Source organism: Rhinolophus sinicus, linkage group LG12 (genome assembly GCF_036562045.2).
Source record: "Rhinolophus sinicus isolate RSC01 linkage group LG12, ASM3656204v1, whole genome shotgun sequence".
In the NCBI taxonomy this organism is placed as follows: domain Eukaryota; kingdom Metazoa; phylum Chordata; class Mammalia; order Chiroptera; family Rhinolophidae; genus Rhinolophus; species Rhinolophus sinicus.
This window is the reverse complement of record NC_133761.1, coordinates 27,112,531-28,225,960: the sequence shown is the minus strand read 5'-3', so window position 1 is coordinate 28,225,960 and position 1,113,430 is coordinate 27,112,531. Positions and strand designations below refer to the sequence as shown.

Here is a 1,113,430-nt window from a genome sequence, read left to right as displayed (position 1 = left end):
CAGGACAGGTTTCTGTCTTAAACTCCAGACTTGGGTCTTCTCTTAATCATGGTTTGAGACTTCACCATACGCAGAACTACAGTGTTTCCAAACCTCTATTATTTTGTGATTCTTTGAGAAAGGGTTTCTCAGGAACTTCATGTTTTGAAATTAAATAAATAAAGTAAAATAAAAGCAAAACCGGTGACCCCTATGTCCCCACTTGCATTACCCAGCGGGAGCCCCCATCAGCCAAAGTGGGTGTTGCTCCTGCAAGTTCAAGGGCTTACTCTTCTAGGGCACATGCATTGCGTTTTTGTGTAGGGTGTTCTTTCACCAGTCACTGCTGTCAGCCACGGACTAAGCCTAGTTTCTCTTTACAACCTTGTTTTTCATCACTTGACTGCTGCATGTTGTTTGAAATGTATCAACTTGAGAGGATGTCTCTGTTTTACATAGAAACAGTTTCTCACTTCTAGGGGTGGAAGGAAATAAAGGGCATAAGTGATCTCTCCCTCTCCAGAACAATCTGGATTTTACCAAGACAGTGATCAGAAGTTAAATGATGCTACTGGAAATTCAACTGGCAATTTTTTCATGTGTATATGATATAGGAATTGATTCTTACTATCCTCTTAGCATAATGCTTTCTATTGCAAAGTTTGTGTCAATAAAGTCATCCATTTCAAACATGTGGACAGTTACAGAGAATCTTTACTGGAACCTTAACTTTGTGTATAGAACTGCTTCAATTTTTTTTTTTCTTTTAAACAAAAAGGCCTTTCACATAAGTGATTCCTGTAAGTCTTCCAAAAAGCCTTGCGAAGTAGGTTAAGAAAAACACTATTAGCCCCAATTTACATTTATAGAAGTATTTATGGTCCATTCAACCAGTAAGTGATAGAGCAAGGATTCAATTGAGGAAAGTTGGTCTGCAAACCCGGTGCTTTTTCCACCATATAACATGATACCTTTCCTGGCAAGAAAGTCTAGCATGGCTGGGACACTCAGCCACTTGAAGGGGAGTTGTCACTGAGCCTGAGACTAGGCTGAGCTCAAGTCTCAGAGGGTCGTGGCAGTTACTAGAGAGGGCTGGTGAGTTCTTGGGGAATTTGTGTCTGGTTCAGGCTCCCTTATCCCTCCAGAGAGGGTGACACTGACCTAGTGTGACAGGACACCTTTGGCAAAGGTCAGAAAGAAGAAAGACTTCACGTTCCAGAGGAAATTGAACTTGCACCCCTCAGAATTGCTGCCAAGACCTAAAGGTGAGGGAAGCCATGGCAACCAGGGACCTCCCTACTCTGCCAGCACCCCAGGCACTCCTTGGATGTACGGGCGAAGGACTGTCCCTCCTCACCCTTTCCCTGCTGCCCACCCCCACAGCGCTCCCAACCCCACCTCCCAGGCTACCAGAACACACTCCTGTTTGCCTTTCCCATCTAAGCCCTGCTAACCTCCACCTTCTTGTGACCCTCCTAGCCCCACTCACTGACTGCCCATATGCCACAGAAATGAATTCCATCCATATTTGCTCCCGTAAGCAGGGTTCATAAAACTCAACTGATAAACCAGCTGGCAGACAAGCTATGTTTGGCTGTCATTGTGTTAAAACTTGAGAATTTTATAGAATAAGCCAGCTCTGGCAGAGACTCCTAGTTTAGAACTCCAATATCCATTCTCCCCTTCTTCCTTAGCTAGATGCATGCCCGCTAAGTAAAGATTCCACTTCTCAGCTTCCTTTGCAGCTAGGAGTAGCTACATGATTAAGTTCTAGCCAATGAAATGAGTGAGGCATAAAAGCTTCCAGGAAGTTTCTTTATAAAAGAATGATCAGCCTCTTTCTTTCCCCTTTTTCCTTCCTGCTTCCTGGAATGAGGAAGTAATACCTGGAGCCACAGAAGTCCACTGGGTCATGAGGAGGCCTTGCAAATGGAAAACATCGCATGCTGAGCAACAAGTTAGAAGAAACCTGAGTCTCTGATTCCACTGAGCCTCCATGAGCCCAGGACTGCATACACCAGACCTCTTCTTGTGAAAGAGAAATAGATTTTTACCTCATTTAAGCTGCCTCATTATTCACAGCCAAATCTAATTCTACTTGATATACAAACTTTGTATCTTCTTTTGAGAACATGGAAGATCTTTCACCCCTCAGCCCTTGTTGCCACTCAGATATAGTCAGCTGGAACTGATAAAGCTGTGCTGGCTGAAGCTGGGGGTCTCCAGATTGTGAGGGCCCCCACTACTCATTGTGGCATACACATGGCAGCCTCCTCATTCATGTTACCTGCTTGATCCCTGAGACATTTGTGTTTGCAAGCCCTGCTCCAGACTGTGTTCCCAATATATTATTTTCATGTTCTTTTTAGGAAAAGTCATCAAAATATGAAAAGTCCTTTCACCCTGTCCCACCCGTCTAGGAAGTCAATCTCAGGAGAACTTTCTGAGTAGGCAAATTACAGATATAACTTGGTATTTAAAATTATGAATTCACTCCTTCTTTCATTTACTCCATATGTATTTCTTTTTTTTATTTTATTAAAGTTTATTAGGATGACAATTATCAGTAAAGTTACATAGGTTTCAGGTATAAAATTCTGTAAGACATCATCTATATATATCACATTGTGACTCTATGTCAGTTCTCTTTCCATCACCATATATTGGATCCCCTTTACCCTCATCTACCACTCCCCTCCCCCCTTACTCTCTGGTAACCACTAAACCATTGTCTGTGAGTTTTTGTTTCTTTCTTTGTTTGCCTTGTTCCTTTGTTGTTTTCAGTTTTTACCACATATCAATGAAATCATATGGTTTTCGACTTTTTCTGTCTGACTTATTTTGCTTAGCATGATAAGCTCAAGATCCATCCATGTTGTCTCAAATGGCACTATTTCATCTTTTCTTACAGTAGAATAGTACTCCATTGTGTATATATACCACATCTTCATCTTCATTATCCAATTATATATCGAAGGACACTTTGGTTGTTTCCATGTCTTGGCCACCATAAATAAAACTGCAATGAACATTGGGGCACATAAATCTTTATGCGTAAATGTTTTCAGAGTTTTTGAGTAGATACCCAGGAGAGGGATTGCTGGGTCATATAATAATTCTATTCTTAATGTTTTGAAGAACCTCCACACTGCCTTCCATAGTGGCTGCACCAGTCTGCATTCCCACCAACAGTGTATGAGGGTTCCTTTTTCTCCACAGCCTCTCCAACACTTGTTACTATTTGTCTTGTTGATAATAGCCATTCTAACTGGGGTGAGGTGATACCTCATTGTGGTTTTTATTTGCATTTCTCTGATGATTAGTGATGTTGAGCATTTTTTTCATAAGTCTATTGGCCATTTGTATGTCCTCTTTGGAGAAATGTCTATTCAGGTCCTCTGCCCATTTTCTTTCTTTGTGGGGTCAGGGGAATACTAGAGAACAGTGTGTTTTTCCAGGACCCATCAGTTCCATGTCATGTCGTTGTTTTCAATGTAGTTGTGGAGGGTGCAGCTCAGCTCCAAGTCAGGTTGTTGTTTTCAATCTATTTGTGGAGGGTGCAGCCCATGTGGGATTTGAACAGGTGACCTTGGTGTTGTGAGCACCGTGCTCCAATGACTGAGCCAAGCGGCCCCCCTACCCCCAGCCGCGTGGCTCAGCTCCAAGCTCAAGTGGTTATTTTCAATCTAGTTGTAGGGGGTGCAGTTCACTGGCCCATGTGGTAATCGAACCGGCAACCTTGTTGTTAAGAGCTCACACTCTAACCAAATGAGCGATCCAGCCGCCCCTCTCTGCCCTTTTTTTAATTGGATTGTTTGTTTTTTTGTTGTTCAGATTTACTCCATATGTATTTCTCAAGAAGCTTCAGTGTGTCAGATGTTGGGGTATGGTGAGGAATAAAACAGACTTGGCCCTTGCCCTCTTCGAGCTGGCATCCTAGTAGAAGAAACAGACACAACATAAATAAATTATCACAGTAATGTAAGATAATGATGAATGCTAAAAAGAATGTTAACAGGAGACTGGACTGGAGGGAGGCAGGAAGGGAAGCAGGAGACAATTTAGGAAGCTGCTGCTATAGCTCTGGGGAGAGACCTTAGTGACAAGGAACAGGGAAATGATTCTAAAGATGGATAGACGTGGGTGGGTGCTGAGTACATTTTGGAAAAGGAAACATTAAGATTTGCTGATGGATTGGGCGTAGAAAGGGAAGGGAAGGGAAAGGAGAAAGTGTGATTCCTAAATTTTTGGTTAATCAAGTGGGTTCTTGGTAACATAGGGTAAGATGGAGCGAGAGAAGGTGTGTTTTGTGTGTTTGTGTGGGAGTTCACCCAGCTGGGCCATATTTCTCAGTCTGCCTTGCAGTGAGCTCCTAAACTGTTTTGTCAATATTTAATTTTCCTTAATTCCTTCATATTGTATCCGGAAACCGTCCCCCATGGATGAGCCTAAAACCGGAATCAGAAGGAATGTATATTTAATTTTTGTGTGAATATGGAACTATTAGAAGATTCTGACATGATCAGACAGTAGATCGCCCCGATTTTTTAACCCAGCAAAGAGCTAAGTCTGGGCTCTTATCGCCAGAGTGAGTTTGCAGTTTTAGTTCCTTGGCTAGGCCTTCTCCAGGTAGAACTCCACTTTAAAAGGAAAGGGGTAAATAATTGCACTTTCTGATCCAAATAGCCTTTTTTATAACATTGCCATGTGCCAGGGAGGTAGCCAACATTTTTTGCTTGCCTTTTCAATTGTATTTCATTATCCAGAGAATATCTCCTTCTGTTCTAATAGATAAATCAGCTGTGGAATGGCCTACGATACGAGAGGTGGCAGCCAGACAGCCAGGAAAAACCAAGAACACAGGCTTCCGAGGCAGGAGGGAAATCCTAACCTGGCATCTATCAGCTATGTGCCCTGGAGCAAACAGAGGAGCCTCACAGAGGTTCACTTGCTGTTAGTGGTAATAACTGCATCTTTTTGAGGGTGTGTTGTGAGGATTAAGTGAGATAACAAATGTAGATAACATGGTGACTGCCACCTAATAATAATTATGGCCCTGGGCCAGGTACAGCACTAGGTGCTTCACACCCACTATTTGTAATCAATAAAATGTCCCACCAGCTAAGTCTTGTCAGGCCCACTTTACAGATGGAAACGGAAACTTAAAGGCTCAAAACTATGCAGCTACTAAATGGCAGAGCTGGGATTTGAACCCATGTCTGCTTGTTTATAAACACCCACGCTCTCTGTCCATTGCACCATGAATAAGTGCTCCATAAATGTTATTTTCCTTCCTGTCACAATGTATGGTAAGTGATTTCACAGCCCTTTTTATAGCCCCAGTGTCTCAGCACTTCCAAGTCGTCTAACGTCAGGATCAATGACATCGCCCTAGATACAAATCTAAGAAATTTCACCTTTGCTTCTTTTAACTTTTTTTTCTTAACAGCAACAAAAGCAGTAGCTGTCTTTTGTGTTGTGCCACAATATTAAAATTATCTTGAAGGGAACACTAATCAATTTTTGAGTCTTTTTAAAAGGTATTGCAAACCGAATTACCTATGTTAGTAATTATATGTAAGTGATTAAATACTGATTCCCATAGTAATCACTCCTTCCCCTTTGTTCCAGAATGAGACAACGAAGTTCTAGGCTAGATGGGTCCCCGAAGAGAAAGGATATGCCAGGGCAGAGGGCAGCACTGTGCCTTGTACACAGCCCCTCAACCACTGCTTATAGAAAGGAACAAAATGGAATAGAATTGTTTTCTAGTTTAAAAACAACAATAGCTGGTGGAAAGAATTATCACTGCTAAACACAATGGTTTGCAATGCGGCTGCACATTGGAACCACCTGGGGAGCTTTAAAAGCTATTCATGCCCGCGTCCCAGCCCCAGAGGTTCTGGTTTCATTGGTCTAGGGTGAAACCTGGACATCAAGATGTTTCAAAACTCCCCAGAGGATTCTAATGTGCAGCCAGGGTTGAGAACCACTGCCTTAGGAGATCACAGACAGAATCAGTGTCTCCAAAACTCTACGAGGGGCTCTTAAATCAGACTCCCTGGGTTGAATCCCAGATTCACCACTTACTAGCTTTGTGACCTTGGGGTAGGTCATTTAACCTCTTCATGCTCCTGTTTGCTCACTTATAAAATGAGGTATCTCATGGTAGCGGGAGGATTCAGTAAAGATATATATGTAAAGCACTTAGCACAGTGCCAAACATATGAAGATAAACACAAGGTTGTTTATTATTGTTGAACTATTTCTAGCCCTGAAATTTTCAGGATACAGGCAAGTCCTGTCATATAAAATTCAGTTCTTAAAGGTAAATGTACCAGAGAGCTGGCACCTTAGTTAAGTACATTGTTTCTTTTCACACATCACAGTGTACGTTTTTTCAAGGTAAGCATGTCTTATCCAACACAAAATGTACCTTGGGCACCCTGGAGTGTGGGGAGCAACCGTCTTCAAGAATCTTCCTATTAGTTTGTGTTTGGCTCTGGGCAGAAGCATTAACTCAGGATAATGCAGTGGAAGAAAACTTGCTTTGTTGGTTTGGGGCTCTAAAGACTTGATGTTGTCCCTTTAAATTTGTCTGAGTTTTCATTTGCAAGCTCTCTGGAGGGTGGTTTTCCCCATGCTGGTAACTCAACAAGCAAATGAGCCACAATTTGAGCGGTAAAGGAGTCCCATGTGAGGAGTTGCACGGCAATGGATTTGGGGTTTCCAGATTTTTCTTTTGCACCGATAAATTGTCCAGAAACTCTATGTAATATACAACGCTGTTCTCTAGGAAGGGAGAACGTTCAGTCCCAGCACGTTTGACAAAACTGGCAACACCCCCTGCAAAGCCAGTGCAGACCTGTCTGTGGGTTTTCCAGTCTGTTGAAGCCATTTCAGTGTTCTGTCTGGCTGTCACAACCAGGAAAGACCCACGCAAATATGTACGTTCAAATACATCACTCAAGTGGGCATGGAAAATTAAATTCTTTTACAGAGGAACGCCCTCTAAAATAGTTTTATTTGGGATCCTTGAAAGAGGACTAATAGGGACAGCCCATCTACTAATTTCTGAGCAAAGTCAAGGCTAATCTTTGAGACTCAGAAAAGCCTCTGGACAAAATAAACAGAGTGGATGAAACTCTGGTAACCCTACACTTAACTATGGAAACCTTGGTCACAGTTTACGGCCTCGGGGGAAAGGCCTGGGATGCCGACAGAGCCGGGCTCAGCTGCAAGCTGGGCTACTGGTCAGTTTAAGCAACACGGTGGTAGCAGGACTCATGGGACATGATCTCAATGTGGCTTTATTTTTGTCTCTAACTGTCCCTTTAAAATGTACCCTAAAGGGGAAGGTTTTGTCCTGCCATCTCCAGCATTCCTAAGACTTTCCTGGGCATTCTTATATCACAGGAAGCCCTACAGTCAGTTGCAGGCATCTCAATGATTAGAAATGATAAAAATTGGAATGGCAAGGCTTAGGACTTTTATCAAGACTTCCTTCTTTATCCACATTTCCCCCGTCCCTTGCCCCTCATTAGAGCCTTTGTCAAAGGATGAGAAGAAAGGGAATCAAGTTTTTCCTTGACAGTTAGTAGCTTGTTTCCAGTGCTCAGGGTCTTCTGAAACCTAAAGTTCTGACTTATTTGTTTCTTTGTTGTTGTTGTTGCCTGGGCACTTTTCCGTGTGCTCATAAACTCCCTCGCTGGGCTTTGCCAAATGCCACTTCTATCCTGGGGACCACGTGGCTGCTGTTCTCCCTTCTGCCCCTGGTTCCAGAGGCCCACCCCTTACAGACTCCTCTATGGAAACTCATCACCCTCTCACGCTGTCCTCCTGGGCAGAGTCCCAAAGCTTCAGCTCAGCGGCATCTGTCCTGGCACAAGGCAGGTGGGCAGAGCGGGCCTCTCTGCAGAAGAGACTTGTGCCACCAGAAAAAGCCAGCTGCACAAACATTTGTACAAATGAAGGACAAGTGAAAAGGCTGGGAGTGTGGCTAAGGATCGGGAAACTGGAGCAGAGGGAGAGAGGAATGAAGTGTGGGAGGTGAGAACAAGCTAGAGGCCAGATCGGGAGGGTTTCATGTGCTTTGGTGGCCAGGACTAAGGGTGTTTATTTTTAAAAGGTCTCTCTGGCTACTGTTTGGAAAAGTAGATGGATTTGGATACATTTTAGAGGTTGAGCCGACAGAGCCTTCTTCTTTTTTTTTTTTTTGGCAAGGGTGGGGGTTGAACAAATGAGGATATCCAAAATGATTCCTAGAGTTTTCCTTGGAGCAATTGGTTGGTTGATGTTGTCATTTACTGAGAAAGAGAAGCTAGGAAGACCAGGTTTAGGACAGAAATCAAGAGTTTTGTTTGGGCCTTGAAGTGTCGGATGCTTATTAGACCTCAAGAGGAGGAATAAGCAGTTGGAAATTCAAGTCTGTAGTTTGTGGAGTAGGAGAGGATGGTTGTGCCTGGAAATACAAATTTTGAAGTCGTTGGCTCCAAAATGTGGGGTTTTGTTTTCACACCACCAAGCAATTCTTCGACACCAATTGGGTGTCCTACAATTCAACTCAATTCTGACGTGATCTGCGTCGTGATAAGATCAGAGGTTCCCAACACCTCCTCTGTGGGTTCCATTAGTTTGCTAGAGCTGCTCACAGAACTCAGAGAAACATTTTACTTACTAGGTTACTAGTTAATTATAAAAAGATATAGCTCGGAACAGCCAGGTAGAAGATATACATAAGGCATGTGGGAAAGGGCGTAGAGCTTCCATGCCCTCTCCAGGGACACCACTGTCCCCACATCTCCACATATTCACCAACCCGGAAGCTCTCTGAACTCTGTCCTTTTGGGTTTTCATAGAGGCTTCATTACACAGATATGATGGATCAAATTATTGGCCATTGGTGATTGAACTCAATCTCCAACCCCTCTCCCCTCCCAGAAGGTGAGTAGATTGAACATAAAATCCTAACCCTCTATTCACAGGGTCAGTTTCCCTGGCAACCAGCCCCCAACTTTAGGTTATCTAGGGGCTTTCTAAAAGTCACCTCCATAGCATAATAAAAAACACCTTTCATCTCTGCTCTCATCTCTTAGGAAATTTCAAGGGTTTTAGGAGCTCTGTGCCAAGAAACTTATGAAGATCAAAATATATCTTATTATAATTCACAATATCACAACATTGTCAATACATGATACTTGAATTCATAGAGCTGCATGAGCTCATGTCAGAAGAGACTCTTCAAAGAGTTCTTGCTCTCATTTTATGGATGAAAAAAACTATGCTCAGAGAAATTGTGTCCCAAATTTTCACAGCCAATCAGCAATAAAATCAGGATTAGAATCCAAGTCTAATTCCTGGATAGGGTGGCCACTGAAGGATTGTGAGATGTGGGACTTTCAGTGCTAAAACCATGAAAGTCCCAGGCAACCAGGACAAGGTGATCAACTTTTTCTTAGACAAATGATCTTATAGCCATTTTCTCCTTTGGTGATGGCAGCTGAGACAGAAGTGATTACACTCAGGGACTTTGTTTATTCTTGTCTTCAGAGGAAGACTATTTTCATTCTGTTCATTTTTTTTCTGTCAATGAAATATTACATTGGTTTTGAAGGAGATTTAGCTTTTGCTGAGAGGAAATTAAGGATCAGTAATTACAATGTTTTCCTCTTCCTCCTGGAATAATCAGAGCAGAAAAGAGAATCATTCTGATGGTACCACATGATTAACCCTCAGGAAAATGTTGAAATCTAAGCTGGTAGTAGAGGGGCAGGAGAGAGTAAAGTTCCACAAACAGAGCTCAGCCTCTCCCCACCTCAGTTACTCTTCCCAACCAGCTAATCCTCCTGACTAGCTATTCCTCTTGACTCTTCTGCTTATATTGCTACTGTATCACATCCTTTCTCGCCCACCCTTTGCCTTTATCTCTCCCTTCCTAACACCACTTCCTAGCTCTATAAATTTGTCCTCATCAATGTGCCTTGCATCTCATAGTCAATGGCCTATTCTCCACCAGACTGCTCAAAACAGAAACTCTGGCATTACATTTGAGTATTCCCTTTCCCTCTGTTATCAAATCCTGTCTCATATACTTTCCAACTGTCTGTCACATCAGTCTTTTCTGCTCATGTCTCACAACTACCACCTTCGGCCAGATACCTCCTGGATTTCTGCAGAAGTCTCATTACCTCCCTGCTTCCTGATTTGCTGCTAATCCAGACTCCACACTGCTGACAAAATTGCCTTTCTAAAAGGTAAATCTGATCATAGCACTTGCTGTCTCAAAATGTAGGCTCCAACAAGACTGGCTTACTAAATGGCTGCTTCAAAATCTGGCTCCTTTAGTCAGTTTCTATATTCAGATCAGAAAATCTTTTTGTGTCTTCTCACTGGGAAAATGGGAGGTCACCTTATGTTTGAGATTGCTTTATTTGTGGCAGTGATTCACTGGATGAATTTAAGGAGACATCCCTCATCTTCTCTCCGCTGGTGTCCCCAGCTTCAGCCTGTCTCCCTCCAATGCAGCTGCACAGCTAACCTTCTAAAAGAGAGGCTGCTGCATGATGGGAGTATCAGAGACCTCAGTAGAATTCCATCTGCTGCCTTCAATCCAGGCAATTCATTTCATCTGTTTGAGCCTCATTTGCATAATCTGTAAAATGAGGGCACTCCATAAACATTAATTAAATCTGAACCTTCCCTGTTCTAAATTTTCAGTAGCTCTCATTGCCTGACTTAGAATCCATTTCTGGGTGGAAAAGGGGAAAGGGATAAAGACGTACAAACTTCCAGTTATAAAATAAATCACAGGGGTGTAATGTACAGCATAGGGAACAGAGTCAATAACATCATAATAACTATGTACAGTGATAGATGGTTACTAGACTTATTGTGGTGATCATTTTGTAAGGTATGTAAATTTTGAATCACTAGGTTGTACACCTGAAACTAATATAATATTGTATGTCAATTATAATTTAAAATAAATTTTTAAAAAAGGATAAAGAAAGAATCAATGTCTCAGTCTGGCGGGTTCTCAAAGCCCTGTCTGTCTTTGCAGCTCTAAACAACTTGCACATATTTTGTGCTTCAAACCAGACTAATTACAGCCCTCGGAATGCCCATCACACTTTCTACCTTTGGCACAAATCTCCACTGGAAAGCATCCCCTCTCCACCGCTGTTGGAATCTTATTCTTATTCTGATGGTCAGTTCCAGGGCTACCTCAGTCTTCAATGAAAATTTCTTAATCCCCTTAACCAAAGGCAATCTCTCCCTCCCAAGCATGCCTCAGCTCTCTCTGTCTTGCTAGTTGCTGGCAACAGTCTATCCAGTTATAGTTATATCCATGTTATAGATGTTCTCGCGCTTGTCTATAAAGTGATTAGGATACTTCATTTTATTGCAAGATTCTTGGCTTTATGGAACCGCCAATGTTGAGCATTCTATATGCTCAGCAAATGTTTCTTAGATTGAAAGCACTCATGGGCCACAAGGCATTAACAAAGTCCATGACTTAAATGTTTAATTGGGAATCCATTAATTTATTTGTTCATTTATCAAGCATATATTGAGTGCTTTTTAAGTCTAGGGGATATAGAGAGAATTTTAGACAGAGTTCCAACTCTGAATGATTTCATAGAATAATGAGACAGCTAAAATATAATATGATAAACACATAATAGGAAATCAACAGATAGATTAACATGAGTATAAATACTGACTGTAATAAAATGCCTTAAAAGAATCTATTTTAGTCTTTGTAAAATCCCAACGTTTGGATACATAAACCCAGCCATATTAGCTTAGAAAAAGGAATGAGGAATTATTAGTTGTTGAATGCCTACTAAGTTCCAGACATTGTATATACATTATCTCATTGTCAGAGACATCATGGGGAACTATTATTATCCCCATTTTATAGATGAGGAAATTTACATTAAGAGTTGTTGCATACAGCAGTTCATATAATTAGAAGTTCTTAGCCAATTTTTAAACCTAGGATTCTGATATCAACTGGCCTGTGATCTCAATTTTCCGGGCGACAGACAGCTACCTGAGGGCCTGTGGATAGCCTGTACTTTGCACAGGTGTCTATCTGTTCTAGGAACTTAAACTATTGATACAGAGCTGTGGGAATTTGCCTCATGGCCAGAAGACCTAGACATCAAAGGAATCGGGGATATTTGGCCTGGGGATGATAAGACCTAGAGGAATCGTTCAACCAGGACAGTAAAATATTCCCCGTGACCACTCGGGAAAGAATGGCCATTTTGAAGCCTGACCACAAAGTGCCCTCCCTGAAGTCCTACCTTGAAAACTCCACCTCTTTTGAAGCTCCCCACCCCCACTCCCCTGCCCCACTCTTCTCAGCCTATCAAAAAGGAGCGGAGGCTCATTCCTGGTTCTTTGTCTTTATCCACTAACCTCTGCCTCCACCCAATTGTTAAAACAAGGCAATGTAGGAAGTCTGTCAGCCTGAGATGATGCATTTTGGGTTCCAGTAAGAGGAACACCATGCTGTGATTTTAAAGAATTTAGAAGGAGGAAAAGAAGCAAAACATTCTCAAGCTTTGTGGAAAGATTGTAGATGGCTTTATGGAAATAAAATGTAAAAATTCCTAAAACAGATGTTTTTACCATAAAATTGACAGAAACAAATTTTTTGGGGAGCGGGGGACAGGACTTTATTGGGGAACAGTGTGTACTTCCAGGACTTTTTCCAAGTCAAGTTGTTGTCCTTTCCATCTTAGGTGTGGAGGGCGCAGCTCAGCTCCAGATCCAGTTGCGGTTGTTAGTTGCAGGGGGCACAGCCCACCATCCTTTGCGGGAGTCAAGGAGTAGAACCGACAACCTTGTGGTTGAGAACCCCCGCTCCCACCAACTGAGCCATGTGGCACTGGCCCATGTGGGAATCGAACTGGCAGCCTTCAGCATTGGGAACACGGAGCTCCAATCACCTGAGCCACCGGGACGGCCCGACAGAAACAAATTTCATGATGTGAAATTGTTTTCACATTTATGTACAAAGAAGTGAGGAGGTAAAGAGCAGACTTTGTATCTTTCTGTCCTTATCCAAAGATCTCTCAATTCCACTAAAGGTAAGCTTTTCATGGGAGGGAGGGGCAGACAGTGGCTGGACAGGCTCATTCTGAGTTCCCCTGGAAAAGGTGAGGACTGTGCCTGTTCCTGCAGCTGGTACCAACATCAGTCTGCAAACTTAGGCATTCAAGAAATGGAACAATTTCTTTTTTTCGAGTTCTGCTTTCTACTACAGTTTAGTCTTCATGCATGCGGGTGAAAGAAGTGTAATCTCAGTCTATTCAGGGTTCTCACCTTTCCTAGGAGTTGTAGCTGCATACCAGGAATGCCAAAACGCTGATGTGGGGGTGTAAGTGAAAAAGCGTGTTGACTTTGGGCTGCACAATTCCTCATTGCAGTCTGCAAGGTTCCTTCCTACTCACTGGCTCTCATACACTCTGTTGGGTGCACAGGAAACATTTTGTGACCTCTAAGCCACACTGGGCGCAGGAAAGCACCTCTGCTGCTAAGACCTATGTGTTCCTGTGCAGCTCGGGGGCCTGTGGGGTGATTCCATTGCTCTGTGCTCTGCTGGGCTGGTAGCCTGGATGGGCTATTCCCGTCCTCCTGCCCGGACAGACCATGCTGCCCTTCTCCGCCACTGTCTTCCCTCCCTCCCGGGGCTCACTGAGGAAGAGCCTCTCTAGTTCCCTCATGGTCTCACTCCAATCCTACAAATCTGTCTTAGGGTTCTCTTGACTCCCCCCTCAGGACCACACCTTTAAAACTCCAAAGCCAGGAAGATGCTGTGTGACTGAAGGTGTGGGGGAGGTCATAGGGTATCGGAAAATACTAAGGGAAAAGATTAGATAAATTCGACTCCAAAATGGTCTCATAGTTTTCTGTTTTATTGTTGAGTCTAAATGAGTCCCCTTCTAAAAACAAAGAAACAAAAAACTGGTTTTTTATTACAGAAATATATTTTAAATGTTTATAGCCCAATTTATTTAACTTTTATGATCTATCATATTTCTGACAGCTACAAGTGATTTCTCTCTGGGAAATCAAGACAGTTTGAGTTGTTGGAATGTTTTATGTTGAGATATTGGGAGGGGGACCACTTATCACGTGGGAACACAAATTAAAGGAACGTACATTTTCCTTGCATGCTAAGACAAGGCGAATGGCTACAACATGGGTTGCACACCTGGATGTCAGTCCTTTCTTGCCCCGGGCTCTGGCATGATGCCTCTTGAGAGAAGGGAAGACAGCAGCCACCCACCCTCCCACCCCCACCCCTGTGACCTTAATCTGATAATACACCTGGCTTTGCAAGGAAGCAAAGCAGGTGCTCCCACTTAGATGATGTGAGGGCAGCTAGGAGACCCTCCCTGCTCCAGACATCTTCCTCACCAGTCTACGGCTGTCTGGCTCTCCTCTTCCTCTGGGGAAACTTTGTTTCCTCAGACTTACTTCTTTGATTTAGAAGACATGAGTTGGAGAACCTTGCCTTTACTCCACCTGGAGAGAAAGCTCTTCCAAATGCTTTTTGTCTCTTCTTGGCACCTGCAGACTGAAGGGAAAGCAAAGGAATTGGGATGCTGGCAGAGTGTTCTCTGGTCTTTCACGAAGAGTCTACTTGCCTCTCTTCTCTTTCCCCATAATAATTCCTCTTCTAACCATCGTTGCCCAATGCCTCTGTGCTGCAGAGCTGTCCTACCACAAGGCTCTTTGACTTCTATATTCTGATACCTTTGGAAGGTCCTGAGAAAGAAAGATGACATTTGAGGAACTTCAATGCCTGCCTGCCCCTAACGATTCATGCACAGTGTGATTTTTTTTTTATTGTTGTTGTTGGTGGTGGTTTTTTGCAACTACTCTTCAACTCTATGCATCCAAAGTTGGTAGAACTAGTTAACTCTGCCTTATTTCTTGGTAAATTTTTGTTATAAGCTGCAGCATAATTTCCTTAGCTTTATTAAGTCTTTCAGAAACATGGGTGTTGAAACAAATGGCTGGAGATATTTTCTACATTTCACTGGGAAGCTATTTCTGACTTGCCCCAGTTTGAACATGCATTTGCCCCTGGTGCTTCGGAACCAAGCTGCAGGGCTACACTGCAAAAGGGTCAATAGAAGCAGTGGGGCTCCTGGCGTTACACAAAAGGCTGAAAATTCTCTTATTCTCCTGCCAAGTTCTCCATTTAATACAGAGGCAAGCTGGAGAAAATAGTTTGAGTCTTTGTGCTGAGTTTCCTACTCTGGATTCAAGTTGGAGAAAACAATGCTGATTGCATGTCTGGCAGCAGCAAATGAAACTGGAAGTAAAGCTCTTTTTGGTATAAGTGTCAAAATCGTTTTTTATCATAATTCGTGGGTTGTCACACATTAGTCATACATACTTTTGGCTTTGTAATAGTTTGTTCATTCTCCAACCTTGACATTTAACATTAAGTTTAGTACAAAGCTGAGGTTTTCAAACTTCGCTACACAATAGAATAATCTGGGGATCTTTAAAAAATTCTTAAACCAGGCCCAATCTCAGAGATTCTGATGTAGTTGGATTAGAGTGGGGCCAAAGGGTCAGTATTTTCTAAAAGCTCTCCAGGTGACAGTGGTCTGAAGCTGGGACTGAGAACCACTGATGGAGAAGGAAGAACATAGGCTTTGGTTCAAATCCTGGCTCTACTACTTACTAGTTGACTTGGGGTGAATTACTTAAAGATTTTAGGCCTAAACTTCCTCTTCTGTCAAAAGGAAGATGAGGTAGACTTTAATGGGCTTATATTAAAGATTAAGTGAGGTAACTAACATATGTCAAATGTGAAATTGCCTGACACAGAATAATTGTATTATAAATATTTGTGCTCTCTTTCACCCTTTTATATTTGATCATTTTTTAAGTTCCAGTGCTTTAGAGAAAGGGGCAAGCCCTGTAGACCTCTGTTGAGACCGGAAGTGAAGGCAGATTTGGAAGGATTAGGGTAGGCAGGAAGGGAGGAGGACCTCAAATCTCAGTTTGCTCTGTGATGGATAATCAAGTAAGGGTTGAAAATCACAGCTCCATAATCATAGCTCTCAGAACATTCTGGGCTTTTCTTTTTTCAATTTTGTAACCCCATACCATAGAATCTATATTTTAAATTAAACATCTAACAAACTTCTTCTGAGGTGTTTTTAGATATCATAAATTATTTGGATTTTACTCTCCATGTACTTTTTATTTGCTTGTTCTCCAATGGTGGCTATCAGTAGTGTCGGGGAGGGGGAGAACGTTCCACACCCTCCCCCCCACCCCGCCCGCTTTAGTTCTTACAGCTGGACTAATAATAAAATAATAAAATTGACAGAAGACTAGATTAATAGGAGAGAAAACCAATTTAATATATGAGCATGGGAGAATTACAACATGATACCCATATCATAAAATGAGGCTCAAACAAATGATCAAACTAGGCAACATTTTATATTTTTCAGACAAAGAAACAATGCATTTTTGAGAAATTGAGGGGACAAAAAACGTTAGTGCTCATTAGAAAGGCATGTAAACAAGGTTCAGCTTTAGGTAGTAAATTAGTAAAGGTGCTACAAGGTTTGTTTATGACACGGGCTTTTTTGACTCTGGATTTTATAACTCTTGTGATGAGAGTTGACTCTCAATCCTTCAAAAGTGAGGAGGGCACCTAGCATGGAGATTTATTTCCTGCTTTAGGGAGACAGTGGGGAGTCAGAGAGCTCATCTCCTTTCTGCTTCTTCTCAGGTGACTTTTTTTTTTTTTAAGTTTCAGGTGTACAAAACAACATAACGATTAGACATTTACACACCTCACAAAGTGATAACCCCAACAAGTCTACTGCCCTTCTGACATTGTACACAGCTATTACAATACTATTAACTATATTCCCTATGCTGTACTTTACATCCCATGAATATATATATATATATATTCTAAATTATAGTTGACATTCAATATTATTTTATATTAGTTTCAAGTGTATAGCGCAGTGGTTAGGCATTTACAGAATTTACGAATTGATCCCCCCTATAGTACCCATCTGACACCATACATAGTCTTTACAACATTATTGGCTATATTCCCCATACCATATTTCACATCCCTGTGACTATTTTGTGGCTTCCAATTTGTACTTTCTAATTCCTTCACCTTCTCAGGTGATTTTTAGTCTGAAATAATCCATATGCATTGTGGGCTATGTTGGGGCAGGCTGCCCTGGACCCCCTACAGTAGGAAGTGTTTAACTTTACAGAACAAAACAATATTTGGAAATACCAAGTAGAACAAGATAACTTTCATTCTTTTATTTTGGCAAAAGGTAATTTACCCAAGATACTCCGCGTATTCCTCTAAACTCCTGTTTTGTCCTCTTAAGTGGAAATAGCTCTGAGATTGCTCTCTAAATATCTTGAAATGAAAGCTGCGAAGGGAGATGAAGCCACCCTGGTCATCATTAAACGACAGGAGCCCTGCAAGCAAGAACATGACTCACGCTCTGGGTTATGTCTTTGAGGGCTCAGTGTGACCTTCTCTGTCAATGAACTCAAGATGCCAAAAAAACCTTGGACAGCCTGAGGGAGGTAGGAACAAAGAATTCAAAGGGCAAAGGAGTGAGTAAGAGCAGGTTTGGGGAGAGAAGTGGAAAGAAACGGAATGATCCGATGCATGAGATAAATCAGGTAATATGGAACATGGCCCAGCCGATTGTTTTGTTGGAAATCAATTGAGCAGAGAGTCAAACAGTTTGATGATTCTGGGTCAGATGTTTTCCTTCTTAGCATCAAAGGATGAAGAGCTCACCTGGCACAGGGAATGACGCATTGTTGCCTTGCTTTCCCTCCCCCTTGTTAAAAGGTATAGATATTAGGCAATAGAGTGAAAGTAAAAACCTTGTAGCTAGAAGACAACCTTCTGAGAAAGGTTGAGCTATCCCACTGAGAAAAGGGATATTTACTGGATATTTACAGGATATGTAGTCCAGACTTTGTCTCTCAGCAGAGTAATGCTCAGCTCATAAGAAATAAATCCCCAATTCATTTTTTTTTTTTAAAGAAAAGAGGTTAAAATTTTCTTACAAAAGCTACTTCATACAAGTACATATGTTAGATCATCAAAGTATGCTCTAAGGGCTTGGGCTTGGGGAGGATGGATGTCTATCCAAATCCCAGCTCTTCAGTTGTTATCTACCATGGTTTCCCCAAAATAAGACCTAACCGGAAAACTAGCCCTAACATGATTTTTCAGGATGACATCCCATGTACAAGAGCCCTAATGCGTCTTTTGGAGCGAAAATTAATATAAGACCTGGTCTTATTTTCAGGAAAACACAGTATGTAGCTATCACACTAAGCTTTGGTTTCCTCATCTATGGAATGAAAACAATAACAGTGCAAATCGACATCATAGATTTGATGTGAGGGCAGAGTGCTGGTACTGGACACGAAGAGTCACTCCAAGTGAGCTATTGACGTTTAAAATGTGGGGAAAATTACCTATTTAGAGTTGATAACATACGGTTCTGCAAAGCACCTAGAACAGTGTACGGCACACAGTAGGTGCAGATTAAGCCTCAGCCATTATCATGAATGCCATTGCCCTCCTCTTTATCATCAACATAGTAGCCTGGATTTCGTTACTTGTGATGATGTTTAGTCCCATTTTATTTTTGTGATGCTTTTTTTCTTTTCCCTCCAATTGCTAGTGAATTGTTCCTAATATATGTGATATTTATTCCAATATTTCCCAAAATGACTCAAAAAAGTATTCATCAACTCTACACAACCATGAGACAATACTGGATTCATGGTAAAAATTCAGTATATATGGTTGTTATTTAATATTTCAACATGTTACCTCAATATATAGTTACTCATTATATTCATGGTCTGACAATGGGACAGAACATTTAGAATTCAGACTTTCCAAAGTCCTCTTGTCTACATTCTGTAGCAATTTATTGGAATTTACCAAGCTTTGCCATCAAAATTGCTTCTTAAATAAATTCTGGCCTAGGAACACCATAACATGACTCCATTTGGAGATGAATTGGGTCTTTCTTTAAGGACAGTCCTGCTAGATTCCTCACTGGTGCAATAGGGTGCCAGTTTTCCTCCTGTGTATCTGCTTTCCAGAGCATCTGCTGTCAGTATTCCAGAGCCTTATAAGAGCGGTGATCTTTTGCTTCTATTAAGCCCCACTGAGAAAAGGGATATTTACTGGTCATTGGCTGAAGACTACATTCTTCACTCTTCTAAGTACTGTAAATGTTCGAGTTGTATCTCACTGAATCCCAGACTACCTATGAATATTATAACTGATGTTTATTGAGCAATAACTAGTACCAGGCACTATGTAAATACTCTCTTAGCTCACTTAATTATTAAATAATTATTTGAAGGAGAGTCTCTTATTATCCCCCTATGGCTGACGCTGTCAATTGGCTACTCAAAAGTAATTTACATTCCTTTCCTCCTTCTTCATGACTGAAATGCTTATGTGAGGATGAGGGTACAGCAGTCATTTTGCAACCATAAGGCAACAAGCATGAAGACAGAGGTCTCTGTGCTAAGAATGTCAAAGTAGAAAGACTGAGAGCCCGGACCCAGACAACATTCACAAACAACCACATTGGTCTTGCATGGCCGAACCCTGGACTTGTTATTATATCAGAAAAATAAGTCTCTCGGTAACTGACAGAGATTTTTGTTCCTTGAGCCAAAGACATTTCTAATTAATGCACCTCATTTTATGAATGAGGAAACTAAAGCTCAATGAGTTTATGTAATTTTTTTCCAAGTCATGCAACTGGTAAGTGTCAGAGACAGGATTTGTGCCCAAATCTGCTCAACACCAATGCACATGCTCTTAACTGCAAAAGCAGCTGCACTGCCCCTCGTCACTGTATGTCCATCAGTTTATCACAGCTCATCTTTTCCAGACTATGTGTCAGAGAATGCAGAGATTATGCATAGGTGAACCTCAGAAGAAAAACCTTCCCCCCACAATTTACATAACACTATATCAGAATTTCTAAGAAATCCTGCAACAAAAAAACCCTGCTTGACTTTGATTAACTCAGTGATTCTCAAACTTATTTAAATATGGAATACATTTTTTTTAAAAGTGACACTCCTAGTAATTTCCTTCAAAACATTGTTCCCTAGAATTTGGGAGGTCATTCACTGAATTTTGATCAAGAATTATTTCCTCAGGTTTGGTTTAAAGTAAAAGAAAGTGAGTCACAAACAATTTGCTGCTTTGTGAATATAGTTGAGGATTTTTTTCTACCGTGCAACTCAGGGCCCCCTATAAGTCCCAGCTGATAAATTTCTTTGGGAATTTGGTACCAGGACAAAATATGTACCTCCTAAGGAAGTTGTCTGCTTCCTTTTTTCTAATAATGAGAATTATGTGACTTACTGTGCTTTATCTTTTGCTTTGGCTTTCTGGAAGCTCAGAGACAAATGGGAAACAACAATTGCTGGCTCATGTTCCTGGGTTTTATGTATTTATATTTTCTTTTATCTGATCTTGGTTTTCCTCTATATTTTTCCTGGTCCTGATATTGTATTTTAATTTTATTGGTATTATTGTGTATGTTCTTGTGAGTGATTATATTCTTTGTGGAATGGGTGGAGTATAAACATACTAATTCAGCAAAAACCAACACTATCCTGAAAAAATAGAAGCCACATGGCCTCCTTATCAACATGGTTATGCCTGTGGTATCTGATCAAAGAATCAAGTTAATTTATTTAAATTGATACTGTAAAACTTGAAATTATGTCTTATGAATGTTTAATAAAAGGAGGGAAGTAAATCTTCAAAGGGGGGATATATTCTTGGAGGTGAACCATAAATACCTTTATCTTTACTTGAATATATTTTAATATAAATTGAACTTTTATTGGAATTAATAGTAGCTCTAGATTACTGAGCTAAATCAGTCCGTATCACCAAATCAGGTAACCAAATTAATCACAACCTTGCAGGAAAAATAAAATTAAGACAGACATACCCTGTGATACAAACCTATTTCAGAAACTTAATTTACTTAACTGGGATTGAATAACCATTCAATCCTTAAGAAGGAAGAATTTGCTATAATTGTCAACACAGAGAAGCAGTAAGTTATTCATGAAGTTGATGACTTGTGCCATTCACTAAAGGGGCAACTTGACAATCCCCAGATCAATAAGCAAATGTTAACTAAGGGCATACTGTGAAATTCAGTAGGAGATACAAAGAAATATGATACAGATGTTGACTCCCCAGCAGTTAAGTGGGGGATGCTCAAGGGTTGAGTAGCAGCTGGGAGAGGCAGTTCAGAGTATGTTATTTGCAGCCACTGTATCAGACAAACTCCTGCAGAGCTGCTTTCAGATATCATCAAATTTATCAGTAACTATTCATGTCTCTGTATGGCTTCTCTTAGATCTTTAAAGCTCTAAATTCTAGGCTTTAATCCAAGACATAGAGACTGCTTGGATAAATTTCATGTGTGAAAGTAACATTTTGAAATATTAACATTTGCTTCTTTCTCTCAACTCTTTCAGGCAGCAAGATGTCCTCCTTGGGGCTCTTAGAAAAGGTCTGATACAATATAAATGCAAAGAAACAAAAGGAGTCAGATTTTTTAGCTTTTGAGTTTCGATGTATGTTGTGACCTGCACAACACAAGCAGTGGGGAAAGCGAGGGAGGCGGCAAGGGCTAAATTCTATTATAGAAATAAAGAGACCAGAGACACTGAATGCAGAGAAACCACAGAGGACCATGGGACTCACAGTCTCAAGAGACTGGAACCCCGAATCGGGTCGTTGTGGGTATTTATTGCTTTTTTACAATAGGCATCACATGATTCTGGGCAGGGTCTGTAAAACTCTTACACCACTAATACAATTAGCATATTTCCAATACCCAATCATATTGTCCCAAAGCAACCTGTGCATGCTGTCCCCATGTGACCAAGGTGCGGTGTGTACAACCCCTGGGGGAGCAGGTCTCTCAAGGCAATTATCCCATGAGCTAAGCGGGGAGCGAGATGGTTTCGCTCAATTAACGTTCCTTAGCACAATAGGATGCCGGACACTTGAAGCATGCGTCAGCAGCTTCCAGAAAACATTGGAGGAGGGGCATCCCTCCTAGTTTCACAGGCTAACTCATGGGGGTCCCTGGGGTCCCGTCTGGCTTAAGTCGTCCCTCCCTTGAGGAAACTTACTCGTCTTTGACTGCAGACCCAGCATACTGGGACCAAGAGAGGAAACCTATAAAACTCAACCCCTAAGAGGGACAACTCCGCAACCCTCTTTCCCTAAGGAAAAGGATGGTAGGGACAAACAGTTAGGATGCTGTGTGACAACAGATGTAGACCTTTGAAATGCATGGCAGAGAAAATAGCTTGAGAGAAAATGGTTTTCAAAATCATCCTTGTCAAGTGGCTGGATGGCTCAGTTGGTTAGAGTGTGAGCTCTTAACAATAAGGTTGCGGGTTCAATTCCCACATGGGATGGTGGGCTGCACCCCCTGCAACTAAGACTGTAAACAGCGACTGGACTTGGAGCTGGGCTGCAGCCTCCATGGCTGGATTGAAGGACAATGACTTGGAGACTTGAAGCTGATGGGCCCTGGAAAGACACACTGTTCCTCAGTGTTCCCCAATAAAAAATTTAAAAAAAGATAACAACCCATTCTTGTCATACTTGTTAGTTAGGCTGCATAAAACAGAAAATGAAATCGGCTTACATATAGAAATTTATTTCTCCTTTGTGTAAATGAAGTCTGGTAGTGTAGAGCTGGTATTATTATCAGGTAGGCAGACTCCATCTGCATACCAGCTCCCTCCTAGTACTGGCTTGCAGCCGCAAGAGTACCTCCTGGTAGAAATGGCTGTTAGAGCTCCGACCATTGTATCCACATCTGAGGCAATAGGAACTGAGAAAGGGCAAAAAGTATCCTTTCTGCTGTGTCAGATCACTTATGTAGCCATCACAGAAGTCCCACACAACAATTATGTTTATATTTCATTTGCCAGAATTTAGTCACATGGCTATGCTGCAAGGGAGCCCAGAAAATATAACCTTTGTAGGGCACACAACTAACCTAAATAAAAGCAGCACTTGGTTACTAAAATAGAAAGGGAGAATGGATACTGGGTGCCAAATAGCAGTCACTGCCACATCCCTGACGAATTCAAGGTGTAATGTTGATACCATAAATATAAATTGAGAATAGTCCTTGATTATGTAAGAGCAAGTTTTCTCACCCCAGATGAGATAAACATCTTTTCAACTGAGTTATGAGAGGAACAAATGGATATTGTGGGTCCTTGAGCAAGTTTCTGTGCCCTAAGATTCACCATCGGATCTTCCAGAGAAAACTCAGATAGACTGGAGGAATCCAAAAATCAGAGGTCTGTGCCTTGCTCCTTGGTGAAGACCTGGGAGGTGACAAGCCTCATGGAATTGCCCCAGACCTGTGTGGTGATGTATCTGTAATAGAAGTGGCAGCCTGACATGTCCAGGCTGGCAGAGGCTTAGACAACTGTATGAGATGAACATCCAAAAATGGATGTCCCCAAACCCTTCCCACTCCATTTTGAGGGGCTCAAAAGTAGCTGAGAGAGGTCAGCAGGCCTGAAGATGCTTTGAGATTGAGATGGGAGGGATGTAGAGTGACCTTCCCAGATCAACTACCAGAGACCATATGGAAAACCCAGATGTCTTAGAAATTTCCTGTGGGGATGACGTACATCTCCACAAACCTCCCCCTCCTCCAACACTGCAGCTTTGTGACAATTCCCTGGAATTTAGACATAATCCAGGGAATGGTGGTGGTGGTGGTGGTGGTGGTGTGTGTGAAAAAGCTGAATTGACTGAAAAAATAATCCTGACTTGAATGAGAAAACTCTGATTTGACTGAGTTTTTTCTAAAATGTCTAGGATTACATTATGCTACCAGGCAGAATGGGGGCTTGAAATTAAAGTTGAGTTCAGTTATACCAAAGAAAAATTATTTTTTGGTATAAATGATTGCATGACTTGTGAAAATTTATCTGCAGCACATGCTTTCTCAGTCTCACTCTCGAAAGTCATTCAGCTCAGAATTTTGGCACCTCCTTTCATTAATGGTGTATAAAAAGTAGTGACAAATGAGCATTTTGCTGTTTCCACTAAAGTTATTTTGAGAGAGCAGAATTCACTGTCACATTGCTTCAATAACACTGTACCTTGTATCTGTGACGCACAAACACCCTCCCCGCCATCAAGCGCCTACACAGGTGGCCTAAGATGATTTCCCGAACTTGAGCTGCATCTAAGGTGAACAATTTGTCCTGTCATGCCCAGGGCTTTTCAAGTTTTAGCACCAGAAGTTCTGTATCCCAGAAATCCTTTCAACAGTCCCGGGCAAACCAGGATGGTTGGTCACGTTGCTGCATGAGAATCACCTGGAGAACTTCTTAAGCACAGATCCCTGGGTCCCACCCCAGAGCTTCTAATTCAATAGGGGAGGTTCAAAATTGTGCATTTGTAACAAGCTTCCAGAGAATCTAATGCTGCTGGTCTGTAACCATGCTGTACTGGCCTAATGTCACAGGCTTTCCCCCAACAGTAACATAGTAAAGCAATTACGTTGATCCATATATTTAATCAATGACAAATTCATGGCAAAAACTTTGACCAAGATCTTGTCTTTCTCCTTTTTATTATTATTTTTTAAAAATAGCAATTCCCTGGTCTGGCCAGCTCTGTGACATTAGCCTAGAACCTGTCTGTGGCGACAGAGTCTCAGTGAGCAGTTTCTAGGCTCTTAGCCTCACATAGATAGGTGCTGGCTCAGTTATTAGATGGCCATCAACTGTAATCAGATGGTCATCCACTGTGGCTGGGTGGTCATCAGCTGTTACTGGTTAGCCATTAGCCACTAATATAACTGCTGTGGCTACACTAGGGGGTTGATTGGTTGGTGGGCAGAGAAGCAGATGGCGGATTGCGCATTGTGTGGAGCCTGCTTCCTGTGTCTCCAACCCAGCTGCTAGCGAGAATATAGTGGTATGACTCCCCTATTTATGGGTCTGTTGTTCCTTTTTGGCCTCACCATATCCTGCATTCTTGTGCAGGGAGCGGGAGCTGAGACCCTGCATGACACTGTCCCTCCAGCCCTTCTATAAGTTTTACAACCACTTAATGTTTTATGTTAAATCCATTTCTGCTAAAACCAGTGAAAGATTGTTCTGTTATCTGTAACTGAATCCTGACTGATAAAGCATGGGACAATTGAATACAGAGTTTGAGAAAGAATAAAGAAAAGGGAAAAGGACCAGGGCAGAAGGAAAAGCAGAGATTTCCTGAGTGCAAACGCCTGTCTAGACAAAGATGCCCCTGAACACCTCAGCCATTTATGAACAAAACACTTATAAACCTATTCTAGAAAACCATATCAATACATTCCTGAACAATTACCGCAGTCAGCAGAGAAATGACATCATGCCTCCTCTCAATCAGAACAATAAACCGGCTCTAACTCTGTTTACAACAAAAGTAAAATCTGTTTCTCTTACAGACAGAAATGAACAGGTTTGAGCTCATCGTGACCTTTCTGTTGTTTAACTAGCCTCCCCCAGGACAAAATCTTACCCTAGAAGATTACAAATCTGAACACTAAACACAGTCAACTCACCTGAGTCCTGTGAAGACTGCTAGAACCAGGGACCCAGGTCCACCATACTAAGAGGTTTAAACACGAATAGAAGAGTCCTCCAAATTCGCACACATCTCCAAAGAAATCAACTGCAAAGCCATACCTTCTGAATGTTTACTTAATCCTTAAAACAGTAATTCATCAGGTAAGGTACAAAGGAAAGAGAGATGGCAGACATACTCTCAACTATTAAGGCTGCTAATTTGCTAAATCAAGCATGGAGGAGGAAAAAATAAGGCATGAAATCTCAATGTACACAGTCCTTGACATTAACCCAAACATGCCAATTAAATTCTTGAAATTGGATTATGCATATGTAAGGACCTAGTGTTAGATATTAAAGTTAATATTTGTCCAGATGAAGCAGCACTTCCGCTAGGACTTGGCAAATAGGTCAGTAGTGGCATTGACACATTCAGGGAAGTACTGCACTTTTTTTTTTAATTAGGGAATATTAGGGAACAGTATGTTTTTCCAGGATGTCAAGTTGTTTTTCAATCTAATTGTGGAGGGTGCAGCTCACTGGCCCATGTGGGACTCAAACCGGTGACCTTGGTGTTATGAGCACCGCGCTCCAACCACAGAGCCCACCCACCCGAGGGGCTCAGCTACAAGCTCAAGCCATTGTCTTCAATCTAGTTGTGAAGGGCACAGTTCACTGGCCCATGTGGGAATCAAACCAGCAACCTTGTTTTTAAGAGCTCGCGCTCCAGCCAACTGAGCCATCCGGCTGCCCCTGTACTGCACGTTTTGATTTAATTTAATTTTACTTTATTCATTTTGTTTATTTTAATATTCCAGCTTTATTGATATGTAATTAACATATAACATTGTGTAAGTTTAAGGTGGACAATGTGATGATTTGATACATGTATATATTGTGAAATGATTACCACAAAAGGTTAGTTAACATCACCACATGACGTAATTACCCTTTGTTGTATGTGTGCTGAGAACACTTAAGATCTACTCTTTTAGCAACTTTCAAGTGTATGACACAGTATTGTTAACTATAGTCACCACACTGTATATTCGATCTCAGAAGTACTGCGCATTGCATGAGCATGATTCTCTTACGTCATTGTAGGCATTACACCACCATATTTGACTCACTTAAAAAATCCTTTTCTGACTTACAAAATAATTGCAATTGGCCCTCTTTATTGATTGCTGTTCTGTACGATCTCATTCTTATAAGATCATGGAGTCAATATAATCCTTTTGTCCCCCTCTCAAAACTTCTTATCCCAATAGAAACTTTTCACCCATACACAAGGTATAAAATCATCATATATTGCAGTTTTTACTTTTTTCCTTCTGCTTTTCTCTCCCGCTGCACTTGCAATGAACTTAATGTAATAATTTCATCCAGTTATTGGAAGGCATTTTATCTACAACAATTCTTCAAGTTATGGGGTAAGAGCAAAAGGGGGGTTGAGAATGTAATAACTTCTTTCTACTCTTGCCCATCTCTGATCTTCACACAGCAGCAGGGCATTTGCAAATTTTAAATCCAATCATGTTTCTCCCTGATTAAAATCCCTCAATAATTTCCCATTATACTCAAAATAAAAACAAACTCCTTTCCATGGTCTACAATAACAGGCCTCAGGTCTAGAGTTTTATATAGATTAATAAATATAAAACTTTTAGAACTGTGCTGGCACATAGCAAGTGCTTAGTAAAACTTAGCTATTCTTTCCCTTCCCTCTTCACACTTTTCCGCCTTCTCACTATTATATGACAAAGTTCTCCTGATCTGTCCCATGCCTCACTCTTTGCTTTCAGCTACCTTATCCCTCCTTTTAGCATGCTGCATCCACATTGGTCCTCTTTCAGATATTTGAGCACATCAAACTTTTTTCAGTTTCAAAACCTTCCCTCAGACTGTTCCCTCCCTTTTTTCTAGGTGGCTCCTTCTCAACTTTTAAGCCTTAATGGCTCTTCCTCATAAAACTTCTTTCCTGCTTGATTTACATTGTACCCCACTCCCCATTATTCTCCCACAGCACCAGGTGCTTTTCTTCAAAGGACCTAATTACAATTTGTAATTGATACTTATTTGTTTTACATCTTTAGTGTCTCTCTTTCCCATTAGACTTTGAACATTATTAGGGAAGGAGACAAATGTTTTGTTCACTATTTATACTTATAGCATGTAACACAGCGTTTGGTACATAGAGGAAACTCAATTAATATTGAAGGAGAAAAGAAAAAATAATTAAAAAAACAGCTTCAAATATTTATTAAGCATTTGCTGTGTGTCTAGGCATTCTGCTAAATACTTGGCATGCATTAGCTCATCTAACTTTTCAAATATCTGTGAGCTAGATAATTACCTCCATTTCTCATTTGCAAAAAATGGGTTTCAAAGAGTTTATATAAGCCACACAGGGAATGAGTATCAGAGGTTGAATTTGCACTGTAGTCTGTCTGGCTCCAAATCATTTGCTTTTCCTCCCACACAAAGTTGCTTCTAGTAACGTGAGAACAAGTGAAATTACGGCACACGATAAACTGGTTCTGCCTCATTTATAGCAATATAAAGGCTTCCTGAGTGAATGGTTCATTATCCTCCTGGAATTTGAAACATCAAAGAGATAATTTTGCTAACATGTGATGAGCTTTTCCTTGAGCATGTGCTATGTCTTTTGTCAATAAATACTCAGCAATAATCTAAGGCTTGGGTAAGCACTATGTATTAATTTTGTGACTTCAAAATACTGAAAAGACAGTGCCCACCCACCAATGGTTGTGTTTTCTGGCAGGTACATTTTTGGCCCTGGACTTGCCATTAGTGTGAATGAAAATATGGTCCTTTTCCAAAACAACCAGAGGAACCTTCTGCAGAGCAAGCTCACTGGCAGCAAACTAATCAAGTATGAAGGGACCAGGGGAAATAATAGGGGGAAATCTGTTGACTCTATATCAACTGCTCTTATTCTTAAAACCAATAGCATCTCTTTACGGACCAAGTGTTTCTATCTCCCTCAAATCCATATGTTTTAGCCCTAGACTTCAATGTGATGATATTTGGAGATGGGGCTTTTGGGAGACAAATAAACTTAGATGAGGCCATGACAGTGGGGCCGTCATGATGGAATTAGTGCCCTCATAAGAGGACACATGAGACAGTTCCCTCTATCTCACTCTCCATGTGAATACACTGAGAAAAAAACCCATGTGAGCACACAGCAAGAATGTGACTGTCTGTAAGCCAGGAAGAGCACTCTCAACAGAAACTGAATAAGCCAGCACCTTGATCTTGGACTTCCCAAACTCTAGAACTATGAGAAATAAATTTGTGTTGCTTAGGCCACCTAGTCTATGGTATTTAGTTATGGCAACCTGAGCTGACTAATATACATCTCAAGTTATAACAGTGATTACCCACAGAGTAAAGGCTCTTTGGCTCCTATTTTATTTCTCAAGTAGGACAGCATTGAATAAAATTGAAATTAAAATCCAAGGGAACAAAAGACAAATTATAATATTTAACATTTATTGAATCTTGCTAAGTGCTTTACATGAGTTAACTTAGTTTATCCTCACACAACCCTTGAGGTAGGCATTATTACTATTCCTAATAAACTGAATAAACTGAGACACAGAAAAGTTAAGTAATTTGCAGTATGGTCTTGCTAAAAATTGTGTTGGAGTTGACATCAGTGGGAATGGTGGAATGAGAACAACTGAAACCCCCCCTTCTATAAAAGCAAGAAAAACACTGGGAAAATTATCAATATCAACTTTTTCAGAACCCTAGAAATTAACCAAAGGCTTGCTGTAATCCAGGGAATTTATTTATTCAAGAAAAATGGCTGAATCTCAGTAAGAACAATAAGAACTTTGTGGCATTTAACTTGTTTATTCCCAACCCTCTCTCCCATCTCTGTGGTAGCTTTGAAAGCCATTGTTCTCACAATCCTGGTTAAAACCAGCAACCACTGGAGGGAGCAGAACAACTTCAAAGTCCCATTCTCAGAGAGTTGTCATTATTTAGCCTGTCTGTCAGTTCCCTGGAAAACTCCCTTTGAGGATTTGTCTTTATCTGACCTACTAAGACCTCACCTAGTTAGAACAAACTTTACCCCAGGAATGTTTATTGAAAACAATCAACAGCGGTTACTTAACATCACAGATGCCTGGGGTAGCAACAACAGACGGGGTAAGCAAAAAGAACTATCTGGGAATGACATGTCCCTAGGGGGCTTTGAAAAGTTTCAATACATATTCTTGGGAATCTAGAAGGCCATGCATGTACATAAAGCTGTGCACCTGCCCAGGGAAGCTCTGAGAAGGCCCTAAGTTCTCACCTCTAGTTCATCTTGAGGTTCTAAACAAGCATGAAGTGGAGGCTGAGTCAGAGTTGTAAACTGTATGCCTGAGCATTTTGTGTGCCCCAATATGCATACAAAACCTCTTGACAAAGCACCCCAAACCTCATGGCACAGTCTGGGAGACTTATTCATTTCAGGCATTAAAGGAAATCTATGCCCAATTATTAGCTGACATCTAGGTTGACCAAGCACAGATTGTAGTGGCTACATATGACAGTGAACACAGATTTTTACATAACTATTTTGGAGAAGTCATTAAACAAACAAACAATAATAGCAATGACAACAAATCCCGGAGAAGAGAGACACTCAAATTGCCAGAGTTGCCACATTATATTACTTAAAATGTTCAATTTTCAACAACAACAACAAAAATGAGACATGTAAAGAAACAAGAAAGTATGACTCATACATGGGGGAGGAAGGGCATGGGGGAGGAAGGGCAAGGTAGGAAGAAGCCCAGATGTTGGACTTACTAGACAAAGACTTTAAAACTATTATAAATATTTCCAAAGAACTAAAAGACTATATCTAAAGAACTGAAGTCAAACATGAGGACAATTTCTCATCAGACAGGGAATATCAATAAAGAGATAGATCATCAAAAAGAATAAATATAAATTCTTGAGTTGAAAAGTAAATTAACAATAGAAAAAAAAATTCACTAGAGGGATACTTTTTGAGCTAGCAGAAGAAATAATCAGTGAACTTGAAGATAGGCCACCTGACACTATTCAGTCTGAAGAATAGAGAGAAAAAAATGAAGAAAAATGAACAGAACCTCAGAGACCTGTGGACACTATCAAGCATGCCAACATACTCAAAATGGAAATCCCAGAAGGAAAAGAGAGAGACGGGGCAGAAAGAGTATTTACAGAAATAATGGCTGAAAACTCCCCAAATTTGATGAAAAACATTGATCCAAGAAGCTTAATAAATTCCAAGTGAGATAAACACAAGAGATCCACACTTAGTCATATTATAATCAAAATGTCGAAAGACAAACATAGAGTTTGAAAGCAACAAGAGAGAAGTGATTCATTACATACAATGAATTTTCAGTACAATTAAAAGCTAATTTGTCGGAGTGCAGATATATGATGTATTTAAAGTGCTGGAAAAAAACAATGGTCAACTAAAAATTATATATCCAGCAAAAACTATACTTCAAAAACAAAGAAAAATTAAGACATGTCCAGGTAAACAAAAACTGAAAGAATTTGTTGCTAACAGACCTGCCCTACAAGAAATAATAAAGGGAATCTTTCAGGCTGAAATAGTACAGAAACTAGACAGTAAATTGAATACAAATACACGTGAAGAAATAAAGAAAACTGGTAAAGGTAACTACAAAGTTAATATAAAAAACAGGAAATTATATTGTTTTGTAACTTCCCCCCCTTATTTGATTTAAAATACAACTACGTAAAGCAATAATTATAAATCTATATTGACAGTCATATGATGTATAGATAGGCAATTGTATGACAAAGTAACACAAAAGAGCAGGAAAGGAGCAGAGCTATACAGGAACAAACTTTTGTATAGTATTGAAATTAAGTTGGCACTAATTCTAACTAGATTTTTCTAAATTAAGATGTGAAGTGTAATGAGGACAACCACTATAAAAGTAATTTAAAAATATGTATAGTAAAAGAAAGAACAAGGGAATTTAAATGGTATGCTAGAAAATAACTATTTAACACAATAGAAGGCATTAAGGCAGTAATGGATCAATAAAGGAACAAAATAATACAAAGGTATATAGAAAACAAATAGCAAAATGTCAAGTGTAAAGCTTACTTATAAATAATTACATTAAATTTAAATTAATTAAGTATTTCAATCAAAAGGCAGGACTTGGTAGAATGGATTTTTTAAAATGGCCTAACTTTATGCTATCTATAATTGATTCACTTTAGATTCAAACACACAAATCGGTTAAAAGTAAAAAAATTGAAAAATATGTACAGACAGTCCATGACAATGATATTTTGAAATTACGATGATGTGAAAGTGATACACATTCAGTAGAAACCATACTTTGAATTTTGAATTTTGATCTTTTCCAGGGCTAGCAATATGCAGTACAATACCCTCTTGTGATGCTGGGCAATGGCAGTGAGCCCCAGCTCCCAGTCAGCCATATGAATCATGAGGGTAAATAACAGATACTCTACAGTGTACTATGTTGTTGTTGTTGTTGTTTTAATATGTGTTTTGTGTTTTTGCACTTCATCATGTCACACCCGTCTGTGTCTCCTGCTTCTGATGAGAAAAAGAGGAAGGCAATCACTCTTGAGAGAAATAATTGTCTAACTGTAGGCTAATGTAAGTGTTCTGAGGACATTTAAGGTAGGCTAGACTAAGCTATGATGTTCGGTAGGTTAAGCGTATTACATGAATTTTCAACTTAGGGTGTTTTTAACTTACAATGGGTTTATAGGAATGTAAGCCCATCATAGGTCGAGGAGCATCTGTACCATCAAATAGTAACAAAAAGAGAGCTGAAGTGGCTATGCTGATATCAGACAAAATAGACTTTAAGGGGAAAAAAATGTTACTAGAGACAAATAATATTATATAATGATAAAAGTGAATCCAGCAATGTATATAATAATAATAAATATATATGCACCTAACAATAGAGCCCAAACATAGAAACAAAACCTGACAGAATTGGAAGGCAAAGAAGACAATTTGACAATAATAGTTGGAGACTTCAGTAACTCCAATTTCAATAATAAAACAACTAGGCAGAAAATCAGTAAGGAAACAGAAGAGTTGAACACTATAAACCAACCAGACTTAACACACATGGATAGATTGTGAAAATACTATGCTAAAGAATATTAGAAACAAAGGGACATATATTGTATGACTCCATTTATAGAAATTATTCAGAATAGGCAAATCCATAGAGACAGAAAGTATATTAGTGGTTTCTAGGTGCTGTGTAGAGGGAGAAATTGGCAATGGCTGCAAATGGGTACAGGGTTTCTTTTTAGAGTTCTGGAATTAGGTAGTGGTAGCACAATTACAAATTTATTTCTTCATATTAAATATTGCCATGTCCCTGTTTCCTTTTAAAATATATATTGATTGCTTCAAGGGTAATTGCCATATGAAGTCTCTAACTCCTTCATGTGAGTGAGTTTTCAGACCCCAGAGAATGAGCAAAGAATGAGACACCACCTTTTCCTGGCTCATGATGCTGTTTAGCTGGAGGAGGGGGAAGATGAAAGGGAGACATTCCTCTCTGAGATCCTATTATCATGTATAACTCTGTGCCCTTAGAAACAAGTTTTAACTTTTCTAACTATTTCCTTGTGATTTTCTAGATTAATTACCATTTATACATCACTAGAATTTTGTTAAGATTTATGACATATTAAACCTGAGCAAATCTAGCCACAAGGGCAGCAATGGGGCCCAGAGAAGTGACAAGGAGTAGGAAAGAAGTAGAAGAGAACTGTTGTCTCTTCATCCACAAAATATTTGTTTGGCCCACATCATAGAGCTGTTGCAAAGATCAAAGGATGATATGTATATGCAAGTGATTTGTATCCACAGCACAAATCCATATAAATGAAAGAAATCATTACAGTTTATTGAGCCAGAGAAATAGTTCACGAAATTATTAGTGGTCTGAGTTAGTGTTCAGTTCTCATGTATAGGGTCATGTTCAAATATTCCATAAAGAATTTTGGTCTTTGAAAGATTGTGTGTTATAAACTAATAACACTGTTATTAACTGGCAGAAATTATCCTGCTACCATGACTAAATGACATGTCAACAAAAATCTAAAGCACATAATAAAATTTTCTCAATACATTGACAAGAGTTTGAGATAGAATTGAGAATTGAGGCAAAGATATAAAAGTACTTTGTTAACTGCAAAATGTTAAATAAATGCCAGTTATTATCATCAATTGGACTAAAAAGATTTTATTCACTTTAGTTTTTTTAAAAATTTCATGTTGAAAAATATCAAGCAATTCCCAATTCAGTCCCATGACAGTATTTATTGGTGCCATCTGCTGGAAGTTCCTGAAAAATTGATGAGGTTAAAATGAACAAAATGATAAGCAGCACACCACACTGTGTTTTAAGTACATGTGTTTTTTACATATTAAAATTAATGTAGGTAAAGTTTTAGACAAATATTTCTTATGTTAAAATTAGTTATGTAAAATATTTTGATGCTGAAAAAATGAATGTGTTTCATGAATTGTAACATTCATTCATTCCTTCATTCATTCAACCAATATGTTTTGAGCTCTTGCTGTCTGCCAGGCCTTGTGATAAGAACTAGGGATGGAAAGAGGTGTAAGTAACTGTTCCTGTCACAAAGGGTCAGAGTCCTCCATTTAGTGGGGTACTCCATGGAGGAAACGGAGAAAGGGACCTCCTCAATCCAGAAAGTGGTGGTCTTTTCCACAAAATATTGAAATATACCACCTTTACAGGGGTGGAGGAGAGAAGGAAGAATTACAGAAGAAAAATCAAATGAGTTAGGAATGAAAAAAAAAAAAAATGCTTCCTCCAATCTTGTAAAACATCGCAGGTATCAAGTGGTCTCTAAGAGCATTGAGTCAGAGCTAAATTAATCTAGCCTTTCATTTAGAAAATGCACCATGGATTTCGATATAGAGTGTATATACTCTGAAGACCAATATATTTATCATAAAATATCAGCATAATTTGTCCTACAGTGAATTCAGACATAGGATAATTGTGATGAGATTTCATCTTCTTAGGCAGGCTCCCTGCAATCAGTTCATTAATCCCACAATTATGCAATCCTGCATTTGACATAACTGACATTTTTGGACCCCACTTATGGAATGTTAGGTACATTTATAGATGTGGGTAATGAAAGCTGTTTTTAGATCAGTGGTTCTCAAACTTTAGTATGCATCAAAATCACCTGGAGGGCTTCATAAAACACAGATTTGCTGGACCCCATGCCCAGAGTTTCTCATTCAGGAGGTCTTGGGTGGGGTTTGATGATTTGCATCTCTAACAAGTTTCCCAGGTGATGCTGATGCTGCTGGTCCAGGGACTGCTCTTTGAAAACCACCGCTTTATACTATGATAACATAGACTTAAAAGTAATAAAAGCAAAGCATTCATCGGTTTTTATAAAAAATAACATAATGATTTGTTGTAATTTAAGAAGCAGTGCAGGGCACATTGGAAAGAACTGAAAAATAGAGGTAATTATAAAGAAGAAAATATACATCACTTAAAATTTCAAACCCAGAAATAAGCACTACAAACATTTAGTAGCTTTCCTTCCATATTTCTTTTGATATGCACATGTAGGTGCACACATGTGCATATAATTAAAATCATTCTGTGTATACAATATTTTTGTTTTGGGAAGTCCTGCCTCACTCCTCTTTATTTTTTTCTTCCCTGATCAACAGTTGGTGGGAGGAGCATGAGTAAGTAGGCAGAAGGTGATTAAAAGTCTTTCCATTTTGGAAAGGTTCTCTTGAGCCAATAGAAGAGTTCACATTCTAGGATCTTCCCATCCTCTGTATCCCCAGCCTATTTAATCACCAGAGAGAGACTAGTACTAACTTTGAATATGCTTAGTATAGTAGGTTTAAGGTGTCATTGTTGTAGGGGATCAAATCAACTAAATAATCATGGAGTTAGCCTAATTAATTGTTTTAGTATTCCCTAGAAATCCGGTTTCAGATTGGTAAATAAAAATTTAGGGTGAGAGTAAAGATTAAAGTCAGATCTGTAACTTCAGAAAAATTTTAAATGTTTTTTAAATTATGTAAGAAATAATGCATATCATAGAAAAAAGAGCTATATCTTTTGTTTCCAAGCAAGTTATGAGGTGTGATTGAAAAATATGGTAAATGTTTAAATAAAATAATTTATTATAGTAAAAGACACATTGCCATTAATCTCCCTCAAAATACACCCTCTCGCTTCGAACACATTTATCCCATCATTCTTGCCACTTTCTAAAGCAGTTCTGGAAGTTGTCTTTCGTGAGTGTCTTTACTTCATCCTCCATCATGACAACACTCCATGTCACACATTGCTTCTGGTATGGCAATTTCTGTCAAATAAAAACATTACGGTGTGTCCTCATCCACCTTATTCACCAGATCTGGCACCGTGTGACTTCTGGCTCTTCCCCCAAATCAAAATGACCATGAAAGGAAAATGTTTTGAATTGATTCAAAACATTGAGGCAGCCACAACAGAGCAACGAAAGATACTCATGAAAGAGGACTTCCAGAACTACTTCAGAAAGTGGCAAGAACGATGGGATAAGTGTGTTTGAAGCAAGAGGGAGTATTTTGAGGGGGATCAATGGCAATGTGTCTTTACCTGTAATATATTTTTAAAATTTAAACATTCACCATAACTTCTGCTCACACCTCATATTTTGATTGTTTAGGCACTCCTCTAGTTAATAATCACTCTAGTTTTGGTCTAGATAGTAATCACTCTGCTTTTTTTTTCTTCTGCTTTTTGTCTAGATAATAATCACTCTACTTTTGGGTAAATTCTAACTCCTTTCATTTTTTTTCTGACTAGTTAAGAACTTAAACTCAGAGCCGGAGTCCAGTCAGAAACATTGTAGGTATTTCAAACAGGGGATTCAATAGAGGGGATAGTTAAATATGTGTTGGAAGACTGAAGGAGCAAAAGGGCAACAGTGAGATAACTGAGCGATTACTAACTGCAGGATATTACTATTACTCCAAGGATAGAGAAAAAACGGAGAAAAAGAAAAGAAGAAAGTGATGTCACCAGGCCCATCAGGCATTCATCACTGTCAATACTGAGGGTGACTATTTTTTCCAGAACCACTGACACACCCCTACGGTCCCCTGCTTCCACAGCTGCCAGCCACTGTCTAGCAGCAGCCGTGGCCCACTGCCACATAATGTTTGTTGAATCTAAGTTTTCTTGCCATTTACTGTTTTGTTCCCAGGGGTGATTTTTCTAACACCACTGTGACATTCTATAAGGCTTCAACCACAACACATTACACTGTATGTTAAGGTCTGACTTTTCCTTATCATATTCTTAAAGATAAGAAAGACTTATAAATGTTTATAAATGTTTTACAATAGTTCTCATGCATTGCAAGGCTTAATTTATTCTGAAATATATTATTTTGTGTGCAAACTAGTTTTCTCTCCCACTATCTCTTCTGCTCTTTGGGTGGTTTAGGACGTCAGACTAGCATCTGGATTCTAGTTCTTTACATAAATAACAGTGATATGGCCTTCCTATTGTGAGCTGCTTAGAGAAGAATATTCCAATTGAGAATTACAAGAATTGTACAAGACATTAACTATCCTTGCAACAGCACTGAAGGAGCATCTTATCTTGGTTCACATCAGAAACAGTGCTAATGAGACACACCTGGGCATGAAATGATTCTATCATGAGAGTTAAAAAAAATTTTTTTGCATTGTCCAACTACATTGTCAAACATGGTACATTTCTTAGATAACTTACAAGAGAGCCTTTTGAGGAAAGGAATGTTGAGTTCTTAATGGAACCTAACCCAACAATAACAAGATTAGCCTGCATGCAGCTACAGTGGGCTGCTGTTAGTATTATGGGATGACATGTCCACAGGCACAGCAGGCCTTTCACCTAAGCCAGGCAAAGTCATGTATTGCTATGAATTTTTCCTATGGACATGCTATTAACACGAGTGGGAACTTGTTACATTAAGTAAAACAAAAACAGAAAGATCACAAGGCCCACAGTTCTGCCGTCCACTCCCTCTCATACTGCTCCTCATGTCTGGGAGGGTTATCTTGAAGGAGATCCTTTGCCAAGACTAAGATTAATTTTTTAATGCATCTAAGGCACTAGAGCATAGAAGTAAATAATTTGGTACAATCTTCCTTTCTACCTCTGAACAATATTTAAGCCAGTGACAGGAAATTAGCCCCTGGTCATTAGTTAGTGCTGTCTTTCAACTTTAAGTTATTTTTACACTCGTTATACGTGTGAGGCTAACTTGAAGAAAATCACAAGAAAGGACATAACAAGTTGCAAATGAAGAGGTAGTCAAACTGTTTTCCTATGCTTTAGGGGACAGAGAAAGGGAAATGTGAGCTTGTTAAGCATTTACCTGTAACATTTGACAGTTCTATTACTGCTTTCCAAAATAGACTCTACGTAGCTGACTACCGCCTTAGTTACGGCTGCTGTGACCCCGCCTCCACTGTATTCTTTTTAGCACTATATGAAATTCCTGATATGATGCCAGGACAAAAGAAGGCAATTTCTCTTTAACTTTGGCTTTCCAGACCATCATCCTTCATTATCAAGGAGAGGGTGGCCTGGCACATTCTTGGGGAGCCGAGACTCTCACAATATGGGATCATTTAATCTTGGAAGGGCTTTGAATTTCATTTTTCTTGCACTCTTTACGGTCACACCAACACTCCTCTATAGTTTTATTTCTGGTGAAAGGAGTAAGAGAACAACCTGGAAGAAGCACATCACAGGCTATTAGAGATGTAAGCTATCCTGGGGATCAGGGAATCCATCCTTACACACTGAGATGCAGAATGAAAGGGCTGGAGTGACTTTGACCCAAGTTTTCTCCTGATTCTTTCCTTGACACACTGCTATACATCACGAAATGCATTAAATAAAATTCACAGTTTCCATTTGGTAGAGAATGGACAGTGGAGGGACTTACTAAGCATTAGGACCCACATTAGGGGTTTTATGTACATTCTCTCATATAATCCTATATCAAAGCTATGAATTATTATTCTTCTCATTTTGCAGATTTATAAACTGAGGCTTTGAGAGTTTAAGTCACAGAGTTAGTAAACTCCCGAACCAGGATTCAAACCCAGCTGTGTCAGACTGCAAAGCCCATTTATTCAAACTACTACACTACGTTATATTGTCTATGTAGAATATATCTCATGCTAAAGAAAAAAGCATTGCTAAACATGAAGAGTAATTCAGGGGGAAAAAAAAGAGTAATTCGAGACCCCAGGAGACCATGAGATCCCAAGAAACATATCGAGGGCAGGAATCACCTTTTAATAATATTAATAATAGTAGTGATAGCTACCATAACTGAGTACCATCTAAAGGCCAGGCACTTTATGTTTGTTATTTCATTTAATGATCACAACCACCTGTGAGGTAGGGATAATGATAATTACATATCCATTTTAAAGATGAAGATGCTGAGACGTAGGGAAATTATTTAACTTTCCCAAGTCACACAGTTGGTAAGTGGAAAAATGAGACTTAGAGTTAAATCTAAGTAACTTGAAACACCGTGTTCTTACTAATCTTAGATGAGTGCTTGGCCCATGGAATCTGCTTAATAGATACAGAATGCATGAATAAATGAATGGGAAAAAATGAATAAGTGGAGACTGGAATGGAGTATGTACCTATTACGTAATGCCCAAATAGGCCTTGTTTAGAAGCTCTTAAAAACATAATGTTATGTTTTGCCCTAAAAGGCAGAACTGGGACAAATCAGTAGAAAATTGCAGATTTCTTGTGGCTTCCTATACAGGAATCTGGCTTCTAGAAGTTCATTGCCTGGATGGCCTTCAATTCTATGATTCAAAGATTCTGTGAGGGTCAGTGTCATTTAGAGGCATAATAATGAAGAACATTCCCATGATGAGAGCTGTCTCATAAAACAGTGACCTGCCCATCTTTGAAGGTGCTCCAGTTACATGACCATTAGCTGGAAATACTGTAGAAGAAATCATTAAATTGGGTAGTATAGAAGATTGTTAGCAAAAATGGCTGCAGTTATTCCCTTCCCTTCATCTATTGCCCTTTGCAAGATTATACTGAAGTTCCTCCCATTGAAAGATGGCATTTTCCCACCCCTTGAATCTGGGTTGGCCGTGTGACTCACTGTACCCAGAATAATGCAATAGAAACAATATGCTGGTTCTGAGTTTAGGTCCCAGAAGGCCTTGCATAGTTTCACTCTTCTAGAAACCCTGAGACCCTTGTGGAAAAACAAAACAAAAACTCGCTAGACTAGCCTGCTCAAGAATGCCAGACTATATGGAGAAGTGCCAGCCAGCCTCTGGAAGCTCAGCCAACTAGCCGATCTATAGCTGACCACAGATGCAGGAGAGAGCTTAGCAGAGACAAGAAAAACCACCCAGTTAACCTGTAAATTCATGGGTGATAGTAAATGGTTTCAAGAATACCTGCTGAGGTAAAGGGAAGACTTGGAGAATGCCTGATGTTCGGTCAGAATAGATCATACCACCATCAACTACCTGTATTCCAGAAGGCTTCCAGGGACTTTCTCAAAGGACCTAGTAGCCAACATGAATTCAGCATCTTACTACTTGCCAGACAATAGTTTTAATGCTTTATGTAAATTAGTTCTTAAGTCTCACAACAACCACTGGGAAATGTATTATTATTATTGAACTGATATGACAGATATAGAAACCATGGCAGAGAACTGAAGGAACTTACCTACAGTACAGAGTTAGTAAACATCCAGCCCATGTTTCCAACCCAGGAAGTCTGAAGCTACAGCCCTTGCTGTTAGCCACACTACACTGCCTCTTGCTGTCCAACTAAAGGGGAAGATTATCTGTAAGGACTACACTTATCTTCACAAAACCTGGTAGCTGTAAGTGTTCCCCCCGTGCTTTTCACCAGGTTCTCTTTACAAAGCCTGGGATGTCACCAAATACCTCATTCATTTTCCAGGCTTTTCCCATCTCAAAGTTGTTTTTCCTACATCTTGTTTCTAAGGAATCTCACTGTTATACTTGAAGCTTAGAACCACGATCAAGAAAAATGTTTTAAAATAATCATTCCCAAAAGCATGGAATGCATTAAAAAGAAAACTTCTTTTCCAAAATAGAATCAATTTTCCAGTATGAGAGTTTCCATCCTACACAGAAAAGGAAATGTGCATAAATTCAGTTTAGAAAAATACATGAGATGGCCTTACGCAAAAGGCTTAAGCAGGGAATCAACTGCTAAATAAAACGATAAAAGCAGAACTAATAATCATGCCTAATGTTCAAGATGTGTTGAGTTTTTTCCTGCCTGATATAGTTACCCTGCAGTTCATAATAGTTACAAAATGTCTAAAATCACTGTTTTTCTTATTGAATACAATGGTCTGCCAACATTTCAACCATAGTTAAACCAGTCCCGTGGGACAAAAGTCAAGGAATGTATTAATTCCAACATTTTCTGCAGTCTGGTAGTGTGTAGCTCTCTGCCAAAAGATCTCTTAAATGGGAACTCCAGTTGCCAAACTGGATGAAACATGACCAAGACGTATGCATTTTTCTAGAAATTTTCCCTGCCTTCCATTAGAGCAGGCAGTATCACTCATTTTCCTACCATTGTGGGTGGGGTTTTTTCTGAAACCTCTCAGGAGCCCTGGTGCAGCACTCCCCACCTTCTTCCCCGATCCCCCCAACAGAGTCAGAATTAGTTGGAATCCCCTATTACCCCCACCCCTATCCCATTGCTCAGGATTTGACTACTGCCTCTTGGCAGAGCAGTGTAAATACCTGTGAATCTGCTTACAGACCTTCCTTTCATTTCACTTATTGGTCAAATTATTTTACAGCGTTCCTATAATCTCAACTCCTTTTTGCCTATAGCTTTTCAAGGTCTTGATAAGGACCTCTAACTTCTCCCACCTTTCTAAATTAACCGTCAGGCTCTCAAAAGCAGAATGTCAGTCTTGTTCTGGGAAGTTTTCATAGAACCCTTTCTTTTTCTTTTTTTAATGGCCTTTATATTTCAGAGCACTTTTAGGTTCACAGACAAGTTAAGTGGTAAGAACAGCGAGTTCCCATATACCGCCCTTCACAGACACTCAGCCTCCCACACTATTAGCATTCCACACCAGAGTGGTGTATTTGTTACAACTGAAGAACCTAGACTGGCGTCATTAATCACCCGGAGTCCACACTTTACATTAGGGTTCACTCTTGGGGTAGTACATTCTATGGGTTTTGACAGATGTGCAATGACATGTATATACCATTACAGTATTATGCAGAATAGTTTCACTGCCCTAAAAATCCTCTGTGCTCCACCTATTCATCCCTCTCTCCCCCCAAACCCACTGATCTTTTTCACTGTCTCCATCGTATTGCTTTTCCCCAATTGTCAAAATCATATCTTTTCAAATGTAGTATTTCTTTCAGTTAGTAGTATGTATTGAGGTTTCCTCCATGTTTTTTCATGGCTTGATAGCTCCTCTCTTTTTGGTACTGAGTAATATTCCTTTGTTTGGATGTACCATAATTTATTTATCAATTTACCTACTGTCTCAGTCATCTGGGGCTGCTATAACAAAATCCCATAGGTTGGGTGGCTTAAACAACAGACATTGATTTCTCACAGTTCCGGGGGCTGAGAAGTCTAAAATCAAGATGCTGTTGGATTTGGTTCTTGGTGAGGACCCTCCTCCTGGCTGCAGACGGCTGTCCTCTGGCTGTATCCTCACATGGTGGAAAAAGAAAACTCTGGTATCTCCTCTTCTTATAATCTCATCTAATCCCATCAAAGGGACCCCATTCTTATGACATCACCTAAACCTAATTACCTCCCCAAAACCCCACTTTCTAATACCATCATGTTACTGATTAGGTATTCAACATATTGATTTGGAATGGGGACACAACATTCAGTCCATAACACCTACAGAAGGACATCTTAGTTGCTTCCAAGTTTTGGCAATTATGAATAACATTGCTATAAACATTAGAGTGCAGATTTTAGCATAGACATAGGTTTTCAACCTATTTGAATAAATATCTAAGAGTGTGATTGTTGGATTGTATGGTAGAGTATGTTTGGTTTTGTAAGAAACTGCCAGACTCTCTTCTAAAGTGGCTGTACCATTTTACATTCCCACCAGCAATGAATGAGAATTTCGGTTGCTCCACGTCCTCACCAGCATTCGGTGTTGTCCATGTTCTGGATTTTGACCTTTCTAATAGGTTTATGATAGTATCACATTGTTGTTTTTAACATTGTGTTTTTATTTCATTTATGTCCTTTGCTGTTATACATACACTACATTGTAAGATTTTCCTATTTTCTTTCAAAATGTTTTAGTAATAGTAATATGTGCTCAAAATAAGAGTCTGCTTTGCACATAGGCCTCTGCCTTAGACTCTACTTATGCCAACCAGCCACGAGGAACCTAATGTTACAGTTTCTTATATCTCCTTGTAAATGTATCTTTTTATCTCTCCTTTCCATCTCTGTCCCTCCTAACATATCCTGGTCTCACACAGCTCAAGCTTAGATTTGCCAATTGTGTTTTTGTTTTTAACCAATTAAAATTTTTGAGGAAAATATTCTATGACTCTCACATTTGTCTTATTACTCTAGCAAGCCCAGAGAATTGCTTTTATAATCTCAGCTGTCTCTAGTTCAACTGCCCATATAATTCTTATTGTCATTTTTGCTATAATGAATTTGTTTATCAAATTAAAATACAATATTTTGTCCAGTTTTTACTAACATGGAAATATTTGATTCATACAATCCCTGTTTAAATCATCTCTTTTTTTAAATAAAATACTCAAGATTATAATCTACTAAATTTGAACAAAAGTATAGTCATTTAAATAAAAGACATAAAGTTAAAATTTAAAGTGATCATTCAAAATTTTGTTAGAAAAGAGACCATAATTACCCAAGTTTGTATTGTGGTTTTAGTTGTTCAGATTTAGTTGTTTAGTTGTTTAGATTTATTTGGAGGCTGAATCCATCTTGAGGGTGAATTCTATTTTCATATAGGGCAGTGTGTGTGTGTAGAAATCCAGGCTAGGACAGAGGATAACGAAGAAAACTCTCTAAAAGAAAAAAATTCTTCATTATTAATAGAGGAAGTGAAGGGCCAGGACAAGAAATGTGGGAGACTATCTTCTTCCAATGAACTCTCCCTTTGCCAGTAAAGGTCTCTAGATTAGAGGGGCAAAGACTGGCAGGGCTTACCCTGGTTTGCAGATCTCTGCAATAAAGAGCTTGCATGTACATGTACAACTCAGTGCTCCATTTCTCCTTAAATAAATAAATAGATGTTTAAAGTTTCGTCAAAGTTATATGAGCAAAAGTTAACCAGTTCTACAAGGTTTATTATTAATAAGAACATAGGTTGACAGCCTTCCCTTCCACCATTCCCCTTTTCTAAGAGGTAACCAATTCAACTTTTTAAATTGTTTTTAACTCCCTCAAATTCCACCTGAGTTACTCCATTTCTCTGGTCTTTATTATACTATTTTCCTCCTTTCAAGAGTAGTGAATTCTGATCGTGAAGTTCTCAAAGCTTCTGCAATTTAAGGGACTCTTTTTAAGAAAAAGAATGTAAGATTTCAAAAATAAAATTAGATAGAGCTTTGGAAAGGTCCCTGAAGCTTAAGCTTCATTAGCTATAAATCTGCCTCTGCCTTCAAGTGAAAACACACAAGGTCTATTGTACTAAATTATCCTGTTGCCACCACTAAACTGTCTTCTAATCCACATACCATGTCTGAAACACCAAATCTCTCAATAATTTTACATTCATGTTGCTCCCAAAAGCCCACCTCCTCTAAAAACTCTTTTCTATTGAACTGCAAAAATAGCATATTTCTTTAATTCCACTTTCTCTAAAATTTAATTCCATATTTTCCTTCACTTATGAACCTATAACACATATTTACCCCATTTGTTTTTAAGGCAATTTTTAAAAATCACATACAGTCATTAGCAGCCCCTGAGGCACAATTTAGGTGTAAGGTTAGTTTTGCATATCAGAGGAAATTAATTTAGTTATTATCTAAACCACTAAATTTGAGGCAGAAGCCTTTTTCTGGTTGCTACTAGCTTTAGAGAAAATACCATTTCTAATATTTGACTTAATATGGCTGCTTTGCTAGAAGAAAGAGTAAGATATTAAATATTAAAGATGACCAGATGGCAGATATTGAAGCCACTAAAAACAAAACCAAGCAGGGTGAACTCACAGGCACAAAATGTAACTCAAAAACATTAGTGGAGCTGAAGCTGTTTTTCTTTAGCATTATGAATCTCTTTATTTGTAAATGACAATTCCAGAGCTCGAAAGAGGCAATCTTATACATCAAACTGTCATTAAAATATGTGGCACTTTCATGCAGTGTCATGTTACTACTGAAGTTTTTTTTCCCAGTAATACTGGAGGTAGTAATTAAAAGATGTATTATTTCTGGCCAACCATAATGGATACAACCACAGCAAAAGTTTAATTGCTATGCTACAGATACTGCAGCAATTAGCTTTTAGAGCAGGGAGCGACAGGTACTGTTCTTCAAGTGAAAGTTTTTAAATAAAGGCTCTCCTCAATGTGTGTTCATAGGCTCCCCTAAATTAAGTCAATAAGTCATCAAATTCACACATGTCACTTGGAGGGACTAGAGCTTTCAAGGGCTAGGCAAAGAAGATTTTGGGAGAAAATTTTGGGAGGGAGGGAGCCCATGCAGCCCAACTTCCTCTCTTTCCCTGTTCTCTTCTGCTCAGCCCAGCCTCCTCCAGCTGTAGTTCCCCTACTGCTGTTTGCTCTCCAATCCATCCCTTAATGCCTGGCCATCAGGTCGCAAGCTGGTCTACCCACATATGTCTCCAGGCCTCAGGCAAGAGTACAAAAGAGGACACCGTACTATATGTCAACATAGTTAAAAGTCATAAATCAAGCTAACAAACTGTGAAATAAAATATGTTCTGTCTTCCTACCTTTATCTTAAGGTAAAATTTTTAATGTATAAAGTTATATTTTAGTGAGTATAGGCAAACTATCAAAGATGAATAAATTTAATATATAATAATAATTATGTGGTTGTATAGCCTGGTGATGAGTTGAAAATGTTTGGATAAGTAATAAAATAAAATAAAAACTTACACAATTTACAAATTATATATTTACTCCATAAATTAATTTTCTTCCCTTCCTTTCAGCAAAATTACTTAATTATGTTGTTATAATGAAGATTTTCATATAATCAGTGTTCTATTAATAATAATGCCAGATTTTATAGCTTTCCTGAGTTATTGTAGCTCTTGAATTTTTAAACTTAATTTTAAATTGGAGAAACTTTGTTCTGCTAAGGCAATAGCAACTGGAATTATCAATCAAATTCTTAAAGCAATACTTACTTTAGAAAATGAAGAATTAGGGTTTCTGATCTGGCATGTAAAGAGCTTAGAAGCCTTCTTTCTATCCTAACAAGTAAAAAGCTGAAGAAACTGAAAAGCAACAATTCTTCTTAAATCTGTCAGAGATTTGAGGCCACAAAGCAAATTGCTGCTCCCAAAATTGGAGAGACAGACAGATACAGAGAATCACAACTTGCTGGAGTAGAAACCCACGAGCAGAAATCTCCACAGGAACCAATTGGGGGTATGGAAACCTGAACTGTAATTGATGAACTGCTGAGGCTGTGTAGACAAGTCTGAGAAGACACGGGAAACCCAGTCTTCAGGGGAACCCCCACACTTTGGGGAGCTTACCTTCCTGAAAGACTGGGAAAAATATCCCTTCTCGCCATTCCTTTTCAACATCATACTGGAAGTCCTAGCTAATGCAATAAGAAAAGGAAATAAAAGGTATTATAGATTGAGGAGGAAATAATAAAATTGTTTTTGTTTGCAGATGACATGATTGTGTAGAAAAATCTGAAAGAATCAACTAAGAAAACTGCTGGAACTAGTAAGTGATTATAGCAAGGTTGCAGAATACAAGGTTAACATGAAAGTCAATCACTTTCCTATATACCAGTAATGAACAAGTAAAATTTGAAATTAAAAACACAATACCAATTGGGAAAAAACAAAAAACCAAAAACACTCCCACAGTATCATTTACATTAGCATCCCTCCAAATGAAATATTTAGGTATAAATCTAACTATATATATGTGTGTGTGTGTGTGTGTGTGAGTGTGTGTGTGTATACATATATACACACACACACATATATACATATACATACATATATATATATATATATATATATATATATATATATATATATAAATATGGGGAAAACCACAAAACTCTGTTGAAAGAAATCACAGAGGAACTAAATACATGGAGAGATATTCGATGTTCGTGGATAGGAAGACTCAATATTGTTAATGTCAGTGCTTCCCAATTTGATGTAGATTCAATGCAATCCCAATCAAAATCCCAGCAAGTTCTTTTATGGATATCAACAAAGTGATTCTAAAGTTTATATAGAGAAGAAAAAGACCCAGAATAGCCAATACTATATTGAAGAAGAACAAAGTTAGAGACTGACACTACATGATTTCAGTTCTCACTATATAGCTACAGTAATCAAGACAGTGTGTTATTGGCAAAAGAATAGACAAATAAATGGAACAAAAGAGAGCCTAGAAATGGACTCATATAAATAAAGTCAACTCATCTTTGACAAAGGAGCAAAGGCAATAATATAATGGAGCAAAGATTATCTTTTCAACAAACAATGCTGGAACAACTGGGCATCTACATGCAAATGGTTACAAATCATACACCCTTCATAAAAATTAACTCAAAATGGATCATAGACCTGAATGTAAAACACAAAATTATAAAACTCCTGGAAGGTAAAATAGGAGAAAATCTAGAAGTCCTTGGGTTTGGTGATCACTTTTTAGATACAATACCTAAGGCACAATCCATGAAAGAAATAATTGATAAACTGAACTTCATTAAAATTTAAACTTCTGCTCTGCAAAAGATAATGTCAAGAAAATTCGAAGATAAGCTGCAGACTGAGAGAAAAATATTTGCAAAAGATATATCTGATAAAAGATTGTTATCCAAAATATACAAATGAATCTTAGAATGCTACCATAACAAACAACCCAATGAAAAAATAGGCCAAAGACCTTAACAGACACCTCATCAAAGAAGATATACAGATGGTAAATAAGCACATGAAAAGGTGCTCACCTCATATGTCATCAGGGAAATGCAAATGGAAACAATGAGCTATCACTACACACTTATTAGAATAGCCAAAATCCAAAACACTGACAGCATCAAATGTTGGCAAGGATGTGGAGCCATGGGAACTCTCATTTATTGCTGATGGGAATGCAAAATAGTATAGTCACTTTGGGGAAAGTTTGGCAGTTTCTTACAAAACTAAACATGCTCTTACTATATGATCCAATAATTGTGCTCCTTAGTATTTACCCAAAAATTGAAAACTTATGATTCCAGGAAATCTGCACACAAGTGTTTATAGCAGTTTTATTCATAATTGCCTAAACTTGGAATCAACCAAGATATCCTTCAGTAGGTGAAGAGGTAAATAAACTGTGATGCAGCCAGTCAATGAGGTAATTTTCAGACTAAAAAGAAATTAGCTATGGAGCCTTGAGAAGCCTTCAGAAGGAGGAATATTACTAAGTGAAAGAGGCCAATTTGAAAAGGCTTCATGCTGTATGAGTCCAACTATATGACATTCTGGAAAAAGGTCAAACAATGGAGACAATAGAAAGATCTGTGGTTGTCAGGCATTAGGAGGGAAGGAAGGATGACTAGGTGGAACACGTGTGATGATGTGTGTCAGTTGGTACTAAAGACTAGGTTGATGTCTAAAATCCAACTTTCTATTACGATTTTGAATCAATAAAACTGTAAGGCCTGCCAGGGCTGGAATTCCATTGCCACCTGTGTCTCAAGTTGCTGACCAGACTCCGAGAATTGACAAAAGCATTTTTGTTTTTAGCACAGTTACCCAGGAAGTGACTCCGTTTCCAACTAAAGTCACTTAGGCAATTTACTTTAAAGGGCAAATTCGCCTCGTTTAAAATTCTTGGCTCCTGAAATCCAAAATGAAGTGGGTTCTTTTCAAGGAAACTTTATCGGGGTGATCACCAAGAGCTTCCAAAGAATCCTAGGCTGAACCCCTCTCGATGGGACAGCGAAATAGGGCACGGTCCTGCGCTTCGGGCACTATGACAGACGGCAAGGCGCAGGGGACTCCCCGGCCCCTCAGCCGTACCCCCGGCAGCCGACACCGTTGCCCCCCGCCCCGCCGGGACTCTCCCCGAGCCAGACCCAGCCGGCGCAGCGCGGGCGGAGCTCGGGCGGAGGGCCAGGCCCGGCGCCGCCGCCGCCACGCGCCCGGACCTGCCCGCGGGAACTGGAGGCGCATTCTCGCGGGATCGCTCAGCTCTCGCTCTCCGTGCGGCTACCCAGGCAGCGGGAGTCCCCGACACCCCGGAGCGGTCTCAGGTCGCGGGGGTATGGTGGGCTGGAAGGGAACGGGGAGGGAGGGAGAGCTGCCTTCGACCGCCGCCCGAGGTGAGGCTCTTCAGGCCCCGACTGGGCGGGCGGCCGCGCCTGCCTGCGGCCGGGCGGGTCCCGGGGCGATCCGGGCGGGCCTCGAGGGGTGCGGGGCGGGCTGGGAGCTCGCGCTTGGAGCCGCAGGTGCTGAGAAAGCAGCGGCGGGACCGCCCGCTTCCGCCGAAGTTTCAGCCAAAGTTGGGGCTAGTTTCTGAAAGGCGATGCCAGGTCCCCTCGGGGTAAGGGAAGCTGCTGCTTGGTTCTAGAGCGGGACAAGTGCCCGGTGTGGGACGAGTCACCGCGCCCGGCGCTGGAAGCCTGGGCGCGGGTCTGTGTTTGGGGGGTGAGGGGTGCGGTCATTCGCGACTCTGATCCCACAGCCGCCCTCCCGCAGAGACTCGGTCGCCCTCCCGGGACAGACCTGCTTATTTTCCTTTTGGTGGAATCACTAATCCCCCAAGTCCCTGTGAAAACTAGTTTCGGTCCTCCTGCGAGTCCCCCTTAAGAAAAACAAAAGTAGTGGAGATCCCTAGAAGACTGCCACAAAACCTGGCTCTGCAGTGCCTTGAAAGTGTTTAAGAATACATTAGGTCTTAAAGAATTTCCCTGGGATCCAACAGGGGCACTTAGATTTTATGGTTCTATTAATCCTTTTACACTTATTCTGCATTACTTTTTCTCCATCTCGCTCGTTCAATGCCTTTTTAACTTATTCAGTCCTTTAACTTATTAAATCCTTTTTAACTTATCTGCATTACTTTTTTCTCCATCCACTCGTTCAATTACCCCCCTACGCCCTTTTTACTCTGTGTTCAGTACACAGCACAAACCTTCTATCATCGGTCCCCTACCGATGAGACTTTCTGCACAAATGAAAATCATACAGTCTGGGCCAAGGCAGGTGGAAGAGTATCCCCCAAGGATGGAATTTTCCATCGTTTTGCCAATGTTAGTTACCTACAGTGAAAATCTTAACTCTGCACTTGGATGTCCACCTTTGAGTTTATAACAAATATTGCTCATACACCCTCTTGATTGTTTTTACAGTAATTGATGTGGAACTCATTTTTAGGAAAAGAACTTCTTTCAAAATGGTAAAATAATGAAATGAGGAATTTGAACATTTTATCTTTGGATGGAAATCTGAGAATGAAAAGAGCGATTAATCCAAGCCATGTGGTAAAAGCAGGAATTTGAAGAAAATGGAAATGTTTCCATTTTTGTGGACATGTGTTTTTCTCCCCCTCATAAGAGGGCACAGTCTTTTCACGTGTGAACCAATTATTGTTCCCAGATGTATGAAAATGGCCTACAACATGACATTTTTCCCTAATCTGATGGGTCATTATGACCAGAGTACGGCTGCTGTAGAAATGGAGGTGAGTAGTTCTTTATACCATTATAGCAAAATAGTTTATGCTCTGTTCTGGAATAAACTATAAGTGTGACCTTTTTTTAAGACAGTAAAGGATTCTTTCAGTTGTGTACAAGTCATATTTGGAATAAATCCTTTTGAAAATTAGTATATGTTCTGCCGAAGCGAGCACAATCCTTTTGAAAATTAAATCTCTCTTTTAACTTGTGTTTGTATACATTTGTAGTCCTGTTTAGTGTATTTACTTAAGATAGGGTCCATTTTATATGAAATGTAATAAATTATTTAGAAATACCTTGTACCTGGCAAATATTTTGCTTTCCTGAATCAATTACAGTAGTTCCTCTAATAATGTGAATTCTGGATTTTTCTTAATTCACTAAATATGCAATCTGTATTGCCTGGACTACATATATTTTCGTAAGTAGTTGTAATGATCGCTTGGCAGTTTTCTGAAGCACATTAATTATTGAAAGATTTGGGGGCTGTAGATGGTGTTTTGCTAAAAAGTGACTTTTTAAAGCACTTAAATATTCTTTGTAAGATATTTGTTAAAAGAAACCACGTGTTGGGGTAGGAGCAGAGTGACACTAAAGATTGCCTTAGGTGCCTCAGTTACCTGCCTCTGCTTTAGAGATATGCAGATTTCTAGGGAGATGTGGGAAGAAAGAATTACCGATAGAGGTAGGAACCTGCCCTTTCGTATATATCTATTAGGTTGATAAGTATCTTAAAGGAAAGAAGACAAATGTTCTTGTCGTTTTTCTCCAGAAAAACTGTCCAGCGATGGTAAAGGCTTCTTTTTCCCTCAGATTGTTGCTAAGAGATGAAACCCCTATAATTTTAATACAGTCACTACTTTAAAAACTGACTGGACTTGATTTTGCAGCTTCAAAAGTCTTCCATTGTTTTGTTGGATAGTTGTTGGACTACCTTATTGTACTATACTCATGTCTAAAATAGAAGGGCTCTTCTTTTTTTTTTTCTTTTTTTTTCTTTTTTTAATTAAAGTTTATTGGGGTGACAATGGTTAGTAAACTTAAGTAGGTTTCAACTGTACAATTCCATAATATATCATCTATATTATCACATTGTGTGTTTACCACCCAGAGTCAGTTTTCCTTCCATCACCATATATTTGACCCACTTTACCCTCTTCTACCACCCCTCCCCCATTCCTTATCCTCTGGTAACCACTGAACTGTTGTCTGTGTCTGTGATTTTTTGTTTGTTTGTTTATCTTGTTCATTTGTTTGTTTCAGTTTTATACCCCACATGAGTGAAGTCATACGGTTCTTGACTTTTTCTGTCTGACTTATTTCGCCTAGCATTATAATCTCAGGATCTACCCAAGTAGTCTCAAATGGCACTATTTCATCTTTTCTTATGGCAAAATCGTATTCCATTGTGTGTATGTACCACATCTTCTTTATGTAATCATCTGTCTAGGGACACTTTGGTTGTTTCCATGTCTTGGCCACCGTAAATAAAGCTGCAATGAACACTGGAGCACATACATCTTTACGGATAAATGTTTTCAGATTTTTTTGGTAGATACCAAGGAGAGGGATTGCTGGGTCATATGGTAATTCTGTTCTTTATTTTTTGAGGAACCTTCACACTGCCTTCCATAGCGTCTGCACCAATCTGCATTCCCACCAACAGTGTATGAGGGTTCCTTTTTCTCCACAGCCTCTCCAACACTTGTTACTATTTGTCTTGTTGATGATCGCCATTCTAACTGGGGTGAGGTAATATCTCATTGTGGTTTTTAGGCATTTCTCTGATGATTAGTGATGTTGAGCAAGTAGGAGGGTTTTTAAATACTAAGTTGATGTACTTTAAAAGGGTATTACAAATTATATTATTGTAATCTTTCAGTGGATTTTCAAACCGGTGCAAGACGTAATTTCGAACACTGAACAAGTGATCCAGTGAGACTTTTCTTTGATTAATCAGAACCATCTTGATAGTTTACTCTGATTAAAATAAAGTATGTAGTGGGGATACCTTCAAGGAATAATTATATCATTTATTCACATTTTCTCTGATGCTAGTGCATGTTTAATAATTCGTAGAGTTCTTAAAATTGTTTTTCTTTTTTTTTTTTTTTAAATCTGGTTCCCTTTCTGTGTGGTGGCTACATACATTTTAAGTTTGAATGCTAACATCAACCTTATACATATAGATCATTTAGAGCTCCTAGGGGAGAGATGCCTCCTGCTATTAAATGCATATAATTGTAGGACGATAGAACTAATATTTGTTCTATACTTGTTTTTCTTTTTTTTAAACCAATTGTTTCTGGCTGAACAAAAAAGTTTTTTATTTACCTTGCTCTTTCCCAGGTTAATTTTGTGTCTGGACATTATCAAAAAGACATTTTTGTTCTTATTTATTTGAAGGTACATCTTTGTTATATAACCTTCTTGTACACTAAACTTTCTCATAGCCTTTACTATTAAGATTTATTCTAGAAATCATACTTCAGTAGGTTTAAGGGTATAGAAGAAGAAAGCCATGAAGCAGTCATTTAATAGCAGCATTAACTGAAGTCTACAAGAAGAAAGGGAAATGGAAAGGCAAAATATCAACCTGAGTCAGACTTTAAATCCCAATATATGATTTTTTTTGTCCATGGTATTGTGCTTTTCCTCTTGCCCCATCTTTATTTGTCATTAGCCGGTGGTATTCTCTTTTAGTTCCTGTACTGAATGTCCAAAATCCTATTATTTTAGAGTTATAAGTGACCCTAAATATCATGCAGAACTTCTTCACCTCTTTTGTGCCATTGACCCCTTCTCAGAATAAGAGAATGTTTTAAAATTTTAATAAAGTGAGTAGGATTACAAAGGAAACCAATTATATTGAAATATACTTGTATTTGTAGTCCAGGTTAAGAATGCCTGAATCCTTCATTATATAGGTGAAGAAATTGAAGCCCAAAGAAGTTATGATTTGTTCAGGGTCTGACAGTCTTTTCTGCCAACATGGACCATAATGTCATCTTTAACTTTTATTTTTACCCTTAACCTTATGGGATTAAAAAATTATTTCTTAAGATTCAGAATGTGATGTGTTAATTTAGTCTTGGCTACTTTATTGCAAACTTCATTTAAATAAAAATTAAACTGGGAGATTGTTTCTTTTAACCTTTATTCATCTCTACCTCTTTTCCCCTCTCATCTGTACCTTGAATACAAAGTCTCACCAGAATTTTTAGATGAAAAATGAAATCTTTAGCCTTCAGTTGCTCCTCTCTGTGGTACCAAATGATTTTGTTAAAATGCAAATCCACGCAGTCCACTTTGCAGTTAAATTCTTCACTGTTTCCCTAAAGCTGGAAAAATAAAGACCTAACTCTAGTGTGGCACCCAAGGCTCTTCTTGTGGGACCCTGCCTTCCTGTCCAGCGTCCCATCTTGTCCCTTCCAGATACCGCTTCACCCAAACCAACCTATTTATAGAACTCAATCCATGTTACTCGCTCACTGCTGTACCTTTGCACATAGTATTGTATCCACTGCCTCCTGGGCTCTTTACCCATCCTTCTTCACCTGCTCAGTTTCTTCATGTCTCAATTAAAGTAATAATTCTTTGCTTAGAGAAGCTTGTTTTTACTTTGTCCCAAGCTTATTTAATCAGCTCAATCTTTACAATGTGATAGTACTTACTATATATGACTGTTCTTACACTTATTTTACTGTATTGCAATTATTTACCTGTCTCTGACACTGGATTGCAAGTTTGTTGAGAGTAGGGGTCATGTTTATTTCCATCCCCAGGGCTCATTACAGTGCCTCTGAGCATGGCAGGTGCTCAGTAAAGGCTGAATAAAGAAAAAGGTGGTGTTTCTGGTCCTAATAAATCAGCAAAGAGAATTTCTCCCCGAAATCTTTACCTTCTATTTCTATGTTCTGCAGTGTCCAAGTAAAAGACGTTCTAGTATTTTTAGGTGGTTTACATCTACTTTCTTTCTGCCTGAACTTAGTTCTAATAAAATTTGTCAGTGGACATCCTCTATGTTCTTTCTCATATTAGCTTGATAACGTTTGTGTTAGAATTTATTTAAAGAATTTGAATTTTAACCATTTGTATTTATTTATATGGAGTGAAGGAATCATCCTTAGATTGGACCATTGTAATATAAACTGTGTCAGATTTTTTTTCAAACGTAGTACTTTAGTACGTAAGTTTATAGTCCAGCAAGTACTCAGTTATTAACTGCATGTACCTTGGCTTTTACTTTTTAAAAACAAGTGTTTTATAGTTTCCCTAAAGAACAGATTGGACTTTATATCTCCAACCCAAGTGCCTTTGGTTCCTGCTGGATTTTCAGTGTTCACTATGAATTAATGTTAGGATGAGGGGCTCAGGAATGATCTGATGATTATGGCAACCAGTTGTGCTTTCTTAGCCGCTGAAACTTCCATGTCAGTCAGGAGATCTATCTCAGTCCTCTTTTATGCCTTACTTTTCATTTTGTGTGATGTCTATCCTGTTTTATAGAATTTATAACATTTGTGGTCATTGCTGATCTGTGATTATATGAGAAGGTTTAGAGCAGTGATCTTCAAAGTTTAGTTCATATACCAGCGGCTTGTGAGCTTGTTAGAAATGTAAGTTCATGGACTCCATCCATCCCAACCTACTATATCATGACCTGTGAAGACAGAGCCCAAGACACTGTATTTTAACAAGCTGTGCAGCTGTTTCTTATGATGTTAACATCTGAGACCCACTGGTTTAGAGCAAAGAATTCAAACTTTCTGTAAAGGGCCAAATGTTAATAATAAATATTTTGGCTTTGCAAGCCATGCAGTCTCTGTCACAGCTACTCACCTCTGCAGTTGCAGCAAAATCAGCTAGACAATATGTAAAGAAATGAGTGTAGATGTGTTTCAATAAAACTTTATTTACAAAAACAGGCAGTGGGCTGTTTTTTGGCCCACAGGCTATAGTTTGCTGAACCCTGGTTTAAAGTACTTAGAAGTGTCATTAAGGATTATACATGTATAACACATAAAAATAAACATTCTTATTAATATGTTAACTGAGTTATGTGTTATTTACTTTACACATAAGTATTTTTAAGTCAAATTTATCACAAACCAAAAGGATCTGATTGGGATATCCTAGTTCTTTAGTTTTGTTTCAGATTGCTTGAAATCAAGGACTTCAGTTTTTTCCTTATTTTATTATCTGAAGCTGAAGTCATTTGTATTACAAAGAGTTAATTTACAGTTCTGAATAGTAACTTGGCTTCATAATGAAAGGATGTTGTACAGTCTAATTCTCCCAAGTGGAAAAACAAATGGCTGCTGGTTTTCCATTGTGTCCCTTTTTGTTTCATATCTAGAGCATTGTTTCTCAAATTGTTAGGTTGATGTCCCTTGAGAGACTGATTTCATCCAAAAAAGAGCTGAGACTGATCTAGGGAAAATGGAAACAGGAATATTTATTTTTCTTTTTGAATTGCCTTCATTGAGGCCTAGGCAAAAGCAAAGCCATGTATTGTGTTTGGAACAGCATGTGGTCGTTCCACTTTTGAACAGTCTAAAGGGAAGTAAGCCAAAACAACACAAAAACCCTTTCCTTTCCACCTGTTAATAGGCACTACTAAAAGTCTCTATTCAATTGAAAATAAAGAGATTGAGAAAAACTCTATAAACAAACTTCTAAGAAAAACTCCATTTGTCATGGGCAGTGGTTTTTAAACATTTTCATTTTCCTACTTTTAGAAGAGTCTGGTGGACCCCTTTATTTCCTCCTTAATTCTCTACTCTTATACGCCCCATATACCAGCAAGAAAATGTTTAGTGTGACTAACCTCTTTATTTTTCAGGGAAGGCTTTCTGAAAATAGCTGTAACCATTCTGAAAGTAAGCTAGTGAGTCTTTTAAAATGAAGTAGACATTGAAAAGTGTTCCGACTCTGTTGTGTGTAGTGGCTACTATTGTGTTTAAAATGCAGAAACCACAAGTTTACTTTGCTTTGTGATGTTGTATTGCATTGCGGCAGTAGGGAAAATAACTAGACTGTTTCAAAGTCTGCAGAAGCAGGGTTAGACCTGTGCGTGAACAGAGGACAGTATTTCTTCTGGGAAGCTCTGCTGATAGCACAGGTTCCCACAGAGCCATTCCCTCTATCCCGCAGTCTAGGATATTATTAGTTGTGCCCTCAGGAGAGCCTGTCCACCAAAGGACGTGGTTCTTTCAGACCATGGGAAGACTGTTGTGTTGTGATTATTTCCTTTCCTTGAGAATGTGGCATGTAGATAATGAAACCTTATTACTCTGGTGTGGATATTTGTCATGTATTCATTCATTATGTCATTGAATGTGGGCCTGAATGTGCAGCTTCCCCACAATTGCAGTTTTTCAAGTTACAAGTTCTAAATTAAAAAATTAATTGACACATCACCGGAGAGATTTTTTTTTTTTTGTAGTGTCAACCAATTACTGTGTGTATTTGTCTAATTTCCAAAGGAAAGCTGTTTTGAAGAAATAATTAAAAATTTGTAATGCTAAGAAATATTTCAGAAATAGCAAGTTTTCCATTATGGAAATAATGCAAATTTTTGTTTTTTGTTCTTCTCTTGTATTCCAGGCTCTGCTTTGAATTTTTTAAAGACACTGACTTGCCTAAGATTAGACACATTCATGAAAATAAGTGGCAGAGTTTTTACCACTTTATTATATACAGTAGTCCATTAATATTTTCAAAGAATTTACTCCAGACCCTTGTAACCAGTTGACAGTATTTGTTTTGTGAATTGTAAACTTTAAGGACCCCTTTAGGTCTTTAATGAGTCTGTGGTCTGGCTGAGGCCCATTACTTTTTTCTTTACTTTCTCTCTCTTTTCTTTACCATTACTAGAAGTTGGCATTCTTTTTGATGCCATTATAAAGTAAGAAATAAAGCTTTTATTACTTCTTGAGTGTTACTGAGTATGGCACCATGAGTAGAAAACACAAATCTTGAGGTGAAAATCGGATGCTTTGCAGTCACTTGGCCTTGTTCACTGGTGACAGTGGCTTGCTTCCATGTACCAGTGGGATTCTGATTCATGCTGCAGAAAAGTTACAAATGTTTATATATCTTGTGCCTTTATACTAAAGGGGCAAAGCACAGCCAAGATACGGATGCAGGACCACGCTGCTTAGGCTTCGCTTTATGTATTTTTTAAAACATCAAAATATCTTTCTTCTTTTGATCACTTTCTGTTAGAATTCTAACCCAGACTTTCTCTTCAGGATCTTACAGTGTCACCAACCCCGGGTCCACATTATGGTTCCTTTCATTATCACGTCATTATAGCATCGGGGAGCTAGCTGGTGTGTTTTAAGGAAAAGGTGGTAGGTAGTATGGCAGAAATAGGCATCATGAGAGTGTAAGTAATGTGCTCACACTACTTTCCCATGTCTTTAATTCTGCTCAGGCCACTTGAAGATGGAATGCTATTTGAGTACACTTGATGTCAGGAGTATGTGAATTAGGTAACACCCCGTTCATGAGAGGTAGCTTGTGTTGATTACTCTAGATGTCCTGTTGTTGTGTCCAGTCTGTACCAGGAAGTATTAGCAAAACCAAGGTCCCTTTTATTTATGTAGGGTTAATCTCCTGAGTGTCACATGTCTATGGTCTCATCAGCTTTTTGTCCTAAGTATGATGGGCTAGTATGATGTCCTGTCCAACCGTGATATGGTTAGTCTGACAATGAAATTCAGGCACAGAGATGAAGAGCTGATGTTTGTCTGAGGCAGTGCTTCTCAGCCTTTGGTGTGCATCAGGGTCGTCTGAAGAGCTCGTTAAAACACAGACTGATAATGGGATTTTTTTCTAGCTTTTTTGTGTGCAATAAAATTCAAACGATGTTACAAAAAAAGTAAACAGCAGCTATTTTAAAATGTATGTGTTCATAAAGAGTATTCACAAGCAAATACATAAACTATATACATTAAAACCTCAGTGGTGAATTTACTTTTTATTTATTTTGACTTTTCAACCTCTGCATTTACTGCCATAATTCCTACTGTCATTATTTTGGACAATTTTAATTTAATTAGTTGTGTAAAGTAAATTTTGGGCTGTGAAAACATACAATCTAGTATAACTATCGCTTCCCCTAACATTGAAAAAATAAAGTGACATTGCCCAAAACAAACAAATCACTAACCCCAGCCTAGAATTCCTCAATCTGGGGTGGGGTGGAGAGTTTGCATTTCTAACAAGTTCCCAGGGAATGCTGATGCTGCTGATTCACTGTGATGGCCACTGCTCTAAGGCAAGTAAGTACGATGTGCTGCTGTCCCTGCTAGGTGAAAGTAAATTGCTTTTGGCGAAAAAAGCGTTCTGATTAGAGCTGTGTTTGAGGTGCTAGGGCTGTACTGATTTGCTACAGTAAAGAGGCCACATCTGGAAAAGCGCCTTAGCCATTTGATTAAGGTTGCATAAGACAATCTGTTAATAACCTATCCAGTTGTACTGGAGAATGAAAATGGGCAGCTGCTAAGAATTACTACCCCTGAATATGTTTTTGATGGTGTCACTAGTCTCTGAAAGCCCCCTGGTCAGAAGTATTACTCTCAATTTTCTGTCATGATAAAGAAAGACCACTAATGGCTTTGCTTGGACTCTTCTACGTTTATAATGTTTATGTAGGATGTCAATGTAGTGATTGTGCTATTGCTAAACTGACTATTTAAAATATACACTCATGGACTTGGGAAATTATAGTGGGTTGATTTTGGAGTTCCACCAAGCCGTTGTCAAAAGTCCGTTTATCATCTGACCACCAAAAGCCCAGTTTCTGAAGCTAGCACATTGGATCCAGAATTAATATACCCATATCAGTGTAACTTAGCCCCATCTAAAATTGTGTTCTTTTTCTCCTTAATCAAGCACCCTCAGAAACAGCATAAATGGACAGTATCTTAATGTCTAATCTTTTTTTCAATTTTGACTTGACCCAGGGCATGCTGAGGTAGAACTGTACTTGTAAGTTGGGACATTAAAGAGTGGTGGGGATGGGGTATGAAGCTATTTGTTTTCTCCTTACAAAGTAAATCTCTCAGGAGTGTCTGCCTCCGCAGACAAAGGGAAAGGGTCTGCTTCGAGGGCTTTGAGTTCAGAGGACTGAGTGAGAACTCTGAACCTTGTCATGTGTACCCACTGCAGAGCTCAGCGTCCCGCTGCTCACTTAATCACAGTAGCACTAGATCCTTATGTGACAGGGAAACAAATTTAAGTGATATAGTTTGGCAACCTGCAGGATCAAACTGCATTTGGTTTTCAATTTCTTAAAGCATTAAGTCCTTTTAATCCTGTGTTTCACTCCACACCTCAAGCCAAGATTTGTTGCAGTCTCCCTGAGCCAACAGTGTCCCTGGAAGCACTCACCTCAGCCCGTAGTCCTTGAATTCTTCATGCTCTTCTTACTGTTTTCAGCTTCTCTGGCAGCAGCCACTCCGCCTTGCCTTCACTGGGCACATCATTCTAAGACACTCTGGGAATCTAAATGATTGCTAGGATAATGCAGCTCGCCATTTTTCTGCTGTGTGCCATGGGCTGCCAGATTTCCGCCTCTAAATACTGACAGAGTAGTCACGGCATCAGCCCCAGTTAGACCAGAAAACCATTTCTAGAAGTCCTCTTATTTTACAGAGATCACTTACAACCGAGTCTTTCTATAATTGGAACCAGTCAGTCCTGGTTGCCAACAATAGAAACCAACTTTGACTAAGCAGCAAATGGATGGATTTTGGATAGCTTGTCACATCAGTGGGGGGAGGCTGAAGACCCCGGTCCAGAACAAGAACACAGCTAAGATCACGTCAGAGGATCAGTCTATGCCCAGTGCCAGTGCCAATGTCCCTGGAGTGTTAGTTTCACACTGTGGCCATTATTAACCCCACGGCAGTTGCCTCACATAATCTATTTGTTGTTCTTTTGTGCAACTGTTTCCCCAAGAATCACAATACCTGGAGCATCCAAATGGCTGAAGTAGGTTATGTGCCCGGTTTGTTGTCAGACTGTATCCCTGCATCCCTCCCACTTTGTGGCATCCCATGGGATGCTACATGGGTTGCTTCTGTAGCATCCCACCTGCTTTGAAATAGGACTGCCAGACAGACAGAAGTGATCACTGTTCCCTCCAGAGCTCAGTACAAGACAGAGTTACCTACGAAGGAGAAAATTTCATCGTAGCACTTACAGTTATTTCAAAATTTGTGTCCAATTTTGCTACTCAAGTCTTGGTTATCTTCTTCATAAATTTTTTGATCCGTAAAGTGTCCTTAGAGATCATTTAATAGTTCATTGCTCTCATTTTCCTAATGGATGCTCTGAGACACAAAGACAGGAAATTATCTGCCAAAGGTGACACCAGTAATTAATGGCAGAGCTAGAACCACAACTACAATGCTGGCATTATTTCCAGTAAAGGGTTATATAAAATACTCCATGTATTTTGGTTCTCATTGTCTATCATAGTTTGGCTCTGGCTATTTTTCAGAATGGAGATATAAGGTGCCTTCTTAATTGTCCTCCTCTTCCTTATCCCTGCTAAAAGAGCCCACCTTTTATTTCTCAGAGCATTAAAACTATAATCAACAAGACTTTTAGTTATTATTGAATGGTAGAATCTCAAAAGCATTATTTTTGTGGTGTTCTTAGTTATTGGGTGAGTTTCTGAGCCTTCTTTGAGAGTGAAATCTGAAAAGGAGAAATTCATGAGTGAGACCATGAAGGCACTGGGTTATTGAGAGAGTTGAAGAAGGTGTCACTAAGGGAGAGAAAGGGAACACACTGAAGAGGCTAGGAAGTTTGACTCTTTGTTCAATTCACGGGTTTACGTAGCACTTACCATGCTAAATACTAGTTTAACAATATGTAGAATTCTGAGTATAAGATTAAGGACATAAGAAATACCACAACGAGCCAAACTAGTGTTCTTTTCATCTCAAAGTTTGATTTCGGAGAATGATAGGACATTTTGTGGGAGACCATAAAGGATTCTTACTAAGATTTTCTTACTTCGAATGATTAGGGAAATACGCTCATTCGATTTATGTTTTTAACTGATTGGGATCAATTCAGTAATAGGCTGGTTACCCATTATTTAAAGTGCTATTTATGCCAAAATTATTTGTTCCCAAATTACCTCTCCAGGAGTACATATATCATCTGGAATATGATACACATAGCTGAGGTTTTATAGTCTTTGATTATATGTCGTTTTGTGAATATTTACTTTTTCAGAACTCTTAAAAACTTTCATACTTTTCCCCACTATGGAAAAGAGTATGGAGGCTCCTCAAAAAGTTAAAAATAGAACTATCTTATGACCCAGCAATTCCACTCCTGGGTATTTAACCAAAGAAATCCAAAACACTAATTTGAAAAAACATACACACCCCTATGTTTACTGCAGCACTATTCACAAGAGACAAGATACGGAAACAACCAAAATACCCATCGATAGACAATTGGATAAAGAAAACTGTGATACCTTTATACAATGGAGTATTACTCGGCCATAAAAAAGAATGAAATCTTGCCATTTGCAACAACATGGATGGACCTAGAGGATATTATGCTGAATGAAACAAGTCAGACTGAGAAAGACAGATACTGTATGATCTCACTTATACATAGAATCTAAAGAACAGAATAAATGAACAAACAAAACAGAAATAGACTCAGATACAGAGAACAAACTGAGGTTGCTAGATGAGAGAGAGGTTGGGAGGATGAGTGAGAAAGGTGAAGGGATTAAGAAGTACAAATTGGTAGTCACAAAATAGTCACGGGGATGTGAAATACAGTATGAGGAATATAGTCAATAATGTTGTAAAAACTATGTATGGTGTCAGATGGGTACTAGACTTATTGGGGGGATCACTTCATAAATTCTGTAAATGCCTAACCACTGTGCTGTACACCTGAAAGAAATATAAAATATATTGAATGTCAACTATAATTTAAAAAATATATAGTCACAGGATGTAAAGTACAGCATAGGGAATATGGTCAATGATATTGTAATTGCTATGTACGGTGTCAGATGGATAGTAGACTTGGTGGGGTTATCACTTTGCAGGTGTGTAAATATCTATTATGGTTTTTTTGTGCACCTGAAACTAATAATAATAAAAAAGTTTCATTTTCTCCACATCCTTGCCAACACTTGTTATTTGTTGGTTTATTGATGATGGCCATTCTGACAGGTGTGATGTGCTATCTCTGATGGTTAGTGACATTGAGCATCTTTTCATGTCTATTGGCCATCTGTATGTCCTCTTTGGAGAAATGTTTATTCAGGTCCTCTTCTCATTTTTAATTTAGATTGTTTGTCATTTTTGGTGTTAAGTTGTATGAGTTCTTCATAAATTTTGGATATTAACTCCTTATCAGATATATTATCGGTGAATATCTTCTCCCATTTAATAGATTGACTTTTCATTTTGTTGATGGTTTCCTTTGCTGTGCAAAAACTTTAGTTTGATGTAGTCCTATTGGTTTGTTTGTTTGTTTGTTTCCCTTGCTCAAGGAGATATATAAGAAAAAATATTACTAAAAGCAGTGTCAGAGAGTTTACTGCTAAGAGTTTTCTTCTTCCTGTTTTCTTCTACAAGTTTTATAGTTTCAGGTCTTACATTTAAGTCTAATCCATTTTGAGTTTATTCTTATGTAAGAAGGTGGTCCGATTTCATTTTTTTGCATGTATTTGTCCAGTTTTATTTAATAGACTGTCTTTACCCCGTTGTATATTCTTGCCTCCTTTATCATAGTTTATTTGACCATACAGGCATAGGTTTATTTCTGTATTCTCTATTCTGTTCCATTGATCTGTGTATCCGTTTTTATACCAGTACCATACTGTTTTAATTGCTATAGCCTTGTAGTATAGTTTGATATTAGGTAGCATGATACCTCCAGTTTTGTTCTTCTTTCTCAACATTGCTTTGGCTATTTGGGGTCTTTTGTGGTTCCATACAAATTTAAGAACAAATCTAAATTACTTGTTCTAATTCTGTGAAAAAATGCCATTGATGTTTTGATTGCATTGAATCTATAGATTGCTTTGGGTAGTATAGACATTTCAATGATGTTAATTCTTCCTATCCACGAGCATGGTATATGCTTTCATTTATTTGTATCTTCTTCAATTTCTTTCTTCAACGTCTTACAATTTTCCGAGTACACTTTTTTTCACCTCCTTCATCCTTATTGACCTTTGTGCCTGTCTTGTGCTTTGGGGAAGGGTAATTTTCAGGGAGAACTGGGTGGCAGCATAGTGTCAGGGCTAAAGAGGATATAGTCTGAATTCATACGGACCCCAGTTCATATCCTGATTACCACTTACTACACATGTGACTCTTTAAAAGTTATTTTACCTCTTAGAGCCTTAGATTCTTCATTTGTAAGGTGGGCCTAAGAATACCTATCTCGCAGGATTGTTGTAAAAAGAATTGGTATACGGAAAAGCACAGTGCCCTGCTAATGGTTAAGTGCTGAATAAATCAAAGTTCTGATTTAATATCAGTAGCTATATAGTATTGGTAAAATTAGCATTAGATGAGGAATAAGAGTACTTAAATTTAAATTCAGACAGATTTTGGGATTTCAACAACAATTTCAATAAGAAATTGGATGGCCTTTTCTCACTTGTAATTTGAGGCTTTGGATTAGATCAATGGTTTCAAACTGTGATCTTTGGAGGTACTTTGAGGTCACTGGTGGGAAAGGGGAGCAGTGAGAGGTATCTCAGAGGGAGGGCTTCCTCTTTAGGCCAGAGCAGCAGTGCTTTTATTTATCTAGTATATCAGGCTTCTTTGTAACCTCTTATTTAAAGAAAGCATTCCTTGGCAAAACACACACACACACACACACACACACACACACACACGCACACACACACTTTGAAAATAATACACTTAAAAGTCATCTCAGGTCCGTTCCAAGTCTGAAATTCTTTATGTCTATTAGTTCGCAACAGAATTTGAAAGTTCGTGGCCCACACTGGATCAGACCTAAAGACATGTTTTGTTTGTCCTGCATAGTATTTAAATGTTTATTATTAAAGTGACAAAATTTCTGTTTGACAACATATCTTGTGAGCTTCCTGTATCACTTTTAAAAATCCCAGCTGCTTATGATGAAGACTGACTAAAATAAGTCTCATTACCCGTGGATTTTTCCCTGGCAGAAGCTTGTTTTGGGATTTCAGGGGATGGTGAAATAAAATACAGATGTTGTGATTTGGAAAAAATTAAAAATAAAGGTGACAATTTAAAACTTTGGTGATTTCACATAAAAATTCAGATTCTGTTTTCTTATGAAAATTGATATATCTGACGGTTCTGGGCCACATTCCCAAATAACATCTGATGGAGTTGGGTAGCAGCCTAACTATTCCCTAGTATTTTATACCCCCTCAAATTTACCTGCCTAGTCTCTGAAGGTATTTGAGTTTTCAACATCTGATTTATCTTCTGCAGATTGTATGAATATCAACATTTTTAACTTAACCAGTGTTGGCACTCTGGAAGAAAATTATTTTAATATAGCAAAACTACACGTGTCACTTTTATTTTCCCTGCCCTCACACTGGACAATAATAGTTCTTAAGTGCTCACCATCAGTTTATCATAGCTGCTGCAATCTGGCTTCTGAGTTAGAAGGATATTAAACACAGTATATTTTAATTCTTTCTGCCATGGGATCTAATTACCAGACACTCAAAAATTTTAGGAACTAGATTTATTTGGGACAGTAAACAAAGACGTAAATACTACCCCGTTGCCCATGCCTCTCCTTGTTTCATCTCAGTTCCAGAGGAGGATACTCACACAGCCTGGGCATTCTCCCCCTCAGGAGAGAGAAAATTGAGACAGTTCTCTGCTGTTTGCTTTCCAACAAGCTCCTGTTAAGTGGCAAGGGTCAGGTCTCAGCATCATTCAAATAAGGGAGACATAATGCCAACTGTGACAGCCTGTCTTTGCTCAGTCACTTTGCCCCTTCAGGACAGGGTGAACTCTCCACTGCTCCAATGTCCTCTAAAGCTGTTGGCTCTAATTGTTGGGTGTGGGTTCTGTATGTGCCCTTTAAATCAGACTTGTTAATTTTTGTGTAATCGTATGTCATATTATTTTTTTGTCTGCGTAACCTTACATTTTTTAAGAAATATGAATTGAAATTTCTTTCTCTTTACTATCATAGAATTGTCCAGTTCTCCTTGTAGTTTTGCTGCTTTTTAATTTACATATTTTATACTACTTTATTAGGTGTATACAGTGCTCAGCAATCCATTTTAAAGTGTATTTGTTGCAGTTTATCTAGAATCTAAACGTTTTATGGCAGGAGATACTTAGTTGGTCATACCACTAGAAGCAAAAATCCTCATTCCTTCTTTTTGTCTTCCAGAAATTCCTCGAAGTTTATGTAGTTCACTGATGAGACCGTTCCCTGTTTTTTTTTTTTTGGTGTAGCTATAGGTTTTATTTTATTTTTTATCTTTAAACCTTCTCTCTCATTTCAATGGCATTTGGAGAGGAAGGAGATGTTAATATGTAAGCTCAGTGCAGTTCCCCTTGAATCAGAATTTTCATCTTCTCTTATTCTACATGTCCTCTTTAGGTAATGTAATTCATCATTTGTATAATGATGACTTCCAAATATATATCCTTAACTTAAAGTCTTTCACCTACATAGCTCTCCTGCACTACCTGCTATGTAGTAGATGGAAACCCACACGCTAATGTCCCACGGACACTTCAAATTGTCCATCAGTAGGTGAATAGATAAATTATGGTATAACCGTACAATGGAATACAACTCAGCAACTGAAACGAATGAACTATTGATACACGGAACAACATGGATGAATCTCAAAATAATGATGCTGAATGAAGGAAGCCAGACAAAAAAAGGACATACTCCATGATTTTATGTATGTAAAATTCCAGAAAATACCACTGTATAGTGACAGAAAAGTGAGTGGTTGCCGGGGTGGGGGGTTACTGGGGGTGAGGTGTGAGAGGAAAGAGAGAAGGGAGGGATTATTAAGGGGCAAGAAGAAACTTGGTGATGATGGATGTATTTGTTACCTTGGTTGTGATAATGCTTTCAAAACCCATCAAATTGTACACTTTATACATGTTCAGTTTATCGTATGTCATTTATACCTGAATAAAGCTGAAAAACCCTCTATATTAAAAGCTTTTAAGAGAAAAATAGCAGCCTACCCTTCTCCACTCCCATTCCCCAAAGAAAGCCACTTTGAACTCTTTTACGTGTTCTTCTGATATGTAGGCTATACAGTAAGAAATATCAATTCCTTGAATAACGTAGTTTTGTTCAACATTGTTTCGTTATGTTGATGAGATGCCATAGGAACCTGTCTTGTTTATGTCAATTAGCCAGTGATAAAAATTGGTTTTACGTTGTTTCACTTAAAGTCACAAAACCTATCGACGACGTTAAGTGAGGACTTACTGTACTCTAACTAGTATGTTTAGTCTGTTAATTTATTGATTCATCAGTTCAGGACTTCAGATAGTATCTGTTTATTTTCTATTATGGTAGTTGATAATTTATTTCTCTTACTTCACCACTTTTATTTCTCCTCCCAACCTAATACAATTTTTGGTTAAATCAATAGTCAGTGCTAACATTACTAGGAGTATTAAATATCGTACACTATAAAGTCAAGAAGTATACTTTGATTACATTAATTTCTTTAACGCATTACCCACTCCCATAGTTAATGGAGTCGTTGCATTTTTCCCCATTTGCTTTGTTTTCTATGTACCTGTTGGTAACTTTTTTCAGATATCCTAACAGACTTGTCAGACACCTAGCAGCAATTTTCCGAGATGCTCAAAATATCACATAATCTGGCATTCCAATTCCCGACTTCCAAAGTCTAGGGTTTACAGGAGATATGGGGACCAGAAATAAATTTGGGAATTCATGTATGGTTGGTATTTAATACCATGGTTCTGGATGAGTTTCTCCTGAGGAGTGAGCATAGATTGGGAAGAGGTCTGATGATTGCATTCTGGGGCAATTCAATATTTAGAATTGGGAAACGGAAGCAGATCAGAAAATGAACAGCCAGTGAGATAGATAGAAATCCAGGGCAATAGATATCCTAGAAGCCAAGTAAAAAATATATATACATATATCTTGGGAGGAGGGCAGGATCCACTATGTCAAATGTCATTAAAATTTGAGTAGGATGAGGGACTCAGAATTTACCATTAAATTTGACAAGGTGGAGTTTATGGTGACTTTGACAAGCAGTTTTCATTGGAGTGTGGGGACAAACAAAACCTGATTGGAGAGTGTGTTCAAGAGGGAATGGGAAGAATGGAATTGGAGAAAGTGAGTATAGACAACTATTTTGAGGATTTTTCCATAAAGGAATAGGAAAATAGAACAATGGTTGGATGGGGATTGTGATATGGAGTCAAGGAAAGATACTATTTGGGGTGTGAGTGTGTGTGTGTGTGTGTGTGTGTGAGAGAGAGAGAGGGAGAGAGAGAGAGAGAAATAATAGAGCAAGTTTATCTGATGGAGGAATCACTGTAGATAGAGTGGGGAAATTATTGCAAGAAAAGTAGACAATTGCAGAAGCAAAGTCCTTGGCTCGTCAAGTGGGGAGGTTGCAGTGTACAAATGGAGGACTTGGTTGATTAGTTCGAATTGTTCATCCATTGAAATAGAGAAGGCAGAGAATGTAGACAAGTTGTAGGTATGTTGGTATATTTAGTTAGAAGATAGGGAAATTATCTGATTGTTTTGTTTTCTCAGTGAACTAGGAACAAAATCATCAACTGAGAGGATAGGGTGTGGAATTGGAGGTTTGAAAAGACAGGAGAATGTGAGAGATCCCTGTAAAAGAGCAATTGACTGGAGTTTTAGCCCAAAAATATTTTAGTAGTAGGATTGCAAAGTGTGATGACAGCCTTTTCATTTTGAAGACTAGTATCCTTCTGTTTTGAGAAATGTTCTTATGTTCTTTATTTGATTATCACCCCATCTGTATTTTCCCTGTTGTTTCTTTCTGAAACCCACTTAGTCAGGTGTTGTACACTTAGACTGATCTTCTGATTGGGAGGATTTTCTCTCTGATTGTCCATTTCTTCCCTCAGCTTTATCTTCTAATCCTTCTATAGAGTTTTGTATTTCAGCTGTCTTACTATTTTAATTTTCCACAGCATCCTATTCTTTTTTAATGGGTGCAATAGCTTCTCATTAAAGATATTAATGTTTTTGTTTGTTTTGTGATTTATTTTGTTTTGTTTTCTTCTGTTTGCTGCATAATCTCTGTTTTCTCTGCTTGCTTGTTTTTGTCTCTGTCTTGCATAAGACTTCCTTCAAATGCCTGATGCTCCTTGGCCGCCTATTTGTATTTGTGTGGAGCATTGAAAAGCTTCGTGTGCATAAGTGGGGCTTGTTACTGGTGGGCTTCATAGTAATGTAAACTCAAGCTTTTTCATTGTCAAATATGTAGAGGTCTTTCCCCCCAAGACTTGAGTTTTTTCAAAGATTGGGGATGGTGGTATATGCCTGTCTTCCAACCTTTTAGGAACAGAGCAGGCAAAGGAAAGTGAGAGCGTCACTTTTCCTAGATAGACTGTTACCCAGCTCAACCTCTTCTCACTGCACTGTATCTCTGCCCGCCTCTGTGCCTGATATCCCAAGCTTCATTTCTGCTGGAAACAACTCTGGTAGGATTTGGTGGTCATCTGGCTGCCTAGGGTGCCGGTGCAGTGATAATATAGAGAGAAATTGATCTGTAAACATCCCCCAGTTTTAGCCTTTTATGCTGCTTGGTGCCTAAAAGAACTGAGACTTTCAGATTCTTTAGGGCAAATGAGCTCATTCTCCCTCCACTCCTCCTTTGTAATCCACCTCCACGTCCAATTAAGTCACCTCTCACTCCCCAATAGCTTTCTGTCACTCAAAAGTTTTGGGACTTTCTTTTTGGATGTTTCGTTTTTGTTCTTTGGAAAACTCAAATACACTAATGTAATCTATCCTGTTCATTTACTAATGGAGTAATACCTTTTTTTCCTTCATTGTCATTTTAGTGAGGAAATAAGGGAATGAAAAACATATGTGGTCAATACCGTGTTTCCTTGAAAATAAGACCTAGCCGGACCATCAGCTCTAATGCATCTTTTAGAGCAAAAATCAATATAAGACCCGGTATTATATTGTATTATATTATATCAGATCCGGTATTATATTATATTGTATTGTATTGTATTAATTATATTATATTATATTACCCAGTCTTATATTATATTAAAATAGGACCGGGTCTTATATTAATTTTTGCTCCAAAAGACGCATTAGAGCTGATGGTCCGGCCAGGTCTTATTTTCTGGGAAACATGGTATACCATGTTTATCCAGAACCCATCCCTGTACTCTAAAGTATAATCATCACAATAACTAACATTTATTGAGTACTGACATTTATTAACTTAGTATTCATAGTAATCTTACGAGATAGATACGTACGATTATTATTGCCGTTTTACAGATGTAGAAACTTAAGACAGAGAAGTTAAATAGCTTGCCAAAGTTACATAGCCAGTAAGTGTGGACCTAGGATTCACACTCAGCTGTCAGACTCTAGCCTCACTTCCTGCTTAAAACTCTCCAATAGTATCCCATTTCTTTATTTTAAAATCCAAGCAACTTAGCGTGCCGTTTGTGCTCCCCACGATCAGGTCCGGCGTACCTCTCCAGTCTCCTCTCTCTCTAGTCTGTCCCTGACTCCACCTCTTTGACCTATATTCTAGTCACACTGGACGTTTTGCCCTGAATGCACCATGGTCTCGTGATCTTCGCACCTTTGTCTGTTCCCTCTGCCCCAAACATTGCCTTCTTCTCCAGAATGCCCAGAATAGTGTTAAGGTATTTCAACATTACTTATAAATTGAGCATTTATATAACTTATTTTACCTAGCAATTAACTCATGCTTTTGATTTGCTGATTTAGCCTGTCTTCTTGAAAAATGTATAATTGAATAAAATAATAATACTGCATTGTGTGTGAAAGTACCTAAGTCTAACAGATTTTAACAAAATGATCTCTAGCGGACTAAACAAAATTTGATTGTATGGAGAGTGATACTTAAAGATTCTTTTGGAGTATAAGTTAAAATGTATATACACTTTAGACAGCAAATAAGTAAATTTCTCTCATTTGTTATTAAAATGTTTTCTAACCTTATCTTGTATTTCTTAATAGCTTTTTCTTCCTCTTGCAAATCTGGAATGTTCACCAAATGTTGAAACTTTCCTTTGCAAAGCTTTTGTACCAACCTGCACAGAGCAAATCCATGTAGTTCCACCTTGTCGTAAATTTTGTGAAAAAGTATATTCTGACTGCAAAAAATTAATTGACACTTTTGGGATCCAATGGCCCGAGGAACTAAAATGTGACAGGTAAATGACATTTCCGACTAAAAGCTACTAATGATATTTTATATTGGTGTTAGCTTTCCAGAATGTTAGTGACAGGCTTTCATTATTTAATTCAATAAATGTTTATTGCACACTTAATATACGCCAGGCACTGTGGTGATACGTGTTGTGGATAGAGTGGTGAGCAAAAACAGACTTGGTTCCCAGGGAACTTACAATGGGGTGGAAGGAATGAAAAATATTCAAATAATTATACAAGTAAATGCAAATATACAACTATGCGAGCTCTAACAAAGGAGAGGTGTGTCGTCAATGAGAACATGTAATGGTGCCTTTGACCATAACTGGGACAGGAACCTTATTATCAATTCACTGACCCTATTGCACAGTACTCTTGATCAATTACTTTGTCTCCTATTCTCTAGACATTGGGAGCTTGTAATTTGAAATATTCTACTGACATAATGAGACCTCACATAATAAATCTGGGAAGGAAGCTGGCTACCTTTATGTTTATTTATCTGTAAACTGAAGAAACTAGAACCTTTTTGGAACTCATACACTTCTGGTAGATGCATAGTCATTTTCAAGAACAATTGAGTAATACAGTTGACCTTTGAACAATGCATCAGGTTAGGGTCACTGACCCCCCCCCCCATGTCTCCGAAAATCTGCATATAACTTTTGACTCCCCAAAAACGTAATACTAATATGGCCTACTGTTGACCAGAAGCCTTACCAATGAGATAAACAGTCAGTTAATACATATTTTGTAATATGTATTACATACTATATTCTGACAATAAAATAAGCTACAGAAAAGAAAATGTTATTAAGAAAATACATGTACAGTATTTGTTGAAAAAAATCCATGTGTAAGTAGACCCATGTGGTTCAAACCCAGGTTGTTTAAGGGTCAACTGTATGTAGTAAAGATGAAGATGCTCATACCCTATATCCTAGGAAATCCCCTTGCATAGAAACTTCTACACAAATAAGAAATCACAAATAAAAAAAAATAGCATTCCTGATATTTTTAATGGGAAAAAGATTAAAAGTCTATTGTAAAAATGATTACTTACATTGTGATGGACTTACACTCAAGAATACTACCATACAATTGATAAAATGAATGCAGTTGACCCACATCTGTCAATATGGATAAATCTAAAAATTATAGTGTTAAGTAAAAAAAGGAAGTTATAGTGTGATATATACAGCATGATGTCATTTACATAAAGTTCAAAACCAGAGAAACAACTATTTACCATTATAGTTAGAAAATAACATAATGAGAATACTAAAAATACATGAAGAGAATAAGAACTGACCTTGTAATAATGAATATTTCTGGGGAGAGGAAAGAGAATAGAACCAGAAAGGGGTCCCAGCAATATCTATAATGTTACATTGCTTTATTTTAAAAGATATAAAGCAAAACTGACATAATATTAAATTTGGAAAAGCTGGTAGATACATGAGTGTTTTTTATGGGCGTATGTTTTATTATTTTCTATTCTTATCTAAAGTATATTTAAAATGCTTTCTCATTAAAACCCACACTAATTTTTAAACCATGTGGATTCTCCAGAATAATACTGGTATGTAGACACTCAACTCAGTGATAAAGCTCTGCACTGAACAAATTCTCCTGTGTACCACTCAGGTGATGCATAAACAAGGGAGGCTAATAGCCAAACCAAAACAAAACGGTGATGTGAGTTAAGCTGGTCCTCAGCCTGCCTCTTGAGGATCTTCTTGCCCTTCTTTAAGAACTTAAATATCTCTTGAACTTTACCCTATAATCCAGGAAAGGATGTTATTTTGGTCATCACTTTACCATGTGGTTTATCTACTTTGCTCATGGGCATTAGATAATAAAAATTAATTTCCCCAAGACTTACATTTCTTATGTTTATAAACAGACAAGCTAACACCTTTTTTGTCTGGAGAGTACCAGTCAAGATAATTTTTTTCCTTTATAGTCTTGAGAGAAGAAATTATTTTAAAATTATTCATTGTTTTCTAAGTAAGAGAATTTTTATGTTCACTTGCCTTGTATTAAATACATATTTTAGTGTTTTGGAGCCTTATAAGCAACCATAAGTTTTTAGTCAACTTCAAAACTTTCTACCCAACTCTAACCTGTAATCCATTTAGGTTTGTATGTCTCCCTATTAGTTATGAATACATGAGGAAATATTTTATAGTTGGAAAGCATAGCATTAAAATAATGACTCAGTAAAAATGTCGACCTTATATATTTCATTTTTATAATCTTTACAGATTACAATACTGTGATGAGACTGTTCCTGTAACTTTTGATCCACACACACAATTTCTTGGTCCTCAGAAGAAAACAGAACAAATCCAAAGAGACATTGGAATTTGGTGTCCAAGGCATCTTAAGACTTCAGGGGGACAAGGCTATAAGTTTCTGGGAATTGACCAATGTGCGCCTCCATGCCCCAACATGTATTTTAAAAGTGATGAGCTAGAGTTTGCAAAAAGTTTTATTGGAATAGTTTCAATATTTTGTCTTTGTGCAACTCTGTTCACATTCCTTACTTTTTTAATTGATGTTAAAAGATTCAGATACCCAGAGAGACCAATTATATATTACTCTGTCTGTTACAGCATCGTATCTCTCATGTACTTTATTGGATTCTTGCTAGGTAATAGCACAGCCTGCAATAAGGCAGATGAGAAGCTAGAAGTTGGTGATACAGTTGTTCTAGGCTCTCAAAATAAGGCTTGTACCGTTTTGTTTATGTTTTTGTATTTTTTCACAATGGCTGGCACTGTGTGGTGGGTGATTCTTACCATTACTTGGTTCTTAGCTGCAGGAAGAAAGTGGAGTTGTGAAGCCATTGAACAAAAAGCAGTGTGGTTTCATGCTGTTGCATGGGGAATACCAGGTTTTCTGACTGTTATGCTTCTTGCTATGAACAAAGTGGAGGGAGACAACATTAGTGGAGTTTGCTTTGTCGGCCTTTATGACTTGGATGCTTCTCGTTACTTTGTACTCTTGCCATTGTGCTTTTGTGTGTTTGTCGGGCTGTCTCTTCTTTTAGCTGGCATTATTTCCTTAAATCACGTTCGACAAGTTATACAACATGATGGCCGGAACCAAGAGAAACTAAAGAAATTTATGATTCGAATTGGAGTCTTCAGTGGCCTGTATCTCGTGCCATTAGTGACACTTCTTGGGTGTTACGTCTATGAGCAAGTAAATAGGATTACCTGGGAGATAACTTGGGTCTCTGACCATTGTCGTCAGTACCACATCCCATGTCCTTATCAGGTAAAAGCTATCATTTGTATTGTTTCATGATTTAATATTAACTTAGAAAATATTCCCTGAAAGTAACTTGAATTAGTCATGAACATAAAATTAGATTTCAGGTGAGAAATCCAATGGACATAGGAATGATTCCCAATGTATCAGGTGAAACTGGGATAATTGTCAAAGTTTTTTAGTTTCAGTTACAATAGTAAAGTGGCTCCGTTAGCTATTCTTTTAAAAATTACATTGGGTTGCAAAGGCAGATTAATAGTAATGAAGAAAAGAGTCACAAGAGTAGGTCCTGTAGTAGGCAGAAAAAGAGAAGTAACTTCTGCTGAATTGGGAGTTGTTTTAAATTCTTTAGTTAGTAGAGGAAAACCTTATTTGGGTATATTTAATTTGATCGTGTTATCTTATAATTTTTTGCAGAGTATTTGCTTATAAAAACAGAACTTGATTTTTACCTAAACCATCCTGTCATTTCTTAACTGAAAAGCACAATTGAAACAAAATGTGTTTCATATGTCTTTGACATTTATTAATACGATTAGTATAAAGGTGCTGTTTTTAAGATTAAAAAAGTAAATCCCTAAAAATAGAACATTTTTTTAAAATAGAACATTTTAAAAGCATTTTAGTTGAGGTTTTTTTTTAATAGAATTTTTTGTTGTTTTTAATAGATCTTATACATTTTTCTTGAATATATGTATATATTAACTAATTATATTGATGTGAGTGCTATCATCAGAGTGCATCAAATCAAGCAATGTGTGGGCTGAAGTATTTTACATAATAATTTATATTCTAGAAAGTGACTACATTTTAACATAGTGGAACCTAGTTTATATACTGATGTGTGTGGATAATAGTTTTACTTACCTTACATACTGTAATAATAGTTTTACTTACCTTACATACTGTCCGTAGTCAGTTATCTGTTTTTACAAATAGGCTGTTTTTACTATATATTTAATAACGGAGCTGTGTCTTAAAGTGATCCTGATATGTTGAATGTCTCCTATATTCTTCAGTATTTTGGGAAAACTGGGAGAAAAAAACAACTATTATTGCCCACAAAGTTAAAGGTCTATGATTTTTAAAAATTATGTTTCATGTAAAGAAAGAAACTATAAAGTATTAGAAGATAAAATGAGAAAATTCTAAACTTAAAGTGGAGGCAGACTTTATGAGAATGATATAAAATTCAGGAACTATAAAAGAAAAGATTACTAAATTTGACTAAGTAAAATAATTTTTTTGTTTGTTTGTTTTAAGATTCTGCATGGCAAAAACAAAAACACACACAAAAAACCCCCATCATAATCAAAGTCAGAAAACCAACTGGGAAAATTTATTCACACATCATATCCTAGTTGAATGGCTAATTTCCTTAACTTATAAAGAGTTTCTATAGATCAGTAAGAAAAAAAACCAACAATCAGATATAAAAATGAAAAAAGATTGTGAAGAGCATTTACAGAAAATGAAAATCAAAAAGCTTAATGTAAAAAATGTTGTAAGAGATGCAAATTAAAATTATAACAAAATTATATTCTACTTATGACATGGCAAACATCTAAAGGTTTTATAGCCACTATGTTGGTAGAACTGGCAAAATATGCATTCTCAGACTTCAGACTTTGCTATTCAATTAGTTCAAACTTCTGTGGAAAGCAATTTGACAGCATTATTTAAAATGCACATACTCGGGGGCAGCCCGTTAGCTCAGTTGGTTAGAGCAAGGTGCTCTTAACAACAAAGTTGCCAGTTCGATCCCCACATGGGCCGGTGGGCTGTGCCCTCCACAACTAGATTGAAACAACTCCTTGAGTTGGAGCACACTTAACAAATAAATTTAAAATCTTAAAAATAATAATAATAATTCTAAAATGCACATACTCTTTGATCCTGCCCTTACGGGAATTTATTGATGGATATGCTCACAAATGTGAGTGATTACATACATACAAAGATACTCATTGCAACATTGTTTGCAATGGCAGTAAGTTGAAGACAACCTAAATATCCATTAATAGGGGTAGTTGAATAAATCATGGTTCATCTACACAGTGGAATAGCCTTTAAAAATAAATGATGACCCCTGTTTTTATTGATATAGAATGGTCTCCAAGTAATATTAGTAAGTGAAAAAAGCAAGAAATAATACAGAATGTATAGTATTTTGACATTTGGGTAACATTTAAAAAATAATACTTGAAAGTTTATGCTTGAAAGAAAAGTATGAATAAATTTTATGAAATTTTCACATTATTCTGATACTTATTTTGCTCTAACGAACCAAGTTTTTATAACATAAACGTAAACAATGTGTGAAGACTCTAAAATAGTATGTTGTAATAATGAGTCTAAATGTGTTTTTTTGTGGTAGATTAAAGTGAAATAAAATAGATAAATATTTAGAGGCAAATATTTGGCAATTATGAGAGGCTTCTGTATTTCTAGGGGAACAAGGTCAGGAAATCAAGCCAAGATTAGGAAGGACATGCTTCCTAAATATATTTACGTGTTTTTCCTTTTCTAGCTATATATCTTGACACACATATAAAGGTTCTTTGTTCGGAACTTAGGTAAGGAATGTATTAAACTTAAAGCACTATTCATTATATTATGTTATACCAAACATTTTATAATAAAACAGACTGAAAATTTATATTTTTGTTCAAGTTTTACATTGACTGTGTAGACTTCTCTCCACTTTGAATGTATCACTGAAATTTTATTACTGTTTTTTATAGGCAAAAACAGAAAGTCGACCAGAATTGGCTTTATTTATGATAAAATATCTGATGACATTAATTGTTGGCATCTCTGCCGTCTTCTGGGTTGGAAGCAAAAAGACATGCACAGAATGGGCTGGGTTTTTTAAACGAAATCGCAAGAGAGAGTAAGAACCTATTGAATTATCTGACATTGTTTTAAAATAAATAGATCAAACATAAAGAAACTATTCAAATCATACCGTTTATTATATTGACTGTTTTTTCAAGTTTGGAAATCTTTTTCATGGAGAGAGATGCTTTATTTTGGCATGCATTTAATAGCCTTTGACATACACTATTCTGTGGAATGGAAGATTTGTAAAATGTACATATTCTTTCCATGGCTTATAATATATCCATTATTGTTATTGTTTTCATTCGATTCATTATTTTGGGTGTAGTGCTTTTAATCATTTTATTCTGTCTTAGCAATGATAAAAAATTAAATGGGATCAAATATATGTAAGGAAATGTATAAAGTATGATTCAGATGTGATGTGTTATCATTAGTTACTACTTTTAAACTTTATTACACACAAGTGTTGACTCAAAATTTCATTTATTTGCCTTGCCTAAGATGGTAAAAATTCAAACTTATGGAGTATTTTATGACAATATAGTAGATTTACATTTATAAGTAAATAGTTCATGTTAGTTATTTACATACACTGTATGCCATGTACTATCAACAGTATAAAATGGAGTTTTTTAAACTGTTTCCCACTGGTTTGATTAATGAACTTTTTTGTGATAAAAATTTCAGAACTGTAGACCTTTTCAGAAATAAGTTTTTGAAGTCTGAAGAATTGCATTTAACTGGACTTTACATTTTTTACACTATTATTATATGTCTATCCCATATTTACATACCCACACCAACTTCAGTATAACTGGCTAACTTTAATGTTGGAAAGAAAACAATTGAATTTAAGCAGACCACTAATTATATTTTGTGTCCTCTCTCTTCTGGTTTACTTTTATATACTTATATATGATACACATACGGGTAATCCCCTACTTTATGTTGGTTTCGTTTCCTTGCCCTCATCCTTTGATTTTGCCTATTTAATTCTTTACCATTCTAATTGTGCTGACAAAAGCAACTAACAGTGTATGCACAAAAGATTTCACTTTATGGCAATCTACTTATATCTCAAAGTAGTTATAATCCCAGACTTTATAAAAAACATAACTCTTAAAGAATTTCTAACTTTATTGAATAAGGATTTTTAGCACAAGATAGGTGATATGCTTTATGGCTTCTACTATAATACTTAATATTTACCAAGTAAGTCCTTTCCTTTGATTTTCTTACAGTCCAATCAGTGAAAGTCGAAGAGTACTACAGGAGTCGTGTGAGTTTTTCTTAAAGCACAATTCTAAAGTTAAACACAAAAAGAAGCACTATAAACCAAGTTCACATAAGCTGAAGGTCATTTCCAAATCCATGGGAACCAGCACGGGAGCTTCGGCAAATCATGGCACATCTGCTGTAGCAATCACTAACCACGATTACTTAGGACAAGACACTTTGCCAGAAATCCAAACCTCTCCAGAAACGTCAGTGAGGGAAGTGAGAGAAGACGGAATGAGCACCCCCAAGTCAAGAGAACAGGTCTGTGGGGAACCTGCCTCACCAGCAGTATCCAGCTCCAAACTCTGTGGGGAACAGGCGGACCGGAAGGGCCGGGCAGGCGATGTGAAGGACAAGAGCAGTGTATCTGAAAGTGGGCGGAGTGAAGGAAGGTAAGCTTTGATTTTATCTTCAATCCAGACTGTCCTGAATACTGCATTGTACATTTTTTACTAAAGCATAACACGTTGGAAATAAGGCATTCTATGAGATGACAGGTTTATACACTTAATCCAAAGGAGTTTGGATTTAAGGAGTTTAAGTTCAACCTATAAATATGCTGTTTCGTAGTTTAATTCTTAGCTTTGAGAAGAGCCTTCATGTATGCTGTTCAAGTACCGTAGAACACTAGTGTTTATTTCTATGGTTGCACGTATATTTAGGTAAATGTTTAAGATTCATCTGAAATATAGGCTAAGTTCTCATTAGTACTGCATTACAGTAGCATCTAAAAGGTATTTGTCCATTTTCACAAAGATGATTATGTTTTTACTTTCTGAACATGAAAGGATGTTGACATTGTCTTTAATGAGTATTTCCAAATAGTCATAGGTGATCCAAACACAAGTAAACATCAAGTTAACCAGAATGCTGACAACTAACTACTTTCAGTTACCATGGTTTGTCTTACCTCACCCTCCCAAACTAGGCTAAGTGCACCTTCTCTGTGTTTCTCTCGCAGCTTTTGCATACCTGGATTGTAATTAGATACATGCTTTTGAAAGGAGATTTATAAACTCCTGAAAGGGAGAGTTGAGGTGTTATTTATCTTTGTGTTCCCAATAGCTTACACGGTGTCTGATCCATGGTGAGAAATCAATAAAAAGTTTGCCAAGCCGAGGGCAGGAATCCTGGCTCATTAATTGTATTCCCCATGAGACACCATGCTCAGCCTATGCATGGGTGGTGCTTGACAAACGTTATCAAAAAATGTATTTGAAAATCAATTATTTGTGTTTCGAGGTATTCGTGTATACATAAAGAGTTTTAGTGAATTATCCTTTGATAAAAGTGGACACTGGTTGGGAGTAAAACTCATGAAAAGTGGATAGCAATTATCAGGACATCTGGCGTCACATTCGTGCTTTGGTATGTATGTGTGTCAACTTTCCTTCTTCCACTTAGGGTAACTCCAAAAAGTGATGTTACTGCAGCTGGCCTGGTCCAGAGCAACAGCTTGCAGGTCCCCAGTTCTTCAGAGCCAAGCAGCCTGAAGGGCTCCACCTCACTGCTCGTTCACTCGGCTTCAGGAGCTAGAAAAGAGCAGGGCACTGGCAGTCACTCAGATACTTGAAAACCAGGTTATCCCGTTACTTGGAAGTGGATCTGTGTTACACTGGAGGTGACCAATACATGGTCTTATAAGAATCACTATTGCATTCTTCTTTTGCACTTAGAGCTACATTGCCTGCAGTTACACTGGAAACAATAGATTCCGAGAAGAATATGATTCATTCACATAGAGGTCAATAACAATATACCTGAAAAACAGAAATGTGCGGGTTAATAGTATTTTTTAAATTGTGTGGGAGGAGGAAATTAGAGGAATCTCCTTCTCTATTTATGAAGATCCTACTCTTGTTAAAAGTATTTTAAGGTGTACAATGCTATTTCACTTTTATGATATAATATTAAGATTTTTCTTTGCTGAAATATTTAAAACTTATCCTTGTATCTCTTTTATATATTTGAAAATAAGTTTATATGTATTTGAACTTTTTTTAGAGATCCTGGAAAATCTATTGAAATATTTTTATTATGTTATTCTAATATCTTGGCACTACTTTGGTAGCTTTTACACTGAATTTCTAAGAAAACTGAAAAATAGTATTCTTTTGTAGTTTAAAAAAATAGTTGATACACCAAAAGATATTATAATGGCTATTCCACTACAAAAACCCACTTACTCTACCTTATCATCCTCAGTGTGTAAATTTTATAAAGTCTCATTATTTTAGGAATTTCACAGCCTCCTTATGCAACTGAAATACGGTGCTTATTGAAAGAGTGTCCAATGTTGATTGTATGATGCTGCTTTCTGATCCTTCTGTAATTTTAAAATAAAATGTCCTGAAGGATTAGTAGATGAAACGTTACTCTTTTATAAATTAAGCCAAGTGCAATTGATTTTCTGTGTTTAATGTTTCATGACCACCCAAGATTGTATTATTATGACCATTTACATTTGCTTATACTTTTGTTTTAACTTTTGTTTTTTAACATTTAAATACTGTAGATGCTTTGTGTTTGTGCAGTAGCTTTCTCAGATATTATGTAGAATTAATTTCTGCTCTTAAATAGGATTTTGCTGAATATTAAAAAGTATATTAGCAATGTTAGTGCCAATCAAGTGGAAAAAATGTAGTCCTGATAAAATGTGTTTTACATGACATATTTTAAAATATTAAAATTTTGTTTCCAATTAAGTATTATTCCTTGAACAGGTTTTCTGATGCTTTTGTTTTTTTCTTTACTTAGCATTCTGTTAAAGCATAAAAAGAAAATTATCATGTACTGTATGGAAAATGTTGTAAATATTAACTCTCCCACATTTGTTAACTTTGTATACAAAAACTTTGTTTTGTGTGATCTTTTCAGTAATAAAATTTTCTTATATAAAAGATGGTGGTGTATTCTTTGTTATGTATAGTGGTTATGGCCCAGGAAGTAGTATACGTTTTCAGATTAGTGGCTCAATGATTAATAAGCCAGAAGTTTCATTTTAACTTGAGAAGGAGAATAAAGTCAGATTCTTTATTTTTTTTTATTTGTGACAATTTCTTCCCAAAGTATAAATTTACAGCCATATTTACCTATTTTTAAAGCCAGTGGGAAATCTGGGGCATTGGGTGAAGCAAAGGGAACCGAGGACTCTGCTATCACTCTCGACTGTGGGAAATAAAATAATATCATCCTTAAAATAGTAAAATAAAAATCTAATGAGATAATGAGAAATAGCCAGGCTAAGATTTAGGAGAAGAGAAACTCACACTGCAAGGCCAAGATTTGGAGCTCTTTTTGCCCAGGGAGCATTTGATGATTTGGAAAAGGTGGCCGAGAGGTGGCACAGTGCTATTAACTGCCTCACAGTCTGGAGGACAGGGGGAAGGGAGTCTGGCACACCACTCTACACTTAGAGTTGTGACCTCAAAGGGATGTATTCTAGGAGTGAGACGAATTGTAAGGAGAGCAACCCTGCTTCAAGTTATCTGGGTGGACTAGAAAACTCTCTAACCCTGGAACTAGAATAAGGTAGTTCTGTATTAGTAGTACCCTCAGGCACCAGGCAGAAGCAAGTGAAAATCTTCCCTGCAGGACAAAATGTCATCCTACATATTCTTCAAATACTTTTCAAATACAATGTCCATCACATAAGGAAACATAATCAGGCATGCAAAAACCCAATACAGGAACGAGAATTGCCACAAATATCAGACAAGAGAAAAAGATCCAGAGCTACTCCTGAATTACCAGGCATAGATTTGTTATATTCATGTAACTTAAAAAGATCACCAAAGATTTTATATACCTGAAACTAATTTAAAAAAAAAAATCAAGGAAAACGAGATACCTCTATACACCTATTACAATGGTTAAATTTTAAAAACTGACTATACCAATTTTCTGGTGCAGTACAGAGCAACAGGAACGCTCATTCATTGCTAATGGGAATGTAAAATGCTACAGCTGAGAAGTTTTCCTACACAACTAAACATGGCCTTACCATTTGACCCAGCAATCACACTCCTATGTTTTTAACTGATTTATGTAAATTCTCTGCCCTTGAGGTGCAGTATAACTCTCCACTCCTTAAGTTTGGGCAGCACATAGTGACTTCCTTCCAAAGATACAGCAGGGAAAGAGGGTAGAGGAGAATAATTTCACAATGGAGAAAAACTACTTTAGCCGGGTAAGGGAGGTCAGCATCAACAGTGGTAAGTCATATCCTTCATACGATGTGATGAAAATGGCATTTGACCTGTTTGATCTTCCTCCCTCAAATCCATAGCCTCATCTAGTCAAGAGAAACGTCAGATAAAGCCCAAGAGATGGACATTTTACAAAATACCTGATCAATATTCCTCAAAACTATCAAGATCGTCAAAAATGAAGGCTGAGAAACTGTCACAGCCAAGAGGAGTCTAAGAAGACATGATGACTAAATGCAATGTGGTAGTCTAGGAAATAAAAAGTAGTATTAGATAAAAATGAAGGAAATCTGAATGAAGTGTGGGCTTTAGTTTAGCCACTCATTTCAGTCAGATGTTCTTTCATTAAGTGTGTGATAATTCCCTCCCTCTGCTTACTCTTTTTCACTGGAATTCCTTATAATCAGATATATTAGATCCTCTAATTTTCTCATCTTCCTTTTTGTCCATATCTGAATTTTTATCTTTCTAAGAAAAGTTCTCAAACATAAATTTCTATTGAAGTTTTATTTTGGCTATTATATTTTTTAATTTCACAGAACATTTTTTTATTTCCATACTTTTTATAAGTATCTTCCTTTTTATGATTCTTGTATATATATTTGAAGATACATAATTTACTTTTCAAAGGTCATATATAGAACATTAATTTTTAATATTTGTTTTTGAACAGATGACTTATTCAATTCCCTTAGTTGCTCTAATTTTGTAGTTGATTTTTCCTGGATTTTCCATGTGGATGATCTTTTCATCTCAAATAATGAAACTTTAGATAGAACCTGGAGCCAGCCAGTGGTAGCAGCAGACATTCTTGTCTTTTTCTTTATTTAAATGAAAATGCTTATAGTACGTTATCATTAAGAACAATGTTGACATTTGATATAAGATAGATATTTTTAACAAATTAATAAAGAATCCTAATTTCAATTAACAATTTTAAAAAAATTAGCAGTAGGCACTGAATTTTATCAAATGTCTCTTGTTATCAGTATTAGTCAAGGTAGGCAGGCTAACTGCTGTAACAAACAATCCTCAAAATCCTTAGTAGCTTAAAAAAGAGTGACAGTGAGTCGCAAGTATTCTTGAGGTAGCCTTCCCACTGTTTATTTCAAGGACCCACCATTTTCATCTTGTGACTGCCCCATGTTAAGGATTCAGATTCTTCAGCAGGATTCTCTGTACCCAGCCAGCAGACAGGAGAAGAGAAAGCAAACAATTGCACAAGAAAAGTTTTATGGGTCAGAGCGGAAAGTGGCACACATCATTTCCAGGTAACTTCCATTTGCCCAAACTCAGGCACAGATCCATACCTAACTGCAAGGTAGGCTGAGAAATGTAGTCTAGATGTGTGCCTGGGAGGGAAAAGAAAACAGGCTTAGTAAGCAAGACCAGCAATGTTGCAATCTACAAATGCGATGTCGTAAATAAATCTCCTAATCTAACGCCATTCTTTAATTCTTTGAATAACCCAAACTGACCCTGGTAGATCATTTAATATACTGCTTGACTTGATTTGCTGGTGATATATTTAGGACAAAACTTTGCACCTATAGCCACTTATATTCTAAATGATTTCTCAACCCTGGGCATAATATTTGTAATCAGTAAGCTTGAATTTTAAAAGTATTCATTTTTAATAGCAAACTTCGAAATTATCATCTAATTCAAAAGAAAGTAGCAGGTTTTATTTTTCATGGGACGAGAGCTTTTGCTGTAAAAAGAGTCTGTTATTTCAGACGTGGTAACATTAATTTCTATGAGAATTTCATAACATTTTTTAACCAAGAAAGTTGACCTAAATTACATAATATATTTACATTTACAATAACAAGGTTGGCAGGAGCCCTGTGCAGCTAAACTCAATAGCAATAATGGTGTGATAGAGCAGCATTTCACTTTGGAAGCCAGCCACAAACCCTCAATAAAATTTTATGGAATGCCATCTTTCGAAAAGACTCAGTCCACCCACTGGGATCCATTACTGCTGTTATTCATGCTACTGAAGGAATCTTCCCTAGACTTTCCTCGAAAAACTAGACCAAAAACACCTTGTAATTGCCACCCATCATCAAAATCACAGTTTTAATGCTTCCTCACTCTCATCTGCTCAGTAATGTACCACTGGTGAGTGTTTCCAGTTACCACTGCTGGAAACTTTGAACATTGCCAAGGCAGCCACTGGTACTCTCAGGAAATGAAAGATATAATTTTTAATAACCACAAGAAGCCCTGCTGTTCCTTTTCTGCTTGGAAAGCATAATCTTGATGCCTCACTGCCCATGGCACAAATCAAAGACTTAAAATTACAGATGCTGAAGCTTTTAACAGAAGCTACTGTAATCTGTCGTGCAGGAGAATCAAATTTCATTAACTCACCATGGCAACAAAGAGAAAAGAGAAGATTAAAAGGCTAATCCAAAATTATCCAAAGACATTGAGACCCAGAGCTAAACAGTTGTGCAAAGTGACATAACAATGTGTGTTATGGCCATTACTGGAGGAGCAGAAACAAAAGAGAGTGATAAGAAGTATGATGAAAAGAAGGAAGGCCTGGAAGTGATAAGTACTAACTAGAAATAAAAATAAATGAAAAAATGATTGGTAAGATGAACAAATTTTAGCAGCCAAATCTGAGGTTTTTTATTTTCCATCTTTAGATGGGAACATCAGGAAAAACTTCTAAGAATAAGTTTTTCTTATTTTTCCATCACAAAGGGAGGGGATGAAAGAGGGCAAACCTACTTAAGTTATTTATTATAGAAACATTTTAGAGAAAGTTTTTCAAGTAAATCATTTCCCAAACGCATGCCATTGTTCATCTTCATTTGCACTGAACACACTTTTAAGTATTTCCTACTTCTTTGGTTTCTGGGTTCCTACTGGGTTTTAACATACCTAAGTAGAAAAACTCTACTAAACCCTATGTTTACTACCTAGGTTCATAAATATACGATTACATTTAGAATCTGTTGAGAAGAGAGGCACAAAATCAATAGAGATTAAGAAAAACGTTTTCCTAAACTCAAAAGAAAAGAATGTATCTTAATATAGTCTCCTTATTTTCCAGTGTGCTAACTAAAGTAAGACTGTCTAGTTTGTGGGTTTATTTCCTTCGGGGCTTATCCTGGCATCTAACTAGTTTCACTGTCAGGAAAGATATAAGTCTGAATATGTAGTCTCTAGACTTTATCTGGAAAAACTCACCAGAGAAGTACGAGCTCCCCTAGTGGTGTTAGTACTTCTGAATGACCAGTTCAATGGCCTCCTGAAAACTTTCATTAAAAATAAATAAATAAGTAACCCTCCAGAGCCTATAAACAAAGCTGACCACTGGCAAAACCCTTGCTGGCACTTTCAGCCTTTTAAATGCCACCTCTATTAGTGCAGACTCCAAGTAAAGAAGAATGGCACACTGTTCCCAGAGCTGACCTTGTTGGCAGGCTGTGGGCAAATAAAAAGTACAGTAAAACAAAACAGGAGTGCTGTGTTTCCTCGACACACAGGCATCACTGCCTCTTTGTCGCTGGTCCTCAGACTACAGGCAGGGCTTTCCAGGCCTGCCCCACAGACACTGGGAAGTCCAGACATTTTCTTTATGAAGCAAAGGCCAGGAAAGGGGCATACGCGTACAACACACTGGAAAACAGATGGAAGGGTGCTCGGAGGCTTCAGAGGCAGGGCAGGCAGAGTCTGGCTACCTGGGACACCCTGAAAAACCAAGAACAATATAAAAACCTGTCCTCTCCACTCTACTGTTGGGCAGAGTGATGGAGGGGACTGAACCCATATGTGCATGAGGCAAGAACATGTAAAGAATTAGCAGTTAAAAGGAATGAAATTTAAATGCCCTGACATGGAAGCCTTACAAGGCATTGAGAAGCACAAGAAAGCAGCTTGTAAAACTATACTTACAGAAGAATGCCATGTATGGAAACAATCCCCCACTCCACGGAATCATGCTGTGTATTTTCTATAGTTACATGTATATGCATATAAATGCACAGGAAAAGGCTCTGGAAAATGTGGTAACATGGGTTATCTCTGTGGTGGGGATCAGCCTTGTAGGTGATGATCAAAGCAGACTTTCGTCTGACCTGTAATGCTTAAGTTTTTATAAGGAGGATCTATTAATATATCACATGGCATAATTAAGAATTCATTTTTTAAAAAAGGAAATCTGCTAAGCACATATCCAGCTAATGGTGACAGAGTGGGTCCAACCACATCTGCCTGAGAAGGTCTGGGCCTCAATGTATTTGCTGCTTCAGCGACGTGAGCCTCACACCTGCAGGCCAGGTCGGGGCAGCCCACACCGCTGAGATCCTGAAAGGCTGCCAGTTCATCCAGTTCAAACTCCCTTTGGTTCCTCCGTGCTGTGCTTCTCTCTGCCCCCAAGCCACTTTCGCTGGCAATCACCACATGTGTTTTGAGAACATCTGTGCCTACTTCTTTCTCTTCAGTCCCTTCCCCAGACTGTACTCCCATCCCCACAAATAAAACCTCCACCTGCTGAGTAGATCCCAGCCTTGAGAGATGGGGGGGGGAGCCAGAGGACCAGCACCCCAGGGTAAGATACAGGGAAGGGAGACTTTTTAGACACCACACCACAGGTACAATCCATGAAGGAAATAATGTATAAGCTAGACTTCATTAAAATTAAAAACTTTGGGTAGGCCAAAGGCAGCAAAACTCCCATGATGGCCAATTCTTTCTAATCACCATCCCCACCACCTCCCCCTATACACACACAGACCACCAACACCTTAAGTGCCACCAACAGTGGGTAATTCATCACTATAATCTGCTTCCATATTTATCAATTTCAGGTTGAGAAACTGGTCAAAAATGAACTCAATTATCTGAGGGCTGAAGGTCAGAGAGACTCTAAGATGTAATGCAGGGACTCAGCTCCCGCTCCCTGCACAAGAACGCAGCATATGGTGAGGCCAGAAAGGAACAACAATGGAACCATAGATAGGGGAGTCATACCACTATATTCTCGATGGATGGCGGCTGGTCAAGACACAAAAGCAAACATTCTCCAGTACCCCAGCGAGGGGTCTTCTGGCACCCCAGTCTCACTGGCAGCCGGTGAGACATAGGAAGTAGGAGCAACACGATCCTCAATGTAATCCACTTGCTAACTGCACTTGCTGCCGCAATCTGCTGTCTGCTTCTCTGCCTGCCAGCCAGTCAGCCTGCCAGCCAGCCAATCAACCAACCAACCCCACTATCGTAGCCACAGCAGTTATATTAATGGGTAATGGCTAATTGGTGACAGCTGATGGCCACCCAGCCACAGCAGATGGCCATCTGATTACAGCTGATGGCTATCTAATACGGAGCCAGCACCTTTCCACACGAGGCCGAGAGCCTGGAAACTGCTCTCTGGGACTCTGTCCCCACAAAGGCATTCGTGGTTTTAGGCAGAAGGCAGACCCCTGTTCTTCTCTGGAGACCCCCAGTGTATTCACCCACACCCCTTAGAGTGGGGCAGTTGGCCCAGGCTCCTGAGTTCTAGACCGAGGGACAGGGGCCCATGGATCTGAGGCAGAAGTTGAGTATTTATATTGGCTCTGTCTTAGTATCCACGGCTAGGCGTTCTCAGGGACCACCTAGTTTTAACCAACAGCTCCCAACTGGCTACGTAGTTTCAAATTTAGCCTGAACTCTGAAGGGAATGTCTGTACCTACCTGCTGCTTAAACTACTAAGAGATTAGGTCTTGATTTTAGAAATTAACCTAGTCCGTTCCCTCCAGACCAGGTGAGTCAACTTTTCCTCCTAATATGTTTGCTGAGAGCAAAAATAGCATTCTTAACCATGTGACATTTAAACCAAAGTTTCATTATTTTTAACCAAGAGGACAAAATGTTCCAATAAGAATACTATATACATCAGCCAAAGATAAGACCCTGCTGTGGCCTGGGAGACTACCAGAACGTCCTAGAGCAATTCTTTTATTACTGCCAGATCTGCCATTCACCTCCAGAAGGCAGCCAAGAAGAAAATCTAACATTTTAGCAAGATAACGTATACACTATAGATACTGAACTCAGTGACTCTCAATAGGTATTTGTTTGTATTTTGGATCAATTTTATGGTTTCTGCAGAACTAGAGGCTGGTGTCCGGATTGGATTATGTTGCTGCTATGAGCTGAGTCATGTGCTACAGTTCCTCCTAGTCATTTTCCAGGGACTTGGGGGTTAGGTGTTTAAGTTAGCTACTGTCTGTACTTCAGGCTGCAGGCAAAGTTCTCATGGGATGGAACTTGAGATATACCAAGGAGTTAAAATGATGTGTCTCATACAAAGAACAAGGGCCCCTGACACCAATATGACCTTGATTTTTTAAAATGTTTTACTTAGATACCGCTTTCATATTGCTTTGGATTTGGAAATACGGCCATTTCCTAGTTATAAAGGCCTATTTACTAAGGCTAACTGAAGGGTGTACTTGGAATTCTAGGTTTTAAAATTAATAAATATGAAATGTGTGTTAGGGAGGGTAATGGGTGTAAGCTTTTGGAACATCACTTATAACTTCTAAGAAAACCCCACATCAAGGCTCTATCACGCACACTCAGGTAATTGTCTCTGTTCAGCAAAATCAAGTCTGCCATTGGGTTGTGACCTGTTCTAAGGTCTAAATTTGGGAGGATTCAGAGGAAAGGAGCGTGAGCAAGCCCATTTGGCTCTCACCAGAAGCCACACTCTCCAGTAGCAGGTTTAACATTGGCAAAGTAGGAGTTTTATCTTCATCTGTCTGACTCTTGTGTCAACCTCTCAATTGCTTTCAGGCTTATGTATTATATATTAGAGACCCTCAAACACAAAAAAAAATTAGAATACAATCTCAAAACTTAGGGGAGGTGTGGGGACAGAGCCCCAGAGAGCAGTTTCCAGGCTCTTGGCCTCACATAGAAAGGTGCTGGCTCAGGTAGTAAATGGCCATCAACTGTGATTGCATGGCCATCAGCTGTGGCTAGTTGGCCGTCAGCTGTAACTAGTGAGACATTGGCCACTAATATAACTGCCGTGGCTACGCTAGCAGTAAATGGGGGCTAGCAAGAAGATGGTGGCTGGCAAGCGCGTAGTGTGGTGGAGTGTGGATTGCAGATTGTGTGGCTCCTGCTTCCTGTGTCTCCAACTCAGCCGCCAACGAGACTGTGATGAGATGACTCCCCTACTTATGGCTCCGTAGGTGTTCCTTTTTGGCCTCACCATATCCTGCGTTCTTATGTGGGGAGCAGGAGCAGAGACCCCTCCTGCTGCCCCACACGACAAATGGCACAGCGAGCAGGGTGCCCCGCGTGACACATGGCACAGCGAGCAGGGTCTCCCACATGACAGGAGGTAAAATGAAATGAGGAATTACTCAAACATGCTGTAGAGATTTTTGGTAAATGTATTGATAAATCAAATGGTAAAAGACAGATGGTGCTTTCTTCTCAGCCATGTGTTACTAATCACAGTTGATTGGGTCAAAGTAAACATTGAAAATACTCACATACTTCAACAAATAGTGCTGGAACAACTGGACATTCACATGAAAAAAAAAAATCTAGACACAGACATTATACCCTCCACAAAAATTAACTCAAAATGGATCATAGACCTGAATGTAAAATACAAAACTATACAATTCCTAGAAAAAAATCTACATGACTTTGGGTTTGATGATGACTTTTTAGATATAACACCAAAGGCATGATCCATGAAGGAAAGAATTTATAAGCTGGACCTCATTAAAATTAAAAAGTTCTGCTCTGTGAAAGACAATGTCAAGAGAATGAGAAGACAGGTCACAGGCTGGGAGAAAATAATGGCAAAAGATACATCTGATAAAGAATTGTTATCCAAAATATATAAATAATTCTTAAAACTCAACATTAAGAAAATCACCAGCCAACCTGATTAAAAAATGGACCAAAGACCATAACAGACACCTCACCAAAGAAGACACACAGATGGCAAATTAGCCATCAGATTCTACCAAGAGCAAAGGGGTCAAGGGATATGATGACCGAACATGTCCTGGTTCCCCACCCACCCCATACAGCCAGATAAGTTGCAAAGAGGAAAGGAGCTGAAGTGGGGGTGGAATTCCTGAGACCCAAAATGGTTCCTAATTTTCAAACTTTGAAGATTTCAAGGTTTTAGAGAAGCAGACTCTCCAAAAGGGCTCATCTTAGGCAGGAGGAAGTTCTAAATAGCTAAGTGGGGGAACTCGGCAGAAGGAGGGCCAGAAGTAGCCACCTCACCCTAAGTTGCCCTTGGATCATGGAAAGGATTTAGAACTATCCAAGTACTCCCAGTCATAGCAACCAATGATACTATCTGTAAGGTACCATCCCAGGTGCTAAGGATATAATGGGAAACAAGGGACGAGGCCCCCTGCTTTCACAGAGGTTATATTCCGGTGGGTGGGGGGACATGGTCAGACAATAAGCAAGTAACTATATATAAAAACAAGATAATTTCAGATAGGGATTAACATTATACTAGAATTTTACTCAATTATATTAATTGAAGCACCATTTAACAGAAACTTAAGTATCTACAAGTACAGTTGACCCTTGAATAACGTGAGTTTGAACTGCACAGGTCCACTTATTTGTGGATTTTTTAAAAATAAATATGTACAGCACTATAAATGTATTTTCACGTCCTTGTTTTCTTAATAACATTTTCTTTTCTCTAGCTTACTTTATTATAAGAATACAGTATCTAATCTATATAACATACGAATATGTGTTAATTACCCGTTTATGTTATCGGTAAGGCTTCCAGTCAACAGTTGGCGATTAGCAGTTAACTTTTTGGGAAGTCAAAAGTTATACAGGGATTTTTGACTGCACAGGTGGTGAGGACGTCTAAGATGTACCGTTAGTGAAAAAGCAGGTGATAGCATAATATGTTCCAATGCGGTTTTTTTCAACACCACCAAGTAAACTCAATTCTGACACTACCTGGAGATCCCACAGGTTAAGGGTTCAGTCCCAGACGACTGCCCCCACCTTTAGATGCCAATTGCTAGTCCAGGTTGTCACCAGTGCTTCTGACCCACTGCTATAGATCGAAGGTCCCACAACTACCTCCTCAGGTTCCGTTAATTTGTTAGAGCAGCTCACAGAACAGTAAGAGAAACATTTACTTACATTTACCAATTTGTTATAAAGGATGGTATAAAGGATACAGATGAACGGCCAGATGAAGAAGCACACAGGATAAGATATGGGAAAGGGCGAAAAGCTTCTATGCTCCCTGAGCAGTCACTTTTCAGCATCTCCACGTGTTCACCAACTTGCAAACTCTCCAAACCCTGTTTTGTGGGGGTTTTATGGAGGCTTTATGATGTAGTCATTGGCCGTTGGCAACTGATTCAACCTCGAGGCTCTCTCCCCTCCTCAGAGGCCAGAGGGGTGGGACTAAAAGTTCCAACCCTTTTTATCATGTGTTCAGTTCCCCTGACCACTGGTCTTCATCCTTAGGTGCTTTCCAAAATTCACCTTATTAACATAAACTCAGGTGTGGTTGAAAGGTGTTTGTTATGAATATCAAGATTCAGAAATTCCAAGGGTTTTAGGAGCTCTGTGCCAGAAATGGGGATAAAGACTATATAATATATTTCTTATTATATCACAATATCACGTATATCACAATATCATGTATGTATACAATAATTCCATTTAATTTATATTCAAATTCTATTGTGTGTGAATATTCAATGACCAGTAATGTATGTATCAAATTATGGACAATAGTTCTTTTAAAGGAGTGAGATTATGGTGAGGGTTAATAGTAGGGAAACCTTTCACTTTCTGATTTATACTTCCGTACTGTTTGATTTCAAAATGAACATATGCTATTCCCCATCCACCTCCAAAACTGTGGGTGGGGGTCATTGCTCAAAGCGGTAAGAAAGAACAGCCTGTTTTGCAAACTTCTATTACTTACTTAATTTGACATTTCAGGTAAATGTCAAATTTACATATTACATATTACAGTTTAAGATATACATCATATTGAAGATAGGCAGCTTTATGAATCTCATTATCTTCAATGTTATTCTAGACTTTTCAAAATTATTGCTTACCAGATAAATAGCTCCTTTTTTCCAATTTTGTAAGACACAATATGCTTGCTCCTACATGCACAAAAATATCCTACATGACATGTAAAATTTCATTCATTCCATATATGATATTAAAGTAGAAAATACATAGTTGACTTTACCTCCTACTGTAACTTGGTTTGGAACTTAACTTTGATGAGTGATCTGTGTCTTTGGATAGAGATCTTAGAAATATTTGACATATTTTAGTCCTATACTGAATTCTAAGTTAAATATTTCAAGATGGCTTTGGTCAGCCAAGCCTGACTGCTGGTATGCAGACATGAGTAAATCACTAAGAAAAACAATTAAAACCCTGACTTTGGATATGCAGCTTGGAAACCAGAATATCTGTTGAACGTATTAACAATGATTCATAACCACATGAGTTAAATATACTGAGGAATTAAATGTTTAGCTCATAGTTCTGGATGTGCTGAGGTCTAGGATTTCTACAATGCCAACAGAAAATTGGAATTGAATTAGATATACTGGACTTGACTCCTAACTTCAAGGCCAAGAGTTTGCTAATAATGCACCCTGTGGGGCTCAGACAGGAGGGGAACCTCCCTGTCTCCCTCTGCCTTCTGTTTTCCAGGACTCTGTCTGGTAGGAGGGAAAAAATATCTTTGCAGCAGCCCATGGTGTAACTTGGATTCTTGCTTCTGATGCAAAGTCCAAGAATTGAAGACTAAAAGGAATCTAGTGATAAATTATAAAGGGAGGGAAATCTGCACTTCCTTAGCTTCTTAGGGAATCCCCAGGAGCCCCCAGGACAATCCTAGTTGAATCTGGGCCCCCTCCACCAGTGGAAGCAGCGGGAAGGTGCTCACTGGCATACTGTCATCTTCTTTCAGGGCATTTCTGGCCTTATGGAGTCATCCCTCAACAGTGGAAGCATTCCAGAGCTTCAGCACCCTGGGGCCAAACCCTGCACTCTAGAAGGGAGCTGATACATTCACCCTGAACTGTAAATGCTGATGGGGTGTAATCTTCTCAGATAAATGGATAAACAAACTATGGAATTTTGTTCAGTGATAAAAAGAAACAAACTATTGATGCTTGCAATACTAGATGCATCTCAAAAACTTTATGCTCAGCACAGGAAACCAGACACAAAACAGTACATAGTCTAGAAGTGGATAAATGATGAGGCTAGACCTGCGAAAAGGTCAAAAGTTTGTACCAGCACATCTAGCATCTCTTTGTAGAATGAGTGGGTAGGCTCATATGTCATCTATTCAGGTTCATCCATAGTTCTGAAGAGAAACAGCCAACTTTAAAATCCTGTCGTGTCTCTATGTGTTTTTAACTAGAAACGGTTTGGTTACCAACTCAGCATCCATTTCCCCATCGTTTTTCATTCCAGAACCCCAATTTACTCAAGTAGCAATTCTATTACATTCCACATGGAGTTTCTTCTTTACTTGCTTAAGTCCATGTGGTCAATTTCTTCCCCTGGTTAAGAATTATTTTAGGCTCAGGTATGTGACCTGCTTCTGGGCAATGAGATGTGAAAGGTCAGGGGACAACTGGGAAAGATTATTTTTCTCTCAGCAAAGAGACACCATAAGAGATGGTCCTCTTCTTTTCTAGACATTATTGCATCCAGCAGAGACACCTGGCCCGGGGATGATGCTATGGGGACAAAGCCAAAACCCTAAGAGTAGCAAAACATAAAGATAGAAAAACTCTGAATCCTTGATCACGTGTTTGAATCACTGAATTAACCCACTCTGGAGCAGCCTCCCTCTGAACTTCATGTTGAGAGAGAAAATAAATTTCTTTATTGCTCAAGTCACATTGAGTTGACTTTTCTGTTCCTTGCTGCCGAAAGCATCTTAACTGATACAACAATTAACGCCTTGGGGGTGATACATAAAAGACACTCAATTATTGTTTGTTGAAATATTTTAAGAAGGTATATCTCAGACTCTCTGATGACCTCAAAGTTGCATCTTTCCATCCAAGTAAGGGTGAATTTGGGCAAGTTTATATGCAAAATGAGTAGCACAATAAGAGGACACGGTAAGGTTTATGGGGAGTGAGTACATCTGAGAATCACTGATGGTCGAGAGTCAGCAGGGAACACAACAGTAAACCATCTGGCTGAAGAAAGGAGGTTTATGCCTGTAGGGACTTCAACCTTCAGTACGAAATCCTTGAAAATTCTGCTATAAAATGGGAAATGATGGTACAGCAGGATAATAGGTGATAATCTGAAAGTTTTTCCCAATCTGAAGTCTGGTGAAGACATATGAAACAGATTCTGAGCCTCTAGAAAAATAGGTTTACACCTTTGGGTTATGACATGAGTTTCTGTGTTCTCATATACTTAGAAAAATGCCACGCCATACAGGTTTTGATTGTTTATTTATTTATTTTTATTTATTTTATTTTTGCATATTGCCACAGCCAAAGTGAGTTTTTGCAATGAGGGAAACGGCAATTCCCATAGGAAGGTCCCATAGGAAACCTTTGTTCAAACAATAACCCAAAGCCATGACTTCATGGGGACCTTAGTCAACACTATACTATTCCACCCAATTATACCCTGCTTTTTAAAAAACAGACTTTATTTTTTAGAGAAGTTTTAAGTTCACAGCAGAAATGATTGGAAGATACAGAGATTTTCCATATGCCTCCTGCCCCACACATGCGTAGCTTTCCCCATCATCACCATCACTCACCAGAGGGGTACATTTGTTTCAATTGATGAACCTACACTGGCATGTCATTATCACACAAGTCTATACTTTACATTAGGGTTCACTCTTGGTGTTGTATGCTCTGTGGGTTGACAGATGTATAACGACATGTATGTACCATTTTAGTATCATACAGGATAATTTCGCCACCCTGAAAATTCTCTGTTCTCTGCGTGTTCAGCCCTCCCTCACGACCCTGGCAACCACTGATCTTTTTACTGTCTCCATAGTTCTGCTTTTTCCAGAATGTCATATAGTTGGAATTATACTATAGTGTGTACTCTTTTCAGATTGACCTCTTTCAGTTAATAATATGTATTTCATTTTCCTCCATGTCTTTTCATGTCTTGATAGTTCATATCTTTTGAGCACTGAATAATATTCCATTGTCTGGATGAACTACAGTTTATCCACTCACCTACTGAAGGATATCTTGGTTGCTTCCAGGTTTTGGTAATTACGAATAAAGCTACTATAAACATCCATGTGCAGGTTTTTGTGTGGGCATAAGTTTTCAACTGAGTTGAGCTCATGTAAATACCAAGGAGTGTAATTGCTGGGTCATATGGTAAGAGTATGTTTAGTTTTATAAGAAACCATCAAACCACATTCCAAAGTGGCTGCACCATTTGCATTCCCACCAGCAATGAATGAGAGTTCCTGCTATTCCATATCCTCACCAGCATTTGGTGTTGTCAGTGTTCTGGATTTTGGCCATTTTAATAGCCAGGCCACGGTATCTCATTGTTGTTTTAATTTGCAATTCCCTAATTACATAAGATGTGGAGTATCTTTTCATACGTATATATTTTTTTAGATTTTTGGTTCTCTTTTTTGAATCTTTGTTACCATATATTTATTTATTTTAAATTAAGGTATAGTTGACATACAATATTATATTTGTTTCAGGTGTACGACATAATGATTAGATATTTGTACATATTGCAAAATAATCCCCATCAGTCTAGTTAACATCCATTACCATACATAGTTACAGAATTCTTTTTTCTTGTGATGTGTGAAATGAACCTACATTTAAGGTTCATTTCTTAGCCACTTTAAAACATGAAGTACATTTTTTATATGCTTATTTGCCATCTGAGTATCTTCTTTGTTAGGTATTTGTTCAGGTCTTTGGCCTATTTTTAAATTGGGTTGTGGTTTTTTTATGGTTGAGCCAAATTTTTAACTTCATTTTGGTGACATATTTCAAAAGAGATTGATCCTCTTCCCAACCTGATTCTATCCATATGTTCTAGATGTGCTGAAACTCACACGAAGGCAAGGCTAGAATTCAGTTCAGTGCAATACACATTATTTAACATCTAATATATGCCCAACACATTGTATTAAGTATTGTGGAAGATACAAAGAAGTATCAAATATGAGTGAGCACTGTCATCTTGGCAATCTTTGAGGTAACCAAAAATATGGCAATTAAAAAAAAATTGACAACATTAAGAACACAAAAGGTTAATTGCCAAATGTGTGGTAACCCCTCTAAGCACTTCTCATGAAACTCTTTTCAATCTACTTAAAACTCAAATCTTCTATATACATATATTTAAAAGTTATTTTATAGAAGGTGACGATCAATTAGGCAAGTACAAGTATTTTACTGAGAACTATTAATCTATAAATTTATAGAGTACATACACATTTCACTTTTACTGGTGCACTGAATTACATTAGGCAGAGTAAAAGAAGGAATGGAACAATCATTTTATAACCTTTTAAATAGGTAAGTTGATGGAACTCTGTAAGGGGAGAAAATTTATCACAAGGACCCATATTTTATTCTTGGACGTGGAGATAAAGATCACATCAGGGGAAATAAAGACCAGTGTGGGAACAACCAACCAGTGAGCTAATGTGTGCTAATGATCATTCAATAGAGGTATGGCAGCAATCATTAACAGCAATTTGGAAACAAATGCTTAATAACTGAATTCCTGTCTACGGACCAATCAATCCTTCAGGAACCTAAAGACTAATGAGTCTGTGAAAGAATATAAGCATTATGAGAGGACCTAAATTTCGTCTGAGGCATTATCAAGAGATGAAATGCCTGTGGAAAAATGACTAACTAGAAAATCCAGCTTGTCAGTGACATTTCCCAGACTTATACAAGTTTTCTCAATTAGTAGGGCCCCACAAATTATCACCCAGGAGGGGGAAAAAAGCACATTCCATTGACATTAGAATCCCTGGGGATGCAGAAAACAAACATAATCAAAGAGACTGATTAAGCAGAGGAATTTGTGTAAGCTTTTTGGAGTTTGCATAAAACACTCATGAAAATAGATCTTCTCAGGAACACTCCATTGCAACCACACTGAGACAGCCCTAATACTCTAAAAATAGAACTGGTTTCTCTAATTAGTCTGTGTATACTAGAAAACCTACTAGTACAAGAGGAAAGTAGGTATCATGGGATACTATCTATAAATGGAACTTTGTGATACATCCTTTGAATTTAGGGTTTACTTCCCCTGAGGCTTTATCCTAAGCTTATCTACTGAAGGTCTCCATTTTCCAAAAGACACCCAGAACTGACACGATCGATGGTAGGTTGGATAAACAAACCAAGGACTTTCCAAGAATGGGGAAATGGTAACATTATCACTATGAATATTTATTTTATTATTTTATTTTATTTTATATTTTATGGCAGGCATTCTTAGTTGTCTACCCAATAATCAACCAACTATGTCTGCCACTTGTCCTTCTTCTTTGCTTATAGAACCCAAATGTTGTTCACTGTTGTTAAAATAGAAACGTCCTTCAGAGGAAGTAACAGTTTCTTCTAGTCCCATGGGGCTAATGTCTCTTGCCAAGTGATTTGTTTTAGGCCAACAGGCATGTGGGAAGATCCTAGCCAATGAAACAGGAGGGATGTGTGCAGGGAAGACTCTGGAAAGAATTTTCAATCTTGAAAGGGGGAACATGTTTCTGCCTCTGAAAGAATGCTCATCTATATTTTATTTATTCACTTAATAAATATTTGTTACTCAGCATGTGTCCTGAAATCCAGTCTACCTGTTCTTGAACTGGAAAGGAATGGCTTTAAAATACAGGTGAGTTTCAAAGGTACATTCTAATAAAGACTTGTACTTTAAAAATAGAATGGAAATGGAAGGGAAATAAATAGCAGACAAGAAGGAGGAAGTACTGGGTCTCCAGCAGAATGGTTCTAAAGGCCTAGTTTGTTTTCGAGGTCTGGAGAAGGAAATGCATGTTGTAGACAAAGACTACTGTCTTTCCCCAAAAATAAGACCTGGCCAGACAATCAGCTGTAATGCGTCTTTTGGAGCAAAAATTAATATAAGACTCGGTCTTATTTTCCTATAATATAAGACTGGGTCATATAATATGATATGATATGATATGATATGATATGATATGATATGATATGATATGATATAATACCTGGTATAATATAAGACTGGGTATAATATAATGTAATATAATATAATGTAATGTAATATAATATAATATAATATAATATAATATAATATAATATAATATAATACCGGGTCTTATGTTAATTTTTGCTTCAAAAGACGCATTAGAGCTCATTGTCCGGCTAGGTCTTATTTTCGGGGAAACATGGTAGAGGCAAAGAGACAAGAAGAAGAACAGCACCAGGGTTCCAAAAAAATCAACCAACTCCAAAGCCCAAAGATTCATAGGAGGACGTAGTGTCAAAGTGCTGGGCTGAGGAGCAGAACTAACAGTCCACAAATCTGAAAGACCAGCTTGAATGGAGTGGGACTTCTAATCTCGTACTAGGGATATTTGCTTTCTGCCGTGATTTTAGCTTCCCCACTACGCAAGTGTGTGTATGCTCATCTGTGAGCGTGTAGTAAGAGAGAAACTAAGTCCAACACAGCTGGGAGGATGCTGATTCCAGCACAGACCAAGGTTCTGCTCCTGTCCCAGGGCCCTTTACTAGATAGTTCTCCTACTTCTGTGGCCTCTTCTTTGGGACTCTTCTTCTGCCCGTCCTATAAATTATCTGTTCTCCAAGTGTGGTCCAGGGATTCTTGGGGGTGCCTGAGATACTTTCAGGGAAAATGTGACATTAAACCTATTTCCGTAGTAATAATAAGACGTTATTTGCCTTTTCACTCTCACTTTCTGATATACATGCACAGTGGAGTTTTCCAGAGGCTACATGATGTGTGATACAGCAACAGACTGAATATAAAAGCAAATACGAGAATCTATGTAGCTGCAAAAAGATTTGCAAAAATGCAAAATAATGCCACTCTCTATGTCAATTTTTTTCTTTTAGAAAATATAGCTGTTTTCCATTAAAATGTGTAATTTACTCTAACACATAATGGAGCTACTTATTGTTATTTTAAAGTGAATTAACAAAAAATATTTTCAAAATTTTTGTTTCAATTTCTATCCTGTTTCCCCAAAAATAAGACCTAGCTGTACAGTCAGCTCTAATGCGTCTTTTGGAGCAAAAATTAATATAAGACCCGATATATTATGTTATGTCATGTCATGTCATGTCATGTCATGTCATGTCATGTCATATCATATCATATCATATCATATTATATTATATTATATTATATTGACCCGGTCTTATATTATAGTAATATATTAATTTTTGCTCCAAAAGATGCATTAGAGCTGATTGTCCGGCTAGGTCATATTTTTGGAGAAACACTGTAATGTGTGGTATCTGGACCAGCAGCCTCAGAGCTTGTGAGAAATGCAGACCTATGTATCAGAAGCTCTGCAGGTAGGGCCTAGCAATCAGGTTTGACAGCCCTCTAGGTAATTCTCACGGAAGCTTGAGAGTCTTGGCTCTAATACATTTATCTGCCATCACTTCTCCAAGGTGAGCATCCCAAGTCCTCTTACTGCTAGGCTCCAGAGGTCGTGGCTCCAGTACCAGGTTATGGCCCTGTCTCAGTCTGCTTGGGCTGCCATAACAAAATACCACGGGCTGGATGGCTTAAACAACAGAAATTTATTTTCTCACAGTCCTGAAGGATGGAAGTCTAAGATCAAGATGTCAGCAGGTTTGATTTCTCCTAAGGCCTCTCTCCTTGGCTTGCAGATGGCCTCCTTCTCACTGTGTCCTCACATGGTCGTTCCTCTGTGTGCCCTGAAAACTGTTCTTCCTGCTGTACTTAGATCCCTGTTGGTGGCAACCCAATCCAAGAATTGTCACTTAAATCAGAAATCCTGGTGGGGAGGGGGAATCACTGTAGTCTTCTCACTCTCTCCCACTGGAAAAATCAACCACTAATCCTCTGATTGCTTCTAGATTTTTCTCATCATCATCCTCTACTCACCAACCTGCTATTGATGTGCAAGTGATATACTTGTCATTTCTCACCTATACCAGTAGGCACCATCTTTTTTCTTCTGAGGAAAGTGTGCTCATGCATAATCATAGCAGGTATATGACACTCTTATAGCTATGGGCATGCAGCACAGATAAAATAGGCTTCAAATCCTGGGCAGTTTCTCGGCCCCTTGCAGGAGCTAGGGACAGTTCTCGGACTGATCAGGACACAGCACTGTCACTGAGAACCAGTGGCCTGCATGACAGCAACAGTTTTCTGAATGATCTTCCAGATACAACCTGGCTCCTTCAACTCCCGCCTCTACATGTGGCCAGAAGGCGCTCCCCAAACAACCCGACCAGGCCAGTCCTGGTTACAAACCATCTGAAGTTTCTCACTAACTACAGAACAAAACGCAATCACCTTCACAAGGAACACAAAGCTCACCATGCTCTACCCCCTGCCAGCCTCTCAAGCCTCATTGCTGGATTCACCCTCCCTGGCAAGATAAGCTCTGGCAACCCCAATGCTGCAGTTCCCTGAATCCAGGGCTATCTATTCCTTACCTCTGTGCCAGTCCGCATGCTGCCATCCTGAACAAATGCCCTTCCTTTCATTATTCACCATGCTATACTCTTTAAAACAGCCAGATTTCACCTCCTCCAGAAAGTCTTCCATGGCAGTGCCTCATCCACTTCCCTCTCCCCGTCTCAGGCATCCTGTAGTCACCCTACCATGGCCCTCACCACCCTGTCCCATACTCATGTCTTTAGAAATCTGTCTTTCTCACTAGACTCAGATTTCCTTGAGGACAGAGACCGCGCCTTTTTCTTATTTTTATTCCCAGCATCTAGCACAAGATCCTCATTTATAGCTGGTGCCCCGTAAGTGTTAGATGAGTGAATGAATGACTTCCAGGAATAATGGAGCTAACTCAAGTGGCAGAATCAACAAGAGCACCACATACATGGCAGAGAGAATCCAAAGTGCATGGGGGGGCGGGGAGGTTGGCACAATTGCTGGGCAGGGCAGGGCTGGGTGGGATAGCTTCAAAATGAAAAGTCCTGAGATGAAGTTGAGAGGAAAATGGTGCGTCTGAGCCCTATTTTTCAAAGCCTGGGGTCTGCTCCGAAAGCTTTGCCACTCTTAGACTGGCTATGCTTCAAGACTGTGTTGAGAGTAAGCATCCAATTTCAGTCCCCAAGACATGCACTAACCATTACGCTCAGTTTCAGGGATTTAGACATTGCCAATTCATATCCCATTTCTGGAATGTAATCTTTGTCTATTAGAATCAACTGCAATTGCCCTACGCAAACTGCCCCCAAAAGGAGGACTCAGGGAGGGACCACTGCACATTCTGACGGTACCTCTGTTCCCGCCTACCCTCGCCAGGGCAACAGGACTATTATTACCATGCAAACATCATCTTCGGTGGTCGCTTCCACTCTTAGCACTTCCTGGAATGCAGCAGATAATCTCAGAGTTTATATCATCCTCCTGAGTGCAACAGACCAAGGCGCCTTGCTCCTTTTTGTGACATCTTGCCTCCTCTTAGCCACCCTGCTCCAATTTTTCAACTGTTCCTTCTTTGAGATGATTTCTAACCCCTCACAATTACGCACACTCTACTTCGAAACATTTCTGTGCTTTATTCGCTCATATTCCTCTTAAAACACGTTGCCTGGGATTCAAAGCAGTACTCCAGCAGTGTTCTTAACCATGCAGGACAGTTTATGTCAGTCAATGCATTTATTTCTTATAGTGGTTATAAGGCCACTAAGATGACCTCGGTTTTTAGTAGCTGTATCATTATACAGTCTTGATAACTGTGCAATGGGGAGGAATATAATTATAATCAGAGCATAGATGCAGGACTTTGCCTTTGTCTCTGCATGAAAATGGCCTGGGAAGGTGAGATGACTGAAAGGTAGCTCCAGAATGCAATATTCCAGCCATAACCTTGACACGGCATCAGACACTTACTAAAGGGTTACAAAGAAGCAGAAGTTTCTGGAGACATATTAAGCAGATGCTGAGGGTGTGACCTGGCTCTTAGAAGAATTTAACATAAACGAAAGGAGTAGAAAGGATTAAGACACAGGTGCAAATTTCCTGTCATGCCCAAGTGAGCAATCACCTTAAAAACTGGGTAAAGGTGGTCTAAAGGTACAAACTTCCAGTTATAAATTAAATAAATCATGGGGCTGTCTGTACAGCATGGTGATTATAGTTAATAGCACTGCATTATATATTTGAAAATTGCTAAGAGAGTAGTTCTTAAAAGTTCTCATTATAAGAAAACATTTTATAATTTTATACTTGAAACCCATATAATTTTGTTAACCAATGTTACCCAATACATTTAATTTAAAAAAAAAAAGAAAAAATTTTAACTATGTATGGTGATGGATGGTAACTAGACTTTTTGTGATCATTTCACAATATATACAAATGTCGAATCATTATATCACACACATGAAACCAATATATTGTTATACGGCAATTATATCTCAGTAAAAAAAAATTAAGGTCCATTTCAAGGACTCCAGTTACCCAATGAAGAGATTTCACAATGAAACCATGATGAGGTCAAGCTCCAGGGCATCTCTGATCACCCCTGGTATGGGAGTCACATAGAACGAGTGGCAGCATCTAACCAGCAAATTTAAGATACAAAAGAAACTTTGTATACAGTTGGGGTCAGTGGATGTTGATATCTGTTTAATGGACAAGTAAGAATTTTTATTATCTCTCTTTATTCAGTCTCAGGTGACTTTCTTTTGTAAAACAAAAAAATTCTTTTGTTTTCATTTAGCAAGTGACTAACTCATTGTTCACCCTGCTCCCCCTACTCCCCATACCTATCTACCCAGATCTTTTTTTCAGAAACTGCTGCCGGGCAGATCTTTCCCGTCAGGCTTTGGTGCAGGCAGCTTGAACTATCACTTCTAGCTTTGGGTCATCTATAAATCGCAAAGCACACTTTCTATAGAATCCATAAATAAATTAGGGGGTCAACAGTGTCCCCAAGAATAGGAATCATTAATCTAGCCAAGAGTTGGAAGGAAAAAATGGTAAGAGGATGGTTCTAGTAATACTGATAATTTGGTTTTATTGATAATTCTGATAATATTGCCAAAGGGTTATTTTCAAATCACGGTAAGGAACATGGGAAGGGAATTTGCCTAGACTTGATTTTAATTTTCTGCAACTAAAGACTTGGTTAGCAAGTCTTACAACTGGTAACTTCTATGCCATAATTATAATGAATCGTTCCATTAATTTGTTTTTTCTTTGGACTGTTACCTATTTCTTGTTTTGTATCCAAACCTCTTGATGTCTTTCTCTTTCCTGTCACCAGTCAACTCCCACTTTGTCACTGTTTAGCATTCTTTGTTCGTCAGTTTTGGAAGAGGTAAAACTGCATTCAGCTTGCTTTGTCATTTAATAAAAACTCTGATAGGTGCAGAAGGACATTGGTACTATTCGTTTGTTTCAATTTCCTTTCCAATGACCTGACTTTATATTAACAAAGCAATCACATCTATAACTGTCAGGAGGAACTGGGGGCAACATCACTAGAAACCATTTTTAAGAGATGGGGTTGGAGATCTGAGGAAGAAGACAGGAGACCTAGATGTATTTTGTAAACCTAAATATTTTAAGATATAATTTCATTAAAAAAGATGTAATTCCAAATATCCTGCTTACTTTGGCTTTCTTTTATTATAGAACAGGCAGTTCTTTGTGCCTTGAAAGAGACACGCAGGCTGCAAAGAGCCATCTGAACTGCCCAGAAATGTCTTTAATCTTGACCATTTTCAAACACAGATCTCCATGGTGAACAATTTTCTGAGGGCTTCTTACAATGCAGAGTCTGTTCAGAGGATACTGATTTCAAAACCTCTGTACACAGGGCATAATGAAGAGGGGAAGAAAGTGCACAGCTTCGGGTAACTTAAGAAAAAGAAAGAAAATTCTACGGGAAATGAAAGACTACCCAAGTAGAAAGCATGTAGCATGCTATGATTCAGAATAAATGAGATGTAACTCTTCCAGGTCTAACAAAGACCAGTGCTTGCCCTCAAGCACTGCAAAGGATTATACGGTTTCTAGTTGTGTGAATAAGCACAAATAAAAAAGGATGCATGTAAAAGGTACTTAACATGATCACTGGCAAGAGATTTTCATTCATCTTTCATCAGTGATTTAGGTTCTATAATTTTCCATCGACTTTTATTCTCTTAGAACTGTAAAAATTCCACTCACTCATGAGCTGGTAAGAGTGCTTTATACTTGCTATTTATCCGTTCAGTATGTGGATAGGTTAACCATTTCTGAACAGTGTGGTCTGAATAAGTGTGGTAATCTAGATATTTAGGAATGCAGATGAAGCCACTACACTGTTGGATTTTAGGGCTGACTGTGTGCACATGTGAACATGAGCCAGTGGAGGGAGGAATTCAGTGCTCCCCCTTTCAGAACTGATCAATACTGTTTGTCCTCAGATCCATTCTTTTTTTTTTTTTTATTAGTTTCAGGTGTACAAAACAATGTAATAGTTAGACATTTATACCCCTCACATAGTGATAACTACCCCCAATCTACTACCCTCTGACATTGTATATAGTGGTTACAATTCCATTGACTCTGTTCCCTATGTTGTACTTTACATCCTGTGAGATATAAAATTGTAGTTGACATTCATTATTGTTCAGCTTCAGCTTCAGGTGTACAGTGCAGTGGACAGGCATCTACACCATCCATAATGTTGTCTCCCTAATAAGACAAGTGTCCATTCTTTGTGCTTGTCCTGCTTTGCTCTGTATCACATTAGGCTGACCTCTGCAGGCTGTTTCCCAGGCTCCTGTTTCATGGGCCTCTAGCTGGGTTTGGTCAGAGATTGGACGGTAGGAAGAGGTGAGAAGCTGGGCTATTGCTCATTTTCCATCTCTGGCAGTGTTTTCATCTCTTTCTTGGTTCCAGCTTCCAAAGGACAAGCCCAACGTGATTCCTGCTTTGACTGGTCATATTATGTTTCTCCAACTTAAGGTTGGCAGCAGTTTATAGCTATGGCCAATTTGGGGTTGCTTCACTGTCCCCTATTGAGCTTCTAGCCTTTGTAGTCAATTTCTTACATTAAATTCCTTCTGTTTTAAATACTGAAAGTGGTTTCTGTGTCCGAATCGGATCTTGAATGACACAACTGATGTATAGGTTAATTGTCATCTATTGAATCATGGTTTCTTTTAATTTTATACAGAATCCCTTACTTTTATAATAAAAATAACAATAGTTAATATGTATAGAGAGAGTACTTCAAGTACCAGGTAAACGTACTAGTAAGTCACTAAACAGAGGACAGCTACAGCTTTAGCCTCCAGCTTCCCTTTGCAGTAGCTGTACTACACCCCCTCAGAGTTACCAGCTGCCTGGACCCCTTGGTAGTCCAAATACTTGGTACGCCAATCAAAAGTCAGAACCACTTGTGCATTCCTGAGATGGGGATGAGACTTCCTCCAAGTTCCAGCTTTTAGGACCTCCCCCAGAGACACCTCTTCTCTTTTGGGTTCCAGCCCTAGGGGTGGTAGCCGCTTCTTTCAGTAATTATCTGATTTACCTCAGGATCCTGGCTTCCAACATCTGTGTAATAAATCTCCTATATTCAATCTCCTTTGATTGAAATATCTAGCATGGTTTATGTTACTATGATTAGACCTTGACTGATACATAGGTTCTTCTACCTTAATTCCCGTAAGTGTCCCATTGATTCTAAAAAATTGGCACTTACAGTCCATATTATTTCTATATTTATTTCAACTATACTAAGTTTAGGAGTTCTTATTTATATAACTACTTTTCATTCCCCTCCTTTTTTTGCTCTTTTTAATAAAATAATAAGAACAAAAGCAAACACTGTCAAATAATTGCATAAATCCTGTTCACAAGCATAGCAATATCGCTGAAACAGAATATTTGCCTGGCAGGCAGTGACTATGTGATACTTTATATGTTCATCAGCAACTGATGCATGCAAGATATACTTGGCATGCAAAGGGTGACCGAGAGATATATGAATGCTTAACAATTTAAAAATTGAGAACCTTAAGCATTTGCTTTCCTGCAAAGGAAATATAGAACTCTATTGGCAGACTCCTACTGCTTGTGTGATTAGAATGTTTTTATTGGCCATCATGATCTTACAACCATGTGCTAGATTACTTTTCATTATAAGCAGGCAGTGATGAAAATCAAAACTTCCATCCATAAACCACTAGTATATGTGGGAGACAGAATTCTAAGATGGCCCCCTATGATTTCTGCACTGTGGTGCACAATCCCTTGTCCTTGGGTGTCAGCGAACTTGTGACTATAATGGATGTCACTCACATGATTATGTTACATTATATAACAGAAGGGATTTTGTAGGTGTGGTTTTATTCCCTAATCAGTTGACTTTGACTTAAAAAGGAGATTATCCTGGTGGGTCTGACTTAATTGGGTGAGCCCTTAAAAGGACTCATGAAGCCAGAGATTCAAAGTGTAACAGAGAGGACCTTTGCAAGGGGACTACATGGCATGGACCTGAGAGTGGTCTCCAGCAGCTGAGAATGTTCCGCAGAAAATAGACAGCAAAAAAGCAGGGATCTCAGTTCTACAACCACAAGGAAATGAATTCTGTCAACAACCTAAAAAAAGCTTGGAAATGTATCTTTCCCTAGTCAAGCTTCCACATAAGGACTCACCTGGCTGACATCTTGACTTCAGCTTTGTATGGCATTAACCTGTGCTGGACTCCTGACCCCCCAAAACTGGGAGGTAATAAATTTGTGTTAAGTCACTAAGATTGTGTAATTTGTTACACGGTAATAGAAAAATGATACAATCAATGAAGGAATCAATATAGATAGATTCCATTTGCAACAGCAGCAAAATCCATAATAACCCAATAAGAAATATATAAGACCTATATAAAGAAAATTATACAATTTTATTGATGCATAAAAGAGCATGTGAAAAATGGAAAAATATACTATGTCCCTAAATAGAAAGATTAAATGTTTTAAAGATATCAATCTTAAAGGAATTTTATGACAGATAAGAAATGCATTAATAGTTCAATAGGAAAAAAGTAAAATATTTGAACAGAAACTATGCAGACCATTTGGAAATCTTTGGGAAAGACCACCCTGGAAATAGCATCCAGGACCCTAAACTAAACCATAATCTCTACCTGGAACTTAAGTCTATAATGGTAGAATAAGTCTGACTTTTAGGCCAAGCAAACTCAACTGGACTGAGACAGTAAATTCCAGAGTTGGCAGGATAAATGACTTTGCAAACCCACAGAGGTAGAGAAATAAGCACAAACCCACAGTGGGAGTACTTTTATGATAATTTTAGGACCTGGGAGACAAGGTATGTGAAAACTCTCTGTATGCTGTAAATATATACATATATATACATTATTATGTATTATCTTTGAAATATAGATAATGATATCTGTTTTACTTATCTTGTGGTGTAATTTAATTAAGTGAATGTGTAGTTTAAAAATGCATGGATGTTAATGCAGGATTAGCTTTTGCTGAAACCCCAATCTGGACCCCAAATTTACACAGAGAGGGCCTATCTGAAGTCACTGAGCCATAGGGGCAGCAGCAGCAACAGCAGGAATTGGCACATGGCTGGAAGACAGGCTGCCTGGTAGAGCCTCCTCCACTCTCCAGACTGTAGAATGCTGCCACCACAGTGGTTTGGCTACAAAAGGGCATCAGCTGGGAACTTCAGCTTCACATTGGACCAGTTTCATGTGTGAGCGACTTGGGCCAGTTTCATGCCTGCAGCTGCAGTTAGAAGGGTCCCATGGTTCGTGTATTTCTCTGTTGACACTGTCTTGAAATTCTTAGTAATTTCTTAACAAAGGACTCTGCATTTCCACTTTGCACTGAGCCGGGCAAATTATGTAGCCAGTCCTGGCCTTAGAATCCATTTGGATTTTTGCTTCTTCTGAAAAACAGGAATGAAATTTACCTGTGGTCAGGCACTGGCCAGGAGTGAACATTTCTAGAACTGTCTTGACCTGCTCCCCTGCCAAGCAGTGCCTTCTGTTTTAATGTCCATCTGTTGGGCCCACTATAACTTCCAGAAACCTGGATAAGTCTCCAAAAAGAACTCTGCTGAGTTGCATTTGACCTCAGCAGCACCACCATTCTGTCAGCAACCTTCATGTTGTTACAGGTGTGGGAGACTTCCCTCCTGTCTGATTCCAACCAGCGGTGTATACCGGAGCTCCTGACGCTACCTGGTGGGTAGCCTGGGTTCCTGAGGATGCTTTCTTCCAGGGTGGACAAAGGAGAACAGATAAAAGAAGGACAGAGATTAGAAAAAAGATAATATCAGAGATCAAGAATGATTACTCAAAAGTGAACTACCACTGAATGTTGCGTAACCTCCCTGAGCCTGTTTCCTCAGCTGTGAATGGGGCAAGCAGAGAGGTACCCCCCCCCTCGCACCCCTCACTACCACCCCCACCCCACCCCCACTGCCAGGGATGACAGAGTATGCGTAAAAGGCTTTGTTTAGTTCCTGGAGCTTAGTGTTATCACTTATTACACAGCGGTTCCTAATCATTTGGGTCATGGGCCCTGGGAGAACCTAATGGTACCTTGGGTTCTTTCTCCAAAAATATCTCTTCTAAAAAGAGCTTGCAGAAGATGCCAGCGTTAGACAACCGTTGAAGGTGGTCCCTGGGCCCAGGTGAAGACCCTGCCTCTACACTGTTACTTAGGCGGTGCAATTTCCACTACCGTCTTCGAAGTCTCCACCCGTGGGTCCCTGAGAACCGCCACTCCGCTTGGACTCTACAGGAGGCTTCTCCATGCGGTCTGTACAGCCCCGCGAGGGTCCGGGAGGAATTAGCAGCTGCCGCAGCAGGAGGCGGGCCCGGCTCTCGGCCCGCCCCACGTCGGGGTCGGGGTGGGGGCTCCGGCCTGTTACCGGATGGAAACTCCGGGTGTCCAGGGGGGCGGGAGGGAAAGGGGGAGGGAGGGTGGTGCGCGGGTGAAAGGCGCATTGATGCAGCCTGCGCCGGCCTCGAAGAGTGGTGGGGCCAGACTCTGATCACGTCCGGGCTCCGGGTCTACTGGTCCTGCTCCTGCTCCGCGCGTCTCGGGGCCGCCGCGCGCCATGCGCCTTCACAGCCCCGCCGCAGCCTCGGCTCAGCGGCTCCTCGGCCTCCTGCTGCTCCTGCTGCTGCAGCTGCGGGCGCCGTCGAGCGCCTCCGAGATCCCCAAGGCGAAGCAAAAGGCGCTGCTCCGGCAGAGGGAGGTGGTGGACCTGGTGAGTGCGGGGAGCCGGGCGGGACAGAGCCGCCGGCAGCGCGGGCAGGGCGTCAGTCCAGCCGTTGTGTGTGTGTGGTGGGGGGGTGGGGGCAGTCATGGGGGGGGCGGATGTGTGGGTGGGTGGGGGGTGGAGGGCGGTCTGCACAGCTGAGTGATGTGTCTTACTTGGGTGCGCCTAGGTGTCCCGCTTTGTCCCAGTCTACGTGTAAAGAAGGGCCTGAGCTGTAGGTGTAGTGGAGTTCTGGGACTCCAAGGGAAGGCCAAAATGAGAGGGCCATCGCGCGGCGGAGATGACACCTGGGTTAGGTAGGATACCCCTAAGAACAGGGAGTCGCCCAATTATTATTTTTCTGGCCTCTGAGGCCCACCCTGGGATGATGAGGAGGGTTAGAGCGGCAATGAGAGTGCAGTGAAGAGCTTGGGTAGGTTAAAGCGTTGACCTGAGATTTGCCTGGGAGACACTGGACTGGATAATCACCTGGGTGGGCTGGGCCAGGGATATGCAACGTGTCCTTTGTTGGGGCCGGTGGCCACGTCTGCTTGCAAGAGAGAATAACAACCCTCACAAAGCCTCTGTCCAACTCTTTGTAACTTGAAGACTATGAGTCATGTTGGGTCATCTTCCTAGGGAGTATGGGCTGCAATTTACTTTGTTGGACGACCACAGCTGGGGCCAGGAATGGTTCAGAAGGTTTAAGGTCAGAAGGGGAAACGAAGGGGCCCAGCATTGAGCCTTCAAGGGCTCATTTCATTGCTCACGTTAGATTAAAAAGACAGTCAGTCCTTCAAGACACCGTGGGTCTTCAGCCTGTGACGACCAGGTAGGAGGCATTACAATTGAGCTGAGGGAGAACACAGTTTCCAGAAGAGCAAATAAATAGCCCAAGTGCTTTCTGAGGGGCTAATCTATGGGAAGGTCTGTTGACTTAAAACTCTTTCCCTCTAAAAGTCAACAAACCCAATGGAGGGCAAGAGTGATCCTTTCACAACTATCATATTCCTTGACACATATCTTCATTCATAAGCCAACTGCAGACAAATATGGCGTACAGGCATTGCAGGACATAGAGAGGAGGCATTTTTTGTTTAAAAAACAAACAAACCAAAGAACCCAACTGTTTCGAATTTGTTAAGCTGACATTGTAAACTGAGCTAATAAGCCAAGCTCCCTGGCGGCTAGTTGTAAGGCAGATTCAAAAGCTCTGGAAAAAATTCCTGCCATTTGACAGAGCACTTTTTGGTACTGCGCTATGTAATTTTGCTCCACAAAGCAGACTATGTGTTCAGGGCTACAGTTCTATTTTAAGTGTCTAAATTGTTAAAAAAATAAAATAAAATAAAAAAATAAAAAAAACTGTACCAAATGAATGTGGTTTATGTGCAGTTTGCATTTGTAAAATTGTAGCTATGATACACAAAATACCCCTTTCCCATAAAGAAAGCTAGCAATTTTTTTCTTTCCCTCCAAGAATTTACAGTACCTGTGGTTTCCCACAACTCTAGCCCAGCTTGGAAAAGCTTACTATGCAGCCAGGCTCAGGTGCATCCTGTAGTTCGGACTTTGGTTTTGCTAGGGGGAAAAAAACCCCACATAGTCGTTAAGAAGGCTTCAACAGATTCTGTAAAGCAACTTCTTTGTACAGGATCTTTCAAAGCATTTCTTTCAAGCTTCCAGCAAGCTCTGCCCCCTAGTGGCCAGTGAAAAAAACAGGGGTTCCTTCTACAGACAGTTATCCAGCCTCTTACCTGGCAAGTACTAAGCATGTGCTGTTAGCATTTTTAAGTGAAAGAAGAACACAGATGTAATACCTGTGGAACCAAATTCCATAAAATTATGTGGTCTCTGAAATGCAGTTTTTAGATGAAAAAACTGAATAAAAGTTCTAACTACGACACTATTGACATTTTGGGCCTAATAATTCTTTGCTGTGGGGACTGTACTGTGTATTGTAGCATATTTAGCAGCAACCCTGGCCTCCACTCACTAGATGCCAGTAGCAGTCTCCTTCTCCCAAGGTGTGACAACCGAAAATGTCTGCAGACATTTTCAGTGTCCCCTGTGGGACAAAATTGTCCCCAGTCGAGAACTACTGTTATATAGGAAAATGAAACTTTGTGTAGCATCTTGTCCTGAGGGGAATGATAGTGAAGAAATCAAAGAATACCAGAAGTCTTATTGTTTCTCCCTTTCCACCTGAAATCTATGTCCAAACATTGCATGTATCAGCTAGTGTAAGTGAATGAAATTACTAAAATGAAAATTAAGTCTAAAACTAGACTATCTTAGAATATTTTATACTTTAGCATATCTTCTAATACTTTTGCAATTTTGTTATTTTTCTTACTGTTTCTCTGTCAGTAAATAAATAACTGTGTCTTTTTCCCTCCATTACAATCAGGAAAGTAGCAGTGGTCAAAGTCACAAAAATCATTTATTAAAACAAAGATCAAATTGGTAATGTGAGAAGCAAATCAATTGGCCAACATTAGAGACATAAGGATCCTGCTGAGGCAGTGTCATTATTGGATTTTATAATATGAGCATGTCTAATCCCAGATGGTGAAATTAAAAGATAAGCTTCGAAGTTATTTTAATATGAAAGGGAACTTGTCTTTTTGTTCTCATTGGACAGTATATTTATATAGAATGATAGTATTGGACAATCTACACAAATGGGGGAATGTTAAAATAAAAATTTAAGTTAGGTTTGGAATTTGGAGGGTCTAATAAGTGGACCAATTTAGGAATTTGATAGATGGAGATCAAAATACCACCTTTACCACCAATCCAACTACACTGGTGTGTGTGGCTTATGTGTGTTAACTGGCATGTTTAATGATGCTCTCTTCTCCAGATCTAGGCCCTGGTAATGTCCACCCAGGGGAGTGGACACACTTGCCCAGGGTCGCTGACAAACAGAATAATCATGTTTGGCATATGCAGTGTTTACTGTGTGCCAGGCACTGTTCTAAGCACATTTTATATATTATCTCACATCTCATACAAACCCTGGAAGGTAAGAATCCTTATTACTTTCCCCATTTTACAGGTAGGGAAACAGATACTGCCATGTTTACCAGCTTACTCTATCTCACATTGCTAATAGGGAGAATCTGGCTCTAGAATCAATGCTGTTTAAGTTTAATATGATACTGCCACTGCCACCCCCCACCCCAAACAAAAACAGAGAAAATCCTAGCACTTAAGACATGTGATAGATTACCGCTACCCTGTTGAAAGCTAACGGTCACCTGCAAAGAGGTCATTTAATCCCTGTCAGGGAGGAGGAGTGGGGTTGGAGATCAGAAGTGTTAACGTTCTCCACATAAAATTAGGCAGGAGAAGCAGGGGATATGTATATCCAACTTAGAAATATTGCCAGTGTAAGATGATGATTGACTGTTAAGATTTTATTTTGTAATTATATCTCTCGGAATTTATTTTAGAGAAATAATTCAAAAGGAAAAAAGCTATATGGATAAAGATTTTCGTTACAATAATATTGATAGAAAAAAATAGAAATAACCTAAATATCCCAAAATAGTGCACTGTTTGCATAAAATTGTAAAAGTAGAATTCCAAGTCCCTTTGCGACATATAGAGTTAGAAGGAAAAAGCAGTATATCAAATAATGTCCACCTTGGAATACAGCCATTTAAAAATGATGTATGCTTTTAATAGCAGTAGAAAAAAGCAGGTAAATGAAAACATTTTGTCTTTGATTTGTGTGTGAATGTGTATAAAGTCTGTGAAATAAAAAGAACAGGAAAAAGGCCGCAATATTTTAGAAATAACTTTAAAAGCATTGCTCTGTAATAACTCATCGAGAACATGAACAAGTGGTATGAAAGGATTCTTGATTCCAAGGGCTCAAAATAAATGGAAATCTAATCAGAGTGAGTCTTTGAATTTTAAGTGGTACAAGATTTTCTCCCTTTCCTTTTTCCACTAGTATAATGGAATGTGCTTACAAGGGCCTGCAGGAGTACCTGGTCGAGATGGGAGCCCTGGGGCCAATGGTATTCCTGGTACTCCTGGGATCCCAGGTCGGGATGGATTCAAAGGAGAAAAGGGGGAATGCCTGAGGGAAACCTTTGAGGAGTCTTGGACACCTAACTACAAGCAGTGCTCATGGAGTTCACTGAATTATGGCATAGATCTTGGAAAAATTGCAGTAAGTAAAACCTGAATTGTTTTAAAGTTGAAGCAAAACTTAAGGGTTTTCATAGTTGAGTGTTAATTAAGGTGAGATTTTATTTTGTTTATTTTTACCAAAGACTTTAAAAAATTAAGGAGTAGGTACCATGTGACAGTAACTTAAAATTAATGAGAAAAAATTGATGACATGAATTTTATAAAGGTATTTCTAATTTCTAAGACAAAAAAATCACCATATTATTTTAACCCTAATACCTCAAATAACTTACTTTTTTTTTTGTAATCCAAACAAAAAAGGTGAGCGTACGTGTCAGTGTCCACAAGATTGGACAGTAAGCAACTTTCCCATCTTATCCTAATGTAAATTTAAAATAGTCTAAGAAATTCTGCTGTGGCTTCAGACATAAGGGTGGGAAGAACCTTCTAAGAAATTACTACATGGAATTACTATCTGGAAGTGAGAAATCCATTAGTATTTGTCTTTATTCTGGGGTAGCTGGCCCAACTTAAAATTGCTCAGCCTAAGAGAAGTGGAATGGACAAGAGTGACAATTTGGACTACAGTGACCATTTTAAATTGTTCTGCAACATTTAGGGGGAAATTTACTCAAAATAGCCTGTCTGGCAATGCATTTTGATTAATGACTCAGTCACTTTGATCAGTGTTTGCTTTAAAAGTACGTGGCAAACCCGCTGGATGGCATAGAGTTGAAGAAGTTCCTACTATTCCTAAGCCTTTCATTTGTTGATCAACTCTGTACATGATTCCATACCCACAATATATTTTTGGAATGAAAAAAAGTAAATATGTAGATTGGTTTGGTCTACATACTGAAAGCTAGCTGTTTTGGGTAAAAATGAAAGACAACTTCAATGGTGTGAATAATTCCAAGAATGCCATAATTTGATTTTTTTTTAGAGTTCCTAACATCACAGTCTCATCTATCTTGGAGAACATCTTTCTCTATATATAAAAGTTAAATGTGGTTTTGGGAAAAGGATAGTTAAATAAAATTCACAATACAGTTTGAAGGCATCTTTTTAATTAAAGTTGAAAATGCACATTAAACCCTATTTCTATTTTTGTGACAGGAGTGTACATTTACTAAGATGCGTTCGAACAGTGCTCTAAGAGTTCTGTTCAGTGGCTCACTTCGGTTGAAGTGCAGAAGCGCCTGCTGTCAACGTTGGTATTTCACATTCAATGGAGCTGAATGTTCAGGACCTCTTCCCATTGAAGCCATAATTTATTTGGACCAAGGAAGTCCTGAACTGAATTCAACAATTAATATTCATCGCACTTCTTCTGGTACGTAGAATAGTGGCATTGCAGGATGGGTCTCAGATTTTTAGAGACGAAAGATTTGTTTTGAGTCCACTATTATGTCAGGTCATGAGGCTGTTAGTAAGAGACCTACAGCAAGTTTTCAGCTCATAATGCTCCACCCTGGTTGCATTTCAGAATATCCTGAAATGGATCTTTAAAAAATATGTGGACACCTGGGTCCCATTTCTGACCAACTAAATCAGAATCTTTAGGGGTAAGACCATATCTTTTTTAAAAATCCCCAAGGTTGAAAATCACTAAGTTAGATGAAATGGAAAAACAGCCATAGAGCAGTGGTTTTCAGCACTGGCTACACATTGGACTAAACTGGGGAACTTAGAAAAATCCCCATGCATGCTTGAGTACCACCCCTCCAGGGAGAGTAACTTAATGGGTCTGGTACTCCCTAGGCAATGGGACTTCCAGACTCCCTCCTGGTTGTTCTAATGTTCAGCGAAGGTTGACAACCTCTAGCTTAAATTGATAAGGAGACCAATTTCTCTGCCTTATCCTTTAAAAGAATAGATGAAGTCTGCTGAATTTGTAAAAGAGAACATTTCTACATTATTCCTGCTTTCTTTGTTTGTCTCTACCTAGTATGAGAGAAAAGACATTCAATTAGACCAGTGGTCAGTTAAGCTATAAGAAAAAAACATATTGTTTTGTTTTAAGGTTCATTAAAGAAAGCTCAGAAGATATCAGAAAGTAGAAGGGGGAAAGTTACCTATTAATGTCATCATCCAGACACACCACTATCGATATTTGGCGGCCCGCCATTTTGGTTTCTTGAGTAGCTATGAGGTGGCACACCATGACAGCACAGGCTGGGCGAATGACAAGATGTATATATTGCTGGTTTCATTTCCCTGATTGCTTGAAGGGATTTCTCACTAATTTTGTACTTAAAAATGGCCAAAGGAAGAGGAGAGATCCCTCCACTATTAACCAGAGGAAATTATATTATAGCACTCTTTGGGAATCCAAGTCAGATACTTAACTCAAAAACTAATATAGCACATTTATCCTTAAGAAATCAAGAGCATCCCTTCCACATGCTTCCTCAAATCTCCACAATGTTCTCAAGATGTAAAAAAGATATTTTAAGCCCCTCTCTTTGCACATAGAGAAAGCGTAAGGAATTAAAGTGTCTTACCGAGGACAGCAGAATCAGTGTTCAGGAGAGCAGAAACCAGATCCCTGCCCTCTTGTCTCCCTAGCCCTCTCTTTCTTTGATCAGATTAAAGGGCCTCATCACAAAGTCCTTAGCTATATGTGCTGGAAAGGAAGATGTACTTTCCCTCTGAGAAGCAGTCTCTAAAATAAGAAAAATACAGATATAAAATTAAAATTTGATTAGGAAGTGATACATGTTTAGATAGTAGTAGATATAATCAACTTACTCTATTATCTGTAAGCTGTATGTGTTAATATCTTGCTATAGTGTAAGCCCTCAGCCCAGAAACTGTAACCTATACATGTATATACTTTCTAAATTATTTAACGTGGCATTTCCCAACCATGGTGTGAAATCTCATTTGGTGTGGTCAGGTGGGTGGAATGTCAGAAGCAATTTGTTATTCATAACAACTTTTGTGTTAAGATGAATTGAAGGTTACCTCCACAATAAAATCACTTTCCCTTGCACACCGATACTCTTTCTTGAGGGAAAGGAAAGGAGATGCACTTATGTTAGCAAATCAGAGGATGACTTAAAGCTTTGGATATGCCCGTGGGAGTTTGAAAAACATTTGAATGCCATTTTATTGCCTGGGTCCAGGAAGAAAATAGGTTGAGAACCCCTAATCCAACATATTTCAGGTGCTTCGTAAGCCGCAATACTGTACGCTATTACAGCAAAAATGTTCATTCATTCAAAAAACATTTTTTTCATTTGTTAAAGACTATATGCCATGACCATTTGACTCTTCCTGTGGGAGGCTGATGCTAGAACAGTTTGTTTGACATCCTATAGGGTGAAGTGAACAAGTTTCTAGGCCATGGATGTCAAGACCTTGGGAAAACAGGAGGGTTTCTGGGCATTCTCACCTGGCGTGGTGCTGAGGATACTAGATTAAATGGGACTGGGCACACTGGTTAGTTCTCCTAGCTTTGAAAGGGGCCTGCATTAGAGCCAGGTCCCTGGATTCTGAGGGACTTGCCTCAGGATTGCTACAGGCCTACATCCCTGAGGCTTAGCTGGAATGCACTGACTTTCCAAATAGGAAAGCTGGCCTGTCACATGATGTCATCCTAAACTACTTATATGTCAGGACTCATTTTCTTGAAGACTCTGTAACTTCTGGTTCCTTTTCCACCTTACACAGACATCAAAGGGGCTATATCTTTTTGCCTATTAAAATGAGCACTGGGGGAAGATTTTTTTTTTAATGTAAGAGAAGAACCTTGGTAAGATGAAATGCAAGCTGTGTATTAGTATGTGAAAGTCCAGAGATTCTGAGCAAAAATATATATTTATATAGCGTAAGAGGAAAGGCAGAGTTGTTTGTTTATTTGTTTTTTCACTGAGGAAATTCTGTGTAAGATGAGATTCACAGGTTGAAGGACTGCTATAATGATTATGCTCGAATTAATGTTATAAAAGTTCTTTCTTCTACTTGAATATCATCAAGTGTGCAGGTAAGTGTTGGGAAGGGCTTTTTTAAAAAAAAGACTTGCATATCAAATAAAGTCTTGGCTTTTAATAGTGTTGGCTTCATTTAGTCAAATAAATTGCTTTTTTGTTTTAGGTCATCTCTGTAACTAAACAAATTCTGGTATTATGTTAAAAACCCGTAAGAAACTGCCTGTTAAGCTTATGTTATAGAATGGATATGTGTTTGTCTTTTAAAATATGTATATGCTAATAAAAAGAGAATTTATCTCTATGAAACCCTCATCAACTATTAGAATTTTTAATTCACTTTACATTAAATAGATTTATTATCTAGCTTGCTAGAGTAATACAATTTAGCTAAAGGTTTTTGCTTTCTAAAGAAAGATGTACCTTTCATCTTTGTTTTGCAGTGGAAGGACTTTGTGAAGGAATTGGTGCCGGATTGGTGGATGTTGCTATCTGGGTTGGCACTTGTTCCGATTACCCCAAAGGAGATGCCTCTACTGGATGGAACTCAGTGTCTCGCATCATTATTGAAGAACTACCAAAATAAATTCTTTAATTTTCATTCCCTACCTCTTTTTTATTATACCTTTGAATGGTTCGTTTTAGTGACATATAATTTTTAGGTATACATCTGAATGAAAAACGAAGCTAAACATGTTTACAGACCAAAGTGTGATTTCACACTGTTTTTCAGTCCAGTATTATTCATTTTTTCCTTCAATCAAAGATGTGAGCAGGATTTTGTAGTTGAATAGAATACTGTCTTCGTATTCCCATTCCCTGAAACTATAATTTAGAATATCACTGTGGCCTTTAATTTTTTCTATTCTCTTAGAATAGCACTTTTTAAAATACAAAAGCTACCAGTCTTTGTACAAGTTGTAAATGTTCAAAATTGTTTTATATCTGTGAAATAAAACTTATTTCAAACAACTTTGATATCTTTAACCTAATTGCCACTAAAATTAGTTTCTGGTACTTTATATCTGAAAAGTTGAGTTAAATCTATATTTGTATTTCATTTAACAATGCTATATTGACTTTTAGTATATGTATAATTCCATATTTTGAGGAATACAAAGAGAAAGGAAATTTATGTGTCAGGAAATACACTAGCACTCTAGGAATTTTATCTTTATAATTTTTATCTTTTTACTCTTAAAAAAAGAGTAAAAAGATGTGAATTCTGGCCTCAAATTGCTTACCACTTGGTAGGGAGGATAAGATATATACAAAAATATCAATAAATCAAAGATTATATGTTGATTGCCATAAAAGTTGTTGAAGAGACTGGTATAATTCAAAGGAAGATCTGTCACTTCTGGTTGACGTGATTAGAAAGAATACAGGTGTAAGACTGATAAAGTTAAGTAAACCCTGGGCTTGAATTGGAAGTGTCAGTAAGAGTTCATAAAGTACTTTATCTTAAATAAAGCTCTGTCGTGTCCAGTGCAACACGGGCAGTGAGGGTGCGAGAAGGGGCGGTTTGGGTTAAGTTTTTAAGAAAGAAACAAACAGAGACTTAATGCAGTTAAATCTCTCCGAAGGCCAGGGGTCTCTCAGTCTCAGAGGACTGGAGCCCAGAATATGGCCGACTGGGGGTTTTTATTGATAGGTATACAAGGGAGTAGCAGTGTTTTTGGCACGGTCTGTGAGACTCATCACGTTATAGAAACAACCCAAACCAATTATGCTGATCTTCAAACAGCCGGAGCAGAAAGTCCTTGAGGTGAGGTATGCAATTCTTTTAAGGGACATATGTCACATGTTGAAATTGTTTCACAGAGCTGAGCAGAGAGAGTCCAATCTTATTACTCAAGACTTTTCTCCCAATTAGGTGAGAGGGAAAAGTCAGAGCCAGCAGCCGCTTTTCCCAGGCAGGGGCAAGGAGAGGCAAGGCTCCTTCCCATATTCTTCTAAGGCAGCTCTTTGGGGGTCCCCACTCGGTTCCGCCTGGCTTAGGTTGTATCTCCCGTGAGATATCTTACCTGTCTTTGGCTGCAAATCATCTTTTGGGGACCAGACAGAGAGACATAAGGTGTAAACACAAGGATGGAACAGAGTCCCAGAAAGGCACAGTCTCACAGACTCTTTTTTCCTTAAGGAAAGACACGGGGGGCGGGTGGGGGGACAGTTGGCTAGGCTGTTGTGTGACTACAAAGCTCTAAAACAATAACCACAAAATCTCCTAGTTTTGTTTACTGAAAAGGCTTAGAAACAATGACTAACCTAGTAATGCCCAGATTGTATCTCTACATACAATTTCCTACTCAAAGGAATTAAGGCTCCTTGAATAAATGGGTGATTTCATCTCTGGGGCAGGAAATGTACAATACAAGCCTAGAACACTTTGTCATACTGGAAAACAAGGCAACTATGAAAGACAAGAAGATCCAAGAGCCAACATGAATTGTTCCCCAATAGCAAAGATGATAGCGATTTAAGCGTCAATAAAGATAATAACTGCAATGATTTGAGCCGCATCAAATATGTTTAAATGCATGAGTTCATAATGATATTAACATAACATTCATTGGTCAACTTAGAGGACACCAGCAAACCAACTTATTACTTTGAAAACTGGTACGTAGTAAAAACCAAGCATTTATTCTGCTTTCTCAATATGAACTGTATTTTTGGGTAACAAATTGTTGATGAAAGGAAATTTCACCTTAATAGAAGTGTGTGTATGTACAAACTCATGAATTAAGGGATCTAGCAATGGTCATCAGTGACTGATAACATCTCAAAGAGAAAGACAAACCAGACTATGTGCCTCCTAATGAAATGACATAATACCACCCAAGAAATAATTTTGCCAAAGAACAATCAAACCTGGGTCTGATTTAGCCTCCAGATATAACCATTAAATTGTAGGAAATACAGGGGGATAGAAGAACATGTTAATTGACACGACAGGGTTATAATCAGCAAATCTGGACTGTAGGAAACTCAAAAGACAACTTGGTTTCTTCAACAAATTGCAAGAAAAGAGAAAGAGAAAAAAAAACATGAAAGTAAAAGAGAGTTAATATATCAACCCATTTCAATGTAAGGACTTCATGTGAATGCTTGAGGTAGTTGATAACATTTGAACATTGGATATTTGATATTAAATAATTATATATTTTTAGGTGTGATACTGGTATCGTGGTTGTTTTTGAATGGTGCTTATTTTTTTAGAGATATTGAAGTATTTAAGATAAAATGATATGGTGTCTGGCATTTGCTTCAAAATAATCTAGAAAGGAAAAGTGGATGAGAGGGGATCTAGATGAAAAAATACTGAACATAGGTAGAAGTTAACCAAGATGAGTAAAAATTTGACAGATGAGGTCTGGGATTAATGACATTTTGGGTGGGTGAGGACAGGAACATTAGTTAAAACCTCTTTGAATTGGCAGACTGTGAAGATATTTGTGTTCCACATGAATGCCTACCAAATGTTATCCACTGCAGAGGAGGCTCTTAATAAAAAGGTGGACAAAATAACACTGGATGTCAGTCAACTTCTTTCCCAATGCACTGTAGTGCTAGTTCAGTGGACCCATGAACAAAGAGGCCATGGTGGCAAGAATGGAGGCCATGTATGGAGTCAACAACATGGAATTTCCATTGCTAAGGCTGGCCTGCCTACTGCTACTGCTAAATGAAGACCAACACTGAGTCTCCAATATGGCACCATAATATGGCACCTGGGCGTCAAGCTAGCCACCTACTGGCAGGCTGATGAGATTGAACTTCTATCATAGAGGTGCAGAAATTCATTCTCACAGAAATAGACATATATTCTAGGTACAGATTTGCCTTTTCTGACCGTAATGCATCGGCCAGCACTACCATTGATGGACTCATAAAATGCCTTATCCACGGTCATGGCATTCTACACAGCATTGCTTCTGATCAAGAAATTTCATTTTGTAGCAAAGAAGTGCAGCATTGGGACTCACCCCATGGAATTAAGTGGTCTTACCACATACCCCATTACATGAAGGTGGCTGGCCTAAATGAAAGGTGAAATGGCTTATTGAGGACTCTATGGTACCAGTTGATAGACAACACCATAAAAGAATAGGGTTCTGTGGGTGGATGGGTGGCTCGTTGGTTAGAGCCCGAGCTCTGGGCAACGGGGCTGCTGGTTCAATTCCGACATGGGCCAGTGAGCTGCGCCCTCTGCAAGTAGAATGAAGTCAATGAGCTGCCGCTCAGCTCCCAGGTGGCCAGATGGCTCAGTTGGTTGGAGCGCGGGCTCTCAACAACAAGGTTGCCAGTTGGACTCCCGCAAGGGACGGTGGGCTGTGCCTCCTGCAACTAGCAATGGCAACTGGACCTGGAGCTGAGCTGCGCTCTCCACAACTAAGATTGAAAGGACAACAACTTGACTTGAAAAAGTCCCGGAAGTACACACTGTTCCCCAATAAAGTCCTGCTCCCTTTCCCCAATAAAATCTTTTTAAAAAAAGAATGGGGTTCTGTCTTATTAGGGTGCAGTATATGCTTCAGATCAGAAAGCATTATATGGTGTTCTCTCTCCGATAGCTAAAATACAAGCAGCATAAGTGGGAGTGGCTTCGCTCACTATTACACCTAATAACCCATTTGCAGACTTTTTGCTTCCTGTCCTGGCAATTTTGAGCTCTGCTGATTTGGCGATTTTAGTATCCAAAAGGAGAATGCTTCCACCAGGGGACCAACAATAGTTCCACCGAATTGGAATACAAGATTGTGTATTAGTTTTCTATTGGCTGCATAACAAATGACCACAAATTTAGTGGCTTAAAACAACACAATTGTATTTATCTCATAGTTTCTGTGGGGCAAGGGTCTACATACAGGTTAGCTGAGCCCTCTGCTCAGGGTGTTACCAGGCTGAAATCAAAGTGTTGCCTGGGGCGGTGATCTCATCCAAGGCTCTGTATCCTCTTCTCAGCTCATGTGGTTGTTAGGAGAATACAATTCCTGTTTTCTTGCTGTCAGCTGAGGACGGCTCTCAACTCGTCAAGGTCACTCTCAGGTCCTTGCCACTCCTCTCAAAACATGGCTGTTTTTCTTCCAGACTGGCAACAGTACTGTGGGGACAGAGCCCCAGAGAGCAGTTTCCAGGCTCTTGGCCTCATATGGAGGGGTGCTGGCTCGGGTGGTAGATGGCCGTCAGCTGTGGCTAGTTGGCCATCAGCTGTAACCATTGAGCCATTGGCTCAATAATATAACTGCTGCGGCTACAGAGGGAAGAAGAGCAGAGTAGAGCAGAGTTGAGGAGAGTGGAGGAGAGTTGTCGGTCGGTTGGCAGAAAAGCGGACAGCAGGTCGCATGTCGTGTGAACCCAGCCTCCAATGAAACCACAGTGGTATGACTTCCCTACCTATGGCTCCGTGGGTGTTCCTTTTGGACCTAGCCACATCCTGCATTCTTATCATTCTTATGTGGGGAGCGGGAGTAGAGACCCCGCAGGCCGCCCCACACGACACCTGTGTTCTTGTGCAGGGAGTGGGAGCAGAGACCCCGCATGACACCCTGCACGACAAGTACTCTTCTGCTTTTAAAAGACTTGCTTGATTAGGTAGGTCAGATCCACCCAGGATAGTCTCCCTTTGGATTATAGTTAGGGACCTTACTTACACCTGCAAAATCCCTTTTGCCATATAGCATAATCATGGAGGTGATACTTAATTATATTTACAGGTCCCAACAATGTGCAAGGGGAAATTATACAGGGTGTGTACACCAGGGGGCAGGAATCCTGGGGTCAATCTTAGAATTCTGCCTACCACAGACTACCTACCACCTGGCCATTTTCCACTCCTTTTACCACTGAACCAACAGGTGAAAAACAGGAGGTTACTCTGTTGGCTGTAGTGATTGATGTCAATTATCAAGGGGATTGTTGCTGCTACAACAGAAGCAAGGAGACTATGTTAGAGAAAGTGCAGTTGCAGACCACTGGGTGGTGAGAAAGTTTGCTGGTTTGCCTGGGCCAGCAAATGATTCTAAAGTCTGGAGATCATCTAAAGTTTCTTTTCAAACTTCCAGGCCAACAGTAAAGGTAAATGGAAAACTACAGGAACCAGAAAAAGGCAGGATGATTGAGGATTCAGATCTCTTGGGAAGGAAGGTTTGGATCACTCCACCAGGTAAAGAACCCAGAGCTGTGGGTAAGGAAAATAAAGAACGGGTAGCTGAAGGTGAAATATAGCTATCAACTATAATCATGACCAATTACAGAAACCAGGACTGTGGTAGATTTGCATTATTTCTCTTTGTTATATGCATGTGTGTCACGCGGGGTGTCACACGGGGTCTCTAGTCCTACTCCCCACATAAGAACACAGGATATGGTGAGGTCAGAAAGGAACACCCATGGAGCCATAGATAGGGGAGTCATACCTCTATAGTCTCACTGGCGGCTGGGTTGGAGACTGTGGGGATACAGCCCCAGAGAACAGTTTCCAGGCTCTTGGCCTCACATAGAAAAGTGCTGGCTCAGGTAGTAAATGGCCATCAACTGTGATTAGATGGCCATCAGCTGTGGCTAGTTGGCTGTCAGCTCTAACCAGTGAGCCATTGGTCACTAATATAACTGCTGTGGCTACGCTAACAGAAAATTGGGGCTAGCAAGAAGATGGTGGCTGAGCTAGCAAGAGCATTTTGTAGTGAGCACGGCGGATTGCAGCTAGCGAGGGGAGTCGGTCAGTTGGCAGAAAAGCGGACAGCAGGTCGCACGTCGTGTGAATCCAGCCTCCAGTGAGACCATAGTGGTATGACTCCCCTACCTATGGCTCCGTGGGTGTTCCTTTTTGGCCTCACCATATCCTGCGTTCTTATTTGGGGAGCAGGAGCAGAGACCCCACAGGCCACCCCGCACAACAGAGACACAGGAGGCAGAAGCCACATGATTCTCAACCTGCCGTCCGCTTCTCTGCCAACCAACCTCACTTGCTAGCTGAAATCCACCTCTCTGCAATCTGTAATCCACACTCCACCACGCCACAACTACACCACCACGCCACTACACTACATCACCCTTTGCTAGCTTAGCCACAGCAGTTATATCAGTGGCTAATGGCTAACCAGTAACAGCCAACGACCCACTAGTCACAGCTGATTGACCATCTACTACCTGAGCCAGCACCTTTCCATGTGAGGCCAAGAGCCTGGAAAGTGCACTCCTGGCTCTGTCCCCACAATGTGTTTATTTATATATGCTAACCCTTTTCTTCTTTCCTCTCCTTACCATTTTTATTTTATATAAAAGTTGGTGGAGGTCACTTTTACAAAGTAGTCTTTTTTTTTTGGGAGGGGGACTTTTTATTTGAAATACATTAAATATGTAGAAAAGTAAAGAACATAATAAAACCAGCACCCATTAGCCTCCACCCAGCTTTAACAAAGCTTAATCTTTGGTCAGATTCAATAGAGTTTTTTTTTTTTTTAAAATACATTTATCATAATATGCATATCATTTGGCAATTTGTGTTTCTCAACTACGATGATTTGGGGGATGTACTCATGTTGATACCTATAACTCCCGTTATTTGTCACTATAACCCAATTAACCTATGCATTGTCTTATTGATGAACATTCAGGCTGTTCATCAGCCTAATTTTTTTCATTATTGCAAACAATCTTTTTTTGTCCCTATCTTTTTGTGCTTATGTGTAAAAGTTTCTCTACAAATAAAACTAATTTAGTGGCTATATTTACCCCTTCATTAGCAGTATAGGGGAGGTTGTGTTTTTTTTGTTTCTTTTTTAAATAATTTTTTAATATTTCAACTACAGTCAGCATACAACAATATACTAACTTCAGGTGTACAACACAATGACCAGACATGCACACAACTCACGAAGTGATCACCCTGGCAAATCCAGTACCCATCTTACACCATACATAGTTTTTACAATATTATTGACTATATTCCTTATGCTATACTTTACACCCCCATGACTATTTTGTAACTACCTATTTGTACTTCTTAATCCCTTCCGCTTTTTCACCCACCCCCCAAACCTCCTCCTATCTGGCAACCATCAAAATGTTCTCTGTATCTATGAGTTGTTTGTTTAGTTTGTGCTTTAGATTCCACATATAAGTAAAATCATATGGCATTTGTCTTTCTCTGCCTGACTTACTCCACTCAGCACAGTACCCTCTAGGTCCATCCATGTTGTTACAGATGGCAACATTTTATTATTTTTTATGGCTTAGTAATAGTCCATTGTTTATATGTACCACCTCTTCTTTATCCATTCCTCCACTGATGGACACCCAGGTTGTCTCCATATTTTGGATATTGCAAATAATGCTGAAAGGAAATATGGATGCACACGTCCCTTTGAAGTTTTGGGTTTCTTCAAATAGATACCAAGAAGTGGGATTACTGGGTCTTTCTTTGTCTCTTGTTATAGCCTTTGTTTTAGAGTCTATTTTGTCTGGTATAAGTATTGCTACCTCAGGTTTTTTGTTTGTTTGTTTTTCATTTCTATTTGCTTTCTATCTCTGTACTTTCAGTGTGTGTGTCTTTCAATTTGAAGTGAGTCTCTTGTAGGCAACATATGTAAGGGTCTTATTTTCATATCCATTCAGCACCCTATCTTTTGGTTGAAGCAGTTAATCCATTTACATTTAAAGTAATTGTTGATAGATATGTAGTTGCCATTTTATTATTCATATTTTTTCTTTTTTTCCTTCTTCTTAAGAAAGTCCTTTTAACATTTTTTGTAATACTGATTTGGTGGTGATGAATTCCTTTAGTTTTTTCTTGACTGGGAAGCTCTTTATCTGTCTGATTCTAAATGTTTGCTTGGTAATCTTGGTTATAGGTCCTTATTTTTTATCACTTTGAATATTTCATGCCAATCCCTTCTAGCCTGCAAAGTTTCTGTTGAGAAGTCAGCTGACAGTCTTATGGGAGCTCCCTTGTAAGTAACTAACTGCTTTTCTCTTGCTACTTTTAAGATCATCTCTTTGTCTTTAATCTTTGACATTTTAATTATGGTGTGTCTTGGTGTGGGCTTCTTTGGGTTCATCTTATTTGGGACTTTCTGCACTTCCTGGGCTTTTATGTCTATTTCCTTCACCAGATTAGGCAAATTTTTCCTCATTATTTCTTCAAATACTTGCTTTTCCCCCACCCAATTACTTGCTTTTTCTCTTCTCCTTCTGATACCCCTATAATGTGAATGTTGGTATGCTTGACATTTTTCCAGGGGCCTCTTAAACTATCTTTTTTTTAATTCTTTATTCTTTTTGCTGTTCTGATTGGTGGTTTTCTGCTACCTTGTCTTCCAAATCTTCAAAATCACTGATTAATCTAATCTACTTCATCTGCTTCATCTAATCTACGGTTGATTCCCTCTAATGTATTGTTCATTTCAGTTATTGTATTCTTCATTTCTGATTTTTTAAAATGTGTTTTCTATCTCTATTTTTATGTTTCCTATCTCTTTGTTGAAGTTCTCCCTGAGGTTACTGAGCATCCCTATAACCAGTGTTTTGAACTCTGCATCTGGTTTGCTTATCTGTATTTTGTTTAGTCCTTTTTTCTGGAGCTTTGTTCTGTTCTTTCATTTGGGACATGTTTCTTTGTCTCTTTCCATTTTGGCTGTCTCCTTGTGTTTGTTTCTATGTACCAGGTAGGGCTGCTATATCTCCTGATCTTAGTAGAGTGACCTTATGTAGTAGGTGTGCTGTGGTACCCAGTGGCTCAGTCTCCCTGGTCACCTGAGCTAGGTGCTGCAGGTGTGTCCCTTGTGTGGGTTGTCTGTGCCCTCCTGTTGTAGTTGAGCCTTGGTTGCTCTTTGCATGTCACTGGCAGGTGTTGATCCTCAGGCTGACTGGTTGTGAGAACTGGCCATAACTACAGTGGAGGAGCTGTTGTGCAGGGGCTCACCCGATGGAGTAGGATTTGCTTGAATACAGCTCTGGTGCCTGCTCAATCTGCCCTTTTGGGTGTGTCATCTTCCAAGGTGGCCAAGTGCTTCTCCAGTGTGGTCTGAATCCAGACACTGCTGGATTCCAGTGTGCTGGCCCCAGGGCCTCTTGGGGACAGGCTTTGCCACAGGCCAAGTTCAGCTGTAGACTATGCCCTGCCCGGGGCCACCTGGCATGCGCCACAAAGCAATCCACAGATGGCTGCCATCTACAGTGGGCTTGGAGGTGCCTCAAGAGGCCAAGCTGGGAACCATGGCTGGTTGCCACTAGTGCTGGGCTTGGGAAAGCTCAGCAAGAGGTATGGGCACACCAAGGCCAGATGCTGCTTGTTTGGGTTTTGTGAACCTTTCAGAGATTTTAGGAAAGTTCGCAGCATGAGCCAAGACAGGCTGTTTGTATGGAAAAACCAGTAGAAGCAGCTTGAGTGGCCCCGCAAGTTGGGTGGGGCAGGGTCTCAGAGAATCACGAGGGTGGGTGATTTGTGTTAGCCGGGTTGATGGGAGACTCAGATATTGAGGCTGACTGTGTCTGCACACTAGGAGGGGAGGGCTCAACAAAGAAACAATGGATTCTCCTAGCACTTCTGTCTGGGAGAAAACTGCCCCTCCAGCCCTCGCCCTGAAGTCAAATAACTCAGTTCCTCCTCATATTTCCCTGGCACCCCCTGAAACTGCTACACCAATACTGGAGCTCAGAGCAAGTGAGTCTGTCAGTGAATAAGTCTGTGTGCAGTCCCTTTAAGAGGAATGTCAGGGACTCCAGCTTCCCTCCATCTTACTCAGCCACAATCTCTGCTGATTTTCAGAGGTTGTGGGGACTTCTTCCCAGCACTGGAGCCTTTGGCTGGGGACCTGGTGTGGGGCTGGGACGCCTTGCTCCTCCAGGTCAACCTCTGTAGCTGAGATATCCCTCCCAATTTTTAACTGCCACACAGGCGTGTGATCAGTGCATTCCGCATTTCTTCCCCTCCTACCAGTCTTGAGGTGGGTTCTTCTGTATGCCCTTAGTTGTAGGACTTCAGGTGATTCTCAATGATGGTTGTTCTGTAGTGTAGTTATAATTTTATGTGATTGTGAGAGGATGCAAACACAGTGTTTACCTACTCTGCCATCTTGACCAGAAATCCCAAAGCAGTCTTTAGTTAACAGAATAGTGGGACCATGACATAAATTTGGGGAGTAATTAATATAGCCAGCAATGGATTTAATAACTGTTGGGGTCTTGTGTCTTCTTGTTTGGGATAAAAACAAGAACTTCACTTAACAGAATAGTTGCATCTTACTAGGCTAAAATACAGTTAATTGCTTTATTGTGCAGGAATTCAAATGTAGAAGGGTGCATATGGAATGAGTAGTCATAGGGTTTGACTGAGCCACTTATCAATCTATTGCTTCTCAGTTCCAAATTTATCCTACAGTACTTGCTCTGCAATAAGGAACTGGACTCTAAGCATTTCTCCTTTAGAATGAGCATATTCAGTAAAGGATACTGGAAGGACATTGTAGGAGTATGGAAGTTTCTCTTCCTGGTTTCAGTGTACTAAAATTTGCTTCTTCTTGCTCCTGCTGCATGATCTGTAAGTGGTGTGTGTGTGTGTACAACTGATGTTTTGTTCCAGTTGCACACCCAGAATGCAGAGTCCCTCAACTATGTCACATCCCCAGCCCAGGAGGCCTGGTAATCACCTTCTTGTGGTCTTGAGAACATGCTCCTGGCCTTTCTAGCAGTGCCAACTCCCCAGCTGCCCACTCACCCATCTCAGCTAGCCTGTCCCCTACAGGGTTGTTCCTGAGGCCTTTCCAATGTGGACAATGTCTGCTCCTAGCTTTGCACCTACAGAAATGACTTAACTCCCTCCACAACCTGCTCACCAGCCTGTGTCTCAGAGGGTCATTTTCTGTTTATCAGTCTGAATGCCAGAGGGAGACCCTCTTCCAAGCTTCTCCTTCCTGGGGGACTCTTCCTTCGTCCTAGGATAACATTTACAGTCCTCTTACATATTTATATTATTCTGTCCTAGCTTAAATTTTGTTTCAGGTGTACAAAACAAAGTAACAAGACATTTACACCCCTCACAAAGTCATAACCCCCAGCCAATCTACTAACCCTCTGACATTGAATGTAGATGTTACAACTCAATTGACTATATTCCCTGTTGTAATCCACCTCCCGTAACTACATACATACATACATATATATGTACATACAGTTATAGTTGACATTCAGTATTATTCAGCTTCAGGTGTACAGCACAGTGGTCAGGCATCTACACATTCTATGAAGTGTTCTGCCTAGTAAGTCCAGTGCCCATCTGAAGCTTACCAATTCTTTAAGCTTCTCCTGGTTAAATTTACTGTGTGTTCTGTCTCCTAGTTGGACCTAGATTGCTAGAGGTGTGATTACTTGATTGCTGAGTTTGGGACAAAGAAGTGAGCATAACACTTTATCTCCTCTCTCTTTGGGGATAAACTGCTCACAGAATGCATGCATTCTGCCCCTTTCCTCCTTGCTATAAATTTTACAAGGGCAGGCTGTAAAACAGTTTTGGTCCAGTGTTGTCTGTGGCTGGATGGGTATATCTGCATGTTTCTGGGGTTTGGGAAAAGGAAGCCCATTTCTGCAGATATAAGCCTCATTCTCTACTTTCAGCCTTATCACTAATAAAGATCATATTTCATGTTCCACTTACCTCTTGTTTATTTCTAAATTAGTTTAGAACCTGGGTGGGAAAGAGTTCAATTTGGATCACTTAACAAAAGCTACTTGTTCCTTTTTCTTTTGACATGTTTGCGTGTGAACTTGTTTTACCACTCCAGCCTTGAGTAGAACAAGCCTAATATCATAGTTAACATATATTGAAATTTACTATAAACACAATCCTGTCATATTTGATCTCAGAAAATATACTAGGAGAACTTCCAAATCATCCAAGTTTTGTACAGTTGGGCCTTCTACCATGAACAGATTTTAGTTATTTTTGTAAGTCTACTGGTCAAATTTCTTTTATGCTTTTCATGGTGAGTTGAATAATCTTTAATTTTTATAAAAATTAAATAACAAGGTTTTTCTATTAAACAACAAAAAACATTTTAAAGAACCTACACAACATATATAAGGATCCCAAAGTGCTCACTTTTCATAAAGATGATATCAATTTCCATAAACACAAAAGTTCACTGGCATCATGACAGTTGATGGGAAAGTGACAGACTTTAGGATCTGTATCGTATCGCCGATTCTGTGCCTAGGAAGCCTTCAGTTGTTACAAGTAATAGAAAAACCCAACTGAGACTGGCTTACAAAGTAAATTTATTGGTTCACCAAATTGCAAACTATAGAGGTACATGTTGCTAGGGATGAGAATTGATCCAGAATCTCATGTAACTGACTTAGGACCTAGTTTCTTTTCTTTTTTTCCCCCAGATCTATTTCTAGATAGTCAAATCTTAAGTTTACCTGAAACAAAAGGTTTCTCGTTTTTTGTTTTCTTTTTTTAAGTTCAAGATAGGACCTAATTTCTTTAAATTTTTTATTGTCCCTTCCTTAATATTGACTCCATTTGGACAAACTCATTCCCCCAACTCATGATCCTAAATTGGCTTTAAGGAGCCCTGAATTACATGCATCTTCATTCATAAAACAGCAAGGAGAGATTCTACATCAATATCCTCAGAACATAATGTCTTGAAGAGTCACTCTGATTGGACCAGCTTAGGTAACTGTGACAATTGCAAACCACTCATGAAGAGATGGCAGTCACATTAGTTGTGCTAATCAGGGCCATCCTCTGGGGCAGGTGAGGCCCATTCCATCTAAATCACAAAGGTGAGAATGAAGGGAGGGAATATGTTCCAAAAGGAAATTCAGGCTACTACTCCACGAAGGAAGAGAAATAGATGCTGGGCAGCCAATTACAGGTATTCACTACAAGTACTTCAGCGTCTATTTCATATTTACTCATTTAGAAAGAAATCTAAGACTTTAAGTAACCCCAAACTTCACATACTTTCTGCATGTAACCTAACACATTTTTAGACAATGGGTTAAATAAAGGTTAAATAAATCATTTCACAGTATTTTATTTCTATAAGTAATTTTATTATCAGTAAAAAAGATCTTGATATGAAAGTAGTAATACATACTTTATATAAACAGGAGAACTTTATATTCAGTAAAGTGCCAACAGTCAAAAGAAAAATCCTCTCTGATGCCTCATGAACGCAAACATACTTTTTAGTTGATATCCCTTGTTTAAAAAAAACAGCATGCCTTTCTTAAATTGCCAGACCACAAACGCACATATTGAAACATAATGGCCTTGTTTTCACAAGGCATGGCCCCCATCACTGTCTTGGATCACATTCTACCATGCTTGTTCTCTGGTGCCCAGCTCCAGCAACCTTTTTTTTGCCTGTATCTCCGTCTTCACGCATTCTCCTACAACCATGTTCTGGTTCTCCCTTTGCCAACCTCCCCACTTCCACTCCTTCCCAGACTCCCAGCACTTTTTCAAGCTAAAGTCCTTTACCTTTCCTTTATCTGCTGAGATCCAAGAAAGAAGAGTCTGTAGTGAAATGAATACTTGGAGTTTGCACCACCTGCTTAGCTGCTTGCAATCTGTCTTCAGCCTCTATAATTTGAATCTACTTGAAGTTATCAGTGGCATTAATCTTCATCGTACTGAAATATTTATATGGTTGATAACCCCTTCTGAGCTTGCTCCTATCTAATTGATCTTCCTCTGCTGCCCCTAAGATGTAGCCATGTCTCTCTGTTCCATTAATTATTCTTTATTTCTCTTACCCATCAAACAGGTTTAGTAAGGCTCTGAGAGTTATGTGCTGGTCCCAATCTTTCAACTTTGTCTCCCATTTCTTCATTTCCTCATTGTCAACGCACTGCTCAAGACACCTGTGCTTTTTTCCATGGTTCCAAAGTTCCCTTTGAAATATCTTCCTTCAAGGCCCAGCTTAAAAGCTTTCCCCTCCACGAATCCTGCTGTAGTTTCCCTCAAGCTATAAACTACCTCCCACTACATCAACCACGTCCATGCTACCACCAGCTATTGACTTGGTATCTATGAAAGCTTCCTAACTACGGGTTGTATCCCTGCTTCTTGCCTGTCTCCTAATTGTTTCCTCATACAACCACCAGAAGGATCCCTCACGCAATCTAAACCCCCAACCATGGCCTGCAAGATCTGGCCCTTGCTAATGCTTACTGGCCCAGGAACTGTGCTAAGCACTTTACTTGAATTAATCCATTTAATCCTGTCAGTAACCCTACACCTATGTATTTTTAATATCCTCATTTGTAGTAGATGCTGTTGATGACCCACCCAGATCCCTTTTACAGGGCTGGTGCACCCATAGCCCAGCTGCTGTAGGTGTTGGCTGCTAACAACTAACACCTCCACCTTATTTGGAGGAGTGCCCAAGGCTGAGAGGCACCTAGTCACCCCTACAGCCCCTACTGCAGGTAGTAATGACTGCCTGAAATGGGAACATTAATAGCCCAGTTCTTCACTTCTGGGCAAGACAACCTCTGTGGTCCAATCCATACTGCAGTGTCCCATAGGGTCAGGCTGAGGCTCAACTTCTGAAACCTCTTCTCCTGCTGGATTCTGGGTTTTTTTGGTTTTTGTTTTTTAACTTCATTACAGATTTCTCCTAAAAGAACGCCCTCATTTGCCCAAGAATCCCTGTCTCAGCTGTCACTATGAAGGAATGGATCTAAGACACCATTTTACAGATGAGAAAACTTGAGACAAAGAGGGATGAAGTGATTTGCCTAAGGTCAAACAGAAAATGGGAAAGCTGAAATTTGAACCCAGATAGTCTGGCTCCCCCACCTGTACCTTTTCCCACTACACAGTAATGGCTACTTCGCCAACCTCTCCCTGGCCACTCATCCCTTCCAGTTAAGTGACTTCCTGCCTCAGGGCCTTTGTGTTTCCCATTTTCTCTACTTACAATGTGTTTTCGCTATCTCATTGTGCTTACTTCCTCACTTATGTCAAAATATTTCAAATATTACCTCCTCAAAGAGAAATTTCTTGACCCCAACCTAACAGAGCAACACTATTCCCAACTCTGCTTTCGTTTTATTTATAGCATTTAATACCTGAAATGATGTTATACACGTATTTGTATGTTTGCTGTCACTCACACTAAAGTGAAAATTCTCCAAGGGCAGGAATGTTGTCTGGCTTATTTACTGTTATATCTTCAATGCTTGGTGACATAACTGGCACAGCAGGAGCTCAGTAACTATTTGTTGTGAAGGAGTGGAGGACTGAGTTCTCTTTTCTCAGAACTCTTACAGCGCTTTGTAGAAAATTTGCATGTTCTTAACCTAGAATTGTAGTTTTTTTAATGCTTATTTCTTCTGCAAGCTTGTACTCTCTTAAAGGACAGAAATCGCATTTTATTAATTTGAGGGTACATAGGAGGCATTCAAATAATGGCACTACTTCTAAAACTCCAAATATCAACTGCAGCTGTCTTTCCACATAGGGATTGGACTAATATCAGGATTTCATATGAATTACGGTATGATCCAGAGTATGAAAATAATATATCACATTTAATTTATAAAGCATTCCTGTGCATGTTCTAAGAAATTACAGTAAATATAATTAGGTACTTATCATTTCACCTTTATTTTTAAAACAGTGCCATTTTCAAAATATAAAAAATAGACCTAATTTTCAAAGAACCATTTAAATATGGCTTTGAAAACCACAATGTTTTATTTACAACAGATAGATGGTAGTGCAATAGTATTTATAAATGTTTATGATAAATAAAAATATTGGTATTATTCTGGCATCCCTTTAAGGCAGGCTTTTGCATTTATAGATATTTACAATGACTCATAAAACTGATAACAGCCATTAATGTAATTTGTATTTAAACCTGAATTTGAATAACGAAAGTAGATTAGTCATTTATTTGGGATCTGGTTTCATATCTGAAAACTGAAGTAGGAAGTTAAAGTATGTCATTTCCATACAGTTTGTCAACAAACACATCCCAGCCATTCCAGTATCTGCATAAAGTGATCTACTATTTGCAACTCCAGTAAGTGACTTATTGTCAAGCATGCTAAATAAGGGCTGACACAGCTAAACCCTAATTCAGATTTTATAAATTTAAAAGACACTAGGTAACCATGCCAAATAATAATAATAATAATAATAATAATAATAATAATAACAACAACAATAAGATCCAGGACTACATTTTAAATTATGGAAGAGCCTCTGGAAATAAAATTAGTGATGGAATGATAACAGATGTCAGATACTTCTCAAATTAAAAGAAGTACATAATTTCTCAAATTTCTCTAGTTAGTGCATTCCAATTGAATTAAAATCAAAGCACACTTACAGTGGATTTTTTTCTCACCCAAATTTCTCAATTCTAAAATGGTCTGGATTTGGGCAACATCTTTTCCAGCAAATCCTTAAAGTTTGACTTACCCTTGAAACAGTGATGATATTCTTTAAAGAAACCATTTTCTTGCTATTGCACAGAGGTCAATTTTAAAAACAATCCAGGTAAATGAATTCAGAAAAAGAAGTACATTTATCTAATTCAATTAGCAAATACTGCAAATCAGCTTCTACTTGAACAATGGAGGAATCTGTGAAACTCTCCAGGTGATGCCAGTTTTACTGTTGTGTTCAGGCAGAGGTAGCCAAGTCCCGTATGTATGGGGAAGGCAAAAAGCAGAAAAACATTAAGACTTAGCAGTTCTCTGACTTTTAATGATTACAGATCGCTGTTGATTATGAGCCAAGTTGCTGTGTAGTATTCTTCTGAGCTTTACATTTCAAACGCAAAGCATGTTGCTGCCTTGGGCAGATATATTGGAATTATCTTCTTTTAGCTTACTTTTTCTTTTCTCTAAGGTCAAGTAAAAAATGTGAGACATTTTCATATACCACAAAGGTAATACAGCAGGCTGGAGTCACTCTAATCAAATTGGGGGCAATTCCTTTGTAAAATCCACCGATGCCTTCTTTCCTTTAGAGGGAAAAATAGATAGGTGCTTAATTTCCTCACAGCTATCCTGAAGATACACACATTTAACTGGCATAGGGCGTGGAGCCAGCAGTCAAAGCTCACTGTGATTTAAGTCCATGGTTTCAATGTCCTTGAGGAATGTAGTTTTTGAGCCACTTTGTAGGGGTTTCTATTCCTTTTGTGGGCTGACTGAGGAAGAGAGGGCAGGGACACCTCAAAACTGAACTGAAAAGGGCTTCAATGGTAACCATCTCTCAAATGCCCTGTGTGAACATACAGGTTCTAATCTAACGATCAGTCAGTACTGATGTAAGCATTAAAGTGATGATAATGATGTAAGCATTAAAAATTTCATATAAATGTTAGAAAACACTAAAAATTGCATACAGTAAAATAAACTTGTATTTTCTTAATGCCTAGAATAGGAATATAGCCTTGGAACTTGTCGCTTAGGTTCTTGATATTTACTAAATTGAACTAAATTTAACATTCTAAATATTCTGCTCTGACCTTTTAGAATTAAAGATAATTCTAAAGATGGGGGTGTCTACCTATAAAAGTTTAACTATTCCCATGCTGAAGAACAAGCATTTCTTCCATACATGGAGACTAGTGCAGTAAGTCCTCATTTTGTATTATCAGTAGGTTCTGTGACTTTAAGTGAAACAACATAAAAGAAACCAATTTTTTACCATAGGCTAATTGATATAAATAAGAGTTGAGTTCCTACAGCATCTAATCAACTTTAAAAGGATATGATGTTATGCGAGGACCTGCTGTATTTGCAAAAGTTATGGTGCCAGTGGCAGGTGTGGGGCCTTCTTAATTGTATTAAACGAGGTTCTTTCTGACTTTCAAGGCAAAATATTTTATAACACCTAAATTTTGTTTCATTAATTCGTCAAAACACTTTCAGATCTCATTTGATTTTTATAACCATGTTAACTAATTTTACAAATGTAGAAACCAAGCCTTAGAGAGATTAAGTCCACGCAGTAAATGGGAAATGGGAAAGCAGGGGCCACCAGCCATGTTTTCAGCACAGCACACTGGTCTTTGCTATAAAACTAACGTCAACCGGATAGTTTAAGGTTTGCAAGGTATGTCCTAAGAACCATTTTGATGTACCACATGCTCTCACCTCCATGTCTTTGTGATTACATCCACCACACCCTCGTAAGACATGTGTTGATCCTGCAGACGAGCTCTCACAACTTGATATGGATACGTTGCTGCTACAGCAAATATTTTGGACAGTGCTGCAACAGATATATATTCTACAGTGCTCTGAAATGACCACATAAAACATGTTTTTCTTCAGACATGATTTCTTTAAAAATATGGATGTATAAATTATATAGGAAAGCAAACATTAAAATGGATCTGTAAGTGAAAAAGACTATTTCCCCTCTTAACACAAGCTCTGAGCAATTAAGGGGTTCTATTTTTAACATATGTATATTATTAACCTATAAAATATTTAGCTATAAACTAAATTAGTGGCAGAGTGGGTACTCATCATCATACTACTACTACTAAAGTAAACATGACAAAATTTCCATCTATTATATGCCCATAAAAGTAAATGATACATTTTTTTCAAGAATCATCTTACCAATTGGGCTTCAGGTAATCTATCGATATGCTGGTTGTATTTCAACTTCAATAATTCATATGCCATAAACTGAAGGGCACCATGTGATGTTCCAAACAGCCCAGGAACAAATCCCTAAAAAGGAACAGTTAAAAGAAAAAGCTAAACTAAGCAAATTCCCAAGGGACCACAGCTTCCAGGGAGGGGAGTAAGGAATGGGTGAGCCCAATGTGTGAGTTAGTGAAATGGTCACTCAACAAAGTTTTAGACAGTCCTTCTCACACCCACCACCACTGTCACGATGATCCATTTTATGGTAATGGGGACAAACAGCTTAAAGTACAATTCTGATACTGTAAACTAGATGTCAAGTTTTCATTAAATTGTTTTTTGCCTAAGTTTGGCTTCTTTTTAGGACTGACTACAGGTCATTCAGAACAATAAAGCCAAGGGAATTATAATTCAGTTATTAAAAATGTATTGATAATAGTTCATTACCTTATATAATCCACGCACACCTTCGTACTTATATATTTTCACAAGTGTATCAAACATTCCTTTATATTGCCGCTGTGGTGAGTTAACAACACCATTGTACTGTAACATAAGGCGAGTTTTTGCTACCCATAATGGGTTTGTGATGCAGAGTGTCATGGCTCCTAAAAACAGATTTAAATAAGATTACTCAGCATATAGGTACTTTCTCAATTATGACAATCCAAATTAAGAACAGTCCCTTTATATAAAGAATGGGGTTGCTCAGGGGTGTACCTCAGTGAGATGTGGTTTCTGAGGCACAGTCTTAGGGCTAAAAGGTAGACATAGTTTTTGTGATCACAAAAAGTTCCTCAGGTGGTTAGTGAGAGGTAAATGAAAAGGGACATGAAAATGTGAACCACTTTCCCTCTGAGGTGTGAGGGCAGCAAAGATGTCCTGGCTCCTAAACAATGTGACCTGGTGTAGAGGACAGATGGCAGTCCTGGGACGCAGACTCTGACACGAGATACACACACTTAGGAGTAGGACACGGTAGTACCCAGAGGGCTTGAAGATTAGGTGAAAAGGACCAGGAACCCAGCACCTCAATAATCTGTGTATATGTACACATATATCCACCCCAACTTTACCACGATCTTGCCCAAATCCATTCACAGTAGCTACAACACCTCAAAAATTAAAGAACTACGCAATGTAATAATGTAATAATTCATGTTCTACATTCTTTACAGAAAGTAACAATTTTGTAAAAAAATCATCTGGTTAAGATTCTCATTTGCTGAGTTTTCTAGTCCTTTATTCAACAAATATTTATTGAGTCCTGTGTGATTCTGGTCTCTGTTAGCAGCTAGGTATTCAAAAATGAATACCCTGCCTTAAAAGACAATCAATAAACATCAAGAAACTAAAGTATGCAAAGTATCAAAGTAGGAGTTTTAAAGACTTTGGGGGTCTTACTTTGTTTTCTCCTTCTGAATATTATATACACATGAAGCAATTAAACAAGGCCACTAAATTGTATAATTTGAAAATGGAAATTATATTTTCATTGAAGAAACACTATACTGAATCATCTTAAACTATTAGAGATTTACAACTTTTCTAATTTTACTACCCTGTGATAAGTAAAGTTCTTGTAATCTATCTGGAGTAATCAATAAGAATACTTGCTTTCTAAGAAATTTCATGTGACCACTGATTAGTATAGATAGATAAACTCTGGTATTCAAAGGAAAAAAAGCAAATGAAACAAAAAACAAAAGTGAAAATCAATTTGGAAACTGATGTTTTATATTTCACACAGTGTCTTACCAGCTTCAGCAGCTGAGACAAGGTATTCTGTTGCCTCTAACCGTTGAGCTCTTCCTTCTGTCTTATATGATTTGATAGCATTGTAACTAAAAAAAAAAAAATATGAGCAGTTTAATAAATATTTGAATAGGTGTCATAAAGCAGTAAGTCTGTTTTAAAGTGTTTATTTTGCAATAGTGGCCCAAAAGTAGAAGTCAAGGCATATGCAGCATAAAATGAGACTTTTTTCAAGAATGGATTTGCTGGAATGGTTTACTGTAAGACTATACCCCCCCCCACCCCAAATATATAGGGCTAGCAATACATATGTAAAATATTTTAATGACACACTCATTAATCTACAAAAACAACAGCCAGGGAAAACTGGGAGGTGGGAGGGTATAGTGGTGGTGCAGGGACCGGGCAGACAAGGAAAGAATCCCCAAAAGACACCTGACAAACATGTACTGAACACCTATATTCAGGTCCTATGGTTGGCGAGACTGATAGAAAGATAAACACTCAATGGATCCTTCCTAACAGAGGACTACAGGCAGCACACAAATAATAATAAAAGACAACACAAACAGTATAAGAGATTCAGAAACTATGACTGAGATCACAGAAGGCTCTGTAATAGGAAGTGGCATTGGCTGGGTATGGAGAGACAAGTAGTTTTGACAGGGAAACACATGAGCATGAGCAAAATTTATAATAAGGGTGGATGGGAAGACAGGGAACACTGAGCGACCCTTGAGTGGCAGACTGCCATTTGGGGTTTATTTGGCAGAAAGTAGAGAGCCACTAAAATGTTCCTGAGCAGGGGAGTCAAATCAGCCTAACTCCAATTTCCACTTTTCTCTTGAAAAAAGACTTCAGCTAAATAAATCTTTGCAGGTTCTACCAATACCATTCTAACATGAAACAAGTATACTGTTTTATTACAAAAATTTTCAACACATAAACATTCTATGGCTGATCCTTAGAAACTCTCTTTGGAGAACCTACGCAAGTCCAAAATTCATAATAGCACAAGTTAAATACATATAGTTTCACCCTTCTAAGTATGTCATAGAACCAAAAATGAGAAAAATATTTAAACAATAATACTAAGGCTGAATTTTATTTTGCTTTCACTTAAAAGATATTTTAAGATTCATTCGGATACTGCTATAAAATTATGAGATAAAGTAAAATATATGACACAAAAGAAAAAAAAGGCAAATACACAAGGTATTGATGTTTTCCTAAAAATGCCTTCTTTAAAACAAAGAAAAGCTACCCTCCAACCTCAACTCATGGATTCAGTTTCAAATATCAGAGTCATGCTCAAGGCAGCCCAGGCTCCTCTACTGGGGTGCCCCACAGTCTTGTACACTCAACAAGTTGAACTGCCTGCCACAGGCGCTTTCTGTGGCTTCTTCAGTAAGCATGCAATTGGTGAGCATGCAGTTGTTTCAAATGGCGATGATATCTGACAGGTCAAGGATAAAGGAAAAGAACTAGCTAGGGAGATGATGAAACAGGTCAAATAAGAGATAATGAGGAACATGCCTCAAACTCTTTCAGCCATGCACTGGCTTTTGCTTTCTGTTCCAGTAGGAATTTTCCTGTTGTACATGTTCTTATAAGGACCCCAAGATCTGTCCTCTTCTGCTTGTCCAACTTCATTATGAATCAAACATATTTTGGTAAGCCATTTCCCTGAATTCATCTCACAAAAATGGTTTCTCAGGAGTGTTTCTCCATTTCACCTCTTTGCCTTTTTCCTACTAAAACCTTTCTTTCAGACCAAATGCCTCTGATAATAGCTAACAGAAAATGAAAATGATAAGCTATTTTGCTTTTTCTAATCTTTCCAACTCAGAGAAACTACTTAAATGACACATCTTGCGTCATTAACTGATATGTAAAAAATTACTAAAATAATAATTCCTTTTATTTAATTCTGTAAAATCTCCCAGATCTACTCACAAGAAAAAGTAGAGTCCCCAGGATAATCCTGCACCCCACACATTTGGGGTTACTCCTTGGTAAAGTCCCCGTAGTCCATCAAGTTTCCAAATGGTAGTCAAGCAATGCAAGATTCCTTTATATTTTGGTCTGAATTCCATTCCATCACTCACTGTAGTAAAGGACACACAAAGTGAGATGAGAGCAAAGTTTTAGTTCTGAATCACAAATATGACACAATCAATCATGTAAAGGAAATAAGTTCAGAAGAAAAACCTTTTTAGGTGGAAAAAATTATTTTCCAGAATGATTTAATATTTCAAAAATAAATACATTCATTAATTTATTCAAGTTTTTATTGAGGACATACTAAGCATTCAAATAATATTGTGAAGTGTTAGATTAGCTCTTAAAATAATCCAAAAGCCTCTTAATAAGTTTCAACACAAGTTTGTTTTTGTTATAGAGATCTAAGATTAAGGATTCAAAGATTAAAATATTACTCAAAAAATAAACTAGCCAGGAGCCTTAATTCTATCAAGAGTACTGTCAAGACCTGAGTATTGGCAGGAAAGAAAACAGGTAGGAAAGGGATAAATTTTTTCTGTAAATTCTTTTTCTACCCTCCCCACCAACACACAAAAACATACACCAAAATTAAAATAGAAAGTAGAAAAAATATCCTTCCCATTCATTGTTTTCTCACGCTCAAAAGTTCTAAATTAATAAAATACAGGATAAAGGAAACACTAAGTTATATTATATACATATACAGTTTATGTTTCTTAAATAAGGGGAATTCAAATCTGTTTTGGAAGCTTAAGAGAAAATACTTGATTACATAACTTTAAGCTTCTATTTCGTGAAAGATTCCATAAATAAGAGATTAAGAAAAAATATTTGTAGTACAGAGTTAATATATATAATACACAAGAAATATCTGCAAATCAATTAGAAAATGCACAAACAGCTCCTAAGAAAAATGGTCAAATTATATGAACTATCAATTTACAGAAAAATACAAATAGCCAAGATGCATTGAAAAGATATTCAACCTCACTGATAAAATCTTATTTTTTGGAAGTGTATTTAATAACAAAAGAGGAATGTTCAGAATATACTCTTGAGTGTGAGGAAAAAGCGTACAAAACTATATATAATTTAATTCTGTTGCTATTTGAAAAAATGATAGTGTCCTGAAGTAGGGTGATGGCAGTGTGAAGTGAGAGATGTGGACAGGTCCAGGAAAGATTTATGACAGAATCAAAAGGACTCTTTAATTGATAGGTAAGAGAGTGTGAAGGGAGGAGGGTTCCCCTAGTTGATAGGTGAATTGTTTTTCTTTCTTTTTTTTTTTTGCTATTAAAAGGTCTCTAGAGAATATTCTGTACAACAATTTGCACAAATTTTATATCCTTAGAATTAAGCATTAGAAGGGGAATTAACATGGGTTGAAGGGTAAAAATTTAAGGTTACAAATACATACTAAAATAGCCCCCCAGAAAGTTTATACAAATTATATAGTCCACTAGCCATATACAGTATGGCCAGCCAGTTCACTGTTCTATTGCCACTATTTTACTGTGTTTAATGGGGCCTGGCAAAGAAGAATCACTATTTATCATTTCCGGTAAAGGGAGGTAAGTCAATTTCTTTCAATTATTCACCTGCCAACCTGACATCATGAAATGAGATTAAAGAACATGGGGTTTTGTCAGAAAACCTGGATTTGGTATCTAATTTCCCTAATTGGCTACTTAATATTTCTGACCTTCAAAATCCTAATTCATAAATGGGGATAAATATCACCTACCTTACACATGGTTGTCAGGTTTATATAATACAAGTTTAAAAGCAACTAGCAGAGTAACTGGCTCTCAAGAAATGTTTTGCTGTGTACTTCACAATCTTTCTGATGCTTCCCTTGGATTTGATGTCTCTTATTCTCCTGTATAAATTTCTAAGTACCTTTTCATCTTCCTTTCAATAATAAGCTCACAACACAATTTCTCTCTTGAGGTAAAAAAAGAAACAAACCTCAAAAAAACCATCATTGCTTGTCATAGATATGAAGCAATGATTTCTTTGTTTTGAGAAGTTACTTAATCCTAGGAGTAGAGTATTAAGTATTTCAGTAACAGCCAACAATATTCTATAGCCTACACTTCCTAATACTACATAACCTTATCATATAGTTAGGATGAAATCTTTAATTTGGAAAAATATTCTTTTGTACACAGGTAACTGTTTTATTAAAAAATAAATAAATAAATAAAAATAAGAGTGCCAGCCCTGTGGCTCAGGTGGTTGGAGCGCCGTGTTCCTAATGCCTAGGTCGCCGGTTCGATTCCCACATGGGCCAGTGAGCTGCACCCTCTGCAGTTAAGATTGTGAACAATGGCTCTGCCTGGAGCTGGGCTGCCAGTGAGCAGCAGGGGCTCAGTGTGCTGACAGGAGCAGCTGGCAGCCAGCGAGAGCTGCTGTGAGCGGCTAACCGGCGACCAACTGCCTCAGCCAGGGGAGCCAAGGCTCATAGTACCAGCGTGGGCCAGGGAGCTGTGTCCTACACAACTAGACTGAGAAACAACGGCTTCAACAGGAGTAGGGAGACAGGCGGAAGAAGGGGGGAAAAACTATTTATTGACTCATTATTGCTAGACAAAAGGGAAATATGAACGTAAGTAGGGCACAAACCCTTACCCTGAGGAAGATTGAATTTTCAAGGCAAAACAGACAAGCAATCACATTACGAAGTTATGAGCACTGTGGTAAATGTATGAAGTGCTATAGGAAAACATGAAAAATGCCGTGTACAGAAGGAACGGGGGAGGTTCAGAGGGTGACAGGGCAAGTGAGAGAGAAGATGCTAGGGCGGAGCCTTGAAGAATGATTAGAAACTAGTGTTCAGGGGAAAGGAAGGATTCTCTCTGCACAAGTAAACAGCTGGTACAAATGCATGGACACATCACAGCACCTGGCACCGTTTGGGGGAACACTGGGGATCTGGTGTAGCTGAAGTGTACAGCTGGTGGAGGGAAGTGATGGGAGCAAGTTAGGCTAGAAAGAAGGGCAAGGGCCTGTTATGGACTGAATTGTGTCCAACTCTCTCTGCCCCCCAATTCATATGTTGAAGCCCTAGCCATCGATGTGACTATTTAGAAATAGGACCTTTAAGAAGGTACTTGGGATTAAATGAGGTCATAGGATGGGGCCCTAATTCAAAAGGACTGGTGTCCTTATGAAGAGGGAGAAACACCACACCACAAGTAAGTATGTGCGCGCGCACACACACACATACACACACCCCCCAAAAAGGTCATGGGAGGACACAGTGAGAAAGCAGTAGCTGTAAATCAAGGAGAGAGGAATCACCAGAAACTAAGTCCTAGCTTCTTAATCTTGGACTTCCAGCCCCCCAAACTGTGAGAAAATAAATTTCTGTTGTTTAAGCCACCCTGTCTGTGGTATTTTTAGCCCTAATGGACTAATACAGGCCTAATTGCAAAGATTCTTGAAAATCACACAAGCAGGTCTGGCTATGATCTCAAAGTCCAGTTTCTCAAATTTCGGTCCAAGTGTGCCTAAGATAGTCAAACACGTATGTGTTTTAGAAAGGAAACCCTGAAGCCCCGGGAGAATTAATTTGAAGGTAAACAATCAGGAAGCAAGAAAATAAGTTAATAAATCATTGCAAAGTTATTTAGATAAAGAGAATCTGAACTAGGGCCTCCTTGAACTTGAATTAAAATTGCTATATAAATAAAATGCAGTGAATATTTTTAGCCTAAATGGCCCCATAATTTTCTTAAGAACATTTGACACTAAAGAATTAGCATGTGCATCTAACTACTTGCTACATAACTGTTACAATGAAGAGTACTAAAAGATGCCAATAGACATAAGTAAAGATAGAAGTTTTGTGTGCAGGAGGGAGCGAAGACAGGGGACACTAATTTTAAATTCACTTTTGAGAAAAGACAAAATAGAGACTTAAAAAATTACCACCTAACACCAATCACCACCCTAACACAACTTTTTTCATTTGTTTGATATTAGTTTTACCTCTCCTATCCTGTCCTGAAGAGTTGTCTTGCTTAATAAAACCAATCCTCTCTACCTATAAATACTCTATGTCAGTGTTTTTAAACCTGCAGATGGGTCAAGAAATTGAGCATATCGCTAGTATCCTTAAAAAATCAAAACAGGCTGGAATAGAAAACAATGTGACATCACAAGTAGAAGGATAAGTATTGTTACATGAAACTTATTTCAGTAAGGTATGTGTGTGCACACATACTGGATAGCAAAGGTAAAATCTATTTCCTACTGAGGAAACAAATGCACTGGCTAGTCTCAGTCACCAAGGAGCTTCCATGGCTGTCCCTGGGCTACAGTTTCTACATCTCTAGTCCTGCTCTCATTCCCAACATCCACAACTGGCTTCCATTTTTACATGGCATAAAAGATACATCAATTTAGCAGCTTCTTAAACTTTCTGGAATCATTTTTTTCCCCCACCATTAGCATTTTACCCTTTAGCTATACCAAACTACCCACTTAAGTTTTAAACTAACAGCATATGCTATGGAATCAGACTTAATAGGTTTGAATCCTAATTCCAACACTTACCTGTGACCCTGAGAAAGTTACTTGATTACTCTGTACCAGTTTTCTCATCCATAAAATGAGAAAAATAACAGAACCTAACTCTAAAAATTACAAAGGGTTACATATAAATCCCTTAAAATCATGCCTGGCACATAGCAATTATTCAGTAAGTATTAGTTTATTTATGCTTCTGGCTCTTGCAATACTATACCACAACTCAACTGTATGCTATTCTTGTTACTGGACTCTGCATTTTGGTTCCTTAATTTATGGATTATTAGACTTATAGGTTATTTTATAAAATTACTATTTTTATACCTCATTTACATTCTTGTTCATTGGGGGCTCTCTCATCATTTTTGATGTATCTAAAATTACAGTCCACCCTCCGCATCTGCAGATTCAACCAACCACGATAAAAAATATCAAAAATATTCGAGAAAAAAGTTACACAGTTGCTGATATGTACTACGTAATTAGGCCTGGATGGTTGCATCTGTACTGAACATATACAGACTTTTTTCCTTGTCATTCTTCCCTAAACAATAGAGTACAACTATTTACATAGCATTTACATAGTATTAGGTATTATACGTAATTTAGAGATGATTTAAAGTATACAGGAGGATGTGCATAGGTTATATGCAAATACTACGCCATTTATTCTAAAGGATTTGAACACCTGAGGATTTTGGTATCCACAGGGGAGATCCTGGAACCAATTCCCCATGGATACCAAGAGATGACTATATATCTTAAAGTTAGAAGAGCCCTCAACAATCACCTCATCCAACCTTTCCACTCACTATAAGAACATCTTCTAAGCCCTGTCATGCAGCTTTAGAACCATTTCCAGTTATCACCAGTTTCATTTCTGAGCACCACTTTGCCAAGCCAAAATCTGCTTCCCTGTAATTTCCACCCAACTTCTTCTGCCCTTTAGATCAACTCACAATAAGGTAACTCCCTTTCCCACACGACAATTCTCTAAATACGTTAGGTTCCACCACCCCCTCCCCAAGCTAACTCGTTCTGCCAGTCATTTCTCACATGAAATGATTTCTAATTTTTCTACCACTCTGGATACCTTTGAGTTAAAATTTGCACCTGATTCACTAAAATAGTCCAGGTTTGCTTTAGCGGTACATTCAAAACTAACACCCCAACACTATTATAATTTCATTATTAGAGCTTAATTTTACTAAAGCATAAAAACTACAGCATTAATGCTGACGGCCAATCAACTATTCTGATTTTTCTACCTATGCTTCCCATCCCTCAGTCTTGGGGAACCGGGACGATAGCGACCAGACCCTCCCTTTCTCAAATCTAGTTGCAAGTGAGCCCGGACAGAGCATCTTCAACGCTCGCCTCTTAGCAAGGAAGGAGGAAACCAAGGTCTCCTTTGCGTCCTTTGCACCCAATTCCGGGTGACAGAGAGTAGAAGGAGCCCAGGGTCTGAGCGGGCACTTACCAGCAAAGCGGATCTTCACGAGGTCCAGCGGGTGCAGCGCGAGGTTGGACAGGACCCCGCCGCTCACACCCGCCACCAGGTTCTCGTACCGTACGTGGCGAAATACCGTGCTCCACGCCGAAGACGCGGGCGCCGACTGGCCCGGGCTCGTCATTGGTTCGGGGCCCGCTGACACCACCGCGCCTGGGGCCGCCGAGGTGGAACGAGATGCAGGGGTCGCCACCGGTGTGACAGACGCTGCCTTGAAGCAGGAACCCTTGGGCTCTAGCCCACTTCCGGGACCGGTGCGTGGTCTCGGACACAAGAAGCCAGGAGACCCGGGCGCGGAGGGGGCATGTCAGGAGGGCAGCCGCACGTCACGCCGGCGGAGCCCCAAGGGGGTGGTGCGACCGCCCCCGCCGAGTCCCCGCCCAGCCTCGCCCACAGCTGCTGCGGGCTGGGGCTGAAGGACGTAGACTGGAGCGCAGAACCGCCCCCGGCCAACCTTTGTCAGCAAAACTACGGAGCGCCGCGGAGCCCAGCTGAGGCAGCGATTTTCCACTCCGTGAAAGTCACATGACAGGAAGTAGTCTAGAAGAAGCGGAAGTAGAATTAGCCGGAGGAGGCGGCGGTAACCGCACCTGGGGGGAAAGGCTCGTGGAGTCCGGGAGAACTGACCGCCAAGATGAAGGTGAAGATGCTGAGCCGGAACCCGGACAGCTATGTCCGCGAAACCAAGTTGGACTTACAGAGAGGTGAGACACGGTGGTAGGGAGCGCGCCCGCCTTGGGTCTGCGGTCGGCTTTTGCCTCGTAAAGGTGGCGGCGAGATGCGCTGTAGTCGCGTTCTTTCCCTGTTCTCTTTCTCTAAGGCAAACTTTGTACAGATCAGGCCGTTACGAGACTGAGTAGGAGACAACTTCTGTTCAAGTCCTTTTTCTAAGAACTTTCTCTAGCGGTAAGTGGGAAATTTAGCTAAGTGGAGAATGCTTGCGCCCCCACTACCCCCCCCCCCCCCCGCCAGCTGCTGCTCTCAGGTTTTTCTCAGGTTACTGTTGTAAAGTGGAACTTGAATGAACCAAACTCGTAAGTTGAAGCATTTAACTGTTAAAACAGGCTTCTTTAAATCTCCCTGTTGCTCTAACTTCTGGTCGCTTTCCTACTGAAAGTTATATACTGCTGGTAATGGGAAGAGACAAAGGTGAAACTTAAATCCATCAGTTTTCTCTTAACTCTTGGAATTGGGAATGGTTAAAATGAAATGAATGAATTTTGTTTATCCGTACTGGTCTATTCCCCCATTAACGTGCTGACTGCTTATGAATTATAGCTCATGATACCTAAATCATAAGTGACCAAACATATGAGAACAGACTATTCTAATGAAGAAAATAAGAAGTTCAAGCGCCTTAAAGCAGGAATGAACTAAAGGCAGAAAAAAAAGGGCCGTGTAATCAGTGTTTGAGTAAGGGGTAAATGATAGAAAATGAGGCTAGAACAATGTTTCACTATTTTGACTGAGTCGTAGAAGTTATCTGTCTATACATATGAGCTTTGCTAAGAAGTAAGTACGGACTCAACTCAGAAAATGTTTACGGGTTAAGTAACAAGACAGTTATATTTCTAAAATGCAAATTAGGTTCTGCATTTTAGACTTGGACTTGACAGCAACTTTTTTCCTTGAACCTGGTCCCATCTTCCTCTCTAGTTTCACCAGTCACTACTTTTCCCGCAAGTAGCTTATATTCACCCTTGCCAGTCTGAGTGCATTTCAGGCGTTCTCTTTTCAGGCATCCTGTGGCACACACCAATTTCTCTCTTTCACCTGGGAAGCTTTCTCTGAACAGCAATCCTTCCATACTTACGTCTGTGGATCCTTCATCTACCCCCCATTTAAGTGCCCTTTTAAAATAATATCAGAGTGTTTATCACTTTGGCTTTTGATTATTTTGATTTTCAGTCCTTCTCGTCAGACTGAACTTGGAGAGAGGGGAAGAATTGTACCTGTTTCTATATCCACTGTGTTTAGACACCTGGCCCGTAGTAGTTGCTTTATAAATGTCTTAATGTGGGCATGAGTGAATGACTGGCTGGTCATAGACTCTCAATGTTAGGAGGTTATTAGTCATCTGATCTTGTTAAAGGTCTTATCTTTGCTAACATCTTCCTGTTTCTTTATACTTTCTGATGAAAGTGTTAATAACAAAATGGAAAAAGAGTATAAGTATTGGAGTTCTGTAAAACATACAGTAAGGAAAACATTTATTAACTTCTACAGTACTCTGTTAATTTCAACATACTTAACTCAAGGCACTTAATAAACCTAAATAAAAAAAAATAAAAAAAGAAATACTATTTGAATTCTAACTATGATTCCTTCGCAGAGAGAATTCTATCCCAAACCTGCTGGGGATTATGTCTTACCCCCAAGCACTTGCACTGTCCTCTCAGCCAAGCTGCCAAACACGTGGCTACGCTCAAAGTACCTTAAACAGTGAATGTCCTGCACGTGTTGAGGGCTAAGCCAAGTCAGGCCTTAAGCCCCACATTCTATACCAGTGAGAATTTTTCTACCTATGCTTCCCATCCCTCAGTCTTGGGGAACCGGGACGATAGCGACCAGACCCCTCCCCTTTCTCAAATCTAGTTGCAAGTGAGCCCGGACAGAGCATCTTCAACGCTCGCCTCTTAGCAAGGAAGGAGGGGGAAACCAAGGTCTCCTTTTGCGTCCTTTGCACCCAATTCCGGGTGACAGAGAGTAGAAGGAGCCCAGGGTCTGAGCGGGCACTTACCAGCAAAGCGGATCTTCACGAGGTCCAGCGGGTGCAGCGCGAGGTTGGACAGGACCCCGCCGCTCACACCCGCCACCAGGTTCTCGTACCGTACGTGGCGAAATACCGTGCTCCACGCCGAAGACGCGGGCGCCGACTGGCCCGGGCTCGTCATTGGTTCGGGGCCCGCTGACACCACCGCGCCTGGGGCCGCCGAGGTGGAACGAGATGCAGGGGTCGCCACCGGTGTGACAGACGCTGCCTTGAAGCAGGAACCCTGGGCTCTAGCCCACTTCCGGGACCGGTGCGTGGTCTCGGACACAAGAAGCCAGGAGACCCGGGCGCGGAGGGGCATGTCAGGAGGGCAGCCGCACGTCACGCCGGCGGAGCCCCAAGGGGTGGTGCGACCGCCCCCGCCGAGTCCCCGCCCAGCCTCGCCCACAGCTGCTGCGGGCTGGGGCTGAAGGACGTAGACTGGAGCGCAGAACCGCCCCCGGCCAACCTTTGTCAGCAAAACTACGGAGCGCCGCGGAGCCCAGCTGAGGCAGCGATTTTCCACTCCGTGAAAGTCACATGACAGGAAGTAGTCTAGAAGAAGCGGAAGTAGAATTAGCCGGAGGCGGCGGCGGTAACCGCACCTGGGGGGAAAGGCTCGTGGAGTCCGGGAGAACTGACCGCCAAGATGAAGGTGAAGATGCTGAGCCGGAACCCGGACAGCTATGTCCGCGAAACCAAGTTGGACTTACAGAGAGGTGAGACACGGTGGTAGGGAGCGCGCCCGCCTTGGGTCTGCGGTCGGCTTTTGCCTCGTAAAGGTGGCGGCGAGATGCGCTGTAGTCGCGTTCTTTCCCTGTTCTCTTTCTCTAAGGCAAACTTTGTACAGATCAGGCCGTTACGAGACTGAGTAGGAGACAACTTCTCTTCAAGTCCTTTTTCTAAGAACTTTCTCTAGCGGTAAGTGGGAAACTTAGCCATGTGGAGAATGCTTGCGCCCCCACTACCACCACCCCCCCGCCAGCTGCTGCTCTCAGGTTTTTCTCAGGTTACTGTTGTAAAGTGGAACTTGAATGAACCAAACTCGTAAATTGAAGCATTTAACTGTTAAAACAGTCTTCTTTAAATCTCCCTGTTGCTCTAACTTCTGGTCACTTTCCTACTGAAAGTTATATACTGCTGGTAATGGGAAGAGACAAAGGTGAAACTTAAACCCATCAGTTTTCTCTTAACAACTCTTGGAATTGGGAATGGTTAAAATGAAATGAATGAATTTTGTTTATCCGTACTGGTCTATTCCCCCATTAACGTGCTGACTGCTTATGAATTATAGCTCATGATACCTAAATCATAAGTGACCAAACATATGAGAACAGACTATTCTAATGAAGAGAATAAGAAGTTCAAGCGCCTTAAAGCAGGAATGAACTAAAGGCAGAAAAAAAAAGGGCCGTGTAATCAGTGTTTGAGTAAGGGGTAAATGATAGAAAATGAGGCTAGAACAATGTTTCACTATTTTGACTGAGTCGTAGAAGTTATCTGTCTATACATATGAGCTTTGCTAAGAAGTAAGTACGGACTCAACTCAGAAAATGTTTACGGGTTAAGTAACAAGACAGTTATATTTCTAAAATGCAAATTAGGTTCTGCATTTTAGACTTGGACTTGACAGCAACTTTCTTCCTTGAACCTGGTCCCATCTTCCTCTCTAGTTTCACCAGTCACTACTTTTCCCGCAAGTAGCTTATATTCACCCTTGCCAGTCTGAGTGCATTTCAGGCGTTCTCTTTTCAGGCATCCTGTGGCACACACCAATTTCTCTCCTTCACCTGGGAAGCTTTCTCTGAACAGCAATCCTTCCATACTTACGTCTGTGGATCCTTCATCTACCCCCCATTTAAGTGCCCTTTTAAAATAATATCAGAGTGTTTATCACTTTGGCTTTTGATTATTTTGATTGTCAGTCCTTCTCGTCAGACTGAACTTGGAGAGAGGGGAAGAATTGTACCTGTTTCTATATCCACTGTGTTTAGACACCTGGCCCGTAGTAGTTGCTTTATAAATGTCTTAATGTGGGCATGAGTGAATGACTGGCTGGTCATAGACTCTCAATGTTAGGAGGTTATTAGTCATCTGATCTTGTTAAAGGTCTTATCTTTGCTAACATCTTCCTGTTTCTTTATACTTTCTGATGAAAGTGTTAATAACAAAATGGAAAAAGAGTATAAGTATTGGAGTTCTGTAAAACATACAGTAAGGAAAACATTTATTATCTTCCTTTATTTCATTCTTTTTTTAAACTTTTTTTTTATTAGTTTCAGGTGCACAAAACAATGTAATAGTTAGACATTTATCATTTATATCCCTCACACTGTGTGAACCCCCCTTCCCCCATCCACTACCCCTCTGACATTGCACAGAGTCATTAGATTTCCACTGTCTCTATTCCTAATGCTGTGCTCCGCTTCTTGTAACTATATATATACGATGGATGTCTTTTCTTTGGATCTGCTTGTCTTTGTGAAGTGAAGGCAGTCCTCCCTTTGCACAGTACCAGCCCCGTATTGACTGAACCAGCCCCACTCTGACATGTTCATAGTGACTGAAGACACATCTGTTAGCACAAAACTGCAAAAGGAGGAATTGGTTCTGGTATGTCTGTGTTCCCAGTAACACAGTACCAGGCAATAGCTAGTTCTGCCTGTATCTTTTTCAACTATGGTAGCAGTTAAAACCAAACATTGAAATACATTAAGTTAAAACCTTTGAATCACTCTATCATAGTGTTAAATTGAAATTTGTTTTTAAAACAAGCCTCTTTAATTACATGCTCTCAATAAATATGGTTTATATATGTGGAGGGGGGAACTTTGCTCAAAAACTGTTGCTAATGGGGCACCTCAAGAGTTTGAAGACTGCCACTGCAGGGGAGCCTTGGCGAGTGCCTGAGCGCAGGAGTAACATGTAAAAAGCTGGGTTTTAGGATGATGGTGTAAAGTGCCACCAAATCGGGTGGGGATGATACGTATTACAGTAGTCCAAGTATAAAGTAATAAGGGCCAAAACTAAGTTACTAGAGGTGGGGAAAGAAAGGGAAGAAGGAATAAGTATTCCAAAGAGAGAATATAAGTAGGACTTTAGCTTTTGGCAGTTGGTAATGTGGAAGATGTAATACATAAGAATGAGCTTGATTAAATGTTATGTATAGTGCCATTAATAGTCAGAAAGAAGAGACTGCAGGGTGAAGTTATGAGAAGATGCATTTACTTTTATAGACACTGAGGGGTTTTTAGACATGTAGACTTAGAATTATTTCCTAAGCATGATTATTAACTGAGACAACAAGTTTGGCAGCATAGCATAATAGTTAAGAGCATGGATTCTGAAGGCAGACAGCCTTGGTTTGAATCCTGGCTCCATCACTTCATAGGCAAGTTACTGTTCTGTGCCTCAGTTTCCCCATCTATAAAGTGGGACTAGTAATAGAACCTAACCCATAGGGTGCTGTGGAGGTTAAATGAGTTAATATATGACAGCGTAACTAAAGACACTCAGGGAAGAAGACTTCCAGGACTGCTTCAGAAAGTGGCAAGAATGATGGGACAAGTGTGTTCGAAGTGACGGGAAGTATTTTGAGGGGGGTTAATGGCAATGTGTCTTTTACTGTAATAATTTTTTTAAATTTAAACATTCACCATATTTTTTTACCACACCCCATAAGGTATTTGGAACAGTGTCTGGTAATGGTAAACTATGTGGTTTTTTTTTTTTAAGTAAGTAAACAAATGTGGGAAATGCTCAATAAATAGTAGCTCTAATCATAATCACAACAGTGTATGCCTGTTACTACAGTGATTAGCACTAGGGATTAGTAATATTCCCTGCCCCACGAGGAGCTTAGAGTTCAGTCAGGCAAACATTTATCATGCACTTGTTTTGTACCAGGCACTGGGTAGGCTTAAGGAGTACAAGTGAAGAGTATAGTTGGGGCGGGGGGGCGAATATATATATTTCACAGGCAGCGTTTCCAATATATATATATATATTGGAAACGCTGCCTGTGAAAGCTTAGCACCCAGTTGAAGAGTGTAGTAGGACATATAAAATGAAAAGCTATGTGCGTATGTGTATATATATATATATATATATATATATATATATATATATATGTATATGTAGGGTCTAATTATTTTGCAAAATATATGCTTTCTATGGTTTTATGGTAATTTTGGACGTTTCTGGACAAAAGGTCTCCTACTTTTGTATTCTTCACAGTACTAGGCATAGGTGTCCCTAGCAGTGGCTTATTGAATAACAAATGGAATGATTAGGTGAGGAAGACCACAGGAAATATTAAAAGTGAATTATTTTATTAAGAAGAGTCATTCTTATTTCAGTTCCAAGAAACTATGATCCTACCTTACATCCTTTTGAGGTCCCACGAGAATACGTAAGAGCTTTAAATGCTACCAAACTGGAACGGGTATTTGCAAAACCATTCCTTGCTTCCCTGGATGGTCACCGAGATGGAGTCAATTGCTTGGCAAAGCATCCAAAGAGCCTGGCTACTGTCCTTTCTGGGGCATGTGATGGAGAGGTAAGTGTCATCTCTAAATGTTGATATTTTAAACTGAAAATAGTAATATTACAAATGTGTTTTAGTTTTGAGTTTCTATGGGTTTTAATTGGTTTGATTTCATGTTTCTATGTCTTGTTTAATTCTCAAGTCTAAATTTTGTTTGAATTAGTAATTTCAGTAGTTTCTTACCTAAACCTAAGAAATTAAAAATGTAGTAGCTTAAGACTTAATTTGACAGTAAATAATAAAGCATGTTTGCAGTAAAGATATTTCAGTGTGAGTTTTATTAATAACAGGATGCTATTAATAATTCAACACTTAATTATTTCCCACTCTGGCAAAGAAGGAAAGCTTTGAAACACTTTAAACTACAATGGACGGAGTATTTAACAGATTGAATATTCTGCTTGTTGGTATATTTATCCATATGCATTGCATTATTTTAATCCAGATGATTTTGTTTTTAGCTGTCTGGTAGAGTGATTCATACATAGCCTTTTCAGTGTTGAATTTATTTTTCTTGGAATGCAGTACGCCTGTGCCTGAACGTTTTATATTTACAATTCACTGGCATTTCCTGGTATGCTTTATCATAGGTTAGAATTTGGAACTTGACTAAACGAAACTGTATCCGTACAATACAAGCACATGAAGGTTTTGTACGTGGAATATGTGCTCGCTTTTGTGGGTCTTCTTTTTTTACTGTAAGTATCATGCAATTAAGTTACTAACTCTTTTCAACATGTATAAGATTAATCTAATTGACTATTTCCCGGGTTCATTTATTTGTTCCAAGGCCCTTTTGGAATTTCACAGTGCAAAATATCTTCCTAAAACCTTAAAAAGTCCTAGTTGTCTTTATGTAATCCATCCTTCCCCTTACTTTTTGATTTTTTAATAAATAATTACTTAACATAATTTTGAATTAGTATCCTATAGAAACTGAAAAAAGGGTTAAGCATTGTAAGACTAGAAAGGTAGTTTAGTTTATTCTGGAGGCTTTTCAGTGCTAGGGATGAGTAAGTTGTACTGTGTAGTACGTCACAGAAAAATGTGTGTATGGGCAGGGGGTAAGATATATAACATAAAATTTACCATTCTGACCATTTTTAAGTGTACATTTCAGTGGTAATGAGTACATTCATATCATTGTGTAACTATCACCACTATCCATTTCCAGAAAATTTTCATTTTCCCACATTGAAACTCTGTGCCCCAATGAACAATAATTCCCATCTGCCTTGCTCCCAGCTCTTGGAAACCACTGTCCTACTTTCTATATATTTGACTCTTCTAGGTATCTCTTATTAGCAGAATCATATAATATTTGCCCTTTGGTGTCTGACCTATTTCACTTAGCATGGCCTTAAGTTTCATCCATGTTGTAGCATGTGTCAGAATTTCTTTCCTTTTTAAGGCTGAATAATCCATTTTATGTATATTCCACATTTTGTTTATCCATTGACCCATCAATGTACATTTGGGTTGTTTCACCTTTTGGCTTTTATGAATAATGCTGCCAAGAACATTCGTGTGCAAATGTCTGTTCGAGTTCATTGAAAATTCTTTTAATGGGAATGACAGAACCTAAGCTGTGCTTTGAGATGATTAATTTGACAGCAGTAAGCAATAATAAGAGTGAATGCTGGGGAGTGAAAACAGTGGAAAGTAGTTGTTAGGTTTGGAAACACTTTGGAGGTTTGACAGGCTTGGCAACTGAGGGATGCCTCGGAAGCTGGTGGTTATTGTTACTGAAATGGGGAAACCAAGGGTGTGAAAAACTTTATAGGGCAGTGCGAATGCGAAGGCTATGGTGTGATGAGCAAGACTGTCAATGGGCTATGTTAAGTGAAGATGTCTGCCAGACTTACAGATGCAGGACTAGAGCCCAAGAGGGAAGTCAGAGCTAAACTTAGCAGCATCACTACAGAAATACTGATTGAAGCCATGGTGTGGCATCATTGGGGGGAAATGAGATGGAAAATGTAGAAATCGGAGATGTTAAGGAAATAGCCTTGGGGAATGCCTACCTCTACAAATGGGAAAACTTGGGGAGTAGCTGGAGAACTAGAAGAGCCTGTGAATGAGCTTGATGTCTCAGCAGGAAGGGGTAGTTGGTTTGTGTGGACTACTGCAAGGTCTGATAAGGACGAAGACTGAGAATAATATGTTAGGAATGTAGACCTGCAAAAAATAGAAAGTTAAAGGTCCTGCAGTTCTATAATTTTAGTTCTAACACTGATAGCCATTTCATGTATATCTTTTCAAATGTTTTACCCTATATACACAACAGTTTGTGTATACATACACACCAACTATGTAAATCTTCCTTATTCAGTGGTGATTTTTTAAAGAACACGTTGAGTAGTGTGCTAGGTGCAAAACCCAGATTGCAAGGAAATAATGAAAAGAAGAGATGACTTCTGGGAAACCTGAGAGCTACCTTTAAATATTTGAAAGATTGTCATGTGAAAGAGGAAATGGACTTATTTGTTGTTCCATATAGGAGCATTGGGAATAGGTGTTAATGTTAAAAGATTTGGTTTTGGTGTGAGGAAAAACTTACTTGCTGTCAAAAACAAAAATAGGCTATATTGCAAAAGCATTTAGTAGCTTTTCACTATAGAGGGGTGCAGACAAGTTTCATGATTCTGGATATGTATGTTGTAGAAGGAATCAGGTGGGAAGTTAGAGCGGACTGCAACTAATCTTCCAGTTAGCTATTTTTGATATATTGATTAGTTTAATTTCCCAGCCAGGGGATTTATTGTATACATATATTTTTAATACTTAAAATGAGTAAAGGCTGGAAATGTTTCATATTCATTATTCTTTTCTCCCTTCAAATATTTTTAAGTAATGTTTGCTTGGCTAGAGATGAGACACATGTGAAAACTTCCTGGCATAATTTCAGCACTTAATGTTTCAAAAAATGTTTAATACACAGAGTTGGAGAACCTTTATTACCTAAATTTCATAGTATCTACAGTGTCCCAGTTTGTGGTACCAACTTATTCAGCTTACTCAGCCTAGAGAGATGAGATATTCTAGCCCGCCACATATTCTCGTTTGGCTCCTCATTTCTTCAAGATGTTGCTGAACTGTCTGGATTGATGGTCTGCTACTGACCTGTACTCAATAGACTTGTACAGAGCAGTTTAGACATTTACGAGGAAGTTTGGTCTTGAGCTTGCAGACACCATTTATCAAAAGCTTGAAGAAACAGTTTTCAGGGAGAGTGTTCTCAATGACAGTTTTCCTGGCTTCCATAAATACTAAAATATTTCATTGGGCCAAGCCAGATGAGCCAGCATCTCGGTACCTAGATAACATTTTACTGCCTGCCAATAGAATTGGGTTTGCAGAATTGAGTTTTGGTATGATGCCAGTATCTTAGATTCAGAGTTGTTAATAAAAGACAACCCTATTAAATACTTTTTGTCTATTATAAGGATGGTAAGGATTCTGTTTATCCGTGTCCTCAACAAAAGAAATTTCTGTCAGACCTTTGTACCAAAACCTCTCTCCTACTGTGTTTCCCCGAAAATAAGACCTAGCCGGACCATCAGCTCTAATGCGTCTTTTGAAGCAAAAATTAATATAAGACCTGGTATTATATTGTACTGTATTATAGTGTATTTTGTATTATATTATATTTTGTATTGTATTGTATTGTGTTATATTAAATTATAGTAAAATAAGACTGGATCTTATATTAATTTTTGCTCCAAAAGATGCATTAAAGCTGATTGTCTGGCTAGGTCTTATTTTCAGGGAAACACGGTAACCACTTATCTATTCTAATGTCATGAGTACTGTGAATTGTTTTTTGGGAAGGGCTTCCTTTTTTGAATTTGTTGCAAGAAAAGAGCTAAATTCATATTTTTCCAGTAGACATACATATATTTGTTAATATTTTTATTTGAAAAGTAGATATAGATTGTGTATGATGTGGAAATGTAAAAAAAAAAACCAGAAAGTTAATGTACCCTATGCTAATTTTAGTTAAAACTAGCAGTTTGGTATATATACGATTTTTGTTCATCACCACATATATTATTTTGTGTTTCTAACCCAGACCAGGTTATATTATGCACTGTTTTGCAGCTTATTTCACCTAATATCTTGAACATACCTGCCAAATACCCAAGTCTAAATTACCATGGTTTGTTGCCTTGCCTTGATTGGAGCTGAGGTGCCAACACTTCTACCTACCATTGCCTCTTCACCAACTGTATAACTGTTATCACAGTGAAAAGGCAAATGATGTCTTTACTAACATTTTGAAAATAGTTTTGACCTCATGGAGTTCTGAAAAAATTCTCATGGTCCTTCAGAGGTCTATAGTTCACAGTTTGAAAACCACCAACTTAATAGTTTCTAGAATTTTGTATCAGGTAAAGAACGACTTTATTCATGTCAAGTTCATAAAAATGTCTTCTCTCTAGTATTTTTATGTTTTTTATTTCATTTTCCACATTTAAAGTTAGCTGAAATTTTATGTTTATGTCAGGCATCAGATTGGATCAAGTTTTTAAATGATAACCTGATTACAATATCGTTTTGTTGCAATCCATTTTTCTCCCTAATTTGAAATGCTATCCTTATTGCTATATGCATTTTTTGCCGTTACTTATGACTTCACTGTTTTCCACTCTTATTCTTTTTTTGCTCTACTCATACTATTTTATTTTTAATTTTCTGTACTATATATATTTGTCACAAATCTATAACAAGGTGAGATATAAATGCATCAATAATTAAGATACTGGAAGGATGTGGTATGTGTTATTAAAAGTGGGGATATTTACAATTTGATGTATATGTTGGCACGTTTATAGTTTATAAATGTTCATTATCATCATCATCATAAATATTTCTAGGTTGGTGATGACAAAACTGTGAAGCAATGGAAAATGGATGGACCAGGTTTTGGAGAAGAGGAAGAACCATTGCATACAATATTAGGAAAGGTACAAAAAGAAATCAACTCATGCTTTGTCTATTAAAATTTTTCTCTGTTACTTAAAATTATTTCATAATTTTAATTTCCAAAAGATGTAAATAAGAAAGCAAAGACTTTAGGCCATAGTAATTGACCTATTTTAATTTTAAGCACTATTTGATGCAATTAAGGTCCTCTGCAGTTAAAGAATTTGATTTCTGTTTTTAGCTAGAGAATGTAATGAAACATTTCCCTGGAGGGAAATCTATAAGGTAAAAGGTCAGAAAAAATAATGCTTTAGTTTCTGTCTGATTTATATCATCATATATCTTATACAAAGTTCAGAATTTCTTACTTAAAAGAATCCTTTAGGAAATGAAGAAATATAATATGTGATGACTTTTTGTATAAATCTTATGTACATTTTTTATAACATTCTGCAAATCAGGTGATATGGTTTAGTTATAGCTTAAGTATAATTCAGAATATTTGACCTACCCATGTTTTATAATGCTTACATTTTCATATTAAGCAAAATTCTAAAATTAGATTTAATCTTTAAATATATGCAGTTTTAAAATCACTTTGTCATTTCACTATTATAGTTTGTATATAAGTCTGCTTTTCAGGTTTCAAGAGGTTCGAAATGTTCTTAAAGGGACATGGAGGTGGGGTATGAGTATAAGATGGAAGTAATTTGCAAGTGGTTAAAAAAAATTAGTAATTCCTAAAACAAAATTAATTTCATACTTGTAAAATGCCTTTTCTCTAAAAGTTGCAAATGAATTTTAAAAATTCTTAGTCATATCTCTATCTGTGGCATTGGCAAGTAATTCTCACTGTGGACAAGTTTGTAGGAACTATATTCATGAATAAAAAGTGATTAGAAACCTGTAAATGCTGTTAAGAGTTCTTAAAGTATTGGCTAAATATTTCCCTATAATTTGCTTTGTAATGTTTTTTATCATATAGTACAAAGGCAGACTTTAATCTTGACCTGAATAGATTAATCACATAATTGAAGTGAATAATAGCAAATTTATGAGATTTTGTTGCTTTTAACAATATTTGCATCCACCCTCACCAATTTTATTTCTCCCTCTAAATTTTAATCCAGTGGTTGGTATCTGTGTTTCTGTCCTGGGAGTCAGTACTTCACATGTTCAATGTGGAATGAAGTTTGTGTTTCACTAGTTGGTTTCAAGAACCTCCATTACCCAATGATGATTTAAAAATACTTCAGTGATATATATTCAAACATAATTAAATTCATCCCATGTTAATATTTTTCTTTATTCCCAAATGTGTGATAAGAAACATTACTCCTTATGGTACTGTTTTCTCCTTTAAGTGAGGGCTTCAAAGAAGTTTCTCTGTGAACGGCGATCTTTCTCAAAAAAAAATGAGTGTAGATAAATATATTTAAAATACTATTCTGTAGATTAGGAGTAGTAATGAAAAGACTCATCTATAACAACCTCTTTGCTTTTAAAGACAGTGTATACGGGAATTGATCATCACTGGAAAGAAGGCATTTTTGCTACATGTGGACAGCAAGTAGATATTTGGGATGAACAAAGAACCAGTCCTATATGTTCAATGACCTGGGGATTCGACAGTATAAGTAGTGTTAAGTTTAATCCGATTGAGGTAATGTTTCTTTTTTGAAATATTTTCTGTTTCCTTATTATTTATAATTTCAGCTCTGTTTAGAAAACTTTTAAATGTATGATATAAGATTTTTCTGAGTTTTAATGGTATTCTGGCATTTGGTCAATTTTCCAAATTATATCTGAGTTCTGATATTTTTGGTGAGATCTTGACATGTTTGCCTGCTGTCTGGTCCCAGCTACCAGTGGTCCCAGCACTCTTAAAGGAGGGTGTGTGCATGTGCTCATGGGGATAGAATTCAAGTAAATACTGTACTGTGAAACTTCGGTCTTAACTTATGCCTTCAACACTCACGTGTCACAGATTATTACATCATTCTCTAGGAAAATGTTATTTTCCTTAACTCGCTCAGAGGTCAGAAAAAAGAGCGTTGAGAGAAGTCTGAAATGTCATTCCTAATTCCTTCCCAGTCTCAGGGAAGAATTGGAGATTGGCTACTACTTATTGTTAATTCAGATCTGACTTTAGGAAAGGAGGCTGCCCTGAAAGCCAAGTTAGCTCTTGGACTCCAGGTCTTACCCAAGCCTTTTGTGAATATATAGAAATAGGTGAACTCATTGTCCAGAAGGCTCAGTAGAGATGCCTTTTCCTGTAGAAAGAAAAGGAAATTGCTGCATATGTAAGCTGATTTTAGAAGTTATCAGATTATCATGTTAGACAGTATAAGAGAAAATCCTGACACACAAGTTTTATACTCTGGGAGACCCAAGCTGACAAAAGGAGGGTAGAAAGGCCAAGTCAGGGTAGCAGGGTATAAAAATTGTTTGTGTGATGTATTGGAACATGAGGTGCTTCAGCATGATGTGAGCTTGGCCTTGTGCTACTGAGAAGTCAATCAGAGGACAGGCTTCCTGTCCCCAGCACATATCTGCATACATACTTCTGGGTGGGGTTATCAGTCTAGAGCAGAGATTGGCAAACCATAGTCTGTGAACCCAGTGCCTGTTTTTGTAAATAAAGTTTTATTAGAACACAACTATGCCCTTTAGCTTACATATTGTTTGTAGCTACCTTTGCACTGCGGTGCCAGAATTGTGCAAACGCTACAGAGATCACATGGCTCACAAAGTCTAAAATACTTATTCTCCGGCCCTTTACAGAAAAATTTTGCTGATACCTGGTCTAGAGTATCTATCTGTACTATATTTTCCTTATTCCATCCTCTACCTCTCTTCTTTTGTTCGCTGTGGTTATAGGAGTGAGATACAGCATGAAGGGGCAGCCAACTCTGCAGAATTAGGCCATGGTGACACTAGACAGAAGCGGGCTACAAATACAAGTGATTTGTGGGAACATTTCATGTCCTGCTAGATGTGGAACTAACAGCTTGAACTGTTATTACCAGCCAGTGTGCCCTTGTTGTGCCTTTGACCTTCTATAGTCCAGACTTTTCTGTATATTTGTTTCTTTATTTTTAAAATGAGGTTAATTATACCTTTCAGTGCACTTCATAGGTTTGTTGTGAGTATAAAATGTGATAATACCGGGGGTGTCAAAAAAATGTATACACATGATTTGTATTCATCTTTTGTTATCAATATAGGGTATACAATTTTATATTGAGTATTACAATTTTAATAGTTTTTTTCCTTTCTTAAAATATGTATACATTTTTTTTTGGCAACCTCTGTCTATGTGAATATTTTTAAAAGGCGCTGTCCAAATTTCAGATGGTGATGTTATTACTATTTAAAAAAAAAAAAGAAGGAACAAACATGTTGATTCCTACTTCTCTGAGGGAAGATCTTTCACTTCTCTATTTTGATGAATACCTGTGTCAGAAGAACTGATGGGTAATTCTAAAACCATAATTATTAGTGATGACCCAGTGACCATGTTTTTCAAATTTGCTTGTATTAACAACTATTTGTTCAGCTGTGTTCGTGGTCTTTTTGTTTTTTTAACTTATGAGTTGAGTTGGTAACAGCAAATGGTGTTCGTGTCTCTTGTATGAAATTTAATGGAAAAGGCATGTTGTAACGAACAAATGGAGTATATTTGTCTCCTCTAATCATTAATAACAAAATTTTCTGTTAAAATACTGAAACCTAGAATTCTAATGAAGCCAAAAGTTTATGCTAAGCATTGTTACATTTTTACAGGGTGCAAGTCAGCTTTCAGTCTGGGTAGAATTTTTGCTTCGCTCAGATCAAAATCTTTATTTTTAGAAATGGAACCTGGTCAGACCTTGAGGTAACATAATGAGATACTAAGAAATGTTGAGAGGAGTCACTAGGGTTAGGTCTCAAACAGGAAGTGATTTAAAAGTGTTTTGGAACCATAATGATGTTTTATTTGAACTTTGTTCACACATGTGGTAGGGGTTAGCTGGCCACACAGTTGTTTAGTAAATAACTCTTGTTGTTCCTCTTATATTTGCAATAGGAAGTAATTAGTAGGGGAAGAAGCCAAGAGTTGTTAGTGTCAGGAACCATGAGTGAGCAGGAATGGTGCTACAGCGCGTGGGATTCAGGGCTCCACTGGTAGCTAAAGGGCTTATTTTCACTTAATGCCAAGGATTACATAAGTACCTTGCATGTTTATAACTGACTTACAAATAAATATTTGAAACAGTTAAAGAACAGGCCTGATTTAAACAGAGGCTTAATATACCTGATGAAATGTTTGCTAATAAAGTAATAATTTATGTAACTAAGAAATATTGCCATACAGATACTAACTTTTAAATTATATTACCTAATGCTGCCCGGTTGCAGTAAAGTTGACATATTCCCACATTGCAGTGTATATTGGTACAACTCTCTGGGAAACGATTAGCCCTAAATATCAAAAGCCATAAATTTTTTAACGCTTTTTGATTCAGTAATGCCAATATTGAAATTTTATCCTTAGGAAAAAAAAGCTAAATGTATGAAAATGCTCATTAAAGTGTTATAATACTGAAGAAGAGAAAGCAGGTCTCAGTTGAGAATGGATAAGTAAAATATGTTGTTACAAAATAGAACACAGAATTATGCATGTGGATTTAACAGTGAAAATACTTGATTTAGGTTGCTGAGATTATGGGTATGAGTGATTCATTGTACCCTCTTAAAATGGACTTTTAATGTTGTAACTTTGTATCCTAAACATAAACATTAAGGGTGATTAAATCATTTGTTCACTGAATGGACATGGTTTGCTGCCAAGCCTGACTTTTAACTCATGATTGTTACTTATTTTTAGACATTTCTCTTGGGAAGTTGTGCTTCTGACAGGAATATAGTACTATATGATATGAGGCAAGCTACTCCTCTGAAAAAGGTGAGTTTCAATTTGTCTTCTGCTTTATACAATTGTTAATGCATTCCTCTGTAAATTGAGTGACTGAAAATATGGAGCAAATGTTTCTTCAAAATTCAAAAAAAAATTTTTTTTCTTAGAGATGTTCTCAGAACCCACAGTGATTGTAGTCGCATTCGCTCAGCACCCTGTTACTTTTTATACACCATTAAATTTCCACTAGGTACTGGATCCTGATCTTCTTTGTCCTCCATAATGCCAGTAAATTTTAGCCATCCAGTTAGCGTTTATTAAATTAAAAGTTCTTAAAAGTATTACATCCCATTACTTCAGGCCCCAAGATTATCATATGACACGTACAGTATTTTATTCCAGAAAGTTTTATAACTATGTAACCAAGTTTATTTGTTTAGTTACATGCTGATGGGTACTAGTTTGGTGTTTTGTTTAGATAAACACTATCCTGTTCAAGGTGACAGATTTCCCAACAGTGCTAAGTGGTCTTTCCAGGACTTAGATATGAAAGCTAATACAACCTTAGGCTGACTCTAAAGAGGGAGAAAAATATTGTCGGTAAAGAGAGGAGTGCCATTATAAGAAAAAGGGTATAAAGTTGGTTTCAAGTATGTACTAGAATTGTAAGTACAGAAGAAGGGTTAGACATCATTGATGTACCATGAGTTCATTGTCATAGTCTACATGTAAAAGATGTGCTTCTAATATTTTTGTTGTTCTTCAATCACTTTTATAATATGTAATAAATTTAAGAATATTAGAAATAGAGTATATTCATTGAAGTTTGAACTTGACAAATATGATAACCTTCCAAAGTACCGCTTGAATCATTTCACTCACTCATGGGATATAGTGGGAAGATCCTACATGAAGTTTGGTTTTAGACTTGAAGCAGGTCATTTAATCTGTGTTTCTCCTGTAAAACGGTGATATTAATGACTATCTTGTAGCACATTGGTGAGAATACATGATACTTTAAGCATTTATCAGAAAGCTAACATGAAGTTCTTGCTTAATAAGTAGTAGTTTCTGCCCCCTCCACCCTTCAAGTTTTTAATTGGTGTTCCATTGTTTTTCGTTTGAAGAAGAGAAATGTAGCCTGGCTTTCAAGGCCCTCCAAAATCTGGTCCCATTTTGTATTCCATTCATTTATTTGTTTCAGTCAGTAAAGCAACATATAAATAGGGTTTGTCACATTGCAGGTCACCTGGATGGATGCAGAGATGCTCTTTTCTCTTATTTCTTCATTCTATTTGCTAGACTATTGATGTCTCTTCTATTCTCTCCTAAATGTAGTAGTTCTCAATCAGGGGTTGTACTCTCCCCACCAGGTGTATTTTTGGAAATGTGAGATGGGAATTTTAGAGACTGGTACTGGCGTTTAGGGGGCAGGTGCCTGGGAAGCTAAACATCCTACAATGGACAGTCACACAGTGTAAGATTATGCTACCCAAAATGTTCCTATTGAGAAGCTCTGTAATAAACTGGTCTTTCACAGGGCAGCGCAAATCTTGCTTGTCTTTTGAAACCTTTCTTCTTCATTTTAACTCTAAGCTCACGATTAATTTTACCTCTAATTTGATGCTTAATCACTTACTGCTTCATTGTTTATATTTTAATTTTTCTTATGTATGTCTCATTTTCCTGATTAAACTATGTTATTTGAGATCGAGGGACCATATATTAAGTATTTTTATATTTTTCAATATTCACCATTGCCTGTGTATTCAGGAAGCAATTATTGGTTGGTGTCTTTTCCTATTGCACCGAGTCAAGTATTGAGCACATAATAGGTATTCTCTAAATATTTGCTTAAATCGAAGGGGAAAAGAAAGGAAAGGAAGTGAAGTGAGAAATTATTCATTTTAGAGGGAATTAATTTCATAGTAATAGGCTAGTATGTTTCCTTTCTCAGGTCATCTTAGACATGAGAACAAATACAATTTGTTGGAACCCTATGGAAGCTTTCATTTTTACTGCAGCAAACGAAGATTACAAGTAAGTTTCCGTCTTTTTAAAACTTATTTCTGTCAGAAATGGCTCAATTATATAAGTCTTACTAATTAAATAATGTTTCCTACGTAGTATTCCTTCCTATATGTTAGAACACTATCATTTGTTTTGCTAAAAAAAAATTTTTTCCCCCGAAATTGGAGAACAGCTACTAGCTTCTTAGAAAAGTATTCTCAGTTTTCAAAATGATACTGACAAGAGACAATAAACTATGACCTGTGGACCAAATCCCGTCTGCTGCCTATTTTTGTAAAGTTTTGTTGGAATATAGCCACACTGGTGTACTGAATATGGCTACTTTGTGCTATAGTGCCTGAGCTGAGTAGCTGCAATAGAGACCATATGGCCCAGAAAACCAAAAGTGTTTATCGGCCCCTTTACAGAAGAAGTTGGCTGATCTCTGATGCAAACTATGTAAATAATGACTAAACCATAGGTGTCTTAGTAGAAACTAAAAATATCTACTTACAAAATTTGTAGCTCTTCAGGTAGATGACAACTCATGTAGGCATGTTATCAGCCATCACTGTTACTTCAGTAAGACAAAAGGAGAAACATAGTTTCAATCTTTACCTTAGTATTTGTAGATATATTATTCTGTGACTATGTAAAAGTGACTTAGTGGCCTCATGTTCTTTGCCTAGATGCAATTTTATGATTCCTTGTATATTGCTTTAAAACTTGTTGAAGCATTTCACATTGACTGTCTTATTTATCTTTGCAGTATCCCTGTAAGGTGGATAGACATGTGTTAGCCCCTTCTTAAAGATGAGGCTATTGAAGCAGGGAGTTTAATCTCGTAGTGAGAAAGGAGTGTCTTAATCAATTTTTTTATCCAAAACATTTATTGTAAGTGCTATGCATATGGTAGGTTCATAATACAGGGTTTTTGGGTGTTTTTTTGTTTTGTTTTGTTTTTTTGAGAACGTGGAAGTTCATCGTTGGGTTGAACTTTAGAGCTTCTGCGTTTAAGTTCTGCGTTCTTTCTGCTACTATTTATGAAAGCATAAATTAGCTCGGAAATAGGATTTATTATATGATGCTATAGTGGTACCCACTAAAAACATTTATTACGACTTTCTGTACTAAAAAGTTCAGTTGGATGCTCATTAATTAGCAATACCAAACCAAATTAATTGAAGCCCTTTTAGCCTTTATTGACATTTTGAAATCAAATGGCCTTGTTCCGGTTAAAGGGGTTAAAGGCAAGAAAAGAATGTCCCGTAGACCAACCTTATTAAGGTTTCTAAAGCTCATTCTAATTGGCTATTTTGGCAAGATAATCTTTTTTTCAGGGTATCCCTGGAATTTCTTATTTCTTGCCTTGGGAAGAATCACATATGGCACCTGAAACAAAGAATACATTCCTTGTAAGAAGTGACTGTTAGAGTACCATAATTGCTCTTACTTGAAAGTGATCTTGCTATGGTATCCTTTTTCTATGTTTTTAATATTTTCTTTTATTGCCCTTTAAGTAGTCTAATGATTCTGAATTAGAAACTGAAGTTCAAGCCTGGACCCAGCCAGTAACTACTGGAAGAAATATGGACAAGTTGTGTAAACTAGCTCTGTGCCATGGTTTCATCCTCTGTAAGATAAGAGTTGGAACAGATGATTCCTGAAGAATTTTATAACTCAAGACATTGTTTATATAAATAAATGTCCATTCAAACGGGTCGATTTGCTTGTAATTTGACTAAATTTTTAACCTTTTTCTAAGGTAGAAATTAAAACAGAATTTACTGAAAAACAAAACAAAATAAAAACAGAATTTACCAAAACAAAGCGAACCTGATTGAAAACCACAGCTCTAGACAGGTAATGTAAAGCAGTTTGTCAACTCAGAAATTTAACCTCACAGATCAGTAGGACCTTGGATGACTATCCTGTGGTAGTTATGTTGGGAGATTTTTAAGAGGAACACTAACTTGTCTCTTGATGAGAATTTCATGGTATTTGGAGTATTTTATCATTAATGTCAGTGACTTTTTGTAGTAAAGATATTGAAAAACATTCTTTTCGATGTGTTAGGGTTTTTTTAAAACATTTTCTTTTTGAACTAAAATTTGTAAAAAGTTGCCCAAAAAAAGGTCTTAAAAATAGCGCCTGTCAGCCAACTTCCCCTAATGTTAATGTCTTCCATAACCATAGTTCAGTTAGCAAAACCAAGAAATTAACATTGGTACCATACTATTAACTAAACTGCAGACTTTGTTCCATCACCAGTTTAATGTTCTTTTTCTATCTGAGGATCTAACGTAGGATGTTGAATTTGATTGTCCTGCCTCCTTTGTCTGCTCAGTCTCTGTTCCTCGGTCTACCCTTGTCTTTCATGACCTTAGTACTTTTGAAACGGACTCACTTGTTTGTTATTTTGTAGACTGCCTTTAATTTGGGCTTGACTGATGTTTCTCATTATATTGCATTTTTTGGCAAGAATATCACAAAACTGATATGCCTCTGGTGCATCAAATCAGGGTTACATGATGTCAGTGTGTCTTATAACTGGTGATGTTAACCTTGATCACTCAGTTAAGGTGGCATCTGCCAAGTTTCTCCACCATAAAGTTACTGTTTTTTCCTCTTATAATTAACACATACCTTGGGGGAGATACTTTCAAATTTTATAGCTGTCCTGTTCCTTCTCAAACTTGCGCTCACTAACCTTAGCATCTTAAAGTGTTTTGATATTAGGAAGTTGGTCACAGTAATGCTGTTTTACTGTTGTCCATTGTCTATGTTGGCTCAATTTGAAGTGCTGTTCTTTTAGCTGTTGATTAAGAAGAATGTTTTAAACCTTTACAGTCATGAAGTTACTGTTTTTACCAATTGTGTACGTGTAGTTTTCTAACTTTACTACAGCCTTTGAAAAGCTGTGCTCACCCTTATGTGTATCATTGCTAGTATAAGTTAGTGCAATTTTGTTGGAAATGATTTGTCAACTCAAGCCTTAAAATGCTCATGACTTTGGACTTAATAATCCTACTTGTAGGAATCTGTCCAAATTTATTTGAAACCACCTCATTCAATTAAAGATTTAATGTCAAAAATTGAAATATTGGAATTTTATTTAAGAATTTATGAATAAATTATTAATGAATTTAAATTATAAATTATTTTAACTCATGTTTAAATATACAACCATTAAAATATTTTCAAAGAAAGATTATTCAGTGAATAAATGCTCATAATGTATGCTACATGAAATATCTGAATACAGAGCTTTATTACACAGTATTATTGAGAGTATCAGATACTCTCAATTTTATTAAGAGTATATATATTTAAATTTCATGGTGAAAAGATTACAAATTACTCTGTGGTGACTTTCTCTGGGTGGTGGAATTAAAGGTAAGTTTGGTACTCTTTGTACTTTGAAATTTCCACATTTTCGACAATGAGATTTATGTTTATAAGGATGAAAGTGTGTATGTATAATCTTAAGAGATAATAAAAACTATTGGTATTTTCCCTTTCCCTTTTCTGCTGTCTAAGGAATTAAGCTGTTGATTTAGATGTGCATTATTTAGCAAATGGTCTTTCAGTAGTATCTCTTACAATTGCATATGCTTCTTTATAGAAATTTGTATCGAGTAATTAAAAATCCTTTTGCAGCTTATATACGTTTGACATGCGTGCACTGGACACTCCCGTAATGGTCCACATGGATCATGTTTCCGCAGTGCTTGACGTGGATTACTCCCCCACTGGGAAGGAATTTGTGTCCGCCAGTTTTGATAAATCTATTCGAATCTTTCCTGTGGATAAAAGTAGAAGCAGGTATGTTACTCCCAATAAACCACTTGTTTTTGTTGGATTTTTCCTTGTTTTAAGCATCTTTTTTTTTTTTTTTAAGTGTGTTTGTTTGTGTGTATGCGATGGCGCCCACACCCCGGTATTGTAATGTGGGGTACCAGCTTCCACTGTGTCATCTATGGGCAAAACCTCAGCCTTTTGGGCAGTTTCTTTCATTGAATAGGATGTTGTCTTTATATAATTTGTTGATAAGAAATTTTAGTGTTTGCCTTAGGAGAAAGCCTTTTATTTTAGAATCATTTGTAAATGTTTTATAGTGAACTTTGTTTTATAAATACTTTGTTTTTTTAGAGTGATTTTAGGTTTACAACAAAATTGAGAGGAAGAAACAGAGATTTCCCATATGTCCCTGATTCCACACATACACAGCCTCTCCCTCACTACCAACATCGCCACCCGAGTTGTCCGCTTGTTACCAAGGGTGAACTTACATTGACACATCATAGTCATCCAAAGTCTGTAGTTTACCTTAGGTCTCATGCTTGGTTCTGTGGGTTTGAACAAATGTATAACAGAGATCTATCAATGCATTATCATACAGAGTATTTTCGTCGCCCTAGAATATAGTAAATTTAAACATTTTTTAAAATTGATAATGAAGAACTTAGATAAGTTTTTCCCTAATACAGTTGAAGAGCAATTAATAATACCATATATTTGTTATTTCTTATTCAAATTCAGTTCTTACACACTAAGGCAAAAAAGAAAAAGAAAGAGAGAGAGAGATAACAGTTTAAGTAGTCAGGATCATTCTCCCTCCATTCCGCTTAGTAGGTATATGTCCTGGAATGATCAAGAGGTGGGAGACAGAATTACTCAGCTGTCCTGTACTCTGTGTGTGTCTCATTCTATAAGCGCATTGAGTGTCTTCAGGTGTCTAAGATGTGTGTTGTTTTGTACACCTTGGCCCTCTACTACATATTATACATTATTGAATGTAGTACGTATTTCTATTATCTATATTGTATTATTATATTGAGGTAGTTTACAGAAAACTATAAGGTTTGGCACTTTAAGGTTTTTAAGGGTAATTTTGACTACGCTTGATTTTTTGCTTTATAGCCTGACTTTAAAACCTAACTCCTATGTAAGAGACAGACTTGTACAGTGTACAGAGCACTTTTATACACATTCTTCTTGTTCCATAGTAAGGCCTTACATATGTTCCTGGAAGCATATTCAAAGCAAATCCAAGTAAACTGGAGGAAATTTATCTGTAAAAAATAATGATTGTTAAAGAATTATGGTGTCACTCACACTTGAAGATATGACCACCTCCATTTTAATACAATAATATTAATAACATTAAAATTTAAAAAGAAAATCTAAATATCTCTAAAGTACAATAAAAATACATACAAGGGGTGCCAAAAAAATGTATACAAGTGGACACTTTGGTCAACGTTGCTCAAGCAGTAGTTCGCCATAATCAGAAGTGTCTGGACGCTGATGGTAACCACTTTCAGTACCACTTGTAATTGCAGAAGTCAAACGTGACTCGTATTCATCTTCTGTTATCAGTATATATTGAGTATTACAATTTTAATGGTTTTCCTTAAAATGTGTATAAATTTTTTGGCACCCTTTGTGTACACACACACACACACACACACACACACACTACACGCATGCGTATGCCTATATACATATACTTTATTGAATGGCCTGGTCTTGCTTGATGAAATTATAGTTCAGTGGGGAGAAGATGGGCTTGGTGAACGATAACGAGGAAGAAAAGGAAAGGAGAAAAATGAGGGAAAGGAAAGAACAGAACCTGCATATGAGGGTGAGAGGTAATGCCCTGGGCTGGAGGACAACATTAAGGAGCTGGTAAAGCAGTTTACCCGACTTTGTAAAGATTGATGGTAGCAGAGAATTTTTCTGGGACTCTTTTTTTCACTTAAAAAAAAAATCTAGAGAGCCTTCAATTTGATATTGTTTCTACAAACAGGGTGGGAAAATCTCACTATTTTAGTGCAGTGATGAGAATTTTAATCATTACTCTTAATGGTAACTAGCCTAACTTCTACTGTGTTGAAGGTTTCTGAACCATCTGCTGAAAGAATGCTGTTTGTTTTCAAAGGCATATTGTGTCCTCCTGACTCCCCGTCTTTCTGTTCCAATAGGGCCAGGACTAGGGTGCAGAATTAAAGGAGTTACTCATTTTCAGGGTTGTGCAAGTGCCATCCCTACGTCTACACAACCCCGAAAGTGAGTGCCTCCTTCAGCGTTTACACTGTTGCTACCTCATTGGCCTTACTCTAATCCCAGCCCTGTGTTCACAACCGAAAGCACTTTCAGACCAAGCTTCCTCCTGAGAGTCAAGCAACACACCCATACCTTTTTTGTCATAGCCAGTCTGCTTATCTCTTTGGTGTTTTTATTTATGATAGTTGTATCTTGCTTTCCTCCAATTTAAGGAAGCCATATTGATTCCTATCCCACCTTGTATCGTCATTGATTGCCAGCGAATTATTGTCATCATCACTGTGTATCTGATTAAAAAGGTCTTTGAGTCAAATGCATATTGACGGGAGCATGCTGACAACTTTGATAGTCATTCCATCCCCAGAGTTTCATTCCATCATCTCCGCTGTAGAACTCCTGGTGTTGATTTCTGTATGGCTACTAACTTGATATTACCCAAACTGTCATAAACGGTTTGTTGGGATTTTTCAGTCAGGCCCAAGGCAAGGCTGATAGTTTCCACTTTTCTCACCTTCTGGAAAATATTAAGCATCAAGAGAATGTGACCCTTCATCATTTCTTGGCACCAGAACCTCCAAAGTAGTAGGGCACTATTTTTCCAATAGGTGGGAAAAGAACAAAGAAAGAGTAAGAGAAATGGGAGTGTTTAGATACCTATGATTTCAAGGGTCCAACCAGTTGAGTTTAAGCTGAACTATTTCAAAATCAGTATGGACAACTAAATACAAGTCTAGCTAAAAAGGTGAAATTAAAATTGTATGAAGTGAGGAGTTCTTACACCCCATTTCTGGGTAATTGTCTGCTGATGTCATTTGAAGGTTTTATAATCATAGTCTTAGTATGTGTTACTTCCTGTTCTGTTTACATATAAATGATATTCCCTCTGACCTTTGCCTTCATCTGCTTGAAAGCTAGTTCTGTTTGTTTCCATGTGGCCTGCTCTAGTTTCCTATCATTACAAACATCCAATAACACAGGCAGTGCTTTGAATGACCTGTATTTTAAAAATATTTTCCTTTGAAAGACCTTAAAATGATTAGTTATTTTTAAAGTAAATTCTGTGTAGATTTTTTATAACTACAGTTAAATCGATATTTGAACATAGGCTTCTATTGGGATTTCATGAAATATTTACTAAGCAAACAAGTAAATCAATTACATTTACATAGAGCAGTTAGTTTATTTTGACTTTGTATGTAAAGAATTTAAGTTTTTAAAATATTTATCTCTGAATAGTATAACTTGTAATGAGCTTTATATATCTATCATATGTACAAGCATAAATGTATCTGGAAGTTAACTCTGCATAGTTTACCAGTAAGGAGGGTTCTAAGTTGGTTAAGTGACTAACCATTAGATTTGACTGGTCTAATACATGAACAGGTTATTTTTAATGGTTACCAAAGCCTGATTGAATTTCCTAATATTTGTATTTATTACATGGCTATAGGTGGAAAAGGGCCTCTTAAATAACGGAGATTATAAGAATTTAGTCTTGTAAAGCAGTGCATTGAGAGGCTAAGAAAAAGCAGTTTCATCTACTTTTCATTTTAATAGGATGTTCTTTCTAACCATTTTCCTACTTTTAGAAGTAAATTTAATATGATTTATGTGCATGTTCACTTAGGACCTGAAAACATATCTTTCAGAAACAGTGTAAAAGACTAACTTTGTGACTGTATTTCAGAGATGTTTTGATAGATACGAATTGTGTTAGATTTTGACATCATGTATGGGTTTTCTTTTACTATTCGTTTGCTGTGCTTCTTTCCTTTCTCTAAGTAGTCTGCATTTTGAGTCTTTTTTTTTTTTTAATCCATATGTGGAAAATTTATTTCTTGAGAAGTCTCATCTTTTTAATTTTCTGTGACCTTTTACTTTCTTTTTAATGCTGTTCTTCACACTTCCCAATATAGCATCTTCTGTGAATTCACTTAGCATGTTTCACAGTCTTTCCAAATAGGTATGATATTTGACATCTCCATTTATTAAATGATTCTTAACTCATCAGACACTTCTGTAGCCCTCCCTTTCTTTTCACGCATGTAAATCAGCTCTCACTTCAATTAAGTAAGCTTTCTAAACAATTTTACCAAAGCACAAATCAGATATCATGATCAACATGCCATGATGTGCTCCTTGAATGCCATTGCATTTATTTTGTTTTCCTGTAAAATGAAAAAAGAATAGTATGGTGGTTGACCAGAATTGCTTTGAGGGTACAAGGGGGAAGCTTACAAAAACACTCCATTTCTTATTTTTATAAAATTATTCCGGGTTCAACATATTTTGTGTTATATGCCTTCAGTTATTTTGTGAACTTTTCTAGGCATCTAGTTTTGCTTAGTTTGTTTATATTTATTTTTCTTATTGGATTCTAACTTCTCTGAGGAGATTTATTTTTAATTCCCCAATACTTGGCATAGAAGATTGTTAGTTTGGTTCAATAAAAATACATTAAAATGAATTTGAATTTCTCTTTTATACTCTCTTAGAACTCAAAAATTGTGTCCTGATACTTGATAGGCAGTGGTTAAAGAAAATCTGTACCAAAATACTAACAGTTTTAACTTAATTCCTCTTCTGTAGGGAAGTCTATCACACAAAAAGAATGCAACACGTTATCTGTGTAAAATGGACTTCTGACAGCAAATACATTATGTGTGGATCTGATGAAATGAATATTCGTCTGTGGAAAGCTAACGCTTCTGAAAAATTGGGTGTGGTAAGAGACCCCATTTTCTTTCATTGTCATAAAGCTAGTTTCTAATTTTATTGGATGTCATTATATTGTAAAGAGAATTTACTTGAAGTGCTTTAGGTATTTTGGTCAAATTGGCATAATTGTGATAAAAAGAAATAACTTAGCACCAAAACAGACAAGGCTGTATTAAGATTTTTTTTTTTTTAGGTCAAAGGCACCTTCAGAGGTCTTTGTTAGTTCAGGTGTTTGATAATATTTGAGCCTTCTTGGTTCTTTGTGTTTTCCTTGAGGTAGGGAGAGAAGATGTAGGGACTAGAAGCTTAGAACTTAGAACACCTATTTCTTTTGTTAAAGAAATAGTAATCTGGCAGATCAAAGGCTGCAAGTCCCTGTGAGTTCTTTTAATATCAAAGGCACAGTGAAACACTTAAAACAAAAAAAACAAAAGGCTTCAGACTTTAAAAAAACATTCAATGAAAATATAACAAATATCATTTTATCATTGGCTAGCTACCTCTGGGTTCTGGGGTTATGGCTGATTTTTTGTTCTTGATATTTTTCTAAATGTCTCACGTTTTCTCTAAGAAACATAACAATGTTTATATCGGAAATAAATTTAAGTTTAAGAAGAAGAGGTTAAGGGTTATTTTCTGCTTAGCCTCAGTAGGAAGATCAAGATATGATAAGCAGTAATTAAAGACAATTATGTTTTACATTTAATGATTGGTAAGTATTACACTATGCCTAATTTTCAATTCATTAAATGTTCCTCTAAGTTGTATCATCCTTAACATTTGCTAAACAAAGGCAGTTAATATGGAATCGAATACTTTCTTTTTCCTTTTAATAGTTATTTCTGTAGAAAAAAGGTTGAGTGGTTAATTTAGCTGGTTTTCTCTGGTATTGATGCCTAGGGCAGGTCCAACTCAGTGGTCCACATAGTGCTGCTCCCTCGCAGTGCTGTTTTTCACTTGCTGGCATTTATCACATTGTAGACATACATACTGCCTAAAAGGAAAGTCAGTGCTCGCAGAGCTGGTATTACTAATAATCTTGTAAAGGGCACAATTACATTGGCAATTTTGATTGCATGTCATAAAAGTTTAGTTTGGGGGAAAGTTTTGGGTGCGTCCTAGGTTTGTTACACTGAAGTAGTACAACACACCAGTCATTCATTAAAATTCAAAATGCAATATTTCAGCTTACATCACGAGAAAAAGCAGCCAAAGATTATAACCAGAAGTTGAAGGAGAAATTCCAATATCATCCTCATATAAGACGAATTGCTCGTCACCGCCATCTACCAAAATCTATCTACAGCCAGATTCAAGAACAGCGCATCATGAAAGAAGCTCGTCGACGAAAGTATGTTTTGGGGCATTTGACTCTATCTCAGTACCCTTTTTTGACTTCCCCTCTCATCTCACCAAAAACAAACAAAAAACCTTCCTTTCAAGGGAATAGTTTATGTGCTGTTACATATTAGAGATGTTTTTGAAGACTTCTGAGTTTTTCTTTTCTAATAAAAGGGGAAGCAACAAACAACATTGTGAGAGTTTCTAATACCTGTTTTTGAGAATATGTTTAAAGGACAGATAATGAAAATAACATCAAAATTTAAAAAATGCTTCAGCTCATGCTAAAAGCTATTGTAAATAGATAATGTTTTAAAAAATGATTTCTACTATAGGTAGAATTAAGAGGTATTATGTATTTTCCAAGTTAAAGAATGCAGAGAACTCATCATGCACATTTTTTAAATAAAAATTTTCTAATATGCTTTATCATAACATTTGGAGTCAGTTATTTTGGCTCTAAAGCAGAAATCCTCCCCACCATCACCATTTCCATATGGAATATTCTCTTTGCAGTTCTTGAATTCATGCAAAGTATTACAGAAATTCTAAGATGGAGCTCTTTTTTTTAGAGTATACAAATGATTATTATTTTTCTGTCTTTGGATAGATGCTAGGGTTGAGTCCCTTTTAAATATTTTAATAACTGGGGCAGGTTTTTAAACTTAATAAAAGGCACTGACATGTAATAAGAAAATAAGCAATTAAATAAGTTAACAAAAGTTGATTTCTAGCTACTTTTTACCTAATTTCATTGTGAAAACTTTTTTTTTCAGTAGAGAGTTTTCCAGTGAAAGAAAATGCTTTGTGATTTTTCTGTGAAAGTTTTCTTTGGTTAAGATGATTTTTCATAAACTTGCTTATGTTTTGTGTATTTTGTTTTATTTCTAGGGAAGTGAATCGTCTCAAACATAGCAAGCCTGGATCTGTGCCGATTGTGTCAGAGAAGAAGAAACACATAGTGGCAGTTGTGAAATAATATTTGGTATTCCCACCAATACTGATGTATAATTATTTGTTATGTTTTGATTTGCAAACTACAAATAAAAATACAGTTGACCCTTGAACAACACAGGTTTGAACTGACTGGGTCCACTTATATGCGGATTTGTTTCAATAAATACACAGTTGGCCCTTTGTATTCCCAGGTTTTGCATCCAGGGATTCAACCAACCATGGATCAAACACAGTATTTTCTTTCCGAGGTTGGGAATCTGCAAATGTAGAGGGTCGACTGAAGTTATATGTGGATTTTCGATTGCCCAGTGGGTCGGCGCCCCTAACCTCCACATCGTTCAGGGATCAACTGTACTGGTTCCCAGTATAACAAACAGTTTAGTTATCTGTATAGAACTTTATTGTTACTCATTTTAACTACCCGGAAATATTATCTTTAAAAGGTGGCCTGGTTCATAAGACTATCCCAACATTTTATCCTTAATCTTCTTTCTTACTAAAAAATACAGTATTTGCAAACTAATTTATTTTTTCTGTTAGAAATTGCAGATATACTTTTGCCCTCATCTATTATTATAGATACTATAAATTTACATTTAAGACCAAACATCTCTTGTGTTACCTTTAATATTACTTTGAATAATTACTGCAATGATTCTTCTTAAGATTTCATAGAACATGTAAAAGAATAATGTCAGAACTTTTTTCAGTTGAATTTACTGTCTGTGCTTTGTTCATATTTGGCTTTTTGAGACTTTAAAGATGATCAGCCTGCATTTATGTAACTTTTATAATTGATCATTTCAATTTATAGTCAAGTCACAATAATAAACATCCTTTTTCTCAGCATTGCAACTGAACCATTTCTGCTAAATAATTTCTCTTCTATCGCACTAAATCGTAAATAGTTCTGTGTGACATCAGTTAGTAAACTATTACAAATATTTATAAACCTAAATTCTAGGAAATTTAAAGTAAAGAAGAGGTTTTAAAAATCCAAAGAAAAAATACGTTGTTTAAAAATACATACATTTGTAGTAAAAATAAGACACACACAGAGACGATAAAGATCAAAATCTGGAGAGGGGTGAGGACATGGAGTGAGATACGCAGGAGACTTCAGCTCTTTTGGTAAGGTTTATTTCTTGAGCTCTTTGTTCATTCTATTATTTTTTATGCTTTCTTGGGTAGCTTAAATATTTCATCATCTCTTTCATAAGGCTGAAAAGAGATGAACTGTTTGTCTTTTAATCCTTACAGTCTATTGTAGGCCTCAAATTACTTGATTTTTAAGGTGAAAGGTGAAAGTGAATCTATACTGCTATTTGTTTGGATGTGATTTCAAAGAAAATACACAAATAACATCCATAAACATGAGCTTTTGTGTCAGTTTGAGTTTTTAAGAAGCAGCTACCTAAATGGTATAGGATGTACAAGAGATTTATTAAAGGGAACTATCTTAAGGATGAACCTCTTAAGGAGGGAGCAGGAGTAGGCAGGGAGAGCCTTTCGTCTCTACTATCGGCTTGACTTCTGTGAGGAGTCAGGAAGGAAGGGGACTGGGTAGGAAGAGCCTCAGGCAGCAGTGCAGTTCTAAACAAGGTTGGGCCAGGCTGACGTGATGTCCGTGAGCCAAAGTCGCTTGTCAAAGGATTCCCACGTGGTGCAAGAATGGGCCAGCACTAGACCCTCACTGCTCAGTCAGGGACAGGGAGCAGCCCTGGGGCAGCATGACCTTGCAGTGAATACAGTGGTGGACCCAAGAGGTGGCAGCTGGGACTTGGTCACCTGTGTTTCCTGCAGCCAGTTCTCTTGAGGGGATTCTGAGCAGAGCACTTCTAGGGCTTTACCTCTTGCTCCACACACAGATCCGCTTCTTGCAGGTTTGAGGAGCTGCTCTTCCATGACTCCCAGGTGCCTATCTTAGGAGAGGGAGTTTGGTCGGGTGACTGATATTCCCTGTAAATGACAGGCCGAAACTCACCCCTTCTGTCTTCCATCGTCTTGTCACCTTAGCAGGTCTTGGTGACTGACTTAGTGGTGTGACTTAAACCTTCATTCCTGACATATCTGAGCCCTGGGTAATCCCATCTCAGGGTGGGTTGCGACACACATTCACAGTTGCAGTGGAGAAGGGCATACCAGTAGGCACCAAATGGATCGCCTGTGTTCTGCATGGATTTCTCCCATCCCACCCACTCCTGCTGATCAGAGTCAGTTACCCCTGCCAACGAGGGTGACAGCTCTTAGAGCCTACTGATCTCTGGACATAAGTCCAAAGTACTTTGGTGACAGTCACCCCATGTAGTTCAGTAGAACTTTCGCTGTGTTTCCTGGCAAGAGTGTGCCCCCTTTGAACCCTGTAGAGCCCAGAGTTTTAGGAATGGGAAGCAGAGTCCTCCAGTGGGCACTAGAAATGATGGTAGTAGGGGCCACTCCTCTCTCTGGGTTCTTGGACTGATACAAAGGTTTGTGATTCTATGTATATACTGCATCCCGTAGGATGGCATCTGAGCTTGTGCTTACATCTTGACTTTAGTAGGCCATTTAGTGATCTATGGGACTGCATGTTTCTGGATTGCATGTATGCGATAAGACAGTAGGTTGGGCCACTCTCTCATACTCTTTGCTATGAAGTAGGTCCCCTGGATGAACACTATTGAGTGGTATTTATGCTTATGATTAGGCATTCCTTTGACACCCAAATAGTGGTGCTGACTGAGGCTTTGTTGCTCTGGTAGCTGGGGATACCAGAAAAGGTATTCCTATGAAAGTGAATTGCTTGGCCCTTCTAGGATCAAAAGAATCCAGTGAAGTCAAGTTGACACCAGTTGGCCTGTTCTAAAGGAATAGTGCCATATTGGGGGCATAGGTTGGACAGTCAGACACATGGCTAGATCAGTTTTGGCAAGTGAGGCTCATCTGTAGGGCTCATGCGTAGCCTCTCTCTGCCATAAGCCATTCCATCCTTGTGCCTATTGTGCCTCTTTCAGGCTAGCTAATGTCAACTGATGAAATCATTTGTCTACTAGGTTATTCAGTGCCTCTTCTATGGTGGATGCTTTCTGGTGGACATTAACATGTTATACAAAAACACTTACTCTTTATTCATACTCCCTCACGTCCATTCACTTCCTTTATCCCAGACTGTCTCTGATCTAGCCCTTTTCCTTCCATACCCTGACCAGAGGGCCACCTACTGCCCCGGAATCTCACCTAAGGCCACTTCTACATAAAATGGTGACCATGTACATTGATCACAGATTTGCCCATTGGGAAAATTTTCCTTTACCACTGTCTTTCAAGACCACCCCTTTAAATGCCTGTAATGCCATGGTTATTTGTATCTTACACCCACAATTTGAGCCAGGCCAACCCACTGGTAAAGTAATCTTGGGCATGTTGTTCTCTGTCAGCTAGTTGTACCTCCCCTCCCCATATGGCTGTAGGTGTAAGTGGGAGGAATGGCAGTGATACAACTCTGGTGGGTGACATGGAGGTCTGTACTGCTTGCTCGTACAGCTTACCTGTGCCTCCTGGTCCTGCCGGGCCCAGTCTCAGGTACCAGTTTTGTCTTCTGATGGACTTCTGCTGAGTTCATACAACTTTGTGTCTTGGTAGGTCTGACTACACTTAGCTCATAATGGGCCGTTCTGGACACATGATTACCTGGTGCTCCTGGTCAAGCATCCTGTGTCTACCAAAGCTCAGTAACACACTAGGAGCTATTTCTCAAAAGGTATAATTCTCCAGTGCAGATGGCATGGCCTTGCTCTGGAATCCTAAATTTTTGTGTTGTGATTCTCCCACTGGGGCTTGCCATAAACTCCAAACTGCGTCTTTCTCCCACCCCTGATGCTTCCTACACCAGCAGGTCTGTTGATCTTATGGCCCAAGCTTCAGGGCTGCTTGCACCACAGCCTGGACCTGCCTCAGAGCTATTTCCTGCTCTGGGCCCCATGCAAAGCTGTTAGCCTTCCATAGTACCCAATATGCGAGCCAGAGCAGTAAGTATTCCTAGGTGTGGAATGTGCTGCCTACAGAACTCAAAGGGGCCTACCAGGCACAGTGTTCCTTCCAATGCAGCAGTTATACTTCAGAAAACATATCATAGCCTGCCACTGATTGCTGGACCTCTAAAGTCAGTAGATTTCTGAACCTTCATAGGATTAATTTCTCGCCCTCTTGACCTCGTGTCTTACCAAGGCTTCCAGTGCACTAGCCATTTTTTGTTTGACCTGTCCAATCAACAGTAGGTCGTCAATGTAATGGACAAATGTCATGTTCTGTGGGATGTCCAGTCAGTCCAGATCTCTTTGGACTATGAGAAAGTGTAGGAGAGTTAACAGCCCTAGGGCAAAATGAAATGAATATTGTTCATTCCATGTAATGTGAACTGTTTCGGATACTCCTTCCTAAGCAGAATAGAAAATATATTTGCCAGATCGATAGCTGTATACCATGTACACAAGGCCTGGTACAGTACAGCAACTGATCAGGGCCACTACTTTCAGCCATTTGCAGTGGCCTACATCACTGCAAATGAGCCAATTTTCCTATGTGGACCACTGACTGAAGAAGAGGTGGCTCGGTCCCTGGGAGAACGGACTTCATAAACCCATAGCAAGTATGTGCTATAATGGTTCCTCGAAGGCCCTATTCTAGAGTCATTCTCCAGAATCCATCTGGTTTGTGCAGAGGTCTGACTGACAAATTAAATGGAGGTATACAAAAAGACCACCCCCACCTTTTAGGCCTTTAATGGTAGCACTAATCTCCCTATCCTATCCACCCCCAATGCAGTATTGGTTTTGATTTAATATATTGGTTGGGGGGATGAGGTGGGACTTAAAATGTTTTTACTTTTTTTTGTCATTATCACAGCTCTTAACCCTAGAGGTCAAGAACCTAATATGGTGGTTATTCCAACTATATCATTCCCAGTTACACACCAGGAAACTGAGAAATATCAACTGAGTACATCCATGGCCATAGTGGACCTACTATAACTTAGACTTTAGATAGATCTCCATTTATTAAGTGACTGTGGGGACAGAGCCCCAGAGAGTAGTTTACAGGCTCTCGGCCTCACGTGGAAGGGTGCTGGCTCCGGTAGTAGATGGCCGTCAGCTGAGGCTGGTTGGCCGTCGGCTGTGGCCAGTTGGCCAATTGGCCACTAGTATAACTGCTGTGCTACCGAGGAGAGCCGAGGATTGCCGAGGAGAGTGGAGGAGAGTCGTCGGTCGGTTGGTAGAAAAACGGACAGCAGGTCGCACGTCCAGTGAACCCAGCTTCCAGTGAGAACATAGTGGTATGACTCCCCTACCTATGGCTCCGTAGGTGTTCCTTTTTGGCCTCATCATATCCTGCGTTCTTGTGTGGGGAGTGGGAGCAGAGACCCCGCAGGCCTCCCTGCATGACAAATGGCGCAGCGAGCAGGGTCCCCTGCACGACAAATGGCGCAGCGAGCAGGGTCCCCCGCATGACAGTGACCCCCATAAGCTGCCATTTTAATAGGGTCATGATGACTCTTCAGGTCTTCAGGAATCAAATGTCAACTCAGACCGTGGGTTGAATAATCTTTGAAATATCTGGGTTAGGGTTTCTGGGCCGGAATTCCTGCCCATTGTCAGGAATTTTTTTCACTTTCCCGTTCCTGAATCCCGAGATATAAACTGTTCCTGTTCTCCACGATGAATTGTTTCCAGAAAGTGACGGCCGATACTACCAACCACCGGGATTCAAGGAGCCGATTTTCCCGATTTCCTGACCAACTTTTCTTGGGATTCGGGAACGGGAAAGCAAAAAAAAAAAAATTCCTGAGAACGGGTGGGAATTCCCACCTGGAAACCCTAACCTGGGTATTCCCCTTTCTGTAGTGCAGTTACCTAAGTAAATGGCCATAGGTCCTTTTTAGGAACCATTATAGCATATACTAGCTGAGGATTTGCAAAGCCCTTCCTCCTTGGGACTGAAGCACCTCTTTATTTATTTTTATCTTTTAAACTTTTATTTACTTTAAGTGTGTTTTTCCAGGACCCATCAGCTCCAAGTCAAGTCATTGTTTCAATCTAGTTCTGGAGAGCACAGCTCATAGTGGCCCATGTGGGGAATTGAACCCCAAACCTTGTTAAGAGCACGGTGCTCTAACCAACTGAGCTAAACGGTCACCCCCGAACCACCTTTTTAGTAAGCGGTTCCACATATGAAAATTAGCCCAGGTCTTGTAAATAAGCAAGAGATTGTGCCTTTTTTATTGTGACTACACTCAGTCCTCTACACCTCCATTCTTGCTTTTTTTCTGCTTATAGATGTCAAGAGGTATCCTCATTGGGTGTCCATCTGTTTTGCCTCAAGGACTCCATGCTTTTAACTGTTTCCATAACTCCCTGCAGACTGAGGCTATTTGGCTGCTTCTCCAACCTTGTTGCTCATTATGGCCTCCTGGCTTGTAATGATTAAGCACGACCACCTGGCCTCTATTACTGGCATGTATTTGGGGGCAAGGGCATGTTACCATGGAATTTAAAGAGCCCAGCTCTTTGACTGCCTCTCACCATTAGCTCTGTCCTCCAGAGAACCAGTACTGATTTTTGGGTGATGTTAATGCTCCAATGTTAGCGCTTCTCTCACTAGCACGTTCACCCTGATGAATGATGTGTCTTCCCTTGGAATATAATCTGATAGTCTTGTGGCCTATATTTCCATCCAGCATGACATCTTCCTTCAGCTCTTTATTTCTTCTTTTACAGGCTGCGAGGGCAACACAGGTGTGTTCCACTCTGCTCAACATTGACCAGCACTTTCTCCAAGCTACTAAGAGCCATCCTAGCAGTGAGTTTGCCCTGGGGTCGTTGCCAGGGTGCTAAATCCCATGACATGAGAAAATGCCCTCAATGTGATGCCTTCTTCCTTTTTCAGTGTTACATTCCTGTCCCCTTGATCAAGCACCCTCAAAATCCAATCCCATCAGTACTTGCCTGCTCCTGCCAGTATACACTAGCTAATTCTCACAGCTCCTTTGGTGTGTAATGTTTTTCCACTCTTGTCTGGCGCAACATATCCACAGCCAAGATGTGCTGGAAATTAACTCCAGTTATTGGCTCAGCAGCCCGGAGTGTGGGTGGGGGAGCTCCACCCCGGTTGCTTGCAGGAGTGAAGCCTCTGTAATCTTACCAAGTGCGAGAAGTGCTTGCTCTTAACTTTACTAGAAAGGGGCAGACCACCTCTCCAAGTTCTAGGGGTTCAGGGAGGTTTACAGTTCCCAAATCCTTGGAACATGCTTGGAAATCTCCTATGTCATATTTCAAAACCCTTTGTTTTCCCTACCAGAACCCTGTCCTTAGCAAAACAGACCTACACTGGCTGGGCATTTAAATGTCTCAGGAGCTCTGTAACTCTCATTATGAAATCCTGTCTGATCCTCAGCTTTGTCTGCACTTTCACTGCACGACATAAGTGCTTCTTTGTAAGCCAGCAAAGACACCCATCTCTGGCTTTCATACGGAGCATCTAATGGCCCTCAGTTTCTCATTCCTCTGCAGGGCCCCAGCACAACTTAACCAGCAACTCTTCTGTCCTTACAGACATTGTGTCCCTCCTATCTTTCAAATGCTTGAATCATCACACCTGTAAGGATAGTTTCCGCCACCAGGACATTTTTCTAGATCATCATCCTGAAATCAGCAACCTGGCCATTCAGATGGGGCCATTTTTTATCAGCCAGGCAGTGAGTGAGCTTGTCTCCAAACTCCAACTCGACTGCCTACGGTTTTTTCTTAAACCACTCCTAGTACCACCTGTGTCTGTTCAGGTTCTGAGAAAACAGTCACCCACACAGGGTTAGACAAGCAAGAGATTTATTGGAGGGAACTGTCTGTGAAGGATAACGGGGGGTGAGCAGGAGTAGGCAGGGAGAGCCTTCCAACTGTACTGTAGGCTTGACACCTGTGACAGGAGAAAGGGAAAGAAGGAGGACTGGGTAGGGAGAGCCTGAGACTACAGTGCAGTTATCTTGAAGGAGATCTGAGTGGCACATTTCTGTGGCTGCCACTTTCATACCCATTGTCATTATGAGTTAGTATCTATTTGTATTTCTGTATAGGAAATCTCGGATCGTTTAATAAGTGCACAGTAAATTTTTACTTATCCTGAAATTAATGTAAGTGAAAGTGCATTTTATTGGCAAAGTACTATTTAAAATATTGGTCTTAAGTGATAGTCACCTAACTGATATTAACTTAATACTGGTCTTAAGTGATATTAACTGTCATGGAATTGGAAGTGACCATGGGCGAAAAAGGAGCCAAGCTCAACATTTAGCACTTGGCACATAGTGGGGGCTCAGTAAATGTTTGTTGACATAAAACAAACAGAAAAACCCAGACTTGTGCTCCTGGTAGAATATTTACTATGTATTTTCATAACTCTTTTTTTCCTAATTCCTTTGTCCTCCATAAGCCTGAGAGTGCAGAATATCCGTATTTAAGGAGAGGCCTTCTTAAAATATATTTTGTCCTGAAATACTAAAAAAAGGGTAGTATAGAGAGCAATGAAGTAAGGTGAATGGTCACCAAACTGACTATCATGTCTGATGACTGAGTTCTCCACTTGAAATCAAAGGAAGATGTTGATAAAATGAATGTACAGAATAAGTATTTTTTGAGATACAATTGTATTGTTTTGACATATAATTGTTTCAGGTGTACAACATGAGGATTCAATATTTGTATATATTGCAAAATGATCACCACAGTTAGTCTAGTTAGCATCCATCACCACACATAATGAAATTGTTTTTGTACTGAGAAGTTTTGAGATCTCTCAGCAACTTTCAAGTACATGATACAGTATTATTAACTACAGTCACCATGCTGTACATTACATCCTCATGATGTAGTTTATGTAGTTTGTATGTTTTTACCACCCTCATCCATTTCGCTGTCTTCTACCCACACCCCCTTATCCCCCAACTCCTGGCAACCATCAATCTCTTCTCTGTATCTATGAGTTCAGCTTTTTTTGTTTTGTTGTATTTGGGGGATTTTTAGATTCCACATATAAGGGAGATCATAAGGTATTTGTCTTTCTCTGTCTGACTTACTTCACTTAGCATAATGCCCTGTAGTGTAAGCCCTGACAGTTGGCTTTTCTTTTTGTGATACAAGTGTCTAACTTAAGCTTTGATTGACAAGGCACCCACTTCAAAGATGGCTATCTCCAGTATACACATTTCCAGACACAACTAGATAAAAAGTCAGGCCAGGCAAGTCAGGTCAGAGACCCTTCAAGGTCTGCCACCCCCTCAGGCTACTTTGTTTCAGAGAGCTTGGTTTTTTTCAGTAACTGACCATTTGGGCCACTTGTTTTTTTTCTTCCCATGTATTAAATTCCTTCTCTTATGTTTTAAATTTACCTATAAAAAGTGAGCCCTCGAAATCCTAGTCCCCCCACCCTCAACCTCCATAAAAGCAGAATCCCAAAATGTGTGGCCCCAGGTGTGCCATGTAATTTCCAGGTCCTATAAGTAATAAACCTTGTCTCTTTCAAAGTTCCCTGATGGTTATTGCTGGGGGCATCTTGCAATCATAAGAACCACAAGAGTTGGTCCTGCTGCAACATTGGTTATGGATGGGCACACATAGTCCTCCAGGTTCATTCATGTTGTTGCAAATGGTAAGGTTTCCTTCTTTTTTATGGCTGAAAAATATTCCTTTTCTCCACATCATCACTTGTTATTTCTTGATTTGTTTTTGTTTGCTTTTTTTTCTTTCTTTATAATAGCCATCCTAAAAAGTGTGAAGTGATGTCTCATTGAGGCTTGTTTGGTATTTTAAAACTTACTAGTCTACCTGACAACTGTAGTTAGTCTTTTAATATCAACTGAAGCGTGCATTTAATTTGTAAAGATAAGAATGTCTTAACATTTAGGAAGTATATTATAAATAACCAGTTGGCTATTGATGTTTTTTAATGATTTTGGCTATTTTTTCAATGTTACTATTAGGATATTGTATATATGTCTTTTTGTGCTTGTCTAAACATTTCCTTGAGATAAAAATTCTAAAAGATTGCTGAGCAAAGAGTTAAAGAAACATTTAAAGTTCTCAGTACACATTGCCCAATTGCCATCCAGAAAATTAGTCTGAATTTACAGCCCTGACCCGAAATGACAGTGCAATTTTTCCCTATGTTCTTGCCAAAATTGGTTTTATCATTTTTTAAAAGTTTATTTTTAATTATAGTTGACATACAATATTATACTAGTTTCAGGTGTACAACATAGTAATTCAATATTTATATACATTAAAAGTGATCACAATAAATCTCGTAACCATCTGTCACTGTACATAGTTATTATGATGTTATTGACTCTTCCTTATGCTGTACACTACATCCCTGTGACTTATTTTATAGCTGGAAGTTTGTACTTCTTAATCCCCTTCCCCTTTTCTGCTCAACGACCAACTACCACCCTTTGGTAACCATCAGTCTATTCTCTGTATCTGAATTTGTTTCTGTTTCATTTTGTTTGTTCATTTCTTTTGTTTTTTAGATTCTGCATATAAGTGAAATAATATAGTATTTGTCTTTTTGTGACTTATTTCACTTAGTATAATCATGTTATTGCAAATAGCAAAATTTTGGGTTTTTTTTATGGCTGAGTAATATTCTGTTGTAAATATACCACTTCTTTATCCATTCTTCTATCAATGGACACCTAGGTTGTTTCCGTATCTTGGCTATTGTGAACTATGCTGCAGTGAACATAAGGGTGCATATATCTTTTCAAATTAATGTTTTCATTTTCTTCGGGTAAATGTCCAGAAATGGAATTGCTGGGTCATCCAGTAGTAGTTCTGTTTTTAATTTTTTGAGGTATCGGTCCAATTTTGCAATTCCACCAACAGTGCATGAAGGTTCCCTTTTCTCCACATTCTTGCGATAGTAGCCATTCTGACAGGTGTGAGGTGATACCTCATTGTGGTTTTTTTTCTTTTTTAAATTATTTTTCAACTACGGTTCTGTAAGGAATAGAATATATGAAGGTCTGCCTGGGAACATTTGGGGATGTAAACTCTCACAGTGGCTGGGGTACGTGCTTGGCCTTGGAAGGATTGGCTACCCTCCCAAGGACCAAGAAAATATTTACAGGATGTGGAGCCTGGCCTTCGCCTTGGCGCGGGTGGGCCGAGCTCCGAGACGTCTAATCTAGTACCAAGGACTGGCCCTGGCTCCTAGCCAGATCCGAGACCAGTTCCTTGTGTTGCTAACACGTATGCTTATTGGCTCCTTGCCGCTGTTGTTAGTGAAGTCCTCAAAAAAAACCCAGAAAGCTGAGGCAGGCGCAGTTGTGTTCCCCGGGCCGCCTCGGCTGCTGCAAGATATTCTGCCTGTGCTGATGACTCTACTTGATTGGGATTTTGCCCACGCTGATGAAGGGCCGGTGCTGTTTCTACGACTCTAATTGACTGGGCCCTGGTGGTATGATGAATTGCCTCCTTACTTGTTAGTGGTATGATGATATATTCCCCTAATCTCTGTCTTGTCTTACTTACTTTCACTTTGTAATAAAACTCTTTAACCCCTTCATCCCGGCTTGTGGTGGTGTGTCTTTCGTATCGGGCCTTGAAATTAAGTCTGTGCACAGCAATCGATAATACTTATCGATACAAGTTCACATACAATATTATATTAATTTCAGGTATACACGGTCTGACAATTAAGTTTGTGAACTTGTTGCAACGATGTTGCTAAACTTTTTGATATCAGAGGGATTATTCATTATGAATTTGTACCAACTGGATAGTTAACCAAGCTTACTATTTGGAAATGCTGAAAAGGCTGTGTGAAAAAGTTAGACAACCTGAACTTTTCACCAACAATTCATGGCTCTTGCATCACAACAATGCACCAGCTCACACAGCACTGTCTGTGAGGGAGTTTTTAGCCAGTAAACAAATAACTGTATTGGAAAACCCTACCTACTCACTTGATCTGGCCCCCAGTGACTTCTTTCTTTACCAGAAGGTAATGGAAATATTGAAAGGAAGACATTTTGATGACATTCAGGACATCAAGGGTAATATGCCAACAGCTCTGATGGTCATTCTAGAAAAAGAGTTCCAAAATTGCTTTGAAGGGTGGACTAGGCACTGGCGTCGGTGCATATCTTCCCAAGGGCACTACTTCGAAGGTGACGTAGTGATACTGAGCAGTGAGGTATGTAGCACATTTTCTAGGATGAGTTCGTGAACTTAATTGTCTGACCTCATACACCACAGTGATGAGATATTTATATTTCTGACATAGTGATAAGTCTAGTACCCATCTGACACCATACATAGTTCTCACAGTATTATTGACTATATTCTCTGTGCTGTACTTTACATACTCATGACTGTTTTTATAACTGGCAATTTGTACGATTTTGATTTGCATCTCCCTGAGGTTAGTGATGTTGAGCATCCTTTCATGTGTCTGTCAGCCATCTGTATGTCTTCTTTGGAGATATGTCTGTTCAGGTCCTCTGCCCATTTTTAAATTGGATTATTTAGTTTTTTGATGTTAAGACATATGAATTCCTTATATATTTTGGATATTAACCCTTATCAGGTGTATCTTTTGCAAATATCTCCTTTCATTCAGTAGGTTGCCTTTTTGTCTTGTTGATGGTTTGTTTCCTTTGCTGTGCAAAAGCTTCTCAGTTTGATGTAATTTCATTTGTTTACTTTTGCTCTTGTTGCCTTTGCCTGAGGAGACATATCCAGTAAAATACTGCTAAGACCAATGCCAAAGAGCTTACGGCCTATGTTTTCTTCTAGGAGACTTATGGTTTCAGCTGTAAGTCTTTTCTTAGAAAAATTCAAATCTTTATTCTATTTTGAGTTAATTTTGTGTGTGGTGTAAGATAGTGGTCTAGTTTCATTCTTTTGCGTGTGATTGTACATTTTTCCCAACACCATTTATCAAAGAGACTGTCCTTATTGTATATTTTCACCTCCTTTGTTGTAGATTAATTACCTATATATGCATGGGTTTATTTCTGGGCTCTCTATTCTGTTCCATTGATCTATGTGTCTGTTTTTATGTCAATAACATAGTACTGATTACTATAGCTTAGTAATATAGTTTGAAATCAGGGAGTGTAATACCTCCAGCTTTGCTCTTTGTCAAGATTGCTTTGGTTTTTCAGGGTCTTTTGTAGTTCCCTACAAATTTTAAGATTGCTTATTGGAGTTCTGTGAAAAAATGTCATTGGAATATTGTTAGGGATTGCATTGAGTCTGAAGATTGCTTTGGGTGGTATGGACATTTTGACAGCGTTAATTCTTCTAATCCATGAATACTAACTACTTTGCATTTATTTTTGTCTTCTTCAGTTTCTTTCATGAACATCGTATAGTTTTCAGAGTACAGGTCTTTTATCTTCTTGGTTAAATTTATTCCTAAATATTTTATTCTTTTTGATGCAATTGTAAGTGGGACTGTTTTCTTAATTTCTTTTTCTGATATTTTGTTATTAGTGTGTAGGAACACAAGTGATTTTTATAGATTGATTTTCTATCCTCTTTTACTGAATTAATTTATTGGCAGTAATAGTTTTTTGGTGGCGTCTTTAGGGTTTTCTATATATAATACCATGTCATCTAGCATTTTTAAAAAAGTAGAAAATGTTAAAAAAAGAAAAATACTTGGCACACATATTGCAAATAAAGGAAGGGGGAATCACTTCTAAAATGAGTCTTATACCCCTGGCATTGAAGTTTAAGATTTCAATAAAAAATAAAACTTACTTTTTTTCTTAAAAATGTTTAAGAATAATCTGGATTCAAGCTCTCAGTTATCTGGGAGGAGGGCCTTTTATCTTTAGTCCCATAGCCAGTTTTGTCTCCCTGGACATTTGACAAATATCTGGAGACATTTTTTATTGTTATGACCAGGTGGGGGTGGAGGCTTGTTACTGTTACCTAGTGGTTAGAAGCCAGGGAGGGATGCTGTTAAATATATTACAATGTATAGGACTTCACCCCCACAACAAAGAATTTTCCAAAATATCAATAGTGACGTTGTTGAGAAACCCTGCTTGCTTGTTGAGAAACCCTGCTTGCTTTCATCAAATTTAGCCAAGCCATTATAGAAATAACAAGGATCCTTCTTTTTCAAAATCAAAATTCAAAACTGAAAATTTTAAGCAGTTTATCAAATTCATTAAGAAAAAAAATTCAAGGTGGGAAACTGTTTCATTATCTAGCAATGTCTTACCCTTCCAGGCAATAAGAATGAGACTATCAGTAAAGAACTTCCTTCCCGTACAGCCTCCCCATGAGTAATCAATTCCAGTCACTGAGGCCAACTTTCAAGTGATTTACAAAGTTGAGTAGAATGAAAATTTATTTAACTTTGTTTTTCTTTCTCTTTCACCTCTGAACTCTGAGCTTTCTCTTTTGCTGTTTTTCCTGCTTAGGTTTTGGCTGTTCTAAAATTCGGTTGTACCTTTGCCCGGTGAATGTCAATGTATATACCATAAAAATAGGAAACAACCATAGTATGGTGTTTGCCTGGCATCTTGTCAGGGCACTGGGTACTGCTGACTTTAAGGGAAATACCACCTGCTGAGTCTCTGGTGCTGCCTCCTGCTACAAACTTGTGGTTTCCATAGTGATGTCTCAGTGAGCTGCACTCAACAGAACCTGACTGTTTAAAGACAAGAGCAATTTCCTATGATTTGAACTTTTTACTAATCTAGAGATGGGAACATGATTTTGACCATTTTAAGTCTTTTGGAATAAAACAGATATGTTTTGTGTATTTTTATTTTTTATTTTTTTATTGGGTAACAGTGTGTTTTTTCCAGGGCCCATCAGCTCCAAGTCAAGTCATTGTCCTTCAGTCTAGTTGTGGAGAGCGCAGCTCAGCTCCAAGTCCAGTTGCCGGTTTTCAATCTAGTTGCCAGGGGTGCAGCCCACCATCCCATGCGGCTATTGAACTGGCAACCTGTTGTTGAGAGCTCGTGCTCTAACCAACTGAGCCATCCGGCCGCCCCTAAAAGAGATATGTTTTAAGAAGTAAAGTTGTTAGGGCAGAATCCTGAGGCAGGAAACAAGGATGGTGGTGATATGAAAGGGTTGCTTAAGGAGATAGAAAAACATTAGTAAATATAAGGGATTTATATAGTAGCCTCTCCGGAAAGAAAAGTTGCGTCAAATGCCTCATTTAGTCTTGTCATTTGGTCACTGCAACAACACTTTTGGTAGAACCTATTTTTTTATATCCCCACTCATAATCTTATTTTCAGAGAAAAGGAAGGGAAAAGAGCAATCTATTTGCGCCTACTTGTTACCCATTTAGTGATGTGGGCATAGAACAGCCTTGTTTTTTTCTTCCTTTCTTCCTTCTTTCCTTCCTTCCTCCTTCCCGCCCTCCCCTTCTTCCTACTTCTCTTCTTCCTTCTTGCTCTTCTACACTTTTATAGTTACAGAACAGGTTAGGGAGATTTTTCAAAATTGGAGTGACATCTATGTACTAGCGAGTCTTAAGGCATCAAAAGTCCTTACAGAACGAACATTTGTGGTCAGCTTGGATGTTTGAGAAATGAATCCAGAATTGGTTGCAAATCATTGAACATCAGTGATTTATACAAGGCCTTAAAGCCTCATATTAGAAGATACTAAATAAGTGTTTGATTTTTGGTAAAAGGGATTTAAAAACATAACAAATTAGTGTTTTCCAGTTTTTTTGGTATTGTGACACTTGTATTAGGTTGGTGCAAAATTAATTGTGGTTTAAAAGGTTAAAAATAATTGCAGAAACCGCAATTACTTTTGCACCAACCTAATAGTGCTAATGGTGCATACATTTCATTAATTGTTTTATTAATTTCAGGTGCACAAAACAACATAGTGATTAGATATAACAATACCATTACAATAGCTATTACAATGCCATTGACTATATTCCCTATTCTATACTTTTCACTCCATGACCATATATATATTTTAAATTATAGTTTACATTCAATATTATTTTTTATTAGTCTCAGGTGTACAACATAGTGGTTATACATTTATATAATTTATGCAGTGATCCCCCTGATAAGTCTAGTACCCATCTGATATCATACATAGTTTTTACAATATTATTGACTATATTCCCTACTGTATTTCACATCCCTGTGACTATTTTGTAACTACCAAATTGTAGTTCATAATCCCGTCACCCTTTTCACTCAGCACCCCAACCTCCCTCCTATCTGGAAACTATCAAAATGTTCTCTGTACCTATGAGTTTGTTTCTGTTTTGTTTGTTTATTCTGTTCTTTAGATCCCACATGTAAGTGAGACCATATGGTATTTGTCTTTCTCACTCTTACTTCACTTAGCATAATACCCGCTAGGTCCATCCATGTTGTTGCAAATGGTAAGATTTCATTATTTTTTATGGCAGAGTAATACTCCATTGTATATGTGTACCATATCTTCTTTTTCTATTTATCTGTTGATGGGCATTTCAGTTGTTTCCTTATCTTGATTATTGTGAATAGCATTGTAGTAAACATAGGGGAGCATATTATCTTTTCGAATTAGTGTTTTGGATTTCTTTAGATACATACCCAGGATTGGAATTGCTGGGTCATAAGGTAGTTCAAGTTTTAATTTTTTGAGGCACCTCCATACTGTTTTCCATAGTGGCTGCAGTTATGTACATTTTAAAATAAACATTAAGTTTACTTTGACCCTTTCCCTTAAAGTTATTAAATAGCTAGAGTTAAATCAAGGCCAAGAACTCTTTCACTGAATGAATGAATGAATGAATGAATGAGCATTCTTTCATTTAGTCAACATTTATTGAGCCCCAGCTATGGGGATGTGTGTGTTTAAGTTAGCTTCATGCCTGGGTCCCTTCACAAGCACCAAAGCTAATGTCCAAAAATGAACTATTTCCTCCAACTCCCAAATTTTATTTCCTGCATTTCCTATTTCTGAATGGTACATCACCCACAAATATACCCAGACAGAAACCTGGGTGTAAGGAAGCAAATTACTACTTCTAATAGTAATAGTAAAAATAGCTGCCAGTGTGTATTGAACAATCACAACACTGTAAATGCTTTGCATGCACTTAATTTAATTTACTTTTAGTTCTCATAATAACCCCCAAAAGAAGGCCCTATTATAATCCGTATTTAGTCTCTGTACTTTGCACTAAATCTATAAAAGATTCTAAAAGGAGCTCAGTCTCAAAGGAGATAGGCGTGAAAACAAGGAAATGAGACCTTACCAGGGTACTATAGCAGCACCCAGGAGGGAAAGACTCACTTCCTGCTGGGGAAGGAAGAAGCCCTCCAGAAGTGAATGATGTTTATCAAATGCCAGCTGGTTCTGGCATATTTCAAGGGTGAGTAGAAATACTGCTGGGCTGTTTTCAAAACAAATCTGTGATCCCTCACTCAGATACGTGACGATTAATGAAAGAAACTTGCAGCAATGCTATATTATCAGAAATGTATTACCCTAGGTCAAATAACATAAGGTTTGGGCTAATATTCTCTAGAGACATAAGAGAGCTTGGGGATAGAAATTTCATTAGATACTAAAGATGAATGGATCCAAAAGAACAGAAAATATGTCTAAGGAGTCTTAGGGCACAGGGCAGAAAGGGCAAGTGTTAGATAAAGATAAAGGCAGGTGTGAGAAGTGGAGGCACTGAGCCAGAGCAGGGTGTGCACATCCTGGTGGGCAGGCCCGTGACAAGATCAGCCCCCAGTGACAAAATAGGCTGCCACCAGGTGCGCCCTCATGCCCACGCACACATGGAAGAGCAGCGAGAAGGCTGGCAGCAGCTGACAGGGAAGACATCTCTTCTGATATTTACACACATAATTCACCCAATCAAAGGAGGGGATCAAATTACTTTTAGGGCCAGCTTTAAAAATAAGCTCGAATGATTTTGTGATTCCCCATCTCCTGCCCCCACTAAATTAAACATCTCTTTACTGCAACTAAACACAAAGATGAATAAATGAATTGACACATTGACTTGAACACACCACAGTTTTGTTGTAGATTGAGGATCATTTTGTTGCAAGGAACAATATTTTCCTCAAGGCAGTTCAAGAAATTTGTGATGAGTTGTCGCACAGAAATCCAAGGAGAGGAAGCCAGTATAACTGAGCTAGACATCTAGGGCTTTGGAGCTGGCACTGGAAAGCTGCAAGGAAACGAGACTCCTGCGTCTGCTCTTTTAATTCTCTACCAACCGGATCCTTCTTCTTCCTTGTAATTTCTACTGTTCCGTAACTTCTCTTCGTGTCCCCAAATGGCAGCCCCAGACTGACTCGACATGACTGTTCAATTCCAATGCCCCATCAATTTGCTACTTACGTCTACATCTTTCAGTTTCAGTTCCCCAGAGAGGAAAAGGCCTTAGCTGCGATCACATAATTGGGGGGCAGAGTCCTTTGTGGCAGTCACTCAGAGGCCCTGGTTAGCAGGTCTGCCCTTGGCCACTAGGTGGGACGTCTTCAGAATGAACTCTGGGTAGACAAGCCCCCAAAATGCTTATTACATTTCACTTAATTATCAACATAAATAGCAATATCATATTAGTATTTTGATATGGGCAAGGACGTGAAACAAACAGGAAGGACTTGGGAGTTCAAAGTAGGAGAGAGGTCACTCCTGAGTTGAAATAAAAAGGCACAGAAAGAGGAAGCTGGTGTCAACCTAATTCATTTTTACTGCCTCTGTTTTCCTAGCTCCTCAACCCCAAATACCTCCCCGCTCGGTCTTGCCTCCATTGCTCCTAACTGAGATAGGAAGTATAAGGGAAGCTTGGAATTCACTTAGATTCCCTAGACCCTCAGAGTCTCCCTGGGTCTGGGAGACCCCAACCATCCTTTCTCCATGTGGCTCCACGTTGAGCCCCTCTGGTGAGTAGTGCCACAGAACTCTAACTAGTTCCTACCAAATTGGCTTCCTACTGGAATGGCTGGATCCTGCGAACCTATGCTTGGCTTACTGGCATAATGGCCACTTGGGTAATTCTCTTGTCTGGCTCCTAAACTGAACCACCACTCAGAAACTCTCTCTCTGTGCTCTGACCAACCACTGACGAGCCCCAGAATCCTGCCTCAGCTTGCTAAACCACAGCACTGCTGAGAGCACTGCAGCTGTTACCAGTAAATGCCACCCCCATTTTGCCAAGCCAGAGCTTCTCTTAGGCTGCCAGAGTCCCAGCATGCTTTGTACCTGAGAAGAACACAAACTTTGCAGACTTCATAACTACTTCAAAGGGAATTTTATCTTCACCTTAGCGGGGATAAAATAGAAGCTCTGTACAGAGGTGGTGTCCTGCCAACACATTCAGGAAGCCTTGCTTTGTTGGCTTTATCACCTTGAACTTCCTCATGAAGAAACTTATTCCCCCAAGGATTCCTTAATGAAAACATCACAAAATTAGATTTGTAAAAAAGTTCCTTAAACAATTAGAATTCATAGGGAATATAAGCCCAAATAATGAGTTTGTTATGAGGGTAATACACATTCCTCAATATTTGTATTAATTTAAAAATTTGTTTGGATATATGTCTATTTGTTATCACAGTACATAGAATCCCAAATATAAAAGTTTCAAGCTCGAATATAACAACTGAGTAACTAGAACAAATATATTTGAGTCTAGTTTCAATTCTATAAGGAAATAGGTCAGGAAACTAATTTATAAAAAGCAATCTTGTTAATTAGATTCAATATGAATATTTGGATAGCATTATCCATTCTGATTTATAATTAATGAACTCAGTTTCTATTGTAACAAAGAAATTTCCAATTTATCCATCAGAGACATTCAAATTTCCATCATTCATTTTATGAGGAAAGAAGGTGAAATACTTTCTAGAGGAAATGTATTTTAAAATAATTTTACTAATCATGTTTTGCTTAAATTGGAATAAAGTAGAAGAAATTACTCCAAATCTGTTCATCCTCAAAATTACCCATGATGCCTATAGTATGTAAGATTCTCACTGAGACTCTATGTAAAGTGGGTATATTAAGGTGTGTATACCTTCACAGAACTGTGAGTTTCTAATGAGACAATGCCACATTCCAGGCAAACAACAATTTTGACAAAGATACTTGATTCAACATTTAAGAATCAAAGTTAAGGGTAGACCTGGGTGGTGTTTGTTATTTAGGTTGGCCAGTGGAGGTAACTCTTGGGCAGAATTTCTCTGTTGGCCTTACAAACATTTCTGAAATCCTTAGCTGAAATTCTACACCGTTATTAATATAACAACACTTTAGTAAATTACCATAAGCATTGTACATTGAGCATTTGTCCTTTTTGTGGCTGCCCAGTGTCTACTTTAATGGAATCTACACTGTGTGATTCTTGGAACTGATGGAGCCAGGCATTCCCTCTCCCCACTCCCTTAGGGGCAAAGCCAATTGGATGCCCGTGCCCAGTGCTTTGAATCTGGGGTTAGTGAAGCCATTATGCAGGGACAATTTTGAATTGACACATAGAGGTGCATCCAGCAGTGGCCAAGGGCAGCTTTGGCAGTCATATCCATTGAGACATCTCAAACAGACCTTTCCTGCAATGGAACTTTGGCCTGGTTCCTGCTCCCTAACCTTGCCTGGCTCCTATTAGATTTCCAGCCTTGGAGTCTAGTCTTCCTAGCCCGTACCTTTTCAACAAATTCCTTTTCTGCTGAAGTTAGCAATAGTCAGTCTCTGTTTTCAAGAACAAGCATATAGCTCTTAGCCAATTACAATAATTCATTAGGAAATTGCCATTTGGAAGTTACATAAGAAAGAATTTTAATTTATTGGATTTTCTTAAGTAAATTTTGCCTTTCTGAGAATTGTTTTTCTTTACAAAAAAACAACTGAGTGGGAACCCTACAAATAATGGTAAACCCTGTATGTACATTCTATTGATCTGGGTATCTTACACCTGAACTGCCTCCTCTTCTGGTTCAGATGGGGACTATTTTTGTCCTATTGGGGCTGTTCATTTCCCTCTCTTTTCTTTTGTAACCCTGAATTGGTCTCCTCAAAACCATGTTTTTCTCATCTCTTGATCCCTACCCCACCAACATTTTGGCCACTGATCCAGTGGTTAGCCCTGGTTGGTCAAGGAAAGGGGAATTGCATGGAGAAGGAGCACAAAGGAAGGGGCACCTGCAGTCCGTGTCTGGGAAGGGGAGAAGGGACAGGAAGGAAAGCTTATCACATTTCTATTTTTAGTAAACTTCACTCTTCTACATTCTCTGCGCAGTTACTGTTTTCTACGCTTGGGGCAGAGAAATGCAAGGGGGAAAGGTGGAAGAAAGAACTTTCTTGTCACAACTTTCTATCCTCAGCCCCTTGTTTCCAACTAGACTGCAAGGGACTTTGTGTTTATTGTGGATTTCTCAGCACATAAACTATTGTATCATCGATGCTCAACTGAGTTTGTTGAATCAATGTGGTGGATCTCTTTCACATGATTTATATAGATTTTTATTGTAGCTCTATTAAGGCTTAAAATAAATTCTTCTGGGCTGGTTTGGGAACTTATCCACAATTTCTAACGTGTTCTATTAGAAATTACATTCCAAGAATCAAACAGTCTTACAAATAAACTATTGTAAGGCAATTTTAAATAGGTTTGGGACTGCCCCTCCAGGGGAAGAGTGCTAATGTTGGCAGTGATGACAATAAGTAAAGGAGAATTCAGCTCAAAGTTGATCTGTGTTGATAATGAAAATATTAACATGATCTTAATATATAAATTGACTAATAGCTGTCCTCCCTTTAAAAATGTTTGCTCAAATTATTTTCTCAGCAGTAAATCTACACCAGATAGCTAAAGCGAATTTTAGTAAACATATTTAAAAAGTGTTTTGGAAAGTGCCAAAAGAAGCTTCAGGAGCCTCCCCAGCTTGCAGACCATCCACCAATACTCCTGCTCCTCTTGTTATCCTAGTCGTCAATGCCTGCCTTCTCCAGCTGCCATACCATCATCTTACATCCTACCCCTCTGCTTCTACTTGCCCTGAAACATGCTAGCGTCTCTCCACTATTTCGTCTGATAATTACCCAGACAGTAGATTTCTACTTTTTTTTTTCCCTTTAATAGATTTCTACTTTTGGATGCCCTTGGCTGCTCTCTGTCCTTCCATCAGTCATCAAGTCCTAAATATCTCCCAATTATCTTTGAATCTTCCTTCTTCTCTTTATTCCCCACTGTCAACACCCCAATCTAGCCTATGATCAAACTTCAGTCAGACAGCAATGGCCTCCTAATGGGTCTTTTTACATAAATTTCTCCCCCTTTTAATTTGTCCTCTACACTTTAACCAGAATAATCTTTTTTAAAAGTTAATTTCATCATGTTTCTCCTGTGCTTAAAAACCTTCTACCAGCTTACTGTTGCCATTAGAATAAAACCCAAAGCTCTTAACAAGGTCTATAAGGCTCTACGTGGTCTGCTCTCTGAATCAGCATCACATCTCCATCTCATGTTGCATTTCTCCATCTCTATGCTCAGCCAACTGGACTTCTCTCAGGTCTTTGATCACAGTGTGTTTTTCCTGCCTCAATAATTCCACAAATTGTTCCCTCTGCCCTCAGGGCTTGTCCCAAATTCTTCAGGTCTTCTCAAACATTTCCTCAAAGAAAACTTCCCTGATCCCACAGGGCAGGTAGGTCCCTTGTTACATAGTCCCTGAGCGCTTCTGTGCTACTGAGGCCTCTAAGAGGACATAGACCTTGTCTGTTTTATCCTCAGTTATAGTCTCAGCTCCCTGACTGCTCTGCTTTGTCATATCCCACAAAATTCCCTTTCCCTATTTCTTGAGGAGTACATGTTGTTTCTTTCATTCTTTTCTCATTTCAAACTCTCTCTGAGAGAAATATATCCAACAGTTAATATCCTACAGCCCTAGGAGTCAGTGAGCTAGGTCTCTAATTAACCTATTTCAATAAGTAAATTTAGAGAGATAGAACAGTACAGTAGACAAGATTGTAGTCACTCAACGTAGACTGCTTGGATTCAAATCCTGACTTTGCAAATCACAAGGAATGTAACCTTGGGTAAATCACTCAACCTCTAGCCTTGACGGAGTTTTCTCATCTATAAAGTAGCAGGGTTGTTGGGAGAGTTAAATCAATATAAATCAAACACTTAGAACAGCATCTGATATATAATACATGCTATGCAAATATTTGATTCTTAAACATGGACTCTGTGTCACATTAAATTAGCAAAGCTAACCTTGCGAGGGTAGGGCTTATGACAGTCTTGTTTATCTTGATTTGCCCAATGGCTAGCACTAAATAGTTGCACATTAAATATTTGTAACATGAAATCAAGGATGATTGAATGAATGGTCATCATTCATTAGACATCATCATCATAGTGTAGAGTAGCAAAGAAAGGACCTAACTTTTATTGAGCAATTTTCATAACCCTCCTGTCCTTACCTGAAAATGGCAGTAATAGAATCTTCTTCACAGGACTGTTGTGAGATTTCAGTGACAACAAAGTATGAAAAATACTCATCCCAGTGCCCAGTCCAGTAACCTCACCAATTATGGGCTATTATTATTCTCTAAGCTTGGAAGCTAGTAGGTCTAACTCCTTATTTCTCTGGGTTCCAATATTAGGTTCTTAGTTCTGCCTCTTTGGCTGTCCTCTTTTATTATGGCATTTGTGACAAGATGATCTGTCTTCTCAACCTCTGATCATTGTCATAAAATCTCTGTGAAAGGCCAGCAGACTCCTCTGCCTTCAATATTAGCTAACACTTTCCCTATCCAGAGCTTACTCCCTCCTTACGGATATTGAGAAGATAAACGGAAATGATTAGAATGTACTTTCCAAATATAAAACATTGTACTCTAAGAGTTTGCCAAAGGGGATTAATATAGCCAGATATCTGCAGAACTTTATGAAGACCCTGTGTATCTCTCAACAATAATGTCTAAGATTGTAGATATGATAGAAATCTGTAAATAGAATGTAAAAGCCAATTTATTAAAGTCTAGGAAAACTGCGTTACCCAGTTGTATACAGCATGTTCTTTCTTCAGATGCTGTGATAAATGAAAAAAATGGTTGCCATAGAGATAGGTAAACTATGCCCTTTGGCTAGTAGATTAGAAGTCCACTTCAATCTAGGAGAAGAGAATGTATTTTGTCTTTAAGTGGTATTCACAGATTATTTCTATCACAGATGCAACACAGTTTATTAAAGTTCAAATATTAAACCTATAAACATTGAAATTTATGAAGACTTTTGTTTTTTTTGGTAAAACTTATTTTAACATATATGTTCAAACCTTAAAAGCTACTATTTTTTTTGCGTTGGCAAATGTAATTTAAAGTTCTTACCCGAGTTATAAAAATCTTCCTTGAAATCTATTCTACCACATGGTTGGCTTCATTTTCTTTAAAGCTCATATTTTATTTTTGAATCACTTGTCAGAAGCAATGCGTAGTATCGCAAAGGATGCACCAGCACAGGAAATGCTTATGAAACATGGAAAACCCATTTAATAATAACTCATTGTAATCAGTTAGCAGGAAGATTTGTGGATGGTAATATTCAGATCCTTATGTAGTCATTTAATCTAATCTGTGCTTCAAAATTAAGAAAGTCATTACAAATCCACAGCCAGGAAAATCTGCCAATTGATGCAAGCATTTGCTGCAGGGAGAAAATTTGTCAAGGTTAAGCTGATTTTGCCTGGTTGGGTAAGATAGGTTCTGTGGAGAACAAAGAGGAAGCTGGATATTTTTTGTAAATGGAATGAATTTTATGTCATTGTACATCTGACCACTGTTCCCTGAAATATTGCTGCATAAATCTATTTTTCAGGTGTGATAACTTAAAAGAGATTTGTATTCCCTGGGGAAATAATAATTTCCCTCTTTTCTCAGTCACAACCTTCCTTTGCCCAGGCCAAGGTTTAGATAATTGCTTCCTTCCCCTATGCTGGTGGTGACTATTTATATCGTTGTGTGTGTGTGTGTGTGTGTGTGTGTGTGTGTGTGTGTGTGTGTATGTGCTTAACTGGGCATTGAAAGGGAGGAAGAATATTAGAGAAAAAGTACCTTGCTAAATATCGTGAACTCCAAACCAGGATGCCTTAAAGTTCTAAATTTGGGTGGATAAAGGACCAGATAGCTCATTTCCCATCTTCCCCCTCATCTCCAACCTCCATTGTCTTTCTCTTCAATGTAGTAAAACCAAATGAGTCAATATGCGTGAAGATCTTTTAGGACTAAAAAAGGAAGGTCACAAATCATTTAAGGTAGAATGTCAGTTTTCTTTTTCCTGAGATGAAGTGAAGACTTCAGCAACGTCATTATTCCTAGGTTAAGAGAGTTGAAATAGGAGTCACACATTGTCCATGTTCTTATTTATTATGCATAAAATCAGTTATTTTATTCATCTAAGAATCTCTTTAATGTTTTACCAAGAAAAGCGTGGCAAACAGTGAAATATAACTCGCTTAAAACCCATTCTCCATCCTCTACTCTGTTCCCAACCCTCCACTTAGGAGGCTAGAAATATTTTCTTTCTACCTCCCTTACAGTTAGGGGTGGCCCTGTGAGCCTGTTCTGGCCAATGCGGCATAAGCCGAAGTCTCCTGTGAGGTATCTGGGAAAGCTTTTCCTTCCTCATAAGGGGGCAGATGTGGTTGGTGCCATCTTCTTTCTCCCCACACATGCCCCTCATCTCTTTTCTTCATGCCTTAAATGTGAACATGATAATACCGTGTTTCCCCAAACATAAGACCGGGTCTTATATTAATTTTTGCTCCAAAAGATGCATTAGGGCTTATGTACAGGGGATGTCATCCTGAAAAATCATGCTAGGGCTTATTTTCCGGTTAGGTCTTATTTTCAGGGAAACACGGTATGAGGTCTGGTACTGTGGTGGCCATGTTGTGACCATGAGTTCAAAGTGTGAGGCTAAGGACGGTGGAATGGAAAGATAGAAAAGGCCAGCATCTTTGATGGCATCATTCATCAGGAGATACTACCTTCTTTCTCCTGTTTTCTAATTATGAGACAAATAAATCCCTATTAGTTTAAGCCATTATTAGTTTGAGTTTCTGAATATTTATAGCCAAGAAAACATTCTGATACAAGACTTGGTTTGAGTTTCATTCTGAGAACCACTCCCCACCCCAAAGCATCATTTAACATTTTCCATTTTGTTGTCTATTTCAGGTGAGATTGTTCCATCTGTAGTAATCATTATAAGTTTGTTTGTTTTTTTTCAATTCAGTAAGTAAACTGGACCTTTCCAAAGGGTGGAAGAGAGGTGATAAGTTTGTTGTTACGCAAACATTAGCATGTTATCAAGATGTGCATGTAACATAGTTCAAGAATCATCCCCAGGGTGATAATAACTTTTTACCAGTTTGGGAAATGAGGCCAATTGCACACCAGGAAAGAGGATTTCAAGTTAATCCCTTCCAATCAGGCATTCAGGTAGCTTATACCAGGCATTTTCTGCGGACGTGAATGAAACTGACTTCTGTAAAGTAAAAAGTACATCTTCCCTGTAAAAAATCTTAATTTTTCTACCCAAATTCTGTATCTTTGGGAATAGAACATGCTTTCTTGGCAGACTTGTCTGCTCTTAGTAGAATGATATACAACTCTTCTACAGCACTTCTCTTGTTAAGCACCCTTCTCCCTCCCCCCACTTCCAGGTCCTAATTAGTATGCCACAGAATGGCAGATGTACTTCTATAGTTTCTGAGCTGTCAGCTGCAATGCTGTGTATCTAGCAGCTTCATCACCTGACACTATCAAGTTCCTCATTATCTCCCATCACTTCAGATAGACAGTCGTGTTCAAATTAATGTCACTTGTTCTGCACCAATTCTCCATCAGTTATGGAGAAGCTAAAGAATTTATACTGCTGTCTAACAGATTATCAGGTAAACTTTGAGCATACACACTTACAAAAAAGGATTTCCCTGAGAAGATAACCTTATATGATCCTTTGGAAAATTGTTTCAACTCAATAGACTATATACATCATCAAAAGTCATGGACGTAATGTTGCATTCTGTTGATTCTGGCCTCACCTTTGCATGTCAGATCATTCGGTAACAATCATCAACTGCTTTTTGTTTCAGATTGAGGTTAAATTCATGTAACATAAAATTAACCAGTTTAAAGTATACAGTTCAATGGCATTTGGTATATTCGCAATGTTGTATAACCACCCCTTCTGTCGAGTTCCAAAACATTTTCATCACCTCAAAGAAAATCCCATACCCATTATGCAGTCACTCACTATTCTCTCCCTGAGACAACCACCAGTCTGCTTTTTGTCTTTATAGATTTACCTATTCTGGTTATTTCATATAAATCAAATCATACAATATGTGGTGTTTGGTGTCTGGCTACTTTCATTTAGCATAATGTTTTCAAGGTTCCTCCACATCATGGCATGTATCAGTATTTCACTTCTTTCTTTCTTTGAATAATATTCCGTTGTATTCATATACCACATTTTGCTTATCCATTAATCCATTGATGGACATTTGGGTTGTTTCCACCTTCAGGTTATTGTGAATAATGCTGTTAGTATTCCAATACTTGCTTTAAATTATTTGAGCTATGTACCTTGGAGTGGAGTTGCTGGGTCATATGGAAATTTTATGTTTAGCTTTTTGAGGAACCACCATACTGTTTTCCACAGCAGCTGCACTATTTTAGATACTCACCAGTAAAGTACAAGAGTTCCAATTTGTTCACATCCTTACCACTTATTATTTTCCTTTTTTAAAATTATAGCCATCCTACTGGGTGTAAATTGGCATCTCATTGTGGTTTTGACTTTCATTTCCCTAATGATTAATGATGTTGAGAATGTTTTCATGTGCTTGTTGGTCATTTGCATGTCTTTTTTGTTTTTTGTTTTTGTTTTTGAAGAAATATCTACAAGTTTTTGCCCATTTAATTGGGTTGTTTGTCTTTCTGTTGTTGAGTTGTAAGAGTTCTTTATATATTCTAGGTACAAGTCCTCTTTTGGATATGTGGCTTGCAAATATTCTCTCCAGTTATATGGGTTCTCTTTTCAGTTTTTTGGTAATGTCCTTTGATACATGAAAGTTCTCAATTTCGATGAAGTCCAATTTATCTGTTTTTTCTTTTGTTGCTCGTGCTTTTGGTGCCATATCTAAGAATTCATTGCTTAATCCAAGGTCATGAAGATTTACCACTGTGTTTTCTTGTAAGAGTTTTATAGCATCAAATGCTTTTATGAAGTTAGCACAGCATGACTGCTGAAAAGTAAAAAGAAATAAAGTTTGTGGACTAACCTGCTCAAGAGAGAGCTTATCTAATGCTAAATATTTTATGTTTTCAGTACTGTATAATTAGAAGTTGGTCCTGGTCTGTTACCTAGGTGTCCCATTGTCCTTTTAGCATCTAGTTAACAGAGATTGTTAACTGATGAATCAAATAAGAAAAAGACAAGGAGAAGGTCAGCATAGTCCTTGGAAGACAGGCAGATGGTTTGGTGACAAGATGCCAAGCTTCTTACCAAAAGAAGGCTTACAGCACAAAGCAATCTTTGCTATGGTTCAAAATACTTTACCTACCACATAAATTCATTTCATTTCTTAAAAAGCTCCATTAGTAAATATCTTTTATTGTATATCAGGGCACAGCCTCCACCAGTAAGATGTTAGACATAGCTTTGAAATGAGTAATAGGAGGCCCCATAATGCGATCCAACAAGCAGGGCCAGTGTTTGGAAAACTGGACTAGAGACTAAGTTTATCTTTAGTACCTATCGTACTTTCTAAGGTTTCAAAGAAAGACAGAACAGTCTCTGACCAACCTGGGCCCCAAATATGAATGATTTTCTTGGTAGAGTCTCCATAGAGTTTTAGCTTTGCAGGTTGGAAAGCTTATTTTTTTTTATTTCTTACAAAATTGTTCAAGTTTAGGGAGAACTCATTCATTCTAACCTAATTCACAAGATCACAAGAGGCTGCTTTATAAAAGGATGCCAGTTTCAGAATTTATATCAGCCCAGATGCCACCATTGGCTATTTGCTTCAACTTCTCTCTCTCAGCAGTAAATCTAAATTGTCGGTGCTACATTTTGGTAGAAATACAGTACAAGTGTGTGTTGTGGGTACAGGGAGTATGGATTTTTACCTGATCCTCTCCACTCATAATATGAGGGAACTTACATATAAATATTCATTGATTTCCCCCAAGGAGGTTCTGTCTTTCAACAGGTACACTGTTCATTCCCATAAACACCTGTTCTCTTTGGTGAGTTGTAATCTGGATAAAAGCATATGCAGAGTATCTAGGAACATTGCTCTATTCACAGTTCTGTACCAACAGTTCCTTCCATACTAGGGGAGAACGTGCTTTTCTATTAATCTAAAAAACCGTCATCCCAAATGGCTTACACTTTGAGCAATCCAGTAGTTTCAGTAACTTAAAAGCCTCTGAGCCAACCAAATAGGAGGAAGATAATGGTGCTTTATTTTCTCCTGCTTTTTTCTCTCAAAAAGTAAGGGGCCTAAACAAAAAAATAAAGTGAGTGCATTTAGTACCTCCCTTCTTAGACACCAAACCACAGCATTACTGGGGATGAACGATATATATCTTAGTGTTTCTCAGAATGGGATCTGCATGTCACCAGTACCACACAGGTTGATTTCAGCTGTCACACAGATGGAGAGCTTTTACTTTTAAGGTTATACATTTATGTTAATGTATGGTAGAAAAAGCTCTTAACTAGCTTATCAAAGTCATCGTGTCATAGATACTATTGCTTAGAATGAAGCTAAAGTGTGAAAAAAATAATTGTTTTAAAAATGATATTGCGTTACATTAAAATAAGAATTAAGTTACATTAAGAAAGGATTACATTAAGAGTATAGGTGATGTGAGGATATGTCAGAGATGATAAAGGTAGGGCCCTAAGAATAAACTTTGGGGCACACATATGATAATTTATTTCTCATATTATATTAAGTAACAAAGAGTTAGCAGCATTTATGCAATATGTCTTGATGGCTGATTTAATAACATTCAGCTTAATCACATTCTATTCCCATCTTCTACTTGGACTGGTGATAAATGCTTATCCCTCAATTGCTTAACATTACAAAGTATCAGCTTCATTTGGGGGAAAAAAATGCTTACTATGGCAAGTTGTACATGGAACATCTCCCAATTTTCCTTTTCATTCAAGCATTCAGATTCAGCATTTATCTATAAATGCATTCCCTTGTGATTATGCCTCATCCTAACTTTCTCTTATCAGTAGGTCAGCCTTGCCGTCCTAGTCTTTCTTTCTGTTCACCCACTCCGGAGCTGCATCACCCTTGAAACTTCCATTTAGCAATTTATTTTCCTATCTGGCACTAAATGTACATTATTTTCCTCATCCATGACATTCCTATCCACTCTGCTTCCTAGTTCTTTCTGCCTACTGCAACACTCGGTAAAAATAATGACAACAAAAGGAGTTAGATGTAATTACTGGCTATTTTTATAAAATTAAGGGTAGCTTGCCCCTGCTCTATTCTATGTATATTCTAACTAAATAATTGCCATTGGCCCTCTGAAGTCAAAGTGTCCCTCCCTCTGGGGAGGCTGGATAAAACTAAGGTCAGCTTGCTCTCTTGCCTGCCTTTTCTTAGGTCTGAGGCGGAATTCCAAAACTCCTGTTATGACAGCACAAGAGTCTGAGGCATTATCACTGAGTAGGCTATAGTTCTTAGAGAAACCCAGGGACTTTCTTAATTGGACTAAAAGACAATACCTACATTTGGGACACGTTTATAACCCACTTAAAGTGAGCCTTTTCTGCAGATGTAGTCTTATCCAAGTTTTGTTAGTTTTAATATCAGAAGCTAACCTTTTCTTGACCTTATCCTCAAATTTTGTGCACGATCCTATTTGGAGCCTTAATGAATTACTGCACTCTTCTGCACGATTCCTCAGCATCTCTACATCCAGGGCCTCCCTGTCTTAACCATGTGCCCAAATGTAAAGTGATCTTTGCCAACAAGGATTTTGTTGATTAAAAATAGTGACTACAAAAAGATAATCCTTCCCCAATGAATGTGTGGATTTAAGGGTATAATATTCCTGTCCATATAGAGGTAAGAATAATTGAAATGTAAATAGGCTTTATGTTGTATCAAGAAGAATAGGATGAAGGTTCTGGAAGTATAACTGTGAGAGAAAAAGATGGACAAAATGAAATGTAGAAGTTTTTAAAGAAACACTTGAAGAAAGTTCTAGAAGCATGGAAAATTAGAGCAGGGATAGCAGGTTGTAAGGATGCTAGATGAGTCCAATGGGAGAAGTACATTAGCTTTATATAGGTAAGTTATCTAGAAAAGACTTGGAAAGAGGAAGCAGCAGCTTAAATCACTTCATCTGGAAAGACCAAAGAGATCTTTGGATGAGAAATTTGATAAAGATATTTAGGATGAAATCCAAATAGAACTGCTCAAGCAATATCTGGAGGTTGCAGAAAGAAAGCTGTCTTCAGTTGGGACCAAGGACAGTACATGGTGGCTAGAACTGAGCTGAGCTGAATGACCAGCTGACCTGGCAGGGAAGTTTGGGGAAAAAAATCTGTTAAAATTGGGTTTTAATGAATTAAGAATCATTAAGCTGGTTTAAGAAGCCAGACTGTATTCCAGTAACGCTGGAAATTTGTATTCTGAAATTTCCTCACTGCAGAACAAAGCCATGTTGAAACCTAAGTGACTGATTGATGAGGCAGACATAACAAGGCCCAGAAAGGAGGGGAAACTAGTGATAAAAAAATAATAACAATAACAACAACAATAATAATAATAAAGTAAAAATAAAAGGAAAAAGCCACAGTCCATATGGGAAAGTGGTAATTCCATTACCAGTCATGGAATTCTAGGAAGATATCTCTAGGAGTAAGCACTCTGATATATTTTTGTCCCAAAGTACAAAAAATATTATTTGGAGGTATGAGATCTTTGTAGTACCCTTCCGATCCTGCCATGTCTAGTCCTGAGAATAAGCTGAGGTGGGTCAAAATGCACTTAAAAAATACACACTGAAATCCAATGTATAACGGAAGCTTAAGTAAGCTTAAGTGAAGCATAAGTACATTTTCCTTCAAATAAGATTTCCCCTATGTCAGAAGTTAAACCACAGAAACACATGACCAAATACTTTATACTCTATCTTTCTACCACAATTGTTCCATTCTTCCTTACAGGTAAAGGTTCATATTATTATATCCTTTAAGTTTGGCGAGCAATTATGTTTTTGGTTGCTTATGATTCAGGTTACTTTTAAACTACTTTGTTTGGGATGTGATGAAACTCCAAACACATTATTCTTAGAGCTCTGCCCCCTACAAAGACCAATTTTATTTTTAAATAGTTTTTTGTTGTTGTTAGCTTCTCTTTAAAACAAAGCTGCTAATTGAATCAATCCAGTGGTTATCATAGGCAGCACAAAATTTTGATTTGGGAATGTGGAAAAGATTTGGAAATTTATTAAAATGAAGTGACGTAGTGGTAGAATTAGACCGCTAAGTGAAAAAAGGAAAACCGGGGGCCGGCCCGGTGGCTCAGGCAGTTGGAGCTCCATACTCCTGACTTGGAGGGCTGCTGGTTCGATTCCCGCATGGGCCAGTGGGCTCTCAACCACAAGGCTGCTGGTTCAACTCCTCCAGTCCCACAAGGGATGGTGGGCTCCATCCCCTGCAACTAAGATTGAACACGGCACCTTGAGCTGAGCTGCCACTGAGCTCCCGGATGGCTCAGTTGGTTGGAGCACAGGCTCTCAACCACAGGGTTGTCGGTTCGACTCCCACAAGGGATGGTGGGCTGTGCCCCCTGCAACTAGCAACAGCAACTGGACCTGGAGCTGAGCTGACCCCTCCACAACTAAGACTGAAAGGACAACAACTTGAAGCTGAGTGGCACCCTCCACGGCTAGCATTGAAAGGACAACAACCTGACTTGGAAAAAAGTCCTGGAAGTGCACACTCTTCCCCAATAAAGTCCTATTCCTCTTCCCTAATAAAATCTTAAAAAAGAAAGAAAGGAAAACCGTATGTGGCACTGTGGTATCTCAGAAATGAGAGACCGGTGTCAAGTTTCAGTAATAGATGGCTCCTGGCTCAAGGACAGCTATCAACCAGATAAGATAAACCCGGGGCTACTATCCTGGGCTCTTAATTTAGTACCCTAGTCCCATGCCCTGCGGTGGGATAAAAATTCAGGGGACATTTGGAAAAGGGAGAAGAGGATGATTCATATTGCAGGTAATGAGAATTTCCTAAACACACACTGGGCACCAAAGTGTGGGTAGAATCCGACATTTGCACATACAAGCCTGAGGGAGCAGGTAGGGTGGGGAGGGGTAGTGGATAAGGCTGTTTTGGAGAAGCAAGCAACCACATGAAAAAGCAGCCACACTTTGTCTTCCTTCTTTACTGTTTCTGTCTTGATTTCACACTTGTTGTGCGGAAGACCCTGGTCACTGCGCCATTTGTCGTGCAGGGTGTCACGTGGGGTCTCTGCTCCCGCTCCCCACATAAGAACGCAAGACATGGTGAGGCCAAAAAGGAACACCCATGGAGCCATAGATAGGGGAGTCATACCACTATACTCTCACTGGCGGTTGTGTTGGAGACACAGGAAGCAGGAGCCACACTGTTCACAACCCTCACTGCGCCGCTTGCAGGCTCAGCCACCAGCTTCTTGCTAGCCCCCATTTTCTGCTGGCGTAGCCACAGCAGTTATATTAGTGGCCAGTGGCTCATGGTTACAGCTGACGGCCAACTAGCCACAACTGATGGCCATCCAATCACAGTTGATGGCCAGTTACTACCTGAGCCAGCACCTTTCCATGTGAGGCCGAGAGCCTGGAAACTGCACTCCTGGCTCTGTCCCCACAGTAGTCCTCTGGGACGTTTTTCCCCACCAAGGTGTCCCTGATGTTCATTTGTAACCATGTCTTATCCCTATAGAATAGCCCTGTTCAGACACCACGTACGTTTAACACACTACACATGTACCGAGCACCTAGTAAACACTCAGTGGATATTCATGAAGAAGAGCCTGCAAGTGGGTGTGAGCTCTGCTGTTTCTGTAGCTTCCAGAGATTCTAAACTCTCTCACCAGCCCACGCTCAGACTTTAGCAATTCATTAAAAAAAATTAGTTGTATTCTTCTTCCCTGGAGTTTCTTCCTCCTGTGCTCTGCCACAAATGAGCCAGTATTCTTAGCCTATCTCCATGGAAGTTCCTGTCTTTCCTTGGATTTCAGTGTTTGTTGCCCTGCGATATCAGCTTTTTGATGGGTGTAAGGAAAGGTTTGATTATGTTGATCATTCTACCTTTTGTTTTTATTAGGGTGGAAACAATGCTCTTTCCAGCTCTCTACATCCTAGATGGAAGTGGAATTACATTTACTTTGAAATATATTTGGTTGGGCTGAAGGCAGGATGAGCATGCAGATATTTCTAAGATGTACTTACATTTAAAGACCCAAGACATGAAAATTCAGATGTCATCTGTAGATGTGATCACTAAAGTTGATAAAATAGATGCTACTTTAGGGGAAGAATAAACTGGAAAAAAGAGCTGATGGTTGGAGACGCAGAATGAAATCATTGAACTTACTGTAAAAAGGATAATATTTGTGTATATATGGGAAGTGGATGGTTGCACAAAATAACAATTATACTTTCTTTGTAATCTGTTATCATTGCAGTTTTATATCTGATTTCCTGCTGTCTGTGCCTTTTAGTTAAGCAGAACTGTTCCTAGAGAATCATCTAAAGGTTTTCTTCTTTCTCGGCTAGTTAATATTGATATATTCTGGCTTTATTGGCAAAGAAAGAAACCACTATTTCTTTTATTTTTTATTTCAAATTCCTTTAATTATTTAAAGTGGTGCTGCTCCAAATAGCTAAAGACTAATTAAAAAAACCAACTGGTGATTCATTCATTTCCTCCACCAGAGCCACATCTCAGCCCAAGGGCTCAGGATGGCAGCAGCGTGAGGTTAATTCTGGAATCACAGACTGCTTGCTTGAGAACTGTTAATTTCACTGCTTATCTCTTCTGAGCGGGGAGCTCCCACTGATTGCATATACAGAATGACAGATGAGAATTTGGCTTTCTAATTGGGAATTAGGTATTTTGAGCAAAATTAAGGATGGTGTCGGTAGGGTGGATTAGGCTGAAATGAACCCCACTTTGATAAAGCTTTTTACATATACACACACACATAGCCACTAGATAACAAAGCCAGTGTTCACCCTCAGAATGAGGTAAATCACCAAACATCTGCAGTGTCCTACTAGTTTTCCAGCAATAGCAGCATAGGGTGATGATTAAGGTTATGGATTCTGAGATGAAATCCTGGCTGCATCACCCACTAGCTGTGTAACCTTGAAAAATTATTTGATCTCCCCAAGTTTCAGTTTCCTCTAATGTTATCTAGGGGTTAATAATCATAGCTAACATTTGTCAAGTGTATGCTATGCACAGAGCATTTACTCATTTATTTATAATTTTTTTTGAGGGTGTATAAAATCCTTTGTTTCAAACAATGAAGTATATGTATATATTTTGTTTACTTTTTTAGTTTTGTTTTGTTTTTAAGATTTTATTGGGGAAGGGGAACAGGGCTTTATTGGGGAACAGTGTGTACTTCCAGGACATTTTTCCAAGTCAAGTTGTTGTCCTTTCAATCTTAGTTGTGGAGGGCACAGCTCAGCTCCAGGTCCAGTTGCCATTGCTAGTTGCAGGGGGCACAGCCCACCATCCCTTGCAGGAATCGAACCGGCAACCTTGTGGTTGAGAGGACGTGCTCCAACCAACTGAGCTGAGCCGTCTGGGAGCTCAGCGGCAACTCAGCTCAAGGTGCCATGTTCAATCTTTAGTTGCAGGGGGTGCTGCCCACCATCCCTTGTGGGACTCGAGGAATCAAACTGGCAACGTTGTGGTTGAGAGCCCACTGGCTCATGTGGGAATCAAACCGGCAGCCTTCAGAGTTAGGAGCACGGAGCTCCAACCACCTGAGCCACCGGGCCGGCCCCTATTTTGTTTATTTTTGATTTAATAAATTGGAAGAAGGGATCTTCAGACTTAAGCACACCAAGGAATGGAAAACAGAAAAGACAGTACAAGATAAATGAGACACAGTGAGCGGGTGCGACATGCATAGCTGGAGTTCTAGGAGAAGACAGTGAAGGAGGAGAAGTTTGCTATTTGCCAGGCACTGCTGAAGCACTTCTCAGATATAACTCATTTAATCCTCATTAAAGCTCTGTGACGTAGGTGCTATTCTTGCCTCACCCATTCAACAGATGAGGAAACCAAGTACTGGTAAATCAGGTAACTTGCCCAGGGCCACATAGCTCATAAGTGGGGGAGCTGGGCTATAAATCCAAGCAATCTGGCTTCACAATCCACATTCTAAACCAGTCCTATTTGGAAGACTTTACCTATATGAACTCATTTAATGCTCACCAAAAAACCCTTTGAGGTAAGTACCATCATTATCCTCATTCCATAGGTTGGAAAATTTGCCCAAGATTTGCACAGCTAGCTATAGCTAATGGTAGAGCCAGGATGCACACCCAGGCAAGTCTAGCTCCCAAGTCCACTGTCATAATCATTATGCTATATCCCCTTAGTAACAGTACCCACACCATGGAGTTCTTGTGAGAATTAAATGGGATGCAGTATACAAAAGGCTTAGCCCAATGCCAGGCACACAGTCAGTATTAATATTAATACTACTACTATTATTGTTATTAATATTCCATCCGTATTATTATATAGGATCAAATTATATAGGAATTATGTTATATAGGTCCATCCATATTATTGCAAATGGTAAGATTTCATTCTTCTTTATGGCTGCATAATACTCCTTTGTATACATGTACCACAGTTTCTTAATCCAGTCATCTACTGATGGGCATTTCGGTTGCTTCCATGTCTTGGCTGTTGTGTATAGTGCTGCAATAAACATTGGGGTCTCTTAAATTAGCCCTTATCTTCCTACTTCACCCCAAGCCTGGGAACTCAAGTCCAGAGCCTCTTTGCTTCAGAGACACATCTACCCATAGCATCTTGATGAAAGTCTTTGGGTATATGGTTGGGGTGGAGGACGGGTGCTGGAGAAAGTACGTAGTCACAAACTGCATGCAGTTGGGAAGGAACCTAGGGAGTCTAATCATTTTCTGTCTAGATTTTTCAACCAGTCCTTCAGTTTAAGCCCCAGCCCTCCAGTTTAAGCCCTAGCCCTCACTGCCATTTGCTGTATCTTGGGCTTTCAAGTTGAAACCTTTCCATGGTTCTGTGGTTAAAACTGCTTCATTTTCTTTAATATCTTCCCTTCCTGCCTCCCCCAGCTCTGGCCCCAGCAAGCACTTGGTTTTCACCCCAATCTGCTCTGCTAAGCCTGTTGCCACTTCTCCACCCTTCCCCACGGTTAGGTAGATGTTCAAATTATATTAAAAGATACAAGAAAGGTTGAGTTTTGTGTGTACTTATGAGAATCACATGAGATACTGTATCTGAAAGCACTAGGCATATAAACTGTCATATGGCAAGAAATGGAAAGGTATTACTTAAATCTGAATTTCCTGGGGAAAGTGTCTTTTGCAGAGCAAATTGTCATGCCCTAATTTATCTTTTATATAAATCTAGATGTTTATGTGATGAATTTGCATAAAGCAGGCTAATACTGAAAAATCCTCCTCTTTCATTTATAAATATTTGCTTACAACAAAAGATAAGTTTTGGGGTGCCTGGTTAGATCACTTGGTTAGAGCGTGGCGCTAATAACACCAAGGTTGCCAGTTTGATCCCTGTATGGGCCACTGTGAGCTGTGCTCTCCTTAAAAAAATAAATAAATGAATAAACGAATGAATAAATAAATAAGTAAATAAAAAAGATAAGTTTTAATATGGTTTAAAAGCCTTCATTTTTAATTGAGCCAAATAAATTCCCCCCCCTTTCTTCCACCTCCCCCCCCCCTCCAGTCCGGTTCAAGCTGTTGTTTCTCAGTCTAGTTGTGTAGGACACAGCTCCCTGGCCCACGCTGGTACTATGAGCCTTGTGCTTCCCCCGCTGAGGAAGTCCGTCACCAGTCGTTGGTCTGCTGGCTGCTCATAGTAGCTCTCACCAGCTGCCAGCTGGCTGCGGGCCACTCATGGTGGCTGCTGGCCTCTATGCTGGCCTCTATGCTGGCCACTGGCCACTCCTCGCAGCACATGGTAGCCCGCGGTAGCCCGCGGCAGCACATGGCAGCACATGGCAACCTCCGGGTGCAGCTCACAGCAGCCCAGCTCCAGGGACAGCTGTTGTTCACAATCTTAGCTGTAGAGGGCGCAGCTCACTGGCCCTTGTAGGAATCGAACTGGCATCCTCAGCCTTAGGAGCACGGCTCTCCAACCACCTGAGTCACCGGGCCGGCCCAAGCCAAATAAATTTTATATATTAATTTGTTTTAAAAAGAAATGCTTGTTTTCAATGTGACCTTTGATAAATACAATGATTTGGAAAAATATATTGCCTTCAAATTTTCATATGTAAATATAGTATTAAAAAGTTGTTCAGTGTATTTAAGATTCTTAAGGAATCAGCAAATTTATATTTCCAGTGAATATGATTATATAAAATATACTAATATTTTGAAGGCAATAACATTTTAATTGAAATTTTTTATTTTAAAATGCATTAAAATCTGAGAAGATATTGTTTAAGAAAGAAATATACTGATAACAATTAGTGTAGTCATTTGCAATTTTTTATCAAATTCTCAACTTTATTCATGATTATGCATTGGTATGTTGTTAATGAAAAATTGGTTCATATAAATACAAGTAAATTTGGTCTTTAATTAGGAAAATATTGGTTATTTGGATTCTTCTTTTGTTCATTAGGATTTAACATTTCTATGCACAATCTTTAAAGAAAAGTCTTATAAGAAATATTTGACTTTTGGAGTATAATTCATTTCACTCCCATTCCCTCTACTTAGGCCAGATAATACCCTTATTCGGTCATATGATATAAATCTCTCTGAAACAAATTTGAATTGAGTATTATGAATTCATTAATCATATATATTGGGGCTTCAGGATTCATATGACCACAGCAAAAATGAACAAACAGTTGTAGGGCAACAGCTCCATGCTGGCGCTTGACAACCTTGCATGTATCCACACATAAACCATGTAAGCAAGATTGAACCGCAGCTGACATGGCAGAATACTTGTGACTTTCCCAGAACATGTGGAGGTTTATGAGTTGTTGCTACATGGCCATTTCCCGCTCACCCCTCTGTGTACCAGGGAGGGTGTCATGAAGCAGTTTCTCATCACCTCCTGGGTTCTGATGAGTATGTGGAGGCTTTATGCCTTGCCCTCACCCTACTTAGGGCACAGCTGCAGCCTATAAAACTGCTTAGCAGCAGTGTGGCATTGGCTTCTCAGCAACAGGCTGTCCCATCATTTGTGTGGCAGTCAGCAGGCCTCTTATGTTTTGGTGTTGCCATGCCCAAGGGCCACAGGGAGCTGGCACCTTTGCATACTATTCCTTTTGCTGTCTGTATAAGTAATAAACTGTCTGAATCTTAAAGAGGGCTTGTTTCTTTTCTGGGCAAATCTGTTAGTCAGACTTTGCCTTGTGCTTGACAATAATAAAATAGCTAATAACAAAGTTCGTGTATATATACATTTTATATACATATACATCTTAAATACATCAGAAGAAGATGTATTTAAGGAGAAGAATTATTCAATAAATCATTTTGAGACAACTGGCTATTTAGGGAAAAAATCTCTATCTCTAAACATCTGTATCTCTACTTCATTTCTTACAATGTCCCCCTCCCTAACTCAGATAGATAAAATATTTAGTCAAAAAAAGGAAATGAAACCACAAAAATGCCCATGGGAAAATAGATACAGTTTTGAAAATATTTTTGGAGATGAGGCCTTTAGTATGGTACAAAATGCAGATTTTACAGAGCAAAAGAATGATAATAAACTTGACAACACAAAAAATTGAAATATTTATGTGAGAAAAATATACCATAAAAATATTCAAAAGAAAAAAGGCAAACTGGAAAAAGTGTATTTACAATACATGTGACAGACAAAAGACCAATTTCCATCATATTCAAATAATTTTTAGAAATCAGTAAGAGAAAGACAAAAAAGGAGAGGAACAGACATTTTGCAGTAACTCCTCACACATGGCCAATAAACATTTGTCATTCATAAATGAAAAAATAAACATTAAAATAGCAAGAAGATATTCTTTTTCATCTATTAGATTGGCAAAGACTAAAAATCATTGTAATATCTAGAGCTGGTGAGAGTGTAGGGAAACAGTTGCACAGTAGCTGGGAGCATAAGTTTGTGTGGCTTTTGTTAGAGAACATTTGACAATCATTAAAGAATGTAACGTGCATCTAATATTTGACTTAGAAAGTTTTCTTCTAGGATATACTTGCATGAATACACAAAATGTGTAAAAAATATGTTCATCATAACCCTGTAATAGCAAGACAACTGGAAATAACTTTAATGCCTATTAATAAGGGATTGGTTAAATAAACTATGGTGCTCTGCTATAAATGGAAAACTATATAAAACATTAAGAACAATGTAACTCTAATGTACTAATATGGAAAGGGCTCCAAGATATATATTAAAATAAAAATGCAAATTGGCAGTATGTGCATTATGATCTTATTTGCCTTAATTATATATTGTATATGCACAGCAAATTTATGAATGATTTTGAACAAAACTGTTACTAATGAATACCTCTGTAGAGTGGAACTGGGGGTAGGATGGCTGGGGATAAAGAGGAAAACTTGAGGTTTTTTTGCTATGAACATAGTTTATTTTTTAAAATCTGTTTAATATAAATTATAAAAATTAACACCACATAAATATTGTATAAATCTCTAAATTTGTACACATTCCTGACGATTTTTCCTAAGTCATAATTTTCAATTTTCAATTTAAGTTTTTCTGTTAGTCAAAGCATTAAGAATAAACAAAGTCCTGGCTCATTTTATACACTATTGGAGAAAAAAGGAAGTAAAAACATGGCCCAGTCCTAAGTGACTTACAATCTTCCTAGTAAAGCATTAAAAAACAAAACAGTTCTTATGTGCACTAACTCTAAGAATGGAATGATTTCAGAAGTACAAGGCATCGGTGTTGTAAAAGCTAGAGTAACTGGAAAAGGCCTCATTCTGGCAGTGGGATTTGAACTGAACTCTGAATGAGACAATTGAAAGGGAACCAAGGTCACCAAGGTCATTTTAGCAATATACAGGCACTTGCACAGGCATTAAAGCAAATATGCTTGGTATAGTGGGGAAAGATAAATGCCCCTGTCTAGAATGAGTATATGTTTTAGGCAGTACTGAGAAATAAAATGTATGTAAGTGGAATGGAGTTGGATTGTGGAGGGCTCTCATTTCTCAGAAAGAGAAACTTGGTCTTGATATTCTAGGCAATGCAGATTCTTGAGAGGATGAGTAGTGACATGATAATAATTATGAGAAATATTTATCTGATAGCCATATACAAGATAGACTGAAGGAGGGTGAAATTGTACTGGAGTAATAGTAGTGGAGAAGGAAAGAAAAAAAAATGAAAATAGAGAAAATGATTAAAATATGGATTTAGTGATAGTATAGATACAGTATAGGGGACACAGTGGAGAAAATAATCAAAGGCAGTTCTCATTTTTTCTAGCCTATAAGCCTAGAAGAATGGATAAAAATGTTCTGGGTGACACTGTTAATTGGTTGATTGAAGCTAATGAGAACCATATTACTCCACCCTTTATGTACTTCCTGTGTATAATCTTCTATTCCCTTCCAAAATAGGAACATTTTATATACATTATAATTTCTTCCTCAGTCATTTAAAAAAGATTTTTTATTAAAATATGGCTAATGTACAATATTATATCAGTTTCTAGTATACACCACAGTTATTCAACATTTCTATACCTAAAGATGTGACCACCATGATAAGTCCAGCAACCATCTGACACTGTACCACGTTATCACAATATTATTGACTATATTCCCTATGCTGTATATTACATCCCCATATCTTCTGTGTTTTATATCTGGAAATTTGAAACTCTTATTCCTCTATACCTTGCTCCCCTTTTTAAATCTTTTAATTACAGTTGACATTCAATATTATTTTATATTAATTTCAGGTGTACAGTATAGTGGTTAGACATTTATATAATTCAAGAAGTGAGCCCCTGACTAGTCTAGTACCCGCCCGGCACTATATATAGTTATTACCATATTATTGACTATATTCCCTATACTTTACAACCCCATGACTATTTTGTAGCTACCAATTTGTATTTATTAATCTATTCATGTTTTTCATCCTGTCCCCCAACTCCTCTACCGTCTATCACCCGATAAATCTAGTACGCATCAGACACCATACATAGCTATTACAAAATTATTGATTATATTCCTTATGCTATACCCTACATCCCCATGACTACTTCTTAATCCCTTCCCCTTTTTCACTCACCCCCAAAACCCCCTTCCACCTGGCAACCATCAAAATGTTTTCTGTATCTATGGTTTCTTTCTGTTTTGTTTGTTTATTTTATTCTTTAGATTCCACTTATAAGTGAAATCATATGCATATGACATTTGTCTTTCTCTATCTGACTTACTACATTCAGCACAATACCTTCTAGTTCCATCCATAGTGTTGCAGATGGCAAGATTTCATTCTTTTGTATGGCTGAGTAACATTCCATTGTACATATATGTACCACCTCCTCTTTATTCATTTATTCAGGGACACCAAAATTGGCTATTGTAAATAATGCTTCAGTTCACATATAGAAGCACATGTCACTTCAAAGTAGCGTTTTGGGTTTCTTCAGATAAATACTGAGAAGTGGGATTACTGGATCCTTCTTTGTCTCTTGTTATAGCCTTTGTTTTAAAGTCTATTTTGTCTGGTATAAGTATTGTTACCCCAGTCCTGTTTTTGTGTGTGTGTGGTTTTTTTTTTAATTTTCATTTTCATGAAATATATTTTTCCATCCTTTTACTTTCAGTTTGTGTGTATCTTTTGATCTGAAGTGAGTCTCTAGTAAGCAGCATATGGAAGGGTCTTGTTTTCTTATGCATTCAACCATCCCATGTCTTTTGATTGGAGCATTTAATACAGTTACATTTAAAGTAATTGTTGTAGATATGTTGTTATAGCCATTTTATTATATATATATTTGTCTTAAAGAAGTCCCTTTAACATTCCTTGTAATACTGGTTTGGTGGTAATGAAGTCCTTTAGCTTTTTTTCATCTGGGCAGCTTTTTATGTGTTCTTCGATTCTAAAGGATAGCTTTGCTGGGTAGAATAATCTTGATTACAGGTTCTCACTTTTCATCACTTTGAATATTTCCTGTCAATCCCTTCTGGCCTGCAAAGTTTCTGTTGAGAAATCACCTGACAGTCTTATGGTAGTGCTCTTGTAGGTAACTAACTGCTTTTCTCTTGCTGCTTTTAAGATTCTTTCTTTGTCCTTAACTTTTGGCATTTTAATTATGATGTGTCTCATTGTGAGCCTCTTTGGGTTCATCTTGTTTTGGACTCTGTGCTTTCTAGGCTTTAATGTCCCTTTCCTTCACCAGGTTAGGGATATTTTTCATCATTATTTCTTCAAATAGGTCTTCAATTTCTTGTTCTCTCTGTTCTCCTTCTGGTACCCCTATGATGGGGATGTTGATATACTTGATGTTGTCCCAGAGGCCCCTTAAACTGTCCTCATTTTTTGGATTCTTTTTTCTTTTTGCTGTTCTATTTGGGTGTTTTCTGCTACCTTATCTTCTAAATAGCTGATTTGATTCAAGGTTTCATGTAATCTACTATTGATTCCCTTTAATGTAGTCTTCGTGTCAGTTACTGTATTCTTTATTTCTGACTGGTTCTTTTTTATGTTTTTTATCTCTTTGTTGAAGTTTTCACTGAGATAATTCAACATCCTGGTAACCATTGTTTTAAACTCTATATCTGGTAGATTGCGTGTCTCCATTTTGTTTGTTCTTTTTCTGGAGCTTTGCTCTGTTCTTTCATTTGAGATACGTTTCTTTGTCTTCCCATTTTGGCTGCCTCTCTGTTTTGTTTTTTTTCCCCCTATGTATTAGGTAGGGCTGCTATGTCTCCCAGTCTTAGTAAAGTGGCCTTATGTAGTAGGTGTCCTGTGGGGCCCACTCACAGAGTTCCCCTGGTTACCAGAAGCCAGGTACTCCAGGTGTGTACTTTGTGGGGTTGTGTGTGCCCTCCTGTTGTAGTTGAGCCTTGGTTTCTGTTTGCATGTCAATGGGAGGGATTGACCCTCAGGCTCATTTGTTTTGAGGACTGGTTGTGACTACAGTGAAGGGGTTGTGCTGCAGGGGCTGACCCTATGTAGCAGGATTCACTTTAGCAGGGTTCTGGTGCCTGCTCAGTCTGCCCTTTGGGTGTGTCATCCTTGGAGGAAGCCAAGTGATGCTCTGGCTGGGTCTGAAGCTGGCCACTGAGCATGACAGCACCAGGGCCTCTTTGGAGGGGACCCATTGCAGGCCAATTTAAGCCACAGCCTGTGCCCTGATAGGGCTACCTGACATGAGCCACAAAGCAATCCACAGATGGCCGCTGGGCTTGGAGGTTCCTTAAGAGGGCAAGCCACGATCCAAGGCTGGCTGTCACTAATGCCAGGCTAGGGCTGCTCAGCCAGAGGTATGGGGCATGCCAAAGCCAGATGCTGCTTGTTTGGATTTTGAGATCCCTTGAGAGATTTTAGGAAAGTCTGTAGCATGAGCCACGGTAGGCCATTTGTATGGAAAAGTCACTGGAAGCAGTTTGGGTGTGCCAGAAAGTTGGGTGGCACCAGTACTCAGAATCATGACAGTGGAGGTAAAGAATGGTATTAACCAGCTTGATGGAGACTCAGATATGGTGGCCGCTTGCATCTGCACATTGGGAATGGGGAGGGCTCACCAAAGAAACAATGGCTTCTGCCAGCTCTTTTGTCTACGAGAAGACCTGCTCCTCCAGCCCTCACCCTGTAGCCAGAAACTTTAGTTCTTTCCCATATGTCCCTGGCACCTTTCAAGCTGCTGCCTCAGCACTGGAGCTAGAGCCAGTGAGTCTGTCAGCAAGTAAGTCTGTGCATGGGCCCTTTAAGAGGAGTTCCTGGGAATGCAGCCACCCTTGTATCACTCAGCCATAATCTCCAGTGGTTTTCATAGCCAGAAGTTGTGGGAACTTCTCTCCCTGGCACTGGAACACTGGGCTGGGGAGCCTGGTGTGGGGCTGGGACCCCTCGCTTCTCCAGGGTGATTCTCAATAATGGTTTTTCTGTACCTTAGTTGTAATTTTGGTATGGTGAAAGGAGATAAGCACAGCATTTGCCTACTCTGCCTTCTTGACTGGAAATCACCAGTCATTTCTTCTGTTATATTTTTTTCTCCGTTATATTGGTAAAGATCCAATGCACAATTCCCCCCGATCTCAATGGTATTTCTCTTTTATTTTTAATTCCTCTAAGCTTCCCTCTAATTGAATTTTTGTATCTTCTTTTTCTCTCCCTCAATATGATTTCACCTCTGTTACATCTCATACTCTTAATTACTACTGAATACTTCAAGCCATTAGGAAGTTATCTTTGTACCAACCCAGCACAGCATCATGTGGAGTAGAAGGTAATCATCAGGCACCATGGGGACCTATAATTAAATTGATGGTGATGGCAATAGTCAAAGACGTCCCATGTCTTTAGTCTTGTTATGCTGAGATCTGCCTCCCTATTTTGCTGTCTCTTTCACTTAGGGAAATCACATGAGTTGACATACTTAAGAGTGATCCCACACATTTTGTAAAAGTATTATTTGCTGTGTTACAATGCCATACCCTTTTCTTATAGAAGCTGAAACACGAATTCTTTTGAAGTTCATTCAGTGAAAATACTGGAAGGAAAATCTCTAGGAGGAAAAGGAAGAAAAAAACCCTAATTCTTTGATCTCCATTTTCATCTTCCTTTGGGATGATCTGTGCTGTACCACTTTGAATTATGCTGGGTACCAAACCGTGGTCCAAATGTAAACAATATATACTTCCTTGATTTTCCTTAGGACAAAGATGTAGGTGTTCATTTTGAAAACTTTACTAAATATTAAGATAGAACAGAAAACTAAAGAAAATAGCCAAAAAAAAAAAAATTAAAAAGAAAAGAAAAAAAAGAAACAAGCAAAAAAGATATGTTTTTGATATTGAGATCATTATAATCACACAGCAATTGTTAAAAGATTAGTTCAATTTTGCAAGAATGGTTTCTTTCCCTTTCCTCTTCCTGCCTCAATAAGATGGGACATCTCATTTACCATCACAAAAGAGCTGTTGTTATGTCATTTTTTTTTCCAAAGATTTTATTGGGGAAGAAGGGTAACAGGACTTTATTGGGGAACAGTGTGTACTTCCAGGACTTTTTTTTTTCCAAGTCAAGTTGTTGTCTTTTCAATCTTAGTTGTGGAGGGTGCCATTCAGCTTCAAGTTGTTGTCCTTTCAGTCTTTGTTGTGGAGGGCACAGCTCAGCTTCAGGTCCAGTTGCTGTTGCTAGTTGCAGGGGGTGCAGCCCACCATCCCTTGCGGGAGTCGAGGAATTGAACTGGCAACCTTGTGGTTGAGAGCCTGTGCTCCAACCAACTGAGCCATCCGGGAGGTAGCTCAGCTCAAGGTGCCGTGTTCAACCTTAGTTGCAGGGGCAGAGCCCACCATCCCTTGTGGGACTCGAGGAGTTGAACCGGTAACCTTGTGGTTGAGAGCCCACTGGCCCATGTGGGAATTGAACCGGCAGCCTTTGGAGTTAGGTGCATGGAGCTCTAACCGCCTGAGCTACCGGGCCGGCCCCTGTTATGTCATTCTTGGGCCAGGGTTTAGGATCCTGATTTAAATATCTCAGACTAACTAGAGTATTCTCACACAGTTCAGGTTTCTAGCCTGCGATATATACCTACCTTATCCATAGTAAATTATTGGAATTATTACACTTCATACAATGAGTTCCCCAAAACTTTCTGGCTGAGGTTAACAGATCTGCCAACTTCTTGAGCATTCTGTGAGAAAGTCCTCTAAAGGATTGTCATCATCATTACAAAATGATTTTAATCATATCACCATAATACGTACACAGTAACAACAGAATAGTCCTCGCATAGAAACACATAGGGAATTAAGCAGGAAAAAAATATCAGCAATCCTGGAGCAGAAAATTATAAGCTTCTATATGTGAGCTGGAAAATAGTTTAATCACTTTTCATTTTCTTCTATAAAAAATAAAATTAAATTAAAAAATAAATTAAAATGAAGGTGAGCTAGAATTTGGAAAAGTAATGTTTCATCAATTCACCTAACCAGATATATTTAATGTTTTTCAATACTTATGTTAACAATAAAGCTAAAAGCAAAAGTACAAAAAGATATTCCTACACATTTTAAATGAAATTCCTAAACATTTTAAATGAAGAAAATCACATTCCTATGTGTAGATGTTTTTCTTTCAAGTGTCAGGATTTTAGCGTCAAAACATTGCCTATCAATTGTTGGCTTTTTAGCAAGGCTTATTGATTTGAAACTGAATACAATAAATATTCAGTGGAGTAGAAAGCACTATGCTAGAGGATAGGTGAATAATAATAATAATGATGATGATGATGATGATGATGATGATGATGCATTTCACATACCTTTAATTACTTCATAATCTAGTGGGGGGGGGAGACAGAACAGTTATCAGAACTATTACAAGGAATGCATTTTTAAAGGTTTGAGAAAGAGAAACCGCAGTAGTTATTTGCATACTTATTGTTTATTGAATCTGTTTCTAGAAATGAGTTTTTCCTTAACATGTTAATAATTCTTGCTTCTATACTTTGCTATGTTGTCCTGGTGAATTTAACTTTATGAAGCACCTTCACTTCATTTAACATTATTAGGAGTACATTTAATAGAAAGAAAAAGGCATTAGGTGAGTGCTAATGATTTCCATTTATAAATAAAAGATTGCATCATAATTAGACAGCTGGATTTGCTTTCTTCTTTTGAAGTGCAATAATTCAAGGAGAACTTTTCAGATCAGTCATATTTGAATTAAAAAATGTGAGTTAAAAATGAAAATGCCAGCCAGCTGCATATCTACAAGCAACAGTTGTACTGTGAAGCCTTTATTATTAGAGACATATTAGACACCCAAATTTCAAGTCATAACATTTCAGTAAAATACATAATGTGTGGTTTTCATTAATAAAATATTTTGTATAGAAATAGCAAAATATTTTTATCAAAGTAGTTAGTCTGTCATCACTTCCACTTGCAAAGGATGAATAATAAGTCCTATTTTTTAGAGCGTTTTGTGTTCTAACAGTTAAAGAAGCAATAAAGAGGTCAAGGGAGCAGTTAGGAAATAAATGAAAAGAATACGTTTTCCCAGATACCACTTTAGGGAAAACACTTTGGAAGATTCAAAGAAAATAAGACAGTTAAATTAAGATTGTCAAGGCTAAGAAAGCCACTTGTGAAGTCATCAATATAGTTATTGAACACAGCTATTAGAAAATCATACTGGCCTCAAACTCATTCTGAAAGCAGAAATGGGATTCTGTGGGTTCCTGTTTTTGGGAGAGAAACTGCCTGAGTTATTTTACCGAGGGATCCATTGCTTAACTTGTTACTGTCTTCCTAGGGCAGTTCTAAGACCCGGGTTACTCTTTTTCACTCATCCCACTTCTTTCACTCTCCTAGGTCCACTTTCCAAATATACAGCGCTGAATCCACCACAGAACTGTTTTACCCTTCATTGAGTATTCTCTGCATGCAGCTAGAAGCTGAACGGAATATAATATCCCTGACTTCAAGGAACTTATAATAAACTTAGGGAGGCAAGGCACGTATACATAAAAGATACAGTATAAAGCAAGTCAAGGAAGTATTTATAGAAATTGACATTATCAAAGAGATGGTCTTTATTTGGGCATTAGGGATGGTGGAATGGACATTGTTCGCTCCATAACCAACATTCACTACCAGCTTTCCCATTATTAATAGCACCCAGACTTTAACTTGGATAGTATCCTTTACCATAAGCTCAAGTACTTTAGGGAAAGGTGATCCCATCTCAAACTTCAGGAGGAACTGTGGTTGGTTTAATGCAATCATTGGCACATTCCATTTCCCCTGGTTACCTTGTTGTTTGGGGTTGGGAGGTGGGAAATGGGAGGATACAACCCAATTAAGGTGAATTTCAGGCTCTTGTTTGGAATGCTGGTATTTTTCCAGACGTAAGTCAGCCTGAGGGCCACGGAAATATACCGAGAAGGGCACTGCCAAGAGAACAACAATGAAGAGGTAGGACACTTGGATCAAGCCAATCTGAAACCAGTCTTATCACTAGGCCAATATATTTTCTTATTGTTTAGCATAGTGTGTGTTGCCTTTTTGTTTTATGTAGCAGAAAGCCTTCTGATTTAATATGGGTACACTTCAAACAAGTAAAGAGGCTCGGGTGTTCTAGGCATAAGTGATAGTGAAGAGATGCAAATAAGTCAGGAACCCCTTGAAGATAAAGAGTAGACCAGTATGTTTGGGGTGGAGGATTTGTAGAATACAATAGTAAGAGCAAGTGTAAAAAAAGTGGTTTAGAGGCAGATGTAGAAAAACGTAACTCAGGCTATGAGTTTTGGACTTGCTTTGTAGGCAGGGTTAATTAATGGGTTTTGATTGGGAAATGTAAGAATAACAAACATTTATTGAGCACTTAGAATGTACCAAGCATTATACATGTATTATATAATTATTGAAATTCCCTGTTTGACAGATAAAGAACACACTTAATAACATGGTTGGTAATTGGCAAAACTGAGATTAGAATCTTTGCATTCTGACCTTAGAGCTGGCACTCTTAGCTATTGCTTTTCTCTACCTTCTAAGTGTCATAACCAAAGTGATGTTTTTAAAATGGCTAATCTGGCAGCAGTGTACAGAATGATTTGGGGCGGGGTGGGGGAGAGTAGAAGAGACTGAAGCAAAGGGAAACAGTTCTGGCACAATATTTTAGAACTGAAAAGAACATAGTGATAATCTTGTCCAGTTCTATTCATTTTATAGTGGAATTTGGGGCTCAAAGATTGTGATACCTAAAATGATGTAACTAATTAGTGGTATACTAACTCAAAGTCCAGTGATTTTTCTCCTACATTATATGTTTAGGACATAGCAATTATTTGAGTGGGACGTGAGCATAACTTAAGGGCTATCTCTGAGATATTATAAGAAATAATTGCTATTATGTAGGGGTTGATAAAATGTAAGAAAAACATGAGGAATAATGACAGATGTTTTTGATATTCCTACCCCAGAAAATTTGTGGGGAAATTATGACTTCAATGACAGAAAAATGGAAGTCGGAAAAGGCACTGGCCTTTTGTTGTTGGGGAAGGGGATAGTGGATAAATTCTGTTTTAGGCATGTGAAGTTTGAAGTGGTAGTGGAACGCTCAAGTATAAATGCTATATAGATAGACAGTTGAGAATGTAGGACTGAAACTGGAGATTCAGTTTTAGATGTTACTTTCATTAAGGTAGTAGTTGAAGCTATAAATTTATCGTTAAACATAAAGTGAGAGTAAAACAAAGCAAGGATATTATTATTAATTTTTTTTTAACCTGGGATCAGTTACTTGAAAAAACTTTAGGAAAATAAACTTTTAGTTGTTTTGAAAAATCTTTTGCAATGCTTCTTCTCCTGGATTTGGATAAAAATACTCCGATCAACGGTAGAGAAAAGATAAGCAATAACATGTTTAAGGTTGTACCTTATCATGGGTAATCAATTCAATACATATTTGTATATTAGAAACTCTATTTATAAGGTAATTAATTCATATGTGTATGTATTTTAACAGTGGGGTGGCCAAAATCCTTTTATTTCACTTTTGGTACTGCTCCCATTTTATCAAAGATTCTCATCTGGAGTTTTGGGGTAAAAATCTAGATATATTCCAACCATTCTTATAATATCAATTTTGTTTTGAGTTGATTTCCCCCACTTTTTGTGGCTGGATGAAAAAAGTAAAATCACCTTCATGCTACCATTTTCTTCCTTATGCTCTAATGTGATTTTCACCTGTGAATCTGAAACAATATCATTTGCTCATTTTCACATTTCACAGTGTATTTTCTTATCGTGAAACTATCACTTGAAATGTAAAGATTTTAAAAATAAGTTGATATAAGTGGAAACTGAAAAGCAGTCAACATTCTTTTACTGCTGACATGGTAAATATCATGGCTATTTCTCCAACATCTATTCACTCTTCCCCATTGTGGCAACTACGTGGTTTGGGTGGGCTTATCCTGCCAGGTAATCCCGTTCTCTTGATATGAGATGGTTTCAGGTCAGTCAGACCTAAGTCACCAGGGCATAGCCTACCCTGCCCACTGCGATGAATGAGAAGTACTCCAATCAGTGCACAGTTTAGAACTTCAGTTGGCTAGATATAGGAGCAGATTCACTCAGATAAGGAAAGGTCCTGGTTGTTTCTGTCAGTCATATTATGTCAATGAAAGTAACTGTTGTTAAAGTTAACACCATGGACAGAAGTACAGATCCAGAATGAAACCAAGTCCCTGAAAGAACATTGCTAGATTGTTGGATCAATGAATTCTGATACCTTATCTATTTCTGGATTTTCTAGTTAAATGAACCAATAAATTTCCTTCTTGTCAGTTTGTGTTGAATTTTCCTTTTGTAGATCACTGAAAGCATCCCAAGAGGTATAGATAGCACCCTTTCTCTATTGGTAAACTAACTGTTGTTACGGGGGAAAGTCTTGGAATACTCTTCCTTTAAACCTTTGTACTCAGTTTTGCTTTCTTGACTAAAGTACGCATGGCAATTGCACAAGGCGTTACAATTGAGCCTTATTTATCCATTGCTTACACATGGGGAATGTGTCTGTTACCATTCTCACAGACCTACTTACAAATGAGCTCATTTTCTCAAGGGTGTTATGATCTTGAGATGTCTTCTGGGATTTCCAAACCTTGGTGCTATTTCCCAAAGGAAAATGATGTTGTTGATCTGCCAACATCTGCCAAGATCTCCTCACCTTCAATATGGTTTTCAAAAGTTCCCATTCCTTAATTCATTGACTGTTGCATTTTTAAAAATGTTAAAATATCTTCCAAGAAGAAAAGGATACATTTTAAAATAAATAAAGACAACAAATGTTTTTCATAATGTTGACTCCTTGCAATATAGATGCCTAAATGATCCTCTATCAGTGCTGTCCAATAGAAATTTCTTCTAAGATGAAAATGTTCTATATTGGTGCTATGCAAACCTGTAGCCTCTAGCCACATGTAGCTGTTGAAAACTTGAAGTGTGACTAGTGTAACTGAAGAACAAAAATTTTAATGTTATTTAATTAATATAATAATAAATTAATATAAATTTAAATAGCCACATGTGGCTAGTGTGGCTATGGCTAGTGGCTACATTGGACAACACAACTGTAGATCCACCTTAGACTATTACAGGGTCAAAGAGAATAATGGCAAAAGATTGCTGTATCCAAACAAATGTATATCCTGTTTGTACTCCTCCAGAATTTTATAGATACCTCTTTATAGTATGTACCACAATGGATCATAAGTATTTGTGTGTCTCTCATACTAGACTGAACTTTTTAGACGTTATTTCTTATACACTTATGTTATTCTCAGTAGTTGCCATTTGAATGATATATTTCAGAAACGAGTATTATAATAGATAATGTAGTATTTCATAGAATCATTACATTTGAAAGGTAGAATCTTACTGATCATTGGGTAGAGGATTTTTTTTTTTACAAAAGGGAAACTGAAGTCTCCAAAGTTGAATGACTTTTCCAAAATGACTGGCATGATGACATTTTCTCTGTATATACGAGACACCCCACAAAATACCCAGCCAATAAATATAAACTTATTTTTCTCTCTCTGATATTTGGATGAACTAAATTTCATTCAACTAGGTAATAAACTTGGATTATTCTTGATCTCTTTTGCTAATCTTTTCTTCACCTTTCCCTTGTGGGAAATGACAGGACTCTTTTTCTATCTCCCTTTCAGTTTGTCTTATATGACGCTAATCAGAAAGATAGTGAAGTAATTAGGGATGCAGTACCATTACTACACAGCTGATAGTAAGCTTTGCATCTCCTTTCATCAGATCTAGGATGTGGTTTCTTGAATTTCACTGTGTCTGGCAGGATAAACATGGACGAAAGCAATTGGATCAGGCATCATCTAGATAAGACTAAAATGATCCTCCTAGGCAGAGGGACACAGTTGAAGTATACAGCATCTAGCTCACATTGTGGAAGTTAACCTGTCTCTGAAAGCCACAGTTTTGTGGGAAATCTTAAATGATTAGATTTTGGCTGAGACTTCTATGATCACTTCCTACATGCTTTCAAATAACATCTATTATCTTTTATTCCAGTTGGGAAGCTTGCCATGAATTTATATTCTTGCACTGTATTTTAGCCTATGTAAATGACTTCCATATCAATTTTTATGCTTGTCTTACAAATCCTAGGCAGTTTGATCCATTTCTGCCATGAATCTTCATTAGAAGATGGGCTTGATGTTCCTGGTATTCTTATTAGTTATTTCTGGATTCCAGCTGGATCAAAATCTTGTCCTAGGGAGGAATATATTCTTTTCTAATGGCAATGAGTAATTTATTCTTTTCTAATGGAAATTGATTAACTCTGTTTAAACCAAATTTATTAAATATCTAGCATGTATTATAGTAATTACAAGATGGTTATAACATGGACCTTCACTCTAGGAACATACTGTTTAAATTTTATAGATTTTCTATACCCATTACACATTGTGCATCTGAGTCTAATTTGTATTACACTAAGTATAGCATGACCATACAATTTGAGGTGCTAACTGGGATACTTTTGAGAGTGAAAGGAATTGCAATTAGTAATTATACCTGATCAACAGATTAAATGACTGTCCTGGGCAAACTGGGATAGTGTCAGGCAAACTGGAACATAATCAAATATTAGTATCTGCTATAAGTAGTTTTTTTCACATGTTAAGTATGATAGTTATTAGGGATCAAGTTGGGTTAAATATAACTATTTTATGATGACTATTCTATGCCAAATACTATAGTAAAAGGGTACTCAGATTTAGTCAGGGAAACAGAATATATACGAATAACCATTTTAAATAATTGTACATAGTTGCATGAATACTGGACAGGGAGCCAGGAGACCTAGATCTGAAATTTGAAATTCAATCCCTTCCTTTGGTCAAAATACTTCTCAGGCTGTTTTCTTACCTGTAAAATGAAATACTACTAATTCTTCATACTATGGTGTGAGGTGGTAAAAAATGTGAAAGCAGCTAACATTTATCTATCAAATAATGAATGTTTAATAAAGGGTTCTGTGTTTGTTGATTTCTGAGTTTAGCAAAAGGCAGCCAGAGTGGAAGTTAGAGAATCTTATTCTCTTTGAAAAACTTTTATTATGAAGAAATTTTTTACTACCTTCCATGGCCAATTTTGCCCTATTCATACCCCCATCAATATTGTTTTGAAGCAAATCTCAGACATCTCATAATTTCATCCATAGTCTTTCTGTATGTATTACTAAGGATTCTTCATGTTTTAACATCACCACAATGTCAACCTAAGAAAACAATAGTTTCCTATTATCAAGTACCTACTGTCCAAATTTCCAATTCTCTTATATACATTTTTTTACAGTCTTTTTCCTTTAAAAGCAAGGTCCAAATGAGATCCACGAATGCTTGTACTTGATTGATGTCTTAAAAGTTTCATTTAAACTAGGTTCCCTCTTCCATCTTTTTTTCCTTGTAATTTATGGTTGAAAAAACTGGGATTTATCCCATAGAATGTTCTGTAGTGTCCCATAGATTGCATTCCAATGGTGCAGTTTAATATGTCCCTCTGTCCTCAGTGTTTGCTGTTCATTGGTAGGTGGACTTAGAAGATGTTCAAATACATTTATATTTATTTATTTTTTTGGCAAGACAGTTTCAAAGTTTGTGTCGTTTTCTTCCATTAGGAAACACATAATGCCTCATTGATTATCTTTTATGATATTAGCAGCTGTTGCTATTTAATTGATATTTAAGGCCTAGATCCATTTGTTCATTAGGGGTATTTAATTTATTTCTGATCTCATAAAATTCACTTGATTTATTTTTGTAACTTCTGTAGTGGTCAGAGTTATAATTAAGATGAAGATATAATTAAGAAAATAGTAACATCAGCTATGCCTATATGTCTCAACCGCTAATATTGTCCTATTTCACTTTAAAGATGTGCTCATTGATTGCTAGGAACAAAAATAGAAATAACTTTATAATGCTATAATGAAAGATGATTAGAATATGATTTTCCCAGATCCTTTTAATATAAATGGCTCTATGGGTTTTATGATACAATCACTAAGACATAACGTGCTGTATTGCTAAATACACAAAAAGTAATAAAGCTTATCTACACTAACATCCACTAAATTTTTCATTACTTCTTGGCTTCAAATCCCAATAATTAAACCATACTAATCTCTAGCTTCTCTTCTAGGAACAAACAATGTATTCTTACTCTAATGCTGTCTGTGTTCTTTTGTTGTTACTAATTGAATACTGTTTATTTTAATTTAAAATGACAGTATTGTCCTATAACCATAGCTAATCACTTTGAGTTACTTTTCCAATAATGCTGATAAACTTTTGATGAATCAGCCATATTCTTCCACCCAGTTCCTGGTCAAGAAATAACATGTTGTCATCTGACAACTGGCAAAGATTAAGTCAGCTGTGGCCATTGCACTGGCTGACTCACCCGGGGATTTAAACCATGACCTTGGCCTCATTATCATGCTGTCATAATCTACTGAGCCAAAAAGCCAGAAAAATAAATTCTGAAGATAGTAAGTGAAAAAAAATTCTGCTATTTGTGTCTCCAAGTCTACACCACGCACATCTGTGTCCTTTCAGTAATTCTATTAGCAGGTGTTTTGGCTACGGATGAGGAACTGAAGGAAGAATATTCTCCTGAAAATCAAAGCTGGTCAGGCCAGTTCTCTGGCTAAAAAAAACCTCCACTGCTTGTCTAGTGACTATAGGACAAATGCAAATTCTTTAGCATAGCTTAGAAGGTTGTAGCATAATCTTGCTACAACCTATTTCTCCAGCTTTATCTCTTGCTACAACTCCCGGCCTCCCTCTCTTCACACTCCAATAACAGTGACTTTTCTCATTATTTTGTGACTGCTCATGTAATTGTGCAGCATATATTTATTGAGTCCCTATAATATATAAGATAGGCTCCGGGAAAATTTGAGTAAAAACATATTCCTTGCCCTTTAAGAATTCGTGATCTAGTTGAGGAGACAGGCAAGGAAATAAATGGCTACAACACGGTATGACAAGTCTATATGGGAGCAAGGCCTATACAGCGCTGAGAGCCTGGAGCAAACATGTGGAAGGAGGAGAAATGGAAGGATGAACATATGGTGGAGAAGACAAAGAAGTTAACTGACTGAGAGGAAGGTTATGGGAGAGCAAGTAGAAAAGGTGATCCAAGCTGAGGGAATAAAAACCCGGAGATGAGAAACTACACATTCAACTAAGTGCAAGTAGGTTATCACGGCTGAAGAAGATATGTAGGAGGCTGGGTTGGAGATAAGGCATGAGCTGAATTCTAAATGAACTTATATACCTTGACGAACAGTTTAGATCTTCTCTGTACCTGTTTCCCTCTTTCAAGAATGCTTTTTCCCTTTCTCTCACCAAGTGAAACCAATAATAGAGACAAATTTCCTCTCCCCAGAAATTCATTCAACAAGTATTTGTTGGAACACCTATTATGTGTCATGTACTGTTTTAGATGCTTGGGATACATTAGTAAAAATCCTGCTCTGTCCATCTGCTTATATTTTAGTAGGAGGAAGTTGATGATTAATGATAAACATAATAAGTGGCAAGTGCTACGGAAAAAAGGAAAGGTCAGGTAAGGTAAAAGACTGGAGGGACCAGGGAGTGGGTCAGGCAGCCTGGAGTATTAAGCAGTATGGATAACTGAGCGAAAATTGGGAGAAGAGGTAGTGCGCCAAGTGAATATCTTAGTGGAGTATTGTAGGCAGAGGGAACAGCTAGAGGAAAGCCTAAAAGACAGTAGTAGATGAAGTCAGAGAGCTCATGTGGGACTCGCAGGCCATTTAGGGAGCGTAGCTCTGAGAAAATGGAGAGCTACCAGGCTTGTGACCACTGAGTGGTACGAGCTGAATAATGGGAGCCTTGCTCTTTATGCTGTGTGGAGAAAAGACTGCAGAGCCACAAGGAAAGAAGGTGAGCTCTGTTAGGAGAAGCTTCAGAAATGCCAACCATCTATGTACATTTGTGTGCAGAAGAGCTGTAATGATTCCAAGCATTGTGAGGCCTCCAGATAGCTTAGTAGAGTACTGAGTCCACAGTAAATTGTAGTGATGTGACTATTTCAGTTTATGATTTTAGTTTAGATGTACCTCTGTGGGGACAGAGTTCCAGAGAGCAGTTTCCAGGCTCTCAGCCTCACATGGAAAGGTGCTGGCTCGAGTAGTAGATGGCCATCAGCTGTAACTAGTTGGCCATCAGCTATAACCAGTTAGCTATTGGCCACTAATACAACTGCTGTGCTGAGCTCGCAAAGGCTGATTGTAGTTAGCATGGTGGATTGCAGTTAGCAAGTGAGGTTGGTTGGCAGAGAAGTGGAGGGCAGGTTGGCAGGTTGCAGATTGTGTGGCCTCTGCTTCCTGTGTCTCCAACCCAGCCGCCAGCGAGACTACAGTGATATGACTCCCCCATCTATGGCTCCATGCGTATTCCTTTTTGGCCTCACCATGTCCTGTGTTCTTATGCGGGACGGGGGACCAGAGACCCCGCATGACACCCCCACTCCGCCCCCGCATGACAGCCTCCTATAACATATTCAGTAGATTACAAGTAAGTAGCCCTTACTTACATGTGAAAAATGAAAGTCCACAGACTCACAGGCTTTACAAGCTTGTGTTCCTATAGGAACTGAAGGACTTGCATTTTTAAATTAGTCTGGGCCTGTCAAAAAGACCTTGAGAATTCAGTGATGAAGAAGGCCAGTTACTTATAAAGTTAAATAAGAATAAGGCAGTTTTAACTCTAAATGTGTTCATATGTTTGAGGGGCATGCCCAAGTGAAACATGCCATACAATGAGATGTGATAAACATTTTAGGTAAAATAGTAAACCAGAACAAACAAAATACCTCTAAGATCCATACTGTAGTAAGAGCAAAAGATCGATATTTTGAAGGTATTTCACATTCTTTAGTTCTAAGCATAGCAACCTTATTCTAAATTGGGCCCCCTACTTTGAAAAGTAGCCTATTTAAAATTCTGTTATATATGTTTCTATCTATACGATGTGTAAACTTTTATTTTGAAAAGGTGTATGAATCAGAGTGGAAGATGATTTTACAATATTTTCACTCCTAAGGATTCCCTTTAATAGGAAAAACACACGTAATTGTAGTAAAGAAATGTAAAAAGGACACACAGTAATAGTAAGCTCACTCACTTCTGCTTCAATCCTAGTAGAAGTCAGGTGTCCCAGTGATACTGGCACACACACTGTATTTCATTTCATATGTTGGCACTGATTCCAGGCAGGTGAAAGCCAGTGGGGGTGCAGGGAGACACAGGAACAGGCACCCAGCATGCTATGTGACTAGTGGAAAACAGTGCAGCAGCCAGGATGTGACTGTCTACTGCAAAGGAAGCGAAAATTGTTCAATTTGCACGATTTTTTAAATTCATATTTTATGTACTCAAAATAACTACACTATTTTAATCTCAGAGTTTCAACCTCAGAATAGTGTGTGTATTCTGGCTTCTGTTTCTGCTTGGATTGATAGTTGGCTGGATGGTGGAAGTGGTGTTACTTCTTTAAATCTGGCCCAGAAATAGTTGAATAGGTAGAATGTTCCACCCATCCTTTTGGATTATTTTTAGTTCTGCTCTCCTTCTTTTTAAAGGAGCTTAGTTTATTTTAGTGGCACTTAGGGGTTCCTAAAGTCATAGGTACATGTACTTATTGGTACTTTTTGCGTATGAGTGGAAAGTGTGAATATTAGAAAACCCAACATTTCAATTTTAGGTAAAAAAAAAAATCAGTCTCTCTAGAAGTATTCTTTTTGCCTGTTTTCCACTTTCCAGTTTCTTCTCCCTTGTCTATTTTGAAACGCACATAAGTGTAGTTCTCAACCTTCAGTATACATTAGTCACTTGAAAATTTAAAAAATATACCCATAACCACAGAGATCTGATCTAGGGTTGGACCCAGGTAGTTTTAAAAAAAAGTGACCCAGGTAATTTTAATGTGCAGCTAGGGTTAAAGACCAGCATGGCTTCAAACTGGAGTAAAAATACCTAGGTTCTAGTTGCAGTGCTGTCATTCACTAGCTGGCCAATCTTAGGCCTCAGTTTTCCCATAGGATGATGAGGTTGGATTAGAGATTTGTAAAAATTCTCTAACTCTAAAACAAAATTAAATAAATTGGGCTTTGTATCATCTCATCTACTTTGCTCAGCTCCAAAGAGATGAAAACGGAATTATCTGGAGTATGAGAGTTTGGTTTGAAGCAGGTGAGTAACAATAAAACAAAATAAGACTTTAAACTTTTCCCTCTTCCCTCTTCCCAGTTACAAGGCATGGGAGAAAAGAAACAGAAATTTAAATTTAGAAATCCCAAGAGACTTCTAGGGTTGCTTTGTCTGTCCCCAGCTAGTCAACTGGGGAACAGAGTGAGGAGGGAGAGAGCTTACTACACACTAAGAAGGTAAATATAATACAAACCCCAAAGGCCTTACACTGCTCATCAGACCATAATCCGGCCTGGTATTAAACAGGCACTTGTGGAAGGCGGGGTAGGGGTGTGTACATATACATGTGTACACACACACACACACACACACACCCGTCATCCACTGCGCTTGCCGAGAGCACTCAGAAGAGGGGGTGATTCCTGGCTACCTGACCCCTGCCAGATCCACCTGAGACTCACCTCTACCCCTCCCAGCTCGCTCCCTGCCCCGCCCTCCTCCGGAGGGTTGTCGGAGGGGGATGGGGGCGTTCAGCCCCACCAAGGAAAAAGAGGGCGGTGGCAGCCACTGCCATTCTCCAGGAGCTGGTTTTCCGCTACCCTCGACTTCTTTCACCGAACCCGTTGTGCTTCGAAAACCAGACTTCAACTCTAACCCGATCCCCTAGCTTCTTTGCCTCTTCTTTCTTCTTTCTTTAGCCAAAAAGGCTAAATAGACCGAAGTTCTTGGCCCAAGCGCCTGCTGAGCCTCACTCTCCGGATGCTCCTCAGTCCTTGCACCCTCACAGCCTCCCTTGTCCTCCCCATCCTCACACCTCTCCCGCACAAACCCTAACCCCCAGTCTCACCACCCCCACGGCCCCACGCTCTCCTACGTCCTCCCCTCAGTACCTCTCTTAGCATGTTTTGCCCCCCTCCCGGTTTTCCAGAACTTCCTCATCACTCCCCTGCACCCCCGGGCCGTGCCGGACCCCCGGTCCCTGACAGCACCTGAGCTTTCCACTCGCTCATACCTCCCTCTTCCTCCCCTCAAGTAACCCCATGCGCGCCCCAACCCTGACATCCCAGGGGACACCCCCACACCTACGTTCTCCCTCCTTCCAGGACCCCGCACACGACACCTCGGGAGCCCCTCTACGCACTCACTTACCTCCCGGCGGACACCCGGGCACGCCCCTCCCCCACGCTTCCCTCCTTTCCAAAACTATGGGTGCCTTCACTCTCTGGTCACACCCCATCATCTCCGGACCTGACGTTCCTCCTCCGCGCCCCCACCCCCCTCACCGGGCCCCACTCCTTCATCTCCAGACCTGACCCATTGGGCGCCCGCATCCACCCGGCTCAGACTCTCCCTGCCACTCCCGACTCCTGCGGTGCCCTCTCCCACGTTCACATTCTCCACACCCCCGCCCTTCGCCCACCCCACCGCTCACACTCTTCCTCCCATTCTCTCCCTGCCGGCCCCAGCCCACAGATCGCCCTTGGGAGGGGTGGCCGCCGCCCGCCGGGAGCCCGCTGTGCCTGGGCCTGGGCAGCCAGGAGGTGACGCGGGCCCCGCGGGAGGAGCCCAGGAGGCGGAGGGGCGGAGGAGGCGCGGGCGGCGGCACCGAGCGGCGGCGGCAGCGGCGGCGTAGGGAGCGAGCGGGCCCTCCGCGCCTACTCCACGGACCTAAGGGGCGGCGGCGGCTGAGGGACCCCGGGCGGGCGCGTGATGAGGGAGCATCTGCGCCCGACCCTGCGATGCGTCGGAGCTCGCTGGGATCCGGGCGTTGGCAGCCGAGGGGCCCTAGCCCCAGGACTCTCCCCCGCTAGCCCTAGTCATCCCTTCGCTTTCGCTTCTCCGCTCTAGCCCGGAGGGGTCTCCGGCGGCCGTACCCGGCCCCCCTCTCGTCGTTTCTGGAGGGGTCCTCCCTACGCGGCACCTGGGAGCCCTGTGACGCGTCAGCCGGCGGGACGGCTGAGCTGCTTCTCTGGGAAATTAGCTCCTGCTGCTTTACTACCCTCTCCGCGCCCGCCTCGGCGCCCCTCCAGCTCGCGGGACGCTGCCTCCCGACGTTCGGAGCGAGTTCCCGGGACTCCCTTGGGTTGCTGGTTCGCAGCTACCCCTTTCCCCTCAGGGGCGCGCGCGCCCCCCGCCCCCGCCGGACACACTCGAGCCCCGGCCCGCGCGCCGCCCTCGCGCCCGCTCCCTCCAGTCACCCCACCCTTAGCTGTCCCCGCCACCTTACTCCACCACCCTCCACCGCCGCTCCGCGCACACCGCGTCCCGGATCGGCCTCCCGCTCTTCTCTCACTCAAACCGCTCACTTGCCAGCCCTTCGCCCCCGGAGGCTGAAGACACATTTCCCGGATCGCACTCCTCAGACCTCCCTCCCCACCGCGCTCGCCCTCCCCTCCCCCCGCTCTTTCTTTCTTGGGGGAGGGGGGCTGTCGCCTCGGATTGAAGGCCATTGATTTGTATGTATTTGTCCCAGCGCCGGAGGCTGCCCCAGCCGCCCGCGCGGGTGCTGCCGCCGCCGCCGCCAGTGGAGTTGCCTCCCTGCTTCCCTAGGGTGGTTAGGCTCCATCAAACATGTCGGCTCCTGTCGGGCCAAGGGGCCGCCCGGCTCCCACCCCCGCGGCCTCTCAGCCGCCTCTGCAGCCGGAGATGCCCGACCTCAGCCACCTCACGGAGGAGGAGAGGAAAATCATCCTGGCCGTCATGGATCGGCAGAAGAAAGAAGAGGAGAAGGAGCAGTCGGTGCTCAAGTAAGGACCCAGCTCCATCTTCCCGCCTCCTTCCCTGCCCTCCGCCCCCTCGGCGGCTGCCCTGCGGCCGCCTGCGCGCCCCGGATCGCCGCCCTCCCTCCCGCCCGCGGCGCCTGGGCCACGAGGGCTGCGGCCGGCGCCGGTTGCCGGGGCTGCTTTCTGGGTGTCAGAGCGCGGGGGTGTGTGTCGGGGAGGGAGGGCGCCGAGGCCGGCGGAGGTGAGGGTGGCGAGCCTTTGGGCGTTGTAATTTTTCCGGGCGTCCTTCCGGATTTCCCCGTGGGCAAGTTCGGCTCCCGCGCCCCGACGGGGCTGGGGCTGAACCCCGGTTCCGCGCGTGCCTTCTGCTTTGCGGCCGTCCCCGCGCGGAGGCAGTGACTGGGGCAATGAATCCAATATGGCCGTGCACAGGTGCTCCCTGGCTGGGACCCGAGCGAAGGCGCGCTGGCCGGGGATGCGGGTGCCGCCGTGGGCCCCTTGTCCCGCGTCTCCGCAGGGCGGCTCTGCCTCCAACGCTGAGAAGAGCAGAGCTGCCCACGGTTGCCACGGGCAGGAGGGCGGCGGTGGGGCGAGGGGCCTAAGATCTGTAGCGTCTCGGGTGGGTGTGCGGCCGCCGCCATCTTCCAGCCCCTCCCCCTCGGAGGGTTCTAACACCCTGCACTCTGCTGCTCTTCCTGTTTGCAACTAGTAAATCTGTTTAATCCTAAAGAGACTCTGAAGAGTCTCCAGTTCCTACCATTACTGCAGTTTGGAATGCTTCCTACCTTGTGAAGTTCTATTCGAGCTCATAGTTTTAGGCAGCTAGGATTTGGCGGAGGCTGGGAGAGTGAAAGCAGCTCCCAGCCATAGGTTTAGCGGCGGTGTAACTTCAGCACTAGGGAACTGTCCAGGCTGTAGCTTTGAGACTCCTTTTCTTGTCAGTCTAGCAAAGTGATTTGTTTCTTCAGGTTTGCTTTTAAATGTTTTATGGTGATTTGATTTCTCAGTTACTACGTGAAAGAAATTGTACAGAAGATGTGTAATCTATTTATGTTTTTCTATCTCAACTTTTTTCTTTTTTACTTGAATTATTCAGTAAGCGATTAACTTGTACAGTTTATATGCCAAAGTGGGACGGTTCTTTTGCGGGTTATCAAATATACTTTTACCATATTCTCCACAGAATCACACAATTGAAAGTGTAGAGTTCCTCTGTGAAGAAACTAACACACTGACCTCTAATCATGTAAATGTAAAAAACAGATTGTTGAATTCATTATTCTTTAGTTCACTTATGAAGAATTCTGTCTATGCATATATAGTTCCATAATTTAATGAAAATTACTATAAATTATCATAACAAACCTATCAAATATTTGTACATGTTTGAGAAAAATACTATTTATCAACAAATATTGAAGGGCTAAGCAAATGTATTCCTGACATATTAACTGAAATAAAGAATTGCTTCTTCAAAGATATTTCTGGGTTAGAATACTTGTTTGGGAATGTGATTGATTAATAGGCTTAGAAAATGAAAAAAGATTAAGATAATTAGCTTATTTTAACAAATGGAAGAATAAAGCATTATTTTTAAAAGCCTTTTGAACATACTCCTAACTTTGGTTGACTTTACTGTATGTACTAATAATGCCAAGCTTTTGATGAGTTAAAGTTTGATATTTAGATATGTTAATCTATATTTTTTACTGTAATTGCTATTGAATTAGTGTTGCCAAAATGATGCTCAAATAACAGTTTTGTTTCTTTGACCCACATATTTAAATATGCAATGTGTTTTTTATTTCTTTATAGTATGCTAAATCACAGTATTTATTGGCAAGTTCGCTATAGTTCCAACTCTATTTATTGTTCTAATATTAAATGAGCTTTTGGGTACTGAATTTAGAATCACTCGAAAAGAACAATATATTAGGAAAATGTGAAAAGTTTATTTAGATAGTTACATGTGAATATATAACACTTCTATGTAAACCTACATACTATGCAAATACATATAGCGTTTGTGCATTTATATTCGCACAGTTTATATAGAAACATTCTCTAAACATATAGTCATAGAGTCGATGAAGTTACATTGATGAAAAAAACCTATTCATATTTTAAGTGTCTATCTGCATTTCTATCTAACTTAGTCTTGGAAGGGTTCTTATCTCCAAGTGGCTTACATGGTTTCAGAATTAATTTTGTATTCATTTTAACAAGAAGTTATTTGGAGGTTAAAGCATAATATATTTGAAAATTCTATTTTAAACATTTTTCAAAAATACTTTCGGTTTTTGTAATAAAATAAGAGTAGGCAAATAAAATGAGGAAAAGAATAGCCTTTATAATAGAATTATAATGAGAGAAATCATCTTCAAGAATTTGACAACTTAAGTAATATATTATCAATATTGGATATTAAGTTTCAAATGATACACACATATGAAAAAATAATACTAATATTTTTCAATGATTACTATTTCCCATTCACTTTTAAGGGACAATTACCTGGTTTTGACTTATATCTTTTGTTTCTCTTTAATAATATCCATTTAATTGCATTGCTAACATCTATTCTGACAGAAGGTCATGGACAGAGAGAAGTACACTGAAATTCAAATTCACATGTCTTTTAACAACTGTGTTAAAAAAATTTGATGAGTGAAAAGTTGGAACTATTAGATGAAAAGATTTTTGCATGAACAGTGAGTTTAAATATTCATGTTAAGTATTTATACAAAGTGGGCTGTGCATACATACCTAAGAGCATCACAGCATGATATATTGGAGTCCAGGAAGAAAATATGAAAATTTGTATTTACACTTATATTTTTAATTGAAAAAGCAATTTTTACTGACAGTATATAGATTGACAATATTAAGATGCATGTAATTTATAAATATGCATATATTAATAGGGTCATGCCTGAGAGATTTTTTAAATGAGAGAGGTGAGCGATAAAACAGATTGAGACTATTACAGTAACCTCTTTCCTCAGGAGCCGGAATAATTAATAACTATTTATATTTAGTTGTTAGCAATTTTTTCAAAGCCTCGCTGAACATCCACATACTCAGGAAGTCTTCTGTCACCATCAAATAATACAATTTTACATGTGAATGAGATAGAATTTTGGAAGCATTTTTATATTTCAGTAGACCTCTTAATAGGTCAATATTTACTTTTTAAAAATTTTACATGAATTCCTTTAACCTTTTTAGTTTGGATGACTCAATCGATCAGTAAATTCTACAATGTCCTTTTACTGATTAATGTTTTTAAGCCTTGCCTTTCAAGACTATAAACTTCTTGAGGGTAAGAATAAAATGTACTCTTCTTTGGAGTTTGTGTTTTGCAGCATCCTTAATACCTGCACATAGTAGGTACCTAATAAGTAATCTTGATTTGCCTTGTGGTAATGTTAATGAGGTAGCTAACCAATTTTGTTGGGAAACGAAGAATGATTTTTCTTTTAAAGAAAAGCATAATTTAAAAGTTTCTATTTTCCAGTAAAGTGTTTTTTGTTTGTTTTTTGGTGTGGTGCTATGACAAAATATGAGTAAAACAAACCCACTGAACTCAATAGAAAAGTATTCACTTAGTAAATATTTATTGAATTTCTACTGTGTGCATATCATAGTCTTTCAGATGAGGTGTTTTTGTAACAAATTAGAAATTACATATTTCTTGATGAGTAAATTGTCTTTTCAATCTCAGTTTAGATTTTCTGTTAATGTCAAAGGGATAATTTGCTCTCCAAATAAAGGAAGGTAAAAGTAAAAATTTCCCTGATAGATCAAGGTAATACTTTAGCTTATATTTAAAACATCGTGAACAGTTCTAATATTTTTTTAATAATTCAATTTTTAAAGTGCTTTCCAAAGTCAGTTTGTAAATTTCTTTTCTTAATAGGTAATATATACATACATACGGTACAAAATTTCTTAGCTAACTATTTCCCCTATCCAGACTACAACAGTGTATTGTATAGTGTTCCAGAAATATTCCAGGCATAAGAGTAGATATATGTGTATATCAAATATTTTGTGTGTATACATATATATGTATGTGAGTGCACATACATGTATGGATGCATGTGTGTAAACAAAAAAACACAAATGTGTCCTGAAGTTTACTTTTTAGGAGATAGTTTCCACACCCTTTACTATATAGCTGCCTAATTTATTTTAATGTCTGCATAATATCTCATTTTATGGATGTTCTGTAATTTCATTAACTAGTACCATATTTTTAGATAAGCTGACTCTAATTATTTTGCCATTAGGAAAAACACTATGTTAAAAAGCTTTGTACATATATTATTTCCCACATGTGTGAATATATCTATGGGATAAATTTTTAGAAATGGAATTATTTGGTCAAAAGGTCAGCATGTTTAACAATTATTTTCCTCTTTCTTCTGCCTCCCCCGCCACTCCTGTTCAAGCCGTTGTTTCTCAGTCTAGTTGTGCAGGACACAGCTCCCTGACCCAAGTTGGTATTATGAGCCTTGGCTCCCTGTTTAAAGGGATCTCAGAATCTTACCCAACCCCCCATCCTCCCCCCACCCCCCACCCTACTCTCCTCCCCACCCCCCACCCTCCCCCACCCCCTGCTGAGGCAGTCCGATGTCAGCTGCTCACAGCGGCTCATGGCAGCTCTCATGGCAGCTCTCACTGGCTGCTGGCCGGCCAGTCACGATGGCCACCGGCTGCTCCTGGCAGCACACGGTAGCCTGTGGCAGTACTCAGCAGCCTGTGGCAGCTCATGGCAGACCACAGCAGCTCAAGGTAGCTTATGCCAACCTCCAGCTGCTCATGGCAGCCCAGCTCCAGGGAGAGCTATTGTTCACAATCTTAGCTGTAGAGGGCGCAACTCACTGGCCCCTGTGGGAATTGAACCGGTGACCTGGGCGTTAGGAGCATGGCGCTCCAACCACCTGAGCCACTGGGCCGGCCCTATGTTTTAAATTTTAATAAATATTGCGAAATTTACTTTCATAGAGGAAGTAGGCATGAGTGACATATGTTAGGGAGACTTTCCCACATCCTTGCCAACTCAGTGTGTGATAATCTTTGCCAATATTTTGGTGAAAAATACGCCATTGTAGATTTAATTGTAGGTTTTTTTTAAATTATTAGTGAGGTTCAGAGCCTTATACATTTGTCTAGAGCCTTTTCTATTTTTTTTGTTCGTCATTTTTAGTGATTTGTAGAAGCTCTTTATATGTCTTTTGTTTTAAAATCTTATTTGTGCCATTTTTTAATGGCCAGGATTTTTAAAAAACTTATTTGAATTTATTAATTTTTATTTTACGGCTTGGGGTTTGTGATATACTTAGAATGACCTTCATCATTCTAATAATAATAATAATAAAAAAAACCTACCATATTTTCTTATAGCCAAATAAAAATTTAAGGACATGGCATGTCAGATAAATGATGCAATTTTATCATAAGACTTTTCAATAAAAATTACGATTGTATATGTAAATAACCATTGCCATTGCCAAAAATTGAAAACCTATAACTTTTCAGGATTCAAAATGCATTCTAAAATTTTGATTGGCATTTTATGAGAAAGTACCTAGTAAATTCTTTATATGTATTCTATGTTTTAAAGTAGCTAGGACAATTAATACCGTCTTGTTGACAATACGTTTTGAAGAACTGTTTTTACGGTGTGAGGAAGAGGGAAGTAGTGGAGGCAAGTGTGGTGGACCAAATGGAATTGGACCTGAAACCTTACTTAACTAATTAATAACTGTAAGGTCCGACTTATGTTATTAAACGCTCTGAGCCCATATTTTCTCATCTTTGTTATCTGAGTGATAACACCTACCTTGAAGGATTATTGTGATCAATATAGACAAAGTGTCCTGGTGCAAATAGGCGTGCAGTAAGTAGTTGTTAATAACTAATTATAGATAGCAGTCTCTAAACCTTAATATTGTTGTAGCATTCCTGGGTGAAATCTTCCTTTTTTTTTTCAATTGAGAGAGTCTTTTCCTTGCCGAGTAGGAAAAAATAGGCCAGGGATGAGGAGAGGGAAAGTGATGAATTGGAAAAAGTTTCCTCAGCAAAAACCATTCTTAGGGAGTCTGATAACAAAGGTGTAGCCATGAAAATAATACTGACACCAAATTATTGATTATTGGCAAGATATTGATTGTTGTAGGTGAATGTGAGGAAACTAATTTGTTCCTCTGTGATTATCCTTAGATTTGTGTGGGATGAAATTTTTGCTCTATTAATAAATCAAAATATGTATTTACTTATTTGTCTTACTCATATTATATTTGAGAACTCCAAATCTTACTAGGTTAATCTAATTCTGAAGCACGACTGTTAGAGCTTAGAATGCTCATCCACTTTCCATTGTCCCTGAAATACACACCATCTTTGTGTGACTGCTTCTTTTTCATTCTTCTGGCCTTAGCTTCAAATTTGCCTCCTTAGAGAGCTCCTTCCTGACAACGCTTTCCTAAGTAGGTTCTCCTTTATTCTTTATCACAACACTTAAAGTATTTCCCAAATATGCTTATCAAAATTTACAGTGATTTCTTTATTAGTTTATGGTCTGTGTACCCTGCTTGATTATAAACGCTCAGCAGACACCATGTCTTGTTCACTATTTCAGTCTCAGCTTGTAATCTAACCCAATGCCTTACACATAGTAGTACTCAGACTATTAGGTGGGTGAATGAATGAAACATTGGGAATGAAATATTATGTTCATTTAGGTAGTACTTGCTTTCAAGGTGAAATTCAGTAATCTGAAAGGAAAAGGTTTGCTTAGGTAGTAGTGCTCTTATTTTTGAAGTCAAATGTAATTTTTTTTTTTTAAAGATTTTATTGGAGAAGGGGAACAGGACTTTATTGGGGAACAGTGTGTACTTCCAGGACTTTCTTCCTAGTCAAGTTGTTGTCCTTTCAATCTTAGTTGTGGAGAGTTCTGTTCAGCTTCAAGTTGTTGTCGTTTCAGTCTTAGTTGTGGAGGGCGCAGTTCAGCTCCAGGTCCAGTTGCCGTTTTCTAGTTGCAGGGGGCACAGCCCACCATTCCTTGCAGGAGTCGAACCAGCAACCTTGTGGTTGAGAGGACACGCTCCAGCCAACTGAGCCATCCGGGAGCTCAGCGGCAGCTCAGCTCAAGGTGCCGTGTTCAATTTTAGTTGCAGGGGGCGCTGCCCACCATCCCTTGCGGGACTCGAGGAATTGAACTGGCAACCTTGTCGTTGAGAGCCCACTGGCCCATGTGGGAATCGAACCGGCAGCGTTCGGAGTTAGGAGCATGGAGCTCTAACTGCCTGAGCCACCGGGCCGGCCCAAAGTCAAATGTAATTTTTAAACATATGTCCAATTTTGCTTATTTTTCCTGAAGTAAACAGAGTATTTGTGTAGGATTGAAACTTTTTTTTTTTTTTTTGACTAAGAACATATCCGTTTTGACTAAAAACTTGAAGAATATTGTGATATATCGTTTTTTAATTTAAGGAACATTACAAATTAAGAAATGTTTTGGCTTCAAAAATTATTACTTTGAAATCATTCACAAATTTACAGTGTGTTTCAGAGAGTTGAATGGCAGGCAGGCAATGTACAGAATGTTTTGGATAGAAATAATACTTTTCCTCTAGGGGCAGATAGTGTAAGGCCAACCATAATTATGAACACATGAAAATGTAGTGTCATGAAAAAACACTGTACAGTCGTACCTCGGTTTTGAACATCTCTGTTGACGAACATTTTGGTTTACGATGCCGTAAACCTGGAAATAAATGCTTCGGTTTTCGAACATGCCTAGGAAGTCGAACATGTCATGTGGCTTCCGCTGAGTGCAAGATCCTGAGGCCTAGCTGTTGGCTGTTTTTGAACGTTTCAGAACTCGAATGGTCTTCTGGAACAGATTACGTTAGAAAACCAAGGTGCCACTTGTAAAGGTGCTTTTAGTACATTATAACCATAGTAAAAAATATGTCCAGTTTATCTAGTGAGTAGTTTGTCGTCTCTTTGGTATTGTTTGAGGGTGTCAGTTTATCCTTTTAATATTTAGAAATTTCACTCCTAGATAATAAAGATCCTAGAGACTAGATACTTTCGTATACTCTAGTCACCCAGAGAATTGCAGATCTCTCTGGGTGTTAAAACACTTTTAACCCTTTTCAGCTAACCCTTAAGGATCTCAGTAGAAGAAACATCATAGACCACAAGTAATATATTGCATGGCAAGTGCTAGGAGACCAGTGTGCGTAGTGTATCATGGATATATTTATACAAGAGGAGCACCAGATCCAGTCTTGGGGATATGACATCAAGGCCATTTCAGATGATGAATAGCTAACAGAGCAGAGGATGACATTCTAAGCAAAAATACTACAACTCCTAAGTCTCTCTCCCCGCAAACTTTATCTTTCATTTGTAAAAGAGAGTAAGTGCATGGTCAAGAAATTCACTTGAAGTGGTTCAGAAGGCCTGGAGCATAGGGTTTGAATAGAGGTGGGTCAGTAGAGGAGACTGGACAGATGACAAGGGTCAGAGCTTAAAAGACCTTATATGCTATTCTTTTGATTTGGATTTAATCCTTGAAGGCAGTAGGGATTCATGGAGGGATTTTTAAGCAGTGGTGCAATATCATCAGACTTTTGTTAATAAAAGAAAAACAACCCACTCTTACAACATAATGGATTGATGATGATATACAGTGCCAGAGACAAGGGCGGTAGTTAGGAGACTCGTATAGTAATCCAGGTGATAAATGATGATGTGAAAGAAGGCAGTCATGGTGGAGGTGGAGAGGCAGGACAGATTTTGAAAAATTTAGGAGCCAAATTGCCAGGATTTCACAACTGTGTGTAAAGGGAGAAGTAAGCTTTTAAGATGCCTGACTTGCTCAACTGATTGCTTATCTCACTGATGGTCATCTCTCTGACCTCTAGTCTCAGGACCAGTGTTCTCTTGAGAGAGCAGTTGGGAAGTGGCTTCTTTTATTGTTTTAGTTATTCTAAAGAATTTATAATATGACTAAGAGTACTAGAAGTGACTATAGCTTGGGGTATAGTGGGGTAGGGTGGGAAATAATAGAACAGTAGTAGAAAGGGTAAATTATTGGGAGAAAGAAGAGAAGGCAGAGAAAAAGGGGTGAATGACATATATAATGGAATACTACTCAGCCATAAAAAGATGAAATATTGCCATTTGTGACACCGTTGTTGGATCTTGAGAGTATCATGCTAAGTGAAATAGGTGAGATGGAAAATGACTAAAACCATATTTCACTCATGTGGAAAAAGCAACAAACGAGTATGTTAGAAAGGCTTACAGAAATCGGAGGTGAATTTTTTAAGACCAGAGGGAGGTATAGTTGAACGCTGAACTTTATCACCGCATGTTACATATTTTTCCATTCACCCCTTTAAATCTACTCCACACTTTTTTTCCACTTTGCAGTGTACCATGCAAGGCTGACCTCAATGGATTGCACCAGTGGGCTCCACTGTTGTGTGACTTCCAGCTGGGTTCTGTTGATGTAAGACACTGGCAGATTGGAGGGAAGGAAGAGAATGAGGTTAGATTATTTCTTCCCAGGCTTCCTCCACACTAGCTAGGCCTTTGCAGTTGGCTCTCTACTGAAAACAACAGTTCCATCTGGTGACCCTCTTAGTATAGCTGTTCTCTTCTGGTTATGAAAATGGCTTTCTACTCTTGCTAGCTCTGGGTACTGCACCTTCCTTTGTTGGTTTCCTTAAAGTCTGCCCACACCTTTGTAACATAGTCTCTTTATTAAACTCGCCTTTGTTACTGAGTTTGAATATGCCATCTGTTTCCTGCCAGGACCCAGACTGACGTTGTTCAGTAAAAATTTATTGGATTATGAATGTGCGTGAACCATGACTTTAGGTATTCACAACCCATTTCCTTCGAAATAATGATAGTAATCTTTTAATGAATCTCTCTGTATGTCACGTCCTTTAACTCTCTGATTATGCACATGCCCTCACCCTTTATCTGATGAGCTGTTTTGTGCCCAGATCCATTGCTGTGAAGAGATACGTCTCTTTGATACATTCCTATTAGTCAGGTGTCTCCTCTCAATTTCCATAGCATTTTGTATATAATTATTTTATAAGGTTTCTGATATTCAATTGTAGTTGCTAATCACTATGTTCTTCTTACTATAATTGGTTTCTTTTAAGTCATGGACCAAGTTTTAATCATCTTTTTATATCCAGGTGGTACCAGGCACATATTTGTCAGACAGTAAACATTTGTTAATAAAACCTGGTGGTGGTGAGAATCATTCTAATTTCTTTTCTCTCCCTCAGCCCTCAAATATAATCAGTTACCAAATCCTGTCATTATCTCCCCAATATCTTAGAAATCTGACTCCTTCTCTCTATCTTCATTGTCACTGCATTGTTTTATGCCTTTATTACATTTTCCTTAATTATTCATTTCTAAACAGTATCTCCACTTTCTGGTTCACCTCCTCTAATCCAACCTTCATAATAGTACAATGCTCTTAACACACAGATCTATTTTGAAATCTGTAATATTCTTCCGTGCCTCCCCATTGCATTGCATTTACTATACACTCCAACCTTCTGGTTTGTCATAGAAGTCCCTTTATGATGTTTTATCAATGTTTGTGTCCTGGTAGTCCTTCATAGGCATTGCCTGTTTTGGTTATATCAAACTATTTGAAGTTAGTTTTATGTTTTTTCAATCTTCCATCTGTAGTTTACCATATACTGTTCTCTTTGCTTAGAAACCTCTACCCACTTTTCTCTGGCTAAGTCCTATTAGTTCTTAACTGAGAGTCATCTCAGGTTTCCAAACTATTGAAAACTGGGTTAGGTGACTATCCTTTGTGCTCTCATAACTCTTATTGCATACTTCTATTGTAACCCTAACTACATTAATAACAGCCAACATTTATTGAAAGCTTATTGTGGTATTAGTATGCTACATTATATATGCATTGTCTGATTCAGGCCCTGCAACAACCTTATGAGGTAGTAATTATTTTTCCAAGTATTACAGATGAAAAAAATGAAGCCTCAAGTTATATGCTCAGTTTTCAGTAGGCTGCAAGGATTTAAACTCAAGCTGTAATTTTCTAGAATTTGCACTCTTAATAACTACACTTTATTATATTACAGTTGTTGACTTTTTTTTTCTCTTTTCTAATAAATGGTAGAGAAAGGACTGTGTACCCAGTGGGTGGTTCATTGTAAGTGGATAGAAATGCTTTTTGAATGAATGATTAAGTCTGGCATTGCCTAACAGAGTGGATATCTGCTAATACCTCAAGAAATGATTATCTTTGCGATTTAGTGGTCACATTTGCAAGAAGCTTTATGCTTTATTGTTAATTTTCTTGGACATGAGAGCTAATGATTATGTGTATGGTATTAATAAAGCTAACAATCAAGCAGTGAGCAACAAATGAAATCAGTGAGAACAAAATGTATTTAATAAATACTATTTTTTCCATTTAAAAACTTTCATTTAATAAACATTTGTTCAGGGATGTAAGAGATTAAGCCACCTTTTCCTGGTGGTAGACACTGTTTGTTTGTTTTTTCTTTCTTGCTATTGTGTAGAATATTTTTCTGTTTGAAATAGTAGTTGTTAACATTTTAGAAACCACCACCAACAAAAAAATTCCTTGGGCAATAATGATGGTGGTATTGCAGGGATAGGAAACTAAGTGGCTGTTCAGAGAGAATGTGTGCAAATGGATCATCTTGTAGGCATGCTAAAAAAAAACTCACAGAATTTTAAAATAAAGGGAACTTGACCACAGGCATTTAAATGGGCAACTAGTGCAGAGGGTATGTCCCTCTGAGGACAAAGCATCTTTGTTAAGACCAGGGTCAGTGTCTAGAATATGAGATGATGAAGTTGATGTCTACATGATAAAGAAAATAAAGAATATTAGCATAAAGAATATTCACATTGACAATGATCACTCTTTAAGTATGTTAACAAGAACAAGGTAACGTAACAAAGTCGAGCCAAAGAAATGAACCAGAAGGTGTGTATAATAAACTGTTTCATCCGCAGTAATCTATGCCTAAGATTACCTTAAATCAAAGAGTCTTTGCTGTAACTATATCTCATGTTTAATTTCTTTAAAATGTACTGTCTACCAATGTTCTTAGAGTAAATGCCAGTCTCTTCGTTGCTCCAATAATGAGAGCTTACAGTACCCCTACAGACAGTCTTGTGGTGTACCATAAGTTGTCTGAGTTGAGATCTGAGAAAAGGAATATGTGGAACTGGGAGAAAGAAATGGAAATTCAGGCTTATGAGACTAGTATTCAGTTTTTATCTTAAGTGTATTCCACATAGGATTTTTTTTGCATTTGAATATTTTAATATTTCTAGATTTGTAGCAGGAATTGAAGGAAGGCACTAACATTTGTTCAGTGTCCACTATGTGCTGAGATCCAAGTCACAAAGCTTATAAGTCCCAGAACACAGATCTGTAACTAGGTCTTTCTAACTCTGAAACCAATTTTCTTTCCAGTGTATTGCCATTTAGTCTTATGGAAAACAGTTAAGAGCCTAGTGCTTGTGCTTGGACTCTGGAGTCAGACAAGCTTGGGTTTGAATCCTAGCTCTGTTACTGTGTAGCTATGTTCCTCAGCGTGTTTATCTGTAAAACAGGGATAATAGCATCCACTGCAAAAGCTGTTATGAGGATTGCGTTTACATTTGCAAAGCCCTTAGAAGAATTCCTAACACATAATAAACACCATATAAATGTTTGTTAAATAAATTAGCTAGAAGAGGAAAGCATTGGTCACTGTAGAGAATATTAGTACAGTTTATTATCAATAAATAATTTAATGAACCCCTAATTTTTAAATATCTGTTGAAAGGACATTGCTACTTTCTTTAATAAAGACCTAGATCTTCCAAGGTTACAAATAGTATTTCTTGTATTAGTTTTCTACTACTAACAAACTTAATGGCTTAAAACAACACAAATTTATTAACTTAGTTCTGTAGGTCAGAATTCTGACAGGGGTCTCACTGGACTAAAATAAAAGGAATTGGCTGTTTCTTTCTGGAAGCTAGAGGGGAGGATGTCTCCTTGATCATTTGGTTTCTTGAAAGAATTCAGTTCCTTAAGGTTTTAGGACTGAGCTCCCCATTTCCTGTTGGCTATCAACTGAATGCTGTTCTAACCTCCTAGCGGCCTCTCTCTGGTGCTTGTCTGTAGCCTTCTACGTTGTAGAACCAACAATGGGGTGTTGGATCCTCATGATACCATCGCTTTGACCCTACTTCTGTCATTGCATCTCTCTCTGTCCATAGGTGGGAAAGATTTTTCTCTTTTAAAAACTCATGTGATTAGATTGGGCCCACCCAGATATTGTAGAATAATTTTCCCATCTTTATCACATCTGTAACGTCCTGTTTGCCAAGTGAGGATACATATTTACACATTCCTGGAATTAGAATGCAAATATCTTAGGGGGGCCCGTTATTCTTCTTACATTTCTCGAGTGAGTGCTGCTAAATATAAGTTTGATATGTTTTTTATAAAGTAGACATTGTGCTACTCTTATTTTTTAAAATGTATTTTTGTATTCAGAGACATAAATTACAAAATGATATCTCTGAAATAATATTCTACAATGCACTTTTCCATGGGTTTGTAATAACTTATTGCCCTCAAATTATTGCCAATCTACTTTTCACTTTTTATTTATTTAATAGTTTACTCCTGAATTAAAATGTTGTTTTAACTGAGGGTAGGATTGGGGGCCTGGGGACCCGCAGTGTGAATTGTTTTGGGCTCTGTACATGAAAAGCACATAAGTTCTCTTCCTAACTAGTCATTTTAGTTAACAATTGTATTTATTTTTATAGAGGGAGGAGTAAATAATTTTGCCATATGACAAACATAATGAGGAGTTATTGAAATCTTTTCCAAATGCAGTATTTTCATTATCTAATGGTCATTTAAAAAGACTTAGCATAAACTTTATATTGCAATATGAGTAAATAAAGATTTGGATTTAATCTTTTGACAAGAATATGGTTTCTCTTGGCATGTTTGGTTGAAAAGCCATTTCCTACCCTATAATAAGTGTGCTTTCATGTACTATTTTTCTTTCTTATGCTTATTAGTCAAGAAGTCTGACTTAATGAAAAGATATAGAATGTATTATGACTTAAACTTTATGTCATTGTTTAACTTAGGTATATAAAACATTAAAAGTAACTGTGAAATAAAGAAGAAAAAATAGTCTAAGGTTGTTTTTCAAAACTAATATAAATTCATGTTGCAGTATACAGTTTTATGTGTTAGGATAGATTAGATATCAGAGACCAATCAGGAGATAGAAACTACAATAGTAATTTAAACAGGGAAATTTTAATACAAAGGATTATTAACCTATAGCAGGAAGGAGCTACCTCTTTTAGAGCTGAGGCCAAGAAACCAAGCAAGGAGCAAACTTGAAAGAGGCCCCTTCCCTCGTGGCTAAGGCCGAGAGTCAGCCCTTGTTGCAGGGTGTGCCTATGGCTCTTTCAGCTGCCACAGGCTGGGGCAAGCACGCAAGAGTTCATCTGTGGGGGTGTTAGAGGGGCTTGCTTAGAAGCTGGCTGGAGTGCTCAGGAAACACTGGCAAGCCACCTAATTGGGTGTCAGAGAGACTTGTCGGAATACTGCCTGGTGGGGCGCTGCTGAAACTGCTGGAAAAATGCCCGCTGGGGTGCTGGTGAAACGTGCAAAGAGGTTGAGTGCCACAGGGTTTCCTGGAAGCTCCTGGCCCCTAAGCATCTCAGGAAAACCAAGCACCCAGAACCGGAGAGTAGCCCCTTCCGTTAATGTTGCTCCGGCTCCCTCTACTGACAAAGCTTAACATTGTACCAATGTACAATGTTACAGAGTCCAGATCCAGTATCACAAGGCAGGACAAAGAAGGGTGGATTTGGAGCTGAGAGACAATACATTTATAAGTTTACAGTAGGCTATACTATCCCCAAATATCAGTAGCATAAAACTACATAGGTTTATCTCTTTTTCATGCTATATGTTTTCTCTGGGTCACTTGGGATCTCTATTCCATATCATCCTGATTCTGGAATACAAGCTGATGGAGAAGCTGTCTGGATCATTAAGAGCAGATGAAAAATCTGATCATGTAACTCTTTTGCTTAAAAAATCAATGTCTCCCCATTGCTAGCTGCATGCAACTTCAACTGGAGTTCCTCCTCTGATCCATGCAATACACAAAATTATGAGTAATTCTTTTCTCCCTTCTCCCAGGAATGGGTACATAACTAGTACCATTGTAGATGCATAAGTGATAAATTAATTTATTACATACAATGGATACTTTAGGACTTTAGAGCTTAATTGTCTTCCAGATTTCTGTTTGACAAAAGCTGAAAAAATGTACAATTATTAACATGGCAAACAAGGCCTGTCATAATTTGTCCTATATTTATTTACTATTTGCAGTCTTATTTTGTCCCCCTCCATTATGTATTTTAGCTAAAGAGATACTCCTTTACTTAGTGCTTTCTAACCTTTTTGATGTCGTGCCACACACAGAATGGTAATAGATGTGTATGTCTTGTTGGAAAAGATTTGGGGATCTATATGGGACTTTGTGAAAAAATAAATCACATTTTCTATTTTATAATTATAAGCAAAACAAGTGCCTGCTATTATGGAAGGCAGTAAATGTTGAAATGTAAAAACTTTTAGGCAATATCTTTCCAACATCTAAAATGAAAAACTTAGCTGGCTTCTGTAAGCATAACTTTTTATTCATGTTTATTTACTTATTTTTGAAAGAGATATACTTGATTCCTGATCAAGACGGTTTAATGGTAATCTATTTAAATTCTTTTCAGTTACCATTGATAAGAAACTCCATGCAAGCAGTTGGTAGTATTGAAGGAAAGAACCTATTTCTTTTTAAAAAGAAAAGTTGATGGAAATTCCTTTTATGCTATTAGACAGAATTTTGAAATTCATTCTCTTTAAATTTTACTTTAATGGTGGTAACATTCTTTAACTGCTTTTCCTTTTCTTTCATTGACAAATGTAATGTTGAAATTTCTTTTGAAAATGTGAATGGATTTCAAATGCAGTTGTACTTTTAAAAAATATCAATTATTTAAAAATAATGTTGATATTCTTTTTAAAGCATATATAATACTCTACTAGCCATAATTAGCACTCAAATTATAACATTGACTGTCCCTGGTGAATCATTTGAACCCCATTTTTATGAAGTTGAGCATTGCTTTGATTCTGTAAACTTGGTCATACTTATTAATATACTTTCATGTGGTTTGTGGACATTTTTGATTAAGTTTGTTCAGGTGTTTGAAACTCAGAAAATAAGCCATTTTTTGAAGCCATTTACCAACCTTCAACAAATGTGTAAAGCAAGAATCACTCACAATGTCAGTGCTTATTTTTAACCCATAAACTTTAAACACTTTTCTTTTGAGTAGACAACACCGGGCTGGGGAGCCTGGTGTGGGGCTGGGACCCCTCGCTGCTTTGGGGGGAGGGGGAACCTCTGCAGCTGAGATATACTTCCCAATTTTTAATGGTCACATGTGGGTATGGGAACAGCCGTTCTGTGTCTCTGCCCCTCCTACCAGTCTCAGGTGACTTCTTCTATATTAGTTGTAGGGCTTAGTTGTAGGGATTCTGTTCAACTAGACTTGAGGCGATTCTCAGTGATGGTTGTAGTGTAATTGTAATTTTGATATGGTTGTGAGAGGAAGTAAGCACAGCACTTACCTACACCACCATCTTGACTGGGTCCCCTTAGTTTTTATTTTTAATAGTAAAATAATTCATTGTGACATTCTGTCATAAATAAGTCTTTTTCTAATTGTTATCACCAAAAACCAAGAAGAAAGAAAAAAAAATGAAAGAAAAGAAGGGAAGAACGACAAACAATAAAAAAATCGATAAAATAATTTATGTTCTAAGAGGGATTTCTAATATGACATAATGATGCTGATAAGTATAGTGGTAGTAATCATATATAGTTTTTTGCTAGAAAAATGTGAAAATAAGGGAAAATTAAATTAAAAATAAATATTTAACATGTATATAAAACAAAGAACTTCACTAATGATAAGCCCATTGCAGCAAATGTAATAATTAGACTACCTGAGATGATTGAGTGGGAAGGCCAGGGAGAGTTGCTACATGGTGCTGCTTTTAGAAAGCCATGTGTATACTCTGTACTCTCTAAAATAACATAGAAAAAATAGGTATCCTCTAGTACATGTTTAAGTTTGCATGTGAAAATTTCTAATATAGCATACAGTGTAGAAAATCGAAGATGATTATTTTTGGTTTACATACTTCTTTTAAATAACTGTGTTTTGAGTGTCTGCTATATACTAGCCACTGCACTCATTTAGGAAATAGAGAGGAAGAGGGCATAATCTCTACCCTTAAGGTACTCACAGTCTAGTGGACAAGGATCATGTAAATAAGTAATTAAATACATGATAAATGCTTTATGATAGTTGCATACCAATTGTTTAGATGAAAAAGCATAAGGGGCATGTATATGAACATGGAGGATTTAGGGGGAAGGCTTTATAACCAAAGATAACATTAAAACTGGATTTTACAGGAAAATTATAATTCAGTAGGTGGAGGAGAATGGCATTCTGGGGGAATGGCTAATATTCCTATATTGCTAGAAGCATGGAAGATAGGAAGAAGGGATGGAGTGGTGGCAGCTAATTGGTAGGGATCAGTTGTAAAGGGCTTTGTATGCAGGACTGGCATTTAACTGACATACACCAGTACAGAGATACTACTTATTAAAATATTAAATCACAATCATGCAAATTGGTAAATTACATTGAGAGAATATGAGGTGTGCCAATTAACTTCACGAACTTGCCACCGTGCACGTACATTGGCAATACTACATATAGCTCGGTAAGTTTTCATAACCATGGTATATCAGTGTCTCATAGCTGTGTTCCTATCAACGTGTGGCAGTGTCATCCTAAGTGACGTACATTATTGTTGTTGCATGTTTTTGTGTGCCGTCGCGAGAATGTCTGAGCTTGAATTAGAGCAATGAACAAACATTTAAATTTCTTGTTAAAGTTGGCAAGAATGGAAGTGAAGTCAGGGACGTGTTAGTCCAAGTTTATTGGGATAATGCCATGAAGAAAACAGCAGTGTACAAATAGATTAAACGTTTTTCTGAGGGGAGAGAAGGCATCACTGATGAAGAGAGGTCAGGGTGGCCAGTAACGAGGCTGATGAAAACATTGCAATAATACGTGGAATTGTGTGTCAAAATCGTCAGCTGACTGTGAGAAGAGTAGCAGACCAAGTAAACACTGATAGAGAAACAGTTAGGAAAATCTTAACTGAAAATCTTTGCATGAGAAAGGTGTGTGTAAAAATGGTCCTGAAGGAGCTCACCGATGAACAAAAGCAAAGGAGAGTCAAAGTTTGCCAAGACCCTTTGGAGAAGCAAGACAATGTTTTGGGCCATGTTGTCACTGGTGATGAAACATGAGTGTACCGATAGGACCTTGAAACAACGCGTCAAAGTGCACAATGGAAGTCAGCCAATTCTCCATGACTAAAAAAGTTCTGTCAGTCCAAATCAAGAGTCAAAACGATGTTGCTAACCTTTTTTGATATCAGAAAGATTATTCATTCTGAATTTGTACCAACTGGACAAACAGTTAACCAAGTTTACTACTTAGAAGTGCTGAAAAGGCTGTGTGAAAAAGTTAGATGAAAATGACCTGAACTTTTTGCCAACAATTTGTGGCTCTTGCATCATGACAATGCACCGGCTCACACAGCACGGTCTGTGAGGGAGTTTTTAGCCAGTAAACAAATAACTGTATTGGAACACCCTCCTTACTCACCTGATCTGCCCCCAGTGACTTCTTTGTTTACAGGAAGACAAAGGAAATATTGAAAGGAAGGTATTTTGATGACATTTAGGACATCAAGGGTAATACAACAACAACTCTGATGGACATTCCAGAAAGAGTTCCAAAATTGCTTTGAAGGGTTTACTAGGCGCTGGCATCAGTGCATAGCTTCCCAAGGGGAATACTTGAAAGGTGACCGTAGTGCTATTCAGCAATGAGGTGTGTAGCACTTTTTCTAGGATGAGTTCTCAAATGTAATTGTCGGACCTTGTAGGTTGTCCAGTTTAATCCCTAGATGTGGCTTTGGGTCCTAGTAACTAACTAGCTGGTGTGGATTAGTATGGTCCTTGGGAGGCATGTAGTGGCTGGAGTGTCAGTGCTTGCTTGATACTCCAGAGTATCCTGTTGTTGGAGGCCATGGAGCAGGCTGCAGTGCAGGTAATGTTTGTGGCACCGTGTTTTTTTTGGAGGTGTCCTGAGGCACAGGGATTTCATGCCCTGTTGGAAACACTGGCATCCATATACATGCTTATGTGACAGTGTCCTACAGGCAGCTTGTCCAGCTGCCACAAAGTACAGCTGCCTTACAGTTGTAACAAAGTGCTGCTGGGTAGCAGGGACTAATGATTGTCATTTTAATGAGGAGGATGTTGGGAAAAGGTTGGTAAAGTTCTGAATACTAAATCTGGCCCCATTGAAGAGATTAAATCAACACTTTCTAAAACTCAACAAATAATTTAGAAATTATTAAAATGACTACATGAGTAATTTATTCTACAACTCTTATTGCACAATAAGCAGATATACATATATATCTATATGTATAGTTTATTTGGAAAATAAATTTATATTTAATGTTAATTTATGTATTGATTTGCATATTAATTTTGTATGATTATATCAGTTGTTAAATATTTAGAATCACCTATGCTTTATGCCATATTAAAAATTCTCAATTTATCAAAAAAATTTGAATTTATCTCATTGGCATGCTTGATTATAGTGAAAGGTTTTGAAATAAGAGTGGGACAGGGCCTGTTACGTGAATAGAGTCTATTGATCTAGTGTCAGAGAGTCTAACTAGTGTGAGAATTGTCACCAGTGTATTTCCACCGGTACAGCCACTGTCTTGTATTCTGAGGTCTTGTGTCTCTCTACTGTGTTTGTCCTTTGTATTGCTGTAGAGTACCTTCCTAAAAATCAAATTTAAATCATTCATTCCCTAGTTTAAAAACCTCTTAGGCTTCCTGTTGCTTTGGATAAAATTCAAAGTACTTTTCCTTACAAGGTCTTTCATAGTCTCTCTCGAACCTATCTTTCCAGCTTCATCTTCTACCTGTTCCTTTTACACATTTTTTCTTTTAGTGATAAGATTTTTCCTGTTTCTGGAGCATTGAAGTAGGGAAGGGGATCCTCTCATAAGGGGTATATGTATGGAATAAATAATTCAGTGAATTAATAACATATATATCCTAAATATTTGCGATTGAGACCACATCAACGGTGCTTTCATTTAAAATCTTATACTAAAATCAACTTTTGAAGAGATCAGATACCATTAAGGACATAAAACTTTCATTACTCATTTTCTTCAACTTTAATAGGAAATATTATGGGATTATTTTGGAACACATGCTTCCAATCTGCCACCAGATTTTGCAGCAGGAATTTATATAACCATGCCATAGCTCAGACTGTCTCACAATTTACCATATGTTTCAATATTTCCAGTGTTTTCAAACACTCTCCTCTTTCCTACCCTTTCCAGTTCACATTTCTCAGCTTTATCCTGGCTTTTACCCCACAATTCTCATTTCTGTGATTCATGAATAATCTCTGTTAGAGCATTACAGTTTAGAGTCAGTTCTATTCTGAGTCTCTATCCCGGGCCCTTTTCTAGACTGTTACAAGCAATGCTTAATTTTCAGTTTAGAACTCTTGATTCCTGGCCTAAAGCTCAGCACTCTAATCTCAGTACTTGTTTTTATGGCTTTGCTACTTGTCTTTTACCTCTGTTTAAAGTTACTAGAGTCAGAAAGATTATGATGAGTCGGGTTGGCTTCTGTAACAATATAAGTTAGTAGTTCTAGTTAAAATTTCCCTCTTATGAGTTCTGTTTTCATCTGGTTAGAATTTAGGGGAATTTCTATAGACTAAATCTAAGCAGTTAAGATAGTTTTATAAATATGTAGCTGGACCTTTATGACAGCAAATACTACTTTTTCTGCTTATTTTCCTCCCAATCCTGTGTGTCCGTAACTGGCTTCAAGGAGTCAAGGCAGTGCAGTGTGGTAAGCAGTATAAAGGCAAGGCTTTGGCATTAGTCAGCTTCGGGTCATACTACCATAGTTTGCCAGTTACTGGTTGTGTGACCTCCAGCAAGTCACTTAATCTTTTGGACTCTGTTGCTTTATCTATAAATTGAGGACAATAATGCCTGTTTTACAGGGTTGTGGTAAGATGCAAATGTAATGTATCTGGCACACTGAAGATAGGTAATAAACATTAGTAGGAAAGAATAGACACTATGCATTTTAGGTTACTTTTTCTGCTACCAGTCGCATGTTTGCCATCCCTATCCAAAGTTAGATTCATTTGTTTATATGAAGGTCAGTCTTGAGGTTAGATGATGAGACTATGGTGAGAGGAAGTGAGAAGAACACAGGTGAAATTCATCTTGGTATTTGTCCCTGAACATTTTCTTCACTAAAGGAGTTTTGAGATTGTTGATAATAGCAAATTGCCTTCTTGAGGTCGGAAGGTGGGTTTTTTTGTTTTTGTTTTTTAAAACAACGGGCTGAAAATAGTTAACTAGAATCTCAGCTTTGTTCTACTGGTATTCATTCTTGCCATTAGTAACTTGACAATTGTGCATTTTTTAAAATTAAAGTTTAATTGGGGTGGCAATTGTTAGTAAAGTTACATAGATTTCAGGTGTACAATTCTGTATTACATCATCTATACATCGATGACATTGTGTGTTCACCACCCAGAGTCAGTTCTGTTTCCATCATCATATATTGGATCCCCTTTACCCTCATTTACCAACCCCCAACCCCCATACCCTCTGGAACAATTGTATTTTTATAGTCTTTTCATAACTAAAACGTAGTAGTATTTAAAAAAATTGTTTTGTTTTTGAAATTCTGCAAAGTGCTTTTCCAAATCTAAACCCTGCTATAGACTTCTGTAGTTTGACAAGTGTGTATTTCAAGGCTGTTCATAACTTCAAATTGATCCAAATAGTATATTAATTCTAAATTTATATTAATTCTCCTCTTACCATATTCTGATACTGAAATCACCAATTTTCCAGATAGTTTTACCGTAGCACTAATTCCATTATATAGAAATAGAAAATCAAAGACTATTAATTTATCTCAATTTTTATTATAAAACTTAATAACAATAGTACACATTTTTTAAAAAGACAAAATTTTGTAAACTGTCACCACCCTACATAACTGTTTGTTTTTACATATTCCCTCGTAGTTTTTATCTCTATGCATCATATATTTTGCATATATGCAATGATATATGTACAATTTTATATTCTGCTTAGTACTTTATACAAATGTTTTTTACTTAAAACAATATCATAAATGTCTTTTCCATGAATTTATTTCTCAGTCATCTACCTCACTACCTAATCACGTGTCATACATATTCAATTAAATGGGTTTTCCTCTATTCTGGTTTTTAATACTTGCAGAACATTTCATTGCAATTACAACAAAATTTGTAAACATTCCACTATTCATTTTTGTTGTATGTTTTACCTTTATCTCTACCCTGGTGTCAAGCTAAATGTGGTGCACAGCCCTATTTTCCGGATTCTAAAATTTTACTCGTATTAGGCAGCAGTGTTCATAGCATTTCTTAAGAGATTTAGGGATAATGATAATGAGGTTTCCACACAGTGGATAATTCAAAATTGAATTAGACTTTTCCATTCTTAAAAAGTCTCTGAGAATATCTGCCCACCAGGGTTCCAACTTATGAGCATATTGTTAGCCCCACCTTCGTTTTTGATCTCCCTTTCTTTTCTCCTCCATTTCTTCTCCTCGCTCCAATTTCTATTAATTTTTATACATACCAGGTTAGCAATGTTTCTGTTTTTTTCTTTAAATCTATTCCCTTGGAGTTCCCCTTCTATTCTGAAATAGCTTATCAAGGTTTTTCCCTAAATGCAGTTTTTTCCTAATGAAAAATACCTCTAGTATTATTGAGTAAAATATTTTTTCTCAATTCTGTTGCATAGGTTTTTCCATGTGTAGTGGTTTAGTTGCTTTTGGTTTGTCTTTAGGGGATTCCTTACGACTTACGTTCACTTGGACCTGAATAGTATCAAAATGTGGGTAAGAGTTTTACTCTACTTACTTCAGAGAAAGGTTAAGGAACACTAGGTTAATATTATAATTAGATTTCACCAGTATTTTCCTTGGGTTTATATGGAATAGAATAATGACCTTGATTAACAGACCCTCTTAGGACATAGCTCCTTTATAATAGCCTCAGTAGAATAGAAAAAAAAGTCATTAGTCTTTTGAAACATTTTTGTTGTGAGTCTTATGGCTAAAAGACAATGTTCCTAATGACAATGCAGTTTTTATTTATCTACCCAAATTTGATGATAAAGAAGGCAAGGACACAGTAAATTAGTACGCTTGGTGGAAACTACCTTGTGTTCTCCCTAGGTTACCTACCCATTTGATGTATTTTCTCCATCTTCTACTCTCTACTCTTTAATCGTCTCTCCTCAATCTCTAGCATATTAGAAAAGAGTAATTAGTCATTTATATTTTCCCAAATGGCAAATAATAATCAAATAACCTTAGATTTTTCAAATGGCTAGTAATAAAGTTGTAACCTTAAGCATATATTTATTTACAAGTTGAACCAGTTATTAGTTAGCTATGCTTATGTAGAGACTGAGGGCAAGATTTGTGTGTGATGATGTATCGCTCGATTCCTTTTTGAGGTTAGTACGGTGCTGGACACATAGTAGGTGCTCAGTAATGAATTAATGGAGGAATTAAAGACACCTTGTTTAAAGAGTTTCAGGTACTGATGGGAGATATGAAGGGGTACAATGTCAGGAAATTTTAGGATAGTATTAGAAATACTTTAAGCTGACCCTGAAGGTAAAGCTGAATTCATCATTTTGGTGTAGCCAGAAATGAAGATGTCGGGTGTGTGTGTGTGTGTGTGTGTGAGAGAGAGAGAGAGAGAGAGAGAGAGAGAGAGAGAGAGAGAGATATGGGGGAAGCACATGAGAGATGGTTTACTCTTCAACATAGAGGAGAAAATGGATGTCTTGAATCTTCAATATCAATTCTGTTAATGTATTCCCTGCCAAATTGTGCAGGTTCCACCTTCAATTTTGGATTGGGCATTAACTCACTTGCTACCTATTATTTGCTTAGGAAAGATGTGATTGACTTTGATTCCAGCTACTTACTTCTCTGAAAGAAGAGGGAAGACAGGAGACAAGAAAGTATGTGGGGAGTTTGCATAGGAGGGTCTTGGCCAAGGACTAAAAGGGACTTTATGCATATAGTGTCTGATGAGTTAAGATTGAGTCATTCTATGACCATTGGTTATTTTCCTTATCTCTGTTGAATAAGGAAAATAGATAAATTGAGGATAGACCAGTAGGCAGGGGCCAGATTAGGCAAGGACTTACATGACATGGCAAAGAGTTTGTTTTTAGTCTAAATATACTGGCAATTTAAGGGTGCAGGATTGAGTGGTATAATATGGGGGGTGAAGTGGTGGTGGAGAGTGTTTTAGAGCAGGTCACGAGAGGTAGCAGGTTTCTGGTTCAAATAGGAGTTCAGTTTTGAACAAATACAAAGTTTGGTTTGATCCCAAGTTGTGTCTGGAAGATGCAACTTGTATATGTATTTTTTAAAAACTTTTTAGATGAGTTAAAATATCGTGACATTATCTTATTGTTATCTTCTAAAGCATGTACGAGACTTTTCTTGTTTATTATGGGATAATGATGATACTTTTGAAATAATACATGAAATATAACCTAAGGCTTTGAATTATAATTTACATTTTAATTAAAATTGTTACTGGCCTTGAGTCTTTTGGGCTAAGATGATGTTGTCATTGAAGTAGTGAATTGTGGTAGTGTTTACAAAAAATTATTTTCTAGATATTGACAATTATAATTATAATAAAAATTTGATTTTAAAAAATGGTTATAGTTTCTGAGGAAATCATAGTTTTTGTACTTTTACTGATTAATTAAATTAAAAATGTTCCAATCTCTGTTGCCCTGCGAATCATTATAATAAAAAAATGACATAGATACTATTGGTACACTTATGAACTAGGTCAAGAAGAAAGAAAAAAAGAAATGAAGAGAGAGGATAGAGAATGGAGTGGATGATTGAGAACGAGGAAGAGTGGACAAAAGAAACACAAAAATGGAGAAAGAGAAAAAGAAGTCCGTGTTAATGAAAGTTGTGTAATTAGGAAAACAAAGAGCCACGCTAAGTATTTCAAACAGAGAGAATTTAATATAGGGAATTAATTACCAAAAGTATTGGCGGGCTGGAGAAGCAAAAAGTGGACGATGAATTTATCAAATGGCCAACAACTGCAGGAAACCCTTACCACTCCTAGGACTAGGAGAAAAAAAATGAAAATGGTATTAAACAGAGCCCATAAGTACTATGATGCCAAGATTGTTGGAGTATCACTGCTATTCTTGGAGCTGCTACTGTTTTGCAGAAATCCCAAAAGCCTGCATATCTAGTGGTGTGGAAAGCCTGTGTAGTCTTGTTGATGATGCTGGACTCACCTTGAGGATGCTGGAGCCTGCAGTCACCCACTGCTGGCAGAACTTAATTGGAAACCAGCTATCAAGGAGTGTGGAAGTGTAGTCTGCAGGCTTCTAGCCCCCTGATGTGAAAGGAGAGCATGGAAGGGCAGGAATGGAGCTGAGAACCAACAATGAACCAGCACATAGAGAAGTTATAAAATACTAATTTTTTAATCCTAGTAGAAGAAGCATCTTTGCAACTTTCTGAGTAATGTCAAGACCCTTTTTTTCATTTTTTCCCCTAGTTAACAGAAAGAATAAGTCATAGGGACCAATAGGAAACCTTTGAAAGTGAGATCTCTGTTGGGAGTATCAGTTAATCTCGGTTGGGGGTTTCAATCTGTTGGGGGTGTCAATCAGTTTCAAACACAGAAAATGGACCCAGGTTAACTTAAGAAGAAAATAAATTTGTTATAAGGGTATTGGATAGCTCTCAGAAAAGTATAATAACTAGTCCTTGGAAAAGACAGAAATTGAGATAGCTTTGGATAGCCAGTTTGCCAAAACTAATGTATGGCCTGTTCATGGTACTACTTGCTGTTTGTACTATGGATCAGCTTCACCATTTTCTTTTTAAGGTTTATGTTACCAACAGAGAGGCAGATCTGACCTACTTTTGATTAGTTACCCACCCTTTGTCAGAGGAGGACATGGTACCATGATCGACAGCTACGTCAAGATTATTCTATAGTTTAAGACTAGTTTGTCAAAGGAATTTTGAGGAGTTAGAGGAAAATAGATACTAGGCAGGCAAAACCCACAAGATCTCTATTAACAGTGTTGTTTTGGATTAGCCATAGGTAGCTCAAAATCACAGCCAAAAGTTCTTGACCATTTTATATATAATAGGCACTCTGATCTCTTTTAATGACATATTTGAGGAAGTTGTCATTATTATCCTCATTTTACAGATGAGAGGAATTGAGAGGTGCACTTCTGGTGATGGTGGATTAGGCAATTTGGACTAACTCTCCCACTGAGAACAACTAGAAAAGCTGGATCATATATAAAAATCATCTGTTTGAAGGTATCAGAGAGCTAACACATCAGTGAAGACTATGGGCCAAGATCCTGGAGAAGAAGGATACCCAAAGAGGTGAGCTGGGTGTGTGAGGTGTTTGTTCCTTAGGAGAAACTTCTGGTTTTCATTTGAGGTGACTGAGAGGCTGAGAAGCTGAGAAGAGCTTTTGACACACTCATGAGGTAGGGCTAAGGGAGCAATAGTTTGAATTCGTGCTTCCCTAAGAAGAGAGATTGCCTGCTAAATCTCCTAGGAGCTGGGTTGCGATTCTGAAGGGCTATAGGAGTAAGGATGAGTTAAAAATAGAATGGTCTACTTATAAAATAAAAAACAGTCAAGAATCATCCTTGAGTTGATTAAGGATATCCAGGATTGTTAATGACTAGCCACCTGGAAGAAGATAATATCATCCTAGGCCTCAAGTAATTTTTATAGTTTTTACATAAAATGTCTTACATGCACACAAAAATAACCAGGTATTACATGCACACAAAAACAACCAGGTATTACATGCACACAAAAACAACCAGGTATACATATGACTGAAACTAAGAGAAACAAACACCATAGCAACAGACTCACAACGGATTCATATAATGGAATTCTCAGATGCTCAATAGAGCAAGCAGACAAAACAATTCATAATATATTGGATAGGTGAACAAATAATACATTATACCTTATGATATATATAGAGCTCTGCACCCAACAAATGCAAAATATCTGTTGTTTTCAAGTGCACATGGAAACTGATATTGACCATGTCCTGGATCATAAAGCAATTCTCAACAAAAATCAGACAGTAGAAATATACAGAGTATGTTCTCTGAACACAGTGCTGGAAATCAGTAACAAAAATATAATTAGAAAATTCCCATATATTTAGCAATAAAAAAATCCACTTCTTAAATAACCCAAGAATTAAAGAAGAAATTGGAAAATTTAAAAATATTTTTACCTGAATAGTAATTAAAATACAACTTATCAAAATTTGTATGATACAGCTAATGTCCTTTGAAGGTAATTGATAGCTTTCAGGATATACATTATAAAAGAATAATGGGTGAAAATGAATGATTTAAGCATTTATCTCAAGAAAGTAAAAATAAAACACCAGCAAATTAAGGCCAAAGAAAGCAGAAGGAAGTAAATAATAAAGATAAAAGAGAAATCAATGACAAGAACACAAACATAAGAGATCAACAAAGAAAAGATTAATAAAAAGTGGTAAATACCTGTTATTTCTGATGAAAAAAAAAGAGAGAAGGCACAACTAACCAATATCAGGAGTGAAAAAGAGGACATCACTATATAACCTGTAGACATTAAGAAGTAATTAAACGATATTATGATGAATTTCATGACAATACAGTTAAAAATTAATTGATATGGACAAATGCCCAGAAAAATACAACTTACAAAATTGCTATAAGAAGTAGAAAACTTGAACTATCCTCTAACTTTTAATGAAATTGAATCTGTAATTTAAAAACTTTTTCACAAAGCTTTAAGACCAAATAATTTACTGGACACGTAAAAAGGAAATAACACTATCTTAAACTGAGAGAATAGAAAAAAACGAGAAAATTTCTAAATTCATTTTATGAGGTCAGTGAAACTTTGATTCTCAAACCTGACATTATATAAAGGAAAATTGCAGGTTAAATTTTACTCAGAAATGTGCATGTCTAAACTGTAAAAAAAAAAAAAAAAATTAGCAGAAATCTACCAAGAAATAAAAAAGATAATAGAACATGATTACATTGTGTATATTCCAAGATTATAAAGTTGGTTTAGCATTTGAAAATCAATCAGTATAATTCACAACATTAAGAGAATAAAGGAGAGAAAAACTGTGATAATGTCATTAGATGTAGAAAATATATTTGATAAAATCTATTATCCATTTTTGATAAAAAATCTTACTAGCAAATTAGGAATTCAAGGAACATCATTAATTTGATAAAAATATTACAAAGACTCTAAACAGGTATCATACTTATGACAGACAAAAGGGTACCCCCTTTACCACTTCTATTGAGTACTAGCCAGTACAATAGAGTAAGAAAAAGAAATACATTGTGTAGGGATTGGGAAAGAAAATATTAAACCATCATTATTTGTAGAAGTTGGTATGGAGAGAGTTAAAAAAACTATACATAGCACTTTTAGAATTAATAAGGATTTTAGCAAGGTTTCTGGATACAAAGTTAATATAAAGGAATCAAGTATATTTCTGTATAAATACAACACCAGAAAATAAATCTAAAATATGATGATTTACATCAAATAACTAGAAATAAGTTTAAGGAAAGATATGGAAGGCCTTCACATCGAAAACTTCTGAAACATTATTTAGACAAATTAAGAATTCAATAATGTTGATAGGTTGAAAGCCTCAATGTTGTTAAAATGTAATTATCCCCAAGTTGATCTATAGATTCAATGCAATCCCAATGAAAATTCCAGCAATTTATTTTAATTTTTAAGTGAACTGATAGGCTAGTTCTAAAATTTATATGGAAATGCAAAGGACCTCGAATAGTCATAATCCCTCTTTAGAAGAACAAAGAGAGAAACTGCTTTAGTGGATGTTAAGAATTATTATAATTCTTTCATAATTAAGACTTTGAGTTAATGGTACAAAGGTAGGCAAGTAGATCAGTAACAAAATAGAGAACCCAGAAAGAAAACCATAAATGCTTAGATTTATGATAGAAGAGCATAGCAGAGAAGTAGGGAGAAATTGTCTTTTCAATATATGGTGCAGGGTCAATTGCAATATTATGGTGGAAAAAAGTTTATTTTTTTCTCCTACCATATGCTATATACCCACATACTCGTATCAATCCCAGATCTAAATGTGGAAGCAAAATAATAAAATTTCAAAAAGGTAATTCAGTAAAATATCTTCATGACTTTGGAATGGGGAAAGAATTCTTAAACAGGAGAAAAAAAGCAATAATCATATAGCAAATGTTTGGTAAATTGTATTTATATTACATTGAAAAGAACCTCTGTTTGTTAAAAAATACCACTTAGAGAGTACAAAGCAAATCAGAGAGTTGAAGGTATTTGAAGATTTAGGTAAAAATTATATTAATAACATGACTAGAAAGATAGTCACAGTATCCTTTAAATGTAGATATAGTATTCAGATACTTTCTCTACTGAGCTATTTCTTATGTTTTTTTGTACAATTGTTCAAGTGGGATTTTATGAAGTTCGTTTTTGCTAGTAATGATCTAATTTATTTAAGTATTATATTAAATAACTTAATATATTTAGTCCAAAGGGAGTGTGCATTTTCCTATAGTCTACTCATGACACTGTAATAAAATGATCTAGAATAAAATGTAATAAAAGTGTCCATGTATTCACTAGACTCTGAGCTATATTCGCTTGCTCTGTAATTTTATATATGACATAGTTTGAATTCATTATTGTTTGATGGATAAATGAATAGTACTGATTTAGGTTGGCAATGATACCACTGGTGGCAAGCTATCAACGTGATTATTATGTTGTTATACAAAAGAGGAATTTAGGGCCATTTCTGGTTAGTGACCTCAATTTACTCACATACTGGAAAGTCAGTTTTTATACTTTAATATGGAAACTAGTGAAGAGTTTACACAGTCTCCCCTGAGAACTATATGATGGTAAATGAAGAATAGAAGTGAGCATCATGCGAGGAGTCAGATCATCTGGGCTCTTTTACAAGAATAAAGTGAAAACAAGGTAGAAACTGTCCTACCTCTTCCATCAGTTAGTTCCATGGCCTTTAAGTTTCATACCTTCATTTGAAAATTAAGAGGCTGGACTGGATTATCTCTATGGCTTTTCCCACTTTTAATGTCTGTAATTATTAGAAGAACATTTACTATTTACCCACTTGCATTATGAAGCAAATGAATTTTACTTTAGAATTTTCATGATTATGAAAATATAAAACTTTTAAGAGTTTGAATAGTACATGTTCAGTTTCTGCTAATTATTGTAACATTTTCTGTTCTATGATTATAACTTTAAAACTGTATCTGCTACAAAGATATATTTAAGTCCAATACTTAATATTATTTTAAATTATTTAAAAGCTCTAAGGAAAACATTGATTGCACTTTGAACAGCAGAATAGTTACCCTAATGTTGATTGGCTTTATTGGAAACAGTTTAGGTTTTGGAAGCAGACAAAGCTGGCTTGCAATATTTCTTCTTCCATCTGTTATTAATAGTTTGTCCTTTAATAAGTTATTTACACTGAGTGACTGTAATTAAGGTAATTTATCTTGTAGGGTGTTGAGAACTGAGTAAGCAAACATGAAGTGCCTAATACGGTATATAACCATTGTATTTTTAGTTAATATTTATTTTCTCTTCTACTCTCATTAACAATACCCTACAGGGCTCTCTACTTAAGGCTACATAAAGACAAGAGAAATAGAAATGACACAGTATGCAATATTCAATAATTAGCTAAGGTAAATTCAGGCATAAATATATACAGTAAATCACATTAATATGCAGCTATAACTATTATGTGCATCTAATGTTAATTTCTAATTATTCCTCATTAAGTTATGGTGAAATGCTCAGCCAAGTTTGGCTGAAGAAAATAGCTTTATTATGGTCCCAGTCAGATCATCTTTCATTTTTTTGGCTCTTCGTTATCTACAAATATGATCTTCTGTTGCCTTGAAATCTACTTCGGTCTCATTATATCACAGAGTTATGATTCACTAGGTCTGAAATGTCCTAGGAGTGAAGGAAAAAGTTTTCTAGGATGTTCTGATTTTTGTATCCTCACTCCATTGATGGGTTTTGGCTAAGGGTTAGCAAATTACTATGAGACAAATGCTGTGAAATGAGTAGTTTCTTTTTCTTTTTTTTTTTTTTAAACATTTTTAAGTAGTTAAAAAAAATCAAAAAGAGAACATTATATGACTCATGAGAATTATATGGAATTCCAATTCCCCTGTTTATAAAATTCCATTGGAACACAGTCATGCTCTTTTGTCTTGTCTATGGCTGTTTTGGGGCTGTAGTGGCAGAGTTGAGGAGTTGGGTCAGACCTGTGAGTGGGACTCTCTTACTTTTTGCACTGCTCCTTGATCCATTACAAATTACGTGATGCGGTTAAAACTCAACAGCATTTTGAGTGCCCTGTGTCGCGCTGTACTGTGACAGTTAGTTCTACCAGTGCATACTTATCATGTCAAAACAAGTAGAGAAGAGAAAAGTAGACTTCAAATGTGTGCTTTTACGACATAATGGAGTGTGGATTATTCTGTTATCAAATTAGATAAGAAAAACGTTGTGTTTATTATGTATTGATGCTACAGTTGTGCTAAAATAATACAATATATGTTGACATTACCATACTAAGCACCCATCATAATATTCCCATGTAGGGAAAATTAGAAGACTTTAAATGGAATATTTATTACAGCAGAATTTCTTTACAAAAGTGAAAAATGAAAATGAGGCTTCAAAGAAAGTTTCCAAATGGCTCATTTGTTAGCCAGTCCATTTATCATGGTGATTTAATCACTTTCATTTGCAGAAGCTGAAAAAAATGTTTCTAGACAAAAGAAATTTGTTTAAGACTATTAAGACTTTTGATGAGAATGGTTTCTCAAAGAGTTGAGGACATTAGGAGCAACAATTTAGTCAATTAAAAAACAAGGCAAATAATTTTGAGTGATTTTCTTTGTCTCTCGCTGAGTTGACAGATGTTATTGATACTGTTGTTGTTTACTTAGGAATCAGTACTGAGTTTGAAGTGACTGAAGAATAAGCTCTATGAAAAGACATTTTAAAAGAATTTGTGAAAACACTAGTTCAGTACAACCTGAAGTGGAATCTTCTAAGATGTGTTAAAACTGATGAGGATAAAAATATGTATGGGAGTAGACGAAGGCTAAGTTGGATAAATTTACAAAGCATTTGGAAATATAAGATGTTTAAAGCCCGTGTTTATTCACTGTGTTATTTATGAGTAGGTACTTTGCAGAATAATTTTGAATTATGGTGGATTATTGAATCAGTAGTGTCAACAGTAAACTTAATTCTCTCTTGAGGACCTAACCATCAATTCTGTGCATTTTTGTCAGAAACAGAAATTGCATATCATGACTTGCTCTATCTTAGAAATTTGATGGCTTAGAAGTGGTAAAATTCATGTTTTGAGCTCAGGGTCTCTGCAGGAGAAAAATACCCTTACTCACTGTTACTGAACACTGTATAGCTTTGGAAATTTGTTTTTGCTGCAGAATTGGTAAGATTTCTGAGTTCATCCTATAATTAGAAGGTAAAATTGTGCTTATTTGTGGAACTTATTACTCTGTGATAAAGTCAGTTCAATGACAATATTTATCACAGATAATTTCAGCTGCTTTATATGCTTCCCATGCTGTCAAAAGTTAAAACAAATAGTAGCAAGTTCTCCATTCCCATGCAAAATTTTAGTAGATGTGTTTTCCCAACTTCAACTATAGTTCCAACAGCATTTTTCAGACTTTGATGCAGGTGCAAAAATTTTACATATTTAAAGATTCATTTAACTGTGCTATTGAAGAGCTACCATTCAACCTCAATTTGCAATGTAATGACATGCTAAAAGGCAAATCTAATTCAATTCTGTGTGTCCTTTAAGTGATGAATATGGTCAATATCAGTACTTGACATTTCTTATCTGTGTGAAAAGACATTTCTAAAGTCATATTACAGATCAGCATTAACAGAAGAACATTTGCAATTGATTTGGATGATTTGGAGTACTAACGTTGAATTCCAACTAAATAAAATGTATTCTCCCCCAAAAGAATTCTATTATATGCTCATTAACAAACCTATATTATTGCACTCAATTATTTGAATTTTGTCAATAAAAATTTTGTAGAAATGTGTTTCCTCTTTTGTTATGTTAGTAGTACATATTATCCTTTTGCCCCACAAAGCCTAAAATATTTATCATCTAGCCCTTTGCTTTAGACCTTTGATTTAGGCCAATAAATACTTGTAGTTACTAATCTGAAATATGTACATTGTATTGGTTTTCTTTTTTGAGTAATCAAAAGGAAATTGTTTATCTGTAGTTTGTAATATCCAGTCTTCTCTGGCTAAAAGAATGTTGTTTTGAGGGACCTGTGAATATAGATTATTTACAACTTCAGAATGTAATTATATATGGCTAGTCTCAGCAGTATCACATCTTTTTTCTTTTCTTTTTTTTTTTTTCATCGTTTGCAAAGTACGGACCAGCTAGAAATAACACTAAATGTGGACTGAGGTAGAACAACTATATTCATTGGCAGCTCTGAATGTCAGAGCTTTCTCCCAATGAAATTTTATCCTAGCATTGTGAGTTACCTTTAGTGGAGATTAGGCTAGTAAGAATAAGAGTAGGTGTGTAGGAATAGTATAAATGCTTCCTCCTTTCTGGCTGTGCAACTTATCAGTTCACCCTAATTATTTTAAATAGTTTAGCACTACTAGAAAAGCCTTGTCTATACCCATATTTTAAACTTTTGACTCTGATATTAGAAACTACCAAGAGCATTACTTATGAGTGTGATTATTCATTCCATAAGTGGCACATCTGACTCAAATATATGTCCAGGATTTTAATATTACAATGTTTAACCCCACCATTGAGGTGATCACAGGTAAAAGAACTGCCTTGAATATCTGCTGAGCTTTGCCAGAATTCATCATTAGCTTTTGACTAGGCTCCAGGAGCCAGTTGTGAATGTTGGCCATCTGGTCAGCTTCCGCATTTTCAGTTCTGGCCAAACAGAGAGGCAACTATTTGGTGCATTTTGATTAATGATAGGCTTAGCAAGGGGTGATGAGTTAGGCTTTCAGGTTGCTAAATGTGACAAGATGAGTAGGGATTTAACAATCTTCTGAATTTTATAAGCGTAGAGTGAAGGAGAAAATAGAATGAAAAGGCATGTATCATTCTATTACAGCAAAAAATCTGGCAGTGAGGTACTACCACGCTTATTTTACAGATGAAACTCAGAGATCAAATAATTCAAAGTAGTAAGTAGTAGATTAAAAGCCCAGTTCATCCGTCTTCAGTACTTGACTCTTACGATACAATTGACAGAGTAGATACTATAGCAAAAGGAGAAAAGGCCAATAATAAAACAGCTGTTTGGGACACCTCTGACTTCAGTTGATCATATTTGGGAAGCCCAGTTGTGTTTGATCCAAACCTCTTTTCTGGGACTGGAACTGCAGAGAATATCCTGATCTCTACTTTGGTTGTTAAGCTCTAAGAAGAAGCTTCCTTGACTTTGCTGCCGTAGAAACACACAGGAGCACTTCTGTGGATATGGGATTGAAAGAGATGTCTACATAAGAAAAAATTTAAAGTTTAGTTACATATACTTTTGTAGATGTGCTTTATAATAGAGGAGGCTTAAAAGAGTCTGCATGGTCCTAAGAAAAAGCAATAAGAAAGAAGAAAGTTTTAATACAGTGAAGAAATTATGAAATAATCTCAAGATATATAGTAGCCAGTCTTTGAATAATGTCTATTTTTGAATCGTAAAGTTTAAAAAAAATATGATATTCTACCAAAGGAAAGCCTCAAATATTGTCAGGAGGCTGTAAGACAAAAAACTAACAATTGATTAAATAATTTATTGATCTGTACATCAAACTTTTATCTCCATTATGTGACAGCATCTTTGCTAGGCACTGGGGAATACAAAATGAACAAGACATGGTCTTTGTCTTAATCTCTCTAAGTCACAGTTTTCTCATCCATAAAATTATTTTATAATACTTAACCTTAAAAGATTTTTGTGTGTGTGAATTTTAAATAAGAGAATATATTTAAACTCTTATAAAGCACTTGGCCACATAATAAGGACTCAATTAATACCATAGTCTAGTAAAGGAGATTGAGAGGTGAACAGTGATAGTAATTGAGGTAATGTGTAGATATTAATGGCTATAACTCCTCAGAGCAGATGGCTTTGAATCCTGAAGAAGGCTGAACAGAACTGAGAAACTGATTTTTGGAAGTGAAAACTTAGAACAGTTCAACAGGTGTCTCACTAAAGTCCTACTTTATTTAGGGATATATTTGAGGATGTGACAGTTTTGCTAAGTTCTACTATTTCTACCAAAGAATAGTTCTCCAAGTTCTCTGCTCTACTGGTGCAGTGATTTAGGATCTTGGGATTTAGATTCTAGGCCTGGTTTTTAAGCATCTGACCTTGATTAAATTACTTAATTTCTTTTGCCTCAGCCTTGTCATGTAAAATGGGAATAACAGTACTTACTTCATAAGGTAGTACATAGCATGGTTGAAATGATAAGCAGTTAGTAGAGGGAAATTATAATTGTTCTTTTTAATAATGTAGTATTTAGTACTTGCAGAGTAATTCCTTATCGCTGCTTGATTATAGTCTTTGCGATGGTCTGTTTCTTTAACCTTTCAACTAGTGAGGAGATGCAAGGATTAGCCTTCTCTGGCTTTTTCTTCTTCTATTAAATGGTGGGGATGGGAGATGTTTAGCAATACAGAAGTAAGCCTGTGACTCCCTGGTTGGCTGTGTGATATATTTTGGTTACTTGCCAAAAAAGTAACTTTATAGAAGTTTATGGCCAATGTGGTCAATTTCTGTATTATAGAGAATACATGGAATTAGGTTTATTATAGTTTCTTAGAGCAGGGAAAATAATTTTGTTCTTGTTTTACAGATGAGGAAACAGATCTAAGTAAGTTAGAACGTGACGTCCAAAGTTATACTGGGAGAGCCAGGACTTGATCTAGGTTTTTTGAGTTTTTGTTTGCTTCTTCTTCATAGGAAATTTTATTTATTAGCTCAGCCAACATATGTTATGTCCAGATAAAGTTAACACAAAACTCAGAGTATATTCTCCAAGTTACCATATTTCCTTTATGTTATTGACAAGCCACTACCAGGCAGTTGTACACGTTCTCAGTGTTCTTTGTTTCCTTCATTCACCAGATACATATTTCTACAGGAAAAAAAAATGTTATTGATAAAGGTTAGGTTCCTAGGATGGACGACAACAACAGCAACAACAACAACAAAACTAACCTAACAAATAATGTGATGTTTTTTAACAGGGTTTCCTACTTTCTCATTTGTTACAATATTATAGTATTTCAGCTATAGTTTAGGTTTTGTGGGTCAGCCTGGGGACCTAAAGATGATTCTATAGGAAATGCATTCTAGGTTACAAACAACCAAGTTAAGAAAGGTAATTTTGGAATGCAATCCATTTGGAAGTTGGAGACAGTCTGCACAGAGTCACAGTTTGGATTAGTGGTACAGGAAAAACAAATCAAGATAGAAATGTTACCTTACCTTAAGGGGTTGGTGAGGATTAAATGAAATAATATATGTAAAGTACCTAACACAGTTCTTACCTCAGTAATTGCTAGTAAATTCTCCAAAACAAAACAAAACAAAAAAAACGATAACTCCTTTTTCTCTCCCCTTAACCCATATTACTGATCCTTACTGATGACAAACAGTACTTACTGTAATCTCCGTTCTGTCTCCTGACTAGGACAGAACAGCTTTAAACTAAACTGCGAGCCAGTGTGTTGTCAAAAGCTTCTCAAGGCTCTTCTTAACTGCCAGCATCAAACAGTGCATTCTCTGTGGGTGGACTATGAACTCGGAGAGTTTAATACTCTTGTCTTTCTCAGTCAGGAAAAATGTCCATGTGCGTTCCTTCTGATTTGTTTATTCTTTCCCACCTTTAGGCAAAACAAAAAGAATAAACATTGATGTTTATTCGTGTTAGACTTTATGGTATTTCAAAACATCATGGTTTATAGATCATATAACAAATATTTATTTTGTTGCCCACTGTGTCCCAGGCACTGTTCTAGAAATATGGGACACAGCAGTGAATGAAACCATCCAATAAAACACATTGATAATTTCTTCCCCTGGGGGAGTTCACATTCTACATCAATTGTTATTTCCCTGTATAATGACTGTAACAATCTTCTGGCTCCATACATTTTTGCTTTTTTCAATACTCTTTCAGTTATAATTCAGGTCAAACATGCCACAATTTTAAAAGTACACGTAAATCAATTTATGTATTGTGTTTAGATATTGTAGAGGAGTACTGAAAGTGGGTAATCTGTGCTCTAGTTCTAACTCTACCCTATGTAATGTACAGTGTTGGGCAGGTTACATAAACTCTTCCAATAATGTGTAAAATTAAAATGTAAGATTAGATTGTCTCTAAGGTTCCTGCAGCTCTAAACAATTTCTATGATTCTAACGTTTTAAAAAGGATATAAAAAAGTAGCTTCTCTACAGAATGTGATGTTGTCTTAACAATATTGTCAACTCATTGAGGATCCAGCTTTCAAGCCTTATTCTTTATAAGTTAAAACTATATCACCTGTATCACCTACATCAATTATACTGATTCAGAAGCAAGGAGGCTAGGTAAGAAAGCTACTGATAAACCAAAATCTTTACATCTTTGCAGGTTCAATACCTCAGCATTTCCACTTAAGAATTTCCCATCCTGGCTGTAGGTAACGATTTACCCCAAAATATGATCATGCAGCATTCTCTTTTATGATACATACTCAACAACCTCAATGTAGGTTAAATAGATATAGTAAAAGTATATAGAACAAAAGATAATTTTTTGGTAGAGAATCAAAATTTAGAATGATGATACCTTCTTTAGCTCGTAGGTTTAAAGAAATCTCTCTGTTGCTAGTCACTGTTGTATGTTTTCAAGAGTGGCGAGGACTGGGGTGAGGTGGTATCTCATTGTGGTTTTTATTTGCGTTTTATTTCTGATGGTTAGTGAGGTTGAGCATTTCTTCATATGTCTGTTTCCCATCTGTATGTCCTCTGGAAAAATGTCTCTTCATGTCCTCTGCCCATTTTTTAATTGGGTTGTTTGTTTTTTTTGGAGTTGAATGAGTTTTTTTTTAAAAATAAATTTTGGATATTAACCCGTGATCAGATAGATGTATCATTGACAAATACTTTCTCCCATTCAGTAGGATCCCTTTTTGTTCTATTTATGGTTTCCTTTGCTGTGAAAAAAACTTTTTAGTTTGACGTAATCCCATATGTTTATTTTTTCTCTTCTCTCACCTGAGAGAATATATCAGTAAAAATATTAGTCTGGGTAATGTCTGTAGACTGTCTTCCTATATTTGCTTCTAGGAGTTCTATGGTTTCAGAGCTTACATTTAAGTCTTTAATCCAGTTTGAATTTATTCTTGTATATGGTGTAAGGAGGTGCTATCATCAATAAATCAACAAACAACAAGTGCTGGTGAGGATGTGGAGAAAAGGGATCCCTTGTGCACTGTTGGTGGGATTGCAGATTGGTGCAGCCACTATGGAAATCAGTATGGAGGTATCTCAAAAAACTGGAAATGGAACCACCTTGTGATCCAGCAATTCCACTCCTAGGTATCTATCCAGAGAAATCCGAAACACTAATTTGAAAAACTTTACGCACCCCTATGTTTATTGCAGCACTATACACAATAGCTAAGACATGGAAACAACTGAAATGCCCATCGGTAGATGACTGGATTAAGAAACTGTGGTACATTTATACATGGAGTATTACTCAGCCATAAAGAAGAAAGAAATCTTACCATCTGCAATGTTATGGATGGACCTAGAGAACATTTTGCTAAATGAAATAAGTTAGACAGAGAAAGACGAATACCATATGATCTCACTTATATGTGGAATCTAAAGAAAAGAATAAATGAACGCTCAGAAACAGTCTCAAAGATATAGAGAAAAAACTGAGAGTTGCTAGATGGGAGGGGAAGTGGGGATGAGGGGGAAAGTGGGGATTAGAAAGCACAGTCAGTAAGCACAAGATTGTCACAGGGATACGAAAGTTTGGGGAATATAATTAATAATGTAAAGGTTTTGTAGGGTATCCATTGGACACTTATCTTACTAGGGAGACCACCTCAGGGATGGTGTAGATGCCTGATCACTGCACTGTACACCTGAAACTGAAGCTGAACAATAATAAATGACAACTATAATTTAATATATATGTGATATATATATATATATATAACATATATATACATAGTCACAAGAAATGGAGTACAGCATTAGGAATAGAGACAGTAGAAATGTAACGGCTGTATGCGATGTCAGAGGGGGAGGGATTGGGGGAGGGAGGTTATCACTTTGTGAGGGTATAAATGATAAATGTCTAACTATTACATTGTTTTGTACACCTGAAACTAACAAATAAATAAGTAAATAAATAAATACAAAAAAAGTGGTGAGGAGTGTGAATAGAAATTAAAAACAAAAAGAGACAAGCTATCACCTAGCATACTGTTAAGCTCATAGAAGATATTCAGCAAGTACTTATTAAATTACATTGATTCATTAGATTGTCAAGAACTGTGAAGGGTCTGAGATTTTACTCTGCTTGCAAGTTAACTTGCCACTGTTTCATGGATGCTTGTGGAGTATGAGACTCTGGGTCAGAGATGAAGTACTGAAGGGCAGTTGATTACTTCCAGCAATAGCAGTAGCCAGAGTATCATCATTTATGCCAATTCTCTGAACTCCTGTGCCCATAGGGTGACATGAAGAGGGCCAGATTATACCTGCACATGCAGTGGGTTGTTACAGGAGGGGAACTCTGAACCGGGGGAATCCAACTCTTTTGTAATGTGCAGTAAGCATGCCTGCCCTTTGCTTTGGAAGGAGACATTATTATTGTTGTTTTTATTAGTTTCAGGTGAACAAAACAACAGAGTAATTAGACATTTATATACCTCACAAAATGATAAGCCCAATAAATCTATTACCCATCTGACACTGTTACAATATTATTGACTGTATTTCCTATGCTGTACTTTATATCCCCATGACTATTTTTCAAATTATAGTCGACATTCAATGTTTTATATTAGTTTCAGGTGTACAGTGTAGAGGTTAGACACTTATTTATATAATTTATGCAGTGATCCCTCTGATAAGTCTACATTGCCTACATTACCATACTATACTTTGCATCCCTGTGACTCTTTTGTACCTACCAATTTGTACTTCTTAATCTCTTCACCTTTCTCTCCCAGCTCCCCAACTCCCATCCCATTCAGTAACATCAGTTCTCTTTATCTATGAGCCTGTGTCTGTTTTGTTGTTCGTTAGATTCCCCATGTAAGTGAGATCATATGGTATTTGCCTTTCTCAGTCTGACTTATTTCACTTAGCATAATACCTTCTAGGTCCATCCACGTTGTTGCAAATGGTAAGATTTCATTCTTTTTATGGCAGAGTAATGTTCCATTGTATAGATGTACCGCCTCTTTATCCAATCGTCGATCAATGGGCATTTTGGTTGTTTCCGTATCTTGACTGTTGTAAATAGTGCTGCAGTGAACATAGGGGTGCATATATCTTTTCGAATTAGTGTTTTGGATATCTTTGGATAAATATCTAGGAGTGGAATTGCTGGGTCATAAGGTAATTTTATGTTTAATTTTTTAAGGAACTTCTGTACTGTGTTTCATAGTAGCTGCAACAATTTGCATTCCCACTGCACAACAGTTGCCTTTTCTCCACATCCTCACCAGCACTTGTTTGTTGATTAATTGATGATGACCATTCTGACAGGTATGAGGTGATACCTCATTGTGGTTTTAATTTGCGTTTCTCTGATAGTGATGTTGAGCATATTTTCATGTCTATTGGCCATCTATTTGTCCTCTTTGGAGAAATGTCTATTTAGATCCTCTGCCCATTTCTTAATTGGATTGTATTTTTGCTGTTGAGTTGTATGAGATTTTCCTAAATTTTGGATATTAACCCCTTATCAGATGTATCACTGGCAAATATCTTTTCCCATTCAGTAGGAAGTATTTTTGTTTTGTTGATGGTTTCCTTTGCTGTGCAAAAAGTGTTTAGTTTGGTGTAGTCCCTGTAGCAGCAAGGGGCTACGTTTTAAATGGCCACAGAATTTGGGTGTTGAATACGCATTCACCATGCACACTGAGACAGAGTTGAGGCAGCAAAACATTTATTAAGTGAGGCAATAAGTAAGACAGAGAGAATTAAGCAAAGTAAGACAAAGCAATGGTGAGTTCTCACCACCCGAAGAGTGTTTCCAAGGCGCTGGGGAACCGAGACAGCGTCTTGGCTTCAGGTGTGTCCGGCCAGCGTCCAGTCCGAGAGTTCTGACTAGGGCTCCCCCAGGACACTAATTATATAGGTTTATCCCCAATAGATTATCAGTAGGGAAAGAATGCTAGGTCATCACGGTTACAATCAGCAAGCATGGGAACAATGAACCACAAGTTTCAGGGTAATTATCTAGGGTAGAAGGGAGGGGACCTGATTCGGGCAGTGTCACAATGTAAATGAGGTACTATGGTCACAGGGCAACCTACATGATCCTATTCAGGCGTTCCACCTGCGGGTCAGCTATTGTTCAACTAAGGGGGCTGGTGAGGCCTTCCCGAGTTTACTCCTGCTGACGGGGGAGTCAATGTCCGGGTGCCACCTGGACAGAGCATTCCCCTGACACAACACGTGGAAGGCACAAAGGCGCACCTAAGTCATATTATATTTACTTTACAGTCCCATTTGCTTATTTTTTCTTTTGTTTCCCTTGCCCGGGGAGATATATCATTAAAAATATTACTAAGGGCAATGTCTGAGAGTTTACTGCCTATGTTTTCTTATAGGAGAACTATGGTTTTGGGTCTTACATTTAAGTCTTTAATCCATTTTTAGTTTATTCTTCTATATTTAGTATGAAGCTGTTCCAGTTTCATAGTTTTTTTTTAAATTAAAGTTTATTGGGGTGACAATTGTTAGTAAAGTTACGTAGTTTCAGGTGTACAATCCTGTAATACATCATCTGTAAATCCCACTGTGTGTTCACCACCCAGAGTCAGTTCTCCTTCCATCACCATATATTTGATCCCCCTTACCCTCATCTCCCACCCCCCACCCCCCTTACCCTCTGGTAACCACTAAACTATTGTCTGTGTCTATGAGTTTTTGTTTCTCATTTGTTTGTCTTATTATTTTGTTGTTTTTGGTTTATATACCACATATCAGTGAAATCATATGGTTCTCTGCTTTTTCTGTCTGATTTATTTTGCTTAGGATTACAATCTCAAGATCCATGCATGATGTCACAAATGGTCCTGTATCATCTTTTCTTACCGCTGAATATTATTCCATTGGGTATATATACCACAACTTCTTTATCCCTTCAACTATTGAAGGACATTTTGGTTGTGTCCATGTCTTGGCCACCGTAAATAAAGCTGCAGTGAACATTGGAGCACACTTGTTTTTATATACAAATGTTTCAGATGTTTTTGGTAGATACCTTGGAGAGGGATTGCGGGGTCCTATGGGTTCTTAAATTTTTGAGGAACCTCCACACTGCCTTCCATAGTTCCATAGCGGCTGCGCCAATTTGCATTCCCACCAACAGTGTATGAGTGTTCCTTTTTCTCCACAGCCTCTCCAACATTTGTTACTATTTGTCTTGTTGATGATCGCCATTCTAACTGGGGTGAGGTGATATCTCATTGTGGTTTTTATTTGCATTTCTCTGATGATTAGTGATGTTGAGCATTTTTTCATATGTCTATTTGCCATTTGTATGTCCTCTTTGGAGAAATGTCTCTTCAGGTCCTCTGCCCATTTTTCAATTAGGTTGTTTGTTTTTTTCCTATTGAGTTGTATGAGTTCCTTGTATATTTTGGATATTAGCCCCTTATCGGAGGCACTGTTTGCAAAAATCTTCTCCCATTCAGTTGGTGGCCTCTCTATTTTGCTGATGGTTTCTTTTGCTGTGCAGAAGCTTTTTAGTTTGATACAGTTCCATTCATTTATTTTAGCCTTTGGAGTCAAATTCATAAAATGCTCTTTGTACCCAAGGTCCATAAGTTTAGTACCTATGTTTTCTTCTATGCAGTTTATTGTTTCAGGTCTTATGCTTAAGTCTTTGATCCCTTTTGAATTAATTTTGGACATGGTGACAGATAGCAGTCCAGTTTCATTCTTTTCCATGTGTCTTTCCAATTCTGCCAGCACCATTTATTGAAGAGGCTGTCTTTTCTCCATTGTATGTTTTTTGCTTCTTTGTCAAAAATTATCTGTCCATATTATGTGGTTTTATTTCGGAGTTCTCAATTCTATTCCATTGGTCTATGTGTCTGTTTTTCTGTCAATACCATGCTGTTTTGATTATTGTTGCCTTGTAGTACAAGTTAAAGTCAGGAAGTGTGATACCTCCATTATTGTTCTTTTTTCTTAAGATTGCTTTGGCTATTTGGGGTCTTTTGTGGTTCCAAACAAATCTGATGATTTTTTGTTCTATTTCTTTAAAAAATGCCATTGGATTTTGATGGGGATTACATTAAGTCTCTTTATTGCTTTGGGTAATATGACCATTTTAACTATGTTGATTCTTCCAATCCATGAGCACGGAATGTCTTTCCATTTCTTTGTGTCTTCTTCAATTTCTTTTAAAAATGTCTTATAGTTTTCAGCATATAGGTCTTTCACATCCTTGGTTAAGTTTATTCCTAGGTATTTTATTCTTTTTGCTGCAATTGCAAAAGGAATTGTTTTCTTAATTTCTTTTTCTGAGATTTCATTGTTGGTATACAGGAATGCAGTGGACTTTTGTACATTGATTTTGTATCCGTCAACTTTACTCTATTCGTTGATTGTTTGTAGTAGCTTTTTGGTGGAGTCTTCAGGGTTTTCTATGTATAGCATCATGTCATCTGCAAAGAGTGACAATTTAACTTGTTCATTCCCCATTTGGATGCCTTTTTATTTCTTTCTCTTGCTTGATTGCTCTGGCAAGGACTTCCAACACTATGTTGAAAAGCAGAGGTGATAGGGGACAGCCCTATCATGTTCCTGAATGTAGAGCAGAGGGCTTTAGTTTTTCACCGTGAATTGTAAGAGTAGCTGAGGGCTTGTTATATATGGCCTTTATTATGTTATGGTATTTTTCTTCTATACCCATTTTATTAAGTGTTTTAATCATAAATGGATGTTGTATCTTGTCAAATGCTTTTTCTGCATCAATTGATATAATCATATGATTTTTGTCCTTTATTTTGTTTATGTGATGTATCACATTTATGGATTTGCGGATGTTGAACCATCCTTGTGCCCCAGGGATGAACCCGTTTGGTCGTGATGAGTAATCTTTTTAATGCATTGTTGTATTCGATTTGCTAGACTTTTATTTAGGATTTTTGCATCTGTATTCATCAGAGATATTGGTCTGTAGTTTTCTTTTTTTGTGTTGTCCTTACCACGTTTTGTTATCAGGGTAATGTTCGCCTCATAGAATGAGTTAGGGAGTACTGTCTTTTCTACAATTTTTTGGAAGAGTTTGAGGAGGATAGGTATTAGATCCCCATTTGAAGGTTTGGTAGAATTCACTAGTGAAGCCATCTGGTCCCGGACTTTTGCTTTTGGGAAGGTTTTGGATGACTGATTCAATTTCGTTACTGGTGATCGGTCTGTTTAGATTTTCCATTTCTTCATGGTTCAGACTTGGAAGGCTATATGTTTCTAAGAACTTGTCCATTTCTTCTAGGTTATTGAATGTGGTGGCATATAGTCCTTCATAGTATTCTTGGATGATCCTTTGTATTTCTGTGGCATCCGTGATAACTTCCCCTTCTTCATTTCTGATTTTGTTTATTAGTGTCTTCTCTCTTTTTATCTTAGTGAGTATAGCCAAGAGTTTGTCAATTTTATTACTCTTTTCAAAGAACCAGCTCTTTGTCACATTAATTTTTTCTATTGTCTTTTTATTCTCTATTTCATTTAGTTCTGCTTTGATTTTTATTATTTCCTTTCTTCTGCTGACCTTGGGTTTCATTTGTTTTTCTTTTTCTAGTTCTTTAAGATGTAACATGAGGTTATTTATTTGGGATTTTTCTTGTTTCTTGAGATAGGCCTGTAATGATATAAATTTCCTTCTTAAAACTGCTTTTGCTGCATCCCAAAAATTTTGGTAGGATGTATTTTCATTGTCATTTGTTTCTATGTATCTTTTGATCTCTCCTCTAATTTCTTCTTTGACCCGGTCATTCTTTAAAATTATGTTGTTTTATGTCCATGTATTTGTGATTTTTCCTGCTTTCTTTTAGCAGTTGATATCCAATTTCAAAGCCTTGTGATCAGAGAATATGCTTGGTATGATTTCAATCTTCTTAAATTTGCTGAGGCTGCTTTTATGTCCCAGTATACAGTCTGTCCTTGAGAATGTTCCATGTACACTAGAAAAGAATGTATAGTCTGATATTTTAGGATGAAGTGCTCTATAAATGTCAATTATGTCCATTTCATCTAATGTGTCATTTAGGGCTGCTATTTCGTTATTTATTTTCTGTTTGGATGATCCATCCATAGCTGTCAATGATGTATTTAAGTCCCCTAGTATAATTGTGTTTTGGTCAATTTCTCCCTTTAGTTCTGTTAGTAGTTGCTTGGTATATTTGGTGCTCCCTGATTGGGGGCATAAATATTGATGACTGTTATGTCTTCTTGTTGTATAGTCCCCTTTATCATTCTGAAATGTCCATCTTTGTATCTTGTTACCTTTTTTACCCCAAAGTCTGTTTCATCTGATATCAGTATGGCTACACCTGATTTTCTCTGGATACCATTTGCTTGGAGTGTCAATTTCCACCCTTTCCCTTTGAGTGTATGCTCGTTCTTGTAGCTGAGATGCATCTCTTGGAGACAGCATATGGTTGGGTTTAGGTTTTTGATCCAATCTGCTACTCTGTGCCTTTTTATTGGTGAGTTCAGTCCATTTATATTTAGGGTGACTATTGATATGAGGATTTCCTATCATTCTATCTTTAGTTTTCTGGTAAGACTATGTCTCCATTGTTTCTTTGCCTTTTTGTTGTTTTCTATTATTTCTGTGTGGTGGTATTCTGTGATTTTCTTCCCTCTGTTTCTTCTTTTATTACAGTATATATTTCAGTTCTGGATTTTTTTTTGAGTGGTTACCATTAACTAATGTAAAAGAAAGTTTGATATTTAGAGTATTCCATTTTCTTCAGCATGCTTACTTTCTCCATTCCCATATTCCGGTTCAGGCCTTTACTCTCCCCCTTTTTATGTTTTGTTTGCCACAAATTGTCCCTGTTGATGGTAGTCAAATAGCCTCCTTTAGTTTTTTTTGTAGTGCAGGTTGTGCATTGGAAAATTCCCTCAGCTTCTGTATGTCTGGAAAGGTCTTCATTCCTCCTTCATATCTAAAGGATATCTTTGCTGGGTATATTATTCTTGGCTCATAATTTCTTTCTTTCAATAGTTTGAATATTTCGTTCCACTCTGTCCTGGCTTGTACTTTCTGCTGAAAAATCTGATGATAATCTAATGGGCTTTGCTTTGTAGGTTACCGTCTTCTTTTTCTGGCTGCCTTGAAGATTCTTTGTTTGTCATTGACTTTTGACAGCTTCAATACAATGTACCTTGGAGAAGGCCTGTTGGGAGTGAGGTAATTAGTTGTTCTATTTGCTTCTTGGATTCGAGGATCCAGTTCTTTCCACAAGTTTGGGAAGTTCTCATTGACTATTTGTTTGAATGTACTCTCTGTTCCCTTCTCTCTTTCTTCTCCTTCTGGTATGCCCATTATTCTTATATTGCTCTTTCTGATGGAGTCAGAAAGTTCTTGTAGAGTTCTTTCATTTCTTTTAAGTCTCAAGTCTCTTTCTTCTTCCATCCATGTCATTTCCAGGTTTCTATCTTCGATGTCACTGATTCTTTCCTCCATCTGGTCAACTCTACTACCTAAGCTGGCTATTTCATTCTTAATTTCTTCTATTGAGTTCTTAATCTCCAGAAATTCTATTTGGTTCTTTTTTAAAATTTCAATCTCTTTGGTAAAATGTTCATGTTGTTCTTTGATTGTGTTTCTGAGTTCATTAAACTGCCTTTCTGTGTTTTCTTGCATCTCGTTGAGTTTTTTCAGAACTGCAATCTTGAATTCTCTGTCATTTAAGTCACATATTTCCATATCTTTAAGATCATTTTCTGGATACTTTTCACTTTATTTCTGAGCTGTCTTGTTTCCTTGGTTATTCATGGCAATTAATGATTTATTATTTCTCTTCCTAGACATCTATAGGAGTGGGTTCTGCAAGAGGTTGATAGGAAGAGTTCTTTCTTTTGTTTTCCAGTACGTGTTTGTAGTTCTCTCTGACTGCAGCCTTTTTTTCCTCTCTCACACTGTAGTGTTATGTTTTCTCTGCGCCATTCTAGCTTCTCACACAATGGGGGAATTTCCTGGAAGGCAGGCTTCTCCTCTGTTAATAGTTCGCCTGTGTCTTAGGGCACTGCATCCCCACCACCGCATCCCTGTGGGGATGCGGAGATGCAGAGACCTTTTTAAGTTCCAAAGCTCTTCCTGCACCAGATTCAGAGCCCATGTGTTTCAGCAGTTCTGTTTACTCCTGCAGGGATCCACCCATATAGATGGGGACAGGGGCGGTGTGAGTTCTGAGAATTGGCCCAGAGCAATGGCAGCGATCACCACCACAGCCGGTCCTGCTTCCACAGCTCCCTCCCCTTTCCTGGAACTAGTTGGACCACAGTTTTCTGTGTCTGCGGACCACAATTTTCAGAACTGCAAATATTCTGTTCTTTTGATCTGACACTGCTACTATTCCGCTTCTAGTACTGGGCAGGTGGGGCAGGGTGAGCCCTGGGAGGGTAGGGAGGGGGCGGCTAGTCTCAGTGCCTAAGGCTTCCATTCTCTGTGGCAGTGAGGGCTTACACCTCCGTTTTCAGCCTTCTTCCCTCAGTCTTTGCTCCGAGGTCTCTTTTGTGAGCATTGGGTTCAGCCGTGTTATATGCTGCCCCCTCAGCCCTGTGGGCCATAAGCGGAGCCCTAGCAGTCCGAGTTCTTCCCTCTCCTGCAGCTGCGGTAGTTCCAGGATGCAGTGAGCTCAGAGCACTGAGCTAGGTCTGCGTCCTGTGCCCACACGGCTCCATCTCCTCATTTCTCCCTTCCCTCCTTCCCTGCTCATGCAATTTGCCCACCTTTAGGTGAATTCAGTAGTGAGCCTCTTCGTCTTGCCTGTCTGCTGTGCAGGGAGTCCTTTGTGGAGTTATAGTTGTTCGATTTGTTGTAAATTCCAGGGGAGATTTCCAGAGGCTCACCTCATGCTGCCATTTTGATGACGTCCTCCAGTTTCATGTTTTATGCATTTATCTGTACAGTTTTCCCAGCACCATTTATCGAATAGATTGTCTTTATCCCAGTGTATATTTTTGCTTCCTTTGTCATAGATTGAATGACCATATAGGCATGGATTTATTTTGGGCTCTGTATTGTGTTCTGTAAATTTGTGTGTCTTTTTTTCTCTTTATTTTCATTTTTTAAATTAAATTTATTGAGGTGATAATAGTAAAATTAATTAGATTTCAAACGTGCATTTCTATGATACATCATCTATATATCACATTGTGTGCTCACCACCCAGAGTCAGTTCTCCTTTTCTCACCCTATATTTGACCCCCTTTACCCTCTATCATCCACCCTTATATGTCTGATTTTATGCCAGTACCATGCTGTTTTTATTACTGTGACCTTGAGTATAGTTTGATATAGTTTGATATCAGGTAGCGAGATATCTCCAGCTTTGTTCTTTGTTAGAACAAAGTGGCTGGGTGGCCACTTTGGTTAGAGCACGAGCTCTAAACAACAGGGTTCCCGGTTTGATTCCCACATGGGCCAGTGAGCTGTCCCCTCCACAACTAGATTGAAGACAATGAGCTGCGGCTGAGCTGCCGGTGCTGCTGTGCCCCCTGCAACTAAAGATTGACAATGGCAACTGGACTTGGAGCTGAGCTGCGGTCTCCACAACTAGATTGAAGGACAACAACTTGGAGCTGCTGGCCCCTGGAGAAACACACTGTTCCCCAATATGCCCCAATAAAAAATAAAAAATAAAAAAAGATTGCTGTGGCTATTTGGGGTCTGTTATGGTTCCATATAAATTTTAGGATTATTTATTCTAGTCCCGTGAAAAATGCCAGTGATATTTTGATAGGGATTGCATTGAATCTATAGATTGCTTTGCATAGTATGGACATTTTAAGTACATTAATTTTTCCTATCCTTGAGCATAGTACATGCTTCCATTTATTTGTATCTTCTTTAATTCTTCTCTTCAATGTCTTATAATTTTCTGAGTACAGGTCTTTTACTTCTGTGGTTAAATTTATTCCTAAGTAATTTTTTTTTGATGCAATTGTAAATGGAATTGTTTTCTTAATTTCTCTTTCTGGCAGTTTGTTATTGGTATATAAAATGCATCCAATTTCTGAAAATTATTTTTGTATCCTGCTGTTTTACTAAATTCATTAATCAGTTATTATAGTTTTTTATTAGGATCTTTGGGGTTCTCTTTATGTAATATAATGTTATCTGCAAATAATGACAGTTTCACTCCTTTCTTTCCAATTTGGATGCCTTTTCTTTTTTTTTATCTGATAGTTGTGGCTAGGACTTCCAGTGCTATGTGGAAAGAAAGTGGTAAAAGTGGACATCTTTGTCTTGTTCCTTAAGAGAAATGCTTTTAGCTTTTCCTCAGTGAGTACGATGTTAGTTATGGGTTTGTCATATATGACTTTTATTATGTTGAGATTTTTTCCCTGTATTCCCATTTTGTGGAGAGTTTTTTTTATCATAAATCGATGCTGGATTTTGTCAGATGCTTTTTCTGCATCAATTGATATGATTGTATGATTTTTTTCATTTTGTTTATGTGGTGTATCACGCTAATTGATTTTCGGATATTGAACCAAGCTTGCACACCAGGACCAAATCCCATTTGATTGTGGTAGTGTATGATTTTTGTAATGTAGTACTGAATTTTGTTTGCTAATATTTTGTTGAGGATTTTTGCATCTACGTTCAGGAGGGATATTGACCTATAGTTTTTATTTTTTGTAATGTCTTTTTCTAGTTTTGATATCAGGGTATTGGTGGCCTTATAGAATGAGTTTGGTAGCCTCCCCTCCTCTTGAATTTTTTGGGATAGTTTGAGAAGGATAGGTGTTAATTCTTCTTTGAATGTTGGTAAAATTCATCTGTGCAGCCATTTGGTACAGGATTTCTGTTTGTTGGGAGCTTGTTGATTACTGATTCAATTTCATTGGTAGGAATCAGTTGGTTCAGATTTTCTGTTTCTTCTTGATTTGGCCTTCGAAGATTATATGCTTCTAGGAATTTGTCCATTTCTTCCAGATTGTACAATTTGTTGGCGTATAATTGCTCATAGTATTTTCTTAAAATTTTTTGTATTTCTGTGGTGTCAGTTATCAGTTCTCCTCTTTCATTTCTGATTTCATCTATTTGGTTCCTCACTCTTTTTTTCTTGATGAGTCTGGTTAAAGTTTATCAATTTTATCTTTTCAAAGAACCAACTCTTGGTTTTATTAATCTTTTGTATTTTCATTAGACTCTATTTTTTTTTTTTTAATTGGAGAAGGGGAAGAGGACTTTATTGGGGAACAATGTGTACTTCCAGGATTTTTTTTCAAGTCAAGTTGTTGTCCTTTCAATCTTAGTTGTGGAGGGCGCAGCTCAGTTCCAGGTCCTGTTGGTGTTGTTAGTTTCAGGGGTGCAGCCCACCATCCCTTGTGGTTGAGAGGATGTGCTCCAACCAACTGAGCCATCTGGGAGCTCAGCGGCAGCTCAGCTCAAGGTGCCATGTTCAATCTTAGTTGCAGGGAGCACTGCCCACCATCCTTTGTGGGAGTTGAGGAATCGAACTGGCAACCTCCTGGTTGAAAGCCCACTAGCCCATGTGGGAATTGAACTGGCAGCCTTCGGCATTAGGAACACAGAGCTCCAACCACCTGAGCCACCGGGCCAGCCCCATTAGACTCTATTTTGCTTATTTCTGTTCTGATTTTTATTATTTCCTTTCTTCTACTCACTTTGGGCTTTGCTGTCCTTTTTCTAGTTCCTTTAAGTGTAAAGTTATATTGTTTATTTGAGATTTTTCTTGTTTTTTTTGAGGGTGGCCTGTATTTCTGTGAAACTGCTTTCACTGTGTCCCATAGATTTTGGGTTGTTGTGTTTTCATTTTTGTTCGTCTCAAGGTATCTTTTGATTTCTTCCTTGATCTCATTGTTAAGCCATTCATTGTTTAGTAGCATGTTATTTAACCTTCATGTGTTTGTGTGTTTTTCAGTTTTTTTGGGTTTTTTTGTAATTGATTTTTAGTTTCATACTGTTGTGGTCAGAGAAGATGCTTGATATGATTTCAATCTTAAGTTTATTGAGACATATTTTGTGGATTAATATGTGCTCTGTCTTGGAAAATGTTCCATGTGCACATGCAAAAAATGTATAGTCTGCTGCTCTGGGGTGAAATGCTCTAAAAATAGCAATTAAGCCCATCTTGTCTAGTGTGTCACTTAAAGTTGCTGTTTCCTTGTTGATGATCTGTCTGGAAGATATGTCCATTGGTGTCAATGGAATATCCCCTACTATGATTGTGTCACTGTTGATCTGCCTTTATGTCAATATTTGTTTTATATATTTAGGTACTCTTATGTTGGATGCATAGATGTTTACTAGGGTTATGTCCTCTTGTTGGTTTGATCCCTTTATCATTATGTAATGTCCTTCTTTGTGTCTCTTAAAGTGTATTTTGTCTTTTTGTCTGATAAGTATAGCTACTTCAGCTTTTTCTTTTTCATTTCCATTTGTGTGAAATATCTCTTTGCATCCCTTTACTTTTCTAGAGTATGTGTGTCTTTTGATCTGAGGTGGGTCTCCAATAGCATACGTAAGGGTTTTGTTTTCTTATCCATTCAGCTACCCTGTGTCTTTTGATTGGAATATTTAATCTTTTAACATTGAGAGCGATTATTAATAGGTACATAGTTATTACCATTTTATTATTCTCCTCCCTCTCCTCCTCCTCCTCCTCCTCTTCCTCCTCCTCCTCCTCTTCCTCCTCCTATTCCTCCTCCTCCTCCTTCTTCTTCCAGAAGTTCCTTTAACATTTCCTAAAATACTGACTTGGGGGTAATGAATTCCTTCAGCTTTTTCTTGTCTGGGAAGCTCTTTATCTCTCCTTCAATTTTAAATCATAGTATTGCTGGATAGAGTAGTCTTGGTTGTAGGCCCTTGCTTTTCATCACTTTTAATATTTCCTGCCTGTCCCTTATGGCCTGCAAAGTTTCTGTTGAGAAATCAGCTGATAGTCTTATGGGATCTCCCATAAATAACTCGCTGTCTTTCTCTTTCTGCTTTTAATATTCTCTCTTGTCTTTAACCTTTGCCATCTTAATATAATGTGTCTTGGTGTGGGCCTGTTTGGGTTCGTCTTGTCTGGGACTCTCTGTACTTCCTGGGCTTGCATTTCTATTTTCTTTGCCAGGTTAGGGAAGTTTTCCATGATTATTTCTTCAAGTAGGATCTCAGTCCCTCGCTCCCTCTTTTCTATTTCTGGTACTCCTATGATGTGAATGATTTTACACTTTATGTTGTCCCAGATGTCCCTTAAACTGTCTTCATTAAATTTTTTTTTTTTCTTTTTGTTGTTCTGATTGGGTGGTTCTGCTACAGTGTCTTCTAAATTGCTGAATTGATCCTCTGCTTCTTCTAACCTGCTGTTGATTCCTTCTAGTGTATTCTTCATTGCAGTTATTGTATTGCATTTTATTCTTTTATTTGTCACTGGTTCTTATTTATAGTTTTTAGGTCCTCCTCTATGCTTACTATCTCTTTGTTGAAGTTCTCACTAAGTTCCTTCAGCATTCTTATGACCAGTGTTTTAAACTCTCTCTATGGTAGTTTGGTTGTCTCCATTTTATTTAGTTCTTTTTCTGGAGATTTCTCCTGTTCTTTTATTTGGGACATGATTCTTTGTTTTCTCATTTTGGCTGCCTGTCTGTTTGCTTTTATGTATTAGGTAGATCTCCTGCGTCCCTCAGTGTTTTCTAGGTGGCCTTAGTAGTAGGTATCCTGTGTGGTCCATTGGTGCAGCCTCCCTGATCACCTATGCGTGTGTTCTAGGAGTGTGTCTTGTGTATGTTGTGTGTATTCACCTGTTGTAGTTGAGCCTTGATTGCTTCTGTCATGTTCAGTGGGTGAGATTGACTCTCAGGCTGACTAGCTGTGAATATTGGCTACGCCTACAGTATATATGAGGTGCTGTGTGGGGGCTGATCCCTTAGAGTGGGATTTGGCCCAGCGGGCTCTTGTGCTTGTTGAGATCACTCTTTGGTTGTGCTGCTTGTGGGGTAGAGCTCTGGTAAGTTCTGAGGCCAGCCCCTGGGTGTGTTGTTACTGGTGTCTCTTGGGAGGGGCTCCCATGCAGGCCAATTTCAGCCTTGCTAAGGCTAGCTTGTGGGAGCTACAAAGCTATATGCAGTTGGTTACTGCCTGTGTTGGACCTGGAGGCCTGTGGGGGTGGCCTCCCTGTGAACTGAGACCAACTGCCACTAGTATTGGGCTTGGGGGAAGCTTAGCAAAAGGTATAAGTACCCCCTAGGCCTGCTGCCACCTGTGGGTTGCCCACAAGGCTCAGCTGCTGACAGTGGCTCTGTAGGTGCGCTGGCTGGGCTGGTTGACCTGGTGTTGACAATGCCCTGGCGGTGTTGCCCGAGTTGGGCACAGTGGGGGCCCAGGGAGTCATGGGTTGTGGCTGGTGGTTTCCATGAACTTAATGTACCTTCAGTTCTTGCACCAATGATAAGGCTGTGGCTACTCTGCAAAATGCCCAGAGAACACTGCAGTCATCCACTACTCGCCTTGGGCCCGCAGATCCCCGAGAGCCATTCAGGAATGGCTGCAGCGGAAATTGGGGCTGACCCCTGACACTGAAAGATTCCCTGGTTGCCTCAGGGCACCTGCTGCTGTAGAAGCCTCCTTCAGCTTGTGGAGTGGGGCTGGCCATCCAAGAGCTGAGAGTGCCCCTGGGCAATGCTGCACTAGCTAGGTGGGGTGGGGTCCCAGGTGATGTGCATGCAGATTTTACCAGACCAGTGTGGTTTCAGATTTGGCCCTGTGGGGGTGGGTTCAACACAAGAAAGTTGGTGACTTCCTGTAGTCTACACATGAGGCAGACTTTCACAGGGATAATGGTGGCTGTCCCTCTAGCCCTTGCCTTGAAGCCACACAATTCAGTCTTTCTCTGTGTGTCTCTAGTTCCTCTTCAGTTGCTGGCCCTCCTCTGGAGTGCATGGTGAGTGCTTGCAAATGAGTGAGTCTTTGCATGGATCCTTTAAGAGGACTTCTGGGTTCCCGCCACCTTCTATCTCAATGGGACAGATAGACTGAATCCTTGCTGATTTTCACTGCCAGATGTGTGGACTCCTCTTCCTGGCATAGGACCTCTGGGCTGGGGAGCACTGTGTGGGGCTGTGACCTCTAACTCTTCACAGGGGACCTCCACTGCTGAGGTGTCCCTCCTGGTGCTCACCCACTGCCTGTGGATTTGGGGTCAGCCTGCTTCACGTCGTTGCCCCTCCTACCAGTCTAGATGTGGCCTCTTCTTTATACCTTTAGTTATAGGCATTCTGTTCATCTAGTCTTCAGATAGCTCTTGAGGTTGACTGTTCTATAATTTAGTTGAAATTTTAATATGATCATGTGAGCCAGTAAACATAGCATTGACCTCTTCTGCCATCTTAGAAGGGGACATTATCTTTATGTTCCAAAGCTGTAAGCAAATATGCTGTTGGCTTTGGAAGCAAATCTTCTCTTCTAAGTCTGTTTTCTGTACAACCATCCTTCAGAAGATAGTACAGAACAATGAGAAGTCAGTACTTCTGCTCACAGGATATGCTGAATTTAGAGACAATGCCATGAAATTTGTCTCCCCACATAGATTCTTTATTAGAATTATTGTTATATTAAAGAACAAAAAAACAAATTTAGATTTCATCTTATCTGTATTTACTAAAATACTAGAAATGGATAAACATGGGACCTTCAAATAAAAATCTTCAAAAAAGAGTATACTCTGAAAGCAATATTTAAGTCAGTTCTTGAGTGTTAGTGAACATACAGTTCAAACATTCAACTATGTTTAGTCTTTGAATCAAAGGAGTTGGAAAAGTAGCTTATATAATAATTCAAGTGTTTTACATATAAAGTAAGGCTGTATGTCACTGTCTGAGGATTTGGAGAGTATTTAAAAACACAAGGTAAATATATAGTTACATGAAATTTAAGATGTTTTAAATTTTACAAATAAGTTTACTTCAAGACTGTTACTTTATCAAATCCCTTAAAGAAAAATGAAACCCCAGATACCATATTTTTGTTCTTTTGAGGTTCTGTTAATAAATATTGATATACTCTTTATGTTAAGTAGGAATTGATTAGCACTTGTTTTGTATTGCTGGCAAAGAAATAAACAACAAAAAATTACAAAGCAAAGCCCAATGAAAACAAACCAACAACCAAAATTACTACCGGTATCTTTAAAATTTTAAATGTACTTTAGAATTTGTTTGACAAGGTTAGGTTGGTTTTAAAACTTAGCAAAGTGACTCAGTTGCAGCTGTTCCAAATAATTGGTCATGAGCTTTTTATACTATTTGGCTGAAATTAACAGAGGACAGCTTCCTGCTGTTTTTTTATGTGCTCAAGAATCTGAAGTATATACATATTAAGGGATTATCTCAGTTGTTCATATTTAAGAATAACAATCTAGTTATTAGTCTTTATGAAGAGTATTTTTCATATATTTTTTATTTTAGATACTTTCATCTGGATAGATAAAAATAAAAAGAATTCCAAATAATTATGTATTTTTAAAATAAACCCATGTTCATTGTATCAACTTAGAAAATTCAGGCATATAAAAGAAATACTCCTTTTACTTAGAGTTAGCTACTTGAACATTTGGTATATGGCCCAATCACTCCTATGTCTTGATATCTGATTTATTGCTTTTGTAATGATTAAAATTATTTATCTATTATGACTATGGTGGAAGTCAAGAAATACATAAACTAATTACCAGTCCTGATCCACTGAGAACCACTTTCCCTTTAAAAAAGCAAAATAACACACTTTCTTATTCTTATTAGCAACAACAACAAAACTAAAAGGTATGCTCCTAAAATATCTTGATTTAATAAATATTAGCTACTTGATAACCATGGAAATGAGTTAGTGCCTACCTGATTGGGTTACTCAAGATCTTTATATAGTAAATGCTTTTCCCTGGCCTGTTTTTATGGCCTCAAATCACAGTCTATACTGTTTCACTACAATGTCTAAGTTTTTTTGCATATTCTTGGTCCTATTTTTCCTATATAGAGGAGGAATGCAAGTTTTGTAATACATGCACTAAAGTTAATCTCTCCTTTCAATTCTCATCTCATATGTATTTATTTGAAATATGAGTATAGAGAAAAATGAACTGATTTTTAATAAATACATCTGATCCTATACTTTTGAACAAATATTTTCTCCTTTACATTAGTCACTTTGGGAGACTATGGGTTTATTCCAAGTATCCTATCATTGCTGTTCAGATTTCTAGGGATTAGCCATAGCTATCTTTTTGTAAGAATGAGAGCAAGAGAGAGGGTGAGAGTGTGAGTGAGAGGGAGGGAGGACAGTGGAAACTAGGGAGGGAAGGAGGGAGGCAGGGCGGGAGGGAGGGAGGGAGGGAGAGAGAGAGAGAGAGAGAGAGAGAGATTGTTATGTGATATACAGGTCCATCCTCAGATTTTTAGCCACACCTTTAGAGAAGCCTCATACTGGGACTCTGGTTGGATTCAATTTAGCAGGCTGGGTCCTATTTGGGTAGACATATGGGCTAAAAACATGTATGTGTATAGAAATATATTGTCTCTTGTTGTGGTTTTGATTTGCGTTTCCCTAATGACTAATAACGTTGAGCATCTTATCATGTGCTCATTAGCCATTTTAAATCTTCCTTGAAGTGTCTATTCAAACCCTTTGCCTAGTTTTAATTTGAGTTGTCTTTTTATTATGGAGTTTTAAGAGTTGTGTATTTTGCATACAAGTCCCTTATTGGATATGTGATTTGCAAATATTTTCTCCTATTTTGTGGATTGTTTTTTCACTTTCTTGGTGTTGTCCATTTATGTACAATAGTTTTTAATTTTGATGTAGTCCAATTTATCTTTTTTTCTTTTTGTTGCTTGTTCTTTATTGTCCTGTGTATGAAATGTTGCCAAACCCATAAAGATTTACTTCTGTTTTTTTCTAAGAGTTGTATTGTTTTAGCTCTGACATTTAGGTCTTTGATTTATTTTGAGTTAATTTTATATTAACTAACTTCATTCTCTTGCATGTGGATATACAATTTTCCAGCTTGACACCCTTCTTGAAAATCAATTCATCATCAATATCAGTGTTTATTTCTGGAATTTCAATTCTATTTTATTGATCTGTATGTCTCTCCTTATGCTGGTACCACTGTCTTTTGATTATTGTAGCTTTGTAGTAACTTAGAAATTGGAAAGTGAACAAACTTGTTTGTCTTTTTTAACATTTTGGCTACTCAGGTCCTTTGAATTTCCATTTGATTTTTAGGTCAGCTTGTCAATATCTCCAAAAAAGCCAACTTGGATTTTGATAATGATTTCATTCAACTGGTAGATCAATTGCCATCTTAACAATATTAAGTCTGCTGATCATGGACATGGGATGCCTTTCCATTTATTTGGGTTTCTAATTCCTTTTAATAATGATCTGCAGTTTTCAGTGTATAAGTCTTACATTTCTTTTGTGAAATATACACCTAAATATTTTATTATTTTTTGCAGCTATTTTTTAAAATCTTTATTGGGGAATATTGGGGAACAGTATGTTTTTCCAGGACCCATCAGCTCCAAGTCAAGTCATTGTTTTCAATCTAGTTGTGGAGGGTACAGCTCAGCTCCAAGTCAAGTCGTTTCAATCTTGTTCCGTAGGGCGCAGCTCACTGGCCCATGTTGGTGTTATGAGCACTGCACTCTAACCACTGAGCCAACTGGCTGCCCTTTTTTGCTGCTATTTTAAAGTGCGGATGTTTTCTTAATTTCATTTTTGGAAAGTTCATTGACAGTGTATACAAATAAATTGATTTTTGTATTTTGGTCTTGTATCTTGCAGTTAGTTCTAATCTATTCATTTAAGACTTTCTTAAATATTATCTTGTCTGAGAAGTTTTCACTGACACTTCTGGACTGAATGAGGTAACCCTTTTTTATGTTGCTATAAATTCCTACCCCTCATTATATATATACACACATCTGTATATGTGTGTGTGTGTGTGTGTGTACATACATATATCTCCACACACACACACATATGTATATATATACATATATGTATGTATATATGTATAAAATGCCCTTCTATGCTATTTTGTTATTGTAGGTTTATTTCTAGACCTCTTATCTAAACTATGAGATTGGCTTTCAATCCTGATATGGTAACTTACTTGTGTGCCAAGTTTACTGACAAGGTTTGTCCCAAATATTTCTTGAAGTGCCGAAGTTTGTGAGTGATTTGCTTGCTACTTAATAATAGCTAACATTAAAACTCTGTAAATCTAACTCTAACAAAAAAATAAGTTTTATTTTTCTATCTTTCAATGATACTCATTCCTTTATCTTATTTATAATACCTATAGAGTTGGAAAAAAATGCTAATTTTGAAAAAATGGAGTTCAGGATTTAAAAAATTATGAATCTTAGTTCTGATTCTTTATTACTTATTTATCTTCGATAAAATGACATTTTTTTTTACTTCCTTAAATGAGGTCACTAAACTCACATGCATATCAAAAATTTTTTGAATAACTCTCCTACTTCGTTAATTCTCTGATAGTTCACTTCTTCGAACATTTTTTTCAGGAAAAAATTTTGGCAGGAGATGCAAATGTGTTTAGAGATGGAAACGGTTAAGAATACTCCAGAAGTCAAATATATGGCGATAGAAGGAGAATCAACTTTGGGTGGTGAACACACTATGCAATATATAGATGATGTATTATAGAATTGTACACTTGAAACCTATATAATTTTATTAACCAATGTCACCCCAATAAATTTAATGATAATTAAATAAAAGAGAATACTCCAGCAGACTATGAGTTCCGTAAGGGCAAGGAATTTATTGTAAGCACAGTACCTGACACATAATAGTTATCAGCAAATTCATTATTGGATGAATGTTTCTACTTATAAAGCTTGAAGATACTTTGTTCAAAAATAACACATTCATTGAGCACCTACTAAAGGCCAGACACTATTCTAGACCCTGCGTTTTAATAGTGATTAGAACTTTCATGGAGTTTACCTTCTAGTGGGAAAAACTTAAACTTTCAAATCAAGCTCATAATATTTTTTTATATAAGCTGTTGATTTTCTAATATTAATTATTCAAAATAGATATATTTGAGTCATTTTTGACTGCTTTCATTCTGACCTAGTGACTAATTGGTCTGTTGTTAGTTTTTCCTTTTTCTGATCTATTCCGTATCTATTCTCATCCATTTTCGTATCCATTCTTATCTGTTGTCAGTGTCATCTTTAAAGAACACAGACCTAATCACTATATTGTAAATCCCACTAAAGCAGCTCTCATATGTATGTATACTCTAACATAGTGCCTGGCACATAGTAGGTATTCAGTAAACAATACTGAATGAATAAATGACTAACACGTATCTTCTTAAAAATATCATGAATTCCTATATTTAATAGAGTAAATTTTAAATTTCTTAATATGATATACGAAGTCTGTGATAATCTGATCAATTTACTTTCCAACCTCATGTGCATTATTCTCCTTTTCCCACCTTACCCACACCAGTCTGCTTGAGGTTTCCTGAAAATGCTGGAACAGGACATTAATGGAAACAGGATATTAATTTGAAGATTTGGCCAAGATTCTAAGGCAGCAGATATTACCACCCAATAGAGTTATATTTAGCTCTTTATCATCTGGGTATATAGAATAAAACTGTTTTCATGGGTATCTGTGTGTGTGTGTGTGTGTGTGTGTGTGTGTACTGCAGCAACAGATAACGAAAATCCATCTGTTGGACATGTATGTATATATTTTCATTTATTTTGTGATTTATAGACATAAGATTTTATATTAGTTAGTACTTTTTTCTCTGAGTTAAAAAACCCAGCTTAAATTAGCTTAAGGAAAAAAAATTATTGGCTCATGTAACTGGGAAGTTCAGCAGGGGATTGGAACCAGGGGCTCAAAAAGTGTCTTTAGGACTCTTCTCCTCTGTCCTCTTAATTCTGCTTCCTTTTATTTGTTGGCTTCAAGATTTATTTCTCTTTGCTCTGAAACTGACAAAGACAGGCTACTTGCATATTTAAGCTACATTGTCTAAATTTATCAATCTTATCATGTATTTATAATACCAATAACAGAAGTAGTAGTAATGGGATTAATAGATAATATTAAAACTATTTAATGCCTTTTATATGTCAGTTACTACGCTAAGTTCTTTATGTTTTACTGTATTTAATCTTTATAATACCTCTGTGAGGAAGATGTTATTAGTAGGTATATTTTAAAGATGAGGAAATTAAGAGACAGACCAAGTAAGCAACTTACTTGATCATTAGTGATACAGCCAAGAGTTAAAATCCAGGCAGACACTGTGTGTTTATCCCTACGTTATACTGTACACCCAATATCAATGTAGGGAAACACTTACTGTCTTCGCTTCAGTCACATTCCCATTCTCAGACTAATTACTGTGTAAAAATTAATGGTACTATGTTTACTCAGAGCTGAGTTGTCTACCTGGCCCCACTGGCAGCCTCACAGAGCATGGGGGAGGGTGATTCCCTAAAGAAAGTGATCTTGGACATATAAAAAAACCACATATGTCCACTAAATAAAGATTATGTTGACCATGTTGCTTAGCAACAGAGTTCCATATTAAACATTGAAAAGCTTCGCTGCAGCTGTCAGAAGCCAATAGTGTTGTTAGTTTTGATTATAGACTACTTAAATGTGTTGCTTTTGTAGGAGAGACCATTTGCTGTACATTGTTTGAGTGGTTATTTATGTAAGTCTTAGAAAAATAAACTTTTTGAAACAAATCATTTTGGACAGTTTCAAAATGCTTTAAAGCTATCTATATTTTAAAAGAAATTTGATTTAAAATAATCTTAAGAGTCTTAGATTGAAAAAAGGAAAATGAAACAATAAGTAATGACAAATGACACTTTTCAAAATATTTTTTACTTTAAAAAAATATTTAGATTTCATCTAGGTAAGACCAAGCTTATTAAAGCAAATGACTAGAATAACCTCAGTGATTAAGGCAGAATTTATGTTTTCCCTTTAAACAGACCGGCTATTAGATATTTGTATTATTTTCATTGCTATATCAATACTGTGTTTGTTTCAGGTTTCTGCATGTTTTGCATAATTTCCCTCAATTGGCCATTGACCTTAGTAAGCTGTTTGTTTTTCTACCCTACCCAGAAGTCTTTCATCTGCCTACTGTATGTAGGCTTCATTCTTTTGTGAGGTGAATGACTTAACTGTATGGAACTATCTAAGAGACAACACTTATTGGATGTTATTGAAGGAAAAATTGGATATCATATTTGCCTAAGCTTCCCCAATATATTAAATAAAAAGATATCTGGACAAAAGGTATTCCTAAACACCATAATGATTCTGGTGTGGAGTGGTCTTGTTATTCTTACAGCAGTGAATCTTAAGGCAATACGTCCATATACCAGTCTTCTTCCCTTGTGTACTTTCCGCTAAGACTTTGTCACATAAAAGAGGTATCTTTCAGCCTAATAGTGTTCATAGTTTTATCCTGAGCTCCTTGACCTAGTTTATTATGGATGACTTGTTGCTATTTCTGGAGATTCGTTTTCCTTTTTATTTCTTTACTTTATTCCTCTGATATGTAACTACTCTGATGCTGTCATTCTCTGTCTACAATGTTTGCATTCACTGCAATTTCATTCTTTCTGTCTTTGATTATCCTGTGAAAATATGCTTCTAAGTCCACGTGGTTCCTTTGACTCCGTGGTACTTGGCTGGTATACAGTTGCTTGAGCTTCAGTAATTGTGACTGGCTGGTTACCAGGAAGTCCTTACTTTGGAAGATGAATGAATTCTGTTTACCTAGGGGACTCTTTCATTTAAATGTACGGGATACATTGTGTACACTAAAGTTATACTTAGTATTTAGTATCTGCAGGAGATATAAAGGAGATAGGAGATATTTTTAGCCCCTGCTCTGAAATCCCTTTTAATTTAGACTTTCAGCCATATTGGGTTGCATGCTTCTGATAAATCACAATGTCAGTATTGTAGCTATCAAACATCCCCAGGGGAGCCACCAGAATGCTTCCTTTCTAACTCTTAAAAGGTCCTAATTTATGTGACAAGGGACTCATCCAGAATATATAAACAACTCACACAAATCAATAAAATAACAGAACACCCAATTAAAAAATAGTAAGACACTTGTGAAAGTACTAGATAAAAAAGGTTATAAAAATGGCCAATAAACATGTGAAAAGTGCTCAACATCATTAGTCACAATGGCAATAGAGTATAACCACAACAAAACTGTACTGTGTACCCAGCAGAGTGGCTAAAATAGTAATTAAAAAAATAACAATGCCAAGTGTTGCAAGGATATGGAATAACTTCAATTTAGATACACTGTTTTTGGGAGTTTAAATTAATTCAACCACTTTGAAAAACTGGCAATACTACTGAAACTGAACCTATGATATCCGTGATCCAGCATTTCATTCCTAGGAATATATCCAATGGAAATGAGCATACGAGTATGTACAAACCAAAAGAAAAGTCCAGAATGCTCATAGCTGCATTGTTTGTAATGTTCCTGTATTAGTTTGCCGTTACTGCTGTAACAAATGGCCGCAAACTTGATGGCTTAAAGCAACACAACTTTACTCTCTTACAGTTCTTGAGGTCAGAAGTCTAAAATGGGTCTCCCTGAGCTAAAGTCAAGTTGTTGTTAGGCTGCTACCTTTTGGAAGCTCAAGTGAAGAATCCCTTTCCATGACCTTTCTGGCTTCTACACTGTGTCCAGTTACTTGGTTTGTAGCCCTGCATTGCATTGCCTTTTCTCCTTTTGCATCTGTTGTCACATGGCCTTTTTCCCCCTGATTTTCTTGCATTCCTCTTATGAAAACCCTCGTTATTACATTTGGCCCACGTGCATAGTCCAGGGTTATGTTCTCACCTCAAGATCTTTAACTGAATCACATTAGTAAATTTTTTGTTTTTTGCTACATAAGATAGTATAGTCACAGGTTCTGAGGATTAGTATGTGGATATCTTTGAAGGGTCATTATTTGGCCTACCACAATTCCCAATCTGGAAATAACCCAAGTGTTCATTGAGAATAGGATGGATACATGTGCAGTGGTGTGTATTTATAAATTGAATACTAAACAGTAATATAAATGAAAAAACGAATACTAAACCCAGAAACATGGATAAATCTTTCATGAACATAATGTTCACAAAAGAAGCTAGGTACTATGTGTGTGTGTGTGTGTGTGTGTGTGTATATGTGTATATATATATATATATATATATATATATATATATATATACACATATATATGATTACATTTATATAAAGTTCAAAAACAGGCAAAATTAACCTGCAGTTATTGAAATCAGTAGTTAACTTTGGGAAGTCTTAATGACTGAGAGCCCAAAGAGGGTTTTTGGAATGCTGGTAATAATCTTTTTCGTGATTTTGGTGCTGATTACACAGGTGTACTCACTTTGTAAAACTTAATTGAGCTGTACGACATATAATTTGTGCAATTTTCTGTAAGTATATTATACTTCAGTAAAGAAACCCGAGTAACTATGACTTCTAATGATCAATGTTTGATTTAGAGGAATTACCATCTGTTTTCCAGTCAACTGTATGGAGTTAAATGTTACTGATGAGGAGTGAGTTACATAGAATAATGAAACAAAATTCTTTGAAAGTGATATTGATGAAGAGAGCATAGATATGATTCAAGTAGAAAAGTCAATTTTGACAGCACAGTGGCAGAATAACTAAAATAGCAGTGAGAATATCTTAGTTTGGTTCCCCCGTTTAGGTTCCCCAAGAAATAGATTCTGAAATGAAGACTTGTCTGCAGAAAGTTTATTGGAGAGTACTCTTGGTAATACTGAGGAGGGGGTGAAGGAAGCAGAACTAGAGAGAGAGAGAAGTTAACTGTGATACATCTGAGACAATGGCCTTAACTGATCCCGAGGAGAGTTCTGGAAGTGGGATGTCCCCTCTGGGTTGCCCTGATTTGAGGGTATGGAGCTGGACTTTTATATGTCCTTATCCCTGGGTCATTGGATGTGGACGCCCCTTGGAGAGGCTCATAAATTTGGATGAGGCAGCTCTCTTCAGCTGAGAGAAGTTTCTGGGGAGGCATTCCATTGTAAGCTGTCGTCATCAGACAATAGTCCTTACAGCCCTGGAGGACTGTATTCGTTCGTCCTGAAAGGCGACCTGTGCAGTGCACCTCGGCATCCACCACAGAGAGGTACAGAGTCTGTCTGGTTAACAGGCATTTTTAACAGTTCTGGTGAAATCAAAACATTTCTTAAAAAATCAGGATTACAATAAGAGGGAATAGATTAGGGAAATTATGTAATGGAAATACCAGATTTGGAATTGACTAAATCTCAGAAGGCAGGTATAGTGAGTAAATTGGCTATATGTTGATAATCTCTATTGTGGTTTGGGAAATAAAGGAAAAAAATAGAAGTTGTAAAAGAAGCACCTAAATATATGAAGCAGATATTAACATTTTAAGACCTAACAGATGTTAATAGAACATTCTATCCAATAGCAGCAGAATGCACATTCTTCTCAAGTGGACATGGACTGTTCTCCAGGATAGATCGTATGTTAAGCCACAAAACAAATCTTAACAAATTTAAGAAGATTGGAATCATATCAAGCATATTTTTTGACCATAATGGTATGAAACTAGATATTAGTTACAAGAAGAAAACTGGAAAATAATTAAAAAAAAAGTGAAAGGTAAACAACATGTGAAAAATCAATAGGTGAAAGAAGAAATCAAAAGGAAAATAAAAAAATATCTTGAGACAAATGAAAATGGAAATACAATATACAAAACTTATGAGATGCAGCAAAAGCAGTCCTAAGACAGAAGTTCATAGTGAAAATGGTTACATTAAGTAAAAAGAAATCCCTCAAATAAACAACCTAACTTTACACATTAAGGAACTAGAAAAAGAAGAACAAATTAAGCCCAAAGTTAGTAGAAGGAAGAAAATAACCAAGATTAAAGCAGGAATAAATGAAAATAGGGACTAAAAAGAATAGAAAAGATCAATGAAACTAAGCGCAGTTTTTTTTAAAGATTAAAAATATAGACAAACCTTTAGCTAGACTCACCAAGAAGAAAAGAGAAAAGACTCAAATAAATACAATTATAAATAAAAGAGAAGCTGTTACAATAGATATCACAAATACAAAGGATCATAAAAGACTACTATCAAGAATTATATACCAACAAATTGGACAACCTGGAAGAGATAGATAAATTCCCAGAAACATACATACTACCAAGACTGAGTCATGAAGGAATACAAAATCTGAACAGAAAAATTACTAGTGAGGAGATTGAATCAGTAATCAAAAACTAACAAACAACAGTCCAGGACCAGATAACTTTACTGGTGAATTCTACCAAAAATTTATAGAAGAATTAATACCAATCCTTCTCAAATTCTTCCAAAAATCGAAGAGGAGTGAATACTTCCAAAACCATTTTACAAGGAAGCATTATCCTGATATCAAAACCAGTAATGGTAGATGCAAAAATAGATGTAAAAACCCTCAACAAAATATTAGCATGCTGAATTCAACAGTACGGTTATGAGCCACTTAGCGACAGGAATATATGCTGAGAAATCTGTTATTAGGGGATTTTGTCATTGTGTGAACATCAAGTGCACGTCCACAAACCTAGGTGGTGTAGCCTACTGTTTGCCTAGGCTACATGTTATAGCCTATTGCTCCTAGGCTACAAACCTGTACAGCATGTAACGCTACTGAATACTGTAGGGAATTGTAACACAATGGTAAATATTTGTGTATCTAAACCTAGAAAAGGTATGGTAAAAATATATAAAGGTAAAAAAACGGCACATCTATATAGGGCACTTAACCATGAAGGGAGCTTGCTGGACTGGAAGTTGCTCTGGGTTGGTCAGTGAATATGAAGGCCTAGGACATCGCTGTACACTGCGGTAGACTTTATAAACACTATACATTTTGGCTACACTAAATTTATAAAACAACATGAGATTAAATCATGCACAAGAGAAAACGATGCAATTGAGACATGGTAAAGATGTGTGATTACATGTATGCAGCGGCATGCTGTTTACAGCAAACTTCTAAAAGTGTATAAATAGAAAGTACAGTATAAAATAACAATAAAAAGTATAGTGTAGTAAATTCATCAAGTAGTAACATATTGTCTATTATCATTATCAAGTATTATGTACTGTACATAATTGTATGTGTTACGCTTTTAAACAAATGGCAGTGCGGTAGGTTTGTTTAAACACAAAGACATGAGCAATGAGTTGTGGTATGACGTTGCAATGTCTATGGTGATAGGAATTTTCAGCTCTGTTATTATCTTATTGGACCACTGTCATATATTTGGTTTGTTGTTGACTGAAATGTTGTTATGCAGTACATGGCTGTACATTAAAGGGATCATACTCCTTGACAAAGTGGGATTTATTCAAGGGATGCAGGGACAGTTCAACATCTGCAAATCCATAAATGTGATACACCATATTAACAAAATGAAGGGTAAAAAATCATATCATCTCAATAGATGCAGAAAATAATTTGAAGAAATCCAGTATCCATTCATGATGAAATAACGAACTGAGGATAGAGGAAACATACCTCAACATAATAAATGTCACATGTGACAAGCCCACAGCTAACAGCTTTTCCTTAAGATCAGGAACCAGACACGAATGACAACTCTCACACTTCTCTTAACATAGGACTGGAAGTAGTAGCCAGAGCAGGTGGGTAAGAACAATAAATAAAATGCATCCACATAAGAAAGGAAGAAGTAAAACAGTTTCTAACTGAATGACATGATATTATATATAGAAAACCCTGAAGATCTACCAAAAAAACTTTTGGAATAAATGAATTCAGTAAAGTTACAGGATACAAAATCAATATACATCTATCTATCTATCTATCTATCTATCTATCTATCTATCTATCTATCTATCTATCTATCTATCTGATTGTAGTTGACATTCATTATTGTTCAGCTTCAGCTTCAGGTGTACAGTGCAGTGGTCAGGCATCTACATCATCCCTGAGGTGGTCTCCCTAATGACACAAGTGTCCATCGGATACCCTACAAAATCGTAACAACATTATTGATTACATTGCCCAAATTAACTTTCATATCCCCGTGGCAATCTTGTGGTTACCGATTGTGTTTTCTAATCCCCTCACCTTCCCCCTTAACCCCACCCCCTGTCCCATCTAGCAACCCTCAGTTTTTACTCTATGTCTCTGAGACTGTTTCTGATTAGTTCATTCATTTATTCTTTTCTTTAGATTCCACAGGTAATTCTATTCTTAATTTTTTGAGGAACCTCCACACTACCTTCCATAGCAGCTGCACCAGTCTGCATTCCCACCAGTCTGCATTCCCACCAACAGTGTATGAGGGTTCCTTTTTCTCCACAGCCTCTCCAACACTTGTTACTATTTGTCTTGTTGATGATAGCCATTCTGACTGGGGTGAGGTGATATCTCACTGTGTTTTTTATTTGCATTTCTCTGGTGATTAGTGATGTTGAGCATTTCTTCATATGTTTATTGGTCATTTGTATGTCCTCTTTGGAGAAATGTCTCTTCAGGTCCTCTGCCCATTTTTCAATTGGGTTGGTTTTTTTTTGTTATTGAGCTGTATGAGTTCCTTGTGTATTTTGGATATTAGCCCTTTATTGGAGGCGCTGTTTGCAAAAATCTCCCATTCAGTTGGTTGCCTCTTTATTTTGTCGATCATTTCTTTTGCTGTGCAGAAGCTTTTAAGTTTGATATAGTCCCATTCATTTATTTTAGCATTTACTTCCCTTGCTTTTGGAGTCAAATTCATAAAACGCTCTTTGACCCTAAAGGTCCATAAGTTTAGTACCTATGTTTTCTTCTATGCAGTTTATTGTTTCAGGTCTTATGCTTAGGTCTTTGATCCATTTTGAATTAATTTTGGTACATGGTGACAAATAGCAGTCCAGTTTCATTTTTTTGCATGTGGCTTTCCACTTCTCCCAGCATCATTTATTGAAGAGGCTGTCTTTTTTCCATTGTATGTTTTTGCTTCCATATCTGTCCATATTTATGTAGGTTTATTTCTGGGTTCTTAGTTCTATTCCATTGGTCTGTGTGTCTGGTTTTTTTTTTTTTTTTTTCTTCCCAATACCATGCTGTTTTGATTATTGTTGCCCTGTAGTACAAGCTAAAGTCAGGGAGTGTGATATATCCAGCATTGTTCTTTTTTCTTAGGATTGCTTTGGCTATTCAGGGGTCTTTTGTGGTTCCGTACAAATCTGATGATTTTTTTGTTCTATTTCTTTAAAAAATGCCATTGGGATTTTGATGGGGATTACATTAAATCTGTATATTGCTTTGGGTAATACGACCATTTTAACTATGTTGATTCTTCCAATCCATGAGCCTGGAATGTCTTTCCATTTCTTTGTGTCTTCTTCAATTTCTTTTAAAAATGTCTTACAGTTTTCAGCGTATAGGTCTTTCACATCCTTGGTTAAGTTTATTCCTAGGTATTTTATTCTTTTTGTTGCAATTGCAAAAGGAATTTGTTTTTGAATTTCTTTTTCTGAGATATCATTGTTAGTATATAGGAATGCAGTGGACTTTTGTATGTTGATTTTGTATCCAGGAACTTTACTGTGTTCATTTATTGTTTCTAATAGCTTTTTGGTGGAATCTTTAGGGTTTTCTATATATAGCATCATGTCATCTGCAAAGAGTGACAGTTTAACTTGTTCCTTCCCAATTTGGATGCCTTTTATTTCTTTCTCTTGTCTGATTGTTCTGGTGAGGACTTCCAACACTATGTTGAAAAGCAGAGGTGATAGGGGACAGCCTGTCGTGTTCCTGAATGTAGATCAAAGAGCTTCAGTTTTTCAAGTTTAATTATGATATTAGCTGAGGGTTTGTCATACATGGTCTTTATTATGTTAAGGTATTTTCCTTCTGTACCTATTTTTTAATTGCAGTGAGTTTTAGTTGCATGTAAAGTTCTAGTTCTCCGACAGCCTGAGAGGACACACATAATAGCACAGGTCCTCACCTTTCTGCTCTCATGCATGAGGCAGCCAAATGCCATCAGCCTTTTTTCCTTTCTGGCATAGTGCATTATTTTCTCTTGGCCTTGTTTCCTCTTGTGTGCCTGTGTCTGCTTCCCTTTCTGGCGCTGGTTCCATTTAGCCTCCTGCTTCAGGTTCTCCTTGTTTTTCTGGCTCTGGATGTGTTTATCTTTTATTCTCTGCTTCCTTTGTCAGCTCAGTAGGCCCCACACCTCCTACGTCTCTGCCTACTTAATGTTCATTTCCTTTTTCCTGCTCAATACTTATGCTTACCTTCTGGCCCTAATAAACCTCCCTCTTCTGATTTATTCTCCTTTGCAGTCCTTTACACATAGATTTACAATGATTTAAACCTATAGGCTGACCCAACAACCTATCCCATCTGCATATATAAAAGGTGATTGTAAAGGCACTTCATGTTATTTGGCTATTTTTAAGTCTTAGACTGTTCTCCTAAACCTAAGCTTGAGGAATATTCTGTAACGCATAAGGAACTCAGAAGATTGGATTTTGCCTGAGATTATAGGTATAAGCTATCTGTATTTACTGTGGAGGAGTGTTTTTCAGACTGTGGGCGATGAAATCAAATTAGTGAGAGTACCTCTAGCAGTTAAGAACAATGATGTAAATTGAAAAGAATAGATAATATTGTATATTGCACTTAGCAAGTATTATTTCATGGACTTTTATTATTTTCATGTATATAAATATACATACTATGTGTAAAATGTGGGTCAAGTTGAAAAATGACTGTCATTGCTTTAAAAATTTACTGTGAGTCTTGACTGCGTTCAGGTGATATTTATTCAAAGAGACCACTCCAGATGGTTGTGACCAGCATCCTCCTCCTCTTCCCTCCCCCGCCCCTCACCTGGCTTTAGCTACAGGTAGTTATGATCTGCTTCTGTGCAGAAGTGGGATGTCTAAAATAGGATCTTTATTTTTTACAAAGATTACTATCTTTACCATCTAGGTGTCTAGTAGCTAAAACATGTTCATCTTTCAATTACCACAGAAAACCTACTCTTAGCCAACTTAGACTTGATTATGTTGTTGTTCCAATTTTTGCCAATAGCGAGGGAGAAACAACTGATAGGCAAAAGTTGTCTCAAAGGCATATTACAACTCTTTCTCCTCCTCCTCTTCTTTATTTTCTTAAAAAAAACAACAACAGCAGCAAGTACTACTGCTACTAATTGTTGAGCACTTAATATGTGAATCAAGACTTTTCTATCTGTATTGTTTGTATTTTATTCAATTGTCAACTTTATGAAGTAAATATTGCTTTTTAAAATTAAGTGTATTGGGGTAACATTGATTAATAACATTATATAAGTTTCAGGTATACAACTTTATAGTATAACATTTGTATACCCCATTGTATGCTCACAACCTGAAGTCTGGTTTCCTTCCTTCACCATGTATTTGACCCCCTTCACCTTCTTCATCCTTGCCCCACCCCCCTTATCCTCTGGTAACAACCATATTGAGTCTGTGTCTATGAGTTTGTTTGTTTGTTTGTTTTGTTTGTTTCTTTTTGTTTTATATCCCACATATGAGTGAAATCATATGGCTCTTGCCCTTTTCCACGAGACTTATTTCAGTTAGCATGATACTCTCAAGATCCATCCATGTTGTCTCACATGACAATATTTCATCTTTGTTTTATGGCTGAGTAGTACTCCGTTGCATTTATGTACCACATCTTCTTTATCCAGTCATCAGTTGAAGGACACTTTTGTTTTTTACATGTCTAGGCTATTGTGAGTATGCTGCAATGAACACAGGGATACATAATATCTTTACGCATAAGTGTTTTCAAATCCTAAACAAAATATTAGGAAATCGACTACAGCAATACATTAAAAAAATAAGACATCACTATCAAGTGTGGTTCATTCCAGGGACACAAGGGTTATTCAACGTATGCAAATCAATCAATGTGATATACCATTTTAACAAAATAAAAGAAAGAATCGTATGATCATTTCAGTAGATGCAGAAAAAGCATTTGACAAGGTACAGATTCCAGTTAGGATGAAAACATGAAAAAAATTGGGTATAGAAGGAAAGTAACTCAGCTTAATAAAGGTCTTATATGACAAACGCTCGACTAGTATATTCGATGGTGAAAAACTGAAAGCTTTTGCTGTAAGGTCAGGAACAAGACAAGGATGCCCACTCTTGCCAATGTTATTCAACATAGTCTGGAAGTCCTAGCCAGAGAAGTTAGGCAAGAGAGAGAAATAAAAGGCATTCAAATTGAGAATTAAGAAGTGAAACTGTCACTATTTGCAAATGGTGTGATTCCATATATAAAAAACCCTAAAGATACCTCCAGCATTATTCTTTTTTTAGGATTGCTTTCGCTATTTGGGGTCTTTTGTGCTTGCATACAAATCTAATCCTTTTTTGTTCTATTTCTTTAAAAAATGCCATTGGGATTTTGATGGGGATTGCATTACATCTGTATATTGCTTTGGGTTATATGGCCATTTTTAACTCTGTTGATTCTTCCAATCCATGAACCTGGAACAACAGTAATCAAAACAGTATGGTATTTGCAGAAAAACAGACACACAGACCAATGGAATAGAATTGAAAACCAAGAAATAAACCCACATAAATATGGACAGATAATTTTCAACAAACGAGCCAAAACATACAATGGAGAAAAGACAACCTTTTTAATAAATGGTGCTGGGAGAATTGGAAAGCCACATGGGAGAATTGGAAAGTCTAGAATGAAACTACACTGCTATCTGTCACCGTGTACCAAAATTAACTCAGAATGGATCAAAGACCTAAACATAATACCTGAAACAATAAGCTTCATAGAAGAAAACATAGGTACTAAACTTATGGACCTTGGGTTTAAAGAGGACTTTATGAATTTGACCTCAAAAGCAAGGGAAGTAAAAACTAAAATAAATGAATGAGACTGTATCAAACTAAAAAGCTTCTTCTGCACAGCAAAATAAACCATCAACAATATAAAGAGACAACCAACCGAACAGGAAAAGATATTTGCAAACAATGCCTTCAATAAGGGGCTAATATCCAAAATATATAAGGAACTCATACAACTGAACAACAACAAAAAATCCAGTTAAAAAAATGGGCAGAGGACCTGAAGAGACATTTCTCCAAAGAGAACATACAAATGGCCAACAGACATATGAAAAGATCCTCAACATCACTAATCATCAGAGCAATGCAAATAAAAACCACAATGAGATCACCTTGCACCATTTAGAATAGCTATCATCAACAAGACAAATAATAACAAGTGTTGGAGTGGGTGTGGAGAAAAAGGAACTCTTATACATTGTTGGTGGGAATGCAGATTGGTGCATCCATTATGGAAGGCAGTGTGGAGGGTCCTTAAAAAATTAAGAATATAATTACCATATGACCCAGCAGTCCCTCTCCTGGGTATCTACCCAAAATACTGAACACATTTATCCATGAAGACATGTGTGGTCCAGTGTTCTGATTGCAGCTTTATTTATGGTGGCCAAGGCATGGAAACAAGCAAAATGTCCTTCGATAAATGATTGGATAAAGAAGATGTGGTATATATACACAATGGAATACTATTCTGCCGTAAGAAAAGATGAAATAGTGCCATTTGCGACAACATGGAGGATCTTGAGATTATTATGCTAAACAAAATAAGTCAGATAAAAAAGTTGAGAACCATATGATTTCACTGATATGTGGGATATAAAACTGAAAGCAGCAAAGGAACAAGACAAACAAATAAAGAAACAAAAACTCATAGACAATAGTTCAGTGGTTATCAGTGGTTACCAGAGAGTTACCAGAGTGCATGGTAGATGAGGGTAAATGGGATCAAATATATGTGATGGAAGAACTAACTCTGGGTAGTGAACACACAATGTGATATATAGATGATGTATTACAGGATTGTAACTTGAAACCTATATAACTTTACTAACTATTGTCACATTATTGTAAACTTTAATTAAAAAAAAGAAAACCCTAGACTCCAGTAATAAGACTATTTGGAACAATAAACAAATACAATAAAGTTGCAGGATACAAACACTATACAAAATTCCATTGTGTTCTTATATACTGACAATTAATTATCAGAAAAAGAAATGAAGAAAACAATTCCATTTACAATTGCAACAAATAGGATAAAATATCTAGGAATAAACTTAACAAAGGAAGTTAAGTATCTGTTACTGAAGACTGTAAGACATTGTTGAAAGAAATTGAAGAGAACACAAAGAAATGGAAAGATATTCCCTGTTCATCATGGATTGGAAGAATTAACATTGTTAAAATAGTAGGTACTATTAAAAATCTTTTCATCCCCAGTTTTACAAACGAAGAAACTCAGCCTCAGAGAGAGAGAAGGGAATTGTCTAAGGTATCACAGGTAGTGGTTATATCAGGATATAAACCTAGTGTGTCTGGCTCCAATGCGTGTATTCTTTAGTTATGGTGATTATGGCAATTCCCTTTTCTTCTCAAGTTCCCAAAATTGATCACTATAATAAGACATCACCATAAAACTGTATATCTAAATGTATTTCTCTACTTTCTATAAAATGGATTCAGTATCATGTTCTTGACAATTGTCAGAGTCCCATTAACAACTATGTCATTTCTATATGTTTTGGGATAATGTTTTTGAGGATATTGTTTAATATTTGGTTCACTGCTCTTTATATGAAGACCCATGTGACAGATTCTTAACAGAAATTGGAAACTTTTGACTTTACTGAAGAACTGTCATTTTTTTTTAAAGATTTTATTGGGGAAGGGGAACAGGACTTTATTGGGGAACAGTGTGTTCTTTCAGGACTTTTTTCCAAGTCAAGTTGTTGTCCTTTTAGTCTCAGTTGGGGAGGGCGCAGCTCAGCTCCAGGTCCAGTTGCTGTTGCTAGTTGCAGGGGGCACAGCCCACCATCCCTTGTGGGAGTCGAAACCGGCAACCTTGTGGTTGAGAGGATGCGCTCCAAGCAACTGAGCCATCCGGAAGCTCAGAGGCAGCTCAGCTCAAGATGCCGTGTTCAATTTTAGTTGCAGGGGGCGCTGCCCACCATCCCTTGCAGGAGTCGAGGAATTGAACTGGCAACCTTGTGGTTGAGAGCCCACTGGCCCATGTGGGAATAGAACCTGCAGCCTTCGGAGTTAGGAGCATGGAGCTCTAACCGCCTGAGCCACTGGGCCGGCCCCATGAACTGTCATTTTTTGAGAACTATGCATCTTATTACATTTCTCTCTTTCATATTCAATTACTAATTAGCTCCTGTCTTTTATTTATGTTTATATATTTTGCTATTCCTGGATAATAGCTACCATAATAAAACTTGCGATTATTATATCCTAGGCACTGTGCTAAGCATTTTTCATGCATTATTTCACTTAATTTTCACAACAATTTCAGATATTGTCTCTCTTTTTAAGACGGTGAAATTCCTGAGTCACACATACCTTAAGTAACTTGCCTTAGTGACCCTGAAATGGCAGAGACTAGATTAGAATTTAGGTCTTTTGACTCCTAATCCTATGTTTTTGACAACACTAGACTACTTACCATGTATTACTTTTATTCCTTGCAGTCACCTCACAAGGACAATATTACCAGCATTTCAAAGATTGGAACTAAATTAAAAAATTTTAACACAGCTAGAGAGTGTTGGTAGTACGCTTCTTTCTTAGAACAAAGTGACTCCAAAGCTTACATGCTTTCCATTAAATTTTATCAGAAACCACTGCAATGTACTTTTATTTTAAACAAATTCAACACTTTTTGAAACAGGTGGAAGTATAAATAAGTGAATACATATAAAACAGACAAGGTAATATGTAAGGAAGCATTTTCATGTGTTCTTAAAGAATATTTTTAATTGCAAAAGGTAATATTGTTGAGAATTTTTTGTGTGTCTGTATATTATTGTGGCCCTTTGATGGTCTTCATACAGCTCTTATCATAAACCCAGGATTATATCAGTACATCTTACTTTAAATTTAGTTTACAATGGATTTAGAGGTCTAGGGAGCTCAAACCAAATTTTGCACTATTATCAAGACGACTATGAATCACAGCTCACAGGTGAAGTAAGCATCAGTCAGGGAGATCACTTACTGTTTAGCTGTGTTTATTAGACTTAGTCATGTGGTGCCAAGAGTCTTGCTGCTTTTTAACTGTTAGAAGAACAGAATTACAGAAAATGAGTGGCTACTAGACACATTTGCTCGTGTGTTATAGTTTCTTCCAATTTATATCAAGCAGAGTGGGAAATACTCATTTGTGTGTGTGCTTCTTAATTGGTCAATATTTAAGATGTGCTGACCACTAAGCTAACCAAGTGTCTACTTTAGTGATTACACATGACAAAGAACACAAACTTTACCGAATTAGTTTAGAAAAGTTCTTAAACAAACAACAACAAATAGCAAAAACAAACCCTGGGGATGGGGGAGAATCTGATTTCCAAAACTGCCACACTATATTATTTAAAATGTCCAGTATTCATCAAGAAATTATGAGACATGAAAAGAAACAAGGAATTGTGGCCACACAATGGAGAAAAATCAATAGAAATTGTCCCTAAGGAAATACAAACTCCAGAAAGATCACTCAACTGGAATACCAGATAGATTAATTATTATATATATTATATATGTTACTGGAGAGATTAATTTAAATCTTTCCACATCTAAGGCTTCTATCATTCAGATAAATTTCTATTATAACCAGAATTGGCACCAGAAGACAGGATATCAGCAATGCATTTGAAACTAACAAAAGGAATTATAGTATCCTTTTTTTCCCCCTTACTTAAACCAACATTTTACATTCTTTCAGTCATTCTATCTCAAGAAAGGTATTATATGTAGCTATAAAGGATCCAGGCAAGATCAACTGCTATCTGTGAAGGAATGGGCCTAAAATTGGTAGTCAGATTTTAAAAATTCATTTTGAAAATATGAGGCTGAAAGGAGATAGAACTAGAGTGTCAATAACCAGTAAAAGAATGAACATAGTAAATAGAGGATATGGGAATTCTATTGAAGTTTAAGGGGACAAATTGAGAATAAGCATATAAAGAAGTATTACCTTATATCACAAGTTTTAAAAGTAACAAATAATAGGCACTGACTGCCCTGTCACAGCCATATTGCGATACATGATCACTTTTAATCACTTTTAGCAGGATCCTCTCTATTTAATCATACTGCTAGATCTTGGGGAAAAGTGAGAAGAATGTTTCTCATCACAAAACACAGGTACTCCTCCCTTGAAATATGATTTAAAACATATAAATAATGATTTTAGGTTACTAATGCCTTGTAAGAAATATTAGTGATTTTGGGGTGGGGAGGGTACATCCCTTACATTATGAGACGGGCATTATTACTGAACTCAAGGGGTTTGCCACTTGGGGTATTCTATTCAAGAATGAGACATGGTTGTTGTTAGGTTTTATTTACTTGCAGCAAGTAAAGGAGACAGGACTCACACTCAAAGCTCTCTGGCCGGAAGGGAGGCTTAACCATTGTTTAAATACACTTTTGGTTAATTACACATTATTACTTTGCAGTTGCCTGCACTTACCCCTTGGGTTCCTGTCAAGCTCATCCTGTTTACAGCTGCGTCTGGAAAATACTGTGCTACATTTTGACATTTAATAAGAACTGCCCAGATCTTGAGACCCTGGTGCTATCTGACAGTGTAATGAAGGATAACTCTGAGCTCCAATGAATCATTCAAGAATATTGTTAAAGACACTATTTTAGGCTCAGTGGAGATGGGATTGACCCAACATGGCAAATCATCTGTTTTACTTAAACATTGACCTCCATTATGCTGCCTTCCTTCTCTGAATGTAGGTGTCATTAGATTTATTACTATGTCCTGATTGGACAGAGATTTTCTTAAATGCCTAGAACTAATAAATTTCCTAGTGTTTGCCAAGGGGCTCTGTGTGGGTGTTGGTGCATACCTTTAACACTCAACCAAGCAGATTGACAACTCTGCCTTCAGAGTTAGAAGAACAGAATTGCAGAATGAATGGATACTAGACACACTTGCTCATGTGTTACAGTTTCCTGATTGCACGGGAGCCCCAACGGTCAGCTTAGCTCTGTCCTGAGCATGGGCACAGTCCGATGCAGGTGTGTGGCCTTCTAGAGTCTAAGGAACAACTAAAGAGCTTTTCAAAGCCTTTGTGAACATGCCATTCCTTTTACATTTTTTGGTTAGTCTCTTTGCTCCAGGTGTTGTCCACAGCCTCTGTTTCTGACAAAATCCTAAAGGGAAAAGGCTTTTTTTTTTTTTTTTTTTTTTTGCACTGGGCAAGTTCTAAGTCAAGTAAAATAAAGATAGCCTTGTAAGTGGGGTCTTCCATGATATCACCAGACAGGTCAGATAAGGACACATCTTTGGGAATGAGGCTTTGAAGGACCTCCAACCCTATTCTGCCCCTTTTGGGGCTGTCAGGCTGCTGTTTTTACTGTGGTTGTGGGTTGTTGATTTTCAAGGCTACTGTGGAAATTGAGAGGGGGATGCGAATACCGCAAATCAAAATGCTACATATAAAGCTAGCTCTTCTTACTGAGATTTACCCATTTTTCTAGAAAGAACGTCGCAGGTTTCTGCAAGCTTTTGGTTAATTTCCTGACTTCTGAAAAAGTTGATTCTGACAATTTTTTTTGCCAATTTTTCTATTGCTTTTATGAAGGAGATAATTTTTGCAGGTTCTTACTCTGTGATTATTGTTGAAGTCACCCTCCCCCATGATCATATCAAGTATATTAGCAAAGCAAGGAAATTGATATCGATGCAATACTATTATCTAAATTACAGACTTTATTCATATTTCACATGCATTTTTTTTTGATGTATAGTTTTATGGAATTTTAAAATTCATTTATATTCGGTAACCTCCACTTCAATCAGGATGCAGAACTGTCCTATCACTACAAAGACACTCCTTTGTGCTATGCATTTACAGTCACACACTTGCCGTATCCTAACCTTTGACAACTTCCCTGTTCTCCATCACTATAATTTTGCCATTTTGAGAATGTTATATAAATGGAATCATACATGTAAACTTTTAATATTGGCTTTTTTCCCTCAGGATAATGCCCTTGAGGTCCATTCAGGACCAATTCCTTGTATCAACAGTTTATTTCTTTTATTGCTGAGTAGTATAATATATATTGCTGAGTAGTACATAATATGTATAAACTACAGTTTATTTTTCTATTCACCTGTAAAAAGATGTTTTTGTTATTTTCACCTTTAAGCTATTACAAATACAGCTAGCTACAATGAACAATCATGTACAGTTTTTTTGTGTGTGTACCTAAGTTTTTATTTCTCTAGGAAAAAGACTCAGGAGTGTGATTGATGGGTCAAATGGTAAATGTATATTTAACTTTAAAAGAAATTGTCCAAATGTTTTCCAAAATGTCTGTACCATTTTATATTCCCACGAAAGATGTAGTTACCTTGCATCTATTGCAACACTTGGTATTGTCAGTATGTTGTTTTAGCCATTTTGTCAGGTGTATAGTGATATCATGGCTTTAATTTGTTTTTTCCTAATAGATAATGATGTAGAACATCTTATATGATTATTTACCATCCATATGTCCTCTGTGGAAAAATATTTGTTTCCATCTTTTACCCAATTTCTAATTAGATTGTTTTTCTTACTGTTGATTTTAGAGATTTTTTTATATCTTCTTGATACAAGTCCTAATTGCATTTGTGATTTGCAAATATTTTATGCCAGTTTATGACCTATTTTTTAAAGTTGTCAACAGGGTTTTCCACAGAGCAAAAGTTTTTAATTTTGTTAAAGTCCAATTTATTGATTTTTCTTTCCTGGATCATGCTTTTGATGTTACATGTTAGAGATCTTTGCTTAACCTCACTTGATGAAAATTTTCACCTGTTTTCTTCTATAAGTTTTATAGTTTTACATCTTATATTTAGATTTATTTGGTATTTTCTGTTAGAGTTTGTTTAAGGTATGAAGTTTAAGTCAAGGTTTATTTTACCCATGTTCCATATGTTATTTTTGTTTTTCTTTTCTTGGTTTCTCCTTTCCTGCTCTGTGAGTTACTTGACCATATTTTAGTATTTCATATTTTTCTCTAGTTTTTTTAGTGTGTATTTCTTTTATAGGTTTTTTGTTTGTTTGTTTTTTAGTGGTCTCTCTATAGATATGTATGTAACTTATCAATCAACATTTTACCACTTTAAGTGAATATTTTAATATTCATTTTATTTTATCTATATATTTTTTGTGCATATCTCTTTATATATTTTTACGTGGTCTCTCTAGGAATATAAATAGGTATATGGATATATATAATCTCAATCAACATTTGATCACTTTAAGTAGAATATAAAAAAGTTACAATCTTTCAGGTCTCTTTACCATTCCTCTTTATGATATAGTTGTCTTAAATATTTTTTTACATACATTGAGAAACACATCAGTGTTACAATTTTTTCTTTCGGTCATCAAACATGATTTAAAGAACTCAAGAGAAGAACGTTTACCTGTATACTTATTTTTTCTATTGCGTTCTTCATTCCTGATACTCTGAGTTTCTTTCTGTTATTTCTTTTCTGTCTCTAGAACTTTCTGTAGCCATTTTTTTTAGAGTAAGTCTATTGGTGACACATTGTTTTAGGTTTCCTTCATATATGAATGTCTTTATTTCACCTTTATTACTGAAGGAAATTTTTACTAGATATGGAGTTCTTGGTTGAGAGTTCTTTCCTTTCGTCATTTCAAAAATGTTATATTTACTTTAGGACTCCATGGCTTTTGATGAGAATCTGCCGTTATTCAAAATATTGTTCCATTGTTCAAAGCATTATTACTCCTGTGTAATGCATCATTTCCCTCTGGATGCTTTCAAGGTTTTTTTTCTTTGTGTTCAGTTTTCAGAAAATTAATTATGATGTATCTTAATCTGGATTTCTTTTGGTTTATCCTGTTAGTGGTTCACTTAGTTTCTTGAATCTGTATGTTTATGGCTTTCTCCCAATTTGGAAAGTTTTTGGTTCTATTTCTTTAAACATTTTTTTTTTTTTTTCAATATTGTACTCTTTTTCCTCTTTTTCTGGGACTCTGGTGAATGAACGTTGGATTTTACACTCCCCACTGCCCCCCAGGTCTCTAAGATTCTGTTCATTTTATTAGTCTATTTTTTCTTTTGAGATTTTAAAATTTGTATTTATATATTTTCAAGTTTACTGCTTTTCCCTCTATCATCTCTATTCTGCTATTGAGCTCATCCAATGAGTTTTTAAATTTTGGTTGTTGTATTTTTCAGTTCTAAATTTTCCATTTTTTTTTTTTTTTTATATCTTTTATTTCTTTGCTGAGACTTACTGTGGTTTCATTTGTTTGAAGAGCATAATGCTTGTTGCAGCCTTTTTATGATAGCTGCTTTAAAATACTTACGTAGAATTTGTTAACATCTGTGTCATTGCAACGTTGGCATCTGCTGATTGTGTTTTTTCATTTGAATTGAGATTTTCATAATTCTGAATATGCCGAGTAGTTTTTTATTGTGTCCTGGACCTTTTATATATTATAAGACTCTTCTTCCTGTTTTTTTCAATTATTATTATTTTAGCATTTATTCAACCCGTTTAGGATCAATATGCATATCCTGTCCCACTTTTTATGGTTGTGGTTAAAATATCAAAGTAGTTTTCAAAGCCTTTCCAGCATTATTCTGGTTTGTCTTACTGATGTGTTAGCATGAGGCCAACCTGAAACTCGGATTGTAGTCCATCATAGTTCTCAAAACTTTTGCTGTGTTGACTCTGGTCCACTTTATACACTGACTGCTCATAGATCTGTTCAGGACTTAATATGCAGATTTAGAAAATCCCTCCCTCTAGCTCGCTCCTCTCAATATTCCTCCTTCCACCCTCCACTTGGGAAGGCTTGGTGTTCTGCCTCATGATTGCATTGTGGAGATGGGGACAGGGTCTGTCCACAGTTTGTGACAGCAGCACTCACTAGGGGGAGGGAGGGTTACCATCTTGTTATTGCAGGGTCTGTAGCCGGGGAGAGAAGCTGTTTCGTTATTACCCGGCCAGGATAGAAGACCGGGCTCTCTCCACAGTTCCCACAGCTGGGGAGTGGGTACTGCCTTGTTATTCAGGGTGGGGATGCTGGGCAGGGCTCTGCTTATAATCTCAGCAGCTGTCCTACTTGTTGGAGAAGAGAAGGAGTCTACTTTTTTTCATTCTGTTTGCCTGGAGTCGGGAAGTACGGTCAAAATGTTTGTTCTGTTGTACTGCCCTTTTCCTGGTCCTTTGGCTAGAGATAGCAGGCTTTTCTTGGAACACTTTTATTTTTGTTTCGCTGTGACTGTTAGTGTTTCTGGCTTGTGGGTCTCTTACTGCTTATGTTAGGATATATAGGAGGCAAATAAACAAACAAAAAAACTGACCAGACAATAAACAGAAGGCCTCAGGGATCTCACGCCCAGAGGGTTTTCCTTGAGGATCAAGTTCTCTGTCTGGTCCATTTTCTTTGTCTTTTAATGTCTTCTGGTAGTTGCTTTTTGAATTTTATTGAGAGTTTCAAAATAGTACTTAGTAGGTGTAATAGGGTGGAGTGTATTTACTCCATCTTATCTGGAATTATATATAGTTTCTTTTTGTTCTCTTAATCTTTTGTTTTCTCACTATGTTTATTTTCCCCAATACATTTCCATTTGGTATAAGTACAAATACACATAAGTATGTAATTTGGCAAGAACATTAGATTAATTACAAAGAATTCATAGGTAACACAAGATTGTGAAATTTTTAGATGGGTCTAGTTAGTATGTACCCAGTTTCTCTGTAACTTTGGAGAGCTGGTGCCCATGAAGAGATTTATAAATTAGGTTTCCAGTTATATAAAGGAGAAAATTCATTTAGGTTTCACAAGGCACTAGATTAACATAAATTTGCAACTAAGTATGCTTTATCTAAATTTAAAGCATGAAAAAGTATGACTGATTACTTTTCTTTACTGAATAAAATGATCTTAACTGATTCCTATTTCTTGCTTTGAGTTGACTATCTTATAGTAAGTGAAGTCAGTAGTTCTCTCCATTGTAAAAATTGAGAACTTTTAATTTTTTTGATGAACTGCTAAAGGATATCAATATTTTTAATTATTATATTGGTATGTACTTTATTTAAAATAATTCAACTCTCTCATTCTTATTTGAAACTGTTTTTTGGAATGATTTTAAACTTGTTTGTAGTTTTGTATATTGTGTGCTGTACTACATAATTGTAAGAATTCTTAGCTGATGTCCACATTTTTGCAATTGCAAGTTCTTTATTTGCCTGGACTAGTTTGTTGTTGTTGTTTTCTTTCTCGGCTTCTGCTAAGTTATTGCTTATTCAATGACTTCCCTATTAATTTTCCACTTAGATCAAAGAAAAACTGGCATGAGTAAATTATTGTAATTAGTTGGTAACAGAAAAGTGTGACAGCTTTACAATCATGTTTTATTATGAGTTGATTTTCTTCACTCTATGAATCAAAATTCAGCTGTTAAACATTCAGCAATTCTCTTAATAGAAATATCTGAAAGAAACATCCTAAGAGTTAACACATACATTTAAAATTGAATCTACCCCCCTATGTTTCTGATAATGTGCCATCTAAAGTATTAAAATGTAAGTAAATTCATAATTCACTTATTCTTTTTGCATTTATTCAGTACTTATTATATGACGGACAATGAGTATGACACGATCCCTGTTCTTAAGGAGTTCATACCCTCGCGAGGAAGATACCTACATGAACAATCAAATCTAATAGTATACGAGGTGTATATGTATATATTTATAAGGTAATATAAATAAATAAATAGTATAAAATATGATAAATATGTAATATATACACATAAAATATACACATATATATTATTTAAGTATATATTTATATATCATAGAATAGAAGAATGTTGCAAAGCCAGCAGATGCCAAGATATAGTTATAGCTATTAATATTAGACCTGGGTATACTCAGTAAGTATTTGTTAAATGTTAATTTCATTAACAGATAATTTTCACTAATTTTGCTTTTTTCACCATTCTACCATCATTAGAACTGTGATTTGGAAGATGTCATTAGTTTTCAATATGTGTAATTGGGTTTTTTTAGAAATAATTCTACCTTTGTATGTTTTTGTGAGTATTAAATGAATTAATGTATAAGAGAGCATGTTATAAACTTTGAGGTACTATGTTAGTTACTATAAATAATCCTATCTACTTTTGTGCTATTATATGACTATAATGGCAAACGAAAGCAAAGTGTTCAATTTTAAATCCATTTTCTTATTTCTGCCTTAGCAGTGCTCTGGTCTAGAATGTAGCTCTTGATCTAGAACATGAGCTGTTTAAGGGCAGGATATTATGTCTTTATCTGTCTTGTTTACTACTATAACATTAGTGCCCAGAACTGTTCCTGATATAGGAAGTGCTTAAAAACTTACTTGTTGATGGGCAGCTCTGCTTTGTAGTTAGAAGGTTTCATTATGCTCTATTGAAACAAATAAACAAAACCCCTTGGCCCTTAAATAACTATCCCCTCTCCCCAAAAAACATTGTATGTGTTAATAGCTGGCTGAGCACCAAAGATGGTCAATGGAAACAGGAAACACATTAATTATTTAAGAATCTGACGAAACATAAACTCACGTTTTGTTGAAATAAATAAGAATATTGCCTTTAGGTATTCTTTGAGTCCTTTGCTTTCCATATTCTTACCCCTAAAAAGGGCACAGTGTTTTTCTGTATATCATTTATTTTTGTGTGTATATGTATGTATAAAAGTGAATTGCTTAAAAATTAGAAAATAAAGATAAATATAAAAATGAAAACCATTTATATCTTAAAAATGAGGATAATAATAATACCTACCTTAGAGACTTGAGAAGATTAAATGAGTTAATTTTGTAAATTACTTAGAACAGTGCCTAAGTGAATCACTATGTAGTACATGTTTGTGTACTAAAATAGAATAAAGTCTCACAACTTAATGACGTTCACTATTCATATTACACACATACACGTATACACTAGAGGTTAGATTATTTCTTCAAGAATTTTCACAGTGACAGTAAGGAAAAGAAATTCAGATAATGAACCTTGTTAAACAATGAAGCAGAAACATAATCTTCCCAATGCTATTTAGAGAGTAAATGGCATTAATCAGTATTCAAATATTATTGGATTTCCTTTCTTTTTCCTGTTGATTTGTAGGGATTCTTTGAATAGTCTAGACCTTAATGCCTTCTTTTCCTTTTTAAAATTAAATTTATTAGACTGACAATGATACAGGTTTCAAGTGTACATTTCTATTATACATCATCTATATATTGCATCGGGTATTCACCACCCAGATTCAGTTCTCCTTCCATCATCTTTTTAATTTACAGTTTTCTTCTGCCACTGTGTTACCTACCTTTAAGATAGGTGTCCTATGTTGTCTTTCATTAGACATCTTTAATTTTAATGTAGTCAAATACACAATTTTTTACTTCATTGTGATTTTAAGAAATCTTTATTCACTCCAAGATGTCAATGAGATGTTTTTCTTTATTTTATGTTTTGTAGTTTTATCTTTCACACTTAGCACTTTAATCCAATTTGCTTTTTTTATTGTTAGTTGCAGGTGTACAAAACAACATTTTTTTTTATTGAATTTTTTTAAAAAATGATGTGAAGTAGGGTTTGTCAAATTACAAACCCACAGTCCAAATTGGTAAAATCTGGCTGTGAGCTAAGAATAACTTGATATTCTTAAATGGTTAAGAAAAATCAAAGAATAATAATACTTTGTGATATTTGAAAATTATATGAAAATTAGTTTTTGGTGTTCATAAATAAAGCTTTATTGGAACTCAGCCATGTTCATTCATTTATGTATTATCTATGGCGTTTTTGTGCTAAAATGGCAGAGTGGAGTAATTGAAACAGAGACTATATAGCCTAACGCCAAAGCATATAAAATATTTATTAGCTGACCCTTTACAGAAAAATTTGCCGACCCCTGATATAAAGTAAGGATATAATTTTACTTTTTCCCTTACAGTGAGTTATTTTCTATATCATCAACCAAAACATCTATTTTTTTTTCTTCTACTGATTTGTGATACAACTTACGGGTTTTATTTGTTTGTTTGAATCACTATGTCTTTGTAAGTTTTAGCCATTTAAGCTACAGGCATCCTTAGAAGAGGGGTCCTTTTTGCAATCAGCATTAACTAGTCTGAATTTAATTGATTATTTTTTTCCTATTTATGATCTGTTTAGGCTTTGAGAAAACTCTGTCTTACACCTTTGTGCTGAAAAATCATCACCTGATGTTTATTTAATGTGATAAGTCTGCCTAGAGTTAGAGGTCTGAATTCGATGACCTCCTCTAGTCCCTTTCTTTTTTTTAAGCTACAAAGAACTCTAGTTTAATTTTCATGACTGTAACAAGGAAGTGAATCAACATTTATTGAGAGCCCATATGTGCCACTTTTTGCACTATTTGTTTTTATAATATTCCAAAAGTTTAGACAGTAATAAAACATATGCCATGTATTTTCATCCGTTACTTATTTAATCCTAACTACTGCTCTATGAGATAGCTATTTTAGTCTCCATTTCTACAAATGGATTATAAAATGGGTAAGTAACTTGCCAAGCAGTGAGCATTGGAGCCAGTATTTAAACCCCAGTCAGCTTGACTCCAAAACCCATACTCTTCCCTATAAAAACTGACAAAATTAAATTGGGAGATCATGTTGTTTCCTTATTAATCTCCAGTATGTCAGATCAAATCCCTCATCATCCTCATTTTCTTTGAGAATGTCTTGTAGATAGAATACAGGCACTTAGTGTCTTTATTCCTTTTAAGTTTTTTCTGAAAACCTCATTATTTTGAGTTCTCTCATATGTTGTGACAGCAGGTCCCTTTTTCAACCATCCTGTTCAGAGTAAATAGCCTGTTCTATGCCAGCATGATTTATTGTTGCTACTTCCTTTCTTTATGTTTTGAGTAATTTCATCATAAAAGGATATAAAGTGTTTTAGACACGTGCAGATGCCTGGCTGACGAGAGCAGTTCACCTGGCTGCTTGGCCAACTGCCTGTGGACGGTGATCGCAGAGAAGATAGGAGAACAAATGAGGTTTTTCAAACAAGATGGGTTTACTGAATTTCATTACCATTTCTCCTAATGACCTCCACAGAGAACTGCCAAAAGATATCAAATGATCAGAGAATGTGTGTGTGTGTGTGTGTGTGTGTGTGTGTGTGTGTGTGTGTGTAAGATTTATTTCTGTTCTTTGAGCTCTAAGTTATTGTGATGTGGGCAGAAAGAAAAAAGGGGCACTAATTGTAAATCCCTTTTTTGGGGACTTTGAAAATGGATTTTACATTTATATGTGTAAGATCGTTTAATTTTTAAATTGCCTATAAGCATAGGTACATTGGGTGGTTTCTTTTTAAATCAGATAGTATTTTGAAACTATTATATATATTATGAGAAAATATAATTACATTGAAGAAAATTTTGAAAATAGAGGAAGGAAGAATAAAATCACCTACAATCTTGCCACTCTAATAGAAATACTAATATTTTGATGTATTTTATGCTTGTCTTTTTAAAATCTTACGCATTATAAAAAAACAATTTAGAGCTAATCTTCCAGATACTACCTTAATATCTCGTCTGGACCCAAGGCTATATGATTTATAGTGATGATGCTAAGGAATTTCAAAATGTGTATGTTTGTGTCATTGCATGTATTCATTTAATCAGATAGAGATACCTTTCTAACATGGACTGATTTGTTGCCTTGTTCACCTGAACTATCTTGTAATCTACTATGGAAAGATAGTTTTTCAGTCTTCATGATGTATTTGGTTTTCTCAGTTGTAAAACGTAATGACCCGATTCTTTGTGAGCAATTTTTAGATTTTTGGGAAATATAGTTTTCTCTATAAATATCTAGAAATTAATGATAGTTTTAAAAAATATTTGATGTTATAGCAATCCACCATGTTTATATACAGACATTATATTTATCATTTGGGGATCAATTATTGTTGGTTACCTTAATAGCACAGTTAGTTAAGTTGTTGTATGATTATGTAAGTTAGGTAGCTAGAAACTGTAGAGAGCCATTTTCAGTCTTGTTTTTGCTTCCATATAAATATAACCAAAATGTATATAGTGGTCTTAGCCATGCATTCATTCCTCCTGATGTTTTTGAATGTTTTATGTGCCTAACATTGTTAAACATTCTTGGGTTCCAGAGATCAGTAAAAATAATTCCATAAGCCCCCTGCTCACTTACATAAAATTATTAAGACTTTATGTGCTACATTTATTTGATTAATATCTTTTGGATATATTGTTTTACTATTTTTATTTAAATTTTATTCATTTATTTTGAAATATATAATTTGAAAGTTACCAAAATATATACAGTGAAAAGTTTCTTTTCCAAACCTTTCTGCCATCCACTTGTCCTCTCTCTAGGAGAATATATTCACAGAAATGGAATGTAAATGTTTTAAAGGCAGGGATAATTAAATTTTTAAAATTTAATTTTGAAAAGGAAATTCAGTTTTGAAAAGGGTACTTCCATTTATTGAGTAACTACTATGTGCCAGGCACTTTTCAAATATCTTATTTAATCTTCTTAATATTCTTCATCTAGTATTATCACAATTTTATTAATTACAAACAGAGACTCAATGAAATAAAAGTTGTTCACGATCGTATAATTACCAAATTGCATAGCTAAGAAATAGGAACTAAATTCTTCTGAGCCCATTCTTTTTTCATCGGTTATCTTATACAAAATTAATGCTTTAGAATTCCAAATGAGTTTACATTAAAAGGTTATTATTGTTTTTCTCTCAGAAGATGGCTGGGAAATAGATTTTTACCCCAAGCTGATAATGATAAACTTGAGTAACTAGTGAAAGAAATTTGGGAAAAGACATGAAGAAAACATTGTAATTTTTAAACGATACACTCAATATTTAATTGCTCATATTAATATAAATGAAGAATTGAAAATAATTTTGTCTTGAATTTACATTCAATTATGTACTTGTTATCATATATATGTTTAACTTAGGAAAAAATTTAAGCTTGCATTCCCTAAGCAAATACCATCTGGCAGTGAAGGTACGTCTTTGGTATCAGGGGGAAAACAATTTGTCATTGAAAAATTGCCACACACTGTATAATCCAGATTGATTATGTAACATTTGTAGACTAACTCTACTATGGAAAGGACTTCATCATTCATTGACAGCCACTTTATTGACTAACAGTTTGACGAATGTTCTCTTCCATTATTCATAAGTATAGTGGCTCATTCTCATAGGCAAAAGTTGTGACAGCTAGAGTTTAGGAGATACAGTTTCTAAAACACTCATCTGTTTGCTGTGAGTAAAATGCAAAAAATCAGTCCATTTATAGATGTACACAAATGTTAAAATATTTGGCATTATATGGGGAATTATATCGTTGTTATTGAAATGTTTATATGTCTAGATATTTGCATAAATCTCATGGCAGAAAGATGCATGGCCCTTTTTAGGAAACGAAAGAAAGCCCGAGTGACTGAAGTACAGATTAAAGGGGCATTCTGAATAGATGTGGGCAGGTGGTAGAAGTAGCCTCAAGTACTGATGGTAGAGGCCACAAGAAGGTGTTTGGTCTCTGTTCTGTCTTATTATTTCATTTATGTTTATATTTATAATAGAGAGTAGAAGTTTTTCACCAAGTGATTTTTTTTTCTTTTTGCTCCTCTCTTTTTTGTAGTTCTGATATTACAAATGTTAGTTTTATTTTAATATCCTTTCATAATATCCTTAGCTTCCTCTTTCTTTAGACATTGATTCCCTACTAAGAACAATAACATAGTGTGTGATATACGTAGCTGGGCTACTTCGTTGGAGACTAAGTTAGCACAGTTCTCTCCTCTTGAGCTAGTTAGATTTCTCAGAGCAGAATCCTCCATACTTCATGTTAGAGGGCATATGCCTGGCCTATGCCTGGCTGATAGTGCTTTGAGGGCCATGTTGGGAGGAAAAGCTAGAGTCTTAACATTTATTTTATAAGAGTTCACTTAATTTCTTTGTGTCCAGTATATTACCTCACCCTCCTTTCTGCCTGGTATCCTAGTTTATTCACTGTTTTATCCTCTTCAGAGAAGATGCTATCCAAGCTTTTGCTGAGGTTGCGGAGAGGCATGAGAATCTGGGTCTGATCCAGTTCTTAGAGAGACTTTCAACTTGTTCTTAGTCCCACTTTTACTCTACTTCTAGAGATACCTGGTACTGTCAATTCTTGAGCCTTCTGGAGTTTCACGTTGTTAATTTGCTTCTTTGCTTTCTTTCCTGCTGGTTTAGGATTCAACTTTATCAGGACTGCTTAAGTCAGTTACCACTTGTCTGACTGCTTTGTAAGTCACTAAAATTTGCTACCATTGGATTCTAACCCATTCTACTGATAAACAAACAAATAAAACTCTATCATTGTGTCTTTGGGGGAGTTTTTGGGAGAGAATTAAACTAAATGCTTGTATTCATATCTCCACTTTTGGTTAATCTAATAGTTTGAGCGTAATAGCTGTGGTTTTTCAATTATATCGGTTTTATGTATGTATGTATGTATGTATGTATGTATGTATGTATGTATGCATTTATCACCTTAGTACCTCCGTCCCTTTTTTCTCTCCCTGTATCATCTATTTATTTTTGTCTGTTTAAGCAGTTTCTGAGGTGGCTGTGTTTGTATTTTCAGTTATAATTGCTGATTTTTCTTGTTTATTCCTGTTTGTTCGATATACCTGGCTACATATATAGGTATAATGGATATATCTTTTATTTCTTTTACATACACAGATAAATAATGATAGAGTTTTAGACGTCAGGGGTAACTGACTTAAGCAGTCCTGATAAATAATTCTTTGTCCCTCTAACTTTGTTTGGTCAGCTTGTATCAGTCAGGGTCCAGTCAGGAGAGACAAAAATTTCAGCAGAGAAGTTTTCATATAAAGAATGAACTATTTACAGGCAATTAAGTGTTTGATAGGAATAAAAGAGAATACCCTAGGGCGGGAGGAATACTCAAAGGAGGGATACATTTGGAAACCATGGATGACCCTTCTTCACGGCTGGGATTCAGAACTTTTTGGAGGGGGTATAGTTACAGCCCATTGGATAGTGGAGAGAAGTTTGCTGGGTTGCCCTGGGCCAGAGCTCATCCCCTGTCCATAGGGAGAGGATTGTGGGAAGGAAACTACAGTCTGAGGCTGGCAAACTGAAAGCTTTCCATTGGGTTGCTGGCAGGATGAAGTGGTGGGCAGGTTACCAAGGGCTAGCAACTTTGTAGGAAGGACCCCTTCACTGGAGGCTATTGGGTGGGAAACTGCCTGCTGGGGTGTTGATGAAATTCACCCAAAATCTGCTTGTGGGGAGTACTGTTGAACTTTCTGGGAAGTATACTGGGGTACTAGCTGACTTGCTGGAAAGCTGCTAGAAAGTCATCTCTGTGGGACACTGGATGGTCACCCTCAGTAGTCACTGGAAATCCACCCAGGGGGTTGCTGCTGAACTCACCACTGAGAAGGCAGTTGGGGTTCCTGTGGACCTTATTGAGAAACTGCCCATTGGAGTGCTGCTGAACTCTCCTGTGCGGCTAGCTGGGGTGCCTGCAGAACTGGCTGCAAAGCTACCTGTGGGGGTGCTGCTGGAATGAATTCTCTGGGGTGAGCTACAGTAGTACCCTGAATACCAGGTAAGCTCCACAGGAACTAGGAGGAAGGAAAATATGCTAAAAAGAAGCCCCTTTCTTTTCCAGTGTCTCCCTGTCCCGGGAGGCACACAGGGGTGTCCAGGAGAGGACTCAACCTGGAGCAGCGGTGACTGGGTTCTTGTCTCTGCGCAAGAAACATTTCAAGAGTGAGACAGATGCAGGAAAGGGAAAGTGGTTTATTGAAAATGAAAGTACACACTTGAGAGGAAAGTGTGGGGTAATTCAGAGAAGGGTTGCCCTGAGGAAGCCATGATCAGGGGTATTTATCCCTCCCCAAATGGGAATTGGTGACGTCCCCTTGATGTGGTTGTTCATTCATCTCTTCCTCTATAGGCAGGACTCTCCATTTCCCAGAGTTTTCTCCCTTATTTGGTTCCTCCGAAACTGTCATGGCATCAGATGCATGATGGGAGTTGCAGTAACTGAATGCAAACGAGATTATAATGACATTATAGTTAGCTAGAGGTCAGATGGGGTCATAGAGATCAGCCTAGCTGGTAGAAACTGGCTCTTGTTTTTCTCCAGTAGCAGGTACTGGATACATTCACCTTGTTACATATATAACCAGAGAGGCACCTCAGCCTTACACCCTGGAGGAGGTTGTCAGTGACTCCATGTCCTGCCTCATCTCCAATGCCCTGTCCTGGCAAAGCCAAGAAAGGCAGAAATGTTTCAGTTTTATAAGCAGAGAAGACAAAGGTGGATTTGGAGATGAGAAATAATAAATTGATAAATGGCATAGTTGGTTATTAAGATTATCTTCCAGTTTGTTCCATCTATTTCTTTACAAATTTTCTATGTCCTCGGTGTGCTTTATGTTGGAAGTGCCTGTCATTTAATTGTGAATTCAATGAATTTACATTTATTGTAATTACTGTTAAAAGGGACATTTTAAAAAAAGTTTATTGGGGTGACAATTGTTAGTAAAATTAAATAGATTTCAGGTGTACAATTCTGTATTACATCATCTATAAATCCCATTGTGTGTTCACCACCCAGAGTCAGTTCTCCTTCCATCACCTTATATTTGATCCCCCTTACCCTTGTCTCCACCTTCCTCTCCCCCCTTACCCTCTGGTAACCACTAAACTATGGTCTGTGTCTATGAGTTTTTGTTTCTCATTTGTTTGCTTTGTTCTTTTGTTGTTTTGGGTTTATATACCACATATCAGTGAAATCATATGGTTCTCTGCGTTTTCTGTCTGACTTATTTCGCTTAGCATTATACTCTCAAGATCCATCCACGTTGTCACAAATGGTCCTATTTCATCTTTTCTTACCGCCGAATAGTATTCCATTGGGTATATATACCACAACTTTATCCATTCATCTATCGAAGGACATTTTGGTTGTTTTCATGTCTTGGCCACCGTAAATAAAGCTGCAATGAACATTGGAACACACGTGTCTTTATGGATAAACGTTTTTAGATTTTTTGGGTAGATACCCAGGAGAGGGATTGCTGGGTCATATGGTTATTCTATTCGTAGTTTTTTGAGGAACCTCCACACTGCCTTCCATAGCGGCTGCACCAGTCTGCATTCCCACCAACAGTGTATGAGGGTTCCTTTTTCTCCACAGCCTCTCCAACACTTGTTACTATTTATCTTGTTGATGATAGCCATTCTGACTGGGGTGAGGTGATATCTCATTGTGGTTTTTATTTGCATTTCTCTGATGATTAGTGATGTTGAGCATTTTTTTCATATGTCTATTTGCCATTTGTATGTCCTCTTTGGAGAAATGTCTCTTCAGGTCCTCTGCCCATTTTTCAATTGGGTTGTTTGTTTTTTCGTTGTTGAGTTGCATGAGTTCCTTGTATATTTTGGATATTAGCCCCTTATTGGAAGCACTGTTTGCAAAAATCTTCTCCCATTCAGTTGGTTGCCTCTTTATTTTGTCGATGGTTTCTTTTGCTGTGCAGAAGCTTTAAAGTTTGATATAGTCCCATTCATTTCTTTTAGCTTTTACTTCCCTTGCTAAAAGGACAATTTTTAAATCTATTATTTTTAATTTACTGCTCTTGTTTTTCTCCCCATTGTTTACCTAGGTTGCTTTCATATCTTGGCTACTGTAAGTGATGCTACAGTGGACATAGGGGTGCACATAGCTTTTCAAATTAGTGCTTTTGTTTTCTCCAGATAAATACACATAAATGAAATTGTTGGATCGTACGGTAGTTGTATTTTTGTTTTTTTGAGGCACCTCCATACTATTTTCCATAGTGGCTGCATCAATTTACAATCCCACCAGCAGTGCATGAGGGTTCCCTTTTCTCCACATCCTCACCAACACTCATTATGCTGCATACCTGAAGCTAATACAATATTGTGTGTCAACTATACTTCAATAAAAAAGGTATATTCTAGTTTTGTTCTTAGAGTGTCCTTATCCTGAGATCATAGTTATGGTTATTTACATCTCTTGACTTTCTAATATATCCATATCTACATAATTTCTCTGATAAGACGAGTACATACTCTGGTGTTCCTTTGGTGTAGAATCCATTCTTCTCTACCCACAATGTTGATTTTGTCTAGAATTTTAGTTCAGTTATTTTAAAATATACTTTAGTTTTTAAACAATTTTAACAAAATGGGCAACAATAGATTTTAGTAAGATATTTGATCACCCTTACTCCATATGTATATATCTTGCCATATCTCCTGGTTTTGATTCTCTTGTTATTTGAGAGCTTTTTCCCAAGTACTCACTGTTTTCAATAGAGGTTTTTGTGTAGCAAGTCTTTTGTGATCTTGTATAACTGAAACTATGTATTTTAATTATACCCTCCCATTTGAATGACAGCTTGGATATATAAACATTCTGAGTTCAAAATTTCCTTCAATATTTAAAATGCTGTTTTGACTTCTTGTTTTCAAGAAGCCTGATATCAGTCAGTCTGATAGTTTTTTTTTTTGAAAGATGATCTGTTGTTTCTTGTTATAATTATTCAGATTTTTTTCCCTGACTTTTGTATCCTTCACAATTAGAATTTGTCCTGGTGTGGGCTCTTTATCTCATCTGTTTGGAGATCTATAGATCCTTTTAATCTGAGGTATTTCATTGTTAGTGCTGGTAAATTTATCTTCATTATTTCTTCAAATGTATTTGCCGCTCATTTAAAAAATTTTCCTTCTCTGTTACTCCTGTTTGTTAAGTGTTTTCACCTTTACTTTTAACCTCCAGAGTCTTGATTTTTCTGTTATATTTTATTTCTCTTTACCTTATAACTTCTGAGAGACTTCTTTAATCTAGCTTTAAATTAACTGATTTGATTAACTCATTTGTTCTTTAGCTGTTATGTTTTCCTTGTCTTATGTTTCCATGTGATCTTTTTCTTTTTTGGTTAGCATTTCTAGTATCTTTCTTTTCTTAAGTTGTTTATCTGATTACTTTAAGAATGTAATCATTGTATCAGTAAGGGCCAGTCAGGCAACAGAAACCATACCAGTAATTTCAACATAGAAAAAGTAATTAAATAATTAACTAGGGTTGCATGAAATTGAAAAGGAAAAAAAAATATCACAGAAATGGCAGGTGCTGCAAGTTGCTTCCACCTCTACGACTGGGGAAAAAAAACTGAAGCTAGAATTCTTAAAGCTTAGAAGCTTGGAAAATGGGTCCCATGGTGCTGGGATCTCTGAAAATGGACACTAACTAGCTATAGTGCTGGTGCCTCAGCAAATGTTGGAAAAACTACAAAGGCAATTGAGGTACTGATTTGGAGAGAACCTACTACCAGTGAAGAGATGTCACTAGTATGTTGCTCACAAGAACATGAAACAGGAGGAAAACAATCAGAAAGCACACAGGAAAAAACAGGAAGGAACAAAAAGCCTTACCGTCTCCTACTAGCAGCTCTTGTTGGCAGAGCCTAACATGGAGCCAGCTGGCAAAGCAGAAATGTGGTGGGTAATGCCCGAGCACAAGTCAGAGAATCAAGTGAAGAAGGGTAGGTTTAGAGCTGAGAAATAATGTTCAGTAACGGCACATCTTCCCTGTGTCAAAACTCTGATAGATGGTTCATGCTTTCCAGTTTGCTCTCTCGTTCAGGTTGTAGGCCATTGTAAATTCAACATACGGTCATAATGTGTTATCCTTTTGTCGTGTGGGGCGGCCTGCAGGGTCTCAGCTCTGGCTCCCCACATAAAAATGCAGGATGTGGCTAGGCCAAAAAGGAACACCCACGGAGCCATAGGTAGGGGAGTCACACCACTATAGTCTCACTGGATGCTGGGCAAGACACACGCAGTAGTAGCCACACGATCCACAGTCTGCCATTCACTTCCCTGCCTGCCAACTAACCAACCAATCAACGCAGCGCCGCAGTTACATCAGTAGCCAATTGGCTTACCGGTTACAACTGATGGCCAACCAATCACAGTCGATGGTCATTCACTACCCGAGCCAGCACCTCCCTACGTGAGGCCAAGAGCCTGGAAACTGCTCTCTGGGACGCTGTCCCCACACCTTTTTATATGTTGCTGGTTCAATTTGCCATTGGATTAAGGATTTTTGCATCTATATTCGTGGGGGATATTAATCGTTTTCTTGAATTAAGTTTCTGTATTTTTGATATACAGTAATAATACTTGCTTCACAAAATGAGATGGAAAGCATTCTTTCCCCTTCTATTTTTTGAAAGATAAATGTAACTTTGTGAAAGACAAGTATTATTTATTCCTTAAAATTTTGATAGAATTCACCATTGAAACCATGTGGGCCTGGAGTTTTCTTTGTAGGAAGGTTTCTATTTTTCAAATTTTCATTTAGAAGTAATTTTTGATTTACAGAAATGTTGCAAAGATAATACAGAAAGTTGCTGTATCCCATTCATCTAGCTAACTACATTATTAATAACTTATATAACTGTGGTGTATTTATCAAAGCAAAGAAAATAGTACTGGTACAACACTGGTAAAAACTGTAGGCTTTACTAGAATTTTACTATTTTGCCTCACTAATGTCCTTTTTCTGTCCCAGGATCCAATCTAGGATATCAGGTTGCATTTAGTTGCATTGTCTCTTTAGTCTCTTCCAGTTTGTGACAGTTTCTCAATCATTCCTTGTTTTTATGACTTTCACATTTTGAAAAGTACTATGCAGGTATTTTGTAGAATCTCCCTCATTTTGGCTTTGTTTTCTCATGACTAGACTGAGGTTATGAATTCCTTATGTGGGACTACTGAAGAATTCCACAGTAGTCCCACATCAAATCGGGGGTTACCTTTGCTCACATGGTTAAGACCAGGTCTGTCAGGTTTTTCCAACTTTACAAGTTACTGTTTTTTCTCTTTCCATCCTCTGTTGGTTAGAAGTGAGTTACTAATTCCAGTCCCCATTTAACCGGAGAGGAATCACGCTCCACCACCTTCATAGAGGAATATCAAAGAATTTGTGGACATATATTAAAACCATAGTGATTAATAAATATTTTGGGCAAGATACTTTGAAGCTATGCAAATATCCTCTTTCTTTAAGTTTTGACCATGGTATTATCTGCAGCAGTTATTACTGTGATGTTCTAATGGTGATTTTCTATTTCCCTCATACCTTTCACATTTGTTGTTTGTAATTTTTCTGTAAGGAAGATATGCCCTTTCATCTGCACATTTATGTTTGTTAATATGGATTCATGGATATTTATGTTTTGGGGGAAGGTTTATAATCAATACTATTAATTATTTTGTCCTCAAATTGTTCCAGCTTTGGCCATTTGGAGTTCTTTCAGGTTGGTTTCTGTCTTTTTGATATGTTCCATCCTTTTTTTCTCTTTCATTTTTGAGTAATTCCTTGCTTTCTGACATTTTCTTGCCAAAAACCAGCCATTTCTGCCAGTAGCCTTGATTACTTTGATTGGAAAGTGGTATTTAGAAGCCAAGATCTGGTGCTAGGTGTGCTCATTGTACTGAGGTGTCACTTTTTAGGCCCTTTTAGTGGACAAAATGAGGAAATATGTATATTATCCTGTGTAGATAACACTTCTCTCTCTCTCTCTCTTTCTCTCTCTCATCATCTATTTATCATCTATTTATTGATCTATCAATCGATGTATCTATCATCTATAATATGTAAATATGCATAGCTTCACACTATTTTATAGTCTCCAACAGTTCTGTTAGTGATTTCTGGTTCAATTTCATTGGAACACAGCATACTCTGTATGATTTGTATTCTTTTAAATTTGTTAAAGAGTGTGTTACGGCCCAGGATGTGGTCTATATTGGTGAACATTCCATATCAGCTGGAGAATAATGTGTATTCTGTATTATTAGATTAAATATTATAGAATGTCAATTAGATCCATTTTATTGATGATGCTATTTAGTTCAACTATATCCTTACTGATTTTCTGCCTGCTGGATCTGTCAATTACTGATTGAAGTGTGAAATCTTATTCTGTAACAGTAGATTTGTCTATTTTTTGTGGCCAGTCTATCAATTTTTGCCTCTTGGATTTTGACACTCTGCTGTTAGATGCATACACAGTAAGCATTATTATGTGTTCTTAGAGAAGTCTCTCCTTTATCATTATGGAATGCCCATCTTTATCAATGATAATTTTCCTTGCTCTGAAGTTAACTTTTTCTGAAATTAATGTAGATACTCCAGCTTTCTTTTTATAATATTAGTGTTAATATATCTTCTCCATCCCTTTACATTCTTTCTTTTTTAAAAATATTTTTCACTTATAGTTGGCACACAATATTATATTAGTTTCAGGTGTTAAAAACAGTGATTAGACATTAAACACAATGATTACAAAGTTATCACACCAATAAATCCAGCACCCATCTGACATCATACTCAGTTATTACAATATTAGTATATTCCTCATGCTATACTCTATATCCCCATGATTATTTTGTAACTACAAATTTGTACCTCTTGATTCCCTTCCCCCTTCACCCATCTTCCCAAGCCCCACCCCCCAATCCGGCAAACATTAAAATGTTCTCTGTATCTATAAACTTGTTTCTGTTTTGATTTTTCATGTATCCTGTTCTCTAGATTCCACATATAAGTGAAATCATATGACATTTGTCTTTTTGAGTCTGACTTACTCCACTCTAGGTCCATCCATGTTATTACAGATGGCAAAATTTCATTCTTTTTTATGGCTGAGTAATATTTCATTGTGTATGTGTACCACCTCTTCTGTATCCGTTCCTCCATTGATGGACACCCAGGTTGCCTCCATATCTTTGCTATGTAAATAATGCTGCAGTGAACATATGAATGCACATGTCCCTTTGAAGTAGTGTTTTGGGTTTCTTCGGATAAATACCAAGAAGTGGGATTACTGTATCCTTCTATGTCTCTTGTTATAACCTTTGTTTTAAAGAGTATTTTGTTTGATACAAATATTATACCCCAGGGTTTTTTTTGTTTGTTTGTTTCCATTTACTTTCCATCCCTTTACTTCCAGTCTATGTGTCTTTCGATCTGAAGTGAGTCTCTTGTAAGGGTTTTGTTTTCTTATGCATTGAGCCACCCTATTTCTTTTGATTGGAGGATTTAACCATTTCTGTTTAAAGTAATTGTTAATAGATATGTAGTTATTGCCATTTTATTTTTAATATTTTGGATCTTTTTATTCTTCTTAAAGGAGTTCCTTTAACGTTTCTTGTAATACTTGTTTGGTGGTGATAAACTCCTTTAGTTTTTTCTTGTCTGGGAAGTTTTTTATATGTCCTTCGATTTTAAATGATAGTTTTGCTGGGTAGAGTAATCTTGGTTGTAGGTCCTTACTCTTTTCATCACTGAATATTTCTTGCCAATTCTTTCAGGCCTTCAAAGATTCTGTTGAGAAATTAACTGACAGTCTTATGGGAGCTCTCTTGTAGGTAACTAACTGCTTTTTTTCTTACTGCATTTAAGATTCTCTTTGTTTTTGCTCTTTGGCATTTTTAATTATGTGTCTTGGTGTAGGCCTCTTTGGGTTCATCTTATTTGGGACTCTGTGCTTTCTGGGGTTCTACGTCTATTTCCTTTGTCTGGTTAGGAAAATTTTCCATCATTATTTCTTCAAATAGATTTTCAATTCCTTGCTCTCTCTCTCTCTTCTCTTTCTGTTATCCCTATGTTGTGAATGCTGTTACGCTTGATGTTGTCCCAGAGGCCCCTTAAACTATTCTAATTTTTTTGTTTTTTGGATTCTTTTTTCTTTTTGCTATTCTGTTTGAGTGTTTTCTTCTACCTTATTTTCCAAATCGCTGATTTGATCCTCTACTTCATCTAGTCTTTTGGCGATTTTTTCAAGTGTATTCTTTATTTCAATTATTGTATTTCTTTACTTCTGATTGGTTGTTTTTTAAATGGCTCTATGCCCTTTTGCTTTCTTTCTGTTTGTTGAAGTTTTCACTAAGTTCTTTGAGCATTCTTATAACCATTATGTTGAACTCTCTATGTTGTAGGGTGCTTTTTTCTATTTTGTTTAGTTCTTTTTCTGGAGTTTTCTCCTGTTCTTTCATTTTGGACATATTTCTTTGTTTCCTCATTTTGGCTGCCTCTCTGTTTCTATGTATTAGGTAGATCTGCTACATTTACCAGTCTTGGTCAGTGGCCCTATGTAGTAGGTGCCCTGTGGGGCACAGTGGCACAGTCTCCCTGGTCACTTGTGCTGAGTGCCCCAGGAGTGTCTCTTGTGTGGGTTGTATGTATCTTCTTTTTATAGTTGAACCTTGATTGCTATTGGCAAGTCAGTCAGTGGGATTGATTCTCAGGCTGACTGGCTTGTGAGTTTGGCCATGTCCACTGCTTACAGACTTCTGCGTAGAGAGCTTACCCCACAGAGTAGGATTAGCCCCCAGTGGGCTCTGGTGCCTGTTGAGACCGCCCTTTGGGTTTGCCTCTTGTGGGGCTAATTGGGTGGTGCTCTGCTGTGGTCTGAAGCTGACCTACAGGTATATTGATTCTGGGGCCTCTTGGGAGGGGCTCCGGTGCAGGCCCATGTCTCTCACTGTCTGTGACCATCCAGGGACTACCTGATAGGAACTAGACAGCAATCCATGGTTGATCACTTCCTGTACTGGACCTGGAGTTGCATATGAGAGGCCATGCTGTGAACCAAGGATGGCTGCCACATCCTTGTCTGGGGTAGCTCCTGTTGCCATCTGCCAGCTCCCAGGGAAGGCTCAGCCACTGATTGAGCCTCCTGCAGTACACGAGTTGGGTGAGACAGGATGTCAGGGAGTCACCAGGGTGAGATGAGTGGTGTTCACCAGGTTAATGGATGTTTTGGTTTGGTGTCAGTGCTGAACCTGGAGCTACTCAGCAAAAGTCACAAAGCACACTAAGGGCAGTCATCACCGACCTGGGGCCCATGGATCCCTGAGAGTTGTCCAAGAAATAGTGCAATGTTGGCAGTGCTCAATGCTAACTGAGAAAGTGCCTCCTGCATTGTGTGAGTTGGGTGGGGCAGTGTCCCAGGGAGTCACCAATGTGGAGCTAGCGGAGTTCACCAGGCCAATACAGTTTCAGATTTGGCTGTGTTGGAGGCGTGGCTGAACACAGGAATGATGCACCCGCCTACTGGCTGCAAGGGAGAAGGATTCTACACAGGGAAAATGGTGACTGTTCCTGCAGTTCTTGTCCTGAAGCCACACAACTCAGTCTCTCTGTGTCTGTCTCTGACTCCTCCCTCATCATTGTCCCTCCAGTGGAGTCCAGGATGAGTGCGTGCGAGCCAGTGAGTCTGTGTCTGGATTTAAGAAGATGTCTGGATTTCCCACAGCCTTCCATCCTACCTGGACAGTCAGAATCACCACTGTTTTTCACAGCCAGATGTAGGAACTCCTCTTCTGGTACCCGTACTCTGGGCTGGAGAACTGCGAGTGGGGCTGGGTTCCCCTATTGCTCTGTGGGGGATCTCCACAGCTGAGATCCCTCCCAATTCACAACCAGCACATGCAGGTGTGGGGCCAGCCCTTTTTGCATCTCTGTCCTCCTACCAGTCTCTGTGTGGCTTCTTTATATCTTTAGTTATAAAACTTCTATTTAGCTAGACTTCAGATGGTTCTCCAGGTTGATTGTTCTATAATTTAGTTGTCATTTCAATGTGGTCATGGGAGGAGGCAAGCACAGTGTTTATCTACTCTGCCATCTTGGATCTCCAATCCCAGCCATTATTTTTTCCTCTTTCCCTGTCTCTTTTTCTGGAATTTCCCTTTGCCTCCTCTTTTCCTGTCTCTTTTTCTGGAATTTCCACATCAACCCTATATTGGTCTACTTAATGGTGTCCCACAGGTCCCTTCAGCTCTGTTCACTTTTCTTCAATCTTTTTTTATCGCGTTCCTCTGATTCAGTAATTTACATTGTTTCATCTTCAAGATTTCTTCTCCCTCCTAAAATCTAACTCTGTATCTCTCTAGTGAATTTTTTTTATGTCAGTTACTATACTTTCACCTTCAGCATTCCTTTTTGGGTTATTTTTAGGGTTTCTGTCTCTTTATTGACATTTCCATTTTGTTCATACATTTTTTTTTTTTTTTAATTTTCTCCACATGTTATTTTACTTCTTTGAACATGTTTAAAATGGTTGATTTAGTCTTTGTCTAGTAGATCTGCCATCAGGATTTTTTAGGGATAGTTTTTGTTGATCATTTTTTCCTTTGAATTGACCTTACTTTCCTATTTTTCTGTATGCGTTGTAATTTTTCTTTTCATTGAAAACTGGACATTTGAATCTAATCATGTGGTAACTTGGGAAATCATATGCTTTCCCTTCATTTGGTTTTGTTGTTTTCTGTTGGAGGACAGGGTCCTTTTTACCTACCCTGGAACCTGCACGTGTGCAGGTTGCTCCAGGAACAGTTGTACAACTACCCACCATGGGTCTGGAAGATGAGGGAATAGGTAGCTGTCAGCATGCTAAAAGCTCAAATTGACCGAAATTAACAACAATGTACAATGCAAGCCTTCTGAAGTTGAAAACTTTCAATAGACTGCAGAGTGCCAAAATAGTTATATCAGACAGATTTAGCCATTGTTGTCTAAGTGGGGAGATTGATTTCTGTTGCTTTCTACTCAGTCAACTTTTCAGAATATTCTCTTCTATTGTTTTTATTTTTGCCTTCTTTCTGTTTTGTGTTTCCCTAGAGACTCCTTACTAAATAGTGTCTAAATCTTGCAGTTGTTTTAGTTGTAATCCTGTTACTATTCAGGAATACTAACGATTTGTTTGTAAGGTGTTGATATAGGAGAAGCATTGGACAGTCCTATAATTAGGTCTCAGTTTTTTAGTGAGCCTGAGTTGGGTACATTCCTTCTGCCCATGAAGAAGGTTAGAGGGAGCTGTAGTTTGATATTTTCCTTCTCCCACAGCAAAGGCTAGAGGGGACTATAATTTGGTATTTACCTTCCTCAAGGTTGTTTGGTTTTTGTAAAACTCCAGTTGGTTAGGTTCTGTTAAAATATTTTCCCTTGATGCTGGGATTGTTCAGAGTATAGAGTTCTGGGAGTGTTTAAAAAGGGTTACTTTCCTTTCCTTCTGCTGGATGCAGGAGATTTTTGTCTGATCTTTTCAGTGAGCAACTGGTAGGGCTCCTGGAGGTAAAATTTATGGAAATGCCTAAGACTAGGACCTCTTGGAATTTTAAACTCTCAATCTACTTTACACTGGAGGTACAGCAATTGGTAAATTATAGTACAGAGTGTTCCTACAGACATTGGCTCCAAGTATGGACTTCTGTTGCTGGGTGTATACTCTTGTTAAAATGTGATATGTGATACTCTGTATCCGCTTGTCTTTTTCTCTAGTTTTCAGGGCAGCAGTTTGCTTGGTGACCTAAATTCTTTATGGCTTTAAAAAGAGTTGTTGATTTTCAGTTTGTTCAGCTTTTTTTCTTGTAAGGACTGAAGTAATAATTTCCAATCTCTTTGTGTATCAGACTGAAGCTGGGCATTCCCTCATACACTTTTTGGAATACAGGAATATAGGAGTTTATTGTCAGTAATGTCAAAGAAGTATATTATGTAATTAGTTTTTCATATTACCAGTTCTTAAATTATTATCTAAACATGAATTTTAATTATGGTCAGATACTTTGAGGTTTGATTTTTATTTAAAATATTGAAAAAAATAATAATTTTATACTCATGATTGTATTAAAGACAGGATAAATATTTATATTACCATATTATGATACATACAGAGGGTGCCAAAAAATGTATATACATTTTAAGAAAGGAAAACTGTATTAAAATTGTAATACTCGATATATATCAATAACAAAAGATGAATACAAGTCACATTGGACTTCTGCAATTACAAGAGGTGCTCAAAGTGGTTACCATCAGCATCTGAGACACCTCTGATTTCTCAGACACTTCTGATTACGGAGAACTACTGCTTGAGCAACATTGACTAAAGTGTCCACTTGTATTCTATTTTTTGGCAACCGGTATTTTAACTGGGAAGCTGATACAAATGTTTGTATATTTCATATATAAATATTTTACAAAGCCCAGAAATAGTTCCTGAATTGGTAATTAGAATTTTATGTCTATTAATTTTTTCAAGTAAAGATTTGAAATTGGAAACTGATTTGTAGATTAATATCAATTTATTTACTGTAAAAGTGTTTGTCACCAATTAAGAATAACATGATTCCTTTCAGCATATCGCTCAGGATTTCAATATCTCCTCTTTTACATATTTATTTCAATATTTGTTGTTTTTAACACATTATTTGGTGAAGGGTAATCTTGAATTGTTCTCCATTTTGATGAGCTGGTGTAGTAATCTTTCTTTGTCATTATCTATGTTCGACTTCTTTTGTTCTAAAATATTAAGAGAGTTTTGTCTTATTAAAGAAATACAGTGGTAAGTGTTTTAGATAGAATCCAATGTCACTATAGTTTGCTTGTGTTTGTTTGTTAATATATTTGGTGTTAAATAAAATCTTTTATAACTAATCCATTATATTACTATTTATATACTAAATGATGTGGCTTTAGCTCCAGGCCAAAACTGTTATACTTTTTGAAGTTTATGCAGAAAACACATAATTTTTTTTTCGGTTATTATGTATATAATTACCAGTTATATTTATTTATTGGGATAATGGTATATCTTTTAAATTATTGCTTAAATCATTATAAATAAGAATATACTGGAAACGAAAATCAATTTGATTTAAAGAGAATTTAATTTACTGCGTTAATAAAATTTCCTAATGAAAGTCCTAGATTTTGGTGACTGGTTTTTATTACCAATTCTTAGTCTTATTTTGGGAAACTAAAAGCTAATCAAGTCATTACTGAGTCATAGGTTTGTTTACCGCTCAGGAGCAGTCCTAGGCAAAGTGTAGGAAGCCAAATTTCAGAGTCATTGCTACCTTGTGTATGATCTTTCTGTACTTTTTAAATATCCAGTGTTATTTCAGTGAAGTACTGTGTTGATTATAGTTTAAATACATATTTAGACTGTTATATGAATAATTTACTTTAGCTTATGAATATTTTAAATTTAATATACATAGTTATTTCAGTAGATATTTTTAGGTAGATTGGATACATAACCCCCTTTTTCCAATTCCTTTATCTGCTTTTTAAGCAGTAAATACCATCAGATACATTTTTAAAAACTTATATTTTATTTAAATTCTATGCTTTTACTTCAATTTATTTTAATGAATAAATTTAAAACATAAAGAGGAAATCTATTAATCTTCAGTAAATCAAATTAGATATGGTATTTAATATGGTACCTTACAATAATTATTTTAAAAGTGTCAATATCAGTATCAACAAAAATATGCAGAAAACTTGAAGACTAAATCATGAAATCGTTAGAACAGTGGTAGAGTTTTAATATCAGTCCTCCATTAAGTACAAATGATTCAAATTCTCTTTTGTGTGTCAAATTAATTAAAATGTATAATTACAATATATATCAAAGCACTAAGCTTTTTTATGTAACAAACCTCATTTGTCCTTTTTATATGACCACAAATCTGTAGATAGAAATTTTTTCATAGTACAGTGCACTCAGTTGTGCAAACTTATCTTTTTAGGGTCAAAGAAGAACACAAACCACAGCCGACACAGTAAGTAAATGTATTAAGAGTGCAGTAGGCTTGACTTCTGTACCTTCGCCATATTCTGCTTTCTGCACCTTGGATGGTATTAGCTTCCACTAATACTGGATAGGCTGCAGCTAGTGTGTCTTCTGCTTTCTGACTTTCTGGCTTATTAGAGAGGTGCCTGCAGTTTCTTACGTCATCCACATACTGACTGGATGTAGTTTTTTGCTGCCTGCTTGTGGACTGGTTAAGTGTTCAAACTTAATTTCCCTACCTTCTGACTGCCTGGATGGTTAATTGGAGCTCACATTTCCATTGGCTGTAGCTTTTGTGCCTGTGTATTTTTATTATGAATAAGAAAACATTTGACCTACGTTGTTATTCATTTGGTTATTCAGTCACATTATTTGCTTATTTAAACAGGTGGTTTCCCTTTAGTGGGATCACTGAACTGGTAAATAACGTTCTTCAGCCCCAGCAAAAACAACAAAATGAAAAGGAGCCCCAGACGTAAGTAAGCTGATCTGTATAGACTAAATATTATCTCTGATAGTATAACATACTGAAGAGTATGTATTAAAATACTGCCCTTGGAATATTATTCCTCAGAAATGAATATTGTTAGGTTATGAGCTTTATACTTATACCTTTAATTAGCCCATGGAAATCGAAAAAGCAAAGGATAATTTATAGGGTAGTAACAACAAAGAGGTAATTCCCCACACCCCCCCAGTTTACTATAAATAACGTGAACTGTATTAATCCAGTAAAATATCTTTCTCCAATAATATAATATATTCCAAAGAGTTTTTTTTTTCTCAAAAATAATTCCAGAAGACATCACAAGGTTTTAATTCCCAAATTCAATCTTTGGTCGAATAGTTTCAGAAAAGTTGTTTTAAGAAAGATTAAGCAGGTTTTTTTTATTGTAATGCTTCTGACTGCCTAAATGTGCTACAAAATGTTAGAACATGCCATGTTTGCTAAACTTATTTGACTACTGAATCTTGTTTTCACTGAACATTTCATTAGATTATGAACCATAATTTGGGAAATGAAGAATTTATTTTCACATTGACCTGAAACATTAAAAAAAAGTCCATTCTATCTATTTTAGTTGTTAGTAGATTAAAAATCATTCGTTAAAAAGTTTTTCACACTTGTATCTTTTTAACTTCATGGAAGCAATATTATTTAGGTTGTTAAGTGGAAGTAACTCTGAAAATGTGAGAAAGACTGCATATGTGAGTATTTAAATTCTAGTCTCCCCATGATAACTTCCATTTTACACAACCTCTGTGCTTTTGTAAAGAAGGAGTTTATGTCAGTGGAGAAGATGGTTTGGTTGTAGGAATGGACAGACTGAGAAATGACATGACCTCTAGGAGAGAATGAGAATGGCTACTTAGAAGCCCTAAGATGAAATATATAAAAAACATTCACTTTTGCCTTTAAATGCAAACTAGAAGATAAATGTCTTCTTGTGTTGTTATAGGTGAGGATAATCTCCTCAACCGTTTTATTGTTACTTTGCATGCATTTTATTTTCAATTTTGTCAGTGTTTCAGTTTCAACGGAAGTAAAATACGTTGTGATATACCACTCCTAATAGTTGATATGTGGTTCTAGAATTGGAACTGTTGCTGTCTTTGATCTTTGGCATCTAGCAGAGTGGCTCATCTATAATCGGAATGCAATAAATATTTCTTTATAATTTATTTTACACGTTTTATCATTTTATGATATAATAATACTGTGTCACAATGAATAGGAATAAATTTAATACTCTTTCTAATTAGCAAAAATTGTATTAAATGGCACACAATGTCATTGTTTTCCTCATTTTTCTCTAAGGCACTGAAACATAATAAAATAGTAAAATCAATAACAAAATATAATTAGGTGCAACTTTGCCTCAATTTTAAGTGACTTCAGTTATGTATCTTGTTTGTGACTTTTAGAGAATAATCAAGATTAAGTCTTATTATATAGTAGATTAAGATAGGCATTAAATAAAATAGATATTTTATTAGTAACTTTAAAAAGTGATATCTATTCAAACAAAGTAACAGCTGATTGGCATAAACAAAGATCAAGGCAAATTTGAAAAGAAATAGCTTTCCTTCAATATAAATATAATTCAAATTGCTTTGATTTTTGGATAAGAAGATGATAGGAGAAAAGACTAGTACTTTCAGATGTTTTAAAAATTAATTCTTGGTTAGTAGGTATTATTTCCATTAAAGTTTCTTGGACAACTCATTTATTCTTGTGGTTCTGTGATTTGTGCAGATTTAAAAATTCAGAATTAATAGGTTCTCTCAATAGTTGCCTTCTTCATCTTCATTCTTACGCGGAAGATTTCTGGTATATAATTTTCTAGGAGATTTCCTTTATCTTTCTGATCCACAGACTAGGATTACTTCTGAATCTTCTCTTTCAATTTTTGTTCTCTTTGATCAGAGTCTACGACTTCTTTCTGCGTCATCTCCTTTGTTTCTCTCTTTGATTACCATTTGAGTGGAATAGCTTCTTATCTGCTTACTTTATATTTATTCATCCATAAAATTATTTCTGAGAGCAAAATTTCATGTATTTATTTTAGTTTATTAAATGTTAAAAGGTAGGACTTAATTTTTTTGTATTCTGTATAAACATTTTCATAGTAGAATAACTAAGTAAATGTTCTATCAGTATTAAAAATCTAATATTTCCTGAACAGTAATTTCATTTTAATGAAATTTGGGAAATTCACATGAAATTGTAGGTATAAGTAGAACAGTGTATCCAACTTTGATTTTCTTTAAACTTTGAGGCATAGAAAATTGAGCTTTTTGTTTCAGTTGGCAGTTCATTCAACCCTTGCAAAAATTGCTTAATATACAAATTAAATAATTTTATCATCTTTACTTCACTATTTCTTTGCATCAGCATCAAAATGAGGGAAAATTGTCCATAAAGGCAATATAAATTATATGTAAATTTTCAAACATGTTCCTGGATAATTAAGTATGGGCATACTAGGAAAAGAATGATAAATGCTTTGTGATGCAACTGTTATTTTAATGTTGTAGCCCCAACATCTAGCATAATATCAAAGGTAAGTAAGAGTTTTAGATACAAATTAAACTACTCAATTGGATTAGTTTGTTTGAATTTTCATATAAGTTTTACTCGTGTTGTGATATGATAATATACTTTTAAATACTTGAAAAATCTAAAATTTGAATCACTGCAATTAGATGACCATTTAATATAGTAATCTTCTTTGATTATGAGGTGTTTTAATAGGAAAATATGCTAAGAGGAAGAGTGTTTTTTTAAGCATAGGGAATATATATGAAAGTTTTTAGGTAGTTAAGGATTTGAGAGATACAAAGAAGCCCAGTGTGCTGTAAATTAATATAGTGGTCTCAAGAGGGAATGTGTCAGGAAATGAGGCTCCAGAGGTAGGATTAGGGCTGAGTATCAATATAAAGGGAAGATATTGAAAAGTTTTAAACGTGGGAGTGATATGATTTAATTTATGTACAAAGATCAATCTGGCTGCTCTATGAGTGAGTGAGAATAGAAGTGGAGAGAGCAATGAGGCGGCTTTTGTGAAGGACTCTGCTTGAAATCATGATGACATGGACCAGGTTAATGACAGTGAAGATGGGGAGAAGTAGATTGGGATTATATTAGGAGGTTGAAATGACATAATTTGTTAGTGGAGTAGATTTGGAGGGAGTTAGTAAGGAAGAGAAAAGAACCAAAGATGGCTGCAAAATTTCTGATTGGAAGAACTAATTGGGTGGTGATGGCATTAACTATGATCAAGAAGGGGAAAGGATGAACAGGTTAAGAGTAGAAACTAAAACTTAAGTTTTAAACTTTTTTAAAAAATAAATTTTATTGGGGAATGTTGGGAGACAGTGTGTTTCTCCAGGGCCCATCAGCTCCAAGTCGTTGTCCTTCCTTCTAGTTGTGGAGGGTGCAGCTCAGCTCCAAGTCCAGTTGCTTTTTTTAATCTTTAGTTGCAGGGAGCACAGCCCACCATCCCATGTGGGAATTGAACTGGCAACCTTATTGTTGAGAGCTCACGCTCTAACCAACTGAACCGCCCAGCCACCCCTCCGGAAGCTCAGCAGCAGCTCATTGTCTTCATCTAGTTGTGGAGGGCACAGCTCACTGGTCCATGTGGGAATTGAACTGGCAACCCTGTTGTTCAGAGATCGCGCTCTAACCAACTGAGCCATCCGGCCGCCCCAAGTTTTAAATTTTTTGAGTTTAAGATGCCTATAAATTAGTCAGCTTTAAAAGAGAGAGATGGATTGGCTGGACATATAATTTTGGAATTGTCTAGAAGAATAGATAAGATAAACTAGAGAGAGAGAGAGTGTGTGTGATGAACAGCAGATAAGAAGGTCCGTGATTGAGCCCCGAAGAATTCTGTTACTGTGCAGGGTACTAAGAATCCAGAGATAAAAGGACTGTGGTTCCTGCTGTCAAATATTTCACAGTCAAGTGGGGAAAATACATGTTAGCAATTAGCAATATTGTGGAGACTTAACGTTTTGTCTTTGACATGTAGAGTTTGGAAGTTGTCATTCCCATTCTCACAAGAAGAAAAAACCTGAACAAACTAATTACCAACAACTTTTCTTCTTTAATTTTCTTAGACATATCAGAAAATTGAGGTCACAGGGCTTATCAATGCCCGACAACTGGAGATAGAGGTGAATAAAGAGTATTATAGCTTGCTGGGAGCAGAAACCACTGGGACTAGGTTCTGGTAGGAAAACTTAAACTATACTTGACAAACAACTGAAGGCTGAGTGTGGACTAACTTAAAAGTTAATTCCTGGGGGCCCAGACTTAGGGGACCTCCCCAGTTTTGTGAGTTTACCTTCAGGAACCCCACCAGGTTCTCAAGGTGAAGATCAGGAGAAAATTCTCTCATACTTCCAGCAGAGACAAGGGAAAAGTAACCATTTTGAAATACTCCCAGAGCTTTTCGTACTCAAGGAAAACTAATTCAGTAGAGCCTAACCAACACGAGAGAAGGGAAATACCCAACTGCAGTCCCCTCTAACCTTCCTGTCTCACCAAAAGGGAGAAAAGCAGAGAAGTATTTGTGAAGGTCAAGGCCCAGGGGCACAGGTCCACTAAAAAACTGAGACTTATTTACAGGATATAGACTGCTTTTCTTTAAAGTGGTAACTCAGGAACCAGGCTGCTTCCATCTTGTTGGTAAGTCTGCTGGAACACATAGCTACCAGGGTCGCTGCATCAGAGGAAGAGAGAGAATGGACAACTCATCCTTATTCTTAACCATGGAAAACAGGAAGTGACATGGACCACTTTTGCTCACAGCTCATTGCCCAAAACTTGTTACAGGCTCTTAACTGACTTCAAGGACATCTAGAAAGTTTCTCCATGTGCTCATGAAGAGAGAGCAACGTAATATCTATTATAGTTATTTTACATTTAATTCTCATTTATTGCAATGAGATGGAAATTTCAGAATGCTGAAAGATAAAGATTTGCCAAAAGAATGCTACTATAGCAAAGCTAACTCTCAATATCAGTCCCTACTCTTGGTGCTATTGTTTCTACTGAACTGCAGTAATGACTAATTTTTATAAGACTGAAGATTAGAATTAATAATATGAAGAAAATCCAAATATAGAAATGTGGTCTGGAAGGAAGGAAATTTATAGGTAGTGTTTCAGGGAACACCTATTAAATTTTTTCAGAGGGATTACAAGGAGACTTTTGCATTGTCTTAGGTGAAAGTGAAAGACTATAGTACATTAAAGATACAATAACTGAAAATATATGGAAGCATACTGAGGAACCTTTAGGTGACCTTCAGAGATGCTAACGTACAATAAAAAATAAGATGGATAGTAAACAAAATAATTTAAAAAAGGAACAGAGATAGCAGAAATCTTCTGTTCTTGTGTGGAAGCTGTCTACTTTGGTCATCTTCATGATCTAAGAGTCATTGGTTAGCTGTTTCTCTCCAAAGATAATTTGCTTTGGAGGATTCTTAAGACTCTCTGTGGGGACAGAGCCAGGAGTGCAGTTTCCAGGCTCTTGGTCTCACGTGGAAAGGTGCTGGCTCAGGTAGTAAATGGCCATCAACTGTGATTGGATGGCCATCAGCTGTGGCTACGTGGCCGCCAGCTGTAAGCAGTGAGCCATTGGCCAATAATATAACTGCGGTGGCTACGCTAGCAGAAAATGGGGGCTAGCGAGAAGATGGTGGCTGAGCTGGCAAGAGCGGATTGCAGTTAGCATGGCGGATTGCAGCTAGCAAGTGAGGTTGGTTGGCAGAGAAAGTGGACAGCAGGTAGCGGATAGTGTGGCTCCTGCTTCCTGTGTCTCCAACCCAGCCACCAGCGAGATTATAGTGGTATGACTCCTCTATCTATGGCTCCGTGGGTGTTCCTGTTTGGCCTCACCATGTCCTGCGTTCTTATGTGGGGAGTGGGAGCTGAGACCCCACATGCCACCCTGCATGACACTCTCCTATTTAGTTTCCTGATGTAGTTTTCCAACAGTCCAGGCAAAATTGTGTCTTTTTTAGTTGCAAAATAATGAATTTAGGGATCAACATTTTGAGGCTTTCACTGAATTGTTAATTGTTAACATGACTCATTACAATCTTTTCTATTAAGACTCTGAGGCAATTTTTCTTTCCTAGCTCTTCCAGAAGACTAAATCTCTAGGTTTCTGGTTATGGAGAGTTTTGGAAAGACTGCTTATACCTATTGATGATTAAGACTAAGTGTATCACATGATTCCTTTGCTGTACTTAATTATGTTAACTTGAAATAGAAATAAGTCTAGGATTAGAGGTGAAATTTCTAAACGCATGGGCAGCCTATTAGTAACTCATAAGGGAGAGCTGATGGATCCCCAAAAGGGTTGCTTTTTATTGTTTGGAAGTCTAATTAATTACAGTGGAAATTGAAGGGTCCTTGAGAATATATTAATTTAATTTTACTTTAAAAATTCCACTTGTTCTTTCTTTTTCTGAAGATTGAGGATGATAAGGACAAAGTTTTTATGTGAGCCACGTGCTTCTTATTGGTGCTTGACTCGTCAAAATGGTTGATACGGAGTTTTGAAATGGAGAAGGAAGTTACTGCACATAGGTGTGTTTCCAAGTCCAGAACAGATATTCTTCAATTTGAATAATCTAAAATTGACTGCATCTGTCATGTACTTTAAAACCACCTTAAATTCCTTTTGGCTCAAGAAAGGGATAAATAAGGAAAAATTGTGAATGACAGACTGCTAATACAGAAAAATGAATTTAGAAAAAAATGGTAAAAGTAGCAAATTACTTATTGCAAAGGAAAGATTTTATTAAAACATAATGTGTAGTGAAAAGTGCACAAATTGAAAATATATAGCTCATTGAAGTGCCAGATGGTGAACTTAATCTGGAAACCATTACCAAGAGCAAGAAGCAGAACATTACCAGCCTTCTAGGATCTCTTCCTCATGCTTACTTCCAGGGAGGACTACCTTCTACCCCAAAGGGTAACTTTTATTCTGACTTCTATCTAGCATCAAAGATTATTTTTGCCTATTTACACTTAGGCTTTATACAAATGGTATCACATAGTATGTATTTTACTGGGTCTGTATTATTTTGTTCAACATAATGTTTGGGAGATTTCATCCATATAATTGCATCTAGTTGTATTTCATTCATTCTCATGGCTTTATGGTACTCTAGTATCCAAATATACTGCGTTATTTATCTCTTTTACTATTGTTATATATTGAGGTTGTTTTCAATATTTGACTATTATGAATAGTGCTACTATATACATTCGGATGCCATTCTTTTTTTCCTATTACTTTGGAGGAGAATTTTATAATTTATGTGAAAGTGAAGTCGTTTAGCTATTTTAAAATATTTTCAAATCTTGAAGCTACTTACTAAGTCAGGGTCGCTATGTGTCCAGTTCCCTGTTTATTTATATGGTAATGCTATAGGTACTGTTTGTTGAGCATTTTCTACTGCTTAATATTTTGATGCCTCTGCATCTGTCCAAGAAAAGGAGAAAAGGCATTTCAGGCAGAGGAATAACACATAGGATGATATGATCTGATTTGTATTTTAGAACAAACGTTGGAGTTATAATAGGCATTTAGGGAGCTATTTAGAAGTTCATCTGGGATGGCCATCTATGACATATGTTTATTCTTTTATCCTAAAAGGACATTAGTCTTTTCTCTCAGCTGATTAGTAAAGCAGCAGCTTTCACATTAAAATTTTTTTTTCTTTCATCCGTAAAAAGAAATATATTTTGCACTATAATCCTATATACACAAACCTACATACAATATGTATGTGGTGTGTATGTGTGTGTGTTTGTATGTATGTATGAAGTAGAAACAAGATTTGCATGAAATGCTTACTTGCACACTTTCCAATGCTCTGTTCTATCCTGTTTCATTAAAAAATTGTGAGTCTTGGGCAGCTAAATTGATTGCATGTCCTAGTATTGGGGTGCACTTTGCAGTTTGAAAAGCACGCTAAAAAACTGTGTGACTACATTTAATGGTAACATTCCATAACTGTGTGCCATGAACTTGTAGAAAGCATTACTTCAAATTCATTCTGTGATGAAAATCAGTGTCAAAATGATATTTTTTGAATGCTTCAGTTTTATTAATAATCAAGTCACTTCTTAAGGTTAAAGAGTTTCACAGATTTGGACTTTTAAAGAAAAAACTTTATAATATCTGATCAACTTAAATCTTGGAAGAATAATCATAGTTAAAAAGTGTGAGAATATAGAAATACAGTTTTCCATTTGATTAATCAGACACAATTTTACTTCTTTAAATGATAAAGAGAATAAATACTCAGATACTAAAACCTTGAATTGTATTGTAGGTAGTAATGCAAGCCCAAGTCCAAGTCCAAGCCCAAGTAGCCCAGACATACAGAAAATGTAAATGAGAAGACAGAAACAGAAACATTGAGTGAGGTTGCCTTCCTATGTTATCTCAATTGTCATAGTAACTCAATGGAGTCTATATTAAAATCGCCACTTTACAGATGCAGACACTGGTACTCAGAGTAAGTAACTTACTAGCTGTGTCAAACAGCTAATAGGTAATGAAACCAGGACTTGGACCATGTTTAAACATAAGTATTTATTCCTCATCTTAGAAATACTGAATTTTTCTTGCTTATTTAAAATACCTCAAATTAATTTTAAAGCACATGTTAATTACCTAGTATGTATAAGATACTGTGCTAGGCAAAAAATGAATGGCCCTAGACAGAAAACACACATGAGAATAATTACAGTATAATACAGTGTTCAGAGGAACAACACAAGCGTAAATGTTTGGCTTTGCTTGGTGGGGATCAGGAGGGTTGCTGAAGTCTGAGCTAGGTCTTGAATGTTGAGAAAGTGTACTAAGGAGAAAAAAAGTAAATGATTTTGTAGTTGATTGAATAGCATATGCAAATGTGTTGAAGAGCATAATATGGTTGGAGAACTCTATTGTTCTAGTGTAAATGTTAGAAGAGGGGCAGCTATAGATTAAGCTGTAGAGCAACGAAGGGTTGAAATCATGAATGATGTGTATGCTAGTAATTCTGAGAACAATCTGCGAGCTTCTTAAAAATTCAGATTCTTGGGTTCCTACTCCAGAAATTTAAATTCATTAGGTTTGGTGTAGATTCAGGGAATCTGCAGTTTTGTTTTTTACACCCAACTCTTTAAAGTACCTTCTCATATATTTACTTTCATTAGTTATTATTTTGATATCTTAGTTGCCAGCAATATGAATAGCAGCTGTGCTGCTACATCATGCAGTAGTTCAAGGTTTACAGTTATCTACACCAAGCTCAGATTAAGTTCAATTAAGTTCACACAAATTATAAAAAAAAATTTATATAATGAGGTCAGAGTTTTCTTTTAAAAATTTTTTTAGATGGTGAGCACATGGTGTTTTACCCAAGCAGCAGTACATAAAAAAATGTCTTACTCTCCAATGTCAGCAACCCTGTCTGATCCCCACCAAGCAGAGCCAAACATTTACTCTTTTGGTGTTCTTCCGAACAATATATTATATTGTAATTTTTCTTATGTGTATTGTCTGTCTAGGACTGTTCATTTTTCGCCCAGCACAGTACCTTACACATACTAGGTAGTTAATATGTGCTTTATTTAACATTTATTTGAGGTATTTTAAATAAGTAAGAAAAATGTAGTATTTCTGTGGTGGGAAACAAGTTTCATAAAAGCATGAAACACCTTTCATCTCGGCACCAGAGAGGGTTATCTACATATTGAGGATAATTATTTCCTAGTGTCAATAATAAACTTTGAGTGTACTTTTACTTATTTAAAATCTCAGTTTCTAACATCAAGATTATGTCACCTTGTGAATGGAATGATGATTTCACTTCCAAATTCTATATGAAGTCTGATAATTAAGTTCGCAAACCTGTTGCAATGATGTTGCTAACCTTTTTTGATATCAGGGGGATTATTCATTGTGAATTTGTACCAACTGGATAAACAGTTAACCAAATTTACTATTTAGAAGTGCTGAAAAGGCAGCGTGAAAAAGCTAGACTACCTGAATTTTTTTCGCCAACAATTCATGGCTCTTTCATCACGACAATGCACCAGCTCACACAGCACTGTCTGTGAGGGAGCTTTTGGCCAGCAAAAACCTGTATTGGAGCACCCTCCCTACTTACCTGATCTGGCCCCCAATGACTTCTTTCTTTACCGGAAGATAAAGGAAATATTGAAAGGAAGACATTTTGATGACATTTAGGACATCACGGGTAATGCTACGACAACTCTGATGGCCATTCCACAAAAAGTTATTTTCAAAATTGCTTTGAAGGGTGGACTAGGCACTGGCGTCAGTGCATAGCTTCCAAAGGGGAGTACTTCGAAGGTGACCGTAGTGATATTCAGCAGAGAGGTATGTGGCACTTTTTCTAGGATGAGTTCATGAACTTAATTGTCCAACCTCATATCTAGTGATTATATTAAAACTTTTTTTTTTTAATGGACCTTCTGAATTTCATTGCCCTTTGGATACTGGTTATGATGGCATCAAGAAGCTTAGAAGCAGAGTCATTTGTAATATATATATGCATATATATATATATACATATATAAAATATAAAAGATTAATATTATGTAAATAATTTTATGTGAATTTTGATATAAAGAATATTTTAATGTGTTTTTTTTGGGGGGTGCAATAGTTACATATTATTTTGGATAAATACTATTAGCCTAAAAAGAGTGAATCAAATATTTATTTGAGATAGTTTCATAATATTTCTCATCTTTATCTTACTGAGTTTTATAAATGTGATGTCACAAACTCAGTTGGATATCAGATAATATGGGAAATGAACCTTAGCATGGAATTTAAGATATTTCCCTTCAAGTTGCCTTTCCAGCTTCTAATACTGTATTTCTTTTCTCCCTTAACTTATGCAAACTTTATGCCAAATGAAAATACTTTCAACTTTCTGAATTCTCCATCTACTTTCATGTTTTGTATATAAAATACTTCAAGTTGAATCGTTCTTCATTTTCTATCACAATTTCGCATATCTTTCAAGCCCAGGATCTTTAAAAACTAAAAATATACCTCTCTTCTATGAAGTCATGCCAACACCATTTATAATTAATGTCTCTCTTTTTTTTTTTTTTTGGTGCTCTGGAACCATTTTTCTTATATATTTATTTAGTATATATTTCATTTTGTCGTGTATTATAATTTATTTACATTTATTTCATGTCTATACTTGTCCATATATGTCTATCCTATCTTATTGATGACAAGATTTGGTCATATTTAACTTTATATGTTGGTTTCATCACTTATTAAATAGTACACACACAATAAACATTTGTTTATTCATCATTAATTCAAGGATTTGGTAAGTATTTGTTGAGACGTTGGCTATGGGCCGTGCATTATGCCAGTCAGTGGAATAAAATGGAGAGCAGTAACAGATAGAACAATCCTCATGGATTATATTTTCTAATTAGGGAGCTAGGCATTAATCAGATAATCATATATGTGAATAAAAAGGTACAACTGTGGAAATGCAATATAGTATATAGTTCTTTGAAAATATTTGTGGAGGAATTTGACATGTGAGGGATGTTAAGGAATACCTTTCCAAGGTATTCCTTTCCAAGGAAGTGATAATTGAAATGCAGTGAGAATAATGAGGAATTATGAAAGTGGAGAGCAGAAAGTATCAGGGTTATATTGGCTTCATGAAATTTTTGGGGAACTTGCTTTTACTTTTATTCTGAAACAACATGTAGAACATAAGAATATCTTATAGAGGTTCTTAATCTGTTTTTTGACAAGTTGATGAATCCTATAGACTCCGTCTCAAAATAATGTTTTGTGCAATTAAGACAAACACAAAATATAATACAAGCAATTACACACACACACACACACACACACACACACACACAATTACAAAGGGAGCCAATTAAATTGAAATACAGGTTTGTCCATGGACCCCTTAGGGGTGGATCACAAGTTAAGGTGGAACATTTTGAGTTAAAAAGTCTCCAGTAAAACCATATAGACAATTACTGTCTTTTGAGGATTGGCAATAAATGGACTCACCATGTTTGTAGGAGAGAAGACCCAACATTGTAAAGATGTCATTCTTCTAAAACTAATGTATAAATGTGATGTAATCATAATAAAAAACATCCACCAGGATTTTCAAGAGAACTGGATAAAAGGATTAAAATATTTATTTGGAAGAAAAATGTTTTACAAATAGTAAAACAATTTTCAAAAAGAACAAAGAGGAGAATCCATTTTGCCAGATAGCAAAACAATTTACAAAGCCAAAGTATTAACACTATATAGTCTGGATATATGGATTTCTTTATTTTTCTGAAATCACACCTCTAATAAAAGGGAGTTGCTCTGAGTTCTTGTAAAATCTATCTTATTATGAGAAGCCCTCAATTTCTTTGAACTACAAAGTACTGCTTGGAGAAGGCGTATTGTGTTGAAGGACCTCAAACAAACTTACCTATACCTATGGATATTTCAGTTGCCCCCCTTATCCATGATTTCACTTTCTGCTGTTTCCGTTACCATCAGCCGTGGTCTGAAAATATCAAATGGAAAATTCTAGAAATAAACAATTTATACATTTTAAATTGCACACCATTCTGAGTAGTGTCATGAAATCTCCCGCTGTCCCACTCTGGCCTGCCCAGGACACGAATCATCCCTTAGTCCAGCATCTCCACACTGTCTATGTTACCCACGCATTAGTCACTTGGTTATCAGATGGGGTGTTGTGGTATCACAGTGTAACTTTATTTTCTTAGTGGCCTCAAAGTATAAGTGTAGTGATGCTGGCAATTTGGATATGCCAAAGAGAAGCCATAAAGTGCTTTCTTTAAGTGTAAAGGTGAAAGTTCTAGACTTAATAAGGAAAGAAAAAAAATGATATGCTGAGATTGCTAAAATCTATAGTAAGAAGGAATCTTTTGTTAAATTGTGAGGAAGGAAAAAGAAATTTGTGCTACTTTTGTGCCACACTTCAAACTGCAAAAGTTACAGCAACAATGTGTGATAAGTACTTATTAGTTACGATGGAAAATGCATCAAATTTGTGGGTGGAAGACATGAACAGAAAACATATTCCCATTGACGACAACATGTTGTGCCAGAAAGCATTGAGCCTATACGAAAACTTCAGCAAGTGGTCCGCTGAAATGAGTGACACTGAGCCATTTTATTGCAAGTAAGGGATGGTTACACAGATTCAGGAGTAGGTTTATATAAAAATTACTGGAGAAGAGAGAGACCACATTCATGTAACTTTTATTACACTGTATTTTATTATTAAAATTGTTCTATTTTATGATTAGTTATTGTTGTTAATCGCTCACTGTGCTTGGCTTATAAATTAAACTTTGTCATATATATATGTATATATATATATATATATGTATATATTTATATATTTTCCTATATATAAATTAAACTTTGTCATATATATGTAATATATAAATATATAAATAGGAAAAATATACATAATACATAAATATATAAATAGGAAAAATATACATAATATATATAAATATGTATATAATAAAAAATAATATATATAATAAAAATAATAAAATATATATATTATATATATATATAAATATATATATAGGAAAAAACGTAGTATATATATAAATAGGGTTTGGTACTATTCTCCACGGTTTCAGGCATCCACTGGGGTTCTTGGACTGTATCCCCTGTGGATATGGGGATACACTGTACCTGATGGAATTTGTGAAAGGGGAGATAAATAAATTTAGCAACAATCTAGAAATTTCCAGAGGTATGACCTCACAATGGCTAATGTTGGAAGTTGTAGTAAACAAACCTTTTAAAGATTACTTTAAAAAAGTAATAAAAATGGTTAGTTTATGGAGATCATGAAAGCCTACCTATCAGATGAACGGAAAAACAACAACAACAAAAATCTATGTGGCTGGGTATAAAACTACCAGGAACAGCAGGATTACCATGAACAGGTTGTAAAGTTTTGTTTTCTCAAAGACTCAGAAGTGAATAAAATCTATTTTGGAAAACAGTGAGGTCCTTTAGTGGTGATGGAAACATTTATGTAGAAAATACACATTAAAAATTTGGATTATAAAATAGCTTTATGAAATAAAGTGGAAAAAACAATAGTTTTGAATATATTATTGTATATGTCTTTTAAATATCCACTTGTAGTAAAAATTTTAAATTAAATATGAGTATATCTTTGACTCTTTTATCTATATCAGGGATCAGCAAAATATGGCCTGTGGTTCAAATCCTGTATCCTGCCCGTTTCTGTAAATAAAGTTGTATTGGAACACAGTCAAGCTCATTTGTTTGCGCATATATATATATATATATATATATATATATATATATATATATATTTATGGCTGCTCTTGCATCCTAATGCCAGATTTGAGTAGTTGTGACAGACCCTATGCCCACAAGGCCTAAAATATCTGCTGTTGGGACTTTTACAGCAAAAGTTAGCTGACCTCTGATTTACATCACTGGGAAGTTATATATTCAAGTTTATTATATATTTGAGATCTTTTAGACCTTTCATTCTATTTGGAGTTTGTTTCTGACAGTGTTGTTCTGGAGTAGGAACAAACACAAAAACCAATGAAATAGAATACAACATCCATAAATAGACTTTTGCACATGTGGAAACTTAGTATATGATAGATTGCTGTCATAAATCAGTGGAAGAACAGACAGGCTATTTAATGGGGCTGGGAAAATGGAATCTCTATATGGAGAAGATTGAAATTAAATTCTTGCATTATATCACATATAAAAATAAACTTCAGATCGATTAAAAGCCTAAATGTGAGAGGCAAAATTATAAAGCTATTAGAAGAAACTGTAGAATTTTTTGTGACTGACTTAGGGGTAAGTAAGGAATTTTTATAGCCAGCCACCAAAACCACAAAACACGACGGGAGGAATTGATATATTTAACTACATCAAAATTAAAGATTTCTGTTTAACAAAGGGACACCATGTACAAAGTTAACAATTAGTTGTAAGATTAGGATACTTGCAATACTTAATGTATAAAGGATGAACATGTAGGCTGTACAGGGTACTCCTGAAAATCAGCAAGAAAAATACAGGAAATCCAATAGAGTATCGGTAAAGGATGGAGTGAATAGGCAGCTCATAGGAAGGTCTGTCCAACTGGCTGAACTTCATCAGCAGTCAGAAAAACATGAACTTAGATAATCTATCAAAGCTCCAAAAATTTTAAAAGTTGAATGATATTACACATGGACAAGGACAATAGGAAACTAGAATCTTCATACTCTGCTTACAGGTGTGCTAACTGGATTAAGCTATATGGCAGCGCAGTTTAGACATAGTGAACTTGAGTATGTGTATTACATTGCTGCGTATATACTGCAGAGAAAACTATTTATAAATATATCATTACAGAAATATTATATAGTAATGAATTATAGGGCCAACTTAAAAAATACACAGATGAATAAAATATGGTTTAGATAAACAGAACATTACAAAGCCATTAAAATGCATGAATGAGATGCATAACCTATAATGCTTAAGAGCATGGAGCAACACAGAATTTGGGTCTTTAACCACTTACCATATATGTAAGCATGAGCAAAATAACTTCTCTGCAGAATAGGAATAATGATAGCAATAATATCTATGAGGTCTGACAATTAAGTTTGCGAACTCATCCTAGAAAAAGTGGTACGTACCTCATTGCTAAATATCACTACAGTCACCTTCGAAGCACTCCCCTTGGGAAGCTATGCACCGATGCCAGCACTTAGTCCACCCTTCAAAGCAATCCTGGAGCTCTTTCTCTGGAATGGCCATCAGAGCTGTCATCGTATGACCCTTGATGTCCTGAATGTCATCAAAATGTCTTCCTTTCAATATTTCCTTTATCTTCCGGTAAAGAAAGAAATCATTGGGGGCCAGATCAGGTGAGTAGGGAGGGTTTTCCAATACAGTTATTTGTTTACTGGCTAAAAACTCCCTCACAGACAGTGCCCTGTGAGCTCGTGTGTTGTCGTGATGTAAGAACTCCTTTGGGACCAATTTTGCATACACCTTCTCATGCCAAGATTTTCATTTCAGATTGTCCTAACTGTTTCTCTATCGATGTTTACTTGGTCTGCTACGCTTCTCACAGTCACATTTTCATGCATAATTGGATGAATTTTTGCAATATTTTCATCAGTTCTGCTCATTATTGGCTGCCCTGACCTCTCTTCCTCAGTGACGTGTTCTCTCCCCTCAGAAAAATGTTTAATCCATTTGTATGCTACTGTTTTCTTCATGGCATTATCCCCATAAACTTAGACTAACATGCCCCTGATTTCACTTCCACTCTTACCAAGTGTAACAAGAGATTTAATGTTTGTTCGTTGCTCTAATTCAAGCTCAGACATTCTAGTGACGGCACACAAAAACATGCAGCAACAATAATGAACATCACTCAGCAAGGCACCGCCACATGTCGACATGAACACAGCTGTGAGACACTGATATACCAAGGTTATGAAGCTTATTGAGCTGTTTGTACAGTGCTGCCAATGTAAGTGCATGGTGGCAAGTTCACGAACTTAATTGTCAGACCTCATATTTACCTGATACATAGTAAGCATCCTATGCATTAGCTATAGTTTATATATAAAAATGTAAAGCTGAGTAAGAAATATAGGAAGCAAAAATAAGTAAATGACACAATGTCATTTGTGTAACTGTACAAGACTAGTTACCTGAGGGAAGGGAAATCACATTGGGGAAGGGAAAATAATTAAAATAGGAGTCAAGCATGGATCAGTGAATGCTACCAACCTTATGATCAATGCTATTCTGGATACCTAAGAAAATGAAAAACAAAAAAGGTGTACATTGCAATCTAGGTGGAGGCAAGAACATGTATAAAATACAAAGACCTTGTAATGAGCTGCACCATGGTGAGTCTAAAGGATGAAAGAAAGCCAGAATGGCCTCAGCAGAAGGACGGGAAAGAAACAGTGTTAACAATGAGATTGAAGAGGTGAATGCGTGCTAGAACATTCAAAGTTTTGTAGGTCTTCATAAGAAGTTTTCTCTTAAGAGCAATCAGAAGTCATTAGAGTATTTTAAACAGATATGATAATAATTTGTTTCACGAAAGATAATTTTTCCTGTAGTGTACAGAATAGATTGAAAGGAGAAGCGGTGTGGGTAGCTAGGGGAGTAGGTGGGCATTGATGGGAACAAGGCCAATGGTATTGACAGTGGATATGGAGACAGTGGAAGAATTCAAGACACGTAGGAAGTAAAATTAAAAGGACTTAGTGATAACCTAATGTGTTTCAGGGAGAGAGATATTTCCAGAATAATTCTAGATTTCAGGCCTATATAATTGATTGGTGGCACTATTTACTGAAGTAGGGACACTGGACGAGAATGTGATTTATATAGGACAATTATGAGTTCAATTTTGCACATACTGAATTTCAGGTGGTATTGAAATTTCCAATTAGTGATGTCAAATTAGGCAATTGAATATTGAAGCTCTGAGCTGGGGATTTACATGTTTAAGTGATTTAGATATACGTAGAAATTGAAACCTTAGGTATGGGTAAGCCTGCCTAAGAAGACACTATAGAGTGAAAGAGAGGAGGGCCTGAGTCTTGACCTTCAAAGGAGAAAGAAAATGAAAGGCCACAGATACAGGAAGAAAACCGAGAGTGTTATGAAAGCCAAGGGGACAGTGAACATAAAATTTCAAATACTGTTGAGAATGCAGTAAGATGAAGACTAAAGAATTTGTCCATTAATTTTAAGTATAGGGCGACCATTAATAAACTTTGTGAGAATTGGGAAGTTGACTAGAGACTAGTTTAGCTTGGTTAAAGAGTGACTGGGGTGGGGAAGCAGAGATAGAATTTTCTTATTTATAAATGGGAAGGCCAGATATGCTCTTGGCAAGGAATGCAATTTAGCTCCTGAATCCACATGTACACTACCACTTCTACATATACTAGTTTCTCATTTTAAAGGACTGGAAGGACGAATACACAAAATCTCTCTAAAAGTCTTTTCTTATTACCTCAAACTATTGCAGGCAGGTCCTGTCTGGAGTGCAGCTTCTGTATCTCTTCCCACAACTGGGACCATTTCATCCCATCCTGCAACCTTGATAATGCTGCGGCCTCTGGAATTATTACAGTTCTTATGTAATGTAAGAGGGTTTTAAATAGTTCTAATCTAGCACTTTGGGAAACATAATTACCAACTTTGCTGTTAATATGACTGGCCTTCTCCCCATGTGTGAAACGGGACTTCTACTTTCCTTGAGGCACGATATGTATATTACAGCACAAGTCACTTAACTAGACTTCTGCCTTTTTTTCCAGTGTGCTTTGGTAACTTGCCTAGTATAGTACGCCAGTCTCTCGAAATGAAACAAAGCAATGCTCTTTCTAATTTTCCCCTTCCTGCCTTCTTTCTCTTTCTCCCAGTGAGGTTCAGCCATGCACTCAGAGGTATGCCAGAGATCGTAAGTGTGTCAACAGGTATATAGAAATGTACAATATATCTCACACATACAAAGATAATTCTCCTACAAGGTGGGAGAAGCTCTGATGCAGAGCTCAATCAGTAGCCCACATAAAAACATGTCTGTTCGGGTACATTTTATCGGCTTGGACATGTGTAGTTGTGCTTGTTTTGTGTTAGTGAAGATTCACTTAAACCTGGTGAAAGATCATCAGGGAGAAACAGAGCATTATCTGAAGTTACAAAAAAAGTTCATTAAACTGGCGTAGCTATTTGAATTTATTATTGGTATTAGGTGTGAAAAGAAAGTATGCTTTAGTGATTAAGTAGATATAAGAACACACTCATAGAGCTCTACTTTTAATTTACCTACTGACTTAAGGTTAGCACTGTGAAACTAACTTTTTAAAGTCAGGTTTTTTGAGGTATAATTTATTTACAGTAGAATTCACTCCTTTGAGATACACACTTCAGTGAATTTTGAACATGTACAGTTGTATATCTACCATTATAATGAAAACATAGAATATTTTCTTCACCCCAAAAAGTTCCTTTTTCCCGTTTGTAGTTTTATGCCCCTTGCCTTATTCCAGCCCCTGACAACCATTGATGTCATTTCTGTACTTATAATTTTTCCTTTTCCAGAATGTCATATAAATGAAATCATATTGTATAGAAATGAGTGAACTATGGCCCAGAGGCCAAATCTGGCCCACTGCCTGTTTTTTGTATAACTGGCAAGTTTAGAATTGTTTTTACGTTTTAAAATGGTTGCAAAAATTTTTTTTATGATAACATTCTGTGACTATAAAGTGACACGAAATTCAAATTTGTGTTCATGATATTTTATTGGAACACAGCCATGCTTATTCATTTATATATTGCCATTGCTGCCTTCTGGTTCATATTTTTTATATCCCATTGAAGAAATATTTACCTAACCTCTTTTAAGAAATCTTTGTTTCACTCAAGAGCACAATTTTCTTCAATGTCGTTTTCTAGGAGTTTTGTATTTTAGTCATTATATTTATTTCTGTAGTCCATTGATTATTGTTCTGTAATATATTGAATAATTTTTATATAAGGTGTGAAGTATCAGTTGAGGCTCATTTTTTTTACACATGCATTTCCAATTACTTTTTTTTAACTCATGAATTTCCCATTGCTTAAAAGACTGTTCTTTCTCCGTTGAATTACCTTGGAACCTTTAACAAAATTAATGACCATTTAAGTATTAGACTATTTCTAGACTTTATTCTGTTCATTGGTATCGTATGTGTTTCTCCTTTGCCAATATCATATTGACCTGATTACTTCTGCAGCTTTTAAAATAAGTCTGAAGTCAGGTATTGTGAGTCCTTCAATGTTCTTCTTTTTCAAAATCTTTTGTCTATTTTAGGAATTTTGCTTTTCCATGTAAATTTTAGTGTTAGCTTGTCAATTTCTTCCAAAAATTGTGCTGATATTTTGATTGAGATGACATTGAATCAATAGATCAATTTGGACAGAACTGATATTTTAACAATATCGAGTATTTTCATTGATGAATACAGCATATTTGACCTATTTTTAGATCTCCTTTGATTCTTTTTATCAGTGTTTTATAGTTTGCACAAAGCAAGCTTGTACATATTTTGTTAGATTTATTCCTGTCTTTTCTTTCTTTTCTTTGTTGCAGACTACTTTTAAAAATTTTTTGAATTTTTCAATTAGTTCACATTCAACATTATATTACTTTCAGGTGTACATGTTAGTGGTTAGATGTTTATATAACTTACAAAGTGATCTCCTCGATGAGTCTAGTACCCACCTGACACCATACATAGTTATTACAATATTATTGACTGTATACTCTATACTGTAGTTTACATCCCTGTGACTGTTTTATAACTGTCAATTTGTACTTTTTAATCCCTTTACCTATTTCACCCTGCCACAGAACTCCCCCTCCCATCTGGCAACCATCAATTTGTTCTCTGTTTTGTTTGTTCACTTATTTTAGTTTTTAGATTCCACATATAAGTGAAATCATATGGTATGTGTCTTTCTCTGTCTGACTTATTTTACTTAGCATAGCAAATGATAAGATTTCATTCTTTCGTATGGCTGAGTAATATTCCATTGTATATATGTACCACATCTTCTGTACCCAGTTGTTTATCTATGGATGCTTAGGTTGCTTCTATATCTTGGCTATTGTAAATAAGGAGAGACTACTTTAAAATTTTTTGATTTCCAGTTGTCTGTTGCTAGTATACAATAATACAATTGTTTTTTGTGTATTCAGCTTATATCTTGTGACCTTGCTAAGATCAGTTATTTATTACAGGAGATATTTTGTAGTTTCTTTGGAATTTTATACAAAAACAATTATGCCATCTGCACATAGGTTTTAAGTTTTCTTTTGCAATCCCTATGCTTTTAATTTTTCTTACTTTTTCTTGCTTTAATGCACTGGCTAAGATTTCTAGTCCAATATCAATTAGGAGTAGTGAGAGAGGACCAGAGGACACCTTAATTTGTTCCTGATTTCAGGGAGAAAGCATTCAATTTTTCACAATACTGAAAGTTTTTAGTATAGAATTTTTTGTAGATATCCTTATTGCATTAAGGAAGTTTCTGTCTGTTTCTAGTTTGCTGAGTCAAGTGCTTTCTCGGCGTAATTTGACATAATCATATATTTGTTTCACCTTAGTCTGTCAATATTGTGAATTACATTGCTTGAATGTAGAATATGGAACCAACCTGCATTCCCAGGATAACCATCACCTGTTGTTATGTATTATTCTTTAACATATTTCTAGATTTGACTTGTTTATGTTGTGTTGAGGATTTTTGCATTTTCTCATGAGGAATATTGGTTTATAACTTTCTTGTTATATTTTGTATGGTTTTGGTGTCTGAGTAATGCTGGCATTAGGGAATTAATTAGAAAGTATTCCTTTTTCTGGAAAAGATTATTAGAATTGGTATTATTTGTTCCTTAAATGTGTGGTGGAATTCACCATTGAAGCCATCGTGAACAGGGGTTTTGTTTTGAAAGGTTTTTTAAACTATGAATTAATCTTCTTTAATTGATATAAGCCTTGTCAGGCTATCTATTTCTTTGTGAGTGAGATGTGCTAATTTCTTTCTTTCAAGGAAATGGTCTATTTCTCATGCAAGTTGTAGAATTTATGGGCATAGGTTTTTTTCTTTTTTTTTTTTTAACAGTATTCTCTTATTTAAATTTAAATTTTGTTTAACTGTGGAGCCTGTAGTGATGTTTCCTCTGTTATTTTTGCTATAGATAATTCTTGTTCTTCATTCTTTTTATTCTTTCTTGATCATTCTGGCTAGAGGTTTATAAATTATATTGATTTTTCCAAAAGAATAAGCATTTGGTTTCATTGATTCACCCCCCCCCCCCAATCTTTATTTCCTTCTCTCTACTTTCTTTGTGTTTAACTTTCTCTTCTTTTCCGTTTTTAGGAACTGGTTTGAGACTTTTTCCCTCCCCCTTTTTAACATAAATATTTATTTCTCTGTCTAGGTCCAGGTTCCTATTTGATACGTCCAAGTAGTGTCATAGTTGTTCTGCCTGAGGAACTTACTTTAAATTCTTTGTAGTTAAGGTCTACTGACAATGAATTCTTTCAACATTTCTTTGCTTGAAAAGTTTTTATTTTGCCTTCATTTTTTGAAGCATAATTTCACTGCATACAGGATCTTGGGCTGAAAGGTTTTTTTTGTCAGAACTTTATATGGATGTCACTCCAAAGTCTTTTAGTTTGCGTGGTTTCTGAAAAATAATCTTCTACACTTCTTATCATTGGTCTCTGTATATAATGTGTCATTTCTTCTGGCTGCTCTTGTAGTTTTCTCTTTCTCTTTGTTTTTTAACAGTCTAACTATGATGTGTCTAGGTGTGTGTGTGTGTGTGTGTGTGTGTGTGTGTGTGTGTGTGTGTGTTTCTGTGTATGTATTTGGTGTTCTACAATGGATTCTCTGAGGTTCATTGTCTGTGATTTGGTGACTTTCATTGATTTTGGAAAATTCATGGCTATTATCTCTATAAGTATGTCCTTTGTTCTGTTTTCTCTTTCTTCTTCTGGAGCTCCAAAGTCCCATATGTTTTTCCTTTTTTTCTTTTTTCTTCTACTCTTTTTTCCATTTTAATTTAGATAATTTTTATTGACTTATTTTCAAATTTACTGATCTTTCCCTCAGATCTTTCAAAAGCTGCTCATGAGCCTATCAAAGGAATCCTTCATCTTTGATGGCATGTTTATGTTTTCAGCATTTCCATTTTTACTCTTACAGTTTCCATCTTTCTGCTCCAGTACTCCCATCTGTTCATGTGTATTGTTCACCTTTTTCTATATATCCTTTACCTTAATAATTTTAATTATTTTAAAATCTGTGCCTGCTAATCCCATCATCCTTGTCATCTGACTCTATTGATTATTTTATCTCTAGACAATGGATTGTTTAATTCTTATTATTTCCCCCTGCGTCTCATGGTTTTGAATTGTATTTATGCTTTAAAGTGGGCATGCCTTTTCTGTCAGACTGTTAGTATTTGGGATTAAATCACCAATCAAGTCAGGAGTTCATATCGATGTGGATGTTGTTGTTGTCATTGTTATCCACCAGTCTTCAAATTCTTCTAAGAGTGGACTACTGTTCCCTGGTGCTTAGGATGGTGCAGCAGCACCCGAAGCATTTTTTCCCATTGTTTTGCTACTCCCTCAGCATTGCCGTCCAATCTCTCCTCAAGCTCTTGCCCCTTCTTCAGCAGTAAACTAGTGATGCTTATTTCTTGATGTGAGACTTTTGGTAGGGGAATGGGTATTCTGTTATGTTTTTCCATCCCCCTTCTTTGACAAGCCCTGTGCATCTGTGCCTCAGGCTTGCTCAGAGTTGTTTAGTTCCCCTTCCCATGGAAGCAAATCTGCCTTGTGTCTCTGATTGGTTTGGGATACGATTTTCCATTCCTCCCTAGTGATAAAAAGACTGATTCGTAGGTAGGATCTTGGCTGGGGATGGTTTCCTGTCCCTCTTTCATGGGTAGAGAGCTTTTTTTCTTCAACCTTTTCCTTAGCTGCAATGGATCTTTGCTTTAGCCCTGGGGATGATGGAGTTTATTTCCTTTCCTGTGGATTTTAGATTTGTTTTTGTTTTTGTTTCCTTGTGTGTTTTTTTCCCCAGGAGAGATAGTCTGGGGAATTGTGCTGTGCCCCAGAAGCCACTAGTCATTTCTTTAACACGCACATGTGAACAGCCACCGCCCAAAGGATTCTGTTATTTAAAAAAATTTTGTTGGGGAATATTGGGGAACAGTGTGTTTCTCCAGGGCTCCAAGTCATTGTCCTTCAATCTAGTTGTGGGGGGCACAGCTCAGCTCCCAAGTCCAGTTGCCATTTTCAGTCTTTAGTTGCAGGGAGAGCAGCCCACCAGCCTATGTGGAAAGTGAACCAGCAACCTTGTTGTTAAGAGCTCACGCTCTAAACAACTGAGCCATCCGACTGCCCTGGATTCTCTGTTTTTATGCTTTGCTCTCAATCTTACCCATGAGTAACCACTGGAGAGGAGTAACCTGTGGAAAAGTGCTTGTGAGTGAGTGTGAAATTCCCTTGAGTCTGGGCCCCTAGCTATTCCAAACTGTCATGTTAGCCCACACCTGGCCTTTTACAATTTGTTGAAGTTTTAACTGATTTCCTCTCGCCTGCCTGGACTGTGGCTACTTCTTTCTCCTGTGCCCTGCCAAGGGCGAAACAGTGTGTCCTTGTTACTCTTTGGAGGGGCTTGCCACTCTTTGGAGTTCAGATTATATGTTTGCTTTATATCCTCAACTCTCTGATGGGCTTAAGAAAAGTTATGATTTTGTAGAATAGTTAGCCTTTGGTCATTTTTAGGATGGGAATGGCATTACTTACAGCTTTGTAAATCCTAAGAAGAACTAATTGTAGTTTTAAACATTTTCAATTTTTCCAATAAAAACAATGAAAGTGAAAGTTTTATCATTATTTCTTTTTAACTAGAGTAAATAATACCCGGTTCTAGGTATCTTTATTCTTATCGTTTCGTTTTTAAAGTAAAACTTGGCCTTACTTGCATTTGCACAGCCTTATTTAGTAGGATCCTAATATTTCAGTGTTTTACTAGCCAACTAATGTCCAGACTGTTGAACAGATTTAAACAATTAGTGAGAGCACTCATCCAACATATTCCCCTCTGTCTGGATTCTTAAGATTACTCCAATTGAGATTCTGTCTCAACAATTTGAATTTCATAGGTTTTGACTTCACTGTGTAAGTGAAATTAGCTCCCTCTGTTTTGAAGCTAAATTGTTGAAAAATAATATTGTAAATATTTTATAGTCTATGATTGGAAATACATTGTAAATAATAGGTAGAAATTTTACAATTATATTAAAAAAAATGTCTCCATAAACATATGTCATATTAACTGGTTCTTAAATTAATTGCAACAGTTTGATGATATGATGTGCCGTACAGGATGTTATTCCACTGTCAGAAAATTAAATTTTTATTCTTTTATTCTCACCCTATGGATTTTTTTATGTAAAATTGTGTCTACAAATTGTAGTTACTTTTTTGAGACCATCAGAAAATCAATTTTTTCTCATCTGTTCTCTTTGCAGAAAACTTCATCAGCAGTTTGAAATGTATAAGGAGCAGGTAAAGAAGATGGGAGAAGAATCACAGCAGCAGCAAGAACAGAAGGGTGATGCCCCAACCTGTGGTATCTGCCACAAAACAAAGTTTGCTGATGGATGTGGCCATAACTGTTCATATTGCCAAACAAAATTCTGTGCTCGTTGTGGAGGTCGAGTGTCATTACGCTCAAACAAGGTACAGAAATGAAAATTACACGTATAAGTAATAATTCTCTCATAGTTAAGCTTATTGTGAGTAAAATGTAAAAGGCAACTGAAGTTAATATTCAGATTAACCAATGAACAAACACCTTCTCTAGTGTATTCCTTTTAGATAAAAGAAATTTTTAATTTTTTCTGTGAGTTAAAAGATATCTGTCTCATTATTTATGTCCTTAAGCTAACTATTTTATTTAGAATCATGGAACCTAAGACTCTGAAAGATGATGAAGATAATTTAGAGATCAATTGGTCTAATTCCTTTATTTTACAGGTGCAGAAAACTCAGATCTAGAGATACTAAAGTTCATTCTTAAAGTCACACAACTGATTAATATTAGAGTTGTGGCACAGCTTTTTCCATTTCTACACATAATTTTATAAACTTCATAGATATGGTCTTTCTTTGGCTGCTGTTTCTTTTCTTTTTGAAAGAGGCTCTTTCCAGCTTTGAGATTCTGTGTTTCATAATTTTATAGCCTTTAAAGATATATTACCTTTTATTTTTGTCTTAACATTAATGAAATAAATGTTAGACTATGAAATTTAAAGAAGAAATGTTTAAGGAGGTGTTTCACACTTGTACTAGAATTTTATAGTGTATCTATCCCCTTTAGAAAAATGTTAATGCTACCCAAAGAATGCTTTGTTGAAATTAGCAAAAGCAATTTAAAAAATGTTTGTCTCAATAAGTTCTTTGGAATTTGCATTTACCACCTCACTAGTGTCTTATCTATCATTTCTTTACTTAAGTGGCTTTTAAATAGGAAGCTGATATCTTTGCATACATTATTTAGACAAAATAGTGAGAATTTGTTCCTCTGTGATTTCACTCCTCCATTTTCTCATTGCTCCCCTTTTCTCATTGTTTTGTTGATTTCTGTTAATCATTCCCCGTTTACCTGATTATTTTAAACCATTCCCCATTTACCTGATTATTTCTTTCTCTTGACTAGTTGCATTGTCTAGAAACCAGTACAGTTCTGAATGGAAGTGGTGAGAGCAGACATCCTTGTCTAGTTCTTGATCTAAGGGAGAAAGCATTTTGTCTTTAAGTATCAAAAATTATGTTAGCTATCAGGTTTTCATAGATGCTGTCTTCCTAATTTTGAGAGGTTTATTTTTAACATAAGGAGGAGATGTTGGATTTTGTCAAGGGCTTTTTCTCCATTTGTTGAGATGAGGCATGTGTTTTTTCTTTCTTGTTTTTTAAAAAAGTTTTATTAAAATATGGCTTATATATAATATATTAGTTTCAGGTGTACACAATAGTTATTCATGATTTATGTACCTAAAGAAGTAATCACCATAAGTCCAGGAACCACCTGTTACTGTACCATTCTATCATAATATTATTGACTATATTCCCCATGCTGTACATTACATCCCTATGACTTACTTGTTTTATACCTGGAAATTTGAACCTCTTATTCCCCTTTACTTACCCCTCCCCTTTAAAAAATTTTTAATTACAGTTGACAGTCAGTATTATTTTATATTAACTTTAGGTGTACAGCATAGTGGTTAGACATTTATATAATTTAAGAAGTGATACCCCTGATTAGTCTAGTATCCACCTGGCACTATACATAGTTATTACCATATTATTGACTACCATGTTTCCCCCAAAATAAGACCTAGCCGGACAATCAGCTCTAATGCATGTTTTGGAGCAAAAATTAATATAAGACCTGGTCTTATACTGTAATATATATCTATATATATCTATATATATCATATCATCATATCATATCATATCATATCACATCATATCATTATATCATATCGTACTATATAAGATCCAGTCTTATTTTACTATATTTTACTTATATACTATATAATACTGGATCTTATATTAATTTTTGCTGCAAAAGACACATTAGAGCTGGTGGTCCAGCTAGGTCTTATTTTTGGGGAAACACGGTCTATTCCCTGTGCTTTACTTTACAGCCCCATGACTATTTTGTAACTACCAATTGTACTTTTTAATCCCTTCATTTTTTTCACCCTGTCCCCCAACCTTTCTCCCATCTATTACTCTAATAAATCAAGTACCCATATGACACTGTACATAATTATTACAGTATTATTGACTATATTCCTTGTGCTATACTCTACATCCCCATGACTCCTTTGACCAATTTGTACTTCTTAATCCCTTTCCTTTTTTCACCCATTCCCAACTCCCCTCCCATCTGACAACCATCAAAATGTTCCTGTATCTATGAATTTGTTTTTGTTTTGTTAGTTTTTTGTTTGTTTGTTTTGTTCTTTAGGTTCCATATACCGGTATAAGTGAAATCACATTGCATCTGTCTTTCACTATCTGACATACTTCACTCAGCACAATACCCTCCAGGTCCATTCATGCTGCTGCAGATGGCAAGAACCCATTCTCCTTCATGGCCAAACAATATTTCTTTGTGTATATATACTACCTACACTTTATCCATTCATCCATCGACGGACAACCCAGGTTGACTACACATCTTAGCCATTGTAAACAATGCTGTAATGGACATATGGATGCATATATCCCCTCAAAGTAGTGTTTTAGGTTTCTTTGGATAATTACCCCAAAGTGGGATCACTGGGTCCTTCTTTGTCTCTTGTTATAGCCTTTGTTTTAAAGTCTATTTTGTCAGGTATAAGTATTGCTACTCCAGCTTTTTTTTTTTTTTTTTTTCCTTTGGATTCCATTTTCATGAAATAACTTTTTCCATCTCTTTACTTTCAGTCTCTGTGTGTCTTTCATTCTGAAGTGGGTCTCTTTTAGGCAGCATATGTAAGGGCTTTGTTTTTTTCTTACCCATTCAGCCATCCTATATTTTTGATTGGAACATTCAATCCACTTACATTGAAAGCAATTGTTGATAGACATGTATTATTGTATTTTATTATTCATATTTTTTGTCTTAAAGAAGTCCCTCTAAAATTCCTTGTAATACTGGTTTCATGGTGATGAACCCTTTAGCTTTTTTTTTGCCTGGGTAGCTCTTTATCTGTCCTTCAATTCTAAATGATAGCTTTGCTGGGTAGAGTAGTCTTGGTTGTAGGTTCTTGGTTTTCATCACTTCGAAAATTTTGTGCCAATTCCTTCTGGTCTGCAAAGTTTCTTTTGATAAATAAGCTGACAGTTTTATGGGAGCTCCCTTGTACGTAACTAACTGCTTTTTCCTGATGCTTTTAAGATTCTTTGTCTTTAACATTTGGCATTTTAATTATGATGTGTCTTGGTGTGGGCCTATGTGGGCTTAATTTGTTTGGGACTCTCTGCACTTCCTGGGCTTGTAGGTCGATGTCCTTCACCAGGTTAGGGAAGTTTTCAGTCATTATTTCTTCAAATACGTTTTCAGTTTTTTGTTGTCTCTGTTCTCCTTCTGATATCCCTATCGGATGTTGGTGTGCTTGATGTTGTCCCAGAGGCCCCTTAAACTTTCCTCATTTTTTTGGATTTTTTTTTTCTTTTTGCTGTTCTGATTAGGTGTTTTCTGCTACCTTATCTTCTAAATTGCTGATTTGATCCTCTGCTTCATCTGATCTACTGTTGATTCTCTGTAAGGTATTGTTCATTCCATTATTGTATTCTTTATTTCTGACTTGTTCTCATTTATGCTTTCCATCATCATTTTTATGTTTCCTATGTCTTTGTTGAAGTTTTCCCTGAGATTAATGAGCATCCTCATAACCAGTGTTTGGAATTCTGTGTCTGGTAGATGGCTTATCTCCATTTTGTTTAATTCTTTTTGCAGAGCTTTGTTCTGTTTTTTTTTTTTTTTTGGAAATGTGTCTTTGTCTCCCCATTTTGGCTGCCTCCCTGTGTTTCTTTCTATGTAGTCTTCCTTTGCCACCTGATCTTAGTAGAATGGCCTTATGTAGTACATTTCCTGTGGGACATAGTAGTACAGTCTCTCTGGTCACCAGAGCCAAGTGCTCCAGGTTTGTCTCTTTTGTGGGTTGTGTATGTCCTCCTGTTGTAGTTGAGCCTTGGTTGCTGTTTGCACGTCAGTGGGAGAGATTTACCCTCAGGCTGATTGGTTGTGAGGACTGGGTGTGATCACAGTGGAGGAGCTGTGGTGCAAAGGCTGACCCTATAGAGCAGGGTTTGCTTTATTAGGCCTCTGGTACCTGCCCAGTCTACCCTTTGAGTGTGTCATTTTTGGAGGTGGCCAGTGGCATGCGAGCCTTGGGTCATCCTGGGAGGGGACTCGCTGCAGGCCAAGTTCAGCTTCAGTCTGTGCTCTACCTGGGGCCATAAAGCAATCCAGTGATGGCTTCTTCCCATGCTGTGTTTGGAGGTGTCTTGAGAGGTCAAGCTGCAAACCAAGGATGGCTATTGCTAGTATCGGGCTTAGGGCTGCTCAGCCAGATTTATTGGACATGCTGAAGCCAAATGCTGTTTGTTTGGGTTTTGTGAACCTTTGAGAGATTTTAGCAAAGTTTGCAGCTTGATTCAAGGCAGGTAGTTTATACAGAAAAACCACTGGAAGTGGCTTGGGTGTACCTGAAAGTTGGGTAGGGTGGGGTCTGAAGGAATCAATAGGGCAGGACAGACAAATGGTGGTACCAGTTAGATGGAGACTCAGATATCCTGTCTCCCTGTGTCTGCACGCAAGGGTGAGAAGGGCTCAACAAAGAAACAATGGCCTCCGTCAGCTCTTCCATCTGGGAGAAAGCTTCCCTTTAACCCTTACCCTGAAGCTAGAAAATTCAGTTCCTCCCTCTATGTCCATGGCACCTTTCAAGCTGCTGCCCCTGCACTGGAGCTCAGAGCAAGTGAGTTGGTCAGCAAGTAAGTTCATGTGCAGTCCTTTTAAAGGAGCTCCTGGGAGTGCATCGCCCCTTGGGTTGGGCTCACTCAGCCACAATCTCCACTGATTTTCACAACCAGAAGTTATGGGAATTTCTCTCCCCATCACTGGAACCCTGGGTTGGGGAGAAGCTGGGACCCCTCGCTTCACATTCAAGAGGAAATGAGCACAGCCTTTATTGACTCTGCCATCTGACCGGAAATCTCTTTCTTTCTTTGTTAATATGGTGAACTACATTGATTGATTTTGAAATGTTAAACCAACTCTGAATTTTTTGGGATAAATCCCATTTGGTTGTGAGGGATTATCCCTTTTATACGAGGTCTGACAATTAAGTTCAAGAACTTGCCACCATGCATTTACATTGACAGCACTGTACAAACAGCTCGGTAAGGTTTCATAACCTTGATATATCAGTGTTCCATTGCTGTGTTCATGTCGACGTGTGGTGGTATCTTGCTGAGTGGCATTCATTATTGTTGTTGCATGTTTTTTGTGCTTTCACGAGAATGCCTGAGCTTGAATTAGAGCAATGAACAAACCTTAAATTTCATCTTAAACTTGACAAGAGTGGAAGTGAAATCAGGGCATGTTAGTCCAAGTTTATGGGGATAATGCCATGTAGAAATTGGCAGTGGATTAAACATTTTTCTAAGGGGAGAGAACGTATCACTGAGGAAGAGCGGTCAGGGCAGCCAAAAACGAGCAGAACCGATGAAAACATTGCAAGAATTCATCGGATTGTGTGTCAAAATCATCAGCTGACTGTGAGAAGGGTAACAGACCAAATAAACATTGATAGAGAAACAGGAAAATCTTAACTGAAAATCTTGGCATGAGAAAGGTGTGTGCAAAAATGGTTCTGAAGGAGCTCACCAATGAACAAAAGCAAAGGAGAGTCGAAGTTTGCTAAGACCTTTTGGAGAGGCAAGACGATATTTTGGGCCATGTTGTCACTGGGTGATGAAACATGGGTGTATCAATACAACCTTAAAACAAAGCATCAAAGTGCACAATGGAAGTCAGCCAATTCTCCATGATTGAAAAAATTCCATCAGTCCAAATCAAGAGTCAAAACGATGTTGCCTACCTATTTTGATATCAGAGGGATTATTCATTATGAATTTGTACCAACTGGGCAAACAGTTAACCAAGTTTACTATTTGGAAGTGCTGAAAAGGCTGTGTGAAAAAGTTAGATGAAAACAACCTGAAGTTTTCACCAACAATTCATGGCTCTTACATCATGACAATGCACCAGCTCATACGGCATAGTCTGTGTGGGAGTTTTTAGCCAGTCAACAAATAATTGTGTTGGAACACCCTCCCTACTCACCTGATCTGGCACCTAATGACTTCTTTCTTTACTGGAAGATAAAAGAAATATTGAAAGGAAGACATTTTGATGACACTCAGTTCATCAAGGGTAATACGACTACAGCTCTGTTGGCCATTCTAGAAAGAGTTCCAAAATTGCTTTGAAGGGTGGACTAGGCACTGGAATTGGTCCATAGCTTACCAACGGGAGTACTTCGAAGGTGAATGTAGTGATATTCAGCAGTGAGGTATGTAGCACCTTTTCTGGATGAGTTCACGAATGTAATTTCCGACCTCGTGTATTAATGGGTTTGGTTTGATAATTTTTTTTTTCTTTACAATTTCTGCTATGTGTATGAGGGTAGTTTTCTTGTAATGTCTTTTATTTTGCTTTTTTTTTTTTTAAATCAGTGTAATGCTGGCCTGATAGAATGAGTTGGCTAATATTTCCTCTGCTTAAATGTTTAAAAGAGTTTGTGTAGAATTAGTATTATTAATCCTTTAATGTTTGGTAGATATTATTTATCCTTTAATGTTTGGTAGATTTTACCAGTGTAGCCATCTAGGCATGCAGTTTCACTTGTTGGGAAGGTTTTAAAGAACAGTTTCAATTTCTTTAATAGATATTTGATTATTCATGTTATTTACTCTTTTCTTGAATGAACTTTGGTAGTTTCTTTTAAGGAGTTTGTCCAGTTTCTCATAAGTTTTCAAATTTATTGGCATAAACTTGTTCACAGTATTCCATTTGTATTCTTTTAACATCTGTGGAATCTGTAATGATGACATCTCTTTCATTCCTGATGTTTGTAATTCATGGTTACTTTTCCAGTCTTATTAGATATTCATCACTTTTATTTATCAAATAACCAGCTTTTGGTTTTGTTGATTTTCTCTGTTGTTGATTTTGTGGTTTGACCTTTATTGCCTTACTTCCCTGAAAATAACACCGGGTCTTATATTAATTTTTGCTCCAAAAGGTGCATTAGGGCTTATTTTCAGGGGTGTCTTATTTTTTCATGTACAACAATGTACATTTATTCGCTTATTCATGTACAAAAACCTACACTTACTCAAATACAGTCATATCATCTTCTTCTGTAACATCATCATAACTCTCCAAACCCCGAATTCCGGCTTGAATTTCTTGCGACTCCATTTCCTGTAGAACCATTGGCCCCAATCTCTCATGTCCAGCAGTAGAGCTACTTAAATGAGCACTTCTTGTCCATGTAACCTGCTTGTAGTGCATTGGCAACACAGCTGTCAGCAATTTTATCCCATGAGTTCTTCACCCAAGTCATGACCTGTTGCAGGCTGGTGTTCACAAAGTTTCCACGCTAATTTCTCTCCATTCTACTCTCAATGTAGTAATTGATTTCCATGCACAAATGGTCCTTGAATGGATTGTTTATTGCAATATCAAGAGTCTGGAGATAGTCAGTCATTCCTGTGGGAATCATTATTTGATCTATTATTCTCTCTGCAAGGAAGTTTTTCATGTCTTTAGTGCAGTGAGTGCTGGCTGAATCCGACTAGCAGATCTCTTTGGCCACCTCGCAAAACAAGTGGCAGCATTAAATCGACCCACTTCCTTATAACTGCTTGTGTGCACTAGGCTTTTTCGGTTCAAGAACATAAACACCTGAAACACGTTCAACCTTATCTTTCTTGCCCTTAGTGATGATTAGAGGTGGGGCTTTCTTTCCATCCAGACGAATTACCAAAATACAGGTAACACATGCACTTTCGTAACCAGTGGAGGGAATATAGATCGATGAGGCACCCCTCTGGTCAATTGTTATTTGAACTCCTTGGCGCATAAACACTGCAGTTTCATCCATAGCAATCATGTTGGAGAGTTGGTATTTAGAAAAGTTGATGCCATCAACAAAGGATTTGAATGCATTGCACGTTTAATAACTTCAGTATCTTTCAGCTTGAACAGTATTGTCAATCTTAGAGACAGTTCATATCACTGAAGGAAGCCATCCAGCCAGTGTTGTGATGCTTTGAATTCTTCTGGGGATATTTCTAACTGTGGTGCCATTGCAAGGGCAAATGCTTGAATATGAGCCCTGCACACAACCAAAGCCTTTGCTCTCCTGTCAGCAGTCCATTTGCTGATGATGTCTTCCAGTTCAGGAAAGGTTGCCAACCTGATCCACACTTGCGCTTCTTAGCATTTCCCTCATCTACCTGTTAACTGAGATTATTGTACTCTGCTCGCCATTTTTGGCCCAAACAGACATCCAACTTTTTCTCTTTGCAGAAAGCCGTAAGATGCCTGCCCTGGTAGTCCTCCACGATTCCTTTCTTGTACTCAACAGAATAGCTTTCTCTTTTTGTACTCAGCTTGTCTGGGAGTCAAATATTATTCTCTTTAAATCTACCATTAAATCAAGTGTTAATTGAAGACTTATGAGACAGGAGTGGCAACAAAAATAATGACAGTTAAGAATGACGGTCCACACAAAAGCAACAAAAAATTGCAGGCACCAAAATTTAGAAAACGTTTATTTCACATGAGTGCATTAAGTGCGTCCATTACAACACACGACATATTGGATTATGAAGATTCATATTAGACACAACCACGTCCGTTCATTATCAAGTGTGTATGTTATTTGTGTATTGTGTCTGCACTCTGATTGATCATTCGGCAATAAGTCTCGAGTTCATGTGTTTAAATAGGCGTTTACCTCTCGTCCAAAGGCGCCTGCTTGGGTATTTACAAATACTTAAATATAATTTATATCATGATTTATTTTAAGTATTAATGTCAGTAATGTTATTTATTTATATTTATATATATTAATATTATTATTTTATAATTCAATACGTCTGTCATGTGTTGCAAGGGATGTACAAAATGCGTCTGTCTGGCTGACAGTCTTAACTGGGCTTAATTTTGGGGTAGGACTTATATTAGGAGCATCCTGAAAAATCATACTAGGACTTATTTTCCAGTTAGGTCTTATTTTCGGGGAAATACGGTATTTCCTTTCTTCTGCTTACTTTGGGTTTAATTTTCTCTTTTACTGGTTTCTTAAGGTGGATATTGAAATCATTGCTTTGAGACTTCTTTTCTAATGTGGCACCCTGTGCTGTCAATTCCCCCTAGATACTTGCTTCAATGGCATCCCCCAAAATCTGCTATGTTGTCTTCTCATTTTTATTCAGTTAAAAATGTTTTCTAATTTTCCATTTTTTCTTTGACCCATGGATAATTTACAAGTATGTTGTTTATTTTCCAAATATTGGGGGGTTTCCAAAGATCTTTCTATTAATGATTTTTAATTTAATTCTGTTGTAGTCCCAGAATATACTTTGTATGCTTTGAATCCTATGAAATGTGTTGATACTTACTGTGTGGCCCAGATGTGATTTATCTTGGTAAGTGTTCTGTATGCACTTAAAAGGAATGTAAGTTCTGCTATTTTTGGACAGAGTGTTTTTAAATGTTCATTAGTTCAAGTTAGTTAATAGAGTTGTTCAAATCTACTGTATCTTTGTTGATTTTCTTTTTATTTATCTTCTTAATTATTAAGATAGTTGTATTGAAATATGCAACTATACTTGGATTTGTCTGTTTCTTCTTGAAGTTCTATCAGTTTTTATTTCATATAGATTTAAGCTCTCTTTTTAGGTGCATAAATGTTTAGAAATACTATGTTTTTTTAGTTAATTGACCTTTTTATCATTAAGTGACTTTCTTTACTCCTGGTAATATTCTTTGCTCTGAGATTATTTTTTCTAATATAATTATATCCATTCCAACTTTCTATTGGGTAGTATTAACTTGGTTTATGTTTTTCTATTCTTTTATGTTAAGCTCATTTGTATCTTTATAATGAAAGTACTTTTCTTATAATCAGCATGTAATTAGATCTTACTTTGTTACCTAGTTTTATAATCTGTGTGTTTTAATTGAGTGTTTCGGGAATTTACATTTAATGTGATTACTGACATGATTTTTATTGTAATATTTTGCTTTTTTTTCTACTTGTATCCTCTGATCTTTATTTACATCTTTTCAGTCTTCTTTTGGATTAACAAAGTATATTTTATGACTCTATTTTATCTCCTTTGTTGGATCATTAGCTATAACTTTTGTGTTGTTATTTTATTAACAGCTTTAAGATTTATAGTATACATCTTTAAATTATCATAGTCAACCATAACTCATATTATACCATTTCACATATAGTGTTCGAAAATTACAATAGTGTAATTTCATTTCTTCCATTTGGATTTTATTGGTTTCATACTCGTATATTTTACTTTTACCTATTTTATAAACCTCACAGTGCATTGTTATTCCTTTTGTTTAAACTTTTTACCTTTTAAAGAGTTTCAAATAATGAGAGAAATAATGGATATTTGTTTTTGTCATTACCATTTCTAATACTAGTCATTTCTTTTTGTGGATCTGTATTTGTATCTGGAATCATATTTCACCTGCCTGAAGGTGTTCTTTCAATATTTTTTGTAGTGGAAGTCTGTTAGTAATGAATGCCTTCAACTTTTTATGCTGAAAATTCTGCCTTTTTTTAAAAGATATTTTTGCTGGGTGTAGAATTGTAGATTGACAATTATTTTCTTTCAGTATTTTAAAGATGTTGCTTCATGCCTTCTCCCTTTCACTGTTTCCAATGAGAAGTATGATATCATCTCACCTTTGTTTCCCTTTATATAATGTGTCTTTTTTCTCTAGCTGCTTTTAAGATTTTCTTTTTATCACTAGTTACGTGCAATTTAATTATGACATTTCTTGTTATATTTTTCTTTGTTTCTTGTGTTTGGAGTTTTTTGAGCGTTTTGGATCTGAGTTTATAGTTTTGGAAAATTTTGGCCATTATTTCTTCGAGTATTTTTGCTGGCTCCTCCTTTCCTCTCTTTTAGGGACTTCCATTACCCACATGTTCGGCTGCTTGAAATTGTCCTACTCACCTCTGTTCTTTTCATTAAACCAAATTTTTTGTGTGTGCTTTTTTTTTTTTATTTTTTTATTTTCTATTGTATGTCTTAAAGTTTACTAATCTTTTCTTCTGCAATATCATATCTGTTAATATCATTTGATGTCGTCTTTCATTTTAGACATTGTAGTTTTCAATTATAGACCTTCAGTTTTGGACATTTTTATATCTTTCCAAATCTACTTAACTTTTTAAACATATAGAATACACACTCCATGATAACTTTTAATGGCATCCTCTGCTAATGCTAACATCTCTGTTAGTTTTGGATTGATTGATTATTCTCTCTTTTTTTTTTTACTTTTTGCATGCTTGATATCTTATGTTGGGTGCCAGGCATTATAAATGTTACTTTGTTGGGTGCTGGATATTTTTGTGTTCCTGTACCTCTTCTTTAGCTTTGTTTTAGGATGCAGTTATGTGGTAACAATTTGACACTTCTCCGTCTTGCTTTTAGGATTTGTTAGATGAATATGGAGCAGTGCTCATTTTAGCACTACTTATTCTCTTCTACTAAGGCAAGGCTTTCCTGCATACTTTAACCAATGCCCGACCAATTATGTGTTTTTCTAGTCTTGCAGGTGGGAACATCCACTGTTCTCTCTAATCCTTTTAGATGACTTTTTTTCTACTGTTGGTTATTTTCTCACATGCATGTTCACTGATCCTTACTCAGCTGAATGCATGAAAGTACCCTCTGCAGATCTCTGGGATTCTCTCTCAGTCCATCTTTCTCTTCTCTCTGGTAACTTGTCCTGTGAAATCTAGCTGTGTTGTTCTCCTGAGACTCTGTTTTAATCCCTGCTACTCTGGATGTCTGCCAAGCTGAACTTCAGCTCCTCCATACTGCTCTGCTTCCTGAAGTCTTTCAAAGCACTAAGCTGGGGGCAATTGTAGAGCTTCTCTTATTTGTTTCTATCTTTTAGCTACCACTATCTTTTGTGGCTTAATATCCAGTGTTTTGGAAACCATTCTTTCATGTATTTTATCTGTTTCTTTTCAGGCAGGTGGAGAAATCTAGTCCTTGCTACCCTATTTAGGCCATACTCAGAAGTCTCTAATAACATCTGATTATAGTTTGCTTGAAAATATATTTCTGGATTTCTAACATGGGGTCTCTATATGCTGAGCAAAGTTTTAGTCAATAAATTAACTACAGTGAAAAATTGGAATATCCCTTGAAAATCTGTTGCATTGCGATCTACTATAAAACTCTGTATGTATGTTGTGTATTAACCTGCTATGTTGTGGATTAACCTGACAGACATAGTTTATGGAAGAAGAAGTACTCCCCAGCTTTCTCATAATTTTTTTTAGAGGAATGTGTCAGGGGAATAAAATGTAAAAAATAATTTAGAGTTTAGCTCAAGAAAGATATCTCTGGATTTCTTTTATTAGTTTTTGTACATTTTCATTCAGATGAGAAACCTCTCATAAGAGCATCATAGTTCATTTCTTTTGAATGTTTTATATTCAAAAGAAAGTGTTCCTTTGAATGATATATACTTTACATATAAAAATTGTTTATATTCTAAATGAAAAGTATATTCAGTTCAATTTCTTTTTCAAATTTGATCATGATACATATGCCCAGCTGCCTTATGTAATAGAAAAAGAAGGGTTTTGCTTTTAATAGACGCTGAATACATTTCTTTGATTTATCATAACCCCAAAGGATTAAGCTCAGTGAAATTTGGCCAGACTAGTCTTAGGAAGAAAAATAATGACAATACTAACATTTTATAGCTTAAAATTTAATTAAAAGCTGATTAATATATTAATTTAGTTATTTTTTAAGAATCAAGATTAAATAAACTTTTGTTGTAATTTTGAGGCTTTTTCATATAAAGCCATCCCTAACAATTAATTAACTCTTTGAATACATGTAGGATACAGAGAAAAATAAATGAAGTGCAGGACATATGGAAATTTCAATACAATAAGATTTTATGAAATATTGCTTCCATTTATTTCCTTTTAGGTTGATACCTCTTTAATAAGTAAAAGCTATATATTTAGTCAAGTTTAAAAATAATGACTATGGGGAGAAATTATTTTGTAATCCTAGGATGGTGACTCTAGTTAGGAAAGACATTAAAGAAAATTTACAGCTAGGATTATTTTAAGCTTCAAAATGCAGCAACATTAATTTTTTTGTTTCTTTTTGGTGCAAAAAATAGATTTCCATCCCCTTAACAGTAAATCTAATATTGAAAAAAGTAAATGTTTCAGAATTGAATTGTTTAATTTATAAATGTAAATATATAATGTTTTTCTGTCAAAGTATCAGATTTGAAGCAGAATGAATTATAACTTTATGATTATAAAAGAAAGAGGTCCTTAAGAAAGTCCTTTAAATATATTGGTATATATGTGTTCAAGTGGTAAGAATGGAATGATAATATTGACATGCTCTAGTGTAAATGAGTCATTAAGTATCATTTATATGAATGGTTTTAATAACCAGTATTTAAATTGTACACTCAGAGATAAAGTAATGATTAGAGTATTATTACAGTCCTCTAGCCAGTTCTTTCTTTAATTTCAAGTCACTGTGATTACGTGGAAGTCTGTAGCTAGTATGCTAGTGCAGTATGCACTTATTCCCCATACACCCAAGATATGAATTTTCTTTTAGACTTCATAGAATTACTACATACCAGTATATTGGGAAAATTTTGACATTCTCCAGAAAGAGCGAGGCATACGCTGAGAAAATTAGGAGAACCAGGTTTTGTTCCTGCTCTGCTGTTACGTGACTTTTGTTTGACGTGTCATTTCATGTCTTAGCATTTCTGTGTTAAAACGTGTAAAATGAAAGCATCAATCTAACTGATTTGTAAGATTTATCCTGGATTTAACATTTTATAATTTTAAATTAATGCTAGATTATTCATGCACTTCTTGAAGTGTTTGAAAAGTGTGTTCATGTAGCCAAATATTCTGCTTAAATAATTTTTAAAAGGTAATTGGGAAGCTTCATTAATTCTCTTATGTTACTATGTCTAATATGTTGTGTGATAAGCTTTGGTTTTTATTCCTTCTCACATTTATATAACATGGGAAAGTTGAGGGCACCACTGTATATAGGAATTTGAGAAATAAGTAAAGCAGGGAAACTTATCAGAATTATATAATTTACAGGGCCATCATTAAGTAAGTGGCTTTATCAGGTGGATCTTCAATTTCAAGCTGTTAAACTGAATAATCTAGAAAGTGTGAGAATATTATTAGAGAACAGTTGTAGGATTTAAAAGGAAGAGAGATAATTGTTTCCCCTCACTGACGTCAACCTCCCTAATTCTGCAGGATAATGCAGTGACTACGAGAAACAGCCTAACTTGCAGAATTGTAGGAGATGTTATACCTCCTAATGAATATTAACGTTGTGGGAGGAGGTAAAATAATGTTTCAAACTGAGCATAAAGTAATACAATTTCACCACTTAAATTTGTGCTGAAGACACATCAGCACAAGTTCTGAAGTGAGACTAAGTTTGAATCCCATCTTCATCACTTACTAGCTATGTGACTTGTACAAGATGCTTAATCTCTCTGCCTCAGTTTCTTTATCTGTAAATAGAAATATTAGTACCTATCTCACAAGGCTATTGGTGAAGGTAAAATGAATTAATATTTGTGAAGCACTTAGACATGTACTTGGCGCACAGTGAGTGCTATAGAAGTGTTTTGCAATAATTTTTATGCTTTTAGTTTTTTATGTACTATATATGTGAGGTGTTATGTGAGCTGCTTTCACATTTGTTTCCTTGTTCATTTAGATAATCATATTTGTATATTGGGTTAATATTGTCAACCAAACAATAACATTGACTAGTTAGTCTGTTACCAAAACGATTTATTCGAGAAAAGGAAAGAGTACTGCAGCAGCATGAGAACAGGCAGACCCAATGAGCCAGGTGTACGTTCTGCCCTATGCCAAGATGGTGGAGATATATATATATGGCAGGAAGACAGGAAGTTAGAATCATAGAGGTTTATGAAAAGAAATTAGGACCGTAGAGTTCAAGGAGCCCAGCTGTGCCCACAGATCTCCCAGACTGATTAGTTTCCTTGAAGTCCCAGTTCATCTTTATCAGTGTACAGGTAACCCCCGTATAACATGGTTGTTAGGTTCCTAAAATGCCGTGTTATACAAAACAAGACACGTGTGCTCCAATGTTCATTGCAGCTTTGTTTACGGTGGCCAAGACATGGAAACAACCAAAATGTCCTTCGATAGATGAATGGATAAAGAAGTTGTGGTATATATACACAATGGAATACTATTCGGCGGTAAGAAAAGATGATATAGGAACATTTGTGACAACATGGATGGATCTTGAGAGAGTAATGCTGAGCGAAACAAGTCAGACAGAAAAAGCAGAGAACCGTGTGATTTCACTGATATGTGGTATATAAACCAAAGGCAGCAAGGGAACAGGACAAACAAATGGGAAAGAGAAACTCGTGGACACGGACAATAGTTTGGTGGTTGCCAGAGGGTAACGGGGGTGGGGGGTGGGGGGTGGGATATGAGGATGGGGGGGATCGAATATATGGTGATGGAAGGAGAACTGAATCTGGGTGAAGAACACACAATGGGATTTATAGATGATGTGATGCAGAATTGTACACCTGAAATCTATGTAATTTTACTGACAATTGTCACCGCAATAAATTTAATTTAAAAAAAAAAAAAAAAGAACTAGTACAAAAAAGGGGGTTAGTTTCCAAAAATTAAAAAAAATACTACTATACTTTTATAATTAAGAGAAATATCTTTATTAAAACAATTTTCACCAAAATTATAGCATTAATATGTAATAAATAATGTTTTCTTCATCATCATTATTAAGCTCCATTAACCAAGTGCGTTTTCTTTTTGACAAGATATCTTCATCCCTCTGAACTTAATACTCCATGAACAAAATGCATTTAAAATTCTAATAAATTTTAAAATTCTGCAGTCAAATCTGATACAGCATTCACGCCCAAATGAAAATTTTCAAATGAGATATCTTTTGCTCTTGAAAGCTCTTATTACGTTTTGTGTTGTTCGGGGATTTCCCTTATTTTGAATGAGATATTTTTTGCTCTTAAAAGCTCTTACTACTCTCCATGTTGTTCGGTGATTTCTGTAATTCTCAAACTGTGTTAGAGTGAAACCGTGCTCTAGAATGCCGTGTTGTGCGAGGGTTTCCGCCAATTCTCAAACTGTGTTAGAGCGAAACTGTGTTATAGAAAGTGCCATGTTATACGGGGGTTACCTGTATGTATGTATGTAGGTATGTATGTATGTATTTATTTTTCTCTTTCTTTTTTTAAATTAAAGTTTATTGGGGGGACAGTGGATACATAGGTTGGTTATGGAGGGAGAACTGACTGGGTGGTGAACACACAATGTGACATATAGATGATGTATTACAGAATTGTATCAGTGTATTTCTTATTGCATGCATAGACTGAGTCTGCCATAATGAATATGTATGTAAAATAATCAAAGCAATTGTAATCTTTAATCTTTGAATTGAACCATTTAGTCTTTGTGGTTTTTTTTTACACAGACTAAATGTAAAGCTGAGGGAAATATCCATGATTTAGATTGAAATTCACTTTTAAAGAAAGTGAATTTAAAATCCAAATTGTCCATCTGTTTAAAATAAAAATACAGCGGGTTATTATGTATATTTACATGTGGTTTTAATCAGTCATTGTCTTAAAGTCCTTGTTAATATTTTATATTTATACATTATCTTTGATTTTCAAGGAACACAATTCCAATTTGATTATTAATGAGATTAATATCATTTGTGCAAATACAATGAAACTTCTGACTTAATCGTATTACTAAAATCTGATTAGATTTTGTTTTGTTTTGAATTTCTTTTCTTTTAAAGGCTTGCCAGTTCAAAGAGAAGCACCATCTTGATTAGAGTCATCATCCTTATTCTTCCTTTTTCTTCTAACAATTTTCTCGGGAGATTTTATTCACCCTAATGTACTACATACGTGCATATGCTGATGGTTTACAGACACGGTTTCACTAGCCGGATTATTTTTGAGCTCCAGATCCAGCTATATAGCTGCCTACCGAAAATCTCTGCTTGGATGCATTAATAGGCACCTGAAATTCCCTTATATCTACCTGAATTCATTATTTCCCCTAAATCTGCTCCTCTTGATTTTTTGCCCCCCAAGGAGTTCTCCTCTTATCCTCCCAGTTGCCCAAGTTATAAGAGATTCTGGAAGTACTTCTCTCCTTCCTCTTCCTCAGTCAGGCTGTAAGGGGCCTTACTTCTCAGTATCTCCTAAATCAGTCTACTTCTTTCCATTCCTCTTGCTACTACGATACGAGTTCATACTACTCTCACATTTGTTTCTTACCCAAAATATTGCAGCAGTTCCTAGTTGTTCTACATGCTCCAGATTTGTCTCCTTCCAATCAGTGTGCACATTGAAGCATAGTGAACACTTAATAAATAGTAACTGATAATATTATGCCTTATTTATAAACCATATGGTAGGTCTTATGTTTATTTTTTCTTCCTATTGAAAGATAATAAAGATATGATGGCAGTAATATTTCATGTATATATTATAGCTAAATTTTCTATGTATATGTTATAGCTAAAATTGAACTTGTTTTATTTGTTAAGAAGGATTAACTATTAGTAAATTTATTAGTTATGACTTCAATTTTTTGTTAATTTAAAAAGTTCTGTAATGTGAGTTATCTTGTGAAAATGTTATGCTTCTGAGATTTTGCCAGATATTAATGCATCATGTTTCACCGAAAATAATACCTAGCCAGACAATCTAATGCATCTTTTGGAGAAAAAATTAATATAAGACGTGGTATTACATTACATTACATTACATATTATGTCACATTGCATTGCATCGCATCACATCACAGACCAGGTCTTATATTATAGTAAAATAATTTTTGCTCCAAAAGATGCATTAGAACTGATTGTCCGGCTGGGTCTTATTTTGGGGGAAACAGGGTAGTTAACCATGAAGAGTTTAGTTCAAACATATCATTTATATAATCTAGTTATTATAAACTGTTTGTATTCCCAATATGCCAGTCTTATTTATGCTTTTGTTTCTTTTAAAAATGCCATATTCTTTGCATAAAATGTTCTCTTTTACTGGTCTTACTGACATTCTCTTCGTATTCTTTAAAGCACTGCTTACATCTCAGAAACCTTCTCTTAATTCTAAGTCCTGTTATTTCCTCTTTTATTTGTGTTTCCATAGTGCTTTGCTTTTCCCTTGCATTCAGAACATCTCTGTTCCACAATGATTTATTTTTCTCTCATTATATTTAGTTCCTTGAGGGCAGACACTAACTTCTAATTTTTTACATATGAGACGTCTAGTATAGTGCCTGTAAATAAGTGCTCTGTAAATGATTTTTATTGGACTAAATGATTGGCAATAGATGTCACTGACTATGTACAATAGCTTTTATATGATCATTAGCTTTAACATTTGTAACAAAACAATTAAGAACACAGTAATGTAAAGTATACAATCCTATCTCTTCAATGCAATATCCTATGTTTTAATAGGCTAGAGTATCAGATGTAGAACTATATTCCATGACACTGTGTTGAGAGCTTTTCATACTATTTTAATTCTCAAAAAAAACAACCTATAACATTAATTCTCTGTTTTGCATATAAGGAAGTAAAGGCTAGAGAGCTTAAAGGAATTGTATAAGACACACAACTAGTGTTGTTTTAAAAGGTGGGATTTTAAGATAAGCCTTTCTGATTACAAAATTTTTTTCTCTTAGTCGTATTATTCTACCACCCATATTTCAGAAAAAGTGCTACCTCAAAACACATGATTTTAATTTTTAATTTATATAAGTTTTTGTAATATATCAGGCCATTATTACATTATCACTGTTACTGAAGTATTATTTTATATTTAACTGTAGAAAAATGCAACAATTGAGTTTAATTTTATTACATCTAAATATGTTTTCTTGAACAAATCATATATCTTATCCCTTTATTTTCCACATTTATAATATTGGGAAACTATGACCCAAAATTACCACTTGTAATCAGTAATATTTTATCTTTAGTGACTTTTTTTAATTAAATATTTTCTTTTTAGTTATAAAGTTCAGAAGACTTCTAAATTAATGGAACAGAGATGACTTTCAGAAGTAATATGCATAGCATATAAAATTAATTTTTGTCTACGTTTGATAGTTTATGATGAAATTAAAGATAAACAGTTATGCTGTGTTTTACTATCTTTGTACATAAAACCTTTTTTCTTAACATTTCTCAGTTTCTCTCTTTGAGTTAATTATTTAATTGGGATTTTATTTGTGGAAAGAGCATTCTTTTTTGATGTTTGGGTAGTTAATTAATTTTATAGAAACTATTCCGATTTACATATCTTAAGATATTCTAGCATGCTCTAGCTTGAAATGTATGGAATAAAATTTTCTTTTAAAATGTTTACATTTCAATCAAAATATAATTATACTTTTTCAGAATTTTTATTTCACTAACAAACTTTTAAAAACTCTTATTTGTCTTAAGAATGGAATTAATTATTTCTTTTTTGTTTTGTCTTTTCTGTCCTTTCTAACTTGCTTTCGTGGATATTCACACCAGGAGGACAAAGTGGTTAGAGTCTTTTTTCTGTCTAAAATTATTTTTTTTCTTGTTATTGCTACTTTTAATTTTGTAGCTGTATTTAATTTATATACTTATAAATGTTTTGTTACAGTTGTAATGCATGATAATTGCTATACATTAAGATATATCTTAAGCATGCTATCTGATTTTACTGAAAAATACTTTATTAGATTATAGATGAAACACTGATTATTGTGTTCTTAAAGAGTTTTGCCTCTTTAGAACTTAGTATTTTTTTAAGGAGATCTTATAACATTCCCCATTATGATAAGAATTTCTTTAATCTTATGTTTTCCTTAACTCATCAATATACCATCAGAGTTTTTAAAAGAAGCTTCTGAGTTAGTATAAAGATTCAATCTTTGTAACAGTAAGTCACAATAACACTGAAATGAACTTTCTGAAGTACAGTATATTTGCAGTTGATTATAAGTATTCAATATATTTTTATTTTTCTTAACAATATGTTTTAGAAATTGGTAAATGTCTCTTATATCTTTATATAAATATTAGATATAATTGTAATTTAAAAATACTTATATATAAAGGATTCGACTATAGCCTTGGTTTTAATATTCTGTTAATGTCTGCCCTCAGAGGTTTGATTTGAATTTGGTTCTGCTCTGGAGACTGATGACTTCCTGCAAATATAGATAAAATCTATTCTGATTCTTTTTGATGAGTCAAACTAAAGCTTGAGGTCTTTTCAAATTTCCTAAATTCAAATTTGTATAAAACCCCAAGAAAACATCATTTAGCTGAGGTCTTCTAAACAGTGCTTTCTTTTTTTTTGGTCAATGGGAGCCTTTTTATTCTCTTCAGTCTTTAGTTACTATGTTGGGATAATGTAGGTGGTGGCAAATATTGATAAGGATTTAGAATGAACTCTGAGTGAAAGAAAAGATACTGCAACTACCTCCAGGTTTGGTGGTTTTATTTTTGTTTAGTTATTTTTAGCCTATAGGAGTTATACCAAACTTTCAAGGGCATTTTGAAGATACAGAGGTCAATTACTGTAGACGTGTCCCAGACTGTGCATCATCCTCAAAACAGGGCAGATTCTCTAGAGAACCTACCAGCCTTTTACGAGCCAACCTTATTAGCTGACTCCCAAGTAGTGCGCTTCAGGCAATTCAAAGCCTTTAGAAGCTCTAGAGCTACTTTTGTGTCCAGCGTTAACACAGTATATACATAAAGGTTTGATTACTATCTATAATTTTTATCATGAATTCTGACACCTATCCCAGATGTTAGACACTTAGTGATAATTCAGCTATGATTTTCATTTACCAACAAGATTTCATAATATAAGTCTATATTTTAAACAAAGGATTGATTAACAGATAAAAGTATACTAATTTTATGTGGATTTGGAACATTGCAAATAAAATTCAATAGGTCTTTTTATGACACTCTTTATGTAGTATTGTTCAATACAATGTTCCACAATGATGAAAGTGTTTTGTATCTTCACTATCCAACACAGTAGGTTCAAGTCACATGAGCCTTGAAGTGACATTGAACACTTGAAATGTGGCTTGTGTGATTGAGGAATTGAATTTTTAATTTAAGTTAAATTTAATTTAAATGGATATATGTGGCTAGTGGCTAATGAAACCCCAATCCTAGACAGCAAACATTCTATCTATGACTATTCAACCCCTAAGGCAGTAAATACCCTGCACTCATACTAGCAGTATGTATACTAGCCGCGGAGATGAAAGCTCTACAGAATGCAAGAAGGATACACTTGCCAATGTCAGTCTCATATGTGGCTAACGAGGATAATGGACAAGGACATCCCCCTAAGGGGCAGAATCAGGGAATATGAATGACAACAGTCAGATCCTAAACAGCTGGATCTGAGGCTGTCAGAAAGGATAACCAAAGAAATTAACCATTGTCCATGTAGGGATCACTGTGTGCGATGGGTGGTGGACTTCTGTATATTTCTAATTCTTCCTATTTCTGAATGAGAGTTTTTGTTGTCATTACCCTCTTCTTTCTCCATCATTGTGTATTGGGTATGTTGGGAGCAGATGATTTGTCTTGAAGTGTATAGGTTCACAACGGTTCACACTCATCCATGGTGGAAAGATTTTCTCTACCTCAGAGATTCTGGATTCAGAGCTAGATTTTATAACTAGATGAGACTTTGGGATTATCTCCCTTTGGGAGGGGGTGAATGTGTTACATACAAAATATATGTATGGAGTGTTGAGTCATTGAAAGGGCAGACTGTTGTAGACCCTGTTCAATGGCTATTCTAACAGACATTTTTCAACTTTTCTCTTGCAATCTCCAGTAGAGGGACTTGAAAAATATAAAGTGTTCTAGCTTTCTTTGAGTTTGGGAATGGCTTTGTGACACAGGTCTAGCAAGTGAGGTGTAAGAAAATGTATGAGGGCTTTTAGGAAGTCATGATAAAAAAGATGTAGCTGAAACTACCTTTCAATGTAAAAGCGATGTCTTGAACTTGACAGGCCATCTTTGAAGATGAGGGAAAAGCCAAGAGTATTATAATTGAGTTATTAGTCATGACATTGTTGAGCCACTGATCCAACACCGTTGGACACCTTTCCACAATGTAAGAAGAATATGCACCCCAAGTTCTTTCTGCCACCAGTAGTCAGATTTTCTTTTACGTATAGCCAAAAGCATTCTTAATGGAAACGTTAGTGGAGATGCAATGTGCACCAGAAAAACCAAACAAACATCTGGAATTGTTCTTCAGAAATACAGAAGTAGAATAACGAAGTGCATATTGATCATTGCCTAGATACTCATCTATTTGCTTTGCCTTTATAAATGTTTGAAGAATGAGGATCACTTAACACATCTGCTCATATATTACATATAAATTACCCTAGGTTGTAGACAGTAAATTAATGTGAATGTGTTGGACTTTTTGGGATGTGTGAAACAAATAAGTAAACTAAACTTCAATGGTAAATTATTTGCCATAGGTTAGAACACATTATCTAATTGTTCATCTTTTAATAAATATGGACCTACTCATGTCTAGTGAGAGCATAGTGAAATTATAGTTTTGGCAACAAAATGTTGCTCATTTCACTGTCTAGAAACAATATTATCTGTTTATACAAAGACCACTTTATTGAGGATCTTAAAATTATTCCTCTTTTTCTTTTTACAACAGTTATTAGTTCTCTTATCAGTTATCTCTTGAATCAATAATAAATAAAAATTTCACTCATTGACAGGTTATTAATCTTTATTGTAAAAAAGAAAAATAATGTTACTAATGGAGATGTTATTGAAATGAAGGGTGTGGAAGGATGATAAGTGTCCGGTAGTATTTCTCACATATCGGAAACATAAAAGTTATCTGTTGGGTTGCAGCTGCAGCTATGATATTCAGAGCAAGGTGTTCTTTGTTTTCACTGCAATCTGATGCTTTTTCTAATTTAAACACATTATTCGGGCTTCTATACCATATGTGTTTATTTGCCCGCCCATTGTTATTCTCTTATGGAGTTGTACTTTAGCATATACTTAAATAGTGGCAATAGTGTGGAGCTGCATTCCTGTAAATACTGTCTTTACAGCAGTAGATTAATTTATTTGCTTTTGTATTTTTATTAAATCATACAATAACATGTACTTAATCTAAATAAAATTGTTCTAGAAACCAAATATAACAGTGCTGTCTGGGCCAACTCTTACAATAAAGTCACCAGTTTCGACACTGCTACTACCATTCTGCCTCTTTTGTTGTAAGCCTGACCAACACCAGAATTCTTACATTGTTTGGTAGGAAAACTACACAAGCATCCAGAGTTTTTCATTAGCAATATAGAAGTATTTTGGACTATATTATTTAAACAGCATGCCATTCAATAAGAATATAGGAAAAAAATACATCTAGAAGGCCGAAAGAATTTTGAGTAAATCATAAGACAGAGAGGAGTTGCTGAATATTTGTTTGGATATATTAATATATTACACATTTGAAATTTAGTGAACAATTTATGTTAAAAACCACTTACCTGATTATTTGCATATTTTGAGTAAATGTGCAAGGATGTATTATTCTTTTGCTGGTTCTGCTTGGTCTCCCACAGGACTTGTCCTGACCAGGACATCCAGGGGGGACCTCGTTATGGGCCAGTTCTTTTTGTATGGAGCTGCATTTGAGTCCTAATTCCTGGCAGAATAAACTCATCTCTTGTTTTCATACTTCTTTCCATTTGCTTCTTCCTTTATAGCAGTCTCTGTTCTCAGAGCCCCTCCACCCAAAGGCACTGGCAGTTCCCTTAACTCCTTCGTTGGGTATCATCCTATCTTCCAATTCCTATGTCTCTTTAGCACACAGTTCATCACTCCCGTTTTACAGTGTATGTGAAATATTCATGCTTGTTTTAAAGATTATTATGCATTTGCATAAGTAATATAGGAGCATGATATAAAATTCAAAAGATACATAAGTATATATGCTGAAAACTAAGTTTCTTTCCTATGCTTGGCCCTTAGTCTCCCAGTCCTTCAGTTCTTTTCTCCATAGGAAACCAGTTTTTATACAAATGTTCTGCACCTTAAATTTATATCTTACTTGTATAGCTTGGAAACTTTTCTGTTGATGCATATGGAATTATCACACTTATCTTAATGAATTCATTATTAATATGTGCCATAATTTATTTAACCAGATTATATTTAATCTTTTACTATTATAAACATATTTTTGTACATACATCACATTGCATATGTGATAGTACTTGTCTGATAAATTCCTTGAAGAGGAATTCAGAACATTTCAAGTTTCAACCAATATGCCAAATTGCCCTTTCTAAAGGTTATATTAATTTGTATTTTCACTAACAACATGTGAGAATGATAGTTCTCAACATGCTTGACAACACAATGTATCCAACTTTTTAATCTTTACCAATTTCATTGTAATTTTAATTTGCGTTTATCTATTATGAGTGATGTTGAGCATCTTTTTATATGTTTAGAAGCCATTTGTGTTTCCTTTTCTTTGTGCTGTCTGTTCATGCTTTCAAAGAAGAGCAAAGCTCTGCATTGTGTTTTAAGTTCTGAAATCGTCAAAAGTACTTTTAGTAATATATACTCATATTGAAGCAAGATGCTTGATCAAACACTAGAAGTTTCACTATGTTTTTAAATATAGTGTTGGAGATCATAGGAGCTAGATTAAGGCAGAAAAGGAAAAAAAAATCTGTAGTTCCACCCCCTTTTCAAAAAGTTTATGATAGTTTTGCACACTTCTCCACATGACCATTTAGAAATAGTTTGTTTAGCAAGTTCACAGAAAGTAATTTATGCCTTAAGTGATAAACAAGTACAGTTTATGAACTATCACTGTTAGCGATACTAACTATAATACTAACTCTATGTTTTATGACTTCATGCATTCATTTTCAAATGTATATACAAATGTAGAGATGGAATTTCTATTTTAAAAGATAAAAGCAGGTTCTACAGTAGATCTGAAAGCTGTTTTCTTCTTTGACACTGTCAGAAACAGGGAGAATGAAACCCGTGATGGAAATAGGATATAGTAAATCCTATTTGGATTGAACCATTTGATTTTAGTCTAATGATTTCAAATAATGGATCTTTGTAACTAGTGAGGTGTTTGCTAAGGTCCAAGTGACTGCTTCATAAATTCCCTTTAATCAAAATTCTATTCCTTTAGTAAAGGGAGACTTTAGTTCCGATTTCATAGTTTTCCTAATCATGTCGGAGCTTGCATTTTTCGTGTTCTTTACTACTCTTTGCTCATTTGTCTTATTTTTTTTTTAATGTGTATCCTTTATATGTTAAATGATGTACTTTTTTATGACACATACTGCAAATAACCCAGGTGTTCATTTTTCTTTTATTTGTTTATTGATATGTAGGAATGTTTAATTTCTTTGTAGTCAAATTTATTACTCTTTATAGCACCTGGATTTTATATCACACATAATAAAACTTTCTTTACTCCAAGAATCCAAAAACAAAATCCCCCATATTCTATCATGGCTTTTTTGGGGGTAGGGGGTAAGGTGGAGGAGGTATTCAATTTTTTAAATATTTAGGATTTTGACTTATTCAGAGTTTATTTTGGTGTGGGTTATATGGTATGGATCCAACTTTATTTCATATTGTTAGGCATTTGTCATAATGTTTTTTATTGAGTAATCAATTTTTTATCCATTAATGTGCACAACCACTCTTCACATATGGAATTCCTATAAGCATTATGGTCCATTCCTGGTCTCTTCAGACTTCTTCAATCTGCATGTTGATTTTTCTGTTCTTGAGCCAACACCAAGTACTACATAGTTTAATTACTATACCTTTTTATTATGTGTTACTAGCCCTGGTCAGTGGCATGTTAGGTAGTGGTGGTGCGAGTGGGCTACCCTGGCTACAGGGATTATGGTGGGGGCTGGTTGTCTGTAGAGAATATTAAAAAAACTAACTGAAAGTTGGCTCGCTTATTATTACCTCCACATGCAGGCAATTCTGAACCATTTGGTGATAAAGTACTCTTCCCCACTGGGGCAGGTTACGTAATCCCTACCCCCACCTCCAGTGTTACACCACTGGATCTAGTGTCCTCAAACATTGCTCTTCTTTTCTGTTCAGATATTTCCTGGCTGTTCTCTTTCATTGCCTTTTTTCAAAAATTGAAGTGTAACTTCCAATAAAATACACAGGATTAAGTATAGTTTGATGAGGTTTGAAAAAAAAAATATATTCCCATGTAATCATCACCCTTATCAAGTTATGTATCATTATTCCCATCATCCTAGGAAGTTCACTCATTCCCTTTTCCTGTCGATTAATTTATATCCTCCCTGCTTCATAAATTCCCGTTAATCTATTTATATGATTCATATAAATAGAATCACACAGTATGTATCATATATATCATCTTTTCTCCCAATTCAAAGTCTATGAAATTAATCCATGTTCTTGCTTGTATCAGTAGTTTGTACCTTTTTAATCCTAACTATTACTATATCGTGTGACTATACCACAATTTGCTTAGCCACTTTCCTGTTGTAGGACATGTGGTTTGTTCCTTTTTTTTTTTTTTTTCTACAATAAATAAAATTGCTATAAACATTTGGGTTATAGGTCTTTTTGTGGGCATATATTTTTATTTCTCTTAGATAAATACCTAGGAGTAGAACTGCTAGACAAGAACTTAGGTATATGTTTAATTTTTTATTAGAAACAATTTTCTAAAGTTCATGTACAATTTTCATATTTCCATCAGAAATATATGAAAGTTCTGGTTGCTCCACAACTTTACCAGCATTTGGTGTTGTCATTCTTTTTCATTTAAGTTATTCTAGTGAGTGTGGTTTGTTTTTTTCCATTTCCTTAATGACTAAGGATATTGAGCATCATTAGTGTCTATTGCCCATTCATATTATGTCTCTTGTGAAATGTCTGCTTAAATGTTTGCTGATTTTAAAATTTAATTTTTGCCTTTTTATTATTGATTTGCAATTTTCCCTGCATATATTCTGAATGCAAGTGTCAGATATATGCATTAAGAATATTTTCTCCCAGTCTATGACTTGCGTTTTTATTTCTTAATGGTGTATTTTGGAGAACAGAGAATTTTAATTTTGATGAAGTCCAGTTTATTAACTTTTTCTTTTATAGTTAATGCTTTCTGTAGCCTGAGGTATCTTTGTCTATCCCAAAGTTGCAAAAATATTCTCTTTGCTACACTTGCTCATTTTTCCTTCTATATGTTGGAATCAATTTGTTTATTCCTAAATAAATCAAATAGGCATTTTTTACTAGGATCACTTTAATTATGGATTTAGGAAGAATTGTTATTTTTATATTATGTCTTCATATTCAAAATTAGAATATTATTCTTGATTTATTCATCTTCCTTTATATCCCCATAGCATTATTTATATTAATTTTGCCTATTTCTCAATAGTTTATTTTAAAATTATAAGTGAAATATTGTATTACTTTTATATAAGAACATATTAATTTTTGTATATTAATGTACACACCTATCTTTCTAAATTATATTCTTTATCAGTTTTTCAGTTGTCTTTTGAGTTTTGACAGTTGAAACCATATGACTTGAACATAATATACTTCCTCTTTTCTCATTGATTTTTTTGTGTTGAGTTGCATTAGCCGCAACCTTCAGAACAATCTGAAATAAAAATATATTCACTTAAATAATTAAAATAATCTGTTAACTTGTCATTTTGTTTTATTTTAAAATACTTTACAGTTGTATAATTACTTTTACTGTTTTCCCACCTTTCCTATGCAAACATCTTTTCCCTATCTGTTGCAGATTAATCCCAATTTTGTTTAGAGGTTTTTTGTTTTTGTTTCAATTTTTTATTGGGGAATGTTGGAGAACAGTGTGTTTTACCAGGGCCCAACATCTCCACGTTAAGTCATTGTCCTTCAGTCTTGTTGTGGAGGGTGAAGCTCAGCTTCATGTCCAGTCAATCTTTAGTTGCATGGGGCGTAGCCCACCATCCCATGTGGGAATTGAACTGGCAACCTTGTTAAGAGTTCTGCTCTAACCAACTTAGCAGCCTGGCCTCCCCTCCGGAAGCTTAGTGGCAGCTCGTTGTCTTCAGTCTAGGTGTGGAGGGCACAGCTCATGGTGCATGTGGGAATTGAACCCGCAACCCTGTTGTTCAGAGCTTGCACTCTAACCAACTGAGCTATCTGGCAGCCTTAGAGGTTTCTTGATATACTAATTTTCTACTTCATGATCTTTAAGAGTTATAAATCATTCAATTCTCTTTCTCATCCTTTGCTACCTTTTGGTCAGCTCCAATTCTAAGGACAGTCACTGAGACATGTTAGTTATAGGAATTTGGCTGCTTAATGGGGGAAGTGATTAAGATAGAATTGGAGTATGGGGATAAAAAAAGCAGATTTTTTTTTAAAACCTGATATGAAATTCGTATAGAGACCAAGGAAGACAATGAAAAGAAATCACAAAATATTTTTCTTATTAATTTTGTCTTTATTTAGTTTTTCCCCTTCATCCATTGATATATTACATGATACTTCTCTCTCTCTCTCTATTATATATACATATATATGTGTGTATATATATGTGTATATATATATATATATATATATATATATATATATATATATGTAAATCTGAATTTGATTTGCTACTATTCTGTTAAGGATTTCTCCATCTATGTTCCTGAAGGATATTGGTCTGTAATTTCAATTCTTTTCTGGTTTTGGTTTTAAGATTATGCTGAGTTCTTAAAATGAATGGTTTTATTTCTTCTCTGTATTTCTGAAAGAGTTTGTACTATTTTCCCTTAAGCATGATAGAATTCAGCAGTGAAGCCAGCTAAATCCAGAGTTCTTTGTGGGAAGTTCTAAAATTATGTATTCAAATTTTTAAAGCTATATAGAACCATTGAGATTATTTCTTGTGTATTTTTGTTAAGTTTTGTTTTGAGGGAATTTGTCCATTTTGTCTAAGTTGTTGAATTTACTGCCCTTAGGATGTTTATCATACCCATCAATGTTGAAATAATATGTAGAGGTGTCATCTCTTTCATGCTTGATAATGATAATATGTGTTATGTCTGTCTCTCTGTTTCTGTCTCCACAATCAGATCTGATAGGGGTGAATCAATTCTTTGTATCGGTTTACTTTTAATTCAGTTGTTTTCTATTTTTATCTTTATTATTTTCTGCCTTCTACTTACTTTGGGTTTATTTTGTTTCCTTTTCTGGCATCTTAAAGTGGAAGCATAACTTGTTAATTTTATACTGTTGTTTTCGAACACAGGCCTTTGAAACTATGAATTTCCCACTAAAAACTGCTTTCGCTCATAAATTTTGGTTTGTGTGCTTACATTTTGTCATCAGGTTAAACTATTTTTAAAATTTCCCTTGTTGATTTTTTAATTTGACCTATATGTTATTTTAAAATGTGTTGCTTTATTTTTAGAAATTTGGGCATTTTTAAGATATCGTCTCAATGTGTAATTTAATGCCATTGCTGTCAGAGGACACACTGTATGAGACTTTGATCCTTTGAAATTTATGGAGACAACAAGTGGTATTTCTTGGTGAATATTCCATGTGATTTCTGATGTCGAGGGTATTGTTTCATACATATCAAGTAGATCAAGTTGGTTAATGGCATGGTTCAAGACGTCTAAATCTTTAGTTATTTTTTTTGCTTACTTGTTTTATAAGTTACTGAGAGAGATGTTGAAATCTCCTTACTCGGTGGATTTATTTACTTTTCAATAATTTCAGTTTTACTTCAGCTGTTAGAGCTTTATTATTAATTAGATCACTCACATTCGAGATTGTTATGTTTTGTTTATGATTTGACCTTTTTATTATTATGAAGTGCTTCTCTTTATGTATGGTAACACTTAATTTTGATGTCTGCTTTTTCTGATATTAATATGACATCAACACTTTTCTATGTTTAGTGTTTTCGTGATAAATCTTTTGCTATCTTTTTACCTTCAATCTGTATTTGTCTTTATGGAAAGTTTTAAGGATAAAATTGGACAAATCTACAATCAGAATTAGGTGACTTTAATACCCCTCCCTCAGTAATTGATAAAACAAGTGAATAGGTACCCCACAAATCATATGTTTATAATGAATTTTTAAAGAATAACTTCTAGTTGGGTCTTGCTTTTAATATCCTGTCTGGCAATCTCTGCTTTTAATGAGTGTGTTAACTTTTAATGTTATTATTGACATATTTAAATATACTACCGTCTTTGATATTTATTTCTATTTGTCCTCCCTGTTGTGTGTTCCTGTTTTTCCTTTATTGTCTTTTTTTGGGGGGGAGAATCAAGTTTTTTTTAAAACATTTTCATCTCCTCTATTGACATTCTAGTTATATGTCTCTGTTATTTCTATTTGGGATTATCAAGAGATTACAGTATATATCTTTAATTTATCACAGACTACTTTCAAAATATTCTTTTATTTCATGAATAATGTAGGGATCTTAACATCAAGATACTTCCAACGACCACCCTCCTGCTTTTTGTGCTCCATATAGTTTTACCTACAGATGCTATAAATACCACATTACATTGTTATTAAAAACAACTGTAAGCAGTCAACCATTTTTAAAAACAGATTTGTATGGTTTGTGTATATTTACATAAATAAGTATAAACAACAGTCCTTTACTAATATATTTATTCTTTCTGACATTCTTTATTCCTTTTTGTAGAACCAGATATCATTTTCTGTGTGCCAAAACTTTGAATACTTCTTATAGTGCATGTCTGATGGAGATGAAATATTTCAGTTTTTGTGAGTCTGAAAATGTCCTTATTTCATCCAAATTTTTGAAGGATATATTTGCTGGATTAAGAATTTGAGTTAAATGGTTTTTCCTTTTAGCACTTTAAATATTTAAAATTTTTAGTCTTCTAGATTCCGTCTACTGAAACAGTAAACAGATACTGCTTGTTACTCATTATAAAGCCTGGATTACTGCAAATTTTCTTTCAATTTTCTTGTCCTGCCCTTGACCTGAACAGGCGCTATATGCTTGCTCCTTAGAGAGGGGTCTTTGTCCACTTTCCTGCCTTTCCCCCAGCTGTAGATAGTCAGAACCTCACCCTAAGTGCAAGTCCTGGCATATCTGCAGGGTTCCTCAGATCTCTTTCTTCATCCTCAGTCTGTGATCGCCCTCATGAGCTTGTTCCTTGTTGGGCAGGGGTCTCGCTCAGGTCCTGTGCTCATTCCTTGGTAATAACGCTCAGTGTCTGCCATTCAGCATAAGGCTGAATCCTGTGGGGTTCTTCTCTCATTCCCTAACCCCACTGCTGTGTCACAGACGGGCTGTCACTCAGTTTCCCTATCCTGCCACCAATCTTTCTTGGAAGCAACTGGTAAAGGACCATGGAAAAGAGTTTCTAGTTGGATTCTAACTCCTGCTGTGTCTGGGGATTGCAGGGATACTAACACTGCCACACTAACTCACATTCAGCCTTTAAAATTCTGTTAAAGGTTCAGCTCACCTACACCCGGGGTGGTTTCGTCCTCTTCCCTCTACTTTGCCTCTTGTTCCTCTTCTCAGCTGCCTTGCTTTCTCTTCAGAGGAGCTGGTTCATTTTTGGTGTTTAGTTTAATAGGTTTCTTTTTGACCTCAGTTCTTTGAAGGGTTTAAAGAAACTAGGATTTTGTAGTTTATCTGGATCATTCTCATTGTTAAGCGGGAATAATGTTATCTTGTAATGTTCTACATCGTAAGCAGAAGCAATGTCTCTTAATGACCATATTTTTAATTTCTAGAAATTCGATTTTATTTCATATAGTTAATCCTTTTAGTGTTTTTATTCATTTTTTATGTCTTTAATAATTTTAAATATATGTATAATCTTTAGAAAAATTTTCTTGTATTTGAAGTTCTTTGGGTTTTCCAATTCTATGTTTGTTAGTGTGGATCATTTGTGGTGGATTGTTTTCCTCATGTGGTTTGTAATTTTGTGAACTTATATTTAGAGTTCCTCAATCCATGGAAATCCTTTGCAGTCATTGTTTTGGTGTGTCGCTAAAGCAGTTTAAAATTTTTCTTCTTCCAAGTGTTTTTGTAAAATTTCTAGCCTGGCATCAATTTTCTTGATAATTTCTGGGCTAGTGGATTCCTGGACCATGCTGCAAAATATAAACCTGTGTGACGTGCAGGACAGTGTTTTGAATTCTCAGGTGAGACATTTTTGTTAGTCCAGAGTGTAAGCAGAGACACACTTCCTTGTGTTTTAATGTGCCATCATACTGGTTTTAATGAGTTTTGACTTGAGTTCCTTGAGATAACTTGTGGTGACTAGAGTTCCTTCAGTATTTTAATAATTATTATATTATGGTCAAGATAGAATTCCACAAAACAACGGATAATATAGGTTTTTTGACATCAAAATTTTGTTGTTCATAAAGCCACATTTTAAAGAAGACAGTCCTACAGCTTGTTCCATTTTGTCACTGCTAGTGAACCAACCTGACCAGTTTACTAGCTTTGACATTATGCTTGTTGTGAGTCAGTCATTTATGAGAAATGACTCATCCAAGTTCTTTACTAATGTGAAGAAATACAAACCTATATTCTGGCATTGAAGAATAAATGGCTTGATTTCTTTTAGCCCTTACCTTGGACTAATTTTGACCTATCATGAGCAATTATGAATTGGCTGGAATGAATCTATGAAACCTACTTGTCTTTAGAGTTACTCAAGGTTTAGCTCAATTTTAGTTCTTGACTGCTTTTAATTGGCGAATTGGTTTTTACATAGAAACTTTTTGGTATGTGTTTCAGAGGGCTTAGGGGATTCTTGAAGCATAATATAATGTCCTCAAATTAAGTTTGTCACTAAAAATGACTCCTCTTCTGTGAAGGTTGTTTTTTTTCTTTCTTTCTTCTTCTTTTTATTTAAATTAGGGACAATATCTAGCTCGGATAGAATCTTATAGGCCTTTGTGAGCAGAAGTGTATTATGAATTATTGGGCTTGTTTTTCTTAGATTGTCCCTCTCTTTCACCTATAAGATCAACTGACTGTAAACTAGATTCTAAGGGTAAGAGTGGGATATGGCACACTCCAATGGTTTTAAATATCTATATACTAACGTCTTTGTCTGGGATGCTTTAAAAAAATATAGACTAGTTGGCTTATAAACAACCTCACAGTTCTAGAGTCTGGGAAGTTTAAGAACAACACACTGGCAAATTCTGTGTCTGGTGAGGCACACTCTCTGGTTCTTTTTATTGTGTCTTCACATGGTGGAAGGATGAAGGATCTCTCTGAGGTTTCTTTGATAAGGGCACTAATCCCATTCACAAGGGCTCTGCCCTCATGCCTTCATCACCTCCTAAAAGTCCCACTTCCTAAAACCATCACCCTGAGGGGGTTAGGATTTCAACATACAAATTTTGGGGAAATATCGATATTCAGTCCACAGCAATAAATGTTTTCTAGTCCTGACCTGAACTTTAGAGTCGTATATCCAACTCTCTACTTGCCATCTATTCTTGGATATGCAACCCCCAAAACAGCATCATTGGATCCCCTGTTCTTTGAACTTTAAAAGCTTAGGGATAATCTTTTATTCTTTTTCCTTACTCAACACTTTGAATTTATCAACAAGTTGTGTTAGTTTGTCCCTCTAAAACACATCTTTCCGTTTCTATTGCTGTCATTTTCCTATAAGCCACTATTATCTCTCATTTGGGCTCCTGCAATAATTAGTCTTCCTGCTTCCTTTCTCCAACCCAGTCTCCATACATCTGCTAGGGTGATCTTTCAAAATGCAGTCAGATTATGTTATCCTTCTGCTTAAACACCTTAGCTGCTTTCTCACACAATTTCTTACTAGAGCATATCAGTTCACCTGCCATCACCACGGAGAGGCTTTCTCTGACTACCCTCCGTAGGGTGTTATTCCCATGCAGCACCACTTACTCTCTAGCTTACCACTTTATTAATTTTCTCCAAAGCACACAATATCTTGTTTATATACATTTTACTTGTTTATTCTCTGTCTCCCCCACTAGACTGTAAGGCCCATGAGAAAAGAACTTGTCTGTCTTCTTTGTCACTGTGTCTCTCATATGTAGCTAAGGGCTTTTGGCACGTATTCGTAGGTGTTCAATAACTATTTGTGAATATATGAATAATTGAGCTATTGAATGAAATAGATATTTTCTGATATTACTCAATTTTCCCTACCGTCAACCCAAAATGAGCTGAAGAAATAAATAATAAAAAAGACATAAAATGAGATAATTATTTCATTAGTTTTAAGAAAGAACAGCATCATTCAACCAAAATTGAAGTGGAAATATATTAAATTTCAGTCACTTTGATTTAAACTTCAATATTATTTAAAATTGTTAAAATTGTGTCTTGCATGTCAAATGAGTAAGTAAAACTGGCTGCATCAGGCCAGGTGATTCTTTCTCTGTTAACATCAGTTTTCCAATTTTTGGTGCAATATTTTGGTATTATGAGAAATTAAAAGTGAACAGTTTAGTTAGATATTGTGACATACATCTTTATTATGTATTCCCTACTCCTCAGTGTGCATTCCAAGGGATTTCTTTACCTGTGTCTCAGGGACTGGTTGTCTCCAGGAACAAAAATATAGTATTTTTCTTAAGTCTAACAGAATGATTACTGGCTCAGAATCTATATCTTTATATCACAGACTAGGACTTTAAGTGCCACAATCATATATCATAAGGTCTGTTCCACTGTTGAGGGATGTTCTTACTATATTGGATGGTGGAACTAGGTGAAAATGGGCATAGCTGAGGAAGGTATGCTCCTGGCTGGAGCCCTTCAGTGCTTCATTGCAACAGACTGTGGATCCAGACTATCTGAGGACCCACCAGCGTGTAATCAACCTGGTAGCTCACCAAATTGGATGTCCAAGAATAGCTATGCGTTAGCTCTAGCAACGACAGAGTAACTGACCTGGGCTTTCAGTGAATAGGTAGTGATTTCTCAGGGACTCGTGTCTGCTTGGCAGGACATGCATTGATAGCTGGCTTAACTTTTTGTTTGGAATTTATTTTTAGGTATTTATCATAAAAGAATTTGCTGAGTTGTTTGTGTGCCTTTTAAAACTGTCAGCATATTGTGCTTTTGGGATTGAGAGTATGCTTATTTAGTTGAGGATGGAACCACGTGAGGCTAGTTTTAACCTAATAGCATAGTATTAGAATTTATTGTTGAAAAAGCAGGAAAATGGCCTATTAAAAGTTAGATAGTGTTCACTAGAAACGCACTGAAAGTAGCCCATATAATATCCAGATGGAGTCCATGAAACTTGAAGAACCACTGACATGATTACAGATACTTGGTTTGTGGAGTGGACATGGTAAAGAGAAAGCTAATAATTGCTATTGGGATTTACTTACCATAGCATGTAAGACCATTTATCATTGGGATTCTTTTTGTTCTGTCTCTCTTTAAATTCTTTTTATTATTATTATTATTTTAGTGGGGAATATTGGGGAACAGTGTGTTTTTCCAGGACCCATCAGTCAAGTTATTTTATTATTTTATTTTTTTCAATCTAGTTGTGGATGGTGCAGCTCACCGGCCCATGTGGGAATCGAACCCGTAACGTTGGTGTTATGAGCACTGCACTCTAACCAACTGAGCCAACCAGCCGCCCTAAAATTTTTTTTATTGTGGTAAAATACACAAACAAAATTTACCATCTTAACCATTTTTAAATGTACAATTCAATGGTATTAAATACATTAACAATGTTGTGCAACCATCACCATCATCTATCTCCACAACTCTTTTTACCTTGTAAAACTGAAACTCTATGCCCATTAAACAGTAAGTCCCTATTTCTCTCTCCCCTAGCTCCCGGCAACCACATTCTACTTTCTGTCTCTATGCTTTTAACTATTTTAAGGACCTCATATAAGTGGAATCATACAGTATTTGTCTTTTTTGACTGGCTTTTTTCACTTAGCATATATCCTCGAGGTTTATCCATGTGGTAGCATATGTCAGCATTTTCATCCTTTTTAAGGCTGCATAATATTCCCTGTATGTATGCACCACATTTTGCTTATTAATTCATCCATGGATAGACCCTTGGGATGTGTCCATGTTGAAGCTATTGAGAATAACACTGCTATGAACATGGGTGTACAAATATTTCCTCAAGGCCCTGCTTTCAATTCCTTTGGCTATATGCCTAGAAGTGGAATTGCTGGCTCATATGGTAATTTTTAATTTTTTGAGGAACCACCATACTGTTATCCACAACAACTGTACATTTCCACCAACAATGGGTTCCAGTTTCTCCACATCCTCAATCAGCGCTTGTTGTTTTCTGTTTGTTTGTTTGTTTGTTTGTTTATTTTTTTGATCGTACCATCCTAGTTACTGGGTGTGAGGTGGTTGTGATTTGCATTTCCCTAATGATTAGTGAGATCAAGCATCTTTTCATGTGTTTCTTGACCACTTGTGTATCTTCTTTGGAGAAATATTTGTTCAAGTCCTTTGTCCATTTTTTAATTGGGTTGTTTGTTTTTCTTGTTGAGTTTTAGGATACACACACGTGCGTACACACACACTCTGGATATTAATCATTTATCTGATATATGATTAGTCAACATTTTCCCCCATTGTGTGGTTGCTTCTTCACTTTCTTTGATAGTATCTTTTGATGCACAGAATTTTTAATTTTTATGAATTCCAATTTGTATATTTTTTTCCTGTGCTTTTGATGTTATATCCAAGAAATCATTGCCAAATCCAGTGTTGTGCAGCTTTTGTCCTATGTTATCTTTTAAGAATTTGATAGTTTCAGGTTTTACATTTAGGTCTTGATTCGTTTAGAATTAATTTTTGTATGTGGTGTTAGGTAAGGGTCGAACTTTGTTCTTTTGCATGTGGATATCCAGTTTTCCCAGCACCATTTATTTTTGGTGGGTAATATGGTTGTTGGGTAATACCCAGAAGTGGAATTGCCGGATGATATAGTAGTTCTATTTTTAATGTTTTAGGAGACTCCATACTGTTTTCCATAATGGTTGCACCAATTTACATTCCCACCAACAGTGTACAAGGATTCCCTTTTCTCTACATCCTTGTCAACACTTGTTATTTCTTGTCTTTTTGATAATAGCCATTCTAGCAGCCGTGAGGTGATACCTGACTGTAGTTTTGATTTGCGTATCCCTGATGATTAGTGTTTTTCTGGACCGGTTGGCCATCTGTGTGTTTTCTTTGGAAGAATGTGTATGTAAGTCTTCTGCCCATTTTTCAATCAGATTGTTTGTTTTTTTGCTGAGTTGTATAAATTCTTTATATATTTTGGGTATTTACCCATTATCAGATATATGATTTGTAAATTGTTTTTTTACTTCAGTATGTTACCTTTTCATTTTGCTGATGTTTTCTGTTGGCTGTGCAGAAGTTTTTTCATTTGATGTAATCCCATTTGTTTATTTTTGCTTTTGTTGGTTTTGCTTTTGGTGTCAAATCCAAAAAATTATTGCCAAGTCCAATGTCAAGGACATTACTGGCTATGTTTTCTTCTAGAATTTTAATGGTTTCAGGTCTTATATTCAATTCTTTAATCCATTTTGAATTCATTTTTGTGTGTGATGGAAGGTAGTGGTCAACCTTTATTCTTTTGCATGTTGCTGTCCAGTTTTCCCAACATCATTTATTGAAGAGACTGTCCTTTCCCTATTGTATATTCTTGATCTTTTGTCATAAATTAATTGACCACATATGTGTGAGTTTATTTATGGACTCTTTATTCTGTCCCATTTATTAATGAGTCTATTTTTATGCCAGTACCATACTGTTTTGATTGCTATAGCTTTGTAATGTAGTTTAAAATCATGAAGCATGATGCCTCCAAGTTTGTTTTTCTTTTTCAAGATTGCTTTGGTTATTTGGGGTCTTCAGTGGTTCCATGCAAATTTTAGGATTGTTTGTTCTATTTCTGTGAAAAATGTCATTGGAATTTTGGTAGGGATTGCATTGAATCTGTAGACTGCTTGGGTTACAGTATGGACTCGTAACAGTATTAATTCTTCCAATCCATGAACATGCACTATCTTTCTATTTATTTGAACAACAGTTGTTTAGAAGCTGCTAAGTATCAGGACTGTGCCCAGGGATTGCACAACTGGATAAGATATAGTCTCTCCTCCTCAAGAGTTCAATTATCTGCATTTTTAATATAGAAAACAGAGTCAAACTATATTTATTTGCCCCAAGTCTCCAACCCATAAACATCAGATCTGGGTTGATTTATCTGAGGAGTTCTCTAATGCTTGTCTATTGATTGGTTTTATCAGAATTATTTAGGGAGCTTTTAAAAAAATTACGCATTTCCATGCACACTAGATTGACTGAATCAGAATATCTGAGGGCGATGCCCAGGAATGTTTATTTTTGTATAGTTACTCAGATGACTCCAATGCATAGTCAGGGTTAGATACCACTAATTTCTCTGACTCTGAAGAACATTCCTTTTTAAACTTGAAGCACTACCTTTCTCTCACTGTTAACATCCTCAGAAATCTGTATGTCATGAGTTCTAGATTTCCAAAGATAGAATATATATGAAAAATAGAATATGTGTGAAGAATAAAATTATGTATAGGTGCCCTTTGCCTTAAACTTTTAAACATGAAATGATTCACAAATATGAACTTTGTTTCTGGTCCAGAGAGCTTATCTGCCCTTTGTACCTTAATTCAGAATGGATGGGAGACGATTGAGTTAGATAGACATTGTTTTATATGAACATAGTAAGTTAATATTTTGTTAGTGTTCAGAGACATGTAGGTTTTTGTCTCTTGTCGTAATAGTCACTACCACTAAGATTAGGTGACAGTGAAGGCAAAGGATGGAAAAAAGAATATTTATTCTTTACATGCCAAATTGGCACACAAAATATATATTCTTACAAAAAAAGTTTTATAAGTGGCGATTAAATGAAATATTAGTGGGTATTACTGCATAAGCCTGCTGGCTTCCTGACAGTCAGCTGGTAGAAAGGGAAGAAATTCTTCAGTAGGCAAGACCTGGTTTACAGGGTTTATTGTAGTGGATGATCCATCTATAGGCTACATGATTCTGCTCAGAAAATATTGTGCAGTTTAGCTCAATGTAAGATGGCTATGGATTCGGGAACTTGTTTAGTCTAGGGGTTAGGAGTGAAGAAGGCTGAATGTTATAAGCAGTAGCAGAGATGGCAGTTTCAGACATTGATCTTGAAATGTGTTTATTTCAAATCGCTAACTTTCAAAACTTTTACCTCATCACATATTTTTAAGATGACATCTAACATTTTCATCATAAATTTAAATGGTTGCAAATGGTATAATGTCTAGCATGTTATTAATACTGACATTTTACAGTAAAGCTGTTATACCTCCTTCAAAAATTTATACAGTGGAATCTAAATAGCATATCAGTTTGATAACTTTCATTATTCTTAAAAATCAAACAAACAATGAACTCATTTGTAGCAGCTGGAATTTTTCCTTTCTTGTTTTTCCTTGAAAATGTACTTATATTCTACTTTCTCCAAGGTATTTTATTCTCATGATATATTTTTCACTAGAAATCCTCCAAAAAAAAATCATCTTATTATACTGTTTCAATGAAGTATGTATATTAAATTAAATATTTATAAATTTTCAATGACCATAAGACTTAAAGTTTTGAAAATTTCTAATGGATTGAGTTTAATATGATAAATATTATATAATAGTAAATTATTCTCCAAAATTATTTAAAATTATATATCAGCTGACTACTCATTTAGGTCATTATTAATTTACAATTGGCTAAAATAACATAAATATAAATTTTAATTAAAATTATTAAATATAAGAAATAAAATTTCACTAGAAATTTATTTCTTCGTGAGATGGATGGGACTGGTTTTCTTTTAAACTTTGTTCATAAATCCATGTATATAGACCGAGACACAATTCAGCATCAAGTCTGTTTCTATTTTCTTTGTCTTCTATAAAGACATCTTTATAGATGCAAGTACTGAGGAAATTTGTTCACATTAATGACTAGATGTGAATAGGGATTTAGTTATAACAATCACTCAATTTTTTAAATTCTGTCTGTCATGTGACAATGCATATAGTTAATTGACATAAAAAATTATTTTAAGTTATATATTAGCTGACTTTTCATTTAGGTTTTCCTTAAATTTTTTCAGAACAAAGAACTGAAAACACTTTGCTTACAAAATAAATAATTTGTTACCCACTTAGTGATTCAGTCTGTCAGTTTCCAGGAGTTACCTCGAAAAAGTTTACCAAAACTCATCAAATGACTATTCTTATTAATTTTTTTACTTAGTCATCTTGTTTAAACCAATATACTAAAACGGATTTTGAAAATGTTAATTGGAGTACCCCTGCTAATTATAATTTATACTGATAAAATTATTTTTCCTTTTCATATTTTAAATTATTTTTCTAAATATCTTAAATCTTATATTTGCTCTTTCAGTTTGTAGAAAATATGGAACATATGAGCTAATAGGCAAAGATAGTCCTTGTCATCAAACCAATTAGATAATGAAACACTCTGAAAAAGTCTCACTTTACTTTTCAGTTTAAATAAACATGTTAATACACATTTGTTGGTAATCTAAATGTAATTTCTTAATATGACAAAAGCTACATATGAGTGGACCACATTTATTCATGTATCACTTGAAAAAATTTAATATTATATATTAATACCATTGTAATAATATTTCCCATTTTAATGATAGCATCTGATTCTCAAATAAGGACTCAACTTTTTGGTAACAGTTTCTTAATACGGCTGGTCTCAGTGTGGGGTTTAAAATACAGGTATTATTCATAAGGCTATTTTTTTTGTAATTATTCACTGAATCAACTCCATTCATTAAGATCCTTATATACATTGCCAACTAAGCCCAAAACATCCTGAATATGGACGTTCACAGGTTTGAAATCTCTTCACTGGTTAATTCTTGGGCAAATCTCTGTGTGCCATAATTTAATCAGTTATGCTGTTTTCATATCACTGAGAATGATTGGAGACATCTATAGATTACTCAGTCTTTTAAGTAATATCTTCTGTCTACCAAAATTGTCACCGCAATCTATTGAACAATGCCTCCTGTGATTTTATGAACTCTAGAAAGTATAGTGGTATCAACAAGGATTTAATAAAATTGCACTGATGGACTTAGGAACTAACATCTTTTTAGCTATTCTCTTATCGTACAGAATAATAACCTTTTTTGTCATGTAAGATTTTCTCGTTAGCAGTGAGCAATATTAATTTGTAAAAGTTCTCCAAAGCCAGTCTTGATTACTGCTTGTAAGTTGCTAACAGCCTCAGTTTTCTTTTTATAACACTAATAGCTTTCTTTAGGATTTGAATGTTTTGCAAATAAATGATGCTGTGAGAGAAATGGTTTACAGTTGTTTGGCAGTAATGTCCCAAGAGCAGAGTCTCTGAGGGTTTCTCTGAAACAATGCATTCTTTCACAGTTTGGAGTCACTTTCCCAGAAGGGATATATATATTTTATATGTATATATAAAATCTCCAAGGGCATTTTCTTGTATATTCTCATACCTCCCTTCTTAAACTGCATGGATTTATTAAATAGCATTAATTTATTATTGGATATCATATCATGAACAGGATTTATAAGGTATGAGCAACTTTATTAGCAATTATGTTATTTTTACAAAGAGAAATGTCAGTTAAAAATGGTAATCTCAGCTGCTTCTTACTGTCAAACTATAATTTTCAGTATCATGGCAATGAGAATTAGATTCTTGATATGCCTGTTTTTTCAAAGTTTGTTTAGACAGTACTTTGTTTAGTCATGGGTATATGACTGTAGCTTCCTTAATATTCCCAGAACACAGAAGAAAATTCTACACATTAAATAAGTAAATATTGAAGTTACTTGTTGACACAACTCCACTGAATATCTAATGAACAAGTATATGGCATATTTCATGTAGATATAGCAGGAAGTAGTCACATTTTTCTGTTTCCTCAAGCTATTTACCAGTTATCTATAATAAATACTTTACAGATGTATTCAGAAACTAAAAATCATGATTACCTGCAGAATAAGATTGACAGGTGAATTTGTTCACCTTCAGTTTCTATTCTGTTGAGGTGATGCTTGTGTCTGATTTGAAAATATTCTCTAAAACTTGTCAACTCCAGATTATTGACATGAAAAAAACTCACAAATAGTTTATTTACAACTTATCCAGCTGTCAAAATCATTAACAACATAACAACTGAAGTCTCATTTGCATTATTTCCTATAAAAAATCAGCATCTATATTTCTGGATTGTTTGTCTTACGGTTTTGTTGATATCTCAGATCCTTCCGTTTATTTTTCTTTTGCAAAAATAGTAGTACATGCTTTAAGGAAGTATTTGAGAAAGCACAGTTTTAATTGGTCAGGTGAATCCAAAGCTTCTGCACTAAATATAACCTTTGCTGAGGGTTTTTTACATATAATCTTTACCAACCTAAGGAAATGCCCTCTTATTCCTTCTATTACCAACATCAGGAGATACACTTGTATTCCTTGTTGTCTAAGAATTACTTTGAACCATAAAATGATACTGAATTTTATTGATTGCTTTTTTTCATTGATTAAGATAATCATACGATTTTTCTTCTTTAGTCTCTTACGTTGAATTACACAGCTATATCTTCTGATGTTGCGCCGTCCTTACATGCCTGGGGTTATGTGCTGATTGATTATAATATGACATGGTTTTTAGTTGTCTTGGATTTTGTTATTTAAGTTTTAGCCCTACATCCTTGTGACTAGAATTGGCCTATGCTTTTCTTTTGTCAAAATTACATTTGCCTCATATAATGAGCTGTACGGCTCTTATTCTTTTTAAGAGTTATATAGGATATGAATTAGTGGTCTCTTAAAAGTTAGGTAGAATTCTCTGGTAAAATTATAGCAGTTGCTGTATGTACTCTAGATGACACACGCAAATGGTTCCTGAACATAGCAAATATCAATGGCTTCCTGCATCTCTGTGTGTAATGGCATCTTATAGCCAAGGGAATAGGCTTAACCTGAAGCAGAGAGGCAGAAGTGCCAATGAGCTAATAGTTAAATACCCTACCTCCTTGTCCCCTAGTGGGATGACCCTGAGAGGGTTCCATAAGACCAAGCTCCATTTGTCCCCAGAAACAAACTACTCTTTAGATGACTGTTTATTGGCTTTTTCCCCTCCCACGTTTCACTTCCTCACTATTTCACTTAACTTTCTAGGTTCATCTATCAAATAAACTACTTTGTATCCAAATCTTTGGCTTAGGATCTGATTGTAGAAAAAAATCAGAATAAGATAAAAACCATTTAGGTCTGAGATTTCTGTAGAAGAGATATTTAAATTTTTTTAAGTTGATACATAATTCACATAACATTAAATTCACCATTTTAAAGTATAGAGGCAGTGTTTTTTTAGTGTATTCACAATGTTGTGCAAATATTACCATTATCGAATTCCAGAATATTTCCATCACCCTGAAAAGAAACCCTGCATCCATTAGCATTCGCTTCCATCCCCCACACCCAGACAACAACTAATCTATTTTCTTTCTCTATGGATTTACATATTCTGGACATTTCATATAAATGTATTTATTCCATATATGGCATTTTGTGTCTGGCTTCTTTCACTTAGCATAATGCTTTAAAGGTTCTTCTATATTTTGCAAGAATTAGTACTTCATTCTTTTTATGGCTGAATAATATTCCACTGTATGGCTGTGCTCCATGTTATGCTCTCCAGTTGAAGGGCATTAGATTGTTTATGCTTTTTTGGCTAATATGAATAATGCTGCTAGGAACATACATTTATCAGTTGTTCTGTGAATATATGTTTTAAATTATCTTGGGTATTACCTAGTAATGGAATTGCTGGGTCACCCAGTAACTCTATGTTTAAGTTTTTGAAGAACTACCAAACTGTTTTCCACAATGATTGCACCATTTTATATTCCTATCATCAATGTACAAGCCTTACAATCTCCCACATCCTTGCTAACACTTGTTAGTTTTCATTTAAAAAATTATATCCATCCCAGTGGGTGTGAAGTTCTCTTGGGTTCAGTTGCTGCCATCACTGTTCACTGTAGCTATGGCTGAAATCAGGTTTGAGCCAAGGAGATTTGACACCGCGTACTAAAATCATCTGCTTCTTGAGACTTAATATGGACTTCACGTGGAAAATTTTATGTCCCTTGGTCCTGAAAGACTGGGGTTTGAATTTTGGCTGCGTTACTTCTCAGCTGAAGACCTTGTCTATGTGACTTAACGTTTCTATTAGCAGTTTCTTCCTTTATAAACTGAGAGAAATTAGTGTGGATTAAATGAGATTTAATAAATACACAAGAATTAGAAGACTGCCTGTAACATAGGGAGAACTAAAAAACACACACACAAAACTATTTATTGTTGCTGCTGCTGCTGCTGCTGCTGCTGCTGCTGCTGCTGCTGCTGCTGCTGCTGCTGCTGCTGCTGTTGTTATAACAGCAGCAGCAGCAATGGTGGTAATAGTGGTTGTGGTGGTGGTGTTATTAGTAGACCCCGGGTTTGGGCTGGAGCTCAGAATCTCACTTACATTCCAGTCTACTCTAGAGCCTTGCTATGCAAAGTGTGGTTTGCAGACCAACAGAAGCATCATATCATCTGAGTGGTTGATAAAAATTCAGAATCTCCGCCTCTCTTCCCGCTGACCTAGGAATCGGAATCTGCGTTTTCATAAGATGCCCTGGTAATTCGAATGCACATTACAATTTGAGAAGTACTGGTGTACTACATCGTTTTACTTCTCTCAATTTATCCAGCTCATCATAGTAGGCAGTTTCCACAATTTTGTTTTTAAGTTTTTAAAACAGCTTTATTGGGGGATAAGTGTTATACAAAAAGTGTACTCTTAATGTATACAATTTGATGGATTTGAACACATGCATACACCATGAAAACAATCAAGGTGATAAACACATTTATCACTTCCAAAACAGACAAACAAACAAAGAAATAAATGTGGTATCCCCATAAAAGACCTAGTGAAAATCTAAAATCAATTGAGATACATCAAAAGTAGGACCTTTACTGGATAAGTTTGGAAACCTTTGAGATAAGCCACGCATATTTTACTTTCAATTCAATATTTAAGCAATTTTAGTGCACATAAAAATAATCTTAAAATACTTTATTTCTGCTTTTTGAATATTATTAAATATTTTTATCAGAAAATGTATTTTATAATAATACTTGAATTTGGAAAGTTCTTAAAAATTATTTTTTCTTAAAGACAATTTCATAACAGTCTGTGGTATTTGGATTGTAGAAATTTGCTAAGCAAACAGATTTACATAATAGTTATACATTATAATATATTGTTGATTGTTAATACATTAATTCACTCATTCTTTGGACACACCTTGGTGTTTTTTAGGCACTTGGAATATCAGTGAACTAAAATAGACGAACATCGCTTACCTTCCAGGAGAACATACTCTAATTAGGACATGCACACAACAAATGAGATAAATATTAGAAGGTATAAGTGTCCTGGAGAGAATTAAAATCAAGATACTTAATTTTGGGTGGTGTTGTTATTTTACTTTCTATGGCTTTGAAAAGTGACAGTTGAACAACGACCTGACAGAGATGAGGGAGTTAGCATTGCAGATATTGAGGGTAAAAGCAGTCTAGATTGAGGTAGTAGTGAATATGCAGGTCCTGTGTTAGGAGCATGCTGGACATGTTGGATGAAGAGCAAGCAAGTCAGTGTGACTGGAGAAGAGCAAGTGGGTGAGAATAGTGAGATGAAGGTTAGAGTGAGATTGAAGTACATTTTGGACACTATAAGGACTTTGGCATTTATTCTGCGCAAAATGAGGAGTATTAAAAGGTTCTGACCAAAACAGTTACATGATGTGACTTATATTTTAAGACACTTTAATACATTTGTTTTGATTGTTTTGTTGCGATAGGTTAATGAGGAGAATGAGAAAAGAATGGAAGCTGGGGGATCAGTTATGAGGTTATTACAATAATTTCGGCAAGCTATGGTGAATTAGACTAGAGTGGTTGTGGTGGAGATGGTGAGATGTCATCTCTGTAGATATATTTTGAAAGTAGAACTAAAAGTTCTGGTGGAATGTATGTGGGGTATGGCAGAAAAAGATTATCCCTTTTTTTTTGGGCCCAAGGCAAACGGGGAAGATGGAGAGTTGCCATTAACTGCTGTTGTCATTAACTGCTGTGAGTAAGACTGTGTGTGGATGGAGCAGTTTTGGGGTGAAGGTCTTGAATTCAGTTTTGGTTATGTTAAGTTTGAGATGAATGAAAATACAAATTCACTGAAGCTTAGATATCAGGTTGTGCTTTTAATTTTGTACTGTGATAGTGTTGTGATCTTTATTGATTTTTTTTTTTTTTTTTTTTTTTTTTTAGAATAGTAAATCTCCCTTGGGTGGGCCAAGTTGGACTTGCTTTACATTGCATCTACTTTAAAGTAGGTCAGACTACTACAGTATGTGGTTAGTGATGTTATTGTCTTTTAGCAGTTACAGGAACAACAGATACAGTTTGCAAAAGGAATTCCATAGAGTAGTCCATGGCTTCTGGAAATTGACTTGCAAGAAACCATGGAGGATCCCAAATAGTTTTGTCCATTAAGCTTAAAGGTTTAAAGAATTACTTGTGAGAATCTGAGAAACAGGTAAATGAAGCTTTATACTTTGAACTTTTTTTTCTCTGAATTAATAATAACCTTTCCTTAAAAATTTCTCCTCAAGAATTCTAGTAATTTCCATATAACCATATTTTGTTAGTATTTCCTTCGTATTGCCTCTAGTTTTACACTTTCAGTTCTCTTCAATTTGTATAAAGCATCGTCTTCTTTAATTATTTTCTGGCCCCATTCTTTTTATAAGAAGTCCTCTTTAGAAATAGTCATGTTGTCTTCTCTATTTTAAATGAAACCTTCCAGGTGAATAGGCTTTCTATTTTATGAAAGATAAATCTTGCTTTCCTGTCATTTTTGTACCATACTTTTACTTTGTTTATTGAAATGATTTTTGTAGTTTCTATAATTTAATATATCATAACCTTTAAGGTTTTCTAAATGATGAAAAAAAAGTCAATTGGTAGTACATTTGTATTTATTAAATCTTTAGTCAGTGAATACGCAATGGAGAATAATTGTTCGAAATAATATAACATTTTGTAATGTGTAATAATGCTACTCTTTCAACTCACTTTATTTTAATAAAGTTACTATATTTTTAACTGAAATTTAATTTATTTTAAGGGAAAAAATAAGTTAACGTAGTACTAAATGCAAAGAAGGCATTAGGTCCAGATTGAACAAAGTGCTATAGCACCGACTAGTGGAAAAATGTATAAACTTCAGAAATGTTCACTTTCCTTAATCTTGCTGGATAAATCTTGCTTGTCTTTTCTTTAAAAATTACTTAGAGAAATTTAAGCTCAAAGTGAAATTCTGAATTAAAATTAGATTTAAAAGTCAAATATTTATTGTAAAGGCGACAATGACCTATTCTGATAATAATATAAAATTAAATTCTTCTCAATGACTAATTTACTTTGGTAGCCACAAAATTTAATTTAGAACTTAAAGTTTATAAAATATCACATGCTTTGATGAAAAGGAAAATAAAAGCAACACTACAAAATGTGTTAATTGTTACCTTTGATATAATTGTCTAACTCCTTTACACAGACCCCTCCATAAAAAAACCCTGAAAGTAAGCTATATCATATTTTAAAAATTGTATTTGTATGAAAATTCAGTTCTCAGTATACTAATATATTTATGTTAAATACACATTTATTTTCAGTGTAATTATGAGTATCAGTAAATAGTTTCACTAGTCCAATTAACTTTAATTGGTGACTAGTCTGACGTTCTTATACATTCTTATCTCCTCCCACTTTTTTCTTTTCCTTCTTTTTTATAATATTTTGAGATATTTCCACCATGTTGAGATATTTAGAGAATAATACCAATAAGTTATACAAATCTTAAAATTTTGCCATATTTCATTTTTAGGGATACAGTAATTTTTAAATACTTATCATTCCACACGTTTTTATTTGTATAGTTCAACATATCGTGTTTCTCTGAAAATAAGATCTAACTGGAAAATAAGCCCTAGCATGATTTTTCAGGATGACATCCCCTGAGCATAAGCCCTAATGCGTCTTTTGGAGCAAAAATTAACATAAGACCCGGTCTTATTTTAATATAAGACCGAGTCTTACATAATATTATAATATAATGTAATGTAATGTAATGTAATATAATAATACCAGGTCTTATATTAATTTTTACTCCAAAAGACGCATTAGAGCTGATGGCGTGGTCCGACTAGGTCGTATTATCAGGGAAACACCATTTATGTGTGTGTGTGTGTGTGTGTGTGTGTGTGTGTGTAGTGCTAAACCATATATAGTATTATTTTGCAAGGTTTTTAACTTTATATTATGGGTCATACTGTACATATTTTTCTGAAACTTGTTTCTTTGTTTAACTCTATATTTTGAGAGTTATTTCAAAATTTAGATTCATCTAAATCTAATTCATTCGACTGCTGAATATAATTCTGCATGAATATGCTATAGTTTATCCATTTTCTTGTCGATTTAGGTTATCTATTTTTTTTTTTCTAAGAGAAATAGTGCTCCTGTTCATGTCTTCTTGTGCCTGCTTGAGAATTTCTATAGGGTCGAAGTAAGGTTTCTGGGTAATAGAGTATAGGTAGCCATTTCCAGTTTCACTAGCTATTGGTTCTCCAAACTGGTTGAAAATAATTTACAATCCTGAGAGGAATATTTGTATTGGCTCATTTACTTCCTCTCCAATGGTTCGTATTGTCAGACTTTTAAATATTGCCAAGCTGAGAGTGAAATTGTAGCTCATTGCTTTAAATTTGCATTTTTTACTTGTTATTTGTTTATTTTCCAATTGGGTTTCTCTATGGAATTGTATATTCATTCCTTAACCTATTATTCTACTGTGATGTTTGTCTTTTACTTATTGAACTATGGAAGTTCTTCATATATTCTGAATGCATATCCTTTGTTAACTGTATACCTTAAAATAAAACCTCTCCTAGATTATGATTTCTTGTTTTACTTTATCTTACTATTTTACCAACTCAAAATATTTAAACATTTTTATACAGAATTTATATTTTTTAGTTGTTTGTGCTTTTTAAATTTGAGTTGAGATATCTTTTGTTTTTCTGACTTCATAACACTTTCTTGACATTTGTTCTAAAAGTTTTGGCTTTCACGTCTCAGTGTTCAATCCATTTAGATGGATTTTTGTATGTGGTGGGAGGTGTGAATCTATTTTTTCCCCTCAATATGGATAACCGGTTGTCCCAGCTTTATTAATTCAATAGTGCCCTCTTTCTCCACTTATTTGTAATGTCAACATTGACACATGTGACAGTCTGTTTCTAGAGGCTCCGTTAGGCCCCTTGTTTTATCTATTTACCATCTCTCTACTACCCTGTCTTAATTTCTGTCACTTTTTAGTAAGTAGAGCAAGTCCATCTCAATTTGTTATTTCTCTTCAGAATAATCTAAATTTTTTTCTTTTATCTTTGGCTCCTACATGTTCATTTAGTATTAGCTTGATAAATTTCATGAAAACCAGAAGTTTCGATGAAAATTGCTTTGAAGTTTATAGATTTAACTTGGGCAGACTGACATCTTGTGGTATTTTGTCTTCTCATTCTGACAAAATATGTTTCTTCACTTATGTAAGTCTTCTTTTAGACTCTTGTATAGTATTTTTCTTGTAGCAGGTATTAATTTTTTTATTAAATGTTTCTGCTTGGTTATTAGTGATATATTTTGATTTATTTTGGTTAGTTCATCTTTGAGCTATGAAACTCATAGAGCTCCTTGTTACTTTTAATATTTATAGATTTTCTTGGATTTTCTATTATAATCAAATGGTGTTTACAATCAAATAGTGTTCAGATAAGGACAGTTTTATTTCATCCTTTTTTTTTTTTTTTTTTGTCTCATGTATGTGCGATTTACTAAACTAGTGTCTCCAGGATGGTGTTGAATAGAAGTGGTGGTACCAGTGATCCTTAGCTCATTCCTGACTTAAGTATCAAATAGGATATAGAATGTTTGTAAATACTCTTTGTCAGGCTTAAGCATTAGTTTTCTATTTCTTGTTTGCTAGATTTTATTTTCACATGAATGAGTCTGGCATATTATAAATGCCTGAATATTCTATTTCTATTGTTATGATCACTGTTTTTATTTTAATCTATTAGTGTGGTGAATCACATTAGTATATTTTCTAATATTAAACTATTTTTGCATTTCTGTTGGAATCCTCCCTTTATCATTTTTAATAATACTCACTGCATGGTGATACAATAAATGATAGTATTTTCAACTTAATTGTCTTTCATTTTCATTATCATTCCCTGTCATTTAATTAATGTTTGGCCTCTGAAATTGCCAAAACATGGGAGATGGACACATCATATTATAAGTGTTATGAAGCTGTTGAAATTGTTACTCAATTATCTGATTGTCTCAGTTTTCTAATTTAATTGGTTATTTATTGTAAGGTTATGGAAATTTATACTGAATGATCTAAGCACCTCAATTCTCTACTTTAAATTGATTGAAACCAGTTTAAGTTCTACTTGATAGCTCTCTTTTTGGAGCATACTTCCAAAGTGAATGAATCCTTTATAATTGTGACACTGCTAGACATCTTTTTCTTTTCAAAGGAATTAGCTTACTACCAACACGCTCTGCATAGCAGTTTCTCAGATTGTTCCTTTTCACTCTCCAAACAGCTCGGTTTGCTGGTTTCTAGTATTTACCTCAGGCCCTCCTATCATTTAATGTTTTGTGCGATTTTTTTAGATTATTGACTTCAGTTAATTTTGCTATATTCAAAACTTGGCATTTTAAAAAGTATTTCTTTATGTAATATCAGCTTTGGAAAGTATAGGCTATTGTCACCTTTCCTAAATACCCACCTTCGCTGAACTAGATTCCTTTTCTATCCTCTCCAGCTTCCCATCCCACAACTCCTGCCTAGAGCAGAAGAATCAGCCATTTTGCCCGAAACCTGAAGTTCCCAGCCTTTTTTCTCTGGGTGTGGATCTGGTCCATACTTTGTACTTAGGGAAATATTAATCTCTTATAGCTGACAGTATTCAAATGGTAGTGTAATAGGTATATTGTATTTGAAGTGCCCTCCCTTTAGATTCTTTTATCAGTAATCTAGCTTCTTTTTTTTATTTCTTGCCATTAAGTAAATGAATGGGTTAAGGGAAGCTATGAAAGGATGAAATGGGAAGCCTGAAATTCATTAGTTCAAGCCTGAGGGTGCTTGAGGGAAACTGTTAGATATACAGAAAAGGGAAATAAAGGAAAAGCCTGCCCCTTCTATCCTTGTACATTGTGAGGAAGGAGAAAGAAGAGTGAGGTAAGGCCAGTAGATAATCAGAGGTATGTTCTAATCTCTTCATTCTAGGCTTTGACCCAGGAGGAGGATGCATGTTGGTTAAGTTGAAGGGCAGCTTTTACCCTTCTTAATATTTGAGGTTCTTGGAAGAAATCATCTCTCAGGACGCCCTTAGACCCACCTGGGGCATAGGTACTTCAGAGTGCATCATGGTTGGCAGTGCATCATGGTTCGGCCAAGAAAGGGCCAGCATTAGCTTTCTAGACCTATCCTTAGTTCCAGTGTAGCATGGAGGACACACAAGTAGCTGCATGCCCCTGTCAGGACACTCACCCCACGCCCCATAGTGAGGGATGAAGGATGAGAGGACTTTGCAGAAGAGGCTGCAGAACAGATAGCTTGGGCCGTGGCTGCATAGAGGATAGTTCCGATACTAAGAGGAGACAGAAGTGCCTTGGGAGCTGGAGGTCAAGTCAGTAGTGAAACACAATCCTGTCTAAACTGAGAAGAACCAGGTAAAGATTGGATGAGCTACAGTGTTCAGCAACAGAAGCCCCACAAGACACCTAGACATTTTCTTGGAAAACAGGAGGGAAAGGGGTAGAAATATCAGAAGTAGATAATTTATCCAAAGGAGCTATTTCACAGACTAAAATTTAGTGGGTGGCTTCAGAAGAAATCTGGCAATATGCTTTTGAGGAAAATTAGGTAAAAAATAGAGAAATTAGCCACATTTCTTTGTGAACGTTTTTCAAAGCCACAAGAGCCAACAGAGAAGAGTGTGTAGTAACAGTTAAGACTTGGAGATGTTCCAAGTTAAAGTTTCTTCTGTAGTGCTGCTACTTCCTGAGAGACTTATAGAAGACACCATCAAACTTTCCTGCTAAAGCCTGCAAATGTGACTGTATCTGGAGAAGCCTCGCCTGCCGTTCAGGGGGGAATCTGGGAAAGTCTTGCTGCTTGTCTCCGGGTATCAGATGAAGCAAAATTTCTGGTTTTTGTTTTGTAATCCAGAAGCCTATTATATAGAGATTATAGTGATCTCTTAATTGTTAAGGAATATATTTGAAAAATTTTAACTGTCTAGGATATGGGCCAGTACATCAACTTTCCAAATCCACCAAGACAGTGCTGGGGGAGGGGCTTGTAGGTTAGTAGCCCCCGATGCCTTTTGAGAGACAGACACACCATGGATCTGATGATGGGGGGACTGTGGGATAAAGCTGTGATGGAACCGCTCTGAATTTATGGGCCTCTTGCAGATTTCCTCTGCATCCTCCTTTTTTTTCCAAACAGTCTGAGCCAGCAGAGAGGAAGGAATCAAGGGATCTGTGATGTGAATGCATTCCTTTTGTAGCACTTATACTTGCAATATAAACAATATTTGTGCAATTATTTGTTTGCTTATTTTCGCCTCTACTACACTTTAAACTTCACAGCAAAATCTGTTTGTTGAGCTGTATTCATCGGCTCTTAGCATAGCATCTGGCATAGACGAGGTATTTAGTGAATATTGTATGAATGAATAAATAATTAATGAATTAGTGTTCATAGTTTTTGCCCATCTATAAATAAATTGATATTTTATGGTCTGAATTAATTTTTATGGTAAATTGCAGCTCCATCCACGTTTACCTACTAACACTGAATGTAGTATTAATCTTTTAGTAGAACATAGTAGATACCTTATATTCAATGGTGTGCTAATAAATGTTAACAGCTGGCTCTCTGTAAGAAAAAGCCCTAATTTGTGGTATTTTCCAATTTCCATAGTCTAAATCCATCCACCACGGCTGCTTTCAAGCAACCGCATTACTTCGTGGAATTGTGGAGATGGGAAAAAATGTGCACAACGTGTTATTAATGACTTAGTGAAAGCTGGCTCCTATGAACAGTGAAGCACATTTATATGCTGGTTTTAGCAATGCATTGTTCTTCACATACAAAGACTGTGCTGTGACACACATTCAATAGAACATGTGCTTTAAAAAGATTTCAAATTAGTTAAGGAAATGCTATCAGTTGTAAAACATACACTCAAAAGTCTCTGAACCTCAACACAATAGAAGTTTATTTCCCACCTACATTGAGTCCACATTGGTGTGGCTTACCAGTCTCATTCAGTTCCCAGGCTCCGTTTTTTGTGTGTGGCTCCTTTATCCTCCCGGGTCTTGAACAAAGAGCATGGTAGTAGCATATGAGAATTTCTTAATGGTCATGAAAACGGTCCACATCATTCCATTTATAATCCATTGGCCAGAACATAGTCATGTGGCCGTGGCCTTCCCTAGCTACAGGAAGTTTGTGGAATGTAGTTTTCTAAGTGAAAAAGGAAGTAAGTTTAATAGCTAGCCAGGATCTTCCACAGTTTTGTAGTCATCTGATAGAGTTAAGCTGATCAATTTATACTTTTCTTCTCTGTCAAATGTACACATTTATAAGCAGGCTGGCAATGATTAGAAGTGGAGTCTAGTAAATTCTTCTTTTCTGTGCAGAGTTAGCTATATCTTATGAGTTTGGCCTATGGCCTCATTAGCACCAGTTTCTCACCAATACTCCCACCCTTCTCTGAATTGTTCCATTATTTATTATCCCTATTTAGATGAAAACACATAGTTTTCAGAGCTTTAAATTCCTTTAAATTATTGTATATACTTAACATAATTGTGGTTTTGCTTTCTTTGACTAGTTTAGCTGTTACGTTTTCGATTTTTATTGTTTTAAAGAGATATTTTTATTTTCCATATTTTTTTCAATCCCACCAAGGATGACTGTAGAGTGGAATATAATGTAATAAGTGACAAATTTGGGTCATTAGTATTTCATCTCTTATATAGCTATATTACTTTGAAAAATATGGCATATTCAGAACTGAATGTAATAATACCTTATAATTTTGAATCCTATATGTCTTTGTGATCTCAGGGTCTAGGAATTTTTGATCTTTATGAGGACCAACGAAACTAATAGGCTCTAACATGGTGATTCATAGGCATATGTATTTCTAATGTATTTTTTAACAACATTCATCATAAGATACATTTACTGGTTAATTGGTTAAAGGTTTCCATTAACAAAAGTCCTGCTATTTTATTCCCAAATAAGTTAAATTTTGATCCAAAGACATAGAATTTACCTTTTATAGACATTAATCATTTCATAGCCTATTAGTGAAAAGTCATCTCATAGCATGTATATGTGAGACATAGTTCAGTATCATCAGTTTATAAGTTGCTTTGTGTAAAGTTTGGGCATCAAGTGAAAGTGTCAGTCCCTTGTACTACTTGAAATGAGTGGATTTAGGCTTCCCGAGCCTTTAAAGATTAATAAACTTAATCCAAGAGTGGGAGGAGATAGAAAAAGAAGAAAAGAAAGGTAATTGGGTGTTAGGATCTGAGGCCACTAGAAGCTAGCACCTCAGGAGAGAACATAGGATCTAGTCAGAGAAAGAGCAACCGATGTGGCTAGCCCAGAGAGTATGTGAAGAGTCTTAGTGCATGGTCTTTAATTGCAGTCAAACATCATCCTTCATGCCTTATACTCATTATCTTATATTGCTATCCCCTGGGTCTTTACAGATGAGGACAACAAAGCCCACAGCATTTATAAGTCTTTTTCTCATTTTGGGCTAGGCAGAAATCATACTATTTGTACAATGAATACATTTAAATTCTATATTTGTACAAACAGTGTCATAGATTTACCTAGTTCACATTGAGGTAAATTGGCAAAGCTGATCATGACCTCCATTGGCCGGCCTTATGTAGCCATTCTGAGGAACACACTTGTAACTCATTCCACATTTTAAGTTGAGAATCTCTGCCCTAACCCGTGGTTGTCTAACTTTATCAAGAATTAGAATCACTTGTAGAATTTTGTAAAAAACAAACAAACCCACAAAACATATTTCTGGGTCCCGCCCTACATTTCTGATCCAGTAGGTCTGGAGTGGGGCCTGAGAATTTGCATGTCTAATATGTTACCAGGTGATACCTACCGATGCCGCTGTTTCAGGGATATTCTTTGAGAAGCTCTGCTCTAGAAGAGGTTAAGTAATCTGCTTACCTTGTGGTAAATAATGAAGCAGCAATAGGTTGTTTCTGCAAATTATCATGATTGGATAATTGTCTGTCTCATACTCTCATTTCTGTTTCATTGTAAATTACCAAGCAGGAAAGGATGTTATTCTTGAATACTGTGCGACTTATTCTAGATAAATTCATATCACAAAATAATATAGCATGTATTATAACTGTGTCATGAATAGTAACTAGTTTAAAATAAACAGAGAAGGTGAAATTCAGACTTAATTTATTTACCATTTTGTGGTTCTATGTTTAGTATGCCTTTCACTTTTAAAAAAGGTCTGCAGTACCTACATTTGTCACAAGATGGCATTGAAAGGCTGAAGATTTTGGTTGAAATTTGATTTTTGAGACTGTTGATGGGTTAGATATATTTTATGTGTATTCAAACCAAAGAAACTTGAACTGTGAGGTATTTATTTTTAAATTGAGTGAGATTTTGGTATTTTCATGTCAAAAATAGTTTCTTATTTAGTTATGAAAATAAAATAGTTACACATATTGAGTAACATTGATAACTATTTCTTTTGGAATTCTATGAAACATAAATCTTAATGTGATGATATTGAATATTTTATTATCATATATCCCCTCCAGAAGGACATCAAATAAATTCAAGTTAGCAAGCATTTGAAAGATCTTTCTGTTCTATGATTTATAAGGTCTTATTATGCATTAGAAGATACAGACCTTGACCCCATTGAGCTTTAAATTTAGTTAAGGAAAAAAAGAAATACATATAAATTCAAAGAGAGAACAAAGTAATAAAAAATTGTCAAAAACAATGTTGTATGCTATGGACTATACAAACAATATGAACTGGAATAATGGTCAATGAAGCACAAATTTTAAATGGTACTTTACCAAAATATTCTTGTATCAGTTGAAAATACTATGTTGAATTCTTCTTTTACTCTGATTATTTATATTATTATTTATTTAAACTATGACAAAATGTTCAGCAATATGGAGAGTTGTGTAAGATTCAGTATTTGACATAAATAAAACATCAGAAACACTCGTTTAAAATATGAACTCACCTTTTATTTCACGAATATGTGATTTTATTTTTTTCTGATTAATTGAAAAAGATTTTTCAGAAAAGGGTGAAGGCTTTTCTGGTCACACAGATTTAGTTAAAATAGTCTTAGATTCCTGGAATCTGAAAAACATATCTAATTAAAACATCAAGTATAGTATGGTGGTTATCAGGGTATGGAAGGAGGGAGAAAAGGGGATTTTTCTGTTTAATAGGTATTGATTTTGACTTTTGCAGATGAACAACTTTTGGAGATCTGTTTCACATAGTGTGAATATACTTAACACCATTGAACTGTGTGTGCATTTAAAAATGGTTAAAATGGTACATTTTATGTAAAGTGTCCAACTACAAATTATGAGCAATTAATAGGTTTTTATTGAAGATCAACAATGTTCCTAGCTTTATTTTAGTTAATAGGAGATACTTTAAAAAAAATAAAAGACAGCTCAGGAAGCTTATATAATAATGTAACTAGTGATAGAGGATTAATCTATATAATATACTGATATTGGTAATCTACTTAAAGTCCAAAATATATCAGGTATTGTGCTAGACATTTTAAATAAATTATTTCTAATCTTCAGTCCTCAAAACAATATAGAAAAATTAGTATTATACCTATTTCCCCATTTTATCATTAAGGAAGCTATGTTTTGTAGATATGAATGTTCAGTACCTTATTGATGGTTGAAAATTTCTAATCTTGGAGTTGGTATTTAAACCCAAGTCTGTCTAGCCTCAAAATTCACTTTCTGTATACTATCACTATGCCCATAATTAATTAAAAAAATAATTAAAGAATATAAGTAAATAACTAGTAATTTGGTGCTTTAGTTTGGTATTTCTACTACCAGTAAACATTGTTTTTTATTATAATTATTCTGACAAAATTAAAAGGAAAGACATGTAATTTAATTAATGGTAGCTATTAATTTGGGTTACATTTTAACCTCAGGATGGATAACAATGTAATGTTTGTGTTGTTGTTGGCTTGAATTATAGTCTCTCTTTTTGTTTGTTTTGAACTTCTGGAAACACTAATTTCTTTTCCCTATGTATTTGTGTGCAGGTTATGTGGGTATGTAATTTGTGCCGAAAACAACAAGAAATCCTCACTAAATCAGGAGCGTGGTTTTATAATAGTGGATCTAATACACCACAGCAACCTGATCAAAAGGTTCTCCGAGGAATACGGAATGAGGAGGCACCTCAGGAGAAGAAAGCAAAGCTGCACGAGCAGGCCCAGTTCCAAGGACCCTCAGGTGACTTAGCTGTACCTGCAGTGGAGAAAAGTCGATCTCATGGGCTCACAAGACAGGATTCTATTAAAAATGGGTCAGGAGTGAAGCACCAAATTGCCAGTGACATAGCTTCAGACAGGTAAACATTTTGCTTAATCTTTAGGTCAACTTATTATCTTTAATCTTCATTCCAAACAAAAATACACGAAATGTTTAGGTAATGAGTTGTTACATGTAAATGTAATGTAAATGTCCATATGTTTTATATAAATGCTGAAAGTGATATTCAGGACTTGAGTTATATTATAGGTTTGAACAGTCTTAGGTTTGATGAAGGAGTGTCAGTTTATCAGATTTTCCAGAAAAAGAAGTGAAATGAAACAGGGAACTTAGATAGCACGTTATTGTCATAGGAGAGACAAACTGGAATAAACAATGGGAATGAAGAAGAGATGATTGTAAGACACATTAGAGATGTTGAATTGATGGGACTAACTGGAAGTGGGATGTGAGAGAATGGGGAAGGTTAATGATGCCTCTAAAGAGTCTACCTGGGGCTGAAGGATGAAGTGGCTTTCCAAGCAGGTAAATACAGATGAAAAGGTTATGAGTTTAATGTATCCTTGGGCTAACTCTATTATTACTATTTTGGCACAATTTTATGGCCTTCTCAATGTTCAAAGTGTTAGACTGTTAAAAACAATGTTTATGGTTCTTATATTTCCTACCTCTCGAAGGAGGAGAATGAAAAAATTTCATGGGAATATTATTTTTCTATTCCATATTTCTCTTTTATAACTAAAAATTTTTAGAAAATCCTCGTTGACACTCTGTGTATTGTCCGGAAGTGGCAGATACATTTCTATGTGAACAAGTATAAAGTCATATATTTGTGGAAAAACGCATCTAAATTGTATTTATAGGACGGTGGGTTCTGAGCAGTCAGTTATAGTAGATAAGAAAACTGGGAGTCACTTCAGATGGTGCCTAAAGCCATCACACAGATGTGTTGCTAATGTTTTGGCAGAATAATAAAATGTTGGCTATACCAGTTTTTTTTTGAAAACTAGCAAAAGTGAAATAGACAATGTAATCCTATCTTTGGACAAAACAAGTGATATCATGGCTGGAGTACTATGAACACATCTCAGTGCAGAATCTCAGGAATCCAAGAATTTTAAGGTAAGAAGACTATCTTTGAGAACTAACTTAAGCACATGAAGGATTGATTGCAGATAGTTAATTTGGAAGGTAATCACAGAAACCACCTGTAGGGAAGTAGAAAATAATTCAGTTAAGAGAAGGAACACAATAATGGGTGCATTCAACAGCAACTTACCTCTTTTGGCAATTGTATCTCAATCTTACTGGGACTTCTGGGAAACAGGGTATCCACATGATCGGCAGAAGCTGGGGGTATTTATCCATAACCCTCTGTTGTTATTGGTCTAGGGCTGTTCCTGGGGGTTGTTAACTCTGGAACTCACTGGCCAGAGAAAGCACTCAGGCAGAGTTCTACAAATACAATAACAAGACACGACTGTGCAGGTATATGGTGACTGATGAGGCAGTGTTGGTTGGGACAGTAGTCGTGTCTGCTACACGAGTTCTTTAGAAATCAAGAAAGTCTGTAAAATGGCAACTGTAATGGCTGAGGTATGTGAACATGGATGAAAAAAATGCTGTTAACCAATGGAGCTAGGATTTTAAATGAATGAATGACTTAATAAAATAGATAATGGGAACATACCCTCATTCTTCAAAAACTAGACAGGTGCATGAGATAGTCTCCTTTAGAGGTTGGAAAGGTAGGTTTAGGAAGAATGAAAGGAAATACTAAAACACTGGGTCACGTAATAGATTATTAAGTTTTAGAATGCATATCATAAAGAAGTTGTGGACATTAACAATAAATTCAATAAATTTATGAGTAATTAATTCATCATTGTAGGGAACTAGAAAGATAGTTCTCATCTTTGAAGAAGGTGATAATGAGAAATGTATTTCCTCCATTATTATCTGTTAATCCTTCTTTGATTGACAAAATACTAACCTGAGTAAACAGTACAATCTGACCCTAGATGTAGTAGTTCCTTTTTTTCTTTTTATTTTACCTGGTGCCTTTGGCTGCCATTACTAGTAAATGTATACTTTAATTATGCAATGTATCCTGTAATTATATCCTTCCTTTCTGAATCTCACATAAGTCAAACCAATAGCTTCTTTTGTTTATAGTAATTATTTTTAGTCGGGGAAGAAGTTAGAGTTTAATATAAAATTTGGTAGTTAGGCCTAGAAAATGGAATCAATTATATAAACTTTTATTTGGAAGATACTTTCTCTTTCAAAATAATTCAGTTCCCTTATCATAAGCAAAAAGCATTTGTTTTATTTTTAAATGCAGTTTCTATAGTACTTTATTAGGCATGTATCTAGGGACCCTTTGAATTCTTTCCCCTAGGGGAGGGGGATCAGCAAACTATGTCTCTGAGGCCAAATCTGCCTTCCCCTCTGTTTTTTGTAAATAAAGTTTTATTGGAACACAGCCATACCTATTCATTTATTTATTGTCTATGGCTACTCTCAACTACAACTCCAGATTTGAATAGTTACAAAAGACCATATGGGCCTCCTAACCTAAAATATTTACTCTCTGACCCTTTATAGAAAAGTTTGGCAATTCCTGCCCTAGAGGGTATGTTGTTAATTCTCTTAGTGCTATTGAAATTTCTCCGTTCTTTGTTTATTTTCTTTTACTATTTAAATAATTTCAGTTAAATCTGTTTTCTTATTCCCTTCCCCCATCCCTCTTCCCTTCTCCTTATGCCCCCAACCCCCATTTCCACATCTTCCTCCCTCCCTCTCTCTCTTTGTTTCACGTCTCTCTTCTTTTTTACCAGAATGGGTCTTCTAGCAGTATTTAAGTTGGACAGTGAAATGGAGCTACTTATAAGGAATATAACTTTAAAGTATTACTAGTAATTTGTTTCTTCCATACCATTCAGAAACCAATGGCCTCAAAAGGAGAAATTTTGGTTCAATTAAATTTAAATCTCTATGGACCTAGAACTATATTTGAGAGATAGAAAAGTGTATTACGTTTCCTTCTCTTAAGGAGCTTTAGTTTAATCTTTAGCTACATGCTACAGTAGTTGTGACCTGTTTTATGACTTTTTACTTCTCTCACGGTTGCTTTATACATAGACCTTTAGTATTTAATGAGTGAAAGAATAGCAAGTTGGCCCTAGGCCATAGCTTTGAGTTAATGAATATTTACTTAATTCATTTATTTATAAAAATGGCAGATGTTTATCAACTTAGACATAAAATATTGTTTGAGATTTTCAAATATGGTTTTTTATTTCAAAATAAGTTTTAAAATAATCATTTTTTCAAATGTGCAATTTGCATTTCTCTCCTTACGATGTTTCCTAGGAGTGGCCAGGGGTTTCTCAGCCTTTCTGAGGGAGGACCCATGAATCTGTATTTCCAACTAACTCCCACACGATATTAATACTGATAGTGCAGAACAGTAGCAAGGCACAAAGGCATCTAGAAATATATTATGGAAGGAAACAAAACTATGTTGCAATAGCTCAGTGGCAGTTGTCCTCTGTAGTACTACCACGAAGAGGCAGAACACTTAGTGAAATTTTGTGGTTCTTAGAGGCAACATAATTCCACATTTGAGTATACTGTTCTGACACATTGATCGGGGGACAGAGGTGGAAGTCAGCTACCTGGTGGCTGGTTGACTACATTCATGTAGTTGCAAGCATCTGACTACTTTATTGTGACTTCTAGGGTTATTGTGTCTGATCATTTACTTAAATATATTTTATTTTTTAGTAAATTATTTTTTAGCATTAAATTATTTATTTATTTCAACCCTATATTATACAGTTAGGAATACACACACACACACACACACACACACACACACACACACACACCTTGTTTCCCCGAAAATAAGACCTAGCTGGACAGTCACCTCTAATGCGTCTTTTGGAGCAAAAATTAATATAAGACCCAGCCTTATTTTACTATAATATGAGACCCGGTCTTATATAATATGAAATCGGGTCTTATATTAACTTTTGCTCCAAAAGACGCATTAGAGCTGATTGTCCGGCTAGGTCTTATTTTCTGGGAAACACGGTATACATTATGTTAGAATATTTTATCTCTGGATTTCATTTTCAGGGTAGTAAAGGGGATGTTACAAAATATTTGTTTTAACACTTTCAGTTCCAAAATTCTTTTTTATGTTGTATTTTAAGGTCCTCTTTCATGGTATAAACTTGAAAGCATTCTCTTCCATTATTCTTTTTCCTGCCCTATAACTGATAGTATTGTGTTCAATTAATAGAGAATTATCTTTATTCATATTATAATAACTATTGTAATTTATTTATTTAACAATTTTTTTGAATTTCATTATAGAGATTACTTGTTACCACATGGCTGAAATAATTTAATCATGATTCATGTTTAAAAATGAATATATTTCGCAGACATTTGACTCTGATCTTATTATTATATTACTGTGGAATATTTATTATTCTGTTTTCCCCTATTTTCTTATTCTATTGTGAAACAAAAATTAACAATGATAGGAAAAAGTAACAGAGTTCCTTGGTTCTAGTGGACTGTGAAGCATTTTAAGAAGCATAGCTACAAAGAAATAATATTTGATAGGCATTACAGATTCTTAAGTATTTTTTCTACATTTTATTGCTTAAATAATGACATTTAATGAAAGTACTGAGAGCCTTCATTGCTATTTTGTCTGGAATGTTAATGAGGCAAGAGTGGAAAACTGAAAAAAAAAAAGTTGTATGACTCAATTACATCGCAGTGCATTTTGTTAGATGGTGAAAAATGCTACCAGGTAAGTGATGATGAGAGTAACAAAAATATAAAGTGATTATCTTGGATCTGAAATGTAAAGTTTTAAGGTAAGTTAAGTATAACACATATTTAAGAGTTTGATAATCACCATCATTTTTTTATTGTCTGTTACATATGACCTTCCAAATACGTTTGTGACATTTGATTAATTGAAGTAATAATTAAAATATATGCTTAAAACTTTTGTTTCCAGTATGGGTGGGGTAATAGGGCCTGGATGTACCCTTCTGCCTGAACATTTGAAGAAACCGACAATGTTGAAACAATGGTTTTTAAGAAATGGGACATCAGGCAACAAAGGAGAGTGATACCTGAGAGGTGGGAAATTAATCAAGTGATTGCCCTAGCATATTGCTTTGAGAGAATTTCTAGGCTCTTGCATAGGGAGAGGGTTATAGACAGAGCCCAGAATTCTTCATGAGTTGAGGAGACAGTTTTGAGGGGTTCTGGAGATGAAGGCAGCTGGAGTTTGCTAGACAGAGTACCAGAAGGAGAGAGCTGACCAGCAAGATATCCTGGAGATTTGCAGAGGTTTCTCCTTGTGTGTATTCAGTGGAGTGATGATTAGTGCACGTGAAGAAACTACTTGAGGCCAGGGAAAGAATCAGCCAAAATGATTAGAGGGAACACTGGCCTGCATTCACACAGGACCAAGAATAGTGTTCCCAAAAGCCAGAATAGAAAACCTCAAGATTCCTGGAATACTGGGTAGAGTATTTTGGAAAGTCTTGCTTCAGCAGTGGGGAATAATTAATGCTAAACTGAACACTGCTCTGGGACAGAATAACAAATCATAAAAGCAAGATCTGAAAGGATTACACTGTTTTCAAGTAATTTAATTACCTCCCAGACAAAGTTCAAGGAGATTTATAGGAATACAAAAATATCCAGTGCCCAACAAGATAAAATTTCATGATGTTTGGCATCTAATAAAAAATAACAAGCATACAAAACAACAGGAAAACATAATCAATATGAGAAAGTAATCAAACATTGTACACCAACCCAGAAGTGACACAGACTTTAGAATAAGCAGGCAAGAACATTAAAATAGTTATCATAATTATATGCTATATAATTCATAAAATTAAGTAGAGATATGTAAGATATAAAAATAAACACTTAAATTGAACTTCTAGAGATGAGAATTATAATATCTGAAGTGAAAAATACACTTGATGGGAATAGTGGAAGATTAGGTACTACAGAAGAAAAAATTAATGAATTTGAAGACAAATGAATAGAAATGATCCAAAATGAAACAGAATAAAAAAATGAATAAAATAATTTAAGAAGTAAAAGAACATCAGGAGCTATAGAACAAGATCAAGTATTTAATATACATGTACTTGGGGTCCTTGAAGGGGAGAAGAACATGGAGAGTACTAAGAAAATTTTGAAGAAATAATGGTCAAGATTTTTTCAAATTTCGTGGAAACTCAAAACCAAGAAGCTCTTTAAACTCCAAACATAGGAAATATGAAGAAAACTGCACCAAGGAACTCTATAATCAAATTGCTTAAAATAAGGATAAAGAAGCAATCTTAAAATCAGCCAGAGAAGGAAGACATGTTTACACAGACATGTTTACAAAGATAAAGATGACAGCAGGTTTTATGTTGGAAACAATGCAAGAGAGACAAGAACGGAGCAAACACCTTTAAGGTACCGAAAGATAAAAAGGAAAACAAGCCATCAACCAGTATTCTATACCCAGTTAAAATATGTTTTAAAAATGAAGGCCATATAATGACTTTTTTAGACAAAAAATACAGGAAAAATTCATCACCAGTATAACTACACTATAGGAAATGTTAAACAGAGTCCTTCAGGCAGAAGGAAAATTATACCAGATGGAAATATTTATCTACATCAAGAAATGAAGAGCTATGGAAATGATAACTACATGAGTAATTTATAATTTTTTATATATAGTCTTTATTCTTATTCTAAATATCTTTAGAAGATAATTGACTGTTTAAATAAAATAACAAAGTATTATGGGGTTTATACCATATGTGAAATAAAATATACAACAATGGCATAAAGTGTGGATGGGAGAAATGGAAGTACACAATTGCAATGTTCTTATACAAACATGAAATGGTAAAGTATTGAAGTATTGTTTGAAGAGGGACTATGATATGTTAAAGATGTGTTATAAACCCTAAAATAACAAAACAAAGAGGTATAGCTAATAAATCAACAAAGGGGGGGAGAGAACAAAGAACACATCAGACAAATAGAAAGTGAGTAAAATTGATTAAAAAATCAACCATATTGATAATTAATTTAAATATAGTTTGTTTAAGGCACAGATTATCAGATTGGTACTAAAGAAAGACTCAACAATATACTGTCTACAAGAAACACACTTTAAATATAAAGACAAAACATATGAAAGTAAAAGAATGAAAAAGATAAAGATATACTATACTAATACTACTCATTATCTGGTTATATTCAGATTTCAGAGCAAACGATAGGAATAAAAATGTTAGTTCCTAAGGATAAAGTGGTCAGTTAATCAAGAAGACATAAAAATCCTAAACATGTATGTCTATATGTGAAGCAAAAACTAATAAAACTAAAAAAGAAATAGACAAATCCACAATTAAAATCGGAGATTTCAATATCCTTTTCTCTGTAACTGATAGAATAAGTAGGCAGAAGATCAGCAAAGATATTGTAGACTTGAACTAATTGATGTTTATAGAACAATCCACCAAACAGTAGTGGAATATTCATTCTTATTTGGGGGTAAACAGGGCAGTAATTACCAAGATAGACCACATTCTGGCCATTTAACAAGCCTCATTAAATTGAAAGAAATCCAAGTAATAAAAAAATATGTTCTTTGATTAAAATGGAGTTAAATTAGAAATCAGTAGCAGAAAGACCTCTGGAAAACCCCAGTGTTTGAAAGCTAATTAATATACTTTTAAATAACATACAGATCAAAGAAGAAATAAAAAAAGAACATAACTTTCATTAAAATGAAAACACAACATCTGAATTTGTAGAGTGCACTAAAGCAGTAATTAGGACAGAATTTATAGCAATAGACACCTACGAGTATATTAGAAAATGAGAAAGGTCTCAAAACATTGATTTTCAGCTTTCACCTTAAGAAACTTAGAAAAGCAAATTAAATCCAAGCAAGCAGAATAAAGGAAACAATAATAATTAAAGCAGAAATCAGTGAACTAGAAAATAGAAACAATGAAACCAAAAGCTGATTCTTTGAGAAGATCAATAAAATTGTTAAGCCTGTAGTCACACAAATCAGGAAAAGAAAGAGAAGATACAAATTACCTATATCATGAACATGAGAGATAACATCACCACTGATTGAATGATATTAGAATGCTAACAAGGAAATATTTTGAAAAACTTTATGCCTATAAAATAAAGAAGCAAGATGAACTGGACAAATTCCTTGAAAGACACAAATTACCTAAGCTTAGTCAAGAAGAAATGAATAACTTTAATAGTATTATATGTACTAAATAAATTGTATTTGTGGTTAAAAACCTTCCCGTAAATAAAACTAGAAACCTGATGGCATCACTAGTAAATTCTAACAATGTTTTAAGAAAGAAATAATGCCATTTCTACATAAATTGTTCTGGAAAATTAAAGAGGAAGGAATATTTCTCTACTCCTTCTTTTAGCCAACACTATCCTGACACCAAAACTGAAGATATTATAAGGAAACAAACAAACTACAGATCAACAGCCCTCATAAGTACAGATGCAAAAACAAATTTAGCAAGTTGAATCCGTAAATATATAAAAACAATAAAGAGCATGACCAAGTGGGCTTTATTCCAGGAATGTAGAGTTAGTTTAACATTTGAAAAATCATAATAATTCATCATTTTAACCAATTAGAAAAATCATATTATCATTTTAATAGATACAGAAAAATCATTTGACAAACTCCAGCATCCACTTTTAATAAATACTCTCAGCATACTAAGATAGAAAGGAATTTCCTCAACCTAATCAAAGACATCTTTGATGACCTTCAGCTAACATCACACTAAATAGGGAAAGACCGAATACTTTCCCCTTAGATAAAAAGTGGAACAAGGATGCCCATTTTTACTACTTTTATTCAACATTGTAGTGGAGTTTCTGGTCAGTGAAATGTAGATACATAGATAGGTAGGTAGGTAGATAGATAGATAGATAGATAGATAGATAGATAGATAGATAAATATAAAATATAAAATAGGTGTCTAGATTGAAAAGGAAAAATAATACTTTATTTACAGAGAACATGATTGTTTATATAGAAAATTAAAGGAGTCTATAAAAATGCTATCAGAACTACTAGTAAGCTTAGTGAGGTTGCAGGATATAAAGTGAATATCAGCTAGCCATTTGTATTTCTAAATATAACAATAAACATCTTTGAAATGGAGATTTAAAAATATCGTTTGTGAGAGCATTCAAAATATGAAATACATTTATACTAGCATCAACAAATTGAAATACTTAGGTATAAATCTAACAAAATATGCATGGGGTCTGTATAATGAAAACAACGAAACATTGATGAAAGAAAGGAAGTTGTGAATAAACGAAGAGATAAACTATATTCATGGATTAAAAGATTCAGTGTTGTTAAGATGTCATTTCCCCCCTCAATTGACCCATATATACAGATAGATACTAAAATCTGTACAGAAATATTTGGAATTACTAAAGTAGCTTTCAAAAATAACAGAATTTAGAAGCCTAATGCTACCTATTTGAAGATAATATAAATCTGCAGTAATTAAAACAGTATGATATTAGCATAAAGACAGACAAATAGATCAATGAAACAGAATGGAATGTTTCTATATAAACCCACTGATATATTGGCAACTAATTTTTGCAAAGGTGCAAAGGCAGTTCATTAGAGAAAGGGCAGTCTTTTCAGCAAATGCTACTGGAACTAAAAAATGAAGTTTGAAGTTTACTTTTTACCATATTAAAAAAAAAATGAAATGGATCATAGCTCTAAAGGTAAAAGGTAAAGGTATAAAACTTCTAGAAGAAAATATGGAAGAAAATTGTGGTGACTGTGGGAAGTTTAGGCTAAAACTACAAAGCTTTAGAGGAGTCTACCTTCATGACTATAGAGTAGGCAGTGATGTCTTAGACACACAGAGAAAGCACTAATCATAAAAGGAAGAAAATAACAAATTAGACGCCATCAAAATAAAACTTTTGCTCATCCAAAGATTCTAAGAAAATGTTTCAGCAAGTTATATTTCAAGAGAAAATACATGCAATGCATATAGCTTAAAAAGAATATAAAGAACATTTTACAAATAAATATAACCCAAAAAGTGGAAAAAAAAATGCATGAGAGAAAATACACAGATAACTAATAAACACAAGAAAAAAATGGACTATGTCTTTAGTCCTTTATGGAGATGCAAATCAAGACTATAGTGAAATACTTCGATGCACCCACTAGGAAGGTTACAATTTCAAACAACAACAGAAAAACCTGCTATCACTTAACATTTGTTAAAATTCAGAGCAAGTGAACCTCTAATACTTTGCAAGTGAGAGTGTAAAATGTCCAACTGTACAGGCATATTGGAAAAATATTAGAAAGTTTCTCATAAAAGGAAATGTGCACTTTCCTGTGACTCAGTAATTCTACCGCTAGGTGTATACCTAAGAAAAATGAAGTTGTATGTCTACAAAAATACTTGTATAATAATGTTGATAACAGCTTTATCCTTACTAGTCCCAAAATGGAAACTTCCAATGTCTATCAACTAGGAAAATGGATAAACAAATTGTGATATATTCAAATAAAGGTATTATTCGTTAATAAAATGAGAGAACTGTTTACGTGCCCAGAAACATGAATAAGTCCCAAAACCACTATGCTGAATGAAAGAAGTCAGACACAAAAGAGTACATATTGTATGACTCCATTTATATGAAGTTCAAAAAGAGACAAAAGAAATCTATAGTGCAAGAAGTCATAACAATGCTTTTGTTGAGGGAACTTTTTGGAGTGATGGAAATATTCTGTATCTTGACAGGGTTATGAATTACTAGTGGTATATATTTGCCAGTAGCTATTGTAGTGTTACACCTAAGATTTGTATACTTTTTACTGAATGTAAATTATATTTTAATAAAAATTAAAAGATAATTTTGTGCATAATTGCTACATTAAACATTTTTATACTTTAAAAATGTTTTTCTAATTTTATTGAGATAATTGACATAATATTACATTAGTTTGTACAACACGTTTGTACAAAATATATATGTATATCATATTATGACATGATTACCACAATACGTTTAGTTATTATCCATCACCCCACATAGTTACGATTTGTTTTTATTGTGATCACAGCTTTTAAGATCCACTCTCATATGTTTTGAAATTGCTGGTTTCATTGAAATTTTATTGATACTAAATGTTTAACATTTATTGTGAAATTGGATTAAAAATAATGAATTTTTCTTTGTGATCAACCTTTCATCATTGGCTCTTTTCAATAGATTCAAATGCTATTTTTATAGAATGCTCGTAGTAGACCTAGAACCAAACCAGTGGTATTTGTAATTCATTATGTGTGGATTACAAATGACTTATAGACTACACATATGTAGCCTATTTCTATGAGCTGTCCTATGAAACAGTGACATAATCCTCACGAGACTTTTTCAAAATGGTTATCTGAGATATGGGGTGAGGGAAAAATAATGTGAAGATGAGAGAAAGAAGATAAAAAGATGTAAGGGGAAATACTTTTAAAAAGAATCAAAGAATATTTAAGAGAGATTCAATTTTAAAGTGCTAAGGAACTAGAAAAGATAAAACTGTGATGGTTGCCTTAGGAGAAAAAAAAAAGAATCTTAGTAACTTGGAAGCAAGTGGCCTAATAACCTTTATTCCTAGATAGTTCTTCTTAATACCTTTTAGAATATCAGATGAAAAGGTAACAGAGATGGCTGCATATTTGGTGCCACTTCGTTATTTATGCACCTTTAATAAATGCTTGGTGCAATAAATGAATGAGTGAAAACTGTAGTACTAATTTTTTTTGACGTGACTGATGTCATTTCTTAGCATCTTTGTCTTTTATTGGCAGAATAATCAATCAGACTTGAAGATGTATAATGACATGTTCTCAGATAGCCAACACTTACGAGGCTTCTTTATTTTTAAGAATATGATATGAGCTCTGAAAGACGAAGTATGTCTTTTTTTTAAAAAAAAGATGTTTCATATATTATCATAATTGGTTTGACTGTGTAGAAGTCAGATACTTCTTGAGTGTACCCTTGGAATAAATAATTTTAATAGTTTTAATGTCAATATTTTGGTGAAAAAGGGAATCTTTATTCTTATTTTCAAATGAATTAAACTATATGTGCCAGCTTTCCCAGGACACTCCCAGTTTACACTTGCTCTGCTGGCAGCCTGCGTAGGTTGGCATTTGTCCTGGATTTTTTTATATGACATGTTTTATTAAGAATTCCATTAAAATAAGCTGGGTTGAGTTTGGTAGGTCTGCACTTCGTACTTAGCGCTCCTGACATGGTTTCATTCTGTGTGGGATGTATGTGCAGTGAACCGAGTTCTCATCTGAAACAATCAGCAATAATCCATATTTTCTTTAACTTTTTGGACACAAAGTAGCTAATATTTCTTTCTTAAGGATAGGATGCAAGGCATTTGCTGACAAAACGACATGTGATCAAAAGGTCTGTGGTGGTGGTGGGAGAAGTATTTGACATTGTTGCCCCATTTTTCCCTTTGATGTATATCCCAATTTTTTTATGGCTCATTCCTTAGCAATTGAGATGCAGAAAGCAAGGCTTGTGGGAGATTTTGGCAATTATAGATTAGGTGTATGAGAAATACGTGTAGGAAATAGAGGCTGAAAAATCTTGTAGAATGTATAGAAAGTAGTCTGGATGTTTCTTCTGCAGTGGTATTGTCGTTTACTCTATAGTGTAAACCTACAACTATTTATGTACTTATTGTTTGGAAATTAAAAAACTTTGCAATGAATATTTCATCAGCAAGGTGCTTAAAAGTAAAATGTGTTTTTACCAATTGTGTAACTTGAACAAAATTTTTGTTTCATTTGCCATCCACTAGGGGGCTCATAGTCACTGAACACATGAATTAAAAAAATTTATATGGTGAAGAAGCAACATCTATTTCAAAAGTTAGTAAAGTTATTTTAAGAAGACCCAAATATGACAAAGTAATAGTTAGAGACACAGAACGTGTATTTTACATATTACTCTGTGAAGCCTGACTTTGGTTTTACACAAAATGACAGTTTTTTAAAATTAATTTTAGTCAGATTTAATTCCAAGTTTTTGAGTGTGTGTGCTCAAAAAGTAAATTATTGGCTCCATTAGCAGAAGAACTTTATTGCATCAGTAAGTGCTGACATTTTAAAAACTATTTTAAAAGCAGTGCTCATCAGTTATAAGACGTTGAAAAATTTCTCTACAAAAGTAAGGGAGGAGTCAAATTTCATGATGCAAGAATCAGGTGTATCTTCATCAATGTATTCCTAGCACTTTGCACAGTAATTGATACATAGTGGTGCTCATCGAATAGTTGTTGAAATACTGAATGAATGGAATAATAGAATATCTTCAGGAAAAAAGGGGATGAATTATAAGGATATTGGCATGTCTGACAGACCTCCAGGAAAAGAATGAGGATAAACCTTAGGAACAATGGGAGTTATGGACTCAAATACTGTGAACTCTGTCTCAGTATCTTATCTCTGTTGCTCAGTTCTATTGTGTCTCTCCGAGAACATGTCTCGCCAAAATCGTTTTCACTGTTCAGTGGGGAAAAGGTGGGGAAAATGACCATCAATAGAAATCTGTTGAATAAATGAATGAAAGGAATTTTGTAGTAGTCTTCATATTGAAAATCAGTACATTATTGGCATATGTATTGTTTTATCTTGGGAATTCATATATGTTAATATAAATAAAAGCTATATAGAGAGATTCAGTAGTCAAGAAACAGAACTTTGCTATGAAAATACCGTCAAGGTCCAGTAACACATATTGAACTGGTTATCTTAAAGTAGAGATAGAACATGAGTATAAATTTGCCATTTGAAAACTCTTAAAATATCTCACCATTGGACTGTATGATGGCACATATATAAAAGAGTTTTAAGATGGGCTGTATGCATTTTGGTCTGACACTAAATGTCAAGATTGAGCTTGCCAATGGACCATAAATAAATCACACTGGCTAAAAATAGTACTTTGTTTCATGCTTCTTAAACTGAGTGCAGAGGCATGAGTAACAACTTTTGAACTCATTCATAGCATATGATAATTCTGAAGTATCCTTTCTTTTCTGGTATTAAAGCTTACCACGACTTTGATATTTTTGAAAAGTTATTAACCCATCTTCATAGGTTAGAAGTTAAAAAATGAAATAACATGAAAAGTACATACTTTAGTAAAATTTGATTAAATTAATTTTTTCTCTATCAGTATGTTCAAAGTTATTTTGTTCAAAATGACTTATTAATAGTATTATACATATAGAGATGGCTTTGATAGCTACTTAAAAAATCACTATGCTGATTTAACATATGGTTTAAGATTTTGTTCTATAATTATCCCAATTTTAAAATTTGCATCATTTTTTGAATTCTTGTTTTTGGAGTAAATTTTAGACCTCTGAGCTCATGATGAAGGATTTTCTTGTGCTTTAAGGAGTATTTTTCTTCTGTGTATTATCACCCCCATTCTATATCCCTACTCCATACCTTAGCCACTCAGTTTCCTTTTATTCTGCAACTACTGTTACTATTTGTGCTTCTATGTATTTTTTATAGATATTCTCTGCAAATATAGGACAATGAGGTCTGATAAATAAGTTCGCAAACTTGTTGCGACAATGTTGCTAACTTTTTTTTTTTACTATCAGAGGGATTATTCATTATTAATTTGTACCAACTGGACAGTTAACCAAGTTTACTATTTGGAAATGCTGAAAAGGCTGCGTGAAAAAGTTAGACGACCAGAACTTTACGCCAACAATTCATGGCTCTTGCATCACGACAATGCACCAGCTCCCACAGTACTGTCTGTGAGGGAGTTTATAGCCAGTAAACAAATAACTGTATTGGAACACCCTCCCTACTCACCTGATCTGGCCCCCAATGACTTCTTTCTTTACCTGAAGATAAAGGAAATATTGAAAGAAAGATATTTGGATGACATTCAGGACATCAAGGGTAATACGATGACAGGTCTGATGGCCATTACAGAAAATGAATTCCAAAATTGCTTTGAAGGGTGGACTAGGCGCTGGCGTCAGTGCATGGTTTCCCAAGGGGAGTAATTCGAAGGTGACCATAGTGATATTCAGCAATGAGGTATGTAGCACCTTTCCTAGGATGAGTTCGAGAACTTAATTGTCAGAATTCGCAAACGTGCGTGTATTCGTGTGTACACACACACTTATATACGCATATAGTATATTTATTCCTTTAAAATGACAGCATATATATATATAGTTTTCTATTTTTCTTTTTTCATTTAATAACATGTTGGAGATATTTTTGTCTTTACCAGGACATAATGAATGTGCTTCATTATTTTTAATGGATGTGTCAAAATTGTTTAGTCCCTAATGATGCACACTTAGGTCATTGCCAAAAATTTTTTGCTATTACAAACGCTGTTGTAATAAATAATTTCATATATGTGTACACATATGTATATACTTATAATTTTGTATGTGTATATATACAAATACATGTATATAATTATAATTTTGTATAAGAGTAAATCTACAAGATAAGCTAAAATTCCCAGAGGTGGAATCACTCAGTCAAAGAATGTGTGCAGTTTTAATTTTCGGTAGGCATTAGCAAATTGCTTACTATAGAGGATGTACCAATTTATATTTCTATCAACAATGATTAGGGTTTCTGTTTTATAACTTTAGCCAACACGTTATAAAACTTTTGATCTTTATCAGTCTGATTGGTGAAAAACAATACTACATTATACTTTTAATCTCTTTCTCATATCATAAATGTCTCAAGTTGAGTACTTTTGCGTATGTTTAAGAACATTTATATTTTATCTTTTTAAACTCTCTGTTTATATATCTTGCCCATTTTTCTATTGAGTTGTTAGTCTTTATCTAAATGGGTATTTAGCATCTCCATTTATATTACGGAAAATATGGATTGTGTATTAGGTTTCTATTGCTTTGTGACAATTAACACTAACCTTTAAGTTTAAAGTTTTAAAACAACATAAGTTTATTATCTCATTGTTAAAATCAGGCTACAGGTTAATTGGATCCTTGGTTCAGTCTCACTAGGCTGACATCAAGGTGTTGGCTGGGGCTGAGATATCATCTGAAGCTCTGGGTCTTTTTCAAAGCTCACTGATGGTTGGCAAAATTCAGTGCTTTCGGTTGCATGACTGAGGCCCTCAGCTCCTACAGGCCTCACTGTTCCTTGCTAAGTGTCCCTCCCTACAGCATGATAGTTTTTTTTCCCTCCAAAACCAACAAAGGAAATGTATGTGCTGGTTTGAGTCTCTGACTTCTGTCTCTGATCTCTATAAACTCTCTTTTATAGTGTGAGGTGCTGATCCAAACTTAGTTTTTTACACATGATTACCCCTTGCCCCACTATATTTACTGAGAGATCAATTTTTTATGGCTACTGATTTGAGATCCCATTTTAATCACATTAAATTATCGTTTGTTAAGGTATATTTATAGATGTTCTGTACTGTTCTGTTGTTCCAAGCATATATCTAGCTTCAAAAAACTCATTTCCAGTACTTCAGCAATCCAAACTATTACCGTATTTTGCCTTGTATAATGTGCACTTTTATTGCCTAAATTTGTGAGGGAAAAATAGGGATGCACAGTATACATGGGTAGTGCTAATTCTGTATCTATATAAATGTTTTAAATTCTTTTATTTATGCTTATGAGTTAAAAGTGTAACTATAGAAATCAATGACGATATCCGTATGCAAAATAATACCCTGGAATACAATAATCGGTTTTGTTGACTTTACGGCGAACTTGCAATGGTGAAGAGTTCTTGGCCTTTTATGATGTGTACATATCGTAAATTTGTTGCAGGTACTTAAAATTTTTTGTACCTTCTGTTTGTTCTTGTGTTCTGTAATTATTTGTTACATAAAATTTCTTGTACCATAATGTTACAAAGTAAATGCTAAAATTCCTTTATAATACAGAAAACAAGTACCTAAATGCAAACAAATAAAGATTTGAATTAAAAAAAATACAACAAGATTTTTTTCCCCTGAAAGTTTGGGCCAAAAGCATGGGTGCGCATTATACACGGCAAAATACGGTAGTTGTTGACAGCAAGAAACTTGCTAACATCAGCCTTAGTAACACATATAATTTCACAGTTATTTAACCACAATATACATTGTGGTATATATTGGATTATGCAATAAGTAAGTTTTGAAGAAGTGGGAGAGTCCTGGAGAATGGGAAGATTATGTTTTTTTATCAGTAATACTTCTTCCAGTTATATAGTTTGAATGTATTAGTGGCCAGAGTAAAAAGTGAGAAGAGAAATAGCAATTATGATAGAAAGCAAGAATGGAAGATCCTTTCCATGTAATATATTGCTGGAGATGGCATCGATAAGTTGAATGACAAGGGAATCATTTCAACTTTTGAAATGATTAGAAATAAACCTGTGTATTCATCATTTTTGCCACCAGATGGCGAAGTTGCACCCTAAAAGCAAAACGATTTAATTCTGTGATTGTTCCACTTGAATTAGTTGCAGAGATGGTTACAGACCAATATGTTGATTAAGTTGGCACTTGAGATTGTGAAAAACTGAACTTCTCATGTAACATTGCTTTTCATATTCAAATATGGTATTTATTCTCAAATCTTTACCTCTAGTTCTGAGATTTCCATGGACCCGACTTGTATTTACAAATGAAGGCTGTACAATCCAACCTTTTGTTCCATAAATATCTCAAAATCAAGGTGTTCTGAATCTAAGTGTCTGTTTTCTTCCAAGTACCAGTTTCTTTGTTATTCCCTAGCCCTGCTGAGTGCACCATCAATTATCCTGCTGCTCAAATTAAGATACTTAGGTATTATTTTCTAATCCACTTCCTTTTGATTTTCATATTCAGTGAATATTTACTTAAGTTTTTTGTTAATTCCATCTTTTAATTTGTATTCCACTTTTCCTTTCCGACGTGGATATTGTCATCGCCCTGTAACTGTGTCTTGCTTTCTTTCTGGCTTCCTGCTAATCAGTTTATTTGCTTTTCTTCCTGTACTACTTTGTTTCCAGAATTATGATTTTTAAGAACAGATATGAAGAGGTCATTCATTTGATCACTTTCGATGCCTTCCCATTTTGTACTTAAAGCTTAAATCCTTAGTTTTCTAAGGGAAACGAACATTTATTGATAGTTAACTATACAGCCTCGTGTACCTACTATATTTTAGGTTCTGTGAGAAAAAAACGTAAGGCATTATTAAATCTAAATTTCCATAATGATGTTGTAAGGTGCGGTTTAAGATACCCTTTTGTAAACTGAAATAATTCTCAATAGTCCAAAATTACAGGAAGAGTTTCAATTGAAACATATTTCTGACTCAAAATCCTATCCTTCTGCTTTTTGAGGCTCACTATTATCTGTCCTTTCTAACCTCATCTCTCCCACTTTTTTCTTTCTTCCACACGGCCTACAATTTAGCCACGGCAGATAACTAATGAATTAAAAAACATCTTTCATTCTTAAAATTTTAAATGTTTGGTCATGCTATTCCTCTTATCTAGAATTCTGTTCTGGCTATGCTTATACTACTTCAACAAATATTTATTGAGTATTGATTGTGTGCCAGAAATATTTCTAGGTGCTGATGGTATAGCAGTGAAAAAAATAAAAGAAAAAATCCCTCAAGGAGATTGCTTTTTCTTTGGGGAAGACAAAGGAATAAGAACTAAGTGGTATACTGGATAGCAATACAACTTGAAGCGTGTGCATTTGCTTAGTTGCTTACTGTAGAGGATGTACCAATTTATACTTCTATCAATAATTATTAAGTTTCCTGTTTCTTAAGTTCTTTAGCGAACACAATATTAAAACAATTTTGATCTTTACCAATCTTGGTGAAAAATGATGCTGCATTACATTTTTAATCTTTCCTATATCATAAAATGAGTCCAGTTGAGCATTTCTGCAGAACTCCAGGGGGGCGCCATTCACTTAGATGCGAGTGACTGACTACCTGTAGCTGGTACCTCCCAGGCGCTGGAAACAAGTGCTGTAGAGGAAAACAATATAGGGGCGAAGGAAAAGCACTTTTCAGGGGAGATGGTTTACAATATTTGATTAGAGGTTAGGGAAGGCCTTAACACTGAGTTAAGACTCGAGGGAGGTGAAGAAGTAATCATGTGGATGTCTGGGGGAAGAACACTCCAGGCAGAGAAATAGCAAGTGTCAGAATCCTTCAGTGAGGGTGTTTCTTGGTGTATCTTCCTGTCTGTTACTTTTTCTTCGAAGTCCAGGTCAAGTGACCCTAATTAAATAAAGTCTTCTCTGATTTTTCTCCAGCAAGAATCATATATTTTGCTTATAAAGGGTATACCTATATCTATATATATATGTATAATTCCTTTATTTACATTTATATATTTCAGCACTTAACCACCATCTATCTGCCTTTCAGTACACTGTTGCCATTGTTTTTTTTCCTTCTTACTAAATTTTGAGCAGCTTGCGGTCATACTGTCATTTACATTTTGTGTCCATACATGCCTAGTTTAGATTCTAGAAATAATAGGCATGCATCAAAAAGTAATTGAATTGGAATGAATTCAAATGAATTGAATTACTGAAATGACAAGTAGATAACCAGTTCTTTTCCATATCTTTTACCTGTTACAATTGTCCTGTGTTTACAAAAATTGAGTTTACTTACAGAGCCCAGTATTGTATTTTTCTCTGCCTCTTAGACTAATTTTTTTCATAATGTCTTTGTAGAAATATGTTAACCTGTATAAAAGAACTACACTACTGGTTGTTAAAAGATAAGGTTGATTTCTAGAATTCTGTTGTTTCTTAGACACCTGCAATGATGATGGGGCATTTTAAATCCTTTAACATATTTTAAAAGAAATTCTTATGCCCATTTGCTTTGACCTATCATATTTTAGCTTCAATTTAAAGAATTTAGTTTAATATCTTGCTGTTTTCCACGTTCTTCAATCTATTTTTTGTCTAGGGTGACCTATATCCCAGTTTGTCAGGTCCAGCCCTGGTTTTTACCTGTTGTGCCAGCATAATTACTAAGAGCACCCTTTCACTCTCAAAAGTGTTGTGGCCTGGACAATAAATTACATGATCTTCTTATTCTTCTTAGAGGATTTCTATGTGATATCTAATGAAAATACTGTACAATACTTTTTAGACTTATGGAAAGTTCCTTATGGAACTATATTGCAGCAAATATTACTTCAGGTACTTAGCCTACAATATTTATTGAGTATATATTTTATTTATAACACTAGGATAGATGGAGAAATAGAAAGACAGCAGAAGATACTCTGTGCCATAAGAATTTATAATCCAATACATAAGTCAGGATTTGTGATGTAGTTATATAAACAGAAATATTTGAAACTGATAAAAACAAATATAACAAAATATAACTTAGAAATATATGGAACCAAATAAGGCAGTTTGGGGCAAGTTTTGTGTAAATTTGTTAAAACTTCAACAGAATTTTAATAAAGTAATTTTAAAGACAGAAGAAGATACAGCATGATATAAAATTAGTAACAAAGCAAGTTGTGTAGTGTAGATATTCCTAGATCATCAGTGTCTCTTCTGCCACTCGTTATTTTATTTTGAGTCTCAGATGTAGCAAGCTGTGTTAATCGTATTTATCAGTTTATGGCCCTTCAGTGATCTATACAGTACTCCTCTATTGTGATTTTCTTACACTTAAATATGTATCTTTGAATAACAAAATCCTGCATTGTGTATGTACGAGGTCGAACAATTAAGTTCGTGAACTCATCCTAGGAAAAATGCTACATACCTCATTGCTGAATATCACTATGGTCACCTTCGAAGTACTCCCCTTGGGAAGCTATGCACCAACACCAGCGCCTAGTCCACCCTTCAATGCAATTTTGGAACTCTTTTTCTGGACTAGCCATCAGACCTGTCGTCATATTACCCTTGTGTCCTGAATGTCATTGAAATGTCTTTTCAATATTTCCTTTATCTTCAGGTAAAGAAAGAAGTCATTCAGGCCAGATCAAGTGAGTAGGGAGGGTGTGTCAATATAGTCATTTGTTTACTGGCTAAAAACTCCCTCACAGACAGAGCCGTGTGAGCTGGTGCATTGCCGTGATGTAAGAGCCATGAATTTGTTGGCGAAAAGTTCAGGTCATCTAACTTTTTCACACAGCCTTTTCAGCACTTCCAAATAGTAAACTTGGTTAACTGTTGGTCCAGTTGGTACAAATTCATAATGAATAATCGCTCTAATAGCAAATTAAGTTAGCAACAGTGTTGCAACAAGTTTGTGAACTTAGTTGTCAGACCTCGTATGTGTTTTAAATTATACAAATGATGTGGTATTTTAGATTTTACATTTTAAAAGGTTTGTTTATGTAGGAATATTAGTTCATTGCTCCAGATTGCTGCGTTATATTCTGTGGTAACAGAATAATGGTCTTCAAAGATGTCCACTTTCGATCCCTGGAATCTCTGAATATGTTACCCACATAGCAAAAGGGCCTTTGTAGATGTGATTAAGGTTATGGACCTTGAGATGTAAAGATTATCCTGGATTATCTAGGTGAGTTCAGTTTAATCATTCCAGTCCTTAAATGTGGAGAACCTTTCCTGACTGGTTCAGAGATGAGGTGGAAGAAGGAGGAGAAGAGATTCAAAGCACAAGACAAATGCGACTGGCCATTGTTGAGTTTGAAGATGGAGGAGGGGTTCCATCAGTTAATTTAGCAGACTGTAGAAGCTGGGAACCAACCTCAGATTACAGCCAGCAAGAAATGGTGACTTGGTTCTACAACCACTAGGAATTAAATGGTGCTGACAACTTGAGTGAGCAAAGAAATGGATTCTCCCATAGAGTTTCCCAAAAGGAATTCAGTCGTTACCTTGATTTTAGTCCATCGAAGCTTCTATCAGACTTCTGACCTACAGAACTGTAAGGCAATACACTGATGTTGTTTTAAACCATTAAATTCGTGGTAATTTGTTGTGGAAGCAATAGAAAACCAATACATATTCCCTACTGTGTATCTACCATATTTTATTTGACAGTCCATTAGTGTTGGATTAGTCTAGGCCATGTGGAAACTCCTCATTAATATAAATAGTGAATCAGTGGACATTCTTGTAACATATCTCCTTAAGGACCTTTGCAAGACTTTCTCTGTAGTCTGTATATCTAGATGTGGAATTAATGTGACATAGGATAGGTGTACTTTATTTCACTAATTCTGTTCTCAAGAATGGCTCTGTCCATTCCTACTTGCACTGCTTGAGAGTTTGGGATTCCCAAAATCATTACTAATATTTAATATTATTCAGACTTTTGCTTTTTGCCTGTCTGGTGGATATTAAGGGTTTTTTGTTTGTTTGTTTGTTTGTTGGTTTTCATTTGCAATTTCTGGTTACATTGAAACCAAGCATTCCTTCATATATTTTTTAGCTATTTGGGTTGCCATTACTGAATTTTTATTTATATCATTGGCCCATTTGAAAAAAATTAGGTCCCCATATATATTTTTTTCCTACAGTGTCTTTGTTCAGCAGACATTCTTATTTTGGTGTAGTAGAATTCATTACTTTATTTTGCTTTATAGTGTGTAATCTTTTAGTCATGATTAAGAGACCTCACTCAAACAAAGTTCCTAGGAATACTCTTCTACACTTTCTCCTATTAGTTTTTAGTATTCCTTTCTTGTATACGTCTTTAATCACCCTGGAGTACACATGTGGATATGCAAAGTATGAATTCAAGTTTATTTTTCCCACATAGTGAGCCAGTATACCCAGTAGTAGCTATTAAACAGTCCATTTGTGTACCACTGGTTTTTGTTGGCACCTGTGTTTGTAAGATGTTCCTTTATATATAAAGGGGGTCAGTTGTGAGTTTTGTATTCTGTTATATTACTCTATTTATCCTGTAATATTACCACACTATTTTTTTTTAGCATTCATTGAGATTTTTTAACAGATGATTATCTCACCTGTAGAAAAGACAGCTTTATTTCCTACTTTTCAATTTGGAAGCTGTTTATTTCCATTTCTTGTACTGTTTTACTGGCTAGTGCCTCCAGTACAATGTTAAATAAATGTGATGCCAGTGCCATCTTTGCCTTTTCCTCAGTCTTAGGATGAATGCTTTGAATCTTTTACAATCAAATATGATGTTAGTTGTATGTATATGAAAAACCTATGAGAATTGAGGATATTCTCTTCTATTACTAGTTAGCTGAGAATTTTTTATCATGTTTGTCTGTGGAATTTTCTCAGTTGCTTTTTTTCTGCCTGTATTGAGATAACAATATGATTTTTCTTTAGTCTGTTTATATAATAAATTACACTGACTTTAAATGTACCAATCTTGCATTTTTCGATACACCTTTGGGTCATGATGATATTCTATTTATACATTGCTAGATTTGATTTACTAATGTTTTGTTAGAGAAAATTTAAATTTATGTTCATGAAGGATATTGCTGCATAGTTTACTTTCCTTGTAACATTATTAGTTTTGACATCCGGGGAATGTCACCTCATAAGATGAGTTAGACAGTGATTTTCTATCTTCAATTTTCTACAAGAGCTTGTGTGGAACTATTATTATTATTTTTCTCTAAATGTTTGATATAATTTGCCTCTGATGCCAGAAGCCAGGAGTTTTCACGTGCCTATGTTTTTATAACTATGAATTCAATTTCTTCAATAGATATAGAACTGTTCAGGTTAACTTATTTATTCTTGAACATAGGACGTTTTTACAGTTTAGTTTTATAAACCATGGCAGCTGTATTTATTGGGGATGTCTCACTAATTATTTGAAAATCATTATGTCTTCTTCTTTATAAAATGCTAGAGACAGAATAAGACATTTTCATAGAATAATTCTTTCCAACTTAACCTTTTCCATGTTCCATACATGATCTATGTCTTAGAACTATATTGTATTCCAATGTCAACTCACTTTTATATCTGCCAGTATTTTGGGGATAATTTCAGTGACCATTCCTCTATGTCTTTAGCTGGATTTGGGGACTTTTTCCTTTCCTTCAGAGACATTAAATCATAGTTATTTTCCTTTGCCAAATAGAAGTTTTGCCTTTTACTCTATTGTTCACTTGGTTTATCCTTATTCAAAGTCTGAGGAAGTTGTTACTTCCTTAAGAGTATGACTTTAATATAATGATCACTTTTGAAGTACAGTCAGACCTCGCTTAATGTTGTCAATAGGTTCTGCAACATGAGGGAAGTGACATATAACGAAACCAGTTTTACCACAGGCTAATTGATGCAAACAAGAGTTAAGTGCCTATGGTATCCATCGACATAATAAAACGATGTTGAGTGAAACAGAGTTGAAGGAAACTATGACATTGTTCGAGGATCTAATTTTGTTGCTTTTTAGCCGTACTTCAAATATTATAAGCCAATATCATTGTCCTAATCATTGACATTTGATTAACTGAGACGCTACTTATTACTTACTATTTCTTGAAAGTGTCTATAAATTAACTTTTAACAAGCTTTTCTTGAGTGCCATATATTAATTTGTAAAATATAGTTTTGTTTTGGTATTAATAATTATATCAAGGAAAATGCGTTAGTAGTAAAATTAGAAGGAAAGGAAAGCTGTGAAGACATTAAGCTGGGGGTAATTTTCTGGCCAATGGTGGTGATTTTGTTAACCAGCAGCACTTCTTTTTAAGCTTTTGCTGATAAAATTATCGATTAACACCCAAATCACCATTTTTGAGACTTTTAATTCATTCCATCAGTAATGTGTATTTTGGATAACTCAAGTCATCCATAGAGTGAAAACATAAAATTTAATACATTGTAACAAGTTATTAACTGATACAAGCATATACGCTCATATAATCCCTTTCCTCAGATTTTTGTAGGGATTTATTGGCAGTAGAAGTGTATATGTGAGTCTGCACAGTGAACTATGGGAATATTTTGCTTCTAGTTTGGATTTTATGGCAATATTAATGTTATAGACTGACTTTCAGGATATCTCAACCACCTCTCACCTTATCTTCTGGCTCTCCGGATATACACCAAGTGAAGCAGTTCTGATATTGGTCAAGGATGTAATAGATAAGGGCTACAAAACTGGACTGTCATGCTGAGATAGGCAAGGGTTAGGGTTGGTAAGTGTAAAACTGTTTTTTAGACCTTTTAGTGAAGTGTATAAAATGGTAATAAGTGAAACTGGTTTGAGGTAAATGCCTACTTCCGTTTTGTTCACTACATATTTTCATTTCTTATGCTGATGTGTTAGGACAGGCTTGGGAAGAAACAATTGGAAAGTATCCTTTGGAAGCTCAAAGGGGAAGAAAGGTGAGACTAAGGAGCCAGCCACTAGATTTGTTTTGAGTGCTGGAGCTTAAGGAGCAAGAAAAGTCTTTCAAGGTTTATACAAGGTTTAGCATATTTGACTAGAGTTAAAAAATAGAGAGTTGGAGTCAAAGCTTTAAATGAAGATAAAGATACATTTTCTTATTTGCTATCTTTAATTGTTAAGAATTCAGGCATCGAAATTTATCCGTCCACTATAACGTGAATAATAGTGGTCAGCATCATGGCGGAGCCTTCTAATTCCTTTCACTCATTTACACTGAAGCATCTGTGCTCATATTCTGTGCCTTCCTGCGTGTTACTATAAACAATCCCTGTTCTAGCTATGCATAGAACCTACCTATTTTTATCTGCTCAAGAACACAGCTCCTGCAGTTCCCTGAAATTGTGAAAGTGTGGGATTGGGTGGGGAAATATTTAAACATTTATAAACATAAATGATTATAGTTCAAAATTTTAAGATAAATGATACAGAAAAGTGAATAACTTGAATAATTTGCTCAATTTTAAATTTTATTTTATGTTGGGAGCATGACTACTGCTTATTTGTTTTAAAATAGGCACACTTCTTGCAGAAAGTACATTTTCGTATCTATTATGTGTTAAATATAAGAGGCAGCAAATATGAAAGGCAGCTTAGATTAGAGCAATGGTTCTCAAACAGTTTGGTCTTGAACTCTTTACACTCTTAAAAATGATTGAGGACCTCATAGAGCTGATGTTTATATGGATAGTATTTATTAATATTTACTATGTTAGAAGTAAAAACAGAAACCATAAAATATATCTTTATTAGTTACTTTAAAAATAACAATAAATCCACTACATTTTAACTAACCATAAGGAGTAGATAGAATTCTAAGTTGACCTGCAGTGAATTTTACTCTTACCTCAAGTATATATAGAACCTGTGACTTCGTTCTAGTTAGTGGAGAGTAGGCAAAGATGATAGGAAAGTCACTTCTGTGATTACGTTACATTATGTGAGACTAATCTCAGTCTGAAGCAAGAGATTCTTCTGCTGGCTTTGAATAAGTAAGCTACCATGTTGTGAAAGGGATGTGAGAGGACCACATTGCAGGAATCTGCGGGAGAGTCCCTAGGAGCTGACAGCGTCCCCTGGCTGACAGCCAGCAAGAAAACGGACCTCAGTCTTAAAGCCAGAAAGAATTGAATTTTGCCAACAATCACATACGCTCCGGGAAAGACCCGGAGCTCTAGAAAGAAATGTGGCCTGGCCAACACCTTCATTACACCCTTTAAACCATGTTTACACTCCTGACCTATAGAAACTGGAAGATAATTAATATATATTTTTTAAACCACTAAAATTGTGGTGACTTGTTTTGTAGGAATAGGAAACTAATACAGCATATTTCAAAAAGAAAAGGAAAGTTTAGTGAGAAAATTGGCATTATTTTACATTTTTGCAAATCCCTTTAATGTCTGATTTAGTGAAAGAGAGCTGGATTCTGTTATCTCCTGTATTCACTATCTTGAGATATCATACATAATGTAGCCTCTGGAAAACTCCACTGTACACCCATGAGAGGATGAGCGTTTAAAAGGCAAATAGCATTTAGTATTATTAAGAATACAGGTTTAACCTTGTAGATCCTCTGAAAGAGGCTGGGCACCCCCTGAGGTCATTAGACTATACTTTTAAAAATGGCTTGACTAAGAGATTTGTAGTAGTCCCCTACTCATCACCAATAGCATATTTAATTGTATAGAGACAGGATTATAAGGTAACCTAATTTACATGGAATTCTCAGCTTCTTCGCTTATTTTTCACTTGGTTTTTGGTTTTGTTCTTGAGTTTGTCTATGTGGTTTATTCCCTCTGCTCCTTATGGTAAGCTAATGTAGAAGATCTTTGCTGACTTTAGTTTCTAGGAGGAATAGGTAGGGATATGTTTAATTAATATGTAGTCAGTCGACTGGGACAAAGTTTTTCTTGAAATGATCTTGGCATCTTTTGACTGTAGCCTTCACCTGCAAAGGTGCTTGTAGCCATTGAGAGATTTGGCTTAAAACTCAGGAAGAGGTTTTAAAATGTATTTTTTTATTTGTAAGAAATTTATAGAAATTGTCTCATTTTATTTTTAATCATTTATATTAATTATAATGTATGTGTGTGTGTATGCATTACTTAGTAATGGTACTAGTGCCTATTTCTCTTAACTGGTTTTGTTTCAATTTTGTGTGTTATCTTTTATCACTAGAAACTCTGAAGAATGAATTAGTGTCATGTATCTCAAGATAGCTCAATATATAACAAATTGCTTTTGTCCTAAGATTTGGGATACATTTTGTTATTAGAAACATTGATATAGCATCATGGGGATTTCTTTTTCCGTAATCTATGGCTTCTCTAGTTTTTTCAAACGAATAACTCAGCAAAAATTGTGTAGAGAATAAAAATTTTTTGTTACCTATAATCAACTATTTTTATTTCTGTGATATATACCTGTGTGTATTATTTGACACAGTTGGATGTTTTGAGGTATGATTTGGAGCATTTTGTCTGGAAAGAAGGTCTTTCAAGGTTGGTTTGAAGGTTATCAGTGGAACAGTTCTCACTGTGCTTACATAATTACACAGTGCTTGAGCTGGAAAATTAAACTTAAGGGTGACCTCCCTTTCTCTGTGATGCTCCCCCTTCCCATTGTTTTCTTTTCAGTTCTTTTTTTTATTACAGTTCCACCCAAGCATTTTTTTTTGTTTGTCTAGTTCTTAGATGTTAGTTTTCAACTTATTTTTTCTCAATAATATTTTCAAATTCTTATTGAGTTTTCTATTTAATTTTTTAACTGTTTTAGTCTTCCTTTTCTGTGTATGAGAGTTGATTTGTGTTGATAGAGCAAGATTGTCAAATTTTAGTTACATCTCTCAGAAAAAGTTTATATTTTTCATACAACTAAGACTGTAAGACTACAGAACATATGGACTCAATATTGTGATGTAAAATAACTTTTTAAATTCTGTAATATATATCTGAAATTCACTTATGAATGAATTTATATTCATTATTATATAAATTACTTTACATGCTTAAAAGTTTGGAGGTTTGATTTAAAATCCCTGTCTAGAAAGCGGTAAGAAACCCATTTCTTCTGGTTGACTGTGCTTAATAAGAATTAGAGTCACCTTAGTGGGGAGGTTTATGAACATTTGATCTTTCTCATTTCAATATTCCCCTTTTTGCCTACATATATTTTGTCCCATTGCTTTAGTCCATATTTGCGATTTTTTTTTCTCTCAAAAATTGTAGGATTTGGGATTTATGTTTATGTCCAAGTTCTACATTGGTCTTCTCCCTTTTTTTTAATTAAAATTTGTTGGGGTGACAATGGTTAGTAAAATTACATAGGTTTCAAGTGTACAATTCTGTAATACCTCATCTATACATTGTGTGTATACCACCCAGAGTCAATTCTCCTTTCATCACCAGATATTTGGCCCCGTTTACCGTATTCTGCTACCCCTCTCCCCCGTTACCCTTTGGTAACGTTGGTCTTCTTATTTGTATTTTCACATCATCCTTTCTCTTATATTCTGGGACACTTATAAACTGTAAAATTGGTTTACATTTTAAATGAGAGCCTTCATAAGAAGTTGCCGAATGTCAAAGACATGGTAGTACTATGTAAGGAGAACTGGCCTGTGAGTAAGGAGATGTGGATGTTCATTCTAACTTTGTCACCAATCACTTGGACATAAAAGTTCATCTCTCTTCCTGTCTGTAAAATAAGAGTTTATATTCTATTTTAAATGGGATAGGATACCATTGTAGGGTTTAAACATGGAAGGAACATGATACTAATATTTTTGTATGGTTATTCTGTTGTGTGTAGAATGGTTTGTAGGGAGCAGGAATTGATGCTGAGAGAAGTTAGGAAGCTATTGAAGTAATCTAGGAAAGAGATGTTGCTAGCTTGAGTTAGAATTGTAGTAGCAAGATGGAAATGTTGATGAATTTGTGCTTCATTTAGAAGGTGGAGTTGATGAAAACTACTACGGATAGATTGGATACGTGTGGTGGAGTGTTAAAGAAAGAAATATCAAGATACCTCCTAAAAAAATCATGTTATTTTTGCAAGATAGAAGAGGAACTGGTTTGGATGTGGAAATCAGGAATTCTGTTTGATCACGCTGTGACCTTTTAACTTCCATTTGGGAATGTCAAGTTGACAGACAGGTATATGAGTTTGGAGTTCTAGGGGATGATAAGGGCACAGGTATAACACATAGAAGATATTGAATGCTATGGAATGTAAGTTACCTAGGGAGACCATAGGGTTAAAGAATAGAAGAGGTCAATAACATAGCCAAAACAGAGCCTTGGACACTCCCAACATTTAGAGATCTAATAGAGGAGTGAGAGCCAGCAAAATGCACTGAGAAAAAAAATTGCCACTGAGCAAAAGGAAAATCAGGAGAATATGTCTCAGCAACAAAGAATAAAAATGGTTTAGGAGCCATGAAATTGAGGAAGTAGACATAGCAACTTCAAACAACTTCAAGAAATTTTGTTGTGAAAAGGTGCATAAAAATAGGGCTAGAAGGGAATATGGAATCAAGGGAAGTTCTTTTAAGATTCGAAATAATGTAGCAATAAAATCACTGGTGACTTAATTCATGCATAGAATAAATATTATTCATTTGTCATTACAAGTATCATTAGAACTAAGAGGCTTCTAAAATAGATTCAATAAGAAATAAACTAGGTATTTTAGGAAGGAGCTTATAAGAAAAAGGGGTAAGCTAGATGGGAAATTGATAGACTAAGTCTTATTTACATTATATATCTTTTTCTACTTTCAAATTTGGTGCTTAATCACCTCCACTCATAAGTAGCTGGGGTCTCTGATTAATTTTGATCTGTCCGTTTTTAAGAGCCAGGCATGTCTAATTGTATTTTTTAAGTTGGTAGGATTGGATCAAAATACATGTAGATTTGCATGAGTTTATTTGCATAAGGTCTCCTGCTATGGCTGATCCAAGACTACAACTTTTCTTTGCTTACCTTTCACCAAGGGAGGAAAGGGGGTTGATGAAGGAAGCTTAGAAGATAGCTGCTCCCAGTCCATTTTCATGGGTAAAATGGAATGAGTGATTTCACACTAAAAGAGCTATTTTCAAGAGAATTGTTTTGAAGCACAGGGTCACAAGCAGCATTTATGCAAATTCCAGATGACAGAATTTGTAACAGTGTTGCTCATACCATTCTTTTTAAACACTGTCGTTTATTGGCTTCTAGACCATCACACTCTCCTCATTTCCCTCCTACTTGCATATGTGGATGCTCCTCTTGGCTCTCCTTGACTGGCTTCTTCTTTACCTGATGGCTTAATGTGGAACTTAGTTCCCTGGTGCTTTATCTTGTACCTCTTTTTTTTTTCTTCTCATTTTGAATTTTCTCTCTGGGTGATTTCATCTACTCACTTAATTGAAATCATTACTAAATGCTGACGCTTCCTGAATACATATTTTTAGCTGAGAACCCTTTTCTGAACTCCAGAATGACATATTCAATTGCTTACTTGTCTGTCTTTTTCGCTATCTTTCATGCTCTTTAAATTCTACAACTCATCATCTTTCCCTCCTTCTCCCTCAGTCTGCTTATCCTTTAGTATTCTCTGTCTCAGCAAATTTCAGTCTATCTGCTTGGTTACTTAAGAGAGAAATGTGAGAGTCATTTTTTGACTCCTTTGTTGACCTTCATACTCCACCTCCCACCCCTGTGGCAAATCACTCATGTCCTGTTGAATCAACAACTGCCTTTTTAATGTTCCTTTGTCTCCATCTTACTGTGATTACCTTAATCCAAGCCAACTATCTTGCTTTGACTACTGCATTAGCTATGTTAATTGATTTCCCTACATCCACATGTTGTGAGATAATATTTTGGTGTATTTATGGTGTCTTCACTCCCCCATTTTTTCATGATGTAACAAGTAGAAGGAAATTGCATGAAAGAAAGGAATTATGGGTGGGAACTCCTGGTGGCCAGTATTATTGCATAGTATTTCATTTTTACCATATTTTGCTGAAACATATTTATAGTTGTGCCAGTGATTATTATTTCTAATGTCCTTAAGGTAAAAATGTACAGTCAGTATTTCTTTCCTGAAGAAGCTAGGGAACTTTGTTAGGCAGCAGAGGTGCCTTGTGAGGGCAGTTGGCAAGGTTCAGTGTGAATGCTTCGCGTCCCAAAGCTATAAACATTCCTTCTACCGCGGTTCCTGGTGAACGTAGCAATCAGAGATGGAGTGGGATCTCAGTCGTATTTGTATAGCTCCCCGAAATTGTAGTGTTACTTCCAGTGGTTCTCTTGATAGTTACCAAGGGAATATATATTCAGAACTAGCAGTCCTAAGACTGGAGGGACTTACCAAACTGTGTTTTCAGAGATCTTGGTTCTCTTTCCTCTAATAGGTGTAATCTTTAGGTGTCAGAGCAGATAATCACTCTGGAGATTTTCATTCGGGAGCTTAAATCTAGGATTGGTACTTAGTAGCTAAACTCTTGCATCCAGTGGGAAAGATATTCCTGCTGCTGCCAGCTTGTAGGTGTGGGAACTGCTCTGGTAAGAGCAGCTCTGGCACTGGACTTTGAACCTTGTAATACATCTCATACTAATGCAAACTGAGCCAAAGCATTAGTCCTCACATTTCTGGCCTAGGAAGAGGAGTCAGAGAGATGATAATGATGGCGGGGCTTCATACATTTGTAGAGGCTTTCACTATGCTTCCCATTTTCCTTTCTGAATTAGATGGTAGAAACTGTAAGGAGTGTGTTCTGCAGCAATGGTCAAAACTAGGGACAGATAGATACAGATTTCAAGCCCAGGGAAATACTACAGAGTTTTCTGTACATCAGAAAACAACTGAGCATCAACACATTTTTAAAAACTTCTTATGAAAACTAGCATAAGTATTTTAAACTAAACTGTTTTGTGATGTTTATTTGAAATCTTTAGATTTATAGTGTGCTCATTTAGGTCTGAGCTATTCTTTCTTTCTTCCATACTTGGATACACGGTATGGTCCACCCTAAGACGAAGGACAGGCCAATTTCCCTTTATTGAATGCCCCCTTTCCCTCCTTTTGTTAGAAACTTCATCATTTGCCTTTATTTGGTATTCCTGCGGTGAATGAGTCTATGGTCTTGCCTCAGGGAAATATATAATGCAAGACTTTCATTTGCAAAACATATGGAAAAAAAAAAAAAAAACACCTTGTTCTTGGGACCATCTTACTTCTATTCTAACCCTTAGAATTATTAGGTTGGTGCAAAAGTAATCGCGGTTTTTGCAATTATTTTTAACCTGTTAAACCGCAGTTACTTTTGCACCAACCTAATATATCAGTCAGATGCTTCAGATAGTCAATGAAACAGAATAATATAATAGGAAAGATAGTGCAGTTACTTCAATTATATAGATAGAACCACAGATGTATAGTTTAATAAAATGAAAAATTTTTTAACATTTCAGGGATTTTTGTTATTGATTATACATGTTATATGATATAGCTTCAGTAATGGATTAGCTATGTGTAAATGTTTGCATGTATGGAGCATTTTAATAGAAATATTTTGGTACTCTTAAAAATTCAAAATAACCCAGATGTCTTTAACTATAAAATTTAAATATACAATGAGTGATTGTGCCTTACAAGTAAGAGGCTTGTGTTGTTACAAATTTAGAAGAGCATAATTTCCCAATTGTTATTTTTTCATTTAATTTTTGAGTTTGTGTCAAATTTCTTTAACTTATAGCCACTAGGTGTTTATCAACCAAAACTCTTACATATGTTAATTTAAGCACTTACACTTCAACTATTTTTGAGGATGACGTAAAGATGTTAGTGCTAAGTTCTGTCTTCTCATTTCATTTGGATGTTTCATAGTACTAATTAACAATTTAAATTATTGAAGAATTTTAGGAACTTATTGATAAAGAAGAGGATACCATTGCTAAGGGATATAGTAAGCACATGAAAACTGATAATTTAGTATTTGATTCACTTGAGCGTTGCTAAGCAAAGTTCATGGGCTAACATCATACTTAATATGTTATGGTTAATGATTTTGTTGTAATTGTAGAGTTCTCCACTCTAGGTAGATTAAACTTTGGGCCTTTCTTTTAGTTACTATATCAAAAAATATAATGGAAAAAAGAGTCTGTGATGTTCTCACCCAGAGATAATCCATACTAACATTTTGGTGTTTATTCTTCTAGTATTTCCTTCGATTTTTAGCATTTTTAATTTTTTAAATTTATTTTGATTTTTCCCCCTTCCCCCTTCCTCCCCAACTCCAATTCAAGCCTTTGTTCTCAGTCTAGTTGTGAAGGACCCAGCCCCCTGGCCCATGCTGGTATTATGAGCCTTGCGCTCCCCCGGGGGCTGAGGCAGTCGGTTGCCAGCTGTCAGCCAGTAGCTCACCGTCGCTCCCGGCAACTCATGGCAGCTCTCGCCATGTGCCCGCCTCTCAGCTCCAGGTGAAGCCGTTGTTCACAATCTTAGCTGTAGAGGGCGCAGCTCACTGGCCCATTTGGGAACCGAACCAGAGACCTCGGCATTAGCAGCACAGTGCTCCAACTGCCTAAGCCACCCAGCCACCCAGATTTTGAACATTTTTAAAAGTTTTTCTATGTATTACTGAATATTTTGCAAAATGTTCTATGAGAGTGCCCATTCTCTGACCCTCTGGTCAATACTTTGCCAATTTAATAAGCAAAAATTCGTTATGATTTCTAATTGCACTCTTCTGATTACTTTCAGATTGAACTTTTTCAAGTGTTGATTAGTTTTTTAGATATCTTCTTCAATGAACTTGCTTTTGCTGCTAAAAATTTCATAACACATCTTCTTCTGTGAGAATTCTTGTCAGTATTGCCATTTCCAATGAGGTGCTAAACATTCTAATAGAACAACCATAGAGAAACCAATTGTCATCATCTACAACATTTGTGAGAATTAATGCCTCTTTGCTGGACTCGATGTAAATATTAAGCTGACTACTTCGAGACCTTATGTTCTGAGAGGGATTAGAACCTTGCACAAAGAAATTCTATAAATATTTGTTGCATGATTAAATATGATAAAAATATATCTGATAATAATTGTTAGAATTCTGGTCCTAATAATTTGATTCCTTAGATAGTTCATAGTAAGGTTATTTCCAAACATTATGGACTTTAGAGTTTATAAAATGCATTTGTATACATTACATGTTTTAATGCAATAATAACCCTATGAGGTAAGTGATGTAGCTTATTTTGCATTTGAAGGAACCATAGCTCAGATATGTAAAGTGAACCTCCTGAGGTGTTATGGCTAGTTAGAGTCAGTACTCCAATCCAGGCCATTTTCTCTATGTGCATGTTCTTTCATCCTCATAGAGCCTCCAGCATTTATGTTACTTGTGAGCCTGCAGTATATAGAAAGTTTAAAGCAGATATTAGCTATAAACCTTTTTATAATATTCATAAATTAAAAAGCCTATACAAAGCACAATGTTTTTGATTGTTAATATTGGTCGTGCTTGTATTTATGAACCTTCTAACATGACGTGGTAGGTTAAAACAAACACAGAAACTAAGAACCAAATTAAGTCTTGAGTGGTTTCCTATCCTACTTATGGGATGTGACTAAAAATAATTAACTTTTCAATAAAATTTAAGCACCCATCCAGTCAACAAATATTTCTTGAGCACCTACTCTGCACTGTTCTAGATGAATAAAACATATATGAGCTTTAACCTCATGTAACTAAGGGTGAAACACGTTAAACATTTTTTTCAAGTAAATATGTAGTTATACTTTTATCAGATGCTGTAAAGAGCAAGTAGAGGGTACAATGAGAGTGCATAAGGGGGACCTAATCTAACTCAGAGAAAGTCTTCTCAAGAAAGTGATATTGAGCCCTTAAGGATGAGGAGGAACAGGTGAAAGGTGGTAATGGGCTGGGAAAATGGAATAAATCATTTGGGCGATATTGAGGAAACTAAGAGAAAGCTGACCAGTTGTGTGTGTTGTATAGTGAAACCTGGAAACTAAGGGTCTGAGAAAAAGGCAGTTGCTATATTGTTTACTCTTTCAACAAAGTCTTTTCAATGCTCATTCCAGTGATGTTCCCATTGCTTAGACCATTTTTGAAAGTATCCTCATGACCAGACCTTCAGATCCTATTTTAAAACACAAAAGAAACTTTTTATTAACAATAAAGAATGTTTTGCTGTAAAATCACCTTATTTAATAGACTGGCTTCAGAAAGGCTTTTGGTTATTTGTAAAAATGGAATCTACCCACAAAGGGGAAATACATACATGCATTTTTTCATCACAGGTAATATGAGCTTTGAAATTAAGAATTTTAAAAATGTATATGTCTCCACTTACAGAAATTTATCTTTCATAGATGTGAAAAATCAACTTATGATCAGAGGCTTAAAAATTTGAAGCACATCAGGTTGCTTCTGTTTGAGTTAAATGGAAGAAACCCATTTAAAGTTACTTGTGAGTAAAAACTGTTGAGATGTTTGCTCTAACTGAAATATCGTTGATTGGTCACTGGCAAGTAGTTTTTCTATTCGTCTATAGAGACTGATGTGTTCACAAATGGATGTGTGCGTTTCTGTGTGTGTGTGCGTGCACATGCTCATGTGTGCACATATAGAGAAGATAGAATGATAGGGAAGGAGCATGTGAAATGGAGTCCAAAGCGAAGACCTTCACTCAAATACTGTATCTTTTACATGCTGTGTGATCTTTGATTCCTTAGAGCCTCAGTTTCTTTTCATCTATAAAACAGTAGCAACATTACCACTGACTCACAATGTTTTCTGGATATTAAAAAAATAAATTTAGAAGTACTTTATAAACCAAAATGTACCTTATGATTATTATGTATGTGTACATATATGTGTGTATATATATATTTCATAGATAGATTAGTGTGCACCTATAAAAACCTGAAATTAAATAAGCAAAATAGGGCACTCTTAGTTGAGGATAAACCCGTAATTCAACATAGTTTATAAAATAAATAAATTAGTTGTTTCAAAGTTTGTGTTATGAATATTTATTTTGTCATTTAAAAATTTATATTACATGTTTTTGTGTTGTTCTCTTGTGACATGTTTATTCATGTTAAAAAAGAATTCGCCAGTTTTTTTAAAAAACTTCTTAGTATATTTTAGTGCCTCTATCAGTAGTGGTATGTGTATGGAAGGAGATAGCGGGGGTTAGGGCTAAAAGTTGAGGTAAAAAAGGGCTAAAAGAGATGTATCTGTTAAAGAAATGTAATGGTTTAGGAGCAATTAAAGATCAATAAATATATTAATCATTTCTGTAAGTGAGTTGGTTTTTAAAATTTGGTTTGCACTACTTTTAGAGCATCTTTTGGTAGTAAGATGGATGTATCTGGATGTAGAAAAACCTAAGATTTTATCTAAACCAGAACTATTCATTGAGAATGGATGATGATCTGGAATACTCTAAGACTATCGGAGACTTCAGGAAATACCCTTTTCTGAAAAGTGCTGTAACCACTATTATTGAAATAAATTAATAATAGTTGATAGATAAAGTCTCTCTGGCTTTAGTTGTGTTTTTTGATTTGTGGAAAAGTTCATATTTATGTGTGCTGTTTAAGTGAATTTTAATTGATAGGATATTTTTCTTTTCTAAAATTACATCAATAATCATGTAGTCCATATATGGACTTATAAAAAGAACCAGATTAAACATCATTCATTTTTCTTAAAAAATAAATAAATGAAGACTTTTAAAATTAAATAAGAAATTAAGACAATGAAGTACCTGTTTTCAAAATGCTTCTTTAGAAGTATGGCATTATAAATGCAGGCAATACAAGCTCTTTTATCTATCATATTTTTATTGCTTCAGGACATCAAAAGAAGAATATACCACTTATTTTTAGAGTGTTCTGCTCCTATGCAGTACCTTGAACACTGAAGAGACCTATATACTCTGTAGCTGGAGTTATTTATTTTTCAGGGAAAGAGAAAAGGGTTAGGAAATGTATAATTTCTCTTCTTCTTATCCAGAAGTAACATTGAGACGATACCTTGTCCTCATTTTTATTACTTCTTAAATTTAACTGCTGGCAGCCAGATGTGCTGAAACTCCTGACGACAGCATATATTCATTGCGTGTTTTTAATAGGCTTAGAGAAATATGAGTAGAGCCCATGAAAGCAGCTCAGCTTCACACTTCAGCTGGGAATGCCCAAAAAGCTTACTGCTGTTTAGAATTCTTGCTACAGTCAGGAGAAAGCCTAAAGCCGCACGGGTACTGAATCTTCTCCGACTGAATTAGAAGAATAATGACTGTACAATTAACTATCAACCTCTGCTCATTTAAGCACAGTTTTTACAGAGCTCAGGAGAAATATGGAACTTGATTGGCATGTTTTTATTTGATGGTGTCTGCAAATAGATGACTTTAAAGACAGGTGGTAAGGAAAAATAGAAGGGAGAAAAAAAAAGAAAGAAAATGCAATTTGAGACATTGCGCCAGGTCTGCAATTCTGTTTTATCTCATTTTCATGGGGTTTTTTCATCCCCACCAAATATTTTACAAAATGAGCTTTTTGGACAAACGCTGAACAATGCAAGGTGAGTAAAGCTAAACTATATTTTCTTTTAGTATTGATATTTTGAGGATAATCTTATGTCTGTAAAATTGTTTTGTATTGAAATGTTAGCATTTTAAGGGTATTGTCTTTATAAACATAAAATTTTTATATAAATATAAAATTTTATGTAGTGTTCGTAATTGATTTTAAGAAGGAAAATAAGCTTACTTCAAAGCACAGAAAGCATCTTAAATTTAGCTAGCTTGACCTCTGAAACATACAGGCTGTTTTCATGATTTCATTTTCTAATAAATAAAAGGATTAACTTAAAATGCCTAATAGATTTTTTTTCTTTGTGGTCATGGCAGTGATTATATTGCATATATAGGGATGAGGCTATATAATCATATGTGATTTGCTGGAAAATGTGAATTAGCAGTCATGCATGCTCTTTGTAAAACATGCGGAAGATGTTTTCTAAAGACATTTCTCTATGCAGGGTAGATCAATAATCACTTTTAAACAAGCTGTATTATGGAACTGCTAATAATGTTTTGGATTAGATCAGCTAGTTTAGAAGGATGCTTTGTTATAAATTCTTATTGCTTTTTCAACCTGATTTTTTTTTTTCTGTGGTGAACGTTGTTAAATTATGAACATATGTTTTAGATGGTTTCTCTGGCTTACAATAAAGAATGCTTCTAAAATGCAGTTTTATCATCCAGTTTTTCCTCTGTTTAAGTTATTTGCCTTTTGAGAATTTCTAATGTTATATACCTACTATAGAAAAGACCTCATTTTAACTAAATATATATGGAGAAAGACTGAGAAAGAAATTCTGTGAACATGATAATGCCCTGAAACCTTCTGGAAATTAAGAGAGAACTAATAGTGCATAGAATATTGAATGGTTTTGCTGGTCTCTTCCTTTTAGGGTCTCTCTTAACAGTGTGAGATAGCCCATTTTAGAGATTTAAAAAATACCTATTAACAGTATGTGCTTTAATTTAGCCAATGTAAAGGAGGCTTTAAGAATATGTAGGTATTTAAAATGTTTGATACCATAGATGATAAATACATCTATGACCTTTCCATTGAATATGGAATAGCTTATAGGCTTTGTATAAAATTTCACTTCTTTCCTCAGTGCAGTTCTGTTCAATTAACTAATTTGATTTTTTTATATTTATTTTTGGACTTATGTAAAATATATAACAGATGAAATGCTCTGATATTCTATAATAGGATATTTTTTTATTTTAAGATATTGGGTTTCTTTATTTAGTAATACATTGCTTAGTGTAATTTATGATAAAAATAATCTGTATTGCATGTTATATTTAAATAAAAGAGGCAGTATGGATTTCTTAAAAATTCCTTGACCTGAAATGAAGCTAGCAGAGTTTTAGGATTTCTACTCATCCTTTATAAATCTTTTCCTTGTTTGATCTCTCTATTTTTTAATGCCAAGAATTTATGTGTTTAAAAATATTAATATCATGGCTGATTGTATATTCACTTTAGAAATTGTGCTATTAACAGCATGGTATGGAATTCATTTTAAAGTAAATGTTACTAGTTTTAAAATATGAGATATCTATTTTTGAGGGAATTTTGTACATACTTATCACTGTACATTTTCTTTCCTTCAAGTTTCTTTTATTGTTGTCATGTTTATAATGCTCTCATTATTAAAAATCTAGAATTTTATGCTGTAGCAATTAAACGTTAAATTGTGAAGTTTCTATTGCTTCTCTAAGACCAGTCTTATTTAATTTATTTTGATTTTTTACCTAAATTATCTGAAACTACCAATTAATCAATAAAGAATTTATTCTGTTTTAGGGGAAAAAGATCCCTGTCTATGTTCTTAACTTCTTAGTCTTCAAGAAACATATGACATTTTTTTCACATATAGATCTATTGATCTTCATAAATATTCAAGTACTTGATTTACTTATAAAATGAGTCAAAACCAGTGTACAAATAGTTACTTTAGAAGTATGAAGAGTGAAAATAAATTTATATGAACTCGTAATTAATGCCTCCTTCCACATATTTTAATGGTTTGGTCACTCTGTGTTCAGATCAGATGCAATGGTCTTTTAAAATTATTCTGCTTAGGTTCTTTTAAAAAATACAAATATCTAGCATCAACATTTTAGTTAGCATTGAATTGGAAAGTAATATGTAGACTAAAAAAATCATCCCTGAAGAAAAAAATCATGGAAAAAAAAATGACCTGAGTATGATAGAAGATGTTGTTTTACAACTTTAAAAATGTTTCTTAATAATGGGCCTTTCAACTTCATGGACTGGACATTGTGCTCTTGAGATTTGAAGCATCAATTATATAACTATCTCCTCTGGAAAGAACAGTTTTGGTTGTTATTACATGACTAGAAATCATTTAATTGTTTGGACTAGTTGAAATGGAATATTCAGTATTTGTACTGTGACCTTAATTACAATCTTTAAACTGATAGAAAATATCATAGATGTGGACAGTTAGATTATATTTTATTCTGAATTGCTTTCTAGGATAAATTACTAGAACAGTACTATGCATAAATTATAGACAATATATTATTAAAAGGGGACCTTTCAAGCAGTTTTCTTGAGACTTTCCCTGGGTAACTAATCTTATCCCTAAATCTGCAACTCAACTTTCATCAGGTTGTCAGATGATAGGGCAATTTACCTCTAGACATATTAGCAATAAAAGGTTAAAAGATGACTATCTCCCATAATTACTTCAAAAACATTTCCAGGCTCAGCTTGTCAAAGGAGCAAAGATTTTAAATATATCAACTTCATGTATCATAAATCACTAAACTGGAGAGTAATATATTAGGTTGGTGCAAAAATAATTTCGGTTTAACAGGTTAAGAATAATTGCAAAAACCGCAATTACTTTTGCACCAACTTAATAGCTTGTTACAGTATTTTATTATCTAATGAGTAATTGAAATTTATTTGTGAGTGCAAATCATTAGAATAGTTTAGACTAACTTTTTGTTGGAAAACATATAGCATGACCCTTATGTTTCAAACTGAAAGTTCTCAACTTTTATCATTGTGGTTCTTGAGTACCACTTTAGTACATAAAGGAGATGGCAGAATATTCTCTGTTCTTTTGGAACTAAAATGAAATGACTGAAGGTTCAGCAAGAAAAAAATCAGTATCTGCATCCTATATAAATCCACTTGATAGGTTTTGATGAAATGCCACATTAACTTAAATTCTTATCAAGGCCTTTTTCTTTTCTTTCTTTCTTTTTTTTTTATTTCTTTTTTTTTATTGTAAACTCATTTTCCCCAAATTAAATTAATCAGGATACAAAGATAATTGATTTGTTGTCAGTAGAAAAGTCCTCAAGTACTAAATTCATTATGAAATCTAAGTTTTGTAATCTTATCTTTGGAAGTAAGCATAAATATTGGAATGCTAGAAGATATATGTTTAATAGAGTTCACTGCATTAAGTAATCAATTGCTTTGAACAATATTCAAAATGATGACTATCTTTTGTGATACAATTTCTGGAAAATGTACTTAATAGCCTCTAAGTTTTTCTGTTTACTGGTTTTTAGTAATCTTTCCTGTACGGTGAAGAAATATGTATTTTCCTCCAGATGTAATTATTTCTTTGTCACAGTGAATTTGCTGTCTGGCCACACAGGGGCATAATAGGACTGGATTTATTCAGAATAAATATTAAAGACAGTCTTTCTGTCCTTTCCATATACATATAAAGAGATATACAGACTTTCATATTAAAAGTAAGATTTAAAAAACTTAGTAGACCAAAGAATATTTGGATTTGTTGGTGTTTTTATTTACAATAAGTTAGCCATATGGTCTGGTTTGCCTCCACTATTATTAGTACTACTTTTCTTTCTCGAAAGTGTTTATTTGAGAGTAAATTACAGGACCACTCTGATTATAAAAATGAAATATAAAGCTTGAAATCACCTAGTGTAAACGGATTCTTTTCTACCGAAGTATTCCCACAGTTCTAGAAAATTAATATTATTTTAAATATTTAAATTTGAATTTGCAAAATAATTGTTTAATTATTTAGTCTGGTAGTGTTTTTGGTCAGAGGTATTTAGTCATTGTTATTTACATAGCATTTACTATTGCTTTGGTTTATAATGAAGCCATTAACTGTGTTCAGGAGTTTTGGCACTGACACCTGTTATGATCATGGCACATTAATGGCACTTTGACATAGAAAGAGCAGCATGCTTACATGTCATAGCTCTGAGAGTGCGGTCCTCACAGTGTGCATTGTTCGAAGTTGGTAGGAGCACAGCAATCATTATACAGTATCAGGATAGGAACATATTTCATGAAAAGTCTGTATTCTGATGTATAAAGCCACTCAGTAGTCTGATACATACACACGTGCATGCAAACATGAGTGTATTTATGTACATATAAAAGCCTTGTTAAATATATATAATCATAAAAATAATATATTGTAAACATACAAGGCTACCTTAACAACTGTCTCTTTCTATTTCTAATCAGAATGACTTTTGATTCATAGATGTGTATCATTAATATTTTTTACCAGAATACTTACTGTGGACCTTAGCTATATACCACAATCATTAATATAGATACTCAATCAGATACTTATGTACAGTCGTTAAGTATTTTCTTTATTGAAAGAACTTTGTATAAAACTACTGCTTTTGTTGATGACAGACAGGTGAATGATAACTACTTTTTTATTATAAACTTATATGATCATAAAGGATCTTAGAAAACTAAAAGAAGATAATTACTAGTAAATTTCTTTCTGTTTAATTCTGGCACTATTCACTAAGTAGTAAAATGAATTCATTTCATATGTGCTATGACTGTCTTCATATCTATTTATGAATTACTCACAAAGATTCATATACCCAACAAAAGAATTCTTAGGACTGATCCACAATTTGAGTTTGGCTTCTGAATATAAGAAAGTAATTACCTCAGAAATGTGCATGAACATTTCTTTTTGGGCAAAATTCCCCAAATTACACTTAAAAATTGTAGTATCTTAAAACATAAGGGCTCTTTATTTTGCTTAGGATTTTCCAAGACACACTTTTTGTTTGTTTGATTTTAGCAGAGAACACTTTTTTTTCAAAATTTAGCTCAATATGCAAAGCAGGTAAGAGTGGAGCAGCTCTGGTTTAGAAAGTGGGACGTGGGACCAACATTAGGCCCTAAGAAACACAATTTTTCGCTGCTTACTTATATCAAACTCAGGACTTTTCACTTAAACTCTTTTAAATTTCCCATGTCATTGTGTGACCCTTGATATGTCAGAGATAGAGGTAATGGAAAATGACAAGGAAAGCTGCTGCGTTTAATCAAGTATTGATTTGTGCCTGACTTTAATATAGATACTGTGGTAGCTTTACATTATAGAGTATTAAACATATGACTTGTGATCATATCGTGGGTTGTCTAATTACTGGCTGTGTGATATTGGTAGAGTCACCATACCATGAACTACTTGAGTTAGGGACTAACTATATTCATTAACCTCTGAGTTCCCACACTTATCCCTCATGCTTCTTTCCAGTCGATACCAGCTCCCCTTAGCCTTCAGAATCAAATATTGTTCTTGTTTTTCTTTTACATGTTAGCTTTGTCTGTTCTAGAACTTCATATAATTGAAATCATATAGATTAGACTCTTTTATAAAAGACTTTTCATTGAAAAATATTAATCCATGTTGTTGCACGTATGAGTGTAGTTTTTTCCTTTTTGTTTATCCCTGAGAGTTATTCCGTATTATGAATATACCATACTCTCACATAAGTCTTTTTGTGGACATGTATTTTTATTTCTTTTGGATGAATAACTAGAAGAGGAAATGGGTCACAGCGTAGGCATATGTTTAGTTTTATAATACCAGATCATTTTAAGAAAAGGTTGTACATTTTAAACTCCCACCAAATATGTTTGAGAGTTTTGGTGGTTCCACACACTTTCCAACATGTTGATAATATGTCAAATTTTTGTTATTCTGGTGAGTTTATAATGGCATCTCCTTATGATATTATTTTGTATTTGCCTAATGAGTAACAATGTCAAGCACCTTTTCAATATGCTCATTGGCCATTTGTATATCTTCCTTTGTGAAGTGCCTGTTCAAAAATAATTTTTAAAAATTAAGTTGTCTCTGTTTTTATTAATGAGCTGTAGAAGTTCATCTTTGATATCAGTCATTTGTCAGATGTATGCTTTGTGAATTTTTTCTCCCTGTCAGTGGCTTGCCTGTTTGTATGTTTATTTATTTATGTATTTATTTTTCAACTTCAGTTGGCATACAGTATTATATTAGTTTCAGGTTAACAGCATAGTGATTAGACATTTATATAACTTATGAAATGATCACCCTGATAAGTCTAGTACCCATCTGATTGCCTATTTATTTTCTTGACAATGCATTTAGATAAGCAGGAGTTTTAATTTTGATGAAATTAAATTTATCAATATTTTTCACTTAGGGTTTTTGTTTTCTATGTGCTGTGTAAAAATAGTTTGCCAATCCCTAACTCATGAAACTATTCTTTTTATCTTCCAGAAGCTTTGAGTTTTTAACTCTTCATTTTGGGTATATAATCCAGCACTTATTAATTTTTGTGTGTATGGTGTGAGTTATGGGTCAAGATTCATATTTTTCCAGATGAATATCCAGTGTTCCATCACCATTTGCTGAATATAGTTAAAGACTTTCTACTCCTTGTTGGATTGTTTTTTCACCTTTGTAATGAAATAAACAATGGTATAAGTGTGGTTCAAATTCTGGGCTATCTGTCCGGTTCCACTGAGGTATCTATCTATCTTTATGCAATACCCTACTATCTTAACATTTATAGTAATGTTGAAGTCAGGTAGTATAAGATCTCCACCTTTATTCTTTTTCAAGATAGGCTGAATATTCTAGATCCTTTGCATTTTCATGTATATTCTATAATCAATTTATAATTTTGTTTTAAGGGGTTACTAGAATTGTCTTGGATTACTTTGTATTTCTGTAGATTGATTTGGGGAGAATTAACTTCTCAAGAACATTGAGTTTTCCTATAGTATATCTTTTCATTTATGTAGGTCTTCTTTAATTTACTTAAGAATGTTTTGTAGTTGTTTTTCATTTACCTTTTATTTTTTCAAATATTTTTTATTTTTTAATTATAGTTGACATACAATATTATGTTAGTTTCAGGTATACAACACACTGATTAGGCATTTATATAACTTACGAAGTGATCACCCAATAAATCCAGTACCCATCTGACACCATACGTAGTGATTACAATACTACCGATTATATTCCCCATGCTATATGCTACATCCCTATGACTATTCCGTAACTACAAATTTGTACCTCTTAATCCTCTCCCCCACTTCACCCATCCTCCCAATCCCATCTCCCAATCTGGCAACCATCAAAATGCTCTCTGTATCTATGAACTTGTTTCTGTTTTGTTTGTTCATTTATCCTGTTCTCTAGAATCCACATATAAGTGAAATCATATGACAATTGCCTTTCTCTGTCTGACGTATTCCACTCAGCATAGTACCCTCTAGGTCCATCCATGTTGTTGCAGATGGCAGGATTTCATTCTTTTTTATGGCGGAGTAATATTTCATTGTCTATATGTACCACCTCTTTTTTATCCATTCCTCCATTGGTGGACACACAGGTTGCCTCCATATCTTGGCTAGTATAAATAATGCTGCAATGAACATATGGATGCCCATGTCCCTTCAAAGTTGTGTTTTGAGTTTCTTTGGATAAATACCCAGAAGTGGGATTGCTGGGTCCTTCTTTGTCTCTTCTTATAGCCTTTGTTTAAAAGTCTATTTTGTCTGGTGTAAGTATTGCTACCCTGTTTTTTTTTTTTTTGCTTGTTTCCATTTTCATAAAATAAGTTTTCCCATCCCTTTCCTTTCAGTCTGTGTATCTTTTGACCTGAAGTGAGTGTCTGGTGGGCAGGATATGTACAGGCCTTGGTTTCTTATCCATTCAGCCACCCTATGTCTTTTGATTGGAGCATTTAATTCATTTACATTTAAAGTAATTGTTGATAGATAGTAGTTATTGCCATTTTATTTTTCATATCTTAGGTCTTTTCTTCTCCTCCTCCTCCTCCTCCTCCTCCTCCTCCTCCTCCTCCTCCTCATCCTCCTCCTCCTCCTCCTCCTCCTCCTCCTTTTCCTCCTTTCCCTTCCCCTTCCCCTTCCCCTTCCCCTTCCCCTTCCCCTTCTCCTTCTCCTTCTCCTTCTCCTTCTCCTTCTAGAAGTCCCTTTAACATTTCTTGTAATACTGGTTTGGTGATGATGAACTCCTTTAGGTTTTTCTTGTCTGGGAAACTCTTTATCTGTCTTTCGATTCTAAGTGATATCTTTGCTGGGTTTTAGGTCCTTGCTTTTCATCACTTTGACTATTTAGGTCCTTGCTTTTCATCACTTTGACTATTTCCTGCCAATCCTTTCTGGCCTGCAAAGTTTCTGTTGAGAAATCAGCTGACAGTCGAATAGGAGCTCCCTTGGGAGTAACTAACTGCTTATCTCTTGCTGCTTTTAAAACTATGCCTTTGTCTCCTTTTTTTTCCCCAAAAAAAAAATTGGAAAGGGAGTTGATAGTAAAATACAAACATAACACAGTTCTGCTGCTTGGAGACTATAGCTGAGGTTGGAGATCATTTTACAGATCAGAAGCACTAGAATTTTGCATACTCTATGATCCCCTCTGTTTGAGTAGAAACTTATCCTTAAAAAGTAATTATAGATGTACCCAAAATAAAGCCATATGGGTATCCATGACAGAATTTATGATAGTGAAAGATTAAAACCAACTTAAATGCCTATTAATGAGATTTGTTAAAAAATTATGGTACATTTATAAATAGAATATCATGAAGCCATTAAACATTGTGTTTTAGAATAGTTAACAGCCTAGAAATTTGATTGTAATATGTATAATAAACAAAGGGGGCTATAGAAAAGAACATGTAGTATGATTATTTTAAAAAATGAACATACACACAAAAATGACATGAAGTCTTAAATATGGTTACTTCTATAAGATGGGGTTACATGTGATTTAAAATTCAATTTGTTCTTGCCTATATTTATACATATTTTTATAAGAATTTATAATTGCTATCTTTAAAAAATACTCTGTTTTTTAGAGGATTTATTGAGAGTTTACTGGCAATCTAAAGTATGATTCATGACATAGTATAAGCCATTGTTGTGAGGAATATTATTTCATGTGCTGTTAATAGATACCTATGGGAGAAAATGCTCACATGTGTTTGGAAAACTTTGTTTTAATTGTAGTTTCACAGGTATGATTTTTAATGGTAGGAATACTCAGAACTTCAATATTCTAATTTTCATTGAGAATCTTCTTTCCCAATTTTAATTAATTCTAAATCCTTTTTGCATAAACCATTTACCAACATATTTTTTAAATGAGTATTTCTTATGCTGCTTTGATACATGGTGTATTAGCATAAGTTTCCTTAAGATCATAGATGGTCTGTACATTAGATAGTTATTATGATACTGATAAGCATGAGCGGGGATACCACTTTACTTTCAGTCTGTGTGTGTCTTTTGATATGAAGTGAAAGATTCTCATTGAGTCTTTAATGTTTGGAATTTTAATTATGATGTGTCTTGATGTGGGGCTTTTTGGGTTCATCTTGTTTGGGACTCTGTGCTTCCTGGGCATATATGTCTGCTTCCTTTGCCAGGTTAGGGAAGTTTTCTGTCATTACTTCATCTAACAAGTTTTCAATTCTTTGCTCTCTCTCTCATCTCCTCCTGATACCCCTGTGATGCGAACATTGGTACTCTTGATGTCCTAGAGGCCCCCTAAACTATCTTCATGTTTTTGGATTCTTATTTCATTTTGCCATTCTGATTGGGTATTTTCTACTACCTTATCATTCAAATTATTGTTTTGATCCTCTGCTTCATCTATTGTTGATTCCCTCTAATGTATTCTTTATTTCAGTTATTGTAGTCTTCATTTCTGACTGTTTTGTTTTTCATGTTTTCTATCTCCATTTTTATGTTTCCTATCTCTTTGTTGAAGTTCTCACCGAGATCACTTAGTATCCTTATAACCAATATTTTGAACTCTGCATCTGGTAGATTGCTTGTCTCCATTTTGTTTAGTTCTTTTTCTAGAGCTTTGTTCTGTTCTTTCATTTGGGACATGTTTTTTTGTCTCCCCATTTTAGTTGCCTCCCTGTGTTTGTTTCTATATTTTATGTAGGGCTATTATGTCTCCTGGTTTAGTAGAGTGGCCTTATGTAGTAAGTGTGGTACAGTCTCCCTGGTCATCTGAGCCAGGTGTTTCAGGTGTGTGTCTTGTGTGTGTTGTTTGTGCCCTCCTGTTGTAGTTGAGACTTGGTTGCTATTTCCATGTCAATGGAAGAGATTGACCCTCAGGCTGATTGGTTGTGAGGACTAGCCATGACTACAGCGGTGGAGCTGTTGTGTAGGGGCTGACCCTTCGGAGCAGGATGCGTTTTAGCAGGACTCTGGTGCCTTCTCAGTCTGCCCTTTGGGTGTATCATCTGCACAGAAAGCTGGGTGGTGCTCTGGTGTGTTCTGAAGATGGCCACCAAGTGTGTCAGTTCTGGGGCTTCTTGGGAGGGGCTCTGTTACAGGCCAAGTTCAGCCACTGCCTGTATCCTGTCCTGGGCCGCTTGGTATGAGCTACAAAGTGATCTTCAGATGGTTGCCACTTGCACTGGGCTTGGAGGTGCCAGGGAGAGGCCAAATGTGAACTGAGGTTGGCTGCCATTAGTGCTAGGTTTGGGGCTGCTCAGCAAGTGGTATGGGGCATGTGGAGGCCAGATGCTGCTTGTTTGGGGTTTGTGAACCTTTTAGAAATTTTCAGGAAAGTCTTTAGCATGAGCTAAGGCAGGCCTTTTATATGAAAAAGGCACTAAGGGGCTTCGATAGGCCTGTAAGTAGGGTGGGGCAGGGCTTCGGGAAATCACCAGGGTGGAGCCAACGGTGTTAACCATGTTGATAGAGTTTCAAATATGGTGACAGCCTTCATATGGACTTTGGGAATTGGGAGGGCTCAAAAAAGAAGCAATGGTGCCTGCCAGCTCTTCTGTTTGGAAGGAAAGCTGCCCCTCCAGCCCTCACTTTGAAGTCAGACAGTTCAGTTCCTCCCTGTCTGTCCTTCATGCCTTTTGAGCTGCTGCCCCAGTGCTAGAGCTCAGAGCAAATGAATCAGCCAGAGAGTAAGTTTGTGCATGGACCCTTTAAGAGGAATGCCTGGGCCTTCAGCAGCCCTCAGTCTCACTCAGCCACAATCTCCACTGGCTTTCACAGCCAGAAGTTATGGAAACCTCTCTTCCTGGCATTGGAGCACTAAGCTGGGGAGCCTGGAGTGGGGCTGGGACCCCTTGCTCCTCAAGATATCCCTCTGCAGCCAAGATATCCCTCCTGATTTTTAACCACGGCATGTGGGTGTGGGCCCATCCCATTCTGCATCTCCACCCCTTTTACCAGTCCCTATGTGCGTTCTTCTGTATATCCTTAGTTATAGGACTTCTGTTCAGATGGACTTCAGGTGATTCTCACTGATGATTTTTCTGTAGCTTAGTTGTAATTTTGATGTGGTCATGAGACAAGGGAAGCACAGCATTTACCTATTCAGCCATCTTGACCGGAAGCTATTTTGTAGTTTTAAGGGTAGAAGTCCTCTTGTTAATATTTTCATAAATATTTAAAATTTTTTATCTTATTATATATTGAATTATTTTTCTTTTCTTCCTTTTTTTGTTCCTTTACAATGAATTAGGTTTTAAATTTCAGTTTCTAGTTTTCTGCTAGTATGCAAGTACATAATTTATTTTTGATATTCTTATATATTTTGACATTGCCAAATTTACTTATTAGTTGTAGTAGTTGTCTTGTAGATTTGTTATGTCCTGAATAAATAATCATGATATTTGCAAATAGAGACAGTTTTACTTTTTTCCCAATATTGATGCTTTTTATTTATTTTTTCTTTTTATTATAATGTTTAGGAGTAATAGTACAATGTTAAACAGAAGTTGTGAAAGTTCATTAGTATATTGATAGTCTATATATATATTTTTTTACAATGACAAAATTTCATATTTAGAATTAGCCAGCTGGACTAAGTTTAGATGATCCCAATTTTGTTGACAACATCCAAAGCACCATAGTCAGCCCTTCTTCTCTCCATCAGGCCTGATCAGGGTGTTGACCTTGGCCACATCAGTGTCACGGAGCTTCTTCACAGCCTGTTTGATCTGGTGCTTGTTGGCCTTGACATCCACAATGAACACAAGTGTGTTGTTGTCTCTTATCTTCTTCATGGCTGACTTGGTAGTTCGGGGGAATTTGATGATGGCGTAATGGTCAAGCTTGTTTTTCCTGGGGATGCTCTTTTGAGGATATTTGGGCTGCCTTCAGAGCCGCAGTGTCTTGGGCCTTCAGAAGGTGGGTGACGTGCGGATCTTTTGTTTTGTGGCTATGGATGCCTTTCAGCAGTGCTTTATTTGCCTTCAAAGACTTTGCTCTGGCTTTGGCTTTGGCTTTGTGAGAGGCAGGGACTTCCTTCTTCGCTTTTGGTGCCATCTTTGTGAAAAGGCAGTGTATTGATAGTTTTTTTAAAAATGATGAATGAGTTTGCATTTTGTGAAATGCTTTTCTGCATTATTGAAATATCATGATCCTTTCTCCTTATACTGTTAATATTGTTAATTAGTTGAATTTTAAATATTAAACCAATTTTGCATCTGGGTTAAATCTCCTTTGGTCATGGGATATTTTTCATTTTATATACTGCTGGTTTAGATTTTCTACGATTTTGATATGTTCATGAAAGCTATTGTTTTCTTTTATTGAAATGTCATTGAGAGGTGTAGCATTAGGGTTTTTCTGACTTCATGAAAGGAGCTTGGGATTTTTTTTTTTTAACCTGTCCTTTATTTTGTTAACAGTTGTTGGAAGATTGGTGTTATTTTATTTTATTTTTAAATATGTGGTAGAATTCACCAGTGAAACCACATGGACGTGAAATTATCTTTGTGTGATAATTCTGATAAGGAACTTAATTTCTTTTAGATAAATAGGGCTATTTAGATTTTTTTTTAACTTTTGTTACTTATGGTAAGTTGTGTTTTCAAGAAATTGGCATTTTATTTAAATTGGTTAATTTATTATGAATTTCATAATTTTCCTTTATTATCCTTTTAATGTCTATAAAATCTATAGTGTCAACTGAACAATAATATCAACTAGGTATTCCGTCACCAAAAGGATTTATTCAGGAAATGGGGGGAAAAAAGAAAAAAGGCTGCAACCCAGCACACAGTCTGGCTTGTGTGCTATGACGGAGGGTATTTAAAGCAGGAGACATGAAGTGAGACCATAGTTTTATGAAAAGGATGTTAGGACTATAGAGTTTAACTAGGTGGGCTCATGAACTTCCATGAGCTCAGCTCCTCCCATAGACCTCCCAGCCTGATCAGTTACCTTAAAGTCCCGGTTCATTTTTATCAGTAGTGACGATCTTTCTTTTATTTCTGATGTTGGTATTTTGTAATTTGTGATCTTTCTTTTGTTTACTTAGTCAGTTTACCTAGGAATTTATCATATTTTTCTTTTAGCATTGTAGATTTTCTCTATTGTTTGTCTATTATTTCACTGATTAATGTTCTCATGCTAATTATTTTCTTTCTTACAATTTTAATTGTTTTTCTTCCTGAAGAGTCAACTTTTTATTTGACAAATTTTCTTCAGCCTGAAGAACTTCTTTTAGCATTTCTTGAAGTACAGATATTCACTTGTTCGTTTACTTTTATTAAAAAAAGTCTTTGTCTTCATTCTTTTTGAATATTTTTGTTGGATATAGAATTCTGTGTTGACAGTCTTTTTTGTTGTTTTTTAATTTTTGCAGTATAAGGAAGGTTTCATAGTTTCTGATGAGAAGTAAGAAGTTTCTGATGACAAGTCAGTGGCACTTTAAATCATTGTTTTTTGTATTTAATGTATTGCTTTTCTCAGCTTGCCTTCAAAAGTTTCTCTTTATCTTTTGTTTGTTGCAGTTTTACTGAGGTATGCCTATATGTGGTTTTTATTGTGTTTATCTTCTTTAGGTTTGCTGTGTTTCTTAAGTTTATAAATTTATCTTTTACCTAAATTGATATATTTTTTGTCCATTGTTCTAACATTTTGTCCTATCTCCTTTTTCTCTTTTTTCCTTGATTCCCCAATTATTTGTATTTTAGGCCTTTTATAAATTACCCCCAAATTCTTGTGTCTTTTTCAGTTTTTCGGTTATTCTGATTTTGTAATTTTCAAGTTCATGATTCTTTCGTAATGTGCTATCAGATGGAAATATTAGCTAGTGAATTTTTTATTTCAGATATTTTAATTTTTGTTCTAAAATTTTCATTTGGCTATTTTTTATAGTCATGATTTCTCCATTGGGATTCCCTATCTTTCACTCAATATGAGCATATTATCTTTACTTCCTTTAAAATAGTTATTATTATAGCTTCAAAATACTTTTCTGCTAATTTTAATATCCAAGTTATCTCTCAGTCAGTCTCCAATGATTGTTTTTTTCCTTGAGTTTGAATCATGTTTTCTTATTTCTTGATGTAGCAAGTAACTTGTAATTATATTTTGAACATTGTTAATAATACCTGATAGACACTCTGAAGAGTGATGATTATTTTTAAAGCATGAGGTTAACTTGGTTGAGCTTGAGCTACAGAGTCTATTTCCCCTGAGGTACAGCAGGGGAATTTTAGTGAAATTATTTTAATTTTAGCTGAGCTGCTTGAAGTCTTCCTTGGCATACATGAGATTTGGGCATTGTTTATTATACACAAAACTTAACTTTTCCTTTCTGTATTTTTTTTTTTTTTTTTTTGTCATTCCCTCACTTTCCATCTTCTGTATTTGCTCAGAATATTTCCTCTGGTTTTTCAAGCTAGTAAGACTCTAACGATTTAGCCTCCAAGAATTGATTGGATTCGACTAAAAGTCACAAAGTGGGAATCTCACCCAGTGTCATTCCCTTCTTCCAAATGTCAATTGCACCACATTGTCTTTCTTCTTTTTGTTACTTTCTAAGGCCTTCAAATCGTTGTTTGTTCATATTTTGTCTAGAACTTACTATCTTTGGGAGGGTTAGTTTGATGGGAGCTGCTTGGCCATTATCAAAAGAGGAATCTGTGTTTTAATATTTTAAATTGTATTTGTTAAACTCTGTTCAGGCAGAAATTATATCTGTAGCTTCTTTTGTAACCTTAACATCATTCTGTGTAATTTATTGTGCTTTTCCAAATACCATCAGATAAGCAGTTGTCCAGTGGCTGTTTGGAACTTCATGTCCTAATTAAATTATTGTATCATCAGAATATATAGAGAATACATAACTTTTAAATATGTTTTCTTACTTCATCCATATTCTAATGAATATTGTTAACAGTAACATATGAGCAATATGTACACAGGCTTTCTTCACAGAAAACACAAAATTGATGTGACTGATCTAACTATAAGAGAAAAATGTCTAATCAGATACAGTGAAGAGACAAAAGTCATATTTATTTTTCACCTTTTAGTTGGATGGGCACCTATTTCAAAGATAATTTGCACAAGGAATTCTTAAAGGAAATTTGATGATGTTTGTGATGAGAATGAGTAGGCTAAAGATGAAATCTCTTTTGGGCAAGTAGTCACCAATTGATTTGAACTCTTCAGCCTTTGTAGGTTAAAAGCATATTTATTTTTGCCTTAACTTTTTGGAAGGGCTTTTGATTACAGATTACATATAAATTTAGATGAACTTTCTGTTTTTCTTTCAGCACTTAAGAAAGGTCATTCAGTTGTCTTCTTGCCTCCATTGTTTATGGAAAGAAGTCAGCTATAATTTTTATTATTTTTCTTGTATAAGTATTGTGTTCTTTTTCTCTGATTGCTTTTAACACATTTCTTTTGTTTTCAGCAGTTTGAATTTGAAGTATTTAGGTGTGTTTATGTTTATTTTCATTGTGGTTCAGTGAGCTGCTTGGATTTATGACTTGGTATCAGTCATCAATATTAAAAACTGTTGGTCATTATCTCTTTACATATTTCCTCTGCTCCATCTGTTTCCCGTTTCCCTCTATGACTCCAGTACATATATGTTTGACTATTTGATATTACCCCACCAATCTCACATGCTCTGGTTTTTCTTCATTTTTTTCTCTTCCTATGATCAGTTTGTCTAATAATCTGTTTTGAATTCATTCTTTGGGGTTTTTATTCCATTCTACTGTTAAGCATGTGTAGTGTATTCTGTACTTCTTTTGTATCATGTTTCAGTTCTAAAATCGACAGGAGTTTTTTTTCAAGCTTCCATTAACTGTTGAAATTCCCTCTCTGTTTCCCTACTATATCCACATCTCCACTATTCTTTGACATATTCGTTGTAGTTATTTTGATGTTTTTGTCTGCTAATTGCAACATTCTGGTCATCTATACAACTCTTTCTGTTGACTTTTTGTTCTTTTGATTATAGGTTCACTTTCTTGCCTCTTTGCATGTCTTTTAATACTTCATTGTATACTGAACTTTGTAAATGATGCATTGTAGAGATTCTACATTATGTTTTCATCTAAAGAATGTTTTTGAAAAAGTCATGTCCTTTAGTTATATCAAGGAGACTCGCCTTGATCTCATCAAAGTTTGGTTTTAGGCTTTGTTTGGATAGTACTCTTTTTCCTTTTGTCATAAGAAACAGCCCTTACTCCTAGGGTATGGTGTCTTACTTTTAATGCGTGACTTTTCTTGGATCTCAACTGAATGCCTTGGGAATTTCACAAATATATCTCCAAGCCTGATTAATCAGAGAATTTCATAATATTATATGAGTTCTGAAATTTCTCTTTATCTCTCAGGCCTCAGCAGGTACAGTCTACCAGGCTCCAGAAAGCTTGCATATTTGTACAGCTTAAGATTTGGACAGGAACCTGAGTAAAAACTCTATGTCTGTTTCTGGAATTTATTCTCTTAGCTCTCTTCTCTCTAGTCTAGCATTGCAAGTCCTACTGCATTAGTAAGCCTGAATTCTAATCTCTGTTTTTAGTTGCTGACTGTTTCTTATGCTCAGTAAGTGCTCTGCTCTCTGCCTGGGCTCCAGTTCCTCATGCTATGGTTGCGAAATTGTTTCCAGAAAGAAAGCTAGTGTGAAGCTTACCTTATATGCATCTCCTATTTTAAGATCCTTAACCTTGTGCCATGTCCAATGCCTTAAAGTGATTGTTTCATCTCTTCTAACCGGTTTTATAGTTCTTTATGGCAAGAAGGGAAAAACCTTATACTAGCTACTCAGGAAACTGTGAATTATTTAATAATAATTTAATAAGCACCCATGTACCTACCATCCCAAACAAGAGCTGGAACCTTAGCAATAATTTACATCTAACCGTTTCTTTAGCTCATCCCAGATCCCTGACTTCTCCAGTTTGTGGCAATTATTACATTGAACCCCACTGTCATCATTCCTTTGCTTTCCTTTTTCATATAGGATATATATTCCTAAAAAGCATTAGTTGTTTGATTCTTTATGGAAAGGTACTACTGTGTGTTTTTCCACTTAATTTTAGTCCATATATTTTGACTGCTATATGATTTTCCATAATATGATTATATCACTGTTTTGAATCCTCTCTCCCACCATTTGGATTGTTTCTAAATTTTTGCTATCATGAATGTTCTTGTATATGACTCCTATTATACGTATGTAGGAGGTTTTTTTTTTTAATGTATTTTATTCATATGTTCAGTTTAAAGAGATAATGCCAAAGTGTTTTCCAACATGTTTTATAGGCAACGACAATTCAGTGAATTCATAAGTGGGAATGAAATGATTCAAGAGCAAAACATTCATTTGAAAAGTTGGACAATTTGAATCATAGCTGCTACTAGAAGGTGCACTGGTTAATTTGACAAAATCAATTACAAAATAAATGGATGTTAAGTGAGTACACTCAGACCACAAGTTTTTCTTCCTTCACTCCCTTCCTCCTCCCCATCTTCTTCTTCCTTCTCCTTTTTTCATCTTCCTCTCTCTCCTTTCTTTCTTTCATTCTCTCTCTCCTTTTTTCCCTTGGTATAAAACCCCTTTAAATCAATGAAGGAAGACCTTTGAAACGGGCAGGCGTAGCAGGTGTACAGGACTTAAAGAACACAGGTTCTAATATTTTCATGGATAAAGTTTCCAGATGGCTGAGAAAAAAACTAGTGATATTAAATTAGGGTATCTGGGCCCATCTAGGTCCCTAATTCTGTTGCTTAGGAATTATTTTATTTATTTTCAATTAATTGGTTATCACAATTGCTCCCTCCCCTGTACACATCTTTATCTCTTCTTGATTTTTATCTCCAGAAACAATAAATGCTAAATCTCTAAAACTTGTTTCCACATCTGAAATTGTTGCCTTTTTCCTTACTAGCTCAGAAGAATACATTTCTTTAATTTTTCTCTGTCATGCACGATGTTACTTTATGAATTATCTCTTTCATTTGTATGTTTATTGTTAAACACTGAGAAAACTAGACTTGACAATTTTCTCTCTTGGTGTAAATCGCTGTTATCGGCATCAAGATGTGAGCAAATGAATCAGAGTACATGTTCAGTCCTCACATCCTGGTGGGGCTTTATCTCATTGCCTCCAGCCACAGAAATGCAGGTGAGACTCGTTAACCCAATCAGCCAGAAATCTTCCCCATCAAATCTTACATATGGTTCAGATATTTCAGAATTCTACTAGCATCTGTTTAAAGTTCTCACAAAACTTTTCACCAAATTTGTTTGAATCCCATCTGTGATGACACTTGATTATACATCTGTAGACATTTGAGGATTGGCATTAAGAAAGAGCTTTATGTCTTATATGATACTAACATTACTTCTGGTGTAGCTATAATTGAAGTGAAAAATAAATAAAAACAAAGCCCCAAAATGTATGAGATTAGGTTATTCAAAGAAATAGAGCTGCATTTCATTTTATGTGGTATCATGCACGGTGTCATGCGGGGTCTCAGCTCCCACTCCCCACATAAGAATGCAGGACATGGTGAGGCCAAAAAGGAACACCCACGGAGCCATAGATAGGGGAGTCATACCACTATATTCTCGCTGGCGGCTGGATTGGAGACACAGGAAGCTGGAATCACACTATCCGCAACCTGCCTTCCACTTCTCTGCCAACCTACCTCACTTGCTAGCTGCAGTCCACCATGCTAACTGCAATCTGTTCTTGCTAGCTCAGCCACCATCTTCTTGCTAGCTCCCATTTGCTGCTAGCATAGCCACGGCAGTTACATTAGTGGCCAATGACTCACTGGTTACAGCTGATGGCCAACTAGCCACAGCTGATGGCCATACAATCACAGTTGATGGCCATTTACTACCTGAGCCAGCACCTTTCCACGTGAGGCTGAGAGCCTGGAAACTGCACTCCTGGCTCTGTCTCCACATGTGGGTTCATAAAATCTTGCACATAAAGCAAAATCCTAGTTTTCTACTGACTTTCATTATATTTTCAGTGATTTGATAATAGAATGCTTTTTGACTTCAGCATGTCAAGTGAAAAGATAACAGAGATGTGGTTTTGGCTTTTGTTTTACAAGTATGAAAAAAATTGTGGGGACAGCGTCCCAGAGAGCAGTTTCCAGGCTCTCGGCCTCATGTGGAAAGGTGCTGACTTGGTTATTAGATGGCCATCAGCTGTAATCAGATGGCCATCCCGCTGTGGCTGGGTGGCCATCAGCTGTAACCAGTGAGCCATTAGCCACTAATATAACTGCCGTGGCTATGCCGGCAGGTTCTTTGGTTGGCAGAGAAGAAGATGGCAGATTGCGGTTAGCAAGAGCAGGTTGCAGCTAGCAAGTGGGGTGGGTTGGTTGGTTGGCAAAGAAGCGGACTGCGGATTGTGGATCATGTGGCTCCTGCTTTCTGTGTCTCCAACCCAGCCGCCAGGAGAGTATAGTGGTATGACCCGCCTGTCTATGGCTCTGTGGATATTCCTTTTTGGCCTCATCATATCCTGTGTTGTTGTGCGGGAGCAAGAGCTGAGACCCCGCATTACAAAAATGCATAGAAAAAAGAATTGAAGAAAATATACCAAAATAGTAACAGCAAATGCTTTGGGTTTTATAATTTTAAATATAACTAAAAAAATAAATAATGTGACAATGAGTTTTATGAAAATTAAATGAGCTAAAATATGTAAAGCATTGAGAACATGGCCTGACAAATAATAAACATTAATTAATTATACTAATTATTATTATTAACTACACCATTATTTCTATTCAGGATTTCACTCTGCAAGAGTTCCTGAAATCCAATTACTAGGTCAAAAGCTATCTTTTTTTAAGACTCATATTATTGTCAAGTAGGGTTTCTGGGCAAGAATTCCCGCCCATTCTCAGGAATTTTTTTTGCGTTCCTGAATCCTGAGATATAAACGGTTTTCTGTTCTCCATGATGAATCGTTTCCACAAAGTGACAGCCGATATTACCAACCACCTGGGTTCAAGGAGCCGATTTTCCTGATTTCTCGACCATCTTTTCTCGGGATTCGGGAACGGAAAAGCCAAAAAAATTCCCGAGATCAGGCGGGAATTCCATCCGGAAACCCTACTGTCAAGTTGCTTTCCTAAAAAGTTAGACTAATTATATTTCCACAATGAACACATGAAATTGCTTTCCAAAATTGGCATTGGTTGCTTTCATATTGTCCTATTTTAAATTTCATTGATTGTTATATAAGTATTAAAAATACTTTAAAAAATATTTACTCATTTGTATTAGTTTGGTAGGTCTGCTATAACAAAGTACCGCACACTGGATGGTTTACACCATAGACATTTCTTTTCTCACATTTCTGGAGGTTGGCAATTTAACCTTTCTTCTTATGAAGACACCAGTTAGATTGGATTAGAGCCCTATTCCTGATTCAGACATTTCCACTATGGCAGGCACTCTTATGTCAGGATGTTGATATTAGTGGAATAAGGCTGGCCAGAAGGAAACATAATGGTTAGGTAAGGGAGAGAGGAGTAGGTAGATAATGTGCATCCGAAGATACAGACTGGAGAATAAAACAAAAATGCGAGAAAGAGCAAGCAGGATCATAGAGAGGAATTCCCTTTTCAAGGATGTTTGATAATAGTTTCCTACTGTCAACTATTAGGTTGGTGCAAAAGTAATTGCGGTTTTTGCAATTATTTTTAACCTTTTAAACTGCAATTACTTTTGCACCAACCTAATACATTGAGACAGCCCTGAGTCCCAAATATGGTTCCATTATAGCAAGGGTAACAGAGGGATTTAATCAAATCAAGTGACATAAATGTTACCTGCACTTCACTTCAAAGTTTTTATGTTTTTCATGCTTTCTCTCTGTTAGTTTATCATTTATGCTTTGCTCCTTTTCCAGTTTTTCCTAATTTGTTGTCTTATACACTGTTTGAAATGTTACCTGGCTTTTTTCTTTCACAATCTTTTTTATTTAGATCCGTTTTCTCTGTGGTTTGTTTGTTTGTTTGTTTGTTTGTTTGTTTTGCCTTCATTGAGACTTGAACAACCTTAGAAAAACTTAGTTATACCTTTTAATTTTAATCTGGAAACATCAGCCTCATGTAGATAATTACATTTTGCTAAATTCTTTTCTAGGACACCGAATGTGTAATTTTCTTCCTGTGATAAGTGAAAAAGCATCTATTTTAAACAAAGGCAGCTATCAAGTACTTTTTATTCTTTCAATTAATATGTGTGAAGTACCTACAATTTGCCAAGTGTTTTATAGGCATTGATGAGGAAGTTGGTGGAAAAGATAGTCAGGGCTTCTCTCCTTGGAGAACTTATACTGTGACATGTCAACACACTATGAGGAAAACTTACGAATATGTTCAAAGGAACCCTTAAACTAGACCTTTGGTCTCATTTGCCCTAATTGAAATGTTGAAGATGATCGAGTCTCTCACTTCCTTTTAAAGTTTGTAGGAATCTGGGGCCTGAGGACTGGAAGTCAGAATCTTGGTCTTTAATTAATATTAATTTTTGAAGTCTACTTTCTTCTTGCTGCCTTACACTGGAAAAGTCTAGTTTATTAGAATTTAAATTGAGAATTAGAAAAAGAAAAAGAGGAGTATCTTAATGCAAGTTGCTTAGAAACAGAGCCTGACAAGAATTTAGGGATATGTGCTTATTGAGTTAGTGCTCTTCAGGAAAAACAAACAAACAAACAATAAGGGAATGAGTGAAGCAGGACATGGAAGAGCTATTCAAGGATGTGGCCTCAGGTTACATCTAGCCATGGGGTTGAGGGACTCTTGAGCATGAATCATTCCTCAGAGTTGTTCCTCCTATCTATGTATATACTCCTATCTCAGTCACTCATTGGTTAAGAGCTGTCCTTGAGATGAGGGTCACCTCCTGGGTGAGATGGCTGTCATCCCCTGAGGGCACATCTTTGGCAAACAAGGGTAGCTGTTTGAACAGTTACCAGCCAACACCCACAGCAGCTGGAGGGTGGGTGCACTGGTCTGATAAAGGGTATATGGGCAGACCATCAACAATGTATACTTTAGTGTATCCTTTGAATCATTTGGAGCCAATTGCTTCTGACAATTAAGTTAACTCCACTCAGGCACGTCCTCCAGAATTCCATGTTCGTAGTTTTTATAAAACTTTTATGAGGAGGACTTTGCCCCTTACCACTGCAGTTGACCCGTAATCGATGCTTGTCAACCCCTTTTGCCCCCACTTCTGTTAGACTAATGACTTGCCTGGTAGACAGACTCTGACCCTCATCCCTGCAGTCTTAGCCCCTTGTCATCATGTCCTTATGATGGTTTCCCGTTTACAGTGGCAACATGACTTGCGAATAACAAGAAACACTCCAGTGGATAACTTGAACATCAGACGTATGCTCCTGCCCCATTTTGTGGTAGCCATCTTTCCCCCTCACAATGATCAGGGTCAATTCCCCCTGCCCGTATGGTTATTTTTTCCTGGCACAAGAAGCACAAAGTGACTAGGCAGTAGCCATAGCTTAGTTATGTGTCCCTGATGAAGCATTCCCTACTTTGGGCGCCAAGATCTCTAGACCCATAGAGCCTGAAGCATCAGTATGATATAAATTTCCCAAGTGGATAACTGGCGTAATGGTTAGTGAGCCACTCTTACTTCTTATTCCTGGCCTGTGTATTCTACCTATTGGGAGCACAGCAACATATGATAGCCAGTGATTTAAGAAGTATACTGTATCCTAAAAGATAATGTTCCTTTCTTGCAGGGTGTCCATTACAAGCTGGTGTCTCAGCTTCCTGTTTAACAGGACATTCTGCTCTATTGGGCTGAAAGGTTCTAGACGCCACAGTTTGTGGTAGAATCAGTGGATCCCATGATTGATGTCCTCACTGCATTACCACTACAAAGTAGACATGTCCTTTGCTTGATCTGGTCTGTTATGTGGTATCCCATTAGATAAAGCAGGCGCTCTATGAGTGCATATGTAGTGATACATGCTGAGGCCCTTTGGGCAGGAAAGACAAACCAATACCTGCATGTCTACCTATGCCTGTTTGAATGAGTTACTAGCCCTTACAGGGTGGAAGGTGTTCAATGTAGCCAACTTATTATCAAATGTTCAGTTGGTCTCTTTGAAGGATGGAGTCATACTGGGGAGAATCTGGTTGACAGGTCAGACATTCATCAGGAGCAGTAGCTTTATCAGTCACAGAGAGAGTAGAATATGTAGGTGTGCATGCGCACACCTTACGTACCTGCCACCATGGCTTTATTTCATTTATGCAGGTGGTTGGGGTTGGGGAAGACACAGGCCGGCTGACATCTCATGACAAATCCATTGGTCTACTTGGTTATTTAATACTTCTTTTTCAGCAGATGTTCTCTGGTATACACAATATTCAGTACAAAGGTCCACAAACCTTCAGCCCTCTCCGATAGGTCCGTTCCCATGTCTCTTTATTGGAACTCCTTGTCTCTGATCTCCCAATCTTGCCCTTTTTTTTTGGCCCTTGATCAATCAGCTATACTATTCACCACTATTCATGAGTCCATATAGTTTTGTTTTTGTTTTCTCTCTTCATACAAAGTGGATAACCAGATGATCTCCCTGACGCTGTACCTGTTGAGAGGATTTCCCCTCATCACTGCTTTTCAGGGCCAACCTTGAATGGAACTGAGCACCAACAGTGCTGCATTTTTAGCTTACACTCACATACTGAGCTGACCCATTCATTATCTAAGCTCAGCCTTTTTCTTTCTTCTTCAGCTGATTGTAAGTGGATATGAACTGCAGAGGAGGCATTGACGTAATAGTGTTAAGTGAATTGATAGCCTGGGCACCTGTTTGGGCAGTTTACTTGTGTCCTCTGGACCTGTTCAACCCCAATCCCAGATGAACTGCTTTTGTTTTATTATAGAATGCTACTGAGCCTGTCTGATCTTATGATGCGGTGGTCTCACGATGGACTTTTCTGGATGCATGTTCACTTGATGTCTCAAGATCAGACAGTCTGTCTCTGCCAGGACCCAGTAGCATGACAGAAGCAGTTTTTTTGAATGGCTGTCTGCTTTGATAGCATGACCTTATTCCTGAATCCGGTGGGTTTCTGTTGCAGTTCTCCTATAGGGGCTTTCCAGAGAGTCAACATGGTTTCCTTTTGTACCACAGATATCTCTAGTTCCATGTGTATATGAAATTGTATAGCAGCCTAGAATTCTTGCAGGTCTCTCTGTCTCTCCTTTTGCTTTTGGCTTTGGACCCTACACAAAACAAGAAACTTTTTTTTCCCTTTGCCAGAACGGGTTAGAACAGTATTCTCAAGTACTGAATATGTTATGTTCAAAACCTGAACGGTCCTAACAAATTTTAGACTTTTTTCTTAGTGTTTGGAGGTACAAGGTGCAACTAACATTCCTTTTTGTTGGAGATGTTATGTCATGTTGTATATCACTTAAATCCTAAAGTGTTTATTTTTTTGAGGTTTTTTCTCTCCCTTTACCTTCTGGGGTGCATGTGCCTTACATGCAGGTTGTTTTTTAGTCCAGTTAACATGCTGTTATCAATATAGTGGACCAAAGTGACGTTCTGTTTAGAAAGCAAGACTCCCTCTGACACTATTATGTCAGAGAGCAGGGAAATTAACATATTCTTGGGGAAAGTCTGTGAATATATATACTGGGGGGTGCCAAAAAAATGTATACAGATGAATGTATTCCTTTTTTGTTATCGGTATATATTGAGTATTACAATTTTAATATACTTTTTCTTTCTTAAAATGTGTATACATTTTTTTTTTTTTTTGGCACCCTCTGTAGTTGTTTGGCCTATGTGAATGTAAATTGTTTCTAATCCTCCCTTCTGATGGAGAAATAATACTTTCACCAAATGAGTGAATACAACATCATGTATTCAAGACCGGGTTCCTCAATTCTAGTAAAGAGACCATTTTTGGCAGAGCAGTTGCAGTTGGGGCCACTAGTTGGTTATATCTGCAGTAGTATACCATCATTTTCCATGGTCTATCTGGATATGCAAAGGCCAGACGGGTGAATTAAATGAGGATATTATAGGGAACACCCAATGTGGTACTATTTAAGTCTTTGAGGGTGGCACTAATCACTGACATTTTTTTCAGAATGCAAATTGTTTTCCATTTACTATCTTGGTGGTGGTGGTGGGGTGAAAGATACTCTCTAGGTTAAAAACCCAATGTTATGGGTCTGCCAGTTGCTAAGTATGTCCATTATTATTACACACTTAGGAATCAGGGAAATAATCCCTGGGTGGATCCATTGTGAGATAGGCATGGGCCAGGATTCCATTTATTATCCAGCACTACATGCCCCTACTCTTATTGAGAGTGAGGGGTCATGATAGTACTTGAGGTCACTGTATGTTAGTGTCTGCTTGGATCCTGTATCCAATCCTCACAAAGTCTGAATCTTGCCCTTTCCTGTCATCCCCCTTGATTCTAGGGAGCCCAGTTTTCCAATAGTATTTTCTATCCTTAACCTGGGCCTTCAGAGGACAGCCACTACTAGCTTCTCAGCTATGCTCATGTGCCCCTCACCAGTGTATTTGTACCAACTTGGTAAATGGAATGTCCCCTGAACGCTCTCAGGAACACAGTCAGCCATTGTGTTTTTGTCTTGTATAGCAGGACTATTCTACCATACACATTTTACTAAGTTTTTTGATCCTTCCCGCCACGATCTTCCAGGGCAGAGTAGCATCTGTACTTAATTTAATGTAGACCACCGAGTTTTAAGGAGCAATCTAGTTGCAAATTAGTACCTACTGCCTTGCCAGAGTGCTAAAATCTTGTTAGTTGATGAGGGCAGTTCGCCCAAGGGGGTGGGGGTGGAAGTGCATACCTTTATAGCAGTCTATACTCACAGAAGCTGGGAGGAAGATTTATCAGCCTGGTAAAGACACTAACAATGTCTACCGTAGGGAGACAAAATTATGTCTTCTTGGAATAAAGAGTCTTAGGGACTGTCTGTAGATTTCAGTGTTTTATGATATGATAATAATAGCTGTTTTGTCTGGAGAAGGAGGACCTGTATATTTTATAGAGCAGTTAGTGAGGAAAAATGTTGAAGAAAATGATCTAAATATAAGTGTTTACATATAACTTTGCTAAAGAGGATGAATGTAGAAAACGACAATAACTGAATGGATTCCATATGGCAAAGATTTAGTATTTAATAGCAATCATTTAATATTGGGAAATTTGCCAATATCTAATAAGGTATTAATATTTTTTCTTTCCACTCAGTTTTCCAGAAATTTTTCTTTATCCTTTAAGATAACATTATTGATGGAGTGCACACTGTTTAAATGTAGTTATTCAATCACATGTGACTACATACTACACAAATAGAAAAATTTCCAAGATTTGCATCTGTAATGTCTAGTTGTAGGACAAAAAGAATAAAATACTATCCATTTTAAAATAACATTTTTATGAAATGGGTATTTAATTTAAAGATGTAATATATACTTGGTGTTGGTAATAAATTGTCAAACAGTTTTTTCATTTCATCGTATCTGGGCTCCCGAAGTCATTGACAGCTCAGTAGATTTCCTCTAGTGCGTGTGCCATTTGGAGTCCTGTTACAAAGGCTGCTAAGTACACTATCTTGGAGGAAGGATCATCTTCCAATGTAGCTCCCCGGTGCCTGTTTAGTTCTCCAATGAATGCCAAAGACCAAATGCTCTGGTTTTTGGTTGAGCGTGAAGAAACTGGAGGCGCCCTAATTCTGATCATTTTATCTTTTGTAGACACTTATTCTTTCTGCATGACAATGACTTTCTAATTTTATCTTACACCATGTTTCCTGTTAAGAACTCTGAGGGAGCAGAACTAAGAAAGTAGCATTGGGGTTTAGTAGGTAAGTCATATATTTTTAATATGAATGATTGAAATGTACTGGCTCTTCCCTGTGGCACATGATCATCTTATCTGAAAGTATATTTAGAATCTATATTTTTTCTTATCCAGTATCGACTGCTGGATAAGACAGCTAATTCTTGAGTATAAAGTGTATTAATTATGTAATTTTCTGTATTAAATCTATGATGTCTTTGAGTGGGGTGAGCTTTTGATAACTTTTAGATAAATATTAAAGAGCATCCTAGTTATTTTTTTACTTTGTCAAGAGTTTCGGAAAGTTAATTTTAAAGTCTCATATACTTTATAGATTTACATTATAAGTTGTTTACTGTCATATCTGATGTGTTTTACATTTGGGCACGAAAGGAAAGGTGCTTAGAGAATAAGTCTTTTAATATTCATTTAAAGTTTTTTCTTTATATATAGTCAGTTTTCTTATTGATGTTTTTTAGAGCCAGGGGAATTGGTACATGCAATATATTTTTAATAAGAATTATAGTCTATTTTTATTTTATATTTTGCTAGTTATCTGTAAGTTGCCCTATAATTTTGATAATTCAAAAATATTTGTAATGTCCATAAAAATATGAAAAAATATGATAATTTTATGGGAATGATTCCTTGAAATAAGAGTAGAATAAATGAGCTAAGAAAAATACTGTAAATAAAAAAGTTGTATTCTACATAGAACAGTGAACGAACTTTGAAATTTGCCAATTCAATAACAGTTGAATATATTTTCTTCTTTTTTATTATGTTCAGAAAATAGTTTGATTTCAATATTCATACAATTGCTGACTGCAGTGCAGTTACATATGTGTATCTGTGTATATGCCTTGTTGTATATGATGCGTGTGTATACATACATGCAATCCAAAAGGTGAAGATTAAAAAGATGACATAATTTTGGTCTTAAACAAATAAAGTCAAAGAAATATTTACAGCGTTGGCCAAAATAGGACTTAGCATATATTATGATTTCATTTTCTGTATATATTATTGATTATATTATAAGGACAAATAAAACATGAAAATGTAGTTTCACTTTTAGGAAAATCATTAATTATTTCATGATTCAGAGCCACAAAGAGCCAAGAAAAGATCAGCGACATGTGGATTGTAACTCCCTATCTCACCTGTATAGATGCTGCAAGTGATATTCAGGCAGATTTACAGCAGTCTTCCACTGCAGTTGGACTTTTCCCCAAAAAAACATTGTCTTAGAGAGTGAAGCTGCTACTTTGATAGGAGGGCTGTGGCTGCAACTTCCAGCAAGACTGGATTCTGTCAGCTGGTTTGCATGAGGGGAATCAGCACTAACAGAACTAAGAAATGTGGCAATTGACAAACAGAATATAGTATGGATGTAATAGCAATAGACTCATGTACAGAATTGGGAACTAATTTTAACAGTTTAAGTATCAATGAATTAAATACACAGAAAAATGTTTCTCTTTATTTGAATTTTGAGAGTAAAATCACAGGTAACGTTACATTAGTTATATTTAAACTTTACATTTACAGAGCATTATTGCATATAGGTTTTTAACTTACTAATATGACAGTAATACAAAACTGTATTTCACCTGTGACTTTTGCATTGGAAGGGCATTCCAAAACATTTTTTATTCAGAAGAAGTTGTCATGTCTGCTTCACAATAATTTTCAGTTGTAACTGATTAATTTGTTAGGAACAAGTTCACATGGCAGTTTAAAAAGAAGAGATAAAAAAGAGAACAAGAAAAAAAAGGAAGTTGAAAACCCTTTATAATTTATTAGGATATATCCAAACGTATTCATTTTTAAATAACCAAAACACTGATTTTACTTATGATAAATATGGCACATCTAATACTAGTCTCAATAAACATTAATTAAATATTTCCACTAATAGTTTGTTTGATTTACCATCCTAAAGTTGATTGCATAGTATAAATAACTTAGTTCTCTTTAAAAAGCTTTTCAAAGAAATTCAAACTGAGTTTTTTTCCCTTTCGATATTCACATAATAGATGGAGGCTTTCAATCATTACATTAAACTTTGAGTTTTTTCCTTTCCAAAACTGCAGACTCTCTTCTTAGAAATGTGATAATAGCTAACAGAGTACTTTATACTTTTGTATACAATTTTACTCAGGGGAATTCATGAGTATTGATTCTGTTACCACAGTTAATAGATAAATAATAAGTAGTTACTTATTAATATATTAATCTAAACTTACAAAAACATAATGCATTTAATGAAGATTCTAAGCACATGGCTGGTGTCTAAAACTCTTTTATTGTGCCATTTTCTTATTTTAAAATGCATAGGATAGGACACTTCTGAGTTGCTTCTTCAACCAATTTGTATATATCCATGCTCACTTATTTTCATGTTTGTTATTACTCTAATACAACTTTTTATTCATAGATGTTATGATAAAATTGTTTCCTCAACATTTAATTTTTGATATAATAATTATCTTAAAGGTCTTCGTTTACTAGTTTTTGGGGACTCTTTTTTTTGTGTGTGTTTTTGAGCCATGATGCTTCAGTTTTACTTTGGGATATATTGGTTTATTTTAAGAGTATGTTTACATGAGATTGTATATTCTGGCCTTTAGTTTCATCTCACAGTATTTTGATCCTCAATTTGATGATCTATTTTTCATCTAGATGTCTGAATATTTACTATTTTTTATTTTACTGTGTATATATGCCTGGTTGTATATGATGCATAAACAAGAGTATAAAATTATTATACTCGTTTCAACTTATTATGTTTGGAATTACACTTAATTCGAAAATCAAAACTATGGTCCGCAAATCACAAGGTGCATAGATACTCTCTATGATCTCACTAAGTATTCACTACAGCTCTCTTGTCACTCTATTCCTCTACTATAAATTCTTCTCCACTACAGTAGCTGTGAAATGAAAAGCTCATCTTTTCATTGCAGCTTCAGGCAGCCTTGTGACTCAGTTCTGTACAAAGAGAACCTGGTCCACTAGTGCAGCTTCTCTGGCTTCTCCCTTTTTCCTTCCTGGACATTCAAGAAATGCCTGAGCTGCAGTATCCAAAGTCCAGGATTGTAGAGCCATAGCAGTACAGAGAGTCTGGTGCTCTGTCAGCATCATTTAGTGCTGTTCCAGCCCTGGACTGACTTCTTGTGTAAGTCAAATAAATCCTTTCTGTTCAAAAATGCCGTTTGATGGGTTTTCTGGGACTTGCAGTCAAATGTAGTTGTAACTGATTATTGGATTAGCTTTTAGAGATCAGCTTCAAAAATGTTTGCACATTGTATCTAAACTAGTCATGAGACATTGTCCTGGTTAGGCTTGTGTAACTTTTTATGCATATCCTCAGACAACATTAAGAGACACAGTGAATACTATTTTATTAACATTTTAAATCCCAGTCATGTCTAGCACAATGCTTTCTGGGTAGTAGGAAATTAGGATATGTGTATAAAGGAATAAAAAAATGGAGTGAAAAGGAATATATAAGTTATTGGGCACTGCTTATAATAAATTTGAATAATACTTTCTGGTTTTAATTTTTAACATTAAGGGTATATTTTACCTGTAAAATTTTTTACTCAGATTAGATTCAACACTAATTTTTGAATGAAATTATTTTATATATTAAAAAAATGAGTGTTAAGAAAATAACTATGGGCTTGCTAATTAAATTATTAAACTCTTCCTCCTATAAGCTCGACAGTTTATTTTATTGCATTACTATTTTATCAGAAAAATTAGATCTGAAAATTTTCAAAGCCTGTTGATAGTTTGTATTAAGAAAAAAAAAAGGGTCTGTTGAATGATTAAGAATCTGTTACTATCACAAAATCTACTAGTTTCGAGTATTTTATTCAGGTTTCAAGACATCTATCCAACGCATGAAAATGAAGAAGGAAAACTATGATGATTTATCAGGAGGGGTTAAACATAAACTCTTTTTTTTAAAAAAGAATTAAAGAGTTGTATATTATATTTGGTCATTAGTTATATTAAAATCCTTTTGGTATAGATTTATATTAAGAAAATAAGTAATATTTGTATATTATGTATGTTTATATTATATAAAATATTATTAATGAATAATTAAAAATTCTGGAAGAGTACATTAGAAAAATCCAAATAATATAAATACTCTCTTCATATTTATATAAATATGCTTGTTTTCAGAAAACCAAAAAAACTTCAAGACCTTATTTTAACACAGACAGGAGAATATCAGTTATAAAATTGCCAAACCCCTATCCCAAAGGAAGTTCAGAAACCCTTGAACAAATGAAAATTGCTGATGACATTATTATGTTTATCAATTATTTGTTAATATTAATTAACTTTTTAAAGTTTGTATTATGTATTTATAAAATTTGATACACATTTTGGTAGTAGCCATTGGATCCCATCTACCTTTATTCAATCATAAAGGAAAATGCTCCTTAAATTTTAAGTGTTAAAAATTATTTTTCCAATTTGTTTTAATGTTGGTATACAGAAAAGCATTGGGTAGTCATGTAAAATTAGGAAAATTAAGTTAAAAAGAACCTTAGCACAGAAAATAGCTGGGCTCATCTTAACTCAGAACCTAGTCACTTAAAGTTATCATGGTTTATTTCTCCTAGCTGGATAGTGTAGTAAAAATTCTACAACAATATATATAGTATTATGGGAGCATAATTTGCAACAATATAGTATACAATATTATAAGATCATAGTAAGCTAGAATTAGAGGGGATCTTTGTTTTCTAATCTGAATCTTGCATTTTATGGAGAAGGGAAAACAACCCTCTAAAAGGGTATTTTTGTTCATTCATACACTTGTATGAATGGGTGTAATCTGAGTGGTTCTTTGTAGCATACTCGTACAGTTGAAATGGATAATTGTGGCTTGAAGAAATTTTCAGTATCGCGTAAAAAATAAGTACTGCAAATGATAGCTTGGGATAACATGAGAGTCTAAATAACTATAGTAGTATGTGGAGTGGGTCTTTTTCTTTTGCTTTGGAATTAGAGACTGGAGCCTAATGTGAACAGAAAAACATTAAGTACACCATCATTAAACAAAAGTCTTGCCAATAATTGGGGCCCAAGCCTTCTCTTGGGGGTTCCTAAAAGGAGATAAACTTGCAGCTACCTTCAGCCATCTCCCTCAGTGGAATCTTCACTTGAATATAAAGAGGACTGGGGAGATGGCGGAGGAGAGAGCAGTAATGACTAATGAATCTGGGGCCTAGTGGGGAGTGCAGTGGTCTTCTCCCTTTTCTACCACTTTGGGAAGGAATATACTGTCCCTCTTCATCAAAAACCAAGTGAAGGGAATCTGTGAGTTACTTGTAGTGATTAGAGTTTGTGACAGGCAGGAGATGATAGTATTCTATTTCCTGGTTAGCCATCGATTTAGGTAGTAGAGTTATTGATTTATCCATCCTTGTGCCTATTTCAACAGAGGAATAGGGAGTTGGAAAGAGAGTGGTAGTAGGGGATGTGTGCATAGAGCAGCCTGAATTTCCATGTGTGGGGTAGGAAGGAATGTGTAAGTGTTTTATTCATGATTGGCAAGGTTATACAGCAGTAACAAGCAACTCTAAAATCTCAATGCTTAGCATACAAAACTTTAACCAAAAAAAGTTTACTTCTTGCTTTTGTTTCGTGTGGTATAGTGTGGTACTGTGGGTAAGAGTGACTTACTCTCCAGAGCAGTTGCCTCCCGTGTGGTTCAGTGGTACCAACTCTGCCATCTTGTAGCTGTGCTATCTAGTATGCATGTGCAGCCAGAGGAGGAGAGGCTGGAGAAGTGAGGATGGGCTTTTTACCACCTCAGCCCAGAAATGATACACTTTCCTTCAGAGTTCACTTGATGGGATCAATCTCTTGGCCTCTCCTACCTGGAAGTGTGCTGAGAAGTGTAGTCTTCCGTGTGCTCGGAAGGGAAAGAACATTTGCTGTCACAGGTCTCTAGCAATATCTATCACGATGAGTTTCCTATCGGTCGAGTCGACATCATTGCAGATGGCTATACTCGAGATATTCTGGATGTCATGGAATGGGAAAGGTAGATTAAGCAGGACATAGTTGAATGCACTGATTGGAGAAAAATAATAACATCTTCATCTTTGTTCCCTGGCGAGCTGACACAGCTCACTGAACTGCGCACATCAAAGTATGGATTGTTTTAAGAGCGTCGGTTCTGGAGTAAAACAGACTGGGCTCATATTCAAGCTCTGTCATTCCCTGATTGTTTTTCTTTCACTTAGGCTCTCTTAAGCTTTACTTTCCTTATTTGTGCAAAGGGAATTATAATAGAACCTTCTTCATAGATTGTTTGTGAGAGGTAAACAAGAGAGTATAGTAAATCACCATGCATAGTATTTAGTAGATATTAAGTATTCGGTAAATGTTAATGGCCACTGTTTTTGTTAGGCATTTGGAGGCTTAGAGAAAGGGTCCACTACGAATAAGCTAAGAATAAAGAAAAAGATGTGGGAAAATATGCTTGGAAAAAATTTTCTCATTCAGCATTTCTAGGTCGAAGTAAAGAAAACTTGCTTTTTATACTCTGTGGCCTCTGCATTCCCAGTAAGCAGAAGTATCCAAAATAATGCCTTTCATCATTGAGCACAACTTTGTGCCAGGCATTGTGTTAAGCACTAAACATGTGTTACCTCATTTAGTTTTTATTACATTTATTATTCCCATTAGTAGGTCAGGAAACTGAGGTCACACAACTGCTAATCATAGAGCTAAAAATAGAGCATACAAGTTATGCTGTCTATTATTTTGTTAAAGTGGTCATCAGATTTTCATTCTTTTTTTTAAAGGTTTTTATTAAAATGTAGCTAACATACAACATTATATCAGTGTCAGGTGTACACCATAGTTGTTCAACATTTATGTACCTAAAGAAGTGGTCACTAGCAATCATCAGATACCATAGCACGCTATCACAATGTTATTGACTATAATCCTATGCTGTTCATCCCCATGTGACATCCCCATGACTTATTTGTCTTATTCCTGGAAATTTGAACTTCTTATTCCCCTTCGCTTTCTGCTTACAGGCTGCTGTGTGGTGTGTGTGTGTGTGTGTGTGTGTGTGGCGGGGGGGTGTTGGCGGGGAGTGAGGGGGCAGGATTCACCCCAGCAGGCTGTGGTGTCTGTTGAGACTACCCTTTGGGGGTGCCACTTATGGGGTTAATTGGATGGTGCTCTGCTGTGGTCTGAAGCCAGCTGCCAAGTATGTTGGTTCTGGGCCTCTTGGGAGGGGCTTCGTGCAGGCCCAGGTCAGCCACTGCTTGTAACTGGCAAGGGACTACCTGACAGGAGCTACAAAGTGATCCACAGTTGATTGCTGTCAGTGCTGGACCTGGAGGCTCGTGGGAGAGGCCACGCTGTGAACCAAAGACAGCTGCCACCAGTACCAGGTCTGGGGTAGCTCTGCAAAAAGCCACGACACTCTGAGGCCTGCTGCCCATTGGTGCTTCACGTAAGATTCAGCCACTGATAGAGCCTCGTGCCAGATTTCCATGCTTCATAAGCAGCTATGAATGTGTTACAGTTCTATTGTGAAATAAGACATAAAACGCACGTAACTTATACAACATCCCATGCATTACCATTATTCATTAGGCATATAGATTAAGCATTTAGTGTAAGTGTTTACTTTTTTTTTAAACCAAATCCATTATATTTTAGTTTTTCTTTTTTATTTGTTAGTTTTCCCAGTTGTCTAATTGGCTTTAGAATGGACATTTTCCCCGATATCGAGTACCTGTCCTGTATGAGGAGTGTTCACATATAGCATAGTGTTTAAGAGAATAAGCCTTGGATCCTGAAGAGCTAGTGTTGATGTCCTCCGGCCAGAGACAACCAGGAACACATCTCTAGTCAAACAAAATTGGGTTTTATTATTTGCTACAGCAAGAGAGGTTACATACCTTGTAAAATTATGGGGTATCTCAACAAGAAGGGATTAAGGAAAGCTTGTTATAGAATTTGGGCTGGTATTAGGTGATTTGAGGGAGGATTCAAAGAAATGGGAATCTGTGTCGAGTTGGATGCTATCAGAAAGCAGGGACAGTTTGAGTATCTTAATATTTATCTAGGAGATGGGAGGAGCGGAACATCATTAGAGTATACTAAAGAAGCAGTGGTCACTTTTTCAGTTAGGGGCAAGGAAAGTTTGGTCATTTTGGTTGCACCATGTCTTTGCTTTTATCTCTGTTCAGACTTGTTGATGGGCTGGTCTTGTTTTTACCTTGTTCCATAATAGTCTTTGTCTAGTGTTGATTTTCTGTGAAATTGTTTGCATTTACCAAGGGCATACCAGAGCCTAACTGATAGCAGCTAGGCCAGGTACAAGCTGATAGCTATAAGGGCAGTTTTCTCTCTTAGTAGCTTTAAATTTCTCCTCTGTCATTTAGCAGCTATGTAAGTTTAGTCAAGGTTAATAACTTTGCACTCAGTTTACACATCTGAAAAATGGGGATGATGGTAACAATACTTTCTTCATAAGATTATTTTGAAGGGTGAATGAGTGGATACATGTGAAATGTCCAGAACTCTACCTGGTACACAGTGTTCAGTTTAGCTAAACCACCATCACCATAACAACAACAACACCAATAATAATAATAAACAATAATTCCTAAGACTCTTCATCATATACATTAACTTATGGCATGATGTGTTCAATCACTCTTATTCACTATAGGAATACAATCTGCTAAGTAGACAAACACGCTCATGTTGGCTAGTCAGGATACCTTCTCTTTTGTTCAGGGATGGAGAAACACTACAGATTCTCATTGTTTGGTGTCATTTATGAAATATTGGACATTAGAATATATATTTTCCTATAAACCTTTTTCTTTTCCTCTATTCCAAATTTAATTCATTTAATCCCCCAAGAAAAAAAACCACAGCCAACTTTTGTTTTTCTCTTTTTCCTTACTTCCTACATCTAATCTGTCATAAAGTTTCACAGATTTAAACTCCTAAATATATTTTGTTTCATTTCCTTCCACTGCTTTGGTTAGGGACCTCATAATTTCTGATTAGCATCATTGGAATAATCCAGTTAATCATCCTACTACTAGACTAGCTCCTGTCCCTTGGTTTAACCCGATGACTGTTGTATGAGTCCACACAAAACATCTGATGACTCCTGCCCCCCCACCCACCATGGTCTACAGGATAGAAGTCCAAAACTGTTCATATGGTGCATGAGCCCTTTTTAAATCTTCACGCAAGTTTCATTTCTGGTCTCTTCTGCCATGTATGACTTTGATCCCGATTTTCTGTTTCTGTATTTTATTTTTTGTGCCATTTCAAATTCTTTGTGCAAAGAATTATGATATAAATAATCCTGATAAATGAAATAATGTAAAAGGAATTTTGCATAACATAAAAATGTATAATAATGAAAAAACTAGGACAGTTTTTTGTGAATACCTCCGTGTTGATTCAGCTATACAATCTAGTGCCATCTGGTGGTAACTATTTTTGGTTTTCGCTGTGTGACTGGGGAACTTTAAATGCAGTGTGACACCCTCTTTCCCTATCTGTCATTACACTGACCATTGGATCTTTGGAAATCATACTTACCAAGGTTTTTTTTTTAAGCTCTAACATGTGCTGATTTCATAAATATACTTAAACAGTCCAGTGTGCAACTCAAACAAAAGACTGTAGGTTGGAGGGGTGGAATGCCATCTTCAAAAAATTTCAGGGACTTTCATGTATCATTAAATTAAAACTTGTGGAATTTGCTTTCCTATTTGTAATTGTTTTTAAAAATAACATTAACTATAGTTATTGGTTACAGAGAAAGAATTTTTTTTTTCCTGCCTTACACTCTTCTCAAACAGTGCCTGAGCTCCTGCTAAATGTTGTGCTTTATATTAGGTATTCTTTCCACTAATTAATTGAAGTATCAAAATGAATAGTGATAGGTATTTGGCTAACCATTGCACTTTTTTCTAGGCTCTAGTTTAGCTGAGCAGTGGGGTACAAGGAGTTGTGAGCTGGTAAATATTTGACAATCACCTCTCCAAAGGGCGGGGGACCTGATTGGTAGCATTTGCAAATTTTCATGATGTAAATATTCCCCACATGGCTGATGTTAAGCTATCAGTGTGACATCACTGAACACAGAGTTAGGAGGACTCTCTCACAATAGGTCTTGGCTCCAGCGCACTACTGGATAAGGAATCATGACCTGTGCTGTACTGTTCTGCTTCTTTCATTTGAAGTCACTGTCCCCTTGGCTTATGCTTCATCAGACAGCGTGCATATATTTTCCGTTCATAGACCTTTTCCATCTATGGTAGCCTCTTATTTTCTACAGAAATAGCAGCCATGGTACTAGTGAACCCACATGCCTGAGAATTCTCACTAGAGACAAGATTCCCTCTGGCCTAGGTTAGCATTACGTTTGGTTATATGCTGTGTTTCCCCGAAAATAAGACTGGGTCTTATATTAATCTTTGCTCCAAAAGACGCATTAGGGCTTATGCTCAGGGGATGTCATCCTGAAAAATCATACTAGGGCTTATTTTCTGGTTAGGTCTTACTTTCTGGGAAACACGGTATAGCTATTCATATGTGTTTACGTCATGCTTAAATAAAGAAGGGGTTTATGTTTTTCTCACATAAAAACAAGTCTGGAGATAGACAGCTCAAGGGCGATACAACTGCTCAAGGAAGTCAATAGAGACCTCCGCTCTTTTTGCTTGCTTTCCTGCTACTCAGTGTGTGGCTTTCAAACTCATGGTTAACAGAGGCCTGTTGGGTTACAGGCAAGATCACATTCCAGTCAAAAAGGAGGAAGGGCAAAGTAGGAAAGGTGCATGGCAGCTGGGTCTGTCTCTTCATTAGGAATAAATAGCTTTTGTAGAAGCTGTACCTCGTAAACTTCTGTCCAAATCTCGTTGACCTGAACTATGTCACATGACCACCCCCAGCCACAAGAGACCCTGGAAAATAAATTTTTAGACTAGGCACATTGTTGCTCTGAATAAAATTAGGAATCTATTTGTAAGAAAGAAAAGAGATGAGATATTCAATAGGAGACCAACTGAGTCCGCCACATTCTCTTCTGCCTGTGGTCCTGGTTAAATACTATGAACTCTCTAAGGCTATTATTCCTTACTACTATCTCATCAACTTACAGGTTCAGCAGCATGTTATTTTGAACAATAACTCATGAAGTCCTGTGTTCACTAGAGCTGCTTTAACTGAACACAATTCTAGACTTACATGTTCTTGAGTTTTGGTAGGATACCCTCCTTCCTTACTCCTATGTTTCCTTCCTTGTGGAGAGCGCTGCACTGGAATACTAACTGGCTTCCCTGTACTGCGAGTTCTACTCCACTGTTGGGGACAAGGACGTGAGCATAAGCAGCACTTGCTTTTTCTTGGGAGCAAGAAATCTTGGGAACAAGCTGCTCCCACATTCTCTCCTGTCCCTGCCTTCAGTTTTACAGGGACAGGCTGTAAAATAAATAGTCTTAGTGTTATTTGTACCTGGATAGGAGTGTTTGTATGATTGTGAGGCTTGGTGTTAGGGAGCCCACTTTTACATGGATGCAGGCCAGTTCTCTAATTTCAGTTTTATCAGCAATAGCGGTTACTACCACGTGCCGTCTACATCTTTTGCCTCCTTCGGATTAGCTTAGAAGTTGGGTGGGGAATAGTTTACTGTGAATTATTAATACTTAGGAAAAAAAAGGAAGCTTGTTGCTGTTGCTTGAGACGTTGAGTGTAATTTGGTTTTACCATTTTCTAGCCTTAAATAGAACAAGTCATAATTATCATATGAAATTTAATATTAAACAAGCAATATTGTATTTTTTGATATCATAAAAGATTTTGATCTCATTAAATGACTTTTTTTAGTATTAAACTGGAAATAGGAAATACTGTAAAGAACCCATGTGACTACAGATACGTAAGAGTCCCAGACTACTTACTTTTCACAAAGGAAAAACCAATTTCCATAGAAACAGAGTTCATAAACATTGTGACAGCTGATGAGAAAGTTACATATAAACTTTAGAGTCCATATCACAGATTCTGTTAGCCAAGAAGATTTCAGGTACAAGTAACGGAAAACCCAACAGAGACGGGCTTTAAAAAAAAAGGCAATTTATTGGTTTACCTGATTGAAAACTCCAAAGGTACATTTCGTGAATTTTATATAATGTGACTTAGAACTGAATTTCTTTCTTTCTATTTTTCATTGTCACTAAGTGGATATTGACTCCATTTTGGGAAGACTTCCCCAACTCATGACTCTAAGTTAACTTCCAGTAGCTCAGAGAGTTACATGGATCCTCAATTATAAAACAGGATATCTGCGTCTCAGCACTCTCAGACAAATGTCCTCATGAGTCGCCTTTGGGCATTATGCAGGGATGGTAGTCTGCTAATCATGACTCAACTCTAGGGTAAGTGAAGTCAATTCAGTCCAAACCACAAAGCTGAGAATGCAGGAGACACACCTTCCCTTCCACGAAAAAAGGGAAATGGATGAGAAAGGACCAAACAACAGATAATTCATTACAGTTGTTTCCAGAATACATTTTCTGTTTTCTTCATTCAGAAGACTTTGAGTAATCCAAAAATTCACCTATTTTTAGCTTGTTACCTAAACATATTGTAGAAAATAGGCATAAACTAAGAAAAAAAAAAGGCAAAAACTAAAGGTTAAGCAAGTATGTGCACAGTGTGATATTATTTTCTATCAGTTACTTGGAAGACTGCCAAAGAAACTTTGCTATAAAAGTGGTTTAAAAAAAGCATAATTTATCTGGGAGAATTTATATTAAAAAATATATCTATATCCAAAAGAAAGTCCTACCTCCAGTGTCTAATTGGGTGTTTCATCCTCGTCATGGTCTCAGACATGCCTCTTCCTTGATCTCCCTCTTTTAATGTGGTGTTTGAAAGAGATCATCATGTTTTAAATTATTAAACCACACAAAAACACTTCGTGAAATTTAACAGCCTTCTTTCACAAAGCTCAACCCCACCAGTGTCTTTTATCACATTCTGTCTCTGCTTATTTGTGATGCTTCAGCAAGCATCACATTTTTTTTCTTTTTTCCTAGCTATAATACCTCACTGGCAGAGGAAATTTGTAGAGGTGTGTGGGGAACAAGCTGGTAAGAGGCTAAGAGAGCTTTATTGAAGGGAAAATTACTTCAAGGAAAACAGTGGAATTATAAAAAGAGGATGTTTTATGGAAATTTTGCTCTATGGGGTGCAATGCTGTCTTCTCCTCCTCCATAAACCTTGCTTAAAATTTCCATCATGTTTTAAGGCTTTTGTGGTGTAGATATATGGGTTTGGGGCAGACTTGCTGAGATTTGGAGTGGAGGGAAAACAATGGTACTCCAAGATGTAATGACATGTATACCACTTTTGAAAACAGCCACATTTGAAGACAATCTGCTCAGAGTCCACTTTATAGTATTTTGCTGGTCTTAAAGAATTAAGAAATCAAGAGTCTCTGTCTTGAAGAGCATACACTGCATATATATATATATATATATATATATATATATATATATATATATATATACAGATTGATGCTTAATTTGAAGCAATGCAATATTGGTATAGATAACTAAGGAACATGAACATGCTGGCATGGAGATGTTAGGTGCTGTTTTCTCTGAGAAAGAATATTCTGTTAACTGGAAGATAAATCGGGTTCCTTTAATTGATCTAATTGAGTCCGATTGGAATTGTAGATCATGTAGAAATAATTTATGTCAGTTCCTTCAGCTTTGTGTCAAGATATATAATAGGGTATGTGTGTATTTATTGGCACATAAACATATAGGAGTCATGTAGGAAAAATTCTATTAACATGAATACTGGTATGATGAAGATTCCAGCATTTAAGTGAAATACATTGTTTTGTTTTGTCATGGTAGTTGCTCCAAATAGTACTGTATTGATTTGTTATCATGAATTCTCTTCCAAGAAAGATCTTGTTTAGCAAGTGCTTTCTTTGTACCTGCCACTCTCTAAAATAATTTGATTGAGTTGTTTTCTCATGAAAATAAGTGACAGGCTAATTGACAGAGTTGTAGCTCTATTTTTCAAAGATTCTGTTCTGTTACTAAGAGACAGCTTTTCTTTAACTCCTCACCTCTCCCAATCTCAAGCAATGCAGTTTTCTCTATCTCTCTGAAAAACAACCACTTAAATTCTCAAATCACTTTTACAAATCAACAAAATAGCATAAAAAATATTCAGTAGTTGGGAGAGGGAAGAGGTTGATGTTCTGAAGACTCATACATTGAAGGCACATCTTTTGCTTGTTTACTTAAGAGTGGTACTTTGTGTAACTTTTTAGTTTATTTTTCAAGATAAAATACAAATAAGGAAAATAAATAGTGTGAGTTTTGGCAAATACAATTAAGCTTATATTGTAGATAGACTGTCTAATTAGGCAAATGAAATTTATTTTTAACACAGTGTAAAAAATATTGTGTTTCTGTAGCTTTATTTACTTATACAAGAGATATTTATTGAGTACCTACTATGTGCTAGGCATTTGGGAATAAAGTGATTAAACCTGTGATTCCTTCCTGTAAAACTTATGCATGAGGAAACAGACAGTAAACATGGCAAATAAAAATATGCCATAACTGGAAGGTGATAAATGTTAGTAAAACATTAAAAAGTAAAGCAGTTTAGGGGATTGGGATTGGGAGTGCCCAGAAATGGAGGCTGAGATTGAAATATTAAATACGGAGCTCAGGTTAGGCCTCCTTGAGAAAGTGAAATTTGAGGGAAGACTTGAAGAACGTCTCTACTGACGATAGGACTAGAAGGTATCTCTGCTGATCTCTGGAGGAATAGCATTCCAGGCAGAGGGACCTGCCAGAGCAATGGCCGTAAAACTGAGAGCTGGCAGGGAAGCCAGCATGGTTGGATCTGGTGGTTTTCACTGATGATTATAGAAGTTATTTGTTAAATGTATTTATCCGTTTTTACTCTTCTGTTTCTCCTATCTTCTTTGTATTATTTTCAATAAATCTTTTTTTTATTGTGGGGTTGTTTCTAAGGCTGCCTGTCAAAGACTCAAGTAAAGCACCTTAAAAAAGGGAAATAAAATCACTACAGGTTTAAATTATTCTCTAGTATAGAATGGTTCCTAGTCTTTGGGTCTCTTTTTGACATGGCAGTTTTGGGAGGGATAGTGGGGAGAATGGAGTGGCACAATGGGCTACAATAGGGGAGCATCGTTTGTGTACCATTTTCCAGAGAATATACAGAATATATAGAATATACACGCTATCTTTCATATATAAGTTGAAAATATTGGCATGAATACAATAAAAATTAATTTAACCTGCTATGTGATTTATAGAATCTTTTTATTTTTGTACTTAGTGGATACTAAAGATATAATTATTCTCATTAAAACTTAAAAAAATTTTTTTTCAATTATAGCTGACATACAATATTATATTAGTTTCAGGTATACAACACACTGATTAGACATTTATATAACTTGCGAAGTGATCACCCCAATAAATCCAGTACCCATTTGACACCATACTTAGTGATTACAATACTACTGGGTGTATTCCCTTTGCTATACACTACATCCCCCTGACTATTTTGTAACTACCAATTTGTACCTCTTATCCCCTCCCCCATTTCACCCATTTGGCCAACCCTGCTCCCCAATCTGATAAACATCAAAATGCTCTCTGTATCTATGAGCTTGTTTCTCTTTTGTTTGTTTATTTATCCTGTTCTCCAGATTCCACATATAAGTGAAATTATGTGACACTTGTCCTTCTCTGCCTGACTTCCTTCACTCAGTACAGTACCCTGTAGGTCCATCTATGTTGTTGCAGATGGTAAAATTTCATTCTTTATTATGGCTGAGTAATATTCCATTATCTATATGTACCACCTCTTTTTTAAAAAGATTTTTATTAAAAAATATAGCTAACATACGTTATGTCAGTTTGAGGGATACACCATTGTTATTCAACATTTATATACTTAAAGTGACACCATGGTAAGTCCAGCAACCATCTGACACCATGCTATGCTGTCACAATATTACTGACTATATTCCCCATGCTGTACAGTACATCCCTATGACTTGTTTTATACCTGGAAATTTGAGCCTCTTATTCCCCTTCACCTTCCCCCCCCTTTTCTAAATTTTTCAATTACAGTTGACATTCAGTATTATTCTATATTAATTTCAGGTATACATCATAATGGTTAGACATTTGTATAATTGAAGAAGTGATCCCCCGACTAGTCTAGTACTCACCTGGCACTATACGTAGTTATTACATTATTATTGACTATATTCCCTATGCTTTACTTTACAGTGCCATGATTACTTTGTAACAACCACTTTGTATTTCTTAATCCCTTTACCTTTTTCTCCCTGCCCTCCAACTCCCCTCCCATCTATCACCCTGATAAATCGAGTACCCTGCTGACACCATACATAGTTGTTACATATTATTGACTATATTCCTTATGCTGTACCCTACATCCCCATGACTCTTTGTAACAACCAATTTATACTTAATCTCTTCCCGTTTTTCACCAACCCCCTCAATGGCCCACCCATCTGACAACCATCAAAGTGTTCTCTGATTCTATGAGTGTGTTTGTGTTTTGTTTCTTTGTTTATTTTGTCATTTAAATTACATATATACGTGAAATTACATTACATCTGTCATTCTCTGACACTCCACTCAGCACAATACCCTCCCAGTCTATCCGTGCCACCACAGATGGCTAGAACCCATTCTCTTTCATGACTGAGCAATATTCCATAGTATATATAGAAGGTGCCAAGAAAGTGTATACACACTTTAAGAAAGGAAAACTTTTAAAATTGTAGTACTCAATATATACCGATAACAAAAGATGAATACAAGTCACATTTGACCTCTGCAATTACAAGAGGAGCTCAGAGTGGTTACCATCAGCATCCAGACACTTCTGATTATGGTGAACTACTGCTTGAGCAACGTTGACCAAAGTGTCCACTTGTATACATTTTTTGGCACCCCTGGTATATACCACCTCCTCTTTATCCATTCATCCATTGGTGGACACCCAGGCTTCTTCCACATCTTGGCCATTGTAAATAATGCTGCAGTGAACATACGAATACACATTTCCCTTCAAAGTAGTGTTTTGGGTTTATTCTAAAATAAATAGAAGTGAGATTACTGAGTCCTTCTTTGTCTCCTGTTATAGCCTTTGTTTTAAAGTACATTTTGTCTGGTCTATTGCTACCCCAGCTTTTTTGTTTTCATTTCCATTTTCATGACATAATTTTTCCATCCTTTACTTTCAGTCTATGTGTCTTTTGATCTGAAGTGAGTGTCTGATAGGCAGTATATGTAAGGATTTTGTTTTCTTACCCATTCAGCCACCCGGTGTGTTTTGATTGGAGCATTTAATCCATTTACTTTTAAAATAATTGTTGATAGATATGTAGTTATTGCCATTTTATTATTCATATTTTTAATCTTTTTTTCTTCTTAAAGAAATCCCTTTAACATTTCTTATAATGCTGGTTTGGTGGTGATGCACTGCTTTAGCTTTTTCTTTACTGGGAAGCTCTTCATCTGTCCTTTGACTCTAAATGATAGCTTTTCTGGGTAAAGTAATCTTCGTTATAGGTCCTTGCTTTTCATCACTTTGCCTGTTTCCTGCCAATCCTTTCTGGCCTGCAAAGTTTCTGTTGTGAAGTCAGCTGATGGTTTTATGGGAGCTCCCTTGTGGGTAACTAACTGCTTTTCTCTTGCTCCTTTTAAGATTCTTTTTTTTTCTTTAACCTTTGGCATTCTAATTATGATATATTTCTTTGGGTTCATCTTTTGTGGGACTCTGTGTTTCCTGGGCTAGTGTGTCAATTTCTTTCACCAGGTTAGGGAAGTTTTTTGTCATTATTTCTTCAAATAGATTTTCATTTCCTTGCTTTCTCTTCTCCTACTGGTATGTCAATGATACAAATGTTGGTACCCTTGATGATGTCCCAGAGGCCTCTTAAACTCTCTTCATTTTTTTTTTCTTTTTGCTGTTCCGATTGGGTGTCTTCTGCTACCTTATCTTCCAAATCACTGATTTGATTCTTCACTTTATCTAATCTTTTGATTTCTTCTCATGTATTTTTTATTTCAGTTTTTGTATGTTTCATTTCTGACTGGTTCTTTTTTTATATTTTCTCTCTCTGTTTTTATGTTTCCTATTCCTTTGTTGAAGTTCTTACTGTGATCATTGAGCATCTTTATAACCAGTGTTTGGACATCTGTATCTGATAGATGGCTTGTCTTCATTTTGTTTAGTACTTTCATCTGAGACATGTTTCTTTGTCTCCCCATTTTGGCTACCTGCCTGTGTTTGTTTCTATGTAGTAGGTAGGGCTGCTATGTCTCCCAGTCTTTTTGGAGTGGCCTTATGTAGTAGGTGTCCTGTGGGGCTTAGTCTCCCTGTTTACCTGAGTCAGGAGCTCCAGTTGTGTCCCTGTGTGGCTTGTGTGTACCCTCCTGTTGCAGTTGAGCCTTGGTTGTTTGCACATCAATGGGAGGGATTGCCCCTAAGGCTGATTGATGTGAGGACTGACCTAGACTATAGTGGAGGAGATGTGCAAGGGCTGATTCTAAAGGCAGGATTTGCTTTAGTAGGTCTCTGGTGCCTACCTGTCTGCTCTTTGGGTGTGTCTTTTATGGAGTTGGTTGGGTGATGCTCAGGTGTGGTCTGAAGCTGACCACCAGGTGTGTTGGTTTTGGGGCCTCTTAGGGGGGCTGTATTACAAGCTGAGTTTATCTGCTTCTGTGTCCTGCCTGGGACTCTTTGGTAAGAGCTACAAAGTGATGTGCAGATGGTTGCCACTTGGGCTGGGCTTAGAGTTGCCTGGGAGAGGCCATGCTTTGAAATGAGGCCGGCTGCTGTTAGTGCCAGGCTTGGGGCGGCTCAGCAAGTGGTATGGAGCACGCTGATGCCAGGTGCTGCCTGCCTGGGGCTTATGAAACTTTTAAAGATTTTAGGAAAGTCTGTAGCATGAGTTAAAACAGTTCATTTGTATGGGAAAGTCACTGGAAGTAGCTTGGGTGGGCTTGCAATTTGGGTAGGGCAGGGTCTTAGTTAATCTCCAGTGTGGGGCCAAATGTGGGGAGGGTTCAACAAAGGAATAATGGTGCCTGCCAGCACTTATGTCTGGGAGAAAGTCTCCCCTCCTGCCCTAGCCCTGAAGCCAGAAAATTTAGTTCCTCCCTGTATGTCCCAGGTGACTTTCAAACTGCTTCCCCAGTGCAGGAGCTCAGAGTGAGTGAGTTTATCATCGAGCAAGTCTGTGCACGAGCACTTTAAGTGGATGCCTGGGACTTCAACAGCCTTCCTTCTCACTCAGCCACAGTCTCCGCTGCATTTCACAGCCAGAAGTTATGGAGACCTCTCTTCCCGGCACTGTAGCCCTGGGCTGGGGAGCTTGGTGAGGGGCTGGGACTCCTTGCTCCTCCTAGGGAAACTTTGCAGCTGAGCTATCCCTCCAGATTTTTAACTGCCACATGTGGGTGTGTTCTTCATCTCAGCCCCTTGTACCTGTCTCAACATGTCTTGTTCTGTATTTCCTTAGTTGTAGGGCTTCAGTTCTGCTAGATTTCAGGCAATCCTTAATGATGGTTATTCTGTAGTTTAGTTGTAATTTTGATGTGGATGTGAGAAGAGGGAAGCACAGCATTTACCTACTCCACTGTAAGTCTCTAATGAAAACTTTTTAAACCCCAAATTGAGTCATCATAAATTTGAATGCATGGGAAATACTTAACTGAGGGAATGTTTTTTAAATGTTAAAAGGAGTTAAAAATGGGAGAAGTAGTCCTAACAAGACAATATAAACTTGATGGGTAGGGAGGAGGAAATTGAAGACCTAGAAATATCAGTAGAGAGTAGAGGAAAAGCAGTACTAGTGTTAGAAATAATGCAAATGAGAGTTCGGGGGAACAAATAAGGAGCTAGAAACAAGGTTAATGGGGAGGAGATGATTGGCAGCAGAGTGTGCATTATAGCTGGGAGAACACTGCCAAGATAACTCACTAAGGTGGTAAAAGTGCATGGAAGAAAAGTAAAGAAGGTTTGCTATTCTAACATCAGTTGTAATGTTGTTTTTGAAATCATCTGGATTTACCAGTTTGGAAGAATCAAAATATTCTGTGAAATTTTTTTCAGTTTGCTGTGAACTAAATGGTTGAATTTTATTATTGGTTAACATTTCTATGAAGATCATTTACCTTGAATTTGTATTGCATTTCTGTTTGAAGAATCTACAAGTCTTTATTAGGAATCTCAGAGGGGAAAAAGGCATTTATTTATCCTCAGCCCTTCTACAATCTCTCCAAATCTGTACTAAATTATAGGAGAGAATTCTGCAGATGAATACTGCACAAATAGTTGAACGGTGCTACCACATGTCCCTAGACTCTCTTTAAACTTGAAATTCGTGAGACCAGAAAGCAGTACAGTACTTTTGGATTTCTCCCCACTCTTCAGACACTGACCTTTTGTCAGTTTTATTTAACTTTGTTTGGAATCACTTAAATGTAATTCTGAGAAGTATAATAGTAACACTTGATAATTGACTTTTCATAGAAAGGAATCTGTGATGTTATCTTCTTTTGTATTTTTTTTTAATGACTAAATACAGGCAGTAAGAGGTTAATTGATAAAGTGAGCAAAACTTGATTTAAACTCAAGTGTCTAATCAACCTCTCAGTTCATGGAACACATTAGTTCTCTTATTGAATTTCTATAGAAACCCTTCTATAGAAAGCCATTAGCCCTTTGGGGTGGCATTCTCTTTTTAGTAAAGATTAAGAAACTTGTTATTGAACAATTGAAAAGAAGTCATAGAATAAACCTATTAAAACATCAATACCTTTTATTATCACTATACATTTTATAGTGAAAGCAGTGCAGTTAGGCTTATCAATAACAAACAATGAATTTTGTTAATTTAAAAATATTGTAATTCATATAGGATAACATGGTTTACAAATTTCTGCATCTGTCTGTTTTAAGTATGGTGCCCCGAAATGCATTTGGTTTTCAGTATTGTGAGGCACTAATCAGCTAAGTACCATAATCCTCCTTACAGGGTACATTCTTACTTGACCTGGAGCTATATGCAGCCACAGAGTAACAGCCTTAAAAAATAACCTTTTCCTTAACAGGCCCATCATTAGAGGATTTTATGACTCCATCCTTGAATAAGTGTTATTTTATGTGTAATTTTTTTAGTAATTGACTTTGGAAATACAGTGTTTGTAAGCAGCAGAGAGTTTCAAATCACCTGATTAAGGATGACTCCTATGATTTTGCTCGAGCTAGAAGGATTAAATGAAAGCACTGCCTGGCACTGTTAATGTATTTTTGTCAACGTGATGCTTCATGCTCAGCAGCTGTGCATTGGTTGAGCAGAAGGTAAAACTATAATACTGTGTTAAGTATTGTGATGTGGAAAAAAAGATTGATCTATTTTATGTTTTGTAATGAATATAAATGGTTTGACCTGTTAAAAGCTTTTTGTAGGAATTGTAGGAATGGAACCTATATATTTCATGTTTTATAGGATTTTATATTTCTGTTAAGTCCTTGATTTAATGTGTTTTAACAGCTTCCATTTTTCGAATTTGATTGAAATGTTATGTTTAAACTATATGGTTAGTATGTGTAATTGAATTAATGAGGTATCATTTTAATTTATTTAGCAATATTCATGCTTTATGAAGCTTTAAAACAGATGGAGGTCTTTTTTCAGATTATTGATTCTTTAAATGTTTCTATCCTTTTATTTATAAAATGACAATTATTTAATGATCTCTACTAATAAAGGTTATAAGTAAAAGATTTTCCTACATAGTACTTAACTGTAATATAAAATTTGAATTTCCAGAAATTAGTAATCTTTAAATTCTTCACTTTACTTTTAGTGTCATTAAGAGTCTTAAAAATTGCATAGGTCTTAAGAATTAAAAATATATGAATATTAAAACTTAAAATTTCCATTTACCCATTTACTATTCTTATAAATATTTTTAAATGTTTACTGGATTGTATTTTCAGAAACTTGATTATTATATGTATAGTATATAAGGTCAGTATTGCTGTATACAGGTGGCATAGCAATAGAAACCATATAGAATGGTAAAGGTTGTAAATATTAAACTATTGTAAAAGAATGATAAATTAATATACATTATATAAATTGAGAATGCCTTTGGGTAATTGGGAAAGTGACTTTAATTGGTAAAGAATCTTTTTATTTGGAATTTCCCCATCAGTCAGTATAATTTTTAGACATGGAATTTTAAGGAAATTTATTTGTAGAGTTGTTTGCTTAAACTATTATGCTTAATCAAGTGTGAATACATAGCTAGAATATTTAGAAATAGATTGGTTAGTTCATATAACAAAAATTATAAGCAATGAACAGAAATTCTATTCATTAAAGTAGAAAGAGGATATTTCCAGATGTGATTTTCTATAAACTGATTCCAGTTAAGATGACTATAATGTGATGAAAGAGAAAATAATTATAACAACCTAGGTTTAGATAAAGAAAAGATGAACAGATATATAAATATAAAGTGAATATAAACACTTGCTGACATTGTATTATCAGTGAAAGCAGGGATTAATAGAATGCATAGGAGTAAAAATCAAGGCATTACATCATAAATACATTTTATTATAAAGAAATGCATAATTTTGGATTCTGCCCTTTAAATTCTCAGAATCATTGAAGGATTAAGTGATATAAAACATCTAAATGAATTGCTTCATTTTTCTGAATCATAACTTATGGGTTAAATACTGTTAAATGCTTCATGATTGTTTAGAGAAGTATAAAATTTATCATTGTATTATTTTACCTATGAAATATTTTCCATTTTTATAATAATAAATGCTAAGGTATGCTTGTAAAGGCCAGTAATAAAAATAGAGATTAGAGGTATAGTACTTTAATTTTCATCAGTTCCTGAAAAAAAGTATAATGTCTAAGGAACAGAGCAGTTTTAATTCAAAGGAGAGTATAAAATACAATAATTCACAATATGGTTGTTAAAATTGTTTTGGCAAGTATTTTAATATTTTGGAGTAACTGATATCAAATTCTTCATTATTTGGTAAGAATATTCTTAGAATGAAATCTTGCCTGACTTCTAGCATCAGCTTTAATATACTGTATGGTACTATAATGTTAAAGTGTAGTTTTTAAAACCTGATTCCACGTTAAGTAACAGTGGCAGTAGTTACCCCAATTTCAGAAATCATGATGACTGTTCTATTTTTACTTAAATCCAGTACAAATCAGTATCTACAGTATGATTCACATGCTTCAGGCAAATTTCATAATCTCTAGAACAAAGTGATTGCTGGATTTAATGTTGAAGTTAATTAATTGAAGGTATGATTTTTAAAAAGGCCCTCATATGGCTTGGTAAGGACTCATTAATAACCTTTCTTCTGGTGGAACTGAATTCTATAAGTATTCTTATTTATCAATAAAATAGAATATATTCCTTGTGTTATAAAGACTAACTATATCACTTTATTTATACCCTACTTTCAATCTTAGGGAATGAAGTCTTCCTTTCTTCAATTTTTTTCCCTACTTCTGTCCTATAATACCCAATGTGATGTTCAATACGTATATTACTGAAAATCACTAATTTACAAAGAGGTTTTTATTTTCTAAATGTTTGATTGTAAAGTGATTGATACTCAAAATACATTTTGCCAAAGAAGTCATTTTACAAACAACAGTTGGTTTCTGAAGCCCAACAAAAAAAAACTCAGTTAACATAGAATAGAGCTAAATTCCATTACTAATATAAGTACGTTCTTCCTTTCACTCGAGGTGCCATTTCTACCATGGGAGTAGTGGGAGAAAGAGAAGAACTAGACTATTTTAGCAAATCAGAGGGTTTCAGTATAGGAAAAAAGAGCAAGCCATGAAAAGTAGAGATGATTTAGGGGAGAATTAATTAATTATTTAATTCATCAGATGTTTATTGAGCACCTGCTATATGCCAGCCTCCTTAGATCCTGGTTGCCAGTCTTCATGAAACGTAACATTTTACGGGTATTAGAGATATACCTGGATAGAAATGGATAAGATTACCTAGGGAAAAAGTGCAGTGAGGAGGAAGGTCACCATTATGTTGAATTGCCTTCAAAATATCCAATTTCCCCCTTAACGTTTTCTGAAATTTTTTACTTCTCCTTCTTGTACGGCCTTATTTTTTCACATTTCAGCGATTAATTTGTATTAACAAACTTAAAGCATTCAAGTAATTTTCATGGTATGATAAAACTATATTTATTCATTTTGATTTAATTTGCTTGTTTTACTTTTGACTTTCAATTCAGGTCAGGTGTAATGGGGAATTGGAATTTACCCAGTTTGGGAGCATGAACTCTTTTGAAAGGGGAGGGGTGTGTGAAAAAGGCTTAGTGGGCTGCCTTGAGGCGGATTCTAGAGGTCAACTACAACTACCTTGGAAAATCCTTGATTTAATAAAGTAGCAATTAAGAATTCAGTAGATTTATATGTTATAAGAGCTTTGAGTAAAAAATCTTTAAGAAAATAATAACAACTTAATGAGAAACACAAAACATTTTCAGTGGAGTTGTATATTTTATATAAATAGGCTATATTTAGTATAACTACCAGGGGTGCCAAAAAACTGTATACATGTTATCTTAAAATGTGTGTACATTTTTTTGGCACCCTCAGTCCCTCAGTATCTATTCAGGTCTTAGTTCAAATGTATCTTTTCAGAAAGACCTTCTATACAGAAAGTAGCTTCCCTTAGTCACTGGTTTGTTTTTAATGTTTCAATTTTTTGTAGTGTTTATCACTATATAAACTTAATGTATTTATTTTTATGTTTACTACCTGTCTCCCCTACTAGAAAGAAAGCTTCTTTAGAGCTGCGACCTTATCTTTTCTCTGTTTTATTTCCAACAACTAGAATCAAACCTGGCACATAGTAAACCCTAAATAAATGTTTGTTGAGTGAATGAATAAGTAATAGAGATACAAAGGTATATTAGACACCGTCTTTTCTGGTTCAAGGTTTTAAAGTCTAGAGGACAGCACAGGGCACTAATTAGTTAATTGTAAATAAGATGAGTAGTATTAAGTTGAGGAAATATAAAGGCACAAAAGTGAGCTTTAGCTAATGAGCTCATCTTACTGGTCCATGCTAATGCAGTAATGTTCTTTATTTTAGAAATCACATTTTTCTTCCATTTCTATGTCTCCTAAATTCATGTATTTATAGATAGCTATATAATTTCGTATTCAGCCCATATTGAGTTTTATGGAAATTAGAATTTCATTAAATAATCGCTGAATGAAATAAAAAAAAAAATTCCTTATGTACCCCGTATAAAGCTGTGAAACACTGAAATTTACTCTTAGAACAGTATCAATTTCTTGGTGTTAAATAAGCCTATGAATAACTGTTATGTTTTTAGAGACAAATATCTTTATTAACTTACATGCAAATAATTATTATGTTAGTTTTAACATACCAAAATATATTTGAATTCCTGACATAAAGTCTGTATCAAATGGAGGTTAGGTGGTCAATTTAAGAAGGAACTGATTCTGTAGGGTTCCTTAATTATCCCAGTATTTTAGTAAAGTAAGTAGATATAAATCAATAGCCAGTTAATGAGATGTGAATATGTTGAAAATTGGCATCACTCAGTTAATTACATCTTGACAGGACTATCCTTGTTGTTTCTTGCTATGTTTTAAGCTTTCATTTAGACATATTAACTTGATGAAGTGGGGTATCAATATTATAAGATCATAGTCCCTAAGAAATGGAAGAGGGTTTTAGAATCATTTAGCCTTTCAAAATCAAGGGATTCTTACTAATTTCTGTATTTCCACTCTATATTGTAGTGTGTGGCATTTACTTCTTAACTATTAGGTGGGTGCAAAAGTAATCACAGTTTAAACAATTAAAAATAATTGCAAAAACTGCAATTACTTTTGCACCAGCCTAATAATACATATTTATTAAAATGATATATAAGTTAAAGTGTATAATCTGTCTCTCACTTTAAAACATACACTCTCAAAGCATAAATGACCATATAGATTCAAATAACTGGTTAATGGCAAAAGTAGGACTAAGAAACCCAGATCCCTCAATTCCAGTGTTCTTTTCATGATACATTGCTGCCATGCTAATTAATTTTTGTCTTTAGTCATATGTATACAAATAATGACAAAAATTAAAATGAATTCTGCATAACAGACACATATTTGGATATTATGTGGGTTAATACCATAAAAATTATTTCGAGTGCTCTGTTTTGATTGTATATTTTAAACTGTAGGAATATATTTTATGTAACAATTGTAACCTAAAAGATTTGTAATTAAATCCTAAATGTTTTATATTTATTTGTAAATATAAGAATGTCAATGTAAAAAAAAAAAGATCACATCCACTTGCTTAATCGTAAAACATTTAGGGGAGCATTTATCATGATACTTTTCCCTTTGTGGTTCCAGGTTAGAGTCTAACTTGCTAATGCATTTGTGTGAGATTTGACAGATGGAAGAGATACAGAATCCATTATTGTCAAGCAGCAGTTGTTGGCTGGCAGATGGGCAGATGTGAAAGTCTTAGTGGCTCCTGGGCAAACTCCTGTTAATTGACCACCCTGATGAGTAGGCCTCCTAGATAATTGGTGGCAAATTCCCCAAAACTCTTCAGATTCACAGCCACTTCCTAATGACCATTTTGAGAACCATTGCTTTTATTTTTCAGGTTAAGAACAGCAGTATTAACTTCTCTGGACTTCATTCCCCTATCTTGTTCAATAATTGTATAGCTTCTGGTTTCTGTATTAAAACCCTTCCTACCTGGAAAACCTAGAGTGACTTCTATTTTCCTTAATGAACCCTAATTGATACGTTGGCAGACTGTATTCCAGATATGGGGGAAAAGGATTCGGGGACACAGAGGAGACTTTAGAGAACAGTGATGATGTGCTGGGTTGCAGAATTTCTTTGCTCTTGCATTTGGGCCCAAAATATTGTCTAAGCTGAGCTGTCTAATGTTGGTCATCTTTAAATTCAACTGAGCCCACTATTTCACTATCTGTTCTTCATGTGTTCAGACAAAATCGCCGTTAACAGTTATTCTACACCTTTTCTGTCTTCTTCAGGATTCTAGTACCATTGTTAATGGTCATGGCTAATGGTTGACATTATCTGAGTTCTTGCCAGAGAAGAGGCATCTGTGAATATTTTTGTTGGCAAAGAGTATTAATACTAAGTGTGATTGCCAGGCCCACCAGGTCGTACCAGTGTTAGAGGAGCAGGTTGAGAACAATACACAGTATCTTCTGAGACTGTAAGGAAATATGAGGAGTCAGATATGAAGACAGAGAACACAAGTGTCATGGAGCTGGCCTGAATCTTAATGAAGATGGAATGAGTAGCAGGGCTTTCTCACTTCTAGGGGTTTTGTGATGAATAAATCAGTATTGTTGGTATTTATTTAGATTGCTTATCTCAAATTAGAGCAGTAAGGAAGGGTTGGAGGTATAACAATAAGATGAAGATATAGATGAACCAATACTAGGCATGATCTGCATGAATGAGTGGTGAATTTTGAGAGCCAAGAGTTTTAGACAAAAAGTATTCAACTTTTTATTTAAATTAAAGTTTATCGGGGTGACAGTGGTTAGTTAAGTTACATAGGTTTCAGGTGTGATACATCATCTATGTATCACACTGTATGTTCACCACCCAGCGTCAGCTCTCCTTACATCACCATATATTTGGTATTCAACTCTTTAGCCAAGTCAGTTTGGCTTCATTATGTTTTCAGGTAACTTTCATACCAAGGTGTCAGGAATAGAGAGAATGGAAAGGGGAATTATTTTTTTTTTAAGCCTCTGAATAACAGTTGGGAGATAGCTGAAGTATATTGAACCGAGCAAAGAAATTGGAATAAAGTCTATTTTGTAGCAGCAGAATATGGTGGTTACCTAATTTCAGGGCATAAGTATATTTTTATCTAGTGTATCATGCATTCAATAACCACATCAAAAGTACCATTACAATTTCCTATTTGAACTGAATAAAATGAATATAAGTAAATCTTTTGTTATGGCATGACTTTAAAATGAAATTTAAAAAAGAAAGCAAAAGAACTATTTGAATTTATCCGTCAACCTGCCAGTGAATCAGCAAAATGTAAAATTATTTGGATGTTGCTCTTCATCATTCTTTTTCTTTGGTTACTTAGGAAAAGAAGTCCCTCAGTGTCCAGAGATCAGAATAGAAGATACGACCAAAGGGAAGAAAGAGAGGAATATTCACAGTATGCCACTTCGGATAGCGCCATGCCTAGGTCTCCGTCAGATTATGCTGAGAGGCGGTCTCAACCCGAACCTCAGTTTTATGAAGAGTCTGATCATATAAATTATAGGGACTCCAATAGGAGAAGTCATAGGCATTCCAAAGAATATATTGTAGATGATGAGGATGTGGAGAGTCGAGACGAATATGAGAGACAAAGGCGAGAGGAGGAGTACCAGGCGCGCTACCGCAGTGACCCGAATCTGGCCCGCTACCCAGTCAAGCCACAGCCCTACGAAGAGCAAATGCGTATCCATGCGGAAGTGTCCAGAGCGCGGCATGAGAGGAGGCACAGCGATGTTTCTTTGGCAAATGCGGAACTGGAAGATTCTAGGATGTCTATGCTAAGGATGGAACGACCATCAAGGCAAAGATCTATATCTGAACGTAGAGCTGCCATGGAAAGTCAGCGATCTTACTCAATGGAAAGAACTCGAGAGGCTCAGGGACCAAGTTCTTATCCACAAAGGACCACAAACCATAGCCCTCCTACCCCCCGGAGGAGTCCAATCCCCATCGATAGACAAGACATGAGACGTACTGACTCACTGAGGAAACAACACCACTTAGATCCTAGCTCTGCTGTGAGGAAAACAAAACGGGAAAAAATGGAAACCATGCTAAGGAATGATTCTCTCAGTTCTGACCAGTCAGAGTCAGTAAGACCACCACCACCAAAGCCTCATAAATCGAAGAAAGGAGGTAAAATGCGCCAGGTTTCATTGAGCAGTTCAGAGGAGGAATTAGCTTCCACACCTGAATATACAAGTTGTGATGATGTTGAGATTGAAAGTGAGAGTGTCAGTGAAAAAGGTAAGCTACTCTATTCTAATCACAATTCCCTGTAATTGAGTAGATAAGGGGTTTTCTTTTCAGGTTGTATTTCTGAGTAAACATTTAAACGTTAGATATTGGTAGTCATATTTATTATACTTTATTTTAAAAGTCTTTTAATGGTGTTGGTTATGTGATGAAAATTTTAAGTTATAAAAAGTGAATTTTCTCTGTAAGTCTGCTGATTTAAAAAAAAAATTTTGCTTTGTTTCTAAAAATTTTCTTGCCCCACTTGGTGGCATATTCTTAAAAACCTTTTAGCTATAGTTGTAAAAATAACATTTTTGTGTTTCCTTTTTAAAGTAACAATATGTTTACTGTAGAATATCTGAAAAATTCCTCAAAGTGTAAAAGAATGAAATACAAGCTGTCCATAATCTTTACCCCCAAATATAACCATTATTAACATTTTGTTGTATTTTCTTCCCCTTTTCCTGCATTCATATTTTACATATTTATAAAATTGATATCATACTATATATATATATATATATAATTTTGTGTTCCAATTTTTTTAATTGATGTCATATCATTAGCTTTTTTCAAGCCATTAAATGTTCTTCAGAAATATGTTTTAAAGGGCTACATTAATGTTCTATTGTAAGGACATACCACAAACTAACTCTTCCTTTATATGGGGGCATTGCAGTTGCTTCTGTTAGTATAAATAATATTATAATGGTTATCTTTATACATATTTTTTTTGCCTATATCTCTCAGTATTTCACAAATACGTATTCGTGATTTGATTTTTTTAAAGTTTTTAATTCAGATTACCAACCTGCTTTCCAAAAAGGTTATAACACTCCATGTGCCTTTCATATGCTTTCATGAAGCAGATATGCTTGAGCTTTCAGGCTAGATGAACCAAGTCTCTGCCTGTTGAACTGACCACAAAAAAATGCTATCTCTTTGTCATTTTAATTTGAATTTGATTTTGTATGTTTATTGGTGTTTGGTATCTTCTGTGAATTATCTATTCATTCTTTTTATTTCTTCTTCCCATGCTCCTATGGGGTATTAATTATAGTCTTATTGATTTATAAGAGCTTTTCTGTCTTACTGATTTATGAGAGCTTTTCACATGATTAGGATTTTACCGATTAGACTGTCATCTGTTCCAAATGTATTTCTCATTGTGACGTTTATCTACATATTTTTTTGGTTATTTGGAAATATTCAATTTAAGATAGCTAATTCTTTGCCTCTTTGGTGATTTTTTTCTATTCCTTTTATTCTCAGAAGCTTTATTCATCCCCAAATCAGTTAAATATTTAACTGCATATTTTCTCATGTTTTTATTATTTATTTTTTTAAACTTTAACTTTTTAATCTTTCTGTGATTTATTTTGGTGTATGACAAAATAAATCAGATAGGGGATTATCTAATATGAATTCCTTGTACCAAACTCCTCTACACACAATTTTCTGACACTATTTGAGGAATAATTGATTTCTTGTTCATAAGAATGCATGGAAATCAATAATGGAATTCAAGAAGGCAACTAGATGTGAAATTAATATAGAATCTTTTTTTTTAAATTAATTTATTTTGGGTTTTTCCAGGACCCATCAGCTCCAACTCAGGAAGTTGTTTCAATCTAGTTTTGGAGGACGCAGCTCATAGTGGCCCAAGTAGGGATTGAACTGGCAACCTTGTTGTTAAGAGCTCCGCGCTCTAACCAATTGAGGGAACCGGCCGCCCCTAATCCAGAATCATTTTATACTGTACAAAAAATAATTAGTTAGGAAATGTAAATAAAAGGCAGTTCCTATTTTGAACTAAAAACAGAAAAGGTGATTTAAAAATAATAAGAAGTGAGGGTCCTACATGAAGAAAGTTATAAAACTTTCCTGAGTAACACAAGGAAGATGTGAGTAGAGATTCATTTCATGTTCCTTTCAAATCATCTCTTGGAGTTAATAACATTTTAGTCATAATCCCAATTGGTTCATTGAAGTATGCTATTTATAAAGTTAATGTGGAAAGTGTAGAGGAGGAAAATTTTAACTCTTTTTTTTCCTTCTGTGCATTTTAGGTTCATCAGCTGGGGCCTGTATATTAGACTGACAAAAGACAGATTAACAAGAGAAAAACAAACTGACATTTTATATCATGTGCATACAAATAAGAGCAGTCAGCTATGAGATACTCAAAGGGGTGGTAAGAATTTGGGTTTATAGAGCAGCTTAACAAAAGAACAGTACATTTTTAGAGAGGTGACAAGACAAAGGAAAGGGACTCTGAGCTTCTAGGGGTGGCCAGTTGTGGGAAGGCAAGTATATGGGGAAACAATGGAAAATAAGGGCTAGTTTTAGTAAGACTTGTTTTAAATTCCTTTGGTGCTTACCAGGGTCCAGAGTTATCTCTGGTTAACTTCTGTCCTTTCTGATAGAGAATGGGTCACCTTTGCAAATGTATGTCCAGCTTTTCGGCAAATAGGGGGAGGGCAGAGCTTTTCTTGTGTTTGCTTCTGCTCAATTGCTGTCAGTACAAAATAATCCTTTTGCTACGTGGCATATTAAAACAAATAAGTGATAAAAAAAAAGACATTACCACAAACCAAGGTAAAAAAAAAAAGAAATTACCACAAACCAAGAGTGAAGAGATACGTGATTCAACAAATGGGCTTGGGGAAAATGCACATATGGTGAAAAAAAGTCAAGTTAGAGCCTCATTTCATACAAGTTGCATTTTAGTTATAAATAAGAAAATTGTATTTGTTGAACTACAAATATCTATAAAAAGAAAGTGTAGATCTTCATAGTATCATAGAGCACATAGATATTTCCCAGAAGCTACAATACTTTCTTAAGTATATTTAATAATCTTAAGTTTAATCGTTTTTTGTATTTGCCTGAGTGTATCAAAATACTAAAAGATAAGAAAAAGATAGTTTTGTTATTCTTAATGGTTTGGTTTAGATTCTGTTACATACTTTTATTATTCTTTGCTAAAGTAATGCTTTCACTTTTACCACATAATGCTTTCACTTTTCACCCTCCCCCCAAACCAGAAATGCATCAATCTAATAGTTGAAAGCTTTTTATATATGGCATCCCTTTTAAGGGCTTATAGTTTGTTTCAGGATTTTGAAGTAAACACTTATAAAAATCTCACATAAATAAAAAGCTATATATGAGTTAAATTAAAATCCTTTATAATACTATTTAGCAGAACTAAAACATTTGTGAAATATGGAAAGAAAACTACAAGTCACTCACATCTGTGCTGTACCCCAACCTGAGCTCTTAGTGGATACTCTTAGAGATGATCCTCCTTCTCATCTGTCTAATAAGTTGTTTCATGGAGTATGGTTTCTGCCAACATGTATTTCCAGCGGACAATCATAATTTAATTCCTCTGAAGTAAGAAATCTAAATAAAATAACCTTTTTCTGTTTGCTATTACCCCCAATAGTATTCATTGATGAGAAGTAGCTGGTCAGAGACTGGAATAATATGGGAAAAAGATTAAAATGTGTCATGTCTTGACTTTTCATCATTAGGGTAGCATTTTTTATTATTTTTTGAAAAAATGTCAGTCCGATTTGGGAAGAAGCTACTTTTAAAGAGATCTGACATTGTAATTCATAGCCATCCTTGGTAGTTAACTGTTTGAAACTTCTTCCCAATAATTACAAAAATGTTATTAGTGATATTTTTCCTGCATATTTGGATGTGGGTACATCATTCTCATGAGAATCAACCAACTTTTAACAGATAGTCATCCCTTTGCTTTATTATACCTAGTTAAATAACTCTAAAGAGTATGGTTTACAGGTGAGATAGCTTTCTCATTGTCTTTTACGTTTCTATCTCTTTTCCTTGTTATGCAAAATCTTTCAAAAATGTGCAAAGCAAATTTGGATCAGATAATCTAAAATGTTAACCAATACTGTATAAATAGCACCCAGCAACATTATTATTGCAGGAAGATTCTTTGCAGGCCCTTATATGTTACAGTATAGCTTCTGCTACATATCAGGATCTTCTCTGATCTTTAAATAATAAAATGCATTTGTGTCAGTTTCGCCTCTTCCAGTATCTGCTTCATACTGAACTAGGCTTGTATTTCCAGGCTAGGAAGAATAATATACTTTTAACTTGAGATATCATTTGAGATGTAATCCAATATCTCACTAAATACTAGACACGTGTTTACTCCTTTTTCTGTCCAGTATTTTTTTAGTGCCTACTATTTGCAAAGTGTTGGATTGGAACTAGAAGAGAATATAAAGATAAATAAGACATTGTTTCTATTCTAAAAAAATTGAGAGTCTAAAATAAATAGCAATATAATCTCACTGTACTATAGGTACTATGGGATTTCAGAAGAGAGAGGGGCATTGGCCATGTCTGATTTTGTATGATTTGCATATTTTGTGACACTAATCTCTTCCCTCATTATTATATAGTTTGTTTTTCACATATTATATTGATTGCTTTCCTATATGTTGTATTGGGTTAGAAAATTGCAATTTTCTTTTCTACCTTTATATTATGGGAAGAAATAAGTCTTAGATTGTTGATGCCATAGTATCTCGGAATTAAATGTTGGACATCTCCCAAAGTTTAAAATACATTTTTCACAAGCTTTAAAAGTACTATTGACTTTCCAATTTTATCTATGATTTCCTTATTAAATAATCCAGAGCAGTTTTTCATTCTCAGCACTATTGACATTTGGGGCTGAAAAATTGTTTTGTGGGACTGTCTTGTGCAAGATGTTTAGCAGCAGCCTTGGCCTCTACCCACTAGATGCCAGTAACATCCCCACCCCAAATTGTAATAACCTAAAACATCTACAGCCATTTCCAAATATTCCTTCTGGGGCAAAGTCCCCCATCACGGCTCCCCACCCTCCACCTGTAGCCCCTCCACTTATTCTCCTTCCCTCCTCACTTTCAGAAGCAACTGTGAGTCATAGCAGTATTTTTAAAATGAGGGAGACTGCAATAGGATAGAGTAGAAAACATCAGAGTGAAGGTTACTGAGTAAGGGTAATTAATCTGTAAAACATTTTTTTTTAGTGTTGTGTGTATACTCCATAGGCTCACAATATAAAATATTTCTTACTGTAGATCATGGTCAAAAATGGTTTAAAGCTACTCTATTATATTAGAATTTTGTGACTCACTTGATACTAGTGTTCCCTGTCTCCCCCGTCTTCTTCTGTACCTGGAAAAAGGTCTAGAGATGATGTTCAGTGGCTAATTCATATATTGTAGACAGTATACTTTTTCCAATTTTATACATTTTAATCTTAATATTATAATGCAACATTTTTTTCACTTTAATTACATAACCATGTTGTCAACCATTTGTGCAACTGCACAAAAGATATCCAGTTTGATCTTTTTTAAATCAACTGTGGGGAGTTTTTGTTTCCCCCGTTTTCCAGGTCCTAACATGACTGATTTTTACTTGCTTGTTACAGGTCTCATTTCTCTGTACTAGTAAATGCAAGAATACATGTGTATGGCAATCCCCTAATGTATAAATTGTGGAATGTTTGATTCAGTTATTATATTCTTGATAGTAGCACAACACACTGCTTCCTTGCATTTAATTTTGGGAGAGGGTGAATGGAAGTGAGAAGGTGGAAAAATTTGGAAAACAGGCCAAGAATAGGAATACAAGAAGATAGATTGCAAATCTCCAGATAGAATCATGGGTCTTAAAATATTAAAGACAAACCCTAAAGACATCAGCTTTATATATGTCTGAGTTTAGGTGTCATTATTAATAGTGAAATTTATCCCCTTGTATGATCTCAAATTTATTGTAATTTGTAAGTAATTAATTTACTATATACATTATAAAGAAAATAGGCTGTTGAAGCGATAGGCAATATACACTAAGGATTTGAGGAAAATCCTGATTTATGGTATTTAAGACCAATTAAACAGGTAAGGAATTCTGAACCAAATGGACTAAAATTTTTTTATAGTAATGGGAATATTTAAACATTTTTCAATTAGCTATTTTATTCCTAAGATTTTCTCAAGTAAAAATTCTTGAGTCAAAGATTGATTCATTCCATCAATTGGTAAAATAATTTTATGCTAAATAATGATTCCAATCATAGCATGAGTCTTAGAGCTTCACTATGGAATAAAAGAACTTCATTGCATAAAATTTACATGGACATAAGTAATTACTCTGGTGCTACCTTAGGCAACTTGAAATTATTTCATCATGTATTTTCTAAAACTAGGATACTTTTCATCCTATGAAAAATCAGTTGCAAATACATGTTACACAGCTTATTTCAGGCTTGAAATTATATAACACAAGTGTAAGCAGATTAAGAAACTAAACTAACTCAAAGTAATTTTTAAAGTGCATAGCTAGAAGGTAGATTTACAAATGGGAATAAAGGAGAAATTTTTGTTTCCTGGTAAATTGCAGCACTTAAGATGTTTAAGATGGTAATTCTTTCCTTTTGCAAAAATATTTTCTTGTTAATTATGGATGAAACAGTATGTTAAGCCTAAAGAAAAAAAATTGTTTTTAATGGAAAACTTAGTTCCTAAGTTCCAAGTAGATATTAAGAAAAAAACTTACATATATGGTGATGGAAGGAGAACTGACTCTGGGTGGTGAACACACAATGGGATTTATAGATGATGTAATACAGAATTGTACACCTGAAATCTATGTAATTTCACTAACAATTGTCACCCCAATAAATTAAAAAAAAAAACAAAAGAAAAAATCTTACAGGTTGCAGTTTGTGGGATATTTGAGAGGGTTCTTAGGTAGTTGAATGTAAAATTAAAAGCAAAATTAAATTATAGACCTGTTGATGAAGTTAGTTTAGAATATAGAAAATGTTAATTTTTAATTTAAGATGAAGTTTCTGTTAAGTTGAACTAGAATTCATTAGGTGATGCCTAGATATTGATATTTTGTATAGCTTTAAATATTTGATGCTGAAACATGTTCAATGGATAGAAAAATATAAAGCTTTGAGATGAACATATTGTTATTAATTGAGAGGAGGCATATCAGAGCAAATATCCTAAAGGTGTTACAAATGCTGTACAAGCCTATTATATTCAAGTTAAAAAAGCACTGAAATGGCAGAAAAGTTGAGTCTAAGATTAATTCAAAATTTCAAGCAGTATACTCTAGATTCATTGATTCATTCTTTATTTCATTCAACTAAAATATATTAAATGTCAATAATCTCTAGTACTAGAGTATGAAACATGAAATACGAAGGCATCTGTTATCACCACAGAGTTTCACCTTTGTGGAACACGAGTAAGATTTTGTGCTGTAATTTGACTGCATTTATGCTAGCTGACTCATCCAAGAAAATTGTACATGGGATGGGCTTTCCTTTTTTTTGGCTTGTGCTGGAAACTCTCTGTTTTCCTTTTAGGGTGTATTCATGGGAAGGGATTTTTGAGGAAATATTGGGGATGAGGGGAGGAGGTATGTTTTAAAGTGAAGGGCAGCTCCAATTATTGCCGTACATAATCCCATTCTCCCTGAAACTGCCTGTCTACCTCTTCTTGTTGGGCATAGCTTGGTTAATTAAGAATGCTTTCAAGAGCAAATAAAGTCAGCCTGACACAGTTAAGTTCAAGCATGGGCTCCTATAGTATAAGACTGATGTTAAATCTTTTAACAGAGGAGCTAACGAAATACAAGTAAGTGTTTAATTTCATAGGAATGTAAGATGCTCCTGACACCTTTTCTCCAAATCTCGAAATAATAATTGTTAATTTGTGGAATGGAATGTTGAATAGTAAAATAATAATTAGATCTATGAAAATCATGAGCTTTAATGAATGACCAAGATGATGAAAGCAAGTTACAGTATGTGTAAGAAGGAGGACATCAAAAGCAGAAATATATAACTAGTAGGGAATAAAATGATGTTAAAATTCTGGGTTGAGAATAATGAGTATGAATGGAATACTTTGTAGACTCTTCAAACCAAATACATTTTACATACGATTACATTTTACATGACAATACACATATTCAGAAGTGTGTGTGTGTGTGTGTGTGTGTGTGTGTGTGCACGTGCGTGTACCATGTTGAAATAGCCAGCAAATCAAGTTTTAAATTTTATTCTTACAGATGATTGTATAAGCCCCTTTATTGCAGCACATCCTGCTCTGTACAAGCTGGGAATTTTTTAAAGGAAAAAAAAAATTTCCCATGGGACAACTGACCTTTGCTTTATAATTAAGGATATCTAGGGTTTTCTTAACCTAGAATTTGGATTTCATCCTATTCTTGAGATAGTAGAAGGGGGCAACTGCAAATTTTACTGAGGAAACAGGAAATATGTGTTTCTGATTTTGAACTTTAGATGTGTTTTCTCAAAGAAATAATGTTATAAATTACAATAAATGATACCTTTTTATTCATTTGATTCTGCAAATTTGAGGAGCCAGTTCTAGTCACTCAGTCAGATACTTGGATCCTTTGGTGTAAAAGGCAATGTTTTACTTCACCTTCATTTTTGGAGGATAATGTCTTCAGATATAGAAATTTGGGTTGACAGGATTTTTTTCCTCTTTCAGCACATTGTATGTGACGTTCCATTTTTTCTTAGAGATGAGTGTTATCTCTTGCTGTTCTCAATATATTATTTTTGTCTTTGGGTTTCAGCAGTTTGACTGTCATGTATCTAGGTTTAGTTCTCTTGTATATATTTTAATTAGGGATCATTGAGCATGGATCTGCAGATTAATGTTTTTCCTTAAATTTGGGAAATTTGTAGCAATTATTTCTTCAACTCCTTTGCTGCCTCTTTTTCTCCCAAGAATCCCATTACATGTATGTTCATATGTTTGATATTTGCCCACATGTCTCTCAGGTTCTTTTCTTCCCCCCCAACCCCAGTATTTTTTCCTCTTTGTTCTTCAGAGTGGATAATTTCTATTGCTCTCTATTAGAGTGTACTGATAGTTCATCTGCCATCTTAAATCTGCTGTTGAGTTCATTTAGTGAAGATTTCATTTTGGCTGTTGTATATTTCAGCTGTAGAATTGTCATTTCTTTCCTTTTACAGTTATTTCTCTGTTGAGAGTCTCTGTTTATTGTCATTGTCATCATATTTTCCTATTATTCTTTGACTTGGTTTTCTTCATTTTTCAAACATATTTATAATAGCTGCTTTAAAATCTTGATAATTGCTGCTAAATATGACATCAACTAATATTTCTTTGACTAACTTTTTTCCTGGTTATGAGTCACATTTTCATCTTTCTTTGCATGTTTCACAATTTCTTGGCTGAAAACTGGACATTTTAGATGATATATTTGATAGCTCTGGTTTCTTATTTATTTTCCTGAGCATTGTCTTGTCTTTCCTTTTTCTTTTCTCTCTCTCTCTCTCTCAATAACTTACCTGGACTTAGAGTGTGGACTCTGTCCCTGCTGTGGTATACATCCATTGACATCTCTGCTGAGTTTCTTTTATTCAAGTATACATCTCCAACTTCTTATGGGTCACTCCTGTGTCTGCATAGCTTAATTGTCAGCCAAATATTTGGGCGGAAGTTGTGCTAAAACATTTTGAGCTTGTATGGCTTCCACCCTCTGCCAATCAATCTGTGTTGGGGATGCATTCCAAGTTCAGCCAGTTCTCAAGTCACTCTTGGTTTTTACTTTCTACCAGTCTCTCTCAGGATTTCCCCTGAACATGGTGTAGTTTTCTAGTCAGCCTGATACGTGTGGAGAGTTTATCTTTTATCTGTGGGCCTCTCATTTCCAAGGTTTCTCTATCAAATTTCTGGCTGGTCTGCCATTCACCCTGTGTGGGACTGAAATCTTACGTTAGGAAACTGCTGATTTTTCTGTCCTTGTTTCCTATTGAGTTCGCCTCTTTAGCTGAGAAAGCCATGGGTTTTCATATCCACCCCATCAAGTAGCAAAACTGCTGATTTTCTCAGCTAGCACTGCACTGCTAAAACTATTGATCCTTTCTGTAGAACCCTTGTCTTGTATGTACTGTGCCAGAGACGGTTATGCGAGTAACCCCATGTAAGGCGGTAACAGATTTCTGTTGTTCTTATCTGAAGCTCTAGCAGTTTTTCTGAATTTTTTATGGGCCTTTGTTTGATTTCCAGAATCATGCACTTGTTGTTTTTGACAGTTTCTTCCTTACTTGGGCTAGGCACATACCAGGTGTAGTTTTTCAAATAGTATATAATTCTCCACTGCAGACTACATGGCCTTGATCCAGAAACCTAGGAGTGTATATTGTGATTCCCCTATTGAGGCTTGCCATAAATTTCACATGGCATCTTTTCCAACCAATGATGCTTCTAGTACTGTTCAATCTGTTACACAATACGGCCAAGTGGCATGGCTGCCTGCAATACAGCCTGGACTTGCTAACAACGCTTGTGAGGAATAAGGGCAGGAAGACTGGAAGAAGGAGAAGTTAAACTGTGAACAGATGCATCCACGAAACCCACAGGAGCTTGAATCTGGGGTCATCTCTTTAGAGATGACCTAATTGAGTCTGGGGGCCAGAAGGGCTGGATATGGCTGGCCCCCTGGGGAGGGAGTGTAACTTTGGGCAAGGCAACTCTTTTTTCTTTTTCCATTAGTTTCAGGTGTGCAAAACAAAGGGCAAGGCACCTCTTGTCCTGAGTACATTTCTTGGGTGAAGGACTCAGATATAAGCAGTGAGCTTGCACTATTTGGGGTGGATTGAGGAATGAACACAGCTTTTAGGGGTTCATATAGGTAGTATACAACATCCACTAAGATTTTATTTTTATAATTGTCCCGTTAGTTTTATAATAGGGATATAACTATTCTAGGCATCCTTTACTCGATCTCCTTTTGAAATTGAGGGAAAATTTTCTAGAAGCCTCCTCTGTAGACTCCTTTTTTTTCTTTTGCTTTCTTTTTGTGGCCGTAATTGCTACTTATGCCAGCTCCTCACTATGCACTAGCAATGGAGCTAGAATTATCAAGACTGGATTAGAGTTCACGATCCTAAGGAGATAGGCAATGACTGTTGGATAGAGAGCCAATTGTGCTTGCCAAAGAAATTCATTGCAAGGGTTATAATAGTGCAAAACGGGAAACAACTCAGATGTAAAAAAATAGTTTGGAGCTGGCTTGTATCAGCTTGTGAGAACCAATTGTGTTCATTTTTTCCCAATTCCACTTTCAGTGGCATAGTGTTGGTAGCTCAAAATTGGTTGAAGTGGAAGAATTTACACCATGGAAATAAACAAATATTATAAAACAGGGCCTGTTCCACATCGCACCCCACCCGCCACCAAGAAAACTGGTTGTTAAACTTTAATCACTCTACCACTAATGTTTATTTGAAGTTTTGATAACTATGGAAGCTATGGTAACAAGAAAAATTGTCTAGGATATAATGTAAACGTTTTTAGTAACTGAGTTGAATGTTATATCTGCTATGTTAAAATGACATGTGCATATAGAACTAGGAAGAAATAAGGATAAATTAGAAGTTTTAATTGTTGGGGCAATAGTTAGTAAGAACAATTTAATATACAATTTCATTCGTGTGGCTATAATGTTTGTGTAATAAAAATGAAAAGAGGAAACTGTTGATTAAATTGTCTCGCTGTATTCCATTTTTAGTGACTATTTTCCCGATCCTGTGCACTTTCCAAATACATATCAAAAAAATATTGTAAATATAATGTTGTGCATTAGGTAGGTCATGCTTAACACCTAAAAAAATGTAAAAAATACTTCATCTCTCCGTAACATTTCTCTTACAACCTCATCATGTCCTAGGGTGTTGAATTTTTCTTTATGGTTTATGCTTCATATTTGCTTATATTTGCATTACAATTCGGATAAAATTAAACTAGTCATTAATTTATTATCTTTTGCTATACATGACTTACCCAGATCATATACCTTTTCAGGATCTTTTACAAGTTGTCAATGAGCACTTAACACATGTCTTTTTAGGAAATTTGAAGACTAACATTGATATGGAATCTAATAGGACAGTATCTCATTCCTTTAGAAAACTTTCAACAGGCTGCATAAGTAATTACTATATCCAATAGGTGTAAAGCACCTATTGTTTTTTTTAAAATGTTGATATCAAAGTATAGCAAGCAGTTTCCTACTTGATTTATCTTTATTGCCTATCATATGCAGTGCTACTCTGTACAAAAGAGAGATTTCATTATATTATGAAATAGCCATTAGCACAAAATTAAGCTTTGAAAATAAAACTTTCCATTTTCAAAAGGTTAACATCAAAAATGAATTAAGATCTCTGATTCAAATATTAGTATGCAAATATTATATAAAAAAATAAATGGTTTTTTAGGTATGCTAAATAAAATATTTCCCTTTTTTGTTTATTTAAAACTCAAAGGAATGCATTTGTAATGCTGGTATTACCAAACTGCCATATTGGAATACGTACATTTGTGGTGAAAAAACATATCATCTTTAAATAAGACAATCTTAATTCTGAATTACAGGTTGGGCAAGTATATTCAAACACAGATAGGGTGTTCTGACCATTGTTAGTTTCACTCATAATTGAAAAGGTTAACATTCACTTTTAAAGAATTATTCAAATGAAATAGTAAACCAAAAACTAAATGTACTCTAAATAGTCTTCACCTAAATTTATTTTGAGGCAATTGGAATCATTTCCGTGATCTAATTATACTTAACTATATTTTGAAAGATTTCTTTCATTGAACTTTCTTTCATCACCCTATTTCTGAATTGGTTCAGTGATTGTAATTTGCAGATGCTCTGCACCATGTTCTCTGTCTCTGTTTGTCTCCCTCTCTGCTTTGAAATATTTTCTGTAAACCACATAGTGAGGAAAAGGTTTTCTTAATGAAATACTTCTAATACTAGAAAGTTAGAAAGGCTAGTGTAGGTAATTTTTGTTTAATACTAGGCTCCCTTGAGAATGAGAGTGAAAAGGGATCATTGTTATATGACCAAATGCCCATTCCCTTCCACCCCTGCCCCATGCAAATTCCTTTTTGGTAGACTTTCTGTGAAATTAAGATTGGATTCAAATTTTAAATTTAAATGTGAATGTCCTCATCATGCAAGACATTTCACATCAGTTTGATTACTTCACATCATTTTAATTACATTAAGTAACTAGTTGAAAGTATATAATGTCATTTTCTATGTTTGAATTTACATGTTATTTCTCAATTATAGCCTAGAATGCATTAGTTGTTGAAAATGTTTTAATTTGTTCAGGGAATAAAAGTATAACATAAGTATTTAGTTCTATGAATTATAGCTGTTAGAGCCTATTAAAATTCATTATTGTCTTATTAATGAAAATATATTGATTTAGGAAACTATACTTAACAATTTATTAATGTTTTTTCTTATTAAGGTTTAATTTTTTCTAAATTTTCAATGACAGTTGGCATATAATATTATATTAATTTCAGGTTTACAACATAATGATTAGACATTTATATGAGTTGTGAAGTGATCACCCCAATAAGTCTAGTACCCATCTGATACTATACATAGTTATTACAATATTATTGACTATATTCCTTATGCTGTACTTTCCATCCCCATGACTGTTTTTTATAACTGGCAATTTGTTGTTCTTAATCCCTTCACCTTTTTCACCCATCCTAAGGTTTTTGACTTTTATTCTACTTTGTAATAGTTTCTGATAGTTAAAAATTGTATAAATATGATTTAGAAAATATTTGTAAGAGTGAGGCCCCAAATCAAACAATTAATATTTAAATGGTAAGTGCCAACTAAAGATTAGCAGAGGGAAAGGAAATTTAGAATTAATCAACAATGTAAGACATCATTAAAGAGCAATAACTATTAGGTTTCAGATGAGGTTTATAAGAATGCAGTTTAACTGACAGAACATACAGTGATGTTGGAAGAAAACAAATTTCTGTTTAACTTTCATTGAAACCGAGCATTGTAAAACCAATATTCTCTCAACCCCTATTTTCAAATTCTGTTTAATACAATTTAATTCAAGATAGAAAAAAAATATTGCATGCCATTTTGTGCTGAGTGTAATATGAATACAGCATGATCCCTGCTTGGGAGATAAGCATGTAAGCAAACAAGGGCAATACAATGTGATGGATATGAAAGTAGTTCAATATGGGACATAGACCTAGAGAAGACATGATTCAGAGAAGGTAAGGATAATTCTATCTTGACTTATCAAGAAAGACTTTACAGAGGAATTGCTATGTGCCTTGGGTTTTGAAGGTTGAATAGAATTTTCCATTCTAGAACAAGCAGATATGATATGAGTATAGAGGGTCATTCTACATAGTGAAATCTAAGCATTATGCCAGTAGGAACAACTTTCATGGAGTACCTATTATTTGCAAGACACTGCTTGGCATTAAGAGTGGGATTGGGGCATACACAAAGATGAAAAAAGACACATTCCCTTTCCTTAAGACATTTTTAAGCCATTAAGGAGCCAGTGTGGTTGATAGTTTTATTATCTTTTTGCAATAGTGAGGCAGTGTGGTATCTTAGAAAGAGCAATGGATTGAAAATACATACACCAGGTTCTATTGTAGGCTCTGCCAGTGACTCCCATTGTTATCTTAGGAAGGTTATTTAATTTTCTGAGCTTCAATTTCCTCTCAGAAATGAGAAAAATAGGCTAATTCAATATTTTAAACCTGTGCTCAGTGGAGCACCAGATTTCTGTGGCAATGTTTCTGGAGCTGCTGAAGATGGTCCGAGGGCTCAGCCAAGGGGGTGAGCATCTGGTTATTCCACTTTCTTTCAACCAATCTTTGCTCTTAACCAGTTTTATATTTGGGGGTTCTCTTAGGAAAGAGGCCCTATTGCATAAGAAAGTATGAAAATGACTAGATGATATTTCAATTAATCAATTAATTTATTCAGTTAATATTTATGTTCTAGGCACTGCTGTATTCCAGAGGTTATAATAGTTTGAAAAGAAACACTGGCAAATTTCCTGATGTCAAAATGTAGCAAGAGGCCAGATCATGTAGGGTTTTGTAAGTCATTGCAAGAACTTTGGCTTTCATTGTAAGTGAGATGAGAAGTCATTGGAAGATTTGAATAACAACAAATAACTTGATCTGATTTACCTTTTGAGAATCGCTCTTGATAGTATGTTGAAAATAGGCTTGAGAGGGTCCAAGATGGATGCAGGGAGAACAGTTAGGAGGCCCGTGTGTTAGAAGTTATTTAAATTAGGATACTATCGGGAATGAGCTTCTTAATTGCCTTTCTTTCCTCTTAGACTGTAACATCCTTGAAGATAGAGATCTTATCTATGTCCTTCACTACTGTAGCCCAGAAATTAGGCTGAGAACTGGCACATAATAGGCTCTCAACAAATATTGTTTGAATGAATGGATGAATAAATAAAACAATTTTTTAGGATTTCTTTTTGCTCTAACATTGTATGATTTATGTCAGTTATATTGTTAGCTTAAGAAAATTTGTTTGCTTTAGTTATAAAACTCAGAGTATACTAAATAACACTATATAAAATAAATGAAGAGCTACTATGTTAAAAAGAGGACTATTTGTGAAAACAGTAAGTAGACTTCCCATATACTTATGAGAGCACATTCTCACGTACTTATTTTCCTTATTTTGAAAGGTCCAGGCTATCTCAATTCGGATTAAATTGATTCTACTTGATAAGAGGGATATTTATTTAAACACAAATAATGGATTTGCTAATAGTTTTTATTCCTGCTGACTGTTGTTAGATTAATTTGATTTATAGCCATTCTTAGGTGGCTCTTAAAATTATTTAAAATCCATTGCAAATGTATTACTTAGTCAAGAATCATTTTTAATATCACAAATAACTAAAGGCTGATTTAGATTATGTGTGCTTTGATTTACTGAATACGATCAGTTCTGTAGGATAATAATTCCATAGAATTTATTTTTAAGGTTGTGGATTTTGGAGACAGACTACATGGGTTTTTAATCCTGGCTCCATTATATCGTAAGGATGTGGCATTGGGCAAGTTATTTTAAGTTTTCAGTTTTATTTTTCTCACCTGCCAAATGAATAACATTGTTACCTAGCTCAAACGGTTATTTTGAGGGTTGAGTGAGATACCATGTAGAGTGCATATTCTCGTTCTACAAATTACTTCAAAATAGAGAGGCAAAAAACAACCATGGGTCAGATTTGAACAGGATCAACCTATTAACATTTTGCAGAATTAGTATTTGTTGTTGGGAAATGCCAACATATGTAAATGCCTGACAAGTTAAAGAGGATGGTAAAATACCAAAAAGAGAAATGAGAGGAAAAGTAAAAGGGGCATAGATGCATTTTCCCATTTAGAATGAAGTTATGATTATTTTATTTTAATAATGTTAAAAATGATAATACCATCAAAAATTGAGATGACGATAAAATTTACAAAGTACTTTCATAACCGTTGTTCTTTTTTTTTTTACCATCTTAATTTCTTTAAATTTATTTTTCAATTTCAGTTGACACACAATATTATAGTAGTTTCAGGTATACAACACAGTGATTAGACATTTATATACCTTACGAAGTGATTATCTTATTAAGTCTAGTACTCATCTGACACCATACACAGTTATTACAATATTATTGACTATAGTCCTTATGCTATATTTTACCGCTTTCTGACTATTTTCATAACTGGCAATTTGTACTTCTTAATCTACGGTTTTCACCTATCCCCCCGACCCACCTCTCATCTGTCAACCATCAATTTGTTCTATCTATGAGCTTGTTTCTGTTTTGTTTGTTCATTTATTTTGTTTTCAGATTCTGCTATAAGTGAAATCATATATTTGTCATGACCATTATCTTATTTAAACCTCTGAACAATGTGAGCTGTCACAATTAATCTTTTTATACAGATGAGTGAGTAAAGTTAATGTGTAGAGCCAATACTTTAACATAGGTTTTATGGCTCCAGCTGTAAAACTCTTTCTGTCCCAGCATGCTGTGACTTTACAAACATGGTTAAGTTAAAAATGAGAATGTTGAAGAATACCTTTTTCTTTTTATGATATGGGATTTAATTGCAAAACCTTAATTAACCTAAAGTAATGAAACACAATGACATAAAACAGTTAAGAAACTCTTGTATTCATTTAAGGACTGTAGAAAAACGGTTATAAACAGACTATCTGAACATTTTTTCTTTACGTAGCAAACACACAACACACCAACACCACAAACAGACACTATTGGGTTAGTTTGTAATTTACAGTAGAGGTGAGTGAAGGAGGAAATCTTAGCCTAAGACATTAATCTTTTGATTATTTTAACCAGGTTTCATATTTAAACATGTTTAACTTTCACTAATAAAGTCAGTGAATATCACCTATGCAGAAGATATAATACATTTAGTGTAACTTCCTAACTGCAGCCCTGATCTTTACATAATACTGAAAGTGGTACTCTAGCCTTTTCTTTGAACACTTCCAGTGATAGAATGATCAATAGCTATGAGGCAGCAACCCATATTTTAAAATTTGAAGTAATTACAGATTTGTGGGAAGTTGCAAAGATAGTACAGAGAGATTCCATGTACCCTTCACCCAGTTTCCCCCAATGTTATATCTTGTATAACTACAGTACAAGAGCAAACCAGGAAATTGACATAATAGTTCTGTGACATCACATATCTGGGGCCATGTAACCACTCTAGAAGAAAGATATAGAACTACTACCATGTTTCCCTGAAAATAAGACCAGGTCTTATATTAAGTTTTGTTCCAAAAGACACATTAGGGCTTATGTTCAGGGGATGTTCTCCTGAAAAATCATGCTAGGGCTTATTTTCTGGTTAGGTCTTATTTTCGAGGAAACATCGTATACCACCACAAAGTCTTTCTTAGGCTACCTCTTTGTAGTAACACCTTCCTCCTCCCTCACCCCTAAGCTCTGCTAAGCATTAATTTATTCTCAATCTCTATAATTTTATCGTGTAGAGACTGTTGTATGAATGAAATATGGTGACATTTTGTGATTTTTTTTTTTCATTCAGCATATTGCCCTTGAGGTCCATCTATTTTACGTATCAATAGCTGTTTTTTTTTTGTTACTGAGTAGTATTCCATGGTATGGTTATACTAGTTTGTTTAGTTGTGTACATAATGAAGGACATTTTGGTTGTTTCCACTTTTTGGCTATTACAAATAAAGATACTTTTTTGGTGAAATTTCTCTTCGTATAAAGCATTCAGCCTTTTACTACTAAGTATGATTTTAGCTGTAGGTTTTTGGTAGATGTCCTTTATTTACTTGAGCAAGTTCTCTATCCTTTGAGGGTTATATTTGTTTTGTGTTTTTTGTTTTGTTTTGCTTTTTGTCATGAATGTATTTTTCTGCATTAATGAATAGATCATGTTATTTATTTATTTATTTATTTATTTATTTATTTATTTATTTATTTATTTTTACTGGGGAAGGGGAACAGGACTTTTTATTGGGAAACAGTGTGTACTTCCAGGACTTTTTTCCAAGTCAAGTTGTTGTCCTTTCAGTCTTAGTTGTGGAGGGCACAGTTCAGCTCCAGGTCCAGTTGCCATTGCTAGTTGCAGGGGGTGCAGCCCACCATCCCTTGAGGGAGTTGAACCGGCAACCTTGTGGTTGAGAGGATGCATTCCAACCAACTGAGCCATCCAGGAGCGCAGCAACAGCTCAGCTCAAGGTGCTGTATTCAATCTTAGTTGAAGGGGGTGCTGCCCACCATCCCTTATGGGAGTCGAGGAATCGAACTGGCAACCTTGTGGTTGAGAGCCCGCACTCCAACCAACAACTAAGCCATCCGGGAGGCAGCTCAGCTCAAGGTGCCGTGTTCAATTTTAGTTGCAGGGGGTGGAGCCCACCATCCCTTACGGGACTCAAGGAATTGAACCAGCAAACTTGTGGTTAAGAGCCCACTGGCCCATGTGGGAATCGAACCAGCAGCCTTTGGATTTAGGAGCATGGAGCTCTAACCGCCTGAGTCACTAGGCCGGCCCAGATCATGTGATTTTTCTCCTTTAACTTGTGACAGGCCTTTTAAAAATCATTTTATTTATTTATTTTTTAAGATTTTTATTAAAACATAGCTAACATAAAATATTTATTAGTTTCAGGTGTATACAATAATTATTCAACATTTATATACCTAAAGAAATCATCACCATGATAAGTCTAGCAACCATCTGACACCATACAATGTTATCACAATATTATTGACTATATTCCCTATGCTGTACATTACATCCCCAGGAGTCATTTGTTTTTTACCTGGAAATTTAAACCTCATTCCCGTTCGATTTTACCCCCTTTAAAAATTTTTCAATTACAGTTGACAGACAATATTATTTTATATTAATTTCAGTTGTACAGCATAGTGGTTATACATTTATATAATTTAAGACATGATCCCCCTGACTAGTACCCACCTGGCATTATACATTGTTATTACCCTATTATTGACTGTATTCCCTGTGCTTTACTTTACATCCTTGTGACTATTTTGTAACTACTAATTTGTACTTCTTAATGCCTTCACCTTTTTCACCCTGTTCCTCCAATCCCTTCCCATCAATCACACCAATAAATCTAGTACCCATCTGACACCATACATAGTTATTACAATTTTATTAACTATATTCCTTATTTATAACCTATAGCCCCATGACTACTTTGTAACAACCAATTTGTACTTAATCCCTTCCCTTTTTCACCTATTCCCAATCCTCCTCCCATCTGGCAATCATCAAAATGTTCTCTGTATCTATGAGTTTGTTTCTGTTTTGTTTGTTTATTTTATTCTTTAACACATATAAGCAAAATTGCATTGCATCTGTCTTTCTCTGTCTGACACTCCACTCAGCATAATACCCTGCAGGTCCATCTATGCCACCACAGATGGCAAGAACCCATTTCTTTCCATGGCCAAGCAATATTCCATTGTATATATGCACCATCTACTCTTTATCCATTCATCCATTGAAGGACACCCAGGCTGCCTCCACATCTTGGCCATTGTAAACAATGCTGCAATGAACATATGGATGCACACGTCCCCTCAAAGTAGCATTTTAATTTTCTCCAGATAAATATCCAGAAATGGAATTACTGGGTCTTTCTTTGACACTCATTATCACCTTTGTTTTAAAGTCTATTTTGTCTGCTATAAGTATTGTTATCACAGCTTTTTGTTGTTTCCATTTTCATGAAATATCTTTTCCCAATCCTTCACTTTGAGTCTGTGTGTGTCTTTTGATCTGAAGTTAGTGTCTTGTAGGCAACATATGTAAGGGTCTTGTTTTCTTATCCATTCAGCCACCCTATCTTTTGATTGGAGCTTTTAATCCATATACATTGAAAGTAGTTGTTGATAGATATGTGGTTAGTGCCAAGTATCTAATATATTATTCATATATTAGTCTTTTTTTATTATTAAAGAAGTCACTCTAAGATTTCTTGTAATACTGGTTTGGTGGTGAGAAACTCCTTTAACTTTTTCTTGTCTGAGAAACTCTTTAGCCAATCCTTTGATTCTAAATGATAGCTTTGCTGGGTAGAATAATGTTGGTTGTAGGTCCTTGCTGTTCATCACTTTGAATATATCCTGCCAATCTTTTCTGGCCTGCAAAGTTCTGTTGAGAAATCAGCTGACAGTCTTATGGGAGCTCCCTTGTAGGTAACTAACTGCCTTTCTCTTGCTGCTTTTAAGATTCTGTCTTTGTCTTTAACCTTTGGCACTTTAATTATGATGCGTCTTGGTGTGGGCCTGTCTCGGTTCATCTGGTTTGGGACTCTCTGACCCTACTGGGAAAAGAAAGGGGAGGACATGCTAGAGTGGGATTAATGAATTTATTTAGCAATATCTAATCAATTTATTTAGCAATATGTAATAACAAAAGACAAAGGCATTTAATGGAATATGCTAATGACAGAGTAAAGGTAGTTAAGACTAAAATATGCCAAAGAAGCTCACCAAAGTGTAGGAAAAACAGCACTGGAACAGTCAGGAATCAAAACCTTGCCAGGTCTGCAGCTGAGAAAAACTCAGATGTCTCCCACTGCTGCTTGCTAGTTCCCAAGAATGCCAGAATGATGAAGAAATCACTGAAGAATCTCTCTCCATTTCAATCTCTCTTTCAACTGAAGTCTGTCTTATATATATATTTTCAAATGTACCTTAGAGCCAAGCTCCTTGTTCCTGCCTCCCCCTCAGGGAATAGGCAGTTCCTGGAGGGTTCTGCAGTAACTGATAAAAATATTGCTTATCTAGCTGAAGGGCTAGTTCATCTGGACAGGCAATATCTACTGTTCCTGCTTGGGACCATCAGCCCAAGGCCTTCCAAAGCCTGGCAACGTGCCTGTCACATCATTCTGATATAACTTAGTTACTTTTGGTATCTGCTGATGTGGGTAAAACAGACAGAAAGCAGCATTTCAGGGAAAATTCTTTTAACCCTAAATAAACCAATACCTCACATGTAGTCTCTCATGGAAGGGAACCCCACATTCAGTCTCTCATGTGGAGGAACAAAAAAGCTAACTAAAAGCTAACTGATACCTCAAATGCAGTCTCTCACGTGAGGAAACAAAAACTAACCTTAATCTGACCAGCCACCTCACCTGGGAGGAGACTAACATCGCCCCACATGAGGGAAACAGACAAACAGACACACACAAAAAAGCCAACATCATCCAATTACGGCAAATTTTCTTAACATCTTCCCTACATGGGCTTGGTTAGGGTAGTTTTCAGTCATTATTTCTTCAAATTGGTTTTCAATTACTTGCTCTCGCTCTTCTCCTTTTGGTACCTTTATGATGCAAATGTTGGTACAATTGATGTTTTCCCAGAGGCCCCTTAAACTCGCCTCATTTTTTTGGACTTTTTTTTTTCTTTTTGCTATTCTAATTGGATGTTTTCTGCTACTTTATTTTCTAAATTGCTGATTTGATCTTCTGCTTCATCTAATCTGTTGATTATTTTTAATGTATTCTTCATTTCAATTATTGATATTCTTTATTTCTGACTCATTCTTTTTATGTTTCTATCTCCATTTTCAAGTTCCTATCTGTTTGTTGAAGTTCTTACTGAGATCACTGAGCATCCTTTTAACTAGTGTTTGGAACTCTGTGTCTGGTAGATTACTTGTGTCCATTTTGTTTAGGTCTTTTTCTAGAGCTCTGTTCTGTTCTGTTATTTGGGATGTTTCTTTGTCTCCCCATTTTGGTTGCCTCCCTGTGTTTGTTTCTATATATTCAGTAGGGCTACTATGCCTCCCAGTCTTAGTAGAGTGGACTTAGTAGGTGTCCTGTGGGACCCAAAGGTGCAGTCTCCCTGGTCACCAGAGCCAGGTGCTTCAGGTGTGGGTTGTGTGTGCCCTCACGCTGCAATTGACCCTTGGTTGCTGTTTGCACATCAGTGCGAGGGATTGCCCCTAAGGCTGATTGACTGTGAGGACTGTCTGTGACTACAGTGGAGGAACTGTGTATACAAGGACTGACCCTATAGAGCAGAGTTCACTTTAGCAAGGCTTTGGTGCTTGCCCAGTCTGCCCTTTGGGTGTGTCGTCATTGGAGGTGGCTGGGTGATGCTCTGGCCCATTCTGAAGCTGGCTAATGGGTCTGCCAGCCCTGGGGTCTCCTGGGAGGAGACCTGCTGCAGGTCTAGTTCAGCTTCAGTCTGTGCCCTACCCAGGGCCACCTGACTTGAGCTGCTGAGATAGCTGCTACCTGTGCTGTGCGTGGAGGTGCTTTGAGAGCCCAAGCCACAAATCAAGGCTGGTTGTTGCTAGTGCTGGGTTTAGGGCTGCTCAGCCAATTACACGGCATGCTGAAACCAACTGCTGCTTGTTTCAGTTTTGTGAACCTTTGAGGGATTTTAGGAAGGTTTGCAGCATAAACCAAAGCAGGCTTTTTATATGGAAAAACCACTTGATGTGGGTTGGGTGTGACTGACAGATAGGTGGGGTGGGGTCTGAGGCAATAACTAGGGTGGGGCAGATGAAAGGTGTTAGCCTGTTTGATGGAGACTCAGATATGGCATCAGCGTGAGTCTGCTTGCAGGAAATCAGAGGGCTTAACAAAGAAATAATGGCTTCTACCAATTCCTCCCTCCGGAATAAAGCTGCCCCTCCAGCCCTCACCCTGAGCTAGACAATTCAGTTCTTCCACATGTGTCCCTGTCATCTTTTGAGCTACTGCCTCAGTGCTAGAGCTTAGAGCGAGTTAGTCCATTAGCAAGTAAGTCCAAGTCTTTGATCTATTTTGAGTTAATTTTGGTATATGGTGACAGATAGCAGTCTAGTTTCAATCTTTTACGCCTTGGCTTTCCAATTTTCCCAGCACCATTTATTGAAGAGGCTCTCTTCTTCATTGTATGTTTTCGGTTCTTATGTTGAAAATTAACTGCCCATATATATTTGGGGTTATTTCTGGGTCCTCAATTCTATTCTGAGTGTCTGTTTTTCTACCACTACCATACTGTTTTGATTACTGTTGCTTTGTAGTATGAATTGAAGTTAAGCAATGTGATACCTCAAGCCTTGTGTTTTTTTTTCCTTCCTTAGGATTGCTTTGGCTATTTGGGATCTTTTGATGATTTTTCGTTCTGTTTCTTTAAAAAATGCCTTTAGGATTTTGATAGGGATTGCATTAAGTCTGTGTATGGCTTTGGGTAATATGGTCATTTTAACTGTTGATTTTTTCAATTCATGAACATGGAATATCTTTCCATTTCTTGGTGTGTTCTTCAATTTCTTTTAATAATGTTTTATAGTTTTCAGTGTATGGGTCTTTCACACCCTTGGTTAGGTTTATTCTGAGGTATTTTTTTTTGTTGCAATTGCAAAAGGAATTTTTTTGTTTCATTTCTTTATCTGAAAATTCATTGTTAGTAAATAGGAATGCAATGGATTTTTGTACATTGATTTTGTATCTTGCAATTTTACTGTATTTGTTTATTGTTTCTAATAGTGTTTTAGTGGAGTCTTTAGAGTTTTCTATATGAAGAATCATGTCATCTGCAAAAAGTGACAATTTAACTTCTTCATTCCCAATTTGGATGCCTTTTATTTCTTTCTCTTCCCTGCTTGTTGTGGCTAGGATTTCCAATATATATTGAATAACAGTGATGACAGGGGACATCCCTGTCTTCTTCCTGAACATAGAGGAAAAGCTTTCAGTTTTTCACCATTAATGTGATATTAGTTGAGGATTTGTCATTTATGGCCTTTATTACGTTGAGGTACTTTCCTTTTATACCCATATTATTAAGTGTTTCAATCATAAAGGAATGTTGTATCTTGTCACGTGCATTTTATGCATCTATTGATGTGTCCATATGATATTTATATTTTATTTTGTTTTTGTGGTATATCAATCACATTGATCAGTTTGTGTATGTTGAACCATCCTTGTGACCCTTGAGTGAACCTCACTTGATTATTTTGATATATTGTTGTATTCTATTTACTAGTATTTCATTTAGGATTTTTGCATTTGTATTCACCAGAGATATTGGTCTGTACTTTTCTTTGTGTGTGTGTGTGTTATCCTTACCAGCTTTTGGTATCAGTAATGTTGGCCTTATAAAATAAGTTAGGAAGTATTGCTCCTTCTTGAATTTTTTGGAAGAGTTTGAGGAAGACAAGTATTAAATCATCTTTGACTGTTTGGTAGAATTCACTAGTAAAACCATCTGGTCCTGGACTTTTGTTTTGAGGGAGGTGTGGATGATTTTTCCATTTCTTTACTATTCATCAGTCTATTAAGATTTTCCAGTTCTTTGTGATTCAGTCTAGAAAGGTTATATATTTCTAAGAACTTGTGCATTTCTTCTACGTTATTGAGTGTGGTGGCATATAGTTCTCCATAGTATTATTGTATGATTGTTTGTATTTCTGTGGTATCCATCGTAACTTCTTCTCTTTCATTTCTGATTTTATTTGTTTCTTTTTTCCTTTTTCCTTAGTGGGTCTAGCCAGGGGTTTTACAATGTTTTTAATCTTTTCAAAGAACCAACTTTTTGTTGTATTTTTTTTTTATATTGTCTTTTTGTTCTCTGTTTCATTTAATTATGCTCTATTTTTTATTATTTTCTTCCTTCTGCTGACTTTGTGATTCATTTGTTCTCCTTTTTCTAGTTCTGTAAAATGTAATGTTAGGTGTTTTATTTGAGATTTTTCTTGTTTCTTGAGATATTCCTGTAATGATATAAATTTCCCTCTTAATACTACTTTCCCAGCCTCCCAGTAATTTTGATACAGTGGATTTTCATTCTCATTTGTTCCTATATTTTTATTTCTTCTTTGACCCAGTTGTTTTTTAGTAGCATGTTGTTTAATCTTCACATGTTTGTGTTTTTTTCTTTTTTCTTTTTCTTTTTTTTTTTTTTGTGATTGATCTCCAATTTGAAAGCATTGTGGTCAGAGAATAGGCTTGGTATTCCAAGCATAGTAAGAAATTCTTTTTGAAATGTAAGGCAAATATAGAGCAACTATGTTTGGGAAATGGATATTCATTCTTAGTTGCCAATTACACAAATTATCTGACAAAATTATATTAAAAGAAAATTTACTTTTTATGAGAATGCAATTTCTGAAAAAGTTGAAAAAAGTTGCAAAATAATAGGTAACTTATATTTAAGAAAGTTTATTTTCACTAATAGAAATTGAGTGAATTTGTTTTTTTCATTTTCATACGAAATTATTACTTTGTGTAACCAATTCTGTTTTTTTTACCATTCAAATTTTGTAGGAGGTTTCAGCATTATAAAGAATCATACTACATTCCAGGAACAACATTTAATTACTTGGCTTTTCGTTATAGTGGTTATTGGCAAACCACTGTTTAATTTTTAAAATATTCTTTAATCTTTGGAGAGTAGAACTCATGTCTGTAGGCCAGCATGAAAAAAAAAAATAGATGAATAACAGACATAGTTGACAGTCTTCTTTTTTTGTTTTTAAGAATATATAATTTTTTCATTTCTATTACTGTTTATTATTAGACTTTTCTCTCCTTGCAGGACTTTTGTTCTGTAGGGTCTGTCTATAGATTTATATTTTATGTTCTGTAAATTTTACTCATTTGGAATCTTAGGTTTCTCTTGGTATATATAGTGAGTGCTACAGACAAAGTTCTTGAAACCAGACAGTATAACACAGTTTAAAATGTTTATAATGTCTTTGTCTGTCCTTTCTTTCACGGTCTCCTTTACTGCACTCTTGTCTGTCTGACTCTCACAGGAGACATGGATTACAACTGGTTGGACCATACGTCTTGGCATAGCAGTGAGGCATCCCCAATGTCTTTGGTGAGACATGTGGAGCCTTACTATTTAATTTCCGTTATCATTTCACTTTTCCTTTTTTTATTTACACCTTTGCATGTTTTCTTTTTTGTATCTTTTTTTTATTTTTTATCCCACACCTGTAGGGGACAGTCAAAAGGGAAAAAGAAAAACTAGTGAGCAGGCAGTTTTGTCGGACTCTAACACCAGGTCTGAGAGACAAAAGAAAATGATGTACTTTGGTGGCCACTCTTTGGAAGAGGATTTGGAATGGTCTGAGCCTCAGATTAAGGACTCTGGGGTAGATACGTGTAGTAGCACAACCCTTAACGAGGAGCATAGCCATAGTGATAAGGTACTGAGATTGTGGAGCCTGCCTTTTAACCTGCTCATTTGGTCTTCGTTTGCTCTCTGTCACTCATTCAAACAGAACATAATAAAAGGACAGGGCATTGCAAGGGTCAATGTAGCATTTCTTAAGGTGCAGAAAAGAAAAACAAAACCAAAACAAACAAATCAAAATACTTCTTGCTTGCTTTGCTGTTTTTGTTGTTTGACGGCATACCAAAAAATAAGCAAATGAAATAAAAAATTAGGAACAAAGGAATGTTTTGTCTACGGTCGCTTGAGAGAACTTTGTAATGTTATTATAAACCACAAATATAAAGAATTTTTTTGATTGGCTTATTTGATTGCTTACATATATTTTCCTTGGGATGAAAATTAAATTATTAATAGTTTGAATCCCAGGCAAAAGGGAGATAATTGGGTCTGTTTGCACAGAAAAAGTTGTTTTTCTTTTTTCCCTTTCACTGTCATTTTGCTCTTTTGTTTTATTGTCATAGCATTTTAATGTAGTATTAATTAGTATTAGAACCATTGCCATCCGCTTTGGTATTTATTATTTTTGCTTTTAGTGAAGTGAGACTTTTGAAATCTTACTACTATATAGATGTGATTGACTGGAACTTGTCTTTTGCTTGCTAAATTTTGCATGAAGGTGTGCATGTTACTTTAAGATAACTGTGAAACTGTGATTACACAAATCATTTACTTTGTTATTTGACATATAATTCATAATGGAATGGTGTTATGATTTGTACAGGGCTTGGTCTGCCCTGAGAAAGAGATATGCTCCTAATATTTGAACATATTTAGCAATGGATACCATTGAATTATACAATAAAATTAATTTACTAAGTAGATCAAAGACTTGAAAGAATCAGTGAACCTCCAAAAAGTGAAAAATGTAATCACTTTTGAATCAGGCCTGTTTCACCTATAAAGATTCAATTGGAAAGTCATTGGGGCTCGTGTATTTTTTTTATAATTTTAATCTAGAAACCTGTTTCAAGAAAGCCCTCATCATAGGTTTGAATTTTGTGTTTTAATATAATTTGACCTTTTAACTTTTACTGTAATAAGGTCACTCAAAGTCTTCCAAAAGTGTTTGAATATTAACTTCTCATTTTTAATTTAGTTTAATTACATGGAATATCAATGCATCTTTTCTGCCTGTGAATTTATTCATCTTTAGCATATATACCGGGGGTGCCAAAAAAATGTATACAAGTAGACACTCTGGCCGACGTTGCTCAAGCAGTAGTTCGCAGTAATCAGAAGTGTCTGGAAGCTGATGGTAACCATTTTGAGCACCTCTTGTAATTGCACAAGTCAAATGTGACTTGTATTCATCTTTTGTTTTCAGTATATATTGAGTATTACAACTTTAATACAGTTTTCCTTTCTTAAAATGTGTATACATTTTTTGACACCCTCTCTATTAAATTAGAGTTTGAATATATTTTCAACTTTTCTCAGATTTTTGTAGAACTACATAATTTCAGTATTGTGTCAGAGCACTTTAAGAATTTGAAGTAATTGGATTTGGGCAGAACTTGAGATTATAAGATTGAGGTTATAAGCATAATATAGTAAGCCCTTTTGATTGAAGTTTTGAATGCAAACTGGTTTGTGTAATCATGACACTTTCGAAATCTGAAATGTAGAGAGATTGTAAAATAAGGGGTCATTTGTTGTAAAAAGAACATTAATTTTCTTTGTTTGTTTATACAATATATCAGCACCCTGTGACATGGCAACCATCTAAAGATGGAGATCGTTTAATTGGTCGCATTTTACTAAATAAACGTCTAAAAGATGGAAGTGTACCTCGAGATTCAGGAGCAATGCTTGGCTTGAAGGTATGTGATGAAAGTATTTGAGATTTTGGCTCTATACTCCTTTACAGAATTATCAGGAAAGCAAAAGATATAGTACCTCTTTCTACCTATATCAATTTAGTGAATTTTTCCCCCCATTTTCATGAATTCCCAAATATTTGCCTTCATTGTGCATTTTTTTGTTTTCCAAGTTTTATTTAAGAAGTTGCCATTTTCTATAATAACACTTGTGTATATAATTTTGGAAAATACAACTAAAGTTATATACGTAAATCCTAAACGTAGTGCTCAAACTTATTTTACTTATATAGTTTGTCCTTTAAGTCTATATCTGTGTTTATATTCCATTAAAATGATAGCTTTATTCAATTACTAAATATGCAAACTTGGGAACTGTACTATATGTATTACACAGGAATATAATTTTTGTATTAGTGTATCAAAATATATGCATTTATATTTGTGTGTATGTGTGTGTATGTGAGAAACAGAGAGAATACTGTTTGAAATCTGGAAACTCAAAAATATGTTAGGAAATTTAATATAAATATTGATTTATATTTTACTGTGAAATAACAGATACTTAGTAATTATAACACATAGAGCTCTGGTTTTTTTTAAATATATATCTGTATGGTGAATTAAAAACTGAAATGAAAAATGAGAGAATGGTTTGGTTAAGCCATTGCTACAGAAGTTGTATAGAATCTAATAAGTGAGAGATATCAGAAAATTTGGGTGTAGTGGAGTTCAGCAGCTAACATTTATTGGGTGGCTGCCATGTGGCTGGCACTCACCTGAGCATTTTATATTTATAATTTTATGTAATATTCACAACAGATAAAAAAATAAGCTTAGAGAGGTGTCATAACTTGCCCCTGGACACAAGGTGGTGATGAAGGTGGGATTTAAATCCAGATCTGCCTATTACGTTGTTAGAGCAGCATAGTATAGAGGTTAGGAAGTGTTGGCTTGATTTCTAGTTATAGCAATTGCTAGGTACATGACTTTGGTCAACCAGACTTCTGTCAGCCTTAGACTGCTCATCTCTACAATGGAGATAATAATGCTTACTGAATGTTGTAATCCAATTGAATGAATCAATATCTAAACTTTTAGTACAGTGTCTGACACTTTATAAGATTTCAATAATAATAATTCTAGTCAGTAATATTAATTATTACTATTAATATTTATCAAGCCAAGGAAATTTTTAGAAATTAACATAAAGATATGTCCTAAATATCTATACATTTAATTTTCAGAATTAAATATAGGAATAATTAGTATTAACTGCAACTGATTGTAATTCACTGCAGTTTGGGAATAAATACATGCAATAAGGTAAATCAGTGTTTTCTGAATTCAGATCTCTTTCACTCAATTTAGAAGAGAACAAAACTACTTTAGTCAATTAAGTTAGTTACTTAATTTGCTATAAAGTTGATATATTGACTGAATAGCAGTTGATGAGAAGCACAGCATTAATTTTATGAGTCCCCTCTTTCAAGCACATATATGACTCCACAGCATTATTGCTAACAGTTGTTTTTCTTTTCATGAAACATATATTAATAGAAACATAAAAATAGGAAAACTGGGATGCAAATGGTCTAAAGTTTCATTAATTCTGATAAGATTAAGTAAGTTTTGTAATTTTCTCAGGAAAAATATATCATGCACATTATCAATGTGCCTAAAAGATTACTAATAAATTTTGGTAGCATATCACAATTATAGCAAAAGTATCAAGTAAATACTATTATTGCAATATTTGAAATCTATAACTAGATAACATAATTACACAGTACTGAAATAACATGTTTTTAGAAATTATGAAAATAAGAACCCTGTAATAAAGACAGAAATTACAAATTGTTTCTAAGGTATGCAACGTTTTTAACAAATAATGGATTAAATTGTAAAACATTGTGAATATGTAAAGAGCTTATTCTTATGACATGTGCTCAGTTCCTGATAACAGCACTATATTATTTAAAAATTATTTTTAGTATATTAAATTATAGTTTTAAAAGCTGCAAATTGTCTAGTTATTTTTTACTTCAATCTTCAACCATGTTCATTGGAGCGGTATGTCTCTTAACACTTTCCTCTTTTAAATAGGTTGTAGGAGGAAAGATGACTGAATCAGGTCGGCTCTGTGCATTTATTACCAAAGTAAAAAAAGGAAGTTTAGCTGATACTGTAGGACATCTTAGACCCGGTAGGTTTCTCTTTGATTATTTACATTTAAAATGTTAAACTTGAGTAGTTATGAAAAAGTTATGCCCATTTATAAGTGATGTGACCAGTAATAAAGAGCTCATTTAACTTAAATATAAATGTACTCATTAATGGAAAGTTGTACTATTATTTCTTGAGAGTCATGTTGGATAAAAAGATTTTTGTATGTACTGATTTTTTAAATTTTATTTGGTGATAGACTTTCCTAGTCTGTACCTTGTATAACCTATTTTGTTTCCCATAGCCTTTATTTTTCTTTTGAAGAAATTCCGGCATAGTTTAGGAAACAAACTTCATGGATAAATACATATTTCCTGAAATGTGTCATTCCTTATCTCTTTGTTAATGGATGTTATAGGAGAGATCCTTGAGTGCCTTGGACATGCTTAGATAAGATGTTAGATACTAATCTTTTTACAAGAGAGTTTAGACAAGGTGCCTAGCTGATGTATTTTGAAAAACCTAGAATGCAGAGTCATGAAATCTACAAAGAGGCAACTGATCTTAAAGGTTTCTAGAATTAGAATTTCTATGAAGTAGTCAGAGACAGGAGTGACGTCACCAAGATAGTGACAGGTCTCTCCTGACTTAGCTCCCCCTCTCAAAAAGAACTAACAACTAACTATTCATGGACAGAACACCACTGAGAAAATCAGAGATAACTTTTATGTAATTTGTTTTCTGACCCTTGTTCTTTGGGGTAAAATACACTCATCATCCTGGTCATCAAATTTTATGCCACTGGAGCTGTGCTCAGTTTGTTTCTTATTCCATACTGGTGATTTTATTCTATCAAGTTCATTGAAGCTTAAGATTGTTTTGTTCTGAGTACGTTTTATTGGATTAGATTTTCTTTCTAAGATTATTATTACTGACACGCACAATAGGTGATGAAGTGTTGGAATGGAATGGGAGGCTATTGCAAGGAGCCACATTTGAAGAAGTATATAACATCATTCTGGAATCCAAACCTGAACCACAAGTGGAGCTTGTTGTTTCAAGGCCTATTGGGTAAGTTGGTTTGAGTACTTTGCACATATATAGAGTAGACTGTTGAGTCTGTGCGACAAGGGTTGTAGGGAGCGAGGAGGGCAGGGTTAAGAATAAAGACAGTAGCCAGGAATAGAGTTTAAGCGGGGCCAAGGGACCAGCAGCCTCAAGGACTGGGCTGGGCACCTAATCGGCCTAGCATTGGCTTTTATTAGTTAGGTGGGGAAGTAATGGAGATAGAGCTTGTCAATCTCAAGATCTGTGAATCCTATATATCATAATAGGAAACTGATTCAAGCCAATCACCCTTGCCTGCAGGCAGCTGAACCGTAAGTCTCAGGATGTGTGTACTTCCCCAAGGGACAAAACCTATATGCATATGAATAGATGGAGAGCATACCATTGAATCCCTTCCCTTGCAGGTTGTGGGAAGGAACGCAGCCACTGAGGCAGAGGCTCTCCTTAGCTGGGGGAAGGTGGGGGTTCTTCCCACCTCTATGAACCCCGTGGGTTCTTCTGTTGGTCCCCACTCGACTGCGCCTGGCTTGAGTTGTCCCTCCCCCCCCACCCCCCCGTGGGGAATCTTACTCGTCATTGGCTGACCAGCCATCTTTTGGGGGCCAAATAGGGAGACATAAGGTGCAAGCACAAAGGTGAAGCAATGTCCCTGAGAGGATCCGTCTCACAGGCTCTCCTTTCTTTAGGGGCAGGTATAAGGAGACAGACGGGGTAGGCTGCTGCATGGCAACAGTAGACTACTATTAAACAATTTGTAATGTGCAATCCAAAAATGTCTGATTCTTTATAAAAGTAAATTATTCTGAGGACGTTTTTATTATTTTACTAAAAACTGCTCACCAAAAATCATGACATCTCTATCTGATCATGCTAGATTGTGCAGGAAGAGGAATGATTTAGGTGTCTGTTGTTTTTATTATTTTAGTAGCTTAATACATGGCTAACGGTATTAGTAGAAGGGGACTATAGTAACAATTACTTTTAAAGGAAGGTTTTTTGAACTATGGTCCTCTGCATTGTAAAAATGAGCATCAACTATATTCTATGAATTTTCCGTAATTTTTTCAAAAAGGAGATTTCAACATAGGAAAGAGAGGGTCTAAGAGTATGCCATTCCCAGATACAAGGAACAGTTTAAGGAAACACATAACATCTTTAAGGAAAGAGGTAAAATATAAGCAAATGCCTAATACTCTTTGGCTTTTATAATTTGTTACCTATAGATTAAATTGACAATTTCGAAAAGTTGGCAGTAAATACAGTCCTTTGCACCTTATTTTGAGAATTACTCATTAACTATCACAACAACATTTTCTTTATAGAAACTTATAAGTGATTATAAAAGATACACCTATAACTAGAAAAAGCAATTAAAAATTATAAACTGACAGTGAATTATTAAATGCATGTTCAGGGTAAGAAAGAGCATTCGAGTATAGAGGAATTATTCTTTGTTGTATAATACTAATGCCCAATTTTGATTCATTTGAAAATGATTGGACTATATTATTTTGATCTCTTTTTATGCTGTAGAAAATGACTTATGTTGGTAGCTTAGTTTTGACATGTTCCTTTCAAAAGTAATCTGCCACATGAAATTGTATCTATTTTTCATTTTGTCTTTTCAAAGTTTTGTATTTTGGTAAAACTACACTGCATCAACTTAGTATACTATCAAATATATTTCTTGGTATTAAAAGATACTTTAAATATTTTTGTTTAATATCTTAAATATTTTTATATTTTGTTTTGGTGTAAATGTAGTTACAAGGTAATTTTGTAAGTCCCAGTAAGAAACATAGTTGCATTTTTCTCTGAGGAGTTACTATATTTAAAAATTTCAATCGCAATCTGAATAATTTAATTTTTGATTTGGTTATGTATTATTTATATTTTAATGTTACTGATTTAGAACAACAGCAAGTAAAAATAAAGAGTAGAATACAATTAAAATATATCTGTAAAACTTAAATACAGAAATTTTTTAGAATGGACAATTGTGTAATGAGGCACATAGAAAGTAAAGTATATGCTTTTACAAATCTGCTATAAATGTGTATAAATTTTAAGTAGTTGGGGTTAGTTAGCCCAGAATACTTTTATTAGCAATAGAGGACTGCAGATTGTTTTCTCATTATTTATATAATTCTACTGTCATATACAATTTTGTTAGTTTTATACTATCCTATTATAGGTTGATATCATCAAAATACCAGTAGCATTAATTGTTGAAACAATCTTTTATTTTCTTTTTCTATCATTTCAGAGATATACCTAGAATACCTGATAGCACACATGCACAACTGGAGTCCAGTAAGTTTCATTTATGCTGAAAGAAAATGTTACTAATAATGTCATTCATCATAGATCAAATGAAGTATTTAATCTGTTAATACAAAATAAGAAATATAATAATCTTGTCACCAAGTATATAACCATATAAATATGTAAAATTTAGTGTTATTTCGTGTCATTGTTGGAAGAAGTACAAAAGTCTATAATACTTTAAGATAGTTTTTTAAACTATACTGTCTTGACTAGTATGTATTTTTAGGCAGCTTTGTTAAGGTGCATTATAATAAATGGTACATGTTAAAAATGTACAGTTACATAAGTTTTGACATACATGTGAAACCATCATCACAATACAAAATAATGGACACATCATCACTCCCTGTCCTCTCCAGCAAATTTTCCCTGATTTTTAAAATTTACTACTTAATAACCTAATTCTCAGTAAATGGGGGAATGCTTGGGACAATTTAGAGAATAATCAGATATTCTCATTTATATTTTTAGAAAATGAGATACTTCTGTTTAACATCAGAGTAGTAATGGAACAATAGATATATTAAATAAGTCTATTTTAAATAATGTTAAACACATAAATATGTTTTATTATTTGTGTTTGAGTTCTATTTCAGATGTTTAACTAATGAATTTTTTTTCCAATGAACTAAGTTCCTTTATTGATGGACAGTAGAATAAGTGATACTGTGAATGAAGAGAGGAGGCTTGCAATTTGAAATAAGTAGATCAGGGTAGACCACATTGGGAAGGAAGGATCTAAGCAAAGATTTGAAAGCGTGGCTATCCTGGAGAACGCTTTCCAGGTACAGGGACCAGACATGCAATGTCTCTGAAGCAGAAAAGCCTAAGATGCATTTAAGGAAAGGCAAGGAGGCCAGTTTGGCTGCAACAAAGTGAGCAAGGGGAGAATAATAGGAAAGAGGATAGAAGAGTAATGGGCAGTTAAATTGCAGACTTTATAAGCTACTGTAATGACATTGGCTTTTACTCTGAGGGAAATCAAGACTTTCATAGGATGGTTTTGAGGAGAGACTTATGTTTTAAATTCTGGCTACTCTGTTGAAAATAGATTAAGTGCAAAGGGACAAGACAAACAAATAAAGAAACAAAAACTCATAGACACAGACAATAGTTTAGTGGTTACCAGAGGGTAAGCGGGGAGGACGGGTAGTAGATGAGGGTAAATGGTGATGGAAGGAGAACTGACTCTGGGTGGTGAGCACACAATGTGACAGATATAGATGACGTATTACAGAATTGTACACCTGAAACCTATGTAACTTTACTAACCATTTCACCCTATCAAATTTAATTAAAAAAAAAAAACAAAGGAAGAAAATAGATTAAGTGGAGTTAAGGGTGAAAGAAGAGAGACCGTGAGAGGACTGTTCTGGTATTTTAGTGACGAGATGATGGTAACTTAGAGGTGGTAGCAATAAAGGTAGTGAGAAGTGGTTGGATTCTCTAAACACACAATAGTTGAGAATACCATATTGAAATAGAGGTATTTTTAATTTTATATTACAATTATGAATATAAATTTCTCTAAAAATCTTTACCAGATAGGTGATATCCCTTTGGAGTGAATGGCATAGCTCTATTCTTTGAAATATGCTCATCTGACCTATTTGATTTAGTACCTTTGGCTAGGTTGTAATTTCATCCAAAATAGTATCATAATCATATGAAGCTATGCTATAATAAATTAATACTAATATAATGGTAATAATAATTATTACATATAATATTATCATCATCATTGCTCCCATTTTACTGAGTTCCAGGAACTGTGCTGGATGTTGTGTGTACATTATCACACTTAGTTCTTACAACAATCCTTAGAAGTAGGTAAATTTTATTTACTTACATTACTTCACTCAGCTATTGTGTGAGCAGTGTGGAACAATTCCAAAATTGTTCCTGAGGAGACAGGGGTCCTTCTCAAATTAGATTTAGTCCTTTATTCATTAAATGCTGAAGTATAGGTTTCCCCTAGCCCAATTCTTAACCTCCTGTCTTTAGTTCCTCAGTAAATTCTTATCTTCATATGATTTTATTGCCATCTGACTCCTAAGTTTATATTATCAAAAGGATCTATCATTGTGTCTTTATTCTTGATTGTTTAAAGGATATGTTCGGTTAAGTGTCTTCCTGTTCCTTGAAGCTTAATATGTAGAACACTGAGCTTATTTCTTACTATAAAGTCAACATTCTTTCCACTTCTAAATATTATAAAAAGTATCACCATTACTTCTGATCCCAAGGCTTGCAGTCCCCCCCTTCACTTTATACTATACTCTCTGCAGAGGTGAATTTAATCCATTTGTGCCTCTGATTAGGGAGACACTTTACAGTTTAATTTCCAACAACAACGTCTACTCGATACTTGGTTCCATACATGTATTCAGTTACCTTCTTTTCATCTCTTGGATATGTCAGAGGTGTCACAAGGTCACTGTTTCAAACTAACTTTCCCACCCATTCCATTAAACACAGGACTTCTCCAGTGTTCCATATCCCAGGGATTGTCAGCATGGTCCTGTGCAGAGAACAAGACAGACACCCAGGGGACTTTCTTGACCCCATAGCTGGTTATAAGACTTGAAATATTAATGTTTTCCCCCCTCTCTTTTCTTTGTAACTCATATCTAATTCATTTCCAAGTCCTCCTTTTCTCATTTATGATATCTCCTGAATTCTTTCTATTCCATTATCACAACCTTTCCTATTACCATTTTATTGAATCTACTTGATTCTGTTTTCCATCTCACTCAATTGAATCTACATTTTAAAACAGTGGTAAAGTCACCTTCCTCAAATGCAATTTTTATTACTTCACTCGTAAGAGCTTAGCATGGATGGGAGCTTTATTAGCATCCAAAATGTGTAACACAGAAGTCCAGCCACTTAATCCCCCCAGTATCCCATTAGCCCCATTTTTTTTCCACTTTCCAATTTGTCTCTTCCCCTCCATAGAAATAAATTCACACATGTAACTTCTGGGTACTTATGGTTCTGCTTTTTCTGATATGCCCTTTATGCCCATGTAATTTATTATATTCTTCCAGGTATAGTTACAAGAAGTCACTTCCTGAAAACATTTTATAATTAACATTCTAGTATGTTTTTAGCATTTCAAGTTTAGATAATTTTCAAGTTTCTTTACTGATTTAGGTTTTGGTATTTCCTACCTAAGTTTCCATTTAAAAATTTTCCTAATATGTAATTGTAAATATGAATTCAGTACACATAACAGACAAATAAATAAGTCTTGATGTAGAGGTCTCTCTCTACTATAATTGGCACAGAAAATTGTTCACCCTTGGTCTTAAGAGAATCCCTAAGTTTCATTTATGCATCAGTGAAACCCTCTAAGTGTACTTGGAACACTGTGGCTAAGAAAATGGTCTATATTGTGACATTCTGTGAACATTAGAAAATTTAAGAGATAGAAGGTAAAGATTATTAAATGCTAATTAAGAGCCATTGTTATTATTTTTATGTATAATTATAATTTTAGGTTCTAGCTCATTCGAATCTCAGAAAATGGATCGTCCTTCTATTTCCGTTACCTCTCCCATGAGTCCTGGCATGTTGAGGGATGTTCCACAGTTCTTATCTGGACAACTTTCAGTATGTAATCACTAAATTAATTTCTCTTTTTGGAATATCTAGTAGTTTTTATTATATGTTGCTAGTTTTCTGTAAACCGATTTTTTATTAGAATGTATTTGTCCTTTTAACCATCAACTTTCTCATTCTTAGTAATTTTAATTAATTGAAATTCAGTTTTAATTATTACCATAATACTTCTTTTTTTAGAGTTAGGTATCCTGGAATTCACTGAGAGTTAGAATTTGAGACGATATCTAAAACCTTTTTCACCTTAGTGATATTATTCCAAAATTTAAGGTTATTAGTTTTGCTCAATGCCGTAAAATGACTATAATCTATCATATACTTGAAATAAAAATTTTGTACTATACAAGGATGATATATTTAAGATAAAAGGAAATATTTATGTATTCTTCCCTGGTATTCAACCGTAAGGAAATTTGGGGAAAATTTCATTGTATTATTGGGATATGAATATTGTTTTGAAATATAATACTTGAGATGTTTTTGTCAACAGACAAAACTAAGTAAATGGGTAAGTATGTAATAGATTACTGAGTACACCAGGTGATTTCATATGAAGTGATCCCTAATTTGAACATTTTCTAGTGAAAGTTTAAAATTCAGTTATGTGTTTTATGTCCATATTAGAAGAGCTTTGCAAATTTGAACCCTCTTTATATTCACTTCTTCGGTTTTCATTCCCTTTTAAAACCGTTAGAAATGTTAAAATTTATCCAGTTATGTTTTAGAAAAACTGGTTAATATTGACAATAATGCTGAAAAGTTACTAAACTTGAAATTTTATGAGTATTAAGAGCTGTTAGGTTCTCAAAATTCAGACACTAGGTTTTGCATAAAAAATTATAATTAAAAACTAAACTGTTATTGGGGTGATACTGTAAGAGCAACAGAAAAACTTTTTGTTAAATCACCTGTAACATATCTACTTTATTTTTTTTGGGGGGGAGGCGAGGTTTTTATTTTTACCGAAGAATTTTCATTAATTAAAAGGAGATATAGGAAATATAAACAAAATTAACATATTAAAATTTATTGGAAAAGCCACTAGACATGTCTGTTCTGGGATTATTTTGATCACAAAGGTAACAATTACAAAAAGTGTGCAAGAAACAAAATACTGTTTGCAGATTGTAAATATCTTATTAAAATAAATTTCCTCTCTTTGTTATTTTCTTTTCCTTTCTCTTTCATAAACAGAATGAACTTTTCATTTGAGGATAATGATATTTTTTCGTTTTTCCACATAAGTAGCATCTTTCTTCTTATTCTCTACATAAATTGACAGCACAGATGTCATTTATGGTTACAAATGTACATGTATTTTTTGTCACCATTTTAGAAAGTGGTAATAAATGTTAGCTGGGTTTTTTTTTCTTTTTTGTTTGATTGTTTGTTTTTATGGCTAGAATCAAATAGTTCCTCTTTAAATAATCCTCTGGGTCTGTGGCTGATGACAGTATGTAAGTAAGTGTGTGTGTGTGGGGGGGGGGTGGAGTGTGTAGGTGGCTTCAGTTGGTGGAGGAGGAGGGAGTGGAAGTTATACTCCCATGATAAGTAAGTACCAATTTGTTAATCTCGTTTGAAATCCCAAGGCCCTGTTACAAATTGGAGTAGCCGGGAAGGGTGAGGAGCATAGTGCAGGCGCTTAGACAAATTTCAAATTCCACAATTTTTCCTCATTGTTCAAAATTAATATGGTAGAAAGTTTACACTGTTACATATTTGGGGAAAATGTAAACTTAAAAGTTTTACTTACAAATGTATATATAATGGTACAAAGTTATAGTATTTAGATTTATAAATGATGTTGGTTTAAATCCATGCAATTATAATTTAAAATGTGTACCATTTTATCATTTTCTTATGACTTGGAAGGAGTATGTTCCAGTAAGATAATGTTTGTAAGTATAATGATATTTGTTGTGGTAAATCTAGAAAGTATTGATAAATAAATAAAAAATAAAAATCACCTATAATCTTGCCACTAAAATGTAACGATTCACATAAATATACATTTTTAAATAAACTGTAATAAATCTGTGTATACTATTTTGAAGGTTGCTTTTAAACTTACTAATATATTGTGCACTTTTTGCTTTAAACTTTTAAAAATTCCTTTTAAAATGATTTTAATAGCTATTACTCCATTTTTACTATAGGATACCTTGCTTGTTTCTAATTTATAGTATAAATAATGATGCCATGGAAATCTTTTAGAATAAACCTTGATTATTTTGTTAGGAGAAAATTATTTTGTCAGGATAACTTTTCAGAAGTAAAATTACAATATGGAAGGAAAAGAAAATGGTATGATTCTTGAAATCTGTTGCCCAAATTTTCCTCCAAAAAGTTTTTATCAAATTAAACTCCAATCATCTATTCAAGAAATATATATTAAAGTCTGACCCCAGTTCAGCCATAATACTAGTAGCTGGAATACAACAGTGAACAAGATAGACATGAATTTTACCCTCATGAAACAATTTTATATTCATTTTTTGCATGCACGAAAACATAAGCAAGATACCCTTTTGGATATAGTATTTCCCTTTATGTTTAATCCTATTACTACCAACAAAAGACAATTTTAATTTGATCTAATGATGTAGAGGTTGGGAAAATATGTGTCCACATATATCACCCCTCAGAAAAACCTCTGAGAAGTTACAAGGCAACATTAAAATTTCTATATCCTTCTACTTTACCTTTGGGCATTTTTGATTTTGGTCAGGTTTTACCTGGGTGCATAATTCACTTACGACATCATGACATTGCCGATGCCTGAGAACAAAGATAATTTGTATAGTATGCGAGCTGACTGTCCTAATATATATATGTCACTTCATGGACTGATTTTCTCAAATAGAAAAATATACATGTAATGCAAATTTTTGTTTAAACTTTCATGCTCAAAGCTGTTGATGATTTAAAAAAATATATGTAGTGTATTTCCTCTCCATGCTTGAATTGTGGTGCTGCTTGTGATTATTATAGGGCATAACTATGAAAGTGCCATTAATGTGTTTGGTGAGAAAACCAATATGAGCTCATGTTTATGACGCCTGGACTATATGTTAATCTCTTCAGTGTCAGCACTCCCTTAGTTTGATTCTTTTTTAAATTTGTGCTCTTCTATAATATAGTTTCCTTCTTCTGAGGATTACTTTTATAATTTCCTCAGTAAATTAAAATTAATTTGCAGTCTTTGGCTAGTTGTTTTGATAGAGAGTTAAGGTAAAATACGCCTTCAACTCTTTTAAAAATGAGAAATGGCTCATTAGTCTTTTCTATAGGAATACACTGATTATTATTGGCAGTTCTATTCTACTTTGCTTCATGGTTGTAATGTTTCCCTAAGTTACTTTGTTTTAATATTTTTCTGACTCTATTTTTAGTGATGAGTTTGTAAATATTGTACATACAATTTTATATGTCCATTTAAAGGGAATAAGTAACTGAAGAGTTGGTATGTATCCTTTATAACACCTTAGAAACTATAGCCTTTGAAAAACTTTCTGTAAATGAAAGTATTTTTCTTTGAGCTTTTATCTTTTCATATCTTAGCCTTATTATTCCAGAAGCATTGCTTAAAAGGAATGTCCTAAAGATGGTAATGCAATAGTAGGAAGTGACATTAAAAATGCAAAATAAATTGTGATGTGCAAATTCAAATTCATTTGAATGAGGCTGAATTGTTATAGATATCATATATTTCATGCCTAAAATAAATGAAGTCATATTAATTACAAATTTTAATGAGATACATAGTACTTTACCATTCCTATGTGAAATATCCAGAATCCATAGAGACAGAATAAATTTTAGTAGTTTCCAGGAACTGGGGTGATGGGGGAATGGGGAGTGATGATTTAATAGGTACAGGGTATTCTTCTGGGGTGATGAAAAAGTTTTGAAACTAAAGGGAGGTGGTGATTGCACAGCATTGTGAAAACACTAAATGCCACTGCATTGTACATTTTAAAATGGTTTATTGTGTGTTATTTGAATCTCACCTCAATTGAAAAACTAATAAGACAAAAATACGCTTTTATAGCCAAATTTAATGTATAAGCATGGGTAAAGATTAGGTTTAAATTGCCATAGATTTAGACAATTGATTATAGAAATCTGTTACTTTTTTGAGATCACTTTAAAGATTGAAAATACTTACCGTAAAGGATTAATTTATTTCAAAGTACTATTCCTTTTAAAGTAAATCTTTTGTTTCTTGAAGTAATATTTACTTGCATTACCTTGATATTTGTGGTTTAAAACAGGTAGAACAAGTGAGAGGGCAAGGAAAATAAAATGTATTTCTAAATAGAGTACCTCGTTAGTGTCTTCGTTCAGCATGTCTAACTAATCTGCATGAATTTCACATACCCCTTCCCCATTTGCTAGAGAATTATCCAACTAGGATTATGCAGATATCAGTAACACACTCCATATATAAACATTTCTTTCTTCCTTTGGAAATGTCTCCACAAAAAGGAAGACAGCTTAGACTTGAGACTTCCGTGGTTTTTGGAGAGAAAGAAAGATGATTAATATGATTCAATGATAGCCTACTTTTAAGGTCTGCTTTCCTTTCCTTTGGGTCTTAGATTTATGTCTTAAAAAGTACCTGTCTGAGGATAGTTGAATTGGGCAACAGTCCTCCTAGTAGCTATTAACTGTTTCCATGTATCAGTGGGAAAGTCTGAAGCCATTAATATTTAGGACTCTTTGAATTAGACAAGACAGACATCCATGAGGAACAGAATGGAATTTTGGTGAAAGAAGAAAAATTAAATGCCTTGAAATCCATTCCCAAATCCAGAGAGAGAGATCTGATTTTGTTCCTGATTTAACTGTTGACATGCTTTAATAAAGGCACAAAATTCTGATTATTGTGGTGTCTTTTGGCAACTATTTTAAATGAAAACAAAGTAGTCAGAAGAGAAAAGAAATTTTGATTTTAACTCTAAGAATATGAAATAGTGATCTAATAAAAACTGGGCTCCATTCTATACCTTTATACTATCTTACTTTTTGTTTGAACTTCTAATTTTTTGGTTTTTTTGGTTTCTGTTTCTTCATCCACAAATTGGAGATAATGGTAACTACCCCTTAGTGTTGTTGGCAGCAATAAACTGTCATTTAAGTCTTGAAAAATATAAAGAAATGTATAAATAAAGAGAAACAAGATAGTTTCATTAATAGGTATGATTAGCAGTAAACAATGGTATCACATGGGGTACAAAATAATTGTCAGAATGGTGTTGAAATAGTAGAATCTAGTATAGTTTCTTACAGTATGAATTAACTAATTAATGCAGTCATTTCGGCATACTTTTATCTTAATGTGTTTATTCTTTCAAGAAATAGTAAAGTCAATTTAGCTAATGTTTTTTAGATTTCTGTTAGACATATTATTTTGGAAAAGTCACACGATTACTTCTACAGATGTCTGTTCACTAATAATTTTATAATGCATTTTCATCTAACTTCTTTTTGGACTTTGATTTTTCTTTTTTGGTATAGGGTGTTTAAGGGTGAAACCTTAAATTTCATGGATCTTGGGTTGTGTTTACACTCATTCGTTCAGAACATACGAGCCCAAATGTGTTATTTTACATTCATTCTTAATTCCTGTTATGTTGATTACATTGAAAAATTCTGAGATTTTATATAGTTTTTATATATCTTAACATTTTGGCAAAATTACTTTATTCATTACATTGAAGTACTTAATTTAGATACATATTGTCATGGAAAAGTTATATTTAAGGGACAGTTGTATGTGTTTGTTTTTACTTTTGGTTTGAGTTCCAGCGTGTTGTCCTTTTGGTTTTGTTTTATTGCTTTTTTCTTTAATTTTGCTTACCAGAGCCAAAGCCTTAGTAGAAGAACAACGCCTTTTGTTCCTAGGGTTCAGGTAAAGGCCTTGTCTGCCTGATAGAAACTAAAGTTGTGTTTTAACCCTTATTTGTATGTTTTTGGAAAATGTGTAGTAGGAAAACTTTTTTTGGTATGTTGCTCCAAGCCATATTATTGACTTTCAAATCATTTTATGAGCCAGCTTGAAATACTATGCATGGGGATTGAAATACAACAAAAATTTAAAGAGACAATCTTGGTTAGTGATTTTATATGATGAACTAAAGACTAAAACTCATAGGTTTCAGAGTTGCAATTAATATATATTCTACTTATGTATGTAACATTGAAATCAGTAGCTAATTTTATACTTTTGATAATTTTTCTTTATTGCACAAGGCTGCTGTCTCTTTAAATCAGTCATTATATCACTTAACATCTACATTCTCTTGCATTTTCCAACCAATAACTTGTGAGGAGATTGGTAAATAAATTTGTACCTTATCTAAAACATCAATTTTATGCATATTATATTAAAGTTCCACTTTTGGGAAGTGTATTACTTTCAAAGAACACAATCACAATCCAAATAAAATATGTTGAGTTTATTTTATTTATGTTTTGTAATTGTAATTCCATTTAATTTTCTATACTACTTGGGTACAAATTGTTTGCCTCTTTTCATTAGGAAACCTCTATATGGTAAAGTAATGTCAATATAGTGTTTTTTTTAATAATAGTATTATGCTTTCCTTGCTTTGCTGCATGTTTTTTTGTCATTGTTGGTTTTGAATAATACTACTTTAGTTTAAATTTTAAAAATTAAAATTGTTTTAATTGATATTATACAATGTAAAATATTTACTACTTGTGCTGTTCAGATTCTGCTTAGGAAATTTAAAAATGGTTTCAAGGTAAAGCTGGAATGATAATTATGTTAAAACAATTAAAATGATATCAAGATTTCTGTTAGTGATATTGAGGCAAAATAAGAAATATGTCATATCTAGAATTGTGAAAATACACTTGTTATGTTTTGGGAAATCAATGGATATATTATCCATTCACTTAAAAAGCACAGATAAAGAATTTAGAAATGTGATAAAATAATCTAGCTAATAAAATGATTATGTTTTGATAATGTGAACTGGATATCTGTTAAAAACTTCAATGCAAATCCTGTAATATAGAATGAACATTAAGGCTATTGCTCAAACTCCCCAGTTTAAGACAGTTTATTAAAAAGTTTGATTTTGATGGAAAAGTTGGTAAAATTAAAATGTGCCTATCTTATATATATTAACAATTACATGTTTGTAAAGTGTAATTTAATAAACTGTTAAGTATTATGATATATGAAAATCATATGCCTATCTGTTTGTATAAGAAATGAATATTACTAATAAGTGATATTTTTGGTTTTCCATGGCATAAGAAAATCTAAAAAGAATACTCTTTATCAAACATTTGAAATATATGTCTCAAATGTTTAGCTGAAATGATTTCAAAAGATGGCAAGTGCTTAGTCCCAATCTCTCAAAAAAAAAAAAAAAGCTCACTGAAATCAATAACTTGTTCTAATAATTATGAGCCTCGTTTAATAATGATAATTATTGTTTCTTTATTTTTCAAGTTTAAAGTTTATTGGAAAAAAGTTTTAGCCTTTCAGTTTTTCTCTTTGAGGTGTTCGGTATTCATGTCATGATCCTCAGAGAAGGAGTTTTAATATAATGAAAAAATAAAGCCATAAGGTTTTTTATTTCTATAGACAACAGAAAAGATCAGAAATTAGTCTGGTTTGGTCATACGTTTTTTAGGAAACATGATGCTATCTGACATCTCTGTTTCATCTCATATACAAGACACTCTTGTATTTCTTACCTTAGTTTTTATTTTGTTTTCCCGTCATGTCTTTTGCCAGAATAGTTTAGTTCTCTTTTTTTCACTTATTCTCATCTGCATCTATGTTCTAATATTGTTAGGCAAGCAAATATTTAAACTTTTATTTCAAATGTTAGAGGCTTTTTTTTCAGGTTGATCCCCTAGACTAAAGCAGTGGTTTTCAAACTTTAATGCCCAGGGGAGTCACCTGGAAAAGACTGTTCAGATGATAATTCCTGGGCCCCATTCTGATATAGGAGGTGAGAAGTGGGCCACAGGAATTTGTAGCTTCTTAACAAATAAACCAGATAACATTGATGTAGGAGGTTTGTGAACCACAGTTTAAGAAACACTTTTTTAGTCTATTTGTACTTAGCAGCGCTATTAGGAAAACTTTTTATGACTCAACAGTAATATAATATCAGCATTAAACATAAAGACTTAACACAACAAAAAGAGTAGTAATTATAATTTTAAATATTTTGATATTTCTTGCTATTATTTTTATAACGTATATAAATACATTTATATATACCAGAGCCTGGCCCAGACCTGACTGTCCACTTTGGAGAGGAGTAGAAGCACTGACATGAGATGTATATTTAAATTTTTTAAACTGCTACAAATATTATACATTCAAATTTAAGGAAACATTTAAAAATTAACATATATATATACATATATATATATATATACACCATAAATCATATAAACCATAAAAATATAATTATATAAATAAAAATTTTCCCCAAATTCCAAATTTTTTATTTAATTTCAGTTTCAAGATAACAATCAGAGATGTGTTGAGTTCTGAACCAAAATGTGGATCAGAGCTACAATTATCATAGATCCTGACATGGTAGAATCAGCTAGCTAGGTGTGGGAGTGTGAGGTATGCGTGTGGGAAGTGACAGTTGTTAAATCAAATGAATTCAGCAGCTGGATGTGAAGTTCCATCTCTAATTATGACATAGGGAAATTATTCACTTTTTCTCATCTCAAATTATAAAGGATATCCTTATTCTAAGGATGTGATGCATTTGCATATCAAATAGAAGAGATTTTATGTCTGTATAAGAAAAATTTTAAAAAATGAATTTATTATAGTTTAAATACAAACTTAAGGAGTCTATTGACTAAAGCTGCTAGTAATTCCCCGTTGCTTATAATCTTTGAAATGTCTTTTGCTGTGGAATAGCATGAAACATTTACTTAAAAATTCCCTATAAATGCCATATAAACAAGTTACTGTCTGTTCAATGCATTTCGAGCATTTATTCTGAACTCACTAGTATAGAGGAGCCAAAATGAACTACAGTGATTCTTGCATAAAGATCGACATGCAGCAGTCATTGTATATAAAGTTGTTATGGTAGTATAATTACTATGTACATGTTAATAAGCAATCAAATTAGTTTAACAAAAGTCAAAGTGATTTATCAAACCAAAATATTTGAATTAATCCCTGTAGTCATTGAAGTTATTAAAGCATATCCTTTTATTTTAACTAAACACAATTTATTAAGTGAAATTTATATTCTGTGCTAGTATTAGTGTATGGAAATAGGGCAAAGATTGGGAATGTAAATATGTTATGGTAGTAAATGCTTGAGCTGATGAATGAATATTTTTGCTTTTCAGATAAAACTATGGTTTGACAAGGTTGGTCATCAATTAATAGTTACAATTTTGGGAGCAAAGGATCTCCCTTCCAGGGAAGATGGGAGGCCAAGGAATCCTTATGTTAAAATTTACTTTCTTCCAGACAGAAGGTAGGGATATAAAACAAAAGTAAATGTTCTTGAAACTAAGTAAGAAATGTAATAGCAGTAGGTGTTTCGATTCTGTATCATTTATTTGTATATATCATACCAGTCAGATACTTACGAAGTATAACATAATCATAATGATTCTTAGGAATCAAACTAGTGACAGTAAATGCTTTGAGATTGTTTTAAAGTTTATCAAATGTTTATGATATAGGTTATTTTATTGCATATTTATTTTAAGTCATGTGGATTATTTCTTAATGTATTATTTTCATTTATCAAAAATCATTAAAAATTATGCTTCTTTAAGTCAAATGTATTTTTAGCACAAATTACAGAGGCAAAAATATGGAAGTGGTACCAAAAGCACCCATATTCCTCTACAGTTTCTACCTTCTCTTACTAAGATATTATTTCTCTAAAATCTGTAAAATTAATTAGTGCTTTTTTTTCTTTTTTTTCTATCATCACCCTATATCATCAAAGAAATTTGACACTGGGCCAGAATTGGCTTCTTTAAGTATAACTTGCTTTGTGTCCTTTCTAATCAACATAAATATTGTTCTACCCTGATTTAAATAGAGAAATTAAGATTGCAGAAATAATTTATCAAAAATTATCTAATCACTCTTAATTTCAGGCACATAAAAAATAAAAGAGATTATTCAATAAGCATCTGGAAAAAAGAAAGAATGGCACCATTTACCCTTTCCACAGTTATTTTTCATCCCTGGTGTTCAGGGCAAGGTGTTTTCAAAATCTGGTCTTTTTTTTTTCTCAGGTTGGAAGTGGCTGGGCACAGATGTGATCTTAAATATGTTTATACACATTTGGACCCTTATTTACTTAGTTTAAGTTGAAAGTCATCCTGGTTGATTTGAGTGCCAAAGTATCATCTGAAGAACAATTTCAGCAAAGAAAAGGATGAAAGGAAAGAAGTAGACAATTAACAAAGGCCTTAAATTTTACTTGATATATATTTTGAAATGAAAGTTAAAAATTTCTCAGAAAACATGTAAAAGTGGCACAGCATCTAAATTAGAAATTGTTTGCTATATAAATTTATCTTGCCAAGTTTGTTTGAAGATGATTGTTCTCTATCAACTTAGGTTGTCTTTTGGACAGGGATATACTTTGAACTGCAAGGGAGGAAGAGGACATCCATAACTGGAGCTGTTAAATCTAGCTTTAACTTCAGTTGGATGGCAGTTGTCACAGTCGTATTACCCTACCATACTGGAGATTAAGTCACTTAGCCTTTTAGAGCACACATGATTTACTAGTCTAAACATCCTTAGAATGTCATCATTAAAACCTGCAGAAAATGCCGCGTTCCCATCGAAGGGAACACATAACAAGTTTCTACTTAGTTAAACCTTTGAAGAAAAATACTTTTTATGATGATAAAGTAATAAAGTCTCTCAAATTATGGAATGTACTTATTGTATTTTTTTATTTTTATTTTACTTTCCGTATCCCCATCCAACTTTCTGAGCAGATAGAGCTAAAATGGAAGGGAAGATCCCCTTTACCACTTTTTAACATTCCAGATGTAGTATTTTTATCTTTTCTCAACACCAAAGAATGTGAGAAACATTTGAACGTTTACTTCCAAGATTATTTCTCAGCTGAGTTTTCTTGTCAATTAATAGGAATTTGAGAAGTATTTAGGCAAGTTTGTCGTTTATTGATAGAGTTGTGTCAGGGTTTTATCTTTAATGGAGAAAATAATGCACTGGTTAACTCAGGAACAGCTACATTATCATCTCAACTTTTTTTTCTTTTTGCTGTTGACAGAAGTTTTTACTTGTGAATAAAACACTACTTATGGTTTGGTATGAATTATTTCATTTTTCTTGACAATTTTTCTGGGAGAAGAACTACTTGAATATGTAAACATAGAAAATAATTGATGCCTTTTTATTGATAATAAATTCTGAGGGGGCAAGTGATGCTATATAGAAGAGATTTATTCTAGAATGTCAGTATGTCAGTTACACCATTCAAAACATTATTTTCTATAAAATTACGGTGTACTGTAAACAATAGCTGGGCGTTCTTTTTTATATCTTGAAGTAAAGCTGGCTACCAGTCAAAATATATTTTCTTTCATTTTGAATTAAAACATCAAGTCTTTACATTCTGTTACTAAGTTAAACTAAACGGAAACCAAAAGCACTGGTAACATGAAAATAAATGGAAAAAGCTTTAGGCTAGATTTTCTTTTAAAAAAAATATTAACTACATTCTCAACAATTAAATGATGCTGTCAGAGATCTATGATTTATTATTGTTAGGCTGCTATTTCAACAATATGTATAGTATGCTTATTGATCTTCGTTTTTAAGTACTTTTAGCAACTTCTCAGTGTTTCCCTCATACAGCATGATTTAGAAGGCCTTAGTTATATCTTAGAAAAGATAAAACTCATTTTTTTTAACTTCTGCAGATAATTTTTCAAGTTCTTTTCATGGATTGGTATTTCTGTGCACAATAAATGGCCTTATTAAATTATAATCATATATGGTAGGTTTGCAAAGAACTTCAGAGATTATCTAGTCTTCCTCCCACCCAGTATAGAAATTCCTTCTAAAATAGTCATTCTTTGAGAACTTGTTTCACTCCTTAAGAGGAAGTTAAGGCTTATTTTTCTATTTCCTTTCATATTGCGGTATAAACTATTCTGGAATTAGACATCAAGGCTCCCTAATTCTTTCTCTGTGGCCTTCATGGAAAGAACTTTATCTCTTGACAAGGTCTGATAATTCATTCTTTAATGGATGGAATATAAGTAGATCCTTAAAAACATTTGTTAAAATTTTAGAAGAAGGGAGGGAGAAAACTCATATTGTAGTCCTTGTTATTATTTCTATTATTTATTTAGTTATTAATTTATAATAACACTTCTTTTCCATAAATTTGAATAGAGATAAAACCTCCTATATGGGTTTCCAAAGTTATTTTCCTTCCAAAGCCTTAAAAACTAATAAAGATATGTTGTTTTAAGGTGGCTTTCTGCCCCATTAAGTTTATATGCTCTGGAAACAATGTGTTCTTGTTTATTTAAGTCAAATCTATATTAAACATTAAGCCCTATATTCACCTGGGAAAAGTTGCATAGCCACCTCAATTCAGAGATACTCTATCCTTCCTTAGTTCTCTCTGCTTCCTATATCCCAGCATTCCTAGAACTGTGCTCTGATGAGAAAATTTGTAGCAGTTAATACAGTTCCACTTGGAGTTCATTGTCCACTTCTTACTTCAAATAGGCTGTCTAGATAGCTTAGCATTCCTATCCTAGACAATTTTCTTTATTTCTATTCAGATGTTGATCCTAATAAGCTAAAGTTATGATCTCCATAAAGAATGTATGTACCCAGGGGATGTATAAGACAATCCCGAGAAAGGGGCAGCCAGTTAGCTCAGTAGGTCAGAGCGCGATGCTCTTAACAACAAGGTTGCTGGTTCGATTCCCCACATGGGCCACTGTGAGCTGCGCCCTCCAAAACTAGATTGAAACTACTTGACCTGGAGCTGATGGGTCCTGGAAAAACACATTTAAAATAAGTAAAAGTTTAAAAAAAAGAAATATATGAATTTTTATTTATTTTTATCTTTAATTTCTATTTTTCATGTTTACCAATGTATACAATATGTTAGTACAACAGTATAGTAATCCATGTATATAATTCATAAATACATGTGCCTATAGTAGGATGCATATTTGAAAGCATTCACTTGATAGACATATGCAATTAGCAAAAGTGTGGAAGCCTCTGAGGTGGAAGTCCCGTTCATCATCACGGCAGTCTTCCATTTCTAGCCCACATTTAGTGGCTACCTCACATAGAAATAATTTTACAATTTTTAAGAGAACCGATAAATGTCAAATAGGCAAGTAGTATTTCTTGTCTTGTAAGAAAGTAACTTGATAAAATATAATTACAATTACTCATTAGCTAAATTACATGGATGTAAGTTTGTGAACATCACAATTTACTAGATTTTTTGTACAATGAGATTTCCGTAGTTTAGGTGAATAGTATATGTAATGTTACTGGTTATTAGCATTTAGGTGGTTTCCAATACGGCAATATATATATTTTTTAATTTAGAAATAAGATTCTATAGTCTGGTTTTATTTAGATTTTAAGAAAGATTAACTTTTTAAATATCTATCATTGAAAAATTTCAGATTTATTGAAATATTGCTATTATAAAGCAATAAAATTATATACCTTATAGATTTTAATAGTAATTTTAAAGATTATAATATTTATAATGTATGATAAAGTTGTGGCAAAACTTCACTTTTTTCCTGAGAAATTTTACACTAATAATTTTTATGGCAAAACTTAAAAAAAGGTTTATAAGTTCATATATTCTCATTTTTTTATAGTGATAAAAACAAAAGAAGAACTAAAACTGTAAAGAAAACATTGGAACCCAAGTGGAACCAAACTTTCATTTACTCTCCAGTCCACCGAAGAGAATTTCGGGAACGAATGCTGGAGATTACTCTTTGGGATCAAGCTCGAGTTAGAGAGGAAGAAAGTGAATTCTTAGGAGAGGTATTTGAAATTATTTTAAAACTTAGACTATACATGTCATCCTTGTGCATGTGTGTGTGTGTGTATGTGTGTGTGTGTGTGTGTGTGTAAACATTTGGAATACAGTGTCTGTAAATTTGAAAACAACCAGTGAAAATTTAGGAAGAATGAACTTAGCTGTTGTGCTTCTTTACCTCCCATTGCTAAATAGTGATTATCATTATATAGCAGTTCTCATGTGTCACACTGTCATGTTTGCACATGACCCTAAAAGAAAATAAAAAGTGTTACCTACTTCTATGGACTGATTTTCTTTGTAAATTTATTAAATATTTGTATTATAAAATGTTTCATTTTAAAAATCCATTTTTTTCTTTCCTGTTTTGAATCCTTAGCAGCATGAACACAGAGTTTTAAGTGAGACAGACTTTGATTCATATTACAACTGTTTTGCTTACCAGCTGATGTAAGCTTAGAGAAGTTCTTTTAATCTTTTTCAGCCTTGATATCCTTATCTATCAAGTTGAATAATAAGACCAAACTAGTAGTTATTTTAATGAAAATTAAGATAACATATGCTATGATTTGAAATACCCATTAAGCACTTCTGATTGGTTTTTCTCTCCCCATTTAGAGTTTTTGTAAAGGTAAAATTAATGAATGAAAATGCTTTTTAAATTATAATATGATATATGAGTACATATATTAGTTATTATTACAGACTTTTAGTAATAAGTGTTATTTCTGTAACAGCAAATTAAGTGTCCTTAATGTGGTGGGTGGTGAAGGGTCCACAAAATAAATGTCTTAGATATTTAAAACTATTAAATCATTAATAGTTATAAATATTTATCTTTTGTTATTTTCCAAACATATGAAATATTTTGCAACATGACCTTCCTTCTGATCTAACAATATTCCTACTATCATTATTATATAAGTTATGAGACCATTTAAGAGAATTTTTATACTATTGGTATATAGCAGTTCTTTGTCTCTTGACTTTGTAGATTTTAATTGAATTAGAAACAGCATTATTAGATGATGAGCCACATTGGTACAAACTTCAGACCCATGATGTCTCTTCTTTGCCACTTCCCCATCCTTCTCCGTATATGCCACGACGACAACTCCATGGAGAGAGTCCAACACGGAGGTTGCAAAGTAAGTTTTCAGTAAAATTTATATCATTATTGAATTATCTCGAGTGATATATATGACATAGAATTGGATGATACCATTATGGGTATTAACAAGTATCTCTTGGTGTTTTCATAGCTATTATAGAATCTTTTAAATTGTTTGATAAACTAACATGAGGCTATGCCCACAGCATTCACTATTTACAGTATAACCCCAAATGAAACATAATTATGTTTTAATTTTAGCTTAGAATCTTAAATAAGAAATGAAATAGCTAATATAGTAGCATTTAGTAATGGAGCTGTAAATACTTGAAATTATGATTTCCACCTTCATTATGCCAAGAATTTTATGAGTATGTAAGACAGCAAATGTTTCATAGTGGTTGAAACCATGACCATGAATGTTGTTCAGACAAACTAGAGTTTAAATTTTGATTCTCTCACTTAAGACCAGTATGACTCAAGGTAGGTCACCTTTCTATTTTCTCATTTAGAAAATGGAAATAATAATGCCTATACTATAGTATGGTTATAAGAGTTAATCTCAGGAAAATAAACTGATATTATTATTGTTATTATTATTATCATTATTTGCATTTTACCCTGAATTATACCATAAAATAGAATTAGACTAACCCAGAAAATCTTAAAGGAAACTCAGAATGTTTTCTAGTTGAAAACTGTTGGCTTGTTGCTTCTACAACTGAACCTTTCCCCCGCCTGATAATTCTATTATTGAAAGGTGAAGTGGGGGCTTTCACTTTGGATACTATTCATGGAATAATTTTATCTTCATGGAGTCAGCATGTTCCAGGTGTAGCAACATTTTTGTCAAGTAATGGAGAACTGCTTGACATTACCCAAATATCAGAAGTGTAAATTATAAGCATGAAGGCCATAACATTTATCAATTATAGGAAATAGACTTGGCAACATAATAAATGTTGTCTATATGGTTCACATTCTTCCTGCTGAATACAGGACTAAATTATATATTCAGAACCCTATTAGATGAATAGAGAATTAGAGCGAAGGATTGGTCCTGTGGGATATTCAGTCAGGAAATCCTAGAGAATTATCTTCCCTCTTTTTAAAAATGTTCTCACTAATGACTAGAATTTTATTTTCATTAGATATAGTATTTTACACTTGGATGGTATTAATTGATCACTAGTACTACAACACTCACTTTTGTCAACCTCCCCACAGAATAAACACCCGTCCTTATTTGCAATGCCATTACAACATCATTTGTTGTAATAATTTAATAGTTACATTTCCATGAATTTTAAGGGTATTAATTTTAGAGTGTCTACTCTTTCTGGCCACTATAATCTGTTCAGTAAGATTCTCTCTAAATCACAGTGTAGGATGATAGGTTACTATAGGAAAGTTATTAATATAATTCATTATGTACTAATTTTTATAGTTTAAGTTATAGGCTACTAATGCTAGCCACCATTACCCTTTCCTACAGGATTGTCCTTTTTCCATTTACTTTTGTTTTTATTGCAACAAGGTTGAGTTTGACAACTCTCAATATCTGAAACTTAAATTTACCATCAATTTCCATTATTTTTTCCTCCCTAGCTGATTAAGAATAGTGTATGTGAGGGACAATGAGAATAAAGTACTTTCTAATTAGCTGTATGTATAATGGATTTTCATGTCATTAATTTAATCAGTTTTGCAGCTTTTAATATTTTCTGTCTTCAAAATGATTCTATTGTTACTTAATCATTAACGATACTAAATTTACCCATGGATAATATAATAGCTGCATATTGTACCTTGACAGTCTGGTTACTAACTACCAACTAACCTCTAATAAAATTAATTCTCAATATTTGAACATATTCATATGGCTAGATTTGGTGCTTTACATCTAAAATGTTATCATAATTTATTAGTACCATGTTTCCCTGAAAATAAGCCCTAGTTAAGATCGTCAGCCAGACAGCCACATTTAGTACGTTATGACGGTGTTCTAGAAGAAGATGACATGACTGTATTTGAATAAATGTAGATTGTTATACATGAAAAAAATAAGACATCCCCTGAAAATATGCCCTAATGTGTCTTTTGGAGCAAAGAGTAATATAAGACCCGGTCTTATTTTCGGGGAAATATGGTGTAAGATGCGGTCTTATTTTCGGGGAAACATGGTAATGTGTAGGCCTGAAGATAGGTTAGAAACATGCATACATATGCATAAAAGAAATGAAAATTAGGAAATAACACTTAGGAATAGTCAAAAATTTAAGAACATTAACATTGACTAAGGATTTATTGCTCATCACTGGCAGGTTTAGTTTGGGTATGAATAAATAAATGTAGTATTTTAAAGATTCATTGATGGCCATAACCGCCTTTATGATTTTTCTTCATAGAGAGAGTAAATATTATATTTATTTATAAGTATGTTTAGTATTGTCAAAGATCATGATGGTTTACATATTTGATGGAATATATGTGCCTGAACAATTATCATTAAAAATGTGTAATAAGCCCTCACTTATTCCCTACATCTAAATAATAAGATGCTTTTGTAATTTAATCTCTGAGACTATGAATATCACTCTGAGGCTATGACTTTGTTGAGTGTGTATGGATATAAAAATGATTAAATGGTAATAGTGGAATTCTCTTTTTTCCACTCATGATTTCCTTTTTTAAATTTGTAGATTCACATGACTCAAAGCAGAACTTCATATGTATGGACATTAGTAATTTATCATTTTATTAACATGAAAAATTATTTAATAACCATTCTTAGAATAGTTGTTTTGTATATCTTTGAGTTAACTTAAATATTTTTTAAAAACCTTTTTGAGATGGGAAAGCAGGCAACTTTGATTATGAGCTTTCAATGATTTCCCACATAAAGGGATTGCTAAAGTGTATGAAATAGATGACTTCTTATATTGGTATGTCTGCATGCGTCAAAATAAGAAGGTTGTATGTATTTAAACATCTGTAGAAATGATCATTGCTCAAAAGTCTGAAAGATAGGCTATGAGAAATTAAGATTTTAATGAGGAAGTAACATTTCCTACAACATTTTTTTTCAGGCTACTCTTGCTTACTTCCTTCCCAGATGTTATTTTGACATTTTCAAAGAATGGGAGGAACACTGCATATTTCAATGAGTGATTGATTAAGCATTTTTGAAAATGTATGAGGAAGACTGCAGCTATTAGTTCAAATAATTAAAATGCATCAAAGAGAAGTGAGCTTGCTTTTTTAGATGGTTGAAATATCTACCATATTCACATAATTTTATTTTTGATTCATTGATGAGTAATATTATTCATTACCTTCCTGTCAGATAAAGAGATTGTTGTGGAAAGTGTATTTTGATGTTTGGGTTTTTATTGTTTTATATTCTTTACTGTTTCCAGTTAAAGTTGTATTGTATCTTAAGGGAAAAAATTTTCCTTTTAACATGACAGAAGTTATTTAGAAATTTATTTTTTACTTGATATTAACCACTCTCATCACATTGAACTATAATATAAAGATCCAGTCAGAATTTTCTTTGATTTGATCCTTCATTCTTTGTCTCATAGCAATCAGGTTCTTAAATTCTCATATCAACCAGGCTCTTTAAATTCTCAAATGTTAATTCTTTACTTAGTAAAATGTAATATTATCACCCCTTTCACTTTTTAAAATAGACATATCATACCTGTTATACTTCCATTCAGCCCATGACCATAAGTCTTCAAAGGAAAGTGAATGGAAGCAAATCATTGAGACAAAACCAAAATGATGCTGTTGAGAGCTGTAAGATATAAGAGACATGACTCCATAATTAAGTTTCAACTATTTCGGGAGATTCTGCATCAATATTTCTTCTAATTCTCTACCCAATTGACTGACTTCTTTTTCTCTTGGACAGCAATAAAATATACTCAGGCAGACCTCTTGACATTGTTCCACAGGTTATTGAGTCTCTGTTTATTTTTTTATTTTTTTATTTTTTGCCCTTTTTAAAAATTAGTTTCAGGTGTACAAAACAATGTAATATCTGTTTATTTTTTAAAATATTTTTTTCTCTCTTCCTCAGTTTTGATTATTTTTATTTATCTCTCTTCAAATTGACTGCTATTTTCTTCTACAGTGTCCAATTTTCTGTGAAAACCATACTATGAATTATCTTATTAAGAATACTGTATATTTCATTTTAAGTATTACATTTGGTTTTCTTGGGAGTTTCTATATTCTTCCTGAAATTCCCCTTCTTTTAATATATGTGTCTGTGTATGCATACACACATATAGTTTCATATGTATTTATATATTTTTTGAAGTCTACTAATTCTAACATTTTAGTTTTCTGTGGGTCTACTTATATTTCTTCCTTTTGAATATGGATCACATTGTGTTTTTGTTATATATCTATTAATTTTTATTGTGTATTGGACATTGTGTTTAATACATTTTAGAAAGACTGGATTTTGAAACATCTAGCAGTCAAATTCCTGAAGGATTGCTTAAAGCCTATGGAAGATATGTTAGGGTAGTTCTATTTTGGTTCTTTCCATAGTTCTAAGGCATACACCTGTTGTGGAAAAGCGGCGAGGACCGAGAGACTCAAGCGGCACGCAGCTATCAGGGAGAACACAACCTTATTACGCCAACAGGCTCAGCAGGATTGTTCCCAAAGACTGAGCACTTACTGGGGCCGGGCACTTTGTTTTATAGGGTTAAGCCTCCGGGTTTGGGGGGATTCGCACCATTGTTATTGTGGCGCTAGGGATTGGTTAAATCTGACTGGGGTGCCAGGGAGGTCCGTCCCTAACAGCTGTGATCACAATACCGTTTTGACAGGAAAGCCTCTAACTGCTGTGCTTGCAGGAAAACTGCTCCGATAAGATATCAGAGGAGGAGGGGGACAGAAAGCTCCTAGCGGCTGTGCTCACAGGAAAAAACCGTCCCAAGACACCCTAGTGTGGTTTGTGATTCTTATTTCTGAAGTGTGAACTTTCTAGGAAAATCCAAGATGTTGGCCATAATCCTATAATATAATGGGACTTTAACTCCTAACTCTGTATCCTGTGTATCGGGAAGTTGCTGAAATCTCCTTGCAGCTTTTAGCCTTTCAGCTGTGGCTTTCCGTTGGGTTTCTTGTTTTTCCCTCTGCAGTTTACAATTCATGCAAGGATTTGAGAGGCTGTTGTGCATAAATTTAGGGTACCCTCCTTCTCTGGTTCCCACCTTTCCAGGATCTCTCTCACAATTCTAGCTGATCTGACAACTCTGAATTCTGACCTCTGGTTCCTCAGCCATGTAAGACTGAGGCATTTAGCTTGAGCTATAACTCCTCTGCCATGCATCACACAGGGAAAAACTGGTTAAAATATGTGCTTTCCTTATTTCAAGGTCATATCACCAATTTCTGCTCATGTTTCTTCTCTGGTAGTTTAAACAGCTTTTTATTAAACTGTTTTGTTCACAATTAATAATTATTACTGGTAGGAGTCCGATATCAGCTACTTAATAATCATTGTCAGAAGGAGAACTCAACCTTTTAAACTTTTCACCTAAGTATTGCATTCATACAGATATATAATATGTATATAATTATATATATATATAATTACACACACACACACACACACACACCTGGGTGAATTTTCACAAAGTAACTATACCATGTAAGTACCGTGTTTCCCAGATAATAAGACCTAACCGGAAAATAAGCCCGAGCATGATTTTTCAGGGTGACATCCCCTGAACATAAGCCCTAATGCATCTTTTGGAGCAAAAATTAATATAAGGCCCAGTCTTATTTTTCGGGTAACATGGTAGCACCCATGTCACAAAATAGAACATCACCAGCATCCCACCAGCTCTCTTCTCATAATTATTTGCCTTACCAAAGTAACAATTATGCTGACTTCAAATACCATAAAATAGTTTTGCTTATTATTTAGCTTAATGTAAGTGGAATATTCACACACATATATGAATTTTATAGAAATGGGATTACACAATATATTACTCTTTCACATCTGGCTTTTTTTCATTACCAGTACTTCTTTGAGATTCATCAGTATTGTTATGTATAACATCAGTATTGTTATGTATAATAGCAATTTATTGTCATTGCTATATACAGTTTCTTTCTATAAATATACAACAATTTATCTTATTTTAGGTAGGTTATGAAAGTTGTTTGTCCACGTGAATTCTTATGCCTTATTCAGAGGTAATAACTATACAAAGGAGTTGCTTATTTTGGATTCAAGTCTGAACTAAACTGTTTACAAATTTTGACAGTGTTTATTAGCAGTCTTCTAAGAAGATTCTAATGGGAAAGTAGCTGAAATCACTAGCCTTGGGAATTTAATTAATTTTTAAAAATATACAGTTGCTTATTAGTTTGCTTTTAGATTTTGGCTATTCCTGAGAGTGCTTCTGTGAACATTCTTGTACGTGCCTTTTTGGTAATCATATGTGTTCAATATGCTGGAATGTGTCTAATAGCTGAATAGGTAGGTAATAGGCTATGTATAGATTCAATTACAGTAGGTATTGTTAAATAATTTCCCACAATTGTACCAATTTATACTTCCTGTAGCAGTGAATGAAGGTTTGAGTTTCTCTATATCCTAACTTTATATTTGGTATTTTTAATGCTTTTTATCTACCCATTCAGGTTCATGTGCAGTATTATCTCATTGTGACTTTAATTTGCATTTCTCTAATAATCTTTTTATAGGCTGATTGCACATTCATATATTCTCTTTTATGGAGAGCTTAGTCAAATTTCTTGACTATTTTTCTTTGGGTTCTGTCTTTTTAATTGATTTATGAGTACTTTCTTTTTTTAATTTTTGAATTCTTGATAGGATAAATGTATTACAAATGTTTTCTCCCCTCTTTAATGGGATCTTTTTATGAACAGAATTTTTAAATGTTAATGTATTTTAGTTCTCAATTTTTTCTTTAGGTTGATGCTTTTGTTGGTGTGATCTGTAAAAAAATATTTATCTTCTTGGAGATCGTAATGATATGTTGCTGTGTTTTCTACTAGAATAGTACTTTGTTCTGCTCATTAGATCTGTAATTTGGAATTGATTTTTATATATTGTGTGAGGTAGGGATCAAATTCTTAATCCTATGGATATCCATTGATCCATCACATTTATAAAAAAGACTATGTACATGTGGTTAAGTTTCTGAACTCTATTCCTTTCCATTAGATAATTTTTCTCTTCCTGTGTCAATACCAAATTGTCTTAATTACTTTAGTTGTATAATAAACTGTGATATCAGTAATGTCCTTAACCCAGCTTTGTTCTTCATCTTCAAGATTATTCAAGAATAACATCTTAATGTTTTGCATTTTGAAACAAATTGAGTATCAAATGATGATTTTGCACAAATACTCTTCTGGGTTTTGATTCAAATTACATTGATCAATTTGGGGAGAGCTGAAATCTCTTCCTAGAGTGAGGAGAATTCTATTATACTTCATAAGTAGGGTATATCTTTAAATGATATTTTAATAGATTTCAATGTAGAGTTTTTGTTTATTAGACCCATAAGTAGGAATTTGATTTAAATTGATGTTAGTATACAGAAATAAAAGTTATTTATTTGTATTAAATTAATCCTAACAACTTTTCCATACACTAGTTTGAATTTTGATTTACAATATTATGTCATCTGTGAATAATGACAAGTTTTCCTCTTTCTGTCAAGTTGCTATACCTTACTTTTCTTTTTCTTGGTTAATGCTTTGCTTAGGTCCTATAATAAAATACTGAGTGAAAGTGACATTGTTGACTAACAATTGGCATCTATATTTTGTTCCCCATTCCTTAGGAAAAGTTTTAATTATTTCCTCATTATATTTGTATTTGCTGTAATATTTTTGTGTTACTCTAAGAGATTCATAAAGGTCTGTCTTATTCCTAGTTTGAAGAAAGTTTTTAATCATGAATGGGTGTTGAATTGGATCAACTTTGTTCTGTACATATGGATAGAACCATATAATATTTCTCTTTTAGTCTATTAATGTGGTAAGTTGCATTGATTTTCAAATGTTAGAATTACCTTGCATTCCTGTAATAAATTGCATTCCTGATGATGCATTATTATTTTATCTGTCTTTGAATTCAGTTTGCTCATATGTATAGAATTTTTTCATGAGAAATAGAGGTTGTCATTTATTTTCTCCTTTTTTGGTAACATTAGCTTTTGATATCAGTGATCTACTGGCTTTATAAAAAGAATTAGGAAGTGGCCTTCATTTTCCATTTGATGTCTTCTGTTTTCCCTTCTTGTAATATCTTTGTCAAGATTTGGTTTCAGATTTATGCTGACCTCATAAAAAGCGTTTGGAAGTATACCTTAATTGTCTACCATTTGAAGGGATGTGCATATTATTGGTATTACTCCTTCTTTAAGTGTTTAGAAGTAGTCACCTTTTAAGTCATCAGGGTTGGTGTACTTTATGTGTGTAGGTTTTAAATTAAAATTTCAGTTTCTTTATTGGATTTGGAACTCTTCAGAATTTTATGCCTTCTTGTGTCACATTTGTTAAGTTGGATTGTTCTTGGAATATGAACATTTCTTCTAGTTTTTAAAAAATATTTGCATAAAATTTTTCATAATAACATCTTATTTAATATCTATTGGTGTATAGTGATGTCCTCTTTCCCCCAATATAGGAAGTTTGTTCTTCTCATTTTTATGTTCTTGGTCAGACTTGCTAATGATCTATCAATTTTACTAATCTTTTCAAACAGTAAACTTTTTTTTTGTTTACTTTCCAGGTTGTATGTTTGTTTCCTATTCCCTAAATGGCTTTATTCTTATTATTTTTCTCTTTTACTTTCTTTAGGATTGATTTGTTTCTCATTTACTCAGAAGGCTACTTAGTTAATATTTAATGTGGTGCTTTCATTTACCTGTACATTATTTAGGAATGTATTGTTAAATTTACAAACCAGAGATTTTCAAACTGTAGAGTGTTTTATTTTCTTTAATATAGATTTAGCAGAATTATAATAATTTCCCTTTTGCCAGAGTATATACTCTGAATGAATAATTTGGAATCTTTAAAATTAGTAATTTGCTTTATGTGGTTGTATGTACTCAGTTTTGGTAAATGTTCTTGAAAACATGTTTATTTTGTTGAGTACATGTTCTACATATGTCAAGTTAGGCTTATTAATTTTATTGTTTATATCTCTTTTTGCTGATTTTTCATCTGATTATTCTGTCAGTTATTGAGAGAGGTATGGTAAAATCTCTGTGTATGATTGTGGACTTACCTTTTAATTTTGTGACTGTCTGCTCTATATATTTTGACGTTACGTTATTAGGGGTATACAAATCTAGAGTTGTTGTAATTTTCCTAATAATTGTAGCATTACATCTTTCTTTATATCTAGGAATGCTTTTTCCTTACGATCTACTTTGTTTTATGTTATTATTGCTGTAGCTGCTTTTATTGGTGAACTTTTTTTGTATAATATAGCTTTCTCAATCCTTTTACTTTCTGCCTCTCTCCTTGTATTTCAGGTTTGTCTTCTGAAAAGAATGTAAAGTTACTCTTAAATTCATTCTGACAAGATTTATGTTTTATTGGGATAATTCATACATTTGCGTTTTATGTAATTTCTTATAAATTTTGTTTAATATTTTACGTAGTATTTAGTTTTGGTTTATCCTTTTTTCTCCTTGCTTTCTTTTGAAATCCACATTATTTGAATTACATGAACAAATCTTTGGTTACCAGTTATGTTTATGGCTTTGATATTGTGATTGATCCAAAGAAACGTTATACTTAAGTAGCAAGTAAAACTCTTATTCACAAACTTGCATGTGAAATATACTCTTCTGTGCCCCTCCTCCCCAATCCCCGGCTCCCCAAACATCATATTTAATGTGACTCTTAGGGACCTTTATTCCCAGTCAAATATCAGTCATTATTACTTCTTCTTACTTACTCCCACCTCTCAACAGAGGTTCTGGGAGATTCTAAAAAAGGACAACATTGAGGAAAAACTCACTGATTTTTTATCCTTATAGAGCTTCCCTGACATGTCCAAGTGAGCAATGGTTACTTGAAGCTAACTCTGCCAAAAACAATTTTTACTAATGCTGACTGCTTTGGTGCTTAGCATCCAGCCTTCCAAGCTGTATCATGGAGATACTATCCTGGAATCTTAAAATATCACTGGACTCTGGAGCAGTCCTAGAGGCTGGGTTCCTATTATTACACAAGGCTGTCTAACTATTATCTCCTTGCTAATTCTGAGGAATCTTGACCATTAATGGGGATTGTCTTCTCTTTCTACCTTCTCTACACTACTTTCCTCTATCATCTCATTTGTAAGCCTAGAGAATGGAAATTAAAATATCTACATCTCACTTTGCTTTCAGTCCTGAAACTTAAAGTTTCCCTAATTCACAGTAACACAGAAGTCTTGCTACCTCTCTAAAATGTGGGAGGGAAAATATAAGGCTAATAATACATAATTTATATTATAGTACACAATCATGCCATACTTAGTCTTAGCTTTGTACAATTTTTAAAAATCATGTATAGAAAGGAGAGTTGTGAAAACTGAAATTGCAAGCTTATGTGAAGTGCTGTGGTAATTTAGAGGTATGAGAGAATAGTACAAGCGTTTTAGCTAGACCTGAAAGAATAAATAGGATTTCAATAAACGGAGGTAAATACATAGTAAGTTTGGGAGGATAATGCGATAACATTTAAATAGTATCATGAAACTTTACACAAAGTGGTGAACACCAGGGTAAGAATTTGGAGAGTTACCATTTTTAAATAGCATCTAAAGGTAGAAGTCTGAAAAAAATAGCACAATAACATCTTAACATGATATATTATTTCTCCTTGATGTGCAAACTGAGGGGAAAAAATTGCTTTGAAGGGATGCGTTTCTTTTCATTATACCATGTAAATAAATGCCTACGTTTCTTATAAATAAATGAAACCTCAATATTTTGGAAGTGGAGAAAGTTAAATGCAATAAATATTAAAGAAAGCAGCAAACTACAGTGGATGAATTCGGCATGGGAAATGGCTTTCCTCTAACTACTTGCATTTAGATTACAGGCAATGACCATAATGGTCTCTAATTGGTAAATGTCACAATATGTTAATAATTCTCTTCCTCCTTCATCAAAATCCCTTTCAACAATTTTTAACCTCATTGCTTAGTCCAAAATATGTACATTATTTCCTACAATTTTTTGCTGCATACCTTGTGATCACTTCTGTATATGACAATTTTGTAGTATCAATTATATACTATTGATTGTACAAGTTTTCTTCCTCTATATTACTTTTGTCGTCTGCCTTTTTTTTTTCCTAGTTAAGAAGGATTGTTGTAACTTTTTTTGTCTCTACTTTGGTTATTTTCATTGTCTTTATTTTTGGATAATGAGATTCTTCATTATTGCTACTCAGTTTTCTTTTACTTTGTGATATAACAAGAGTTTTTGACATTTTGAAGTGTCATTAATCTTTTTACTTTAAGTTTATTTTTATAACGTTCACTAGGACCATTATTTGCTATTATAATATATTTTAATTTCAGTGTGCATATTGTCAAAAATTTTATCCAATGGTATGATGGAGCTAGAGCCAAGTATGTACTTCTCTTTCTTTCACATTCAGTAAGATTGGTAGCTTGAAATTGGTTGTATGGGAGTATTTACCTAATGAAAACTGGCAAATGTTATAAATTAAAGCTTCTTTTTCCCCAGAAAGATAGTTGTTAAACCTTTACCAGCACAGGACTGCCTTATATGATATACCAACATTAATTTCGGATTTAACAAAATTTAAATCTAAAAAGTTAAAATGTTAAATGGCTAGAAAACATAAGTGATTATTTAATCAAGCTCTGTATGAAAGCAATGGAAGGAAACTCAAAGAAGAGTATCAATAGATTTTTAAAATATATAGTGAGTATATAAAATCTATTTTAAATGAAAATATAAGGTACGTTTGGAACCGGATGATAAGAGTAAGTGTTGATCAAATGAATTAGAGTTTGGGTTAATTTTTTAAAAATCCTAGTTTTATGTAGTTGATTCATTTTATCTTTAATTTATGAAAATATGTCCTGGATAAAATGTTATAATACTTATAAAATTATTCGAATCTAGTATTTTTTCTAATTTCTGCAATTTTATACTTATGTTCTTATGAAATTTCTATATAGTGGCCAGAATAAAGTTGTTTATTTTCCCTCAAAATACTTTATATAATTTCACCAGTGCGTAGATAACTAATAGGACAGATCCAACTATGTAAAATAATAACAAACATGCTACTTCTCTTTGTTAAGTTCAGAATCATGTCTTTCAAATTTAAAAATTTTTAATTGAACATTAGGAACTAAGTTTCTATATAACTTGTAACCCTATTATTCTATTTGCCTGTAATTTATTATCTTTTGGCAAACAACCTAGGTGTGTCAGGATAAATATTTATGTTTTCCCGGGTATAATGGCTTCTTGTACTACTTGGTTATTTTTGCTGCATGTTGGCTCATACATTCCTTTAAATTTCCAATGTATATTCAGATGGTAATTTACTCACCTTTTTTTTTTTTTTAATTAAGGTTTATTGGGGTGACAATGGTTAGTAAAGTTACATAGGTTTCAAGTGTACAGTTCTATAATACATCATCTATATGTCTGATTGTGTGTTCACCACCCAGAATCAGTTCTCCTTCTCTCACCATACATTTAATCCTGTTTACCCTCATCTACCACTCCCCTCCCCCTTGCCTTCTATTCTGCCATAAGAAAAGATGAAATAGTGCCATTTTCGACAACATGGATGGATCTTGAGATTATTATGCTAAGCGAAGTAAGTCAGACAGAAAAAGTCGAGAACCATATGATTTCACTGATATGTGGGATATAAAACTGAAAACAACAAAGGAACAAGACAAGCAAACGAAGAAATGAAAACTGATAACCATAGACAATAGTTTAGTGGTTACCAGAGGGTAATTTACTCATCTTTTGATGTGAAAACAATTTATTAATATTTTGCTATGTTGTAAAACATTGTAAATAGTTATACAAAGAAAAATCTAACTCATTTGTATTCTGCTAACTTACTTGTAATGATTTCATATATATATTTTTTATCAAGCAAGAATATTAAAATAACTTGTTCCCAATAGATTTTTTAAGTTTTCCACTTCCAACAAGAAATTAATTTTAAAATGTACTTTTTCCAAAATTAGGGATTCCAAAATTAATGATGTTTTTATAAGATTCTTTTTATTTAAATGCATTAGTTGCTTCTTGTATGCTGAATTTCTGTGTGTAACAGTTATCTCTTACATTACCTGGTATGTTATATAACCACGTATTGATAACCATTAGTATCCAGGGCAGGTCTATTATTAATTTTGATTTTATGTACCTTCTCTTATTATTTGTGCTTTCCTATTAGATTATAATTATTGAATCAAAGTTACTAGGAACATTTATAATTTGATTTTTTTTTTTACTAATTCAGATATGATGTATCTTCTTTTCCAATTTTAATTGGAAAATATTTTAAAATATATTAGTCTACTGAACCTTTATATGTTAAAAAATTATCTTCTTAAATAGTATTAGGAAGTAATTGCAAAAAGCCTCAGTAATGGCAAACTAAAGTTTCAGATTTACTGAGGAAGGCTACTATTAATACTTTCGACCAAGATGGAGTAAGAGGGAATGAACTTAACTTCTTACCTCAAACAGCAAAAATGGACAAATAAATGAAATAATTGTTTCAATAACACTGGATATCAGGCAACTAAGGACAGTAATTACTAAGACAAGGGAAACAAATGAGTTGAACCCTATCATTGCCCTTACCTACCACTGTTTCTTGCAAACAGCACAGGGGGAGAGAACCCAGATAAAGCCTATGTGGAGTCCTTGAGTTAAGGAAATAGAGCTGATAGTTCAGGGAGACCAAAGTGACTAGAATTCACATGCATACTACTGGAAAGAGTATGCAGAGAGAACACTGCAGAGATCTGTGGAGGGTCCCTCTCAAGTGTTTAGCTGAGTATTGATCATTGCCTGAATATAGGAGTCTACCCAAGTCTGAAGAAACAACTATCCAAAAGGATTGGTACCTAATAATAGTGATTTTTTTTCAGTGATATTGGGAAATATCACGTTTCTAGGGATATTGTGTCAAGTACACAGAAGTGTCTGACCTCAGTAGTGGAGAATAATCATCCCTTTTCTGAACATAGTATCACATTAAAACGTCTTAAAAGCAAGACTTGAAAGGGTCAAATGTTTCTAAGTAAGTTGAATGCATGCATTCAACTACATGCAGAAGAAATCTCAAGAATACTTACAGATATACAGAAATATTCCATACATCAATGTACAATTCACAATGGCTTGTATCTAATAAAAGAATACCATGCAAATAGGAGACAAAAATGACCTTTAAAAAGTGTATAAATCAATCAAAACTAAACAAGAACTGGTACAGATATTATAATTAGTACACAAGGGAATTAAACAGTTATAGAAGTATATTCTGTATGTTCAAAATGGTAAGCAGAGACACGGAAGATAAAAATGGATCTAAATCAAACATTTAGAAATGCAATCTACAACATCTGAAATGAAAACATACTGGATGGGATTAACAACATTAAATATTGCAGCAAAAAACAGTAGTGAACTTGAAGATACAGCAATAGAAACTATCCAAAATAAAGCATAAATAGAAAAGAGGATTAAAAAACACAACAGAAGGAAATACTCTCCAATTTATTTTGAGGCCAATATTATCCTGATACCAAAGCCTGACAAACAGTTCACAAGGAAAGAAAAGTGCAGATGAATATCCATCATGACAATAAACACAGAAATCTTCAACAAAATACGAATAAATTGAATCCAGCAATGTGTAAAAAGGACACCATTAAGAAGGTGATAAAATGAGCCACAGATTGGGAGGAAATATTTGCAAATCATATATTTGACAAAAGACTTGTACCTACAGTATATAAAGAACGCTTAAAACTCAACAATAAGAAGACAAATAATGCAATCAAAATGTGAGCAAAAATTTGACTAATTATTTCACTGAAGAAGATACATGGCTGGCAAATAAGCACCTGAAAGATGCCCAGCATCATTAGTCATTGGTGAAATGCAAATTATAGCCATAGTGAGATTATCACTTCACATCTATTATAATGAATATAATAAAGAAAAAAAGACAGACGATAACAAATTTTGGCAAGGATATTGAGAAGTTGGAACCCTCATATATTTGTCAATGAAAATGTGAAATTGTATAGCCCTTTGGAAAACAGTTTGGTGGTTTGTTAAAAATTAAAAATAAGTTTACCGCAGGACCCAGTAATTCACTCATAGATATATACCCTTGTAAAATGAAAGTGAATATCCGCTCAAAGACTTGTACATGAATGTTTACAGCATCATTATTCATAATAGTTCAATGTGGATGTAGTCCAAATATCCATCAACTGGCAAATGGATACATAAAAATGTGATATTCATACAGTAGATTACTATAAATAACAGGGAACAAAGTTTTACAAAGTGGTTGAACCTCAAGAATATTATGCTACAAAGTGCTGGATTCAAACGCCGTTGTGTGATTCCATTTATATATCATACAGAAAAGATAAATCTCTAGAGATGGTAGATTAATAGGTGTCTGGTGGGGGGTAGGAGTGGAGAGTCACTGCAGGTTGATGTACAGAATCTTTTTGAAATGATGGAAATGTTCTAAAATTGGATTGTAGTGACATTTACACAATTCTTAAAATTTACTAAAAATTATTGAATTGTTCACTCAAATTTCTTATAAATTATATTTAATTAAAATACAACAATAAAACTACGGAAGAGATAGAACCTCAATTACAGAGATTTTAATACTCTTCCCTTAAATAATCATAGAACAAGTATACAGAAAATCAATAATACTGTAGAAGACTTGGAACAACACTATCAACCAACTTGACCTAATTAACATTTATAAAGCATTACACACAACAACAGCAAAATGTACATTCTTTACAAGTGCATTCAGAACATTTACCAAGGTAGACCATTTCCTGGCCAAATAATCTCATTAAATTTAAAAGGATTCAAGTAATGCAAAGTTTGTTATCTAACCACAGTAGAATTAAATTAGAAATCAATAACAGAAACATCTCTTGAAAATCTTCAAATAGGTAGAAGCTAAATAACACACTTCTAAATAACCATGAGTCAAAGAAGTTAAAAGGGAAATTAAAATGTATTTTGAACTGAATGAAATGAAAACAACATATCAAAATTCATGGGATGCAAACAAAACAGAACTTAGAAGGAAATTAATAACAGTGAACACATATATTAAAAAAAAGTCTCAAATCAGTGACCTATTTTCAACTTAACAAAACATAAAAAAGAGAGCAAATTAAATCTAAATTAAATAAAAGACAAGGAGTAATAAAAGTCAGAACAGAAATCAATGAAATAAAAACAGAAAAGCAATCAAGAAAATTATTGAAACCAAAGATTGGTTTCAATAAAATTGATAACTTTTAGGAATAATGATCAGTAAATAAAGAGAGAAGACAGGAATTACCAATATCAGGAAATGGACAGCTGACATCACTACAGACTCTATAAATATAAAAAGGATAGTAAGGGACAATTATGAATAAGTTTATGCTGATATATTTGACAACTTAGATGAAATAGAAAATTGCCTTGAAAGAGAGAAACTAGAGGCTCACTAAAGAAGAAATAACTTTAATAGCCATATATATATATATATATACATGTACGTATATACATGTAAAAAATTGAATGTGTGGTTAAAAACTTCCCCATACAAGATCCAGGTGACTACACCAATGAAGCTACCAAACAGTTAAGGAAGCTATAATAACTACAATAATGACTATACTCTTCCGGAAAATTGTAAAGTTGGGAATATTTCCCAAGTCATTTGATGACACAAATATTATCCGGATACCACTACCTGACAAAGATAGTAAAAGAAAGAAATCTATAGACCTTATAGAAATTTTAGCCAATTTAGCAAATTGAATTTAGAATGATTTAGCAAATTGAACCCTACAATACAGAAAGGGCAATATAGTGTAACCAATTGGGGTTTTCCCCAGGAATGCAATGTTTAACTTTTGAAAATCAATGTAATGTTATTCAGCATATTAAATTAAAATGGGAAAACAAATCATTATCTCAAGAGATTCAGAAAAAGCATTTGGCAAAATCCGGGTAAATCTAAACAAACTCTGAAAGAACAAAATTATATTCTATGCATACAAACAAATGTATAGAGATAATTCTTTTTTTCTAACATAGTGTCCTATCATAATTCCGTGCACTCTGTTTTTTACTTTTTATCTCTATTCTTTAATGGTTACTATTGAAATTATAACCTGTATACTTAACAAGGTAACATTAACATCTCTACCTTTTTTTCCAAGCCATGTAATATAAAAAATTTTAAATCTGACTCATACCCTCACCCCTATCATTTAACATATTTCTACTAGAATTTTACCTCTCCCTCCAAATTGGTAATTATTATAATTATTGTCATTTTGTTCATTCCTGATGGAATGTTTAGCTATACGAGTATATAAAATTCTAGAATGACTTTTATTTTCTCTCAGCACGCTGACCATGTTATTCTAATATCTGGTTTCCAACTTTGCAAAAAAGTCTCCATTTATTTAACTTTTCTTTCGTTTGTTAACAGTTGTTATGAGTTGAATTGTGTGCTCCCCTTCCCTTCTCCCCCCCAAAAATGTATTAGGTTGGTACAATGTAATTGCTGTTTAAAAGTTTAAAAATAACTGCAAAAACCACAATTACTTTTGCACCAACCTAATATATTGAAGTCCTAAACCCCAGTGCCTTGGGATGTGACCTTATTTGGAAATAGAATCTTTACAGAGGTAATCAGGTTTTCATTTTTGAGATAATTAGGGTAGGCCTTAATCCAGTATGACTGGTGTCCTTATATAAAGTGGAAATTTAGACACACATGGACATACACAGAGGGAAGACAATATGAAGACATTCAGGCAGAAGATGGCTGATGAGTGATGCATCTCCAAGTGAAAGAAGGCCAAGCATTGCTGACAAACACCAGAAGCTAGAAGAGACAAGGAAGGATTCTATCCTAGAGTGATCAAAAAGAGTATGGTACTTTTGACACCCTAAGTTTGGACATCTGCCCTCCAGAATGTGAGACAATAACTTTATGTTGTTCTAACCTATACAGTGTTTGGTGCTTAATTAATTACAGTAGCCCTAGGAAACCAATACAGCAGTGTTTTGTGGTTTGGGGCATACATGTTTTACACATTTTTTGTTATATGTAATTCTAGATATTTCATGTGTTTAGATATTCTTGTAAATGATAGTGGTTTTGAAATTAATTTTCCAATTATTCATTGCTGTTCTCTAAGAAATAAAATCTCTTTTTGTGTGTTGACTCTGTAGCCTGCAATTTGCTAAATTCACTTGTTAGTCCTAAGTTTTTATAGTTTCCCTAAGATTTTAAATTTCATGGTCTTGTTACTTCTTGTTTTCTAATCTGTATACCTTTCATTTACTTTCCTTGCTGTATTTTCTGTCATGCAAGTACAGTGTTGAACAGAAGGGGTTGGAGTAGACAACCTTGGCTTAATTCTTTGTCTTAGGGGAAATGCATTCTATATTTCATAATTAAGTGTATTACTAGCTGTAAGATTTTTGTAGATGCCTTTTATAAATTTGAGGATTTTATCATGGATGGGTATTAAACTTTTTCAAATGATTTTTCTACATCTATTGAAATAGTTTTAAACTTGCCTGCATAAGTGGAAGTACTCCATTATACATAAAGTAAAACTAGAGAGAAAAATCAAATTTACCACCCGTGAAAGTTATTTCTATACAATTGTTTCTCAATCATCGCTAGGTCAAGCAAACAAAACTTTAGGGAAGACACAGAAGAATCAAACTGCGCAATTAACAAGTTTAATCTCATAGTCAAATAAACAACTCTACAGCTATCAATTCATAATCCTTTGTTATATCCATGAAACATTTGTAAGAATTATTAATATACTATTCAATAATTCATTTTTTGACAAATTTCAAGTAATTGACATAATATAGGCTATTTCTTCAACTAGTGTGTTACTATATCAATTTTTAAAAAATGGTAAGTTACATTCATGTGTTTGAAAATTTTAAAAAGATACTTCTACTCGAATGAACATTTTTTTAAAGATCTGTTATTTCTGCAATTGTCATGCATTATTCATTCAGTGATATCTTAGATTTAATGATGTGTGGCAAATATAAACTCAAGAAAAAATCTAGGACTAAACTTCAGTAAATATATTACATGTAAATGTTTGAGTTATGCAAAGAATTATTTAGAGGGGGAATGCTTATGTTAATAAAGATAAAAGGCTGAAAATTATGGTATACTCATCCAGTTTAAGAGTTTAGGAAAACAATAGTGAAATAAATTCAAAGTAGAAGGAAAGAAATCATAAAAATAAGAGCAGAAATCATTAAAATGAGAAATAAATTTCTAAATGATAGGATTATGGAGCCAAAAAGTCAATCCTTTGAAATGAATAACAAAATAAACCTTTAGGGATATTTATTCAGGGAATAAAAAGAAGGTACAGTATTCAAGTGGAGACATAATCGATATATCAGAAAATAAATACATAAGACAAAATTCTGATTATTGTAGTAAACCTTCAAAAATTTAGAAAGAGTGAAAAATCCTTATAACTTAATAAACCTTGACTCAATATGTCATTCTACACATACTGAAAATTGGAATAAGTAATTGAAAGTATTCCCACAAAAGAAACACCAGACCATGGTAGTTTGGGATGGGTTCCATCAAAATTTCAAAGAACAGATATTTTTATAATTTTACACAAATTCTCCCAGAGAATTTTAAAAAAGATGAATTCTCAATAATTTGTTGGGTCAGTGTAACCTTGATTTTAAGAAACGGAACTGAATAGGCCAGAATCACTTGTAAATAAAAACGCAAAATCCTTAATGAAATATCACTGAATTTGCTGAGACATTTTATCATAAATACATGTTAAGAGACCTTCCTCAACTTCATAAAATGTAACTTCAGCAGATACAGTTTTTAATGGGGAAATATTGGAAACATTCTGTTTAAAATCATAATTTAAAAAGGAATGTAAATTTTCTCTGCTTATTTCCAGCATTGTGTTTTAAGTATAGAAAGACAAGAAAAACAAAACAGGCATTAAGATTGGTAAGAAAGATTGTCTACATAGAAAAATACAAATTAAATTACCATACATTTATTAGAAGTAAAAGAAAAGAGAGAGAAAGAGACAGACTTTAACAAGGTGGTAGGTTACCATTATTTTATAATAAAATTGTATTTCTGTATATGAGAAATTCAGTTAGAAAAACGTAGTTTTAACAGTATTTCTTGTAGCAGTGGCAGTTATAAAATACAAAGGATAATCCAACAAATGTGGAAAATTTGGCCAAAATTAAAATTTTCCAGTAATTTAACTGGTAAGAATGCCATGCTAGTGGTTAATAAAACAATGCTATAAGACATACGAAATTTCTCTAAATTGGTGTTAAAATCAAAATCAAAATCCTGATAGGATGTTTATGTGCAATTTGATAGTCTAATCTAAAATTGATATGGAAGAGCAAAGGGGAAAGATCCAAGATATGAAGAATTTGCATTACAATATGTAATGTTGTAATAACAAAAACCATGAGTTATTGGTTTATGGATAGACAGCCTGTGCAAGGAAAAATAAAATAGAGTACCAAACAGATGCTAGCAGATAGGATACATTTATTTATCACAGAGGTGATATTACAGGTCATTGGGGAAAGGTGGAAATATTTAATGAAGAATGCTGAGATGCGTTGTCCATATGGAAAAAGGGAAGTTGAATCATTTCTTATACCATATATAAACTCACTCATTTTCAAGATGGATGAGGATGTAAATGCTAAAAGCAAAATTTAAACTTTCAGTAGAAAATATAAGAGACTATCTCTCTGATCATAAGCTCAGGAAAAATTTCTTAAACAAGACACTGAAAATACTACTTTGAAAAAGAAGATCAGTACATTCAATGACATTAAACTTAAGTTCCTGAATTCATCAGAATATGAAATAGCTAGATACAAATAGCAAATAATTGCAATATACTTAACCTCTATAGAATTAATAGCAAAATAGATAAAGACTTCCATCCAGAGAGTAATCAATAAGATTTGAAAAGAAGAAACATTTACAAACCACACATAACCCCAACCCCCATGCGTGCAAACACACACACACAGACACACACACATACACACACACACACACACACACACACGACCACTCACAAAGTCTGATAAAATGAACTTCATTTTTTGCTGGTGTCATTATTATTTTATACCAGAGGCAGATCTGATTCTTGACCAATACCAAAAGCATGTAATCTTTATGCTCTGTAGTGTACCTGGCATATTAAACTAATCATTACCCTGTTCCTGAGTATTTGCAAGGTAAGTAACAATTCTTAAATCTCTCATTAGCTTCATCTGTAATCCCTTCTCTCTTCCCCAGTCTGTTTAGAGTACATGTCCTAATTCTAGAAACCTTTGTACTATGCCCAGTCTGTTGGGATGTTGTCAGATAATTGTAGTTTCTATATCAATTGGGGCTATAAGAGCCTCAGATTTGATTGGGACTCAAGTTTTATGATATAAGGATTTAGAAGGAAAACAGTGCATTCACTCATTGGGACCACATGATCAAATCAGACAGGTTTCTTCTACCTACTAAAAGCGGAAAAATAAGAATATAGTTCCTGACAAAGAAGACTTTCCCTTTCCCAACGGAGCAGATTAAAACAATAAACAAAAATAGAAAAAAGTGTACAGGAGAACTAACTCTGGGTGGTGAACATACAATGCAATATATAGATGATGTATTACAGAACTGTACACTTGAAGCCTATATAATTTTACTAACCAATGTCACCCCAATAAACTTTAATAAAATTAAAAAAAGAAAAAAGTGTATAGGGTATTTTTAATATCGGCGGGCATTCCTAGAACATTTCAATATTACTACTTTAGATACATGTGTGAGCTCTGTTTTATAAACCTCCAGGAAAGCATTTATTTTCTGATAACTGAGTTTAGTCTGTTTAATGAATAATATATAGTGTAAGTAGACAAAACTAGTCATTTTTTGAAATAGCAACATTTCATTTATTATTAAGGAAGGGAAAATGCTTTAATACAATTAGGATTCTATTGTATAGTGTGCCTATTGCTGAAACACATGTAGAGAAAAGATATTAAAAAACGAAGTATAACATTTTTATTTATATATGTGATATATTTCCTAATTAAGTGCAAAGACATAATCTGCTTTAGCCATCAAAGTTCTACTTCATTCAGTTCAATGCTGTTTTTGCCAAAGCATGATTAACATTCTAAATTTTTTCTTACAGATTTGTTTTGCTATAAAAACACACACATGGACCTCTTGAATTATAATAATATTTACTGTTCTGTTTTAGACTATTTCTTAGAAAACAATGCAATTCAAAATTTAGATGTATTTGTCAGTTTGTGGATGATTTATTTCTCATTTTCTTCCCAAAGTAATAGAGAAACAGCTAAACTAATAGTAAAAGAAGAATGTTCAAGATATCTTAAATTATGTTTCTCTCCAGGAATATAAAAAATAAATAATTGGGTATACTTAGTCATTGAATTTATTAGTTATGTAAATTAGGAAAAGACATGTGAATGTTTTTGAAATAACATGTTTGTGTTTTGAAATTTACCTAGACTTAAGTGCCTTGGTCTAAAAGCATCCAAAACTGACTTAGCTTTTTGTCCAGTAGATTTTTATCAATCAGCATGAAATCACTTACACGACTTTCCTTCTCTCTATGTTTCTTACTCCTTTCAAAATCCTTTCATTTGTTTTTCAGATTGGTGAGGTGTTTTTTTTCTCCTTAGGAATCAGCAATTTTAATTATTGTGTCGTTTGTTTCTTAGGGTCAAAGAGAATAAGTGATAGTGAAGTCTCTGACTATGACTGTGATGATGGAATTGGTGTAGTATCAGGTAAGAATGTCTGGATTATTTTATAGTACTAAGAAGGACGTGTAATTCATCATTATTTACCGATAGATAAATATATAGATAGATAAATAAAATGAGAAAGTAATAACTTGCCTCCTTGTGTTAGATTGTTAGATTGAGTGTTCCTATTGTTCCTAAGTGAATATAAGTTTTCTATTTTAACCTACTAAATAATGATTTCACTATAAATTTGAGGCATAATATTGTATAATTGAAACCTACTGCACTAACAGTGTGGGAAAAAAAAAAATCCTTTTGACATCACCATCCTACCCAAAATGTCAAATATTTGAATGAGCTTTTTAAAAATTTTTTTCATTGTTATTATATTGATTAAGTATCAAGTACTGCTACATTTTGAAATTATGGTATTGTCATTTAAAATATTTGCTAATTTATGATTATAAATTACCTGATGATTTAAAATTTAGGTAAGTAGCCATTTAAAAAAATAAATTCTGAAAAAAGGTTTATATATATATGCACATTATGCTTTTAATATAAAAAATGTTTTTCTTCTTCTTGAAAATTAATTAGTCTAACAAATTTTAAGTGTATGACTAATTTTACCTTGAACAAAATATGTTCTGTTGTATGTAAAACATGCTACAGCTGCATCGATGATTGATAAAAATTTTTGTTTGACAATTTTTGTTAGAGTTGGATCAATTGGCATGCTATAGGGTACTACTTTTTAAAAACCCAGTGACTATCTTTTAGCCTTTATTTTTTTGTACTAAGGGTGAGCAATGTATTAATATACTCAGACTACAAAAAATAATTTTCATGTTTTATGGTTTGTGAATTAAACCTCAATAAAGTGGTTTTGAAAAATATTTTCCATGGTCTTTTACTTGGAGATCACTACAATTTTTTTTGCTATTTGTATTATTTTCCTTTGATAATTGACTTTTCCACTTTTTCTCTTTACTAAATATCTAGTGACATCAGGTGTTCTTTATCCAAAATATTTTCCTTCAGGTCATTAAAGTTCTTCATCTTTATGCTATTTCTGGCACATCTAAATTCTTTCATCTTTAAAGGATGGAAAAATATGATTTTATTATTTTTCCATTCTTTTAAAGGAATTGTATATTTTGAAAAAACTTTATAGGAATCTTTCATTATTTGGGTTAATACAGCCTGCTGGAATTTTTTTTTTCTACTACAGAATAGTATTTAGAAAGATTGTGTAATTCAAAATGTTTATCCTGAGCTCATTATTTTTCAACATCATGACAGATCATTCTTTCTTGTTTCAACGTTATTCTTTTTGCCTATGTAGAGACTGTATAGTGAATCATTTAATAATCCATTGAGAAAAGACTGTTGTGTAATATTCTACATTTTGCTATTTTGAAATATAGTGTTATTTTGCGACATAATTTTTTCATAATATACCACTATACTTTAATAATATATTTGAAAGATAACATTTCAGAAATTACAATACCATAATCCTGATTTTGATCATAGAAAGTATACGGAGATAGAAGACTTCAAATTTTAGGATTCTGTCACTATTAGAAATTTGAAACCATCTCTATATTCTTTCCATGAATATCAAATCAGGAGTATGGTATTGTAGTTTCTGAAATGTTATCTTTCATAGGCTCAAAACTTTATTAAATGATGCACCAATTACACTTACGTAAGTATCATAACTAAGACTAAACATCTGTTGATTCTGCTATTAATTTTTTTACATTTTCTTTTATGTCCTCTTTGTTTAAAGCTCCATCATTAAAACTAGTTTCAATGGAGAATAAATTCTTCAATCAGTAGCTTGTCAAATAATGACTACAGGATCAAGTAAATAATTCTGTATTCTCTGTGCAATTGTTCTTAAAGCATTTCAAATGCAAATTACATATGTACATTACACAGTACCACCTATCCTCCTCCCCAGATGTTAACTAGCATTTTAAGGAAATAGTAAAAGTCAGTATACCTGCAAATCTGTTAATACTTTGTTGCCCATATGCAGAGATTTGTTGCCAATTGCAGACTGCATATCTGTCAAATTTATAGCATCAGTTATAACCATTCATAACCCTTTTCTAACCTAATATGTCAGTCTTTCCTCAAAAGTGAACAGTTTTGGCTGCTTTATTCAATTTGTCCAGGTTTACAAAGCAGATGTCTTGAAAATTAACTATTCTAGAAGTAATATTTTCCGTGTACTCTTTATTTTATTAATTCTGATGAACTTGTCAGAAGTAATTTTGACATTTGCATTGCTAATATTATTCTTCAACATAAATTGAAATTTTGACTGACATTTAAGTTTCTCAGGGAAGCAATTCCAGCCATGGATTTTTGCTGCCCGCCTGCCACCCCCCACCAACGTATACTGAGTAAGGGAAATGGGAATAGTTATAAACCAACTATTCTTTGAACTAGTTGATTTACCCTACAATGTGAATAAATGGAATACATATATAATATTAATCAAAGCCACATAGAATTTTAGTAGTAGTTACCAGCCTGACCTAAAACAATATACAAATGTAAAAACTTATTTTCCATTGGAAAGGTACAGAGATGTTTTGATAATTAGCTCTTCGATAAAAGTCACTTATAATCTTCTGATTTCCTAAGTCAATTATTTCTTTCCATTGCTAATTTTTTAATCACTCACGAGTAGAGTTTTACATTATTAATCATGAATATTGTCTTAAAACTCTATTTCTTTTTAATCATCACGTGACCGCATTATTTATATTTTCTTGTAGTAACTCTTCCTCCTTTTCTCAATAGTCTCACTTAAACTCCGTAGTCAAATCTATTTTCTCTGTATATGTATTCTATATATACTATAAATGACTCTTAAATTTTTATCAACGGTCCTAATGCCTTTCCAAAGATTCTTTCCCATATATGTAATTGTGTGCCTGCCTGTACACCTGAAATACTATTATCTCCCCATCTCCAACCTGGTAAACCTTGTAATATGCCTCTTAGTCATTGTGGCATACTCTTAACTTCCTGATGGACTTATCAAAAATTAAGACTCATTTATTTCTTCCTTTTTTTTTTGCTCCTATATGTAATTATAAAATGTTAAAATGTTATTGATTCATATTAGAGTGTCCTAGACTCCATCCTTGGGCTTAGAATTCTCTATCTACACTCACTCCCCTGGTGATCTCCTCTATTTCAAGTCCCATGTTTTTAAATACCTTCTGTTTGCTAAGACTCCCAAATGTCCAGTCAACACCACTTATTTGTATTCTAATTTTTATTTTCTACTATCCACTTGACATCTCCACGTGGAAATGTGCTCGATTATCTTCAACCTAATATGTCCAAGATTAAACTCCTGATCTTTCCCACCAAACCATGTCTTTTGATGGCAACTCCATTCTTTTATTTATTTGAATTAAAATTTTAGATTTGTTCTTGTCCCTTTCTCCTCTTCTTATGCCCAACATCTAACCTTTCACAAAATCATCCTGATGGCTCTAACCTATAAAATATATGCAGAATCGAACTGCTTTCCATCATCTCCATTACTGTTATCCTGATTCAAACCACTGTTACCTCTTGCCCGATTTATTGTCCTGTCTCCTTTCAGTCTATTCTCAGCATAGCAATCAAAGTCATCCTATTTAAGGAAAAGATAGATCATGTCCAATTTCTGCTGAAAATCCTCTGATGGGTTAAAATCACTCAGATTAAAAGCCCAAAATCTTTATGATAAAATACAAGGCCCTGCATCATCTTTCTTCTTTCCCCAAATTTCTGATTTCTTCTCTGCATCACTTGCTCCACTCCAAGCACCCTTTCTCGTTGCTGTTCTGTGAACCTGTCCCATCCGCTCCTATTTTGGGACCTTTCTACTTGTCTTTGCACTCTCCTCTCTGTTTATCCAATAGGCAAAACATTTCACTCCTTCAAATCTTTCTGAAGTGTCAACATCTCAGTGATATTGATACATATATATATATATATAATTTATCCCCTGACCACCCTATATAAGATAGCAAATGCCCCCCTATTCTGATGTTTTTTATCTCCCTTTGCCTTGTTATAATTTCCTCATAGCACCTAATCACATTCAAATATACATAATGATATATTGAGCTTTTAATTGTCTCTGTCACTCTTCAACTAATGTTTAAGCTCCACAAAGGCAAGGCTTTTTGTTTTGCTCATTGTAGCACATAAAGTAACATCTGAATGCATATACACATAAATATTTGTTGAATGAGTGAATATATTGATTCTTTCTGTGTAGTTTGTTGCCATTAATAAGTGTCATATTCCAAAGTTGTATCACTAGCTACATGTGGCTATTAAATTAAAATTGATTTAAAATAAATACATTAAAAAATTCAGTTCTTTAGCCAGATTTCAAGTGCTCAATAGTCATATATGTCCAGTGGCTACTGATAAAAATGAACTGGCATCTTACGATGTTTAACCATAGAGCTGGGAGGACTATGGGTGGAGCTGGGCCCCTTGTTGATTCTCTGGTCCTGCCTTCCTGTTGGACTTTGTGGTAACTACTGGGGGAGGGATGTGTATGCATAGAATAGCCATCTTGGAACTGGGGCTATTCTTCTTCACATGGGCAGCCGGTTGGAGCCCAGCGTTGGAGGTGTGCTTTTCCGCACTGCAGTGGTGGTGGTTTTTGCTTCTTTTTCCTTTTCCCGAATAAACTGCTCTTTTGGTGGATTTTCAGGCGAGTTAGTTTTGCCAGTCGACACTACCATATTGGACATTTCTATCATTTCAGAGAGTTCTGTTGGACAATGCAGTTCTAAGTTTTAGAAGAGCCATTAATCTTGCTGCAATCTCTCTAACATTTAGTTTGAATTGTATACTGCTGTCAGTGTCATCTTCCTAAATTATTACTTAAATCACAAGTAATTAGAACACAGTGGGAGCATTAGAGTCAGGTAGATCCTGTTTTAAATCCCAGCCCTAGTATGATACTTAGTGTAAATTTCAGTTTCTTAGCTGTAAAATGGGGATAAAACCTTGTGTGCAGAGTTGCTTCTATTACATAGTCTACGTATTCCTGAAAGAAAACTGTGCTCTGCAAAACCATGGGCTGAAAACAACATGGTGTCTAGGAAAAAAAAGTTTAGATAAGACCTTTCAAAACCCATGTAGCTTTGTAATCAACACATTGAAAATACAAGCACAATTCAAAAGTCGTGTTAAGTTTTAAGCATGGGACTTTACATATAGGACTTTAAAATAAAATGAAAATATCTCTGGAAGGAATATATCTAGATGGAAAGGAGGATAAGTCTGGAACGTTAGGGTGTCAAGGGAATACAAACACCAGGAAGAGCCCATGCAGTAAGTACCTCTAAGCAGAGCTTGGGACCACTGTGAGCCAAGAGGAAGAACGTGGGTTGCACAAGCATCATATATAGTTCTGTTATTTCTCTGGTTTGCTGCATCCAGCTGTGTCAGAGTGCTTTGAATTCAGCTGCTATTATTTGGTAGTTATATTGGACACTGTTGGTTCCCCATCCATATCCTCTTTACCTCAGCTGGTTCATTCGTCCCCAGCTACTGTGAATGTTGGTTGCTAACTACTCACAGCTGCCCTCTTCTCCAGAGAATTGGCCTTAGACAAAGAAAAACCACATCACACAGGAGGTTTATCACCTCACCTACTTCCCTCTGGCAGTCTTCAGCCAGTGACTGGCTGACACAGGAGTACTGAAGTCCAGGCCCTTGCCTCAAATTCAAAGCAATTCTGGTGCAATTTGTGTTTGAGAGCCTCCAATGGGATCAGGGTGAGACCACATCTTGGCTCAGTTTCTTCTCGCGTCCTCTTCTGCTCTTGTAATTCCTTTCTCCTGAGAGCGCGCCTTTCGTTATTCATGTGTGCCTGAATCTTTAGCTCCTGCTCTGTTTCTAGGGAATCCTACCTAAAATAATGCTGGAAAACATTAACATGTTTTGAAAAATATGAACCAATAGTTTTTCTGAGTTTATTTCTGAAACAGGTGTTGAAGCAGAACACGTTATAGAGTGCCTGGCAGAATTCCTGGCATGTAGTAAAAGGCCAGTTAATAGTAGCCATGATGAGCATGATGAAGATGGTGGTGGTGGTAATATCACTTTCTGCCCAGGAATTTTCAGGCTCTTTCCATTACAAACCTCATGACATTTTAGTTATACACAACTTGAATCAAACTTAACCGTTGGTGCTTATTTCCCCACTGCTGCCCCACATTGAATTGCTGTTTTTCTACCAGCTTAGAATTCCTTCTACTTTTCTCCCTCTCTGTTAAATGTCAGTCCCTTTCTAGGACTCATTTGAGTAATATCACTTCTAATATATTGTTGTCTAAGTGTCACAAATCACTGGGCTATTTCCCTCCTCCAATTTGTCATATTTTTATTCTCAGACTTCTATTTTATCTCAGCCCTGTCAAACACTATAAGAAAAGCAGCTTGCATAGGTACTTCAAATAGTATTTAGAATGCTTTCTAATACTGTTCATCTCTTAAGGAAATAACTATAGACTTTTAGGAACTTTTGTGAAGTTCATAATTTAAATATTTAACTGTTGAGAAGTAGTTGAAGGTCTCCTAGATCATTGAAGAGATGGAAATGTTTTTAGAATAAACTTGATTGTTTTATTGAAGATAATTAATTGTATGTATAAATATTACTCTGCCTCCCACAGTGCCTTGGACATTGCAGCTATCTATGTATTTGAATGTTTGTCATTCCTTTTTATGTGTTTATAAAATATTACTTTGTCTTAGTATTATGCTTTATTCATAATGTTTACATTTAATGTATGCAAAGCCTTTCAACTTCACCAATATTTTATGTTTTTCAGTAAAGTACAAAATATAAAAGAACTTACAGTGTAGGTAGCTATAATCTTAATCTTTTCACCTTTAGATTATCAACACAATGGTCGAGATCTTCAAAGCTCAACACTATCAGTGCCAGAACAAGTAATGTCATCAAACCATTGTTCACCATCAGGGTCTCCTCACCGAGTAGATGTCATAGGAAGGACTAGATCATGGTCACCTAGTGTCCCTCCTCCGCAAAGGTAAGATGGCACACACATTTTATTTATAGGATGCTATTATTAGGTTGGTGCAAAAGTCATTGCGGTTTAAAAAGTTAAAAATAATTGTAAAAACCGCAATGACTTTTGCACCAACCTAATACAAGCCTGTTTATCATAAAGTATCATTAATGATCTCTAAAGATAATAAATTCTTGTGGAAAACAGTTACTTAAGGAAAAACAAAGATGCTGCTCAATAACCTGTATAATGAGAGTAATATCAAATATAGGCTACTTTATAACTTTGGGTAAGAGTTCAAAGTTACAAAGAAGATCCAGTTTTGAATCACATATCAATAGAACCAACTAGCTATACTCACGAATGATATAAATTCTGATAATTTAAGACACAGGAAAAAGTAAACATCTGATAGTGCTTTAACATTAGGAACAATCATACAAAGAATAAAAAGGCAGGTATAGGTAGTGGGAGGCTCAGAAAATCTAACTCCAGGTTTGATACCTAGTGGAAAACTTTGATCAATCCAGTTAAGTACAGAAAGGCTTAATGGAGTAAGAGCCATGGAAATAATATGTTTGCTAATAAAAAAATATGTTCATTATTCACATTGTATATAGTTGAAATGTTAATGAAATTTGAACTCTTAGAAGGGTAGCCTTATAACTCCTATTTTAAGTGACTAATTGAGTTAGTTTTAGACTTAGAATTTTTAATTATAATCTTAATTTTATGCATGGTCTTGGTCCATCTAAGAGAACTTGAGATCCATTGTATTTATAAATTTAATTTATTTAATATATAAGAGTACTAAGTGCTTAAAAACTGTTTACTTAATTTAGACAATTGAAAAAATTAAAAAGAAAATGTAATATATTAGCTAAGGTTCGTAATCTGAAATTTAAAGTTTAAGAGAGAAGAAAATTTTGAAGTTGTAAGTTTAGTAAACTAAGCCTCACCTCATTAAAAAAAAAAAGAAAGGAAAAGAATATTTGACTTTTATCAGGAAATGAATTTTTGAACATGCCAATAGAAAAAGACTTAGGTTTTAGATTAGATTCAGCTGTGCATAATAAAAACATAGCAGGAGCTTAAAAGGTTTATTCTGTCATGAAAAGGAAGTATGTAAGTAGACAATCCAGGCCAAGAACAGTGGCTTAAAATAATCATCATTGATCAATTATAAAGACTTCAGTTTAGATTTTAAAAAACAAATAATCATTGTCCGTAGAGTAGGATCCAGCATTATGTTGTCTATAAACATGCTGAAATCATTTTACCACACAAATCTATTCCTCCTACTATATTTCATATATCATTGAGTAACACCAGTAGAGACCTGGAAGTCATCTATTAATAGTTTGATAGTCTTTATCTCTACCTCTATTGATATTAGCTTAATTTTGTGTTATATCTCTGTTATAGCACTAGCCTCCTAAGTTTGCCATCAACGTCCAATGGATAGTTATACCATTAGCCAGAGGTGCAATTCATTAAACAAAACAAGAAACTTGAACTTGACATTATAGTGATTTTTGTCTTTTTCTACTATCTTTATTAATAAACCTCATTTCTTAATATAATATATGATTGTGGTTTATTAAGATATTTAATAGCTCTTGCTATTTCAGTCGGAATGTGGAACAGGGTCTTCGAGGGCCACGCTCTACTACTGGACATTATAATACAATTAGCCGAATGGATAGACATCGTGTCGTGGATGACCATGACCATTATTCTCCAGATAGAGACAGGTAAATATGACTAACTCCTATTAAACCTTATTATAATCACTGCCTTCAGGAAAAAGGTGTTACCATAAAATATTTTCATCCTGAACTTGGGTTTTTCTTATCTGAGTTTCTAAAACTGTTATGTTTCCTTATGACCACTATGACCATTTTTATGACCACTATGTCATTTAAAGAAAAAACATTAAACAAAGCAAAAACAACCTTTTCTTTGGTAAGAAAAAAAATAAATCATCTTGCTCTTGTAGTTTTGGTCTTTTGTTAAATCAAACCAGCAAAGTGAGTGAATATGCACATGAGGTTATTAATGATATTCATAATGAAAACAAGATGTTTTATTATTTTTACCTTAACGTAACCAATTATTATATATGAAAATATTTTCATGAGACAATAGATTTTTACATTCATCATGGAAATCAATGTGACTGCTTATATATAAAAATATTGAGACAAGTCTGGTTTCTTTAGGAAACAAACACAAAAACTGATTCATGAAGAGGTTTTTCCTCATGGCTTTCAGTAAACCATTTAAGCATCTTAAAGAATTATACTGTTGATTGCTGTATTTTGAAGATTTCTCTGAATTTGTTCCATTAAATATAATATACTTGGAAGTAACATGGTATGTTTCAATACATACATTAATTGCTACTAATTTTTAAATTAAGCAAATTGATTAACTCTCTAATTCATGGTTTGAATGTATGTAAAATGAAAAATAAAACGATATTTCCCCAAAACGATCAAATGGGTTTGAGGTAAGGATTAGGAAAGAAAGTTTAATTTGCTATTCAGAGAATACTATAATAAAATAACAAGAGGACTCAGAAGTCCCTTTCTATGCATCATAAAGTAATTTTATTAAAATTCTTGGGGGAATTTTAAATCAACTGATATGAGATGTTGCTGTCAATATTTATAAATTTAATTATTCTGAATCTAAGATTATACTCAATTCATGCTCATAATTTCGTTGTGTTTTAGCACACACTTTCAAAAGAAAAGACAGGGAATACCTTGGTCTTTAATAGTGTCAAACAAGTATTGTCTTTTGTATCTGAGGTCTAAGAAGAAATTAAGAAATGATTAAAGTAATGTCTTTCTTAATGTTGAACAAAAATTAATGTAGTATTTTATTTATTTTTAATTTTTTGACTTTCATAGTTTTTTAAGTCTTTTGGGGTAATTATAGGCATGCACCTATAAAAATTTATGCTTATCAAGTACAGTAAGAGTGAAAGAAAATAGATTAGTATGTTGGCATAATTAGGAGTTAGAAGGTCATATTCAGGTGTGTGAATGAGTACTTTTATTATTAGGTTGGTGCAAAAGTAATTGCAGTTTAAAAGATTAAAAATAATTGCAAAAAACGCAATTACCTGTGCACCAACCTAATACCTAATAGAATTTTAATGAATTTGATTATTTCTGGAAATTATTCTATATAGTAATTCATAAAATTATTGTTTCTTGAAGATTTGTTAAGGAAATGATGAGACAGGAAAGTCTGAAATGGTTTTAAAACCTTCAAGTTTATGTAAAGTTTTTCTTTTAATGAAAAATGGACTTCATATTTTCTCTGAAGGTAATACAGTCTAATCTTGCAAAATAAAAATAACCTCTAGAATTATACTCAAAAACAAAAATTGTCACTGTCATATCAAATACATAATATTTTATCAATATTTTAAGGTAAATTGCCCTAGGGTTAATGACAAAAAATTTGCTATTAAATCCTTGGTGACTAATTAATCCTTGGTATTATCTGCTATAGTCATAATTGAAATGTCATATTTTTCTCATTTACTTTATAACTTTGTAAATCTTTTACTTTAGCAAAACTGTTCAAGTAATTCAGAAGTTTTGGGGGAAATTTATCCATGTGGTTCATTACTCTTTTAAAGAGTGCTATCGATTACCAGATCATAATTACTCTTAATTGTGAACTGTTTTAAATCTTTTTTGAAATAAGTTAAGCAGAATTTCATTTAAATAAGCCTATAAAACCATTTCTACTGTATTATTTTTGAGTTATCTGTGTAATCATTAATATGAAGAATCAAAAAGTACAGTATTATTCATGTAATCCATCACATTATTAAACAATGTGTTCTTAATTTCTATTTTATCCTAATATTCTAAAAGATTTCCAATAATAGAATATCTATGAAAGTACTGTAATTTTTAAGTAGTATTTAAGTAGTATTTTAAGTAGTATTATAACTCTAGAACTCTACAGTTACTTTTCAGGAACAGCACTTTATAGTTAATCAATAATAATGTTGATTAAAAAGCCTAAAATAAACTTTCCTTTGAAACAGTAATCAAAATTTAGGTATTTTGAATGGTGCATTAACCTTTCTTGTCAGTAAGAATTAATGCCCTATATTAGAGTAGTATTTTATTGAAAGTACTCTTTTTCATAGGATTTGGAACCAAATGGCATTGGGTTTGAATTTAGGCTTTTTACCACTTGCTAGCTATGTATCTGTCAACAAAAAACATCCAGCCTAAGAGAAAGCTTATAAGAGTTTATTTGAGCCAAACTGATGACAATTGCCGGGATGCAAAATCTCAACGGATTAACAAAATGCTCCGCAAAATGGCAGTTTGCAGCCAATTTTATACATAGAATCAAAGGAGGAGGGTTACCTGAAATCCACTGGTAATAGATTAAGCGGGTGGGAGAAAGCAAAACGGGGAAATCTCTGGGATTGGATAAAAGGAAATTGGAGAGACAGGTACACATAGGTGGGTACAGGATAGTTAATAGTTCTCATAGAGATGTTAATCAAGGAACAAGAATAATAATGAGGGATTCTGTACTTTCCTGTTCTGGTCCGGAAAAAGGGATTACTGACATTCCAACGATGTCATTTTAGGTGCAAAAAGACAATAGACAGGCCCACTTAAAGGCACAGATCAACTTTATGAAGGAAGCTAAAGATGTGACTTCCTGCCATGGTCCACTTAGTTATGAAATTTTTTGTGCTCACGCCATCTTATGTGGTTATTTTCAGTCTCCTGAGCTTGTCAGTTTTAATATATGGCCCCTTTTCTGACCACATATCTTTGGGAAAATTAACTTCTTTGGCACTTGATTTCCTTATCTATAAAATTATAATATTAGTACCAACTTTATAGCATTGTTGAGTGCAGTGAATGACACAGTCCCTCCATTTGCATAGGATGTACTCAAAACATGTGCCACACCCTTAACTTTTTTAAAGGATCTTTCACCTTAGGAACAATTTACATTTTAATGTGCTTATCAGTTAAGCAGAATAAAGAGAACTCAGTCAATTCAGATGTGTTTTCAAAAGTTTTGTAGAGAATGTACGATATGAGTTGGTCCTTGAAAAATGAGCATATTTATTCAGGCAAGAACAAGGGCAGAGATACAGAGGCAGAACACACATATACATCAGAAAGCCCTACTACAAAGGATGAAGGACTTGGGGACATACTGGAAAGTTATGCATGAAGATAATGGCTTTTACATTGGTTTTACTGGTATTTGACATTAATTTATAGTACTTGGTTAAACTTAAGTGATACAAAAAAGGAGATACATTTATTCATGTCCATTTCTTATAGGTAATATAAAAATAATTATATATCAAAATTTGATCAGATCTTTATTTTTCTGTACATCTCACTCTTATCATTAGTCAAAGTTATATTTTGTTTTGAAAGAGAATAGGTTCTTTAAATGTAATATAGAAACTCGGGTGCAGGGATATTAGCTAAAATGATGGATTGCAAAGGGTATCTTTCATCTTCCTCTCTGCTTCCCCCCTACTTTTTTATATGATTGTTTCTCTGGTAAGTTCTGGTAATTGCTATAACTGGGAACATAATTTTCCTGGAGCAAACTGTGTGGCTTTAGTATTAGAAGTCATTTCAAAAGCTTATTTGTTTATATGACTTAATTTACTATTGGAAGAAGTATAGAGTACTAGATAATATTCCTGTAACATGTCAGAGATATTCTGCAGTAGGAATTTTTATTTCTGTTCTAGAGGATAAAATATATTGGGTGCATGGAGTGTATTGTTAAAAACCTATCACGGCTGAAAGCTTTTCTAAAATGAAGGGTTTATAGAGCCAAACGCTAGCCGGAAAAGGACCAGGTCATGGGCATGAAGTCTAAACGACCGGCAACAGGGCTACGGAGAAAAAACAAACGTGTTCACTGTCCTGGAGCTGATGGGCACTTTTATACATTATGTTTTAGGGAAGAAAGATATAAGTTGTTTTATTGGCTAAAAATAAAGAAGGCAGGAAAAGGTGAAGTGGGGGCAGTTCTAGGATAGAGACACAGTCCGTAAGCTAGAGATTTACTACTTTTGACTGTGGGAAACAGTCTTGAAAGTTCATGCATAGGCAGGCTGCTGTCCTGTCTGGTGGTCCCTACAGAAGTTCACTCAAGCTATAACATACATTCAGGAATGTGAGCAGTCTATTGTTAGTTGGCCCATGGCTATTAACTGGTGAAATTCTCTTGTCTCTTTCACTCTCCAGCCTGCTGTAATTTAATGTAGGCCATCTCAGAATTTTTCTTTTGTCAATACTTTTAGCATGATAAGAAAAAAATATAATCAGCATTGGTAGAAAATATGTTACTTCATAAACATTCTTCTTCTGTGCATTCTTTTAATACATTTATATTCTAAAAGAAAAATGCCCTATTATATAGATACCCGAGATACCTCACACATTTATGCCATTTCTCTATTCTTTATTAGGCAAACTAGCTAGCAGAAAGTATCAAATACATCCATAAACATTTATAGTCTTTTTAGTCCTTTCAGTTATCAATTATGAGAGAAAACACATCTCTGAAAGTTTGAAAACATAAAGTAAATGAAAGAATTCACTTTACAAAGATAATATATTTTATTTATTATATTTCAGGAATATATTGTAACATACTTAAATCATACTGAGTGTATTTTACGAACTATAAAGTTGCAAAACATTAACAATATTAAAGACAGTAGAAAGTTTTGTATAAAGTTGAGATTGTTGGAAACTTAGCTTTCAAGAACTATTGGTTAATTAAGGATGTGATATTTTATCTTCTTTTGCAATCCTTTTTGTGTATCTGGTAATTTCTAAAAGGGGACATTCAGGCTAATTTAATATAAGTGAAGGATAATTATAAATATAGTTTTGTTCTGTCTTTACAGATTATATTACTTAATAAGAATCAAAGTGTATCTAGAAATTGGATCAGTAATCTAGTGCAATTCTTTGAATAGCGATATTTTTTATTAAGATTTTAGAATGTCTAACTTCATTTTTTTCTTTTTAAAATGTAATTTTTTTAGTTTTTCGTTTTTGTCTTTTATGTTGAATTACTGCTCTGCTCAATTTTTTAAGAAATTTCAAACAGACTGAATTAAATGCAATTTTTAATGTAACTTATTTGTTTAACTCATTGTGTATATTCATGACTATTCATTGCTTAAATTTTACAGTGACTATTAATTTTGGAAGCAGAATAAGCATAATTTAATGGGGAAGTGTAAATAAAGTGTTTATTCAGTTGTACCAAATGGATACAGCAAAGGACCTTGGATGCATTCTGGATCTTGCGTGTATTTTGGTTAAGCAACATGATTAATTTTGTATACTATTCACAGATGCATTTTTATAGTTTCAGCAGAATCTCAAGGGGGCTCATGACCAGATTATGTTAAGACGTATAGCATGACTATGGAAAAGCATATAGTAAGGGTTCTCCAGAAAACAGAACCAATAGAATAGATAGATGATAGACAGACAGACAGACAGACAGACAGACAGATAGATCGATGATAGTGAGGAATTGGCTCACACGATTATGGAGGCTGAAAAGTCCTGAGATCTGCTGTCTGCAATCTGGAGACACTTGAAATGGTGGTGTAATTCAGTTCAAGTCCAAAGGTCTGAGAACCAGGGTAGCTGATGGTGTAAATCCCAGTCTGAGGGCCAGAGAGATCGGAGATGTCCAGTTCAAAAGTGAAGCAGGGAAAAAGGGAGGAATTCCTTCTTCTTCCCACTGCTGTGATATTTAGGCCCTCACCAGATTGCATGATACCCACCTACAGGGAGGAGGGCGGTCTCCTGAGTCCACTGATTCAAATCCTAGTCTCATCTGGAAACACTCTCACAGAGACACCTAGAAATAATGTTTAATGTGGGCACCCCTTGGCTAGTTAAGTTGATGCATAAAATTAACTAACACAAGGGAAATAAACTGATGCTTGATGAAGGTGATTCTTGCTTAATATTTTCTCTGGCTTTATAGAGACACAATTAATTGTAAGTCTCTTCAAGGAAAATATTAGAAATTGGATGATATATATATTCTACTGAATTTGAAAATTTTTAACAGGCTTTGAAGTTTACATATTTTCATTACTCTTAAATAATTTTCAGAGAAAATCTATTCCTTTTTAATGCAGTAAATCTCAACATCACAGCTATTGGGGTATTATTTCTATTCTTTGTAAAGCCAGGGGTGCCTTTTTTGAAAAAATTGTTTTCCTTGTATCCTTATGCTACATAGGTTTATAATCTTCTGTTTGCATTCCCAGAATGTTTCCATGATTATGCAAACCACTGCTCTCTTTGGAGAATAAGTTCACCATAAAAATAGTGCAATTCTGTTTTTATTTTTAGTTCAATCCAAAATGCATTTATTGAGTGGGTTAGCCATTGTGCACAGATTTAAAATAGACATTGTCCTGGTCTAAATAAATGTTGCAACTAATTATAAATAATATATACCAACTAATTATACACTATGCCATCTAATTATAAAACACAGAAGACTGAAGCAGAAGCATAATACTATTGGAACAGATTGGAAAGAAAATTACTTGCTTAGGCCTATTGGAAAAGTTTTAAAAAGAAATTGGACTTTAAAAATTGAGTAGAATTTTGAAAGTTAATGAAGTACAGGCAGATGGGCATTCTTGGCAGAATGATGATCATGAACAAAGTCTTGGAGTCCGGAAAGTACGGAATATGTTTAGAGAATCTTAGGTAGTCTGGCGTAACTAAATAAAAAGTTATGGTATGGGAGATGGGAAGTGATAGGAAATGATGATCCAAAGTAGTTTAGAACTCAATTGGCGTGCCATTTAAAGGAATATGTACTTGTTTTTTAATATGGGAAGCCATTGAAGGATTTTGAACAAGGTACCTACAGGATCAGAAACATAATTGCAAATATACTCTCTAGACAGGGTGGAAAATGAATTGGCCCAGGATAGGGTTTGGGTTTAAAGAAAAGGAGACCTAATGTAAGGTATTTAATGACATGGTAAGCCTGATTTACAATAGTGACAGAAGAAAAGGAAAAGAAGGGATAAATCTGAGTTATTTAGGGATTAGAACCAGTAAGGTTTATCAATCATTGAATGTGGAAAATAAAGAAAATGGAGGAGTTAAATTCTGAGATTTGAAAACTTGGTTTAGTAAGTAAATATTTAATTCCTTAGTTGAAACTTGGATTACAAGAAGAGGAATAACTGAAGTATTATATTAAGTGCCAAAGGAGGATTTAAAAATTACATTTGAAACTAGAGGGGCCTTTAGAGATCATGGAGTCCTAGCTTCTGACGAGGTACCTGAAGGACTGATGTTGTAGGTAAGGATGAAGCCAAATGGGTAGGATCTAGGCTTCTCATTTTCTGTTTACCCAGAGTCCTTCTGATTTTAATGCATTTATATATGAGTATGTTTGTTTTACATAAAATTTTGTTTGGAAAAGCAAGTGGTCTTCTGCTCAAAAAGAAAATTTGAAAACTACTACTCTAGCCCCCTCATTTCACAAATGCATCACCAGATGTCTAAATAAGCAAATGTCTTGCTCAAACCTCACGGTTAACATGTGTTTTTCTGAAGTGTCTCTGTGGCACTCAAGCAGCCATGGGAAGCCCAGAAAACAACTGGAAATATGCTGTGGAACCCAAAGAAAAAGCAAGGCTAATGCAATGTGAGAGTTTACATTATACAAAAAAATAGTATTATCCAGAAAGAATGTGTTGGGCTATAAAGAAGGTCAGGAACAAATCCTGGGAAACCACTGCTTCTAAAGAAAACACAGGAAGGGAATCCAGTAAAGGAAATGGATAAAGAAGCAGTTAGGTAGTCCGATCCTGAATTTAGGATTCAGAAAGCCCTGAGTTTGAAACCCAGTCCTGCTACTTAATATATGGCTGTGGACAAGCACTCAGAGCCTCCATGTCTCTGTCTGTGACAATACTAGAACCTACCTCAAGAGTTGTTATGAGAAGTAAAGTGAGTTAAAGTAGATAAAAATTTAATGGGACACTTGGCGCATACTTAAGTATTAAATAAACACTATTTTTATAGCCAGAAAAAGATAATATTTCAGAAACCAAGAGAGGAGAGTGTCAAGAAATGGAGATTGAAAATCAATGTCTATCTAATACCATAGATGAATGTAGTATGATGAAGATCAAGCAGAGATTAAAGGATTTTTTAGGATTTAGCAGATAACATTCACAGGATAGCTTCAAGAGAATGGCAGAGGCAGAAGTCAAATTACAAAAAGCTTAAAGCATGAATGAGAAATGAGGGAGTACTGGCAAGAATTATAGATATGTTTTTTAAGATGTTTTATGGTGAAAGAAAGTCAGAAAGATTCAATGGCTTGAGAGGAAGGCAAGTTTAGTGAAGGTTTTATTTTTAGGATTAAGTGCACTTGAGGAAAGTTAAGCAGGAGACAAAATGCATGAAGCAAGGTTATGTGGGAAGTAGAATTACAAGCAGAGGAATTTCTCCCTTTGGTGAAGAAGAAAAGTACAAGTGAAGACATAAATGTATATTTCCTTTATATTTAGTGGTACAAAAATGGAAGTTGAGAGAGTGTAAGGTTGGTTTCCATTTTTTACTGAAAGAAATATAATGATCATCTGCCAAAAGTAAGTGTTTTGGTAATAAAGCTTTTACGAAGATAGAAAAATTTTAAATTAGTGCTGTGCCTTAAAAGAATTTACTGCAGATGGGCCAAAAGGTCAGTGTGCTGCTTTGATCAGGCTTGTGGTAGTCATGAGGCATGAAATGCAGCAGAGCCAATAGCATGTAATAAAAATAATAAATGTAGTGAATGGATAAATGGATAGTACCCAATAAATTTAATAAAATTAATAATCAGAAATAATTTGAACCACTTTGTCCCTTCCTAACAGCAATTTATAAAGCCCTTTTAGTTATTTTTAATTGTTAATGATTGAAGAAGAAATAATTAAGTTATAAAATCTCCTAAGTATGATAAGTATTAAAACTTACCTTTTATTATTTTCTTTTTAAAACATCTGATTAGTTTATCATTTTTCTCTTCTTACCTTTCCTCCTAAAGAATAGGAAAGCATCTGTATTATATAACATTTTATAGATGGTGCTTGTTGTTTGAGTGATAATTGTTAAGAATTTATTTTGGGACATAATTTGTTTAAATCTCAATTTGTTACATTTTTTTGTGTTTTACTTTAGAATACTTAGAATATTTTAACTTTTAACACTGATATATTGTTATGGACATTGGGAGGAAGAAACAAGCTTTCCAGTAACAATTTTCATTTGCTTTGCTTACTATCTGCTTATCTTTTTTAATCTTACTTTTAAAAATTAAACTACTCCTTTTCATTTCTTTCCTGAGTCTCATTTATATTCTTGTTTCTGCATGCTTGCAGTCATTTTCTTACTCTACCTCGCTCCAGATACAGTCAGACCATTGAACGTCATCACAGGGATGGCAGGTATATTTTTCTTACAATTGAGTCTGTTTGTAGAATTGCATGTGCCTGTCTACTGATGTGATATAATTCACTTCTATTTCTGTTTTTTCTATATACATATATAGTTATTAATGAAATATAGACATACCCTTATAAAATAGTAGAAAATAAAGCATAGATAAACACTTTCATTGTAGTAGGATATCAAAAATACAGCTTTTTTAAAGAGTTAGGATCATCTCTTTGATAATGCTAAAAATTTAGTTCTCCAGGAATTACAGTTAACTCTTGATTACCTAGAAGGATAGAATAACACTATTTTTTAAATATTAATTGCAGTTAACTGCCTACCTTCCTCTGCAGGGTTCCTAATTAGCTATTTAGACAGCACTGGTTGATTTGTACATATCTTGACAGCCCACTTCCCCACCTCCCTCTACCATTGAAGAGTCAGTGGTTGGAAGTACTTAGGTTGAACTGATTGGCTTATGGTTACCCTGTCAAAGGTGACTGTGATCTACTTCTTGGTCATCATGGTAGATGATTTTTGGATCCGTGAAGAATTCTGAGTCTGTGGAAAAATCCTTGTTTATTTCTACTCTACCACCATTCCCCTTATGTTGAAAGGACATATCAATTACCTGGTATTTAAGAGAAAAGAGGATTAACTAGAAAAAAGGGAAAGAAGGCCTATATGTAGCGTTAGGGAGGTGAGCCATTTCAGTGACAACTTTTGAAACCTTGTAAGCAGAGAAGAGGATGGTAGTGATAGTGTGGGTTCAGCTAGTATAGCTAAGGAATTTGATGCTGTACTCTGTTGTTTCAAAGTGATCTGGGTTATGTGTGACCACTTTTATCCTATTAATTTAATTAATAGTTAAGAGTTAATAAAAGATTTTAGGAAAAAAATATTTGAAACCAATGAGTAATTTCCTGAACAGTGAATTGATGTAGATAAATGTGGAAGGAAACATAACAGATAGCATCAACAAGAAATTCCTAATAATTCAAGTTTTGTGATTTCTTTCAGTAAATGTAATTGAACTTTAGTGCCTTTCAGTTTATTATATGGTAGTGGGTATTACTATATTAAATTTTCTTTTGTATTTTCTCAGTTTCTTTTCTGTTATTTTGCTTCAATACTAAATAATTCTTCTTTGTTGTTATGTCTTTTATTTTTACTATTGCTGTATATGACATTCAGACTATTTTTTGGTTGCAATGGTTACACATTAACCTTACAAAAATATGAAGAAGTAGTTATGTAATTGTCCTGGTAATTGGCCAAGACCTGTCTTAAGGTGGGTGGCACGAATGAGGCATTCCTGATTGCTTATTCTACTTACTTTGGTATCTCTTCATTTCAATGCGAGTTAAAATCATGCACCACATTTGGTTTTTTATATTCTACATTTTCATTTTAATTATCAATAAGTAGATTATCTGCTTCATATTATTTATTCTCTGAACAAACGAACATGGATAGAATCTGTTCTTGATCAGCTCAAGGTTGGTTATTAATTTCATAATACCAAATTCTCAACCTCAGCCTCGCTGGCCTATTTTGAAGGGGATGTTTCTGAATTGTCATTTCTACATTGATTTGGTTTATGGTCAGGAAACACAATATCATCAATATTTGCACTAAAGTAAAACACAGATAGGAAAATCAGTTTTAGAAACAAGTTATCAAACATCTTACTGTAAGATTTGCTGTCATTTAAATGATTCAGATTTGTGAGTCTAGTGTATACCTACTTCAAGACAAATTGGGTAGCTTTTATAAAAATGAAGTTCTTTACTAGTTTTTTTTAATTACCTTTATCATCATTATCAGTTTAATACATAGAAAAGAATGTGTATACATTTCAAAGTATAATGATAAAATGAACATCCATGAATATACTACCCAAACTGAGAACCAGAATATATGTTTATATATCATGCATCTACCTGTATGGTCCTTGCCTATTGCATCCGTGTGCTTCTTCCACAGAAGTAGTCAACTCTATACTGAATTTTAATTTTAACATTCCCTTCCTTTGCATTTTTTTAGAAGTGATTTTGATCATTGGTTTTCATTCTACTGACTTTCTGAGTTACTCAGTCCCTTTGGCCCCTATTTCAATCCACTATGAGATTCTGGGATTGTTAAAGATATGAAAATGTATCTTGTCATCTATTCATTCTCCTATATTAATTATAATGTTCTACGCTTCTTGTCTTTAACTTTGTATGTAATGTAAATGAGCATAACCACCCCTGACTGTTCCATGTTATCATCTGTTGACCTCTTACTTGTGCCATTTTATTCACTGAAAGTTTTAGTACCTGGCTTTAGTCTTGCTCTTAATTACAATTTCTGCCATCAGCATGAATGATGTTAATATTCACCTGAATAATCTATTTAGCACCCACTTATTTCCTTGATTGTCTCACATTGGAGGTGGTGAACTTTTGCCCCCAATTTTACTTCAATCTGTCACTCCCATGGCCTCACTCTGAAATCTTGTCATCACTAGAAATTCTTCTACCTTTGAAATCTTAATTCAAGTACTCCACTCTTAGACAAGAACTCCATGTAGTTCCTTCTTATTCTTTCATCAAGTTACTTCTACCTCACTAGTTCTTTTATCTTAATAGAGAACTCCACTCTCTTGACCCTTTATTTTTTCATTATTAGCTTCCACTTTTCTGTACTTATAATCCAGAGGTTGAATCTATTCTCAGAAATATCCTCAGTTCCCTTGCTTCATTATTCTTCTTTGGAAGAATCTATTTTGGAAAAGTTCAAAACTAGATCAGTCTCTTTTTCTTGAAAAATGGCTTTGAACAAAATTATTCAAATTCTCCCTAACTCACCTACTTGAGTCAAAATAACTGAACGTTTAAAGGAGAAGTGACCCCTTTACTGAGGGTTGTGGAAAAAAAAAACAGTGGCACCAACTCTGTAGGTGTCCAATTTGCCAGCCTATATTTCAAGGTGGTATTTATTATCATGGCCTGAAAGTTCCCCCTTTTGGGAATAAATATGTGTTAAAAGCTCCAATCAGACTGTAGTTTGGCTATATTAAATCTGGAATTTTCTGAATGGAATGAATGTAGTAAACTCAACATGGCACCCCCGGTCTGTTAAGAATCAGAATCACTAATTTCTCTATCCTAAGACTGTAAAATGAAAAATTATGAGTGCTATCTCTTTGGAACAGATGGATAGAGGCTTAAATAATGTTTTCTAAACTTCTTTTATTTCAGGGGACAAATATTAACTAATATTAGGAATCAGAACTCTTTTTCTTGTGGCCATGTTATGCTGACCAATACAAAATTATCTCTGATTCATTGTGTATTTTAAAACACAGTCAACATTTAAACAAACATGTTTAGAATGGATATTATGTTACCTTTTATTAATACCCCTTCATTAAGATACAAAATTCATTTTCATAAATACTTTTGTATTTTAAAATTTGCCCCATACCCTACTTTTTTTCGTAGTATTTATCTCTACTTAAAACTATACAGAGCACATTAAGGAATCACTGACATTGATGTTGAGCACTGTGATGGTGGACTTTATGTAAAGATGTTATGGAGGAGACAACAACTAGGTCACATCTTAGAGGAGGAATTAGAGTTATTTAGGTTTATATGGAGGTATGGTAAGATGTCAGTGGAATTTTAAAGAAATGTATCAGTAAAGTCACTAAAGTAAAAAACACCATCTTTTAGTGCTGTTAGAACATTATCCAAAAGACGAGGAACAGCAATAAATATGAATGTGAAATGATAGAGATGGTCCCCAATTATGAATAACCTTGGGTGCTGTATTAAGAAACATAGATCTAAGACTATAAGTAATAGAGGTACTTTGAAGAGTTTTAATTAGGGAATGGCTATATTTATTTACTTAGAATAATTACTCTTGAGACTCTAGATGGATGATTTGAGGTAAAAAGGTATGGAAAAGAAAGTCATGTATGAGGTATTTTGCTTGGTCTAGGACAACAGAAACTCATTGAGGGCCTGAACTAGGTAAGATAGTGGATGAAGAGATACAGAAAAGATGAGAAATTTAATCCATTAAAGTCCATAATACTTGGTAAATAATGCGATTTGGATGTTGAGGGGGAGCAAAGAGTCAAGAACCATTCCCAGTCTTATAGCTTGGGTAATTGGGTGCATGTGGTACCTTAACAAAGGTGGAGGTAGGAGATGTTAGGGGAGGAATCCATTAGGTATGGACAAGTTCAGTTTTGGAATTGAGAGGGTTGAGGGAAACTCTAGCAAGGAAAAAAATAATAATTAATTTTAAATAAGAAGTTTAGGCTACATAGAGCATTTTGAAAGTTGATTCCTATTAATGGGAAGTAACCACAAAAACGAAAGTGACATTAGCCAGAGAAACAACCCATGACATGAGGACAAGGAGTTTTCTTCTACCCTGGGAAACATTCACATTTCAGTGGTAGACAGAAGAAGAGAAACTTATGAAGGACATAGAGAAAGCAGTATGAGAAGAGTAAGAAGAATAGAGGTAAAAAAAATATTTTTAAGAAGGAGGAGATAATGTCAACAGTAAAATATCATAAATAATAAATGCCTATTAGGTATGTCAAGTGAGGAGTCATTGGTGACTTTAGCTAAGGTGATTTTAAAGGGGTGTTGAAGGAAACAAAAGCAGATTCAGTGTCCTGAGGCGTGACTGGGAGATAAGAATATAAACATACCAAGAGAGTCTGGAGGAGAAATACTGGATAAGGGTATGTAATATAAAATTAGGGTGTCTTTGTTTTAGAATAGAGAATACATCGTGTGTTTATAGGCTGGGTTAAAGGATCCTTTAGGAAAAGATAGGTTGCAAATACAGAAAGAAACAGGATTACTGGAAGAAAAGTCTTAGGGGCAGGGTATTGGACTAAACATATAGATGGTGTTTGTAAACAGAAAGAAGCTCTTATTTATCATTGAGACAAGAAGAAAATACATCAACGAGTTGTAAATAGGTAAGTTTTTTTAAAAAAGAATATTATATTAAAGGTAGTTATGTTTGATAACCTCAATTTCGTTGTTGCTATAATTCAGATAGATTATGAAGGTTGTTTTTGAGACAAATTCCTGAGGGTGGAGGCCTAGAGGTTGAATATGATGTTTGGTTGAAAAATGAAAAAGTTTAAAATAGTTGTTGGGTAAAAAGTAATGGTAACTGATTAAGTGTAAGTGAAAAGATTATTCATGATGGCAGCACAGAGGAAGTTGGAAACCATAAATTTGTAATGTGCCAACCTGTGTGAATGTATTAAGCAATACCCAGTTGCCTAGATGTAGAGAAATCAGATTATGGCATTGAACCTGTTTTTAGGGTTCTGATAAATGTTTGGAAGATTATGTTTGTGTTAGAAGGGAATCTGAATGGTGGTACAAGAGTGGGTTAGATGATCAGGCATAGAGTCCGGGATGGGTAAGGAAGGAAAAAAGGCTAAGACAGTGATATATACTGGCAGGAATTCGGGACCGAGGAATGAAAAGTATCAAATGAAGTTTGAGTAAAGTGGGAGTGAGATGATGAGGCACCTGATAAAATTAATGTTTGTAATTAAGAATTTGAGATAATTGGACTTTAATATTTCTGAGTTTGAGTAGTTTCATTGAATGGTAAGATCCATAGTATTTCCCCAAAAGTGTGTGTGTGTGTGTGTGTGTGTGTGTGTGTGTGTGTGTTAAGGAGGTTAACACAGGGAAAAAAGTGAGGATTACTGAAGTTTAAAGATCTTGTGGTTCAAGATTATTGAACAGTTTTCTGCATCTGTGTTGAAATGTCCTGGCATTAACACAAGAATTGGGGTAAAGATAACCAATTCCCCAAATTGCTAGTGACTAAGGGATAGTGATTGGAAGTTGAATAGATATTAGCAATGTGAATTAATAATGGAATTAACAGCTAAGTGGCATACTTAATAGAAATAAGGACATGTACATTATGATGGGAGCGTAATGGCCCATGTGTCTCTAGAGAGCCATTCTCCTGGATCCATGGACTATGAAATGTGAAAGAATAAGCAGCTTTGCAGATGAGAGCTGCTCTGTAAGCAGAGTCTGCAATGTTGAGCTAAATGTTACTTAAGGTAGGGATATGCACAAACCATTCTGCAGTGGGGTTGGTGATATAAGGAAGTTTGTTAATACTGGATAAGGATTCTTCCAAATAACAGCTAAGAATTAGAGAACATTAAAATGGTACAGAAGAGAGTACAGGAGATGAAGAATTTAGAGAGAAGAGCAGGGGACAAATTGGCTTTACCCTTTACCTGATAATTAAGAATTACAGAGATAAGATGTTTGAATATATCTCAAATATCCTGTTTATCATAAGTTGTTTTGGTGCCAGAACTGGGAATTGTTTTGGTGCTAGAATTGAGTAAGGTTCTGGAAAGTGTCTGACCTCAGCCTAGAGTAGTGCTGAGGGATGCCACAGAGTTTGAAGGAGGCACTGAATGGTCTTATCTCCAAGTATTTGGGGCCATGGCCAGGACCCTGATTAGAGAAAGGATTCTGACAAAGCTAAGTGGAGTCACAGGAGGATGAGATTCCTGTGTGGAATGTAGATACCCTATGTGGGAAGGAGTACTGAGAGCCTTTAATAAATGTGATCAGATTCAAGGAGCTCACGTTTGAGCTACCCTCCTTTTTGCCTTACTTCATTATTACCACTCTTCTCCTTTCCCCCTACAAGTATTTTCTTTTCTATCACAGCTAATCTTCTGTTTGTGTTTCTGACTGTAACCTCTCTTAATTTCCCTGGAATTTTCCTTCATTTAATTATTTGTTGTTTCTCTTGCATTTCAATTTCTATTACTTTAATGATTTTGTTTCTCCTCAAATTATTGTTGAAGGCTCCTTAATATAATATCTTCTATTTCGCTGTACCTTCAGGCTACCTTGAGAATGATCCATTTCTCTCTCTCTCTGTCTCTCTCTGTCTCTCTCTCTCTGTCTCTCTCTCTCTCTCTGTCTCTGTCTCTCTCTCTCTCTCTCATAGGTCATGTTTCTTGGGTGTGTATTTTTACGTGTGCCTCCTTTACTCCCTCTACAGTTTGACCTTTGTCTCCAGCACTTTATTTTAAATTATTTTCTCCGTGGTTATTACTTACCACATCTTTTACACATATTTTTCCTTATTGCCTCATTGCATTTGCCATTATTCATCACTTATTTTTTTTTAGTGTCTCTAATGCAGTACTATTCTGATTCTCATTTTACCCTTTGACTATTTTTCTGTCTCCTTAACTTCTTTACTATTTCTCATGTCCTCAACTTTTGACCGTATGTTATCCTATATCCTATCATTGCTATGGTTTTCACCAAAATCTCTGATACTTAATATATGCCTGGCACATAATATGAACATAATAAATAGTATTGAAAGAATGAATGAATCAATGAATAGTGAAATATTAATACTATACAGTGACGTTTCAAGCTCTCTGATTTCTCCATCTAATTGACATCTGTACAAGAATATTTAAGTTCCTATCATTTCCTCTCAAGAATTTTTTCTATTTCTGATAATAGATCATCATTTTATTTTGGAGGCTGGGCATTTCAGGGTGTTTTTTATTTTTTTTTGGTTTATTCATTTCTATATTTAATTCATATGGTGCTGTGTCAAACATTGAGAGAGGGAAAACAGCAATTTTGTTATCAAAGAAGTTAACAGGCTTTAGAATCAAGAAAGGTCAATTTAAGTTCCGGCTCAGAAAACATCTGATTGTGTGGCTTTGTCCAAATTTCTGTGAGCCTTAGTTTGCTTATTTCTAAAAATGACAGAGATTGGCTTATATGACTTCTGAGATTCTTTCTAACTCTAACATTCTGTTTGTATAATTCTGTATTTTGTGTATATTCTTACTGTATATTGTATGTTTTGTACATTGTGATATATAATATTTGTCATCCATATCTTCTTCTCTGCTTCTACCCCTCTTAGTACAAGTCAGTCTTTTCCTACTGTAATTAATTCTATATACTACTGCTGAATTAATCTTCTTAATTCATTCCTTAAAAATTACCTTTGCTCAGAAGCTTTTGGTCACTCTAATTGAAAAATAAATGGATTTAATTTTCATTTAATTAAATGAAATGTTTAAACCTCTTAACTAGGCGTTTAAGATCTCCATAAAATGATTCCAAGCTCATTTTCTAACTAACATTTTGCCATATTCTGTTATTTCTAGCATTTCCACTTGACTTTTTCCCCCCTCCACTCAGATTTATTGAATATAACAAAATTCTATATACAAAGCGACCTGGACCCGCTGCTTTAAAACATGACCTTTCATACTAATATTTTGATAAGTCAATCTACAGAGTGTCAAAAAGCAGTGTACTCTAAAATTAGTAGGAAAGTACCCAATGCACATGAAGTGAATGGCCTAACTATTTGAACTTTAATAGCCCTTTAAGATAATTACCATGGATAGGATCACGTCCCAATGTGAGACTGCTGGAGAACTGACACAAAACATCAAGAGGCCGTTTTGTGCACTGCTACTGTGATGCCATTGTGTTTCTGGATAGTAACATTTCCATTATATGATTCTGGACACACCACAGGACTATCAGTGGGGTCAGAGGTTAGCTTGGCTATTTGCTAGGCTACATAAGGCAGTTCTCGCATGCTCGTCTGACAGGACCCCACACAGCCCAGATCAAGGCCTTGTGAATCTGTGCACAGGGCATAGGACTCCAACAATGGGCAGTTTTTTCATTGTTTCCCCCAAGTGCTGCTCCGAAGTCACCTCCATCCCACCCACTGTCTGCTCTGGCCCAGATCCCTTCAGCACATTGCGTCTTCGCTACCACAGACCTCGCATTTGACTCTTGTGGTCTCCAACTATCTGCTGAAATTTCTCTAGCTGTTCTGGCATGTTGTCCACCTTTTCTATTACAGTCTTTAACATATCAATCATACTTATTTTAAATTCTCTATCTGATAGTTACAGTATTTGCATCATCTCTGAGTCTGACTCTGTTTTTTGCTTTGCCTCTTGACATTGTGCCCTATTTTTCTTCCTCTTTGGTATTTTTTTAATGACAGACATCATGTAGTCAGTAGTAACTGAAGCAGATAGCATTTATGCCTGAAAATGTGTACACTTCTTGTTTTGTTAGAGTGTTTGTGTGTGTGTGTGTGTGTGTGTGTGTGTTTAGGGGAGATTAATCAATCCTCAGACTGTTACCTCTGACTATGTTATTTGGCTGATATCATGAAGTGACAGCTAAGGGTAGCAGGCAGCAGTGTATATGAGCAATTTGCACTATACCCATTCCACTAACCATGTAAAGATAACAAAACAAAGACTAGTGAATTTGTCAAAGTTGATCAGTGAAACTGTTGAACATAAAACTCAGATATCCTACTGTGTGGACCATGCCTCATCACATTTACTCATATAATACAATAACAATGCATAATTCAGTCCTTTAGAGATACATCTTTAAAATGTTTATTTTATGGAATCTTGGAGGACTTGGGAAGGGAAAACCTAGGGCCAATACCTTGGTGGAATAACTTGAATTTCTTACAGCTGACAGACTTTATTAAACTTTAACATCCACTGAAACTGGAAATTTTTTATTTAGTATAATAAAAATTTTATAGATAGAAGGTGGTAGTTATATAACTTTGAAAATGTATATTTTAAAGATATATTAACTTGCTGCATGTTAATTGTTGCTGGGTAAATAATCCTGCTTATGGTTTTGTTTCTGTTATTTTTTGAAGTAAAAATTAAATAACAATAATAATTATAAATATTTAATAAATTACTCAAAATATTCTCAAGACATTTACATTTTATATATCTTTATTGTTCAGTATTCTATTTTGCCTAATTTTCTTGAGGAAATTGGGATATTTAATCATTTCTTCTTGCTGTTTCCAATAATGACTATTTAAAAAAAAAAATACCTCCAGACATGAGAACACTTTACTTCTCTTTTTTATAATAAAATAGGCTTATGGGTATTAGTAATATGTTTTTCTACATTAAACCTGTCTTGCTTTCTCTCATCAATATATGTTTTATTACTTTTTTTTTAACCATTTTAACGTTTAGTTTGTTATTATTTTGGCTGACTAGATATTGCTGTTATTTTTTAATAAGCTTGTTTACTTTTAACAAACATACAGAATTTATGTTTAACTGAGCACTAATGTTCTGCAGAGAAATGGTATCATTCCCAAGGATAAATAATGTATCTTCCACCAAAATAATAAAATGGTCCTATTTGTACACAATACTTATTTACCATGATTTTCATGGTGTTTTGTCCTGCAATTCTTTTAACTTTGGAAGCAATGCTAAACTAATATAAACTAGAATTTTAAAAAAGTTAAATTTGTACCTTGCACATTATGATGAATGTGGAAATTATATGGTTGAGTCATATAATTACTTTAAATTATACAAACATAGATGGTATATTAATTACCCTGAAATGTCTCATTTTAAAATTCTATTATATATTTATTTCTTCTATTATGCAGTTAATGCTCAGAAATTCTCTAGATATTCAAGATATTTTCTCTAAAGCTTCTGCTGTTAATCACCTTACTATATTACACAATATGGGGACAGGGAAGGCCTTTCTTGCCCCAAGCCTGAGATTATACTTCTTGTCCTTCAGATATACATCCAGTTTTGTTTTTTTAATTTAAGATTTCTGCTTTATAAAGAAATAATTTCCTTATAGAAAGAAAAATAATTCCTAAACAGCTTTACTTTTTACAGGTTTATTTTTCAAGAAAACCTATTACATTTACTATGGCATCTTTACAATATAAACATGAAATAAAACATCTGATAGAGTGTAGACTGTAAGGCTATAGGGTCTGAGTTATATTCTAGGACACTTTTCATTGATATATCTGAATAGTATATTGAAACTTTGCATTGTGCTGGTTGTTTTTAATTTTGTTTTTTGAGTATTCCTAGTATTCTTCTATCATATCTAGAAAGATAGTCTACATTGAGCTTATGTTGATCTGGAATCGTGTCATTATGTGAATATAAGTGTTATAGAAAAGAATGCACATTGGCCTCTTTCCCTGTTATGCTGCATAACTTCCTTGTACTTTGGTTGCAAATAGGGTAAGTAGCAAAAATGATGAAATAATCAGGAAGCTGTGCCAGATACTTAGAACATTTAAAAAATTTTTAAGAATAACTGCGGAGAGGAAACATGACTCAAAATGAACTTCACTAGATGATTATAAAATTATTTTTCCTTTAGAAATCCTCATCTCAAAATCTGCATATGCTATCGTATGTTTTTAAAGCTGAGTGTAACAAATAGTGGCTCTTGTTACAATACTGTCAGTCAGTATGAATTAGCTGTATTTGTTGAGGGGCTATTTAACCGTACCTCTCCAAATGCTTGCAGTTTGGAATAGCGGCCACTAAATATGACAGAGCAGTAATCTCTATCTGTCCAGGTAAATGACACATACGAAAAGTGAATTAATTTAAACATATATTAGAAAATGTAAGCTATTTATTAAAAATAGAACTATGACATATATTAAATCACTTTTTTAAAGACAACCAAATTATTTTTCTAAGAAAGATTTGAATTTATAGTTTAGTGGTTCCTAACCATTTAAATGGCTTACCCTTTGGAAATCTTGTAAAACCTATAGCCACTGTTTTGGAATGTTGTATAATGCATAAAGTAAAGTAAATAAGTAGGGTTACCAAGGAAACTACTTATATTGAAATACAGACCCCAAGCTAAAAACCCCAGGTAGGCACTAAAATATTTTATGCCTTGCTAAGTGTTATCTATTATTTCCTGCTACTCAGTTGCTACTATTCAAAATTAATTATTTATAAGTTCTTGTCTTAATATTAAAATTCACCAAGAATTTAGGTGGAAGTTCTCAAGTTTTATATTAGCCCCTTAAAGAACTTGCTATGAGACTGGGTGTTACATATGAAACTTACTTAGGCTTTGCTCCTTTCAGTTTTCTCAGCGATTATCTTAGTTCTTTCCTAGTAAGACCTATTATCTATCACCCAACTGTGGGATCAGGAACTATCTTGACCTTCCATTGTGTTATCAAAGTTCAAACATGGTAGCTTTCCATTCCCCTTAACTGTGGTGGAGCATTTCATGAAATTTCTACTTTCTTCTGCTGTTCTTTTGATGTTTTACCTACTGACAGATTTTTCATTTCACATTCTGGAAGTCATATAATTTATATTACTTATGATATGGAGAGAAAATATAAGTAAAATTTAAAACTCACTATAGTCTTCAAACAACTTTTTTACTAAAGAGATGTAATTTTAAAGGTATGTTTCCTAAGAATTGATCTGTTTGCTTTATAAGTAACAATACCCTTTTGAGGACATAAAACATAGCAGCACATTTGAAATGATTCTCACATTTGAAATGTATTTTGCTCACAATTATGTATTTCAATTATTAAAAAATACTGTCAAAGAAGTGAAAGTGTATATTCTAACCTTTCACTTTACACTTGGAAAAATTGCTTGATAGAATCAGAATAAATCAAAATTTGCATAAATAAATGAAATATTAGCCTACTTTTCTGTTTAGGTAGTGTTAGATATTCCACCAAGTTTTGTTACTATATAGTATATAATGAAATAAGTTTATTATTAACTTAAGAAAATAGAAAGTCTGAAAATAATGTAAATATTGATACTCTGAAAAATAGGTTTTAAGGATTCTAAGATATGTATATCCCTTTGATTCTGGTTATCTATTCTGATGAAGATATACAAAGATATGTACCCTGAAAACATTTAGCAAATTATTGAGCATATTTCTAAAGATAAGTGTTCTCTCTTAAATAGTTTTTCAGGAACAGAAAAAGAATTATGATTTTTTAAACCATCAGGTTGCCTTTTTTCCCTCTCTTTGGCAAGTAATTGAATGTTGTATATGCATTTACATTTAATCTTAGATTTTTTGACATATTCTGGTTACTGTATAAAAATACTAAAATTATTTTAGGAACTCAATCATGTTATGATACATGGACTTAAAGATATTTAAAAATTATTTGACTTGTATGTTACCCTCTGAATTTAAAATGTTAGATAATCACAAGGTATGTTATAGAACAAACCCAGTATTCATTTCCTAAAGTCATCTAATCTAATGCCTACTGGTCCAAAATTGTATGCTATATAATTAATTACATATGGGGAATTGTGTCATTTCTTTTTTTATTTTTCTTTAATTGCTTGTATTTTTTATTATTAAAAATAAGATTGAGAGAATTTACAGGTTAAGTGGGTGTCCTTGATACATTAATCTGGAGGAAAACTAATGCGTGCTTACTATCTATAATATATAAGCATTTCCATTTCTGTGATTACAACTGCATAGGGAGGTAATAGTTTGGTCTGATGTGTACTTTGGAGTATGTATTACTTTGGAGTTCTAGAATCAAAGCTGGTAATATTTTTAGTGTTATCTCACAGATAATGAAGTGGGTGTTAGAAAACACTTATTGAGCAAATGTTAGGTGTTAAAAGCATTATGCTAGAATCCAAGGATTAAAAAAATCAATAATGATAGGTTACTTATATTTAAGTATATTTCTTTCAACAAGGATTAGTATTGGTATTGGTTTATTTGTGGTCAAAGAGATTTCACATTTTTCAGAACCATTATTATTTCAACCAATGAATACACTCTTGGACGTGTATTGGCTGGCATCACTTAAGTGCACTGAGATAGATGGCATAGATGGCTGATTAAACAGTTTTATACACAGTGATTTTTCTTGTGGATCATGTTTAAATATGGCTACAGACTGCAAAGTAGCACTGTTTTCTTATAACATTTTGATTCTTCTGTTTGATGTTCAGTTGTATTCAGTATTCTATGATGGTGTTGAAGCCTTTTATAATAAACAGCCTTAGGGGTTTGAGCATAGTGCTTCTACGGTTTTCTTTACTCTTTTGAAAATGTTAGGAAAAGTCATTGAATTCTTTTAAAATAGAATACTTCACATGTTCCAAAGGGAATTCACTTTGGAAAGCAGGCAGTTTTGTTTGTCACTGATTATAACAGCAACTCCTATTACCTTCACTGAGAATTGCTATGAATGGTAGATTTTGGTTCCTTAAAAATTCTTAAAGTTTAATGAAAATTTACTCAGAATATGTTGCTGAAGAGACATTTTTCTTTACATAATTTTAAACAATTACCTTTTTCAAAATCAGTTTGATGCATCATAACCAAATAGCAGAAGGGCACTAAAGATCAACTGAGCTGCTTTTTGACTAACGTTTCAGGGTGTGTGAAGCAGCAGATAGACAGCCATATCACAGATCCCGATCAGCAGAACAACGGCCTCTCCCAGAGCGGACCACCACCCGCTCCAGATCCACTGAGCGTCCTGACGCAAACCTCATGAGGTCGATGCCTTCATTAATGACGGGAAGATCTGCCCCTCCTTCACCTGCCTTATCGAGGTGAAAGATAAATCAATCAGACTAACTCCCCCTTTGCCCCACCAGCACACCATTTTATTTTCCCAGCAGCTAAACAGTCTCTCCATCATCCTTGGCTGATCACTAATAACAATCGATACTAACCCTTTCAGTGTAAGCACACTATTTATATTCAGTGAATATAATAGTGTGTGGCTACCATTGTAATTTGTTTAGTAAGTGTCCTGACTGCATTTGTTTTGTGATTTCTCATTTATCAGGAGTCCTGGGTAAATCCCCACATAATGCACCTCATAACTCTCATGTTCTTCTCCTACAGAATGAGAAATTTTTGTGTTCATTAGGCATCACTTTTGGACTAATCATCATAACGACAATAAATAAAACTAAATTTTTAGTTTCTATCAATACTAATGTAATGTATTGACTAATATCTTCTTTAGCTGAATTTTCAGTTGTTCAGGGTTTTATTTATAGTTTCATCAGCTATTTTCTAATGAAGGGATGGATATCTAATATAAGCCTGAGTAAAAATCTCTTTGGATCAAGCGAGAGAGGGTTGAGCTAAAAGTTTGATCTCTGGTAGAAAGAAATGTAAAGCATTACCTTTCATTTTTTGAGCTGCAGAATTTTCCTCTTGCTTTCATATGGATAGAATACTAATTTACATTTAATTCCATGGATTTTACTGTAGGATTTTTCTGTGCATGTATCTGTGTATGTATGCATATTACACAAAAATGTAAACATCTGTGGCTATTTAGGTAATTATTCAGATATCCATATTGTGTCCTACTTTCTTAACCTTTTAATCAGCAGCTAAACAAACCTCTTTTAAAATTGCATTTGTACAGCTATCATATGAACCAAATGTATTAAAAGTATTTAACTCATTTTATTGAAAATGCATATTAATGGTGTATCTTGTAGGTCTCATCCTCGTACTGGGTCTGTCCAAACAAGCCCATCAAGTACTCCAGTGGCAGGACGAAGGGGTCGACAACTTCCACAACTTCCACCAAAGGGAACATTGGAGAGAAGTAAGTTTTATTTCTAATCATGTCATATAGGAAATACACAAGGAAGCTAAGGTGAATCAAGATTTTTTTTTTACTAACTTTGCATTAGTTTTCTTCTTTTGTTAATTGAATGCCTTAGCTGCATTTGCTAATAGTTCAATATTACATATTTTGCATTTACCATTTGTAATATTTGGAGGTAAAATAACCTACTATTACTACTCTTGCACATTTTCCAAATTTGAATTAATGCATTTTAAAAAGTAACCTTAATGCTCTTAAATAAGCAGTTGGATGATATTTCTTTGCTACAACTAAGTTTATGTAATTGTTGATAGTTACATAAAGTTTATTAGTAACTAGCCAAATCAATTTTCACACACTGCAAAGGACTGGTTAGCTGATGCACAACAATGATGATCCTTCTCAAAACTGGAGTACCAGAAAAAGGTAATCATGACTATACAAAGAAAGATGCATGTTGTACTGATATTTTTAATACTTTCAAATTTTTGCATAAGAAGCATTATTTGCTTTACACACAAATGAACATACTCCCCAAACATCTATAAATTCTTGGATAAAGGACCTCTAAAAGCATGAGATGATAGAATATAATAATTTTTAATCATTTTTTAAATGGTCCATTTATATAGTAACTGGATGTGCTGTGCCAAAAAAAATTTTTTTAAGTCACCATTTGACTTTTTTTTAATAGATGATACATTCTGTGCCTTTGGAAATTTCTGTTGTTTTTAACCCCTGTGCTTTGGTTCCCTCTTTTGTTTTGTTTTTATTTTGTTTTTCCTAGACAATGGAGTCAAGGAGATAGAACCTTATGAAGGTCTGTACATAAAGGAGGGTTTGTTTTGTGCTGACAGCCTTTGTGGGGGGCTCTGTAAGCAAAAATAAACCCAACTGCAATCGGTGTCCCTCCATTGAATAGGCTTTTAGATACAGGAAAATTATTTTGTTTTATGATTTCTAGTAAAATATTCTATTGGTTTACTTGGAAATTATACCAAGGAATTAAATTTCTTTGATTCAATCAAGTAAAAGTGCAAAGAGTTTAACTTCTTTTAAATGACAAGATGAGATTCCCCTCTTTTTAACAAATTTAATTTGCCTTTTAAGCAGAATTCTATGTTTTGTGCAAGACTTTAACCAAAGATATCAATTGCAGTCTGTGTTTATGTCACTGAGGATGTACACCTAGTCTAGTTATAGTTGTCATCATATATTTCATTTGTATTTATGATCTTTTAATTATTAAATTTGGCTTTCTAGAAGAGAAAGTTGTTGAATTAGATAGTGTTTGTGGTCTGTATTTCCTACATCATTTTTCATGTTGTAGCAAGACTGCTTACAGTATATCAAAGATAAATACCTACAGATTTATTGTCATAGTATATTATGACTCAAGAGAAAATATTGAGTCGTGATATATGGAGTGGCATACATGTACTAGAACAATAAAAGTTTCTTTGCTAATTATAGAAGTCTGAAATGGACTTTGTGACTTTAAAGAATTGTTAACTATTTTATTTACTGAATAATCTCCAGCACATAGAATAATGCCTGGCACATTATAAGCCCTCAATAAATATTTGTTGAATGAATGCATGAAATATTTATTTAAAAACTGAAAAGCTACTTTAAATCGTGTATAAACGACCACTAAAATAATCTTGTCATTCTTTATGTATTTATGTAAAAATTCATATTCTATAACCTATTTGTAACAAATTTTCAACTGCATTGCATTTGGGCAGCAATACTTACATTGCCTTATATAACTTGGAATGAGTTTTGTTCTTGTTTGTTGTAATTGAATGATTACCCACTTCTATTTTGTGGTCCTTCCTATTTACTATGTACCATGATTTTAAACAACTCAGTGCTGTTGTGACTAATGGTCTGTTACGCTGCCTGATGAAAAGATTTCAGCAGCATTTCTACAATTCTCAGTTGCATAAGAATGGGGTATATAATTTTAAAAGTAATTTCCATTAGTTAAGTTCTGTAGTACATATGGTACTTATCTCTCAAGTTTTGTCATTTGTTGGCATATGAAGTCAGAAACATAGTTTGTCACACTGTTTTAAAAGTTCGATTTTAACATATTTTATACCAATCGTCTATTAAGATGTGAGTAGCTCCATTCTTTGTAGTGATAAATTTAGCAGAAAACTGACATAAATTGTTACTGAAAATCAGGGTTGAGGAAGTTTTTAATGGGCTTGTCCTCAAACATATTATTTACTGTTTTTCGTCCAATAGAATCTATTAAAATCCCATTTTTCTTTAGTGACCCCGATTGTGACCCTTCCATTTTTATGCATAAAAGAGAGCCGAAACCTTCCTTATGCTTTCCAGTATGAAATAAAAGGATTATTTGGTTTTTGTTTTGTTTTGCTTAAAAGTATTAATGATTTTAACAGTGTGTTTATTAATTTTTGATATGAAGACTTCAGTAGATACATGATTGTGCAAGTTTCTTTACCTTTAAAGTCGGTATATATCTTTTAGAAGCTTTCAACTTCTAACTGAAGTTAAAGGTACTTAACCCAAAATAAACTATCAACTGATGGTCTGAATCAAATTATGTTTGGATTATCTCTAAGAAGTTGTAATTGAATGGCATTATTTTGGAGTTTATTTTCTAATCCTATTCAACAGCAAAAAAATGAGCAAGTCCTAATTTAATTCCTTTTGATTTTGGTTACATTTCTGTCTGTTAATTAAATTAGTTTAAAACGTTATATATGTTGGCCTTGATGGTACTACAGCATTAGTCATCTTCTTTGAGAACCAGAGAAAATAGCAATATAATGAAAGTATAGTGTACTAAACAACTGTAAGGTATTACTAATTTTTTAAAAATTTTCCCTAATTTTTGTGTACTGGTATTTTATAAAAATAAATGATAGTTTATAATATCATTTTTGTTTCTCTAGAAAAAAGTTCTATAATATTATTTTTATAAGAATATACTAAGTTTATAGACAAGTATTTTCTATTTTCCCTGCTTTATACAGTCATCACATATTATAAATGTCTTAGGGGCCACAATTTCTCTTTTACAAATCAAAGTCATTATAAAAGGAGACAATGTGATCATTTATTACCAGTATACTTACTTGTTTCCATAGCATGTTAAAAAATTGTTAAAAATACTGTTAGTATTTTTATAATTACTACTATGTCATGAAAAATTTTAAGTCTATTGTTTCGCTTAAGAGTACAAATATACATATCTGGTCTTATCTTTTTTTTACTTTTACTTGTGCAAATACAGAAGATAATGAAGAAACTGGGCATTTGGAAGAGCAGGGGGGAGAAAAGCAGGGTGAAGAGGTCAAGGCAGGTCTGTCTGTGTGTCTAAATAATTGAGTGTTTTAGAAGAATGGCTTTTCAATTTTGCGTAAGACTTTGAGCTTTAAATTAATAAATTTACAATAAAGAACAGATTGGTTTTCAGTACTAATTTTGAAATGAATTACCTAATTTTAAATGGAGAGATATTATATAAGCTATCTCAGTAACACAGCTGAATATTTAATTTACCAATCTGAACATTTTCCTAAATCTTTAAATCAAACTAATATTATAGACAATGCCTCAGACCATAGTTTACACTTATCTTTTACCCCATCTTACCTTCAGTTCATTTATTTATTAAAAATGTTTATTGAGTACCTGCTAAAACACTGTATTTTACCATGTGTTACACTAAGTAAAGGTACACTGAAGTCCCAGCCTCTTCTCTCAAGATTTTTTATTTTGTAGAGGCAAATTACAAGTAAATAAGAGCAGAATATAAATTCCAAAATTTTAATTCTTAAAGCTTTCAGAGGCTATCATCATTTTATCCATATTTTTTTCTAAAATAAGAACAATTAACTATAGGTTCCATTTCTTCATCGCAGCTCAATATTGCTTTAATATTTATTAACCATCATAATTTGTCCCCAAAGAGTCCTCTTTCTAAATGCTTATAGAGACAACTTCATTTTGGTGTTTTTAAGTCCCTATTATATTTACATAACATAATTTTTGCCACTTTCTTTATAAAAATGTTCCTGAAAGGATGTTAAAACTTAAAATTTTATATAATCAGTAAATATATTTATATACTTCTTTTATCTAATTTTCAGTATTTTTATTTGAAATTCAGAATTGAATCCTAATTTTATCTAAGCTGTCAGCTTTAAATTTTTTTTTAAAATTTCTTTGAACAGTACAAGATAACTTTAGATCTAATTTTATCATGTTTGACTCATCATCAATTTTTATTCATGAGTAGTGGAGTGTACTTATGTGCCTTATATTCTCTCTTTTACCATTGTGTGAAAACAGTCACATTATGTAACTTGTGCATGAGATATATTTTCATGGATGCATTCTTTCAGTGTTGTTTGTAGTTTAAGGCAAAAGATTTCTTAAGCTGAAGTTGCTAATTACGAGTAACTATTTTTAATGTCATACAGATGAGAAAAATCATGAAAGTACATCTGATAGTGAAAACAAAGGCAAGTTAAATGCATATTTATAGAAATATATAACTATACTGTTCTGGATTTCTAGGATACTAACTACGAGAATGTCACATACCTTCCATTTTCCTATCATGATATAGGAATATCATTTTTATGTTATTTATTTTTTTGTGTTGCTGTATGAATGAATTTTATTTTAATTTAGCTGTGCAGTTGTTTTCTACTGACCATTCCTATATATATCATACCAGTACTAGTCCATATGAATAGTGAAAGGCTTTCACACTGTTTATGATTAGCTTTCACAGTAAAGGCATTTTTTAGGATATTGTTAGTTTGGGGACTTCAACAGTAGTTAATATCACCCTTTAAAAAAAAATTGTCACTTTATTTTCTAATTTCTTTTTTTTAGTTACAGTTGGCATATCACCTTTTTTTAAACTTCATTAAGAAAAGAAGCCCATTTGTTTAACCAGTTTCTTGCTTATGCTTTTTATTCTCAAAATTAAGTTACGTGAATTACCTCAATTCTTAAATTAGCATAAAAACATAGCTGTAATCTTCCTAACTTTATAAATGACTTACTAGTCCTCATTTTATTTTTATTTTTATTTTTATTACTTTTCTTAGAAGCTAGGAAGGATAGTCTTTACCCTTCGGTTCGTTAATGTGAGGTGTCATATTTAGTGCATGGATTTGTTTCCCCAGTGTGTGATGTCATCTTTTGTGGTGTATGTGCTTGGTTTTTATTTGGGTTGTTAATGACATTAATAATTAATCACTATTGTCTGTTTTCAATGTTGTAAAGACAATGAGGGAGAAACACCAAGCCCACCTAATAATGGGAAAAAAGGCAAGTCTAATATAAAGTGAATAGTTCCTTTCTATATATTAGACACTCAGTATTGAAATTGTGATGTACATGAATGTGCTTTCTTAAATTAAATAAGCATAAATAGAAGTATTAGTCCCAATTTAAGTTATCCAATATTTAATGTGTCTGCTCTTTTAAAAATATACTTCTGAATATGAAATTTGTCTTTAAATTACTTATTTTATTATTGGATTCTGGTAAAATCTTAGTCTATTGAAATTTATAGCATTAAAATCAGAAGTTGTGTTTTGTTGGTCATGTTAGGGAATAAGATTCTGATGAAAATAGTAGTAGTCATCCATTTAGGAAAATACAACATAGATACTGTTCAATCCAGAAATTATTTAAAAATTTAACTATTTTAATAATATTTTAAAGCATAAAGCAGAATTTTAGAGTTGTAAAGTGAAATGAACTTAATGAGTTCAATAATGTTAAACGAACATTTATAACATTTCCAGATATTTCACAGATATTGTGTAGGTGAGTAACAGAGGATGATTGAAATTAATACTATATTTAGTTTTCTTAGAACTATTGGGGACTTAATGCTGTAACCCACCACAACTAAGTTCTTTCAAAATAGGACTGTATGTTTTGTAATAATTGATAATGAAATATAGCTACACTTATTGATTTAGAATGTCAGCATCTTAAAAGTACATAAAAAAAATCAATATTCTAAAATTTCTCTATTTCATAACAATTTGCTCTTGTTATTCAGCCACACTAAGAAATGAATAATTTTATGCTTCAGTAATATAGTTGAAATGTCCTTTAGTCTTGAATATATTCTTTCTTCCTGGTTTTCATCTTTTGTAAATAATGTCTACGATGTACATGTAAGATCTAATTAGCCCTAAAATAATTCTATAATTTTTCTTACTGTGGAGTGTTAATTATTCATTAACTCCACTCCATGTATAAAATTCTTAAAATGTGTTAGGATATTATTAATATAAAAAAGCAAAACAATATAACAAAATAAATAAAATTAAATCAAATATTATAAACTATGAGCATTCTCCATAAAACAATGAAAATTTAAATGAGCTCTCGATGTGTATTTATATATTTGTCATTGTTATCTGTTTCTTGACTCCCATGAATTTTGCTTAGCACCTATGAAAGAATATATTCATATGTACTTAAATATATGTCAGTGATCTGAAAGAGTAAATGTATCTTCTTAACTGTTCAGTCAATTATTAGGGTGCAACAAGTTTTAAGAACATTTAATGCCATTTTGCATTTATGTTCTATTAAATGTATCAAGATAGTATCTGCCTCAAATGAAGTCACTAAGTTAATGATTTTAACTAATGAAGTACTCTCAGCAGGTTTTATTGGTTTTCTGAACTCTAGTTGGCCCTGAATATTGTTAAATCTTTCACCTCCAGACTGGTCTGCTTTTTTATTATTTCCTTTGATCTTGCATGTAAAGATTCTACTGGCAATGTTTTTTGGGACTTTGGTCACTAGCGCTTATTATTAATTTATTTTTTATTATTTGCATACAAATCCTTTCCACTGTAAAACATCCCTATTATATAGACCAACCCTATGTAAGTATAGTTGGACCTAAATAGAAGGTAATGAATAAAAATTTGAAAGATGAGAACTCAGTCTATTTTACATAGGCAAACACACTCTTGTTTTTATTTAGTTTAATCTTTTGATGATCTACCTATAATTAAGATCTACCTATAATTAAGGTACCTAACATATCCTCTTGCTGTTTTCTTTGGGAGAGACAAATTTATTGTTTATTTTAGATTTCACAGTAAGGTTCATGAGTAAGTTTCCAGGGGTTAAAGGGATGTTCCTGCTTCTACTTATATATTCAGAGTTTTAAAAAAATAATAACAATAAAATAAATAAATAAATAAATAAATAAATAAATAAATAAATAACTGAATTTCAGCTGTAGCCATGTGTTAGCAATGTCAAAGTATTGGGTTGAATGGTGGTCTTACCACCATCCTCTTTTTATTTAAAATGTAAAGGGAGCGAGATAGGAGGGAAACCATCAAGTATAGTGATTTTGAATGGAAGGAAAGAACGTACTTAAAGCAGGAGAGAATTATCAGAAGTGTGACATGATCACTAGTTTTAATAAATAGGAAATCATCGTGTTAACCTGCTTGAAGCAGTTTCAGTGGCGTCAGAGCAGGCAAAAGGCCTATTAAGAGTGGATTTGAAAGAAGAAGAGAGAAATGGAGACAGTGAGGACAGACACCTTTGAAAGAGTTTGGCTGTAAAGGGAAGAAAAAAAATAAGAATCTAGAGTTGAGGGGAGAGGCCAGGAGAACAGCATACATGGCGGAAACTTTGTGTTCAGTCTTTGCCTTCTAAATTCAGATCTGCCAGTTTACTGTGTAGAGCCATCCAGCTCGGAGCCCTCTGCCTATAGTTTATGAAGATATCAATCAGTGTTCTGTGGCTTAGCTCCTGGATTTAGAATCAAGACTTTTAGATTTGGAAGGAGCCTCATAAATCTTTTAATAACACTGCTTTCCTTTACTGACAAAGGGCAGAGTTCTAGAGGACAATTAACTCCCTCTGTTCCATCTCTAGTATTGACTCCCAACCTCATGCGTTTATATACCAGGCCTCTTCAGATAAGTGGCATTCCCCATTTATTTTAGATATTAACTAATGGTTTAGTTTGATTCAACCATTATCTGCTATTTTCTAGGTTGAAAATGAGGATGGAATGATGAATAAGATATATTCCCTGCTTTGGGGGAGCTCACGAGAAAAAAACAATAATAATATATTGATAACAACAAATGAAACATAGCTGGTAAAATTATTCTATAGCATGTTATATACATGAAGTGTCTTATGATTATGATACATAGTCAGAGTCGGCTTTGTAAAGAACAGGTAAGTTTTGAGGAGGTCTGGGTAGGTTTTCAGCCCAAAATATTTCTCCCATTACTTGTTATAGTACTTTATATTCTGCTATTCTCTAGTTGCTTAATTATTTTAATAGTATAAAGCTTTAGGCTTACCAGAACAATGAAATTTAAATATTCCTGAGGGGACAGACTTGAGCTATTATTACAGATGTTTTTATGGGAAGCAAGTTAGAGCCTGTGAATAGAGAAAGTTAGATACGGGGAGAGTGATGCTGAAAAATGTGGTAGAGCACTGGGTACCTTGGAAGTAGGACAGTGGCAAACTAGGCCCAAGGACTAGCCCAAGTTTATTCTAAATAACATTACTTGTTGTATAGATATGTTCTAAGTTTACTTTTTAAAATAATTTGATACATTTAAATTGCTTAGAGCAGTACTTGTCACATAATAGTACTATATAAGTATGAGCTATCATTACTATTATTTCTTAGGAATGTCTTCCTATCTTTTTGAATTTTCAGAACACAATCTGAAAACTTTAGATTTAAAGTCAAATTAAGCCTGATTATGATCATCACCCAGAACCAAGTATTCAATACATATTTTTAGTAGTTTTTAGCAAGTTAGTACTCTTGATCAAATAACTTGTGTAAGAAACAATACCAAGGGGAAATAAATCGGATGTGATTGCAATTTAAGTTACTGCATTATGTGCTAATACAATTGTACATATTTCAGTGTGTGTGTAAAAATCAATATGAAAATACTTAGAATACTTTTCTCTAAGTCAGAGAACTGGTTAAGTCGTTAGGACTTTCAAAGTGTCTAGAGAATTCCACTGGGTGTCAATACTTGGGTCATAAGTTCAGTTTTACTCCTGATTATGACTTCTGGCAAGGCTTTTAATTTCTTTGGAACTCAGTTTCCTTTGCTCTAAGAAAGTATCCCATACGAATTTTAACACAACCTCATGTTTTGGGGAATGTGGCTGATAATGTCTGAAGTCTCAAATAGTTTTGTTTCCGATTTATTGTTTATGTTGTTATTATCCTTTATTAATTTTGTTTGCTGTTAGTGAGTCACTCACTGTTGGGATTATAGACTGAACCCTACCATACTACTACTTTAACAGTCACATTTCTAAAGATACATAACGAGACTGAAGGAAAAATATTTTGTTCCTTTGAGCCTCAATGTATAGTTGCCAACATTAATTCAAATATAGATAACTTTATAAATAAGAAAGAAAGGAAGGGAGGGAGAGAGGAAGAAGAAGGAAAACAGATTATAAAGGAACCAACAGAAATAAAGTAATTTTGATTACTCTTCGTAATGGATGCTTGCTTCTATAGGCATTCTAGGAGTTGGATACTGTTTAGGATGACAGGATGTGTACACACTTTGTTTTGCTGCCTCTCTATTCTCATGAATGCTTCTAGCATGAGGAAAGTGCCAGTTCCTGTGCCTAATTTACAAATTTGATTAATATCTGAATTGGAATGGGTATTATAGTGGCATTAATTGATACTTCTTAAATACAACATTTCCTGCCAACTTAGATGAATGACTGTTTGACCAAAATTAGTCTAAAAGCAAATCAGGGATTCTTTAAAATAACAAGGGATTTATCATATGTTTTTTCCATTTTTGGCAGTGATTTCATCTTACTAGTTATGTTTTGCTTAGCTTAATATTATTAAATGTTAGTATTTTACTACTTATGGCCAAAGGGGTGGATAAGGCGTCAGAGAGTAAAATGTACATAGATAGTAATTATCTACTTGTCTTCTAGTGTAGCTTTAGAAACGTGAATAAAAAGAAAGGCAAGTTTATACTTAAGTGTTTATGAATGCTACTGTGAGATTAAGATTAAATGGTGACCAGTAAATTTTTTTGATATGTGTCCTACAGGGCCCTACGTGATCTGTATTCCCAACACTCTTCCTTTCCATTGCCTCTTTAACCTCATTTTCTACCACTTTCCTCTTTGTTCACTCTGCTTTAGCCATAGAGACCTCCATGCTTTTCCAGAACATGTCAGAATGCTCCCACCTCAGGCCATATGCAAATACTGTTCTTCTGCTTGTAATGCTCTCTCCCCAAATAAACATATGGCTAACTCCCATACTTCCTTAACTTCTTTACTCAAATTTTCCTTCTTAGTGAGCGTTTCCATGACTGCCGTTTTGAAACTTTCATCACACTGGGCATTTTATTTCTTTCTTACTTCATGTTTGTCTTCTTAGCACTGAATCAATATCTAAGTCACAAAATATTTTTCTCATTTATCTTGTTTATAGTCTATTTTTCACACTAGACTATAAACTTAATGAGAGCATGGGTTGTTGTCTGTTTTGTTTGTTATTACATCCCCAGTTCCTAGATATCCCTAGATTACGATAGGCAATAAATATATATTTGTTGAATGAATCAATATGATACCACACTACAGATAATTCTAATAATGTTAGATAAGCCAGGTAACTCATATTCAATGATACCAAACTGTTACTAATTCTTATTGAAATCATATCTCATAGCACATAAATCTTTCTGTCCTTTAATAAAAGTACTAAATATGTAGTAAAATAAATAGCCATTTTATCTTATCATATTATTAATATCTAATTATGGATTTTCTCTTGATATGTATAACAATTCTATATTTTGATTTCACTTAGATATTTCATTTCACCGCTAAAAAACAATGCTTAACAAAATGTTTATTTCTAAAACAAATTAATATTATTTGATAGCGACTAAGGAAAAACTTAGTTGTCAAACCATTTGAATTATCATTTCGGTCATACATACTGTGGCCCCATTCATTTTATTGATAATAAATTTTGGAATTTACCGGCAGTGAGTTTTAGTGCTTTGGATTTTTGAGATCTATTTTTAAAAATTCAAATATCACATTCCTATATTTAAAACATTAATTATTTATTACTGAAAATTTATGGGAGAATTTAGGGGAAAATAATCTTATTGAGAGAGAGAGAGAGAGAGGCACCCCTGAAATATAATACTTTCAAGTTCTCATTATGAACATGATCTAATGTTTCTGAGAAGCTCTGATTATTATTATCTTTTTTTTTTATTTATACTAGAAGTTACATGGGAAGACCAACAGAAAAAGGTGAATGGTACAATAATTGATGACATACCATTGCCGAAAAAGAAACACCAATCTGAGCCAGGTTTGTCAGGGTTTGGAAAACCACTGAAAGCATGAGACGATAAGCATTGCATTTCATGCTTTTTAAATACGTGTGTGCTTGTTGTACCTCATTTTTCTCATTTTGGTGTGAACTTTATAGTGTGCAAAGCCTATTTAAATTAGAGTGGTGAACACTTTATTTCAAGATTTATTTAGAAAACTAATTCTACATATTTTGGAAATAAGAACAATTATTTTATTATTAAGATTACTTCTTTAGGAAAACAATTGAGTAATATAAGCACAAATGATCATTTGTATGTTTGGTTGTTTTAACTCAAATTAGTTTTTTAATGAAGAGGTACTTGCTTTCCTAAAACGTACTATAGAAACATCAATATATTATTTAAAGTTTGTGTTTGTAGGTCATTCCTTGTTTTTCATTGCAAATGCTATTGAGGTATTATACCATATACTGGTAATTATTTATTTACAATTTCTGAAGCTAAAAATATTGCCAACAAAAACAAGGAATGAAAGCATAGTATGTGATTTCAATAAAGAGTCTCTTCAGACTATTAATTTCACCAATGAGTTGAAATGAAATGGTTTTATTTTCCACTCTCTTTCTTCTCTTTTTTGGAGAGAAATGATTAAGTAGAAGACAAAAACTTGAACCAGGAGTAAAAGGAAGAGAAACAAAGTACAAAGATAATCAATTAACTGAATAATCAGTACTACTTTTAATCAGTAATTGAATGAGAGTACATTGAAAATTGTATTCAAAATTTTAAAATACAAATAGAGTTTTTGATAATATCTTTTAAATGGATGTGTGTCTATAGTTAGAGTGTTAATGTATTTTTATGTGCTGACTCATTTCCTGTTAGATCTCTAAAACCAATATTTTAAAATACATCAATGTATAAATTAAACTATTAACAAGTATTCATTGCTATCCTGTTGTATGCCAGGCAGTGTGGTTGACCCTGAGTTATAGGTGTGAATAAGATAGATGCAGCGATTGCCCTCATAGAGCAAGCTTACATTCTGACAAATATGCACAACTTAAACATAATTATACTGATGACTGAGTTATTACAGTTGTGATGGTGCTATTAAGGAGAATAGGGTGCTTTGAGAAAAGTGTATTGCATTACGTAAGTCTGAAGAGCAAGGACAAATGCCATAGTGCAAATGGCATAGTCTGTGAATTCTCTTTTAGTAAAACAGTTATATACTAAAATGTAATCAAAATAAATTGTATTTCATATTGGGATTTTAAATATATTCATGAAGTTGTAAAAAAAGATCTTATGTGTTTTTTCAAATCTTTGATTAAGAATCACTTAGTTCATTTGGATAGTAATGGTATATTATGATTATATGTTAGTATATTTAAGGGGATTTTAAAAAGTAAATAGTATGTATAAAATTAGTTTTATGTTATGATTTATATAACAAATACTATCACTGTGATAATCTGCCCTTCTATACTGTGTGATGTGGATTATCTTTGGTCATAAACTATTATTTATTTGTCTTTTTTGCCCTCATGTCTGATTATGTGAACATATTTGTGGCCATATATATATATGTAAATGAATTATATTGTATATTAAAATCATGAACCAATGCAATGCGGCTAAAAATATTTTAAAATCTCACAAACAAAATCTTAAAGATCTTTAAATTTGGTTAATTTGTGTATTCTTGTATGTAGCATATATTTTTTTATCGCCTAAACCCTCTAATTGAATATAAACTATGTGTTTAATAGAGGAAGATTAATGCAATTAGAGTGCCTTAATGTCATGGTTTAAAATGTTAATACATTTTTCTATTTTGGCAATTGTGCATTTTTCTATATACTAGGAAATTTCTGGATATTCAAACCCCAAATATCATGAGTAAGTATGCAATGTGCTAAGGCAGTGAATGCTATGTTAAATTTCAGTTTTCCATAAATATTTTTGTTTTTTCTAAAAAAAAGGTAGGATATGTAGAGAACATTTTTAATTATTGAAACTTTGAAGTGATAAAATGAGACGAAAATAGTAAGATATGAGGTGGGGGTAATAACATTTTAATAACATGTTTATGAGCTTGGGCTTTACAGAGACATGTTTAGAGTCATTATTTTATACCTAAGTACATCTATGATATTAATAATCTATTAACTGTCATCAGTTTTTAACACATAATTTTTATTCACTAGACCTAAGAGATTATCTTTCATTAATTGTCAAAGATTTTCATCAGAGGATTACTGTAGTAAACTTGTGGTATTAGACAACATTTGGGTGGACTTAAACCCAAACCTGAGATGAAAAGTTGGCTGTGTATCAATAGCGTACATTGTTATCTTTTAAATGAAAGTGTGTGCAAGAACAATACCTGGGAATTTTGCCATTTTTAGTATGTATACTAACAATAAAAACTATCGCTTGAAATTTTTATTTTAAATATAAGATTGTAGAACTGAAGGGCTAAGTGCCATTATATGGACTAGAAAATGAGTTAAATGCTTGTATGAGCTTTATAGGTTTTGGACTAGGTGTTTTTTTTAAAGAAAATTCTTGACATCTCTGAATTAGGCTGTCCTAAGAGGATTATCAGTAAAAGGGGTGATTTGTTTTCAGTATCTCTAACTTAATTCACAGAAGTATAGATGAAGATCACCAGGGAAAATAATATTTCTCATATTAATATCTTTGGTGTGAATGTAAAATATACACTTCTTTAAAATCAAGTGATTTTACATCACAAGTTTTATAGATAATGTTTGGAGTAAATCACTAAATGTCTTCCTCATGTGAACTGTAGATTAGATTTTGTTTAGGCTATAAAGTTAAGAAAACATTCTTAATGCAAATCAAGGATATATAGGCAGGGAAAGTCTGTTGTTCATTTTTTTCCAATGAGCAATCTGATTCTAACCTAGAATACTACGGTATATAATAATGCAGTTATTAAATTTCAATTATGTTAAACATTGCAAACAAACTTTAATCTATTGAACTTTATTATAATTATGAATTTGTGAGTTTTCTGTTCTTATAGTAATAGAAATATATCAGAAAAGAGCATATTTGTACATAAATTATTTTATCTCATATTTTCCTTAAACTCGTCCCAAAAAACGTCTGGTGAGAAAGCTAACTTCAGTTAGACTGAATGAATGTTTAGAATTGATACATTTTCTCAGTTCCTCTAAAATGAGAAACTCTTAGAATTAAATACTTCAGAATCTACTTTCAGATTAATTTAAATGATTTCCAATGTGTTTAATAATTAATTGATTATATTTATGAAAGGATTATCTGCCTTGATTTGTTATTTTCTAAGTGTAAGTTGTATTATATCTAGGAAAATCTTGAATTGACTTAACTATCCTTATTGTATTTACCCTAAAACCATGACAATGTTACTTACCTTGCTGTATCTTATCTGGAAAATACGTTTTTCTGGAAAATTGAGGGCAATGAAACATTTTCCTGGGTTACTGTATGATTGTCAGGTATTTAGAAATTGAAAATATTCGAAGTAACAAGTTATGTTTTACCACTTACTATAACACCTTGTGTGCATAAGTGCCTAGTTTTACCATTATATTATTTAGTTAATATATTGACCTTTAATTTTTTTCCAACATGGACATTTCCATGTTGTATTCTTTATGGATCTGTAATTGTGATGAAGGTAGGGATAATGTTCCTTAGTTGTACCTTTGAAATTATGCTTTGTCAAACTTATCTTAAAGAAAAAGTAAATATTCGAAGATGATTTTGTTAGTGAATTTTATACTTTAAATTTTTTTCTTGAGTTTTTTGATGTGATGGACTTTTGTTTTCTTTTATTCTTGAATACTTTGATATATCTTAAAATTAGAAACAATTATTTCAGTCTAAATCAATATTTTAAATTAGTCTTCTAATTAGATGCTAATCAAATTCATCTAGTCTGGAAAAAAGAATTAGGGTTGTTCTTGTTCAATATTAGCCAGTTGGTAATTTCTAACTATTTCTGATTTGTTGTAGAATGAATTTTTATTTTTGACAGAAAAAAAGGTGATGTAAAACAAGTAAATATTTTATACAACACAAATCAACTGATGAAATTTTGTAGTTTAATACTACTGTCACCCTAGGACGTAAATACAGCATTCTTTGTTAACAAGCATGCTTTCCTGTAAATAAGGGGAAATTCATGATTTATGCGTTTAATTGCTCACTTAAAATTAGTTCAGTTACCTCTGAACATACATTTAAGTTTATGAGGTCGAGACTGTACTTAAGTGACTGTCTTTTTTATGATAGCCTGCTATAATTTGAAAATGCATTATTTTAAATTGACTCAATACGTACTGTAAGTATACTTTTCTTCTGCATTTAAAATTGCATTTCGTATCAGACTTCAAGGATAGAATCAGCAAAACACAGCTGTGAATAAGAAAGAACACGTTTGAAAAATTAACATTTCTTGGTGAGCATTAAAAATAGTGAAATTTTTTTAGAGATTTCTCCCTTTACCTATGTTAATAGGTAGAATTTATTCTAAGAGTTCAGTAATTTTACAGTGTTGACAAAAGTATGGAGAGTAATAATTAGTTTTAAAAATAAATTCAAATCACTTGAATTGAGATATTTTTCAACAGATTTTTGTCAGTGGAGAAGTTTTAGTTTGAAATCAGCAAACTTGGAAAGCATTTTATTTTTATATTCTAGGTCTAGCCAAATCTTTATATCATTGAGACTTTTACTAAGTAGATGCTTATTTAGGCTTCATTTTGAAAGGTATCTCTCCTGTTCCCAAAGTAAACATTCTAAGACTCCTATGACCTTTAAAAAGCGTTCATAATATGATCAGCTTTTAATTATGTAGAAGTTTAAGTATACACTTAAAGTTTTGAGACCTCTCTTTCATTGTCAGGAACCTTTTAAACAAAATGCTTACGTCTATAGAACATATGTTTACTCAAGTACAATTAAATCTGATAATAGGACCAATATTGTATCTGTCATAATGTTGATAAATGAGAACATTAGGTAATCAACAAAGTTTCAAATCGATATTATACACCTTTGTTAAAAACTGCATTCATGGGTAAACAGGCCCCAGGTGTATGCCTTTTTTAATTGATGTGATTACAGATTATTGTTTTGTTTGAGCTTTAGATGTGTTTGGTTTAAATATAATAGTTAATACTATTTATATTGGCAAGGGAAAACTTTTTGATTTGTACAAAATATTACATAAAATCTGACATAATATTCATTCTCATGAACTTACTTTTTCTACCAAATACGTTAATGTAAGTGATTATTTTATGTAACTATTTATCTTCAGTAGATTTTTTATTTTAAAAACCAATACAGACAACTATATATGTATAGTACTATTTTGCTTGATTAAAAGCCCATTCTTTTTATAGTTTGTACCTTGTTCGTACCTTAAATTTAAAAATATTTGTTGAAAAATAATTTCTATTCATTATGTTTTATAAATGTCATCTATTACAGTGCAATATATGAAAATATTTTATTTCTTTTTTGTTCAAATGAGGGAATGAACTAAAAAAATACTGTACATTCTCTTTATAATTTTAAGATTCAGCCATAATTGTGACAGTATGGACACCTAAGAGACGGTATACTTTTACTATCCTTAATCACTCTTACTGGTTATTGGTTAAATGAACCATTGGAAAGAGTTCTCATTAGAACTGCCATTAACAGCACTGCAAAGTAGAATATTTGTGGCAAAGTAATGATTAAAGGAAAAGTAGGGAGATAGGAAGAGTGGAAGGGGTACTCTTAGCTTCTTAAAGGTGCACTGAAGTCTGCAATCCATTATAATATCTGTGAAATAAGAATTTATAGTTTATTACCATTTAAATAAGACATGGCTGTTTAAATGATATTTGTTTCTCTTTCAAAATGAGGCATGAGGCTGTTTTAAAACAAATCATATATAATAAAAAACAGTAACAAGGAAGACAAGAAAGCCAAAAAAAAAATTTTTAAATATGTATGGTAAAACTGTAAGTTACACATTGAGATTTTATTATTTAAATGAAAATTCTGTCTTATAATTAAAGTTAAATGATTTTTATATAATACTAGTTATGATCTATTTTTTAATGGCTCACATTCAAAGAAATGATGGAAAAATGATTTAATGGCACTTAGTAGTGAGATCATTGCCAAAATCTTTCATTTTTATCCTTATGTAATATAAATTTTGTATAATTTTCTTTAAAAATATTAAATTATTGGTGCTAAGACAAGTGTTACCATATTTCTAACAAAAGTAAAAGCATTACTGAACTATAATACTTGCATCATTTTGCCACATACTCTTTAAAAAAAATTCTAGTTAAGTACTATATAATAGATATATCCAGTTAGGTGTCACCAAAAGAAGATTCTTTGGTTTTTCCTTGTTTGACTTTTTATTTCACATGTTTTTATTGGGTCATTTAGCATCTAGTAAAACGAAAATTGACCTGGTAATCAATCAGGAGACCTATGTTCTATTTCTGGTTCTGCCACTGAACTTGTTGTGTGACCTTGGGTAAGTCACTTGAACTCTATGTGTCTCAGTTAGTCTCTATAATAAATTAATGAATGGGTTTAAGAAGAGTTTTGAATCTGTATAACATGAAAAACTTGCCGCAATGCCATTATAAAATAATCTAAGATACGGGAAAATACTAAGTAAAGAAAAAGCGTCATTTGTTTGTTTTTATGTTTTCTGCAAAAAAAATTAAGTGTTTTCTTAGAGATGGAATATACTTAAGTAGTTTTTTAATTCAATGTGTACTGATTTCTTTTTAACATGCAAGGAAACTATTTTAGCAGTATGATAAACATATATAAGGAAATTTTGCATAGAATGAATAATGCAAATATGATGCAATTCACCTTACCTACGATATTAATATACTCTGATTTTTCTGTCTTTTCTTTGAGAAATGGGTGGACTGGGAAGGGAAAAGAAAATATGGCAAATGTATGAATCCATTCAGGAGCACAGTACTTTTCTAGTGGTCAATTCTATTAGCAGTCTGGTTTGTGGTATAATTATGATGAGATTTAGTGTCTGATTTTGAATAGGTCAAAGATGTGCTTGTATAATAATCAAAATGACATTGTTAAGTTTCAAAATGGCTCATACATAACTTTTTCAATTCTCTAGAATTCATACTAGGATTTCTCTTTTTCCTAACAAAAAAGTTTGGTCATATTAGCACTTTTTTCCTAATGGCAAGATTTCATTTTCTCACTACTCAGGAAAAGAGATAAATTTGTTGTTACAGGAAAGAATGTTCTCAAGAGTTATAATTTCCATATGTCAATATTCCAAGTGTAGTTTGAGATAATAATATGTCTTTCTATAAATCATTCAAAAACTGTGATACAACCATTGCAGAAGTGAATGTGGTGTTTTCATTTATATATTTTGTGGTACCGGATTCAATGCTAAGTAGGTAATTAAAATAGGATTTTTGGTTTTGTGTTACATTGTTAACCTGTGTCAGTCATACTAATACTAACTCATATCTTTGGAAGAAATTCTTTCTTTGAATCCTGAGTTTAGCAGATATTTCCTGCTTTCAATCACTTTATAACATGTCTATTGAACTTTTCTAATGGCAATGAGGAAAGAAGTGTTTCCAAAATGTGTGCCATACCTGTCACAGCAGATGTTGGATTTGGATGGGCACATTTGATAGAAACATCATGTGGCGTCTGTAAGAACTTTCTTAATAAATAAACATTATAAGGAATGCAATCAAAGACAATTTGCCTAAATTGAAGGTTAATTTGAATTTTTAATATTTAAATAAAGCCATATATTTCAGCTACTCTCCTTATAATGAATTTTATTATTTTGTTACTCTCCATAATATTTTTATGCTAATATTTTGCTGTACTGAAGTGATTCAATGAAATATTGGCCTGATGGCCATACTTTATTTTCTTACATGCACTGAAGCTTAAAAGGAAATGTTGGAACTACTTTTATTGCTTCTTTTGAAGATGTTTCAATTAAATTATTTTCTTTAGATGATAACTGAAAAATTCTGAAAGCATTTAACACATGTTAGATGGACTCAGTGATGTCTTGAAAAACATGGTCATACAAGTAACAAGGTTTTTACTAATGATATCTTTCTTCAGCATGTTCAGGATTGGCTGTCTACAAATAATTGTAAACTTCTGAATCCTCTTTTTTTCCTATACTAACTTTATTTTTCTGATTCTGCTAACCCATGATATCTTAACCAATTCACCATCAGTTCTTCTGTATTCTTCTTCTTTTTTTTTTTTTTTTTAATATGGTGTGTATTTGATTATATTTTCCCTACCACTATGCACAGGATTCTTTCTCAAAATGATTTGGGGCCCTTTCCTTCAGTGTCACTTTTTACCTTTTGAGTACATCCACTCACACCCATCTCCTTTGTCTATGTCTGTCCATTATACGATGTGATCACAGAAGAAGTGGACACCACAAGGAGAAGACATGCAGGTCTGTCTCTTCTACTGCTTTTCTTTGTTACTTTTTCATTTATCTAACTTGTCTTAGAAAATTTTTACTCTTTTTATTTATTTCATAATTTTTCATTCTCCTCTAATATAACAAAATGTTAAACTTGCAGGTATTTTCATTTTAGGCAATTTTACATTCAACTTTTAATAGCAACTGCTGCAATTAGATGGATAAATATAAAATGATTAATTATTATATAATTTGTATGTGTATAATTTTTTCCATAACCAGGTAACTAAGTTCAGAGCATATATATATATATATATATATATATATATATATTTGCTAGATTATATTAAATTAATTATAATTTGTTTTTCAACTTATTTTAGACTTAAAACTTGTTTTCAACTGTTTTTTTACATAATTCAAAAACTTCTATTTCTATCATGGGTTCAGCAATGTACTGGACTCTGGAAAATACTAAAGAACTAATACGTGCCCTAAACAAGTTATCAATATCACCGAGGAATTAAAATATGTGGGTAACATGTTATGTTTATGTGCCAATATGTATGGCTAGCAATATGTTTCACAAAGCTATAAAGTTAAGTAAAATTATTTTAACTAGATGGCCAGAAAAGGCTTCATGGAAGAAGTAAAACATGAACATTCATTCAATGCTCATTTATTAAGCACATGCTGTGTGGGACTGTTCTAGGTGCTGGAAATAATAAAAAATACAAAATAGCCCTCTATCCTTGTGGGCTTTTTCTAGTGTGGGTCTTACAAGTAAACACAATAATATTACAGGTACTATTAGAAATCTATACATACAGAATACAATGGAATCACAAAGGAGGGTATGATTGTTTTCCACCTGAGAAGGGTTAACATTATTTCAAGAAACACTTCATAGTAAATATGACCCTTAAATTGAATGTTAAAAACTAGAAAGAGGCCTCATGTGTAGAGAGCATTTCAGGTAGAGAAAACAATATAGACAAAATGATTCAAACAAGTTTAGGCAAAAGTAGGCAGTGCAGTGTTTCTGAAGATGGTGTAGATTATTGAACATGTAAACTAAGTGAGGAACAAGAGCAGATATTTGTTTCTGGAAAGATTACTTAGAAGCTCTGTAAAAAATGTACTGGAACAATACAAGCAGAAATATCATTTACGAGGATGTTGCATCAATCAGTTAAAAGGTGATGATGGGCTGAATTATGGTATCAATGGAAGCAATTGGTACATGAGAAGTTATTTAAAGGTGTAGAATCTATAAGATTTAGTTACTGATTGAATATTATCAATGCAGGAAAAGGAATAAGATAATCTCTGGTGACGTGTTTGAATACATAGTGGTACATTTTATCAAGATAGGGAATATATGTTGAACAAGTTTTAGGGCAAAAAATAAGTTCAGATTGGGGAATGGGTTGAGTTTAAGGTTCCTTTGGGAAATTCAGGTGTAACTAATAAAGGTGATATTTATTAGAAATTGGTATCTAATATATGGATCTGGAATTCAGGAGAGAAATCTGAACTAGAAATATAGATTTGAGTATCAGCATTTAACTGGTTACATAGGAATGAATGAAATTGCCAGAATCAATGAAGAACACACAGAGTGCCAAGCATCAGAATTCTGAGACCACCAACATTTATTTACATTTAAAGAGTGTATGGGAGAACAAGAGCCAGAAAACAATGTTGGAAAGAACCATTCAAAGGCAGTAAAATATCCAGAAAAAAGCAGAATTCAAGGAAGGAAAGTGTTTTGAGGAAGGTATACTCAACAGAGAAAAATTCCATAGAAAGAATAATTCGTTGTCAAATGATAACACTAATCAATAACGATCTATGCCTGATTGGTTTCAGTGAAGTTGTGGATGGTGAAAGCCACTTTGAAGAGAAGGTAAATGAAATCTAAAAGAAAAAAAAGAAATAAAATAAATAAATAAGTAAATAAATAAATAGGATGGATCTTGAGATTATTATGCTAAGCGAAATAAGTCAGATAGAGAAAGTCGAGAACCATATGATTTCACTGATATGTGGTATATAAAACTGAAAATAATAAAAGAACAAGACAGACAAATGAAGAAACAAAAACTCATAGACACAGACAATAGTTTAGTGGTTTAGCAGAGGGTAAGCGGAGAGGGGGTTGTGGTAGATGAGAATAAATGGGGTCAAATATATGGTGATGGGAAGAGAACTGACTCTGGGTGGTGAGCACACAATGTGATATATAGATGATGAACCTATGTAACTTCACTAACAATTGTCACCCCAATAAACTTTAATTTTTTAAAAAATGAAGATGAATGTGAACAAGCTTCTTGATGCCTTGAAAAAACTATGAACTTAAGAGTAGTTACCATGGGGGATGGGAGAGGAAGCTCACCAGAGATGCATAGAATGGTGACAGTTTACATGAAGGGCTTAAATTTGTGATGCCAGGATCTAAGGGTGGAAGTTTGTGGGCAGTCACAGTGGTAAGAAGCAGAGGATAAGGCTGCTGAGTGTGGCTGGCAAGGAAAGTGATTGAAGTGATGTCCAAGATAGTTTAGGGAAGATGCTAGTCACATTAAATCATACGGTCTAGTTAAATCATGTTTAGATTCAGTTTTTCATGAACTGGGAGAGAAGGGCTTCAATGAAAGAACTGGAACTTTTGGAGATATTGAAAGCTAATGGAAGCCGGTGGGAAAGTTATTTTCAGAGATTGATTTAACAATGTTTAGAATTTTCAGGTGTTAGACAATCCCAAATAATGTAAAGATTCAGGGTTTGTCCCTGGGAGTGGGTTTCTGAGATGGAGAATAGTATGTGGGAAAGCAAGGAAAGCAACATACTTTGATGCTAGGATTTTTATACATGAAGTCACTAAAAACGTAAAGTTGATAGAAAATGGATGAAGAAAATTGCCTGGGAAGTAGAAAATAACAAGGAAGTATACTGGTATGGACATAAAATGAGTGGATTTTGCATGAAATTTGAAAAGTAAGCATGTGGGAATAGCAACGCAGACCTAGAAAAATGCTGATACCACTTTCAGGCTTCTGTAGTATTTCAAATATAGGATTTTGAGCAGTTGCCACTGAAAACGTTTCTGAGGGAGTTAATATTCTTGTGGAAGGTCAACTTTTCATTCAAGCTGAGATGAAATGAACATGCTGTGATGATGTTGAGGATGTTTAAGATATAAGTAAAAGGAATCAGGTTTCAGAATCCACATGGAAAAGACTAGGATGTCTCTAAGCAATGTGGGAAACATTAGAGAAAGAAGCTTGGGATAGATACAGTTGATGGAGTGATTTAAAAAAAATAATAGGTGCTAGGAAGGGGGAGAAATCAACTACTTAATTTGCTATAGGAGAAAACAAGGAGAAACATAAGAAATTTAAGCTTAGCTTGGGGAGAGTGAACTCCGCAGTCTGAACAAAGGAATCTTCATGATATGCATAAAGGCAAAGGGACAACAGTTGAGTGGTTACCAGAGGGTAAGGGAGGCAGGGAGATGGTAGAAGAACTGACTCTGGGTGGTGAACACATACGGCAATATATAGATGATGTATTATAGAATCGTACACTTGAAACCTATGTAATTTTACTAACCAATGTCACCCAATAAATTTAATTTTCAAAAAAGGCAAAGGGAAGGTACTTAGTTAAGGGAGTTTGAAGATTGGGAAGAGAAGATTAATCATGGAAGCAACCTTTCTTGAGAAAAACATAAATGATATCTAGGACATATGTGAAATGGTTAAATTTATGGAGGGAAGAGAATTTTATTGTATTCAAATATTAGGTCCTAAATTACTTCTAATTATTAACTAAACATAATTTGAAGTTTTTCTTAGTGTACACTTTAAAACTGCAGTTGTAGCTATAACTCCGTAACACTTTCTTTCCTCCAGGTGTGAGGAGGCTGAAGAGTGAATTTGCTCAGTTCTAGTTGTAGACCCCTAATACTGTAGGTTGAGACGTGGTCTGTATTAACTAGCGCTGAGCTTAGGATTCCACACCCTATCTTAAGCGTAGAGACAAATGAAGACTAACGCATTCCGTTTCAAAGGAAATAAGAGTAAAGAGAGAAGGATAGAGAAGGTAATAAAAAGCTTCAGAGAAAATGGAAATAATAGTTGAAGAGAAAACAGTAAATTTTGTAACAAGCAATTCAGGATGGATTTCACTAGATTAATAAAAGTTAAATTGAAGTTAAGGCTTTTCAAAAACTTACTGGAGTATGCAACCAATAAAATGTAATATCTTTATTAACCTGTCATTCATATCTCTAATATGAATATGTAAGTTGGCATTTTACTTTATCAGCACCACCTATTAATAACTCAACCCAAAATGTGATGGAAAAGTAATTTTATAAGGCTTATCATTTCCCTGACATATTAGAAGTGTATGTTAATGTTTTATATCACAATCATAGAACCTTCATTTGTGTTAATAGGTCCAAGTGTAGTCACTGCAACATAATTCTACACAATGAATGGAGGAATGGAGTTGATCACACATTTTGAAGGAGCAAAAAAAACCATTTATTTCATCTCTGGCAAATCATAATCAGGTTTCTTTTAAATGAGAAGTAGTGAGTTTTATTAAGATTTATAGTTTTCCGGAGGTTATTCCTTCTTATTACCAAAATTAAGCTTACAAATCTCTGAACTTACATTCTGAATCTCCTTCTCAACCTTCCAGTTTCCTACCAGTTCCAAACACTTGAAAAATATGTAGCTGTGAGAATAACTACCACAAATGAATACTTGATTAAAATTAGGAAGAGTGGAACATAAGAACCTCCTGAGTAAACCTCATAGAGAAAGAAAGGAAGAAAATCAAAATAAAGATTTTTCCCTTCTCTACATAGAGAGGGCAAAATTATTTCCACTTCCCTCTGATAACAACTGAAGAAGATCTGCATATTACTGTTACTTTCTGTATTCTATTCCTCAAATATTATGTAGATGTTCTTTAAAATGCATACTATATTAGAATATTTAAAAATAAAAGATTTACACGTTTTCTTCTTACTCTTATGAAATTGCATATGACAATTTTATTTTTTTAGATAATTGTAAAACAAGTCTTAGAGACCATTTGAAAGAGAGCTAATGATACAAAAGAGATTTTAAAAACACTGTTTGGTAAGTTTCATAAAACAAAATCTGTTCATGTTTTTGAGTTCAAGTTTCAACTACAAATGTTTTCAAAATTACTTCCAGACCTGGGCTAAAGCATCTGATGATCTTAATGCTGTGTAATATATAAGTCTTATTCATAAGGAGATCTCAAAAACAAAAGATATTTTGTGAGCAATACTTTTTTACTAATTTCTTAGATTAAATTATTAGTATGTTATAATACCAATTATATTATAATGTTAACTAATTATTACATTATTATCACAGTTGAATCTGTGCTACATCAAGAGTTTTATAAAATATGTTAAAAAATTACTTTTTAGACTCGTCCATTGGTCTACCATGTACTAACATTAATTTGAAAAGCTTAACAATTCAAAGCTTAAGATTTCAAAGACTGCTTAATTAAAATACAATTAGGAATAAGTAACTTATATTTTGTGTTGTAATTCTAATTCTTTAAAAATGTTTTTACATTTAAAAAAAATTTTCCAGCTTTTATAGTTATAATTGACATACAACATTGTATTAGTTTAAGGTACGCAACATAATGATTTGAATATGTATATATTGTGAAGTGATTACCACAATAAGTTTAGTTAACAGCATAGAATTCTTAAGAAAATTATTACTTCGCTTCCTGTTAAGGAATTTTTCCTGTAAAGGAAAATTTTCAAAATTAGTACTATTGCAGTATTCTTTTTAGCATGAAAACAGTTCCTCTTTTTGTTTTATTTCTCTGATTATTCTGAATATTGACCATTGACATGTATTATTTCAAACTTGCACTTCAATTCTTACCAGATTTGCTTGACATATATACCATATTTTGAGTGCGATGTGCTTTCACTTGACATTTTGTTCTACTTGTGTTACATTCTAAAAGGCAATGAGAACTAAGGTTCATTTTAGGGGAAATTTAACGTGTGTATATATGTACACATATAAATGCACAGATAAGCTATTACTGAAATTTCCCAACATCTTTCAGGTATTGATTTTATTATGAATCATATCACACATTCTACCCATGTTAGAGATATTCTCTGTACATTGATTACATGCAATATTTAATAAACCCAATCTTATTGGTGAAAGTCTAAAAACACAGATACTCAGAGTTGCTTGATGATCATAACCCTAATACATGGAATTCTTACTAGAAGATATAAATCTCAGCTCATAAGAAGGTATGAGATGTTAATTCTATGTTCTGTACTGTGCCAGATAGCTTAGATGTTACAAGAGACACAGTAGCTTAGAAGAATATTTTATATAAGTATAAGCTTAACATTTTAAGTAATATTTTGATATTTCAACCAAAAAAATCACAAATGAAATATATGTGTTCTTATATATAAAAACATATCACATCTTAGAGGAAAGCTCCTATTGGTAAAGTAAAATACTTAAGCTTAATTCTCTAAAGTCAATTAATACTGAAATATAAGAGAAGAGAATTAAGAAAGTTTTGGGAACTTGAAATAGTAGGAATACCTGAACATGGAATAAATATGGCCTTGAGCATTTCTTTCTTGTGTGGGTGGTGCGGAGGAAATTGGAAAGATTATTAAGAGACCTCATTTTAGCCCTAATCTTGCTATTGAGGTATGTGATCCTAGACACATAATTTAATGTCTTTGGGTTCACTATCTCATATTTAAAATGAGGATTTGGAATGCATTGTTTTTTAATTCTTTATGAATACAAAATTCCATTCCTGTTAGAAGATGCATCCTGAATCTAAAGCATTACTATTAAATTCTCAAAACATTATTCATGTGCTGGTAATACTATAACATTCAATATTATCTAGGCCTATTGTCTACCTTACCTCTCTTTCCTAAAAATGTCAACTAAGGGGCAAAATATTTGTTCTTGTAAGAAGTGTTAGTCTGAGAAGCAATATTAGAGCACAGACTCTGGAACCAGACTGCCTGATGAGTCCCACCACTTACACTTACTTCCTGGGAGAAAGTTACTTTCTCCCAGTGCCTCAGATTCCTCATCAGTAAAACAAGGATAGTAATACTACTACCTCAAAGAGTTATTGTAAGGATTAAATTAGTTAATATACAATATGTAACTCACCTAAAAACAGTGTCTGGTGCATACTAAGCATATATAAGTGAAGGTATTTTTATTTACAAAATACTTAAAAAAACTATTTTTATTTTGGATCAACTGTATTATAGCTATGCATTTTGATGTGTAGGCATTCTATGATATAGAATTAATTATTTTTGTTATCTGCATTATAAATATCTTATACTGGTTTGTGGCTGACAGTTGAGGAGGTAGCTGTCATACAAAGCTGCATGAGTACTGCTGCACCTGTACTGTTGAGCTTTAGCATTTCTGAGGCAACAGAGTTGCATAGAAACAGCAAGAACTTTGAAATCAGATAGGTCTACATTTTAATCCAGGTTCTGTCTCCACCAGGGATGTGACTTTGGCCTGCTTGCTTAACTCTTCCTATTGAACAAAATAAACTCCAATTAGATTAAGGGGTTAATTATGTTTTAATGAAAGCATGAAAGAACTTTTCTCTGAAAAAAGAAAGCCTTTCTAAGAATAAAAGCAATGAAAAAATTAAAAAGGAGACTTGACCACAATGTCACAAATATAAACTTCAGAATATGAAAATTGCCATAAACAAATTATAAGTCAAGTAACCAACTGGAAACATATTTGCAGCAACTCAACCAGTATTCAGAGTCTTAACACCTGAGTCACTTTGACAAATAAAAACATATATTCTACAAAATCGTAGTAGAAAAATGGGCAAAACACATGTACAGGCATTTCACTAAGTAAGAAATTTAATGATCAGTAAGTATAAAAATATTTATTTGAATCATAACCAAATATGTGACATTTTCCTAAAATCGATTCTATGTTTTACCTATTTAAAAAACAACATTTTAATGCTGGTGAGAGTAGAGAGGAAAACTGGCAGCATAATATCATGTAATTTTTCTAAAAAGCAATTTTTCAATATAAATCAAGAGCCTTAAAAACATTCAGAGACTTTGGACCTGGTGAAAATAGAGATTCAGATAAAAATGTACTCATGTACAAAAGTTTTAATAAAGCATTATTTGTAGTAATGAAAAATATGCTACCATGCAAGTTAAATAATGAGGGAGTGGCTAAATAATATGATACATATACAACCATCTCATCGAATAATTTTATTAACAGAAATTACCAATAATTACTTATATATTTTTTGTAATTTGAAAAAAATTGAAAGTGATAATATCTGTAAAAGAACTTACCACAGACTTTGTCCATACTAGGTAATACAAAACTGGTAGCTCTTATTAATTATGCTGCTAAAACAAATTATACCAAAAGATGATTTTATCAGACAGATCTACTTATGTAGCTCTTTTTTTAAAATTAAAATTTATTGGAGCGACAGTGGTTAGTAAAATTATATAGGCGTCAAGTGTACATTTCTATAATACATCATCTATACATTACATTCTCTGTTCATCACCTAGAGTCGAGTTCTCCTTCCATTATCATATATTTGACCCCGTTTACCCTCATCTACCACCCCCTTTCTCTCCTTCCCCTCTGGTAACCACTAAACTATTGTCTGTGTCAATGAGTCTTTGTTTCTTTGTTTGTCTTGTCCCACATATCAGTTAAATCATATGGTTCTTGACTTTTTCTGTCTGACTTATTTTGCTTACCATAATAATCTCAAGAGCCGTTCATTTTGTTGCAAATGGCACTATTTCATCTTTTCTTATGGCAGAGTCATATTCCATTGTGGATATATACCACATCTTCTTTATCCAATCAGCTATTGAGGGACACGTTGGTTTCCATATCTTGTCCACCGTAAATAAAGCTGCAATGAACATCTTATTTAGTTCTTTACTTACGATTTATTCTTGTTTTTAGCAAAATCCTATGTTTTGCAGTAGGCTATTGAATTTAAATTTAATATATCAATGATCTATAAACAATGAACTACTACGAGGTTTAGGTAACATACCCATCATTAGAATTGTTTAAAAATAGTAAAAAACAATTTTAATCATAGTGCTGGGCATTGGACTATACTTATTGACCAGTTTGTAGCACCAGAAACAAGACAAACTACTTAATAGTAGGTACTTTTAAAAAAATAATAGTCATGCTTCCTTTGAAGAACAGTAATACAAGTAGTGTTTTATTCTCTATGGTCCTGTACAGAACAATGTTGGTGTAGAGGTAAGGTATGAAATTCAAAGGCCTATGTGATCTTAGGTATATTAATCTCTCCAAGTTCCAGTTTACTCATCGGTAAAAAAGTTGATTGTGTGTGTGTGTGTGTGTATGTGTGTTTACTTTCCATCAAAAGAAGAATAAAATCAATGACCAGCCAAAATAAAAAAGTTTCCATTTCCAGAGTAAGAAAATAAATGCCAAGAAAAAGGGAAAATAAACAAAAAACTGTGAGCTACCACTTAGCTCATTAAGGGCCAAAGGGTTGTTTTAAAGATGAGGGAAATTTTTCATAAAGTGTCTGGCACATGGCCAAAAGAATGGTTTTAATTCGTATCATGAATTATTCAGTATTCAAATTCTTTCTCAATATTTTCCAACACCTGAATATATATTTTGTGCTCAGAATTATAGTAAATTCTAGGTTCAATGTGTAAATAATGAAAATGAGTCTTTATTAAGATAGGGATAAAAATCCAAAGCAGAGACTATTAAATATCCTTGTAAGATACCCAAATAATCTGTATTTGACTATAGTAGACTCAAATTATTCTCGGTTATCATAATGACATATTAAGCTATTATATAACATTATTGGCTTATATTAAGGCTAGGTTATTTCTGAAATTTTTATTCCAGTGACATAAAGGTATTTTACATCCTAAAAATGCATTTGTTTGACAAATATCTACTAAATATTTATTATATACCAGCCCTTATTCTCGATGCTGGAGGCATAACTGACTAAGACAGACAAGGTCTTTTTCATAATAAAAATTATATTCTTGGGAAAGGAAATCATCACTAAACAAGTTTATATAGTTATAAGTGCTGTTAAAAATCCTTAGTATAACTGGGGTGAATAATCTAGGAAGTTTTGTCCAAAGAGGTGATATTTGAACTAAACCAGAGAAACCAGCTCTGCAAAGGAACCATATGTAATTAAGATCAATAAACAGAAGTAAGGGCATTTAAGTTCAGAAAAGGAGAATCAGTTTTGCTGTAAAAAATTTTTTCTGAAAAGACATTTAAGTGTTGGTGACAAATGAGAGTTTTAAATAAGATTTGCAGAGAGATGAATAAAGTGTAGCTCTGGATAATAGCTATGATAAAAATACATTTTTAAAATCATTTGACTTGAAAGGAAAGGGTACATATGTCAAAAGCCAAGTCAGTAATCAAGTTATTTTAGTGAGTATTAACATGTACACACTACTTACTAAATATTCATTAGGTAAAAATGTTATGATTGTTTTCAGATCACGTCTTTTCATTTGAAGCTCTATACCTTTATATCTTTAAAAACAACAACAACATTGTAATGTAAACAGATTGGAATGAAACATATATGGGTTTCATATGAAAGAGGGTAAGTTATCATGAATAATGCTAGATTGGAGATAATTCTAAGGGGATTTTAATTTGGTTATACTTTAAAGAAAAGCATGTTACTTGAAAATCCAGAGTTGCTTTTTATCATCCTTATGAACGCTTGAAGGGGTGGGGTATGGGATTTGAGAGTAAGGATGAGGAAGGGAGCTAATAGTGGAAAGGCAAAGTTTAATTGAAATCAAGACAGTAATAAGGAAAAGTAATTGAATTGATTAATTATGTGACATAACTTATGGGGAGAATACAGTTATGGATTATCAGATCATACAGAATATGAAGGAGGTTGATGCGCCAATTCAGAGTAAAGGAATGAGAATCAGAGGGAATCTCTAAAAAGAAGATTAAGTCTCTAAAAGAAGATTAAAGATTAAAAATAATTATATTGTAGTCTAATGTTGGACTCAGGGAAATAAGCTGAAGCATTATCAAAAAAAAAGTCCAAAGAATACATGCAACTGAAAAAGAAGGGGAAAATGTTAAAAGAGCACATTGGAAAAAGAGAAAACAATTAAGCAAGAGTTGAGCTGTGTGTGTGTGTGTGTGTGTGTGTGACAGAGAGACAGAGAAAAAAGTGACGAGTCATTTCATGAAGAAGTACTTCAGATTATAAATTTTGGAGGACAGACCACTTTCAGTTACCTACTAGTTATATGACCATGAACAAATTTTCTAGTAAGTATTAGTGAGAAAATAATAAGACCCTTCACATACAATTTTGCTGATTAAGTGACATAATCATAACACATGCAAAGCTCTTACCATAATTCCTGGCATGTACAAAGTATTATTGTTAAGAATTTAATTGTTCAGGACCATTAGTATTAAGTTCTAGGACACAGAATTTTAACTGTGTAATTTTTACAGCTTTCTTACATTTCATTTTCTATGCCTCAAACTAGTAAAATTTTAGTCTAAGAATATTATTGGAGAGAAATAAAAGCCAGACAGAAATCTCATCAGTGTTTCTCTAGGCTGGAGGGAGAGGATTGACAGCAAAGCAGCACCAGGGAAATTTTTAGGGTAACAGAAAGGCTCAGTATCTTGATTGTGGCGAGATTGCATGACTATATATAATACATTTGTCAAGTATCATAGAACTTTGCATCTAAATAGTGTGAATTTTAATTTATGTAACTTATGCCTCAATAAATCTTTAAAAATTATTGAAAATACGCAAAATTAAAATGAATTGTTTTTATATGTTACCCAAATAGTACTAACTATATGCTCATAGAAAACTTTACTTAATCTAACACCTCCCAAGCAATTAAGAGCCAAGTCCCCTCCCAAAATAAGGTAATAAGGTTGGGGGGGGGGCGTGGTAATGGGTGGGGTTGGCCTACAGCTTTGGAACCCAGAGAGAAGACTATAGTGAATGAGCGGGGGGGGGGGAAGGACTAAAGTGTTGAGTCCAAAGCAGCAATCAGTTAACCAAGAAAGATCAAGAAAAGTATTTAGGGTTGACAGTTCAAGAATAGGCGAGGCAGTTAACAAAGAAATAGATTCTGGATATTCACTGACAGTAATTAAACGAAGAAAAACAGATATATGAGCAGTAATCCCAACTTGTTTTGAGCAAGCTGAGTTTACGAGCTGATGGGGTATCTGTGAGAGGATGGCAAGGAGACAATTAGAAATGCGAATCTTACGCTTACAGGGAAGGTAGGAGCTGAAGTCTGGAGAGAACAATACCCAAAAACAACACAAGAGGTCTGGGAAGAGGAGAGCAGGAAGCGAAGAGTTCAGAAAGGGAGACTTAATGTCAGTGGAGAACAATTCCATCTAGTTTGCAGTTTTATTCAGGATCCTCAGTGTAACCAGTATTGCCATGTGGGTATTGGGAAGGTTGAATGAAATTCAGTCCAGTCTCTAGTTTAGTCTTTCCTAAAGTCTCTTCATCTAATCCTCATCCTCCTTTTTCTCAGAGTGAGCCCATCTAATTAATTTTTATTCCTCTCCCTTCCCAATATTGAGTAGAAAGGTTTCATGAGCTGATTCTATTAGTGAAATATTTAGAATGCATTCCTTGGAATCCTGAGGAAGTGTTAGACTGTATGACATTAGTTACTCTGTAGTCATTTTTGCACCCTTGACCAGTAGCAATCATCATTAGCATCTTCGGAGAAAGAAGAACAGCTTGATATTTAAGCAGCTAAGTATTTCCTCCTCTCATTATAAATAACCCCAAGTTAATGGCAATCCTAACTTAATGAAAAATTTTAGTATCATTTTGTAAAATATTTATTTAGCCAACATGGATAAAATTACAAGTATATAATAAAAGTTAATACATCTTTCCTTTTAATCATGCTATTGCTACATAAGGCAAACAGATATGTTTTTATTTACAGCATGAGTATTCTCTACTATAAGTATGAAATGTACATAAGAAAAATTATATGGGTCTCTTTTCCAGCATCGGTCTTATCTCAGTTTTTATCTGATGGATTTTTTGTGTGTGATTTTTAAACATTGTCAACATTTCTAAGTATATTTAAGTTTCTATTTCTAAACAAACATGAATATAAAGATGCATTTGAATGTCTTTATTATGATCCTTTCTAACCTTTCATGAAATCTGGTGATACGTGTAATAGTGAATGTGTTGAAATACGGCTATGTTAATTAGGACCCAAACGTGGGACATAGTGGTGTTTGATAATTATATCAGACTAAACCATAATAGATGGGATCAAGACATACACAGGGTAATAATATGTGCAACTCGATGGAGCTTAATGTAGATTTTAGCCATCAGGAAAAAGGTGAAATATTCCAAAGAGCTTAACACATATGGGGACTAGTTTATTAACCTAATGAATCTGATTCATGTTTCTACTTTTATAAATGGTTTTTGTACTTTTTCTTAGAAGCAATTTTAATACTAAGCATTGAATTTCTTCTGTGAGGGACTTTCATTTTTAAATGTAGTTATCCTCTAAAATATACCTTGGTTTTTTCAAAGATATTTTTAACAAGTTAAAAATAACTAAGTTGTTAGAAAGTTACCAGCATTTTCTCCTACGCATGTCACTGTACACCTGGGAGAAAATGTATATAGGTAAAACAATTACACTTTAGCTGGTCTAAAAGATTGTTCTAGATTAGATCACACTTATGATTCTTTTTCCTGGGCAAATATCCTGCTTTAATGAACTTTTCAATACAATCTGTGTCTATCTCTCTGTCTCTCCCAGACACATGCATTCTCTCTACCTGTCTCTCTCTCTCTCTCTCTCTCTCCCCCCCCCTTCTCTCCCTCCCTCTTGTCAGTCTCCTTCCCTCCCTTCTTCCTTCATCTTATTCCACTCCCAGTCTCTGTACACACACACACACACACACACACACACACACACACACACACACACACATTTTGTAAGGAAAACCAGGGCAAACAGTAAGAATTTTTAGTACAATTTCATTATCTACATTAATGAAATAGGTATGACAATATAAAAGAACAAACACTTAAATATCATTTGCCTTCAAAATTAACCAACCAGAGTTATTTAGCAGAAGGAATCATGAAGAGTGTCTGTTTTAAAACTATTCACTTTACAGGTGATGAATTTTATGCTCAGAAATGTGAAATGAAGTGCTTACAATTACAGGGCTTGTGAAATCAAGACTCGAACCCAAGTTTTGTCTCTATCTTTAAACCAGTGCTGTTTTTAAGATTTTCTTTAATACTATCTATTGTAAAAGTACCCATTACCCTAAATTTGGGGACTCTATTTCCTTAGATCACTAGATCACGCTTAATAACTAAGGTCCTAAAGTAGTTTGAATATGTTTCTTTTGTCTATAGTGAAAGTAGACTATGAAATTTGTCTATAGCATCTCCTTTGAAGTATTGTTTAAAGAATATGGCAAAGAGTTAATAGAGAAACGACCGCAAAGAGTAACAGTTAACCTTAATATCTAAAATAGATTGTCAAGGCTGAGAACGTAATTCAAAGGACTATAGCTCATAACTGAGCCTCAAGGTAGTACAAGTTTGTGACTTTCTAGATCTTTTATATTTCATTTAATTTCATGTTTCACTTGGGCACATATGAAGTTCAGTTTTCCTAGATTCCTGGGAACAAAGATCATCTTATAAGCAAACACATTATAAACAAAATCAAATTATATTTTCTTTCATTCCGTTATGTGTCAGTTCCTAATGAGCACAGTAGACAAATCCACAAAATTGATTAATTTGGAAGTAAGCATTCCTCAAAACTTGTGAATCTTAGTTGCACAGTTAAGATTTTGTTTACACTTTTAAAGAAAATGCTTCTGTTTACCCTAGTACTAATATACAAGTAATTTGGTACGTAATTTATAAATTTTTCAAAATACTTTCATACTTTTTCTCAATTTAGCTTGTTCCAATATTTGTTATTCTCTGCATTACATCTATTTTTAGTAAAAAATTTAGCTAATAAAGTATACTTTTAATGAAGTACTAGTATACAATTTAGTATAAAATTTCAAAACATTCATTATAGGCAAGTGATTGTGAAGAAATCACTTTAAAATAACTTGTAAAATTTTTGTTGTGTAGTTTCTTCAATTCCACAACTGTAAAAACTAATATGGAAAATTTTATAGCATGCCAGATCATTTTTTGTTTTAATATTCATAAAAACTGGAAAGATCTGCAAATTTTCACATTTGGAAGGATTTCTTATTATAAACCAGTTTCAGTTAATACATCAAAATGCTTTTATTTAAAAATAAATATATGTCCATAAGATAAATTAAGTAATGAATGATTGCGTTTTTAAAATTATTTAACATTTATTTCCAAAGCACTTTTATCAAATCATAACAAAAAATATAAGGTTTTCAAACTGGATAATTTGTCCTATTTCTCACAAACATTTTGTGCTATTTTTTAAATAACAGTTTTCTTCTGAATAATGTATAGTCATTGTGGATATTTTATAAACTCTATCTTAACCCAAGTAAAAACACAATAGTACTATACTTCTAATAACCAGTGATAACTTTAACACTCTGGTGTATGAATCTTAAATCTTTTTCATTCCATCTATCTTTTGTATAGGTTATGTGCGTATATATTTTATGAATATATAGTTTTTTAAATTATCGTTTATAAACTATAGTACTATATCTACCATTAAATCTGTTTTATAATTACTAATTGCAGTGTCTTTATTTTGTATAATTTTATGAATGTACATGCACACCCTACTCATCATTTTGCGGGGATGCATAGCATGCTGTAGATACACCAGAAATGCAGTTAACCCCCTATTGTTGGACATTTGGAGTTTCTTTTCCCAGGCCTTCATGGTTATCAAACAGTGAGGCAATGAATATAATTGTATGTACATCTTTGCACATTGATTTATTTCTTTAGGAAAGACCCTGGGGAGTGGAATTTCAGGTTCAAAAATATGACCATTGTAAAGCCTTTGATACACAGTACCAAATATGTTGTTTTTATTTTTATTTTTTTTACTTCTTATCATTGTTCATCAGATACTTAGTGATCATTCGTATAAATGACCACTAATTTTTTGTTAACAGCTAGTGTGTGACTATCAGTCTGAAAAATAAATTTTTTTCAGTTATCAGATATTGAAAAAATGGTTAAAATATTCAGTAAAATCAGGGACAATCTTTTTGAATTGCACTGCCTTTGAAAATAAAATTATAACATGACAAAATATTATAGATTCATATTTATCTTGAGTCATTATAACAATTTCTATTCTTATTCTTGTGGTTATTGGAAGACATTGATAAGTAGTTTTTGTAGACTATCCTACTGAGTCTAGAAAATAAACACAAAAAAATAAACATCCTGTGTAAATGTCACCTTAAGATGAGCAAATAGTTTCCACACTGATTATACCCTTTTTTACTGCCTTTAGATTAGTACATACCTAAATAGTGATTACATGAATTTGGCCCTTTTAATATTTCATTTGAAATATTATTTCTGTCACTCTCATCACTATTGTCTTAAATCTTTTGTTCTGTGCCTCGTCTACATTGTATCTTCTTAGAAGAAAAGTTTGTAAACTAAGATTCAATAGGATAGTTAGTCAAATGTAATTTCTTTCCTCTCAATGGTTTGGTAAAAAATAGATAATTTTAAAAATATGTTTCTACCATATAAGTAATATACTTTTTTAGCTTCAACCAGAACAATGCTTCAGTAATATTTAGTTTTATGTTCATGTTAAATTTATTATTTCTATATATATTTGAAAATCAATTAGAATTATTAAAGCTACACTTCGTATTATCAATTATTTGGTTGGTTCAACAGAAAATAGTTTTTGTTGGGAATCCTTCACTATTAATTAAAACTTGATATTGCAAAACGTCTTTCATTCTTAAATTTAAGTAGGAAAGAAATTTAAACTGTACCTTTTAAAATGAAAAAATTCAGAATAAATCCAATTATAAAACGCAAATGTTTAATGATCATTGCACAATTTCTTGATATATTTTTTGTTTAAAAAAATGAACTAATAAATTTGTTTTGTAACCTCAGATTATTTGAAGGCACATCTTAGTTGTGTGAAGATATATAATAATCAAAGAAAAAGGAATTGCAGATATGATTATATTTTTATCAGAAACCCTGATAAAACAGCCACTTAATTAAATTTTAAAATCTCAGTTAAAGGAAGACTTTTTTTTTTTAACCTTAAGCCAAAAAATTATATAATAATAGGAGAAAAGGATGGGGTGAGTGGAGGAAGGATGTTTAAAAAAAAATCATTAAATTAACCACAAGAATTTGGGGTACTAACCGATGTAGTTAAATAAGATTAATAATCTTAGACTTTCTTAATGTCTGTAATGTTAGGTTCTCTCTCTTTTTTTCTCCCTGAATTTCAGGGTTCTTTCTTTCAGCTTTTATAGTAGGCTTAAGAGGTTTTTTTCCTTAAAATACCCAGATTTGAACATTTTATTTAAGGTCACAAGATAGATCACCAAATCGGCAGTCCTGCCATATTCTGATCACTACTGTTTAGCTTCATTGTGAATTGCATTACTGCCAAATCTGTGTCCCAGCTTCAAAGAAGTTTGGGGTATGAAACTGCTTTAGAACCCTAAGAGTGGGTGTACGTGTGTGTGTGTTTGGAAAAGCAAGCAAAACGAATACTGCATGAAGTGAACTGCAGAAATCACTACAGGTGTACTGATGGTCATTGCAGCACACATGTAAATAGTGAAACCTAAGCAAGCAATCACTGGCTGCTGCCCTTCTATCTGGGCGTTTTCAGCTACATCTCTGGATACAAAATCCACCTGTAACCTTTTTTAACTTGATTGTCCTACCAGCATTACAACTATGACTTTACCTTTCTGCACACATTAAATAGTCCTTTTTAAGTTCAAAATAACCTTTGACTCACTTAGACATATTGATTTAAGAACAAGTAAAACTCTCAAGTGGCTTATATAAAAATAAATGGCTTACAAAATATGTGCTATGATATTAGGAAACACATTCAATTAGGATCAACAAAATATTGGACTGTTTAAATTATGTGACAGAGAATGGACCAGGAGCTTCCAATCTGAGAAAAACACATTTTGAGATATGTATGAATTCCAGCACATCTGCATTTAACTTTTTTTTTTTCTGCCTTAAAATTTTTAGAGTGGAAAAAACAAAGCATTGTATAATTTAAATATATTATTGGGAAAGAGACAACTTGTTTTTTACAGTTTAATACACTTAAAGAGATTATTTCCTCAATAAATAGACATGCAAACTTTTCTTGTAAATGTGTTTGTCCAAGAAGTTTGATTGTCCCATTAGTCATTTTTAATTATAATTTGAAAATGTTTTGATATTTAATTTGATTTTGAACACATAATGACTAAATTTGTAACATGCTCAAATTACAAAATCAAATCAAACCACTAAGATGTCTTTTGTGATAAGTGTAGTATCGTCACATATAAGAAAATGAATTTTAGAAATTCTTAGGTAAATGTATCCTCTAAACCTTTAAGCTAATATTTCCTACAATGTAATTTTGAGGTTCTTATCACAAAATATTAACAGATAATAGGTGGGGTGAGATTTCTGTGATCAAATGATTATTCTTTATTGTAGACCTTTCAGGACGCTTTATATGCAAATTTGAAGTGTGAATCTGAAAGAGAGGGGATTGAGCAAAAATCTGCCTCTTTAACACTTTTACTTATTTCCCTTTTATAGAAGTATAGCATTGGACATTAGAGTTGAAAGTTTAGAAATTACATATTCCATTCCCCAACCAGATAGTGAACAGCTTTTCTAATTGCAATGATTCCTCTAAATTGGTTTTCATTCATTCCTCGGGGAAAGAAACAAGAAGACTCAGTTTGGTTGAAATCAAAATAATTTTATTGAAAATATTATCTCTGGGTTATTTTCATTGGAGAAAAGGACCAGCAAAGAAAAATCAACTTGCTGGTAAAGAATCCTTTGTGATGGATCTTTTTATCAATAGGATACTTTCCTCTCTAAGGATATTATTGTTTGTGGAGTGTTTTCTTTATGAGAATAGGTTGATAAAAATGTAGGAAAGTAATGGAAGACTTCATAGGAGTCAAAAAATTTTAGAGAGAGTCATATCTGGTTACTGTTTGTCCTAAGGATTAAACTCATAGGAGAATTTAAAGCTCTAAGGTAAAAGTATATCTACCCAAGTTTGTTGACTGTATATTCACTAAGGTGGTCCCTTGAGATTTCATTGGTTAAGACTCTAACAAAGAATTTTTCCATTTAGAGACTATTTGTAGATAATGTTTGAGCCTGGAGTTGAGACATTTGTTTGGAGATTGGAATTTTAGTTGATAACTATTTAAATGGTTACATCACTCTATTTGCATCTTTGTTTGCTTATAGCAAATACAGATTAATATCCTTCTTAGACTCCCCATCCCCAGTTACCTGTTAAACATAAATGATTCTGAAAGAGAATCATAAACTTGATTGTATAAAATCTTTAAACCATTACTAAGGAGACAGGCTTTTGTTGCAAAGCAATATTAAACCAGTGTGCTTTAACACAGGGGTGGGCAAACAGACCCACAGACCACATTCAGCCCACTGCTCATTTTGTAAATAAGGTTTTATTAGTGTACAGTCATACTCATTTGTGTATGCATTATCTGTAGCTGCCTTTATGTTATAATGGCAGTTTTGTCAGAGACCATGTGGTCTGCAAAGCCTAGGATATTTATTGTCGGGCCCTTTACAGAAAAAGTTTGCCAATTCCTGCCAGTATATATCTTATCACTACCTACTAATCAGACAGAATTTAATGTAGCTTCATAAGAAGTTAATGTGCAGAAAATAGTCTAAATATTAGAAAATGCATATGTATGTATGCATATATACCTGTATGTGTGTGTATATATATATTATATATGTATATATATATAGTGTGTTTAATCTTTGTCTGTTGGTGCTATTCATATTTGAAATACTATTTTCCTATTATTATGTCAAAATGAAACATTTTTTAAAGAAAGTTCCCACACTCTCAATTTAGAAAATATTATTTCAGTACACATAATTGTGTGATGCCAACATGGCTTTTTTGTTCCCTTGCCCTTGGAGAAAATAAACATTTAAAAAATTTTCAGAATAAAACAAAATATATTTATATATAAATAAACAAAAGATATTTATCTGAGAATATCTCTTGAGGTGCAAACAATTTCAAAATTGTGTTTTAATTGACTAATAGACATGATACTTGACAGTATTCCACATTGAAAACACAGAGGCAGTCACTTGATTTTATGTATCATTCAATTTATATTAACATGACATATATATACCCCGTCTTAAAATTTGATACATAACTAATTAATCAAATCATTATTAAAATGTGACTCTTAAAAGGAACCAATTGCCTCACTTTATTGAATAGTTGATATAAATTTGCCATTATACTTAGAGGTCATTTAATGTAAGATCTACATTATTTTATTCAAGATTTTCTTATTCCTCTTTAAAACATTTTCTTCCCTGTTTATCTTATTTAATTAATTGATTTCTATCAAGAATTTGATAGATTTGTTACTATCAAGAATTATCAGGTAGATGATGAGATTTTTTTCAAGTATTAAAACCTATTTTTGCATAGCACAGTTTTATCTGGATATCTTTACTGGAGTTTTAAAGTTATGATCTTAAGCAAGGTGTATGTATGTGTATGTTTACATTCCTACCTACACTCAGTGTTTGTGAATTTACATGAAAGCATTTTATTATAGAAACCCACTTGAGCCTACTAAGCTATGGTTATTTTTCTGTTGGTAGACTTCTAGTATACAATTGAGATTTTGTTTTTACATTACTCATATTTATGAGAAATGGAATTTTTCTATAAAATCTCTTTAATAAATATCATAAATATACTTTTAGAGCATTTTTTATGTTAGCTAAGATTTCCTAACAGAATTTAGTTCTTGTCCTAACCAAAGTTTTAAAGCCCTCTTGATATCTGTAATTGATGTGTTTTGAAGTAGCCACCTGTTATAGAGAGCATTAATCTCATTTTGTAATAGGCTTACCATCTCACTTTCTCGCCTCCGTTCATTCTTTTTTATTTTTATTTAATGATTTCAGTAACACTCTGTGCCTTTACTGGCATGGTATCTTCTGAGGGTTATTATTCTACGTTTCACTTTCTTGACTCTAGTTCTACAAAGTTTGAGTCAAAAAATTTTGATAACTACATTCACATGTATGTGGGGCAACCTACTCTAAACATGGGCTAATTTTATGATAATAGTGTCTAAATGCAATTGTAAAATTGTATTTGAAAACAATTAAATTTGTAACTTCTCTCCAGTAAATAAGTGAAGCCTTGATGAATTGCAAGCCAAAGTTCTTATATTAATACTATTGTCAAATTTATATGCTGTCAAATATATTCTCCTTGACCTACATGTACCACAAAGTGTTTTCTCTTTAGTGAAGATTTGTTGTCTACTGTCTACTGTTTAAGTTCATTTACATTTTATTCAGGTTAAAATTATTTTACATATTTAATAATCACGCTTTTATTTGCCAAATTGCATACTTTAAGTAAATCTAAAAATAGTGCATTTAAGTTGTGCATACTACCTTGAATGAAAGTAATTTATCAGCCTAGCATTTCTTCTTTTATACATCCTGTAAGTAAGGCTCAGAAATAAGAACTGAACATTAATTTTATGGGTTTTTTTCTACTCGATAGGTGCTATGGATATAGAGGAGAGAAATCGCCAAATGAAAATTAACAAATACAAACAGGTAGCCGGATCAGATCCCAGACTGGAGCAAGATTACCATTCGAAGGCAAGATATTTTTCTTTTTAAAAGTTGTAAGATAATCAGTTAATCATATGAAACCATTAGATTCTCTTAAAAAGGTGAATACAGATTACTCAGACATGCACATATAATGCAGTAGCCCCATGATATTATTAAATGCTAAAATTTATAATGTATTTGTATACCAACTTTTAGGTATAGAATTTGCCCTGTTTTTTAAAATCATCGTATAATAATAGCAGATAAATGATCTGAAAAACAAATCTTTTAGAAACTTTTCATTTTATGAAACCTATAAAGGCCTTAAAACCTTCAAAAGTGTTTAGGAAGAACTTCTGTTACCTTCTTATGGTATTCCTACACATATAATTATTTTTTATTTTATAGTATTTTAATCTAGTTTACTAATGAGTTACTGGAACAGAATATATATACTCATGAGGAGTTGTAAGGTCAAAAGTATTTTTAGTGAGGATCTTTTCTAACTACTTTTTGGGAATAAGTTGAGGTATGAGGTTTACCAAGATAGAAAAGAAAAAGTATTATTTCATTGCTCTTGCTCTTTAGTGCCTTCCTATTTTCAAAACATTTTTAGGTTCATGAAATTATTCATTGCCAAAGTCATGAAAAGACTTTGCTGTAATGTACCTATTTAAATTTTAAGAAAAGAATGACAATGGCAAAACTTACTCTTAACATTAGTTATTACATGCTCTATGGCTTAGTTATTTAATCATTGTAATCATGTAATATTTATGGTCTGTGTATGTGTGTGTTAGAGAAAGAAGTTTGGATTTCTTGGTCTGTTTTATTCTTTCCTACTAAACCTTCATTTTCTCTCCATTGTACTCCATTTCTTTGGTAAAGTCATGACTTAAGTAAAACATAACCAGCCGTGTTGGATATGCATCTGTTATAGGTAGCACAGGTTTCTAGTTTCTCCGCTGTACATCCTAGAGGAGGCAGAGATTCTTACATCTGCATCATCTTCCAAAACACCAGTCTCTTCCCCAAATCACATAAACACTGACATGGTGAATATAGGATTGTTCATCACAGAATTCCGGTATACTGTAGATGGCACAGGCTAAAGCCAAAAGAAAGGTAAATTTAAGAAAAGCAAAAATAGCTTTGCCTTTACTCACCGGGTTCTAAACTTCTAGAAATCATTCTCTAAAATGAAAATATAAATAATTTCAGATAGGCTCAGTGAATTTTGTAAAAAATAGTTTTGTAATTTTATAATATTTCAGATACCTCCCTAACCTTTTGAGCTTGACGTCAGAAATGATATCCATGCCTTCCCAGTTACTTTTTTGGTATTTCTGCCTAGGGCTAAATCGATAGGCCTGATCTTTTGTGGCATGTAGTATGTTCCAATCTCTCATTTATTCATCAAGGACCAAGGCATAAAGTCCTAATAAAATAGGATATTAAAACTTCTGTAAACACGTCTTTGAGAACACAAATTTGTTTTATTTATCTATATCCCACTATATTTCAGGAAGGAATGTAGATGATTTTTTTAAGTACATATAATACTCTCATTAATATTGTCAATGAAGAAATTAAGGGAAAATGAAGTCAACAAAACAAGGTAAAGTTTATGAATAAAATGCATAGTGTGTGATCCTGTACCCCTGCTACATGTGGGGCATATACTTTGTCAATAAGCGTCCTAACAATCAGCAAAGGCAGAAAAGGAAACTGGGTCAGTTGTGTGATTTACAAAATTTCTACAATAAAAACAAGTTCCTTAGAAACAGTACCAATGATTCTGCTTATGGATACATGACAGAAATTTCTTACAGGAGGATTGACTACTATTTTTTAGAAAAACAAGTTGTGATTCCATTCCAATTCATAAATAAATGAATGCTGAGGCTTCAAACTTTTAGGTTACAAAATAATTACGTCTTGGCAATGGATTAATTATACTAAGCAACGTAATTTCCTGGGTATTCTCTAAGGCAGCAGTGTTCAAAGTGTGCTCCCACCAGTAGTATCAACATCACCTAAGGACTTTTAGAATGTAATTCTCCGGCCTCCTCTAGACCTACTGGAGCAATACTCTTGGGGTGAGGTCCCTGTGTTTCAACAAGCCTACCAGGTGATCTGATTGAGACTCAAGTTTGAGAACTGCTCTAAGGTGAGCTGCTTGTAGAATTTACAAGGTAACTGAATGAGTTGACTTCTACAGTTACAATTTTAGCTTAGAAACCAATGATGAATGATGTCATTAAAAAAATGGAGACTGAGAATTTATGGTCTGACTGACTCCTTTACAGGGCCTCTCACAGTTTCTAACAAATCCTATCACTTGGATATCAAATACTTATTCTGTTTTCTATTGCTAGAGTTATGCATTCACCTTAACCAAAAACGTAATCAAGTCATTAAGGAACAACTTTTTAAAAGGGTCCACAACACATCTATCTGTTTTGTTCCACTTCAGATTATTTGCTGGTGTGGAACTATCTTTGCTTGGTCACCTACCTCCCCATCATCCCTACCTTGATCTTCCTCTCTCAGAGATCAAAGAGAAAATTGTAGAGGATTCTTTATCAGTCAAGGGGATTTGCAGATTTAGTTATCAATTTCCATGCAAACAGTTCCTTGGATTAAAATTTTCAACATCATCCCTCTCTTTTTAATTAGGGATAATTAGCTTATATTTTCATTTTCTCTTCCTTATTTTGATAGCAAGGGCCAATTAAAAGTTTGCTATTGAGCTATATAATTTAATATTTTAGAACTAATGTCTTGAGAAAAAAGAATCATTTAACAGATGAGGGAACGAAGGTATAGAAAGGTTAAGTAATCTACCCAAAATTGCATAGCCACTAAGTCATGGAAAGTATTATTTGTAGCTAATTTGTTTTCAAATTTGAGATAACTGAGATTATATCTCAAGCATCAAACATATGGAGCATATGCTGTCCCTCTGAGCTGTATTCCTGAAATACCAGTGAAGCTGTTAAGAAACTTTGATGGAATCTACTTGAGTATGGAATCTACTTGAGTATTACTGAAGTTATTTTTTTTTAACTACACATTCCACATTTTAAAGTCATTGCCTCCCTGAATTTCTCAAGTCTTCTACACTAATAATTGTGAACAATTCTTACTAATTTAAAAACAAAAATATTTTTAATAATTCACTTTGAAAGCATCTGTAGAGCCATGGCTATTAAGTTACTGTCTTTCTAAGAATATTTAAAATATATTAGGAAATTTGAAAGCAGAGAATCTGTATGTAATGAGTAACAAAAGGCATGTGCAGACGCGATTCCTATTTAATCAGTGGATGATTTCTTGGGGATTTTCCCTCAAAACAGAATTTAACTATTTTTCCCTCAAAACAAAATTTGAGGGATTTCTCTCAAAACAGAATTTAACAAAACAGAATTTAACTTTCATACCTATTTGTGTTCTCTCTATCCCAGTTTAAATGTGATTCCTCTCTTCTTCCCATAGCAAAAATTTAAGGATCAACTTTTATTCTTTTCTATGAAACCAATATCTTCATTTGTTCAGAAAAATGTGATTTGTCTATTAAATTTAACAGTACAAATTATAATGCAGCATAGACCAACTACCCTTCTGAGAATTCTATAATGATTAATTAGTATAATTAGCAATAATTGAAAATCAAACAATGTGTATATTATATCTGAAAATTAATATGTAGAATTTGATGTTTATTTAAATATATGATCTTTATTTTTTAAATTAGCTTCATTTAATATTTTTAAATGATTCCAGAAGATATTTTTAAAAAGGATAACCCATAACATTTCAACATAGAATGCTCTGCAGTTCATTTATACAGTATTGTATTTATTTGGAACTCAAAGCTCATTTCTCTATGGAAACAATGCACTTTTTAAAATGGTGGTAATGTTCCCACAAAATCATCACAAAAATATTTTACCCTTGTTATAGCATTTATAGCTGTGTTCTTACTTGTCTCTGTAGAATTAAGTAATGCAGACCATAAATTGCTCAGAATTTTTCAAATGTGGACCAGAAGTCCATACAAATCCATTTAACCCATAATCTAATAGATTGAGTTAGTATTGTGGAATCAGAGGACAATACAGCAAAAGAAAGGAAAAGAAAGAGTTCTCCTCCATTCATTGTGCATGCCTCATCCTATGCACATGTCACCTTTTCACCCAGGCTTTTTGTCTTTTAAGGACCTATTCACCAATTTCAAAGAGACATAGTAGGAGGAAAGCAGTCAAACTACAGTAATTTTCATTATAATATAAACAATAAAACACAGAAATAGTTTCATGTTTTAACAAAAGCCTTGTAGATAGAAATAAAACTCACATGATTGAATTGTAAACCAAATCAATATAAAAAATTCAGATAGGTAAAGACAGTTTTTTTGATATTTTCCCTTTATTAGAACTTCCTCTCTTCTCAACACTGAAATACACATTAAACACCCACCTTTCGTGTTTTAAATTGACTTTGAAGACACAGGCAGTAGGGCCACCAGAAGAGGGGAGACGGATTGGGGCTCATTAGCAGTGTCCATATACTGGCTGTTTATAAGTCTGGTATTTGTAAGTCAGGAGTGCTTTAAGGCTCCAGTATCATCAAAACATGGCAGCCTTACGAGTATAGTGTGCTAGATGAAACACAGCTTGGAGGCAAGCAAACTTGACCTGGGTGGTTTTGGATAGGTTGACCTCTTATTCATAGTTTTTTTCTTTATTAAACAGAGCTTTGAGGTCTATTTCATGGGGCAATGATTAGAATGAAATGAGCTGATGTATATAAATGGTTTAGCATTTAGTAAAATGCTCAATAAGTGGTGCAGATAATATTCATTGTAATTATAACAATAGTAAATGTAATTATAGGCATCAGAAATGAATATGATGAGGTTGAAAAGAAATAATTGCGCTAATGAAAAGGATTTTAGTATAACTCAAATATTATTGAATTTTCCTTTATTCTCAAGGAGATTCAAGCAGTAGAGATCTAAAAGAAATAATCAAATTTAGGGGGAAAGAATTTGTGACTCTTCAAGGGATATGGAGATTTAAAAAAAAATAAAAGGAGACTGGAACATAATGTTATAAACTAAATTACTGAAATTAAGAAATTATGTTATCAAGGTTGACGTTAAATGAGCCTGTTATTAACAGGTACACATATGGGTGTGGGTATTTAAAAAGTAATACTTCTTAAAAGCAGTGTGTCATAAACGTATCTGAAAACTGAAAGACTAAGTTTATGGAAAGCAAATTTTAATATGTAGATTAGGTGGCCTTGTACAAATTACTAAGAAGATACATGAAAATACAGGTACTATTTATTAGAAGTGAAGAAATGAAAGATATTTTAAGTTTACAGCAGTGATTGAATTTTTTATTTTATTTTAATTTTTTTATTTTGTTGCCTAAGCAGATAAGTTCAGTTGCTACTAGCATACAACAGCCCAGTAACTTTATGGTAAATTAGCTAGGCCTCGTGTCCACTGCAGGAAGAGCTGCAGCAGCGTCAGTTCTCAAGCTACCGAGAGAACCCAGTGTTCACATAAAACACCACTGTACCAGTATTACATGGAATCATCTGATGAATAGAGCAGGAGAATTCTAACAGGAGTGATTTCAGTAACCTGGTCTCTACCCTGCAAAGTCCTCCAGGAGTAGGTTAACATGTCCCATAGAAATAGTAAAACATCGTTTCTTGGAATAAGCAGTCTACTGTTTTGTGAACAGAGGCAAGATTTGGATTTTCAAAAAATTCCTGCTAGGTTTAGTCTAGCCAGATATCCAACAGAAAGATTTCATTTTTTTAAATTAGAATTAAGATCACCTACTCATAGTATCCATCCCAAACCAGGTCAAGAAATCTTACCACTTACTGGTGGAGATGCCAGAGAGAATGCCAGTGGCTGCACCTGGATTTCGTCAACAAAACATACCATTTCTCTAAACTTCTACTTTATCAAATTTTTCTATTTCTGTGTTTATTTCTACATAACCCTGCAATCAGATAGCTTCATGTTCTATAGCAAAATCTCAAGAGAACTTTGGTAAAATTGCTGCTATGGGGACATAGGGAGAAAAAAAAAAAAGGCCAATTACATTAGCAGGAAGCATTCTTACTGCTAGACTTGGCTCTGAAAAAGTGTGCTGAGTCCTGGGTACTGCTGCCACCTCTTACATTCCCCACGTCACCCCCCGAGATCTGACGATACATTTTGATGAAGCATTGTACATTTCAGATTGTTTCCTGGCCTGAAACCAGGCCACACCCCTGTAGACTGGCTATTTACCCAAGCCAGCCAGCCAACCTCCAAGCCTAAATTTAACTAGTAACCTGCTGTGTACTGTTTTTACATCACTCTATGCTTGTTCCTTTACTAAGTGTATTTATGAAGAGAGAACTAGATTTTAAAATCTAGCTTATTAAACTAGCAAGTAAGAGCAGCAATATACAATATGGCCCTAGAAGTGCAAGAGATAAGAATGGTAATCTTTATGAAGGCCTGATTTAAAAAATCTTCAGTCCCACCTGCAAAATCGACAAATGGCTATATAGCCTCATTAAAAGAAAGTGGTAGATTGAAATGAAAAAGAAATCAGATAAAATCATATTTTAAAGGCCTTTATATCCTATTTTCTCTCATCTGTGGTTGTTTCCTTACTGATGTTTGTAAGGTAAATTTCTCATTTATGTTTTATTAAAATCCATGAAACTAGAATTTTAAAGAAAGTAAAAATTTTCTGTATGTATTTATATAATTTCTTCCTTTATCTTGAAGATAACGGAAGGGATGATCAATATATCAAGGGAGGAGGAGCTGTTGGAAATATAACTTCTTGCTGTTGGTGTGCGTTGTTGTAACCACAGGAGCAGTCATATTCACAGCACAACTTCTGAAGTGTTGATTAGAGTAAGAACGAGATATCTAGGTAGTTGCTAACCACTCTCCAATTTATTTTTAGTGATTATGATTGAATACAGACAACAGAAAGTCTTATTAAAAGTCGACTCGAGAACCAAACTGCATGGGTGCTGATCCTACTTCTTTTGCTATTTGTATGACCTTGGGCAAGTTAATTAACAGCCTTGTGCCTAGGTTTCTTATTCTGTAAGATGTGCTAATTAATAGTAGTACCTGCCTCACAGGATTCTTTTCAAGATTAAATATAAGCATACATATATATATATATATCTATATCTATATATCTATCTATATATATATATCTATACATGTATGTATAATATGTATATGTATACATATATATCTTAAGTAGAATTTGGAATATAATAAGGAATAATTAAATGTTAGTGTAATATGATGATGGTGATGATGATGATGATGGTGGTGATGATGATAAAGGAGAAAAAGAAAAACTTTTTACAAAGATAACTTGCTCTGACCAAAATCCTTGGGGATTCAGGTCTATATTTGTTGCCATAAATAATCTAGTAGATTAATATAAGTATATCTTTAAGGTAATCCTAAAAATATGTGGATGGAAAAGGAAGAAAAGTGTAAAACTTAATGATAATTTTTAAAGTCTAAAGTTTATTTGGGTTGTCTTATTTTTACCAATTTAGTCAAATTTTTATGTACCCAAAATTATTATTCTTACCATTTCTACTCCCTGGCAAGCTGGACATACTTCAATTTTAAAGATAAAGAGAGAGATAAAATAATATTTCACATAATTTATCTATATCTACACACACACACACACACACACACACACATCCTAAAGCTCTGAGCCAAAGGAGAATTTCTCTCCTCCATATTTTAGCTGATGGAAGCAACAACTATTCATTATTTCTTGCCTCATAGGTACAAAGAACCTTGCTTTATGTTAAAGATCTCCAGTTAAAAACTTAATGGTAAACAATTTTCACAGAATTTAAATTTTTTATAGTTTTATCTGTGATTAATCTTTGAATTTAAAAGTTTCCAATTTTACGGTTTTTTTTTTCTTAACATTTTATATTAGTTTGCTAGGCTGTCATAACAAAATGCCAGAGATTGTTGTAGACTAAACAGAAATTAATTTTCTCACATTTCTGGAGGCTAGAATGCCAAGATCAAAGTGTTGGCAGGTTTGGGTTCTTCCCAGACTTCTGTCCTTGGCTTGGAGGTGCTACCTACTTGCTGTGTCCTCATGAGCATCCCTTTGTGTGTGTCTATGTCCAGATTTCTGTTCTTATAAAGACACCAGTCATATTGGATTGGGGCCACCCACAGGATCTAACTTTTCCTTAATTGCCTCTCCAAATGTAGTCACCTTCTGAGGTACTAGGAATTAGGACTTCAACATATGAATTTGGGGGTACACAGTTCAGCCGTAACATATCTTTACAAAGTAATTAGTGGTGTTTTAAATTATCACTTTAATGCATTATGAAAGCATATTTGATTATAATGTGAAAACTGATTTTAAGGTACCTAGCTAATATTGTTTCAAACTTTTTAATTCTTAAAATGTTATTACTTTTCTCTTTTGATTTTTTTTAAACTACTTTCTCACATCCTATCAGATGAAATATATTTAGCTTTGTGTTTGCAGGTTCATTTTTTAAGTTATTTTTCTTAGTCATAGAACCACATTCAATATAAATATGGTTTTCTTATCCATAATTTCATGCTAACATTTAAGCATGTGTCCTTTTTCTTTACATGTATTTGTGAATTGCTACCTCCTGCTATATAACCACATATCAGGCCAGGAAATATAAAGAAGACATTTATTAATTATGAAGTCATTTGAGATTATTAAGACAACAACATAAATGTTATAGAATGCTATAAAATTACAGAAGAAATTTTAATTTTTCCCGTTTTAGTAAATATAATGTTACTAAAATAGACACAAGAAAGAATTTTAAATAAGTTACATTTAACTACCTGCTGCTAAAAGGGTTAATCTATGGACAATAGCTGGTATTACCAACAGCGTAATTTCTTCCTGTGCATTGGTTAAGAACACACAAGGGAAACATTTTTTTTTTTACCTCTAGCAAAAAAAGGAAATTTATGCATTCACCATTGCTTTCATCAAGCCTCCAGAGTTGCTGGCTTGCTAGCAACTAGAATACTCTGCAGAGGATGTAAGGATGAATGATATTGGTCACCGAAGGGAGAGAGATCTTGCTTTATAGAATCAGGAGGATATGGGAAATAAAGAAGAAAAAAATGTGATGAATAGGGCAGAAACATTCTTTCCAACTCAGATTTCATATAATCTAAAAGGTAACATATAGACATACAAAGAATAAGAATATTCAAAACAATAGAGATGTGAAAATTTATATGTTCTGAACGCATGGCATTTATACCTCCTAAAATACTTCTGTTTTGTATGGTGATTATTTGCTTATTTCTTATCTTTTATAGTAAAGCATATACTTCTTCAGAATGGGGACTATATTTTATTTATCTTTGTAGTCTCTCCAGTAGCAAGTATTTTGCTTCGGCTGTAATAAATATTCAGTGGGATTTTTGTTTTGTATAAATAAATATGTACATGGACTCTTAGAGGAAGCTAGAATGGCAGGGGTAGCATGTGTTTGGAAAAGTTTTAGAGGAGGTGACTGTTAAGCTTCTACCAAGATAAGGACAAGATATGAACTTTAGGAGGAAGTATGGGTAGGTTACTGCCTAAGAGTCAAAAGCAGGTTTTCTAATGGGCATATGATTATTGGTTTCTGTCCAATTAATCATAATAGAGAGAATACTGAGAAATAATTCGAAGATTTGGGTTCTAATTTTGATTCTACCAGTTAAGTGAATAAGTTTTTTGATAAATTGCCAGTAGTTCTTCACAACCCAACATTTTTCTGTGTACAAACTGAAGGAATTCTATAATCTATAAAGTGCAACACACATATATATGGTACTTTGGAGGCTGCATTGAAAAACTACTGACACCTGGGTTTCAGGCAACCTCATTAATTAAGCAAATCATTTAAACTGATAACCTAATCTTTAAAATTAGGTTTGAACTAGATTTCTGTATTTCATTTCCTTCATCTAATGTCTCATTCACTGATTCAGTAATCTCTGATCATTGTCAGGCTCTCTACTAGATGTAATCTCACAAACGATTGAATTTATACATTTTTAAATTAACCTATGGCATAATAATTTGATTTAGAGAATAAATTTATATGAATAATGTTTTTGTCTATTACTTCCATGAAATAATTGATAGCTAAGTTTGAATCACCTCTTAAATCAAAACCTTAGTCAGTTAGGGCAATCAGTCAGTGTGGACCCATACACATTTATAATTTCAATTTAATTTGCCTAATTATAACTTGAACATATGTACAGTTTCATTATGTAACAGCTTTATTCATGAGCACAAAAAAATATTGTAGTTTTTCTTCAGTTGTAAAGGTTGCAGGTGTTATTTATTAGCAAAACAAATTTACTGATGTTTTCCTAAACATGGAATTTTGATTGTTTTTATTTCATCAGTTTTAAAGATTCTAAAATAATATACCAATGTGGAAATAAGATTGCTAACCTTGAAATATATCTATATATTGAGAGGAAGAACTTCAGGGAGAAGAAATATTGCATATAAGAGAGTATGGAACTTGACCTGGCACATGGGGGTGCCCAATAATGGTAGTTATATATATTATTTATTATAACATGTCAGGTAGGGATAACAAAAAAATAAAATTTAATTTAAAAAAACCTGACAGTTGAACTCCATTCTGATGGATGAACCAAAACCCACCAGCTCGGTACAACTTCTGAACTAACAGAGCAAATGACTGTGATTTTATAATTGGCCCTTTTCAGGTCATTTTCATGACTAGAAATACAGCAAGGCTAACAGTCTTCAGGGTACAGTCATATAAGAATATGTTACTTCTTACGTAAGCCCATTTTCTATCCCCTAACACACAAAAAAATTTAGCTAAATTTTAAATGCAGTATAAAAGAGTTATTTTAGTGGGAGATAAAACATCTTTTTATTCAAGTTAGTTCATATGGTATTGTTTTTTATTATTTTAAAGTTTCACTTGTTTAAAATCTATTCAACTACAGTTATAAGTAGTGTTGTAGTGTTATTTTCATGCTGTTTTGTATTCTGATTATACATATCATTTTAGATAGAATTGTCAAAATGTCAGAAAAGAAAATCTTTATTTAGAAGTATATTCTTGAAGAAAACAATATGTGAATATCTTATAAAGAAATTGCTTAGATTCTAAATATGCTTGCCTCATATCCCATTAAAAGTGAAATTATAGTTCACAAAAAAATTTTAAATGAAAAGAAATAGAACGAATTTAATACTTGTACAATCTTAGTCAATTCACTCAACTTCTCCGTCAGTTTTGTCATCTATAAAATGAGGAAGCTAGATTATATCCTCTCCGGTGTCACTTTCACCTTTAAAATATTGTAATTTTTTTAAATGACTCATTGATGAGTGAATAGCTAAAAGTATGTTGCAGCACCAAATACCTTTCCTGGGTTTTTTTCTTAGACAAAGAGTGGTTATATGAGTCCTCTTTTGTATATCTGAACATATCTTGCAATCTTGGGATATTTAGTAACTTTCTCTTTCCTGCAACTCAGAACTACATTCTGGGGTGTCTCTGAAGCTGGTCAACTTTAAATCTGGATTCTGGTTCTGGAACATTAACAGAAAAAAATGCCAAAGAAACAGTCAAATGAATGACAGTAGAATAACGAACTGAGTGAATGAGGAAGAGGTAAAGGAAGGGAGGGAGAAATGAAAAAAGTAGAGAGAGAGGAAAGGAAGGAGGGAGGGAAGAAGGGAAGTATAATCCTTCCAGTCTAAGAGTTCATAATCAAATGAGGGAAACACATGTACATAAGTAATACTCATACAAAATAGGCTGTGTTAAGTGATATAATAAAAGTAAACCTTGCGAAGGAAGAATTATAAGAGAAATATTCATTTGGCTTGTAAAAATCTGGGAATACATTGTAGAATAAACATGAAGTGAAGGACATATCAGGCAGAGGGGAGAGTTTATGCAAATTACAGAAAAATATGAGTATAAGCCGTATTTATGAACAGTTAGTGGTTCTTTAGAACAGAAATAGAGAACACTTTGGGATACATATGAGGAGGTAATGGAAAAGTTGACAGAGACATGATTGTGGGGGCTTTCAATTACTCAGTTAAAATCTAGAACATTCTTTATACTCATGGGCTTTAAAGAAGTCCCCAATATGAACAAACTTGTGCTTTGAGAAGATAACTCTAATGGTATACTTAAGATGCATTTGAAAAGGAGATTAAAGACAAGGAGTCCGATTCTGAGGCTATTGCTATAGTCCAAGCAAGACGTAATTGTTATTCCTTGCCATGTTTTGACAATTGGCTCCATCCCAAGCGATTTTTGTACTGCAAACCCAGCTGATGCTGCTCTGTGTTTTCACACAGGAATAAGAGTAGTGGGTCTCTTCTAGCTTTTCAACAGAATGTGATTATTTCTATGCCTGAATTTGATGGGTCAGTGAAGTTCTCTGTCCCTTTCAGGTTTTTCAACACTATGTGGTTAGTCAGGCTATTATTTTACCCTAATTCTCTTAGATACAAGTACCGTGAGTTACTCTATTACTTTCTAAAATGTTAATACTTGAAAGGGAAGCCCACTTCATATTCCCAATCCATTAATTTTTGTGGTTTTTCTACCTGCTTCAATTTCCCAGGACCTTGATTCTACCGTTGTATTCTCATGTTTTATTTCTGTTGGAAATAAATAGCTTACCACTCAATATCTAATATCTCTATCCTATATCCTAATAAAAAATATAAATATTCTTTAAAAAATACAAAAATCATATGATAAGCCATGCAATGTTTAAAGATATTTACAAAAGACCAAGTATCAGGAATTTTTATGACTAAGGAGAGTTTCTTTATGATATTTCTTAATTGTTGCTAGGTTTCTAATCTGAGGGCTTAGAGAAGTATTTAGTCATAATAATGGTATAAGTGTTTTCACAATGAGTGACTCATTTCTCTTCTGGAAAAATAATGTTGGTTTGGACCACCGTGTTTCCCCGAAAATAAGATCTAGCCGGACCATCAGCTCTAATGCATATTTTGGAGCAAAAATTAATATAAGACCTGGTTTTATAGTATATTATATAAGACCCGGTATTATATTATATTATATTATATTATATTATATTATATTATATTATATTATATTATATTATATTATATTACATTACATTACATTACATTACATTATATTATTATAATAGACCCGGTCTTATATTAAAATAAGACCAGGTGTTATATTAATTTTTGGTCCAAAAGACGCATTAGAGCTGATGGTCCAGGTAGGTCTTATTTTCAGGGAAACATGGTAGCTGCAGATAGTCTGTTCTACTGGGCTTGGATATAAATGAAATATTATGTATATCAGAATGAGATACTGTTATTAATACATTTTAGAGTCTGGGAAGAACAGACTTTGAGAACACTTCTTGACTGAGGCAGAAATTTCAGATGACATTTATTTGAGATATAACTGAATAATAAAGGGCATGAAATAAATGTAAGTCTCACTAAAGCTGTTAAAAAAGAAAAAATGTATTTACCTTATATAGCATCTAAATCAATAAATGTCTAGATATTAATACACATCTGTAAACTTAAAAATAATAGTCTTAGCTGTTGGGAAAATAAAATGATATAGAAAATATTTGAAAGTTGTTTGTAAACTATAAAAACTATTCAAATTTTAATCATTATTAGTGTTACGGTCATGGATTATTACATTCCTTGGTCTGACTTTTCTTGATGCCAAGTATAAACATAATTATAAAAACTAACCCAGGTTAACAGCTTTTAGAATTAAAAAATCCTGAATTTCCAAGTCAGGTTTGGTGTTTCCTACCCAAAGTAAATAAGCGAATCTGATGTCAAAGGACAATTACTTATTTAATGAGATGGAATTAGGAACTTACTTATAAAGTTTTCATAGCTTTTTTCAAGTCAAGATAAAATGTTGGAGATTACAGACAAATGATGATGAAAATTGAGTATCACAATCTAGAACTTCTTTAGAATCATCATGGATTATACCTAATTATTATCATGATTAATATTTATGTACTATGTGTCAAGACCTATGATCTCTTTTAAAACACACATGAGTCTCAGAGAAATTAAGAGACTTGCCCAGGATGACATAGCTCCCAGTAAGTCTAAGAACAGTTACACATTCATATCTTTCAACTCTATATCTCGTAGTTATTATCATATACTGCCTCTTATCATTAAAATTAGATGACTACATTATGGTTTTCATCAATATTGCTGAGTAAATACTGTTCTTTTTTACCATGTGGTCAGAAAATACTTTTCTGACACAGAACAGGATGAGTGGTATATCACTCAGGTTTGCCTTCAGATTTATGCATTCAGATGTAAAAATAACAACAAAAAACCTTACAAAAGTATTTGAATAAATAAGGAAGTTTTTTGTTGATTTTTCACAAACAAGGAATCCAAATAGCAGGGCTGATACTACTATTTAAGGAGCCCCGCTCCCTGTCTTGCTGCTCCCTGTTAGAGTAAGATATTCATCCCCATTGTCACAGAATGACTACTGCACTCCTAGGTTCATGATTAACCTCCCAACAGAAAGAAAAGTGAAGAGAGAAAGGCAAATGGCCATACCAGATGAGTCATCCCACTGGAATCATAAAAGTAATAGCTTTCTCCAAATCCCTAGATTCCTGCTTATATCTCAGAGGCCAGACTCAAGTGCAATGGTCACCCTAGCTACAGTGATCCTGAAAAGTGAAGTTGTTTTGTTGTTGTTGTTGTTGTTGTTGTTAAATCACCAAAATGTATCTGGATTCTTTAAAGAAAGAAGGGGAAAAAGAATCTTGATAGGCATTCAGGAGCAACTGTGACAAATAAATAGGTGTAATAGACTCTAATTACCATCAACGAAAGATCAAGGACCCATTCATAAGCCCCAAATAAATAAAAATTGGGATATTTGTTTCCATAAAATGAGTGAGCCATATTCATGACTGATTAGAATGGAGAATATTGGAGAAGTCAAAGACAACTCACAAATTTTCTAGGTTTTAGTTCGATATTGAGCCTGGTATAATAACAGTGGGGATATAGGAGATACAAGAACAACTGGCTTGGGGTGAAAGAGAATAAATTTGGTTTTGGCCATATTGAATTTGATGTACCTGCAAAATGACATATGGACGATGTCCCGTTAGAATCCGGAAATATAAGTCTGAAGGCTGGGAGAAAGGTGAGGGCAAAAGATAAGGATTTACTAGTCACTACATTGTATTAGGTTGGTGCAAAAGTAATTGCGGTTTTTGCAATTATATTTAACCTTTTAAACTGCAATTACTTTTGCACCAACCTAATAATTAAAATGGATGATAGATAATGGATTAGGTCCCCCTGGGGCAATGTGTATAGTGAAAAGGAAATAGGGCTAAAGATTGAAATTTTGGGAAAACATAATTTAAAATCAGGTTAGGGACAGCGAAGCGGGCAAAAGAGATTAAGAATGGTCCAGGAGATAAGGGAGAAACTGTGAGTGACGTTATCTGAGCTGCCCTTACGAAAAAGTTTCAAGAAGGACTTTGACGACATTAGATGTAATACCAAAATCAAGAAAGAAGAAAACTGAAAACATTCTACTGGCTGGTAAATTAGGATGTTTTGGTGGTTTTTGTTTGTTTTTGAGAACAGTGTCAGTAAATGATAGATTAGAATAGGTGAAGAGTTGTGGGTTCTGAGGAGCAAAGTGGTAAATGCATTTGTTAAAGGCAAAAGCATGAGTTCTGAGTTACCTAAAATCTGGGATTCCATTGCAAAACTGGCATTTCCATCTCTGAAAATTGTGAGGAATCAATGGAAGTAAGTAAAGGATGATATTTCTCTAGAAACAGCTGATTACTAATAAGCAGAGTTCCCACTGAGCCAAGCCTTTGGGAAAGTCATAATAGACTACTAGCAATCATTTTTCTTGTACAAATTCTCCAGGAAAAATTATTAACTTTATAAATGTCCTTCAGACCAAAAGACAATAGTTGGCCATTTAGTGTTGGTCTGAGGTGAATGGCTACCTTTTCTACAATTATGTTGTTGTTTTTTTACCTTCAGCTGTTCTTGCTGTTTTATTTTTCACAAAATTTCACTGGATGGGCAATTTACAGATATGATATGTTATTATCCCTTACTCGTGTTCTCCTAAGGAGCCTTGGTGAGTCCTACAAACAATGCATGTATGTATTCCTAAACCCCACGCCTAGTGGTGTTCACCAACTCTGCGTTCAGCGACCGCTTAGTAACCTGAAATCAGCTATGGTGGGAGTATTTATTCCTTGGAAATCAGCAAACTCTGTAAATTAACTTTTTTTTCCCTGGGATAGCTGGTTGTTAAATATATACCCGCACACCACTGCATCTACCCACCACAGAGAATCAAAGAATTATGTGACTAAACTCTATTCAGCTACTATTACAGTATTTTATACTCGTTACTTTATACTGGAGATAACACTCCAGCATATAGGCCAGATAAAACAAACATTCCATTCATTTTTATTCATTAAACATTGATTGAGTTCCTACTAAGTGCCAAGCCCTGATAATGGGAATACTACGATAAAAGAGACAGTCGTTATCGTTATCCTCAGGGAGCTTATAATCTAGCAGGATGGATGGATGAATAGATCAATACATTAGATATTAGATAGATGATAGATAGATGATAGATAGATAGATAGATAGATAGATAGATAGATAGATAGATAGGAGACAGACATATGATAAAACTATTAGAAAAGCATGAATAAAGCAGTTTAGAAACAATCAAGGCAGTGATTAATTCTCCTTGAAGGAATAAAGGAAGACTATTGTAGCTGGGATTTTATCTGCAGAATATTGTTTACAAGTCTAAATAAATCTTAAATTAGCCCTCAATTTACTTTGGCCTTTCTTCAGTCTCTTCTCCCTTCCAAGCAAACACCTTATCTCACAATACCCTCTTCAGGAGTGCCATCTAAACAAAATTATCTCTGACAGAATTTTGATAGTGCAGCATTTCAGCATTGAAATGAGGCACTGATAAGAGCCCTGGCTCGGACAGAGAAAAAAATCACCTGGAAGTAACTCCTCAACGATGCAGTACCTACAATTGTGGTACTATCAAAAAACACCAGCTACTTTCTTTGAATTAAGATATGAAATGAAAACAGAATGGTGAAGAATGAGAGCATCTTCTTATTCACATGCTTAGTTAATTGACTGCTGTGCCAAGACTATCTGCTCGGTTCTTATCTCCTCTGTTCCCCCAGACCGATATCAAAGCCCTGCCCAGAATTCAGCCTCTCCTTTCTCTTCCAAGGATTATCTTAGCCTTATTTTTTCCTAAATTTTGATCTATTCATTGAGTTTTCTGTCAAAATATGATATGAATATTCCTCCAAGTACTTCTTTTTTTTGGTCATATACTTTATTTAAATTGTAGACTCTTTTTTTCCCAAGTACTTCTTGATGGCATAAAACTTGGTTTTCTTCAAACTTAGGCTTTCTTACTGCCCAGTATTTATCACCTATCCTTGGAGTAGAGTTTTAGATAACAAATTGCAGTTTTCTGGTGAGTTTTATTAAATTGAAAACTAGGAATGCTTAATGGAACTCATAATTCCACCCCCACGTTTTGTCTGAGAATTTCATGTACAAAATTCAAACAACCTGAGTTGCTGAGATGCTGTAGAGAAATCAAACTAGGACATTAACTAATCTAAGAATCTCAGATGAGTATACTGGAGAAAAGGAAAATGTTTTAAAAATTCAAATATACTTTTCTCTCAGGACTGTTATTCTAAAATTTTAATTAAAACTTTCCTTTCAGTAGAGCTTTGCAGATATACTGTTACATTCTGCTAATGTTAGGGAAATAGGGAGAACATTAACTTTTCCAGGCCACTTAGGAACTCCTTAGAGTCTGGAACATGCTGAAGAATAATAATTTCCTGTTAATATTTTTTTTTAGTTCATGATTTGCTTGATAGTAAGGTACAAAACATCAAAATATTGTCGGGAAAGCTTTGTCACTGTCTTACTAATGCTAAGATTTTAATCAACTCCAATCAGAGCACAGTTTTCAGCTGGGACCTTATAATCCTATGCAATAAATCTTCTTTGTTTTTGTTCTGTTAAAGAGAATGATGAACATATTATTCATTGTTCAGCTGTCAGCTGTCAACTAATATATGCTAATTCTTTAAAACGTTGTTTATTGTATAGTGCCAAAACAACACCAACTATTTCTTAAATAAGTGAACTTATTTATTCATATGTATAACTCATTGCTGTGGTATAATAATAAGTTAGCTGCTTCTATCTCACTGTTAAAATATATAACTTTTTATTATACTTTAGAACAAGCATGAAACCGTTTAGGAAGAGAAAAAAAAGAACCATTTTAAAAGTAAACTCCAATGTTAGGTCATTTATTACTTTGATTTCTGGGCTTTTTTATGAGCTGTATATATGAAGCTGTATGAAAATATTTTTCTTAAAAAATATATTTTTCTTATTATTTCTCACTTTCCAAATTTCTCATTCTGTTTATCGTGTGTCTATTTGTAATGCACACCTGAGCTGTTTCTCAAAGGTAAACTTGTTCAGTTGCTTAGAAGTAGACAGAAAAATGCGTTTGGTGCAAGCCTTGAGTAGATACTAGGATCATCATCAGACTAGAGATTTGGGCTAATTTTTTTTTTTTAATGTAAATTGTTCCACTCTGTTTTTTTTTATTTAGTGACCTCCTGCTTTAGGCACTGGAGATGAGCATCTGCTGTATGCCAAGCATACTAGTGGGTATTTTGAGCATCTTATTTCTCACTCCTCATGATAATCCTTACAATGGGATGATTTATCCTTGTCTTCCTGGTATGAAAGCTAAATGTCAGAGTACAAATTAAATTAAATCTTTGACTCTTACGTGCTCAGAGAGTTACAAAGATAAGGAAAATATTGTCCTGGCTTTTAGGATCTTATATTCAAATAGAGGGTTTGAAAATTAAACATGAACACACACACACACACACACACACACACACACACACACCTATAACAAGAGGTATCGTGTGATGAATTATATACAAGGCATCAAACTATAGCATATAGAATCTTACATTTCCTTAAATTTTACATATCCAAAATTTTAGCTCAGCAAACTAGATTATCTGAGAGGTCTTAGCCAAAGATAGGTACAATGTACACCATATGTGTCTTAAAAAAACAAATTCTTAAGCCTTAGGCTGGCCTGTGAGTCATAGCAACAGGATCAAAAATCATGACAACCTGAAAAGAAAAAGTCCAGAGTGTGCAAGATCAGAATCCTAACTACTGAAATTCAAAAGCCAGGTATACAGTTATGTTTTAGAAATGAAGGCAAAGCAAATCAGACAAGCAGTCCAGGAGACATGGGATAAACAGTTACCAGGAAGCTTTGGATATCAGGATAAAGTACGAGAAACAAAAATTTTAAATGAATCTCTATGTCAGCCAAGAGGTGTCATATATTTCCTGCTGAGATAGAGCTATTCCTCATCCTGCAGTTGCGGATCAGTAATTCCCTATAAGTTGATGGGACATAGATGAACCTGGCCAAATGCGGAAGATGAGGCCTGACGACATACTGGGAGTTAGTGAAAAAGTTTCATTTAATATTTAAATTTAGCTCTATAAACGTAGTTTTGAAACAAATCTATTGGGTATATGTATATATAGAAATAGTTATATTTTTCCTACAGCTTAGAGCAGTCTTAAAATAATATATTTATTGTTGGGTGTTTCGACCTAATATTTATTTTAGTAAAGATATTCCTAGAATTGCTACCAAGCCAACTTTTAGCTACTATATAATCATTATCATCATCATCATCATCATCCTTTGTCATTTATGAAACACTTGTTATGAGTCAGATATTGTGCTAAGTGCTTTGCATACATTATCTTATTTAATCCTTGCAGCAAGTTCAGGAGATGGGTATGATTGTTAGCCACATTACATTGGATAAAAAACTGGAACTCGTAGAAACAATTAGCCCAAGATCACAAGCCTAATAATTTATGTAGCCAGGATTCAGACGACTGAGTCAGGCTCACTCCAGAGTGTATGCTCCTAATCATCACATAATCTCCTTATTATCTCGTAGAAACTTGAATTTGGATGATGTTATAGTCCCATGAACAAAAGCGAAGGAAAAAATATAATACCAAATCTGCTTCAAAGAAAAAAATGTAATACCAAACTGCATATTTATGCAATGATAAATTGTTTTAAAAGATATAAGAGCAGGCTGCTTCTCTTTTTTATTATAAATTATAAGAATGAGAAAGATAAAGTCTGTCAAATACAGTACAATATGTATTGAACAGTTTAATAGTTTTGAAAATTTTATTGAAACATTCATTTTTCATGTAAATGAAATGTCCAAAAAGTATATAAATAAAATTAAAGACTGCCCATTTATGTCTCAACTTGATACTAAAATTTACTTTTAATAAATTTGATGAAACATATATTATGTGTACATATATACTATGTGTATATATGTGTACATATGTATTATGTGTATATATATGTGTGTGTATATATATATATACACACACATATTATGTTAGCCAGTATGTATATGCATATCTAAAATAGATAACGTTGATTCACTTGTTGAAATGCTATTCTAGTCAATGGCTGAAGACATTTTCATTTACCGTAACATGTTTTTTATCATTTTAAATAACTTTAGTTTGAAAAAGAATATCAGGGACTAAATGTTCTGCAAATAAATCCACTGTAAATAAATAATCTTCCTTTTAAAATAAAACATGAGAGTTCTATTTACATAGATATTTCCTGAAACAAAAGGCAGTGATTTTTTAAAGAACTTAATTGTATTCTTTGTGGTAATAGAGAATTTACCCAGCAAAGTGGAAAGTTAAAATGGGATAAGAAAGGCCAACATTTCACCTAATTCGAATGTATATTTCTAGATTAAGGATTTGATTATTAAAATGTTACGGAACTTAGAAATAATCCCTTTATTTTACATTTGAAGAAAAGTGATAGGTTAACTCAAAAATATGTAACTAGATACTGGAAGATCCTGGGGGTAAAAAACAGGTCATTTTGAATCTGAGCTAAGGGTTATACTACACCCTAGTACAATTCATTTTATCTTAGCCAATATGTTTACATCTAATATTTGCAGTGAATTGTTATTCATATAGATCCATTAGGTAATGATTCTTCAAGTCACAGTAAATGGCTTATATAAGATAATCATCTTCCTAAGGCTTTGTGAAATTTACCACACTCTATGTTTTGAAAAATCTCCATTGCAAAATTGATTAGATAAGGATATTTCACTAGTATGTTTGAAATGCCTATAAAGAAAAATCTATTAGCAGATATTCTCTTACCCCAGTAGTAACTGGCAGGACAATAATAATACTGGCATTTAATTTACATTATTCCAGGTACCAGACATGTATTACATTTACATTTGAACAGCACTGGTTTGAACTGTGCAGATCCACTTATATGTGGATTTTTTTCAACAAATACTATACATGTATTTTCTCTCTTATTATTTTCTTAATAACATTTTATTTTCTCTAGCTTGCTTTATTGTAAGAGTACGGTATATAATACATACAACATACAAAACGTGTTAATTGACTGTTTGTTATTGATAAAGATCCAGTCAACAGTAGGTGATTAGTAGTTAAGTTTTAGAGGAGTCAAAAGTTATATACTGATTTTCGATTGTGCGGGGGATAAACTTTCCTAACCCTTGTATTGTTCAAGGGTCTGCTGTATTTATAGTTTTCAAAACAACCCTGCAAAGAAGATATTATCCCTATTATTTTATAGACAGGCTTTTAAAAGTTAAGGAATTTGCTCCAGTTTACCCAGTTAATAAGAGTTTTCCTTACTCCCAGTTTTCCAGACTCCAAGTCTATTATGTTTTTTACAACCCAATGTCATTAACGTAAAGCATTTATGACGGTTTTCGATTTACCAGAATATTTGAACACCCAGAACACCCTGCACCCTGCCTGTGCCAGATAACTGATTATTTTAATTACAGGAAGTTTGAACTATTGTAAATAATAATGACTTTTTCTAGTATTTCTAGGATTCATCAAAATTCCAGCATCATTCAGAAATGAAACTTTCTCTTTTCTCTTGGCTATTCTAAAAACAGTATTTTAATAATTAGATTTTGTGTTGTCTCTAGGTTTTCAATGAAACATAACGGATTAAAGAGAAAATTGATGGCTGCAAAATTGGATTTTATAAGTTACAATGGCAACTTTATCATACTCTTTTTTCAAATTTTATTCAGAAATAAAAACAATTCTACTCCCTTATATTAAGCCAAATGTTTATTTCCCAGATTTTACCTAATGTTCTTCCCTGAGGCCATTGCTGTTGTGAAACTATTGTAATGGCCTTCATTGGGGTGTGGTGAAAATGCTCTAATTGCCTTTGCTAAAAACAAGGGTTTCATATAAATTGAATTTTTCTTTTAGGAGAATAGCCATTCACTTTTGTTTTATATGCAACTGAGTGGGGGTTTTTGCAGTATCCTCTGTGGACAATAAAGTGCTGAAATAGGAGAAGCTAATAATTGCTTTGTGTGGTAATACTGACAACTTCTGCGTATTTGTCAATCTGTGTTAACAGTATCGATCAGGATGGGATCCTCATAGAGGGGCAGATAATATTTCCACTAAATCTTCGGACAGTGATGTAAGTGATATATCTGCGGTTTCAAGGACTAGTAGTGCTTCTCGTTTCAGCAGCACAAGCTACATGTCTGTCCAATCAGAACGACCAAGAGGAAACAAGAAAATCAGGTAAGGGGACTTGAGCAGGAAACTACTCTAAATTTATACTAGAAGCTCCTTATTTTTCTTTGGATAAATATAAATGTCTTTATTTCTAAAGGTTAAGGCAGTAAGAACTTCTATACATGTTACTTTTTATATTTTGGTCTGCATTTCAAATTTCTTGCACAAGAGAGTTTTATAGAACTTATAACAATTTTCCTACTAGATTACTTGAAATAATATCATTAGTTATTTTTTAATGTCTGCTGTTTAAGAAGTAATTCTGTTATTATTATGTCTTTATGAAATTAAAGTGACAGTTTTGTGAAAACTTGAATTTTTAAAATATTCTAAGAAATATGAAAAATAATATTTTGAAGGTTTTTATTTTCCTAGGTGAATATATTTCAGTGAGTCAGAAAACATAAGAATATTCCTTTTTTAATATGATGCTCCTTTATCCTCCTGAAACTTTTATAAATGCGTGGAAAACCTCCATAGCTTCTCAAAATTTCTGTGTCAGATACATGTTAATATAATTTGTGTTCATCACCTGACCTATAGATTTTATGGGTACCTGAGCTAAATTATTTTTTTACTTCTATTGTATCAAAAAAAAAATCTATAATGGAGAAACCACAACTTTTTTCCATGCGACTTTGTAACAGGAAAATATGATTTGAAAACAATTATGATAAAGTGTTTTACACAATGCTTCTCTGGTATACCTGGGGAAAAGTTTCAACACTTAAAAGATGTAATTTTTATTTATGTTTTAGTAGTTTTCATTACCTTTCTGTTTAATTTTGTATGCATTTTTTCTTACTTTCTCTTTCTTTTTTGTGTTTATTTTCATGCCTTCGATTTGTGTTGCTTTCAAAGGCCAAAGGGAATAGAAGAGGGAGGGAAAGAAGGGGATAAACATGAAGAGATAGTTCATGAGGAGCAGGAGGTAAAGGAAGAAATAATTAATGAGAATGGGAAAGGGAAAGAAATTATAAAAATATGTAATAATGAAAAAAGCAGAGAATCAGGAGGCGAGGAAAAAACACAAGCTATACCTGAGCAAGGGAATGAAAAAGAACAGTGGAATAAAGAGGATTTGCAAAGGCGATTCTCACAGGATGATGACAGGTAAAATATGTTTATTTTTGTAGACGTTTCCCTTTATGTAGTCCTTTTTCCTACCCCTAAAAACTGTTTTGCCATTTGCATTTGGTTTCTTTTCTTGTGTTTTATCTATATATCTTCTAATACAACTAAATAGTATGTCGGCAAATTATTATAAAATAGATTGATTTATTAAACAGTCTTTAATTTGTATCCACTAGCTCTGAGAATCTGATTTGGTTTTCAAGTTACGTAACTGAATCAAACTTAAACTTCCCTTTAGTTCTTTAGCATTAATTATTTTATATCCTTCCCATTTGTAGAGTCACAACCTTTAAAATGAGGTTCTTTTTTTTTATTATTATTAAATTTATTGAGGTGACAATTGTTAGTAAAATTACATAGATTTCAGGTGTACAATTCTGTATTACATCATCTATAAATCCCATAAAATGAGGTTCTAAAATGTCTGAAAATGTTTCTCCTACTCTGTAAGAAATATTACATACTGGAAATTAATTTTTAAAATGAGTAGCAAAAAGTAAGCTTTATTCAGTTTCTGGCTCCTTTGCTTCTTAGTTTTCTAGTGGGTTCTAGTGTAGTTTTGAGTCCTAATGAGGACTGCAAAGCAGCGACAGTGCTCTTTGATACTCTGATAAAAAAGATTTGATGTCCTAGAGCTTATTAGAAGGCAGACATATTGGGTTAGGCCCTCTTGAAATTCATTCAGCCAGAGAAACTGTCAGAGAAGGAAATTTAAACAGGGGACAAAGAGAAAAAAACACAAGCAACAGGCATAAAGCAACTGTTTTCATTTTCATAACACAAGGCACTAAGTACCATATGAAGCTATCTTTACAGTGTCGTACTGAAGGTCAGATCTGCACAGTATGCAGAAACACTTCATCCCTCTACCGAGGAGATGAGATTTCTCTAATTGCATTTATCTGAGACTGAGAAGTGCAAATTATGTACATTTTGGAGGAAATGGTGTTTCTAGGATTCTGTCCAGAATTTGATTTTGTGTTAGTATAAAGTCTGCTTGATAAGCATACACTATTATAAGCCAAATTTTGCATTATTATATCTAAACCCAGTCTCAGTTTCTGCTTTACTCATAATTAACTCATAATCGGGACAGACATTTACCCCTTGGTTTATACAATTCACTGGTTTAGTCTGTTACTTCACTTTTTGTCTCAGATTGGTATGTTTAACTGTATCTCTGCTCTTTGAAAGTTTCTAATAGACATTAAACCTAAACATGAATCTTAAGTTAGGAATATTTTGTGCTTTGAGTCTAAACTAGTAATTTTAGTCTGTCTGTCTTCATTATTTGTCTAACTTTTGATAATTCCATTGGTTTATTAGCGAAGATCATTTTTCTGATTTAGGCATAGGATCATTTTGTCATTAATTCAGAGAGAAAAGCTTTCCAAGGTTTCCTTGGAAAGAAACATAGTTCCCTTTCTTCCAAAAATGGCAAAATATGAGTCTCTAATATGCTTTATTTTGTATATACTGTATATAATTAAATTCCCAATTTTTAACATTTCTTTCTTCATGTTCTTCAGGAAGAGAACACATCATTTTTACAGGGAAAAGGGAAAGAGGTCTATTCCTAGAAATATGAGTCACTGAGGCACTGTACTCAGCTTAAATAACTATAGAATATTTCTGCAACTATAAACTAAAGGAGGTCAGGCATTTCTCTCCACGAAACATATATTCCATAAGAGGACAAGCAGTGTCAACTGCAATTTTTGTAAGAAAATATTGGTGACCCTAATTAATTGTTGCAACATAGAATCTTGAATTTGCTTTTATTTCTTTGAATAAAACTAACACTCTTTATTCTGAGAGAAAATATGTCTGAGTACCCCCAGAGAAATTTTGTTTTGGTAGATGATAAACACAGTTACAGATTGGTTAAATGATCAAAACAATTTACATGCTTATGCAACATTATTGGAAATAATCTTATTCTATAATAAGATTGACATTTTATGCCTTTCACTTCCAATCCAAGCTTTCATAAATGAACAAAAAATTCTGACATCAGCATTTAAGTATTTATAGTAACGTTAGTACTTACAATTAACACTGACTACAATAAAATCTATTGCAGTTGCCGTTTTCATTACAGTAATCAAATATCATTGTGATACAGAATTATATTGTTTGTTTTATATTGTCAAATGATCGAGTGTCTTCTAAATGTACAAGTAGAAAATGAATAGCAAAAAGTAAATTCAAAAAGTTAATGAAATATTTGCATTAATATTTTTCTAAGTTGATTAATAATACATTTGTATTTAGCTATTTATATTTACACACATGTATATAGATCTAGTAAAAACCCCAGTACCATTGATGATGATATGGTGAACTCTAGAAAATATGAAATTATATTTGCCATTTAAAATATTTTTATCTGTGTACATGTGTGTATTTTATGTCAATTTACATTTGCTGATTATATACCAAATATATGTGGTAATCTGGCCCAGAAAAAAGGTGTTAAGAGTAAGGAGAAATAGTTCATTCAACCAATATTTATTTAGAAAATTTCTCAGGCACTGTACTAAGAATTGGGGACAGAAATATAATTAAACATTTCTAAACTTCTAAGCCTGAAAGTGAAGCAGTTTCTTAGCTTTGCGTGGGTAGATGTTTAAGGATAGCTCCATATCCAAAAAATGACATTAAGGTACCTGAACAAATTCACAAGGGTATTTGACAAAAGAATTTGGCACAGAAAGGGGAGATCTTAAATCTGCAATGAAAGATAGAAAAAAAATACTGGGAAGCATAACACTGTCAAAACCAACAATGTTGATAGTTTTGTGATCAGACTAGACTCATTCTTCCAGGCTCTGTTCTGGAGACATAAAACAAATGTAAAAAACTCAAGAAACTCATTCTCTATAAATATTAATTCTCAGACATTTCTATGGAATTACAATTTATCTTTTTTAAGAGAATGTCCTTGAGATAGGGAAACTTTTTAAAGGAAAAAGATTGCATCAGTTCAAATTTTCACGAATAGCTGTTTTTAAGAGACTTAAGCCATCTAAATTATCTGGAGAAAAATTCTTATAATCTTTAGAAGGGGAAGCAGAATAATTGTTAATGAAATATTTATTGCTGCTAATGTATTAGTTTTAGATCAGAATTAACATGTAAAAACACATATTTCTGACCATACAATATAATTTGATGGATATGGCATATGTATGCCTATGTTATATACCTCTATAGGGACACAGTGTATCTCATGAAAATAAATGTGGATTAGGAATCTAAGATATCTGGATTCTCATCCTGACTCTGTCACATGTACTTACCTACTTTATCTGTTTGGGCTTTTTTGCTTGGAAATAGGAGAATGGGAATTCATACTCTCTTCCAGAGTTTAGATGAATATAGAACACAGGAACCAGGAAAGTAAGCGTCTTCTGTTATGCTGATGATTTGCCTTTATAATCATGAACTCAAGAGATAATTGATTCTGTGACTAACTACTAGTAGAACAAATATCTCAACATGAATGTCCTCATACTTGCCCAAACTAGAAACGTGGGCATCACTCTTTACTAGTCCTTCTCCACTGAGCACAATTCCTTCCCTCCAGTCACCAAGTCTTATTGATTCTAATGCTTAATTAACTCTGAAATATGTCTATTTTCCCAACCCCATTTCTACTTTCACAGTTTAAGCTGTGTTTTTTATGGAGATTACCCTGTTCCCCAAAAATAAGGCGTAGCCAAACAATCAGCTCTAATGCGTCTTTTGGAGCAAAAATTAATATAAGACATAGTAAGTATTACATTGTATTATACTATATTATATTATATTATATTATATTATATTATATTATATTATATTATATTATATTATATTATATTATATTATATTAACCTGGTCATATAGTAAAATAAGACCAGGTCTTATATTAATTTTTGCTCCAAAAGACTCATTAGAGCTGATAGTCTAGCTAGGTCTTATTTTCAGGGAAACACAGTAGTTTAGTAGGAAAGTCTTATCTTTAAAAATAATAACCCATAAATCCTAGCTCAATGACAATAGCATAAAAAATGAATAGTCAAAGTTTTTCTGAAGTAGTTCATTTATGAATTGTATACTTTAAAAGAGTGAATTTTATAGTATGTGAATTATATCTTTAAAATGATAGAAAGAAAGGCTCTGTAAAATAAAAAGGAGGGGGGATCTTATTTGCTTCTTCAATAAATATTATGGGAATAGTGTTGATAAAATGCAAATGGTATTTTGTTTAGGGTTTAGTTTGTCAAACATCTTTTATTCTATTCCAATACCCTTTAAGAGCCACCTTTCCCCAAAGCATTTATTAGTCTCGTTCTTTTTTCAATTCTTGCTTACATTTTTAACATCACCAAGGTGCTGAAGATGAATAAAACACAGACCTTTTTCTTAAGAAAAGGTGATCAGTTTCTTTCCTATTTTGCACAGTCCAAAATTTGTCCTTTGACCATAAGTATAATCATTGGCCTAAAACTGTGAACTCTGTATCTATTGAATGTTCTCAGTTTATGATTAAATAAAGTATTCTCATTTAAAAATTAGGAAAATAACTGGATTAAATGTTGATTTTCTGTTATATTTTCCATGAGTGGTAGAATGTGCTTGTGACTTCACAGTCGTCATATGAGATCACTGAAAGTGAGAGATTTCAGATTCGATCATGCATGTAGTCTGAAGAGAAGGAACATTTGAAGATAGACTACTGTGGAGATACAGCTACTAGAGTAAGAACCTGAAGCATGAGGGAAGGGTTGGGATCAGAAGCGTAGGTGGATGGATTGGCTCAAACCAGGGGACAGATAGATATGAAAATAGACAGTTATTAGGGAATTGGGAAGTTGGTTGTCACTACCTGATGACCTTAATGTTCTCAAACATATAAGAGGCAAGAATATAAGAGATTGGAAGTTCAATTAGAGATTTGATTTGAGGATTAGGAGTAATTACCAAAGAAAATAGGAGAAGTAGCTGACCAAGGACAAACTACAGGGCGAATGAATAGTTCTGCAGATCCAGCTGAAGGTTGGAGACCAACAATTCCAAGATACACCAATGTGTAAGAGCAGCGTGGTCTTTTCCAGCAGCAGTCAGCCAATCTAAGTGTAGAAACAGGAGTCGAACTGGAGCATTTGTTGAGGGGTGGGAGTTTTGATGGACGTGGGGTTGTTGGAAAAATAGCAGTGGAAAGAAATTAAGGATGCTTGTGTAAATGTCAGTTGTAGACCAGAAAGAATAAAAGTCCAGACAGGAACTGAGATATATAGAGGATATAGAGAGGATATAGAGAAAAATCTAAGAATTCAAAAACTATATGATGTAGTACAAAAGCAAGTTTTGGGTGCTGGAAGAGGTTTTTTATTAGACTGTGGCATTGAAATTTAAGATTTTTGTGGTGGAACTATTCCATTAGTCGATAAATTCTAAGTCATGAGCATTGGAGTGTAGGGTAGATGAAAAGAATAAATATGAAAGTAACTGGAGATATGTAAGTTTTGGAATTATTAGGTATTTGCTTAGGTCTTTTTAATGAATGCTTAAGTTTCATAGGATTGTGGTAAGATTGAGAATTAAAAGGAAGACTAAACCAGGCCCTAAAAACTTAAGTGAATGAGGTAGTGACCATGAGGTTATCAGATGATAGGAAAAAAAAAAGGAAAAAATGAAGAAGTATATTTTGGCATAGCCAACAATCATAAGCTGTAAAAAGTAGAAGAGAAATATTCAAGAAAAAGTAGCCAGTAGTCAGAAATATTACAACTTTGAACAAGAATAGGCATTTGTCACTAGATAGCACTTTAGGGAGAAGTAGTGTGTTCAGGGAAGCACCAGGTTTTAGTTAAGACAAGATATAGATTGAGTGTTTCATTGAAGTAAAAAGGATTAGGAATGAGTAGTAAGGTTATAGGTTTGTAATTGGTGTTTTTGCTTTGCTATTGGTATCATCACATTTTCAGGGTGGTTTCTTCAGCAAATTCGTAATATTTCTACTTCAATACCATATCTATATTCTTTGATATGAAATTGGAGATCAGTGTTAGTTAAAATTTACTCCCACATCTTACATAAATTTTAAAATATACAATTTAATTGACCTTATAATGTAATCATTATTAGCAATTTCTGTTAATTTGTGTTTCTGTGGTGGCTTATTATTCTATCCTGTTATAGCACACAGAAAGTCTTATTCAGAGATGTCTACACAGATTCATTTTTACTGATGAATTGATTTTGTTATGGCTAAAATACCAATTTATGTTTGTATGTATTTAAAATGCCCATTAGCATTCATTTATATATTGAACTTTTCTGTTTTCTGGCATTACCACTACTGTTCAATATATAGGTTAATAATATCTCTATATTCTTGCCTTGTATTATGGGTAAAATTCATTTTTATGCTTCTTTTAAATATTTATTTCTAACATTCTTCCCGCGTGTTGTATGTCAGAGATCAAAATAAATTTAGTCTGAAAGTAGAGAAATAATTAAATTGGAATGACTTCTACCATAGAAAATAATCACGGTAGGAGAAAAATTGCTGCAGTAGTTTCCATCATATTCAGTAGTTACTTTTACAAGTCAATAGGGAAATTAATCTACAGCTGTTATTCTAAACTAAATGCAGTATTCTGACCAGTGACTCAGACAAATCTACAAGTATCGTTCATGATGAATAAATTTAACATAGAGAGGTTTGGTTTTTGTAGAAATAATAAAAGTAAGATCAAGTTGGAAGTCCAACAGTTTTCATGCATGAGTATTATTGTGGTAGATACCAGTAAGGCAGTATAGCCTGGTACTGTCGTATGGCTTCATTTTTCAAATTCTGATTCTCCGTGTGGAGAAATGGGGTCTAATCTTGAGGAAGCAATAGTCAAGGAAAAAAACCAAACCCACCAACACCTGACCTTAGACTCTAGAACTGTAACAACACAATTCCAGTCTTTATTTTTTTAGCCTTATATTATCAGCCTTTCACACATGCTGACCCTTCTCATTACAGGCTTTTGCTTTTATTGTGTGTATGCTTACATTGATTTTTGTGCCTAAAGTATGGTTTCTTTCTTTCTCTTTATGAGTAAAATACGTACCCATCTTTCAATACCCAACTCAAATATAAATTCATCCCAGAAACACCTCTCTTCTCTTTTTTCACAATTTATCTAATATTCTTTTACAATAACGGTATCTCTGTGGCACTCTTTTCTCTCCCCTGCAGTGTAGTTATTGAAGTATATGTTTAATCTACCATGGTTGACCATTAGTTAGCCTTTTGAGGGTAGGGTATCTATCATTTCTATTTATTATCGTACCTGCTAATATCTACAATACCTCACACCTGTTGGAATATATAAATAAATGAGGTTATAATGAAGCAGTGAAAATTTAGAGGCATGAAGAGCTTGCCACAGTACTTCTAGCATAGTGCAGCACCCAATATGTTTATCTCAATCTTCTTTGACAAAAGTTTTTAAATAGTCAAGGAGGTCATATTTTTTCCAAAGGATATAAACCTCTTCTTTATTTCAGCAATCAATGGAGTTTATTTCATAAGAATTTGTTTTATGACCCACTTGTATTCCATTTAGGAAAGATAGGATTGGTTGGTTGGTTGGTTGGTTGGTTGGTTGGTTGGTTGGTTGGTTGGTTGACTGATTTGATGTATGACGAAGAATCATTTCTCTCATTTTTGCACCTCTCAATAAGATTTTAGAATTCATTTTACACCATTCTTTTAGGGGAACATTAGATTGGCATGAGTTTGTCTAATCTTTAAATACTGCCTAATAAGTCCTTTTGTTATATTTTCTAACATGGTTTTCTTTCACCCTTGTTAGATAGACTTCATACAGTATTTTTACATATAAAATAATGATTATCATTTGGGGATGGCAAAAGTAAGAAGATTTGTAAATCAGTCTTCTTAAACTTTCTTTCAAAATATTTTGAATAAATGATATATAAAACTTACTATTGAAGTTATCTAACAACAACTGCAATTTTCAGGACATTCTATGACTTAATCAGCTTTATTTTACTATTTATCATGGAGTATGAATTACTACCTTATGTTGGGGATTCGGCTGGCTTGCTTTGAAAAGTTGTGACTATGAACTTGATGTCATGTTACTCTGACTCATTATAAGCATAATATCACCATCATTCAAAATTCATTTTTAGTATTATAATATATAATGCTTATTTCTTCTAAAATATGCATAAGACGTAACATAGAATAATAGTTAAATGTTAACTCTGGATTCAGACAGAACACGGATTGAATCCTGCTTCTCCCAGTTCCTAACAATGTAAACTTGGGCAAATAAAAACTGTTTTTCCGGGAATAATAGAGTAACTTTCTCACAGCGTTGTCATGAAAATTTAATGAGATTATATCTTTAAAACTCTTAACACCTTTCCTGGTACATGACAAGTATTTGAATAGTAAAGATTGATAAAGAAAGAAAAGGAAAGAAGAAAGTAAATTTGTGTAATTCTGACTTTTTTTGGCTTTTTAGAACTGCATATTTCATAGAAACTTTCCTACAACACTTTGCCACATGACAATTCAGAATAAGATAGATCCTTCTTACAATTTCTGCAAGACAAATAATTTTCCAAAATAACAAAAACAATTCATTGTAAGATAATGTCACAAAGTAATATGTTAGAGATTCTGGAAAACATTTATAAGGTTTGTTTCATAGTTTGATATGGTTAACCTTTAATGGTCTTGAAACTAAAATTATTTTATTTCTTAAATTGCCTTCATTTATTCAGCAAATATTTTTTATGCCAGATCCTGTGCTAAAATAGGGGAAATTGTGGTTAACAAAACCTAATCTTTTCCTCAAATTGCTTAGAGTTCAGAGGGGAGATAGAGAAGTAAATAAATGATTACAAGATAGAGTGAAAGTATAAAAAGTAATTGTAACGTGCAGATTCAGTAATAACACTTCCCTGTGGTACAACATTTTAATAAACTACTTAATTATATCATTTAAAGCTCTCTACTACTAACTGAAGTGTAGGTGCGTGGAAAATTGAAGTTATAAGAGGTTATCTAAAAAGCCCAATATTAAATATTTAAGTGTCAAAGTCGTGATAGAAATCATATATTTTGACACCAAATTCCAGTGTTCCTCTTAGTTCATTGTAGAATTCCTTTGAAATCAATAAACTGAGGCAAGCAAGAAGAGACAAGTGACTCTTTCAGCATTGTACAGGTAGGAAAAGATTCTCAGAAGAAAACTCGTGATTTCTATAGCCTCTAATCATTAAGAAGTCTTTTTTTCTGATTTAATAGCTCAAGAACATATTTTAGAGCTTTATCAAACACTTGCTCTTAGCTCTGTGTAAACCAAGCATAAGACTTTTAAAATCCAAAAAATAAAATAATTAAAACATTACATATTATTTTGCACTTTGGTCCCTTAGGTACTCCTGTTTAGTTTCTTTTAAATCTTCTTGCATTATAAATCTGAAAGGGTCTCTGGTTAAATGCAGTCAATGAGGTAAGAATATGAAGTATGAATACTTAAATGTATAAAATTGAACTTTTTAAATCAGTGCTTTCCAAGTGCATTTCTAGAAAATTAATCCCATGAGCTGATGCTTCAAAATAAATTGTTTTATGTCAATAAATTTGGGAACTACTATACATACTGTTCTTCCTTCAAAATTCATAACATACATCAGCAATCTGAAAAGTCCTGTAATAAAGTTTTGTTTAACTCAGCATTTCCCAAACTTTATGATGGACTCTTTTAGTGTAGTACTTTCAAAATTTGTCCTGGGAAACATGCTTGAAATTCAATGACATACTTTAATTTTCCATTTCTAACTTTGGCCCCCATTCCCTCAGTGAAATAAAATTTTTTTGTATTGCTGAGTTTAAGCATAGGATTATGATGTAAAATTTGGGATTGCCCAGAAGAGATCTTAGGAGCTGAGTAAATTTACCATGGGGTTGGATCTTGTTCTTAAAAGGACACGTGGACTAGGAAAAGAATTGTAAAATCAAATAGGAATTAGCAAATATGACAAAGAGGAGAAACATATTATCTAAGAAATATGAGATAAGATTTGTCTTTCAAGTAATAACACCAGTAGAGGGGATACATAAAAATGACTTATATAATTCAGCAAATATCATGAACAGTTACCAGTTTTGCTGACTTTTCATGTATATTTTTAAATTTGTATATTTTAAAATGTCTTAATTCACTGTGACTGTTGTTTAGGGAATCACTTCAAACAAAGCAATTAAACCACAATGTGAAGGGATGTTGTTAACGAGTGGCCCCTTTTCTATCTTTTTCTGTACTTCTAAATAACACATTGGCTTGGGGTCTGTAGTTGCTGAAATGAAAGGAGATTATAGCTCTAGTGTTCCATTTATGTTGTTGTTGTTGTTGTTGGTGGTGGTGGTGGTGGTGGTGGTGGTGGTTCTGGTGGTGGTGGTGGTGGTTCTGGTGGTGGTGGTGGTGGTGTGTGTGTGTGTGTGTGTGTGTGTATGCTTTGCTTTAATCAAGCACATGCTTAGTAGAAGAAGAATCTCCATTTCCCAGTTTCCCTCTAACTTGATGCCTTCTTATTTCTAATTTTCTAGACTTCCAGAGTTGGCTTTAGTTTTTTATTTAATGGTTATTTATATATCCATAACTCCCATATCTAATATTTTAACACATCATTAAACTTTATTTCTGCCATTCATTGGACTACCCCACTCTTCATTAAAAGAATTCTACATATTATAGAAGAAACAAGCAAGTTCCATTATGTTTAAGGATACATAAAATATTCATGAAAGTCTGTCAACATAATGATTGTATCTTAGAAGGGAGCTATTTATAGACATTTCTTAATATACAGCTACTTACTTTATTGTCCTATTATACTTTCAAAGTCTCCACCACTTTATTTTTATCATTGTTTTAATAAATAGTAATGTTAGTATCATCTTTGTATTATAGAATGCTTTACTGGTTGAAAACTGATTTTATATATCACGATTCTGATGTTGCTCTAAAAAAATAAAATTAGAATTTAGGTTCAATCTGTACAAGTGGTTATAACTACAGAAATAAAAAGAACCTATGATTTAAGTAGGTTTCTCTCAGAAAACAATATTTAGGGGGTACTGAAATGTTAGTTTCGTGGGAGCAGACTCTCTATCAGTTCTGGCACTGTCGTATCACCAGTGCCTAGAACAATGCCAAGTGTAGCATAGGCGCTCAACCAATTTGTGTTGAATAATGAACGGATGCCTATTTCAGCTATTTATTTTTAAAAAATTTATTAAAATAGCTGAACTTAGAAATGGATAAGAGATAATTCTAAAGACTCAAGATTTTAAAGCCAAATTATTAGATAAAATTGAGTGCCTTTCCACTAATCCTTTAGGTGCTGTGAAATACTGTAATCATCATATTCCCTCTTCTTGATTGTAATTTTTCTTGATAATGATTCACTCCTAAAATCTTAATGTAGCACTTCTCTCTCATAGTTAGACTATTGTACACAGAAAGCCATAGACCATTATGGGAAGGGGCTTTAGAAATTCTCTAATTCTGACTTAAAGTTAGGACTCCTCCTATGTCAGTGATTCCCAAACCAAGATGAGCATTTTAAAATATAAATTTTTTGCCCTTGATATGAGAATTCTATTCCATTATATCTAGATGTGACGATTCATAACCCTATACAATATCACTGATAGTTTATTGTCCAATCTGCCTGAAAAATTCAGAGCTGTCTACCTTAATGAGGCAGTCCATTATGTTCTTGGAGATTTGGAACTAAGTGATCACTTCATATGGTATACAAATATTTATATATTTATGTTGTACAACTAAAACTTATTTAAGATTGTACATCAACTATACTTTAATAGAATTTTAAAAACTTTTTATTAAAAAATAGGAAAAAAAAAACTTTTCTCAATTGAGCCAAATCCTACCTGCTTATAACTTAAAAAAAAGATACAAAGAAAGAAAGAAATTCCAATGTCTTAACCTGGAGAGTGTTTATAAAGGCATTCAGTTTATAGGTATCCTTTCATTGAACATATGTCTTATGCATTGCTTTGTATTCATGATATATTTCACAACTTTAAGAACATGAAGACAGGATTGGAAAGGAGAGTTGTGTTAGGGACTATCATCTTAGAATTGAACTAGGTTATATTTAACCCACCAGTGAGATTTATGGTTATACATATATGGTTATATATACAATTATATATATAGTTACATATATAGTGATATATATCATATGGCATACATTTTTAATATATGTTAATATATACATATTTATAATAATTCTTTATTTTTTGCCTTGGCCAAGACATCTTTTTTTTTTAATTTATTGAAGAGACAATGGTTAGTAAAATTATATAGGTTTCAAGTGTACAATTCTGTATTACATCATCCATATATTGCATTGTGTGTTCACCACCCAGGTTAGTTCTCCTTCCATCACCATATATTTGATCCCCTTTTTCCTCTTCTTTGAGTTGTGCAATTCTTCATGATTATTTTTCATAGAGCTTTTATGCTTCAATTCTAGACTGCTGATTCAAAATTATGTGTTTTTCAATAGAATAAAGTGCTCCCACTATCGAGGTTTTTTGAGGGCCACTACAAGGTTTTTAAGCCATGCAGTTATCTTTTTTTAATTTACAATTCTTAGTCTTTCTACCACAGTGTAATGTACAATAATGAAATAACAGCATAAAAAAAGATAAAACTAAGGCAAATAAGAAAAATGTTATTTCATGATTTATTATAGATATTTTCTGTTATGTAGTTTCAGAGTTAGGTATAATAATCTAGATTATTAAAAATCTGAATTTGTATCCAGCAAACAAATTGTTCTAACATTAGAATTTATAGTTTGTCAAATTTTACTTCTGAAAAGTCATTTTCTCCAAGTGTGTTTAAAATATTATTATTGTTATTTTTAAATTTTTTTTTAACTTTCAGACAAAAGCAACACATACATAAGAGAAATTCTTTCTTACTGTTCTAAATAGTATTTATTTTATTATCATATTATTTCATATTCCATTATCTCTACTACATTTATATTATATCTGCACTTAACTTGGTATATACAAATTTTTTTTCCATTTGAGCTTATTATACAGTTTGACACTCAATCAATACATCATACATCTTGTATAGAAAGGTTACAAATAACTTCAAAATAGTGAAAATTTACCTCTTTAACACAATTTTATTTTTAAAAAATGTTTTAATTAAGATTATTGCAGTGACATTGGTTAGTAAAATTGTATAGGTTTCAAGTGTACATTTCTATAATACGTCTATATATTGCACTGTGTGTTAAAACATTGTAAGTTTGTAATAATGATATGAAAAAAACAAAGAAGTTAAAAGATGAAGGAGGGAACAAAAAGATAGTAAAAGGATTAGTTAATATATTTTATTTAAAAATATATAAATTGTGCTATAAAGCCTTTTTAATAATCTTTTGAATTAAATCAAATCTACTCACTAGTAGTATTTAAACACCTTAGAGTTTTGTTTATAAATGTTAATACCTAATATTCCTGTTAGCCATAGTAAGACTCTAGAACCAAATTATTTACATTGAAAAATCTGACAATTCCATTTTTTTCTGAATTGGTGGAATAGATGTCTAGACCTTAATCATCAGCAGAGTTGCTATGGAGAATGATAGACTAAAACTCAATATTCCTTCAATGCTTTTTTTGTTCAAATTTTTTTAAATCATTTAAAATTGTCATTTACCTAAATTTATAAGAAAACATTTTAGCCCTGATAGCTTTTTAGTTTGTATTTAAGGATTTCATATTTTTAAACCTTAGTAACTATGAGACCATCTGTAAATCAATATTTCTTTATGAATTTAAAATAATTAAATGCATTCTCAGAATATTACTACATAATAATTTATAAACTATTTTGCAGTGACAAAAAGTAATAGTAGTGCTATAAAGCTAAGACTATAAATGTATTTAAATTTGCATTAATTTATTATAAATCCTAAAATATAATGCTAACAATGGTGATTAAATTCTTAAGCTTTTAGCAAAATAAATAGCGTAAATAGGAATAATAGCTGTCCTGCATCTCTTTTTATGTCAGATATAATTGTCTATTCAAGAAGGTATTTGTTCAAGTCAAGGATTAAGTTTCTTTAGTGCTAGATTGACAATAGCACACTTAAGATCTATAATGAAAACCACATGCAAAAAAAAATGCCTTAATGATCTTTTAGATGGTTCAGTAAGACTAGGATTTTTAATTTAATTAGAACAAAATCTTTAATTGTTCCTCCTCACTCTATAGAAATAATTGTTCAGTGTATCTGGTTTTGACCAGATAGAATAGTAGAATTATTATTAACCATATTTTACTCCCATGCTTACCAGAAATAGGAAAGTGACCATAGAAACTGCATACACCAAGATAACTGAGCTTTGTCCTAAAGGCAACTTCCATAGAATTTTCTCCAGACTTATTGTTTAATTTCTATGACTCCTGCATTTTCAGTGTTCTAATATTAGTCTGGGCATCTCAGACTCAAAGGCCTGAAGGTGCCAAGCAGGTAATATAAGTGATTAAAATCAAGTTTAAGGACTAGATAATGTTGGGAGTTGTGGCCAACTGGAGAGCACATGCTCCCTTTAACGGGTAACTGCTGCTCAGCTTCAGCTAGTCATTGCCCTACAGGAATGAAGGCAAGACCACCAGATCTGATGTTTCAGGAGACCGAAACCTCAATTCTTATGTTTACTTTGTAAACAACTCTTCTGGCCCAAGAAAGTATATCTGTGGGCCAGATCCACTGGGTTGGCCACCTGTTTGCAGGTGAAGTAGTAATTGTTAAAATAATGACTGAGTTACTAAAAGTTCCAAGTGATCAAAACAGGAATACATTGTTTTCTTCATATTGTCCTAGCATGAAAACTGTTCATATGTTTTAGAACATTCTTTAATAATGTAAATTCAAACAGATTAATCAGACAGAATATTACATTTCTAAAATATTTTATTGATGATTAGATAGATAGATAGATAGATAGATAGATAGATAGATAGATAGATGTTAGAAACTAATTAAACTTTGGCTCTTTGCCTCATTTTCCTCCAGTAACAAGCAAAATAATAGAACGTTATATGGAATTGTTCTGTAGAATGCCATAAAGCCCTAACAAATACAAAAAGAGCTGTGACGGACTTTAAGTATCTAAGAGTGGAGCTAATTATAGAAATGCTAAATAAGTATAAAGAAATGATGTCTCCCATGTAGAAAACTGTTTTCTATATTTTGTAATGTGACTACCTAAATGAAGGAGACATTATATTAAGCTTTATTGGGATTGCTAGAACATAGAAAACATTAAGTTGGTTCTAAAAATGGTTTTAATAGAGCAGCTCTTTAAAATACAAAATTAAATACTATTGATTGGTTTAGGGTTTGTTCACATGATATACAGTGAGTTAGATTGAATTTTATACTCTCAGCTGTCGTTTTTGAATTTTGGAGATACTATTTAATTTACCATGAAAGAGAATGATATCAATTTTGTTTTTAACTCTGATCAAGTATGTGTCTAAAACCAAGCAAGCATGGCATTGTTATAATTATTAGAATTATAGTATAGTAATTTTTATTATTTGTAAAGCTAGATAAGATTTCTTTTTAAAAAACCTTCCTTTATTGGTCAGCCTAACTTAGGTGTAAATAGTAGTCACAATACGCTTCTCATTTATTTTTAAATGATGAAGAGCTTTTCTTATATCACTCTAAGTATAATAGTGTATTGTATGAATTTGGAAAAATTGCATATACAGCGAATTACAGCAATATGCTTTGGAAATCTGCTCACATTTTGCCTTCTTCTTTCTGACCTAGTTATTCAGAAATTTATCTATACAAATTTATTTCAGCTTTGTCCAAAATTTATCACACTGTACCTATTAATATTTAAATTATATAAATGATATATGTGAGCATACAATGTGTATATTGGCATATATTCTGTATTTCATGGATATCTTATAATCTAATGTATTCAAACAGGCTTAAAATTTTGTGGCTTAAAAATTTGTGTAGGCATAAATATTTTGAAAAATGATTTATCTGAGGATTTTTAAAGAATGTAGTTATCAGCAAAATAATCTTTACATTTTCTCATGATTGGTTGTGTGGAGCATTGTCTTCTGCTTTCATCAACAAAACCCAATATCTTAAGATAAATATTTGGGAAATTTTGTCTTCTCTCTTGTACTGAATTCTGAGATATCTACCATAGACTTATCAAATTTCTGGTTACCCTCAGGCTGCCCAATATCTGTATACATTTATGTATTTAAATGTATAGTTTAAGGGAATTCTTAAGACTTTGAACTGGTGTGTTACTAGGACATTTATATTATGATTACAAAGATTGTTTATGGTCAAATCAAGGGCTCAATAAACACAAATGGGCAGCAGTTCTGGACAGAATACACTATGACCTTCCATTGGCACTGGGTACTGAAAAGTTCAGCAGAGGAAATACATTATGAGAAGAAAGTAAAAATACTTCCAATAACCAAGAAAGTTATTTCACTGGTAGTAGAGTTTCCTTTTTTACTGTATTTTACCTGTTAATTATGATAAAAAAGAAATATAAAAATTTTGTAAATTATATAGTGTGAGAGATACTTAGTACTATAAAGAAAGAACTTCATAAGAAAGATGTTTATAAGAAAGTCACAGTAAAAAACTTGATAAAAAGATTCATTCTATTTCTAGTTGATAATTATAAATTGTTTAGGCTAAAGTTTCATGGTTAGTGTATACAACATATTCTCTTCAATTATTGTTAGAACCAGAAATTTGTATGTGATTACAGTACTTTATGCATGCTGTAAATCCAGATTTACTGTAATCTCTGTATATAGCAGTTAAAGAAAAATGCTTAGCAAAGTACACTTTGCCCATAAATTTGAAGAGTAAAATTTTCAAATAAGTTCAAAATGTCCCAATATTCACTTATTCGTTAGAAAGAGTAAAATTGTCTAAATGGTAATTTTAAAAAGATTATTTTAAGTGTAAAATTATGTTATTAATTTTGTTTACTTCTAAATTTGGTATCTCAGTGTTCTCTCTGAAACAAAATTTACAATACGAATATATCATGTCTATTCTGGCAGTTTCCTATCAGTTGCTACTTGATTGGTGCCTATGAATCAAGCTCCGGGTTGAAGCTGAATAAGGGCACTTTAACCACTCTTGCTGCCACGTTACTGCATTCTAGCTTAAAATAAAACCCATGGTGACTGAAAATTTACAGTGCCCTAGAGCCCATAGAAATGACACACTCTTCTTATCTGTTGCTTGAACAGTAGAATGCATGTATGGATAGAAATTTTGATTGAGATTTATTCTGTCATGTTAAATAAAAGATTATTTCAGAATTCTATTTTTACTTAAGCATAGTAAAAATTTTTGTTTTTAGACAAATATAGAACACATTGTGATATGCAGAGTTAATGCCCAATAATTTTCCTAGCACATTTCCATATGGTACAGCAGAAACAGCACTCAATTGGGTAAATTCTAATTCCATTTGGCTGTTAACACTCTGTGAGATGTGGGGCAAGTATTTTTATTTCTTCGGTTTCTCACTCCTATAGAGAGCAAACCAGATGAGTTTCAAGTCTCCTTCACCTATACAATTCAGATGTAGATCATTATAGTTTTAACATTTAAGTAACATTTAACATTTAATCTAAACTCCAAAAATATGAGCTAGATAATAATTTATAACTTTGAAAAATGAATGCTTAACATTTTTTGCTTCTTAGCCAATGATATAAAGTATATTTATAGTTATTATTACTTAATTCTTCAAGTTAGTTGTTGACTGTTTCTTGAAAAAGTATCTAGGAACCTTTCCCTCTGTATTTTCCTTCTCCATTGGACAATTTTGAGATGTGTTTCTAGACTGATGTTCATGATGAGGGTGAAGACGATGTGTTAGTCATTTCTGTATCCATCAATCACAAAGTAATTCATTCTCATTGAGAATTGTGTGTTGCCTTAGATTAATTAAATAACTCATTAGCTAAAAAAAATTAAAGACTATTCTTATTCACTATTTTCGTTTGTTTTATACCATACAGTGTACAATCAAATAGCAATGATTTTTTTTTAAACTTTTTAAAAATGTTTTCTAGAGAAAATATCAGGATATTAGCCTTACAACAGGCAGCAACAGTGTTATAAAACTAAACTACAAAAAGGATAAGGAAAAAAGGAAAACACTTAAAAAATACCACATTTTTTGGTGTCAAGATATAATTAATTCCATCACACTGTGGGGATATAGCACCATATATCGGTGTGTAAAAGATCCAGTCTTTTCCCTCTAGTCACCACTGAAATATAAAAGAAATGAAAATGTAGATTAAATTAACTAAGTGGCTTCTCTCCTTAGCAGTGTTTGACAGACAGACTATTAACTTCCTTCTCCTTTCCTTCTTTCTTCCCAATCCTCTTCTCTCTTTCCCTCTCTCCTTCTCTGTCTTTCTCTAACCATTTTTCCAGCTGCTACATTTTGGCAATTGCGATAGTTTCTAGAGAGATACTGAGATGTATGAAAAGCAGTTGTTGCTTTAAGGAGGTCACAGTGAGTGGAGGACTTGGACATTTAAATAATTACACTACAATAACTAAACTAAATTGGTAATATAAAGATATATTCAATAATAGAATATGTTATAGTTACATATGTTAAATGTTATGTAGTTACACATATTAAATAATCAATGATTCCTCAGTTTCCTCATGTAAGGAAATAGTGTAAGGAATCTTGGGAGATACCAGTTAAGTTCCAAGGCACAAATTCACATTCCTGATTCCTCCATATTCCAGCAGATGCTACACCATTTCAGGGCACTAGTATCTATGCCAGTTAATCTGAAAATTCTTATTTTAATTTGGTTTTGATAAGGTACTGGAACAGACATAGCAAGAAGGAACAAAAAAGGGAAAAATACAAGACTATTATAAAGAATGAATCAGTAAGTTTTGATGATTTATTGAATTACTTCACTCATTTATTCAATAGATATTTATTGAGTGAATACTAAGTTTCAGGCCCTATTCTGTATGCTTGGAATAGATACAACATTGAGCTAACAGACAAAATTCCTGCTATCACGGAGCTTATGGAGAAGACTTTAAAGTGCAAAATTAATGCACCTGATAATTGAGGTGAGTCTGTGTTTGGTAGAGTCAGGATTTTTTACCAGAGCACAGATGCCCTGTTTCCCCGAAAATAAGACCTAGCCGGACAATCAGCTCTAATGCATCTTTTGGAGCAAAACTTAATATAAGACTAGGTATTATATTATACTATTGCATTACATTACATTACATTACAGATACAGACCCAGTCTTATAGTGAAATAAGACTGGGTCTTACATTAATTTTTGCTCCAAAAGACGCATTAGAGCTGAAGGCCCACTTCCTTCAGGCGTATGCTAATGGAGAGATGATCTGACCTGAATGTGAGGAGCAAAGGGAAAGGAACAGGTAGAAAACTTCAGTGTTTCTATTTTTGATAACTAAAACTGTTGAAAGGAAAATTGGGTAGGTGAAAGTTTCATGAATTCTGAGCAGATAAAGAGTAAAACATTTTTAAATTTTGAAGTTTTAAAAATAAGGAATGAAATTGGCTTGAAGTTAATTGGATCTGCATATTTCTATTTAGATACATAGTTAAAATCTGTGAAAGGAAATAAGAATAATCCACGTTATTATTATTGAAATTTTATTAACTTCATGTTTAACTTCAGTTTTTAAAAGGATGGTAATAAAAATAAGGCATTAATTATACCACCTTGAGATTATTGTAAACTATTTCCATGGCAGACATTTAAATTTCCTATTACCCTGTATATTTTCTGAATAGAGTACTTGGCAATCAATAAATTACTCTTCCTTTCAGAATCCCAAGAAACATGAATTTAAATAAAATTTCATGTACTACTGAATAAATAAAGGAAAGAATATATGGCTTACCAAATCACACTATATTTTTGTATCTTAATTTTCAGTTTGCTAAGGTCATTGGTTGCCATGTTATTTTTGTATAATGTGATCTTCCAGAAGTGTTCAATAAATTAGAATGAAGTGCAGTGACATTTTTAAGCAAAGAAAATACTGCATTTCAATATGAGAGTGGCTAGATTTTTGCCATCTGAAAGAAGATACTTAATTACCTTTAGAAAATATGTTTATTTTATAATGCTAACTTTCAATCTGTATATTTCTTGATTTTAATGTAGAACCATAGGAAATTACGGGATCTTATGATATTTTAACAACTCTAAGAAGCTTTTATTCTAATTATCTTAGGCAATAATTTTGAAAAGATTGGGTCAGAGAAAAATCATGTATATTCTTAACTTATTATGAAATACCCAGATCATTCTACTTGGGCAGCATTTCTCCCGTTTAAGAATAAAAACCTCTAAAAATGAAATTTTACACTAGTTATAAAATAGTGTTTAATTGATGAGTACAACAGGTATTATTTACACTAAATTTTTATTAAGTGAATCAAGGGAGGACAGTAGGCTGAGGTATAACAGTAGATGATTTTTTTTAAATCATATATTTGATGTGCAAAGTACATCCTTCTGTTATTTCTTAAATACATTCCATGCAGGAATAGGATATAGTCAAATGTAAAACATTGTTGGGGAAAAAAAAATTGTGAATGGCGGTTAACTTGTTGTATTCTTTAAACAATTTTAATTTATAGGCCCAAGGACAATTCCGAGTGATTTAAAATAATTTTCAAAGCTCAAAATACAAATGGTCCAATGATTTAAATTTTCTGTGATTAAAATTATTTTAAATCTTACAGGAAAATAAAAGAATAATGAAGTCAAAAATGTAATATGATACATAATAAAGTAAAATTAACTAATTTCCAAATAAAATTTTCCTACATAAACACATGAAAAAATTTCCAAAGTTAATTTTCTTATATGTGAAATTATCAACCAAAGTGGACCTGTACCAACCTTCGTACCAAAAGTAACATTTTATTTTTCTCAAAATTTAACATCAACCAGTGTAAAAAAGAAAGAAAAAGAAAAATTAATGGTATACAACCACATTTTACATGAGAGAAAAAAATGTTTTTTCCCCAAATCATTCTTAAGTGTATGCTAATCAAAATAACACAAAGAAGTACCTAATATGATTCCAGATAAAGAAAGAACTAATTAAATATAATGCAGATCATCCTTTAGCTAAATAGCTCCAAAAATGTGGATAACTATGGCTGGAAAAGTCCAGTAATATTTGCTTTCTGCTTATTGATAGACTTAGAGATTTAACCATAAAATTCTATCTAAGCTAAGAAGCAAAACTAACCAATTCAGATGTTTGAATAAGGTCATTTTTTTATTAGCCTACAACACATTTTCTTATGGGATTTTTGTATGTCACTTGCATTAGAATGACCAGAGAAACTTCAAAATGCAAATGCCTGACTCTCATGCCCTAAGTAGCACATAGAATCCCCGAGGCTAAGGCTGCAGACTATATTCTTGAACAGCTCTTCTGGTGGTTCAAACATTTGAGAACTACTCTTCTAGTTCATCTGGAAATTGTGTACTTCATATACTCTTACAATGGAACGATATAATTCAAAGACAAAATTTACTGCTTGACTCTTTGCCCAGCTGCCTTTGGGGATCTTCAAGTTTCTGGAATTATCCCCAAAAGCTTTGCCAAAAGAGAAGTAGACTTGTCCAACCCACAATTAAAGACACGGAAAATCAAAGATTACAATCAGCATTCTGTGGTTTGTCAGTTTGCCCCATAGAGAACAAGGAACACTTTGCCTTATTGGTCATGTCCATAAATGTCTTGTGACTGAATATGAAAAACAAGTGACAAGAGAAGAGATTGGATTAAAAGATGGTGAGTGGTAAGAAGCTGCAGCAGCAGCGCAGACACAGTGGAGGTGGTATAAACAGCCGACTCACTCAAGAGGAAAGACTGAAATCTAAACAATCCATGTAATTGTGTTGTGCTCTCCATAGTAAAGGACCACACTGTCTATGCACACACGTAAATCACAACATCGGGACCATGATCTCTGGGAGTGATTGAAGTTGAAAAAAAAAAAATCTTCTGGTCAAGTTAAAAGTCTAAATACTTCAAAATGCCAATTAACTGAGCAATGTGAGCTTTATCACTTCAGGAGAGGCAGCACAAACTCGAGCCATTCTGCCTTTGTTTGAGCCCTGACTCCAGTATTTTCATCCAGTTTTATGACTGCTCAGTTTTCTCATCGTTAATTGGGATAATAATAATACTTACATCATGGAGTCTCTGTGAGGTTTAAATTAGTTAATATGTGTAAAGCACCGAAAATAGTGCCTAAGCACATAATAAGCAGTTATTATTCAAATATAAAACAAAATTATATAACAAGTAAAATGTCAGCATATCGTAAAACTTTGGAAAGATGCTGTGGCATTGCAAATAGTGCATCTATTAACACAGGAAATCGAAACAACCCTAGAGAATTGATAAAAATATTATTATAAACATAATTATGGACAACTTTCACCATGATACAGGTCAGTAAATTAGGTGTCTCCAGATTGAAAATGAGTAAAAATTGACTATCTGTTCCTAAATGTCTGTTCATCTTGGTGTCAGAAAATTATAATCCTAGACCTTTCAAAAGGTCACACATTCTAAAACTGCAAGCAAAACCTTTATGTGTGTAAGCAACAGCATCTGGAGCCTCAAAAGATTTGATGAGTAAAAGAATAGCGGTTGATCTTCTCTTCCATGTCTTTACGTCTTTATGAGACGTAAATTGTAATAAGAAGCTCATCTTCACTGCTCTTTGTGTTTATAAAATTCCTTCTCTTCAGAAGCAAGGTTTAGTGTTGGCTGATTCAGGTGTTCCTGTGCTTACAACTAGGTTGTGGATTAGATGACAGTGAAATCTATTTCAGTGCTGTAACACCAGTGTTTTCCTAATAAATGCCAACTTCTGTGTACTCCAAACCCCCAGATCCACAGGCTCCTTCTGCCCTGGTAGGGAGGAATTAGAATTTTGGTCAATTTTTTATTCTTTTTCTTGTGTTTCGCTATGGCTTGACCAAAGCAAGTCCACTCGAACCTTATGTACTTATTGAAAAGTAATATAAGTATCGAAGCAGAGAAATTATTGTCAAAATGCAAAATAAGAGGTCAGCCAAACCAAAAAAAAAGTAAGCTAATGCATACTGTTTTATTGGCTCTTCTACCTTTTTGTAGCTTCAGTGAAACACAATTTCCAAATTCACTTGGAGGATATCAAAACTCTTTGATGGCTAGATAGAAAATAGTGCCAATGAAATCAAGTGAAAGGTACAAATTGATTTGAAAAAGAACCTATGGGGAAATGAAGTGTGTTGAGGTTTTGTTGATGGATACGTCAGGCCTGCAGGATAATACAGTGCTCAAGCAAATGGTCTCTAGAACCAGGTAAACTTGGGTTTAAATAAAAACCACTCATCAGCTTGTGACCTTGAACAACTTACTTCCCAAATAATCAGTTTATCAGCAGCATGGGTATAAATTACCTACTTCAAAGATTCTGGTGAATGTGAAATGAGATAAGATATATGTAAGGTGCTTAACCTAACGGCATGGAGTAAGCATTCAATATATGTTAGACAAAGTTAGAAGCTATTTTTGAAGTAGTGTGATGATATTTTGAATGGAACGGGAAACCCAAAGCACATTGATGGCATTAGTGAGAGTTAGGATTTTTTTTTTTTAAGGGAAAGAAATATCCTTCAATAAAGCTCCTTTGCTTTTGATTTCGTCAATAGGAAATGCATACAGCTATGTTTGCCTCCAGAGATAAGGGATCAAAGAGAAAGTACAAGTTTTCAAATCAGTTTTCATCATGGGCACTCTGAAGCTAGTGCCCATTCAGTGTTAAGTTCCAAATGATCTGAAACTCAGAATAATAAATGATATTTATAATTATTATCCTAGTCATTAAGAAAAAGTTATTTCAATGGTTTTTGTAAAAGGTTCCTACCTTACAGTACCATATATATTTAAATTTTGTGATAACTCTCTAGAACGTTTACTTATTTCAGATTAATTTTTCCATAAATGTGTCTGCCCTTGGCTATTCTAAAATATTGCCTGTTAATGTTCTACTTGTTTTAATTTAAATACTAATTACTTCAGAAGTGACCTAAGGATTCACAAAAGTGGAGTAAAGGTGAAGTAAAACCATTAATTCAACAAACGTATGAATATCTTACTCATCTATGCCCAATAGTAAGTGCACACTGACTGTTAGAAAGAATAGACAAATGAGTAAAAGAATGAAAGAATAATGTGTATAGAATATAATGTTATATTTAAGAGTGCAGGTTCTGGAACCAGACAGTTAGGTTTGAATCCTGGCTCTCCCACTTACTATCGTGTATGTATGTGTGACCTTGGACAATTTACTTAGCTTCTTTGTGCCCAGTTTTCTCATCTATAAAACTGTGATTATAACAATAGTTTCCTCATTGGATTATTTGAGGATTAAACAAATTAAAACTAACAAAACATTTATACCATGTAGTATGCACTTGTAAATATTTGCTATAATAAGCACAATAAAAAAAGAATTACTGATGACAACTTTAAAGGTACAACCTATATGTGAAATGCCATCATTTTACAAAGTCATGTACAACATTTTTGAGTTGAGAGGAATGAAGATTGGGTTGGTAACTCAACTGTAGCCAACTGATATTGCCTCTACCCATGTTTCTCATATGCAGGCCTTTTTCTTATAGATTGGTGATTGAGGAAAGGAGAGGGTATTTGAATCTAGTCTGGAGTAACACTCATTGATACCTCAGCTCACATCTTAGCCCATCTAGCCCAAGATTCTATAAGCAAGAATAAATATTTTTCTCTTATAAATTTAAAAGATATTTAGCCACTCTATTAGGTTGGTGCAAAAGTAATTGAAGTTTAAAAGGTTAAAAATAATTGCAAAAACCACAATTACTTTTGCACCAACCTAATATTTAAAACAGGTGAAACAGGGAGGCTCTTCTGAGTGTAATGGAATGACCGCTCCTGTACCTGGGGGGATGCCTAGATGCTCCAGTCATAGGAGTGGGAATGAACCAGCACTAAGTTTGTATTCTCCTTAATTACCATCTGATCAGCAGGGTCATACAGATAACATGGGTAAGAAGGTGTTTATCCAGCTTTATGGAGGGTATTTAGTCATTCCTCTGTGCTGATGAGTTGCATATCTGAGTATCAATTTCCAAGGGTAATGGCTTTTCAAAACATTACTCTAAGACTACATTTTTTTAAATTAATTTATTTTTTTTATTAGTTTCAGGTGCACAAGACAAAGCAAAACTTAGATGTTTATCATTTATATCCCTCACACTGTGTGAACCCCCCTGCCCCCATCCACCATCCCTCCGACCTCGCACAGAGCCAACACATTTCCACTGTCTCCACTCCTAACGCTGTACTCCGCTTCCTGTAACAATATACATACAAATATATAAATATACATATATATATATATATATGTATATTTATATTTATATATATATATTTATATAAAATTATAGTTGTCATTCAGTATTGTTCAGCTTCAGGTGTACTGTGCAGAGATCAGGCATCCACATCATCCCTGAGGTGGTCTCCAAAATGGGACACATGTCCATCGGATACCCTACAACATCTTTACATTATTGATTACGTTCCCCAAACCAACCTTCAAAACCCCGTGGCCATCTCGTGGTCACCGACCACCTTCCAAACCTCTCACCCTCCCCTCATCCCCCCCTTGCCCCTCCAGCAACCCTCAGTTTTTCCTCCATGTTTCCACAACTGTCTCTGATTAGTTCATTCACTCATTCTTTTCTTTAGATTCCGCATATAAGTGAGATCATATGGTATTTGTCTCTCTCTGTCTGACTTATTTCACTTAACATAATGTTCTCTAGGTCCATCCATGCTGTTGCAAATGGCAAGATTTCTTTCTTTATGGCTGCGTAATACTCCATTGTATAAATGTACCAGTTTCTTAATCCAGTCATCTACCGATGGGCATCGGTTGTTTCCATGTCTTGGCCATTGTGCATAGTGCTGCAATAAACACAGGAGTGCATAAATATTTTTGAATTGGAGTTTTGGATTTCTCCGGATAGATACCTGGGAGTGGGATTGCTGGACCATAAGGTAGTTCCATTTTCAGATTTTTGAGATATCTCCATACTGTTTTCCACAGTGGCTGCACCAATCTGCATTCCCACCAACAGTGACAAGCGTTCCCTTTTCTCCACATCCATGCCAGCACTTGTTGTTTGTTGATTTATTGATGATAGCCATCTTGACTGGTGTGAGGTGGTATCTCATTGTGGTTTTTACCTGCATTTCTCCGACGGTTAGCGAGGTTGAGCATCTCTTCATATGTCTGTTTGCCATCTGTATGTCCTTTTTAGAAAAATGTCTCTTCATGTCCTCTGCCCATTTTTTAATTGGGTTGTTTGTTTCTTTGGAGTTGAGTTGAGTGAGCTTTTCATAAATTTGTGATTAACCCCTTATTAGATATATGATTGGCAAATATCTTTTCCCATTCAGTAAGATCCCTTTTTGTCTCATTGATGGTTTCCTTTGCTGTAAAAAAGCCTTTTAGTTTGATGTAATCCCACACGTTTACTTTTTCTCCTACTTCCCTCGCGCGAGGGGATACATCAGCAAAAATCCCACTCCAGGCAATGTCTGTGAAGTTTCTTCCCACACCTTCTTCTAGGAATTTTATGGTTCCAGATCTTACATTTAAGTCTTTAAGCCATTTTGAATTTACTTTTGTATGTGGTGTAAGGAGGTGATCCAGCTTCATCTTTTTGCATGTGTCTGTAAGACTACATTTTTAATATTCAAATAAGTCATTTTATCTTCTAGTCTTTGAGGGATTAATATATAAAGAGGTTAATTATATAAAATAATCTATCTCATATAACAGAATAAGCAATGCTGTTTAGCCAGCTGTGGCCTACTTAATTAAAATTTTGATTTCTTTGATATGCTAGACTAATTTTAAATAGTCTCACCTGTTTTAAATAGCATGGCTAAATGTTTTCAATTTATAAGAGAGAAAAAAGTATTTGTTGTTTATAGAATCTTGGACTAGATGGGCTAAAGTGTGACCTGAATGTTAGACTAGATTCAAATACAACTTCTTAAGTTACACCTTTCATCCCTACGTTAAAAAGCAACTGAACAGGAAAGTAATACATTCTAAGACTGGATTGTTTTTACATAGGGACATAACTGAAGCTTAAGAATAAGATTTTATAACAAATCAATAAAAGCATTGGCTGACATCTCACTGTATGCTTTGACTGTCTGCATCTGAATTGAAAGTATAACCTAAAAATAGTGTGTGGCTCCCGGAAGACAGAAGGATTAGCTTAAATGGAAGAAAGAAGGAAGCTACTCCAAATTAGTGCAATGCTTTGGTATCAGCCTGGAAGCGAAACAGTGCAGCGTCAGGCCCTGCATGGTCTGCGTGGGAGGGAGGCCTGTTGTGAAGTGTACAAAGGGACAAAGGACGTTAGTGGTGTTTCTTAATGTATTATCTGAAATTCTTTATTATTTGATGCCTTTAGCATTTACTTGATACCACATTTTGTCTTAGATTGTATTTTTCTGTATGCTTTGTTTAGCAAACTGGGTTAAAAGTGGTTTTAGAACAAATATCATGTCTTATATTTATAATTGGCGTAGCATTGACTCCAGTGTACAAATAAATATTTGTTAATTGATTGACACCTGTATATCTCTAAAATAGTTATTAGGCCGTTTTGTTTTCCTTATCAGCAGATACCGTGTTTCACTGAAAATAAGACCTAGCCGGACTATCATTTCTAATGTGTCTTTTGCAGCAAAAATTGATATAAGACCCGGTCTTATTTTAATGTAATATAAGACCGGGTCTCATATAATATAAGACCCGATCTTATATTAATTTTTGCTCCAAAAGACGCATTAGAGCTGATGGTCCAGCTAGGCCTCATTTTCGGGGAAACATGGTATTTATTGAATACCAAAATGATTTGAAACATACTAGATGCAGCTTAAACATTAATATTTAATTATTCCTACATTATTAGGAGCATTAATTCATATAATGAATTTATTTAATTCACTTATTCAATAAATTCTTTAGAGCTCTTTAGTGCCAAGTATTAGGTACTCGACTGCTGAAGTACATTGACAAAATGAACTGTCCAAGGTCCATGAGAAGAGAGCTAACAATTGCAATAGAATTTCTATAATGGAGATATAATAAAACCTTGAGAAAACACTATAGTGTTGCCATATTTTAGGTTCATGAAAGATACCGGTGAACCTGCACAGCTAGCTGTCTTGCTACGTGAGCCCCGCTCCCCAGATTCCAATTGCAATTTGGTGCCACCTGGCGGCAGTTGTTTACTTTAGTGAAAATACCCAGAGTGACGATGATTGTAAATCCTGTGGCTGAGACTTGCAGTATAACGGCAGAGTCCGGGCGTCTCTTGGGTGGTTCCCCCAGTCCACACAAAGGATTGGGGGACAAACCTTACACTTCCCTGCTTCCTAAAATGGGCTTGAGGCCTTGCCATCTCTACCACACCCCCCTCCCAGACGATAAGAATTTTTACCCACACCTGTTTGCCAATAGGTGCTAGGCAGAAGATGGGAGCAAACTGGCAATCATGTTATATCTAATTCATGCCATTATGGAATATGTTTTGTATGGTTTTTCTGTCTATACAGTTGATCTAAAGGAAAGCACATCAAAGTTATACAAGCTGACGGGAAGGAGATTGGGGAAGTCTTCACAGAGGAACTCTTGTTCAAGCAGAGACTTAAAAGAATTATAATGGTTTGCCAAGTGGCCTTAGGGAAAAAGGGTATTTATGAGAAAGGAGAAAAGTAGATGTCAAGGCACAGAAAACTGAAAGTATGTAGGTATTCTAGGAAACTACATGTAGATGTGTATTTCTGGAGTGTAAACTTGAAGAGGGAAGAAGGAAATGAAGTTGGAATGTTAGGCATGGGTCAGAGCATTACTCATTCTGTAGGCCATGCAGCAGACTTTCTATCTTATTCTATAGAGGAAATAGCCATTAATGAAAATTTTGCAGGAATTTTATTTGTAAAAGATCACTATAAAACTAGTTTTCTCGTCTGTAAAATGATAATAGTAGAGATAATAGTACTTTGGGTTATGTGGGTTAGAGAGACTATGTTAACTACTTTGCAAAGTAAGTATTAGGAAAGTGGTAGCTGTTAGTACTATTGTATTAGTGTTAATGTTACTATAATTAATGATTGGAGGGACAAGGCTAGAGTCTTGTACATAATTTGACAATCAAATCTGTATATCCATTCATATAATTTTGAAAGCTATTCATTTTCTATTTTGCATGTTAATATAATTAGAACTAAGATAAATGCATTTTAGTATATTTGTGATTTTCTTAGATGAAATAGTTATGTTCTGTATTACTCCAAGCTTAATAGCCTTAGTAAAAAACATTCCACTTTGCAAATTTTCTCTGGGTCATTTTAGAATTTCTGTCTTTTGCAATAGAATTATATCGTACTCTATAATGTCCATTCCCTTAACTTTACACTTGAAGAACTGAGGCCAGGGAGCTCACGTCATTTGTCTAAGGGCATATGCTACCTAGTCCTAAAGTCGGAACTCCAGTCTCCTAAACCTATGTTCTCATTCATTAACCTAATTTCACTAATAATTAAAAAGCATAGAACTGCCATCTAATGGACAAAATACCTGAATTTCCATCCTAACTTTTCCTTGACTTAGTACCGTGTTTCCCCGAAAATAAGACCTAGCCAGACAATCAGCTCTAATGAGTCTTTTGGAGCAAAAATTAATATAAGACCCGATATTATATTATATTAATTATATTATATTATATTATATTATATTATATTATATTATATTATATTATATTATATTACATTATACCAGGTCTTATAGTAAGATAAGACTGGGTCTTATTAATTTTTGCTCCAAAAGACGCATTAGAGCTGATGGTCTGGCTAGGTCTTATTTTCGGGGAAACATGGTATTAAAGGAGGACATGAAAGCAAAAACGTTGACTGGATAGGCAGAGATGAAATAAACCTCTGTGGGATTGTCAAAGCCGCTGACTATGGCAAACAGAATGGAGAAGCACAGTTACCATAAGGAAGCAGCAAAAGGCCTATGAGGTGAGATAGAGTAGCAGCTAGTTGTCGGCAGGTAGTAAATGCAAATCTGAAAAGATTGAGCGAAACAGGAGTGACTTGAATGTTTTTACCAAACAGCAAATGAAGGCCTAACCATCTTTTCACAGAGGAGGTAGCTGTTCTCTTGTAAAAGTCTCAGCCAGGCAGTCTCCTAATATGGTTGCTGGATCTGCAGCACCAGCGCCACCTGGAAACTTGTTAGAAATGCAGATTTTCAAACCTACTGAATGAAAAACTGGGAATGGGTCAGAGAAATCTCCAGATTATTCTGATGCAGTCTCAACTTCGTCAACCCCTGCTCTAAACTAAGTGGAATTTGTTTTCATCTTGCAACACTGGGAAAGCGTGATGGCTAAGAGCATGAGTTAGAATCAGACTGCTGGATTCAAATGCCAGCTTCAGGACTTAATAGCAATGAGACGTTGGGCAAACTTCATAACCTTCTGCGTTCTACATTCTTCTTCTGTTCTTATATCAAGTTCCTATTTCATAAGTTTATTCCGAGGAGTATTTCCAGTGGCGTACAATATGTGTGAAGGTCCTGAGGCAGAAAAGTGCTTGACATTTTTCAGGAATTTCGAAGCTGAAACATAGTTGATAAAGAAAAATGAGATGAGGTAAAAGAGAAAGAGGGGCCAAATCATGCACTCTTGCAGAACCTTGGAGAATGAGGGTCGGTTCCTGAGCTTCTGTGGAGGAATTGTATTTGCAGAGGGACATTTTGTTGTTGTTGTTGTTGTTGTTGCTGTTGTTGTCATGGGAGGGAGAAAGAGACATAGTGTACAGAAGCAATTAGGTTTCTAGACTGATATTTGCAAAGTAAGGAAGTTTCTCCTGGTAGATTCTATTTTATGGATCTTGGTTTTTTCCCCATTACAATGAAAAGACATTGAAGAACTTTAGCAGAAGAGTGACATAACCCAATTTATGTTTTAGAAAAAAATCACACTGGCTGCTATGTAGAAAATGGAACATGGACAGTTAGGATGCTATTGCAGTAGAGTAGACGAGAGTATCATGGACATGAGTGGTAAAAGTCAGGTTGGGAAGAAACGGAAGGATGTGAATATATTTTAGAGGTAGAATCTGTAAGACCTAATAGATAGATTAAGTATGGGGATAAAGGGAAGGGAGTAGTCAAAGGTGCCTCTTAGATTTCCATCTTAAGCAACTAGATGAATAGTTTCCAATGAAACAGGGAAGACTGAAAGAGCAGTATATTTGAGAAAAAAGTTTAGGTTCACTTTGGGACACATCAAATTTGTGATATCCTGTATCTGAGTGGTTATTATAAGTAAGCGATTGGATAGACAATTCTGGAGTTCAGAAAAGAAGCGTAGTCAGCTACTTCAAATTTAGAGATGATTGTGTGTGTGTTTATATATATTGGTATAAATATTGGTGTGTAAATATTATTTTTAAGATAAGGGAATTTCTTCTGATAGCTTCCATTTTCTCTGTGAAATAAAAGGAAAAATTATCTGCTCAGAGTAAAGCAAAAGTTGAAGGGTTTGAGAAGCATGAGGAAAGAGTACCGTGGTTATTGTGGAGTACGAAACACATGTGTGGAATAACTTTTGATGACAGTGAATTACACTGGAACCAATGTGTCCTGCTGAATTTTTTTTCCAACAATGCTCAAATGTTGAGTTGTGGGCATAGAAGAAGCACATGGTAGGATTCATCAAAGGGTTCTGCCAGTTGGATGCCATCTGAGGAGAGGTACTAAAAATGTTGAGGGTATTTGCAAAAGAGTGATTGAAATGATGGGCTATGGAATCTAAGTTAGTTAAGTATGAGAAAGATAAGGGGCTGATAATTGGAGAAAAAGTGGGGGGATCGAAGTCATAATGTTGAAAGGTAAGGATACCTGGCTAAATGGGCTAGAAGGAAAAAAGATAGAAAGCCTTAGCAACTTTCTGAATAAGGTTGGGGTGTATTTCCCCATTTTACGTAATAGAGCAACTGAGACACAAACTGCTTTGATTACTCAGTTACAGCGTGAGTAGTGCAGCTTCATCTTGAATGTGAGTCTCCTGAATAAATTCAGTTGTCTTATTTTTCGTACTAGATATGCAAATCACAGATATTCTTTGTTCAAGATTAGGAATCATTACCCTTAATGAGTGGATATACATATGTCCAAATAAGTATTAAAATAGAAAAATCAATTGTTCATTGTAGAGCATATGTCTGTCTTATCTTTGTAATATTTATTTGCTAAAATGTTCTTTTACTGCTTTATATTTTCACTTTCAATGTATTTATTTTATGTTTTATTTGAGTGTCAATTGCATTATAGTTATTTTTAATATTAAACTTCATGTTTATTCGATGATATCATTTGATTGCCTTTATAAGGTTTTCACATTAGTCCATTTTATTCACAAACAACACGAATTTCATAATCAGTATCAAAGGAAAATGATCGTTTATATAGGAAAATGCATTTCAAGTCAAATGTTTTTGCTGGATTCTATCTATGCCATTTTAAACCAATTATTTGGAGCAGCATGTCCAATAAAAATATAATGTGAACCGCATACTTTAAGTTTAAATATTGTGGTAGGCACACTAAAAAAATAAAAAGGAAATGAAATTAGTTTAATAATGTATTTTATGTAACCCAGTATATCCAAAAAATTTCAAATTATGATCTATATAAAAAGATTAATGCTATATTTTATTCTTTATTTGGGGGCATGTACTAAGACTTCTAAACCAGTGTGTATATCACACACACACAATTGAGTTCATCTCTTTTTGGATGAGGCACATTTCAAGTGTCCTTTAGCCACATGAGCTGTAGTGCCTGTAGTGCAGGACAGTGTAGATCTAGGGCCTTTATGAAGTATAATTCAACAAAGTAAAATACTCAAATAAAGTCAAATTCTTGGTCTATTTCTCCTGAGAGAAGCATAATTTAAGAAATCTTGGTTAGGAAAGATACATATTTGTTGACAGAAGAAAGAAAAGATAGTTAAGTTTTTGTTTGTTTGTTTTTTAAGTAAATAGACTATCAAATTGGTACAAAGTTCTGGTCTTTCTTAAATATAACAATTTGATTGGTGAGCCTATCTTTTAAATCCGTAATTTTTTTCATTAAACTTCTGACTACTTGCAGAAATATATTTTTAGCATAATTGTTTTTGCATAAATTTGACTTTATATGACTAATGATAAATCTTGGGCAATTTGATACTTTCATTGTATGATAATCTATAGCATAGTCATTCAAAAAGTTCTGAGGATCTATGATTTTTACTTTTGGAATATAAGCATTTTAAAATATAAGCATTTAATTGTGTAGAATTTAATAAATGTTATGTTTTAAATTAAAAATTTAGGGTTTCTACTTAATGTCCATTAGCAACATTATTGGTTTCAACATTTTAGATCAAAATCCTATTATAAAATATTCAGTGCAATATAAAATATAATATCAACACGTATGCTTATTGTATGCTTATAATTGAATACTGTAAAACATGAAGGTGAAGAAAATTACCTTGTATTTGTATTTTCCTTTGTATAGTCATTATTCGTTCATTCAAATATGAGTTTAAGAGAAGTGGCGTGTATGTTCATTTAAAAAAAGAACTTAAAATAGATAAATATCCATGAAAGCAGAAGTAGCCTATAAATATACTACGGGAAGCATGTTAGAGACATGATATTTACAATTTGCTTAAATTCTATTTATCTGTATTATTTTATTATGATGCATAGATATTTATTAGGTACACTATTTTCTAGCCTTTGGCATCTCAAAATTCATTTGAGAATGGAAATGTATTACTTTCATAAGGTGGCTAACTATAATGGAAGTATTAATATCCTTCAATTAATTTTGCTGTTAGTTTTCAACACAAACTTGAGAAAATAATACTTTAATGTTTCATGTGAGCACTTTGCCACAAGGTTATCGTGGTGACTCCTTTTTGATAAGCTCTTCATGGGCTATCATTACGTCGCTAATCTCACTGAGCATTTTCATCCAGTCTTAATAACATTTAGCTAAAGGCATTAATACAGCACTTAAATTGGCATTCTTTCTAGCAAAAAGGGGTTTATGGAAAAGTCTGAGTTCTGGAATTTAGGAGTGTTTTCAGGAGGATGATCTATAGAATAAGGACAATTTCTCATTTTAATCATTGTTTACGAACAACATGGAAGAGTAAGTTTATTTGCATGGATTGTGTGTAGCATTTCATTTAATGCCAAAGTGTATAACTTTTCATTCAGTACCAACTCCAGTTTTTGAGACATTTTATACATACTGAATACATGTCTGTTAAATAGAATTTACCTGTATATGCATTATTAATTATCAATCACTTGTGTAACATGCTCATATCTTTTAAATCCATAACTTTATAAATATTTTCATTGGAATACATCTTTTCAAGTTTGAAATGACCAAAGGGATGGGAATTATTTACCTATATGAAGTCTAAGGGACCAATTCTTTAAGGCCACAGAACTTCTCTGTTTATGATTACAGCTGCTTCAAGTAAATCTCGCAAGTTTAAGTTTCTGTGCTCACTAAAGCCTCAGTGTCCCCATATAATTGTAAACATATATAATTATTACAGTGACATATCTAACATTTAGCATGTGCTAAGTGCTTATATATGTTATTTCATTTAATCATCACAACTTTGTGAGTTATTATTTTTGTTAATTAACTCATTTATTCAACAAATATGTACTGTACACTTACCATGTGTCAGGCATTCATTTAAAGCCTGGGATTTAGCACTGAAGCAACGAGGCAAAGTCCTTGCCCTATGAAGCTTAAATTCAAGTGGAAAGGTGTATAATAAATAGGTGAGAAAACTTCAGCGCAGAACAGGTAAAGAAATATGCTTCAGGTCATGAACTATTAAATGGTAGAAATAGAACATAAACCCATGTCTGAGTGACTTGAACCTAAACTTAGGTTTTACCTCTTGATAAAATTATCAGATTTTGTTGCCTTGAATAAATCTCGTAATATTGAACTACGTATCTGCCTAAGAATCAAGCATAAAACTTTTCCTATGAAGGACCATGCCATAAGCTTAAGAGAATCTGAAAAGTAGAAGAATTACAGTATCCCCACTCCTACCCACAGCTTCACTTTCACAGTTTCAGTAGCCTGTAGTCAACTATGGTCTGAAAATATTAAATGGAAAATTCCAGAAATAAGCAATGTATAAGTTTTAAATTCTTTGTCATTCTGAGTAGTGTGATGAAATCTTTTGCCTTCCCACTCTGTCCTGCCCAGGACACGAATTACCTCTTGTCTAGCATATCCAAGCTGTGTATTGCTACCCGCCCATTAGTCACTTTAGCAGCCATCCCATCTCTGTTATCATAGTGATGGTCATGGTATTGCAGTGCTTGTGTCCAGGTAACCCTTATTTTACTAAATAATGGTCCCAAAACACAAGAGTAGTCAGGCTGACTGCTCAGATAAAGAGAAGCTGGAAAATGCTTCCTGTAAATGAAAAGGTATATACATATAGGAAAAATCTTAATATATATAGGGTTCAGTACTATCCACGATTCCAGGCATCCACTGTGGGTCTTGAGACATATCCCCCATGGATAAGGGGAACTCCTGTACCTCATTACCCCAATATGAAGAATTAGGCTCATTTCAAATCTAACTTGTTTCTCTTTGAACATGTTGATCAGTAACTCTCTCAAAATACCTGTCTTTTGGGAAAACAAAATGTAAGCAAAACCTATAAAATCATTTGTTGATTACTCCAACCAAAGAAAATTAAAAATATTGATAGTTAGAGAAGCATAGCTTTAGTCTCAACATTCTCACTGTATATTTTGCTTTGTTTGTTATTTAATGAGGCCAAATACACAATACTTAATGTCTCACATGTATCTTAGAAATTCTAAACATTAGGAAAAGTATACTTAAGCTCCAGAAAAACTTGGCAATATTTTTTTCCCTATATAATGCATGGTTTTAGCTTGTTATTCTTTACATCTTTCACATTTAAAATAATAGTAGAAAAACTCCAAACACCATGCACTAGACTGAAAAATGGTTTCCCTAACTTCCCTATAGTAGTTCCAATTCCAGGGGACTTCCTAACCTTGAAAGACTAGCATCGTGCATGCTGAGATGTCATCCCAGAGCAGATTCATGATCTCTGTAGGACTGATTGCCTTGGAATCTGACAAGAAAAATGATTAGATTTCTAACAAGCTGAAGGCCTTCCTTGAAATGGTTCCAAGGAAGATTCAGTATGTATGACCAAGGACATCTTGTCAAAAATATCACTGTCATTATAATCAGTGAAGGAGGTTATTGTCTTTTGTTCATGGTGATTTCTGAGTGACATGAAATAAACTTATACTTCGGTGATAATCACTTGAACATTGTCTACTGCACAACTACAGGCTAAGCAGATATTCTCAATTAAGTCAGATATTCGTATACTTTTATATGAAAGAATATTTTCTTTATGGATGAATAAAGAGGTAACCGTGGGAATTTAATACATTGTATTTATTAACATGAGATTTAGTCAAAGAGAAATTACCAGTATTTGTCAAATAAGGCAAGGAAAGTATATTTTTAACAAAGAACAAGTTCAGATTGCCTATCATAAAAAGTATTTTGTTTTCCATATGTAATGCCTAAATTCAATATAAAATATGCAAGTTTAAGTCTTAACCTAGACACCATGCTATACTTCACAAAGTAATTTACACATTAAAGCTCCCTGTGAGTTTTGCTTCATATCCTCTCCAATTTATTATTTTGTTTTTCTAAATTTATTCACTGGAAGTATAAACCATTGTCTTTGACAAAGAGTACCATCATTGTGTGTGTGTGTGTGTCTGTGTGTGTGTATATATATATTTTTTTTTCTGAGTTCTGTATGATGGCCAGTCAGTATTCTGCCACAGGAGGAGACAGGAGAGGCTAAGAAAAACAAAGCTTATGTGAATAGGTCCTAGGAAACAGGGAGCATGCCACACCACGCAGGGCCATGTGTGGAAGCCTCAGGATGGTCAGGAGGCAGAAAGCAGGAGTGAGGGGTAGGTCTAGGCCAGAGCCTTTATTGGAGGTTCCACGGGAAACACAAGGCCCGGTAGAGTAAATAGTTCAACATTTACTGGTTTGAATAATTCCTGCAGGCTGGGCTTTGGTCTATGGGGCGGCATCTAGTTGCCTGGTAAGGGCCCTGGGATGATTTGGGGGTGGGGTGAGGGGGTTGGCTTGCTGTGAATGGGCCAGATGGAGGAGGTATGACTTTGGATTGGTTAGTTTTCTTATCCAAAGTCATGCATTGGCTGAGCCCTTTGCTATCTCTGAGATTGGCTAGCCCCAGGGAAGGGCAATCTCTCCTTAGCCAGGAAGCTTTCTAAGGTGTCAAAACATCATAATAAACTGAAAATAAAAAAATATAAACAATACACATACATACATGTGCACATGCACACACATATAGTCTTTAGACATTAATTTTTTAATACCCACTAAAATTGAATTAAGAAATATAAAAAAATCTTTACTTGGAGCTTTGTTGTTTAAATGTTTTAAAATATCTGTAATCATTGGTCTATCCATGTACACTACTGACAGAAAGACCTCTTCTTGGTTTTTTTTTATTTCTAAGACCAGAACCCTAATTCCCACCCCCACCCCCACCCCGCCCCCCCAGCAAGCAAGGGACCTGATAACAAACGCTGTCTCAAAAAACACTATGTGCTGCTCTTCTTCACTGCCATTTCCAAATCCCATGGCCTGTCTCTTGAGCCTTGCTGTCTGTTAAAGAAGATAGATGGTGAAAATGTCTATCTTTTCCAGTAAGAAAGCCATTACAAGAGCAATAATGTAAAGTTCACTAAGAAGAACAATATAATATATGTGACATTATGCCACAAATTCCAGGAATTTGAAACAATGAGAGTTATTTCTATGTCCCACAAATCATTTTACCTGACTAACAGATGCTAGGAAACAGGACTTATTTATGTACTTCTCTTTGCTCATTTGTTGTCAGACAAATACAAGGAAAACATAGACTGCAATAATCTTTGTTTCTGCATACAAAGGAATAATATATATTTGGCCTCTTGAAAAAAACCATTCTAGAATGAGTTTTGTTTTTTAATCCCATGAGACTCTAAAAATTTGGGTAAATTCTTCCATGTGAGTTTGAAAGATTGGTTTTAATTAGACATGGGAGTTGTGTAGATAATAATTAGATTTTATCAAGATATATAAGTTTAAGGCATGTTCTCAGTTTCTGAAATGATGCCATGTGACTACACAAAAATAGAGATATTTTAAATTTGAATTTGATCTGTATCAATTTTTCAAAAAAAATAGTATCCACTATTTTTCAAAATAGGGGACTAATGTATTTTGTAATTTATAGACTGAGGAATTAATATCCTTAATATATAACCATTTATAAATTTTTATATATTTTGAAACACATCTAGTGATTTTACGAGTATATGGGCAAAAGTTACAGTCCAAGCATAATTTCATAATATATTATTTTATATGGGTAAGTTATACTCCAAGAATATTTTCACATTATGGTTTAGCTTTCAGTGTTATTTTTGGAGGCATAATGTGAATTTTTATTTAGAGTAATCATTTCAATAGTGTAAAATAGTTATTATTTGTCAAATAATCTACAAACTTGATACATTGATTATAGAGTTGGATGATTAGCAAGAATAAACAAAGCCCTTGCTTTATTTTTTTTTATTTTCATAAAATCTTAACTATTAGTGTTCCTTTGGTATTAGGAAGAATGGTGAAACATGTAAGTTGATACTTGAAGTTGTGAGCCAGCAAGTATACCTTCTGATAATTTGTCAGGTCCTTTTTATGTTACTGGAAATACTATGTAATTATGTGGTAATTACCAGAAGAAGCTGAAATGAAAATGAGTTAGAAGCAAGTCTACTCCTGCCTAAAATATTTACATATAGAAATAATCAGGTTTAGCTGAAAAATGCAGGTGAAATAATAGAAAAACTTAAGGGGATTATGCATACATTGTATTATAAAGTAAAAATTATGAAGTTATTCTGGAAATTTGTAAAGGAGAGATGTTGTTGCTTAAAAATCATATGCTAAGGAAAATTGTGGGGAACAATAGGCAAAGCTGGATTAAAAAGAAAGAGAAAAAGAGCCATGAAGATTTGAAAGGAATTAATTTTTTAAAAATAAATTAACAGAAGTATTACAGTCATAAAAGGTTGGAGGTTAAAAGTACAATAATCTGTAACGTCCTCATATATTAGGTTAGGAAAATGAGGCCCAATGAGTAAGAGAAACTTTTCTGGTAAGCCATTAGTAATGAGGTTTTTGATCTAGAAATTATGATAATATAGTGGAATTTTTGTCACTAGCAAGCTGTGGGGAAAGGAATTTTAGACATTACAGGCCTTCTTGGTGCTCCTTAAACTATCCTAACTAAGCACGATGTCCTCTGTAACCATCAAGGCACTGCTTCCAACCATGAGACCCAAGATCTAAGGACCTTAAACATAACTTTGCTACCAATGACTGTAATCAAGGCAGATGTTTTTAACTAAAAATACTTTATTAATTAGCTAAATATTTCTTCCTAACTCTGGACATCAACTTTGTGGCATAGACACACACACACACACACACACACACACACACACACACACACCCCAATACGTTTAGATACTATCCTAATATGTTATAGTATCTTGATAGAACATATTTATATACAGTCTCTGCAGTGATGTTAAAAGTACTGTTTCAAATTTGTTATCTCCAGAAATCAAAGAATTAGCACAAGAAACTCAGTTTTTACATACTCTTTAGAGAGAGATGTTTTCTTAATGTTTAACTTAAAGGGTTTCTCGACATTAGGGTTGGTCATTGGAATTTCACTTATAAACTAAGACCATGTTTTTATACAGCAATATTTACATTTTACATGCTATTTGCCAGTAAATTGATTAAAACAAACAGTGTCATATCACTTTTGTATCCCATATTTGTAGGGATAGATGTTCAGTAAACTTTGGTTGAATAAATGATTACCACTTTATTAGCCTAAATTTGTAGATGGTCATTTGAGTGAGTAAAATAAAGCTTATTAAATCATAAATTAGGATAATAATTTCAAGTTCAACATTTTAGCAAAGGGAGAGTAATATAAATTTTTTAATTAGGGGAACTTGAGACAGGAGCAGGATTTGCTACACACAAACACACACACGCACACATGCACAACAAGAATACAGAATTCAGGAATTGACACTTTAAAATGCAGACGTCTGCCCAATGACTGGCAACTGGTACAAGCAAGTATGAGTTATCTTGGTGATAGGCATTTGGTTAGCTCTTGGCATCTGCCTCCAGAAACACAGCAGAGGGAAGGAAAAATAATTTAAACCTTTCAAGGTGCCATAATATTTGGGATCTTGGCCAATCTTACTAGATTTTTTCTACTCTGTCATTATTACTATTGTCTTCTAACTTTGGAGCTCTCCAAACCCTCTCTAGCGCCACGTCCTAGCCCAAGATGTTTTAACACTTCCACTCCTACAATTGTTTGTCCACTTCCTAGCTTTAAGTGTCTTTTCTATTCCTGTGCTGCAGTTCTCAAACTCCATTGTGTTAACTGCTAGCCCCTGTATATCTCTATCCACAAAGTTCTGAATCAACCCAGTCTCTAATTCCTTGGATAAGTTCTCTTCTGACCACCTTCCTAGCTTTCAATATGATGAAATGTTTTGACATGACCATGTATTTTATTTACAATGCTACTCTTAAACCCATACTCTCACAAACTCAGAATTTATCTTTGTCATGTGTTTGCTATTTACCTTAATAGGCACCCCCTTAGCGCTAGTCATTCTTTAATTAATACTTTTGGCCCTATGGCCTATAACCTTCATTTAATTTAATCACATACTCCTTTAACCTTTGATATGCTGTTTAAGACTTTGCAGGGAATATTTACAAATATTTCACTTGCCTTTCATCACTTTTCTCCTAATGACTGACAATACCAGATTTGCCTTTTTGAAAACCTTTCAAGATACAACTTTCAACAACTGTAATTATGTCATAAAGTAGATAGCTTGCATTGGCAATTTTACGTATTTTACTTTGACACTACCAAAGATATAGTTTTTCATTGTTTGTCTAAAGCCAAACATTAGAAAACATGTATAAAACAATATTTAGAAATGTAGAAACATTCTGTCTGTTTCTGGGATAAATATATTCCCTTTATTCCCCAATTATACAGGTGACTCGTAGATCATATCATGAATCCAGCTTTCCCAAACTACTGCCTAGTTTAACAAGAGATATCTTTTTTTTTATGTGAATTTCTTTTGGTTGTGTTGTTGTCTGGTTTGAGTTTGTTTGTTTATTTGTTTTGTGTGTGAGCGTGCACGTGAGTAGCCTCTGGTGTTTGAATTTGTCTGTGTCCCCCAGCATTTGGCTAAATCCATATTTAGTATGTGTGCCAGCCAAAGCTAAGCTGCAAATCTCTGCTTCCTTTCTCCCTTCCCCCATGTCAAGAACGTATTTTATGTCAATAAATATTTATTTACAACAGCATTTTCAAAGGTACATTCTTTTTTATTGATGAACATAACTTATTTAAACACCCTCTACTATTAGACATTTATGGGGTTTTCCCTTGTGTGTTTTCCTATTACGATCAATTCTGCAATGAATCTCATTCTTGCTAAATCTCTACTAAATCTGCACTAAATCTTGCTAAGTTTTCCCTTAGGATAAATCCTGAAAGTAGAATTGATATGTTAAAGGTAGTCTTCTTTTTTTTTAAGGCTTTTGACACATATTGCCAAATTGCCCTTCAGAAATTTAACACCAGCAATATTGGAAATTTACCATATTACCAGACTTACACATTTTTTTTTCTTTTAAAGTAATTGATACTGTAGTGGGCCTTTGCTTTCTTAAGCATTTGAAATGATCCTGTATGTTTACAGAGTCTTTACTACAAGTATTCTACAAATCAACAGTCCCAAAACTTTGAAAATTATGTTTGATAGTTTGTTTACTTACAACATTGTTTGCTTGTAGTTTTAGGTGACATCCAGGGAGAAAAGTAAAGGAAACCAATAGTGATACCCTAGCCTCAGTCTCCCTCCCCTCAAAACACAGCATCCTGGGGCAACTATTTATAAATTCGTCTCTGGTGATCTCTATGTTTCAAGGAGAACCCTTTTGTAGATAATGCATTATCTACATTACATAGATAAAGTGAAGAGATGTGTATTTCTTTAAAACCAAAATGGTAATTAAAATATTTATCTACACATTAACTTATCAGTTCCAGTTAGTATTTTATTGTATCCTGCTTGATTTTGGCCAAGTTCTTTACACCCTTTGTATTAAACCTTACAAATTAAAATGCAAATATCAGAAGGTACAGTCAGCAATATTTTGTGAATTTATCTTTTACTTGGTAGGTAGGTAATAGATTAGGTGCTTTTTTTTTTTTTTAGAAAGGAAAAGACTGTATTTTAAGAAAAGAAAAGACTATTAAAATTACACTGATAGTAACCACTTTGAGCACTTCTTATAATTGCAGGAGTCAAACGTGACTTGTATTCATCTTTTGTTGTCGGTATATATTGAGTATTACAATTTTAATACAGTTTTTTCCTTAAAATGTGTATACATTTTTTTGGCTCCCCCAGTATGTGTTTAGGGTAAAAATTCCTACATAACAGGAGCACCAGGTTACTGTGGCTATTGGCATATGTTATTATTTTTCAAAGCCTTAGTCGCAACCAAATTTTGACTTTTCTACACTATGATCGATTTGGGGCATATACACTTCTCTCTTCTCTCTCTCTGTCCCCCCACCCCCATCCCCCCACTCTACCCCCATCAGCCGGTTTATGCCTCATTTCTCCTTGAAACTACTGTGAAGAATAAAATAGTACACTTTACTATATCTTTTTAAAATTTCACATTGAGCCTTTTCCCTCTTAAATACTGGGAGAAAGTGTGTTGATATTAATTAAATTAACGGGTGGTCCTAGCCTTTTTGCAGATTTTACTCTAGGATAGAGAAAAAATATTTTTTTTAAAAAAAAGACCAAGAAATTGAATTAGAGGTAAGAGCTCACCTCAGTGGGTCAGTTTCCTTACTCTCATCCTTTCAATGATGTATGAATACATTTCTAATATTTTTTAGATTTTATTCTTTTATTTTGTTTCTATAATCATGTGTTATACACTCAGATTATCAGAATCAAATTAAAGCAGTAACTATGACTTTTTAATGCACTGAGTTAATAATTGGTGATATATATATGAATCTTCCTATTTCTGCAAAGCAGGCTGCTTCCTTCACATTCTTCCAGGTTTATGGGGCTGGACAGCCTGCTTCCAGATTCTTCAACCCCTGCTCTACCTCCTACCACAGCCCAGTAATCACAGAACAGTCCAGGGTCCTTTCTCTGATTACTACCATTCTCAGAGTTAGTCTCCCAGTAGCTCATCAATCAGCTCACATGCTTCATTGACTCATTGATTGCTTTCTGACCATATTGTCTAGAAAAGTGATAAGGATTTTTCTTTCAAATGAATGCAAAAGGAAAATCTTTCTTTTCTTTATGTTTGGAATGTAGACGTATGTCCATAAATATGAACTTACATAAAGTGAAATAAATTATTTTTAATTCAAAACTAATGGAAACATCAATCCCTGTTAGAAAATTTAACTATTATTAGATAAACTTTATTTGGTTTTTCACATAATGAAAAAACTTATTTTAAAACGGTACTCAGCAATGGATGCTATAATTTTTGCCATTTTTGGTAAAATTTTTCCCACTCATCTCATTTCTTCTTGAAGACAATAGTGAAGCAAATTGGAGACGAATGCTTTTGGAAACCTCTTCCTTACATTATACCGCTACCTGAAAGCATTTTTGCACTTGCAGGACAACATATTCTCCCCAATGAGCCCGGTGATTTTTCATGAATATATTTTTTTTTCCTATGGCCGTGCAAACTAGTGTATTTTTCAACAGCAGAAATGAAATAAGTCTGGTTTTCCATAGTTGCGATAAGGTTGGCCTTGAATAGTACGATCCATTCAAAACCATGGTATTTGAAAATTTTTAATCCTAAAAATATGTCCCATAAATGACAGAATTTAATTATATTCCAGCTGTTTCATCTAAAATACCTTTTCTGTCTTTTCCTTTTTACTCTTGTCTTCACTTGTAATGATCCATCGGCCTACAGTGTCTTTACATCCAAAATGCAAAGCAGACAAACGGGCATCTCAGGGAAGAACATGACTAAAAGCACCAGCATCAGCGGAGATATGTGCTCGCTGGAGAAGAATGACGGCAGCCAGTCTGACACCGCAGTGGGCGCCCTGGGCACCAGCAGCAAAAAGCGGCGCTCTAGCATCGGGGCCAAAATGGTAGCTATTGTTGGCCTCTCCCGGAAAAGTCGCAGCGCTTCTCAGCTCAGCCAAACGGGTAGGCATTTTTTTGTTACTTTTGACTTCATAGCCGAGTTGTAATTAAAATGCATATTCTTTTCTCTTACTCGTTTTATTGCAGTAATATGTGGATGATCCCATGTTCCAGAGGGAAAGGGGAACTTTAAACGAGTCACCTTTTCTGAAATATAACAATAACTTTGTTTTCCAGTGGTGAATGAACCTGCTTTAAAGTAAATCTTGGCCACTGTTCTTGAAACGTGTTTAACGTCCTTCTTCCTCAGGGAGGAGTTAAGCTGTGGTTCCCCAGATTGCCCATTGCTGATCCTTTACAAAGGTGCTCTGATCTGTGAGATGCTTGCTTTTCTTTAGGTCCTCAAGTTGGAACCAGCCAAATTAATTTTTATTCCCAGCAAGTTATGGTGATGAAGATGACACCTCATATTTTGTGTGAATAATATATTCTTATTGCTGACAACCTAACTTCTTTTTCAGTTTGTAAGCAGCATTTGCCAGTAGTATCAATTTTCTCACTGCAGTTTTATTTCCTTGTTAAAACTTCAAGCAACCTCCAGCAGCAGCGATGGAGGAATTTTCTGCTGACAGTGAAGATATGCAAAGCTTTACTGATTTAAAATTCAGTTGCTAAATCACATCTGCAGAAATAAATTAGATCCAACACTCCTATTCAGAAAAGCCACTGTTAGCAATTAAGAAATTTGTGAGTCAAGGCAATGCCTTTTTTCAAATGGGTGTTGATAATTAAACATTAAATCCTGGGTGTCTTGGAAATAATAGCATATCTTTACCTAATAAACAAAAGCATATAATATGGTGTTTCTTTTACAGCAAATAAATTATAGGCAAATGGATTAAATCTCATTTATGTTTGAATACTAGGGTTCTTGTACACAAAAGTCAAGACTTAAACGTGCAACACGAAATAATTTAAAGATACATTAATTCCTGGACCCGGCCGATCTTGATTTTACAAACTATAACAGAGATACTTGAATTTGAGCCTTATATAATAATATTATACTGAAATAGTCATTTGATGGTATTCCTTATAACTTGGCTGTGACTCACTATATTTAATGTGATTATTGTTATAAGAATTGTTTATTTGGTGTATCAAAATGTTATTTTTTATTTTAATATAGAAATAGAAATTTAATTGATGAACACAGATATTTAAATGATTTTAAATTGCTAATATTTATACATAATTAACTGTGTTATGCTAATACCATAAATGTTGGCCTTTTGAAAATGTTTCTATATTTGTCTGGCAGTTAGAACGTTATTTGTTGCAGTTTTCTCTTTAAAAGTTATACATGTCTATAAACCAAAAACTACTCTAAAAAAATAAAGTCTATTAATTAAAAAAATTAAAAACCTAAAACAGACTGTACGTTAGAGAATATGTGGAATTAAACTAAATAATTAATTCCATTTATTTTGGGGTTTTTGATGAATATTAAGCATTTACTATGTGCCAGGCACATGGAAAACAAAGATGAATAAGAAACCATTTATAACCTGAGTTGCTTATAATCTAGCAGAAAATAAGTACTTAAACAGGTTGTTTCGAGGTCATATGTCAGTGGTAGAACTAGAATTGCATAGAAAGTGTGCTGGATGACTGATCCAACCTGGGATTCCGGGAGGAGATAATACCTGATCTAAGGCCTGAACGCAGAATAATTGCTAACCAGGTAAACAACAATTTGAAAGATGTTCCAGATAAAAACCATAAAAAACTGTAATGTACAAAGGCATGGAGGCATTATATATACAGGAATGATAGTCAATTAGGTGTAATTTTAGTCAATTAGGTGTAATTTTACCATAAAATGTTGGACTGAATGTGGCTAGAGATGAGGCTGATGGATAAAAGGGACAAGATCATGGAGAGTTCTGCAGACCATATTAATTTATAGGTTATAGGAAGTTTTTAAAAGTTTTCAATAGAGAATTTATATGGGAAGATTTGCATGATATATAATTTTTAGGACATTCAGGTTGTTATTTATCTAACAAGTAGTTTTTGAGCATCTACCGTATGCCAGGGACTATCCTAAGTAAACCAGGAACAAGACAAGAGATCCTTCTCTTAGAGTTTATATTCTAGTGGGGCTGCAATAAAGAAGTAAACTACTGGAGTGAGCACCTGATAAAAAGTATTTTAGGATGCATTAGCAGAGCAGAACAATAATTCAGATAAGAGGTAAGAACCTGAATGAATCTGAATTGAGTCAATTGTAATAGAGATAGAGCGAGGGTGATAGTTTTAGGGATATTTTAAAGAGCAATGTTAATAGTCAATCATTCGATTTAGTGACTCACTGGATATAGGGAGGTGAAGGAGAGAGAATTCTAAGATGAGTTCCGTATTTCTGGCTTGCATCACTGGGTGGACGGTTGTAGTGCTATTAATGGATATTGGAAGTATAAAAGAAGGAGTAGGTTGGGGGAAGAGGGAGAGGGACGAGTCCTGAGCCCGTGAAGGAGACCGAGAAAGAATGCTCATGAAGAAAAGACAAAAACTATAAGAGTACTATCACAGAGCTAAGAGTCTCATAGAAGAGTTCAAGAAGAGAATGGTCACTGTTTCCGAATGATCAATTTCATGACTTTACAGTTTTGGCATAAATATCCAATATATCTTTCTTCGAAAGTATTTTCATTGAAAAAGTATGTATCTATTAACTATCCACTGAGATTCTGTAACAATATTGGATTGTTTTTTATGTATGAGTTGTTATAGGTTTTTAACCATCAACAGCATTGTGATGGTGGCAGATTTAAGAAATGTAGTCTTGTTCCTTATTATATCATATAGCTCCTTTCTGTATCTATAGCATAAAGCATAAAGTATATAGCATGAAGTATTCCTTTCTGTCGTCGTTTCCATTGATATTCAGTGACATAACAGCTAAGATTTTAATCATGCTTAAAATGTGCAAGCAATTATTTCTACCTACCTACCTAATAGATTTGATCTATTAATAATAGAATTAGAATATCTCTCATTACTGGACTCCAAACTTTCGATGCATTTCTAACTCCCGTATTTGGGCATATATGTGTATGTTTCAAGTAAGATTTTTATGTTTTCTTTTAAGAAAAAACTTGCAATCACAAGCTCCAACAGTATTTAAAACTGAAATCTTCAAATTTAATATCTAAACCATTTGATTATATGATAACATCTAAAGTAATGAATTTGTTTTACGATGTTGGAGCTTACATAAATACATAGAATGTATGGAGTAACTTACCTAAAACCAAGAAATACATTTTTAACTAGCATGTTTGCGTTTTCTAAGATTCATTTAGTATTCCCTTGATTTTCCTGGCATCTATATGGAGATCTGCATGTAATTAAGTTACAGAGTCATTATTTAATGAATGATATACAATAATGTTTTCAAATTTTTAAGGTGGTTTTTATTATTGTAAAAATAAGTATTGTTGCTCTAGTATGGATTTTAAACTAGACAAGACTGCTTCCTTGCCTCCTGAAGAATAGAAAAATAAGAAAATGAGATATTTCTAAAACATAGTGAAATTATTCTCAATAATATCATAGTAATCATATGTAAACAATAATTGGCAAGGGAAACCATATATAAAGGTATATTGGCCAGTACACGTGGCAGCTAAATTATACATCTTTTCTTCTGCCATGCTATTTTGTATTCTGCTTTTCCTGTTAATTGTAAACTCACTTTTAAAGTCACCATTCCTAAAGATTAATTATGACTTGCTAAGCGTTATAACCTAATAGAAAGCATATTGAGAAAATAAGGATGCTTGAATTCTGTTTCGTACTCTGGGTTATATATCAATTATGACCTCTTTAAAAACCTACCCAACATATCTGAGTCATAGAGTGTTCATATGACACAGAGAATTAACACCTGCTGTGCCACAGGATTTTTATAAAGATAACATTTTTAGATGTATAAGAAAATGCTTTGAAAACTTAAAAATCACTTTGTAGAGATGAGACATCAATAGCCAATTTAGCCTCATGAGAGAATCAAGAATTCTGTTTTAGACATGGTGATGTTGAGATGACCATTAGACATATAAGTGCAGTTGTTATGTTGGATATGAGTCTAGATCTGAGTAGGTCAAGACTAGGGATGTAATTTGGGAGGAATCAACAGGTAGTATTTGAAGCCATGGCACTGATAAGATTACTTAGGGTAACTTGAATCAAGGAGAAAGCTAAAGACTGAGCCCTGGGGATACTCCAACATTTAGAAGTCAGGAAGAGAATCCATCAAAGGAGACTTAAGAGAGAGCAGTCCTTAAAGAAGAGGAAAAGAAGAATATGGTATCTTGGAAACCAAATGAAGAAAATATTTTAAGAAAGATGATCACCTATGCCCAGTGCTTCTGAAAAGTCAAATAGGATGAAGACTGAGAATTGACCATTGGATTTGGCAAGATGAAGGAATTGGGTAAATCTTGACAAATCTTACAGTAGTGGACAAAGCCTGATTGGAGCAGGTTAATGAAAATGGGAGGTGAGGTAGAGTCTTGAGAATAATTTCAAGAATAAAAATAAGAACAGCTAATATTTATTGAGCATTCTTTATGTGTGAGGCACTATTCTAAGCACTTTACCTGTAAATCATTTAAACCTCACAACAATGTTATGAAGCAGGAATTAATTACTATTATCCTCATTTACGGATGAGGAAACCAAAGTAGACAGAGTGGAAATGACTTCCCCAAGTTTACCCAGCGAGTAAGGGTAGAAGTTGGGATTTTAATCCAGGCAGTATGGATCTAGAGGCTGCACTCCAAATTATTCTGTCTAGACCAGCACTGTCCGATAGAACTTTTGGCAATGATTATTGTTCTCTCTCTGCACTGTCCAAATATGACATGGTAGTGATAGCCACATGTGGCTATCGAGCCCTTGAAATGTGGCTGGTGCGACTACAAGTTTTATTTATTTATTTATTTATTTATTTATTTATTTATTTATCTATTTATTTGAATTTTTTAACTAAATTAATTTAAATTTAAATAGGCACATGTGACTGGCGACTACATTGGACAGTACAGATGACAACAACTCGAAAGAGAGATTTTTGAAAAAAAGTAAATAAAGAAATAGGACTTGGTGGAGATGGAGTCAAAGAAGAGTTTTATGTTTTTAATGCAAGAGGGGATACTTATGGGAACAACTGACTAGGTGAAAGGGCGTTGGTTCTAGAGCTGAAGTGGAGATCAGCTGTTAAGACCTGTGGAATCTGCTCTTTTCATTTTATAATATTTCTAAGCTCACACAGTACTTTACATTTACTCCAGTTATAACACTTTGTAACTAATTATTTATTTACTTGTCTATCTCCTGGCTAAACTCTTTCTTATTTTGTATATCCTTCTGAGTGTCGTGTTTGGTGTATTGTAGTTTCAAATATAGTGATCTTCAATGAAAGGTCCATGTACTCCTTGGGGTACATGATTAAATTCTCTAGGAAATGGAAAGAAATTTGTAAACTTTTTTTTTTAAAGACAAAAAAGATATTAAGCATTACTAATATTTAAAATATAGCTCTACCCTGGCGTTCTCAGTTCATCTGGATATCAGAGGTTGGTTCACTTGGTCTGGATGTCATGTCTTGCATGCCTTTCTGGAGGTGTTAGTTAGTTTAGTTAACCATCAGAAAATGGGCAAGTGGCTTAAAAAGATTCCTGCAATGAAATTGTCAATCTAGTGTAATACTAATATTGCAATTACACAAATAAGCTACTCCTATCTTCAACAGCCGTTGATGAAGTAAATACAGGGACACTCAAAGATCTGACAAAAAGCTCACCAAAAAATTTAAAGTTATCAGTAAGACTAATAAAATATAGATTCATATCCACTATTATTAACAATGAACTTTACCCTGCGTTTATACTTTATATGGTCTATGGTATGTCTTTGTGAAATCTCTTTTTCAGTTATAACACCATTAACACTACTAAGTAGGAGAAAATTGAGTTTGGAAGGAGACCTTCAAATTGCTCTATTTATCAGCTAGTGTAATTCCAGCTACTATAGTATATAAATTGAAAACTTAATATAAAAGAAGTTTATTTATTGAGCAAATATCAGTTCAATGGAGTTATTCCCAGTTGGGCGGGTGGCCTTCCATCTGGTCAGACAGGGTTTGAGGCTCTTTTCATCCGTGGCTTTACCCTCTTTAGGGCCTTGGAGCCCTCTCTATTCAGTCAGCACATGGGAAGTTTTTATGAGCAAGAAGTGGAAACAGTAAAGTCACTTCTGCTTATATTTCATTGACTTCACTCAGTCACAAAGCTGAGTGCTGGAAAATGGAAGGTTGTGGAATATAGTCTAGGGAGTGCTCAGGAAAAAGAGAAAACAGGTTTGGTAAGAAAACCCATATTTTTAAAAAGTATAACACGCATTACTTCCAACATTTTTCCTGAGAGCTTAAAGTCTTACTTACCATTAGAAATAATGATTTGCAAATATTTATTGCATTTTAATCTTTTAAAATATTTTATATGTTTTATGTATTATAAAAGTATAATCGAATATGTCTATCATTTATAAATATTTTTTTTTTACTGAAATGGAGGGGAGATGATGTTTTAAAAGATTTAAAACAGCTTATCTAGTATGTAATTTTATAAGGCTTAAAACCACTGCTCTAGTATGTAATAGTTCTAAGTGAATGTTTGCTGAATTCAGAGGTCTATTAACAGAGAACGCTGTAATAATGAAGACTAATGGAGATGTTAAGTAGTAGTGTTGTCCTTTCATGTCATTAGAAATCTCAGACTGACACTACAGGATATATAACATATTAAGAATTTAACAAAAAATGTGCCTTTAACACTAAATTTAAGCACATTTCTCACTTTTGAAGTTATAATAACACTACCAGCCATTATTAATTAAAAGTATTGATAGTCATGGTACTATTTGTCATTTGCTAATAATTTCAAGTGATTCAAATATTATAGGTGAAATAAACAAAATCTTATAAGTGGAAGCTATTATTAACATCTTATGAATTGTGTTAAAGTACTTCTATAGCAAGGTACATAGCAATTTTATTGTCAGTGGAAATTAATTAGCATTTAAATTTTAATTGAATTTCATGTTATTTGTCTTAAAAAGAAACCTTATTTTATATATTTTTTATTGTAGTAAGACATACATAACTTAAAGTTTACTACCTTAACCATTTTTAAGTGTACAGTTTAGTGGCATTGAGTTACATTCATGTTGTTGTGCAACCATCACCACCATCCATCTCCAGAACTCTTTTCATCTTGAGGAACTGAAACTCTGCATCCATTAAACAACAACTCTCCATTCGCCTTTTCCTCTGGCTTCTGGAAAACACCATTTTATTTTCTGTCTCTGTGAATTTAACTACTCTACATACCTCATATAAGTGGAATTATACAGTATTTGTTCTTTATGACCGGGTTATTTCGTGTATCCTAATGTCCTTAAGGTGCATGCATATTGTAGTATGAGTCATAATCTCTTTCCTTTTTAAGGTTGACTAATATCCTATTGTATATATGTACCACATTTTTTTTAACCATTCATCTGTCAATGGACATTTGGGTCACTTCCACTTTGTAGCAATCGTGAACAAGGTTGTTTTGAACATGGGTATACAAATATGTCCTCGAGACTCTGCTGTCAATTTTGGGGGGCATATGTCCACAGTGGAATTAACTGGATCATATGGTAATCCTATTTTTAATTTTTGAGGACCTGCCATACTGTTGCCCATAGTAGCTCTACCATTTACAATCTTACCAACAGCACACAAGGGGTTCAGTTTCTCCACATCCTTGCCAACGCTTGTTATTTTTTTATAATAGTCATCCTAAGAGTATGAGGGAATACCTCATTGTAGTTTAGATTTGCATTTCCCTAATGACGAGTGATGCTGAGCATCTTTTCATGTACTTATTGGCTGTTTGTATAAACTCTTTGGGAAAACGTCTATTCAAGTCCTTTGCCTATTTTCTAATTGAGTTATTTTTTGTTGAATTGAAAAAACTTTTCTATAATGGGAAAATATAAGCCTGCTTTTCAGATTCTTAAGTGTCATCTGTGTACTAATAACATGTTGTATTATTATTTATTTGTATTTGTCTGAATACCATTAGATTATAAAGTCCTTGAAGGGAGGAACTATATCACATTCATTTTAATATCTCTGGTAATTAAGATAATAGTTGATATCTACTAAATATTCAATATTTGTTTGAATGAATGAATGAATGAACAGTTCAATTTACATTTGTTATAGACAAGATAACTTAAAACTGTTCCTCAAGATGTTAAATTGGTATGTGGCAGTTTTAAAATCTATAAATGATCATATAGTTATATGTCAAATACTTCTTATCATCTCATATTCTAGTGTTATTTATAGAAAGAATAATAGAACCCTTGAAAGCTAGTGTTAAGGAACTATGTATTTTACACATGCAAATTATCTTACGTTATCTCTATCCAAACATAAAGATCACACTCATTCAAATTATTTAAAATTTGCTACTGAATTCTTATGGTATTTTAATCATTTCCCTAAAGCATAAACTTTACCATACATTTTTTCATCTCTTAATTTAAAAAGGCATTTTGGTAAGTGCTATGGAAGACAAAACTTGACAAAATATAGTTCGTACATTCTCCTAGCTCTTATCCTCAAGGATCATAAAACCTACTAGGAGAAGTGAGTTGCAGGCTTGAGCACATATAACACAAGGTGGAACATGGTAAGGACAAGCAAGATATTCTGTACGTGTAGCAGAATAGAGAGAAGATTTTAGGTCTCATCTCTGCTACATGGACAAGTTATGAAACCTCTCTAACCTCCATTTCCTCACCTGTAAAAATAATGGAATCTCTCTTCTTACCTCACGCGATTGTTATGATCACTTATAAAAGCATTTAAAATATTGTCGAACATATACTAAGTTCTTAATAAATGGCAACTGCTATTGTTAATGTTATTATTAACATCAATATAGCTGTTATTCTTATCATTAGTGCAGTAGTGGAAATTGTCTCTTTCAACACCGATACCAAGGTAACGGTTGATCTGAGCCTTGAATTATAGACGTTTAAACTGTGAAGATGCTGAGACATTTCAGGCATGGGCAACCTTAGACCCAGAGATAAAGACATGCAGTTTATGTATGAACAGAGCAGAGAGTATTTGACACATAGTGGGAAATAAGACTAGCAATAGAGGTTGGGGCCAGATTACAAATACCTTAATGTCAGGCCAAGGAGTTAGAACCATAGAGTTGACAATAGGGAGCTATTATTGCAGGATTCGGAACAGGGTCATGACAACCAAAGCTAGAAAGATTTTGTCAATAAGTAAGTCTAGAGATCAAGAATTGTATTAGTTTAGAGCAGAGGTGATGAGGGCCTGATCCACGTATACTAGTTTTCTATTGCTGCCATAGCAAATTACCACAAACTTAGTAACTTAAAACAAGGCCAATTCAGCAGTCTCTCAAAAGTCTGGGTAAGTTTGGGTGGTTTCTTTGCCCTGTGTTTCACAAGACCAAAATCAAAAGGTCATCAAGGTGGAGTTTTTATCTGAAGGCTCAAGGGAAGACTCCATTTTCGAGGTCATTCAGGTTATTGGCAGAATTTCGTTACTTGCCTCTGTAGGAATGATGTCCCATTTTGTTTGACAAACGTCCCCCTTCATCTTCAAGCACATTGGCTATTTCTTGTCTCTCTGAGTATGCATTCTGCTGTATTTCTTCTGCCATCCAGCTCAAGAGAGTGTTCTGCTTTCAAGGGCTCATATAATTAGGTTGCGCCCCCTGAGATGATCCAAGATAATCTCCCTGTTTTAACATCCTTAACCTTAATTACGGCTGCAAAGTGCCTTTTACCATGTAATCTAACATAATTTCAGATTCCAGAAAATAGTGCATGGACATTTTTGGGGACTATTCTACCTACCACAATGATAATAGCGGAAGGAGATGGAAAATTGAGAAGAATCAAGAAATATTGTAGATATGTTATATAAAAATTATTATTTACATCCTACATGCTTCCTAGGAGAAAATGCAAAATGGAAATAAAAGTTAATCTTCACAATTTACACAACCTGACTAAAGAACATGTACCAGTTATTAAGATAAAAGCTTTTTAATATAAAATTTAGAAAAGAATTTACCAGTCATTAAAAGAACGTAATTAGTAATAGCATGAATTTGTTCATTTTAATTTTCACAACCTTATATGTATGCATTATCATTCCCATTTCACATATCAGCAAACAGATTCAAAAGTTTCATGGTATACAAATACACTCCAAAACTGGTATCCTTTACATGACCCCACTGTGGCTAACAGTATATTTTTATAATTAGTTCTTTTCATATCATTAGGGGGGGAAATACTTTCTCTTCAAAATAAAATTTCTCAGGGAACTACTTTTAATTTAATATTGGTTTTATTTAATTTAATTAGACATAAATTTAAGATGTAAATAGCCAAAGGCATCGTACATGCTAGTAATCACTAAAGACCTAGTAACTGTAAATCACTAAACCATAAAGAGTTTAATTGTAGGCTGAGAAATACAGTCTAAGCAAAAGAAGTCTTTAATTTTATTAAAATAAATGCTTTAAGGTTTTTTAGTATCAGTATATAAACAGAAATGCAATTTTAAGGTAAAAGTCATTTTTAATGCAATTCCCATATACTCTGAAGAGGAGCTACTTGATGCTTTTTATTCAATTGAGTCCTGTTCCTGTTACCTACTAGGAAGACTTCCAGTATTTATAGGTAATTTAATAAAGTCCTAGGTTGGCAATATAGAACTCATGCTTCCAGCATATGGGAAAGGTAGTAGTGTTGGCTCATTGTTCCCCTGGGCTTTGAAAGCTACTTGGTACTGAGGCTTTGTAGAATGAAAAATACTAAGCAGAATAGAACCCATCTTTCCTCTCTGATGCTGCTCTAAGTGGACAAATCCTTCTGACATTTTTTATTTATTTATTTATTATTTTTTAATGTTTTATTAGTTTCAGGTGCACAAAACAATGTAATAGACATTTATCATTTATATCCCTCACACCGTGATAACCCTCCTCCTCCCATCCACTATCCCTCTGACATCGCACAGAGCCATTACATTTCCACTGTCTCTATTCCTAATGTTGGACTCCGCTTCTTGTAACTATATATATTATATATACATACATGTATGACAATAATGAGTGTCAACTACTATTTTATATATACACATAAAATGTATATATACATAAAACGTATATATATAAAATAGTAGTTGACTCTCATTATTGTTCAGCTTCAGCTTCAAGTGTACAGTGCAGTGATCAGGCATCTACACCATCCCTGAGGTGGTCTCCCTAATGAGACAAGTGTCCATCGGATGCCCTACAAAATCTTTACAACATTATTGATTATACTCCCCAAATTGACTTTCGTATCCCCGTGGCAATCTTGTGGTTACAGACTGTGCTTTCTAATCCACTCACCTACCCCCTTATCCCCACCCCCCCTCCTAGAGAACATTATGTTAAGTGAAATAAGTTAGAGAAAGACAAATACGATATGATCTCACTTATATGTGGAATCTAAAGAAAAGAAGAAATGAATCAAATAATCAGAAACAGTCTCAGAGACATAGAGGAAAAACTGAGGGTTGACTTTTTAATGTAAGACAAAGTTTTTCTTTTTTAACTGACACTCTTATCCACTACCTTATAGCATTTTAACATAACATTATATTGTTACCCAGTAAATATTTATTGAATTTCTACTCTGTAATAGACACCATGGTGTTATTAACTGGGATCCTCCTCTTCTGGTATTTATGTTCCAGCAGAGAGATGGGCCTTAACAAATAAAGTAATAATTAATGAAAATTACAAAGCTCACCTTGATGGAAAAGTACCAAAAGGCGTGAAAGTGTATCACGGGAGATACTAACCTGGCCTGGCTCTTATCCATCCATCCTAGCACTTGTTGGATACTTTGCACACAGCAGGGTTTCAATAAATGCTTGTTGAATGGAATTGAATGTTGTACGTTGTGTATGGTGTCATTCTGTCTTTGTGTTTGGTTTGTTTAGCAATTTCTGTACTTACGAATATGGTTGGCATATTCACTGAGATCAGTGTGTATATATGTTTTCTATTAAAAAATAATTAAAAGCCAAAATGACTTTTTGAAAAGGGATTTAATTTCAACTGTAAAAAATCCGAATTTGTATACTATGTATACTATGACAGAGGGGCAATAGATTCTAGTTTAACCTAGACATATACTTGAAGTTGAAAGAGTGGGAAAATGGATCTAGTATACTTTTCTAGAAGTTAGGCACTAGCATGAGAGGTAATTTCTGTGGCTTTTAGTCCAGAGAGTGGTTTTGTGTTCGTTTTTGGTTTTTGTTCTAGTATATAAGGAATGTATTGCTTTTTTTCTTGAAGCTGCGTGATTGCTAAGAAAAGAAGAGTGGGACAAGAGCTAATAGAGAAGTATGATGAGTTGGGGAAATATTCTGATGAGGAAATTGATGGTGAGGCAACATGTAATGCAGAAGTATAAGAAAGCACAGAAAGGTGCAGGGACAGGGAGATAATTGCAGAAAACCACAGAGAACCCCCAGGGGATTGTGCTTATAACCGAGGCACTTCTACATCAATCCCTTTCAATCAAACCCTCCTTTCCAAAGGAAACACAGTGCCCAGAGGTAGGAGAACAGCAGCCAGCAGCCTCCTGTCGCATCCCTTCCAGTCCCACTGATACTTGGAGTATCCCAATTCCTTGTCCTTTTTTGCTCTTCCTCCTCCTTCTGCCAGCAGTCGTTTTATCCTGGAGTTGAGCTCTCTGTGTGTCAAAGGGAAGATGGATGACCACGGGTTTCTGCCTTGCTGTCATCCGGACTAAGTTCTTCATTTAACCAGTCAGTTGTAAAATTATTTTACTGAAAATGACAATCTGATAGACTTGTACTTCAATATGTTAAAATAGATCTCTTTTAAAAAAAAAATACAAAGACTATTTAATAACCTGTATTCATTTGACTTATTTCATTTGGAAAGTCCCCCCCCCCCCCCCGCCCAAAATAAGGACAATAAAAATGGCTTTACCCAAATGGAAATACCAATGTTTTAAAAACAAAACAGTAAATGTGAGAAAGATGGCATATCATACACCTAAATACATATATGTTTGAAAGTCCATTTGTTATTTCTAACGGAAATGGAAAACTGAAGTTTATTTCCTTCCTCAATGAAATATATCTTCCTTCCAAACCATAGAGCACAATGTACAATTTTAAAGCTGTAGAGGTTCTTTTTGAATCATGTTCTAGAATTTAATCCCACTTACAATCAAATATTTTTTGTTTCATATTTTATAGTGATGAAGACCAGTGGTTCACACTCAGTGTATATTTGAATGATGTTTCATATATTTAGATATGGATTGGCCTTATTCTGAGTTACACAATCTCAACTTCAGTAAAATTTCCTCACAGATTTTGCATACTGTATTATTCTTGTGTTTAATCCTCTCAATCATGTTTATTTATTTTGAATTTATCTTAATGTGTAGAAATTTAAACTGGAAAAGTTAAAAGGATATAAAGATGCTTATTTTTTCTGGCTTTTTCATAGAATATTTGTGTGTGTGCTTCCTTCTGAATAAGAAAACTGTTTCAGTTCATTTAGTTTTAATTTGCTTTATCTTCTTGGTCATTTATGGTTGCTCAGTCATTCTTTATCTCTTGGTGTAATTTTCTTTTTGTTCTCAAAATAGTCTTCATTAAATTTCATTCAAATTCCAATAAGACACTTTAATATACTAAGCTCAGTGAAAATTGTGTTGCATTTAAATATTGCTTAAAATGTTAAGTAGACTATCAAACACGCGCTAAACAGGTTTTTGTAAGTATTATAAATTTAAAATAATCAATATGATTAACTGTGTTTCTAATACAGAAAGGGTGTTGTGCAGGTACTATGGACTATTAAAAATTATACAAATTATACAAAAATTATACAAATAGCAGACACCTTTTCCAAAAGCTTAAAATCCATTAGGGAAGATATATCAGGTAGCATATCAGTAACACAAAATACTTTAAGATTTCAGAAAGATGACTTCTGACTGGAATGAGATTTTAAATGGCTTCTTGGAAGGTGTATTATTTGAGCCAGAATTTGAAGATTAAATAGCCTTTTAATGAAATGATATAGAAGTGCACGTCAAGCATAGGAAATTTTAGTAGTATACTGGTAGGTAAGTTCAGAAAAACATAGATACATATCAGAGAAAGATCAGTGATCTCATTTGACTAAAGTACTGGTTTTCAAACTTTTTTCTAAGCAGTGGAGCCCTTTCAATATTTGGAAGAGTCAGACAACACAATCTGTAAGGGTGCTCAGAGGGGAGCATGGCATACTCAAGGAACTAAACTACATGCAGTGTGCCTGAAGTGTAGAGTACAAGAGACAGAGTTGAGCTGTAAGCCTGCAGAGTTGGGCTGAGAACAGATCATGGAATATCTTAAAAGTCATGTTCAGGATATTAAATTTTACCCTAAAACTGCTGACAGTTTTGCTAAAGGGAGAAAGATTAGAGGCAAAGAGAAGCTGCTGGGGAGATTTGCAGTGACTTTTTTTCTTTTCAAAAAAGAGTAGTGGCCTGGACGACCAGGTAGTAATGTGGAGGGAGAGACGTGGATGGATTTGATAGACAGAATGAAAAGGACTAGGTGGTAGATGAGAGGTGAGGGAGAGAGAGGAATCAAAGCTGATTTCTGAAAGTTTGACTTGGACAACTGGGTAGACAAGTGTTTTTCCTGTTTATTGAGAGAGGGGAACCAGAGGAGAAGCAGTTAGAACCATGTTACTCTGAGGAATACAAAAGAGTGTTAGTATTAATACTTACTACATGCCGGCACTGCACTAAGTGTGTCAGATGCACTGTCTTCAATGCATTATCTAGTAATCATCTGTAATGCACTACTTAATCTCAATACATATTAGCTTTTAAGAAGAAGACCAGATTATCAAGGCTTAAGGAGGAAATAGGTGGTAGAAATTGGAGGTACCAGCTATAAAGAAGCAAAAAGAAAAAGGCTCTAGTTGAGGGACTGACAAACTATGGACCACAGACCAAATTTGACAGTGCTGCTTTTTTTTCTTTTTGATAAATAATTTTTTATTTGATGGAGTTTTATTGGAACACAGTGAAACTCATTTGTTTATGCCTTGCTACTTTTGTGCTACAGTAGCTCAACTGAGTGGTCAAAATCATATGACCTAAAAAGCCTAAAACATTTACCATCTGGCCCTTTACAGAGAATATCTTCTTGCTTTCTGTCTATTTACTGTCCTGTTCATGGAAGAAAATGTGTTTTCTTTCTTTAGCCAAATGAAACAGACACAGGAAATGTAGCAAAATAGGAATGGACATTTACTGTTATGCCATGTTCTAATTTATTAACTCTTTGTCACCATATTCTCTCTTTGAAGTAGGGATTACGGTCCCTACTTCTAATTGTTTATATGAGGAAACTGAAAGGGCCATGTGGGGAGGGGCAAAGGAGAGAAAACAATAAATGCTTTTAGTAAGTCCTGCTCAAAATTGTGAACCAGGTGAATTTTCTCTGGTCGTCTCCACTTTCTGTCCTCTTTGAATGGTCTCCCTTCCTTTCCATAGCTGATCCTCCTTAAGTTTTTTCAGAGTCTTTCACCTTTTTTCTTTTCTCAGGAAATAATTGACTACCTCATTCCCATTAAAATAGAGAATAGCTGGAAATGCTTAAATACCCTCAAGGAGTGTTTGTATTTTCAGGACTGGAAAGGACAAAAGAAGCGAAGCTGTAAAGGTGGGGATTCCCAGACATCAACAGTGGAGAGTGAAGTGTGGAGAGGCAAAAGGTCTTCTTCCATCTCTAAAATCATCCCCATAATTATTATATAATCTCCTGTCTTTTCCATTCCCAAGTGCACCTTTGAAGAGCTGCCATTTTTGTTAAGCGAAAAGATGTTACCTATGGAAAAACTGTTTTAGCATAATGACTTTTCAGTAACTTTTAGTTGCAGTAACAAACACAGAGACCTTTCTATTCACATTATTGGAAATCGACTCCTCCAAACCTCATTGAAACTTACTATTTACAAAGATGGATTTTGAAGAGCAGAGATACCAGGGGGAAAAAAGCAAATAGAGAAAAGTGCATCGTCATTACTCATATAAACTTTTCACACCTTGGAGAAGTTCTTTTTGTAGAGGTTGAAGCAATACCAACATCTGAAGTATCACTGAGCAGGCCCAGGAGTTTCTATCAATCTGGCATGATTTTTAGGGGTGGCTGATGTATGTTCTCTCCTTTCACTCTTCTTTCCCTCAAAGAGCAAAAGAACTGAGCCAAGCTGCATGCTTCTCTTCATCCCAAAACAGGCATAAAATCTGTTTCAAAACCAGTCCAGCTTCTGAGGATAGCAAATTCATTCTCTCTCTCTCTCTCTCTCTCTCTCTCTCTCTCTCTGTCTCTGTCTCTGTCTCTGTCTCTCTCTCTCATGTTGTTTTATTTACAGTTTTATCTGAGGCAGGACTTATATCAGTCTCAAGAGTCCTTGGCCCCATTGTTTCATATCTGTTACTCTAATTTGCTTGTGTCTGTGCTATCTTGCATTGACCCCTGGCAACATGAGCTCTCTAACTTCGGGCATCGTGGCTAGTACTGATTCATGGCCTTGCCTATATCTCCAGCTCTCCAACTCTGGCTTCTTTTCCTGTCGTGTCTTCCTTTCTAAATTCATCCAAAGAATTAAAGTCATGGATAGATTCCCTGAATATTTCTCTTCTTATTGTAATACACTGAATCAGCAACCATGTAGAAACCCTCTCTGTTTGGCTTATAACCCTGACCACCCACCACCACCATTACTCCCACCTCCAACATCATCGCACTTGCCAGTCTGTTTCCGCACACTAGTCCTGTCCTAGCTTTAGATAGTAATGGGCATGATTCCATTCTTTCAGGCTTCAATTCTGGTGCTTTAAGCTATTGGTTTATTTATTCTGTCCTCCTTGCTGTGAAATTATAAACACTGTTTTCGTAGTAACAATAACAGTATCTCTATAACTAAAGAGAGACAAAAGTAAGCCTTCTATAATAAAGAAAAGATACATAAACATTATATGATAATTTTCTTAAAGAAAAAAAATTAAGCAGAAATAATTGGAGGACAGTCACATCACTTCCACCAGGCTTTCTCAATATTTCTGTACTATATTGAAATTACGTATACTTTTGAACTTAACAGCTGAAGGGCAGAAACAGCACATGGTTTTATGTATTTGTCCTATTTTATCGTTAGCAACCTTTACAAACATTTACTTACTACAAGCAGTATGGTTATTTGACATAAGTAAGAAATGTGACAAACTCAAAAAGTGAATTTATGTTGAAATATAGGAGGCCAGTATATACATGTGCATAGAACAGTTCTAGAATGTAAGTTAGTCAATGATAATATGTTTAAATATCATTCAGTGTAATTATGATTAATAATATACTGTATTGCATTTGCATCTAAAGGAGATAACAGCATTTTTTAAAACTTGAATTACTTTTCTCAATTAGAATAAGACAGGTGGTAATAGTTCATGAATGTGAAACCAAAGCAAAAATATTAAGTGACTTTCTTGAGGTCTTGTAGTAATATTAATAATGAAGTAAAGATAAAGCTTAGTTCATTGTTTATAAATGCAATCGTGCTGCCTTTGTACTAGGAAAATCATTTTAAATTCTCAGCTATATTTCATATAATAGCTCTTTTCATAGAGAATACATTAGGATGGCAAATTTATATACCTTGTATGTAATATCTTTACTTAGAACTAAGCTGACTTTCAGAACTAAGCTGACTGCTTAATAAGATCTTACAAATATATGCTCAATTTCTAGATTTTATATGTCAACTAAGATGAAGTGCTACTGAAAAATTTTCCTAACATAAGTGATTATAAAGGTAAAATATTACATGCTTAAAGGTGATCTCTACAAATTAGTCACACAGGCAAAGAAGGAAGAATCACACATTGAACTCATAGACATAAGGTAGTAATAGACTGAGGCAATGTGACATTTAGGAATAGGGTCTCCATGATGCATTTCTTTTTGGGCCTTGCTTCCTTGGTTCTAGGCTTAAAGGGAGATATCAAAACTGCAGATAAGGAACTCGAAGGATGATGGCGTCTACCATGGGCAAGCAGGGGAGAAACAAGGATGGGCTAGAATCTAAGAAATTATGTTTTGTTTTGCTACTGTAACAAATTACCACACATTTAGAGGCTCAAAACAATACATATTTATGATCTCACACTTTCTACCTACACTTTGTAGGTAGAAGTCCAGACACAGTGTGGCTCAGCTGGTTCCCTGCTTAGAGTCTCACAAGGACAAAATCAAGGTGTTGGCAGGACGATGTTCCTTTCCAGTGGCTCTGGGGGTGAATCTTCTCGCAAGCATGCAGGTGTAGGACTGAAGTCCCCATTTCTTTGCTGATTGTCAACGGGATCATTCTCAGCTTCTAGAGAAAGCCTGCATTCCTTGGTGCATGGGTCCCTTCTTCCATTTCCAAAGCCAGTAATAGCGGTCAGGTCCTTGTCACCCTTCCAATCTCTGTGACCTCTCCATCTGCCTCATCTCTCCTCTGCTTCCCTCTTCCAGTGCAGCTGTACAGCTGACTGTTCTGCCTTCTTCATCGGCTTTTAAGGGCTCACTTAATTACATTGGCCCATGTGGATAACCCAGGACAATCTCCCAATTTTAACATCAGTACCTAGGTTATGTTCGAATAACCACAGGATGTGGATCTTGGGGGATCGTTGTTAGAACTCTGCCTATCACAAAACCCCAGAAACAGTAAGCCATATTTTATAAATGAGACTATCTAGTTTCAAATTAAAATATAGATTTTATTGTTGATAATACAAGCCTTAGTGAGGTCATATTAACTGTTCCAATCATCTCACTATTATGCTTCTAGGGGGTTAAGTAAAAGGTTGTACCCTCAGCCATACAAACTTAAAACAGAGCTAGAGATGACAACAGCAGAAAAATCTCAAAGAAGTTCTTGGATAATAAGAGAAACTACACTTAAGATATGCCCCTCCATGTGGAAATCGTTACACTGTTGCCAGTTTGGGAAAACTGGGATTTTATGTTATTAAGGAGAATGACTCTTTTTGCAGTTGCTAAAGAATACTAAGATAAATAGTGATTCTTAGATATTTACCTAAATTGACTCTCTTGATTGTTGAACCGTACTCCTGGTATGATCAGAGACATTGGACTTTATATTTTGCTGATATGTCATTAAATATGGGGAGCCCGGGCATAACAATAAGAATAGCTCAGGTTAATCTATAAAAACCCAAAATAGATGTCTCCTGCTAATTAAGAATCAGAGTCCTCTTCGTTATGTTCTTATTTCAAGGACAACAAGTGTGCTCATTTTATTATTTTATTGAAGTAGATTCTAAGAAAATTTTTTCTGCATTTGTACTGAAAAATTTGACTTCTCCTTTGTTTTGATTTATCCTTACTGACAATAACACAGGAGAGTCAATTTTCACATGATAAAATAAAACATGGTATTTTATGCAGAATTTTATGTAACCACTAATTACTACTTATTATATAAACTTTCTCCTTTGGAATTTGTGTAATATCTATTTTGTTGCTAAGTAAACTGAGCCACTGAAGGTAAGTGGCTTGGCTAGGAAAATGTAATAAAATAAGAGCAAATTATTTTCCAATTGTAAATCTCTGATAATACACATCTGTTCTTTAAGTGTAATCATTATCTTGTGTTTCCAAGAAAACATGCATCAAAAACATTTGCTTTTCTGTTTTTTTAATTTATATTAATAAAACCAATATCTGCTTTTCTTATATAAGAAACAATACCAACACTTGTAACAGAAAATAGAAGTTGTTTCTTCACTTACCCACCTCCTCCCCTTTATTCACCTCCCAAAGATAACCACTGTTAACGTTTTGTTGCATTGTCTAATCTTCCTAACTTTATGCATATTCCAGTATATACTCCACATTTTCTATTGAAATTTGCTTTTTTTTTTGCTTAAAAATATATTTTGGAGTTTTTATATGACAGTATGTATAGAACCATCTCATGTTGCAGAGAATTCTATTGAGTACCCTTCTATTTCATAAATTTAGCATAATGCCCCATTGAAGGACATTTAGGCTTTTCCTATACAATGATACGATGAACATCCTCATATTGTTCAAAGTGTACATATGACTTATCTGTGGGATCATTTCTGCAAGTAGAATAACTAGCTAAAAGGATGTGCTCATTTTTAATTTTGAAAAATGTTGCAAATAACCCTTTAAAAGTACTACATCATTTATATCTCTTTCAAGAGAATGTAAGAGACTCATTTTTTACCCACTCTTGACTATATGAGTGTTAATTTTTTTCATCTTTGCCAGTCTAGTAAAACTTTTCATTTTCTTCAGTACTTAACAAACACTTACTGAATACATTCTTTGATTATTGGTAAGGTTAAAACTATTTCCATGTACTTATTGGGTTATTAAACATTTTTATTTCTTTTTTCCTGTGAAATTCTTATTCATAGTCTTTGCCCATTTTCCTGGTTTTGTGTCATATTTAGTAAACTCTTCCTCTCTCTAATACTATGAAAATGTTATGTTTTATTCTCGTATGTGTATAAGGTTTTTATGAGTAGATCTTTGATACACCTGGCATTTATTTTGTAGATGTTGAAAAGTAGAGATCTAAATTTATTTTTTCCAAGTAGATAGATAGTAGTTAGACCTAGGTAATTCACTGAATAGCCCAAACTTAATCTATTTATATAAAATTCAATATTTTGTATATATTAAATTGTCCTTATTTTTGTTCTTGGTTTTTTTTATTCTGTTCTATCAACTTGAGAAGTTAAAACAGTACCATAATGTTTTAAATACTAATTTAGCTTTATTATTTATTTTACTAACTCATAAGTACAGACTACCCTCATTATTCATCTTCAGAATTCTTGCCTAAACTCAGATTTTCTTTTCTTGGCAAACTGTAAAGTTAAAATTGCATTAAAATTTAGACTAATTTAGGGTGAATTGGCATCTTTGTAATATTAATTCTTCCTATTTGGAGTCACGATGTCTCTCCATTGATTTAGGCCATTTTTTATATCATTCGGTAACATTTTGTAATTTTCATCGTATGTCTTCTGGACATACTTGTTACTTTTATTCCTAGGAATTTTGTAACTTATATTACTATTGGAAATACCATATTTTGTTTCTATTACATTTTAAAACTGGTTATTTTTGTTATTTATTTATTAAAATTGTATTTATTTAAATAGTGTTTTAAATCTTGTATCAAGCCACCTTCTGAACTTTAGTTGATTCTAATACTTCTCAGTATTTCTACTAGCTTTTCATTTAGATTTTCTAAATACAACCTCAGATCTTCTGAAAATAATAATTTTCTCCCTTCCTTTAAGTGTGTTTTCAAGGTATGTCTGCCCAAATCTGTCAGAGTTTAGTTGGAGCAGTGACTCAAGATATGTTCAGATATGATATTGCATTTGTTCCCTGCTACTTTAGAAAATGGATCAGTATGACTGTGCTCTTTTTAAAAAAGGGAAGGAGAAGTGATATTTTTTTCCTTCCCAACCCCAAATCTACATTACATAAGTCATGTTGTCAAACAGAAAAATAAAATTGTTTTCCTTTCTACTGTATCCTCTGTAATACTTTGAAGCATAAACTTTAATCTATGATTCATTGCTTTTTAAGGTCACTGCACTATTTAATGTATTTATATGACATTGGGTCTTTTGCCAATCTAAGATCTATTTCCAGCTATCAATATTTTTAAAGTCATGAAAAAATGAATTTTAAAAATAAATTAACAAAGTGACAGGAACAAGGGCAAAAGTAATTGGAAGTAATATGTACTAAGGGCTTTTATGCCTGTTGCATTCTAGCTTTCTTTATTTAAATGTGTTTCTGGTTTAAAATGGACAATATCAGGCATGATGAAAATGGAAAATTTTTTTCACCTAAAGTAGTATTTCCCAAAGTGTATCCCACAGAACAATAGGTCTTTGGGTGCCAACAGATGTTAAGCAGAAAGTATTGTTTCATGGTCAAATAAGTATAAAAAATGTGGGTTAAACAATTTTAATATGTGAGGTCTTTTAATTGCAGGACTTCATAAAGTCTTTTTTTATGTTTATGTGCTTTGTGACTTTTCAAAAGAAAGGTAGAAAATGTTGTTTCTCCTTGACTCATTTTGACCAAGTAATCCTTTGTCGATGAAGCATACATCAAAATTAATATTCCTTGGAATACTTTGAAAAACACTTAAACATTTTCAAATTTAAATTGTAGCATGTGTTTTTAAGAGAACAGAATTAGAAGAAGAAGACAAAAAACTTTTCTCTGATTCTCTAGTTGCCTTTTTTGGTAAGTGGATTGACTAAGGACTGAAATGTCCTTCTCAGCTGTTTTAAGTATCTGTGATCCATTCTTTAACTAAATCAGGAAGACGGTCAGAGCTAGTTGGGTGGTAATACACGAGGTGAGAGGTGTGGTAGCATGAAGAAGATGTAATGACAGAGAAAAGGAGTGGGGGTGGCGATAAAGGTGCAGTGATTTAGCCAGAGATGAATTGCTGTAATCTAAAGTGGTACCAGTGGTGTTAATGGGATTTGTAGATTTGTAATACATCATGATGATAAAACACAGTATGATTATTGTGATCATTTTCAAATATCCCGAATGCTGTTTATGTAGAAAGAAGGTGTAAATTTGAGGGACATAGAGTAAGATTTAAACCACAGATGATGAAAGCTGCAACTACCAAAGGCAATAATTGAGAATATTTTGCCAAAAGAATCATTTATTTACAAAATAAAATTATTGATGTTCATGTTAAAGATAAAGGATATTGAGAAAGAATCAAATAGGAGTCTGAGGTTTAGTTTACACAGGTGTCCAAAAGAAATATAATGTGAGCCACATCTATAATTTAAATTTTCTAGCAGCCCTATTTTAAAAAGTAAAAGGAAGCAGGTGAAATTTATTTTATTTTACTCACTATAGCCTAAATATTATTTCAATGTGTGATCAATAAAAATTATTAATGAGATATTTTACGTTTAATTTTTTGTACCACCTATTTGAAATCTGGTATGTATTTTATATTTATAGCACATCTCAATTCAGACCAGCCACATTTCAAGTGCTCTGTTATCACATGTGGCTTGTGCCGCGATATCAGACAGCACAGGTTTAGACAATACAACTTTGTAGATGTGCCTCTTTTGAGCCTTGGCTTTCTCGTGTGTACAATGGACATAATATTCATTTCAATGGGTTAGTATGAGGATCAAATTATGAACTGTTTACAAAATAATGATTATTTACTTTAAGTCATGGAACAGGTACAGCTGTTCCAGAAATGCAGCTGAAAGCACAGCCTTCCTTTAAGACTCAGAAAAAAATGAAATAAATGAAGGCACTAAAAATGAATCAATGAAAATATAGAAGTAACTTACAACTTTTACCCCATGTTGGAAGTTGTTTTGCAGCTCTATATTCTACTCTGTCTGTTGAAGAACAGCTAAACAATATAAACCCTTTCATGTACTAGCTTTCCAAATAATTAAATTACGAAAAGGATTGCTGTCTATGGAAGAATTAATATATTTTTTCTAATTTAATTCTAAATTCGCTATGACATTGCATGCCAAGAAGTTCAAAGTTAAATATGAAGTTCAACTATAACATTAAGTAGGACTCTATAGTAGTATATTTCTACTCGTTTGTATTTTATTAGTTTTCATGTTTTTTTCTACTTTATTTTACCTTTTTTTCCCATTTATCCTTCTTAAGTAAACTCATATATTTTGTAAAAACAGTAATGTAAATAAATACAAAGGTCAAGCTCTCTTACACATTTTTAAAGTTAAGAAGATTAGACAATTTTGAGTACTAAAATATCATTGACACAGAACACAAAGTTTCCAGAATACCATGAAAAATGAAAATTATTTTGAATAACCATTGACTTTTTTAACAGAGAGAAAAATCTGAGTTGTCAAGGCATATAGAACTAAAATTGTTAGGAAATGCAATATGTGTTCCTTTAAAAATTTAATTCAGGACATCTCATTAAATATAAAGGAATATGATTTTATTGGAGGTAAAATCCATGACTTTTACCATAACTAAATTTAATGAGGTGTAATGGAATTTAATCTAATCTGTATTTGATAGTCTCATTTATTATCTGTATTTTCACCATCAGAGGACTTCAGGGAAAGCAGTAAGTGGTCTAAGTTCTGCAAATATAGACATCTTTTAAAGTCTAGACTGGAGTTAACTGTGAAAGGAACACATTTTTGATAAAACTTCCTGTAACATTCAGTAGCAGTCTTACATTATGGGATCTACAAGGAGAAAACTATTGTTTCTTTAGTTGGTATTTTTGGGGTATGAGCATGACCTGTAAAGATTATGAAAACATGGAAAGTGTCCCCAAAAAAAAAAAAGGAAACAAACAGTGTGCTGTCTGTGTCATAACGTGTACTCCACCACAGGTATGTAGAAAACATATGTAATGTGATTTTTTTTTTTAAAACAAGTCATCTATGCACCAGAGAAAAACAAGGTAGCAATACTATGACGTGAAATTTTTAGGCACACAGTATTTCTGAGGCCCTGTTTTCTCAAGGTCATCATGTCTAGACTCTCCTTAGATTGCTCATAGTGAATTAGGTTATGTGCTACTAAAGTGCAAAGACTTTATCTTTCTATAAACTGTTATTCTTAAAGCATCTACACTTAACAGCATATGTAATTATCTTTTGTTCAATTTGAGTACCTAGTGTCCCAGCTAGATTAAAATCTCCTAGAGAGAAAACACCATTTATTATAACTCTTTTACCTACCTCATGATATCTAAAAGAGTACCTTTATTGGCTAGTGTGAGAGATATATTTCTTGCTTGGTCATAAATGTTCTTTCTGATAGAATCAAGATGAAAGCTCTCACTGACTATAGTCCTGAGTCTGTATGATTTCTCTTTTAATATTTAGGTAATATTTAGGTAGTCTAATATTTATGTGTTTCCAAATAGATCAATGAATTTGTAATGGTTATTAATAGTTGCTATTGAATGACTTTTGATTATATTTTATTTTGGTTAACCCGAAAAGATTCAGAAAAAAGAGTAAGATAATGTTATGTACTTCCTAGAAGTCCTTAGTAAGTCAAAAGATTGAATTGTGGAAATAATAAAGAACAAGTCTGCTGACACTCATCCACCTCCCTTGAAAAGCACTGTGTTAAGGAACCCTTTTAGTATATATGTACACACATACATATCATGCTAAGAAGTCAGATTCTACAGAAGTTTATGATAGAGAATGAAAGAAAACAAAACAAAATTCATGACCTGTAGAGAGTTTTTTGTTTTAGTTCTGTTTTTTTGGGGTATACCAGTAGTACTAGCTATAATAGCATCTGTTCTGACTGGTGAGTTGTAAAATGTTTTCAGTGTTAACGCTGTTTGTGTGAAGCATAATTGCCTTGATTATATCTTTTTATGCATATGAATAAATGAAAATGAGTTTAAATTTCTCCAATTACATTTACATTTCATATGAGGAATATAATTTCAATTCAAAAACCCCTGAAAATAAAGCATAAAATCTTGCTTAAACCAATAATTGATTATATTTCATAGTAAACAAAACTGATTCATTAAACTTTTATGATTTTCCTTCCTTGTACACAGTGGGTTATGTATAAATTTTTAAGGATGCCTGATCTCTGTAACCTTTCAAAACTGTCATTTTAAGTCTTCATTTATTTTATGGTTAGAATGAAGAGCCATTCAACATGACTGAATAATACATAGATGTTGTTTCCAAGAGCCACAGGTCCTTGGAAACATTCTACATTTGCCTGGATCAGTGTTATCTATAGTCCAAAGTCCTAAAAAAATGCACTAATGAAAATAGTAAACATTATACTAAAAGAGAGCCTTCAGCTATGGAGATACAAATTAAAATTAAAGGGATTTGTCATTAAGACTCCAAATGGTATAATCAACATCTAAAGGTTCAGTGTTTTTTTGTTTTCTTCCTCAGTAAATAGCTCCTTAGTTATAATTACTTCTGTCACTCTTTACATACAGGGTTCTAGCTTCTAGCATTGCCAGGGTGGGGAATAAGGTGTGCAGAAGAAGTAGGGGAGAATTAGTAATTCTCTTTGTCTATAGGGCTGACGGATATTAGTCCATTCTCAGAATTCCAAGGGCCCTTCATATTAATATTTAAGCCTCCCATTCCCTTGTCCTTTTATCTGTTTCAGGACTAAGTCAGGATCCAAAAGCCCTTGGAGCCTTAAAAGGTCATTCTGCAGCATGATTCCAGCAATCTGCTGGTGTTCCCAAAGTACAGGAATGGATATTATTCAAAGGAAAAAATACCTTGAAGGAAAATAGAGGAAAGAACCTATTTCCACAGGGAGGTCTGGGGAAAAGAACAGCTTGGGAAGAAATAGTATTGACAGACTGAGAAATGGAACAAAGCCATAATACTCAACTCGAGTCTCAAGTTAGATGATTTTAACATACTTTCTCTTAGAGGAAATCACATGGTTGCCTTTGGAGTACAGGTAATCTATGCAGAAGTTATTATATGACCCTTGCCTTTTCCTTCATAGACTTAATGAGGCAAACGTTTTGCAGAAATATAAGTGTGGAAAACACATGTTCTTGTAAATTCTAAAAGAATTCAATGTAGGCACTTAGTCCTTTAGTTTGTTGTTTGGGATTAGTTCCTCTTCACTGTGAGAATTTCTATTCAGTTCTTATAACATGAACAATATAATGATGATAATCTATAGTGTGTTTAAGAATAAATCTCAAGGAACATAGTGATGTGACAGGCGAACCGTTTCCTGCTGCTAGTGAAATACCAATGCAGAGTTAAAAATAGCCTTAGAAAATAAACCTGTAAGTGAAAGTGAAACATTTCAAAGCTGGAGTCTTTTATTCTATCACTATGTTCAGATCTAGCATAGAAATGTAACTATTTTTATTTAGGTATGTACCGACTTGAAAATTACATCTCTTGCTTAAAAGGAAGACATTGTGTATTTCTTAAAGTTTCATTTGGAAGCATGAAATCCATTTTGTTTGGCTGAAGATTTTTTAATTTCCTGTATTTAAAAATTGTTTTAAATGATTTTGTCAGTAATTAAGGAAATAAAATGTAATCATATTTTAGGTATATGAACTTATTATTTAGAAATCATGAGATTCTGTGGAAGTACAGCCAGACTCTTTAAAAGGTCACTTTAATAAAACTGATTGCACTTGAATACAAATCGGTTCCCTTAACTGTCAGTACATTCCAACATCACACATACTTCTTTGTCAGAAATTCTTATTACTAGACATTGAAATGATACAGAAGGGTTTTAAAAATATTTTTTTATTGTGATATAATTATGAACTTACACGGAGTTGCAACAATAATACAGAATGTCTTGTATATCTTTCATCCAGCTTCCCCCAATGGTAATATCATATATATTAAATATCAAAACCAGGAAATCTAAATTGGTACACTAATGTTAACTATACTACAGACCTTAGATGTGGTGAGTGAATATGAGGGAAAGTCTAGAAAGTTTTCCATATTTGAGACTTATATAATAGATTTAGTCATCTTTTTCTAGTTGGGCTGCCATAGTAAAATACCATATGCTGGTGGCTTAAACAACATGAATTTAGTTCTCGTAGTTCTGGACACTGGGAGTCCAAGATCATGGTGTTGACTGATTTGGCTCTCTGGTGAGGGCTCTTTTCCTAGCTTACAGACAGCTGCCTTCTCAATATGTCCTCTGGTGTGTGTGAGAGAGAGAGAGATCTTTTCCTTTTCTTATAAGGGCACTAATGCCAGCATGAGGACTTCACCCTATGACCTCATTTAAGTATAATTATCTCCCAAAGGCCCCATCTCCCAATACCATTGCAATATCACATTGGGGGCTAGTGCTTCAACATATTAATTTAAGGGAGGGGTGCAGTTTAGTCCACAGTGACAGTGGAAGTATTTATCAAAATAGGGAATGCACATAAGGAGAGAAATACCATTTCCATCTTGGGAATGATGATTTTTGTTTGTTTGTTTGTTTGAAATCCCTGTGGAGATAGCTAAGAGGCAGCTGATACACCAGTCTGAAATTTAGGCGATTGGATTGGGCTGCAGATATAAAATAGGAGATCTAGGAGTCATCAAAAATGATCGTGTTTCTAGGATTGGAATTGATGGAGCTTAATACATTACATGTGTTTGATCGGACAATGCTTACTGGTTGGTAATGAAAGTTACAGAAAGGAGCGTTCAGTGGAGTGCCCCATTTGTCAGAAAGGTTTCATTAAAGAAATAGGACTTGTGAGTGGTTTGTTTAGATAGAGAGTGTGTGTCTGTGTATGTGTGCAAAATCATCTAAGTATAGAGTTGATACTATCTAATTTTTTATCTAGAGCTATTCTGAACTAAAAATTCCACAGGATGCCCAGTATTCATTTCAGGATTTTTCTTTTAATCATCAGAGATTCAGAAAGAGTAAATAATAAAACTTATCTAGGAGCCATTATGTGCCAGGCAATACAGAAGTCCTGATAGTCAAATATAAGTAAGATTTATAAATTTCCTATGCATGAAGCACTCAAAATCTATCGAGTCAGTGAGATATAATGTGTGTATAATATGAGAGGAATGTAATAGTTAACATTTTAGTAGGCGTTGTGGTATCTAAGGGAGAGTTTGCTCTATATGCATGGGAAAGGGCTCACAATGTGTTAAAAAAAAGAAAAAAGGTACAAATTATAGAGTATGATTCAATTTTTATTGTATTTAATTACAAATAGTAAATGTACCAAAATATAATTTTCTTCATTTGTTTCTCATTAGATTTTTTTAGTATTTTCCAGGTTTTCTACAATAAACATATCACACTTTTTAAGTTATACATTCTTTTATATTCTTTAAAGGAAAACACAGCAGTTGTATGGACTGAGACTGCTAGTGAGCATAATTAGGCCTGTGAATTACTAATATTGGCCTTTTATAAATATTCCTCCACTGGTTTACCCATGTCTGCAAATTACTCAAATTTCCCTCACTTTAATAGCTCTTTGTAAATTATGTTTTTTCAAACAATAAACTATGAATTGGCTGCTTAATAATTACTTATTTTAAAAATAGTAAACAGCCAGACTTTTCCATTAGTTGTCTTTACAGGATAGCTGTTTCTATGGGAATCCAAAACAAAAACAAAAAAAGAAGAAAACTCACCTCCAGTGAGTTTTCAAAAGAAGAAATAGAAAGAAGAAAATGGAAAAGATTATCTTCTTTCTCCTCAATACATTTAAAGCCTTTGGCATTAGAGACACATTCCAGCACCTAACTGCTTAGGTCTCTGGTGGAGGATAAATCATTAGGCTTTTGTCATGTGGTCATTGGGCCTTCTTCCTGACCTGGGGATAACACAGAACTGTGCACTCACTTAGGTGCTTCTCTTTGCTTCTGATATCTGATACCCTCTACTGTTGAACTCAACATATTATTTCTCTAGAGGTCCAAAAGAATGAAATTACCAGAAGAAATAAATATATTTTTTCTAATGTATATTCTGAATGGATATATATTTCAAACTTATATATTTCAATATATAGTCTAAATATGTATGCATACGTATACCAATGTATACACCAAGTATATATATTCTAAATATATTTATTCCAAATGTATATGTATTTCAAATATATATATATACATTTAAATTTTATACATTTTCCCAAAAATGCTGAAAAATGGCTGCAAGATTATAATTTGAGGTAATATACTTTTATGAATTACTAAATTATGAAACAAACCAGGTTTTAATCTGAATCTCTGAAGACAAAGAAAAAAGTCATTAATCACTTTGCTTCAGAAATCACATTATACCAGAATTGGAAGGGACTATCTAATCCAACTACCCATTTGTTGGTTGAATCTTCTATCATCTTGAAGGGTCACTTTACTATGCTAAACACCTCCAGTGGCAGGGAATTCACTACTTGAGAGTACTTACTCCATCTTTCCAAGAGCTTTAATTATGATCTGTATCTGTCTCACTGTGATTTCCATCCATTGGTCTATTCTGTTCTTTGGACTCGTTACTCTTCTATGACAGTTTTTCCTTTTTTTAAAGAAAGTTCTAATGTCCTGCCTGAGTATCCTTTCTAGTCTTTAGTCTTTTTTTTTTCTTTATTATTCAAGTCTCCAAATACTTTAATTCTAATGTTTCAAATGTATTCAAGTTTGCGTGTATTTTTCCTTAAGTGTAGCACTGAAAAGTGAGTAAGGGTCTGAGTGTGCTGTGACTGTATTGATGCAGAATGCGATATCACCTTTTCTGTAGATTTAAGAGGATGCAGCTATGAGTTCGGACAATTAAGTTCTCGAACTTTGTTGCAAGGATGTTGCTAACCTTTTTTGATATCAGAGGGATTATTCATTATGAATTTGTACCAACTGGACAAACAATTAACCAAGTTTACTATTTGAAAGTGCTGAAAAGGCTGTGTGAAAAAGTTAGACAACCTGAACTTTTCGCCAACAATTCATGGCTCTTGCATCACGACAATGCACCAGCTCACACAGCACTGTCTGTGAGGGAGTTTTTAGCCAGTAAACAAATAACTGTATTGGAACACCCTCCCTACTCACCTTACGTGGCCCCCAATGACTTCTTTCTTTACTCGAAGATAAAGGAAATATCGAGAGGAAGACATTTTGATGACATTCAGGACATGAAGGGTAATACGACGACAGCTCTGATGGTCATTCCAGAAGTTCCAAAATTGCTTTGAAGGGTAGACTAGGCGCTGGCGTCAGTGCACAGCTTCCCAAGGGCAGTACTTCGAAGGTGACCATAGTGATATTCAGCAATGAGGAATGCAGCACTTTTTCTAGGATGAGTTCATGAACTTCATTGTCTGACCTGGTATTTTGCCAGCCTAAGAGCACATTGACTTTTTTGGGTAACTACTTAACAGCCCTACTATTTAACAGATAATTTCAAAAATAAGAAAGGTACAGTTGCTGCTGCCAGGTTTTGAGTTGTTCTATGGGTTGAAACTATTTTAAAGGCGTATTCCTCCAGTATTTCCCTTTCTCAAACAGTTGAGGAATGTTACTTGAATCTCTCTTTTCTGTTTGTGAGTTTGTTTTAATCTCTTCCTCTTCTTGCGTGGGAAACAGTAGGGAAAGGTGTTAATAAGTAGGATCAAGCAAAGATACACATATGCAGTCATATCTTAAGAACAAGAGGAGACAAAGAGTTTGTTACCTAAAATATTTTGCCCTTTTGTATAATAGTTTCTCTTTTCATGGGATCTAATTGTCATTATTTGCTACTAAAAAAAAATGATTTAATCTGTGAATAGAAACATAGCCTCCATGCCTATGGAATTTATGGTGGGCTACTCAAGGTGGTAATAATGAAACCTGTCCTTTTTAAGTCTTATTTTTATAGCGGTTGTACCACAGCTTCTGCCTAAAAATGAATAGACACCCTCAAAAAGTATAGCTGTTTGTAAATTCAAATTTTTACTAACCAGCATATTCTATTGTGGTGAAAAGTAATCTTCTAATTGAGCTATTTATTCTGGGTCTCAGGACTCTGGTTTATCAGATCAGTAAAGATCTGATTTAGTGAAGAGAGGCACTATGCATGCTAGAGAGTTCTGTGCTTCTCCAAGAAACAGTTGAGTTTAAGACTGAAAGATAGAGGTTTAGAAGGAAGTGCATTGAAAATTACACATGACTTAAAAGCCAAAAGAGATTATTTAGAAGCTTTAGCCATTCCAAAGAAACTGTTATCTAAGTGCAAATTAATCAGTCTTTAACCCTATAATATTTGGCTATTTCTAATCTGTGACTAATAAGCCATCAAATGGTGCAATGAAGTTTAGTTTAGAGCTAATCAGTATAGCTCTATGTCAAAATTCTATTTATGTAAATTATGTTATGTCCTGGAAAATAAATTAATTTCCCAAGAAGAGCAGTTATGTGAGAAAAGTGTTTGTGCCCAGAAGAATTACGCCTAATGAAAAGTTTCACTATAATATGTATGAGCCAAAAAAATGTAGTTTTACTGCACGAGAGGCTAGGGTGCGGATGGAGTTAAAAGATTTTCTTTTTTGACATGTGAATTCATTGGTAAGAGTTCTTTCCATTGCAGGCAGTAGTAAACAGGCATTTGTAAATTCTGGTGGAGAAATCAAGGATCAAGAGCATCTGCGCTGAAATTATAGTCATTTGTTCAGTACAATATATTATCTCTCTGGTGGTACGTTGTTTAGTTCTAAGTGAAATACTTGGAAGATGCGTGGTTGGATAGGTATAGTGCTATTCCAAACACTTTATAATGTTACATTACAAGCAGAAGGAAAACTCACTTGATAACATTTGTGACTAAGAAATTTCAATATAAGAAAGCATAAAAACCTATTTTGATGGGAAAATTATGCATAACTTTAAATTTTAAAAGGAAAATACTTCTTGCTATTTGACTAGTAGTATCTCTTTAGCCTTCTGATATAAAAAAGTTGAAGATATAAATCTGTATTCTCCCCATTTTAACTGTATTATCCAATACAAATGTGGTTCGGCTAATGCCACATATGAGTACCACTGAAAATAAAATTGTTGCTCTATCTACTTCACTTGAATGAAATATAAGAATTTACCTTTCTTGAGAGGAAACCTGTAATTTAACACTGAAATGATCCATGTGGAATTTTTTTTCACGACCTTAAGTTTAGCTTTCGGTTTTCCTTATTTTAGCATGAGCCAGCCCATTGTAAAATTGTGCATTCATTCATTCCTTCAACAAATATTCTTTGAATACCTTGTGCGCAAGCACAGTACCAGGACCTAAGGATACAGCAGTGAATAAGACAGATACATGGTACCCACTGTCACGTGGATTATGACCTAGCTGTAGAGACATTTAATGTGTAATTACACTGTGGAATGGTTGAAAGGAGGCAGTACAAGGAAACACTCAGAGAAACAGGGTCACACGGGTCCACACTGAGAGAAGAGATTCCCCACCCCTCTCTCTCTTCTTACTTAATTCCCTTCAATCCCTATTTTCCTCCCTCCATCTGTTAGAATGGTTATTTTAATATGTTTGATGTGTACTTTTGGTGTATATATGTGCTCTTGTAAAAGGTGCATTATTGTTTTTTATATACATGTGTGTATTTATGTATGCATTTTTAATGTACATTCTCTTTTTTACTTGTCTCATTGACCATTATGGTTTTCAGAGCATCCAGGTGTACATTTAGTCCTATATTTCTAATTGCTGCACAGTACTCCATGGTAGGCATTTACCACATTTTTCCTCTCTGTTCTTCCAATGCTGGACATCCAGATATACTCCAACCCCTGAAACCACAACTAACACTGAAATGAATATCCTCATATAGCTCTCCTTATGAGCCTGGGTGAGAATTTCTTTTATATATCTATCTATGCATACCCAGAACAAGATTTATCGAGTTGTTCAGTGTGTGTTTAATTAATGTGGCCAGGTTCTGCCAGCTTCTTCATCAGATTTTCTACTTTCCCACCTGCAGTGCATAAGGGTCTATATAGCCTAACAGCCATGCCAACAATGGGCATCAATTCCTAATTTTTAACATACTAAAATCATCAGTATTTCTGATATTAGCATGAATGCTGATTAGCATGAGTGATATTAGCAACGAGTGATTTCTCATCACATTAACTTGCATTTCTCTAATTAATGAGTTTGAAAATCTTTTCATATCTATCAATATTTTTGTTTGCTTTTATGTAAATTGCCTGTTCCTAATCTTACTCATTTTTTTATTGGAGCTTCTATAACTTTTTGGTTTTCGAGGGTTTCTAGTGTTAATCCTTTCTTTGGTTTAAGATACTCCCAACTCTTCATATCTATTATCTGGAAGATTTCTTTTTTCATTATGAATGTGGTGGGGTAAAATCTGCAGGAGTCCAGAACCTCTCACAACAAGACTGTTAACCATCAGGCAGTATAGACTTAGTGCCTACAGCCTGTAAAGATCTTTAAATGGCCTTCTTCATGGTGGCTGCATTGTTTTCCAGCCTGCTTAGAATAGATTTCCACAGCAAATATCAATATTATGAGTTTTCTTTTTTCAAATTGCCCACATTCCCCAATATTCCACTTTCGTTTCTGATTCTTTATTGCATATGATTCCTCTGTAACCTTCAGATATTGTGGCTCCAAAATTCATGTTTTGGAGCAAGGTTTCTGCAAATAGCTTACCAAAATGATGAGCAGTTAAGATTTCAGAGTTCATACATGTTGTTGGGCATTATTTGTACTATATGATCATATAACTTTTCGCAATCTTAATGGTGATTTATAGCAATAATTTTTTCTCAAAAACATTTTTATATCAAGTCTGAATATAAAAATAAATCAAACAAAAATTTTTTGAGCTATCACTACATATAAAATACTGTTATAGAGTGGGGACATGATGGTGAGTGGAAATAAATGAAAAAAAAACATAGTAATATTCCTTTTAAAGTTCAATTGGGTATATTCACTCATTCATTGGCAATACCTAATATATGGCACAAAAAGTGCCTGAGCTATCATAACTAACATTGATCAAGTATCAATAACTATTTGATGAATCAATGAATGAATGAATGAACATCATTATAATATAATTTGAATACTGTGTGGTAGAAATAGATTCTAGATCAGGGGTGTCAAAACTTTTTTCAACGTTTTTTACCAAGGGCCATATGCAGTAAAATACACAAACAGCCGGGCCACTCACTCGAGGTGAAGTATGTATTGCCTCACCTGGTTTATTTAAGTAAACTAAATATACTTTTGGAATTTGCTGCGGGCCAATTAACAATGGATTGCCGACCACAGTTGGCCCGCGGGCCTGTTTTAACACCACTGATCTAGATGCTATCGAATCTCAGAGTGGGGGCATCTACTCTAACCTGAAGTGATTAGGAATTATTCCTAGGAGACACTTGAATATACATGGAGAAAATGTCTCGATAAGGGAAAAGGAAGGAAGAAGGTGCCCCACCTTCAAGTATTCTAGAACATGCGGGGCAGCTCAGAACACCCAATATTGCTGGAATTAGGAGTGAGAGGAAGAAGCAAGAGGTAAAGAGGCATAGTAGGCGTGCCTTTTAGGCCAAGGGAAGGGAAACCACTGAACATTTTTTAAGCAAAGCAGTGACACGGACTAACTTGCTATTTAAATAGATCACCTGCTTCATGAAGGATAGATTGGAAAGTACTCAGATTGAAGAGAAATTTGACTGAATCTTAAAGGATGGGCAGTATGTCAATAAGCAGAGATGCAGGCAAGCATTCTGTGACCAACACACTGTAGTGTCTTGAACAGGCTCTGTATTTGCAAGGCTACTGGGACCTTGACTTCATAAGCCTACGGTTGGGAGGAAGGAAGCTTGAACTGGATGGTGCTGGGAATGTAGAGCTGGGTCCTCTCCCTAAGGCCTCTGACTCGCAGTCTGCAGTGCACTGTAACCATGGATGTGATGAACCTGGGCCCTACTCGGTGAAAACAAGTGAGGAGGGGCATGCAAGAAAATGACCTAGAAATGGCAATACTCAGGGTTGGATTAGAAGCTACATCATGGTGCTTAGGGTCCAGAGGCCAAGGGTATGAAGCCTCAGATAGCTTACAGCCCCAGGATAAAAGAAGAGTCAGGATGGTAGGAGTGCCAAGGGGGCAGCAAATAGAGTAGTGAAGCTTGATTAAAGCTGTTTATGTTTGGAAAGTGGGGATAAAATTGTGAAGGTCTTTTGGTTGGAAGCCCTGAATTCCAAAATTGGTAGATTAGATTTTATCCTATCAATTCATTAAGAATTCATTTATTTATTCCTTTTCTTAGAAAGTGATTTGATTTAAAAAACTATTCTAGGAAAATGAACCTGGCAAAAGTGTCCAGGATGGATTGAAAGAGAGGGGCTGGCGGCAGGAAATGTGAACAAGCAGGTTGTAAAAGGATCCACACAAAGTAAAGACAGCTGGGCGAGGGCGTGAGGGCTGGAAATTGAGAAGAGAAATATTTACCATATGTATTTTTAAATCTGAGTTGGCACTAGTATCAATAGTCATTTTTAATCTTAAAACTGTGCCAATGTATATATACTGAGACAAACTTTTAATCCTAGAGTTAGAATTGATTTTTGAAATAATTTCGAGAACATAATTAGATATATTTTCTTTGTTTTATTTTTTAATATATATCATAGGATTAGGATCATAAATACACACTTGGATTTATGGGAATTTTAAGTTGCGAGGTAGATCAGCGCAGCCAGTGCTGATTTAGTAGCAACACTTAGGGTTTCTGTACTTTTCCAGAACTATCACAATATGTTCAAAATAGTCTCAAAATAAAGTTTAACTCACTTCAATTTAATATATCATTAATGATATCTAGGAAAAGGAGGTGGTCATGAAAGTAAGTAAACAATTAAGGGATATAAAGAATTCAACTTTACAGGTTTAAATGAAGATACTGGATCAAGACATTTTAGAAATGCAAGACTTTACATTTACATATAATTAAGTGGCTAGAAAGTGACACAGTTAATTTTTAATGTATTCAGTGCTTTAAAAATTAGGTGGGCTCCTATCGTACTGAACACTTCAGGTGATGAAAATGGGAACCATTTTGATTTGCTTCCTAATAAGTAGAGGTATAAAGATGTGTTCAGGACATCATTTGCTTTGGTGAATTGAATAAGCTATAATTGCATTTTGTAAAGTGTTTTAAATATCAAGAAATGTAATCTGTGAATAGTGATTTAGAATGCTAATGAAGAAAAATCAATTCCAAAAGTCACAATCCACAGTAATGGTAGTTGGGTGATTCATTCACTTTCACCACAGAAGCTAATATTAGCAACTTTAATTTTAAAATATTTATTTATAAGAATAATCAAATAAGAATTACAGTATACCTGTTGATAATGAACAGCTCCTTTATCAGAATTTATTTAGATAAAATAGTATCTTTAGAAGCAAAGCAGTGCACTTTGTGGTAGGCCCTGGGAATTCTAATAATATTATCAAAAAAATACTATTTCTGTCCTTAGTAAACTTAAAGTCTTATGTACATAAAAATGTAGTGACAAGAGTGTTTTTTAAGAGACTATGTAAATAATTTACCTTTGTTTAAACTGGAAGCATGATATCCACCATTGGTGTAGAAACAGCAATTTTTAAAACAGAAGTAATTAGAAAATACCATTTGATTTATAGAAATTCACTTTACAGCTAAACTTCTATGATACAAAGAGACATCGTTTACAGGGACGATAAAATTGTAGAAGATGTTTAAAAAATGTAGACTAGATCTAAGAAATGCTAAGTAAATAAGTAAAATTTTTAGAGAGGAGACTGGCGAAAGCGTTTGAAAGCACTGTAAAGCTAAAGATTATAGGAGACAATTTATCTCAAAGCATATTATATCATTTTGCTGGGGCTGCTGTAATAAAATACTGCCGACGGGGTGGCTTAAACAAACAATTGTTTTCTCACAGTTTTGGAGGCTGGCAGTCCTCCATCCTTGGCTTGTAGATGGCCAACCTCTTGCTGCCTATTCACAAGGTCTTTTCTTGCCACTGCACAGTCCTGGTGTCTCTTTATGTATTCAAATTTATTTTTATAAGGACATCAATCACGTTTGATTAGAACCTCACCCTTAACAGCCTGTTTTTAACTTAACCAACTCATTAAAGACCTATCTCCAAGTACAATTACATGCTGTTGGGACTTCAACATAGGAATTTTGAGGGAACACAATTCAGCCATAACACTGTGAAGTGATATCATATAAGAGACATAAATCACAATATGTTTTATTCAATTTACTAGGAACAAATATGGAGTGAAATGTAAAAGTTGATGTCAGGAAGTACAGGATGTTGCGAAGCATCTTTCCCAAATATTTTGAAGAGAAGTTTAATTGATTGCCTTCGTGTAATGTACTTATGGACAGAGATTATACCCACCCCTTCTCAAGACATTTTCAAATCTTCAAGATATTGTCATTCTTCCCAATCCCCCAAATATAAAATGATTTACCAGGCTGAGAAACTACAAAACAATTAAATAGTAACACACTTAATATAATTATCAAGTTCTTTGACCAGAAACAAATTAATTTGGGGAATAGAAAATTACATACAACAAAATTTTTAATATTTAATATCACAAAATTTTATTATGTGATGTATGGCTTTTATTATATGCAGAAAAGAATTATATTAGAAAAGGTGTGTTAAAGGGTTTTAAACATAGTAAATTTCTTAAACTGTTTGTTATATTATATCATAAATACATTAAGGCTGAAATGCAGAAAACTATTTAAATGATCAGATGAACTAAGTTAAGAGAGCAGCTTAGGACGATGCAAAATGCATTGAATTTTTAACACGTTGTAGAAGTTATTTTTCATGCAACTAGAAACTGCTTTTAATTTTATTACACTAAAGGAAATATTGAAGCAATTAATCCATTAGAAACTACTTCTGAAGCATTCAGACTTCGAGTTTTTGCTTTCGTGACTCATATAAAGAATGGCTGTAGCTATGTCTCAGTTGAGTAAGGGAATAGACAAAGCCAACAGTTTGAATATTTAAAATTGACACTTCCTGTACCTACAAAGTTCCTCTACAGTCAACATGGCAGAAGTAGCTGATACAGAACGACCCTCTGCCTCCCCTTTCCCTCACATGAAAATACTCGATTAAACACAGCAAAATCATTTGGGGACATAAATTTATCCTGAGTCCATATCTGATCTTTTGAATGAAATAAAACCTGTGATCGATTATTCACATGTAGACTTACATTAAAATATACATAAATATACTGTACACTATCCTATATTGTGAAACTGTCTATAGAATGTTAGGGGAAAATTCAGAACTTTTATAAATGCATGTTACATTTTAATAATCTTTGTAATGTTCACCTTATAGTCATGAAGAATGCAAACTAGATGATAAACATGTCCTAAAAATTGAATTAATCACCTTGAGATGGCTGGCTGCTTTATCAAGCTTGATATAATCAAGAACCTTCCTTGTCTAATATGATACTGTGATATTAATGTATAATATTTGTGTTCTCCCTCTGCCTCAGAGGAGTATTACACAGAGGCTGGTGTTAAATTTCTATGGAAAGTATTAGTGAAATTTGAATAGATTAAAAATATATGCACAGATATAGTTCTCTAACATACAAATGTCGACTGAAAAATAGGCCTTAAGCCCTGAATCTCAATCTCTAGAACACCTGATTTAAAAAAAAACAACACTTGGCCTTTTTAGCAAATCTGTGTTTGGTTTCAGAGGAACGGGAGAAGCTGTAACAAAGCTAGAACTCAGGAGAACTGGACAGAGGAAAAAATTTTAGGAGAGGCTTGTTTGTATGATAAAATTTACCACTTCCATATTATAATCCCTTGATAAGTTTGCTCAGATATTTTTAAAAATCATTTTTAATACTGCCTGAAGTTTCACCAATTAGTTAAAGGTATTTTTTGAAAATGAAAATATCTCTGAAAGATAAATTCATTCCACCAGTAAATTTTCATCCCAAAACCAGCCTGACATTAGCACTACTTCAAAAAGAGGATTCTTAATTGGAGATAGGAGGATATGGAGCTGATGATTTGGAATTTCTGAGCTTAATATCTACTATTAAATGAGATAATTCTCACCACAACCTATAAGGTCATTACTATGATTATCTCCCCCTTACAGATGGTAAATCTGAGACGTGGGAGTTTAAGTAATTGCCCCAGGTCACTTAGCTAGGAAGTAGAGGGATTGGGATGTATACCTGTCTAATTTCAGAGTTCACACCGTCACCACTGTGCCTTCGTGTCTCCTGAGTGAGGGTAAGAAACATCTGACCAGGCCATTTGGCGATGCCCCAGGAAGTAAGGAAGAAACCTTCCCGACAGTTGTATTCCTGTCCCTTACAAGGGGAGATGGAGAGTAAGGTCTTCTGTAGTGCTGTAGGGAACAAACCAGAAAGTTTAAAACTGCAAACTATTAAAGCTGGAAGGGAGATCAGTGACCGGTTCTATAGACAGTACTGAGAAGTTATCTGACCTCTTCAGAAAAGAAATCAAGGGACAGAGAGATAAAATGGCTTGACTAAAATCACAGATCTCTTAAAGAGACAGCTAGTTAATGATAGTCTCAGAACAAAAACAGACTTCTTTTTTGACAATTGAAACTTGAAATGTCTGCCAAGGGCCCAAAAGAAGGGAGGAAGGCTCAGTGTCACAGAGTTTCTCTTGTTTGAAGAGGAGGAAGACCTGGGCCTGCCTGGCCATTTCTGTTAGACCCAGCCCTTCCCTCCCTCATGGGTAACCGAGTTCTTTGTCCTGCAGCAGAGCTAGCAAAGGGACTGGCAGGTTCTACTGGAGGACACATGAGAGGTGAAATTCAAAATAAAACGTTAAATTATAAAAGTCTGTGTATTTCTAATGGCTATGTAGATGGAATCTAATAATATTATATGAAAATTAAGTTACTAAATATTAAATAATGATCATAAATAATATTTGATGGCCTGTGTCATGGTCCAGAGGTTCTGAACCTACGTGCACTTTTTTTCATTGTAGCAATGTGATATTCTCATCAGTAATAGCATTTACTGTATAAACAGGGAGGCAGGTGTAAGTTTTAAAGCACTCTTCCAATAAGTGATTGTTGTGTTAAGTGGTCACTGAATTATGTATACTACTGCTGTAAAGAATTTGGCCAGAGATACAGTACATTTCATGAGACCTGGAAAAATATGTTTGGTAGGATTGACCTTTATATAGTTCTCTTTAAACTGAAATATGAGATGTAAGGAGAAAAAGGCCTGTTTAAAATTGAAGAATACTTTCTGTTACGGGTATAAGTATGAAGTACAAGTAATGAGAAAAAACACATGGAGAAAGGTGCTTAGTGATTTGTTAGTGTAAATAACAGAAACTGGATCCCACAGAGAAGCCCTTTGGGATAATAAACAAGGAAACCCTGAAATTTGAACGTGAAGAGGTAAATATGCTCATAAATTTAGAGGGAAAACTGAAATTTAGAGGGATGAGATTTGTGACTGAAATATTAGGTAATTTACATTTTCTCAATATAAACAAATATAGAAAGAAAAATGAGGAAGAGATGCTTTTTGAAGCAAATATTTTTAAATGGACCTGAAATTCCATGAATTTGACAAGGGAAGCCAAATACAGAGCCTTTACGTGAAACAGAAAGGAAAAACATATATCATTTTCAGATTTAATACAGTCTAGAGGATAAGATTATTTCTTGAAAACACATCATAAAACTATTACAGAAGTAAAATGGGGTGGTTAGAAAACGTCAAATATCTGAACATTTATAGAAGTCTTTTTCAGGATAATTAGCCTAACTACCATTCTGGACTCATTTGAACAGCAAAGAAGAATTGATGAACAGCAAGTATTAGTAATCTTAGGAAAAGGAGACCATATTTTCTTAGAGTTCAAAAACAGTCATCTTCCAATTAGTTGTGTGGTTTGTAGCCATACCTTTATTATGACACTTAATACTTAGAGATGTCTGTTTCACGGCTCTGCCCCCACTAGACTGTGAGCTAACAGTGGAAATAGTGTCTCTCATGGATCTTTGAGTTTCCAGGACCCATGATAGTGCCTCACACATTGTAGGTACTAAATAAATCTATAAGAACAAGATGGTAATAAAATAAAGGAAGGGAAGGCAATAGGCTGAGAGGGACAAGAGAACTATCTTTGAGACTTGGCTCAAATATATCACCTTCTTGCTGAAGGCCACCGGACTGTCACCTCCCACCAGCCTTGATTTCAACCCTTACTCTACTCCCTTACTGAGCTGTACTGTTTATTTTCAATAACACTTATCATCTTTTAATTTACTATACAATTTACTGATTTCGAATGTTGATTGTTTTTTTTTAATGTCTCCCCCTGATAGAATGTGAGCTTTAAGGAAACAAGGGTCTTTGTTTTGTACACAAATGCATCTGAGGTACTGAAGGTAGTAGGTGCCTAAAAACTATTTGTTAAATACATTAAATAGCTGAAAGACTAGCTCCGAGAAGATGAATTAAATTTCTTGCACATATAACTGAAAGGCACAACAAACTGGTAATACATTGAAGTTACAATTATACTGATTCTGACTCAATAATTAGACTTAAGAAGAGTAGTAGAGGCTTAAAAATATAATTCTGACAGTAAATAAGAAAAATGGACTTGATTCTAATCTTTAAAAAGTGAGATGGGAGGATATATAAGAAACGATTTGGGCCAAGCGGGGACAAACGAAGGATGAAGGAGAAGAGAAGGAACGTACAAGGAAAGATGCCAGCAGATTATGAAGGGAAATGGTGTAGAATTCTTAAGTACAATACCCGGAATCTAAAGGTCCAAATGACCTGCAGATTTTTAGTATAGGTAGAGCCACAAGGGAAAAAAAAGACAGACAGAGAGAGACTAGATCTAAAAAACAGAAGGCTGCGAAAGAAGGTAGTAACTGTCTTGTAAATAATTCAAGGTTTCCCTGTGAAAAAGGCTTGTTCTGTGCCACTACAGAACGTACAACTAGGACTGCTATTTGGAGCCTGTTTTTGACATCATAGCAAAACTAATTATTTAATAACTAAGACTGTAGTTCTCCATCACTGGAAGTGTTCAGAGCGTTTGCAGGGAGAAATTGTGCACTACATAGACTGTTAAATTATATCTATCACCTCCACTGTACTTTGGAATTTCACTAGGCCTTTGGAATGAGGGTCCTATAGTATGAGTAAGAGAGCCCTGGAGGAAAATTAAAGGGGATTTTTTAAAATTGAATATGGTAGATACTTTATGCAAAGGATTTATTCCTCTCTGGATCCCCACATTCACATATCTCTCTTTTTTTTTTTTTTTTGCTGGAATCCTTCCATTAAATTCAGAATGCTCGCATTTGCCAATGGACTTTGGGTTGTTGTGTGGAAATGCAGCACACCAGGCTTTCCATCTGGCCTTTGCACAGTAGCAGGCTGCTTCCCGTTTTGTTTTTCTACTCCAAGTTGTACTCCTTTCACTAAAATTCACCTGTCAAGGCCCATGCCAACTGGTACACCTGAAGCCATATGTCCTAATATTTTAAATAACCTGGAAGGAGCTCAGTTCAAATGCACAAAATGCAGCTCTGGCATAGACATTCTTTGGATCAGTAGCAAATTGATTGACTTTGCAATCACAGGTCTGTTGAAATAAAGCTTCTATTATGGACTTTAAAACTTAAAATTCCCTCCCTTGGATGTTTGACATTATGCTACTGAAAATGAGGAACTAGATTTTATGCTAGTTCAAAACTGGAAACTAACAACAAAATCTATTTTATTTTATTACATTAACTCAACAAAATTACATGTCTCCTAAGGATTAGGCGTTGGGGGGAGAGAGAGAGAGAGTATATAGTAGTGAATACAACAGATAATCTTTGTTCTAACAGAGGATTCAGTTGAGTAGGAACAGGAAAAGAATAAAATGTAAAATACATTTATAAATATATCTCTGCAATAATATTATGAAAAGTAGAAAAGGATACCATGTGAGAGAATAAAAATGGCCTCCTACTAGATTGGATGGCCAGGAAAGGCCTTCTAGGCTGAGTCCTAAGGTATCAGATGTCAGCCATGACAAAAGATGATGAGGCGGAAAAGAATTTGGCCTCTTTAAGGAACAAACCAGTGTGGTTATAGCCTGGTGATCACTGGGAAGTGTGACTTGTAATAAATTAGAGAGACATGCAAGCTCTTCAAGGTCATGCTATATGTTTGTATTTTATTGTAATCACAGAAGACATTGAAGGGTTTTCAGGAGGGTAGTGACATGATCCAACATACATTTTTAAAAGATAATACTGGCTGTTTTGTGGGGAATGTATTGGGGATAAGAGTGAAAGTGGCTTGGAATAGGATTAAGAGAAATGGATAGATAATAGATTTATTTTAGAGATAGCATCAATAGAATTTGATAATGATTAAATGAGAGGTGATATACAGTAAGGGAAAGTAAGGAATAAAAGAGAATGTCCAAATTTTTGGTTGAGCAACTAACTATTTGGCTGATGATATTGATTAAGAGAGGGAAGATAAGGAGAAAAGCAGATTTCTGTGGGAAAGAAATTAAGAGTATAGTTTGAGATGTCTGTGAGATATGCTAGTCGTGATGTCTGATAGACAGTTATTATCTCAGAAACTCAGACAAGAGGTCTCCACTCAATAATAAATTTTGAATGCATATAGTTTTTAAAACTGGAAATGGAACTGATCATCTAGGGGAAAAGTATAATGAGAGAAGAAAGCCCAGGATTGAGCCCTAAGAATGTGTTAAAGATGTTCAAGGTAGAAATTTGATAGAATAGGTGAAGGCAGCCAAGAGGGAGAGTGGTCCATTCTATGGAATGCTGCTCAGGGGCCAATAAGATGAGGGTTTGAAAGCCCCATTGGAAAGCTCCGACATGGTGGTCATTTCAAACCTTCTAAAGAGCAGTTTTGTTTTCAATTTATCATATTTTTGTTGTTATATTCTTTTCTGAGTCATTTTGTACCTCTATAATTTAATGCTTTTGTGTGTGTGTGATAACCGAAGTAATTTATTTCCAGATTTCCCCTGTAGTTACATTTTCCTGTTCAATACTGTGCTTTTCCAAAATTGTGTGTTAGAATGTGATAATCCTACGATTTGTAAAGTTAATGTCCCATGATCTTGAAGGTGTGGCATTATTATGGTCAAAATAGAAATACTTAAGTTGTCTTCATTTTGCTTTGGTGCTGGTAACTTAAATGCTTTTGAGCTGCATGCACATGTTCCAAATACATGCTGGTTTATTGTCATCTCTTTATTTTTTATTACATAGTATTACTTGATCTGTTTCCTTAGCTGTTTTATACTTATCAGTTCAAATAATAATTAGTGATTGAAAACAATAGATTTAACCACTGGTTAGTTAGTTATTAATGATACTATCTTCTACTTCTGCTTAGCACTATACAGGCCCATGGTGACATTCAATAAATATTTGTCAAATAGTATTTAATAGTGAATGGTTTAATGGTCAGTCAGTTCTACTAAGCTAATAATCAGTTGTCTTTGTTAAACACTTTCAACAGATTACCTTTTGATAGGAATATATTCATTGGCCCTTCACATATATTTTTGTAAACAATTATTCAATGTTCAGAAATGTACAAAGTTTTTAAACCCACAGTTTAACTATCTAAGCTTCACCAGATCTTACCACTAATGGATGTGTAGCTTTTTATCTTTCTTTTACTTCAGCACATATGAAATGGGGCTAGTACTGACCTTTTCTTAGATACCGTGTTTCCCCGAAAATAAGACTTAGCTGGACAATCTTTTGGAGCAAAAATTAATATAAGACCCGGTATTATATTATATTATATTATATTATATTATATTATATTATATTATATTATATTATATTATATTAATATAAGACCCGGTTTTATAGTAAATATGATATAGCAATATTAGTAAATATTATAATAGTAAATATAGTAAATATTATATAAGACCCGGTCTTATTTTACTATAAGACCGGGTCTTATATTAATTTTTCCTTGAAAAGTATCTTTCAGTGTTTATTCAGAAACAATATAAGATTTAATAAGATATAAATACAGGTTTTATTTTTGTCTCACCCAGAGGACTTGTAAAATGCTGCCTTCATAGTGTTAAATACAGTATTATTTAAAATAAAATTAATAGCTTATAACAATGAATTAGGAAGCAATGACTTTTCTAGACGTTAGATCAATGCCAGATAATCATAAAAAATAAATAATGCATAACAGAAAATAAAGGAACTCAGAATTCTACACCAGTTTTTCTATGTCCAAATGCTGGTAAATGGTGGCTAGACTATAAATAAACATTTTTAGAGAAAAGCTTTTTGAATGGTGTTGCCAAAATTTAAATATACACATACATATTTGCATATTCGGTTTCTTTTTAACTGTAAATCATGCATCAAGACTGGATCCTCTCCAAATGTCTTTTCACAATTTGTTTTCAAGTTTGGGAAAGGAGGTTGGGATTTGAAATACTACTTACTCTGTTAAGAGGTTGCATTGTAAAAGAAATTACCAAACAAAAGAATCCAAGTTATTAAGCAGTGGTCAAGGAGAAGCATTACAGAATAGTCCCTTAACTAGAACACATTGATTTGCCTCTTTATAATTATTTGTATTTATTGGAGAGTTTCTGTAAGACACCACAAATTTACCTCTTAGGTTTTCTCTGGCAAATAGTCTGTTTTCTCTTGCAAATAGTCCTCTGTCTTTTTAGACCTTATTGTGGAAGTATAAACAGAGCATATTAGAGGGAACCCTCTGAATTGAATTTTAGGAGGAAAATATGTTTAATCTGTACTGTTACTTCCTATTATGAATTTTCACATCCATAGGACAAACTGTCACCGAAAGACATCTTTTAACAGAGTTTCTTAAATAAATGGGAGTCAGCTGATGATGAGTTGCTTAATTTGCTTTCTAAGTTGGCCACTTTGCACACAATCTTAACAATGTACCAAATATACTGCGCTATGAATAGAACTACCTTCAGGCAGCTCACTTATGCCCAATTGAGTTGATGTCTGTCCTGCATCTGTATAAAATGAATGTTTTTTTGTGGGTTTTCTTTTTAATAGGATTTTTTAATAGTTTTGACAGAATCCCCATTTTTCTCTACTGCCTTTGGTTTTTAACAACTTTAATTGACTTTGTTGTAAATTTTATGCCTTTATGTATAATAAAAATAATTAAGGAGCCTGCAATTTAAAAGTCAACTGCACCGTTAAGATATCTATGAAATATGTTATATTTTCTTCTTTTGTGTTAGCATGGTATCAAGCAGTATAAATAATGTATAACCATTGATATCCAGCCAATTTATGATTCATTTAAACAAAATGATAATCAAAGGAAGTCTTTACTGCCATTTATATTGACGTGAATACGTGAAGCTTAACCAGTAAACAAAAAGAAGGAACAGGAATTAGTGGAACTAGACATCATTGTGGTGAAGGGAATCCCTCTGTTTTCCGTGCATCCCTAATGTTATTCTCGTCATACTGTGGTGTAAAGAGTAAATGAATAATGAATAAATAAATAGTGAATAGATAAATTATTAATGAATAGATAAGGCAGTTTAAATCACATACATTTTATAAATATTGCATAGTAATTGACATTAATACCTGAAACTTACATAAAATTTTTAGCTTTTGCTATATATATATATTGTGCAGAATGTTTACTCTCAAAAATCTTAAAATGCTACTGATCTCATAATGATACGCAAAGTTGCTAGGTGATATTCATCTAGAATTTCAAGAGCATTATAATAGAAAAAAATGTTTTCTTTTTTCTCAAATGTTTGAGAATGTTCTTTGAGAATGTTCCTCTAACATTGCTATGAAGACTGTATAAATTTATCACAAAGCCAGAGCATTGGCTGGAATAGTGGAACAGAATGCTGGAACAGGGAGTTTCTCAAACTTGGCAACGATCCTTGCCACTACTGCTACCCAAAGGACTGGGAAAAGAGAGGCCTCATGAGAGCCCCAACTCTTACCCATTTCCAAAGATCCAGAAAAGGCATAGAGAGTAGTTATTACGGTCAGGTTAAGGACTTCTGTTTTCTTCCTCCCCATTTTCTTCCTACCAAATGTCCTTCAAGATGCAGCTCAGGTATCTCTTCTTCTGTGAGGCCTTTAGCCCGTCTAAGTAGAGTTGGTCACTCCCTATTTTATATCACCAGAGTACCTAAAACCTATCACAAATAATGCTACTTATTCTACTATATTACACTTACTCGCTTTGCTTTTCTGTATTATCCTCCCTACCCCCCACTCCAGACTGAGCTTCCTGAGAGCCAAACTCATGTTTTGTGTATATCTTCCCCAAAGATCCTGGTAGAGAGTCTGGCATATGGTGCTAAGTAAATATCTGAATGAATGAGGAAATGAAGGAAAGTGTGAAGGCCAGCATACGCTAGAAAATAAACTATCTGAATGACTGAAGCATAATGGTATTTTATGCACCTCCCTTTTCTCTGGTCCTAAAGAAGTTTCTCTAAATGTCACTCTTTCTAGTCTATCTATAGATCTTTAACTTATCATTGTATCATGCTTCATCTTATCAGTGAAGTAAAGTATTTCCTTTTAATATGAATATTTTTGTTTTCTTTGAAAATGGTATTTTACATGACTGTTTTTAAACTTGTATATATGGTATGTAGAAAGTATGAACACATTCTTTTTCTAAATTTTCATATTGTTTATCCAAAATGTTTGGCTTATGATGATTGACTCAATTTCATTTTGGGAAATATACTTTCAGCAATGACCAAGTACCAGTAAATTACAAATTTCATGAATGTATATTTCCCATTTTCTCTGCTGGCTTAATTCATGTGGTGCTGTCTGAAGTCATATCTGTACACTGACTTCTAAAATTCCTTAAGGATATTAGTAAAAGTTTTGGATTCCTGGTGATAGCTAAATGAAGATTTATATAAATGTGCCATATAGTAAAGCCATGCTAAAAGTAAAAAGATCTAGCATGCTATAAGTTCCTTGTTACAGATGGAAAAACAGTTCTTATTGACAGTCCCATTGTATAATTGTTGATATCAGTGGATTCCCTTAAGCAGTATTACTTAGTAGTTAAGAATATGGATTATAAGGCCTGGATTTAAATCCTGTTTTTGCTACTTATAACATTGGACAAATTACTTTATAACATTGTGCATCAAACTTCATGGGCTTAAATCATGGTTTTATTTCTTAATAACCTATGTGACCTTGGGCAGGTTACTTACCCTCCATGTACCTCGGTTTTCTCATTTATAGAATGAAGATATTAATACTAATATCTCCCTCATAGGGTTGTGTGTTTATAAAATGAGTTGCTGTGCTTGTGTGTAAAGTTGTTCAGAAAAATGCCTGGCATGTATTAATAGTAAGTGGACTATAACTGTTAGATTACTCCACTGAAATGGGAGCTCCATGAGCGTAGTGTTCTTCGTCTATGTTTGTTCACTGCTCTATCCCCAGTGACTAGACTAGTGCCTGGCATGTGGAAGGCACTCAACATATATTTACTGAATGAATATACATGTACATCACTTTTCTTGTCTGTGAAATGAGAATAATAAGAGTAGCCACCTTTAGAGGGTGTTTATAAAGATAAAAGGAGGTAAAATATATATAAGATAAAAGGAGGTAAAAAGAATATAACATTAGCTATGATCCTCATTGTTATACATAAGGGGCCATAATTAATATTAGAGTTCAAATATTTGTTCTTTCCCTGTATTGTCTAGCTCTTCTGCTTTTATGATTCATGATTTTAATCTTTAGAGTTTGTTTCCCTTCATTCCTCAGTCAAATCTTACCATTGTTTTTTAGCTAAATCAATAAATTATTTTGCTTACTCCCATGGACATTTTCTATAAGATAAACTCAAGTATTATTATAAATTTCATTACAGAAATAATGAAAATGCTGATCATTTATTCTTTCTTTTCTATCTTCTCATACCCTAAACATCTTTTGACTTCATCAACCTTTGTGAAAGTTGTGGGTTGACCAACTGCTAGTGTAACACCAGCTATTCACTTTTAAAATCTGCTGTGTCAACACCAAAAATACTTTTGAAAACTAAAAATCACAAAGGCTTACAGTTTATTTCTGTCATATTGATATTAAGCTGGGGGTGGGAGAAAAGACTATATATTTTGGATTTCATATTCAAGTCAACAGTAGTTGCCCAATACTATTAAATACTTTTAGCAATTTAAAGTCAGTATAAAAATGTTGTCTATGTGGATTTTATCACTCATGACTGAAAGGCAAAAATATTTTGTTACAAGATTCTGAGACTTGGTTTTGAATAAAACAAACTAAAACATATCCACAAACATTTTTATTTAGCCTAGAATTATTTGCTGTAAAGAGGAATGGTCCAAAGTGGCAAAGGTAATTGACATCCTTATGAAGACTGAGGTGAAGATGAATCCCCATATTACCGAGAACAAATGTATATCAAGAGGAAAGAGGTTAGGTCAGTCTGCGGCGTGGCTCTGTAACTTACCATGAGTAATTCCTAGCTCTTCCAGCAACCAGCCATTTCTGGGTTGACTGAAAAACACTAAATAGTGACAGAGTAGCAACAAGAGTGTTTTTCTATTTCTTTTTAGCATATCCACCTCAGGACTTAACTATCTGTTTTTTTCTACTACTTCCCAGAGGAACTTACTTCCTTTTCCCTTCCCTTTGCTAGTCATTTTCATTCTCATCATCCCTTACATCATTTCTAGCCTAGAAAACGGCTAGGTTGCCAAAGGCACAACTATGTTTCCGATTGAACTAATCTGTAGTCTAGACACTATATAACTACTTCACATAGTGACTTTTTTTTTTTTTATGTATTCACTTAAGTGACCAAGCCTCTAATTCAGGAATAAACTAATTTAACACACTATCAAATTTTAGTAATTATTTTTTTGAGAAACTATTACAAAAACTGATACATAAATGACATGTAATTTTTTTAGCCCTATTAGAATTGATGGACTGAAATACACATATGGCTAGGTAATATTAGTATATTTTGATAAAACAGGCAAATATAAATTTAACATTGATATATAGTTAGAATGAACATTATGGTTGTAAAGATTTAGTTTCAATATTTTATTTATTTTGAACTAAATAATTTATTGTATAGTTCATATTATATCTATCTTCTCTGCTTTGTGTTTATGGTATGAGACACCTGTGATATAGTAGACACGGCACTGAACCTGACATCAGGCCATCTGAATTTGAGTTCTGCTCTGCCACTTTCTAGTTAAGCAAGACATTTAATATTGAGTCTTTATTAGCTCATTTATAAAGAAGAAATACTGATAACACTCTCAGGATTGATGTAGTAATTAAATAGCATAATTGGTGTGATATGTTTCATATTTATCAAATAGAATACTATGATAGTACATGCAAGCTGTCTCTATATCCTTTTTTCAAAAAGATGATTTTTATACTTAATGGTGGAAGCTTTCTTCAAGGCCATATTTTACTTTTAGAAGGCAACTTATTGTGTATATTTGTGACTCAGTTTTTCTCTTATCTTCGAGTGAAGAATAAAGTTAAAAGTAATTTGAATACTGGATTATAATGATTCTGGAATTACACTTAAGTTTTATTTAATGACTATATAATGACCCATCATTTGAGAACTACATGCAAAGCTATTTGAATGTTTATTCTGGTATAGAAGAATAACATTTCCAATCTTTTATCAGTAGTTTATTTTTTATGTAAATTTTAAAATTCCTTTGGGGGTGGTAGTACTTACAATGGAATAAGGGATGATAAATAAACTTGTTACAAATATATAAACCAGAAATATTATTTATATAATATTTAATATGTATATGAAAACGAGCATAGGACACAGAAGTAGAATTGTAAATTTTCTCAATAAGTTCAATATATTACACAAGTTATCATTCAAGACTAGAGGTCTCTGGCCATTATTGTGGTTTGTCTCTCTGGTACCTGTGTGCCAACACTCTTTTTCCTTAAAGCTCTCTTTCCTGACATGAGGTGATTTTCTTTTTTCTTCTCCAGTTCTCTCTACTTCTCCTGCTACTCTTCTATCACTTATCAATATCTCTAAGATCCTAACTATAGAAAAAAATACCAAAAAGCTTCCCAGGACAACTTTGTTCTGAAACCACAAAAGAGAAATGATGCTCTTGTAGAAATAGATGCATCTGGACTCTTCCAGGCTAACCTCTTCTTGGTGTATAAAGCCAGGTCAGATGAAAGCAGAAGGGAGGGCCCAAGCAACTCAGGCATGACCACTGATTCAGTTCTTAGATTCCCTGTCCCCATGCAATCACTAATAGAAACTCAAGATACTCCCTTCCAAAATGACTTCCAACCATCATTATGATGCCCTTGGATGCCAAAATAAAAGTTTTCCCTCCCTGGCCAATTTATTTTCCTAGGATTTCCCTACTCAATCCCTCTTCCTCGATACTTTCCTTTTAATCACAACTCGATACACACATACACATGTACATGTATATATTCATGAAACAATACTACAATTGATACAATAGCTACATGGACTACACTCTGAAATTTCATTTTATTTTTTAAAATGCTGATTATAACCGAGTAAGTTATTTTCATGACTCACTAACAATTTTGACCCACACTTTTTTAAAAAATTAGATGACATTCAATGAAGTCCTTTCAATTTCCAAAGTTCTATGATTCTCCTTATTCTTATAATGAAAATTTTATTTAGTAAAAAAACTTTCTGTTCTCTGAATAAAAGCAGTATGGTATGAAAAGGTGCTCATAGAGTTCTCAATTTTATCAGCGTTCTATTGAAATGCTGATATTCTAGGAAGGCGAATAATAAACAGGAAATTGAACTAAGAGAGTTGTAGGAGTATTAAAGAGAAAAGACAAAGCCTATCAGAAAAACAGACGCAAAAAACCTGAATGATATTGTCTAAGCAACCAATTGTTATATGAGGGCAATCTTATTTGTACTGAAAGTTTCCTAATTTCTATAGAGATTTGAAAGGATTATTTGTATGAATTTGTTTTACCTTCTAAATTGTGCTGTCCATTGGCAATGTCAACATACCTAGAAGGCCATGTGTGATCTGTCTCCTTCTCTGTCTCTTATCTCTCAGATCGCCTTTCCTTCCCACTCATTATACTCCATCAATCCTGGTCCGTGGACACACCAAGACGTCACACACTAGTGCCTTTGCACTAGAGGCTCTCGGCCTCAAACTCACTTTCTTCCTCATACGCCTGAATGGTTAACTTCCTTAACTTCTTCAATCCTCTGTTCAAATATGGTCACCTTATCGATGAGGCCCACCACGAGAGCCCTTTTTTTAATTGCAGGCTGCCCCATAGCCCTTAACTTAATTTCTTGCATTTCCATTTGTACCCCTTTTAACACTATATTGTGTCTCTCTCCTCCTATGGGATGTAAGCTCCCAGGGATTTGTATCTGCTTTGATCACTATTGTGTCCTAAGTGTTTACAAAGGAATCTGGCATATTAATTGAATGAGTGTTTGAATCAGTATATCAAGGAAAGAACTTGTGCATACGAGTAGTATATACAGGAAATATATGAAAGAACCATTTTAAATTGTATAGTTTACGTTTTACAAAACACTTTTGAAATCCCCTATTACACATAACCAACAATCAAGCTGTGTTATGGTTAAGACTGGAATCATTGTACCCTACCGTCCCAAGCCCCTAGACAGGGAAATCAAGAAGTTGGGTGACTTGTCTAAGGTTCCAAAAAGGGAGGGAGTCTTCTGACTCCTATTAAAACAGAATTACCATTGCTTTGCTTTCTGGGATGGAGATTTGCAGTTTGCAAACTTTTGTTTCTGGTATGTCTGTGTTGCTTCCAAATTTATGTTAAGAGGATATTGTTTTTTATTTAGATATTACAGTGTTTGTAGTCATTCTTAGCAACAATGGGTAGCGGATTATTTAATTTGGAGAAAGAAAATGAAAAATTCCTGAGATTAAAGCAAAGTTGATAAACATCATAGTACTTTTTAATGTTGCTGCTTCTTCAGGCTCTTGATTATTTTCTAAACTTTTTTCCATCTGTTGACGTTTTATCTTTTCAATAAAGAAAAGGTAAAAGAGAAAGCTTTAATTCTAGGCTTCTGTGGAACCTGTTAACAATTGGGGAGCCTTTGTGTAATGATTTGGAGAAAATTTCAGTATTTCCGGTCTATGCTTGTGGAGTGTTAACAAATTGTACGTGAAACTGGGGAAAGGGAAAGTGACTACCAAAAATGTGCCTGCTATGTTACCCATCCGTGATGCCTAAGGTAGTTGCATATCATTAAACACCATTCTCTGGCCTTTACGACGCCAGGCGGGAGAGGGAAAAGCTAGAGCTACTGGCGGTCGGAGTAGCCCAGAACCAGCGGTGCGGGCTCAGGAGCGGCCAGCCCGCCGAGGTGCTGCGATCGCCGCCTCCCCCTCCGGCTGCTGATTGGCGGGGACCACAGCATCGGCAGCATCTCCCTACGAGCAGAGGGCGGCGAGACTCCACCAGCCACTGCCTTCGGGATCTCCTCAGCTCCCTCCTGCGAGACCTGGCACTGACTACAAGCGGCAGCATTTGCGCCCTCCAGCGCTTTGGTCCCCTCCTTGGCCCCTCCCCAACAAAGTGCTAGTCCGGGCAGCCAAGAAAGCCACGTCTGGTAGGGACCAGGCCAGGGAGGCAGGGGCCAGTACCCCAGGGTCGCGCCGCACCGTCCACACCCCCGAAGCGCAGCGGTCGCCGCGCCCCAGCCGCCAAGACGCCTCGTATCTTGTACCGCGGGAAAAGCGGGTCTACGTCCAAGATGGGCCGGCAGGGCTTGGGGGGCGCCGGCGCTGCGGGGCGCTCCATGCAGCGCTCCCAGAGCCGCAGCAGCCTCTCCGCCTCCTTCGAGGCACTGGCCGGCTACTTTCCCTGCATGAACTCCCTGGAGGAGGAAGAAGAAGGTGAGGCTGTTTGTGGTTGGCCTTTCTATTTACAGGTCGCGTCTCGTAGAGTCAGGGGTTGGAGGGTTGGCAGGGGGAGAGAACTCCGGGTAGCCGTGGTCTGTCCCCTCCCCTCTCGGGGACTGTGCTGCGGGCGGGAGACCCCCAGCGCGCGCCGGCTGAGCCTAGGAGAAGTTCTAGGCAATTTGGAGAGCTCCCGGGCGCCGACTTGGGAAACGGCTTCCCTGGTGAAGTTGAATTATCAAGTGTGTGGAAGCTGAATGAGGATGTAGGCTGCTGGGAGGCAGGCAACGCCTGTTGAGTGCACCCCACTCTTTTGTTGTTTACCGCAGACTCGGTATTAGCATTTGGCCTCGAGGACAGAAATACACAAAATTAAAGGGAAAGGCAGCAGCAGAACTTTAAAACAGGAGTCTCAGCCTGTGAAAACTCAAGATCTGGATGAGGGGAAGGGGGAATCCAATGGACAGGTCAAAGGTTGGCAGTACTGAGGCGGTTTGTGCTGCGGAGACTTGGAACCTTGCTGCAGGGCAGGATACTATGAATGACCATTGGTGGTTTATCTCTGGTGTTTGAGTGAAGCCTTTGTCCTTAAGCTAATGAGAAAAAGAGGGAAGGGGGACTGTTTTCAACTTTTCACCAAGTAGTTTCAAGTCCGTCATAAAGTTTTGAATAACAATATGTTTTCTTCACAAAGAGCTTGCCTATAAGATTTAACAACTAACATTAAAAATATAATTTGTATATCAAAGTAAGAATTGACTGCTGAATAATAGCGTCCCAACATTTGAGATACTGTTTGTTAATTTATTGATATGCTAGTTGCAAACTGTGTTCATCTTGACCCCATGTTCAGAGTAGGTTAGTTACTATCATGTTAACTATTACTGTATGTAGTAGGATTTATTTTGCTTTTTGTCTGTGAGAATCAATGACTTGATTTTAGGAAATCTGTAGTGATTTGGAAGAAAATACCTGATTTAAGATCAGGTAGAAATAAATTTTTTTCCCTGTTTTTCCCAGTGGGGAACAGGGAAGTGGAAGGTAGAGGATTTGTAATATGTCTGAAAGCGATCCTTAAAATAATTCACTACTTAGAGCTATCCAAGTTTCTTCTAGCTTACTGCTGCAATATCAGTTTTCTATAGATCAGTACAGGTTTAATAGTAGGATACTTCCCTAAACATGACTTAATTTTCATGCTAATACTTTGCTGTTCTTGTTTGTGCATTGTTTTCTACAGTTAAGTGTTTAAAAATCTCAGGCAGTGTAAAGAAGTCAAGAAATTAGAAAATCAACTCGAGTAAATGAATGATTATAATGATAGTAAATTTTTCAGGATTTATCATTAGTCAGGCACTGGTCTAAAAACTAGCCTTATATTTACTCTCTTAGGCCCACAACAACCTTATGAGGTATTTTTATTATCCCCATTTCACAAATAAGGAAATTGAGGCAGAGAGAGTTTCAGAAGCTTGCCCGGGTCACCCAGATAGTATGTGATAGAGTTAGTTTTTGAACCCAGGGGGTCAGCAACACAACCTATGAACTCAACTCCAGGCTATACTATAGTATTTACACATATTTGGCTACAATCACATACTTAGTAAGTGGTGAAGCTAGAATTCAAACCCAGGTGTGCCTGAAAATACATATTTGAATAAAGCATTATTTTAGACTCACTTCTCAATTTTTAATTTTTACACCAGGTCTTCAGTTTTGAGTTTGCTTCAGATAATCTATCATCATTCTTCCTTAAATTGTAACTAGAATTGTTGGATTTAGTACAAAGTACCATTCTAAAAGCCTTTTTGAGATGAGAAAAGCTTATACAAATGTGGAGATTTTTCAAAAGTTAAAGTACATTCACTTAACCTTGGCTCATACAGACTAATCCCAAAAGAAATTCCTCCATCTACACATGAGAAATTGGAACAGATTTCTGTCTGTCTCATAACATAGCTTCTTGAGTGGCCAAGATAAAATGTTCCATGAGGAAGCCAGCATTTCCAAAATGAAACATCAAGTTCTTTACAGGTAACTAGAGAGGAAGCACTTCCCATAAATGAGAAGATACTGCTGTTTTATAACCAAGAGAAGAAATCTGAACTTTCTTCTTTGATTTCGCAAATACTCCTACCACCCTTGAAAGTCATGAGATCTTTTAGGGTATTTCAACATATCCTGAAGAGTTGTGAAAGTTAGAAATCACAAGCCTGGAGCAGTGTTTCTCCACAATTTTTTTTTCTATTGGGACACCCACACGGGCACATGAAGTTCATGTGGATAACATACTCTCATGAAGCTATAGTCATAACTGTGAAACCCATTCTAATATATAAAGAAATATGTTACTATAGTCATAACTGTGAAACCCATTCTAATATATAAAGAAAAGTAAATCCATCACAACAGATGGTTTTCACACTGGTTGAGAACAACTTGTCAATAGAGAGCAGTGGTCTGCTAACCAGTGTGATTTGACTAAATTAGTTAATCAGTTCAGTAAGCCAGTCTGATTTTAAAGCTAGTCTTTTTTTTTTTTTTTTGGCTTTTCAGAAATAGTGCAATAGCTAAATAATCTCAAATGTACTCTTCTTCCAGTTGCCCAGTTGCATATCCTCATTTCATTCTTGTATAGTATATACAGACATTACCATTCTCTAAAAGAAGTGCTAAGGAGTTTATTGAGACCATATTCTTTTCATTCAGAAATATTTACTGAAGTTATTTTATGTGTCAATAGCTATGGTAGTCCCTAAATTTTGGAAGGTATGTTTCCTACTTTCTTATAGTTGCGAGTCTAATGGCAATAGATAGTAATAGGAATAACTATGTAATTATAACTGTGACAAGTGTCAGAAAGGTGAAGTACAGAGTGCAATTAAAGATTATAAGAGAACCTAATTTCGGAGTTAGAGAAGGATGTCCTGAGAAAGTGAGAGTAACCAGTGAATTCAGGCAGCAGTGATAGTTCTCAGTCTCTCACGTGCCTCCCACACCCCTTTGAAAACAACTTGCCCAGAGTCCACAGCTAGTAAGTACTGAACCTATGATCTAAACCCATAATCTGGCTCTGGAGTTTATAATCCTAACTACTCTGTGTATTGTTTTTTTATTATTATACTGGATTTTCTTATACTATACTGTATTCTCGAAAAACAAGTACAATAATAATAGTTACCATTCATTGAGCACCTTCTATTTGCCACGTTTCTTTGATTTCATGATAGTTCTTCAAGGAAGTTATTGTTTTCATAATTGTACACATGTGAATACTGAGACTTAGCGAAGTTAAACAACTTGGCCATGGATTATAAATCTCAATGGGGGTGACTTCCATGAGAATGAAAAGGGCATTCATATAAGCAAAATAAGATACGATTGTTGACTGGTCTCTGTAGCATCTTTTTGTATGTTTGAGTTCTTTTTAATTTTATTTATTGTTTCCTCTTTGTTCTTGGATGTATTTCAGGTAACTGTTCTCCAAATCTCTGAGTATTTTTTTTTAAGTAAAAGTAATAATAGTATCTTACATGTTATTTAACAGTTTATAAATTGCTTACTTATTTTATCTTTGAACCCTATATAGTAAATATTATCTGCACTATATAAACTACTTGGGCCCAATATTGAGTCTACCTCCCTAATGTAGAATATTACTGTATGTAGAGGTTTTAAACATTACAAGTAATTCTAATAAAGAGTGAACCATTTCAAGAAGAAACTACCAGTCTTAGTACGAGAAGGAAACCCACAACTTTCCATCCATAGATCCAAGGGCAAATGGTTATGGTCATATAATGTAGGAAAATGGCACATTTCCTAGTACTTGGTGGATCTGATTTCTCAGAGGCTGTCTTAATATTATCTGTGGTTCTGGGCTAGCAATTCTTGTTTAGTTATGTTCATATAATCTGTACTGAATTTGATTTGCTTGATTTTATGGCCTTCTTTCTTTAGTTAAAAGATGACTTGGCAATCATACAGAAGAGATCCTATCAACTTAATACTCTTTAACTGAATAAATTAACTCATTTAATTTATTTTACATGCCACTAGCTTGAAAATTAAATTACAAGAAAATCATTAAAGAAACAAAAATAGTTTAAAAATCACCAGAAAAACTGACGAAAGTTTCTTTGCATGTAATAGTGAAGCTATGAGAAATTAATATAAAAGGAGCTAAACAGATTGTAATAGCAAGGCCTATTTAATTCTCTCCACTCTTTTTAAGAGGCTGTGCAACCAATAAGAAGAGTATAAAAGACATTATCATATTCTAATCTTTCTGTATGATAAATAATACACATAATTCTTAATAGGCACTCCCATTTAATTAAAATGGAGCTTCAACTTTGCTCATGTTCCACTGGAATAAAAAAATTCTCCATACACTTAAAGGTAATCCTAAATACAGACATCATGTCGAGTACAGTAAGTATCCATTAAGTATCGATTAATAATAACAACAGGTAGACCTACCATTCTTTACAGGCTGAATATCAGCATAACTGACTGCTATTCATTACACTGTCTTTAAATTATAATATGCAATCTAGACTTTTTAAAATTCAGTGATCATAGATTGACACATCTTCAGAATGCCAATATCGGGGACAGGACATGGACAGACAGTTATAATCTAAATATATATCATTTTTTTGGAGGATATTTTTCCTAGATTTTGGTTGTATATAATAAATAATTTCATAAATGAGTGCATACCATATTCAACAATAGCACAGTGTTTTTATATTAGATTTACATTCTAGGCAGAGAAGGTGAAGCAAAAGATTTTGGAATTTAAAAATAAATAAATGAAAGAACAGTTCCATTCAGAGTGCTTATCAAATATTACCTTTTGAAGATTCAGACTCTTTCACTGTCAAGTGTCCAAACAGTAGCCTTGAAGTAATTTAAAACTTTACAACGAAAATCGAGTTAAACCATGATTTCTTTCAATATGTCACTAAATTCAAAACTAGTAATGGGGACGAGCTTTCCTATGGAGCATCTTGTGTATAATGACTTACAAAAGAAACCCACTAGAAAGTTGAAATAGCAGCATCCCATTGCTGCCAAAACCTGTGGTTTAGTGTAAATGCTCTCTGCTGTTTGTAAGTAGGCTCTTATTATCCATCAAAATGTACCATTATATAAAATCATTCTACATATTCATTCTAGCTCGTATTGTAATGGTGTTTGACTGGAGAGGAGGGGGCATACCTAATGCTATGTATATATAATATTATTTAAGCAATTGAAGAAAAACTATAAAAATGATAGTATCAATTCCAGTTTTGATATTATCTAGTATTAGTTAAGATTTAGATTTTGCCTGATGAAACTAAAATGAAAGGACTATTTCTTTTAGCTATTTCAGTGGTCAGTTTTTCCCTTATTATTCCTATAAATCATGGGCCAGGAAGGCAACATATATCAGGAAATAGTCCAGATGTAACACAAAAGTGAGAAGCGATGACTGAAACTCTGGAGAAAGCTTTCCCATCCACAAAGGAATGGTGAATACTCAGTTCTAGGTAATGGATGCCAAGCTGAATATACGCCCAAGGTTGGCAAATTTACTCTTCTTTTTTACCTAAGAGAAGCTATAAATCTGGATGTTTACTTAAAACCTTTAAATTTGAGAATGTTGGCGCCTAAAGGAAAAAAATTTAAACATTATTTGGGCCCAACAAAACATACCTGTTGACCAAATGTGACCCAAATGTATGCCACCTTGGCAACTTCTACCAAGGAAAGCTCCCAACTTTTCTGTTTTCTGTCTTCCTTCCCATTCTCATAATCACCATAAGTCCACATTAGCTCACTTTTGAAATCATCTGAGTCTCCTAATCTGATCTCCTGACTCCAGTCTAACTTCATTGTCCCTGTATCAATTCTCTTAAACATCATCTTGATCTTGACACTGCTCCTCTTCTAAGAACTTCGATAGATTCCCATCTCCTGCTAAACAAAGCCGTTAGCCTGACATTCAAAGTCGTTACCAATTTGGTTCTCACATACAGAGAGATTCCTGCCCTCTAAGGCCCTTAGGGACCCAGTAACTCAGTAAAACTAAGTCTTCTTGCTCTTTTCCTCCAAATTTTTGTTCCTGCCTTTCTTTCTATTCTTCGTCTACCACTGTACGTGCCTCATGTCTAATTCCGCTTCATATTCCATCACTCTGACATCTACAGAAGCTCTACAGCTTCTGTAGGCAGAGGGAAAAGCGAATGGACACAGAGTTAGACGTGGGTTTGAAATAGTAATGCCCCTTCTTCCTAGTTGTGTGAACTAAGCAAGATATTTAATTTCTCTCAGCTTTAGTGTCCTCATTTTTATGAGAATTACATATAATATACTTCTCGTGGAGATGTTATGAATTTGTGTTATTATGGTAATTTTTCCCTTATGATTCTATTTCAAAATATTTTTACCTTGTTCTGAACCTCTAATCCATGCTGTCCAGGACAGGAGGCACTAGTCACATGTCACAATTTAAATTTAAATAGTAAATAATTTTAAATTAATTGAAATTAAATTAAATTCAAACTTTAGCCACATTTCAAGTGCACTGTAGCTACATGTGGCCCGCGACTACCTTATTGGGGAGTGCAGAATTATAGAGCATTTCCATCATTCACACAACATGTTCTTGCACAGCACAGTGCTGGATACTTAATACCACTCATACAGCACTTAGAATATATTGCCTTGGGTTATCACTGTTTATTTACTATTCTAGCTCACCTGCTGAATTGTAAGAGCCTAGAATAAGGAATTACGTGATCAAATGTTACATATATTTATTATCTCTCAAAGTGCCTTACACCCAGTAAGTATTTATAAATATGTAGTGAGCAAACAAATGAACAAGTGTCTGGTTGGTTTTTGCATTCATATCATGGAATGGAAAGAAGCTATTAGAACTGGAAGGGACCAAATTGATTAAATAACTGTTTCCATTCTTACAGGTACAAGAGTTGAATGTAATGTGTTTTTTGTTCTACACCTAGAAGTTGAGTATACTTAGCTCCATATAGACTAGGGACATATTTTTCTATTATAAATTATAAGTGAAATGTGTATGCAATATGTCTCATTTAGGGTGCCTAGTTGCAATCAACAGCAAACAATTCTAGCAATTTAGGTGGAAAAGGTATTTGCTAAGAGATATGGGATAGGTCACAGACTCTATAGGAAGTCTGGAGAGCCTTAGCCAGAGGTCAGGAAGTTTGCCCCAAACCATACTGCAGAACTAGTCTTGCTGAACTACCACTTCTGCTTGGTACAGACATCCCAGCATGCACCAGTGTCAGCACTGATGTTGGATCACTACACTGTTATAAACCCCTCCTAGAAATTACATATGGTGGCTACTACCTTATTGGAATGGGAGCCTGTAGTGTCTCTGGTTCTTTGCTTCAGTAGCTTCAGATTTAAAGTTTGGGACAGTGGTGTCTGATGAGCAGAACCTTGGCCACATGCTTATGTGCTAATTGCCAAAGAGGCTGAAAAAATGACACCTGACAATTTTAGCTTCTATAATTGAAAGGTAGGATATTTCTCATACATAAGAAGAGGGTTCAAATGCTGGTGAGCCAAAAACATTAAAAATATCTACTTAATAATAATAAATAATTGCCAGTGGGGGGAAATAATTAAGCTCAGTCTAATTACCTATTTTCAACTTTTAAAATACTAGTTCTTGCTATTGGTTATTTTTCTCTTTGCTCAATAAGCGTAAGCAGACTGGAAAGGAAAAATAAATCTGTAGAAGAAAGCTACAAGAAAGAATATGGCCCTCTTAACTTTTTCCGAAGATTTGGCCACCCAAATATTCATGCGCACTCTTATTTTACACAGAGAACATAGTCAATCCCTCCCCAGAAAGACAACCTTGAAATGTCATACATTTACTGCATAGAGATTGAAATCTAGAATCTTTGAGGGATGTGTAGTACTCTCCCTCACATCCAGATGTGGCTTTTCATGTTATAGTAAAGCTACAGACAAGTTACCTCACTCTAATACATCCAATTTAAATGGTACATTAGCAACAGAATAACCAAAATAAAAATTCTCGTTTTGAAAGGAGAGTATAGGGAACACAAAACAATCAGTAATCCATAGGAGTTATCAAATCCCACTCAGAAGGAATGGCAAAGGTTGACAATAGAGTACATTTCTTGGCTTACTCATCTGGCAACCTTGGTTCTGTTTTGTGGAAAGTGTTTCTTTGTCCTTTATTCTTCACGGCCACAGAGGTTTGCATTGAAGAGGAGGCTTCATAGTTTATAGCCTGCTTCTTGCTAGTGCAGGTCGGGAAGCTCAGTAGTTACTTTAGGGGTTGAACAGACTTGTTTACGTAGGCTAGTAATTATTTTTTCTGTACAAGTCCTTCAAAAATGTAGTAGGCTTCCAGACTATTTGATTCTAGTTAGTTTCAAGTGTAAGTACCTCCAGCCAAACACTTCACTTGACAAATATTTTAAGCCTCAAGTTTCTGTTCTTTTACTTTTTAGCCTCTGTGCCCTGCCCACTTCCTTTACTCTCGACTTCATGGCAGCCCCCCCTTGATATCATCAGAAAACAGTGGGTTTGGGCAGGAAGGCAACCTTTTGATCCAGTTTTGCCCTTTGTATGGCAAGGCCACACTTACTTTTACATAATTTTCTTCCTGCAAGTTTTGGATAATTGCACGTTATTCTGGTCATTTTTCAAATAAGGATTTGCATAGCATTTTACAGTTTTTAAAACTCTGTTATACAGATTATAGTAGCCGATCCTTACTCATCACTATTTGTTAAATGCCACCACATGTGATATATCCTGTGACATACGCTATGATCTCAAGTTTGTGCAAAAGAACTCTGAGCTTCAGAAAGGTAAGTTACCTGCCCAGAGTTTGACAATTGTCAAATAGGAACTTGAACTCATACCATCATATTCTAAAGGAGCATGCTCTTCCCGCTACAAATGCTGCCTCAAAATAGCTAATTTGATAAGAAGAGGTTGGTGGCATTTCATGTCCATTCTGGAGAGAAACAATCACCAATATCAGTGAACTGGTATATGACCAAGAGTAGATCTGTCTGTTTAAAAAAAAAAAGCATAAAGGGCAATTTTCTAAATAATCTAACTTGATTATTTTCTAATGGGCTTTGATTTGATCCCCCGTAGTGCCATAATAGCAACATCAGCTAGTAGGAATAAGAAAATACCATAAAAATGACAAATCCCAGAAGAATAACAATGAGAGCTATAATTTCTTATATTTAAGTGTGTTAAGAATACCAAAATGATAAGCCTTAACTTTTATGGAAAAAAAAATAGGATAATCTTACTACAAAAGAGTGGTAAGCTTGGTTTTATTTCTTGTTAAAAATCAGGATTAATAATTATAGGTACTCACAATAGAAACATGGTGTTCTAATCTTCCGGTATAACCCCTTTGTTTTGTACAAACCACCAAACTTATCTTCCAAAGTGGCTGTACCATTTTTTTATTCCCACCAGCACTGAATTAAAGTTCCTGTTGCTCCACATCCTCACCAGCATTTGGTGTTGTCAGTGTTCTGGATTTTGGCCATTGTAATAGGTGTGTAGTCGTAGCTCACTGTTTTAATTTGCATTTCCCTGAAGCCATATGGTGTAGAGCATCTTTTCATGTGCTTACTTGCCATCTGCATAGCTGCTTTGAAGAGGTTCTGTTAGAATATTTGGCTCATCTTTTAATCAAGTTGTTTTCTTATTGGTAAGTTTTAAGAGTTCTTTGCATATTTTTGATAACAGTTTGTTGCCTCATATGTCTTTTACAAATATTTTCTCCCAGTCTGTGACTTGTATTCTCATTATCCAGACAGTGTTTTTACAGAGCAAAACTTTGTAATTTTAATGAAGTTCAGCTTATCAATTGTTTCATTCATGGATCATGCTCTTGGTCTTGTAACTAAAAAGCCATCGCCATAGCCAAGGCCATCTAGGTTTTCTCCTATGTTATCTTGGCAGGAGTTTTATAGTTTTGCATTTAGATCTGTGATTCATTGTGAGTTAATTTTTGTGAAGGATGTAAGGTCTGTGTCCAGATTTTCTTTTGTTTTGGGGTTTTTTTTGCATGTGGATGTCCAGTTGTTCTAGAACCATTTGCTGAAGAGACTGTCTTTGCTTCATTGTATTGCCTTTGCTCCTTTGTCAAATATCATTTGACTATATTTATGTGGTCTTATATCTGGGCTCTCTCTTCTGTTCCATTGACCTATGTGTCTGTTTTTCTCACCGATACCACACTGTTTTGATTACTATAGCTTTACATTAAGTCTTGAAGTTGGGTCATGTCCATCCTCCAACCTTATTCTTTTCCTTCAAAATTGTGTTGGCTATTTTGGGTCTTTTGCCTCCCCATATAAACTTTAGAATCAACTTGTCAATATCTACAAAAAAACTGGATAGGGTTTTGGTTGGCACTGCATCGAATCTATAGATCAAGTTGGGAAGAACTGACATCTCAACAATATTGAGTCTTCCTATCCAGAAGCGTGAAATAGCTCTCCATTTATTTAGTTCTTCTTTTATTTAATTCATCAGAGTTTTATAGTTTTCCTCATATAGATCTTGTACATATTTTGTTACATTTATACCTATTTCACTTTTGAGGGATGTTAATGTAAGTGATATTATGTTTTTAATTTCAAATTACACCTGTTCATTGCTGTTACATAGGAAAGCAGCTGGCTTTTGTATATAACCGTGTACCCTACAACCTTGCTATAATTGCTTATTAGTTCGTTTTTTATCTCAGTTCTTGCAGAATTTCTACATAGACAATTATGCCATCTGCAAACAAAGACGGCTTTGTTTCTTCCTCCTCGGTCTGTATACCTTTTATTTCATTTTCTTGTCTTATTGCATTAACTGGAACTTCCATCATGATGTTGAAAGGAGTGGTGAGAAGGAACATTCTCGCTTTGTATCTGATCTTGGTGGGAAAGCTTCAAGTTTTTCACTAAGTATGTTAGCTGTAAGTTTTTTGTAAGTATTCTTTATCAAGTTGAAAAAGCTCTTCTTTATTCATAGTTTACTGAGAGCTTATAATTATGAATAGATGTTGGATTTTGTCAAAATGCTTTTTCTGCATCTCCTGATATGATCATGTTATTTTTCTTATCTAGCCTGTTGATACCATGGCTTATGTTAACTGATGTTTTAATGTTGAACCAGCATTGCATAACTGGGATAAATCCCACTTCATCGTGGTGCATAATTCTTTTTATTCAGTGGATTTGATTTGCTAATCTTGTTGAGTATTTTCCATCTGTGTTCATGGGAGATATTGGTCTGTAGTTTTCTGTTCATGTAATGGCCCCTTTGTTTTATTGCTGAGAGTCAAGACAGAGAATCAAGATCCTTCTCAACTCCACAGGCCAACAAATTAACAATTTTTCACAGTGTATTTAGTACTGTTTGAATGCTGTGGCATCATATGATGAAATCTCCACTTTTTGGCGCGAACAGGTCTAAGATGACATGCTGAGAGATAGAAATGCATATGTATGTCATAGGGAATAGCTATTTCTGCCACATTATTTTGAATTTTATTATAAATATATGTTGCCCTCATGTTCACAAAGTCAGAATTTAGCCATAAAATTGACATTTTTTCCATTTGTCATGCAAAAAACAAAAGAGCATGAATGATACCACAGCAATGTCCGTAAAACAATTTTAAGTTTATTTGTACATGAGATGAGGTTTTCAGCTACTGATTACTCTGGAATTAGAAATTAGTCTCCAAAATACTAAATGAAGATGGAAGCCAGCATGCTTTGAGAAATAGAATAGACTTTGACACTGATAAGATTTTGGTTCAAGTCTCATTTAATGTCACTTGCCAGCTGTGTGACTTAGGCAATTTCCCCATATAGAAAGTGATAGTAATAATAACCACCATACAACACTGTTATGGGGACTAGAGATAGGTAGACATTATATACAAAGTATCTCCACAAAGTAGTAAGTCAAGATACAGAAGTTCTTTCTTTCCTTCCTTTGTTTTGAATTTAGTAATTGATTTTTTCCCAACTTTTATTGTGAAATATTTTAAACAGACAAAAAAGGAGTACGATGAACATCCACAATATAGACGGACCGATTTTCCGTTGACTTTATCTTTCCTCTCTCTCCTCCTCCTCCCTTTACTCACATACACACATATACACTTACACACATGCATATGGTATGTATTTTTGCTGAACATTTGAGAGTAAAGTAAGTTGCAGATATCATGATACCTCACCCTTAAGTACTTCAGTATGTCTCCTAATTTAAGAAAACTACATAAACAATAAGATTAACAAAACAAAAAAAAAACTATCATCTAATAGTCTTTCCATATTCAGATTTCTTCAATTGTCTCAAAACTGTTTTTTATAGCTTTTTGTGGTGGTGTTTTTCTCCTTGATCCAGGGTCTAGTCAAGGCTCATTCATTGCATTTGAGTGTTCAGCTTAATCTAAAACAGTACTTCGACTTTTTTTCATGCAACTCCATTTGAAAGAGTCCAAAGTTGTTTTCTAGAATGTCCAATAATCTGAATTTGTCTGATTATTTTTCTCTATTTCTTAACGCTTCTTATAAATGTTACAGGAGGTGTAAACTTCATACATCCATCACTAGACACACTATGTTAAGGTTTCTCATTCTTAGGCATGCTAAGTTTGATCATTGGTTAAAAGGTGTCTGCCAGTTTTTCTCTATGGAAAAGATAGATCTTTCCTTTTATTATTACTAAGTAATCTCTGGTATGATACTTTGGTACCATATGAATATCCTGTTTCCCAAAAACTTTTCATCCAATGATTTTAAAGTGCAGTGTTAATCCTTGATTGAATCAATTATTACATTGGGAATGGTGATTTTAATTGAATTTTTATTTGACACATAATTAAACTTATTTTAATAAACTATTTAAAAACATTAAAATTATATTAACTATTAAAAAGATATGAAATCTGTTCTTTTACATTTTGCCATACAGTGTAAATTAATTCAGTATTGATAAGTCATTTTCATGCATTTGCCATTTTTCACTTATGACATGATATATTTTCTATTTTTCTTTAGATGGGTACTTTCAACTTACATATTATTTTTACTAAAAATAAGTGGTTTCAATGAGTATATTTATACTACATTGAATTATTATAAAGCACATTAATTTCACATACAAAGAGCAGACTAAAAGGAGTTACAAATATAAAAGAATGTCAGGAATTAGAGACATTAAAAAACCTATCTCCAAGAGGAGCCTAAGGAGACATAATAACTAAATGTAATGTGACATCAGAAATCACACAAAAAACCTAAGGAAATTTAAATAAAGCATAGACTTTAGTAAATGTCATGTATCAATTTTAGTTCATCAATTATGACAAATATACCATGGCCAAGTAAGATATTAGTAATAGAGGAAATTGGGTATAGAGTATATTGGAATTTTCTATACCATTTCAAAATTTTCCTTCAAAATCTAAAACTATTCTAAAAGCAAAAGTTTATTTAAAATTATTTTAGTTTTTTTAAAAATATGAGTCTGAAGTTTAAGAACAATGATTAAAATTTCTTTATATTTATAAGACAAAAGCTATGAAAACAGTTATAGAATAGAATATCTAATGCAGAGTTTTTATTAACTATTGAAAATGGTCAATATTTTGATGATGTTGACAAAAGGGGAAAAAATTACAAAAGTTTAAAACCTCTTAGTTACAAGAGAATGGAATACTGTCTTATGGCTATTGTTTGTGTGTCTGTTAGACTAGATTAGGTTACACTGTAATAATAAACATCAAAATTATCAGTGACTTTGCACAAAAAATTCATGTCTCACTCTATCTTCGTGTTCAGTGAGAGTCATGCTTGTGGCTATACTCAGGGTCCCAGGTCGATGAAGGCATCTGTTGCTGTTTCATATAGGAAGAGGAACACGGTGATTCACACAGTGGCTATTGAAGCTTCTGCCTGGAAGTTATATGGGCCAGTTTTGTTCATATTTCATTGGCCAAGCAAATCACATAGCTTTAGAGGTGGGGAGAAAAGTGAATATAGTTAAACAGCCCTAATATCTACCATAATTATGACCTCTGCTTGTAGTCAACTGTATTATAGCTATTAACTACATAACTTTCATAATATTAGGTTGGTGCAAAAGTAATTGCGGTTTTCGCAACTATTTTTAACATTTTAAACCGCAATTACTTTTGCACCAACCTAATTGTTGTAACAAAGCTGTTGGAATGAATTTGTGTTAAACTCTGAAAAAATTTTGAAAATCAACTGTGAATTTTTATTAATTTTATTTTAGTTCAGTTGTCACTGCAGATCCTGGATTAGCCCGGGAGAAATGGTCAGCTATTTGTCCCTATTTTGTTTACACTTTCAGAGGTTTGAATTATATTATAGCTAGAAGCTCTGACACACATAAATATAAGTGTACAGCTTTTATATGCAATTATAGTAATCTACTCATGAGTGTTCCCGTATTAAGATCTTGCAAGACCAAATAGGTAAATAAATCAATTTCTTTCAAGTCGATATAAAATCCACTGATGGTATTATATATCAACTGGCCATCATGGAGGTTGGGGAGAGTGCTCTAGGCAATTCTTTTACTTGAAAGTTTGAGGAACTAGAGGAACAAGGTGTAAGAGAGTTAACGTACAATTTGAAATTATTACTGGTTTTTAAAGATGAAAATCTTCTAAAGAGGAAGTAGTCACTCAGGACCTCAGCTTTCTCATTGCTACAATAAGGGAGTACATAAACTACAAAGGTACACTGGATCCCTAAGCCAGCTTCTGAAATTCTATGAATCAGTAATTTTAGAAATTCTAATTTTAATGCATTTTATAAATTCTTTAAATGTAGTACAAAATGGCTTTTCTAAATTATACTCACTGTGGAAAATGGGAATTTTGAATAAAATGCAAAACTAGTGCCTTATTAACTCAAAGCACTTAAATCATGGTCAAAACTAAAAATTAAAGTCAGTTTTCAGAATCTACCAATCTGTTTCCATAAATCATTTTCCATATTAACATCAAGAAAATTCTGACTCTAAAGTAAGTCTGTCTGCAGTGGGAGATGACACCTTCTAATTGAGAGCAAGCCGGAATGGCTTCTGTGGATACAAAATTTGGAAGAGGGCACCGTGACATTAAGTTTGGCATTTCCTTGTGAGCCTCATCTTGGGGCTTAGGAGAGTTTCCAAATTAGTAGCAGAGAGGACCTTTTGATTTTGTTAAGTCACTCAGGGTTTTCTGGTTTTCAGATATTGTTAGGGAAACTGACCCTTTGGTTGTTTATTTAATCAAGTGGCTTTCTTTGAATGTAGAGGGTGCCAAGTAAATGAGTCATCAGACTAAGCAGAGCAGAATAACAGGGACACCTCCTGTGTTCAGCTTTCTGCCTGTGATTTTTTGCAATTCAAGAATTTGTTTTTTACTTACCGGCATCTTCTCCAAATGCACTTTGATTTAAAATACCTGACACAAGAGTGAGTGGTTTAAGAGCTCTAAAACATAATCTGGGCCTTAGTTCTGTAGTTTGCTACTTAAGTATTTTTAAACATCTTGATATATACCCATATACATGTATATGTATGTAGGGTATATATTTGTATGTGTGTATGTATGCAGACACAATTTTTATCATGGCTATTGAGTTCTTACAAATAATTTCAGTTGGTCTACTCCTACGGTTACAATAAATTATTTTCATAGTTTTCTCTATGATAAAAAAATATTATCTAAAAAATGAGCTATTGCTGCTTAACAATTATCAAAAATTTAGCAACCTAAGACAACATCTGTTTATTAGTTCACAGTTCCGTAGGTCACACATGGCGTGACATGGCTGGGTTTTCTGCTTAGGGTATCACTGTCCAGGCATTGCTGTCAGCCGCTGGAGGTTACTCTCAGGTCCTTTCCACAGAGTCCCCTCCTCCATCTTCAAGCCGGCAAAGGTACACTGAATCCTTCTTGTGCTTCCCGATTGACTCTTCTGGAACCAACCAGAGAAAGCACCCTTGTGTGTATGTTAGGCCCACTCAGATAATCTCCATATCTGGTTAGTCAACTGATTAGTAACCTTAATTACATCTGCAAAATCCCTTTTGCCATGTAAGTAATGTAATTATGGTGGCCATCTTAGAATTCTGCCGACTCTACTTATATAGACATTGAGTATTCTATTGATTCAGTTTTTAGGTGGACTAACATGACAGAGCGTTTGGAACACTAAATGTGAACCACCATCATGAATTATATTTAGGTTAAATTACTTTTTGTGAACATGATGCAAAGGATTTGTGGTACTGAAAATACATTTACTTGTCAAATAAGTCTATCAATATATCAAATAAATGTACGTTTGAAAGACATATTTTAAAGAGCTCTTATAAATGTTCAGCATATTGTTCTAGAATTCTTTGATTCCGTCAGGTGACGATGAGTAGCATTATCTCCTCAATGTATGCTGTTAATCACCGTCTTGGTCATACATTAGTGACACAAATTCATAGACTTTAGAGCTAAAAGAGATCAGAGATTCTCTGTCACCCTCCCCTCTCCCCTGTCTTTTTCATAAATGAGGAGCCAGAGACTCAGAGAGGGAATATGACTCTGACGAGAGAGACCACAGAGCCAGCTTGTTAGTAGTAGAGATTGGCCTAGAATACATGTTTACTGATTCCCTATCTGGTAGTAATAGAAATAACAATACCATTCATTGAAGATTTTCTACATGCCAGGCACTCTCCTAAGCACTTTAAATATATTATTTTCCTGAATCCTCACAAATATTCTATGAGGTAAACATTGTTGTCATCACTGCCATTTCACAGTATGATAAAACTGAGTCACAGAGAGGGTAAGTAACTTAATCAGTGTCACCCAGCGTGTATGTACATGGTAGAGTGGGAATTCAAGGAGAAACAGTCTAACAGCAGGCAGGACCTGCCATCAGCGTTGTGCTCTGCTCTCCCATCCCCACCCCCAGCAGCTTCTAATGGCCTTTCATGGAAGGTGCTAGGCCGGAGGGAGGGAGCCAGGCCAAGGGCTAAGTCAGTTACACAGTTACACAGTTAGCTTAGGGGCCTCTCCATAGACAGCTGCACAAGCTTCCCATTGGCTATATTCTAACAACAGATCCATGAATAACAGAGAATTTGGAATCTGGGAACTGTGCACACACTCTGGTTTTGTCATTTTTCTATGTGGCTTCAAGGAATTGCATAACCTCCTGGGGCCCTTGGGTGCCTATCTGTAAAATGGGATTTTTAGAGTTGTTCTGAAGAGGACCCATGTCAACAACAATCTGTAAACAAAAGGATTACATGCTCAATATAGGATTTATTTGACAAATGGTGGCCGGTTCTTATCCTAGAATAGCAGATTTTCACATCACTTTCGCTGTGGTAGAATCAGACATTAAATGAAAAACACTAGATCTTTGATATTGCAGTGGCTGTATCATGAGACCTTTAGGAATCATTGCCTTTGAAAGTCCTTTATTTCCTGAACGTATCCTCATTCCACATTTTCAAACTTCACAGAAGTTGTATGTCTCACTTGATGGTGATTTTTAACACAAGTGTTCCTCACAAGAAGTGAACAGCAAAGTTACAAGCAGCGGCCAGGACTTAGCCCTTGGCCTGGCTCCCTCACTCCAGCCTCGCACCTTCCATGATTCCAGTTCACACCTGGACAAATTTTATTACTTCTGATGTGGCCATTTGGGGATCACTCTCAAATGAAATCATAAATATTAAATTTATGAATACCAAGGTCTACTCTTCATCCTTTTTTAAAAAACATTTCGTCCTCTTTGTTTTATGAATTTTTGCTATACTATTTGAAATTGCAGGTAATATAACATTTTAGGTCTAAATACTGCCGCATATATTTTGTGATGGTAAGGACATTTTTTATAACACATGCCATTATCTACCTAGGAAAATTAACCGTTTTATTATCCCATCTGATATTCAATCTATATTCAAAGTTTCCCTACTTGTCCCAGAATTACTTTTAGAGTGTTTCGCTTTTAGGGTTTCTTGAAACCAGTCAAGGTACACTCATAGCATTTAATGGTTATATCGCTGATATTTTTAAATCTGGAACAATTCACCTATCTTGTTTGTTTGTTTTCATGATAATAACTATTTTTAAAAACTATGCCAATTCTCTTGAACAAAGTCCCATGTTCTGTGTTTGTGAGATTTTGTGTATGTGTGTGTCATTTATCTTGTTACTCTGTCTTCCCTTTTTGAAAACTAGAAGTTGATTCCAAAGATCTGATGAGAGACAAGTTGTATATTTTTGTCCAGAACAACTGCATAGGTGATAACTGTGTATTTTATATCGGGAGGCACATATGACTTCCCTGCTGTTAGTGCTGCTAAGTTTGACTACTGGATTAAGATGGTGATAGCCAGGACCTCTGGTGTTAAAGTATGTTTTCCTTTAATAAGTAGAACTAAGCTGTGGAATGATATTTGGGCTCATATGACGATCCTTTCATCCAATGGTGTTAGCATCCATTAATGTGCCTTATTTGGTTCATTTATTCCATTGGAGGTTGCAAATTGAGAATTTTAAATTTTAATCATTCCTTTTACGTTTATCAACTAACATTCCTCTGTAAAAAAAGAGCTCTCCCTCATCAGTGGGGGCTGCTTTATAGCATCTTAAGTTCATATCAGTACAACATGTTTATTATCAATTATCTAAAATGTCAGCCTTAGATTATGGAACTGTGTTGTAGATCAGTCATAACTTCTATTTCATACATACTGATTAAAGCATTTTGATGTACATTAAAGTTGGAAGTGGAAAATAGATGAAATTTAAAGCAGTGTTTCAAAATGGTGAGCAAATATTCTAAGAGGTTTGGTGAAAGGGATTTCAACAAGTCACTGGCAATATCAGCAAATATGTATTGATCTAAAATGAAATTATTAACACCAGGCACTAATAGAGCTGACCAAATCCCAAAAAGCTAATGATATGCATGGTCACTGTGGATAAATATCTAGACCTGACAAGAACTAAATTAATACAGATAATTTGGACTATCACCCTGTAGTTCCAGCTTCAGTAGTCTCTCAACCCCACACTCCAACGTGACCCTTTATAACTTGGTCTCAGTTTCTTGTCTGACCCCCCCACCCCCACTCCTCCATAGGTTTTGGTTATTGGCACTGACTCCAGTGCACACGGTCAACCCTATCGTCATACCTTTGTCCGTGCCCTTTCCCTTGGCAAAAGCTCTCTCTTCTGCCTCTTCTTGGGTTCCGTGCTACCCATTTTGCAAGTTCGGTTCAAATTCCACTCCCTCTATGAAGCTCCTCCATCCCATCCCTGACCTCTCCAGATAGCATTTCTTACCTCTGTCACATCTGTGGCACTTGACTCAGTTTCCCATTTGGTCTTCTAAAGGGCTTCTATCAGTAAACCTGTCTCCAAGCTGCTGAAGATCCCTGAGGGCATAGCTATGCATGACCAAAACTTGCAAAGCTTTTTTCACTGGCCCCACTGGGTTTTTGTAACCCCTTTGAGGAGTTCTCTGAAAGTTACCCACAGATGTGAAACTATTATCGAACAGGACCATCTCCTTTGTATAGCTTTTTTTGCCTTCTAATATCAATCACCCTACAAAACCAGGTTTTTGTGTGAAAGTTACAGTTAGAATTGAGGATTACTCACCACCTGTTCTTTGGAAATAATGTGAAGGCTTAGTTCTTTTACAATGACAAAAAGAAAGGAAAAAGAAAACGACAGGTATAAGTTAATCTTGCACTCAAATATTATAATGAAAACAAAGCTTATTTTATTTTCCTTAAGTTGAATCCTTTTGTTCTTTTGTTACCAGTTTGAACACTGTTTTAAATGCAAATAAAACAATGATATTTGTGCTGCTTGAAGATTTTCAGAAAATTTTCATCCCACTCAACAAGGCATTGTCTGAAATACCTTTTCTTTCTGTCTCCTTAATAAAAGCGCTTTGTATGTATGCAGTTCTTTTCATCTGAGGACCTCAAAGCGTTGGCTGATACTTTTTGTCACCAGATGGTGATGACAAAGCTGTCACCCTTGTGTTTTCTGTCTGTGCAGAAGCAGGAGGTAAGAAGCTACGGAGCACTGTCCAAAGAAGTACAGAAACAGGCCTGGCTGTGGAAATGAGGAACTGGATGACTCGACAGGCAAGCCGAGAGTCTACAGATGGCAGCATGAACAGCTATAGCTCAGAAGGAAAGTAAGTGAGATGGCTATGAAGTGCATCTCTTCCATGCTTTCCCTGACCATCTTCTCTCTCTCATTCTCTCTGCTTTTACAAAAATAAACACGCTACAGCACCATTTTAATTTTCACGGGCTGATTTGCTGTGGAGAGAATTTTTGCTCACCTGACACTGAGAAATTTAACATTTCTGGCTTTTTATATTAAGGGAAATAGTTTGGAGGATAAAATGTTTTGCTTTAATGACAAGATGCTAAAATGTGACTTACCCAATACATGCAAATAAAAGTTTGCCCTAATTTGAAATAATAAATAAAAGCACAAAAATGATAAGCACTCATGCCATGCCACATGAACAATGCTAATTTTTAAAATCTTTTCTCTAGGAATTATTACTAAAAAGTATAGAATATTGATACATACTTAATTCCATGCAGTCACAAACAATTCAGACAAATGTTAATAGCCAAAAAGAAATGTCACAGACACTTGGTGAGCCTTTCCTATATGTAGTTGACATGTAGCTTCCCCTTGAATCAACTGGACCTGAGATATTTTTCAAACATTTATAAAGATCGTGTAGCCTTGTCACCAACAAATAAACAGTAATTAGCAACTGCAGATCGTAGATGGGTGTGTAAACGACATTAACAGAAGAAAGTGGGGTTTGCTGACCTCAATCTGTCATCTCATGGAAGCGTCTGATGTTTAGACAACATATATGTAGCCAGTTAACAGATTGCAGGCCATAGGAGCTGCTGGCAGAGTGTTGATGATACGTCCTAAGGATCATTTGTCTAACACAATTATATATCTAGATATATATAGATATATATACACACACACACACACACAGAGGGTGCCAAAAAATATATACACATTTTAAGAAAGGAAAATTGTATTAAAATTGTAATACTCAATATATACCGATAAGAGAAGATGAATACAAGTCACGTGTGACTTCTGCAATTACAAGAGGTGCTCAGAGTGGTTACCATCAGCGTCTACACCCTTCTGATTGTGGCGAACTACTGCTTGAGCAACATTGACCAAAGTGTCCACTTGTGTACATTTTTTTGGCACCCCTGGTATATACATACATACATACATACATACATACATATATGTATGTATGTGTATATATATATATGAGATGTATATGGTATCTATGCATTTATAAATAAGGTTATATGGGATACTTATGGCAACATTAAAATGTTTGGATTAACTGTATATTTGGGAATTAAGATTGGGGGAAGAAACAGATTTGATGTTGACAAAGGATATCTTAAAAGATGGAGAATCAAGTAAAATATAAATGTGCACTGAGTACTCATCATTGCAAAGCATTATGTTAGATACTGACTGTGGCCCCTGCACTCCAGATGTTCTTAATCTTATTGGAGAAATGGGATGAATACTCTTAAGTTCAATCCACAAATAGGACACTAGAACTAGTACTGTAGACACTATGCTATGGGGATACAAGCCAAACAAGGGAGCCAAAATCGGTGGTTAGGAGCATGGGCTTTAGAATCATATAGGCTTAAGTTCTCATCTGGTTTTTTGATACTGTAGAAACTTGGGCAAGTTTCTAGGCTTCATTTTAATTAATTGATTGAATTTAATAATTATTCATTAAGTGCTTACAGTATTCCAGGCATAGTTCTAGGTGCTAGAGATGTATCAGTGAACAAAATATATTTAAAAAAAACAAAAACCTACCTTCACCAAACTTACAGTCTAATAGACAAGATAGCCATTAAACAAGAAAAATTAGTAAAATATATAGTAGATTAGGTGGCGTAAGTGCTAAGGTGAAAAATAAAGAAAGAGAGAGATGATAGAGAATATGGGTAGGGCTTTATGTAGGGCAGACAGGAAAAAGGACACATTTGAGTCAAGATCTGAAGGAAGTTAGTGAGCGTGTGGCTATGGGAGGGAGAACATTCCAGGCTGAAGCAGGGCTGAGGCCGAGGCAGGAGCTTAGCTGGTGTCCGCCCTGCGGAGTAAGCGCAAGAGGAGTAACAGACTGGGAAGTAAGCTGTGAGGAGCAGTGCTGGACAGTTTATATCGTCTTTACATATCATAGTGAGGACTTTGCTTTGACTCTGAGAGGGATGAGGAACCAATGGAGGATTTTGAGCAGAGACCTGACATCTGACTTTAATTTTAACAGATCATTCTGATTGTTTGTGGGGGTGGAGAATAAGGGTGGCAATGGAAGCTCAACCAGAAGGCTGTTGCAGTAATACAGAAGATAGAAAATGATGGCTTGGATCAGAGTGGTTGCATTAGTGAGGTCAAGCTCTGTATGGATTTTGACAGTAGAGCCGATAAGATTCATAGAAGCATTTGATGTGACTAATGAGAGAAAGAGGGTGTATTAGTTTGCTAAGGCTGCCTTAACAAAATGCCACAGAATGGGTGGTTTAAACAACAGAAATGTATTTTCTCACAGTTCTGGGGGCTAGAAGTCCAAGATCAAGGTGTCAGCAGGTTTGGTTTCTCCTGAGGCTTCTGTTCTTTGTTTGCAAATGGCCTCCTTCTCACTGTGTCCTCACATGGTCTTTCCTCTGTGCATGCGTACCCCGTGTCTCTTCCTCTTCTTAGAAGAACACCAGTCATATAAGATTAAGGCCCCACTCTTATGACCTCATTTAACCTTAACTACTTCTTTAAAGATTCTGTCTCCAAAGAGTCATACTGAGGGTTAAGGCTTCAACATATGAATGGGGGTGGAGGGCACAATTCAGTCCATAACAAGGACGAAAGACGACTCCAAGATGGAGCCATTGAAAGAATGAAGTTCCATTGAGGATGGGGATCCTCTGAAGGGAACAGAGTTTGTTTTTTTGTTTGTTTGGAGGTTAGGAGTCAGTTTGGGACAAGTTATATTTCAGTTGCCTATTAGACATCCAAGCCGATATGTTGATAAAGCAGTTAGAATGCCTCCCAAGGGAGAGGTCCGAGCCAGAGATGTCAATCTAGGGTAATATCAGCATAGATCGTGTTTAAAACCATGAGACTGGATGAGATTACCAAAGGAATTGGGACATATAGAAAAGATAAGAGGTCAAAGGGTCAAGCCCCTAATATTTAGTGGCAGAACTAGCAAAGGAGACTGAGGTAGAGTGGCCAAACAGGAAAACCAGAACAGTAGAGAGTCTGGGAAACCAATGAAGAAAGTGTTTCAAGGAAGAATGGGGGATCCATTGTGTCAAGTGATGTTAATATGTTACACATTAACATCATTGATTCTTGATGTTAATTAAGTAGTATTAATTAATGCAGAGTATCCCTGTGGCTATTAGGTAACATTGATTAGAGAATTTTAGTGGTGTGGAGAAAAATAAAGCAAGGAAAAACTGATTAGAGTTTCAAGAGAGAATGAGAGGAAAGAAATTGAAGAGAGCACATAGAGACACCTCAAGGAGTTTCAAGGAGAGAAATAAGGTAGTAGCTGGAGAGGGAAGTGGGGTTAGGGAAGGGATTTTCTTTTTTTTTTTTTTTAAGGTGGAAGAAATAACTATGCTGTGTGCTGGTGGGGGTGATTGAAAAAAGTTTCTTCATATATAAAAAGGGTTAAATAATAGAGTCTGTCTCGTGCAGCTAAGATGATTAAGTATGATACTGCTGGTCATGGAGTAAGTGTTCCGTATGTACTGAGTGCGGTATGTGTGATAGAAATCATAGTCCATGCCCTCCAGACAAGAAAAAGAAAGAGGCATAACAGAAGCCTGCAGTACAGCATGACAAGTGCTTCTGGTGACATACATGGGCTGCTAGAGAATAAGGAGGGAGAGCTATGGGAGGTGGCATGGGGTGTTGGGATCCAATTAATACAAGTGGCAAAGCAGTGTCACCTACTGCCCCTGCCACAGGGAGGGGCTACAGGGAAACCTGAGCTCCCTGAACGTAAACAGGGGGTCAGGGTTTAATCTCATGTGTTATTTTGCTTTTAGTCTGATTTTCCCTAGTGTTCGCTTGGCCTCTGATAGCCAGTTCAGCGATTTTCTGGATGGACTTGGACCTGCCCAGCTAGTGGGGCGCCAGACTCTGGCTACACCTGCAATGGGTAAGAATTTCTGTCACGTGATTTCCTTGTTCTTCTTTTAGATTATTGAAAATCACATTCTCTAATTTCATAGGCTCTTTAACAGTACTGTTCGGCAGGAATGAGTATCTTAGATCTTAAAAATTAAAACATCTTCAACTAATGTTTTTCCATTTAATTTACATGCTTTTAAAAGTGAGATCATTGAAGAAGTTTTTTTTGGGTGGAGTGAAATTGTAGGTGTATAAATATTAACTTAAATAAATAAAAATATTGTAAACATAGTAATACCATTACTGACCTAGCATGTAACTAATGTCATTATTCTAATTTCTGTTTTTAGTACCATATTAAATTTTATTCATTTAAAAATTTAAAAAAATATTTCTGGTTAAAAATTGATTATATTTTTGATAATATTTTCTTTTTGCAACTTCTCAGAAACAAGTGTGAATTTACTATCCCATTTTGTATTTAATAAAATTTACTTTTAAAAAGTGAGATATTATTAATAAGATTTTAAATATATAGGAATTTAAAAATTTAGGAAATAAATGGGAAATGATGTTAAAACAAGTTCTTTGGCACAAGCATTTTTCTCACTACGTTTGTATATTAAATCCTGTGTGTCTCTTCCTCATGTACCATTAGGTGACATTCAGGTAGGAATGATGGACAAAAAGGGACAGTTGGAGGTGGAAATCATTCGGGCTCGTGGCCTTGTTGTAAAACCAGGTTCCAAGACACTGCCAGGTAAAAACAGAAGAGATTCTTCCATTACTGTTCATAATCTACACTTTTCAATTCAGAGACTTTGTTTTTGATTAGCTGCTGAAAACTTTGTTTTTAGACAATTAAGGATACCAACAAATGAGTCAGTTATCTGTAATAGTTTGTGTATTTATACTGAGTAAGCGTCAGTGAGAGTGGTCTGGTGGGGATAAGTTGTTAAAAGAAATACATACTCGTATGTAGTTTAAACCACTGCAAAATAAAAACTACCATACTTAGATAATTTATTTTGTACAACATGTACATAAAAAGGTGTTTTTCTCATTGGCTGGTATTTTATGTTATCCTTCAGTTTATCTGGAGCTTTAAAATTCTCCTCGGAAATTCTTAGAGTTCTTGAATTAGAATAAGAACAACATACAGACACCAAAGTAGCATAAGCCTGTGTATGCAGGACATTCTCATTATAAGACTTTTACTTCCTGTTGTGTATAAAGGAAAAGAGACAGCATTATAAATTTTTATTGTGATGTCACATATTGCGTCCTGAAGGTACGTACGAAGGTGCTTGTTTCATAGAAAGTGCCACAGACCCCAGGCGTGTTGTGCAGAGATGTATAGGTCATCAGATCTGATGCATAGAACAATTACTGAGGATTCTGAAACTTGGTTTCTTATTTTAGCATCTCCACTGACTGGATATAATTTTGAATCTCTTAACTTTCCTATCCTTGCAGAAAATCTAAATTATTATATATATATGACCTATTGTACAACCTTACAGTGTTGATTAAGGCAAGTGTGTTTATAAAGGTCTTGGAGCTAATCAACCCATTCCGCTATATAGAATATCATAATTTCTACATGCATGAAAATGCATACATGAAGAGTCTATCAGATAAATTTCACGCCATGGAATTCATAATTAGTTGCCTCTTCCCAGCTAATTTGAACATACTACGTCCAACCACACCCTTGTACCACACCACCATCAATACATAAACCCTTTTGAGTGATAACTAAGTGATTTGTAGGGATGGGTGTGTAAAACAATATGATTTCAAGTGTGTTTAATTAGATTTAAGTATTAACAAAAGAAAGACTGAGTCTGAGTAAGACGTCTCTGTTAGGGACTAGAAGCATTTTACTTTATTTAAGGCAGTGTTCAGATCTTTATAACCAGAAGATGGCAAAATAGTAATCAACTCAGAGGCTGTGTCAACATTGCCTAAAACTACCTGAATGGCTGATAGTTATCTATTGTTTATCTAGTGATTTTGACGTAATGTGGAAAGGCCAGTGACTTTGGACTGCTAGCTTTTTCAGCCTAAGATGAAGCAGTTGCAGATCTCACCCGTGATAGCTCACCACTTAACTGTCCTCTGTGTTTTCTTTCCCAAGCACCGTATGTAAAGGTGTATCTATTAGATAATGGAGTCTGCATAGCCAAAAAGAAAACAAAAGTAGCAAGAAAAACGCTGGAACCCCTTTACCAGCAGCTATTATCTTTCGAAGAAAGTCCACAAGGAAAGGTTTTACAGGTATTTTCTGAATTGTTTATCTCTTACTTAAGAAAGTATTTTCATGGAGTCAAACTTTGTACCCAATATCTTTTCTCATCGCATTCCTCTCAGTGAAAATTCTTGGGAAACTTCAAAGCAGTGGCCAGTGCTATGAAGCGATAGACACTGTTGTTTCCTTTCAAGTGACTTGCTACCCCCCCATCACACATGAACTCGAGTCCCCTGGACCATTTATGGTCCTCACACTCCATGCAGTTTTCCTGATACACCTTTGGAGTCTAGTTGTTAAAGACAACTATCATAGAATTAGATACCACCAACTTGATGTCTGCTGTCAGCACATTAACTGCATGTATTTTACTTTACAAGTTTTCATATACCTGACTATACTGACATTACTCTCCTTTTTATTTTGCCAACAGATCATTGTCTGGGGAGATTATGGCCGCATGGATCACAAATCTTTTATGGGAGTGGCCCAGATACTTTTAGATGAACTGGAGCTATCCAATATGGTGATTGGATGGTTCAAACTTTTCCCCCCGTCATCTCTAGTAGATCCAACCTTGGCCCCTCTGACAAGAAGAGCTTCCCAATCATCTCTGGAAAGTTCCACTGGACCTTCTTACTCTCGTTCATAGCAGCTGTCAAACTGTTGTCATAGCAACCAGCGTTACAAAAAAAAATAAAAATCACAGGTCGCAAACCCTGGTAACACTGCATGCTTAATGTTGTGTCTTCTGAGCCTGTTTCTAGGGATACAAAGCGATCCTGTGTTCTCAGAGGAAGTTGCACACATTGTGCCCTAAAGAAGGCCCTCAGGTGAAAGAGCAGAACTACAAAGAATTATCAGGTTTGGAGTTCAATTAATACTCACATTTTGGTCCAATCTGAAGCCATGGATTAATCTCAAAGAATCAGTCAGTTTCATGCAACAAAAGCCCTTTTCAGTGGCACCTTTATATTTTTATCGTTCCTTTTTCTTCATTTCTCTGACCCCAAAGCCCTGTTATGCCACAGAAATGGAGCTATACAGCCATTAAGCCATGTTACAAGTCAAGGAGCGAAGTCCTAGGAAGTATCAGGTGAAAAGCAGGAGACCAAAGAAGTGGTCCAGGACAAAAAGTCAGCCCTCCTCTGGACGGTGACCGGAGCAGCCAGTCCGACGTGAGCAGTGGCAGACTGCAGAGCTCCAGCAGGCACGTGATCCCCTAATGCCGAGATGTGTGGGACGCTGAAAAACAAAATTCTGTGGCTACACCGTACTGAATGAAATTCAAGAAACTTTTTTTGCATGGACACAGATTAGCTGAATACTTAAATTATTTTCTTGGGGCTGCAACTTGCAAAAAATAAAAATAAAAATCAGCCATTTTCAACAATTTATATTATTTTTAAAAATAAATTTCACTAGTGCATGGTTTTAAAAGGGGGAGAGAATGCAGGGTGATACAAAGACACACCATGTTTATTCTTTAAACTAATCATAGTCTGTGTTTTGGCAGACATTACAAATGAAAATACTTTTTAGAAGATACTTAAAATTCTCTTTATGTGACAAATAAGTATATATTCAATTTATTTCCATGTTAAATATACAAATCTAATGAAGTTCAATATGTGCAAATTGTTCACATCTTTCTTCCTCTATCTCACTTTTCCTCTTCTCCCTCTTTTAATCTTTTTTTCTTTCACTCTACCATAGTGAACATTATACTAAAAAATTACAAGTTTTTGACCTGTTACTCTCTTATACCCCATGTTTGATTCAGAGCTGTAGATGCTTCTGAATCTGAATTTCTCAAGGGAAAAAAAAAAAAAAACTATTTAAAACCTTTCTTTATTTCAAGCATGTTGAAAAGGATTTTGCAACATGGCTTGGGAGTACATTAAAGTAAGTCAGCATGTATTTGATAAAGAAGATATTTGAACTTTTGCAATTTATTGTATAGTGCATGGTAATTTTATTTTCACCTTCAAAGTTCAGTTTACAAGAAAATTCTAAAATCATGTGGCCATTATAATGTCTAATAAATTTGTTTTTAGCACCAGCATTATTCATACAGGGGTTAAAGTATTATTTCTAGAATGTTTTAGGTTTTGTTTTTTAATTAATTAAAGCAATTTCTTTAGCTAGTTTCCATATACTATGTGAATAGAAACACTGCTAAAACTTTGGAGCCCTGAAACACAGGGGCTATTTATTAATTCATTTTTCTGTAGTAAAATTCAATTTTTCACAAATTATATTTCTAAAGAAATATAGTAAACATGAATTTGCAACAAATAATTTTAAAGCTCTAATTTTTAGGTGACTCAAAGAAAGTCAATCTACCTATTAATAGTTATTTGATGCCATCACCAAAAGTCTACATGTAAATCCCCAAAAATTAAACCCCTGCTTTTGGTTTTACAGATAGTTTTTACCATTGGGTGGTGCTGCAAGGTCAAATTTCTCTTAAGTTCCCCTATTTAGAGGAAAAGTCACTGGTTAATGTAATAAACCACCCATACTTTCTGCTTTTTTATGTATAGTTTGGTAACACATTCTATACTTTGATTTTAATTTCTTGTAATAATTTGAAATCCACATACATAACCATTTCTTTAAGGCCATGCACAAAAATTGCTTTCTTTTTTTTTTTTTTTCCTTTTTAAATTCACTGATGACCATTAAAAACTATCATGCTTGATATGGTGCAAAAGTTAAAATGAGTATCACTAAAAATGCCTTCTCTTTATGTGGTGCAATATGAACTATACTGAGACTGTGTCTTGACATTCTGAGATCTAGGATGGACCCAGGTAAAGTTTCTCAAAGAATGAATAAAACTTTATTGAAATAACTTAGACACGTGTGTACCAGCAAACAATTGATTTAATAGACCTAGAGTGTCTATATTCTCCCTTAGAATAAACGTTTACCATTTTCCTGATACTAAGATGCAGTCACATAATCTTTTGTGCATATTCCTATATAAATTATTTCTAATTTTAATAAGAAGGACATGACTGTATGGAATATTTGTACATACCTGTCATTATGCAGTATTTATTTAAAAGTTGGTGTACTTTTTTTTAATTTTCACCTATCTGCACCTCAACTTGTGGTTTAGTCATGTAAATAGCACTATTCCAGTGACCATTGCTGCCCTGTACATAGTATGTTTTAAAAGTAAAAGGAATTCCAGTTGGGGGAAAAAAGGGGGGGGGCAGATTAGTCCTGTAATGAACACCAACTAATGTAAATCAAATTCATTCTGGTGATGGTATTTAACACTTTAAATAAAACATTTTCTTTACAGACGTTGTATGCACGGCTTTCTCTGACTTCTCTTCTCCCCACACTTTCCCAACACCACTGCAGCTCATTCCTGAAGTCGCCTCCTTTAAAGACAAAGAGATAATCTTTTCTACCTCTCCATGCCAGAAGCAGACTGCTGGTCTTAGCAAGTCGCCCTCAGTAGGGCATTTCTTTAATGTGCCAAAGGATTTCTGCTCACATCATTAACAGTTGCTGCTTTTTAAAAAGGTTATTCCGGATGGAGTTGCTTTCTGATCCAATGACTCAGCAGCTAGCAGATTTCATGAGTGAAATGGGTGAGATCTGAGTCAGTACAGCTGCAGAGTCATAGACTTAACACAGGCCCTGCCATTCCCTGTGTGAAGGTGACGAGGGTAACAGTCGGCTTTCCACTATGTGTTTCCACTGACACGTCAGTTCAGCTTTGTGGGGGTTGGAGGGTGCGTTTTAAGTTGAGGAGATGTGTGGTAACCTGTCCGGAGACTGGCTTTTATCGTGTGGGTTGAGTGGGTGAGAGGACTGCTCCGTGTCCTTCCAGGGCAGTTCCTCATACTGGGAGAAAGAATCCCAGCAGTATTCCAGTGGGAGTCCTTCCTGGCTCTAAATTTAGGAGCTAGTTTGATTAGTTAGAAATCAACTGAAATAAACCTCGTTCTCTCTTCATTCTTGGAAACAGTCATTTCTCCATTTGCAAGGACTCCATTCCAGCCCAGTCCCCCATACCTAACCCCATGTTATTTTTCATTGTTCAATATACACCACCTACTCCACCAAGCTATTACTTTGCTGTTTATACACTCCGATTATAAAAATCTGCTTGCCTTATATGCCATCTCTTGAAAAGCCCTTCTACTTTCTCAAAAATAATCCGTATTAGTCCCTTCCTGCGACTCCTCCTAAGGACTGAGCTCTTCAGCAGTTCCTGATTAAACACTAACAATATGGCTGCCTTTGATCCAACACCTACACTTTCCCAGGAGCTCCAGATTCCCAAGGCCCCGAAACAATAAAGGACATTATGATCACTCTTAGAAGGGCTGTCAGAGAATTGGTCACCAAAGAAATCACCAAAGCTGCCTGTACTGGTTTAGCCTTTAACATTCTGTGCATACAAAAATCATGTTCTCTACATGTTTGTCTCAACTCCCTTAGCTCATGATGCCTCAACATCCTGCAGGCATTCATGGACTGAATAACGGAAGTTCACACACCCACCTTTGCTTTGTGAAGCATGTATTGAGAAACAGCAGTATGTAAGAGAAAAGTAAGAAACAACAACAATCTGCTAGTCAAATTCTCCACATTGTTTACTGAAGGCACTTAATTTCTCTGGCATTTATTTCTTCATCTGAGAGATGAGTTTGAGTTAGATAGTCTTGTATCATTAAATCAACACTTTGACTAATATGTAAACTCCTTTAAGGAAGGACCACAGCTATTTTCTTCCTCTTTTGTATACTCAGTGCCAAGAACAATGCTTAACATAGATGCTCAATAAATATCTACCAAATTAATAAATATTTAATCACTGCTATTTTTGAGACACTATTCTAGACATTGTGGTGAACAGAATAAGCATGGTCCTGTCCTTATGGGCTTTCATTCTACTAAAGACACACGTTGGGGAGAAACATTACAAGTATGATAACTTTCCAAAAAGGAAGCCCCTAGGTTCCAATGAGAGCATACAGCAAAGTGTTTTAACCAAGTCGAGAGAGTCAAAGAAAGTATCTAAAACAACAGATAGGAGTTAAATAAAAGATGATAGCAATGGGAGATGGGAGTACGCTGAAGAATATGCCAGGCAAGGAATTTGAGGGAAGGGAACTGTGACTCTACCACTTTTATTACTGTATAGAGTGTTTAAAGCAATGGTGAGTATATAAGAAGTGTGAGTGAATGAATGAATGAATGAATGAATGAATGAATGAATGAATGAATGAACAAACAAGTGAATACAGATTTCTGCAGCCTGAACTATTTCTATATCATTGAGAGCTTTGTTGAGAAGCTGATTTTAATTTAAACTTGATGTTAGATCTATTTGTAAATAAGATCATTGATGAGGGATAATCTTCTGTATAATTATATTTTAAGTGGTTCTCAGAATACTACTCAGCCCTTAATGCCATTCAACTGTTAGGTCTTTGAACATAGAAACCATGGCCTGTAGTTCTGTACCCAACACAGCGCCTAGCTCAGTGCTGTGCGCATTATAGCTGCCACACACTCAGCCTTAACAGTGAATATCCCTTTCAAATCTTCTCAGAAAGATTACTGTTACCAACACGGAGACTCCTGAGTCCTAAAATTTATGTTCATAGTTTGCATATGGTTGAGTCAAAAAGACTTTAAACAAGTGATATTCTTAATGTTCTTTGGGTACCAGCTTTCTGTCCTTTTCCTTTCGGGTAGGGGACCATTTCATTTATTATGTGTCTTTTTCTGATCCATCCATATTGTTCCCATGAGACTTGCATTTTCTAACTAATGCCATTCTCCTGGCTCCAATTGATGGAAGTATAGAGGGTGCAGAGTCTTACATTAGGTCAATTTGCACCCTTGCCTGTGAAGATTTATTTTTTGTTTTGTTTTGCCTTGATACCAAAGAGGCAGTCCATCTCTAATGACAGAAACTATTAGATGGGAAAAAAAAGGTCAGGAGCTGCCAGTGGCTATGCTTTCTGATATATGATGGAAGTTGGATTAAGAGAGAAGCAAGTCAACAAAGCCAAGGAGAGGCAAGAAGTGGAGTCTTTTAGATGTCATGTTCCTGGTTCCATTATGACAGGATCAGCTTCATCCTTACTCTTCCAAGAGAGCCCATACTCTTCCAAGAGAGTTCTAGCTATAGTTAGTTGGGTTCCTGCTACTTGAAGTTACGAGTCCTAATTAATATATTTGGCCAATGGCAAGACTCACGGAACTGTAGAATTTTCAAGGAGTCACTGAGGTTACCTAGGACAATCGCATACCATGAAGAGAAACCCTAAGAGATGGCCATCTAAGCTCTGCTTGGCAAAGGGCTGGAGAAGTAAACTCTGCAGTGCAGCCTATTCTATAGTCTCTAACAGTTAGATTCTTCTTCCTAACACCTAGCTTAAATCTCCCCTCCCAAATTGTACATTTCCTGGGGCTCGCACTACATTCTAGAACCACGTAGCAAAGGACTGGTCCCTCTTCCACATGATAGTCCTTCAAATATTTTAAGTTGGCTGTCTTACTGTCCCCAACGCTTAGAAAACAGCACAACAAATCAGTTATAAGTAACTGTTCTAGATAAGAATGCCTGAGTTGAAATACATGCTCCTTCATTTACTAGCTATATAACCTTGAGTGAGTGATAAATCATCTATAAAATGGGAAGCAGGATAACAATGCTACCTACCTCACAAGGTTGTTGAGAGGAGTAGATGAGATAACATAGATAAAGGACAATTCTAGACACGTAAGTACTCAATAAATATTAGCTATTGCTGTGGTGGTAGTAATTGTAATTATTACTACCACTATTTATTCTTCTCTTTCCCAGGCACTTCTAAACCCTTCAACCATTTGTCACTTGCTAAAACTCTTCCTTGTCCTCTGTATGTCTTCTCCAGAATAAAGCAAATGACTCCAGATGGGTCCTGGCCCAAGAAGAGTACTATGCTATGGATCCTATTTCTGTAAACACAACCTATAATGCTGTTGCTTTTTTCTGTAGCCACCTCACATAGCCCTTTCAGACCAGGCTGGAGGTTGACCAAATCTCCCAGACCTTCCTTCATATGAATAGCTGCTTCATTCTGTCCTTGTGGAATTTTGCTTTTAGCCAAGCACAGATAAAAAAAAGTTAATTCTTGCTAAATTTTTTCTTTTTTTTTTTTTTCAAATATTCCAGCCTGCCAAAATCTATGACCATCCTAACTCTAGCATTAACTCTGAATTCTTAAGACTCATCAAATATATTAGCTTTCACTGCCAGCTCTGTGTCACCTGCAAATCTGATAATGGTGTTTCCTCTACCTTCGTCCATATCTTTAATGTTGACAAAAATAGGGTCAAGATCGATGCTTTGTAACCCTCTACTGGTACTATTAATACATATCAATTGTAGTTATTGTCATGTGATACATTATAGTTGGCAAAATGACTTTAATATACATGGTCTAACTTAATTCTTATGACTGCCTTATGAGGTAAGTAGTAGTATCATTATTTTGCAGATAAGAAAGCTGTAGTTTAGGGGGATTAAATAATGTGAGCAAGGTCACTCATCTGATAAGTGACACATATGCAAACCTGGGTCCTCTGAAAGCAAATCAGTTGTTCAATCAACTGTGAAACTTCTTCATCTTACCATCATCATCCACCACAGATTTTCCCATCTTAGCATCAGTGAATTCATTAGCGCCTTTCTCAAATGACTTCCTGAAACAGATTTACTACCTTTACTGTGTTTTCCTCCTATTGCACTCGAGATGCTCTCAAAGCATAGGGGGTGTGACGGGGAGGGCAAAGGGGTTGCTGGTTATAATAATACCTACTTTTCTGAGTTATGGGATTTGACTAGAACCCAGATATGGGCATAAAATGGGTAGTCACTAGTGACAGTCTTTTTTCTTATTATGTGTATCAGCTCCTATTCTTTAGTTTGTTTGTTTTTCCATATCCAGTTGAATATTCTTCTCCCGGTTGCAGACAAGAAAAGCGAGAGAATTAGAAAATACTTTAGCATTTTTTCCACTATTACCTCTGAGAAGTGTGTCTGCCCCTTCTTTGACAACTCCTTGGCCCTAAAAAAACTAAAAAAGCCATTTTTTATTATTACCTTCAGCAGTTTTCCAGCCTCACTTCAATCTCCTGCCACTCTTCCTATAGGTACCTGCCTGGTCCTGTTTGTCCTCGCTTCCGGACCCCCGCCTCCGCCTTTGCTCATCAGAGTTCATCGGTAGAGCCTGTAATTAGACTGCTTTTATCTATTTTTTCATTTCTTTCTGTTTTGCCTGCCTTTCCCTTTTTCTTATTAGAATATTAGAATAATTTTTTTCTAGACTTTTGCATGTGTCTTTGGCCATTACTGCTCCTGCCAGGGATTCATCTTTATATCCTCTGGATTTTTCAATGCATCAGTTAAAAACTGTGGGACACATGTCTGTAGTATCTTCTTTCCTCACCGATATGACTATAAAATGAAATGGTGACTTACTACCAAGAGTGTAAGTGACTAACTTCTACATCACAAACCAGTTTTAGGTTTTTGGGGGTAGGGAGAGGACTTTTTTTTTTTTTTTTTTTTTTAAGAATTATATTCTGTTGCTGGTTCTTGGCTCCACCCCTTACTCAATGTTCAGTCTTGACACTGTCATATGTGTTCTCTGAGTCTCACGACACACAGCTGCAAAATGGGAAAGGTAAAACTCAATGCATTGGGTTGTCACAGGGCTTAAATGAGATAATGTTTATAGAACACACAGCACCATTAGTAGTAGAGAATAAGTGCTGGCAAGTGCCAATCATGAATATTATGAGCATAAGCAATTGATTAGAATGACTTGAAAACCATTTCTTTCCTTGCTTGCCCGTCTCATCAGAGGTAAAAATCCTCCTAAGGAAATAAATAGACATTTGGACATTCAGGGCCAAGCTGAGGCAGCAGCTGCTGGATTTGGAGGTGGTTCTGCTGAGCTCCCTGATAGCCAACCTTGTCTCATCTTCCCTGGACGTGAATGTACTCCCAGTGGATTCAGCAGTCTCCTATCAGTGCTGCATAAAAGAAAGACCCCAGAGAGGAATCTAAGCAGCAAGGCAGCTCAGCCTTCTCAGAAGAGAGCAGCTGGGCAAGACAGCCGGGCAGCCATCCAAAAGATAGGACTGTAAGAATGCCCTGGGAGAGTTCTCCAGGGAGTGTGCCCTGGAGAGCCAGGATGGGAGAGGAAGTCGCAGCTCCTGGATAATAACAAGAGAGCAAGGCAGCCTCAGAATCCTCGTAGGCATATCCTTGAGTTCCTTACCATGCAGCTTCTCTGGTTGTTTCCTAAGCAAGAAATAGGGCAGGCTCTTCTCTGGTTCTCACCTCCAGAGTCTCGTACCCCCATTGCAGGTCTGACTGGGGGGCTACCAGGACAACTGACTTCTTGGGTGGCCACACAAGGACAGCAGGGCCCCTGCAGGGCCCTGACGACATGTTGGGGCACTCAAACCCTGAACCACTGATGACTTGGGCCCTATGTGGGAGTGATGAACAGCGTGGTAGCAAGAAACTGTCTGTTAGACAACCTTAAGCTTTTCTTAGCAAATCTCCAGCTCTTGCATGAGAAATATTTGAAGTGTAGAAAAAGGTATATGTTGCCTAGCTCATTCTTGATTTGTTGTAGCCAGGAACTTTGTGTGCTAATACCATGCAGCTTATGTAAGTTCTTTGTGACATAGTAAAAATACCAACCAAACAAAAGTAAAAACAAAAACCCCAGATTGGTGGTATGAGGGGGCAGGGTGAGGGGCTGACTCATCCTGCATGTTCTGAGTTTTGATGAGTGCTGAACACTCAAGGTTGACAATCCAATTGACTTTAGGTACAAATCTGGTACCTAAAGACTTAGAGAACTTAATCCCCAAATCACAAAACCAAAAATCTAGTTCATAAGGGCCTTCCCAGAGAGGAGAAACAATGGGGTACAACAAACACAGCCTAAAGTCTTAGAACCATCTAAGAGACAGACTTTTAAAATATAGGGGAATCATTTTACTTCCAAGCACACTAGGCCTTCCATCAATAGCCATCTCTAGGTATTAATAGACACATCTTTCCTATCTTATTTCTTGTCTGTTGCACAATAAATCACATTTTGATCCTCAGGTATAAATACTATGGACTATTCATTCAAAGCTAAACCCCAAACCATAGAATGAAAGAGGAAGTGGGGGCAGAAGGAGGGAGAGGGGAAGAAGAGTGTGGGAAAGGAGGGGACCAGAGAAGAAGGGGTCTCAAAACAACCTAGCCCTTAGCTAGAGTTTGGTCTGTGTTCCCTACCTGGAGTTTGGTCTCTGTCTTCTCACATGTAGCTCAGAGTGAGGCAGGTGAGTGGATAAGTGTTTGTGAGAACCAGAAACAAACTGGAAACTGGAACAAACACTTGAAGGCTCCTTTTAATGATATACTTACATCCAGGGTCTTCCTGAAGAACTGAGAGTGCCTTGAATGGGAAGGAGAGGGGTCAAGGCTTTTAAGAGGACAGTCAGAGAAGAGACACCCACGCCTATGGGCAGAGTTGAGTTTGGAGGAGAACAAACCACACCAATGGAGAGCAGGACCACAACGACGCTGCAATGGAAAGGTCTTCCCTTTGGAACACAGAAGTAGCAATGGGACTACCTTTCACTTGATGCAATTATCTGCTGCAAAATATGCAGCTGTTCTCTTTCCTTTCTCTTTTTTTAATATGTAAGTATCAGAGTATTAGCCCACCCAGCCCTGTGTATTTTTCTTATCTGTTGGGCTGGGCAGCTTATTGGCCAGATTTAAAACACAGCATTTTGCACAAATGAAACAGAATCGGAGGACATGAACCACAGGCTACGGCTCAGGGGTCTAAGGAGTGAGGGCAGGGGTGAGCAGCAGCAGTCCTGATGGGAGACTGCCCCCTGCAGGAACTTGGTGGTTCTCAGTCTCCCCGTGGTCTCCCAAATGCTCGTTGATGGTCACTGGCTCTTGTCTCCTCGACATAACTGGTCTTAATAATGACAGTTCTGAAGAACTGTCATATAGCAAGACAGTATATCCCCTAAATTTTATATTTCATTGTTTTAAATATATGTGTAGTGAATAAGACGTGATTTCAGACTGGAAAGTGCCTCCCTGAATATGACCAGAGTGTATGTTTCCATACCTCAAATATGCATCAGTTGCTAGATAAGATTTATACTAGATAGGAGCACAAAGGCAGAATTGGTTAATTTTCTTTAAGGAGGTTGCCTGAAGGAGGTGAGCTTTTCTGTTTACTGTTCACTTATTCTGTTTCAGTTTACTCGTCTGTAAACAGAGGCACATCATGACCATTTCAAAGGGCTTTGGGAGTTTAAATGATGAAAAAAAAAAAAAAAAAAGACCACATCCAACACTTCCCCGTATATATACTGTGTTTCCCCGAAAATAATACCGGGTCTTATATTAAGGTTTGCTCCAAAAGATACATTAGGGGTTATGTTCAGGGGATGTTATCCTGAAAAATCATGCTAGGGCTTATTTTATGGTTAGGTCATATTTTCGGGGAAACATAATAACAAATACTTAACCCAAATTGTTTCTTGTGTAAATCAGGAATTGCATTCACCATAGGTAACAGAGTCCCCAGTAAGAAAAGCTTTAAACCATCGAGGCTTATTTTTGATTCAAGGTTATTTCCTGGTTATAAGATGGTAGCTGCTGCTCCTGCCATCATGTCTACATTCTAAGAATGAAAAAAGAGGAAAAAGGAAGAACAAAGGGCATTAGCAAGGTGTGGAACTATCTTTAAAGCTTCCTGGAAGTGCAGCCCAAGACTTCTAGTCTTAGGCGGAAGTGTTCAATATGTAACCACTAAGTACAATGCTAGCTGTAGGGTTCTTGTAGATGCTCTTCTCGTATTGGGGAAAGTTCCCTTTTATTCTTAATTTGCTAAGAGTTTTTGTTATGAAGGCATTAAATTTTGTCAAATGCCTTTTCTTCTTCTCTTCAGATGTTTATATGGTTTTTCTCCTACACTATGTTAATATGAAGAGTTACGTTGATTGATTTTCCAATGTTAAGCCATTGGAAAATTTGGAAAGAAATCCAACCTGATCATGTTGTATTATCTTCTGTATATATTGCTGAATTCAATTTAACACTATTTTGTTAAGGATTCCTGTGTCTATGTTCAGATATTGGTCTTTAATTTCTTTCTTTGTAGTGTGTTTGTTAGGTTGATATCTGGGTTATGACGACCTCATTAACAAAAATTAGTTTCTGAATGATCGTGTATAAAACTGGTGCTATTTCTTTCTTAAATATTTGATAGAATTCACCAGTGAAACCATCTAGGCCTGGAATTATCTTTGTGGGAAAATTTTAACTATAAATTAAAATTGTTGAATAAATAAAAAGCTATCTGTCATTTTGGCTATGTTTTCCAAGGAATTTGTTGATTTTATGTAAGTTTCCAAATTGTATCATTATAAATGTAATACTTTTTATCATCCTTTCGATTTCTGTAGAATCTAAAAAAAGACCCCTTTTTTACTCTTGATATTGATAATTTTCTCTCTTTCTTGATCAGACTGGCTAGTAGTTTATTAACTTTGTTAATCTTTTCAACATAACAATTTTTAGCTTTATTATATTTCTCTATTCTTTGTTCTCTGTTTTATTGATTTCTGCTCTTTATTATTTCCTACCATCTAATTACTTTGAGTTTGATTTGTTATTTTTCTAGCTTCTTAAAGTGGAAGCTTAGATCTTTGATTTTAAACCTTTCTTTTTTTCTAATATAATCCTTATAGTTCCTTTTAAACACTGCTGTAACTACCCAAATGTTGACATATTTTCATTATCATTCAGCTGAAATATTTATTATACTTTGTGATTGCTGTTCGCATCCGTGGGCTATTTACAAGAGCACTAATTCCAAATATTTGGGAATTTTCTAGGTATCTTGTTGTTATTGATTTCTAATTTAATTCTATTTTGACCAGACAATAAACCTTACAAGATTTTGATCTTTTGCTATTTGTTTGGACATATTTTATTGTTCAGTATATTGCTTGTCTTGGTGAACATTCCAAAATGTTAAAAAGAATGTGCATTCTGCAGTAGTTGCCTTTAGTGTTAGTGTTCTATAAATATTAATTAGATCAAGTTGATTGATATTATTGTTAAAATCTTCAATGTCTTTAGTGATTGCCTAGTTGTTCTATCAGTTACTAAGAGAGAAGTAATAAAATCTACAACTACATGTAGTTGTGTCAATCTCTCCCTTTAATTCTGTCATTTTTTTCCTTCATATATTCTGAACCTCTGTTATTAATTGCATAATATATATGAGTGTTATATGTTCCTGATGAATTAAACTGTTACATCATGCAGTACCCTTTTATCACTGGTAATATTCTTTGTCTGGAATTTTACTTAGTGTTGAAATACACTAGATTTCTAATGCTTGCTGTTTCTAGCCTTTTACTCTTAACCTGTCTGTGCTTTTAATTTACTTAAATTTTGTCTTCATCTCTTTTCGGCAGCATATGGTTGGCTTTTGCTTTTTAATCGAGTCTGATTTTCTTCCTTTTAATTGTAATGTTTAATTCATTTACATGTAGTACTACTATTAATATGGTTGAGTTTAAGTGTCCAAATTATCCTATCCACTTTTATCTTGTCTTTTCCTGTCTTTAATGTATTTTTTAAATACTCCATTTTAATTCCTCTCTTCGTTTTGCACTGATTTTTTATGGTTGCTTTTAGATAGATTACAAATAAATCCTTAAATTATTTCATTAGTGTTAATGTGAAGTTAATATTTTACTAGTTCACATAAAATGTAAGAACCTTACAACAGCAAAAGTCTCGTTACCCTGCCTATCCTTTTTGCTATTCTTAGTGGGTTTTTTTGTCTCCATAGGTAGTAAAACACCATAAAGCAGTGCATTATTTTTGCATTAAATAATCAGTTGTCTTTCAAAGAAATTACAAGAAAAAAAGATATTATTTTATATTTTCCAATAATATTTACTAATTCTGGTTCTCATTCCGTCCCAAGATGCAGTTTTCTGTCTTGTGCCATTTGTTTGTAGCCTGAGGAATGTTCCTTAACATTTCTTGTAATGCAGGTCCGCTGTCAACAAATTCTCTAGGTTTTTATTGTTCTGAAAATATCTATTTTTTCTTTAGCAGAATTTTTTTTTTAAAGATTTTACTGGGGGAGGGGAACAGGACTTTATTGGGGAACAGTGTGTACTTCCAAGCCTTTTTTCCAAGTCAAGTTGTTGTCCTTTCAGTCTTAGTTGTGGAGGACGCAGCTCAGCTCCAGGTCCAGTTGCCATTTCTAGTTGCAGGGGGCACTGCCCACCATCCCTTGAGGGAGTTGAACCGGCAACCTTGTGGTTGAGAGCCCACTGGCCCATGTGGGAATTGAACCGGCAGCCTTCGGAGTTAGGAGCATGGAGCTCTAACCGCCTAAGCCACCAAGCCGGCCCCTGAAAATATCTTTATTTCACTCCTATTTTTGAAGTATATTTTTATTGGATAAAGAATTCTGTGTTGAGTTTTTCACCCCCTCTTGCAGAACTTTAAAGGATCAGTCCACTGCTTCTGGCCTCTATTATTTATGATAAGAAGCCAGCCATTATTTAGACGCTTCTTTCCCTTTTCGTAACTTTTAAAATTATGTATATAGCTGCTTTTAAGATTTTTTCTTCCTCTTTGGTTTTCAGCAATTTGACTACATGGTACTTAGGTGTGCTTCTCTTTGTATTTAAATTTAAGATATTGGTGGATACTTTTGGTCCTGTCAGGCTTGTTTCATTCTCTATTAGGGCAAGTCTATTTCAGTTTCAAACTTAGTCTTACAGCGTGGCCCTCTTTCCTAAAGCATGCTCTCTCTGGAGTCATAATTGAATGTGTAAAGTACTCAGTGAGGTGTCTGTACTCTGGCTGGTCTAGAATTCCAACATCTCCTAGCATCATCTTTCAGCTAATATTCTCAAAATATTTGATCTCTGGATTCCAGCCCTTTCACACATAGTCTGGGTCTCAGCCAAGGAATTGAGGTAAATTCTCATGCTGACTTCTGAGGTTACCCCGAGGTTCTCTACAGCTCTCTTTTCTTGAGTATTCTGGCCCATAAATTAAATTCATCTCCTTGATTCCTCAACTCAACAGGATGACAGCTCTGCTTCTCTATCTCCTCTTTATACTCGTATACTCGTAGAGGCAACCGTTATCTTGTATTTATGTTTTATCACTTTTATGCATATCTTTATACTTTTCCTATTCATGAATATATTCTCATACAGGAGAATGGCTAAGTAACTGAAATACGTAAACACTGGAATACAGAGATGCTTTGGAGAGAGTACGGAATTTGTATGAGTAAGAAAGATTCAGGAGGCAGGAATATGAATTAGAAGGTCATTGAAATGGTTCATGTGAATGTTGGTAAGGCAGGGGTTAAGGCAAAAAGAATTGACAAGGAGACTCAAAGCCCATTTGTAAGGAAGCAATACAATATTAGATTTGACTTAGAGCTTGTGTTTCAATTGTATTATTGGTGTTATTTAAATATTTAGAAATGTAGTTTTCAAAAATATGTCCTGTTGAACATTTAATGAGTGTCAGGCACTGTGGATGGGATGTTGAGCAAAAAACAAACAAACAAACAAATCCCCCCAACTCCTATAGTTTCTGCCTATATGATTTTATTTTCTGTGCCCAAAGTCCCTTCTAAAGGGAAGAAGCTACACAGCCATTATTTCAGCCTGATACTCTGCAGCATGCTTTGGTATGGCTGTGCCAGATGTGTACAGTCAATGCCTATTCTAATTGGTTGGCACCTTGTTCTAATTGGTTGATTCTCCATTCTGGTTGGTTGATGTCTGTGTTGTATCAGTTATTAAATACTTGACTATCACCACAAATGACCAATAATGTGGCACCCAAAAGATAAGCTAGACCTATCATACTCTTTATCTCAAGAGAAAAACATTGAAAGAATTAGCCCTGCAACTCAAAATTATGGAGGATCAGAAACATGATTAAAAGAAAGAAGCTAATGGTAGCAGGATAAAAAAAAAAAAAAAGGCGGACACATAAGACTGTAATTACATCACAACCAAGGTGTAGCTTTAAAACTCTGCCAGGATGTTTTGACAAATCTTGAATTCAGAACCATTCTTCAACTACAGGTTGTTTGAAAACCCCCCACCCACCATGTTTTAGATATCTGTTTCTTATATATCCAAGGGATTCTAATCACTTCCTATGATTCTTGATATTACTCCCCCACTCCCCTCACCGTTACTTAAGCTACCTTGGTAGGTCTCTGTTTCTTTAACCAAAGAGATAGGCTGTATCATAATCTGTAATTTAGGTGTTTGTTAAGCCATGATACCAACCCTGTCATCAAATATGAGCATGGTATCAGTGCAGAAAGAGGCCTAATGTATTATGAACAGATGAGCAACCTGAAGCCCAGAGATATTTTCTGACCACACTGGGTGATGGAATTTACTCAGTTCTCTTAACTTTAGGGCTTAACTGATGATACAGAACAGTGGTTCTCAAACTTGAGTGTGCTACAGAATCACCATGAAGGCCCTGTCTAGGCCTTATTGCCAGAGTTTCTGATTTGGTAGGTCTAAGAATTTACATTTTCAACATGTGTCCAGATGCTGCTAGTGCTGCTGGTCTGGGAACACACTTTACAAACCACTGATATGGAGAATTCTCGGACAAGTTCATGTTTATATTTGTTTCCCACCTTTAGAGAGTCACCAGCTCCATGGTCACTCATTGCTTTACAACATTATGTCATTCATATTCCCAGGGTTAGATGGGTAATGTGTGGAAGCTGATATCCAAGAGCAAGGAGAAGGTTATAAAGGAGCCACTTCACTAATAATGATTTTTTTCTTCCTGGAAGAAGTGACAGCAGGGAGATTTGAGGGTTTCCAATTACTTCTCCAGTGCTTACTGTGCTATGAATAAACTGCCGTAAGTATACAATTGGGGTCTGGCAATATTTCTTTAATATGCTATACTGGGAAAAACTAATGATGGTGAACTACAAATATTTCTCAGATTTAGGTGGTTATTATCACTAGGAGTACATCTCTAATTCACATAAAATAAAATTTCATAACCCAGTGATGACCCATTTTTATTACTTACAAAACTAAAAGTCAACAATAATAACAGTAATTGTTGCCTAAGCTTAATAGAGCTCTGTTTTGTCAAAATGGGAAATTCCTGCATGAATTCTCTTCACTTAGTTGCACACTTTTCTGTGAATTGAACCATGTCCTGGTACTTCTTCACTCAATTAATGTTTATGGAAAAGCAAAAGTTAGAAACCATGCTCTGTGGGGAAGCCAAAGACATTCAGGATATGGTGACTTCCCAAAGAAAAGCTTACTGTTCAATAGGATGATGAGATTTCTGCAGAAATTACTGTGACAGCAAGACGCAGAGCAGAGCAAGTGCCCTCAGGGTCAGAGGAGAGGGGAGTCGCTTTGGGTTGGAGTGATCAGAGAAGGTTCTGTGAAGAAAGTGGAATCTCAGCAGGATTATGACAGTGGACTTGGGTTTTGACAGGCATATGTGGGAAGAAAAGCAAGGATGGAGAATTAATTCTAAGAACTCAGGATATATCTCATTAATAGTGGGTTAAGTAGTGTAGTGCTCATGGAAGATCCACGCAAAGGAGGAATGGAAGAGGAGATTAGAAATGAGAGAAAAAAAGATCAGGTTCCTAAATGCCAGATCAAGGACTGGCAGTTTATCCAGTAGACAATGGGGACACACTGAGGTTTCTGAACAAAGGAATAGTATGATCTAGGCATTTACCTTTATCACATTCATGAAGGGCCCATGACAAAGGAAGTATAGTTGATTATAAAGTGAAGAGAATGAAAGCAGTGAGATGATTCAAGAGGTGCAATAGTCTAGGAATGAAGGTTAAGACTGGACTAGACCCAGAAGGCCCACATGGGAACAACAAAGCACAGTTGTAAGTAAAGCTGGGACAAAATGTGGTTACTAATTGTACAAAGTTTATGTTTAGAACAGTGTTGGTGTTATTTGCCAAAATAGAAAAGACAGGGGGAGAGGTATGTTTAAGGGTTGGGGAGGAAAATGATGAGTCTAGATATAGATATGCTGGGTTTATACTTCTCTAAGTAAAGCCAGATAGAAATCTTGATAGTGGTTGGAGAAATGGAGCTTGAGAAAAAAAAGTCAAACTGAGCTGTTGTATCAGTCAGGATAGGCTAAGCTATGCTGCAATAACAAGCTGTACTGAAATCCCTGAAACAAATCCCTGTGGTTTGAAACAATGGGTTTATTTTTAACTGACAATCCACAGCCACTGCAGTTTAGGAAGGAGACTCTGTTCATCCTAGTTACTCAGGGACTCAATTTGATGGAGGCTCCATCTCAACATATTCTCAGTGATCACAGAGACTGGGAAAGAGGAGCATGGCAAACCAAGGGCTGGCTCATAAAACTGCTGCCTGGAGTAACACATGACACTTTCGCTCACATTTCATTGGCAAAAGCAAGTCACATGATCATGCCTGAACTAGGGTGAATGCAGAAAAATAATCCAACATTCTCCTAGGACAAAAGAACTACCATGTATGAAACTCTGCCCTGACTCTTGTATCATCCAGGTGAGAGATGATGAAGACAGAGCAGTAGATACAATCTTCGATGTAAAGAAGAGAGAGGGGAAAAAGCAAAGCTCTAAGGACAGAACTTCAAGGAACACTCTTATTATAGGGAGAACACATATTTAAGGAGACAAAATTAAAACACATTGAAAAGCAAAGGTCTCAGCTTTGTCTAGGATCATATCTGTGAGAAGCATCTCAGGAAACTTCCTCACTGCCAAATCCAGAGATAAGTCAGAGAAGCTGAGGCCAAGGAAAGGCTTTTGGGTCTGACCATGAAGGAGATGTGGTTGACCTTCAAAAGAGCTGCTTCAGAAAGGAGACGTGGGGTAGGTGGGGGGGGGGGCTGGCCCGGTGGCTCAGGCAGTTAGAGCTCCATGTTCCTAACTCCGAAGGCTGATTGTTCGATTCCCACATGGGCCAGTGTGCTCTCAACCACAAGGTTGTCAATTCAATTCCTCGAGTCCCATAAGGGATGGTGGGCAGCTCCCCCTGCAACTAAGAACACGGCATCTTGAGCTGAGCTGCCGCTGAGCTCCCGGATGGCTCAGTTGGTTGGAATGCATCCTCTCAACCACAAGGTTGCCAGTTCGACTCCTGCAAGGGATGGTGGGCTGTGCCCCCTGCAACTAGCAACGGCAACTGGACCTGGAGCTGAGCTGTGCCCTCCACAACTAAGATTGAAAGGACAACAACTTGACTTGGAAAAAAAAGTCCTGAAAGTACACACTGTTCCCCAATAAAGTCCTGTTCCCCTTCCCCAATAAAATCTTTAAAAAAAAAAAAAAAAAAGAATAAGAAAGGAGATAGGACCACATATAAAGCCAGACTGATGAGGCAATGATCAAAAATGGAGACAGAACACACTGGACTGTGTTAAAAAAGGAAGGCAAATAAGATGGTTGCTTGAGGTAGCAGCAAAATCAAAGCTGCTTTGCTAAGTCAAATCTGACAGATTTTCATTTGTTCAGTCAGCAAATATTTATTGAGCATTTACTCTTGCCAAACACTGTTTTAGGAGCTGGGAAGAGAACGAGCAAGATAAATTTCCTGTTCCCATGGAGCTTATCTTCTAGTGGAGGCAGACATACAATAAACAAGGGAGCAAATAAATGAATGACTGAAAAAGATAATTTCAGATTATATTTAGTTCTGATAAAACTAAATAAATTAGATTAAGTTCTTCCCTTCCTTCTGAAAGGAAGTAACTGGGTGGGTGAAGAGCGTGGGCTGAATGGTAGATACCATAGTCGTCAGGAAAACCTTCTCAGGAGGGGATGACAAATAAGCTGACTCCCAAAGAACAAGAAACATCAGCCAAGCAAAGATTTGGAGCTAGAGTGTTCCATGGTAGGTAGAATGGAAAGCGCTGATGGAAAGATCAAGTTCTCATAGAAAATAAGGATTAGAAGGAAAATTTAAAATGGCTGTGTGTGTGTGTGTGTGTGTGTGTGTGTGTGTGTGTGTGTGTGAATAACTACAGTAAATGAAGGTTCTAGAAGGAATTTACTTTTCAATGCACAGGATTAATTAGTTTAGAAGCATGTGACTTCTCCTTCAGGTAACCTTCCACAGCACCAGCCTCAGTTGTTTGGGCAAGATTGCTGCAGGGTAGAGATCTGCTGAGGTAGATTCTCTCTCAGGGTTTTATATTGTGCAGGCTATTTCTTTTTAAAGATTTTGAACCAGCTCTACTGGTTTACCATGAAATGCCTTTTATACTTGCATTCTCTCTAGTTTCAGGTTTGCAGAATGTAGTTAAACATTTGGACAAGTTTGAACTTTCTCACATGTCACTGTGGGTGTAGGGCCCCTTTTCCTAGGCCTACTCTTCCATCTATGTGGGTTTTTGAAAGAGATGCTCAAACCAAATCTCTGCAGAACTCTATTACCAGCTCCTGTGGCCTTAGGAGATGAGAGAGGTCCTTACAGCCATTAGGTCAGAATTAAACTGGCACTGGGAAAAAGTCTATATATTTTATTTGGTGTAAGCTGCAAAAAGATTCATTTGTGTTAACTTATTTCTATTTATTCAGAATTATTTGTTTATTGCCCTCCCCTCCTGTAACATGAGCTCTATAAGGACAGGAATATCTGTTTTGTGCAATGATGTAGCTCCGGCTTCTAGAACAGTGCCCCACACGGAGGAGGCACTCAGTAACTACTGCAGAATTTAACATTTCTTCTCCCTGTTGTGGGACCCTGGCAGGAAGGAAGGCTTCCTGTCGGGGAGTGCCCTAAAGGTAGCCAAGTTCCTGTGTGAGCTGTGACAGCTGGTCTCAGGACCTGTTCTGTAGACCTCAAAAATCCCAGGTCTGAGGTCTGGAGAAAAGCCTGCGCTCGGAGAAGTAGACTGGAGACCCCGGGGTGTGGGTCTCCCCACTCTGAGTCCTTGGAGAACCAGATGGGGTGTTCCTTGCAGGATGCAAAGGAGGAGGAGCTTCTCTCCATTTTGAGAGAAGATTAGAATGTATTGTTTGGATTTACATAAATTTAAAAATTCCAAAAATTATCTTAAAGGCCAAAATGGGATGACAAGGTCGGGAAAGTGGCCACAGCCAATACGCACTTTTTAGGCACACACTATGTGTGGGGTGAACCGATAAAGTGCTTTACGGTCATTTTGTCTCCAAGGTTCTGCAAACTATCCTGGAGGTGGGTAGCATCCCCATTTTACAGATGAGTTTAGTTTGGAGCTGCTAGTGGCTAGTGTGGCCTGTAGAAGATTGGCTGCAGCCGTCGCAGTCGAGAAACCAGCGGAGGGTGGGAGCGGAAGGACTCCTCGCGGTCGGACAGGATCACCAGCAATACCGAGCGGAGCCGGCAGAGGGCGTGACGTAGAGAGACAAGGAAAGGGGCAGGCAAGCGAAGTCACTTGCTGTTGATCCCCCGCTTGGTCTTTCCTACAGTGGCTTTGTTTTAATATGCCAGCAATTTGAGGAAATCTTGGGCCAAGAGGGTAGGGAAGGCCAATGCTGCTTGCATTACCTGTGTCAGGGAGGGAAATTGAACTCCGAGCCCAACTCAGTACCAGGGCAGAAGGGCAAGGATGAGAGAACCACCGTCATGCACAGCCATCGCCTCGTTCACGCCACCCCTCACTGAGCCTCCAAATTTCCTATAAGAGAAAACAACAGAAAAGGGTCAGTGATTATCAAAAGTGTCTCTGCTAAAACTAATTTAAAAAGAAATTGTGAGTGGTCATTTTGGAAATGAAACCCTTTGCCTGCGGGGCTGGCTGGGGTCAGGGACACACTTGGTAGGCTGGTGTGCCCCAGAGTATCCGCTCTCTCGCCAGGGAGGAAAGGAGGGGGTCCGATTTCCCACCTTTCTGCTCCAGCGAGCTGGGCGCGCCGTTCTCTTCAGCAGAGAAGGACGCAGAGGAGCCTGACCCACATGGGCCTGTGTTCTCCCGGCAATGCCACAGCCCTTGTTCTAGTGTCCCGACGCCCAGGAATGTGCGCCAGGCAAACTCAAGGCACTCCGAGTCAGGATATGGGCTGGGGTCCTTTCTTTTGTCTTCAGCACTTTTTCTTTGTCTCGCTCAGTGCTGACTTGTGGGGTCAGGATCTTCACGGCCAGCTGTGTCACCCCCGAGAGCGGAAAATCTGCTGTTGTTTGGTGACTGACACTAGAAGTGGCTCTGAGAGGAGAGGTCAGGCTCAACCTGGTGCGGAGACCGCCGAGGGTGTTTGTATCTTCCGCACTGTGAGCACCGTGTGTACTCACGGAGCTAATGCCCTGTGACAGATGGGTTCTGGGCGCGCGCCTCACGCTCGGCTGGGCGCTCCCGCAGAGAGGACAGTCAGCAGGGAAGTTGCTCCCAGAAAATTATTTCTGTGGGTTTGAAAAGCTACGGGGCTCTGGGAGCATTTACAGATGGATGATTGAAGGAGATCAACATCCTCTTTGCAGTTTTTAAATTGCCCCCACCCCACCCCTCACCCCCAGACAACCTGAAGGAATATGTGAGAACAGAGAAAATTGGTTCCAAGAGACTCTATACTCAGGGGCAGCTGAGCCTGGCGGCCCCTCCTCCTCTTTTCCATCTCTGCAAACCCTTCCAATGCTGCCTCTGGAAACATCCTCTGACCTTTATTAACCATGAAGATTTCTCTCTTGTTTCAGTTCCTATACTATCTATTATTTCACTTACATTCAACTAACATTTACAAATCCCTTCCTTTGTTCCAGGCAAATGAAAATGACGCCATCCCTCCCTCTTGGAGACTTGGAGGGGAGGCAGGCAGTCATTAGAGCAGTCATAGTACACTAATACATACTGCCTTAGAGTGTTTATGCACCTCATCTGCATGTATGTATATATATATATATATATATGTTAATTACATATGTGTATGTTTTTGTGTATATGTGTGTGTGTATATATGTATGAACTGGTTTTCCCATAAGACTATGAGCACTCTGAACACAGGGCTGTATCTTGTGTTGATTCCGGAGGTGCAGAGTATCAAGTAAATGTATAATGATTCTTTTTGAAATTAAAAGGAAATTAATTTGAAGTGATAGAGAGCAGCAGTCAGAGCATCTTCTGAAAGAAAAACAGCAAATTGTTCATGTTTGTTACAACTAAGTACCCCTGGTTGGTTTCACTTGCACTTTTTCCACTTGAACGAAACCCCACCATTTATGCAGCCAGAACAGAACAGAACAGAATCCTACTGCTGATCTCAGGACTACATTGTAGGCTGATCATTTCCAGTCATATCCTTTCAAAACAGCCAAATAGGCCACAAGAAGCAATGAGGGATGATCATAAAAGGAAAAAAATTAAGTTGGATCCTTATACCACACACAAAGATAAATTCCAAATGGATTAAAGATGGGGGGGGGGTAACAAACCTAGATAATTAGAATATCTCTGTAATCTTGCGATTAAAAAAAAAAAAAAGCCTTCCTAAACAAGACAAAGTAAAACCCCAAAACCCAGAAGTCTTAAGGAAAAAGATTGACAGATTTGATTATATAAAATTAAAAACTTCTCTAGTAAAGAAAGAAAAGGTATTAAAAAAAGAAAAAGAAAACCACCAAGTAGCTAAATTAATAAGAAAGGTAAAAAATTTCAAAAGGGTATCTAAAAGAAAAAAAGGATTTAAAAAATGGCATAAACAGACTATTTACAGAAGAATACAAAGAGCCAATCAGGGATACCTTTAGTTTTGTCTCTTAAGGTAAGCCTCTGTTTTTGTTGCAATTAGTCTGGCTTGAGTCTATCATAGCAAAATTCATGTTATGTCTTTTCATAAAAGCAGGCACTATCTCTGATATAAACCTTTTAAAAAGAAGTAAATAATCTGATCCTTTTGAGATATTTTACCTCTTTGCAGTCATCTAGACTCTACGTTTCCTCATTATGACTTAGAAACGAGAGGAAAACATCACCAGGGTCTCAGCCTTGAGAAGCCATCAACGGAAGATAAAAGTCATGGATCATCATCACCAAGGCCGAGCCTCCCAGTCACTGCCAACAGTGAACCCTCTTTGATTTTGATTATCACAAGGATCCCACATTCTCGACAGTGATAAGCTAAATGGTCCTTGGTGGCTTAGAGTAAACAAAGAGTTTATTTCAGTACAGTGATATTTTAGATCTTCCTCATTCAAAGGCAAGCTGACTTCAAATCACATATATTTACAGCACACATAAAGCTACGATGTTTTTGTATCCCCAGGCATTCAGAGGCCCAAACACACTCATTTGTTCTGTCAGCAGCTTTCTCCTTATCTGGTCCCATTTCAGGGCTAGGTGACCACTTCCAGAGCCATAGGCTGCTTTGGTAGGCTGTGCTCACAGACCCAAAGAAGAACTAGGAGAATTCCATTTATATATCTGTGAAAACAGCTATTAGGAGAGCTTGGAAGAGAGATTCTAAGGATCAGACAGTGACTTTGAGAGGAACAGGAACAATGGTAACTCAGATAACTAGCTATAAAGGTCACGTTGCAACTTTTGCTAAGTGTAACTGGAAAGAAAACTAAGAATTGAGTTAGGGACTGACTGGGAATGTTGCTGGTCGTGTGCCTAAGGTTGCTAATATCACCTTTTTATTAATTCCCTATCAAGACTCAAGTGCTGGTAAAGTCAGCCCTGACTTCTCCCTGCCTTTCTCTACCCTCCCTTGTGTGGAAAACGTGGCAGCCAAGATTTGTTGCTGGCATATTTGTAATTCTTAATGAAAGTTTTCTCTTATTTACCTTAACAAGGTGTTGAACGCTAAAACAGGTATCCCACTCATGATCCCATCTCATTAGTGGAAATATATTGGACAAATCTTTGTGTCTCTTATTTTGCTTGTTGCTTGCCATAGTCTGAATAAAGTCATCTTTCTTTCTCATTCCATACCTCTTCAGCATAACATTAATAATTGCTCACTTATACAGATTCATTAAAATGTACATATATGTTATTTAAATATGCACATATAATTTATATCATTATATATTTGAGGGAATTTTTCATAATAAATATAAAATATATAAATTATACATGGTTTAGAGAGCATTGTGGTGGTAGCCTGGTGCAAAACAGCTTCAGTGATCCAGGAAGGTAAGTCAGCACCGTGCAGGAGCAAGTGAACCCTGGGGGCATTGTATGCATCCCACTGGCCTAGAACATCAGTGCCCAAAGGAATGGAATCAAGGTGGGGAGGCAGATCAAAGGCCATCACAAGCATTTCTAGGTTTTAAAAAGAGTTACACTCACAGAGAAAGTTGAAATTAAACAGAAACTCATAGACAGACAACAGGGACAATTGTCTGTCTTGGACTTGACCAAGTAACCCCTTCTCCCAACCCAAGTATTGTCATTTAAGGTTACTTTTGTCTGTAGTACCTCCATTTGGCATTAGCAAACACTAGTTATACTCTCAACCCAGGCCGTAATTTTTATTGATAAAATTGCAGCAAATATGCATTTATAAAGAAAAAAAAACTTGTGAAACATAAAATGAGACAATATTTCATGAATAAGATTCAGAATAGAAAGTAAACAACAGGACTACAAAGACTTCAGATTTGGGATTATCAAATAGAGAATATAACATGTTTAAAGAAACAAAGTGGGAATTTAAAACACAAGTAAGGAACAGCAGACTATCAAAGTGCAATATCCAAATTTTAGTCTAAAAAAATAGAATTTATAGAAATCAAAACTATAATAAATGAAATATAAAATATTAATATATGGGTTAAACATAAGTTTAGACACAGCTGAAGAAAGAATTGATGAACTGGAAGATAGGTCTAAATAAATTACATGGAAGGACAGGGCTCAAAAGAGATGGAAAATAATGAAAGAGTGGTTAAAAAACATTTCAGATAGAGTAAAAATGCCAGTATACATCTGATCAGAGTTACAAAAGAGGACAAAGAGAATTGGTGAGAAGCAGAATTTTTAAAAGAATGAGAATGTACCCTACTAATGTAAAATGTTAATAGTATGGGAAATTGGGTGTGGGGTATGTATACTATCCTGTATCTGTGCACTACCTTTGTGCTTTTGTATATCTAAAATTGTTCTGAAATAAAAAAATCTGTTCCAGACCCCCCTGCAGAAAAAAAGAAAGAAAGAAAAGAAATCTCCCAAATACCATGAAGACACAAATCCTAACTTCATGAAGTCCTATGACTTAAAAGCAGAATAAACAAAAAGAAGGTAGACAAAAGAAGGTACTTAGACACATCCTTATAAACATGCAGAATCAGAGGCAAAGACATAATTAAGACAGCCAGTGAGAAAGAAAAGATAACTACAAACAAGTGACAATTAGACTGACAACTGATTTAGCAGCAACAATGGAAGTCACAAAACAGTGAGAGAATATATTCCAAATGCTGAGATAAGAGAACTGTCAACCTTGATTGATATATTTAATGGAAGTACTTCTCGAAAATGGGCAAAATAAGGATATTTTCAGATAAATATTGAGGAAGTTGATCTCCAAACTCTCACTAATGGAAATTCTAAAGGCTGCACTATAAAGAGAAAAGAAATACCAGGAGATAAGTCTGAGATCCAGGAAAAGGGGTAATTAAATTTTTTTAAATTCTAAATTTGGAAAAATCTAGCATTGATGTTCTAAAAAATAATATCTAAATTGTGAAGTCCGAAAAAGAGCTAGAGCTCCCTCTGAAAACTGTAGGGGAATCTCCTAGTGGTTTACTGTCAATCTTTGTCATTCCTGGCTCATAGATTCATCCCTCCAATCCTTCACGTTCACATCTTCTTTCTCTGTTTGTCTCTCTGTGTCCAAATTTCCCCTTTTTATAAGGACATCAGTTAAATTTGATTAGGACTCACCTTAAAAACCTCATTTTAACTTCATTACCTGTGTAAAGACTCTATTTCCAAATGAGGTCTCATTCTGAGGTACTTGAGATTAGGATTTCAACATTTTTTTTTTTTTTTTTTGGCGGTGGGGAGGGGAGCACAATTGAACCCATGACACAATCCCCATTCTAATTAATTGTTTTAAACACCAGACTTCACCCTCAGTTCTGACTAAGATGAACCGGGACTTCAAGGAAACGGATCAGGCTGGAATGTCTATGGCAGGAGCTGACCTCACGGACGTTCATAAGGCCACCTGGTTGAACTCCAAGGTCCTAACTTCTTTTTCATAAAATCCTTTTCGTAAAACTCTATGGCTCTAACTTCTTGTCTCCCTGCCTTAAATACCCTCCATCTTAGCGCACAAGCCAGAATGTGCGTGTGGCTTGCTGGGTCTGCACATGCTGAGTTACAGCCCCTTTTTCCATTTCCTTTTTCCTTTTCCTGAATAAATCCTTTTTGGTGATGGAATACGTAGCTGATATTATTGTTCAGTCGACATTTCTACTTCTTTCCTTTCCACTTCTCATCCTTTCAAACCTCCAAAGCCAATGGTACCCATGGTTTCATGCTTCTACACTGCTTATTATGGGCTGGACTACACCCTTGCAAAATTCATATGTTGAAGTCCTAAGCCATCCTTCAGAATGTGACTGTATTTGGTGACAGAGCCTTTAAAGAGGTGATTAAGTTAACATGAGGTCATTAGGGTTGACTGCAGTCCGATATTTCTGGTGGCTTCATAAAATGAGGAAATTTGGACACACAGAGAGACACCAGGAATGTGTACACGCAGAGGAAAGACCTTGTGAGAACACAGTGAGATGGTGGCCATCTGCAAGCCAAGGACAGAGGCCTCAGAAGAAACCAAACCTGCAGATGCCTTGGACGTCCAGCCTCCAGAACTGTGAAAAAAAAAAATGTTCAAGTCACCAAGTTGTGGCATTTTGTTCTGTAACCTGAGCAAGTCAATTCACTGCTCAAAGCCACTCCCCTCTGCATATGGCAGTGCTTCTGAGGACTTCTGAGGACTGTCCCCACGCCTCACTCCCTCTTCCCTCAGGGCTGATTTTTCTTGACTGACATCTCTAAGTCAGTGTGTGACATCCACAGAGCCACATATAGTCAGTGAGTTTGGGAAGTCTTGGTTTAGGTAGGTAGGTATGGACGCCAACAGAGAGTTTGTTATGCTCCCACCAGCTGTCTAGTGTGGACTTTGATGCCACAGCACCTGCAGCTGTGATGAGGGCAATGGGAGCAGAGGGAGGGATGGATTCAGCAGCTGGTTTGAAACTATTCATGGGCACAAAGAATGGAAAAGAGGGTTATGTGAACATCGAGCAAGCAAATTGCTGAAGGAGAAGCTTCACTGAAAAACTTGGTTGAGACTTGAAATTCTTGTTTATTCCTGTAGCTCCAGCAATGGAAAAAGGAGGGAGCCACGCATCCTAACTCTCTTCTCCCTTCACGTTATCACGCCGGCTTTGGATTTCTCTGGGAAACCGCTTCCTTTCCTTGGTGGATATCCAGATGTCCCCTTACCCAGTGGGGCTCTCCTTCCTCTTCTGGTTCTTCACTTGTTTCCTGGCCTTTCCTACATAACAGAAGTTAACGCTGCAAAGAGCCTCCAGTGCAGAACCACACAGTATTTGGGGCTCTGTGGACACAGCTGGCCGAGATTGAATTCAGGAGTTTATATTGTGTGCCGGAGATTGAAGATAAACAAACTAGAAAACTATTGGAGAGTAATGTACTGAGAATTAAAATGGGGAAATGGAGATTGCAATTGGTCAGGGGATGGCTTAGACTCGGTGGCCTTTGGTGTACCTCTTGCCAATGAGGAGTAATTGACCATTTATGATCTACGTCTACACTATTAATCAGGCTGTGAAACCACAGGATACCCCACAGAGTTCTGCCATCTTAGCTCCAAGTTACAACAAAGGAAATAAATTTGCTTATCTATACCAGAGGGTGTAACTAGACCTGGTTAGAAAATGAATAAAAAGTGCTACCAGGTCTCATGTCCTTTGTCTTTTCAGAGAGGATTTTTAGCCTTCACAAAGCTTTCTTATCAGGCTTTTGATAAGGAAAACAGAAGGCTGTTACCTAAGAAAACAAAACCAAGATACATATTTAACCTACCCTGGTAAGTGACTTGGGATCCCAAAGCTAGGCATTGTCCCTTAGGCCCCAGCACTAAGTCCAGGGGAGCCCTTTCAGGTAGGGCACACCTTTGCTAAGGGGCCGAGGGCCCAGGTCTTGCAGGAGTGCTCTGTGGGACTCTGCGGCAGCGCTTTGTGGGAGGGGTGCAGGGGAGGGGCTTAGAGAGCAATATGGGGAACATAGGTGGTACCAGGAGCAGTTGGAGCCTCAACACCTCCCCCACCCCACCTCCACCCCAAAATGGCAGGAGAGAAAGTGTGGCTTTTATCACTGATGCTCATTCCAAGGCCAACACACCGACCTTCAGCTCAGGAAGTGACTTCTTGGTCAATTGCTGCTTTTAAGGGGCTTGCCAGGATTTGAAATGAAGCAGCAGTTCTTATAACATCCAGCCATAAATGCAAATCTTTTTTTTTTTTCCAACCCAAGCGAAATAGTGAGATAAGTTGACATTTTGCATGCTTAAATTTAGAACAGATTACAGAAATTGAATACCCACGTCATAAGCTGCTTCATTTACGCACAACACATACACCCAGACTCAGTTTTATGTGATTTGCATCTTGAGAGTGCTTCTGCCTCCTTTGCCAAAATTTTAAAATCTTGAGGTGGCTAATGAACATCAGCCTGAGAATGAGGCCACCTGACCTCTAGTGCTGATCCTCTCATGTGGCACCCCTCTGGGGTGAGTCCCTCTTCAAGGTTCCAGGGTGTGGTGAGCACATATGGTGTACTGCGCGATGTCTGGCTCTTGTGCCCAAAGGTCTTAAATCCAGATGACCACAGGCACTAGTCAGGACACACCTCAGTGCTTGGGATGATGTGAGTAGGAAGATCTATGAGATTATTATAGAATCCATGCCTAATAATGGTTATTAATAATAGATGGCCCTCACGAGTACTTCCCATGTGCTTTGCTTGTTTTAATTCTCCTAATTCTCATTACAACCTTAGGAGGTATCACCATTTGACCAATGAGGTAATTGAAGCTCAGAGAGGTTAAGTAAGTTGCCCAAGCTCATGCAGCTCTAAGTGGGCAGCCAGGATACTAACCCAGGCATCTGAGTGCACTTCCTCACCCGTAGCCTTTGTGAATCAGCCCCGAGTTCTTCCCACCATCACTGACATGGATTAATGAGAATGGGACAGGGCCCGTGATTCTGACCCAAAGGTGGCTTCTTATAGGGGTAATTGTCCCTGGGCCTGTCCCAGAGCTGAGGAAAGAGGGACATGTCCAGAGAAGGAGAGGAGAGATGGCTAGAATATAAAATGATTGGTTCAATTTAGAAAAAAAAAAAAATTATTGCCTCATTATCACAAGCAAGGGGCAGCATTTTTAAGTTTTCTTTTGAGAAAATTGCTACAGATCTTAGAAAAATGAATCTAATAGAAGAAAAAAGAAAATAAAGGGAACCCAATGATTTGAGTATGACTATTCAAGTCAAGAGCATCATTTCCCCTTTAAATACAACCTTTTATCCACCTTGGTGGAAAGTCCTGTTACCTTAGGTTTGTCTCAACTCTCACTCCAAAGGCTGTCTGGGATTATGAGGCGAGACCATCTGTGCCACAATGAGGTTTCTTTCCAAGACCTGATTTTGATTTTCTAGGAGCTAAACATGACAGCGTACACTTTAAAGAGGAACTTCTCTACTTTTGCTTGTTGTCCCCTTTCCTGCCTAAATAGGTGCCTGCCTGTTTTACAAGTAGGAGGCAGGTTACTGGGTAAACTCTTCCCCTTTCGAAGGACACAACTGTAGAACCCAGGAGCACACAGTCAGCCAGGCCTGGTTGCTGGCTTTGCCTGAGGACAAACATCCAGTCCAAGATGAACCAGCAAGTCAAAGCCAGTGTGGATCTCGTCTTTCCAAACTGTTCCTCATTTTCTCTACTCAAAAGTTGTTAGAATGAATTCACCTAGCTTTTTGTGGGTTTTCTTGGTGGGTGGGGTGATAAGGGGATATTTGCTTGTACTGATTGTATTGATACACATATGTATCAGTACTTTCAACGCTTTTGTCACCTAACTTAAGTCTAATCGAAAAATATGTACAAGGAGGTGCCGTGGAGATGAGGAAAGGGGAGAGGTTGGGTGTCACAGAGAATTATGCGAACCCCTGAACTGAGGCTTATATTCGAATTAAATAACCATCTATATCTAAAGATCAATAAAAGTAAATACATAAAGTACAAGAGGGTCATCCCCATTGCTGGAGCTGAGCTATTAAATAAGACTGAACTAGAGAATATTATTATTAATAATAATAGTAATGACACCACTTATTGAGCATCTATTATGTGCCTGGTAACAAGGTTGTGTGCGAGGTGCTTTCTCCCTCCGGATGACAGAACAGCAGACTCTGTGAAGTGCCAACGTCACAGAGTGCGTAGTGGTAGAGCTGCTTCCTGAGTCCAGATCCACTGCTCATGCTGCCCCCCGATGAGGAAGCCGTGACTTGCTCATGCGTGAGTGCAAAACTCGCTAATGAACCAAGGAAAATGACGTAATAAAAGGAGCCAAGGGCAAGGACCTGGGTTGGAGCCCTTTCTGAAATTTCCTACATGAGACGTTAGGAACACTGAAATATAACTCTTTGTGCCTCAGTTTCTTCATGTCTCCAATTTTCATACAACCAATCAACTCTTTTAAGTGTTAGGTGGGAAAATATATGTGGGGGATTTTTTTGTCAACACTTCTGGTTTATATAAGTGCCATACAAATTAACAATGTCGATTTTAACTGCTGGTGAAGCAAGGCCTATTATAACTACTAGTGAATTGAGAAATAATGCTTCCGGGAAGTAGCATCAAATAGCATCAGCGTTCGCTTCCATGTTCTGCAAACAAAATCTGCATCTCCATCCCTGGACCGGTGGCTCCTTGGTCCTCTGATGTCCTGTCCCGGCAGCAGGCAGAGCTGTCCTATGAAATCCCAACAGGGATCCTTCCACAGAGCCCTGGTAATGAAGCTATTTCTGGCAACATGGAGCAAAACACTTACCTTCCCCCCATTGTTTTGTCCCTTAAATCACAAGAACAACGAGATTCACCTGACCCATAGAACAAAGTGCTTCTTTGTATAGAAACAGATTCACGGAGAAATCTAAGATATCTTGCTCCTTGCCTCCCTCACCAACAAAGGCCCCACACGGCTGCAGGAAGATTCATAAAGTGAATTGCTGATGCTTTAGAGCTGGTGTGGCCACAGGGACCTCCCCGCATCCTCAGCCTCACTTCCCATGCCAGCAATGGCCCCCAAGGGCAGGGCTGGCATGACAGCCTATGTCCATTCTTCTCTCCTTAAGGCCCACGACTGTGGCTGAGCCCCAGGGGCTGCGGTGTTGTCGAGTTTCATAAAGTAGGCGCCCTGTCAAAGAATCCTAAAGAAATCTCTAGGCTATCTTCCAGAAGAGCTAGTAAGCACCTTTGTACCCCAAGCCATGCTCCTCACAACCTGGCAGGCCTGACTGTGGTCCAGCAGTAAGAGCCGCAGCTAGGACTGGGTGCTTCTCTGCGCCTGGCTTGTGCTTGGTGCTGTTTCGGGGCTCTCTCTCATCCTTCTAGATAGCCACAGGGAAGGGTTTATCCTCACTGCCCAGGTAAACGAATTCAGGCCCAAACAACTAAAGGGCAGCTCAACTGGATAGACTCAGGATTCGAACCCAGGCCTACTCTTTCTGCGGAACTTTGTTCCAGCTCAGCAAGGCTAAGATTGGGGTGGATTAGTGCCCAAAGGTGGCCTAGTATGGGGGAGTCCAGGCCACATCTCCAATAGTAACTTTTACTATACGTCTGACCTTGTGTTTAACCAGTGGTATTGCATTCATTTTCATAACAATCCAATCATATCAATACCAACGTTACTCCCCTTCCAGGAAGCCAGGGCTCTGGGAACTTCAATAACTTACCCACAGAACACAGCTGTGAGGGGCTGAAGCAGGCTTCAAACCTCGGCCTGTCTGACCACGAGCGCATGCCCCAGTGTGCCCCACTGCCTGTCGAGTGGTTCCCCCACTTTCATCTTAGGAGCTCATCAAGCCTGGGCTGCCCTACATGGCAGTCAGGAGAGCTCGAAGACAGGCAGGAAAAGGGTAAGGGGCGTGGGGAAGACCAGCTTGGGTATAAGCTCTGCCATCTGTCCCCGTTGGTTTCACTGGGATGCAGCCGTGACAGTATGTGCCAGGCGTTAGGATGATACAGTCACATTTATTACATCACTTAACTCTCAAAACAACTTTGTTGAGTAGCTGCTATTATGTCCATTTTACAAGTGAAGAAATTAAGGCTCCCTAAATAAAGGGACTCTCCTGCGGACACGTACCTAGAAAGCGGCAGAACCTGGGTGGGAATCCTGGCTGTAGACAGGGGAATGGTTTTTCTGACAAATAATACGTGTTGATGGATTTGACAGATGGTCCCACTCCCTTATGCTTGGCACCTTCATTACAAAGGGCAATTGCTACCTTTCTCATTCGCTGTTAAGTTATCGCGACACAGTTCTTGTGAGTGGGATGTCAGCAGAAGTCCATTAGGAGCTGATGTGGAGGTCCTTGCTCTGTCTTATGAGAGGGATGCTGCTGCTGGATTCACCTCTTGGTTTAATGTGGCCACGTGCCTTCAGTAGCATCAACCCTCTTGCAACCTTGTAAGAAAGGCCAAGAGTAGCTGGCCCTGACACTCCTGAGTCACTGGACCAACTCAAGCAGCTACCTAGCCAAAGACTTACGAGTATGTGCACAAAATATAACCCTTTGTGCATAAACCTCTATAAGTCTGGTTTTCTGTCACTTGCAGCCCAACATACTCTCAACTAATACAGGTCCTTATGAGTGAGAATGAGGCATACCTTGTGATACCCTGGTCATGTCACATCTATTGATTGGTAAGAACTAAGATATGAATTCATGCATTCACCAGGAATGAAACTCTTGAGTGTGAATCCGAAACTCGTGGAATGACTAGACTCATGAAAATATGGTGTCTCATTTCCCCAAAGTAAAATGTGTAAAGGGCAGACAATGAGCAAGCATAAAACATGAACTGAAATGGATGGACTTATAGGGAGTGAAGTTTTCAGGGGCTGTGGTTCCTCGCTGTGACCCCTCTAGAGCCCATCAAACACTGGTGGAAATCTTCCTGAGCAGGATGGAAAGGAGAGCAAGAGTCAAAGTTGGAGACCCCAAGAAATATTTCCCAGGGGGTACCAAAAAATAGGGGGATATTGGTGACTGTCTGACACCCTCCTTTCTCCTCCACCCTCTCTCTCCATCATTTGGCTGTATAATTGACAATTTAATGTAGAGGCTAAGAATGTAGGCTTTAGATTGTCTGGGTTCAAACCTCAGTTATGAATACAATTCCAACCATGAAACTGACTCTTCATAAGACACGGATAAGTTACTTAAACTATCTAAGCCTCTACTTCTTCATCTATACAATGGGCTAATCATGCTTAATTCATGATGGTATCACGAGATTTAAATTAGATAAGGCATGTTATATGTGTAACTCAGGACCTGGCATATGATGTTAGTGGTTAGAAACTTTAGCAACAGCAGGTGGTTCTCCGTCTATGATGCTTCTCTTGACCTTTTATCATACAGAGAAGGCCATCTTGCTTCCAACCCCACTGCTCTCTGCAGGAGTTCTACTGTGACTGCCATTATACTCTTCTACTGTTAACTCTGCTTAAGGTCAGAGAAGCAGGTGGCTGGGGATGGAGGGCAGTCAGGACCTTGGCCAATATGCCAGTTGAAGTTCTGGCCAGCAGCCTCGACTTTGCCAATGCTAACCTTTTTATACCTGATAAGGCAAACTACCATGGGTCAAGTCAAAACATGAGCAGGGGGTGCAAGGAAAGAACTGGCCCATGAGATAGGTAAGTCAGGTACCCTCTGAGAGCTGCTTTCAACATTACGAGTTGATGTGGGCATAAAATTGAATGCAATAAATTTAACTCTATGTGAGACCACAGGGATAACCACTGACCCCTCCCCAAGTCTGGGCAGTCTAAAGAACAAGCCATAAATTTCCCTGTGGATGTGAATTCTGGGCATACAACACACTCCACTGTCTCCCGTAGTTCCAGAAAGGGTTGATGGATCCTTCCCCTCACATTTATTTCAACCATTAAAGCAGCACAACAGAATTTCAACACGACAGAAATAGAAGACAGAAAGGTTGGTCCTGTCAAAAGCTTTAATATAATTATGAGAGTGTAACCTCTGCATACATCCCCCACCACAAGAATAATAAGGCTGCAAGACATTGGGAACTGAACGGAGGTGGGGAGGGAAGGGACAGCAGGCGGAGGGCCGTGCTTAGTGCAATGGCTGCTGCTTCTCTGCAGGAGGATGCTGGATGCCGCAGTGGCAGGCTCCCTGGGAATTCTGCAGGTTCATAAAAGCCCCAGTTAGAGCTTGCATCGTCCCAGGCAGCAATTAGTGGCTCTAATCGTTTCAGCTGAGGCGTTATGGCTGCCCCCGCTGCCATTCTCTCTGCTGAAGGTTAGTTATGTAGAAATGTGCCCTTATCACCCCCCACACCCACAGTGTCTGCAGAGGTGGCCAGAGACATCTAGGCCGTCACACCGGGCATCACGATTAATGGCCTCAGAGGCAAACCAGCAGGAAAGCAGAATCCCTCTTCCCTTGAACATTTGCTTGATGTTTAGTGTGTAATTTTCTCTTTGAAAGGCAATCTATGGAATGAAACAAAAACAGTCCCCAAAGTCCACTGAGCTGTCTCTTCTCCAACTTAATTTCCATTCTAATGTTTATGTAGCTCCCACCGCGGTGTGAGGCATTCGTTATTCTAATTCTGCTGTTAGTCTCCCCAGGGTTTGTTGTTTTGTCAGGGGCCTGCGCTGTTCTATTTCAGGGTTTGGAGAAGAATTAAAGAGCTCAGGTGTTGATGCAGGGAGAGGAGGGGCCCAACACTCTGGGAATAAGCTCTCCAGGGTTTCTTCTTTCCTGGACCCAGAGACGAGCTGAGCGTTAGCTCTACTGGCTGCCACCTGGGCTCTGGAGCGTCCATTCTACAACTGGTGGCCGAGTGACAGAGCCCTGAGCTCTGTGCATGGACAGACTCTGATCCCTGAAAACTGTTCTTCCTCCGTGATTCTGTGCCTGACCTCCATCGACACCGGTGCTGACTGTTAAAAGCACTATCTAGAGCTGAGATCACCTTGGGTTTGAATCTCAGAACTGCCACTTACAAGCTGTGTGATCTTGGACAAATTCTTTAACCTCTCTGTGCCTTAGTTTTATCATCTATAAAATTGAGTACCAACAGTACTGGACCGTTTTTAGTATTAAATGAGTTAATAGATATAAATTGTCTGAAAGAGTTCTGGGCACACAGTGAGCAGCAGCAGGTACTGTGTCTAATCATTATCACTGTTATTAATCCCTCCTGGAGCTGTCCGGGAGGCAGAGGTTGGATCTGCAGTCCCCAGTGTGCCCAGCAGGGTGCGCCCTGCACCTTAGAGGCACAATGTGTGAAGGGGTGACGGTCAATGCCAGGTCCACCAGATGCCAACTGTCTGGTAACCACATATTGGATTCAGATGGGCAAGGGGGTGCTCCCACCCCTTCACATCTTTATCCCTCCAACCCACCTGGCTATAACTTGTTTGAGGAGGGCAGGCAGGAGGGAGAAAAACACAGGACTTCTGATTCTCATCCTCAGAGGGGTTCGGTCAGTGGGCCAGGGTCACTTGACTTAGAAGTGGCATTGCAGTGGTTTACATGCACATTGACATGACTCCCAAGGACACAGTTACCTACGAGGCCCCTTGGGGTGATGACCCTTTGCCAGAGGCTGCCCTCTGCCATTCCAGGTGGTATGTGGATGAGTCCACCAACAAATCTCTGAAATCAGAGTTGAGGCTGTTTCATAACCTCCAAAGGTTGGAGACAGTCCAGGGGAGAGAAGCTGGCCTACTTTGAAGGCTTCAACGAAGGAAATTCCCGACCTCTCCAGACACAGGATGAGCTGCCACCTTCAGGCCAAGTGTGGATGACAAAGCCTCTTCCGAAAATATTCAGCCATCAGTTTGACCCTTGTGGGACCCAACAGCTCACAAATCTGAGCCCCTGCCCACGGTGAAAGGCTCAGCATCAAACCAGAGCTTGTGCCCTGCTGACTACCTAAGTGGCCCCTCTTCTGGGAGTATGAGGATGAACCCTCTGCCCCCACCAAATGAGGTCCCCGGGCAGGAGGCCGTGCAGCTGTCAGCCATTCCTCTGAGTTTTCTCCGCTTGTTTTATGGCACATTGTCAGCTGCCTAAGTTAGTGATTGCTCCACAGTGTAGAAATACTGACTGGTAGTCGTGGGCACCCCAGGGCTGCAGGATGCACTTGGCCTCTGACAAGCGGGGCAGTGACCAGTGAACCCCAGGAGTGTGGGTCTCTTGAAGGCTGGGCTCAGGCTGTGGAGAGGGCAGACTCTCTGTATGCAACGTGCCACACAACCTTTCCTAGGGCCTTGCGTGCCCTGGACTCCCCCATCTAAGAGGCCAAGCCCTCTGACTGCCTGTGATTCTTGCTCTGTTCAGGCTCTGGTTACATTGTCTGGGGACCGGTTGTTTTAGACTGAATTTCCCTAGATCAAGGATACACCAGCATTGTTCCCAGCAGACCAGGCAGCCCCAAGCGATTTGAGAAGCTTCCAGGGTCTTGGTGTTGGTCATTTTCCAGCCACAGTGTCCTCAGGTCCTGGCTTTCTTGAAGTCCTTGCCTGTCAATTTTGGCAAAGGTCAAAGATCTGGGCCCTTACGTCATACCCCTGCCATTATGGAGCCTTTGCTGGCCCTGTGAAGAGATCCATCTTCCTAGGCCCTACAGAAGGGGTGAGGTGTCAAGGAGAAAGCCCAGCTTTGGGGCCAGATCTGGGCTCCAGAACTTGAGTGCTGTGTGGCCTTGTACAAGGGACAACTCTATTCCTCAGTGGGCTCCCTGCACAGTAGGGAGACTGATGGCTCCATTAACTGTCATTATGTAAGCAAGTAACATAGGGAGCCCTGCAGCTCAGGACATTACACACACTCAGTACTCCTTAGCTGCTTGCCGAATGATTTACTATTAAACCCATGACACCCAGGCTGCTCTGCAAGCATTGGCAGCTGGTTGGGTGTGAGGCCCTGCAGAAAAGAGGCTGGGCTTATTTGAGTCTGAGAAAAGGGAAGGGAGTTGCCTTGAGCCTAGGCATCCACTGCAAAAGCAACAAAATCCAGAGCTCCCCCGAGAGGAAGAGAGAGGCATTGAAGGGCATTTGGAAAGTAAATGGAGAGGAAATGGCAAAGGCACCACCAATGACTTGCTTGTTTTGCCGTTTTGCCCAAAGATGGCTCATCCTCAGGCAAGTCCAGATTCTGGAATTTCCCGCCCACCCACTTTCCACAGCCCTGGACCTCTACTTTGCAGCCCATTCATGACCCATTGCCTCACGGCCTTGCTCTTTGCAGGGGCAGCTGCTTCCCTGTGCTGCTTTCTGAGAATACAGAAACACTTCTGCATGTTGGGAGGATGGTGGGTAGAAGATGTGGTCTGTTCAAGGCGTTCTGGAGGTTCTAAGGATTGGAAATCCTATGGAAGGAAAAAGGTGGACGGGGAGAGCAGGCAGAACTTTCAGCTCACAAGGCTCCTGGAGTACTTCCAAATCCCACCACAGGCCTCTCTGCTGGCACAGTTGACAACCAGAAAAAGTGAGAAGATGGGCAGACGTATGTGACTGAAAGGTCGGGCTGTTGGATACATGGACTCACTCTCTTGGATCTTGAAAAGTCTGTTAGCTGGGAGAGAGGTTGGTCCCACAGAAGAGCCTGGTCCAACGAGTGCCCATCTGCTGTGGGGCTTATGCTGCCTCCCTCAGGGCTGCCTGCAGAGGGAAGGGAAATTCTCAAGGAACAAGATACAAGAGCTGGACAGGGCCGCAGTGGAGGCTGAGCCAGCTGTCTGCCTGGGCTCCTTCCTGTCTCACAAGCAACCAGCTCCCCTTACCTCAATTCTTTCCCATGAAAGCATCACAAATAAAACACAGAAGAGACATGTTGGGGCATTTTCAATGCTACAGACATAAATCAGGCAATTTCCATGATACCTGAATTTCCCACATGCCATTTGATTTAATTATTCATAAATACCATCAATAACTACTGATCTCCAGGGTAATGAGTGGAGCTGCCCAGGGTTCTGCTGAAGGGTTTGAATGGGCCTGTACCGCCCCAGCCAGAGCTCATTCTGAGCTGTCAGGCGCCACTTTCCCCATTAGTACTCAAAGCACAAGGCCCTCGCATCAGTCATTTCTGGCCTTATCTTATCGATCCTTTTAATAGCAGACAGTAACAATTTATTAGTAATTTTCCAAAGTCTCTGCCTCCTGGCTAGATTTTTTTTCCATCTTGAGAGCTGAAGTAATATTTCTTCTAAATCTGGCTCTTTTCAGGGCACTAAGGAAGGCCAGTCTGAGTGAGCCCTGATGCCTACAGAGAATGAACAACTAAATTAAGACGTTTCTGTTTTTTTCTCTTTGCTTATTTGTAAAAAATAAATAAAGGCACAATTTAGTGTCTGCAAATAACAACGGTGTGTGTGTGTTGGGGGTAAGGGGGACCTACAGAGACCAGTTGAAAAACAAGTAATCTTTTATTTCAATCTTATATTGAAATCTTTGTTTCAATCTTTCATTTCCTTTTACAGAATTTGATTTCTAAAAGCCAGGGAGAAGTTGAATAGACCAAGGAACTCAGGCTGAGCTGGGGGTGGGGTGGAGGTGGTGAGGGAGCAGGAATTTCCCTGCAGCCTAGTCTCCCTACCCTGCCCTTGTGACTCAGGCTTTTGATGCTTCAGTGTCACTCACCATCAAAAGTAAGGGAACAAGAAGCCACTTCCCTATCTGATGACCCACGAGTTGATTCACGGCCCCTCTCCTCCTTGCGAATGAAGAACTGCAGGGACGGCGCTGACAGGGTGCCAAACGCGCGCTGGCGGTCACTGCGCCGGCGGGAGGCGCCAGACTGTGGGAAGGAGAAATCGGGCCACGGGTCAGGGGCGCAGGCAGCCTTTCTGGCTTCTCAATAGCCCGCCCAAGCCAGGAAGCGACTTGGTCCATGCAGGCGACTGAGGACTGTGTAAATGCTAAGTGTTATCCTGTTGATGGCCCAAAGAAACAGAGGCTAAGATGAGGCCAAGCACTAACAAAAGCCCAGAGGGGGACAGACCCTTCATCTCAGGCTTTCGGGCCATGGTTACAAAGTCGCCTCTGCCTCTCAGCCAGAAGACTGCTTCCCAAAGGAGGAACTTCTGTCTCAGGGACGCTTTACTCTCCCCAGAGGGACCAGACTCTGTTATCCTCTGGTTCTCTGCCCATGTCCTCTGGTGGCCGGTCCCAGAGCTGATACACACACCAGCCACCAGCTTCCTGTGCGTACAGTTTACAGCCTGTCGGTTTAATCTGCACAATAATAATAGATGTCATTGTGCCCAGAGCAAAATAGAGCCTCAAAAAGTGTAAGTTACACATCCAAGACCACACAACTAGTAATTGGCTTAAATGCATGTCGATCTGCTTTATTGTTTACTTATTTTTCCACTATTACCACTTATATTTCCACTACTTATATTATAGTAAGTTATTGACTTACACATTTATATAAATGTATTTATATAATTAACATAGAACTTTAATATATTCGTTTAATTGTATAATACACTAAACTACAATTTTGTAGTTAATGACTTATTATTATTATTATTGAGGATTTTATGTTATTTACATGCGATTCAAAATTTGAAATACACCAAAGGAATGCAGTGAAAAGTCCGCCTCCTCAGACTTTCTCCTTCAGCCACCCAGGCCCTTCTTGAGAGACAACCACAATTAATTCGTTTCTTGTGTATCCTTTCAGAGACAGTGAGATAGATAAAAATAACATGCCTGTATATTCTTTTTACACGAATAGTGTGTACAATACATATCATTCTGCTCCTCATTTTTTGTTCCAATCAGCATTGCTTGGAGATCATTCCATTTCAATATGTAAAGAGCCGCCTCATTTCTATTTACGGCTCCATGGTATGAAGACAACATATTAAATTATGTTTTAATCTCAAGAGGCAAATGCTTTTCCACTCTCCTGTTTTATGTATTTATTTTAAAAGTTCCATCTTCCATCTAACTGAACATTCCATTGTGAACCTCAATTTCCTAGTATGGAGTGAATTTCTGGTGCTGGGGAACAAGTTGGTGCTGGAGAATAACCAGTGATGGGGGGTGGGAGACCCCAGGGCTGACCCTACATTACCTGCTGTTTGGCAAAGTCCCTGACTGGCCTCGGTCTGGCCCACTCCACAAACTATAAACCTACCCTTCTGCAACTAAGGCTCCTAGGCCCACACAATGGGATTGGGTCCATCGCTATCTCCATCTGTGCGTAAGATGCAGTTCTGAGGTTATTCCGTCATATGTAAAGTCCATGTTTCAGGAGTCAATGAGGTTTGAGATTGAAAGGTTTAGGAATTTAGGGAGAAGATATTGGGAAATGCTGTAACTTTTGATGTCCCCCAGAGCCATACATTTGATGATTTTTCAGTAATGGGGATTATGCTATAACAGAATTTTTAAAAATAGGTTTTGTTTTCTTTAGAGCAGTTTTACGTTCACAGCAAAATTGAATGGAAAGTACAGAGAGTTCCCATATTCTTCTGCCTCCACACCTGTACAGCCTCCCCACTATTAACATCCCACACCAGAATGGAAGATTTGTTATAATCAATGAACCTCTATTAACACATGATAATCACCCAAAGTCCATAGTTTGCATTATAAATCACTCTTGGTGTTGTACATTCAATGAGTTTGGACAAATGTATAATGACATTTACCCACCATCATAGTATCCTACAGAGTCATTTCATTGCCCTAAAATCCTCTGTGCTTTGCCTGTTCATATTTCCCTTCTCCAACTGATCTTTTACTATCTTCATGGCTATGCCTTTTCCAGAAGGTCACATAGTTAGACTCATATGCATATAGCATTTTCATATTGGCTGATTTCACTTAGTAATATGCATTTAAGCTTCCTCCATGACTTGATAGCTCATTTCCTTTTAGTCCTGACTAATATCCCATTGTCTGGATGGACCACAGTTTAATTATCCATTCATCTACTGAAGGACATCTTGTTTGCTTCCAGGTTTTGGTAATTATGAATAAAGCTGCTATAAATATCCATATGCAGGTGTTTCTGTGAACATAGTTTTTTCAACTCCTTTGGATAAATACCAAGGAATGTGATTACTGGATTATATAAGAGTATGTGTAGTTTTGTAAGAAACTACCACATTGTTTTCTAATGTAGCTGTATGATTTTTGCATTCCCGCCAGCAATGAATGAGATCTGGTATAATAGAATTTTAAATCTAGAAAACACACTAGAGGTCACCTGGTTTTACCCTGACATATTGCAAATGAAAAACAGAAGCACAGAGCAGTTAAGTGTCTTGTTTGAAAACACACAGCTTGACAGTCAGTAGCAGAGATCTCTATAATGACTAGAAAAATGATTATAGCATTTCCTACCCTGGCTGCTGGACATTATGCCACCAAGTAGCTGATGTGGCTAAGGAAGCAAATTCCAGACAGCCTCTCAATGTGAGCTCAGGGTATTTAGAGTAATTTTACCAATGGCCTCTGTAAGATATTATCATTATAGTCAAATGCTGGTAAGGACACTGCAATTTTAACAAATTCTGTTATTTGATAAAATGAAGAACATGATGGTTCTTAATAAATGCTAACATAATGTAAACATCAAGAAAAATACACAAGTGTGCAACTTGTGTGTGTGGTAGGTGAGCTAAAACATACCTTTATCGTGACGTCTATCTCTCTGTACTGAAATTCTCATTTTACCTATTTGAGTTCTCCGCCAGATTAGAAATGCCTAAAAGTCAAAGATGGTGGCTTATTCTTTCTATAGCCCTAGTGGCTAGCTTGGCATTTGGTGTATCATTGTTCTCAACAAATATTTGTTGAGCTGAAACTGGGAAGCATCAAAACATAGCTCATTGTTCTTCACAGAGTGTGGAGTGGCAGCCTACATTTGCACATCTCATAGCTATTGTATTTTCACTTGGGTGTCCCTTTAGAAGGTGGTACTCTTACACAGTTGTGTCAACTGCAGGTTAGGTCATCAGATCACCAGACTCCCCTGGGCCTGGCTAGAGCCCAGCCAGCCTGCCAGGCATGGTAGGCAATGAGGCTGAGAAGAACAGGAGAGGGTTGTGGAGGTCTCAAGAGCCATGAGTTTGAACTGTGACCTGTAGCAATGAGGACCAGACATGCACGTTAGAAAGTGTGCTCCATTGAGGAACAGAATAGAAATTTCTGAAATAAATATACATCTCATAAATTTTTTATATGATGAAGCTCACATTTCCAATCAGCAAAGAAATTATGGATTAATTATTTAATAAATAATAGTGCGCCAACTGGTAAATCATTTGGCTAAAAAGCAGTATGAGACACTGTGATAGACTAATCCCCATGGCCACCCCGCCCAGCAGTCCAGGTCCTAATCCTCAGGACCTGTCAATGTGTCACTTTACAATGACAAATGGATGTGATGAAATTAAGGATTTCGAGATTGGGAGATTATCGTGGTTTATTCAGGATAATGGCAGCCCCAGTGTAGTCACAAGGGTTGCAAGAGGGAGGCAGGAGGCTCAAGTTCAGAGAAGAAAATGTGCTGATGGAAGCTGAGGTTGCAGTGATACAATTCTTGGCTGTGAAGATCAAGGGAGACTCTAGGCAAAGAACGTGCAGCCCCTGGAAGCTGCACAAAGCAAGGACGCACATTTTTCTCTAGAGCCTCCAGCAGGCAAACCAGCCCTGCTGACATCTTGGTTTTCACCCTGCAGGACAATTGGGATATTCATTGTTTCTCATATCAGGAGTCTAGGGACAGAGGGCATTGAGGGTCTTTTCAGTGGTTACAGGTGCCACTGAGGACCCAGATGGTTCCCATCTGAACTTCAGGACTGTAAGGGAATAAATTTGAGTCGTTTTTAAGCCACTAAGTTTGAGGCAATTTGTTACAGTACCTATAGGAAACCAATATAGATTTATAATTTATCAAATAAATATTAGATTAAATATTTAAATGGAATATCATCCACACAACAACAAAACAAACCAAAAAACTGTGGAGAGAGTAAAATTGTATAAGTATGTCTTGAAGGACAAAGAGTAATAGCATTTTAAAAATCCTCTAAATACAAAAAAACCCTTATAAATCAAAGCAATGTGCAAATTACAAACTGGAAAAAAAACATTTGAAGTGTATAAAATAGCCAGAGATTTATCTTTGAATGGTAACGTTAAGGGTGATTTTCTACAATAAATGTCAATTACTTTTTTATAAAGAAGATACATATTTTAACAGAAAGAAATTCTGTTACTGTGGCAGTTGTATTACAAAATGAATTAGAGACAGGTATGGGCACTTCACCAAAGAAGACATAGAGATGGCAAATACCTACATGGAAGCATGCTTTCCACATCATTAGTCAGTAAACGAATATAAATTAAAACTATAATGACAGACCACTGCACACCTATTAGATTGGGTTAAATGAAAAAGACTGACCATACTAAGTGCCTGTGAGAACAGGAAGCAACTAAAACTCACACTCTGCCAGAAGGAATGCAAAGTGGTACAACCACGTTAGAAAACTTAGGCCATTTCTTAAAGATAAACATCCATGTACCACGTGATCCAGCCATTCCACTCCTATGTATTTTCCCAAAAGAAAGGAAAGCATGAGCCCATGCAAAGACTTACATTCAAATGTTCATAACAATTTTATTTTTAATTGCCCCAAGGTGGAAACAACCCAAATGCTCATCAACAGGTGTATGGATAAACAATTTGTAATGTGTCCATGCAATGGACTCAGCAATAAAAAGGGATGAAATATTGATACCTGCAACAATATGGACAAATCTCAAAATAATTATGCTACATGAAAAACTCCAGACAACAAGAAGAAGAGAGTACATACTCTATGGTCCCGCCTACAAAACAGTAAAAATATCAGTGGTTACCAAGGATTAGGAGAGAGAGAGACATCAACAGGCAGAGCACAGAGGCCTTTTAAGGCGGTGAAACTACTCTATCACTGAATACCCATCATACTTGTGGACACAAGTCATTACGCGTTCGTCCAAGCCCATGGAACGTACACCATCAACAGTAGTTTGCAGTATAAACCATGGACTTTGGGTGATTCTGCTGCATCAGTGTAGATTCATCAATTGTAACAAATGTTCACTCTGGTAGGCAAGGTTGATAGTTGGGGAGGCTGGACATGTATGGTACAGGGTATATATGGGAAATCGCTGCACCTTCTGCTCAGTTTTGCTATGAACCTATAACTGCTCTAAACAATGAAGTTTATTTTTTTTTTAACACGTGGCCTGAGGTGGGGAGGGGAGAGGGCTGCCTGACAAACCTCCACTTGTGGGAATGACAGTGGGAAAGCCATTTATGTGCCATTTTGTTTTTCTAAGAAGGAATACTCAGAATGACTGAAAGAATACATTTTCCATCGGGATTTTTATAAATAAAGGTGGCTACTATAATGGGGAAAAATGTGGCTTGAATGATTGGGATATCTGTGCCTCCTATCCGGGGCTTGGGGGCAGAGGGCATTAAGAGTTTATTCAGTGGCTACAGATGCCACTGAGGACCTGGATGCTTCCCATCTTTTGGCTCTGTCACCCCTCATTTTACAAAAGTGGTTGCAGGTCTCCTAGAACTCATATGCAGGCACAACCGTGTCTAGTAAAGGTGAACTTCTTTCTTCCTATACATGTCTCTTAAGAGAGAGGAAATCTTCCCACAAGCTCCTAAAAGCCTTCCCCTAATTTCCCCTGGGCCAGGGTTGAGTCACATACCCAAGGTCTGATCACAAGGATGCAGGGGAAAAGGAGGAGAGAGGGCTACCAGGTGAGCACGTACCTGGGCCGGACACTGGCACCTCAGGGCCTGCAGTTTTGCTTGTTTCCCTCCCACTTTGTCCAATGGACAAACCCAGCCCCATCCCCTCCCTTCTCTCTGGCTTTCCCTTATCCCCCTTCTGTCCCTGAGAGGGTTCAGTAATCCTCACCAGTGTTTCCACGGGCCTTTCTGCATAACTTCATTGTTTCTCTGTCTAGACTCCCTTACGTGTGCATCTGTCTTAAGAGCCAAATGTGAGCTTCTGGGATCATGCCTCTGTCAGGCCTAGTCCAGGCCTGGTGCATAGTGATGCCTGAAGACTCGACCTGAGCAATAGGAAAAGCTGACGGAACCGGACAAAAAGGCAAAGGGGGTTGGGGGCTGGGGGCGAGCAGCAGCATCAGTACAGAAGTGAGTGCAAAACCCTGGACAACTTCAGTATTGAAATAGTAGAAATCATCAAGATCTGTCATTGTAAAGGCTGTAACTTAGATGATCTCAGAAAAAACATAGACTGGGACTATCACTCTGAAATTAGAAGGAGAGCGTTGTAGAGCAGAGACGGCACAATTGGACTCATGGGGCAGAATTCTCGCATGGTTCCTTTAACATATGAAACATAGTATCTCTATTAGGTTGTTAAGAAAAGACTACAATTGTAAGGGGTTAAAAGCTACTAAATGGGCAAAACGACTACATTTGTATATGCCAGGCCTTGCAGCCTCTGAAACACCCTCTCCCTGTCTCAGTCCTCTAGAGGGATTCCTGAGCTGGATGAATCACAGGTCTGAAGCACGCCTCACTTAGCCATGTTTTATCAAATCAAAAATCACCTCTGTGGGACAGAGATTCCTGATGGCAGGAAGATGCTCCTGACCCTAGGATCACACAGTAAAATTTCAGCATGACTTACTGCTGCTCCTTGCCAGCCACCTCAGGCAGAATCCTAGCGATGCCCTGGAAATTCAGGTCCCAAGTTTAGTTGGCTGGTGGCCATCAGGCCCTGGTGTTAGAATCAGGATGGTTTCTACACATCAGGGCCTCTCAACCATTGCTGTTCTAAAGCTATTTATCTGAGGAGTGCAGATACTCTCAAAGAGTCCAGCCCACTAATTGCAGCCTTTCAAGCTATTAAGGAACATTGGAGCTGAATCAGGTTAAAATTCCCAGCTGAGCGTAGCTCTTCCACTCTCCAGGTTCACTGGAAGTCTAAGGAAGAAATCTTGCAGCAACAGCTGAATCTCACCTGCCTGCATCCCAGCCCCTCAACCTTAAGCTGCACTTACTTTTAGGAGTCTCCAAGGTCGAAACCCAATTAGCCATTTTCTCCTACTACAAAGTTTGGGGCTTTTCAAAACTAGGCTCACTGGCTCCCCTTGATGGCCCTAGGGGTGGCAGGGGGGGGCCTCCTCCTCCCATTGCTTCTTCGAGCAGATACTCCCAGACTTGTTCTCCCACAGCCAGCAGCCTCTGTCTCCCCTCCCTTCTGTTTGGGCAGATGTCTCCCTCTCCTCCTCCCCAAGAGGGCTGAGACCATCCCCAGCAACTTTTCTCCTCACCAGTCTCCTCCTATGATCATTCTCCTTTGTGAGGCTGATATAAACTACACTTTCTCTGTTCTTTCAAAAACCAAGACCACTGCTTCTCTACTACCGCCTTCTTTCTCTCCATTTCCGCCCCCAACACTACTACTAAGTAACCGTTGGCTTGCCCCTCTGCTCTTCACCTGTGCTTCACTCTCAACCCCCTTAGTGAAATGTCTCTTCCAGGAGCACAGTGACCTCCTAATCCCCAAAGCCTAGGGCCATTGCCTGGGCCTCATTCTTCTTTCCTCTCTCACCATCCCAGTCTGCCCCTGCTTGTCCTTTCCCTGAGTCTTCCCTTTCTTGGGATCCCCAGCATCGCATCTGGATTACCCAGTCAGTCGTCCACTCTGCTTCCTGGACCTTGTTGTTTGAATGAAAACATCTTGCTTTAATGCCTCTCTTCACCTTTATGCCTAACTAGGCCTCCTGACATGCAGGGCCGTGAAGGATGTGACCGGCGGCCTTGCCTGCATCATTTGTGACCGCTTGTCCCCAGCACCTTACACTTCAGTCACATCCAGACTTTTGCAACTGTCTCATGGGTCTCCATGCATTTGCACCTGCAGTTTCCTCCACCTGAAATGCCTCCCTCCTCTCCCCGCCCCTCCAGGCTAAGACGTGCCTCTCTGCCTCCTGGAGGCAACTGTGCCCCTGTATTCTATGAGCTCCGTGATTCAGACCCAGCCCCAGCACTGTGAGTGCTAGAAAGGCACCCTGCAGCCCCATACCCAATAAACAGAGGTCTCACTCTTCTGCTTTTCTTTCTCCACACTGTCTCGCTCTGAAAATCTCTTTGGTTTCATAGTTTCAACTTGCAACTCAATTCAACAGAAGTGCCCCGATGCTAAGCTGCAGGCACCGATCTGACTCTCAGCTCTGTCTATACCTCACATCTGCTCCCAGGCCCAGGCCCATGTGCCTGGCTGTTCACAGGATGGATATTTCTATTTGGAGATCTATCTGGGACCTTATCTCTCCAGTTACATTCCCTATGAACCCTCATGCTCTTCATTTAATTCAGTAGACTTTAAGGAAAGCTGATTTTCCTCCGCAACGTAGGTGGGCCTCATCCAATCAGTTGAAATCCTTAACAGAAAAAAGACTGAGGACCCCCGAGGAAAAGGGAATTCTGCCTTCCATTCACCTTTGGACTCAACTTGCAACATCAGCTCTTCCACGGGTCTCCCGCCTGTCTGTCCACCCTGCAGATTTCGGAATTGCCAGCCCCCACAATCATCTGAGTCAATTCCTTAAAACAAATCTCTCTCTCTCTCTCTCTCTCTCTCTCTCTCTCTCTCTCTCTCTCTCGCAATTGGTTCTGCTTCTCTGGAGAACCCTGACTAATACACTGGTCCCAATTCCTAAATCAGCTTCCTGTTACTCTACTCACCCCCCTCTAACCCACTCCAAAGATACACACTGATTTTCTGTAACGTTCATTTGCTCACAACATTCTCTGGATCCCTATTGTTCATTGATCAATAGCTGTGTCTCCCAAACATCAGACATTTGTGTATCTTCACCATAATGTTTGACATGAGTTTTTAGAGTCTCATCTACAAAATTATTTATTTTGTATTTTTCTTTATATGACTCCTTCTCAGGTCTATTTGCATTTTGGCAGGAACCCATGAATTTTAAGACTAAAGCTCTTGCAGTTATACTGTGGGTCTCAATCAAAAGGTGAAGAACAATTTTGTGGATGGGTTTGGATGCTTTCTTAGTTCCCCACAACCACGCAAGCTGGGGTTCTTGACTTCGCAGCTCAGTTTCTAAGAGAGAGAGTCCTGTGCAACATAGACACAGATTGTTACACTCGTCTTGTGTCATCAATGCACAGGTGGCTCCTTTGACTACGGATGGGAGTGAGGATGGTGTATGTTTGTCATTGCCCCATTGCTGGGGGTGGGGGTGAGGGGAATGAGAGTGAGGGGGAAAGAGAAAAGAGGGAAAGAAACCATCCAAGGTTTCATAAGTTACTCCCTAGTGTTTGAAAATATCTTGTTCCACGTTGATTTTTGGAACATCTGTACTGAGGAAAATAGTAGAAAAACAAAAAATGTCATTCCTTTGCATCAATTATCCCCTTTGTCAATATTAAATGACTTAGTCACTTCATGGGGAAATAAAGAGGTTGATTCATGGTGATGTGACTCTCTTGTCACTCTGGTTCCTTTTTTCCCTGTCTTATATCAAGACTCTGAGCCCTTGGGAAGGGCCTCTTTGTACACAAAGAAGAACCTGAGAGGAACCTGTAAGTAAACTTTCAAAATAATCTTGTTTTTGAAATTGCCTTTTCTTAAAGAAAAAATTAAATATTAGTAAATTGGAAGAAACGATTGAGACCAGAGGATATACTTGAATCCCCCTTTCTCTACCCCTGACTGTTTTCCTACATGAAGAAATATCAGAAAGGAAGTCTTGGTCCGTGTTGGCCTGTGGGATCTGAATACCCTCGTCTCAGGTGAGAACTTGAATATCCCTTTAACAGAGCGGCTTGTGTAGACTGGAGCCTCTCTCAGCCTTTGAAGGATTAATCCGTGTCAGCCAAGCCTCTGAGTGGTGATGAGAAGCGGGGCTGGTCCCATCCTGCTGCTGCGGCTGCAGGGAGGCTGGCAGGCTTCGCTGACAACGCTGGGCATGATGACGGACTGAGCTGTTCTGTAAATGCACGCTCTTCTGTTTACCCGGTAGCTTTCATTAATCTTGCCTTTCTTGGGTGAAGGTTGCTTTCACAGAAAAAGGCATTTGCTGGCTTTCCCAAGGCAAGAATGATTAAAACTAAATTATGAGGAATTCGTTCTACCTTACACGGAGACCTCGGCGCCTGCTCGATGTATTTTGGCAGGCGGAGGGAACAGTATGTTCCAAACCCAATCACAAGTTTGCATGAGTTAAAAAAAAAAAAAAAAAAAGAGGAAAAGACAAGAAACGCTTTCATCTTCTTTTGTCCCAATTACAGTGGTCCCAGGTGCGGGACTACTATAAAATGCCCAAACCAGAGGCAGCTCTGCTGCTTTTTTGTGCCTCTACTTCAGAGATGATTGGGAAACAAAACAGGGCTAGCCCAAGGGAGACGCGGTCCCAACAGGAGAGGTGACCTATGCAAGGTCACCCGTGCTGAGTGGAGGCAGGCTAGGCCTCTGGTCTCCCGTCACCCTGCCCGGGCACTTTTCCTATTTCACTCTACCCTTCATCTGAATTTCCTTTAAAATGAGATTCTCATCAAGTCCTGAAGACAGTGATAGAGGCTGGTGGGTTCAGACCAGGTTCCTGCAGGAGACCAGCAGAGCTGGCTGGAGGAGTACAGAACGCAGAGAGGGATGGTTTGTCTGGGTTTACTTTTCCCCAGGGTGTCTGCTGACTGTATCTGGGCTTGTTGAGCATAAGCCATTGTCTTGTGCATGGGGAACAGGGTCAGAAGGAGCCGGTCTCACTTAATGGTAAAGTCTGGGCATCAGACAAGGCAGGTGGTCCTCACTTGGGAAGAGAGGGGAGCACCAGGACGAGTCCCAAGGTCTTTGTCTCCAGGTCCTTCCCCAAGGAAGCAGTGAGCCAGGGGGTTTCCGTTTGCCAGTGACAGGGTGGCACTGGTGATAGGTATCTTCTGTATCCCCCGAGCTAGAAAGTTTCTAGGATGTGCCATTTGTTTGGAGGCTCTAATTATTTCATGGCTCCTTCTGTGATGGCTGCTGGCTGGGCCTTGTATCTGAAGCAAGGATGTGTTCTTTGCACCTTAACAGTTGATCTGTGCTCAGAGGTAGGTGCTCAGAAATGTTGGTCTCCTTGACTCCCCAACAAAGTGGGTGAACAGGGCTTTGGGGGTGAGGTATGCGCTGGCAGCCCACGCTCTCCATTCCAGGGCCTTTGCTGCTGCCACTAACATTTCATACCCACCCTCCCACTCCACCCCAGGGAAAACAACAGAATCCACTGTGTAGGTACCTCCAAGCCAGTGTCTGCTAGCTTGTGCAGGATTGATGGAGAAGGTTGACCCCTTCTGTTTCCCATGGCAACAGCTCAGCTCTTCGTGAAAGCAGATAAGTGCGGGCTCAGGCTGGATACCCAGACATTCTGCATGGCTCCCGGCCTGGACCAGCTCTGTTCCTTTCCTTGTTCCCTCCCACCCAGACACACAACCACTGTGTTAACCCAGTGAAAGAGAGATGGGGCTCATCATACTCTCCTGTGGACTCCAGCTGTGGTACCCCAGACTGGGGTGTGATGCCAACTCTAGGTTAGAGATAAAGGCAGGAAAGTTGTCATTACTTTTGCAATATGCTGTTGGTAAAAGCAAGAAGCAGGTCCTCTGTCCTGAAAATACAAGGATGTTGAGCCAGGCAATAAACATTATTGATAATGGAGGCAAAATACAGCGATATTGCAGTTAAATGGGTCAGGTTAACCTTTTAGAAGCTACTGGAAGACACAATGGAGGGAGAAAGGAAGGGGATCTATCCAGTAGCACACGAGGAGAGAATAAAGTAGAATTCGAGATCTTTGCGCAAAAAATAAACATTTCCAAGACATAGAGAAAAACTCTTATGCATGAGACTGGAAACTGGTGTACAACATGATTTCAAAATGTTCAGAGGATAAAAACAAGGAAAGGTAGGTCACATAAGTAGAGAAGAGGAAGGATAAGGAGGGGAGGGAGGCAGAGCAGAGAGAAGAGGAGGAAGTAATGTGAGGAGTCCTCAAAGACCAAGGGTTGCAAACTGACAACCAGGGGACAAAGTCAGCCAGTCAGAGTCTTTAAAAATAATTTGAGCCCACTTGAAAAAAATCAGGAGATGTCACCCCAAGAAATCTAGATTTCTGGCTTCTCTTGAAAAATAATCAGAAAATCTGGTAACTCTACAGCCTTATCTTTATACATCCTAGGTGAAAATTTGCCTGGGATCTGCTGCTTCTGGAGCTTAAATTGGGGTATGGACCCATTGCCCCATACTCCCTGCCCCCAAGAAGTATCTGTATCTACTGATTTCCTTCACTCTTTCTTTACAGTGCCTGTCTGAACCCTGTAGGCATTGACATGCTGAGTGCTGCCCACACTTCTCTGATTCTCTAGCCTTGACCCTGACCCCCAGCTCAACAGAGTTGAGGCCAACAGTGAAGGCACCTGTCGTCCTCTGATCCTGGGAGAGGGGGCTCAGCTGAGAACGAGGGCTCTGCAGCCTGAGCCTCAGACCGTGAAAGGCCTGACGCCAGGATGGGACCTGTAGTCAGCCATGGAGGGTTCGGGCTGTGCTGGCAAAGGAGGTGGCGGATGCCAGGGGCAGATGACAATGCAGGGAGAGCTTATACTGGCATTGTTGAGTCTGCATTTCAGGATGCATGCATGATTGGGATGCTGGGAATATATTTCAACTAAATGTAGGAGCTGCTCTTAGAAGATCATGGTAAAGAGGGTCTGAGAAGCTGCCCACCTTGAACCCTCAGTGTCACTTAAACACGGATTAGAATCCAGGCTCTTCCTTCCACTTACTCTGTGCGTGACCTTAGACAAGTTGTTAAACCTCTCTAAGCCTCAGTATCTCATCCAAACTGTACAGATACACGAATACAGAGCTTTTGTGAGGATTAAGGATCATGGGTACCTGAGGCTAAAAGAGTGGTCAGGCATTTGGTTGACAACTTGAGAACTGTCTATTATTATTATTACTATTTAGGTAATTCTTGGATAGAGGCACAGGTTATAAGTTGTCCACTTCTCTAATTATGTAATTTGTGGTGCCCGAAAGCAAATTTGGTATGTGGGAGTCGGCTCCGTTACTCAGGAACAGCCCTGGTAAGCATTTTAAAACGAGGTTCATGAAAAGTCAGAGATGAGATGTTGATGTGTTGGGAAATGTGTCACTGCGCGTTGGAAAACTGGGGCCTCACGCCCAGCTCTGCCTCCAATGCCAGGAGGCCTCGGCAAGTCCCTTTGCCCCTTTGGATGTTTCACTTCCTCATCTCTGGAAACCAGCCATAGGGGTCAATCATCTAGAACTGTGCTGTTTAATACATAGATGCCAGTCACATGTGACTGCTTAAATTTAAATTAATTAAAACTAAAGAAAGTTAAAAATTCATCTCCTCAGTTTCACGAGCCCTGTTTCAAGGGCTCAATCGTCACATAGGGTTAGCGCCCACCACAGTAGTCAGCACAAATAGAGAACAATTCCATCATCACAGCAAGTGCCATCAGACAGTGCTGAATTCTAGAGCTTGCTACCCAATATCTGGTCCTCACACGAGCAGCAGCAGCAGCAGCTGGGCACTTGTCAGGAATGTGCAATCTCAGGTGCCACTCTAGACCTTCGGAATCAAAATTGGCATTTTGACAAGGTTACCCCAGGGACTATATACTCACGTTTAAGAAGCTCTGATCTATTAAATTTCTTCCCGCTTTAAAAAAAAAATTTATGAATCTGGTACCTCCTCGACAAAGTCTTTGAGAAAGAAAGAAACAACCAACTTGTCCAAATCCTGATTCACTGATTTGCTTAAAAGGGGCTCTCTAAAGAAAGACCAGCAGAGTGAGAGGAAAGAAATCAGCAGACGTGTGAAGGCCACATGTAAACATCAGTGTGGGGAAGGTGGCGGAAGCCAGCTCCTGGTCAACTCCAGGCATTTGATCCTTCTCTAAATATCGTCAGAGAAGGGAAGTTCACAATTTTTTGTGGCAACAAAGAAACAAGAAGAAATGGATTGCATTTACTGGGAACCTTATTTCCAGGGTGTATTAAGGTGCTTGCTAATGCTCCCCTCATTAAACCTCACTGGGAAGAAGCTCAAGAAGGTCTTTTATTCAAGTAGGAAAAATAAAGAGCATATTGGAGAAGCAGTCAAGGCGACATTCAACAGTGACAGGAAGGGCAGCCTGGAACACCGGCCTCTGGGCTCATGGTCTAAAACTCTCCTGTGTGGCTTGAGCTATTAAATAGGAGAGAATACATTCAGTCCTCACACTGCAGAAAGTTTTGGTGTCTTTTGGTGACATGCTATTTTCAGCACAAAAACAGAAGGGATTAAGGTTAGATTTGTTGCTTGTTAAGACAACACGTACCTCTTACGGGACAAAATTGCAGTCATATATCTTATTTAATTGATATTAGATTTTATAGCTGAATGTTAAAATTTTAATGTGTCCATAAATCTGTTTCTTATTTTCAGAGAAATATCTGTATTAAGAACACACTGTACAAGAGAAGGGAAAAATGAATCCAAAATGTACACTGTTAATTTTTTAGGAAGCAAACAACATGGTGCTCTTACAGGACATCAGAAAAAAATGAAACAGCTGGGATTTCCGATTTGCTTTAGAGAAAAATCTGCTGATTTGAGACATATCCTTAAAGGGTCAACTATTTTGATGAGAGGGGACAAATGAGCAGATAGAAATGGGTTTATAATATACAGGTCAGTTCTTGAATAGTTACTGGCAGAAGATGTGATAGGTTACCAGCAGTAAGCTGGGCATCCTGTCACATAACCCAGAGTCATGGAATCTGGGCACACTGCAGATGACAGGGAGCTGGCCAGGAGTCAGACGGGTCTGGTCTGAAGCCCATGGTGCCACCTAGTCTCTGTGTGATTGCTGACACATTTCATGGAGCACTCTGAGCCTCGGTGTCCACTGTGTGAAATGTAACGAGCATCTATCTTCAGAGGCTGCAGGGAGATGCTTTATGTAAAGTGCCTAGGACAGAATAGACAATGGATACTTATTAGTGTATCAATTAGTGAAATGCTGGTTTGGGGTCAAATCCAAAGCCATGACAAAGAAAGCGAATGGGGACACACCTAGGAGGAGAGAGAGCACCTCCTGACCTGCTCTGGTGCTGAGTGTCCTGCCCTTTGCCCACTGCTCAGCGCTGATTGCTGAGTCCTGCTCAGGCAGTGAGACAGGTCTCACTTGGATTGGCAGTGCTGAGGAAGGATCAGGGGTACAGGGGCTCATCACTTGTTTCCGGGGCTCAGAGAGGTGAGGGAGTGGGGTCGGTGCACTGGAACACTCCAACCTTCAAACAGACCTCCGATTCTGCAAGGAAGCAAACTTGCAGGAAAAACGGTCTACATTCCTTTGCTGGTCCCCGTGCCAATGACTGTTCCAGTTCCCTTTCCTCCTGATAGAGTAAGAACATTCTCTTACGGAGTATTTTGAACTGCTGATAAGGCCAGTCCCTCATGGTAGTGACCTTTCTTCAACACTTAATTTCTCCCTGTATCTCTTTTCTGTGCTGAGCATTTCCATTCAGACTAAGTGACAGGAGCTGCAAACCCTCTCTACGATTGCTGGAGAAATTTCCACAGGTTTGTTTCTAACCTGCCTGTTTCCCCATCTCATTTCTGTTCTTCATTAACCTCATTCAGCCTGAACCGAGAAAGAGAATCATTTTCTCTCCTCAGGTTGCTCAGTTCACGCCCTCTAGCCGATGCTGAACGCCTCTGTAACATTAGGAGACTAATTCGCTGGCTCAAACAGTAGGAAGCTACCCTATAAATCCAGCCCCTATTTGATGTGAGAAGAGATTTATTGACAGTGTTTTAACATTGATCAATGTTTTCATTAACATCCCATATATACAGCATAATGCTCATTAGCTATTTTGATGTTAATCAGGAAACATCTCAAATTTATTTTATGCCGTTCCAAATGAACCCAAGTTCATCACAGACCTAAATCTGCATGACAGGATGGTAGCAGCCCCATTTTAATTGGTAGCACCTTCATTTTAATTATGCCAAACTCAGGAAAAAAGAAACGATAATTAACTCAGTGACAAAATATTCTTGTTTTCCTTGTAAGAGTCTCAGGAGAGAATTGCACTGGGAGGGTAGGGCAGAAGAGGGAAGATGCAGTGGTTACAGAGCAGAGATGCAATGGCCTCAATCCAATGCCACGTTGAAATTTGGATGTCCCTTAGTATGATTTGTGGTCTATAAAATTAGAGCACAAGAAAACAGATGACTATCAAAAAGTGATCTTTATATAGTTTATTAAAATGTTAGCTTTTCCATAAACCCCCAGGGTTTGTTTTAACTTTTAAGACCCATAATACTGCATTGCTGCTTTTATCAAGCAAGAATCACTGCCTAGCAAAGCAGCATAGAATTCAGTGGCTTAAGGTCAATAAGCATTTAATATTGCTCAAGTATCTGTGATCAGCTGGTGGGCTGGCTGGGGACTGGCGGGTCTGGGATGGACTCCTTCACACGTCTGGTAGCCAGCTGGCTATTGGCTGAGTTGATGCAATAGACTGGTCATGTGTCCCTTGTCACCAGGCAGCCCAACCTGGGTATGATAGGCTGAATACTGCTCCCCCACTTACCCCACCCTGGATATCCATGTCCTAATGCCCAGAACCTGTGAAAATGTTACATTTCATGATAAAAGGTACTCTACATATGTGCTTCCGTTAAGGATCTTGTGATGGGAGATTTTCCTGGATTACCTGGGTCTTAATAAGAGGGAGGCCAGAGGATTGGCATCATAGAGAGAAGATAAAACGATGGAAGCAGAGGTCAGAGAGAAAAGAAGATACAACACTGCTAGCTTTGAGATGGTGGACAGTTCATGAGCCAAGGAATATACTCGTAGGCAGCTTCTAGAAGCTGGAAAAGGGAAGGAAATGGATTCTCCCCTAGACCCTCCAGGAGAAATGCTGCCTTCTGGACCTATGTTACACTTCTGACCTCCAGAACTGTGGGAGAATATGTGTTTCTATAAGCCACTAAGTCTGTGGTAATTTGCTACAGCAGCAATAGGAGACTAATATACCTGGACTTGTTGAAAACTTTGTAATAGGGTTCCAAGAGAGAGGCAAGAGTGAATCATAGACTTAGGGTTGACGCACTGTCACTTCTGCCACATTCTATTGGCCAAGAATGTCATAAGGTCATCCTAAACTCAGGTGTTCGAGAAATAGACCCCACCTCTTGATGGATTCTAGTTCTCTCACCTCTTGATGGGAGAAGCTGTAGAATCCCATTGCCAGGGGTTGGGGAGATTGAAAAGGGTAAAGAATTATGGCCATTTTCTGCAATCAATCTATCACCGTGCCCTTTACAAAATGCCAGAGGACATTTCAAAAGCAACAGCTGACCCTGGTCTCTTTTTCATTTCCAGGGAAACAGAGAGCATGGGTGTCTGGATCTCAGGCACCAATATCTTCCCAAGTCTTTGGGGAACGTACGTGTCTCCAAGAAGTCCTGGGTGGATGAACTTCACCCAACATTTGGGAGTTTGCTGTTTCGTTGCTTTCATTTCAGTGGGCCTTCTCTCTGTGGCCTTCTCCTGGTTTCTGTCCTCATTCATAGTCTTCGCCACCTCCTGGATGATCACGTGTGTTCTCCTGTGCTGCTCCAAGCATGTGCGATGTTTCATTCTTCTCTTCTTCCTCTCTTGTGGCCTGCGTGAAGGCAGGAATGCTTTGATGGCAGCTGGCACAGGCATAGTAATATGTGGACACGTGGAAAATATCTTTCACAACTTTAAAGACCTCCTGGACAGTATGACTTGCAACCTAAGAGCAAAGAGCTTTTCCGTACACTTTCCACTTTTGCAAAAGTATATCGAAGCGATTCACTGGCTTTACGGTCTGGCCACTCACCTAAGTCTATTTGATGACCTTATTTCTTGGAACCAGACTCTGGCAGTGTCTCTTTCCAGTCCCAGCCAATCCCTGGAGGCACAGCTAAATGACACGAAAGGCAGAGTCCTGGGGGTCTTCTACCAGACGGTGACGGCGACAGAGATGTTGTCCTCCCTGGGACGGCAGCTACTTGCCCTCGCAGGGCTTTTGCTGGTGCTACTTGGCACTGGCCTCTTCATGAAGCGGTTTTTGGACCCTTGTGGTTGGAAGTTTGAAAACATCTACATCACAAGACAGTTTGTTCAGTTTGATGAGAGGGAGAGGCATCAACAGAGACCCTGTGTCCTCCCGCTGAGTAAGAAGGAAAGGAAAAAGTACGTCGTCATTCCATCTTTCTGGCTGACTCTGAAAGAAAGGAAAAACCTGGGGCTGTTTTTCCTCCCCATATTTACTCACTTCTACATCTGGATGCTGTTTGCAGCCATTGATTTTCTGCTGTATCAGCTCATTTCCTCAGTGAGCAAACATTTCCAAAGCTTGCCAGCCTTGGAGCTTCATCTGAAGCTGCACAGGGAGGTAGGTGCTGATGGGCGCTGCACATGGGGTATCCTGGCTGTTTGCTGTATTTGCAAAAGATCACGAACCTCTCAGGTGGGCCTGTGTCTTACCCACTTTGGGAACTACAGTGCCTGGCACATAGAAGGAGCTCAACAAATGTTGGTTAAGTTGAAGACCCGCTGTGAGAGTCTATCACTCTGAAACCTTGGGGTCACTGTGTTGGTTACCTGTGGCCACAGTAACAAATTACCACAGACAGAGTGGCATAAAACAACAGAAATTTATTCTCTTGTAGTTCTAAGGGCAAGAACTCTGAAATTAGTATCACTGGGCTGAAATCAAGGTGGGGTTGACAGAGCCACAGTCTCTTCCACCTCTAGGGGAGAATCCGCCCCTTGCTTCTTCCAGCTTCTGGTGGCTTTGGCATTCCTTGGCTTGTGGCTGTGTTACTCCATCTTTGTTCTGTCTTCACATCGCCTCTCCCCAATATATGTAAAATCTCTCTGCCTCCCTTTTAAAGGATGCAGGCAATTGCGTTAGAGCTCACCAGGATCATTTCTCCATCTCCATCTCCTTAACTGAGTCACATCTGCAGAGTCCGTCCCCCCCCCCAATAAAGTAACATTGACAGGTTTTGGATATTAGGGTCTTCTATCTCTGGGGGGCCATTTTTCAGCCTCCTCTAGTCAACAAACACTGAAACATGGGAATAGGGGCCTCTGATGTGAGACACGAAGTTGATTCTCAAGCAGGAGAATCTGGCATGAACCTAAGAGGCCAGATTTAGGGCCTGATGCCCTCTCTTCCCAGACTTCTTGTGCCAGTAGACTTTGAGCACTTTCTCTGAATGAGAACTTCCTTTGTTGGCATCCTGAGTCCTTATCAAACATAGGAGGCTCCTAAAGCATCAGCGTAGTGTTTTATAGGGCAGTCATTTGGTTCCACAGTGACCAGATGGTGCAGCCCTGTAGCACCCAGGGAAAAAATGGAACCAGCTTAACTTTTGTTTTCTAGACAACTTACATCAGTAGTTTCAACTTTAAGTACGTGTTAACACGTTGCGTACGGATCACGAGAATCTTCGTTTTTTTTGAGCCATGCATTAAGGACGGATAACGAGAATTCTCGTTTTTACTGTTGACTCTTTTTACTTTGCATATTTTATTGAATTATTTGTAGAATAATTATTTATAGAATAATTTATAGGATAATTTATTTGTAGAATCTATTATTTATAGAAAAATAATAAACGACATCGAAGCATTTACGCTTTAAAGAGAAGAGTGCATTTTAAAGTAGTTTCTTTTAAAAACCTGCTGGAACAGAGGGGTATGAGGGATTTAAACCCCGCCGTACGCAACGTGTTAAGAATTTCCTCAGGTGGATGTAGAGTCTAAGGCCTCAATTTGCAGAGATCCTCTTTTACACAGGAGAGCTCTTTTAATAAGCACTTCATGTGATTTCAAAGCAGGTGGTCCATAGACCACACATCGAGAAACTCAGGTTGCTCAGATGCTGGAAAACAAAGACCTTCTAAACCAGCAGTCCTCAACGAGGCTGCACCGTGTCATCACTGCGGAGCCGAAAAAGCAAACAAGCAAACAAACCCGATGCTTCCTCGGGCCCCTTAGATCCACCCAGGCTGGGTGAGGCCTGGGTGAGGGATTTGTAAAAAACTCCCTGAGTAATTCTAACGTGTGGCCAAGATTGAGAACCACTGTTCTAAAGCCACCACTGAAAGACTGGAGCCATCAGATAGATCCAGGAAAATATTAATTAGCCAAGAAAGTGTGTTTCCTTGAGTTTGTGCCTTCTGAGTCTTGAGGAATCTGCCTTTCTCTCCTCTATTCTCATTTCTCTCGGCAGCTGTGTCCTAATGGGTTTTTGTGTATCCCATCGTTTCTCTTTTCCATTTTTCCCTGTGGAAATTTGTGATTATGTGGACATTTCAGAGGATCTGGATATCGTCAGACACTTGTCTTATTTTTTTTTTAACCCAGAGGTTGTGAACCTGAGCTAGGTGGACGTGCGTGTGTGCATGTGTATAATGTGTGCTTGTGCGTGCATGTGCTTGTGTAATGTGTGTGTGTGTGTGTGTGTATGCGTGTATGCGAGTGTCACACATGCTAGGATGGAGTACCCTAGCCCAAGTGGCTGGTTTCCACATGTCTGATTTTTCCTTCTCTCTGCAGATCTAGCATAGGTTGTGCCAGCTGCTGGGGAAATTTTAGAGGGGATCGATTGTCCAAAAACCCTCCTCTGAAGCCCCACTTTCCATTTCTGTCTTCATCTTGGTCTGGGCTCCTCTTGCTGCACTTTCCCTCCCCTTTTCTTCTGACACAGCCATACTGTCCGGGTTCCCACCCCTCCTAATCCTGGGCTGCTCCTCAGAGTTGATTACTCTGAGCACTCTGCTTCCCCTGAAGAATTCAGTTAATTATAAGAACCCTGTTGCTCTAGATATCTGGAGCAGAGTAGATAATGGAAGCAGTGTTTCAAATGAAAGTCACACAAGATTTTCAGTCATGCTTGATCCTGGGGGATGGCTGGTAAAAAGTCCTCTCTCTTCCCTTTCCCCACCCATTCTCTTCCTGTTTTTTTTTTTTTTTTAAATCTTCCCTGCTCTGTTCTCCCTCACCTTCTTTCTCTTTTTGCGTCTCTCTCATTTATTCCTCTCAGTCAATAGCCATGGCTGCCTTGTGAATTCTCACCGTTTTAGACAGAAGGGGAAAAAATGTAAGTCCTGCTTTTCAAAACAGGCCCAGCAGCTGTCCAATGACAATGTCTTGACAATTGCGTTTTGGGGCATTGCTGGGTACTGCGAATGCAAAGATGTCTAGACCTGGATGGCTGCCATTGAGGGGCTCACGTCCTGGATGGGGAGGCCACCGTGTGCACTCACAATGACAGCTGGAGCAGATGTGAGTGTGAGATTGCTGTGGGAGCTCCTCTCAGACTCTCTCTTGTGGTGCCTGGAAAACTGTGCTGCCAATAGCCTCTGCGTGACTGGCAGTGCCCTGCTGTTACCCCAGGATGCTCTTAGCGTCTCCTGGTCTCTCCATTTCTGTAGATTTACAAAAGAGAAGTCAAGCAGGAAGAGAAACATCAGTTCAAGCTTTTGCCAATATTTCTGTCCCACCTTCATAAGATTTTAAGTAAAGAAGAAAGATGGGAAATGACTTGAATTGAGCTAGCTGGATGGGTGGGCATTGTAAGTAAAAACAGCCATATTGCAACTTATTGAACACCTACTATGTGCATAGCATTTGTCTGCATTAACTTTTCAGTACTGTTTGATACCAGTCCTCTGTCCATCACTCAATGCCCTCTTGGCAAATTGTTTACTTAAGAGAGGTAAACACATTTTAAAACATCAGGGTACCATTTAGTATACTGTTAGAGTTTTGAGAGTTCATTTGTCTCCCACATTACCCTCCACCAACCCTGCACAAAAATGTTGACTCAACCTTTACAAAGCCCTGCCTCCCAACTGCAAAATCTCCAGTTAGATTCCTAGACTAAATAACTTCTCCCCAGACCAGACACCCGCTGCTTTCTTATTGCAAGATTTCTCATCACTGAGTCAATCGATGTGTTTGTTTCTTCAATAGAATTAAAAAGAGTGCATGCCTTTGCTCTGGGGATCAAAATCTCTCTATTTAATTGTAAGCAAACTGTCTTAATAAGAGAAAAAGAGAGGCAACACAAATGTCTTTCACTGCTTAGCCACAGTGCTAGGGAAATTACAGATCTCACTTGATGTTTGTATAGAGAGGGCCCTGCTTTGGGATTTCCAGAGTCTTCACAAGCATTAGGGTAGATCCAACGTGCATGGTATTCTGTGGGTGTGGTTAGGTTCTTTTTGAGAAGTCATTTACCCCTTCTTTACTAGTACTCCAGTCTATAAGGTTAATGCTCCATCCCCATGGTGTTTAATTTACACTGGGAGTAGTTTATTCACGGGCAGGATCTGGTCCATTATTTCCTGTTTTACCAAATTAGAAAACAAATCCACAAGAGACTAAATGACTTTCTGAGGTCAGGGAGAAGAAAGAGCTGAATCGGCATACACTCTTCTTGCTGGTGGCTTGGCTGGGTGACTAGATGCTACCTTCTGCCTTCTGTGTCAGTTTGCTGAGGGCAACTGATTTGTTCTCTTGCCTTTAAGCAGGGAGGAATGAGCCTCTCCTGAGCATCCAAGAGATAAGAAATGTCTTATTTCGAGACCTCTAAAAATAGGATTTTAGAGCCACCTTCAGTAAATACTATTCTTAGTATTCTTGCACTAAGCATAATTTTCCCTCTCCCAAGCTCTACAAGGATGACTTGGAATATAACTTAATGACTCTATATCTTTGTGACCTTGTGGTTTTATGGGGAGGATCTGACTGGGTCTTAAGGGGCTATGGTCCAAAAAGCTTCACCCCTAGTTGAGCTAAAACCACTTTTAATTAGTTCCACATGCCCTAAAATGTAGAAACAGGTGCTCCATAAAAATGGGTTATGTGGTCAAATTTGTTAGGATAACCACTGGCTGAAGTTAAGCAGATTTCTCTACCTTCTTCTCAGAGCCTTCAATAGTCTTGTGGGCATTGTGTCTCTCCAAAGAAGGGACAAGTAGACAAACTTATTTGATACCTTTCTTGTAAGGAAGTCTGTATGTCCACAAATACAGTTTGGAAAACACTGCAATAACTACAGGTAAGACTTTACTTCAATCACAGGGCACAAAAGGAGCCACAAGAGCTCTTTCAGCCAAAGCTCCCTGCCTATTTTCAGATAAATGCTCTGTTGCAGTCAGTATTGAGAAAGACAAGGAATGACACGTAATGGCTTGCATCTTGGTGATTTTGTTCTTTCATTTTAGGAGCAAGGAACTCAAAACATCATCCACAATTCCTCCTTTAATATATCTCTGTTTGAATCCAACTGTATCCCTCAACCAAAGCTCCTTCTGTCTAAGACCTGGATTCCTCTCAGTGTTATTCTTGTGATACTAGTGATGCTAGGCCTGTTGTCTTCCTTCCTGATGCAACTTAAAATCTTGGTGTCAGCATCCTTCTACCCAAGCGTGCAGAGGGAGCGCATCCAACACCTGCACATGAAACTACTGAAGAAAAGATCAAAGCAGCCAGTGGGAGACGTAAAAAGGAAATGCAATCTGTACTTTACAAAGGTAAGACCAAGATGAGGGTATAGCCTAGAATTAAGGAAATTTTGAGTTTGAAGGGCAAATGGCATGTCAAAGCCCTCTTCAGCCTCACATTAGAGTTATATCCTCAGCAATGGATGGGACACTAGGGTGAGGGGGAATTAACTGGCTATGGCTCTTAGCTTTGTGATTTTGCATGCTGGTCTAGAGGATACTACAAGATGTCCTTCAAAAGATTGATTTCAAATGAGTATACTTAGTCTTATCATAGAGAGGCTATTGGGAAGGCCCTCTGTAATGACTATTAAAGAAAGGGATTAAGAAGTACAACTTGGTAGTTACAAAATAGTCATGGGGATGCAAAGTAAAACATAGGGAATATAATCAATAATATTACAATTACTACAAGGTCAGACATTTAAATTCGCGAACTCATCCTAGAAAAAGTGCTAGATACCTCATTGCTGAATATCACTATGGTCACCTTCTAAGTACTCCCCTTGGGAAGCTATGCACTGACGCCAGCATCTAGTCCACCCTTCAAAGCAATTTTGGAACTTTTTCTGGAATGGCCATCAGAGCTGTCCTCGTATTACCCTTGATGTCCTGACTGTCATCAAAATATCTTCCTTTCAATATTTCCTTTATCTTCTGGTAAAGAAAGACGTCATTGGGGGCCAGATCAGGTGAGTAGGGAGGGTGTTCCAATACAGTTATTTGTTTACTGGCTAAAAACTCCCTCACAGACAGGGTCCTGTGAGCTGGTGCATTGTTGTGATGCAAGAGCCATGAATTGTTGGTGAAAAGTTCAGGTCATCTAACTTTTTCAATGAACAATTTCAGCACTTCCGAATAGTAAACTTGGTTAACTATTTGTCCAGTTGGTACAACTTCATAATGAATAATCCCTCTGATATCAAAAAAGCTTAGCAAAATCGGTGCAACAAATTCGTGAACTTAATTGTCAGAGCTCCTACAGATGATGCCAGGTGGGTACTAGTCTTATCGGTGGGATCACCTCGTAAATTATATAAATTTCTAACCACTATGCTGTACACCTGAAACTAATATAAAACAATATTGAACGTCAAGTGTATTTGAAAAAAATTTTAAATACCAAAACAATAAAAGGAGTTACTTTACTAGGTCAAGGATAAATAAATAACAGAGAGGTAAATACCTACTACAGGTTGGTAAACTCCAAAGAATTTTCTTATTCTCCAGCATTAAAAAATATATATGGCATGTATGTATATTTATGGATACATATGGTAACATAATGACTTTCATACACATATAAAATGAATGCTTATCAAAGATTTTGTTTAACTTATTAATTAAAGAGGGAACAGTAAGAAATTCCAACCAACTCAAAGAGCAATTCAAAGTACACACATATATAGGCCACCAGGAATACCAAAATTAATTTGTTTAATAGCTGCAAAACTGGCTTCTTCCCCAAGGGTGGATGGGAACGTCCATTGTACTTATAGAGTAAAATTTATTTGCAAGTCCATGGGCAAGAGTCACTTGCATTGTTGCTATCAGCTATCTACAATGTACACAATTAGAAAATAGCTCGTAGAAAATGAAAGACCAAGATAACCCACAAGGATAAGCTCTTCTGGCCATTTCAAAGTCTTTTGCAACTTTTCTTAACACTAGTAGCCTCACAAGAAAAAGTTTCTGTCATATGCATTTGACATTCTAATACCCATTCATCTAACTTTTTGTCTCTACAGATTCATTTCTGGCTTCCCGTCCTGAAAATGGTTAGGAAGAAATAAATGGACACAGCAAGTGGAGACAATCCATGAGAGACCCAAGTAGCTCCCTGGCCATATTACATCAGCAATTGTCCTCAGGTCTACTGTTGGTGGTCACTATTTATGCGCAACAGCAGAGAACTATGGTATATGCACGGTCCTTGAGGGGATTAAGCTTTCAGGGCCAAACTGCTTTTCTTCATAAGGCCAAAGGGCTATCAGGTAAATGGTTATGTCATTTGTCTTCTAAACAAGGCACAGGATCTAGACTGTGTCACAATGTAACAGGACTATAATATACCAAGCCCGTTGAGGGTAAGTTTCATCATAGAGTAATATTCCAAGAAAAAAAAAATTAGAAAAAAATAAAAAACTCTACTGTAGGCTCACAAGCAAATGCCAAGGATAACATAAATGTATAATACCAGTAAAATATCTTTAAACCCCTCTGTCCCTTCTCTGCCCTTCTCAATATCTTCCATAGCTATTCCATACCCCCACAACTGTCTCTCTTCCCCCTGGCCCCTCATTCATGAACTGTTTCCAAACCCTATCTCCAGCAGCTCCTAATTTCTTCTTACCACCACTTCTGCTCTTATCCCTACTTTCCTGGATCTCTTGTTTTTCCTTTTCTACCAAATATTCCAACCATATTTATTTAGGGACAACATTTATCAAAATCATATGCAATGTTTGTTAAAATGCCCATCTTGGGCCTCGTTTTTACTCAATATATATTATATAATACAGGGGCCTATTTCCCCTATACTCTAAATACTTAGGGAAGAGGGGAAAACCCTTGAATACTGATTCTATTATCTCTGAAGTCCCAGAATGGGTAAGAAATAAAGAAACATTAGTGTCTTTTTATTTTTTAAATTTCATTTTCAAAAATTTTTAGAGATACAAAAGAGTTGCAAAATAGTGCAGAATTCCATTTACTCTTCACCCATCATCCCCAAATGTTAACATCTTACATAAGCGTAGCACAATTATCAAAACCAGGTAAATAACATTGAAAAATGTATAATCTATGGAGTTTATTGAATTTTCATCCGTTGTTCCACGAATAGCCCTTTTCTGATCCTTGATTCAATCCAGGCTCACACAGTGGTTTCAACTGTCATGGTTCCTTGGTCTGGTCCAACCAGGGATCATTTCTCAGTCTTTGTTTTTCTTTCATGATCTTGACACTTTTGAAGAATACTGACCAGTTGTTTTGTAGAATGTCCTTTGATGTGGGTTTTTCTGATGTTCCTTGTAAATAAACCCAAATAATGTATCTTTGGCAAGAATACTACAGAAGTGATGATGTATTCTTCTTAGTGTGTGATATCAGGGGACACATGATGTGACGTGTCTCATAACAGGTGAGGTTACCTTTCATCACTTAGTTAAGATGGGTGTGCCAGATTCTTCCACTGTTAAAAAGTTCCTATTTTCCCCTTTGTAATCAATAAATATGTTGTGGAGAAATACTTGGAGACTATAAAAACATCCTGTTTCTCATCACACTTTTCCCCTCTAATTTTAGCATCTGTGGATGCAAAACCATGATGGCCAAAAAATGATTATCTTCTACATTTCTTAATTGTAATTTTATATTATCTCCAGAAAGAAACATGTTCTCAAGGACTGAACTTTGTTTCAGGCACCAGAGTAGGTATTTACACATACTATATCATTTATGTTTCATGACAACCCTGTGCGGTAGGTATTATTATTTCCATTTCGTAAGACATCTTACCCTCAGAGACCCTGACTTAGCTGGCCTGGAGTGGAGCCTGGGCGCTGACATGTTTAAAGCTCCTAGATGATTCTAATGGGCAGCCAGGATTGAAAACAATAATTCCAGGAAGTTTTGCAGAATTGCAGGTCTTTCGATTCAGGTCTTCAATGGTGAAATCTCTCTAACAGAAGGAGTCTACACTAGAAATGTGTCGGATTCAGCATGTTCTAAGGTGTGTGCCTTGGACCGCTAGACCCTTAGTTGTTCCATGAAATGAGTTACCGGATGTTGGTACATCTATACAATCTGCCTTCCAAACTTGAAGATTCATAAAGCACATTGGCATAATTTAAAAACTTTGAGAAACCGTATAACGAAGAAATTTCTTTTAATCTTGTTTCACCCAGAATTTCCCCAAATAACTAAACCATGGAACAATTTTATCTGTAATAACTATTGTTGTCCCATAAGACCAGTTCTACAGCCCGTACTCTGGCAAATGCTGATGTAATTGGCATGACTTTCAACCAAAACAGGATCAGAGAAGGTGAATGTGCATGTATAGTTTGGGTTTATTGAAATATTCCGATAGTTTTATGCTTTATTGTGTTTTCTACACAAACAAATGTATATATTAATAAACTGATACAGCGTGTGAATTTTTGTACTCATTTTGCATTTATTTTTCCTACAGAGAAGGGATCTGCCCCACATTAGGTAAGACAAAGAATCAACTGCTCGATTTTTAGCAGAAATTGGATGCTTTTGCCTTTCTAAATTCTTCTAATTAACTGACTTACTTATCTACTTAATCATTATCACTATCTACAGCAAACATTTGAACAGGGCACATAGGAAATGTTGGTGATGCCCACACAACTCACCATGGTCCCTGCCATTGGCATGCTTCCAGTCTAGTCAGGAAGACCGACAGATGCTTAGTCAATAAATAACATTATATGGTAGCTTTTGGTAAGTGCTGAAGGCACTGAGCAAGCAGTATCTTTAGAAACAATGGCCAGGTTCTCTGCCTTAGCCCCTATGAATGCCCAGTTTACCCCTCTTCTCTTTAAGGGCGCTGGAGAGTTTGGTAAAGGAGTCTTAACTTCCTTGAAATTAAAACTATGTTTCCGAAGTAGCATAATCTCTGCTGTTTGCAACAGACGGTGGCTTTAAACAGTTCACAAGTCTTCTGGAGAGTGTCTTGCTGTCTTTGTCTGCTAGGAAGCTTGCCTTTACTCTGAAGTGCTTGTCCCTGTTGGGGAAATGGACTGGCAAGGAGGGCTGTCATAAAAGGCAATTTTGATATTGAAAACAAGATTTAGGCTTCCTCATTAGGGCCAGTCTAACTTGGGACATAAAATGCTTATTTAATTGCAGCTTATCCACTTTAGATTTAAATGAATGGTTAGTTAAATTTCTTGAGACATTTATTGTGAAATGTGCTCAGTTAATCTTGTAGAGGCAGAAAGATAGCACCCTAATGTAATAGAGCTTCCCATTTCACCACTAATTTTAATGGCTTATAAAAGTATATTGTGTTATAGGCTAAGTCACCATTTCTCATCTCATGAATCACAACTTGGTGGCCATATTTTGTTAAGGTCTTTCAGGTGTCATTCTGATGTCCTCATTGACTCCATATCTGTTGTCAGCTGTGTTTCTCGCTGACAGTAAGATACAGTAATTCCAAATACCTTCTCTTTCATTGTTCTACTCAGCACGTTAAACATGGTCTTTCTTCTTTTTAGATTCTATAGGCTGCTACTTCCTCTGTTAGAACCTAATCAATCCTAATTATAATATGGATTATGTTGAAGTCTTTACACATCGTGTATTTTTGTCTTAATTCACCTGAAAGAAAAAAATAAACATATCTCATCCTAAGGGAGTAAGAACTAGCTTTCTCACCCAAAGTCAGTAATAGTGACAAAGACCATTGAGGTCAATTATTTTATTTAACTTATACTATGGAAGGGAGAGGAACTGGTTAGAAAAAGGAATGTGGGTTGAATGTGGTTATATATGTATATTTAAAAGCCTGTTATATTATGCTGATATAACTGCCACATAGTAGGGAGGAAAGATTTAATAATGTGTGGCAGGCCACCAAACTTTCAGGGTTCAAAGTCCCTTTTGGTTTGGATCACTAATGGCTGTAGTGACATTTTTAAAAAGCCGGACAAGGAAAAGGAGACGAATAGCAGGATACCCGGGATAATAGCCTTTTATCATCTAAATGCTGGGTGTCTACAAACCTCACCTCTGTAGTCAGAAAGCAGAAGAAATCAGAGTGGATTTGTCATTTGAAGCTTTTGTGCAAATCAAATGGAAAGCGGAAAAGGCAAGGAGAGAAATGAAAGCAATAACTAGCCACGGTGACTACAATGAAGGCAGAAAGTGTTTGTACTACTTTACTGGATGCCAGGGAAATACACACTGTGGTGTGTGAGGTGCCCCCACTGCCAGCCTCATTCAGCAAAGACAGGGAACACTGTGCCCATGGACCACAGCCTGGGGCTGAGGAAGACGACAGGCTTAGAAGACACACAGGAGGACCAGGAAGGATGGAGACAAAGATGCAGACGGCTATCCACTCATTACCCAGAGCAGTGGTTCTCAGAGCTGCCTGGTCATCAGAATCACCTTCAGAGGTTAGAAAAGAAAAGAAAATGACAGATTCCCAAACCTCAACCCAGATATACTGACTGGAGAGCAGGGGGGAGGGTGCTCAGAATCTGTGTTTTAAGGGACTTCACGGTTGATTGAGGAATCAGGCAAATTTGGTACCTGCTGCTTTAGAGAATTGTAGCAAGCCTTGGAGAGGAGAGATTGTTGATTAAAAATACCCACATCTACATGGTATCGATGTAATTAGTTGTGTGATATACACACAGGACTTCCATTCTTTAGCATGATGCTAAAAGAGCTATTAATCCGTCAAATTTCTTCAATAGTACAAAATGCTAATTGTCAAAAACTACTGTCCTGCAGTCTAAGTCCCCCACTTACGTAAATGAGCATCAAAGCAAAAACAAAACAGATGACGGCATCATAAATTTGACAATTTCAACCAGTAATGAACATGATGTGGCACCCAATATTATTTTTTCATTATATTATTTCCATTTGGGGGATGGGATATCACATTTTTAAAAAATAGAATTTAACTTCGACTAGGACAGTCACATGGTATAGTAGAAAGAACATATTTTTGGAATGAGGAAGGCTGGATTCAAATTCTAGTTCTGCTAATTATTAGTGACATCAGCTTAGGCAACTTAGCTCTTGTCTCTCTGAGCCTCAGTTTTCTTATTTATAAAATGGGGCTTAAAATAGTAGTCTGATCGTATCTTTTTGAGAATTGAGATTACACATAAAATGTCTCCCCAAATTAGATAAATAAGTTAGCTCTTTCTTCTGTTTCCTCTCCCACTGTTTCCTGCACAACCCCACTTACTTCAACTTTTGACAGTAGGGTCTGCTACAAAAAGAGTAGAGACAAAAAAGAGAATTTCAACCAGGCTTGATATGCACAGCACGGATTGATGAACTTTTTCTGTGAAAAGACAGACAGTAATTATTATTTTTTTTAAATTAAAGTTTATTGGGGTGACCATTGTTAGTAATTATTTTAGGCTTTGCAGCCACGTGGTCTCTGCTGGAACTATGCACCTCTGCCACTGTAGCAAGAAAGTAGCCAAAAGCAGTAAGTAAATGAATGAGCATGACTGTGTTTCAGTAAAACTTTATTTGGAAAAACAAGTGGCAAGCTGAATTTGGCCTGCCTGATGATGCAGGAAGACTTTATAGAAATCCATGAGTTGATTCAGGATATGATGTAATGGGGACTCAAAGCCAGAAAAAAAGTGGGTTCAAAATTCCTCTTTACCACCAACTAGCTGGATGACTTTGCAAAAGTCACTTCATCTTTCTGAGCTTAATTTTCTCATCTATAAAGATGAGGAAAACTGGAACACAGAATCTCTGAGGAAGCTGCCATCTATGAAATTCTATGATTCTCTGGGAGACTGCAGTCTCCTGGAGACAATCTCCAACAGGATGTCACCCAAGTTTCAGCACTTGATTTGTTTGTTCTTTCATGGTTGATCAGTGAATCATAAAAAACAACAGAAGCTCTTGGGTCGTAAGTATGATTTATTTGATGAAAAAGGGAAAAGATAAGATTTGGTCAAAATAAATGTTATTTTCTCCACAGACACAATGAAGCAATCAGAATACTTATTAAATTCTAAACGTCATAGGTAATTTCATAAGGTTTAAAGTCAGGTTGCAATGTCAGTGGCTGAAGACCTGAAAATTGAAAGTCTTGCATTTTCAAAGGGAGCCGTGCACTCCCACTAAACGTGATATATTAATTAAGGAGTGAAAGAAATTGATCAAAATTGTTTTCTGAAAGGGAACCATTGTGGAAGCATGTCTGCACTGAGACAAGAAGGATGCTATGTCTTGCACGTGGCAATGCTAATACATACGAGAAAATAAATAATACATTGTTTTCAAACAGGAGGTAATGAAAGACAAGTGTTGAATTAGAAAGGAGAAGAACTGACTTCTAATTCTGGCTCTGCTACTAACTTGCATAGCCAAGGCACTTCCTCTCTGGACACAATTCAGTCTTTCCTAGAAAACATCATAATAGCTATTATGTATTCACTGAGTGCTTACTGGGTACCAGACACTGTTTTTGGTGTCTAATTTCCATTAATCTTTACCAAAATCTCATGACGGAGGTTCTGATGCTATTGCTGTTGTATGGATGAGGACCCTGAGGCACTGAGAGGCTAAGTATATTGTGCACAGTGTGCTCTAGAAACAATATTCAAACATAGTTACTCTCTACTGTGCTGCCTCCCAGAACACGGTTTGCATGTCATTTCCCAGCTCAGAGATCTGGACCCACACGTCCTGGTGAGTTAGCATTGCCCTCAGCAGGCATTCAAGCTCCCCTCCAATCTGATCCCAGCCTATTTCCTCACTTTATTCCTTACTCTTCCTCTGCCTAAACACTCCCTTTAGTCAAAAAGCTCTTTCCGGCTGAGCCCTGGAAGAGTCACCTGCATTCTCCTTCACACCCTTGCTCTCCTGGGCCCCCCATCTGTGAGGCGCTCCCCATCTTCTCTCCCCATTCACCTCCTCCCACCCTTCACGGCCCTATCCGAATCCAGCCTCCTCAGAAAGTGAGCACAGTGGGGAGAGCACGGGTGGGAGTTACATGAATGGGGCCTCGTCCTGGCTCTGTCACAGCCTCCCTGTGGGAACTGGAAGGTAGCATTTAAATTCTCTGGGCCTCAATTTCTTGATCAACTGAGTGTTGGGCTCCATCTGAAACTTTCAAACGTATTAACTATTGTTCTTTCAAGCAGCAGACCCCTTCTTCTATTTCAGTCTTTAGCTCACCACTTCCCAACTCGGCAAAGACACAGTCGCTCTGCTTGAAATAAAGGTAGGTGGCTTGGAGCCTGCTTTCCCTCCTCCTGTCCACCTTGGCAATTCCTGGGGCACCTGAGACATCTGCAGAATGAAGCAGGAAGACGTCAGGCTAACTTCAGTCACTCATACACAACCCCCATAATGTTTTATCACATTGGCATAGGTCAAGCTCTATCATTTACTTAAACGTTCTTTAAATGAACTCAGCATTTTTACTTAAGTAAGGTCATTTTAAAAGGAAACTTGATAACATCATTGTAAATGGAAAAACAGTATCACCTTCCATAAATAAAAATAATATACATGTATACATACACATATCTACATTATTTATTATATATCCATATTACACACATATATAATATACACACAGTATATACATTTTACATGTATAAACTATACATAACACACAGGAAACAAAACAACATTATTACATGATTAACTTCCAGCGAGATAGTTGCCTGCCAAAGCCAGCAGCCTACTCTCTCTGTGCTAAACCGCTGCAGACACCATGCCTAGGCACCGTCCCACTGAGGGGTGAAGGACAAGGGTATTTACACACCACGTCCTACCAGTTTCTGATTCTGGGCTGCTGCTGCTTCTGGGTGATATTCATTTCCTGGCATGTCTGGCTTTCCTCAGTTCTGAAAAAAGTCCCCGGGCAAAGAGATGCAGAAATTGGCAGTTGGGAGTCAGTGGGGTGCACTCAGGTGGTAAGACCCAGGGGGTTAGAGGAGACCCCTCCAGCAACCCCAATACTTCCATTTCCCCCTCAGTAAAATGAGAAAGGGCGCATTCCTTGACCACCGAGGTCTCTGCTGATATTCACGTCCTGCCATTGTCACAACGTGGTTCTTGCCTATAAGGCATTCTTGGCTCTCAGTCCCTTTTCTCAAAAAAAAAAAAAAAAAAAGAAAATGCCGACTCCTGCTACAGGGATATTTATACAACTAGAAAATAGTTTTGCTGAAAAATTGTCCTAATTCTCCGCGTTATCTACACTAGAAATCAGTCCTCACTATACTTTCGAGAGCAAAAATATCACGGGAGCATTAATGCAGCTTAAACAAATGATTTCTCTTTGAGCCTCTGCATCACTCAGCCATGAAATCCTAGACACCTTCCAGAAAGCTGTGGCCCACAACACCCTGATCCCACTCAGAACACTATTTATAAGAATGCTCTGTGTGCAGTAGTCTTCAGAGGTGTTTTTCTTCTTCTCAAATGTTCTTGAGGCTATGTAGATGGCATTTATGCAATTCAGAGAAAGGTGCCTCAACAGGGTTAGTCAGCAGGAAGTCCTCTGATGAAGCTTCTGTGATCTCGTTAAAAATAGGAAAGAGGATGTTTTGCATAAGTCATCCCCATTGTGCAGTACGGAGAACTGACCTCTTTTTTTCTCGGTTTCCACATCCTGTTACTTTAGCTAAAAACAGATGAAAACTCTCTCCCTGAATTTTTGGTCAAGCCCTTTGTTTCTGTGACCTGGGCTTTCTGGTTCTGCTTGTCGGCGGGTTCCTTGGAGGGCTTCTTTACCCCCCTGACATTTACAGTCTCAACTCTTGGCCCCCGGCTCAGCGCCTTTCCCTTTCTTCCTCTCTTCCAGGGGTTGCAAACTCCAGGGCCTACAGGGACCATGTAGTTAATATAAATTGTGAAGCTGGCTAGGCAGAGGGGCCACACATCCTGTGCACACCCCATCTGAAGGGAGGGCAGCTCTTATTCAGTTTCTCACAGATCGACTGACTTCTCCCAGAGCAGCCAGACACCCAGATTTTTATGGGAACTTGCCTCATCTTTAAATGTGAGAGATAAATACCAGCATTAATTTTAAAAAGTAGAGTAGCTGTCAAACCGTGAGCTTGCGGTGTGTGGCCTCTTCCCGTTTGGGAAATGTGTGTGTTACCAGTTATAAAGTGGGGTTCTACGAAATCTACATCCTTAGGTCTCAGCCTTCCCTCTTTTTCCAGTTCTTGACTTCTAATTTGGAAAGAGTACAGGATTAGGACTTTGGCTCTGCCTTTTGCAAGCCATGGAACTGTGGTTGAGTGGCTTCACCTCTCAGGGCCTCCGTTCCTCTCCCGTAAAATGTGGCACGTAGAGTCAGTGATTCTGAAGGCTCTACGAAGCCCCATTAGCCTGTGCATCGGACAGCTCTTCATCCTCATTCCCCCCTTTCTTTATGTCAAAGATTATTTCCCCACCACAGTCAGTGACCCAAACAGATATTTTCAGATTTTCTCAGCTTAGGAGTCAGCTTTATTTGTAAGTCTGCTTCTAGTCAATACCCACCCAATTCTATTGCTACAGCATCTTTTAACGCTCCCTTTTTTCCAGTGTTGACTGTTACCATCATTTCCTTACCAAACTGTTATGCAGAAGGTAGGCATGAGCAACAGGAGGGGTGGGTGATAAGGTAATGGCGCCTTGCAAGGTCCAGGTCCACTCCCCAGGGACCACCCAGGTCCAACTTCTAGGGACTAATTTTTGGTTAGAACATCCTGATAAAAGGGAATTAAAATCCATCCAGAATTATCTGGTTTTTGACACCTGCACAGAATGTTAAAGCTTACCCTTCTTTTAACCTTTAGCCTAATTATAATATAGTTACAATAAATTGGCATTGTGGTTTTAACTGCCTCTCCTCTCCATGGGTTTTCTGTGTGCATTATGGGTAAGGGCATGAGCAGAAAGGAATGGATTATATAACCCACACATGTCAATCAAATGACCCAAGTCTATCTGTCACACATGCGGAGCTGGCTCAGAGGCAACAAACCCTTCTGCGCCATTGCTTCTCTTGACTTGGCATGTTCTTCCCTTAGAACGTACTTTAATAAACTTTCCTTACTCTACATCTTCATGTTTGCTCATCTGTAATTCTTTACTGTGTGGGCAAAAGGATCGAGCTGTTCTTCCAATAACAAAACCCCTGCGTTTGCTTCCACCCCTATTTTAGCATCCCCGTTGCCTCCCAGTGCTAGAACTCTTTCTCCAAAAACAACAACACAATAATTATAAGAGCACTTTATTCAGAGCTTTTCCTCGGAAGAGAATTTACAATGGTCATTTATAATTCCCATTACTTATTACATCCAACACCCAGTTGCCTGCTGCACTTGGAAGTTAATGAGTTAACTCAGATGGTCATATTTAATTTACTCATTGGGCCTGAAGGGAGGGTCCAGTGGTGTGTGGCAGGGTCAGAGGGCTCTCAAGTAGTCTCTCATCAGGATATCAGGCGTTTGTACTCCAGGAGGAGCTGTAAATACTTAGGTAGTATCTCCAATATAAGGGTCTAATGCCTTATGGATAATAATGTTATCACCGTCAGTTGAGGAAGAACTCCATTTTTTTCTCACAACCAAAAGTATAAAAAGTGTTAGCCTCCAAGAAACAAATTGAGAAGTTTTCCATTTATTCATGGATGCATTGAACACTGGAGGCAGGACAAAATTCTAGAGATTCAAAAACCTCTCACCTTTGTCTAGTTTTCCAGTTGGTGAATGGATGTAGTATTGGTTTCCTAGGACTGCTATAACTAATTACCACAAACTAGGTGCCTTAAAACAATAGAAACGTATGTTCTCACAGTTTTGGAAGGTAGGGAAGGATCCTTCCCTGTCTCTCTACCTTCTGGTGATTGCTGGCAATCCTTTGCATTCTGTGGTTTATGGCAGCATAACTCCAATTTCTGCCTTCATCTTCACATGAGTCTTCCTTCTTTAAGAACAGTGGTTGGATTAGGGCTCACCCTAATTCTGTATGACCTCACCTTTACTTAATTACATATGCAAAGACACTATTTCCAAATAAGGTCATATTCACTGGTAGGAGGGATTAGGACTTGAACATTTTGGGGAAGGGGGTGCAGGGGGAGACACAATTCAACCCAGTATAGTGAACAACCAGCAAAGACTTTCCCCTACATGAATTACCCCTGTATAGTAGGCAAACCCAACTCTTTAGAAAATATCTAGCTGCGTAGTTAGGATGAACTTTACATATCTTCTGGTGTACCTTAGCTCTAACTGCAGGCATGAAAAGAGCAGGAGAAATCAAAATTGAATTTTTGATGAACAGTCAGAGGAAACTTGTTCTAAGAAATTTGGAATTATATCTTAGGCACAATAAATGATCTGCTAGTGGAAATATAATGGCTGTGTGCGATGTCAGAGGGAGAGTGGATGGGGGGAGAGGGGTTGACACAGTGTGCGGGATATAAATGATAAACATCTAAGTATTACTTTGTTTTGTGCACCTGGAACTAATAAAAATAAATAAATAAATAAATAAATAAATATAATAAATAAATAAATAAATAAATGATCTGCTACGTAGAGACTCACTGGGCATTGAGGAAAGGATCTAGAGGGAAGACCTCAGCAATATAGTGATCTGAGCCATGAGATGCCTTATAAGTGAGAGATACCAAATGCGGGAATCAATATGGTGTTTTACTGGAAGGCAAGGAATGGCGGTGAAGGGCCCCAAGTGATGGACAGGACTAGCTGCCGGACCAAGGATGGGACTATTTATTCTGGCTGCAAGGGGAAATTATGAGGCAGACAGTTCTGTCAGCCGGTGTGAATATCTACCTTGAAAAGCAAAGATGAGACGATCCTCAACTGGCGTTAGTGGGCTCCATCTGAGTGTTTTCTAAAAGTGTCACAAGTTTATAGCTGAGAAAGAGAGTATGGTCAAGAGACACTCTAGGCATGGAACAAGATGAATTCTAAGAATGGGTCAGATAGGTCCTATGTCATTAAAGTGATGAAACCCATGTTGGAAGACTTAAAAATGCAAATGGACCAGTCTAATAAAAATAACACAGTGCAATAAGATGAAATACGCATCGTGACTCTTGTGCCTACGTTTTCTTGAGATGGTGTTCAGATCTTCTCCAGTGTTGAGGGCGAGACTGCTGATTATCTGAACATGACTGTGACCATCAAGGGGTAAAGTCTACAGAAGTTGGCGAAAGTCTGAGACATTATTTTTGGAGCCAAATGCTTCTCCTGGAGACTCTTCCCAGGGCTGGCTTACAATATTCATGGAGAAAAAAGTTGTGCAAAGAGTCAGTGAAAACAGCTGACAGGGAAACTTGTTTCTTGGCAAGGAAGTTGTGGAGAAATGTTATATTTCTAGTTGAAAACAATCAAGCCATAATGTGTGTAAATGCATTTTTAAAGTTAATTTCTGAGAAGGCAATGTTCTCTTAATGAAAGACATTCTGTATCAGGACAGGATGCAAACACGGCTGGGAACTGAGTAAGGTACAGTACGGCAATGCCTGGTGACTACAAACAGGTTGGGTGCGCCATAATGAAGGAACAAGTTGCCACGGAAACCAGCCACTAAAGGAAACACAACCATCCTCAGAGCATACACAGTATGAAGAGGAGGGAAGGGGCCAGACACATGCTAGACGGTCAGGAGATCTCAGAGGCGACAGTGAGGGTGGTATCCACATTGGCTATCTGGCACTAGGAAGAAAGCCAAAGGCTGTCAAAAGCCAACAAAAAGGGGAATAAAATTCAAAGCGTGTTCGGTATTTTGAATCATGTATTGGTTCATTCCAGCAAACACTGATTACTTTCTGAACACCAGGCAATAAGGCTACAGAGAGGAATGAGACATGGTTCCAGGTCTACAGGAGCCCACCGTCCTTTATGGCTCTCTGGAGTAGCAAGACCTGAACACGATCCTTGCGTCTCACTTCTGGAAATCAACTCCATTCCCTTTGCCCTGCTACTCTGGTCCTATTCCAGGGGGCCTGCCAGCTTTCCTTCTTGGCGGAGTAGCATCCTTGCCACCCTGCTTAGGATTCCAGCTCCTTCCAAACTGGTCTTGGCCTCCAACCCCATCCCCGTGGTGGGTCCTTACACCTGCTGGCAGCCCCCTCTGCCCAGACATCCGCATGTTTGTTCTGACCTCTCTCCACGGCCTCCTGCTGGGCTCTCTCCAAACCTGCCTAGAATGTCCAACTCATTTCACTGTCCTGGTCCTCCTGGCCCAGCGCGTCTTCTCCACAGGTTCTTGAGCACAGTGCTGACCTTGGCTGGCATGTGTTCCTGGCTCTGGGTTTTGCATGTGACCTTCAACAGGGATGGTGCAGTGACTCACAGACAACACATCGTTAGCTTTTCCCCAACCCCATTCCTCAGCGTATCATGGAACAAAGCCTCCAGCTTCCTCCTGGGGAGCCTGGCAACACCTCCTTCTCCTGGGTCACCAAGGCTGAACTTCCTGTTCAGGTCCCAGTTATTCTCTCCATTTCTTGGCATTCTCCCTGCAAAACTGCCCTTCTGTTATTACTGTGATCTCACCAATCTATTTTTAAATCTCCTGTGGCCTTTACAATCTCTCTGGTTCTGAATCTTCTTTTTTTCTTTTTCCCACAAACTAACTTCCCAGAGTAACTTTTTTTGAGTATGACATTGATATTATAATTATATTCTACTCATTGCATGCATATTGTTTTATTGTGCACAAACTTCATTTGGTTCTTTTGACAATGCAGTAAAGTAAGTAGGGTGGCTAGTATCAGTTCCATTTCATGGATCAAGAAATTGGGATTCAGAGAGGTTATGTGACTTTCCCCAGGCCACACACTGAGAAGTGATGAAAGCCCTCTTCTCATGCCAAGCTCTGGGCTCCTTGCCTGTCATGTGTCCTTTGGTGCAGGAGGCACTGCCTTTTGGGCTTCTGAATCTTTGCCCACACCATGCCTCACTCTTATTCTAAGGGTGCTTCCTTTTTAGTGTAAAGCCAGTGTCTTTCAAATAATTTCAATAAACAGAAACACCAACTCTTTCTTTCATTTTCCCTTTCCCATTAGATCCAGTGGCATAATTGTAGATTCTAGGAACCTACAATTAAGATTCAGGAAGCTGCATTTTTCCTTTGTTGCAGAGAGAGAGAGAGAGAGAGAGAGAGAGAGAGAGAGAGAGAGAGAGAGAGAGAAGAGAAAAGAACAGAAGGAAAGAAAAGGATGAAAAATAAAACACAACAAGAAAATCCTTTTTTCAGGAACTCTTGAAATCTCAGCCCTTCCTGCATAGTACACATGCCTACACTCCCAAGAAACCTGGTAACTTTTAGACTCCTTTCCCTGTAACCTTTTTATCATGAGCTCTCTAAGGGCTGTGTCTACATCTTCTCGATGTTCAGTAAACCTGGGCAAAGCCAGTAAATATTGATTGGCAGGGATGGGGTGTGTTTTTTTGGAATGGAGAAAACAAGCGGTCTTGTTACTAGAATTCCCAAGACTGGATAATTATTTACAGTGAGTCGCCCATAAGATGCAAAGTAACTCAGAATATTGTAAACCACGTAAGGAAAGAACACAAACCTTGGGAAAGTGGGGGAGTGGAGAACAAACAACTCCCATGACGTCTGGTCTGTCTGTAGTGCTGAGAGGAGTCTAGAAAGCTCCAGGCGTGTGGGAAAGACAGGAGCGGCTGAAATCAGCGTGTGCCCCGCCCACCGCCCGGCAGCTCTTTCAGCCGCATCCTCACGGCTGCGCAGCTCAGTAGGGGACGCAGCTACCAGGCCCGAGTTGGTGACAGGCCCAGTCAGCTCTTGCTGAACAGGACAGGCACAAACACGAGGTGTGTGGGAGGCGGCTCTGACTGGCGTGTTTTCCTGCAGTCCCTTTGCAGGGGCCTGCAGTGACTCAGGGAAATGGCGCTGGCTGGAAAGCGTGCAGTCACTGTCAGTTACCTATAACTCACTCCTTTCCAGCTTCGTGCTGGTTGCTTCGTGCGCGTTGATCTCATCTGAGCCTCACAACGAACTTCTGATGGTGCTACTGTCCCCAATGACCAGTGAGGAGGAACCTGAGGCTCGGAGAGGTTAAGTCCACGGTCTGCTGGGTAGAGGATGCGGGTGGCTGGGCTCCAAAACCTGTACCCTTTACCCCCTCTAAAAATGCGCTCTCTTACCTCTTTCCGGCATCTGATAAGTTTCAAACCAATTTTATAGAGTTTATTATCTCGTGTGCCTCACAGTAAGCCTAGGACTAGACTGGGTGGATGTTATCACTTGTAGTGCCGGAAATTGAAGCTAAGAGAGGTTAAGTGACTGGCCTGAGGCCACACAGCTTAGAAAGGGGCAGATGACAGTGAACAGCACAGGCTCTTGGACATTATCTCGGGAGCCTGTTGACCACAGATCTCTGTGGTCACGTCTCATGACCGTGAGCAAAGTCACTTGTTGGAGGTCCCATCCCACAGAGTTTCAGTGTGAGGAGTGGGTGGAGCGTACAAGTAGGTCACCTCAGTGGCAGTAAAGGTGGAGCCCACAGGGTACAATGACTGGCACAGACTGGTGATCCAGACGCTCTCGTTCAATTAACAAATGAATGTGATTCAAGAAAATGATCAGTTATAAAAACTCGGTATAACAAAACTGTTTCCATAACCAGCTAGGGTTAAGATGGTGTTTTCACACTGACAATTGCTGAGTCCTAGTCTCTGCCCATTTCACAGTCCCTCTCTGATCATCAGAAGGACTTGGCTTTTTAACTTTGGGAAGAGAGCTGAGAGGCACTGCAGCTGGCCGTGTGAACATGTTTTATTGTCATTAGGAGATACTCACCTTTCAACTTCCCTCTCGCCATCTTTCTTTCAAACTTTCCAACCACTTAAACTCCCAAATCCCTCACTTACATTAACCAACTTATTTGAAAATAGTTATGTGTGCCTTTTATTATTTTTTAAGTTTTGGATTTTTTATTGTGGTAAAATACACATACAACATAAAATTTACCGGTGTAACCATTTTAAAGTAGGTTTTCACACATTCACAATGTTGTGCAACTTTCACCACTCTCTAATTTCCAAACACTTTTTCTTACCTGACAAAGAAATCCCATATCCATTAAGCAGTCACTCCCCATTTCTCTCTTCCCTGAGCCCCTGGCAACTACCAATCTGCTCTCTGTGTCTATGGGTTTTCCTATTCTGGATAGTTCATATAACTGAAATCATACAATATGTGGTCTTGTGTCTGGCTTCTTTTGCTTAGCATGTTTCCAAGGTTCATTCGTATTGTAGTATGTATCAGTACTCCAATTCCTTTTCATAGTTAAATAATATTCCATTATATGGATGTACAGGAATCCCCCACATCTTGAAAGTTCGCATTAGGCCACTTCACTTTTAAAAAAGACTTCCATTAGTACCTGTTTTCATTAACCAAAAGAAAACTGAAGAGGATTTTTACTTTTCCAAAAAAAAGTGATGAAAAAAAATCGCATCCAGCGTTGTCTGCAGTGAACGATTGTAGAGGCAACACGCACTTTCAGCAGCTTTTACTGTATGTTAGTGCTGTTTTAGGTTTGATGCGTTATTTGGTATAATTTGGTAGGGTTTTTTTGAGTCTGGGAAGCCTCAAAAGATTTTTCCATATAAATTAATGGTCATTGCTTCTTCACTCTATGCCATTTAAGCTTACAAACATTTCCATAGGAACACTCTACTTTTGGACAGCAGGGGAAACGGATCACCTTTTATTTTGCATTCAACGGCCGGTGGACATTGGAGTTGCTTCCACCTTTTGGTTATTAGGAATAATGTTCCTACAAATATCTGTGTATGAATTTTTGTTTGAACATCTATTGTCAGTTATTTGAAAAATAATCACCATGACCCATACAAGTATTCCTTCTGGATGTGGGGCCGACTGTAACTTCGATGTGACACAAGAGCTGCAGGAGCTACAGGGAACTTTAGGGGGGAGGGCAGAGGAAAGGAGGTGAGCAAAGAAGACCCAGGAGAGGTCACTGGAGTTACAGAGCGACCTTTGGTTGGCATCCTTCCTCTCTGCTCCAAAGCAGCCTGCCACTGCCACAGTCCTTACCACCCTGTACTGAAACCACTGATTTCCTCGTCTGTCTAGTCTTAGGGACTTTGAGCTGGTCCTTCATTGCTACATTCCCGGCTCCTAGCTCAGTGCCTGGCACATGTCATCAAAAGACACCAACGCTTTCTGCAGTTAGAGGACTGAATGTATTCTCTCCTATTTTATAGCTCAAGCCACAGAGGAGAGCTTTGGACCATGAGCCCAGAGGCTGGTGTTCCAGTCTGCCCTTCCTGTGACCTTGATTTCTTCCCCATTCTCTGTTCCCCATTTTCCTTATTTGAATAAAAGACCCAGAGCTCTTCCCTGGTGAGGTTTAAGAAAAAGAATCTCTCGCTCTCTTTCTCTCTCCCTCCCCACACCCTCTCTGCCTGTCTCCTCTCTCCCTCACCAGCTACTCCAAACTTCATTACCTTACTCACATTTCCAGGCCCTTGCCCTCTGCATCCGCAGCCACACATACTGCTCTGCAGGAAGACTCTTCCTGCTCTCTTTTGCCTGGTTATCTTCTAGTCATTCTTCAGGTCTTACCTCCTCTGGGAAGCCCTCCCCGACCATTCCCCAAATCATCAAATCTTTTCTCTCAGGTTTTCATTTTATTGTATACCTCTTCTTTGTAGCACTTGAAGTAGTTACACATTTAGGCAGGTTTGTGATTATTTGATAGATATCTGTTTTTCCCAGGCAAGTAGGGATCACATCAACTTTAGTTCACAATTTTGTCTCTGGTGCTAATACCTGGCACATAGTAAGCATTCAATAAACATTAGCTGTACAAGGGCATGACTAGTAGGGAATAGTGGAGCCGGGGTGGAGCCCAGGGCCACACAGCCTCTGGGTTTCCATTTCCTCATCTCGTCTATGTGGGGCTCAAAGACATTTCTGGCCTCAAATCTACGATCCTCTCACTTCCTGTGTGAATGAAATTTAAGTCTGATCCATATTAGAATGTAATGAAGACTTCATCCAGCAAATCTCTCTCTCTCTCTCCTAACAAACATTTGAGGCATAAACACCCACGATTTAAGCTTGGTTTCTGGGAAAATAAAATTTCGAAACATTTGTGACTTGGGAAGAATTAGTTGCAGAAATATTTTAATGCCATCTACTACTGACATCTCATTCATCGATAACACAATACTATATTTTATGAGACTGAAAGACTTATGTTTAGTTGGTTCATGAGATTTGAAAAGAAAACGGCAAGGTTTCTTTTTCTCTAGTGGTTTCACAGTTGACTGGGGCAAGAGGATGTGCTTTCCTGCACCTAGGAGGGAAATAATGTGATAATTTTTAAATCAAGGAAACAATAAAAGTAAATAGGAAGATAATAGTCAATCAATCACCCTAGAACCTCTTTTGCAGAAAGGTTTGTTGTGTCTTTTGGCTTGAGTTTTAATTTTATAATTGTACTGATGAGCAACAATGGCCATAAACTGTGACCCAGAGGGGACTGACCCTTCCTAAGATGGCGTTAGATGGCTTCATGCTGCCTCCACATAGAAGAATACAGCAGGCCAGCACAAAGGAATGCCAGTAGCTGACGCTGATGGAGGGCTTACTTTGTGCTCAGCACAGTGTTAAGTACTTATGCCTTATCCCATTTAACTCTCCCCCAAACCCTAGGTGGTATTTTTATTCTGCCATTTTACAGATGGAACATACGAGGGTGGGAGAGTTTAAGTAATTTGCCCAAGTTACAAAGGTGGTGACAGAAGCAAGTTTTGAATCCAGTCAATTTGACTCCAGAGTCCCTGCTCGAGTGCCTCCCTACACAGCCAATGACACCTCCTTCTTGAGAAGATGAAGACGTGGGGGTTTAGAGCAGAGCTGTGACTTGCAGGAGCCACACAAGCAAATGGTGCAGAGCTGGGCTGACATCGGGTTTCTGGAGTCAACCCCACTCTGCATCATGCAGGGTGTCCCATGGCAAGAGGCACTGATGGATGTGACAAAGCCCCGGACTAGACTTGACACTGCTTCAAGTTCATTTCCTCGATGGCTGGAGGGACCAGCGGCGACCAGGCTCCCACTGGTCCCTGGCACTGACTCAGCAGCAGAGGGACACACACCTAGAGAATCAGCCCACTCAGAGGCCATTTGCCTCTGAGTCAATCCCACCCACCACTCGCCAGCCCATAGTTCCAACCTGAGTTCTTGACTTAAGATGCAAGGGGGAAAACAACAAATCTGGTTTCAATTCTCTTAAATAAAATGCATAAAAGGAAGACAACTCATGCTTCAGGCTCCTCTAAGAGAAACATCCTTACCTGAATGCCAGATTTCTTAGAAAGAATTGAATCAATTCCATGAGAACTGACATCGATTTCAGAAAATCCTGTCTTCTGCTCTTCCTGTGTTACAGAGATCACTAGTTAGAGAAAGCTTTCCAGCAAGTCTGTTGAGACGAGGTGATGCACTTTCACCGGGATTGTCTTGGGTGGTTCAGAAACCGTTTACTGAAAATCTCCATATGTCTTGGAGACCCTCTTCCAGGTCGTCCTTTACAATATCTGGGATCTAAGAAGTTACAGATAATGTACCTCTCTATGCCTCAGTTTCACCATGTATAAAATGGGGGTCACCACCTCCTGGTATTGTTGAAAGAATGACATGAACTAATTCTTGTAAAGTAGGTAGGGGCTTCATAGTGGTAAGTTCTTAATGACTCTTAGCTGCTATGACTTTTTTTTCCTGTGCTCTAATGATGTTCATCATTCAAGAGTGAGTCCTTTTGAAAGTCTTGAATTCACTAGAGTGATCAAGTGGAGTGACATGCGCCAGGATTAACATCTGGGTCACCTGCTGGCCAGATGAGTGGCTTTGGGCAATTACTTACCTTCTCTTAGCCTTTGTTTTCTTGTCTAATCAGAATAATAACAGTACCTATCTCATAGGGCTGCAGAGAGCATTAAATAAGTGTCTGTACAGAGCTTAATGCTAGTCCAGATACCTAATAAATGTTATATTAAGAATCTATTGAGCACATTTACAGGCTTCATTAAAGAAAATGGTGAAGGTTCTGTATTCTAGCGGAGCCTACATCCTGTTCTAAGCAATTCTTGGAAAAGTCCTGTTAATGCATCTTTACTGCAACAGCTTGTTACGTAAACCCCCATTACCCCACAGAGCCACAATGGCCAGTCCCTGGTGAACCTCTATGGCTGATGACCCTGGCTGAAGCTGACCTGTACTTTTGTTGTACTATTCCCCTTCCTAAAATGTATTTCTTTTGCTCTTCTGCCAGGCCTGGGTATCATCATAAAGCAAGATTTAAAAATTTTTTCCTTCAGAACACCTTTCCAAATTCAGACATTTTCCTCTAAATCCTCTCAGCCATGATACATTATAGTAGTCCCCCTTTGTCCTTGGGAGATCTGTTCCAAGAACCCCAGTGGATGCCTGAAATGTCAGATAGTACTGAATCCTGTATATGCTATGTTTTTTCCTATACACACACACCTATGACAATGTTTAATTTATAAATTAGGCACAGTAGGAGATTAACAACAGTAACTAATAATAAAATAGAACAATTATAACAATGTACTGTGATAAAAGTTATGTGAATGTGGTAGCATTATTAAGTAAAATAAGGGTTACTTAAACATAAGCACTGCAGTAGTACAACAATTAATCTGATAACTAAAATGGTTGACTAATGGGTGGGGAGTGTATACAGCATGGAGATGATGGACAAAGGAATGATTCATGCCCAGGAAGGACAGAGAAAGATGGTACACGATTTCATCATGCCACTCAGATATTGCACAATCTAAAACTTATGAATTGTTTATTTCTGGAATTTTTCATTTAGTATTTTTATTTTGCTGTTGACCATGCATAACTGATACCACAGAAAGTGAAGCTGTGGATGGGAGGGAGGGGCGGGGGTCTTCCTGTAATTTCAATTCACTAAGCCCATTGTAAAGTTCTACCCTGTGTAAACCATTGTGCTGGTGTGGTTTGGGGCACAAGCTATTAAGAAATTGCCCCTGCCCTCAAGGAATTTACAACTATAATGCAGTTGCAACTATTTTGCGTAATAAATACCAGGGGTGCCAAAAAAAAGTACACATTTTTAAGACATGTTATCTATGTATTACTTTTCAAAGTTGAATTGAATGAATTATGGTAGCAATGTGTAGTATGACGTTTGCTCAAAAGATGGCGTTAATCCCTTAAATGCTAGCATCATTCGTTATATTACAATTTTAATAGTTTTTTTTCCTTTCTTAAAATGTGTATACATTTTTTTGGCACCCTCTGTATAATAGTTATTTTATCATGTTAGATTATTTGTATAGGTGAGATAAAACACGGGCAAATATATTTCAAAACTGGTCATTTATATTTTTACAAAGTCTCCTGACACACTATGGATAGCTCCTAAAACAAATGCAGTCCTGACCCCTGCTTTTAGAGCAAACAATGATTTGCTCTACTGTTTATTTTCGTTCATGAATTATTTCTCTCTATCATCATCATCATCATCATCTTCTATTCCTAAGATTAATTCACTCCTTCAAAAAGGTTTCATCAAGCCCTTCTCTGTTCCACTCACTGCATTTGAGGGAGAGTGGTAGCCAACTGTAAGGGGTGTGGTTCCATGTTCCATAAACAGTAGGTGTTTAACAAACAATAGGTCCACTGATTTTTATTTTTTAACTTGTCCACAGATATTCTCCAAAAAAAAGGAAAGGGAGAAAGTGCGTCTGACAAAAAGAAATTGAATTAACCTATTTAGGTTTTCAGGGGGTAGATGGAAAAACAAGGAAAGGAAGAGAGGAAAAGCTAGTGTGGGAGCAGGGCAATGAGAAGAGGACAAATCTGACCCTCCATTGGTGGGAAGTCAGAGGCTTTACATGTATCATCTCAATGAATCCTTTCAATGAAACTCTGCAAAGGAGGTGTTATTTAGAACCACTTTGTCAATAGAGAAACAGACTCAGGGAAGTCAAGAAGTATCGTACGCAACTGGTTCCAAACCAGCTTTTGTGACTTTAAAGCCTGCGACAGGCCCCATGATCTTTTCCCTGTAGGATGCTGCCTCGTGTACAGTGGGCAAACAGAGGGCAGAGAAAACACTGAGAGAAGAGGGTCCCAGGTGTAGCTGGCAGATGCTGATATGGGGACCTGCTGGACCTACAGGTGGCATTTGAGAGCCAGGCTCTCCCCATTCCACATATTTCAGCTGGTGCTCCTGCTCAGACTGCTGATATGGTGCCAGGCCCTGGACCACTGTGTCCACTGACCTCACAGCCCTCTCTGGACCCACCCTACACTCTCATCCTACGCCGGCTCTCCCTCTGCCCTTCCAGTCTTGGCTTCCGTATTTCTGGCGCTGCCAAAGGAGCTGGCACTACCAAGCCTGGTGAGCTTCCCACAGAAAGAGAAGAGTTAAGACTTTGGCCGTCTCTGGGTAGCACACCATTTATTAGTTCATCACATGGCTGTCTGCACAGTAATCTTCGCTGGCATGTGCTGACCAGACAGTACGGGCTTTGTAACCCTACAGCACACTTATGGATTAGGTTGATACTATTATTATTCTTGTCTTATAAATGAAGAAACTGAGGCTTAGGGAGACTAATTAAAATGCACAACGAAAAGGAGCTCAGCCTCATTAGCACTTGGGAAAATGCTAATTAAAACTCCAATAAGATGCCTTTTCTATTAAACAGATTGGCAAAAGTAATTAATTGGACAATAGCTAACGTTGATGAGAACGTGGAGCAATGGCAAGTCTTACACTGTGTTATTGAGGGCATAACTTTCCACTTAGGAGAACAACTTGCCGGTAGCAAAGTAAGAGAAGAATGTGCACATTTTAGGACCCATCATTCTCACTCCTCTCTCCTGAGGGCGGTTACCTTAGAGACTCTCTGGGTGTATACACGGAACCCTGTACAAAAATGCTTCCTGTAGCATTGTTTGTGACAACAGGACGATGCAAACAATCTAAATGCCCATCAACAGGAAAATACTAGGTAAATAGGTTGTGTATAGTTATAGGATGGAATATTATGTAGCAATAACATGGTGAATGAGAGCGAGACCTATCAAAACATCTCCCAAACACCTTTACTGCAAAAAAGCAGGAATCAAAGCAATACATAGTCAACAGCAACAAACTAACAAAAAAACCAATACACACTATATAATACTTTTATAAGATTTAACCACAGACAACATAGTGCTTAGACATATGTACATATATAGCAAAGGTTTAAAAGGTGTCATGGGACTGAAACACCAGATTCAGGACACTGGTTCCCCTGGGGGAGGAAGAGGAAAAGGAAAAGGAGAGGACAATAGGGCACTTCAACTGTATTGGTAAAGTTTTATTTCTTAAGGGGGATGATAGGTACCTAGGTATGATTATGGGTTTTTTTGTTTTGTTTTGTTTTGTTTTTTGCTTTTTGTATGTTGTAATAAGTTCACAATATATTTTAATTTTAAAAATGACTCAAGGCCTCATAGCTAGTAAATAAAAGTTTAGAGCTCACACTTGTTTTCTTCCCAGTACGTCACACTGCCCATCGGAGGAAGGAGGCAAGGAAAGGTGAATATAGAGAAGGAAGGCTACTCATTACCTCTATTCTTTGTGCAGACCTTGCAAATGCAATTGTCTTGTGACGAAGGCATTTTACTCTGTATATCAGTGGAAATCCCAAAAACATGGTAAAAATATTAATAGCTTGAGTTATGTTTTCCAATCATCTTATTGTTATTTAGAACTATGTTTCTGCAAAATATTTGCCACAAAGCCTAGTAAAAGCAGTAAAGGGGTCCTTTTAATCATTTCAAATGACTTTGTTGATGCAGAATCTTATAGGTATTTCATTCTCTCAAATAGATCTATCAAGTTGGTAGTGAATCTGTATTCTTCATTTAAAACACCCTTACCACAAAATTTATTCCGATTTTTGTTGAGAATGCTCACTAACTTCATCTATTATCAATCTAGGAACTTAGAAGGAATTCCTTCACCTCCTCCTTTATTTAGAAATGAAATACCCATTGAATGCCTATCGATTGCCAGGCACTAAGCTAAACGCTAGGGAAATAACAGTGAACCAGACAGTACTGCATGAGCTTGCAGTTTGCTGGAGGAGACAGACAAGTAAAGCAGGTAATTACCATGCAGTAAGATATGGTAGTGTGATGGGGTACAGGGCCCGCCGTAAGGTGGAGGAACATAAAGTGGGACCTAACCCTGTCGTGTTGGACCTGGGAAGCCTCTGGGAGGGAGTGATATTTCAGTTAAATACTAAAGGATGAGTGAGACTTGGCTTCTAAAGAAAAAAGTGGCTTATTATTTTTTCCCCCAGACGATTCAGTCATCTTACTGTGGAGTTTCTATTGTCAACCAAAGCGGAGGAGAAAAGTAAAAGTCATAAAATAGTTTAAGGTATCTCTTACCTGAGAAAAAAAATACCTGTGGTTCTTCTTTAGATGTAGTTCACTGTCCTGTTTTCTGTGTGTTCAATACAAATTACAATTGCGTAAACTGGATTCCTACTACCCTTTGTGAAATGTGTGACTATACCCCCGATCTAAGTTAGTCAGGGGCAGATATACCTGCAATGAGAGCATAATTGCCCTGAGTTTCACTTGATCCACATTTAAAAAATCCCTCTTGACCTGATTACCCAGGAGAAGAAATATAAGCTCAGCTTCTCTGCACACACAGCAGGATCCCAGTAGAGACCAGGAAGCACAGAAAAGAGGATGTCACTGCAACATGTTTCAGCCACGCTGATTCCATTTAATTCCTTCAAACCCTGCACTTGTCAGTGTGATTGGATAATTTGCCTTGGAGTTATATTAAGGTTGAGAATCTAATTTGACGACATGGGGTTTGCTGAGGGACCTGATTTCCAGGAGTTGCTGAAGCAGATGTCACACAGGAAATTATGCTTTTGAATCACAACCAACCGCCCAGAGTCCCAATGCTACTAGTTAGAAGACACATGTAATTCAGATAACAAGATATAACATGAAGATCTAAATGTTTATTATTTATAATAGAACGTAAAATCAGAGTTTGTTATTTTAAACAAATGTAGCCATTAAAATAAAAAACTTTAACCAAAAGATTGATTTTTTAAAATTCAAAGAAATCTAGCACAAGCAAAAATGACATTTTAAAGTATCACCAATGAATTTTCACAAAGACTTTCCAACACAATAATATTCATTTATATCCTCAATCTCACACAGCCTCAAAGTCACAGTGAGAACGACAGCAATTGCTTCTGAAAGGAAATCAAAGAGGCCTGGAGCGATTATTTTTTCAAAAGGATCTTGGGGAATTGAAGTAAGGCCTGCTTCTCCATGGCTGACAACGTTTAACTGTGATGGGAACAGCAACATCTTTTTCTCTGACTTTGATTTTGCCCAGAATAAAAGGAACTCGGTGTAACATTCTAACAAACAGAGGCAGAACTCAAGCCTAACCTTCAAGAAATGCTATCATCAAAGTAAACACTAATCCTGCTCCTGCAAATGCTGTGAAAAGCATGTTAGAGCATTCGATAGAATTTCTTCCTCTTGCTAATCTTCCTTTGAATTTTTAACACAATCTTCCTGGTTTGCAAGAATAATTCCAATAGTCAGGAAATGACAAAGAAGCTGAAACTTGTGGCTATAGAATAAAGGCTCACAACTCTCACTAATGAAAGAAAGCACAGCACACAGTGCCCAAAGCCTCATTATTCAGGTCATGGAGTTTATGGAGGAAAACACAGGTTATCGTAATGTGAAAATGTGCAATGCCTAACGGGGTATGTATAACACGAGTCCTCTAACAAACAGTGCCTCTAATTAACACAAGCATCTATCCATCATGTCAGCCTTTCATGTAAGCTTTTTGCAGATTGCTCTGCAAAGACCTGAAAATGTATCCCAAATTTAAAAAAACTTAGAGCCCAGTGACATTGCAAAACTGACAATGCATATAGATTTCATGAAGTCAGTGGAAGTGAAGTTAGAGAGATGCTTAAATCACAACAAAGCCTCTGTCAAACAGGCATCTGGCGGAGCAGGACCAGAAAACACTTAAAAAGAAAAAGAAAATTAACAAGGAAGAAGATAACAGGTACTTCAAGAAAGAAAGATCTCTGTGTCAAAATACTAAGAGAAAACGGATGAAGCACTCAAAAATGGGCACATCTGTAATATTATTCCAAAAATCAAGTGTGAAATAAAGTACACCAAATACTATCCAATAATTTTCCTGAAAAATTATCCCCCAAAAGCTACATTTGATTCATTTTTCATTCATTCTAAGTTCTAGAATACAGTTGCTTTTACAATATGAAAATTCATTTTTCCAGATAAATTCTTAATCAATTTATAAATTTTGACCATGAAGTTGACTCCTTGTTTTAAGCAGTGCCAGCTTTCCTCAGTAATCTCTGTGTTACCAGCCTATTGCCTCTTGCGCACATTTGATTCTCCAAGGCTCTTGTTGAATGTTTCCTAACGTCTCAGAGAATAAATTTGGAGGTTCATCTAAGTGTTGTTTTGTGTCAAGAGGTGTTTTATCAGTCTTCCCTTAGCTAAACTGTACTTGAGTCTTATGTTACTTAGAAGCCTTTGACCTTTACCCTGGACTCTTCAAATGCTTATAAGAGAGAGATGCTATATTTATATGTTGTCATGAAGGAATATTTTCTTTGTCCATTATCCCTTACCAACAGCACCCAGATCAGGGGTGGGTCTATTTCCTGGTCCCAGCTGTAGAGTCTTCTTTTGTCCCTCTTGATTTCAGTGTGATGACTTCTCCCTTATAAGGTTCACGCTCCACGGGGGTAGGTGTGCAAGTCTGAAAAAGAACATTTCATTTTCCTCTTGTGGTTTGTTTATTGACTTCTTGAATTCAAAGCTAAGTGCCGCTTCCTTAATGAAGTGTTAGAGCAAAAAAGAATCTTGTGAATTTATCATGTGCTTCTCACCTCCTTGCCCTTCCCCAGAAATTCTCAGCAATGTCAGGTACCTACATTGCCCCACTCTGCTGGTGTTAATCTGTGTCAGACAAAGGCCCAGGGATAATTTGCGAAGGATTATTCTTTGCATTATAACTGTCACTGGGGCCGGGGACATAGCCTCACACCTTCAGAGTTCTATTACTGTCTTGTCTTTTCAAACATTCTAGACATCTGTATTCCCAAAGTGCTTTGTTGTACCTTCCCTAAGACTCTCATGGTTTTGGTTCAGATTCTAGCAATCTTTTTTTCTTATTTGCCTGATTGCTGCTGTAATGTAACAGGCCTTCCACAGAATCTCACATCTCTAACCATTACTCTCTGGTGACCAGCTGTGCTGCAGAACTCTCCACTGGACTCAGGTAGAATTAATTCAGCGTTTTGAAGAGAGTTTTGAAATCTGCACTTTATAAACAGAAGAATTTACGAGAAGCAATGAAACCATACTGTTTGTAAACATGCACACAAATTCACTGAGAAGTCAAGAGGCAGCAAATCACAGTGATTAAGGGTGTGGGCTCTGGAACCAGGTTGCCGGGCTTCAATTCCCTTAGTTGTAAACCGGGGGATAATAACAGCACGTACCTCACAGGGTGGTTGTGAGGATTAAATGATGAGAGGATTAAATATGAACAAAGCATTTAGAATAATGCCTAACATATAACAAGCTCTTTACAACTAAATAAATACACACACACACACACACACACACACACACACGAACAAATTATCATGGGTTTTATTTTGACCACCCAAACTAACATAGTGTAGTAATCAATAATGTGAGCTTTGGGGTAACACAGATCCCAGGATAGTTTGAATTCTAGCCCTGCCATTTACTAGGTGTAGGCAACTGGCGAGCTAATAAACCCCTGGGAACCTACTCACTCATCTGTGAAATGGAAGGAATAAAACCCCTCTCCCAGATGCCTGTGAATTCCAGACACAAAGCACTTCCTTCCCTCATTCAATAGGTATTTAGTGAGCACACACAGCCCCAGGCACAGAGGATAAAGCAAAGAAAAAGACAGAAACTGTCCCTCTAGCTATGGAACTGGCAGCACAGCCTCAGCACATACTGTGCACTCAGTCAGGGGGAGAGGACCCCTGCCCTCTGCTCAGGAGTCTGAGCTTCAGTCCACTTTCCGTGTCTGATTAGATACTTTGCAGAACTTCCACTCTTGTTCACTATCGACTCAGTCCTTTTCTTCACCCTGGAACTTGTCATCATCTTGAGGAACATTGATACCGAGGAACGAAGTGCCAGACTCCCATTTCTGCTCTCCAGCCCCTGGACATTGTGGTTACCTGGAACCAACCCACCCTGAAACTTTAAACTCATTTAATACCCCACTCTATGACCACATCCTCACTTTCAGGTCTTTGGTCTCTGTTTTTTCCTCTCTTGGTTTACTTTTCAAGCCAGCCTATGTGATGTATTTTTCAAACCTAGGGTGACCATATAATTTACCATCCAAACTAGGACACTTCTAGGAGTGTAAAGGGTACTAAATGTAATTAACAGGCATAATCCAGGACCGGTCAAGCAAACAAGGATATGTTTTCACCTTCCTTCAACCCCACTCTTGTCTACAATCTAAAGGGTCTTGCCTTTCTCTCTTTTCTTTTTGGTATTTGCACTCAGCCAAAACCTGTGGCATATTACAGTTCAATCAACAGAGTTTTCCGCAGCCACTTTCTCAAGTACATGACATAGATCAGGCAGATCGGCGTCCTGCCTTTGCCTTTCTATCAGCACCATGTCTTTGACCATGGGGAATGCCCACCCTCCTTTTTGCCTGAATATCTCAGATTTATCTCCTATTAATATAACTCTTCCCAGGCAGTCATCAGTCCGGGAAGCGTTAGCCCTCCCTGCCACCTCCACTATCCTACTTACAACAGTTTTCCGTTAACTGTTTACTTGTCTGTCTCCTCCAGCAGGCTCGGGGCCAGTGTACTGCTTTGTTTCTCCATAACAAGTACTCAATAAATAGTTGATTAATTCCTACTATGGATGTGATGGGGAGGAGATCCCTATTTGAGCTTTCTCTCCTCTTTGGATGGGTCGTCCAGGTCTGGGCCGACTCATCAACTTTAGCTGTGCTTCACCATTCATTTGTTCTCCATGCCTCCTCACCTTCTCTTTGGCTGGCTGTTTCCTATAGGCAGGTTATCTAAGAACCTCTTTTTGGCTACTTAGTCACCAAATTAGCAATGCCATCAGGTACCTCTTAGCCTGGATGGTCACTTTAGTTACACTGTCCATCAAATGTCTCTGACCCGACTGGCCACGTCTCATCTGCACATGGTCTTCTTCCTCTTCTGCCTCAGGGGCTCTAGGTGGGCGGGGGCTGGTTTCCTGCCAGAATAGCCATGGGACTCTTGCCCACACTGCAGCCTCAGAAATAAGCCAGCCCTCTCCAGGGAGTCTTCTGCTGTCCCATACTTCATAATCCTCCCCTTTGATAGATATATTGACAGAAATCAAAGGCCATGTAACTTCTGGGCTCGAGCTTCCCAGTACTCTTAAACTTGTAATATTCTCTTATCCTTACAGGTGGGTTACATAAGCTCTTTAATGCTAGACTCGCATCTTGTCCATTTTTGTCCTGCCTATGCCCCAGCATTGCACTCGATGTATATTTTAGAACCTCAATAGATGTTCACCATGACAAAATGGAAAGGTGACAGCCCTTGTGCGGCAGAATCTTAAGCCATCACTGCGTTACTCAGAAGTTCGCTTGCACATTTGTTTTCTAAATTGACTTAACCTACAAGTCTGAGGAAAAGTAGTCTTGCTACTTCTCTTCAGTGACAATGACAAATCTCCATCTGAAGTATAAAGTGCCCAGCCCTGTCGTCAGCGCCAGCATCTGGTGGGACCAGTGCTTAGGTTATTCGTAGGTACTCGTAGGTTATTCAAGTGGTTGGAGCCAAAAGAAAGTGCGCTTCTTTCCCTGGTGTCCCAGTTGAGTACAGTAGTAACAGGGACTCCACTCCCAGGCTCCCAGCTAAATATGTACCTAATCCTTAGAGGACATCGATGCAGCATAAAACATACTGAAAGACCAGGATGAAGCTTCAGAGGGTTCTGGTAGAATAAAGTAAGCAGGTTGCCTTCTCTTCTCGCCTTCTCTTCTCCATGTTCTGGTTTTCTTCCTACCTCACCGGCCAGCTTTCTCAGGCTCCTTTGCTGGTTCCTCCCCTCCTCCTCTCCTCAATCTCTGAAGGTTGATAGCCTCAGAGCTCTATCTCAAGCGCCCTTTCTTCTCTGTCTATACAGTCTACTTGGTGGCCTCAGACTCATGGTTTTAAATCTATATGCCATAATTTCTAAATTTTATGCCCAACAATGATCTCTCTTAATCTCCAGATTCCTTTATCCAAGTGGCTAACTGACCTTATTACAGAGAGGTGTTATAAGGATCTCAAACAGAACTATAACTTAAGCACCACAAACTGTAGTTGAAACAGAAATAGGATTTAAGCTCTTTGAGTCCAATGATTGCTATCTAATTTATGCCTGTAACTCCAGGACCTAGATTACTGCCTGGTACTCAACAAACATCTGTTAAGTGAAAGAAGATTTCTTGACTGTATGACTTCCCAGAACTTTTTATATGATATTGGGCAACAGAATTACCTGAGGGCAGCATTATCTAAAATTATTTGACAGCTTTCTCAAGGAGCACCTCAAGAGACTAGTGTCCTAAGAATACACTCTTGAAAAGCTGGTCTGGGTTCTGGCATCTTTTCCCTCCAGTACAGACTGGTCAAAATTAGGTGATTTCACCCCATTAACAGTTCTCTCTATCTTGATGATATCACAATAAAATAAAATGGCTTGTGGGTAAAACAATGTGAGAAGCTCTCCTAAGTAATATGGGAAACACAGATGGCACCTTGCCTGTTAGGATGTTGTAGTTTACTTTGGTAAATGAGTTCAATATGTGTTCACAATATTTAATAATGATTGTCATTGTGATGAGTTATAGAAAGACAGTGCATAATATACAGTGCTATGAATAAATATTAATTGCAATCATTCTAAACCTGTGGAATTGCAGAAATGCATTTTTGGTTAGCTGAATAGTTGATAGGAAATGTAACTGCATTGTCTGCAGAGTGGAGTGCTGGATGAGAGATTTTTCTGAGACTAGAAAGACCAACAGAGAAGAATCCTGGACCCTGAAGGAGGTATTGATACCATGCTGCCCACAGAGGCTCAGACACTAAAATATCAATAAAGACAACAGAATTTCCAACTACCAAACAGCAGACACTGGCCCAACAACAAACTGTCCAATAGAACAGTGACTTCCTGAGAATGAAATCCATACCTGCCTGGTGAACTTAGAGATACCCAGTACACTTGAACTGAGCTCTCCAGGGACAGTGAATAACTAGGACATTAGTAACCCCTAGGTTCAACAGAGATGGTCTATTAACAGTGAAAATTTGCATTTTGCTAATGTTTTGCAATCCACCAAATGTTTCCCTTTAATCCTGAAAATGCCCTGTATGGTATTTCTCCAAGACAATTGACAAAGCTGGACCCATTCATTTCAGGGCTGGCTCCTCTGGTAAGTTCGCCAGTCTGAAGGTAACTGAACCCTACGTGCAGGAGGGGAGACAGAAGAAGTGATATCCTGAGGATGGAGGTGGGTGGCTATGTGTCTAAGTAGGGATGAAACTTTGTGATTGGTACACTGCAATGGTTGAAGTCAAACGGCTTGGCTTTGGAAGTAGAAAAATCTGAGTTTGAGTTCTAATGTTGTCACTTAGTGACTATGGGACTTCTCAAGGCCACAATTTCTTACTCTATAAAATAGGGATACCACTACTTACCTCAGCGGGTTGTTATAAGGATTCAACTATGCCTGGTACATCATTGGTCATCAATAAATATTTACTGAATTGAATGTTGAATGGTTAGATAAAGCATGGAAAGGGGGTATTTAGACAGACCCTGTACACAGTGGTGTGCCGGTAAATGTTAACAACCAGTTCTATCTTCTCTCTTCTCACCATCCCAAAAGCCCTGATTTACAATAAGCATTTTCCTATTTCTGATGTGTAAATACTCCCGTCACAACTGATATCAAACTACCAAAGTGACATCACTGAGTTGAGAAGAGATACACACAAGGGTCTCTAATGAGCCAAAATGAGCTAGCTCCAACATGTGTATCACCTTTTTTAATTATTAGCAAAATTTGAGGAAATGAGGATTATATGGCAATTGAAGGCATGTCTTAAATTATTTTCTCTGAGCTACCACATTGAGAAAGACATTGACAAACTGTCATTTCAGAAATGGAGAATAGCCATTTCAAGGACGAGATCAGCCATCCACTCAATTTTATCTCATCTAAAAGGCAAATTAGGCTTATAGTTGCAAAGATATGACTCAGTTTAAAAGCTTTGGTAGCAGTATTCTGAAACCATGCATTACTCAATGAAACTATTCCTATTTCTCTATTAAATGCAATTTGACCCTTATTTTCCAGAATAGATTAGGTTACTTATTACTGAAAAAAAGAGAAAAGAGATGACTTAAAGAATGCCTGTACTTCCAAATTTTGGTAAAATTTATAACACTCTAAACCCATAAAAATTCTAGAAATAATATCCATATAAGTTTAAAGAGTTATATTTTTTGGTAAAGAATTAATAGTATGTAAGTTGATTTTGTTTTTTCAAGATGGTCTTGAACATATAATTTGCTGTTACTTTTTTCTTCTTTTATTTTTCCTTCCTGTATAACCTAAACTCTTCCTTAAGTGATTTTTACATAAAATTGAAATATGTATTTTATTGTTATATTTATCAAATAAAGTTTGATGTCTCATCTTCTGATTTAATTGTTTTACCATAAGGATCAGCTGCTTAAATGTTAAAATAAGTAAAGTAACAATTACCCAAAGCTGTCAAATTGGATAAAAATGTCATATCTTTCCTTTAAAATTCCTCACAATATTTGATAACAGTGATAGCTGCATGGCATGATGCTGAGAAACTGTATTAAGTAATCAAATCATGGACAAGAATCAAGCTCACAGATAACCCCACTATTTGGGATGACTCAGGGGCAATCTTCTAGGTAACTCATTTAAGTTTCTTTCAGTGACCTCTGAAACTATAGTCTTTGCTCCTTTCATTTGCAGTTTGTTTATCAAATGCCTACGATGTACCTACCAAGCACAAAATATAAGATGCTGCCCTCAAGGAATTAGCACTCTAGCCAGGAGATCAGCCGAGTTCTGGATCTGGCAAACACTGAGATGTCTGTACAGTCTGTGCTCTGGGAGTCCAGAATGGTAAGTGATTAATTTTCTTGGGAGGATAAGAGGTGAGCAGGAGAAATGGTGTGAGCTGTCCTTGCTTACCTTCAAACACTTTTCCTCACTCACAAAAAAATCTCAATATTTTAAATGTAAACCAAAGTAAGAGCTCTAATAATCTCCTGTGAATTTAAAATCAAGAATGTCTAACAACTTTTTTCTTAACCTTAGTGTGATACTTTTCTTCTATAACATTATCTTTGCTTAATGGAGAGAAAAAAAAAAATGTTTGAAATGTCTCCAGACAATCCCCAAACCTCACTTTACCCATTTTATTTGAAACTGTTTCCACATCAACACTTTTTCAAATATGCATTTCCCCATGCTATGAGTTTCCCAACCATTTTCTTCTTTTTTCTTGCTCTGCAGAGGTCACATGAAACAGTGTCAATCAGAGAGGCTTTATCACAAAGCCTGGCTCTTGCGTTGACTTACTGCTTAGCGCAGGGAAAGTTATTTAATCTTGCTGAGACTCAGCTTTCTATTTGTAAAATGGGGGTGATAATATCTACCATGTAGATATTATTATGCAGATTAAGTAAAATAATTACTATAAACTACCTAGTAAAGTTTCTGGCAGGTAGTAAGTGCTCAGAACAACATATAATAATAGCAATAGCAGCTATTACTTATTGTTATCACAAAAACAATAAGTACTAGATACTAAATACTAAAATAAGTCACAAAATTGATAGTGAACGCTTAGAAAAGTTAGTTGACATTATGTTTGCCAACAAAACAGAAAACATCAATTTGAAAAGGAGAACTGATGAAGTCAGTCATTTGATGCTCTCTGCTGCCTCAAACATTTTTCCCGCCAGTGGAAGACTTAGACAAAGTCAGTTATTTAAATACAGTCTATCAGATGTTCCTGGTTAGTCTGGCGTCCCTGCTGGTGAACACCGGAACTGACCGCCAGGAGCCGCCCTGCTTTGGATCCACTTCAAGTGTCACATTATCACTCAGTTCTGTTGATTCTTCCTCCTTATGATTTTCACCTCTTCTTGTTCATTCTTGGATTACTGCCACAGCTTCATGAACGAACTAGCTGCCATCAATGCCTCCAGTTCGGATTCAGGTTTTGAGACTACTGTTTTCCAAACCTTGTACGGAGTATTGTGTCTCCAATTATTTCACTCAAACTTTATGATTTACAGTATCATTTATTGCTTCAGTATACAGTTTTTGGAGTCAGATAATCAGAGCTTATGTTTTGGCTGTGGCATATACTAGCTGTGTGTCTTGGATAAGTTTCTTAATTTCTTGAATCTTCAGTTTCCAAATCTTTAAGATGGGGAAAATAATACTTCCCTCCCTCACAGGGTTGTTTCAGTGACAGAACCCTTAGCACCATGGCTTGCATTCAGTAAGCAGTCAGGAAATGTTAGCATAAATGTTTAGAAACACATAGGATTCTTATAGTCACTACTTACCTGTCACCTGTCAGTGTCAACATTTACAAATTAATCCCCAACAAAATGAGCTATAACTTTAAGTATTTTGACTGAAATGCAGTATATAAAGACTTGTAGCATCCTGAGAATTCAAAGCATTCTAGATAAATTGCTTACTTAGTCAAAGCTTTAGGAAGTGTTTTAAAACATGGATGAATCTTGTACAATAGACTCTAACAATCCATAAGTAAAAAAATGTCACAAGACATTAGAAGAGAAATCAAATAGACTACAAGACCCAATTGAAATGAATCAAAACCAGCCAGAGAACTATGGAAAAAGAGAAGTACGTTTTAAAATGGAAAGAAGAAAACAAGTTTTAGAACTAATCTAAGGGTTGCAAACTTTAATGACTAATGGCCAGGTAAAAACATTGATGAGTGAAGCCTGCCGGGTGAAAATCAGAAAGGCAGCCTCTGCTAACTTGACCATCTGGCTCTGGCCTGTTGTCCCCATGTGGGATTGAGGGCACAGGTTGCCTCCCCCACCCCGAAATCCAGCAATTCAGATGGTTTTAATCTGAAATTTTCTGATGTGTTAGTGCATTCGGTGAAGCAAAATTTTAGGCTGTTTAAAACACTGTATGAACTAAACAAACATGTGAAAGCCCAAGATATTGTTAAAAACAAACATCTCTTTTACAATGATAGAGTTATGACAAACAAAAACTTGGGAGAACTTTATTATAAATTTGGTAATCAAAAGAGGAAAGCAAAGAGATAGAACTAACATTTATTGACCTATGTGCCTGACATTTTAAAACTGAGTCTTACAATTTGCTAAGAAGGCAACGTTGCTATTTTTTAGATGAGGCAACTGAGCCCAAAGATGAGAGAGAAACGTGCTCTTGGCCACACAGCTAGTAAATGGAAGGGCAAGGCAGAATTCATATTTAGATCTACCTGACCCCAAAATGCCACCTTTGCTCTGGTGCTCATTGAATGTACCCTCAGACATTTAACTACAAGCAGCATAAATTTTCAAGGGATCATTGCTAAGTTCTGAACTCCTCCCGAACTTTGAATGAGGCCACGCCTCCCACAGCTGCTGCAAGACAATGACAGCACACTATATAGTTGATTGACAAGAGACTTGGCCCAATAGCTGCCTGAAGGCCTTGCTCATCCCATCTTAGACTGCATAGCAGTCTAGGATGCTTCCACCCCTTTTTCTCTCCTTTCTTTCACTGGAGTCAGAGTGGAATTGTAGTCTGACGGCTTTTCCAGCCTTTCCTGGCTCCTTCTCATTTTCCCCACAGGCATTCCTCTTAAAAAAATGTCAAACCTTTATCTATCTGGGTGTCTGCTTCTCGGAGGACCCTGACTAACCCGATTGCCCAAAGCCCCCAGAGGTTCTGAACTTGCCTGGGTAAACCTGACTTGGTCCATCAGGAAACCCTTAATAGACACCAATCTATAAGGGAAAATGCAAAAATAATACTTTCTTTGAAACGTGGCATTTGTCAGGAACCTCATGATATCCCAGGAATATGTTAAATTGAGTGTATGTGACAACACCAACAACAACATCCAGAAATGGGTGACAGTCCAGCCTATCGCAACAGCCACTTAGACACAACTCACCTGGTCTCGCTGTTTGATCCGTTTGTAAATATATTCAGCAAATGGTTTTCGAGGAATATACTTCCCATGTCCTGCTGTGACGCTGAAAACTCCAGCTTCATATACCACTTTGCCTCTGGAAATAGTCACTAGGGGCACCCCGTGGCACACCATGCCTTCGAAGATGTTGAAGTTAACAGCCTGGTGATGAGTTTTTGCTGAAATAGTCCTGTTTGTAAAAACAAAGAAGCGCTGGATCATCACCAGCTCATCTGACAAATATAAAATATTGAAAGAATGACTTAGAAGAAAATTTAGCAACTCTATTAAGACATAGCTTCATCATTGGAACAGCGACTTTAAGAATAGAACATAGCATTAACATTTCATTACAACGTAATTACATTTTCTGAGAGAAAAACCCAATAGATCATTCTTTATGGTGATTAATGAGGATGAAATGGATGAAGGAAGGGCATTGTCTCTCATATTTAAAATTTTAAATCAGTTTTTATTTATATGTTTAAAGAAAAAAACTATTAATTATAAAACATTTCCAACACAGAGGAGTCTGATGGACACACTGACTCAATATCCAGCTCTACAGAATTTTAACTTTTCACAGGTCTTTATGAGGCTTCCCAGTACCTCTCCCCAAATACCATTCTTGTTCCACCCTTCACAGAAGCAATCGCTAAGTGACAGTTATCAAATTGAATTTCATAGTTATCAAGGAAAATCATATCATGAATTTCATTCTCTCGTCTGTGGCAAAACTGGAAATTTGAGGATAATAAAAATAACAAAATATGTTAGCATATAATCTCTTAGCATGTTGTATGCCATTCATTTGCATACCATCATCACTCTCAGTAGTTTAATACATAGTTCACCCTTATCCACGGTTTCGCTTTCCGTGGTTTCAGTTACCTGCAATCGACTACAGTTTAGAAATATTAAATGGAAAATTCCAGAAAAAAACAATCATAAGTTTTAAATTGTGTGCCTTTCTGAGTAGCGTGATGAAATGTCACACCATCCTACTCGATTGCACCCAGGATGTGAATCATCCCTTTGTCCAGAACTTCCACGCTGTATATATACCACCTCCCCATTAGTCACTTAGTAGCCATCTCAGTTATCAGAGCGACTGTCATAGTACCGCAGTGCTTGTGTTCACGTAACCCTGATTTTGCTTAATAATGGCCCCAAAGCACAAAAGCAGTAATACTAGTAATTCGGATATGCAAAAGAGAGTGATTCTCTTAAGCGAAAAGGTAAGTTTGTATAGGAAAAAACATAGAATATATAGGATTTAGTACTATCATCTGTGGTTTCAGGCATCCAGTAGGGGTCTTGGAATATATTCCCCTCACATGAGGGGCACTATTGTTCTTTCAATCGTATACAAAATTTATGATGACTTCCAGGTTGGATATTTGGAAATGTTGGATGTCTCCTTTCCCTAAATCACATTAATGTCATTAAATGGAAAAGGAGTGGGGTGGAGGTGGGGGATCTGGCAGCAGTACATAATATGAGAATAATCTGAATTCTGGTAGAAGTTTCTAGAAGCCCTCTCAGAAATGCATTGAAAAGAAGTGCTTTGTAAAAAAAAAAAAAATAAAAAAAAAAAAATCCCAAGGCTGGTTCAAAGGAAGAGCAGATAAAAGCTCCTCCAAACCTAATCTGGAAGGATGGAGCTGCGAGATTTACAGCTGTGTGTGCTGCACTCCTAGAAATGAACGTGACACTGCTGGCCAGGTCCTTGGCCACAGAATGCCACATGCAGCTACTTAACTCGCTTTCCACTCCTAACAAGTCCAAACAAAATCCTTTTATCAATGAGTACCACCACCCAGCCACTCAACTTTGCTTCTCCCTTAAATTTGCCATTTCAGTAAATGACACCACCATCTACGTTTCCTAACCCACCAAACTGTCATTAAGTCTTGGTTCCACCTCCCAAAAAATAAATCTCAAACCTGCCCGCTTTTCTCCCCTCCATTGCTCCACACCACTACCATCTCTCATCTGGACAACCCCAAAACCTCTCACTGGCCTTTTTGTTACCATTCTTACCCTCCTACACTCCTCACCGCTCTCTACAAAGCTGCTCAAATGATCTTTTTAAGATGAAAATCAAATCATGGCACTTTCTGCTTGAAACCCTCAATAGCTCCAATCTGTTCCCCAAGAGCCAAACAACTATAAACAAATAAAAACAGATGATAAAAATAATAAAAAGAATCTGCTCCCAATAAAATATTACCATAGAAAAGAAAAAAAGGAGCCTCTTAGATGTCAAGTAGATACTTTATAACATCTTATTTCATCTTTACAACACTTCTTCAAGGTAGAGAGTATTTTCTACACTTTACAGGTTAAAGAAATTGAGATTTAGAGAGGTTAAGTAAATTGTCAAAAGACATATAACTACATAGTTTGATGAAACTGGGAATTTTTATATTTTTAAAATCAACATTAATTTTTAAATTAAATTAACATATTATCCCTTTGTAGTCACACTCTCCCTTCATCTGTAACTCCTAGAAACCATTGATCTCTTCTTTATCACTATAGCTTTCTCTTTTCAAGATACCATATAGCTTTTCCATGAAAATGGTGCCTAAAGCAAAGAAGGAAGCCACCGCCCCTCCCAAAGCCAAAGCAAAAGCAAAGGCTTTGACGGCAAAGAAAGCAGTAGGCGTCCACAGCCACAAAAATGCAACCAACCAAAGAGCAAAATGGAGATCTGCATGCCACCTACCTTCTGACAGCCCGAGACACTGCAGCTCAAGGTAGCCCAAATATCCTTGGAACAGTGTCCCCAGGAGAAACAAGCTTGACCACTATGCCATAATCAAATTCCCCCTAACTACTGCATCAGCTATGAAGAAGAGAGAACACGATAATACACTTGTGTTCATTGTGAATGTCAAAGCCAACAAGCACCAGATCAAACAGGCTGTGAAGAAGCTCTGTGACATTGACAAGTCCAAGGTCAACACCCTGATCAGGCCTCATGGAGAGAAGAAGGCATATGTTCAACTGGCTCCGACTATGATGCTTTGGATGTTGCCAACAAAATTGGGATCATCTAAACTGAGTCCAGCTGGCTAATTCTAAATATAAAAATTTTTCACTGTGGAAAAAAAAAGAAAAAGGATGTCATGTAAATGGAATCGTAGAGTATATAACCTTTTGAGATTGACTTTTTTCATTCAGTATGACTATTTGGAGGTTTATCCAAGTTGTTATGTGTATTAATAGCTCATTCCTTTTTCATTGTTGAGTAGTATTCCATTGTGTGGATACAACGTGATATTTATCCATTCATCTATTAAAGGGCACGTGGGTTGTTTCCAGTTTTTAATGATGATGAATAAAGCTGTTATAAACATTCATGGGCATGTTTTTTGTGAATACTTCTCTAGTGTAAACACCCAGAAATGGAATCACTGGGTCGTATGGCTGGAGCTTGCAGTGGTCTTAAGAACCAACTGACTGATACAAAGAAAAGTTTAAAAGATCACTAATGAATAGGAGGTAGGTACAAATACAACAATAATTTCAAATACTAAGAAGGAAGGGTACTGATCAAATAGCAAGTAATGCCACTAATGTAAGAAAATGAATAAACTATCTAAAGAACTACTAAATATAGAATGATTTATGATGAGTTACGAGTTGGTGATGAAAGACACAAATTCAAAGAAAATCTAGGAAATAATATAGAGGAACTTCAGACCTGCAGGTTAAAGAGACATTTTATGACCATCACAACCTCTTTGTGACAGTATTTCCATAGTCTGGGTCACTGCTTTCCTACATATCCCAGTAACACTGATGGCAGAAACTCTTGGCTTGTATTGTACAATGTTCCATAAACATGTCTGGATTGGTACAGTAGTAAGGCTGCTATATAGAAAAGGTAGGATGCATAAAAATGCATGCTAAAGATGGTTATTGACATACAAGAATGAGAGGCGAAAAAGCAAAACCCCTAAATCATAAAACTTTATTTTTCCTAATGAGAAGTTAAGAGTTACTGATGCTCTTAGGAAAATAATCTAACAGAAGAAATTAGCTTTACACACAAAGATTGCCTAAACTATTGAAAAACAAGCATAACAGTTTTCCAATGACTATTCAATGGAATATTGGGCATCTATGAAAGACTAGAATTAAGAATACACTGGGAAAGCAAAAAAAAAAAAATATGTAATATAAAATGAAAAAAGGTATAGAAAATATGTCCACTATAAGGAAAATGCATGCATATGGACAAATACAAAACAAAATGTAACAGAGTAAAGTGTTTTTGTGGGCTACGAAAAAGTGAATATGCAAAAAAACAAATATGGAAGCAAAAGGTCTATGACAGCAAAATATCAAATCAGATTTCTCTGCCTCGGCCAAATAAAGGTAATTCATTACTTTGACTTTCTCAGCCTTTGGGTTAACAAGAGAAAGAAGATAATTAGGCAACATCTAAGCAATTCTTTATAATAGGCATTATGTAAATGAGGTCAAATTAACACAAAATGTAAATTCTAGGCTTTATCACAAGCAGCCAAAAAAAAAAAAAAAAAAATGTGTTTCCACTTTCACATTTGAAGGCATCTGACAGGGTGCCATCCCTCCCCAATTTTCCCCTTCCAGCCAGAGCTGCAAATCTCCAACTTTTAGGAGCTTTCACGCTTCTGCTTTACCCTTGAATGCCTTCCTCACACTCATGTCCGCCCCCCTCCCTTCCCTAAGACTCCCCTCAAGACTCCTGGCTCCATATCTGTTATATCTCAATAAAGCTGGAAAAAAAAAATAATCCTGGTCCCTAGAAGTCAACCCTGCTGACCCAGGGCATAACGAGCATCTTTCCTCTGTGGATTAGCATGATCTGAATCATTGTGAGGATGTCTTGATAAGTCCCTCTTTTCCGACTTAATGCACACTTTAAGAAAGAGACCATGTTTGCAGTGTAACAATGGGGGGCGGGTGTCTTGCAAGAGGATCCCTGGTAGTAACTTAGGGTGCTTGCCTCCAAAACACAAATCTAAGCTGGAGAAAAATAATTGCCTCCAAACACTTGAATATTTATTTTTGAGAAGGATTGTATTTACTTCCTGATGATGCACATAGTAAAACTAAGGCCAACGAGGAGAAATTACAAAGAAACAAATTTTACTTCAATATATTATAGTCTTCAAAAAATTAATAATGAAAGAACCGTATCTTTGTTTTACATTTTAAAATAAACAGAACCCAGCTACTAAAAAAAAAGGAGACCATGTTGTTTTATCCCCAGCACACAGTAGGTGCTTAATAGATATTTATAAAATGAACAAAGAAAGAATTGCACCGTTTTCCTCCTGAGGGGTTTATTTCTTGCCTCCACTGTCCTCTGGGATGTGACTATGCTTTGGAAATAGAACACGAAATTAAACAGGATGTAAGCACCCAAATGTCTGTTGTGTACTTAACATTTCTTGTAAGCTCTACAAGTTCATTAGTAATAAATAAATAACTAAAGTAAAATTGTTACAATTATCATTCTTAGTTGCATTTTATCAAATTATAGGAAACACTTGTTCATCAATACCTAGCAATACCAAGATTATCAACACTGATAAATATGCACCTAAGTATTGTTACCCCATGTCACGTGATAATGCTGAAATAGCTGTGTAAGAGTTTGTCCAAAGTTCACACAATTTGATATGAGATGAACCTCAGAGAGGTCAGAATTGCTTTCACTTTTTGGGAATACTGGTATATCTGTAACCCTGCCATAAGAAGGTTAAAAAAAAAAGTGGTACATTCTCAATATTTGTTCTAAACAAAAATTGAATGCAACATCAACACAAGATTTATAAAACTATAAAATGTATTTAAAATCTATTCATTACTAGTACCATATGGGAGATGTGATCCATTAATGGAATGAACACAAGTTTAAAGTCACACAATTGTCTTTGTAAGAACACCTGTTGTTCCTTTGAACACACTTCCTCCAAGGCAGAGGCCTTCTATTCCAACGCAGAAGCCAGAAAAGTGCCTTCCCAGCCTCCTTTGCAACTGGGCCCAGTTATGTGACCTGGCCTCCTCCAAAGTGGTGCCCTAGCACCAGATTTTGCACAGCAAGCTGGTAACTCAGGCAGCAGGTGTCACAGGAATCCAAGTGGGTGAGGGTGGAGATGGACACATCCTGCTTTTAGGACTGGCCATGACAGAGGTTTAGCAGTAGGGTCCAAGCCCCACCTCAGCGAAGTGATCCAAGGTACTTGTGCCCAGGGGCAGCCTGGGGCTCTCCATTGCCCTGTGGTAGAGCTGAAGCCTTGCTCCTGACTGTGTAGCCTCTGAGTCTGGGCCTCTGGCTCTCCTGGGGATTCTCTGAGCCATCAGTTGTCTTAATACATCCCCCCCATCCCACCTTTTTACTACCCAGAGTGGATTTCACTTGGTTGCAGCTAAGAACCCTGCCTGATACATCTGTTTCCTTTAATGCTTGCAGTATATCCAAAACTTTCTGAAAAATCTCCTTTTGTGATAATCTCCAAAGTACAAATTTGAGGCCTTTCTTAAGCATGAAGGCTGAGCCCAACTGCCCCCTAGGCCTTGTTCCAATGTTAGGCCCCTGACAGAGGTGAGCGTTAAGCACCATCTTTTGAATGGGACCATCGTCATACAGCACAAGGGTGAGACCCATTTTTCTCAGAACTTTATGGAAAAATAACAAAACATCTCCCAAGTTTTCATAAGTTGCTCAAAGGGCAACACAGGTCCAGGTGTGAAAGTCAAAGTCACTCATGCAACCTCCTCTGCAGAGCTGGTGGGTCTGGTGTTACCTGGCGAGCAGGTAGGGCTTTGAATGTTGGAAGACTATGTTGGAAGGCAGCAAGAACACACATGTCCAGGCTATGACTAAAAGGAAGAGTAATTCAAAGGACTAACAAATCACAAGGTACACAACGCTGTCGGATAAATTAGAGCAGGTGTCATGGATCTGCATAGTGGCATTTCGGCTCATAAAGGGGCCACCTACTGAGGAATGCAGGGTAGCAAAGGCTGTATTTTGTCTCTTGGCATTTGTTTCCTCCTCCACTGGTGTCAGCACCCCAATTTTTCTTTAAGAAACTTCTCTCTCCCAATGGAGATAAACTGGCAAGACTGTTAGGCTTGGTGCCCTGTTCTTCCCTAACCAAGAGATGGGCGATTGTGTTCTTGTGTCCCAGGAATTTGAATCTTTGGCAGAACGACAAACAAATGAAATGTGATTGGAGGGTGCATCCCTGAACACAGACCCACTCCTGCTGCGGGCTGCCCAGGGCTATGCTGGCCACTGCCTTTCCAAAGCCTGGGGCACTGACTCTTCCTTCTGTCTGTGACATTCCCATGCCTTTCCACGGAGTGTGTTGTTGCTTAAGTGAGAGCAAGTTGGTTATTACCGTGTTTCCCCGAAAATAAGACCTAGTCTGACAATCAACTCTAATGAGTCTTTTGAAGCAAAAATTAATATAAGACCTTATATTAATTATATTATTATATTATGTTATATTATATACCAGGTCTTATATTAATTTTTACTCCAAAAGACGCATTAGAGCTGATTGTCCAGCTAGGTCTTATTTTCGGGGAAATACGGTATGATTTGTAGCCAAAGATCCTGACTGGTAATGACCTTGTCCTTTGGAGAGTAGTAACTCCCTTAATGAAGAGCCTATGGATGTCTCTGAGGCAGAGTTCAAAAGGTCTGTGACTCAGAAAGAACTAAAAGCCATTTTTATCCAAATCTGTCTGCAGAACACAGGCAAATGTGGGTCGATGCTCTGATTCCATTTGTAAGCAAAACCCAAGAGCTGCGAGAGTCATTATCAAATATTTTTCAAATTTAACAATATGTGTGTCAGCTCAGGAGAGTAGCATTTACGAGAAATACCTTTTCTCTAATTACTGATTGGCTGGTCAGGCTGTTGGCCTGTCCCAGTGGTGACAGGAGGGATAAGGATGATTAAAGCCTTCCCATCCGGGTGGCCAGTGAGGCTGGAGTTCTAGGCCATTGACTCTTCATTAGCAAATTCACAGGAAGGGTGTTCTCAGCGGTCACTCTGCCCAAGGGAAAAGCTGCTCTTTGTCAAGTTTGCTTTGAGCCCGTATCAAACAGGCACGTCTCTCTGCAGAGGGGTGTCAAGGTTGTCTTACTGAGTCCCAATTATACACATCTCCAAGGTCCAAGCCGACAGGAAAGCAGAAGCCCCGAAGATAACATTAAGCTATTTTCCAACTTAGTCAATAACTTTGATACCACTCAGATCACAGCTGCAGAAAAACAGTCTGTTCCTTTGCACATAGCTTTCAATCAAAGAGCCGCGTGCTCTTATAGATGAGAAAAATCACTGAAGCAAAGCCTGCAGGAGACTGCAACACCGCCCATGTGCACTCAGAGAGAACACTGTGGAGAGGAAAAAATTTCTTAGAGCAATATGGGTCTTCCTAATCTCAGGGAAATGACGTGTTTAGGTGTTTTGTTTATTTTCTCCTACTCAGTCATTTTGTCCATGGCACAGATAGATTCTTATCAGTAGGTTGCCATGAGAACCAAAAAATGTTAATAGGATCATGTCAGGACTATTAGTGGCACTTAAAAAATATAATTAATCTCTCTATATTGTACTACAGGATGCTTTGTATATTCAACACGAAAGAACAATAGTCAGTAAATCTTTCCAACAACCCTATGGGACAGGTACTCTTTTTACTACCTCGTAATAGATGAGGATGATGAGACACCAAAACATTAATTACTCACCCAATGTGTCAGAGCTAGTTAAGTTCATGGAGCTCAGGTGAGACAGATGGTGGGCTCTTAACCACTATACAATGTTGTCCCTTGAAAACTCTAGGAGAAGCTACCAGGAAAGCATTCAATCAATGAAGACATTCTTCATCCACCAGAAAGCACATGGAAAACAGCTTGTCTCATAGTTCCTAATGTTTCTTAGGCTGTTTTCTGTTAGCAGCAAGGGATTTAGGGTGTTATTAAAAATTCCTTAAACTGAAATTGGTCATTCTCAATGTGATCATCATAGAAGATTTTTTTTTTTTGACGTGAATTCCAACTGTCTATTTCAAACTATCTCTCTTGTCATTTCTTGGATGTGACACGTTATATAAATGGGAAGCAAAGCAGCCACATCTCTGGAAATGCTAAATGGTGCTACTTCAAGTACATTGTCGTTATTAAGCAAAGTTGCTATTCACTGCACCCATTAATCTTCCACCCTGTATTCAGACTTCTACACTGACCTCCCACGGAAGAGAAAATGGGAGTTCTTTCAGCCACGTTATTAAATCTAAATTGAACAATAACTTGGGAACTCTATTGGTGCTCAGTGATGACAAGACATTTAATGCAGGTTCATAAAAATGCTGTGCAAACTACGACTTCAAGAAATAAACTGATCAGGTAACCCTGCTACTTTGTCCTTGGAGCTGTCATGTAGGTCATGGACGGTGGTGCAGCTCATGGTGAGATAAACAGGATTCAGATGCTGGAAAGCTGACCTTGGAGGTAGGTACCACGTTCTTCACCCCCTGTGGCTCACACAGCACTGAGCAAATAGGAGGCATTTTATATACATGTTTATTTATCCAAAATTAAGTTATTAGCAAATTTCTGAATTACTACTTAACATAAATATTGCATGTTCTATATACTGGTTTTCAGAAAGTGGGGAACTAAAAATAATTTAGTGTCTTAAAAGAACAGGAACTGAATGTGAATCAGCAAAAACTAGCATGATACTAGGATGTATGTCCTATGAATATTAAACAGGTAGGTGCTTATAGGTGAGTTATGATGATTAGCTTTTAGAAGGTGAGCTGTTGGCCTGACATATTGATAAGACTTAGAAATCACTTCCTGGGGGTGGTGTGTGGACTTGGTCCTGTAATTATACCATTATCCTTCCTGGGGAGCTGTCTTGCCCTTGGCAAGATGACATTGTTTGACAGACTCTCTATAGGTGCAACTTGGGCAGAAAAAAGATGTCAGTTTTCTATACCGCAACACCCTGGGTAAAATTCACACACTATCCTGCCTAAAAGTTCAGACCAGGCTAGGTGCTTATTATTATGTTCTGTTTATTATCATGCCATATTTTAAGAAGAAAAAAGAATGACTGCACTATGAAGGGAAGACAGTAGGGTTCTCCACTAAAGGGATGAAAAAGAGTGAAAAAGAGAAAGTTGGACAACAGAAATGTCTGGGGGACTTTTAACTTTACTCTTTTTTTGAAAGGAAGAAGATGACCTATTTTCCCTCCATCCCTACTGAGGAGAATAAAAAGGTAGTAAGCATAAATGCTGGCAGATGAAATGTAGTTTGACACTGAAAAATAACTTCTTGACAACCAGGGTGTGAAGTATGTTAGTGAAGGAGAGAAGCAAAATCTGTGGCCAGGTAAGAGAATCATGAATGCAGACTGCTTAAGATGGGCTGCAGCACCAGTCAAAAGTCAGAATTTCTAGCTCTGGCCTCCTAAGAATGGAGGGCTGGCCCCAGCACCACGAGGAGGTGATGAGGCCAGCCTAACAGTGCATGATTCTCCTCCCAAGTCACAATCAAAGGGGCTCTCAGAAACTCCAAAATTGTCAAAAACATTTTCTTATGAAAAACCATAACAAAAACATATGGGCTGCCTTGCTCTGTGATAGGTATTAAAAACATTATCTCATTTAATCCTCACAGTAAACCTATGATATCAATGACTGTTATCACGATTTTATGGATGGGAAAACTGAGGCTGAATGAGGTTAAATAACCTAGGATATAGCTATCACATGACATAGCTAGATCTTGAACTTAGGGCTGTGAAGTAAAAAGGATTTTTCCCTTTAATAATGAAGAGCAGCTTGCGTTAACCACAGCACAGGGTCTACAAGCTCCTTCGGAAGTGGGCTGAGATGATTAGTCGATAAATATGCAACATGCACAGTACCAACAACATGTTTAGATATTTCTGCTATGATGAGCAAATTTTACCTAATGCTGGCTTCTCAAATACCATCAATCAGTTTTTTGTTTTTGTTTTTTTTAATTTTTATTGGGGATGTAGAACAGGGCTCTATTGGGGAACAGTGTGTACTTCCAGGACTTTTTTCCAAGTCAAGTTGTTGTCCTTTCAGTCTTAGTTGTGCAGGGCGCAGCTCAGCTCCAGGTCCAGTTGCCGTTGCTAGTTGCTAGTTGCAGGGGGCACAGCCCACCATCCCTTGCAGGAGTCAAACCGGCAACCTTGTGGTTGAGAGGACACATTCCAACCAACTGAGCCATCCGGGAGCTCAGCGGCAGCTCAGCTCAAGGTGCCGTATTCAATCTTAGTTGCAGGGGGCGCTTCCCACCATCCCTTGTGGGACTCGAGGAATTGAACAGGCAACCTTGTGGTTGAGAGCCCACTGGCCCATGTGGGAATTGAACCGGCAGCCTTCGGAGTTAGGAGCATGGAGCTCTAACAGCATGAGCCACCAGGCCGGCCCCCATCAGTCAGTTTTGAATTGATAGAATCACTTATGATCCAATTGCCTAAATGGGATTTCTTTAGAATCTTCTAGACTTAAACGGTCTTCCATTGTGAATACCAAAGTAACTCTTTCCAATAACTTCTTGATCCACTGTCTAACAACTATGCTGTGGAAATACAGGGAACAAGAGCCACTGAGACATCAAAGGCTTCCTCAGTGTCATGGAGGAAACTGGAGATCCAGGATGTCCATCAGAGGAGCTGACCGTGGATGTTCAATGAGAGGAGTCTGTAATCTCCAAAACTCTAAATCAGGGGTTGGAAAACTATGACTTGCAGATCAAATCTGCTCCACAGGCTGCTTTTGAAAATAATACTTTATTGGAACACAGCCATGTTTCTTCATTTACATATTACCTATGGCTGCTTTTGTACTACAATGGCAGAGTTATATAGTAGCAACAGAGACCCTCCAGCCCATAAAGCCCAACACATTTATTACCTGGCCCTTTACAAAAGGAATTTGTTGACTCCTTCTCTAAATGCTGCAATAGCGAAAAAACCCAAGGCTCTTGAGAGGATTGGAAGACCTGAAATCTTGACAAAGGGAGAGAGCCACAAAAAGAAAAAAAATAAAAGACCAGGAGAGAAACAGAGACAAAAAGGTGGAGGGGTAAAGAAATAATGAAAAGAGCACAAAGGAGGATGGGACGGGTAACCAACAAGTTATGAGGCAGAGGGACGCTGGTGACCATCCCAGCAAGTTCCAGGTCTGGTCACTGTCATTAAGCCCCTGCCATATTCCAGGCACTTCCGTGTGCGTTATTGCCTCACTTAATTTCTGAGCATTCCACATTATTATCGCCGTTTAACAGATGAGCAAATGGAGACTGAGAGGGATTGAGTAACTTGCTCAAGTTGCCCGGTAAGTAAACGGCAGGGTCAGAAATAACACACAAGCAGGCTGGTCCCCAACTCCGTTCTCCTTCCACCACACCCCAGCCACCAGTGACCATCCCCCTGCTCACAGGATGAAAGCGCTACGTTCTTCACTCATTACAAAGGTTACCAGAACACTTGGAATTTTAACACTGAGCAATTATGTGCTTTCCATCTGCGCAAGAATTAGTGACAGCTAATGATCCATTTCAGCCGTGGTACACTCCAGCATTTCCTGGGTCCTCCTAAAATAGAGCGTTTTTGAGTCCCAATTAGCAATCAAGTTGTCTAGCTCTGACTTGACCAGACTGAAAAGGTACCTGCTTCTAGGAAGGACTCTACTGGCGGGTGAGAGGCAGGAGCTGGGGCTACTATAGTCACTGCATCATCTCCCCTGTCAGCCTGGAGTAGGCATGAGGCTCAGAAGCTAAGGTGGCGATGCTGAAAAGCTGCAGAAATGCAGCCCGAGAAACTGACTCAGCTACACCACCAAACTCGCCTAAGGGCAGACTCATCCATAATGGAGGCGGGAAAGGGAGTGACACCCAAGGAGGGCCTGACAAGCGATGTGCCACTGCAGAAATCTTGCTGACTTGAGCAAACTGGGGTGATGACTGCCAACATTCACAGGGTGCTTAAAGCTCTGGGCACTGTTACAAAGAATTTACATATCTTAACGTTCTGACTCTACATAGCAGCCTTTGATATGGGTATTCTAATTATGCCCATTTGACAGATGGGAAAATTGAGGCAAACCAAGGTTAAGCAACTTGTCCCAGGTTACACTGTAAGTGGAGAGGCCAGATTATGAATTGAACAGGTCTAGCTCCAGAGACCAAGTCTTAACATCTGTGCTGTAGGGGCCTCTTCCGTCCTCCCCTACCCTTTTGGGAGGCTTCCCAAGTTTAAGGGATTAAACACTGGTGGCAACCATGCCAGCTCTGAATCCCAGCCATGTCCTTTCCAGCTGTGGGATTTGGGAAAATGACTGACCTCTCTGAGCCTCAGTGTCTTCATCCTTAAAACAGATCCTCACATTGGTAATGGCATCTATGCTTTGGAGGGTGGAGGGTGGAAGTGAAGCAACAACCGACAGCTCAAATTATCTGTAAGCTCAACTCCTGGTGTGAGGACCCATCAGGCAGCATCTCCTCTGCCTTACCCTGAATCCTCCTTCAGCTGCTATGATTCCTGGGCCAGGTGTGTGTTGGATCCCATGACCAAAGGCAGACGCCCACACCACACCACCAAGGGCGGAGGTGACAAGATCCAGCGCAGGCTCCACTCCGTTCCTGTGGGGCTCCAGCTTATGCTTGTGCTTCCACCTAGTCCTTGCTCTTTCTATTTTACCCCCGTCGTCTCTTCTTGAAAGCCTGCCCGCTGGACTTTAACCTCCAACATCAGACATAAAGATAGAAAGCCTTGTAAACACTGTATAACCAGCTCCTAGAATTGTGGCAGGTCAATCATATGTGTGCATATATGTATATGTCTATATGTATACCTATGTGGGTCTATATACACACATGCATATGTATACATACATACACATCTATATATATACATACATGTACCTTTTTGTGTGTATGTGTACACAAATGCATGTATGTATATATGTGTATATGAATGCATATCTATATCTATACATATACCTATATCTATATTTATATCTCCAAGTGGTTCTACTTCTCTGTTTGAACCCTGACCAGCATATCCTGGTGAGTTACTTCTGGGATAGTTTCTTGCAGGGATCTCTCTTTCTTCAAGCATTCACCTCTGACATTTCACTTGCTTTTCTTACATTTACTAATAGCTGCCCCTCAGCGGCTGCACGTCAGGATCAGGTCATCTATGATGAACACGATGATGGTAAATAATAATGATATTCAGTTGCAGCTTCCGTTTACTGCATGCCATATGTCAAGCCCGGTGCTTAAATCTTTTCATCCTTTTACTTAATTTTCCTTACCACCCTACGGAAGCAGGGTTTTAAAAAATACCTATTTTACAGGTATTTTAAATGAAGCAGTTGAGGCTCAGGGAAGCTAAGTCACCTGAGATCATAGTTAAGAGTTTCTGTGACTCAAATACTAACTGATTAACCACCATGTATTGCCTCCCACTGTCAGTGATCTACCCAGAACACAAGACTGGAGTAAAATGCTCATTTATTTATATGAAATTTTACAACAACTTCTTCCAGAAATACTAAAGCCCCTTAAAAGGAAAACATAATGCAAAGTAGGATAATTAGGGATAACAACAGGACAGAAAAACTTTAGAAGAGAAGATGGTACCAGGCACTGGTGGGGTAGTTGAATTTAGGTCTATGTAGGAGATTATACTTAGCAGCATAAATTTCTATGCAAAACCTTTCCCCAAAAGTAGGCAACCAAAGAATGAATGAATTTTAAGACATATTGTCATGTTTTCTTTTAGCCCTTGCGTACAATTTATTCTCATAGGTGTCCAGAAAACAACAAATGAGGCACAGGAAGACTAGGAGGTTTCCCATATATTTAGGAGTTAGAAATGATTGTATATTAAAAACAAAGCAACAATTTGGGTCTTTTATCATATTGCTGAAAGCCATGCTTGCATCATTAAAATCTGCTTGTCTCTGGTTTATCACTTAAATAAATAGGTAGGATTACTAATTAGGTTTACAGTGTTTCTGTAAAGGAAGTTAGGTTCTAAGAAATAAATTTTCTAAATTCAGGATTTTAAGACCATTTTTTTCACAGCTCTGTTCTCCCAGTTATATACAAGTCTATTCACTTCTGGCTTGGGGCAAAAAAAGAAAATGAAATGAAGAAGTCATCTTGATGGAACATTGTAGACAATCCCTATCCATCTGTGGGTTTATCATATACTCATTCATACGCTGTTGTAGGTACTGAGAATGCCGCAGTGAATAAAAGAGACAAAACCCCTGCCCGAATGAAGCTGACACTCCAGTCATACCTATTTCTGAATTTGCAAGGACCTCTTTGTTATAACATCATTCTAACATACGAACAAAGTCAATGTTTCAATAATAATAACATGCATACATATACATGTAATGCTTTATAGTTTATGCAAAATAGTTTCATGTAACTATAGCACGTATTCCTCAAAAGAACATTGGGGAGTTTGCAAGAAATATGACAAACCATTTAAATAAGGAGACAAATAGTATTATGCTACCAAAAGAAAAATGAACAAAGGGCATGAACAGATATTTCTTTATAAGAAAAAAACTCCCAATTAATAATAAACATGAAAAAGTATTCAACTTACTTAGTGTTCAGATATATCCAATTTATAGCTGAAAACTAACAATTTTTACCTGCAAAAATAACAAAAGTCAAAGCAAAAAAAAAAAGATTGTGCCTAAAGCTGGCAAGGAACCACGAGGTGATAACAACATATACAGAATCCTTTAATACACATACCCTTTGATACAGTAATTCCTCTTTTAGTATCCATCCAATGGAAATAATCAGAAATTTGGACTTAAAATAACAAAATATATTTTTTAACTGTAGAAGTTAGCCATCTCTATACAACCCAGATTAAAGACCTAACACAAAGAAATTACACAGAGAGCCTTACCTGCAAAGTACTGTCACATGCTATCAGATGTCCAAAATTGTTTTAACAGCCCTGTGCAATGTGTAAGGGATATTTTACTGAAATTGTAGTGACAATTGTGTCCCACTGACACACCAATTACAAACTAAATGTGTGGAAGAGGATAAGTATAAACGGACAGTATGACTGACAAAACAACTGGAATTCTGGGACTTGTTGATTTATTTAATCTATTTTCCCCTAGGAGTCCACATTATAAAAGTCATTTCCTTTGATACCATTTCCTTGGTACCTTTGATAACCTGCTAGCTTGTAATGTCTACTGTTTTACCATTTTATACAGGATAATGATAATATTAATATTAATGTTTCTTAAAATTTTACTATATGCCATGCAGCAGGCTGAAGATATTATCTCCTTCCCCTCAGAGAGTACAATTATTAGTGTTTCTATATTTTGCTGAGAGGAAACTGAGCCTCGAAGAGGTGAATAACTCGCCCAAGGTCACATATGGGTACAACTGGGATCTGAATCCAGCGACCCAGTTCTGCTCTAACTCCCCTGCCTCGTAACCACTGGCCCACGCACCCCGACCTTTCACCTTATATTATAGTTATTTTAATTATTTGGAGTGTTTCTTATCTGTTCAGTTAGATCCTAAGTTACATTAGGGGAAGACATCTGTCACTCAGCTTTGAAGACGATGTACTGTACCCAGTTGGCACTCAGTAAATGCTTGGGTCATAAATGAACAAAGCTGCAGTTGTTTTAAAGTCACTTCTGACTCCTCTCTCTCACTCCATTTCCAATCTTTCACCAAGTTGTCATGGAGGATTTTTCTTCCCAAAGCAAAAAAAAAAAAAATCAATTCTTTTTTTTTTTTTTTGATGCTATCATCTTGCCTGAGTCCTTATCCTCTCAAGCCGACTCCACCAATAGACTCCTGACCATCCTCCCTGACTCCAATCCATCCTGCACACACCCTAAAATACTATTTAATCAGTTTCCCAACTGATGGGCCCAGACCCAAACTCTCAGGCCCCAGGGTGACCAGGTAGGCAGAGCCTGGGGGCTAGTCACTTTTGACCAAAAGCATCCCCCCACGTGACAAGCAGTCCTGGTGCAGCTTCAGATTGAAGGATTTGTCTGGACACAGGACTTTTCACTGCTAAAACTGGGGAAGTTCCGGGCAAATCAGGACCAGTTGTTTAGGCAACATTCTCCTCCCAGCCTCCAAATCCTCTTCTCATTACTGCCCTGTACACTACAAATAAGATCATTTTCTACTTGTGCCATGTGAAGATTGGAAAGCACAGATTTAGATCAATTCAAACTCTCACTCAAACACATACAATAGCTCACGCTGCTTAACAGAAAAATCTATACTTAAACCAACACGTAAAACACTTGGCCGTCTGGCCAGGACTCATCTTATCTCCAACTGCCTGCCATCCTGATCGCCCGCCTTTCCGACTTTTGATTGCCCCTTGAATGTACCTTTCCCATTTTCCTTTATTTACTCCTGACTTCTCCATCTGGGTAGTTTTACTGCCCCCTTTCTACTTATGCAGAGACACCCCAAAGGATTCAGTTAGTTCAAGGCCCTTTCCCAAGCCCAAACCAGTTTTCTCTTAAAGTTTGATGACCTCAACTCAGGACAATGATTTGGACCACTCATTTGTCATGAAGTCAAGCACATGACACCCTCTCCACCTCTTGTATCAATGTGTTGAACTGTTATTATTTTCTTCTTCCAAGAGTTATTTATCCTTTCCCATGTTTATATCTCATCTGTCCAACCAGAATGCAGCCTCTTTGATGGCATGTATTACACCTTATGTTTATGTCCCCAACCCCCAGCACTCAGCAATGCTATTTCTTATACAGAGTGAGCATGCGATAAATATCTGTTTGTAGCTAACTGAGTAATACTGTCTTTCCCCCCACACCATGTGAGGAATTCAGCAACCCTTCCACATAGATAAATGCTCCAATTTTTTTTCTTGTGGAAAATTGCCTTCTCATTATTCTGCCTCCAGAATCCTAGCTTTCTTTAAATGCCTAGCAGTAGGAGAATAGAACTGGGAGCAAAGTGTGAACATATCCCTCCCCTGTGATAGGAAAAGGGCAGAATCACAGCAGGGGAGGGAGTGAGGGGGGACAGAAAGAAAATATTGTAACAGAAGTGTAAAGAAAGCATCTTTAAGAAATTTTGGAGAGGCAGAAAGCTTTCGAAATGTAGAAAAGGACATAGAGAAAAAGGGCTTCACAAGAAAGGAAAAATGAAACGAAGCTGTCTATTTTACAGTATATACAGAACAACATGTGCCAAAATCCTCAGCTCGGCCCTGTGGGGGGGGCAGCCTATTGACTGTCCCCCCTAGAAGCACACCCTCGTGGGCTCTGTGCAGATATTAGGCCTCACGTGCACATCTGCAGAGGTCCCTGGTTGCCCAAACAGCACACAGCCCCAGTTACAGGACTGACAACAGGCACAGTGAGCCGATGGAAATTTTCCTTCAGGCAACATAATGTCGGCATAAAAAATATTATTGATCCATTTGCCTCCTGGCCAAAGGGAAATCAACTTAGACAAAGGAAATTAGGCAATAGATTTAACGCGACTCCAACTGCAGATGCAAAATAAACCTAATGGACCCTGACTCTCCTTCCCAAGCTCTCTCAGGTCTCCACGGGCCTCCGCTGGAAGGGTGCTGAGTAGGTGTCCTGCAGGCACATGACATCGCCTAAAGGGAAACGCCAACTGCCCTCTGGTGTCCAAGGAATCCTTCTGCCAGAAGGAAGTGCTGGGAAGTGTGTGCAGGAACTCTGGCAGATTCACAGGGACCCATGCCACACGCCGGCCAAGTGCACACTTGTCCCAGAGGACGGGTCATGCAGTCTGCTGCCCTGAAGCACAGCAAGGAAGCTCTGACCTTGAACTCACAGGCAGCTTGCTCAGTACCTCCAGTTTATGTTGCTCCATGTGAACCTGTATATACCAGGGGTGCCAAAAAAATGTATACACATGACTTTTTATTCATCTTTTGTTATCGGTACATACTGAGTATTACAATTTTAATACAGTGTTTTCCCTTCTTAAAATGTGTATACATTTTTTGGGCACCCTCTGTATATTTTTTAATCTGTTTATATGTGATAGAATTGGGAAATCAAGGGCCAACATGTATGTTTGTGCAAAATATGTGTGGCTGTAACCAGAGGTCCTGATTAATAGGGAACATGCATGTGTCTTGCATGGGTGCCAATATTCTATATTTGAAGAATTGGGTATACAGTTAGAAAACAAAATAGGTACAGACCCAAGTCTACAGGTGACTATTTGCTGTGTCAGTTCAGGGGCCAGGAAGGGGTCCTGAGCCCAAGTTGTCTAACTCCACTTCCTTCCCACCTACTTCCTAGCTCCACACCTCATCTCACTCTGGCAGTGAGAGCTAATCCCTGCAGCATCAGATTCACAATCCAAAAACCAAGGACGGTAGCAAGAAGCAAGAGCCACCACCTCTCCACCAGCCCTGCCCTTGCCACCCTGGGTAAAGAGTGAGATTATGTGATATTCATTTTTGTCTTTGGCCCCCTGCTATGGTCTCTGGCACATGGCAGGGGCCCCATATATGGTTTTTAATGACTGCATAAATGAATGTGGGACAAGATAAAATGTAATAGAGACAAATAAAGTTCTGCATTTAGTAAGAAAAATCAAGCAATTTTATGTTTCTACTGGGAAAAATTTGACAGCATTTCATGTGAAACAAATTAGGGACTAGATGGCTGTCCTAGAGAAATACTTACACATGTGTACAAGGATGTACAGAGTGTCTGAAATAGTGAAAGATGGGAAACAACCTAAATATCTACTAGCAAAAGAATATATAATCTATTGTGCTATATTCATAAAATAGAATACTATACAGCAGTGAAAATAAATGAAACAAGCTTACATGTTTCAACATGGATTAAGTCCCACAAACATAATATTGAGAAAGTTGCACAATATACATATAGTATAATCAACTCATATAAAGCTAAAAATACACAAAATTTTATATATGTGAATATACATATATATGTGTATATATACATATATGTATATGTATATATATGGTTTGGGAATCCACCTACATACAGTAGAAAGAGAAAGATGCAGAAATGCATTGGAGTACTTTGGTTTATATTAAATATTTCATCTTTTTTAAATTATGGACATTGTAAATTATTTTCTACCCAAGTGGACTTACAAGTTGTGATGCCAAAATGCAACCATTTTGTATAATCCTAGTCATAGTAACATAAACGTCAGAGAAGAGTACCCAACATAAGTGCGTAAATTATTGAATGAACAAATGTGATTTTAGAACCTCATGCAATCGCCCACATTTCACTGTTTGTTTTTTTTAACCTATAAATTCAAGGTTAAAAGGCAAGTTCGTAAGGTGCATCCTAGGAAAACGTAATAAAGGAAATGAAAAGTTCTACATTTACTTATAAAACTAATCAGCCTCACCTATTCCTGCTCCGGTGGTATTACAGGCAGAATCGTACCTGGTTCTGAGACGCACCTGTTCATAGGACATGGACAAATGTGTGTCGAGAGAAGGGTGAACAGAGAGTGGTCAGAATATTGGGATTCTGCTAATCCTGGACCCAAATTTGCTGAAGAACCTGAGAATGCTTATCTGGTGATGGAACGGCTCATTGGGGACCAGTAACTTTGTTCAAATATTTGAGTGAGTGAATGAATGAAAGAAATGACTGACATATGAGAGTGCAGATATATTCTGCACAGCTCCAGCGGCCAGACATGTTAAGAGCTGGAAAGAGGTCATCTTTAATGCAACAAGGGAAGAACATCCTAACAATCACAGCCATCCCAGAAAGGACTGAAAGGTTTGGTATGGTAGTAAGTTCCCTAAACCTGGTAGTAATCAAGCAAGGCTAAAGAGAACTCTGTTTGGGGAGTTAACTGGACTTGATGAGTCCCAAAGTCTTTTCTAGACCAGAGGTTCTCAAACTTGAGTGTGCATCAGAATCCCCTGGAGAGCCTGTTAAAACCCCCATCGCTGGGCTCCAGCCCTAGGGTTTCTTAGGCTATAGGTCTGGAGTGGTGCCTGAGAATTTGCATTTCTAATAAATTCGCAGGGGCTGTTGATGTTGGTAGTCCAAAGACCATATTTTGAGAACCGCTACTCTTAAAAAAAAAAAAATCAGCTTAAATGAAGTTTTTTGGTATTTTGTACAGGCCATTAAGCGAGATTGCCCTTTCCTGAATTACTCACTGCCTACAAGTAGACTTCCATTATGATCTTCTTCCAAAGGGAAGGGCGTCTTTTCACTGAGGCTGTCTCCAAAAGCCTTTGTGGGAAGCTATGGCTCTTTGCTGTGCTGTAAGAACATAAGGACCCTAGGATTATTTTCATGTACTGATATTGAAGTTCCTTTGATTTATTTCACTCTGTCTCCTATTTCCTCCACAACCAATGGCCCATGTCTTTAAGATAACTGGCCAGTCTGACACCCTACAAAATCTTTACAACATTATTGATTATATTCCCCAAACTGTCTTTCATATCCCTGTGGCACTATTGTGGCTACCAATTTGTGCTTTCTAATCCCCTCACCTTCTCCCTCAACCCCACCCTCCTCCCATCTAGATTTTGTAGGGTATCCAATGGACACTTGTCTTATCAGGGAGACCACTTCATGGACGGTGTATATGCCTGACCACTGCACTGTACACCTGAAGGTGAAGCTGAATAATATTGAATGTCAACTATAATTATATATATATATATATATATATATATATATATATATATATAGTCACGGGATGTGGAGTACAGCATAGGTGTTAGAGTCAGGGGAATTGTAACAGCTATATACGATGTCAGAGGGGTAGTAGATTGGGGGGTTATCACTTTGTGAGAGGTGTAAATGTCTAACTATTAGACTGTTTTGTACACCTGAAACTAATAAAAATTAATTAGTTAATAAATTAACAAAAAAGGTAACTGGCCAGAATTAGGAGTAAGTCTGAGGCCAATAATTCTGTTGAATTATTTGACCCACAAAATGATCCAACCTGGTTTAAGCCACATTCACGGGCCAGGTCTGGCAATGCTATTGGCCACTGACTCTGGAATACATTTTGTCAAGTGCTGCTTTGGCGAAAAAGAAGACAGAAGTGCCAAGAATTCTTTTTCTTTTTCTTTTTCTTTTTTTTTTTTTAACTCAAAGGGAAAAAAATGTAAAACCTGGATCTTGAGCCAGTTGCAGGAGCAGATAAACAAAGCTCAGACGAAAATTTTAAATCATACCTTTGTTCACTGGTCCAAAACTATTAGTATCTGGTTTATTCACTCAACAAATAATTATTGCGTTCCCATATGTACCTGGCACTGTTTTGGAACCCAGGGATACAGCTGTAACTAAGACAAGCAAATGCCAAAGACAGAAAAATATATATGTCAAGTAGGGAAATATATATAGCAGGTCCTTAGTGAGAAAGGCCCATGCCACAACCACCTCCCCTTCGTGCTTACTTTTTGCCCAAATCTTAATGCTTAAAATAAACTGTGCTTACTTTGGCAAAGGCAAATGATCAATGATAGAATGGGTTACTGTGATCTGTTCCTAAGCTGCTTCCCTTTTATAATTTGAAAAAAAATTTACAGCTATTAGTAGCGAAGTCTCTGGAAATCATTTCTAGTTCACTTAAAACCTTCCGTTGCATGAGAACATGTTTCAATAAACAACCTGGAATAGATAGTGGTTAACATTTTACCCATATGTAATCAGCAAAGCAAGCTTTTTTTCACACATAGTCCAAAACTTTGTTTTTAAAGTAAATGTCTTCTAAAGGCTACAAAAGCAATCTTAGGTCGTTTGTTGGAATAGTTTCACTGCAAATAATTTTTCAAAGGAGTCAGCTCTGGGGGCATGTAAGAGTTCCGATTTAATCAGGTTATCTCATCCAAAAAAATTCATCCAAGTTTCTTAATTTTAGTCATTCTTGGTGAAAATTGAAGAGTGAAAGAACACAAGAGATGGAGATTTTATATGAAATATAATTCTAGCAACTTATGACCATGTCTGAATTAAGTCATTACAGCAAGGACTTTTGAATCACCAGTATAGCTAATAACAGCTCCCACTTATTTGATAAATTGACCACCTACTATTACTAACTGAGCACCTACTGTGTGCCAAGCACTATTGAACGTTAGTTATGAGCCAAACCTTTTATTTTGTTTGTTTTTTCTTTTATTATATCAAGCATTTTATGTACACGATCTTAAACATTTACAACAATGCTATGAAATCAATATCATCATTTTCCCTTGTCTACAACTAAAGAAACTGAAATTCAGAAAAATGAAAAAACATTCCCAAGGTCAGATCCAGTTAGCAAGTGGCAGGATAGGAATTTAACCCCAAAGCCTTTCTCTTTACACTATGATTCTGCTCCTGCCCCCAGATTTTGAGTGGATCAGTGAAAGTTACTTTGCCATCATGTGTCAGAAAATTGTCATAATTACTTTATAAATCTATGGTGACTACTATGTGAAAGGTACCCCTGTAGCTGTGCAAAATCACAACCTAGACAACCTCAAGCTGGTGTCATGCTATCTCCATGAGTGTGTGTGAGACAACACAGATAAAAATCATGGCATAAATCATCTTCATTGCACCTAGGCACCTGGTCCAAGGCCTGGTCTCCCACCGTCTCCTACCACACAATGTGCATTTTGATGAGTGGGTTTGGGGACTAAGGGAGGAATTAAACACTCCTAGAAACAGGCATTGAAAGAAGGCTTCAGGCTGATCAACATTTACAAGCTGAAACCCAATTGCTAGGTTTATGTGCAAGTGTGTGAGTGTGTGCTAGCATGCATGTGTGCATATGCTTCTTTTGAGGAGGAGGAAGCTTACAGTGTACAAATTAGGCAAATAACACAACGCGCGCGCAACTTCAAGGGAAAATACCTCGTAGGTGCTGTAAAATAGTCACTGATAATATAGGTATAATAGTGAGCCATAATCATCACTATTTGCCAAAGGGCACCTCCCTCTTTATTTCCTTTTCCCCACACCCCACAATCCCAGGACCCAAGGATGAAATAGTCATTTCTCCCCTGCTTTCTCTCTCACACAAGGCTCCGCCTAGAATCCAGAGGGGCACTTTTGTCATAAGCTGCAAGTCATTACTCTTCACGGAATATAAAGTTAAATTCATTTATCTCTATCTTCAATGAGAAAAGGAAGGAAATTAAGCAGGAAAGATGGCACAATGCCTTCAAGAATGGTGCCTTCAAAGTCAAAGCCTGCTATAATTGAGCTTAAAAAAATAAACGAAAATAACTGTGAGTAAAATGTGCCCGCACTGCAGAAGAGTCTCGCTAGAAGTCTTCATTAAATGTTCCAGTGCACACAATGTGTTAGCTGTGTGTTTGTGTGCTTGAGATTCTGTGAGATATCCTGGAGCTCATAAATACTGAAAAGGGACAGTTGCCATGGTAACTAAGTGCTATTTAATGAATCCTGAAGAACTGAAGCTCATAGGATACTCTTAAATTGCCAGAACATGAGTTACTGCTGCTGCTATGGGCTTGCAAGCAACTTACATGCCATCCTGTCTAACAAGATTTTTAACAAGTTGGCCTATGTGACCAGCCTCTATCTTGCCCACATGACACGACAAGATTCTGTCCTGAAACCCCATGAAAATCATACTCTTGATTTCTTACCTTTGACTCTACATACATACCAAGCTATTCTACTGTAATGGGCCACACATATAGATAGGGAATGTGTCCTTAAATTTGAGGCTCTGACCCAAGTAGTGAAGCATTTAGGCCACATGCCTCAGTCACAAGCAGTAGACACTGGCTCAATGAGCCGTCCAGCTGAATACAGCAGCAGACTCTTTGTACTTCTGAAAAAGGTGAATGCTCCATATGCACCAAACGCAGTTTCTTTTTATTTTGCAATGACACGTAAGAGCTATAGCAGTTGATTTTTGCAGGAACTTTTTACAGGCTAGTAACGTCTTAGGTTGTCTTTCATCAGGGTATCCAAACCTTCTCAATAGACTCCCACTCCCAATTCTCTCTCACCATCCATCACCACATGTCAGATTTCTCACCCTGGGATCATCCATCTTTGAGCAGGTTTAAAAGGAAAAGATCGGGGATACACGGCTTTTCTTTACCCCTCCCCCCATCTCCCTCAGTAACTTCAATGCAGTCCATTTTTAAGGCTACAGACTGTGTGGCAAGCATACTTATTTCTACATGCCATTAATAAGTAATGAGAGTTTTTCAAAATGAAAACATCTATGTATCACAAAGCCAAAAATCATTAGCAAATGCATCCATTCTCCAGAGGCTGGCTTTTTCTTGCATAACCAGCAGCTCATAACCAGCTGGTTGGGGCCCTGAGCTCAGTATGGGCTGTGGGCGCCCTCTTCAGGATCTTGGGTGAAATGCGTGTTGCTCTCATTTGAGATACTACCAGTCATCTGGGCAATTGTTTTTGCTAAAACCTTGCAGGAAATTTCGAAGCAAAAATTTGACCAACCTCTAACGGTGTGGTCAGACAGAAATTCATCACATTACCAGCCTTCAGCTAATATTAAAATCAGGTAGGTAAAATAAAAGGGAATATCTTTCAAGAAAAAAGATCCCTATTGATATATCCATTTATTCATTTGATTAAATAATGCTTCTCCACTAGATGAACTCTATTCAAAATCGTACTAAACAAAACTAAAACTGGAGAAAGGCAGCCCACCACCTCCTCACCGTCTCACTCCCTTCCAAAGCCTGAACTTGTTCTCTCTCATATAATTCCTGGCCTTCACTGCTTCCTCCCAGATTCTTCCTTCAGTGCCTCAGTTTATCACGCCTCCATGTTTAGTCTTGAGTCTCAGGGCCAGTAATTGTTGCTGAATAAAACTTTTCCAATTTTCCTTTATGCCATTTATTTTTCTCCCGTTTTACTGAGGTATAATTGACATAGTGTGTGAGTTTAAAGTGTACAACGTGTTGATCTGATGCATTTATATATTGCAAAATAATTGCCACCATAGCTAGCTAACACTTTCATCATGTCACATAATTACTATTTCTTTTTTTGTGATGAGACCATTGAAGGTTTACTCTCTTAGCAACTTTCAAGTACATAATAGAGTTTACGTCATTTCTTTATCTCATCAATCTTCCATGCTGTGTGGACGGCTGTATCCTTCTCACTCACTCAATTCAACATCTATTGTGCTTTCACTCTGGGCTGAACTAGACGAGGCCTTAAAGATATCGAATTAATTAAAACATAAAACTAGAGCATAATTCCCTCCTCTTTAACTGTGGGCTTTGCATAATGACTACCTTCTAACAAGTATTACACAATAGTATGGAAAGGGGAAGAAATGAGTAACACCACAGTGGAGAAAACTGACAAACTCTACCTCGGCCAGCTGATCAAGGTCAACATCAACAGTGATAAGTCATGTTGATAGCGTGGACCCTTGAAAGAATGTGATAAAAACAGTTCTTTACCTCTGTAGTCTTCCTCCTAAAACCCATAACCCCAGGCTAACAACGAGGGCAAAAAATCAGAAAAATCACAATAAAGTGTCTTTCTACAAAATGCCTGGCCAGCCCTCTTCCAAACTGTCAAGGTCATCAAAAACAAAGAAAGTCAGAGAAACTGTCACAGACCATAAGCCCCAAAGGAAACATGACGACTAAATGTAATGTCGCAACCTGGGTGGGATCCTGGAGTGGAAAAAGAATATTAGGTAAAAACTGAAGAAATCCCAATAAAGTGTGGACTCTAGTAAATAGTAACATATCAACATTGGTTCATGAATTGTAACAAACGTACCATAGTAATGCAAGATAATAATAATGGAGCTGAGCTTGGGGTATATGGAACGCTGTACCATCTTTGCAACTTTTCTGTAAATATAAAACAATTCTGAAATAAAACATTTATTTCTTTAAAAAATAGTAGACTTTTAAAATGTTAATGGAGGAGAAAGACAGTGAGTAAAGATTGGTACAGTACTGTGAGTGGGTGTGCAGAGTCAGTAGAACTCAGTGTGCAAGGTGAGAGGAAGCGGCTGCGACGGTGGTGGGGTGGTGTCTAAGGCAATGGGGAGCTATGGATGCTGTGTGTACAGTCAGAGAAGGCTAAAAATATTGTTTCACATCAGAAAGGTCCTAGCTGAGGTCAGCAGCATAAATTTTGGTCAGGAATAGCCAGCCCAAATGAGCAACTTTCTCATAACAACCAAGAATAGAGAAAGCTGATGCTATGAATGAACTAGATAAGGAACCAGCATACAGTTTGCACAAAATTTCCTCTTTTAATATGAACCATGATAAATGCATTTTGTCCTTGTTCAAATATTCTTTCAGATTCATTATCCTATGAAGCGTCCTCTTCAACCACCCCTTCTCTCCTGTTTCCTACATCCTGCAATTTTCACACTGAAAAACATGAATAATGATAGTGGAAAAATTCTCATGGTGGCTCAGAGAAAATTCTTAAATTAAAGGGTTGGAGAAGCAAGATACAGAATAAGTAAAAGACATCCAAAGGAGCTACATCGTTTCAATGTATCCTGCCAAGTAAGAATAATGTTTCTTTATTTTTCAAAAAAAAAAAAGTTCCCAGTTTTTTAAAAGAATCTGAGGGTCAGAGAAATAGAGCCTTATGGTTCAGCTGCCTCCCTGGTCACCACAAGCAAAACAGCTGAGAACACTTACAAATGAAAATGTACTGCACAGACACCAGCCAAACTAGATAAATAGAAAATAACCATAATAATACCTATCTTGTCTTTGTGTAACACTTTCTTAGTTTACAAAGCATTTGCACATATATTGTCTCATGTGATTCTAAAAAAAATCTTATGAGGTTGGCATAAAAATTATTATTAATAATAATCTCATTTTACATATAAGAGAGTTGATATTTAGAGACCTTAAGTGACCTGCGTGGGTCCCCCAGCCCGTCGGCACTGGTGGAACTGGGACCAGAACCGACACAGCAGGCTCTCGGGCTGTGCTGGTTTTCCTTCTGCACCTGGTGGTACAGAACAAGCAGACATAGATGAAGAAAGCTCAGTGCTAATCATTAAATGCCAACATGTATCTCTACCCCAAAAGACACATATACGAAAATGTAAATATTTAGTTTTCTGCTATCATTAGTGTTACATGGTGAGGACAGGTACTACATAACAGTATTAAAGAACTGATGAGAGAAAGAGATAGAAATAAACTTAAAAGCACAGAAGCTTTTTAGTTTGACCTTAAATTAGTTATTCTTAGATTAGAAATGTGGGAAATTAAGGAGGTAATATATAGATGTTAAAAGAAAACACAAAATAAAACATTTGGATCATTCTGTGCTTGCTATTCAGAAACAACTGAGTATGAAAGGAAGGACAAAACAATGTTACAGAAATCAGTAGCTAACACTTGTGAGACAGCAGCCTAAATTTACATAGTCGAAAAACATGACTCAAAGAAGCAACATCACAGTCTATAAATACCCTCCAAGCAACAATTATACCTGGTAAATAAAGTAAGTGACTTATGCATAACCTTAGGTTCAGGTCATTTCTCTTTGTCCAGTTGTCTAAGGAAGACAATGCTTTCCACCTGAGCCAGTGTCATCTTCAGAAATGAAAACAGCCGAGGAGAACTTAAGGCTGGGAAACCCCTGTGTAGGGTTAAAAAGAGGAACCACAGGGAATGGCCTGCCATGGCTCACCGCATTAAGAATTAGGCTGGATAATCACATCACTCAATAGGGTTTCATTTCTGCCTTATCTTTGAAAAGGAATAATAAAAAGGAGAATCAAATCCAAAAAAAGGTTTTGGAGTGCGGCGTTGGTGGTATGGCGGTGAGCATACCTGCCTTCCAAATAAAGCTTTTGGTTACTGGCCTACTTAATTGGAAGAAAAAATGGACCATGAACAATCAAGTATGAGGTCAAGGGCTCTGCTTTGATATCAGGAGATAGCATGATCCTGAATCTCATGAAAAGAGTACAAGTTTGCAAAGTCAAAGCCACTGGATCAGGGTTGTCCTATCAAACCTGCCCCAGATGCTGCTGGGCTAGTTTTCTCATTGCCCTAAGGTGATCACATGTGTCTTACCTTGTAAATCACATTCTGGATACCAAAGCATTTTTAAAACCACTGAGAGCTGCACACAAGCAAATTATTACTCATTATTATCAGTGTCATGACTCTCCCAGATGCTATGCTTCGAAAACACCGTTTTCCACAAACCTTTCCTCCACGCGATCGTTTTCTCCCTTTTGAAATGTACCAGGTTTTCTGATTAAGTGTCACGATCTCCTTAAGCCACAAGTTATTATGTTTGAAAAGACCAATCTGGTCCCAGTACTTGGGGAAGCCTAAATTGTTTGAATTGCAGCAGAAATGACCTTGGGCAGGCCCCTGCAGTGTACAAGAGTCCCGGTAGAGTAACATTTAAAACATCAGGAGCTCTCTAAACACAGCATGCTCAGGTCATCCACCGCCCAATCCAAATCGAAGCAATTTTTCCCATTGTCTTCCCAAGGACAATTTTTCTAGCCTTGTAGAGAAGCCGCCTGCTTTTGGCTGAACTTGTCTTCCTTTCTTGTGCAGGGAGAGGGGACTAGAAAATTTGACCAGATTTTTAGTTCCTAAGTGGGCAATGGTTCCTTGTTCATATAATAACAAAGTCCCTGAGCTGTGCCTTGGTATCATAGGACACTTACGTAAATAAGATGTGCAGACCATCATTTCCTGCACTGCAAGGATCCTAACCCAGCAACAAGGTGATCCATGGTCCCTAAAGGCTACGTGCAATGCCAGCTATGTGAACTGGTCTCTGAGTTAGGACTAGTGCCCAGAGGTGAATGGAGAGGGTCAGGCTCCAAAAGTGAAGTATTTCTAAGAGAATATTTGGGGTTTGTTTTTAAGCTCATAGCTATGGTAGCCAAGTGCTTCTTGGGTGGTCTTTTGTCCGCAGAGGGTAGCCCAGGAGCACTCTCTTAAATTGAAACTGGGTATTTGCGACAATATCGCCCCCAAGAAACTACAGACTTGCTTACTATAATGAAAAACCTAATAGACTTTGAAAAGGTGCCTATACAATGAAGGTAGAAGGTCTTATCATATCCCTGTTTACAAATGCATGCATGCACACACACACACACAGTATGTTACAATATTTGGAATTTGCTCCATTACAACTGCAAAATTTATGAAAAACACAAATCAGGATACAGGTGTTGTCTGTGCCAACATCCTGTAAGGAGAAATGAACAGAGCTGCAGCTTCTGTTGAATGCTTTCCTGAGTTGGAATTTGCCAGGCTTGCAATATTAACATAGAATTATAGAAATTGGAAACAAAAAGCTGGAGTCTACTGGGAATGACAGACTCAAGATGAACTCAACTGGAAAATTTGGCTAACTAAAAGTGACATCCTTTGTGCTGGAATTTTTCTATCTGAAAGCTTTAAAAGGGCTGTAATTATTTCGAGTTTTCAATTCAACCTTTTTCAAAGTAAGCCTTTTATTTTCTTCATTGCTCTGTTCCTTTCCTTCATGTGAATTGAGGCATTTGAGAAGCACTGAAGTGGTAAATTCATATTGGTTTTATACACATATCCATTTCTAGGGAATGGTAAGCAACACAATTTTTGCATCCTCTAAGCCAAGAAAAACAAAAGAATATTTGTACATCAAAACTTTTTATCTGTGCATAGGCTCAAAATACCTGAGCATGGCTAAATAAATCACCTAATAAGAAATGGCTAATTAAGACCTATGAATAATTTCTTTGCAAGTTAGGGCTTTTTCTCCATTGTGAAGCCAAGGAATGCAAGAATTTAGATTTACCTTGTGGCTTTTGGGTCCCAAATCACAATGTCAGCATCTGATCCGACAGCTATTCTTCCTTTTCTTGGATAGAGATTAAAGATTTTAGCTGCATTTGTGCTGGTCACTGCCACAAATCGGTTTTCGTCCATTTTACCACTATGCTATAAAACAATTCAACGAAAAAAAGCATTTGTTTTAATGATCAAACATTTTTAAAGTCTCTTATCAATAAAAGTACAAAACTTGACTCTCTTAGAACCAAATAGAACTGTATCTAATTTCTTATGCTGTGGAGCTGAAAACACTGTGGATGCTCAAACAATTGTAATGATAATGATGGGGATGGCAGGGTAACATATAGAAGCCTGAAGGTAACTTTTCAAAAATACATCAGCTTAAAAATGTACCCCCATTAATCCTTCCCAGAACCACACAGATAACAACTAAATATTAACAATGGTATTTTCATTTCTTGTTTAAAGTTTACTACCACCATCTACTACATTTATGATCTGGCTTATTTATTGCGGGCCCAAGATTTATGAGTGGTCATGTAGACATTAGATGGAATATTATAGAGTTAAGGTAAGATAGGCCTTGGAATCAGATTACAACAATTTTAGAAAACTAAAGAATTAGCTCAAGAGGTTCAATATTGCTCAATTAAACTTTACATGAACCAACAATCATGGACAGTCTATTGCTAGACATTTTTAAATGGACAGACATTGGAAGTATGTGATCTGACTAGAATTGTTTTTTTAACGTTGAGAGCTTATCTCTCTATATATTTATATGATAAAAATATCCTTAAGTTTTGTTTCATTATCAAATAGTCCCTGTCTCAAAAAAATTAAGGACTATGCCCTGAAAGTGATATTCCCGTAAGTAAACCGTCTTAATGTTTCAGAAAATAAAATCATTTCTTGTATGTTATTAAGAAATATTCAATCACTTTAAAGTCATTTATATACTTGGGAACTGTAATAGGTTATGAAAATCTGCTGTAATGAGGGTACTCATTTGTAATAAAACAAGTTCAAAGAGAAAGGTTGGACTGTTATCATGAAATCTAAAAAAAGAGAAAGAGAGGAGAACTAATCTGGGATGGTTAGGGTTAGGGTAGAGGAAAAGGAGGTGAAGAGAATGATTAGTAGAAAATAGGGCTATAGAGATGTTTTTGAAGATCGTTAAATGTAAATTAATTGTTCAAATATCATCCTGTAAGTCATGGAGAAAATTAAAGACGTTTAGAGAAGAAAGTAGCATGAAAAGCTTTTCATTTTTGAAAGGTGACTCTGGTGGTGGAGTGCAGAATAGAATGTAGCAATTAAAATTGGAGGCATGGACACCAGTTGTGGACACAACTTCAATGGCCTCAAAGTAATGTGATAGCCATGAAGGTGGAAATAAGAAGGCATTTGGGAAATAAAATTAACAAGATCTAGGAAATAATTAGAGTTAGAAGTGAATGGTACATGTAGGGGATTCTGAGAAATGAGACATGATTAATGTGTCATCTCAGGGAGGGTTTCTAGGAGAGGGTGAGAATGGCATGACAATGGGGACCTCAGGTCTAACCAGGCAGGTGTCCCTTGCTGATGTTTACAACTACGCATGTCAACGGGCTAGACAGGTTAACATGAACATTCAGCTGTTTGAGTCTTCTCCATTCTTAGGGAGACATTTTTAAATCATGAGAATTTAAAAAACCTTGTTTCTAGACTTGGAATTATTATTTATGTGACCTCATGTGGCTGTTTTTAAAATATGACATCCACGGTTCTTAAAAAGGGACATCTACAAAGATTTTATGAAAAGGAGGTATGAACGTAGTAAAAATCCTTCATGTATTTTCAGTCATTCCAAGAATTTATACCAGTGACACACAAGGAACTGGGATTCAAGAACCTGAGAAATCAAGTAGAAGGGTTATCACATTTCAAAGACATCAAGAATCTACGTTGGCACCCAATCTAAATGCATCCCTTCATGCCAGCAAGATGGTGTAACACATCCCTCAAACTAAACCACGCAGAGAAGGAAATTATTATTATCCTGGGGGATGGGGTGGTGGTGGTAGTGTTGCATTCCCAGTCTCCACTCTAGTAAACATAATTGAAAAACTTCTCTATGAAGGTTTTTTCACACTGCTCCGAAAATGGGCCAGCTCCTGGCCCAAGAGTTAGGCAAAACAGGCTGGATCTTGTGAAACTCACCACGCCTTTTTCCCATATTACTGACATCCGGTCCTCAACACCGTTTACCCCATTGGGAATCTTAGTAAAATCGTCCTTCCCTAGGGCTTTCTGGCAGGTGTTGAAAGTGCAGTGGTCAGTCCCTGTTGTGGTTAGATCATCACTGTAAAAGGAAAACACACCAGAGTGGAGGTGAGTAGATAAAATGGGTCAGGAGGAAACTACCTTAACCTTTCCTAATCTCCTGACCCCCTTCTGAACTGAAAGTTAGAAAACTGCAATGGAAAATGAGGAACTTTTTCAAGTATATATTTCACCCACTCCCATCCCTATTCTAGAAAGCACCTTTGGAGAACACGCTTACAAGAAGCATGAGGATGGGTTCCAGGCTCAGTTTCATTGTCATTAGGTGCTTGTCTGATGCTCAGTTTCTCATCTAGAAATTTATAATGATATGTGCTTGGTGACAATTGTTTCGGAATCACTGGCAATAACGCAAGTGGAAATTCCTTGTGAGTAGAGACCTACGCAAAGATGAACCATGGTGATCCACATGAACAGAGGCAGGTCCTCCAGGGAAGCCCCTGGCCAGATGGCAACAATGTGATGAGCAGAGATGTGACATTGGCTGATGATGCTGATGTCACCAGCAACAGGAATCCGGCTTTGATTTGTGAATAATCTTGGGGATGTAGAAGTATGAAGGAGGAAGGAGACTGAAAGGAAGGGGCAGGTGAACTCTTGTATAGTCTACTGTGTAAATATTTTTGTTAACTGGTACCTGAGTATCTGCGAATGGGGAGTGTCAGGATGCCCATGAATGGTGGAATTCTCAAGAAAAATGATCCTCACATCCCAGAAAGTAGCGTCTTTGAAAATAGTTTGGATGGACTTTTATGGGGAAACCTGCTCGAGGGTCGGATTTTGCCTTTCCACCCCTATAGTGGTTCTGCCCTCAATCATAACCTATTGTAGTTGTACAACAGGCACAGCTGGTTCCCAGGTTATATCAGCCTAGAAAAAAATTCAAGAATATTCTGAATGATAAAAATAAAGCATAATGAAGAGACCTGGCTCTAGGCACTAAGAAAGGACAAGGAAAAAATCAGAAGAGAGTAACATTCCAATTAAAATGATCTGATTTCTCTGTGTCCAGGAGAGACTTTGACACTATATCATAACGTAATTAAGTCAATGCTTTTTGGTCTCAAGATGAGGGACAGTCCCCAGGGCCTGTCAGATTAAGTAGAATAGAACACTGGGAGGTCACTAGAAGGTCGGACAGTAAGACAAGACCGCCTACACTCAAACCTGAGACTTATAAAACATCTTATTTTGGCAAAACACTTCACAAACATCTGCAAAATGATTACTTAGCCAATAGATTCATGAGGTAGTCAGGAGTTGCAGGGTCTGGTCGCAAGGGTGGACCCATAACATGGTGGGCTGCATGGTGCCATTCTTTATTCCAGTAGTGAGTGCCATCTGTGCCCAGACTTGCCGCTATGGGTTCTCCATAGACCACCTGCCCTGAAAAGTTAAAAGGAAGCATTCAGCACCTTAATTTGCTGTTAAAGAATCATCTGACAAACACATAAATATTAGTCTTTTCTGTCTTAGCAAAGAATATATGAATCCTGAATCTTTTGTGAGCAGGATTTAAAAAGAAAAACTACTGTTTATTGGGCATTTACTATGTTAGTGTCAATGGGCACTGCATGTTATGGTTGATGATTGTACCCACTCACTGATATTAGACTTGGCCTTGTGGCTTACTTTGGCCAATATGAATGGAAGTGACACATGCTGCTTCCAAGCAGAGGTTGTTAAAACCACAATAAGTTTTGCCATCTGCATTTTTCCCTCTGTCATGAGACCAGCAGAGGCTGTTCCTTCAGTGGTGCCTCAAAATGAAGAGAATATGGAGCAGAGGCGGAGCCAACCCACGACGGACATGAGTATGAATGAGAAACGAATCTCTGTAGTTTTAAGCCAATACTATTTTAGATGAATTTGTTACTGCAGTGTAACCTAGCGAGCGCTGGCTGATACATGTGCCATTCTAATGGAATCGTCTCAAAACCCTGTCTGGGAAATGTTATTATTATTTCCATTAAAGATAAGGATAAAGCCTACGGGATTAAAAACTTCTCTACAGTTACATTTCATGCATTCGATATAGATGGAGTGGAGGAGGTAGGATTTGAATCCAGGCATTTGGACTCCAGTAGCCCCAACTTCTATGTTACACTACCCTGATGACAATTATCATATAGTCACATGGAGTTCAACTGCAGCGTACCTCTGTCACAAATAGATTGATAATCTTTTCACACACTTAAAAAAAAAAAAAACTTCCTCTGAAAACATATTAAATGAAAAAACACTCAGATAAAATTATAGCCAGAAATGCATATTTTAAAAATCATGCAAATGAGGCCATCAAAAGCACACTCAATGTTAGGAAAGTTAATAGTGCGGAGTGAATTTGAATTTAAAATCAGAATCCTGTCTCTGATTAGCATTTGTCAGAATAATAGATTCCCTGGCATCCACCTGATCATATTCAAGCAGTCATAAAGGAGAGAGGAAAGAGAGTTGGCATACCAAATTAGTTCACTCTGGTTAATCAGATGGCAGATTTTAGTTAAAATCCTGATATATAACTGAAATTAACTGATTTCCTCAGGGAGGACTGAAAGTGGATGACCACCCTCTGACTGAGTCATACTAAAATGGAATGTAGCACCCTATTATCTCACAGATCATTTCTCCCCCAAACTAGCCACTGTCCTCAAGCTACTCTAGGAATTTAAAAAAGCGTGAAAGCAAGGCTTCCTGAAGCATAACAATCTTTGCTTCTTAAATAACGACGGATCAGATTGTGGTCAATAAAAGTTACTCTCCAGGGACTTAGCCACTGCTAAAATCTTTCTCTTTCTTGATGCACACACACTAGGTGAATCCCACTCCCCTCCTGTCTCTTATTGTCTTAGACCCAGAAACGGGAAGTACCATTAGTATCTCTGGTGTGGAACAAAAAGCAATCAGTTTTAAAATGAACGAAGAAGTAATGTATTATTTGCTAGAGAGATAACAGGACAGACGCGATATTTTATTTGCAGGAACGAAGAGACCTTCCTATTCTAAGAGACCTTCTTACTCGTGCTTGGACAATGACGAACTCAGGAGACTGGCCTGCAGTCACTTTACAAGTTGCCAACTCAAGATTTTCTGCTGCACTCTTCACAGAGGAAAGATCTTTATCACATGTCCTATTCAATCATTTGGCCTATCAAGGTGATAGGGAAACACTGTTCCAAAAGTTCTACAATTTTAACAGCCCTCAGGCAAAATTAAAAGTGTCAGCATCTACCAGGACTGTTTCGAAACTAGATAACAGGTAATTTCCTTGGGAGGGCTCGCTCCTTTAAAATGTGACAGCCACTTTTTTGTATACACAACAAGCTCTTCATTAATTGGGCTATTTTTAACTGTCTCTCCACTGAGCATCTGTAAATATCAAAAAAATTAGAAAATGAAAGAGTAAAACTTCCTAATTGCTCTTTCCCATATTTCATAATGGTTCTAAGACATTTTCAAAGGACTAAACAGCATGCAACAGTAAAAAGGGGAAAGAAAACAAAGGGCCTGAATAATACACAAATTAGATAATCAAACTGGAAAATTCATCATAACTGTGAGTTCTGTCAGATTTGGGCTAAACATAAAGTAATAATAAAAATAGCTATCTTATATGCGTAGCACTCTATAGTTTGCAAATATAGCTTGAAGGTCATATATCTCATCTGACCTTCATGGCAACCCTCATGCTGGTTTGACAGATGAAACTGATGCTGAATGAGACTAATTAAAATGTCCAAGACACTGGGGTAGTAAAATGGTACACCAGAATTAGAATCCTAGTATTCTGCCAGCATATCACGCATGGGTACTATGTTACTAAGAAAAGTATAATTTTTTCATTTCTTGGTAAAGAGCATGTATTTTTAAATGTTTAAGTCAACCACAAGCTATTTGTGGAAATGGCTGAGCAATTTTCCAATTTCCCTTACTGGTTTCATTTACTACGCTAGCAGGTTGGTAATGAAAAGTGCTATATCTGTCCTTGTCTGGTACTCTCCTGATTACATTTGAGACCAGATGGTTTCAACAACTCTTGCGAGATAGTACGTCTTCAGCATTAATCTCCTCCCCCCATCTCAGCAAGTTTCACGTCATGTTCTATCCTGTCTTCCCATACCTATTCTCTCCTTCTTCCTCCATCCTTTGGCTCCAAATCAAAAGAAACTCTGCACTTATGATGTAATCTCCCACTTCAAGGAGTTTTGCCCTCTGGGAGAATCTAAAGATTTCCAAATAATGAAACATGTCAAAACAATTCAAACTCCCTCCTGACCAGACAACGCGTTTATTGGATAAAAGTGATAGAGCGGATGTTAACACCTTGTCTGGACCGGGGAGCAGAATTTAATCAAGTCCTGAGACCTGTTAGGAAAGGTTGAGAGATGCAGAGAAGCTGACATAGGTGTCCAGGAGTGGAAGCACTGACTATCAAACAGTAAGCCAAACACATTTATAAAAATAATTTTTCCTGGGTTCTGTTTTGATTTAAAATATTGCATTTACAAAGAAAGGAAATAATTGAGAAGGAAAATATATAGAAGCAGCATAATATTCGTAGAGTAGATCACACAGGTCTAGGTTCAAACACTGATTTTGCTACTTTTTAGTTGGTGACCTTGTGAAAGATGAGTGCTTGCTCTTAGTCTCAGTTTTTCTCATCTGTGAAATGGGATCACAAAATCTGTCTAGTATGGCAATTTTGTGAGGATCAAATAAGTTAATGGATATAAAAGTACCTAGCATCTTCCCAGGACCATGGAGTCACTTTATGATTTGGACTGAATTATGTCCCTTGCCAAATCCAAATGTTAAACTCTTAACCCCTAGTATTTTAGAATGTGACTGTATTTGGAGAAAGGGTCCTTTGTAGAGGTAATTATGCTAAAATGAGATCATTAGTGTGAGTCTTAAACCAATATGATGAGGGTCCTTATAAGAAGAGGAAATTTGGACATAGACAAATGCAGAGGGAAGACCATGTAAAGACGCAGGGAGAAGACGGTCATCCACAAACTAAGGAAAGAGGCCTGGAACCCATCCTTTCTTCACAGCCCTCAGAAAGAGCCAACCCTGCCAACACTTTGCTCTCAGACTTCTAGACTCCAGAATTGTGAGAAAATAAATTTCTATATTTTAAGCCACCCAGCCAGTGGTACTTCGTTACAGCAGCCCCAGCAAACTAGTTAAGTTCCACAAATGTTAGTTTCATTATGGTTACACCATTCTACTCTAAAAGGAAAAGTGTTTTCAAATGGCCCATTTTCAACTGCTTTGTAATTGGACAGAAGTTAAATCATCTTGTTCTAAATTTAAAAGACAAGTGGGTGTTCAGATGTACATGTTCAAGAAAGAAAAAGAGAAAACCTGACATTCAAATCCACCTTGACTCAGCCACAATTAATCCTTTCTTAGGAATAGCATCAATTCCCAAGGATCAGCTCATCATACTCATGTAAATGAGATTTGGTTTACTGTTATTCAGCACTAACAAGCCATGGTCAACATGACCACATGGGGACAGAATGGTCACTGTGTGAATCTTTCTCCTCCTTATTCCCTAAACACAAGAGGAATAGATGGGGGGCAGAGTTTAAATAACATGCAAAATAAGACATCTAAAATCTCTCCATAAGAGAGATTTGTATTTTATATCAATAAGCCTGGAAAATAAAGCTCCTCACAATAAGGAAAACCAAAACTCAAATCACTGTCAGCTACTTGAGAACTAAAATTATCTTAATCATCTTTGCAAATCCAACGCCTGGAACATGGTGTCTACAATATATATGATGTCCAACAACTTTTTAAAGTAAAAAGTATAAAGAAAAAATTTTATTAATAAGTTCAAATGAAAGTCACATTTATATCCCAGAATCAGGAATATGGGGGAAAAAAACAACAACATAGAGTTGAATTTTATTCAGACAAGTTAAAATAAGTTAAACTGGAAACTAAAAAAAAAAAGCATAGAAAATTTCAGTCATAGTTAGGAAACAAATATAACAGATACACGCCAAGTAGAGCATCAGGTAAGTTACTGAGAGAAATCACCATCGTTCTAAGCAAAGCACCAGAAAAATAGTGAATCATCTGTTCAAGAGCAAGTCCTATGAGGAGGTGGGGAAGAGAGGTGAACAATATATTTTTAGAAGACCATTAATAATTCCATATGTCAATATGTGGCAGAAAAGAGACATGTATAATCAAAACCACTCAAACCAAAATAAAAAGTGTCACTGAAGCCAATGGCACATATTGACACATATACTATTTGGACAAAGACTAGACTATGTTGAGTGAAAGAAGTCCGGGGTGGGCAGACTGGAACTTCTACATGTGACACAATTACAGCTGATTTGTCCAATCTTATATGTGGGCTATGGAGCAAAGGAGCAGATTCTGCTTCTGGAAGAAAAGGATAATACCCAAGGGACAGCCTTTTTATTCTCTTGCCTCATTTTTGTAAAAGTGGCTTCTCAAAAGAAGGATGGAAACTAACCTAGTTCTAGTTACCCAACTTAGGTTAACTAAGACTTGAAATAAACATGAATTTGAAATTCCTTGCAAAGGCAGCTCCGTTTTCAATAGCTTGAAGGTGAAAGCTTTATTCTTTTTCCTATAACCTGCTTTCACTTTTTATCACAGGTGCTGAATGCTAAAACAAAATATCCAGATATGAACACAGGGAAACTTCAAGCTTCGAATAAAAGTTGGTAGACTAAACATGCATTGCCGTCTCTTCCTTTCCAGTTCACATCAAAACCCTGCTGAAAATGTACAAAAACCACAGCTGTGCTGAAAATGAAGGAGGACCCTGGCTGAACAGAAGTTTTGAAACAATTTAGGGTGTCAGAAAGCAGATGAGATGGCAATAGCTAATAAAGGTAGGTAGAGGAAGCCACAGCCTGAACTCAAAGTAGTAGAGGGGGTCATGAAGCAAAGGACAGTTAAAGTGAGGGGGAGGAGATGAGTTGGAGCAGTTAGTGCCCACCCCCGAACTCTGCCAGGAAAAAAATCTTCCTAAGGTGGTATTGATGCTACAGAGCAAAGCCCCCACACCTGAAATTGAAGCTCACCAGTGACCAGGCCCTACTTACAGTCACACTGCTCATGGTCAGGGCTTTCATTTAGGGCTGGGCCTGCTCAAGAAACAGACCTGTACAGCAGCAGACGAAGTCCACACCCGCTCCCCACTCTAATCACCTGAACTGTCCAGGCTTGAGTATGAATAGCCCAGGATCACAAGACATTGAAGGAAAAGCAAACAAAAAGAAGGGTCAAGATGTTAAAAAAAAAAAAAAAAAAAAAATGAAAAATTGACTCAGCAAAGAACAGGGACAATCCAGAAAATAAAAGAATTTTCTTTTTTTTTTTTAATCTCCATTAGTAGTCTTAGAGAGATCAAGGAGATAATGTATCCATTAGAACCAAACAATAGAAAAGGAAGCAACTGTGGGGGGAAAAAGAGTTATCAGAAAACAAGAAAGTTTTCTTGCAAATAAAAATATGATTACCAAAACAAAAAGTTATTAGAAGGACAGAAGAAGTAAACAAAATCCTTTCCTAAAATATAGAACAAAAATTCAAGTTTTTGTTTGTTTGTTTACTTTAAGGTGAAAATAGTTAAGGGACATGAAGGATTTATTTAAGAGGTCTGATGGGGGTCCAAGAGAAGGAACAGAGAAAATTAATATGAAAGAAATAATAGAAGAAAAAATTTTCCGAATCAAAGATCAGTCTTCAGATTGAAACAGGCCTCTGCACACGAAGGTGAATTTTTAAAAGGCTTATTGCTAAATATAGTCTTAAAGTTTCTTGACTTCTAAAATGAAGAGGAAATACAAAAATCTTCCAGATGGTGAATAAAGTTAGTGACAAGAGGACAAGAATTTTATTGGCATTTGCTTGTTTACCAGTAACACTGGACACCAGAAGAGAATGAAGTGGTGCCCTTACAATTCAGAAGAAAATAATTCTGAACTTAGAATTCTATGCCCATTCAAGTTGCCAAACAAGCCTGAGGACAAGGAATCAGAAAATTTACCTTCCATCACTCTTCCTTTAAAAGTGACCTGAGAGGGGCGGCTGGATGGCTCAGGTGGTTAGAGAGTGAGCTCTCAACAACAAGTTTGCCAGTTCAATTCCTGCATGGGATGGTGGGCTGCGCCCCCTGCAACTAAAGATTGAAAAGGGCAACTGGACTTGGAGCTGTGCTGCGCCCTCCACAACTAGATTGAAGGACAACAACTTGGAGCTGATGGGCCCTGGAGAAACACACTGTCCCCTAATATTCCCCCAATAAAATTAAAAAAGAAAAATTACCTGAGAACCTTCAAGGTAATTCAATAAAAGGGGAGATATGGGAATCAAGAAACAGTATATCCAGTCTAAGATGCTGTGAAAGGAAATCCTAGGATGACATCTCTATAGAAGGCTTGAAAAAAACAAAACTATTAAAAATAAAACAGAAAGTCAGAAGATTCTTCTCCTGTAAAGAATCTATGCAAGACGAGTTGATTTCACTCAATACAAGTTGCGATGAAGAAGCCAAAATCTTCATGCTACGATAAAGACATATGTTTCTTTTCTGAAGCTATTTTAAAAAGAGCTAATTGTGAAAATTCCAAGGGAAAAAGACTTAACAAGACAACAATGGTCTAAATGTGTAGCAAACTAAAATAAGGCATGCTTTAAATCTTATTGGAGGGCAAGAAAGGAAATCCACTTGACCTTAACACTGGCAAATGCTTCTCCAAGAGTTAATTTTAATAACTTGAGTTTGCACTTCAAGTTAGTGGTATTGATTTCTCTGAGATTCTCTTCTCACTAATTGTTACCACAGAGAAGAATATTTCAATAATCTTATGTTCTAATAGTTCTAAATTTTAGACTTAGCCTATCGACAAAGCATGGAAGACCAAATTATACAATAGTTAGAGCCAACTGTAATGCCATCCATGTAAAGATAATATAGTTCACAGAAGTCAGGAGGAACAGAGAGGGTAATGCAGGGTCTCTAAATTCCTTTTCAACCTAGTAGAGAATGAAGAGATATAACTAAAAATTATAGCCCCAAACACATAAATTTAATTAATACTATTTGAAGTGACACTTATTACTAACAAAACTCAGCAGGTAAGATTTATGTGAGCAAAATTGTTCATTTTTCATATTTCAGAGTCAAGTGATACTATCAAAACTATAAGTCAATACTTACAGATTTATGGTTTAGAATTTTGGAGTTAACCACCAAAAAATTAAAGATAGATATGGTTAAAATCACTTGTTCCAGGACTGAGCTGAGGGAGACACTTTCCATTTAATACATTCTTGATCATTTCCATCTCTAGCATGTGTTTTTCTTTTAATAATAATAAAAAATAAGAAAATGATGCTAAAAGTTTAAATATAAGGCCCAAAAAGAAAACCAATTAAATATAAACTTGATGTTCAAGCTTTCCAACTTTGTAAACTAATTTCTTCTTGAACAGAGTGGAGAGTAACCAAAAGTTTAGGCTTTGGGATCAGATGGACTTCAGCTTGAATTCCAGGTTTAGCACTTACTAATAAAGTGATCTTAGGCTTAATTTACAGAACTTTCCCCAGCCTCAATTTCATCAGTCACAAAACAATGATAAATTTAGCTTGAAGCATTGTTATGACAATTAAAAATGATAATTTGTATTAAAATACATTGATGAGATAATATATAATAAAACCCAAAATGTGATAAGCTATTCAAATATGTGCCAGGCACACATTAAGCACTCCACAAACAATGTTGGTTGTTCTAATCATTAACCCTCATCTTACTATCTGCTGGGTGTATAGCTGGCAACTCAACAATACAATCAAACTTAATAGCATTTGTATCTCCAGGTAACTACAATAGAGACAATTAATAATTGGACATCTTTTGTGCCGGCTGGAACAGTGATGCTGAAGCTTTAATATGCATAAGAATCACCTAGGGTTCTAGCGTATTCTGATTCAGTGGGTCTGGGATGGGGTCCAAGGCTGTGCATTTCCAACGAGCTCTCAGGGGATGTTAACGCTGCCTCCCAGGGACCACACTTTGAGTGGCAAGGCCCTGGATGATAGGTTGGCCTGGAAAATGTATTTACAGGAGGAAATGTTCATATTATAAATCTGTTCCTTATTTAAACAAGATAGCAATTAATCGATTTGTATTGCTCTTTTATGTTCAGAAATTATGCTAGGTAACAAATGAGTGCAGACAGGGCAAATGAATCTTCCGTACAAGGTCAGTGTGGTCTTGTCCCTCTGTACTCCCCAGGGATCTGCCCTTGGGTTGGGTGGTATGGTGTTGTTTATGTCCCACCCTCCCCTGCTCCCTCCAGGTTCCTGTTTGATCACACGCCTTGATGGCATACAAGGGGTATCACATGCCAGGGGTGGGAAATCTTTCTTGCTAATTTACTCTGAGAGACCTGCTGCCCCTTTGACAGCTGTGCATTAGAGACTTCTCACAAGTACGATTACAATGAGTCTGACTCAACAAGAATATTTGGGGTGACATTTTAAATATTCCATATTTATAATCCCTTTGGAAAGAAATTGAACAACATCCCCAAAGTGCATATGCATTTACCCTTTGAACCAGCAGTCCCACTTCTGGGACTCTTCCTTGAGGACAGAACTTTGTGGTAGGCCACATAATGGCACCCCAGAGATGTCCCTGTCCTAATCCCCGTAACCTGTGACTATTACCCTACATGGCAAAAGGGACTTCACAGCTGTGCTTCCATTATGGACCTGGAGACAGAGAGGTGATCCTGAACCAATGAAGTGGACTCAAGGTAGTCCAAGGGTCCTTAAAGTAGAATAGAGAGGCAGAAAGGGAGGTCAGAATAATGCAGTGTTCTCCACCCACCATTGCTGGCTTTGAAGATGGAGGGAGGGACTTGAACCAAGGAATTTGGGTGGTTTCTAGAAGCTAGAAAAGGCAAAGGAAGGGACTCCCCTTAGAGCCTCCAGAAAAAACACAGCCCTGCTGATACCTTGGTTTCAGCCCACTGAGACCACTTCTGACCTCCAAAACTATAAGATAACAAAATTGTGTTGCTTTAAGTTTGTGGGAATTTGTTAGAGCAGTAATAGAAAACTAATACATGTTCCACAAATATGAAGCAGCATATACATAAGGCCATCATTGTGGTTTTATTTATAACGGCTGAAGATAGGAAACAACCCAAATACCCATCATTAGGGAGTAGTTGAACAAATACAGTGGCATACACTGAACCTGTAAAAAAGAATGAGGAAAGTCTCTATACTTGATATGAGCTGAGCTTTAGGACATAATTTTGAGTAGGAAAAAAAGCAAGATAGATGACACTATGTATAGTATTTTACTTTTCATGTAGGAAAGAAAGAAGTAACAATACATACACATATTCATTTTTTGTAAAGAGAAATACTATAAAGATAGGCCACAAAAAAAAAAATAATAATAATTACTCCTGGGGTGTGGAATGAAGGAGCTAGAGAAGGAAGCAAGATTTCTCTGAGAATACGTTCTTACTATATGATTTTGACTACGGTATCATGTAAATGTTTTGCATATTCAAAAAATAAAATAAAATTTAGAAATAAATTAAAATAAAATTAAAATATACATTCTTAAGTTTTCTGCCTATGATTTACATTCTAAAACTTTCCCTAGACTTTTACTCTGCTCCTAATGGAATTCTATCCCAGTACAAATTAAATACCCAAGATCAAGAACCTGTTTCCTGACAGAACTGTCAAAATTGTAGCTTGCTAGTAGGTTTAGGTTGACCATTTCTGCTGAATTTACCGTTTCTTAAATCATATTCTGACATTATGGATCTGACTGACAGGCTATGGGACATGGTACATGACTTAGAAAGCACATAATTATAGAACAACCAATTTCATAGAGTTAGCAATAGCGCCATCTGGTGGCAAAAGTAATGCTAGAACTTCAAAATTTCAGGATTTTCTTTTTGAAGTGTTGTGCTCTTTCATACTGAAATTACATTATATGTCGGGGGAAAGCAACCAGAAATGGTTGGCAGTAAGACCTTATTAGCTGCTGTGTGAAACTGAGCTTACTCTTAACACAAAATATTGATGGATTGCATTTTAAAAATGCATTTGGCTAGCACAAAATCCTTATTGAAACTTCACGTTACAAGAACCAATTTTGAAAAAAAATATTTGAGTGTCAATTATAGACATGCCAAATCTATTTTCATAGTTTTTATAATCCATATTATAAAAATTCAGCCAGTTTCAGTTTACACAAACAAACAACCAGAATGATTTTTATAAGACTATTTCTGATTATCCAGGCTCCTAAAAGTTAGCACATCCCAGGAGGGTCTACATCATGGAATAAAATTCACCTCGTTTTTCATCCTTCCTTTACCAGTACTGGCAAATGAGTGAAATTATTTTTCTATCCAATTCTAATCAAAAACAGATTTTTCCCGTGGAACAAGATGGAAGAAACATGGTGATTGTAGATGTCGTACCAAGTCTCGGCTGCCCAAGGTTATGTGTGAAGAAATAAACTCCTATCTTAATTTTTTTTTAAAGGAGATTTTCTCTTTCTTTTACAATGATTACTTACATATTAAATTGAACTAAGGAACTGAAGCAATTAGGCAATTGGAGTAAAAATAACTTTGGTTTTAAAAACCTGAAAATAATTGTCATAAAAATACGATTTGGATAACTGCTTCAATCGCATCAACACCCAAGTTGCTATGAGACAAGTTGATTCAATTCAAAAGAAATTTGTTGTGCCCTGCACTACCCTGATCCAGGTACTGGGAGGGATGGTGGAGGTGCCTAACAGACAGACAGAGAAGCTTCTTTAGAGTTAACTGGAGAGTTTGCACTTGACCATCAGATTACAAAATGGATGCTAGTGGCATTAAGGGTGGGGACTTGTGGCTGAAGAAAATGTCTTGAGGGTCTAAGGATGGCGAAGAAATAACCTGAAGGAAGAGAAGCAGTCATGAAGGTGAGCAAAAAAAGAGAACAACAACAGACATGCATAAGGATGAAAGAAAACAGAAAAGACGATACGGGAGGAAGAACAGTTGTAGAAATTCACGTGCAACTTTCTCATAAGCAAAAGAGAGGTTGCAGGTATTTTACCTGACTCTTTAGCTAATACGGAGCTACAAGTGAGGTGAGATAGTTCAGGAATTACCATTTCTCCTTGCGTCTGCTACCACCTTTGCTGCAGACTTGCTCATCACGTGCACGATGTAGAGAGGGCAGTTCACGGAGCTGGCAATGGTGATAGCTCTCAGTGTGGCCTCTGCCTCCACGGCTTCTGGGCGGCACAGCTCATGGCCCTCGGGGCCTGTTATCCCCAATGCCAGCATCTTCTTTGCTCCCTAAAAAGGCAGCAGGAACATAAACATGTGCAAGGAAGGTTGACAAATGCCATTATTGTATCGTAAAATAAATACCCTGACTGGCTTTTGGATCTGTTAGGCATAGGTGTGTGTGCGAATGTGTGTATGTACAAAGCATTAGGTAAAAATAAATTTAATACTCTGATAGTATATGTAAAATTTTCTTATATATATTTCACAAATTATCATGATTGAAAGGTGAAAAAGATAGGAGGTTAGTTCTACTCACATCCTTTGAAAAGTAGGGTTTATATTTAAGACTTTTTGGTTCAGAACGAACAAAATAAAATGAAATATGCTAATCTGCAATACTGGATCCTTGTTGAAGTGAATCATGGATTATATTATGTAGTTACTGCTACTTTTTATCACTGTCCTCTCCCCCAACCCACTGAATGATATTGGACCAGTTATTTCCCCTCTCTGAAAGGTTATTTCTTTCTTATAAGAAAAGCAGGAAGTCAAGGCTCCAAGTGGAAAATGACTCGCCCTGTGTCACACAGCTAGGAAGTAGGAAGTCAAGTGTAAATCCTGGTCTGTTTGAGTTTACAGCTCACGTTCTCCTCTCATCCCCCACTGCCTCCTAGCCATCAAGCCTCAGTCTCACTGACTTTAATAGGAAATGAGCCTAGGGAGAGAAAAAATTCAGCTAACATAAAGAATAAGAGACAGCTCTTTAAATCTTGCAGATGGTGCAGCCTTCAGGTATTAATAATAGAACTAATATGAGAAATAAATAGCATCTAGATTCCTCCAAAGCACATTTTAATACCCAGTTTCTGAAAGGAGTGGGACTTTAACAGCTACCTAATACACTGCTTAAGTCATCAGATGAAGCCGATGCCCACATTTTGGAATTCCAAACCAGCAGCCTGAGCTACAAAAAAAAAAAAAAAAAAAAAATAGTGTTGGGCTACACAAAGAAAAATATTTGTTTTTACAAAAAAACATGTTTGAGATCTAGTAGCTGGTTTTAAAGGGGGAAATTCTCATTTAAATGTGTAACCTGAATAAAACTCAGAGCAGGGACTCAAGGAAACCAACTAAGTGGTTCCAAACCGCAGAAAATTCGTTTCTTCCAGTGCATTACATGAGTTTACCTACTTAGGGCCAATCGCCTTCACCTTAAGTTATGGTCATTTTCATTTCTGGAGAAGCTTTGGAATGCAGTTGCTTACCTCTGCAATTAGGTCTCCATTTTCCGCGTGGACCTGAGCAATTGCTCCAATTTCCTTGCACTGAGAGAAGGCTGCGTACATCTCCGCATCTCTCAACATATACAGATCTTTATATGCCATAAACATCTTGAAAGAGTTCACACCTTTCTCTTGGGTAAGGATTTTCATTTCTTCTTTAACCTAAAAGGGAATAACAATAAGAAAATGTCACTGCTTCACTTAAAGACAATTTCAACGTTCTCTAAAACATTGCATTCACGAGAGAATTAAGGAAAACAAGGACAACAGTTTAATTCCAGAAAAAATGTAATTAAAGTCTTGATCTTGCCCCCACTTTAGACCCACATTTCATCCTATGAATTGCTGCTGATACAATACTTTAAATCATGAAAGAGTTAATAGTGTTATTGAGCCTCATTTTTTAAAAAACCTTTTCTATAATTTCAAATTTTCTACCATGAGTATATTACTTTTTATAGTCAGAAAAAAATGCTTTGAACATTATTAGCATATTCACATGATGGGCTTCCAAAGGAATGTACAATCTGCATTGCTCAGATGAAATACCTATTACTCGCTGAGTAGAAGAGCCTTTCTGAAGGTGACCTTGTTCATCACCCCTCTCACCCACATCTGTGAGTAAGTCCCATTAAATGACTCTCAGGCACTGTAGCCTAAGCCTTGCTCCAAAAGTGTGGTACCTGAACCAGCCCCATCAGCATCACCTGGGAGCTTGCTTGAAATGCAGCATCTCAGGCCCCACCCATACCTACTGTTATGAGTTGACTTGTATCCCCCCAAAATTCATATGTTGATCCCCTAACTTCCAGTACCAAATGTGACCTAATTTGAAAATAGGGGCATTGCAGACGTAATTAGTTAAGATGAGGTCATTAGGGTAGGCTCGAATCCAATAAGACTAGTGTCCTTATTAAAAGGAGAAATTTAGACACAGACATGCACACAGGGAGAACACCACGAGAAGATGAAGGCAGAGATGGGGTGATTCTGCAAAGTAAGGAACACCAAAGATTGCCAGTAAACCACCAGAGGCATGGAATAGATTCTCCCTCACAGGCCTCTGAAGGAACCAACCTGCCCACACCTTGATCTTGGACTTCTAGTCTCTAGAACTGTGAGACAACACATTTCTATTGTTTAAGTCCCCCAGTCTATGGCACATTGTTGCAGATGCCCAAGCAAAACTCTGTATTTTAACAATAATGACGAGGTAACATTTGCCTATTTACGTGTGATAAGCACTGGTAAGGGTAAACACCATCACGATTGCTCTTTCTTATACAATAAGAGAGGGAGGAATGGAGGGTGGGGGGAAAGAAGGAAGGCAGTAAGGCCCTAAAAGCACCAAAGAGATCAGACGTATCACTTAGAATGACATTTTTGTAGAAAAATTAACTTTAGCTGTGGACTATAAACCTGGCTATTATATTTGCTGAACTATCTGTTAAAGATTGATTACTTGTTTTATATTAACTTGGTGTCTAAAGCCCAATTTTCAGGCAAAGTGGGGACATAGTTACATGGTAACTTCAAATAAAGTCACCTTGTGAATGCTTCCTGGTAAAAAGATTTCTAAATTAAGTCCAATGTGGAAAAACATGTTGTTGATTTAAATCATAAGGAAAAAATTTTTTCTAAAGTACACACACAAATGTATAGGGGGAGAAAAGAACACATTTTAACATCTCTCAAAACTATCTTTCTTATCTGAATCATGTTAACATTTGTGCCATGGCCTAACTAATTAGCAGACATGGAAGGTTGCTTTGAGCTCCATTATGAAATGATTTGACCAGGTGGTGACATTAGCAGAGCAGTGTAGAAAGAGCACCGGGTTAGGAGACAGATGGGAGAAGAAGGCCTTGAAAACGTTTCCAGTCTGTCCTTTCCTCTTTCAAGTGCACAGGAGGGAAAAAAAGGCGGGGGGGGGGGGGGGGGGAGATGGCTAACAGTGGAAATGGACGCATCTAGTTTTAATGGGAATTTCCTTGGTTTTTCTCCCAAAATTAAACATTTCTAATTGAAGTTCTAATCTGTTGGAAAATACTATTTTAAAAGGGTCTGGAGGGCAGCCGGATGGCTCAGTTGGTTCGCTGGCGAAGTCTGAACAACAGGGTCGCCGGTTCGATTCCCACATAGGCTAGTGAGCTGTGCCCTCCACAACTAGATTGAAGACAATGAGCTGCCGCTGAGCTTCCGAAGGGGCGGCTGATGGCTCAGTTGGTTGGAGGGCGAGCTCTCAACAACAAGGTTGCCGGTTCAATTCCCACATGGGATGGTGGGCTGCGCTCCCTGCAACTAAAGATTGAAAATGGCAACTGGACCTGGAGCTGAGCTGATCCCTCCAAAACTAGATTGAAGGACAACGACTTGGAGCTGATGGGCCCTAGAGAAACACACTGTTCCCCAATATTCTCCAATTAAAAAAAAAAAAAGTCTGTAAATGTGGAAATTGAGAAAAAGGGAGATGGGTACTTTTAAAAATTACACGCCATGAATTAAATATTAGAAAAGGCTATTGTGAATTATGAAGGATTTTTGCTATCATCTATATATGATTTTTTAAAAATAGTTCCCAGGATTCAAAATTCAAAAGGTACAAAAGACCATGCAATGAAAAGTCTTCCCTCTGATTCTGAACTCCAGTCGTCAAGGAAGCAACCAACATCCCACTTTCTTATGTTTTGACATTATCAGCTTCTTGATCTTGTCCAGAGAAAGGACTAGGACTAAGTGGAAGAAATTGAAGCCCTAAGTGGTTCACCTGGTCACTCCACCATGTCACTGCCACGTGAAGGCTGTAGTCGCAGCAGACTTTGGGATCAGCCCAGCTTCGCCAGGTCTCGAAGGCCTGGATGAGGGAACCGCCTTTCTGAGGAATGGCAAAATCGATGATCATGGTGGTGCCTCCTGCCAGGGCAGCCTGGAATCACAAGGGGGTTTCAACAAGTGAGCCATCAATTTTCTAGTAAGTCATTTATCTCCTTGAACAATATGCATTTGCAGGCCAGACCTGTGGCTCAGGTAGTTAGGAGTCCCAACGCTGAGGTTGCCAGTTCGGTCCCCACATGGGCCAGTGAGCTGCGCCCTCTACAGCTAAGATTGTGAACAACGGCTCTCCCTGGAGCTGAGCTGCGGGCTCTGCCTCAGCCCAGGGGAGGGCAAGGCTCATAATACCAGCATGGGCCAGGGAGCTGTGTCCTACACAACTAGACTGAGAAACAACAGCTTGGGGGAGGCGGGGGGAGGGGGGGGGGACTTGATGGGTCCCGGAAATTGCACAAAGATGCTGCCTTTTAAAAACCCAGAGGGACACAAGTCGAGTGCATAAATTAAAGTTTGAAGTATTAAAACTGCTGGAATTGCTTCTGTAAAAAGAATGGCATGTCTCATGAAATAAAAATGACTTTGACCCAAGAAAACAGAGGGAGGACAATAAAGAAAAACTAAAATGGAAAAAGTAAATATTCAAATTTTTTTCTTCTCTAGAAAACTATATTCATTATTGAAAATCCCATTTTATTAGAATCAATCTTGGTGACTTGTGTTTCCAACTGCACTGTGGTCTGTGCAGAATCCCGAAAGATTCAACATGATTCCCACTTCATCTTCCTTCCCCACAACCAACCGGTGATCCCCCCATCTTTCCTTAATTCCCATCTACCCCTCTAATCCATCCCCAAGGCTCTAGTCTTCATTTAGACTCTCCTCATCCCTCACCTGGTATTTATATCTCCAGTTTAATTCTCACTGCCTCCATTAAAAACCCCTTCGTTGCAACTAGTGGGATGTCCCTAAGCATGGATGTGACCCTTTGACTCCAAAGCTTAAAACTGAATGCTTCTCACCGCCTCTGGAATAAAATTTAATCTTCTTTAGCATGGTCCACAAGGCCCTACAAGATCTGTCTCAACTCTTATATTCTCCTTAGCATATTACATTACATTACGATTAATTTTAAAACCAAGTGTCTTGACTAATTATTGAAATTGATTTTATTTAAACTAAAATCACAAAGTGGTTAATGTGCTTTCAACTGTTGTATTCAAATAACATAGGTGAAGAAAACAAACATAGGCAGAGTATACTAGTGCAGTCATTGAGGGCCCCAGCCACGGAGGCTTATTGGATCCAGGGCACAAAGCTCAGATTCAACACTTGATACCCTGAACAGTTTCCTCCCTTCTTTCTTTCCTTCCTTCCTTTTTTCCTTCCTTCCTTCCTTCCTTCCTTCCATCCTTCCTTCCTTCCTTCCTTCCCTCCTTCCTTCCTTCTTTCTTTCTTTTGATGTATTCTATATTTTATTTCTTTTTTATATGTTTTATATTCCATTTCTTTTTTTAATATCTAGTTTTCCTGAGCATGGAAGAAAAAAGAATGCTTTTATTTTTCCCCCCAGCTTTATTGAGATATAATTGACATATCACACAGTTTAAGTTTAAGTTGTACATGTGTTGACTTGATAAACTTCTATACCGTGAAATTATCACTGTAGAGTTAGTTAACACCTCCATCACCTCACATAATTACTATTTCTTTTTTTGTGTGGTGATAACATTTAAGATTTACTCTCTTAGCAACTTTCAATTATTAACTCTAGGCACCATGCTGTATTACATACATCCCCAGGACTTATTAATCTTATAACTAGAAATCTCTATCCCTTGACCAATAGCTCCCCATTCCCTCCCACCCCAAGCCCCAGGTAACCACCATTCTACTCTCTGCTTCTGTAAGTTTGTTTTTGTTTTTTAGATAGATTGCTCATATAAGTGATATCATACAATATTTGTCTTTCTCTGACTTATTGCATTTAGCACAATGCCTTCAAGGTCTGTCTATGCAGCATATCCTTTGTTCTCATGGCTGAAATATATATATGTATATATATGAATATATATATTCTCACATTTCCTTTATTCATTCATCCATAGATGGAACATTAGGTCATTTCCATATCTTGGCTATTGTAAATAACGCTGTAATAAACAGGGGAGTGCAGACATCAGCAATTTCTTAACATCTGTATGCCTTTGATTCCTCATCTGCAAAGTGAGGACAGTAACTGTACCTAAACCATAGGGTTGTTAGGAAAATTAAATTGAAGTGATGCATATAAAGTGCTAAACATGGTATTTGACTCATGGTAAGTGCTTTATAAGCTTCAGCTCATGAGGCATCATAAGCCTTTTCACCATTGCTTTAGAATTAGGAATTTTTCCATTTTTCATACATTGTCTTATCTCCCCACTAGAAACGTGGTCATGTTACAACACAGAAGGGGGTGCCACCAGCCTCTCTCCCACGTCCCTCCAACTGCACCGCCATCACCCTCTCCCCACAGCCCCCCAGAAATACCAAGTGCTTCTATGTCCCACCTGGTATACTAGCTCTCTTCTATTAATACCTCCTTTTTCTTGCTTATTTAGATGGATCTTTTTTTTTTTTTAAATCACTGGGCCCCACTCCAATTCTTTTGCTCTCAAAAATCTTTTTGTACAAGATCCTGTACTTTGTCTCTACCTTTAGATAACATTGACTTACTCATGCAAAACAATACATATTTGCATCTCTTAAGAAATCCCTATTGTTGTAATGACAATACCAAGAAAAATTAATCAGGCTGTGTATTTTTATCTAAATTCAGATGAGTCTTCTCACCTTGCTTATGCGACACAAACATCCGTTGAGGATGAAAGGATTTTTCTAATACAAAATGCTATTAATTAAAATGTTACAAGCAAGTACTTCTTTCATATCTACTGAACTAGAAAATCAAGCTTAAAGAATTATTCTTTCCATTCTTTCCATATTAAAAATCTACCACCTGCAGGATGTGGGGAAACTAGATACATGGTGGTAGAAACACAAATAAAATGGTGCAGCACTTTGAAAAACAGTCTGGCAGTTCCTCAGGGAGATAAGTGTAGAGTTACCACATGACCCAACAATTCTACTCGTAGGAATATATCAAAATAAATGAAAACATGTCCACACAAAAACGTGTACATGAATATTCAGAGCAGCACTATCCATACTAGCCAAGAGGTGGAAACCACCTAAATGTCCATCAACTGATAAATGGATAAACAAACTGTGGTATATGCATACAATGGAATATTATTTGGCCATAAGAAGAAATAAAGTTCTGATACATGCCACAACATGAATGAGCCTTGACAATATTAAGCTAAGTGAAAGAAGCCAATCAGAAAAGATCATATATTATAAGACTCCATTCACATGAGACATCCGTAAGAGGCAATTCCATAGAGACACTAAGTAGAGTAGTGGCTGCCTAGGGCTGGAGAGGTTGGGGAGAGTTGGGTGATAGCTAAAGAGTATAAGGTTTCTTTTGGGGGTGATAAAATGTTCTAAAATTGATTGTGGCGATGGTTGCACAACTCTATGAATATACTAAACACCACTGAATGGTACACTTTAAATGGCTGAATTGTATTGTATATGAATTACACATTAATAAAATTGTTACTAAAACAAAAAAAGCCTACCACATGCAAGCCATTACACGGATTGAGGGCACTGGGAGGACGTATAAATTATCAAAGATTCTGCCCTCAGAGTGTTTATAGTCTAAGGGGGGAGATGAAAATATGAAGAAATAATGATAAAATACTCACATTGTAATAAAGGTAGAAAGTATACTTCTATAATAAATGGTAGTATAGGAAATGCTAAAGGGAAGTAAAAATTGCTAAGCTCCCTAGAAGAGATCCAGGCAAAAGACTACTGGGAATTCAGAGGGAAAGATCAACTCAGAGATCAGAAGAGGCTTGGTTTGAAATTAGCATTAGGACAACAGGATAATAATATCTAACCTGTAGCAAGCGCTTATTATGTGCCAGGAACTATTTGGACGTTCTAGGTGTTTTAACTGGTGTAATCATCCCACCAGCTCTGCGGCAGGTAGTATTGTTGACCCCATTCCAGAGTTTAGGAAACTGAACACAACACCATTAAATAACTTGCCCAAAGTCTCACAGCCACGAGTGACAAAGGCAGGATTGGAACCAGGTCATCAGCTCCAGAGCCTGCGCTTTCAGAACAGCCAACAGCACAGGGGAAGCTCTGAGGAAGGGGTCCATGAGGAAGAGGCAACAATTCAGCAGAAAAGTGGGAACGGGCAGAATTAAGATGACAGGGGACGGTGCACAGCGATGGCTTCCGGAGGAGGAAGGTGGGGCAGTGGCTGTGCGTAGGGCTGACAGGAGCCCCTGAGCACAGTGTGATTGGGATGACTCAGAGGGTGGCAGAGGAGGAGACACAGCAGGGGAGCCGGTCTGGCATTTGGAGGGAGCATGAGCTCCCTGTGGAACATCCTGAGTGTGAGGTGCCAGAGCACATGTCCACCTGGTGTATTTGCAGACTGAACAATGCAGACTGGGCACTGAAGAGCAATAAAGGGCAGGAGAAAGATGTGGCAGTCGCCTTGGAGAGGATGCCAGAGGGGTCCTGAGGGCGGCAGATATGACCAGGGAGAGAGAAGCAAGACACGATTCATAGGAGCCTTGATAACATACCGACACAACACTTAGCGTGAAAACGAAGCAGTACTGAGCCAAGACGAAACGTTGACAGCGGCTGTTTCTACGTGGCATCACCATAAGTTGTTTTAATTTCCCTCCACTTAAATTTTGTTTTCAGTATTTGCTACATTTTCTATAACTGAGCATAACTTATAGCTACAAGTACATGTATGTGCTATATAAGTACACAGACTGTTTATGGTCTTCTTACTAGACTGAAGATATGATGGCCAAAGGGCCATTTTATAAAAAAAACTACAGCAGATTGAAATTCCTGGGGCTACAATGTGCAACTCCTGAATAAGAATTTATCACATGGGCACCACCTCCCCAATTAACCAGGAGCAGGAGAGGGAGAGGAGCAGCCACTTGTCTTTTCTTTGTCTCTTCTTGTTCTGTTTCTTCTCTCCTCTCCTCCTGCCTCTCCTCCCCCTCACAATGGGAAAAAATGTAAAGAAACTATAGTGAATGGGAGAGTATAGCCTGGGCCAGTGTGAGCAAATGGATGAAAAAGAGAATCTGCCTTTTTTCAAACCACTGGCACGTTAGCCACTCGCCACAGGGATCCTGGCTGTGACACTGGGTCTTGGCAAACAGCTGCTGGGCACTGTTGGTACCTCAGCCTCCTCTTGAATCTCTTTCTTCCTCCTGCCTCTTCTGGTCCACCCACGGTCCTTGGGCTGCCCAAAGTTATCTCAAATCCTCAAATATTATTTCCAGATCTAAAATGGATGCAAGAAGCCACATGCCAGAGCTGCAGAACTGTAATCCCAATTACAGTGGATGCCCCAAACTGTGGAAGATACCTGCTCCTCTCAAGAGTGACTTGCCTCTTGAAAGAGGCATTTGTTCAACTGCCCAGTTCTGCGTTATGCCTCTTATACTCATTAGTTCATTTAATTAAACCTTGCGACAGCCCCGAGAGGTAGGAATTGCTTTTCTTATTTTACAGTTGAGGATACTGAGGCTGAGGCATTAAATGACTCTCCAAGGTCACATAGCTGGCAAATTCTCATTGGTAACATGGAGGAAGATACAACTTTGAGCCAGAGGACTTCCAGTCACCCACTCTGGGCCTCAACCCCACGTGGGCTGCTCCCCCTTCTCTGATCTTCCATTTAGTGTGATCTTCCTTCCAGCCTGGGGCTCCAAGTCCTCAGTGAGGATGACCGGGAGAAATGCACAGGTTGGTAAAATGAATCAACCATTTAGGAAACCAGGAGCCACACAAAACAAGACAAATCCTATCAAACTATGAATTATAAATTCCCAAATAAAATGCAATTTTATTAAGCTCACGTAATGTTCACCACTGTGACAATCGCTATTGAAATAATGTGCCGCTAAAAGGTTCATAAGGAACGGCCCTGTACTAGTGCTTCTTCGCCTTCGCACAACTATCCTCCATGGGAAAATCCACTTTATCGACCAAACCACTGGTCAGAGCATCACATTCCCAGCGCACCTTAGAGATCTTCAGTATTTGTTTAATTTCTTCTAACATCAGATGCTTCTAGATTCACTTCTCAAAGGGTTCCTCAGGATTTACTTAACATTTGAAGAATGAAGAGAGCTTAGGAGAAGTAGAACCAGTAAAGGGTGAACATTTCTTTCATCGTTCTACACAAAACCTAATTGTTTCCTCTGTTTTTACTGCTGATTGACTTTGCTCCACTTTTATTTGTACTGAGCCAAACAAAATGCATTTACCTTTTCTAATCTGGGCTCATAAATCAATTCTTTCAGCTCCTAATTACTTTGGCTGCTTTCCCTTGAAATACTTCCAGTTTATCTAAAACCTTCTTTTGTGCAGAGCAGAGCATGTGCTGTCTCAGGTGCAAATGTGATAGAATATAAATTGAGATAAACTCTAACCAACAGTGGGGTCATAATATTACATAACACGAGATTTTATTTAAGAATGCATTAGGTTGCAAATCAATATTGCAAGCATCCCAAGCATTTTTTTTTTCCTTTTTATGGTGTCACCAAATTTTCATTTCTAAGCTCATCCTAAAACAAGTGACCCTGCTTCACTAAAAATCAATCACAGAACCTGCTCAACCCAAATAAAACCAAAAGAAGTCCAACAGTACATTTGAGCTGTAGGGAGGAAAACACTTGGCTGAATTTTCAGCTTTCTCTTAGTCACTAAGACTTAGGAAAACAAACCTCAGGACCCCAATTTGTCTTCCAACTCCAGAAAAAAACATTCAGCTTTGTAAAGAGGTCTTCCACATTGCCTCTCCTTGTCTCCCCAAGTTTGAAATATTAAGCACACCATCATCCATCTAACTGTGCAAACCAGACTTGAGAGTCACCCTGGACCTTTACCTCTCTTCTTCCCTGCATCCCCAAATCCAACCCATCTCACCCCAGGCTACCTTCTACATACTCCCCGAGTCTACTTCCTGCATCTTCACTGCCACTGCCCTGTGCCCCTTTCATCTTCTAACTAGACTAGTAGCCTCTTCCTTGTCACCTGGTCCCCAGCCTTGCTTGCCACTTCCAATCTTTCATTGACTTCCCTTTGCTCGTAGGATAAAGAAAAGACAATTATTATACAATCCTTTAAGGCTCGCGGCATGATCTGAACTTTGGCTTTTTTCTTAGCTTTCTATTGCGTCAGGTCCCCCCACCCCACACTCCCAATTCATTCACTCCATTCCAGTGACACTATTCCTCCCTCTCCTTGGAGTGCTCTGAGCTCATTTCTACCTCAGAGAGAGAGGTCACCCATGTCTTCCCTCCTTGGCTCCTCCTCTCCTTAGTCCAGTGAATCCTAACCCTGGCTGCATACTAGCATCATCTAGGGAACTTTTAAACCATCCCCCAACGATTCTGATGCAATTGATGTAATTTCTGATGCATCTCTATGTGCCCTGTGCCTATTACAGTGCCCGGTACATAAATAGTCTTTAAATGTTTATAGGAGAAAGAAATGGAGAAAGGGATCAATGAATTTCCCCCCAAAACTATGAGTTGGCATAATTATGATGGTTCACTTTTCCAATTGCAAAATGGAAAAGGAGTATAAGTGGCATGTTAATATAAGATTTTTCATTTCTCAAAAATACGGCTAGCCCTGGCCACGTAGTTGCCTGGATCCTTCTATGAAAATGTTAATATGGAATGTAGACCTTGAGCTGAATTTGAAAGCTGGATGCTCAGTTTTGCCCAAAACACATTACCTTCCTCCGTGTTAACTAGGACTTTTAATATGACAAAATTATAGTTTATTTCTATATCTATGCCTCAAATATTTTTTCTTTTTTACAAAAGATGACATTTTGTTTTATTATAAGCTATTTTTTAGGTCTTTGTTTTTATGTGTGAACAGATCCTCAGGGCTCAGGAAGTCAGGACAGACACTAGAACATGCAATTTCGCTATTAGGAGGCAATGAAATATAACTGAAAAATTGAAGTGTCCTCCCTTAACGTGCTACTTGACATGTGAAAAGAAGAGTCCAGTGTGATGGTGAGGAGTCGACTGTGGGTAATTGCCAAAGCTCACTTAGCAGTCAAACAGCCTGCTCAAAAACTCAGCTTGGTGATGCAAGCTGTTATGACCAGTGACTTCACAAAAGGGAAAATGCCAGACCTCAAGTATTCATTCAAAAAGAGTCACAATCATCAAAGTTAAGTCTATAAGTCCAAAAGTCTATAGTAGATAATTTATTATTAAATCCAACATAAATTATATCCCTATATACCTGCCACTGAGAGCAAATGGATTTAGTCTGTATTACCCCAACCACAATGCCAGACACTTAGTGGGTTTCCAAGAAATATTTGACTGAATTAATAGAACCTAACCATCAATTTGGAAAATCCTTAGTTTAGGATTCTTCCATACTAGATGGTGGGGACAGGGTCCAGAATATGCCAGCGTGTCAAAAAAAATCATTTTAGGCTGAAGGCATTTGAGAATAGACTTTTTTGACAATTGTAAAAATTGAAATTTGAAAATATAAAAAATATATATATTTTAAAAATTTTTTAAATGAGAAGCAGCTTTTTTCCTGAAGTGCCTTATCTGCCTATAAGCAGAGCCTCTCAAAAGCATTTCAACTGTCATTCAATTGATACTTCCAGAAAGTGTCACCACCAGGGAAGACTGACTCATTACCTGCCACTAGAAGCTTGCAGCACACCTAAATAGCCTTTGTCATAAAACTATCTCCCACCAATTCTCCTAAAGGCCCATTTGACTTTCCTAAAAATCGTTTGTTTTCCCTAAATGCCCTTCTTCCCCTCCCTTTCCCCTGTTAAGGTGGTATATAAGCCTCAAATTTGCACTGCCTCCTTGAGTCACATTTTTCTGTGAATTTGCTTACACCTGAATTTTAAAAATCTCTTGCTAATCTGTCTTTCGTCAATTTAATTTGCAGGCTCCAATAACTAAACCTAAGAGGTTACAGGAAAAGTTTTTCCTCCCCGACAGTAGCATCATGAAAACCTTGATTTCTACACTATCCTTGTTGGACATCTAAAACATCCAGTCCATGCAAACTAAGGTGGAAACACGTGGTGGAACTGAAAAGCCTGGAGAACTCAAGTATGGAAACGGAAAGAAGACAAGTCTAGATTCTGTAAAGTTCAGTGAAAGGATCCCTAACATACAACACCCTCAATAGGGCCAAAGCCTTATTTAACATCAGGTAGTTTCAAATTAACATTTGAGATGTTTTTTTTCTTCCTCTAATTAGTAGTGCAAAGATTAACTTTGTAATCAATAAAGAGCCACCTAAGGAAATCACAGAATTATAAGCTCTTAGAGCTGAAACATGCAGGCTAACACAACAAGACATTCAAAGTTCAGCCTCACCAGCAGTTTAAAAAATGCATATTTACTAACAATTAAGAAATTCTATGTTTTTCCTATTAAATTGGCATTGATTTTTTTTTCCAAGTCAATATTCACAGGTAGCTAGGTTGCAGTGAGATGAGTATTCTAATGTATTGGTCATGGGAACATAGACTGAAGAGCAATCTGGATGCACCCATTAAACTCCTTTAAGATGTATCCGCTATGCATTAGCCCAGTCATTTCACTCTGAAGGGTGATTTCTAAGTCAATCATCAAGAATCTGAGTGATGACTTATGTTACGATGTTGTTATACACAGGCAAAAAAAACTAGAAACCATCCAAATGTCCAACACTGAGAAGAAGAGAGCTGAGCTGTTAACACTTTGGGAAATGGGATGAAAACTGGGCCTGGCATTTGGAGGGAAGGATAAATTTGGTTTGGAACATGCTAAGTTTGATGTGCTTATGGGACACCAAATTGCGATATCTTCAGGCAGGCAGAAATGGAAACCTGATGCATGAGAGGTACCAAGACCAGAAAGAAAGCTCTGAGACTCAGATTGGACTCAGAGTGGATAAAGGGGGCCATGGAAATCACATGCTCCAATGACAATTAGGGTCATGGGGAAATGTTTAATGAATAAAGCTGACTCGGAAGAGTATGCACAATTTAGAAGAAGGAAAAATGCTTCTATACCCTCCCAAAAGAAAAAAAATCTCTGAAAGGATAGAAAGCAAAATGTTAAAATTATAGCTGATTTAAATGTTTTTCTTTATATTCTTTTCCTTTTAAAAAAAAAAAAGTTTATTCATTCAACTAATATATATTGAGCAACTATAATGTTCCAGCATTTTCCTAAGGGCTGGATGATGATTATATATTGCTTTTATTTGTTGTAAAATTTTATTTTTTTTATTGAAGTTGTTCTTCTAACCAGAGCCTCATTTTACACGTAACAAAATGTTGACAATCCTGAGAGAGGAAATCACTTGCTCAAGGTCACACAGTCAGCCCACACAGCCTCTAAAGCCCAGCCTGGAGCTCCAGGAAGCAACAGAAAAAGGAATTTGGGTTGCAACCAAGTTTTCTGCGCACAGCTCTTTTACAAGGTGAGGAAGCTCGATAAATACAATCATAAATGTGTGCTTAATCACATACCTTCCACTGCCTTATTATAAGTAATTATCCTGATGGCACCCGACCAAAAAGTTCCAGAGTAAAGTATAATTGCCTTTCTTGATAATTTCGAGGACTTTTTGTCCTTGCCAAAAAAAAAAAAAAGTGTTTTCCCAATTTTTTTAAAAAATGATTTTTCCGCTACCTACTGATACTGCCAGGTTTTTAATGCAAGTCCATACTTCAAGCTGCATATATGTCAGAATACAAATATATATATTTGAAAACTGGCTGAGCTCTTGTAATCACTCTTTTATCACAGGATATAGTAAAAACAAAGTCACAATTTCAAGTTTATCTAATTCACAATATCCACTTGAATTAAAAATTCCATTGTCTTTTCTCACAGATGTTGAATTATTAAGAGACCACCGTACATCTAGTATAGACCAACAAAATGAAATATGATTTATTTAAAGGAGAACATTATTAGTTACATCAGATAGAAAGCTTTTACCTTTAATTAAATAAATTAATTACAGGCTTTAAATCAACCTCTGACATGAATTAGATTTACAAAACACATAACCTTTGGTTGACCTATATTTCACTGTTTAAATTGGGCCCCATCACAATCTAGCAATCAATAAATGAAATACCACAAACAGTATCCCTTCTATTTGTCAGACATTATAAATGATCAGCCTGGAGGATGCAGAAAGCAAACAGGGAATGGTCTAACCTTTGGGGACCTATTTTCTGAAAACACTGTGGGCCAAAAAGGGGTTCTAAAGAAAGTCACCTCACAGGGTGATCTGATCATAAATTCCTAACTGGGTAGGTCATGGTGGGTAGTCACAATACAAGCCTATGACTTTTTTAGTAAAAGGTTTATCTTTACTTTAAGCAAACCGTGTCCATTGTTTTTGAGCATCTATTTAGCACACCTTTGAAATAAGGGTAGCCACCCTCAAGAGAGCATGTAATCTAAGTATTAGATATCCTGTAATTCAATGCTCTCCTTGCTTTCTCCCACCTTCCTGTAAGCTTCCTTATATTCTCTCCTTAATCTCAACTGCATAAAAGAAACTGTAAAAGTCTTATTCTCCAAAGCATTTGAGATCTTGCTTCTCAGCAATTGTCATCAGTTTGGTGCAAATAAACTCTTACAAGAATTCTCTACAGGTTTGGACGTTTCGTACATTGACATTTATTGAGTGTAGCCAGCGGAATTCTGAAGAAGCCCACCCAGGACCAGGCTGTGGACCTGGACCGGAAGCTAGGGACAAGCAAGGGCCTATTATCCCCACCAGCTCCCCGCTTCACTATGTGAATGAACTTAGGTGAGTTTTCTCTCTAAATCCCAGGCCTCCTTGTTTTAAGTAGAAGGGCCATGACTTTATTTGAGCTGTTCTTAGAAAATCTTTAAGGTGCATAAGGGTTGAGATAACCCAGGAAAAGGCAAAAACAAATGGGTTGCTGCTTTTAATACCGGCTTTTAACTGGCCTGCTTACTGAAAGTCTGAACAAAATCTTTGCTGGTTAAATAAAAGACTGAACTCTCTTTAGCTTCAAAGGATAAAGAACACTTACTTCCCCAACCCAAATAGCCAATGGAGTGACAATAGTTGCTACAGATCCCCGAATCTGGAGTGGTGAAGATGGATGCTGCAAAGTGTTCAGTGCGGTAAAGCAACCCATCCCGGACAAGCCGGCAAGAAGAGCCCCAGGGAGAAGAGCAGGGTGCCCTGGAATGCATACACTCCAAAAGAGGGGCCTGTGCCTTGGAAAGCATCCGGTCAGCTCTTTCTGGCCTTTGCTTGGGTGTTCTTAGGTCAGTAAGGATCTTTGTGGGGTTGCCTGAGGAAAATTTTCCTCTAGGGCATGAAGCAATCCTATAAGAATATAAACCACATTTGGCTCATCCAGAGACATGCATGTAAAGGCTAGTTTTCTCTATAAATTTGTTCACTTACAGATCTCAAAAACTAAATTAATATGGTCAGAAATAGCAGCTCCTACCTGGCAAATGGGGTAGTGGAACGACCTGCCATCAACAAAGGACTTTTTTAATGATGAGTCTGTGATAACAGGAAGTGCTTGTACTATAACTGGAAACAGCAAGTTACAAAATTTTATATAGGGTGGCCGGTTGCCTCAGTTGGTTAGAGCACAGTGCTCGTAACACCAAGGTCACCAGTATCAATTCCCACATGGGACAGTGAGCTGTGCCCTCCACAACTAGATTGAAAACAACTTGACTTGGAGCTGATGCGTCCTGGAAAAACACACTGTTCCCCAATATTCCCCAATAAAAATTTTTAAAAATTTTTATATACAGGTATACACACACATATACACAATACACTCTCAGTAATGTGGGGAAAAAAAGCATATTGAAAAGCATAGAGAAAATATACCAAAATGTTGGTTGTCATTAAGTGGGAGATTATGGGTAATAGTTTTCTTCTGTCTACTTTCCTATCCTTTCCCCAATTTTCTATTATTTGTATTGCTTTGATATCTGAACATTTTACATAAAATGTAAAAATAAGTTCATTAAAATTGAGCAAATTTCAATTTTTAGCAAAAGGTAAAAATGAATGTTCCATTTTCAAAACAAATAATGATCTGTCCTACAAAAGACTTTGACCACTGCCCTGATGAGAAAGGTTGACAATGAGTAACCAGGAGGAAGCTTTCCAAATGTTGACGTGAGCAGCGTGCTCCAGGCCCCTTTCTCTGGGTTAAATCTTTCTCTCTTTTTTTTTTTTATTCTGGTCAATCATAGATGATTAGGTAAGGCGGAGGGGAGAGGTGTAAGGAGAGTGAAAATGGTAGAAATAAGTAGGGTACCTGAACTATGGTTAAAAATGCTTTGAAAGCCTGAACTGCCTATAGTTGGAGCCCACCCTGTTTCACACACATCAAGGTGTCGCCCTGAGGAAAACCTCAACCACATGCCTGACTGAAGAGTTTAGACCTTCAGGGTATCCACACTTTTGTTTTGCAAGGAGCCATTTCCCTCAAGGCAGCCCAAAATTCAAAGCTCAAGGAGGGTGAGGGTTTGGCTTTAGCAGAAGTAGTAAGTGGAGTTTTAAATATACCTTCCTGTAAGGCTGCCCTGTTCATCTCCTGATCTTGTTTTCAGGAGCCTTGGAGAACCGTTGAAGGTTCTTTTCACGGACCTGATCCTCTAGGCCTTTGTGTGGAGAGAAACCCAAGCTCCCTCACCTGGGGACTGGTGATCTGATTCTCCTTCACCATCAGTAGAGCTGCAGGTGCTCAAGCAAGCAGTAAGAATCAGAGGCCGTATTTAATGCCCCCAGGGTGAGTAGTTCAGAGAAGAGATGGGACAAGGCCAGCTTGATCTAAGTGGGAGTGCCTGGGAGACATATCTGGACTATTTCTCTTGGAAACCCTTCTCAGGGTTGTATTTTATTTTTATGGAAGGAGGCAAAGACTGTGGATCGCTGGGCTTCCATCCCTCCCAGACTTCTCAACACCCACCACATACTAACTCTGAGTCAAGGCAGTAACTACCAGGTGAATGGATTTTTATTTGGTTCTGGCTGGGAATGGAAGATGGGAAGAAATGTCTGGGAGTGCCAAGTTAACTAAAAGATTCTACAGATATTACGGAAGTCTTGTGGCTTTCCATAGAACGCCAATGAATATGGGGGGTGGGGAGGACATAAGGTGTAGAGAAATTAGGGCAAAGTTGCCTTAAACTTGTCAAATTACCCAAACGTAGGGGTAGGAAGCTGCTGGTTTAGGCAAGGTGGGCTAATGGCACGGAGAAAGAGCACCCAGAAAAAGGGGGCTCAGCCTGCAGAATCTTAATCCCAGCTCTTACACCCGCTAGATGGCTGCGGCTCGCTCCTGCCCACTCAGCCCCTCCCCGCTGCGCAGGCGCGGGGTTGTGGGGGGAGGGGGACTCCGCTTTGGAGCCCCGGGCGCAGGAGAGGCGGGCACAGGCATCGCGGGGTGAGGGCGCGGCGGGGTGGGTACCTTGGTGCCTTGGTGGAAATCGTCGACGGACCTTGAGCCCATAAAGGGGAACTGCATGTGCGTGTGCGTGTCGATGCCACCAGGCAGGACGAGCTTGCCCCCCGCGTCGAGGACCCGCAGCCCCGCGGGCGCGCCCCCAGGCGGCAGCAGGTCGCGACCCAGAGCCCGCACCACGCCGTCCTCCACCAGCACATCCGCCACCTGCGAGAAGTCGTCGTTGACCACGCGACCCCCGCGGATCAGGAGCCTCGACGGCGCCGCCATGCCTGGGGCACACGAGCTGGCTGGTCTGGGCGAGCTGGGGTCGCCCTTCTTCACGGTCCCCAAGGACCGCCCCCAGTTTCAGGCTCGAGTCCTGAAGGCTCGAGTTCAGCAAGGTCAGAGCCCCGAGCTGCGGATCCCAGGGGCGGTTTATTAACTGACCTTCGGATGGTGGCTCCACCCCCAGGAGGGCTGTGCGGGCACCGAAAGTCTGGGGCAGGATAGGAGATGACACAGTTTTGACCCTAAATGTCAAAGCCAATGTCTGAGCCATTGCAAAGGGAAAGATTTTTAAAACTGAAGGCCGCAGAGGGGTAGTAGACTTAGCGGGGGTGGGGTGGGGTTGTGTGGGGGGGTGACGGAGGTATTATTTTGTGAGATTTAAATGTCTAATCATTATGTTGTTTTGTACACCTGATACTAATATATTCATATATATTTAAAATAGTGAAGGACTGTAGGAAAAGAAATCCACCTCATGAGCAGTGTATCTGTACACACACACACACACACACACACACACACACAAAACGTGGGTGGGGGCAGAGGGGATGGGAGAACCACTACCAGCAGCAACAACAATGAAAATACCCACAGCAGGCCAAAAAGAACTACTCTATCCGGATTTTATTTTAAACATTCTTTATATGAGGAGCAAGTCATCACATTATCCCAGTAACTGGTAGAAACTGAAAGTTCAGAGTGAAGTATTTATTTGAAATTAAAATGACTTGGTATCAACTATTCTCCAGGTTTCAATGATACAATACATACCAGCAAGTTTTTCTTGGAAAATAACAAGTAATCCAACTCTAAAGATATAGGTTTTCACCCCCAACTTTCTACAAAACTAGCTTAGAAGTCTTCAGTTAAATCTCCGATCCTCTTGGTATAAAACTGGTATATACCGTCATATATAAAACTGAGACATTTGTTCTTCCTCTCCAGATGTACTTTGAGAAGCAAAAATGCTGATGGATGTGAAGCACCTTAATAAAATTGGGAAGCGCCATACACGTTTATTTAACAAATACTATGTAAGGACTGATCCTGGTTGGAGGGGTGGAATTGAATAGATGGGTAAATGATAAAGATAAGCCACATTCTTGCATTCAAGAAGCTAAGAGCTAATGTGACACACATACATATTTCAATATATAACAAAATATCTAAAACAGAAAATTATACCTTTGAGAGAGGAGGATAAGAGTTTAGAGAGAAAACAGTTTATTTCTGCCTTGAAGAAAATTGATATGGAAGTTTCACGAAGAGGTGTTTGATCCAGGATATACCGTGTTTCCCCGAAAATAAAACCTAGCTGGACAATCAGCTGTAATGCGTCTTTTGGAGCAAAAATTAATATAAGACCCAGTCTTATAGTACAATAAGCTGGACAATCAGTTCTGATGCATCTTTTGGAGCAAAAATTAATATAACACCCGGTCTTATAGTAAAATAAGGTATCTTTTTTCGGGGAAACACGGTAGATGACACAAACATGCTGAGATGAGAGGTGGAAAGAGGAATAGTGTTTAGGTTGAGGGAACAGAGTAGGTAGAGGCACAGAGGAGGTGATGGCAAGTTGAATCTGAACTCCATGAGGTTAAGCTGGGAGGATGGAGTTGGACAACCATGCACCATCACTTTCCTCACAGGGGAGGAGCAGTCAGAGAGAAGGGAGACTAGAGAACCCTGTGTGAGGGAAGGCAGTGACGCATATTTCAAGGCCCCAAGATTGAATGCTACAGAAAGGTTGGAGAGTGTGGTGGACATCTGCTATTCCTGCATCTGTTCTCATCCTTATCTGCTAACAGTCGCTGGAGCGTCTTTGGCTGGAAATCCTCCACCTGCACTCTCAAAACACTTTCCTTGGTGGAACTGATGGGACCTCTGGTTCTGGGACTGACCTGCTCACCTAAGCTCTGCCCATCGCAGCAGGAAATCCTTACAGCCACACATCCCTGATGGGTTCAGGGATGTGTACCTGTCCCAAACTAACAAGAGCAAATTCTAAGACTTCTGTCAGGTTGAGCAGCCAAGGAACTTGTTATTTCCTGCTGGACTGGAATCCAGGAGGGTGTAAACAAGAAGCTCAGGCAGCCATCTAGACAACATAGGGAAACAGTCCTGTGAAAAGAGCCAACACAGAAGAAAGGGAGATGGAGAGAGACTGGGTTCTCATGACGTTGTTGGAGCTCCTTAAGTCCCCTCCCCTAGATTTTCCACTGTTTGCTGAAGCTGATTTACTTTTGTCATTTTCAACCGTCAGCTGATAGAGCCTGGCAAGATACCTTTGAGTTTGGAGTCCAGGTGGTCACACGTGACCTCGAGATGGCATTTTCAACAATGGAATGCAAGGTATTATTTTTGTCAAATTTCCTCAAGCTTCAGATTAAACGTTAGAAAGCACCAATAATTTCAAGTTCCATAGATTTGGCTGTCAAGCCAGGAACGAGAAACCCAAGAAGGTTATGCAATTATTGTCAAAAGTCTATTATGTAAAGGTGAAAGGAGTAATTATAAATATAATGAAACTCCTACAAGCTCTACAAGTAAGCACCACCCTAGGAAAATAAGATTAGATGTCAGGGAGGTTGTGACTTCCTTTCTGAAACTGTCCAGATGAATGATTTCAAAGATTGCCTTATCTTAGACACTTTATATCATGAAATGCCCTGCAACACAATGCAAAACAAACTTTCCACATTTAATTAACTCAAACTTTGATCAGAAAAGGGGATTTGTATAATGTCACCGAAGCAGGAGGAAATGGCTCATTGAAATTCCCTGGCAGCAACAGAAGAGAGTGGTGGGTAAGTTTAAGCAGAAATGCGAGCTCCAAGAAGGGGTCATCCCCTCACTTGGCCATTGCTGTCCCACCCCAGCTTGCCAAGTGGGAGGCTAAGCGTGGCCAAGCGTGCTCAGAGGGGAAGTGTGCCCTCAGAACGCCTTCACCTCCCTGTCTGTGCCCTGCTCAGCCACCTCCTTATACTCAGTGTCCTCAATGGGCGGGAAGCAAGTGTTATGGAGACACAATGTTGGTATTGGGAAGAGCTGGGATGCAAGATTCCTGCTGCTTTGCATTATTCTTGCTGGCAAAACAATCAGTTTGTTTGACTGACATACCAAAGTGTATCTGAGAACACATTACATTAGTGCCCCCTGTATCTACAGGGAATATGTTCCAAGACCCTCCAGTGGATACCTGAAACTGTAAATAGTACTGAACCCAGGACAGAGCAAGACAGAGCTAGATTTGGTCACGCTACTCACACAGCATGCAATTTAAAACTTATGACTTGTTTATTTCTGGAATTTTCCGTTTAATATTTTCAGACCGCAGTTGACAACTGAAACTGCAGAAAGCAAAACCACGAATAAGGACGGAACTACTGTACTTCTCAGAGGACTGAATTTAAAGGATGATTACAGTGACTGTTAATGCTTAACCCATAGAAGCAGATCTTCTTTGAAGTGTAGGTGACAGCAGCTTGGCAGGAAGTCCTTCTCAACCCTGACTGACGGTCTAAAGGGACAGCAAGGTGGAGGAACAAACGGTGACTTCCTTCAGTGAATTTGGGGTTTTGAGCAACCCTGGAGCACTGAGTTTGCTTTTGCTATTCTCCTAACCCATCCCCACCCCTATTCTAGCCGGCTATGGCCAGGGGAAGGTTTCAGGTGGTTGTTCCCACCTGATGGAAAAGCTGTCCATGGGGTAGAAGGAAGGGATGGTGAGGGTATGTGAGCAAGGAGAGCTGCAACAGAGCTGGGGCTCCAGACAGCACGCCTGAGCGGGGGTCTGTGGGAAGCCCCAGTTCCCTGGCCGAGGGATCCAAGTCCCTGGCTGGGTAATGAGGTTATACCTGAATCAGCATTAGAAGTGGGAGGTACGCAGCCTAGAAGGGTTGAAAGAAAGAAAATCAAATGAGGCATTGAAATTAGGAGTCTAATCCTGGCTCTGATACAAAATTCTGGTGTGAGCTTGGGCAAGTCACTTACTCTCAGGGCCTCTACCTCCTTCACTGTATCAAATCTCCCTCTTATATGGACACTGGCAATTACATTTAGGGCCCACCTAGATAATCCAGGATTATCTCCCCATTTCAAAACCCTTAACTTCATCACATCTGCCAAGTCCCTTTTGCCATGTAAGGCAACAGCCGCAGGATCCAGGGACTAGAAAGAGAACCAGATATCTTTGGGACTTATCATCATTGTTCCTTTTGAACAAAAAAGACGCTGCCTTCTTGAGTGATGGTGGCGTAAGAACCCCAGGATACCGTGGAAGGTTGCTGTGGCCCTTTCTGCCAGCCCCACTAACTTGTGTTTGCAGAAACTCTGCTGCTCCGCTAACTCACTTGTGCTGTGTGCAACGGCTGCCACATTATTTTGGAGCTTTCTTAGCAAAATATATTCCAGCAATATAATAATACTTAAGGAAACAATGAAAGTGTTCCTTTGATTAAAAGAGTATAATAAAGTAAAATAAAATACACTTGCACTTTGGAGCCAAACTGATCTGGATTTGAGTTCTGACTTTATAGCGTATCATCTGTGGATTATTAGTCAAGATTCTTTCTTCTTAACTGTTCTAAGTCTTGTGTTTTCCCCTAATGGGACTACTGACCCATATTGGGGCTGTACACTTTAAATGAGATAATTCATGTAAAGCTCATAGCATAGTGCTTGCTAGATATTATTAGCAAAACCAATTGTTTTATTTCTCTATTCTAGTAACTTTCTTCTTACTAATAGCTTTACTTTTCAAGTATGAGATCCACAAGCATATGAAATGCTTCTGATCTTGAGAAGAATTTTTTTTAAGAAGCAAGAGCAAATCATTAAAAAAATACTACTTGGATTTTTGCTACATAGACCAAATAGGGGTGGAATTTTGCATTTTATATATTTTTAAATGTTTAAATAAAAATAGAGTAAAATACAGAGTAAAATTCATCTTTTTTAAGTGTACAGTAAATACTATGAACTTTGATAAAGACAGTCAAATAACCACCACCACAATCAAGATGGAGAATATTTCCTACACCCTCAAAATTTTCCTGTGTCCCAGTTAATCCTCTCCTCCCAACCTGGGACGCTAGCAACCATGGATCTCTTTTCCATCCTTTGCGTTTTGTTGACTTTGAACTTAGGTACAAATTACTGAACTGCAGGGTATCTGAAGGAACGTTTATCTACTTTGGTTCTGCAACTTAGTAGCTTTCTTCCTGTGCCCAGCATCTAAAACAAAAAGCCTTGATGCAGTCAAGGTCTAAAGCAAAGGGATTCAAGGCCGACCTTACAGGGATTTACTCCAACTTTTTCAGGAATTCTGGGAGGTGCTGAGCCAGTCCACAGCTGGGGCCAGAGCAGCAGGCGCTATTCTGGAGCCATCGCAACACTGTTTCAAGTTACGTAGTTATGCGGACATGACAGTGACTCTGGGAATGTGGGAAGAATTAGTGTAAAAGCCAGAGCATGAGACATAGAGACATCAGTCAGGGAGTGGCCCCTCTTACATGGGGACCATGCCGAGGCCCACTGCCTCTGATTTAGTCTTTGCCATCTAATTTTATGCTTTTACCTCTCTAATATAATTAAAAGGTAATGTAGTTGTAGATCTTCCTTTTTCATTAAAAATGTTGTTCATCTTAAACAAATACTTCTTGGGAGAAAATTACTTTTGTTGCTGTAAGAGGTATTTAGTACCAGACATGATAAACTCATTGAAAATGTTGTAGGTCTAAGATAATACCTAACCACCCATCTATGTACTTAAGGGCACTAATCCGTGAGTTTCTGGAAAATGAAAACTGGATCACATTTACCTTTGTATTCAAAGACCTGTCAAAGAGCACGGTGGCACAGAAGAAGGGCTCGCTAATTTAATTTTCACTATGTCAACATTACAGTACTGGACTCCATGGAGGGACTTGGACGCATTTGGTCTGTATTAATAAGAACACAGCTAAAAGTCTCTTTAGACTTATTTGGGTCTCCAAACTCAGCTTCAGCCTCATTTACTATTTAACTTACACTTTTTCCTTCAAAGAAGTTCATTCGAGTGTTACGAAAAAAGTATTAAATCTAATTGTGTTGCAAAACAAGTAACTGTAATGCTTAAATAAACCACTAGATGGCTTCTTGAAAACACCAACTATTCCTTCGGTTTGCTCAGCAATTTGATACATTAAAAAATGGAAAAAAGTGATTAAGAAGTACAAACTGGCAGTTACAAAGTAGTCATGGGGATGTAAAAAGTACAGCATAGGGAACATAGTCAATAATATTGTAATAACGGTGAATGGTGCCAAGTGTGTACTAGACTTATGGGCGTGATCACTTCGTAAGTTCTGTAAATGTCTAATCACTATGCGGTACACCTGAAACTAATATCATATTGAATGTCAACTGTAACTGAAAAATTTTAAAAAAAGCAAAAAGAAAACGGTAATCCATTCCTGGTGACCTTATCTCTATTGATACATAGTTGTTATCCTTTCTTTAAAGTTGAAAGGAAAGTACCTTCTTTGTTAACTTAAATGTGACTAATGCATCCTTTTGTGGACATATTGTCATGCTCAAGTAATCTGCACCTTAGTAGCTTTCTTCCTGTGCCTTGCATCTAAAACAAAAACACTTGACACTGTCCAGGACTGAAGCAAAAGGGATTCATGGCAGACCTTATAGGGATTTACTCCAAATTTTTCAGGAATCCTGGGAGGTGCTGAGCCATTTTCATTTTATAAAATTATGATTTTCTCTACTTACAAAATATATTATTCACATTAAACAAGGTTCCACATTATGATTTAAAGAACATATGGATTGAGCATAATTACTGAGCATATAGTAAGTAGTTCCTCCATGAATGTTTATAGAATAATTAGTTATTGAATATAAATATACTAGGCATTGAGTTAAGGCCCTTATATACGGTATATTGTCTCATCTCTACAGGAACTTCATGAGGTAGGAAGTATTACTTCCATTTTACAGATGTAAAACTATTGGCTCAGAGCGCTTAATTGCCCAAGTGTAACATATCAGATTTCAAGCCCAATGGTATCCACAATCACCACATTATACTGTTAACTAAGTAATGGAGACAGTATTTTCCATCTTTAATTTGATAAAACAACTACTTTTCTCTTGCAAAATAAGCAAGGTTATTTGTAGAGGAATAGCTTAGACCCAATTTTAAAAGCAAACAGAAAAAAGGGGATATTACTTTTGTTTTTGTTCTCTGATCTTTAATGGCTTTATTGAGATATAACTTGTATACCACAAGTTCACCCACTTGAAGTGTACAAGTCAATGGTTTTGAATATAGTTTCAAAGTTTTGCAATGTTCATCAACCTAACAAGAAACCTGTACCCATTAGCAGTCATTCACACCCCCCTTCCCCACCATACCTATTTCCTAGTCCTAGATAGCCATTCATTTACTTTCTGTCTCTATAGATTTGCTTATTCAGGACATTTCATATAAATGGAATCATATAATACAATATGTGGTCTTTTGTGACTGGCTTCTTTCACTCAGCATAATGTTTTCAAAGTTCATTTGTGTTGTAGTATGTTTTAGCATGACATTCCTTTTTATTGCCAAATAACATTTTATTGTATGAATATATCACATTTTGTTTATCTATTTATCAAATATGTACATTTCGGTTGTTTTTACTTTTTGGCTATTTTGAATAATACTACTATGAACACTCATGTACAAGTTTTTGTGTGGACATGTTTTCATTTCTTTTGTGTGTGTACCTAGGAGGGTAATTTCTGGGTCTCTATGGTAACTCTGTATTTAACTTTGGAGGCGCTGCCAAACTGCTTTCCACAGCACCTGCACCATTTCCCATCCCCAGCAGCAGTGTGAGGGTTGCAATTTCTCCACATCCTTGCCGACACTTGTTATTCCTTCTTTGTTCGAGTAGAGCCATCCCAGTGAGTATAAAGTAATTGTTTTCTACTCTTTTTATGTTTTTTTTTTAAATAAAGCAAATATTCTTCCAAAATGAAACAGAAATATCTACTATGTGGCTATAAAAAAAAGCTCAGTATGAAGTAACATTTCTCCATTATTCTCTATGTGAAAATATAATACAATAAAGATGTAGTTCAAGTTCCAGGAATTATACTGCTTCCAATCCCAGTAACAAGGGCACTTAGTGAAGCTTCTCCTGGTATTCGAGGGGATAACATCTATCATGCAGATTTGTTCTGAGGGTTAGAAATGAAGTACATAGGGCATCTAGTACTACGGTTGGTACTCAGGTAGTACTCAATAAATGGACGCTTATTTTTCATTCCAAATAAAGAAAATGGTTACCAATGGTTACAAAAAGAATTGCTTTGCACACTTGACTAACAATTCTAATGGCAACTCATGAGCCAGAGAAACGGAAATTATGTTCCAAATTAAATGGTGAAATCTCAATAGAAAAATAGCAATAATACAAAATCCATTCAAAGGAAACTAATAGGAACACGATGAAGTTGAAATTCACACAATGTACATTAACAAATTCAAAATCCATATTTAAGGACTGTCTGACTTTGGAAAACTAAATCTAAAAGCCAAATTAGATAAGAAATTTCTATGTTCCTTGAAATCAGAGCTCAGCAGGTAAGATAGAAATTGTATGTAAATAGGTAAAACTTGATTCTATTGTAGCAAAATTGAGAAAAGTTTTTGGCTATTGTTTCTATGTTGCTTTTCACCATAATTTCTGAATAGAAATTTCTGTTCCAGCATGTCTGTTATTTATATTCGTTCAACACATATTACTAAGTCCCTAGCATGTAGCCACGTGTTTCCTCTTCTGGTCTTTATGGAAGTTCCTCATTTGGGCTTTTTTATAATAAAATAAAGAGGTCTGTGTGCCAAGACACCATTCTACCTTTGTTTAGTGCATCTACTTTTCATTGAGAGACAGCCATAACTTACACTATAATCAAGAAAATGGGAGAATGGCTGCTGTGAGAAATCTTTTCTTTCAGAAAGCTGTACTAATATGCAAAGGAGTTTCCAGACAAATGTCTGTCCCGTGTCCACAGAGATATTTGGTCTGAACCAAAAGGTCTTTGATATTTGGTACTGCTCACAATTATTGGACCAGTGAAACATAATAATATTTTCACGGATTAATGCTGTAAACCAAAAATATAAATAAACGTTATGGGCTATTTGAACTCAGGGACATTTTCTAAGTGTGGACATTTTTGACAGGACCAAATATTAAGGCCTATTTGGCATTGACCAAATATGCTCCTGGATATTTGGACAGGACCACATGTCCTGTAAAGTATAGGACACAGTGGAAGGGAGCTTGAAAAAAATCTCGTTTTAATTTGGAAAATGAATCTGTAATATTGACAATTAAAATTTCTTTTCAACCTCTTATATTTAAGGTTCTGAGAAAGGCTTCTGCATTGGCTTTTTCTTTTTTTTAATTTTAATTTTATTAAATTTATTGGGGTGACAATTGTTGGTAAGATTACATAGATTTCAGGTGTACAATTCTGTATTACATCATCTATAAATCCCATTGTGTGTTCATCACCCAGAGTCAGTTCTCCTTCCATCACCATATATTCGATCCCCCTTACCCTCATCTCCCACCCCCCACCCCCCACCCCCCTTACCGTCTGGCAACCACTAAACTATTATCTGTGTCTATGAGTTTCTGTTTCTCATTTGTTTGTCTTGTTCTTTTGTTGCTTTTGGTTTATAACCACATATCAGTGAAATCACATGGTTCTCTGCTTTTTCTGTCTGACTTATTTCGCTCAGCATTACTCTCTCAAGATCCATCCATATTGTCACAAATGTCCCTATATCATCTTTTCTTAACGCCGAATAGTATTCCATTGTGTATATATACCACAACTTCTTTATCCATTCATCTATCGAAGGACATTTTGGTTGTTTCCATGTCTTGGCCACGGCTTTTTCTTTTTTCCCATTTATTTAGTCCTTACAGTAACCTTTAAGAGTAGGTGTTATGCAATTTTCAAGACGAAACAAAGGCAGCTTAGTGAGGTTAAGTCATTTATTTACACTTATAAAACTCTTAAGTAGCAGAGCCAGGATTCAAAGTGTGATGTGTCTGACTCTAAAGCCCACGCTTTGCCATCTCACTCTGTTATTTCTCCTTAGTAAAGCATCTGTCACTTTTTTTGGTGGGGGAGGGGGGAAGGGGAACAGGACTTTATTGGGGAACAGTGTTTACTTCCAGGATTTTTTCCAAGTCAAGTTGTTGTCCTTTCAGTCTTAGTTGTGGAGGGCGCAGCTCAGCTCCAGGTCCAGTTGCCGTTGTTAGTTGCAGGGGGCACAACCCACCATCCCTTGTGGGAGTTGAACCGGCAACCTTGTGATTGAGAGGAAGCGCTCCAACCAACTGAGCCATCTGGTACTGGCCCATGTGGGAATCGAACCGGCAGCCTTCTGTGTTAGGAGCATGGAGTTCCAACCATCTGAGCCACCGGGCCCAGCCTCTGTGTCTATGAGGCTATTAAGCTTCTTTGGGTTTGACCTTTCCACCAGCACATGGGAAAATCTACCCTAATTGACATCTCAGTATCTTTACTTGAAATCACTGTTGGTAAATTCTTATCAAAAGATATTTATCAATAAACCATGTGCGCCTTAGGTTAGTTAGCACAGGATAACAATCTTGTAATGCTCTAGCACTTACTTCCAAATTTTACTAATCCTTCAAACCCTTTATTCAAATGACATCTTACAGGAAAGTCCAAGCTATAAACAGAGTTGCTGTTGGAAGAGAGCCAGGTGAACACCGGTCATCCACTGGCGTCACGCTATCCATCACTTATACTGCCCTTCCACGTCCCTGTTCTAACTGCTTTATATACTCTGTCTCATTTGATCCTCCACACCACTGTTATTCTCAATTTAAGAATCGGCAGGTGGGTTAGGAATGCATTACTCTGTGGGTTAATTGGAAAGCCTACTACAGTGGCTTGATTTAGTCCGAAGCAGAGGTAGTCAGGCCCAGGCGGGTGCGGTGGCTCAGAGATGTCAGGCTTTTCTCTTCTTTATCTCAAACCCTTAATATGAGGCTTCTCTCCTGGATATCGGGTATGCAACTAGCCGTGTTTGAGGGAACTAAGTGATCTGAAAATCCCCAGGTTCTGAGTCCTATAAAGACCTCTCTCCAGATTCTGTCACTAAGGTAATTTCCTGAGGCCCAGGGCTCTGCGAGACCTTCTGTCTCCTGTCTTGGAATTCCCTTTAACTCACCACAAGTGGGCTGCCTCAGAGTCTTCTCCCTTTTCTTGCTCCCATTTGACCTTTATCCTGGGTTGCAATTCACTTCCATGATCGCACGGGAAGTGGCGGCACTCAAAAGCACTTGGGGGTAAGCATACATTCCTATGTTCAGAAACCACGACTCTTCTAGGACTTTTCACATTTATCCCATTTGATTCAAGCTTCAGAGATGGTCTCTGTTTAACATTCAGACAATGACAATAAGCAAACCCTTACACAGCCAGTGTCTTTACTATAAGCCAGACACTGCCCCAAGAACTTTACAAATATTCATTTAACCCTCCGACAGTCCTGTTTTTCCCATTTACAGATGAAGAACGGAGGTGCAGCGATGAAGTGCCTTGGTGACGATCACGTGCTAGTAAGGAGCAGGACAGGATTAAAATCCAGGCAAGCTGGCCCCAGATTTCCCCCCATGACGTTGCCTCTAATAAATTTAAAAATAAAGTCTTTATAGGTTATGACAACATATCATATTGAAACAGAAGTTATTTTCAATGTACTTGCAAACTGTTAACCATCACCATTAACCAACTACCTGAATATGTTTGCGTAAGTTTGTCTCAGTGCTACGACCTGACTCAAATAATATGCTAAGGCAAATTGTTTCATGCTTATATTTGTAATAAACCAATATAAGATATGCACAATTAATGTACTTGACATATGACAGAGGAGCTGAGTTAATGGGATATCCTTTAGCAAATGAGCTTCTTACTGGGACTTTAAAACTGCTTTTCTGCTTAAAATATTAATACTGGTAACTTCAAATTTTTTATAAATCAGGTACTATGCTGTGGTAGATTACAGATGTCACAAATTCTCTGTCTACTGAGAGTGGAATCTATTTTTCTGTTGACTCTGGGTTAGTCTTGGTGGTATGTTTGACCAATCGAATGTGGCAGAAGTGACATTCTGGGCCATCTGAGATTAGGTCCTAAGAAGCCTTGCAGCTTCTGTAGAGGTGTCTTGGAACACTCATTCTGAGATCCCAGCTCCCACACTGTAAGGAAACACAACTAACTCTGTGGAGAGGCTCACGTGGAGAGGCTCCCAGGCTTCTGGCTGAGCGTCCAGCTGTGGCCAGCACGGACCTCTTTCGGGAACTATATCCTCCAGCTCCAGAAGATGCTACGAGCACGTTGAGCTGATTCCACTGAGCTCTGCCCCGATTATTGATTTGTAAGCAAATTGAATGACTGTAGTTGCTTGAAGCATAAAGATTGGGAGTTTATTACATAGCAATAGTTGACCAGAACATGTGCTAAGGCTTTTACAAATGTTATTTTAATTTATTCCTCACAGTATGTTATGAACGAAGCTACTATTATCCTTAAAATGAGGAGGCGGTGGCTCAGTGAGTTTGAATAATTCGGGTTTGTTGTCTCTAATTTGATGGGTATTTCTCCTGATTGACATTACTTCACTTTATGGTCCATCTCATTCACAAAACAACTGCTGAGTCAGACAAGACTAAGGTCAATTCTTAGTTCTGCCATTGGCTGTACTCCGTTGTGTAAATAGAAGATGTAGTTTATATTTCACAGGACCGTGAAGATTCCAAAGATACCATGTTTCCCAGAAAATCAGACCTAGCCAGGCCATCAGCTCTAATGCGTCTTTAGGAGCAAAAATTAATATAAGACCGGGTCATAATATAATAATAATATAAACTGGGTCTTAGATAAGATGGGTCTTATATTAATTATTGCTCCAAAAGACACATTAGAGCTGATGGCTAGGTCTTATTTTCGGGGAAACACAGTGCATATAAAGGACTTGGCAGATGGTAGGCATGCAACAATGGGTGAATGTTATTATTTGCTTTGAAAATTCTTTCCTTTGATGAAAGGCAGCTGGTGCTAAAGGACTCTTAGAAATGGTCTTTGATAGTGTGAACATGGGCTACACACTCCCATTTAGGGTCAAGTAGGTGTCAAAACGTCAGAATTATTACCTAACCTTTTAAAGACACAATCCTGTAACATCACATAATTGTAAACTATGTATGGCATACGTATATATGGCTTATGTAACATGGTGTAGAACACAGATTTCTTTGGAGTTGAGCACATTCCTGATTCATTAGCTGTCTGTTACTTCTTCATTTATAAAGAATCCTTCAAGCTCTAAAATCGGTGCATTTTACTTTGCCTCATTCTACCACCTTTAATGTTGAGTGCCTTAGCGAAAAATGCCACCAACCAACTTTTGACCCATAACAATCCCCACATGTAATTTATAAGCTATTGCTGAACAAGGGTTCAACCATTCTGAGAACTGACCTTTCTCTATACTGCCTGCTTCTATCGATTTTTAAACAAGGACCCACTTGAGTTAAAATAGATCCTATGAAGATGCTGTCATCTTCTCCCTTGGAATTCAGGACAAGGGGTGTGAGGGGATGACCAGGCAGCTTGAACGGAGGGCAACAGTAAGGTACTGGGTGTCACCATCACTGGGAGTGTAGTAGGTACTCAATAAATACATAGTGAATTGAATGTACTTTTTTCCTTTATCCTTTTAGCCTGTTTTATCCATTTACTTGAAGCTTAACAGTGGATGATGGTGGTAAGCAGTACTAGCAGCTAAAACCTCAGCAGCTTACAGAAAGACTCCCTGCCCAGTCCTACCCTATGATATGAGCTAAGGCAGGGTCTGCTGGCTCATAGAACATTTCGTACACAGCCCCCTTTGTTTCTATTTTCTACCACGTTAATACTGGAGCTCTCACTTACAAACTAAGACAAAGTACTGTACAGAAGACCTAAATGACATGACAAATCTGAGTAATATCTACTAAAATATGCATGCTTTACACAAAGAATATACTTTTCAAGTGTTCCTGGAATATTTAAAAAACAGACAATAAACTCCCCAAGGCAAATATAATACACATAACATTCTCTGATTCTGATGCCATAAAAATAAAAATTAAAAGGATCAGAAAACAAAACCACTACCCAAACAAAAAAAATCTCATTGTTTGGGGGAAAAAACAAAACAAAACAAAAAAAGCAAAGGAAAAAGCCTTTTGCAATACAACTTTTGGGTTAAAGAATAAAAACTGAAATTTTAGAACATCTAATATAAAATGACAACACGACATGTGTTTGAGCCTAAGCAGTGATCAGAATTAAGTCCACACTTTAAATCTCATATTACTAATTAAGAAGAAATAAAAATGAATGAATGAAGTGCTAACTCAAGGAGTTGGGGGAAACAACAACAAAATAAGCTAAGGAAAGAAAACAGGAAATTTATTAAAGTGGAAATCAATTAATTGGAAAACAGAAAAATTATAGAATGGAGACATTCAAGGCATACTACTTTGGGGGAAACAAACAAAAAAACCACAGTAAATTATAGGTTAACTGTTAGCTGTCTTAAGTAAACAAGGGAGCAAGCATAATACATAATAAGGGGGGAAAGTCATATGCACAGAAGAGGAAGAGGTAACTTTGCTCGGTTCTAGATAAATACACTTGAAAACTTGGATGAAATGGATGGTTTAAGATCCCAGCTAAAATATAAAACTATACTGACCATTACCATAGAAGATACCAAAAAAGTTGTCAGAGCTACTTGCCAAACATCCTTCAGACCCAGATAACTTTACGGAAATTTTTTTTTAAAATAAATTTCATTGGGGAATATTGGGAGACAGTGTGTTTCTCCAGGGCCCATCAGCTCCAAGTCGTTGCCCTTCAATCTAGTTGTGGAGGGCGCAGGTCAGCTCCAAGTCCAGTTGCCCTTTTCAATCTTTAGTTGCAGGGGGCGCAGCCCACCATCCCATGTGGGAATTAAACCGGCAATCTTGTTGAGAGCTCACGCTCTAACTGAGCTATCCGGCAGCCCCTCCGGAAGCTCAGTGGCAGCTCATTGTCTTCAATCTAGTTTTGGAGGGCACAGCTCACTGGCCCATGTGGGAATCAAACCAGCAACCCTGTTGTTCAGAGCTGGTGCTCTAACCAATTAAGCCATCTGGCCATCCCTTTACTGAAATTTTAATAAGCAAAAATTTCAATGCTATTTAACTGCTCTAGAGCATAGGAAAAGGAGGGAAGTTTCCAGATTCATCAGCATCAAATTAACAAAACTTCTTAAAGAGAGAGCAAGCGTGTGTGCGCACGCACGCGCGCACACACACACACATACACACACACACAACTAGACTAATCTCACTGATGAAAATATCCTAAATAAAATATGAAACAGTCTAACAATATATTAAAAAGAATAATACACATGGCCAAGTAGAGTTTATTTCAGGAATGCAAGGATGGTTTGAAATTATAAAATACATTAATGTAATTCATGTTAAAATATCAAAGGAGAAAAATCATACGATCATCTCCATAGATAAAAAGGAATGTGATAAAATTCAACCTGCATTATGGGTTAAATGTTATTATTATTTTTTAAATAGGGACCAATGGATATTCCTTAACATGATTAAATGTATCTATCTCAACCCACTTCATTGTAGCCAATATATTTAACATTATTCTAGATGAACCACACAATGCAATTAGACATAAACAGGTATGTGAATTGCAAGACATGACTCTAACTGGAAAACAAAAAAATTAACTGAAATACTATTATAAACTCTAAGAAAATGGACATCTGGTAGCTGGGTAGATAATTAACGTAAGTAAATAATTAGCCTTCATGTATACTAAAATCAAACTAAATCATAAACAGAAAAGACTTCATTAATAACTACAAAAATGAAATTTCTAAGGATAAACTCTTGAAGATATCTGTAAAGTAAAATGTAAAGCATATAAAAAAGGAAACAAAATTTGAACAAATGTGCACCATTTTTACATAGTGCACCATGATTTAAACCGAAGCTTTAACATGATGTCAAATTTCCCTAAGTTAATTTATAAAAGTAAAACTGTCCCCCAAAATAAAAGTAACATGGGATTTGTTTTGTGGAACCCAACATGTTGATTCTAAAGTGCAAATGGAAAAATAAGCAAGAATATTTGAAAATTAGTTATTAAAAGTGTAGGACTGGTACAAAAAAAGAAAGGCAGGTCAACTGAATAGAATTTGAGCCTAGAAACATATTCAAGTAATATGACAATTTACTGTATGATAAAAGGGTCATTTCAAATAGTAAGGAAAAGATGGATTTATTTAATAAACAGAAAAGACTTCATTAATAATTACAAAAATGAAGTTTCTAAGAACAAACTCTTGAAGATATCTAGGACAACCTGGGGAAAAACTAGGATAACTGGGGGTGGGGGGGAAGTAGAGACTTAAATTCAGGATAGAGCAATGATTTAAATGTGAAAAATGGAATAGAAATATCTAAATTTACTTTTAATATTCAAACCCTGATACATTTTTTTCTCCTTGAAAAAAGATACAGAAAAAGTACCCATAGTATGTTAAAATTTGTTACTGTATATGGCATTTATATATGTGGATACATTTATGTATCTATGTGGTATTGCTAGAGGGGTATAAAAGAATCTGGTTATTGGTATCTGTCTCTTTGAAAGGGAACTAAAAGATAGGTGTCAGGGGTAGGAGAGACTTTTTACTGTTTGAACCAGGATGATTTATTAATTTAAAAAAAATTAAAATAAAACACATGCCAGGAAACAAAACCAAAAAACCTATGCACGGTAGTATATTCTATAAGGGTTTGAAATGCATCTGAAAATAACATAAAAGGAGAACTGATTGAGTTACTGCATCTTTGAAGATACATCAATCAGAGGTAGTTTTTTCACAGGCAAAATAATATTCAGGTTCTTAGGGATTCTTGTCCAGTACTGGTATAAGCTACTAATTTACTATAAAGTAGTTAATGAAGAATATCCCCTCCTTTAATTTTTCTCCTAGACAAACTGCGTATTTTATGGCCTGAACTTGTATATGCACCAAAATGAAACAAAAATAAAGAGCAACTTTGATTTAAAAAGTACCCCAAGGCAATACAAAAAAAGTCATTTTAATTTTTGATACATATTAAAACATTTCAGTCAGTTCTTCCTGACAGCATAACAGGACAAATACACAAGACCTCAAACATGCTTTAAAATGACATTCAGCAAAGTATTTAAAATTTAATAAATAGCAATAATCACACACAAATACATTTTTCATACTCAATCATTAAGCTACTAAAAGACGGCTAAAGAATAAATAAACAGGAATTGACAATAAAAATAATATGTGGGGTTTGCAAATCACTCTACTTAAAACAGGGGGGTGATCTGTATGATTTCTTAATTTGTTTTTCAACATGTAGCATGATACCCCCCATGAATAAAATATATTGAAAAAGTCACTTTCTTACAACAATGCAGTCTTTAAATACAACAAATAAATATAAAACCAGCAAAGCAATTTCAAGTTGTAATAAAAATGTCCCCCTCACTCCCAAAAAGCTATGGAAATATATAGTTACTGTGGTAGCAAATAATAGTATTTAAAGTGATAGTGCTTGTGCACTAAACTCATCTGAGACCTTGATATGATTTTAGTGCAAATCCCTAGGGTCCAATGCAAGCATAACCCTACATCAGGGAAAGACATTACCAGTTGGAACTTATCTTGTACAATTTTTTGTACACATTTTATAAAGTTCAAGATTTAATGCATAGTAAAATATCTTCATCCACTTAGATCTGTCCCTAAATAAAGATGAAAACAGAAATGACTTGGGATTTTACCATTTGGTTTGTACCATATTAGAGTATTAAAGTTAATATTAGAAAATCTATAAAAGTTTTGTTTTTGCCATTCATTTTTCTATCTAAATTTCACATCACTGCATGTTAAACATAAGAGAAAAATTTTTAGACGTGGTTTTTTTCCTTTGATAAGCTCTTATGATGAAATCCAATAATATTTAGATAAATGTTACACAAATAAAAACACAGGTGAGTATAAGGGCTTTTTTTCTTGGGACTACAATAACGACCTTAACAGCTAGTCTATTAAGTTACAAGATGTATTGGCAAAAGCATAAAGGGTTTGATTAAAAGAAGATATTTTGTACAAACAGACGTTTTAACACAGGATAGATAAACGGACAGTCAAATGAGTTTCAGCAGCCATGTTTCTACTGTAAACGACAGTACCAGGATAAAAACAATTAGAAACAAATGGAAGAAAATTACTGAACAATATGAATACATAACGCATTTTTAGCTGATAAAATAGCAAACTCTAAAAGTTCATAGAGTTAACAAATTGTTTAATTTAACCATGCAGGCTAATATATAATAAGAAATCACCCTGCATCTTTTTTTCTTTGTAAATTAAAACTAGTTTAATTGTAAAGTTACAAAACAAAGAATGGATATTGCTCCAACTTGTACACAATCTCCCTTATGTGATCCGTACCTAACAAAGTAACAAAGCCTCGTCATCGCTCGTTTCATTTTTCAGTGTTGCTTCTAAGCAAGTGTCCGGTATCTGGGCAGTGTGGACAATGCCACAGCGCTCACAGGGGCCATCTCGATGACCTGGCCTCACTCCAGGGTTTGTTGCACTATATGGTTGTCTAAAGCCTTGTCCCTGATCTGAAGCGAGATCGAGAAGAGGTCTAGAACAGTCATTCGCATCCAAGTCTGAAGCTCCATCAGAAACTGGAATTAGCATTTCAACATCATCATCTTCTTCTCTTCCACTGACCCCATTATCAAGTTGTCTCAAAGGACTCTGGTTCTGATTTACTGAGCTCGATCGCCCTAGTGTGAAACGTACCCATCGCAGCCCCTGAGTCATGCGACTTAGTGCACTTGTGAGCTGGTGACGTGCTGGACTCACACTTGGGGGTTCCACACTGGTCACCTCCCTTCCATTATCTGTGTGACTGCCTCGGGTACTCGGAGTTGAGGAGCTTCCACTGGCTCCCACTGATGCTTCTACTGCTGTTGTGGGAGGGACTTTTTGTGGCAAAGGAGCTGTAACCCCACCAGATGCTCCTGCTGTATCCCTTCTCTCATTTTCTGTGTCTGTGTCGTCAGACTCCACGGAAAACAAACTTCTGTGAGTGTGATTTCTTTCAGGTTCTCTGCTGGTATTCTGACTAGGGACAACCTCATCTCCATCTGCTGAGACCAAAGCCAATGACCCTGAATGACGTGATCTTGCAAAATTAAAAATACGATTCCAAATGTTGCTGGATCTGCCTGCCATAGGAAGCCTGATTGAAGTAAATCCAAGCTGAGATCGTACAGCTAGCCTCAGGTTTTCCAAAACAGAAGCCTACAAACAGAAGAAGAGATCTTTAAGATACCTAACAATGAAGTACCAAGATGGAAAACACCCTTCTAATGAGAATGTGTTACAGCTAAAAAGTCTGTTGCTCACTGTTAGGATCTATGGAGGATGAATAAAGTTTTCTTACATATACAGGTTCAACCTACCACAGTATCTAATCTATAACTGGAGCCACTGCTCACTGTGTTAAAGATGACCTTGACATTTCATTTTTTATATGCAGCTTTAAAGTAGTATTTAATAGCGATTATAACAGCTATTCTATTCCAAAATTTCACATAGTGATGCATTCTTAAAAGTGCACCAAAGTTGGATAATAGAATCTCTACCACAACTCACTAAATGACCTAAAGCAGTGTGAAAACTAGGCCCTTTACCTGTTTTTTGTTTGTTTTAAGATAGAACAAGTTATACTTGATTTGCAAGGTTGAAACTTTCTAAAATATGTGAAAATTATACTTGGTTCCCAAGGATCTGTTGTATAAATGGAGACTGAAGATTTGTAAATAAAGGAATTAATATATTTGTTACACAGCACAGAGAGTAATAAATCCAGGAATTAATATATTTATAATACAGCACTGGAAACAAAAAAGCTACAGAAATTTATGTGTTTATAGCACTATGCAATGGTATTTGAGACCTTCCTAATCTTTAAAGATTGTTTTATTTTCTACAGCTTAGTATTAAGCATAAATTATATCCTTATTCTTTGAAAATCGGTGATTTTTAATTAGTACAGATGGGAGTGATTTAATTAGTACATGTTGTCCAATCGAAAGGAAAATCTATTCTTTTTTCTAGATGAATGAATTTACGGATTACTTAAAATGAAAACAAACCTACAGCATTTATATAAAACAGTGGTTAAGCTCCATCTAGTGGTTAATAAAAAGGAGTATTCAAACTTGGACAAACACAGCTTTCATCAATATGGCATTTAGTACGGAAAATACAGTATTTCCAGGAAATAATGGACAGCTGACATATTCCCTTTCAAATGATGATACAGTTTTTCTCTGCCAAAATGAATGGCTCTTGCCTTTCCTCTCACAGGAAAAACAAAGGATGAAAATAAGGAAGATGTGATAGCGTTATGTTCTCCATCTCTCCTTGTGACTGGTATTACATTTATTTCCATAGAGGTCTTTCAAATATAACCCCAGGAATTTAATTCACAGAAAGCTAAGAAGCCACTACCATAGGAATATTTCATGGTCTCGCCTTAATAAAGCACAGATTGTCAATAAGAAATTTGGATATCAGCACACACAGATTTGCTATACAAATGAGTAAAATATTTCACCAATTAAGAAGTACCCAACTATATATATATAAAAGATAGTCACTTCCCTAATGAGCTTCTCCACAGAAGAGGTCCTCACCATTCAACATGCAAGTTCTAAGGCTTCGTGTGAGCACTACATTGTTACATACAGCAGTGAACAAGGGACTCCTCACATATCCTTTCCTTTTGTGCAGCTACTACTCATCCAGACCCACAAAGCCTTTAGCACACATTAGTGCCAATTTTAACATTAGTCTGTCACAGCGAGGTGAAGCTCTCCACTTAATCTGTTAAAAGCATTTCTATTTTAAATGAGATGGTAATTCAGGAATTTTTTTTTTTTTTTTTAATAACTGCTATGGAAATTTGGTAATTTATTACCAAAATTTTCAAATTTGGGAATTGACCCTCATTAACTGAATGAAATCTAGCTTATTGTTCAAAAACATTTTATTTTAACACACTGTTGAAACAGAATTCCCTTATAAGGGTAAATTATAACCCTAGAGAATGGTGGAATATGTAGTAAATTACCCAAAGGGAGGGCTGACTTTACCTTCTACTTCTGGGATGTGATCTTAGCCCTTGGAATGTCACCTATGCTAGAAATGTCATTGCCTGAAGCCTTGGGCCAGCCAGATAGTGAAACTGTGCCTTAGGAAAGCTGTTTCATCCCAACAATGTGCTACAGGGTGGAGGCTTTGGGTCATCAGTATTGGTTAGTCTCTGGATGGCCTTGAGACTGAGATCAGCATGCATGCAATTAGTCATGCCTGTATGGACGGAGCCCCAATAAAATCTCTGGACACTGAGTCCCGGGTGAGCTTCCCTGGTTGGCAATATTTCTTACGTACTACCACGCATCTATGTCATGAGTAATACTGTCCTGACTTTACCGGCAGAGGACAATTGTTTGATACCCTCCTGAACTCTGTACTGTGTGCCTCTTCCTCTGGCTGATTTAATCTGGGTCCTTTGAGTTCTGAGTCCTTCTAGTAAGTCAGCAAACCTGAGAATGGTTTTGGGAAACCCTGAACTTGTAATTGGTGTTAGAAATGAGGGCTATCTTGTGTGGACTGTCCTCGTTCTAACTTTGCAGTTGGCTAAACTCTTGAAGGTAGCCTCGAGATACAGGGGTGGCAGGTGGTACACAGTGGACTGAGTGGATGGAATTGACACTTTGATTTCCTACCTAAAAAGAAGTATTCCCCATGGCAGGACCAACAATATACAGAAGCCACAATTTAGGTTTTTCCTCTTTTGCACATAAAATTCCAACCAGTGGAACTTCTGAATTATTTACTTAGCAAATTACATCCAGAGAAATGTTTTAAAACTACAATTTCTCACCAAAGATTTCTAAAAGATGCAAATAAGGTAATCAGAAATCTCATTTACCAAAAATGAAATGGTCTTCTATTTTGAACAGAATTAAATCACTGGAAAACTATGTTTATCAATTTGTCTTAATTTTAATACTGGGAGCAATTTTTATAAATATTTCTGGATGCATTTATATTTTAAATGTGTAAATCCTTATAAGCCTTGGCACAATTTTCAGCATTGAAAATGAAATTTTAAAAAAATCGCTAATAGGGCAGGGTGAAAAAGGTGAAGGCATTAAGAAATACAAATTGAGAGTTAATACAATATGGGAAATATAATCAACAATGTTGTAAAGATCATGTAAGGTGCCAGATGGGTAAAGTACTTATCAGGGGGATCACGTCATAGACTGTGTAGATGCCTGACCAATGTGCTGTACACCTGGAAGCTGAAGTAGAATAATACTGAATGTCAACTATAACTAAATATATATGTACATATAGTCACAGGATGGGGAGTAGAACATAGGGAGACAGTCAATGGTACTGTAACAGCTATATAAGATGTCAGAGGGGGTAGTAGTTTGGGGGCTTGGTTATCACTTTATGAGGAGTTTAAATGTCTATTACGTTGCTTTGTACATCTGAAACTAATAAAAAAATAAATTAAAAAAATATTCCTCTTAACCAAAAAATCGCTCACAGAAATTTAAAGAATTTGAAACATTAATAAAGAATAAGTTAGTATTTGAAGAAAATGGTATGAATTCTTAAATACTGTAAAATCCAACTGTGAAATCGTTTCCCCGTAAGCCAGGTGGAAATGTTAACTTCATTTGAATTACTGTTATTTATAATTGGTTATTCTAACATGTTACTACTATGTTACTAGCATATTAATTTTAAATTCTTAAATCTTCTAAGTATTCAGTTGAAGTAGAAAATAATCTGGAAAACTTTACCTGTGGTTTTAATGCACTAAATTACCCTAAACAGTGAAATGCTTAAGAACCACATAATCAAATCAGAAGAATGAAAACTATACGTTTGTACTTTGTGGTATTTGTTAAAATACAATGAAACAATTATAATTTCAAAGCCTCCATATATTTAATCCTTGACTTCACTGCAAAAATTCTGAGACAGTCAAGGGTCCTTTACCATACAGACAAGTACAGATTTCATTTTAAGAGGTACTAAAACAGAAATCATTGAGTCGCAACATACCTGATTAGGAGAACAAACAGGAAAATCTTCAACTGGTGGAATTAAACCCTGAGCAATCAATTGTCCATAAGAAGGAGGAGCTTCTCTTCTTAACAATTCTGCTTCCACTCTCGACAGCTGTGTTTCAAATGATCTTTTGAAGAAACAAGGAGATAAAAAGGGTTTAAAAAAGGTAAGCGAAAGGAATTTTTTTATTACAAATAATTAAAACAACGTGAATCTTAATATATGTGATAATTTTAAGAGCTTAGTCAACCAAAATTTACTGGTATCTATACTACGCCTACACTGAGAATACAGAGATGAAGCCGTGTGTTCTCACGGAGATTTACACTAGAACCGGGATCATTAAGTTTTAATAAGTTAAAAATCCCTATAAAAGGTAAAGGTACTAGATCTTTAAATCCCTAAGAACATAGGGAGGTTGAGGCTTTAGGCAAACGTATTGAAAGCTCTTAGAAGATACGTATTCATCAAGTTCAACAAATTTATTTTTCATGTAAGGAAAAGAGTAAAATACGTCACCAATACACCTTCTGGAGTAACCAGTTCTTGAACTCAAGACACCTGACTCTTCACTGCGCTCTTATGGGGAGATGTAGTAAAAAGTTTTCTGGCCATTTACACTTGCCCGAAGCAAAGCTGCAGCATGGTTACTGTGATGCTGTGCATCCGCGTGCACCCATTATCTTAGCTGTCAGTACGTGCAGTTCTTTGTTGAATCTATTAGTTGTAACTCTCCTGGGACTAAGGCTCATTGTCTCCACATTACTTCGTAGGGGGACCTCTCTGCCATCAGCTTCTCTAAGGTCCAGTCTCTCCTCCACCACATGGAAGACGATTCCCCCGAAGGACACCCTTTAATGTTTAACCTTTTCTTACTTGAGAACTCCTGTCGTGTGTCTCTCACAGAGCTCCACATAACACTGGCTTTGTGTTCGGTCTTATTTTCTATTACCGTGTTTTCCCGAAAATAAGACAATCAGTTCTAATGCGTCTTTTGGAGCAAAAATTAATATAAGACCTGGTCTTATTTTATTATAAGATACGGTCTTATTACTGTAAGACAGGGTATAATAGAATAGAATATACCAGGTCTTTAATGTAACATAACACCAGGTCTTATATTAATTTTTGCTCCAAAATACGCATTAGAGCTGACAGGCTGGCTAGGTCTTATTTTCGGGAAACACGGTAGTTCTTTACACGTACCTTAGCTCTGGACAACTATGTGCTTACTCTCTGAGTAGTGCTGGCATTCCCACTTCTATTAGGTGCAAAAGTAATTGTGGTTTTTGCAATTATTTTTAACTTTTAAACCACAATTAGTTTTGCACCAACCTAATACGTGTTTTCCCAGGCTATTTTTCCAACTATAATACCTTTTCCCTATCTACATTCTACCCAGAGATTTCAAATGGCACTTGTTCAATGAAAGCCTTTCCATATTCTCCCTACCAGGTTAGGTCTCTTTTGACTTTTATACCACTTTATTTTATAGTTCTTAACAACATTTAAATTTTTTGTCATCCTATTCCACCCACTGATTCCTTCCTTCTAACTATAAACTATCTGAAATGATCTTATTTATTTTTTTTCTATTCATCTGTATAGTGCTTTGAACATAGTAGGTTCCTAAATAACTGAAATAATTGAATTAATATTTATAAAAATACAGGTTAAAAAAACTACAACCAAGAGCTACAGCTTCCAAAATTCCTACAAAACAGATTAATCTGAAAACAGGAACTGGTAAATACAGATTGGCTGTTCTCTCACCTCATAACTCTTAAGTATTCATCTGTTTTTTAACGTGTTTATTAGCCTTTTCAGTCTTCGGCTTTTCACACTAAGTTTATAAAGCACAAACAATATCTATTTCTAAAATAATATGAAACAAAACTCTCCTGCTAATCACACTAGAGTGCTTGCTGCGAACAGCTGGGCCAGGCCTTTCTTGCAGAGACCATAACCGCCACAGGCTTGTCTTGATACTGACCTGCGTTCAAACATTCTCAGAGAATAAAGCTTACAGGTGCAGCCCAGTGCGATGACGAGCAGCAGGCCACAGATGAGGCTCCCGATGACGGCTGCCGTGATCACTCTGGTGGGCACGATCACCGGGCAGTTCTCCTCATCGCTGCCGTCACCGCAGTCATCCTGAGAATCACACACCCAGCTTTCAAACACACAGCGATTGTTTTTACAATGAAAATTTCCAGGCTGGCAGAAAAAGCAGTTCTTTTCGTCTGAGCCATTTGGGCAATGATTCTGGTAGTTGCAGCGATCAGAACGAGGATAACACACACCATTTCGGGAACATGGGAATTCTTCCTTTTGGCACATGGTACAGTTGATTTCATCCCTTCCATTTGGGCAATGCCAATACCCATCACAGCGCTGCTGCTCAGTGTAACACCCCCAGTTACCCCCACAGGGTATTTCCCATGGCAAACAGAAGCCATCTACTTGGTAAGTAGCATTAAATCCCCTTGCAGCATTCACTTTATCTGCACAAAAATGTACCCTTATCTGTCCAGAGGAAGAAACAACTGTAAGAGGTGCATGAGAATCAAAGGCAGTTAACACACGCAAAAGCTTGTGTGGATTCTCCTCCAATCCATCGTATATTTTGACATAATCACCATAGCCAGTACCATCAAGTTTAAAGTCGGTGAAACGTAAAATGACTTTACGATGATCACCAGTGTCTATTAGCCAGGTGCAATTGCTTCCGGGAGGATAAAAGTCTGGATAATTGGGAGAATTAAAAGTACCATAAAAATATTTTAACCACTGCCCACAAGTTGGCACATCGCAATCTATCTCATCCCCTAGGTCCAGGCAGTCAATGTTTCCGTCACATTTTAAGGATTCGGGGAGGCAAGTGTAAACTTTGGTAAACCGAGATAGACACTGGAACTGGTTGTAAGCACAGGGTTGAAAAGGTGCAGATGTTGGAGGATTAGCTTCTTTAGCACAGATCTCTTCATCAGAACTATCTCCACATTCGTCCATGTTATTGCATCTCCAGGCTTCTGGTATACATTTTCCATTTCCACAACGAAACTGATCACAAGCACAGCTGGGTTCCCCAGATTTCCCTGGGAGGCCACCGGGAGGGAGGAGATGGAGAGGTAAGGAGGAAAAACATACTCTTTAATGATGTATAACAGCAAGTAATATTTTTATAACAAATGTTCATTAAGCCCGAGTGAAAGGATTTAAAAATTCTTGTTTTAAAAAATAGGTTAAATTCTAATGGCAAATTAATATTGACTTACTAATTACTCAACAAATCCATTTGCTAAACATTTACGATTTGTTCCATAAAGGTCTCTGTGGTTTGATCTAAAAAGAAACCAATTTTGTTTTTGCAGAGCTATCTATTGTATTGCAGAACATCTACTAAAATGATGTAAGATACATGAGTCAACAGGATAGATTGCCTAAGAATTTTAAATAACCTGTTGCGTAAACATTAAAATGACATTTTGAAATAAAGAAAAATTCATTCACAATAATCACCTTTTCAAATCCCATTTTTTCATAATCTTTTCTAGTTCTTATTTATATATATATACATACACAATATTTTGCTATGTATATCATAGCTTACTTTGCAGGCCCGTTTTATTCAAATACTTGCTAAGATAATAAGGTTAACTTTACACTGTTTGTTTCATGTATTTGTAACATAGTACTTCCACTTTATAATTTCTATTGTTTCAACATAACTGCAAAATATTGCATGAATCTGAGATAAAGGTATGAATTTATTCATCAAACTAGTAGAGGTGAGGAGACAGAAAAAAACTGAAATGCTTATAGAACTCTAATTATCTAGTGTACCATCCTAAATATAAAACCATAATGGAAAAGGAAAGAAAAGCAAACATTAGATCCCAATAGTCCCCAAACTGACAACATTAGGCCAATGATCATTTCTCCATTAACAAGTAACTTGTTTATTGGTAAATAGGTGACAGAATATGTACTTCAGAGCCTAAACATTACAAAGACTGTGTTTTTAAGAAAAAACAGAAAAAGCAGTATATGTTTGCTAAAGGAGACCATGTAATTTCAGAAGATTTAGAACTATTTTCTGGAAAAAAAAAAAATAACTCTAATAGTCCGAGTTATTCACATTTGTATGATCTGGTCACTCTTCTTGGATAAAGTCCAAGACTAGCAAAAAGAAAAAGACTTCTTATACTACAAACTATGACGGTGAAACTAAATTATGTCTTTTTGTAAAGACAATGGTAATTCAGAAACACAAAAATATATGTGTAACTTTCAGGATATGAGTAAGCACCCAAGGGAGAAACAGTTCTTTTAAACTATACATATTTAATATATTTAAAAAGAAAATTGGCCTTAGTTTATGAAATTAATCATTTTATTAGAATTATACAAAACAAAACTTTTTAAGACCCAGTTCTAGGGCACCTGAACCTTTATCTTCTAATTCCTCAATCACAGAGCTGCCTCCAGAACTTAGTCATAATTAAATGACAGTACTTAGATTAGCCCCGAAGTAACTGAGCAGTTAATACTATAGCATTCTGTTCACTATCTTCCTTCTTATTAAAAACACACCTGAAAAGTAGGCCAGTCTGAAACCCTTCCTAGAGATACTGTCATCGGAATGGAACCTGATCCAGATGTGGTCTTGTGAAGAAATATATGGTGGTGGAATCGTGGAACCACAAGCTCGGTAACTTTCAATATTCTTGTATGTTTCTATCGTCAACCAGTCCAAACTGCATCTTCTGGACCCTTGAATATCAAAATCCTGAAAACTACAAATAAAATCAGAAAAGGCTATTAGAAAGGGTAATTTTGGAAAAAATTTATCATCATAATACAATGTAACTGAGGGCTTTATTATAAGCCTCCATGTATCTATTGATTCTCCTGGGATTTTCAGATATACGTACAACCCTATCATCAGCAAATAATAACACTGCTGCTGTGTTCCTAATATTTGTATCTCTGTCCCAGATTCCAGAGTAATACTTCTGTATAAGTAATGTCAGAATATAAAATAATGCTGAAAAACAGGTGACACTTGGCACCTTTTCCTTTTTCTTCTCTGTATATGAATGTGTTTAGGAAAGACCACTAATTCAGAACACCCTAAACTGTGTTTGAATTCAGAACAACACTCTATATAATCTCATGAACTGAGGCACACAGAAAAGTCCAGCTTTCTTTTACATTAGATGGGTTCATCTGTTTGTTTAGTGAAAAGTTTGTAGCTTACATTTCCAGGAAAGCAAATAGAACAAATCTGAGCAAAGTAATTAAAAGAAAAAAATTAAAATTGAACAATTTTTCAGTGAAAAGTCCTAGCATTTGAAAATACTTTTCTTACATAAGTTACTGTATTACTTACTAAACATTGTCTTGTAGTTCATCAAATATGGACCTGAGTAAGGGCAAACAAGTCAAGTAAATAAAAGCACATAGCCACTGCTATGAAAAAAGAGAAACCAAAATATCGTTTTCCAGTAATGTCTCACTAAAAGTGAAGATCAGACTTTACCTCCTTCCCTCTGCCTTACACTAAGTGATAATAAAGTTAATTATCCAAGGATTATCATACCAGGATATTTCCTTTTCAAATATTCTGAATAACTTTAACAAAGGCTGATGTAGACAATTTGTTTCCAGTTTTCACTATTATGAACAATGCTTTAAAGAGTCCTTATACACATACCTCCCTCTATACACATGAGCAAGCATTTCTATAGAACATTTTTTTCTAGAAGTAGAATTTCTAGTTCAAAAGACACAATTCCACTTTAAATGTGATAGACAGTGAGAAATGTTTATATCAACTCAGTTCCACTGAGTGTGTAGGAAATACCCCACAACTCGGGCAAAATGAGATATTCTGTATTTTAAAATATCTGTTGCCAATTAGGTGTTCAAAATTATCATTATTCTATTTTGCATTTCCTTCTTTACTGAGATTGAAACTTGTTCCTATGTTTATTGGTTATTTCTATTTATTTTCCTGTGAATTGCCTTTTTATAGCCTTCATTCATCAAATTTTTTTCTTAATTCTTAAACAGCTCTTTATAGTATAAACATGTACCTATTTGGAGTATTTCTGTTATAGAAGATAATATGTACAGACACACACACACACACACACACACACTCCTCTCTCTCTCTATCTCTAACAGTTGGTATTGTCAGTCTCCTTAAATCTTAGTCATTAGTGGGCATGAAATGACATCTCTCATTGTGGTTTTATGTGCACTTCCCTGAAGGCTAGTGATGTTGAACATCTTTTCATGGGCTTACTGTCTTCTTATTCTTATATCTTCTGTGAAGTGTCTGTTCAAGTCTTTTGCCCATTTAAAAAACCTTTTCTTCTTGAGTTATAAAAATTCCTTTCATATTCTTGATTGAAGTCCTTTGTTAGATATGTATATTACTAATATATTCTTCTAGCCTCTATAGATTATCTTTTCATTTTCTTAATGGTATCTTTTGATGAACATAAATTTTTAATTTTAGCTTTGATGAAGCCTACATAATTTATTATTTTTTTTCTTTTATGCTTAGTGCTTTTAGTGTCCTAAGATACTTTTGCCTACCCTAAAGATCACAAAGATATTCAGTAAAGTCTTCTAATATTTTAGAGTTTTAACTTTGACATTCATACCTAGGATTTATCTTGAATTAATTTTCGTGTGTTCTCAGAGATAGGTTGAGATTCTTATACTAATTTTTTTTTCTATCATGCAATTAAATACTGATTACCCTGAACTTGTGGAGGTTTGGTTTTACACTTTGTTAGTGAGTTTGTTTAGCTTTGTCCTTAGTCTTAGGTGAACTCGTAATTTTAGGACACAGTCTTCACTTATAAAGTATGGCATCTTTAGGGTTTAATAAAAATCCCAAGGTATTTATCAAGCCCCTTGGACTCAGCAGGTTTCAAACTCTGAACTCTGCCCTGCGATGGACAGGACGCAAACCCCAAGCTCTACCTCAGCTGCAGTGCACAGCAATTGAAACCCTTGCACAGCTTCTCCTACCAGATTCCTTCTAGTCTCTCTTTAAGTATGCACAGTTCCGAGGTCGGCCAAGGATTTGAGAATTTATGTGCAGATATAAGGGCTTCTTACTTTGTGGTTCTCTTTTCCAGGGTTTGCCTTTTCAATTTCCAGCCACTCTGGCAGCCTCAACTCCATCCTCTGACACTTCCAGTCGAGACTGGCGATCTGCTTTAGTTCTAGTTACTTGATTCTGATGGACTGGGGAGCAGACAGGAAACAAACATCTCACCCAGTGTGGTTTCCTTCTTTCAAGGGTTGAACCCCCTCTGGTTTATTCCAGCTTTTGATTTCTCTTCAGGGCCTTCAATTTTTTTTTTTTTTTTTTTTAATTTTATCCAAAGTTGGTAACTGTTTAGGGAGGGCTAGTCCCATTCAAGCTAGGGAATCCCTTAATACATTTTTAATCCACTAAAATGTTTAAGATTCATGAAAGTTGGGACCTTGTATATATCCATCTCTTGGTCCTTGGTGCTAAAATTAACTTCACTATTAATTCTGATTTTAAAATTTAACATATACATTATCAGGTTAAGAAAATTCCTTATCTATTCATTTTGTAAAGCTATCTGGATGTAGAATCTTATTTTGAACGTTGACTCGATTTCTTTAATGGCTATCGATTTAATCAGTTATCTAATTCTTCTTGAATCAATTTTGGTGATACACATTTTCTAGAAAATGATCCATTTCATCTAATTGCACAAAAGTATTAATAACCATTTATTATGTTCTCTTATGATCTTTTTGAAAATATTTTTATTTTTCAATTACAGTTGAAAAATACAATATTATATTAGTTTCAGGTACTCAACACAGTGATTGGATATTTATATAACTTATGAAGTGATATCCCTGATAAATTCAGTACCCATCTGACACCATACATAGTTATTACAATACTACTGACTATATACCCCATGCTAAATGCTACATCCCATGAGTATTTTGTAACTACCAATTTGTACCTCTTAATCACCCATCCCCTCAATGTCCCCTTCCCCCGCAATCCAGAAACCACCAAAATGCTCTGTATCCATGAGCTTTTTATTTTTTTTTAATTTATTACTTATTTTTCTTTTAGATTTTTTTGGGGGAAGGGGAACAGGACTTTATTGGGGAACAGTGTGCACTTCCAGGACTTTTTTTCAAGTCAAGTTGTTGTCTTTTCAGTCTTAGTTGTGGAGGGCGCAGCTCAGCTCCAGGTCCAGTTGCCATTGCTAGTTGCAGGGGGTGCAGCCCACCATCCCTTGTGGGAGTCCAACCGGCAACCTTGTGGTTAAAAGGACATGCTCCAACAAACTGAGCCATCCGGGAGCTCAGCGGCAGCTCAGCTCAAGGTGCCATATTCAATCTTAGTTGCAGGGGGTGCTGCCCACGATCCCTTGCGGGACTTGAGGAATCGAACTAGCAACCTTGTGGTTGAGAGCCCACTGGCCCATATGGGAATCGAACCGGCAGCCTTTGGAGTTAGGAGCATGGGGCTCCAACCACCTGAACCACCGGGCCGGCCCTTGTTTTTATTTTTTGCTCATTTATCTTGTTCTCGAGATTCCATACATAAGTGGAATCCTATGACATTTGCCTTTCTCTGTCTTATTTCACTCAGCATAATACTCAAGTCCACCCATGTTATTGTAGGTGGCAAGATTTCATTCTTTTTATGGCTGAGTGATACTATATTGTATATATGTACCACCTCTTCTTTATCTATTCATCCACTGATGGACACCCAGATTACCTTAGTATCTTGGCTATTGTAAATAATGCTGCAATGAACATATAGATGCACATGTCCTTCCGAAGTAGTGTTTTGGGTTTCTTCCAATAATTACCCAGAAGTGAGATTACTAGGTCCTTCCTTGTCTCTTGTTATGCCCTTTATTTTAAAGTCTATTTTGTCTGGTATAACTGTTGCTACCCAGCTTTTTCTCTTTTTTTTTATTTCCATTTTCATAAAAGATATTTTTCCATCCCTTTACTTTCAGTCTGTGTGTCTTTCAAACTGAAGTGAATCTCTTGTAGGCAGCATATGTAAGGGTTTTGTTTTCTTATCCATTCAGCTGCCCTATGTCTTCTGATTGGAGCATTTAATCCATTTACATTTAATTATTAATAGACCTGTAGTTGATGCCATTTCATTCTTCATAATTTTTTTTGTTTTTTTTTTTTTTTTTTCTTTTTAAAGAGATCCCTTTAACATTTCTTGTAATATTGGTTTGATGTTGATGAACTCCTTTAGCTTTTCCTTTTCTGGGAAGCTCCTTTTCTGTCCTTCAATTCTAAATGATAGCTTTGCTGGGTAGAGTAATCTTGGTTGTAGGTTCTTACTTTTCATCACTTTATTTCCTGCCATTCCCTTCTGGTCTGCAAAGTTTCTGTTGAGAAATCAATTGACAGTTATATGGGAGCTCCCTTGTAGCTAGCTAACAGCTTTTCTCTTGCTGCATTTAAGATTCTCAATTTGTTTTTAACATTTGGAATTTTAATTATGATGTGTCTAGGTGTGGGCCTTTGGGTTATCTTGTCTGCGCTTCCTGGGCTTGTATGCCTATTTCCTTCACCAGATTAGGTAAGTTTTCTATCATTATTTTTTCAAATAGGTTTTCAATGCCTTGCTCTCTTCTCCTTCTGGTACCCCTATAATGTGAATGTTAGTATGCTTGATGTTGTCCTAGAGGTTCCCTTAAACTATCCACATTAAACAAAATTTTTGTTGTTGTTGTTGTTGTTCTGATTGGGTGTTTTCTGCTACCTTATTTTCCAAATTGCTGATGCGATCCTCTGCTTCATCAAATCTACTCTTGATTCCCTCTAATGTATTCTTTATTTCAGTTACTTCATTTCTGAATGGTTCTTTTTTATGTCTTCTAACTCCATTTTTAATGTGTTTCCTCTCTCTTTGCTGAAGTTTCACTAAGATCATTGAGCATCCTTATGACTAGTGTTTTGAACTCCACATCTGGTAGACTGCTTGTTTCCACTTTGTTTGGTTCTTTTTCTGGAGCTTTTGCCTGTTCTTTCATTTGAGACATGTTTCTTTTTCTCCCCATTTTGTCTGCCTCCCTGTTTGTTTCTAAGTGTTATGTAGAGCTATTATGTCTCCTGGTCTTGGTAGCGTGGTCTTATGTAGTAGGTCTCTTGTGGGACCCAGTGGAGCAATCTCCTTGGTCACCTGAGCCAGGTGAGCACTGTCTGTGACTACAGTGAAGGAGCTGTTATGCAGGAGCTGACTCTCAGGAACAGGATTTACTTTAGCAGGGCTCTGGTGCCTGCCAAGTCAGTCTGCCCTTTGGGTGTGTCTTTTGTGAAGATTGTTGGGTGAAGCTCTGGTGTGGTCTGAAGCTGGTCACTGGGTGTGTTGGTTCGGCAGCCTCTTGGGAAGGGCTCTGGTATAGGCCAAGGTCAGCCGCTGCCTGTGCCCTTCTGGGGCCACTTGTTATGAGCTACAATGTGATCTGCAGATGGTTGCTCCTTATACTGGGCTTGGAGGTGCCTGGAAAAGGCTAAGCTGCGAACTGGAGACAGCTGCTTCTAGTGTCAGTGTTGGGGCTGCTTAGCAAGAGGTTTGGGGCACACCAAAACCCACTGCTGCCTTTTGGGGGTTTGTGAACTTTTGAGAGATTTTAGGAAAGTCTGCAGCATGAGACAACACAAGCTGTTTGTACAGAAAAGCCACTGGAAGCAGCTTTGGATGGGCCTGCAAGTTGGGTGGGGTGGGGTCTCAGGGAATCATCAAGGTGAGGCAAAGTGGTGTTAGCCACGTTGATGGAGACTCATATATGGTGCCCACCTGCGTTTGTACCTTGGGTAGGTGAAGACCTCAACAAACAGTGGCTTCTGTGTGTACATCTGTCTGGGAGGAAGCTGGCCTTCCAGCCCTTGCAATGAAGCCAAACAATTCAGTTCCTCCCTGTATGTCCCTGGTGCCTTTTGAGCTGCTGCTGCAGTACTGGAGCTCAGAGCGAGTAAATCTGTCAGCAAGTAAGTCTGTGCTGGGCCATTTAAGAGGAGTGTCTGGAACTGTAGCCTTTCTCCACCTCAATCATCCACAATCTCCGCTGGTTTTTACAGCCAGAAGTTGCAGGGACTTCTTTTCCTGGCACTGCAACCTTGGGCTGGGGAGCCTGGTGTTGGGCTGGGATCCCTCATCCCTGTTCTCTCATTCCTCAAGGGGGACCTCTACAGCCAAGATATCACTCCCAATTTTTAACTGCCATACATGGGTATGGGACCAGTCCATTCCACATCTCTGCACCTCCTAACTGTGTTGAGGTGGCTTTTTCTGTGCATCCTTAGTTACAGGACTTCTGTTCAGCTAGACTTCTGGTGAGTCTCAATGATGGCTGTTCTACAGGTTACTTGTAATTTTGATGTGTTTGTGAGGAGGCAAGCACAGTGTTTGCCTACTCCTCTATCTTGACCAGAACTTCTCTAACAGTTTTAATGTAGCAAGTTTTACTTTTCGATAATACAGTAATAAGCCTCAATATATAGGCAGCTTCCCAGAATTATAGTTGTGAATACAGAGGACGGTGAGAAGAATTCTTTTCCTTGGCTTCTATATGACTTCTTTTCCATCCATCCACCTCCTCTTCTGCCTTTGAGCACACCCAGGACATTGATACTTTTAACTTTGTGATATAATCAGCTGACCTTTGAAAAAACACCCTTATGACTTTTAAAATCTCTATTACTGTATTATAATTATATATACTTCTACTCATTTATTTGTACCTTTTCTCTTTTTTCTTTAGTCTTGCCTTAAGATTTGTCTATTTTCCCCCGTTTTTTTTTTTTTTATTAGATAGCCAGGTTTTGATTTATTGAATCATTGGGTTTTTTTTTCTATTTTATCATTTTCTGATCTTATCTTTATTATCTTTTACTCGAGATTTACCTATGGTTCTAAATTCTTGAGTAAGTGCTGAGCTTATTTCCCATCTTACTAAATTTTAAATCAGTGCATTAAATTTTTCTGTCAGTACTTTTTCAGTATCTTCTAACAGTTTTAAATCTGTAGTGCTTTCATTATGGAAACAAACGTATCATTTAAAAATATTTTATGAGTTCCACTATGATTTCCATCTTTAATGCAGGAGTTAGTAACATATTTCCAAACATATGGGTTTTGTTATTCCCCCCCCCCCCCGTTTTTTATTGTGGGTTTAATTTAATTGCATTGTGGTCAGAGAACACAATCTGAATGATGAAAAGTCTTGGAAATGTGCTCAGAATTCCTTTGTCATTTAACACAAAAAAACTTTTACAAGTGTTCCACATGTCTTTGAAAACAATGTGTATTCTCTATTCATTTAAATAGGTATAACTATTACACACGTATATAAAACATGCTCCTACTGAATCAAGCTTGTTAATTTTACCAAATCTTCTATATCTTTATTTTTTCCTGTTTATTAAATTCTGATCAAAGGTATGTTTATAAACTTCCACTACATTTGTGGATTAGTCAAACTTGTTTGGTAATTGCTCACATTTTGCTTTGTATGTATTTTAGGTGGTGTTATTAGGTACACAAAGTTTACCACAATTATATTCTCCTGTAGTGGATTATTTCATTGTTACTAATATTTTGTGCCTTAAGCTCAATTATATCTGCTGTTAATCTTCGTACACTAGCTTTCTCTGGATTAATATTTACAAAGCTTATTTTTTCCATCCCTCTTTTTTAAACTTTCTGCATTAGTTTTATTTTAGGTATGTTACTATAAGCCCTTTATAGGGGGATCATACCAATCAACCAACCAATAAACCTGGTTGGATAGTCTGTCTTTTAATGGTTAAGTTAGTTCTTTTATTGAATAGCCTTTCTATTTGGTAGAGTTCTTATTTTCTTCCTTTCCTGTCTTCTTTTGTATTAATAGATTTGTGCTTTTTAAAACAGTATCTTTTCCTCTCTTCAATGCTATTTCTAGTTTTTCAGTAGTTATCTTTAGATGTTGTAATTCAAATACTAATACATACTAATGTGTTAATAAATACATTATAATGTATTTATACATTAGTAATAAATACTAATACATACCCAGATTCTGAAATTTGGTGGGTAAATTTACATATCTATTTTCACTAATCTGAAAATTTACATTTCCTTCACTTATGAATATAAACAATAAACCATGATAGTATTTAAAGTACCTATCATCCTGTCACCAATAGAAATCATATATAATTTCACGTTGCATTTCAGTTTTAATAGATATCTGGAATAACTATTTATCTTCAAAATCACTTTGAAATTCAGTAGTTAGAACCATTGCTTGCTTGCTAATATGTTAATAAATAAGCATGTATTACTATATTACAAATTCTAATAAAATATCTCATAGCTCTATTTCAATGTAATTGGTTCCCTCTGTAATGCTATGTATTTTATGAATTTAAAAACATTATTCTGAGAAAGGATCTATAGTTTTCACCAAACTACCAAAGTGTTCATGACATAAAAATGGTTAACAAAAAACCGTGATATAATAAAGTTTATAATATCTGGAGTAAATCTATGTTCCAACTTAATTTTGTTGGCTGTTTTTGTTAGCATTATTTTTTTCTATATATTCTGGAAATTTGGGTTGCAGGTCTACCTTACAGAAGGCTTTTTGATTCTCTTTTTAATTTTCTCTCTCCATATACTCCCCCACTGCATCTGTTTGGTAGCTAGCTACCTCCACCTGCATCTCCATTCCAGTGCCTGTCTTAATATGGTGGCTCACAGTATTTATAGATCCTGTCAGGGAAATATTATGTGACTTATTTAGTTAAATTCCTATTTGTTAGGGTATGTTCTCCCACCTCTCTAAGCGCTCAGCCCCATACAACTTCAGGCAATGGTTAGTGGAAGTTTTTTCAGCCTCCTTTGTTGAACAAAATATCCTGACCCCAACCCTTGGCGTCAAGCAGTGAACCAGAGTCTAGTCCTCTCTCTCCTATGGATAAGGTGGCCTTTGCTGATTTTGGTAGGTTTCAAGGGAGAGGAGTGAAGTAAAGATGCCTTTATATCACCATGTTTAAGTAGTTTTTAAAGAGAGTCCTAAGTATTGTTGGTTTATAGTCTGTAATTTTAGTTTCCCTGTTTTATCTAGATTTTATTTTAAACTTAGATGTGCTGATTTTCCCTTTACCAAAATGCTTTAAAATATCTATCTATTCTAGATAATCATATACTTTTTCTTTGACTTGTTAATATAGTAAATTAATTAAAAAGTTCTAATACTGACTCACGTGGATGTCTAAATGAGCTGCCTTTGATAATGGTATAAAATTCTTTTAAACACTTTACTTAAGATTTTATACTAATATTCACAAGTAAAACTTGACTGTCTTTGTGTGTATGCACACAAACAGTTTGGTATTACCATGATCAAAATTTCCATAAAAACTAGGACAATTACTAAAATTACTTTCTGATCTTCTGAGGCTGTGTAAATCCAAATTCATTAATTCTTTCCAGAATTTTAGGAAATTTTCCTTTAGATGTGGGGCTCACTTCTAATTTTGTTTTGCATTTCAGTCCTGTGCTTGGTTTTTAGTGTAGCTTACTTGTGACATCTCAAGAATCCAATACATGATCAGAACCAGATGGTAGTCGTCCACGGAGCCTCCTCTGTGCTGGCAAGAATTTCCAAGTTTTACATAACTGAGCTAGTAGGCTGCAAATTTAATTTTGGGGCTGGATTTTTAGGTTAAAAGCTAAAAATGTCCAAAAATTCTAATTCTGTGTTGAAAAAAGATCCAATGTTTGCAGTCCCTATCGTAAAAATGCTCTTTTATAACCACATTTATATTTAATCGTATGACAAATAACAGAAAAATAAGCATACTGATCAGATTCCAACACTGGTTCTTTTTCAGAACGATAATCTTACTGGCATATCCTACCAATCCATCAGACAAGAGAATCATACTTCTCACAGAGGAGTAGAACAGCCTCTACAAGCTCAGCTCTAGTGTTCTGGAAGATGTGGCCTGGGGCTGAGGGGAACAAATGAAAACAAACCATATGCTCCTTGTTTTATGGCTTCCACAGAAAAAAGAGGATAGATAGACCACAGCTGTGTTTCTCAAGACAGAATTGTTCTCTCATTGGTTAATGGATATGGAAAAAGATAAAAAAGCAGGCTAAATTTACAATCTCATTTTTTAAAAAAAGATAAATGAAAGGGTTTAAGTCTGACCTGCCAAGTCTCTTCGAATTCTAAAATTCTACGATTTTTACCTATAAACATGTTATTAATGAAAGAATGCTGCAGATGCCTTTGTACTATTGCAGAACTCTGTCTCTGTAGGAATGGCATTCTTATTTGTGTTTCAGCTCCAACTATAGTTCTTTGTTTAAGGCCCACTATATTTTTTCTTCTCCCTTTCACACAATTTTTTATTTTTCTGTCGGTCTTGATATAATTTCCCTAAGCAAGCAACATCTAGTTCCACTAAATATTTTTTTGCTAATATCTTATCCCCACAGTTTTTCTCTGTAATTTTAAATGTTTATAAAAATGAAATCTTAACCTTTCTTACTTATATTTATTCTTAGAATCTTAAACTTATGGGTATTTCCCCTAGGAATACAAGGGCAGACAATTAAGTTCGCGAACTCATCCTAACCTAAAAAAAGTGCTACATACTTCACTGCTGAATATGATCTACCTTCGAAGTAATTCCCTTGGGAAGCTATGCACCGACATTAGCACCTAGACACCCTTCAAAGCAATTTTGGAACTCTTTCTGAAATGGCCATCAGAGCTGTCGTCATATTACCCTTGATGTCCTGAGTGTCATCAAAATGTCTCCCTTTCAATATTTCCTTTATTTTCAGGTAAAGAAAGAAGTCACTGGGGGCCAGATCAGGTGAGTAGGGAGGGTGTTCCAATATAGTTATTTGTTTACTGGCTAAAAACTCCCTCACAGACAGTGCCATGTGAGCTGGTGCATTGTTGTGATGCAAGAGCCATGAATTGTTGGCGAAAAGTTCAGGTCGTGTAACTTTTTCACACATTCTTTTCAGCATTTCCAAATAGTAAACTTGGTTAACTGTCCAGTTGGTACAAATTCATAATGAATAATCCCTCTGATATGAAAAAAGGTTAGCAACATTGTTGCAACAAGTTTGAGAACTTAATTGTTAGATCTCGTATCTTCCACTTTGTATTCTTTTGTTTCAAAGTTATGAGAAAAAAAGGTTTTTCCAGTATTTAATGACTATCAGCTTGTTTCAACTTTCATACATACATACCTACATATATATGTGTATATATACACACACACACACACACACAGACATACCCTACAACTATTTTAACTCATACCCTACAACTTAAGACTCTACTAATGAGACTAAGGTTATGGGCTAGATCTACAAGTGGATTAGTGAGTTTTGTTTATTTGTCCCACGGCCAAAGATTACACTCTTGAACCTAATTAAGATATTTTGCAAATGTGTACCTTTTGTTAAAATGTGGCCTAGAAGAATATGGAGTGCAAGTCCATTACCACCAGTAGGAAATACTGAAAACACATGTCCTAATAGTAGGGAAAGGATGGGCCATTTTTCTCACCCTTAAGATGGTACTATAATTTATTACATTATCTGGAAACCATCTTTTTGTTTTACTGCATGTTGAGTGATGGTACTTGGAAACAGAATTTATATTTTATAAAATAGGATATAATAATAAAGATGCCAGAATCACCTGATAGTAATGATTTCCCCTGGATTTGCCCGTATGAGCCAGCTACAGTTGATCTTGGCAGGATACTCAGAAGGCCAGCCTGGGCTCGTGATTATACCACTTGGTGCTCGAATTTGTTCTGCAGTCTCCCCACAAGCTGGAAGATAGCCAAAGCAATCTTAGCTAATTATTATACTTTAAAACAAGGCATTAAGTAAACCAGTGTTTATAAAAACAAAACCAACGCTTCAGACATCAAATCATCCACAATAAAATATGGTATTATCAATTTTAAGAAGCTTTTATTACTCTAATGAGATATTTTATTTTCCTCCTTTTTAGTCACAGTATCTTATCCAAATCAAGTACAGTTTGGTGAGCATGGAAGTTTTCAAACTGGATCTTTGCAAAGTTTTAAGACTCTAGAATTGATAGGTTTAGCGACGGAGATCGATCGATTGCTTCATCCATCCATCCATCCTTTTTTAAAAACTCGCCTTTTAAACTTATTTTCTTTATTATAAACTACTTATGGTTCAATATTTACTGGACTGTTATGCTTACATCCTTAGGAGTACCATTTTGCTTTGTGGACACTTTAAGTAAAAGACAATTATATAAATAGTCCTCTGAACAAAATAATTAAGGGAAAGCACATATAAACCTAATAGTAAAATGCTGGAATGTTAAAAAATTAGTGGATGATTAGACAAAGACAGCCAAATGTTACTTCAAAATCACTGCAAAGTAGTTCTTTATTTCATTACTACTTCTAATTTAGTACAGGGACATGAATGATTCCTATATTACTTTTAAAAATAAAGGCCTGAAATAGTCAGTGATTAAAATATCATTATGTAAGTAGATATCTGAGTATCACAGAAAAGTATAGAATAAATTCAAACTATTACCAACACTTTCCTGGATTATTCTTCTTGATTATCTTGAACTCTCACAGTAATACAATTAACATTTTATATATCAATAATTCAGCTGATAATCTGACAATTTATTCTCCCTCAATTTAAAAAATAGTCACTGGGCTACAAAAAAGTATGTAATGAATGCTTAAGCCTTCAGTAACATTTAAAATCCTAGAACCTCTTATTTGATACAATTTCAACAAATTGGAATATCTGATTTGTAAAACAACAGATTAAAGTGGCAAACGAGGAGTAGGAGAGTAGCAGGGGTGCACAGACAGTTATCAGAAGTGATGGAGGCCATTTTCAGAAAAATAGTAAAAAGGATGTATTGAACTCAAAAGCCACGAGCTCAGAACCTGTACAATACTAGCTGTCTTCCCAAAAGTAAGAGAAGACTCTCGTAATAATTACTAGTTGTACCTAGCTAAAGGAACTGTTGAGTGAACAAATGAATCATTGCACGCAAAGTACCTGATACAATATTTGGCCTAAATTTTCATGCTCTTTGAGTTCTGTTAGTTTAAAAATAAAAATTAGGCAACCCAATTTGTAGGTAGGCAAGTATCCCTATTACAATTATAATTTGGAAAAATGACTTTTTGTTGTAGTTGTTGTTCACAGAGGTTTACAGTCTGTTCAATTTAGGTTAGAATGACAGGAAGTATAGCATGTAATTTAAAAGTTTTCCATAATGATCAAAAAGAAGCAAGCTATATTGCTTAGTCAATTTGTGTTTCTATAGAATAACCCATCCCTTGAAGAAAACATGCAAGGATTTAAAAGTATATTTTACTGAAGAAAAAAGGTTCATACCTAAAATGGGTCTATGCTGGAATTAGGGTACATTACCAAAGAGATCTTGTTTTCAATCACTTTTAGAACATAGAGATTCATGAAATAGAACGTAAAGATATAAATATATCAAGAGCCTACCTAGCACACATCTTATTGCTCACCCACAGTCAAAGTTTCCAATGTTTTTTTATTAAATTTCATGAAGAGTAAAATTTCCCTTACAAAAAATTTTAACTTTAATGAATGATAGATACTTCAGAAAAAGACTAAATTTAACTAAATGTGATTCTATTTTAAGAGCTTATTAACAATGAAGTGCCAGAGTGTTGCTTCCAACTATATGCTCTAATGAGTTATCATCACAATAATTAACGAAGAGATACCATAAGTCATTCATAAGACTTTTTTCTGTCTTATTATCTCTTGCGAAAGCATTCTGGAGTAATATGCTGAAGGAATTCTTAAGTTCATGATGACAGAAACCAACATACAAATAAACAGGCAAAAATAATCATCACCTCTCCCCCAGAATGTAGACAATTGCTCATTTTCTTTAAAAGATTCATCAACTTTAAAGAGAATAATATAATTTTGAGTTGAATTATATTTAACTTAGAATCATAATACTGTACTGGCTGGCATGTAAGTACTCAAATACTTATTAGCTGATTTAACAGTAATGGGATACATCTGAAAACTAGGGAACACTTTATGACTAGGGAGACAATTGTTAACCTTTCAATAAATGAACAGACTAGTTACAGAATAAAAAACTAGAAAGAATTTTATTAGGTTTTTGTTTCATTTAAAAAATTTCCACCCCTGAAATACTTGAGAAACCCATAGATGGTGCTCTTATACCAAAAACTAAGGAATTTATGTTCTGATATGTTCTAATACTGTTGTGCATATTTTATTTTCACACAACTGCCCAAAGATAAGACCCACCACCCATAAATAAGAATGGTTCCCTTAATATTCAGTATTTTACATTCGTAATTCAATAAATACTTTAAAAACAAAACAATATCATAATGCTTCTCCCTTAACTGGTTATAAATATTTATTGTGATAGCGTTAATTTTGCACATTTGCAACATGACTGAATTTGGCATTTTGTTTCAGATCCAGCCAGTGGCTTTTTATCAATACATTTTTGCATGCACAATACATTGGGGGCATGTAGATAAATATACTCTAGCACAACCATAACTTATTTCCTTCTTGATCTAAGAAAGAATAAATTCATATGCCAAGAAGAGTAAGATTAACATTAGAAACCATTAAAGAAATTTTCCTCCCTTTAGGTTAACAGTTTGCCCATATATACTGGTAGATTTGGAATCAGAAGACGTAGACTTACAGGCATCGCCAGTGTAAACTACTAGATCTTTTGGCACTTTGGTTTCTTCATGCTGCTATTTAAATATCTCTAAGGTCGATTTCAGTCATAACTCAAGCCCCCCTCACCCCCGCAATCATCATGATATATTTGTACTATATTTCTGATAGCTCAGCAGGATGCACTGATATATCTCCTTATTTTCTCACTGCATTTTTTTGACCCACGGAAATCAGAATTCCAATTCTTACTTTTAACTCCATAAAAATCTTGCTAGCAGGCAAAGTCTATCACTGACTTCACTGTAAACTCCAATGGACCTTCAGTCCCCATGGTACTTGATCTCAAGAGCAAAACAGTAATGTTTCTTTTCTTCTTGATACGCGTTACCTTGCCTTTGCTGACATCACCTCTTCTTCTCCTAACTCGGACTGTGTTAGTTCTCTAGCACCAGATCCTTCTTCCTAAGCCAGCTCCTGATATGTTGGTGTTCATGATTCATTCCCAAGCCTTCTGTTCTTCTCATTCTCTATGGAAGATCTCATTCACTCCCACATTTTCAATTATGACTTATAGTTCATAGGTTTAACATGTCTAACCCAGATTTTGCAAAGCCAAATGCCCACTGGCCACTCCAACCTCAAATTCAACATGAACAGAACTGTATGTTTCCCAAATCCTTCTCTTTGTCCTATATAGCCGTCCCTGCTTATCTTAGGTTTCATTTTCCATGGTTTTAGCTATCCGCGGTCAACCAGGGTCTGAAATTATTAAATGGAAAATTCTGGAAATAAATAATTCGTAAGTTTTAAATGGTGTGCCATCTGAGTAGTGTGATGAAATCTCTCATTGTTCTGCTGTCCCACACGGAATGTAAATCATCCCTTTGTCCAGTGTATCCACACCGTATATGCTGCGCGTTCATCAGTCATTTCGTAGTTGTATTTGTTATCAGATCAGTTATTAGATAGAGACCACATTGAAATAATTTATGATAGAATATTGTTGTAATTGTTCTATTTTACTATTAGTAAATATTATTATTCACTTACATGCCTAAATGATAAATCAAACTTTATCAATTATGTATAGGAAAAAACAGTATATATAGGGTTTGGAACTATCTGCAATTTCAGGCATCCACTGGGTGTCTTGGAATGTATCCCCCACAAATAAATGGGGACTACTGTATTCTGGATCTTTACTGTCTTAGGCATCATTCAGTCATTTCAGCTAACTCAAATAAAAAGGAAATCTACTTTGGGAATACTGCAGGCAATCTCAAGGATTTTCAAGCTCAGGAAATAAGTAAAGCCAGGCCCCACAATAACTAAAACTCAAAATTTCAAAGGCAGAAATTGAGGCTGCTTCACTGCCTCTTAGGGAATCAAGGCCTGTTTTATTTTCTACACATCTGCCCCAATCTTCCAATTGGCTTCCTCTTACTCCTCTATTGTGTCATTATTGCAGCATCTTATGAGGATTTCCCATTCCCAACTCATCATAACACTTCAGCTCAAACAGCTATTAAATGTAATTTCATTTTTTCTTAGTTTATTATATTTATACTTTTACATAAAAAATTTTTGGTGACTTACTGTTGCAATCAATTTGATAATACTTAAGACTCCATTTCCTCACTTATAAATGAGGATTAAAACACTACTTACCACATAAGGGTGTTTCAAGGGTTAAATACAATTATTTTGGTAAAGGACTTAGCACAGTACTTGAATTACAGTAAACTGTCAATACATAACATCATATGATATGCCAAATCAGAATGGTTGGTATTTAATGCTGCATTGAGATGGCTACTCAAGGATGTGTTCAGGCTAAGTGGGAAAAAGGGCAGTGATTGTTCATTTAATATGTAACTGGCACCATTACACTCTGGAAAGAATGAGAAATAATGCCATGATTACTGGTTATCTGACATGGGTAGAAGCCAGGATAAGGATGGAGTTCAGATACATACTCACAAAACCTTGTTTTAGAAAATGAATCTCTTTTTGTTTTAAACCAAAATGTTTTCTATGGTTTTGCTAGTTTGAACGTCATCTTTTTAGATTTTGACTATACTCCCAATTTAGGATATAACAAACCTGAGCTTCTTTTACCTACATTTCTCCTACCCATACCTTCTCTATTGTTTATACATAATATTTTAGCTACTTTTTGACTAGTTCTTCAATGAGAATTAGTTTACATATAACTGACAAATAGAAGAATCTTGTCAGCATAATGAAAAGCTGTAAGATTTTATTCCCAGCATGTTAATGATTTGAAGCAACCCGAAGCAAGAGTTTTCATAGTTTAAGAAAAATATAAAAACCCTACAGAAGGGCCTTCCATTATTGCAAGTGGTTACTTTACTGACTTAAAGAACTGCTTGACTTTCCTCTATACTGAGCTGTCTTGGCAGGCTGCAGGTACAGATGGAGAGGTGAAGACATTTCCTCACTATAAAAATAAAATAAACAAAACACTCAGTTGATGAAATACATCACTTGAGTTATATTTTCAGTTTTGATTAAATTGGTCTCCACTACATGCAATTGTCTTCAAGGAAGAAGTATGAACCCTGGAGTTTATAGCAAAGTCTGGCTTGATTCTCGGTATGTCAGGGGATATTTGACTGTGCTAGAGTGCGGACTGGTATTGTTAGAGCTATACTTACAAAGCTCCGTATCTGTAAGTGATGTGTACCAACACTACTCTTACCATAAACCCTGTTAGGGTTTGATTTTGCAGAATGTGAGATTTTCAGGAACATATACATGGCATTATGGCAGATATGACTATATTTTAGTTTTTCTTCATATAACTTTCTTAATACATCTCTTAATAGCCAATATCAACTTTTTGTTCTGGGGATACAAACATCTACAAAAAACATGTCTATGTAATTTACTTTGGTCAGTATCTTTAGATATAAACAAACATTCAAATATTTTGGATGATTTTATATATATATACACTTTTCATTAATTTCCCATGTCTATAAATAGAAACTCCCAAACTAAAGGGGTTCTAAATATTCATTCAAAATATGACAATTTTTAATTTGGACAGCATCTTGATAGTATGTAGTGATTAGGTTATCTGATCCCAAAAAGCCTATTTAATTCATAGTGAGTCTAGTATACACAACATCTGAAATGAAAAATAAAAGCAAATGGGATTATTATAATGCTAGTGGTTAAGCTGCACCAAAAGACTAAACTAAATACATACAATTTTTAATTTGTTATGTTGACGGTTAGAAAGGGAGAATTAACTAAAGAATTAATTAGGTATAGATTCATTAATGGAGCTTCTTAATAAGATTTTGGTATCAGTTTCCAGCTTAAAATACAAAGATCTCACTGCATAGTTTAGAAAACGGGGCAACACGGATTGAGAAATACTCAAGACTTCTCTGTATTTATCCTGATACTATTTCAATATTCCCACAGAAAAGCAAATAACTATGATTTTAAAACTAGATTACTAAGCCATGCTATTATCTTTAAAGCAACCATTCAAAAAGTAAATAAATAAGAACTGTTCAACAACCTTCATTTTAGAGGACATATGGAAAGGGAGAGGATGACTTCAAAAGTGTCAAATCAACTTCCCTTGAATTTCAGGTTTCGTGGTTTTAAAGCCTAAAAATTGAGGTATGCAAGAAAATTTATGATTAGAGCTGAACTACTTGTAAAAGAAAAAGTACCAATTCCTGTTCTACATATGAAGAACTGGGTTATTTTCAAAACTGACAAGGGTTGACACCTTACAACTAAAAAAGTAGTTGAGACTAAAAGTGACATGAAGTTTTTGTGCCTTTGGTTTTAATAAATCACAAAACCGAAATGTAAGTAAAAATCAGCTATGCTTATGACTACCTAGGTACATGAGATACACATGAAAAGCACAAAAGAGCATGAAGAGAATTCATGCTCTCATGGAAACTGTAGTTTTGTAATAATGAGATATGCTGTTCAAATGAATCTAAGAAACATAAACAGTTATGAGAGCATATAAGACAATATAGTCCTCAATGATATACTGTATAAAATAATTTTAAGCAATGTATCATATAGGTATGTGGTAATATTAACAAAAACAAAGGCCCACAACAACAAAAAACACCCTACATTATGTAGGTATAGAACAGGGTTTACTTGACTATTAACATAGGATTTCTTTCATACAATAGAATAGAGCCAGAGTAAAGAGCACATTCCAAATTAGAAGAATTTAATGATTAAATTCCATAGACACCAGTTAGGCCAAGGTAGGCTATTACAGAAGGAAGTGATATGATCCAAATACTTTGTAAAGATTACTTTGTGGTGCTAGAACCTGTGCGAAGAGAAATTGATGAGGTAAGGAGATCAGTTAAAAAGCAAGTACAGAAGATTATCCACTTGTAAAATTTTATTTTATGAAAGTTTTCACTATGGAACAAAACTCACCCTGTTCATAAGCGAAGGATGGCATGTACAGTCAATGGGGGTCACTACCATTTGGTATCTTGTTTTTCAGAGTATAGAATGTTTTATAAACATTAAGCCCATCGTGGCTGATACACATAAAAACAATTCCAAGTGTTGAAAATACTAGTAAGAATGGTTTGATTCTAATGGAAATAAAGATACTTTAAAAAAAAATTTTCCAAAAAAAAAAATCAGTAAGCAAATGGTGACTGTGAACGGCCATATGGGATGAGAATAAGAATGATTCTGAAGGTTACCAAGTGAATCATGCAAAACATGGAAAATTTTGTACCTACGCAAGCAATAAAAGGCACACTGACACACAAAAATTAGAATATGTAGTTAGATGATGAATATAAAAACCAGATGCCTACTGTCTCACTGTTAATTTAGGAGAAGGGTAGCAGTTTGAAAACTTAAAGGCTAAGAATGGCGCACAGTGCTAACTGTGATGAGATTTCTGTTGCAAGTCAGAAGTTTTTAGTTCATACCGTGGGTTCAAGGCCTGCGACTTAATGAAAGTGAGGAGTACATGGTCAGGTCTGGGATCCCATTGCTGCTGCTAACATTAGTACAACACGTTAGGTCCTTCCTTTTTTCGTCTTTTCTCATTTAATTCTTAGTATTATTATCCTCATTTAACAGATTAGGAAAAAAATGGAAGCACAGAGAAATTCAGTAATTTTCCTAAGGTCACAAAAAAGCTACTAAGTGTCACAACTGGGACTGGAACCCAGGCAATTGGCTTCAGAACGTGCACTCTTATCACTAAGGCACACCACCACCCACTAGGGGGCTCCCTAAAACAGCTGGAATAATTATCTGGAGGGTTGAGGGGCGCTGCCTCCATAGAATTGCAATAAAGATAAAAGTGGTCTATTTTGGAAAAAAGATCTCTTGGTCCTATATCAACACAGAGAGAAAAGAAACAGAATCTAAAATACAGAGGAGGAGGTTATACTTAGCTTTAAAGCTTCTAAAGACTGGTTCCTTTTTGCTACAAATCTACATAGGGACTGAAATGCTTCTCAGTCTCTTTGGAATTCATTTAAAACCCTTTATAAACAGCATTCTAGAACCTACCTTTAATAATAAAAATGTACACGTATACATTAGTTAAAGGTAAGATGATTAGGGCATGGGGTAGAATAGCAGCAATAAGGGGACACAGTGAAAGCTGAGGGAGCAATTTCAAAGGCAAAGAAGAGAGAAAGGGGAAAAGGAGAGAAGACTAAGTGACTAATGAAAGGTGGGAGTGTTCTGAAAGATGGTTAATACTGAACCGGCAGTCCGAGTTTAGAAAGCAAGCATGCTGAGTATGAAGTCTGTGGGCCACTGAGAACACTGCGCAAGTGATCAAGTGAGTGTCAGAATCTGTGGGATGAATGAAGTTCAAGTACAAGAGCAGTTCTTTGTCAGACTGTCACATATGACACAGCTCAGCCCTGTAACCTCAACAGGAAACACAAGAAGCCCATGGTAGGAAGAAACTACTTCCATTTGAAAGCCCTCTTCTTGCTTATAACTAGTGTCTTGATTTTTTTTGACCCTTTGTTGTTCAGACTCCTTGAACAGGTTTTTTGACCACCTGAACCTGAGCTGAGCTCTGTCATAGTGAAAATGTCAGGACAGTGAACACAATGAGGATGGAAAGAGCTGCAAGCAGACAGAGAACATGAGTAGTATTCCCTAAGAATTCGCCAAATTTCATTCTAATTTTTTCAAGTAGTCAGAAAACTGAAATTCTCCTTTTATGAAAACAATCATAGCACATTTAAAATATTCAATGCAAGCAGAAAAACGTATTAATCTACCACTCACACTGGGGACCCTCTCTCATTAAGACCTATTACCAGAAATCATACATTTCTACTGCAAGCAGAAAATCCTACATCCAGCTGCTTATGGTTAAATGACTACTCATCTGCATTAGCACAGTTACTTAAGAACAAATGCAGCAATATTTATTATCATTTATTCCTCTTATTCTTAGTAATTTTTTTTTTTAAGGACCAAAATATTTCACTTGACTATTAGCTCTAATCAAGGCAGGTTAATTCCTTGGTTCCTTGAAGGTCACTAAAGTCCAGAAGAAACAAACAAACAAACAAATCATAATCAGGGGCTACATGGCAGTTAAATAAAATATTTAAAAAGTCAAGAGGCACAAAATATGGAAAAATAGAAAAAACATAGCTTTTTTAGTTCCAATAGGGTCACAGCATAGTATGAATAAAGTAGGAGAATATTCTTAATAACTATCTAACCAGCTTTACCCTAAAATTTCTAAGGAGTAAGAATAGTTTTAAATTTTGCTAGCAAAGCACAAGATAAGATGAATGTGGAAGATTCAACCTTTTATACTTTTTAAGGGCACAAAAGGGCAATTTTTTCCTGAAAGGGCATAAAACTTTTGATATGGTACATATCTTTTCCAATTTTAAGCACTACAAAAGACAAAAATGCTAAGCAAGCTACTATTTCTATTTCCTGAATGGGAAAATTATTAATTTTTGCAGTTTACTGTGATTCTTGCTGGAAACAGACGAGGTAAGGCCGAAAGCAGCACCTGAGCAAAGATGAATTGGCCTTGGGGCCCATAATTTTCTAAGCTACCTCTACCAGCTTTGACATAATTTTTACAATATTCACATCTTCTTCTGAGACTGTTCCAGTCTTCCTGTCTCTGTCAAGGGGGACACCCAGAAATAAACATAGTACTCAGAGTGTGTTTAAGTGAGGAGTAAAGAACTGTCATCTACTTTGTTCTGAATACTGTACTTCTATTAGGGCAGTTTAAGATAAAAATCACCCCTATCTTTTATCCGGTCCAGTTTGCTTACCTGTAAGTGACAGACTTTTGAACAATAGTTGCATAGTATCTCCAATTCAAATTCATGCCTTAACAAAATTACAAATATTTAATATGCTATCACACTAAAGAATTATTCTCAAAGTGAAAAAGGATTATTCTCAAAGTTATAGAGTAGACAAGAAAATGTTAAATGCTTGAATGCAACTTGTTTTTATATCTTCACTGGAGCTGTCCCATTCAGTCCAGTGGATGGATGAATTTCACTTCCACCATCTAAGCATCGCACATTTTTGTTACATTACAACCTGTTCTGTCTATGGTCCCAGTACTTACATTTACTGTTCTAATGCTGAGTTTACTTACTGTTTATTACAATAATGTAATATAAAATTATAATGCATAATAATCTTGTTATAAATATATAATTGTTCAATAAATATTTGATACTACATGAAATGTTATGATTATATAATACACAAACATGCTTCACATAAAATATGTTATTGTATAATAAAACATTATAAATCAGGTTTAATTACATAGTACATATTATTACACATAGAAGTATGGTGTATAAAAATTATAATTCAACCACTACTTTTCTTTCTAAAACTTAAGGGAGTACTCTACACTAAAAGCTTAAGTGTCTTATAAATGAACTCTCTGAAGGCAGGCAATGCCTTTAAAATTAATAATATCCTAAACTAATGTGTGTGATCTTTTAAAAAAAAATGTACTCAGTCTTATATTCTCTACTCACTTTCTTTACTTGAAGGATAATTTCTTGGGTTCACACTATGTTCTTTTACATTCTGAAATCCTAAAAATCCTAATGAATTCATTGTCACCCAAAATATAATAAGCTTTCTTTCCCCTCTTCAGCTGAAACATGGCTAAAAGACACTGTATAATGCTGGTCAAAAGAACTGGTGAAATTCTTTTTAGCAAGTTTAGCCAGAGGTACAAGTATTTGATTGAATAACTGAAAACAACATTAAAACCGCATAAGAAAGATACAAAGGACCACTTGGATTTGCTGTTTTATTCATGTAACTTTTCTATATTTAAAAAATAATTATAAACTGCTCTCAAATAACTACAGTTTATTTCCTTTTAGATTCTGTATTTGAAAGATCTGAAAATTCTAGGATAAGAAAAGTGTTATCGGACTCAATGTTCTTCCAGGAAAACTTCACAATATCACGTTATTACAGTCCCTAAGCCTAAAACTGTGGTTAAAACAAAAGCCATTCTATTACAGTGTTCTACGCTATTGCAAACTGTTGCTAACTAATCTGTCGTAAGCAAATTCATTACAATTTAGAAAATAATATAGCCTAATTTAAAAGGCTACAACTTAAATCATTAGTTTTAAAGGTTTATAGGATCAGCAGTGTCCTCCCTTGAGTACTAGAAGAGGAACTATAAAATGCAAATACACACCAGCAAGAAAGGGTGATATATTCTGATGGAATAAAGTAAGAACAGTACTTAACAACTACTTGAAGTCTACTTTATATATTCTGCTAATTCTGTTAATATGAACAAGGCTTCAAAGAAACTTCCTAAATTGATATTTTCTTTCTCAGCTCTCAGAAACGTCAGCTTTGCCTGGCAAAAAGTCTAAGTCAAATGTAGACTCAAGATCAAGCTAACTGACCTCAGACAGAGCTTTCAGCGATGCGTGTTATAAGGTATGAACATTCAGAAGCTGTGTTATTGGCGAATTGGAAATAACGTGTTAATCCTCATATGCAAAAACTTTATACTTGAGAAAGTACCAAGCTCCAACATCTGTTCCTATTGGCAACCAGAAAATCTTTTTTTAAATTTCAGGGTAGTTTTTGCCTAATCATAAGGAAAAGCCAATCTCATTTTCTTATTCTTTGCAATATTACAACTCCAGGCTATGAATCAAAAAGAGTTCCATTTCTCAACAGTTTTGGGGAAATAAAAGTTTGGGACTTTAATAGAAACATGGCAAGAAAAAGGTTAACAGGAAAAACACGATCATACCCAATGTAAGTGCTCTCATACACTGCAGATAGCTATGTAAATTGGTATAATCCTTTTTGAAAGCAATCTGTCAAAAGATTTCTAGTCATTAAATTATTTATGATCTTTGATACAGTAATTCCACTTCTAGAAATCTATACTAAAGAAATAGTCTTAGAAATAAAAAAGGGTTATATATATATATATATATATATATATATATATATATGCCTTGAAATAAGATGCATACTAAGGGGACCCCACTGGAAACAATCCATTGATATGTTTAAGAACATTACAATACAGACAGTTGAGGAAAATTTTATATAGGTATTAAAATAATGGTTATAAAAATGTCTTCTATAATGTGTTAAATAGAAAGGGCAGGAGATAAAATTAAAAATTCAAACACATATACAATTATTTTTAAGGTATGGACAGAAAAGGAGAAAGAAATTAAAATACTATTATTAATTGTACTAAGAATGCAGGGTTAATGGGTGATTTTCTTAATCTTTTTGCTTTTTCCAGTTTTTCTAAATGTTTGCTGAAATGTTTATAATGAATAAGTAGAATTTGTAAAAACAAGTAAAAAACTTGATTTGAAAGTAATCAAGAGTAGGCAAGGCATAATTATTTCTAGAATTATCCTGATTGAAACAAATATCACAGATCAGAGTAAAATTCAGTACAGATACGTTTTAAAAATCAAATATATTTGTTTAATGTGTGCAAAGGTTTTGTTACAAACTAATTTGACCTAAAAATGTTTCAGATGAGCAGTAATTTAGCTATTTAAAAAATTTAGACCTTTAAAAAAAGAACATGAGATACTTAATTCAGACATTAAAATACCCTTCCTACTCTCTCATACGTGCAGTTAAATTACTTGGCTGTTTCTGGGATATAACTGCATAATGATTTCCACATATTATTAGATCTATAAAACACCATTTGTCTTTTCTTCTTTATTTTATAAATGAAAGCAGATTTATAATTCCAGACAATGAAAAATTCTAAACTAAAAAAAAGCATAAAAAATAAGATTTATCCAATAATTTTTCCCATTATACTGTTACTAGATGTATGTACTTTTTGATAGTTTACATTTTCTTATGCCAATACCTGCAGCATAAGAACCAGCAAAAGGACAAAGAGTTCTCTCTCCTAGCAAAGATTTGAGGAGGATACTGTAGAATATTAGAAATAGAAACAAATTATCCCATACTTAAGAACCAGAAATATATTTTTATATGTTTATTCATTGGAATTTTGTGGGAATTATTCATTTTTACTTGCTGGTCTCAAGAGAAAGCAAGTCCTCCATTTGGAGTTTCCTCCAAAGGTTAGTTCTCCATTTAGACCAGCACTGAAGGAGCTCTCATTTTAACTGAGGACACAAGGAATTCAGAAGGCTTATACTACAGCAAGCATTACATCCTCCATAGCTCCACATTAGCCAAAGAAAAACTGCCACGAAACTGTGTATTCAAAAGCAGCTTTTGAAACAGCATTCATTTATTTTTTTAGTGGTATAATTGGAATAGATTTCATTATTATTCTTCTCTTTCCACAGAAGGAAAATTTTATGAGAACAATTTTCAGGAAAAACAATAAACCATTAATAAGGTTTCACAGACCTCTGAAATTAAATATTTTTATTGTTGCATAAATACATTTAATTAAAACACACGTTGTTATGGGTTGAACTGTGTCACTCCCAAAGCTCTTAAGTTAAAGTCCTAACCCCCAGTACCTCAGAATGTGACTGGATTTGAAGATCAGGTCTTTAATGCGATAATTAAATTAAAATAAGGTGATGTGGGTGGGCCCTAATCCAATATGACTGGTGAAGAGATTAGGATACAGATAAAAAATCAGGCATAAACAAAAGAGGAAACTTTCAGTTTTGCTTCATATGAGAAAAAAATAATCCAATTACAAGGTGACATGAAGAAATCAGAGTACAATGACAAATATACTAAGTGCAATTTTTTTAATCACACAAAACATAAAAATACAGGGCAATCTTAAAGTAATAGTAAGAAACTCTATGTTAGTATATGCAAAAATAAAGTATTTTGCTTTCCTAGTCATTATAGTAGATACAGCAAAAATGGTAACAAAGCTGTGGAAGTCAGTACGAATGACAATTTTAATAGTGATGGGCCTTTAAGTAATTAAGTTATAAAAGTTTAGATGAGTGGAAAAGATACATTTACCTCAACGAGTCTATGAATTTTATGGACACAAATATGTTGGATTGCTTTTTAATAGCATATAAATTGTACACTCACATACAACAGCTTTATGTGGAGTAGTGCTCTAATCTAAAAATCAACCAAAATATTTAATTTCTAAGGCTCTAATGCTACATTCAAAGTTACATTTTAATAAATTTCATTTCATATAATTTTGTAAAGAAAATACTAATTCAACTTGAGCTAACTTCTCTTGGTTCAATGTTTGTATGAAAAATAATTATGCAGTCCATTTGGAAAAGTATAATCAATCCATGGGCATGCAAGTATCAGTTTTATCTTATGAGAATTTCTCCATGTTCCAGTTACTTCATTCCTTATTACATGCTGCAAAAAGCAGTAATAATTTTTATAGCCAAATATCACTTCGTAAGATACCAGGTGGCTTTCAATATTTACCCTATAAGTCATGCATGAAATTTAAACATTACAAAAAATGACTTACCAGTTGACACTCCTGAAATATGCACATTTTCAGAATGTTCTGCAAGAGCACCATTTCCTAAAATTAAACATAATGAATAAACTAATTTCCAAGATAAAAATTTATAAAAAATTTTCAGATTCTCTCTTTAAAAGGAAAACAACTACAAAGAGTTACCGGTAATATTCAGAAACTAAAGTCTCTTAATCTTCAAAACAATAGGTTGAGACCCAAAATTTAGTAGTAGCAAGGAAAACAAAACATTTTGGAAATCACAATGATGTAGTATAATATATAAAGGTCAAATATACAGATCTGATTAAAACCAGAAAGAATTTTCTATCAATAGTCAAAAGAGAACTCCATACTACTAGAAAAGAGAGAATCATGTAATTATAAAAAATAGTATTCCTCCAAGAGCATGCTCAATCACACCACAATGTGCTTACTGCTAGGGTCACACATCTTGGTACTTCATAAAAAAAAAATGGCTTGCATTGTCTCTTTCAACCTTTTCTTATCACCAATTTTAACAGTTTTAAGACCAGGGGCAGAATTATTTCCTATTTTGGTAGCTCCTGATTTTCTATACCTCCTATTGCAAAGCTGAGCAACTGGAACCATTCAAATAACTTACCGAACTGAGTACGTATCACCTAATAAAAAAAAGTGCTTTTAAAAAGACTCCCACTCAAAGCAGTAAGGATATTTACTCCTTCAACTTAACGTGAACAGTGTCCCTTCAGGTATTCTTTTTAATTTTTTTAATTCGATTTTATTAAAATGATTTCCATCTACCTCTGTTCTTTCTTTTCTTGTACAAATAGTTTATCTTCACTTCTAAAGTTTTGTCTCTCTCCACCCATTAGGTCAATTTAGCATCACAACAGCTCAGGAATCCAGCTGACAGAGAAAGAACTCTCCTTGGAGTGAGGTAGGGAAGAAAACAAGGTGGGAGAAGCTTAGAGGACTAAAAGCAGAATTGTTCTCAACCATCACACTTTTTTTCCTAGAGAAAGTAGCAAATATTGTAATTAATAACTTTTCTTTAACAACCATCACACGTTTACGATCACCTGTTATTGTATAGCATCTGCACTAGGCTCTAGGAGAGCAGAATCTGTGTTTATTTGGCTCAACACGGCACAGTTCCTGGAACAGAGCAGGTGCTCACAGAGTTGAATGAATAGATGAGGTCATGATGAGTAAATGAGATCACGCCAATTAAACACTTGATACAGTGCCTGGCACATAGCACGGAAAGAGGTATTCATTTTGTAACTGTGTAAAATGTAGTATTATTACTACTAAAGAATAAAAGTGATAAAACAACATTTGCAGTTCATGACAGCTATATCCTTCAAAATGAAGTGCTTCCCCTCCATAAAGAAACGGTGGATATGATGACATATGTGTAAACCATATTTAGTACACCAATAAATCTGATTGTAGTTATTTAAGTACATTAATACCACATAAGCCATAATTTATTTTTTCCAGCAACATTAATGCTAATTACTAGAAAGCCCCCATCTATTTCTTTAATGTACACAATTTACAAAAATTGGCAGCATAAACAAAATGATATAAGAAACTGATTCAATAAAACAACTAACAAGATTTGCTAAAAGTTAGTACAAACTGCGTAAACCTTTGCTACTCAAAAGCAGAGCAGCAGCAGTACTGGTGACATCAGGAGCTTAAGAGAAATGCAGACTCTCAGGTCCTGCCTCAGATGCTTGAATCATCAACATTTTACCAAGATCTTCCCCCACCCTCAGTGATTCACATCCTAATGAACATTTCAGAGGGGCTGGCGTAAACATTCTAGTACTTCTATATTAAACAGCTACAATTACAGCTGTATAATTTTGTGACCCTGAGGTTTCCGATATCCTTAAGGAAGCATATTAAATTATCCTTAGGAGAGTTTGAATATTAGATACATTTTATACATTATTTTTCTCCAATTCAATAAACAGAATAAAGAGGCAGAAGGAAAACAGCAGCGTACAGTAGTATTTAAGACTGTGACTGCTGGACTAAATCGCTAGGATTCTAATACCAGCTCCACCATTACTTCACGTGCAATTGGGGCAAGTTACCTAACCTCTTTGTGTCTTAATTTCCCCTCTAAAATGGAGAAGATACTACCTATCTTACAGGGCTCAGTGGAATTATTTATAACAACAAAAAAAAGAATTTAATCTCAATCTCAATCAGTATGCAAATGAATATAGCCTTATAAAAATATTCAATAAAATATTTCTGTATATATTAACTTGGAAAGATACGCACACTAAGTTAAATATGCTTCAGAATAACATCATCTTCATTTTAACTTTAACTTTATGATTTAATTTTTATTAATAACTTTAAAATGATGTATATAGTTAATATGCATGTGTTTACGTAAGTGTAAGGTATATGTATGTATATAAAGTGTATGTATGTACATGTATGTATATACACTTATGTTTGTACGTATATGACTCCAAGTGTGTATAGAAATAGCGGAAGAAGACCTCTGGAACTGGAATTAGAGAAGAAGACCTCTTTTGTGTATTTCAGCATTGAGGGAATTTTTTTATAACAGGTGTGGGCTTCTTTAAAAATTTTATTCGTATTACACACACAAAAAAAGTGAGGAGAATATAGTTCATTTCCCACCATTCTAAATAACACAAGTCTCATATTGTGCAAAATATTATAAAATATTTCAATTTCAGAACAGAATTAATGATTTTTAAAACTAATAAACAATACCTTAAAACATAAAACATGATACTGCTAATATCCCATACACTTACCGTAACTTAAAAACAATACTACACAGAAGTTAAAAAAAAAAAATCAATAATAATTTCTGTTAACATCAAATAACCAACCCTTCTTGGGTTACATTAGATATTTCTTATTCTGAGTATCATTTGAAATGGCTACATAATTTAGGTGTATTGACATTCTAAAAAGCATTTTTACAAATATGCCACTTACATAACACAATTATTTTCATGTTATAAGCAGACAGCAGCCCCCCAACTTGCTTCCTGGATACAAAACTAATTACTTTCTCCCTAATGCACCTCCTCCAATCCCTGAGAGAAGAGGACCCATACATATGAAGATACACACACACACCACCACCTCCCTTACTGTGTCTCCAGTACAGCCATGTTAGACATTCTTGCAGAAGTCACCCTTTAGAAGTAGCATATGCTGGAAAAAACATAGTTTTATAAAACATTACTTCCGTAACTATACATTAGCAGCTGACTAAATAGTTAATGGACCACATAATTAACTAGAACTCCTAAAAAACTGTTTTCAAATAAGAAAGTTTCATTACCACCTAAGTCAGGAAATAATTTTTTATGACAAATTTTTTTTTAGTCTCACTAATCAAATGCCAAAGGTGATCGATCAAGCATCCCCCTTTATTCTTCTTCTTGCCAAGGTTTTGTAGTTTCTGACTGCAATGCAAGAGAAAGACTCTTCCAAAAGAGATACTGTTTTAGGAAAAGAGATCAGAGGGCATTGAGTTTGAGCTCTGGAACCAGACTCCCCAGAATCAAACCCAGCTCTACTACTTATTTAGTTATAAACTTAATTAAATACATCTCCTAACATTTGGTTTACTCACCTGAATAATCAGGATGTCATCACTAACAGAATGTCTAAATTTATGATCTTTGCATCCCTAATGCTTTGTATCTTTATTTGTTTTTTATATAAGAACTAAAGTTCTTCAAGAATAACTAACAAATACAGCTAAAATTTGATAGATATATACCAGCCAACTCCTAAGTGCCTTACAAGTCTTCCCTCTGCTCATCCTTAAAACAGTTCACTTGGGGCGGCCGGATGGCTCAGCTGGTTAGAGCATGAGCTCCGAACAACAGGGTTGCCAGTTCGATTCCCACATGGGCTAGTGAGCTGCGCCCTCCACAACTAGACTAAAGACAATGAGCTGCTGCTGAGCTTCCGGAGGGGCAGCTGGACGGCTCAGTTAGTTAGAGAGCGAGCTTTTAACAAGGCTGCCGGTTCAATTCCCACATGGGATGGTGGGCTGTGCCCCCTGCAACTAAAGATTGAAAACGACCACTGGACTTGGAACTGAGCTGTGCCCTTCACAACTAGAAGGAAGGACAACGACTTGGAGCTGATGAGCCCTGGAGAAACACACTGTTCCCTCATATTCCCCAAAATAAAATAAAAAACACACACACACAAAACAGTTCATTTTACAGACAAGACTAAAGCTTCTAGCACTTAGTAATATTTTCAAAGAGCTAGTAATCGGATTCATTGAAAATTCAAATCTACAATCATTAAGAAATTGATGTTCCTAACTTTTAAAAAAAGAATTCAGGTTCTATAACAATTTCCATGACATTAAGAAGTCTGTGTTCCTTACTTTTTTTTTTTTTAAATAAAGAATTCAGACATGAATGTAATTCTTGCTTATTGAAGAAATAGTATATTTAACTTTCGGACTTAAAACCCACTTGCCATAGCTATTCCAATCTGTATGAGGGAAAATCATTGGTTCAAAAGTTAGTAAGTGGCAGTTTTCAAGTAATTTATATGCTTAGCATCCTACAATCTCATTTCCACTGTGCAGTGAGAACAGTAATCAAACATAAATACTCATGTACATACAGAGGGTGCCAAAAAATGTATACACATTTTAAGAAAACTATTAAAATTGCAATGCTCAATACAGAACATCAAGGGTAATACAATGATAGCTCTGATGGCTATTCCAGAAAAAAAGTTCTAAAATCGCTTTGAAGGGTGGACTAGGCACTGGCGTCAGTGCACAGCTTCCCAAGGGGAGTACTTCGCAGGTGACCATAGTGATATTCAGCAATGAGGAATGTAACACTTTTTCTAGAATGAGTTAGCGAACTTAATTGTCCAACCTCATGGTTCTTACCAAATCCATAAGGCTTACAGATTTATTTCCTCTCCTAGGTATTCATAAACCACTTCTTTTATTCTCTATTTATAATCTTCCTTGGGTCATTATCACTAATTGTTGGTTTGTGGAATCCTCATCCCTCCCACCTTTTTTGGAAAAATCAAAATTGCATTTCCTCATTCCAGTCATCTATCTGACTTTTCTTCCCTCCTCTCAGTCCTTGGAAGTATAATGGTACCTAAGTCAGAACTCAAAGTTCTTTAGAACACCTCAATGAACTCCTATTATCTTTGCAGCAATGTCCTTCAAGGTTTTCAGAAATTTTCACTCTTATCCTTTCAGTCTGAAAAGCACATATGACAGAAAGGACATAGACATCTACCAGTATTACACCACCTATCCAAGCTACAGCTCTATATAACTTTCTGTTATTCTTTACCCTGTATGTTCCAATGACCATTTTATTGTCCTTGGTGTTTTGCTCAAATCAAACATGAGTTTTCACTATCTTAGTAATATTTACAATTCATCCTGGGTTAAATATCCTTTCTTTGTTGTGAATATATTCTTAATGAATCTGAAGTCATTGAGCAACCTCTTGATTTCTTTAGGTTTCTCTGCAGTTCATTGCTTTTTGGGATTGTTTGTGATTTTAATAACCAGAAATTATTTTTGAGATCTTGACCTCCTTGGATTCTCTTTCCAGATTCTTAATGTTGTGAAGACATATTAATATTTTTTTCTAAATTAATTTTGAATCTATTGGTCTTAAATTCTGTGCCCAATCTCTCCCTTCCCCTCTCCTAAAATTCATATATATATATATATATATATATATATATATATATCTCAAAGTCCTAACCCCTAGTGGGACTATATTTGGAGATAGGGCTTTTCAGGGGTAATTAAGATTAAAGGAAATCATAAGGGAGGGAATCTAATCTGATAAGACTGCTTTTCTTAAGAGATAGCAGAGATCGCTCTTTCCACCTGTGCAGAGGTCATGTGAGGACCAGCCAGAAGGACACTACAAGCCAGGAAGAGAAACTCATTAGAAACCAACCTCGAAGGCACCTTGATCTTGAGACTTCTAACATCCAGAACTGAGAAAATAAATTGGCATTGTTTAAGCCAGACTGCGGTATTTTGTTATGGCAGCCCTAGCAAACTAACACACAGCTGGACCAAGATATTAGGTTGGTGCAAAAGTGACTGTGGTTTAAAAGGTTAAAAAAAAAAAAATTATAAAAACCGCAATTACCTTTGCACCAGCCTAATACTTGTGAATCCTTTGAAAATGTATGAAAAATTCAGTATATTCTTTTGAAGAGACGCTCTACAGTGTCTAACAAATACCTATAATGAAATGTTTTGTGTAAAGAAAGGTTAAAAAACCCCTGGGAAATAGAGTTTATTTTCCTGCTTTATTTAATTACTGGTATTCTAAAAGTATTATTCTACAGCTTTTTAATTGCAGCCGTTCATTATGGATTTAATAGACTTTTATGAACCGGCCTGAACTACCTGCCATTTAAAATAATAGTAACGATCATTTATAACATTACTCTTTTGGAAATATACATTCTAATTTTCAAACCACATTCTTAATAGACATTTAAGAATGTTCGGTGTTTTTATATGTTTTGGCTTCCTGTAGTATTGTTATAAGATTTTACGTTTGAAATAAAATATACACCCAAATATACACAAGTACACACACACACAAATTTGCTGTCACTCATATATTTTATTCTCATTTAAGGAAACACTAAGCATATTTTCTTCTTGATGTATATTAAACTTCATAGCTTATTACTGAACAGTAGGTAATCAGGTTGTTGATTACATTACAACATTTCTGGAAAGTGACCAGTGGCCTGCTTTACTAAAATGATATATCAGGCATAGTACCCAAACAGATGTACAGTGGTACCTCGGTTTTCGAACGTAATCTGTTCCAGAAGACGGTTCAAGTTCTGAAATGTTGGAAAACAGCTGACATCTAGGCCTCAGGATCTTGCACTCAGTGGAAGCCGCATGACATGTTCGACTTCCGAGGCATGTTTGAAAACCGAAGCATTTACTTCCGGGTTTACGGTGTTTGTAAAGCAAAATGTTCGTCAATGGAGACGTTCAAAAACCAAGGTACCACTGTATATGGTCAGCTTAGTACAGGAGAAAAGTGTAACAGACAAATAAAGGTAGTTTTTCTTTATCCTTTTCTTGTTTCCCAACAGGCAAAATCTTTCACAGTGTGAGGGCCCATGATTCGGGCTGGGAAGGGATAGGAGAAACCTGGCGATGAAAATATTGGATATCTTTGATATCAACTCTGTTTTAATAGCTGATGAAAGTGAACTACAGAGAGAAAGGAAAGGCAGTTACTTTTTTTCAAAAATCAGCACTTTGTGGTATAATTTACATGCAAAAAAGTCATCAATTCCAAGCATAAAGTCTGATGAGTTCTAACAAATGCATACAGCTCTGGGATCACCATTACAATCAAGACACACATTTCTATCACCCAAACAACTCTCTGGGTTCCTCTGTAGTCAATCCCCGTCCCACACTCCTAAAGCCAGACAACTACTCATCAGTCAACATTTATAATCATTACACATTGTACTGAACTCATGATGTACTATTTAATCTTCCTCCTAAAGTCATAAGAATACTCTTATGCCTAAGGTATGGATGAGGAAACAGACTCAGGTTAAGTAAACCAATGACCCAAAACTCTTTAACTAGTAAGTGGAAGGGATGGGCTCAAATCCAGACCTATCTAACTCCAACATTAAAAACTGAGAGCTTCACCTAGAAATACTGAATTTCTTGGCTTCCCTTGAAAAAAATTTATTATGCATATATGCAAATATTCTGAGCTGATCTCTTTTAGGAGAGGTATGCATTTTCAACCTCATTATCTTTTCCTGTCATTCCGACACTGACACCAGGTTCTCTTCATTTGTGTTACCTACATGGTCTTTGTCAGCATTTGAATTTGCGACCTCTGGTGTATTTTGTGAGTCCAAGTTACACATGTAGAAAAATGAAAGACAACAAACTATTAACACTGTACTAGTCCTACCCCTTTTCCCCATCCCTAAGATAGGAAGAAGAGACAGACATGATTAGCTATGGTTCTTGATACATTTCTATAATGTTTGACTTATTAAAGTATACACTACTTTTGTAAGTTAATTCATGTGAATTGAATATTATGTACTAAACGCTACTCTAAAAAAATTAACACAACATAAAATTCTATAGCCACATAATTTGAAGTTTTTCTTTATAAGATTATAAATAAAAATGAAAAGTGATATTTTTTCTTAATATTATTGACAAAATGGTGTTAAGTACTATCATTTAATATAAATACGAAAGCATATTCATTATCCTCTTCTATAGCAACAGGTCACCTTAAAAAGTGTTTTTATACATGAGATTCAATATAGAGAAGACTATCGTGTGGCTACCAATTTCCTATTCTTGCTGACATCACTGACGCTATGATGTTTATGTACAAACTAATGTAAACAGATAGAAAGTGTTGGCTTTTGTAGTAACAACAAAGATAAACGATCCTTAACATATTAGACTGTGGAAAATAGCCTTTTAGAGGTAACATTAGAAAGTAGAATTTAAAAATCAGTCACCATTTAAATTTTAAAGTATACTTTTAACAATACTAAAATTACTCAATTGTTAAAGTCATAGTCAATACCATTTGTAGATTTACGTTTTTCTTGACATTAACCCTGTTTCTTTTTTCACATCAAATATCTACTGTTGTCTTTTTCCTACCTTTATCATTTATGAAACATGGAACAGTAAGTAGTTTGTTTCTACTTCTAGTAATACCTATGATCAGAGAACATGAAATTATAAGGAGTAATTATTTACTTGATAGTGAAGACTGTTCTCAAGTTTATCAAAGATTCTATCATGAGCCAAGGACACACAGTAAGTTTAAAATTAACATCTCTCTGGATCCTGGAGTCATTCATTAGCCCCTCTCTCCTTCCCCTCCAGACCTTCCGCTTCTAGTTCCTTGTCTACTCTTGATATATTCAGGTCTTTCTCACCCATAAAAGAAAACTTCTTGCCAGCATACCTCCATGTTTCTGCTTTTCTATCTTGGTCTTTCTTTTTTCAGTTAAACTTTTTGAAAGCGTCTACACTCACAAATGGAGCTTCCTTACATATCATTTGCTCCTGAACTTGCCTCAGGTTTTGAACACATTCGCTCTGCCTGGAAGAGTCCAGTGCATTGCCATTACTCACTGGCATAACTCCTTCAGCTCAGGCAATAGATCTCCATCCATCTCAGGATGAATTAGGAGTCCTCCTTAGTGTTCCCACATCAAATTAGTACTGAGTTATGAGCATATTACCACCACAGTCCTGATCATCCTGTTTTGAGTTATTAATTTAACTGCCCATCTTCCACACCAAAGTTTGAGTGTCTTCAAGGGCAAAGAAAGTCTTTCCTTCCTTTCTTTGTTCTCTCCTTTTCCCTTTCTCCCTTTTTCTTTTTCACTCTCTCTCCCTGCCTTCCTATTTCCCAGCAACAATCTCCCAGTTTCTGACAGAGATCTCAGTAAATGTTTGTTCATTTAATGAGCCAAAATTTCCAGACTTTGTAATTAATTTAAGCATGAAACACCCTTTCTATAATTAACAATTTGGTTTCATGTTACCATTTGCTTGGAGGGTAAGAAAAAGGAAAAGGATGGAAAAATATAAAGAGGAAGATAAGCATGCCTTTATTAGAGAATGAAATTAGAAAACCACAGGGGAAAGAGAGATTTCAGATCCAACTAGTCCTTCAAGCTGTAAAATATTTGGTAAACGACTAATCAAATCTCTTGAGCAGCTTCAGTCTTTAGATTGAAAGACCCAACTATGTTTAAGCTTTAGCAACTAGTTGGGAAAGGGGGGGAAACACCAAGCCAAGGACATGCTGCATTTTACCATTTTTGATGTTCAATGACTCCTGGGTTCTTAACAGCTTACAGCCCACCAATTTAATAAATATATCTAAAGAATTCTTTTTTTCTCCAAGCACATGGCTAGCTTTTCACTTACCTCTACTGAAGCTCATCTCATAACTTTCCTGCTCTTTCACAGAATGTTAAAATAGTATCTTGCAGTTTATCCTGTCAACTTGACATTTTGCTATTAAAACATAACACATGAAGTTGAGGATGGTGCTTTTTCACATAACTTTAAGAAAATTACCCAATGTAACATATCCCTACAATATAGGTATGTTTCCCCAAGTGCATAAGAGAAATATTGACAGACATTCATTCTCTTACCTAAGTACAATGCTACTGCTTTTCTAAAAATATTAATAATTCTTGATATCATTTAATATAGCCAGGCCATAGTCAGATTTTCTTGGGTGTCCCATAAAGGTCTTTCTATAGCTACCTTATTTGAAGCAAGATCCAAAGTGAGTCTCAATGTTTCTTTTGGTTGGTGTGTTTAAGTCTCTCTTAACCTACAATAGTACCTTGTTTCCCCTACTGCTGACTTGTTACAGAAGCCAGGTCAATTATCCTGTAAAAGGTCCATATTCTGTGGTATCAATTCCGTTAGGTGTCACTGAACTTTGTGTTCATCTAGCTCAAGGGTCATAAAACTTTTTCTGCAAAAAGGCCAGACAGTAAGTATTTTAGGCTTTGTAAGCCATGTGGTCTCTGCTGCAACCACTCAACTCTGCCACTGTTGCATGAAAGCAACCACAAATAATACTTAAATGCATCAGAGTAGCTGTTTCAATAAAACACAGAACAAAAAAAAACACCCCAAACCAGGAAGGAGGCTGGATTTGGCTCAGGAGCAACAGTTTGCCAAGCCCTGTTCTAGAAGCTTGATTTGACACAGGTTCAACATTTTTGGCTGGAATACTTCAGAGCCTGTGCTGTATGTTTTATATGTCTCACAGAACGAGGCACATGTTTTCTGCTTGCCCTACTTTTCGTTAAGACTGAGGTTAATCAATAGGTCCAAGTAGGGCAGCCTAAACCTTCCACTGCAAAGTGCCCATGTGACCATTTGTCTAATAGTTTCATTAGATGGAACTAAGGATCATGGCCTGAATAAATTATTTCATCACGGAAAAACTGTTTTCTAATCCTGCAATGCTTTATACATTCATTAAGTGAAATTCTGCAAAGAACTTTCTCTCAACCAGTATTACCTGCTTACCCTGAAACACAGTTCATACAGAAAAAGAGAGGATAAATGCTTAATTCTTTTCTGATAATTGCTTATTTACAGAGTATAAAGTTAGTGCCCTATTTTTCACCACTGGTATCCAGCAACTGGTGGTGGTGGCATGTTTTTTATTGTAAGTCTGTTGTTATGAACCAAGGAGATTTCTATATTCAGTGAATTTCAACCAACTGTCTTCAATGCTCTTTCTGACACCTAAGTTCCCTCCTCTTTGGCCAATGGGAACCCTTTAATATAAAGGCCTCTGTGTCCTTCTGGCTTAAACCACTAGTCTTTAAGAGTTTCCTTGCTTTCTGATGCAATAGAATGTCCCAGGCATATCTTTTGTATTTTCTACCCAAAACTGGATGTAGCCATTCATCCACGACCCTGAATCAATGAAGATTGTTAACATTTCACTGATAAAGGTATAAAAAGATATATAATCTTAGATTCCACGGGCAAAAGCTTAAAGTAGTATCTTCTTTCTGGAAAACAAACCCTGCCTCTAATTGAGTGACCTTAAGAAGTTATTTAATACCTCTATGGCTTAGTTTTTTGTAACATGAAGTTAAAATAGGACCCATCTCATAGTTTAACATAAAGATTAAACTCATTTATATAAAAATTTATATAGGTAATTTATTTATATAGATTTATTAAATTTATATATTTATATATAAAACATTTAAAGCAATGACTAACATATGGTAAGCACTTAATAAAAATCAAGTATTAATTTTATTTTTATTAAGAGCTTTGAAAATAGTCTAGCCTTTGACCCAATAAGTCTACATTTTTTCTCAATCATAAAGAAAATAATAAACAATTAAGATAAAAAGTAATAAAAGCATGTTAATTACAGTATTTATAAATGTGAACAAAACTATAAACAATCTAATGTTCAACATTATAGAAATAGTTTATGAAGAAAAAGTGATAGAAAAAAATGCCCAAGACATGTCAAGTAATATAAATAAACCCACCAGCCAAAGATGACCATTTCTACTAGTCAAGTATGAATGCTCATTTCATTACACCCTAAACAGTTTTATTTTTATGTCTTTATTGAACATTTTGAACACTTAATAGAACTGTTTGATTTTTACATATTTACTAAATTAGCATGTGGTATTTATTTGCATTTCAGATAATTTTTATTTCTAATTTGATTAGCCATCCAATTACTGCTTCTATAATTATCTTTTGTCCATTTACAGAATAAAATTAACATTTTATGTAGAAAATATTTGCATGTTATTTAATAATCTCACAACAAACCTTGAGGATAGGTAGCACAAAATCCAATAATCCAGCTGTAGCGACGGAGTCTCAGAGAGCAGTTTCCAGACTCTTGGATTCACGTGGAAAGGCGCTAGCTAGGTTATTAGATGGCCATCAGCTGTAATCAGATGGTCATCAGCTGTAACCAGTTAGCCATTAGCTACTAATATAACTGCCGTGGCTATGCTGGCAAGGGGGTTGGCAGAGAAGTGGACGGCGGATTGCAGATCGTATGGCTCCTGCTCCCTGTGTCTCCAACCCAGCCGCCAGCGAGAATATAGTGGTATGACTCCCCTATCTATGGCTCCGTGGGTGTTCCTTTTCGACCTCACCATATTCTGTGTACACCCACCAAGGGTAGGACCAGAGACCCTTCTTGCATCTTGCCATTTAGAAATCTCAATTAATGGCAAATCAAAATTAATTCAGGAAACATTAATGATCTGGCATCTGTGGCTCATCTATCAGTGTCACAGGTGTGGGGACAGAGTCCCAGAGAGCAGTTTCCAGGCTCTCGGCCTCACGTGGAAAGGTGCTGGCTCAGGTAGTAGATGGCCGTCAGCTGTAACCAGTTAGCCATTAGCCACTAATATAACTGCCATGGCTACGCTAGCAGGCGCAGTGGTAGAGAAGAGGACGACAGATTGCGGCTAACAAGTGCAGTTAGCAAGCAGGTTGTGGATTGTGGATCGTGTTGATCCTACTTCCTGTGTCTCACCGGCCGCCAGTGAGATTGGGGTGCAGGAAGACACCTCGTTGGGGTACTGGTGGATGTTTGCTTTTGTGTCTCGACCAGCCTGTATCGAGAATATAGTGGTGTGAGCCCCCTATCCCTGGCTGTGTTCCCTGTTTGGCCTCGCCACATCCTGCGTTCTTATGTGGGAGCGGGAGCTGAGTCCCTGCATGACAACAAGCAGCTGAGTTCTAGGACTGAATTTAAAGGAGCAAATGTATCAAGAATTAATTGGTTTGCATATAAACTACACTGAGTTTAGGGAGATCTTTAAGTAAAACTCCCAAGAAGCAGTGCAGTGTCATGGCTAAGAGCACAGATTCTAGAGCCGTGCTCTCTGGGCCCACATCCCAGCTCCTGTGCTAAGTACGCAGCCTTGGCTTCTCTGTGTCTCAGGTTCCTTGTCTGTAAAATGGAAATAATAATAACACTATCTAGACTGATAGGGTTGTTATGAGAAGAAAAGGCGTGTGTATATAAAATACATAGGAGGTGTGATCAAGAAATACGGTGAATGCTGCTGCCAAAGGCCATCCAGGTGATGTTTGACCTTGATGGAATTGTGCGAGCTGAGTTTGTACCCAGGAACACTACGGTGAACTCTGAATATCATAAGGGCTTATTAGAGCATTGAAGAAATGATGTGTATAGAAAACGGCCTGAGAAATGGGCAAACGGTTTCATCCTCCATCATGACAACACTCCGTGTCACACATCGCTTCAGGTACGGCAATTCCTGTCAAATAAAAACATTGTAGTGTATCCTCATCCACCTTATTCACAGGACCTGGCACCGTGCAACTTCTGGCTCTTCCCCAAAGTCAAAATGACCATGAAAGGAAAACATGTTGAATCGATTTAGGACATCGAGGCAGCCATGACCGCACAACTAAAGACACTCAGGAAAGAGGACTTCCAGAACTGCTTCAGAAAGTGGCAAGAACGGTGTGTTTGGAGTGAGGGGGAGTATTTTGAGGGGGGATTAATGGCAATGTCTCTTTTACTGTAATAATTATTTTAAATTTAAACATTCACCCTATTGTATCACACTTCGTATATACACATATGCACATGTACATACACAGTGATTAGAACACTGCCTAGCACATAGTAACTGCTATGTGTTAACTACTGTTCCAAAAATGAGTTTATAAAATCAGTCCCTCCTTGTCTCTTTTACTTCATATAGCATAGCTTGCTATTAAAATACTGTATTGTATTGTGACCATGTCAAAATATATACACTTTAATTAGCCATGAACAATTTGGGTGATCAAGGTACAATTTTTAAAAAAGTGCTCCTATTGATATGCCAGATATGACGGCTATGAAAAGGGGGGAGGGGAGACAATCAATATAGGTCACATATACCACAAGACCACAGCAGTGCTTCTCAGATTTGAGTATAAAACAGATCAGCTGGTGATCTTGTTAAAATGGAGATTCTAATTCAGTATTTGGGGCAGGGCCTGAGTAGTGCCCAATACTAACAAGGATTCTACCATTTCTAACCATTTCTAACAAGCACCATTTCTAAGAGGTACCCAGCTAGTTTAAGAACAGCACTATTAGGGCTCATAAATGTGCTCTAAGGAGTTCTGGAATGATATGCTATCATATACAAAATTATCTGAAAATGTCTTATGTAGATTTTCTGAGGCAAGAAACTATAGTTCTTATCTTACGCTCAGGGGTGGGGGTGAGAGTATGGAAAGGGCAGGTAGAGAGTAAGAATTCACAGGAAAGGTGAGAAAGACATAAATCAGTTCCACAACTAATTGGAAAAAAAGAATTGTCATTATAAAAAAGGAGAATTATTTGTAAATGACAAATATTTTATATTTGTCCAGTAGATAATTATAACTTAGAAGAATAAACAGAAGAATCTTTAAATTCTAGAAAACACAGGATATAAAATAAAGAGACTAAAAAGATAAAGCTAAAATGTCTAATATTCACTTAATAGGCATTCTAAAAGTAGAGAACGTACAGGATAAAAGACAGTTAAAACACATATGTATTTTAGAAAAATGTTTTTAGAATATACATCTAGATATATTCAGATGAAATACCCACCAGTACCAAACAATAATATCTGAAGATATAGATATAAACACATACTGGTGAAAACTGTAAACTCCAAAGATGGAAAGAAAATTATTATAAACTTCCAAAGGAACAAAGATATGAGAACCAAAATGGCAACTGAAGTTACAAGATGACATAAAGTAACATACACAGAATTCTGAACAGAAAATATTGGAAACTGGAGTTCTATACCCAGTCAAACCATTATTTAAATATGAAGGCAAGCTAAAGAAACATTTTCAGTTGTGTCCACTAAGAATATATACAACCAATACATATTTTTTACTGAGGGAAAGAGAGGTAAGAGAGAAGAAACAATTGAAAAATGTACTTTACCAAAACAAAAAAAAAATCAATCTAATTAAAGACTTCAAGAAAAATAACACAGCACAAAGAAACAAAGGGAGAGAGAGAACATTTAGTAAATCAAAATAATTGTTGAGAATGGGGACATAAATTTTAATGTAATTAATTTTGGGAAGTATTTTAATACATTCTTTAGCCTTACTATGTAAAATTTCAAACATGCACAAAATAGAACAGTATAGTAGATCCCCAGGTATCATCTTGCCATCCTCCCTGCTTCAACAGTAATAGCATGCTTTAACAATGTTTTAAAGGTATTATACATAAAAGCAAAGTTGTTCACTCTTGCCACTTCTATTCAACTCTGTTTTGAAGGTCCTAGCCAGAGCAATTAGAGCAAAAAAAAAATAATTAAAGGTATCTGTATCTGAAAGGAAGAATTAAAACGTCTCTGTTTGCAGATGTAACATAATCGTAGAATTTTCTAAAATTCTAAGGAATCCACACAAGCAAAAAGACTCAGAGCTAATACACAGGTTCAGCAAGGTTGTAGAATATTTTTAAAAATTGTATTCCTATACTCTAACAATGAAAATCTAAAAATCAAATTAAGAAAACAATTACATGTACCATAGCACACACACACAAAAGAATTTAACGAAAGAAATGGAAAACTTACACTCTGAAACTACAAAACATTGTTGAAAGAAATTAAAAAAGGCCTATATAAGTGGAAAGTCATCATATGCTGACGAATCAGAAGGACTAAAATTGGCAGGATAGCAATACTCCCCAAATTGATCTACAGACTCAATGTAATACCTACAAATCCCAACTGCTTGTTTCCTAAAATTTACAAACTAATCCTAAAATTCATTCAGAAATTCAAGGAATCCAGAATAGCAAAGGAACAAATTTGGAGGGTTCTCATTTCTGGTTTCAAAACTTACTACAAAGCTACAGTAATGAAGGCACTGGTGTAGGACAGGCAGATAATGCCTATGGATTGTAGACAGGCATACAGAACTGAGAGTACAGAAATAATCCCTTACATTTATAGTCCACTGATTTTCAGCAAGAGTGCTGGGGTAATTCAATAGGGAAAGAATAATCATTTCATCAAATTGTGATGAGACAACTGGTTACCCACATGCAAAAAAAAGGAATTTTGACCCCCTACCTCATACTGTATGTAACAATTAACTTAAAATGTACCAGACTTAAATACAAGCACATAAACTATAAAACTCTCAGAAGAAAACATAAGAATTAATTTTCATGACCTTGAATTAGGAAATGGATTCTATAGATATGACACCAAAGCACATGCAACAAAAGAAAACAAGAGGTAATACAGACTGTCTCAAATAAAAAAACATTTATGCTTCAAAGGACACCATTAAGAAAGTGAAAAGTCAAACTACAGAATGGGAAAAAATATTTGTGAATCATGTATCTATCTGATAAAGGGTTAATATGCACAATATGTAAAGAACTTTTACAAGCCAACAAGCAAAGGATAAATAATCCAAACACTTAAAAAATGAGCAAAGAATGTGACTAGACATTTCTCCAAAGAACATACACAGATGGCCAATAAACACATGAAAAGCAGCTCAACATCATTATTTGTTAGGGAAATGCAAATCAAAATCACAAGGAGATACCACTTCACATGTGCTACAACATGCATGAACCATGAAAACACTGTGTTAGGTGAAAGAAGCCAGACACAAAAGATCACATATTGTATGATTCCATTTATATAAAATGTGCAGAATAAGCAAGTCCTTAATGACACAAAGTTGATTAGTGTTTTCCAGGGGCAAGGGGAAAGGGAAAATGGGTAGTGATTGTTAATAGGTACAGGGTTTCCTTTTTGGTTGATGAAAATATTCTGGTATTAGACAGATACTGGTGATGGTTGCATGACTGTGTGAACATACTAAAAACAACTGAACTGTACACTTAAAAAGGCTGAACTTCATGGTATAAAATAGTTATTTAAAAAAAAAGAATAACACACTATGAACAGTGGTTTATTGCCAAAATAAAAGGTTAAACATTCAAAAATTAATCAGTGTAATTCACTATACTAACATTCTAAAAAGAAAAATTACATAATAAGTAGATGCAGAAAAGCATTTTTCAAAATACAACATCCATTCATGATAAAAACTCTCAGTACACCAGCAATAGAGAGGAATCTCCTCAACTTGATAAAGAGTATCTACAAATATATTTAATAGTAGAAACTAATGCACTTTTTAAAAAGTTAAAACGCTAATGTACTTAATAGAAACAGTTTCTGTCATTAGCTTGATGGGAAACAAGACAAGCACTCTCACCACTTGTATTGCATATATACTGAAAGTGTTAGCCAATGCAATAAAGCAAGAAAAAGACATAAAAGGCAGACACTTTGGAAAGACAAAATTAAACCTATCAACATTCACAGATGAAATAATTAAGTAGAAAATTCCAGAAAAACCTACACGAATACTCCTAGAACTAATAAGGAGGTTTATTTAGGTTGCAAGATACAGGATCAACACACAAAAGTCAATCACATTTCATATATATAAGCAAAGAACAATTGGAAACCAAAATTTAAAACTACCATTTTCAATAGCTCCAAAAAAATGAAATACATATAAATATAAATGAAATACATATAAATCTAACAAAACATACAATGTCTGTATACTGAAAACAACAAAACACTGATGAAAGAAATCAAAGACCTAAATGAATAGAGAGATCTTGCATTCATGGATTAGAAAACTCAACACAGTGACCTATATTTAACATAACTCCAATCAAAATCTGGGCAGGATATTTTGCAGCTAAAACAAGCTGATTCTAAAATTTATGGAAGAGAGAAAGGAATTAGAGTAGTTAAGACAATTTGGAAAATGAATAAAGTTGGAGGAATCACACTATCCTATTAAAAGTTTAGTATCAAAGCTATAGTAATCAAAACAGTGTGGTAATGGTAAAGTGATACATACAGATCAATGCAACAGAATAGAGTACAGAAAAAGATCCATGCAAATATGACCACCTGATGTTTCTTTTGACAAAGGGCAAAAGAAGCTCAGTGGAGAAAGGATAGTCTTTTCAACAAATGCTGTTGGAACTGGTTATTCAAATGCAAAACTAGAGCTTCCTCCTAAACTGTACATCCTATTAAAGAACAAAACAAAACCTCACATGGATATCTAACTGTATAACATAAAACTCTAAAACTTAAGGAAAAACAACTTCGTGATCTGGGGTTATGTGAAAACTTTTTAGAAATGACACCAAAAACACAATTCATAAAATAAGAAATTGACAAACTGAATTTCACCAATTTAAAAACTTGCTTTCCAATGACACTGTCAAGAGTATAAAACACAATCTGCAGACTTGAAGGGTGAAATATACATATACATATATATATAGTGTATATATATATATATATACACACACACACACACACACACACACACATATGTACCCACACACATATATATGTATATATATGTATGTATGTATACACACACACACAATTCTCATAACAGTAAAAAAATAACCAACAAAACTAAAAATGGGTAAGGGGGCTTCAATACTTCACCCGAGAAGATAGAAGATGGCAAAAAAGTATATGAAAAGATGATGACAATCAATAGCTACTTATAAAAATGCATATTCAAATCAGATGAAATATTACTATATACCTATTAGAATGACAAAAATAAAAAATACCGACAATACCAAGTGCTTGGAAAGATACAGAGCAACTGAAACTTGCACATATTGCTAGTCAGAGTGCAACTGATACAGCCACTTTGGAAAATGCTTTGGCAGTTTCTTATAAAAGTTAAGCATACATGTATGTATAACTCAAGTACCAGCAACTCAACTCCTAAGAGTGTACCCTAGAGAAATAAAACCACGTCACCCCAAAACCTGCAAGTTAATGTTCATAGTAGCTTTATTTATAACAGCCACAAACTGAAAACAACTCAAAGGCCCTTTGCCAGGTGAACTGACAAACAGCTGTACATCCATACAATGGCCATAATGATCAGCAATGATAAACTACTGACCCATGTAATAACGTGGATGATTTCAAAGACATTAGGCAGAGTACAAAAAGTCAGTCCCCAAATGTTACATATTGTGAAATTCCATTTATATGACATCCACAAAAAGACAAAACACTAGTGATGAAAAATAGATGAGTGTTTATCAGGGATAATGGGTGGGGAGAGGGTGTGACTATAATGGACTAGCAGAAGGGAGTTCTTTCAGGTAATGTATCTGATTTTGGTGGTAGCTACACAAATCTGTACATGTGCTAACATTCACAGAACTGTATACCAAAGGGAAAGAATCACTTTTAGTGTATAATTAAAAAAATAAAAAACTATCGACCACCATAAAAACTAGAAAAACAAAATACCACCCCCCAAAAAAAAATTAAGTTAAAAGAATAAGTTAATAAAATAGAAAAGAAGGAAATCAGTAAACATAAAAGCAAGGATGATTTCTTAGAGAAAACCTAAAATAGAGAAACCTGTGATAAGTGTGTTCAAGAAAAGAACAACAGATAGACCGGTATTAGGAATGACAATAGTGATATAATCACAGATGTAGAAAATATGTCTGAGAGATTTCTTATAACCTGAAGGCAAATATGGAAATACAGATATAAATGACAATATTCTAGGAAAATATAACTTAGTATATTAGCAAAGTTGGCTCAAAGAGGTAGAAATTGAAAAGATATAGTTATTCCCCCCAAAGCACCATTCCCTTATAGTTTTATGATAGAATTCTAACAAATCTTTAAGAAACATAACTTCAGTTATTTTAATACTTTTTTGTAGCTAGCCCTCTACTTATGTCGGAATAAAAGAACAAATAAGTAAAATAACACACAAAATAAAAAGCAGGGAGGGATAAATCACATATTGTAATCTGAATTCTCACACACCCACATATGTCAATCAAAACACTCAGTCCCTTTTGTAATGCACTGGAGAAAAGTAATGTGGAGTGGAATCCTATTCAGATTTAACTTACATAATTTTAAGTTATTTTATCTATTCTCGTAATTTTATCTATTCTCACTCATATTTTTCATATGGCCTCTAAATACAACCATTTTATCAGGTGCTCAAAAAAATTTCTGTACCAATGTTAGAGAGAAAACTGGGTGTTTGCACATAATGAAACTATGCTATTCAGCACTAAATATACAAAACACGCATACTGTACTTGAAGATGATTTAAGGGATTTTTTTTTTCCCCAAAGATTTTATTGGGGAAGGGGAACAGTGTGTACTTCCATTTTTTCCAAGTCAAGTTGTTGTCATTCAGTCCTAGTTGTGGAGGGCACAGCTCAGCTCCAGGTCCAGTTGCCGTTATTAGTTGCAGGGGGCACAGCCCACCATCCCTTGCGGGAGTCCAACCGGCAACCTTGTGGTTGAGAAGACACGCTCCAACCAACTGAGCCATCTGGGAGCTCAGCTGCAGCTCAGCTCAAGGTGCCGTGTTCAATCTTAGTTGCAGGGGGCGGACCATCCCTTGCGGGACTCGAGGAGTCGAACTGGCAACCTTGTGGTTGAGAGCCCACTGGCCCATGTGGGGATCGAACTGGCAGCCTTCGGCATTAGGTGCATGGAGCTCTAACTGCCTGAGCCACTGGGCCGGCCCCGATTTAAGGGATTTTTAAAAGATCTATGTTAACCTTACTCATTGACATTAGAAACTAAACCCTGAATAGTGACTCCACGCCAGTAGCACCAATAGTAGGGTTCCCCTTCATCTCCCACCCTTTGTATCAGGGCAAATACTCTTAAGTACAGGTAATCATGTTAGCGACACTGCTAAGTAGGGCATGGTTTAGGTTGTACTGGGGCCACATTGTGGTTAACTCTTGTGGTTGTTACCTTTTGAGCAAATAAGTTTGGTCTTAAAATGTCATCCCCAGCAGACTAGAAATACCCAATTGATAGAGTACCACAGTCCTACCCTTTGACTTGAGATCAGGGTTCTTTAGCATCTCCATTTTACCTCCACCCCAGATCAATCCTTCAGACTCCACTTTTCATGGGACCAATCCATCTCCACTACGTTATCCTATTAGTTGATTTGGTCATAAGGCCCATTCATAAGAAGGGATCTACTTACAGGCTCACCTCCACAATCTTCCTAGTGAAACAAACATTAACCACACCAGAACAACATTTCTCCTGTCAGCACAACAAAGCTGTTCATTTTTGATTTCCTATCATAGCACTTGTGCAGTTCATAAACACTCTTCTTAATCTTAAAAGGCAAAACAATCACAACTGGCACACTAGTATCTTCTATACTGTTCCTAACCACACAAATCAACAAAGAAAGGTTATAAGTGTATCTGAAATAATGGATTTGAACAGCTATGAAAATCAGGCAGGTGGAGAGGGGAGATTCGTTTACAAGACAGGGAGGGAAAGAAAAGGAGTGGAGGGAAAGAGAAAGCTATAGACTGATCTCATAAATAAGAACACAAAGTCTAAAAAAAAATTAGTAAATGCATTCCAGCAGATTAAAAGATAATATATCATTACCAGCTTGTTATAGCCTATTCCATAAATGCAAAAAATAGTTCAACATTAGTAATCACATGAATGTAATTTACTCTATTCATGGATAAATGAATTAATTTATTCAACCAGTACTGTTTGGCATTATGTGAGGTATGTTTCACTCACATAACTCTGGTGCTCATAAACACTTTATGATCATTTTTGGAAATGAAAAAACTTATGTGACAAAATTAAATACCTATTCTCAAAAATCTATTACTATAGGAATATAAGAAATATCTCCAATCTGATTAAGAATACCATAAAGCTATAGCAAATATCACACTTAAAATTTAAATTAAAAAAAAGGAGATATGAAACTATTAAAGACTTAACAGATATCAACAATTGCAGTGTATGCATCTTATTTGGACCTTAATCCAAACAACTTCTAAAAATTCATGTTTATATGACAACCAGGGGAATATGTACATGGCTGGATATTTGATGATAATTAAGAACTGTTAATTTTTTAAGTGTAATTATGGTATTTGGCTTAAGCTTTTGTGTTTTTTTTTAAAAGTCTCACATTTTAGAGATACATACTGAAATATGAATAGATTAAATGTCTGGGATTTGCTTCAAAATCATTTGTAATTAGAGAGAGAATGGAAGTCTAGATAAAACAAGGCTGGTCATATAATGATCATTTGTTGAAGCTGGATGTTGAATTTATTAGGTTAATTACACTAGTTTCTTAACTTTTGAATATGTTTGAAATTTTCCAAAGTACAAAGTTTTAAAAAACATTTTTAATTATCAAACACAAAGAAAGAAAATCATAGAACAAAAACTAAAAGCAAAACACTAGAGAGAATCTAAATTATCGGAAAACCTTTTACGGATATTATTATTCAACATTTATCTTTTTTAAAAAAAAGTTTTACTACTTTATTACAATTCCATGAGTTATCACCAAAATAAAACAAAACAAACAAACAAAAAAACTGTACCTGTGTAAACTAGAAATAGAATACAACCAGCAGCTGAAAAGCTACCCTAGTACCTCTCTCAATCACTACCCCTCCTATAGGTAACTATTCTCCTGCATTCTAACTTCTTAGATTGTAAATATACAGTACCTATAATTCAGTGAATGACTTTTTTTGATCAACATGTGAAATTCATCCATGCTACCTACCTATACCAGTAGTTTGGTTTTTTCCATTATCGTGCAGCAAGTTATTCTCAAAATATGGTCAGTAGACTGCTGGGAATCCCCAAGACCCTTCCAAAGTTTAACAGAATACAGCAAGTTTACTGATATGCTTTCAGTGACAAGAGGCAAGAAAGGTAAAAACTAGCCAGATAGATCATGAAGGGCCTGGTGAGTTATGCTTGTATTTTAAGAACAGGGACTACTGTTGGGTTTTAAGCAAGGAAGTTACATAATCATATCTGTACTTTAGAAAAGTCACTCCGGCTACTGTTATGTGTGATGTAACTGAATCAGGACAAGACTAGAGTCAAGACTAGGTAGGGGCTGTAACAATAATGTCGACAAAAAATAACGGGCCTATACACTAAGAGAACCGCAGTAGAGAGATGTGAACCTTAGGCAAAATCACTGCTCTCAAAGCTTCAATTTCTTCTAATAATAACACCTACCTTACAGAGTTCTTTTGAAGATTTAAATAAGGCATTTTCTTGTAAAGGAGTTCTGTATTCTAACTCTCGGTAAAAGACTTTAGTATCCCTGGAACAGGCAATTATAATTTCAAGAAACTGAATTCTGTTTCAGAATATACCAGATACAAAGATTCATCTTTTCTGCAATTTACTAACTTAAAACCTAAAAGATACTTTAATAATCAATGAAAATAAATCAGATAAGAAAATGTTTACCCTTTCCTTATATTTGAAAGGCAAATTCTAACTACTAAACATCTTATAGTGCTCCATTTAATCTCAATATTAAAAGATGAGCACCACTTCCCACTTCTCTAAAAACTGAAATGTAAGTGCATTCAAGGTAGGTATCAAGTTACTCTCACTCAATGGTAAGAACATGAGTGTAAAACAATTGCACTTCTTCACCAGAGCAGGACAGTGAGTTATCAAATTTTTAAGTGAATATTAGGAAGATCACTTCATGGATGGTGTGTGTAGATGCTTGACCACTGCACTGTACACCTGAAGCTGAATAATACTGTATGTCAACTATAATTTAATACATATATAGTCCTGAGAGATGGAGTACAGCATAGGGAATAGAATCAATAGAATTATAATAGATATATACGATGTCAGAGGGGCAATAGATTGGGGGAGGGGGTTATTTTGGGAAGGGTGAAATGTCTTTAACTATTGCATTGTTTTGTACACCTGAAACTAATAAAAAATACTTAAGCGAAAACTAGAAAACTGTTCTGTCAGCTTAATTTATTTTGAAGTTTCAGGACCTTCTAAAGTTATATCTTCTGTAAACGACACAAACCAGGGAGGAAAAAAAAGGTAACTTTATTTTTACAAAATTTCTACAATTCTCTAATCTACCAATGCATTCTTGACTTTTCTAAGACATGAAGCAATCTTTAATTGATCACTTAGAGGTATAAGGCATTGAAGTTGGGCAAAAAGTCCTTAAAATCTATTTTTTATCCCATCCTTTGCTTCCTGCCAGAAACACTCTTAAAACACTGTAGAAAGTTATGTTCTATACTTACTTCACTGACAAAAATGATAGTCTTTAGAACCGAGTTCTCCATAGACTGCCTCTCACCTTGTAACTTAAATCCTCACCCTTCCTGTCATATGTTGCACAACTACTCATCCCTTCTTGCATTGAGTGTCCTTAGCCTTCTCTTTTCTAGATGAAATAAAGGCAACTTACCTTCCTAAGCATCTGACATGTTCTACTGAATTGTGGAAACAGAAATCACTCTCAATCTCTCATCCTTTCTCTTTACTCTCACCTGAGGACCTCGTGTTATATTACTTGGAGAAATCTCCGTCTTCCCAACCCCAAACCTACAGACCTAAGTACACTTGTACCAGTATTTTCCTCCATCCCTCTTGTGACAAGAGAGGAAGTACCCCTTTCTTCCCTATCAAAAGGGCAATCCATACTCATCTATCTCTACTATCACTACCTTGGTCCAAGCTCCTGTGTCTCTCACCTGGATTACAGCCAAAACCTAATCATCCCATCTCTACTCTTGCCTACTTCACAACAATCCCCCACAGTGGTAAAAGCGATGACGGTTTTTAAAACATAAGTCACATTGTGTCACTTAATCCTATTTAATAATTACACTTAAAATAAACCCAAACTCTTCGCCATAGTTTTCAAAGCCCTGAGCTCCTTCCTAAGATTCCTACCTTACCTTGTCACTCTCCCTATGACCACTGTGCTCCAGCTACCGTGTTTCCCCGAAAATAAGACCTAACTGGACAATCAGCTCTAATGTGTCTTTGGAGCAAAAATTAATGTAAGACCCCGTATTATTTTACTATACTATAAGACCTGGTCTAACATGATATGATATGATAATGATATAATATAATACCGGGTCTTATTTTAATTTTTGCTCCTAAAGACGCATTAGAGCTGATTCTCTGGCTAGGTCTTATTTTCGGGGAAACACGGTACACTGACTTTATTCATTTAACTGCAACAACACACCAGGTTTTCCACATAGCTCTCTCTGATTTTGGGCCTTTCACGCATTGCTCCCATGTGCAAGGCTCTCTTATCCCAATCATAACATGGTTATTTAGCCTTTCGGTCTTAGAAAAGTCTCCTTGACAAACCTTCTAGTAATTACCCTGTGCCTGTTACTATCTCTGCCCCTTGTTTGTTAGAGTGCTTATTACAACATATTCACGAGACTGTAAGCCCTATGACGGCAGAAACGATGTCCATCAGGTAGTTAGTTGTGCCTTATACAGGGCCTGACATAAGCAAATGCTCAACGAATATTTGCTAAATGAATGAGTGAAGAGACAGAAAGGACTGGATTGCAATCTTGGCTATACGACTTCTTAGTGGTTTGATCTTAAATAAGTCACAAATTCTCTGAGTTTCAATTTTCTCTTCTATACAAAAGGGATAAATACCTTACATAGGATTGTTAAATGCGACCAAATGAAGATTAACTGGCAATGAGTAAAGACCAAGCACAGTATCTGAACTTAATGTTATATATAAACTTAATAAATGTTGGTTTCCTTTCCATCTTTCTATTATAGCTTAGACAGTGAGAATTCCCTACGCTAATTTCGTATTGAAATAAAATATATATATCTATAGATCTCTAGATAGATCTATCTTTATACACATTTGTTGTGGGCTTTGAAACACAGATGACATGCGTCTGAACAGATAAATTGGTAACCTGTATTATATTTGCAGGATCTAGTCCTCTACCTGAGAAAACAGGAGTAAGTAGTGTATATCTATTATTCACCCCTCCCAAAAACCATGGGGGGTGGCGGGGGAGGAGAAAAAGAGGAGAAATAGGAGGAAAAGGTGACCTTAGAAATTGGAGATCATTAACTCAACTTCAGTTCCTAAGTTTAGAACAACCTTCATTTACCTATAAAAACTTGCTGCAAGTACAGGATTAAATACTCATTCTAAAATTCTGAAATAAAAACATTTTCTATTTGCCTAAATCTACATAAATCTCATCTATATTAAATGCGTTTACCTCCTTTTTTACCTTTCATTCTTTAAACTGTAACATCATTCATAAAAGGAAAAAAACATAAAACCCAATAACAAAAAAACATCTCAGATCAAAAACACAAAAAGATCTCATTGTTCCCTTAATTTCTCGATAAGCTTTAAATTTTCTAACCACAAAATTCAGTCTTTCCTTTCTAAACATTTTCTTTAACTGCCGTTCACTTTTCAGCCTGACATCACTTTTAAGTTTTCTTGAAAGGTTTTACTTTCTAGGAACCTTCTAAATCATTTACCATACATCATTCAAATCAACTCCATACTCTTCCTGGGACATAGTTATTACTCTGAAAAGGGTCATTTTATACTTTCTACATAAAAAGCATCTAGAAGTTTGTGGAATGTGCTGCCTACCTTCATATTCTCCCTAGGATATGGATGTAATTTAGATTCTAAACCCAAGGAAGAGTTTATGTTAAGCAATTAATTCAATTTTACTCAACATATTTTATGTAATCAAGCTTGACTTTTTAAGAAGTAATTGGAATCTGGTTTTTTTCTCATGTTCCAGTTATTTCTACTACCTTTCTAAAATTGGAATTTCTAGTCTATCCTTAAACTGAAAATTTACAAAATGCTACTGAATGTTCCATAAAATTCATGGGAAAAGATGTACCAATTAGATATAAAATGCAAGAATAAAAAGAACATTTTAGGCTACCATAAGATCTAGAATAATACTGCGTATAGCAAAGACATTTAACTATAAAAAGCTGAAAACCAGTTTAAGGAAGAATTTATCACAGGTCAGTTAGTATATGCCAGGAAGAGTTCTTACTGCTACCAAATGCTCTGGAAGCAATTAACCAAAAACTAACCATCTGCAACTATTCAAGGCTATTGTAAAATGATATACAACTATAACAAACATTTTAAATTACATTTTAAGGCTTCATCTAGGGCAGTGTTTTTCAAACTCAGGATTGTAATCTATTAGTGGATCCAAAAACAATTTTATGAGCTCAAACCAGCAAGCTTTCGAAGAAAGACAGAGTAAGATAAGGGAGGATAAATGAAAAGACTAGGAAAAATTAAGAGTGCATCACAGGTAGTAACAGTATTATTTCATAAACTTTACTTTGTTCTGTAGATTGGGAGTAATATAACATGTACTTTAAGGGTGGATTTGAGTAAAAAACAAATGTTAGAAAACACTGATCTGGGAGACCAACAGAAGGAAAAGGATAAAGCAATGGAGCTATTACAATTACTAAATTATGGCTTGAGAACTGAGTCAGACTAAAGCTTGTGTTGACTAGGAGACAGTTTTGGAAACCTTCATACGTTTATAAAAGCCAGACATCCTATGCGAATTGTGAAGAAGCACCTTCTACTCTTATAGTACCTAAAATAATGCCCAGCAACGTTCAGTTGCCGCCACTAGTGTTATTAGTCCTCAAACTTCCAAAACAACCTTTACTTTCTATTAACTCTCAAGAACATTCAAAGCAGTTTAAGATAATTATAGGTCCTTGAACAACTACTTCTAGAAAACACAAACCGTATTCCATATCAGTTTAGAGTTTTAAATACGGCTTTGGTATTCAGAAAAGGAACTTGGAGTGTAATAGTCATGTTATTCCACTAAAATGGTAACATATGCAAGTCACAGTCCACTAAAATGGCCAGATGTAGAGAATAATCATCAAAACAAACAAAGATTTTTTTAAAAACAAAGATATATGAAATGTTTCAAAAATTCAAGGCACAACTTGGAACCATTTAACACTGTAGTTAGTGGACAAGAGTCACTCTGAAGAGTTAGTATTGGAACTGCCTAAATATTGGCCAATCAACCTGCTTTTCTTCATTGGGTGTTAAGAGTTACTCTGAACACTTGTTTTTTGTTTTTGTTTTTTTTTAACAGAGCTTTCTAATTATTTTTGAAGCCACTCACAAACAACAACAATCAACAACAAAAACCCACTACTTGATCTATAAGGGACAGTTTCATAAATTACAACTAATATTTATTTTAAAAGGCTCAGGGTAATGGGTATTTGGGGAGATGAATCCACTAGCATCACAGCTAGTGCCTCTTCAAGGTAAACAAACCACACTATTGTTATGGAAACACCCCCCATACTATTGTTATAGCTTTTTTTTTTTCCTATATAAATACACACATGGTTGCAGGGACAGAAGAGGACAAAAACTGCAGCTATAAAGAAAATTTTCCCCAGTTGTGGAATGAAGGGTTCCTTCAATCTCTGCACACACATTTTAAGGTTCTGCCTGGCTCACCACCTTTTTTTCCTTTTTTTTGCTGTACCTTGAGACATCAACCCTTGGCATAATCACTTGCTAGTTTTATAATTTGGTCCCACATTGTTAGAAAAATAAGTTTCAGTCTTTGCCTACTAACAATTGCCCACTAGACACAAATTCCAAAAACAAATCTTTGACACCTACCAGGAAGTCAGTTCGTGTACAGGTACAAAAGAATGCACCAAGGCAAATTATGGGGTTCACAGCCTCTTATTTCTAGAGGCAAAACGACTTTTAGTTCAAACACTAATGACATAGGTTTTAATGAGCGAAGAGCAAAAGAACGTGTTTATTCATCCATTCTGATCAGACATCACTAAAATTCAATTCTGATTATAGAAGACAAAGCTGAACACTCTTAATCACCCTAAATTAAAGATGCCTCTCACTTTCTTCTCTCCTGAGCTATCACACCAAACCTAGGGCACAACTATATCCACCTTCAGGCAAGAAGAAACAACACAATAGCTTATTGACCTCTGCTGTAGACCCAAACCCACAAGATCACAGCCACTTGATGACACTAACAATCAGAAGTCAGGGGCGGGTTTCCTGGTCACACCATTGGCAAGTGCCATATCAAATGTGGACCAAACCTCCTCTCTCACCACCAAACAAACAATAATAATAATAATAATAATAAGCAATACCTTCTGAACCACACTGAAAAACTAGTTCTTGGCTGTCATTAAATTTCAACTGAAGTTCATTAAATTCTTAAGTGTAACTTCCCAGGTTTTAAAAGTTACCATCAGATTTAATTCCACAGATAAATGCTTTCAAAAGAGTTAATACTTGCTCATGAATTACATGTAGACTGAACTCCATCACCACCACCATTAGTGGAATTAGTGTGTCAAATGACTTAGACTTTTTACACGTAAAATTTAACCACGGAATGGTAATTTCTAATTATTTTCTTCTGAAAAAAATCAAAGCACCACTCCAAAAAGTCAAGGTTAACTGTGAGCTCTGAAACACCACCAATATGTTTAAATGATAAACTAAGAAACGTGAAGTCAGAAGTGGAACTCAAGTCTCTCAAAAAATGAATGTCCTTTCCAATTAATTCCTTAGCTCTTGTTCGGACCCCAATGTATTAAAAGCTTAGTTATCTCAAATAGTCTTCAGCCTTCTTTTAACCTCAAAGGAATATAAATAACGCAATCCACAGATTGGAATAAAGCAACAGTGACAACATCAGCGGACAATGATGGATGAAATGACAAATGAACTAGAAGTCAGGGCAGACACGTATGCCCTAAGAGGGAGAAACTGAGGTGGGGCTGGAAACTATTTTCTGGCCTTCTCCCGCGTGTTGCTCCTGGGGAAGGAACAGGATCCTGCACGCCCAGGATCAACAGAGCCTCGGCAGAGATGGGAAGAAAGCAGCGGGCTGCTTTTTCAAGGAGTGGGGAGGATGGGGGTGGGGAGGCCTGATGCAGTGGGAATTTCACTGGGGAGAGAACTTCCTAACCTCGCGAAAGGGTCGGGGGTTGGCAGGACCGTCCCGGCGGCGGCGGGGGCGACTTCCCCTTCTTTCTCACACAGTCATACATTCTTGTGTGTGGCTTGTGCTAGGGGCCCTCAAGCCCAGGTCGGGAAGTCCGCCCGCCACCCCCTTGCTCCACCGGGGATCCCTCACCGGCCGGGACACCCAAGACCCTCTTCAACACCCCGAGGGGATGGAGGTGGGTGAGCGGACGAAAGCATCTCCGTGCAGGGCCACCCCCTCCGCTGCGTCTACCCCTCGCCGGGTCTTTGTCCCGCCAGCGCCCAGGGTCTCTCTCCGGTTCTCCCGGGGAACCCCTGTCCTGGAGGCCTCGGTCCCCAGGGTCGCCCCAGCTTTGTTTGGTCAGCGGGGCGCGGGGACGCAGACACTTACCGTACACCTCGGCGAGAAAAAGCAAAACCAACGCAGACCTCCACCGCGGAGACTCTTTTGTGCTCCAGCGACGGGCCATAACCACGGCAGATGGAGGGAGCGAGGAGATGGAGGAGGAGGAAAAGGAGGAGGAGGAGCTGGGGCCAGACGCCGCCGCCGCTGCCGCCGCCGCCGCCGCCGAGCCCCCGGCTACGCCAAGCGCTCTCCGCGGCGGCAGGAGGAGGAGGAGGAGGAGGAGGAGGAGGAGGAGGAGGAGGCGGAGGGGAGGGGCTGCCGCCCGCGCGCGCTCTCTCCCTCCCTCCCTCCCTCCGCCGCTCGCCGGCTCCCACTCAGGGATGCGTGCGAGCCCTACGCTGGGCGGCCCTCGGGAAGACAGAGACAGGCGACCAGCGCGCGGGCGCGTGGCGAGGGAGCGGCGGACGCGCGACTGCCGCCTCGCACTGCACAGGCTGGCGGCGCCGCCACCCGCCAGACCGAACGGGAGCCGGCGGCCACGGTCATCCGTGCGCTCGGCAATCCCCTGGCCCGCCTGCCTTGGTTCCCGCCCCGCGCTCCGTCGGACTTTCCAAGTCAGGGGCCGGTTTCCCCGCGGCGGGAGCCAGAGGAGCAAGGCAGTGCCAATCGATGAGCGAGCGCGCGAACGCGGGCCGCTGGGTTCCCTGGGGCCGGAGAGCGAAGGCCGGCGGGGAAGCTCCGCCGCAGTCCTGGGCCTCCGGGCTGCCCGTGCGGGTGGTGTGAGGGCGCGTGGGGACGCTGAGGAGGGCTGCGTATGCTGGGCGAGTGGGCGGTTGGAGGCTGGGAACTTGGGAGCTCCTCTTCCCTGCCCCTACATGCCTCCGCTTAACATCGGCACGGTGCTCGGGGTGGGTGGGCGCAGGTTAGGACGGCCGGCCCGGCGGCAGGTCGGTGTGGACGCCTGCTGGGGAGCCCGGGCTGCACACCCGCGATCACGGTGCCCGGGATAAGTCGAGTAAGGCTGGAGTGCGGAGCTCTTCCAGTCTGGCGTGGAAACAGCGGGAGGTGATTTGACCTCGCACGGGGGTCGGGGGTTGGAGCGGGGCGGTGATGCTCGGCTGGAGCCGACCTTGAAGGTGGACGAGTCGGGGGGTGGGGGGAGTGCGGGGTTCATTTAACACTAATTTCCCTAAACATCTTCCCCATCCCAACAAGTGTGACCCTTCCTTCTCTCATATTTTCGTAGCACTTTGTAAATAAATACATTTGTAGTGACACTGGCACGTCAGACCTTCCGCCTTGTATTTTTAAAGTGTTTGCCTACAAATCTTATCACACTTACTGGATTTATCACTGGTTTTTACATGCAGTCTCCCAGCTATTCATTGAAGACCTACGATGCACTATGCTACCCTATGATATAGGTTATCTTTTTAATTCCTAACAACCTTGTGAGAGAAATACTATTATCCGCATTTCACAGATAAGAAAATGAGTCTTAGAGAGATTAAATTACCCAAACGGATATAGCAAGTAAATGATTTAAAACAAATTTTCTCATTCTAAATTCAAGATTATTTCCCCTATACCACAGCCTACTTACTCTGTGGCGCGATGCTTAGTGTATAGTAGGTAAACGTTAAATTTTAAGACATACTTTTTTGAAAGTACATTTTAAGCTTTCCCTCTGTCCCCTACTGATATGTCCCCTGGGAGATGTTCTTTTTCAGGAAATGGTATTCCAAAAGATAAAAAAATACATATTAACAATACAAAAGCCATTAAGTAACAAATCTTGTATTAGCTGGAGAACAAACAAAAACCCCAGAACTCTGAAAATGTTTTCCACTCTCAGTGGAGAAAAAGGAGCATCTAACGTCAGTGTTCTTCATTAACCTGCAGTTGTCTGTCCTAGTTTTAGGGTTCTAGACCCTACTTGCTTATTTCTTGAGATCGCTTTCTAGAAATGGCACTGCCATGATGGATGTGTTTAGAACATGCCACAAAAAAAATGAATGGAGGTTGTGAACTGCATCTTCTCCTCTCCATTCCCCAAGATGAGAAATGGCAGTGTCTTCATCAATCCCTTGACTGGTACATTCATGCCCCTGCCACCCCTATACTTGCTCATCCACCCAGACCTGTCTTCTGGGACTTAACAAGTTCTCAAACTCTTTGGTCTCAGGGTTCCTTTAAAAACACTTAAAATTTGGGAGGACTCTGAAGAGCTTTTGTTTACATGGGTCATATCTATTGATATTTACTATTTAGAAATTGAAACAAAATTTAAAAATACTTGTAAACTTATTTACAATAAATGCATTACAACTTAATTATCTTTTCCAAAACTTAGTGAGAAGTGTGACATTGTTTCCATCTTTGTAAATCTCTTTAATGTCTGGCTTAATAGAAGACCACTGGATTCTTATATCAATTCTGCATCCAATCAGTTGTAATATGTTCTTTTGGTTGAAGTATATGAAGAAAATCCAGACTCACACAGATATATTGGCAAAGGGAAGACTTCCTGTACCTCTGCAGGGTCCTTGAAAACTGTTGATCTAGGAGTCTATTACCTTCAAAACCTAAGTATTTTGTTTCTCATTGGAAGGAATCTAATAAATATCCATTCTGATGTACTAGCCTCAGCAATTCAATGTTCACCAGCCAAGGATATTTATGATTCATGAGGGAACATTTTTGTTTATACAAAATCTAATTCTAATGGAATACCATACATTGGTAAGCAACATGGCACAAATTAGGTATTCAGTATTATCCTTTTGCTTATCTAATCTATCTAGCTGAGTACCAAAATGACGACTTCTAGGCTAATATATCAAATAACTCAAATATGAGAAAGCACTTAGAAATCTATAAAAACTATATAAAGTGGTTAGTATTGGTAACCGTTCATTGCATTTGGACTGCTGATATAACTTGGCCAGCGTTCTGATCTGTACCCTATAAAGCATAAAGAACGCTCCTGAGACTCATACGGTTCTTAATCTGGGTGCCTGGATCCACAGATGGACTTCAAGATGGACTCTCAAACCTCCTGAAATTATATGAAAATTTAGTGCTCCTTTATTTTTTTAGGCAGAAGATTCATTATTTTCAGCAGCTTCTTGAAGGGCTGTGTCAACCATTTAAAACAATGTTTAAGAAAATGAGGCAACTATTTGCTTCTTAATTTTTTTCCAAATGGTTCTCAAACACATGCATTTGGGAATGGAGGACAAAGATTGTATCTTCCTTGAAGTATTCTAAGAAGGGCCACAATCCTCCACTATACGGAGACATGCCCTTACATAATCCTTTCGTTTTGATTTTAAACTCTTTTTCTCCTTCTTTTGTTATCATCACATGTAATGGTTTCATTTTTACTATTGTCACCAATGAAAACTCCTTTCTTCCTTGTAGACCCTGCTCAATTTAGCATTTGAGACATCAAAAGTGAGGTTAGACTGGGAATGTAAGTCTACCACTGTGAGCATCATTTTTTCCTTAGAAAATTGATGATAGTGGTTTTTCTACTTGGCAAGTTGACAGGTGAAGCTAAATCTTTTAACTTCCCCTAAAAGTAATACTATGTTTAAAAAAGAAAAACAAACTTGATAAACACATAGAAATAACTAAAAGAGAATTTTTTTTAAAGATAGAAGTTAAATAAATGAGATGTCTTTATAAGCAAATTGCAATTTCCTTTAGAGTTGAATAATACAGTGTAGCAAATGGTATTCGTCAGTCTGAGAAACTTCTATCTCAGTCCCCTAACACATTTATTGTGATTATTATTTATTATGTTCTGTGCTCTGACAGCATACCCAGAATTGTACCAAGTAGACAAAGACATAATCCTGGCTCTATATTAAATAGCCACAACTCACATAGATACAGTTTTGCCTTCATAAACTCAATTTATTAATTGCAAAACCCAACTGTAGAGCATGAATGAATTTGTAGTACTAATAACATCTATGTCTTATACACATATGAAACATTTGCACATACCAAGAAAGAAGGAGGGAAGAGGGAATTAACTACATACATTGGTATTTAAAAAGAGATACTCTGAGTGTCTTTGTTGTTGTTTATTTGCTGGGTTTCAAAATGTACATAATTGTGATATCTAAGTTCTTCCTATGATTGACTGAGGATATGAACTGGAAATGCTTGTAAGATGGAATCTTATATGAGCCCATCAGAAGGGAATTTGGCAACTGCGATGGCATCTCAATGGTTATTTGTAGAGAAATATTGCTAATTTCAGGCATATATAACTTATTTGTTTGCACTCTGCCCAAGTCCAAAGAGATTTGAAATGCTCCAGTATGTTTGGCAATATAGCAGACAGCAGTTGTTAAAATTATAGGTCTTAAGATTCTAACAGAGCTGAGTTTGACCTAGGTTTAATTACCGTGGTGTCGTGCACGGTCTCTGGTCCCACTCCCCACATAAGAACGCAGGATATGGTGAGGCCAAAAAGGAATACCCACGGAGCCATAGATGGGGGAGTCATACCACTGTATTCTCACTGGTGGCATCTGTCTCTCTGCAATCCGCTCTTGCTAGCTCAGCCACCATCTTCTTGCTAGCCCCCCATTTTCCTGCTAGCGTAGCCACAGCAGTTATATTAGTGGCCAATGGCCCACTGGTTACAGCTGACTGCCAACTAGTCACAGCTGATGGCCATCCAATCACAGTTGATGGCCATTTACTACCTGAGCCAGCACCTTTCCACGTGAAGCCGAGAGCCTGGAAACTGCACTCCTGGCTCTGTCCCCACACTTGGTCAAATAGCTTAATGTTTTTTTATCTCATATTTATTTCCACCCACAAAATGGGAAAAAACGGGGTCCTCATTAAATTATCTACGTGCCTTATATGAGATAGTAACTGCTAAAATATATTGAGTACTTACAGTATTACATTTAATCTGTAAATAATCCTATGATGTCAATTCTATTATTATCCCCACTTTTCAAATGAACAGAGATTCAGCGATTTTCTCAAGATCACTGATAGTAAATGGTCAGCATTTAAACTCAGTCAGACACAAAACATGCACTCTTAATCGTTCTGCCATGTTGTATGTAAAGCACTTAATACAATGCCAGGCACTTAGTAGTTATTAAATACATAAATGACATAAGCAAAACAGCTCTTATTCTCTAAGATCATGCACTTTAAAATAAAAGATACAGTTATGTTCTGTCTTCCTTTTATTTCCTGGAAATAACTGATATTATCTTGAATTTGTTTTGTTAGACATAAGCCTCTTTAAATTAAAAAAAAACAAAAACAAAAACAAAAAAACAGTCATTTTTTTGAAGTTTTGTTTTCTTGAATTTTGGAAAATGTCAAGTGAGTATCATTTAGATAAAGCATAAGTCTGGCTTGTTTCTGCTTGTACCTTGTAGTCATTACTTATAGTTTCCTTTGAAGATCAGGGAACTTTAGGTTGCTTATTGCCCTAATCACCAGAAAAGATCTATGACAGATTTTTCTGATCCCAAAGAATACATCAAATCATACTATGAAACTGCTCAGTTATCAGACCATGACAACAGAGGTCATTTCTGCTAAAGAATAGATTACTCCAGCTTCATCATGAAAAGAATATTCTCCTTGGAAATACCCAGGTGGGTTTGCATTTTAAATATGTACCAGCTGTGATGGAAAAAAAACAGTGGAATCTTTTCAATTCCTGCAGTCCACTGTTTCACTTGCGCAGCAGGGAATGTGAAAGAAACAGTGTCAAAGCATTTCAATATAAAAATTTTATCCTCATACTCAGTAAAGTGAACTAAGTAACTGAAAAAAAGTTAAGCACTTCAAAACTTTATGTTGGTTGGTTCTAGTCACCAGGGTACTTAACTCTGTTCACTACAACATTTTTCATGTGATTACTAGCTCTGCTTAAGTACATACTTAATGAAAACCCCAATTTATAAATACCCACATATACAAAATTTTATAAAATACTTTTAGCGCTTTATGACATAAGGGCAATTAAAGGCAATTAGTAGGTAGAGACCTAGTTACTACATGGAGGCTATTTCACTTGGTCCACGAACAAGAAAAAGGGCACGGTCCCAGAGCAGCTGTGCTGACTATGCTCTTTCCGGATCTGATTCCCAGCAGCTCTAACCTTCAGTGCTCCAGGGACCAGGATATATGGGAATTAAACTTCTCAGGACATATTGCCCTTTTTTGTCATTGCCTCACACTGGCAGAGCAGAGAATCAGGCTGCCTGCCATGCACACTTACTCTTTCCTACGCCTTTCCCTTTGCAGGCGGTGATGTCTCCCAAGAAGTCTGTTCTCAGTGTTGTCCACCCTCATCAGAAATGTTGACCTTTTTCTCCAACAGACTTCTAGTACAGGTTTCAGACTTGTTCTGGTAAGCCACTTTATGGGCACCCCTAATTCACTCAGAGAAAGCGTGTTAAGAATTGAAAACTGAACCAATCTCTGAAGATGGGAGAAATATTCTGAATTCACTAATCCCATGTCATGCAGGGACTCTGGTCCTGCTCCCTGCATAAGAACACAGGATCTGGTGAGGTCAAAAAGGAACAACAGCAGAGCCATAGATAGGGGAGTCCTACCACTATATTCTCAATGGCGGCTGGTCAAGACACAAAAGCAAATATCCGCCAGTACCCCAACAAGGGGTCTTGCTAGACCCCAGTCTCCCTGGCGGCCGGGTGAGACACACACAGGAAGTAGGTTCCACACCATCCGCAATCCACCATCTGCTTCTCTGCCAACCAACCAACCAACCAGAGTAGCCACAGCAGTTATATCAGTGGCCAATTGGCTAACTGGTTAGAGCTGATGGCCAACCAGTCACAGCCGATGGCCATCCACTACCTGAGCCAGCACCTTTCCACGTGAGGCCAAGAGCCTGGAAACTACTCCCTGGGACTCTGTCCCCACACCATCTATGGCCAATGGACTGGTGTATTTGCTAGTCTGAAGGGTAGAACCAGAATATCCAGACTCTCCCATCTTCATTGAGATAGGTAGATAAAGAAAGAGAAGAGAGAAATCTCTAGAGAGACAGGGACTTTTTGTCTGTTTTGTTTACTCCTGTATCCTCTTCACGTAGAAGATGGCTTATCTCTTATTAAATGCTCAGTAAACATTTGTTGAGTAATGAATAAGGGAGTTCTGAAATGAAATAGGTCCCTGAAGGGAAAGAAGAAGCAAAGGTGTTTTTGTCAGGGCAATATGGAGAGAGAAGACCCATTTCTGTCCTGACATTGGTGGCCAAGTGGCCTGCAGAGAAGGCTACTTGCTTTGGAGCCCAGGCACAAATGGACTCTTCTAGGAAAAGCCAACAAACCTCACTATAGAAAGAGGTCCATATAGCCTTGTGTGCTGATATTCAAAATATTGCTCAATGAGGCTTACAAAAAAAATTCTGGCATTGAAGTTACAATTTTCTACAATTTTATTGCCAATGCTTAATAGTTTCAGTATAGTATAGGTTAAATGGGCTTTTTATGGCATCGACTGACCACATATAATCTATAAATTGGGCACACTTAGTTTATATTCCAATAAACAGGACCTTTATTCTCTGATCCAGGAGAAACCCTTAAAAAAGAAAGCTTTTCAAAGTGTTCTTCAGAAAGCTGTGAACCAATGCTTTGCTTCAGATGTGCAGAGATTCCTGCACACCTGAATTTTCTATTGCCTATGAAGTCAAGTTGTTCCTTAGTACGATCAGTCTAACAGGTGATGAAATCAATGCCCAGTGTGAAGTCAGGATCAGAGAGCAGACAAGGGAACATAGATGCCAGACCTTTGCGGTATGAATTCAAGATTGGTCAATGTATTATGAATTTCTGGGTCATGAGTCACTTCCATATTAAAATGTAAATACAAAGAGCACCTTTCAACATCCAAATTTCAAAGTAAATTATCTTTATTATTTATCATTTGCTATTATACGTATTGTTTTCTCTCCATTAATACATATGTGTTAGTTTATTTTTCAGCACAATAAAGTCAATTTTCTAAAAATGAACCGGCATATTGTTGGGATTTTAATAATAATTTACTTTATATTTTTGAATACTAGAAATATGCTAAAGATTGTAAAATGTAGACGTTCACATCACCTGACTCACCATTGTCAGACTATCCATTGCAGATACAAAGGAACTTATAATCTAGTGGGGAAACAGATATACCAATAAATATAAGCAACACTCATTCATTCAACAAATATTTATTGAGCACCTGATCTGGGACTTCTCAGTGAATGAACAAGGTAACCACCGTGGTAGAGGTCCATACACATAAGATACACCTCAGGGGAGAATTAGAGAAGGCCTCACAGAAGCAAAACACTTGATTTGCGAAATGAAGCATGTATATTAGATTGACCATAAATAAGGAGGTAGGCAAGGGGTGATGGAAAAGCGTTCCAGACAAAAGAACATCAATTGGAAATAGGAGAGAATAGGATGTGTTTGGGGAATGTAAAATAGTTTGATACTGCTGATTTAAAAGTTGTGTGTGTGTGTGTGTGTGTGTGTGTGTGTGTGTGTGTGTGTTCTGTGTGTGTGTATGTTGGGGTGGGGAGGAAATAAACATACAATCATAAATGACGTTATAAAATGTCTTAAATAACATGCAAATGTGTGTAAATTTTATTCTGTAAGATGCAGGAGTTTGGAGCCTTGTAAACTCAACAGCCATGTGTCATGCAGGTGTCTGGTCCCACTCCCTGCACAAGAAGGCAAGATATGCTGAGGCCAAAAAGGAACAAAAACAGAGCTATAGATACGGGAGTCCTACCACTATATTCTCAATGGCGGCTGGTCGAGACACAAAAGCAAATATCCACCAATACCCCAACGAGGGGTCTTCCTGCACCCCCATCTCGCTGGCGGTGGGCGAGACATAGGAAGTAGGATCAACACGATCCTCAATCCACCATCCGCTTGTTAGCTGCAATCCGGGCTTGCTAGCGCAGTCACTGCAGTTAGTATATTAGTGGCCAACAGCTAACTGGTTACAGCTGACAGCCATCTACTACCTAAGCCAGCAGCTTTCCACATGAGGCTGAGAGCCTGGAAACTGCTCTCTGGGATGCTGTCCCCACACTATATTTCATCTATGATGGGGCCTGGAATGGGAGAGGGAGGGAATTGAGAGACCAGTCAGGAGGATATTACAGTACAGCAGCCCTTCCCGCATCCGTGGTTTTCCTTTCCTTAGTTTCAGTTACCTGCAGTGTCATGCAGGGTCTCTGGTGGGGTCTCAGCTCCCACTCCCCACATAAGAACGCAGGATGTGGTGAGGCCAAAAAGGAACACCCACGGAGCCATAGATAGGGGAGTCATACCACTATAGTCTCGCTGGCGGCTGGGTTGGAGACACAGGAAGCAGGAGCCACACTATCTGCAACCTGCCGTCCACTTCTCTCTGACAACCAACCCCACTTGCTAGCTGCAATCCGCCGTGCTAACTGCAATCCGCTCTTGGTAGCTCAGCCACCATCTTCTTCCTAGCCTCCATTTTCTGCTAGCCCAGCCACGGCAGCCATACCAGTGGCCAATGTCTCACTGGTTACAGCTGACAGCCAATTAGCCACAGCTGATGGCCATCCAATCACAGTTGATGGCCATTTACTACCTGAGCCAGCACCTTTCCACATGAGGCCGAGAGCCTGGAAACTGCACGCCTGGCTCTGTCCCCAAATGCAGTCAACTATGGTCCAAAAGTAAAAAATGGAAAATTCCAGAATTAAACAATTTATAAGTTTTAAGTTGCGCCCGGATTTGAGTAGTGATGAAATCTCGTGAGTCCTGTTCCATCCCACCTTGGACATGAACCACCCGTTTTTGGAGCGTATCACTTAGTAGCCGGAGGTTATCAGGTGAACTGTTGCTATATCGGTATCCCAGTGCTTGTGTTCAAGTAACCCTTATTTTACTTAATGTTGGCCGCAAAATGCAAGAGTAATGATGCTTGCAATTTGGCTATGTCGAAGAGAAGCCGTAAAGTGCTTCCTTTAAGAGAAAAGGTGAGTGTTCTCAACTATAAACAAAAAAAGTCATATGCTGAGGTTGCTAAGCTCTATGATAAGAACGAATCTTTTATCCATGAAATTGTGAAGAAGGAAAAAGAAGTCGTGCTAGTCTTGCTGTCGGATCTCACGCTGCAAATGCATCTCATCATGTAGGCATTTAATCATCTCACGTTACCACAAGAAAAGTAAGTACAGTACAATATTTTGAGAGCGAGAGAGACCACATTCATATAACTTTGATTATATTGTAATTATTCTATTTTATTATTAGTTATTGTTTTTAATCTCTTTGCCTAATTTATAAATTAAACTTTATTATAGGTATGTATGTATAGGAAAAAATATTTATAGGGTTTGGTACTGTCTGAGGTTTCAGGTATCCTTGGGGGAGGGCTCTTGGACTGTATCCCCTGTGGATAAACGGGGACTACTGTAGACAGAGAAAATGATGGGCTAAACTTTGAGCAGCACGTTCAGGTGGAGAAGTCTAATAGGCAGTAGGACAAGTCGTATATCCTAGAGGAGAAAAATGGGCTCAAGGTAGAAAATTACTGGCATTGATAAGATTTCTTTGGAGAGGATGAATTGTCTCTTAAAGAATAAGAAAAATACTGGAGTTGAGGTGGTAGACGAAGAGGAACCAATAAGAGTGAAAAGAAATGACCAGTGGGTAGGAGGCGATGCAGAAAAGCCTGGTATCACAGAACTCCAGCAAAGAGAATTTTAAGAAAGGAGGTAATGTAATGAGTGTCAGTGCTAAAGAGAGATCAAGTAATAAAAGGTCAAGATGTGAAAAGGAAGTAATACATTTGGCTACACATACATCTGATATGCTTATCTGAAGGCTTCTGCAGATATCTGTTGGGCCTTTAATTTAGTTTAAAGCTGAATTCTGGTGATCTGTATAGTTTATTTCCTCAGGCATTTTACCGTGCTTTTTTTTCCCCTCAGCCTGTTAGATCACGACATTATCCTGTTTGAACTTAAAGTTAAGAATTTCTAAGTTCAGCATGGACCCTGGACATGACATTGAAGTACATAAAGTTTGGTTTTACCACTCAGTATTTCCTTTTCTATTTCCCTCTCTCCTCCCCAGCCTTGCTTACATTCTCATGCGTTGACTTCAGACTTCTGACATGTTCATACCTTCTCACCCTCATCTTTCTTCCATCAGAAATGCTTCTCAAGAAAGAAAATTACAAGTGAATTTATCTTGAAGCCAAATATGGTTTCTCTTCCAGGAGTACAGGGGAGAAAATATTAAACATCCTTAAGTGGATGTTTCAGGGGGAATGTCTATAGATAAGGGAGAGACCTGGGGCCAGGAAGATTTTCCCAATGCTCCCCTAAGGTGAGCTCTGACCACAGGGCAATCTTTGCCTGAGATAGAAGCTATGGCAATGCAAAAATTCCTATTTTTTCCTCCTAAGACCATACTAAACCTTTAGAAGATGTAAAGGTCACAAACATTTATTCTATTAGTAATATTCTTTTTGGAAATTATATTTTTGGCTGATAGTATTTCAATGTACTTAGTTGCTAACATAATAGCCAAGGAACACATATCTTTTATCTTGTTTAATGCCAGTTACTCTGCCACTATTTTGCTCAGAGCTATTGGAATAACTTCAAATGTGGTTTGGGACAGACAAGTTCAACTCTACAGAGGCCATATATCCATGTCCACTGAATCAGCTGTTTCCCATTGAATTTTTTTAAAGCAATATTAATGATTGACTTCTGTATAGCCAAGTAACTTGATCATGCTTTCAATTTAATTCAGTTTAGGAAAGGGAAACAATCTCATTAATCATTTTTTAAGATTCAGTTTATGTATGCAGTATAGATACTGGGCTTCCTGAAATGGTCTCAGCTGAAGTTGTTTGGAAAAAAAAAAGAGTAGCTCAGTGAGTGAAAAATTTTATTGTTATGAATTTTATTTCTAAAAGTAAAGGTAAATGATGAAAGGATTTGCCTATTGTAGACAGTGAAAACCTGTGTTAATGTTTGCTCAGTAATCATATAAAATGTGTTATACTTTCATGGATATGTTTGTATCTCATGTAAATTAGTTATGTTCTTAATCCTCTATTTACATTTAAGCCTCAGGGAACAAGGTTCCTAATAAATGCATTGTATAAAAATATTCTTGTACTAAAAGGGGAGGACATGGACAAACCCAAACATCTCCTCACTAGCAAAGGCCCAGTACCAGAGGCTTGTATGGGTGCTGCCCAGAAAGCTCACCAACACGCTGCTGAGGGGCAGGAAGCAGTAGGTTAGTAATGTTTTCTATTTAACTTCAATTTGTCTTGTGTGAGAAATGCAGGAAAAAAATATTTGGCACATTCCTAATGGTCTGACCAGAATAATTAGGTGAACTGATAACTAGAGTATTTAAGCAAAAGTACTGTGGGGGCAGAGCCCCAGAAAGCAGTTTCCAGGCTCTCAGCCTCACATAGACAGGTGCCTGGCTCAGGTAGTAAATGGCCATCAACTGTGATTGCATGGCCATCAGCTGTGGCTAGTTGGCCGTTAGCTGTAACCAGTGAGCCATTGGCCACTAATATAACTGCTGTGGCTACGCTAGCAGAGAGAAGAGAGAAGAATGGGGGCTAGCAAGAAGATGGTGGCTGGGCTGGCAAGCATGGATGGCGGTTTGCGGACAGTGTGGATCCAGCCTCCAGTGAGAGTATAGTGCCGCCAGAGAGAATATAGTGGTATGACTCCCCTACCTATGGCTCCGTGGGTGTTCCTTTTTGGCCTCACCATATCCTGCGTTCTTGTATGGGGAGCGGGAGCAGAGACCCCGCAGTCCGCCCTGCATGACAAATGGCGCAGCGAGCAGGGTCCCCCGCACGACAAGTACTGTCTAAGAAATAGAAGCATTGCTCCAAAAGAATGGTGAGAAACTAATCATCAGAAAAGCGGGCTAGGCATAAGAAATAATTTACTCAGTGTGGGGAGAGAGCCAGGAGTGCAGTTTCCAGGCTCTCGGCTTCACGTGCAAAGGTGCTGGCTCAGGTCGTAAATGGCCATCAACTGTGATTGGATGGCCATCAGCTGTGATCAGATGGCCATCAGGTGTAACCAGTGAGCCATTGGCCACTAATATAACTGCTGTGGCTACGCTAGCAGAAAATGGGGGCTAGCAAGAAGATGGTGGCTGAGCTAGCAAGAGCGGATTGCAGCTAGCAAGGGGTCAGTTGGCAGGCAGAAAAGTGGACAGCAGGTCACATGTCATGTGAATCCAGCCTCCAGTGAGACTATAGTGGTGTGACTCTCCTACTTATGGCTCCGTGGGTGTTCCTTTTTGGCCTAGCCACATCCTGCCTTCTTATGTGGAGAGTGGGACCAGAGACCCTGAGTGACTCCCTGCATGACACTCAGGACCTGGTGTTCTTTTTCCTGAGTTGCTGTCAAGGACCATTAAATAGAAGAAGCATTTATAGACTCATAAGACTGTCAGAGCTGAAAGGGTCATCTCTAGTCCAATATCCTAATTTTATAGGTGAGAAAACCCAGGCCCATTTATACAAGGGTAACCATACTCTATGAATGCTGCTGCAGGACAGGTATTCTGGGAGAAATAGGGTCCTTGAAGTAGACCTATACATTTGGGTAGAGGTGGGGGAGTGAAAAGGGATGGGCTTCCAGAATGGAAGCCCAATCTCATGGAAAAAGCATGGTATATGAAGGGAAGAGCAACAGAGAAAATGTCATGCCTGAAAGAAAAATGTAGCCTCCACGGGAAGGGCTGAGGCAGCAGGGGTACCCCAATAGATGGACAACACATGGCTGTTATTGGGAGGCCAGCAGTTGGGACTGGGAAATCCAAGAAGTCAGTAGATCCTGAGCAGGTAACTTGCACCTTAATTATTCATGTTCCCTTCTGGAAGGGAAGTGTCACAAGAGCAAGATAATCCCAGAAAGATACCTAGCTGGGATGCCAGTTAGGCTAAAAGTAGACAATCAGCCTTGAATTAGACTGGATTTCAAGATGCATATTTGCAGCTCTAGAGCAAGAGAGGTTCCCAGAGCACAGGGTGGAAGCTAACAGAAGCAAAGTAGACAAATGGTGTGTTCCACGATACTAGGATACAACCCCTAAATTACTCTTAAGAATTTTTCTAAGGAGCTGTAATATGTGGAAGTTCACTGGTTCCAGCTGTGAGGAGAAGAGGGCTTCACGTCCAATTAAAATGCATTTAGTCACTTCTACCATGGCAGATCAACTTCATTTAGAACACTTTTTTGGGTTACCCGGTTAATTTTCAGGTTTAACAGATGAACTTAATCTAGGGATTTTGCCCTAATAGTTCTTCAATATAACTTATATTAGCATCACAGGGATGGAGAAATAGGAGAAAAGTTGCCCTTTCTTTCCTCATTAAACTACTGATTGCTGTCATGTGTGGATTTAATAATAGAATTATGAATGATGGCTCTTGCTTTTGTTTCCAGCAAAAAGAGCAAAGTGAAGAATAATATACTTGGAATAGCATGCAAAATTTCAGATGAGTGGGATAATCTGTACTGGTCAAGAATTAATATTATTCAGTTCAGGGTTTACTGAGACTTCACCAGGTGAGGGAACTTCAAACTGAAGGTTAACATGGTAAGATGGTTACTGTTGATTGTCAATTTGGCTCAGTTAGTTACAGTGCCAAAATATTTGGTCAAACACCAGCTCACATATTGCTGTGAGGGCTTTTTTTTTTTTTTTTTTTGTATGTAATTAACATTTAAATCAGTAGACTTTGAGGAAAGCAGATGTGGGTGGGCCTTACCCAGTCAGTTGAAATCCTTAAGGGAAAAGACTGAGGTTTCCTGAGCAAGGAATTCTCCTCAAGACTGCAATATAGAAACACTGCCTGAGGTTTCATCCTGTTTTCCTGTAGAATTTGAACTGCAGCTTCAACTCTTACCTGAATTTTCAGCTTGGAGACCTGCTCTACAAATTTTGTGCTTGTCATCCCCCACAATCACATGAAACATTTCCTTAAAATAGCTATATCTATAGCTCTATATCTCTACACCTATCTATCTACCTACTTACTTATCATCTATCCATCCTACTGGTTCTGTTTCTGTGGAGATTCTGACTAACGCATGGCCTCTTCTTACACTGGAAATCAATCAAATGCAGAAAAATCTTCAATATCTGAGGTAGCTTGGTCTGGTTAGGCCAGTAGCATTTGCATTTTTTAAAAAATGTTATCAGGAAAGCAACACATCTCAATACATTGTAGTTCAGTTTCTTGGACCAAGACTTGATTAGCTTTGTCCCAGTTTGAGACACAATAAATCTTGTATCTGCTGAATCTCTGCCATTTTTCCTATCAGGAGCTATTCAAGCCAAGATTTAGCGGGGACATGTGAAAATATCTTTGAGGCCATGGAAAATGAGAGAATCTGAAAATTTGAAGGGCACTTTCATGAGCAGCCTACTTCATCATGAATTAACTGTTGCCAAGCATTTGTTTAAAAATAGTGTCACATTAAGCAACAGATGTATTGTTTGTTGTCCATCACAAAACATTTAACAGCACCAAGGATTAAAAAAAATGTTTTTCTACTCATATTTTTATGATTTCTTAAAAATTGATGCAACCGAAAAGGTTCTATGTAATCTAGCTTACTGATTTTGCAAATGAGGTACAAAAAAATAAAAAGACTTTGAATGTGATTTATTTTCAACCAGCAGGCAGAGTGAATTTTTAAAAATATGTTAGATCAGGTTACACCTACTCAAAATGTTCAAGGGCTTCCCAGTTTACTCTGAGAAAAAGCTAAAGTCCTTACAAGTTTATAAGCTGCCTCTTCCTTCTATTCCCCTTGGTTACCATTCTGATCATTGTCTTCCTGGCTTGATCTGCTCCAGCCAGCCACGCTGGCCACCTAGGTGTGCTTTAAACAGATCAATAGCTCTCACATTAAGGCAGAGATGAGTACTGTTAATAAAATGTTCAGAAGAGCCCATTTATGCAGAAAAGGGTACATAATTGGTATGATCCACATGACAGGCAATTAAGTAGTAAAGTAGCAGGAGCACGTTCAGAATCAAGTAAATCTAGTAACAGATTTCGAAGACCCCCAATGTGTAGGAAAGCTATGCAAGACCACTATTCAGCAAGCACACTGAGCAACTACAACGTGTCAAGCTTTTAGGCTCTGGGCATAAAGCAGCAGACAATGAGAACCCAATCCTTGTTGTTATGGATGGCAACTTTTAGTGGAAGAGGACACACAACAAAAGAAATAAGTGTGGGATGTGAGAGCATGCTCAATGTTATAAAGAATAATAAAGTAGGAGAGAGAGAGAGAGAAGGGAGAGAGAAGGGTTGCCAGAGCTGGGGGTGGGGTGGGGGGACAGTGAGGAGAGGAATGTTCAGTTTTATATAGTGAAAGCCCTAGTCAGAAGGTGACATTTAAGTCAAGACTGAGAAGAGGTAAGAGTGAGTCGTGTGGATATCTGAGGGAAGAGGGGAAAAGGCTGGATTACAAACTTGTGGGTTACGAGGCTGAATGAAATCACCAAGAAAGTGAGGACAGATGAGGAAGAGCATGGCTCTTGGCCTTGGGGCCCATCTCATTTTGCAGAAGAGGAGGAATCAGAAAAAAAAAAAAATAACTGAGGAGCAGTCAACGGAAGAAGACTAGGAGGATGTTGGTATCCTGAAAACCAAGAGAAAGTGTTTTGAGTTGGAAAGAACAATTAATTGTGACTTAAGCTGCTGGTAAGTCAAGTAAAATGAGGACTGAATATTGACCATTAGATTTACACATGGAGGTCTGTGGTGACCTGGGCAAGATTAGATTCAATGGAGTGAAGGGGGCAAAAAGCAGAAGGGAGTGGATCAAAAAAGAATAGAAGAAAAGGAATTGGAGACAGCAAGTATAGCCAACTCTTTTGAAGAGCTTTGTTGTAAAGAGGAACAGAGAATTGAGATGTTAGCTGAAAAGGGTTGTGGAAGTAAAGAGTTTTTTGAAACTAATTTATTTATTTGGTTCCTAAATTTTATTCAAGAATCCATACGAAACATTCCAGAGTTTTAATCCTCATCTTCCTCCACTTCTTCTTCCTGGTTAATCTGGAAGTAACATGATTCGTAACTTTCTTTGCTGTTAGCAACTACACGCAACCAATCCCGTAGATCATTCTTCAAATACTTTTTGGTGAGATATTTCAAATACCTTTGGAAAAAGGCACCTCAGAAGTTGCGATGATCTTGCTCTTGCTTCTTTCAATGGTTACAACCCCTCCACTGAGATTCCCAGCTTTTCCATTCACTTTGATTCGCTCCTCAAGAAACTGCTCAAAATTGGCAGCATCCAGGATTCCATCTTCTACTGGGTGGGTGCAGTCAAGGGTAAACTTCAGAACGCGCTGCCTTTTTTTTTTTGCCCCGCTTAGCCACAAGCTTTTTCACAGGTGCCATGGTGGCAGCTGAGACAGAACAAGGAAAAGTTATTTTTTAAGATGGAAGAAATGACAGCATATTTGTATGCTATTGCCATTGAGCCAAAAGAGAGGGGGGAACTTGATGAGGCAAGAGAGAATTTTTGGAGTAGGTGAGAGGGGATGAGATCAGTGGATAAGTGGAGGAATTGATCTCAGACAGGAGTACACAGGGAGGAAGGCAGAGTATATGGATCAATAGCAGGTAGGTGGATAAGTTGTGGTGGTAGGAGGTTGGGGAAGTTCTCTTCTGGTTGCTTTTCTCAGTGAAACAGAAAGCATGACCATCAGCTGAGTGATGTGGGATAACTCAATTTCTCAGTCTATTGTAGATTTTGACTTATCTTGTGGTTGGGAAAGAGACCTTCTATTGAGGAAGTAAATGCATTATTGAGAGAAATGGAAATATAGATCTGAATTGATTGGTTTTAAACAAAATTAAATGTGACCTAATCATATGTCCCAAGTTGGGTGTATCATTCACAGTTTTCCACAGAAACAGAACATATATATGAAATTATACAATAGGAAGAGAGAGAGACAGACAGATTAATTTTACTTTAAGGTATTGGCTCATGTGATTGTAGGGCTGGAATGTCGAAAAGTCTGAGACTGCGGGGTAGGCTGGCAGGCTGGAGACCCAGGGAGAGTTGATTGCAGTTTGAGTGCAAAGGCAATGCAAAAGCAGAATTCCCTCTTCCTAGAGAAATCTTATCATTGCTCTTAAGGCCTTCAACTGATTGGATGAGGCCCACCTACATTAGGGAGAGTAATCTGCTTTGTTCAGAATCTACCAATTTAAACATTAACCTCATCTAAAAAATACCTACATAGCAACATCTAGACTGGTGTTTGACCAAACATCTAGGTACCATGGCCTAGCCAAGTTGACACGTCATAGTGGTGCAGTCTGAATTAACCAAATTGACCATTATTGTTTAACCATATTACCAAATTAACCATTACAGTGGAACAGTCTGAAGAAACGAGAATCAAAGTTAGGGGGAAATGGAATGGAGGACAGAGGGTGGATGCTGTCGAAGCAGCAGAGGGGAGCAAAGAAGACATGTACCCCACATTCAGTCTGACTTAATGTTACAGGAATGGGATTTGTTCTAGAATCAGGAACAAAAGTAACACATCAGTTAGGCATAATATAACTTTCAATTGTTAGAGCAACTCAGGGCATGATAGCTATGGTTAGACATTCTAGCCATATATGTTGACTATACTTGCCTAACAGTTATAATATTTTGCCTCATTTCTCCTCATACTGCATATAAAACATTAAATAAGATACATACCACATGTAATAGAACAAAAGAACCCTTCACGCTTATTTTTGTTCAATAAATTGAACATATTTTTGTATTTTCCCTACTTCCTGTTTTTTAAGGTATAAAAACAGTTTTAGAACAATGTGTGACAATGAATACTGGACATTGATTTTAATAATAGCAACAATGGTAATGATTATGAGTAGTTTTCCTGTCACCATGAATTTCATCATAGACAGACTGATGTGCCATTTTAAAGTGAGATTCTACTTCTACCAACTTTACTACAGCAAACAGGACTGAATATCTCACTATGTAATCCCCATCCTAGCCTAGCGTGTCAGACCAGGCCAATAAGAAGTTACTCTCTTGACTTTTTGGAATTACCTTATGTTATATATATATATATATATATATATATATATATATATATATATATATATATATATCCCTTTTTAGCTCAAGATAGCTAAATGAATATGTTTGTTATGATTATGGCAAGGGCTACCCATTGACTAAGTCTGATTTTCTAAGAATCAAGGTATAATTTACCAGTTACTATTTGACAAACCTACCAAGCAGAAGATTGTATTATAGCTATGAGTCCAGTGACCTCTCTCTTCATTTGTGAATTTTGCTGATAGGCATTATTTTGTTATGATCATAGACTTGTGTTATTTCACCATTGTTGTTGCTTTTCCTGTTTTTTTTTTTTTTTTTTTTTTTTTTTTAGCATATTCTTTCCTCTTACTATTCCTGGTAAGTCTTGACATAGGAACTTCACATATCTCTGTTTACTAGTCTCTTATGAGTACTATTTGAGTAATGATTTTGTTTTGCAAGTTACTTTCACTGAATATGCATAGTAACTACTATATCTAAAATACTCAATCTATGCTTTCTTTTTTTTTTTTAAGATTTTTTTTTTTTTTTTTTTTTTTTGATTGGGGAAGGGGAACAGGACTTTATTGGGGATCACTGTGTACTTCTGGGACTTTTTTCCAATTCAAGTTGTTGTCCTTTCAATCTTAGTTGTGGAGGGTGCAGCTCAGCTCCAAGTCCAGGTCCAGTTGCTGTTGTTAGTTGCAGGGGGCACAGCCCACCATCCCTTGTGGGAGTCGAGGAGTCCAACTGGCAACGTTGTAGTTGAGAGAGCCCCCGCTCCAACCAACTGAGCCATCTGGCCACCTGGGAGCTGAGCGCCAGCTCATTGACTTCATTCTAGTTGTGGAGGGCGCAGCTCGCTGGCCCATGTGGGAATCGAACTGGCAGCCCCGTTTCCCAGAGCTCGTGCTCTAACCAACTGAGCCACCCATCCGCCCCTCAATCTATTCTTTATGCATGCTGTGGTTAATCATAATTTTGAATTTTACAATTGAGGTAACGAAGGCTTAGAGAGATAGAGTAACTTACGTGAGATGTCACAGCTGATAAGTGGCAGGGCATGATTTGAACCCAAGTTTGTTGAACTCTGAAACCCTTCCTCTTTCCACTCTGTCGTGCTGCACACAGTTCATTTTATCTTTTCAACGATAATAATAGTTGATATTTTTTGAACAATTATCATGTACCTCTTTTATACATTTGGTATGTGTTATCTCATTTACTCCTTAAACAATCTCACAAGGTGGGTGATATTATTACGCTTACTTTGTAAAAGAGGAAATGGAGGCACAGAGAGGTTAAGTAATATGCCCAAAACAAACAACTAGTTACTGGTGGAGGTTGGATAAGTAAGGGAGATGTCATTATGATTCCAATTTGACAGCTGAAGAAACTGAGATTCGGAGAGATCAATGATTACTTCACGTTTTACAAAGCTGGTAAGTGGCAAATTGGAGCTCCGAGGTTCAAATTTCATGGCTTTAACAACAGTAGTATAAAAATTACCTTAAAAAGAGTAGAGTTCTTAATGGCCCTGAAAGATGTGAGAGCTGTGTAATGAGCACTCTAGCATTTATTGTATATAAAAATTAAATGATATGACTGTACATAAGGGATGCAGAAGAAACACATTAAGAATACTGAGGAACCATTTCACACCATGAAAGATGACTGTGGACCACTGAGAAACAGTAATAAAAGACAGCCCAACCAAGCGTGCAGAAATCAGAAATTGGGTTGCTCTTTGGAAACAAATGTCACTAGCAATTGCAAAGATATTTTTTAATCTATAAAATAAGTGAAACCATTTAAGTCTACATTCTTCTTTTCTCTTTTCTCCATGTTTAATAGCCAAATCACTTTGGTCAGTTTTTTCAACATTTGCAATGCAAACATTCATGACTTCATCCATATAATGCTACGAAGTGTGTAACCCAAAATTTAAGAACCTTAAGGCGTCCATTTCTGAATTCCTAGCTCTTTTCTGTTAAGGACTGAGTGTAACTATTTACAACCAAGAATGAGTGTTAGCAATAAAAGAGTCATTGTTCAGGTAGGACTTAATCTCAGTCCTAACTCTGTGGTTATTATGATGCTATTTTCGGTAGCCATGGTCCAGGCTGGTAGAAACCCTGCCATCCTTCATGCACATATCATGTGAACCAATAACAACATTTGAGACAGATGAAGGAAACGTAACAAAAAATTTTATACTCTTATGGGAATTCAGATTTGAATTTTATTAGGTTGATGCAAATGTAATTTTGGTTTTTGCATTTATTTTTAACCTTTTAAACCGCAATTACTTTTTTTTACCAAACTAACAAAACTCTCCAACTATTATAATGATTTTTTTTTTTAACGGGACTATCAGTCTGGTAAAATATTAACACAGTGACCCACCTGAAGGATTCTGTATTGCAAATTTGTATTGAATGTTATTGAGTCACAACATATATGACATGGAGTATATTTTAAAATCCCCGATCCTTCAGTTTCTATGTGGTATCAGTCATTTGAAATTCAAAATACAAACATGACAAAAATGAACGGAGTTCCTCTTGTTGATCTCAGTGTCTTAGTATGTATGTGTCTTTTGTGTAAGTATGACAAAATTTAAAGGCAGTTTTGTTTCTTTATGTGATTCTTATAATAGGACATTTATTTTTAGTAAAATTATTCATACTATAAATGTATCTCTTTGTTTTATTGGATATGCTAATAAAATATATTTTATGTGGATTTTTGGTGTATATTTATAGGAAAGTATAGATACTATTATAGCAACATGTTAGTAAGAAAAATATTGGAATTGATCCATTCTGGATATTTAGCAATTTAGGAAATAGTATTTAAGAACTTCATTAAGTGTTTGACAAGATATCATATCCCAACTCCTCACAGTGTGAGGAGGATTGGTGTGGAAATTCTAAGAGTTAAAGGTCAAACAGAGGAAGAGAGGCCTGTTGAGGACACGGAGAAGGTGTATCCAGGGAAAGTACAGGAACTTACCATCAAAACAGAGCAAACTAGAGTCACCATAGAATGAGGGCCATATTTTAAGATCACAGTAGTATTATTTACATATACTAGAAAAAGGCTGAGTATACCAGAAATTTTTCAGAATTTTCTGAGATATGCACAGAAAAAGATTCAGAGTGGAATTCCCTAGAAAAAAGTTGCAGTAATCCATCAACATCTTTAAAAAACTCATAAGGAAGGTGAGCATGATGAAGTCGCAGGGTTTGAGGAGTTTACAAAGCTTCTTTATAGGGCAAAGAAGATGTTGAACCAACTAAGATAAATCTCAGGGTAGGGAGATGAGGGGGAAGTGGCTAATGACCTTATAAAGTCGAGTGTGAGATTAATAGTTGTATGAACAGTAACCACATCATACATGCCAGGTGCTAGGCAAGGTGGTTTATATATGTACCTTAGTTTTGATTTTTACCAACAGACTTGAAGGTTCAGGGTGCTTGCCCAATAAGCTCGGGCTTGGGAATCTGACAGTGGGTTTCCTGTTATGATTCCACCTCCAACCCCCACCCCTGTTCTTGGGGGTTAGGCCAATTCCTGAAATGTCCTCCTGCCACTGATTCTAACAGGTCTGTTCTCCCTCTGTCTACTTCTGAAGTTTTATCTAGCAAATTGCCCCCTTGGATCAGGTAATCTTTGATCTTAAGGAACCAGCTCTGGAAACTCAACTGTATCTATAAGTAGCTCTTTGTAAATCTTGGTCTCTGACCTCTGACACTGCGGACCCCATTTCTGGCTCTGTTCTTGTTATTCCTGCCAAATTTCAATGAATTCCCCCTTACTCAACTGCTGTCTCCCTTTGCTTGTAGGCTATGGTGCATGTTCTTCTGGAATTAAGTTCGAGAAAGAACTAAAGGATAGAGCAAGAAATGGGTCAGATTCAGGTAGTCAAACTAGATTCAGGAAGGAGGAGAAAGTTAAGTAAGTCCCAATCACGAATGCTGGGCAATGTCTTCAGTACAACCCTAGTGTGAACTTGGCTCCAAACCTAGGCTGCCTTCCAAAGGACAGAGTGTTGACGTAAACTAATGCTGTCACTGTTGTTTGCTTACTGCAGTCTGATGTACCAGCAGCACAGGAATGGCTCAGGGCCCACAGGTGTATAACTGCAGCCAGAGGGGACACTCAAAGCAGGGGCTCACTGTTTCTACGTGGGGCAGGAGCAGAGGGGCTGTGGTCAATGGAAGGGTCTGACTAGATTGTACAGCAAATCTTCAAACAGTCATGAACACCCACATTTTCCATCTGCCTTGGAAAATATTGTTTAACAGCATTTACTCTTTCATTATTATTATAGTTAGGATTGTGTTTTAAAGGCAGAACCAAATCTTGCAGTCAAGATGAGTGTCGATGAAGTGAATTTTTAATGTGCTATGTTATTACCATTTTTAGACCAGGTGGACTGCCTTTTGTGATAGGGTGTTTATTCTTCTGACAATGTAAGGGCTATTCACTCACTTAGCAAGCTTATGTTGTTACCGACTATACACTGCACACTGTGTTTGTGCTGGGAGTAGAAAGATGAATAAGTTCCAGTTCTGACATCAAGGAAGCTAAAATAGAGTTAGGAGAACTTAGAATATAGTAGAATTATTTTTAGGAGCAATGATGTGTTTGGGGAGGCATGAGATGTCAGCATAGAATACAATGAGAGTATCAGGGTGACTCATCAACTTTATGGGGTTGGGAGGGTTAAGAAATCTCCATGGAGAAGGTTATCCTTGAAATGTGCCTGAAAAGCAAGTAAATGCTCTGTGAGTAAACAAAGACCGAGACACTCCAGGTCAAAGAATATGGGTGAGCAGACACAAATATATAAAGAAGTGGGGTATAGGGAAGGAACTGCAGTTTGAAAAAAAAAAAATTGACTATAACATGGTGGATGAATAAAAGAGATGTGAGATTGGAGGCAGAGAGAGCCTTAGAATACTATTTCTATGGGACTGAAAAAGGCAGCAGCCACAGGGATGGGAAGAAGGAGACAGTTTGAAAAAATGATTTTGAAAGGTCAAATCAACAGGACTTGGTTGCAGATTGGAATAAAGAACAAGAAGGAGTCTAAGATGATTTCAGGGTTCCTGGTCTGGATGATGGGATAGATGGTGGGTCATTTGCTAAGATGCAGAAAGTTGGGAAGAGAAGAAAATATAGAGTACAGAGTAGAGATGGTTTTGAGAAGTCTGAGTAATCGGCGGTGCAATAAATATTTCTAGACCACAGGAGTGAGGTCAGATGCAGAGGTGTCGATTTGCATGTCACTTGCATGTATGTGTCAAGCTGTCGAAGCTGCAGGAACTGATAAGATAGGAGAATGTTAACACTGGAAAGCAATAGAGAAGTCGTTCATGGCAATTACCAACATTAGAGGACCGGAAAGGAAGAGGATCTGTACAATAAACCAACGAGTGGCAAGACTAGTAACAAGAGAACTATTTCCTGTTAAATTAGGAAGAGTTGTTCCAAGAAGGGAGATGTCAGTATAGTCAGGTGGTATAGTCAGGTGATATAGTCAGGTGAGGCAGCGAGGTGAAGATTTCAAATAAAAACAGACCAGTCAATTAGAATTCCAAAGATGACCTTTGCCAGAGTAGTGTGTCAGGGGAATAATTCGAGCAGAATCTTGACTACAATTTACAGAAGAAAAGATTATTCTTTGGAGGAGCTTGCTTAGAAGGGGCAGGGATCACTAGTGGGGACTTAAAAGCCAAAAGCGTCTACCAGAGGTGCCAAAAAAAATGTATACACATTTTAAGAGTTGTTATCTATGCTCAAGCAGTAGTTTGTTGTAATCAGAAGTGTCTGGATGCTGATGGTAACCACTTTGAGCACCTCTTGTAATTACAGAAGTCAAACATGACTTATATTCATCTTTTGCTATTGGTATACAAGTATATTGAGTTTTACAATTAATACAGTTTTTTCCTTTCTTAAAATGTGTATACATTTTTTTTGGCACCATCTGTATTTTCAAACAGAGGAAACTTGAGCTTGTCTAGACGTCTGAAAGGAGCCAATGGAAAGAGCAAGAATTGAAGTACAGGAAAAATAGGAAATAACCTTTGCAGCAAATTACCAGAGGAGAAGGGAGGACATGGATTCAAGAATCCAGGTAGAGAGGTTAGCCCAGAATAAGAACACTTCTTCTTTTGGGACTTTGGAGAAGGAGGTGAGATTTGGCACCACCTCAATTTTTCCAAGCCTCCTGTAAAGCATCCTGCAAAGCATTCTAATCCACATTTTCCTTATTGTTGTATTATGATATACTGAATCATTGGAATGTTTTCTTCTGATATTTAATCAAACATCGGTGCTTGCTTATTAGTTGTTTTCACGTTTTTGACTTTTTTTTTTTTTGAGGATGTGATCTTTCTGGTACAAACATTTGCAAATTAAGCATTATTAAATCCACAAGAGCTGAAAAACCCTGAATGCCAGCCTTAAGTGACAGCTTTAATTCTCTCATTTGCGTGAGTGTTGGTGTCATAAGGCAAATCCCAAATGTCTGCTTACAGAAGTTCTTCTGTTGTATCTTTAAGAACTCCAAAATCTGAAGCTACTCTGCTCATGTAATTTGCTCTGAAGTTTTCCTGAAAATCGAAACTTTAGTTTCTGGTTACCTCCCTCCTTCTCCCCACACTTCCATTCTTCTTCCAGCAGTATTTCCTTGGGTGCCGCCATGGGCCAGGCACTGTTCTTGGGCCTGGAACATAGCAGTGGGCAAGCAGAGATGGCTTCTGTCCCTGTGGAGCTTACATTCTAATGGAGGAGCTGGAGAATAAATAAGTAAACAGAAACATGAACAAAATGATTATAATTTGTGCTATAAAAGAAATAAAGATGGTTCTGTGATAGAGCTGTGTATAAGGGGGAGCCTTCGTTAGATATGGCGGCTGGGGAATACCTCTGTACGGGAGTACCATTTACTCTCCAAACAGAAGATAAAGAAGCAACCCTGTGAAGAATTAAGGAAAGAGTGTCCCTAGAAGAGGGAACAAGAGAGTCCAGCAGGATCTAGAAATCATAGACAAGCCAAATGCAGCTGCAGCCCAGGGAGTGAGGGGCTGGAATGGGCTAAGAGAAGAGTTCTTGCAGAGTTTGGGTTGTGTTTAAAGGCTCCGGGAGATCAAAGGGTTTTTTGTACACAAGGAGTTACATACATCAACATATACGTTTTAAAAAGTACTTTGCCAGCTGGATGAAGACTAGATTGGAGAGGGAAACACTAGAAGCAGAGAGATCAGTCAGATGTTGATGGATTAATCCAGGTGGCAGATGGTGGTGGCTTAGACTATGGTGGTAGCAGTGGAGAGAGAGAGAAGTGGAAAGTATTCGAAGTATGCTTTGGAGGTAGAACTGACTGATGGACTGAATGCAGAAGGGATGTGGATGTGGGTAAGGAAAGGATCCAGGCTGACTTGTATATTTCTGGTGTAACTGAGTGTCCCTTACTATGACTGGGAACACGGGGAAAGGACAGTTTTAGGAGGTGAGGATGGGGAAGAAGCAAAACATCTGTCCTGGATCCAACACAGCCTCATATTCCTTTTTCCTGAAATGCCTGCCATCTTTTTTCTACATTAAGGAAAAAGAAAAACAAAAACACTCCTACTTATTCTTTAGGGCCCAGTTTAAATATCGCCTTCTCTGTGCTCCCGTAGTCTATTGTAATTTCCATCCTATTGTGTTGATTATAGAAAGTGCCAGTTGTTATTTCCAAGAAAATGAAATAGGCTTGGGAGGAGGGATTCCTGTGGTTTCCACCCTGCCTTATTCTCAAGATAAAAACTTCTGCTGACTCCATTTGAAGGAAGCGAGCCAGCCGTTATCTCTGGGTTCCATTGTAGTTGTTTTTACATGTCTGTTTCTTTTGCTGTGTCTGAGCTTTTTAATGGCAGAGTCACTGTCTTATTAATTTTTGTATTCCTAGCACTTAGCTCACAGAAGACACAAATACATGTAGAATAAATAACATTTAACTGCATAAATAGATGATCCCTAAGGATGGGCTTTGTTCACGTATAGTAAGAAATAAAAAGGAGCAGCCAAGTAGGTCAGCTAACTCTAATAAGCTATGGTGTGTAGTTATGTTTTGAAAGTTATAGCAAGGTGTTTAGTAATATTTAGAAGTGAGTGGTTTCTCACACCAGTTACAGTTCACCACTCACCTGATTTTTATTGAAATGTACATATGGTTTTAGGGCTCACAAGTCATGTACAGCTCAACAGTTTTAGAAACTGAAGAAGAGTTCTAAAAGGACTGTAGGTCTGTGCAGCTTACTAAGAGAATAACCATTTTTTTCATCATATATATTAAAGTCTCTTAAAATAGATACCACTTAGCATGAGAGAGAGAGAGGATGCTAGCAATAATTTTGTTCACTAAGAGAGGATTGGCTACCATTCTTGGACTTAGTTGTTTTTTTTATTTGAAATTTTTGTTTTATTTATAGTTGACATACAATTGTATTAGTTTCAGGTGTACAACATAGTGATGAGGCATTTATCATATACCTTACGAAATGACCACCCTGGTAAGTCCATTCCCCTCTGACAAAACTTGGTTGTTTTTTAACTGGAAAAATACAAAACTGCTCTATATAGCACAGAAACCAAATAGACAAAAAGTATTTTTTAAAGTTATTCTTTAGCAATATTAACAATAGCTACTATTTATAAGCACTTATCATGGACCTGTGACTATACCTTCTGCTGTGGAGAAAACTATATAGTAAATCTGTTTTACAAGAACATGAAATTTTTTCAAAACAATCTTTGAAAGGTTACTGAAAGATTAAAAATGTAAAGAGACACTTCTAAAAAAGAAGTAGGATGGGGATGAAACCTACCATGTTTGAATACAAATTTCAAAATGCAGTGTTTGCAACTGCATGACACTGAAACAATAATAGACAGTAGTCAGGCCAGAGAATCACAATATATAGACCAGAAACACATACCATTGTGTAAGAGAATTTAATACATACCAAAAGAGGCATTACAAAGCAGTGGAGAACAAATTGATTATTCAATAAATGGTACAATAACTAGTATTGTTGTAGTATAAAAACAATCAATTTATTCACTCTGTACCATACACAAAAGTAAATTTCAGGCAGATAGGAGTGTTAAATATAAAATTAATCCGTAGATAATAGAAAAGAAAAAAAGAATTTACTTTTTATCAGGCTTCTAGAAGGGGAAGAGGACTTTCCAAGCTTAGGAGTAAAAGAAGAAAGCAGCAAGGAAAAGATCAATAGATTTGTCTTATTCGTGTAGATAAAAGTTTTGCACAACCTCTTTTGAAAAATGAAAACCTCAATCCAATCTAAATAAACTGCCAAATGATAGAGTAAGATAAAGCATTTTTAGGAAATTTAATAAATGGAAGTTTAATGTGTTTACTATATGAAGAATATATACAAATCTCTTAAAAATTCACACACATACAAAAGAAATAAAACTGATAAGCAAATATGGAAAAATATATGTGTTCGTTAGCAACCAAAGAAGTGCAAATTAAAACAAGATTCAAATACTATTTTTGCATATCAAAATAGCATAATTCAAATTAATGAAAATATTTAGTGATGGAGAGAATATGGTGAATAGGCATCCTCTTACATTATTGGTATTTACCTAAATTGTTGTTTGAAATCAATTTAGTAATCTTTATTGAGTCTGAAAAAATGGTCATATATTTTGACCTACAATTTCACTTCTAAGAATCTATCAAAGGAATGAGTTGCTAAAAGCAATATCAGAATATTCCTTATGGGGAAAGATGTGTACCAGTGTTTATATTAGCGTACATGGTGGCTGTAACAAATTACCACAAATTTGTTGGCTTAAAACAATAGAAATTTATTTTCTTACAGTTTGGGAGGCTGGGAGTCCAAAATCATTATCACTGGGCTGAAATCAAGATGTCAGCAAAGCTGTGCTCCCTCTGAAGTCTCTAGGGAACAATCCATTCCATGCCTCCTCTTCCAGCTTCTGGCATCTACTGGTATTCCTTTGCTTTAGCCTACAGAGAGATGTTACTTTAGGTAATAAAGCTTCTCCCAATTGCTCTGTGCTTCCACAGCCCTCTCTACGCCCCCTGCCACAATACAGAAACCTGATTCCAACTGCCTGTTGACTTCTACTACATATTCTCCACTAATTCGTTACTTCTGAGAGATCCTGGTTTATGTCTGTCTCAGTCATTATTGCTGTGCTAGTTTTCTATCTTCTAGTACATTGCCCAGCACATAGTTGGTGCCAATAAGTATTTGTTGAGTTAGTGAGTGAGTTAGTGAGTAAGTGAGTGAATGAGTGAATAAATGAACACAACCAGTAGGAAACTTCCAATTGAGCAGCATTCACTTACCAAGCCTCCTTTTTACACTGAACTTCTATTAAATATGCAATTGATCAAGGGAGGCTAAGCACTAGATTTGATAGGTCAGACAGAACTTGCGTTCAAGATTTGTTTTTCCTTCCTTAGTTGTGTGACTGTGTTTCACCTAACATCCCTCGTCGTCATTTTTGTTTTTTCGGTCTATAAAATTCAGAACTTGGATTAAAGTACTATATCTGAGCTCTCTTTCTGTCCTGCATTTCCGTGAGTTTTGCCATTTCCCAGTCAAACCATTTCTTTGTTCATGCACCTCTCTCTGTGTGGAATGCCTTTTCTCCTCATCTCCCCTGGAGAATTCCTAATACTCCTTAAAGCATAGCTCATTTGTGGCTCCTATTTCCCCCCTAGAGCTGGTAGGATGCCTCACTTTCCTTCCCAGAACACTTTGCAAACATCACTATTATAGGACATACCACATTACACATAATTGCTTATGTGTTTGCCATCCCACTCCCCGCCTCACCCCCCACGCTCATCTAAGATGGCAGTTCCATGATATTTTCATGTTTTAAATCTTTTTGTATCCCTACTCCTGAATGCAGTTCCATCATCAGTTAACAGAAAATGCAACTGAATTATTTTTCCTGCTCTCCCATGTTACGTATAAGCATCTTAGAATATTGGGTAAGAAAAAGGGAGGAGAGATGTTAATATCATGGCAAGTCAGAAGCAACTGGGTACCAGCATTGAACTGCAGTCCTACAGTTTGCAGCCATGTAAGTTCAGGCCAAATACTTTCTCTGTAAATATAATTCCCAATATCTTCTAAACAATAGATGTATTTGGCTGGGGTTGATCAGAGCAGGGAAGGGAGGCATAGTTTACCTCTTAGGAGAAAGTAATAGGAATTAACCTTTTTGAGATACCTGGATCCATTTAGTAATTTCCTTGTGGTAAATTGCTTAAATAGAACCTTAGTGGCCTACAGAGTTAGCACATCAGCCTAAAAGTAAGCAATTTACTCTCCTTTCAGTTATAGGATTAGTCTTTAATGGCCCCCTTGAAATCTTAATGACTTCCTTTGAGTGTGGAATGGTGTAGACTTTCATGGTATTCAAACGTAATCGTTTCAAATCAAAGCACATATATTTACAGAGCTCTGTGAAAAGCATGGTGCTTAGCTGTGGGGCATACAAAGATGAATAAGATATAGTGCTATCATCAAGGAGGGTACTATCTTATTGGGTACACAAAGCAGATGTACGATAAATTAAATAATAACACACGATTTAAATAACAATTCGAGAATCTCAT

General features: G+C 36.3%; 8 protein-coding genes and 2 pseudogenes across 67 annotated transcripts; 5 read left to right on the top strand and 5 right to left on the bottom strand.

Annotated features, from left to right (window-relative positions):
* The first annotated feature begins 49,170 nt into the window (after positions 1–49,170).
* Positions 49,171–81,516, top strand: FZD6 (frizzled class receptor 6). 7 transcript variants are annotated; one of them, XM_019711790.2, is made up of 7 exons: positions 49,171–49,321; positions 50,445–50,751; positions 71,021–71,217; positions 73,483–74,500; positions 77,239–77,387; positions 78,580–79,008; positions 80,021–81,516. In XM_019711790.2, exons 2-7 carry the CDS (start codon positions 50,575–50,577, stop codon positions 80,187–80,189), a joined length of 2,139 nt encoding a protein of 712 aa, XP_019567349.2. In that variant the 5' UTR covers positions 49,171–49,321; positions 50,445–50,574; the 3' UTR covers positions 80,190–81,516. The 7 variants fall into 7 exon arrangements, with proteins under 7 accessions (XP_019567349.2, XP_019567344.2, XP_019567348.2 ...); XM_019711785.2 differs by having other exon boundaries at positions 49,174–49,321; positions 50,420–50,751; XM_019711789.2 differs by having other exon boundaries at positions 49,182–49,330.
* Positions 81,517–110,020: 28,504 nt separating this feature from the next.
* Positions 110,021–118,978, top strand: CTHRC1 (collagen triple helix repeat containing 1). The gene is made up of 4 exons (XM_074316313.1): positions 110,021–110,308; positions 114,264–114,485; positions 115,562–115,778; positions 118,821–118,978. Exons 1-4 carry the CDS (start codon positions 110,156–110,158, stop codon positions 118,961–118,963), a joined length of 735 nt encoding a protein of 244 aa, XP_074172414.1. The 5' UTR covers positions 110,021–110,155; the 3' UTR covers positions 118,964–118,978.
* Positions 118,979–134,983: 16,005 nt separating this feature from the next.
* On the bottom strand, positions 134,984–148,190 carry SLC25A32 (solute carrier family 25 member 32). The gene is made up of 7 exons (XM_019750635.2): positions 147,794–148,190; positions 141,733–141,883; positions 139,780–139,865; positions 138,469–138,629; positions 137,992–138,105; positions 137,518–137,663; positions 134,984–136,376 (listed from the first exon to the last, which is right to left on the bottom strand). The coding sequence occupies exons 1-7, from the start codon at positions 147,945–147,947 to the stop codon at positions 136,241–136,243; spliced, it is 948 nt and encodes a 315-aa protein (XP_019606194.1). The 5' UTR covers positions 147,948–148,190; the 3' UTR covers positions 134,984–136,240.
* Positions 148,191–151,135: 2,945 nt separating this feature from the next.
* On the top strand, positions 151,136–178,897 carry DCAF13 (DDB1 and CUL4 associated factor 13). Its single transcript, XM_019750634.2, has 11 exons — positions 151,136–151,294; positions 154,934–155,133; positions 155,712–155,819; positions 159,999–160,088; positions 161,555–161,710; positions 164,918–164,995; positions 166,905–166,987; positions 170,618–170,782; positions 175,616–175,751; positions 176,932–177,095; positions 177,977–178,897. Exons 1-11 carry the CDS (start codon positions 151,225–151,227, stop codon positions 178,062–178,064), a joined length of 1,338 nt encoding a protein of 445 aa, XP_019606193.2. The 5' UTR covers positions 151,136–151,224; the 3' UTR covers positions 178,065–178,897.
* A 60,377-nt stretch (positions 178,898–239,274) lies between these two features.
* On the top strand, positions 239,275–831,786 carry RIMS2 (regulating synaptic membrane exocytosis 2). 50 transcript variants are annotated; one of them, XM_074316891.1, is made up of 33 exons: positions 239,275–240,582; positions 346,695–346,727; positions 347,127–347,213; positions 372,481–372,691; positions 392,468–392,479; positions 430,733–431,043; positions 524,970–525,895; positions 552,338–552,546; positions 554,276–554,395; positions 556,499–556,598; positions 557,506–557,629; positions 559,893–559,939; positions 563,457–563,569; positions 569,445–569,492; positions 572,957–573,087; positions 577,484–577,655; positions 578,645–578,798; positions 601,900–601,968; positions 608,870–609,026; positions 610,637–610,759; positions 620,473–620,538; positions 634,854–635,033; positions 635,943–636,052; positions 636,843–636,875; positions 677,931–678,031; positions 700,772–700,944; positions 701,800–702,051; positions 746,721–746,962; positions 822,036–822,177; positions 826,127–826,239; positions 826,870–826,971; positions 828,352–828,491; positions 828,896–831,786. In XM_074316891.1, the coding sequence occupies exons 1-33, from the start codon at positions 240,407–240,409 to the stop codon at positions 829,112–829,114; spliced, it is 5,196 nt and encodes a 1,731-aa protein (XP_074172992.1). In that variant the 5' UTR covers positions 239,275–240,406; the 3' UTR covers positions 829,115–831,786. The 50 variants fall into 50 exon arrangements, with proteins under 50 accessions (XP_074172992.1, XP_074172954.1, XP_074172957.1 ...); XM_074316853.1 differs by lacking the exons at positions 392,468–392,479; positions 701,800–702,051 and adding exons at positions 647,379–647,468; positions 655,937–655,966 and having other exon boundaries at positions 239,278–240,582; XM_074316856.1 differs by lacking the exon at positions 701,800–702,051 and adding an exon at positions 655,937–655,966 and having other exon boundaries at positions 239,278–240,582.
* Positions 629,042–629,321, bottom strand: LOC141567898 (ragulator complex protein LAMTOR5 pseudogene; annotated as a pseudogene).
* A 46,704-nt stretch (positions 831,787–878,490) lies between the features above and the next one.
* Positions 878,491–895,404, top strand: DCSTAMP (dendrocyte expressed seven transmembrane protein). The gene is made up of 4 exons (XM_019750572.2): positions 878,491–878,517; positions 886,381–887,422; positions 892,272–892,580; positions 894,299–895,404. The coding sequence occupies exons 2-4, from the start codon at positions 886,394–886,396 to the stop codon at positions 894,341–894,343; spliced, it is 1,383 nt and encodes a 460-aa protein (XP_019606131.2). The 5' UTR covers positions 878,491–878,517; positions 886,381–886,393; the 3' UTR covers positions 894,344–895,404.
* A 6,163-nt stretch (positions 895,405–901,567) lies between these two features.
* DPYS (dihydropyrimidinase) lies at positions 901,568–996,534 on the bottom strand. 3 transcript variants are annotated; one of them, XM_074316270.1, is made up of 10 exons: positions 996,123–996,531; positions 981,399–981,557; positions 978,614–978,793; positions 977,225–977,414; positions 965,244–965,400; positions 963,892–964,033; positions 961,691–961,833; positions 930,746–930,953; positions 921,071–921,201; positions 901,568–901,586 (listed from the first exon to the last, which is right to left on the bottom strand). In XM_074316270.1, the coding sequence occupies exons 1-9, from the start codon at positions 996,384–996,386 to the stop codon at positions 921,097–921,099; spliced, it is 1,548 nt and encodes a 515-aa protein (XP_074172371.1). In that variant the 5' UTR covers positions 996,387–996,531; the 3' UTR covers positions 901,568–901,586; positions 921,071–921,096. The 3 variants fall into 3 exon arrangements, with proteins under 3 accessions (XP_074172371.1, XP_019606205.1, XP_074172372.1); XM_019750646.2 differs by lacking the exon at positions 901,568–901,586 and adding an exon at positions 919,368–920,431; XM_074316271.1 differs by lacking the exons at positions 901,568–901,586; positions 921,071–921,201; positions 930,746–930,953 and adding an exon at positions 958,124–958,870 and having other exon boundaries at positions 996,123–996,534.
* Positions 996,535–1,013,646: 17,112 nt separating this feature from the next.
* On the bottom strand, positions 1,013,647–1,082,829 carry LRP12 (LDL receptor related protein 12). 3 transcript variants are annotated; one of them, XM_019750652.2, is made up of 7 exons: positions 1,082,610–1,082,829; positions 1,051,608–1,051,664; positions 1,036,569–1,036,704; positions 1,024,387–1,024,589; positions 1,021,784–1,022,888; positions 1,019,785–1,019,917; positions 1,013,647–1,015,929 (listed from the first exon to the last, which is right to left on the bottom strand). In XM_019750652.2, the coding sequence occupies exons 1-7, from the start codon at positions 1,082,686–1,082,688 to the stop codon at positions 1,015,063–1,015,065; spliced, it is 2,580 nt and encodes an 859-aa protein (XP_019606211.1). In that variant the 5' UTR covers positions 1,082,689–1,082,829; the 3' UTR covers positions 1,013,647–1,015,062. The 3 variants fall into 3 exon arrangements, with proteins under 3 accessions (XP_019606211.1, XP_019606212.1, XP_019606213.1); XM_019750653.2 differs by lacking the exon at positions 1,051,608–1,051,664; XM_019750654.2 differs by lacking the exons at positions 1,051,608–1,051,664; positions 1,082,610–1,082,829 and adding an exon at positions 1,044,071–1,044,174.
* Positions 1,082,830–1,099,673: 16,844 nt separating this feature from the next.
* LOC109457595 (large ribosomal subunit protein eL22) lies at positions 1,099,674–1,100,060 on the bottom strand (annotated as a pseudogene).
* Between the last annotated feature and the right edge of the window lie 13,370 nt (positions 1,100,061–1,113,430).

What these genes read in the sequence shown, in the direction of transcription:
- RIMS2 (XM_074316891.1), top strand. Translation starts at nt 240,407, where the DNA reads ATGTCGGCTCCTGTCGGGCCAAGGGGCCGCCCGGCTCCCACCCCCGCG. An exon ending in AATGAAAAGGAGCCCCAGAC is followed by an intron (nt 347,214 to 372,480) that starts GTAAGTAAGCTG and finishes TTCTCTTTGCAG; the next exon opens with AAAACTTCATCAGCAGTTTG. An exon ending in GGAGATAGAACCTTATGAAG is followed by an intron (nt 636,876 to 677,930) that starts GTCTGTACATAA and finishes TCTACTCGATAG; the next exon opens with GTGCTATGGATATAGAGGAG.
- DCSTAMP (XM_019750572.2), top strand. Translation starts at nt 886,394, where the DNA reads ATGGGTGTCTGGATCTCAGGCACCAATATCTTCCCAAGTCTTTGGGGA. An exon ending in ATCTGAAGCTGCACAGGGAG is followed by an intron (nt 887,423 to 892,271) that starts GTAGGTGCTGAT and finishes CTTTCATTTTAG; the next exon opens with GAGCAAGGAACTCAAAACAT. An exon ending in GCAATCTGTACTTTACAAAG is followed by an intron (nt 892,581 to 894,298) that starts GTAAGACCAAGA and finishes TTGTCTCTACAG; the next exon opens with ATTCATTTCTGGCTTCCCGT.
- LRP12 (XM_019750652.2), bottom strand. Translation starts at nt 1,082,688, where the DNA reads ATGGCCCGTCGCTGGAGCACAAAAGAGTCTCCGCGGTGGAGGTCTGCG. An exon ending in TTTTCTCGCCGAGGTGTACG is followed by an intron (nt 1,051,665 to 1,082,609) that starts GTAAGTGTCTGC and finishes GTTTAATTTTAG; the next exon opens with GAAATGGTGCTCTTGCAGAA. An exon ending in CAGACTGGCCTACTTTTCAG is followed by an intron (nt 1,022,889 to 1,024,386) that starts GTGTGTTTTTAA and finishes GTGGCCTCCCAG; the next exon opens with GGAAATCTGGGGAACCCAGC.
- DPYS (XM_074316270.1), bottom strand. Translation starts at nt 996,386, where the DNA reads ATGGCGGCGCCGTCGAGGCTCCTGATCCGCGGGGGTCGCGTGGTCAAC. An exon ending in TGACATGGTGGAGTGACCAG is followed by an intron (nt 978,794 to 981,398) that starts GTGAACCACTTA and finishes ATTCCCTTTTAG; the next exon opens with GTTAAAGAAGAAATGAAAAT. An exon ending in AGCAGACGCAAGGAGAAATG is followed by an intron (nt 965,401 to 977,224) that starts GTAATTCCTGAA and finishes TTAACTTTTCAG; the next exon opens with GGCAGGTGGTCTATGGAGAA.
- FZD6 (XM_019711790.2), top strand. Translation starts at nt 50,575, where the DNA reads ATGGAAATGTTTCCATTTTTGTGGACATGTGTTTTTCTCCCCCTCATA. An exon ending in GAGGAACTAAAATGTGACAG is followed by an intron (nt 71,218 to 73,482) that starts GTAAATGACATT and finishes TAATCTTTACAG; the next exon opens with ATTACAATACTGTGATGAGA. An exon ending in ACATCCCATGTCCTTATCAG is followed by an intron (nt 74,501 to 77,238) that starts GTAAAAGCTATC and finishes TGTTTTTTATAG; the next exon opens with GCAAAAACAGAAAGTCGACC.
- DCAF13 (XM_019750634.2), top strand. Translation starts at nt 151,225, where the DNA reads ATGAAGGTGAAGATGCTGAGCCGGAACCCGGACAGCTATGTCCGCGAA. An exon ending in GTGGATAAAAGTAGAAGCAG is followed by an intron (nt 170,783 to 175,615) that starts GTATGTTACTCC and finishes CCTCTTCTGTAG; the next exon opens with GGAAGTCTATCACACAAAAA. An exon ending in AAAGAAGCTCGTCGACGAAA is followed by an intron (nt 177,096 to 177,976) that starts GTATGTTTTGGG and finishes TTTTATTTCTAG; the next exon opens with GGAAGTGAATCGTCTCAAAC.
- CTHRC1 (XM_074316313.1), top strand. Translation starts at nt 110,156, where the DNA reads ATGCGCCTTCACAGCCCCGCCGCAGCCTCGGCTCAGCGGCTCCTCGGC. An exon ending in AGAGGGAGGTGGTGGACCTG is followed by an intron (nt 110,309 to 114,263) that starts GTGAGTGCGGGG and finishes TTTTTCCACTAG; the next exon opens with TATAATGGAATGTGCTTACA. An exon ending in TATTCATCGCACTTCTTCTG is followed by an intron (nt 115,779 to 118,820) that starts GTACGTAGAATA and finishes TTTGTTTTGCAG; the next exon opens with TGGAAGGACTTTGTGAAGGA.
- SLC25A32 (XM_019750635.2), bottom strand. Translation starts at nt 147,947, where the DNA reads ATGACGAGCCCGGGCCAGTCGGCGCCCGCGTCTTCGGCGTGGAGCACG. An exon ending in CGTGAAGATCCGCTTTGCTG is followed by an intron (nt 141,884 to 147,793) that starts GTAAGTGCCCGC and finishes CCTTTACTACAG; the next exon opens with TGAGTGATGGAATGGAATTC. An exon ending in TGGGGACTCTACTTTTTCTT is followed by an intron (nt 139,866 to 141,732) that starts GTGAGTAGATCT and finishes TTTTTTTTTTAG; the next exon opens with TTACAATGCTATCAAATCAT.